This window comes from Camelus ferus, chromosome 18, assembly GCF_009834535.1.
Source record: "Camelus ferus isolate YT-003-E chromosome 18, BCGSAC_Cfer_1.0, whole genome shotgun sequence".
Taxonomy (NCBI): domain Eukaryota; kingdom Metazoa; phylum Chordata; class Mammalia; order Artiodactyla; family Camelidae; genus Camelus; species Camelus ferus.
In genome coordinates, this window is record NC_045713.1 from 29,777,354 (window position 1) to 30,819,087 (window position 1,041,734).

General features: G+C 43.7%; 11 protein-coding genes, 5 long non-coding RNA genes, 4 other non-coding genes and 1 pseudogene across 38 annotated transcripts; 10 read left to right on the top strand and 11 right to left on the bottom strand.

Annotated features, from left to right (window-relative positions):
* Nucleotides 1-6,841: 6,841 nt before the first annotated feature.
* On the bottom strand, nucleotides 6,842-21,836 carry LOC116657596. Of its 2 annotated transcripts, none has more exons than XR_004312761.1 (4): nucleotides 21,122-21,233; nucleotides 19,335-19,424; nucleotides 10,895-10,965; nucleotides 6,842-6,965 (listed from the first exon to the last, which is right to left on the bottom strand). XR_004312761.1 is itself a non-coding variant. In XM_032460829.1 (4 exons), exons 1-3 carry the CDS (start codon nucleotides 21,830-21,832, stop codon nucleotides 10,911-10,913), a joined length of 852 nt encoding a protein of 283 aa, XP_032316720.1. In that variant the 5' UTR covers nucleotides 21,833-21,836; the 3' UTR covers nucleotides 6,842-6,965; nucleotides 10,895-10,910. The 2 variants fall into 2 exon arrangements, 1 of the variants encoding a protein (XP_032316720.1); XM_032460829.1 differs by having other exon boundaries at nucleotides 19,339-19,424; nucleotides 21,122-21,836.
* ZKSCAN2 (zinc finger with KRAB and SCAN domains 2) lies at nucleotides 21,836-37,244 on the top strand. 2 transcript variants are annotated; one of them, XR_004312760.1, is made up of 8 exons: nucleotides 21,836-22,477; nucleotides 23,509-23,695; nucleotides 25,469-25,557; nucleotides 25,905-26,031; nucleotides 28,495-29,178; nucleotides 30,168-30,659; nucleotides 32,944-35,918; nucleotides 36,477-37,244. XR_004312760.1 is itself a non-coding variant. In XM_006186673.3 (7 exons), the coding sequence occupies exons 1-7, from the start codon at nucleotides 22,073-22,075 to the stop codon at nucleotides 33,864-33,866; spliced, it is 2,907 nt and encodes a 968-aa protein (XP_006186735.2). In that variant the 5' UTR covers nucleotides 21,836-22,072; the 3' UTR covers nucleotides 33,867-37,244. The 2 variants fall into 2 exon arrangements, 1 of the variants encoding a protein (XP_006186735.2); XM_006186673.3 differs by having other exon boundaries at nucleotides 32,944-37,244.
* On the bottom strand, nucleotides 26,495-68,230 carry AQP8 (aquaporin 8). Of its 2 annotated transcripts, none has more exons than XM_032460828.1 (7): nucleotides 67,591-68,230; nucleotides 49,569-49,727; nucleotides 49,177-49,430; nucleotides 46,242-46,368; nucleotides 44,437-44,651; nucleotides 42,824-42,958; nucleotides 26,495-27,275 (listed from the first exon to the last, which is right to left on the bottom strand). In XM_032460828.1, exons 1-7 carry the CDS (start codon nucleotides 67,645-67,647, stop codon nucleotides 27,188-27,190), a joined length of 1,035 nt encoding a protein of 344 aa, XP_032316719.1. In that variant the 5' UTR covers nucleotides 67,648-68,230; the 3' UTR covers nucleotides 26,495-27,187. The 2 variants fall into 2 exon arrangements, with proteins under 2 accessions (XP_032316719.1, XP_006186734.2); XM_006186672.3 differs by lacking the exon at nucleotides 26,495-27,275 and adding an exon at nucleotides 41,142-41,622 and having other exon boundaries at nucleotides 67,591-68,209.
* Nucleotides 64,583-64,657, top strand: TRNAG-ACC. The gene has a single exon. It is a non-coding gene; the product is annotated as a tRNA-Gly (tRNA).
* Nucleotides 68,231-72,520: 4,290 nt separating the features above from the next.
* On the bottom strand, nucleotides 72,521-119,420 carry LCMT1 (leucine carboxyl methyltransferase 1). The gene is made up of 11 exons (XM_006186670.3): nucleotides 119,107-119,420; nucleotides 100,150-100,241; nucleotides 98,495-98,616; nucleotides 97,401-97,477; nucleotides 95,058-95,119; nucleotides 88,639-88,741; nucleotides 83,997-84,117; nucleotides 80,633-80,734; nucleotides 79,500-79,591; nucleotides 74,707-74,804; nucleotides 72,521-72,742 (listed from the first exon to the last, which is right to left on the bottom strand). Exons 1-11 carry the CDS (start codon nucleotides 119,214-119,216, stop codon nucleotides 72,720-72,722), a joined length of 1,002 nt encoding a protein of 333 aa, XP_006186732.2. The 5' UTR covers nucleotides 119,217-119,420; the 3' UTR covers nucleotides 72,521-72,719.
* An 8,244-nt stretch (nucleotides 119,421-127,664) lies between these two features.
* On the bottom strand, nucleotides 127,665-133,403 carry LOC102514962 (thyroid receptor-interacting protein 11-like). Its single transcript, XM_032460830.1, has one exon. The coding sequence runs from the start codon at nucleotides 133,401-133,403 to the stop codon at nucleotides 127,665-127,667; it is 5,739 nt and encodes a 1,912-aa protein (XP_032316721.1).
* Nucleotides 133,404-134,246: 843 nt separating this feature from the next.
* Nucleotides 134,247-211,988, top strand: ARHGAP17 (Rho GTPase activating protein 17). Its single transcript, XM_032460832.1, is given in 22 exon segments — nucleotides 134,247-134,438; nucleotides 164,362-164,401; nucleotides 167,977-168,081; nucleotides 172,637-172,710; nucleotides 174,587-174,698; nucleotides 174,954-175,030; nucleotides 176,676-176,787; nucleotides 179,483-179,551; nucleotides 179,709-179,790; nucleotides 184,591-184,718; nucleotides 186,325-186,436; nucleotides 187,001-187,082; nucleotides 188,867-188,947; nucleotides 190,765-190,878; nucleotides 192,290-192,381; nucleotides 193,478-193,634; nucleotides 195,355-195,588; nucleotides 197,569-197,738; nucleotides 203,481-203,896; nucleotides 203,898-204,062; nucleotides 204,064-204,100; nucleotides 211,596-211,988. Coding segments are annotated over 22 exon segments (2,643 nt in total). The 5' UTR covers nucleotides 134,247-134,385; the 3' UTR covers nucleotides 211,727-211,988.
* A 7,773-nt stretch (nucleotides 211,989-219,761) lies between these two features.
* On the bottom strand, nucleotides 219,762-276,417 carry SLC5A11 (solute carrier family 5 member 11). Of its 8 annotated transcripts, none has more exons than XM_032460839.1 (23): nucleotides 276,279-276,417; nucleotides 274,360-274,718; nucleotides 272,245-272,304; nucleotides 271,918-272,060; nucleotides 271,543-271,731; nucleotides 271,381-271,449; nucleotides 270,488-271,003; nucleotides 269,884-269,918; nucleotides 261,052-261,210; nucleotides 258,228-258,299; nucleotides 253,718-253,822; nucleotides 252,476-252,535; nucleotides 245,737-245,841; nucleotides 244,440-244,545; nucleotides 241,535-241,615; nucleotides 236,315-236,520; nucleotides 230,525-230,660; nucleotides 225,165-225,272; nucleotides 224,667-224,817; nucleotides 222,832-223,000; nucleotides 222,221-222,436; nucleotides 221,232-221,400; nucleotides 219,762-220,066 (listed from the first exon to the last, which is right to left on the bottom strand). In XM_032460839.1, the coding sequence occupies exons 9-23, from the start codon at nucleotides 261,184-261,186 to the stop codon at nucleotides 219,861-219,863; spliced, it is 2,025 nt and encodes a 674-aa protein (XP_032316730.1). In that variant the 5' UTR covers nucleotides 261,187-261,210; nucleotides 269,884-269,918; nucleotides 270,488-271,003; nucleotides 271,381-271,449; nucleotides 271,543-271,731; nucleotides 271,918-272,060; nucleotides 272,245-272,304; nucleotides 274,360-274,718; nucleotides 276,279-276,417; the 3' UTR covers nucleotides 219,762-219,860. The 8 variants fall into 8 exon arrangements, with proteins under 8 accessions (XP_032316730.1, XP_032316728.1, XP_032316727.1 ...); XM_032460837.1 differs by having other exon boundaries at nucleotides 269,884-270,035; XM_032460836.1 differs by having other exon boundaries at nucleotides 269,884-270,252.
* LOC102515903 lies at nucleotides 230,665-232,158 on the top strand (annotated as a pseudogene).
* Nucleotides 276,418-284,930: 8,513 nt separating the features above from the next.
* On the bottom strand, nucleotides 284,931-460,923 carry TNRC6A (trinucleotide repeat containing adaptor 6A). 7 transcript variants are annotated; one of them, XM_032460841.1, is made up of 27 exons: nucleotides 460,740-460,923; nucleotides 435,518-435,643; nucleotides 376,611-376,658; nucleotides 356,192-356,279; nucleotides 348,455-348,476; nucleotides 330,099-330,476; nucleotides 318,132-320,714; nucleotides 316,628-316,804; nucleotides 315,536-315,711; nucleotides 314,358-314,390; nucleotides 312,696-312,776; nucleotides 312,311-312,362; nucleotides 308,691-308,833; nucleotides 308,171-308,317; nucleotides 307,866-308,003; nucleotides 307,244-307,372; nucleotides 306,754-306,831; nucleotides 306,281-306,491; nucleotides 303,708-303,839; nucleotides 294,870-295,028; nucleotides 294,105-294,245; nucleotides 292,336-292,443; nucleotides 290,902-291,123; nucleotides 290,129-290,305; nucleotides 289,022-289,092; nucleotides 288,099-288,238; nucleotides 284,931-287,752 (listed from the first exon to the last, which is right to left on the bottom strand). In XM_032460841.1, exons 2-27 carry the CDS (start codon nucleotides 435,595-435,597, stop codon nucleotides 287,377-287,379), a joined length of 6,090 nt encoding a protein of 2,029 aa, XP_032316732.1. In that variant the 5' UTR covers nucleotides 435,598-435,643; nucleotides 460,740-460,923; the 3' UTR covers nucleotides 284,931-287,376. The 7 variants fall into 7 exon arrangements, with proteins under 7 accessions (XP_032316732.1, XP_032316734.1, XP_032316733.1 ...); XM_032460843.1 differs by lacking the exon at nucleotides 308,171-308,317 and having other exon boundaries at nucleotides 460,740-460,922; XM_032460842.1 differs by lacking the exons at nucleotides 435,518-435,643; nucleotides 460,740-460,923 and adding an exon at nucleotides 377,071-377,617.
* Nucleotides 361,484-378,173, top strand: LOC116657597. Its single transcript, XR_004312762.1, has 3 exons — nucleotides 361,484-361,496; nucleotides 373,365-373,367; nucleotides 378,039-378,173. It is a non-coding gene; the product is annotated as an uncharacterized LOC116657597 (long non-coding RNA).
* Nucleotides 370,900-370,970, top strand: TRNAG-ACC. The gene has a single exon. It is a non-coding gene; the product is annotated as a tRNA-Gly (tRNA).
* An 11,941-nt stretch (nucleotides 460,924-472,864) lies between the features above and the next one.
* Nucleotides 472,865-504,187, bottom strand: RBBP6 (RB binding protein 6, ubiquitin ligase). 2 transcript variants are annotated; one of them, XM_006193109.3, is made up of 18 exons: nucleotides 502,916-504,187; nucleotides 498,279-498,378; nucleotides 496,042-496,078; nucleotides 491,570-491,614; nucleotides 489,414-489,502; nucleotides 489,196-489,292; nucleotides 488,673-488,812; nucleotides 485,779-485,951; nucleotides 484,446-484,549; nucleotides 483,984-484,321; nucleotides 482,261-482,357; nucleotides 482,071-482,149; nucleotides 481,902-481,956; nucleotides 480,530-480,598; nucleotides 478,342-478,704; nucleotides 477,951-478,052; nucleotides 475,338-477,095; nucleotides 472,865-474,854 (listed from the first exon to the last, which is right to left on the bottom strand). In XM_006193109.3, the coding sequence occupies exons 1-18, from the start codon at nucleotides 503,079-503,081 to the stop codon at nucleotides 473,282-473,284; spliced, it is 5,385 nt and encodes a 1,794-aa protein (XP_006193171.2). In that variant the 5' UTR covers nucleotides 503,082-504,187; the 3' UTR covers nucleotides 472,865-473,281. The 2 variants fall into 2 exon arrangements, with proteins under 2 accessions (XP_006193171.2, XP_032316740.1); XM_032460849.1 differs by lacking the exon at nucleotides 477,951-478,052 and having other exon boundaries at nucleotides 473,282-474,854; nucleotides 502,916-503,081.
* Nucleotides 504,188-556,167: 51,980 nt separating this feature from the next.
* On the top strand, nucleotides 556,168-556,274 carry LOC116657675. Its single transcript, XR_004312872.1, has one exon. It is a non-coding gene; the product is annotated as a U6 spliceosomal RNA (small nuclear RNA).
* A 37,950-nt stretch (nucleotides 556,275-594,224) lies between these two features.
* On the bottom strand, nucleotides 594,225-670,072 carry CACNG3 (calcium voltage-gated channel auxiliary subunit gamma 3). The gene is made up of 4 exons (XM_006193110.2): nucleotides 669,211-670,072; nucleotides 605,169-605,252; nucleotides 599,301-599,441; nucleotides 594,225-594,808 (listed from the first exon to the last, which is right to left on the bottom strand). The coding sequence occupies exons 1-4, from the start codon at nucleotides 669,419-669,421 to the stop codon at nucleotides 594,297-594,299; spliced, it is 948 nt and encodes a 315-aa protein (XP_006193172.1). The 5' UTR covers nucleotides 669,422-670,072; the 3' UTR covers nucleotides 594,225-594,296.
* Nucleotides 670,073-698,924: 28,852 nt separating this feature from the next.
* PRKCB (protein kinase C beta) lies at nucleotides 698,925-996,724 on the bottom strand. 2 transcript variants are annotated; one of them, XM_032460851.1, is made up of 17 exons: nucleotides 996,330-996,724; nucleotides 995,242-995,273; nucleotides 866,203-866,285; nucleotides 838,311-838,422; nucleotides 835,639-835,767; nucleotides 792,519-792,675; nucleotides 791,096-791,230; nucleotides 782,537-782,633; nucleotides 776,034-776,180; nucleotides 753,562-753,735; nucleotides 740,357-740,448; nucleotides 738,129-738,191; nucleotides 733,065-733,203; nucleotides 729,322-729,402; nucleotides 728,943-729,050; nucleotides 724,285-724,425; nucleotides 698,925-699,576 (listed from the first exon to the last, which is right to left on the bottom strand). In XM_032460851.1, exons 1-17 carry the CDS (start codon nucleotides 996,500-996,502, stop codon nucleotides 699,424-699,426), a joined length of 2,016 nt encoding a protein of 671 aa, XP_032316742.1. In that variant the 5' UTR covers nucleotides 996,503-996,724; the 3' UTR covers nucleotides 698,925-699,423. The 2 variants fall into 2 exon arrangements, with proteins under 2 accessions (XP_032316742.1, XP_032316741.1); XM_032460850.1 differs by lacking the exon at nucleotides 698,925-699,576 and adding an exon at nucleotides 702,545-705,576.
* Nucleotides 739,300-739,410, top strand: LOC116657697. Its single transcript, XR_004312893.1, has one exon. It is a non-coding gene; the product is annotated as a small nucleolar RNA SNORA44 (small nucleolar RNA).
* Nucleotides 825,832-843,844, top strand: LOC116657601. The gene is made up of 3 exons (XR_004312766.1): nucleotides 825,832-825,976; nucleotides 843,622-843,625; nucleotides 843,834-843,844. It is a non-coding gene; the product is annotated as an uncharacterized LOC116657601 (long non-coding RNA).
* LOC116657599 lies at nucleotides 887,533-900,808 on the top strand. The gene is made up of 3 exons (XR_004312764.1): nucleotides 887,533-887,608; nucleotides 894,749-894,752; nucleotides 900,795-900,808. It is a non-coding gene; the product is annotated as an uncharacterized LOC116657599 (long non-coding RNA).
* On the bottom strand, nucleotides 927,832-947,304 carry LOC116657600. The gene is made up of 3 exons (XR_004312765.1): nucleotides 943,876-947,304; nucleotides 943,241-943,243; nucleotides 927,832-927,841 (listed from the first exon to the last, which is right to left on the bottom strand). It is a non-coding gene; the product is annotated as an uncharacterized LOC116657600 (long non-coding RNA).
* On the bottom strand, nucleotides 955,743-980,557 carry LOC116657598. Its single transcript, XR_004312763.1, has 4 exons — nucleotides 980,545-980,557; nucleotides 974,888-974,893; nucleotides 969,499-969,506; nucleotides 955,743-956,585 (listed from the first exon to the last, which is right to left on the bottom strand). It is a non-coding gene; the product is annotated as an uncharacterized LOC116657598 (long non-coding RNA).
* Nucleotides 996,725-1,041,734: the final 45,010 nt, after the last annotated feature.

Sequence of the window (1,041,734 nt, forward strand, 5' to 3'; positions counted from 1 at the left end):
GCAGCTGGCAGAGACACAGATGCAGAACCACGGATATGTCCAACTGTAAAGTCATTCACAGATTCTTGACTCCAACTGTAAAGTCCAACTGTAAAGTGATACATAGATTCTTGACTGTGAAGAGGTCAGCACCCCTAACCCCCGAGTTGTTCAAGATTCAACTATATAAACGATATCCTTATATTAGAAGGATGGGAGACAGGGAGTATAAGAGAGCTAAATTCTCAACCATTATTTCAGGATGTAAATAGATAATATCTAAAGTTGCTACATCAAGAAATAGGTAAAGGAGCTTATCATTTGGAAAACAGCTCAAAGAGTTAAAAATGGTTGCCTCCAGAGAGCAGCAAAGGAGGTTGGACAGGAGATGGCTGGCTTCTCTGTATCCCTTTGTGCTATCCAATTATTTTTAGTTTGCATGGGACTTAGTGTCAGGAAAAGCTTTACTGAGCACCTGCCCTGTGCTAAGTATTATACACACACATTATTTCACATAAACCTCACAAAAACAACACTTCTCTAGCACTTACTGCCAGGTAATATGCAATTTACTACCTTTACCAACTCGTTCAATCTCTGCAACAACTTGATGAAGTGGTTAATCTTATTTTGCCCATTTAACAGAAGAGGAAATTGAGGCACAGAAGATGAAAACCTTGCCTGAGGTCACACAGATGACAGTGGTGGAGCCCAGGAAACCCATCTTGTAGTCTCTGCACTCTGCCTGTTCTCCAACAAAGCCAACGTGTAGATATTATCATCCCCACTTTGGAGATGAGGAGACGTGGGGAGGCACAAAGCCATATTTCTAAGATCACAGAGATAGTATGTTACAGGATCTGTTTGACTATGGGTTAGCTTATCTTTAACACCCACACTCCATCTCTCCACAGCATCATGCAAATTTGTGCTTAAAAAGCCCATATAGTTATAAACAACAAAGTCTGAATGTTTAGCACAGGGGACTACATTCAATATCTTGTATTAACCTAAAATGAAAAAGAATATGAAAAAGAAAATATATGTGTGTGTGTATAACTGAATCAGTATGCTGTACACCATAAACACAACATTGTAAATCAACCATACATCAATAAAAAAAAAATGAGATAGTCATGAACAAGACTAAGACATCCATTCTCACCACTGCTATTTAATGTAGTGCTGAAAGTTCTAGCCAGTGCAATAAGGTAAGAAAAGAAAAAGAAAAGAAAGGAAATGAAAGGCAAGGCAAGGCACACTGATCAAAAAAGGAAGAAATAAAGTGGTCCATATTTGCAGATGACATGATATTCTACATAGAAAATCCAAGGAATCTACAAAATACAACTAGAATAAATGAGTTCAACAAGGTCACAGGATATAAGATAAACATACAAAAATCTATTATATGTCTATATACTAACAATAAACACATGGAAACCAAAATTAAAAATGTAGCACTATTTACAACTGCTCAAAAAGATGAAATAGTTAGGTATAACAAAATATGTATAAGAATTATATGCTAAAAATTATGAGATCAAAGATCTAAATATAGAGACGTACCATGTTCATGAATTAGAAAACTCCACATAGTAAACGATGTCAATTCTCCCCTAATTGATACACACGTTTAAAATAATTCCTATTTGGTCTTTTGTGTTGTCCACTTTGCTAAACCCTCAAAGAGCTTATAATCTATCAGCTGAAGGAGAAATCAAACAGTCATCAAACAACAAAATAGAGTAAAATAAAGACACAATGGTTCTATGATAAAGCATATGGGAGACTGATTTTATATAAGAACAATGAGAGAATGCCTCTCTGACAAGGTGATACTTGCCATACGGAGACAGAAATGTAAGGAGTCCATAAAGACTGAAGCAAGAATGACCAAAGTAAAAGAAACAGCAAGAGCTCTGATGTGGAGGAATGAGTTTGAAAGTGTTCCAAGAACAGAAGAAGTCCAGTGTAGCTGGAGCAAAATGAGTAAGATGGAAAAATGGACTGAAGGGAGTTTGGAGAGAGAAGAAGGGGCCAAATCCTACAAGACCTTGAAAAGGCATTATAATGCGTTTTATCCTTGGGAAACAACTGATAGGGGATGAAATGATCTGATTCCAATTCAGACTGAATGATCCCTCTGGCCACTCTGTAGGGAATGCTTTGGAGAGGAGCAGGATGAAAGCAAGAGAAGTGGATGGGAGACCACTGCAGTAAATAATCCAGGAAGGAGATAATGGTGGTGACTTTAGCTAAGGCAGTGGCAAGAAAACAAGAAGGTATGGATGAATTTTGGAGGCAGAGTCAAGAGCACCTACTGATGGATTGAAAAAAAAAAAAATAGGACAAGGGAAAGGGAGGGATCAAAGACAACTCCCAGGTCTTTTAGCTTGAGCAGCTGGAAGAACCATGATGCTATTTGCTAAGATGATGAAGATCATGGGATAAATGAGCATACAGACAGGAGGAGTTGAGAAATCAAGCGTTGAACATATTAAGACTGAAGGGACAACCAACTGAAAAATGCCAGCGAGACTCTCTGGTGCCAAAAAGAGAGGTCCGGGGTAGAGGCTGAAAGGGGACATCTTCAGCATATAAATCGGTGGTTCTTCACCCTGGCTGCTCAGTAAATTACCTAAAGGTCTTTTTAAGTGTGGGACTGCCCAGACGCTACCACCAAATAAATCAATCAGACGCTGTGGAGGTGGAGCCCAGGCATCAGACCTTCTAAGGAAAACTTACGTTTAGAGACTGCGGAAAGGAGAGGGAACCAGCAAAAGAAGACCAAAAAGTGGCCAGTGATGTAGGAAGTCACGCAGGAGATGCGGCTCATGGAAGCTGAGCAGGGACTATCCCAAAAAGGAGATAAAATACTACTACACAGGGATGTTATGAGAATTCACTGAACGATACACACAAAAGCACTTCATAAATTACTAATTAATTAACAAATACCAGATGAGGTATTATCATCATCCAGGGGGAGATTATTCTCCTCCTGGTATGACAGTCCTACCTGTGCCACAGAGAAAGGGTATTTCCATCAAAGCTGACCCTTAGAGAAATGCTGGGGAGGGAGGACCACCCCTACTTCTTACAATTATGAGAAGCAAGCAAAACTCCTGTGATCATGAGGATTAAACAGATTAATGCTCACTACGTTTATCTCAAGGCCCAGCACATCATCATCACCACCATCATATAGTAATAATAATAATAATAATTGAAGTGAACACATAATGCTTTCTACTTGCCAGACAAAGTTCTAAGTGCTTTATATATATTTACTCAGCATTCAAAAAGGTTAGCTACTAATTTATTGTTGTCGGTTGTTGTTATGATTAATTTCAAATGATTTTGGTTTCCCGAATGGGCACTAGGGGAAGGTAAAGAGATGAGCTGGACATTCCTGAACCCTTGTTCTGATGTGGAGGTTAACAACGGCCTTGTAAGATTCCTCTGGAAGTGTAGAGAAGATGAGACCTGTCCTGAGAGCAGTGTACGGGCCTCCAGAGCCACAAGTCAGTTCTAGGACCACCTGGAAGACAGTGGGATTGTCCTATGGGAGGGCTGTGTCCCACAGTGGTACCCGAATTCCTGTACAGAGGCTGTGTCTTAGGCAGGTTCACAGCTACACGTGAATGCATCTGAACATAGAGACAACTTCACGCTGGGACCTTCAGCTCAACTACTGATCACCCACAGATATCACATACTTAAGACTCACCTTGGCTTTGTGAAGTAGAGATGGTTATCCCCGTTCTACAAGTGAGGCGGAGGTTTAGAGAGGTTAAAAACTTGCCCAGATTCACACAGCCAGGAACTATCAGAGTCAGGGCTCAAAATGAATACCCTAAAACCAAGTTCAGACTTTTCTTCTACCAGGCTAGTCTTTTTTTTTTTTTTTTTTTTTTTTACCAAATTTTGAGGTATGGCTAAATTAAAAGAACTCAAAAACAAAACCCAGAAAGATTTCACATTCAATACACTAAGGGATAAATAAAAGATGGCATATTTATTGTACAGAATATATACAGTAAAATGAATAAACTAGGTCAATGTATATCAGCATAATGGGTTTCAAATACACTGACTTGACTGAAAAAGGCAACTTGGCACAATGATCCATCGAGTATAGTATTGACTAAAAGAAGTGATTTCTAGGAGTACAGGTTCTGGGACTAATGCAGAGTGAAGAGGGGATATTTTTGGGACCAGAGCAATCTGTGGTTAAAACTCTTTGACATTATCTATTTCCGAACTCTCCCCATTTTTCCTTAATGCCATCCTTACTGCTGTCTTCCTCCTTTCTCTTCCAGTCTCCTCCTCTTCTCTCTCTCTCTATTTATCTCACTCCCCCTCAATCTCTCTCTCTTCTAGAATCCCCTAATCTAAGTTCCATGAGTGGGTTTCAGAGAAACTTTAAGTCCCCTGACATTAGAAGCAAAATTCTGTATTTCTGAGTATTATTCCTGGGGAATGGGTCCATAGTTTTCATCAGATTATCAGAGAGGTCAGTGTCCCATCAGATTATAATTCAAGGGGAAAAATTTTTCAAAGAAACCCGTAGTTCTGATGCAGTTTCCTTGGTCTATCATGCCCTGAGAGTAAGAGCTGTTTCTCATCAGAAGAAAAAAATAAAACAGAGAAAAATACAAAGTGATTTGTTCTGACCCTGTATCCACTAGCCCCTGGGAGAAAATGCCCGGCCTGTGGAAACATAACCACCTCCATCCTCCCTAGGCTGCCAGGCCTCCCATCCGTCATTCAAGGCAGGCTCTGGGCAGCAGCAGCTGGCCTCCGTCACTGCCACTCATGACCCTTTCCATCAGATGTCAGGGTCTAGCTCTGGCCAGCTTGTTGACAATTATGAGGATTTTTTCTAACCCAGCCAAACCGCCTCTGCACCATCAGAGCTCCAGAGCTGGGGAAACAAGAGACCAGGAAAGGATAACCCGCCCTGTAGAAGACACCCCAGCAGAGGGCCCAAGCCCACGGCTCCAGGCAAAGCTCCAGGCGCTCCCTGGGGCCTGGGCTCTCCGTGGGCTCCTCTGTAACCTGGGGTTGTCGGGCCCCATGGTTCTCTGCTCTAAGTTCATAGGTTGTCTGGGGAGACAAATGAGACGGGGACAGTGAAGACACACACCGGGGGTCAAGCTGAGGGTCAGCGAGGTGGCTCTGCTGATCTCGGCTGCCTTGCTCACAGGGTTGGGTACCAGCTGGCTGTCAGCTGATCTAGACTGGCCTCTGCTCCAAGCGTCTCCCATTCCCCAGCACACTAGCCTGGGCATGCCTCATGGTGAACTGAAAGTGCAAGAGACAGCAAGCTCTGAGCCTATTTTAAGCCTTTGCTTGCCTCCCATTTGGCTAACACCCCATGGGTCAAAGCAAGTCACAGGGCCACGTCCAGAGTCAGAGACTGGGCTTGTCACCCTGCCCACAGTGAGCAGGCTCCACAAGCCAGGTGAGAGCCTGCATTTGGGGGTCAGGCTCTGCCTCTTACCAGGGATGTCTCTTAAATTCTCCGAGCAAATAAGGCAGTATTTTTCACCTATCTGATTAATGAAAACAAATTTTTTTATGGTGGTAACACACTGTCCAGAACAGAGGTGGGGAAATAGGCACCTTAACATGCATACAGGTGGGATTTTATTATCTTTTTAAAGGGCAAGTGACTCATATTTATTGTGGTAGGCTGCAGAACAGCCCGAAATTCTTCTCAGCCCTGTGTGCATTTCCCCTTTTCAGTGTAACTTGGCAGCCCCTCCTCCCATGAATCTGGGTTAGTCATGTGACTTGTTTAGGCCAAAGGGGTGATAGCAAGTGTGACCCACGCAGAGGTTTTAACAGCACTTGTACATTGGGAACTGCTGCTCTCTGCTGTCCTTGGAAGCCTGAGACGGCTATGCAGATGAGCCCAAGCCAGCCTGCTCTAGGACGAGAGACCACGCGGAGGAGGAAAACTGAGGTTCCTCGGTGGACCTGAGTGGACAGTGGACAGATGCACCAGCGAGCCCAGCCAAGATTGGCCACGCCTGGCCTAGACCAGAAGAGCCCCTGAGCGGATCCCAGACCAGACTCCCAAATCCCACAATCCCAGGATGAGCTAATAAAAGATGCCAACTCATTTCATCATATCCTCATAAGGGGCAGTGTCTTTCACAAATAGAGCTACAATCTAATTTCACTCAATGGATACCTGGTAAACCCCTACTGTTACACGCTGGGATAGCTCTAGACACTGATGATATAAAAATGGGGAGAAAAAAAAGATGAAAAATATTCCTGCTTCATAAAGCTTGTGTTCCAGGGGTAAGAGGCAGAAATGTTTTAAATTACTATGTCCGATACATTGAACAAAAATGATAAGCGCTCTGGAGAAAAAAAATAATAGTGTATAACACAACGTCGCAGGCAGCACTTCAGTGGAGAGGGGATGCAATATTAAATGGGAAAGCCGGACAAGACCTCTGCGAGGAGGAGGTAAAGTGATTAGAGGTCTGATGAAGATGAGGGAGCCTCACTGAAATCTAGGGGACAAGTCTTCCTGGGAGAGGGAGCAGCAAATGCAAAGATGGGCTTCCAAGGGCGAGCTGCAGCCAAGGGGGGAGTGTAGGGTTTGAAAGCAGAGAGATGAAAGCGGGGCAAGGCTGTGTAGGGCCTTCTGGGCCACTATATGCAGGGTTTTTTTTTTTATAAACTCTTATACTGTTCTTATTTTTTAAACCAAATGGGTATGTCCCTTTCAAGACAATAATTTTAAAGAAATATATAGAGCAAAAACGAATAGCAGTCCTGAGCTGCTCACCCAGGTTCCATGTTAGTGGACTTTACGTGCATTTTATCATAATCCCTGGTCACTGCGTTCTTAGAGCTTTCTGGAGCCTGCAGGAGAGGACTGTGATTGTTGAGCACAGGATGCCCTCTGCTGGTCACCTTTGGATGAGCGCCCAGAAGAATCGCCAGAAGAAGCTAAGTCACTGTCCCAGGAGAAAGCAGATAACCAGTTATCAGAACATCCCGTATTCCTTGACAGTCAAGCTTAACCGTCTCAGGAAACCCTTGAAGGAGAGGGTTAGAGAAGGAGACATTTCCAAAGTGTCACACATTCATTTTCCATCCATATATTACACTTTGAAAGGACTTGTTCATTTGATCCTCCACAAACCCCTGCAGGGCAAGCCCATTGCACAGGTGAGAGGATTGAGGCTTGCACTCAGTCTCATTACCCACTTCATGGCAAAACCTGGGGAAGAGGCAAGATCTCCCAGCCCCTACTCCAGCACACCTGGAGGGCAATAAAGGGGAGATGCCTGGTTCAAAGTCACAAATGTTAAGCAGCAAATTCAACATAAAAAGCCAAGACTCGTCATCACTCCAAGACTCCTTCTCATGGTCCCTTCCTGCCCTGCCCTGAATCCCCATCACAGGCCCACAGTGATTCTGGTTTTGGATATGAAGGGTTTACAGCTTTTGGCAGGAGGGTGGAGGGTGTCTTGGTGGGTGGGGAAGGCCGGGACCCTTCACCGTGGGCCCACGTCACTCTATCCCTAATTTTGATCTGTACTTCTTTCCTTAGCATCTCCTGCTCCCCTGCATCTTCCCCATCTAGGAAGTAGCCAAAGCCTCCTATACCCATGTCCTCGGGGTAGAGCTGCAGAGATACAAAGAGAAAGAAAAGCCTGGATGCTCACTTTCTTAGTTTTAAAAATAGGCTTTTGAAACTGACAGCAGAGGAAATCACTTGGGAGGAAAAGTTCCTGTTTTTCCAAAACCTGGGCTTGCGGTATCAGTCACCGAGGCCCTGAAGAACTAGGCATCAGGTTTAGGTCACAGACCACAAAGTTGGAGGGTGAGGGGTCATGTTTTCCTGCCCTCTGAGGAGATAAAGCTCCCTGGGACTGAGGGAGAAGCGAGGAGAGTCTGAGAGGAAGCAAGAGGTCATTGCTAATCCTTGTCTGGAGGAAGGGGCTTGCTCATGCCCCACCTGCCTTGGCTGAGTCTTGAGGGGAAGGGAGATGGGAGACAGAACTCTCAGATCAAACTGAAAAACCAAAAGTAAGTAGAAGAGACCTGTGGCCACACACTCCCAACCCCATCATCACCAACCTCATGCAGCAACAGTAGAACAGAAATGGCATCTGGTCAACCCAGACCAAGGAGGCCAGAGACTTTCAACTGCCATGGGTTCAGGAGACCACCTGAAGTTTCCCACTCTCCCCTGACTCTACTCCACCCGGGAAGTCTCCACAGGTAGCTGAGGGACGGCTGCTGGACCCGAGGAGCCCTGGCAATTCAGCCAAGACCAATACAAAGTAAACCTGGGAACTGATAAGCAGGGCCATCCTGGTGGATGCCAGACGAGATGGACGAGAGTGAGTCTGGACCACCAACACTGTGGAACTGGGTGAGTGCCACTTCCCCCAGAACACAGACACAAGTAGGGATGGAGAAAACAAGTAACTGACAGAGACTAATCTGAAATGACCGAGTAAAGCTTGAATTGACTGAGATTATGTTCCCCCCTTCAGCCCAGTGGGAATAGACACCAAGATACAGGCAGTAAGTATGCTCATTGTTCCTGGGACGTCATTGCTTCTAGGCCATCTCAGACATAGACAGATACAGATAGACAGGCAGACACATACATACATGAACTTATTTCTGTATTTTTTACCTATACTTAAAGGCATGAATTCACACTGATACTTCCAGTTCCGATCCAACACCCCTGGATTTATTCTCGCTTTTCCTTGTCCTACATTTTCCCCTTTCTCTGGCAGTGAGAAACCTGTCTCTCATTGTCCACAATATATTTCCTTATTAGGATACACACAAGAGTTTCAGAATTGTTAATTTAAAAAAAAAACACCTTGAGGGGTTGTTTCTAAAATACAAAAAATTTTAAAAAGAGAGAAAGAAAGAAGGAGAGAAAAGCAGAGCCCAAAATAGGCACTGAAGGATACCACGGATATAAAAACAGATCTTTCCAACAAGTCAGCAAGAAGCCCAAGCTCACAGATGAGAATCTCTTGCTCCTGTTCCAGCAGGAAGAGAACCTCACATCTGAATGCTGGTTTCGCCGAATGTAAACGTCTAAGCTCAAAATGGCTTTCCCTCACAAATTTGAAAACACTGATGAAATTGCCTTGCAGGGGCTTCTAGATTCATCCTCCGTATTTCTTACCTTCTCTCTCATAATTTCTTTCCTTTCCTTTCTGTTGTCCTTTCACTCCACATGCTGGGACACCATCCGAGGTTTTATTTTCAATGGTGTCTTTTCAATGATTTTATCTATCTTGAGTTTTTGTATCAGCGTGCTCATTTCAAGATCTTTAATGGTTCTTTTTCATATCAGTCTGTAAAATGTTTTGTGAATGTTATTTCTCATCTAATAACTTAAAACTCGACTTGTATTTATTTTATTTTATTTTTAGAGGAGGTAGTGGGGATTGAACCCAGGACCTCATGCATGCTAAGCACACGTTCTACCACTGAGCTACTACCCTTGTCCTATATTTATTTTAAAGTCTTGCTTTCCCACGTTTCCTATTTCTCTGTTTCCTTGTGTGTTAGTTTTCCATTTAGTCAACTTGGTACCTACTTTTTGATGTTATTTTCCAAATATTTTTCTGATTCCTGAAGGTGTGCTTACCTTTCAATTGACAAAAAGAATAACCTAGGATCTGCAAGAAATTTTTTAAAAAATGTAAAACCAGACACCCACATAAGAAAAAAATAATCATAATATCATCCGACTTCTTAACAACACTGAATATCAGAAGATGAAGAAGCAATGTCTATAAAGTTTTGAGGGGAAGTTATGTAGAATCTAGACTTCTATCTCTAGTCCAACCTACAAAGAAAACCAGTACCATAAAAGAAAAGCCCCAAGCTCATGAAAGAGAAAACTAACCCTTCAAGAATTACAGGCAGTTGAGGAAGCAAAAGAAAATGTTAAAATTGTATAATTAATAGTTTCAGAAATATTCAATGAGAAATCACATACATTAAAAAATCCTGTTAGGAAAAATGATTACTTGGAAACTAACCAACCACGTTCACTATGATTTAAGGTCATATATGGACAGCATTGCATCATGGAGCTGATGTCTGAATTCATGATCTGAACCATCAAGCTGAGCGACTCCCAGAATGAATCATAAAAGGACAAAAAGATTAAAATCCTTAGGTAAACAAAGTTTCAGAGAAGTAGAGAATAGACACAGAATTTCCACAACTTGCCTATCAGTAGTTCTGGGAAAAAGGAATACAGAGAATGAAGGGGATAAAACAACAAAAGAAATAAAATGGGAAAAACTTTCCCCACAGCAAGGAAATATAAGTCTATGAACAACCAGACTATGCATAAAGTGCAATAAAATAAAGTCACTTTTCAGACATTCAAGGATTCAAAAAATTGACCTTTCATTCTTCGGGAAAAAAAAAAAAAAACAAAACACCTTCATTCCTAAAAAAGAAAATCAGAAAAAGAGGAAAACACAGAATCCAAAATACAATGGAGCCAACCTAGGAATAAACGAGAGGGAAACCCCTGGACATTCGTGTAGCAGGTCCAGGAAGCAACTAGTTTATATCTAAGCTGGACGCCGGAGGGCTCCGGGTGAGACGTTTTGGAAAGAAGACTCCACTCAGCAGTTAGAAATATGGTTACACTTAAGGAAATCATGAAGACATGCTTCTTAGGTTATGGAGAAAAGAAAAAAAAAAAAAAAGGAACAGCAATTAGAAGTTCCAGAACCAAAAAAAAAAAAAAAAAAAAGCTGCATAAGAAAGTGAGGGTCCAAATACCCAAACATAAGCCATCCTAAGTGTGAAGTGATTTTGAGCAACTGACAGAGTCTAAGAAAAGAGAATCCCCTTCATTCTGATACCCTGGCGCACTTACCTTCAAGCACACAGCTTTAGCGACCTAAGATCGCATTTTCCTTTCTAGGAGTCCAATCATACAACTTCGCTCTGCAATGAAAGGAGTTTATATTATCATGATATATACAGTATCATCATAATAAGTAGTGTTTATTCATTTTCAATTTCTGTACCAAACCTATTAGCAAAATGTAAATGTTATGAACCTTGCAATGCACGGAAGTTGGGAGGCAGAGGAAAGTGAAAAACGTAGGATATTTCTACATCTTTGATAGTATCAAAAGATATTGTCTAAATGCAACAAGAAATTAAAGTTTATAGATCTTACTTACCTTATAGGAATAATTGTTAGAACTACAAATAATAAAGTAGCTAGTTAAATTTGGAGGTGGGAGTTTTAAGTAAGACCATTCCTTAACTTTCAGGTCATTCTTTTTTGTGGGGAGGAGGGTGGTTAGGCTTATTTGTTTATTTACTTACTTATTTTTAATGGAGGTGCTGGGGATTGAACCCAGGGCCTCACGCATGCTAGGCATGCGCTCTACCACTGAGGTATAACCTTTCCCGGCCCTCATTCTTAACTTTCAAAATAGAGCTTCAGTAAATGCTGTCTGTATATGATAAATTTAAAAAGTAAAAGTATAAAAATATCATTTGTTATGAAAGTAACAAGCAGAATAATTAAAAAGAGAAATGCTTAAAAAGTAGGTTATCCTGAGGAGTGGAATGAGGGGTGGGAAGTCTGGAAAAATTCTTGCCTTTCATGTTATGCCTTTCTGTACTGCTTAGCTTCCCCTCCCCCATATTTGCACTCTAATTTAATAATGATTTTTTAATGTGTTAAAATATTAGGGCAACCACTCAAGAACAGAATAGGATCTATAACTTCCAAAACCCAATATGGAAAAAAATGAACCAAAGAAACTCAATCAATGCAATGATATGCAGGCAAGTAGGGGAGGGGGACAAAGAACAAGGAAGGACTGTAAACAGAAAACATACAATATGATGGGGGGAAAAAGACACAAAACTCTTAAAAGGCAAATGGATCAGAAGGTAAATCAACTGTATTAAAGGAGAGAAACATATTCATTTCAGAAATAAATTTACAAAAGGTTTGGATCCATTATATATGTCATGTTAACAGCAATAATTCAAATTGTAAATTCAGGGAGACCCTTAGGAGAAAAAGACTTGAGAAGAAGAGAGAACAGAGGGTTGTACATTCTTAGGGTCCCAGGAATGAGATGAGCCAATACCACAGCTGAACCCAGCCAGGTGCAGCCAGGGGTCCAGCTGTGACTGAACGAGGCCACGGCCATGTCTGACCACTCAGACAGTGTTATGGGCTGAACTGTGTGCCCTCCAAATCCGTATGTTCAAGTCCTAACCCCCAGTACCTCAGAATGTGACTGTATTTGGAGCCAGGGTCTTTTACGAGATGATTAAGATGATAATCATCAAGGTGGACCGTAATCCAACGTGACTTGTGTCCTTCCGGAAGAAAGAAGACCATGTGAGGACACAGGGAGAAGACGGCCACCCATGGGCAAGGAGAGAGGCCTCAGACGAAACCAACCCTGCTGACACCTTGATCTCAGACCTCTAGCCTCCAGAGCGTGAGAAAATAACTTTGTTGTTCAAGCCCCACACTGTGTGGCAGGCTGTTACAGCAGCCCTAGGAAACTAATAACAGAGGGTCCCTTTCCTCGACGATGACGTTATAATCAGAAAATGCACATGCCCATGAAATGGACAGAATAAGCAGCAATTACAGGCAGAACAGCCAGCCCCACCCTGGCAGGAGGCCTGGGCAGGGGTGGGGAGGTTCTGTGCAGTCAGCACAGGATAAGAGGGAGAGATGGGCTTGGGCTGTAAACTCAAGGAACTGGGCAGAAGCTGGGAGCTCAGGAAACTCTTGGCTACTGCAGTTCTACTCTGTCTTTCAGTGACATGGTCATAATTTAGGTAGAAAATGTTGGTAAATCTATGTCACCTAATTCGTTTATCTGACAACCACTGATTAGTGGAAGGAGAGACCCACACACGTAAAAGCAGGGCTCGTTCGCCTGACAGCTTCATGGACCAGCTTACTAGGGTCAGAGAGCCATCTGCCCTTGTTTGTTTTTCTCATCCTTTGCTGCTGCCAAGAAAGACTGGGCCTAATTAAAGAAATTAGGATACAGAAAAGGGAGTCAACAAAGTCCATCAACAATCGCCAATTAAAAGACAAAGACTCAAAGGAAGGATGGGCAAAAAGATCAATGGCAGAGAATAGCGTCCAGGAAGACGCACACCTACTCAATCCACTTACTTTCAACAAAGGTGCCAAGTCAGTGCAGTGAAGAAAGAGAAGAATTTTTAACAAATGATACTGGAACAATTAGAAATAATAAAAATAAAAGAACCTCCACCTTTGCCTCGCTCCATACACACACATGAATTTGAAATGGACCATCAACAGACATGCAAAAGGCTCAAAGCCCCATTTTTTTTTTTAAGGGAAAACCACTTAAACAGAAAGTTCACGTGCCAGCAAGCACAGGAAAAGGTGCTCAATGCCATTAGTCATCAGGGAAATGCAAAAGACAGAGACGCTTTGTTTCTCTGTCCTGTTACCCGACTATGAGCTGTACGTTCCTAAAGCAAAAATAACTCCCTTAAAAACATGTAGGAAATGAAAGGGATGGAAAGTCAGCACTGTCATTCATCATTAAGAATGTAATCGGCACAGCTTTTTGGAGAGCAATTCGGCAGAATTTAACATCATTTTATGCAATAATCTTTGACCCAGTGATATCAATTGTAGGGATAATCTAAAGAAAACTCACCCCTATGCACAAAGATGCATAAGCAGACCTATTCATTGCAGATTTGTTTGGAAGAGTGAAAATCTAGAAACTCTGTAAAATGCCCTTTAATATGGGAAAGGTTAAGTAAGTTATGGTGAAACCATTATTCATATGATAAATGCTACTGTTAAAATCACAGGGTAGATTTCTATATCCTGACATGGAGAGATCTCCAAGGTATACAGACTTATTGCTAAGTAAAAAGGAGGTCACCGAACAGTGTAAATGGTTCTATTTACATATTAAAGAATTACGTCCTTATAAAGATGCGCATTTTATAATAAAGGCAAAGGTAAACTTCTAGCACGATACACATGGAAATGTAACACTGTCCACCTCTGTGCACAAGGAGTGAGGAAACCTTTCATCACTTTTTACTCTTTCTATGTTATGTGAATTGTTTATAACCAAGATGATTTACTTATTACCTATGTAATTAAAACAAAGTACTAAAAACTGCTTTTTAAAGTACTGAATATTAATTATTAATGGAACTAACACTTACAAGGTTATGCCCCACACTCTGTACTAAGAAAACCTTACATACATTATCTCATTTAACCCCACACAATGGGCAATGGTAAGCATTTTTTATTACATGAGGAAGTTGAAGCTTAGAAAGTTTGTTAGTGGGGCAACAGCACCTTCAAATCATCTGAGGAGTGATTCTGAAAAAAATTTGATGATTGGACCTTGTCTTAAATCTACAGAATCATATCTCTGTGGGTAGGGTCCAAGATTTGTGTTTTATAGTCAGAGCTCCCAAAGGTGACTCTAGTGTGCAGTCAGGGCTGAGAACCAATGATTGACATTGATTCTCACTGCGAGGTCACAGCGCTTGTAAATGGTATGGCAGAGGCCGGGATTCAGAGCTAGACTGCCACTTCATACACACTGACAGAGACGGAGATAGAGACAGAGAAAGAGATGACATAGACATGGGCAAAAACATACATTCTGAATTTCTTCAACTACTGATGAAGATCATCTCAAGCATAAAAGGGACCATGCACTATTTCTTCTTCTTACTCCTTCCAGTAACCCTTCCTCTGTATCCGTCTCCTGCAGTGGTCCCTGAAACTCCCAGGGGGAGATGCTTCAAATGGTTAACAGCACAGGCCCTGACCAATCAGAACAGACCCTGGACTCGGCATGGGAGCAGGAGTCAGGCTTTCCCCTTTTGATCACTGGATCCTGAAGGTGTGGGGGCTCCCCAGGGAAAGCAGGTGGGATGCCACCAAGCAAGCTCAAGACAGCAGCTGTTCACTAACTGGTGTGGAAACAGTCCAGTATTTTGCTAACTAGTACAGTAGTGCCAGTGTCTGCCTGTACCTAGACTGAGGTCAGAGGGGTTTTTGTTTGCTTGTTCGTTTTTGAATGTTTTTTAAAAGTTGCTCTAAGACAATCTGCCGGTCAGGCAACTATTTTATGTCTCTACCTAGAGACTGCTTGTTGAATGTCAGGATGGAAAGGAAGGGGCTGGCATGCAATCTGTGATCCACACCGGGCTGCTCCACCAGCTGCTGTGTGCCTAGCAGCCCCCGTTCCCTGGCCGACTCATTCCCAGCTCCAAGGGGGTTTGTCACTTTGCTGGTTATTGCTACGTTTCCATCCTGAAGTGGCAGCTCCAGTTGTGTTTCCCAGATAATTTCCAAGATGCTAATTGCCACCTGCTGATTTCCTGTAAACATTGCACTTTACATATGTGATTAATCAGAGAGCTGTGGACTGTTCTGAAGAAGAGACTGTGTTTGTGTGTGTGTGTGTGTGCGCACGCACGCGTGCGTTTCATTACTGTGGCAGATATAAATCACAGGCAATGTTTGCTCACAAAGCTGCAGCAAAACGGCAAGGAAAACAAAATTACAAAATACTATAAACTGCAAGTTCATAGACTGTAGAAACAACAACCCGAGTCAGCCGACAATTCACTGACTGAATTCTACAACTGAGCACAAGGAAGGTAGCCTCTCCAAAGGAGACTTTGAATCATAGGTGCCTCTGTTTCTTGGAGACACCAAACCTGACAACACTTTCAAAGATTTGGAGGAAAGTCCATTCTCTTTAGATTCAGGATCAACCTGTGCCAAATCCCAGCTCTTTCAGTGATTATCTGGGAGATCCATGCAAATTACCTGGACCTTCAACCCTTTAATTCCTCATCTGTAAAATGGAGATGATAATTTCTTTTTTTTAACTGAAGTATAGTCAGTTTGCAGTGTGAGATGATAATTCCTAAGTCACCTGAGGTGACGTGTAAAATACTTATTTCATATACTAGTCAGAACTGTATGGGTTGTAAGTGACAGAAATTTAATTCAAAGTGACTTCAGCAAAACAAGAAATGTACTGGCTCAAAACAGAAAAAAGATCAGGTCCTCTGGCTTCAGGTCTAGGACTTTAGAACTTCATGAGTCTTTCTAAGTGAAGTCAACCAGAAAGAGAAAGAAAAATATCATATATCACTCATATGTGGAATCCAAAAAAAAAAGAAAAAAAGGACTCTATCAACTCATCTACAAAACAGAAACAGATTCGCAGACATAGTAAACAATCTATGGTTACCAGGGAAAGGGGTTGGAAAGGGATAAATTTGGGAGTTTGAGATTTACAAATATTAGCCACTATACATAAAAATAGATTTTAAAAAGTTTCTTCTGTGTAGCACAGGGAATTACGTTCAATATCTTATAATAACCTTTAATGAAAAAAATATGAAAACAAATAGATGTATGTATATGTATGACTGGGACATTGTGCTGCACACCAGAAACTGACATACTGTAACTGACAGTACTTCAATTTAAAAAAAAAAAAAAAAAAAAGAACTCCATGACATGCTCTCCACTTTTTGGCCCTGCTTTCTCTGTCTGGACCTCATTTTCAGGTAGACTGTACTTAGGGCAAACTAGTAGACTAGCCAACAGCTCCACAGATATGTCTTATCTTCTCAGCAACCACAGAGAACTGATGTAGATAGTACATCATTTGCGAGATGACCCACTAGCCCGTTATCAGATCACACAGTTTGGGCAGGGAAGTGTCTACTCTCTTAGACCTACTCAAACCTTAGAGAAGCCTTTCCCTGATCAGACCTTCTAAAGTAACCCCTGCCTACTTAGTCTGTCCCATCATCCTATTTATTTTCTTCTTAGTATTTATAACAACCTCATAATTATCCTGGTTGCTTATATGTTTCCTTGTATATTATTTTTCTCCTTCTCCAATCTCCATCTAGAACCTAACATCTAGAATGTAAGCTCCTTAAGGGCAGGAATCATCTATGTCCTTTACCATGGTGTCTTTAGCATTCAATACTTTACCTGAAACATAATTAGTTTCTATATATGTGTTTAATGGATGAGTGGATGAACAGAAAAATTGACAGACCCTAGAAATCATTTTACTCAAGTCCCTGTATGCTGAGTCCTCTCTCAGCATACTATTTCCATAGCGGCTCTAGCCCAGGGGTCTATATGGGAGAGACCTTCCTCCCAAAGGCACCGAGGTGCCCTCACCTTCCTAAAGAAATGGACACACTTCCCATTGCCTTCATTATAAAGTCCAAATTCCCTCCAGCTTGTGTGCACAGCTTCATCTTCCACCACGTCCTTGCCCAACACTAAGTTCACAGCACACTCAACTTCATACCATTACACGAAAATACCACTCGTGCTCATGATGTTACTTCTCCTTGGAATGGTCTTCTAGCCTTTCCTGCTAAACAGGAAGCTATGAAGCTTTTCCTGGTGGCAGAGAGGCTATGCTCTGTACTGTCACAGGCCTTCATGCACCCCCTCCCACAACACTTATTCCAATATGTGACAATTCGATGACTTTTTCCCCACTTTACTGTTCATATTTTGAGTAAAAGGATTAAGTCTAATTTCTCTGTCTATTCCACTAGTGCCTGGCATGATGCTTCATAGAGATGCAGCAAAAAAATTGTTGACTATTATATATGCATATCAAGAAATAATTGAGAATTTTTCATTATTGTGTTGCTCAATGGAGTGCAAGGAACTGAAACATTTTAACAGCTGGGTTATTCTGCCAACTATCTGACCATCATTGCGAACAAGTGGGAGAGGAAATTTTTAACTTGTGAAATGGACATTTATTTCAATTAGTTATAGTTTGGTTAAGAAATCACATTTGAAAACATTTATACTATGTCTGAAATAGACACACCAATACACATATACTCAATGTTTTTCACTTTTCACTTTCAGCTTGGATTTTTTTTAACTGAGCATAAGCACTGATAGCATCTCTTGGAACTATTTAATGTTCACTTTTATGGTACATTAAATCCCATTGGCCAAAAGCAAGTTGTAGCTCCTCTGGTTGCTGGCCAAAGGCTGGTGGATCAGCACCATGGACAGAGGGAAGGTCACTCCAAGGCTGCTTGTGAAATGGCACCTGTGATAGCAGATGCACCACCAAGGAGAGAAACAGTCCACTGGTGTGACTGCTCCTCTGGAGATCATGGGAAAAGCGTGCTATCAGGGTTTCGGTCAACTCAGAGGATGGGTTCTGAAGAAAATAACCACTCCTCCAAGGTGTCTCTGAGTAGCATGAGCTGCTTCATTTATTGACCTATATTGATTCACTACTTTTTCAACAATCTGCTCTTCTGTTCCCAAAGTGCCAACGTTTTCATGCTGAAGTAAATGTAAATACCTAACTAGAAAATATGAAGGATACTTGTTCTTTCTAACTGTCCAGCATCTATAACCTTTTTTCCTTTGCAAACCACCTTTCAAACAAATAGGCTGTTTAAAAAAGATGACACTAAGGAACTGTTGATGCTACTGGGAACGGATTATGATGATACTGAAGTTTCATTTAAGATGGGAATCCCTGTCTTCTCGCAGTATGTTCCGACAGCTACAAATGAAATATTTCATGTCTGAGATTTGCTTCAAAACAATCCAGGATCAGGGGAGTGAGGAGAGGTATAGAGAAGACAAGATAGGCCTTGAATTGCTAATTGTTAAAGCCATAACATGAGAACATGAGAGTCAGTTCTCTCTACTCTTTTGTATGTTTGAAATTTTCCATTAAACATATACATATACGTGTGTCTGCTTGTGTTACTGACAGGCCACAAAAAAATAAAAATAACAATGATTTCTGAATAGAGATAAGAAAGAGCAAGCTCTAGTACTCTCTGCTCCAAGAGGAGTTTTGAGGAGGCTGTGCTACAACCTGTCCCATGCAGACTTGAGATTTTTGTCTTGCTCAAGTGCATGTGATGGAATATTAAGTCCAGATGTGTAGGGATGTTCACTTTCTTTTGGAGCAAGATGTCTCAAGACAGTGGTTTCTAAGAAATGAAACCCTTCATGTATCCCTCCTGACCAGAAGGAGCTGGGCACAGCCTGGAGCTGCAGGGGCTGAGGCAGAGTGTAGGAAGGAGTACCTGGTTGTTGACAGTAGGCTCAAGGTCAACACCTGAAGTTCTAGGTCAGAACCAAAACAACAAAACATTGTTTAAAAATAAAATGGGTAAGATAAGCAGAGGAAATCAAGATATGATGCCAAGAACATAGGGAGAGGAGCTAAAATATGGAGAGGGTGGAGAGGTACAAAAGGAAGACGTACCTACATATTTGTTGGGGTAGTTAGGAAGGGCTTTTGGAGGTTTTTCATGCAGAGGCCATGACAGAAGCAAATAAGGAACCAACGTAGAGCCTGGTGGATAAAATAAGAAAGGGAATGTAAACGTGCTTCAAAATCTGTGGAACTGTGCACACGTAATTGTTCAGAGGTTCGGACAGCCAATGAGGCTGCCTGAGGGCCTACCATGAGTAAGTCACTGGTACAAAAGGGTTTAAAAAAAAAGTCCTGCTTCATCTAGCTAACATTGTAGCGGGGGAGAAAGATGTATTTGCCAATTATTTACAAGTGTGATCATTTCACCTGGCTTTTTTCTTTAGGACACAAGGCATGGCCTCCAGTTCACTGCAGCTTCCACCACTCCCCAGTCCCTATTGTCTTATACTCTGCCTACTTCACTCATTGGTCACCTGCCTGAGCCCAGCAGCCTTTTGAGTTTGTGACCACTGCTCCCTAATGTCCCTGAGCTGCTGGTGACATTTACCTCTCCTAAAATCGCCCAGTGGCTCAAGGAGCATATGAAAGACCCTATTCTTAGCTGAATCAGAATCATGGGTTGCCACTTAGTCTTAAGTAACCTTGAGCAGTTATGTCACCTCACTGAGGTGTCAATATCCTTAACTCTAAAACGGACGTAATCTTATCTGCTTTAAAGGATATCTGTGAGGACTAGACTTTGCCTGTTCAGCTCTTACTCCTCCTTTGGATCTCATTCCTAGTTTCACTTCTTCAAAGAAACTGTCCAAGGCCTCCTGACTAGGTCAACTCCCTCTAATATACACAGACTCTCAGCACCACGTTCCTCTTCTTGGCAGGTACCCGCCCCAGTTACAACTGTACATTAGTTTGTAGATTATTTGATTAACACCTCCCTCTCCTGCCAGACTAAAAAACTCAACAGTGGCAGAGAATGCTGTTTTTCTCACCACTTATCAAGTCTGGCAAAAACAAAACCCAGGTGCTCAGTAAATATTGTAAAGGACAAAATAAAATAAAGTGCTTCATAGACAGCTGTGTAAAGACAACCCGTGGCATATACTTCATGTCCAATAGAGTATCATCTAATGCCTCTTGGCTACTAGAAATTTCAAGTCAGGTTTTAACTAAGACTTTCTCTGAGAAAGAAAAGTCCCTAAACTTTATTTTCTAATAGGCTATCAACACCCCCCTCCTCCTAGAATAAGGATTTCCGTTTTGCCCACTGATACGCCAAATACGTAAAACTGCCTGGCACCTAATCAAAAACGGGATGTAAGGAGGGAGGGACGGGAGGGCGGGCACAGCTCTGGAGTTTCACAGAAGTTGGGGAACTTGGACAGCTTCTCCCGCACCGCCAGGAGGGAGGAAGCTGGGGTCTGGTCGGAGGTGAATCAGGGATGACATCCCCTCCGAACACTTTCAGCCACACCGATTTCCCGGTGCCCCGGATAGTAAACCCCAAGGAAAAGAGGAGGGCCCTCGCGCTGCCCCTCGGGGAACAGGGGCATTCACCAGTGCTCCCGCAAGGGACCTGCCAGTGCTGCGCGAAGCCTCTCCGCGGGGGCCGCCGTCCCGCCGAGGGTCACCGCCTGCGGAAGACCCGCCAGCACGCGACCCAAACTTCGCTGAGAAGCAGAACCTTCCGCCTGGTCCCTCCGCCAGGCAAACGAGTCCCCACCGCGCGGCAGAAAGGACTGTACGCCCCCTCCTCAGTCGTGCCCCACCACCTCAGAGACGTCTCCCCGCTTTCCAGACTGCCCCGCTGATTGAGGACGCCCACTCCCCTTTCTCACACTGTGCCTTCGTGTCCCGCAAAGTGCCTGCGCTGTGTCCCTCCGCCCCGGGGAAGCTCCTCCGCGCCCCTCCTCATTCCTAAAGTGTCTCGGCGGCAAGCGACTACGCTGCGAGGTCTCGCGAGAGTCCGCCGCGCAAGCCCCCTCCTCCCAGCCCCTCGCCGGCGAGGAAGCTTCCCCTGAATCCCGCAGCGCGCGGGCGCTAGCGGCGCATGCGTGGTCGCGGCTCCCAGCGCCCCCCGCGCAGTCCCGGAGCTGAGCGGACGAGGCCGCGAGCGAGGAGCCGGCGGTCGGTCTCTGCGAGGCCTTGCTAGGTACCACCGGCTTCTCTTCCTTCAGGGGCGGGACCGCTTCGCGGCCTTTCCTCAACGTGCGGAGGTTTCCTGAGGACGGCCGGATCACCTTGGGCCGGAAGAGCCTGGCGCTGGCTTCGGACGACGGCGACCCCTCTCCCAGCCAGCCACCCGCAGCGGCCTGGGCGCGCCGCGGTGCCCGGAGCCTCGAACCTGGGGCCGGGCGGTGCCTGCACAGCCGGCTCCACCCACTGGGGCCTCGCCTCCAGCCGCCCGACCCCGGGTGTCTGACACACCCCCTCCCGGCGGGGCTCTCCGCCCCCGCCCTTCTTTCCCTGGTCTCCTTGATTTTTTTTTCCAGTCCTCTACCTCGCTGTTTCCGACTTTGCACTAAAAGATGCACCCTGGAAAACCACATCAGGGGGCCACATCTTGTTCGGAGAAGAGGCCAAGTTTTGGGACCTTAGGGTACACATCCACCTTTTCAAGGGCCTAGATAGGTTTGATTAACCAGCCCAGAGCACCCTGTTCTTGCTGACACTGCCATTTTCACCTCCCTACCTTCCCACACTTACAAAACTATTAACAGGGACTCTCGGAGGTTGGTTTATTTGAGTCCCCTTTGAGCTAGGCGTGAGGTTGGCACCTGGGTTAGAGTATGGCTGCATCCCTGGACCCTCAGATCGACGCGCCCCTGGAGGTTGAGGGATGCCTAATAATGAAGGTGGAAAAAGAGCCCGAGTGGGCATTGGAGCCCATTCTGGAAGGATCGGACAGCTCTGAGTCCGAGACCTTTCGCAAATGCTTCAGACAATTCTGTTATGAGGATGTGACCGGACCCCATGAAGCTTTCAGTAAACTCTGGGAACTTTGCTGCCGGTGGCTGAAGCCAGAAATGCGTTCCAAGGAGCAGATCCTGGAGCTGCTGGTGATTGAGCAGTTTCTCACCATTTTACCCGAGAAGATTCAGGCGTGGGCACAGAAGCAGTATCCGGAAAGTGGAGAGGAGGCGGTGGCCCTGGTAATACATTTGGAAAAAGAGACTGGAAGACTAAGACAGCAGGTGAGAGAGGATTTTCCAAATTTTTATATTTAGCAAGAAGGGGAGGGAGAGGAGGATGGCTAGGGGATGCATTGCAGGAAATGCTCATTATGAAGCGGTAAATGGTACTAATAATAATCCTTTATAAAGGGAATCTACTTAAAAGGGATTTGAATTTTTCATATTAAATAGGAAAAAAAAAGCTTTGGCTGAAATATTATCTTGCAGTTGACACTAAACATGCATGTAAGTATTTGTCTTAAATCTTCGCATAATGTTTCTCCCAAAAATTACATGAGAGAACAATGTTACGCTTCAGTGTTTGACTTTTACAGCTTGATCCTAAAGAGGGCTATTTTTGCCCCCCCCCCCAAAAAAAAAGGAAAGAAGGACTTCATTAGTTATCCCAGAGCCCTCGGTAACTCTTTAATATTTCAATCCGAGTCTCCCGAAGTGTTCTCAATGTCATCATCCTTATCACTCTTCTTGGGTTTAATTGCTGATCCCCATTTGTCAGTGGCCTTGCATGCTCTGCTAGTTGTTTTTCAACAGCCCTTTCATTAACCTCTTGAAATCCTGCAAGATTTGCATTTTCACCTTGCACAGTCTTCGCATTTGTGTAAAGCTCTGACTCTCAGCAGGTTGCTGTGTTGGTCAGAGATAGACAGTAGATGTGGAGATTAATTTTCTAAGTTTTCAGTTCACTCGTGAATTAATTTGTATTGTGAGAACTTTCACTTCTCCGTGAACCTAATACATGTGAGGGCGCAAGTAATGTCTCTTCTGCTAACAGGGAGGCTCGGGATTTCACTCCTAACAGATTTTCCCTCCTCTGTATATTAATAAAAAGCATTCCCTTACGCCTTTATGTGCAGGCTTCTGGACAGTACAATTCACCCTATGCCCTCAGAGGTCCCACTGGGAACAGAGTGAAATTTTCCTTCCTTCTCCCATCTTCTATCCTTCTTTGGTATCTTTCTTGGGGGACTCAGGCCCTGATCTGGCCCTCTTTTCCTCCCTCTTTCCATTATGGCATTGACTTTATTTCCCAGGTTAGCAGTCCTGTGCACTTAGAGAAGCAAGCCCCACAAGGAGCAGCATGGGAGGTGGCCAGCTTTCAGCCACGGCAGGCGGAGCCCCAACCCAGAGTAGTGTCTCAGGAGGATGCTGAAAGCCTCCACTCGGGACACCGGGAACAGCTGAACCAAAAGAGAGAGCTTCAGCCCTTACCCAAGAATGGTAAGAAGAAGAACTCGGAGCATGCCCAGTGCAGAGACCGTGGCACGTTGGTTTTGTAGCCCTAACACTCTGACTTGTGTTGGTCCCCTCAATACATATTTGAAGATAAATTAAATGTTTGGGTAGGAAAGACTTCATTAGCTAGCTTCAGGAGTTGCGAATATGTGTGCCTTAAGTAAAAAGGATCTTAAAGAAGGAATCTGAGAAAATTTAGATTGCCCAGGCTGGCCTTAAGGTCTTGTGTTATTTAAGAATCTCCATCTCTACAATCAGCTTGTGGTTTTTAGTCCTGCCACATGTGTAAGTGTATGTGTTCTTGACTGACTATAAACAACCTGGAAAAAACTGTTTGGAAGAGGAAACAAGGCATTTATTTTTAAAAAGTGACTCAGTAAGGCATCACAGAAGGGGCATGTGAGAGAGAGAAACAATGAGACTTCACAGAGAAGGGACCACTGATGTCCGTAGCTGCTCTAGGCATTAATGAATCAAGCCAAATACAAGGTAAAGACCCTACCCTTCCCAGTCCGCAGGATGGCTCCATCCCCTGCAGTGTGGTGTAAGGCTTAAAAAGAGGAGCGGAAAGATCACTGAAGGTACAATAAAAAGGCATCAGTTTATATCCTTCCTCTGCCCCTCTGTGTGCTCTTGGGCAAGTAGTATTAATTAACTCACCTCTATGTATTAATGCATGGAGATTAAGTGATTAGGCTTTAGAGGCAAACAACCTGGGTTCAAAACCTAGCTCTGTCATTCTTTATCCGTGTGGCCTTGGTCAGGTTACTTAAGTCCTCAAACTTCCATTCTGTTATCTGTGAAAGTCAAATAATGAGGTTGTCAGTGTAGGTTAAAGGAAGCAACATGAAAGCGTCCATGCATCATAGTGCTCAATAGATACTAGTTTCCTTTCTCCTGAAATGGCATGATTATTTTTAAACTTCAAATCTGTCTGACTTACTACACTGAATTTCTTCCAAAAGAAGACCTAGGATTTCAGCCATGTATGCCTAAGGGAGTGGTATGTTTCCAAGGAGGTGATCCAGTTTGCTTCCGTAGAAAGTAATGGAAAGGTTTTTGAATTCTTGGTCACAGTAATACTCATTCTTGAAGTTTTCCTAGATAGCTCTAGAGCAGAAGTTAGCCCACGGATTGTCTTACACTGTACGTTTATATGTCTTCCTTCCCCCCTTCCAGGGGCATATTTGCCTGTAGTGTTCAGTGCTGTATATGCTAACTTTTTTAGGACAGTATTCACTCATAGGGGATTAATTTATGCTAGAGATTGCAAACTGGTAACTCACTCCAAGTCAGACTTGTTTTGTTTCATCTGTAAAGAGTTTGTTTAGGGGTTTTGTTTGTTTATTTGTTTTTAGCTCTCAAGGTTTAAGACTTTTGAAATTGTACATAAAAGTCCATATTTCTGGCTTCTCTTGAAGAAAGGAGAAGGCCTGATAATACTAAGGCCACAGTGTCACAGTGAAGCATCAGCTGGAGCTGAACTTTGGCTGTACCCTTTCAGTGGGACGTGCTCTCCGGTTCCCCCACAGTCCTTACCTCTCCCCTTCCGTCATGTCCTTTACCTGCTTACTCCCAAAAAGCATTTGCATTTGTGAGCCCTGCTTTAGTTTTTGGTTTTTGGCATTGTTCTGAACTCACTGAGAAAATGACCAATTTCCACTTGTTGGGTTTTTATACACGCTCATTTCATAAAGGGAGAAGCAGCATGAATAAAAGGGCCAGAGCCCACACCGCTGTTTCTTTCTCTTCTTACAGCCCGGCCTTCTCCCTGGGTTCCTGCTCCAGCTCATGAATGGAGCACCACGGATCAGGAAGTGACCACACGACTTCCTGTTGGGTCGCAGGTAAACTGTAGCTGTTCTTTCTGGCCTTCCTTCCTAGGTTATTCAGTCACAGTGATTGCCTGTGCCCCCACTATCCTCAAACTTCTGTACTCCCTCCAGGAGACTTCTTTCCCCTTACTCCTTTTCCAGAAAAGACTGGACCCAGCCTTCTGAGTAATGGGACTCCTGGCTGGGTCACCTCCCTTGTGATTCTTCATAGTACCTTCTGCTTCATTTGGCGCAAAATAAACACTTGGTTCTTTGATTTTAATTTTTATTTCGGGCCTTTCTGTGCTTCATCCACAGTCATTCATCCTTCAGAGACCCATGGGGTTATCTTGGTAGTCATGACTGTTTGTGTTTTACAGGGACCAGTGAAAGATGTCTGCATGGCAAGAGGTTTTTCCTACAAAAAGAGTGTGCATCAGATTCCTGCTCCCAGAGACCTCTACCAGGATATTAGAAAGGAGAGTGTTGGGAACATGGTCTCCCTGGGTAAGCATTCTATCCTTTTTCACATGAAAGTTTTGGGGATTTCTAATGTAGTCATTTCTCCTGATAGTTATGAAATAGCTATAAACGTTATCACTTAAAGGACCTCCATGGGTTGTCTGATCATTTCTGTAATCTAGAATACCATGTTCTCTTACCTCACTCATTCCCTTCTTCCAATTTATATTATACGTTTATATATATTCTTATAATTCAGTGATTAAGACATTGGAGAGGTACTATATATGACTGTCTTATTATTCAAATATAAACTTGCCCACATCCACTAGACTAGAAACTCCATAAAGCCACGAGGTCTTTTTAGGATTTGTTTTTGTTTAATCCATAGTAACCCCAAGACTTGGCACAGATCCTGACACATGGGTGGGTGCCCGGCAAATATTTGTTGGATGGATGGAAATCTTGTAAATGAAAGAAAAAAAGTAATTTCAATACAATAATCTTGATAGCGTGTTGTAAATTGTTTAAGTAGCACAAATTTTTGCAGACATACCACCACTGACATGTTATTTTACAAGCAGGCTTTTGAAGAATTACATCATCTGCTTTAGCAGTAGGGATAAATATGGTTCATTCCTATGTAAGTTACAAGTCAGAGATTACTTACGAGTAAACTGACAGGACTAAAATGTGCACCAGTACACACTATAGATACTACTGACCTGCATAATAAGAGTAGCCACTAGCTACACATGGCTATTTAGATTTAAATTTATGAAATTAATCAAAATTAAATGAAGTTAAAAGTTCCGTTCCTCAGTGGCCGTAGCCACATTTAAGGTACTCAGTAGCTGTACTGGATAGCTCAGTTAGAAAACATTTTCAGTCAGCACAGAAGTTCTACTGGACAACAATACATATAGACACTGAGGTATAAAGATTGTACAATGGGCTGTGTCAAACCGAATGAATAAAGATAAGCCAGCAGTTGTATATAATTCAAAAGCAATTAAAGCAATTAAAAAAAAAAAGACCACCTTAAAATGATGCTGATGTCACACCAGTAGCAAAGCATTCTCCCCAAACAGCAGGCTCCTTGATTTTCATTTTCATTTAGGGCCTCTGTGCTTCAGCGCTGACCACTCATCCTTCAGAGGCCCATGTGGTTATCTTGGTAGTCGTGGCTGTTAGTGCTGTTTCAGGGGCCAGTGAGGCATGTCCACCTGGCGAGTTGCATACACAGTAGGTGTTTCCTAGCATTGCCTTGGATCGTACAGCATCCAGACCTAGTAAAATGATGAATCAGAATCCTTAGTAAAATCTGTCAGGAGTGGGATAGAGACCATACTTTGGAAATCCAGGGCCCACATGTGTAATAATTACATATGGAAAGGCCGAAGGCTCAGAGACACCTGGCCCAGTCTTTTATCACAGATTGCAGACTAAAGGCTCATGGGCTGAATCTAGCCTGCAAACATATTTTGGCCTTGCATAGAGTTTTAATTTGAAATTAGCTTATATATCTGGATTTCTAGTTTCTCTAGAAAAATCAGATGGCAGACACCATGGGCCCACTTCCTCACAAGCCCCCGCTGAGCAGACTGGACGAGGGGCCCACGCTGCACGGCCTGGGCTCTCACCCCAGCCCCCAGCTCCCTGCATTGCCTGCCCGGTCCTTGGGGACGTTTGAACTTTCATTGTCCCTACACTTACTTCTCTCATGTGAAAGTAAAGAGCAAATCTCCATCCCCAGGGTTCTTTCAGCAAGGATTTGATTTGCTACTGCTTCAGCCAGAGAATTCCATGAAGCTCCTATGTGTGTTTTCTATAGAAGAAAATTAAATGTAACTAGATACCTATGGGGCATTGGACACTTCACAGATGATCATTTATTTAATATTCCTAGTACCTAGTAGATGATATTGTTCCCTGGGAAACGGAGGCACAGAGAGATTAAGAAACTTCCCCTGGTCAAAAAGTAAAGTAAGTAGTGGACCTCGGATTCAGATTTAAGACATGTTGCTCTCCATAGTATTGTAAGGTAAAAAGCTCAAGTTGCTTTCCTCTGCTTACATCTCTTTCCCATTAACTTCGCCAGAATGTCTCTAAAAGTTCGTGACTGCTCATCTCTCATGGGCCCAAGTGTGTGTATCTGCATGTTGAGATGGAGGGAGGATCTATGGGGAGCAGATACCAGCACATTTTATGAGTAATGAATACTAGTTAGGGACATGCTCTGTTCCTAACACAATGTTAGATACTAAGGGGGAATCAAAGGTGATGAAATGTAGTGGTGGTATGAGTTAGTAGATGATTGTGCCGGGTAACTCGTGTAAGAATCTCGTGTGCACCGTCATGGTTGAGGAAGGCTTTAGAAAAGAGATGAGTTGGACAGGACCTTTAAAGGATAGGTGTGCAACAACTGGTCCAGGAAAGCGTGCCCCGGCTGAAGACTGGGGCACGCAGTAATGATCTCTAGCATGAAATACTTTTCTCTTATTATAGGAAGTACAGTGTCGACATCTAACAAGATAGCCCGGTTGGAGCAAAGAAAGGAGCCCTGGACCATAGGTGTACATTCCTCTAATAAGAGGACTGTCTTACAAAGCAACTACATCAAGGAAAAGTCAGTTCATGCTGTTCAGATCCCTGCAAGGAGTGCAGGGAAGACATGGAGAGAGCAGCAGCAGTGGGGTCTAGAAGATGAAAAAATAGCCGGCGTGCACTGGAGTTACGAGGAAACTAAGACTTTCCTTGCAATTCTCAAAGAGTCCCGCTTCTATGAAACGCTTCAGGCTTGTCCCCGAAACAGCCAGGTGTATGGTGCTGTAGCTGAGTGGCTGCGAGAGTGTGGCTTCCTCCGAACACCAGAACAATGCCGGACCAAGTTCAAAAGTCTCCAGAAGAGCTATCGAAAAGTGAGGAATGGCCATGTGTTAGAACCCTGCGCCTTCTTTGAGGACATGGACGCTTTGCTGAACCCTGCAGCTCATGCTGCATCCACGAATCAGCCAAAGGAGATGATGTCTCTCCCCAGACTGAAGAGAACTGGTGTCAGTGCCAAAGACCAGATCAATTTGGTGGAGGAGGAAGAAGCCGCAGAAGAATCTGATGGTGATGAGATGGGCGTTGAGTTTATCCGGAAGTCTGAGATTCGTGGTGCCCCTGTCTTATTTCAAAACCTGAGTGGTAAGAATTCTGCTTTTTTTTTCTAATATGAAAATGGGTGATGTGGTCTTGTAGAAAAAGGAGTAGACCAGACATGGCCAAACCTCGGGAGTTCTGTCACGCACACCTTGCCACTTACGACTGTGATCAGCCGCGTAACTGAAAGTACTCCCAGATGTTTGCTGCCCCCAGTGCCATCTCAGAACAGCCACAAAGGGTCCTTTCTCAGGTTAGAGCACAGCGTGCGTAGACAGATATTCACCATTCTGCAAATCCCTAGACATGAGGGTCGGGCCGTTTCAGATACGGGAATCCATCCTTCAGTGATAGGGTGGAGTAAAGAGATCACTCAGTGAGGTAGAGGATAGAAAAGACTTCCCCACTGCAGAGTGCAAAACACTCAAAAAGCATGTTTAACATACTATTAAAACCTAACCAAAAGTTTTATTCTGCTATAAAAGCAGAACATCTACTTGTCTTGCAGATCATTTCATCTCTCAGAGTAGATCAGAAACTACTCTGGACCTAGTTCTGCTCTTCAAAGAAGGCAGGCTAAGGGAATGATAGGAACTTTGAGAGGAAAGTTCCTATTGGGGTTCTGATCCATTATTCTTAACAATTTTGAAAAGACAGACAGCCCAACCCTTAATAACCACAGCCAAGACAGATTTGGGAGACTGCATTTTTATTCTAACAAGTAAACTTTGAGATCAGTTTATCAGTTTTGATTTAAAAATCTTACTGGGATTTTGACTTTATAGATTCATTTGAGAATTGATATGTGTACAACTTGAGTCTGCCTATCCAGAAACATAGTGCCTCTCCATTCTTTCTAGTTCTTTTATGTCTTTCAATATAATACTATAGATTTTTTTCTATAGACCTTCTCATTTCTTCAGAGCCTATTCCCAGGCATATCATAGTCCCTGGAAATGGAATTTGTTTTCTTGTACTTATATTTTATAATGTATAGACACCTTGTATCTTTGAACGTTATCCTTGAATGGCAGGTGTGCACTGGGGCTACGAGGAAACCAAGACTTTTCTTGATATCCTCCGGGAGACTCGGTTCTACGAAGCACTCCAAGCCTGTCATCGGAAGAGCAAGTTGTACGGGGCTGTGGCTGAGCAGCTGCGCAAGTGCGGCTTCCTCCGGACGCCAGAACAGTGCCGGACCAAGTTCAAAAGCCTCCAGAAGAGCTACCGCAAAGTGAAAAATGGTCATGTGCTGGAGTCCTGCGCCTTCTACAGGGAGATGGATGCCCTGATTAACTCTCGGGCATCCGCCCCTCCCACCAACACCCCAGAACAAGTCCCATCACCCTCAGTTCAAGAAAGAGAGGATGTTGAGATTGAACCCCAGGGACCTCCAGGCTGGGAACCTGAGGAGACCTCACAGGAGACAGTAGTTGAAGATTCCGGCAGCGAGAGAATGAGTGAGGAGGAAACTGTTCAAGAGCCAGAATTCCGGGGACCGCCAGGTCTACTGCAAAGCCCAAGTGGTAAGGATCATCAGGGGCTGTGGTCTGAAAGAGGAGAAAGGGGTTTACTGACAAATCACACCTGGCACATCGCTCGTGAATGACTGTTCATTAAATAGATATTTGCGTGTCCTGTGCCATTTGAGGAAAAGGGGAGGTAGCGATGAATAAGACAGAGTCCCCGTTCTCGTGGTGCTTCTGTGCAAGGGAGGAGCTTACGTTACCGCAAGGTTTGGTCTTGGGGATCTCAGCCTCGGTTTTTGTGTGTATAGGACAGATAATGTTTTATATCTCCTAGAAATACTGTGGGAAAGAAAAACTTGGAATTATACTTGAGAAAAACTCTGATCAAGGAGGTGTGTCTGTAAGCTCAAAACAGAAATGTCTCAGTTATGTGTGGCGTGCATGAGGAAAGTGATGGGCAGAAGCAGAATGATGGAGACTTTCTTCTGGTTCCCAGCTGCACCTGCCTGTTTCCCACTGACTGCTGGACGCTCTTGTGGGCATCTCACCAGTAGCCCAGACTTAAATTTTCAAAACTAAGATCTCTTTCATGCCACACCGTGGCTCTTCCCTGTGTCCCCCCACTGGTCATCCAGGCTTACGAGACAGAGGTAGTTTTGATGCCTTCTCTCCCATTGCTTACATCCAGGCAGATGACATGTTTTTTCATCTGCTGTAGAACATCCATCTGCCCCCTCTTTAGTCACCATGAGCACTACCTTAGTTTAGTCTTTCTCTCTCTTGCCTGAACTGCAGTACAAGTCTCCACACCAGTTTTCTCTGTTAGACTTGCATTAAGGTTCCACAGCCATCCTTAATCTGAGCTGTGCCAGCCTTACCTGTTACTGTCTTCCTTCCTACACTCTATGCTTATTCAAAACAAGCATTAGAGAAGGAAGTTCACACATGCACTCTCCAGTAGTATTTATACGGGAATTTGCAGTATGAAAGCTGAAATTGTTAACTCTGGAACTGGAGCTGTTAAACTGATCACTTTGGAAACAAGGTCCTTTGGTACCATCTCTTGTGAATCTTGTTTTTTTATGGTGAGCTCCAGACCTGTCATCAAATTATCAGGCTCGTCTGAGCCAACTACTGGGCTGTAACTTCCTCCAGCTCCCAGGATAGTGCTAGACCCAATCAGAACACTTCAGAAGATGCCATTGTTAGGGCTTTTCACCGAAGTTAACGGATTAATTGGTGGCTGCCCTCCTCTTCCAGTGCGTGCCGCAGCCGCCCGCTGGGGACTGGGGGACAGCAGCAGTTTCAGTGCAGTGGGTGGAAGCAGAGTGCTGGTGCAATTAGCTGGTAGAAACAATGACAGTGCAGCAAAGTGCTTAGGGGGAAGACCCTGGACTGGGCCTATGTTACACAGGTTATGAAGTATTTATGGGTGAAATAATACAATGTCTGAATTCACTTCCAAATAAGCTGAGTGGAGAGAGCAGAGAGTGTCTGGGAATAGAGATGAACCAAGATTGGCCATGAGTAGCTCGTTGGGTAAGTGGTTCATGGAAGTTCAGTATACATGCTGTTCTCTACTCTTCTGTCTGTTTGGATTTTCCATAATAAAAAGTTAATACAAAAACCACACAGTTAAGACGTGACCAGGATGGATCTCGGCATTAGAACCGGAGCTGTCTGATTCACAGCCCGGGTCTCTTCAACACGTCATGCCCTCTGTCCAGAAAACTTACCAGAGAAGCTGGGATCCAAGATGTGCATTGGGTTGTAGATGAAAGAGTGAGGAGGAGGTAATTCTGGTTTGGGGAACAGTGAGAATTAGATGTGAGTTAGTGGGGTCTATGTGGGAGACAGCCAGAAAAACAAGGTGACAGGAGACATTTGAGGAGAAGAAAGTGAGGCTCTTGGATAGGATATGATTCAGTGTTGATGAACTGAGAAATCCACTGAGGAATTTGGACTTGTTTACTAGAATCTACTCTAAACACTGGTGAAGTTTAGTGTACGTTGGTATAGATGAGAAATGTTGAAAGCAGGATGAATTGGAGTGGAATTTCAGGGGAATGAGCTAAGTTGCTCCCATGTTAATCAGGATACAGATGGGGGATAATGGCTTGGATTATAACTCAGTTCTGAAAACATTTCCAAAGGCCTACTTTGTGCTGGGTGTTACTGGCTCTTCAGGGAACTGAAAGAAAACAGGGCTTAATGCATCCGAGGAGAGTCGCCACCCCCGAAGCCGGTGAGGCACACGGGTCCTGACGTGCGAGGCCTGGACGCCGTGGTGTTTGTCTTAATACAGGACTGGTCTGAAGTTCTTATTGTCTTTTCTTTTCAGATTTTGAAATTGGAAACAGCATCAAGGAGAGTGCCGCACAGGTAGTGTGTAAGGACATGGAGCCGCACAGGGCCCTAATGGAAAAGCCCAAAGGGGGCGTGTCCCAGAATATTGATCCAGGTAAATGTCGTAAAAGGGAATGCATCTCAGGAAGACAGTGGGACAGCCTTCAAGGAGTCAGACAGGGAAAGCTGATGTCTCAGCCTAGAGACTTAGGGAAAGCTGTAGTGCATCAGAGGCCTCTCGTGGGGAGGAGGCCCTACCGGCTTCTCAGATACGGAGAAAGCTTTGGGAGGAGCGCTCGCCTTCTGTGCCGGGTGAGCCACCAGAAGGAAAATCCTTGCAAGTGTAGTGTCTGTGGGAAGTGCTTTGGTAGAAGCAGGAGTCTTATCAGACACCAAAGAATCCACACAGGAGAAAAACCTTTTAAATGTCTTGACTGCGGGAAGAGCTTTAACGACTCCTCAAACTTTGGCGCCCACCAGAGAATCCACACTGGGGAGAAACCCTACAGCTGTGGAGAATGCGGGAAGTGCTTCAGTCAGAGCTCGAGTCTCATCATCCATCAGAGAACCCACACTGGAGAGAAGCCCTACCAGTGCGCCGAGTGCGGGAAAAGCTTCACCAACAGTTCTCATTTCAGTGCCCACCGGAGAGTCCACACTGGTGAGAGCCCCTACAAGTGCGGGGACTGTGAGAAGAGTTTCAGCAACTGTACAAGGTTTCGGGAGCATCGGAGAATCCACACCGGAGAGAAGCCCTATGGGTGCACCCAGTGTGGCAAGCATTTCAGTAAGAGTTCTGTTCTTACCAAACATCAGGAAGTCCACGTGAGAGAGAAGCTGCAGCCGCTCCCTCCGCCCATGTATCTCCCAGAGCACCCCCAGAAGGGGAAGACTGATGAGTTCAGGAAAACTTTTTGACACGATCTCTTCTCTTCCTAAATGACCCTTTAGCCATTTTACCCTAATCTCACTCTTGGAGGCAGTCTTAGCTATGAAGAGTCATTGCCAGGATAAGCTTGAGAAAATGAAGGCTTGGATCCTGTTCTCGCCTCTGCCTCTAACTTGATCAGTCTGCTCCTCTCCTCTGCGTCTCAACTTTTCCTTTACAAAGTCACGAAGATAACGAGTCAAGCCACTGTGATGGGCTTGCTAAATCCAGCAACATCCAAGACCCCTCTGTGTAGGAGAGAGTTGTTTTGAAGGAGAGAAAAAAATGCACAAAGTTGTTTTCATTATCTACCACGTGCGGTCGTGGATACAACTTGATCGGAGTTTAACGTGTGGGTAGAACGTCCAGGAGTCTGATAAGAACCGCATCAGATCCATCTTGGTTTAGAAGATATTCACAAAGGGAGATGGAAGATTTTACAGTTTTCCTCTCCTGTTGCGGTGTGTCTTTTTTGTGTCAAGAAGCTGATCTAAATAGCCAAGATGGAATCTGTGTCATCGCTGAAGTAATGCCTTGCCCTCCACAAGCAGCTCATCATCCATCGTCCTCTGTGGACTGACCTTTTCTGTACCTGAAGGCTGAACCCCCTTGGCGGCCGCTTCTCCAGCCTATAAGTAATCCCATTCCTTTTACTGTTTCTTGTATGTCCTGTACTTACCTCTTAATTGTTCTGGGTGCCCTCATCCGACTCTTCTGAATTACCGTGCCCTCCTCAGATGGAATAGCATGCATGCTCATGGCGTGTCTCACTCAAAGTAGAATTTCAGACCCAGTCTACTTCCACCCTATAACTCCTCTGGCTCTTATCAGGGCATGACTGGGATGTTGGCGTATTTTATGCCTCCCAGCCCACACTTCAGTATAATATAATCGTTTTCTAAAACTCGCAGTGGGTAGGGAAGAACTGAGGTAAAGATCTGAAACGTTTCTGTTTCCTGGTCTCCTTAGTCCTGCTTTAGCACAGATAGCCTCCTCCATCCAGACCAGCTCTCCAGGCTAGTCCCTGTTCATAGGATCATGAACCTCACTGTAGTGCTCTGAGTAATTTATACAACTCTGTAGCTCACTGAGGAGAGGTAGAAATAGTTACAGAAACTTCCAGTCCATTTACCTGCTAGTCTGAAAAATCTCTTTGATAACCCTCAGCACTAGCCTGATAAATACTGAAGGACGGATTCAGGTGGGGACATAGTTCATTTATGGATGTGGATGAAAACCAGGAACTTGGTCACGCAAGGCGTTACTTCAGGATGAGGCCAGTGGCATTTGTAGCCTTCATAGGATGGTAAACCTCAGGGGGGCTTTGCTTGGAGGAGAGGGAAGTCATAAGTTTAGGGGGAAGAGAACCAGAGTCAGGGCTGTGTGTAGATCATTCTTTCGGTCTCGTCTCTCCTTTCCTTTGTGAGATGCTCTTCTATCTGAAGACATCTGAGTATGTTTGAATCTTTTGAAACTTGTTTAACAAAGTACCAAGGAGGGCAGGCAGTGGAGAAAGAAATCCAACTTACGGTGCCAGAATAGAGTGTGGTCTGTTGGAAGGCAGGTGACTCAGGCAAACATTGATCAATGGTCCTTATTTACACTTGCTGGACCTGTTAGAATTGTTCGCATCTCAGTAGGTTGATTTCCTCTGTGTTGTCTGAATTACAGACTTCTAATGGTGAGTGCAGTTTCATGTTGGTAGTGTGCCTAGCACAGGAAGGTGTGTGTGGTGCCGGCGGGCGTGCGCTTGTGTTGTGTAGATGTTCTGAAATTCCCCCTCTAGAGAAGATGCGCATTAATAGAAATCACCACTTAGTAATAAGTACCCAGGAGCGATAATTATATCAAAGCATGGTTCAGGAAAGTAGATTTACTCATAAGTATTTATGAAGCACTGTTGTGTGTAAGGCTATGTTCTAGGCACAGCGAGGGGTATGAAAATGAAGAAAAGGCATGGTGCCTGCGCTCAAGGAACTTGCCGTAGATGGAGGACGTACTGCAGCAAAAGGTCGTGCCTGTTCTGCTCCTGTCAATTACAGGTCAGTGGCTTCTCAGTGAAGAAATCACCTTCACTTGTGGAAGGAGTTTCTCTGATTGCCTAAAATCATATTCAGTACCTCTGTCCCCCAGATTTCCCCAGTGGCCAGGGAGGTTCAGGACCCCTTCTGCCTCCAGTGGAAGAGACGGATTCTGTCTGTCTCATGTGTCTGGGATCAAGGCTGAGGTGGAATTTGGATTCCCTTACCTGTTTCCCAGTTGTAAATCGGCTCCTGGAACTTGTATTAAAAATTACCTTAGTGAACTGTGTCTCTGCTTCTGAATAGAAATTCCTGCTCACCATCTTAGACCAAGACTGTATTTTATCTTTTTTCAGGTGGCACATGAAAGTCAAAATAACAGTCATACTCTGATTAATGTGACTCATATCACATAACATTGCCTTTATGAAGATCCATTGGAAAAAGTTTTTTTCCTATCTCTCAGTACCAGGGAAAGCTCTGATCCTAAAGCTGGGGGAAAAAGGAAAGGTTACCTTACAAACACTGTGATTTTTGTTTATTTGTTTATAACTTACTGCTTTTCTTTCTTTGTTCTAGCTGCTGGAACAAAGAAACTTACAAAAGCAAAACTTACAACTCACCTCAACCAACTACCTGAAACCTATATTTATTTAATCCTGTCTTGTATCTTTAAAAATTGCCCCAAATCCTATTTTTTTAAAAGTGGTATAAACAAATAGACATTTTATTCTCTGACCTCTTACCCAAGGCACTTTGGAACCTGGCCTGTATCCCTGCCTAGGATTATTTTGTTACTCCCATGAAGACCTCGATTCTTACTGGTGATTTTATTACACATACAACTGACTCTATCTGGAAGGAAACCTTAGTTTTTTTTTTTTAGAGAGGAAAACTTCACAGCATACTTAAAACAGCTCAGGGCCGCCTGCCCTGTAGACTGAGCACTAGACCAGAAGCCAAAGGACACCTTCTGAGTCTTGTTTGACACATCAGACTCTCTGGGCCTGAGTTCCTCATCTGAAGAGAAGCCAAGTGTGATTGCCAAGGCTGCTGGAATGTTTTGGGCAATGACAGGTAGCTACAGTGAAGAAAGCCTATTTGGTGAGGTGTGGCGCCCAACAACAGGCAAGACTCAGCCCTGGGGAGCTGGGGAGGCCCCGAGCGGGGAGCGTCTGGGTGACTGGTGTAGCCATAAGCTTTGCCTCTTGAGTGCGTTCTGAGTAGAAGGTATGTCTGCTCATTGTACTCGTCGTTCCGTATAAATGTTCACTTAGATGTCTTCTTGAAAACTTGTATGTGAAATAAATGTCTAAAATAAATGACTCCCGTTGGGTTTTGCCATAATTTGATGGCTTTCTTCTATTAAGGGAAGAGAACTTATCCAAGAGATAACAGAAGCTGGTCCCAGCAGCTGAGGGGAACTTCAGCCTCTTTCCCGGGCACTGCTCCCCCACAGCCAGCGGGGGTCTCTTGTGGGTCCACAGCTATTCGCCAGCAGCGGCATCCTGGTAGTGACCACCGCCCTTGTCCCAAATAACGGGTGGCTCTAATCCTAGAACGGAATTCGCCTTGGAGGCACACGCCGCCTGTACTCCCAGCGAGGCCTCACCCGCAGCCTTTCACGGTGGAACAAGACTTGGCTGTTCCCCGCAGACACAGTGTTGCTTCTGATTTACTGTTTGGCTTCAAGAGTTCAGGGGCCTCCACTTGGCCCTTCTTCCCGTGGCAGCCACAGTCCGTGGGTCACAGAGCCGGCATCGAGATTTTGCCACTTGCTGAGGGTGTATTTCCAACTGTGCCCGTAGGAACTGGAAGAAGAACCACAGGACGGATTTAGAGAGACCGTTCACCTAAACATGAGGTGGATTCCAGACAGTGTCTGTCTCACCTGGACTTTATGAACCTCTATGCTGTGCAGCCGACCACAGTAGCACCAAGGTTCTCAAGAATTACAACGGCTCAAGGTCAGGATGGAAGAGTCCCTGTACGTTTTCTATGTTTTCCTGGAGTAAATGGCTGTAACCTTTTTTTGGAGGAAACAAAGACAAAAGCTCGGAATATTCATATGAGGTGTCATTCAGAGTTCTTCCACGAGATCATCTGATCTCCCGTTCCTTAACAGACATTAGGTCTGTGAACTGACTCAGGTCTGGGAACTAGATGAGAGACTTTACAGGGAAAATAAAAATCTCTAAGGCTACAAGTTTTCGATTCCTCTAAACCAGTCAAAACATTAGACTTTAAGGGCGGAGAGTAAATGCTTTGGGCTTCAGACACCACGAGGAACATAGCTAGTCACAACCTCCAAACCCCATGATAGCTCCAGGGACTTGGAGGGGAAACAGCGGCTTTGGCTCCCCAGAGAGGCGACCTCTGAATTTCCAGACTGTTTTCCTTAACGGCTGCACCAAACTGCATTCCCACCTACAGTGTAGGAGGGTCCCCTTTTCTCCACACCCTCTCCAGCATTTATTATTTGTGAACTTTTTCATCATGGCCCTTCTAACTGGTGTGAGGTGATACCTAATTGTGGTTTTGATTTGCATTTCTCTAATGATGAGCAATACTGAGCATTTTTTCATGTGTCTGTTGGCCATTTGTCTGTCTTCATTAGAGAATCGCTTGCTTAGATCTTCTGCCCATTTTTGGATTGGTTTGTTTTTTTGTTACTAAGTTGTATGAGCTGTTAAATATTCTGGAAATTAAACCTTTGTCAGTCACATCATTTGCAAATATTTTCTCCCATTCTGTAGGTTGTCTTTTTGTTTTGCTTATGATTTCCTTTGCTGTGCAAAAGCTTATAAGTTTAATTAGGTCCCATTTGTTAATTTTTGTTATTTCTATTGCTTGGGTAGACAGCCCTAGGAGGACATTGCTAAGATTTATGTCCTAAAATGTTTTGCCTATGTTTTCTTCTAGGAGGTTTATAGTGTCTTGTGTTATATTTAAGTCTTTAAGCCATTTTGAGTTGATCTTTGTGTGTGGTGTGAGAGAGTGTTCTAACTTCATCGATTTACACGTGGCTGTCCAGTTTTCCCAAAACCACTTGCTGGAGAGACTGTCTTTTCTCCATTGTATGTTCTTGCCTCTTTTGTCAATATTAATTGACCATAGATCTGTGAGTTTATTTCTGGGCTCTCTTTTCTGTTCCCTTGATCCATATGTCTGTTTTTGTAGCAATACCACACTTGATTACTGTAGTTCTGTAGTATTGTCTGCAGTCTGGAAGGGTTATTCCTTCTGCTTTGATCTTTTTCTTCAGTATTGCTTTGGCAATTCTGGGTCTTTTGTGATTCCGTATAAATTTTAGGATTATTTGTTCTAGTTCTGTGAAAAAAGTCCTGGGTAATTTGGTAGAGGTCACATTAAATCCATAGATTGCTTTGGGTACTATGGCCTTTTTAACAGTATTAATTCTTCCAATCCAAGAGCATGAGATATCTTTCCATTTATTTAAGTCACCTTTAATTTCTTTAATCAGTGTTCTGTAGTTCTCTGTGTATAAGTCTTTCGCCTCTTCGGTCAGATTTATTCCTAAGTATTTTATTCTTTGGATGTGATTTTAAAAGGGATTCTTTCTTTTTCTGGTATGTCATTGTCAGTGTAAAGAAATGCAACTGATTTCTGTATGTTAATCTTGTATCCTGCTACCTTGCCGAATTCTTTTATCAGCTCTAGTAGTTTATTTGTTTTTAAGGATGAGACTAGAAAAGGAGTTTATTGGATTACACTGCCACAGACAACAGCAGGCCTCACGGACGAGAGGTGGCTGTGCGAGCAGCCCGAGCAGTTTCCGTGCAGAGCCTTCAGGGTTTCCTGTGTATAGTGTCACGCCTTCGTCAGGTTACTTGCTTTTCCTCTCTTAGTGCGGGCTCTTCAAGCACATGATGCCGCCGTCCCTTCCTGCTCGCCCTCCTCATGTGATCTGCTGGATAGATTACAAGTTCTTACGCGATGTTCTTCCAGAAAAGACGCCTCCCTTCCTGACTAACCCTGATGGTTCCTTCTCATCATTCGATGTTCCTGGCTTATTACTGCATAGTTCCCCTGTTAACAGCTGTGTGTGTTCTCTGTTTTCCCCTAAGAGTTGCTGTTGGCTCTTTGTCTGTAAGCGCAGCTGTATGTCTGTAGGTGACGTGAAGACATGAACAGTGTAACATCCCAGACTCTGGAGCCAGACCAGCTGGGCTTGAATCTCAGCTCTGCCACTGCCTGAGTGCTCCTGAGCAAGTAATTTGACTTCTCTGTGCCTCACATGTAACATAAAAATAATAATAATAATAACAACACTATGTACCTACAGAGTTGTTGTGAAGATGAAATAAATTACCACGTGGGAGGAATGCAGAGCAGATCCTGGCGTATAGGAAGTGCCCAGTCAGTGTTAGTAGCTGTTTTTACAGTCACCTTCAGGTCACTGAGCACATGTTGGCTGAGTAGCCCTTTTCTCTTTTTTAGGTTTGTTGTTACTCAAATCTGTCACTCTCTTTTTCCTCCAGAAGGTTGGGGGTGTTTGGGTAGATAGTGTCCATTTTCTCAACAAGCAGTCTCTGTATCAGTGATTTTCTCCAAGGAGCATTTTCTCCATTTTTACTCAGTATTTTGCTTGTCTGGGAGAAGTGGGTGACAGCTTTGTTTGCTGTTGAGAATTACTTTTCCCTAGTAGCCCCTTTATGATGTTATAATGACCATCTTCCACAGATTACCTCATAGATTCTCACAGAGAAGAAGCACACTCTGCTGGTGAGGTGTGACGTTCAGAATGTCTTTTCATTTTTTCTGTCCTTAGTCATATACTCATGTCTTCCATCCAAATACGTCTGTCTGTCCAGACCTGTATTATGCCACATGATACATTCCCTTGGGAAATCCTGGCAGCCCTGCCCACCCCCAACCCCGCCCTTGCCCTCATCCCCAGCTGGAGCGCAGTGAGGGGGTCAAGCCCATGTCCTGGAAAGCGCTGGGAGCTGAACCAGACCCTGGAGTCTGCGGTGGGCTTTTCATTGGGGTCTTGAGGTCTGTGATCTGGAATAGATTCTGGAATGGTCCAGACAGAGCTCCAGTGGGGTCTGGCTGAGAGGAAGATGAGCTCCGGGTTGGTCTGCACTCCAGCTACCTCGGCGCTGGACTCTTAGCTGAGTTCCAGCTAACAGGACCCTGGACCTCTGAGGCCCAACCCGGACTTTTGCTTCCTCCGCAGCAGTGTCCATTTCCGAAAGGAAAGGCCAACCAGTGGGCACGCAGGAGGAAACACTGAACCATTTATTGCAAAGCTAGATTGACAGCTCAGGAAGCCGGGAAACAGCACAGAGGAATCAGGGAACAAAGAAGAAAAGGGCTGAGGGAAATGAGTTGAGGTACATAAACAACCACCTCTTCCAACCGTTCTTCTGCTCCTGGGACCTTCCCCATCAAGAAAAGCTCTTCTGTTGTGCTCTTTCTACCTCCCTCTGGGCCGTGCTGGCCACACATTCCCCAGGCTGAGGTCTCTTAAGAGCACAAAGGAATTTGAAGGCCTTAGCACATCTGAGAAGCCAGGCCCAAGTCAGGGGAAGCCAGGCGGTCACTCCTCAGGGGCTCTGGCCAGGCAGGGAATGCAGAGCTGTCTTGTCTGCAGTCCAGGACGGGTCCACCGAGGGCCCCGAGGGCAGCAGGAATCCCTCCATCTCAGCCTCACCGTCCCTTCAGGATTAGGCGAGTTTTCCCATCTCCAATGAGGAACCTACAAAAAAGATATCCCATGGAGAGACCCAGCCCTTCATCAAATGTTTCCAGGTCCAGAATTCTCCAGAGAGATGCCTTCCTGAGCCTTTCCAGCCTCGGTAGCCAGATCTCCTTGGGGAGAGGGAGAGACTCTTTCCTGCTGGGTTTCCCGCCCTTCTCCTGAAGATGCCCATCTCTGCCATCCTGAAAGCATCTGAGAATTACTCGTGATACTTTGCACTAAGCCACGGGCTAAGTCAGAAATGCAGACGCACAATTGTGCAAGCAGTCTGGATCAGCCCAGCCCAGTGCCTCTCCCAGACAGCGGCGGCTGTACCGACTTGTATCCCTGCATGACCTGGAGCAGAGGGGACAGGACCCTGTGGATCCTTGAGGCTCACAAGAAGAGAGCTGGAGGAGAAGCAGTCAGGCAGATGTTCTCCTTCTGATAACAGTATCAGTGTCGTCCCTGGCACAGCTCCAGGGAGCACTGCTCACCTTGTGTTTCATGTGAGTGGCGGCTCCTGACATGCATGCTCTGGGGGCACCACTTACCTGGTTTTCTGTGTGGCTAAGTTCCCCTGAGTTGTACACACCCCTGTGGGGAGCCACTCCTCCCTACTTTCAGTCCATACAGTTGTTCGGGTGAGGCTGATCCCACCCCAGCTCCAGGATTAGGCTCATGCTCCAGACACAGCCAGTAAGAGCGCCTGGTCCCAAGGCTACAGGGATTGATTCAGAGGTAGACATGACCCAAGCTGGGCCAGTCCAAACCGGTGAAGAGCAGACTCAGGACTTTCACTAGAACAACTGTTCTGTTTCCTCTGCAGTTGTTAAGCTGCAAGGGTACAAGCCTGGAGTGCCTGGTGGGCAGCTTTGCCTCTCTTGGAGAACCTGTCTACGCATGAAGCCTACACAGAGGACAGCAGAGCCCATGAGAAGGACCAAGCCCTAAAACACTGAGCGCCTACCTGCAGCCAGTGCCACCTGTGAACTTTTCAATTATGTGAGCCAGTGAGTTCGCCTTTATGATGAAAGCTGTGTTCAGATGGATTACTGCCACTTGTAACCAAAGGTCCCAAAGCCATAATCTTTGCCTCTGAAGGAGGCTCCCTCCTCTCTTCTCCAAACCCAAGTGAGACTCACCCTCTAGCCCCAGACACTCTGGGAACTCTCGCCATGTCCATCAGATGGGTCATGACCCCGTATCACCTTCCTACCTGATGAGCGCTCCTACGAGTAGGCCGGCCAGGAGCGGGCCCAGCCAGTAGATCCAGTGGAAGTCCCAGTGGCTGGCCACCACAGCAGGTCCAAAGGCACGGGCAGGATTCATGCAGGCTCCAGACACAGCACCCCTGCAAACACCCAGCCACACTGGTCACCAGAATCCCAGCCAGGGAGCCCCAACTCACCCACGTTCATTATGCCAACTAGGCCTGGGTGCACACTCCAGACCCCTTTCTAAGCTACCATGTCATGGCCCTGGGAGGTTCCAAAGAAGACTACTAGGTAAAGAGGCTTTTAACACGAGGAAGTGGAAGGCCTGACTCCTCCCTGGGCATACAGTCTGCCACTCCCCCCACACCCTTCTGGAAGGATGGCCAGCGAGGAGTGCCTGTTCCGTGATGATAGGACAAGAAGATGGATCTGGACCCTCTCCAGAGTTGATAAGGCAAAGTCAAGCAATTGTCCACTTTTTGGTCAAATGGACCTAGATTGAAAACCCAGCCCAGCTCTTTCTAGCTGTGCATTTTCTTTAAGCTCGCCGGGTTTCAGCTGAGGTGAAAGTGTGTATCTCATAGGTGATTAGGAGTGAATGCGAAAATGTCTACAGATCCCATGTTTCGCATATAACTCACGTGCAAGTGTTTGACCTGGTTGAAGACTTTGTTGCACCAGAAGCTTGGGGTCCAGCATCTCCCCTAGAGGGACTGTACCCCAGGCGAGCCTCTGTAGTCCTGTCTGTACCCTTGCCCTATTCACTCACCCCTCACTGGACCCTCATGGCCACTACCTTGATGCTGAAAGGACTAGTCAACAGGCTTGTAAGTGAAGCGAAAGCCACTAGGGGGCAGCAAAGCACCGCCACAGCTTTGCACACGCATTTCCCCAGCCCTCTCGAGGCTCTACCTCCCAAAGGATGACACAGAGGCCTGGAGGGCAGAGCCCAGAAAGGCTACACTTGGTTCTGTGGAAGGAATTGGACTTTAGGGAGAGTCTCCTTGATCCCCTTTTAACAGTGGCTCTTGCCCAAGATCTGCCACTTAATTTGCCACTGCCCAGTGACCTTAAATAAGTGACTCGTGTCCTCTCTGAGCCTCCGTTTCCTCGTATCTACACGGGGAGAAATAATCCCTGACCCAACCTGGTCTCCTTAATTCCTTCCCAAGTGTGCTGAGAGGCTCGAGGTAAACAAGACAATGGGTGTGGAAGCGCTTTGTAAGTCTGAGGCTCTACCTGGCTGCCTGTTGGCTGGGTAAACACAGCCTGCAGAAATGTTCTACTGATATTACAAAAATCAGAAAATCCACATAAAAGTCCAGTCTTCTGCCTTCCCTGGAATGAAACTAGAAGGGTCACCCCAAGCCCATGTTCCCACACAGCAGTAACTTATCAGAGGGGCATGGCGGTGGCCTCCTTGGATGCCACAGTCCCCGCCACTCCCTGTTGCCTGCCTAGTGCCAGCCCATGTCCCTCACTGGCATTACTTTCACAGCTTCTGTTGGCAGCTGAGTCCATGACCCTCACGTAAGCTCTACAGGCCGGCCCACCTCCAGAGCCAAGCCTTGGCCACAGGCTGAGCACTGTAGTCCCAAGGCCGAGCGGCACTCACCCTGCCAGGATGTCCACGGTGACAGAGAAGCCGATGCAGAATGGGGCCAGAGGACCCTGTGTCTTCTCATTGATGGCACCCATGCACACGGCCAGGGCCAGCAGTGTCGTCAGGATGATCTCCGCCACCACCGCCCCTGCCACCTGCCCCTGCTCCTGGACTGTCACAAAGGCCGCCCCAGACGCATTCCAGAACCTCTCCTCGGGACTCACAGCCTGTGGAGAGAAGTCAAGTCACTCAGCCTCATGGAGGAGGGTAGAGACAGCTGAGGGTCCTGCCAGTGTGCAGGCAGACACATCTGGATCCACCCCCCAGCTCCACCGTTCCTACTGTGGGGCTCTGCATGAGCTATTGGACTTCTCTGAGCCTCACTGTGCTCACCTGTACAATGGGGATAACCCAGCGGTGGTTCCAGGCGCAGTGGGCCTGAAGTATATGGAACTGAGATGACCCTCTTTGAGAAAGAATACAAAAATATCTTCCTTTTACCAACTTTGTAAACACGTATAACCAGGTGACTACATTGCCAGCCCTCTGAAAGACCCCTTCAAAGGAGGAGAGCCCTGAAGCTTAAACCCCACTGTCTTCCCAGGAAATGGGCCTCAGGCTCATCACAGCACCGGGGGAGGGAAGACAGCACAGCAGACAAGCTTCTGGACCCAGGACCCAAATCCGGGGCTCTGCTGCTCCCCAGCTCAGCTGAACTTGGGCAAGTCACTGCCTTCTCTGTGTGTCTGCTTCCTCCTCTGTAAAGTGGGCTGATAATAATAGTAGCTCCCAGCCCAGGCAGTGGGTGTTCTCCAGGGACTGACCCTGGCTTCTGGGGACGTGGTGGGTGATGAGCAGAGAGGACTTATGTCAAGTGCTTGGCAGAGAGGGCGCATCCGTGAACGGCAGCCGCTGCCCTGCCCTGGTCTCCACCATGTCTGACAAGTTTGCAAGGGGCCCAGCCTGGGGGGAGTCTGGACGCTGCTTTACATTGAGAATCAGAACAGGAAGGTCTGGGTCCCCTTCTAAACAGACAGGGGAACAGAGTCTCATGGGGGCACAGGGAGACCTGGGCAGGAAAGACAGCAAAACGGGATTTGGGGCCAAAGTCTGCAATGGGCAGTGCTTAGAGCCACAGACCAAACCCCAGCCAGGCTAACGGGGTGCCCCCTCCACCTCCTTCCACCTCCCCAACCCCCCAACCTCGACCTCGGCACACGCCAAGCAAGGTTGAGGCTTAAGAATAGCAGGAAAGGAAGAGAGAGAGAGAAGGGAAGAAAGAAAAAAGGAAGCCAGGCAGGCAGAGAGGAGGAAAGCAGTCCAGCCACGGAGTGGCGTGTAAAACTACAGAAGCTTGGGCTGAAACCAGTGATTGAATATTTACTCCCATCAAAGGTGGCGTAACTCAGTTTAAAGGCAGGCAAACTGGAGAACACGGAGAGAAATCCATTCAGGTTTCTCAAGAATAACCACATGCAACCTGTACCCTCAGTCCGTGCTTAGTGAGATGTTTGTAGAGTTAATGAATTTAAAAAAAATAAAATTATCGAAGCCAGAAATGGACTTAGGAACAGAAAACTCAAGTTCTGAATTCTGCTTCCTGGTTTGTCCAGGGAAGGGCTGTGTCCAGACATGGACAGAACAGAGTGGGTTTGGAGGAAACAAAGGGCCCTTTGACTGTCCCCTCCCCGGTATGAGGGCCCACCCAATCCCACTGGAGGCAACAGGAAAAGAATCGGACAGTCCCCACCCCCCACACACCCCAGCAGCCCCGTCAGAGCCAGCCCCCCAGCCCAGTCCCCTTGGGGGTCACCCACCTTGGCCAAGGCAGCCCCGATCAGTCCTCCGCACAGCTGGGAGATCCAGTAGGGAAGGAGCATCACCAGGTTGAGGCCTCCGACCAGCATGGCTGCCAGGGACACCGCAGGGTTGAAGTGTCCACCACTGTCACCCACAAAAGCAGAAGGAGTCGTGAGGCCAAAGCCCAGGCTGTCACCAAGGGAATGGGTTCCAATAGCTGCCCCACCCCTTGGTTGGCTTTGCAGGGCCAGAGTCAATCAAGCGCCAGCCCAAGTAGGAAACAGGCACCAAATCACATTCTTTTCCCCTGAGGTGCCGGGTGGTGGGGTAACGGATATGGGGGAGAGCCTGGGAGAGGAGGGCAGCCGGGTTCCTGTCCCACGCTCAGATCCCGGAATGGCCCAGAGGAAGAATGCGGTGAGAAATCATCTCTCCTTCCAGACTCCCTCAGAGCTCCCTCCAGCCCTTCAGAGCTGTGGCCACAGGTCAGAATGAGACCCCAGGCTCCAAATTCATAGCCCAAGAGCGGTATCCTGGCCTCCCCTTAGAAGTAACCAGGCCCCGAACAACAGCTCCTGACTGGTTAACTACTCAACCAATAAAATTTCTAGTTTTGGTCTGAAACTGTGATTAGCATTAAGTGTAAAATTGAGATTAGAGGTTCGTGGAAATGGCATTGGGAATCAGAAATGAGTCTGGAGGGTCATGATTGAGTTGGGGATTGGGATCTGAAGTTTGGGATGTGAAGTGGGGTTAGACAAAGTTGAACCTAGGGTCAAAAACAGGTTCAAGTTGACTAGCCCCTCCATTAGTTGTGGGCAAAGAGCCTTCCTTTTCACCAAGATGTCCAACCAGTCCAAGTCCCAGAACCAGGAGGCCCCCTCCAAGGCCCTGCTACTCTCTTGACATCCTAGTCCCACTCAGATGGAGGAGCTATCCTGAGAGGTTGGCCCACCAAATCCCTCTTGTGCATGGAATGGACACCCCCAATAAAAAGGAGAGTGACCCCAAGCCCAGGGAATCACCCTAGATGTGTAGAACCCACCAATGGGCCTGCCCTCCCCCAGTGGACACAGGGCATTGAGCTGAGACCAGACAGAGGACCTGGGCTCTGGACACAAGAACTTTGTTCCACGTGCTGGTATCTCGGGACCCGCTGCCCCGGCTTCTCTGGCCCAGCTATATGCACAGGCCCTCGGGTGAGCTTCCTGCAAGGCTGGGAAGTGTCAGCTGATCTCAGACTCAGTAGGTGGGAGGAGGGGCAGCCAGGCCCTCTTGGCCTCAATTCAGGCCCATGACCAAGCATAGCCTGGGCCCTGCTGAAACGTAGGAATGAAGGTGGAGGTGGGCGGCAGCCTCACACGGGAGACTGCAGAGTTAGAACCCTCTCTGGCCATCAGCCTCTCCACCATCTCACCGAGCCCAAACGGGGGGAGAGAAAGAGTTACTCAGAGCATGGCTCAACCAGGAGAGGGATGGAACACCACCCCATTCCAGAAACTGACTGCACATTCATCAACAATAAAACCACCAAGACAGTTTCTTAGTTTGCTCAACAAATATTTATTGAACACCTACTATGTGCTAGGTGCTGTGTTGGGTGCTTCCACAACCTCAAAGTCAGAGCCCAGCACGCAGGAGGTACTGAATAAATATTTGTTGACGAAACAAATGGTTGGAAAAACCGGCTGGTATTTCAGTAGGCAGTTTACTACAGTGCATAACAGGTGTTTTCGCTGGCCAGCTGGCCTGGGTAAACCCTAGATCTGCCGCAGAAAAGCTGTGTGGCTGTGGGCAAATTACATAACCTCTCTGAGCCTCAATGATCGCTACCCCATCAAGGCTGTTGCAAAGATAATTAATACATATTCATATAGAGTATGATATACATAGTTAATACCAGCATATCGTTAGTATTCAGTAAATATCAGCTATTATTAGTAGTAATACCCCATTTATACCACTGCACAGAAAGGTTCAGCTTTTTGCCCTGGTCAACCAGCTAAGACATGACAAAGGTCGCCTCCAAGCCCAGACCCTCCGGAACAGAAGACCGTGTGTTTTTCATTCTACCTGCAGCTTCCTTTGGATGTTTAAAGAGAAATATTAAGAGTCCCCTTTCCCTTTCTGTTCTCCTGGGAAACAATGTTTTAATTTCCTTACTCAGATCTGTTTCCTGTGCAAGGTTAAATACAGACCAACCACGTTCTAGGTCACCTTGCCAGGAGCCCCCTCCAAGACATTCATCATGGCGGCTGGTCCTCCTGGGAGCCCACGCCCTCCCCGTGGAGCTCCCGTCCAGGTGAAGGCTGAGCCAGAGGAGGCCCTCGGCCCTCCCTGCCCCTGGGCGGGTTCTCCGGCTGCCTCCAAAGCTGGAGCAAACCCCGTCCTAATGGCGACAATAATACACCAGCCAACAGTGATTGAGTGCTTACGTAGATTAAGCTCTTTAAATCATTTCTTCCTGTGCCTTCCCCATGAGGCACCGGGTTTGGGCCAGACAGCTTGGGTTTGCCTCCTGGCTCTGCCATGGAAACTTGGATGCGTGTCCTGACCTTTCTACTTTCAAAGCTGGAAAATGGGGCTAATCACGGTACCTACCCCATGGGGTTGTTGGGAGGATTAAATGAGTTGCCATCTTGTAAAGGGCTTAGAGTATTGCCTGACATGTGGTCAGCACCATACCTGTGTTGGCCTGAGAAATAAGATTTAGACAGTACCCTGCTGTTCCCATTTCACAGGTGGGGAAGGTTGGGTTTGGAGAGTGACCTGCCCAAAGCCACAGAGCTCAAAGACTGAGGAGCCAAGACTTGAACCCAAGCCTACTTTCTTATCGCTACTGCTCTTGGGATCCTGGACAGGGGCCCAGGCGTCCCTACTGACAGCTCTGCTCCCCACCCCCGGTGAGCACCCCAGGTGAGCACCAGGCTGAGTGCTCGGAGCTGCTCTCACCTGATACTCCCCAGGGTGGCGATGACCAGGCCCAGGGCCAGCCCGTGGGCCAGCGCCGGCTGCAGCAGCCCAGTGTCCGTCCCATTCTCGATAACTGACAAGCATCCGATGAAGATGAAGAGGGCAGAGCCCAGCAGTTCGACCAGACAGGGCTGCACGAACCGCTCGTACCAGGACCCGCGCAACCTGCCCCCCTTGTTGGGCTCCTTCACCTTGACACCATCAAACTCCACGTCACACATGGATGCAGCTGCCTGTAGTCGGGAAAAGGAAGAGGGACACGGGTGGGAGGAAAGCCCGGAAAGAAGCCCCCAGGGCCTCGACCTTGAATTAATTCTCAGCAACCCCTGGACGGGCCAGGCTGCAGAGGAAGAGGCCAGCAGAGCACTCACCTCTGCAGACATCAGGACGGAGGTGACTCTGGACAGGGTGCTCGCCTGCGCTGGCTGGGAAAGCCCCACCTGCTCTCCCGGATGGGACACTCTTATCTCCAGGACCGAGGCCGCCAGCCCACTCCGGGCTCTGCCCCTTTTAAAGGGCAACAGAGGCTCCTGAGGGTGTCAAGAAAGCAATAAAGCCCAGTGGGAGGTGGCCCAGGGCCAGAAAAGGAAGCATTTTTTTAAACCTCAACTGGGCAGGGCAAGGGGTGGTCAAGAATTACTAAGCTTTCTGCCAGCAAAGGGAAAAGGCATTGGCTTAGCTGCGTCACCCAGGGAGGGCACCAGGTCTCCCTGCAGGAGATGGGGGGCCGAGCTCCCCAGCTCCCATGGTCACCATCAGTGTCCAGAGGAGACCCACAGGTATAGGAGAACATGAGGAGGACCCCACCAGACTGGGACCACACACAGGAAGTGACAGTAACCCCACGATTCTTCCACGGATTTCCACAGACATCTGGAATCTGAGGCCCCGACACATCCACTCACTCACCCTGATCGGCTGATCCAGGACTGAGGGTGTAGACGGATGACCGTCTCCTGAGGCAGCAGAGGCAAGAGGAGAGTCTGTGGACTCTGGAAACAAGCTGCCTGGATTTCAGTCCCAGCTCCTCTGTGAGCTGGCTAAGTAACCTTGAGCATGTAACAACCTCTGAGCATCTCTGTTTTCTCCACTGTGAAGCATGGCTGAGAGTGTAGTACCCATGACATAGGGTTGTTGTGTAATTTAAATGAGTTAATATGACAAAGTGTTAAAAACCTTATGGCAACTGCAAACCAAAAATCTTTAATAGATGTACACACAAAAAAGAAAAAGAAATCCAAATATAATACTCAAGAGAGTCACCAAATCAAAGAGAACAAAAGAAGGAAAAAAATTAACAAAATGGCAATAAGAACATATATATTGATAATTACCTTAAACATAAACAGACTAAATGCTCCAACCAATATAACAAAGTGTTTGTGACAGTGCCAGACACATGACAACCGCAATACCAGTGCCTGCTGATTTAGAACACATATTTATGTGAACTAACATTTATTAAGCACTTTCTACATGCCAGGTACTGGGCTAAGGACCTTATACGTATTATCTCACTTAAACCTCACAACAACCCTATGAGGTAGGTACTATTATCCCAGCTGTTTTACAGATGAGGAAGTGGAGAGTTGGGAAAGTTAAGTTTCCCAGGATCACACAGCTTTTGTGGTTGCAAAACTTGTGGGCCAGTTCACAAAAGGACAAATACTGTATGATTCCACGTATAGGAAGTACCCAGAATAATCAAATTCACAGAGACAGAAAATAGCATGGCGGCTGCCAGGGCCCGGGAGGAGGAGAGAATGGGGAGTTATTGCTTAATGGGTAAAGAGTCTCAGTTGAGGAAGACGAGAAAGTTCTGGAGATGGATGGTGGTGATGGTCGCACAACAATATGAATGTACTTAATTCCACTGAACTATATACTTAAAAATGGTCAAAATGGTAAAGTTTGTGTTGTGCATGTTTTACCACAATTGAAAAAATTGTGGGTTAAGCCACTACATTCTGCTGCCTTTCTAAGATGATGGATGGATGGGTGGATGGATGGATGATGGAAGAAGAGAGTTGGAAAAATGGCCAGGTGGACGGAAGGAAGGAAGGGAGGAAGGGAGAGAGGTAGCTTTCCTTGTTCATTCACTCAACAAATATTTAAATACCTACTGTGAACCTGTGCTAGCAGGATATGTAGCAGTGAAAAAGACAGACAAGATGCGGTCAGTGATCATAGCTATTATCTGAGTGTTTATACGTATAGACAGAGAAATGTCAGGATAAGAGACTTTTAAGGAAAATTTCCACTATATATTGACAATGCACTACAGATCTAACGCTGTGCTGAGCAACTCTGCATATATTCACAACCACCATCTAAGCCCTGTGACTTCGTATCTACATCTTCAGATGATAAAAAACGAGGCACAGAGAAGTTGAAGAACCTGCCGAAGGTCGTCCAGATTAAGAGTATCTGTTTGAGGACAGAAGCTGATGCATCTGGACAAGGGTTTGACAGTTGGCCAATGGCTCTTTTCAGCGAGATGCCTGGAGAACTCAGCACTTTTATTGAGCATCTGCACATCTTGGAAGGTTTCAGGGCTATGTTCTTGCTGGTTATCTTGAGACCTATTCTCTCCCTCCTCTGCACCCACAGCACATTGTACGAGATGTTTCTTACACCCTTCCTCCTGTGTCCCTGCAAATGGCAACATAAGATAGTTGTCCAACCCTCAACTTCCCGTCTCCCTCATTCTTTGCCCAAATCCTGCCAAGTGCTGCTTCCAGAATATTTCTCTCCTATTTTCACCCAGGCCTTCATTGGTTCTTGCTTAGTCTCTTGAAAAAAAAAAAAATCAAACATTCATTATACACCTGCCAAGTGTAGACGCTGCACTGGACACCTCACACGCACTCCCTCAGTGATTCATATTTGCAATAATTTATTATTTCCCCCATTTCACAGGCAGGAACTCCCAGCTGGTATTTCTACTACAACTCCTTTTCTGATCTTCTTGCCTCACCCAATTTTCACCCATTTCTTTAAAACTGGCAACCGGCAAGGCACAGTTTGGACTTAGGTCCAGGTTGAGGGTCAGGTCCCTCCATCTTTGCATGCTAGCTTCTCTCTCAGCTTCAGTTCCCTTGTCTATAAAAGTTGACTAATGGTGGGACCCATCCCCACAGGGTTGTGGTGTGGATTAAATGCGATGATGCTCTTAGGACAGTGCCCAATTCAGAGCAGGTGCCCATAAATAGCAGCTCTTATGGTCTGCATTAGCCAATGAGGGCTAACCCATGTAACAAATTAACTCCAACAGTTCAATGGCTTAACATAGGAGAAACTGATCCATTTTTCACAGAATAGTCCATAGCAAGCTCTTCACCACATGGTGACTCCAGGCTACTTCCGTCTTGGAGCTCCACCATCTACGTCCTCAGATCCTCCCCACTAACCAGCAAATGGGGAAAGAGAATGTGGAGGATTGTGCAGGGGTGGGGTTGTGGGCTAGGCCTAGAAATGGCAAATACACTTCCATCCGTATTTGATTGGCTAGAATGCAGTTGCATGGCTTCCCCTGGCCTCTGGGAAATGGTGCTCCCAGTAGGAAAAAAAAAGGTATTTTAAAATATCTCTGCATCTGTAGGCACCCGCCTGCCCTCTACCACCAGGTCCTAACAGGTCCAGACAGAGTATAAAAGCAAGTTGCATTGTATCCTGGCTTTCCCCTCCTTTCTTATATTGATGGCTGCACTGCTGTGGGAAAAAAAATGTGATGCCGGCACCACAGCAGCTATCTTGAGACCATGAGGTACAACCTGCCAGAAGTGTGGATCCGTGATGACATCACTAAGTCACCAGACTAGCTGCAAGACCAACTACTCCAGATTTCTTGTTAAAAAACCTGCACGTCCCAGAGAGCACCCCCAGTGAGCCACAAGGAACTCATAAAGTGGCTGTGGGATATTTTACATTTTTAAGGGAACTAGAATGATCCTCAATATGTCAGACACTGTGTGAATTACTAGCTCCAGGTAGTTCACAGTTTTCTATTAAATGGCCCTACATTTCTTTCAGTTACATCATATCTTTGCAAAGCTGGTTTTATGGGGGTTGCCATAATAAAAAGAAAACAAAAAACGAGAACCGCGTGAAAATCAGTGTCGAAGAGGAAGTGAGGGTGGCAGTGTCTAATCTGATTCCAATATCTGAGAAACTGTGTGGTGCTCCAGAGGCATACATGTCCCATGGTAAGTAACTGTATTATTTAAGAGCAAAAGTTATTTAAGAACTCAATTAAATTGAGTTATTTAATTATAGTTATAGAAGAATTAAATAAAATAAAAATAAAATGTTTCCTTTCAATATATGTGTATTTTTTAAGTGGCTACTAAATAGTTAGGACATAAATACTTGCTAAGTTTTTTGGGCTGACTAATAAATAGAACTATTAGGTATTCCTTTTGGCCAAGAACACCGTGAACCAAGAAAGTTCGGGAGACTCTGAAAAAAACAATACACGTCCATCTCTTTCAGGCACTGGGAGTTGCATTTTCTAGCTGATAAGTTCCCTCCCAATATTCCAAAAATACTGGGCTTTCAGTTGAATAATTTCTTCTTGAAACAGGCCCCTCTTTGTAGTAATGGAGATGCTTGATAATTTAGGCTGATGCTGAGATCTGTGCTCTGTGGACAATCACAGAAACTTAAAGCAGAACCTCCCACTCGCTTCTGAAACCGTGGCTTTATTTCTATCTATAAAGCTCTGCAGTTGTTTTCAGCGTATGATTGCTCACTTGGAATTCAGGGCAAGTTGGTTGTGAGAAATGAGTCTAGTTTTCACCTTTCTCACTCCTCAGATCGTGAGCTTAGTTTCAACCTGAGCACCTTCCTCCCTTGTAGAAGCCACCGGGACCCAGGTTTCTCCCCTGCAGGGTCAAGTTCAAATGCTGATGTCTTTGGAGTCAGTGGTAAACAGACATCAGACACACTGGCTATCTCAGAACACGTTACAGCCAGAAAGTCATTGGCCTGGAGAAGCCGTCCACAGAGTCTCATCACTAAGGATTCATCTGCTCACCATCTGAGTGGTTTGAACCATTAAAATGGTAGTAATAATCTCTACCATTTACTGAAAAGCTTGGCACACAAGCATATTTCATATGAGTATTCAGAATGTTCTTGGTTTTTTTGCTTTTATCATTTTCTCTATTATTCGAATATTAATAACTATTAAAATTAAACAACTCTACAGAAGAGGAAATCCAAATGGTCAACAAACATGAAAAGATAAGAGCCAGAAAAAAATTCAAAGGAAAAGCAACAGAATAGAAAAATTTTTAAAGTGATTAACATCCAATTACTGACTAAGATGGTGAAATGGGCAAATCCATGCATTGCTGGGGGAAGTGTGAATTGCTACAAAATTTTGTAACAGTTTTGCAATATTTATTAAATCCTTAAATTTACCTAATTCTAGCCCCAGTGAGCCTTGTGCTTGAAAATCGATCCTATAGAAACAAAAACTCTGATTGGTAAGAGTATATGGACAGGGACATTGACTTCATCCCTGTTTATTGGTAGGAAAAATCTGGGGACAGCTGAATGGTCACAATTATGAACACAGTTGAACTAAACAGGAAATATCTACCCCAGAATGAACGCTACTTTCAGTATCCTGAACATCTTATAGTTTCTACTCACCGTCGAGCCTTTGGACCGTCTGTTTCTTTTACCCAAGCTGCTCCCTGATCCTGACAAAATCTTACTCATCCTTCAAATCTCAACAAAGACGTGCTAATGTTTTTAAATGGAGAAAGAAACAAAGCATCATGAAAATGTAAACCATGTGGTCTCGTTAGCAACTGGTGAATCTCACAAACAAAGGGAACGAAGCCAGACACAAGAGGGTACGTGTGGTAGAGTAGAAATTGCACAAGTAAGTGACGCTGCCTGTGCTGTGAGCTTTGGGAGGTGGCACATGGAAACTTCCGGGGCACCATCACTCTCTGTTTCTTGATCTGGATGCTGGCTACAGGGTGAGTTCACTTTGTGAAAATTCATCCAGCCATTAACCATGTGTGTAGTTTTCCATGTGTACACACTACTCCAATAAAAAGTTAAAAATAAACCCAGTCTATTTTAGGAAGTTACCTTGTGGACATAACCAGGAGGCAAGTTGTAGGTGAACCAATGGTACCTAGTAAAAGAACACTGAATTCAATCTCTGTGTTGTCACTTGTAACATTTTATCTCCATAAAATATAAAAACTTGCACATTGAGAGATTGCCTTTAAAAATTGGAAGCTTTCACCTTTGCCCACTTATCATTCCAGTAACTCGCGACTGAACCATAATAACAATACAGGTTAACGGTCAGCAAGCCTTCCCCGGGCGTTGTCCTGAGCACTTAACAGGTATCACCGTGCTGGCTCCTCATGACAGCCCTATGAGGTAGGTGTTGGTTCCACTTTGCAGATAAGGAGACCGCTGTTCAAAGCCTTAGTGACTCACTAAAGGGCATAGGTAATCAGGGTCAAAATTGGTTTGCTAAACCTAGAGTGCATGCTTTACAGGCAAAATATCTCTACCAGAGGTCAACCAGCTACAAAAAGAAACCAGAAATATCTTTTGAGAGACTTATTTGGGTTTTAGAAATAATTTTTCTGTATCCACCCATGAAACCAGCACCGCCATCAAGACAGCGAACACACAGACCATCTCCCAAAGTTTCCTTGTGACCCCGTTCTGTTCTCAGGCAATCACTAATCCATTTTCTGCCACTATAAACTAGTTAGAAATTTCTAGAATTGTCTAGAAATGGAATCAAGTATATAGAGAACAAACTAGTGGTTACCAGTGGGGTGAGAGGAAGAGACAATACAGGGGCGGGGGTGGGGTGGGAGGTAAAAACTATTGGTTGTAAGGTAAGTGACGGGGATGTTTTGTACAACACAGGCAATGTAGTCAAAATTTTGTAATATCTGTAAATGGAGTGTCACCTTTAAAAAATTAAAAAGAGAAAAAAAAGAAATGGAATCAAACAGAGCACATGTTCTTTTCTATCTGGCTTCTTTGACTCCGTGTACTTACTTTTGATTCATCTATCTTGTTGTATATATGAAATTCGTTTCTTCTGGTTGCTCTGTAGTGTTCCATTGTTATCCATTTACTTGTGGGTGGACAGTTTCCCAGCTTTCTGGGTGTTACCAATAAAGCTGCCGTGAACTTTTTCTCTACAAGTGTTGGTAGTGACATATACTTTCATTTCTTGAGTGAATACCTAAGAGTAGAATGCTAGGTGTGCGTTTAACATTCAAGAAACTGCCAAACTGTTTTCCAAGGTGGTTGTAGATTCCCATATGCAGGGTGGGTGTGAGACTTGTAGTTGCTGACAGGTACACAGTGCTACTTATTGTGGCTTTAATTTGCATTAACTATGACCAATTTTGTTGAACATCTTTTCACGAGCTTATGCGCCATCAGCCTATCTTTTTTGCTGAAATGTCTGGTCAAATCTTTAAGCCATTTTAAAAAAAAGTTGGGTCTTTGTCTTCTTATTATTGAGTTTGGAGAACACTGTATATACTCCGGAGACAAATCCTTTATCAATGACATGTTCAGCAGCATTTCCCCCCAAGTCTGAGGCTTGTCTTTTCATTCCCTTAGGAGTCAAATTCACTTGATTTGATTTCACTTGTGAAAATGAACTTCCAGCTGAGAGAAAACTGCCCGGGGCAGAGTGAGAGGAACAGAACTTGGTCTTAAGCATCTTTTCCAAGTTAATTTTACTGTCTTCTCCTCCTTCTCCAGAATTTCTAATTTATTCAGAAAATCTAGCCTAATTAGAAAAATAGACTTTTCTCAAAAGCTTATTTTACCTGAATAATAGGAGAAAATGTTGGATGGTGACCCAAGGGACAAGGTGAAGCTGATAAACAGCCAAAAATTAAATATTAAGCCTTAAGACTTTAAAAGTGGCGGGGGCGGGGGGTGGCTAGAATTCTACGATGAACTTAGAGAAAAATATTCAGACTTGTTTTTGAACTGAAAGAGAGAAAAGAGCTACTTGAATTATTTGGTGAGTTTAAAAATTGCTAAGCTTAACTCATCTACACAGAAGCTAATTGGGTGTAAAACATCTTCCAACAGGAGTAAAATAAATAAAACAATGACATTTCCTTGCTTTTGTTTTTGTTTTTCTGACTTTATTGTAGAAAAGAATTTCTGTCAGTCAAACAGAAAATTTAACTTCTGACCCTAATAAAAGTGTCAAGTTTGCAAACTTCTTTAAGGGGTACCACTTTCAAGAAACAGAAAAATGGTAATATTTCTTCATTTCTCAAAATAAAACTGGATAATCATATTAAACATAGTCTTTCCAACAACATACGTTCCCTTCCTTACCTCCAGCCCCCTCTCCCACCTCCAGAAAGTCTGTCTTGTGTGTCAGACCTGACTGGCTGATTTACAGCTCAGGACGCTTCACTGGAACCCAGAAGGGAGGAGAGTGAATTGGTCCTTGTTGGTGCTGTAGCTGCATCCTTCCTCCCTCTGTGTGCCTCTGCCCTGTTATGTAAAATCCCAGGCACAGAACTAAATTCAAGGCAAATGTATTGCTTTAAAGGATATTGAGCAAGAAGTTAATTTTAGAAGTGTATTTTTATGCTGCAGACTTCTTGGAAGTCGCTGAAAATTAACAAAGACCAGGAAGGTGCTTAGGAGGGCACAGGTGAAGGCAAGGATGGACGCGTGTGTGTACGTGTGTGCACACGCTTCTGTGTCGGGGGAGAGCCCTTGGAGGTGGAAGAGGGTTCCCCGACTGGCTCACCCCCAGCACTACTGACACTTAGGACTGATCATTCTTTTTTTATTTTTTTATTGAAATATAGCTGGTTTACAATGCTGTGTTAATTTCTGGTGTATAGCAGTGTTTCAGTTATACATATATATTCATTTTCATATTTTTTTTTATTATAGGTTATTACAAGCTATGGAATATAGTTCCCTGTGCTATACAGTAGGACCTTGTTGTTAATTTATTTTATATATAGTAGTTAGTACCTGCAAATCCCAGACTCCCAATTTATCCCTCTACCCCTTCATTTCCCCTCTCTGGTAACCATAACTTTGTTTTCTATATCTGTAAGTCTGGTCTGTTTTGTAAATAAGTTGAATTGTGGCATTTTTAAAGATTCCACATATAAGTGATATCATATGGTATTTTTTTTTCTCTGTCTGGCTTACTTCGCTTAGAATGATGATCTCCAGGTCCACCCATGTTGCTGAAGATGGCATTTATTCTTTTTAATGGCTGAGTAGTATTCCATTGTGTATATATGTGTATATACACATATATATATATATATCACAACTTATTTATCTGGTAAGACTGGATCATTCTTTGTTGTGGGCAGTGTCCTGTGCCTTGTAGGATGACCAGTGGTATCTCTGGCCTCACACCCACCTGGAGTAGTGTCTCCAGATATTGCCAGATGTGCTCTGGGGTGGGGGTGAGGTGGGGTGAAACTGGTTACAAACATGAGGGGATTTGGGTTCTCTGTCCAACACTCAGAGGGTGCTGATGAATCCCCTGTGAGACGAGGCTAAGGTGCCCGCATACACCCAAGTATTCAGGGGGACGATGACCTTAATGTTTGCTCAGAAATTATTGCCGGCAGTGGGGCCAGAACATCTCAAGTTGCTTTACAGATGCATTCAGCGAATTCTTCATGATCTCTTCTATTTGTGGAGCTTTGCACTAGGCAGAGTCTAGAATGAGTGCCTGGTCAAGAAGGCATGGAGTAAAAGGTTTTCTTCTTTTAGGAAAAAAGGGACATGCCTTCCCAACTACAATTGGTTCTTTTTAAATTTAAGTTTCAAATTAAGGTAAAATACACTTAACATAAAATTTAACATTTTAACCAATTTTAAGCATACAGTTCCACGATATGAAGCACACTCACATTGTTGTGCAATCATCACTATCAGCCATCTCCATAATTTTTTCGTTTTCTTAAACTGAAATTCTGTCCCCATTAAACACTAACTCCCTATTTCCCCCTCCCCGCCGCCAGCCCTGGCAACCACCATTCTACTTGCCGTCTCTATGGATTTGACTATTCCAGGCGCCTCGTGTAAGTGGAATCATACATTTGTCCTTTTGTGTCCGGCTTATTTCACTTAGCATAATGTCCTCAAGGTTCATGTTGTAGCAGGTGCCAGAATGTCCCTCCTTTTAAAGATTATGTGATATTCCGTTGCGTGGCTAGACCACATTTTATCCATTCATCTGCTGATGGACATTTGGATTGCTTCACCTTTTGGTTATCATGAATAATGGGTGTAATGACTCTTTCTTGGTTGCCTTTTGTTTTTAACGCACTTCTTTTCTTAAAATTATAACAGCCTTCATTTTTCTCTGTGTCAGTGTTTGGCTTCCCTAACAGTCTCTCTCCCTCTCTCTCCCTCTCTCCCTCTCTCTCTCTCGCTCTCTCGCTCTCTCTCGCTCTCCCCTGCTCTGTCTCCATAATGGATATCTGGCATCAGTGTCTGCTCAAGATCTAATTCCTCCCTCCTTGGGTAATAGCATCTTGCGTTTCCTTGGGGGAAGCACAGGTCTTCCTGCTCATACAATTTGACAACCCCCCACATCATTCAGCCCCCAGCCTTATCCTCCCCATCCCTTCAAAGGCTGGGCATCGACCTAGGGCCAGCCGGTGACACATTCCATCTCCCAGACCATCCTGACTGGTGCAGGGGTGAGCATATCATTCAAGTCAAGCCATTAACATACAATCCTGGGAATTTGTCTGGAGATTTTGGGAACAAGAAGTGCTCCTTCCCTGGGGTTGCTGAGGGGGAGATACAGACCGAGAGCCACCAGTGATCATCTTCGCCACCACGAGGGGTGAACCCAAAGAGAACGGAGCCGCACAGAGGAAAACAGAGCCAAGAGGGAGGATGAGATTGATGACACCTGTATTAGAACCCCCCCACCCATCCAGTTACTCTTGGACCATGCCTGATCTTTCTAGGTCCTCTTCTTTCTTAAGCCGGATGGAGCTGGGGTTCTGCCCCTTGCAAAAAAAAAAAAAAAAAAAAAAAAAAAGCACTCTTTTCTTCCACAGCTACTATTTGCTTTTCAGAATCCTGAAGTCTGAGCAAGCAAACATTCCCTTGGTGTTTCAGGACCACGGGCAATTGCTCACGGGAGGGGGCATGGCAACATTTTAGTCATCCCGTGGCACGCCTATCCATCCAGGATAGACGGCTAAGAGATCATCTCTCGTGAACTTTACAGTCAAATCAGGAAGATGTGTCAGGCACATAAATAACTATTATAAAGGCAGAATGTGAGGGCAAAATCCACCTTCAGATGAACTGATTGCCCTGGGGTTTATGGGGGCCGCCATCATGACCTGACCCTGGGCCAACAGACCTCTTGTGCTTCTTTGCCACCGGGCCAGAAATTCTGACAGTAAGAGCAGTTCTTTGCATCCCCAGTCACCCTCTTTGGGAATGCAAGTGCCTGGGTGAGAATTAAGCATCCTCGTTATCCTCCATTGGAAGGGAAAGGAGGCAAGACCGAGTGGGACTCGGCAGCAGCCCAATGTAGAGGGTTCAAAGGACATGGTGACCTCTGTTTGGAACTACAAGGTCTCGCCCACGGGTGAGCCAGGAATTTCTGGGCTGGGGCAAGAATGGAATTCAAGTGACACTGGCCTGTAATTGGGGCAGGACCCCAGGAGTCATAGGGTAGGAGTGGGAAGGAATAAAGTCAAAGGTCAAGGACTCAGCCAAGTGTGCTGTGCAGTCAGGAGCTGGCCTGTTACATAACAAAACAGGAGCTGCAGGTGTCAGTGTGAGATGAGGAGGTTAAATTAAGACCACAGATCTAAGGACACCTGGATATCCATGGCGAACCCCGGGCACAGTGAATTCTTGCTTTATTTCATTTAGTCCTCCTGACAATGTGAGGCAGATTTTATCATTATTAACCCATTTTACAGATGAGAGAGCTGAGGTCCAGAGAGGGGAAGAGCCTTGTCCAGGACCACACACTCATGAAACATGGAGCTGGAATCCAACCAAGTGCCTTTTTTATTCTGCAAACTTGGTGGAATGTCATCTTACAATCCTTTTTTTTTTTTTTTAAACTCTTTAGGTTTGGCAACTCCCTCTGCAACCTGTTTTATTTCCATGGTTACACATATACAAGATAGAGTACAGATGAATAGCACTCTTAGAGCCATATTTCTAAATTCTAAATAATTTTATCCTTATGCTCAGGAGAAATACAACCAATTTATTAACTTGAATAATAAAAATGTTATCTTTGATAGACAAATTGCTATCAGGTAAAAAACTTTCTAGTTAAAGATAAGGCATACCTTGTTTTTCAAAGAATTCTCCAGTGTAGGGCCAGAAGCAAATAATTTACTAGAGTCAAAATACTCAGTTCCTTGATAGCTGGTAGGTTTCTTAAATGAGTACTTTTAGACCCAAATATATGCGTGGAAATTTATATTGGGGTTCAAAATCATGGGTTAAAGATATCTAAATAATGTCAGGGAAACTGGCTAGCTTTATTTAAAAAAAAAAAAAAAAAGAAAAGGAAAAATCTTAATTCATTCTGTACCTCAAAATAAATTCTAAATGAGCCAAATGTTAAAATGTAAAAGAGAGGCTATAAAAATACTAAAATAAAACACGGGTGAATATTTTTGTAATCATGAGAGGCTTGTCATGCATACTAGAAACCTATTGTACAGAAAAAGTTCTATCAACCTGAAACAAATAAAATTTGGAACTTCTAAACCAGAAAATAAAAATGATTATCAGAAACAAGACAAATGAAAACCTGGAGAAAAAAAATATTGCACACAAATGATGAAATGTCGCTACTCCTACTATGTAAAGAGCTCTTAGAAATCAATGTGAAAAAGAAATCACAGAGAAAAACGGGCAAAAGACACAAATGCAGAATTGTAAGTAACAAATTTACAATAATGTAAATGTGAAAACATAGTCACAGTAACTGAAGAAAAAGTGTAAGAACATCAGTGAGATGTCTTTTTTTTTCACTTATTAACAAATTAGAAGACTGATAATATCCAATGTTGATAAGGGTGTGGTGAAACAGGCTCTTTTGCACATACTTGATGGAAATACAAACACAAATTTTGACAATATGTACCACAGAGTAAAATACCATATACTCTCACCCACCAAGTCCTATTTCTAGGAATTTACCCTTTGGAGGTAAACAGGTAAGTGTGAAAAGATTTATATATAAGGACTGTGTATAAATGCCACATTATTTACAATAGCAAATTAACACAGAAGACAACATAAATATAACTATCTGGCCCTTTAAGAAAAAAGTTGCCAGCTTCTGTTCTGTCCCTGAAGATTTTCTCCTGTGTTTTTTACCTGAAAGTTTTATAGTTTTATAATTTAAATTTAAGTCTGTGATCCATTTTGGGTTAATTTTTATATAAGATGTGAGACTTTGGTTATTCCTTTTTTTTGGTCTGTGGATGTTCAATTACTTCAACATAATTTGTTGAAAAGGCTCTCTTCCCTCCACTGGATTGCTTTTGCACCTCTGTCAAAATTGTCATCATTTTCTGTATATTCTATATACTTTGTGTCCTTCTCAGAAAGTTCTTTTCTGTTTCAACAGTAAAAATTAACTATTCCACATTCTCTTATATTTTTTACATCTAAATTTTTGCCCTATCTGCAAGCTATTTTCTTGTAAGAAAGCAATAAGGACCTAGTTTTCTTTTATTTCCCCAAAAGACTAGCCCATTGTTCACTGTCATTTTTTTTCTTTTTCAGTTTTATTAGGTAGAATTATTACAGTTTGACTGCACATACACATTATATTGCATGTAAATACGTATATACATACAGTACACTGCACATTTTTTTAGTTTACATCTATGTATTGATCATTGTTTCTAAGAACATCTTATACAAAAATTAACTCAAAATGGATATATATATATATATATATAACTGAATCACTATGCTGTACACCAGAAACTAATATAACATTGTAAATCAAAAAATTAAAATTAAAAAAAAATTCACCCAAGAGAATACACAGATGCCAAATAAGCCCATGAAAAGATGGCGAACATTAGGCAGGAGGGAAATGCAAGTTCCAACCATGACAAGATATCCCTACATCCCTAACAGAATGGCTGAAATTTAAGAAAAACAAAAAAGTGACAACAGCAAATGCTGGCAAGGATGTGGAGAAACTGGATCATTCACACATGGCTGGTCAGAATGTTTAGTCCATTATCAAAATGGAAAAGCTTGATAGTTTTTTTTTTTTTAAAACTACACATGACACACAAAAAAAGTAGTATTAGATTACAACCCAAAGTATGAAATAAATATCCATGAATCCATACTGATATAAATAAACAGCTGAATAAATAAATAACCGAAGAAGAAACAAAACTCTTGTGTAGAAGAATGCCAAGTAATTTCTGTAGAAACTCTCCCCTCCAGGAGCTGGAGCAAAGCTCCTCAGTTCTTAGGTGTGGGCTCGGGAGGGTGACTTCCTTCCAAAGAGGACAGTTTGGAAACGAGGTTAAAAAAGAGTCACTTACAGTGGGGAAAGCAGGTCAACTTCAAGGTTAACATCAACAAGATCCATCATGCTGACAGTATGTACCCTTGACTTGATGTGAGGAAAATAAGTGACATGCGACTTGAATGAACTGCCAAAGAATTACACTGGGTGAGAAAAAGTCAATCCCCAAATGTTACATATGGTATGATTCTATCTATAAAACATTCTTGAAATGACAAAATTACAGAAATAGAGAAGATACAGTGGTTGTCAGGGTTGAAGGAGGAGGTGGGGGTGGGGAGGGAGGAGGTGTGGCTATAAAAGGGCACCAGGAGGGATCTTCATTCCTGGTGGGGAGGGACCTGCTCTGTATCTTGGCTGTCAACACTCTGGGTGTGACATCCTATGGCGTTTGTAAGATGTTATCACTGGGCGGGGAGTCTGTAAAGGGTACCCCAGATCATTCGCTATCTTTTCTTACAACTGCATGTGAATCTGCAATTACCTCAAAATAAAAAGCGTAGTTTTTAAAAAGTAAATATGATTTCATACAAAATACAAAACATCTATAGAGAAACACGCACATACACACAAAGAAAAGACAAAGAGTGAACTAGGAAAATATTTGCCACACATACGACAGACACAGGGCTAATTAATTTCCTGGTTGACAAAGTACTCATACATTAATAAGAAAAGGACAACTCAGTTTTTAATAAAGCAGATATTGATAAAGGAATGGCTAATGAGCATATGAAAAGTTGCTCAATCTCACTCATTATGGATTAACCTTAATCATGGTTACAGGAGCGCAAATCATAAAGGGTGTTCTTGTGGGGAGGTGTAATAGCTCAGTGGTGGAGCGCATGCTTACCATGCATGAGGTTCTGGGTTCAATCCCCAGCACCTCCATTAAAAGAAAGAAAAAAAAATCTTTTTTTAACCAACTGAGCATTTTATATATATTTTCTGGGATGTCAGACATGTGAAAATTGATGCTTTCAAACCCCACTGGTGGAAAATACAGCTTTATTGGAAGAAAATGTGAGCAGCATTTTTCAAAATGTAAAAATGCAAGATCCTCTGATCCAGCAACCTCCTTGCTAAAAATTTACTCTTCAAATAAACGCACAAAAACTTCCCATTACAGGTATTCAAAGACATCTGTTGCAGGATTGTACATTAAAAACAAAAAACAAGAAATTACTGAAATGGCCATCTAAACCAAGAAATACTACCCAGCTGATAAAAATGAGGTAAATCCATATGTACTCATATGGAAAAGCCACTAATTTTTTTTATTAAATGGAAATATAAATTTTTTTTTAGGGGAGGGGGTTATTTGTTTATTTAACAGAGGTACTGGGGATTAAACCCACGACCTCGTGCATGCTAAGCATGAGCTCTACCACTGAGCAATACCCTCCCCACGTAAGTGTTTTATTAAGTGAAAAAAGCTAGGTGATGCCAACTAAACATTGGCACTTGCCATCTGCCTCTACAAGGATTGGATCACGCTGGCACTTGCCGTCTACCTTTGCTTGGGTTAAATCATGAGCCGCTGTGCCCACTGACCTCCAACGCATCCTGAAAGGCGTTCAGGGTGGGGATCAGGAATGAGGCTCTGGGCTCTGGGAAAACCGGCTGAACGGGCCTTCAGATAGGTATTCCCAGGAGATTTTAGGAGTCCAAATTCTTGCATCTCCTCATATCTAGAAAAGCACTAAAATCATTAACGGTGACATCTGCTCCTTGTGACTAGCAGCAGCCTCTGCCTAAATGCGTCCTTGACTGAACATAACCCCCCTTCACTGAAATCACATGTGAGACTGAGCTCCCCCTGCCTCTTCGGATCAGGTTCTCAGAGCTGTCTGAGATGCTGTCTCCTGGGCTATCACCCTCATTTTGCCCCAGATAAAGCTTAACCCACAACTCTCACGTTGTGGGATTTTATTTCATCGACAGTAGAGTGTCTAGGGCATAAGCACTTTTGTGTAAATTTTTTAAAGGGTGTATTTGTGTATGTGTGTGTTATAGTTGCAAAAAATGTGATTTCCAGTATATCATAAACATTGTAGTCTTCCGTTAAAACCATCATGTCATTCTTCTAAAGTTTACAGTGGAATGCACGTACCACAATGGCTTTCATATCTACCCAACATCTAACTTAAAAGTATACAAGCAAGCTCATCTTAAGCAGTTGGAAATTTCCCATGGCTTCTGTTACTCCTTGAACTTGTATTTTCATTCCACTTAACCCCCCACACCAGATTCTTTAAAGCTCAAGATTTTTTTTAGTTAGTTACTCTAACATACCTCTCCCAAATTATATATATTATTACACATAGCATATATATTTTATGTGTCTGTAAGTATATCTAGAGACAGAAAGAGAGACACAGCAAGAGTCACAGAGAGAAGAATAAAAAGAAATTAGTAATTGTATAACTTCTCTGTGCCCACTGGCTCTAAATGTTAATTTTATTCCCTTCTGAATTATCATTACAATTATTATTAGTAATTGATCCGTATAATCCAATGATACTACAAACGTGGCTAACTAATTAGTAAACATAAAAATTAAATTTTATTGGAAATGCTTCTTTTAATGAGATGGATAGGGCTGGTTTTACTTATTTAGTCAATGAGTTCATAATCCCAAGGATGACTATCGCTTATTTCTGCAAAATAAGGTTTTAGCATGAATTCAGTTTCCATCTTTCATTTTTATAGATGTAGGCATGGAGAAACCTTTCACAAAACAGAAGGAGATGGTAAGAGATTTTCTATAGTAATGCTACATACTTCTTTGAACACCTTTTGAGTTAGACATCATAAAAAAAATTTTTTTTAAGTCTACTGCTTTCAAAAAGGAATTCAGCACTCCGACAATGCTACCATAACCCCCTTCAATTTTGTTGAAAGCAAAGAATCCTTCAAATCTACAAAAGGATTTAATATTCGGTCGTTATCACTTATCCACTTTCTCAATGCCCGCACCAGTATTTCTAAGTGTCCCCCCACCCCAGGTTTTCACTCCCAGAAGAAAACAGCAGTAAAGACCTGAGATGAGGGAGAATGATGTTCTTCCAAGAAGCGGGAAGAGGGCCACGGAGAAAAGGAACAGATTGCAAGGGGTGAGGATCTGGAAATGGAGTCGCTTAAACAGTGTTTCTCAATCTTTTTTTCTTTATTTCCTCTCTCTGGAGACTTTCAAGTCATTTTTTTTTTCTTATCATTGCTCCATTAAGTTTTAATACACAGATATACTCCATATGAGCTCTTTGGAAGGGCTACAAATCATCCTCTAAGAACCAAATTTGGCCCCATCAGGAGCAATATCACCTGCATTGGGAATGGAAGCCTTAAAAGCATCCTTGTGACCCCCTGGGACTTCTTCATCACTCCCCATCGCTCCAGCCTCTCCTCAACCATCCCACACTCTCTTACAGCCAGGAACTCTCTTCCTTCTCCCTCCCACCACCCCCACCCCAGGTCCCACTCACCTGGCACATCCTCAGGTCTCAGCTTCCACATCTCTCTCCCCCCAGCCCCTCCCATTGCACCCTCCTGGACTTGTCACCAAATCCTGAAATGACCATGCTTTTTATTGGGGACCACTGATGGCTGGTGCTCTGTGAGTGCACGTGCTGTGTCCACTGTTAAATCTCCACCCCTAGCACACAGCTTCACACAAAGTAAGCATTAATGAAGGAACCAATCAACCAATAATTTGCCTTCTTCCCCCTAAGCCAGCACCCTCACCTGTATCTGTTAGCTACTAAGGGGTAGCAAACTGTCCCCAAACATAATGGCATAAAACAAGAACCATGCATTTAACTCACGGTTCTGCAGGGCAGCTGAGCAGTTCTTCTGGTCTGGGCTGGCTTGGCTGATCTCATCTGGGCTCCCTTGTATATCCGTGGTCAGCTGGTGAGTTGCCTGCAGCCCGGGTCTACGGAGGGCTTCATCTGGATGGCTCATCTCAGCTCCACATGATCTGCTCATCCAACAGACCAACCCTGGGCTTACTCACATCGTGGTCACCACATGGTTCCCAAGAACAGCAAGAGAAGGTGAACCTCAATGCACAAGCACCTGTCAAGCTGCTCCCCTCTTGTTTTGTTATCGGCCCATTGGCCAAAGCAAATCGTGTGGCCGCTCCTGTCTAAAATTCTTTGTGGCCATTCTTTGCCATCTGCCACACTTCATCACCAGCACCAGGTGAAGGAGACCCTTCGTGACTCCTTTTCCAGTGGGGTTGCCTGGTTTCCTGTGATGTTCCTTTGAGCATGATTTCCCATTCCCTGCTTCGCACTCCTCAAGGACCACCTCCTCATCAATCCACTTCCTTAATGGGTCTCACTCATCCCCTTCTCTCTCCTGTGCCCTTGGGAAGCCATGATCCACCCTGAGGTCTCAGACCTCCCAGCACTCAAACTCATCCGTAAACAATGGGTGAGTAAAACCAGAATAATAGGTCTTAGCTGAGTTCTCAGAGCTCTCCCAGGTCATTTCATTACTCACTTAATCACTGAGTTTAGCAGGTTCTGTTTGCAGACAGTGTAAGGTGATTTCTCTGACACTGAGTTTAGTGAGATCTTGGATCTTGTTCCCTATCTGCCTTCCCCTCCAGGGGTTCAACACGTCTGGCCTTGAGAAGCGCCTCACTTAAACAGTACCTGCATGACTGCAAGAACTGTTACTTGGAGACTTTTTTTTCCCTCTTCTGCTGATCTTCAACTTGACAAACATTAACCAAGAGCCCAACGTGTGTTATGAACCATGTTCATAACCTACTGGGGTGTCCATCATTGGTGACAGTAGCTGATTCCCCCACCTCTGAATCCCAAGGATGTTTTCCTAGAGTAGCTATAAGCCGAACATGTGGATAAAAGTAGGACTGCATCATCTTTCACATGATGACGATCTTGAGTCACTTGGAGTCACTTGAGGTACTTGAGTCGCTTGAGCAATGTAATTATTTTATTTGTTCATTTGCTTCACTGACCCTCAGCACCTGCTACACAGAAGGTGCTTGATAAGGACTTCTGGAATGAATTAAAAGGATGACAAGTTCAGGCAAGGACCATAAAGGCAAAAAACCAGATGCCGAGTTACAACCACAGGGGAAGTTTACACAGGGGAACGGGGAGGGGATGTTTAATCTAAGCTTTAAGGGCTAAGGCTGCGTTAGGAAAGGAAACAGCAGGTGCAAAGGTCAAAAGAAGCAGAGTGCTACAATGTGATTTCTTTTATGTTACAAATCCTATTTATCTTATGTAAAGATTATAGGATTTAAGCTATGTTAAGCTATGCAAAGTAGTTCAAAATGGAGTCGCAGTGGCCAATGTAAACTTACATATTAATTGTTTTGAAACATCTGCTGTAGGACTGCCAGTGTCTTAGGGGGATAAACTAAAATGTTACTTCAGAGAAGAAATTTGATGGGCAACATACAACTGCAGAGCCAAGACGCCCTTCCCCAGGGTAACTGTTACTCCTTGGAAAGACACCACTGAGCCAAGTGACTTGAAGGCTCTTTGGTGGAGGACCTGACTCCATGCTGCTGGGAGCCATTCCAGATGGATGCTGCCGGAGGCCCTGTGGGAGCAGGTCACTTCCCACTCACACCTGCCAAGCCGCGGTGCTGAATCTGCTGAATGGGAGACAGCTGCTCGTGCTGAGATGCCTCCTTCTGGGATTTCTCCTTGGAGTGGTTCGTTATTCCTCCTCTACTTTGACTAACCTGTGTTGTGTGCAATAAATCAAGTGACTCGTGAATTGCGTATTGGCTGTTTCGTACATCTCCAACTCCGTGGTCCTCACCTGACCTTGCGACGGTTTGGTAGGTTGAAGAAAAGAAGGCAGGCAGAGCTAAGAGCGTCACGGGAGGGAGGAGAGTGGCAAAATGAGGTGGGAGAGGCGAGGAGGGGCCGGAACACGCAGGGTCTTGGCTTCTTGTTGGCCACAGGAGGGAGCTGATTTCACACCAAGAGGAAGAGGGCTATTAAGGAAGGTTTTTAAGGAGGGGTGTGGGATGCCCTATTTTATATTGGCAGCAGCTACCTCGGAATGAGGCTCTGCTTCTGGTACAAGCTTTCCTTTTCCTGTGAAGACTCAGCCCCTCCACCTGGATGGCTCTTACAAGCGTTTTGATCTGGACCAGTCAGTCAGTTTGACCTCCAGGTCTTTGCCAAAGGTACTGACCTCAAACTCACTGCCATGGAATCTTGTATAAACTGTCCAGCTTTCAGGAACAATATTCAGGCACATCAGTTCTGCAGGCCTTTCATTTTCCCCAGATCTTCTAAATTCTACTCCTCTAGGAACTCAAGCATCCGAGGACTGTATCATTAGACTGTGCTGATTTGGCCGCATGCAATTGCACTCGGGCAGGTTGCAGCAAGGGGACTTGGAGCAGCAGCTACAAGCGCAGACCCCAAGTATTCTCAGAGATCCCACCGAGGACACCCAGGGGAAGCCTCCTGGGTCTCTGTGCATGGAGGATTGTGCTTCTCTTGAGAATGAGGCTGGCTGATTTTATGGAAACTGAATCCTATTTCAATCCTTGTGAGGACTTCGCAGGAGTCAAATTTGTAGCCCACTTCTAAGACTTGTATGAGACAATAAAATACACACATCTGTGGGCCTTTTTAAAAAAAAAAACTCACGTTCCAGCTCCCCAAAGCATTTATTTTTGCTTTTCGTGTTGACTTAGTTTTACTGTCTATCTCAATTCCTTTTGTGGAACAAGGAGGGGTATAAAAAAGTAAAGCAGAATAAAAATATAGATTCTGCCCATAGCAGACATTCTATTTATGACCATCCATGTCTTCTCCTCCTCCCCCTCAAAAACAGTAAAAAACTCTAAGATGAAAATATAGTTGGACTCTGCTTTGAGCTTCATACATTTTGATATTATGCAAATATATTCTCTGTGCAGTAGCGCAAACACAATCAAAACAACTCCACATTGGGTGACCAATGATCTAAACACTTTCCAGTTTCTTTCTCTCTTGCCCATCTTGCATTATAAAAGCCAGAAAGCCACTCCCTTGCATGGTCCTTCTCAACTTCTGGGTTTCCAAACGTACCACCTCCGTCATTTCTGTGGTGTTGGTGCTGCACCGCCATTATTTTCTTAGTCATTGCCTTTCAGTGGAGCCACTTTTAAGATGAAATTGATAGATACTTTATGGGATATTTGATAACATAACCATCAACAGTAATGGTGAATCATGAGCCTCGAACAGAACATAATCCATAAAAATAAATACAAGGAAAATCAGAAATAGCATTGAAGCCAGAGTGGTTTTTTAAATTTTAGCCAGATGCTGCTGCTGCTGCAACTGGTGAAGTGCTATCACCCTCTGACCTTCACCTCTGACCAAAGCCAAAATCGAAACATTAGAACAATGCTAACATGGTACATGCATACGCACATAAAAAACAAACAAGTTCCAGAAAACCTCACCCTTACTGCTGGTAATGGGCTATGCTATGACATTTTCTCTTTTATATATTTTTTAAAACAATGGATTTGATCCATTAAGTGCACTCACCATCCATGAATGGCTTCGTCTCATGGTTTTAAAAACATTGGACTAGTGAACATTAGGGTTAAAGACACACCAGTACCAGCCTGAGATCTTCTCCTTGAACTTAAGATGTGAAAGATAACTGAAAAGGAAGCAACGTTCTCACTGAGTGACTCAATGGTATTTCACGCTGCATCAATGCGTCAACGCCTGTCAGTGGGCACCCCGTTGCGTAGTGGGACGCAGCCCACACTCTAGGGAACGCTGATCTAGAGATTCTGGGAGGTGGAGTGAGGGGCTGGAATCTCTCTAGGAGAGGAGAGGGCGGGGGGCTTCCTCACTGTCGTTCTGTGTATGCAGGTTCCAGTTCACAGCCCCAGTCAGATAACCAAAAATTTCATCAGGCGTGGGTAGGCCTTATGTTTTCAAATTGTGCAGTAGGTCCCCTGGAGCCCTTTGCATCTGTAGCATAACTGTATTAGTTTCCTCTTGCTGCTGTAACAATGATCACAAACTTAAGTGGCTGAAAACAACACACATTCATTCTCTTACTGTTCTGGCGATCATAATCACAAATCAATTTTGCTGGGCTAAAGTCAAAGTGTTGGCAGGGCTGGTTCCTTCTGGAGGACCTGAGAATGTTTTCCTGCCCGTTGTAGCATCTGGTGGCCTCCTGTGGTCCTCAACTTCTGCCCTTTCCTCCATCTTCAAAGGGCAACATTCTGGTCTCTGCTTCCAGCATCACACCTCCCTCTGATGCTGGTCCTCCTGCCTCCCCTTTGAAGGAAGGACCCTTGTGATTACACTGGGCCCACCTGGACACTCCCGGATAACCTCCCATCTCAAGATCCTTTACTTAATCACATTGCAAAGCCCCTTTTGCCACATAAGGCAACATGTCCACAGTTTGGGGGATCGGGAGGGGACATTTTAGAGGGCCAAGATCCAGCCTGCCACAAGGAACAAGGTGAAGGAGGACGGAAGCAGGCTAGGGCAGAAACGGGCGCCGAGACGAGCTCCAGCACCTGGTCAAGGTGCTGAATGCAAGGCCAGGTGCTGAAGACAAGAGCACACGGGGGTAAATCCTACGACGGATGCAACGGAGTGCGCTGTCTGACTCACAGGCAGTGAGCCAAGGTCAAGGCCGGATTCTGGATCTTTGGTTTTAGCTGACACAGAGGTGAACCACAGCCCACCCAGGGGAGCAAACAGTAAACGGCAGAGGCCCAACACATAGGCAATTGGCAACTGAAATTTATTTAACTGATGAGCCAACATGAACAGGAGCTGGGACGACAACCCCAGTAACTGAGGTCCCTCGGAGTGCGGGTGACACTGGTAGCTGGGGCCTGACCACCGATCAGGAAACTCGGAGGGTCAACTCTGGAGAGGTCAGTGGGTTCAGCTCTGGCTCAGCACAAGTCTTGAACAGATCAGTAAGTTATTTCCTTCAAACCTGAGGGGAGGAAACACACAGTCGCTGTCAGGAGACTCTCCCAGGTTGGGGCAGAGAGGATGGAGGTGGGAGAATCCGAGGCTGCCGGCCCCAGGCCCACAGGGACTGGCTCTGGGGCACAGGCCACAGGTCCGATCACCGAGGCTCTGGTCTCTTATGTAAGATGAGATTTCACAAGGAAACAAGAGGTTGGATGAGACTGTGTTTATGGGTAGTTTTACAGGGATTGGGAAACACTGTAACAGTTTATGGACTCTCCGCAGTAAACACCGAGAAAGTCTATTCTTTACATGTTGAACTTCGAGCGAATGCAGACAGACCTTCCCCAAATAACATACAAGTAACTGATTGTCACCAAGCAGCCAGGCAGAAAGAGGGCCGAAGAAGTCCCTTACATCAAAATGTTCAATATATTATTACTTTATAAAAACTAAAATTAACTCAATAGTATTACAAGCCACCTATATTTCTAAAAGTGTGGAAAATTAAGTATATTCAAACATAGCCTCATGACAGAATATAAAGCCATTAACATAGAGAGTTTTTAACAGCAAGGGGAAATGTGTATGTTATAATGTTTCGTTAAAAGATGAGGAATCAAGGTTACATAAATATAAAAATTCCATTCTGCTAAAAACAAACAAGAGCTAGAAAAAGAATGGAAGGAAAAAGTTACCAGGGCTTATCTCTGAGTGACGGGCATGTGGGTGATTTTTTTTTCTTTGTCATGTATTTTTTTTAGACGTTTCCAAAGTCTCTAATTACACTGAAAATTACATTGTTTTTAAAAATGGGGGATAATAGTAAGATAAAAATACACTAATATTGGATACAGTTCCCTGTGCTATATAGTAGGTCCTTGTGGTTTATCTATTTTATATACAGTAGTGTGCATCTGTTAATCCCAAACTCCTAATTTGTGTATAGTTGTATATAACTATATTCAATATTCTGTAATAACCTATAATGGAAAAGAATCTGAAAAAGAATATATATGTGTATGTATAATTGAACCACTTTGCTGTAGACCTGAAACTAACACAACATTGTCAATCAACTATACTTCAACATAAAAAGAAAACACACACTAATAAACGATTTTTAAATAAAAAACAATTCAAAAGGATTCTGTGGGCTGAACTGCCCAGCTGGGCAAATTTATAAACTAGCAGGAAGATAAGCCCAAGGCGGGTGGTTAACAACCTGGAATTTTCACACAGCAGACGTCCTGGCCTCTGCCAAGTTCTTTGTTTTGTATCCAATACCTGCCTAAAGCCCTATGTCAGACACATCTGTAGGAAGCCTGAGGGCACCTTTGACAAGAAAGACCAGAACTGGGAACTAAACTGGTCTCAGAGATGCCCAAGGGAGGGGTATCTGCCCGGGGGAAGGGAGGTCAACGTGGGCAGCGTAAAGGAGGAACTGGGTCAAGACCAAGGCAACAGGACACACTGAGACAGGCTCCGCGCTCTGCCCCCGGGGCTGGACTCAGCCAGGCCGGGGAAATCCACCTTAAAGAGAAGATGAGAGGGAGATATTCAACCCGCAGCTGCAGGGGTCTATTAGAGACAGACTGTGTGTTTAACATCTAGTCAACCTGGTTACAAGCCAGTTATAAAGATAAACATTGGTTCCTTTTATTAAGATTATAATAAGACCAAAAAAACAAAAAAAGAGAAAGAAAAAAGAAGATTATAACAAGACTCAAGGTCTTTACCTTCCACCTGAGGAAACACCACAGTCGACCTCTAAAGCGATGTGGGTTTGTTTTGATACATGCGGTTTATCTGAATGGTTCTCCTGGTTTGTGTGCTGTAAAGACACAGAGGACGTAACAGCTAATTCTCCAGCCATGCTCGTGGATACATGGATACGATCCTTTAGTTCTGCCTGGGTCCAAAGCTCCCGTTGTCTTAACGTTCTTTCTATATCTAGGTCAGGTCAGCAACGGTGAAGTCACCTACCGAGTTCACCTCCTCCTTTGGTCGCCCAACAGAGGCAGTAATGCTGCATGAGCTGCTCAAGAAGCTCCATTTCATCCAGGAATTCAAGGGACTCTATCCTGTCAAGAGAATGAAAATAGAACAATACAACAATACAAAGGGACAGAATTAAAATGAAGGCGATGCAGCTTACTTTTGGGTTCAGAAAGATGTTCATGCTATACTAGGGGAAAAGAGGCAGGCTACAGAACAGTCTGCGTGGTGTGGGTCCACTTTAATTTATTTTTATTGACATGAAGAAAAACTACCGTAAGTAAGGTCAAAAATGACAAATGACAAGCTAGAAAAAATGTCTGTGATACGAATGACAAATGGTAATATCCTTGCTATATGAAGAGCTGTTACACTTCAACAAGAAAAGCTTTTAAAACTTATTTAAGAGGTGGGTAAAAGACCAGTTCACTGAGGAGGAAAAACAAGGGCTTTTCCTCTTCTTTATGCAAAGAGAAATGTAAATTACAACACAAGCTATGTTTTCAACTAACAGTTGACAAAGATCACAAAGGCTGATACAGGGAACCCTCCTACACTGTTGGTGGGAATGGAACTGGTACAGCCACTATGGATACCAATATGGAGGTTCCTTAAAAAACTAAAAGCAGAGTTACCACATAATCCAGCACTCTCGCTCCTGGGCATACCCAGAAAAGATGAAAATTCTTAGTTCGAAAAGACACATGCACCCCAATGTTCACAGCAGCACTATACACAGCAGCCAAACATGGAAACAACCCAAGTGCCCAGCAACAGATGACTGGCTTAAAAAGATGGGGGTGTGTGTATGTGTATGTGTATGTGTATATAAGAATATTATTTGGCCATAGAAAAGAAAGAAATATTGCCATTTGGAGCAACCTGGATGGACCTAGAGAGTATTATACTTAGTGAAATAAGTCAGACAGAGAAAGACAAATATTATATGATATATAATACAAAGGAATCTATGTACGAAACAGAAACAGACCCACAGACATAGAAAACAAACTTACGGTTACAAAGGGGAAAGGGTGGTCGGAGGAATAAATTAGGAATGTAACAGGTACAAACTACTATATACAAAATAGATAAGCAACAAAGATTTACTAGATAGCACAGGGAACCATATTCAATATTTTAAAATAACCTACAGTGGAAAATAATCTGAAAAAACATATATATATATATGTTTATATATATAAACATAACTGAATCACTTTGCTATCTACTGAAACTAACACAATATTAAAAATCAATTATACTTCAATAAAAAAAGCTGACACACATTTTATCAAGGCCCTAGAAAAGAGGCGCTCTCATGCGTTACCAGTAGGATTACAAAATAGCACAGCCTCACTGAAGAGCAATTTGCTCCCTTCTATCAATGTTTAAAATGTGTATCTTTTTGCTCAGCAATTCCGCTTTAAGAATTTACCCTGTACGAGTTCAAGAAATCTCACTGCAGCATCATAGCTGCAATGTAGTAACAGCAAAAAACCCTGTAAACTAGAAGAGATGGGTTGAGGAGATAAGAACACATGCATACAACAGGCTACCGCGCAGCCATGTGAAAGGGCCTACTGTTTGCACGTACTGACATGAAACAGCCAGAGCCGCTGAGACACAGCGTGGAATTTAAAAAGCAAGTTACGGGGGGCTGGGGGTACAGCTCAGTGGTAGAGTGCACGCTTGGCATGCACGAGGTCCTGGGTTCAATGCCCAGCGCCTCTGTTAAGGGGAAAAGTAAAAATAAATAAATTAAATAAATGTTTTTAAAAAGACCATTAAAAAAATTAAAAAATTAAAATAAAAAAATTAAGAAGCAAGTTGTTTAGTAAGCAATGAGCACCACATATTACTATCTATGTAAAGAAACAGGAATACATACGTTTGTATATTCATAGGCTACTTTTGGAAAATACAGAAACAACAACTAACTGGTAATGGTGGTTGTCTCTTAGAACAGAAGGTCGTGGACTGGCAGTGAGGGTGGTGGACCAAGGGTTTTGTTTGGTTTTCACTCTATACGACTTTATTCTTGGTTTTTTTTTTCTATCATGTGCTTGTATGATGTTTTTTAAAAAAAATCACTTTAAATGTAAATTTTAAATGTATACACACACACAGAGAAACATGCACAAACATATGAAAACAGCTTTTTAAAATGTTTTCTGTTGAGATATGTGCCCAAGGTGGGGAGGGGGTGGGGAAACGCAGGTATTTCCAGAAAGGATAAAGAAGAAAAATAAAAGATGATCTATGTGCACTATTCACAATAGCCACTGTTAAAATTCTGGTACTGCCACCTGTCCAGGCTGTGTGTGTGCGTGTGTGCTGTGTGTCTGTGCGCACCTGCGTGTACAGGGGTTGGGGGCTGTGCACAGTACGTGTTCCTGCATGTTCCTGTATTTGCGTTTCGCTCCTGTCTAGGTCAGCAGGCCTAAGAGTCACATATGAAGTGAGAGTGAGTATCCATGAAGTGCTCAGCACCATGATGAAGGCGCCAGCACGGTTATGACCAAGTTCAACTATCAAGAGACACCAGACTGTGAAGCTGCTCCCCCGAGGTGAGCTCCAGAAAGGCAGGCACAACTTTTGGCCTATTTTGATCGCTGCTGTAACTCTTGAGCTTCGAAAAGTGTGTGGTGCACAGCAGGCACTTGGCATTTGTCAAATCAACAGGCCAGCCTTCGACTTCTTTTTATACAGGGTATCCGGCAAGAGCCCTGGGCAAATGTACCCACCAATTATGAGGCATCCGCAGAGCTGGGAGGACTGGTCAGCCTGGGGTGGACAGACCAAAGCCCGTCTCGCCTCATCACCTGCCTGTTAGGACACGTGCCGCTGTCTGAAGGAGCCCACAGCAACGAGAGACTAATTGCTGCCTAGAAGAAACTTGCGCCCCTTGTGGTGGATGCCAGTTTGACTCCCCTCTGGGTCTCCGGAAGAGTAGCCAGAGCACTTCCATTACAGACGCCAGGCCTGGGCTATTCAAAATAGTTGCCTTGACATGTAGCAAATGAAAACCAGCCTGTGGGAAAGGAAAATTCTAGAAGAATCCAGAAACCACTGACCCGATCACGTGGAGACAACACTTTCACAACCGTCAAGGCTTTGATGGACATACTTGGAAAAAACAGTGATACTTCTAAAAGTTAACAGGAAGTTTGATGAAGAAGCAAAACCAAAAATTCTCATTATCTTGCAAGAGGCCAAAAACTAGGTCCCCAAAAGCAGGGGGAAGCGCAAATCAGGAAGGACAAAGAAATCATGGAAAAAGACTTAAGCTGGCATTAACACTGTCCAGAGATGGTATGGTGAGGCTCCCTCCAGAGTGATTTATAACGGAAACTACAACAAAACAAAATAAAAAACAAGACCCCACAAGCAAATATCCTGCTGCAGGCATTACTCTCTAATATCTTTAAAGTTATTATTATCAAGGAAACAACCTAAGTGTCCATCAAGGGATGAATGGATAAAGAAAATGTAAGTGTGTGTGTGTGTGTGTGTGTGTGTGTGTGTATATATACACACACACACACACATATATATTAACATGGAATATTATTCAGCCACTGAAAAAGAACAAAATCTTGCCACTTGTGACAACAGGATGAAACCTGAGGGCATTATGTTAAGGGAAATAAGTGAGACAGAGAAAGACACCATACCACGTGATCTCTCTTATATGCGGGAATCTAAACAAAATAAAACATGAACAGCACAGATTGGTGGTTGCCAGAGGTGGCAGGGAGGTGTGAAATGGGTGAGGGGGGTTCGGGAGCCAAAAGGTACAAACTTATAGTTGTAAAATAAGTAAGTCACAGGGATGTAATGTACTAACATGGTAACTATAGGGTAATAATACTATACTGCATATTTGAAAGCTGCTAAGAGTTTATCTGAAAAGTTCTCATCACGAGAAAAAAAAATTCTGTAGCTATGTGTGGTCATGGATGTTAACTAGACTTACTGTGATTCCACAATATGTACAAATATCAAATCATCCTGTTGTATACCTGAAACTAATATAATGTATGTCAATTATACTTCAATAAAGAAACTAACATTCATTTAACATATCTACATATCAATATAAATACTAAACATCATTAAACAGGAATATAGTAGCCCTGAATGTCTTGATATGTAAAGATAAACACAATCTACTGTTAAATTTTTTCAAAGGGATAGTGGTTTACAGACAAATATATGTAATATCCATCTACTGATTCAAAAAATAGAAATCTATATATCAACAAAAACTTATCTTTATATACACAGAGAAAAAGATACACCCCCATTTATAAACAGCTGTCTCTGGAAGCTGCAGCTACAGACTGCACAATGGCTTTATATTCCATGTACTTTGCTCCAAAATTGTTCCAGAAACACACGCATGTATTTCTTTTATAATAAGGGGAAAAGTTCGCTTAAAAATCTGCAAGCAGACTTTTTTTCCCCTTAGAAGCCCTTGGGTAATGTTATTTCTCCTTTTTCTCCAAAACACAGGGATTAGGCAAGATTTCCACTGTCTCCGCCTGAGACAGCCTGTTTTAGCATAAACCTTATCTTGGCTAAGTAGCTAATGAGTTACTCTCAAGGTGCTATCAGTGTTTAACTTATATTTAGCAGGTTAACTCTCTTCAAAATAAGACTAGTTAGGGGGTGGATTTCTTGTTGGTTTTTTGGTTTTCTTTACATTAAAGGATGCAGGCATTTAAGCCTTTAATTCACAGCATTTATCAGGGAGCTAAGTCTGGCCCGTCCCATACCTGCTCACTTCCGCGCGAGGTAATTTGCTGTACAAATTCATCATATCGATGGCTGATGCCGTCTCCCACCCGTTCGACAGGAGCCGTTCTTTCTGAAACGTGCGGTGGAGAGAAATGGGGAAGGAGCATGTGCTGTCATACAACTCGAGCCGTGCTCTGGGCAGGCGGGAGCTTCCCTCAGAGGACTCCTCCCTCAGAAGCCCATTCTGGCCCCTATCATCCTCCTTCTTATTTTCCGATTTTCTATACTGAACACACATAGTTACAACAGGGGGAAATGCACTAAAGTATATTTAAAAAGAAATACAGGAAGAAACTTTTCTACAAGCAACAGTTTTTACAAGAGCCCTAGTGGTGACATAATGTAAACCATGTAAAAACTAACCTATTTGAATTTCAGAAGGGGTGGGAAGTGTCTCTTCAGAAAAAAATTTAGAAGTCAGTATGGGAGGGGGACTACTATAGATTCCAAGAGATTTTAAGGAACCTATCAGTCAAACACAAAGTGTGAACCATGTTTGGATCCTGATTCAAATACACCATGAACATTTTTTTTCTAGATGATCAAGGAAAACTGAACATGAGTTGGGTGTTAGATGCTATGAAGGAGTTAGTGTCGATTTGTGAGGTTTTGATAATGGTATTACCATTCTCCTGGGAGTGGGGTGTGGCAGGGGGAAGGTCCTTAGTGGTAGGAGATTCACACTGAAGTATTTATGGGGGAAATGATATACTGTCTGGGATTTGCCTTAAAATATTCCAATGACAACACCAACAAAAGTTTCGGGGAAGAGGGTAAAGAAAATGACAATGACAAAATATTAATTACTGAAGCTGGTTGATGGAACAAAATGGGTGTTCATTTTAACTGTTTGCTCGACTTTTACGTTGTTTGAAAAATGGCATAGTAAAAAGTTAAAATAATAGAAATGTAAGTTTGTATTTTCCATACCAAGATGGCAGCCCAGGGCTTGGATTTCCCCAGTACGATGGCCCAGTGGCCCACGTGGGGCCCTAGCTGCCCTGCAGGCAGGCACTCATGAGGGAGTCTCACATTCTCTTATCTGCGAAGGGAGGATGCCCTCTTGGCTGGCTAAGGGTACAAGAGGATGTCCCGATCTCTGCTCTCTGACCTGTGACTCTAACGACTTGCAGGTCTCCACTCCTGCCAGGTCGCACTGTCGTCTCCGCAAGTTCTCAATCATGATCTGCCCAAAGCGATCGTCCATGTTCACCTGGGAAGGGAGAGAGGCTCCTGGGCATTGCCGGAAGGGTTTCTTTGTTTCTTACATATGCAAAATAAAACATCCCATTTCAAACCAGTCAAGGCTTGACATTTGATAATACCCAGCACAGGTTAACGGAAGCCTGAGTGCAGTCCTGATGGAGCATAAACCAGTACAGCCCCTCAAAAGGCAACTGGGCAGTGTCCGTTCATTGTTAACACTCAGCCTGGAATCTAGCAAGCTCACTGCCAGCAACCTGTCCTACAGACAGACTCGCTTGTGCACACAAAGATGCAAGAGCATTTACTGCAGCTTTATGTGTAAGAGGAAGGATCTGGAAAGCCAGCATTTGGGGTTAAATAAATTCTGGCACTGTTCATATAATGAAACACTGACAGCTGTGAAAACAAGAAAGGAAGATAGACAGACAGAAACGATCCCTAAAATAAACCCCTGAAAAGTAAGGTAGAGAAGAATGTGTATAGTATGCTCCCATCTGCCTTTAAGGAAAAAAATCCCTTTCTCCGCATTTATGTATGTGTAGGAGAATTCTAGAACACAGCAATGTTGCTTCTCAGGTTAGAGGCTGAGGTCTGGAGTAGATGAGAGAGTTATTTTTCTTTGTCTACCCTTTTGAACTGATTTTTTTAAAAAATTCAGCACGTGACATTATTTCTTGAATTAAAAAACTAGTTAAAAAAAATCTATATAAGTACACAATTGTCACAAAATATTATGTACACTACTGCAGCATATACATTGTGCCTTTGTCATATACAAGGTATCAAAAATTCACCACTTTAACAATATGTAAAATGATTTCTGTATTCATACAACCATGCTGCAAGACAAGAACCAATGTTAATTCTTCCTGGGGGATGCGTTTAGGCTTACGTGGCACTAATGACCGGATCGCACACTATTTATTCAGGACAGAAGCATGTCTGTGAGCACAAACGCCTGCATTTTGTAGCCCAGGTTTGGATCCTGGCTTGACGCTTCATAGCTGTGAGGCTGTGAGCAAGAAGCCTAAGCCCTTGGTGCGTCAGTCCCCTTACCTGTAAAACCAGGACAGCCCTAGGACCTACCTCATGGGTTGTGGTGATGATTAAATACGTTAATATATGTGAAACTCACAAAAGAGCGCCTGCTACATAAGTAATCAAATTCTAAGAATTTGTAATCATTATCATTACTGAAATTATCATCATCCATGTGGTTTTGTCATAAAAGTACTAATTAAAAAATAATGTAAGACGTGAGCAATTGACAAACAGGAGGCTGCCGCTGATTCTGCATGCATTAAAAGTTGATTACTAGCAAAATGAGGGTGGTGGGCAGGGATTTGAACCCATCAAGGGACGGCTGTGGTCAACACACTGAAAACTGGCACATTGCCTGGCCTGCTCCAAAGTGACACGATCTCTGGTCAAAATTCACTTAGCGCACCATCTCTCACGGGCTGCTGAATCGAGGTTTGCTGAATCAAAGAACACACAAATGGAGCAAAGTGAGTGAATACCCGGAACGTGTGGTAACAGGGGGAATGGGACGCCTTTTCCCCAGGTGTGGGATCCTGAAAGCAAAGACAGGTCACCAGGACTTATTCACATCAGAAGGTAAGACGGATGAGGCCACCTACCATTATATGGATATTCACCAGGACTGAAGATGGAGTCTGGGGAATGCCTCCAATTAAAGAGACGAAAGGAATTAAAATCAAGCAACCAAGGACCACCTATACAGGAACCTGGATTGGGAAGATGGGGAGGGATGGTGGGTAAGAGGCCAGGAGGCCAACATCTAGCCCTGGATCTGTCCATAGTTACGTGACGTTAGGCAAGGCCCTCTACTGCTCTTATCTGTGATAAAACTGAATAATAAAATGAGATTAAAAAAAAAGAAACAAAAATCGGGGGGAGGGTACAGCTCAGTGGTAGAGTGCGTGCCTAGCATGCACGAGGTCCTGGGTTCAATGCCCAGTACTGCTCTTAAAAAAATTTATAAATAAACCTGATTATCACCCTCCCAAAATATAAAGTCAATAAAGCTAAACTAAAATAAACAATAAAAGTAGCTAACATGTACTCAGAGCTTATGACCACCCCATTGTTGCTTCAACATCTCACGGGTCCCCACAATAATGCAGAGAGCTGGCTATGTTTTTTTAATACACTCAACAAATTTAATCTGAATTATTAAGACTTGAGAGGTACGTATGTTCATGTATAACTGAAAATTGTGCTGTACACTGGTATTTGACATAACATTGTAAAATGACTATAACTCAAAAAAAATGTTAAAAAAAAAAAAAAGACTTGAGAGGTAGGTATTCTTATCCTTTTAAGAACAGAGAACTGGGGCTCAGAGACAGTCAAATAGCTAACTTAGTAACAGCTTACTTAATAGCCGGCAATGCTGTAAGTGCTTACACATATATTAACTCATTCATTAATGATGATTTTGGGATATGATCATCCTCATTTTTCAGACGAGGAAACAGGCACAGAGAGGTTATGTAACTTGTCCAAGTCACACAGCGAGGCAGTCTGCCTCCAGAGAATGACCTCCCAACCACCTAGCCATTCTGCTCAGGTCACAGAGCTGATGATAACGTCGAGGGCCAGGATTCAGATGCGAGCGGAGCTACATAACCCTTGCAGTGCTATATCAGAAAGAAAAACAGGCCACCCATGGGCCAAACTCAGTGATTTTAGAAATTAGAAAATTTTACATTACAGCCCTTGCATTTCAAGTTAGAAACGCAACTTGTCTTCAAAAAACTGGGAGTTCAGGCAACTTTAGGCCCACATGGTAACAAGTGGCTGGAACCAAACCATGGGCATCCCATGAAGTGGGACACAGGGGTCCCAGTTCACCAGTCCACACTAATTACACCTGCCCAGCTTCCTCCATTTGCATTAATATCTGCCTCTGAAGGCATCTGAGTTTGCTACCCCTACGCTGATGATAGCCAAAATCCCCTCCATCAAGAGCTACGACTTTATAGTAAACACGATGATAAAATAAGAACTCAAAATACTCTTACAAGGCCAAAACAGACATTCCCAAAGCTCTGGGTAGAAGTTCGCAAGAAGTCAGGAACTCAGGAGTACCAGGTTTGCCAGAATTGGTTAATAAAGGAGATATGTGAGTGGCCGGAGGCAGGAGGAAAAGAACTCAGGGAAAGCATCCATTTGCAGATGCTCAGAGAGGGAAAGTCACCACTGGAGTCCCATGCGGGATGCAAGTTCCTTATGCTTCCTTTTACCTGCTCGTAGTTTATGAACATGGCAGTCTCAAAGCTGTTGGCCGCCCACTTGAGAAGGTTTGCAGACTGCTCCGGAGTCATATAAACCAGCACACATTCAGCTATCAGGAGGGTTGGCAATCTTAAGAGAAGAAAAAAAGGCAGATAACTAAGTCTTCATCGAACTTGGACTCTCCAGTTTCACATACGTTGCAGCACTGGCAGCGCAGCTCACACCCAGGAAAACCAGAAGCACTGGTTTTCGCATCACCTAATCAATGCAGTAATTCATGTGTAATCCCATCATGACCCAGAGTTTTATCCTGTAAAAGGTGAGCAATCAGCAATGATTTTTGTCTGGCTGATGAAAATGTGCTAACTGTGTGTGGTAGGCTGTAAAAATGGCTACAAATTCTTCCCTACTGTGCACCCACACTACGGTGATGTGGACCTGCAGATACTCCCACTCAGGAGGTGGAGTGTATCGTCCTTCCCCTGGAATCTGGGTTCATCATGTAACGTGATTTGGCCAACGGAGCAGGAACAGACATGATACAAGCAGAAGCCTGGACATGACTTGCTACACTGGTGCTCGCTCTCCTGCTGCACTTGGAAACCTGAGCCCACCACGTGAATGAGCCCAAGCTGGCTTGCTATAGGAGGGGAGGCCCTGTGGATGAGAATGAGGCAGCCCTGCTAACCTGCCCACTGTCCACACTTGAGTGAACCCCAGGAGGTATCAGCTAAACCTGGCCCCGAGCAGAAGAACCACCCAGCTAAGCCCAGCCCAAACTGTCAGCTCACAGAATGCTGAGCAACTCAGCTGTGGGCTGTTTTTAACCTACTGAAGTTGGAAGGATTTGTTACACATCCAAAACTGACAGATACAATCTAGAGAGACTGATACTCATTCAACAGACTATCATTCTTCTTACAGAAGCTTTTACTATCAAGAATTGAAAACAACATGAATAGTCTTCAAGAAACTACATTAGTTATTATGTACTCTGATTTACCAGGCCCAAAGTAATGAATAAATTATGAAATAGGAAAAGCAATAAACTCCTGCAGAAATTTCTAAAAGCCTTAACTTTGGACAGGAAACACTGGCATCCCCAAATTATGCAAGCTCCACTGGTTTACTCCTGGCTTATGTATTACTGCTCCTTCCCTGACTCCTTCCCTGGACCCTCCCCTCCCCCTCTGCCATCTGAATAATCATATTCCTCACTGCTGATTGCTATTTCTTCTACAAAGCAAGTGAGTTATTTTATTGGTGGCAATCTTAGAATCAATTGTGTAACAAGAAATTATGCAACAGTTGTGCAATAAGAAATTAGTTGTAAAGAACATGGCATATCCCCCCAGTGGACTGCCAGGAAGCTCATACGTATGATGCTTTAGCACTGAATTTACTGACACGGACGCTCTCCATGGTCCCAGACTCCAGCGGCCTCTTTGTTTGCTCCCCTATACTTCTTCAAAGCAGGTACCCCAAGAGTCATTAAAGAGTTCATACAATTAGCCATTTAATGTCTCTTTTTTCCCCACACGATAATGTAAGCTGTTTTGTTCACGGCTCTCTCGTATCTGTACACAGTAGATTCTTAACTATTTGATGAATGAGTGAATAAATAAATGAACAAATAAGTGAACATACGTACATATATATGCACATACATATACGTACATATCTAGATACATTTGATTTTTTTAAAAGTTCCCCAACTGTATGCAGAGCACAGTCACATTTTAAAGACAAATACATATTTACAAATTTTGGCATAAAATTTATTAAGGTGGTTATCTCTGAGTTCAGGATTTGGGATGATTTTTATCTGCTTCTAGGACCATCAGAACCATCAGCAATAGCTACTAAAACTATCAAAATGAATGAGATTTTTTAAAAATAGTTTTCTACATTATCATCTGTTAACATTTATTGCTGAGTTCTGTTATTTTCTCACTTTTCAAGGAGGAAACTGAGATACACAGAGGTGAAATAAGTTGTCCAAGGTCAAAGTCTAGTGTATCCTTCCCTCAGAATTCAAACCTGTCCAGCCGGACGCAGTGCCATTACTGTGCCATTAAAGAGAAAGGGCACCCGCAAGTAAATGCTGGCTCTGACCTGATGGTACCAACTATCCACCTGCTCTGCCCATCTGGACTTCCCCCTTTTATTAACAGTAAAATGTTATATAACTTATTTAAATATATATCTCTAAATGCTTCCTGGACCCATTTGGAACTTGGTACAAAAAAATGAGGACAGTGATCCAGAGGAAAAATAGTCAAGAACGAGTTGTAAATAAAACTGAAAATCAGAAAGAAAAACATTAAAAAGAAGATTTTTTAAAATTAACTATAGTGTAAGTCTAAAACCTGAGATTATACCAATAGAAATTATTAGAAAAACTGACTGAGGGAAAAATAGTTCCAAAACCTCACCTAATAGGTTGAATACTTAGAGAAATCCAGTTTCAAGCATCTTTTTTAATGCAAAAGGTAACCATTATTTACATAAGATATTGACACATGGGATAGCCAGGTAGAGGTTATATGAGAATTTTTTTTGCAACTTTTCTGCATATTTGAATTATTTGAAAGTGAAAAGTTAAATATTTTACAATGTATTTTGTAAGAGGTCACCATTAGCAATATTAAAAGTAGGATTAATACATTTCAAAATATAAGTGAAGTGGGGGAGGGTATAGCTCAAGAGGTAGAGCACATGCTTTGCACACCCAAGGTCCTGGGTTCAATCCCCAGTACCTCCTCCAAAAATAAATAAATAAGTAAACCTAACTACCTTCCCCCACAAAAATAAAAAAATAATAAATTAAATTTAAAAATATATATATAAGTGAAAGAAAAGCAAAGACAAGACAGCCCATAAAGTAACACACAGAACACAATAAAACCACAAGGAAGAATATATAATTCTAATACTGGTTACATCAATTGTTTTTAGATCTTCAAAACCTCCAGCAATGGTAGCCCTAGTTGCTTATTCCTTTCATCGTTTGCCACTGATTCTTCACGTTCAATTTATTCTTTAAAGTAACTTTCTCTTACCTTCCTTTCAAACCTCCCTTTGAGTCACCTCAAATATTCTTCAAAGTGTCGTCTTCACCTACATTAGACCATGTATTTGTAGACTTTTTGATGCTGGCCATTCTGACCGGTGTTAGGTGATACCTCACTGTAGTTCTGATTTGCATTTCTCTGATAATTAGTGATGCTGAGCATCTTTTCATGTGCCTCTTGGCCATCTGAATGTCTTCTTTAGAGAAGTGTCCATTTAGGTACAGGACACCATGGAGATGTGCCTTTATCTCCCATTAACTCTTTTTTTTTTTTTAATTGAAGTGTAGTCAATTACTATGTGTCAAGTTCTGGTGTACAGCACAATGTCCCAGTCTTGCATATGCACACATATATTCGTATCTCCCATTAACTCTTTAACTCCAATCTAATTGTGACCAGCATCACTGTGCTAAAATCACACATCTCACTCCACTCCTCTGCTCCCCAGTGGTACTCACTCTCAACAATTTGGTGTGAACCCTTCTGGTCCATTTTTAAAATACTTCTGGGATGTATATATGTAATCATGAAAATATGGTATTTGGGGAGTTTGATTTTGCACATTTGGTATCACTCTCTGCATATTACTCTGCAATTTCATTTTTTAAAACTCAACATTAAGTTGTGGGGGGAGGGTATAGCTCAGTGGTGAAGCATGTGCTTAGCATGCACGAGGTCCTGGGTTTAATCCCCAGCACCTCCATTAGAAAGATAATAATAAATTTTTAAAAATAAAGAAAACAACTATGGAAATTATTTTTAAAACCCTCAACATTAAGTTTCTGAATTCTCTCCAAAGTCATGCATTTTACCTATCATCCATCCATTCTCCTCCTGATGAACATTCAAATTGTTTCCAACTTTCTGCTACTAAAAATGGAGGCCGCAATGAACATCCTCCTTGTACACACACGTAGACCTTCCCAGGGGGATACGCCCGACAGTGGAGCTGCACCAGCACGTGGTACCTACATTTACAATTTCACGAGACACTTCCAGATTGTCCCTTGCAACGAATCATACCAAGCTCGCTTCCACCCGTGGTGTACGTCCATTCCTCTCCCCCAACACCCTTGGCAACACTTGATATTGTCAGACTTTCACATTTTTCCCAACTTGGTGGGAGTAAAATAGAATTTCACCTGGTTACTACTGAAGTGAAATACCATTTTCATATGATACCAGTTTCTTCTTTGAACCTCCAGGCCATCTATCCTTTGCCCATTTTTCTACAGGGCTCTTTTTGTTAACAGTAGCTATTCTTTATACATCAGTGTTAACCCTTTCTTTATGTGTTAACAATCGTATGTTTCTATGTATAGAATTATCTTCCCCGAAATTTTGTATTAGGCATCAGTATTTTATAAAGCAATACAGGTGATTCCAATAGGAAAACAGACTCAAGAAACACTGTTTCTAAAAAAAAATTCAGAAAGCCTTTCTAAACAGCTATGAAATTATAAAGATTACAGGGGGGAAAATGGTACATGGTATGATGCTGTATTTCTAACTGGCCTTATCTCAAAATAGCAGAAAATCACAAATGTAAGAGGTTAAAAAAAAAAAAAAACCTCACTGTGTATTCATGTTACATTTCTTTAGTTTCTCTTCCAGTTCAGGTATATCTCGGAGATCTGCTCCCATGATGCAGTATCTCTTTGAATCCAACATGTGCCCGTCTGCAAATGCAAGAAGAGGTTATAATTCAACAGAAGTTAATCAAGAAGAGACTATAATTTAACAGAAGTTAATCAAGAAGAGACTATAATTTCAATGGATATGGCTTTCTCAAAACTAAAGCAAATTTGTTTTTCTCCATTATAAAAATATATGTTCACTATGAGAAAAAGTTAGGTGAAGGAAGGTGAAAATTAAATAAAATCACACCTTCCAAAAATAACTATTAGGGTTTTGGCATATAACATTCTAGCCTTTTTCCTATGTACTTAAACTCATATACACAATACAGACACATCCTCTCCCTCTTCTCTCTCACAAGCACACACCCTGCACAGCAAAAAGAAAATGGGGCCACCCAATACTTGCTTTGAAGGCTTTTCCTATTTAACAGTAGTATCAGGGACATCATTCTCTGTAATGACTTCCCAGTGCTCCACGGAGTGCATAAAACTTACTTTGCCAATTGTCGCTATTAGACACACAGTATTTCCAAGTTTACTCCATCCTAGGCACTGCGGGGAGCATCCTTGTATATATACCATGAAGCACTTATCCAGTTAAGCAGGTTACAATGAGCAGAGTCAGGAGAACAAAGAGTAAGCCTATTTAAATATTGGTACCAACTGGCGGGCTGCTCTCCAAATGTTTTGCCAATCTGTGGGATATCATATTTAAAGGAAAATAGCTTATATACTAAAAGAGTTACAAATAAAATATTTGCTTTAAAAGATTCCAGCAGAGATTTGGATAGAATGGTATATATAATGGTTCTCAAGCTTTGACAGCTATCAGAATCATTCAGAGGGCTTGTTAAAACACAGACTGATGAGGTTCCGCGCCCTGAGGTTCTGATCCAGGAGATTTTCCAAAAGTAGAAATGTGCCATTTCTAACAAGCTCCTCAGACGGTGCTGGTGCTGTCAGTCTGGGACTACACTTTTAGAATCCTGGCGCACTTTTTAGTACAGGCGATAGTTAAAGTCAGGGATGGTACATGGAGATTCATCCATCTAGTCACAGTATTTTTGTGTATGCCTGAGAATGGTTTCAATTAAAAGTTTAAAAAATAGATTATAATAAAAAAGAAATAAAACTGCACGACTGTTTACCCAAAGCATTGTTCACTCAACTTCCCCGGGGTACAAACCATGGAAGGAGCTGGAATATCCGACAGCCGGCCTGCATCGCTGCTGAGAACTCAGGTTCCCATCTGAGAACCCACAGCAAAGGGATGTGGGAAAGACTAAAAGCAGCCGGAGAAGCCCATTTGGCTGATTCAAATACACTTGGCCACCCACCATAAGCTAAAAGAACCACCACCCAGGAACCTGCTAGAAGTCAGGGAACCACCACAGGGCAAGGCCGGGAAACCCGGCAGTCAGCCCCGAGCACCACAAGCCCGAGTCAGGGAAGGAATACAAAGCACGTGAAGGCACTTGCTTGCCCTGCTGTGGAAACGAGCAACGATTCCCAAACGCCCGTGTGCTTTCTTCCAAATAACATATATATTAATAATGAGTTTTTCCATTCTTAACCACAAAAAAAAAAAGAGAGAGAGACCATCAGAATGTTGAAGCACGTGGTTCTCTCAGACCACACAAGTCATGGGAGACACGTCTTACTCAGGATGTGGATCTAAAGGTAGCACGCGAGACCGAAATGGCACATGGTCACAATGACTCTTAGAAATTGAGCACAAGGTACGGCAAAACTGCAAGAATCAAGGACGTGGGTGTACCCAGCAGTGGACCAGCCACGGCAAGCCGGCACACGACCTGGGAAGCACTGACCCCAAGGTCTCATTAACGACAGAATCGGACAACTCTAGTTATCGCTCATCCCCCACCCACCATGCTCCCAGGGCTCCTCTGAAGTCAGGGGCTCCTCAAGCTGTATAGAAACAGAAGGCGCATTACCTGCCCTCGAAGGATGCCTTACCTTCACAAGAAGCAGAATGTATCTTGTAGAGGATACAGGGCCCAGGGCAAGTTTCAGGGAAGTTTTACTCCTCTAGAAAAACATGCCATTTTTATAAACTCTAACACTGGTGAGACACCCCAGGCACAACAGAAAAACCGTGGTGCATCTGGAATGCTCCTGAGTGTGGGTGAGAAAAGTAACTTGCTCACCAGAATGAGATTTCAAACTGGCCAACTGCAGAATCGTGAGCTACACGGATGGCTGGTGTTTGAAGCCACATGCTCTGCAGTGGTTTGTTACACAGAAAACTCATACAGGCTCTAATCATCTGCCTCATTAAGCTCGTGCCTATGAAAGGCATGAGAAAGGGGAAGATTTACGCGATGTTAACACAGTAGTTAGACACACACCCACACACAGAATCCACAGTGCACATAGTCATGATCGCTTCTGGGACCTCCAAGTCAGCATTTCAAGAGAGATGTGTTCCTAGGTGCTACTGACCTGCAGTGAATCCCACCAATCCCATTCACTGTCTGTCTTCAAGAACAGACTTACTATTAAGGATTGCAAGGTGTTCTTTCAGGCCCACAGATTTTCCTAGAACTCTTTAGTTTAAAAAAAGAGGTTGTAAAATGGAGACGGCCTCAGGTGGGTTTCCTGACCCTAGAGAAGTTTCACTTGTTCACCTGCTCATCTGTCCACCCAGTAATACTTACTGAGCTCTCACTATGTCCGGGGCACTGAGCCAAGTTCAGGGAATAAACTGATGAACAAAAAGATATGGTCCTGCCCCCAGGGGGCCTACCATCCGGCAGGGAAGATGAAGAGTGGGCAAGGCCAAGTGTGGGGAAGGTTACAGAGAAGCAGGCAGTCTTGCGGGAGCACGTGACAGGTTCTCACTTCCCTTAGAATGGAGTCCAAACTTGGCGTGGCCTACGAGAGCACCCTGCCGCCTTCCTTAGCTTCATTGTGAACCATGCACCCCTCCCCAGTGCCAGCTCCAGTCACGCCAGCCTCTTGCAGGCTCCTTCTTCCCCTAAGCTTGTCTTGTCAGAGACGATCTTCTCCCTAGAGAGCTTCTCCTTCTTAGGGCTCAGCTGAAATGCCGTGAAGCCACTCTGAAATGCTTTGATTTGTTGTTGTTTTTTCTTTAGACTCATTCAGTTCCACAGAGGAGTTGAAATGGGTCCCCAAATACCAACGTTCGCGCATTCAAGCATTCAGTATTTATTCAGTCAACAATCTCTGCGCACCAGGTGCTGTTCGAGGTGCTGGGGATATGGGATACAGTCATGGAAAAGACAGGAGAGGCCCCTGCTCACAGGAGACTTATCCCCTAGGGGAGGGAGAGCTGATACATCATTAAAGAATCAAGATAACATCAGAGAATTAAGTGCTATGAAGAAAATAGGAGGAGGAGGAGAGAGGAGGATGCCTAGGCGGGAGGCGGCAGCAAGAATGAGACGTGGGTGATGAGACCGAGCCCATCAAGAAAATTAGAGGGAAAGAGTTCCCGGCCGAGGGAAGAGGAAAGGTTTCAAGTGAGAGCAAGCTTGGCACGATCAGAGGACGGCAGGAGGGCAGTGTGGCGAGGCCATAGTCCCTGTGGTCGAAAATAAAACCGGGCTGGGGGGTACAGAGGCCCGATTAACCGTGTGGATCTAAGCAGGCAAGTGACAGAACCTCACTGACTTTGTAAGAACTCATTCTGGCTGACTTTTCACTGTGTGCCCACTTGCATACTTTTCATTTTTCAACCCCGTGCATATTTCAGCTTAAGAAAACACATATCATCAATTCCAAGCTGCATTTTTTTCTCACATCTTCACATTTCTAAAATCAAGATGCATCTAACAGTCGATAATGTACCAGTTTAACTTTGCTGGCATTTTTTCTTTCCTACTGGCAAATACATAGTGGTGATTCTTAACAGTCACAGCCCCACAGGTCTGATGAACTAGGGCAATTTTTAAATGAAATTTTGTCAGTTTTACTACCATCTGCCACTTCTCTCAGATTTTCATTCACATTTTTATTTTTATTCAAATTTTCCTTTCGTAGTATAATGGGGAAGTCAAAAACTATAAAGGATAAGGCTGGAAATTTTTCCTACATAAGACACAAACAGAGTTAAAAAACAAGCAAAAGACTGAGAAAAAAAATCTGCAATAAAAAAAGTTGACAAGGGGCTTGTATCAAAGAACGTATCTTCATGTTATAAAAGGTTCCTAAAAACTGGGAGTGGGAAAAAAAGGAAACAACGCAACCGAAAAAAAAGTTGCACAAAGGAAATGAAAAGGAAATTTATGAAGAAATTCCCAAAGGCCAGTGAAACTAAAGAAAAATACTCCATCTCGCATTCAGAGTTATATAAAATTTTAAAACAACGGGACACCATTACTGCCTATCAGATTGGTGGCAATTTAAAAAAATAATACCTAGTATTAATGAGGGTGCAGGGAAAGGGAATCCTCGTCTACTCTTAGTGAAAATATAAATTAATACAAAGGGTCTTGAAGATCAGTTTGGTAGCAGCCATTAAAAGTCATAACGTGCAGTCCTTTGAGCTAGCAAGTCCTGCAAACACACATATCCACAGGTTTTCTACAACACTGTTTAATAAAAGGCAGCAATCGAAATGACCATCAGTAGGGAACAGATTAAATAAAATGGAATTTCTGTGCAGGAGCACTATAAATGCACTAGAAATGATGAGGTAGGCTTGTATATACTGACATGAAAAGACAGCCATGACTTACTAGGATGAGAAAAGAGCAAGTCACAAAACAGTATGCATAAATTATTCACTTGATTAAAATTATATATAAACCTCTATTTGCATATAGAAGCATAGATTCATTCATTCAACAAATACATGTTGAAGGGATAGATTGGGAGTTTTAAATTTGTAGAGACTGACAGGCATATGCAGAATAGATACACAAGATTATATTGTGTAGCACAGGGAAATATACACAAGATCTTGTGGTAGCTCACAGTGAAAAGAAAATATGACAATGAGTATATGTATGGTCATGTATAACTGAAAAATTGTGCTCTACACTGCAATTTGGCACAACATTGTAAAATGACTATAACTTAATAAAAAAATGTTAAAAAACAAAACAAAACAAAACCCAAATACATGCTGAACTACAGCATGTATTTATTCAATGTGTACATACACTCGTTCAATAGAAATTTACTGAATCTCTTACATGCCAGGCACTGAGTATTTGCGTACATATTTTATTATATGTGGTATTCACCTTTCTCTAGGTATACTGCGCATCCGTAGTAGGAAATACTCTGAACATCAGTTATCTTGGATGGGGGGGAATACGGAAGGAAGGTCTTTACGTTCTACTTTATATATTTCTACATTGACGGATCAAAGTCCTAGCAAAGTGCTAGCACATTCATTACAGATAATCATTCTGACACAAATATTAACCAAATACATAGAGAATTACGGTAGCAAAACTGTGGAGAAAGCAAATAGGCCAGCAAATGGCAAAGCCTGAGTAGGTTCTACTTAGAATTTATGTAAGGGAAACAAAGGACGGGGGCAGATGCTATTTTCTGTGAAAACCTACTGGGAGTCTGATCACGAGGCGGATGACTGAAGCACGGTGGTGTGTGAATGACGCGGCTTGTGTAACTGTCTGATCGTCGCTGTGTTATCTGTGTCGACCCTCTGAGAAGGCCATCCTCTCTGAGCATGCTTTCTAACCCCAATTATTAAGAAGGCCCTTGAACATCTCTGTCAGACACAGACTGAAAATAATGGAAGATTCTGGAAGAGCTACATCATAATTGGAAAGGCTTAGAAATGAGGAAAGTATTGTTGGAAACATTCATAATGAAAACTTGAGGGGGAAAAACTGACTGCAGCGGCCAAGGAGGAAACATAAACAAGGATGTAGGTCAGGTATAAAACAAGAGGGTAGTGGGGACAGAACTGGAGAGGACAGGGACCCGCTCCCCCAAGTGAGGCAGCCCCCGCTCAATTCTTGTAGGAGCTGTGGTCTGATGTCGCCGGAACTGATTTTTCCAGGTGAAACTAGAAATCAATTCTTTGATGAAAAATCTACTTTTGAAATGTTGGCGACTAAAATTCTTTTTAAAAAGATTCCAGGTTGGGGAATCTATGAACCTCTAAGAAGAGTCATACCAAAAATTGTTTTAAATTCCTTCACGGTAACTGCAATGAAGGTGAAAATGTATCAGCAGACACATATGTAGATACGTGTATATGTACACACACACACACCCACACCCACACACACCACACCCCCACACACCCACACCCACACACCATCTTTAAAAAGGGGGAAAAGAACAAAAATTGTTATATAGCCCACAGGGTATTACTTAGGTTAAGGATACTTGCCTATTTGAAGTGTGTCCTCTGAATGTAAGTCTAAAATGGGTTTTGATAGGACAGGTTTCAATCTGTGGGAAGATGAGAGAGAGAAGAAAGATGAGTCAGGTAGCTTATTACTGCAAAAATGCAGACACTCAAGTGGATCTCGCTACTATTTAAAGGAAGGGCCACGCCAAAGGGTCTTCTGTTTAATTACACGTGATCCTAGGCACATCCAGTCAAAGTCCAGTGGGTGCAAGTCTCAGCTTAGATCAGCTAAGCTTTACACTGAGAATCTGATATCAAATCACAAACCGATCATGAGAGATTTACTTACAGGCTAGCAAGACTTTTCCAAATGTTTCAGTGTTTTCCAAGCCATCTGCTAATGTCTTGCCTCTTCTAAGACAAAACTTTTAAGAGAGCTATTACTTCTCACAGGTAAACTAAAAAGACTGACTCTTACTGAGACCTAAAGTTTAGTTAACATTTATGTGGTAACGTCCCCAGTGAAGAAAATGCAAAAAAACCAGACATCAGAGAGCCAGGTTCAATTCTACAACAACCACACACAAACATCAATGCATTTCTCAGCCCAGGAAACCACCCTGGCCTGAACTGAGAGCCTACTTGCTCTTTTCACTCAGGGTTCTAACAAGTTGAGCCATACTCTGTAGGTCCCGGAGCATCAGAATTGCCATATAGCATCTACAAGGCATAGATAGATAATATATATACTTTTATATTTGGGAAGAGTAAAAAGCTTCTTTTCATGAACTAGGAAAAAACAAGGCTTGAAAATTATCCCCAGTTTGTGAGAATTAGACGCGTCTGAAGGACAAGCTACAACTTCATGCTTATTACAAAAGTTACTGAAGTATAAGAATCAAGATTTTATTTACATGACTAATATAAAAAGGAGGGAGGAAATAATGCCATTTGCAGCAATATGGATGGACCTGGAGGTCATTATGCTAACTGAAGTAAGCCAGAAAGAGAAAGAAAAGTACCATATGATATCTCTTATATGTGGAATCTAAAAACTGACACAGATGAACTTATTTATAAAACTCATAGACATAGAAAACAAACTTATGGTTACCGGGGGGAAAGGGGAGGGTGAAGAGATAAACTGGGAGTTTGGGATTCACAGCTACTAACTTCTATATATTAAATAGATAGGGGGAGGGTATAGCTCACATGGTAGAGTACATGCTTAGTATGCATGAGGTCCTGGGTTCAATTCCCAGTACCTCCTCCAAGAATAAATAAATAAGTAACCCTCATTACCTTTCCCCACATAAACAAACAAACAAATAAATAAAATAAACACTAAGGTCCTCCTGCAGAGCACAGGGAACTATAGTCAATATCTTCTAATTGCTCATTATGAAAAAGAACGTGAAAAGGAATATATACATATATATGTATAACTGAATCACTATGCTATGCACTAGAAATTACCACAACATTGTAAACCGACTCTACTTCAATAAAAAACAAAATAAAAAGGAGGGGAATGAGTGCAGGTTAAAATTATTGGGAAACTTTAACCCTGGTCTTGCAGTCAGGGTTTAAACATCAGCTCCACCCTCTTCCTAGCTAGCTGACCTTACGCAACTTAACTAAACTACTCTGAGCCTCAGTTTCCTCATCTGTGAAGAGAGGCTAAGGATAGCCCTTAATGTATGAGTTGGCTCTGAGGACTGAGTGGGCCAATCCAAGTGAAACATTTAACACAGGGCTAGGCAAAGAAAAGCTCTCAGCAAAGATCAGCAAACTCATAACTTACAACTAAGCAAACTCCTTGAACAGTGGACTTAGAAAAGCCCCCTGAATATCTCGTATATAATAACCGATTAACTTCAGTTTCCCATTCATTCTTGCATTCAAAAAATATTTACTACACATCTATTCTGGGCCAGGCACCTTTCTGTATCCTGGGGTTAAAGAAGCAAAATACACATAAAAATTCAGATTAATAGAGGGGGAAGGGATAGCTCAGTGGCAGAGCAGCATGCCTAACATGCACAAGGTCCTGGGTTCAATCCCCAGTACCGCCATAAAAACAAAAAAATACATATAATTATCTCCCCCCACCAAAAATAGAAGTAAGTTTAAAAAAAATTCAGATTATTAAACTACTATAGGTCATTTTTAAAAACGTGCAGAGAAATTATACTAATGGATAGAAGAGTCACAAGGGAGAGGATAATTCATGGTGAAGACTGCACGATACATTGGAATGAGGGTCCTGGGGCAAGAAAGAGAGAGAGGAGGGGAGGAAAGGAAAGCAGTGCCTGAAAATGAGGCCTCAGAGCTGTTTCTAAATTCCAGCAGGCTCTTCCTTCCGGTCAAAGCCACACTTACTTGATGCTGTGCAGTTTTCTCGTGACTATCATTGGAAAGTCGACTTCAAAGTATTTACTTGGTAGAAGGTCTTCATCCTGAGAAAAAACACACAGTAATCCTTATATAATTATTTATCACTCATACAACCAGCGATCAGTCTTCAGGTACCAAGTACTAGGCCATGCAGTGCAGTGGGGGTACTTCAGGATTTTAAATCAGGGGAATGATAAGGTCAGAAATGTGCTTTCCAAATTATTCTGGTCTTGGCAGAGGACTGAAGGAGGTTACTGTAGTTGACCAGGTAAGATGTGATGGGGAGCCTGAATCGGGAGAGTAGCCACGGGGATGTTAAGAGGCAGCTTAGAAGCAGGACATAACAGTACTTCTCAAAAAAAAAAAATACAAACAAACAGCTTGAGACCCATTAGAGGAGGTCAAGCAATCAGTCTTGTGGGTTGCAACCAGCAGTTGGGGGATAAAAGAAAATAAAATAGCAAGTATCAGAAAGCATCATATGGAGTGGGGCAAGTATTATTTTGTGATACATCGACTGTCGTCTGTGACAGTGGATGGTACAGAGCAGGCACTCGGGAGCCCGGGGGGCAGGGTTCACCAACCAGCTCCATCGTGTGTTTGCTGAGGCCTTAGGAAAGTCACTAGACTCCCTGGGCCAAGGTTTCCTCATCTGAAAAGTAGAGAAAATGATAATACCTCACAGGGCTGTGAGGATAGTAACGAAATGCCTGCATGACACTCGGAATACCTGCCCTTAGCATGCATCGTGTGTGTGCCTCTATTAGAGCTCAAGCTCAGAACTTCTCCTGATACGTTTCCACACACGCAGAGGGAAACATATGTGAGGATTTTCATTACGACCCAGCGCGTAGCAGCTGAAGGTGAGAAACAGCCCTCCTGTCTTCACTAGTGCCCTGGGGAGATCAAGTACGGGGCTGATGTCACTGTCGGGGGTGGGAGGCCGCAGACAGGGGTGGGAGACAAGCTGTCACCGCACCCCCCTTGATTATATTGTTTTCAGTTTTTGAACCAGGTGAACATCTTCCAAAAATTAAATGTAAACAGCTGGAGACAGAAGAGGGGAAATTTTAATGTACCTTTAACCTCCAGAAGGTGGTATCCATCCCAGCCCCAAGGTTGAGAATTTGACAATTACATTCTGTCTTCCGCAGAAATGCCTTCATAAGCTGATCGACGCCATAGACTCGAGCAAAATATCCTGAGACACAGACAGAGCAGCACGCAGTCAGCCCATGACGACAGAAACAGCGCCTGCAAAGCCCAGTGTGCCTGAGGAGCAGAACGGCACCTGGCCCTTCGTCAGGGTCGGGGTTTATCTGAAGATTTTACAGGGGAAAAAATGGCTTTCCAATTCTCTTCCCTTTTTTTTTTTTTTAAAAAAAAAGGCTGTTTGAACCAAAGTATGTACAATCAATTTAATGGTGAATTCATTGTCTTAGGAAAAATAAAATGCCCTATTCTGTTCCTTATGAAAGACAAGCATTTTGTATCAAAATATCTGATCTAAATGTTCTTCTTGAAAATGGGCTTTTTCATGGCTCTCGCGAAAGCTACTCAGTTCTCTGGTAGAACTCAAAACTGTGAGATCGCATGGAAAATAACATTTTGCGCTCAGGAAATTGGGCAGATGGATGTTAAAGCAAAGAAAGCCATACTTCTTACCGTGCTCTTTTCACCTGCACCCTGTCTGGGTTAGAGCCTCTGTGTTTATAAAATGGCACCGCAGATGGGAGGAGGGGAGGCACCAGCAAATGGTCCTAATAAACAGACTTGTTAAGCTCTGGGGTGGGGACCTGGCGCGAAGGAGATGGGAAATGCAGAAGGGAGACAGGAAGATAGAGTCTGTCTGTTACAAAGGCCCACCGCTCAAGGTGTGATTATTTCAAGAACAAAATTTGAGAGGAGTATTTAGAAACTTTTATTGCAACTAGACACAGGGATTTTATGATTTACAGAATATCATCCACAATGGATTAGATTTGAGGGGGAAAATATGTCCCCACCATAGACGTTTGGGATGTGCGCTCCTTCAGGGCTGCAGGTTCCCAATCCAGAGATGCAAACCCAGGAGAGGAAGGAGGAGGCAGGCTGCCATGCTGCCCGGGGCCGAGCCAGTCGCCGTGGCGGGTCCCTGACTCTGGACCGCTCATTAGGAAATCTATCTCAAGAGCACAGGAAGGGGGCTTAAGGCCTCTTCCCTTCTTCTCAGGAAGCACCATTCAAACTTTCTTTGCATTTCTGATAAAACCTACCAACAGGATCCATCTTTAGGGTCAAGATTCCCTGCACACACAGGAATTATGGTCTTTGGTCAATTTCTTAGTCTGAAATGAAGTCACACTCCTGTCTCAAATCCTTTGACTTCCTTGATGGAAATTATGTGCAGAAACTAATAGTTACTAACCCTTTAGTAAGGCAACAACAACAAAAAATAATCCCTTACAGTAAAAGATATATAAATGGCTTTTAAAAACAGAAAAGTGATTTTTCAACCTCACTCCAAAATAAGAGGAATATAAAATTAAATTCCGATAAAACACCATTTTTCAGGTATCAGATTAACAAAAATTAAAAATTTCATAATACACCGTGCTGGTGAGGAAGCTGGGAAATACGGGACTCTCTCTGTCGGAGAGAGTACACGCTGAAACTCTCTTTTTAAGAATGTATTCTTAAAACCTCAGGCCCCTCAGCTGACGAGGAGATGTTGGGGAGGGAGTTGGTCACTTGCCTCTGTTAATTTCAGGGGCCTTCCTCTCTTTAGACAGTCTCACCAAATGCTGGATGTAAGGGTCATGCCAGTAGCCAATGCTCACTGCAAACCTGAAAGAGATGAAAAAGGCAAGTGAGAAGAGAGTAGGTTTAAGCCAGGTTCATGGCCAAGTTCCCAGGAACCAGGTCAAGGAGCCAGAGGAAATTAATCTACCTCAAAAGGCCAAGTCACATGTCATATTCCAGCACAAGATTAAACAGACTCATCGGTCCATCTTTATAGTCACATACACTGCTGATCACATTTCCCCACCATGGTCATTTCTTACCTCTCTCTTTTCTCCTATCACTAACTCCTCTCCCAGGACCCTAGACAGCAGATAACCTCACCTCGTACTTCATAAAGAAGACCTGGAACCATGTATTCATTCAGCAAACTCACTGGCCAGAGCTAGCTGGATAACTCTGCTCAATCAAAAGTTCTGCGTCCAGGGGAAGTGAGACCCAGAAATAGCTGGCCAGCATCACTAACAACCATCACTAAGCATCACTAAGTCTTTCTTCTGGCTCTATATTAAGTACCAGTCATTTCACATCCCTTAAGGAGGTCATAGTGGGGAAGCCAGGAACCAATGAACAAAACAGCTACAACCTGGAAAGTGCTACGGGGGCCTAAACTCTCTCTACCCCCGTCCACACTACACGGAGTTAGAGTGTTAGTGTCCTAAGCCTGGGAGCTGGCGTTCTGATGACCACTGGAAGTCCCCTGGCAACCTCAGTCTTAGGACCACTGAGCAGTCATGGAAAGAACCTGGATGCCTAGGGCCATGCCACGCCCCCGTGGGCCTGCAGCCCCTCTACCTCTCCATGGATATTCAGTGAGAGAACAAACATCTTTACCACTTAAGCCCAGTTGAGTCAGGCTTTCTGTTATTTGCAGCCTAAAGGATCCCAAGTGACAGCCTGAATAATACACTCATCGCCATATTGCGTGATAAGTAAGCTGAAACTTAAAGGGTGTGTGTGTGTGGGGGGGTCACCCTGCTAGGTTCTAAGCTCCCAGAAGCAGATATTACATCTTTCCTTTTCTTTTTCTCTTTCTATTATATTGGGGGGGGGGGATTAGGTTTGTTTGTTTGTTTGTTTTTAACGGAGGTAATGGGGATTGAACCCAGGACCTTGTGCATGCTAAGCACGCCCTCTACCACTGAGCTATAACCTCCCTCTACATCTTTCCTATTCTTTATATCTATCGACGAGGCTTACTGCTGCCTTGATTGCAAAAGGTGCTGAATTCTGTACAAATACGTCCCCCTAGTCTCTTGCATCCAGGTTTGCACATCTGTAAACACCTATAAGGAAGCATATACATTCAGCTACTCAACTCCACACAGAAACATACAAGTCCTCACTAAGGGACACAATTTGCTATAAGCCCAGACTGCCCAAGGAAAACAGCAGACCCACAGAGTTTTACAAGAGGAAACGAGCTCAAGGGAACTATATTCAATACCCTGTAATAGCCTATAATGCAAAAGAATATGAAAAGGAATAGATACACATGTATAACTGAATTACCATGTGGTACACAAGAAATTAACACAACATTGTAAACCGACTATACTTCAATGAAAAAGGGGAAACGTGCGCAGCTGTCTAAAATAGTGCTTTTCCAACAGTAAGTTGTGACCCATCAATATCATAAAATCAATGTAATAGTTTGCAAATCTCCACTTTAGAAAATGAAGTACCAGAGAGTAAAACAGAAAACAGCAGCAGCATTCCACACTGTAAGAGTCAGGACTGTTTTGTGACGCTTTCGTTTCAAGCGTCTGTGGAGGTAAAAGCAGCACGAAAACCAGTGTTCTCACTGTCCCTGGCAGCTGGATGAACGCTGATTTCAAAGGGATCATCTCGCGCCATCTAGTGGTAAAGGCCGTATCTGCAGCTGAAGTAGATGAAGCAAAAAAAACCCGTAGACTAGCGATGAGAACACTCATCAGTTTAAGGGTTGGAAGGGACCTTAGTCCATCCCAACACCCAGTGGAAGAAGCCTTTCAACAATATGGAGCCACTGTGACTACTCCCCACAAGAAGGCACTCGCCCCACTGCCAAGACACTCGAACTGCTGAAGAGCTGATCAATTTGCCTCCAAGTGTTCCTTGTCGGATTTATTACTGCCGTCGTGGATAACAAGGAGCAGTTTCTATTCCTTCTAACCCTGCATTATCGGTAGACTTAATACTATTGATTCAGTCAAGCAAAATTTATCGAGTGTCTGCTAAGTGCCAGGCATTGGGGGTACAAAACAGAGGAGGGACAGAGGCAAAGATAAAGAGAGATAATGACGTATGAGGGAGATAATCATATGGAGGATGGAAGGACCTACTTTAGGGAAGTAGGAAAGGGAAGACCTCTCTGAAACAAGAATGGCTGAGCTGAGTCCAAGCGAACTGGAAGAAGTCAGTTGTGCAAAAGGCATTCCAGACAGGAGGAGCAGCAGAGGGTGGGAATGGACATGGAGTGTTTCAGAAGCAGGAAGTAGGTAGGGGGCGGGGGGTGTGCTGGAGAGGAGTAAGAAAACAGGAGAAACTGGAGAGGAGGTTGGAGAGAGAAGCAAACTCAGGTTGGGAGGAATGGATTTCCACAGCACACTGAGTGTGGTTGATGACGTCTGGCAGTACAAAAAGGTGGGGAGATGCACAGACGTAACACAGGTACCCCCGGTCACCTGGGGAGATGCACGGATGTAACACAAGTACCCCGATCACCTGGGGAGATGCACGGACATAACACAAGTACCCTGATCACCTGGGGAGATGCACGGACATAACACAGGTACCCCCGATCACCTGGGGAGATGCACGGACGTAACACAAGTACCCCAGCCACCTGGGGAGATGCACGGACATAACACAAGTACCCCGATCACCTGGGGAGATGCATGGACATAACACAAGTACCCCAGCCACCTGGGGAGATGCACGGACATAACACAAGTACCCCGATCACCTGGGGAGATGCACGGACATAACACAAGCATCCTGATCACTTGGGGGAGATGCACGGACATAACACAAGTACCCCGATCACCTGGGGAGATGCATGACATAACACAAGTACCCCGATCACCTGGGGAGATGCATGACATAACACAAGTACCCCAGTCACCTGGGGAGATACACGGACATAAAACTAGTACCCTGATCACCTGGCAAGATGCATGGACATAACACAAGTACCACGATCACTTGGGGGAGATGCACAGACACAAGTACCCCCGGTCACTAGTTCCTATGAAACTTCCTAATGTTTCCAACATGTGTCTGTTTCCAGTCCTTCAGTCTAGATGACTGTCAGTGGTTTCTATGCCCCCAAGGAAAAAGGACCTTACTGATTTGCCTGTGAGAGTGGCCAAGACAAAAAGCTGGACAACACACCATTGGGAAGAGGAAGGAAGAGGGTGCGGCAGGGCACTGCTGCAAGGAGTTCTGAGGGGAGATGAATGCCATGATTCAGAATTTACAAGCCACCAACCTGAAGATGAGCTGGGCAAAAAAGAAACATTACCTATATTTCATTACATCTAAAATACCATCCATTATAAGATTAAAAAAAGAAATTAAAACCCACTGCCAATTAGTTAACTTAGTGTTTTTCTTATTGCTCAGAATTTTAATTTGGGGGTTATTGACAAAGCTCCTTTATTTGGACAGGGTGTCATCAGCTCTCTCCTACAGACATAAAAAGGAAAAGATGAGTGAAATAAGTTGGCTAAGTCTTCGCTTGCAGGATGTCTGTGACCTTCCACACAATAATGATCTTCGTGCCGCTGAGAGCGCTGGCGAACATGCACTTCAGTAAGAGGTCTCCACCATCCTCTCTGAGACTTTCTTCCAAGCAGCTGACCCTCGCTCTGGAAGTTTTGATTCTGGCTCTTTCCTGATCTCATCAGAAGGTATCATTGGGTGATTTCCAACCACAACAGGATTTGTGCTCCTTCTTCAAATGGCCCTTAAATGATGTATAGACTAAAGCACCAGGTGCTGTGGTCACAGTCAGTCCAGCCACACCACTAGGAATAACCGCCACGTCCACCGGTAATGACACCTCTAATACGACTGGACAGTGACTGCAGGACACGTCGAGAGTAAGTCACATCTGCTTTCAGAGAAGTTAAAGTGTAAGAATGTGCGTGCCACAGAATGGCTCAAACGGTACTGCCTTCATAACAAGAATGTTTGGATTTCACAAACAACATAAAAGGCAAATACTAACCTAGGAAAAAGATTAAGGAAAAAAACTAATATCCCAGAAGAAAAAGAATGACAAAGGACAAAACTGGAAAATTCACTACAGATGGACAACAGGCACATGAAAAGATGCTCAACATCACTAACTACCAGAGAAATGCAACCAAAACTACAATGAGGCATCACCTCACACCAGTCAGGATGGCCACCATTAAAATGTCTACAAATAATAAATGCTGGAGAGGGTGTAGAGAAAAAGGGACCCTCCTACATTGTTGTGGTGGGAATGTAAGTTGGTGCAGCCACTATGGAGAACAATAAACTTCCTTAAAAACGTAAAAGTAGAGTTATATGATCCAGCAATCCCACTCCTGGGCATATATCCAGAGAAAATTTTAACTGGAAAAGATAAATGTGCCCCAAAGTCCATAGCACTAAATACAATAGCCAAAACATGGAAGCAACCTAAATGTCCAGCAACAGATGAACAGATAAAGAAGATGTGTGTGTATGTATACATACATATACATACACACACAATAGATTATTACTCAGCCTTAAAAAAGAATGAAATAATGCCATCTGCAGCAAGGTGGACGGAATTAGAGATTATCATACTAAGTAAGTTAGAGAAAAACATTATATGGTATCACTTACATATGGAATCTTTAAAAAAATACAAATGAACTTATTTACAAACCAGAAATAGACTAAGAGAAATAGAAAACAAACTATGGTTAAAAAGCAGAAAGGGGTGGGGAAGAGGGATAAATTAGGAGTTTGGGAATAACATATACACATTAGTATACATAAAATAGATAAACAAGGATGTACTGTACAGCACAGGGAACTATATTCAATATCTTGTAATAACCCATAATGGAAAAGAATCTGAAAAGGAAGATACACATGTATATGTATAACTGAACCACTTTTTTGTACAACACTGTAAATCAACTATACGTCACTAAAAAAAGGAAAATTCACAAAAGAAACTGACCAACCCAATGAACATATAAAAAGCCCAGCCTTATCAACGATCAAAGAAATAATTTTTTTAAAAGGCAGAATGAAAACGAAAGCAAAAACAGAGCAATATTTCTCCCATCAAATCAGTGATAAAACTATCTTTTTAATAGAACCCGGCTCTGGAGAGGACTCAGGCCGAGGGTGCTGGAACTGGCCCGGTCGTGCCGCCAGGCACTGCGGCAACAGGTGTAAAAAGCCAGAATAACGTGCAGACACGATGACCATGCAGCCCCACTTCTGGGATGTTTATCCTTAGGGAAAAAACCCAAGAATGAACACAAAGATTTTTTTCCCAAGAACGCAGAACCTGGAGTTACAGTGTCAGGTCCACAAAGCAGGTGACAAGATTATATGGACAGGATGCTCTCAATTTTGTTAGAATGAACGTATACGTATAAATAAAGAGTGCCCAGAACAGACAGCAAAACATTAATAGCAATGATCTCTGCACCGCGATACTGTGCACCTTAGTCCTGCCGTCGTCCATTTCCCTGATCGTCTTCTGCTCCCGACACCCAGAGAACACCCCTTCCACTGGAATATCCTGATTTCATGTTTCGCTTCCAGAATCACAGAGCCAAAAATCTCAGCTTTGGAAAGACCTTAAAGATTCACTCCATTTACATTCAATCCACCACTGCTTTGAAAACGTTCACGACACTCACCTGTTCAATGTTAATACGTCCTTAAATCAAATCAATTTTCTTAGGACTCAGGTCGATGTGCTACCTAATATTTTCTCCTAACACACACTGCAATAAATACCTACTATTAAAATTTGAAACATCTATCTGTGCCCCGCCTCAAACCATCTCGCATTCCTCCCATGGGAAACATGGGTCTGGTCCAACCACCTATTCATTAAAGAAACACTGACCGATTCTGTCCTATTGGCAAATGCGTCCACTCCAACAATGGGAAATTCATGTAAGGTAGGGAACCGCCCTCCAACAGGCATTTCGTGATCTGAGGATTCAGGGAATGGGAAGGGGCCCTCCCTGCTCTCCCAGACTATGAGGATCAAGGCTGGGGCTGGTTTATATCACTTCTCAAGGACACTCACTGAGTGAGTGCTGACTGCATGCCAGGCATTATTCCAAATGCTTGACAAACAGGAACACATGGGGCCCTCATAACAACCCTAAGGTGGTTTCCCCAAGCTGTGGGACCTTGAGGGAAACTAACTTCACTGCTTTACAAGCCTACTTACCTACTTGGATTTACACCCCTCCCCCAACACTTCAGCGGCTTAAATGGTATCTGTGTGTTTCTGTGTGTCTGTGCATAGGTACTGCTTAGCTGCTTACGGATGCACACGTTATGTGTATATATGTATATTCATAAACATCAATTGCAAAAATCAACTGAATATTCTCAGCATTCATTTTCAAATTTGGAATTTTAACTGCATACTGCTTTGTAGTCTTTAAGATACTGCTTTACCTCAATTTTCAATTTGTATTGTTCTTTTATATCTTTTAGTTTTATTTTTTCGGTTTTTATTTTCTGTCGGTTTTATTCTTGGTTTATAAGTGGGAGACAGAAAGCAAGGTCTTACGGGCAATAAACTCTGTACCTAAACAGAGTTTGGATTTGTTCACTTCTTGGGAATTCTGGGAAGCCTCCTGTGGCTTTCCTTAAGTAGATCCGCAAGACTTTAAGTACTGAATCACCTACAAAGCTGGGCCTTAATAATGAAGAAGGCCCAGAGGCTGGTTTCCTCCCACAGGAGACTTACTAGTATTGCCTTTTGGTTTCATCTAATGTCTAATTACTTTACAAGGCATAATATGATCTACAATCTGCCTTCTCTCTCGTAAGCAGTCATTGAACAGTGGGCAAAGTGTAAACAGAGAAGGAACCAACATTCACAGAGTGAAGTAAGTAGGAGAATCCAATCAGCCCCCTTGGTACAACGTCTCACATCTAACTTTTTAATATATATATATATTTGATATAATTAACACAGAACACAGTAACAGGATGCCATCCATGGACCTGAATAATGTTAACACACTTCTGGAAAAAATACAACAGTTAAGAACACGTATTCCAAATATTTTCTCCCAGGATGTGGCTTGTCTGTTCATTTTCTAAGTGTATCTATTTTTCCTTTGTAGTTAGTGCTTTTTTTGTTCTGTACATAAAATATTTACCTTCCCCAAGGCTGCCAAGATAGTTGCCCATGTTTTCACATAGAAGCTTTATGGTTCCAGCTTTTATATTTAGGCTTACAATCCATCTCCAATTAGAATGTGTGTACAGAATGAAGTCAATGTTTCCACCTGAATATGTAGTTGATCCAGAACTATGGGTTAAAAAGGCTTTCCGTTCCCCTACTGAACTGACTTGGCACTCTGGGGAAAAAAAATCAGCTGACAGTTCCGGTTGTAAGGTCTATTTCTGAACTCTATTCCGTTTCATTGATCTATTTTTCTACCTTCAGTGCCAAAACCACATTTTTTTTGATTACGGTGAGCCTTAAAATTAAGTAGTATTAAGTAGTGTTAAGTTCCCCAACTTTGCTCTTCTTTTGAAGGTTTTTTTTTTGGCTAGTCTGAATCCTTTGTGTTTTCATATATAATTTAGAATCAATTTGTGAATTTCTTCAAAAAAGATGGTTAGGATTTCAACTGGGATTTAGACAGGTGGTGTTTTAATGCTATTGTAAATATTTTAAATTTTCATTTTCCTATACATGTATGTATATTTACAACACATCTATCTGACAAAGGATTCCTATCTAGAATATGTAACAAAACTCCAAGTAAGTCAAAAGCAGCAACATCATCATCAACAAAAATGGGCAAAAGACCTAAACAGATGGTTCACAGAAGATGTAGGAATGGCCGACGAGCGCACAAAGGGTGCGTAACGACATCCGTCAGCAGGGAAGCGCCGTTTAAGACCATAATGAGATGCCCTCTCACACCCACGGACAACACCGAAAGTTTAACGAAGAATATGGAGCAACTGGAGGTTGGAGGCACTGCTGGAGGGAAGTGCAAACTGATAAACCACTTTGGAAATTAGCCTAGCAGTTAATACATACCCACCCTACGACTAAGCCATTCCACTCCTGGGTATTTATCCAAGAGAAATTTCAGACTTACATAAGAATGTTCACTGCACCCTATTCACACAGGCCATAACTGGATGCAAGTCAAATGTTCATCCTCAGGTGAATGAATGAACAAATCATAGTATATTCACACAAAATAAAAAGCAGTAAACAAAGATTCTCTCCTTGACCAACGTCTAGCCAGGCTCCTCTGGGCCCTCTTCTCGACTAGACCTCAATCTTGGCCTGTAATATAAAGACCTTAACACACACTAACAGAGTTTTTAACAGCTCAAGGCCACTCCCCTAGGATGCCTCTAGGCCCCCTCAGTGTACCTGCCTGAGAAAACTCAAGGCTGCCAAAAGAATTCACTGTTTGTTCCAGCCAACACCTGAAGACAGGGCCCCTGTCACCCAGCTAGCAAGTCCAGATGGCAAATCCAGATCTAGACCAACACACTGTCTCCCATTTTCTGTAATTTTTCACTGACTTGACTGAGCTCTTGCTCACCACCTTTCTTCTTCTCTCATTCTCCTTATAAAGTGCCTTCTGCCCAAACTGGAGTTGAGTTTAGTTCACGCTGGATTCTTTTCCCTATTGCAGTAGTGATTGCTGCAGAAAATCTGACCTTACCACTATAGTGTTCGGCTTTGCCTATCTTTGACAATGTGTGTAACATGGATGAGTCTCAAAGAATGCGTCAAAGAAGACACAAAAAGAATTCAGACTCTATGATTCCATTTATATGTGCTAAGATGATACCTTATAACTGCTACCTTATAACATACAAAATAGTAAAGCCAGATGGATGATCTAAGCATCAAAGCAAATCTAACCTGTGTGAACTGAAATCAGAAAATGGTTGCTAGCTCAGGGTAAGGAGACTAACTAGAAAGAGACAGAAAGGAACTTTCTGGAGTTTCAGAAATATTTTCTATCTTGTTCCAGTGGTCGTACACAGATACATAGAACTGTCAACCCTCATCAAACTGAACACTGTATTCTGTGTAAATTCTCTTCTTCTCTCCCAAACCCTTCCTCTCCCTCCCTCTTGCTTAAGAATACCTAAGAAAATTCTAGACAGGAAAAAAAAGGAAGCATGTGGGATGTAGTAGACCTTCCAAGTTCTCTTTCCAATAATCTCTCCCTCTTCTTCCTAAGAGGATGTCAGTTTGGTTTGAGGCACCAATCTGCCCTATTTGAAATTCTCACCTCCCCTCTTTCCTGCAGCTAGCAAGGGGTCCATGTGTCCTAATTCTGGCTGATAAGAAGCACATAGAAGTCTAACAGTAGGGCTTCCCCAACAGCTACTGCTTTCCTGATGAAAAGGGACAGACTTAGGACATTCATGTCTTTTGCTAATATCCCTTTCCTCTTCTTTCCTCCTGGAGCTCAGCTGCTCAAATAGACTAAGAAAATTCTGATATCCCTACTACAAACCTTATTCTTCCTCTACAAAGCAAGCTATGGGAGCTTTCAATCCATTCACAACTGAGTAACTTTGAGTCAAAAGTTTTCAGACATCAAAATGAAAAAAAAAAGCAATTTCAACCGCAAGTCAAGAGTGACATATGCACTGCTGTGTTAAAGTACATACAAGAATTTGGTATATAACACAAGTGTCATTTCAAATCAATGGGGAAATACAGACCATTCAATAGATGGTGTGGGGACAACTGGCTAATAATTTGAGACGAAATTAATTAAAACTGCTACTTTATAATATAAAAAATAATAAAGCCAGATGGATGATCTAAGCATTAAAACCAAAACCATAAAATGCCAAAAGAAAATGTTATAATGGTTGAGAATGGTCTTTCAAAACATCACCCAAAACCCACTGAAGTTAGAATGTCAGATTCTGTACCATAACTCACTATTTCTGCATTATGAAATGTACAGAGAGAAACAACAAGGTCCTACTTATAGCACAGGGAACTTTCTTCAATGCCTTGTATAGCTTATAATGCAAAAGAATATGAAAAACAATACATACATAAGTATAGCGGAATCACCATGCTGTACACCAGAAACAAACCCAACATTGTAAATCAATGAAACTTCAACTTTTAAAAGTGGAGGAGAAAACTGAAATGTACAACACAAGCTAAACTGAAAGATGAGCGTCAGCTGGAGAGAAAACCCTGCAACAAACACAGAGGAGAAGGATCACCATCCCAGAGACAAAAGAGCCTCACAAATCGGTAATAAAAATACAGATAACCAAACGAGAAAAAGACAACAGCCTGGCAGGACAGTGACATGGGAGGGAGGGTTCACATCACAAACACCACAGAGTGTGAGTGGACAAAAAATTGCTTGGCCTCACTCTCGAATTTAGAAACACAAATCAAAAACAGGTTATTATTCCCCACCTTCCGGTTGATGAACAATCTAAGAGACTGAGAAGGTCTCAGGATTAGCATCTCCATTCACCACAGATGGAATGGAAACTGATATAACTTGAGCACCATTCTGCAGAAACTTCTCCCCTGAAATCCATCTCATAGGAAAACTCAAACACATGGGCAAAGCTGCTCATCACAGCACGATCTGAAGAGCAAAATCATAACCACCTAGATGTTGGCCAAAAGGACAGCCAAATAAAGTACAAGCACACTGCAGAACTCTGTGCAGCCAGTTTAAAAAAAAAAAAAAAGAGGCGGATCTGGGTGAAACTGCATGTACAATATGTTCATAGTAGGCTCCTGAGTGGAGAAAATGTACAGCTGCCCCTTGAGCAATGTGACAGTTAGGGGCGCCAAACCCCATGCAGTAGAAAATCCACGTATAGCTTTACAGTCGGCTGTCTGTATCCTTGGTTCCACATCCGCAGATTCAACCACCATAGGACTGTGTAGAACTACAGCACATATTTAGGGGGAAAAAAATCCCCGTATAAGTGCACCTATGCAGCTCAAACCCATGTTGTTCAAGGTCACCTCACCTCACTTTTGTCACTTAAACAAATTAGAGAAAAAAATGTGATATTTCTATTCGAGATCTAAGATCATTATCTTTCCCAGATATTTTCTAAAATCTAATGCATTCCTTTTATTTAAAAAAAGAGGGAGGGTGAAAAAAAAAAATCAGTGATTTACTTGACCTTCCTGATGGGCAAGTTTGGCAGCTAATGTATCCTCGACAGAATGTTCTGGTTTGAAGGTGACACGTCTTCCCCAGGGATGGAAAACAGCATGACACCTGCCTTCAAAATATTTCAGATCAAACTATTGGCCCTGCTCTCTGGGGCAGAGCTGTGAAGATGCAATCAGTGTGCTGAGAGGCCGGTGCCCTTAGAAAAACGCTGGCTTTCCCCAGAGGTGATCCTGTGAGCTGCTTGCATGGCAAGGCGGGGTAGGTGGGGATATCTTTCAGTTCAGCTCAGAAATCAGAGTAACGTCTATAACTGACACGATGGAGTTTCAGCCTTACAGCCCCTGGTCTGGTTTCTAAAACATTTGGACCACCAAAACCCAGTAAAACAGAAAGCCGGAATTTTAAGAGCTCCTCGGGAAACAATCTTGAACTTTTGCCTTCAGTTGACTTTAGCCATCTGACAAATACTTACTGTGTGTCTTTTGTGTGAATGGCACTAAGGTACACATGTCCCTGCTGGGTACTGGGCTAACTCTGGTGGGGGAGACAAACATTAAACATGTCTGAATTCCACTGGGCGTGCGCAGAGTGTTACGAGAACATGTAACAAGGGGCTGTATCTTGTCTGCAGGTGCCAGATGGCTTCCCTGAGATAAAGCCAAACACCTTGGGGTCACTTTCGACCCCTCAGTCTCAGCCCACCCCCCAATCTGTCAGTCCGTTCTATCAGCTCTGTCTTCACAGTGGATCCAGGATCAGGCGGGTTCTCAGCACCTCCACCGCGACCATCCTGCTCCAAGCCGCCAGCATCTCTGACTTGGGATATTGTGACAGCAGGTCTCCCTGCCTCTGGGCTTGCCCTCTGAACAGTCTGGCCTCCACAGAGAAACTCAAGGCATCCTGCTGAAACCTGTCAGGTCACAGCCATCTTCTGTCCAAGGCCCTCCAGCGGCTCGGCTCCCACCTCACTTAGAGTGTCAGCTGGGTCCTTCCAAGAGCCAGAAACACCTGCTTCTCTCTTCCCTTTCATTCGCTCAGGCCTTGCTGCTCCTGGGACACACCAACTCCAGCCTCGGGGCCTTGGTTCTCTCTTTCCCCTCTGCCCGGGACACTGTTTCCCCAGATATCCCTCCATGGGCTCATTCCTTTCCCCAGCATTGACCTTCAGCAGGGGGGGGGCTTCCCTGGCCACCCCAGCTCACATTACAACTCCCCCCAGCACTCCTGCTGCATCTCCCCCAGCTCACGTGCCAGGTGTTTGGCTTGTGTGTTTCCTGGCCGCTTCTCCCACTGGAATAAATGCCTCATAAGAGCTCCACTCTTGCCTGTTCCATTCCCTTCTGCACCTGCACTAGAACCAGACCTCCATAAGTTGAGTAGGGTCTCAATAAAGAATGTCAAATGAATGTATCACTCCGAGGGATGATGTGGAACTGATCAGACACAGGAGGGTGGGAGGAAGCACTGCGGGAGGGAACGGCCTGCTGAAAGGCCCCAAGGAAGGCAGGGCCAGGGCACACTTGGGTAACTGAGAGGATGGTGGGGAGAAGGGAAGAGGAGGGTGAAGTGAGGCTGGAGAAGCCATACAGAACGGGCAGGGCTGGGCAGACCACATGAGGAACTTTGCTCTTTTTCTAACAATAACAAGAAGCCGTTACACTAGGGAGTGACCCAGTCCGATGTGCCTTTTGCAAACCTCTGGGGGTAGGAGCAACTAGGGAGCAGAGGGAGCAGACGAGTGGCACAGCCCATGACCTCACTGTGGACTGAGATGGCAACAGTGAGGTGGAGAAAAGGAGGTAGATTCCAGAAACATTTCACAGACAAAAATCAAAGGCCTGGGTGATTGATGGCTTTGGAGGTAAGCGAAAGGGCGGTTCCACCATGATGCCTGCCGTGGTCTGAGTGGACAATGGCACCATTCCCTGGGAGGGTGGGGGTGGCAAGGAGGAAAAGACAGGAAGGTGATCTTGAGCTCGGCTTTAGAAATAATTTGAGATCATTCTGAGAGATCTGAATGGCGATTTCCAGGTGGCAGCGGTCAGGCCCAGGGCAGTATGATCATATCAGGAAAGGTGAGGTGTGTCATGCAACGGAGTGTGGATTTTGACCTTGTGGCTGATGGAGAATCTAAAGGTTCCAAGTAACAAAGTGACAGGAGAAGATTTGTGATTCTGAAACATCACCCTGGCCACAGCAGAAACACTTGGCCAGGGGAGGAGGCTAGACTAGAAGCAGACAGAACAATAAAGACGTGTTGCAAGATTTGGGAGCAAGGAGACTGAGCAGGGGCTGTGGCTGACGGGAAGGAAAAGGGAACAGACTTCCTCTTTGTCGCCAGCCCATCTCCCGCATGGCTGCTGGGGATTTTTGAAAACACAAATCCAGATCATGTCATTCTCCCCACTGAAAAGCCTTCACGACCTTCCCCATTTTATCCTTTGACAGTCTTTCTTGAATTCTCTCTTGCTTTCACCCCTCCCCCCACCACCCAATGTCAAGTTCACTAAGACATCATGCTACTTCAGTCTCTATGCTCTTCAGCTCCTGCTATTGTCATCTGCCTGGCAAACCCGTTTGTCTGTTTAAGACTCACCTCCTCCCCTGTGAAAAAATGGAAAGCAGCGCTATCCCCTAGGAGCTGGCCTGGTGCCGTGAGCCGGGATCCAGCGTTGTTAGATGCTGCCTGGTGTTCAGAGGCCATGAAGTCCTCCTGTTGGACATAAACAATCTCGCCAAACAGCTAGCACAAAGGTTGCACAGTGATGAAGTGAAGACAAAACAGGACTGCTTCATAATTTTGTCTAAACAGCCAAAAACAAGGCCACCCGGCCTGCAGAGCAGCAAACGTTCCTCTCTCCCACGTGACTGCCTATGGCTTCTTTGTGAATTACAGCATGTCAGTCTAGTCATACCTCCTTCTAGAAAAGACTGAGCTAGCCAATCCCAGAACTGTCCCCACCTCCATGTCAGCATCCAATCCAGAGCAAATCCCTGCTTCCTGGAACTCTCCCCAAAATTATCCAACCAAAGCCCAAACCCTGTAAGTTCTAACATCCCTTACTGAGGAGGCCTGGAAGCTCCCCATGATGGGAGTTCTCCCTCATTAAAATGAGTATTTAAACTCATTTAACTGTGTGTTTCTAATGGTCTTTGCTGGCGGACGTTGACAACTGAAGCAGTAGGAAAGGATGGTTGAGTTTCTTGGAGGGAAGTTAAAGGTATGCCAATCGGAAGGCATCTATTTTCTATGTTAAGCAATACCCATAATATCATCCTGTTATCTTGAAGATGAAAGAGGGTGGAGTAAATCAGAAGCTTTCGGAAAGTGGAAAATGTCTGATTTAAGTATTGCGGAGAGTGAGAAAGTGAGTTGTTGACCAGACACTCATACTAGAAAGGATGCAGGTGAAGCTGGTTGATGTGAACGCACAGCAGCATTCAGCTGTGCCAGGCTGTATGATTTCCCCCACCGGTATTCAAGGTGAAAGTGGATAATCTGGTCCCACCAGGGTTTGGGGTTTACTAGGATGAAGGGCAAGGGCGATAAAGGCATTCCCAAGAGAATTACAGAAGGATGGACTATGAACTCTAAGCTCAATTGAGAGGGAACAGCCTCAAGGAAGTCTCTCCAGGCTAGAGAAAACCATGGAGGTCCCGAGGAGAAAGATGCTGACGGCGGATGAGAAATAACTGATCAAGTTGGCTGGAAAGAAGAGACTGGGGTTGGAGGGTGGGGCTGTGAGGTGGTACAGCACCTGGATGGAAATGCAGGGTATCGTGGCGGGAATGGTGACAGAGGTGGATGAGAAGAGGTAATCACCGCAGACAAGGTGTTAAAGGAAAGAGCGCCCTGTGTGTAGCTGGGTCCTCCACACACACGCCAAGGATGATGGTAAAAACTGAGGCAGGGAGGAAGGCCTGTGGGCCAGGTGCCAAGGTATTCAACGAAGGTAGGTGAATAACCAGCAGCAGGCAGAAAACAATCACGTGGAGGAGGAGAGGGTGCAGGGTGCAGGGGGCATGGGTCTCAAAGAAGTGGGCTGAGGGAACAAAGAGCAGTGGGGACACAAATTTTGAACCTCCCGATCCTGAGACATCCAGGGTATGAGAAAACCGAGCTGTGACTTGAGAGGGCTTTAAGTGAAGGATCTCCCTGAGCTCAAGGCAAAGAGAGGGAGGGAATGGCTGAGGGGAAGCTGAGCAAACGGAGGCAGCTGGTGACTGTGGAGGGGTGGCTTCAGAGGACACACTGGGGGTGGGCTGGAGGGGCTGGGGGGGCAAGGATAAACAAGAGTGGGTAACTGATGTGGGGCACCAAATGGTGGGGAAAATAAGAAGGGGAATGGGGACGGGGGAGAGTTAGCTATCATAAGCACTGTATAGATAACCTGTTAAGTCAAATGGAACTACCAGGCATAAACCTAGTACATCCACCAGAAGAGTTCTAAGTCAAGAGTTATCGCTGTATTCACTTACAACTGGGATAAAAAGAAAGACACAAAGGAACTTATTCACAAAACAGACACAGACTCACAGACATAGGAAACAAACTTATGGTCACCAGGAGGGGAAAGGGGGTGGGAAGGGATAAACTGGGAGTTCAGGATTTGCAGATACTAACTACTATATATAAAAGAGATAAACAAGTTTCTACTGTACAGCACAGGGAACTCTATTCAATATCTTGCAGTAACCTATAATGAAAAAGAATATAAAAAGGAATACATTATGTATGTGTATGACTGAGACATTATGCTGTACCCCCAGAAATTGACACAACATTGTACACTCACTATACTTCAATAAAAAAAAAACAGAAAATTAAAAAAAAATTTTTTAAAGAGTTATCACTGTAGGAGTGACAGCCAGGATGATGACAATGATGATGGTTTGGTGACAATGGGAGTGGCAATGGTGTCAGCAACTATCAATTTTGAACACTTACTATGTGCCAAGCCCTGATACAAGCATTCCACATTTAATCCTCACAGCAACCCGTGGAGAAAGATTATGTTCTTACCTGTGGAAGGGCTCTATCCTAAAGGAGGGAGCAAATTAAAACAGAAATAACAGAACTGTAGGAGCCCTGGGAAGCAAAAATGGCTTTTTAAACACTATTTTAGGGATCTTACAGCTGTAATTCAGTGTGGCAGGAGCTAGCCTGACCCATGCCTACTACATATTCAGTAACTTCAAAATAAATAATACTCAGGCTGGAGGGAAATCAAAACCAGCAATAATTTATTGAAGGCTTCACCTGGTGCCAGATCCTGTGTTAACCTTTGTATCGACCATCTCCTTTAATCCTTACATCCAAAGGGTCAGTTACCATTATTACCCCCATTTGAAAGATGAGGAAACTGAGGCAGAAAGAGTAGTATGTCCACAACTCATGCAAAGAAGCCCTATCTCACAACATGACTTTTTTTTTTTTTTTGACAAGACTGAAGGGCTGAACATGTTACGGTGAAGACAGAGATCACAGTATCACAGAACCTGAAAGTCACTGAGTCCTGCAAAGTGTCTTCAGACATTAACTTATGGATTCTCACAATCTCTTTGCATGTTTTTTTCAGCTGAGAGAAAACCCGGTGCATGAAAAGCTTCGACGAAATGCATCCAGGTGGCAAACACGTGTGGTTTTCACCACCCGGGACTTATCCCAGAAGATTCTGATTCAGTGGGTCTACAGGAGGCCCTGAGTACCTTTTAAAAGCCCCCAGGCTATGCTGATGGGCCATTCGGTCTGGAAGCTACTGCCTTAGATTCTCTGCAGTTCCAAATCCAACCCAACGTTTAGATGTCTGTAGACACAGAGGGCATTGGAAACTGAGGCAAAGAAGAGCTGACATGACAAAAAATAGCCGAGAGAGTCAAGGAAAGGCACGCTCTAGTTATACTATTTCTCTGTATTTTTGTGTCTCAACTATTTCACAGCTAATTTTCTTTTTTAAAGTAAGCAAGTTGGCCAAAAATGTTCCCAACAAATATTAAGCCCATACTACCAAAAAATATTAAATAACCCTAACCCTAACATGCTACTGCAAAGTGTTTTATTTCCCCAGGTAATTCTGACCACACTTCCAATTCTCTTAGCAAATGAGAAAAACTGTTTCTGATTCAGCAGTGCTACAGATGTGGTTAATAGCAATGGAAAACAGAAGAAGTAACGTCAGGTCCAATTCATTTAAGTTCACAAATTTCACCAGGGATTGCCTCCAAGCCTTTAATACTTAAGTATGTATTTATCTGTTTATTTAATCAACCACCACTAACACCTACTATATGCCAGACACTGCTCCAAGTGCTCTCCTAATATTGGTTATATTTTCATCTTTACAAGCGCCCATGAAGTGGGCGTTATTATCATCCCCATTTTACAGATCAGGAAACAGAGATGCAGAGTGGTTTAGTAACTTGCCCAAGTTTACAGAGCTAGCAAACAGCAGAGCTGGGACCAGCTTGATAGTCTGGCTCCAGAGTTCATGTTCTGAAACACACTATGCTTTGTTTCCAAGAACCGATAAAAAGTACAAGGCTTAACCCAAAACTTTTGTCTTCCCTACCCTACAGTCCCTACGTGGCCCCAGCTTCCAGGGCATTCATTCAGTTCCTCTAACAGACCACACTCCTTCCCTGCTCTGCCTGAACACTCCAACATCCCTATTTACTTTTTTTTTTTAAGCCTTCTGTTCTCAGCTCAAACATTATTGCCTAAATTACAAACTCTAATGATGCCCCTATTTCTCAGCACTCAACACAAAATCGTAATTATGTTATTTCATGGGTAATTATTTCCTCCCTGTCTGCCTTTTCCCCCTAGGCAGTGAGTTTACCATGTTAATCTTGTTCATCACGTGTTCCCAGTTACTGAGTACCCACCAACCAGCCAAAAGGAAGGGACTTCCACAAAGTAAGATCTAGATCATTTTTGCTGAATGAATGAGTGGAGAACACTCAAGCCTCATACTTTCTTTTTTAGACTTTCAGGAACCTGTGCTCACACCCCCTAAAAGTGTAGACTCCTGGAGCACAGAGGCAAGAGCTCTGCAAAGTACTGATTCTGCACGCGAGTACTATGAGGTCCTGGACAGGTCACTTCCCCCTTAACTTGAGTTTCAGGCGCACAGTGGAGATCATGACTAGTCCCAGTGGAATGTAACCTATAAAAGGAGAACCTGCGCTTCTCCTCATAACCCATCAAGACTGCAGTTACTACTTGCTTCATGTCTGTTTCCAGCAAGACAGGCTCCAAGGAGGCCAAGTTCACGTCTGCCTGATTCCAGTCACGGTATCCCGTATCCCAGTCACGCTATTTCCAGGCTCGTACCGTGCCTGGCACACAAGAAGTTTAGATATATAATTGTGAGTTAAGTAAATGAACCCCTGCTCTATACACTTCACAGGTGTCGCACGAGTTGACGGGTGCCTTTTGGCGTAAAAGCGTATTCCTTAAACACAGGCCCGCCTCCCACCTAGGCCCCAGCCCCCCGGGGACGGCGGCCCCTAACCCCGCGCCGGGCAGGCACCTCTTGCATATAGAAGCATCTTCACAAGTACCGCGCACACCCTCGTCGTCCGTGTCGTTAGAGGGGGAAGAACAGGAGGTGAAAGACGGCCTCCTCAGGCTAGTGGCCATGGGCGTGGAGGCTTCGGGGTGCTGCGCCCACCGGGTACATGGAAGCGGGGTCGACAGACGCCGTGACAAGGAGCGAGCCCCGGAGAAGGTAGAAGAGAGGGGCTGGGCTCCACCCGGCTCAGCTGGCGCGGCTCAGTGACGCCGTCCACGGCGGCTGCCCCAGCAACCTCCGCGCGTATTGGCGCCCCTGTCGAGACGCTCGTTGGACAGTTTCCCCGCCCCCTCAGCCCGCGGAGGTGCCCATTGGATAATTCTTTCGGCCCCGCCCACACAACCCGGAAGGCCTCAGAGAGGGAAGGTCAATTGAAATTGACGCAAGAGAGCACTGCAATGCTTTCCGGGAATTGTAGTCTTAGGTGTTTTGGGAGGCCCGCCTGTTTCTAAACGGCTGGTCAACAAATTTTATAACTGTAATTAACTCAGGGCAGAAGAGCTGGCAGGAGTCTCAGAATTGGAGCGAAGGGCAGAGAAGCCGGAGGAAACAAGTATCAGTGTTTCAGTTAGAACTCAGTCTCATTCAACTATTTTTTAAAACAGCATTTTGTTTGTTGTTTTCTGTTTGTTTTGGGGGGAGGTAATTAGGTTTACGTATTTATTTTTAGAGGAGGTACTGGGGATTGAACCCAGGACTTCGTGCATGCTAAGCATGCTGCTCTACTACTTGAGCTATACCCTCCCTCCTCATTCAGCTATTGAACAAATATTTATTGAGTGCCAACTCTGTGGCAGGAACTGGGTGAACACCTTGGCACACAAGGATCGCCTTTGAAACGCTGTGAGGGAAGGTATGTGTGGAAAACTAATACAATGGAGAACTATGTAGCAGTGAAAATTAATGAACTAGAGTAACCAGTTACAAATATCAATGGCTGAATTTCAAACACATAGTATTCAGTGAAAGAAGAAATACAACATTTTTGCAAAGTTCAACCCAAGCAAAACTATTATTATTTAGGAAAGCACACATATATGGTAAACGAATATACAGGAAAGTAATGGAATGAGGGGAAAAATAGGAATCAGGACATTTGTGACCTTTAGGGAGTGGGGAGGGTAGAAGACTAGAGGGCAAGGGAATGGGGAAGGAGTGCATGAACTCCTCAATAGCTCTCAAGCTGGGGTAGGTTCACATGTGTTTGTTTCATTATTATGTCAATTCAAGATGTTCATTACATATATTTTGTACTAGACTTACTGTAAGACATTTTCTAAATAGATTATTTAAAGTGTGTTTGCATATTCCATTTCATTATCAGTCAGGATCAAGGAATGGATATACTCAAACTTTAATAACTTTGGATCATACACAAACACAAGCAAGATAAACAAACAGCAACAAAAATCCAGTGCACGTATCTTGGGGCAAGATCAGGTATCAAATGCTTGCTTAGTATCCAGTGAAGGAACAAGAGCTCATTGATACCCAAAGTAGAAATGAAAGTGGGGAAGGTTGAAGTTAGGGAGTTTTGCCAGGGGGAGAGGTGATGAGGTGAAATGCACCGCTTTCTCTGAATGGTCCTCTGCCAAGAGGGTAATGCAAACCAGCTTGGCAGTGTACACGTTCCATGAGTGTTAATGGGTAATGTGTCAACAGCGAGCAGTATAAAGTGTCAATCCCATAGGTCTGGATGGTGCAGCTGAGGGTGACTGGCAAAAGGTGGAGGCAGATGTGTTGATACACTTGTTATTTCATGAGCAAAGACTACCTCTAATTTTTACTGAGCCTTTGATTCAGAGAAGCTGATGATTCAGAGAACTTTGGTCAGTTTTTCACCCCAAAAGCTTCCATCAGGCAAGGCCAGCTCATTCCTTTTAAGCTCCATTAAGCAAGGGGCTCGAACTTTATGATACAGGAGTGGAATCTGGAAATGGAAAGCTTACCCATCTCAAGCCACATGATGTCTCGAAATATGAGACTACTTTGGGGTCCCAATCAGACAAAGGTCACTGCCAACTAAATCTGCATCCTCTGATAAAGTCAAGAGACGAGAAACTAGAGTTTAAAATCCCTGTGAACATTAACTAGTACTGGAAGCAAAAAGCTGAGCATTAACCATGAAATTTCTCTGTGAGTGGCCAGAGTGGACATTTGCTGCTTTGACTAGGCATTATTTCTTCTATAACAACAGCCAGAGTTTATTATGGAGAACTAAACTCTCCTTTTAGTCCATGTGGATCAGGTGAGGTTCCATGCCACACATTGCGGTGTGGAACCTTACCAAGGCCTGGCCAATCACACCCAAAACCACTCTAGTTACACTTCAGTAGTGTAGCAGGGGTGCGGGAGGGGAGGGGGGAGAGAGGGGCAGTGGGTTGGTGACCAGATGGGTCAAATCAGGAGTTGAATGGGAGTTGCTAAGTCTGGAAGAGCTCTCTTTTCTGGCAGACTTAAACCTGAGAGGATGTACCTTTGGAGTCCCTGAGATGCACCTTGCTACCTCAGATAGCCTGAGAATGATGCTAATGAGAAGGCTAAAGGAGTCTGGAGCACTGGAATGCTCAGTTAGGGGGGTGACCTGAGTCTGTAGTGTGGGGCTGATGGGAAAATCATCGGAGCCTGTGGAGCTGATCAATCAGAAGCAGCTGAATTCAGAAAGATGCAATAAACCGTTACCCAGCACTTGAAGCTTTCATCCTGCTCTGAGTGCACATTATCCCTCCCCTCCCATCACCACCTGGCAGTACCCCCAGTCAAATCATTATCTTCCTTCTTTGCTGGTCCTATTTTCCAAGTTTTTGGCGTGCAGTTTCCTCACAAGCTTTCCATTGCTATAACCTGTTGAAAAGGCTGTGTTTCCTCCTTTGAATTGCTTCTGCACCTTTGGCAAAAATCAACTGAGCATATTTGTGTGGGACTGTTTCTGGGTCTCTCTGTTCATTGATCTATGCGTCTAGCCCTCGGCCAAGACTATACAGTCTTTGTGGCTGCAGCTGTATGATAAGTTTTGAAGCTGGTAGATGGGTTGCTCCCACTTGGTACTTCCTTCAAAACTGTTTTAGCTATTCTCATTCCTTTAGCTTTTTTCCATACAAGTTTTAGAACAATCTTGTCTGTACCTACAAAAAAAAAAAAAAAAAACTCTTACTGGGTTTTGATAGGAACTGCATTAAATCAATCTATTTAATTGCATTAAATCTATTGATTTGGGGAAATTTGACGTCTTTACTATACTCAGTCTTCCAATTCATGACCATGGTCTTTTTCTCCACTTATTTAGATCATTGATTTCTTTTATCAGTGTTGTATAGTTGTCAGTATACTAGTCCTGGGCATGTTTTGTTAGATTTACACACGTGTTTTATTTTTATTTGCAATTATACACATAGTTTAAATTTTGGTGTCCACATGGTCACTGCTAATATCTAGAAATACACTTGATTTTTGTGTTTATTTTGTGTCCTGTGACTTTATTGAACTCAATGATTAGTTCTAGGAAGGATTACTTTTTAATAGTTTCTTGTGGTATGAGGCTTGAAGTTAAGATTCAATACTGAGAGCTGTCTTGGCATCTGGAAAAACTGAGAGGACCTCAAATGGCCTAAGTACAGTTCCCCACTCCCTCTTCTCCCATACACAAGGTCCCTGAGTAAAATGATCCTTCTCACAGGGACCAGACACAGTCCCTGCTTATTCACGAGCAGCAGGCTTCAGTTCCCTATCAGCCCATGGAATTATTCAGACAAGCCCATCACACCCTCTTGCCAGAACCAGGGCTCACCCCCACCCTCTTGTCGCTACAAAATCTGCCTCCTAAGCCCTTGCCTGTTCACTCTGTTCTGAAGTGCCACCCTCCGTGTGGCCCAGCATGCTGTGTGGTGTCCTCCCCCGGTCTGTGAGACTAGTAAACTGCTGTTCATCCCATCTGTGTGGTGTCGAGTGTTGTGTGTTCACTCAGCCCTGTTAGTCTAGGGTAGGAATCTCTACTCACCAGTGGATTAAAGAAGAAGTGAGTGAAAAACTGGCATCATGAACAGGATGATCTAACCTCACCTGAAGATACCGGGCCAGCTTTAACTACCCGCTCCTTTGCTAGTTAACTGGTTCGTAAGGCAGCAGTTACCGCCTGGGATGTAAGTGCCAGTTGCTGACCCTCCTGGGCTTTAGCTCATGTTCTGTTGTCTCCAACGGATGTTGCCATCTCTTCTCACCCTCACGTCTCATTCTCGCCAACTAGGCGAAAACTATTGTACATTGACTATATCCCAGAGTTAAGGTACCATCAGCTGTGGCTTGTGTCTGGCAGGTGGTCTCCGAGGCTCCTACCTGAGACCAGGGACAACACAATGCCCTAACTGGTGGGTGCTTGACTTCCACTTGCTGGGTGTGGGACTAGCACTTTGGTCACTGTGTCTGGCCTGATGGCCGCCACTGGGGCAGCCACAGAGACTGTGTTTGGGAAAGTGCGCCTGGCCCAGCACTGTCCTGGGGATGACCCCTTGTGCTGTGTGTCCTGTGCTGCTGCTTCCCTTGCTGCTGTCATGAGCTCTCCTGATCCCTAAGAGTACTGAGGTGCACATCCATGGGAGTCCATGGCCAAGGAACTGATGAAACAAAAAGCTGGGGGAAGGGGCCTTGATATTCAACTGCTCTCTCAGTGCAAAACCCCTAATCAATACATGTGGGCTTTGCTTCCTGTAGGTGCTTACCAGCACACCAGAGGACTGATCTGCTCATCAGGGGCTTGGGGGCCTGACCCAGGCCATGGACAAAGTCACCTTGCCAGCAACGTCTACTTCAACCTCCTCTCGGCCAGTTGGCCTTCTCTCCAAAGGGGCACAATACTCTTCTACCTAGTTACCCACAGGGCACCTAGCACCTCTGCTGTCATAGACGATCTTTGCAGACAGGATCGTCACTGCATCCACCCTTCTCCAGGACGCCAGGTATGACATCACCTTGATGACATCCTCCTTTGAGGTCATTTATTTGAAACATTTGTAAAGGACATACAATCGTATCCGACATCTTTGAGTCCTTTTGGGGCTCTGCAGGCAACATGCTCCTTGTTTACAGATTGTGTTTAAGCCCATTTATGCCGTCACTTTGAAATTAGCCCACCTTGAGTGGGAGCCCCACCAACAAAGGACTCTAGAGTCTGTTTAAATTAAAATCAACTGGCACTCCTCTCAGTGAAGAGGATTTAGCAACATCCTCCTGTGCTTCCTGGCGTCTCTGGACCACTTATGATGTCCGTAAGTTGTCCGGGGGCTTCTGATGCAAGAAACTGCCCTCCTTGGGCCTGAATCACATACTATTAGAGCAGGAATTGCTGGCCATGCACTGGGCTTCTCTGGAAATAGAGTCTCTCACAGCCCCTGATCGTCCATACTCAGCGCCCTGTTAGTCCTTGAGCCATGGAAGCGACATCCCACAAGGTCAGTGTGGTCCTAAAGGCCTCCCTGCTACAGGGTGAAACCAAACAGGAGCCCTCTGGCCCATCCCACCTGTTGGTGGGGTTGGCCTCCCACCCTCAGTTCATTGCCAGATGCTGTGGTGCTGGAGGACGTCACCCCCTCCCCCAGACCCCTTGGGGTCAACTGAGTGAACATCAATAGGAAAGAGTCCATAAGCTTTATGTTGTGGATGATCACCTCTCCCTCTTGGTCAAGTGGCAACATCACTTCCTAGGGAAGGACTCCTCCTGTTCCCTAAAAGTCTCAGTCATCACCAAGGTTTAAATTGATATGAAGGTATCAAAGAACCCATTGTGGTATTAACCCTGAAATCAAGATTCAAGCTTAAGTATTGCCTTGACATCTGTTAAAACAGGAGGGCTTCAAATGGTCTAACTTCAAATTCCCTTCCCCTTCTGCTCCTATAGGTCAGGTCCCCGAGCCAAACTACCCTTCTTATCCCCAGGACCAGGCACAGTTTATCCCCAGGTAGCTGCCTCCAGTTCCCTGTCAGCCTGTGAAATTATTCAAACAAGCCAGTCACACCCTCCAGTGGAAAACAGAGTCACTTCCACCCTCTTGTTACTCCTAAGTCTGCCCCCGAGAGCCCCTGCTGGTTCACTCTGTTCCCAAGTGCAACCTCCGTGTGGCCCTGCCTGGTGTCGCCGAGTCTTCCATCCCCTGGACTATGAGTCTATGTGACTAATAACCTGCTATGAGACTCACCTGTTCAGTGTTCAGCCCCTCCCCACAGCTTTAGGGTGGGAATTCCCTCCCCACCAACAAGTGAAGAGGAGATCAATCAAACTCTTCTGATCTGCACTTTGTGGAAGGCATTACCCTGCTATGATTAGCCTCCTGGGCTCAAAGCTATTTGGGTAAGAGTCCATTCGTGTTTGCAAGAAGTCTCACGTGGCTGGAAGGTGGTCCACATGTGGGGGACGAGCAGGAAGTAAGGCTACACAGGCAAGGCCTTGGTTATTCTGTTCAAGTGTGGACTCCGGGCAATGGGGAACCTGAAGTAATTTACAGCAGGAAAGTAACATCAGATCTTCACCTTAGAAAGTTCACCCTCACAGCAGCACCCAAAATGGACCCAAGGGAGCTCGAGAGTGGAACCACCAAGATTAGGGAGGAGTCCACTGTACTAGCCCATGGAAGAGGCAGGAAAGGCTGCATCAGAGCCATGGGAGCAGAAAGGAAGGGAAGGAAGTAAGGTCTATCTGGTAGTTGATTGGCTATGGAGTGGGCGAGTCAGAGAGATCAACCATGGCTCTGACACCTCCTGCCTGGGTGACAAGATGCACAGAGGTTTTATTAGAAGATAAAAGGGACAGAGGAGGAGGAGGAGGGTTCTAAGGGCAAATGCTGAGTTCCCTTTCAGACATGTTGCTTTTGAGAAGCCCACAGACATCCAGCAGACAAGCAGATAAATCAGGGTGGAGTTAGGAGAAGGGTGAGGTTAGACAGAGGCATTCAGAAGTCCCTGGCATCCAGGTGAACATCCAGTCATGGGAGTGGATGAGCTGCCCTGTGCCTGCAGTGAGAGGGAGAAGATCCATTTAGCTGAAGATGGCCCCTCAGAGAACATGCCCACTTACGAAGTGGTCCAAAGACGCTACAAAGGAAGCAGGGAGAAAAGCGCCTAATGTCAGGAAGGGAACCTGAGAGTGGCACCCCAAAAGAAAGAAGGTGGAGAGAATGTTAAAGAATAAAGATGGGGATAACATTTATCTGATGCTACAGAGAGCTTAAGTAACTAAAAAGATGAATTTCTAATGCATCAGGAAATTAGGGGGCATTGAGACAAGATTTTGTGGAGCTTTCAAAAAGAAATCAGTGAGAAATGAGGTGGTGACAAGGAGTGAAGAATTTTTTTCAGAAGCTCAGCTGTGAGAGGTAGAGAGAGAAGTTGGTACCTGAAGGAGCAGGAAGGAGGATGGTTTGCTGGCAGAGGCTTTGGCAGGCTCTTATGTTCAGGGAAAGAGACAACTAAAGATAAAGCAGAATGGAAAATTAGTGGAATGAGGTCTTTGACGAAGTCTGAATGGATAGTTTCCAGGGTACAAAGGAGCCATGAGACGTCAGCTGCAAAGCTGGACCCCTTGTCCTCTGAAACAAAAGGGAAAGAGCAGAGGTGAATGGAGAACAATGGATGGTTGAACGTAGGAAGCAGGTGTGGGAAATTGAGGGTTCTTGACTTCTGGCCTCCAGTATCGAGGGCACGATCGTAATTCAAGAAAGCAATGAAGCTCTGGAGTGCCTCTTGAGATGGGCAAGGGAGTTGGCCATGGCCATTTGATGGTTTTATGGGTTTTTGATGGTTTTATTAAATGCGGATCAATAGGAACTAGTTAAATAAGTTAGGGTACAGTAGGGTACCTCCCCACTACAAACTGCTGTTTTAAAAAAGAATAAGATGAAGTTCATTCACCTTTGGAAGGATTGCTAAAGTGTAGTGATTTTCTTTTTTTAAAAGCAAGTCAGAATAATATACTTCCATATATACAAATATACATATATTTCTAAAAGGCCTGAGAGGGTACAGGCTACCAATGGAATGGTTTTCCAGGCAATGGAAAGAGGACTGGGATTTAGCCAGGAGGATTGAACTTCCATTTTTGAAAATTTTAGGCATCTTGTACTTTTGTGCTGTTTGCCTTTTTTCTTATCCAAGGAGTGTACCCGTGTGTCTACCATAATTTTGAACATTAACACAAGTTAATGTTTTAATTACCCAAGGTATACATAGACACCTGGTCTTTGCAAAAAAAAATTAAAGCTTTACAAACAATATTTGAAGTATCCTTTGACTACAGCCACCCATCCCACCAAAGCCCATTCTCACAAGGAGTAACCACTGTTTTAAGTTTGGGGAATATCTTCTAAGTCCTTACAACACACTTTTTTTTTAAGTATTAATATTTTTATTAAACAAAGTAAAACTGAAAACAAATACATGGCCTTATTTTTTTTAAGGCCATGTTGTGGTGAGGTACACAAATGTAGTGCCCGGTTTCTTTAGGACTGTCTCATCTCTGGCTGAAGAAGCATCTACTGCTTTGAAAGGTCTTTCGGCACAACTCCAGCGCTCTTGCCAGGTGACAGCAGCAAAGGTGTGTATGTGGGCAGAACATCAGTGACAGCATTTAAAAGAAGATGCTCCGATCCATCGGTTGTAGGTCCAGGTGGGTTAATAAGTGAAACAGCAGTGGAGCAGTGATTCACACTGGGTGTTTTGGGTGCGGCTCCTAGGGTCGTTGTAAGACTTGGTGGGGCATTTTTAGCCAGTTGTTTCCTTCCCGGTGAACTGGGAGTCTTTGTGTCTTCAGTAGACGCTTTTGATGGTGGACCAGTAGAGTGAGATTCTGTTTCTAGAAATTGAGCAAAAAGTTCTGAAAAAGAATTCTTAGGCATAAATTGTTGATTTGGTCTTGGAGGTGTGTTGGGGACACTCTTCGACCCAAGCCACCTAGTCATCCATCTGGTACCACCGCCTTGCTCTTCCTTAAAAACCAGCTCCATTTCTTCCCTTTTTATGCCCAGAGTGTTTCCCAGTAGTTCTAACACTTCATGGCGTTGAGGTCTGGGTGTTTGAAAATACTCCATCAAGAGCTTCCTCACTAAGCTTTTGTCGACTTTTTCTTCTGCTTTACTTACTAAGTCCAGCAGTTTCCTTTGCACATCATCTAGCACTTCCCGTTGGACCTCATTTTGTTTTGTCAAAACTTTAATTTCTTCTTCCTTCAGATTCAAGACAGCTTTTGTCTTCTGCAGTTTCCCTTCTAGATCGTCTGCCTTTTCCATCCATTCAGCAAATTCCATCTTCAGATTAGCTAGTGCTTGTGCATACTGTTTTTCTTGTTCTTGGGACGCACAGAGCTGTTGTGAAATGTCATCTTTTTGCCTGGTGACAACATTCAGTTGTTCCTTCAATGACTCCATCCGCAAGCAGGCTCGTTGGCGTGCATCTTCCATTGCATTAGAAGACAGAAGGAGCTTTTCCTCCAGTGCCTTCGCTTTCATTCTGAGTTGAGCTGCTCTGTCTTCTGCAGCTAAGGCTTTGCGGTTATGAGACTCTTTGGATTCCAAAGCCAGGCGATGGGCTCGCTCTAGATCCTGCTTCAAATGTAGTTCTTTGTTGTGTAAATGTTGAACCTCACTCTGGAGGGCACAGTTTTCCATCTGTTTCTGTTTCAGTGCCAACATGACTTCATCTCTCTCCTGTTGAAAAATAAGTGTCTTTTCTTGCATTGATGTCACTGCATGCAAAAGTTGATTTAATTCCCCATTCTTGCCTTGTTCATTTTCTTTCAATAGTTGCTCCAAGGCAAGAGGTTTTTCCTTCATGGCCACAAATTTCAACCGTTCCTCTCTCCGCATCATAGAAAGCCGCATGTTTGTCTGTTGTAGTGCTTGATTTTCTGTTTCCTTTTCCCTCCATGTTTGTACTATTTTTTCATTGGCCTCTTTGAGTTTACAAATATCCACTTCCAAACTGGCGACTCTCTCCTTCAGGTTGATTACCGCCTGCCTCAAAATTTCATTTTCACTCACTTCATTAGTGAAGTCTTCACTTACAGAAAGTAATTCATCACTTTTGGCTTTGAGCAAGAGCTCTCTTTCCTGGAGTAAGTTTTGTAAGTCATCCTGTTTCTCCCGGAGCTGCTGAAGTTTGGAATCCCTTTCTTCATGCTGTTTTCTGTCGAGTTCTGAGGCGGCCGCAATGGACTCACACAGTCTCTGGTTATCCTCCTGGAGGGTTCTAATTGCTGCATCTTTTTCCTTTGTTGATTTTCTTAACTCTTCTATCTCTCCTTGGAGCAGCTTTGAAGACTCACTGGATCCATCAGACTTAACTGCCTGAAGAGAGGCAGCTGACTCGGAAGGAGGCGATTCGGTGGAGGGCTGCGGTAAGGTCAGTTCAGGTTTCCCTAGTAGAAGAGCCTTGGCATTGCAAAGCTGCTCTAGGCTGAGCTGCATTTGTGCAACTTGTATCTCCAAGTTTTTGAGTTGGGTTTTGTTCTCTTCATAATTTTTGATCAGGTCAGTATAGCTCATCTGTAGTTGAGATTTATTATCACTGTCCATGAAAACCCGTGCCTGAAGTTGTTGAAGCTCGTTCTGAAGATGGGTTGACCCACGCTGCATATTTTGTACCGTGGCCACCACGTGCTGTTTCCATTCTTCCATTATTGAAACGTGTTGCTTTAATTGTTCCCGTTCCCGTAGAAGCTCCTCAAACTGATTAATCTTAACACCATTAACCTCATTACCACTGCTGGAATTCTGCAGAACTGTCAATAATGTCTGACATTTCTGATTCAGTGCATCCATTTCAATGTCTCTTTCTCGAATGATGTGGGATAAATTCCGAATAGTTTCTCTACACATATCCTGATCACTGCTTTCAGCTCTAGGGGGTAGTTTCATATTTGCATCTCGGAGCTTCTCAAGATCTGCCTCTTTGCCCATAATGATATCCACCATTCTGAAGTTTTCCCTTTTAAGAAGGCTATTTTCCTTAATCTTCTCGTCTAAAACAGCTAGTATTTGTTCTCTTTCCAATGCATACATTTGCAGTTGCTGCTGAAGACACCCATTGTCTTGGGTATAGGAAGCTGAAGATATTTTGGTATGAAGACACTGTATCTCCAAATCTTTTTGCTGGATAAGCTGGGTTAGTTTACCAACCTCAGTTTTGGAGAGCTGATCAATCTGTTCAATTAAACAGATATTCTTTTCAGTTAGAAGTTGAATCTCTAATTTTTGTTCTTTTAGTCCTACTAATCTTTCGGCATCAGCTTTAGAAAAGTCATGCTTTTCAGTTCCGTTTTCTATATTAAGACTCTGAATTTTTGTTACTTGAAAAACACCCAAATGTTCTGTTGGCATGTGCTGGGATTTTTCGGGTAACTGGGTTTTGATTTGTTCAATTGTATTTTGTAAATTCTCAGTCTCCTCCCCTCTGGCTGTAAAGAGCTGAGTATGTTTAATATTCATTTGCTCCTGTTGGCTTTGAAGACCATCCATTTCCTGTTTCTGCTCTTGTAAAGACTGACGCTTTTGCATCTTAGTCTGGTTTTGATCTTCAGTTATCTTTTGATCATGTTTTATTTTCTTCTTAAGGTTGCCTTTCATGACACTTGATGGAGAGCTCTCAGAGTCTAGATCCGTAATAGCGTCTAGCATGTTAGGGTTAATCGTAGATTCGGTTTGACTGTCTTCTCTCAGTCGTTCCAGTTCCTCTTTCAGATGACTGTTTTCTTCTTTCATGGATGCAAGACTTGTGTCTTTTTCTTCGATGGTTTGCTGTAGCAGTTCCATTTTTCTTAAGCCTTGAGTATATTTCTCTAATTCCTCCCAAGGATCTGAACTTCCTTGCAGTTTTTCAATAAAAGTTTCTTTCTCTTCTATAAGTTGTTTCAATTGCTCCTGCTCTTCTAAACAAGATGACAGCATTGCCTGAGTTTCTTTATGGTCAGCAATTATCTGCTCAATATTCTTGAGTTCTGCTATTTCAGAATCTTTCTCTTGACTGAGTTGAATTAAACACTCCTGCTCCAGGTGTAAGGCAGAGCTATCTGGGTGATGTGTATTTGACAATTCTTCAATCATTTGCTTGTTCTTCCTCGTTTCTTCCAACAGCCTCTTTTCAGCCTGACACAATTCTGCTTCTGACTGTCCTTTTTCCATTTTTAAAGCCTCCACTAGAGTGTTTTTCCCCAGAGACTTCTGAGTGTTACCAACAATAGATTCTTCCCACTGACGTCTTACATCTTCAAGTGCCAAAACCAACTTTTCATTTTCCATTTTGAGATCAAAAGCCACTTTGCTTAAGTTGACATTGAGCTTTTGCATTTTGGAAAGATTTTGCCTTAAGTTTCTAACTTCGGCCTCCTGTTCTTTAAGTGAGTCAACCTTCACATTAGTGTCTTGATTAAGAGACTGGGCAAATTCATTCTTGATTCTTGAAAGTTCCTTCTCGTTTTCTTTAATAACTTCCTTAAGTTGACAGTTCTCTTTCTGGATGTCGACATTACAGTCTTGTGACTGGTTTAGCTGATGTAATAAATCTTCTACTTTGTCCTCAAGCTTCTGCTTGGTTAAAAGCAAATCATTAGCAGCTAATTCACTTTGAATTAACCTTTCTTTTTGCATATCCAACTCTTTAGTAATGTTCATCTGATCATCTTCAAGTTGACGGACTCTCCTTTTTTCTTCCTCAAGCTCTTGCTTTAGTTTTTGGATGACACCATCTCCTTCATTTTGTTGTTCTGATCGCTGATCTTTCATCAAAACCACGTGCTCTGCAGTTTCTTGTTTCTTCTCATCCAACTCTCCTAATTCAGGTGTCAGTAATTCCTTCTTAGTAGTACTCTGATTGAGTTGTCCTTCCTTGCCTTCCAAGTCACATCTTAAATCATGTACTTTTGAACCAGAATTCATATCTCTTGTAGCTGTACTTTTAATTACTTCATAATCGTTGCTCAATTTGACAAGTGATCGTTGAAGTTCTTCCTTTTCTTGACTTAGCTGTGAATTTTCTTTTTCTAGAACTTGGACTCGTTCCTGAAGTTTCAGGTTGTGTTCGATGACATCGTTATCCTGGCTTAAGCTGCTCAGTCTCATTGGTTCGTTTTCAGCATCCGACAGTGCTTGCTGCTCTCTGAACACTTCCTCCATTGATGTACTTGGTGGAAGCACTTGTTCCTTTGCTGTCATGGCGTCACTCTGCTTCATAACGTAAGGTTGCAATTCATCCTCTTCAGTTCTTTCCTTATTTTCTTCATTTATCCGGTCTTGTTCCCTCCTTAAAACATCTCTTTCACTCTCTACAGATGATTTTCCATTGATGTATTTCATTCTATCCTCAAGTTCTTTGATTTTCTTGGTGGACTCTTCCTTTTCAGCTTGTAGAATTTGAATAGCTTTCTGCATGTCATGAATTTGAAATTCATGAGTTGGTCCAATTCCGGAGCCCCCCTGCAGTAACAGATTTTCCAGTTCTCCAATCCTTTCTTCATAGTCTCTACATTTCTGTCGATGGCTACGACTTACTTCTGCCAGTTTCTGTTGATGAACATTCTGCATTGTCACTATTTCAAGTTGATGGTCATCAATTTCCTTGTATCGATTTTGTTCAAGTTCCTTTATGGTATTTTGCAGTTTGCAGATTTCATTTTGGTCAAGGCTCTCTGCTCCCTGCACTGTGAACTTTTCGGCAATGTGTCTCCAGTGGTTGACATCAGCCTCAAGTCTTAAGACTTTATTTGACAATCTATTTATTTCTTGTTGTGACCAAATTAGGTCAGCAAAGTCCATATCATTATTCCGGACAGCTAAAGCATGGTCATTGGTATCATAACCCAGTGGAGGTGGTAAAGTGACTGGGGGTACAGAGCCAGCTTCAGGGTCTACTGACCGCGAGACTGACTGCAGCTTCAGCAGTTGATCCTTTAGCGCTATCTGTCTTGCTGTAAGGAGTTTGATATCTACATCCTTCTGTTGTAATTGATGTCTGTAACTAGTAGTCTGCTGTCTTATTTGAAGCTCTGAGGCTTCATACTTCTCCTCTAGATCACTATAAAGAGTTTTAAGTCTCTCATTCTCTGATTTTAAAATTGACTGAGAGTCTTCAACCTCCTTCGTCTTAGATTCAGGTACTTCTACCTTTTCACTTCCTTTCCTCAACACATTAGTGATGTGTCCAGTGAAAGATGCTACACTACCACCCACTTGCCCCAGGGAGTGGCCTAGGCCGGAGCTAAGGCCACTAAACCAGGAGGACATTGCTGCGGGTCATAGAACTGACCTGGTCCGCTCCGCGAAAAGCGTCCAGCACAGTAGGACAATCCCGCGAACTGTCCCTGAATTGCAGCCAGCGCAAAGCTAAGAATCAAATCACAATGAGGGGTTTCTAGGCAACGGCGGAGCACAGGAGCCCCTCAACACTCCACCCTGCCTCGCAGCACCCAGGCCTGGTGTGGGACCTAACGAAGGTCCTGTCTCCAATGACCTGTCTCTCCTCGGGCCTTTCTGCCCGTCCACACGTCTTCCCAGCACCGGGGTTAGGCCCTTCTCCCCCAGCTTCCTTGACTGTCCCAGTGTCACACGCCATCCCGACCTCCTGGATGCCGCCGGCCACCATGACAGCGGCTGTGAAGGCGCCGTCTCCAAAGTACCTCCACCTGCACTTAAGCACGGCCCTAGTTAAAGACACTGAACACTTCCATTGCCCCAAAGCTCCCATGTGTCCTTTCTGGTTCCACCTCGGCCCTCCTTCCCCAGCAAGCCCGGCTTCGGTGTCTAGCCCTGAGGATGGATTTTGGCGGTTATCAGACGCCATAGACGGGGGTGTTGCACCATCTACTTTCTTTGTGTCTGCTTTTTTCACCGTGTGTTTGAGACCTAGTCTGGGAAGGGAGTTAAATATCACTCGAGCGGGTGATCGCTGAGCGAAAGCACGCCGAGGTCCTAGGGGACCGCGAGGCCCTGAGCGGCCGCTCCTCGTGAGGCACGGGGAGCGACCCGGGGGGAAGGGCCGGGCGGCGCGCAGCCAGGCCTCTGCCCTGGGCCTGGCCCTCCTCGTCGGACCCGACCCGGCCGGCCCGGCGGGCGGCGCCGCTGGAAGTGACGCGGCGAGGGCGGGGCCGCCGGCCTGGGGAGCTGCCGCCGCCGCTGCCGCCTCGGCTGGGAAGCGATGTAGGAGCCGCCAGGCCGTCCCCTGTCCTGCCCGGCCCGAGCCCCGCGGGCCGCCGCCGCCGCCGCCGCCATGAAGAAGCAGTTCAACCGCATGAAGCAGCTGGCCAACCAGACCGTGGGCAGGCGAGTGCACCGCGCCGGGCCCGCGGGGGGACGCGCGGGCCGGGGGCCGGGGGCCGGGCGCCGCGGGCGGGGGGCGGACCGGCTCCTTCTTGGGCCCGGTCGCCCCGGGGCCGGCCGCCGCCTCGCCCGAGGCCCGCGGGGCTGGGGGCCGGGGGCTGCGCCACGCCGCGGCCTGGCGCCCGGCTCCAGACCGCCGCTTGGCCCCCCGGAGACCGGCTGGGCGGGCCGCGCCTCCCCGCTCCCACCCCTCGGGGTCCCCACTGCCCCGCGTCCCCGCCCGGCGGAGCATCGCCCTCAGGGCGCTGGACCGGCCCTCTGTCCCTTCCTCCCCCCCCCCCCGCCCCGAGATCCAGCCGGCCCAGGCCCGCCGCCTGGGGCTGCACCTCCCAGGAGTGTTGTGTCCGAGGCTGCCGGGTTTGGGGGGCGGCATGCTCAGCCTTTCCGGGTTGCCCCGCTGCGGCAAAGCTTTCGCTTACAAGTGCATGATGGCAAAAAAGTAAAGGGTTAGTAAAGCCCAGCGGATCTGCCCAGAGAGTTTCTGAACGCTCTTTGAGGCGGCAGCTGAGAGGTGGTGCCGTCTCCTAACCAGGGGCGAATGTGAGCTGGAGTGCTTGACATTTAGAAATTTGAAAGTGGGAGAAAAGGATTCTGCAAATGCCTAGCGCCAGTTAAAAAAGAAATGATCTTTAAAAAAAACAAACAGGTCTTCTCACTTTGGGTTTGGAGGCCCATCCTTTCTAAGTTTATTTGGGAAACTTGGCATTGATCATGAAATGACAGGAGAGACCAGAGGTTGTGGATGTTCAGGCTTTTGAAAGAGAGGAATGGTTTGTGGTTTGGAGAGCTTCTGGAGGTGACTGTCCTGTGCTGTATTGTCTGGAGCAAATATTTCAAGGTCTTCCAGGGCTAGTTAGCTCTGTGGTACCGATTTTGCTGTTAATTCTCTGATGAGATCTGAAAGTGGGAATTTTTTTACAGCTTTCGCTTCTTTTCTCAGCACTTGAGTCAAAGGGGGACTTTGGTTTGGCCAGAGCACGTGGGACACTTCTTTTTTGTGTGTGTGTATGAAAATACTTTTACTTCCTCCTGCGTTTTCCAAATTTGCTTTTTACTGTTTCGTTTCCCTCAACTTTTTGCTTAGTTCTGTTGTTTAATTTTTTTGGTACCCTCACCCTATTAGCTTGGTGTGCATTTATCCTATTTTCAGAGTTAATCCCTATCTGCTAAACCCTAGAAGTGCCTGCTTTTCAGGTATTTGTGGGAAAAGGATAGAAATAGTTTTGAGAGGAAGGTATACAGAGTAGTAGTGACAGCTGATGTTTCAACCAAGAATCTGTAAATGAATGACAAGATAATTCCTTGGCAGTTTCCTACCCCCTTAGTGTTCTCAGTAACATGCATGGTGGAATCAATATTTAGTGAATGTCAAGATGCATTTGTCAGAGTCATTTTGGCCTGTTTGTACCTTGTATCAGGCAACTGGTTTTTTTTTTTTTTTTTTTGAACAGTTCAGAGGCTTTAAAAGCTCCAAAGCCGTCCAGTGTCTCTTGGCCCTGCTTCCTCTGTAGCAGCATCTCTCTTTACACTTTTAAATTCCAGCCATACTTGCCTCCTTTCAGTTTCCAGAGGAGGCTGTGCTTTCTTACATATTAATTAGCCTCTACCTGGAACTGTTGGAAGCCTCTTTCACTGCACCTGCCCTAGGCCACCTCCTGTTCATTCTCCAGTTCTCCCTGTAAAGGTCTCTGTCTCTCAAAGACCTCTCTGATGCTCCAACATAGATTGGATGTGCCCTGCTGGGTGCTTTCATAATTCCTGTTTTTCCATAATGGAATTGTGTCTTTACTTGCCAGTGTCCCCCTTTAGACTGAATGCTTTGAGAGTTTTTACACTTTCTCTCTTGATTCCCAGAGTCCGCTGTGGTTCTTATCACATGGTAGATGCTCAGTAAATACTGTTAAATTCGTGTAAATCCAGTTGTTCCTCGACTGCCCTGGTGGTGTGGGCCCAAGTATGGGAAAACGAGAATTGGATAGAGTAAATGCTGTGATTCATCCTAGGAGTATAATTCTGGCCCTGACCTTTGACTGTTTGAAAATCTTTATTGCTTGATGCAGTGGAAGCGACAGCTATTACAGAGCTATTAAGGGTGTGGCAATTATGCACCTAAAGTCAAAACTGTTTTTAGTGGGGAAGCTGTTGTTTTACGGCTGTTGATTTCTTAGACATATTTGTATTTCCTTCTACTTAATTAATTGTAAAGGATTAGGGAGGGAAAATGGAGGCAGGAGGGAGCCTGCAATTGTTATTGGGCAGAAGCAGATGGTTGCCAGGTATCAGAATCAGGATTCTGGATGTATTTGGGTCAAAATGAAGGCTAGAAAGCAAAGAAGGGGTCCTCCCCTCTCCCCCCGAAAAACTCAATTATAGTGAGTGAAGTTATATGTGTGAACGGCTTGTGCACAGTGTGTACTACCAATTCATAGAGTTGTAGGTGGCATCTTGCAAGGAAGTATTTTCTTCCCAGAATGAGCACCTTGTGGGTAACCCCGCGGCGAGGTTCCATGAGATGGACTCGTGGGAGAATTAGTAATGGCTGGAAGGAGTGAGTTCTCATGATGCAGTTTATTTACAGTGGGTCGGTGAGTCTGTTTCAGAAGACACTTTGCGTACCACAGGGGCAAGGCTTATGAGGTGGTCTCCGGGTACGGGTGTTGCAAAGAAGAGAATTAGGATGGGTCCTTTTGTCCCCCTGCCTTCCGTGGATTCATGCATTCAACAGACACTTGTTCGGCCCAAAGTGTGCGCCATCGTGCAAGAGCCAGACGTGAATAGGACACACTTTCTGCCCCGAGGGAGCTCAACAGATTTGTGGAAGAGACAGGCTAGCAAAGAAATAATTATATATCATGAGATAAATGCTTGTAGAGGGGTGGCTCATGCTAGTTCTTATTGAATAGAGGGAGGTAACAAAAAGACAGGTGAAAATTTGAGCAAAGCCTTTTGGCTTTGTTTCCATGTTCAAGCATATCTTTTAAATTTCTCTGGTATTGATGAGGTCTCTTTGGATTGTAAGAAAACCCAATTCTAACTGCCTTAAATGAAGATGGGAATTAAATGTGACCAAAAGAATCCAAAAGGAGCTTGGCCACAGACTGGGCTGTTTCCAGAGGCTCCACTCTTTAGACAGGCTTGACCCACACCCCACTCCCCCGCCCCCATTGTCCATCCTCCTCAGCTCCTGTCCCAGAGGGACAGAGAATGCTTTTCTCCCAGGCACTGTTGCCAAAGCCCCAAGACTGACTCTGAGTGCTTCTGCCTGGGTCGCATGCTTTTGCCTGCAAATGGGTACAGCATCAACCCCACCTAAATCACGGGACTAAGAGTTGGGGAGCGCAGGCACCCCAGGGGAAACCAGAGTACGGTCAGGAGACAGAAACATCATGTTGAGTATTTGGTAGTCTGGGTAAAAAGAAAGCTATTTTGTTTTCTGAAAATCCTTGATGCAGATAATCCACTGGACACAGGTGTTACTTTGGGGGAGGTGATGCCCTGAACGAAGGAAGGTGTATACAGAGTGAGGAGATGGTTTAGTTATGAGGTTGAAGTGTCCAGGAGAAAAGGAATCTGAGGGCCTAACCCAGAGAGCTATTACCCAGGTGAGGCCCAGGGAGGGAGTGTCCCAGTGGGTGTTGGTTTCTGCCTTATTTGAAGTACGCCCTGGAGGTTCAAATGCTTTCCCAGATAGTTATCTTTAGATAAGCCAAAGCTACAAACTCAAATGCCTAAAGGGTCTGGGCTGGTAAAATAAATGGGTGACTTAGGCCAGGTGAGGTCTGGGGGGCCTCTCCGCCACCCCTCACCCAGCGCATGATTATTGTCTCACCAAAGGGGCATGTGTCAGGATGGACCCAGCATGACTCAACCTTTGCAGCTTTGCAGAAAAGCCTGAAATCTGGATTTTAATGAAAGTCAGATGGCATTAAATGCAAATTAAATAATCACCATGACACTACAGGGGGCTAAACAGCACATCAGTGGCCAGATTTGGCCTGTGGGTGACCAGCTGGCAACTGCTTGTCTAGAAGGACCTAGAGGTTGAGGGTCCCTGTTGTTATTACTCTTGTCCCCTGTGCCTTGCCCCAGTGTCACTGCATTCTTGGGTCTCGGGGTTTATTGAAGAGCTCGTCCTTCCCCTTACAGAAAGCTGTGAAAGGTTTGATGGTACTAATCACTGACGCTGCTCCAGCTGGCTTCGTGCGCCAAGTGCTGAACCAAAGCAGCCGGCGTGGTTCTCACCTACTGGCGATTGTCGTTTCTGTTTTATAAAGGAGGGGAAATGATCTGCCAGGTTCGCACAGCTCCTAGGTGGCCCGGGCTCCCCTTGGGCCCATGGCTTCTGACTCTGGATCCTGTGGGCTCCCGACTGCAGAGTCTGGGCTGCCTTTTCTCCAGGGGAGGATTAATGGTCTTTGGTGCCTGTTAAGCTGCTGGGGCTCAGTGCTTTGCATAAATTATCTCACTGCATTCTTGCAGCAGCTCTAAGAGGTGATGTTATTTGTTCCTGACTTAAGGATGAGGAAGCCAGAACTCAGAGAGGTCATCAAGCTAGCAAATGACAGAGCTGTGCCTTCACACCCCGGTTTCTGATTTCAAAGCAGCTATAATTCCGTACTTCATGTGGGCAAGTCTTACATGAGAAACCCCTTGTTTGAGTCATGAGCAGTGCTTTCATAAAGTCCTGGAGGCCGAGAGCTGGATGTTGATCTAGTCCAGTGGCTCTTACCAGGTGTGGTTTTGCCCCCCAGGGGACATTTGACAACGTCTGGAGACATTTTTTGATTGTTGTGACATGGTTGGGGGAGGGCTGTTACAGGCATCGGGGAGATAGAGGCCAGGGAGGCTGCGGAACGTCCCACAGTGCCCCTGACAGCCTCACAACACGGAATCACCTGGTCCCAAATGCCAGGACTCCTGAGGCTGAGAAACTGTTCTAGTCCTTCCAGGGTGTGGATATGTGAATTATGACAACCAAAGATCCGCACTGCTTGCAGGCCACAGATGTGTTCTCTTTGGCCTACTCCGTATTTATTTACTTTTAACAGCCATTGGCTCATATTTAAAATGAGGCGTTTTCACACGAAAACCTGGATTTCCAGCTTCTTCTAAAATCTAAAATCTTGGAGGACCCGGCAGTGCCTCTGTCCTCCCGAGTCCAGGTAGGGGTGGCAGAGTAGCAGCTGTCCCATCCGGGTGCGGCATTAGCCATCCAGTTCCCCTCAGCCCCTTCCTGGCTTGTTTTATTCTGTTACATTCTTCCCTGACCCTCCCTGATGACCTTTTTCCATTCCGCCCGGGCAGTGCTAATTCTCAAGATGAGTCAAAATACCTCTGTCCCACGCACCCCCGAGATGTCCTCTGGTGCCACATGGAGTCAGTGTCTCTCTCTCCCATGACACATCCCAGACCATTTCCTTACTTCTGCCAGCATCATGTTCCACATGCCTCACCTCTGCTGCTTCATTTTACTCACACTGATTTCCTCCAAACAGTATTTCCGAGAAAGGGGAAGAAGCTGGGCTTTGCGTCTATCTGAGTGGATTCCATCTGGCCTCAGCATAGAGTAAGGGTGGAAAGGAATCTGCTTTCTTTGCAGCTTCTTCTGAATCTTATCTTCGGGGCCTGATTATGTACTTTACCTATTGTGAAATTCTAGAATATCAAACAGGGTATTTAAAGGTGAATGAAAACTCACTGTTCACTGGGGACAAAAAAGAACGCTAAAAGGATGTGGTCATATAGCTGTAGCATCATTTTCACACAGACAGCAAGTGTGGAGGCAGCATGTTACTCTAATATGGAATTACCTGTGTGCCAGTGATTCCCAGCGTGTACACAGCAGACCACCCCACCTACCCCCAAAGGGATTCAACACTCTGGTACAGGGGCCCAGAGTCAGCATGTGCACTGGGCATTTTTGTCAGACTGCAGATGGTTTTGCATAGATCATTTCTATTTATGTTTCTCAAATGTAGGCAGATACCTTTGTAATGAATGAAGTAAAAATCCATTTAAAAATATTATTACACGCTTATCTGCTTTGTAAGTGTGTGTGTGTGTTTTCTTAAACGTAGATAGTAAAAGTATAACATGACCATGGCCCTTTATCCAAAACTTCTGGGGTAAGATAAGTTTCAGAAATCAGATTTTTTCAGATTTTAAAGGAAAGTATTACTGCACACATGCTGTTATATAATCTCTCCAGTGGGGTCTAGGGCAATAGCCCATAATCAAACATGTTAATATTTCTGTAGCAAAATACACAATATTTCTATAGTGTTTTAAAGATTATACACAGCTTCATGTTAACTCAGGTCCAATTTTGTTGCCAAATGAGTTACCAAAAAAAAACCCTCTTTGTTTTGTAGGTTTCAAAGGATGGATAACGGATTATGGACCTGTAAATTCCTGTTTGAGAGAGTCCGAAATTTTACTTTGCATAATGTCTCCCATTTTCCAAAAAGTTGGAAATCACAATTACATTCTGTAAGCAGGGGTCACAAACTCAAGTGCCAGATCAAGTCAAATTAATAAGTGAAGTGGGAGATAGGTGTAAGACAACAGGGGATGATGAGGACTGCAGTGAACTAGTGAGTACATGTTCGTTTAAGGGGGATGATTGCTCTCGGCTCCAGCCGCTGGTTGCCATAGTGAATGTGGGTACCGTGGCGTTGCATCTTCCCATGTTTAATGATATTCCAGAATGCTGATTTCTTTTATTTAAATGTTGGCAACTAAAAGGAAAAGGAAAAAACACTGTGTAGACCAAAGAAATACATCTTCAAGCTTACCTGGTCTTGGGCTACCTGCTTTGACCTCTAGTTTAGAGACTAATTCTTTGGGTGTGAAAGTTGGACAGTGGTGTTTTGCTAATGAATTTCTTCTTAGGACCGGGATGAGACATTTGTTTTTACCACTATTCATCGTACTTAATTAGTCCTAAGATGTTTCTCTCTTCCTCTCCTTTCCCTCAGTTGTGTTTAGGTGTCTTCCTTATCAGAGATGCCTTTCGGTCTAGTAGTCAATTTGATCTCTCCTTGAATGTTTCATTAGCATTTCTTCTGTAGTTTCTCAGTGTTCTTCCACATGGGTTAGCCAAATTTATGCCTCCTGAAGAGTTTAAATCGAAAATCATAAACTATGTAAACACGTATGATATCAAGTATGATGTTGTGTATGTTTTGAGTGTAAAATATTTCAAATTAAGACATCAAGTTGATGGACACTTTATTTTAGAATTGCCTTATTTTCCAGCCAGTGGGAAGTTTTCTTTTTCATCTATGAGTTTGAAACTTGAAAGATATTAATCTTGAAAAAGGGAATAAAAGCCCCAAGTTAAAATCTTTAGGTTAAAGTAGTTAAGGGAAGTTAGGTTATAATGCTTCTGCCTTACCAGGGCCATAGTGACCTGAAGTGACATTGCCCAGCTGCCCTTGTATGCAGGCAGGGAAGTGTCCTTGTCTCCTGTCTTCTGAGACCACTCCCCTGGGTGATCTCAGCCCCATAGCTGCCACCTCGTGCTGACGACTCTCAATTTTATGCCTCTGGCGCTGGCATCTCCCCATCCCTAGACTGAACATCTCCACCTAAATGTCCTGCTGAGATTGAACTCATGAAGTTCATCCTCAAATTGGCCTCCTTTGCCTGGATTCCCTAGTCTACGGGTTGGCAAACTTTGACCTGCAGGCCAAGTCCTGCCCAGTGCCTGTTTTGTGAAAAAGGCTCCTTGGAACACGGCCATGTGCTGCAGCAGCAAACTGGAGTTGTTTTAGCGGTGAGCGCATGGGCTGCAGGGCCAGAGCTATCTACTGCCTGTTCCTTTTGCGGAAGAGTTTGCTGACTCTTGCTCTAGTGTGTTGAGTGCCACCACCCCTGCCCAGCCACCCTCTTCCGTGTTCTTTATATCCAGGCTCTCTCCAGGATCCGGCAGCTCTGCCTCCTGAGTATCTTTTAACTTGGTTTCTGCCTCTCAGTGGCCATTCTTGCAATGACCTTAGTTTAAGCTTTCATTTTTTTTTTTTTAATTTTTTATTTTTGGAGGGGGAGGTAATTAGGTTTATTTATTTATTTGTTAATGGAAGTACTGGGGATTGAGCCCAGGACCTCGTGCATGCTAAGCAGGCATTCTACCATTAAGCTATAGCCTCCCCCACTCCAGCTTTCCTGTTTTTCACCTGGGCTCACAAGGGTCTTCCAACTGGCTCTGCTGCCTTGAGCTGGTTTTCATCCCTTCTGAGGGACATCTAGGTCTCCCCTTAGTTTTGACATGGCCAGTCATTATTTTAATGATTATGGCCATTCCCCTCTAAATTATTTTTTTTGATGAATTACCTGAAGTTTAGAATCACAACACTTGTAGAAAATTAATATTTATATAGTCAGTGTATTGCCAAATTGCCTTCTAATGTGTTGACGCTATCTTTCGCTTACGGTACAGCAGGCAGTGTCGCACTGCAGTGCCCGTCATTATGCACGACAGGATGAAGGCTGTGTTTCGCCTTCACCCCAGTAGCACCCGACATTGTCTTCCTAAAAATTGACTTCTTATTTTAATTTTTTCCACTAAGGTTGAAGTGGCCGTTCTCCTTACGTTTGTATTTCCTTGTATGCTCAAGTTTTCTGTATGTGTCACTTGTTTATTTAATTGTCATAGAATTACTGTTCGGTTGTCAATTTCATTGTTCAGTTACCAGTTCAGTTCAACGAATATCTATTGAGAACCTGTCAAGTGCAAGCGGCTGGGACTAAAAATATAACCAATTCCTAGGAACTTGAGTGGGAAGATAGCCATACAAAAAGATAATTTGAATATAGCCAAATGTACCTGTTCTAGCTGATCTTAGGTATTAATAATGAAATATTTTAATGCTGTATCTTGATTTATTCATATGTTTTCATATAAACAAGTCTATATTCTTCTTCTAAGACACGTTACTTAAAGCAGTGATGGAATCTTGAGAGAGCATGTCTATGACTAAGTGCAGATTTGATATAAGTTTCAGAAGATAAAGCAGATTCTGTCAACAGTCAGACCCTGTGATGTATATAAGACACTGTTTTTGAATAGGTAGAGCCTATTTGTAGCAAATGATACGAAAACAGTGTTCAGTTCATCTTAGTCCCCCAGGTTGTGAGACTGGTTTCCTCTGTCTTGCTATTTCACATTAATTACAGCTTATTGATTATTTGCGAAGACCACTTCGTTTTAATTAGTCCTAAGATGTTTCTCCCTTCCTCTCCTTTCCCTCAGTTGTTTTTAGGTGTCTTCCTTATCAGAGATGCCTTTTGGTCTAGTAGTCAATTTGATCTCTCCTTGAATGTTTCATTAGCATTTCTTCCGTAGTTTCTCAGTGTTCTTCCACATGGGTTAGCCAAATTTATGCCTCCTGAAGAGTTTAAATCATAAATCGTAGACTACATAAACAGGTGCTCGAATGAATAACAAATATTTAAATTTATAAATGTTCAGAATTGCACAGAAATTCCTCTGTGCAACTACCAGCTACCTGTCACCTGTCAGTGTGAACATTTACACATCTACTAACTTGAATTTCATGTGGTCATTGGATACTTTCAGATGCATGGGCTGGAGTGGCCGCCTGAACCCACGCCCAGCTGTACCTTGGGGAAATACACCCAAGTGTTTCTCCTTCACTAGCTCTGGTGAGTGCTAGGGTAGAGGAGGAACAGACTCAGGTGTGGGGTCTCTGAAATGTGCATGGGGCTCCCTGAAGGCTTCTCCGACATGTGACACTTTAGCAATCTTGATAATAGGAAGGTAGGGCTGATTGGTGATGAAGAATTCCAAAAGGGAACAAAAATTTAGTAGGGGAAAACGAAAACCCTGAAAATGTATTCTTTAATTTGATTTTTTTTTGGTCTATAAATTGAAAAAAGACAACTAAATTTGATTCTTAATGGTGGAAAAACTCTATCCAGCTCTTATTTTCAAATTAGGTAGTGAAAGGTTGTGTGTAGATGCATGTGTTCTCAAGTCCAGGATGACTGTATTTAAATTCACAAGTCCCTGGATGCATTTCCATCCAGTAGAGGGAGGAAGTTGGTTCTTCCAAGCCTTAAAAAGCCTTAAAACCCAATATACTCAATTTTCTTTGCCTAGTGTAAACAGATGGCCGTCTTCCCCCCACATAGGCAATTTTGCTATGCACTGAAAGTCTAGTGAGGCATCATTTCTCACAGTGTAACTTTTAGTATCTTTACTTTTCATTATATTTGTTCATCCCCTCTCATAAACTTTTTAGTACTTTCACTGCTTTTGCATTTTTTTGGACATGCCAGTATTAATAACATTCTCCAAAGAACCCCAGCACGGCGGGACTCAAATACATGGCCACCCACGACTTGTGAACACCAGTTTTTGGAAAACGGCAGTATTGACTGGCTTTTGTTCTCAACGGTGGAAGCCAGCATTAGAAACGCTTCTGTTCCAATTTGGGGAGGTGGGGAGGGAATCATGGTTTGAAGCCCACTGCAGTGGAACTGGGGAGCCCCTTCATGCAGAAGGTTGAGATAAGTGGGTGCTTTAGGAGGACAACTCTGGCAGCAGGTGGAGTTAGGGTTGTGGAGGAAGGGGAAGAGGAGAAGGTGAAAGGAGGCTAGTTAGGAAGCATGGCAGCCAGAGCTAAGACGAGGGCATTGGAGACTGACCTGAAACCGTATTTAACTGAGGGGAGGGGATGGCTCAACTGGTAGAGTGTGTGCTTAGCATGCAGGAGGTCCTGGGTTCAATCCCCAGAACCTCCTCTAAAAATAAACAAATTAAGTAAATTACCTCCCTCCCCCCACCAAAAGAAAACATATTTAACACCATGATGTTTGGGATGAAAAAAACAGGTGCGTGGTTAGATGTTCTTTACTGAAACAGGAGACACAATGATTTTTCACTTTTCTGTTGTTTTATAATGCTTCTCTTTTTAAAAACATATAATTCTTTTTCTTTCCTCTTCCGTTAATTTCTGGCTCTGGGTATGTGTGTATGCCCTCGGCAATACCGCACTGTTTTCCTAACTGTATCTGTAATGTGTTTTAAACCTGGTAGACCTCGTTTGCTTCAGCTCCTCTTTTCCAGCTATTCTTTCCTGTTTCTGTCTAAAAATGAATTTTGGTATCACTTCTTTGCTAGTTCCTAGAAAAATTCACTTAGGATTTTGACTGATTTCAAGCTCACTTATCCAAGTAATATTTATTGGGTGCCTGCTGTGGATTAGGCCCTGAGGATACAAAACTAACTAAAACCCAGGAATTACGGTCCAGTAAACCTATGAACTAAACCTTGGGGAGAATTGACAGCTTCACAGCATGAGCATGGCACATGTTTTTGTATGCACAAAGCTTTTACGTGCTTCCTAAATATTTTGTTGTGTTGAGAATACTGTCTAATTAGTGTAATTGGTAAACCTGGGTGATATTAATGTTTGCATATAATCTGTGCACATACACACACTTGCATATAATTTCGTGGACTTCAAAGACATCCTCAAGCCCTTGGACAAGAACCTCAGGATGAAAGAAGAACATCTCCATGGTCAGTAGCTCAGGAAGCTGACCGGTTATCAGAGAGATGCTGGGCTGCAGCTCCCATGCTGTGAACTGGTGTCTTGAGAAGCGTTGTTTACAGATGGGCCCCCCACACGTCTTTTTGGTGCGCTATTCTGCTCGTCTCTAAAATATACCCTTGAGGTCTCTCTGAGAGATTTCCCCCCAAAAAGCAGAAATCTGGTTCTCTTGATGAGATTTGATGAGTACATCAAATTACTTTCCCTTAATAATCAGCTCTTTGGGCAGTTAGTTAATTTAGTTATGTTTTCAACTTTTTTAGATGGGGACTTTAAAAAACAAACACCACTTTAGGGCAGTTGGGGTGCAGTAAAAAGTGTGCTGGACTCACGTCTGAGGAGCTGAGAGCCTGTCTGCACCGTTCCCCAGCGCAGACCTCTGTGACCTTGGCCGAATTAGCCTCCCTGTTGTGTTCCCACACTTGTCCGCCCAGGGACAAGCCCTGGTATGTTTAAGAAGTTGGCATGTGATAAGGAGGCATCATAACACAGTCAGGAAACAGTACGAGACAACAGGTTAGTATCGGGAAAAAGAGTCAGGTGAGATTTCATCTCACTGCTATATGCCAACATAAACGGATCAAGAGTTTCTTTTGAAAAATAAAACTGTAAAATAAATAGAAGGAAATATGGAAAGAACTTCATGCTCCGGCATAAAAGTGCAGAGCATGAACAATAAAAGTTAAACGCTGTCTGTCCTATATCATAATCAAAACCATGACAGATGAATAACTGGCAGAAGTTGAGAGCAGCCACAACAGAGGGTTAATATCCTTAATATAGAGAGCTTTCTGGTCAGTTTCAAGACCACCACTCTAATGAGCAAATACCATGATCAGAAAGTCACACACGGCTATTAATATATGAGACTCTTTTCAAAATTACAAGTAATCGAAGAAGCACAAAGCAACTCCATTTTTCATGCAGCAAATCGGCAAAGTTGAAACCAACGCTGTACTGCTGTCTGGGGAGGGGTGAGAGGAAGACTGTGTTGTATGCTGTAGGTGGAGATGCAAACTGGCTTTCTTTTCCAGAAAGAAATTTGCTGGGGTGTGTGTGTGTGTGTGTTTTGATTGAATTATAGTCAGTTAACAATGTTGTGTCTGTTTCTGGTGTACAGGATAATGTTTCAGTCATCCATATACATGCATATATTCGTTTTTGTATTCTTTTTCATTATAAGTTACTACAAAATACTGGGTATAGTTCCCTGTGCTATACAGTAGAAACTTGTTGTTTATCTATTTTGTATATAGTAATTAGTATCTGCAAATCTCAAACTCCCAATTTATTCCTTCCCACCCCCTTCCCACCCCCACCTCACGCCCCCGGTAACCACAAATTTGCCTTCTATGTCTGTGAGTCTGTTTCTATTTTGTAAACTTCATTTGTGTCTTTTTTTTTTTTTTAGATTCCACATATAAGTTATATCATATGATATTTTTCTTTCTCTTTCTGACTTACTTCACTTAGTATGATAATCTCTAGGTCCATCCATGTTGCTGCCAAGTGGCATTATTTTATTTGTTGTGGCTGAGTAGTATGCCATCGTGTTTTACGAACCACTTCTAAAGTCTGAACCCGAATTCTCTGTCCGCCATCTGACCACAGCCTCTTCCCCTTTCAGACTCCTCTCCCAAACCCTTCTTCCTGTCCTTGCTGACACCCCCTGCCTCTCTGGCCTCGGTCCATCCCAGCAGTCTCTCTTTGACATCACGTTCAGAACCTTGTCCAGCTAGCCTTCTCTTTTCACCTGTTCTGCAGAATAATAGCCTGACTCCTCCTTCTTGGCATCTTCACTCCCATACCTGGGATACAGGATGTGGTCCAGAAAGATCATCTGATTGTGCAGGCTGGGGCTGCCAGAAGTTTACGGCCTCCAAGCTCAGCTGGACTTTTAATACTGCCTTCCAGTCCTTGACTAAGTTTCCCATCCCATTTTCCTAAGTGCCTTCGCCAGACTTACTTTTCTCAAACCTACTCCACCCGCTCCAGACACACCCACTCTCCTTGGATGACCTGCCTCCTAATTTCCAGAGAAAACTGGATTCTGCCACCATTTCTGTCCCTGCTGCTGTCGCCGCTTCCCCTCTTTCCCTTTCCCGGGGGCTCCGCTGCCCTGTCTCCCCTCTGCCTGCTCTGCGTTTTCAGTCCCTCTCTGGCCACTGGCTCTTTCTCCTCGGCGGCTGCGGGTTCCGGTTTTTCTCTGCCTTCTTTTTTCCGCACGTGGCTTTGCTTCTCCCTCTCCCCCTCTGCCCTGCACCCTGGCCTCCAGGCACCATTCTCCTCATCCCTCCCGTCCTCTCTGCCACCGTCTGCATTTTTAACCAGTCCCTCAGCTTCCCTTCGCTCCCGGCCTCCCCGGGGACTCCTCTTCTGTCCCCCACTCTGGCTCTTCTGTGTGTTCACAAGTCTTCTGTCCTTACCTGCCGTCTTCTCTGCAGGATCTGCATTCTGAGTGAACGCCCCCAATCCCTGCTTGCTGCTCCTCCTCACAGCAGGCTCTGAATTTCCCACCCAGGTGCCTCTTCTGTGGCATCGTACATACATCAGAGCCAACATCAAAAAACACACTGAAAAAAACTCCACCCGAACGTTCAGCAGATCCCTTCAGTTCAGCATTTCTGAAGCAGACCTCACTGACCTGACCCTTAGGTCCGCCCAAATTTCCTCTCCAGGGAAAGAACCTTATTATCCAGCCAGTCACTCAGCATAGAAACTTGGTGATCATTCTAGGCTCTTCCTTCTCACCCTACACCCACGCCACGTCACTCAGCCCTGTTCATCGTCCCTTTGTAAGAGCTCCCCGTCCCCTCTCCTTCCCCGCTGCCTCCTCACTTGGGGGCAGGCCCCTCGTCTTTACCTGGGTCTCATGTACGCGGGTCTCCTCGTGTTCTCCTCCAGGGTGTCCTGCTCTCACACACCTTCCGCACCGCTGCCAGAAAGGTCCGGCCAAAGAACAATAATGGGAATCAGGACAGCTTGCATTTATTTGGATGCTTACCGATGCCGGGCACCATTCCAAGTGCTAGTCACCGACTGATTCATTTAGTAGCCAGCACAATCAATACTGTGTTATTCCCTTTTACGGAGGGGAAAACAGAGGCCCAGAGACATTCAGGAACTTGTCTGAGGTCACAGAGCTCGTGAGTCTGTCTCCAGAGTCCACACACTTAACTACTTACGTTACTAACAACAAGAAAAACCATGTTTCGGGATTTCGAGGCAATTAGCACTTTGCATGTATTATCTCTTTCAATCCTTTCAAGTCTGTAAGTTAGAAACTCAATATCTCCATTTTTACAGATGAGGAAATGGAGGCCCAGAGATAAGTAACCTGCTCATAGCTACACAGCTTTTGGATGGTGGGCTGGGCTTTGAACCCCAGCAGGCTTGGTCCACACTTTCACTCGTAGCCTCATTCCCCCGACAAGGAGCCGGGGGGCGGGGGCGGGATTCCTTCTGAACTCACGCTTTTATCAGTTTCCTCCTGTTCTGTGTTCAGACTTGTAGGTGACAAAGGAGATATGCACATATAAGTCGTTTTCACGAATAAGAGCATTTGCAGTGATAAGAAAAGACCAGCGTCCTGTTTGAACGATCTCCAGATTTGTTGAAATGCTAGATTTTCCCAGAAATTCCTTTGCCTGTTTAAAATGCTCTATTCCGACTGCTCCCTCTCTGCCTTTTTATCAGGTGATTTTGCAACTTGGATTTTTAATACAGTCTTAAGAACACAACTATCATAATAACATGTTATGGCACAACAGATTGAACTGTCACCAGTAGGTTCCTGAAGGTATCCATGATGGGAAAATTCTCTGAGAAGGAGAACTTAAGACATTATGGGAGACAGTTTAATTTAAGATAATTGACCAAACATGTGTTTATTTCTTCTCTGCCATTAAAATCCATTGAAATGTTAGAAGAGATCTTCCTTTAAAATTTTTGGAGATTAAAAAATATGGTACTGAAAGCTATTCAGAAAAAAAAAAAAATCCCAGGTGACTTATTGAGAAGTAGCTCTGTGGATGACTAAAGCAAGTGGTGTTTTATCTGCTCATGTGTTGTCTAAGGCAGGACAATGGGATGGAAGAAAAATCCTCAGAAAAGATATTGCACCCACCGTGGGGGAAAAGGGCTACTAACAAAAAGATGCAGAGTTCTTGGAAGTTAAAAACTATTAATACTGTCCCTAACATAAAAAATCTCAAGGAGCTAAAGAACCAGTCTGTAGAAAAGAAGTAAAGCAGGTTTCTATGTCCTTTCATTTTCCAGGTTACAAGACACCCCCAAGTTTCCATCATCAGCAATAGCGCTAATTAAACAAAAAAGAGTTATTTACTAGGTCATTACTTGGAATAGCATCCTTCCACCTCCTCCAGCCTCCCGCCCCATTAATGTAAATGAATTATATTAATCTTCCTACAGAAAGACTGCCACCTCTTTGTCTCTCTGACAACCGTGAAGATTCTTTCTGTTAACCAAATGGTTCTTAACTGAGGGCAGTTTTGGCCCTCCCCCCGACATTTGGCAGTATATCTGGACATTTTTGGTGGTCACCACTGGGGAAGGAGGACGCCCTGCCACTGGCTTTGAAGCGGGTGGGAGCCAGGGCTGCTGTTAACGTTCTGTGATGCTCAGGACAGCACCCTGAGTAAGAAGGAATTATCTAGACCAAAATGTCGGTAGTGCCAAGGTGGAGGAATCTTTAGCTCTAAAATGCCGAGCACGCTTGTAGCCAAAACTTTTTCTTTCTCTCCCAAGACCTCAGAGACATAAGTTAAAGTCCAAAAGCTGGAAATTGGCAATCTTCTTGATGTTAAACTACCCCGATACTTTACTAGAAAATAGAGAAAATCTCCAACATTTCCTTGTGCCTAATCTGCCTGCACGGTGAAACTAGGGTGTGACATTAAGTTTGACATTTACCCAGGAGCAAAAACATCCACTGTTAGAATGATTGACACATCTTTCTGCCATTCTGTCCTTGTCAGTCTGTCTGGTTCCCAGGGAGTTTGGTTGCAGCCTCACAGTCCCTTTTTGACTGGGGCAGCAGACAGCTGTGACTAACCAGAGGTGGCATGGGAAGTAAGAGCTAAGACCTTCCCCACCCCAGACTGCATCAGTATAGATGTCTTAATGCCCAAGCTCTCTCCGTCTCCCTCCTCCTCCCCAGCACAATGTTGCAGTGATCTTTAGAAGATGAAATCTTTTTAACCTTTGTCTCTCTGAAAAAAAAAAAGGCTTTATTTTGCCTTCATCTTTGAGGAATATTTTCATTTGATGTAGAATTGTTGGTTGATTGCTTTTCTCTCTCACCACTTTAAAGATGTTCTTCCATTGTCATCTGGTCATAGTAGTTCTGATGATAAGTCAGCCATCATTCTTATTGTTGCCCTCCTGTATGTGAAGGGCTGAGCCTTTTTAGTTTCCAGTCGGCTTTCAAGATTTTCTCTTTATCTTTGGTTTCCAGCAGTTTGACCTTGATCTTTTTAGATGTATTTTTCTTTGTGTTTGTCTTGTTTAGAGTTCTCTGGGCTTGGATCAGTGGTTTGCTAGTGTTCATTAAATTTGGAAACTTCTTAGCCATTTTTTGGTTCAGTGTTTCTTCTGCCCTGTGTCTTTTTTTTTTCCCTCTAGCACTCTAATTACATTTATGAAAAACTGATATTGTCCCGTAGATCTTGGATATTTTGTCCCAGTTTTTTCCTCTTTGTATTTTAGCTTGGATAATTTGTTTCAGTTTCCAGACCTCTGCAGAAGTCCCTCATCTATTCATGCATTCTGTCCACCTTTCCCACTAGCTCCTGTAATGTACTTATCATAGTTGTTTTAAAGTCCCTGCAAGATAATTCCAGCATCGTGGCTGTCTTTGGATCTAGTTCCATTGACTATTCCATCTTGATAATGCATATTTTCTGTTTTTTCCCCCCATGGTAAGTTTTTTTTTTTTTTACTGTGATCAGTTTTGGTTGAATGCCAGATGTATGGAGAAACCAGGAGTGCATGCCTCTTCTGTCAGGCCATTTGTGTGAGGGCTCAAGTCAGTCTAGAGTGTTGTTGTGTGACTCTTGGCTTGGTTGTTGCTTTTGGTACATTCAGTTCATCACAGGCTTCAACTTTCATCCCAAAGGCGGGATGAAAATTTTCCCTCTGGCAGGTCTTGTTTAGCTCAGTTTTCTTGTTTACCCCCACATTTAGTAGGACTTGTGTGCCTGCATCAAAATAGCTTTTCTCAGCTCTCCTGTCCCTCCCTGTGGCACTGCCTGGTACTCATTTTTTTCTTTTTTCATGTCTATTTTGTTTTGTTTTGTGGGGGGGGGGTAATTAGATTTATTTATTTATTTACTAATGGAGGTACTGGCGATTGAACCCAGGAAAGCACGTACTCTACCACTGGGCTATACCCTTCCCTGCTCTGATACTCAGTTTAAGGCCCAAAGGCCTGCAGGGTTTCTCTCATTTTTCCCAGTTGTTCTTCAGCAGGCCCTGCATGCCTGTGCCTTGGGTGGCCTCCGAGGGGGATGTGTCAGCCCTCCCGCCCCTCCCTCGGTGGTAGACTGCCACCACCTCCCACTCTGTGTGAGGCCCCAAGTACCCGAAGCCTTCTCAGTTCCCCAGCTTTGCCCTCAGACTTCAGCGGGCCCCTCACACCTGAGCTTCAGGTAGGGCCTTCCCCGAGCCGGGTCACCTTGTCTCCGTGCTCTCTCTCTCACTTCTGTCCTCATTACCTTACTGTCCTCTATCCAACATTCGTGCTTCGAACTCCAATTCATCCACGAGGCCTCAAAAGGCATCACTAGTTTCAGAAAACCTTTCTGGTATCCTCGATCTGCATTAGATGCCCTCCCATTGCTCTGTAACATTTGGCAAGTAAATTAAATTCTCTGTGCCTAGGTTTCTCGTCTGTAAAATGTGTACAATAGTAGTACTGATTTCATAGCTATCCTGAGGATTAAATGAGTGAAAGCACGTAAAGCGCCTGGAACACAGACGTTAAGAGCAGGATCTCTGGAGCTCAGAACTGCCCAGGTTCAGAGCCTAGCTGTGAAACCTTGGGCAAGTCTCTGTGCCTCAGTTTCCTCATCTGTAACATGGAGGTAATGCTACTCCCCCCACAGAGTTATTTTTGACCTTTAAGGAATTCATTCTTTAAAGCACCTGGAGCAGCGCTAAACACATGGCCCCAGCTCAGTGAGTGTTCTCAGTGGTAAGGATGACTGATGACCGCCACTCTCCGGGGGGCGCTGTGCTCCACCCATCGGCGTGCTCAGCGCACTGGAGCGACATGGTTTATTTTCCTCGAGAGTCCCCAGCTTGTCAGGGCAGGGGCCGTATCTCTTACTCATGATGGCTCATGGAAGGGAACCCAACAAATATTTGTTCAGTGACTAACCACATGGAAGGGTTAGAGGCAGAGTACGCATGGCAGCAGTCTGTGGCTGAACTCAGTGGTGGGCTGCCAGCTCCCCTGAGTTAACATTTCATTTGAGTAAAAGCCTTTTGGGTAAAAGCCTCGTTTGAAAAAAATCAGTGTTCTATCTTGAGTCACCCACAACATCGTTTCAGCCCTTGTGGTGTCGGAACACTCTTCTTTGACCTTTAGAAAAGGGCGCGTGGAGATGATGGTGTTCTCCACCCAGAATCTATCTGTCATCCGTCCAAAGCAGCCTCACCCCAATCTTCCAGGTGACTGTATTTTCCCTTCATTTTGTGCACCACACTAAGCGTGGAAATTTCTGGGCTACATCTGTGATGTGTATTCCTTGTAGAATCTTAGAGGGTCTGCACTTACCCAAATTCTCAGCATTCTTTGCCTTTAAAAAAATATGTTTATTGTTATTTATAGAGATACAGCTCTACGTTTGCAAAGCGTGGTTTTGAAATATCCTCTCATGTGCTATTGTGTTGTGGTCTTTGAAAAGTTGTGTGAGGTTGTCGATGGAAATATAAATAGAGATACAGAAAGGTCAAGGATGGGTTTTTAGATCATATGGTTAGTTTGTGTTAAAGCCAGCCCCAGCATCTAGCATGAAAATTAATTAAGAGAGACTCCACTTTGGTTAATGAGCTTGAAATTGTTCTCTTTCTGGGGGTCCACAGACTTTGTTTCATTATGTGATTTGTTTAATGGGTGCCTGCCTCAGTTTCCACATCCCCGAAATAGGGATAATAAAAATTGCCCTCTGAGGGTACATGTAACATAGTAAAAATGGAATAATACATGTGAAAATGCTTTCACTAAAAAAGAGAAGGTAAAAATTCAAAGTATTACTTTTTTTTTTTTTTTTTAGTGTTGGAAATCTGGTGATTTATGCAGGGTATAATCCATGAATTTTTGTTTCTGTGTTTGATTTATTTCTCGACCAGGGAGCGCTCCAGATTTTTATCAATTCTTCTTGAACTTTTAAAAGTGTTTTTCAAGTTGTGAGTTTACAGTCAGTGATTCTGCCATCCTATTTCTGATAAAATAGCAACTTGTCATTGGCCGGGATGAGACTGTTAGGGCTGGGCGTCCGGGTCCTTTTTTGTCTCCTGGGTAACTGCAGAGGCCCTCCAGGTGTTCTTTCTACCCCCATACTGTACCCTGCTATCAGAATTGTCATTCTAAGATTCAGATCTGGGTTTCAGACGTGCCACTGCATGGCTGAGAAACCATCAGTGGCTCCCCATCGCCTCCTGCTTCCTTAGCACCAAAGCCTTCGCTTCAGCCAGGTCCCCTCCTCCCCTGCTCCTTGCCCTCGTGCAGGACCCTCTCCAGATCCCTTCCCCCGCGCTCTCTGGATGTTGTGTCTTATCTGAGATCTGTCTGGACAGCTTCCCTGCGAAGCCTCTCCTGGCTGCGCAATCCATTCCTCCCCTCTCTGTGCTCCCACAGCTCCCAGCGGACTTGTTTACATTTCTGTCTTTCCCATCAGCTCCGCAAGGGTGGGGACTGTGGTTCATTTCTCTCCTTTTTTCCCCCTCCCCAGTTCTTCACATGGAGAGGGAGCTCCATGAAGACTGGCTGAATGAATGAAGATCTAAACTATCTGGTGGCAAGTCCGCCCTCGGGCGGTTTCTATCTGGAGAGTTCTCTGGCCCCCCACTCTGCACGTACACCTGAGAGCCACCAGCGCTGGCACCTTCACAGCCTCGTCACCACCCGTGGGAGGCTCAACAGCTTAAGACGCTGATCCTTTGATGAAGGGTTTTGCTAACTCACCACATATTTGGTCTCTGGGTTTCTGTGTATTGTGTGCCTGTGCCTCTCTTTGGTGGCCTCCAGCCCACACAGCGTTATCACAACCAGCCCTTTGTCTTCACCCAGCAGCCTGCCCTGCTCCTGCTGTAAGCGTGACATCGCTTTTTGTCTTTGTGTGGTCTCGGCTGCACCGCGACTTCTTCCCGGAGAAGCTGCAACAGCTCAATGGCTGTGGAAGGGTCTTTCTTAGAGAAAGACTTACTGCTTGGGATTTATCTGAAGGTGGTTGTTATTTGCTCTCAGAACGGCCAACACTCCATGCACCCTCCCTGGGTGCCAGGGACCGTGTTTATGAGAGCAATAAGATAGATAAATGAGATAAGTGGCGTTTCCAAACAGCCACTACGGTGTTGTTGTTGTTGTTGTTGTTGTTGTTGTTGTTGTTGTTGTTGTTGTTGTTATTCCCATTTTACGGTGGAGGAGGTGGAGACTCCCATTTGCAGCTTACCAAGTGACGGCACTGGGATTCAAAGTCAGGTCTGTCTGACTTCCTGAGCCCTGGCTCTTGGCTCCTACCGTGTTCTGTTTCCTTATCCTTTGCCTGAAATGAAACTTAGAACCTGCTCTCCATTAGTTTCTTATCACTCCGCGTACACTGCCTGCGAAGGCAAGAGAGTAAACTCAGTCGTGACTCATGCACTTCAGACCACATGCGGGCGGTCCTGACCTAGGAGGAGTGCGCGTGGGGCCGGCTATAGGGCAGCACCGCGGCCGCCTGCCTGCCCTTCGCTGCCGGAACCCCCGCTCCACCGTGTCCTGGTACACACTCTGCCGCCCGCAGCTCCTGGTACTCTGCCCCTTCTGCTGCAGGGCTCCTCAGCCCTGGTTCTCAGCCCTGGCTGCGCTTTGGGATGGCCTGGGGAGCTTTAAAGCGCACACAAAAAAACCCCACCCCCCAGAGGTTCTGATTCAGTCATTCTGGGTTGGGGTCCAGCTGTTGTTTGTTTTTTTAATAACTTCATTGAGGTGCACTTTGTATATCATAAAATTCGTCCATCTTAAATGCACGATTCAATGACTTTTAGTAAATATACAGAGTTGGGTAACCATCACTGCGATCTGATTTTAGAACAGTGTCACCATCCTGATAAGATCCCTTGGACCCCTTTACAGCTAATCCTTGCTCCCACCCTAAATTGCCCTCGGCTAACCACTAGTCTTCTCCCTGCCTCTATAAATTTGCTTTTTCTGGCCATTTTTTTTTTATCGATGGACTCACCTGCATTATTTTTCAAAGCCCCCTGATTGTAATGTGTAACCATGGTTGTGAAACACTGTTATCTCCTAGTTTTTTGTTTTATTTTTTAACCACCATTTCCTGGGTTCGGCAGATGCTTTCAAGGGCTTTCATTTAGATAAGCTGTAAGCGAAGTGGGCCTCTGTAAGCTGCACTGAGAACATAAAGATCATTTATAACTTGCTTTCTATCGGAACATGCTTTTCAAAGTCCAACCGTGCTGGCTTAGGAAGACGCACCTGGAAGAGAGCCTGTGCGACCTTGTCTTAGGATGCGGAGTGCCCCTCCTCCAGTGGCCACGGCCCAGTCGCAGCCGAGCCCTGGAGTTGGTGTGGCTTTGCCCTTGGCACTTTTGATTTCAATTTTCTGCATGGCTTTTCAGCTCCTCCTGGCCTCTTGCCTTGCCTGGCAGTGAACAGCACCCACTCCTTCCCTGATCCTCCCCCCAAGAGGTCTCAGCTCCACATGCACTTCCACTGTGATGTGTTGCGAAATATTTCTCATGTATTTTTGCCTATTTGAGGAAGTTCTGAGATCTCAAACTCAGCTGCCCCCAGGCCCAAGCAGGTGCTGTGAATGGTTAGAGCAGGCGGGGAGGGAGGCACTTGGACTTCCCCCGGAAGACTGTTGAGGGGTGTCGCAGAGTGTGCCGGTGGCCCTGCCGCTTCTAACTTTGCCATAAGCAGGAGTCCTTGGTGGAACTTTCAGACTTAGCACATGGTTACAGCAGGGACAGCAAATAGATTCCATTCCATGTGCCAGAGGGGAGAAGCCAACTGACCAAACACAAAGCTGCAGGTGAAGCTGACGTGTGTAGGAAAATGATAAAACCCGATTCAACTCCTTTTAAAATGTAACAATTCATCTTAGTCATTGACTGGGAGTCAAATAATATTATGGAGATTCAGTGAAGTTTGATAGGGTTTGTTATTGTTATTTAAAGTAAAAAATAAAGGTTGCTTATCTTAGAGAAGCTGTAAGTATATGGGTAAAATTCCATCACTTGGGGAAATAAATCACAGCATAGAACTGAGATGTATTTCACCCATACTATTATCAAAATACTTTCTGCTTGTTCGTTTTCTCCCTGATAAATATCCTAGTTCTTTCCAGTATCATGCGTGGAGATCTTTTCTTTCTTTTTTTTTTTCCCTTTTCTTTTCCCAGATTACCTCTTTAGAGTTCTGTAAACTCCCTTTTAAGACTTTTTAAATTACTTTGTGGAATGTGTAACGAATTGATTCATTCCTAAAGTGTCAGAGGGTCCTTTATTTTTAAAATCCAATTAAGTAGATTTTAGATTCCTTCCCAGAAATTTAAGAAGACGGCTAATTTAATGAGATAAAACAGGAAAAATTCACTCAGTAGTTCCCTGTCTCACTGTGAAATCGGATGAGTGAGTCCAAACTCTGTGCAATTCTCAAGTGGATTTTATAAACACTTTAACAGGAGATGACAGTGTTGCACACAATCTGGTTCCCAGCAGAATTAAATGGACTACTTCGCCGTGGGTCTGGCCACTGTAACTTCCCTGAGAATACCAATGCCTGGGCATGCACTGACTGTGCGGTATTGTCGCCTGCTGTGCAATATTGAGAATCCTCAGGAGACTGGTCAGAGTTCTTCTTACTCATCAGAGGTGCATTTGGATATTGGCAGATGACCAGGATTTGAAATCAGCTTATTAAAAATTCTCTCCATGTCCCATTTCTTTCTTTTTTTAAAATTTTAATTGGTATATCAAAGTGAATGCATAAGTTAAAAACCGACAGAACCATGATCCCTTACGTGAATTTGTAAACCAAAAAACAGCAGCACTGTGATCTTGGGATGACAGTATTGGCTCCCAGGCCACCTGTTGCCATCCCTGAGTAGAGTGTGCTGGGGTGGGGGTGGGGTGGGGTTGCAGAAAGATGAGCCCCCAGAGCGAGTGAAGGGATGGTAGGGGAGTCATCTGGTGGAGTCTCGAGAAGCCAGTGTCTCTCAGCTCCTGAAATGCAAGTTGGGAAGGTGCAGAAATCCCCCTTCAGAGTCAGAGGAGTTTGGAAGTGATGGAAAAGGACTGGCGTTTCACAGGAAGGGAAATTTCATGGCATTTCACTTGAACAGGGATTAGGGGTCAGGAAACTGTGGCCTATGGGCCAAATCCGGCTGCTGTAGGCTCAGAATGCTTTTTGCATTTTTAAGTGGTTGTAAAAGCAAAATCAAAAGGAGAGTGATATTTCCTGACATATGACAATGATGTGAATTCACATGTCACTGTCCATAAATAAGTTAATTGGAGCACAGGCGGGTTCATTCATTTCCATGTCATCTGTGGCCGCTTTTGTGCTGCCACAGCAGAGCTGAGTCGTCGCACCGGGGACCATCTGGCCTGCAAACCTGAAATATTTATCATCTAGTCTTTCCAGGAAAAATGTGCGACGCTTGACGTAGGCAATGGTATTTATTTACATCTTGTCCTGGAATATGTTTATAAGTAGGAATCAGGAAGAAAAACTCATTATAATATGTGTTTTGGGGGGACGTGGGTGGGTGTAGGTGGGTAGGGAAAGCGGAAACGCGTATCACATACTAATTTTAGTCATCCTGGGTTTTACAGTGGAAGGCAATTCTCTGTTTTCCTATGGCCACTTTTCTGCCTTAGAGTTCCCGAATTTTTTTCTTGCTATATCTCTTCTGAAATCTGGAAAGTTCTTTTCTTCAAACCTCCCTCTGTCACTGTGACAGCCATTTCCTTTTCTCATTCACCCGTTCAGTGCATATTTACTAAGCGCCCCCTGTGTGACAGGCAGGGGCTAAGCTGGGTGCTGGGGAGGGCTGATGGCTAAGGTAGACCTGGCCTCTGCCCCCACGGAGCTCTCTGGCCGGCAGACACGAGGTCAGTAATGCTCCACGCTTGGATGATCACAGCGGGCATTGAAGGTGTGGACTTGAGCATTTATTGCCATGGTTCCCATAATACGTGCTTGCAGCAGATGTCTGTGCCCTGAATGCGGTCCTCAGTTTCCTGGGAAACAAAATGGTGCCTCAGGATAGTGGCCTCTGGCACTGAGTGTAGCAATGGGGGAAACTCTTCCAGAAATCAGTCCACGCTTAGAGATGGAGATTGTCAAGGCCAATTGGAAAATTTCCTTTGACCCCGTCTCCTCATTTGAGCATGTCTAGGACAGGTGAACCTCTCTAGGCCTGCACAGCCCTGCTGCTTTTAGGCTTTGGGAATGAGGAGGAAAGAAATCTTCTGCTTTACCAGAAAGTGACAAATAAATGAAAAATCCTACCTGATGTAAGCCTGGTTTGAGTGACTAGTGAAATCACACAGCAGCTAGCGTAGGAAAAAACAACTCCCAGAGTAAGATGGTGAGTGGGAAGTGCCTTCCTGCGGTGTATTGTTTTTCCAGTTACAGACAGGAAACATCAAGTGTGTTTTCAAGCACAGAACGCTGGACACAGAGACGGCTCTGACAAAGCAGAAAAACACCCATGTGCAAAAAGTTTAGGTCTGTGTAGCAACATGTTTGATTTAAAACAATCCGATTTAGCAAGTATTATTTTTATGATTGGATCACATTGTCTTGTTACATTCAATATGCTGCTCCATCCCCCTTTGCTTTATTTATGAGTTTTAAAAAACTGATCAAAGATAACAGATCTCAGCAAAACCAAGTTTCTTTGGTTTACATAAATGGCTTTTTAAAAAAAAATTATTTTAAAAAATTTTTTTGTTTTTAGGGGGGTAATTAGGTTTCAATATTTATTTACTTTTTAAGTGGAGGTACCCAGGACCTTGTGCATGCTAAGCACGTGCTCTACCACTGAGCTATACCCTCCCCTGCACCGTAAATGGCTTTTGAATGGGCACCTTGGCCAGTATTCTGAGTGCTAATTGCTGAAGTTCCCTTAGGTAAAATTTTCACATCTGTGGTAAAGATGAATGTTCCAAAACACTTCAGCGTAGAAAGGGCTGAGCCTTGGACAAGTCACAGTGATGAGGGAGGTCAGGTCATTTGGACCACATATTGGGGGAAGTGGGGACAGTTGTGGGTCCCTAAAATTGAGATGGGGATTGCACAGGCCAGTGGGGGGATTTTTGTGTGAAGGAGCCACCCCAGTTTATCACATTCCCCAGTTGTGATTTGTCACTTAAAAGTAATCCTCCCTAGGTACCTCATATTCATGGATTGCAAGAATTAGTATTGTTAAAATGTGCAAACTACTGAAAGCAATCTACAGATTCAGTATAGTCCCATCATAATGGCAACTGGACCCTTTGCTTTAAATTTAGAAGCACTTTACCTGAAAAGGTATCTGCAGGCTGAAAAATACACAGAACATACTACATGAAAATGTTAACATACAGTTTAAAAAATAAGTTTACCCTGTGTTTTCTGCCTTTGAGAACACTCTGTTTACTACATTGATAAAGTTAATTTTAGAAAGAGATTCAATGCATCTTCTTAACCAGATTTTAGGGTTCACTGAAATTATTTAAATTGCCTGTAATAAGGAAAAATTATTTTCCCCCAGCTTTACTGAAGTATAATTGACAAAACTGTACATATTTAAAGTATACAATGCGATGATTTTATTTACATATACATTATAAAATGATTACTACGATCAGATTAATGAACATATCCATGACCTCCCATAGTTACCTTTTCTTGTGACAGTTATGAGAATGCTTAAGACCTACTCTCTTAGCAAATTCCAAGTCTGTATTATTAACTGTAGTTGCCATCCTGAACATCAGATCCCCAGAACTTATCCATCTTATAACTGAAGGTTGGTACCCTTTGACTAGCATCTCCCTATTTCCCCCACTCCCCAGTCCTGGTGACCACCCTTCCACTCTGTTTCTATGAGACTGTCAGTTTGAAACAAAGACAGTAAATATCCTGATTTTTGCCTTGTCATTTGGGTACGCTGAGGTCTGTGCTCTGTTGTACTTGTGTACAGACTGACAGCTGGACCAATGACTTTACAGTTGATGTTACACTTCACTTAAAGTTATGCGTCACTTGAAACCATATCAAGTATGATACTTAAAAAGGTAACTAACATACTGTTTTTAAAAATCTGATGCAGTTTAAAAAGTCAGATAACAGGAAAAGGCTTATCACAACGTACAGTGGAATCTCTCCTTATTCATCCCACTTTCCCAGTTGAGATTCTCCAGCTGAAGAGACAAGTACTTTCAAATTTGAGCTGTTTATTTTGACATTTACTCGTATCCATATTTATAGATAATATGTGTAAACTGCTATCCTTCACGTTATCAAGTTTAGGCATTATTTATTGGCTTCCTGTTATGATAAATGAGGGTTTGGGGCTCTTGTATAACCTTCCTCTCTCCTTCTGCTCCCCCATCCTTCCAGTGCAGTCATATTATAATTTGGGGATATACTATTTGATATTTACATTACTATATCCAATCAATTTTTTGTAGCTGAGCATAGTAGTGGACCATGACTATCTTGCCAAAGGACTTTTTGTTTTTTTTCTGAAGTTAATTCTTGCTTTCTTTTTACATTGACTTTCTTTTTCCTTGTGATGCTCACAGTGCTGTGGCTCATATAACTGACTCTCAAAAAAAAAAAAAAAAAAAGCCCTGGTTTATGTTGTTTGCATTTGTTTGCATTCTATCTGATTTTTCATTTCAAGTTACCAGCGTGAGGTCGGTGAACAAGGAGCTGAGACAAGATGCACACAATTGGTTCTCCTGGACCATGGAGCTATTACTAACTCTCTCACACCTGCTAAGCACCCACATTTTAAAACTAAGTTTTCCTCTTATATTTTTAAAATAATTTTGTTTCATAAGAAGACACACTTGCTCTGAACCTCCTCTTTTGAACTTGTGAATATTTTAATAGGTCTTGGGACTTCCCTCCGTGTATACTTATTCTTTCAAAGGGACATTTCAGAGTTCTGCCAGAGGTGTCCAGGGCCTTGTCCAGATCGTTGGGTCCTGGCCAGAGGAGACAAGGTGAAAGTTACATAATCCAGTGGTGGTATTTTGCTAGAGGAGGGGCAAGGCTCTTGGTGAGAGGGAATCATGGAGAAGCTATGGTGGTCTCATGCCAGGTATGTCCCTGCTAGGCTGTCAGGGTTCTTTCTGAGGCTGGCTCCTTGAGCTCATAGTCAGCTGTGGTCCTACTCCATTTCCCCAACTGGCGTGACTACCTGTGTTTGGCGCTTCAGCAATGCCTGGCACCACATGTGCCAAGCAAGGGCCGAGATGGCACATTTTGGCTGGCTGCTTGCAGAACGTGCTCAGAGAGTTGAGAGTTCGCCTCTTCTGGAAGCTGGGGCCTTGGCCTCATCTCCAGGCTCTGCTCCTCTGGTCCTGGGGAGTATTTGAGTCAGGTCAGTGTTCCGGTCTCCTGCAGAAACCAAGCCACTCCTATAGGCATCTCCCAGTTAACTGGGGCACTGCTGTGACAACTGGTATTGGAATTCTCTGTGGCAACGCCTGGGTTTTACCGGACATGCCATCACCCACGTGTGGGCTGGAAGTGTGTGCCACCACACTTCTCGCGTCTAGCACTGCTCTGAGCTTAGCACTGTTTTGCGGTCATTCTAGGGGGTCCCACAACCTTCTGGCCAAAGGGCTTTCCCTTCTCTAGTGTTGGTTCATAGGCAAGATCATGTAGCCTTCCATTCTGCAGTTTATCTCATAAAAAGGCTTCAGATTTTCTGGTTCACTAATGGTCTTCACACAACCCTCCCGCAATGTTCAGAGCTGAAACAGATTTTTTTTCTTTTTCCTTTAAAAATTTCTTTGTTTATTTCAGTGGGAATATGGTAGGATTGTTAAATGACTTGGCCTAAATCACTTTTTGGACTGCGGAGAAAAGTCTTCTTAAAAAATTACTGTGATCTGGCAACTGAGAATGCTCTGCTGATTGTTGGCTGCCCTGTGAGTTTTCTGGAAAGGGCACTGAAGTCAACAGTGGTTCTAAAGCACAGATGAGGGAAAGTTGTAAAAACACTTCGTTTCTAAAGTAAAGATGAGATAGCTGAAGGAAGGAAGATGCAATTGTCATTATTGTGTGTGCTTGATTGCATGATGTTTCTAGACTTGTGACAAACTTGTTTGTTGTGAAACTCAGAAGTGATCATTTTAAGAATTGAAGTTCAATGTGCTCTAGAAAATTGGCTTATTTTCTTTATTTCTCTGGAGCAATCAAAGTGCGGTCTATAGGTCTCAGGCTAGGGAATTCTGGGCTGGGAGGGGAGGGGCTTGTTAACAAAACACAGGATCTCACTTCAGACCTACTGAATTAGAAACTCTTGAGGTGAGACCCGGAAAATGGCATTTTTTTTTTAATTTTACTTTTTAAAATCTGCAAGGTTTTTGTTTTGTTTTGCAGAGAGAGGTAATTAGCTTTACCTATTTGTTTATTATTTTGATGAAGGTACTGGGGATTGAACCCAGGACCTTGTGCACGCTGGGCACACACTCTACCACTGAGCTATACCCTCCCCCAGAAAGTGGCATTTTTAAATCAGTGAAGCTCCCCATCCCCCCTGTTGAATCTGTGCATGCTCAAGTTTGAGAACCACTGGTCTCAGTCATTTGTTCTTATCTGGGGTTGCTATTCTCTGCAAACTTTCATTTTGTGTTTCTTTGATTTTGCTTCAGTTGCCCTCAGGTATAAAAACTGGTAAAAATTTCTCCCCTTGTTATCATTCATTTCTGCCTGCTTTGTTTTAAGCTCCAGGATAATAATTACTCAGTTTCATGAGTTGCTTTCTATTTCTGGATTTCTCACTCTGAACTTTTAATTTTTCCCACAGAGCCGAGAAAACAGAAGTCCTCAGTGAAGATCTGTTACAGGTAACAAAATAAAGACTTTCTGAAATGTTCTGTTTAAACAAACCAAAAAAAAAAAAAAAAAAAAATCCCATAGGTGAGAACTGAAGCTTCTGGTGCTTTGTTTTTTGTTTGTTTGTCTGTTTTTTGCCTGAAACAGAATTAGCACAGTTAGCATGGTTTTGAGCCGGAAAGAAAAGCAGTTGAATCTCACATGATAAAAAGGGATCTGAGACCTTGGTGGCATGTTATGAAGTTCCGACAGGACTAGTCCCGCATTCGAGTGCCAGGTGTTGGGGTGGGGCCTGGGGCGGGGCTTGGCTGACCCCATCAGCCCACTGGCACTCCAGCCTGGTCACGGTCCCGGGTTGGCTGCTGTGATGGTGCCCTTGAGGGGACAGGCTCCGCCAGCTGCAGCAGAGCTGGCTCCAACCTAGAGTTGGGATTTTTCGCTCCCTCTCGTGAACTCCAGCCTGTGGGGTCCTGGAGGACTCAGAGTCTCAGTGACAGCGACCAGATCTCTCAGAACCACCCAGGGGCCCTCGGGTGGCCTCACCTCATCAGGCCGGACTTCCCTCTCTGTAGGGGGGCGCCTTTCCCACTAGGAACCTTGGCCAGGGCCCCCCCATGCCTCCTCTCCAGAGGTCTCTCTAACTTTGGGGGTGAGAGTTCCTCCCCAAAGGGCCCAGACTCTTTATACTCTTCACTTCACCCAACCCTGCTCCATCCCCACCCGCACAGGACGCTTCTCAAAGGACAGGACCCCTTCCTTCACCCACACGTAGCCTGGGGTTTCTGTTCAGCCTGCTCACCTGTCTCCTTGCCTCTCAGCTGTGTAACCTGCCTCAGGTGTACCCCAGTGAGTCCTTGGAGACCAAAGACCTGCTCCCAGGTGACTTTTTGTCTCTTCCCATGGAGAGAAAGAGCTAGATAATTTAGAGAAACACTGCGCCCACCACCCCAGGCCGAAATAAACCTCTGAATTAGAACCACTGTCTGCAAGTAGAATATTTTAAGGCTTTTTTTTTTTTTCTCCTATTTTTGAAGACTTCAAGTTTTTAATCAAGGACTAGAAGGGTTTTGGAGGGGAAGGTATAGCTCAGTGGTAGAGCGTGTACTTAGTATGCACGAGGTCCTGGGTTCAATCCCAGTACAAATCAATCAGTCCATCAAATTTCCTCCCCCTCCAAAAAAAAAACTACAAAGGATTAGAAGGGTTTTTTTTTAAAGATTTATTAAAGAATCATAATCTTAAAAATTTTTTATTGAGGTATGGTTTATGTAGAATATTATATAAGTTTAAGAAGCAGATTCTTTAAAATAAATAAATAAATAAAAGAAGAAACAGGTTCTTAACATTATTTCCCTACTGGTCTTTATCAGATAGTTCAAGTCCATGGTCAGACCTTTAAAAATATCGTCTGGTCCAGTTGCACTAGGTTTTCCCATCAGCATTCTCCCTGCCACATCCCAGGTTAGTAACACGCGTTATCCCACTTAATCCTGGAAGCCCTAAGAGGAGGCCAGAAGGCCTTGCAGACGGGTGGAGGGTGGCAGAGATGGCGTGGGACTCGGGCAGCAAGTTCTTGTCCTTCTGCCCGGACATCCGCTGGGGCCCGAGGGCTTTGCTAGCTTCTAGGAGCTCCTACTTTTATGGCACAGATACTCCCTGTCCGCGGTCATTGTGACAGATGTCTCGCCGCTCTGACTTCTGTTGTTTTCAACCACAAACAAGGCACGTGATGGTTCAGGGTGCTGAGTCTGTGACCAGCCACCTGGATGCCCCTCCCACGTCTGCCCCGGACCAGCTTGGTGGCCTCAGGAGCTGATTTATACCCTCTCTGTGCCTCAGTTTCCACTTCTCGAAAAGGAGGGTAATTGCTGTATCCGCCCCACGGGGTGGGTAAGGGGGGCTCACAAGTGAAACGTGGTGAGCGCTGGGAACAGAGCCTGGCACGTAGTAAGTGCTAACGATTAGATATTTGTTGTCCTGGTTACCACTATCGCAAGCCACAGAGATGATTTTGTTTCTGGTGTGAAACTTCCCTTAACTTGCTCTGTGTTCTCCGGCCTCGTTTCTTGGGTCTCTGTTAGAGCAGCTCAGGAGGCTGCCTTATTATTTTGTTTGTACGGAGTTTCCCCAGGAGGCTGCGAATCCCAGGAGGGTGAGAACCGCAGATGATTTCCTGTTGTTCTTCTAATACCGTGTACAGGGATTCAGCATATACCCCTTGTTTTGACAAATATTAAGTGAACACCTTCCGTTTGTGGGCCAGGCAGTGATCTAGGCACTTGGAATAAATCAGTGAACAAAACAGGCCAAGGCCCTGTCCCTATGGACTTCCTCTTCCAGTGGAAATTGGAATCAAAATGAAATGAACTTTTGTGGGTTTTCTTCCCCCCCCCCTGCTTTTGTGGCAAATGAAGAAGGAATATTAGTTTTCCAGTTTTTAGAACTGGGTTGTTATAAGATTTGGAGCAAGTGATGTGGCTTCTGGTCCTAAACACATGTGCCTGCAGATCAGGGTCCCGGGAAGGGGCCTTGGATCTGGAGAAGGGCTGCTTGAGAAAAAGGCACAAAACCCTCTCATTGGGTAAAAGGGTTTGGGGGTAAAAATGTGTTCTGCTTTGAATTTGTTGATTTTTCTTTAAAATAGAAAGCATCCCTAAGGGCCTGCTCTCATTCTTGATGAGTCATCAGAATACACATTTTTGGCATTCCTTCCTGTAAAAAGCGGCTCTCTTTGCCATAAACAGCCACATCCCAGCGCTAATATTTTGGGAAGTTGATCATGATGTGTGGGTCCCCTCAGTCGGGTTTCTCACTGCTGGCTGTCAGTTATTCTGCCTTAGAGGTTTATTATTAAAAAAGAAAAACAAAACAAAACAAAAGCAAAGACAAAAAAAACCACCCCAAGCCCAATAAGGAATAATTTTGAGCACACTGATCTTGAGTTTCAGTCGTGGGTCATTTCTTTTGACTTTCTGTCTGATGCACCGTGTATGGAAGGCCCTACAGCCAGATGCAGGAGAGCCTGACTGTCCCTGTGGCTTTTCCACTTGGCAGTCGCTCTGGGTCCGGGCGTAGGCTGTTCATTTGCGGTTCTGCTGGTTGGAGCTGGGGCTTTGCCGGTGCTGTAGTGTGTTAACTTTGCCACCACTCACCCCTCCCCTTTGCACACAGATTCAGCCATTAAGGGATCTAAAGCCTCTAAAACCTCAGTGTAAAGGAAGTCAGGGGTTCTCAGCCAGGGGCGAGTTTGCCTTCTGAGGGGATATTTGACAACATCTGGGGGCATTTTCGGTTGTTGCACTGGAGGAGCTGGATGCCACTGGCATCTAGTGGGTAGAGACCAGAGATGATGCTGAAGATGCCAGTAATGCACAGGACAGCTGCCCACCACCCAGAATTATCCAGCCCAGTTGTCAGTAGTGAGAAGCCCTGGGGTAGGTGCATGGAAACCATCACCATTTACACCCAAGACCTGGAAAACTCGACCACAGGTTGCCCTTCCTGCCTCCATGCAGACACCACACGAGGAAGAGGCTGAGTCTGTTCGTGAACCCTGCCAACGGCTCGTTTGTCTTTGTTCTGTCAGATTGAGCGGCGCCTGGACACGGTGCGCTCCGTGTGTCACCACTCCCACAAGCGCCTGATGGCTTGCTTCCAGGGCCAGCACGGCACCGACGCCGAGAGGAGACACGTGAGTACTGGGTGGGTCCGTGTCTCTGGGAGGCTTCTCGCCCTGTATCGGTCCACTTTCCCTGAGCAGCATCAGCAGATCTGCCTGCAGATTTGTTTCTTAGATCCCCACTCACGCTCCTGATACCTGCCTGACCATAACACGCTTTTGTGCTTACATCATGGAGCCGAAAGCCCTGCTCACACTGAATTGTCTCCAGGGGCTTTTAAAGATTTGTCTTCCATCAAAGAATGGATATGTCAGTTAGGACTCCTTTGATGGCAAAAAGCTGAAAGCCTGTCTTAAATTGACTTAGAAAGTAGAATTTATTGGCTTACTGAGAAGTCCAGAAGTTGGGATGGACTTGAGGTAAGGCTCGGTCAGTCGAGCCTTTCCGTGATGTAACCAAAACCCCAGTTTTTTCCTTCTCTCCTTTTGGCTGTCTTCAGTGTCTGCTTTATCTTTCATGGTTACGAGTTGGCTACCAGCAGCTTCCGTGGGCTGCTCCACACAGGTGCACGTCCAGCAGGAGTAGAGAGCGTCTCTTCCGGTAGCTTTCTTAGTGGGGTGAGAAAACTTCTTTTTCCACACCCGTGGCAGGTAGAAATTTCTTCCCGTTGCCTTGATCTGCATGGAGTCACGTTCTCCGTTTCTGAACGTTTCCACCTCCTCAACACCCCGACCCGCACTAGCTACCAGGGGTAGGGGGTGAGGTTGGGTGAGAAGGTGGGATGTGTTGATCGACTTACACTGATCACTGCTCACCCCAGAGCATGGGCTGTGGTCCTACCTCCAGCTCATAGGCTTCACTGAGGCCAGGCTAGATCCTTAGGAGAACTTAGGGTGCTGCAGTAGACAGGAGGAAGAATGGGCCCTGGGAGAACAATCGAACGCCCACCCCGGGATACGTCTGCTCAGAGCATCCAGCCCCCTGTGTCCCACCGGCAGAGCATAGCAGTTTTGTTCATTCAGCAGTTTCGTCCTTAGTTTTACAAGTTCCTGGCTTATGAGCACACACTGCCCCTTAGAAGCCCATAAAACATTAAGGTGGGAGTTGCAGCAGCGTACAGGGAAGCTGTGACTTCCCACATTGCTTTGTTTGTCACCAGATGTCTCACGAGGAAGACCTGGTATGCAGATGACCTGTGTCACCCTTCTTTTGTATTTCCTACACTGCGTTTCTGGCCATCTTGACAACAGGGTTACTCCTCCCTTGCACGATACGTAGTTTTCCCACCACGATGTCTGTCTAAGCAGCGGAAGTTTGTAAACACCTGCGATTCCAGGAGCGTCTGCTGCAGGTCCTGTCCGTCAGAACCAGACTCGGTCTGCTGGTTCCGCCCCTGCTGCTCCCTCCCTTTCTCTTGCCACGGCTTCTGCTCTGCCTGCCCTTGTCGTGCTGTTTCCTGAGGTTCTGTCCTTCACCTCTTTATTCTCACAGTCACATTCCTTGGGCCACCCCTTCGGTTCTCATGGCTTCTAACTGATGTGTTTATTCAGGGACTTGTAAACCATTTTCAACCAAACAGAATACTTCCTCCCCTCGTTGTCTGTTTAAGTGTGAGTAACTAGTTCTTCCCTCTGTGTTGACTCTTAAATTCCTTCCACCCTATTATGCAAGCCAGAAACTGTAGGGTTATCTTATACTCCCTTTTATTTTATCCCCACCCTCCCATAGCTGCTGGATGAGCGAGTCCTGTGATTCCCTCTGTGAATATTTCTTGGATTCCTCACTTCCGCTCCATCTTTACCACCTTCGCCTTAATGAAGACTCGATTCCCTCTCACCTGGCCTGTCGCAGGTCACCTCTTGAGCTCCATTTCCTGCCTCTAATTTCCTTCTTTTCCAGCCTTTCTTCAACCTGATCACCAGAGTTGGTTTCTTGAAATACAAATTGATCCTGTCTTCCTTCTGCCTGGAAAAAAAAAAAAAAAAGTCTTAAGCTTAGCTGTGCTCAACCAGGATCAGAATTACACTCCTGGGGATATTTGGAAAAGTGTAGAGACTTTTCTGGTTGCCATCAGGTCTGGGGGACACTACTAGGTTTTGGAGGGTGGGGACCAGGATGCTGAACACTCTTCACTGCCTGGAGGGATAGCTGCACCCAAGGAAGTGTCCCATGGTGCGGGCAGTGCTCTGGTGGGGACACCGGCTGGTTCCCATCGCCTGGTTTAATGTCCAAGCTCTTTTTTTTTTTTTTAATTCAAGTATAGTTGATTTACAATATTATATTCATTTCAGGTGTACAACATCATGATCCAGTATTTTTTTTATAGATTATACTCCATTTAAAGTTATTAGAAAATATTGGCTGTCTTCTCTTTGCCGTACAAAATACCCCGAAGTCGGAGCTCTTTAGATGACGTAAACCCTTCACAATCTGCTTGCATTTCCCTCGTCAGTCTCAGTGTTGCCCACTTCCTGTTACTCATGCTATATGCCATCATCGTCACACAGTTATGTCTTGTTGGTCCTTTTGTCTGCTTTGAGACACAGCCCAGGTATTGCATGTATTCATTAAAACACAAATGCAGTATTTATCAAACACTCACTGTGTACAAGTGCCGGAGCTGTAAAAGAGTAAGATGTGGTGTCTGCCTTAAAAGGTGCTCACAGCCTGGTGGAGGAGGCTCCCCGCCCTGAAATGGTAATTATTAAACAACATGCTAAACAGAATGTGCACAGGGTATTGTGGGAGGACCAAGAATGGGCACCAAAGGAGGAGGGGGGAGGCAGGGAGGCTTCCTGGAGGCGGTGGTGGCCGAGCTGTAAAGGAGGAAAATGAGTGGCTGGTGATGGGTATATTCCAGGCAGCAGGGGCAAAGGTGCCTCATTTCTAAGACCCAGTGCCTTAGCCTGCCTTTTCCAACCTCAAACCAAAGCCCTCAAGACAGGGCTCTGGGGATGTTTACACTCTGCACGTGGGAAGAGGAGTCACCGTGAAAACAACAGACAACAGGTGACCACGAGAGGTCGGTTGTATGCAGAAAACCACAGCAGATCTCTAGGGCTCTAAAAAACAGAGGAGGAGCTTCCCAGAGGCCCCGCCTGCAGCTCCCATGCGAGCGAAGAGGCAAGAACTGGAAGGGACCCATAGAGCTCCAGAGCTGCAAAAAGTGTATTTCTCTTAATTACTGCCCTTATCCTACATTAACTTCCCTTAGAAAGGCTGCGTAACTAAAAGGTATCACTTACCCTCTATTTTGATCCAAGCTCACTGCCCGTTTTCACGTGTCTTCCTGGGCTGGAAGTGTGAGAGCCCAGGAGACGTGAAGCCTGTTATTTATTTATTGGAAAATAACTCAAGGAGGAGGAGAGATGGGTAAATATGTTTGTTGCTACTTATTGTTAAACTTCAGTGTGCTATTTTGCATGGGCTGTCCCATTTACACGGTCAAAATCCATGATAAGAGAAGATGAAGTGAGGTCTCTCCCAGCCCTGTTCCCGGGCTCCCCATGCCCCTCTCCAGGACCGCCAGTATTAGCAGCTTCTTGTACAGCTTTCAGGAGATACTCTACATGATAGAAGCAGGGACGGGCACACCTGTATCAGGTGCAGCCCTTGAAAGCAGGAAAAGCAGGAGACATGCCTGAGGTCGGGGCGGAGCAGTTCCCCCCAAGGTGGACCCTGGGTCTCTGACGTGAGTACCCTTTCTACTGGGAAGGCAAAATTACATGGAGTCCTGTAGCAGTGAAAGCATTTTTTGTTAGCAGATTATGGTGTTACAACCAACGCACTTGCTGCTTTCCAGGCCTCTGCTGCCCACATTCTGACATAAGCCATCAGCCGGTGGTGGACAGACTCTGAACCTGGGCTCGGGCCGTCGGTGCTGAGGTCTGGCTCTGTGCCCCCTCACTGGGGTGCCTGGTCATGCATGTGAGCCCCCTGGGCTTCATGTTGCTTGACTGCACAGTTAGAACAGTAATCAGATGACCCTTACAGTCATTTCCAGCTGAAAAACAAACCTCTGATAGGAAGTGAGTGGCTTCGTGCCTAAAAAGCCTTTTTTGTTATTTAGCTAGGTTTTTCCAGATCTTTAACGAGAGCTACGACTTTATGATTACAGCCAAATGAATAGCCAGTTTCAGAAAGAGTATTCTAGCTAGAGTTTTTGAAATTGAGCACTCCATTGCATTCATTTTTCATAATAATCAGAGAGCAAGGTCTATGTCTTAGGTCCCCAGTGCCTGGGACATAGTATGCCCTTGACTTATTAGTAATTATAATAATAGCAACAACCACAGTAATAATAGCTGTGAATGTTTATTGAGTCCTTATCACGTGGGAGGTACTGGACCTTGAATATCTCCTGTAGTTGCCAGGCAGCCCTGGGACCCTCGCACTGTTATCCCTAAATTCCAGGCATGAGGAAACTGACACAGAGGTTAAGACACACGACTCGTAACCTTTAAGACCAGAACCTGAACCCAGACAGACTGTCTCTTATGTGCAGTTTGCCTGGAGGAGAAACCAGTGACTGATAATCTGAAGCAGGTAACTGAGAACAGGGTATCATTTGTAATGGGAAGAAAAACAAAAAACAAAAAACAAAACTCATTGTCTTCTTCCTTCCAGAAAAAACTCCCTCTGACAGCTCTCGCTCAGAATATGATAGAAGCATCGACTCAGCTAGAAGACTCTCTCCTGGGGTAAGAGTTGGCCGCTTTCAGAAGGAGAACCAAGCGCCCCGCGGGTCAGTGGAAGTGGACAGCTGGGTGGGGTGCGTGGCAGCCACCCGTGTGACCACAGGGACCTGAGCATGATGCCATGGCTCGTTTGCCGGGAGAACAGCTCAGGCTCTGTGGGAGGCCGCTGGGATGCAGGAGAAGCTTCCTTTTAGTGGAAGCAAGGATGGATGATGCAAAGGGCTGCTAATGAAAGTAATTGATAGGGCCAATATTTATTCCCTGGATATAAAGAACTCAGTCCCTTCCCTGTTCCAGGTGTTTACTCAGATTTATAAGCCCTGACCAGTCCCTTCCTGTCCTTAAGAGTCACTTATTTTATTTAAAAAAAAAAAAAATTGGGGGGGTATTTAGGTACTTTTATTTTTTTTAATGGAGGTGCTGGGGATTGAACCCAGGACCTCGTTGATGCTAAGCACGCGCTCTACTAAGAGCTCTCTGTGCTCCCTCCCTGCTAAGAGTCACTTATTTTAAAGGCAATCACCATAATGTCCATGGAGGTTGTCTCAAAGTAGTATCCTTTCTGAATTATCTGGATTGTTTTTTCACAATGGGCATGTATTATATTAATACTTTAAAAATCTAATAATAAAGCTGTTTGCATTGTTAAGAAGGAAGGTTTTCCCTTCCTTGTACCTGCTTCTCCACGAGGCCAGTGTCCTTTGATCCAGTCTGCCCTCTCCTGCTGTAAGACGGGCCCTCCCTTCCCAGCCAGGTATATGGCCTTTGGACTTTTCAGCCTATTTCCCGAGGTCTGCCATGCTGTGTATCCTACAATTCTCCGTGGTTCTTGGAGGAGACAGTGGTTTCCTCTCACTCTGCACCCTTCCTTTGTCTTCTCTGTGCTCCCGTACTTGGGGGCACTGGCCTTGAGAGGAGGGGATGCGCGCCTGCATGCTGGCACCCCTCCCTCCAGCCTGGATGTGTTTCCGTGTTCATACTTCCTCCTCCTGCTGCCGACACCATCGCCACCCTGGTTGGCAGAGTGCTTGCCGTGTACCAGCACTGTTCTCAGTGCTTTTCCAGTAACAGCTCATTTAACCCTCGAGCCAACCTAGGAAGATGGGGAAGTAGTATTAACATCCCCATCTTACAGATGAGGAAATTGACAAACAGGGAGGGTGAGTAAATTGCCCAAGACCGCACGGCTGGCAAACAGCCACGCCTGCATCCACACTGGGGCAGCCTGGCACTAGAGGTCACTGTTCCTGCCTGCGGCACTGTGGCCACCTCAGGCCAGCACCACACACGTTTATTTATAATTTCAAAAGGACCTCACAGAGAACTGGAGGGGGAAGGGCAGAGACAGAGCCATTAAATTCTTTGCAGGTATACTTCGTGTGCCATCAACGGTAGTACGCTCCCAGGAAGGAAGAGGAACCACGAGTTTCATGTGACGCAGCCCTTAAGTGTTAGCCCACCGGCTCACTTGCCCAGTGGCAAACCAGCACTTGCTTTAACTCTGGAGCAAACACCGCGTAGGCTGGACTCACTGGCAGACAGAAAACAATATAGTATAATGAACTTTACCTATGATTTAAAAGATTTTTCAGGGTGCTTTTGAGAATACTTGATTTCACTTGACCCAAGGACCTAATCTTTCAGTGAGTTGTCACCCCACTGTTAACCCACATCCCACACACACAAAGTATACCTCAGATAGCCTTGTTCATTTTAAAGCACAAATCTGTGGACTCGCACTCTAAATTTAGAGTAGTTTTTCATTGTGTAGCACCCTAACGTGTTCCCATCGCTTGGCGAGCCGGGCTGGCTCGTGGTGGTAATCAGGTGCCAGATTTAACGGGCGTATGTTTGTTGTCGGGCGTCTTGTTTTTTAAAGGAAGATGCTGGAGACGTGTGGGGATGCTGAGAATCAGCTGGCTCTGGAACTCTCTCAGCACGAAGTCTTTATTGAGAAGGAGATAGTGGACCCTCTGTACGGCATAGCAGAGGTGGGTGCTTGGCTGGGGAGCCAAGACTGGTGGGGGCTGGGTGGTGAGTGGTTGTTCACTTATGTCTAAAATTTTAACAATAACCAAGGGCTTTGACTTACACTTCTTTTTGGAAATAAGGAAAGTTAAGTTGAGGGTACAAAATCCTTTGCCTAAGAGAAAAAGAAAATAGTAAGTAAATATTGCACTTTCAAATGTTAAACTGAAAACCTCAAAGCTCTTCTCGTTTGGTATGTGATTTGTTCTTCTTTCTAGGTGGACATTCCCAACATCCAGAAACAGAGGAAGCAGCTCGCCAAGTTGGTGTTAGACTGGGATTCGGTCAGAGCCAGGTAAGGTGAAGCTGCCAAAAATGACCAGTAATACAGTACCGTGTCACGTCCCCCCAGCCACCCCCACCATGGACGAGAGAAGGACCACTGGGTGGACAGAATGGAAGTCCTCACACATTCACACACTGGACCACAGCCTGAGACACAGCCTACTTACAGCTGCTTTCTGTCCTCCTCCTCCCAAGCGTGGCCATGGGATGACGGTAGAACACCCTGTTCCTAGTCTAACAACAATGAAAGGAGGCAGGAAAAAAAAAAAAGAAACCTAAGGAAGTGTATTTGGGGGAGAAGGGATGGTGGCAGGCAGGTCTAAGAGTGTTGCTCTTGATTCCAACACTGGAGTGTAGGAATAAATAGATCTGTGATCTTAACAGCTTCTAAGGGTCCCACTGGGTCGAAAAAGCCCATGTGGTTGTGATTATTTTTCACAATCGAGTAATGCTGTGCTGAAAAGGTAGGAACTAAGTAAAACCAAGTAACCATCCTGGAGGGCTGATGTCAGACGGCCCGTCTGGCCAGGCTCCAGCCTCAGCTCCATCCTTGAGAACATCTGTGTCAATGACTCATGAGAGGAGGAGCCAAAAGGGAGGGAGGCGCCGTGGGCCCCACCCTTTCTCATACCTTATCACGAGGCCCGAGGTCACACAGCTAATGAAGGTAGAGCTGAGCTTCAGACTGGAGCCCATCAGACTCATGCTCTCTGCATGGCCAGTTTTGCTTCATTCGATTTACGGAAGCCCTGCTGTGGAGGAGTGCGTCGCATGAGGAACGTGACGGAGGGCAGAGCAGAGCATTTTAGGGGCAATTCAGGTGTCTGGAAAGCCTGATAAGTTGCTAACATGGGTTTTCATGCTACATCTATATAATATCCATGTTTAAGTTTAAAGTGTTAGAACTTTCTGCATGGGCAGTCATGTCCCTGTTTAAACAGAAGGTCGAAACACCTTGAAAACCAAATAGAAATTGTCTTAGATTCGTATTTCCCATGTACCACCCTACTATTGCTATGCTATTATTGGTGGGGGGGATCCTTTTGACTTCCTATAAAGGGAATGTAAACATTCCACATCATGTTTCAGATTTGCTATAAGTATTGTCTTTGGAATATTAATTCTTACAAGTGATTTTAATTCTTAAAGTACGTTCATGGCTACATACTAGCGACGTGACTGAAGTTCTGGCTTTCACTTGCTGAGAGTAATCAAAGGTCAGGACAGTAGGAGGTGTTATAAGGGGTCTTTAAGAGCAGCAGCTGCCTCCCAGTGGCACAGGGAACATTCTAGATCAAAGCAAGACAACAAGGAGGTCATTCATGGCAAGAATCCCAAGACTGGACACTAGAGGAAAGGCGTTTCACGGATTGATTGCCAGCAGTGGAGTCTGTGTGAGACAAGATGTGGTGTCAGTTCTGCTCAGAGCAGAAGCTACTCCCAGCACTATGGGAGTCCTGTCATGGTGGGAAGCCGATGTCGCCTTTGCCTGTTTCCATTCTCAGAGGATAAACTTGCAGGCATCCCAGGTACTGATACCTGTCCCAGGGAGAATTGGTTTTGGGGAAGGAGTCTGTCTCCATCAGGTCCTTGACTCCATAAGGTTGAGCATGTACCGCTGATTCTCAGATAATGGCCACGCCTGTGCTTTGCAGGTGGAACCAGGCTCACAAATCTTCAGGAACCAACTTCCAGGGGCTTCCATCAAAAATAGATACCCTAAAGGAAGAGATGGATGAAGCTGGAAATAAAGTAGAACAGTGCAAGGTAGGAGAATTCCTTAGTAAATATGTACTTACACCAATCTTTTGGCTTTTGCAAATGACAGATGAAAGGTCAAATACTGCCAATTTTTTAATGTTTTACATAATTCCTATTAGAATTCCCTGAATGGTATTAAAGGTGGTTTTTATTTCCTTCTTCCTTCTCTATTTTTCCAAGACTCTACATTACTTAATAATCAGAATAAAATATTATTTTAAAAAAATTCAAGTATTTAAAATAAAGAATAGGGGAATAAAAAGTAAAACTATAGAAAAACATCATACATTTACAGCAATCAAAACAGTGCACGATGGGCACAAAAATAGATTCATGGAATAGTATAGGTTTTCTAGAATGGATGCTGTTATATTTACAAGTTGAATATATAGTAAAGGGGTCATCATATATCTGTAGAGAAGGGAAGGGTTTTTTTTGAAATGTTGCTTGGACAATTGGTTTGTAATTTGAGAGAAATGCTACTTTGTATCTCATAAATTAAATTCCAGACTAGGTGGTTAAGTGAACTCACTCTCTATGCATCTATCTGTGAAGGTTGATGTTTATTCCTAACGTTATTTGAGGTGGTAAAGAAACAGGCCTGTGGTGATTCTTAGGATCATTGCCTGAGACTTTTCTTCCTCTTAAACTATTCATCATTTTCCAAAAACGGTCTCTTTGTTCTACTAGATAGCATTAAGATGACTATATTTTAGTGTATTCAGATCATGCTATAATCCACTTTCCAAGATAGCAAACCTTGGACAGTTAACTGCAGTAAAATGACTTGTTTAAAATAATATAATGGGTAAGAATTCATACCAAACTCACAAAGTCGTGCCATACCCTTTATAAAGGTAATATTCACACAAATGCTTCTGATGAAAGTCTCACACTGGCTTATTTTTGTTCGGAAGAGCTGTAGCTTGGCCATATCATTTACCCAGCAGTCTTCTTCATATCTGGTCTAACCTTGATCTTGGCCATTGGCTACTTATTGGATATAAATTTGGCTGGAGATTTGGGGAGTCTGAACTGGTGCTCTATGGACTAGTGTCTGTTCTCTCACCTTCCACACCATGGCTTGTCAGACATTCAAATGGTGAAAACTTATGAAAATATTTTCTGTGTCCTTTCTCTTTATGGTAACTTCTGGATACTTTCCTGAGATTTAATTTCTGTTTCACTGATTCTCTCTTCAGCTGTGTCTGATCTGCTGTTTAACTAATTAACATTGAGTTTTGAATTTCATCGGCCATATTTTTCATTTTAAAGTTCTAATTCTTCAAGTCTGCCTTTTTTAATAGTGCATGATTCTTTTTCAGTATTGATTTTTTTAAAATGTTTTTAATCATTTATATGCACTTATTTTAAGTCTCTGTTACTTCTGTTTTCTGAAGTTCTCGGTGACAGTGGTGGGAGTTTCCTTTATGGTGGACTGTTGTGCAATTTTGCACTGTGAGCTCATTTTAAGAGGGACTTTATCTGTGGGACTTCTGGGGATTGGAAGTGAGTCTCCCAGAGAGTATTCCCAGTCCAGTAACCTTTCTCGGTTTGAGGGTTCCTGGATCACACATATAATAAATTCAGACTTCAAACCCTCATGAAAGCATGTCTATATATATTTATGAACTCTCAGGGAAATGTTTTACTTTTCCAGACCCAGAGCCCAACCCCAAACAGATAAACTCCCCAGAATTTCCATGCTCTGCTGAGAGCATAGTTTCTTAGGAATGTTATCTTTATGTGTGACATGTCTCATCTTCTCTCAGTGATGGCATCTCACCTCACCAGGCCCAAGGCTTCATTTTCTGTCCTTTGACCCCTCATGACTGCTAGACTCAAAACCTTGGCCAGAAGATTAGCACAGACCCACCCCAGGTCACCCCCAGCTTCTGCTCATGCCCGGCCTTTTCTTAATTTTTCTTTTCCTTTCTCTTTTTCTCCTTCTGTCTTTTTTTGGGGGGCAATTGGAGTGGGACTTCCTGAATTTACTTTGTTGCCTTCCCAGTTATTCTAAAAGAATGTTTGTTACTCCTAACTAGCATTTCATAAATGAGAGGGCCTTCATGTTAGTTTGTACAGCTTGATGCTAATGACAGAAGGCAGTACATTTAAAATATATATATGTGTATATATGAAATTTTTATATATATGTATATGACAATGGGAAATATGCATATATCCAATTGCCCAATCTATCTCTTTCACACAGGTTATTTAATTTTTATGTAAGTAATTCATTTACATTTAATTCAGATATCAGAAGTATAAAACAATATATAATTAGACATTAGGAAGACAGGGGACTGTCCATTGCTCCCAACAGGTAAGCACTGTTAGTGATTCTTGCTTTTTCTTCTAGGGGTCTTTTTTTATACAGATAATGGCAATAAAAGTATTTCCTTTCCTTTTTTTACCCAGATAGGAACATACCATAGCATAAGTGGTGCTCTGCGCTTCTTAACAAGGCATATTAACAGTAGACCTTGGAGCGCTCTCTGCATCCATCCACAATAAGCTTGCTTACTTTTCCATCATCCCAGTATGTGATCGCACCAGTCACTGATGGCCATTTCATCTGCGGCCGTTTCATCCCGTTTTGCTCTAGGACTAGGCGCTCACGGAGGTTAATTCTCAGGTGTCCCTTTCTTTCGCCTCTTTTTCCTTCAGTGACATATCTTCTCTCCCACTCACCCAGGATCAGCTTGCAGCAGACATGTACAACTTCATGGCCAAAGAAGGGGAGTACGGCCAGTTCTTCGTGACGGTAAGCACTTTGCCCTGACGGGATGGTAAAGCATTGTAAAGTTGAGCCATTTTAGCTTTTTTGCAAAAGATGTCATTTTTGGTTTTGCTCAGCCATTGTGTGTGTGTCCATCCGATGCTAACGTTACTTTTGTTTTTGAATGTGGGTCTGTTCTCAGTTATTAGAAGCCCAAGCAGATTACCATAGAAAAGCATTAGCAGTCTTAGAAAAGGCCCTTCCCGAATTGCGAGCCCATCAAGGTAATGTAACCTGTGTGCTGGCCTGATGCCTCCTTCTCGCCTCTGCCACTTCTGCCTCTGTTCTTCTTCACCCCGACTCCTTTGCATGCGTTTCCTTTGGATAAAGCCGCTCTGCCCAGGCAGGCACTGTTTCCCAGCATACTTCCATCTTCCCTTGCTGCATTCTCTAATTTCTCCCAAACCCAAATTAACACACTAATGGACCATTTGCAGTTCTTCTGACATCTTCAGTTGAAGAGAAGGCTGCACCCTTTGGGGAGTGCCTGTCTTTTTTTTTTTTTTTTTCTCTCTCTCTCTCTTCTAAATAGGCTCGAAAAATTCTAGCCTCTGATTATCTTTTCCCAAATCAGTTATTTATTCCAGAGGGCTTTATTTCTAGCCCTGTGTCTCCAAGAGCATACATTCGTGGGAAAATATTTCAGACTGAGCACCTGCCACCCCATCATCAGGCATATAGTCAGGATGATTGGACCGTCAGACCACGGCCACCTCTCTCAAATCTCTCCTCTGTCCTTACACTTGCTTTTGTTTGTATCAGTACTCCGTCTGCCCACCATGTTCAAGCACATTGCAGATCCTACTCTCAAGTTATGAGTGGACTGAACTTTCCCCCAGTGTTTGCTTTTAAACTGAACCTTAACCCCTTTGATTCTAATTCTCTCTGATTTGTCATGAGAGCATCCATCAGCAGAGATCAGTAAATGTCGTGGAGGCAGGAAATTGCTCTGTCATCCTTGGACGTGTTGCAGTAGTTTGCTAACAGTGTAGCCCCCACATCTGGCGCTTAGGTGCACCCGGCAGAGCCACTGGTCTTGAGCCGAAAGAGGATCAGCCAAGTGCCGAGTTCAACAACTCTGTGATCAGGAAAGAGTGAGCACGTGTGAGGGCGGGAGTGGCCCCCTCCAGAATGCCACTTCTCCCCTAGATTGCAGGAGATTCCCAACAGGCTGTGGCTTTGTGCCTGAAAGTTTTTAGATTTTGGAATTGGAAAATTCTGTGTCTTGAGCGGCCCCTTAGCCAGCTCTTCAGCCATCTCGAGTGCAGGGGGTCTGAGTTACTGGGCCATTCTCCCTTACGTTCCCAAGTGACCCCATTTCCAGGTTCGTGGATAATGGGGTTGAGTCACGGTGCAAAGGAATGAAACTGCTGGAAAACGTTCAGCCTGCAGGGGCCCGACCCTTGCTGGACACGTTCAGGGCACCGGGAGCCTGTGTTTATGGGATACCTTCTGGGAGCAGGGCCCTGCAGAGGACAAAGTAGTAAACATCGCCATCCTAGCCTTTGCATGGCTTCAAGTCTGGTTTGGAAGAGTTGACTAACAAGCACAAAAAAGAGATTTTTTTAACAGCACCCCTACATTTTCTTTTTTTTAAACTCTTATTCTATTTTTTCCCCAAGACTGTTTTCCCTAGAGAAGTATGTCACTCATGGGGCACAGGCAGGGGCAGGGAAGAGGCTGAGGATGGGACAAGGAAAGCTGGCACGTGAGGGGACGGGCAGCGAAGGAAAGGAGATTCTTCTTTCCTCCTAAAGGTGCCGCCTGCACCCAAGCCTTGGCTTTCAACGCCGTCCCCCTCCGCCTGTCCTCGGTTCTGTCTCTTACCTTCGTCCTGTCTTCCCCTTCTCCTCTGTTTTCAGAAGACTCAGAGTGTCCTCATGATAGGAAAAAAAGCCTGACCCTCTGCCCCCCGGGCCCCACACACCCCGACCGCACACTTACGGCCTTTATCCGGTACCAGCCTGTCCTCCACGGGGGCCTCATTACAGCGCTTTCTCCTTCATTTTTCTTGTAGGCTCTGTGAGTGACCGATTTCTCCCGGCCGCCTCTGTTTTCTAACCACCTTCCCACCTTGCAGTCTGGTTTCTACTCCCAATCACTCTGCTCTTAAAAAAAAAAAAACAACAGAAAAAACCACTGCAAGTCCCCTATGGACAGATGATTCTGAGTTGTCGGATTCTTGGATGTGACGTGGCCGAAGCCGTCCCTTCCTTGCTAATTTTTTCCCCTCATTTCACTTGATTGTTTTCCGTCATTGCTGGGGCTCTGTTTTCTCCATTTCTGTCCCCGGGAGTCAAGCCTTTTCTGCGATCCAGACCTTGCTTCTGTGTTCTCTCCCTCGCTCCCTCCCTCCCCGACATTTTCTCTCAAAATCCCTCCGTTTTGATGGCTTCACCTCTCACCTGCATCCTAATCTTCACAGCCTCCGTGTCAGCTCCCTTTGAGAACTGTCACCTTAAACTCACTGTAGCAAGCTGACTCTCCCCCACCCCCGCTGTCCTCTCCTCCCGCCCTGTCTCCTGGGTCCCTCCTTTCTCCAGACAATCCAGGTTTCAAACTTGGAGCCATCTTTTCCTTCCTCTCTGATCCCCTCTCACTGGGTTCTGTCCATTTTTCCGTCTGCTGTACCTTCCTCTCACCCCCACTGTCCCACTCGATTCCATGACCTGTCGCCTCGTATATGAGCTGTGGGATAAAGTGTAAATTTTCAGACTCAGGGTCCCTGGTCTTTTCTCAGCCTACGTGTTCTTGGACTTTTTAATTCTTGTCCATCTTCTAAGACCTTCGCCAAGTTCCCCTCCTTTGAGAAGCCTTCTCTGACAACTGAAGCCAACAGTGAACACTTTCATCTCCTGAATTGCCGTAGTGTGGATGGTCTACACCAGAAGTCGCAAACAGCCATATCTCATTTAAAAAAAATTTTTTTTTTCCCAACGAATTGCCATGATTTAAAAACCAGACTCTTTCACATAACAGTCCTAATTCCCGGCTTCTCTTGAAAATTCAGAAGATCTGGTGACGCTGGATGTGCTTTCCTGCCCGGCGACATGGGTCTGGCCCCGGGAGCAGCTGCTGCCTTTTCAGCAGACCACGCGCTCCCTTCCCGGATCCGGCACTAGCGGGGCCGTGTGGCCCCTGCACACGACTGAGTTTGCGACCCTCGTCTATACCATTTTCCTGCCATGATTTCGCAGACATGTCATGTCCTGTTAATTACTGTTGTGTGTTTACATGTGTGTCTTGTATTTTCTCCACAATTAGATGGCTCTCATCCTGAGGTGGGAGAGGTTTCTGTGAACTTTGGGTGCCCACTGCAGGGCCTGGTCTGTTGTTTAAGAGGCCAGCCCCTACGGTGAGGTTTGCCTCCAGAGTGGTCTTGAGGTCAGCGGCTCTCACATCCACCCTCCGCCAACATCACACTAAGGTGGGGGGGTGGGACGCACCTTTCAGTGTTTACTAGAAAGTTCCAGGAGAGGTCTGGAGGGCGCCTACCTCTCAGCATTGCAGGGCCGGGCATGTGGAGGTGATGGCAGGTGTCATTTGCAGAGCTCCCTCAAGTGATTCTGAAGTATCCCCCCACCCGGGGAAGGGTCAGCTGGCCCTTTTCTACCTGTGTGGAGAATCATTGCTTTAGATAAAAGGGACAAAGTATTCATGGTAAGATCTGGCCTGTGAGAGGACCCAGAGTCCCAGAGCTCTGTCTTCCTGGAAGAGCCAGGCCCTGGATGCTTTTTCTGTTAGGAATTCCACTGACCAGGGCCAGGGCCGAGGCTGGAGATGAGGGGCCTCCCAAGTAGCTCTGAGGGCATGATCTGTCCACTGCCCCTTGCCCCCTCACCCCTTTCTTTACCCTTTACCCCACTTGCTCCTCCTGTCAATTTCTGACTTCTCACAAGCGCCCTGGTCTGCGGATCTGTAGGATTTCACGTCCCTTCCTTCCCCCTGTGCTGGTCCAGTGACGGCCCCGCCTGCTGTTATGTGCATGTCAGTGTCAGAGGACATGCTAGGACAGCATCACCTACTTCAAATCCGGGATTCAGATAGCGAAGTGGCTGAAGGACACGTGTCCACCAACAGTGGTGCTGAAGACACGAGCCCTTCCTGTCTCTGGAAAGGACCAGGTGTCCCCAGGGGAGCACTTCCACTGACCGGTTTCCCTCTTTGGCTCCTGTGTGCTTCTCAGCAGGTGCCAGGTCCCCACACCCACCCAGGCAGGCTGAGCCCAACCATACACTTCTTACTGCGACCCCGTACATCCATTTCCTAAATTCCTGTTTCTGTTTTACTGCTTTCCTGTATGTCTTTCTGCTGAGCTGCCTCAAATCCTTTGTGGGACGAAGCAGAGCGTATGATGGGAAAGTCATGCACAGTATTGCTTTACTGCGTCGGTCCAGCCTTCAGCCTAAGCTGCATTGGGGCTGCATCCTCTCCTACTCAGGCTCTTTTGGACCATTGGGGATACGGGGCTCGGAAGCACTGCATGTCCTGGAGATGTTGCTTTTAGTAAGAGCTCACTTGGCCATCTCCATGGTCCTGTGTGACAATGCTTGGCTGGTGTTTAAAATTTTTAAGAAATTATTTCTTTTTCTAATTGAAGGAGTCGATTTCTTGTCCTCTAGGTAGAAAGCCAGTGCTGCTTTGCATGGCTAGGGTGAATTTTTCAGTGGAAGCAGTGCGCTCAGGTGGACCGGGGTTTTAGCGCCAAGCAGCCCACCTGGCCAGGGATTAATGGAAGTGATGCGGGGGCAGGGGCACCATCGCAGCTCCTGCTGGGCTTCTGGCGGGGGGGGGGGGGGGGGGCACGTGGGCGTGTTCAGGGATCTGCTCCAAAGGTCACCTCCCTAGCCTGGCACATATTTTGTGCTCTCGTTAATGATAAATAACAGATAGAACAGATGTTTCCCATTTTCCCAAAGCCTCGGCTACAGGCTGCTTAAAAAAAATCCCTGTTGGTAGTCTGGAGAAGGAACTTGGTGATGCCTCAAGGCTGGAGTCTCTTACTGAATGGCTTGCTGCTCTAGATAAGTGGGCGGAAAAGCCCGCCTTCGGGACGCCTTTGGAAGAGCACCTGAAGCGGAGCGGGCGCGAGATCGCGCTGCCCATCGAGGCCTGCGTCATGCTGCTCCTGGAGACCGGGATGAAGGAGGAGGTGAGGGGCGGGGAGGAGGAGCGAGGGGGCGGGGCAAGGGGGACAGGGGGCGGGGCTGAGGAGGGGGAGGGACATGGGAGAGGGGCGGGGAGGCGCCGGCCAGCGGGGTGGCCCTGGTGCCCCGTCTGTGCCCCGTCTCCGCCCCGAGCACCGACTAGACCACATCGTCACGTCGGGGCTGTGTAGACCCGTGGCTCTCAAACTGCGTTCACCGTGATCATGTTTTACACTGAGACCCCGTCCGTTTTCCCTATTGTAGACGCTGTAAATGAAACCGAGAACAGTGGTTACCTCGCCTACCTGCAGTACATGCTGCCTTTTTTTCCTTTTGTCCCATTTGTTTCATGTTAAACACTGGTTATGATTTGTGAAAATGAATTCTATGATGCACTGGTGAACCAGGGCTGCCGGGAGCTTTAGTGTCTGATAGCAAGGATCTTACATTTGCGTAGTGCTGTACAGTGGGGCTGGGGACAGGTATTTATATACTTCTTAAAATGAAATCCTTACCCAGAAAACCCCGTGAACCAAGCAGGGTGGGTCTCATTACTCTCCCTGTGTAGATGAGGGATTCAGCTCGCAGGGAATTCGTGCTGGAGCAGAGCCAGGATCAAAACATGAGTCTTTTTTTTCTTCCTTTTAAAAACTTTTTATTGAAGTATAAGGTCTGTATAGAAAAGTGCGTGTATCATAAGTGACCAGCTTGATACATTTTCACCATCCGAACCCCACCCATGTACTCAGCACTCAGACCAAGAACCCCCCACCCCAGGAGCCTTCCTTGCATTTCCTTCCAGTCACTGCCCCAACCCCAACCCAAGTCAATGTGGCCCCAAACTCCTAATAGTCTACATTAGTGCGTCCCAGGGCCAGTTTCTCCACCCTCCCCATCCCCTCCCCACCCCTCACCCCTGGACATTTGGAAACATTTTTGATTGTCACAACTTAGGGGCAGGGGGAGGACTTTCTACTGTATATCTAAGGAGTAGACACCAGGGATGCTTCTAAACATCCTTCAGTGCACAGGACAGCTTCACAGCAAAGAATTACCTGGCCCAAAATGTCAGTGCTGTTGAGGGTGGGAAGCCCTGCCTAGATGAGTTTTGCTTAAAACCCAAATCTTACAGCTCCTGGTCCTCTGTCTTCCTAGGCCCACCTCTCTTGGTTGACCTTTCATCTGTTTTTCTCTAAGTAACATTTCGGGCAGTGAAAGTGACCAGTAGCCAAGTCTAACAATTTTTCTCGAGATGTCACTTTTTTAAAAAATTCCTAAATTGAGAAAAGCTATATAGCAGTGAATCCTGTGGAAATAGAAAATATTGCTTCTCAATAGATTTCTAATAGTCAGGGATATTTTAGCAATGCGACAGGGCACAAGCTAGCACTGATTAAAAATGGACTGCTCTCTGCCTGCCCCTCGGCCCAGGGAAGTAGCCAGGCCCTCCTCGATCCTGGCTCCCCTAGAAGAGCTGTGCTGGGGTTGGGGGTGGGCGGGCAGAGGGCTCTTCCAGCAGATCGTTACTGCATTCGTGCGTTTGTTCATTCATTCGTTGGTTCAGGGTGAGGCTCACAACTTGAACTTGATGCTCATGGCTTCTGTCCTCAGGGCCTTTTCCGAATTGGGGCTGGGGCCTCCAAATTAAAGAAACTGAAAGCTGCTTTAGACTGTTCTACTTCTCACCTGGATGAGTTCTACTCAGACCCCCACGCTGTAGCAGGTGAGCTGCGAGTTGTCGCCCTGGAGGTGGGGGGTGAACCCTGTCTCAAATCATCACTTAAAGATGCAACTTTAAGTGACAGATAAAACTGCAGTGGTCTCCTTATAGGTCTAAGTGACTAAAGCGAAATGACAAATACAACTGAAAAGCTTGTGTATGTACACTTACACTGCACATATCTTTTCCATTCCTGTTTTTTGGGTTTTGTTTTAATTTGATTTCCTGATTAAGTAAAGGTGAAAGGTAGCTTATCATCCAAATATTTGGAGGCATGCTTGTATTTTCTTCCCTTTTATGCCCCAAATCTCCATCTGCCTAGAGAAGTGATGTCTATTAAGAAGATGGCTTTGAAGCTAATTTCATTTTCTATTGATCTCTCGATACATTTTACAAGGGATGGAAATTGTTTTATGAGTATTTCATTCTCTAACCGCTCCACCAGTTCATGATTTGTTCTATACATTGTAAACCATTAGAGTTGACATCTTTTCAGTTTGCAAATAATGTCTTGAGATTCCTGGCCTCACCCCTTGTCATGCTCAAAGAGAGTCTTAATAATTTCAGGTGCTTTAAAGTCCTATTTACGGGAACTGCCTGAACCTTTGATGACTTTTAATCTGTATGAAGAATGGACACAGGTTGCCAGGTAAGTTTTAAGAACACTAAGATTTAAAAGTTGAAGGAAAAGATGTGATACTCTGTCCCATTTGTAAATTGTCTTGTTCTTAGGGATCATAAAATAACATTAAAATAGCATATTTTGAGCTGTGTGGGAACCTCAGCTGTGCAATAATTTAATACTGACATTATGAGTAACAGTAGTGCTTACTGAGCATTTCCTGTGTGCTAACTGCTGCCCTGATCTTTATGCCCATAACTAGTGATATAAAAGGCAGAAGTTGTTATCCTCATTTTACAGATGAGGAAACCAGGGCTTAGGCAGGAATGGAGTCAAGGTAACAGCAAATAATTGGCGGAGCTGCAGTTCAGACCCAGACCTGTCTGCCCCAGAGCCTGAGGCCCCGCAGTTTATCCCTTCTCTTCCGTTTCCAGCTTCGGTCTGTCTTGAAGCAGATGATTTTAAGCAAGACAACCTTGTTGCAAAAAGTTCTAAAGACATCTCTCCAGCCAACCAGCCCGCCTCCTTGTTAACTTGTCCCTCCCGATTCTGACTGGCTTCCTCTAAGAGGTGCCTAATTCCCCAGCCATAAGGAAAGAGGAGCAAATCTCACCTCCTGTCCTAACCATTCCCCATCTTCAGACACCGTCACCCCTTCCCATCAAACGGGCCTTGATGAGAAATCAGCTGTGTGCTGTGATGGGTTATACCTCGGTGAGGTGTGAGTCTGTCCCCCATCACTTTAACCAGGCATTTGAGTTTTTCTCTGTAGCTGTGGAAGGAGCATAGACGGTGGGGATTTTAAAATCAGTTGTGTCCTTGGGAGCCCAGCCTGCTATAAGTACCCGTCTGTAGGAGGGCTGGATAAATGGGACCCACTGATCAGCGTCAGATTGCGGGGTTCTGGGGTCTTATTAGGAAGGCTTCTCCACTCCTCCTAAGCCTTGACTCTTCTCTCTGTTCTGAGACTCCCAAGCTCGTCCCTGAGAGGAAATAAGCTGTTAAAAAAGGTTATCTGTTATTGGTGTATTGGTTCTATGCTGGAGAAATATAGTCCCCTCCCGGTGACAAATTGGCCTCTGAAGTATAATTATGTTGAACCCCTGCCTGTAACTTTCCAGACTGGTTCAGTTGGGGAGGATATTTTAAGTCCAAAGGTTTGTTGTGTGGGCAACTTCTCATGCTCTCTCCCACGGATGGGCAGAGTTGACTCTGCTCTGCAGGCTCTGATCTGGCCCTTTCTGCGTCTATGAGAGCTTGCACATTGAAATTCTCTAGCAGAACAGCTCCTGCAATAGCTTCACAACAGAAAAGGGCTGCTTGGCCCAGAGCCTTTGAGCAGAATTGAGCACCGGGAGAGAGCTGGGGGTCTGGGTACCTGGGAGCTTGGCCCATTCATCAGTGCCTGGGCTACACTGAAGACAGGAGATCTGGGCTCCATGAAGACATACACGAATATACATGTTTTCTCAACAGAATTTTCAGTGGTGAATGTCTCCCAAGTGCCAAGCAGTGGTCTAGCGGGTTTTGTATGGTTATACCTCTGAAATGTCATAGTCCCTTGGCAGAATTAACGTTCTTATCCCCACTTTGGCCCATCAGGAGACCGAGGTTGACTAACTGCTCAGCGGATGTTCATTTGTTCATTAGTATTTGACTCCAAATTTGCTTCTTTCCAAAATCTGTGTTTTCCAACCGTGCTTTCTCTGTCAGTGAAGCATTGCTGTTAATGATGAAGTATTAACACAGGGATTCCAAACATGAGTATTCATACATGGTTGTGAATACACTTTTTTTTTTTTTTGTCTCAGTGTGCAGGATCAAGATAAAAAACTTCAAGATTTGTGGAGAACCTGTCAGAAGTTGCCACCACAAAATTTTGTTAACTTTAGGTATGTAGGATTGGCATTCTGTAAATTAAGCCACCAAGGATGGTGAAGAACATTTTAGTCTGCAATAGAGGGACCATTTAATCCAAGCATGTTTGGCACAGCAAAAAATAATGCTCTGGAGAGTAACTGGGGGTTGCAGGGATGGGGTTTGATACAAATCACTGTGATGCATCTGAAGCCCCTGCATCACGCCTGGCATTAACAGGTAAGTCACTTGATCATCTTACCACTGCAGCTACTGGGGAAAAAATTCTGGTGAAAAGTTTGATTGATGGTATGTTGGATTTGGGGTCTAAATTATCCAGTATCTAAAAAGCAAAAATTAAACAACAGTTGTACTTTCTATAATATGTTTTATACGTGCTACAAGATTTATCCTAAGCAGAGCACAAATTATCCTGCTACATACACTTTCAAGAACTGGAGATTATATGTTATTTTATAGAGTGACTATGTTTCTAAGGAAATTTACCATGGAATAAATTCTAGAACTTAACCTCTGTTTTCACTTTGACTTAAAATGTAACCGCGGAGCAGTACAGAGAGAAGGGTAAAAGGTAGCCCCAGGTAATAAAGTCATTTAAGACCAAAGAAAATGCTGTAAGAGGATTTGGTTCCGAAATGACAAATACTTTACCAGTGAAATTTCTGGTATGCTACCTGTCCTTTCATTTCAGTCTTGGATTCTTTCGCTAAGCTACACGAAATATTTTCTTTTAATGTCTTAAGTATCAGCCTTGCCTTGACGTTTACAGCATCCCTCATTGACTTAGTTAACACAGCCAGCTCAGAACTGCAGATGCTCTTACTCTGTTTGATGTCTAATGAGGAAACTGAATTACAGTTCTTGGTCCTTTGGGATTTGGCCTTTTATTTTGTTTAATTTGCTCATCATGATCTTTAGTAATTGTTTTTTGAACAGGGAGTACATTCCTATGGTTCAAAATCCAAAAGGTACACAGTGGGAAAAGCCCTCTCCTCTTCTTCTCTCCCAGCCAACTGCTTGCTCTCCCGAGACACAGTTGATGTTTTCAGTTTCTTATATATCCTCTCAGCAAAAATTGATGCCTATATAATCAGATATATATACACATACATATGTACAAACAGTTCTTTCTCTTACACCTTTCACTTATTTTTTTTTAAACCAAGTGGCCGTGTATTTTATATACATCATTCTCCTCCTTGCCTTCTTTGCTCAAAATACATGCTGGAGATTTGTCCGTATCAGTATGTAACAACTTTTTATGGCTGCATAGTACTCCACTGTATGGATATACTGTAATTTACTTAATCAGCACCCTACTGGTAGATGGTTGGGTTGTTCTTAATTTTTTTGCTTTTATAGTGCCATTCTTGTACAAAAAGAGAGTATATCCATATGATAAATTGGAAATTTTCATAATTACAGCCTCAAGCATTTTCAAATACAGTTTTCTTTAAGCAATATACCTATACTTCTTTTCTTTTAATTATGTTTGTATTAAAAACATTGATCCTACTGTTAATCATATTGTAGTCTGTTTCGGGGCAGGTAGATAGGGCATCAAGGAGAGATGGATTAGAAATACACAGCCTACAGAGATGGAATCATTGAGCCTTCCATTTGAGCTGTTTTCCCCTTCCAAGCCCTAAACAGTTTTCGGAAACCAAGAACTCAAGGAACCTGTAAAACACTTGGCCTGAGCCAGATGCTGACATAGTCACAATCTGCAGTTGGCCCCTGAGCGATCCGGGACTGAGCCCCCGGGCGGGAAGGTACTGTTCCTCCAGGTATTTCAGAGTAGGTGCTTTTCCCCTTCTCTCTTGTTCTGTAGGTATTTAATCAAGTTCCTTGCGAAGCTCGCCCAGACCAGCGACATTAATAAAATGACCCCCAGCAACATTGCAATCGTGTTGGGCCCTAACTTGTTATGGGCCAAAAATGAAGGGTGAGTAATCTTTCCCCATATCCTGTCGTTTTAATTTCTTCCTTTCCCACTTGATAGGAAGAACAGACATAGAACTCAGCCTTGAAGTTGATCTTCCCGTTTCAGCCGACTTTCTCGGGACACTGCTGTGGGCTGGGTCCTGTCCCAGAGGCTGGTCACACAAAGTGTAGAGACATTGTCCCGGTCCTCAGAGGGCCCCACTCTTGGGCAGTCAAGAGGATAAACGGCTGCACTTCTTTGTATCACAGACATCATGAAGGATGAGGACAGTGATCCTTGTTGGAGGAACATGACGTAGGCTGAGAAGTTCGGGGAGAGCTCTGCGTAGGCAGTGGCACTTTAGCTGTTGATGGATGAATGGCTTCCTGTAGATGGGACCTGAATGAGTCGCGGCATGGTGGCTGAGAAAGGGCCTGGTCTCTGTGTTTAGGGCGTGTCACGTGGTCTCATATAACTTGAGCACAGGGCACGTGAGGCTGTGGCCAAGGCTTATGAGGCCACAGCCAGGCTATGAAAGATCTCATATATCTTGCTGAGATGTTTGGCACTTAGTTGATGGATCACGGTTGTGGGTAGGGGAGGCATCAAGATTTCTCAGCAGAAGAATGACTTGATCAAATTGCATTTAGAGAGAGAAACTTTTGAAACTGAGAATTATAGATTGACTAAAGCCAAGGGATCGGGGAGGTCAGCTCAAAAGCTCGTGGGAAATCACACATTGATGTCCACTCTGTTTGGTGGCCTTATGATGGTCTCACAAATAACCTTTTTCAATATACATAGATTTATTTACTTTATTTTTATTTTATTTTTTGAAGGGGGTAGGGAATTAGGTTTATTTATTTATTTTTGACAAAAGTACTGAGGATGGAACCCAGGACCTCGTGCATGCTAAGCACACACTCCACCACTGAGATAGACCCAACTACCCCCCAAAAATAACCTTTTGAAGTAGGTACTTTTGTCCTCATTGTTACAGATGAGGATGTGCAGGCTGAGAAAGGACAAATCATTTGCTGAAGGTCACACAGCAGGGCAGCGGTGGAGACCACAGCCTGTCCTTAACCTCCGCCTCCCTTCCCTGCCTCCCATCACTGCCAGTCAGCTTTATAAAATCATGAGTGATTCAAGTTTCCATGATAAAAGAGCAGGGACTTTCTGAATCAAAATCTTTCTGCCTTGGGCTGAGAGTATAGCTCAAGGGGTAGAGTGCAGCCAGGTCGGGGTAACTCTTCTTCCTGGGTGATCCCTGCCACACCCAGAGGCCAGTGCCTTGTGGATTTAACTTCTGCATCAGTACTTCACTATTTTATCCTTTAAAAATAAATCAAAATAAATTGCTGTGACTCAACCTGCAGAAATGAGGGGCTGCCTAGGGGAGGTGTGTTAACCCTGTGAACTTCCTTTGCAGAACACTGGCCGAAATGGCGGCAGCCACGTCCGTCCATGTGGTCGCGGTCATTGAACCCATCATTCAGCACGCCAACTGGTTCTTCCCCGAAGGTAACTTCCCCTCCAAGCTCACTGACTCCCAGAGCAAGAGAAAAATAGTTTTAAAAGTCTTTTTACAAAGCAGATACACCAGTAATCCCTTCATGGTGCCAGAATTGGTTTCACTTTTTCACGATTCTTTTTAGACTATGTGCATTCATATTTTGACATAATAGGAGCCACATTATTGTGTATTTCATTTTGTTTCACTCAACAGAGCTTCCATTGTTCAGCGAGTGTATAGGGAATATTCACTAGATGCCGTATGTTTGCGGGTTAGACATACTGTCTTCCCTGGAGGAACTTGGCCACTGGAGAAGGAGGCCTCCTAATCAGAGAAATTGTAATACATAGAAAATCAGAAGGACGGTGGATGGAGAATGACTTGAAAAACTCAGATGCTGGGCACAGAGAGCCAGGGATTGCTTTAGAGAAGGGACATCAGATATGCAGGGGTCCTCAGAGGTCCTGTGGCCCTCCTTTGGAGGTCCTGATTGGACAAGTGTTGGGAGTCTGGACCTCCCACCCCTGCTTTGCCCAGAGCAGCCCTGCTGTCACATCCTCTGCGTGTGAGCTCTGTGGGGCCTGGGCGTGCACATCTCTTCTTCACCATCGACTCCCTGATCAGGAGTCACCCCACTCACGTAAGCTTGCGTGGTCAGCGTTGGATAGATGAGTTAATTTTGGTGCTCTGCCCAAGATTTCCTTCGAGAAAACGAGTCTTCAAAAACTGCCCAGGCAGTATGGAGTTAATGTTACCCTTTATTTTTATTTAACATCCAGCTGTGAATTTCTTTTTACTTTTTTTTAATGATTCAGATAACCTGAGCTCACGGTCCTTTTCTGTAGTCCATGATTTTTTTTAACAAAGAAAAAAGCAGGGGAGTTATGTAACTTATATTCTGAATCATCCCGCCTCCCGTATCTCTAGTTTTCTTAGTTTCAGAAACCGTCCTTAAGAAGATGCGCGTGCCTGGGGCTTCCACTTGTGAAGCACTGAGGGCTGGTGGATGGCAGAATGAGGCTCCTATTCCACTGGGTGTTTCCAGACTCTCTCAGCCCCTGTGCTCCGTGTCTCATATACACTTGTTTCTTTTCCTTCTGGCAGAGGTGGAGTTTAACGTATCGGAAGCCTTCGTACCTCTCGCCACCCCCAATTCCAATCACTCGTCTCACACTGGAAATGACTGTGACTCCGGGACCCTGGAGAGGAAGCGGCCGGCCAGCATGGCGGTGATGGAAGGGGACCTGGTGAAGAAGGAGAGGTGTGTGTAGACCCGTTCACTTCCACACCAGCGGTAGATGTCGCATAGAGGAACTGCTGAACCCATGGTCTCGGGCGCTGCCTCTGTGGACTTGTAATCCGGGAGCGACCCACTCGACACCCAGGCCTGTTGCAGTCCAGATAGTTTCAGGAATTCCACTCTGGTTCATCCGAAACATGAATCTGACCCCAAGCAGGCAGTGCAGTTTTGTCAGTTAACTCTCGTCCCTCGTGCATTCAAGCTTTACGTGGTGGTCTGTGAGAGCCCCACATGGTGGCATCTCACACATCTAAGTGTACCTGATTGGGGGAAAAAGAAAAAGGGGGAAAAAAGTGAAATACTGTGGACGTATGTCCCAAAGTGAGTGTGAGAACAGCCCACCTCTCACAGCAGCTTGTGTGACTTGGTGTTTAAAGAGTCGTAGTTTTAGTATGACTTGGCTCTTCCCTGGAAGCCACCCACTGAATCTGCTTTTCAGCTGGAGAAACCTCAGTTTGTGCCAATCCTGGAAGAAAAAAACGTCTGTGTTGGACTTAGTGAGAGACAGTATGTCTCTATGCTAGGCTCCATCAGTGATTTTCGCAAATTATTAAGGCTATTTGTGGTTTTTGCCTTCGATGCCAATCTAGCCAACATGTGTAGTGAAATGCCACTGTGTTCCCCAGTAATGCTAAGAGTTAGAAGTAACATGCTTTTCTCGCATACATGTAATAATAATGTTACTGGAAATAGTTTTATACTAAGACTAAACGAGCTCTTCTTTTAATTACCCAATCTTACAGGGGGGTGGATTTTTTTTAAGTTTGTTTTTGTTTTTTGTTTGTTTTTTTTTAACCCACAGCAAAGAAAAAAGCTTTACTTTTCTCTTCTGTTCCTCTGGAATTCACACTTATTCTGTGCAAAAGTTTTACATCTCTGAACCCACCTTCACACATGCAGTAGTGCCCCCGATGACAAACGCCAGCCTCCACAAAGTCAGCCTTTGTATATTTTAAGTTACAACGTGCAATGTTACAGGTCTAGTTAGCACACAATAAACAATTCTCAGCTGTCTTCCTGGATAGGGTTCTCCCCGCCGACTGACCCAGTAAACACAAGCTCAGGGAGCCATGTACTTTTTACTTTTTGAACTGGGAAAAAATTTTACAGTTCATACACCAGTGGGCTTCAGTGATGAGTGAGTCTTCCTTCCACCTTATCCTCCAGCCACCACCCCAGCCACTTCTCAGAAGCAACCATTGTCCCAGTGCTATGCATCCTTCCGGATGCAGTCTTTGCATACACGTAGACCAGCGTGTCCACATCTCAGCCTGAGAGGCAGTGTGATGTGACGGCCTTACGTTGCCACACTTCTGCACTCGCCTTCCACCTTGATGCCCAGGCGCCCAGCGCCGAGCTGATGGGCTTGTACGTAGCACTGTAGAAAGACACACGCCAACTGACGTCACTCACTCAAGATGAGACCTGCCTGTTCGCTTTCAGCTGCTCACACCCACTTTGAGAGAGGACACTGATCAGTACCAGGTCCACGTTTAAAGCCAAGTTGAGTCGCTTGCCTGGGTGATAGGAATGACCGTTAATCTGGTCCTTGCCGCTTCACTGCATGCCGGGCAACTTGGGTGGCTGTCCCCGCGTGCGAGGTTGAACACGCGCGGACTGATGGGCTTCTGTGTCAGTCGTTGGCTCGCAGGTGTGTTGACTGTTTCTTCTCTCTGTGTAGCTTTGGTGTGAAGCTTATGGACTTCCAGGCCCCCCGGCGGGGTGGCACTCTAAATAGAAAGCACGTATCCCCTGCTTTCCAGCCGCCACTCCCGCCCACAGATGGCAGCACCTTGGCTCCAGCGGGCCCAGAGCCCCCTCCCCAGAGCTCTAGGGCTGAAAGCAGCACAGGGGGTGGGACTGGCCCCTCCTCTGCGGGCACCCTGGAGCAGGGCCCAAGCCCGGGCGATGGCAGGTAAGGGGCCGGCTTCTGCTGGCAGCGGGTGCTGGACGCCCCAGCCTTCTTACAGGTGCTGGCCTGCGGGCGTGGCCTCCGTGCCCAGAGGATCGCTCAGCACGGAGTGAACCCAGTTAGCCTTCACGCCTCCGGTTGGCAAAGGATGGAAATAAAGACTGCAGAATGCTTGCTTCCTTTCCTGTTTTCCAAAGAAAGCAACATTTGTTTGCATTCTTTACCATACCGCTTTGGTGCTGGAAGCCAGAAGCCCGCAGGTGTCTAGCAGTCCTGTCTGATGTGTGCTCATTGTTCATGTACCACTTGCTTGTTGTCACCCAGTACGCTAACGAGCCAGCATTTGACTGTAACAGGCTGTTAGGTTATTGTATTCCTGGCATTCATGCATTCGTTCACTTACTCATCCATCCATCCATCCACCCATCCCATCAGATTTACTGAATAACTAAGTAATATATCCTGGATGCTGTGCTGTGCACACTAGGTCACTAGGCTACCTCCACCCCCTAGCTTTCAGTCTTGTAGGGGCGCTGATCCACGAGAACAAGGTGGAAAATGTGATGATTGGCTTTCTTAAAAGGCTCTTTTGTTCCTTAGAGCCACCTGGAGTGGACTACAGATATACAGCAATTTTAAGAAAAAAAAAAAAAACAAAAACCTTTTGAACTTGAGACTTTAATTTCATCTGCATAAATCCAGTGCTCTACTCTGCCCAGGCAGATGACCCCCAGAGGCCACTTCAGGTGGTGTCCCGGGTCGCTCTGAACTGGCAGCTGCTGTAAAAGTTGAGCCCCTCTTGTAGGTGTGGACATCTTTATTGCCTAGGTCTAGCCTGGCTACCTGTAAAGCACTACACGATTGTATAGAAAGTGAAATAAATACTGAAAACCGGCGTGGCCGGTTCATCCACGTCCTTTTTTCTGCCCCGAGATGAACCTGCCTTGGGAGAACTCCCTTACCTCATCTTTAGGTGGGGAGAGAGTGCCGACGAGATAAGAATCTTGTTAAATCCTCATAGCTGAACTCTGCGGGGCGTATGCTTTCTTGAATTCCTTTCTTCCCTCATAATTTGAGGAAGTTCACTCTTTGGTTAAAAATAACTAAACCTTCAAACTTCCTAGTGCTTCGTGTGCACATCATAAGCTCCACATTGGCCTGTCCATTAGCTGTTACTGTATGTGTATTCGTTTTGGCTTAAGTTTTTTTCTTTTGAGAAGAAAACTCTTAGCAAACGCAGACATTTTCATTTACCTGGAGCGTTCAGTTTGTTTAATCAAGGCTAAATACATTATTTAAGACAATAATCAGTCTTCACTGCAGAAGGACAAATAGAATCACTTTGCTCTTTGTTTTTTATGCTCTGCAGATATTTTTGTGTACATTTCACTAATGGCATTCACTCTTTGGTGACCGTGACAAAATGGAGCTATAAAGTTTAGTATAAAAAGTTCTGAGCCAGGAATTAGTAAACCTGAGTTCTGATCTCTACCCTAATATTAACTGACTCTGGACCTTGAGCAATCATTTAGCCTCTCAGAGTTTCTATTTCTTCAAGTCCAAATTATTGATGATAATTGAGTGCTTTGTCATTAATTTTGTCCAGTGTATATGTCAAAGTTGCATTATTATGAAGTCCAAAAGCCCTTTCATTTTTTTTTTTAATATTGCCCAATTGAAGTACCAGCAGACCAGAACTTGAAATTTCTCGTTGGTTGCTGCAAAATGGGCCCTATTATGATATTTGACTGGCAGAGTAGTTGGAAGACAGTCTGATGCAATGAAGCTCATAAAATCTGTAGTCCTGTGTGACGCCAAATAAATACTAGCTTTATAGACCCAGTGGGAGCTATTTAAAATTGCAGATGACCTCCTTGCTGGCTTCAGGGAAAACTCTGGTCGGAACCTTATATTTTACAGCAGGCTTATTAGCTTTTCTGGCTGGGAGTGCCTGACATCTAATTGGTCTTCTGTTCCCCATAGTCCCCCAAAGCCCAAGGACTCTGCACCGGCACCTGCCCCTGCACCAGGGAGAAGCAGCGGTCAGGCGGCCTCCGGCCAAAACCCGGCCCCAGCAGCTGCCGGCTCCCATCAGCTCTCGGTCGGCCCGGCGCACAATTCCGCTGGCCCAAGCCCTCACACTCTGCGCCGAGGTAAGTGGCCACCTTTACTCCGTGCCCTCGGGGAGGGATGACAGACCTCCCCGGGTCCGTGCAGGGATCAGGTTGAGAAGCCTTCCAGCTCATCGGTTCCACGTCTGTTATAAAATGGCAAGCCGAAAAGCCAGTCGTTAAGGAAAAGAATCATCAAAGGGAGATGAAAAAATGGGGAGCAGGAAAGCACACATTTACGAAGATGTTCAAGCTACAAAGCTTAGCAAACAGTCATTTCTCCAGAAACGCTCTCAGGTTCCCAGGACTCGGCGTTCCAAGCCCTCACTCTGTTTTGGGACTGCCCCAGCTAGGCTTTGTGGGTCTGCAAGCCCCTGGACCCACCGGCCTGGGGTCGGGGCCTTCTGGGTCCCCCATTCACACGGAATCTGAATTGTTCCCACCTGGGCCCTCTAGTTCCCCGCCCAGCAGCTGGGGGAATGGCTTTTTTTTTTTTTTTCAATTGAATGAAAGATTCTTCAAATTCTGTAGTTCTTTGCTTTACGATTTTCAAAAGTTTCACATACATGATTTCATATAATTCCATAATAATGCCCTTTTTTTCCCAGTTCCTACCTGCCTCTCCCCACTGCTCTCTCCTCACTGATAGTCACTAGTTTGTTCTCTATATCTGTGAATCTGCGTCTTTTTTTGTTTTATTCACTAGTTTGTTGTGTTTTTTTAGATCCCACATATAGTATTTGTCTTTGTCTGTCTTATTTCACTGAGCATAATGCCCTCCAAGAGGGGAATGGCTTTAAAACACAAAGCAGGTCATGTCACCTCTGGGTGGAACTCTCCAGTGGCTTCAGTGCCGACCCCCAACCATCACCCTGCGGGGTCTGGCGGAGCCGCCTCTGAGCCCAGCTCTTACCCCTGCCCCTCTCGCTGCACCTTCAGCCTCGCTGGTCTGCTCTCTGTTCCTCGGATGCACTAAGCTTTTTCCCTCTTCAGAGCTTCTGCACGTGTTTTCTCTTCCAGAACAGTCTATCCCACTTCTTCACGTGGTCCCTTCCTTCTATTTTACTTTCTGTTTTATTGGGGTAAGAACACAACATGAGATCTGCCCTCTTAAATATTTGTGTACGGTGTACAGTCGCGTCCTCTGAAGTGTGCAGTACAGTGTTGTACCGCAGCTCTCTAGAAGTTATCTGACATAATCGAAACTTTATGCCTGTTGACTACCAGCTCTCCATTATGCCCCATCTTTACTCCCTCCCCCCAGCCCCTGGCAGCTTCCGTTTCACTCTCTGAGTCCGAGTTTGACTGTGTTCCATACCTCCTATAAGTGCAGTCATGCAGTGTTTGTCCTTCTGCGACTAGCTTATTTCACTCAGTACAATGGCTTTAAAGTTTGTCCGTGTTGTTATATATGACAGAATTTCCTTCTGTTTTAAGGCTAAATAATATTCCATTTTATGTATATACCACTTTTTTTTTTTAAATCCAGTCATCCATCATTGGGCATATAAGTTGTTTCCAGCATCTTGGCTGTTGTGAATAATGCTTCTGTGAACATGAGTGTGCAAAAAGAAATTTCTTCAAGACCCTGATTTCAGTTCTTTTGGATAAATATCCAGAAGTGAGATTCTTGAATCAATATGGTAGTTCTATTTTTAAATTTTTTTAAGAGCCTCCAAACTGTTTTCCTTAATGGCTGTGCCAATTTACATTCCCAATAGTGTACAAGAGTTTCAGTTTCTCTGTATTCTCACCAACACTTTGGTCTTTTTTTTTTTTTTTTTAAAGCCATTCTAACAAGTGTGAGGTAATGTGTCATTTTGGTTTTGATTTGCATTTCCCTGATTGTTAGTGCTGTTGAGCACTTTTTCATATGCAACTTTTGGCCATTTTTATCTCTTCTTTGGAGAAATGTCTTTTTAAGTCTTTGGTCCATTTTAAGACCAGGTTGTTAGTGTTTTTGCTAACAAAATTGAGTTACAGGAATTCCTTATATTATTTTGGAAATTAACACCTTATCAGATACACAACTTGAAAATATTTTCTCCCTTTCTGTAGGTTGTCTTTTTATTCTGTTGATTGTTCCCTTTGCTGTACTGAAGCTAATTAGTTTGATATAATTCCACACACCTATTTTTGTTTTTGTTATCATGGCCAACACCAGTGTTATGAAACTTTCCCCTTGTGTTTCCTTCAGAGATTTACAGTTTCAGGTCTTACGTTTTAAGTATTTAATCCACTTTGAGTTGACTTCTGTATATTGTGTAAGATAAGGGTCCAGTTTCATTCTTTTACATGCAGGTATCCAGTTTTCCCAGCATCATCCTTTCCCCATTGTGTATTCTTGGTGCCCTGTTGACGATCAGTTGACCAGATGGGCGTGGATTAATTCCTGCTCTCTCTGTTCCATTCTACACGGGGTTGCTTCTTATCATTCAGGTCTCAGCTCAAAACCTTCCTCCCCCGTGAGCCCTCCTGGACTGCCCAGTCTGAGCTGATGACCACTGCCAACCCTACCAATCACACAAGTCATTCTCTATCATGTCACTCTATTCCTTTCAGGGCATTTTTCTCCATCTGAAATTTTTTATTTTGTTTTTTAGTAGATTGCCAGTCTTCCTTTGTAGCTCTCACATAGCTGGGATTTTACCTACCCCATACGTTCCAATATTCCTATCCCTGGGACTCTGTCACAGAGAGGGCCCTCAGTAAATATGTGTGGTCTGGGAGCTCCAGGTGCCTCTTAGATCTTACGACTTGGGATATTTGGCAGATGCAGATGTTTTTGGTTGTCACAGTCAGGAAGGGGAGTGGTATCAGCATCTCGTGGGTGGCGGCTAAAGCCAATTAAATTCCTTGTGAACCAGGATGCCCCGTGTCTTAACTCCCAGTTGCATTTATCGGCGTATGGGTGGTCTTCAATATAAAATGACACATATTTTTGAATTTGATATAATTTTAGACCTTAAGGAGAATTGTAGAGATAGTATTGAAAATGCCCATATAGTCTTCACTGAGCTTCTCTTAATTTTAACATTTTACAGAACAACTATTGAAATCAGGAAACTAACATTGATACAGTGAAATTGGCTAAACTTCAGGTTTTGACCAGATTTCCCCAGTCTTTCCTGTAAAGTTTTTCTTTCTGCCCAGCATCAATCCAGAATCCCATGTTGCATTTATTTTTTTAAGGTGATGATTTAATGTATGTGAAATAATTACCACAATCAAGTGGTTAGTATCCAAAATATATCAGAAACTCATACAATTCAATAGCAAAAAGGCAGATAGCCCAATTAAAAAATGAGCAAAGAATACATTTCTGAGTCCATATTCTTTTATTATTCTCTCTGTAACAGGACTAGGGAAATAGAATAAATAACAGTTTTGCTAATGGAAAATCTCTTTTTTTTTAAATAGACTTTATTCTTTTAGAGCAGTTTCAGGTTCACAACAGAATTGAGCAGAATTTATTTGGTACAATTGAAGAACCAACATGGACACATTATTATCAACCAAAGTCGCTAATGGAAAATCTTAAGAAGGTTCTCCTCCAAGCCACCATCATCTTCATCTGTATCCCAGCTGATGCTTGCGGGAAATTAGGCCTTTTCTCCCTGGATGCCAGCTATACCCATGCTTTCCAGTTGAGATTCCCTCGTAGCCCCGTTAGGAGTCTTTCCTGCTTCCCTTTTCCTGCAATCATAGATCTCAGGCTTCCTCACGGAAGACTTTGATCCTTTGTGTGCCGTGCCCCACACCGCGGACCCCAGTTCAGTCTCCTGGCACCTTCATAGGTGGCCTTAGACAAGGCCTGCCTTTCTCCCAGCCTGGCCTCCACCTGGGACTCGGACCTTGTCACCCCACTCTCATGTGTCCTCTCCTAATTCCCTCTGCACCCTTAAAGGTCAGGAATGATCTTTTATTCAATGTGAATTTACCGTTAATATTGCTGAGAACAGAGAGTTGCAAATTTTTCTTTTTAAATTGCCTATAATAACTAGAGAACTGCTAATATTCCAGATTCTTTCCTTTGTCAGCTTGCTGTGGGAAAAGTTCTTCCAAGTTCCAGGGTCAAAAGTTCTAGGCCAGCAGAGCAGAGGAGACTTTATACCCTTTCCATTTCTGAATTCTGAGCCCTGCGAACAGGGAGCCAGGCGGTGTAGGAAAGAGGGAGAGGTAAAAAGAGTCCAGGGAGGCCACAGGCCGTGGTGGGAGCCTCTGTTCTGCCACCTAGCAGCTGTGTGACCGTTTACAAACACTTGACCTCTCTGAGCCTCCGTTTCCTGCACCGTGAAATGGATATAACAATGCCTGCCTGGCAGTGAGTTGATGAGACTCCGATGAGACAGTCTATGTAAAGAGCCCAGCCGGTGCCAGTGACGTGTTAAGTGAATGACACACGTTCATTCTTCCCTTCGTTTCCCTCTCCCTTTCTTAGGGGATTAGTAGGATCTCAGCAGAATTTGAGAAATGCTAACGTCTCTCCTTTCCACCCGCCCCTCCCAGCCCCAAATCAGTCTCCACACTTGTTTCTCCCTCCTACCCTGCCCTCCTCAGTACCAAATTCCCACCCGGCAGTGATGCTGATCTCAGCTGGTGTAGGGACGACAGCGATGTGACTCGGCTCTCCTTAGAGAAGTAATTCTAAGGCAGCCTTCAGATTTGTACTTTTATTTAGAATATATCTGTTAGCACAGATGATTCTGGAATTCATAGAATTTCTGTTACCAAAAAAAAAAAAAAAAAATCAAGCTCTCTAGAAGAATATGGCTTAGGGCAGGGGGCCAGGGTTATGTACTGGCAGACCAGTCATGCTTAGGGGGCCCTCCTTAGCTGCTCTTGCTTCTCTGCGTTTCTCCTCTCGAGAGAAGGGTGCTGACCGGCAGGATGCCAAGTGGGTTTGGAGCAGAGACTCCACATAGGTGAGGCAGCCTCTATTCACTGAGTGCTCTAATTATTGAACTTTTAAAATGAGAGGTCTTTAAAGACCTATATGTGTATAATGTACTTTTAAAAAATAACCTTTTTATTTGGAAATAATTTTAATTTTAAAATGTATTTTATTTATTTATTTTTGCCAGGGGTGGGGAGGAAACTAGGTTTGTTTGTTTGCTTGGTTTTAAGTGGAGTTAATGGGGACTGAAGCCAGGACCTCCTGCAGGCTAAGCAGGTGCTCTGCCACTGCACTAACCAACCCCCAAATAATTTTTAGATCTACAGAGAAGTTAGAAAGATAGTCTGAGAGTTCCCCTATACCCCCCTTCCACTTTCCTCTATTTTTAACATCGTGCATCACCTTGGTACATTTATCACAGCTAAGAAACCAACACTGCTACATTTTGGTACATTGCTACTAACTAAACTCCATGCTTGGTTCAAATCTCACCCGTTTTTTCCACTAACAGCCATTTTCTGTCTCTGGCTCACTCCCACTAGGAGAGCACATGGCATTTATTCCTCACAGCCCCTTACTCTTCTTTGGTTTGGGCCAGTTTCCAGGCTTCTTTTGTTTTTTCATGGCTCACCAGTTTTGGGGAGTACTGGTCGGGCATTTTGAAGACAGTCTCTCAATTTGCGTTTTTCAGATGTTTTTCTCATGGTGAGACTGAGACTGTGGATTTTGGGGAGGCGGACCACGGGGTGAAGGGTCACCAGACCGCATGGTGGTGGGTACTGATCTCGGCATGGCTCACACGGCGAGGTTAACCTCGGTGCCCTGGTCCAGAGGGCGTTGGCCATCACCGGGCTGCTCTTACTGAGAGGTGTTTTCCCTTTGTGCAGCCGTTAAAAAACCTGCTCCAGCACCCCCGAAACCAGGAAACCCACCTCCTGGCCATCTCGGGGGCCAGAGTTCTCCGGGAACGTCTCAGCATCCCCCCAGCCTGTCACCAAAGCCGTCCACCCGAAGCCCTTCCCCTCCCACCCAGCCCCCGGGCCAGGCCCCGGGCCAGCCGTGCGCCGCCTCGCAGCCCTCTGCACCCCGGAGGTACTCCAGCAGCCTGTCTCCGATACAAGCTCCCAATCACCCGCCGCCGCAGCCCCCCACGCAGGCCACGCCGGCTGCGCTCGCCAAGCCGGGCAGCCAGGGCGCGCCCGCCCCCGCCGCCCTGCCGGGGGAGCACGGACTCGAGCAGGCACCCCACACCCCTCCCCAGACGCCAACGCCCCCCAGCACCCCGCCCTTAGGGAAGCAGCACCCCTGGCCTGCCGGCTGCCCAGACCCAGGCGGTGAGCAACCCCGAGGCTTCGGCGCTGCACGGAACCTTACCGAGACCGAGACCAGTACCGAAGCCGAGGAACCGACCCAGCGTGCCGCCACCCCCGCACCCTCCCGGCGCCCACCCCGCCGGCGAGGGCAGCCTCAACATCGCAGCTGCCCACCGCTTCCAAAATAGTAACGGGTGAGTAGGCAATGGGTTCACACACTTCCCCCTCTCCACTCGACCTTGCTTTTGCAGGGCTCCCCGTCATTTAGCCTTTGATTTCTATCAGGGGTGGGCAAACTACAGCCAGTGCCCAAATCTGGCCCCCAGCTAATTTTTGTAAGTAAAGTTTTATTAGAACATAGCCACGCCCATTCATTTACATACTATCTCTGGCTGCTTTTGTGCTAAAACAGCAGAGTTGTGTAGCCTTCTCAGAGGTCGTACGCTCTCACAGCCTTAAAAATTACTACCTGGTTCTTGGAGTTTGCCACCCCCTGATTTATAGGTTCATTTTGTGTTTACAACCGTCTATGGTTACATTTTTCTAGGTCTAATGTCCTAATCCAGGGGGAAGGTATTGTGCAGCTTGAGCATGACATTGATTTCTTAGTGAATTCCCCATTAAAATGCTTGTTTTCCTTTTAAGAGTAAAAATATTCATAGTAAGTGAAGCATTTCAGTATAACCATGAAAAACGTGATTTGTGCCAAACTGGGTGCCCTGGGAAATGAGATTTGGGGGCATGACCCTATGAGAGTGCTAGCCTCTCCTGGCAAAGGAGAGAAGAATCAAGATTTCCCCATCATTCCATGGAAACCTGGTTTGGGTGTTGAAGATTGTACAGATTTTACCTACCTAATGGAATTTTTCAAAATAAGCAGTCTAGAGCATAACTATTTTATTTAATTACGATTTTAAAAAATATTTCCATCCCAAGTGTTCTACTTTACTATTTGATTTAAGGATGGGATGGATGGATTTTTTTTTAATGCGTTTTTAAAATGGTAATTAGGAGCTTTGAATCATTTCTTAGAACAGCCTAGTCTTAAATTTTTCGAAGTGGGGCTGTTTTTAGAGAAGAAGCTAAAATACATCTTTGGGCCCTCCAACCGTACAGAGTGACTTTTCTGCTGAAAATGAGCAAAAGGTACACCCTGAACTGGTACCCGAAATGGTGAGGGTTAACCGACTAGTCTCTCTTTTGATAACTTTTTTTTTTTTTCAGGAGAATAATGTGTGATTCGCGTGTGTTGTAAATTGTTAACTTTTTTTCTGATGACACCTCAGCTTTTATTTTTTTAAAACAAAGTCGCATTGGTTTGTTTGTTTGTTTGTTCCCCACTAGATGCCCTTCCTAGTGCCCTCACAGGTGGGGAAGGTTTCCAGGACTAAGGTCTGTAACCACCCCCCAAGCAGCTTGCCCGCAGCCCCAAATGCTCCTGCTTAGCATACGTGTTTTGCATACGTGCTTTTGACTTTGTGCTCAGGAGCAGCCATCTGACCCCCTGCCATCCGTTCTGTAGCGTGTAGACATCACTTTTTGTTTTTATCAGAAGCACTTTGAGCTGCAATGCTCCGAATTCAAGAGGTAGATGTCAGTAGCTTGCAAGCCGATTTCCAGCTGCTCAGATAAGATAGTAAGACTTGTCTCCTTTCTTTCTGGTAAGCTCTTCAAAGATGTTCTGCTCTCCTCGGGGTGATTTCCCTGTCATTGACTGGCCGGTCAGCATTCATCCAACCAAAGAGGATTCGGGTGCAGTTAGCACAGAAAATTGTGTCCCCTGTGTCTTAAGCTTTTAATTTTTAATTTTACATCTTAGTGCAAGTTAACTGCATGGTGCTTCTTAATTTGGTGTTTGAAATTTGCAGGACCAAAAAAAAAAAATCTTCCTCCAAAGATCCCACACTAAATTTCTTTGCATTATGGCTTACTTACATTTTTGCTTTCTTAAACCATAGGAGCTTTTTGAAAGATACCGTGAGGGTCATCTGAATTTTGCCTTTAGGTCCATATTTGGATGGCATAAGGCTCTCATTGTGTATATAACTGCTTTAATCAGCTGATCTGAGCCTTAAGCTGTCAGTGGGCTACTTAGCCAGAATTTTCACTGCTTTGGTTTGACCAAAACTTTCCGTAGAAACCAGAAGGGGAAAACAAGAATGCAGTCTTTATAACACAGAGTGGGGCATAGGTGTGATTACACCTTCCTGACTCCTAGATGATAAACCCAAAAGTCTGGGGTTGCCCAGTTGGGTGTGGAAGTCACTTATAGAGTGAAATGACTAAACCCTAGTTAAGGCTGAGCCTTTTAACACTTCAGTACTTATGAGACATCAGAAGTTTATTCCCCAAACATTCCTTTTGTTTAGACTCAACTAGAATTAATGGCTATTCTTTAATACCATTGTTATCTGGGGTGTATTTATTCCAGAAGGTTATTTTATTGATCTGCTATGACACTGTAATGGTCTGTACTTTACAATTGTCAGATAAGTGAAATTTTATATTATTGATGCTTCTCCTTAGGATATGAGCTAAATATTTGAAAACCAATCTATGCTTTGAATTCTCCTAACTCAGGAGATTCCACAGGTCACCACAGTTATCTTTGTATTACAGAATTAATTTTTAATTTCTTAAAATCCCCTAGATTGCCGTTAGAAGTGCACAAAAAGCTAGAATTTAATAGAATTCGTGAATCTGCGGTGGGGGAGGGTATAGCTCAGTGATAGATCACTGTGCTTAGCATGCACAAGGTCCTGGGTTCAATCCCCAGTACCTCCGTTAAAAATAAATAAATAAACCTAATTACACCCCCTCCAAAAAAAAGAAAGGATTCATGAATCTGCTAGTGTTGATCATGCTGCTATTAACCGATCTCGGGTAAAGCCATTGGGTATTTCAGGAAGAAAAAAATGTGACTTCCTTGGACAGGTAGTCGTTTATAATGATTTCACTTGGGAAACTCTGTACAGACAAATTCCTGAAAACAGGTTATTCGTTATCGTTTAGAGGATTTGACCTTAAAAACTGAATTATGGCGGGGGGGGGGGGTGGAGATTAAGATAAGCTCCTTGCGGGAGATTTTTGCTGCCAAACAGGTTTGGCCGCCAGTTCCTGGCAGCCCTGCACCAGAGAAAGGAGGGACTCTGCTGTCCGTCGTTTCGAATCTCTTCTTCATCGTCCCTCAAGAAAGCAGTAGGATTTGAGCTTCGCAAGGAAGAGCGTTTACATCTTGCTGTTTTTAAAGTAATAGATTTTAGCCAAGAGTGTTCTAATTTAAACATTTTATTAAATAATTTAGATGTATGACCTGCCATATTCAGTAAGAACTGAAATTGGAATATGTAATGGTAAGGAAAAGGCACCTGATTGGCCGAAGCGTTTTTGCTACGTTATGATCATGTTTGCGCACTAATGCCTGTCGTTAACCGGTCACTCTAACCCTGCCTGCTTGCATCCCCACTAACAGTGCATGCACTCCAGGCGGCTGGCCGCGTCGTGCTTGCTGTCAATGACTCCGAATACTAAGCGTGCTCACAGACGTGCCCCAGCTGGTCACCTTGTTACCTCTTTAACTTCCAGTCTTTTCTATACCAGGCAGGCTTGAGGGGTAGTGGAAAGAGCCCACACCAGAATCACACACGCCTGAGTTATATTTTCAGCTCTCCGTGTAACAGCAGTCACAGCACAACCTGGTTGATCTGTAAAATGGTGACATTTGTGAGAATAACTTTCAAAGGGGTTACATCAGATAACATACAAAAAACATCTTACAGTTCTTACTACACAGTGGGTCTAAATAAATGGTCACTATTTATGATCATTTTTATGAAAAAATAGATAACCAGAGTTCAATACGAGGTTCGCATGTCACCATTTTAAAAACTCATATGCCTGGACCCAGACGCAGGCGGTCTGGAGCCCAGGCATTTATGTTTTGATTCTGATACACCAGTTGGTGGTGGGTTAAAAAGACAGTGTTCTGGAGTAACAGGTATTTCTTAATTTGGTGAGCCCCAGAATTCCCTCAGAGTCGTTCTTCCACTGCGCAGTGGTGGAAGAAAGCACATTACTGTCATTAGATACCCGACACTGTGCTGGCCCTCACGGTCTTGGCTCTCTAAAATTAAACTCTTTTTATATCATGAAAGTAATGCCTTTTAAAAATAAGTTCAGATCCTAAAGCAAATTGGGGAACTAGAAATAATACGAAATCACCCTTCCAAGATTGAAAAAGTCCACTTTTCATATTTCATTTTTTCCTTTCTAGGTTTTCTTTTTTTTTTTCCCTGAAAGGCAAAGGAGGGGTGCATGATCGTAACTATTTGGCACATACAGATTTTGATCTTGCGTTTTTATTTCACTTTACCTCATACACTCTTTCCCATGTTATAATGTAGTTTTCATAACCATCTTTTTCAGTGACTGCATAATAATTTCATTAAGCAGATGCATTAACTTCTCGTAGTTAGACATTTAAGTGACTTCTGCTTCTGCTTCCACTTTATTTTTAATAAATAGACATCAGACTCGTATGAAGATAAATATCCAGTGAGACTTGAGCAGAATCTCTCCTTTGACTGAAATAATGACAAGTTGGCTCAAAGTCTCTTATAGACTAGTCGGCCTCTCACAGCCCTAGAAAACTAATAAAGAACCGAAGGAAGTCATTCCCCCAGACTCTAGTTTAGACAAGAAGGATGAAAGATCGGGAGGGGGTGGATTCACGCTGCAATTGTTCCTGTAACGTTCAGTTTCAAGGATGTGTTTGGATCTGTGACCCGTCCAAGTGACTATCAAAATAACCTTGGCTTTTTTGAAGGGTAGGTTTACAACCTAGAGCACATAATCGTAATTGTTGAAGTGACAAGTAAACTTTCTAGAACCATAAGAGAATGACCGTTCTGACCCTCAGAGAACCTAGTTCCTGGATCCAGATGCTCAAACAACAAAGGACCCAGGTGACATCTGTCAGCGCCCCAGATCTGTGGCAAGCCACGTCACATTCTGCCTGTGCATGGCGGCTGTGACCTGGGCCTCTGTTTTTTTTTTTTTTTTTGCTTATCTTTTGGTTTTAAACTTAATATCTGTCAGGTGAGCTTAGCTCCCAGCAGTGTGCTCAGAGACCAGCCCTTCTTGGAATGCATGTAATGAAAAACGGAACCTTGAAAATTCATAGCCAGAAAGTTTTTTAGAGGTATTTTAAAAAAATAAATAAATAACTGAGGGTTCCTGCAGGTACCTTTCTAAAATAACCTTTATCGCTCTTGTGCTAAAACGAACCCAAGTGTTTAAGACTCAACCCATGACCTCCTCAGATACCATCTTCTCTCCCAGGTCCCTCACCGTGGGACCCACAGCTTCCTCTGGGGAGGAGGAAAGGCATTCTGCATATTAAGAACCAGACGGCAGAGCCCGACCAGCCTGGCTTTGACCCTCCATTCGATGCCTGGACAGAGAGCTCAGCCTCTCCGAGTCTCCCTTTCTCACCTTACTGTGGCTCTGATGCTGCCTCAGGGTGGTTTCCCGGGGATTCAGCGAGATGCTGTGACGACGCGTGTGGAGCACTTCATACCGTGTCGAGTATACCAGCGGCTCAGCTGTTGCGGTTTTTCTTTCAGAAAGCTGGCTCTGCCCGCGTGCTGTGATTCTTACTGCTTTCTGTGTGTAAACAGATTTGCCGTTTTCTCTCAAGAAACGATTCATATGAAAGTGAGAGAGGGGCTGGGGAAAGAGACGCACCTGCCGGACAGGGCAGGCAGGAGGTGGAGTGAAGGCATGTTCCTTACGCTCCCACCACACTTTTTTTTTTTTTTCTGAGTATATAAGGAACATGCATTCATCGTAATAGAAAAATTCAGAGAAGTACAAAGCCAGAGATTATTTATTTGTGACGTTAAAAAGACAGCAAGTTTGTCCTCCAGAAAAGGTCTGTGGCTGATAGATGTTAGTCTGCATGTAAACGGATATTAACAAGTAGAAATCTAACTAGTATGTACACTCCCTTTGCACTGTGCATCCCCCACCAGGCATATCAGTCCGGTACTTCCCTGCAAGCTCTTCGGGCCAAGAAGAGACACTGGCTGATTGCACTGTCTGTCTTGTTGGGTTAGGATAATGGTAAAGGGATTGAATTTGCAATGAATTTTCTGTATCAGGGCTGTCTTCAAAACATGGCTTCTTCTTTACATGAGGCTATAGGAAAGGAGAATTGGAAAGATGGTCGGGCTGGATGACTTTTTATCTGTCCCTCTGCCCATCCATCCAGACAGGCAGTCACAACATTTATTAAATGTCTGCTTTTAACAGTCCCTTGGGTCACTGCTTCAGTCAGTGCTTTAAGTCACTATTCTAGGCACTGGGGATACACCGAGAACCAGACAGACATGGTCCTACCCTCGTTGACTTTTGTTCTGCCAAGGACAAATCTGAGACAGCCTTTATTCTGTACACATAGACCACCCTCGACTGTACCATTAGATAGTGAAATTCAGCACCATTTAATTGGTTTTACAATTATTGTAAGACTTGAATTGTCTGAAAGGGTATTCAGCACCTGAATTCTTACACGCTTTTGCACCTCTATAAACCTAGCAATTTCTCTGAGTTGAGGTGCATAGGAAACCTTGAGGGATGGGTCAGCCAACCCAGGAGTCACTGGTAGAAAAGAGACGCCCTAGGAAGTAAACAGATCTTGCAGAAACAGATCTACTTGGGAAACAAATCCTTCTGTCTTAATTAGGACCTCTCTCCCTGACTTGGCTGTGGGCTTCATTAAAGCTGTGTCTGGCTTGTTCACGGTTGTGTCCTCACAGGTACAATGTGGTAGATGCTCAGTAAGTGTTTGTTCATGAGGGAGAAAATATAAGACTCACCGCCTCACTAGGTGATGGTTACGGTGTCTTTGTGAGCACAGGAGTATTTCCCATTTGAGGAAGGAGTTCCAGCCAACATAATAAGACACAAAAAAGGAATTATAAGTATACAAGTGTTAGAAATAGATGAGAAAATTAATATTTGTGGAAGATTTGGTGATTTACCCCAATGATTGTCAGCCTGGAGGGACTGTGCCCCCAGGGGACATTAGGCATTGTCTGGAGACCTCTTTGCTTGTCACACTGAAGGAGAGAGGGCTGTGTGCTACCATCATGGAGTGGGTAGAGGGCAGGGAGGCTGCTAAGCATCCTTCAGTGCACAGGACAGCCCCACAACCCAGAATGATCCAGCCCCAAATGTCACTAGTGCCAAACTTGAGGGCATAACATTAATACCAGGAGGAAACTCACCAGCCTCAGTGGAAGGAACTCTCTCCAGTGAAGCTGAGCTGTTCCCACAGCCCAGATGTTGTCAGGGCGTTTCAGTCAGTGTGTTAGAGGCACGAGTAAGAGTAAGGCTTCTTTTCCTCAATCAGAGCGAGCACATCCTTTGGGGGTTGCAACTCTGAGGATTGCCCTGGGCTCACAAAGGACCACCAGCGCCAGGAGGTGGAGCTGTGCCACGCGGCTGCCCCTGGGGTCTCAAAGGCTTGACACAACTTCTAAGGGCTGATGGTGCCTCTAGTAAGGGAGTGTGTGTGCATGGGCTGACTCTCCATCTTTCCAACTTCTCCTCTTCTCAGAGCACCTCGGGCAGGCCTCTTGGGCATTACCACGCATTGATACCGTGTCTCCCCGTGTTTTTGTCCAGACTCCAATTCTAGGATTTCAGAACCGCTTCGCAGCATCTTTCCTGAAATGCATTCAGACTCAGCCAGCAAAGACTTGCCCGGCCGCATTCTGTTGGATATGGACAATGACACAGAAAGTACCGCCCTGTGAGGAAAGCTGCCCCCGCCCTTGACCCCTTCCACCCTGGCGAGTGGAACAGGGGCAGGCAGACATTGATCTTCGCAGACCAAACAGTGAGAAGCTTTCAGTGGAGGGAGGAAGAAGGCCTTACCACGCAGGACTTGGCCTTCTCACAGCCCGAGGAGAGAGCGGAGGCTGACACTTAAAGCTGAATGACCTGTGTCTTGAAGAAGTTGGCTTTCTTTACATGGGAAAGAATCATGCCAAAACAAACAAACAAAAAAAACAGAAAGAAGAAATACCTAGAGCAGAAAGAGTACCATTGCCGAGATGTGCAGGAAGCTTTTGTCACCGCTGTTAACACAGACGGTACCAGCGGCAACTTGGAATGAATGAAGAGCAACGCGTTAACTATCTATTTAATAAAATGCATCCATTACGCAAGTCGCCTCTTTCCTGCTCCTGGGACTTTCGTTCTTATGTATCCCAAGGGAGGTCCCCGTCCTTCCGACTTGCTGCAGAATCATTTTGTATGAAGTATGTTCTGTGTCTCCCCGACCCTGTCAGAACCACGAGCATCAGTGGTGACTGCTGGATCCGTCACCTCAGCAAACTGGAGTGCCTGTGCCTTGTTGGATTGTCAGAATGTAGCGAGAAATGTACTGTTCTTTGTTTTTTTTTTTAAACAATGTAATTGCTACTTGATAAGGACCGAACATTATTTTAGTTTCATGTTTAATTTGAATTAAATATATTCTGTGGTTTATATGAAAACGTTATCCTTCTTGGAGGCAAAGCTGTGGATTGTGTGTGTGTGTGAGTGTGTGTGCATGTGCGTGTTGTCACTTCACTAAACAGAATTGTGATGGGACCTGTGAGGGTCCAGTTGTGACTCTAGAAGTTTGAAAGACTGGAGAGCAAGGTCGCAGCGTGAAACCAGCCCCCGGGTGCCCCAGAGACCTCCCGGACTGGCTGTCTCTCAGCGAAAGTTCTGTGGGTAAGGCTTCTCCTCTGCTCTCACCAGTCCTGATCCTCTTTCTTGTCCAGAGACGCTTGTCTTGTCTAGAAACACTCAGATTCCCGGAGACCAACTCCCAGTAACTCAGCCCCACAACCTCATTGCAGGAGCCAGAGCATCTCTTATCGGGGGAGCTCCGTCTTCCAATCTTCTTTCCCAGGATTGAAATACTTGGGAAGATTGTGTGGGGCACTGGAGCGAGGTGAGGCTGATGGTCTGGACGGCTGTTCTGATGACAGCCCCTCTCCGTGGCCCAGGTTTGGCATCTTCTCTTGGGACACCTGCTGCCATGTTGGTGGCTGAGCAGTTGAAGTGATAGACTTGCTTGCTCGGTGCATCAGTGACCTGTCCCTTGCCTAGAAGACACTGGACTTCCTTCTACTGTGAGTTGACTTAAGTTTGAACTTGAAAAGGGCAACCACTTTTTCCTCTTGAAGTTTCCTGTACCCCAAAGACCTCCCTGCTCTTAGTGATTACATTGAAAATCTGTACCTGTAAGTCCATTTCCCCCTATATCTTAAATTTGTGTTTGCTGAAGACTCACTTGTTCCTGCCTCCTGCACCATCCCTGTGCTGTTCTCTTTCTCTACCCGCCCCCTTCATCTATGGAACAAGCCAAACCCTGTAGAGAAGGCAAAGGTGTCGGTGTCTGTCGCCCGTAAGCATTGACCCCTTCTTCAAGGAGCCCAGCTGCCCACAGTCAGGCGTCTCCAGCAGCACCGTGGAGAGGCCTCCCCCATGATGCCTGGGCTCGCACCGGGAGGAAGGGGGGACATGGCGCTTGCTGAGGAGACGGTGTTGGTGCCTGGAGACAGGGACAGTCCAAGATGAACGCCCTCCCCAGAATGCAGCATGTGTTTTATCGCTGATTCTGAACTAAAACAGCCAATGCCCTCATTATTTTAAGAATGGTGTTCAGTTTTCACTCCCCTGTTGTTTGTAGCAGTCTCCCTACCTCAACAGCTCCAATCTAAAGAAAAATGAAACTTAACTTGACTCCTACCGGTGTCACTGGGCTACCCTCCATCTTCCTGGACGGACGAGTCATGGTGTGGGACTTGGCGGCTCAGCTCGTGTTCAAAGCTGTAGTTGCATCACGGTGGAAGCACCTCCCCGCTGCTGCAGAGCCGTGGTGACCACTGCTGGGGAAGTCAGCCACGCTGCTGTCACCTTGCCCTGGCATTACACTCGGTGGATCCTCTTTTCACCAGACCCACCCTCCGCGAGGTCAAGGAGTCTGTCCTCTAAACTCATGGCGGCCATTCCTGACCATCAGGAGGGTGATGTGATGCTGGGATCTGCCCCCTTCACGTTGTCTCCTTCCCTTCTCCACAGAAAAGTTCTCATAGAAAGTCTAGTCCCATGTGCTCAGGCCTTCCGCTCCCACTGCCCTGCCCACAGCTGCCCCAGGGCCGTGGACCTGTTCCTCTCAGCACCCACACCTTGCATGTAGCACCCATCCCGCCTGTTCTTGATCCAGCGTTTTGGAGACTGCAGGGGGTCAGAGCATCCCTGGCTGCCTTGAGTGTCCTGTGTTCGACCCTGTGAATTCCCAAGAGTTCAGTTGCAGTTGGAGTGACTGAATTCTTGGGCTTTCTCGATGGCCCTGGTTCCCTTAGGAGTTCCATGCAGGACTCCTGTCCTCCTCTTGCGGCTCCAGCTCCTAGTGCTCCCCAGAGCCCAGTGAGTCCCACAAGTGCTCATATTTGAAGGTCTTAAGACAAATCCTCCTTGTAGCTTCTCTGCCTGTGATCTGTTCCTGCCACCTGCACGGCAGACCCAATGGTCTGTAACCATATTTCAGAGCCTACACCTTCTCACAGTTGCCGCTCTACCGTCTCTACTCCCGGGTCCCAAGTGGTCTCTGGCTCACAGTCTGGTCTTGCATCAGCTTGGGTAGCACCTCACTGATGGGTTTTTTCAGATCAGTGGCTTCCACTTTTCTAATATCAGAGTGATGGAGCCAAGGAGGAAAGATCTGCTGGTATGGCGAAGCCACTGGCTTTGAGGCAACCAAAAGGCCGAAAAAAAAAAAAAAAAAAAAAAGCTGCCAGCCAAGGGGAACAGGGCATGGGGTGGTGCAGAGTTGGGACACCTTCTCTGGAAGCCACTTTTAGATATGTCTGTAATCCACCCTCCCTCCCGTAACCCATCCACATCACTGAGGCCATTCTGCATTTCCTGCCCTGGTACCTTCACAACAAATACCCTTTTTTGCATAAACTCTCTTGGGTTTGTCTCTGTTGCTTGCAATCAAATCTCTCCTATTTGATACACTCTCCAAAAGAGGCTAAAAGAGGCTGTCCTCTTCCACCCACCCTCAGGCACAGAGCTGTCCAGACCCCTCCTTACAGCTCTGCAGGCAGACTTCCCTCTTCCCACATCTCCCCACCCAGCTTCACCCCTCACAGCCACCCAGGCATCCATAAACCACACACACCGTCTGTTATCTATTGCTATGTGACAAGTGACCACAGACTCAGCAGCTTTAAACAGCATACATGTATTGTCTCATAGGGTCAGGCAGGAGTCCAAGCACAGCTTAGCTGGGTCCTCTGCCTGGGTCCCACACGGCTGCCGTAAAGGTGTCAGCCAGGGCTGCGGTCTCATCTGGAAGTCTGACTGGGGAAGAACCCGTTCCTAAGCTCCCTCAGGTTGTCAGAATTCATGTCCCCGTTGTTGTAGGGCCACATGCTCTGAGGGCCCTGGCTTCTTGCTGGCCATCATCTGAAGGATGCCCTCAGCTCCTTGAGAGCTCCTGCAGTTCCTTGGTCATGTGGGCTTCCCCAGTGCGGCTGCGACTTCAGCCAGCCAGCAAGGACAGCCTCTCGAGTGAGTCTGCTAGCAGGACAGTTTCCATGCTATGATACAATCACAGGCTGACATCTCAGTCACCTTTACCATATTACATTGGCTAGAAGCCAGTCACAAGTTTCCGTCCACACTCAGGGGGAGGGGATTACACAAGGGCATGAACACTGGGAGGTGGGGATCATTGAGGGTTACCTTGGGGGTCTATCCTCCACACACATCAAACTATCATTACAAGGAAGTGGGTGTAGCTCAGTGGTAGAGCGCATGCTTAGCATGCATGAGGGCCTGGGTTCAAACTCCAGTACCTCCATTAAAAATATTTTTTTAATTTAAAAAGACAGCAAAAAATATTACAAATGACACATGTCAGGGTAGACTTGAGCCAAATATATATAATATATTTTTATTGAAGTATAGTCAGTTTACAATGTTGTGTCCATTTCTGGTGTACAGCACAATGCTTCAGTCATACATGAATATACATTTATTCATTTTTATGTTCTTTTTCACCATAAGTCACTACAAGATATTGAATATAGTTCCCTGTGCTATACAGTATAAACTTGTTGTTTATCTATTTTATATATATTAGTATCTTTTGAAAGAACCAAAACAAAAATTTATCAGGGTTCTGTTTTTACCCTCTATCCTTGTATTTGAATTCAGTTTTCCTACACATCAAGCAATTATTTGAATGACCAGAAATTTTTTTAATGTCATTTCATGGTAGAAATAACATTTTTGCTTTCACACAAGGATGCTCAGAATTGAAGCCATGTCTTAAAAATAATTTCTATGTTTCCTCCAGGTGAATATAGAGGGCTTACTCTTCCAAACACTGGCCTAGACCCTGGGGAACCAACCTGAATCCTACAAACGTTGCCTTGGCCCCCAGGAAGCTTGCAAACAGATACCGAGGAAACAGGGAGAGACTGCAGAGATGGCAGGAGCCAGAAGAGCCCATAGGAGGAAGGCCATCTTGATGGAGATGGAGAGGAAGGCAAGCACTCCAGATGCTAGGAACGGCTTGTGCTGCAGGTGTGGGGTGAGGGCATGGAAGTAGATGGGGGGGGGCAGGCAACGAGGCTGGGGAGGTGAGGAGGAGCTAGAGTATGAAGGACCTGACACCCCGTGTTGGGATGTCATGCAGGGGAGGAGGCTGCTGTTGACAGAGGAGGAGAGTGATGGTCGTATTTGTATTTAAGATCCTCGTGGCTGCAGTGCAGAAAATGGATGGAGTCGGGGCAAGACTAGAAGCAGGGACCCCTGAGAGAGGAGCTGGTGGGGCCCCTCCTGAGGTAGAGGCAGTGGACCAACGAAGATGTTGTCCAGGAGGCAGAGTCCACACGACTTGGTGATTGATCATGGGCCTTTCCCAAAGGTGAGAGCTGGTCCTGAGGGCAGCCTGGCAACTGTCGTTTATGGTCAAGGAAGGCTTGGAAGTTACATTGTTTCCAAAGGGCAGAGGACGGGTGATGGATCACCCATTCAGTCACCTCCATGAGCTCAGACCTCAAGGCCTGAGCTGGTGCAGGAAGAGTGGGTGTTCCTTGGTCATAGGTACCTGGGCAGGGGTGGGCAGCCAGGCCGGGTAGGGTGGCTGCTGGATCTGAGACAAGCAGCCAGACACCTGTGTTCTGATGGACTTCCATTCGCCAGGCTGTGCCAGGCATCCTTGCAAATGATGCCTGCCCTCATGGAACTTTTTGTCTAGTTGGGAAGATGGTTAAGCCATCAATGATAAAGTGTGATCATGCTTTGAAGGTTCCTGTCAAAGTGGGTGTGGGATGACCAGGAAGGCTTCCTGGAAGAAGGGATGTTCAATCAGCGACTAGAATAGGAGTCAGCCAGGAGAGGAAGCGGGGATGGTTTAGGCAGAGGGAAGAGCAGAAGCAAAGACCTATTTGTTGCATATTTATAACCATACGTATGGGGCCCACTGGATGTCAGCCACTGTACCAGGCCCAGCGGTGGGACAGCGTGAGCATGGGCTGACCCTAGAGTGCAAAGGGAGAGCCGTCAGAGTTGAAACTGGAAAGAGGCCTGACCATCAGGGGTCTTGAAATTCCCACCCAGGAGTGTGGATTTCATCCAGGGAGTAAGTGGAGAAGTGGCTTGCTCAGCTTTGCTCTCTCTGCCTAAGGCTGGAGAGTGGGCCAGGCTAGAGGCAGAAAGACCAGGAGGCTGGTGGCAGTGAGCCAGGGGCGAGGTGGCAGCGGCCTGAGCTACTGCGGTGACAGCGCCCATCAAAACGCACTTCTTACCCCAACCAGCTGCAGCAGAGGTCTTGGTGGGGGTGGGGGGCTGAGGGCCAATTGGGGAAACCTCCCAGGCCTCCCACTCCCCACCTTTGGCCCTTGAGAGGGTCACTCCGCCTCCTCTGGAGCCCACTTGCCCCAGACGCCAGCTCAATCTCTTGCCCAGAGCCAGTTTTAGGTCTGGATAGCAGCCGCGTTAGCCAACAGCTGCCCACACAGGTCCTTTCCTAGGAGGACTGAGGGGCCCGGTCCAGCCCACAGCTGTCATTCGGGCCCGTGGGGAAAAGCCAGGCCTCTGACAAGGATAGGTGTCGAGGCTTTACCTTTGGACCAGGTTGGGCCAGGTGTTGAGCTCATCAGGTAGGAGGAACTCAAAAGATACCCTGAGTGACTGGGTGAGCTGGTGGCTCCTCAGCCCCAGGGTTTCCCAGCCATGCTATTTTGAAGTCTGGGCTTCCAGTCGTCAGGCCAGCGAGTGGTTCTAACCCACCCCAGCAACCCCGCTAATCTCAGGACTAGAGTAACATCTCAGGGCGCCTGGCTACCCCAGAGATGGTTTCAGGGCTGACTCTGCTGGCCTGCGCTTGCTGCTCTCATCTGTGCATATGGTACCCACAACCCCTACAGTTCATTCCATCGGGCCCCACCCATCAGGGCCCGGAACAGAGACATTCGGATGGACAGCTCTACATGGAAACAGGATAGCTGCTCTCCAGGTCATAAGCCCCATTGCCCCTCGTCCAGCAGCGACTCATTGTGGAGCTGCCCGGCCTGGCTTCTCATTTTAGGGAAGCATCATTGTGTGGCATCAAGCAGAGAAGCCCAGGCTGAGGCAGAACTTGGGATGGGCACATCGTTCCCTGATTTCCTCATGGCACAGGATTCCAGGGCACCAGCTCAGGTCTACTTTCCAGAGATTGTAATGAGGAGCAAGCTTCACAATGAGAAAATCTTTGGGGGCCAACTCTTCCTTTACCCAAAGCCAGCAACAGCGAAAGGCGGGAGGCAGGATGCAGCTCCCACTCCCTGCACTTGGAAGGTGAGTTGGGGAGGGTTCAAGTCCTCACACTCAGCCCAGGAGATGTGGCTCCTGGGGGCCTGGGAGTCTCTTTGCTTGTCTATTCCTTTGAATTTGGTTGTTGATGTTACATGATGGACAGGAAGAGTGAAAAACTAGCCTTTTGAGACATGGAAGCTGTATGCTTCTCTTTCCAGCAGTCTAACCTTCATTCTCTTTTCAGAAGAAAAGGGCTAAACATCATATTGAAAATGGCCCAAACATACATCCAGTGGACGTGCTAATTCAAAAAGACACCTGCACCCCAGTGTTCACAGCAGCACTATTTACAGTAGCCAAGACATGGAAACAGCCTAAATGTCCATCAACAGATGACTGGATGAAGAAGATGTGATGTATATATACAATGGAAAAACTACTCAGCCATAAAAAAGAATAGAATAATGCCATTTGCAGCAACATGGATGGACCTGGAGATCATCATTCTAAGTGAAGTAAGTCAGAAAGAGAAATAAAAATACCATATGATATCACTTATACGTGGAGTCTAAAAAAAAAAAAGTCAAATGAACTTATTTACAAAACAGAAATAGACTCACAGACATAGAAAACAAACTTATGGTTACCAGGTGGGGATGGGGGGTAGGAAGGAATAAATTGGGAGTTCAAGATTTGCAGATACTAATATATATAAAATAAATAAACAGCAAGTTTCTACTGTACAGCACAGGGAACTCTATTCAATATCTTGTAGTAACCTATAATGAAAAAGAATATGAAAAGGAATATATGTATGTATATGTATGACTGAAATATTGTGCTGTACACCAGAAATTCACACAACATCGGAAATTGACTATCCTTATATTAAAAGGAAGAAAGAAAGGAAGGAAGGAAGGAAGGAAGAGAGAAAGAGAGAAAGAAAGAAAATAGCCCATAAACACTTTTGAAGCCTCGTGGTAAACAAACAAAGCTTTATTATTTTTTTTCCCATCATTAAAAAAATCAGGGCATTGAAAACAAACTGAGATCGTGGACCCCCGGGCCCACCCCACGTTAAGCAAAGTAGCCCCAGAGGAAGACGGCACAGCTGACGCAGACGATGAGGTTGACGTCCAGAAGGGTTTTCACCAACGGGGTTTCTTCCAAGGACACTATGACAGGGTCCGCCCTGCCCGGGGGCCCCTCCTTGCCCTTGCTGTCCACTCCACAGAGCCACAGGATGGCTTTCACCACTTTGGACCGCTTTTGGGTCATGTCGCCTAAAAAGAACCCAGCAAATAAAAAGGTCATGAGGATGGGCTGTGTCTCCCAGACAGGAGCGAAGAGAGACCAACCAGGTGTGTTCCAGACACTGTGATAAATGCTGTATGTTTTACAATTGTGTGTTTTCTGGAAGGTATTCATTAATACCTTAATTCCGGAAGACCGTTTTGTTCTGGAAGATCGGTATTTCCTGACTTTTCACTATTTTCAGGTGCAGAATTTCAGGTGAAGGGTAGAGGCTCAGACTCATTCGAGTGAAGCCACACCGCTGCTGAGCAGCGGCAGAGGTGGGTTTAGGACCAGTTCTATCTGACTCTCTCCTCTCGGGCGCACTGCCTGCCAGAAGGCTGAGCTGGGCAACCTTGTGGGAAACTCTCTTTCTCCATCGAGAGCTGGGGCTGCAAAGTCAACTGCTTATGGAACCAGATAGGTAGGGGATCGGAGTCCAGGCAGCTGATATGCCGACTAAACATTTCGAAATATTCTTCACCTCTACCAAGAAAGCTCCTCTCTCTCATTTTCCTTGGAACACACGGCCTTCTAGATCTATCCCTGGGTTTCCCACTTTGGGATGACATGGGTTCACATCCACAAGTATTTTTTTTAAAAGCCATGTGTGATGATTAATAATAACTACAACCTTGGGGTTGTGGAGACAGTAGGGACTGGTGGGGACCTTGGCTAAATGCACATCCCAGATCTAAGGAACAGCTGCTTTACAGCTCCAGACAATTTTGCCTGCATGGGCTCTATGTTGCCAGATCTTCCAATTTTTCAAGAGAAGATGGAAATCTGGAGTGTTATATGAAATCTCTTGATTTTTAAATAACTCACATTTTATTAAAATAGTAGGTGGGCCGAAACAAACTAGGTCTACAAGCTGCCAGTTTAAAAGCAGTCATTTAGAGAACACCAGAATTACACCCTCCTGCCACGGTTCTAGTAGGCACTCAACAAGCCTTGGCTATCACTGCCCACCTGAGGCATCTGTTACTGACCTTTCCAGTGGCCACAGAGTGAAGAAGGACCAGACCCTGGGAGTCAGGAGATGCAAAAACTCCAAGTCTGCCCCTTTTCCCTTTTCTGGCTTGTGATCTGATGGGAAAACGTCCCTTTAAACATATGATGCTCCTACTGCAACTGAGGAGCATGGCAACTCACTGCTGTGGGGTTTAGACGTGCTTTCTTGAACCATCTCGAACTGGATGTTGGTGCTGCCGGCCTCTGACGTCCCATTCTGGGAGAGGGTGGGAGGCAGCGGAGTTGCTGGTGGCACCTGTTCCTTCTGGACCAGGGGGTCATGGCGAGTAAACCAGGTCAGGCGACTGACCTAGGGGCAGAGGTGACTTGTGAGATGAGGAGTGGGCTGGAGACCGTCATCCCTTCCTCCCATCACCTTCCAACACAGAGCTCAGACTTCACGTCCAAGTCTGCCCCAAGCTCACCCTCCCACTCCACCCTCTAATGAGTTTCTAGTCCCCGCACTTTTCAGAATCAATGGACATTTCCATCTTTCTTCCACACAACTCTAATTCCCCTGTTGGGATCCCACCCACCCTCATTCTAGTCCCCACAGCTTAACCCTAGCCCTTGGGTGTCGTGGGATCCAGCAATCAGCCATTCAGCTGACTCATTTCTCTGGCCACAGGGATTAAGCTGGTTCAGTGTGTCCTGAGCTGACTCCATCAATGGGAATCAGGAACTTTACCGGAAATGCTGGGACAAAACTGCTTATGCTTTTGCTTAATGAGGTTAAGAAAGCATGAGGGGGAGGGGTGTAGCTCAGTGGTAGAGTGCGTGCTTAGCATGCACAAGGTCCTGGGTTCAATCCCCAGTACCTCCATTAAAAAATAAACAAATATAATCTAATTACCACCCCCCCCCAAAAAGACCAAACAAACAAACAAACAAAAAGAGAGTATGTATTCCTAGAAGCTGCTGGCCCCACGTGGGGCCTGAGACTAGAAGCAGAGTTGAGAGACAGATTCTGGTGGCCTTTTCACTGTCCTGAAATCAAGTTCTTCCTAAAACCCAGCCCTGGACTTTTCAGCTTTTTGAACAATCAGCCCTTTCCACTTAAGTCACGTGGGTTGTTTTCGGTCACTAGTAGTGAGGGGTCTCAATGGATATAGAGTCAAACCCAGATGTACCATCTCCTGGGAGGGCGGCTGTGTGAACCAGCTCACGGTGGACACGGTGATCAGGGTGACCCCGGACAGAATCATGGAGAAGTAGAGGTAGTGGACATTCTTCACCACAGCTGGGCGATTATCTGGCTGGTCACACCGAGGCTGCTCATAAATGAAGTCCAGGACCAGCCGAACCAAGCCTAGGAGAAGGCCCAAGATGAGACCTGAGAAGGCACCCTGCAAAGCAGAGGAAGGCCATCTTAGACCCGTGCAGGGCTCGCAGGCGGCCGGCACGGGTCTCCACAAACCTCAGCAAGCCCTTTCCAGACTTTGTCCTTCAAGTGACAGTCACCGCAGGGGTCAGTGATTCGAAAAGGGTTGGAGCTACTTTTTACATTTCACATATAATTAATCAATTACATATCATTCTCTGTTGATTCAGCTTCCCTATTTAATGAAAAAATGCATCAAAATAGAACCCCTCATTGCTATTTTTTTTTTAAACACCCTCTATGTATCTCCTATATAGAACTCATCCCCCTCCAATGACACCGAGTCAAGACATCCTCATGTCCTCTCTCCGGTCACCTTCTCTCCCATCTTCATGGGCTGAGGGGCTGATCCAGAGCTACCTTTTCATTGGTCCGCTTCCAGAAACATCCCATGATGAAGATCACGGCCACAGGCGGCTGCAGGTAGGAGCTGATGGCCTGGATGTAAATGAAGAGTTGGCCGCCCTGGCTGGCCTGGACCACAGGGATCCAGAGGATGGAGACCAACACCAGAAGCAACACAAACACCCTAGTACCGGATGGAGAGAAATCCCCCCATTAGCGCTGTCTTCTCTGAACAGTTCTCTTTTTTATACAGCTTTATTGAAGTAGAATATTATATACCATAAGATTCGCCAATTATAAGTGTACAATCCAGTAACTTCCGAGGAATTTATAGAGTTGCACAACCATCACTGCAAGCAAGTATTAGAACATCCATCGCTCCAAAAAGTCCCCTCATGCCCATTTATAGTCGATTCCTGTTCCCACCCTAAATAAGCTTCTGTCTCTACAGGTTTGCTTTTTTTGGACATTTCACATAAATGGTATCATACAATATACGGTCTTTTGCAGCTGGCTTCTTTCTCTTAGCAAGTCTTTGAGTTTCATCACGGAGGGAGGGTATAGCTCAGTGGTAGAGCTTATGCTTAGCATGCACGAGGTCCTGGGTTCAATTCCCAGTACCTCCATTAAAACAAACAAAACAAAACAAAGCAAAAAAACCTGAGTTTTCTCACAGATCACGTATCGGTATGTCATTCCTTTTTATTGTTGAAAAACATCCCATTGCGTGGATATGCCGTCACGTACTGCTGTTTCTCTTTCACCTGTCAGTGGCCACTTAGATTGTTTCTACTTTTCAGCTGTTGTAAAAATATGCCACTGTGAACATTTGTGTACAAGTCTTTGTGCAGACATATGGTTTCATTTCTAGGAATGCAATTCTAGGGTAAATTTATGTTGAACTTTTTAAGAAACTGCCAAACTATTTTTGAACAATTGAACTATTTTACCTTCCCACCTCTGATGCATAAGCTTTCCGACTTCTCTGCCTCCTTGCCTGTCGTTTTGATTATAGCCGTTCTAATGGGTGTGTAGTGCTATCTCGCAGTGATTTTTCTAGATTACTATCTTGTTTTGTAGATTATTCTAGATTACAAGTCCTTTGTCAGATATATGACTTGCAAATATTGCCCCCAGTCTGTGGCTTGTCTTCTTGTTTCCTTCATGGTGTCTTCTGAAGTGAGAAGGTTTCAGATTTTTATGAAGTCTAGTTCATCTCTTTTTTTATGGATTATGCTTTTGGGGTCATACTTCTCCCTAACCTATAGGTGAGATAGCCCTTTGGATGTACCTCCTTGAGGGGCAGAGTCCCAAGATGCCTACTAGCATGTGTTTTACATTAAATGTACGTGCCACTCATTCTGGTCATTTTCATTCTCCCCGTCAGACTTCAGGACTTTGCAGAAAGCTTGTTAGAGAAACCTTCTCCCCAAGCCCCAGAACATCCTTCTCCCTTTTACCTGGCTAACTCCTATTCACCCCTCAGAACCCAATCCAGGTTGGAGACTTTTCCTCTGAATCCCTAGGTCTCCTGACTCCCCAGTCATAAGACTCATCGGGGTTATACCTGCCTGTTTCCTTATCCTTCTCTTCTCTTATCTCCACAAAGGCAAAACTGACTCTTTTCTTTTCACTGACACATAGTAGGTGCTCCCTGCACATCTCTTGAATGAATGAGTGACTGACTCATACATGGGGTCCTAGTGTACTTCACCTTTGCCATCAGAGGAGGGGGAGAGCCAGCCTGCAGACGTCGCTGGTCGGACCTACCTCTGGGTGACTCAACTTTCTCCTCCCTGGATATCTAGACTTTTCACACCCCTGCCCGGCCCCGCCCAGTGAGACTTTACCTGCCCACAATCATGAGCTCCTTCTCAGATGCCCGAGGCCGGAGGTGGTTCCAGAGGTCCATGGTGAAGATGGTGCTGGCACTGTTAAAGATGGAGGTGAGGGAGGACATGAGCGCCGCCACCATCACAGCCATCATGAGCCCACGGAGCCCTGGGGGCAGAAGGGAGGTCTATGGGCCTCAGGCTTTTGCTGCCAACAGCTGCTGCTCTCACTCGTGACTCCATTTCCCCAGGCCCATGGCCAGCTGATCCCAACAGGTTCAACCCTGAGGAGGCAGCACTCAGGGGTGGGAGCCAAGAGGAGAGACTCAGAGGAGTGGGCTGGGCAGAGCCCCCTGGATAGCCTGAGCTTCATTTAGGGCTTAGTCCATCAGCTCAGAGCCCATTCCCTCCCGCATCCTCCCATCTTGTCCACACCCCCACCCAGATGAGAGCCCAGCCAACGTCCTCCTTTCTGGGTGCGCCGGAGGACTCCATTTAGAGGTGAGAGATCATTACCCACAGGCAGGAGTTCCAGCACAAGTTTGGGATATGCGATGTCAGAGCAGCCGGCGGGGTTGCTACAGACCTTCTGGCAGATTTCTGGGTCTGCACAAGCCACTTGGTCTACGGAGGAAACAAGCCCAGAGCTGAGCAGACAGACCCTCAGAGCTCCAGGAACAGCCAAAACCTGGCCTGGCACAGCCCAGCACCAGGAGACAGGATTACTGTGGATAAGCGTATAGTTCAGTGACATAAAAAGGAGCCTAGACTTTACAAACCATGGCCTTCTTACTTAACCATCCTGAACCTCAGATGCCGTATCTGTTAAATCGGGACAGTAACACAACTCCTCTTCATACGATTATAGTGAGGATGGGCTGAGATGACACACTTAGCACGCAGTCTGACACAGAGGAAGCACTGAATACATTTCAGTTATTATGACTGTAACCCAAATAAAGCTGAGACACCTAGCGGCCAGTCTCAGCACAGAGTCCTGTATCAGGATCCTCCACTCCCTAAAAAAGGACCCAAGAATTCACATCTTTACTAAGTTCATCAGAATTGCAAAGGACAATGCCGTCACTTGACACATGGCAAATCTTTTTCAAATTCCTCTTTCTTCCCAACCCCTTCTCAACAGCTGTTCCTCATTTTAGACTCCTAAAAATCCAACCAGGCTCTGAATTTCTCTCTCCTCCGCTTTCTGCATTTCCGCGTCAATTCTTGTCTCACCTAAACAGCATTCTGATTTTCTAATGTAAATCCACCCTGACTTCCTAGCATCTCCATCTGTACCTCTCGCTCGGAAGACAGAAGAGGAGATAAAAATTATAATAGTGTGTGTAGAGCACAGGGAAGTATATTCAATTTCTTGTAATAACATGATGGAAAATAATCTGAAAAGAAAAAATACACATGTATGTATATGTATAACTGAATCTGCTGTACACCCGAAACTAACATTGTAAGTCAACTACACTTCAATAAAAAAAAAGTTGTTTTTAATTATACTAGTGTGTAGCACAGAGTAGATACTCCATACATTTTTGTTGGGGAGAAGGTATCTGTCTCATTATTGTTACCTTCAGAGAGGGGAAGGGACACAGCAAGGCTGTGTTGGAGGCAGAGCTTAATTTAAACACGGGTCTCCCAACTCCCAGTCCAACCTTTCAGGGAAGGAAACCATCTCAGTGCCAGCCCAACACCACTCGCCTCCGCTGGACCACTTACTAAATTCTCAAGTCTCTTCTGCCAGCTGGATCTAGGAATAACTCCCATAAGTACTCCCAGGCCCTCTTTCTGCTCAGTCCAAAGGCATGTTTTTTCCTCATTCTCATGGGTGCCACTGCCTTCCAGCCTGCCTTCAAAGGCAAGTGGAAAGCACCCCGAGCCTCAGTTTAGGGGTGAGCTTGGGTCCCTTCACTGCTCATGCCCATCTTCTCCCGGGTCCTGATGCAGCATCAGTGTCATGATGATCATTCAGTTGAGGCCTCAAGTTCACAAGTGGCCTCGAACGCAGATGTTTGACAGTATTTCCAGATGAGGTTGTCTGTCTCGTCTTCATATTTTTATCTGCATTAAAACTGTTAGTTGAATCAATGTAAACATTTAAAGTACATCACGACTTTTAAAATCTAGTGTTGTTGATTCTTCATTTTCTTTTTTGAAATAGCCTAATGCCTAAGGAATGGAAGTCACCCCAGGGCCCTTCATCCATTAGGAAGCCCAAGAACTAGCTGGTCTTTGTTAAATTTCTCCACTCACTGTCTTGTCTTCTCAAGGCTGGGACCCTCCCTTCCCTCCACTAACACCCACCAATGGGGGAGGCAGTGGGTGCTGTGGCCACAACGAATAATACTATGGAGGAACTGTAGATGGCCCGCATAACTCTAGTTCAGTCTTAGACAAAATTAAGACTGCAGACCAAAATGATATTTGACAAGAAAGATTGAGAAGAAACAATCTTGTTGGGAAAAATCCTTTTGAGAGGTCAAAGTTCTTGGCTTGTTTATGACTCTTAGCGTAGGAGAAGATTATAAAAATGTCACATTCCTCTGGCCAGGACATGGTATGGAGCCTCCCCGGTGGGGCAAAGATCTTGTTTATGTTCAATCTTATGGGTCCTGACTCTTGTTGTCCAAAAGCTCCGCTCTTCAAGGTCCACCAAGAAGGAGCCAGACCCTCCCTGAGATAGTTCAATTAACTACCTGGTTTTTGTTTAACCTTCTAGGAATGTAACCTTCAACCATGAAACACGTGACAGACACAGAGTTTATAAAGCAAGTTTGTGGCAGAGAATGGTGTTTGTTCATTCAGGCTAAAGGATATGCTCATCATAGGGAAATTAGTCGGCTCAGCTAGGTTACAAATGAAACTAACAGCCTTACAATCATTAACACGCCATTCACTAATATCCACTCATCTGCCTTGGTTTAATTAATCAGCCATTTCATACATGGAGTGGTTTCTCTTGTCAGATCCTCCGATGCTTGAAATAAAGGATGGCTCTAGCAGAGTCCAGTCCAAACATAGCACCAAACCTCCTTCTCCCACAGATGCCAACATTCACGGAAGGTTCACTGTGATTCAGATGTCGCCAATAAACACAGTAATACACCTTCTCGTGTAATCTTCACAACTCCAGGGGAAAGATACTGTTATCATACTTATTTTCAAGACAAGTAAACTGAGGCCCAGAGAGGTTAAGTAGCGTCCCCAAATCATACAGCTAGTAAGTATCATGGGTAGGACTCAAAACCTTAGTTTATTCTAAAGCTCAGGTAGAGAGGACTGGCTGGTAAACAGATATATTCCTAGACTCCCGTGTTTTATTGTTTTGAGGGTTGTTTTGCTTCTTGCTTGGTTCCCACTGAGGTTCCTTTACACGTGTGTGCCATGTCTCAGATGGACAAAGTGGAAGAAGGTGTTGCCCAGGCTCATGAGAACTCAGGATCAGAGCATGCTTTTAGGCAGTGCTGGACCCATTTGAAGATTCAGAGAGGAGCTGGGGCAGCTGAGACAGAGAAAAGAGTGGAAATGGGTATAAACAGTGGCTGGCCTGGCACCTGGCCTTTTACACCAGGGCTTCTCAATCTTCTGGTGGGCTCGTTAAAAACAGATTGCTGGGCCCCACCCCCAGAGATTCAGATTCAATAGGTCTTGGATGGGGCCTGAAAGTTTGCATTTCTAACAAGTTCCAAGGTGACCCTGATGCTGCTGGACTGGGGACCACACTTTGAGAAGCTCTGGTCAAGACCTTCAAATACACCACGTCCACCTCACCATCTCCACCCTACTTCCCTCCCTTAGATTCCTTGCTCACTTATGGCTGGTGCCATACACTAGAGTGTTTTGATATCTATTTCCGCTTACTTTTATCATGAGTACCAGACTCATCTGTTACATTACAAACTCCCTAGGGGTGTGGAACATGGCACTTTGTTTCACCGAATAATCATCATTGGCTGGCTGACTGCTGAGAGTGATGGTCAGGCTCTTGTCACTGACCTGCCAGATAGTTAAGATGTGATTTGCCAAGGGAGACAGCAGCATGATTAAGAATCAAGTTTTAGAGGCAGATACACCTGGATTTAAATTCTGTATTACCCAGTACCAGCCAAGTAATTTCCAGCAAGTCACCCAACCTAGGAGAGATCTTTGACCTCTTTCTTAACCTCCTCATCCAGTCCATCATTAATCTGGTTGGCTTCAGTCTAAAACATATTTTTGAATCATCCACACGGACCAATTGTCGTCTCTTCCCAGAGGTCATCCCTGGAAACCCTGTCAGAAGTAGCCCCCACTCAGCATCCCCTGCGAAGTCTCCCTAAGCATCTTCCTCAGAGCACTTTGCAATGTCTCACTTAGATATTTGCTTATCTTTGTCTGTCTCCTCCACCACTAGAGTGTAATGCAAATACTCCACCACAACTGTATGTCTTGTTCATTTACAGAGCCCCAGAATCTTCTAGAATAAGACCTGGCAGATAATTTGCCCACAAAATATTTGTTGCACCCATGAATGAATCCATTAATTTCTCTGAGCTTCAATTTCTTCATCCGTAAATGAAAATAACAATGATAGTACCTACCTCATAAGGTCGTTTGAGGAATAAATGAGGTAGTAGATGTATAGAATAATAGGAGTGAACACTTCTATAGTGCTCACCATGTGCCAGGAACTGCCTTCAGCCTTAGGAAATAGCATCCTCATTTTACAAGTGAGGAAACAGAAGCAAAGAGAAATTCAGTGATTTATCTGGTCACATAGCTAGTAAGTGGCAGAGCCAAGACTCAGGGAAGGCAGTTCAGATGAGAATCCATTCATATTCATAACCACCACACTCTACTGCAAAACTCGTCACACAGGGACTGGCCCTTAGCACAATGAATGTTGGTTGCTTTAAGCCACATTCTTTGTTCACATGTCATCTTGTCCCATAGCTGTGTATTTTCCCATCAAGTCATCACAAACCCCAAGTCCCAGTGCTTATTCCTCCCATCTGGGCTTTTTCCAGCCTTGTGCCCCTTCCCTGGAAATAAGACCAACGACTCCCTGGGTTCTTCGTCTAGCCTGATGGAGCACAAGCCCAGTGTCTAGCACCACGGACAGCTCCCCCACCCCCTTCCCTTCCCCAAGTCTTTCCACCTAATTCTTATTGTTCCAAATTATTTTGACAAAACTTCTGGACCAACTAACTTGGCATTTCATCCTACCTTTTCTTTACCTCTGCATGACATCATGTAGGATGAGGAATAAGGGAAGGAGCTTTCTGCTCCTTTGAGTTAATAACAGTGTTGGCAAAAAAGGAGCTTTCTTCCATACAGATCACTGATTCCTGACATCACAGTGATTCCCAGTAACATCCTCCACCCTTAGTCCTGTTTAATCCTAATGGTGCAAACCTCATCCCTTTACCATATTTCAAAAAGCAAAAGCTAAGGCAAATACTCTAGAGGCTTTGATATCCCTGATTTTGTTAAGAAAAGTACCCCTAAATGAGCCCCACTGGGCCAAAGTTACCAAAGGGCTCAACACCAAAGCTTGAGGGGAAGTCTCATGTGAGATTTCACGGAGCTGACATCTGGGACCACAAGATTTTAGCCTAGTCTGTGGTTTCAAAAAACATGTAGTTGAGACTCCAGATAGGACTCCACTCGATTTGGTCTGGGGCATCTACAGGACATTCCCATTGAACCAATGTTGGGAAACAGCACAGAGTCCATAGATGCCAGGATGGAGCTGCCTCAGTCGAATCACCAGGAAAGAACTCCAGCTGCATTCTTGTGGGGCAGTCAGTAATACATTTAGAACACTCCACAGGGTCCGAGACTCACAGACAGGTGAGCTCTCCTTTCAACTGTCTTCTCACCTGGAAAGAGGATGCGGCTGACCATACCAGGGAACACCATAATGAAAAGAGGCAGCACCTTCAGGTATGCAGCCATCAGAGAGCCTCCTTTGGCATGAGAGAGGTTCTTGGCAGCCAGAGTCCGCTGAACAATCACCTGGAAAACAGTGGGGTGGTTGGAAGCTGAGATGCCTTTCTCTTAAAGCAACCTAAGTGTGCATATCTTCTTGGTAGGCATGGTGGACTCAGGAGCTTGGTTTCCTGTTCTCAATCCCTGTGGTCAAGTGGTCCAGCTGGGGTAGCTATGCCAAGGCAGAGAAAGCAAGAGCAGGAAGGAGCAGAAAGCAAGAGCAAATACTCAAGGTTTGACTAGAAGTGATGAGTTAAGAGGAAGAGACAGAGAGAGAATCTGAGATATTGCTACCATCAGGATGGGTGTGCCTGGGCTTGATGTTACTCTGCCTCGGTCTTATCCTGACCTCCTTCTCTCTGTTGAGTTGGGTGAGGTTAGTCTTGCCAGAATTTATCCACTCAGAACAGACTGTTTGTGGCCAGAGACAGAGGGCAGGAGAGGGCAAAATGGATGATGGGGGTCAAAAAGTAGATTTCCAGTTATAAAATTATAAAATAAATAAGTCTAAGGGATGTAATGGACAGCATGGTAACTATAGTTAATAAAATAATAATAATAATGGATTGCATATTTTTAAGTTGCTAAGAGAATGGATCTTAAAAGTTTTCATCACAAGAAAAAAATCTGGGGGGAAAGGTATAGCTCAGTGGTAGAGCACATGCTTGGCATGCACAAGGTCATGGATTCAATCCCCAGTACCTCCATTAAAAATAAATAAATAAACCTAATTACTCCCCAAATGATTAAAGAAAACGAAAAACAAACAAAAAAAGATTTTTTAAAAAAAGGTAGATACATTTGTGATTCTGATAGAAATGGCCAAACTGCCTTCATTGGAAACCAACTTGTATTCCCATCAGCAATGAATAAAAGTTACTATTTAAAAAAGGAAAAGGGTCTTTTCCAGTAGGCGGCCTGAGGTGACCTCTAAAAATGGTTCACTATTCACTTGACCCAGAAAACCCCACAAAATTATGTAAATCAAGAGGTTCAAATCTTCGTGTTCACTTTAAGAACACTCATGAAACTGCCCAGGCCACTAAGGGTATGCATATCTGAAAAGCCACCAAGTATCTGAAGGACATCACTTTACAGAAGCAATGTGTGCCGTTCCGTCATTACAATGGTGGAGTTGGTAGGTGTGCCCAGGCAAAACAGTGAGGCTGGACACAGGGTTGATGGCCCAAAAAGAGTGCTGAGTTTTTACTGCACATGCTCAAAAATGCAGAAAGTAATGCAGAACTTAAGGGCTTAGATGTAGATTCACTGGTCATTGAGCACATCCAGGTGAACAAAGCTCCCAAGATGCGGCGCAGGACTTACAGAGCTCATGGTCGGATCAACCCTTACATGAGCTCTCCCTGCCACGTTGAGATGATCCTTACTGAAAAAGAGCAGATTGTTCCTAAACCAGAAGAGGAGGTTGCACAGAAGAAAAAGATATCCCAGAAGAAACTGAAGAAACAAAAACTTATGGCCTGGGAATAAATTCAGCAAAAAATAAATGCAAATAAAAGTAAAATAAATAAATAAATAAATAAAAATAAATAAAAATAAAAAAGGAAGAGGGTGGATCAACATACACAAATCAATCAGTGTAATACATCACATCAATAAGAGAAAGGACAAAAACCACATGATCATCTCAATAGATGCAGAAAAGGCATTTGATAAAATTCAACACCCATTTATGATTAAAAACTCTCACCATAGTGGGTATAGAGGGAACATATCTCAACATGATAAAAGCTATATATGACCAACCTACAGCCAGCATGGTACTCAACAGTGAAAAACTCAAAAGCTTCCCACTAAAATCTGGGACAAGACAAGGATGCCCACTATCACCACTCCTATTCAACATAGTCTTGGAAGTCCTAGCCACAGCAGTCAGGCAAGAGAGAGAAATAAAAGGGATCCAAATTGGAAAAGAAGAGGTAAAAGTGTCACTATATGCAGATGACATGTTACTATACACAGAAAACCCTAAAAGGTCCACACAAAAGCTACTAGAGCTGACTGAAGAATTCAGCAAGGGAGCAGGTTACAAGATTAACGTTCAAAAATCAGTTGCATTTCTTTACACTAACAATGAATCAACAGAAAAAGAAAGTAAAGAAACAATCCCCTTTAAAATAGCACCCAAAGTAATAAAATAACTAGGAATAAATCTAACCAAGGAGGTGAAAGAATTGTACACAGAAAACTATAAACCATTGATGAAGGAAATTAAAGAAGACTTTAAAAAATGGAAAGATATCCCATGCTCCTGGATTGGAAGAATCAATATTGTTAAAATGGTCACACTGCCCAAGGCAAACTACAGATTTAATGCAATCCCTATCAAATTACCCAGGACATATTTCACAGAACTAGAACAAATCATAATAAAATTTATATGGAACCATCAAAGACCTAGAATTGCCAAAGCATTACTGAAGAGAAAGAAAGAGGCTGGAGGAATAACTCTCCCAGACTTCAGACAATACTATAGAGCTTCAGTCATCAGGACAGCATGGTATTGGTACAAAAACAGACATATAGACCAATGGAACAGAAGAGAGAGCCCAGAAATGAACCCACAAACTTTTGGTCAACTAATCTTCAACAAAGGAGGCAAGAATATACAATGGAATAAAGTCTCTTCAGCAAATGGTGTTGGGAAAACTGGACAGCAGCATGTAAAGCAATGAAGCTAGAACACCCCCTTACACCAAACACAAAAATAAACTCAAAATGGATCAAAGACTTAAACATAAGACAAGATACAATAAACCTCCTAGAAGAAAATACAGGCAAAACATTATCTGACATACATCTCAAAAATGTTCTCCTAGGGCAGTCTACACAAGCAACAGAAATAAAAGCAAGAATAAACAAATGGGACCTAATCAAACTTACAAGCTTCTGCACAGCAAAGGAAACCATAAGTAAAACAAAACAACAACCTACAGAATGGGAGAAAATTTTTGCAAATGAAACCAACAAAGGCTTGATCTCCAGCATATATAAGCAGCTCATATGACTTAATAAGAAAAAAACAAACAAACAAATCCAAAAATAGGCAAAAGACCTAAACAAGCAATTCTCCAAGGAAGAAACACAAATGATCGATAGGCACATGAAAAAATGCTCAATATCACTAATTATCAGAGAAATGCAAATCAAAACTACAATGAGGTATCACCTCACACCAGTCAGAACGGCCATCATTTAGAAGTCCACAAATGACAAATGCTGGAGAGGCTGTGGAGAAAAGTGGTGCAGCCACTGTGGAAAACAGTATGGACATTCCTCAAAAGACTAGGAATAGACTTACCATATGACCCAGGAATCCTGCTCCTGGGCATATATCCAGAAGGAACCCTACTTCAAAATGACACCTGCACCCCAATGTTCTAGCAGCACTATTTACAACAGCCAAGACATGGAAGCAACCTAAATGCCCATTGTCAGATGACTGGATAAAGAAGATGTGGTATATTTATACAATGGAATACTACTCAGCCATAAAAAAGAACAAAATAATGCCATTTGCAGCAATCTGTATGGACCTGGAGATTGTCACACTTAGTGAAGTCAGTCAGAAAGAGAAATAAAAATACCATATGATATCACTTATATGTGGAATCCAAAAAAAAAAAGACACAAATGAACTTATTTACAAAACAGAAATAGACTCATAGACATAGAAAACAAACTTGTGGTTACCAAAGAGGAAAGAGAGGGAGGGATAAGTTAAGAATTCGGTATTTGCAGATACTAACTACTATATATAAAATAGAAAAACAGCAATGTCCTACTGCATAGCATAGGGAACTATATTCAATACCTTGTAATAGCCTATAATAAGAAAGAATATGAAAAGGAATACATATATATATATAATTGAATCACTATGCTGTACACTAGAAATTAACACAACATTTTAAACTGACTATAGTTCAATTTAAAAAAAAAAATAAAACATACAAAGCACTCAAAAAAAAAAAAAAAAAAGTCACGGGGCCCAGGGAGGGGAGGGCTTGGGTTTCTGGGCCCTCTCGCCCTGCCTGGCATTTGGAAGAAAACTGAATAATCCTGGAATAGGTCCCCGGGCTCTTGAATGATGAGGGGTGGGTTGGAGGTGGGCTTTTCGGGGTGCATGCTGGAATCCCAGCTAGTGAGGGTTTGAGGTATCTCAAGTAAACATCTGCACAGATTAATAAATATAAGCTGGCGAGCTGTGTCAAGAACAGTAATGCAAACCATAGCAAAAAATGTTTTTAATGATTTATTAAATGTCCCTGCAACAAAAGGACTGTGACCAGATTCCTCCTGCTGCAGTCTTTTGTAATTCTTAGTAACACCCCGCCCCCCTTAACAGACAAGGAAACAGTGGTTCAGAGATGTTAGTGTCCCAAGGCTATGCCACCTGAACTTGATTCCAGGCTTGTTAAGGTTAAAACTCACACTGTTAGCCTCAGGTGAACTCAGGTGAATTGTCTCCCAGAGTCTCTATTGCCCAAGATTTGCTAAGGGTGGGAAGAGGTTCGCTCTCTTAAAGGGGCAGCCCCTACGTACTGCACCCATCTGGGAGGAGTTCTGACCTGTGGGGAGACCTGGAATTCATTCTGTGCAGTGTCTCCTACATCAATCCAGTGGTTCAGCTCCATGATCATTACTACAGTTAAACTCTCAATAGCCCTGACTATGCAATTAATAGCCTCCAAAATGGCACGCTGACTTCTGATCTTTGATGCAACAGAGAAAACCACGTCAACAGGTAATACATTCACGAGGCTTGAAACCTGGGAAAGTATAAACAGCTGTGAGGGTGAAACAGCTCCCATCCATCCTGGCACATCTGTCCGCCTCCCTGCCCAGGGCAACCGCTCTTACTGCTTTTATATACATCCATCCAGAGTTGCCTTCTGCACATACAAGCAAATGCAAATATAGATTCTATCCCACCGCCTCCCCCGCACCTTTTAACACATCGTTGTGCCTTATGCTTTTCTAATTTCTTTTTTCACACCAGTTACATATTTGCTTTAAGAGCTTTGCATTGACTGGTCCCTCTGCCCAAAACTCTCTTCCTCCTCCTTCGAAGCCTTTGTTCAAAAGTCACTTCTCAATCACATCTCCCCTGACCACCCTACTTTAAATTGCCCTCCCACAGTCTCAATCTCCCTTCCCTTCCCGCCCTGGTTTGCTTTTCTTTTTCAAGTAAGTTATCACCTTTTAATGTTCCACATAATTTACTTATTTATTGTCTGTCTACCCCCATCAGAAGGTGACCTCTGCAAAAGGGAGAGCCCTGCCTGATGTGTTTACTCGTGATTCCCACGTGGCCAGTGCTAGAGGACACCTAGTGCGTACTTGTGGCACAAATACCGATACCAGTTTTAACCTCCATTTAAAGTAAGCAATCTCTTTTGCTTACTGGATCTTTCCAGTCAGTCAGCAGGATGTATCAAGCTTTCCCTCTTTGCAAATACCAGCAGCTTTGGATTTGCCAGGACCCGAGAAGAGCAGGAAGTAAGATAATGTGTAGAGTTTTATAGAGAGAAAGGAGTTACTGAGGATGGTGGGGGAGAAATGCAAATTTGAAAATAGATTAAGGGAGAAAAAAAACCCAGACACCCCCAGGAAAGAAGCATCCTGGAGGGTGGCTTGCTTAGTCTGCTGCACTGTACCTGATCCGTGCACCAGTACCAGAGGGACGGGATGGACATTCCAAACAGGATTCCAGGCCATGGGAGATCAGATGTCAGTGGGTCTCGGAAAATATGGAAGGCATCTTCCCGGGGCAGTCCGCAGCTGTTGTTCCCTGTCCGGTTGCTAGCCAGGGCCAAAAAGTATTTCTCCTTCAGGCCTTCCATCCCGCCGACTGCAGCAAAGCCTAGAATTCAGAGGAAACTCAAATTTGCCAGGAACTCAGATGGGTCTACAGCAAGTAATGGCAGGGCGGGGCTGTTTGCAGATCAGTGAAATCCTATTTAAAGCAGCGCTACCAAGGAAAGTTGGTTGCCTTTAAGTTTCTTCACCTCTTTTTTTTTTTTTTTAAATACCTTTGAACTATGGATTGCGTCTCAGAATATCATTTCTAAATACATGATACAAAATACATACATTGTTAAGGAGATCAAATATGTTGAAGGCCCTCATCAAAACATAAAAACTGTGACATAGTAATTTATTTATTTGCTACATCAAATAAGACCCAGTAGTCAGTCTAAAAATAATTTAGTTTTAGAGTAACCACAAACAGTGTTTCAATACATCAATAGCACCTGTAAAAACATTCAGATAAAAACATCTGGGTGTCTTTTGGTAAAGTCACAGATATTGCTAATATTCCTGTGGGTTTTTTGGTTTTTTTTTTTTTTGGCCACATTAATAATTGAAAACTGCTACATTTCAATGATGGATTTAGGAAAAAACAGATCGATTTTTTTTCCCCATCCAAGATTCACAAAACCCCTGAATTCTGCTCATGGACCCCAGGTTAAGAAACTCTGTCTGAAGGAGACATTCTTTCCCCTCTGGATTTCTTCTCAGCTACTCTGAACACACGGTTATCACAAGAGTGGTCCAAGTAACTTCTGGCCTTGGGCAAGTCACCGCCCCCTCTGGGATTCCGTTTCCTCATCTGCAGGTGGGGATGGTGTAGCGCCAACCTCACGGGGCTGGGGCAAGGACTGAGTGAGATAATGCACCTGAAATACACCGCATTAGGCACAAACCCGAGCTGTTCTAAAAAATAATAAAGTCGTGTAGTTTGCAGAGAGTTTGCTTCTTCTCATTAATTAAGAGGATTCAAGGTCATCCCCCAAATAACATTGCTCTCACTGGATTACGTTCTGGAAGGCGTCTGTTTGTTTGTTTGTTTGGAAGAGAAGGGTTTCGTGTTACCACTTGGGTAGGAAGGATATGTAATGTGCAACCTGGATGATCTTTACTGAAGATTGTAGAAAACAATAGCTACTAGGGGGAAAATAAAGTGATGCTAGATTTTTGGCATGCTTTATTTCCATGAAAAATTATTTCGTGCCTGTGGGTGGCTGGTGGGGAGGGTATGCTTTTTATCAATCATTGGACCTGCCCATCTGAGTATGTAAAGCAAGTGCAATTCACCCAGGATACAGAGCATAGCAGGTAGAAAAACTGAGAACAGAATCACCCCATCATGCGTGGAAATGAAGTAGGCAGCGTGTCGTAAACTTGGAATCACCTGGGAACCATTAAAAAGCGTGTGCTGATTGATTCAGCAAGTCTGCAGTGGCACCTGAGTTTCTGCCCTTCTAATGGGCTCCCAGCTGGCCCTGATGCTGCTGGTCCATAGACCACACTCAGAGTAGCAGGAACGTAGGAGACATTTGGGTACCAAATGAAACTAGCAGTCCCCCTGGCATAAAGCCAAGTAGGGGATTATGAATATTAATCCTGATTTCAGCCACTTTAATAAATAAGCTCCATTTTAGGTTAGTTTTTCAATTTCTCTTTTCTTTTTTTTTTTTCTAGATAACCAGTCATATCATCTGCAAATAATAATAGTAATTTTATCTCTTTCTTTTCAATATGTATCTGTTATGGGATTTATTTTTTATTGCATAAATAATGAGGCTATTCTCTTTCTGGTTCTAATGAGATTACTTACAGTTTTCTTGGTGCCCCTTTTGGAAGGGGTTTTTAAACAGATGTACTAATTTCTTTTTTGATGATTGGACTATTAAAGTTTCCTAATTGAGTCAAATTTAGTAACTTAGATTTTCCTAGGAAAGCAGATTTCAAGCAAGTTTTCATATTTGTTCCCCTAAAACTTTGTTAGCCTATAATCTAAATTTTTTCTCTGTGCTTTTTGTTCTTTTTCTTATTCCTAAGTACTGCCTTGTTTTCTCCCTTTGATTTGCTGCTGTATTTTATGGTTCTTTTCAAGGAAAGAGATATTGGAGTAATTCATTCTGAAGTTTCCTATTTTCCAATTCATTCCATTGGACTTTCATATTCCTGGATATAAATGTTTTTCTAGGATTATGGCTCTGACTTCATCATTCAGTTTGAAATGTAATGTTCTTGTCATTTTTTTCTAAATAGTTTGTAGCTGCAGTTTTTATTTCCTCCTGGACCTGAGCGCTATTTAGGAAACTGCTTTACATTTTCCAAGTAATTAGATTTTCTAAGTAATTTTTTTTAATTCACACTTTTCCCAATGAATTTAACTTTTTGGTTTTGCATGGGTAAAATAACGCAATCTGGAAAATGTTTGTATGGGGATTTTCGCAAAATTTGGTTATTTTTTTCAGTGATCCATTTTTGTGGATGGTTGTATGATGCTAGAAAAAGCTATATTCACTATGATGAGAATGCTTATCATTTATATAATTTATAACCTCCAAATCCTTATTTATGTTTCAGCTCCTTGTTCTGTCATGGGTTAAAGCCTTCTGGTACTATTTTGGTTTCTGTCCATTTTTTCTATTTCTAACAACTTTTATGTGTCTTGCAGCAATGTTATTTAATACACAAACATTATATCTTCATTGTAAATTTGCTATTTTTCAATATAAAATTACTTTCCCTTCTGTTTAGTGCTTTTTGTCTTATACTTCGTTTTACATGTGCCACTTGCAAATGATATAAAGTTGAATTTTCTTTATCTAAACTATAATCCTCTAGTTTTATTGAGAAAATAAGCAATATATAACTAAATGAAAGAATAACAGCCAAACAGCCATATACTCACCACACAGATTGAAATTGATTTCAAACGCCTCTACAAAGCTATAGTAATCAAAACAGTGTGGTATTTGCCTAAAACCAGTCATACGGATCAATGGAACAGAATTCAGAGCACAGAAAGAAACCCGTGCATATCCAGTCAATTAATTTTCAACATTTAAAACCTGCAGATGCCTTGGGAGAAAGTCTACTAGATATAGCAGAACAATGAAGGTTGCTGAAGGTCCATCTGAAATCTCTCTCCTGACTGATTATAATGAGTTAAGTAACAGAACTTCCCCATTGAGACCCTATACTTTTTGAAAGAAAGAGCAGGAAGTTTGAATAAGAACAGACCATGGGAAGATGCATCTTTTGGCTCTCCTGCCTCTGAAATCTGAAGTGTTGTAAGTCACTTGTGTGGCACTGGGAGGTTCAAAGTTTTGCTGCCTATGACAACAACCACACCAAATGTTTATCCAGTGAAGATGGACATGTGTCCTTACCTATTTATTATTCATTTATATGTCCTCTCTATATACACCAGCAAAGTTTTTCTTCTTCATAAGGGTCCAAAACATTTCCTGCTAAAGTTAATAATAAGCAAGTGTTGTTGCTGTCTTTGTCGTGAAGCTCATTTATTACTCCAGGATTCTTTCTTTGAATTTTTGGCTTGAAAGATGAAAGTTAACATATACACAAAATTCAGACTGTGCAGAAAGGCACAGTGTTCAGGTAAAATTCTTGTCTATACTCTTTGACCCCTGCTCCTAGACTCTTCCTTCAAAAGTCATTACCAGGCAGTATGGTGGGGAAGGGTATGTAATCTGCTTGGGTTTGAATCCTGGCTTTGAATCCTAGCTTTGGGACCTTGGGTTTGAATCCTGGCTTTGAATCCTAGCTTTGGGACCTTGGGAAAGTTTTAACAGTTGGGACCCTAACTTTCTCACCCCAAAAAGGGGGTGACAATAATACTGATATCATTAGGTTATTATGAAAATTAAATGAAATGGAACATCTGGCTCACATATATTTTAATAGCTGTTAATTTTTAACTTTTTATTTGGGGATAACTTTAGACACGCAGAAGAGTTGTAGAAGCAGTACAGAGAGTTCCCATACACCCCTCATCTGAAGGTGCTATCTTACATAGGAAGAGTGCAGTTATGGAAATCAAGAAATTAACACTGGTGCATTATTATTAACTATATTACAGACTATTCAGATTGCACCACTAACGTTCTTTTTCTCTTCTGGGATCCAGTCCAGGATCCCACATTGTTTTTATTTGTTGGGTCTCTTTAGTTTCCTCTACTCTGTGTAGTTCCCCAGTCTTTCCTTATTTTTCACGTCCTTGACACTTTTGAAGAATACGGGTCACAGTTAGTAAAACGTCTCTCTGTTTCGGTTTGTCTGATGTTTATTCATGAAGAAGTTGAGGTTATGTATTTTTTGGCAAGAATGGCACAGAGGTAATGCTGAGTCCTTTCTCCATACATCAGGCAAAGAGCTGCATATCGATATGTCCTATTACTGATACTAACTTTGATCGATTAATTACAGCAGTGGGTGTCATGTTTCTCCACTGTAAAGTGACTGCATTTCCCTTTGTAATCAATAAATATTTTGGACATGATGATTTTTGTTAATATTTTTTGGTGGGGGAGGTAATTAAGTTTATTTATTTAATTAGTTTTTTAAGGGAGGTCCTGGGACTTGAACCCAGGACCTCATGCATGCTAAGCATATGCTCTACCACTTGAGCTGTACCCTCCCCCCAGACGTGATACTTTGAGACCAAGCAAATAGCCTATTTCTTCATAAACTCTCACCTGCTAACTTTAGCATCTATCACTGGATCGTGCCTGCAGAAATTATTACATTCCATTTCCCTCACTCCATCTGCATGTATTAATTGGAATTTTTCTGCAAGGCAGAGTTGTCCCTTTGCCCCCTTTTATTTGTTTGTTTAATTATTTATCCATATCAAGAGAGGAAGAGCCATACATGTTTCCTTCACAAGAGTAAGATTCCCTGATAAGCACAGTTCTCTTCCAACTGAAATAACTGTGCCTCAAGCAGGGATCCCCAGCTGGATTCGACAGCTAGGTTTGCTGATCACAGTGATGAAAGCAGATGTCCCTGCTTGAGAGAGATGCTGTCATCCACCCCAGCGACCCTGGAACCCCACTTACTGTAGCCCATCAGGATGAGTGCTCCTATAAGCATGATCAGCGTCTGCAGAGCATCCGTGTAGATCACAGCCGCCAGGCCACCTGGTGGGGAGATGAGCAGTGAGGTGAGGCTCAGGTGCTCTGATGGAGAGGAGTTACCCTCTGGGTGGCAGAGGGAACCTGCAAGTTCAAGACCTGACTGGGGAGCTATCTTAGCGTCGATAGTTTGCAGCGGTGGCCACAACATCTCCATCCTGTGTGCCTGCCCATTCTGCAGTGTGGCTTTGCAGCTCCTTTCGTATTCAGGTGAAGTTGATTTCTCTACCTCTTACATATGGCTTGGCCAAATGGTTTGCTTGAGCCAACAGACTAGGATGGAAGCACCATTGTACAGCTCCAAGCCTGGGCCTCAAGGAGCCTGGAAGCTCCTGCTCTGGTTCTTGTGTTGCCCCAAGACCACCAAGCTTCTTTAAGAAGCCCTGGTCCAGCCTCATGGAGGATGATGGCCCAAGCTAACCACCAGCCACCTGAGGGAGGCCATTCTCTTCCAGGTGCCATCTAACTATAATTCAACCAAGCCAAGTGAGAACAGCAGAAAAACCACCTAGGCAAGCTATGCAATGAATTGTGGGGGAAGAGAAACTATTGTTGTCTCAAGGCCCTAAATTTGTGGGGAGTTAAACAGTAATTGCTAACTGACATAGGAAGTGATGCTTGGACCACAGTCCCCAAGCTCTGAGCACATTTATTTTTATTGATTGATTGATTGATTATTTTTAACAGCTTTATTGTGGTATGGTTCCTGGACAGTAAACTACACATATGTCAGATGTACAACTTGAGGAATTTTGATAGATGCATATATACCCATGAAACCACCACCACAGTCAAGGCATTTCCATCACTCCCCAAGAGGTGCGATTTGCAAATTCCCAGTTTATCCCTCCCCACCCGCTTTGGCCCCTGGTAACCATAAGTTTGTTCTCTATGTCTGTGAGTCTATTTCTGTTTTGTAGATGAGTCCATTTGTCTCCTTTTTTTTTTTTTAGATTCCCCATATGAACACCTTTATTTTAACTTTGGAAAAAGGATTGAGTACTACGTCTTCAGAGTCTAATAGGTTTTCCAGACAGGGTCACAGTGGTTGGCCTCAGGGGACTCTGACTGGTTTCACTGCCTAGAAAAATCTTTGTAATGACAATCATGGCGGCAAACCCAGCAGCACCCAGACAGAGCAGTCTGTCCAGTCTCTTCCCGACCCTTCCCTCTTCCTCTTTCCCAGCAGAGAAGGGACACTCATCTGATACGAACATGTTTACTCACGGGAAAAGTCACTGCAAAACAAACACTCGCATGGGTGTGGAGTTCTCCTATGATTCCTCCTTCCTCGCCCCAGGAATGGTGCCCTCTCACAAATGGAGAGAGACCTGGCTGAGCATCTGGCCCCAGCTCTTCGCTGGCCTGAACTTTGGTACCACGGACACCCACCACCATTTCTGTACTAACGTTTGTTTATCGAGCATTTATCATATGGTGGATAATGGTTTTTATTCAGTCACTTTAGTGGTTTGTTCAATCATTCACCAAACGTCTGGTGAGCACTCAACCTAGTTCTACCTGGAAGGGATACAGAGTTAAACAAAACAGCATGTTCCCTGACTCCACAGAGCTTATAGTTTAGTGGTGGAGGCACACCCCCAAACAAGGAAACACACAGATAAATTGGCAACTGCAAATGGCCCTTCCCTTTCCCTGAGCTCCAGGCACGTGGCCGCTTTCAGTGCTGAAAACTCAGCCAAGATCCTTGTGCATCAGAGGGCTTTGCATTCGTTGGATCCGGTCACTGTTCTGTTTAGGAGACCCCGGTGGGGTTCCACTAGGACTAAATCCCAGGCTCATTTGGTTTCTTTCAAGGCTCCTGTCCTGCCCTTTCCTCCACTCCTTTCTCCTGCCATCAAGGCTGCAGCACAGCACGATGCCAAGGATGCCACTGTCACGCCGGCTTGTGGGAATGGCCTCTCCCAATCTGCTCGCTCAGCTTCAGCCACCTAGACCCCCTTGCCGTTCCTCAAGCAAGCAGTATGCGTTCTCATCTCAGAGTCTTTACACATGCCTCCCCTCCACCCGGCATTCTCGTCCCCTGCACTCCTCCTGCAGCATTTCCTTCACATCATTTAAGTCTGGTACATACATCACCTTAGACAGTCCTTACCCGAACATTCAATGTAAAAGAATTCTCCCCCCTTTTTCCCTATCTTGTTATAATAATACACTCCGACATTATTCATTGGCTTCCTTGTTCATTGTCTGTCTCCCCATCCCCCTGACAAGGGAAGTTTCTCTGGGGCAAAGATTTTGTCTGTCTTGTTTACTGCTTGCGCTCCAGTTCCCAGCATGATGCCTGGCTTTTAGTAGCTGAGATAAGGATGTGGATACTTGCCGACTGAATTCTATTGCACCAAGAGGAGGCAGAGAAGGATGAAAGGGGTGCAGAAGACAAGAAGGTGAATATTCAAAGGCAGATACATGTCTAGACCCTGTGATACACCAGCTCTTCTGGGGTGCAAGTCCGAGGGGGAAATAAGAGGCTGCAGAATGACGGTGGTTTGTGATCTAGCTTTGTGCAGCATGTGTGAATCCACTATGCTCAGCGCTTAGAAGGTTCTAATGAGCAGTTCTTGAATAAATAAATCGCAAATAGCTTTATGCAGTTGTGGTGTATTTTCAAATTCTCCCTCTTACCAGGCAACACTTTTCCTTTGAACGTTGGCCAAGAGAATTCATATTTTCTGGGGTAATGGACTGAGGCTTAATGAAGACATGGTCTTAACACACTGGGACATCAGAAGATGGACCAGGAAAAGACAGGATGGCCTACAGCCCCTGCCCACCACCTCTCCCAGCATCACCCCTCGTTCAGTCATACCTGCAACGGTGTATAGCGCCGTGATGGCCAGCAGCCCGACTATGGCCAGGTACAGATTCAGCTGCAAAGACTGCTGAATAAAGATGGCGCCTGCGTACATGTCCACCTGGAGAGACATGACGTTGATGGGTGAATGAATGAATGAATGGGCATTTTAGCACCAGGCTGTAGCCTAGATCCTGGCAAACGCAGAAGCATTGTATACTATCTTTGTTTCATCTATCTCTTCCCAGGTCAGGGGTCTCAAATGGGAGCCCTGTGGGCAATTATGTTTGAGACCCCCTTCACTGGGCTAATACAAGCTCCTCCATAGTCTTCCTGCTTCTGTTCTTGGTCTTCCTACACTGCCCCCTCCACACTGCAGCCTTTATCAGATACCACAGTGATCGTATCATCCTCTCCTCCTCATTAAAACTCTCAGTGGCTCCCTATGGCCCCCAAGATAATGGCCAAATAAGTAAGTTAGAGCTGCCTGCCAGGCCCTTCCTGGTTTGCCTACCACTCGACCTCATCATTCCCTTCCCTTGCTTTGTGCTCCCAGTCCTCCAGGCAAGCTGAAATACACCGTTTCCCTAACAAGTCATGTTTGTTCTTTTGCTTGTTCTGTCCATCCACCTGGAATGCCGGTCCCCCTTAATCTACTGGAAAACTCCTCCTCAGATGTGATGCTTCTGGGGAAGGCTTCCCCACGTCCATAGCTTCCCACCAGAATGAAAGGGAGAGCTGTCCTTCTATGTCTGTCTTTCGCGTCTGGAGCTGGCACAGAGTCTGTCATTGTCGTTTGGATTGAATGGAATTCCTCCCTCCCCCCTCCCCCACCTCACACAGACAAGCTCTCCCCCAGCTCCAGCTGGAAGGGAAGACGGCGCCAGTGAGTCAGGCTGAGCAGCACGTGCCTGGTGGCTGCAAAGCACCTGCTCTTGGCCAATCACCAGGAGATCTGCCCATCCAAAGGTCAGGGTGGGGCAGGCCCAGTGGGCTTCAGCACCTCTGATGAATAGCTCCTAACTTCCCAGTCCCAGGAGGAAGACAACAGATCCCACCCAAGCCCCATTCAGTGGAGTCCGATTCGGTGACAGGCACCATCCCGAGATGCTGCTGAGGAAGATTTGGCAGGAGAAGGGGAGAGGGAACTCTACGTTTTCTCCATCTTTCCTCCCCCCACGTTACCCTCCCCCACCCCATCTTCCTCAACCTCCCAGAAGCTTCCTCGAGTGGCGGAGAAGGTGGATGGGGAGGAGACACCACAGCAACGGGGCTGTCACTGACCTTCTCACCAGCTGCGCCCCGACCTTACCGAGATCTTGGTGAAGATGTAGATAAACAGGTAGAGCACAGCTAGGGTGACGGCGATCCTGCTGCCGCCAAAGCGCTTCCTCAGGTATTCTGGCATCGTGGTGACCTGGGGACCAGAGCTGAGCTTTCATCACCCAGCTGATGTCAGGCACCAGCCCTTCCTCCCCCTCCCCTCTTCCCCCCAAACCCAGGAGTACAGATGGTCTTGGGATTCTCAATGGGAGACTTAAGGGGGAGGAGAAAATGGGGACAAAGGGGGTGGAGTGAGGATAAACTGGGGGTCTGTGCGGAGGTATGTACCCAACTGTCTCAAGTGTATCCCCCATTCCAATGTTTGCCATCTCCTGTATTACTCATTACTTAGCATTTTCCTTTAAATCAACTCACATTTATATTTAAATAAACTTGCCTAAAAAGAAATCTTTAAATCACCCTGTAAATGGAAAACCAGCCTAAACTTAAGGGGACTAGCAAAAATATGGTAATAGAGTAACGACTTTATGTTCTATTTTTTTCTGGCAATTTCCTGTTGTACATCCCAAACCCAGGGCCCAGAGCCTACTCATTCTTTCTTAGAAAAAAAAAAAGTTGTTGGAAAAGGTGTTGGACAGATGTTAAAGGCATACTGGCACCAGCAGGAGACTTTCCCTTTGAGCTCATTAAACCACTGGAAGATGATGGAAGAGGAAATAACTTCACCAGCTGACTCAGCGTAGTTGGCGCCATGTCTAACACCTAAAATCATCTCAAGAACCTCCATTTGTCCATGTCCTAAACTTTAGGGAAATTGCTCTACTGAAAACCTCAAGCCAAGTTACCAGGAGCAGAGAATTTTAGTAGCACAATGTGCAGGCTCCAGAGATGACAGAGAGACCAGGGAGGCACTGAATTATAGCAGCTCTCTCGTGGTCTAGATGGGTGGTCCACAGCCAAGTGTCATTATCGTATGGGGCACCCCAGGGGCTGGGGCATGCTGGTAAGAACCATTACTTGGGTGGCACTTTTCTTGGTGGATGTCATGTCCTTTTCCAGTCTCCTCACTATACCCTCAGACCTGGGGTTGAGACAATACCATGTCTAGACTCTGGAACCTCAAACAAACAACTGTTCTCCCATGAGATCATAGGTCTTGGATGGGGAAGGACAGAGTAGCGACACTATTTGCAGAAATGATTGCAGCCCCTCCTCCAGGCGGTTGCTGCTTGAATGTCCTCTAATCTAAACCAGGGAGGAGATGAAAAGGTATCTAACCATGAGCTGATGAATGGCAAATCCATCCATCCTGGGGCCAGATTGTGAAGTCAGAAAAAGCTGGGAGGGGAAACTGGGAGAGACTAGATGGCCAGATTTGATTCAAGAAGGGCAAATTGTTAGTAGTAGAATCTGGGTACTCAAGACTATAAGGGTGTCTGGTGTAAAATTATTTCAACTCTGATAAAATAGTGGCCAAGAAATGAACTCTAGGAATGAATGGACACCTTAAATTTAAAAAGAAGGAAGGAAAGAAGGAAGGAAGGAAGGAAGGAAGGAAGGAAGGAAGGAAGGAAGGAAGGAAAAGCATCTCTCTCCTCCCTGTCTCCTCAAAAGGGTAATTTGGGATTCTGAGCCTGGTGAATGTCTTGCCTCTATCCTCTGATTTGCTGCAAGACAAACACAGTAGGGGTTTTCCAGATGCACATTGTACTGAACTCTGACACTCTTATCAGGGAATAATACATGGAGAGATTCAGCCAAACCGTACTGAATGGACACACTCTTGGTGATTGTGAGAGCTAATTAGAGAAAACTCCTCAGAGCTTCAGCCCATTCAGATATGTAGACCGAGCGGACGCTCCCCACATGGATTCCCTGTCTCATCTGTGAATGACAACCTCCTTGTCTTGCCTGAGAGCTAGATTCCTATCATTAGCTGACAGCCTTTTTTAAAAAATAAATTGACCTTCGTTTCTATCTATAGAGAGCAGCACAGCCTCCACTCGCAGTGTGGAATTTCTAACAAGCTGAGAAAGCAAAGAGGCATGAAAATCATCAGAAGGCGGGCAGCAGTGGTATCCAGAAATCAAACTCCAGGGAGAAATGTGAAGCTAGCTGACAGATGGGAGGCAGAGCCCAGGCCGTTTGTTCTAAAGTAGCTAAGAAGGCAATTTGCCAGCAAGCCAGGGTGAGAGAGACAGATTGACAGAGACAGAGAATGACTGGCTGTTAAAGGAACCACCATCTGGGCGTCGCTGGGTGAACGAACAGGAAACAAACGCAGCAGGTGGGAGCTACCCCCTCCCCCAGCACCGCCCTAGTTCCTTGCTCTGGAGACGGCTTGCTCTCTCTCCTGGGGGTGGAGAGGAGAGCGGCCAGGGGACTTCAGCATCTGGCTTACTCCCTCTAGACTTGCATCCAGACTGCCACACTCCATCCTTGCGTAAAACCCCTCCCTTCCTCCGATACGCCTGCCATCTGGCAATAGCAACTTCCGCCTGCCCCAGCAATGAGAATTTCAGCTCCTTTGCTGTCTTCCTCCCTTTCTTGACTTTACCCCAGTCTGGAAGCCGCCTCAAGGACAGTGTGGAGAACCCACACGGGACCCCAGTATCTGAGTTTGCTTGGCCCCAGCAATGGGAGGGCTTTTCCTCATCAGCAACCCATTTCTCTGACCCACATCCAAACCTTGTCATCTCCAGGACCCTATTCATTTACAATACCCAAAATTTTCATCAGTGCAACCCTCTCATTTGCTAACTCTGTTGACCCCTGGCTTTGGGACTTGACCAAGACTTCCAGTCCCTCTTTTTTTGGGTGTCATCTCATCCCTTACCTCACTTCCTTCTGAAGTCGTGGGCCCTGCTATCAAGGAATTTCAACAAATATTTTCAAGTATCTACTGTGTGCCAGGCACTATTCCAGACACTGGTAGAAAGCAGAGATGGTTCTTGTCCTTCTGGAGCTTAAAGTCTAAGGGGAGAGACACATAGTCTAGTGCAATGGCTCTCAGTGGAAGGAAAAAGATTCCATACCTCCCCAGGGAACACTTGGCAATGTCTGGAGACATTTCAGCTGCCACAGTCCGGGGGGTATTGGCATCTAGTGGATAGAGATTGAGGATGCCGCAAACATCCATCCTACAGTGCGTGGAACACCCCTCACACATACATATACACACACAACAAAGAATGATCCTGCCCCAAGTGTTACTGCTACTGATGCTGAGAAAGCCTAGAATAGTGGGAGAGGCACACAATCTGATGAGGTGAGGCGGGAAGCCCCATAAAAAGACAGGCAGGAACCCCAAGCAGGGCCACTACTCTCGAGCCGGCACCATCCAGTTCCCTGGCCCAGAGGCTCTATCTCACTTTTTGCCTCTGAAACAGCTTACTTACCCCTAAAATTCTATCGGTTCCCTGAGCTCACTTCTGATTGGTTATTTCCTTCACTCCTGATTGGTTATTACTCTCCCTTCTGATTGGTCCACTTCCCTAACTTCTGATTGGTCCATTTGTAGTACTTCATTTACATGGAGCTCACTCCTGATTGGTTATTTCTCTCACTCCTGATTGGTCTATTTCTACAAAGCTTGTTCCTGGTTGGCCAACTTCTGTTATACTCTATTTGCATATGATGTTGCAAAGTGTAAACTGGTAGCCTATAAAAGCCTGTGTAAACCTACAGACAAGATCCAGAGCTTGGAGTGTTAACTTCTCTGGGCCTGCTGACATAATAAACCTGAGTTCTCCAACTCTGTGAGTGCTCCCTCCCCTGGATCCAGGTTGCTGTCACAACTGAGCTGAAATACTGAGCTGTAACACTGAGCTATAACACCAAGCTGTAACACATTTTCCGCAACAAGGGAGGCATATTAATTTAACAATCACACAAGCAAATGCAAAAGCAAATGCAAATGCAATGAAGGAGGAGATTTCACCTACTCAGAGAGTTCCGAAAGGGCTTCCTGGAGGAATGGTTGCTTGAAGTAGGATTTGGAAGATGAACAGAGTTCACTGAACCACAAAGGAAAAGGAAAAGTTTCCAGCCGGAAGGGGAAGCATTGTGATGGGCTGGGGAAGCAGAGAACCCGGTGAGGATGAGGAGACGTTGGGACAGTACCTGGAATACAGCTGGCATCCAGCTCAATAAATGCTTCTTCAATGAATGAATAAATGATGAACTGACAGAAGTGTACTGTGGATGGAGACTTGGATGGACCCCTAGGAGGATAGTTCATTTTCCATATTCATAAATAAAATTGGCCTGTAACTTTCTTGATGGGAAATCTTCGCATTATGCTAGTCTCAAAATATGGCAGACAAAAACCAGTTCTAGGTGGATCGTTGACTTAAATGTGAAAAGTCCTAGAAGGTAATATAGGAAAATATCTTTACCTTGAAGTAGGAAAAGATTTTTTTAAGCAAGACGTAAAAGATAGTAATTAAGGGAAGATGATACATGGGACTACATTAAAACTAAAGTCTGTTTGTCAAAAAACACCATTAAGAGAGTTAAAAGCAAGCCACAGAGTAGGAGGGGAAGAAAGATACTTACAACACAGATAGTCAACCTAAGGGCTTCTTTCCAGAATGTGTAAGGAACTTCTATCAATAAGAAGAAACTATGTAACGTAATTGAAAAGTTGGTAAATGTTACTTCCCCAAAGAGGAAATCCAAATGGCCAGGAAGATACAGAAACAGAATTGCCAATGGAAAGCACACTGAGACATCAATACGCACCCACCACATTAGCAAGAGTTTTAAAGTTGGAAAATACCAGGTGTCTTCAAGGATGTGGAAAAAGCCAGCAAATAGAATCTGCACACACTGTTGGTGGGAGGATAAAGTGATAGAGCTACTCTGGGAAAAAGCCTGGCAGTATCTATTGAAGCCAGATAAACACAGCCAATGACCCAGAAATTCCACCTATAAGTGGATTTCCCCCATAAATGCACGTTTACATGCATCAGGACACTTGTATAAAAATGTTCATAGCAGCATTGTCCATCATAGCATAACACTGGGAACAACTCAAATGCCCATAAACAAAAGGATGGACAAACATATTGGGGGTACAATCGTACTACATGTATACTACATAGCAGTGAAAATTAACCTGCCGGCTACATGCAATGGAAGAGTATGTTGCTCCTGATCCCATGTATATATTGTTCCAAAACAGTAAAATTCTACCTTACTGCTTAGGTATGCATAGTTAAAACTATAAAGAAAAGTAAAGAAGTGAGTTTGATGAAAGTCAAGGATAAAGGAAGGCAATAGGGGAGAGTGTTTCAGTTTTGTGTCTTGGTCTGGGTGTTCACTCTTCAGTAACTTGTTAAGCTGCTCATTTGCGTTTTACCACTTTTCTGTGTGTTTATTTCCCAATAAAAATGGATTAGGTAGCTTTTTATCTTTTCTCAGCACTCTGGCATTTATTATCTGATCTGAGCTAAATCTCCCCTTTGAATGAGATGTTGTCCGAAGACTGTCTAAAGCCACAGGAAACTTTTATTGAACAATATAGCTTGGAGGTCCTTCCCCAGCAGCACAGCTTTGTCAATTTCAGCCCTTTTCCCGGCATGATATTCACAGTATGGATGCCCAGCCCTGCAGTGAGAGACACTGTGGGTGTCCCCAGGTTTTTCGATTACAAACAATGACAGCAGTCATTTCAACTCTTCATGCCTCTTAACCTTCAGCCACACGAGTTCCTTCCTCACTCTCAGTGGATGACACCACCTTCTACTTCCCAGAGAAAATGGAGACCATCAGCTGAGAACGACTGGCCACCCTACCTATGAACTAACCTCCATCTGCACCATCCTTTACTCCTTCCTATAGCAGGTGCTCAAGAAATACTTACTGAAGCTTTGCCCCAGAGATCCACACTCCCAGTCAGAGTTGTTACACCTAAGATATTTTGTCTAGATGGGATCGGAAAGACCCAGACCCTTCACTCACCAAAAGTTCATGCTTTTAGTCTCAGTATTATCTCCGAGCAAAATTATTTCTCCCTACATCACTGCCCTTTGCCCACGATTGCCTTACTTCTGGTACATAGAGATTTTTTAAATGATTTCTCTGGTCGTTAAGTAGTTCTTTCTACTTTGTGTATTTTTTAAAAACTTCCATAATAAAAAGTTAAAAATCAGTTATCTCTTGATGAATAACCCTGTGATATTGTATGATCTTGTTCTGTCCAGTAGAACATCTAAAATAGAATAAGTCTAGCCAGCATGCATTCCAGAAATCTGTTAATAAGATCAGAAATGATTTTTTTCAAAAAGTCTAAAGCAGCATGATTTTGTAACAAAAATGTTGCCATTTCACATCAGCCAGAAATAACTCAGTTATTATGGTTTTGGGTGCAAAGGAAGAAAAAAAATCACTGGATCATAAATATATATATAAGTATATATTTTTAGTTAAAAGCAGTAATATGTTACTGCTTAAACATTTAGAAGAGGCTGTGGCTTTTACATTTGTGTTTTAGCATTGAAAAAAAATTCTGAGCCCCCATTTCTTCCAGCCCCTGGAAGCCCCACATGTGTCTTCAGTGTCCATTACTAGGTGGGAACTGCTAAGGACAGGGTTCCTGATTGTCTCACCGCCCATCAGCCCTCACCAGTGCAGAATCTCTTAGGGACTATGTAAGGGATGTCCCAGGGCAGAGAGGGGGACGCTGGTGGGAGGGAGGGAAGGCAGGGCTAACCCTCCCGAAGGGTCCTCCTATTCTATCGCACCGCGACCCCCCTCAGACTCACCTGACCAGCGATGTAGATCGGGAGGAAGATCCAGGCCAGCATCAGCACGGAAAACAAGCCCTGCGGGAGGAAACAGAGTCCCGACTCTGGACATCGTGGTGCGGATTTGGATTTCCCTCGGCGCCTGGCCTGGCTACGCCTCTTACTGAGTCGCTCCCTCTCCTTGGGCCGTCATGTTTCCACGTGTAAATGGGAGACGTGGATGAAGCAGGGAAGGGCGGAACTAGTGCAGCGTCTCCTAAACCTGGCGTCCCCCTTTCACACACTTTTGTCCCCCCACCCCCCACCCGGTTCCCCTCCTTGGACGGTGGTTAAAACAAGGCTGTGAGGTCAGGGGAGCCACACTGATGAGTAGCTGGTGATGCTGGAAGAGTTTACACAGGTCTCTGAGACTCACTCTTCTCACCTGTGAAATCGGAATCACAGAGCCCCTCTGGGCTGTGGCAAGGAAATCAGTGAGATGGTGCTCCCTGGCACTTACACTACTCCAGTCATTCCTCTGCACACTTTGCAAGCATTCATTCGTTTAGTCCTCGTAACGACTCGATATAGCAGGTACCATTATTCTTGTTTTACACATGGCTCAGAGAGGTTAAATAACTTGCCCAAGGTCACACAGAGTGTAGGTTTTAGACCCCAGGTGTGAACCCAGGCAGTCTGGCTCTAGTCTGTAATTGAGTTCCATAATATGATGATGGATGTGGTCTGTGCCACAGAGCAAGAACTTTAAAAATGTTAGTCATCATGACGATGAAGATCACTGTTAATAAGCGTATCCCCTCCCACTCAGCGAAAACCACATCCTGAATGAGCTCCGTTGCACAGGAGACCGCATCCTATCTCTTGGGTATCTATGAGGTTGCAAAAAGATCAAGAACCACTGAACCCTGTTATTTTTGTGATGGTCAATTGATACGTAATACACAGAGATACCCTCCAGTCCCACAATACCGTCCATCTTCTGCATCCACATGGGGGAGAGTATGAACCTTCTTCACACATATGTGTGCTGGGGTCATGGTTTTATGGGCTCCCATCAAGCAAACACAGGGAGGGGGCCTGAGACTTGTAAATCAAACTGATTTTGCTAACCGAGAGCACCCTTGATGTTTGTGTTTGTGTTTTCATAAAGCACCACCCTGTTTTTCAAAGTGCAGGGCAGTCACACAACTGACCCCCAGGATCTACCTATTAGATAGAGGGTGAGCAGGGGAGCTGTCCGTGCCCTGGTAAAACACTTACATTAAATTCATAAGCAGCTACGGAAAGGCCCGCAGCGGCCCCTGATCCTGCCAAGCCAACGAAGTGTCCACTCCCAACGTTGCTGGCAAACAAGGATGCCCCCACCTGTGGGGAGACGGACAGGTCAGATCTTGGAGCCAAGGTCTGGAGTAGCTTCTTCCCACCCCCAGTTCTTCCCATAATCCAGAGGGACCAAGACAAAAGAAGTGGAGAAAGCGGGGCCATCCCTTACCTATCTAAGCACCTTTTTTTTTTTTTTTTCAAATTAAGAAAAGACTCAACTTCCCAAAGGCTCTTTTACTTCCAACTGTCAGAAACTGGCATAACAAACATGCAGATCTATGATGCCTAAATTGTGGATTGTGCCCCCCACCCAATAATGCTGCCCAGGGTTGTGCGGTGCACAACTTGAACAACTGTACGCAGCATCCCTCAGGGGGAAGTATGACAGAAAGTGCTCTATGATGAGAACCAGTGGGTCTGTGTTATTCCCCAGCTCTGCCTCTAACTTAGCAAAGTAGAGAACCCTCCTCCTAGTAGGGCCCTAAGCAGCCAAGACAATCACTCGAATCCCTGGTCTCAAGTTGACTGGAACAGCTAGACCTGGGCACCTGGCCTAAGCTGGGCCAATTACCTTCTCTTTCCTGGGAATCTGGAACTGGGAGTCCATCCAGAGACTGGGGGGGGGGGGTTGTGACTCAAGGAGGTGTGTGTGTAGAATGGGGATGGGGGTGTTGAGTAGCATGTTCAGCTGTGTGCCCATCACTGCCACTCTGCTGAGAAAAAGGAGAATGAGGGAGACGTGCAGAGAGGACAAAGTGCAATGGAGACAGAGCTAGAGAGAGATGAGAGTGGGAGGGAGGGAAGGAGGGAGGGGGAAAGAGAGAGAGAGAGAGAGAGAGAGAGAGAGAGAGAGAGAGAGAGAGAGAGAGAGAGAGGGCTGTTTGTAAGAGGGCTGCAGTGCCCCCTATTGACTTTCTAGTCTCTGGTTCTCATCTGAGTCTATTCCATTGATCCATCCTTATGCCAGGGTCACACTCTCTTGATTACTGCAGCTTTGGAGTACGTTTTGAAGTTAGGAAGTATAAGCCCTCTGACTTTTTTCTTCGTTTTCAGGATTACTTTTGCTATTCTGGGTCCCTTGCATTTCCATATGGATTAAGGATCAGCTTGTCAATTTCTGCCAGAAAGGTGGAGTGTGCGGCTGAAGTTTTGCTAGGGATTGTGTTGAATCTGTAATTCAGTTTGGGGACTATGACCATTTTAGTATTGAGACCTTGAATCCATGAATCCATGATGTCTTCCCAATTATTTAGTCCTTCTTTAAGGTCTTCCAGTGATGTTTTCAGTGTACGTGTGGCTCTTCTTTGGTTAAACTTACTGTTTTATTCTTTTGATGCTATTGTAAATGGAATTGTTTTCTTAATTTCATTTTTAAATTGTCCATTGCTAATATTTTAAAATGTTAATCTTTTTTTATATTGTTCATATTCTGCAAATTTACTAAATTCATTTATGAGCTGTAGTAGTTTTCTCTGGGTTACATACGAGTTTCTATATACAAGATCACATCATCTGCAAATAGAGATAGCTTTGTTCCTCTTCAACCTGGATGCCTTTTACTTATTTTTCTTGCAAGTTGGCCTTGTTAGAACCTCCAGTAAATTGCTGAATAGAAATGGAGAGGGGGGACATCCTTGTCTTGTTCCCAATATTGGGGGAAAAGCTTTCTGTCTTTCCCCACTAAGTATAATGTTAATTGTGGGTTGGTTTTTTTTTTTTTTTTTTTTTTTTTTTTGTAGATGTCATTTGTCAGGTTAAGAAGCTTTCTTTATATTCCTAGTTTGTTAAGTGTTTTTTTTTTATCATGAAGGCCTGTAGGATATTATCAAATTGATTTTTCTGCATGTATTGCGATGATCATGTAGTTTTTGTCCTTTATTCTATAATATGGTGTATTAGACTGATTGACTTTTTAGTATGTTTAGCCAACCTTGCATTCCTAGGTCTCACTCAGTCTCACTTGGTCTTGGTGTATAATCTTGTCTATATGTTGCTGAATAACAATCTCTTATTGTTTCCTTCTTTCTGTTTGCTTTGGATTTAGTTTGCTCTTCTTTTCCTGGTCCTTTTGGTAAAATGTCAGGTTATCAGTTTGATGTCTTTCTGTTTTAATATAAACCTTTACAGTGTAAATTTACCTCTAAGCACTGCCTTAGCTGCATTCCCTCAACAGCCTGGCAGCTTTCATTTTTGCCCTTTGGAATCAGATGTCTTGTAAAAAAACAAAACAAAACCAAACCTTGGGCCAGGCCACTAAATGATGAGAGGCAAATAGAGAGAGTGAAGTCCTAGCTTTCCAGCCATTTCTGCCAGAGCTCCAATCTATGGATAAAGCCATCTTGGACTTCCAGTCCTTCCCAGCCACCATCTAAATGCAGCTGCATGAATGGATCTAGAGTACAGGGGAGGAACCACCCCGTCAAGCCATGCTATCATTAGAAATAATACACTCTAGTTGTCGTAAGTCACTAAATTTATGGGTGGTTTGTGAGGCAGAAATAGCTAACTGATGCACTTGTTCCAAAGCCCATACTCTTAACCATACCTCCTTCATGTTGATGTCACTCTCCTTGGGTGAAGAAAGCAAAGAAAGCTCCAAAACTTCCCTTTCCTTCCTGACCTGGGGGAGGGTAATCCAAGGTGTACAAGTAGAGAAATGGTCCCAGAAGTGACATGCAAAAGCAGACATTTTTTTGTGGGCTGCTGTATTCCTACTGAATGCTGGGAACTCAGTATCACTCATCACAGAGACCATTAGACCAGCATTTCTTAAAACGCACTCATCGAGTACTTCCTTTGTAGCCTTCTCTGTGTCCCTGCACCTGCTATTTACTTAATATTTTACCTTAAATTGGCTTCTTCTTAATCTCATATATATGAATTATATATTATATGATTCAATTAGTATATTACATATTAATATATATAATATTAATACTATAATTTTAAGTGACTATATATATATTCACAACCTTAAATGGAAAACCAGTATCACATTCTCTACATAGAAAAGAACTATACAAATAAAATGAAAATAAAAAAAAAATTAAATTCTGGCTATGGTTGTCTGGACTACGAAGTTACTTAGCTTAAGACTTGCATTCTTTTTGTTGAACACAGAGATTAGTCATTGATGGTAAAGGCATATTAATACCAAACTGTGCCTTTTTCTTTTATGAAACCAGGAGGATTGACAGCGAATAGGAAAAGAAATGGTGTTCCCACTATGTAATCTGACGTTATTTAATGCAGTCTGTGTACATCTGAAAGGTCCTGGAGGAACTTGTTGCTCATACTTTGAGAAACACTACACTAGATTACAAGCTCCCTGAGGGTGAAGACAAGCTCTCTGATGTGTCCTGTGTTTGGCACAGTGCTGGACATATTTCTCAAGGAAATTTTTTTTAATGAATTAGTTGAATATATAACCCAGAGTTCATTTTTGGTATCTTTTGAAAACAGAATGGTCATTGTCTCGAGACATTTCATTATTCAGAGGCTCAGATACCTGTTATCTCTCTGCATCTTAAATCCTACATCTTTTGGACTCACTGCAAATGGGAGATGTCTTCCCTCTTCTTAGTTCAAAGATTTAGCGCTTATTTTAGGAGATCATAAATAAAAATTATTATTGCTGATCCCCTACCCAGGGCGCATGAAACAGAATCCTGTGTGCACGTGTGTGTTCATGTGTGTACATGTGTGTGCATGTGTGTATTTGGTAATGCCTTTAGATTCCCTTGAAAAGAAACTATTAATTGGGCTGTTGTATTTTTTAGTTGTTTTCTCCACATCCTTTCCACCTTGTCCCAGTAATGGTCTCCAGTTTTCCTCCAGGGTCCAGTCCCTCCCATTTCTCATCACATATGCTTCAGAGGAGGCTCCATGCTCCCCATCCCTTCCAGCTTAGGCATTGAGTGTGTGACCCAGGCCTGAGTCAGTTAGCACATCAGACTGCTCTGGTCACAGTGATTGGCACAGAGAGAGGCATGGGGCACCATCAAACATGAAGGGTTTCCTAGGCATACTGCCATGGAGGCAGGTGCTCTTCCCATGCTGGGCTGGAAGTTGAGAGGATGAAAGTGTCCGCCATCTTGTTGACACAATGTTGAACCTGTTGGGGATGGCACCCTCCAGAAGAAAGCTGACAGACAGAAAGAGGGAGAGGGAGAACAAACAGAGAGAGAACCAGGTCCTAGTGGCATCACTTGACCCTGTACCCTGCCATAGCTGAAACCAGACCAACCCTAGGTTTTTCCCTTGGGTGAGCTAATGAATTCTCTTTTTGTCCAAACAAATTTGAGTTGAAGCTAAGCCTTCTCTAGTTTAGACATTGACTTCCAGACAACATGGAGCCAAAGAGTCCTGAGAGAGCAAAGGCTAGACAGAACACCAGCACTTGAAGGGTCTTTGAGAAGTGACTTTAGTTGGACCAAAGACTACTCACTGGCCACCACAACATGTCCCCTCCGGCGAGAAAGTAGCCTTTCACTGTGTCTCTTTTGGTCTTCACTGTGGACTGAAACAAAGAAGAGGCATGAGTGAGGGAAAAGTGAGCAATCAGAGGCATCCCAAAGTGGTCTAGGGCACAGATTATCAACTGGGAGTCCAGCAGGCCAGACTTGGACGTCAAATATATATATATTTTTTCTTTTTGTTTTTGCTTTTTTTTTTTGTCTGTTTGTTTTGGCAAGAGTCCCTGAGTGATACTTCCCATGGGAAGTTGTTTACCTGAAATGTGTTACTTCACTCTTCTTTTTTAAATTGAAGTACAGTTGATGTACAATATTATATATTACAGGTGTACAATATAGTGAGTCACAGTTTTTAAAGGTTATACTTCATTTATAGTTATTATAAAACATTGGCCACCTTCCCTGTGTTGTACAGTATATCCCTGTAGCTTATTTTATACATAATAGTTTGCACCTCTTAATGCCTTAATCCCATATTGCCCCTCCCTTCTTCCCTCTCCCCACTGGTAACCACTAGTTTGTTTTCCATATCTGTGAGTCTGCTTCTTTTTTGTTATATTCACTAGTTTGTTGTATTTTTAAGTTCAGATAGATTTTATTTGACCATTGGTTTTTAAGAAGATTTTCATTTGAATGCCTTTAGAGGAGACATAAATTCTTCAGGTCAGCGCACCCCCTATTACTCCTTACTTCGCATATGTATAATAACCTACTTGGCCATCCTAGGCATTTGAGTTTTACGCCCATGGCTTGTCTATGACAGCTCACAATGAATATCATTTATTGAGTGTCAGTTCTATGTGCCAGACACTATGCTAAGAATTTTAAAGCATTATCTCATTTTCATCAACGCCTATGAGGTTGATGTTCTTAGGCCAATTTAACAGATGAAGAAACTGAGGCTCAGAAGTAAAGTCACTTAACTAGTGCCACGTTCCTAGAGAGCTGGGCATTCATGCCCACGTCAGCCTGATTTCAGAGCTCTTTAGGAGTGAGCTGGCACTACAGGTGCTTCAGCAGACACATTTTGACCACTAAGCAGCTATGCGATCTTGGATAAGTTGTTTAAGTTCCTCTGAGCCTCTAGATGTGGATGTTGGCGAAAGGAATATTTCTGGATGGGGGATGATGTAAAATGGTAACTTTTCATCCCTGCAAATGATCTTACTATAGAAAACAGACACCATGACTCATTCCTGCTGAACCCTGACACAGGAAGTATTCTCCAAGAGTAAAGAATTCTTTGCGCTAAAAGGGATCCTCTAAATCCAGGGCTTCCCAAACCAGTCAAATACATCAGCATCTCCTGATTCTCTTGTGAAAATATAAATTCCCAGTGACTCTAACCCTCACCCTAATTCTACCCGTACCACTAATCCTGATCCCAATCCTGTCTGACTCAAAAGCCCTGACTCTTAGTATCTCATCCAGCTCAATACGTCCTGCTAAGGTGGAGGAAACAGAAGAAGGTCACATCCGTGGTCCTTGGGATGTCCAGCACTTTAATCTCCTTCTTGATTTGGAGGAGGGGAAACTAAGAAGTAAGAGTAGAGAAATGATCTACAAATAGTCGAATTGAAGTGGGGAAGTAGGCTGCAGTTTTTAAGTCCTTTGACCTGAAAATCAGATAGTAGCACCTCCTCTCAACCATTCTTATCCCAAAGTTACTAAGCTCCTTGATATGTAAAGAGTTCCTAGAAATTGATAAAAGAAAAACTTAATGGGGAAAACAGTGAAACCATACATAAAGGAAACAAGTGGTTCTTAAACATATGTAAGGATGTCCACCCCCACTTATTATAAAACAATAATACATTGAGATATTGTGTTTCCCTGTCAGTTTGGCAAAATGAAACAGTTTGACAATGCAGTGTTGGTGTGGATGTGATCATGTGACTTTCTCTCATACATTTAATGATGTGCGTGCAGACTGGCACTACCCCTAAGAGGGCAATTTGACGAAAACTATCATAATTGCAAAGGCACATATCCTTTAACCTGACAATTCCACTACAGGGGATTTATCCTTCATTATAGTTGCACACATTCCAAAATAATGTGTCCAAGATTTGTTTATTGCAGCATAACTTTTAGTAGTAAAAGATGGGGGACAATCCAAATAACCCTCAACAAGAAACAGGTTTAAATAAATTACAGTATGATCATCTAATGGAATACTGTGCAACTTTTAAGAAGACGAGGAAGCTTCTGTGTACTGACATGAAAAGATATCCAAGAGACACTGATAAGTAAAACATATCAAGGTAAAAAACAGTATGTATAATAACCTACCTTCTATGTAAGAAAATGGGAAATATACACATTTATATTTGCTTGGATTTACTTACAGAAACTCTGAAAGAATACATTAATGTACTAAAAAGTAACAGCAGGACAGAAGGGTAGTAGTAAAACTTTTCACTGTATGTTATTTAGTTGTTTTTGTTTCTGAACCATGTGACTGAATTGTCTCTTTTAAAAACATTTTTTTAAAAGAACATGGATTTCAAAGTGAAAGAAGTAGAGATTCTAACCCCGGCTCTAACTTACTAGCAGAATAAGAAAATTAAATTATTTGAGCTTCATTTTCCTTATCTACAAAATAGGTAGAGTAATAGCACCTTACTCACAGAGACCTGTGCAAATTACACGAGATAACATAAGTCAAAGTGCCTAACACAGTCCTTGACACAGTCGACACTTACTGCACTTTAAAAAATTTTTAGGTTCTGATTATTTTCTGACGGTGAGCTAGTCTCCTGCCCCGCCCCTTTGCCTCCCCCTGGCCTGGCTTACCCATAGTCCAACGGCAAGGACAAAGAGGAAGTACAGAACCAGCACTGCGATGTCACCTGGTTCCAGTGTCCTCTGGGGAAAGGCTTCCAGGGGATCTGACTGCGTGGGCTGAGGGCTGCTGGAGCTGCTCTCCATGGTCCTGAACGAACTCTCTCAACCCTGTAGAAGCGCAAATACTTGTCAGATGCCAGAACCCGGTGCCACTCTTCTCACCCTCTCCGTGACTGCCTCCTTGGGGCATCCAAGCATGACACGTGCAAGGATGTGTGATGGTGCCAGAGCTCAGGAAGGGAGGTCCATCCATTCAGCAAATATTTACAAGGAAGCCCCATCAAATCTACAGTTAATTTTTACCAACCCAACCACTCACTTGGCAATACCTAAAGAATAAATGATTTAAGTAGTAAAGTTGGTTCACCGCCCTCTTCCACATAGCCAGGAGTGAGAGAAAAACAAGACAGCGAATCAGTCTCTGTTTCCCAGGTACCTCACAGCTGGGTGACAGACAGGCCAGCAACTTTGTCTGAGGCTCAGCCAGACAAAATGCATTTTTAAGATAAACACCTATATAATATCTACTACATGTCAGGCATCATCTTAAGTGTTTATAAACCTACAAAGTGAGCACTGTTGTTATTATACCATCTTAAGATGGACAAAGTTGAGGCACAGAGAAGATAAATAACTTGCCTAGGGTAACACAGCTCAAGTGGTAGACCTGGGATTGGAAGGCAAATAATCTTCCTCTAGAATCCATGTTGTGAACCAATATCCTAAGGTATTTCTCAGTATATTACACCTCCTTGGGCAATTTGAAGGATTCCTGGGGTGGGTAGAATCAGGTCCCTCTCAAAGATGTTTACTCCTAATCCTCAGAACCTGTGAATGTGTTACGTTATATAACAAAGGACAATTACATTTGCAGATGGAATTAAGGTTGTAAGTCAGCTCTTCTCAAAATAGGGAGATTATCTGAGTGGGACTAGCGCAATCACAAGGGGCCCTAAAGAGAGAGGGAATCAGATGAGACGATGAGAGAGATGACAATGTGAGAAGGTTTGACCCAATGTTGCTGGATTTGATGTTAGAGTAATAGGGCCATGAGCCAAGAAATGCAGGCGGCTCTAGAAGTTAGCGAAGGCACATTAATGGAGTCTCCCCTAGAGCACCCGAAGGAAGTCAGCCCTGCTGTCACCTTGACTTTAGCCCAGCAAGACCCATTGAGAACGTCTGACTTCCAGAATTGTGAGATAAGAAACTGGTGCTGTTTAAGATACTAAGTTTGTGGTAATTTGTCACAGCAGCATTTGAACACTAATAAAATTCCCAGGGATAATTTTTTACTTTACGTGATTTGGGCTTTGATTTATTCCTGTGTTAAGATGCGACTCCACTCTGAGGGTGTCAGTCTCGAGGGGTTCAGGAATGAAAAACTCAGGCCTGCCTTCCATAATGCACAGCCTCATCATCAGGGAAACCCACTTATAGGTAATAACACAGCATGACACTTCATTCAGCAGAGGTGCACAGAGATAGATGTATTAAGGGTTCAAGCTTAGGGGTCATCCAGCTGACGCTACCACTTACCAATCCTGAGAATTTGGACAAATCCCCTAACTTCCCTAACCCTTAGCTTTCCCATCTGCAAAATGAGGCAATAAGAGTTTACATTTCAGGGAGGTGGGCATGGCTCCATGGTAAAGTGTTCACTTGGCATGCTTGAGGTCCTGGGTTCAATCCCCAGTATCTCCATTTAAAAAAGAGAAAAAAAATTAGTCACATTAAACCATCAATTCTTGATAAAAAAAACTTTTTAAAAAAGAGTTTACATTTCATAGATCGCTGTGAGCTAGTACCTATGAAGTGCTGAGAACAGTGGCTCGCACAGCTGTGCTCTGTAAAAAGCTCTATTGCTATAATTACTATTACCATTATTTTCTACAACGTGTGGGAAGGCAAGGACCGCCTAGTTTTACACGGAGGAATCCAGACGGCAGCCTGGATGAGTAGGTGGCCTGATACGGCATGAGCGGGGGTGGGGGAGCATGCCAGGCCACGGCAGCAGTCTCAGCAGACGCTGCGATGGGAGAAAGCACACCATGCTTAAGAAACCATCAGATTCTTGCCTGAGGATTAAGCTAGATCGGGAAGAGGGTGATGGGCAGCGGGGCTAGTCAGCTATGAAGACATTGTACCAGCTCTCGAATGTTATTCAAAAATTTCAGAAGGTCAGTAGTTTTCAACCTATCAGACATCATCCCCTGTTTTCATAACAAATATGTTGTACTACTCCTTTCGCTGAATACTACAATGAAATGCATGGTTAATGTTACCTACCTATACACATCATTAAAAAAAATCATTACAATGCTCTAACTCTGCTATAAAAGAGAAATTTTTTAAAAAGCCATTTATGATAAGATGATGGATAATTCAACAGATAACTGCTCCATCTGACTCCACTGGAAGACCCAAAGGGGCAGTCAGATCCTTTCACCTATTATACTGAATAAGTTTTGAATTTAAGAGAAATATGGACAACAGGTCACCTCGCACCTGGGCAGGATGTTTCCTGTCCTTGAAGCGGGGTTTTTGATCTGTAACGGCATTTTGGACCAAGGAATTCTTTGTTATGGGGGCTGCCTTGTGTATTGTAGGATATTTAACAGCATCCCTGGTAGCTACTCACTAGATGCCGATAGCACCTTCCCCGAAGTTGTGACAGCCACAAATGTCCCCTGGGTTGAGAACCACTGCCTTAGAGCCCTGAAAAAAGAGGCTGGATGTTCAGTTAGAGCCTCAGGGGGGCGCTCAGCGACCTTTAACGTCCCTTCCCATGCCAAGCATGTGTTGAACTTCTCTCCCTGGGGTTGGTCCTTGCTCTTCTTCTGTTGAGAGGATGCTCATAGCTTCTCAGACCTGGGACGTGGTGGCCCTCTCCATGGAAGAGAAGACCCAAGCAACCATGGATCCATAGTATTGATCCAAAGACGGATGGAAGAGAGAAGGAGGGAAGGAGGAAAGAGATTTGCCAGGATCAGGCAAACCCAGCTTAGACACTTGCCTGGCTCTAATGCAGGAAGATGTGGCAGAAGGCCAGATTCCACCCCCGATCACCCCTCAGCCCTCTCTGCTTCAGTCCAGCCTAGGTTTCATGATCATTGTCATCTGTCAAATGGGATGATGATAACCTAACTGAACCAGACACCTTGCAGGGGAGGAAGTGGGAAGGGAAGACTGGTGCTGGAGACACACCCTAGGGGGGAAGTAGAGATTCTTAAAGGAGCGTCTAACCAAGAGGCAGATTCTGGAGACTTGGGGAAGAGGAGTTAGATGTCCTTAAGTGTTGTTTTCTCAAGGATAAAGCCCCTGTTAGGTAGGTAGTTCCGTCACCGAACTCCCCAGTCAAAGAAGTGAGGATGTGGTCTTACGCAGCTGGTAACTGTCAGAGGCAGAACTTGAATCTGGATTTACCTGATTTCAAAGCCTGCATTTTTTTTTTCTTTCTTTTGGCCAGTTTTTTTTTTTTATTGAAGTATAGCTGATATACAATGTTGTGTTAATTACAGCAAAATGATTCAGTTATATATATATATTTTTTTCAGATTCTTCTCCATTATAGGTTACTGTAAGATATTCAGTATAGTTCCCTGTATTATACAGTAGGACCTTGTTGTCTATTTTATATATAGTAGTTAGTCTTTGTTAATCCCAAACTCCAAATTTATCTTTCCCCTCCCTTTCCCCTTTGGTAACCATAAGTTTTCTATGTCTATGAGTCTGTTTCTGTTTTGTAAATAAGCTCATTTGTGTCATTTTTTTTCTAGATTCCACATATAAGTGATATCATATGATATTTGTCTTTCTCTATCTGAATTACTCCACTGAGTGTGACGATCTCCAGGTCCATCCATGTTGCTGCATTGGCATTATTGCATACTTTTTTATGGCTGAGTGGTATTCCACTGTATAAATATACCACAACTTCTTTATCCAGTCATCTGTCAATGGACATTTAGGCTGTTTCCCGTCTTGGCTATTGTAAATAGTGCTGCTACGAACATTGAGGTGCATGTGTCTTTTTGAATTAGAGTTTCCTCTGGATCTATGCCCAGGAGTGGGACTGCAGAATGATATGGTACCTCTGCTTTTAGTTTTTTAAGGAACCTCCATATAGTCCCCAAGAGTGTCTGCACCAATTTACTTCCCACCAACAGGGTAGGAAGTTTCAGAACCTGTATTTTTTCAAACACTTCAACTGCTTTGATGTACTTTGCTGCTTCCAAAACAGGGGGCTTGGGGAAGATGGGGACAAGTGGCATAGGAAGCAGCTTAAGGTGGAGATGGACCCTGAACTGGGGAGTGGGGCAGATTGTTCTAGAACCCAGCAGTCTGAAAGGGAGGAAACGGAGGAACGAGGGAGGCAGGGCAGCGGACAGACTGGTGAGCCAGCCCTCCCCCGTCCACAGCGCCGCTCCCAGCTGCCCCTTCCAGGCCTCTGCCTGCCAGGCACCGAGAGGGGTGGGAGCAGATAAACAAGTCATTCATCACCGGCTCCGGGCAGGCTGGCACCGGCTCCAGGCTCTTCCCGAGTCCCAGGGAGGTGGGGGCCCGGTCGGCGGCCAGGAGGGACCGTCTGTGTCTTCAGGGTGGGAATAGGACCTAGAAGAATGCGCCAGAGAAGCTGCGGACACCAAGTGTGGCTGCCTCAGCCACGTACTCCAGACGGATCCCTCCGCAGGCCCTGGTTCAGCAAAGCCATTATTACTGTCGCTGTAACAGTAATAATCTCTAAAACTTACTGAGCACTATTTATGGAAGTGCCAGGCCTGCAGCTCACCTTACACACTGACCTCTTATCTCATCCTTGCCAGCCCCCTGAGGCAAACATAGTACACCTCCATCTTACAGGTGGGAAATGGAGCCGCCAAGAGGTGAGAGGGAGCTGGGTTCGGGTCCTGGCTGCGCCACTTTCTGGGTCACAGGAAGTGCCAGAGGTGGGATTCGAACCCAGGTCTTGCACCGAAGCTCACTGTGTCATCCAGTACTGGCTGGTCTGCCTTCCTTTCCTCCCTTCCTCCTCCCCTTCTTCACTCCTCCCCTCCCTCTATCTCTGGGTCCTTTTTTTTTTTAACGGAGGTACTAGGGATTGAACCCAGGACCTCTGGCATGCTAAGCATGCGCTCTACCACTGAGCTATACCCTCCCCTCGACCTCCTCTACCTCTGTTTCTTTCCCATAAACATTCATTAGGCACCAGCTGTATGCCAGGCTCTGTGCTGGGCACCTGTGGACCTGGCCCCCATCCTTGCAGGTTCTCACCCAGCCCCTTGCAGCATTGTGCGTGCCCAGAGCCATCCGTGGCACTGCCCTGGGAGGGCTTCACCTCCTGAGGGCCCCTCCCCTGTGGGAGGCCAGGGTTAATTGGAGTCTATGCAAAGCGGGTGCGGTAACAAGGGCTTTGTTTGCAAGAACACCCTGCCCTTGTGGTTGCCAACTGGCCAAAGAACAGAGGAAACTCAGCAAGCAGGGTCGCCTGCTCACCCTTTTCCTTTTGGCCACTTACATCATTTGCCAGAGCAGATGTGGGAATTTTCCGCACCCCAGTGTGAAACAAAGATGGGGAAGGGGGCAGGGCTCTGACTGTATTCGCTGCCTTTGGTTTTCAGTCTGGCTCCTGTGTGTCCACTGAGTGGGCTACGTTATTCTTTATGACTTGTGTGCGCCTGAAATATTTTGCAATGAAGAAAAAGAAACAAACGGAACAAGGTGTACAGCATAAAACCACACGTGTCTACTAAATGCATTCTGAGACAGAAAATATAGTACCAAATATAGTACAGTTTTGCCAGGATGTGGGCACATTTGCTGAAGAATAGCAAACACATTAGCAGAGACAGAGAAAGGGAGAAGCAGACAGAGGGACAGAGAGATAAACTAAGGGAGGACCCTGCCCCGGCCAAAGATGACAATGGCCATCTAATTAATTACAAGTTTAATTGTTGACAAAAACTCCCTGGGAAACAGATGTGTCGTGATCAAATGTAAAGATGTTAGAACTGCATTTCCTGGTTCAAGTCTCCACTCTACCTCTTATTAGTTCCGTGATCTTGAGCAAATAATCTCTCCAATACTCAGTTTCCCCGTCTATAAGATGGGGATATGAATCAGACCTACATCAGTTTTGCTAAAAGTATTAATCAAGTTCATTATGGATTTGATCAGGCCCAGAATACTTGGTCTGTCTCCTTCCTTCTTGTAAAATCACTAAAAAAAAAAAATGATCATAGATTTTGTGGTCAGACAGACCCTGGCCGCTACATGTATGAGTCTCCTTTTAAGCACATAGCACCCCTAAGAAGTCGGGTGTCTGGTTAACCCCATTGAACAGGTGGAGAAAACAAAGCCCAGGCTGAGGCCCCAAGGGCACAGGTCACGCCATTGGTAAATGACTGACCTGAGGCTTCAACCTGGGCTTGACCTTCAAGTTCCTAACCATTGCTCAGCATGTGGGCCCTTGGCAGGGAAAATTCCCGAGGTGACACAAGGGCTTGCAGAGGCCACACCTCCCAGGCCGGTAGGCACTCACACCCTTTCCTTCCAGTCCAAGGCCACAAGCCCGGTCTTTGGCTCAAGTCCAGGATGCCCAGAGAGGGGGATGGTGGAGGCAGCCCAACCAGAGGCAGGGGGTCAGTTCTGTAACGCTGAGCCGGGAGGCCAGAGCCTAAAACTGCAGAAGGGAGACCTGAAGGAGGACCACCTCCGGCCTCCTCAGCCAGCGGATGCTCTGCGGTTCATTAGAAGCAGGTCTCTGGACGAAGGCCCAGAGGACAGATGCCACGGGTCTTTGAGATGAAGCAGAGGCTGGGACTGTCCCCAGCCTGTCGGAAAGAGCCACAGCTCTGGCCATTAGGGAGGAAGCCACAGGCACAGTAGGGCCTGGCAGCTTTCCCCAAAGAGTGTCCCTGCTAACAAGTTTGAGTGCAAGGGACCCAGGCGAGCTTTCTCCTCCACCTGCCTCACCTTTTCAGTGAGGACCTGGGCTCAGGACTCCTAGAGAGACTAGATGTCACAAGAGCATGTTGGGAGCCCCAGACCTATCCATCCAAATGACAGCATGGGCTCTCCTGAGAATGCCGGGTCAGCGTCTCAAATGCAACACATCCAACTCGGAGACCATGGTCTTCAATGGCTGCCAGTCCTCCCATCTCATGAAATGGCAGCTTCATCCACTCTGCTTCTCATGCCAGAAACCCGAGTCATCCTTAAGTCTTGCATTCATTCATTCACTCACTCATCCAGTGGTCTGTAAGCACCTCCTACCTGCTGGGCATGGTGCCTAAGCACCAAGGCTGCCAGGGCTCACAAACATCCCACCAAAGACCGTACAACGTCCCTTTCTCAACTTCTGGAATCTACTGAACTCTAGTTCCACCCTTTTCTACTTCCAAAGACGAGCTTGAATCCATCCATTTTCCCTCACCTTTACTTCTATCGCTTTCATTCAAGCCACTGTCACTTCCATGTAGACTGGAGCATGTACTTCCCACCTTGCCTCCCTGAGGCCATTCTGGCTTCCTCCTCCACCCTTCACATGGAAGCCCGAGGGATCTTTGAGCATAAATCAGGTCAGTTCCTCTTTCCTGCTCCAAGAATCTCAGCACCGTCTGACGCGCTCTGCCGTGGCCCCAGCCTCATCCCGCACGGTCTTCTATCTATCCCTAGAGCACTGTTTTGCTTCAGGGTCTTTGCTGTTCTGTTCCCTCTGCCTGGAATGCTCTTCCCTACACTCTTGGCTTGAGAAACTCCTACTCACCCTTCAGATGGCGCCCCACTGTCACCGCCCCCCCCCCCCGGGAAGCCTTCTCTTGGCTTCAGTCTAAGCTGGATCCCCAAATGATTTGCCATCATAGCAAACATGACCTCTCACCCCTGTTGAATCAAACATGCCATTTGGTTTGTATGATTCTCTCACTGCCGCCCATCCCCGCTGCATGGTAAGCCCCACGAAGGCAGGGGCCGTGTCCGCCTCACTCACATTGTGCCCTCAAAGCAGGCACTCGATGAACACTGGGATAACAAACAAATGTGGAATTATCTGAGCCTTTGCTGTATACACCCTGGCGACTGTGACCCCCTCAGAGTGGGAGGAGGGTATCTCTCCCAGTCGCTTCCCCAGAATCACTTGTCAAGATGTCACTGGAAAACCAGATGTTGTGGATAAGCTCATGGCCGTGGGAGCTGAGTCTCAGCTTCGCCAACTCACTGTCTGTGTGAGCTTGGGCACGTTTCTTAATGGCTCGCGGGCTCTGCCTGTGAATTCGGGCAGCTGCGCCAGCTCGACCTGGCCCGGGCTGTGATGCGCTCTGCACGTGTCAGCCGTGTACCAGTGGCTCCTGTCTGCCTTACAGTTAAGAGCGGCTGCCTCGCGGCAACACATCTCCCAGCGTTTTGCTGTTTATGTGGATGGCTTCCCCTCCTTATCTCTCAGGTCATGAGGACACCACACCTGTGGGCTGGGCTGTGCTGAGGTTCACGGTCTCAACTGACAGATAAGGAACCTGAGCCTCAGTGAGGTGAAATGATCCGCCCCTTGGCCCTGAACTTGGTTAAGTGGAAGAGCTGGGACCCATGCCAGGTGCGCTGGCTGTACCCACCCCTGCCAGACACATCCCGCTTGCCGGGCGCAGGATGAGTCCTCTCCCAGAAGAGGAGCTGGGTGCCCCCAGCCCTGCCATCCTTCCTGCCAGCACTGTCTCCAGTCCCCTGCGCAGATTCCCCAGTTGGCAGAATGGGTATCAGGTGGAGGGGTGAGGGTGGCAGGAATCTTACCTTCCTCTGGGGACAGAGTCCACCTGGCCTGGGTCCTGTCGGTGGTGTCCGAGAAAGAGGAGACAGAGGTGTCTGTGAGAAGGGAGGAACTGGGCTCCTCTGCCCTTGCAGGCTTGAGAGGACAGCGGTGGCCCTCCCTCCGGCACCGCCTGCTGTTGAGAGAGGCTCCTCACAGGTCAAACTCCAAATTCCAGCCTTGGCGGCAGCAGGGGTCAGAGGAGCCGTGAATGATCTCCCAGGGGTAGGGGAGAGGTCCTGGGGCCAGCCCCAGCCCCTTGAACTTGAACTTGAACTCCATGCAGGCCCCCATGGGGAAGATGGCCTGACGTGAGCTCCGCCCACAGAGCCTCACCTTCTCTGGGTCCTCACCTGGTGGGGGGCCCATGGTCAGGAAGGGGAGGGGAGCGGCTGCAGCCTGGGGCACCGTCCTGCTCCCCTCACCCGCTCTGCCACTGGCCCGCCTCCACGCTGGGGACAGGCAGGCTTGGGACGAGCCGGAGGAAGGGGGAGGGCAGATGCTGGCAGGGGAGGCAGGGGACAGAGGAGAAGTCCCAGGAGGGCACTTGAAGCAGCCCCACCGCTGCAGCCGCATAACAGTGACCACCTTTGTTCGGCTCCTTTCCTGTGCACTCTCCAGATCAAGGCAGGACAAAGACAGGCGCCTGCAGCCCAGAGGAGTTGTCAGGAGTGACCGAAGTCCAGCCCACAACACGAGGACAGGCAGTGGGGGACAGTGGAAGGCTTTTACTGGATACTCAGAGCATTCAAAATTAAAAAAAAAAAAAGAGTTACTAGCATTTGCAAAATGAGAGATTTTGAATAACACTCTGGATTTCCCACTTTACTAGAACCATCTGAGGGCCTGGCCAAACCAGGCCCACATGGTCACAGGGCAGCCGCTGCCTGGGGCAGGGTCGTGGCCACCCCGCCCCCCACCACAGTCCTGACCTCCGGCCCACCTCTCCCCTGCCCTTGGCCTGCCTGGGCCCTGGGCGGGGGCAGCCCCTGGCGCAGAGCAGGTCAGGAAGCATGGCGCTCTGGTCGAAAAGCTTCTGTGTCTCTGCTCGCTTGGTGTTTCCAACACGCCTCTAGGACAGATCCTGTTAGTATCTCCATTTTACTGAGAAAGGGGAAGAGAAGGGTGCGTAACTTGACCAAGTCACCAGCTGCGAGAGGCAGAACCAGGGCGGGAACCCCCATTTCTGGCATTTCATCCCACAATGCTACGGGGGCAGCGGGGCGGCTCAGAGACACATCCCGCTGGACGCAGGGCGGCCTGGATGTGCAGAGACTTAGCAATTGGCCTGACACCAGCATGAAGCAGGGCCTACAGCTGGTGGCCAGCCTGGGGGGACCAGTGTCCAGAAGGAACAGCTAGGATTGGAGGAGGTGGGCAGACAGACAGAGCAGGGAAAGGACAGACAACTTGACCCTGTGATCCTGCCGCCAGAGGATTCATCACCAGGAGGGCAGTGGGGGGCACGTTGTTCCACCCACCTGAGGTCCAGCCCTGACTTCTTGGGGTCATGTCTGGGGAACCACGGTTATGTTCCAGGGTCAAGGTGGCTACAGACAAAGCACGTGGATGAGACAGGCGGGTCAGGTGGGGCTGTGAACAGCTGAGCCATGTCCCAGGTGAAGGGGACAGCCACAACTCACCTCCAACTGGGGAAACACAGGCCCAGTGGGGTCAGACCTTCCAATTGTTCTAGAAAGATGGGAAGTCCATAATTTTAGCTTCAGGACTATAAATCAATAAGGGGGTGATTGTGGCCCACGGGCCACTGGTGTGTCACCTCCAACAGTCTCTCTGATTGCCAGGTGCTTTTTTTTAACCCTCTCTTGGTGCTGTAGAAAACAGGAGAGAAAGATGGTTCAGCCAGTTTGGAGAATATTTTGGAAGTTTCTTAGCAAGTCAACAAACCCCTACCTTATAAGCCCAGCAAATTCCACGCATAGGTATGTATCAAGAGAATTGAAAAACACATGTTCCACAAAGCCTTGTACCCAAATGTTCAGAGCAGCCCTGCTCACCATCGTCCCAAAGCGGAAATAGCCCGATGTCCGTCGGCAGATCAGCGGACAATCCGCACCACCGGCATACTTCATGGAAAACCACAGTTGTTTCCAGTAGGACTAACTCCTGACACGTAACGCCATGAGTGAATCCCAGAAACCTGCCAGACACAAGCAAGTCCACCCTCTGTGATTCCATTTATATGAAGTTCAAAAACAGGAAAGATGAATCTATGGTGAATGGAAGTCAGAGCGTGGGAGGTAAGAACTGACCAGAGCACTTTATGGGGAGTATTTAATAGATTCCCATACCCTAAGCGGGGAGGTGATTACACGGGCACATACCATTGTTCAGACCCGTTGGACTGGATGAGATTTGTGTGTTGCTTTTTATGCAAATGATGCCTGAAAAAAAATAGGGTGGGATGTGCAGTCAGTGAATTTAGCAGATGCAGGTCTTGCTTCTCTGGTGGTGAAGGCAGTGGCCCTTACTCAAATCTTATTCCCGGGAGTCAGTGCCAGCCCAGCACCTCCACATGGGAATGTAGGTCCCACGGTTTCAAAGCACCTGATTTCCCAAGAGAAATCCCAAAGTACGGACTTTTATATGAACGCTCCTGATTTATAGGGATTGGCAAGTAATTTGGAATTAACTAAAAACAGCTAAAATGCTGCACAGTCAGCCTTCTGTATCCACAGGCTCTGCATCCTGAGATTTGACTACCCATGGATCGGAAGTATTCAGGGGAAAAAAAAAAAGATCTGGAAAGTTTCAAAAAGCAAAACTAGAATTTGCCACGTGCCAGCAACTATTTAAGTAGCATTTACCTTGTAATAGGCAGAATAAGGAATCTAAAGATGATTTAAAGGATGTGGGAGGATGTGACATGTGTGGGTTACATACAGACACTATGCCCTTTTATATAAGGGACTAGAGCATCCTCAAATTTTGGTAACCACGGGGGGGTCCTGCAACAAACCACCGCCAGATACCGAGGGACGACTCGGTATATATCAAGCAATGCATATAGCATTCAGTTTGTGACCCTGTGTGATATTGTGACTTATAGTAAGAAATACATACTTGGTCTTTGTCCCCATTTCTGTCACAGCTCTCCTAAAACTTTTGGAACTTTCTAAGTGACCAGAGCGAGCAAGGTGTCTTTTGTTGGTGAGGTGACTTCCGGACCTCATCTGTGTTTGGGGGCTGGTTGCCAAGGGAACTAGCCAGGTGATTAGAGGGTTGGGATTTTTTTGGTACCCACCCCCACCATCCCGACCACCTGGAGCAGGAGAGGGGCTGGTGGTTGAATCAACTGCCAATGGCCTGTGATCTAATCAGTCATGACTATATAATCAAAACCCAAAAGGATGGGATTCTGAGAGCCTCTGGGTTGATGAACACGTGGAGGTTTGGGGAGAGGAGTGTGCTCAGAGAGCGTGGAAGCTCCATACCCTTTCCCCAGGCCCTGCCCTGTGAGTCTACCGGGCTGTTCCTGAGTTATATCCTTTTGTAACAGACTGGTTATCTAGTAAGTAAAATGTTTCTCTGAGTTCCATGAGCGTCTCTAGCAAACTGATCAAACCTGAAGAGGGAGAGCCTTTGGAAACTCCGATCTAGAGCGGGTGAATCAGAAGCCCACGGCAACCTGGATTGGTGACTGGTGTCTGAAATGGTGGGGGGTGTCTTGGAGGACTGAGCCCTTAACCTGCGGGACCTGACGCTGCCTCCAGGGAGACAGAGTCACAACTGAGCTGAATCGTCAGAGCATTACTTGGTGGCCAGGGGACAGGGGGCTGGATGGAGGGACGCACACGATGGTATTGGTCCCAGAATCTTACCCTATGTCCCCAAGTCACACGCCCTGCTCGTCTGGAATCCAGGCTGAGCTCTACATAAGGTCACGATTCTGTCCTGTATTTTCTACAGCTTTTTAGAAACACATCTTCACCCCCTCCCCCCCAACACACACTGTCCTCCAATGTTGCTATTTATAGTAACAACTGAGAAGAGCAAACCCTAAACACCCTGAAATCGGTAAGCTTTCCTGGCCAGCAGGCAAGGGTGATGCAAGGAGCCCAGCTCGAGGGTAAAATGAGATATATTTTTTTGACTTAGTAACTGTGAGGCCTGGGGTGAGTCACCCAGCCTGTCTGAACCTTCAGCTTCCACAGGTGCCACCACGTGTTTGCAATGCCTGCTCCACAGGGGCTAAAACGAGGATAAAATGAGATGCCACAGGGATGCACCTGTGTCTTGGTAGGAGGTTCTGGGTCCGCACTGGCTCCTTCCCTCTCCCCGGACCTAACCCCAGTTAACCTCGGGCTGCCGGCCTTCTGTTGAGTTGCCACTGAGAATGTCAAGGCTCACTCTTTCTCCTTCTGATGGCTTCACCCAGGAAACACTGTGTCCCCACCCCTCCCCCGTTCCCCGCTCCGAGAGGCACGTTTCTCACAAACCTGGGTGGCCTTTCATCCCCACGGGCAGCAGGACAGTGTTCTGGTGAAGAGGCCACCGATGGGGGCACATCCCTGCCCTCCTCCTGGCTCCTCTGCTCCTACCTGCGTGACCTCGTGGAAATCTGCCTGAATCCAGACTTTCTCCTCTGAAAAAGGAGATGTCATAATAACGGGACAGAGCCATTTGATCAGAAAGACTGGAGATTAATCCATATGACATTCTTCGTAATACTAAGGTGTTATTTTTCTTTCTTCTCTCATTATTTCATGAATGTCCAGTGGCATCTCTGGAAAGCTACAGGGCATGAGGCATCCCGACAGGCTGAATGCAGAAGCAGGTGTCAATAACCAGCTTTCTCCTGTGAAACCAGCCATCAAAGAGCTTTACAAACATGTAAAACAATGCCACTCTTCTCACTCGATCTTTTGGGGAAAATATGGCTGTTTTTCATAAAAAATGTTATTTACTTAACATGCAATGAGGTCGTTTTGTTCTTTTAAAATTAATTGATATTGTAAATGGTTTCTTCATTTAAACATCTAATTTGGTCAATATCTCTGTATTGATAATCCACATAAATGAAATGACGGGGTCCTTCCTTGTAAAGGGACCCCGAGACCCAAAAGCCTGAGAATCACTGCACTGTGACAAATTTGACAGGAGCCCGGGCATCTGGGAAAACTCTTGGAAATGTGCTGTCTGAACCCCAAGCCACACAATTCGCTAAAAGGTGCATTAAAGCAGGCCCTACCTGGGAAGCCTGCTCGTGGCAGTAGGGTCTGTGAGAGACAGTTGTTTGTAACTCGGGAGACCTTGCCGGTCAGTGTAGAGCGGATCGTTAATGAATCAACAAGGACTCTCTTTAATCACTAAACACTTTAACAGCAGGTCATCTGCGACACGGAGGTTGAAGTATGGAGTGTGACTTCCATACACTTGGGGATTACTGGAGTGGAACAGGGTCCCGTGAAAGTCAACTTGACCAGAACTGCCACGAGCACACATCTGGGTTCCAAGAGGTGGTTTAGTGACGGCCCTTTGTCCTTGGCAGCCTGCGAGTGCCAGTGTGGGGCCAGCTGTGTGGCGGTCCTCGGGTCCCTGGGCTCTGCCTTCCGTGTCTGGTTAAAACCTGGCTCTATCAACTTTGTGGCTTACGGCCACCTCTCTGCTTCACTGCCCTGTGCCTCAGTCCTCCCCATTTGTCAAATAGGGTTGTCGTAAGGATGAAATAAAAGGGTTATCTGAGGTGGGAATTGGCCAGCAAAATCTGCCCTTCTCCCTCCCCATGTGACACGTGTGGCCGAGTGTGGCCAGTGGAACAGGAGGGGACAGGATCTAGGTGACTCCTGCCTTCCCTGGATCCAGTGAGGGTCAGTGTGTGTCGGGGTGGGTGGGGGGCGAGGAAGTCAACACTCCTCCCTCGGTCCAGGCTTCTGAGGGTCATCCCTCCCTTACTTAAGAGGGAACTCAGGGCTGGGGGGTGTATAGCTCAGTGGTAGAGTACATGCCTAGCATGCACGAGGTCCTTGGGTTCAGTCCCCAGCACCTCCATTAAAATCAATCAATCAATTAATTTAAAAATCTAATTACTTTCCCCCCAAAAAAGTTCTCAAAAATAAGATTTTTTTTAAAGAGAAGGAGCTCGGGTCCCAAGCTGCCACTCTTTCCTGCCTTCCCTCAGGTCGGGGTGGTGACCTCTGAAACAGCCTTGGAGGCACGTGCAGGGGGCAGGACGGCTGCAGCCGCCTGGGCTCCTGATGGAGCAGAGAAGCCGCCCAAGCGGAGCCTCTGTGTGGACTGAGGAGTGAAACAGAAAGGACTTCCGTTCCCCAGCCATGTCACCGATGGGGCTCTGGTGACCAGGGCACTGCTTTCGACCCTCAAACATCCGAGCGTAGCGCTTGGAAGGGCGTCTTACCTGGGATGAGCACCGGGTAAGCTTTGCAATAAGGACCCTGCTGTCCTGCTCGGGAAGGACACACAGGCGTCCTGTCTCTCATCACAGGAAACACACACAGAACACGTTCTTAATCTCCGGCGGTGCCGCAAAGACACGTGACTCTGCTTTTAGGCGCCACGGTGCGTGACCCGAGCAAGCCACCGCCCCTCCCTGGGGCCGCTTCAGCATCTCGTAAATGAAGGAGAGAAGAGTGCCTCCCACACGGGGTAGCTGGTGGTGAGGCTTCGATGAGCTAATCCATGCCAGCTGTCGAGTTTCATTCTGCAAGTGCTAAGCAGATGTGTGCTCTTACTTTAGTGACTGTTTTCAGTGTCTGTGGTTGAGATGGTCTCAACCATTTCTACCTGGTGTGGCTGTTCTGCGTGTCACTGATGGCTCCCAGCTGAGCTGCTCCCCAGGCATTGTCCTGGACCGAAAGCAGCAGCCTTCCCTGCACCCAGTGAGGGTCAGTGTGTGTCGGGGTGGGTGGGGGCGGGAAGTCAACGCTCCTCCCTCGGTCCAGGCTTCTCTGAGGGTCATCCCAGCCGCACGTTCCCTGGAGGTGGGCTCAGGTCTCTGTTGCAGCTTCTCCCGCTTCCCAGTCCTGCCTCCCTCACTCTCTCACAAGTGTCCTCCGTGGGCACTTCCCAGCAAACCGCCTCCACTCAGATCTCCAACTCAGAGTGTGACTCAGAGAACCCAACCAACTTCCGCCATCCGGTACCCCTGACTCCCCGGGGACAACGCACTTGCCCCTACCCTGCTGATGGCCTCCTCTGTCACACATGCATGCTTGGCTTCTCCTCCCAGATTTTTATCTCTTGACAGGCAGCCTTTGAGGATGTGGCTTTCTCCTTCCCTGAAATGTGCCCTCTCCAGCTTCTGAGAGTGAACTTTCCCTTGCCGCCCCCACCTCCTTTCTCCTGCCTCTTTGAATTTTTAATCATCCTTCTCAGGCACCCAGGCTCCTTTCTGCTTCTCAGATGATGATGTTACTTGAAACTTTATTCTACATCCATTTCCATTTCCATGGTGTCAGCCATCACCTCTGATGGATAATCCCAAACTGATGTCTCTACCTAAGACCTCTTCCTTAAACATCCATCCATCCATCCATCTATCTGTTCATCCACCCACCCTTTCAATCACCCACCCACCCACCTACCATTCATCCATCCAGAAACCCGTTCATCCATCTACTTACCCATCCATCCATCCATCCCTCCCTCCCTCCAACAAATATTTTCTGAGTACCTACATTGTGCCAGGCTCTGGGCTAGGAGCTAAGGAACAAATATCATATCCACATGACTTAATCCCAGATGCAAACTAGGCAGCTCCTCTGGGCTGTTCCCAGGATCCTTGCCTCAGCAAGACCCAAAGCAAACTCTCTGCTATTCCCTCCACTATGAAACCTACTCTTAGCCTCTAGGATCCCTTCCCTTGGCTACCAGCAGTTCCCAAAATCAGAAATGTGGGGGTCCTCCTAGACTCCTCCCCTCCACTCTTCAGACCCCAGAGTCAGTCTCATTGATTCTCCCTCTTGCACTCATTGCCTCCCCGCCCAAGTTTTATACTACAGTCCTGGTTCAGGCTTTTACAATTTCTTGCCTCAATTTCCATATGTCTCCCAGCTAGCTTCAAGTCCTTACCCGCTTTCAGTTCTTCCTCTGCAACCTTCCAGGAGGAGATGGTTAATCTCTACTGTTCAACCACATCTCCCACCCCGGATCCCTTTTCCACACTTCCCACTGTGCTCTGTGCCCCAGGAGGCTGATTTCAATGAACTGTATCACCTGGCCTCCTTTGCTTTCTGGAATCCACCTAGACTTGGCCAGTGGGAGGCACCAGCAGGCGACTGGAGGGTAGAGGAGAGTGGTTGGGTGTTTGTCCCTTCCTCCTCCCCACACCTCCCCCACCCCCCGCTTGCTGCCTCCCTGTGGTCCCAAAAGTGGCTCCGCTGCTCCATGGCCACAGCTCTGCAGAGCTCTGTAACATTGTTTCCTCCTTTCCAGCCTCGAGATACCTGCTCCCCACAATGACTCTACTACGGTGCTTCACCAGCCCTCACTGGTGCCGCTAACTGCCTAAATCTCACAGCACAGTCCCTTTATGAAATAATATTTGGCTAAATTCTTTGCACTGAGCTATCTCGCCCATGCTGGAACCCTGACTCACAGGGCTTCCCCACTGTCTGTAGGAGAAATTCCACATGACACACTACTGGAATTATTCTTCCACAAGTTTACCTCCCTTCCTCTGTTCCTGGGATTTGGGTGTGAAATTTCCCCCATTTTTTTGTCATAAGCTTAGCAAATTTTCCAAGATAAAGGCTTTCCTAGGTCTAGCTTTTCCAAACAATGGTTAAAAAAATTTTTTTTTTCCTTCAAGCAATAGGAAGGGGCATCACTCAACACTCTTTTGGGTGTGAACTACAGAAACCCAACTCAAACTAATTTAATTTAATCTAGTTCAAGCTAACTTACACAAAACTAATTGACTTACACAAAACTAATTGGCTTACACAATTGGAACGTGCCAAGCTTCAGGTCTGGTGGGATCCAGGGTCTCAGATCATGTCAATGTGACTTGATTTCACTGGCTGCGCTCTCTTGTCTGGTCTTTGTGCTCAAGCAGCCCTTTTCTTCACCATGGTCTTGAGAGGCTCCAGGTACAGCCACGCAGGTTCAAGTCCAGTAGGAAACCAAGAGTCCCCAGCAGACTGGACAACAGTCCTAACCATCCTTTGTCCACGCTGGGACACGTGCCTCTTCCTGAACCAGTTGTCTGGGCCACAGAGTGCAAGCTCTTTGTCCCTGCAGGCTGTGAGTTGTTCCCCAAGAAAGTCAGATTGGTATTTCTAGAAGAAGGGGGAGGGTAAGCTGGACAGACAAAACCAACGGACATCCACTGCCTTTGCTCATTGGCTCGTTACGAGGATCAAGCGACAAGTGCTTGCCTGGGGCATGGTTTGGGATGGGTTCTCCCACAAATGTGTGGCTGCCTCCTTCCCCTCCCAGAAATCGAAAGCCCCAAATCCCTTCCATGAGAGGGTGGACGTGCCCAAGAATGGAGACACTCCTTTATTGTCTTTCCAGAACTCCTTTCTATCACTTAATGCCCCGAGGATACATACCCTCCCGTGAACCATTCCTGACTCTCTAAAACTAAGCAATGTAGGCATAGAATACTTGTGTGAACTACTGATTTTATCCCCCCCAAATAAAAATGAGATGATACTAATATCTCCTGCAACTGTATTTTTGCCACTTACCTCTGTCAGCGACGCCTTTCCGTAGTGGTTTATACACATCTGTCTCATTGTCTTACTGCCTGGATATTCCAGCTTCTGGATGAACGATAGTTTATTTAACTGGTCCCTTCTCAGGGCAAATGCCACTATTGTTGCCCAATATCCAGTTCCCCCTTTTTCACTAATAACGCAGCGCTCACATTGTCGCTGGGGACATGACATTGCAAATGAAGACTGCCAGTTGCCACCTTCCAGCTCTGCATGACTTAAGTTCTGACTAATGGGAGGTGGCCATAACTGAGGCATCAGAATGGGGGTCCTGCCCGTAAAGAGAAGGGGCACGCCCTCTCCATGACACTGTGCCTCTGCTCGCTGGCTAGGCTGTGACTGGGAGGGCGAGCTCTCCGCCCACGCAGAGCAGGGCAAGGCTGCAAGGATGGAAGGGGCCCTGACTCCTTCCAGCCAGACGGCTCGTTGACAGATCAGCCACAGCAACACAGTTCTGCTGTTGAAGCCACTGCCTTTTGGGGTCTCCAGTCCAGCTGGTGAGCCAGTACCCCCAACCACAATACCAGAACCACCTGGCCACGCCCCAGACCTAGGGAATCTGACCCCACATCTTAACAAAATCCCTGGGTGGTGCCACGCACATTAACGTCTGAGAGGGGCTGATCTGATAGACTTAATGAAGGGTGGTTCCCCTGTCTGCGGTTTTCTACTACAAGCGAGTGACTACTGTGGTCCGCTCTCCTAGACTAGAATCTCTCTGGGTGAGATTCTAGGCATAGGATTGCTGGTCCATGGCAGATGGACCTTTACCAAAGTTTTTGATGGTGGTGTTTTTTAGCTGTTTTGATTTTTTTTTTTTTTAAAGATTTAAGAAGGGTCTCATGGGAAAGCCTGCTAATCTCTCTCTTAGATAAATGTACTGCACAAAGCGTCTTCCAGAAAAAGGGAATCAGAGTGCTCCCCCTGCTGGCTATTTTCTCCACTTACAGGCAAGTGGGTCCAGGGTTGAAAGACCTTGCAACTCCAAGCCCTCCAGGGGTTGGTAAAACCGCAGCAAATGAGGAGGATTCCGCCCTCACCAGGGCTGGCTGGAAGGCTTCAAGGCTACCCCCCCGCCAGAACGGAACCACTGCAATGGGCATGCAAGTGAAGGGTTGTTGGCAAGAGTACTAACACGCTAATGCAGGACTGACCAAGAGGGAGTCTTAAAAAAAGGCTAGACGGAAGCATGATTGATGCACCACAAACCACGCATATTCAAAACATCTAATGAGGGGGAGGTGGGAATAGCTCAGTGGTGGAACGCACGCTTAGCATGCATGCACGAGGTCCTGGGTTCAATCCTCAGTACCTCCATTAAATAAATAAATAAAATTTAAAAATAAAAAATAAACCATTTCTTTAAAAAAAAAGTCCAATGGAGAAGTTTCTAAATTGAAGAATAGTTGATGTACAATATTATGTAAAAGCCTCAGGTGTACAACACAGTGATTCATAATTTGAAAGGTTACACTCCATTTATAGTTATTATAAAACATCAGCAGTCGGCATGGAGGGGAGGACGACAGTGCGTTCGTTCTGGAAGGAGACAGTGTGTGGACTCCTTGGAGATGGTGAGAGATGCTATGAAGAAAGTAAAACAGGGCGCATGCTAGACCCACGCTTCTCACCCTCGGCTCTGTGGGCACGTGGAGTGGGGTCACTCTTTGCCGTAGGGGCTGTCCTGTGCGTTCAAGGGCATCTGATAGCATCCCTGATCTCTGCCCACTGGACACCAGCAGCAGTCTCGCCTCTCCCTAGATGTAACAGCCAAAAATGTCTGCAGACATTGTCAAATGTCCCCCAGCTGAGAATCACTGTGGCTGCAGAGGGGAGAAGACTATTCGAGAAGGCTGGGGAAGGGTTCCTTGCAGAGGCTCCTCTGCTTGTGGTGGGATCAGGACCCAGCCAACTGAATACTGGGGGGGGGGATAGGAGTGATTCAGAGGAAGAGGTTATGCCCCGGGGCAGGAATGAGAAAGGAGGTCTGGGGAAGATGGGGAGAGGGGAGCAGGTCAACAGGGGTTGACCGCCCCAGGCCTGCCAGCCTGCAGGCTGTGATAAGGGGCTTGGGTTTCATTCTAAGTGCTACAGAGGCCACTGATGGGTCGTAAACAGGGTGGTGATTGAGCTGAGGCCCTAGAGTTTAGGGGCACAAGGGACTTTCTGTGATGGTCATGGGTCAGATCTTAACTGGGATAGGGGGGCTACATGAGTGAGGACATTTGCCCAAACCCACTGAGCTGGACACTTTAGAACTGAGATCCTGAATTGCATGAAAGCTATGTCTTTTTAAAAAGACAAAAAGCCAAAGAGCACCGTTACTGTTGCGGGAAGGATGGACTGTGGGGCAGGAGCAGAAGCTGGGAGACGAAGGGGAGGCTCTGGCAGGAGATGTCATGGCTGAGGTCATGGGGATGGGGATGGGGATGGACAGATGGTTGGATTAAGGCTCTGTCCTGGAGAAAGAGCAGATGGTTTGGATGTTGGGGGTCAGGGACCGAGCTAGTAGACTGTCTGATGGGAATTTCAACTCCTAACTCCAAAGGCCGCGCGCCCTTAACCGATAAATGGTACCTACTCTGAAGGGCACAGATGGGTCCGTCTGTGGAAAGAGCTGTCCCTCGGCCATGCTCTCTGGCCCTTAGGCACTCACGACGTCCCGTTTCTGCCCATCACCTGAACTGCTGCTTCCGGAACTAAGACCATCTTTAAATGTGGCTCATTTAAAAAGTAAAACTTGAATGTGTTTATTTACAAGGAAACCCCACAAACAGGCATGACTTGTTACATCTAGCAGGGGGCAATAACGACCAGCCCAATAAAAACAGGCAGTGTTAGTGAACGAAAAATTCGAAATAAATAATGAAATACCTGAGAAATCAATGCCCAGAGAAGAGTAGGACTTTGGATGCTTATGTAATAAGGGCTGATAGTCATTGCCAGTTCTCACGGTCTCTCACTGGAGTCCTTAAAAATCTCATCTTAGTCACTTATCTGTGTTTCCATGGGAACAAATATTGAAACAGAAACCAAAATAAAATAGTGACTCTAGGAAGTGCAAATGAGGGTTTGGGGCCCTTGTTGAGCCCTGGGGTCTGGGGGTCTGGCCCGGCACATCCACCACAGCCAGGGAGAAGTTATCACTATTGGGTTGACATTTTTGTTTGCTTGTTGTTTTTTTTTGGGGGGGGTGGGGTGGGTAATTAGGTTTATTTATTTACTTTTAGAGGGGGTGCTGGGGATTGAACCCAGGACCTTGTGCATGCTAAGCACATGCTCTACCACTTGAGCTATACCTTCCCCCCTGCCATATGTTTGTTTATTTTACTTTTTGTTGTCAATTTATTATTTACCCCTTTGCCAAAACCCAACTAAGCGGGCATTCATAAAGGGGTATAGGTTTTTATTTGGACACGGACATATGCACAGAGAGAATGCCTTGGGAAGATGAAGGAAGAAATTGGGGTGATGCTTGCAAGGGTCGCCAAAGATTGCCAGCCAACCAATTTTTTTAATGAATGTTCTGAGACCTCAGGACCTCATGCATGCCAAGCACGCGCTCTACCACTGAGCTATATACCCTCCCTCACCAAAAGCTGATTTTAACAACCTATGAAATCACGAGAACCCAGGTGGTTCAGTGATATGGTAGGATGGCAATGGGGGTCCATGCATTGGATTCAGGCCTGCAGGGTGTTTGGGCCATTTAAAGCTTGTCTTCTGGAAGTGGGGCTGGACTATGGATACAGCTTCCCTCACTACCCAGAGCTGAGCCCTGCTCTACCAGCAGGTTGGGGTTCTTCCCTACCTAGTGGGCCAACAGCCGGCCAGGACAGGGGCATCCTGGACCTTGAGGACTGAGACAGGCCCAAGGTCTCAGGGCCGGGAAGTCACTCTCTTGCCCCTGCACTGGAGCTGTCTCTGCCACTCAAGCCATGCGGAGCTGAAACTCTCCAGCTGTGCTTCTGCAAGTGGGGTGTGTGGGCCTTACTGTGGCTCATCCTTCCGAGGCATTAGGGGCTTCCTGAAGAAGAGCAATTTAACTGGCTGTTTGAAACACTGTTTTTAGATGAAAACCTTATAATGGAGCAGAATGAAATACTCACATGCAGCTTTAACCAAAATTGCAGAGTTTAAAACTCTGCCCCCAGATCCTAAGGGGATCCGCATCGTCCATCCTCTCCTTGGCTTTGGAAGGGTGCTGGTGGACAATTTGAGAAACTGTACTAGGACTTTGTGTTTCCTATTCTACGGCCAGTCTGGGGTGCTCAGAAATTAAGTAAGAAAACACACACAAAACACTAGCTATGTAGAGAACCCTTAACATTCTGTTACCCCCCCTTCCCCACCACCCTGCAAATGCCTCCTCAGAGGAAGTGCCACCAGGGCCACAGGCCTGGTTCTTTGTAAGGGGCTTTCGAGGTTCATCTGGGTTGTTTCTGGCTCTTGTTCAGCGACCCTGCCGCTCACATCTGAAATCAAAGGATCAAAAGGAAAAGGTCTCCTCAATTCTGGAGAGGGAAAATTCAGTCAAGTCCCGATGCACGGAAGCAATCTCTCAGCCGAACACTGAGCCAGCTTGCTCAGTGCAACTTCTGTCATTCCTTTTGACCCAAGTATCTCGCCCTTCCCCTCAATTCCCATCTACACACTATTTAACCCAACTTAGACCCTGTCAGGAACCTCACCTCCACTTCCCTGGTTCATCCACCCTCACAATTGAATGGCGTGGCACTACCACAACCCTGGGTCCTCAAATGTCAACAGGTAACAGCTGTCACTCCTTCAACACCTGTTCAGTGAATACCTAGTGTGTGACCACGTGGATTACAGAGACTAGCAAGAGGTTATTCATCGGCTGAAGCTCAATGATCACCAGCAGTGATGAGGGGATAACATTTTTGTGGCAGGCAGCAATGGGAGGCGGTGTCTACACTTGATGGGGAAAAAAACCCCGGGGAAGCTGACCACAGCGATCACCGTCTTTGAGGGTAAGGGAGCGCTGGGCAGGCTGGTGGCAGGTGTGGAGCGGGACCAGGGCAGCTCAGTGTGTCCAGGGGAGCGGGAGCAGGAGCTCAGTGGCCCTCGGGAGCTCTATTTGCAAACGCATGACTGGATGTATTAAGACGTTTAGACTGACTCTTACAGGCTGTCAGTGAGTCGAGGCCACTCAGCCAGGGGGATATCGTGGTCAGACTAATGGCCTGGACTAAGGCACAGGCAGCTGAGAGATGGAGGAGGGCGTGGGAGTAACACAGCCACTTAGGCGAATAGAGCTGTTTTCTTTAAGGACTAGGCAGACAAGGCAAAAATCAAACCACTTTTACTTTTTTAAATCAAACACTTTATTTCCACATAACAAGCGCAAAAAACTCCCAAACACTTTTAACAATACAATTAACGCAATTATGAAGTCAATTATATACTACTCAAAGCCCCAAAGGTCAATCAGCTTAACGTTCTGAACATTTCCAGACGTGGTTTTTCAAAGCTACCTTTGGTTTTTGGAAAAACCAGTATGGAAGTCGATATACATTGAATGCATTGAACAACATTAGCTTACACCTGGCAAGTTGGAGCATGATTTGAAGTCATACACTGAAATGCATACACAGGTTCTGGCCCAAGGCTCCTGCAGTGAGGAGGGCGGGCCGTGAAGGGGGAGAAAAAGGCCGGTCCAGGCTGTGGCATTTCTCATTTTGTAACAGAGGTATGAGAGTTTAACACTAGAACACTGTCAAGTCATTAAGCTTCATGTTCCAAATGGTCTCTTGCTGAGGCTTGAGATGGGCACAAATGGTGGGGAAGATGGAGTCACAGAAGAGTTTTGAGCAACAAGATCCCAAAGATGCTCAAAGAGGGTAGGAAGGAGCAAGCTACAGTTTCCCATTGTTCTCACATTATTTCAGGGTGAAATTGTGAATAAGTTCGGATAAAATGTTCAGATATTTGCTCAGATTGTTACTAGGTTGCTCTATGAGAACCCTCATACATAGCAACTCTGAAACTTTCGTTATAAAAAAGAGCGTACAAATAAATTCACAAAAAAGAGACAATTAATGTTGAGCAGCCAAAAAGTCATGGTTTATTATATCTGAAGAAATTTCATAATTCAAACACAACCAAACTGTACATTTTACAATCACATTCTATTTGTAAACAGTTAAAAGCCACTGACTTCTTTTGCATCTTAGGACACAAACAGTTAGAATCAAGGCAATGAAATGATGGCAAATTCTGTACTGTTAAAATTTTTACCCTTGTTTAGTCTCTCTTCTTTGACTAAGCAAGCATTATAATACCATTTGTGGGCAAAAAAAGGGGGGGAGGAGAGAAAGAAATTTTAAAAATGGTGTAACTCGTTAGTTTGCAACAACATTTAAAATTTTCTTTGTACAACGAACGATCCTGTAAGCCCAGTATCTCGGTTACAGTATGCATAGTTACTGATTTCGGCTTTAAGGTACAACAGTTAGACAGTAACACAGTCACGAGAGAGCAGAGACGCACAGAGCCACTTGATGGGGCTACAAAAATTATTACCTACTGATTATTAGCAAACCGTCATCACTCACTAATAAAAAGACAGCATCTGAAAGCAGAATCTCAAACTCCAGCTTTAAGCATTTTTTTGTTTTTTTTTTTTTTTTTTTTTTGGCAGAGAAAATTCTTTAACAGAGCAGTATGTAGTATCAGTGCTAAAAGTTGGGGTTTTTCTTTTTTTTCCTATAAGAAACTACAAGGAGTTTTTTTTTGTTTTTTTTTTTTTTTTTTAACTGGGGAACTGGTTTTCCTGAGAACCATGCTCTTTGATTTAGGACAGGAATAGAAAAACAAAAGAACATGGCCAAATGCTGCTCCTTTTTCCCAGAGATAGAAAGCATCTTTTAAATCATCCTCCATTTTTTTTTTGTCTTTTAATTTTTTTTAAATGATGGAAGAGTAAACATTTTTTTTTCTCAAAAAACAAACAAAAAAATCTGTAAACAAGAAGGTTCAACGTGGGAACCTTCAAAATAAAATGGAAAGCCTATTCAAAGTGCAGGGCCCGTCCTGGGTGGCAGGTGGGCTGCAAGTCACAGCTGTGGCCACAGTTTTTCAAACTGCAGAGCGAAATTCTTTAGTTTTCTAACATGAAAAAACTGGTGCAATACTTTCATTTATAGTCCTAAGTCAGCATCATAACTTGATCTTTTAAACTCCACGATACCACAATAAGGTAGGCAAACATCAAGGCATAGTAGAGAGCGCACACCTTTTAAGAACATCCTTGAGTAAACATTTACACTGGAACAGCTGCCCCCCCATATTGCCGATTAGACGGAGAGAACATCATTCAGTGCAAAGTTAAAAGCTCATACATTATCAGCCCAAAAAAGGGTTTTGCAAAAAAGAAAGGAAAAAAAAAAAAAAAAAAAAAAAAAAAAAGAAAAAGGGGGAAAAAAAAAGATGAATGAAGGGGGGAGGGGGACAGGAGAGGGGGAAAAGAACCCAAAGGCTAGACATGATGACTACACACAAGGGAGCTCTTCTACACGGTTTAGCATGTATGGCGCTATTTGGGAGTGTAAATAGATAGATACCTTTTCACATTATAATATTGGCCTGCATGATTCAAGTATTCAAACTGATATGTTTCAGGGAAAACAAAGTGGAAAATGTGCAGAGAAGAGCTGTTCCCACAGGTGGCCCCTGGCTGCAGGCGGCGAGCCCGACTTAGTGCTCCTTTCTTTCGCGTCTTGAGGTCGCAGTCCGTGCGTCTAGTCTACACTGTTACATGGACTCTCCACCCCCACCCAGGTGGTCAACAGAAAGAAAAGCGTTAATGGGGGATGGGCTGCTAATTCCCCGGGGGTCGCTGCTGCTTGGAGGCCCCCACAGGCTTGTGGAATAATGTGGGGTCCCCCAGAGGGAAGTGCCATGAAGGTCTCCACAGTTAGTTCCCGACAGCCCAGCACCATTCCAGTGATTGAGATCGGTCCGGCTGGAGAACGAGTGGGAACAGTCGAGGGAGCCCAGCCGGCTCTGGCTGGACCCGAGAGACTGCCAGCTGGGAGAAGGGGTCAGAGACTGACTTTGTGCAAAGAAACGACTGATCTCCTCTTCACTGGCAAACTCAGCAAGAATAGTAGTGTTCCCCAGTACACACCTGGAGAGAGACACAAGCAGGCCTGGTGAAGACTCGGGGTACCTGAGGCTCTGAGTCAAAAGTCAGGGTGACACTTTGAGTTTCTGCTTAAAAAAGGCCCTGGAACGGGGAGAGGGAGCGCACAGGGACCCAGCCTGCCCTCCGGCCGGCGAGCGCAAGCCCGAGGCGGGGCACGGGCCCAGGGCGCTCCAGGCCAGGACGCGCCACCCAGAGCCCGCGGAACCCAGGATACAGCGAGGCCTGCGCTGCGGGACCGCACGCTGGCCCAGGGGCGGCACGGGGCCATCAGCCGGGCTCTCACTGCGCACTGAGGGGACCCAGGTCACGCACAGAACGGCCAACTTACATGTGCAGAGACTTTTGTGCCTTCACTACCTCTTCTTTTGAACTGTAACGGACCAAAGCATTTCCATGTGGGAGGTTCAGGTGGAATGTTATCAGTGGGCCATGCTGCATGCACAGGGTACGCAGAGTTGAGCCATCGATCTAGGAAACAGGGTGTGGGAACTGCCAGTTAGACGCACCGTCACGAGGACCGTCCATGGAGGTGGTCCCAGGCTGGGACTCGGTCCTGTCTCTCTTGCCCGAGGTTCTTCACTCCTGGTGCCGCTCTTCACTGGGACTCACTGCTGTGATGGGGTTCAGCACCCCCCGCCCCACCTCCACTGGTCCCAGAGCCATACCTCTGTGGCCTCTAGACTCCTGGACATTCCCCAGATCCCCAATTCCTTAGTTAGCCATTGCCCCTGCTGTGGCTTCATGTCTTCTCTCTTCCCTGCCCTGAGGACAGGATTCATCAAGGCACTGCTCCCTGGGGGAGGAGGGGGGCGGGCTCTTAACACCCAGCCTCCAAAGGAGGAGGGGGGGTGGTCCAGGGACTGAGAAAACGTTCTAATCTACAAGGGCAGACAGGGCTCCTCAAAGGTAGTATGAGCACCACCTGCATCAAAGTCATCTGAATGCCCGTACAGAAACTGCAGATCCCTGATCCGAGCCCAGATCTACGGAACCAGGTCTTTGGGGATGAGGCCCAGGGCTCTCTTTTTGGTCAGCTCCTGTGCATTTTACAGTGTAGAAACCGCTGGGTCAGACCGCCAGTCTGTCTGAGGCAGCTAAAGGCCATCCTTCGCTGTTTCCTCCGCCCAGCCTCCACACCTGCTCAGTACCACTCAGAAGGCCTGGGCAGTCCTCATCTCAAACAAGAATGGAATCCTCTGCTCTCCATGCTACCTGGTGTGTCCACACAGACAGGACACCTGACATTCTTACCTGAGGTGTAAGGTTTTTTAGAACAAGCCAATTTGTTATTCTCCCTGAGCTGCTCTCACCCCAGCTGGAACCTAAACAAGGAAGAAAAAGGGCAGGTCAGTTTTCCAAGGCTGTGGCCTGAATGAGTGTTCAGGACAAACACATCCCAGTCAAACTGCAGGTATTCGGGAGGGTCATCTGGGCTCTCATGGGCGTCCTTCCCTTCCTTCCTCCTTCCCTGCACTTCCACACGGGGTACTTTCTCCCCAGGCCCAGCATGCCAGCTCCCCCCCAGCTCTGACCAGTCAACTGCCGGGGCACGTGGCTCTGCCTCTGGGAGAGCGGGCTCAGAGGGCTCCCAGCTTATCACATGGCAGGCTGGTGAACCAAAGGCCAGATGTCTTTACCATCTTTCCCTTCATAAAGCTAAACCTCTCTCAAAATGATCGCCTTTGGGGAATGGCCTCAGTTTGGGATGATCTCAAAGGGATTTAAGAGCTTGCAATCGTCCACACATTCCTTGTTTCGTCTGTGTTCCCACGGGGGCTCCCCGTCGGCTGTCCTGCTCGGCCCCACCACATCCCTTCTCCCAGCAGCAGAGCTTTAAAACGTGATCAAGTCACTCCCCATCTACAACCACTTAAAGGTGCCTCAGAAACACCGCGTGACTTAGGACATCTGCACGACAGAGCTCACGCCTACTCATCTCCCCCTGACGCTGCTCCACCTCTTGCCAAGCTCTGACAACTCCAACAGGAAGCCCTATGCTTTCCCAGGCCCCAGTGCCTTGATACTTGCTGCTCCATCTGTTTGCCCGGCTTACTCTCACAGGCCTTCTGATCCCACTCAATCCTACTGACCCTTCTGAGGGTGAGGGCTCCTAGGCCACTTTTATTATCGCCCCCACCATGTACCACCAGTCACTTAGCTGGCACCCAGAAGATGTCTGTGGCCTGAAAGAACCACATACATGTGACACTGATCACACTAGTTTGCATTTATTAGCTTGGAACAGACTCACGTGTTCTTTTCCCATAATTAGAACTTTTCTCCAAAAGAAACAATGCAAGTTTTATTTCAGCCAATCACCTGTCTAAAGACCAGAAATTATTAATGAAGTCTTACTACCATTTTCAGCCTGGAGATGAGCATGTTTGGTCCATTCTGGGGGCAGGGCAGGAAGACGGATAAGATCACATTTACTGGTTGAGCCAGCAGATAAGCTCTGAGTTGTATTTGTGGTTGCGTGTGTTGGGGGGAGGCAGGGGCGGGGCATGATGCCAGCACAACTCCAGTGCCAGTCGTCTGCAGAAGGAACAGAGGCGTAAGGCAACCGCTTGCCCCAGTTTCCTGGGACAGTCCGGTTTAGGCCTGTGCGATCCACCCACAGCACCCTTCTCTCAGACGTCCTGCTGCCTCAGTGAGCTCTGCGCCACCCTAAGCGCAGGCCAGGCTTTCACTGCAGCAGGCCCCACTCCTCAAGGCCCAGGTGGGCTGCTCCCACCTCGCCCAGGCTCGGCAAATGGCAGCTTCTGCTCTGTGTGACGTGGTGCCTGCTACGAGCAGGAAGTTAATACACTAAGATGAGCTCTTGAGGAGCTTCTGAAAGGAAGGAAATCCCCATTCCATTAACTTTATTGCTGACCGCTGTGTGTCTTTGGGTAAAAGTTCTTAAGTAAACCAGGCAAAATTTAAAGTAAAATTTGAGATTCTCAAAAGCATGGAAGTTGCAGAAGATGGCAATGCACCAGAAACCTTCTGTTTATAAATAAAGTTCTAGTCCTGCTTTATAGAGGGTGATGCTGCAGTCTGCTGTTTAGGTCTCTGTTAAACTAGACTGCTGGTACTGGCTAGTTTCAGAAAATTAACCACATGGAACCACCGTATGCACGCCACCTTACCTGGGGTATACCTGGCGTCAGAATTTCCCCATCCTCCACCTACACGAAGGGGAGAATTATCCCACGTAGACAAGGGTGGCTTCTGACCAGTCAGTCCCGGAGGTGGGCGGGACGGAGCAGTGATGTTTTTAGGTGGCAAAGGGACCTTCCACAGCTCATGAGCCAGAGAGGTGTTTGTAACTGAACCAGGAGACCATGTCAATTTGGAATCACTATTTCTGGCTACTCAAAGGGAAAAAACAAAGTGGGGGAGAGGGGAGATAAATGCTTTCAGAAAAAAGAAAATTTAAATAATGATTAACATTCATTCTCCCACTAAAAGCAAATCAAACAAACAAAAACTATAAGAAATCCCCATATCAAACTAAACTGCCAAAGAAGAAAAACAGAAAGGCACAAGGAAACTGCTCCCTTGCCTCAAAACAGCCCGTCTGTCTGTTATTAACAGTTTTAAGACCTGCGAGACTTAGTCCAGCGTACAAAGCTATACTTAACACTGCTCTGAACCGCTCTAACACAGCAATTGGGAACTCAACAACTGTAATGAGTCACTCAAGACTGACACTTAGGCCATCAAATAGATTTTAGCACTCTGTTGTTTACTCATGAAAAAAGGACTACAGAAGTAGCCCCAACTCAGGGAGCCCTCAGAGCAGACATTTGCTGGGGGGCACTCTGTGCCAAGAGCTGAGCTGCTGGGTGCTTGGCTACCTCTAATCCTGACACACATGCGACTGAGGATCAGAGAGGTTAAGCCACTTGCCTAATGGGTCCAGCGCACAGCCAGGCACACAGAAAACTTCTCAAAATCATGCTTAAAAAAGCCCCATGATGGGGTAGTAGGGGATGGAAAATTTTATAATTGCCATCACCATCAATTACTTTTCTACCTGATCCATAAGCTGCATGTTTTTAAGTTAGCACATCTCAAAGTGTAATGGGAAGACTGGTCACAACACAGTTTATCACTAGTCCGAGTACGGAACTGACTGAGTGTTTATAAGCTGACAACAACCTGACACTGCTGCCCTAGCCCCCAAGTGCATAGTCATTTTTCTAGCTATTCCAAGTCCAGGTTTACTACATTTTACAGAAGTTATCAGTCTGTAGAAGGCTGGATATTAAAAAATAAAAGGTCCTTCACTATAGATAGTTGATAACCACTGCTTTGAATTAAATTACATTTAATTACAGAGCTGAGATGGCTCTCAGATGTGAGTGACTGTTCAGTGAAGGCTGTTTTAGTAGATTTTAAACAAGGGCAAATGGTGTTAAAAATATTTTCCAGGTTTCAGAAATATACTTACACTCTAAGCTCCCTGAGAAGAAGACTGTAGATCAAAAGAAGCGGGATTAAGCGTCACAGCCCCGCCCCAGGTTCTGAGGACACCCCTCCCTCCGACAGGGCCCTGGCGAGCCCGGGGCAGGACCCACCTGAAGTGCTTTGTGCTGTACTGCTGAGGGGAACGTTGTAGTTGGAGGCACGAATGGATGACCAGGCACTAGTTGAAGGCAGCGTGGTGTTCAAGGATGAGGATGACCCTAAGTGGGGAAGAGCCAATTAATTAGTCTTCCCCAGAGTAAGGGATCTGGCATCTGAGAATAAGCAAAAGCACCAGCAAACCTGCGACCCTGTAACTGTGGCTCCCAGCAAGCAAGCAGGCAGGCACGCTCAGGGCCACGGGGACAGTGCCTAAGACTGCAGCCTCCTTCCTGCCTTTGAAACAGCATGCAGAGAGCTTGCTCACTGTTTTCACAGTGGCTCAGAAGAGGTACTTGCCCTCCCACATCCCTGTCTCCTACTTGTCTGTGAGAATACACGTCAACAATGAGATACAGCAAGAGATACCCCCGAGAAACACCAGCCCCGCCTCTCGGTACCGGCCCCCACGGGGAGGGCCCCTTCTCACTGTGCCCAGCTCCTGCCTCTCAAACCCGGTGACTTCTCCTTGGACAGTTCACCAAGGCACCCAGGGGCTGACACTACCACTTGGCCAGGCCTTCGTCCTCCCCCACGTGCCGCACATTCAGTCCCCGAAACCTCGCCTTTCTTCCTGTTGTTTTAAAACGCCCCTGATGACCCCTCTAGTTTAGCTGCAGACTCGATCCCTGCATGAATCATGGCAACAGCTAACAGGCCTCCCTCTCCAAGCCATTCTGCTCACCACTGTCGGATTACCCCACCTTAAATGTGGAATCTCCCACTCAAAATCTCAGACGTTTCTTTCTTTTAATATCAAATCTAAATTCCTCTCCTGACTTTCAGAATCTTCTACAAACAAGAAGAAACCCTTGTTTGTGCAAGCCACCAGATTCTTTTGTTAACTCCCAGGCTGTGAGGTGTTATGTCTGGCTCTGTCCCCATGTTCTCCTACAGAAGCAGTGGCTTTAACTACTTCCAGACGTGGTTGTCTGCGAAGTTCAGCCACTTCAGAGTGAGGAGGATGCTTATCTTACCACTGTGCTACGGCAAACACTTGTTAAGAAACAGGTATTTAATGAAGTGTTGGCCGGTTTACATTTTCTTTATTATAAACTGTTCAAAGGGACATACGAGAGGACATGTGTTACAGAAACAGAGAGGGTGTCTTTATTCATCTCATTCACCTTGTGTCTAGTGTGTGCATGGAACACCTGTAAATGCCTGGGGTGAATAACCACGTGGTAGATGGGAGGATGATTTTTATTTGATAACCCATTAAAAAGTGCATCTAGACTGCAGGGACCCTTAAATTGTTCTTATTTTCATTCTCTGAGAGACAAAAAAAAGCCAAATTGCTTCTCCAGATGAAAGTTCTTTAATATCCAGAGTGTATAAACAAATAATGTAACGTCTTTTACAAGAAATGCCCGTTTCTTAATAACCACAATAGTGAAACTTGTAATAAAATAGGCACCACACTTCAGTTGTTAATACAGCTACTGGAAGGCAAATGCCTGTTGGTCCTTTGTGTGTCAGCTTTCTGAGATAATATACGTGTTTACCACACCAAGAGATAGTAAGTCCACCCCATTTTTAGAGCAGCTGAAGAATCACCTATGGGAAACTGAGAATTCTGTTTTCACTGTCACGAGTCCCATGGTTCTGGTCAGGTGTTGGGACGTGCTAGTGACACTTGCTGCTGAAAGTTTCACATCTACTTTGAGCCATTCTTAAACTGTCCTGCATCACTGAGAAACTGAGTTGGTACCAGCCTACATACCACTGTTCCTGTCCCTGAGGTGGTCAACTTCCCGCACAGTATTAATTGAAAGATTGTTTATGACACTGCCAGGAGTGACGTAAGGGTCAGTTTCAGGGTCAATGTTTGGATAACCTTTCCATGGTTCACCAGGGCGAAATTCTGGAAAAAAAAATGTAAAATTAGTTCAGGCTTAATCATCATCCAAGAGTCCATTAACTATCCCAAATTTTTATCCCTAAAGTCTACACAATTCTCAAATATTTCCAATCAATACCAATGCCGTAACAGGCTGACTCAGTATTACGATTATTATGAGCTGTTATTTATGAACACTTACAAATTGATGCATGGAGTAATTTTAATGGGTATAATATAGCTCTAAACAGTAAGATTTCAAAGTGCTTTATTACAAAACTTAAAGCTGTAGCAATCTGGACAGGACAGAGAGGCCACAGGTGCATTTCTAGTGATTCCTCAGCAAATGAAAACATGGTCGAGCCAGTTCCTGGACACAGCTGGAGAAGAACAATGAACGAGGGTTTATGGATCCTTTGTGCCGCCAGCGGAACTAACCCCACCTTCGGAGCTGGGAGCACAAAGGCCAGGTACACTTATCAGCCCAGACTTGGTGCTCACGTCTCAGGGGTCATTTCTGCATTCTCCTCCATCCTTAGTGTAGTTCAGTCCAATCACACTGAATTGCGGCCAAATCATGACCACAACTAGAGGTAACAAAATCTTAATGGAAACAAACGCTCATGAAAGAAGCTGTTGGCATTTTACCTGGTGGCCAGTTAACACTGCTAGAGCCATTAGGCGATTTGGCACGTGGCCAGCCATCTCCTATTGAACCTGGAGGACTGGCTGGTGAAGTACTGCTGTTCATAAAGTCGTAGGGAACAAATGGAGACTCTTCCAGCCTGAAACCACTTGAAATAGCACCTAGAAACAGAAAATGGTAGTCAACTGTGAGCAAAATACACCACCGCATTCATTTCTTGTAGTTTGTCAAATATAGTAAGTAAACTTTCTATTAGATCTGTGTGCTCCAAACTGGACACCGTGGGTTATGTGAAGATGCGAGGAGGAAAGGAAGCCCTGTGCTTCCTTCCAGACTTCAGTCACTTCCACGCCCCGATACGAATGGGGTCCTTGCCCTCAGTGACAGTATATTCTAACAAACAGCCAAGTAGATGGACAGAGAGCAGAAGGAGTGTGTGGCAAGGAGGGGGGCAGGGCCAGCATGTAAAGGGCTGGGGAAGAAGATGCTAGGCAGTGGCTGTGGCCTGCACAACGACAAGGGGAAGGATTGCTTGGCACATGTGAGGAACTGGAAGGCCATTTTGTCTGAAAAACAGTAAGTGGGAGAGAGAACAAGGTGAAGGAGTGGGGCCCTGGTCTTGAAGAGCAGAGACGACCAAGCAGCTTTTGTTTTAAATGCTTGTAATTGAAAGGTCCTGAACTGGGGTATGTATACACGCTGGTGGGCACTAACCCAGCCCGGACTTGATTTAGTTATTCTACCAATTCCATTCCCTCTCTTCTCTGGCTTCCTTATCTAGTTATTACTTTTATTTGAGTGAACTATGTATCTTTTTTGTAAGCTGAATGAAAACCACCTGGAAATAAAATGGGATGTATCTATAAAGCAGTAGCTGTGAATAAAATAGTAAGTAAGCATAGTTGCCAAATTTCAAGTGATTAATTCTTATGAGAGAACCAGTGATGATAAAAGCATTCCCTTTATAAAGTAAGAAACAATTCTTACTTATTAAAACTTCATTTTATAAAAAAGGAAAATAGATTTGACATAACTGGCAGCTATGGCCCAATTATATTGTATTAATCACTGCATGGGAGGGCATCAGAAAAATAAAACTTAAAATTTATGTGGTAGGTTTAGCCTGAGCAAATAGATTCACACTGGAGAAATGGCACTGTCTCAGACGTGGGGTATCTCATGAGATAACAACGAAGGCAGCAACAATACATACCTAAGCCTGCTCTAGTGCTTAAGTGCTTCAGAGGTACTGCCTTATTCCGCCTCAAAACACAAGAGGTATCATCATTATTCCCACTTAATAGCCAGGGGACCGAGGTTCAGAAAGGCTGTTACTCGCCAGTAGCTAATAAGCAGCACAGCTAATTCGGAGCAGGGCCAGGTGTCAATTCTAGAGCCCATATTCATTTTGCCATTTTGCCACTGTCTCAGCTCCTACCCCGACTCTTAAGGAAAATTTCAAACGAGATACTCTACTAAGTGGCAGATTCTGCTTAGAATCCCAGTCTGCTTGATTTATGGTCTAACGTTCTTTCTACTACATGACAATTTCACCTTCAAGTTCTGATAATCATCAGTCCAATGTGTACAAATCAGCAAAGCAACATTTGAGCCAAGTCTACTCAAAGTTTCAAGATAAAATCCAAAAAGGAAAGGAATGTATGTCACAAAATACTCTTTTAATACTAATCAGAGGAACATACGTTTGATGTTGCTTGACTCAAGAAGCAAGTCCCTCCGGCTCCTCCCTCCCTATTACTTTAAAAGCACTCAGCCCCATCGACCTGGCTTCCTACACAGCTCCTTTCACTCCCCTTGTTACTGCAAAGGTTACTGAATCATTTTGTTCTGGGTCCACTGTATGCAGCACAGAGTTGGAGTTTATAAATTAGTTTGACCCACTTGCATTTATCAAACTGACATACATTTAGTCTTAGTTCTCTCATATTATTTTATATGATGCCTTCTATTTCTTTACAGATTCTTTAAAACTTCTGAAAACGTTGATTCGTTTTTTATTTTTCTCTGTAACGGTAGAAGGCTCATAGCTTTTGTTTAGTGGGTGCCTTTATAACTTACACGTTTAATCTTCATTTCTTTTTAAAAAATTTTATTGAGATATTACTGACATGTAACGTATTAGTTTCAGGTGTGTGACAATGATTCGCTATTTGTATATATTGGGAAAGGATCACACAGCTTTTGAATAATGACTACTCAAGGTCAGGCCACTGTCATCTTTTATTTGATCAAACTCTGGGATCAGGTAAGTAAAGTTTCCCAGCTGATCACTCTGTCCATGACCACTCCCCAGATCTTCAGTCTGCAGCCAGAGTAATCTTTCAAAAATGCAAATCTGATCATGTCACTTCTCAGTTCACCATTACAGAGGGGGTAACAATCAAATTCTTCTATATGCTACTCTTTCAGGTTCTTAAAACTCTGGCCTCTGCTCACCTCTCATGGTTCCCCCTCCTTCCACCTCTGCCTGCTGACTCCTGTTTATCTTTCATATCTCAACTTAAGAGATCAGAGGCCTCCCAGAAGCCTTTTCCAACTGCCCTCAACTCCAAGACTGAAATAAACGCACCCCCTCTCCTGAACATTGTACTTTTCTCTGGGCATTGAGGAGGGGACAGGGATTTTATAAACTGCTTTCAAGTCACAGAATTTTACATAAAGCATCACAGATACATACCCCAGCCTAGTCCTCACTTGACTCACAACTCCCTCAACGTGCATGCCTCCACTCCCTTCTACTTTCCTTAACAAACCTGGTTTTTCTGACTCTGGAAGGCGTGCAGTAAAGGGTTAGCACAGCAGGGCTAGACCGCACGCTGTAAAGAGCTGCAGGACTAGCCCTTGATGGCTCCCGGGCTCCTCTAGCTCCGAGAATATCCTGCCAGATAAGAGTTCTTTTGCATACCTTGGCCTTTGACCATGCCAGAGAATTTATAACAATGTGATTTATGGTGAGCATCTGTTTTTGTTCACCTGGGGCCTGGGTCATGCTGTTTTTATCTGAATTCCAAGGGGTCTACAGGGGGTTGCAGATTGAGCAGCTAAGATCAATCACACAAGTGTGCTCCACGTTACAGAGCTGACCTTTGATAAAGACTGAGGACACTGAGGCCTGGATGAGCTTCTCTGGATGGCCATCTTTCTACATGTTTTCACAGGTTATTGCTAGGAGAATTCAATCTGTGAGACTCCACTCAGAGGGGACACAAAAAGCCTCTCCTGGACTCTGTCCCATGTGCCTTTTCCTTTGCTGATTTGAATCTATACTCTTTTGCTGTAATAAACCATGAGAATTATTACAGCTTTTCTGAGTTCTGTGAGTTCTCCCAGCAAGTCAGCATATGTGGGGACCTCTGACACAGGTTTTCTTCAATGTGCCCTTTCTTCTCCCACAACTATGATACTAGCTCTCTAAGCTTCGATAAGTGGGGATAAAAATAGAACCTACCTCAGATTGTGATGCAAACTGTCAGAGGTATCCAAGACTTCCCCACAGGACTCTCCAATCCCAGGCTCAGCTCATCTCTGATGTGAGCCTGAATGCTGCTATCAGACCACCCCCCTTAAAAAACGACCTCTGCACCACTCTGCTGCTGTGGGACAACAGCCCCCATTTACCAACACGTGGAAATACAAATGCCACTGAGGCCAATCAGGTTTACAAACAAGTGAGGCAAGGTGCCTACAGGAAAAAAACCCATGGTCCTTATTCAGATAGAAACATGATGATAGGGCAGTATTTCTTTGGTTATGGAGTACAGGAAAAGCTCCCTCTACCAACGGGAGGGAAGGCAGAGGTGTGAGGGAAATGGGAAGAAAAACAAAACAAAACAAAACAAACAAAACACTCCCACCAAATAAATGCAAAGGTAAGTGGCTATAGACACTACCATCAGTCAAAAAGAAGGGAGTGGCCGTGAGCCAGCAAGCACAAGGGCAGCAGCCACTTACCTCTGGGCTGGGGGTGGGGGGAGACACTGCTTTGGAGCTTGCTGCTGGCAGACTCTTATTTCTACAGATGCCCCAAATCTGAATTTTCATATAAAATTTTCTGAATGTTTAAAGAGATATTGGTTCAAAAAATTTACTTTAAAAATAGTGAGGATCTAACAAAACGTAACACAAACTGGCAGTTTTGAGCTCTTTCCTGAAATACATAGTTAGATGCCAATTTTATTGTTATAAAGGAAAAAGACACTACACCAAAATATTAATAATGGAAATAGGATGATTAACATTTCTCTATTTTTTATAATATAAAGAAAAGAAAAATAAAAGCAAACAAACAAAATATGCCTGAGAAGAAGATTCTAAGCCTCTACCAGAAGAGAGAGAGAGAAATAGCAAGAGAAGGAAAAGAGCCACGGAGCAAAAAGGAATAGCTCTGGGAGAAAATACTGCATAAGTAACTACAGAGTTATTATGATAAGAAAAAGCACTTTCTTTAAACAAACTGAAAAGCCTTTAAAAAAAAAAGTCAACATTCTAAGACTTGAAATTTGGAGAGCGCTCGTATACAGATGTAAGACTAACCTGGTCTTTCTTCCAAGAGATGAAGACCAAAACCACAGCAGGTCAAGGTGCATTTTTAAGGTCATTTTTACCAGGGAGGAAAAATATACAGCAATGAAGAAAGAATAAAAGCAATCAAACAGAAGAAATTCTATCAAACATTCTTGATTTTAAGGGAAGAAGTAAAAGCCTGGAGAAATAAAAATCACACCCATGAAAGGAAACTACTAGCCTTGGGCTGTAAGGCACGTTACAAGCACCTGCTATAGCAAAGAAAATGGGAATGTTTGGGGGCTGGGGACACAGACAAAAATTAAGAAATTTGTATTATTAATAAGAAAATAATTTTAAAAACAAAAGGAAAAATAATGACAAAGTTTCAAGATGTCAAATTAAGTAGATTAAGGACAGCAGAATAAAACCACGCACTCATGGTCAATTAATCTATGACAAAGGAGGCAGGAATATACAATGGAGAAAAGTCAGTCCCTTCAATAAGGGGGACTAGGAAAACTGGACAGCTCCAGGTAAAAGAATGAACATTAGGCCATTAGAACACTCTCTAACACCATATATAGATACAAACTCAAAATGGATTAAAGACCTAAACGTAAGACTGAAAGCCGTAAGTGTTCTGCCTATGTTTCCTTATAGAAGGAAACATAGGCAGAACACTCTTTGACATAAATTGTAGCAATATTTTTTGGATCTGTTTCCTAAAACAAAAGAAATAAAAGCAAAAAACAAACAAATGGGACCTAATTAAACTTCAAAGCTTTTATACAGCAAAGGAAACAATTAACAAAACAAAAAGACAACTTAATGAATGGAAGAAAATATTTGCAAATGATATGACTGATAAGGGGTTAATATATTTTGGATATTAAACAACTCATACAACTCAACATTTAGAAAACAATCTGATTTTTAAAATGGGCAAAAGATCTGAATAGACTTTTTTCCAAAAAGGAAATGCAGATGGCCAACAGGCACATGAAAAGATGCTCAACACGGCTAATCATCAGGGAAATGCAAATCAAAACCACAATGAGGTATCACCTCACAACTGTCATAATGGCCATCATCCAAAAGAACACAAATAACAAACGCTGGCGGGGATGTGGAGAAAAGGGAACCCTCACACACTGTTGGTGGGAATGTAAACTGGTGCAGCCACTGTGGAAAACAGTATGGCAGTCTCTCAAAAAACTAAAAACAGAACTACCACATGACCCATCAATTCCACTCCTGGGTATATAACTCCCCCTAAAAAACCCCAAAAACACTAATTCAAAAAAATACACGTACCAAATGTTGGAAGTAGCACTATTTACATTGCCAAGATATGGAAACAACCTAAGTGTCCATCAAGAGATGAATGGATAAAGAAGATGTGTACACATACACACTGGAATACTACTCAGCCACGAACTCCTGCCATTTGCGACAACATGGATGGACATGGAGGATTATCATGCTAAGTGAGGTAAGTCAGACAGAAAGACAAATACTGTATGATATCAACAAACTAGTGAATCTAACAAAAAACAAACAGACTCACAGACACAGAACCAACCAGTGGTTACCAGTGAGGAGAGCAAAGTAGGGAGGGGCAACACAGGAGTAGGCGATCAACAGTACAAACTATCAGATATAAAATAAGCTTCAGTATATACTGCACAACACAGGGAATACAGCCAGTATTTTATAATAACTATAAATGGAGTATGACTTTTAAAGATTGCGAATCACTATATTGTACACCTGTAACATATAATATTGTACATTAACTATACATCAATAAAAAAAAACAGTAGGAACCTAGACTGAAGTAAAGGAAAATCATCAACCTTCTTATTCTGAAAAGAGAACATTATCAGAATGTGTTCCGTAGACTGCTATATATACAGGAATAAAAATATTTATTGTTTATGCTAATTACTAAAAACCTTAAAGATTCCCTCCTCACATTCCAGATTTATGCAGAAAAACAGTCTATGCAATAAAATGAACAGTGAAAAAAAGGATAAAAAAACGTTTTAAAAAAGAGAAGATAAAATGCAAACATAAAATTAAAAATTAAAAATTAAAAATCAAACATAAAATTATTAATTGAATTGAATGAAAAACAAATCTATGATAATAGGCTGCTTGTAAGAAGACACCACTGCCTACTACCTGCATGGCCAGTGCCAGGCAATGAGATAGGAGCTTTAGTTACTATTTCATTCAATCCTCAACAATTCTACAGTGTATCACTTCCATTTTACACATGCAAATTCCGTGGCCTTAAGAGTTTTAAGAACTGGGATCAAATCAAGTCTATCTGACTTCAAAACCTATGCTGCACGGTGACACCCCATTTACGTAATGCGTACTATTTACCCATACGCCCTCTGAAAGTACACTGAATATGATATGCATCACACTGACGAGAGCGCCGGAAGGAAGAAGACATTTCACTGTTACAAAGAAAATGGGGCTCAGACACGCAAAAGACATTGGAGAAATCATTTTAACCTGAGAAGACAGAAAACCATATGGCAGAAACATTTTTCTGTGTCTCACATCCTATCTCTCCCGCCATTCTCTTCCAGGTGCTTCACGACTACTGCCCTTGTTCCCGTCTCTCTGGGCCAACCTGACACACGTGTCCATGATGTCAACGTTCTGATGAACACCAAATCTTCCTCTGGCCCAGATTTTTCTTCTAAGTACTAGGCCTCTATTTCTAATTTCTTACTGGGCTTTTCCACGTTCGGCTATCCCCCAAACACCATACTCAACAAGTCTAGAATTAATTCATTATTTGGCCCAGCAGGCCTGCTTTGTCTCCTGCCTTTACTCTACCATTAACTGCATCACGGTCCACTCGGCCCTTCACTGAGCAAATGTTCCCCAAACACTGCAGTGTGCTCGGTGGGGCTACAGGTAAGCCAAGCACGGGCGCTGTCCTCCATGAGTTTACATCACGTGATGGAGACAGGCCTAAATGGATACCCACACAAGACGTATCTATATATATATCAAGAGGTGCTATTTGAGCACAAAGCCTGGAGGAGGCTTCTTGGAAATGACTCTTGAGCCCAGTCTTTAAGGTACAGGGGTTGGACTGAGGGAGGCAAGAGGCACTGGAGGCAAATTACAGACAATCATGTACACGCAGAGTAAGTCAGTTATCAAGCCTCTTTTGTCCTTAATTCTAACACTCTCTTCAGTGCATGCCCCCCTCATGTCCATTGCCCTCTTTCTCACTTGGATTTCTTTAAGTCTTATGTGCCTCCAGATCTCTACCATTTTCATGTTTAAAATAATTTTCGGAACAAAAGTTTTCCATGGTGGCTCCATACCTACCGTCTACCTGCACCTTTCTCTTTTCTCTCATTTGTACCTTCACTTCTAGACATGCCCACACAACAGAACCCACCAGCTTGTTCTGTCTTTGAACTTTTCACACTCTCCTTGCTCTTTCTCTACTTGTTTGGTAAACCTGAAGCCTCAGTTCAGATGAGTCCCTGTATAAAGCCTTTCCAGACCTGCCACACCCCTGGTTTGTTAGCCCGACTCACCTCTCCAGTGGATTTCACATTCTTGCTGGATTTGTGCTAATACATGTATTAACTTCTATAGTTCCTATCACAGTGTGCTCAAGCTATTTACATGTTTATTTTTGCTACCAAACAATGAGCTCCCTCAGGGCAAGTATTTTTACTTGCTTATGTACACTCAACTGTGTGCACGTCTGTACATATGTATCTATATATTCCAAGTGACCTAGCACAGTCCTTGGAAAGCAGAAGATATTGCATTAACATCCACTAGATGAATGGCTTAATATTATAGTAATATGAAGATGATATTTCTAAAAAAAATTTAAGAAGACAATAATACAGAATCTATATGATTAAACACACAACAAAATACATAAAGAAAGGATGTCAATATACAAGAAACTGACAGAAGTCAAATTATGGTGAAAGTTTTTAACACTTGACATCAGATTAAACTGAGTAAGTGTTAAGTAGAACATTAGGACAATAAAATAATAGCAAAATACTAAATGACTGACCATCTAAAGAAGGAATAATTAAAAATAATAAATGTATAATCTGATCTCTATTTTGCATTATAGCGTAATAAAGGTCAGTTTTTTAAACTAAGATTTAATAACTAATAAAAGCACTTTTTAATAACAAGGAAAGGTTCCAAAAGAATTTGGCTCTTAAAATATGCATTTAAAATAGAATAAAGGTCTAAATTTAGTATTCTAGCTTTTTTTAAAAGGCAAAACATAAGTATTTTTATACCATGTTTGCTGGAGTTTTGATCCAAAGATGTGTTCACAGAAATGCTGTCCACTGTAGTCCACTTCCTTAGTCTTGACTGTGGCTCTTTAATACTGTTCATATCCATATTTACATTCAAGTTTGAGTTCAAGCCTAAAAATAAAATAATAATTTAAAAAATACTTCATAAAATACAGTATGTTTTCCTTGGTACCACAACTTCCATTTTCTAGAAAAACATATGCAGCTAATCTAGTGTTTTCAGTCTTGCCTAATGTTCCTTAATAAACATCATCCTGCAGACGTGGAACAGCCAAATGATCACACACAGAAGCAGGGCAGGCAGACAGACACTCTGGGCTCCTAGCCAAGGTCACGCAGAACATGCCAGGAGAAAGAGCCACGGCTAGGTTGTGAGACAGAGCAACACACACAAATCCTAAATAGCTGGTCTAATACTCAATGATGGAATGGTTTCAAGCCATAAAACCATCAATACTGTAACTGCATGAACTATGAAAAACCACTCCATATAATTTTGAGTATTTAAAATTCTTTGGCAAAAAAGAGAAAAATTCTAAGGAAGCTAATATTAAAGTTTATCTCTCTAATAAAATATAACTCTTAGCTGCTTCCCAAGAGTACCATGCATGAAGAACTACGTAAACTCACTTTTAGTTGCTAACGTTTGCTTGTAAACCACTTTCAACTGGCTAACCAGCCAAAGGATATTGTCATTTAAAAGTACAAATTCCAGCTCTAATATCATACATAAGGGCAAGGCTCCCATATCCCAAGGTTCAAGTTACTTGAACTTTGCTGATGGCACACATCACACATCAGACTTAGATATTCTATTGGAACAAAGAGGAATTTCTATGTTAGATACTGTACAGAAAACTGACCATTAAGCCAGTGTTTCTTTAAGTGTGATTGCAGGGACCACTATCAGCAGAATCATCTGAGATGCTTGTTAAAAATGAAAACTTTTCAGTGGGAGTCAGAATCTTTGTTTAACACACATCCAGCTGGTTAGTCTAAAGTTTGAAAACAAATGTTTTAAATACTTGGGGCTGAAGAGAGTTCACGTGTTACTAGGTCAAACTTAAAAACTTCAACAATACGAATTCTTTAATATCATCCCTATTTTTGGAGAGAGTAATTTGATTTGCGGCTCTCTGGACTCATGTTAGACCCCACAGTTGGCAAGTTTTTTCTCTACAGGTCTGGACAGTAATTATCTCAGGCTCTATGGGTCGCATGGTCTCAGCGTCTCTATGCAACTCTGCTGTAGCACAAAAGCAGCCACAGAGAGCATGGCTGTGTTGTTTACAACATCAGGCAGCTGGCCAAACTTGACCAACAGGCTGTAGTTTGCCAGTGCCTGGTTCAGACAACCACACAGGTGCTTGCATGGGTTAAGCAGATTTACTTATCAGAAAAAAGTATTTCTTGCTGTAAAGCCAGCCAGTATAGGAAATCCCTTATTTAGAAACTTATCTCCTCACTGGCCCAATTTATCTAACCAGTGTGTAATCAAACAGTGAGAGCCACTTCCTCTCACTACTGAGACCTCTCAACGATGCTCGGGCACTCTCTTACTCCTACCACTATACCGTTGCCTCCGGGATGACCTGCTTCTACAGTATTCACCCACAGTGGTAACTGACAAGGGAACTGCTTCTGGGATTGTAAAGAGACTGCCAACAACCCCCAAAACTCAAAGTCCAAGCTCTGTCCTAGCTGAGGGTCCATGGCAATACCAGGGAGAGCCAAATCATGCATTAGGTTCAGCCAGAGTGAAGCAGCTGCAGGGACAACAGCAGGCCTCAAGGCCTGCCCAGAGCCCAGAACATGCTAGTTGACTGACCATCTTCCATAAAGTTGGGCTAGCAACCAGTAAAGGTGGTTTACAAGAAACCACTGTAAGGGAAAGAGAGAAAGAAAAAGTAAAGGGAGTAGAGAGTGAACAATCAAAGGTCAAAAAATCAAAGGCCTTCAATTCAAAGGCATAAGAAGAAAAGGAACCTAAGGAAGGAGAAGACATATATGCCTAAAGTTCCCAGAGGGAATAAAAGCCGGGAACCCTAAGAAAAAAGGAGAGGGGGAAGCTACTGTAAATGCAAGAAACGCAATCCCTTTTCTCACCCCTGTTTTCTACATTTATGCCAAGTAATCACTTACAAACTACTTAAACAATAATTAAAATTTCAGCTGTGACTGTTCCCAGTTGTTTCCTTAAAGCAACACTGTTCAAAACTTCTCTGGTGTGCTATTTCTAATAATTTCAGCCCTCCCCTCCCCTTTGTATCCTAAAATTAAGATATCTGGGGCTTAAAAAGAAATACTATCTTTTTTCTAACCCATTTTAAACAAGCATGGAGTTTTTGAAATAGTGTGATTTTCTTGAATGGACAGAGGCCCTCACTGAAGCATGAAGACAGGCTAAGCCTAGAAGAGGTTAAACTCTCCGAGAGGGAACAGCTGAAGAGCAGCTTGGTGTCCGGCCGAGAACAGAAGTGGAGGTAAGAAAGCAGGATGTAAACCTGTGATTGCCAAGCACCACGGAATGCTTTGGCCAAGGAGCAACTCACCTATAGGGAAGTTGCTGAAAGCGTTTATTGGTGACGGCCCTTTCTGCAGCTCAGGTGTAGTGTGGGGCATGACGTTTTCCAGGAAGGACTTCATGGCTGGCTGATGGAGTGACTGCTGCTGAGATGGCGGAGTCTGTTGCTTCACCAACAGGTTTGGATCAAGTTGACGAGACTGTTGCATCATCTGCTGCTGCACACTAAGAGGTCGACCCTTAAAACGACAAAATGATTGAGAAGGTTGTGGAGGAAAGTCTTGACAGACACCTTCATGCCTCTGCATTTTTGAATTCACTTCCTTTTCAGCAGGCAGGTGAACAATCACTGTAAACCAGATAGTGTAACTTCTGGGCAGATGGAAGACTTAAGAAATAGCAATTTCCATTCTGCTTTAATAAAGCCATTTTGAATCTCTTGTTACAACGGAATTGACACAAGTTGAGTTTCAGCGTAGCAAGGGGAAGGGTCAGATCTACCTGCTGGTCTTGCTGCTGCCGGTTCCCAGAAGGCACGCTTCTCTGACTCTGCGCCCTTTGCTGCTGCGCTAACAACCGCTGGAGGGAAGATTGCAAAAAGGCTGTCAGTATCACGTTGTGCTTCACAGTGACTGTGGCACAAGGGCCGACGCAGGCACGGCTTCAGCTAGGCAACACCAACACGGCCTGCCTCGTCTCATATAATCTCCTGTTTGGGCTCTCTGGCCCCCAGTCACTCTTGAATTCAGTCTTCTGCTTAATCCAAACTTAACACTTGATCAGAGAAATCTTCCCTGACCATCCGGCCCCCACCGCCACCCCAGACGCGGCTGTGCTTGCTCACACAGCATGCCGCCCGCAGACGGCGAGCTCCCCGAGGGCCATGGCTGCGCCCCCGGTGTTTACCGCAGTACCACCTGCACGGAGTCTAGCGTCAAGCACACAGCAGACAGGCAACGGACACATTAAATAAGGCTATTGTTCCTCTTACCTGTAACTGGGAGATCTGAGAAAGCTGGTTTAGTTGGGATAGCTGGTTCAGCATGGCTACCTGTTGAGGGCCAAAGAGCGGATTCAGGCCACCGTTGTTTGGTGCATACTTCAGCAATGAAACTGGAACCTTAGGATCACAATGGTGAGTTAATAATGTTGATAAAATAATTCAAACTAACAAAATGCACTGTGCATTTTAAATTATCAATAGAGTAATTAAATCTGTGGACTATTATGGGGTGGAGGGGTCGTGTTCCTTCTAATCATCTTTCTTGGCTTTACTAATTCACTGTTCACATATATTTTCATGGGTCAAGTAAAAGACAGCAGAGGTGAATCTTAAACTAGTCAACTTACTTTGCTATTGCTATTGTCTTCCTCCCTTCAAGGTGCTTCATGAAGCAAAACAGTCAATCTTAGATTTAAATTATCTTTGACTTTTTTTCTTCACCCTACCCATACCCCTGCTGTAATAGTAAACTCAGAATCAGTTGCATCTCAAAGCTGCCAATAAATACTATGATGATCAACTCGTCATCTCATCCAAATGTAAATTTATTCAAGGTTCTTTTCTAGCTAAATATAAGGCAAGGAGATTGGCATGGCAGAAGATCACTTACCTGAGGGGAGAGTAATGGAGGAGGCACTTGAGCACGGAGATTAGGCTGAGATGAACTGAGAGGTTGTGCTGGAGGCTGCTGCATGCCCCGGGGTTGTGCTGCTGTGTTTCCAACACCAAACATACTGGGATTGCCATTCTAAGAAAACAAACAACCACCACCGAATAACACTGGGATTCTTTAGGGACAAACATCGCATTACCACACTGTAATACTGATTTAAATACAGTAACTATATGTAAGAGAGTTCTTATTACTTATACAAATCATTCAACAGAGAGCCTAAAATACACATGTGGACTTACCTGTCTAACAGAATGCAAGCTTTGCATACCCAGCCCTGCTATGGAGCCAAGGGCCTGGTTAGGTAGTGCACTATTTGAAGGGGGAAGCTTCATGCTTTGACTGGACATAAACTGCATGTTTTGGGGTTCATCTGCTACAATGCCATCCTGATCGGACAGACAGACAGATGTGCAACACCAGCCAAGCAAACAAGTGGAAGGGAGAAATCATTGCAGGAACAGAAGAGAAGTCACATGACATTCCAGCATCAACAGGAAACAGGTAGAAAACAGAAGAGATCAGATTAGTGTTAATTCTAGAGTACATAAAAAGAACCAAATATATTTTATGGGATTAAGAGGAAAATATAAATGCAATCCCTATGCTAAATTGAGACATAACAAAGGACAATGAACTATAAACCCAGTAACAGGATTTGGCACTGGATAATAACACTCTCTACATATTAAATATTAATGAGAAAATTATGCTAATATGTGTATTGCTTTCTTAGCCACAGAGGTAAAACAAACAACTTACCTTATCAAAGTAAGGACTGCGCTCCATGGAAGACTCTTTGGAAATCTGAGGCCGAGAACCAGGGCCTTTCCCGACCGTTCGATTGTAATCACCAATATTTAGGCTATGTTTATCTATCTCCATTCGTTTGTCTTGTAACATTCCTAATAAATGCAGGAGACTAGGTTATTAAGTAGGAAGACAACCTGGTGAGTTTCAGATAAATTCATGGTAGAAAGCAAAATACTTCCAAGCTGAAATGACTTCTGCCTTGACAGGGACATGTGGAAGACGCACTAGCATTTAAGAGATCGTGCATTCCTTACAAGTAAAAAGCGGGGTTTAGCAGACACTGCTATTTTACTAAGCCAGTTAACTTAAAAATAGACTAGTAAAGAGGAGGTTAAGACATCTTTGGTCATCTCTCTAATCTGCTCAATTTTATGATAAAAACATAGTTTCCAGTAACAAATGACAAGAACAGTATCACGAGAAACCTCCATTGAGTAGATGCTTGCCATGTGCCAGGTACCGTTCTGAACGCGTGTTCTAATTTAATCGTGGGAACTACTATTATCACCCCCATTTAGCAGACCAGGAAATGTCTCCCTCTCTCTCAGGGCTTGCTCTGTTCTCCGCATTTTGACTTCTCTGCAATAAATACGACCTTCTCTCATGGAAACTCCCTGTCCTGCAAAACTTTGCTCAAAACAGCCAACTTCCAAGCTACCATCCTACTTAAATGGTTTAAAAGTGGACACTGCTCTCCGCCTTCACATCCTTACCATATGCCTCTTCTGGTTTCTCCTCTCTCCACAGCTGAGCCCACTTCTTTGTGTTTCTTCAATGTTGGGACATACTCAGTATGTTTAAGGTCTTTTCAACTATCTTTCTAGAACCTGTTTCCCTTAGATTTATTCACTACCAAGGTAGCGACAATGCCTCCTCCCAAAGTAGAGAAGGAGAGAGGGAAGGGGGAGGGGGAGAGGGAGAGTGTGTCTGTGTGTGTGAGTGTGTCCTGGGGATTGAACCCAGGACCTCATGCATGCTAAGCATGCTATACTATTGAGCTATACCCTCCATCCTTCATAGCAACTTTAAACTCAGTATCTTATCTATCAAATCTGTTACTCCTACTGTATTTCTTATTTCAACTAATAGTCAGTTATTGATTTACTGTCTCTCAGCTCCAAATTCACCCTTTCTGACTGCTCTGTGAAAATGTATCTAGACTCTTCGAACTTTTCCCTTTGCCAGTTGGCACTGAGGCTTTGTCAAGAGGGCACTGGTAAGACACTGAAGGCGGAAGTCCTGTTTCCTGGGCCGAAGAGCTGCTGGTGGCTTTGGCAACGCTCCCAGCATCTCCTGAGCCCCACTCCTGCAGCGCAGGGTGTAGGCCTCACTCAGGCAGCTTCTCCCAGCATTCTCACACACCCCCAAGCAGCTCTGTAGCAGTGTCGCTGGTGAGACATCTCTCCATGAACAGCTTTTCTAAGCACCCCAGAAGGATAGATTCTCTAGCCAGTTCCAACAGTACAGCATCACAGGGACTTCTCTGTCCTTCAGTGAGCCATGGAGGAGGTGGCAGAGCTTTGACCTCACAGGAATAGACACATATTTGGACATGGATGTTCCTTCCTGCCTGTAAAGCTTCTGCCAACCATGGTCTCAGAGAAGGCCTTATTCATGGACACTCCTCACAGCACTGTGTCTGATCAAGGAACTCACTTCACAGCAAAAGAAGTATAGTAATTGGTCCTACCACACACAGCCATTACCCCAAATTAGCTAGCTAAACTGACAGGTACCACTGCTTACTGAAGACACAGTTACAACATAGCTGGAAGACAACACCCTAAAACAATGGGCTTCTTACAGGATGCAGTAGGAATCAAAATGTGAAAGTAGGACTGGCTTCTCCCACTATTACACCCAATAAATGAGCTGCTTAGAGAATTCTTACTTCCTATTCCAGCAATTCTGTAGGCTTAGAGATCTTAGCCCTCAAGAGAGAAACATGCGCCCACCACAGGACACAATGGTTCCTCTGAACTGGAAGAAGAAAACTGCCCCAGGACATTCTGCACTCCTTACTCCCCTGAACAAGCAGGCAAAAGGGGGGCTGGCCTGCTGGCTGCAGGGACTGACTCTGATCACCAAGGGGAAACTGGTTTCTTGATATGAAATGAAGGCAGTGAAGACTCTGCAACCTGAGGGCTGGGTGGATGTGTCTTAATAACTCTGTGCCCCAGTAGCAAAGGTTAATGAAAAACTACCGCAGCCAAGAAGGGCAAGGTGACCGAGGGCTCAGAGCCTTCAGGAATGCAGGTTTCGGTCACTCCACCAGCAAAAGAACCCAGAGCAGCTGAGGTGCTGGCCGACAGTAGGGAAGTACGGAACGGGGAGGGAAGGAAGGAAGACAGAGGTGCCAGTGACAGCACATGACCAATGACAGCAATAAGGATGGCAGCAGTTCTGCACGTGATCTATTTTGTTATACGAATGTGATTATCTGCCTGGCCAACCGTTATCTTCCTTCTCTTTCCTATTTTCATTTTATTCACAAACTGTTGAAAGCTAACTATATAATTTAGTCTTTAGGTAGCTTCTTATATCTGCTTTCATATATTTATATATCCTTGAGAGTTCTTATTACCTCTTCCCTAGTCAATCCCTCATTACGCTAATAGTAACTCTTTATATTGAACATTCCCTGCTCAAGTTGCTGCAGAGATGCTCCCTTCTGCATGGACGCAGACTAACACAGCAGCACTGCCTGCCTACTGAACTGTCTAGGCAAGAAAGCTGGAATTATCTCTGATCACACTCTCACCCTCATCCTCCATAACAAATCAGTTCAAACTGGTTATTGACTTTTATTGATTCTAATGCCTGTATTTCCACTGAATTAAGATTCTCCCCATCTACTGTCTTAGTTTAGAGCTTTGAAAATTCTCACTGGCTACTGCAACAAATCTCTAACTGGTTTTGCTATGTTTGCTATCTTTTAGTCGTCCTCTGCTGCTAATGTTTTCTATCTCAAGACATTTTCAGTGATTATTCATGATTATTTTTTTAAATATAAATCCAAATCATTCCATTCTCTTGCCTAAAATTCTTTAATTTCATACTTTCAGAATAAAGTTCAAACCCCCAAGTTCCTCATGAACCCTAGCTAGTTTTCTAGCATCTTCACCTAGGTAAAGCTTTTACCATCACTGCACTCCTACCACCACATCCAGTTTTCATTTCCTCTTCCATTACACAGAACTACTTGCCACTTCCCCAACATGGCTTAAGATCTCTCTATCATGTATGGGCCTTTGTACACACTGCTTCCTAAATTAAGAAGACTCTATCACCTGACCTGGGTAATTCATTCCTGACAAGACAACACTTAAGTTACCACAGGTTAACTTCATCCCTGCCTTAGATGTGCCCAGTGCTTTACACTTCAAAAGGCACACTCGCTCACACGATCCCCACTTTCTAACGCCTGCTGGAGAGAACAGGAGCGCTGCAACAGAAGCCCAGCCTCCCTCCCCTGCTGTAGGTCAGTGCTCTCTTAGTAGGACCATGTCACAGATACGTTTCTCCATCAGTGATGAAGATAAACTCAAATTGATTTAATTTTTTCTTACCTCCAGAAAGGTCCATCTTATTGCTCTGTACATTTTCTTCTGGTGAATCTCTCTGAAGAAAGAAAAAGGAGCATGTTAGCAGTCCTTAGTTTATCAATGAAAATAAGTTAAAAGCAAAGAATTTTACTTTATTTCCTTATTTATGAAATTCAAGTGGATCATAAAACCTCATTTTTCACTGCCTAATATAGTAAATTAAAAAAACAAGATGTGATGTTTTTAGCTAAAACTATAAAAGTAAAGAAGACCTCATGGTTGGCTTTACTCTAACCTCAGCAATTCGTAAGGACTCGAAGAGTAATTTGTTAAGAAAACAAAAAAAAAGGAAATTAGGGTAAGTTTATGGACATTAAAACGCGAGGAGGTGTTAGGAAAACACACTTACCGAAAAACTGATATTTGAAAACTGTTTAACAAATGGATTTATCCATGCTTCTTCTTGTTTGTTTCCACCTTTCATCATTCCCTTTGTAAAATAAAAGAGTAGAAAGATGCCATGGCCATCTCTATTTATCTGAGTATAGTGATGGATTAATAAATTTCAAGACAATTCCCAACTCTCATTTTTAGCCAGTAATTTAAACTCCAACCAACTCTTCAGAGTTGTTAATAATTAACAATCAACTTATTTGATTTTCAACTTCCTTTGCTCCAGTCCTCTGGTATAGCTGTAACATACAGAAAAATCTCTAAAGGCAAGCAGTCAGAAGGAAAAGACAGAAGCATAGGGCCTTGATGACATCCACTGAATAATGGAGAACTGCTCATCAGACAGTTTCCAATTTACATATGAACTGTGTTCTAAAAGATTAATAATAATTTGGATTTGGAGAATTCTCGTACTAAACCAAAGTAAAAATAGTCATTAGGCTCTCAGATTAATCCCAAGAAACCAATTTGACCCATAATTTAATTATGCTATTTGCACTGTACTGAAAAAAAATTATATGTTTCCATATGAAAGAAGATTTAAAAATTCCAATTTATGTTGCCAAGAACACAATATCCCCAGCAGCAGCTAAAGCTGGGATTCCTCCTACTTGGTGTTGGCTTTCTGTGGCTGGTTGGGGTATAGGAGGTACAGAAACTACTTGGGAGACATGAGTTGAGACTAAATGGTCCATGATTAGGAGTCTGGAAGACAAGGAGACTGGAAGCCATAGAGACCAAGGCCTCCATTAACATGAGAATCGTAGGACTATTCTCAGTTCGTTGCCTTAATTTCCCTTTCCCATTGCTACTACCTGTTCCTTCTGACTGTCGAAAAGAACACAGCTTCATAATTTCCCCCTAAATGCAGGTCTCTGAAGCAAGCATCTAACCCTTTCCAAGGTTTCTCCAGTCATCTTTGATTCGTTTTCCTCTTCCACCCCCACCCCACGCCTGACTGGTGGCCAAGGCCTTCTGTCTCTTCTATTCCTAATGTCTCTCAAAATCAGTCCCTTCGACTACATAACCATTCTTGCTTCTCAGTTCAGGCTGTCCTTTCTAAGCCGAATGAATGCAAAAGTTTCCTAACTTAGATCCCTAACTCAGGTCTCTCCTCTGCTGCACTTTATCTTTCATATTATAATTGGTTAGCTTTCTTTAAAGAAAAAAAACAAAACAAAACAAAACAAAAAAAACAACCAAACTGACACTGCTTTCTATTCAGTCTGATTGGCTCCATATTTCATACAAAATTAAGTTCAAATTCTCTGGCATGGCACTGAAAACATAATCTGCTATTAATCTAACTACAGAGCCAGATCTCATCACCTCTTCCCATAAATCCTGCATTTCTAGTTATGTCAGGCTACCACTTTCCTTAACACATCCCACCCCCAGTCACCTTCCAAATTCCAGCTGTCCCTCCTTAGAGCACTCCAGCACCCCATGCTAGACTCTGAGCTCCTTGAAGGTATGCTCACATCCTAGTGTTTCTGAACCCCCAGCACCAAGCACAGTACCTGGCACACAGCAGAGGCTAAATAAATATTTGCAGTTGGCTTTCTAAAAGATTTTTTACTAGTAGAAACAAAGGAGAAAGAGTAAAAAGGCTACACACCCTTTCCCTTCTCCTTTTTTTGCCACTCAGACCCTGTAAGGAAAGACAAAGTCACAAAACAGCATGGTCCAGTGGGAAGAACACAGGGTTTGGAATTGGAAGACCTAAACTTAAGTCCTTGCTCTGTCACTTACTAGTTATGCAACTCTGGGCAAGTCACCACTTTCTGCAGGCTCAAATCCCTCATCAGCTCTCTATCTCAGAAGGTTATGAGGGTCAAATGATTTATGTAAAATATGGGAAGGCACTTCATAAGCTATATGGTGAGGCAATAGGCAAATTCAGCCAAGAGAAAAAAATTTAAAAATAAAAACAGCAGGTCCTAGACTTAGAATCCCAGGATTAAAAGGGAGGGAACTTGGCAGTGAGCTAGTTGAGCTGCTGGATATTTAACTTACAAGGTCCCTCAAACAGCAACTGTTCTCAAATGTGGTGAGGAGGATGTATTAACAATCCCCTGGGGGGACCAGGCACATACTTTGAAAATGGTCCCCAGGAAAATCTGACACCAGTGTTCTCAAACCTGGCTGTGCATCAGAAACATTTGGAGAGCTTGTTTAGGACAAAAGACTTGGTCTAGTTTCCAAAACCAAAGTATGCTTAGGGTACAGGAAGCTATACTTTTAACAAATGTCATACAATTCTGATGTACAGCCAGGTTTGGGATAAGATTTGTCCACATAGAAAAGCAAAACCAAAATCGACTCGTTCCTAGGGATTTTTGTCACAGGACCTTTTGGGGTCGAGAAGGGACAAAAATGGGGGACGAAAAAGGAGGATGGTGACTCTGGACTCTGGGCAATGGGGAGGTCGGGGACTCCAGGTGAGGAGGTGGAATGGGAGATGAACTGGCAGTGGGATGGAAAGAGTCAACATGGAGATTTGCCCTTCTCTTCGTCCTCATCACGCAGGCAGCACCCTGGGGGAAGGGGCTGTCCCAGGCAGCACTGGTGGAGGCAGAGGAGGAGAGAAATCCCAAGCCGTAGCAGTGGGGAGAAAGGAAGCTCCTGTGGCCTTCCACTTTTCCTAGGTGGCTGCCTGTACAGGAGGCTACACCTGAGTTGGGGACGGCCTGGACTGTACTGATTGCCATAAAGGGGCAGCAGGACATTCATTTTCTATGGGTAAACTACCTTTGGAATTTAAAGTTTCAAGGGCTTTGCCCTTGAAATGTTTACCTTCGATGACATTTTCTTTGTATATGGTGGCCAATTTAAAGATGAGTTAAGCTCTTGAGATGAATTACTATTCCACATTCCAATTTCTACATCCTCTTCTTCTTCCCAGCCAGTGGGGCGATTTCCAGGCAATGGCATATCATCACCACACCAACCATCTTGCATAGATTTTGGCCCTGATTGTGGATTTGCGATAAAGAGAAACAAGCTTTAATCAAACAATTCTTTCTAGAGAATGAACATTAATTAAGGGGGCAGAGTAAAGGGGTAGGAGGTGGGGGGCAGAACCTAAAAATCTCTCATTTATTTCTCTTCCCAGATTTCCAAGGCAAGAATGTTATGTTACATACTGAGTTACAGTTACATTCAGCAAGAATTTATTTTATTACAACTGTCAATAAAACACCTCCCATGCTTTTACAAGTCAGAGGGTTCCTAAACATGGGGCAATGATGGCATTCTTGTTCTATCACTTAACAAGCTGCATCGTGACACACAGGGTCAAGAGGATGAATGGAATTTTTAAAAATTAATTCTAATATATACCTTCAAGGAGAATGGCCAAAAAGTTTTTGCAAGTCATAAGTAGAAAGTATCTTATCTCTACACTCAGCCTTTGGAATTCCTATGGGAATAGTAACAATGTTCATCTGAATATTGGGGGTCCTTCCTGAACTTCGCTCATTTTCTGTATAATATTCAAGGAGTTGTCTGGAACCTGCGCTAGACAGTCTGGGTATGTGTCCCTATGGCTACTACATTCAGTCTCCTCATGCGGGAGAGTATGAAAACTGCTTGGCTATCTCTAGATAATCCAATTTGGTAAAATATAATTTAGATGGGGTGATTATTATTGTATTATATACAAATCATTAAGAGTTACACACTTCAAAGAAAAATAAGATAGGAAAATTCAGAAAGACAAAAGAGCAAACAATGTTAACAAATACACAGAACCAAACAAATAGTGAAATCACCCAGCATAATAGATGGATACATTATTAATGACATAAAGATTAACCAATTACTTAATTATAGTCAATGAGGTTATCACTGCTACACAAGTGGAACAAGGAATTATCAGTAACTTACCAGATTTGCTTAACACTTGCGGACCAACAGAGCCGGAGCCCCATGCGGATGTGCTGGACGCTGCAGCAATGGGTTCCCCCCAGCTGGGACCACTGTCTGTGGGCTTACCCCATGCCGAAGTGCCATTATCCACAGTTGTGGCTGGAGCAGAAGTCTCCCCCCAGGGCTCACCCCAGCCTTTAGAGAGTGTGGGGAAAGAAGTCATCAGCATATGGTGGGGGCAGTAAGGGAACAAAAGAGGAGGACCTTCACTTTTATGTATTAAATAAACATGCTGTGATGGGCACAAAGGGTGGCACCTGTCTTCCGTAAAGAAGACAAATAACTTCCCATTACTATAATTTAACTTAACGATATGAATTTTTTCACCCCTTTCATAATTGCACTCTGGGTGTACAGCAGATTCTTCTGAATAACCTTAACCATGGCAAGTCACCCTCCTTTGAAGATGAATTTAATTCCTGGTAGTCAAGTCACTCTAGCCAAACCTAGTGAATTAATAAGGCAGGTGATCAAGCTGAGAAATAGTATGTGTATAAAATTTTTACCATAAGTACAACCTTCCAACATCACTGTTCTGGAAAAACAATTTACTATAAGACTAATAATAGGTAGGTATCCTACTTTTATACATGCTGGACATCTGATGCTTCTTAAAAAGTTTTGTATTAGGTTGTCCAAAGCCAAGCCAAGGCAAGCCATCAACCTCTTGTTTAAAAGAACCAACCAAAACAGCCTTCCCCTTAAGATACATACCTGTTTCTTCTAAGAATTAAACCTAAATTCTTAAACAATACTCAGAAGAAATTAGGTGCTAAAAGGTTAGTTCATGGAAACACTTCTGTCTCTACATACAATGAGGCTAGTCAGTAAAACCTGCAGAGCCAAGACAACGCAACCCCATGGTACCTAATGGAAAACGTCACTGTCAAGCCCATCTGCAGAGGGCAGGAATCAGCTCCTCGCTGTAAGAGGAAACTGGAACATACTACAAACGTATTAACAAATGTTTTAAGCAAAAACACAGACATGCTCTATTCAAAAGACTTGGATTTCATCCCCTGTTTAAATAAATCCCTTCTAAGGCCAAACATGGTACCTGGTTTTTAGTGAGTATTGTGTTTAGATACTTGTTTCATTTGGGGGATATTTTAGTTAAATAATAAAACCAACATGCAACGGCTTGACTCAGAAGAACTGAGGTGCACAGCAGTCCCACCTGACATCACTTTAATTCTGTCTGCCATCTCTAGCATTCCCGATAGAGAACGGCATACGTGGAATTCACAACCAATACTGACAGCCAAAGGCAGAGCTCTGTTCCCTGACTGTAAACACCTTCCCAATAAACTTCTCCTGGATTAGAGTAAAAAAGCAGCTCCGTGTGCACATCCAAATACTTTGTTAAACCAATCTTAGAATAACAGTACACTGAAACAAGGCTCACAATACTGTGAAGTGTTCTGTAATGCAATCAACCAGACTCCACAAAATAAAAACTCACCGGAGCCACTGCTTGCCTCTTTGTTTGAGATGGCACTTGCCGATGGTAGCAACTGATGTACCTGTGCTTGCTGGTCTGAACGGCTGCTGCCATTTGTGACATTTTTGTTCCACATGTTCACATTTTTGTAGTTGTACTTGCTTGGATCTCCCCAAGCTGAAGTTCCATCATCAATCTCCATTTTGCGACGTATGGATTCTGGGGATGGTTCCTCCCAGCCTGTGGGCTCTTCTTCTTTTGCTGGGGCTGGTATAGGTCCTCCTAGCCAGCCTGTACCAGGAGGTTTGCCTGCAGCTGGTGGGATTCCCCAAGATCCGACCATGTCTTGTTGCTTGTTCCAGTCTGGAGAACTGACTGGCTTCGATGAATCTCCCCAACCTAGAGACTGATTAGACTTTGGAGGGTCTCCCCATCCCTGGGAAGGGTTCGGTTTAGAAGATTCATCCCATCCTGATGAATTATTTGGATTTATGTTATTTCCCCAAGTAAAGGAACTAGTTTTACCAAGTTCGTTCCAACCAGAAACGGACCTGTCACTGTCACTACCTCCTGAGCTAGACTTCTTATTAGCCTCACCCCAATGGTTACTCCTTGAAGCTTCTCCCCAGTTATCACTGGCGGAAACGGACCACCCTTGGTTTGATTTTTGTCCATCACCCCATCCCTGTTTGCTCTTTTGCGAATCATTCCATGCAGACTTCTCTTCTTTGCAATTCCCCCACTGATTGCTCTTGACCATTCCTGTAGCAGCAGAGTCATCCTCCCATCCCCCCTGGCAGTTTGAGCCTTTGGAATCTCCCCACCTCAGAGTAGGTTTGGGATCTCCCCACCCCGATACAGATGAGGTATCATTACTGTTAGGGCTAGTCTTGTCTATACACGCCCCTGAGTTAAAAGTCTGTGTTGCAGAGCTTCCCCAGGCCTCTGTCCCATTGTCAGTCTTTCTCTCCCCTCTAGGTGATGTTTCAGTATCCCAGGCAGTATTCTGCTTAATAGGAGTCTGTCCCCATCCAGAGTTGGACAGGACACGTGGATCCAAGTCAGTTCTGTTTACAATGCTTTGGAGTAATGTGTGCTGATCAATTTTTCTTCTATCTCTACTCTGATTTTCCCCAGTTACTTTTTCCTCAAGGCGTCCAGTGCTTTCTGTACTACCTTCACTCTCCACTGTACCTCCTGTTTTGGCCCACACGCTGCTTTGCTCATTTGTTTGAGATGCGGCAGAACCCTGATCCTCTTCCTCAGTAGATTTCCATCCATTTGTAAACTTCTTACCATTGCCATTTGCACTGTCATTGGAATGCTGATTGCTAGGCAGTTTGTTCCATTCCACGCTGGGTATGTTAGTGCCAGTGTTTTGTGCAGGAGCTCCCCATCCTCTTCGACTTCCTCCAGAATTTGCACCATTTCCATTTCCCCATGATGCACTCTGGGAATTTGCTGCCCCAGACTCCCACACACCTCCTCCTTTATTTGTGTTAACTTGAAAGTTAGTGCCCATAGGCCCATTTACGCCAGGCTGCATTAGAGTTGCATTCACAGTGTCACCATTAGCTTGGCCATTCGGGCTTGCACATTTGTCTCCAGAGTAATTAGAACCATAGGCACCCCACGTAGTACCATAAGAGCCCCCACTTTTTGACTCTCCGTTGCTAAGGTGAGAAAGGGAAGTGCCGTTCATAACCGACGGAGCCTGTATCTGAGGATGGTTCATTGTGCTCACACGCCAGGCCCCTGTACTACTAGGCAGCTCGTTATTCTGTACTGAACCGGAGTTTGGTAAACTAGAGGTCATAAAGTTAGTAGTGTTATTTGGTCCAGTCATTTCAGTGGTGATATTCTGAGGTTGACCACTGAATGAAACCTTCTGTGTACCACTTACTTCAGATTCACAAGTTTCCTGAAGGCTTCCCCAGGTGCCGTGGGAGGAAGAACCGCCCACTTTAGAGTTAATACTCTGATTGTTAGGCATCTGGCCTAAGGGACTGCACTGAACATTGACGCCAGAACTACCACTCCCTACGGGCCCTTTCAGGGCGAGTCCGTTGTTCTCTAATACTGGCCAGGCACCATGGTTGCTAGCTGAATTCAAAGTGCTTGGATTTAACCCTCCATTTGATGAAGAACTTACAGTGCCCCAAGCATTCACTCTACCGTTGCTACTTTCTGATTTGCTTTCAGGAGCATCCACAGAGACCTGACATGTGCTTATTATGGCTCCATGGGAAAAACCCCACGGCCCAGGACTACTTCCATGGCCCACGTTATTGCTGCTGCTACCAACCACAAACTTGTTTTGGGATCCAAGTCCAGTGCTGTTCCGAAGGCCATCTTTTTCACCACCTGTGCTCCCTGAAGCCATGATAGTGATGTTTCGCTCTGATTCAGAACTGGAGGCAGAATCAGCATCCATGCATTCTGAAGCCACCTCTGGATCACTGCCAGGGACTGAGGGCCATGCTTCTGCTCCAGGGGAGTCGTTTACAGCAGCATCCTTACAGTTTGTGCTACAGTCGCTCGTAGAAGACACAGGTCCCTGCTGCGAATTCTCATAATGGGATCCTGAAGTATTGTGGTTTATATCTAGAATAAAGGAGAAGCACAAGAATATATGAGGTATTTGGGGGGGAAATGATGAATATATTATAAATGTGTGCGGCTCCTCAACATTAACAACATACAACACTTGGCAGTGTAATTACAAGGGCACTGGTTATATCCTAGCCCCCAACCTTCCGTGTCCAATAATTAATTCCATACAGGCAGGGATTTTGCTGCTTTGTTCACTGATATTATCCTAAGAGCCTAGAGCAGTTCCTGGAACATAACAGCCCCTCAATAAATACTTGCCTGAATGAATGAGCTGTTAACTTATCAGCAAGTCAAAGAATTCTGGAGTCAGGAAGGTCTAAGTGGTAGTGATGTACCAGGTAACAGAGCAACCCAGCTCGGAGGCCTGATGCGGGAAAGGGGCTGGCGTGTAAATGGGTAAGGATAAGTGACATGAATAGGCCAAACTTCACGAAATGAATCAGAAATATATTAAGAATCCTTTTCTATCCACTCTTTTTTAGAATAGCTTTTTCACACAACTGTTTTGGGTATTATAACAAATGTATAAGAATTACAAAGCCCTTTCCATTGTATCTCTATTTTGCTAGTGTTCATATTCATCCTGAAAAACACTGCATACAAATAAAAATGCCTTCATAAAAATGTCTTAATTTACGTTCACAGCCATGTTTATCAGAAGAGAACAGAAAAATGGTTGATATGTTGAAGATCAGTTACTATGATTATAAAAATCAACTGATAACACTGAGCACATCAAATGACCAGCCATATAATCACATCATCTTAGACTTACTGCTACATGTTATCACCTCACACAGGGCAGGCAGTTCGAGTGCTTCTAACACTTTTTAAGGATCTGGTACTTTGAAATCCTCAGAGATATTAACCTGCATAAGGTGTTTGCATTTAGGCTGTCTTGAGAGGGTTGCTTATATTGTAGTTCTCCTCTACAGCAGCAATCAGAACCGTATGTAGCATTTATAAGTAATGCACACGCTCAAGTCATGTCCCAGATGCAATGAACCAACTACAAGGCGTTGTAGGTCCAGAAAGAAGATGTAACTCACTATGAGGGTATTGCTAATATGGGAAATCAGGTTCATCTTGCATCAGTTTCTCTCAAAGCACAATAGTTAAGTGGCAAAATGACCTAGGAAGAGCATCAGGAAAAGGACTGGAGAGAGACCAAAAATGTACATGTAATTCAACAAATACATATATTTTAAAGTTCCGTAAGTGACTGTGGCTTCCATTCTGGTTAAGAATCGTTCGGCCGCTTTAAGCTGCCGTGTGAAGTCTATCATCTCCCAGTGCCCACGAGGAGGATTTTTCTCATGAAATAGAGGGTTCTATAAAGTCCGTCTTGCTGGGTGAAAACCAGCCAGCAGACCAGCCCCTGCAGGACCAGCAACATCACTCAGCACCCTGGAGCACACGCTTTATGTGCGACATTCTCAGTGAGCCCTTGAAAGAGCCCTACAGCACAGGTGCTACCTTCACTGCACAGCTGAGGAAGTCAAAGCTCAAAGGTTAACTTGCAGAAAATCAGGTGAGAAAGGCAGAATTCATCTTTAGGTAAAAAAGTACGGTGGCTCAGAACATGGCTGGAACTTGAGCCACTTGGATTCCAGTCTGGACTCTGTGGAGCAGCTGTATGACCACACTTGCAAGATGGGGATGGAAACAGTCTGTACTTCCTCACCTGGCTGTTTGGTTAACCTGCTGTCATAGGTAAAGTATTTAGCTCAGTGCCGGCTTCAAATAAGTGCTCCAAATAAGGGCGGTTTGGTGGAGTGATTGATTAAGAGCAAAAACTGAAGCCAGACCGCTTGGGTTAAAGCTGCTCTGCCATTTACAGCTGTGTGACCACAGGTAAAATCTTCAATCTTTCAATGCCTTACTTTCCTCATCTGTCACATGGGAACAGAAACAGTACCTAGCTCACACAGTTGTTGAAAAGGATTAACTTATTAATGATTAAAAGTGAACCATATCTGATCCAGAGTAGGTACTTCATAAATGAGGGCCATTATTATCACTGATTAACGTGTTATCAATGATTGTTATTTTTCAGTCCTGTCTCCAACGCACATGTTTTTCATTCCACCATGCCTCTCTCATGAAGAACAAAATTGGAAATCATATAACAACTTGCTTACTTTAATCTTCACTTAGATATCTCAAACAGAATGTTAACACCTGTATTATACCCTGACAAGTGCCTCCTCCCTAAAGAAAAGAACAATCCTGCTTCTTTATTAGTTTTCCTCATCTCAGTAAGTTTCCTAAAACCTGATATTTATCCTTGATTCCTTCCTATACACAGCAAATCCAAAATATCACCAAGTCTCCAATCCATTCACTTTTCTCCAAATCTAAAACAACCAAGCCATCATCATCATCACCTCATGGACTATGGCAAAAGTATTTCTGTTGCCATTATTTGCTTTGTGTGTGTGTGTGTGTTACCACTTTCACAGAGCAGGAGTAAGAAAATAAGATAAATGTTACACAAAACTTCCCAAGTTGAGAATAAAGGAATGGATCTGGAATTGAACAGGGAAACATAAGAAGTATTCCCCTAACAACGGGGAAAAGATGGGAATATTAGTGATCAATACTATTATCCAACCTTGTGCTAGAAGCACTGATTGATGAAATAGGACCCCAAAATGAGGTAAAGAGAGTAGCAAAGAAACAAAAAAGGTTAACATGCAAAAAACAACAGTTTTCCTATACACTGGGAATACCAACAAGAAAATGGGATGAAAAAACATCCTAAATTTTAAGAGCCACAAAAACTGTAACAGAAGAGGGAAGAAAGCTAACAAAAATACTTAAGAAGTCATGTGTCATTAAATTTTACTGCAGGCCAGAGCAGACAACCTGATTAAGTACAGAAACTTGTTTCTCAATAGGCAGATGTAACAATGTTCCTTCTAAGTTTAATTCAATTATAAAAATTCTAACAAGAGTCTGTAAGTTGATTAAAGTGATTTAAAAATTCATGTAAAACAAACGAGAGGAGAACTATTATCATGCAACAGTTAAACACCTCTGCACTGCCAGAACAACCGAACAGAAAAAGTAACCCAGAAGCAGACCCCCCAAGTATAATTTGAAGGTGGTATGTCAAAGGTTAGCATTTTACATAAGGAAGAGAAAAGGAATATTCAGTACTTTAAAAAGATGTTTTTAAATGAGACAACCTATCAAAAATAATTCTAAATGATTCAAGTGTTAGATGATGAAATCTGAAGTTATCTGTGAATGAGAAGTTTTTATACATAAAAGCAAAGAAACCAAAGCAAACATAGATTTAACTACTTACAAGAAAAATAAAGTTTTTAAATGTCAGAACACATCAAAAGTAAAACCCCCCAGAAAACAGCACAATACATTCTGCATACTAATCTAACAATGTTAGTGAAAATTTCCCTGGTCAAGACCTGGTTTGGAGGGGTGCTGGGGACGGTCTACACTTGCCTTTTGCTATATATCCCTATGCACTTTAGGAACATAAGAGATGCCATCAGTAATTATTAGCTAAAATTCCATTTTTAGTCTGGAACCTACTTGATCCTTTCCCCAAAACCTAAATTAAAAGGCTATTTCAAAAACTATATTTACCAAGAATCGATCACAAAGACCTTTTTTTGTTATTAAAAGACACTGCAGCTTAGATAGAAAAAATCTGAATACGTTTGTGGGGGGTGGGCTGGGGAGGGGCGAGAAATACTAGTCTAAAGTTGTGAGAGAGCAGGATTTCTCAGCAATCATAACTAAAACGTTTCACAGAGTCAGAAACTATTTCAGAATTGGAAGAAGTCAAGTAATATATTTCCCTTACAGACAAGGAAGCCAAAACCCATCACTGCAAATGATCTGGAGAATAAACATACAGAACATCATTATGTAAAAGATGTTTATTACACTTTTCCAGGAAATGGTGAGAAGCAGTAGGACTGTGAGCCCGTGCTGACAGGAGGGAAGGGGACAGTTGAGTTTTACTGAGTGTAATGCAAAATACAGATCTTAAACTAAGATCTGGAAGACTGGACTGAGAAACATCTGAAACCCAAAATATCATCAGCGTCCTACTCTCACACAAAATTACCTTAGGAGAACTGACGGCAGCTGTAGTACCACACCTCAAAAGAGAATACAGCAATGCATTACATAGCACCTATTCAGAAAGATCAAGGAGAATGCGTGGCGGTAGCGCAAAGACTGGTGGTAATTCAAGGGGTTTATAAAGAAACAGCATAATTCATTCAGGAAGAATTTAGATCCAGAAAAATTCATATATGTTTCTAATTAAATATGTATCATGCAACAAACAAAATAGTTATATATGTGCTTTGTGCTTTAAAGACTTCCAAACACACCAGAAGGGAAAGGCCTTCAGAAATTAAGAGTATTTAGGTTTTATTGTATTTTCAGGAAGTATGAAATGTTATCATTGGGAATATGAGAGAATCTCAGATGCACAATTTCAAATAGCACTTGAGTGAGAAAGTTAAAATGTTTTCTTCAGTTATTCCAGCCTCTAGTCCAGAAGCTGGCAACCTTTTCCTGTAAAGGCCCAATTAGCAAATATTTTTAAGTTTTGCTAGCCAGATGGTTTCTGCAGCAACTACTCTACCGTAATGGCCTGGAAGGAGCCACAGATAACAAGTCAATGAAAGGGCATGGCAGCCTTCCAATAAAACTTGAGTCGAACAGGCTGCAAACCATCCTGTTCTAGGTCAAAGACAAAAGCAATACCACAGCCAAGTGCAAGGCCTGGGTCATGACTGGTTTCTGGTTTGAGATGGGGTGGGGGTGATGGGGAGACAACTACAAAAGACATTCTTAGGGCTGCTGCTCTAGACCAGACGGTGAGTGCCTGAACCAGGTCAATGGTGGTGGCAGTGCAGAGAGAGCAAAGTTAAGAGCTTCTCTGGAGTTAAAATCAGCAGGGCATGGTAAACCACTGGCCTGTGAGGCATGGAGAAAGAAGGAGAGTCATGCATGATTTTAAGATTTCTAGATGGGTGACTAGATGAACTGGGGGTGCCAACCTTTTGAGCAATGGGATCTGGAAGGAGAAACTGGTATGTAGCAAGGTAATGAGTTCAATTTGGACAGGCTGAGTCTGAGGGGCCCAACATCAGCTGAAGATATCCAGCAGACAAGTAACCTAAAACTGGGGAGAGAGATGAAACAAAGCCCTGGAGGAAATAAAATCTGAAAACTGGTCAAAGAAAAATGAACAAATGAAAGAGCTTTAAAAAGGAGGATGTGGTCAATAATAAGAAATGTAGCTATCTATTAAGATACAAATGGCAAAGTCTGAGACTGAGCGTTCAGAAGATCAGCGGCCTCAGTGAGAGCTATCGTAATCAAGGGAGTAGGGGCCAGATTACAGAGGACTGAAGAGATGTATTAGGGATTTCAAGCACAGATCCCTCTTCTAAGCATTCTGAAAGAAAGCAGAGGAGAGAGGTTCTACGTTAGCCTCAGAAGAATGAGAGTTTAAAGGTATTTCTTTCAAAGATTATGAAGACTTGAGCATGTTTACAGACCCTTGGACAAGCTGAGAGCAAGAAGCGGTAGTTACAGGACAGCAAGGATGTAAACTGCACTGAACAGACAGTCAAGAGGTGGACGGGCAGCATTTTAATCTTTAAACATCTCTGGAAACTTTAATGTTAACATTTTTTCATTAAAACAGCCCCAATTCTCAGTCATTCACCATTACAGTTCAAATGTCCTTAAGCTTCTTGAAAAAATTTTTTTCAAATGTATGAAAAGCTATAAGAAGTAGTACAAAAACACTCACATACTCCTTACCTTAAGAAATACACTACTGATCTAGTAGAAAACGCCTGTGTACCCCTTCTCTGATACATCTCCTTTCTTTCCCAGTGGGTGACTGAGTGGTGACCACGCAAAATGCTGTATGTGAATTCATCCCTAAGCAATGTAACTTTTGCAAACTTTCTATTTTATATAAATGACACCACACTATAAAGAAACAAAAAGACATTCTTGGTATGATCTGCAAAAATATGAACATGGACTACATATCACAGGACAGTGCTGAGTACACCCCTCTTCGCTTAAGGGTGATCATGGTCTAACAGCTGTATAGAAGGTTATCCTTATTCCTAAGAAATTACCCATGGAAGTGCAATGAACATCACGCACACGTGTGCACACATATGTATACTTAATGTATTAACAACCTTTGGATGTGGGTACAGGCTATAAGGGGACTTGCCATGCTGTTTAACTTTTCTGTATTAACCACATCAGCTGGATGATAAAATGTGGGCTGGAACATTCTGGCCCATAAGAACAATACTGCTGCCAGCCCCATGAAGCATACTAGTCCTCCAAAATCCATTACCACATAGCCTGCAGGCACCCAAAACCACTGGTTATCTGGGAAGTGGCAGGCCCCGATACCTTAACGCTCTAAGAAACCAGCTGCAAAGAAAGAGGCCCTGCAGCGACAATGCAAGCCATCACCAAGAGCGTGAGGCACAGCCATAAACTGCGCCGAAGCCTGCACAGCTGTGTGGCCCAACCAGCACAGGGTTCTACAAAACTTAAAATGAGAATGTAGAGGTAGTCAGGCAGGGTGCAAAATTAACACAGTTTCCACAGTTCCCATCACTCCTGTTCATCCTCTGCTCCACTTACCTGCTAGCCTGTGAAGGCATTTAGTTTGTGTGAGCTCCGATTTAGAAAATAACTAACGTCATCTAGGCACTAGCCTTCCCCTTTGATTGTGCTGAATAAATGGGAAATGCATTATGTGAGGACAAGGGAAGTGTACCCAGCATTCCTCATTTTTACCATGAAAACTTTAAGTAAATTTCTGTGTATGTATTAATTTAAATGTCCAATCTACTCCATTACCTATCTCTGTTCAGGAAACAAAAAAGCCAAATAAAAACACAAAAAGACAAAAATAAAAAGTTAAGATTATGTTCCCACAATTCTGAACTACATATAATTCACAACAGACAATTTTTGTGTTTCTGGGCTATTGTTCATGCTGTTTATACTGTCCAGTACGCTGCTCTTCATTGATCACTAGGTTAATCTCTAACCTGTAAAATGAGGGTGATACTATCTAGTATGCAAAATGAGAATTACACATGTTTTTACAGTTTCTGGGTCACAGTAAGCACCCCACACGGATTAGTCACTACATTACTACCACCACCACCACCCACCCCGCCTCAGGAGCCTGGATGCACCTGTCTAAGAAGTCTTCCCTGATTCACAGACACCCAATGGTCTATTATGTGTCTAATATTTCTATTATCATTCCTAGTAACACCTACAAAGATATTTTAATGTAAATACGTGACAAATGCTGGTCAAGGGGGCACAGGTGTTTTAAAAAAGACAAAAACACAAATCTGATTCTTCTGCAGAATGCTCTGCCTTCATCCTCTGCATCCTTTAGTTGTTTGGGGATTTAATTCCAAATCTCAGAGTGCTGCACCCTACTTATTTCCATTAAGGCAGTCCACCTTCGTAAAGTTGTTTCAGAAACAGGCGGGATATTTTTCCTTCTCAGCCCTTTTTGAAGATTTCTTCCTATGCCCACATCTTAGGCCTTCTTCTCACCTGAATGTATACCTGCAACGCTTTTGGGTTTTTTGACCCATACCCATTTTTGAGAAATAAGATTCTTACACTCCTGTTGTTTCCATTTCAAAAACAGCTTTGTTCTTTCATTTCCCAAACTGAAAAAGCATATTCAACATATATTTTCTAAATTTACTATCCCACTTTCCTGTTTGTTTTGTTTATTATCATACTACCAGTGCTTAGCTTGCAGGAGGTACTCAAGCATTTGTTGCATAAATAACCTCTCCTATGTTTTAACCACTTTTTTTTTATGCTGACGACTCAATACATCTGCTTCAAACCTGACTGCCTAGATGAACTTCAAACCAAATTATTAATTGCTTGACATTAGACGTAATGACTAAACCAGACTCTTCCTCCTGAAAATGCAGATCGTTCTGTAAAAGTTTCAGGAAAGATACTCATTCAGTGCTTATATATAAGGCACTAAACCAGCTGCTTTGGCGTATCACATAATATAATCTTCTAAGCAACCTAGATCAGGTACTACTGTCCACACTTTACAGATTACAAAGAGGGGCAGATAAGTAGGTGACTTGGCCAAGTTCACACAGATAGTAAGTGTGGGGATGGATGGCATGGGGGTTAGGGAATAAGTATTAACTCAGGTTGATAATTTAAGTTGGCATCCTTTCCAAGACCAAGGTGCTTCTCTAATTACACTAGAAAAATCACATCTGTGTCCTCTTCTTCCTTACCTATCATACCTATCAGCAGATTGCCAAAGCACAGCATGGTTGTTACGAGCATAGCTTTGGAGTTAGACAAATCTTGACGTGAGCCCAGGCTCTGATATTATTAGCTGTGAAGTATCACAGTGCATTACCATGTACACATGGTATGTGTGAGAGCACGGAGGTAGGAAGTGAGTAACTCTACGTGGTTAGGAAAGGCTGCACAGATGAGACTCAGACAGAGGAAACAATTAAGTAACCTGCCCAAGGTCACATACGCTGGTACATGGTGAAGCTAGGATTTAAAAACCAGGTCCATTTGGCTCTCAAGACTCTGTTTGTTACCAATATGCTACTGTTTTCATGTGTGGGAACCTTGATGCTCCTCAGCTCCCTAGATGGCTTGTGGTAAAGGTGTCCAAATAGTTTGATAACTGAATGGACAAACCAATCGTCAGAACCTATCAGAACACGTCAAAACAAGCTGGGCTTTGAGAAAATTGTAATCACGTACTAGACTTCTTTTCTGCCTCACAATCATTACCAAGCTGAGAGAAGCCATTCTGAGGCAATAACTGAATGCATGCACTCTGAGTATAATTTTCATGAGCGGCAGTCTTTGTATTACGGCACATGGTAACAGAGTGATCTCAAGCCCTAGTGTCTCGGGGCCTCAGCATCCTCTACTGAAAAGTGGAGACAAGAGTGACTCACACCTCACAGGACTGCTGAGGATCAGATGCAGTGATACGTACAAATGCTCAGCACAGAACTTGGTGGGGAGGGAGACACTCGGTCTTTGCCATAGTCTTATAATCCATTTTAGCTACATGCTGTTTATTAAAATGGGTAGGACATAAGGGAAAGTGATTCATCAGTTTAAAATTAAGATGGAAAGTCACCTTACAGGACACATTTTAAGATTCATAACTCCCTGTATAGAATTCTTATCTTACAACCCAGATACGGATGAATACAAATACATCACCAAAAAGCCATGGACTTACAAACTTGCTACACTGCTAATGATGGTAGTTGGAGTCTCGTAAGAAAGGCCTTCTCTCACCTGACTGGTTTTGGCTGTTCTGCACCTCTCCGTTATTTTGTGGCTGTTGGTTTGTTAAAGCACTGCTTTCTGACTGGCTGCTTAACACTTTAACAGCAGATCCCAGGTTTGCTGCTATGACAGGAAAATGCTGACCCCTCTTTAGAAGCTGTTTATGCTCCTGGTGGCGAAATCGTGGCGGAAGCTCCCGAGGATGCCGAGGCAAGGCCTGTGGCGGCGGCTGCGGCTGCGGCGGTGGCTGCTGCGGCGGTTGCGGCTGCTGCTGACTGCTGGCTGTGGCTCGCTTGGCATTATTATTAGTGCTGGTTGCTGTGGAAGTGCCGTTATTAGAGTTGGCAGGCTGAGGCTGGCTTACACTGGGCTTTATCTGTTCTGGCACTAATCCCAACAAAAGAAAAGGGGTGGAAAAGATTAGCCAGTAAAGTGTACCTCCGTAGCAAGCCATCTAAGTAAAAAGGCACTACGAAAAACAATCCTAAAAGAGCAGAAGCTTTAAGTGCGCAGGGGTATCTTCCTTCGCAGGCTCAAGTGTTCTTGGGAAAGATCACTGCCAAGAGTAAAGTTTTACTTCTGGTAACTACCTATCCAATAAGGGAACGGACACCATCGGCACTCCCTGGCCTGGATGACAGCTCATGCTCACCGTCTCTTTCCCATATTATCCCTGATCAGAGAACAAGCGTTGATTAGACAACTGCGGAACTCACAGTAACTAAAAGAACAAATGCAGCAAGTCAAGTTCTGGCAATCCTAAAAGAATCAATCCTCAGTTCCCCGGTAACTACTCTTAACCTGCCTCGTTCTTAATGTGATTGGTCACTTTTTCATTTCTGAAAGACAGTACAAAAACAAGGGTAGAAAATAATTTGCTAGTTTCCTTACAAAAAGGCAAAGCTAACAATGTTTTTTTGTTATTCACATGTAAAATCTGAATCAAGTGAGACAAACTCAGAATATGGAAGTAAATCCAAAGATAACAGAATGAAATCTATGAGACTAATAAAAACTGGAGAATACCTTGGATGCCCTATCTTCAGCAAACCTGAGAAATAGCCATCTGTCTACTGTATGAACAAACAGAAACTATACTGAATCTGTGAACTCTTACGAGAGATTAAATCAACATACTTATGAAAATGCTCTAAACCAGTGAAAATACATCCAATCTTTAAAACTACTGAGAGGCAGCGTGGTATGTGAACTTTTGCTGCCAGATGGACCCAGGTTTCAATCCCAACTCTGCCTTCAATAAGCTTTGTGTCTCTGGATAAGCCGTGTAAACCTGACTCAGCCTGTGGTCTCCTTTGTGAAACGAGGATAGCACCTATGCCTCGCAGAGCTATCCTAAGGTTGAGCATGTTAATGTTCACAGAGCACCAAACACAAGGCTACACAGGCGTGCTTCAGTTTATTGTGCTTCACTGTATTGCACTTCAAAGATACTGCATTTTTAACAAATTGAAGGTTTGCGGCAACCCTGCGTTGAGCAAGTCTGTCAGCGCCATTTTTTTCCAACAGCACTGGCTCACTTTGTGTCTCTGTCTCACATTTTGGTGATACAGTATTTCAAACTTTTTCGTTACTATATTTGTTATGGTGATCTGTGATCAGTCATCTTTCATATTAGTCGTATAAAAAGACTGTAACTTGCAGAAGGCTCGGGTGATGATTAGCATTTTTTAGCAATAAAGTATTTTGAAATTAAGGTGTGTACATTGTGTTTTTTAGACATAATGCTATAGAACACTTAACAGACTACAGAACAATGTAAACATAACTTTTATATACACCGGGAAACCAAAAACTTTGTGATACCTTTTATTGCCATATTCACTTTACTGTTTTGTGTGTGGCAGTTTTATTAGCTTTTAAAATTGTGTGTGTATATACACACACACACACACACACACACACACACACTCACTTTATTACAGTGGTCTGGAACCAAACTCACAATATCCTTGAAATATGCCTGTATAGTGTCTATTTTTTAATGACTGGCACAATACCACCTTATACTTTTGTAGCAGTTTAATGTTTCTGTGAGATTTTGATGCATCTTCATAGATGCCACCGTCAGATAAATAAAGTGATACATCTCCATGTGGTCACGTAAGGACACAGAAAACTCTGCTCAACGGTTAAGAGTTCCAGACCTGAAATTAAACAGCCCCAGCACTGTAGCTACTTTATCTGTGTTTTTTTCCTTGTCTATGTGGTACAGTCTTGGTCTAGTACCCAGTGTAATATAAATACTCAGTAAACAGAAGCTATTACTGTGGCCCAAATAAAGGAAATATTTATCAAATGCCTGCCATGTATATGATGCTGTGATAAATGCTGGTCACTTCACTTGTTTCCAGTAGCCACTAACTTCCTCTTACACGCCCTCAGCTCCAGGGCCTCCTTCCCTTTAACAGGTAACAGCCTCACTATTGTCTTCTTTCTCAGAGTAACTGGAATTCGTCTACATCACTAATAGTGATACTTTCTAATATATGATCTTGACCTCTTCTTTTTTAAAATCTGATTTTGATTTTTCTAAAGTAATACAAATTTTAGTTCACAAGGAATTACATGGAAAAATTACAAACATTCCATCCACAGCCTGGAATCCTTTCTGTTCTTGAAGGTTAACTGAAAACCTCTTATTAATAATTTGGGCCAAGTGCATTGTAGGTCTAATTACTTTATGAAAATTTTGTCTCCTAGACAATTTTATGTTCCCAGAATGTAGCAATAATGTATATTCCTTTGTCATGAAGAAAATAAGGAACTAGAATATTCTAAAATATCTCTGAAACCAAAAGAAGATCAAGTAAATGTATTTATGAAATTATAAGGAATTTAACACTCTAACTCATCTTTCACATGCCTGGTACTGGGCTCAGCATGATATATGGCAATTTAATGTAATCTTAAAATGGTACAGTTACCTACTGCAAAAATGCAAGCTTGTCTGCCACTTTATTACTAAAACGGTAAGATGTTGACAACAATTTAATACCCAAACAACATGTTATTTATGTGAGATAGCCACAGGAAAGTACTCTTTAATGCATTCAAGGAATTACCTACATGCAAACACTGTGAATGACCTACATGAAGACATGGGTAAGAACTCTGATACCATTTCAGAAGTGACCAGGAATTTAGAAGCAGTATTTACATCTGTCACCCAGCAACCCCACACCTACCTCAAAAATAGAAAGAACTCCTGTATTTCTTATCAATAAAGTGCCATGGGGTAAATAAAGCTGAGATAGATACTCATTTCCAGAGCTAGAACCAGTAAACCACTAACAACCAGTAAAAACATTAGACATGTAACTACAGATTATAAAACTTAACTAAATAATCTCAGATGTAAACATGGGATGTAGTAGTAAAGAGTAAACGAGAAGCTAACAGTGCATGTAGGTGTGGGGGGTAAGGGTGGCGTTGCTGGGTAGCAGATAAAAAATACTGAATAATTTTGGCTACTATATATGTGTAGTTAAAATCTCCATTAATTATGTCAGTAAATATCCAAACCATTGGAAGTGAGGAAAAAGGGGGGGGGAAATGACAAAACTTGATCTGTTCAACAGACACAGAGAATGCAGTAAAGAGAATTATTTCAAAATTGTGGTTACTATGAAATATAAAATCAGATGCCAAGCATAAGCCTCAAAGTATCCGTAATCACAATAAATGCAAATAGGTTAAATTCACTAGTTAATTAAAAGCTTTTTAAACAGGGTTAAGAAAAGAAAAACAAACTTAAAAAATATACTTTGCAAAAATCACTCCTGAAACAAAACAATACAGGAAAACTGGGGGGTAAAATACAGAGACAGATATACCACCAAGAAATGCTAACAAAATTTTGGAGAAAGCAATATTAATATCAGACTTTTAAAGTTCAAAGAGAAAAGCATTATAAAGAGATTTTGCATATCGATAAAAGAAACCAACTAAAAAGGTATCAACAGTTAAGAATCTTTATACACCAAATCTTGCTGTCAAAACATGTAAACCAAACAGAGACAGAAAAGAGAAAAACTGAAAAAGAGTAAAACCATATACTTTGAAATCAGGTAACAACTTTTTTGACAAACACCCATGGAGCAGTCATTAAAAATGTGCGTGCACACACACACACACACCCCATTCAGCACTAAAGAAAACACCAATTACAAAAAGTAGGAATACAGATAATATTTCTAGATTACAGTGCGATCATACCAAAACACTAGCAAATAAAACTGCCTTAAATAAATTTTGAGTTGAAGAGGAAGTAAATACCAAAGTTGTACGGTTAGCAAAAAAATAAAAGTGAAAACAATATACCTAATAAATTTTAAGATACGGCTAAATCAGTGCTCAAAGAAAAATTCAGTCTTAATTATTCTCAACAAATAAGAATGAATGTCAAACAACCAACTCAAGTTAGAAATCAAACTAAAAGAAGCAGAAAGAAGGAATCAGTAAAGAAAAAGTAGAAACCAATGACTTTAAAAGTGAACCAATAAATCCAAGGCAGGGTTCTATGAAAAAAGTAAAATACTAGTTAAAAATTTTAAAAATTAAATTTTTTAAAGAAAATGGAAAAAAATGAGGTGATTTTCTAAAATTAAGATATTTCTTTAGGCTCAACTCTGTAATTTTAAAAACTGGAGGGAATTACTTAACACTGATCCCAGAAGAAGCAGGAAAACTAGATTAATTTGCGTAGAAGAAATGGAGAAATTTAAGAAATCATCCATCAGGATCAGACAGTTTGATTAATACTACCATGCATTATTTTTCATATTTTTAAAACTACCATACTTTTAAGAAACATGTATGTTAGTCAAATGCTATCTAAACTGCTGCAGAGTACAGTATATGATGGAACACCAACATTAACTGTTACCAATAAATCAGACAAAATTTTAGTAATCCCAAACAATGGAGGAAGGAAAAGAAGAAATATAAATAGTACTGGGAATATAAAAAGACAACTTTAAATGCAGCACCAAAAAAACGGCCATAGACAGCACGGAAATTAATGGGTATGACTGAGTTCCAACAAAACTTCATACAGAAGAACAGGCAGTGGACCAGATGTGACCTGCAGGCCATAGTTCTCTGGCCTCTGCTTTGTAAAATATAATTTATCAAACTGAGCTCACAGAGGAGTAAAGGATCCTACAGTATAGTAACAGCAGAAAACATTGAAAAGATGCTCCAAGAGTTACCTCTCTAAAAAGTTCTCAGCCCAGAACACTTTACAGGGAACATGTAAATAAAAATCTTCAAGAAACATATATCAACCTTACATAAACTGTTCCAGAACAAAGCAGCACAGGCTGGATTCAAATCTTGGGCACTATCAAGAACACCAAAGATCTTTTGTGTATGTGGGTTACATCTATAGCTATTCAACATACTAGAAATTTAAACAGAAAATTTCTAAAATATTTATTAATTCATTAAAAATATCTTTACATATTAAAATAAATGTTTTTTGAAAAACAACTATTTTCCAAAAGTGGAAGAAAGAAGCATGCACTGTTTTACATTTTGTGCAAATCTCTTTAATATCTGGCTTAACAGAAGGCAGGTGGAGTCTCTTATTTACGTCTGCATCAAATGTGCTGTGTGATTTGCACATGATGTAGCCTCTAGGAGACTCTACTATATACTCATGAGAGAATAAATGTGAACAAGATGAATAAAGTCTTTCTATTATTTTTAAAACAGATCTGAGCTTGTAGATCTCATGAAAGGTTCAGGAAGTCTCTCAGGAATCCATATAAACTATGAAAACCACTGCTATAGGAATGCAGCTGAAAATATGGTTCTAGAATTCATTAAGTTTGAACTAAAACCCTGGATTTAGAATTCTTTTTCGGGTAGAAAAAGAAGCCATGGAAGTTGTAGAATAAGAAATGGCAAGGCTTAAAGAAGAGAAATAATGCCAAAAATAAGTTGTAACTGCCACAGAAGTATGAGAGGTCGTTTATGTTAGTAAACGGCCTCACCATCTGGTTACTAAACAGGGCTGTCTTCCTCAGAGTTCCCCTATCCCTCCAGATCTAGTCACTCAACAGGTCCGACAGATCTCCTCGATATAATTCATATGCATCCTTGTATTTCCAATGTCACGGTGTGATTTAGGCCCTCATCAATTTATTCTTGCAAAAACCTCCTAACTGGTCTCCTTGGCTTAAGTGTTGATCCCACCACCCTCTCTTTCACCCTTTCTCAAAATCTATCATCTCTCTACCCCAAGTTATCTAAATTATTATTAAAGTGCTCTCAGAATTAATCTAAAGTCCTTAGCATGGCCCCTATCTGCCACTTTTCCAGATTTATATCCTGTAACATCTGTACACATTTCCTTCTCTTCTACATCAAGTTATCTGCAATTCTCCAAAAGGAACCATGCTCTTTCATACTCCTTTTGCCTAAAATGCCTTGATACCTTTCGTGCAGATCTTTTTGCCCACTACCTTTCCTAGGAAACAATTAATCCAACGCCCTCCCAACCCCCAACCCAAGATTCAAGATCCCAGAAGCTATTTATGACAATCAACTTCCCCTCCTCCACTCCTGTAAAACTCTCATGCATTCCTTACAGGGCATGTGCTCTCTAAGTGCTGGTTTCTTTCTTTTTCTTTTTTTCCCCCTCCTTTTATCACTGGCATTCCCAGCATCAAGCACATCATCAAGAACTACAGGTTGAATGAACAACTTAAGAACTGTCAGCATATATGAGATGACTGAATCCGAAGAATAATTCAGAATGATACTGAGAATGAAATACTGTGGAACACTAACATTCAAGAGGCTGAACAATCAAGAACCAGTGAGGCAGGAGAAAGAATGATCAAGAGAGAGAGAAAGAATAAGGGCAATGATGGCAGTTGGGTAGTGTGCTGTAGAACAACTCACAGGTGACAAACCTCTGCTCTAAAAAGAAATCTCGAGCCAGTTTCCAGAGAGCAAGATAAGTTCAGTTAATACGATCATTAATGTGGGAAAACATCCTAATCAGCCGTAACATCCCATTATCCATATGAACAGAAAAGTATTTTTACAGGATTATTATTTCATTCAGCTGGTATAAAATATACATACCCACTACAATTTTTTCTTTTTACATTTTACATAGTCCATGTCATGGTCTTTCGCAGTTTAAAGGAGATAGGCCAAATTTAAATTGGCCCAGAAATAAACATTTTTTTAAATTTTTGAGAACAGGAAAATTAATCAAAGAATTTAAATCCACATCTTCCTGAACTGCACTCCAGATCAAGACTTTGTGAAACAATACCAAGTAAATTAATTTTTGCTACTTTTATGCATTTCCTAATATTTCTTCTGTAAAAATATCCTTTCACTCTGTAAACCTAAAACTGTTCTAAAAAATAGCCTATTAATTAAAAAAATACCATAGCAATTGTTTTAACATTCTAGTAAAAAATGAAGGATGAGATAATTCAATATCCAAAGTTCTAAATATATCAAGCTCTAAATTTGTAAAAATAAATGTTGTTATGGTACTCTTATTCATTAATAGTGAAAATTATTCTAAATTAATATTTGTTTCTTTAAAGTAACATTTAAGATGCTATTTTAATACATTCATATCAGAAAAATACAGGGAAAAAAATGAATGAACTTAAATACAAACCAGCCTTCTTGTATTACTATTAAACTCCCCAAAACATCAATTACCATGCCTTAATACCCCAAGACCTTCCTTTATTAGCCTTCTGAAGTCTACAATTTAGTTTGCATAATAGTTTTCATATCGGCTACACTGTAAATCTTCTAAAATTAATGGCATAAATAATCAGCATAGTACACAAAATGCCATTTTAAGACATGGTTTCACTTCAGTAGAATGAAATATCAAATTGCCCTCCAGAAAATAAAAAAACACATATAGATTTGCACTTGAATTCTTACTAAGTATACACAGAATACAGAGTGTTTGGGGAAAATTTTAAGTTCATCTAGAATTACTATTTATAATCTCAACACTATCATTACAACAAAAAAATAAAAGTCAAGATCTTTGAAGACAAGATGGCATGTACCAATGAAAGCACTTCAGAAAACAAAACTGTTCAATGATATTTTTAAAAAATTAGTGTCATGCATGGATAAACAGTCTTTAAAATCTTTATTGTAACTGTTTATCAGGCAACATCATAAATATTTATCTCTCTTCTTATTAATGTTTCCAATATGTAATTATAATCTCTTTAAGCTTAAATTCTCTAATCAATCATTCCAGCTGCTGTGCTGAAAAAACGAGGTAGCTTTGTAGTGAAAATAGTATTCACTTTAAAGAATCTGTGCCTCACGTTCAGAAGGAATGCACAACAAGTATGGGTAGAATCCATTCTTCCATCTTTCCTGATGAATAGCAACAGCATTATCACACTGAGGGGCAAGATTTTTAAAAGGCACAAACCTGATGAAAACTTCAAAGCAGATTAGAAAATTCTCTATACTAAGAAAGTCCAAAGAAAGGTTTCCAACTTTTGTTGCATTCCCATTCTGCAGCTTTCAGGAGAAAATGGAGGAAAGGAGCAGCACCATTCACCCGCCACAGAAGTACTACTTGCCAACTTCCCCTGTATTTGAGGCCCAAAAACTTGAATTCCACCTTCTTATATTTTAAGAGGGTGATAGGCAGGAGGGGAAAGAAACAGCTGGTTGAAAAAAGAGCAGTTCTATTCAATTAAGATGAGCTTCTAACTCAAATTTATTTAAAACGTGGCCAAATGTACCAGTATAAAAATCCTCTTCTTGCTATCATTACTACGCACACTAGACGACTTAGTAATATACTTCCCTTGTATAATATACATTCCCTGTTCTGGGATGCTGAAAGGCACAGAGGGGGAAGCCCAGCTTTTAAGTTGATACAGACACAGTGCTATAATTTTCATTTTGGATAAATCGCTGCAGTTTTAAGTGCCACTAGTCAATCTGCTAAATACCTAAATCCTTGACAATCCATCCTGCTAAACCTTAGCAAGTCAGATTGCATAGATGTTTGAGAACTTTAAAGATAAGACTTAAAAACCAATGTGAATTGTAACAAACTGTATTTATATTTTATACAGGTACAAGCAAATCTTAGTATTTGTTTAAAAGTGCCTAAGAAAGAAAAAATACCAAGCAGCAAGATACACACAATCAGTTCAAAATTAGATATCAAATTTAAAAGACATTAAATTGAATTCACTTAGTTTTAATTCACTTCAAAATCATAGAAAAATCAGAAATACACTTTTTCCTGGGTCTTAGGGAGGCACCTGACTCTGCTTCAAGGACCTCATCCTACCCCAAATCTCCCATCTCAAATTGCCAACACAAAGAGAAACATAGCTGATTTGTCTCTCTGCAATCCTTCAGGTTTAGATCACTGAATAAAGTATTTTGCCGAGCTTCATTAATGAAATTCTGGGTGAAACCACCCTATTAACAATTCTGCTCTTCAGCAAAATAACCTGAGGCAAGGTGTTCTAACGCGCAGCTCTTCTTTAAGAAACAGAGGATACCCACACAATGTTTACATTGTGGTATTTCCAAGATCTTTGGTTAATCTGTCCATCAAATCTTGTCCAAATACATGAGATGCAGAAAAGTGGGATGATGAAAGATCTATTTTTTTGCAGAGGCACATGCTTTAAAAGAAAAAAAAAGTAAGATCGCCCTCAAGTCTCTTTTTCATAACTTAACAATTCTACAAGTGATCCCCAAATTTATTTAATTACAAGGGCCATAGGGCCCTTGTTTAAAACAAAACAAAACAGAACAAATTCTTTAAGCCTCACAAATCTACTAAATAACTCAGTCTCTTTTTAAAAAACAAGTATCACATGTGGTTCTCCTGTCCAAGTAAACCTGGAAAACTATTCTACTATACACTGTACCAACATCCAGAAGACTTCTGACTTCCATTTGACTCTAAAAAAGATAATACCTAACAATTCAACCAGAAGTTAGTGACAGGGACAACAAAAACAGTCCCAAACATAAACACATTGAAATTAAAAAAAAAAATTAAGAAGGGTAACAAAAGTATATAATAAAGGAATTGTCATAAATCACTGAGATACAAATTATTTAAGAAATACAGAACGAATAGCTGATTTTTTTAATTAGATAAAAGTTCCAAATATATAAAAATGAAGTTCAGATAAACAGCTAACACTATACTATGCTGAATTTTTTAAAAGCTTTTAGAAAATACAGGCAAAACTTTTTCTAAAATCTGGAAATGGTAGGTTTTCTCACCATAAAAATAGGTCAAGAAATAAAAAAGTTCAAAATTGTTAAGTTTGAGCAAATAAAATTATGCAGCTTTAAAATAAATTTTTTTTATTTTTTCAAGGGGGTGTGTGTGTGTGTGTGTGTGTGTTTATTTCAAATTAAAAGGCAAACTGGAAAATATCTCTCCTTTGGAACAAGTTAAAGGGATCCATTCCCTCCCCTCCCATGTCCCACCCCAATTTTCCCTAACCAAAGGGAAAAAGGTACTGTTTTGGGTTAAGGCTAAGCCTAACATAGGAAAGCATTCAACAGAGTCACTGGAGTTTAGGACCAGAGTTTAAGCTAAGAATATAAACGTCACTTAATTCTGCTTTCCTGTTTCTGAACATATTTTTGCATCTTCTGCATACTTATCTCCTATAGGGTTTGACATTTAGATATTTCTGCCTGGCATTTTATCCTCAGACTCAAACATATGATACAGTCCATAATCTTAGAAATATTTGTGTCAAACACATCAGATGGAACGTCAATGAGCTTATTATATAAAAAGCTCATGTAAATAGATAACAAAAACTCTAGGCCCAGGAGGTAAATGGGCAGAGAAGAATGGGCAATTCATAAGAGCAAAAAAGTACAAGTAATTAAACATATGACATCCCATTTTACCAATAAAGAAATAAATATACCAAAACAATAAAATACGAATTTTGGCCTGACAAAAATTTTAAAGATAACATATCCCATTCTCATGCTGCAAGACATACTCCTTGCGCTATAGCAGAGACACTGCACTGTGATTCACACATGCTGGGTTGGGTTCTACTTTAATGAGAGGAAAAAGCAAGTCATCGTCTGGGTGAGGAGGAACTCTGAAATGACTGGGGAAATGGCTAGTATGTTGTTTCAAGGGACTGAAAGGTTGCTAGGATACTGCAAAACCACAGTCGTGGAAGTTAAAATTTACCACGTATCAGCTGGATTCTAGGCAATTTACCTAATATCTCTCTATCCCCACCATGATTCTATGCATTTGAGTTATTTCAATTTTACCAATAAGGCAACTAAGGCTCAGAAGAAGGCTGCCCATGATTAAACAGAGCTAAAATTTAAAACTAAATCTGACCCCCAAATCAATGTTCCTCCTAGCATAAATTTGCATCTGATTTGTAAGAGCAAAATCAAACTCTCCAAAAATACAGGAATGACTAATTCTGGCTTAACGACTTTGAAAGCTACAAAATTTATAATTTTTTCTAACCGGTATCTAAAATAATAAGTTATCTATTACATATTCTGCATCTACTACTCTCCAGCTCCAGTGATTTACGTTCTATATGTCACTTCATCCCCAAATTAAGTAGCCTGGATTATATCCTTTTAAGAGTCAAGCTGACAGAGGTTAGGGCACTTGCTCAGGGTCATAGACATAAGAACTACAATGGCAGTATTCAAATCCAAGTTTTTCTGACTCACAAGCCTGGACTTCTAGCCACTATGTTATGTTTATGCTAAAATTCCAACATTATCTTTAGTATATGATCCAGCACTTTTTGCTTCTGGAAAAATGCTGCCTTTTTAAGTACCACTTTATCAGGCGCACTTGCTCTGAGGCTACAGCACCGAGAGGCTCTCACTCAGCAGGCATTCTGAAGCACAGCTACTATTCTTAATAGAATTACAAGTATATGAAAGTGAAGTTATGATATATCATGTGTTTTTCCTACTCTGGAGCTTTCTCCTACCTGGTTATAACTGATAAAGCTATTCCTGCTAATCCATCCTGATTTCTACTTCAAAATTTAAACCAGAAGACTCCTGATTTGCTTGCTTTCTTTGAAACTGAAGACCTAATTGTTGCCAAGGTAGAATATATCTCAAGGCTCAAGACACAACCCCAGGACACTCCCACAAGCCTCCAACAACTATGGGCTCACCAGTCTCCAAGTCTGGTTTCTGACAACAGTTTACTCTATTAACTGCATTAACCTCTGCTTTTCTCCTTTCTATTTCCTGTCTCCTTTGTCTTGCTCCAGCTTCATCATAAACATCTGAAATCACAAAATCTTTCCTTTTTTTGGGGGGGGGGTTTTATTTATTTATTTTTAATGGAGGTACTGGGGACCGAACCCAGGATCTTGTGCATGCTAAGCATGCACTATACCACTGAGCTGTATACCCTTCCCTCTTCATTTCTACTTATTTTAGTAATTTATTACTTATAAGCAAACACATCTACATTTAGTAGAAATGAAATAGTTCTTACCTAAAACAAAAACGGCTCCTTAGCATTCTTCATAACCTCGTTGAGTACATAAATCTAGATTTACATGTATAAATCTATATAAATCATTTTCTTTTCTCAATAGGAGAACAGGAAAAATTTTAACTCTGATATACTTAAAAATAATTTTACTGACTACTTCCCATGGAAATAGGTCATTTTCCCCCCTCCTGTTAGTGCATAGCTACAAATCTTCCCTGTTACACAGCTCAAAAACATCTTCATAGAAAGAAACACATTAGCCATTAGTAAATTCTTAACAAGTAAGAACCTCTGCTTCTTCAAAGAGATCAAACATTTGCCTTCAAAATCTCTCATAAAGCCAAAGTACCATCACGGCACATTTGAAATCAGGACCTGGTCTTCCAAATATTACTTAATACCTATCTGTAGTACAAAAGTCATGTTTCTACTATGCATACCGTGGAGAAAAACACTGAACCGAGCCCCAGTTCTAATAGCAGAACCTGCCAACCTATGTGACAGAAATAGGTTACAAGTGCGCTGAGGGACATCTCACTTCAGGGTCTGGGTGACCAGACTCCACTGGGACTGTCATCTTCAGTGTGAGCCAGCCACTTCTGTTTACCCTAACAGCCCCACAAATGTCATTTCCTACATGTGCCATTATGTGAACAAGGTTAGGCAACGTGCTTCAAGTCACAATCCCTCAGCTTTCTCCTCTGAAAATCCTATGCAGTACAGTAATCCTTTGTGAATCCACTGAAGTTCCTTAATTTCATTATTGTAGGAGGTTTTGTGATTGAGAAACTTAAGATCTCATGGAGAAAACAGAGTGGTAAGCTGAGACCACATGTAAATACATCTACCTTTACCAAACTAAAACAAAGATGAGAACGGAAGCACCGAGGGGACAAGGACTTACGAGTCTGTTTTGTTCACGCGCCACAACGACCACAACAGTGCATGAAACAGGGTCAGCACACAATAAATATCTCATGAATGTTAAACAGTTCTTGAAAAGCTGACCATGTCAAACATCAAGAAGTTGTCAAATCTTTCCTGATTCAAAAAATGATGCTGATAAAACAGTTTTTTATTTATTTCTTTGTGCTCAGTCAAAAGGGAAATACCATAACATCTGTTAAAAGATCTTTCTGGAATATTTTTAAAATATGTATTGTTTTAGTTCATTCACTGAATATTATTAAAGCATGGGCAATGGCGTAGCCCCCCCTATTTTGTCTTCCGTGTAACTAACTAATTACATGGCTGTTTTCAAAGAAAAAGAAGCAGGTACAGCCCAGTGGAGTTAGCCGTCAAACCCTGACTCAGGAACTAATCAGCTGCACAACCAACAAGCAAGTTACTTAGCTTTTCTTAGCCCCAGTCTCACCTGTAAGTGGTGACAGAACTGCCCTCAGAGAGCTGCTGAAGGGACTATTACACTGTGCTGGTGCACACTGATGAAGCCCTATTCCTGTATTAGTCATTTTAAAAAATCCACCGCCATGAAGTCTCACAGTTCCCTGCCTGCTGCCCTGGCCCTTTTCCCGAGTCCCCACACATTTCCCAAAAAGCTGCTCGAGTACAGTGTTCTGAATCACCGGTACCTATGCATTATTTAGAGTACCTCCTTGATTAAGTGAAGTAAATATAACGCACAGTGCATGCAGCAAAGGAAGTGCTCAGAGTTTGCTATCATGATGTCTCCAGCATGATTTGACATGCAGCTGATTTAACAGCTCTTGAATTGAATTTTCTGATAATTCTCTAGATCAATGGATTTAAGTACTGAAATTGTGTCTGACAGAAGAACAAATAGTAAGGCCAGAAGTGAGTAAGAATAATGGTTTCTAATTGTGGCAGGAACAAAACTGTGCTGTAAATGTTGATTCAGTTTTCATGAGTTTTTAATTAATCCAGAAAGAGAACAGCAGTAATAAACTATGCTTCCCTGTGTAATCAGCAGAAAACAAAAACTCTGTATCACACTCTCTCTATTCCTGCTTCCATGCCAGGCTCCCCTCATCTCCTTAAGGAGCTCTAGGGTTTGTTATTCTCTGAAATACAGCTTGCTTATGAAATCACCTGAAAAAAGCACTGGCATGATCAATCAATTGATCGATTGATCAACCAATGGGTATATTGAAAAATAAATATTAGCTGTCAAAAGTTAACAGTGCTTCTTCTTTTGCAAGGAATGTACAATCAGTATGCTTCCAAAACAAGCCACTGTTAGAACTGAAAAGCTGTTTTTTAAAAAATGACTATTAATCTTGATGGAGTTCCCAACCACTCCTTCCTTGCCTTAACAATACACAAGGTCAAAGGGCATCTTAAAATTTATCCACCTATTCTTATATCTCACCATAAATTTTTCAACATTTCACTCCCCTACTGTTACAAAGACATACTCATAATATATATATTTTTAAAAGGTGTTTCAAATATTCTATTCTAACATTCAAGTAGTTATGCTCCTTATAGTTTTTCAAAGTTCAAATCACAAGAATAAAATTTTCAACAATTTCATTGTGTCACTCATCATACTGGTCCACATTTTTATCAGATGAAGCATGAGTCCACTGCACAAAGAAATAAACATCAAAGTGTCTTCATATAAACTGGTCAATAATTTACTTCAACTTATGATACTTTACAAAAATCCAACTTTTACAAGAACAGTTTCATCACTGAATGACAGAAACATCAGTAGGTATCATTTAATCAGGAATGGCAGTAGCCTCAGAAAAGAAACAGCCCATTAAGGTAGAACTCTACAGGGAGTGCTGAACCTAACCAGTTATGCTCAGTCTGAGCACTAAAATCTTGACTCTTAACAACAAGAAGGCTCTAGAGCTATGTGGTCCAATAAAATTACAAATGCATTCCTCAGTCACATTAGCCACATTTCAAGTCCTTAACAGTCACATGGGACTATACCTAGGCTTTATACTGACTATAATACAGAAAGACAAAAATGATGTTGACAGTATAAACTATGATTCTGAATCAAGTGAATTTCCCTGATTTTTAGATGCTGGCATCAATTATATTTAAAGAACAAGAATAAAAACACCGTGTGGAGACCATAGGAGATTGGGGAGACATGACAACAAAACAAATTATCTTGCACTGGATCCTAGAACAGAAAAAAGTTAATGGAAGAACTGGAGTTCAGTAATACCAACGCATGTTAGTTTCTTAGTTTCGACAAATGTACCACAGAAACGTAAGATGTTAATAATAGGGAACGGGGTGAGGTCTATATGGGAACTCTCTATTCTATCTTTTCAAATTGTTGTAATCATAAATTATTACAAAATAAAGTTTAGTAAAAAACAACTGTGTGGACTGAACCCGTCCCATAAGCCTCCAATTTGTAATCTAATCACTGAGGCCAAAACCCTAAACATCACACAGGTACTATACACACCATGAAAATAAATACATTTTCGTGAATCAGAATAAGCATGACCAAGTATGAAGGGAGCTGCCATCTAAAAAAAAAAAAAAAAAAAAAAAGGATGAAGTAAAATAGTTGATAAAACAACACGAGGCATTTTGAAGTGACTTTCATATACTCAGCCTAACATTCTCAGAACTGTGGAAAATCTGAAAACAAGAAGATTCAAATATGCTCATATTTTAATATATGGATGTAAAAGAATGATTTGGAAAGGATATAAACAGTAGGTACTCAAAGATTATGCTGAAGAAACAAATATCCATGGACCAGTCAAAAATCTAAGACAGACCAGAACTGAGTGCCCCAGTCCAACATGCATCACAACATCCTAAGAAATCAGAAAGACGGGGATCAACGGCAGTTGGAGGGATCCCTTAGAAGACGAGTTCTGAAAGGCATCCTTAGCCAAGAAGTTGGGATCAAAAAGAAACAGAAATAAACACGAAAAAGATAAGAATGATCTGAAAAGTATAAAGGAATGATGGATGGGAAACAAGCTGCTTAGATTATGGGAGGTCATACTAAAGAGGGCCTTAAAAGCTAACCAGAGGAGTTTGGTTTTGAAGCCAAGTCACAGGAACAACTTAACATTCCTATCCAGGAGAGTGACGTGAGTAAAGTGGAGTTTTAAGAAAATTAATTTGGTCATGTGCCTACTAAATCAATTTGACAGTGTTACTTCCTACATCATTCCATGCCCCTATAACTTTCATAGACACCCAGACTCAGCCAGAATATCACCTTCAATTCCTCTTCTGATCTCATCAGTTGCCAATCCTCACACATCTGTCATCCATCTCTTACCTCTACTGCCAAGACCTCCATTCAAGTCCTCATTACCCTCTCTGTTCCTTCTCTTCCCTCTCTGGTACTGCTTCTATTTGGTTCCTAAAGTGCAGCTTATGACCATGACCTCTAAATGCAAAAACCTTTGCCGGCTCTCCAATCTAACTAGCATGAAGCCCTCTGGTTCCCCCTACCTCCAGGCCTATTATCTTCTGCCACTTCCCTGCAATACCCCCATACTCATTCTCTGAATATTCCCTCTCCTTGTCCACTTGCCTCCTCTGCTCAGTATTTTTGTTCTGTTAGCTCCATCTTTCAACCAACACTATCCATGTAAGTGACTGACAGATTTTTTTAAAAAAAAGAATGAAAAACCAAATGATTCTACCCTCTACTCAAGCTCTTCAGTGACTCCTAGTTGCCTATAAAGGTCTGAGCTCCTTGGTACACATAGCATATAAGGCCCTGGCCCCTACCTATCTCCTTCAGAAAAACCCTTCAATGCTGCCCATTTATCACTGGGTACTTAATGCTCTAGGAATACCACCATTGCATATAACACCACATTATTTCTTGTCCCTGTGCCTTCAATCAGCTGATCCTGTTGCCATTTCATTCTTTCTTCGACTGGCTGTTTCATCTTTTAAGACTCACAATCTTAAGGAGGTCTTCCCTAATCCGCTGTGTTAGGCTAATTATTGTTCCTCTGTGCTCTGAAGACAACTCAGGCACCTTTAACCAAATCGCACTGTACCACATTGTGTTTGGGTACATCCCTCCACTGACACTCTTTCTCCAGTAAAATATGAACTATGACTGTTCTTTTTCACTCTTACACAACCGCACCTAATAAATGTTACCTTAACCAATGCTGACCTCTAGTAAAAGCAGGCAGTTTTGCCTACAGGTATCAACCAAATGCAGAGATTATACTTTTGGTATAGCTTAAGTAAAACTTCAGAATCCTCAGGCCTAACAAGTTCAGCGTCTGAGAGCCCTATACCTTTCATTACCAGGTAGTCAACTCCTGGGAGGGCGAAGAACTCCTGACGCAGGATCTGAGCGGAATTAGGTTCCTGTCTCCTTACTACCCTGAAGTCTTTTGCGTGGCACGCACTGGGGGCTGTTCAACCTGACCACAAGGTTAGCAGTCCACCATCCTCAGTGATGCTACGGAATGGATGTCCGCGTCTGCCTACAAGGAGGAGTGGGGGCAGTAGTGTACAGAGAACAAAGAACAAAGTCCTGGAGGCAGCTCTAGACAAGAAGACTTTTGGGTGGAAAACTGAAGGAAAAGGTACATGTGCTCAAAAATTCAAATCAAGGGAGTACGCTAGGAAGTGGTGTTTATCCTAGGAAGACAGCTGTTAAGGGAGGTCTTGGGACAGTGTATTTTTAAAGTGATAATATACACTATAATAAACCATAAACCCCAAAAGATGACTCCAAGGTGATGTCACTGAAGAAGTCTGCCCCCACCCCTCTGTTCCTTTCATGCTCTTCTCTCCCATCCTGGAGGTGAATAAAAATGCATATCAACAACCTTGCTTTAATGAAAAAACGAATAAAAAATAGCTTTAAACAACGTACCTTTGATTTTTTGTTCAGTGGCCTAAAATAAAAACAAACAAACAAAAAACAATGTAAATATGAAACTGAAAGAAATGGACTGTTATGATAAAATGCTCATATATTACTACTATATAAGACATACACATTCTTATTAAATAAGGAATTTGTCATTTAGATGAACTACATAGGAAAAGATATGCAAAGAGCATGCTTTTCCCATAGATGTGCCCCATTGTCCTGATACAATGTTTATTAATAAAATTTTAAAAACTGTTTTAGACACAAAGCAGAGAAGACACCATTGCATGACAGTATATAATAATAAATAAAAATGGAACTGTACTTTTCTCATCATTTAGTTTTAAAGTGATTTCTTTATAACTGTCACCTTTACCTTTAATGGATCAAATGAGTTTTGAATATGTTTAAATGCCTTTAAAAACTCTTGTTTCAAATGATAAAAGGTGAGTTAAGTTTTCTGGAAGAAAAGCTGCTTAATTGCTTTGGTCAAATTAGTAATAATTTAACTCCTGGAAGTTGGGTTGCTATGGTTAAATATAGTTAACTTTTAAGTGGTAAAAACTTTCAAACATGTTTGCCGCTTCTGACACATCTGACAATTCAATTAAAATTAGTGTGTTCCGAAGCTAAAGTGACACGGGCCCTGCTTTCCCCTGCCTACCCCTACGTCCACTGTCTCTGACACAACAGGGAGCGGGGCTTGAGAGAGCAGAGCTGCCTCAAGGTGACTAGCTCAAACTTCAAGGGCCTCAAAAAAGAACTGACTATAGATGGAGGCCACAATGGAAAAATCAACTTTTTGATTACGCCCAATTGTGTGGGAGTCCTAAAAAATTTGATACAAGGATAGGCAGGGAGGTGAGGAGAGACTGAATAATTAGTAACCCGTAACAAGTAATTATTTCTAAATGTAAAGCTTTTCTTAACTGTCACAGGGTGTGATAATTCATTTTGCTTAGGCATATTAAGTTACCAAAAACACCATTTTAAAAGTTATATCATAGAACTATATGGTAAAGAATTATATGGTAAAGAACTATATTACCCTAATGCTGAAGCCACACCAAACATCAATCTTCCCTTGGAGAGCCAGAGAATCAATGTAGGCACTGAAGTGCTTTACCAAGGTTTAGAGTACTAACGATATGTAAAATAATGGAGGCCCATCTTTTACTTTATATGGATCAAAAATTTAAAAAAAAATTGATGGAAGGACAATGGCAAAAGACCAGTCAACTAGCTTGAACACTTAATTTATTTCCGGGAGAAATCATTTTTAAAATCTGGTAGTAGAAAAATAGTCTTATTAGAGAGAACTCGGTATGAGAATACTTTCATGTATTATAAGCATCATGTCAAACAATAAGATACATAATTTTCTGAAGCCAAAAAAAAAATCAACACAAAAATTATTCTGCATGTTGAAAACAGATTTTGTGTGTTGTTTTGGGTTTTTGTTTTTCTTTTTTTTTACCTCTCCTGGTCTCTTTCACAGTTTACTTCCAAAGGAAACTAGAATACAGTACATAGAAGCCATGACCACATCACTAAATCACAAGATACACAGTGCTGCTCTTCTAGGCCTTACAACATAAAAGATATCTACCCTGCAACTCCTCTGGAAAACAAACTAACTCCATGTTGCTTCAGAACAATGGTCAACCTCATTCAGTACTGTGCCATCTACAGAGGGCAGCAGCAAGGAGACACTCAGAGTCTGCCCATCAGAACACTGACTAATACAGTGAAAGAATGTAAGTGATAGAACTCAAGAGCTCCCGATGATGAGGAAATGGAACTGACAGAGTTCTATTTTTTTTAAATAGGCTTTTGTGAGTTGGTCCAGGGACCTCATATATTATTCAAACTATTCAAAAGAGGATTTTCCAAGTGGGGTCAGTGATTTTAAGAGTATCTGTCTGCACTTCTAAGTGATAGCCACTATCTTCACGCAGCTACTGAGCACTGAAGTATAGCTAGTCTGAACTGATGTGTGTAAAACACACAACCAGATTTCTATTATTTAGTATTTTAAAAAGAAGGTAAATTACCTCACTGATAATATTTTATACTCATTACATGTTAAAACACAAATATGTTGCATATACTGCTACATAAAATGTATTAAAATTAACTTCAGCTTTTTTAAAAAACACTTTTAAATGACCTTGTCATTTAAACCCTCTAGGTCTGTTTCCTAATTCCTCAAATGGAAGAGAGGAGGAAAAAAAAAAAAATTGTACTGCTTACCTTTCCATGGCTATTATGAGCCTCAAATAAAATATAATATAAATAAAATAAATATAAAATTTCCTTTCTAGAAAAGTAGTACTGTTTAAATGTGAGGTGTCATTGTAGATCCTCTTGTACAACAGAAATAAAGGACTCTGGCAAATTGAAAAGTAAAATTATTTCCATTTTGAACATTTTTTTTCTAAAAGTAAACAAACAAAAATCCTGAGCTGTGATGCCACAAGCAATTATGAAATTGCTTCAATCTCTTAGCGAAGGCATCAGACAAGAGGCGGATACCCAGCATGCCAAGCGCTTTGTTTCTGTCAGGCTTTGTACCACTCGTCCCAATTCCCTGATCCCCAAGTATCCCTCAGTGGTTAAGAGCTCACAGTCTGAAGCCAGACTGCCTGGCTTTGAATCCTGGCTCCACCATTTACGGTGTGACCTTGGTCAAAATTAGTTAACTCCTCTAAAGCTTGGTTTCCTCATCTATAAGACAGGAACAAAAACACCTACATAAGAGTTGCTGTGGGGCTAAAAGGATTTAACTCAAAGAGCTTGGCGGGGGAGGAAACAAGAGCGCATGCCTAGGACAGCACAGCGCCTAGCATACAGGAAGCGTTCAACAGATATTACCTGGCGCAGCCAGTGCAGCAGTCAGCCCCACTTGCCCACGCTTTGACTCCTTTCTCTCGCACTTGGAAATGACCTGATTCACTCATTCCCAGTTCCCACGTCTTGCTTTTTTCTTTTTCTAATCATCTAAATGTCTTAACAGTGCCAGGTATTAGAAACTAACATTAGGAATAAAGAATTTACTAGTTAAATTCACCTATTTTAAATGAGATAATTAGTGGTCAGAGACCACTTCTATCATTTCTTAGCAAGCAGCACACAGTCTAGAACTCAGGTCTGCTTAATAAGTTAAAAAAAAAAAAAAAAAAAAAAAAAAAGGAAAAGAGAATAGTAAGCTGAAACAGGGGCCAGAACTGAAAAGACAACACCTAACTTCCCTAGATGAGTACAACGGTCTAGGCTGGTTATACTTCCACCTAGGTTACGAGAAAATTCACTACTTACACTGCTGAATATGACTCAAGGTCTCAGATCAAAACGGTCTTCGGGAGACGTGACTAGTACATACTAAAATTTCCAAAAGAGAGGAATGAAGTCGGAGGTTTTCTACAGCCTAAATCTCATGTAAACTTGAATTGAGTACATTTAAATCCACAAAGCCTTTCATAAAAATCCCTTCAAGAGCTTAATACAGTAACAAAAATACCCATGAACACTGACTAAACATTCTCAACACCGGAAGATCCCAATAATCTGTTGTCGCTTCCCTCCAACCCTCAGCCATTACATGCTTTCTAGGAACTACAACCACATGCTTAAAGTTTATGCTAAATTATCCCCCTGTAATTAACCTATTTCTCATCCTTTTTTCCTCCTCACTGCATTTCCCTCAAGATTCCTTCTAGAAATTTCTTCTAAGAACAGAACCTAGAGACAAATCCATGGTAACAGCCTACTGCTATTATTTATTGCCCTTTTTAAAGTACAGAAACTACATTCCTGTGTTATTATCAAATTACTTTCTATGCCTTAGAATCAGGAGAGAAGCAAATAGCTGTAATTCTTAGATGTGAAATAGAAGGCTTAAAAAAATTACAAAGCCATCCAGTCACTGATTTCCATTATTAACTAGAGATGTACTAGGACTGAGATATAATTTTAAAACTGTAATTCTGTGTAAAAAATTTTTAGAGGAATTTAAATTTATATTTAACTAATAGATAAAATGAGAAAAACTATCATAGTGTAAATAGTGCAGTGAGCTTTGTTTGGTGTCTAATTGTTTCTATAAGGGGTTGTTACCTGTTTTTTTTTTATTCAAAATAGAAATTAACTTCTGGTCTGAATTTAAATTTCTTTAGAAGATGACCGTGGTTATTAGGAACTGTTAAATCTACGTTTTCTGCATTCATGGCATAAAGAAACTTTAAATGCCTTATAAAAATGGCCATAATATATTATTTCTAGCTTTAAAGTTCATCTTTAGTTTGTGAAAATAAAGCAGAAGTATAAGATAATGTTCTGTAACAAAAGAATAAAGCGACAGCACCAAGTTTTGGAAAAACACCAGCTAGGGGAATTAAAAGACTTCAGTTCTATTCCTAGTTCTGTCATCCTGATAGTAATACTCAACTCATTTTAATGCTTGGGTTCCTTGTATATAAAATGAATGGATTAAAACAGGTAGTATCTGAAGTCTTTCTCAGAAACAAAAAATATACAGTTTTTTTTAAAGTATTCATGGATTACATAAAATGGGCAGATTGTTTTGACCGCAGTGAATTCACGTTTCAACATTTACATAAGTGGGCCTGCCTCCCTAGCTCACGTAGATGTGTCTCCTACCTGGATACACCTGTTGGCTCCTACTACAGACAAAGGACAAGCTAGAGGAAACTTGTCTTAAAACTCCTGTGACTCACAATCTTTCATATGGGCTATAAGTGTGCCAACTTGGGAGATTTTTCCTTTTGTTTTGTTTTTTAAGAGCTATCTGGTAACAGCCTACAGAAATACCAGCTGTCCTCACTTCGCCAATGGGTTGCATCCAAATTCAGTTGTAAGCTGGTTATTTAGAACTTGGAGAACAGTCTTATTTACAGTGGCAGTTTAGTCTACTAAACTTAACATTTTTTAGCGGTATTAAATATTCCTTTATATTATGTTCAGTGGCTAGATATTTTTGTCTATAGGATACATAAGAATATCTATCAATGATGAAGATCTAGCAAAAGAAAAAAAACTCCCCAAATCTCTAAGCCTCTGATGATGGTTCTAGCGGGAAATAGTTGGGGTGAGACTGGAACCATACGGTGAGGCAGGGATGAAGTGGTAAAGAGTATGAAGAACTGTCACTTCTGATTTGGTGAGAAGCCAAATAGCACAAAAATCATCATTTGTGTGTTAAAGACACTGGCTTGGTGACTTAGATTTGGTTATGGAAGAATATAAAGATTAACTTTGACAATTAGAGTCATTATATATGTTTCAACAAAACTGTACTCACATTACACATTTTAAAAACAAAGTATCTAAAACCTTAAAAGTTCTCATCATAAGAAAAAAATTCCCCAACTATGTACAGATATAATTGTTAACTAGACTTACTGCAGTGATCATTTCACAATACATACAAATATTGAATCATATTCTACACATGAAACTACCATAATGTTGTATGTCAATTATACTCAATTAAAAAAAAGCACAGTATTTAAAGAATCATTCAAGTGACTCCTTTCTTTTGTAGAATTTCCTCAGTAAACAGAGCAAATTCAAATAAATATGCTTCATTATATGACAACTTATGGCCTCTTCTCTAAGGCCTCTTTAACCATTTCATATGCATCCTGACTTACCAGCTAAATCCTGAACTCCTTAGAAGTAGGGATCAGCAGGGCCTAATACATCACCCAGATGCTTGCCAAACTAACGATTCTACGTAAAGTATACCCAAGCATCTTCCTCAATAAATCTCAAGCTTCTTAGCGGATCTTTTCATTAAGTACTGGACTTCACACCACAAAACAAGAATCTGATGTCTTATCCCAACCTTAGACTTACAGAGAATGAAACTTTTTCATAACAAAGCCTGAGCAAAGACTGATCAAACTGCAAAGACCATCCCATACCAAGAGGCCTCTGACAGAGGCCTAAGGCAACACCAATGCCAAAACTGTATACTAGAAACCTATTCCAAGTCCTATGACAATTACCAGTGCATCTCTTCCCAGTCACTCCTGAGTAACTACAAGGCCAATAACAAGGGCCACCTAGTGTATCAACGCATCTCATCACTCTTAATCCTCCAGTTCTCCACAGTGCTCTGTACTCTGCCCCTCCCCAGTTTGCTTGCGTGATCACACCCCAAACCCTGCAAGTACAGAACTGAATTGTATTTCTTTTCACCTTGCCAGGTATCCCTTGTTAACTGCTCCCAAAATGTACTTAGCCACTCAGCCTGGAACCTAAGAGTCAACGTAGGTTACCCTTCCTTCACACCCTTTCAACAAATTCTGTGGATTCTTTTAATAGTCCCTTTACCAGTATCTCAGTCTCTAGTTTCTACCCCTTCCAATCCAATTCCACAATTTGCCAAGGTAAACATTCCAAACTATAAATTTTTATGTCACTCTACTAAAATGTCTTCAGTGTTTTCCCCAACACCCACTGGCTAAAATGGGAAAAGCACCAAGAGCTAGGACCAACCTCACCGGTCTCAGCCCCTGACATTTCTGTATTTGGCTTCTTCCCACCACCTCCTCATCTCCAATCAAAATCCGTACTTTAACACACACAGTCTAGAGATGCTTAGCTCCAAGTTTACGCTGCTAGAATTATTTTCTATTCTGCTTCTTATTCACTTGGCTCATTTCTATTCCAAGAAAATTTCGCTGTCCCTCTGCCCCATTTCAGGCCAAGTTAAGCACTTCTCTCTGGCTGAACAGTTCTCTCCCTGCCACAGTTTTGTACCCTGTTTTTTTTCCTACTAAATAATGTGGAGGCAAGTATGTTGCTACAGTCTGTATCCAGTTCCTAGCACAAAATAGGTATATATTAAAAACTACAGTCATCATTTTTCATTAGAATACAGACATGGAACAGTAGTTTCACTGGGTCTTTTAGAACATTTTTAAGATCCTTGAAACCTTGATACAGGAGATGCATGTCCAGCTTAGTTAACTGTCATCAGCCTTTAATATTAATTTGCAAAAATCTTTATAATTATAGACATAACTTCCACTTTTCTGCCATTTGTGTTGCTTGATTACATTTTTTGATAATGTATTGGCTAGAGATCTTTTGCAGCAATTATGTCTTAGGCTTATTTTTAAATATTCTAATGTAATCTGCAAATATAAAAAGTGAGCTAAAGAGAAAAGGAAACTGACATTTTATTTCCTATTGTGTTTGCTATTTTTTATGATTTCATTTTCTATTATGTGTATTATTATGTGTACATATTACCTTGTTTAATTCAACTTTCACTTTACAAAACGTAAGAAAACTGAGGCCCAGAGAGGCTAAATAAAGTTAAAGGCCACATCGTTCTGTATGCTATAGTGGAGAGCCAGATTTCAAATCCTCTCTATGCAGCTACAAATTCCACGCTCTTCTCACTTATAAATAATGTAAAATGATGTAAGTATTATGAAAACCTAAGAATATCTAATTGAAAAATAAAGACCTATACAAAGCACTTACCTTTGAAAAAAAGGATTGGCAAGATTAAATATGCATTAAATTGTACACACTTAGCAAGTTACAATATATGCATATTCAAAGACATTAAATATTAAAATAAATCTCCACTAAAGTTAAAACATTAAGTCAAATGTTTTAAATAATCCAGTAAGAGTAATTTTCTTTTTTAATCTATGTTTAAACTGCTTAATGTAAATAATTAGTTTATACATATACTACCTTCTTTTGAGCAGCTTCCTTCTTTTTCTTGTCGTCTTTTTTCTTTTTCTTTTCTTCCATCAACTGTTCTTCTTCTTGCACTAAATCCCTGAACCACACAGTTGCAATTAACTTTCCCAAAATGTATTAAGAAATAAAAATAATGTTGCATACAGATTCATTTTTACTCTTATTAGAAAGTAAAGACATGGCAAATTATTCTTTTATCATTTTTTCATTGAAATAAAACATAACTTGCAACCTCAATCTAACTATATAGCCACTATACAGTATTTTTCTTTAGTAAGTCACAATCAGTGGAGCTTTTTATTTTAAAGTTATATCAAGGAAGGCAACCTAAAGTTAGCAAATTTTACACTGGGACATAAGCAACTCCCTCCAATTCTAGAATGTAAACATCATCTCATGAGCAGTCACCTTGCTTCTGGCCCCAATTATCAATTAGTGGCTAATGGCAATGCCTGGAACGTCTCCCACAGTCCTCTCCTGCCCAGGTACCTGGGGGTATCTTCAGCCCTCCTTCCTCTAAAAAGCTTTGTAACTATTTTTAGAACACAACTTATTCATAAATAGATGACTTGTATTTTAGCATCACAATAATTTCATATTCTGTAAACATTCCAAACTATTCTATCAATGCTTAGGAAACAATCCATAATGCACTCATTATATAAGTTTGTTTCAATTCTTAAAATCAGAAATGCTCCAAGTTGCCCAAAGAACCCCTGGCTCAGGATTTCAAAATGATTGTACAAATGTGTTTGCCTCCTCCTTTCTACTCTACCTCACTGAAATGACAGAGGAAAAGATACCAAATCCATTCAGAGCTGATGAATAAACAAGAGCAAAGGAAGATATAAACATAAGAGAAGTCTTAAATGTCGGTATGTGCCATCCTCTGGTGGAGCTCCAGAGAGGCTCCACGATCATGGCCGACTGAACAGAGATGAGCACGGAGCAAAGACTGTGTAAGGAATAGAAAGGCCACACGTACTCAAGTCCTCCTATCCCTATGCCAACCTGGCCACAGGTAGCCAATGCATTTAAATCCAGCCTAAAAACAAAGAAACATTCTAAAATGAAACTTGCCAAACAAAACCCTTCATACACACAGAGCTCCACAAGAGCATCCCCACCCTCACCTCTTCAAGGTAGGGGGCTACTCGGTAATGAAATCTATGCAAAGTTGGAGGAAACTTAACTCAAGTTACATACATTAATTACCCTAGAGTTTAGAACCTAAACCTTCATTCACTACAACAGACAACCAAAAACCATGAGATACTTAATATCAACACACAAAGAAAAAGTACCTAATTCTGCCCTGAGGAAGCATTCCAGAGGGGACATGATGAATATCAGGCAGAAAAGGAGAGGTTCAAGGGACATGACCTAGACATTTGGGAAATGGTAAATAATTTATATAGGCTGAGTGCATGCATACGGCAGAGGGGATGCAGTAGAAGATAAAATGACAAACACAGACAAATACCTTAGAAACTAGAGGTGGGTACTGTGGGTGCACTGTAATGAGATTACACAAAACTTAAGTTGGCTTTGCTGATGGAAGAAACTGAGAGGAGATGCAGGAAGACAGTGAAAAACAAAATGAGTGACATTATGTATAACTGATAACTTAGTAAAGTTAAGTATATGACTGGTAAAATCAGAAGATGGAAGTAGAGGATGATAACTTGCTGCATTCCACTGCCGTTTTGTTCTGTAGCTCTGTCATGTGGCTAAGAGAGTCGCAAAGCACATTCAGGCCAACTGTAACCATGACTCACTAGCATCCTGTGTGAGGGAGGTAATGAGAGTGAGCAAGCTCACTCACTATAATCCTTGGAAGCCAAGGATCAAGAAAGCTGCAGCATGAAAGTAAAATTAGTAAACAAAGGCAATTAAGTTACACCATTGCAATGTTACTCAACAAAAGCTAATTTCTAGTTCTAAATACTTAAATCTTCTTCAGCCTCAGTTTCTTCATTAAACTGAGGCTAAATTACTGTATGCATCTACTCTACAACATTTTTATAAGGTTTAAATAAGGAGTGCTTCCTTAACCTACTTAAGTACACAAACATCTAGTCAGGAACCCTCTCCCAATTCTCAGTGACACCCCAAAGACTGTACTCTGCTTTTGTCAAGACATTCAGGATCACTTATCATACAGAAACATCACAAATCTTCAGCATTTGTTCTTTGTGTCTGCCTGTGAATTACGGACAAGTCCTTTTTAAATCTTGTTCTCTGTCCCTCTAATTTTACTCTATAGGATGTTTCTTTACTATTTACCTGGAATTTCTCCTCCCTTCTCAAACTTCATTTTGAAGGCTTTTCGATGACATTAGCAAGTGTTTTCCTGTCCAAAAATAGTCTTGTAGTACTTAAAAGATGTACCACATTTCCTCAAGGAAATATTATAGTATCAGTCAATACCAGAAGCGTAAAAGAAAAAACACTGTTATCACAGAGGACTAACCACACTTTTCCCACATCTCCTTCAGAAAGCCAACTGGAAAAAATATATATAAATATACCACCTGTGCTAAAACACTTCACTTGCAGAATTTAAATGCTGGTGGAGATCTGTTTAAGATATTTAATTCTATAATTCACCATATCTATCAAAAGGAGTATGGGTTGATTAGATTTAATAGGTCTAAGTGGTCCATCATATTTGCTACATGCTCCACAAAGACAGCACTCCAGCAATTACATTCAGTAATCATTGATCCCCTGAAAGTTAGTAGGACACCTCAAATACGCAAGTTCTGGACCTAGGAATGAGAACAAATCTCTGTGTGATTAAAATGTTACAGTGACAGGGGGAAGCTTTAGCTCAGCGGTAGAATATGTGCTTAGCATGCACCAGGTCCTGGGTTCAATCTCCAGTATCTCCATTAAAATAAAAATTAAATAAACTTATATAACCTCTTCCCCTAAAAAAAAAATGTTTAAAGAAAATGTTACAGTGACTATGCTGGGCACTTGGTGTACATTTATGTATATTTTCCCATTTGTCACTTTTTAAAAAATGATAGGTACAAATAATTCCCTTCTATAGATGAAGAAACTGAAGCTAAAAAAGGTTAAATGACTTGTCCAAGGTCATATGGCTAATTCAGGGTGGAGACAGGATTCAAATCTAGGTTCTCAAAGTCATGGTCTTCCCCTTCCCCTACACCATGGTATCTCCCCTCCCAAAGTAAAGTAGGACTTTACTCTCTTTTCAGGAGCCACAGAAAATAAATCCTCTTCTTTTGGATAGGTTAAGTGACAGATCTTCTCACTTAATATTTTTCCTCCAGACTGTGTGCCTCCTTTTCTTATTTCTTTCTACCTTTTACAAGAACACTTAACAGAATGTATTGCAGGAAACACAAAGTATTAGAGTTCCAAGAATCATGAATGTGTTATCAGGAGGAAGAACAGCAAAAGAATCAAAGAAAAAAACTGAACAGCAACTGGTTTTAACAAGAGGGACCAGGCATTATTGATATTTAAGACAGCAGTTTCAGTGCTTTTATTTTGTGAATGTTTGTGGGATGGTGATGTGAAAGAAACAACTAGACTACAACTAGATAATAACTGTAAGGTCTCATATTTGAGGAGTTCAACAGTTTTGTTTTGTTGTTTAAGAGAGAAATAGGAAGGTAGCTAAAACACTATCAGAAGTAAGGGAAAAAAACTCATGAAAAATGCATGATGCATGACAGACTGCATAGTATGCTATCATTTGTGTAAATAGCAAGGGAGAGGATATGTATTTATATTTGCCTGTATGTGTATAAAATGATTCTAAAAGAACACTTAAGAAACTAATAGTAATTGTGAAGGAGGAGGCAGGAGGAACTATGCACGTGGGGGACAAGAGGAAGGAAGATCTCACTGTATAAACTTTTTCAGATAGCATTTTAATTTCTGAGCCATGGGAATAAGCATTCAAAAATTAAATATTAAAAAATTTCAAGTATTAATATCAAATGAGTAAGTTTTAATATTTAAAAAATAAAAGGCTATTCTCCATTTTTGGTCTGCTGGAAAATTTGGGGTCATGAATGCATGCTATATTTTGTCAGATTTCTTTACTGTAGCTATGGAAATAATTACAGAATTTTTGTCATTTGATTGCTGATACGATTAATTGTATCAATGGATTTCCTAGTATTGAGGCAAGCTTGCATTTGCTTGTATGAACCCAACCCAATTATATTATTTAAAAAAAATAAATTGCTGGGTTTTCTTTCTAATAAAGGCAAAAAACTATAATGCTATGCTATTTTCTTATACTAACTTCCTTGGCAAAAATGTTCAAGAATAATAATATCCAGTGCTGGTGACAATGAAAGTTACGAGGTTTTCTCTTATATTATACCTCGTGGAAAACTACTATAACCTTTTGGACAGTGTTATGGTAATAGTTTTAACAATTAAAGTTATACAAAGTCTAATCAGCCACCTAACTCTTCAGAATGTATCTTACAGTAATAAAGCACTAGTACACAAGGTCATAAGCATATGAAACTTTGCTGAAAGCTTCACAAGGCCTGAAAAGCAGAAAAACTAAATGTTCATCAGTAAAGAAATGGCTATATAGTAGCATAGCATATCGTATTGAAAAGAAGGTGATCTGTTTATTGATTTGACGAAACGTCCCTAACACGCTGTTAAATGAAAAAAAGCAATTTACAGATGGGTGAACGGTATTAACCCATATTTTTTAATTGTCTGTATATGTTTCTATAACTTTACACAAATTTCAGGAAATTCATGAGGAAATGCTCTCCTGAACTAGGAACATTAGAGTAACCTCACAACTGAACTAAGTATTTAGGGAAACTGATAAATTTTTAAAAAGTGTATCACTATTTTAAATGTTATGCATTAATTTTGTAAATTAGTACAAAATTTTTTTTTTTTAAAAAAAACCATGTCTAGGATTTGCTTTTACTACTCCAGGCCCCACCCTATCCTCTCAAAAAAGTAAAAGAGAAAAATGAAACAAGATTGATAAAATGTTGGCAAATGCTGAAACCAGGTAAAGGGTACACGAAGATTCTTCATTGCTTTATTTTTGTGTATGTTTAAAATTTTCCATAATAATAGAAAAATAAAAATCACAAGCCTCCACATCAACGATTAAAGGCAATAAAGAGGCAGATTAGAGACAGAGGAAGAAGCAGATGAGTGTAAGAACCAAGAGTCTTTGGAAAAGGAAGAGGATGGGTGAGGGAAATGTCCATAACAGCAGCAGGACAGACCTGGGATTTAGAAAGCCCTCCCTGGACCTGCTCTTCCTGATGTTTGACAGTCAGTCTTCCCTACATTCCCAACATGAATATCATTAAAAGCAATCACTTCCAAAGGATACTCCCGTAAACTGCTGTCGGAAATATGGACTAGTAAGGACCTCTGGTGAGCAATTCGAAAGTACCTATTAATATTAAAATTTTAAATGTCACTATGTTATGACCCATCAATTTTAATCTAAGCCTCTAGAAAAGGAAATGTACAAAAATAGATAATAGCCTTAAAAGCCAATCGGCAGGAAAAAACTGAACAAATCATAATGCAGTCATACCATGGAATACTACACATTAGTTTAAAAAAAAGTGGGGGGTGGGGAGGGATTGTAGAATTCCACGATGTGCAGGAAAGAGTTAACACAGCAGGTCTGAGACCGATTCTAGGAAAAAGCACTGCAAGGTTGGCCCTTGGCTGGAGTCAGGGAACTTAGACTTCAGGAAGGTTCTACAAATCCCTAACTGATAACACGGGTAAACTTAGTACAAACAATACAGTTCTGCTGAAAACCTACTTTCCTTCTTGCAGTCCGGAATTCTGGTACACTTAGGCAGCAGGTACCTACATTATCAGTCCTGAACAAAAAACCCTGAATTTCTAATGGGCTCTCCTGGTAGATATTTTATACATGTTGTCATAATTTGATGCTAGAGAAGTTAAGCACATCCGTGTGACACCACAAGGAGAGAAACCTTGGAACCTTGCCCCTAGTTTCCTCCAGATTTTGTCCCACGTGCCTTTTCCCTTTACTGATTTTGCTTTGTATACTTTCACTGTAATAAATCATAGCTATGAGTATGACTATGTGCTGAATCCTGCAAGTCCTTCTAGTGAATCAAACCTGAGGGTGGTCTTTGGGACCACCAACAAACATGGGTTTACAGACAAAGATCTCTAGGACACACTGCTAAGTCAAAAAAAGGTCAAGGTCCAGACAGTATATCACTTGCTAGGAAAACAAAAAGAAAATCCCATTAAAAAGTACACACTTTCCACAGTATAGTAGGGAAGCAGAGGGAAGCAGACCCTCAAGGTATTGGGATGAGCTGACTCTCTGCATCCAAAACTATTTAATAATAAACTACACAATGTTTAATCAATAAACCACTAAGAATGTCCTTAGGGATTCCTGTAAGTCAAGCAGTTTGCTGTGCACTAGGAGAACCCAAACAGAAAACAGTTTTAAACTACAATTTTGTAGGAACAAAACTGAACACACTTGAAATAAAGAAACAAGCAATCACTTGGTAGAGGCTGTAAGCAAGTTTAGGAAAATAAGACATGCATATGAGCTGTTACAGCTGAAGGCTTCACAGAGCAGTTAAGTTGTTGATCTTGGTCTTAAAGAAGAGGCAGGATTTCTACAGAGAGAGGTGGGCCTTTTCCCACAAGGGAACACAGAAGGGTATGGACACCAGCAAAGCAGAGACTTAGCGTGGCAATGTCAGGGGCCAGTATTGATTGGGATAGAAAAAAGGAGAAAAATCGTTGTGTAAAAGTAGGAAATAAATCTGCTACACACAGTGAGAAGACCGTTGCAGTAATCCAGGTAAAAGTTTAATGTCCTGAACCATGATGGTGGCAAAAGGAAATGAAAAGCAAAGAATAAATCCAAGACAGTCGTAAGAAATTGGGATAGTTGACAATATTAGTTAAGAATGACAAAAGAGACCCAGGTTAATGACAACTCCAGATTTCAGAAAGCAAAAAATTTAAAATGACAGCTCTATAGTCAAAATTGGTAATAATGGGACAGAGAAAATAGGGGGGCAAATTTCCAGAGGGCCCAACTAGCCTATCAGTCACAGCTTACCATAAGCCAGCTCATAGTCACACAGAAGCCAGCTGTATGTTACAAGCTAGTTATGAAAATAGTTTCACATCTTCTGCCAAAAAATGTTGTTCACCTACTTTTCCCCTTACACTTTATTCTATTCTCTCCCAGCCTTCCCACTTCTCCTTTTTCTATCTGCTTGCCAGCCTCTTCTTTTCCCCTCCTTGTCCTCCTACACCTAAATTAATCACCAAAGCCAGTCTAGCACTACACAACAGGAAGTAAGTCACTGGTAACCTTCAAAACCATAATTTCACCAGATAATAGAGATGGAAACCCAACTGCTGCAAAACTACGTTAAGAGTGATCAGATTTTCAAAAATTTTGGCCATGATATAAAGAAAAAAGAATAAAAATGAAGTGTTTTCGTTTGTTTTTTTGGTTTTTTTTTTTTTTTTTTTTTTTGACTAAGGAAGACTAGTACTTGTTTGGAAGTCCTTATCTAAAAGGGGTAAGGAATAAAGGTATCAGAGAAGGTGATGACAGATGAGGTATCACTTCAAGAAGGGCCAGTTTATAGTCACAGGTAGTTTATATCTGCAAATACTCAAGTACTTACATAAAATTGATACACCCATAAAACTGAATGCTATGCCGCTGTAAAACAGATAAAGAAGATTTCTGGTATGAAAGGATCTGGAAGGTGTATAGTTAATTGGGGGAAAAAAAAACTAAGGTTAAAAAGGGTTGAGATAAGAACACATATCCTCATGTGCTTGTATTTGCATAAATTCTGGAAGCACACACACAGGTTAACAAAAATACCTACTTGTGACAGGAATATGTAGAGAAAAAGAGGACAAAAGACAGGATGGCAGCAATATTATATATTTCCAGATAGCATTTGACTTTGAACCATAAAGCATAGGCAGAAAGCTTTGTTTTGAGGCACAGGTGGTAGTGAAGTCACCATATCTTCCTCTTAAGAGGAGAAAATAGGATATGATGAAGTAGCAGTGAAGATCCAGATGATACATAATCTGGATTTCTTCAAAAAGAGGCTGAGTTTGAAGAAGGCCTCTACTAGCCTCATAATCTGAGCAATAAAATAATGCTAGTAAAGGATTACAACCCACTGAATAAAAAAGGAATCCATGAGTCCCTACTGATATGAATAAATGAATGAATGGATGAATTAATAGGGTAAAGATGCAGATTGTACAGTAGAATGTCAACTAATGCAGCAAGAATAATGGACTTAGAAAATCACTATTTGGCAATCCATTGATTCAGGCAAGAATCTTAATGGGAAATAAGATGTTTACATAGTCTCAAAGTTCTTCCAACAATAGCATGATTAATTACAAAGGGGAAAATACTAACTTTACAGTGGTGAAACCCAACATATATCACATCTTAACCAAGTAGTTGAAGTTACCATCACCAATAATGGGACGAATGGACATCGTGCTCCTCTTGACATGATGCACTAAGCAGAACACATCAGTCCTGTGCTACTCCTGCCAAAAGTGCACAACATGAATCTAATCAAGACAAATACAGACAGAGGGACATCTGACCAAATAACCAGCCTGTACTCTTTTAAAAATATCAAGGTCTTCAACAACAAAGAAAGACTGAGAAACTGTTCCAGAACACAGGTGGTTAAGCAAACATGAAAACCAAATGTATTCCTACATTAAATCCTAGGCCAGAAAAAAAAAGGTTTTTTTTTTTTATTTGCTCTAAAAGGTATTATTGAGACAGTCAGCAAAATTTGAGTAAGGTTTGTAGATTTGCTATTAAGATTCTACTGATATTACTTTTCTAATTTTAATAATGGCACTGTACTAAGAAAATGTCTCTGACCTTAGGAAATAAATATTTAAGTTTTTAGGGGTAAAAGGATATCACGTCTCTAAGCTACTCTCCAATAGTCCAGGGCTGGGGGTGGGGGGACCAATATGCTTTTTTTTTTAAACATTTTTTATTGATTTATAATCATTTTACAATGTTGTGTCAAATTCCAGTGTTCAGCACAATTTTTCAGTCATACATGGACATATACACACTCATTGTCACATTTTTTTCTCTGTGAGCTACCATAACGTTTTGTGTATATTTCCCTACGCTATACAGTATAATCTTATTTAGCTATTCTACAATTTTGAAATCCCAGTCTATCCCTTCCCACCCTCCGCCCCCTTGGCAACCACAAGTCTGTATTCTCTGTCTATGAGTCTATTTCTGTCCTGTATTTACGCTTTGTTTTTGTTTGTTTGTTTGTTTGTCCAATATGCTTGTAGAAAGAAAATGAGAAAGTAAATGTGGTTAAATGTCAATATTCAAGGAATACAGATGAAGGATATTCAGGAATTTTTTGCTCTATTCTTAAAAAATTTCTCTAGGACTTAAATTATTTTAAAATAAAAAGCTCAGGTTGAGGACAGTTGGTGAGATTAGAATTTTAAGAGAACGGATACCCCTTCCCATAATAACAGAAGCAATGTATAGCTTACAAGGTACTCTGAGACGTCATCTATTTTGAGCCCACAACACCAAAACAGAGAACTGATGTTTTTCCCATATGACACTTAAAGAAACCAAGGATTGGAAAGTCTAAGTGACTTGTATAATACAAGGCAATGGTTAAGGCTGACCCAAAATCTGGTTGCTAAACTAACCGTCCTAAATCTACTCCTCTTTTTAGGCTTAACTTAATTGCTAGTTCCTTCATGATTCTTTTCAACTCATACAAACCTCACCCTTTACCTTCAATTAAACAATGCTTATTTTCTAATTATTTCTGATGTTAATCTCACTCTTCCAAATAGAACTAATTACTGTTCTGGGGACAAAAATCAGTTCTACTTGTACTCCCCCAGCATTAGGTACTGCAGTTAAATACCAATTCCTGCTTTCTTGCCTTTACTAACACTACCCCATCCACCATCAAACATGCACTCTTTTCACTCTTTCTTTTACCCACATTCTACTTCTTTAAGGACCAGTTTAAATCCAATCTATTCAAACAAGCATTTCCTGGGCAGCACAGCATGAGTTTAAGAGCTCTGGCTCCAATCCCAAAGAGAAGTGGGCTTAAATCTCAATTCCATTACCTTGTGTAAGCAACTTGTTTAATTTCCCTAAAGCCTCCATCTCCTCATTTACAAGAGGTCTTAAATTGTACCTCCCTTGTTGGGTTGTTGTGAAGATTAAATAAGGTAATGCAGAGGAAGTGCTTAAGAGATGAACATAAGTGTACACTAAACATGAGCTGCAAGAGGCTAGGTACAAAAGGCTGCACTAGCCTAAGGTTAGGAGACAAAGAAGGTTGTAACCAAAGAAAGGAGAGCATACAGTAGAAAACAGAATTAACACACCTCTTAGAATGGCTATCATCAAGAAGACAAGAGGTAAAAAGTGTTGGCAAGGACATAGAGAAAAGGGAACCCATGTGCACGGCTGTCAGGAATGGAGAAAACAGTATGGAAATTCCTCAAAAAATGAAAACTACAACAACTAATGACCTAGCAATCCCACTTCTGAGTATATAGCCAAGAGAAATGAGAAATGAAAACAGCATATCAAAAAGATATTTGAACTCCATGTTCATTGCAGCATTATTCACCATAACCAAGATATAGAAACAATCTAAGTGTCCATGGATGGATGATGGTGTGGTATATGCATACAATGGAATATTATTCAGCCATGAGAAAGAAGAAAATTCTGCAATTTGCAACAACATGGATTAACTTTGAGAGCATTAAGTGAAATAAGTCAAAGAAAGACAAATACTGTATGATATCACTTATACATGGAATCTAAAACAGCTGAACAACAGAATGGTGGTTATCAGGGGCAGGTTGGGGGGGGGGATTGAGATGCTGTTAAACAGCACAGACTTGCAACTAAAAGAGGAATGAATTTTGTAAACCTAATGTCCAGAATAGTGATTACAGTTAACAATATTGGTATATACGTCAAAGTTGCTAAGAGACTAGATTTTAAATGTTCTCACTGCAAAAAGGAAATGATAATTATGTGACATGACAGCAGCAGTCATACTAGAATACAGCAGACCCCTGAACAACTGCAGGGGTTAGGGGCACTGGCCCTACACAGTCAAAAATCTGCATATAACTTTACAGTCAGCCCTCCATAGTCACAGTTCTGCATTAGCGGATTCAACCAACCACAGATCGTGTAGTATCATGGTATGTATTTAATGGGAAAAAATCCACATATAAAGTGGAACCATACAGTTCAAACCTATGTTGTTCAAGGTCAACTGTATATAAATGTTTCAAATAAGCAAGTTGTACACCTAAAACTTACACAAAGTTAGATGTCAATTAAGTCTCAATAAAACACACACACAAGGGCAATGCACTAACTGCTGGGTGAGGGGGGGAGAAGAAAATGGAACTGATTTTATTTTTCAATCATACCTTAAAGCTGGAAAAAAATTTTAAAGTGAAAATGGAACCAGATATATAAACACAATTATTATTAGTACACTGCAGAATGAGGTAGATGCCAAACCAGCAACTCAAGACCTCAGACTCCAGATTCCAAACCAGACCATCCAAGGTACCAAACATAACACAAGCAGAGACAAAGATAACACCAGAAGACAAAACTGCAGATCAATAACCTTGTGACTATAGACACAAAAATCCTCAACAAGAGACTAATAAATCAAGTGTAGCAACATATAAAAAGGATTATATGCTATACTCAACTGGGACTTATCCCAGGAATGCAAGGTTGGTTTAATACATGAAAGTCACTGTAACATAACATTATTAGAGCAAAAAATAAAACTACATGATCTCAGTAAACACAGAAAAAGCATCTGACAAAGTTCAACATCATTTCATGACAAGACAAAACCATTCAAACTAGGAACAGAAGAAAATTTCCTTAACCTGATAAAGGCCATCTATAAAAGCCCATAGTTCACATTACACTTAATGCTTAAGACTGAATGCTTTTCATCTAAGATCAGAAACAAGACAAGGATGTCCACTCTTGCCACTCCTATTTAACACTGCATTATATGTTCTAGCCAGAAAAACACAGGCAAGAAAAACAAATAAAAGGTACCAAGATTGGAAAGGAAATTATAAAACTAACTGTTCACAGATGACATGATCTTACATATAAAAAGTCCTAAGGAATACACACAGAGACTATTAGAAATAATAAACAAGTTCAGCATAGCTGCAGGATACAAGATCAACATACAAAAATCAACTAGTTGATGTACCACAACATGGATGAAACTTGAAGATATTATGTAAGTGAAATAAGCCAGTCACAAAAGGACAAAGCCTATGATTCCACTGCATGAGGTACCTAGAACAGTCAAATTAATACAGAAAGAAAGTGGAATGGTGGTTTCCAGGGGTCCAGGGGAGGGGAGAATGGCGAGTTATTGTTTAATACGTACAGAGCTTCAGTTTTGCAAGATGAAAAGAGTTGTGGAGATGGATCATAGTGACAGTTGCGCAACATTGTGGATGTGCTTAATTTCACTGAAATGTACACTCAAAATGGTTAAGATGGTAAACTGAACATACCACAATTTTAAACTTTTGTGCTACAAAGGACAACATCAAGAAAGTGAAAAGGCAATCCACAGAATGGAAGAAAATATTTGTACATCATGCATCTAATAAAGGACTTGTATCTAGAATACATAAAGAACTCTTTCCGTTCAACAATTTAAAAAAAAAAACAAATTTTTTAATGGGCATATGACTTGAATAGACATTTCTCCCAATCAAATACACAAGTGACCAATAAGCACATAAAAAGATGCTTAACATTATTAATCATTAGGGAAATGCAAATCGAAACTACAATGAGGTATCGCTTCACATCGACTAAGATAACTTAATCAAAAAGAACAATAACAAGTGTTGGTGAGGATGTGGAGAAAATGGAACACTCATACATTGCTGGTGAAAATGTAAAATGGGTGCAGCTGCTCTGGAAACAGTTTGGTAGTTTCTCAAAAATTTAAACACAGAATTACCATATGCCCAAGCAATGCCACTCTAAGGTATATACCCAAGAGAACTGAAAACATTATGTCCACACAAACACTTGTGCATGAATATTCATAGAATCATTATTCATAACAGCCCCCAAATGAAAGCAACCCTAATGCCCATCAATAAATGGATACACAAAATATGGTATAGCTAAATAATGGAGCATTTCTTTTTTTGCCCATAAAAAGAATAAGGTGATACATGCTACAACATGTATGAACCTTGAAAACATGCTAAGTGAAACCAGCAATACAAAAGGCCACATGTTACGTGATTCCACTTATACGACATGTCCAGAATAGGCAAATCCATAGAGACAGAGTATAGATTTGTGATTGCCAGGGGCTGGAGGTGGGGTGAATGGAGAGCGACTGCCAAAGGTATAGAGTTTTTACTGAGGGAGGATATAAAAAAATGCTCTGGAATCAGGTATCTGTGATGATTGAACAACTCTGTAAATACACTAAACCACTGAATCATATACTTTAAAAGGGTGAACTTTATGGTATGTGAATTTTATCTTAATAAATGTTATCAAAAAAATTGAAAGAGAAATTGAAAGGAACATCCAGAGAAGGAGGAATTGAGGCTAGAACAAGAGGTAGTAGGGAGGAAGCTAAAAAGACAAGCTGAGCACACACAAGAGTTTGGGCTTAAATTCCAGAGTCACTATGGAGATAGCAGCAGTTTTTAAGAAATAGTGAATGACAGGCTCAGAACTGTGGCTTGAGCATGATTAACTTGCAACAGTGCAGAGAATATACACTGTATATTAGCTCTACCTGCTAGGAGTCTCACTTACGTGCCTCATATTGCCTGGGATTCACAAGTAGAATACTAAATAAAACATATTCCTCTGACAGCCTTTGTGTGGCCAGTTATCAAAAAAGTGAAGTAATACTTAAAAATACACCTAAAAACCAGTGCATATTTCACTCCACACAGCACTATTTCCTGTATTTTAGGGGGATTCTCCAAAATAATAAGAAGGGACCAAAGTCAACAAAACACAGACGTCAAAATTATAAAAATGTTCAATAACATTGCAGCAAGCTGCTCAACAAATGCTGGCTGACTCAAAACCACTAGTAAGAGCAAAGCAAGTGACTTGGTTTAATCTTGTTTGTTATTATACAAAATCCAATCAATCACTGTTTGCATAAAATATCTTGTAAGGTTCAAAGTATAAAATTCTTTAACCAAGTTTCAATCTGTTTTGAACATTCCATTTGAAATGGGAAGTCAGCTGAGTCATGGTCACATAACATACTACTGTCTAAAAATCAAAACACTTTTCCCTAGATATAAGAAAAGAAACACTAGGATTTCTGCTTCATAGCTAGCTCAGAGTATGCGATTCCCTTAAAAAATAATACCACATTAACAGGACATTGAAACTATACAGTTGGCCTCCAGTAAGTTCCAAAAAGCAAAACATGAATTTGCCATACATGAGCAACAATCTACATAGCATTTACATTGTATTTATAACTATTTACGTAGTATTTACATTATATCAGGTATAAGTAATCTAGAGATGATTTGAAGTATATGAGAGGAGGGAGGGTACAGCTCAGTGGTAGAGTGCGTGCCTACCATGCACGAGGTCCTGGGTTCAACCCCCAGTACCCCAACCAAAAGTGATAAATAGATAAACCTAATCACCTCCCCCCTCAAAAATTTTAAAAAATAAAAATTAAAAATAAATACTTTAAAAATAAATAAAGTATATGGGAGAATGTGCTTTGGTTATATGCAAATACTATGCCATTTTGTATAAGGGACTTGAGCATCCTTGGATTTTGGTATCCTGGGGAGCAGGGAGTTCTGGAATCAATCCCCTTCAGATACTGAGGGACATAATTTCTTCTTTTCTTTCTTTCTTTTTTTTTTTTTTGAGAGAACCTATGCCTTAGTCTAATGCTATTTTCTCTCTTTTAAATCTTAAAATCTCCCTTTTCTTGAGATTATTCAGCTTCTCTCACATCCTCCCTATAATACAAGGTTTCTTAGTCTTTGGGGAGCTATGAGCCTTTGAAATCTGATAAATGCTAAGGACTATCTTTTTTCCTTTCCTTTTTTTTTTTTTTTTTTTTTTTTTAAAGCACACATTCAATTTCTCAAACTACTTCACACCATCTGTGGTCCCTCTGTGGAATCCAGGATGAGAACCCCTGTTCTGGCAGCACAATGCCACTCTAATTTCAATGGGGCATTCTTTGGAAGAATGTACATCACAAGTCCAGCCCTATGTTTCATTTTCTTAGCAGGATTATCAGTTTATTACTGTGAGAGCCAAAAACAGGCAACTTTTATGTCTAACAATAAAAGAGCTACCTTCAGAATAACACTTCAAAAAAGCTGCAATCATTACAGCTGACCAATTTAAATATGAAGTCTTATAATTATTGTAACCTCAACTATTTAAAATTATACCTCAGTTTCACATTTTTTGGCATATCCTTAAATGAAAGAAACACTGAGTTAGTGTAAAGGTAAAAGTGCTGGGTAAACTTTCAGTTTATTTCCTTCAAAGTGGTGGGGGAGGGAGGCTGACATGACGCACTGGGAACACAACACCTATGTGTTATTCCTGCCAAAAAGTTTTAACCTGAACCATATACAGAAACAACCAGACAAATCCAAATTGAAGCCTGCAAGAACAAAAGGTTTGGACTATTCCAAAACGTCAATGTCATGAAAGGGGAAGAAATGGATAAGGAACTGCTCCTGATAAAAGGAAATTACAACTAAACTCAACCCTGGATTAAGGAATTGAGAGAAAAGAACAAATATGTTTTAACAGACATTATTAGGACAACTGGGAAAATTTGAACATGGACCAAACAGTACTGTAACAAAGTTACACTTCCCAGTGTGTGATAATCATGTTATCTGTTATAGAGAATGTGCTTGTTCCTGGGAGATAAATGATGTCTTACTTAGAGATGAAGGGGCGTCACAGAACAAATGTGGCAAAATATTAGCAACTGGTAAACCTAGACAGAGATACAGGTGTTGGTTGCACTATTCTTGCCACTTTGCTGAATGTTAGGATGAGTTTTTAAAACTTTTTAAATGGGATGACATTTTCTTGATTTTAAAAGATGTCGTAAGTCAGTCCAAGCAGAATAGATACAGCAAATATCTATTTCAGTCTTTCCAATTATGGACAACACTTTTCAGGCTGTTATGAAACACAACTGCAAAGGACTCTAATTTATCGTTGCAGACTTACTTCAGATGCCAAAATTTGCAAGGTTACAGAATAGTACTCTGATTTTTTAATGATGTGTATATTTAAATTTTCCATAGAGGGCTGTTACACATTTAAAAATTAAGCTTAGAGTTTGTGATTCATTTATCCTACCTACTGATATACCACATAGCTGTCAAATTAAGCTAGAAAGAAACCTACCAATATGAAACTGCTGGCCTACAAACTTCACAGGGGGAAAAAAAACCAGAAAAGCTTAACAAAATCAGATGATGATTTTTTTTTTTTAAATTCAGATAAAAGTTGATGAATCGCAAGAGCAGGGTCCACCTTACATAGGAAGACCTAACACCCTGATTTACTCCTTCTGTCCCTCAGTCTTTTCTTATTTAGCATGTCCCAGGCAAAAATGTCTCAGATAAAAATGTCCCAGTTCAGATGTTACATAATATGGTATACAGCATATACAACTCTTCTTATATCATGGCATTTCATGGCTGGTTTGCAAAAAAAAAAAAAAAAAATCAGCATGACATGAAGCATGTAACTTCTACTTTAGACAATACACTCAACAATATAGTAAATTAGTAAAATGGCCACAAACTATGTTGGCATAATTTTTACATTTTCAGAAAGGAGAAACCAAAGTCATCTTTTTTCTATTGTGCAATATAAAATACTGCCTAGCTGGAAGAACCCTATGGTTACAGTCACAAGGCCTGTTTGAACCCCAGCTCTGTCACTTGTTAAAGAATGTATAACCTTGGCCATGGCTTTCTCACTTGTAAAACGAAGGGATCAGAATACTAGCTGGTATCATGGCCCAGATTTAAGTACTCAGCAATTCTATCACCTTGGACTCCACAATATGGTTTGCTTGTTTGTTTTTTTTAAAACCAGATAAATTGAGTTAGAACAGATTTTTCTACAACTCTAAACTGTAACTTATCATCTTCTCTTCCCAAACTCTTATTCCTTTTCTCACCACTACCCTGTTCAGAGGCTGGGTCAATCTCTCACTCACCCAAAATGTGAAGACCCCTGTGTATTCAGAGTCCTCTCACAACTAATCCCAGACTAATTAGCTGCCAAACCCCAGATTCCACGTCTTTAGTATCTCACACTCTTCCTGTCTTTTCTACTACCATATAATTCAGGTCTTTACCACCTCTTGCCTAAATAATTAGTTATATTTTTCTATCCTATCACCATTCTACCTAAAAGCATGTAATAGCTCTCCACAATGTAAGAGTTATGCAAAAAGTCCTCAACCTGCTATTCAAGAAACTACACCTGTCCCCATTCTTCTATGCCAATCCAACTGAACTACTTACTGCTATTTCAAAAGTCCCTGTACTTTCTGGATTTTGTCCCTTTGTTTCTGCTGTTGTTCCTATATTGCCCTTTTCTCTGCCTTTCAAAATTGATTCTATTTTTTAAAGTTTAGTTCCAATGGTGATCACTCAGATCTAGACATGATAGTTCCCTCTCCTGAATGGCCGGGATACCAGCAAAAAGCGACAATTTTAATGGCTGTCCGTGAATTAAGCCTACCTCATGTGGGCAACTAAATTTACCTACTGTGCCACTTTTACCTGGCACTGGTTACCCAGCACGCTGTCCTAAGGGTTTGTTTGCACCTTAGCAGAGGAAAAGGAAAATGGCCATATAATGTCATCACTCATTCAGAGACTAGAGTTTCCAAACCTGGGGGTCTACACAATGGGAATCTGGAGTTCTACAGTATTAAAAGATATTTAGCACTTACAGACTGAACATTGAAAATCCAAATATTTGGCTATTTCAGGCAACATGAAAATCTAGAAAAGTGGAAGTGGCTCCCGCCCCTACTTCCCTGGGTAGGGGACATTTGGCAACATCTGAAGACATTTTTTGATTGTCACACATGGCAGGGGAGTACTTCTGGGAGATGCTGCTGAACATCCCACAACGCACAGGGCAGACTTCACAATAATAAATTATCTGGTCCAAATGTCAAGTCTCAACAGCCCAGGCTGAGAAATTCTGATCTAGAAGTGTTGCGTGTATTTGTGGGTTTTACCTCCTCAAAGGTATTTTCAAATTTTTTGAGGTGAAAAATCATGCCTCTAGTGAGGCAACACAATACATTCTGAAGCATAACAGCTCCTCCAATTACCAGTGGTGTGGCCTCCTGAAAGTTAATTAACCTCTCTGTGCCTCAAAGTCTTCATCTGTAAAACAGGAATAATAAAAGTACCTACCTCCCAGAGTGTTACAGGATCAGATGAGTTAATGTCTTCAGAAAAGTGTGCCAGGCAGATAGTAAGCATTCAATAAATTCAGCTACTTCCATTCTTCCCCTCCCCAGTGCCTAGTCTTGCATTTGGAACATAGAAGAAGCTCAAGAAATGTTTACTAACTGAACACAGGATAATGTCGTGACTTCCTGGGGAGTCTGTTCTGGTCTAATAGATCTTAGCAACTAGCTAGCTCAGACCTCTCATTTTATAGATTAGAACAGAGAGGCTAAGTGATTTGCCAAGAGTCAAGGTCATACTGTAAGTGGCAAAGCTGGGATTCAAGCCCTTATACCGAGATCCCAAGTTCTATCCAACTGAAATAGCATATGAAAATTAATACCTGTATTAGACACAATTTTTAATTAAGTCCCAGAAAACCTCCATAGGAATCATATTGATATAGTTACCTGACAAAGCAAAAATAGAAGGAGAAATAGACTGACCCTCCAAGTTCTTTTCTGAAATTACACCTTAAAAACACAACCTGTTTTATTTAATGGTTTCATATTTCAATATTCCTTTAATAGAGTATGACAACAAAACTTATTTCAATATCCAACAGTTATTTAGTCAGTGACGTCAGGCTTAATTTCCTTAAAATGATCCTGAAATTATCTTGAATAACAGAAAATCTCTTATCTGGTAAACCAATGACGCCCATCCTTCACCAACTGAACAGATTCTTTAACAAGCACTTTAACAAATTCATACCTATAAAACTCGAAAGACTAACAATCTGAAATGATTCTATATGGTGAAAAAATATTCAGATGATTTGAACTGCGAATGTTAATAATCCCAACATAAACCTAAAACAATCACCAAGCACAAACTACATTAAGACCTCTGACAGAGAAATTTTATTTTATTCTGTCCAAGAGAAAGAGATCCCACTGATCAGGTTAATCTAGAAGTTTCTCTGAGTATCCCAATATAATGCAAAAGAAAACGGTGAATAATGAGAAAGGAAAAGACCGTAAGGCAGAAAATGAATGTGAAAAAGAGTTAAATACAGTGCAGTGCCCTAATACTTAAGCAATTACAGCTCAATAAAGCCAAGAATTTCCATAAAGGCGTCGTTTAAAAAACAAAAACTCCCTCTGTGGTAGTGAATTAAGTTACCAGTGCAAAAGCACTCAGGTCCAAAAGGAAAGAGACCCATGCACTGGGAACAGGTTTTTAATTATTTCACCAGCTGATAAAAAAAGAGCACACGCCGAACGTAGATATAAATGTAGCTTCAAAAGAAAACAAAACGCAGTTTATGCTCGGTAAAGTTCAAGGGCAAAACTGTTTCCAGTGCAACAGAATCCGCCTGACTACAATGTGTTGAAAAAAAAATGCGAACACATAGTATCTTTTTATAAAGGCAACAATTTGAGTTACAAAGTAATAACGGGGAAGCCAAAACAGTTTGACAGCCCGCCATAAGGGCCGCCTCAGTCATGACTCACACAATGCCTGCAACCATTTACAATAGTAATTAATGCACAAGTCCCCTAATTAAATTCTAAAAGGGTGAGAATGCTTTAACTAAGTTTACAAGAATTGCATTTCGCTGGGGTTTTCTCCCCCTAAAGAAAGGAACACACGCGTAATTACGCATCTCCCCGCAATCCCTCCATCCAGTATTCCCTCCGGCCTCTTCTCCCGAATGTCGGTTCCCTACATGCGAAAGAAAATGACACAGGGGAACTTCTAAACCTAGCAAGGACGAGCCGGGGTGGAAATACACGATTAATGGGGCGAGAGACGGAAAGCTCGCCCATCTTACCTGCTAAGATTCCTTTCTACGTCTTTGGTAGCTTTAGCTTCCAATTCTCTGGAACGGAAAAGAAAGAGAGAAAGAAGAGAGAGAAAGAGAGATGCGCGTGAAAACGGAGCTGCTGCGGCAGAGGCTCGCGCCCGGGCCGGATGGGGGAGGGGAGGGGAGCCCGGGGGGGCTCACAAAGCTGCGGGGCTGCAGCCCGGACTGCGGGCAGGCGGCGCGGACGAGCCGCAGCCCCCGGCCCGGCCCCAGCGGCGCAGCGAGGCCCCTCCAGGCCTCTGGCCCGGCCTCCTCAGCAGCGCAGCCGGCGCCCCCGGCGCCGAGGCCCGAGGTCTCGGAGACGCCCGGCGCTGCTGCCGCTGCCGCTGCCGCTGCCGCCGCCGCCGCCGCCCGCGGTCTCGGGCCCTGCGGCAGCGCCCGAGGCTCCTCCCGCCCGGAGGGAAGCCCCCGCCCCCGCCCCACTCACCTCATGTGTGTAAAGTGCACGAGCAAGTGGGGCGCGGCGAGTGAGGCTCGCGAGCCTCAAGCCCTCCGCAGCGCCGCGGGGAGAGGCCCGAGCCGCTGCACCAGCGCCATTTTCTACACCGACCCGCTGCCGCCGCCGCCGCCGCCGCCGCCGCCGCCACCGCTGCTGCCGCCGCCGCCGCCGCCGCCGCAGGCCCCAGACCGGAAGTGAATGCCCCGCTGGGCAACCCCTTCCGGGGGCGCCGCGGCCACCGGCCTCAAGATGGAGGCCCTAGCAACTGGACCAGCAGTCGGGGCAGGCCCTTGGCAACCGCTTGGGTGCGGCGCGCGGCCCCCGGCCGGACCTCCCTAGAAGCGGGAGGTAGTCACAGCCTCCCGGGCGACCCTCACAACGGCTGGGGAGCCGCCGGGCCCTGAGCCTAGCCTTTCTCGCCGCGGCCGGTTCGGATCTGACTTGAGTCCCTCCCCTCCTCCTCCTCGTTCTTTGCTGCGACACAAGTTTCCTTCCCTGCTGCCCGGCCCCTCCCCCAACTGAAACACACCAAAAAAAAAAAAAAAAAAAAAAAAATCGCCTAAACCGCAAAATCTACCCCTGCCGCAGCACGAAGAGCTCGCGCGGCTTTTGAAGTCTACCACTTCTAGATTATTTTTGACCTTGGGCCAATTATTGAACCTCTCCGCTTCTCTGTTTCCTCTTCAGGTAAAGAATGTATACCTGAGAATGACTGTGAGGTTGAAAAGCGATTTTTATCCACCGAATTTTGCAGACCATTTGACTCAGCAATTCCACTTGTGCAAATTCCTGTTCAGGAAATAATCCTGGAGAACTACAAATATGTCACCGTCGTGATATTAAGTCCCTGCATTGATAGTAAAAATTTGTGAACGGCCAAAATGTCCAACGTTACCAGGTGGCTTTAAAACCTGAACTACTGGCATGCGTTAGGATACTGTAAAAATGATGGGGAGGAAAAGTAACGGCATGGGGAAATGGTTACAATAGAGTAAGTGAAAAAGCAAGTTCCAAAGTAGCTCATACGGTAGAAACATGTAGATACTGTAAGACAGGTACATATGTATACATACATATATCTTACTGTAGACAGTAAGATACATCCGTGTAGAACTAGATACAACAATGTACGTACATGTAGGTACAATAAGATACATATATTCGTGTGTCTATGTGTGTATTCTTTCCATACTCTCAACACTTTTTTTCTAATCTAAAAATAATTACAGCGCTGTGCTTAAAATCCACTCCTCAAAATCTCACTCTGTGATCATCTCATTTTCCTCTTTCTAAACTACGTCCTTCTGCTAGATTTAAAACATGTCCAAATTTCTCCCATTATTAAGAAATAAAACCCTTGACTGCCTAATTCCTATACTCTCTCAGGGAGATGTGTGATAAATAAGTGAATGAATGAATGAATGAATTCACAGAAAGTCCTAAAGCATATGCACCAAAATATTAACTGGTGATATTATGAGGTTTTAAATTTTCTTCCCTTAATGTGTCTGGCTTTTCTTTTTCATTTTTATACAATAAGCATGTAAAAAATTATTTTTATTTCAAAAATCAGGTTTGTAAAATGTGAAATGTAGGGGGCACCAATAAGTGCCAGTGACTTTCCTTTTCTTGCCATCATGAATTCATCACCATGATCGATTCATATACACATATATTTGGTTTGCTTTTCTTTCATTGCTCTTTCTACTTAAAACCTGAAAATTATAGTATTTCTTTAGAGGTTAAAAATATGAGCATGTAGGAATGGCACAAATAATACTTTCATAACGGGTTTATGAATAATTTTCTACAACAATAAGGCAATGAAAACTGTGATATTTATCAACATTTACACAGCTGTTAAGATTAGCTGATTCTTTTTTTTTTTTTAATTAGACTATCTTAGGTTTGAATAAATCATTGATTCTCAACTGGGGCAGTTTTCATTCCCAACCCCCAGGCTAGGACATTTAGCAATTTGTGGTTTCTGATCATCACAACTGGATGCTACTGGTGTCTAGTAGGCAGAGGCCAGAAGTTCTGCTAAACATCCTACAAAGCACAGGATGGTCCCTCTCTCCCCAAACATGAGAGGTTCCGAACCAAAATGCCAATAGCACCCAAGGTTGGGAAACCCTAGAACTCATTCCTAGCTCTAGGGAAGCTGAGAAGATATAATTTCTTGAAGATCTTTTCAGAATGGTTTGACACATCCCATATGACCCCTCCAGGGCTGCATTATGAAGTAATGCTAATCACTTTGATTATCTATCTCTTAAACTTGGTGCCTAGGGGTAGGTCAAAGAAGAATGACAGCAGAAGACCAGCACAGATTCCTTATCAGAAAACTATTGAGGGATCTTCTCTTGTTATTCTTTCTCTCTCTCTCTCTCTTTTTTTTTTTTTTTTAAATAATTAGTCTCCCTGTTGAGTATTTCCCATCATCATGCAAACATATTCTAGTAACTTTCACCAAGAAAAAAAAATGCAAACAAAACAAAAAACAACTCCTTGGATACCTCATTCCTCTCTAGCTTCATTTCTCTCTCTCTCTCTTTTTTAATTATAGTTGATGTACAATATTATATAAGTTATGGGTGTACCATATATTGATTCTCAATTTTTCAAGGTTATACTCCATTTATAGTTATTATAAAATATGAGCTTTATTCCTTGTCCTGTTTCATTTCTCTGCTCCCTTTCCCAGGAAAGCTTCTTGAAAAAGTTCTACACCAGCTGCTTCTCGTTGTTCACCTCTTTTCCCAACCCACTTTAACCTGATAGCCCCAGTCCTCCCCCAGAATTGCTCTTATCAAGGTCATAAATGACGTTGAAGCTCCCAAACTCAATGGTAACATTTCCATCCTGAATTGATTTACTTCTTTGCTGGATCTGCCACAACTGACCACTCCCACCTTTTTTAGAGAATCTCTTTTCTTGGCTGTCTTGGCAGCCTGTTCTGAGTTTCTTTTTCCCTCTTTTGCCATTCCTTTTTTGTATCCTTTGCCAGCATCTCTTGCTTTGTATGAAATAAATGTTCGCGATCCCCCAGGCTCTGTGCCAGACTCTTCCCTCTCTCACTCTCCACTGTCTCCTTGGGATGGGTAATCTCATCCGTTCTCTTGTGTTTAAATAATATTTAAGTGCAAATGACTCTCAAATCCATATTTTTAGCCTCTTTCTCACCCGTGTACCCTAGAACGCTAAAATGACAGTTCACCCATGTAACACATATTTATTGAGCTCCGTATGGGCTGGTGCTGTGCTAGACCCCAATTCTCTGGCACTGTGAGCAACTGCTCTGGTGCATTAAATCTAATGGGGCAGATTTTTTTTTTTTAAGCAAACCATAAAGTGTATAATTATAAACTATGACAGGTGCACAGAAGGAAAGAAATGTTCTAAGAAAGTGTGAAACAAAGGAATATTACATGGGTTGAGTGATCAAAGAAGGTTTCTTTGAAAATGTAAAGCTTCACCTTAGAGCTGAAAGATAAGGAGCAACTGATTGAGACCCAGGGAACAGTAAAGGAGGGATCTCTGGCTGGAGGCTGAAATTTGTGGGTCCCATTGTGAACTGAAACAAGTTTCATGTTGTATTTGGTTTTAAATCCCCTGGAGCCACCATTTTATTTACTTGGATAATCAGTTAGAAACAAAACCAGAAACAAGGTCCCGTGCAGAGTAATGGGTTTCATTAACACAGCTCATTTAAGTAAGCAAATGCTGTTTCCTGCAGTAAGTATGTTCTCTAGATTAAGTGAATATTATATTTTGCATGCCTCATTGTTGGAGTTTACAGTTTGAGGATTTGTATATAACATTAAATGTCTTTCCTACAATAACTTTTTATGGAAGAGCTCAGGAAGAATCTGTAACCATCTCAGGAAGCATCTTGCTTCTTCACAGTGAGCATAATAAGAAACAGAGGCTGTACACAGTTTAAATTTAAATAAGATTTTTTCTCTATTTGTCTTTCTTCCTCAGGTTCTTTACTCCTTTGGTTTCAGAGGTTATCAGAACATAAATGTTCTTCAACACTCTCTTCCTTATCTTACCAAGAAGGGTAAATGACTAGTCTAATACTTGGAAAATTATGTACTTGAAAGGACTTTTTTTCTGCCAAGACTCTAATGCTATCATGAAATATATACATACATATATATATAAATAATATATAAATATATATATATATTCTTAGGCAAAGCTCACTCAAAATAGTTTTAAATTTCAAAATGTTTCCACAATGTGTAAATGGATGTAGAAAACTTGAATAGAAATGAGATTTCCTGGAGAGAGTATATTTTCTTTAACTAAAACAGTTTTGGTATTTACTATGTGCCAATCCTGCATCCTTGTAAGTGATTTACAAATGTTAACTAATCATTAGTGTTGTCCACACACAGCCCAATGAGGGATATTATCCCATTTTACAGATGAGGATAATTAACTCGCCCAAAGTTCCCTAAAATAATAGGTGGTAAAGCCAAGCCATTTGGCTCCCGAGCCTAGATCAGTAACCACTACATTGTAGAATTGTTTTTCTCAAATGAACTAGACCCTACCGCTCCCTTTGATAAGAAATATTTTGTTAACACCATCCTTACTAAACCGAAATGATAATCCTAGATAACATAATCTAGGTAACACCTAATTTTCAAATCACATATATGACTTACATCCGATAGAATGGGGAAGTAAATGAATATTAAGTACCATAGAATAGAATGTCTTTTTCACTATGTAACTACTTGGCAGTGGTCTACACTGGAAGAGTCTGCAACGTAGGCAAATGCTGGCACCTATGTGTTGAATCACTCCCACAAATACAGCCACAACACAGCAGTGTTGACATGACTACTCGTCCCCCAAGAACTGTAGGGGGATGTGGGAGATGTCCTTTATCTGGGAGAGAGAGCAACTCTCAATCAGATTCTGAACAACTAGAAAACAATTCTCTTTCGATGCATGTGAAAGTTGCATTACTGAAAATTTAAGGGTATATTAAAACTGAACAAAAGTAAAGAGTTAAGTCCTCAGATAATTATAAACATGGTTTCACTCCTGTGAATGTCCAGGGAAGGGGGGAATACCTTCGTTTTGTGGGACTATCGCTGTCTGGTGTCCGTGGTTCCTTTCTACTGGATCTTAACAGTACACCCCTCCCACCTCTTTGTGACATCCCAAAACACTCCTGTGGTTTCCCCAACCCCTTTGAGGAGTGGAGGTGAAGTGTTACTTTATTGAGAACCACTGCTATGGAGTGAGGAAAGAGTGGACAAATGGGACTCCTCTGGCAAGGTAGGACTTACAAGATTAAGTGTCATCTAATGGGGACAAATGATGCTTCTCAGACTAATGTGTCAGAATTGAGCCTTATTCCCTTTTCTGTCTCTCTCCCCCCACCACACACAAACCTGTCCCAGAAGGGACAGTCTCCCCCACCCCCCGCCAAGTAGTAATAATACCAGGCACTAAGCTGCCCCAGTCAGAAACCTGAGTCAGTTTTGACTCTTCGCTCCCCCTCATCCAGTTCATCACTGCTATTTTGTTGCCAAACTTCTCTGTTATTCTTTCCTTCCTGTTTCTCCACTGCCACCTCCAGTGCATCCTAAAAACCCTCCAGATTCTCTTTTCTCCCTCTCTTTTTTCAAATGCACACATTTGAAGTGGAAAAATTGATGAGTTTTGACAAAGAAACACCCAGGTAACCCCTACCAAAATCATTGTATAGAACACTTGAAGCAGCCCAGGAAATTCCCTTGTGCCCATTTCCATTCACTCCCCTGACCCCCACCCTCCACCACACACCTGACACCCAGAAACCACTTCTCTGAGTTATATCACCATGAATTAGTACTGTCTGTTCTAGAACCTCATATAAATGGAGTCAGACAGTATGCATACATCCTTTTGTGCCCGACTTCCGCTGTGAGAGTCATTCATGTTGTTACAGGTGTCAGAAGTTCATCCCTTTTTGTTACTGAGAATTATTCCATTAAATGACTGCACTGCACTTTGTTTACCATCCTGCTGTTGATGGACATTTGGGTTGCTTCCAGTCTGGGCTTCTTAGGAATAAAGCTGCCGTGAAGATTCTTGGACAAGTCTTTTTTTTTGTGTGGACAGTGGACATATGTTTTTAATCTCTCTTGGATAAATAGTTAGGAATAGAATTCCTTAATCACGGGGTAAGTGCATTCTTAACTACATAAGAAGCTATAAAATGTTTCTGAAATGGTTACACCAGGTTACATTTCCCATCTCTGAAAGGGAAGACCCCTGGCTGCTCCACATCCTCACTTGAAATGGTTCTTCCTTTAGCAGCCTCCGTGATTTTTCTTAAATTGGAAGCTTGATCATCTTACTCTCCAGCTTAAAATAAATCAAAGCTTTTTCAGGGCTCTTGATGCAAAGCCTAATATCTGTAGCACAGAGAATTACATTCAATATCTTGTAATAACCTTTAATGAAAAAGAATATGAAAACAAATATATGTATGTATAGGCATGGCTGGGACATTATGCTGTATGCCAGAAATCGACACATTGTAACTGACTATACTTCAATTAAAAAAAAAAGCCCAATGTCTGCAAAGATCTCCCCAGTGTTACCTCCTATCACTCCCCCTTGCTCCAGACAATCCCATCCAAGGACACTTTTTCATTTCCTAAAAGGTGTCCGGTCCTTCCGGTGCCTGCTCCTTACCATTCTTCATCCTTACCTGCAGCTCTCAACCCCATATAACTTCCTCACAAAAGGCTTTTCTGACCACCATCCGCCTTAAGTCTATTAGGTCTCCCAATTACGTATTCTCACGGCATCCTCTATTTGTCTTTGTGGCATGATCCCATTTGTAATGCAGTATTCCTGTCATTATTTGTTTAGTCTTTGATTCTCCAGGTTCTCTATAGCTCCAGGAGAGCAAGGACCATGTCTGCCTTGTTCTCACTGTTGCTTTAGCATCTCACACCTGGTCCATATTAGGCCCTTAATAATACTTATTGGATGAAGGAATGATTCTATGCTTGCTTACCTCCCTCTGTCCAAATGTCCACATTGCCACCAAAGTGGTTTTCTGACAAGTAAATCTGATCAGATGCTGCCGTTGCTCAAAATTCCTCACCAGATCTCTGTACTGTATGGAATCCTATCTGAAACCCCTTGCTTAGCAAGACAGGCTCTTCAAGAACTCTTGCTAGCTAGCCTGCCCTATTTCTTAGAATTCCTGCTTTGTGTTCCAGTGACACTGGGTTATTGCCACTTTCTCATGTGTTTCCAAGCCCCTCTGACTTGAACATGTTACTTTCTCTAAGTGGAACATCTCTTCTATTATGTCTCCCTAACAAACGTCTACCTCAAAGCCCAGCTCAAACGTGACCTCCTTTGATAAGCCCTTCCTGAGATTCTCTGGACCTCATACCAATACAGATGGGATCCATGTACCAATACCAACTGAGACTTCACTGACTGTTGCCCCCTCCTATTCCGGTGGGAACTCAGCCTCCCTAGACAGAACCCCTTGAGCACTTAGGGCTGGAATCACAGCTGTTCTCATGAGATAACCCATTTTATCCAGGCACTGCTGGCGCGTAGGTTCCCTGAGAGTGGGGACTTGTCTATAGTGTTCAGTGCTGTGTTCCCAGTACCTATAGTGGTGTCCAGGAGGTATTAAACACTGAGTTAATATTAGTTGAATGATGAAGAATGAATATTGTCTTTCTTCCAAGCAATTCCACAATGTGTGTCAAAGAGCATCACTGTTCTCCCAGGTACCTGTGTGTTACCATCTTGACTCTGAGCAAGAACTAGATTCCCCTAGACCTCTGCTTAGTTTCTTAGATCTGCTGGGTTTTGCTTTATCTTACAGATGCAAGCAACCTTCTTTCATAATGTTTTTGTTTTCCACCAGATCCACCAGGCACCTTCACTCTTTTATGGAGGAAAAAATAGGTACTCCTACTTCTTAGTAAGTCCCTCAGCATTTACTATGAAAATAATCAGCTATTGTTTCCCTTTTTCTCTGAATTGAACAAGTGATGATGGCACCTGCTTTTCCTTGGGGACAAACCTCTTTTATTTCACCATTAATTTGGGTGAAAAAAATGCTACATTGAACACTTTTATATTTAAAATTTTTTATACTCACGGACCAAATTTAGGATAAATTTAATATTAAAATAAATAGAGATAGTTAGGGATTATAACCCACTCAATAAAATACGAAACTATATGTCTGCATAGACACAAATGTATAACACTCATTCACTTTTAAATGTTACATGAGGCATAGGGAATTCTTCACCCCATTCCAACCAGGCTGGAGCAACCAAAACTCTTCGTACCTTCCCTTCTGCAAAGAAACTAAAAATACAGATAAAATTTATGAAACAACAGTTTTTAAGACATTGAACATCAAGTAATGAAAGACAGTAATCCCTGAGAGATGGGCAAAAAGTGAGATGAGCCTTATTGTTGCCCTAGATTACTGCTTGAAGACGGTTTCCAGGCAATGGTGCAGTGGTACTGGGAGGGGGAACCCAAGCACAGTGGACTCCTTGAGTTGAGCACTGTGGCTGTGAGTCTGGAGAGGTCAAGGTGGCTAGACTGACAAGTCAGAGTGCCAAAAGGAGAGAACCACACTGGCAGAGCCCTCCAGAGATCTGCAGAGGGTCATGCTTGAGTCTTTAGCTGAGGACTGAATGGTGCCTTCATGTCATGAAACTACTTAAGATTAGGAAATATTGGAAGGATTGGAAAGAGCAATATCTGGGATTCACAGAGAGCTTGGAATAGTTCCTCTTCCTATTAATCAGAGTAGAAAATCTGGGGCATCAGTAGAATACTCAGGAGGGTTTTGCATTAATAATGGGACAAAGTTAGGTCTAAACAAACACTGCTCTAGTGCTACCCAATAAAGTTAAAAAAAAAAAAACTGCTCTGATGCTACACAGCAAAGTTTTTTAAAAATCCTTAAAAGTTTCAAACAGTGTTTAGATAACTTAACCATATCCCAGAAGAAAATATAGCACCATTTATATGAATACAAATATATTCAACACCAAACAAAGTAAAATTTACAATGTCTAGCATCAGACAGAAAATTACCAAACATTAAAAAAAATAGGAAAATATGATTGAAATGAGGAGAAAAATTAATCAGTTGAAATTGATCCAGAAATGGCATACATACTAAAACTAGGAGGAAAGGACATTAAGACAGTTATTATAACTCTATTCCATATGTTCTAAAAAGTTGAGTTGAGACCTGGAAGATATGTTTTAGAAGAAGACCTAAAGCAAATTTCTGGGCACAAAAATTGTAATGTCTAAGAAGAAAAGTATACAGGATGTGGTTAACAGCAGATTAGACATTGGAGAAGAAAAGATTAGTGAATTTGAACACATAGCAACAGAAACTATCTAAAATGAAACAGATAGGGAAAAAGACTAAAAATTAAATGAAGAGATAATCAGTGAGTCCCAAAACAGCTTAAAATGGGTAATATTTGTGATATCGGAGTCTTTGAAGGAAAGGACTGGGGACTAGAAAAAATATTTGAAGAAATAATAGTAAATTTTTTTCCAAATTTGATGAAAAGTATAAACCACAGATTCAAGAATATCACCAAACCCCAAACATACACACACACACACAAACACACCAAGAGGAAAAGGATGCCAGACATATCATAATCAAATTATGTAAAGATGATGATTAAGACGTCTTTAAAGCAGCTAGAGAAAAAGATACATCATACACCAAGGAATAGAGTCAGGTAACAGCGGACTTCTTGTTAGAAACAATGCGAGCAAGAAGACATGGAACAACATATTTCAAGCATTAAAAGAAAAAAACTGGTCAAGCTAGAATTCTATTACCTGCAGAAATACTTTCAAAATTAAAGAGGAAATAAAGACTCTTCAGGATTAGAAAATCTGAAAATATTGCTGCAAGCAGACCTGTACTACAACTGTCTTTATCCACAGAGGGTGTGATCATCTACGCAGAAAATTCAGCGGACTCTACAAAAAAGCTACTAGATTTAACAAGTGGGTTTAGTAAGGTTGTAGGATACAAATCAACATGCAAAAGTCATACAATAGGAATGACCAGTAGGAAATTGGAAGTAAAAGTCACAACCATTTTCAATCATATCAAAACATGCGAAATACTAGGGATAAATCTGACAAAACATGTGCAAAACCTATACCGTGATAGCTACAAATTATTGCTGAGGAGAAATCAAAGAGCACCTAGGTAAATGGAAAGATATATAATATTTATGAATTGGAAGACTCAGTATTATTATGATGTCCGTTCTTTCAAACTGATGCATAGATTTAATGTAATGATAATCAAAATCCCAACAGGCTTTTTTTGTTTGTAAAAATTGACAAGCTAATTCTAAATCTCACCTACAATTGCAGAGGATATAGAATAGCAAAAATAACCTTGAAAAAGAGCAGGCAATTGGTGAGTGTCGACAACCTGACTTTAAGACTTATTAGAAAACAGCAGTAATCATGACAGTGTGGTATTGACACCAAGAAAGACAAATAGATCAATGTAACAGAACAGAGTCCAGAAACAAACCAATACACATACGATCAATTTACTTTCAGCAAAAGGTGCAAAGACAATTCAGTGGAGCAAAGAGAATCTTTTCAACAAGTTTTGCTGAATATCCATATGCAAAAAAATGGTACCTCAACCCATACCTCATATCACAGACAAAAATTAACTCAAAGGGAGGAGGGCACAGCTCAGTGCTAGAACCCATGCTTAGCACACATGAAGTCCTGGGTTCAACTCCCAGTCCCTCCATTAAATAAAGAAGTAAGTAAATAATTGAACCTAACTACCTCCCTCCCCAAAATAAACAAAATTAACTCAAAGTGGATCATATACATAAATATGAAAGCAAAAACTATAAAACTTTTGTAAGTAAGTATAGGAGAGATCTTCATAAACTTGGGTTAGACCATGATTTCATAGTCACCAAAACCACCATCCATAAGACATCAAAGTGAAACATTTCAGCTCCTTAAAAGATGCTGTTCAGAAAATGAAAAGACAAGCCACAGACTGGGAGAAACTATTTGCAAATCACATAAAAAATTACATTCAGAATGTATGAAAGAGTCACAAAACTCAATAGTAAGAAAACAACCTATTTTTTAAATTTTTAAAATAGGTTGTTTAGTAAATAAGATATACACATGCTCAATATCTTTAGTAATTAGAGAAATGCAAATTAAAATCACAACAAGATGCCACTACACGCACATAAATGTCCAAAATTAAAAAGACTCATCATACTATTATTGCTGAGGATGTAAAGCAACTGGAGCTCTCATACACTGCAGGAGGGAATGTAAAATTATTCAACTATTTTGAAAAGCCATTTTGGTAGTTTCTTGGAAGGTAAGCACACCCCTACTATATAAGCTAGCCATTACATCCCCGGATACTTACCCAAGAGATGTGAACACATTTGTCCATACAAAGACTTGTGCATGAATGTTCATAGAAGTTTCATTTGTAATACTCTGAAACTGGAAACAACCCAATTGCCCATCAACAGAAGAATAGATAAACAAATTGGTGTCCATCTATATAGTGGAATATTCTTCAGCATTTAAAAGGAATTCACTATTTATATACATAGCATGGATGAATGCAGACCACAAATAATACAAATGGTATGATTCAATTTATATAACAGTTTAGAAAATGCATAATTTGTTTTATGGCAATAGAAGGTAGATCAATGCTTGCTGGGGGTAGGAAAGATTCAGGGAAAGATAAGAGAAAAGATTACAAAAAGGCATAAGGAAACTTTTGGGGGTGATGGATATGTGTATTATTTTGATTGTGGTGATGGTTTCACAGCTGTATACGTATGTCAAAACTTATCAAATTTTATACTTTAAATATGTGAGTCATTAAAGCTGTTTCCAAAAAAAAAAAAAGTTTGGCAAGGAACAGGATATTTACAAAATTTCAAAACACCTCCCACAAAATACTTATAAATGTAAAAGGAAAAAGAACAGCTTTACATTAGAGAAGCCTGACAGACACCTTTTTAGCTAAATGATCAAAGTGAACATCACCAAGAGACGGAAACTTCAAAATCTAGCACCACCTGGTAGGATGCAACAAGAATACAGCATCACTTTGTGCTATTCGTGTCAAAGATGCATAACTTGAACCTGATCATGAGGAAACCCCAGACCAACTAAATTGTGGGGCATTCTTCAAAATGACTGGCTTGTAATAAAGTGTCAAGGTTATGAAAATCAAAGAAAGACTAGTCAGAGGAGACTAGAGAGATACGGCAACTAAAAACAATGCTTGATTCTGCACTGGATCCTTTCTCTACAAAGACATCATTCAGATAATTAGGGATCTAAAAAAGGTCTGAGGATTAAATGATATCAGTGTTATTTCCTGATTTCAATCATTGTACTGAGGTTATGCAAGACAGTTTCTTAGCATGTAGGAAATATACACTATTCCGGGGTGATGCAGCATGAATTTGGGTCTACTTTCAGATTGTGTCAACAATTTAACTCTCAAATGGTTCGGGGGTGGGGGGAATTCTTCTTCTGCACTTCCAACTTTTCCGTTAGTTCATGATTGTTAAAAAAAAAATTCTTCTGTTTATACCTTCGTTAATGTATTTGAGATATCTGTGGAATAGATTCATAGAAGTGAACTATCTGGGTCAAAGGATGTGAACATCTTTAAATGTAATAGGTATCGCCAAATTACCTCTCAAAGAAATTGTGCCAATATATACCCTGGCCAAAAATTTATGAAAGCATCTATCTCCTCTTATTCCATTTGGACACTAGTAAACACTTTCATCTTTGCCAATCTATTATCTCATTTTAATTTATATTTCTTTAGACACTAGTGAAGTTGAGAAACTTTCTATGTGTTCATAAGCAATTTGGTTTTGTGTGTGTGTGTGTGTGTGTGTGTGTGTGTGTGAACTACATCTCCATAGCCTTTGTCCAGTTCTAAAGCTATTCATATTTTCCTTTTCATTTATAAGAACTCTTTGTACGTTACGGAAATTGATTTTTTTGTAGTCTGAATTGTAAAACACCTTTTTCCCTAGCGTGTTATGTATCTTTTAACTTAGCCTGTGCTGTTGTTATACTGTGCAGCTATTTTATTTTTGGTTTTTTGTTTGTTTTGTTTTGGGCAGGGAGGTAATTAGGTTTATTTATTTATTTAAATGAAGATACTGGAGATTGAACCCAGGACCTCATGCATGCCAAGCACACACCCTACCACTGAGCTATACCCTCCCCACTATGCAGGTATTTTAAATTTTACGTAGTCAATTTTTTCTGTTTAGCCTCTGAGTTTTGTGGCTTGCTTGGAAAGATTTTCTCCAATTCAAAATTATATGTGTGTGTACACCCTTCCTTGTTTTTTATTTCTCTTATTTACATTTAAATTGTTTATTTGTCTAGAATTTAGTTGGTATAAGGAATCAGATAGGCATCCACCTTTAACTTATGTCTTTCCAAATGGCTAGCCAATTACCCCAGCACCAATTACTGCATTGTATAATTTTATTTTTCCCTCTCTGGTCTGAAATACAGCTTTACCTTATACTAGGGCCTCAAATGTACTTAGATCTATTTCTTAGTTTTAATCTGTTTCGTTAATCTGCCTTTCTTTTCATGCACCAGTGCCAAACTTGTTTCATAAATGCAGCTTTATAATATGCTTCAATGCATACTAGGGTTAATCCTTCTTTATTACTTTCCTCTTTCAGAATTTTCCTGGCTAGCCTCACTTGTTTATTTTTCCATTTGAACTTTAGACTCAGTGAGTCTACTTCCAAAAAAATCTCATAATGTATTTTTATTGACATAATGTTAAAAATAAAGGTTAATTTAGGGAGAATATGCATCTTTACACCATTAAGTCTTCTTATTGATGAACGGGGTGTGTATTTTCATTTGTTTCTTCTTTCATTTTCCTGCATTTTTGTTGGGGCTGACATTGTAATAGTGGGTGTTGGTGCTCTTTTAAGTACAATATTTTTCTTCCTTTTTTTTTTTTTTAGCTTTTTTTCTGAAACATAAAAATGCTGTTGATTTTGGATACTTCTTTTGTGACCAATTACCTTTCTGACTTGACTTATTTTGTATAAGAGATTTTCTTTATTTTTTTCTAAAGGAGATTTTTCTAGTAGTACTCTCAGATTGTCTAGATATGTAATTATATTACCTGTAAATAATCATCATATTGTCTCCATTTTGGAATCTTTAAACTTCTTATTTTTTCATCTTGGTACATCTAGAACAATGTTTAAAAAATAGCTGTTGAAGAAAAGCTGGATGAACTACTACAAAAGTGAACACACACACACAACTCCACACATTCCACTCCCAGTTTCCACCCCTACACCCCTCCCCACAGGAAACCACCACCCTTGTTGCAAACAGGTTGTGGCGTCTTATGGTTTTAAGGTGCTACTGGATTCTGGTTTGTGTATCAACATTATGCTGGCTTTGTAGAAGAAGTTGACTTTCTTTTCTTTATATACTAGGTTAAAAATTCCTAAATTGCCAACATTCAACTTGGAACTACAAAAATAGCAATGGCATTGGAGAAGATTTAAAGAAATGGAAGAATGTCCAGAAGACTTAATATTGCTAAGGTGGCAATACTCCTCAAATTGATTGAGAAATTTAACACAATCTGTACTGGAATACCAGCTGGATGCTTTATAGAAATTGACAAGCTGATCCTAAAATTTATATGGAAATGTGAGGGACGCAGAAGAGCCAAAGCCATCTAGAAAAAGAACAAATTTGGAGGATTCTCTTCTTGATTTCAAAAGTTACTACAAACATTGTAATTAAACTGTTTGATACTGACATAAAAATAGACATATAGATCAATGGAATAGAATTGAAACTCCAGGAATAAACCCTCACATCTATGATCAATTAACTTTTAATGAAGATATTGAAAAATTCAATGAGGGAAAGAGTAGTCTTTTCAACAAACAGTGCTGGGACAACAGGGTAGTCAAATGCAAAAGAATGAAGCTTGATCCTTAACTCATGCCATGTACAAATACTAACTCAAGATGGATCAAGGACGTAAATGTAAGAATTAAAACTGTAAAACTCTTAGAAGAAAATGTAGCAGTAAATCTTTACTATCTTGGATTTGGCAATGGTTTCTTAGATATGACACTAAAATCTCAAGCAACAACAAAATAGATAAATTAAGCAGACAAAGTGGACTTTGTGAAAATTAGAAACTTTGGTGCATCAAAAGACATTGCCAGGAAAGTGAAAAGACAACTTGTATGGTGGAGGAAAATATTTGCAGAGCATGTATTTGATGAGGGACCTGTATCTCCAAAATAAATAAAAAGAACTCTTGGAACTCAATATTAAAAAGACACATAATCCATATAAAAAATGTGCAAAGGATTTATACGGACATTCCTGCAAGGAAAATGTACAAATGGCCAATAAGCTCATAAAAATATGCTCAAAATCATTAGCCATGAGGGAAATGTGAAAACAAACAAACAAACAAAACTCAGTGAGATATCACTTCATAGGCACTAGGATGGCAATAGTCAAAAAAGATAGATAACCACAAAGGCTGACAAGAATGTGGAGAAACTGGCATCCTCGTTCACTGCTGGTGAGAATGTAAAATGCTGCAGCCATTTTAAAAAACAGTCTGGAAGTTCCTCAAAAAATTTAAACACAGAATGGCCCTAAGACACATCAACTCCCCTTCTAAGTATACATCTAAGAGAAATGAAAGCATGTGTCCACACAAAAACTCATACATAAATGTTTTTAACAGTTCTATTTATAATAGTCAGGAAGTAGAAACAGCTCGAATGTCTATCAGCAGCTGAATGCTTAAAGGAATGTGGTATATCCATTCAATGGAACATGATTTGGCCATAAAAAGGAATGAAGTACTGATACCAGCTAAGACGTGGATGAATCTTGAAAACATTATGCTGAGTGAAAGAAGCCGTTCAGGAAAGACCACATATTACATGATTCCATTTATATGGCCACTCCATAGAGTCCCAAAGCAGATTAGTGATTGTCTAGGACTGAAGTGGAGAGTTGGGAGACTGGGGTAAGGGGTAGTTAAAAGATGTGGGGATTTCTTCTTGGGGATGATGAAAATGTTCTAAAATTGATTGCGGTGATGGTTGCACAACTCTGTGAATATACTCAAAACCACTGAATTGTACACTTTAAATGTGTGAGTTGTAGTTTATGTGAGTGAATTACATCTCAATAAAGCTGTTACCAAAAACATGTCAGTTTCACGTGGTTCAGTCTAGTATTGTACCATCTCTTAAATAGCATGCAGTTAGACAGTAGGGCTTGAAGATTTGATAGAGTTTACATGTGCACCTGGGAAGAAGAGAAGGAGTGTAAAGGTTACTTGCATGAGAATATGGGAAAGGAGGCGATCAGTGGGGAGAGTGGGGGGCTTGTTTGTTTGCTGAGGGTAGGAGAGACTTCCACTTCTTGTATAGGAGGAGGAGAAAGGACCAGCAGACTGGGGGATGTTGGGGAAACAGGAACAAGGATGATGGATGACCTCTGGAAGTCCGGGAGGAAGAGATCACCTTAGAAAGAGTCGAGACTCTCTTCCATAAGACCAGAAGGAAGGGGGAGAGGATGAGTTCAGACACTAATTAGTTAATGGTACAGAGAATTTCTTTTTCTTTCTGGCCTCCATTTTCTCCAGAAAGAAGGCAAAATCATTTGTAAAAATGAGAGACTCGTAAACATAAGAGAGCAAGGTCGTAGGTTTGAGGAGAGGGGAAAGTTTGAAGAGCTTAGTCAGGGGAATGAGAGAGGCACCCAGAGGGGCTCAGGAGCCGGGAAGACCTGGCTGCCAGCAGAGGAATGGATTCTGGAGCGACAATGAGATGCGGCCCAGCCCCTGCAGTTCCCTGCAGCCTCACTGGGGAACCATCTCCTCCTGAGTCATCTCTGCTTCAGGCCAGACAACCCCGATTCTTTCAATGTTACTCATACATTTTGGCTTTGAGCCTCTTACTCTCTGGACAGTCTCCTCTGAACAGACTGCCTTTGGCAACCTTCCTTCCAGAACTGAATGTTCTTTGCCGGTGAGCGCTGATCCAAGTCCACCTCCCCGGTTCTGAGCCCTATGCTTTCATTAATTCAACCTAGGATGACCAAGATTCCACTTGGCAACCCCATGGCATTGGGTCAGTGACAACCAAATCCAGAGAGCAGAGAGAAATCTATCAGTCCTCCTTTGTAGGCACTGGAGAACATGGAGGCAGGAGGAGACCAGTGGTTTGTCACAGAAGCTAGAAAAATGTTTAACGTGCTGTTGAGTGGCGAACGTCTAAAGGTGTAGGGTCAGGGATCGGGGTGGAGACATATACATGGAACATGCCCCAGGGCCGGCATGTCACTTGGTAAAGGCAGCCTGACAGGTACAGCATATCTGATCCGTCACCTTGAACCTAGTCACGGAGCATAGCCAATCAAGCCCCTTTGCCCTGGAGGTCCACAGCCCTTTAGGATCCAGGAGTGTCCCAAGAGAAAGGGGAGGGTGCGAGGAAACCCTGGGAAGCAGCTTTCGACCCCAGCTATTACCAGACACTGGAGTTACTGCTGGTCTAAGTCTCTGCTGCTTGTTTGCTGTGTAACACTATCATGTGTCACACTGTTTAGCCTCTCGAAGCCTCAGTTTCCACATCTGTAAAATGGAAACTGAATATCTACCCCTCAGGGCTGGCTGTTGAAGAGATGGCACCCATGGCCATCCAGGGCCACTCTCTTGCCCATCTCCGGCCTTTGTTTTTGTTATTCCCTTGGAAGCACGTTTTACACAACCCATATTTACCTGACTGTCTCCTGGTCATCCCTGGTGTCTCATCTGGTGCTTTTATGTCTCCTGCCAGCCCTCCTACATTAGGTGTCCCTCCCCTGAGCTCCCATAGTGCCGCTCCCACTCCGTTCCCCCCACCCCCAGGTCTGTGGAGGCAGGAGTAGTAACTTGCCACCAAGTTACATGCCAAGCACTCAACAGAGATGTGCTGTTAGAATGAAGTTTTGAAGACAAAGGGAGATAATGCATGTTTCGCTCACACCTCCCAAAACACACTAGGAACACAAAAGAATACTTATCTACCTTCTACGCTCTCTACAGGTGCTTTGGCACCCTTAAAATTCTCCCTAAAGACTTTTGCGAAACTCCAGGCAAGAGAGCACAGACCCTGGAAACAGAATGCATGGGTTTCCATCCTGGCTTTGCCACTCGCCAGCTCCATGATTTACCCAATCTGTGCCTCAGGTTACCCGTCCACGAAATGAGACATAAGGTTTCCATGGAGATTAAATAAGCTACTCTTGGCATAGCGCTTGTAACATGCCTGGAATGTAGCAAATTCCATGTAAGTATTTAATAAGCGTTCAGAAAATGCTCCACTTCAGTCCTCCTGGCTGCCCTGCCGTGTTCCCTCTCTCTCACTCCAGCTGCCTGTGATGATCTCCCACTATTTTTTTTTAACTAAAGTATAGTCAGTTTACAATGCTGTATTAATTTCTGGTGTACAGTATAGCAATTCACTTATACATATATATATATATATATATATATATATATATTCCTTTTCATATTCTTTTTCATTATAGGCTATTACAGGGTATTGAATATAGTTTCCTGTGCTCTATAGTAGGACCTTGCTGTTTATCTATTTTATATACAGTAGTTAGTATCTGCACATCCTGAACTCTCAGTTTATCCCTCCACCAATCCTCTTTCCCCCCTGGTAACTACAGGTTTGTTTTCTATGTCTGTGAGTCAATTTCTGTAAATAAGTATATTTGTCTCATTTTTTTAGATTCCACATATAAGTGATAGCATATGATACTTGTCTTTCTCTTTCTGGCTTACTTCACTAAGTGTGACAATCTCCAGATCCATCCAAGTTGCTTGCAAATGGCATTATTTTATTCTTTTTTATGGCTGAGTAGTATTCCATTGTGTGTTTACATGTGTATGTGTATGTGTGTGTGTGTGTATACATGTATACCACAGCTTCTTTATTCAGTCATCTGTTGATGGACATTTAGGTTGCTTCCATGTCTTGGCTATTGTAAATAGTGCTTCTATGAACATTGGGGTGCGTGTATCTTTTCCAATTATTATTCCCTCCAGATATATGCCCAGGAGTGGGATTGCTGGATCATATGGTAAGTCTATTTTCAGTTTTTAAAGGAATCTCCATACTGTTCTCCATAGTGGCTGCACCAATTTACTTCCCATCAACAGTGTAGGAGGGCTCCCTTTTCTCCACACCCTCTTCAGGATTTATTATCTGTAGAATTTTGATGACAGAAATCCCTTTTTAAAAAGAATAATAACTTTACTGAGATATAATTCACATACTATAACATTCATCCTGTTAAAGTGTATAATTCAACGGTCTTCACTCTAGTGACAGGGTTATGCAACCAACACCACTATCAATTTTCAAATATTTTTGTTGCCCACAAAAGGAACTCCACATCCATTAGCAGCCACTCCTCACTCCCCTTCCCCCAGGCTCTGGTGACCACTAATCTACTTTTTGTTTCCACAGATTTGCCTATTCTGGATATTTCACATAATTGGGATTATACAACATGTGGCCTTTTGTGACAGGCTCCTTTCACTTAGCATGTTTTCCAGATTCATCCATGTTGTAGCATGTGTCACTGCTCTAGTCTTTTTTGTGACTGAATAATATTCCATTGTGCGGATATATTCTTTTTTGCATTTACCAGTTGATGGACATTTGGATTGGGTCTAGCTTTTGGCTTTTATGAATGACACTGCTATGAACATTTAGGTACAGGTTTTTGTGTGGACATAGGTTTTCAGTAATCTCAGGTGGGATTGCTAAGAGGGGAATTGCTAAGATCACATGGTAATTCTTGCTATGTCTAATATTTTGAGGAATCATACAGCTACTTCCAAAGTGGCTGCAGCATCATGCGACCCCAGCAGCAATATCTGAGTGTTCCATTTTTTCTACTTCCTTGCCAATATTTATTATTGTCTATCCTTTAGAATTATCCAACCTAGCGGGTAAAAGGTGGGTTTTAAAAAAAATTAAATTATAATTGACTTACAGTATTATATTAGCTTCAGTTGCACAACCTAGTGATCCTATATTTTTACATGTTACACAATGATCACCATAAGTCTAGTTACCATTTTTGTCACCAAAGTCATTATATTTTTGATAAGATACCTTATGCTATTTCCCATGTTACATATTCCCATATTACATAACCTTGACTAATTTATTTTATAACTAAGTTTGTACCTTTCCGTCCATCCCTCCACCCCCCCCTCCTCAGGCGACCACTAGTTTGCTGAGATATGGGTGACTATATCCTTACCTACCCTTTATTTCTATTCAATGCTGGATTTTTAAAACATATTTATAAATCTTTAGCATTTTTGGTGCTATCATAGCAAATCGATCATCAGAGATAAAGTTAGCAGACTGAGAGTCCCTCTGAGATCTGCTGTACCTCCCATGTCTCCTTCATCCCTTGGCTGCCTTTACCACTTGACAGGCAGCCAATCCGATGAGCCAACCACCCTCCTTGGGGACATCTGGGCATGTTAACAGGGCAGTTCTCAGGGAATGTCTCCTTGATGGCCTCTCAGGGATTGTGGCACTTGGAGGTTTAGGAGAGAGTGTTTCAGGGGCATGGAGAGATTTTCATTTTAGCCCCCAAGCCTTACCAGTTAAACCCATCATCAGAGCTAAAACAACCATCAGTGCTCAAAAGACTCAGCCCAGTGCTTCTGCTTGAAAAACTGGAGAAGCAGACTTGCCTTTCCAGGCTGAATGTCCACAAGGATGGCCATATCTCCAGAAGCTTCCCTCTTGAAGTCACAAGGAGGTGAGCTTAACTGAAAACACAGCCAACTAGGAGGAGATGGAATGGAGAAATGGAGAAAGAAAAGTCACAACGTTTACAACCTACGTAAAGCACGCTTGCTGTTTCATTTGCCGACGCAGCAAGTTTCCTTCCTTCAGTAAAGCTACTTTGCACTGGTCTTCTGTGACTTGCAGCTTGGAAGCACCGTAGCTAACACAAGCAGGCACTGTCACTGAGGATGGCTACATGCATGGGCTCTAGCAGCAGACTCGAGCTGAATTCCCCTCCCATCACTTGCTAACTGCTTGACCTTACTTCCAAATGCTTGTTTCTTCAGCTGCAAAGGTGGGGAAACAGAAACACCCTCATGGGGGAATTAAATGAGAGGCGCCAGCACATTCAGGTGCAAGGAAAGTCAAGTGCTTTGTGGCTTTTTTTCTAAATCTAATTGAAGCCCTGGGAGCGTCAAGCTCACTGGAGCTGCTGGAAGTTTCAGCTCAGCTGTTTGTGTTAGAGGCGACAGTCCTGGGAGCGCTCTCAGACCTTGCTCTTGGATCACTGACTTAGCACCATTGTCTGAGTCCCTGTGCTGGGCTTTTAAAGATAAGTGGCCTGGCTGCTGTTGTGTGGAGCTCGGACAAAGGGGCCTTGGCTAAGCCGAGAGCCCCAGGCCACAGTCCAAATGGCCACCTTCCCAGGGTGTGGTAAGAGGTGGGACATGGATGGAGATATGCCAGTCTCAGCCTCATTTCTTTTTCTAAAAAAATTTTTGGGGGGGAGGTCATTAGGTTTTTATTATTTATTTATAATGGAGGTACACGGGACTGAACCCAGGACCTTGTGCATGCTAAGCACACGCTCTGCCACTGAGCTCCACCCTGTCCCCTCTGGCTCATTTCTAGTTCTGGGGATAATTCTGTTCCCCAGGGCATTCATTGCTCTGTCTCCCCTCCACCTAAGATTCTTGCCTTTTTCCCCTCGTTCTCAGAGATGACCCCACATCAATCCTGCAACAAATAGTATTTTGAAGAACAAAGCCAGAGATGGGGGCTCTTCTGAGGTTACGCTTGCTTTCTTCCATATCAACCAACCCCTTTCAAGTGAGAGAACACAAAGTCTGGTTTCCTTCTTGGAGCAAGGGAGGGAAAAAAATCCATTGGGAACAAATGATCAACTAAAATCTCTCTAAATTATCTGCCTATAGTGAATGTGTTTATTATGGTTATTTTTCAAATTATTATTATTATTATTATTATTATTATACTATTATTTAAAATATATTGCAGTTGGGAACATATTAGCCAGTTTACCCTAGGGTAAATACAGCTTTGGCTCAAATCTGAGACCTCAAGGATCTGTCACGAACTGTTTAGTGCAGTGTCTGGCCCCTGTGTGAACCACGATAAATGTTAGTTTTCCTCCCACAGTTTTCACTAACAGTTCCTGGTGAGATGTAAGATACCTAAGGTTGATTATCTTTTAAATAAAGAGTGAGAATTTCAGAATTACTTGTACAGTATGACATCATTTATCATTATTTTTCAAAAAGGCACCCAGACAGCAACAATATGTAGATTCTATAGAAAAAAGAAACATTTAGAAAAATGTCTGGGAGGATATACTCCAAACACACTGAACAGGGGGCAGGGAAGGGGATTCTGGGCTTGGCAGCAGCAACTACGGGGACATATTCTTACCTGTTACATTTTAATTGTTTTAAGGAGAAGATATTCACATCTTATGTGTACAATTTTCTAACAAGTTAACTTGATATTGAAAAAAAAAAGTGGGTGGGAGAGGGGCCAAGTAGCCCCAAGTAAGGGTATCCACAGAGCATCCTTTCCTTTGCTTTTTGCCCTTTGGGTCTTTTACAGGTGGTTTCCATAACTACATGGAGTTTTTGTTTGTTTGTTTGAGAAATGGACAGGGAGCACATGCTTTGAAATCTGGTTAACTCTCTGCTCCAAACACCAAAGATCTTCACCTTTCTGGGTCTATTCCAGATCTCCAACAAACTCCAGGAAGCCCCTAGAGATTAGAAACTTGGAAACCGAAAGGAGGAGATATGTGGGTATGAAGTGAGAGAAAACCCAGAATATTGGTGAAAAGGCTACCCAGGTCTGGACGGCAGGCTTAACTATCTTTACCCTCCAGAGACCTGGACATTTCCTCTTACGGAACACATTTGAAAATTTCCTTTATCTCACCAAACATAGCCTTCATAATGAATTCATTTTCTGTTTGGTTGTCTTATCTAACACGACTAATTGTAGCTGCCGAGAAACATGAATTTGGGAATAAGAGGAGGCACCCTGCGGAGTTAGCATCATACAGTCAAAATGCAAAACAACGGACTCTGTGCTGAATGGACCCAGGTTCGGAGCACTTGCCACTGTGCCATCTTGGGTGGCTTAATTTACATCACTCGCTTTTGGTTCTCTTATCTACAAAATGGAGATTAAATAAAATAATATTTGTGAACACACTGGAACAATGCTTTTGGTTTTCATATAGTAGGCACACAATAAAGGTTAGGGTTATTATTATTTTTTCTTTTCTTTTCTAAATGTTGGGATTATTTCATCTGGGAAAGATGTTTCTGTGCTTAGCCAGCCACAAAATAATACAGAAAGTTACCATTCCTTGAAGCTTTCTGTTGAGGAAAACCTCACATTTGAAGACCATGGACTGGGAAATTCTGGCTTAAGAAATTCCCTTTCTGACGTGCCCTATTTCTTTTCCCTTTACCACTTTTTTTCTTTGTAGCATGTATCACTATGTAACCAACTTCATGTGTTCTTATTCATTTCGTTTATCAGCTATCCGTCCCTAAGATGTCAGCTCTAAAGGGGAACGATTTGTGTCCACCTTGTTCATTGCTGTATCCCCAGCAGCTCCCACCACGCTGGCACATAGGAGCTCCCAAAAATATGTCGGACAGTCTAATGAATATTCCTAAATTTTCTCCAGATCGGCACATCGTCCCACAGTCTCAGAGCATTTGGAGTCTGAGAAATAATTCTTGTCAATGTACACATTTTCGTCTGCAGTCTTAGGTGTCTCCTTCAATGTGTCCTTGATCCATGTCCACACCAGACATCTTGAGAGCATGGTCCTGCCTTTAGTCTCACATCCTGCTTGCTTTTCTCACTGCCACCAGAGGGCTCCTTCTCAAGCGTTGGACCTGGTCTTGTCACTCTTCTCCGGAAGAATCTGCGTTGCCTCTTGATGGCTTGATCCCCATGTTCCATGTTTACACCAGTTAGGATGTTCCTGGATTTTTTTTTTAAAAAAACCAGGAAACATCCCTTCCACTGGCTTTAACATGTGGAAATGAACTGAATCCAATAAAGAGTCCAGATATGGAGTAGCCTCCGGGTCTGATTTGACCTAAGGGTCCTGCTCCACTGGCCTTCCTTGGCTCAGTCCTACATAGGTTTCATTCACAGGCTTGTGGAGAGAAAGCAGCTTCAGTGCTGGCCTTACTTCTTCACTCAATGACGTCCAGAAGGGGAGAGACCAATGTACATTGGGGCTCTCTTTCAAGTGTCGTAAGCCCTTGTCTGACTTCCCTCTGGGCCTCACTGGACTAGGTTGGGTCATTGCCCATTCTTAAATCAGTTCCCGCCTCTAGGAGAAAGCTATGCCCTGCTTGACCTTGGTCTGGATTTCTGAATCAATCACCGACATGGAGGATGGAACATCAAAACTGGTTTCTATCAGTCAGGCTCCTCCCTTTTCCTGCTTCCCAGTAGCTAAGGGTCAATGCCTCCAGTGGCTTCTGAATGGTGGAGAGGAGGTGGGGAGGATGTTGAGAGGATAACACAATTTACCTCCTAGCATTCTGTACCCTATATTCCTTTAATTATCACAGGTGTTTATTTTGAATAAATATGAGTAAATAAATAAGTGAATGCATAGAGTTTCATCTGCTAGAGAGGAAAAGAAAGATGTCCAAGAAAGTTGGAACAGCTTAGAAAGCCAAGACTCCTTAAGGTTTATTACAATTAGAGCCTAGGGTGGTAGGGCTGGGAAGAATTTCCAGAAATCAGACCAAGTGAGATTATTAGGGTTCTCCAGAGAAGCAGAACTAATAGGATGTGTATAGAAAGAGATTTTTTTTTTTCTAAGGAATTGGTTCACATTCTTATGAAGGCTGAGAAGTCCAGACCTAGGAGAGCCAATGATGTTGTTTTAGTCCAAGGCCAAAGTCTGAGAACCAAGAAATATGATGGTGTGAGTGCCAACGTGATTCTGAGTCTGAAGGCAGAAGGCTGATGTCCCAGCTCAAAAACAGTCAGGCAAAAAAAACAAAAACAAAAACAAAACGAACACAGGCAGAGAGAGAGAGAATTCTTTCTTACTCAGCCTTTTATTCTATTCAGGCTTCAGCAGATTAGATGAGGCCCACCCACACTGGGGAAGGCAATGTGTTTTACTCAAGTCTACCGATTCAAATTTTAATCTCATCCAAAAACACCCTCATAGGATGTCTGGTCAAGATGGCAGAGTAATAGGACCATGAACTTGCCTCCTGTCACAAACACAGCAAAGCCACAACTGACTAGTCAAGAACCATCAATAAAAAAGATGGGAACCTACCAAAAAACATCTTCTTCCACTGGAGACATAAAGAAGGAACCACAGTGGGATGATAGGAGGGGCACGCTTGGGATATAATCAGGTCCATAACCCCGAGGTGGGCAACCCATAAGCAGAAACACCCTCACAGACACACGCCACTCAGAAATAATGTTTAATCAAATATCTGGGCACCCTTTGGCCTAGCCAAGTTGAATTAACCATCACAGTGTGTCTTAGTCAAATTGTAAAAGGTCTTGAATGCCACGATAAAGAGCCTGGGTTTATCCGTTAGTCATTCAACCATCCACACAGTCTTTGATCTCCTACTCCATGATCTGTGCTAGGAGTGGGAATGAGATGATGCAATAATGCAGATATGACCCCCGACCTCAAGGAAGTATGGGGAGATAACAGGCGTCCCTTGGTATCTGCAGGGGATTGGTTCCAGTCTCCCCCTACACCCCCGCAGACACCAAAATTCATGACTGATCAAGTCCTCTATATAAAATGGCTAGTCTTTGCCTATAACCTACCTACACACATCCTCCCCTGTACTTTAAATCATCTCTAGATGAGTGGCACTCTTATGGATGTAGGTACCATTGGGTGGGCATCTTCTTCCAGAACAATCCTGTTTCATCCCAGTTGAAGACTTGCTCTGGAAGATAGCCTTTCTCATCTACAAGTTTCTTGAGCTCTTCTAGGAACACTGATAACGCCCCCTGATTATTTTTTTTTAATGGCGGTACTGGGGCCTGAATCCAGCACATGCGCCACCACTGAGCTTACCCGTCCCCTGACCTCCCTGCTTTTTAAGTTCTCGAGGTTGTAGCACTTTACAGAGCTAGCCAGCCGTCCCTTACTAGCCTTGAACTCCTTCCTCTCTGTCCCCTCCATCCTCTCCCAGTAGTGTGCGCAGAGGCCAGGTACTTTCTCACATGTAATTTTGCCATCAGCAGGGACATGCTTCAGTGACAGGTCCCCTAGCCACACACTTAATGCCTTCTGTCTTTGCAAGCGCTTTATCATGAACTGGAGAGACCATTTGGCCATTGCTGGGGCAGCGCTGACACCGCAGCTTCTTTCTGCTTTCTTGTGTCCACGTTGGCAAGCGACAGGCCACTTTTCCAAAGATTCAGAGTTTTATTTTCCTGTTGAGAGATGGCACTTTATGCTCCCTCTTAGCCTTTGAAGGGTTGCCTTGACCACTTAATGGCTCTTTAGGAGCCACTTTTTTACAAAAACAAAGGGTGCACACAACACAAGGACCCAAAGAGTGAGACGCGCGGTGAACAATGCTCAAACAGCCGGCGCTGGAGAGACACTGAGGATCCCTGAACGGCGGAAGGTTGGTTACAGCAGGGCCTGCCGACCCATCACGGCATTCACATGGATTCAACGTAGTGCTCGGTCGGTGGCAAATTCAAGTGCTGCTTTTTGGAACTTTCTGGAAAATTTTTTTCCCATATTTTTTCTTTTTAATTTTCTTTATTCTTATTTTTTAATCGAAGGGTAGTTGATTTATAATGTTAATCAGGTGTACAGCAAAGTGTTTTGGTTACATATATACATACACGTATACATTTTTTTCAGTTTCTTTTCTATTACAAGGAATTGAATATAGTTCCCTGTGCTATATGGTAGGTCCTTGTTCCTGAATATTTTCCATCTGCACTTGGTTGAATCCACATATGTTGAAGCTGGATACTGAGGGCTGACGGTGTAGACATTGAATAACTAATTAGCTAGATGCTACCTCCTCTGGGAAGGTCTCTCTAATTGCTATCCCCTTATTCTCCAGGGAACCCAGTATCTCCCTCCTCTGGGCTCCCAGGGTTCCCTGAGCTGGTGGCAGTAACACAACAAGGTCTAAGAGCATGTGTTCACTTAAGTCAACCTCACAGCTCTGTGCAGTAGGCACCAGGACCATCCCAATTTAACAGAGAGCATAAGTCACATGCCCCAGGACACAGAGCTAGTAAGGGGTAGAGCTGAGGCCTGAACCCATCAGTCCTTCAGAGTCCTAAACACCATGCTAGCTAGTGCCCTCAAGTGGGTCCCAGCATCACCCCCATTTCACAGATGAGAAGACTGAGGCACAGGCTAAGATTTGCCTAAGGCCACGGAGTTTAGGAGCTGAATCTGCAAGCAGGCAGGTAGCAGAGACAGTGCTTCTTCCCATCATAATCCACACCAGCCCCAAGGAGGCCCCTGTGGAGGCACCATATTGTGCAGTGTTTGGTTAACTCCACTCCTGTCTCCATTCTCCAGCAGAGACTCTCCTCAAGACCAAAGACCCGATCTGGTCCCCTCCATTTCTTCGGCTCCAGCACAATTTTGGCATTTAATCCCAGATGCAAATGTTTGATGAATGAATGAAACGATGCATGAATGAATGCATGACCATCAATAAAGTTCCCAGACCCAGGGGACGGCCTGTGAGCAGGAGGGTTTTGAAACAGTCTCGAGAAACCGGGGATGTGTGTGTGAGCCTCTGTCTCCTCGGGCTCAGGAAGAAACAAAACCCTCGAAAAGGAAGAAAGAAAATGGGGCGTAACAAGGATTCCGGGCTGGATTCCATGACGTCACCCTTAAGTTGGATGTCTGGACTGGTAAACAAAGGCTCTTGTGACAGGGGCCCTGGCCGGGCTGGCCACTCGGCTGCGCGGGGGAGGCAGTGAAAGCGGCCTGCCTCAACGCTGGCCTCCACCCCAAGCTCTAGCCCAGGCGCCTCTGCATTCAGCAGGTATCTCGTCCAAGGGAAAACCAGGACAGGAAATCACGTTGCCATGGAGACCAGAGAGGCCCTTCCAGACACAGGGGAAAATAAACACGTTCTGGTTGAACTTAACCCCCACGAAGCCAGGGTGGCCTCACTTTCTAGTCTGAGAAGTCTTGGTTTTCACTAGAAATGAAAGACTAGTGGCCTCTCCTCCAGGGGCCCTCAGCACCAAGGGCTGAGCGACGGCTCCAGCCCACTCGGGAACCCGGGGGCACTGTCACCCCAGGGCTGAAGGAGGAAGCCATTTTTCTGTCTGGACCCAAAGCCTCAGTCTCCTTCACAGCTGGGGGCTTCATACTGACAAGGACTAATATTTATACGCTCTTTGCTGGGTGTCAGATAAGATCTATTAACTCACTCACTCCTCATGGCAACCAATGAGGTAGAAATACCCATTTTACTGATGAGGAAACTGAGGCACAGAGACACCATGACTCCCCCAAGGTTACCAGACAGTTGATGGTGGCACCGGAATTTGAGGCACTTGGAAAGATCTTGCACAATGGAGTATAGCACTTAAGGACGCAGGTCTTTAGAGCCTCTGAAACTAATGTGGCTTTGAGCAAGTTAATTAGTGTCTCTGAGCCTCAGTTTCCCCAGTGGTACAGAAGCATCTGCCTTGAAGTGTTGTTGTGGGGTTAAATTCAGTGCACATTTATTGAGCATTTACTGTATGTCAGACACTACGTTGGGACTTGAAAGTACAGTGGGATGGAAGACGGAGATGGTCCCAGGATCACACAGCTTTATGGACAGACAAGTTCAGGACAGAGGGAAGCGTGCCCCTGGGAGCCCCCCAGGCAGGAAGGAGTTGGCTTCTTGGAAGGACTGGAAGAAAGCCAGAAGGGCTCCGAGCAGCGTGGAGGAGAGGGCCAGAAGCTAGATCACAGAGTACCCACCGTAGATTCACCTCTAATTGGAAGAGGTGGGGTTGGCCCCAGGCCTGACTCTGTGAGATTACAGAAGGAAGTCAGGTGTCGAGGGCACTGTCAGGGGTCTGTCCTGCCGGAAGGGGCCTAGGCCAGGGGTTAGCTTAGCCACTTCCCGCCTGAGGGACAGGTCTGGCCAGCTGCTTGTTTTTGTACCAGCCTGCCAACTAAGAATGCCTTTTGCATTTTTAAGTCATTGAAAAAGAATTTGAAAAGAGATTATTTTGTGACATGTGAACATTATATGAAATTCGAATTTCAGTGTCTGCAAATAAAGTTTTATTGGAATGCAGCCACACCCATGTTGACCGCAGGGCTCTGCACCAGCGGGTTCAGTAGTGACGACAAAGAAGGACCACCCCCCCGCCCCAGAGCGGAAAATACTGAATGTTTGACCCCGATAGAAAGAAGTTGCCCTGGACAGGACACCTCGGGCTTTGGGGAGCAGAGTGTAATGACAGAAAGGTCATGCACTGGGACCCTTGAAGGGCAGCCAAGCCAGGAAGCAACTCTCAAGTTCCCCACGAGTTCGCACTGAAGCTGGTGTCAAGGTGGGGGACATCTGTGTTTGTTCCCTCAGGACGTGCTCACCACGGTAGGTTCTCGGATGGACAACCCTCACTTTACACACAAAGAAACAGGACAGAGATCCTTGGGACTTGCCCAGACTTACACAGCTGGTAGGTGACGGCCAGGACTTGAACCTGGACAGTTTGAGCCCGGCCACCTCTCCCGGGTGCGCCTGAGTGTTGAGGCTGGTGTCGCCGGGGATGCCGGCCGCGCTGGACCTGCCGCTAGAGCTGGGACGCTTCACTGCATCTCACCTGAGCTATGACCGCCTCACGTGTCTCAGAAGCTGTAGGAGAGTCGTTTGTGGCCACCACAGTTCCTTGGATCCTACCCTGTGCTGGGGAACTTTATTATCTGACAAAATGTTGATGGTCACCACCGTCTGCTTGCCCTCGGATCCAAGCTGCATAGCACTTCAGAGCACACAGCCTGGGCGCCCTCTAAAACTAGCTGTGTGACCTTTAGTAAGTTAATTAGTCTCTCTGAGCCTCAGTTTCCCCACTGGAATATAAGTGCCCACCTTAAAGGATTCCCTTGAGGGTTAAATTCAGTGACACACTTATTAAGCACTTACTGTATGCCGTATACCCTGTGCCTTTGGGAGGTCAAACACATGGACCATTCAAAGAGATCCCTTACCCTCTGGCTTCCTATTGGTTTTGACCAGGTGGTCCTGCCTGGTGGCCCTCTCCACCTGGGCTTCTCAGTCTCCAGGTTACAGTAATCACCCTTCCCCTTGGTCCCTCCTTCAGGTCTAGGGGTGACAACAGAGCCCACTGGCATTAGTCCCTGAGGCTACTTATGACTTTCCAACACCCTGCCCTCCTTTGGAAAGAGTCTCTTTATTGCACGCTCCTTAAATTACCTACTTTGAGTGCGCCTGCTCTTTCCTGCTGGGACCCTGACTGCTGCACATTTCATCCAAATTAATTTCTCAAGCATGGTAGGCTCAGACATTCTGCCCTGTCTCAAAAAGGATCTGCTCTCCAATTTCCCAAAACAGTACTTACTAAAAAATTTTTTATTGAAGTGCAGTCAATTTACAATGTTGGGTTAGTGTCTGGTGTACAGCACAGTGATTTGGTTTTACATATATATATATATGATATCATTCATGTAAAAGAAAAGAAACCACTATATATATATATATATATAACCATATATACATTCCTTTTCACATTCTTTTCCATCATAGTTTAATATGAGATATTGAATATAGTTCCCAGGGAGGAGGGTATAGCTTAGTGGTAGAGTGCATGCTTAGCACGCACAAGGTCCTGGGTTCAATCCCCAGTACTTCCATCAAAGGTAAATAAGTAAACCTAATTACCTCCCCCAACAAAAAGATAAAAAATATATATATATAGTTCCCTGTGCTGTGCAGTAGGACCTTGTTTATCTACATTATTTATAGTAGTTAGTGTCTGCAAATCCCAAACTCTCAGTTTATCCCTCCCCTCATTACCCCTTCCTCCCCTGTAACCAAAAGTTTGTTTTCTATGTCTGTGAATCTGTTTCTGTTTTGTAAACAAATTTTTTGCCCAATATAATATTTATAGTTGAGAACCCCATTGCAACTTCACGTCAGAGATGAATATTATCCCATACTGGTGAGGATGCGGGGGACATAGGTAAGTTTATCTACTGATGGGTAGGAATGTAATACAGGAGAGGCTAAATGCAGGGGAATTTGGCAACGTGTTTCAAAATCTGAAGATATCCTTTTGACCTAGCAATTTCATCTTTAGGAATTTATCCCAAGGAAATAACCATACTAGTGTGAAAAGATGTTCTATTACAGAATCAAACCAATTGTTTGTCCATCCGTAGTTGACTAGATAATTCACTCAGCGGATATGTTTTGAGTACTTACTAAGCTTTAAGCCCCGTTCTGGCTCCTAAGGACACAGCAGTAAACAAGTCTGATGAAGTCTTGTTCTCGTGGAACTTACATTTTAGCAGTTGCATTAACTACAGCACATGTATATAATGAATGACATGCAAGGAAACGGAAAAAAATTAGTAGCCCCAAATATCAATATAGAAAGATGTCCACAGTATATCATTAATAGAAAAAAAAAATCTTACTCCAGAATTATAAGTAAAGTACGATTCCATGTTTTTATCTGTTAGATTTAAAAGAAAATATAGAAGAATATAAAACAAACTGTTAATAATGATTAACTGGGGCAATGAGGCAATTATGGATTTTCATTTTCTATTTTATGTAGTCTATATTATTTGAGTTTTATTTGGATAGGCTTTATTAATTAAAAAAATTTATCTCCATTTTGAACTATAAAACCTCTAAGCCTGCTTCTTTCCTTTTAAAATATTATTTACTTTTTTGATTACAAAAGTTATACATAAATACAGTCTTTATGTTAAAATTTCAAAAAATAGAGGCTAAGTTTTAATTTCTTCTTAACTACCCCAAGGTAACCGCTGCTATGTGTTGATGTATTTACCAACAGACTTCTTTCTATGCATTTCCATACAATTACATGTAGCTACAGAAAGTATATTATGTGTTGAGGTGGTTTCTCTTCTTTTACATAAATGATGTCATACAATAAGTATTGTTCATCTTGCTTTCTAAAATCCAATTTGTGAAAGCCTTACATTAGGACCAATAGCCTGACTTTGTTTCTCTTAACCGCTCCATAGTAGTCACAGTACAGGAATACCAAGTTAATTTAGGCCATTAGAAGATTTATAACAAGGACCTACTGTAGAGCACAGGGAACCATATTCAATATCTTGTAATAACCTATGATGGAGAAGAACTGAAAAAGAAAAAAAATGTATAATTCAATCACTTTGCTGTACACGTGAAACTAATATAACATTGTAAATCAAATATACTTCATTTTTTTGAAAAAAAGAAGTTTTAGAGTTTGCAGTTGGCAACTGAGCCTTGGGTCATGTATTAATTATCTATTTTTGCACCATAAAATACCCCCGAATTTAGCAGCTTAAAGCAACAAATATTTGTTATCTCGCAGTTTCTGTGAATCAGGGTCTTCTAAAAGCCTGCAATCAATGTGTTGACTAGGACTGCGGTCTCATCTGACGGCTGAAGTGAGAGAAAACCTACTTCTGAGCTCACTCACATGATTGGTGGCAGGTCTCCTTGCTGGCTGTTGGCTAGAAGTTCTTCCTCCATTCCTTGTCACGTGGGTCTTTCCATAGGCTAGCTCACCACATAGTAGCTGTCTTCCCTCAGAGACAGCAAGCAAGAGAAGGCACAAAAAATGGAAGCCAGAATCTTTTTGTCACTGACTCTTAGAAGTGATATCCCATTACTTTCATCACATTCTGTTCATTGGAAATGATTCGCTCAGTCCAGCCCTCATGAAAGAGGAGATTATACAAGGGCATGAATGTCAGAAGGCAAGAATCATTGGGGGCCATCGTAGCCATTACCTGCCCTGGGAAAGATAAGCAACCACATGAATGATGCATATGATGAAAGATAATAGAAGAAGAACAGGTGATTCAAGGAAGGAGCTGATCAAGGAGCTATTCATCCATACAACAAAGATGCACTGAGCCCAACAAATATATACTGTGCCCAGGCATAGTCTAGGTTCAGAGGATAAAACGGCGAGCAAGACAGACCAAGCTCAAGCCCTCATGGAGTTTACAGGATAGCAGAGGCAAGACAAGGCAACTAGAGAGATCACAAGCATGAGAAGCAAGACAGTGGTCATGAATTCATAAGTGATTTAACAGGTAGACTCACCACCATCTGGAAGTGACTGGATATGGTGAGTGAGGGAGAGGGAGGAGTTCAAGATGATTTCCATCTTTCAAGGTTGGGCAACTGGTGGACTCTGGCCCCTTGCCTAAGGGGACGAAAACTTGAGGGGGAACAGACTTAGGGAAGGATAATAAACTCAGTGTTGGATATGTTGAGTTGAAGGAATCTCTGGGACAGCGAGGTGATAGTCAGGAGGCAACTGGGCACCAGTCTGGGAGCTCAGCAGTGATGCCTGGACTCGAGACAGAAAATAAGACGTCAGTGGCATGGTGGTGATATTTAGAGGGAAGAAGGCTAGTGGATCCCTGAGGAATAGGAACATCTACGGGATGGGGTAAAGGAAAGAGAAGGCAAAAGGAGAGAGAAGATAAAGGAGCAAGTCAGAGAGGCAGGAGGGGGTGTCATGGATTTGCAGGAGAGGACTGGAAGAAAAAGGACTGGGAAGCTATGTCACACACAGTCAAGAAATCAAGATGTCTCCCTTGGTGCAAAAAGGAGGTCATTGGTGACCATGGTGAGAAAAGTTTCAGAAGTGGGGAGTGGGAAGGGGGGAAGGTTAAGGGGTGACTGAGAGGTGAGGAGGTAGAGATAATGTAAACCATTCTTGACTCTTCTTATTCTATTGGAACATATATGCTTTATGAGACATCATCTGAATTAAAGGTCCATCCTTGATGTTATTTTAGTGTCTGGGAGGCTGCCAGCTCTTCCTTTCCTGTTCAGTCCCTAATACTTGGGCTGTGAATAGTTCCATCAGGCCAGAAGAAGAGGACTGCTTTTGAAAAGTGGGGTAAGAGTAGGAAGAAAAGCCAAGCGGTGGGAGGGCGCATATCCCTCTGGACTGTGACTGTGAAGTTGCAGTCTCCAGCAGACAGAGGAGCAGATATGTCCCCGAGCGCAGAGGCTGAGGTGCTGGGAATTCCTGCGTGCCTCGTGGGTGCTCAGTGTCTCATTTTGAAACTGACTCCTTTTCCAAAGCTGAAATGTGTCCATATCTTTAGCAAGATGGAATCTTAGGATTCCAGGCATTTGCCACCTCAGCGGGAAGAATTCCAACTTTTCTTTTTTTCAGTTGAAGTATAGTCAATTTACAATGCTGTGTTAGTTTCTGGTGTACACCATAGTGACTCAGTTATACATATATACATTCTCCTTTTTATATTTTTTCAATATAGGTTATCACAGGATATTGAATAGAGTTCCCCGTGCTGTACAGTATGACCTTGTTGTTTATCTATTTTATATATAGTAGTTAGTATCTGCAAATCTCAAACTCCCAATTTATCCCTTCCTACCCTCTTCCCCCACTGGTAACCATAAGTTTGTTTTCTATGTCTGTGAGTCTGTTTCTGTTTTGTACCTAAGTTTATCTGTGACTTTTTTTTTTAAATTTCACATATAAGTGATATCATATGGTATTTTTTTAACATTTTTTATTGATTTATAATCATTTTAAAATGTTGTGTCAAATTCCAGTGTAGAGCACAATTTTTCAGTTATACATGAACATATGTATATTCATTGTCACATTTTTTTCTCTGTGAGCTACCATTAGATCTTGTATATATTTCCCTGTGCTATACAGTATAATCTTGTTTATCTATTCTACAATTTTGAAACCCCAGTCTATCTCTTCCCACCCCCCGCCCCCTTGGTGGTACTTTTCTTTCTCTGTCTGACTTACTTCACTTAGTATGATAATCTCTATGTCCATCCATGTTGCTGCAAATGGCATTATTTCATTCTTTTTATGGCTGAATGATATTCCATTATATATATATATATCTAGCTATATATATATAGTGTGTGTATGTATATATATTTATGTATATATGTGTGTGTGTGTGTGTATATATATACACCTCAACTTCTTTATCCAGTCATCTGTTGATGGATATTTGGGTTGTTTCCATGTCTTGGCTATTGTAAATAGTGCTGCTATGAACATTGGGGTGCATGTTTCTTTCAAACTAGAGTTCCCTCTGGATATATGCCCAGGAGTGGGATTGCTGGATCATACGGTAAGTCTATTTTTAGTTTTTTGAGGAAACTCCATACTGTCCTCCATAGTGGCTGCACCAATGTACATCCCCACCAGCAGTGTAGGAGGGTTCTCTTTTCTCCACACCCTCTCCAGCATTTCTCATCTGTGGACTTTTTAATGATGGCCATTCGGACCGGTGTGAGGTGACACCTCATTATAGTTTTGATTTGCATTTCTGCAAATATAATTAGTGATATTGAGCATTTTTTCGTGTGCCTCTTGGCCATCTGGATGGGGATGGAGAAATGTCTGTTCAGGTCTTCCACCCATTTTTTGGATCAGTTGTTGGTGTTTTCGTTATTGAGCTGTATACCAGTTTTTCTCAAGCAAAATATCTTTGTGCACTTCCCTTGCAGTTTCAAGTTGTCCTTTCTGTCCATCAGAGGCCTTGTTTCTGTAATTTTTTTCCTTCCTCTTGGGATCTGAGAACTGTATGAAATTGGTAGTGTGGGTTGGAGAATTCGAGCAGGTTGACTGAGATGTTTCCTCTGGCAGTCTTTTCATAATCTTCCGTGTGATGCTTTTGAAAAAAGTTTACTTCACATAATTGTTCAGATTTAGCGGAGCCTGTATGTGTGTGTGCATGTGTGCATGCTGTGTGGGGTGGGGTTGTGTTTTAAGAGAATAAATAATGCTTAAAAGGGTTCCTTTACAGGGTGTCATTCTGTCACAATACCCCGAACAGTTCATCTGCTTTTATGTGTTAGTCCGTTGCAATGGAGAGAAAAAGATGCTGCCACTTCTCCCTGAAATCCAGGCTCTGTTACTTGCAAAGTCCCTTTCTAACTAGTCCCAAGTTACTCATCCCACCAGGAGAATCGGCACCTGACTGTTTGTGGGCCCACCGAATCATTTAATACTATTTTACTTTTGAATCACTTACAAGTTGGAAATAAAAAGCAGACCATTTATAAACATCAGCATTAGACCCGAATGGGCCTTCTGTTGGGAGGGAGCATTTAGAAAGAGGTGCCCAGCACTGGGAAGTTCTAGAACTAATTTGCCATTGGCATTTTCCTGTTTACTTGCTTTCCAAATAATCATATCCAAACTGCTGTTTTGTTTTTACTTTGTAGCATCCCCCCCATTTCATTTTATTAATCCATGTTCAGACATTGACTTGCCTTTAGGATCTGAAAACAGGTATGTTTTGCAAAACGTTACTGTCAATAAAAGTGATTTGTAATCTGTAGACCTTACTCCTTGGGAGAGACTCAAGATGCTTCTAGGTCTGATGAAATGTCGCCTCAACCAGACTTTCATCATCTCTAACAGTGCACTTTCAAGGGAGATTTGCATAGCCCCTCCCATCTTCTCCTCTTCCCCTTGATAATGATGCTGGAGATCGAACTATTGCTGTGTTATATCATTACTTTTAACTTTAAGACTCCAGGCCAGTTCTTTCCCACCGCACTGAATTTAGAAGCTCCATGATCACTTCCTTCTGTTATTTTTTTTTCACATCTTGATCTACTCCCTCTGCATTTCTCAGGTTCTTTTGTTGCATTGATACAACCTTTTCCTGTGTCATTTCTGCTTTCCCTGTTTCCAATAAGATTTTTGTTAAGTTGATGCTTTGTTAACTTTTCCTCTGCATCTCCTTTTTTTCCCCACTCTTGGCCCATGATCTGTCCTTTTATCTCTTTGAGTATAGACCATTTCTCAAACATGCTGCCTTCTTTGCAGTAAATCTTTGCATCAGGAGAAACATTTTCTTCTGAGTGCTTTCATCTTTGTAATTCATCTCATGCATCAAATATTAAATATTTTTTGTAAGTCCCAAGTTTTTATTTTTTTTAACTCCTCAATAATCTATTATTAGTTTAATTTGTTGATCTACATGTGTTGCTGGAATGCCTTCAAGACTGAATAGATGCTTCAACCAATATTTGGAGCAGGAGGGCAGAAAGACAACAGGGAAAAGTTACCAACTCTATTTCTATAGCGTATTTAAGACAAGACTAGACCCTACCTTACTTCATTCAGAATCCTTGAAGCTTAGCGCTTGGCTATCAGTAGTTGCCAAAACTTGCCAGGTGATTCTATTGCACAACCTGGGGGAAAACCACTGCCTACCTCCTGGCTTTTTAAGGATCAGTGGAAGATAAAAACACCCAGCAAAGCCAGCAACATAGTCCTGAATTTTGAGCAAAGCACAGATCAAACTATGAAGATGCTTATTAAGTGCAAGTCTATTAGAACTTCATTTTCTCAAAATGAGAAAGTGACAAATCTCAGCAGGAGTCTTTAAGGCTCATCCTGAAGGTTAATGTTGAAGCTAAATTTTGGACATAGTGCTTTTAAAAAAATCTTCTTGAAAATGCAAATCAAAACTGTAATGAGGTATCACCTCGCACCAGTAGGAATGGCCATCATTAAAAACACCACAGATGATAAATGCTGGAGAGGGTGTGGAGAAAAGGGAGCCCTCCTACACTGTTAGTGGGAATATAAATTGGTACAGTCACTATGGAGGACAGTATGGAAGTTCCTCAAAAAACTAAAATAGACTTACCATATGATTCAGCAATCCCACTCCTGGGCATATATCTGGAGGGAACTCTAATTTGAAAAGATACATGCACCCCAGTGTTCATAGCAGCACTATTTACAATAGCCAAGACACGGAAGCAACCTAAACGTCCTTCAACAGATGACCGGATAAAGAAGTTGTGGTATATTTATACAATGGAATACTACTCAGCCATGAAAGAGAATAAAATAATGCCATTTGCAGCAACATGGATGGACCTGGAGATTGTCATTCTAAGTGAAGTAAGCCAGAAAGAGAAAGAAAAATACCATATGAGATCATTCATATGTGGAATCAAAAAAGAAAAAGGACATTATGAACTCAACTACAAAACAGTAACAGACTCACAGACGTAGTAAACAAACTTATGGTTACCAGGAGGAAAGGGGTAAATAGGAAGGGGTAAATTGAGAGTTTGAGATTTGCAGATACTAACTACTGTATATAAAATAGATAAACAACAAGGTCATACCGTAGAGCACAGGGAGCTATATTCAATACCTTGTAGCGACCTATAATGAAAGAGACTATGAAGAGGAATACATGCATGTACATGTATGACTGAAGCATGACTGTGCACCAGAAAGTGACACAACACTGTAAACTGACTACACTTCAATAAAAACAAGAACTACTCTCGAGATCGTTGCTGATGTTGATGTTGTTATTACAGACATTTAAAAAAGGCTACAAAAGTGACGGATTATATCCCGGACTCCCTTTCCTAGGATGTTTTATGGTTTGGTGGTATCTGACACCCGGCTCGGCTGCTAAGAACGTCATCTAAAGTAGATGCAATGTAAGTACCTCAAAGGAGGGGACTCTGGTCTGTTTTCATTCACAACCGCATTTTTGCAGCCGGTGAGGGTCACATAGTTGTCTCGCAAAAATACATCCTGAGTGAGTTGCTGAAGGGGGGTTTCACTGCTTGGGCCAGTGGGATTCTCACACACTGCTGGAACCTGCTTCTTTACCTTTACCTGAGACACGGCCCTTGCAAAGGGAACCCTCTGGCATTCCCAGGTGCGTGAGGCCCTCTCCTCTCTCTCTCTCTCTCTCTCTCTCTCTTTCTCTCTGGGACGGCAGCAAAGTCGAGCTCCAGGACACAAGCTTTGAAGCCAGGTGTCTCAGATCTGAGTTCACTTCTGATACCTAATAGCTCTGTGACCTTGGGTCTTGGGCAAGTTACTTAAGCTTTCTTTTCTACACGCTCTCATAATCTTATCATGAAAATTTTCATGATAAGAAAAGAAAGACTAAGTACTGTCATGACTCATATGATGTACTATTGATAACCCAATGATGAACTGCCTAGAGTCAATGTTCACATTTTGCTATATTTGCTATAGTATAAATTTGATATAATAATAATAATAATAATAATAATAATAATAATAATAATAAGCTGTCTTTGTCCCAGGTTCCTGGCAAATAGCTCCTGAAACTCTTGAAACTCTGGAGGGAGGAGAGAGTCTTGTGTATGCTAATGAGATGCTTGGTGGCTGGGGACCACTAGAGAGCTTCAGGATGGGTGCTGGTCCTCAGAGAGACCAAGGCTTGATGTGAGGGTTGGAACTTTCAGCCTCACCCCTCTCCTGGGAAAAGAGAGGGGCTGGACATAAGAGCTAATTACCAATGGCCACTGATTTAATCAATCCTGCCTCTGTAACGAAGCCTCCATAGAAACCTCTGAATGATGGCGTTCAGACAGCTTCTGAGTTGGTGAACACATGGAGATGCCGGGAGGGTGGTGCATCTGGAGGGGCTGTGGAAACCCCCCACCCCTTGTCTATGCTCTGCCCTATGCAACCCTTCCATTTGGCCCTTTCTGAGTTGTAGCCTTTATAATAAATGTGTAAATGTAAGTGAAGTGCTTTCCTGAGTTCTACGCATCATTCTAGTGCAATGTTGAACCAGGGCGGAGGGGCAGGGGGTTGAGGGAATCCCCTGAATTTCCAGCCGGTCAGTCAGAACTGGGGGCTCACGACTGGCATTTGAAGTGAGGCGGTCTAGTGGGACTGTGCCCTTAGCCTGAGGGGTCCGTGCTAACTCTGGGTAGCCAGTGTCAGACTTGAGCTGGATTGGACACCATTTTGGTGTCCAGAGAAGCTGGTGTTGGAAAACATCACAGAGTATGTATATGTATAAGTAAATTACAGCATCCTAACATTTCTCTCCTAAATATTTCAGCCTGTATCACCTAAAAATAAGAACATTCTCCAACATTAGCACACCACCATTATCACACGTAGCGAAAATTAGCAACAGTTTGATAGTCATCAAATACGCAGTCCATATTCAAATTTTACCAAACGCCCCTCAAATGTCTTTTATGGCTGTTTTTATTTTCCATATCAAAACTCACATTACATTTGGTTTTTATGTCTCTTTACTCTCCTTTTTTTTCTAGAAAAGACCCCTACCCTTTCATCAGTGACATTCATATTGGTGAAGAGTCCAGGCCAACTGTCGTATAGCATGGCCCACATTCTGGATTTCTGTGATTGCTTCCTCAGGGTGCGATGCTTAACTTTTCTCTGGGCCTTATATCCCCATCTGTGAAATGGGTGTAGTCGCAGTAGCTGCTGCTCGTCACTACATCCTGCTCCATAGTCGATGTGAGGATTCAATGCACCAAGGCTTGGAAAGGGCTCAGCACAGCACCCAGCACACAGCAAATGGTACTGCTGTCATCGTAATGATCAGCATCCTTCATCCTCATCATCACCACCGCCATCCTCAGCACCCCAGGCTCCAGGCTGCAGCGACACCCAGACTTCCCTGATTCCTTCCTCACCCTTCTGGGCCATCTCATGCTCCTGTTGCCCCTGGTCCTTCTATCCTGGAGAGCTTAATCGATTAATCCTAAACCAAATGAATCTCTTAGCCCCTCAAAGAACTGGTATTTAGCCTTTACCCATCCTCCTGAGGACACCCCCTTTGGTCAGAATCACAGTCTTACTAGCCCCCAGTGGCTCAGATGACAGTGAGGCACTGACTGGTGGGATGCCCACTGGGGAGGGGGGCGGTGCTTTGTCACTGCTGGCTCTGGTGGTGACCTTGGAGCTGAGGTTGTCCCTGCCGCAGCTGCTGCAGTGCTGATGGAGGGATGCTGGGGAAAGGAGATTGGCTGGCGAGGAAGGTGAGGAATGTGCTGCCAGGAGATCGGGCTCAGAGCCAGATGCTAATTACGCCGGCCCAGGGGGTGCTAGTCCCGGCTGTCAGCGTCATCTAAGGATGGGGAGGGGGGAGCTGGTGGGAGTCGGGGGGGGGGGGGGAGGTGAGAGAAACAGGAAAGGTGAGAGGGACTGACAGGTTGGAGAAATCCACTTGTTCCCCTAGGGTCCACCCTCCCTTCAGACCCGAGCTGTCTGGGAGAAATCGTGGCTGTTACCATAGCAACGGCAGCAGCTAATGTGTGATGCACAGCGTCTTTATTAGAGAACCTCGGTCAAGCTTGTGCCAGTATTTTTCCATCTGAATCTCATTTCTTCAGTAAAACGAGCGAACAGAGGCTGGGAATGGCATGGGTGGGACCGGGGCGGGGGGTGGTGTTTGGAGCTGGAGACAGGAGAGTTCTCAGATATTTTGGTGAATTTCTGGGGATTGTAGACCGAAGAGAAGCAGAGTTTTTACACCGCCTCTATAAGACATAATTTAAATATTCAAACTGCTTCAGAATTCCCTTAAATTATACATGAACTGCTGAAGCAGCATTCCTGTTGCCTTCAGAGAGGTGCAAAGCATGGCACGCTGGAAACCTTAGTGGAAGGGGATGTCCCTTGTGATGAGCCACGCCGCGCCACCCTGGGAGTCAGGCTGACCTCAGACTCCCAGCTCTGCTACTTCCCAGCGGAGCGGCTTGGGGCTAATTACTTTACCTCATTAAGATCAATGTCCTCATCTGTGAAACGGAGGTAATAAGAGTAGCTGCCTCGTAGGGTTGTGATGGGAAATTAAGGAGCAGGTGCACACAGAGTTAAGCCCACTTGACCTGCATTAGATGCTTAATAAGTGGTTGCTACTCTTACTCCTGTGAATATCCCTATTACTCCTCCTATTACTACAGCTACTACTGGTATTGGTACTGTTACTATTCTTGCTATTACTATAACAATGACTACTGTTACTCCCCTCCCTCCTCCTACACCATGGGGATAACAGCCATCAGCTGAGTACAGAATTATGACTCACTGCAACTCCCTCTTCTCCCTTGAATGGTACCCAACTGCCCAAATTTGCCAGCCTTTTTGTGAGGAGCTGGGATCAGAGGCTGAGAAGATGTGATTCCTGCCCTCACTGGCTGTGGACCTAGAGTTAGACAAAGACATGACTTCGTGGACAACGAGGGAGTCCTGGAAGAGCGATAGGATTTTTATTAGAAGAGATTGTCCAGTTGATGGATTTCAGGGTTTTTCCAAACTTGTCACTCAAGGACCTCCCCCCTCTCTATTTCTGTCCTGAGCACCACCCACGTTTGTTACTCATTTCAGGTTTTCCCCCTTGAACTTGACTCTCTTTTTATTAGTCAAATAAATGTGATTTCTGAAGGAAAGTTTACAGCGCTATGAAAAATGTAAAACTAGTATCACTTGCCATGAGAGAAAGTAACTAAAAATACAAGTGATAGAAACAGTTCAGTGCTATTGCAGCCTAGTTAATGCTTTTTTCTTACTGGAAGTTTTAAGACTCGGGTTCACTCTGTTCGGGGGGAAAAAAAAGGTTGGCAAGTATGAGAAACGTGTTAAAGACACACCAGCACCAAAATGAAACTTTCCTGAGTGAAGGGCTGAAAAACAACTGGAGGGGGATGACATTCTCACTACGTGGTTCGGTATCTTATGCTCCATGGGTGTCCCACCTGAAATCTGCTGACCTTCATGAAGAACAAATAATGAGCTCTTCTCAGAGGGGGCAGGGGTGGGCAAGAGTCAGCCCTAGAGGGGGCTGCATTTTGGCTGCTTCTAATTGTTCAGGTCATCAAGGACATAGGTGGACATCCCAGGCGGAAGGAACAGCATTGGTGAAGACATGGTGCACACATCATGAAGATAATGCCCTTTCTGGAAACTTCAAGTAGTTCAGAGTCACTGAAGTGGGGAAGGGGCAGACAGACAAGGTCCAGATCTTTCTTAGTGGCACTAAGGAATTCGGATTTCATTCACTGAGTAAAGTGCAACCATTGAAATCTATTCAAGAGTAGAATAACAAGATGGCCAAAGTAGCAATGGTTTAGAAGAAGCATCAACTATGCATGAGGCATCGAATCATCTTCACAACAACTCTGAGGGAAGCAATACCATCCCCATTTTACAGATGAGAAAACCAAGGCTTCATGAGGTTAATTGCCTGCTAAAACGTGGTAGATTGCAAAAATGACCACAAATTCTCCATCTCTCCCCAGGTTTGTCACATGGCAGTCACTTTGCAAAGGGAGTCCGTAGCTCCTCCCATCGAGAGCGGAATCGGCTTTCCCACCCGCTGACCTTGTGATCAATTCAAACCAGAAGAATGCAGGGGAGGGATGATGGGCCAGTTTCAACATCAGCCTCAAGAGGCCAGGCACATTTCTGCTCGTTCCTCTGGAACCGTGACCACCACGTGCACCAGGTCTGGCTGGCCTCCTGAAGAATGAGAGGTCAGGTGGAGCCAAATCCAGCTGTTCCAGCCACGGCCCCAACCAATATCAGCAGAGCCACCTCCCCGACCAGCAGCTGACCCCGGACACATGGCTGAGCCCGGACAAGATCAGAACAACCGCCAACTGACCACAGACTCACGAGCAAGAGAGAGGGATTAGTTAGTTTCAGAGTCTCTGGCTCGTCAAAGGTTGAAAAACCAGGCTAACCCAGTGGGTAAGTGTTGCAGTTGGGATTGTTACGAGGCTGTGCTTTTAAACGCATTTCTCAGGAACCCGGAGAAGATTTTCACCTTCCGTCGGTATGTGTCAGTTCTCTAGGACAACTGCTCACGACTTCCCACCGAATGTGGACCACAGCTGCCTGGCACCACCGTCGCATAAAGATTGATCGATACATTATTGGAACGTAGAGGAGGAACAGGAAAAGGCATGTGTCCACAATCCCCACCCCCCCACCCCCCAAATTTCTACAAGTGGCACTTTCCATAATTCTTTTAAGGCAGAGGCTCTCAGGCAGGAGTGATTTTGACCCTCTAGGGGACATTGCTGGTGTCTGGAGACATTTTTTTATTGTCGTAACTGGGGAGTGGGGTGCTGCTGGCACACGGGGCGGGGGGTGGGGAGCCAGAGGGACTACTAAACATACATCCTACAATGCAGCAGTGCCCCAAAACAAAAGTTTATCTGGCCAAAATGTCAGTAGTGGGGAGGCTGGGAGACCCTGTTTTCACATAGCATGCAAACAAGACCATCATTACGACTATGACAAAAACACATTGGAGCAGTGGCTCTCACCCCCGGCTTTGCATTCATCCAGGAAATTATCTTGAAATACTAATGCCCATCCCCCATACCCAAAGACTCTGAGTCAGTCAGGGTGGAGCCATTTAGAAAAATTCTTTCCAGGTGATTGGGATGTACAGCTAAAGCTGAAAACCACCACTTAAGGAAAGGCAGGATGCCAATGAGTCACACAAAGAAGATAGTGAAACGATGCTTTGAAAACTATGTTTGCCCTTTCTCCTCGTCAGAGTGGCCTCTCCACCCCAGGTCTGGCTCCCCTGTTAGAATCTGACTGCAACCCTCTGCGCGAGTCCTTCCAGTCCTGTGGCTTAACTTCCCCTGCCTTCTGTCTGTCTCCACCACCCTCGCCCCAAACAAACACTCTTTCTCTGACGCAAAACTCTTCTTGCTCACAGATTGTCATAAGCCCTTCATAGACAGGAAGGTTTCAGGATTTATTACAGGCTTTTCTTGGGTATTTGAGGATTATTGGCAGGATGCTCTGTCCACAAGAGTCTTCTGATGTCTTTCTGCTTTCATTCAGCGTTCTCTTCTATGCACTAAAAGGTTAACTCAGCAGGCTTGGGATGGTCAAACCCTGCATGTTTCAAAAAATAGAATAAAAAAAGGACTGGCCTTTGATCTGCTCCCAGGAGATAATCTCTAAGCCCTTGAACTATCCTGCCTAATAAGAGTGTCTTCAGGGGGAGGGGATAGCTGAGTGGTACAGCGCCTGCCTAGCATGCACAAGGTCCTGGGTTCAATCCCCAGTATCTCTACATAAATAAACCTAATCACCCCCCCCAAAAGTTTATGCTAACATGTGATTTATAGTGGGGTGATGCTGCATCAGTTTGACCTCTGGAGATGCTGGAGACTGGGTAATTAAGGTCAGCTACACAGTCACCCCATGTCTACATGACTGACCCCCAGTAAAAACCATGGGCATCAAAGCTTAGGTGAGCGTATCTGGCTGACAACGCTGTGTGTATGTGTCACACAGCGGTGCTGGGAGAATTAAGCATTTTCGCTATGATTCCACTGAGAGGGTACTGCCTGCCCTCTGCCCTATGTACCTCCCTCCTTTGCTGATTTTAATCTGTCTCCTTTCCCTCTAATACACTTTAACTGTGACTACAACACCTTGTCTGAGTTCTCGGAGTCCTCCTAGCAAATCTTCAAACCTGAGGGCAGTCTTGGGGGCCCCGGACACATCTTCCCACGTCCTCTTCTCCCTTCTCTCTTCTTCTGGAATAAACTAAAAGATTCCTCTCCCTGTCTCTTACAAGTCATTTCTGACCATATGTAGATCACTTGGGCATCTCATACTTCCTTCTGAGTAGTTTATCAAGGGAATTTCTTTCAAATAAATTCACGGCTCTCCATGGAAGTGATGCTGGTAAAAACAATTTTCTCTAGCTTATTGCACGCTTTTGCAAATATTCCTGCATAAGCATGGATGTGTGTATGTGCACACGCACATGTATATACGCATGCACATGTGCACCTGGACACACACATACACACACACACAATTATACTCAGAGCTGTCCAACCTTCACCAGAACCAGGGCTGGGAGTTACTGCACTGCTAGAATCTAGAAATTATTTCCACTCACTATAAGGCCAGTGAAAGGAGAATGAAAACACAGGCAGTGTACCTAGGATTGGCCCAGCTGCAAAAGGGAAAGGTCTCTTTAGCACTCCCTTCCAACAGCTAATGACAGTGTAGATGCCATCGCATGAATGTACCATGATTTTCTCAACCAGTTTTCTATTGTTAGATGCTTGGATGGTTTCCAGCATTTCGGGTCTTCCATATAAGGCACCAATAAAGATTCTTGCATAGCAATCATTAGGCTCTTCGATAATTGTTATCTTAAGATAAATTTCTATACATGGAATTTCTGAACTAAAGAGTACAGACGTTTTTAAGATCTTCAATAGATTGTGCCTTTTGAGGACCATATCAATGAAAAACTCACCAGATCTGTGTAAACATGATTTTCTCTGCTTTCTTATCATACTGTGCATTAATTGCTTGCTCCACTAATTAACTGCTCTAAGAGGATGGTTAGCTAAATTATGGTACACTTATACTACAGAGTATTATGCTGCAAAGATAAGGGAAGCTTCTGGAATATAAAGGAGGAGAGAAGCAAAGAGACAGACTTTTCCTATCCCAGTACAATGAAATGAACAAAAAGCTGACAAAAATCTAGGTTAAAAAAAAAAAAAAACCACCAGGAGTATTTAGAGGAAGAGAGGAAGGTTAATGATGTCACGTTATGGCTTTAAAATGTCAATGAAAAAATTATAGAAGCTTCAACAGGCAGCTTCTGCCCTGCACCCCAGGAAGAGAGGAATGGATAGAGATAAAGGTGAAAATTCTGAAAAATCTGAGTAACATCCCGCCATTTGGAGAAAAGGCAACTGACGGGATGAGCCAGCAGCCTGGGGGAAAGGCTCCCACGCTTGCTGGGGGAGAAGCTACTTGCTTCCATCTCAGTGTCCTAAAAGCTAACCCATGCCAGCCTGGTTTATCCCAGACATCAGGAAAAGGAAAGGAGACGTAGACTGCTCTCAACCACCTCGCTCTAACCATCTCCTGCCATAAAAGGACTGGACAGAAGAGGAGACAGTAAAGCTAAGGTAAATCAGAGAAGTCCCCTGAGGGTGTGCGGACGAACCTGGTGCCTGTTCCCTCCTCTCCCCACTCCTGGCTATGAGGGGAGTGGGAGGAATCCCTGGGAAAGCTGGGTGAGGGGATAACTGAGATGGAGTGAACCCTGGATGGGGCACTTAATGCAATTGCAGAAAACAGAAACCAGCCTCCAGTAGCCACCATGGCTCCGAGACTCAGCCTAGCTCTGTTTCCCTTTGCTCCTCACCTTGCCCTATCCCTGATTCAACACCTGACAAAACAGAAACACAGTGAGCTCACCCATTTTCCTTTATTTTTGGGAACTCAACAGACATGCACCAAAGTTGACAGATCGGGAGGTGGAGGTTTAAAGTATTATCTAAAAGTATAAAGGCAACCTCAAATTATAAAGCTAAAGATGACCATAAACCAAGAGGAAGTGAAGAAAACATAATGCTTGTATCAAACTATAGAAAACAAAGGAAATATTTTAAAAAGAGCATATAAGAGAATGAAAACAAATCATATCTGTTATTTCAATAAATGTAGGTGAAGTTTTTTTTTAAAAAGCAATTTACAGAGAAAGACTTCTTGGGTCAAAAAAGCAAAACACAACTTTTGGTTGAAAACAAAAGAAAATGTAAAACAAGGTATCTCAGAAAGGTTGAAGATTATGAACAAAGGTAAAGATAACAAAAAGGAAGCGGGTTCGTGATATTAACATCAGACAAAGTTGAAACTAGAATTAAATGAGGTAATCAAGACCAACAGGTGCATTTTATAATGACAAACGGTGTGCATACTCTATAGTTAGGTTAAAACTTCAATGGTGTGAGGACGCCACTGAAGACAGCATCAAAATCATCAGAGGATCAGCTTCCAACAGACACCAAGGACCAACAGACACGTGGCTCACTTCTCCCAGTGGAGAAGGAAATTGAAAACAAAGATTTAGGGGGCCTGAATGTTGCATGCAGTTAGGTTGACTTTGTAATTTTGTATCATGTACACTGATAATAAAGGATGCATCTTTTCATGGTCCCATGGAATTTTTACAGTAATGGACTACGTATCAGGCACAAAGAAAATCTTAACAAAATTCAAAAAGTAAAAATATGACAGACTATTTTCAAATCACAAAGCAATAAAACTGGAAATTAGCCACAAAACTAGGAGGGGGGGAAAAAACTACCACCCACTTGGGTGGGGGAGAATTGTGGGAATGAAGAGAGAAAGAGAGAGAGAGAGATCAAAGAAAAAAAGTAAACCCAAATTTCTCACTATCTCAAATAATGATATAAAGTCCATACCCATCAAAACCTACGTCACGTGGCAAATATGGGTTGTGAAGAGGAGAACACGGAGCTGGAGACAGATACATTAGCGCAGAAGGCAAAGAAAACAAATGAATTCAGTATTCAAAGAAGTTAGAAAAGGAACAACGAGCTACCCTAGGAAGTCAGAAGGAAGAAAATAAGAAAGAAATTAATCAGTTAGAAAACAAAACAAATTGAAAGGGTAGAATTGGTTAATCCAAGTACTGGCTCTTTGGGATGAGGTCGGTTACAGTGACACAGACAAACCACTGAGTGAACTGGTTAGGAAGAAACGGGGGAAGCACGAACACCACGTTAGAAGTAAGGAGGGGGAATTACACAGAGGAAATGAAAAGATTTAGTACCTAGCAAAACTTTGTACAATTACATTTGAAAATCTGAAGGGCATAGATGATTTTCCAGAGAAATAATCAATAACTGTATCAAACTAAAAATCCTAAAACGATAAACAGGAACAAAACTGAAAATGTTATCAACCAGCTCCCCAACAAAAATCCACCAGACCCAGAGGGTATCTTAGAGGAATTCTTCTGAATAGGCAAGAAATAAACAATTCTGCTTCTATATAAATTGTATCAGAGCACAGAGAAGTAAAAGATGTTCATATTTCTGTGAAAGGCACATCAAAACCTGAAAATTATGTCACAAAAACTATGCACCAAGCTCATTTATAAATATAATTTAGCAAGATGTTACTAAAGAAAACCTAACTTATTTCAGGAATATAGTTAATACTCAGTGTTCAGAAATCTATTAATAAACATAGTTTACCATACATCTTGGTTAAAAAAAAAAGCACCATAAAATGACATACAAATTTTAATGTTACTAGCATAGAGTAGACAAAATATTCTCTTAACATCTAAATCTCAACGATCTCTGGCTTAAACCTCCTTTCTTCTTTCCAAATTTTGAAAGCAGCACTCTATTTCCCTTGGTAAATCTTTCTAATGTTTTATTTTATTGCTCTTATCAAAGATCTAGGAAATGGATTTATTTAACATTTGTTCTTCTCTGTTGTTTCATATAATAATTGCTACTTTTATCATGACTGAGTCCATCTACCCTCTATCTTAGTTCGTTTAGTTCTTTCCCATAGCATCTTTTTATGGGAAACTTATTTCTTTTTATGCTTTCTCAGTAAAAGTGTTATAAAATTATGATTTTGCCTCTGATTCCTGGGTTGCTCCTATTTCCTCAGTTTTGAAAGGTAGTGTTCTTTTTGTGTTATTTTGTACATAAACAGAAACTTAAGTTTTAATTTCCTCTTTTCCCTAAAGTAATTTTTATAGATTTAAAAAAATTCTAAGTATTTTGATTTTTTTCCCATTAACCTGATGTTATTCATTTATAGTTTGTTTTTTATCAAATATGTAATCTGACTTGTACAATTTCTGCCTTTGGAATTTAAGTTTTCATTTAGTCTGATATATTATCATTTTTCAATTCGAATTCTGATTTTCTTGTATTTTGTTCTGTCCAAATGAGAATAGTTTGTTAATCTCTTGCTCAATTTTATTTTTGTCAATATTCCTTATAATTTATAGAAATAATTACGTTTAATCTGCACATTCTTTGCCTCAGCCTTGCTTTAAATTTGAGGTAATAAATTCAATGGCACTTAACATAAAGTTCCAAGTTAAAATAACTGTTGACTCCAGCTCTTTTGAGAATGCTAACACGGACTTCTACTTACATAGATTTCTTTTTAAAGACACGTTAAAAAGGTTATTTACATGCTAGTCACAAAATGAAGTTAAATCTGTCCTTTCGTGATTTGCTGTCATCATTTAATTAAGTTTTTGTCTAAGTTTGATAACTAAGAAAGGCCAGGAACTTCCTTAAATTCAGAAATTTGTTTTCATACCCCCAAAGACTCAAAATACTCCAAGGATGTTAACTTTTAAATCTTAAAAAAATAAATGTTTGATAGAGGAAATGGCATTTGTTAGTGTTTATCGTAGAGACTTGCACTTGTTTCCTCCACGTGGTAAGCTACATTTATTCACGGGAGGTTAATTTTTCTTACTGATGTAGTTACAAGGGACCCAGCCAGCATATAGGCTCAGCACAGTCTCTCGGAGTCAAGGAAAAGCCCTTGTAAGACTTTCCTCTGTACTGATGTCATATAACAGAGATAAATGGAGACGACAGTAGAAACTGTTTCAAAAATGCAAAGTAGAATCTCACATTCTTTGACAGTTTCTCTTTTTTTCTATCATTATTTTGCTTTTTATCTCACAGACGTGAAGGTACGATCCTTTTAGGGGGAATCATAAAATAATACTCTGTCCAAAACGCTTTTTTGTCCTCTTTTCTCTAAAATTAGTAGTATTGTTCTGTTTCCTTTATTTTTGTATTTCTTGTATTTTAGGTCACCACCCTCCCCCCCTCTTTTTTCACTGAATACTTTTGATTCACTTTCCATAAGTGGGTCTCTCGGAAGCATGGTATAGTTCGATTGTTAACATCTCGTCTAAAAGGGCTTTGTTTCTTAATGGGAGTCCTTAAGTCTCTTCATGACTGTTTCATTAGGTCTCATCACTGTTCTCCTGTTTTATACTTTCTGAAGTTAACGCTCTGTTGTTTATTTTCCCTCTTGTCACTTGAGGTATGAATCATGTCGTCTTCGTGGGTGTTATTGTTCGACTTTCTATAGGTTTGTTCATTTCACTTTTATTCCCAGACACACACCACATCCTCTGCTTAGATAGTTCAGAGTTCCCATAATCCTGTCTTAGTGAAAGGCTGTGATCTGAGGGAAGTGGAATGCAATTTCAAGTCAGGAAACAGTTTGAAGCAAATGCTCCCCAGAAGCTCCAATTTCAGGACACTTGTACACAAAGTTCAAGAAGCTTCCCGAACGTCTCGGTTGATTTAATTGTCTGTCTTAACTAATCTGTTTACTCCGTTAACATCAGGTAGGCGGAAGGTAACTTCGGATCAGGATTCAGTTATTCAGTCCATGTCCTGGGGCCTGTGGGGTAAACTTGATCTACGGGGAGGCAAAATGTGAGCACTGGGGTGTCTATTCATTTGAAACAGGGTTTCTCTAAGGTAAAGAAAGGATCCCCCAAGCTTAGATTACTTTCCTTCCCCTTCCCTGAGAAGGCTTATGTTGTCTGATCTCCTCACCACTTGTTCAGATCCTAATTACCCCTTAATTAACATCTGTATTTAAGAAACACAGAAAACGGAAGGAAAAGAACGGCAGGTTATGAAAATAGGAACTACAGAAACAATTGGTGTGCTGGAAAATGTCGAGGTCAGTGGGTTGAGTGCCAGTTGGGACCATGGTCTGGAGGCTTTTCATGCAACAGCAGCGGGACGGGTAACCTGGAGGTTCGCCAAAATGCGGGCGGAGGCCGGCCTCAGAAATTTGTTTTGATCACTCTTTGGCATTTCCCATTTCCAATTTACAGAAAGGCCACTATATAATTTGTATATCTTCTTTTTGAAGAATTCCTTTTGACAGCTGCATTAAATATTACAACCATGTGATAACACTTACTTAGACACCATATAATCTGTGTTGCACTTAATTCTATTTAACTGGTGTCTTTGTTCATCTTTCCACTTCCATCAAGACATCCCCTATCTTGAGTTCTTTTTTTCTGATTTAGTTTTAATTATATGCATAAGACATGAATGCATTCTTCTTAACAAATGCAAGTTAGTCTAAGTTTCCTCTCTCCCTCCACAGAGGCATAGAAATACCTCTGGTGTGTACCTGTCTGTCTGTCTGTCTACCTAATCAATTTTAACATGTGGTATTTTTAAAAAATGACATCCCATTATACAACTTGCTTTCTCCCCTTCCCCACCTAGTGATGTGTCTTAGAGATCTAATCACATATCTATTTTCAACCACGACAGAAAATTCTTTAGAATGGATACATCACCATTTTTTTGGCCATAACCCAACTGATGGAGATGAGGGTTGTTCTGGTTGGTGGCCACTGTAAACAGGGGTGCAAGGAACTTCCCCCTGTACACCTTCCTGTGCACATGTGCAGAGTTTCTCTGGGGACGGAACTAAGCAGCAGTATTGCTCAGACAACTTCCTTCTGTTACCTTGTATTTCTAGACCTGTGCTATCCAATACAGTAGCCACCAGCCACGTGTAGGCACCGAGCACTCGAAACAGAACTCAATTTTTAGCTTTACTTAATTTTCAAAATTTCAAAACTGAATCAGAAAAACAGATTTTTTTTTTGTTAAATTGAATTTCGGTAGGACAAACAAATAATTGCATTGCATAAAATACTATTGTGATAATGCAGAGCACATACATGTGGTCACAGCTGGGCCTCGTGTGCACGTTCCTAGGGCTACACGTGAACTCGTCGCCTGTTTAATTGGTGTATACGGACTTATTCAATTTGAATTGTTTTTTCTGCGCACTGATGTAGATCGCTGTAATGTGTCTACTTGACTATTTTATGCAGACAGTATGAGTTGCATGATCCCTTTTAAATTGTAACTGGTAATTAAATCAAAATACATTTTATTTTACTTATAACATAATTCAATTACTTTCCTTTGCAGGAATACAATTTTAAATTTAAAATGAAGGCATACACCTGATGCAGAATCAAATGGAGACTCAGTAGCTAGTGCTTTGACCAAAATCGTAAAGAAAAAAGGGGATTGGAAGAAGAAAACGCCACAAATTTCACGATGCATGTTAATTGCAATTTGCTGTGGCAGAGCAAAATAAAAATGCTGTGTTGTATGTTTTAACACACACACACACACACACACACACACACACATACACACATACCTGTTGAAGTTAGCTGCCTGAAATCAGAATAAAATGCTGAACAATTTTAAATAGGTTTTAACAGAATCAGAGATTGTAAAATTTGGCCAGCTGTAAAATGATTCTTGTGCACACATGCATACAATTTTTAATGGAAAGATGGTAAAAGAAATTGTGTTTTACAGAAACAGACTCACAGACAGAAAACAAACTTATGGTTACCAGGGGGAAAGGGGGTGAGAAGGGATAAAGTGGGACTTCGAGATTTGCAGACACTGACTACTATACATAAAATAGATAAACAACAAGGTCCTACTGTATAGCACAGGGAACTCTATTCAATATCTTGTAGTAACCTATAATGAAAAAGAATATGAAAATGAATATATGTATGTATATGTATGACTGAAACATTATGCTGTACACCAGAAATTGACAACAACATTGTAAACTGACTATACTTCAATATAGAACACAAAAAACAAACAACAAATTGTTTTTTCGGTTATGAAAATTTTCGTAGAAATTATGAGGAACAGACTAAAAAGATACTTCTTTTTCAAGTGAGCCATCTTCAATTAAGCGACCAAACAAATGCCCAGAAAATAAAAGAATTTATCAAAGACAAATCAATACAAATTTTGAAAAATAGCAAATTTTAGCTGAGTCATGCCATAAGACACTGCCCAGTTCATACTTTGGGTATATTTTGTCTTAAAGGTCTTCCAAAAGTATAAAGAAACATTGTAAATTCATGGCTTAAAAAAATATCGGTAGGTTAGAATTTTTGAATGTTTTATATCCGATCAAGGAGAAGTTCAGTGAGATATGAAAAAAATTAGTTGCTATCATGCCAGATGGTGCTATGTTCAGTCAAAAATCTGGATTTATTAGGATTTCAAAACAAGAGACTGATGTTCCCCTTACTGCTTCCTCCCACTGTCTGATGTATATTGAAAATATTTGTGTTCACTTTCAGAAGCAGACTTTATGGAAAGTGTTATGGATACACATTAAAAGTATTCTGTGTATGCATTCAAATGTGGTGACTCATCACCAGCGTGTGGAAAGGAATAGAAAGCAGCCCATGTGATGATCTTGGGTCTCCATCTAGGTTCATGGGTTGCGTCATGGAAGAGTTTTACAAAGATCTACTGTACTGTGAATTCCAATTCAAGGTTTTCTTGGAACAGAAGAAATTCTTACCAAATATTTAACAAGCAAAGACAACAAATGGCAGTGTGATTTATCAGTCACTGATATCATAGTATGTATGAATGAGATATATTTGAAGCTCCAAGGAGAAAGCAAAGGCTTACTTGTGACCTGGCTAGAAGAGTACAGGATTCTATTTACAATAGCCAAGACATGGAAACAACCCAAATGTCCATCGACAGATGACTGGATAAAGAAGATGTGGTATATATACACAATGGAATATTACCTAGCCATTAAAAAGAATGAAATAATGCCATCTGCAGCAACATGGATGGACCTGGAGATGGTCATTCTAAGTGAAGTAAGCCAGAAAGAGAAAGAAAAATGCCATATGGTATTGTTTATATGTGGATCAAAAAAAAAAAAAAAAAAAAAAGGACACAAATGAACTTATTCACAAAACAGAAAGAGACTCATAGACATAGAGAACAAATTTATGGTTACCAGGGAGTAAAGGAGGTGGGAAGGGATAAATTGGGAATTTGAAAATTGCACCTCTTGGGGTCTGATGGAAATGTTAGCTATCTGGATTGTGGTAGTGGTTTCATGGGTGTATACATCTATCAAAATTCATCAAATTGTACATTTGAAATATATGTAGTTTACTGTACAGGAATCGTACCACAATAAAGATGTTAAAAAATAAATCAAAAAACACATAAAAGCAATGTAAAATGTAATAGCTTAGAAAAATTTTAAAAAGACTACTGTAAAAAAAGGTACAAGGATTTACACTGAAATTAAACCTATTTATAATGCAAATCAATAATTTTCTACAGATTTTAATAATATGAATCAATGTAAAACTATTTCAAATTTTCATAACCAACATTATATAAATTATGTGCAAAACCTGCAAGAAAAATTGGAAGAAACTTGAAGAGAAATTTTTATTGGTACTGATAAAGCTAGAGTCTTTTTCCAGTTTGTACAACACTCCCTTACCTTCCATGTGGCTAAAACAGAGTTGACACAAGGAAACCATGTATTAACGCAACTTGAACAAACACCATTCTGAAACTAATACGCTTTGGCTTCAGACAGTTCTAATAAAGATGAATTGGTTTTGTCCATGTGGAAGTGAATATTAAAGGCAAATGATTTTTTTGGTACTTGATTCAGTAATTGGAAAACTTTTAAGCAGAAATGAAGCAACTTGGGAACGTGGTCCTATGTTTTCAGCTATATGTATAAATACAGATTAAATATTTCCCATCAAAATGTAGCATCTGGATGAGCTGTGCTATGAGAGTAAAATACACCCTGGATTTCCATGACCTAAAACAACAACAGAAAGGAAGACAATTCACTGATCATTTTTTAAATATTGATTACAGGTTGACACAATGATATTTTGGAAATATTGGTTAAATAAAATATTAATAGTAATTTCAACATGGTACTAGAAGATTTTGAGTTATGTATGTGGCTTGCATTATTCTTCTATTGGAAAATACTGATATAGAATCCCTCCCTTCTGATTAGTGCCAGATCTCCTTCCAGGAGAATTACCCACTGTGATTAGGTCTGACAAGAGAGTAATTTAAGGCGCTTGCCTCCTCTCTCAACTCCCACTGCGGCAGTCCAAGGAGCCAGATCCGAGGGGTTGGCCATGAACCTGGGAGTAATAAGCTTACTCTTGGGACTTTGATTCTGGGCTAAGTGGTGCAGAGATAGGATTGTTTGGAAACCAAACTCAGTGCAGTGTCAGTGGTAGAGTGTGGACTAGACCTTTTAATTCCCCAAACTGTACTCCTTCTACGAATGGGGGTTGGGGTGGGTGAACGCTGGAGCATCAAACAGAAAGTCCACTACAGAAGTGTAGCCAGAGGAAGATGTCAAATCAGGCAAAGATGGCGTCAAGCCGTGTGAGGGATGAGGAAGCCTTCAAACAGGGAATAAGCAAGAAGGGTGGGAGCCAGGGAGACGGAAACAGGGTGGATCGTGCAGTGGAGCATGAGCTGAGAGCAAGAATAATGGGTGGATCGGGGTGGTGGCTGAAAGAAACCACACACAGATTAAGTAAGATGCAGATAAGGACTCCATACCTGCACTAGTCAACAGTCCTGCTCAGAAAATCATCGTCTCTGAGTTTTGGAGTGAATACCTGGGTTAATTCAAGAAAAAGGACTCTCTGGAACCATCTAATGCCATGGCAGCCATGGAGGTGCTAGTGGGGATTCCTGCTGGCAAGAGGAATGACAGCATGATCTCCCCTCCTTCCTTCCACATGGGGGAGGGAGGTGGTGCCCATTTCCTGTCCCCTCATCCTACTTTCTCTATAGACCAAGTCCTGGGGTTCCGATCAATGTGATGGATTCTTAATCCGGAGAGATTTAAAGGTTTCTCAGTCCCTCTGGCTATTATTTCAGGTTTGATTCAGGGTCCAGCTTGTAACTGGGATCCTATGACCAAGCCCCTACCTTATGCCCTGGTTCTGACAGCGCCTCCCTCCTTCACTCCTGGGCCTGAGTCCCAGTCTCAGTGCCTTGCTTGGGACATCGTTAACTCCTCCCAGGGGCTGGGACTGTTCCTTGAGTCTCAGCTCAGCGACCACAGTCCTGCTTTCTATTCATGACTGGTGCTCATGCGTGCCTGACTTACCTGGACCTCAGATGCTCCTAGGTTCCCCACGGTTTGCTCCCCACACCACCATGTTGAAACAACTTGGGACAAAGTTGCTTGGTCTCTTAAAGTCTGACAACCCACGTAAACTGACAGTTCTGTCTACAGATCGGAGCCTCCTTGCCTGGTCTTGGTCTAGACCCCTTCCCCATGGCACCTCCTGTGTTGTAGTTTATCCCTGGGTGTCTGGTTCTAATCACAGCCACTGATTTGGGCAGAACCTTTGGGACAATCATTCTGTTATCTCAGTTTTTTTTTCTGTCTAGAAAAATCGTTCTCAGAGGGACCCAGTGAAACTCAGCTTATTAATATACTTCTTTCTGGCTTTAACTTTAATACCATTTCAGTTTAGCGATTTCCCTCCTAGCTTTCTTCTTCTGTCGTTTTCCCAAAAGACCAGCTTCTCTAACCACCTTTCCCTGATTGAACTCCATGAGGGGCCAAGACGTTCATTTGTTTAGTTCACCTGACGAATTCCAAGTACCCAAAATGGAGCCTGGCACGCAATAGATGCTCAACAAGAACCATCGAATAAGTGAAGAAGGAACTACGAGTCAGACTCCACAGAGGGGGCAGCACACGTTAGCAGTGACTAGTACCCCTGCTTACATAGAGCACACAGGATAAATCTTACTTATAGCAGTACACGTTGTTTTTGTTTTCATCAGTACTGGTCTTAAGAACATCCCTTAATCTATGAAAGCAGGACTTCTTTGCCTCCCGATTTTGATTTGTCTACCTTTCCACTCCCACCGCTGACCAGCTTTACCAGCCACTAACCCAGGTGACGCCACACTGACTCGGCAGACCCCACCAGCCAGCCTTTCCTCATTATGTTCCTCCTACATCTCTACGAGAGCCTCCTAACTGGTCTTCCTGACTCCCTCCCTCCCCGACTCCCCATTCATCCCCTGCAAGTGGCCACTGATGTTCTAAACCCTGTGAATTGCATTGGAGAAAGCACGCGTGTCAGAATGGCCAGAAGGTGACTCGCTACCACGCTGGTAAGCTGTTTGAAGATGGACATGATTTATGCCCAGCTAGGTCCACCTCGAGAAGCGACAGCTGCCGTAGGAACATGGTCCATTGGCCTCTGTCTTGGAGTCATGATGGTTACATTTCAAACCTCACCCTGTTTCTCTTAACCCAGTTTTGATTTCATCCCTGAGTCATTGCATGGTCAGAATTTTGAGCTGAGCCTTAGTCGGAACCCCAGGCAGCTCTGGGCTGGATGGACTGACCCACGGCCCCCAGTGCGAGGATACTACCTGTTCCATTCCTCGGGCAGCGGAATGTCTTGGGAGCCAGGACACCTGGCTTCTAGGCCTGGCTCTGCCACTAGTTGCATGACTTGGGGCAAATCACATCACCTCTCTGGGCCTCAGTGTTCACACCTGAGAAATGAAGGGGTTGCATGGTATTAGTGATTCTCTACTTTTAATTTTTCTCCCTCCCGAATACAGCTAGTGAGATATAATTACCAGTGAGATACACTCCCATATGCGACTTCTGGGTGTTAAATTCCCCCCTTCTTCACTCAGGGAAGCCTATTAGAGGGGAGAGGGTATGTAGCTCAAGTGGTAGAGCGCATGCTTAGCATGTATGAGGTCCTGGGTTCAATCCCCAGTACCTCTTCCAAAAATAAATAAATAAACCTAATTATCTCCCCCAACCAAAACCAAACAAACAAACAAAGAAACAACAAAAAAAGAAAGCCTATTAGAAACAGCAAGCACCCACTGTATAGCACAGGGAACTATATTCAACATCTTGTAATAACTTATGATGGAAAAAGAATCTGAAAAAGAATACATATCTATCTATATATATGTATAACAGAATCACTTTCCTATACACTTGAAACATTGTAAATCAGCAATACTTCAATAAAAAAATAAAAATAAACAAGAAGAAATTTTTAAAAGCCTATCAGAACGCAGGGAAATGGCAGAAAATTTCAATGTGTTTTTATTAATATTTTTTAAAAATGAATAATCTGTAAGCTTGGTATTTTGACTGTAATCAGGTTACACTTAGTGAGGGTTTAATTACCCACCTTCAGAATAAAAAGACAGAGAGAGGGAGGGAGACAGAGAACACAGGAAAGAAGAACTCATCACTTAGTGAAGAATGAGTGTGAGGTGGGAAATAGGGACCTGCTGGCTTCTCCGTTGGTCTCAGTCTTTGCAAACCTCCCATCTTGCCAAGGTCTCATTAAGCTGAGATTTACATATATCATTTTTTATATAAGGCCCCTACATGCAAACCAATGACATTAGCTCGTGTTCAATTAAAGAAATGAAAATCTGTACCTATGCTTTTGGGGGAAGAAAATGTGCCCAAAAAACAGCTTATCTCTAGTATGGCCTCTTCCTTCAAGTTTCTCACTGGAAAATTTGGTGCAGTTTTCACCGCCTCTGCTGGCTTGCTGATCCTCATGTCAGATGTGACTCTGCAGAATTCTACACAGTCTTGTTTACAGGTTTTGTGAGTCACCCTTGACAACTGCTTGGTTTGTGAACCAAGATTGATAGCTGCTGTTCTAGGTCTCTTTAAGGTCTCACCCAGCATCCAAGTGCTGGAAAAGGCCTGATTGAAACACCCCGATCCTTTACCTGGCTTCACCTTACCTCGTATACTTTTCCACTCTCCTGCCTAAGAGGAGTGCACCACTCTGCTGTGCCAGCCATTTTTCTTATCAGCATTTGTGTCTATCTTTCACTTTTATCCCTTTGTAAGAAAGGGACGTCACTGTTGTCTCACTGTGAGGAAAGGCCCCTCTTGATTAGCAGATACACACTACTATGTATAAAACAGACAACAGCAAGGTCCTAGTGTGTAACACAGGGAACTGTATCCAATAGCTTGTAATAACCTATAACGGAAAAGAATCTGAAAAAGAATAGATACATACGGGGGGGAGGGCACAGCTCAGCGGTAGAACAAGTGCTTAGCATGCACAAGGTCCTGGGTTCAATCCCCAGCACCTCCATTAAAAAATAAATAAATAAAACCTAATTACCTCCCCCCCAAAAAATAAAAATAAGCAAATAAATAAATAATATGTATGTATAACTGAATGACTTTGCTGTACACCTGCAACATTGTAAATCAACTATAATTCAGTAAAAAAAAAAAAAAAGAAGAGATCCCTCTTGCCCATGTTAATTCTCCCCCTTGTACTTTGATTTAACACCTGCCCACACCACTCCCCCGCCAGCATCGTTCTTTCTGTCACCTATGTCTTCAGCGTCTCTCTTCCCTAATAGACTGTAAGCTGCATGAGGGCAGAGATTGTGTGTAGTTGTGTAATTCTCTGCTCTTTGTCAGCTTTAAGAACCTGTACAAGAGGGGGAGGGTACAGCTCAAATGGTAGAGCGCATGCTTAGCATGCGTGAGGTCCTGGGTTCAATCCCCAGTACCTCCTCTAAGAATAAATAAGTAAATAAACCTACTTACCTCCCCCCAAAATTGAAAAAGAAAGGCAGACCTGAGGAGTAACTAGGATATACCTTTGAAGACCCTGTACAGGAGGTACTTAGGACACGAATGACTAATGGATTGACTGCAGAAGTAAATGAAAGTATTCCTGTCCACTGATGTCTCGATTTAGCAAGTCATCATGCTCTAGTTTTTCTCGTCCTTTGTGATAAACACTCCCACATAATACTCTCCTAACTTTCAAGGTGCTGGAAAACTTGTCAGCATGCACTCTAGTTGCTCGCGTCCCATTTCTCCTTGAAGCCCTGCGTTCTGGCATCTGTTGCACCCACATGAGTAAAACTGCTTCCACCAACGCCATCAAGAACCTACGTGTCACCAAGTCCAGTGGACAAATATTTGGCCTCATTTTCCTTGATCTCCTGACTCTCAATCCTAAAATTGTTTGAATGTTTGCTGAATGACATTATTATTCTCATATGAGCAGAGGGGAGACAGAAAAGATTTTTTTTGAATACAAGAGTGACAGTAAAAATAGCTATTGCTTCCGTTTTCCCACGGTGATTAGTTTAAGGGAGGCTGGACACAAAGCCAGTCAGAGATGACACAGGTGCATTTGCTTACTGACTCACGTATTCATTCAAACACACACACACGTAGTGACTCCCTTTAATGTGCACTTTAATGGGAGAAAGATAAGGCAGTGGATTTCAGGGAGGGTCCCTCTGGTGGTTGTGTCTACCAGTGAGACAGCTAATTTTGAATTAAAAAAAAAAAATAGGGGGGAACAGTTGGTGAAGGAATAAATTGAGAGTTAGGGATTTGCAGATACTAACTACTATATATAAAATAGATAAACAGCAAGGACTTACTGTGGAGCACAGGAAACTATATTCAATACCTTGTAATAGCCTATAATGAAAAATAATATGAAAAGGAATATATATATATAAATAACTGAGTCATTATGCTGTACACCAGAAATTAACACAACATTGTAAACTGACTATACTTCAATTAAAAAAAAGGAGGATGGGCAGTCATAACCAACAAGCCCTTCGAGAGAAAGAAGGAAAGGACGGAAGGAAGGAAGGAAGAAAGAAAGAAAAGAAGGGAGGGAGGAAGGAAGGAAGAAAGAAAGAAAGAAAGAAAGAAAGAGAAAGAAAGAAAGAAAGAAAGAAAGAAAGAAAGAAAGAAAGAAAGGAAGAAAGAAAGAAAACTACTGACATGTAATATTTATATAAAAATGCACACATCACAAAAGTTCAGTTTGATGGATTTTCACAGACGGAACACACAGCTGGATTAAGAACAGAACATTGCCAGAATTCACACCGTGTCTCCTTCTAGACGCTCCTTCTCCTCCACAGTAACTGCCCTCCTGACTTAATGTCCTAGATCAGTGTTCCTGCTTTTGTGCTCTGCATGAATGGAACCACACAGGACACACTCCGGCTGCCTCACTTCTCTTGCTCCGTGTGGTATTCGCAGGATTCACGGACCTCGCCCTAAGTGGGTGCGGCTCATTCACTCTCATTGCCATCTGAATTCTTTCAGCAACACTTTCAGCTTCTCCACCTGGGACCTTCCTTCCCACCGTAATGATGGTTCCCTCTCTCCCAGTAACATTTCCGGTCCCCCTTCCCTGCTCTTCCTCCATACCTCTAATCACCACCTAACACACCATACATTTTATTTATTTTGTGTATTATTTGCCGCTGGCCTAGAAGGTGAGTTCTGTGGAGTCAGATAAGTGCTCAATAGACACCTTTTGAACACATGAACCTCAGCTACTTCTGCATGGTGCCCAGCTCGCCCAGAGAGGGAGGGGGGTGGTTGGGGGTGGGAGGGGTGCCTTGTCGCCCAGACAGAACAGATGGGTGAGAAATGCAACAAAATGTCATTTAGCAGGAGACGCCAGCCTGATGTGGAACCAGGTGTGACTCTCCTGGGACATCTGTACCACAAGCATGAATACAGACGCAAAAATCCTATATAAAATGCTTGCCAATGATTTTCAAAGGTTTATTAAAACTGAAAAAGAAAAAGGTCCAGAAATTCCTATCCCTTGGGATATGGGGAAATTAGATGTGAACTTTCTGGCTTTATGTGCTTTTGCATCTTTTGAATTATTAATAATAAGATCTATTGATTTAGTAATTAAAATTTAAAGAATAACACACCACAGTTAAGTAGAATTTATCCTAGTATTGTAAAAAACCATCGAATATTGACAAATTGCTATTAAAGAAATCACAAGGGCCTACAATATTTTATGAAAAAAATCACGAATTTAATATCACAATAATAGAAAAATACATGGCTTTGAGTAAGCACTCAAATATTTCCTGAATGAATGAATGAAAATGTATTAATACGTTAAATCATCCCAATAGGTCAAATAAACAAAAAACTCACCATTTAACTAATAAATGCTGAAAGAATATTTAAAAAAGAATTCAGCATCCATTCCTGATGAAAACCCTTTGAATGTGTTAAAGAAGAAGGTTTCCATCACGTGCCTCCCTGCAAACCACTGCAATCTGGCTCACGCTGGCACCATGCCATGGAAACTGTGCTCCCCAAGGCGCTCGGTGCCCTACATATTGCCAAATCCAATGCACTTGGATGGGGACCAATAAATATGTAATGAATTAAGGGATGGATGATCAAAGAATCTCAGATCAACAGTCAACATCATACTTAATAAAACACCGGAGTTGTCTCTTTAAAGTCAGAAACTAAACCAGGATGTGAGCTACCACTGTCATTTGACGTTTTCCTGGAGGCTCAAGCAAAAACAAACAAAAAACCATGGAGACAAAACAAGGTATATAGCTCTTGGAAATGAAACCAAAACGATCTTGCCTGAAACCTTTGGAGAGTCATACAAAAACGATCAGATAGAAGAAGAGAGTCCTCAAAGTTTACAAAATAAATACCCGCAGAACAATAGTTTTCCCCTAAAACCCAGCAAATGGAACGTCTATGGAATGAGATGAATGATGAGACAATGGGGAAAGTATGACATGAGGGAGGCACCGGATCCCACGAAGTACAAGTAATTAAGAATCTAGGTGAAAGTTGCAGAATTCCAGCTTTACACATTAAAAAAGAAAACAGTCATATGGAGAGTAAGATTGTTTTAAATTGGCTAAATGTGCAGAATAAATGACGCTTAGGTGGTGAATGTACTACTAAATTCTGGGTGGAAGAGACAGGCTGGATTCCTACCATAAACAGACCAGGTCCAGCGTAACTACAAGAAAGAGTCAATGTGGTGGAAGTGGGGCTCGTCCTGCCCTACCCTGGAGAGCATATTCTGCTTCTCTTGTTGCTGTTCGTAATCTCCAGTCTGAGGTTCCTGAATTTATAACCTCAGTTTCCCTGGGATGATAATCTGCTCTTTTAGAGAAGTGACTTGACAAGACATGGGAAAGTATAAAAACAAGAACAGAGATGTTGGAAAAGAAGTTCCAACATGAACCTTTAGGTTCAGCAGAAAATGTTCACGGTCCTTGTGATAAGTTGTGGGGTTTTGCATATTATTTAAGGTATGTAAAACACTTAGAAGAATTTTACTAACTAATGCTCATTTATTTTGAAATTTTATTATTGAATTTTCACACTATTCTAAGCACTGGGCATACAGTGATGAGAAAGACGGATGAGTCCCTGCCTTAATGGAGCTTAAGTTCTACTCAGAGAACAAATACACAACTAACATTATTTTAAAAGTGATTGGCACACTTATGGTCAATTAATCTATGACAAAGAAGGCAAGAATATACAATGGAGAGAAGACCGTCTCTTCAGGAACTGGTGCTGGGAAAACTGGACAGTCACATGCAAAACAATGAGATTAGAACATTCCCTCTCACCATGTACAAAAATAAACTCAAAATGGTTTAAAGACCTAAATGTAAGACCTAAAACCATAAAGTTCCAAGAAGAGTCCAGGTGGAAGGCGATACTGGCTGGGAAGAGGACGGCAGCACTGTAACCGGAGAGACGTGGAGTAGCTTGAAGGTATGTTGCGGAGGTAGGACCAAAGACCGTACCTGTGGGTTGATCGGGCGTGGGAGGTGAGGCAATGAGAACTCAGGGAGAATGTCTAGTGCTTTGGACTAAACGTCTGGGCGGATGGTGGAAAGATATTGGAGGTGGGGTGGGGGGAGCAACAGGTTTGTTAAGGGGACATCAAGGATTCTGGTTTGGACCTATAAAATCTGGGGTGCTTATTAGGTACCCGGGTGGCAGCGATGTAAGCAGGCAGCTGGATGTGGGAAGTCAGAAGTGTGTTATCAGCCTGTAGATGGTATTTACAGACATGAGACCTCAGATAACAAAGGAGAGGATTTAAGTGGAGTGATGCTGAGGTCTGAGGCCTGAACCCTGGGGCATTCAGATATTTGGGGTGAGTGAGAAGAGGAGGAGGAACAAACAAAGGGACTGAGAGGGAGCAGGAGGCAGGCCAAGAGAGGGGTGTCACAGAACTCAGGAGACGAAGGTTTTCATTGTGTCAAGGGCTGCTGAGAGGTTGAAAATGACGGAGATGCAGCTACTGAACTGGCAAATTGAAGGTCATTAGCGACCTTCACTAGAGAGGTTTCGTGGGACTTGTCAAAATCTGATTGGAGGGGGCACTCGTGGGGCCAAAAGTACAAGGGGAGGGCTGCACATTATCCATCTAAATATTTAAGAGATATCAACTGAGCAAATTTCTAAGTAAAATATTATTATAGTCATCGTATATTGGGAGGCGAGATTCAAATTTAGAGTTCTCCGACTCCTTGAGTTCCTTACCAGATGAACGGGCACAGAGAGAACTGGTCCCCTGACCTGCCCCCGCCTTTTCTTCCCTCCACTCCGACTGAACATCCAAGTTCCACCTACACACGCTTCCCTAACCCTCCATCTTAGCAGACAGCTGTCTCTGAGGCATAGAGATGAACGCACTGCATGCCTTGGATCTGGGGAACCACCCCCTCAAAGGCCCTGGGCGCTGGTTTGAGACCATTTAGACAGGGAATTCCAGAGTCCAGAGCATCCTAAGTGAGGTCTGGGGAGGGGGCAGGTCTGAGGGCTTGTGTTCCCCTCGTGGGGATGGGCATAGCAGGACGGAGGCCAGCGTGGGGTCCTCTAAAGCATGGAGCGTAGGGGCCATATCGGAGCAGGTTAAAGAGAGAATGGGGACTATGAGGTAAAGCAGTGAGAAAGCAGTGTAGACAGCTCTTTGAAAGAACCTTTCCTATAATGGGGTAGTAGCCAGAAGGAAAGGAAAAGCCAAAGATAACTTTGTGTTTTTCAAGACAGCACTCTTGCTTGCTGATGGAAATGATGAGTAGGTGGGAAAGTCGCTGAGGAGGAGTGGGTGGGATGATGCTGGGCACAGAGTCCTTCAGCAGGTGGGAAGGCAGCACCTGGGGCTTGGGTGGGGAGACTGGCGTGGACAGCGCCTCCACTGTGAGACAAGGGGAAGCATATTAAAGAGGCATTGATCTAGGTGGGCTGGTAAACCCGGCAGTGGGAAGGAAAAAAGATCGTTCCTTTCAAATTATTTCTAATACTTATTTTTTTTTCTTTACATTTTCTAGGTGACTTCATTTATTTATATTTTTTTTTAGTTTTTTTGCGGGGGAGGATAATTAGGTTTATTTATGTACTTTTAGAGGCAGTGCTGGGGATTGAACCCAGGACCTTGTGCATGCTGAGCATGTGCTCTACTACTTGAGCCATATACCCTTCTCCCCACTCCTAGTGCTTATAATTCCATAGTGAATGAGGTCATCCATTGAGAGTAGGGAGAGATGAGTTGTGAAAAGTCCTCTGGGACACTTAAAAATGGTGAAGATGGTAAATTTTATGGTACGTGTATTTTATCATAATTAAAAATAGTAATTTTCAAAAGGTGAAAAAAGACTAATAAATAAATCCTCTCTTTCTTCCAAAAATAAAAAAGAAAAAGAAAAAAGCTACCTGGGAAAACAGGAGAGTAAATATATTAGGGAAATGTAATATTAGAGGGCAGTCCTAGGGGCTTACTGGATATTTGTGGACGTAAATCTAGGGCAAAACCAATAAGCTTAATTGTGAGAGTTTTTCCTCCTGCTGCCTTCAGTTGCCAGGGTACAAACAGGTGAAGTAGTAAGAAAGTTGGGTTAAGAGAGTTTGATTGCTGTAAGAAGATTTGTGACTTTAATTAAAAATATTTAAGGGAATTTGACGGACTTAGACTAAAACTGAAATGTTGAAAAACCTCTGGACTAGTAAATAATTTCAGGTTTGTAAAGAGTGTTTAGGTGCTTAGCAGTTTTGTTTGTTCCATTTATAAACGTCTGCTTGGTCAGACATTTGAAGCGCCGAAGAGAATCAGATCTGTAATTGTGGTTAAAAATGCCAAAGCGAAGGGAATGTGGTAAATCAAGTTTGTAAATCATGTTAAATATTCAGGAGAATTTACTGTCAAATTTATAAGCTAATTTAGCGTTGACATAAGAACAAATGAAAATTAGTCATTAACTTTAGATAAGACATAGGTAGACTTATAAATGCAGCAGTGGGATCTGTGTTAAAGGCTTAGGGAAAATTAAGATTTTAGATTTACAGCCTTAGCAAATTGAGCATTAGTTAAAATACAAGTTACTGTAAGTACACTCTTGCATGCACTAAGGCCCAAATTTAGATGCTAAAAATATGGCTGTTCCCTATGAGATGCCATCTTATGCCAGTCCCCCCCCCCCCATTTTTTTTCTCAGCACAAATATCTACCCCTATGTTCCAAAATTCCACAAAAATGACAGAAAAATACGTATATTATCTATACATACAAAATTATTTACATGTGCAAGAGTATTTATATTTTAATATTATTTGTATACAAAATGTTTAACAGTCTGGCAAATTTTGCATATGGGTCCGTGATTAACAAAAAACAAGACAGAGTCCGATTAGTAAATCAGAAATGGTAAAGAATGGTAAAGAAAACACAGAAGGTTTGCAATCAGTGGAAAAACCACGGGAGAGAAACTTGACACTAAACACTCCTGAGGGAAAGTAGCTTTTCCGAGGGAGCCAGGGGGAAATCCAAGATTAAACAAATATGAAGAGAGAGAGAGGTCCCCCTGGACAGTCGTTAAGGTAATTAAATACAGGGCTGCCTTTGGCCAGGCTGGGTCAGACATCGCCCTCTAGCTAGCAGCTCCAGTCAGATAAAGTTCCCAGGATAAAGACCCCAGGACTACTTTCTGAACAAAGGAATGAGTAAGTTTCCTGGAGGAGTTTCCTTGAAGGCTGGTCGGGCTGGGAAAGCAGAGCTCTTTTTTAACAGGGCTTCCAGAACAACAGGGACCGAGGTTGGGGAAGAAGAGGAAAGGTCCTCGGGGCCTCTTCCCATCACAGCCACGTGGGTGGCTCTCCAAGGTAGGATGCTTCAGAGTAAACACGGGCTGCGGAAGGCACAGTGCCCCAGAGAACGCTTAGTACCCCAGAAGGACAGAACACCTTTGCCTCTAGAACATAAATGACCTGGTCTGGCAGTGCATTTACCCCTGTCCCTTCTAAGCCCGGGAACTGGCTCCTAAAATAACAAGATTCTCATTTGGACTGACAGCACTCCAGCTTCCAACTCGGCAAATTCCAGAGAAAGGGGTGGTGGATGGATACAAGAAACAGAATGTCTGAAAACACCAGTAAACCTTATGATTATATCTAAATAAATGTGGATATGTAAATCATGAGAAAAAATTCAAAGCTAGAACTAGGTTTTCATAAGATTTCAACATTGGAGCAGGGGACAGGAAAGAATGTGAAGGTAGGTTACGGCTTGAATTGTTCGGGGGGTGCTGTAAATGCAGAGTAAATCCAGAAACTCACAGGAAGGTAATCTGTCAGGAGGTTTAAGAGGAATTGGAATGGGTCATTCAGGAGGCTTCCGGGGTGCTGGTGATATTTCATTTCTCAATGTAAAAATTTTAAGTTTTGTTTGCTTCATTTTTTTCCAGAGTGTCTTCTATTTCTGTGCATGTGGTATTTTGTAATGAAACATTTAAAAAACAAACAAAAATCAAGAATGACTGATAAGATTTGAGATTCTGCAACCTGGCTGCATGGATTACGTGGGGAGGGTTTGAAAAATGCTGATGTCCAGAGCACACCCCAGACCACATAAATTAGAATCTCTGGGATGGGGTCCTACACATGCATCTGAGAACCACTGTACTTGAAGAATAAAAATTAAAATAAGCAAATTCATCAGGAGGAGACGTTCATCACAATTGATGTTAATGGGTTAAATTCCCCGACTAAAAGACTGAACTCAACAAGATCACCAAGATCCAAGTTTTCTGCATTTCTCAGGTTTCCTAGCTTGGTATTGGCTCTGGTCTCAAATTCCTTGTGGCTACAGGTCTGCCGTAGAAATACTGTCCGCATATCCTTTTAGGTTTGTATTAAGAGGGAAAGAACCCTTGGGTATGTGCCAGAAGTCTCAGCGAAACTTTCATGGCAACTTTTTTTTTCTACTGTGATCATACACAGGGTTTCTGCTGTAATCCTGAGCTAATCACTATGACAGGAGACTTTGGGATTGGCCAGGCCTGCACAACCCCTGCCCCAAATTTGGGGCGGACTCGATATTGCCAGAACGACATAGGATGAGAGTTTTGGGGAGAAGAGGTGCCTCAAACAAAACCCAGCAGCTGTTAACAGAAGTAGAGTGAATGGAGGTGGGGCAATGAGTAAGAAAAAAACGAAAAATTCCATCACGGAAACAGAGATTCAAGGCTTCAGAAAACAATGAAAACGAAACCAAAGTGGGTAGGTTCAAAGTGGAGGTTAAGAGATGGGAACTGGTTGGAAACAAACATCTTGCTCTGCAGAAACGGTTGCCTATGGCCTTGACCGTGGCCAGAGAGGAAGCTATTAAGGGCAGTGGACAAGCTGAGTTAATATCCACTGGCTCCTGGTCCATCCTGTATCCGCAGCTCAGATTTCTCTCTCCACATTTATCTACACACCTGCCTTCTGGACAACTATCCTGCATGTCTGAGAGGCAGCTCAAATTCATCATGTCCAAAACTTATCAAAAGATGGCAAATCGGCTCTTCCTCTTAAATTCCTTTATTTTGTTAATGACCTCACGCTCTAAACGGGGAACCTGGAATCATCTTTTCATTCCTTCTTCTCTCACCTCTGTGTCTCATCTTTCTCTGGGAAGGGTTTCCATCTCCATACTGTGTCTGGGTCCACCCCTGACTCTTTATCAGCACAGCTATAATTTAATCATTGTGTGATCTGTTTAAATAGTGATCACTTCCACTGGGCTGGATCCAGGACAACAGGCCTATTGCAGTCTTCATTTTCTGCATTTTTGTTTGTTTGTTTGTTTGTTTTAAATTTTTGTCGAGGAAGGTAATTGGGTTTACTTATTTATTTATTATTTTGATGGAGGTATTGGGGATTGAACCCAGGACCTCGTGCATGCTAGGCATGCACTCTACCACTGAGCTATACCCTCCCCAACTTTACATTTTCGTATCCCCAAATCTGAGCTCTCTTGCTGGCATTCAGTAGATACTCAAATATTTTTAGACAGATGAAAATCAAGTCGGCCAGCATCAAGTTTTATGTGCTGCCTTCCAAACTCAGCACTATATTACTACCTGATAATCTTCTGAAAATGCAAACCTGACTATATTTTCCCCCTCTATTAAAAATCTTTGCATCTTTTAATGATCCTTCATTCCCTAAAGGAAAGCAATGTTTCTTAAATTTTCAGTAACTAATAACCACTTATTTATTGGCTGTCTGGAGCATATACCAACCTCTAATTGTAGGTAAACATTCACACATTTTTAAAATAATAAAATTAATACACATTAAGTTAAAAATTAGTAAAAAAAAAATTAGGTAATATTCAAATATCCCTTGTTCTCCAATCCTATTTATCTCTTGAGTTTGAGTTTGGAAATCAAGTTCATAAGGCAAAGGATACAGTGTAATCTGCATACGCTTGGTGCCTGAATTTTGGATTACAAGTAGCAAGAGCTAGGGATAGAGCAGTATATCAGATCTTTTTAGTAAAAAGGAGTATTTGAATATACTCAGATCCTGAATTTGGGTACAGAGAGTTGAAATAGCAAATGTAGGATGGTGAGAAATATCAAATCAGCAAAAAAAAAAAAAAAAAAGGGGACACTTATTTGCAGTCAATTATTAAAGTATATAATATGCACATATATGTGTGTATCTGTATGTGTATACATAGATATATATCTGGATTAATGACAGATTCCATTTATTTTTGTGCTACCAAATTAGAAAGCACTAACTAAGAACTGCAGGCTGTTAGATAAAGCAGCAAATGCTTGGTGGCCCTCCAGAGGTTTGGGTATATTTGGATGGGGCATATACCTAGAAACATGGTGAAGTTTCTTGCTAAAGGCCACTTTTCGAAGCAGCTAAGTCCAAGAATGTTATCTCATTATCCAAGGCTGGACAGTTGGACGTTTTAAGTTGGAGAGCAGTTGCAAATGAATTTCTAATGTTTTTTCGTCTGGGCTCAGCTCTGGAAAGGCCTTCTCTGTGATTTCTAGGACTGTGGCTGGTTTTTAAATTTGCCCAATAAAACGTCACTGATGTCCTTCTCCAGAGAATGGAGACAATCAAGTGTTAGGAAAGAGTCAGTGCCGACTGACAAAGCCTCCTGCATCACAGTTCAATTTCCTGATATCTTATCCTCAGCCCTGAATATCCTATTAGGTTGGGCCTGAAATGAGAGGTCTGAGCTTTGCAAGCTACTGACCATGGCGTGTTGACACACCACTTGAAACCAGTGAGATAACGTTCCTCACCACGCTGATAATGACGACAACGACCAGATTTATCACTTTTGGTTTCTCCTGGCATCATTAGTGTTATGAAGGAATCTTATCTCCTCCCTCCTTTCTGTTATTCACAGGAGTACCTCCCCCTTGGACAGCCAGCATGCTCTCGCATGGAAAAGCAGTTTTAGCGCACGCCGCCCATCTCTTCCCGAAACCCAGTGGGAAGACACATGCTCAGTGATGGGGACTGGCTTGTGCCAACCATTTTCGTTCCTCCTTCAATGCTTAATGGAGATCAGCACACATAGCTGTTCTTAGTGAATAAAGCAGCATGCAGTTTTAGCCCCCGGATACAACCATTGCGGAGCAGTCAAGTGCGGTGGATGGCTAAAATGGCCCCAGCCCTTCCTCCCTCCTGGTATCCATGTCCTTTGTCACAGTGTTGTAGCATCCTCCCACTCTGTCTCTGAGTTGGCCATGGGACTTGCTGCGGCCCGACGGGATGGCAGCAAATGTGACCAAGCAGAGACCTGAAAAGTGCCCGTGTATCTGGGCTCGCTGCTTCTTGATCCTCTGCTTTCCCCACGAGAACGTGCCTGGGCTAGTCTGCTGAAGGGTGAGATGTGCAGAGTAGTGTTGAGTTACCCCAGTTGTCCCAGGCAAGCCCGTCCCAGACGAGCCACGCTGTCACCCATACACATGAAACAACCCAGCCGAGAGCAGGAGAGCTGCCTACACGACCCACAGCCTGGACTGGCTTCATGGCCACATGGCTTTTGTAGTCACACAGGGTTCTGTGCTAAGAAAGGCCCCTGGCGTGGTTTAATGTTCGGCTTGACATTAATATCATCTTGAAATGAACTGATTTTTGAATAAAGGGCCCTGCATTTTAATTTTGCACTGAGCTCCCCAAATTATGGAGTAGGTCCCACCGACATCTAATCACTGACACCCGGGTGAACCTAGCTGAGATGGAAAGAACCATCCCCACTGGCCTATGGACTCAGGAGATGAATAAATTCGTATTTTTTTTAAGTGACTGGGTTTCACAAGTGTTTTGCATGATTGCAGCAATAGATACTGATATGCCAAAGCTTTCTTCACTAGACTCATGGCTGGTCCTCCATCAGCATTACCTTAAGGATACTCCCAGTCTGCGTCATGTCTTGCAAAAATAGTATTAGATTAATTGATAAAGAGAACCCAAAATTATCAAGCATGTCTTTCTCATTCACATGGGCACCACAGAGATGCAAAAACTGGTTTGTTCTTTTACCACTAGTGGTTTTGCTTAACTGGAAAACAAAGTATTGGCTGTCACCATTACAGTAATAATAGTTCCACCACCTTTGTGCCCCATCCGTGCTAGGCAGCATACTCTCCTGATACAAGGTTTGCTTACGGCCACTTTTGCTTTCTCTCCCAGCATTTGCTTTGTCCTGAATTTGAGGCTGGTTTTAGAAGCATGTTGACCACTGTACGACCTGCCTCTGTTGATGCTGTTGTTTTGGCCTCTTTGCCTTTAGAAATAAAATTAATCAGTTTCATACCAGGAAAGATGACTTTGGTGCATGGTCCAGGAGAAACTCCTGGTTGACCTATGAGGTTATTCTGTTTTGGAAATGATGTGAATTCTCTGAGAGCGCCACGAAGCTCTCTGACAGAGTTTTCGAGTAGAGGGCACGTGGGAGACAAGACGGGGATACGTCCCTTGTTCAGTAAAATCCAGTTTTTAGATATTCACAGCCACACGTCCCGTTCGCACTTTCCCATTCAGCTGCTCGGGTGAAATCATCACGTTCACAGATGCTCTCGTCCCAGCAGATCCCGAAGTCCTGTCCGCTAATTAGGCTTCTGAATCGTAGTGTTTGCATGACTATTTTTATCATGGTTCTTACACTTCAACGAACCGCTTCTCAGTCATTAATCTATTTTTGTTAATCAGAGCCATAACACAATAGTAACAACAAAGAACGCAAATTCTACACATGTAAACAATAATACTCCAGTGACATAACTAAAATAGACGATGTCCTAGTAACTGACTTCAACCACATCTTAAGGGCCTGGCCAGTCTGAGCCATCTAGATGCGTGCACCATTATTAAGAATGTAATGGTATTTGATAATTTTCTTCCGTTTCAGATTCATAAAATTCTTCAGCACATAGTTTGTCATAGATGCTGCTTGAGGACCATTTGTTTTATAGATTAATTGATCACATTTTAGAAATACTGACCTAATAGAAAAAGTCTGAACTCTATGACATGGCATATAGGCCATTTCATAATCTAGTCCCTTGATTCATGTAAAACAACAGTTGTACAAAAAAAACCCCACAACAGTTGTTATGTGTGTGTATCACACACACACACACAAATATATGTTATTAGTATAATAACAACAACACTTTCTGTTCACTGAGACCTTAAACGATGCCATGTGATCAAGTGCCATTCTAAGCATTTCGAATGGATTCTCTTATTTCAAACTCATAGTAACCCGAGAAGGCAGGTACAGCGTTTATGAATTTACTGATGGGGAATTGTAAGTATTAGAGAAGGACTTGCTCAAGATCACAGAGCTAGTAGGAGGCTGAGCAGGAATCTGACCCCAGGCTTGGCTAACTTTTTAAAATTTTTTTTTTCATTTTTAATCAGTCTTCTTTTAGGGGGGAGGTAATTAGGTTTTTATTTAATTTTTTTTTTTAATGAAGGTAGTGGGTCTTGAACCCGGGACCTCGAGCATGCTAAGCATGTACTCTACCACTGAGCTATACCTTCCCCGCATGGCTAACTCTTAAGGACTGTATTATATGATCCCCACTCTGCCTCGTCAACCTTCCCTTCCTGCGCGCTCTCTCACAAGCACACGCAGTCTCCGTACGCCCCAGCCTTTCTACATTACTTTCCATTCCCCAGCAAAGTGGTCTTTCATCTGTGTCTGTGCCCATCTTGTTCCTTCTGTCTGGAATGCCCCCCGTTTTCCCCGTGTCACCTTGTGAACTTTCACTCACTCCTCAGCACCCAATTTAAGAGTCTTCTCTGTGAAGTCTTTCCTTCCACCCACATCCCGGATTTTTGCCTTGTCTGTAATATTAGCCTGAATTTTATTTCTTTCCATCTTCCAGACAAAGACACAGAAATGTCTAGAGTGACAGCTGAGTTATTAAGAATTACAAGATGACAGAACATAATTTACTACATTGTACCTGACTGTTCCCTGGTCTGTCATTAGCCGACTCCAGATATTGACTTATGCCTCAATGAATAGGCAATTCCTTACCTTAAAATGTTATTCTCAGGTGATCAGAGAGCAGAATTCTTATTGTGTCTGAAAAAGCAAGTAGTTAACTTCCTGAGGCACAGGGAGTATTTTACCCCATCCGATTTAGTCTCTGGGACCCATGATAATAGGTAAAGTTCCTAAATTTGCTGTCTCCAAGAAATGGTAGTGATATTATTTTATGGGTAGTTAGAAAACACAGCTCTGTCAAGGTGGCAAGAATTTAGATCTGCTGGTAGTTAAGAAAGCTGTTAAGTTAATCAATTATGTTCTCTCTGAAGAGAAAGTAAAAGGTTTAGAGCAACCATCTCCAAACTCTCTTGAATACTCACTTCAGCAGTAGACATTGAACCTGCACCGACACAAATGCGTGTGTTTATTTCTAGTTTATGTATATGTATTATTGAATTAACATTCAGTATGTTACAAAACATGCATGAAATGGAAACTCAAAGGAATGAGGTAAGGAAGAAATAGAAATAGGAAGTCCAGTATTTTCCTTCCTGACCCAATTATGTTCACACTAGTGTTGATCTCCAAAAGTCTACTGATCATTCGCTGGACAAGTACCAGCTGGCCCCCACAGATCCAGATGCTGGGCTCGCCCCAGTGGTCCCCAGGACTTAGCTGGCTCCTGTGGACCCAGGATCCAGGTTCACCTGTGCAGATTCTGATCCCAGGCGCACCACCCCAGACCCAAGCACCAGTCATCAAAAACCTCTCAACACAGAAAACTCCAGGACCAGATGGTTTCCCTGATGAATTCTAGGAAACAGTGGAAGAAGAATTAACACCAATCCTTCTCAAACTCTTCACAGAAATTGAAGAGGACAGAACATCCCTAAACTCGTTTCACAAGGTTAGCATTATCCTGATACCAAAGCCAGTTCGGGACGCTATAAGGAAAGAAAAACACGGGCCACTTCACTGATGAATAGAGATACAAATATTCTCAACAAAATACTCACAAACTGAATTCAACAGCACATTAAAAGAATCATATAACATGATCAAGTGGGATTTATCTCTGGGATGCAAGGAGGTTCAACATATGCAAATCAATAAATGTGATACACTACATTAATAGAATGAAAGATAAAAATCCTCTGATCATCCCAACAGATGCAGGAAAAGTACTTGACAAAATTCAACATCCTTTCATGATAAAGTCTCAACAACAAATGGGGTATAGAAGGAACGTAACTCAACATAATAAAGGTCAGATATGGCAAATCCACAGCTAATATCATATTCAACAGTAAAAGGTTGAAAACTTTCCAAAGATTAAGAACAAAACAAGGGTCCCCCTCTCAACACTTCTACGTAACATAGTCCTAGAAGTCTCAGCCCGAACAATTAGGCAAGAAAAGAAACACAAAGCATCTCAATCAGACGGGCAGAAATAAAACTGTCTTTGTTTGCAGATAATATAATCTTATATCTAGAAAATCCTAACGACTCCACCAAAAAAAAAAAAAAGTTAGAACAATTCGATGAATTCAGTAAATTTGCAGATACAAAATCAACTCACAAAAATCAGTTGCATTTCTATACACCAGCAAGAAACCACCTGACAAAGAAGGAAAGAAAACAATTCCATTTACAATAGCATCAAAAATAAAAAAATACTTAGGAATAAATTTAACCAAGGAGGTGAAAAGTCTGCACACTGCAGAAGATACAGCATTGATGAAGAAATTGAAGAAGACACACACAAATGGAAAGATGCCGTAAGTTCATGTATCAAAAGAATTAATGTTGTTAAAACGTTCGTACTACCCAAAGCCATTTATAGATTCAGTGCAATCCCTATCAAAATCCCAATGCATTTTCCACAAAAACAGAAGCAGCAATCCTAAAATTTGCATGGAACCACAAAGACCCTGTGAATAGCCAAAGCAATTCTGGGAAGGAAGAACCAACCCAGAGGCATCACACTTCCAGATTTCAAACTTTGTTACAAAAAGCTATAGTAATAAAACAGCACAGCACTGGCGTAATAACAGACACATAGATCAATGAGATAGAATCGGAAGCCTAGAAATATACACATATACAGTCAACTAATATTTGACAAGGGAGCCACGGATGCTCAATGGAGAAAGGATAGTCTCTTCAAAACATGGTGTTGGGAAAACTGGATATTCATATGCAAAATAATAAAATAGAACCCCTATCTTACACTACCCACAAAAATTATCTGGAGATGAATTAAAGATTTAAATAGAAAACCCTAAACTGTAAAACTACTAGAAGAAAGCATAGGGGAAGAGCTCCTTGGCATTGGTCTTAGCAACAATTTTTAGGATTTGATAACAAAAGCAAAAATCAATTAAGTGGGACAATATCAAACTAAAAATTTCTGCACAGCAAAAGCAGCAATCAGCAAAAGGAAAAGGCAACATACGGAATGGGAGGACATACTTGCTAACCATTTATCTGATAAGAGGTTAATAGCCAATATACAAGGAACTTGTACAACTCAATACCAAAATAACGAATAACCTGATTTAAAAATGGGCTATGGACTTGAATAGACATTTTTCCGAAGAAGACATATTAATGACCAACAGGTACGTGAAAAGATGCTCAAAAACATCACTAATCATGAGGGGAATGCAAATCAAAACCGACCCAACAGACAAGAGAAACAAGTGTTGGTGAGACTATGGAGAAAAGAAAATCCTGGGGCACTGTTGGTGGGACCGTAAATTGGTGGAACCACTATGGGAAACAGTATGGAGATTCCTCAAAAAACCAAAAATAGAACTATCTTATCATCCAGCAATCCCACTTCTGTGTATTTATCCAATAGAAATGAAATCACAGTCTCAAAGAGATATGTGTACCCTCATGTTCATTGCAGCATTATTCACAGGAGCTAAGACACGGAAACAACCTAAGTGTACATCAAAGAGTGAATGAATGAATGAAGCAAATGTGCTGTGTATATGTATAATAGAAAATTATTCAGCCATAATAAAGAAGGAAACCCTGCCTTTTGTGACATGACACATGGATGGACCTCAAGGGTATTATGCGAAGTGAAATCAGTCAGACAGAGAAAGACAGATACTGTATGTTCTCACTTACATGTGGAATCTTAAAAAAATCAAACTCATAAAAATAGTAGAATGGTGGTTGCCAGAGGCTGGGGCATGGGGGAAATGGTGGAGATGCTGGTGCAAAGGGTGCAAAGTTCCAGCCATAAGATGAGTAGGTTCTGGTAACTAGACTTAACAATACGTTATATTCTTGAAAGCTGTTAAGAGAGTAGATCTTAAACGTTATCGCCACACATATAAAAAGGTAAACCTGTGAGAGAATGGAAGTGTTAACTAACCTTAATGCAGTAATCACTTCACACTATATATGTGTATCAAATCATCATATTGCATACCTTACATGTATGTATGTTATATGTCAAGAATGTATCAATAAAGCTGGGGAAAGGAGAATTAATCGTTATAATTCACAATACTAGAAAAATAATGTAGGAAAATCATTTTATCATCTCAAAAGATACAGAAAAAGTACTTGATAAAAGGCAAAAATAATTCATAGTTTTAAAAATATCTCTGCACAAAGGAGAAATAGGAATTTTTAAAATTATGGGGGGCTTTTTGTTTTTTTAATTTTTTTATTGAGTTATAGTCAGTTTACGATGTTGTGTCAATTTCCAACATAAAGCACAATTTTTCAGTCACACATGAATACACATATATTCATTTTCACATTTTTTTCCACCGTGAGCTACCACAAGGTCTTATATATATTTCCCTGTGCTATACAGTATAAACTTGTTTATCTATTCTAAATATACCTGTCAGTATCTACAAATTTCGAACTCCCAGTCTGTCCCTACCCACCCACCTCCCCCCCTGGCAACCACAAGTTTGTATTCTATGTCTATGAGTCTGTCCCTGTTTTATATTTAAGTTCCTTTGTCTTTTTTTTTTTTTTTTGGTTTCACATATGAGTGATATCATATGGTATTTTTCTTTCTCTTTCTGGCCTACTTCACTTAGAGAAATAGGAATTTTTATAATCTGATAAGAGATAAAACTCTAAAAGCCCCCTTCCACTAAAAAAAAAAAACCAAAACAGTTACTTAATTGTGTTCATGTTGAATACCTTCCCTTTGAGATCAGAATGAGACAAGGATCACTGTTTTCACCATTTCTGTCACACTGCGTTAGAAGTCTTAGCTGGCACAATGAGGCAGTGACAACAAAAATTAAAAGGTGTAAAGATTGGAGATGAACAAAATCAACTTGCAGACAACAGTTCGGCATTTTCTTGTAAAGTTGAACTTACACATACTCTACGATCCAGCACTTCCACTCCTAGGTAGGTAGCCTGGAAAAATTCTTGCTCAAGTACCCAAGACACATACAAGGCATGCACAGTACGTTCGCATGGTGGATTATTTTACATCAGCAAAAATGAATGAACTGCAGTTACATACATAAACATGGATGAATCTCAAAGACAAAATATTGCTCAAAATAAATGTCACAGAAGAAATGTCACTGATTACATTTATATACAACTCAAAAAGTTGGGAAAAAACTGATATAGCGGTTAGGGATGCATGCCTAGGTGACAAAATCAGCAGAAAATTTATTACAAAAGTCAAAATAGAGGTTATTTGAGGTTTTGCATCACGAAAATGAAACGAAAATAAAAACCAGGGCAAAATTTTTAAAAAGGAACGTTCGCTAAATCAAGATCTGTTTTGAAAGGGGAAAAAGAATAAAGTGAGTGAGACATTTTGGGGTCCATTCTTTTCTCACTCTGCCCAGAATAGAACCCTTTATTTTGCCCAAGACAACTTAGATCATTGCTTCTGAATCCTCAGTGTACGTACAGATCACCTGAGGACTGTTCACATGCAAGCTGGATTCAGAAGACAGAGGTTGGCGACTGATAGTCCCTATTTCTAACAAGCTCCCAAGGGATGCTGATGCCAGGCTACCTCCAAGAATGCAGTCTTCACCTCGTCGTAACCTCTGTTCCACTGAGCCTATCGCTTACTCATCCTCCATCACTTCTTCTTGGTTCCATTCCCTTTCTGGTCCAGCTGGATTCTGAGGCTCACCTGGGCCATCATACTCTTGTAAACCTCTTGAACATCTTGGCCTTTTTCTCTTCTGTGGAATTTGTTTAGCGAAACTTCAACCTGACTTGCACTCCACCATCTCCAGGTAATTGAACCCAAGCACTTAAATGTTACTGGAGAAAATGAGACAATCTTAAACACACTCTCTGATCTCAAGAGGCGCTCTGCTTTGCCAGGCAACCGTACCTCTTTATTCAGGAGGCGTCTCTCCCCCTCTCCAAGATGCCCATTTTATACAGCCTCCTCCTCCCTCTTCTCATCTCCTTTCTCTCTGCTAATGACCTTGCCTTACACTTCACGGAGAAAATAAAAGTTGCCAGATAGGAAATTCTTCATCCTCTCAACACCAGATCTACAAGCCTTCATGTATCTGCTTCATCTTTTTTTTCTCATTATTCCCTCCTATTAAGAAAAAAAAAAATCTAACATCTCCTATGCATTCACACACACTTTGGTTCCTCCTCCCCTCTCTCCCTTTCAACCGGACCACTCCAATAGTTTGCATAATCCACAGGCTCCTGTTTTTGTTTTGTTTTAAAACAAACATTAAATCAAGAGAGTTCCCCAAACTGACCCATCTCTAAATACCACCTGATTTCTGTGCGTCCTTTCAGTTTATTTACCTTTATTCGCCCTGTAACCAACTCCGACCTGGTTTCCATCATCACTGCACCACCAAAATTGCTCACCAAAGTCTCCAGCTACCTTCATGTTACCAGCTCAAAGACATTTTTCTGTCTTCAATTTACTCAACGTTTGACCCAGTTGATAGAATGCTTGATTTTTCCCCTGCCCTTTCCCCCACCAAAATATTCTCTTTTTTTTAAATTCCCCCATACTCAACCTTTTTTTTTTTAAAGCCTTATGTTTTATTCATTATTTAATTATTTTATTTTGGTGGTGGTGGGGGTAACTAGGTTTATTTATTTTTAGAGGAGGTACTGGGGATTGAACCCAAGACCTTATGCATGCTAGGCAAGCGCTCTACCACTTGAGCTATACCCTCCCTCTCCCACCAAAGTATTCTGATCCTCCTCTACTCTTTCCACCTTAGGAAATGGGATTACCAACCTGCAGGTCTTCATTAATATGTCCCTTAAACTATCAAATCGATCAGCAAAGACTTGTTCTTTCTACCTCTTAAATACTTTTCTAATCTGTCTACCCTCATTTCATCTCCACTACAATTACATTAAGCCAAATGCCTTCTATTTCCCAAAACAAGTCACCTACTTGCTTGCTTTGTACATGCGGCTGCCTTGCCCAGAACACTTAAACACGCTCCATATGGCCCAAATTTCATTCTAGGGTAAAAACCTCAAAGTCTTCTCCGACTCCAAGTCATTTCCAGATTACCTCGTGAGAAGAGGAGACATTTCCACACCACTTTCTAGACACTCTCCTGATCCACATCCAGAACAGATGCTCTGACTCCCTTGTTCGCAGCAGAAAATAAGGTCTGATACATGACCAGGTCGAAGTTCATCTCCAAACATAGCAAAATTGGCTCCAAATTTTCTCTTGGATTTCCAGTCTTCCCATAGTAGTGGAAGACAGTACCCAGCTTACCTTTTTGAATTCACGTTGTAGGCTGGAAACAAACTGACACAGTATGTCGTAATGCTTCCCGTCAAGAGGTATGTATCTCCTCAACTCTTGAATCTGCATTGACCATGTAACTTGTCTAGGCCAATGGAACACTAGCAAACACAACTAGCAAAAACAAAGCAGGTCTTTGAAAAGTACTTGTGCACTGGGGCTTCTTGTCTCTTGCTGATTTTGGAACCCCGTCATAATATGAAGATGACTGGACTAGCTTGTTAGATGTGGAGACACGTGGCTGGTCAGTTTCAACTGCCTCTGCCACTTAGCAGACACGTGAGTGAGACCACCTGAGATCAATCGCCCCCAGCCAGCCTGCCAGCTGACTAGCTATCTGAGTGAACCCAGCACCACCGTCCAGATAATCCCAGCCACAGCTGCCAATTTGCAGCATAATGAACTACCAATGATTGTTGTTTTAAGCTACTAAATTTGGGGGTGGTTTGTAACGAAGCAAAAACTGACTGATACATCTCTGGAAGGAGTCTTTTCATACTGCAGATCCAATCACGCTACTTCCTTACTCAAAATGCTTGAATGGTTGCTCATTGACCCTGGGATGAAACCCAAGTCATCTGAGCAAAGCCAATGATGACCCACATTATCTGGATGGCCTCACTTCCTGTTACGGTCCTGCTTTTGTTGCTCTTCAAGCCGTCCCAGTTCTTCCCCACACTGAGACCCCACACATGCCACTCCCTCTATCTGCTCTTCCTGGCTCTTCACCTGGTTGACTCCTGCTCTTCTTTCAAGTCATAATTTAAATATTAAATATTACATCCACAGAGGGGACACCTTCCCCTCGCCCCCAACTATGATTACACATTCTCATGCTACCCTATTGCTCTCCTTCTTAACAAGTACCCTAATTTGAATCAATGTATTGTCTTGTGTGGTGGTATGTTTCCTGGCTGCCTTTTCTACTGGATTGTAAACTCCATGAGAACAGGATGTCTCTGTTTGTTCACAAATGTAGCCCCAAACCTTGCACACCATCTGTCACAAAGGAATGTTTCTTGAGGCAGTTTATCATAGTGGTTCATGGTGCAGGCTCTGGAGAAAAGCTGCCTGGGCTCAAATCAAATCCTAGCTCCATCACTTACTAACTGAGTGACCTAACTCCTTTGTGCCTCAATTTACCCATCTCTAAAATGGGAATTCAAATAGTACTTCCTCATTGAATTGTTGAGTGGATTGTTCTCAATAATTGTTCATTGTTTCTTGCTGATGGATGTCAGCATACCTGGATAACAGTGACCCAGAAGCTTGTGACACAGCCAACATCTCTCTCCTATGTGGCTACAGACCCTGCCATGATTAAATCAACGTGTGTCTTCCCAGGGGCTAGTTTCTCAGCCAACACTCTGCCTCATTCTGCAAAGGTGGGGCCTCAACCTCTGTGAGATGCCTTGTGACATCTGAGCGAGCCCCTAAGCACTGAGCACTGGATTTTGACTCCTGCTTTAAGACGCAATTTCGCCCACAGAGTGAGTCAGACATTTGGGGTCAGAGAATACGGTCTACCAACGGCTGTAGCCGCCGCTCCTATCACCTGATGAACCCCTGGCTGAGCAGGGATCTGGAGCCAGCAGACATCCACCCAAGAAACAGTTCTGATGGCCCCAAGAAACATAGCAGTCACCCTTAACACACAGGCACAGGCACACACATACATGCCAGGAGGGGGCCGCCTGCATTGTCTTAGTGAGCAAATCATCTCAGGAGGGACTGTTAGTAAATTTCCAGTCACCAAGTCCTCAGAAGCTGGTCCTTCAGGTTCTAGACAGAACATAAAATCTAGGTACCAAAAAAAAAAATGTTTAAAGGCGAGGGGGAGAGGAACTCCTAAGAAAAGCAGTGGGAGAGGGAGACAGACGGTGGGGGTGCATCGAAAGAGGCAATAAGAGGGGAGTGGAGAGGGAGGAGGTGAGACGAGGGAGACGCAGAGGAGCGAGGCGGAGAGAGGAGAGAGAAGACGAGGGAGAGGCAGCCGGGAAGACGGGGAGAAGAGATGGAGAACTCCTGCCACCCCAGCACAGCGGCGCAGCGCTGCTCCCCAGGAGGGCTGCGTCTGCCTGGCGGGGCTGGGAGCCGCAGCTCCCCAGGGCCCGCAGGCACTTTCCTTCCAACGTGCGCAACGAGGGTGCCCGTGCATGCTAATGAGGCCGTCTAGGACAGCTTCGCACGTAATTGCTCAAAGTGTTCAGGAACTTACCAGGCTGCAGGATGATGGGGAACAGCTCCTGGGGGACCCCCAGCAGAGGGGCCTGGTCTCCAGGTACCTGGTGCTCACAGGTTAGTGGCTGCAAGACGACGGATTTTCCATTCAGTCGAGCACCAACCCAAAGGTAGGGAGAGCCAGACCAAAAGGCAAAGGAGAGGAGGGGAACCTGCTTGTGTTTTTGTATTTAAATTGTTTTTGAGCCCACGTAGCCCTGGGAGTCACATGCTGCCTCCAACATCACCGGAGTCATCACATGATACAGGTCCCCCATCATGTGATGAGGCAAATCTGCCTAACTTCAGCCCCCCACCCCCACCTCCAGCTCAGACTGGCAGCTAAAGTGCTTCTGGAGGAGCCCCCCTCCCCCCAGAAATCAGTGATAAGAAGGAGGGATGCAGATGGAGAACCTCAGAGCCCATGCAACGCTCAGATCTTGATGAATAGTTAATATGCCTTTCACCCTCCTCCTAAGCTATTGCGACTTGGAGCAGTGCCAGCCTCATTTGAATTCCAGCCTTTGTGAATAACTCAAGTGTCGCCACCGTTGCTCCAGCAATTGCAGGGCGTTTGAGCTCACACCATCCTGCCTCGTTCTGGAAAGCCCAGCTCGGCTGCCTCCCCTCCCCACAGCTTCCATGCCTCCTCGCAGAGCGGTGGGAGTGGGGCGGAGGTGGGAGGCCGTGGAGCTGCAGGAGAAGGCGAGACTGCTCCCGATGAACCTTCTAGTCTTTTTTTTTTTTTTTTCCCCAGCTGCAGTAGGAGTCAGGTGGGGCCCCGTCTGGCTCTGATTAGGCTGTCTCCTCCTAGAGATCGTAGCTCCGTTGTGTCTGCAGCTCGCTCTCTGCACAGACGCATTCCTTCATTTCTCTCCTTAATCAGGATGCAGTTAAATAGATCTGGTTTAAAAATCTCTTTGGCTCGTTTTTTTCCCATTGCAGTAACCTCTTCTCACTTGTTCCTTCACTCAAACAATCTTTTATGAAATAAACGTTTTTGTCGAGCACCTACTATGTTGTAGGTCTTGTGCTAGGCACTGAGAAAGGAGAAAGGAAGAGATGTTAAAGAAATGTGTAAAGCAAGATCTCTGTGCCGGCGGTGCACGCTGTCTGGGAGAGGCAACAGAGACATAAACAGATGTAGCAGGTGCAAATTTCAGAGTCACACAGACTCGGGCCTGCAAAAATGGGAGTCCTTTGCTTGTCTACACCCCCAATGTCACCTCTCCTTCCAGCCCCCCCCCCCCACCTCCGTTCCACCCAATATAGGAGATTTAATCTAATCACTTCCAAATAAAGTCACCTGGGTGGTTTTTCCCTGCTTCAGATTTAAAGTCAGTCAAATTACATAATAAACAATCTTATGGTTATGGGGGGGTGGAAGGGGGTGGGAAGGGATAAACTTGGAAGTTCGAGATTTGCAAATATTAACTACTATATATAAAAATAGAAGAAAAACAAATTTCTTCTGCATAGCACAGGGAACTCTATTCAATATCTTATAATAACCTTTAATGAAAAAGGAATGAAGATGAATATACGTATGTGTATGCATGACTGGGACATTATGCGGTGCACCAGAGGCTGACACGTTGTAACTGACTACACTTCAATTTAAATAAATAAATAAGTTAAAATAAAGTCGAATTAAATTTTTTTCTCTTGTCATTCTCCATCCTAGGGTTGATCCTAAGCTATAAACAGGTAAACAAACTATATGGACCACTTTCCTTAGAAGGAGACACTATGATTTACTGCCACTCTACAATATGGGGGCCTGTTTGAGAAAAGGAAGATTATATTTTTTTCCCGGTTTTTAAAAAATTGAAGTGCAGTCAGCTTACAATGTTGTATCAGTTTCTCATGTACAGCATAATGTTTCAGTTTTATATATACATATAACATATATAATATATATAAAAAACTGTGTGTATATATATATATACACACACACACACACACAACACATAAATTTCTTTTCATATTCTTTTTCATTATAGGTTACTACAAGATATTGAATATAGTTCCCTGTGCTACACAGTAGAAACTTGTTATTTATCTATTTTATATATAGTGGTTAGTATCTGCAAATCTCGAACTCCTAATTTATCTCTTCTTACCCCTTTTTCCTCCTGGTAACCATTAAGTTTGTTTTCTATGTCTGTGAGTCTGTTTCTGTTTTGTAAATAAGTTCATTTGTATCCTTTATTTTTGGTTCCACATAGGAATAGTATATTTTAAGACCAGATGGGCAGCAGTGAAAATGCATGTGAGAGGAAATATCTCATTCCAAATCAGAAGTTTTGTTCTGTTCCATCCTATACAATGACAGCAGAGAAGATGTCTGTGGTAGGCACAGGTGGCTGAGTTTATATGACGTGATAAATTAATGGCTGTGTGGGGCAGACTGAGGGCTTAGGGTAGAAACAAGCCTTGGGTTTAGACAAGTAGAGCACTTAGGATGTTTGTGCCACATGAGTTCATGTGACTGAAATTTGAAAGTGCACCTCAAGGACAGAGACCTTGCCTTACGCGTTTCTACAAGTCATATTCCTTGTCAGCAAATCCCCAATCCAAACGCAATGTATCTTTCCATCTGTTTGTGTCATCTTCAGTTTCTTTCAACAGAGTCTTACAGTTTTCAGAATACCAGTCTTTTGCCTGGTTTATTCCTAGGTAATTTATTCTTTTTGATGCGATGGTAAATGGGATTGTTTCCCTAATTTCTCTTTCTGCTATTTCATCATGGTTAGTGCATAGAAATGCAACAGATTTCTGTATATTAATTTTGTATCCTGCAACTTTACTGAATTCATTGATGAGCTCTAGGAATTTTCTGGTGGTGTCTTAAGATTTTCTATGTATGGTATCATGTCATCTGCAAAACACCTTTTTTTTAAAAACAATCTTAGCAGGCATGAAGTGACCCCTGACTGCTATTAATATTTTCTATCACTGGTTTTTAAAAAATTGATTATGATATTATTTGGTGTAGTTTTCTTTACGTTTCTTGTGATTGGTGTTTGTTTAGCTTTTTGGATCTGTGTATTTATAGTTTCCATCTTTTCAGAAGAATTTCAGCTGTGATTTGAAAAAATGTTTTTTCTATCCCCCTCTTTTCAGGGTCTTCAAGTACAAATATATTAGGGTCACTTGAAGCTGTTTCAAAGTTCACAATGGTCTGTTCAGAAATAAATCCACGCAGCTATAGTCAATTAATCTACAACAAAAGATGTGAGAATATACAATGGAGAAAAGACAGTCTCTTCAGTAAGTGGTGCTGGGAGAACTGGACAGCTATTTGTAAAAGAATGAAATCAGAACATTCTGTAAGCCTGGATACTATAAAATTTCCTAGAGGAAAACATAGAACACTCTTTGACATAAATTGCAGCAATATTTTTGTACATCCATCTTCTACGGTAACTGAAATAAAAACAAAAATAAACAAATGGGACCTAATTAAATTTTTTAAAAGATTCTGCACATCAAAGGAAACCATAAACAAAATGAAAAGAACCTATGCAATGGGAGAAAATATTTGCAAATGATGAGACTGCTAAGGGCTTAATTTCCAAAATATACAAACAACTCACATAGCTCAATATCAGAAAAAACAAACAACCAAATCAAAAAATGGGCAGAAGACCTAAATACACATTTTTCCAAAGCAGACAATACAGATGGCCAACAGGCAGATGAAAAGATGCTCAACGTCGCTAATTACTAGAGAAAAGCAAATCAAAACTACAATGAGGTATCACCTCACTCAGTCAGAATGTCCATCATCAAAAAGTCTACAAATAATAAATGCTGAAGAGGATGTGGCGAAAAGGTAACCCTCCTACACTGTTGGTGGGAATGTAAATTGGTGCAGCCACTATGGAGAATGGTATGGAGGTTCCTTAAAATACTAAAAGTGATCCAGCAGTCCCACTCCTGGGCATGTATCTAGAAAAGATAAAAACTCTAATTCAAAAAGATACATGCACCCCAATATTCAGAGCAGCTCTACTTACAACAGCCAAGACATGGAAGCAACTTAAATGTCCATCAACAGATGACTGGATAAAGCTGTATATATAAAAAAGGGAATATTACTCAGCCACAAAAAGGAATGAAATAATGCCATTTGCATCCATTTGGATGGATCTAGAGATGATCATACTGAGTGAAGTAAGTCAGACAGAGAAAGACAAATATCATATAATATCATTTATATGTGGAATCTAAAAAAAATGATACAAATTAACTTATTTACAAACCAGAAATAGGCTCACAGACATAGAAAACAAACTTACGGTTACTAAAAGGGGAAGGGAGGGAGGGATAAATTAGGGGTTTGTGGTTAACAGATACACACTACTATAAATAAAATAGATAAATAACAAGGACCTACAGTAGAGCACAGGGAACTATATTCAATATCTTGTAATAACCTATAATGGAAAAGAATCTGAAGAAGAATGTGTGTGTGTGTGTATAACTGAATCACTTTGCTATACACCTGAAACTAACACAGCATTGTAAATCAACTATACTTCAATTTAAAAAAGGATAATACCATGCTAGGCAAAGGTGTGGAGAAACTGGACTCTCATACACTGCTGTTGAGAATGTAAAATGGTGCAGCCACTTTGGAAAAGAGTCTGGTATTTCCTCAAAAATGTAGGCATACAGGTACCACTTGATCCAACAATTCTGGTCTTAAGTATATATCCAAGAGAAATTAAAACATATGTTCATGGGGGGAGGGTATAGCTCAGCGATAGAGTGTGTGCTTAGCATGCACGAGGTCGTGGGTTCCACCCCCAGTACCTCCATTTAAACAAATAAACCTAATCACCCTCCCCCCAAAATCACAAAACAAAGAAAAACATTAGAAAAATCACACACAAAAAACCCCCAAACACATAGGTTCATATAAAAACTGGTATATGTGTGTTCATAGCAGCATTAATCACAATAGCCTAAAGCTAGAAACAACCCAAATGTCTATCAGCTGATGAATGGAAAGGACAATGGAATATTATTTGGCCATAGAAATAAATACGGATACATGCTACAACATGGGTGAACCTTGAAAACATTATGTTAAGTGAAAGAAGCCAGTCACCAAAAGAACCACATATTATGATTCCCTTTATATGAAATATGCAACATAGACACATCTGTAGAGACAGAAAGGAGATTAGGGCTGAAGGAGATGAGGATGTTGAAGAGGAAGTAATATCTAAAAGGTGTGTTTCTTTTTGGGATGATATAAATATTCTACAGTTGATTGTGGTAGTTGCTGCACAACTCTGTGAATATACTGAAAACCACTGAATTGTATATTTTAAGTGTGTAAATTGTATGGGGTGTGAATTATAGCTTGATAAAATTGTTACAAAAAATAAAAAGCAATGAGGGGGGAAGGCATTTTCCATACAGAGGAAACCAAGATAAGAATAAGAGCAACATTTTTGTTGGAAAAATGCAAGTGAGAACATCTTTAAAGTATTAACATCTGTGTAACAACATCTTTAAAGTATTAAAAGGAAAAAAAAAGTCAACCTAGAAATCTGTACTTGGCAAAAGTCTGTCAAAAATGAGAGCATATCAAAAGTGTGTTTTAGTCTTATAAAGGCTTGTATCACCGGCAGACCCACACTATAGGAAACGTTCAAGGAAATCTTTCAGACAGGGGAAAATGATACCAGATGGAAATCTGGATCTACATAAAGGAATAAAGAACACAAGAAATGGTACCTATGTGGGAAAGTATAAAGACTTTGTTTCTTATTTAAATCTCTTTGAAAATAACGTTAAAAGCAAAAATAATAACAATGTGTTGTGGACATACGAAATAGATAGAAGTAAAATGTACAGTGGAAATAGCAGAAAGATCAGGAGGGGAGAAATGGAAATATCCTGTTGTAAGATTCTTATATCAACTATATGTAAAGCGAAATATCACTTAAAAGTAGACTGTGATAAGTTAAAGGTGCATACTATAAACCCAAGGCAACCATGAAAATAACCTAATTTAGAGTCATAGTTAATAAGCTAACAGAGGCGATGAACTGGAATCATAATAATATTCATTTCATCTAAAGGAAAGCAGAAAAATGGGGGCAGGGGCGGAAAAGAACAGATGAGTTAACCCATCCATGTCAATAATCACATTAAATGTAAATGGTCTAAATATTCCATTCAAAAACAAAGATTATCAAATTGAATAAAAAAGTAAACACCAATCACACGCTAAAAGAAACCCGTTTTAAATATAAAATCCAAATAGTTTCAAAATAAATAGATTGAAAAAGATACACCATGCTAACATTACTCAAAAGAAAGCTGGAGGGACTCTGTTAATATCAGACATAGACAGATGTCTGCTACAATGGACAAAGAAGGTAATTTCATAATGCAAAGAAGTCAGTTACCAAGAGGATATAAAAATCCTAAATATTTATTCATCAAATAAGAGAGCTTCAAAATACATGAAGCACAACTGGATATAGATATAGATAGACCACTAAAGGGAAACAGATAAATCCACAATTATGGGCAGATATTTCCACGTCTCTCAATAACTAATAAAACAACTAGACAGAAAATAAGTAAGGGAAAGAAGACCCAGCATTTTAACAAAACTGACCTAGTGGACATTTTTTGAACATTCCATGTAACAGCAGAATATACATTCTTTTCCAGTATAGATAGAACATAAACCATAGTCTCAGTCATAAAACAGAGCTTAAGAAAATGGATTAAAATAATACAAAGTACCTTCTCTGACCAAAATGGAATTAAATTGTAAATCAATAACAGAAGCAAATCCGAAAAATCCCCCAATACTTGAAAACTAAATAACACACCTTAATAACCATGTTATTAAGGAGAAATCAAAAGGAAATGAGAAAGAATTTTGAACTGAATGAAAACACAACATATAATAATGTTAATGCAGCTAATGGAGTATTTAAATGGAAACTTGTAATACGAAATGTGTATTTTAGAAAAGAAAAATCTCGACTTAATAACTTGAGCTATTATGTTAAGAAACTAGAGAAAGCAAATGAAACACAAAGAAAGCAGAAGAAAGAAGGGGGGACAAGGAAGAGCTAGTCAGTAATAGTTAATACTTGAAACTGGAAAATCAAGAAATAAGAAGAGTATGCTGTTGTTTTTTTTTATTACTGTAAACAAGGTTTTTTGTTTTTAAAGAAAGAACAAGCAGAGTTGAAATTGATTGCCTCTGAAGAACTGGAGTCAGGGTGCAATGGGTCCGGGTAGGAGACTGGTAAGTCTTGAAGAAATGTATGACTTTTAAAACTATGTATGACTTTGTTTAAAAACAAAATAGAAAATTTTAAAGCCTGCAAACTGAGATTGGGTATCATGATCTGGGTGAACGTCATGAAAAAGCGAATTAACCATCATAGACAAATCCTGGTGCAAATATCAAGGTGGGGGGAGGATGGGGAATCAGGTTGGCCTTGGACTTGTAGATAACTCTAAACACCCGAGGTCAATGGAACTTTGCTTTATTGGCATTTTTGTTACCAGTGACAGACGTCTTTTTCAAATGTTAACCGGCCATTTGTATTCCTGAGTAATAGTTGGGTTTGTAATTTTAAAATTGTTGTAGAGGGAAAAAAAAAAAAAAGAGTTGGTATTTTAAAGAACTAACTGCAGCTTCTTCTGCCCTCTAATGGCATAAATTCATCACAGGGGAACTCTTTCTTGGTTCAGAAAAGTACCTTACTAATTTCAGTTTAAAAGATGAAGAGCCTATGGTGTAGGACAGAAAAGGCTGATGTGGTACATAGGGAGATGAGAGGATGGGATGTGTTCTCGGGGAAATGTCATAAAACTTATGAAGATTGAGATTCTACTATAGTGAGATGAGAAGAGAAAAATCAGCATCAGGAAATCGAAAAGGGGTAAACTGATATAAACCCGATCTCAAAAAAATCATCAGAAATATTGAGGAAGGACTGGGTTTCCAGCTGACTGGCCGATTTGAAAAACAAAGACCTAAACTATTAAAAGAGAAGGTGATCCTAGAAGACTGGAAGAAAATTAATCAACGCTTGGGTTATGTAATAAAATTTTGGATAAAAATATTTAAGCCATCTAAAACTTTCAAGATGTGAAAAAGAAATTTACTCTAAAGTGTTACTCAGTTCTCTCAAACCACTTACTGAAAATCTATCCTTTTCTCATTTACTTATGCTGAAGCCGTGACTTTTACATTGGGGTCAATTTCTGGAATTTTATTCCATCCCACTTATTTGCCTGCCCTTGCTGGTACCAATACCATAATGATTTGAAAATTATGTATCTTTTAAGCTTTTTTTTCTCCTTACCTGTAACAGCCAGGGCAATGAGGCCTGTGTGGCCTGGCAGTGAGACCAGGTGTAGCAATCTATTTCTGGGTAGAATATTCCCCTCTTCCCATCAACGTTGTAGCCTATGCCTCAGGTTAAGGACACTGCAAGTGCAAATTTCCATCATATTAAAAGTGGCCTCAAAGGGAATATTCCTCACGTGCTCCACAACCTCGCCTTGGCCCTCCAGCCCACGAGGCGTTCATAATGCCCATGGTGACCTATTTGTACTTCCCAAGAGGCCATCTGCTTTCTCAAAGAAGAGAATTATGGGTGCATATTTTTCTTAAAAAAAAAAAAAGTTTAAAAATGTAGTGTTGTAGCAGAGATTACACATTTTGACTGTCTGCCCCTCCCATACTTTCTCTGGTTTCTAGCACTGATAATAATTTGCCCCATGTTCATTTTTCATTACATCTGTTATTAATTTTTAGGGCATGAGTCAGTCTTCCAGCTTTAGTCATATATTATTAAGCCTAGGTAAAAACATATGCAGTAAACAATTATCAAGATTTTAAGGTGCCAATGTCTCTACAAAAGAGTATTTCAATGTCCGCTCTTGCATTAGTATCTTTTACCACTAAAGACTTTAAAAATGGAAAACTAAATTGAGAAAGATTCATTCTGGCCAAGGCCAATTTGATAGCAAATTACTAAATAGCCACACTGCAAAGTGGCGAAGCAAGATTCATGCTTGTGTTGACTTGAATAAAAGATCACTGTTCACCCTCCAGTTTTCAGTATATAATGAAATATCAATAGCTATTTTAAAAAGTCCTTTTAACATGATCTTAAAAAAAATCTCAAAGGCAACAAAGAAAGCCTTGATAAACAGTTTATACTTGAGATTATATTACTGAAAGAATTCATGAGAAATCTTTGAATATTCTTGTTTAACCCCGTTTTTTTCATATTGTTTCCTATTGTTCACTTAACAGCAGCTACATTACTCTATCAAGGATTTAAGTGGTTTATTTTTTTCAGTTTTCTTTCATGATCATTCTCAATTCTTAAAAGTGTAAAAAATGTTAATGTCAAAAGGATGTGATTATGATATATAAAAAGAAAAAGCAGGGTGCATTATATGCGTGTATATGTATTAGTGAGGCTTTTTTGTTGTTAAGAGACCCACTGAAGCTAGCTTAAGCAAATGGCAGTAGTGTAAAAGGACTCAAAAGCATGTTCCAAATTAGACGTTTTGTTCTATATAGTTTTGTACAATAAGAACAGTGTTTATTAAAGGAATTAAAGACAGGAAAAAGTGGACAAGACCTAAAGGGGGACACTTGCACAGACCAGGATGGCTAAGCCATTAACTGGTTTTCTACCTCTTAACCATTAAACTAGTTTTCTAAACCATTAGTTTTCTACCTCTTTGAAATTCTTGTCTTAAAGCATTTTGGATGGGATTTCATTTCTTTCATTTGGCATGCTGAGACTAGCGAAGGAATTATTTTCAGGTCCTTCATTGTAAGGCTTCGGAGTATCCTTGGCATATTAAAGCAGCTAGTCATTGAAGGACACTGTCTCCCAAATCTCTAGTAGCTCAAAAGTTACATTCTCGTCTTTAAAAAGTTGACTTATTGCTGGTTTCCATGAAGTTTGCAAAATGTAACTTTAAATCTAAAAAAAAAATTATTTTATCTTATCAATTCAAACATTACGTGCAAGACATGGTTTGGCTTCTGAAATATACACTTTGCGGGGCTCACACTTGGTCCAGGGAGACAACAAAACAGAGCCCAGAGTAAGCAATTTGGTGTTACTATACCATAGCCAGTGATGCTGTTGTATCTTGAGTGTGTACGGGGGTGGGCAGGCAGCACTGTGAGAGAATAATTCAAAACAGTTAAGCTAACTCTCAAAACAATGAGTAGGGACTTGTGAGACAGGCAAGGGTGGAAGAAATTCCAGCCAGATGAGAAACAGCCAACTGCAAAATGTAAGGAGATATAACATGGCCCTTTTGGAGACCAGCGAAAACAGGTGGGTTTTAGATGTCCAACTGCAAGTGGCAGGGGTGGGGTGGACTAGTTAGGCACGAGCTGGAGTATCCAAGATTGGATTGAACCTTGATAAGAAGTGGAGTTTCCTGCTCACAGTAGCATTAGACATCATGAGCCATTAGAATTTTTAAGTATCAGGTTAAGTACTGCACCTGGCACACTGCCTGGCCAAGTTCTTTCTTAATTTTCTTTCAAGCCTTTTTTGCTAAGCAGTGTTCAGCACCTGTGTCTAGACTTGGGGATTGAGCTGGTTAGGTACAGCAAGATGGATAAGGGGGAGCAGGTTTTGGGAGTGTTAGCGTGGGGTTGACATGATGGGATATAGGCAACTGTAGAAAGGAAATACAACAGAGTGACTGGGGGATAAGTTGAAACCTCAGGTCTAAATAAAGCCAATAGAGAACAGAACTGGAAGACGAGGTTGTAGATGACATACTGGAGTTTAAGTTGAAGATAGGAATGGTCCCAGTGATAATTAACTCTGGGAAATTGTCAGAGTGGACTGGAGTTAAAGTGAAGGTCAGTTCAGCTTAAACTAACAATGTGCCTAGGTAATGAAACTGACCTCATAGGATGGAATTCATGAGAAAAAGTGAGTTCTGGATGCCAAAATCCTCAGAGAATGTGGGACCCAGAGTCTGTACTTTGAGTGGAGATTAAGAACTAAAGAGTATAGTGTGGCTGGAGTATCTGAACGGACAAGTGGTATGTGATGTGGGTAGGGCCGGGTGAGGCTGGCAGTGGGGAGAACAGGCACCCCATCCCCAGTGATGGAGATGCCTGGGAATTAATGTGATTGAAGGATCACAACAAAAACAGAGCCCTTTAAAAGTAAGTCACTTCCCAAACTTAACTCAGTCCTGAATGGTTTTCATGATGTTAATACCATCTGTTTATCACTCATACTTTTCTTTAAATCACTTGATGTTTTTCCTTAAATATTAAATGTCGCATTAAAAAAACACCCATTCAAGTATGTTTGTACCTAAAACTGACTATCAACAATGCTATACAGCACTGTAAACATGGCACACACTGGGAATAACCAAGGCAAGGAGACAGGGAGTTAATAAAAGCAAGCTGCTGCTGCTGTAAACCCTTTCCTCTTCCACTCCAGTCCAAAGCCCCCTGCCACAGTGCTTTAGGATCACCACCACTGACCAGAACGGGTCTCTTTTCCTCCTTCTACACCTTCGTCTTCTTAATGCCTATTTCTACAGCTGTTTCTAAAGTTCCATTCTTACCCTAACTCCCCAAATTCCTTCAACAGCTTTTTATCGCCTACAATAAACTTGCTGAACCACAGCCATTAAAGAAACCCATTAACCTAGTGCTTCTAGACCTACTGCTGCTTGCTTCTGTCACTGGGTAGACTGGGAAGGCCACAGAGGCTCACTGCTATGTGCTATTTAGCACTTTTATCAAGGAATTTAATACTCACTTATCAGGGTTTCAAGAAAAATACATGACCATAAACAAAATTCCTCATTTCTAAAATTCAACTACTATATTCAAGACCCTTCCCAATTTACTCAATTTGATCTCCAATTAACCATGATTTCTTATTTCTGGCCACTTACTATCAGCCCACTAATGACGTGTATCTTCCTTGTTTACTTCAGAATTTTATACATTCAGCTGGGCTTATACTAAAGGCTCAAAGCAAATGTTAAAAAGGGAGCTACAAGGGAAAAGAGACATGGCACACTTCCCTTCAAATAAACAAGTACTCAGCATTTGAAAAGTTTACTGAAAACTTTTATTATAATCAAAAAGTGACATAACGGGGTTGTAATGAATTCAGCAAATCATTCTGCTGATATTTTAGAACTGATATCAGCTCTTGCCAGGCAATTAAAAAAATTCAAATGTGAAAATTTCACAGTACAGTAAACTCCACCCCAACTAATTAATGGTGGTTAAAAATAATAGGCCCTAGCAAAACCTCTCATGTTACATGGTCACAACTCACAATTCTGTACAAAAGTTCGTGTTATAAAGCTCTGATGTAAAAATCAAATAATCAAGCAGCAATATTTTAAGTGCAGCACAGGGTCTTCAGTATCATTATTTACAAGGCTTGAATCTTTACATTATAACAAAATTTAATACAGATGACTTAGTAATTAAGTCAATGTTTAAAATCTGCCCTCTTACACGGTGACAGATTTCACTTTTTGGTCATCCTTCTCCTTCTCCTTTTCTTTATCTTTGCTCTTCTTTGACTTCTTTTTCTTATGTTTGTGTTTTTGGCTTTTTTCCAATTCTACTTCAGTGCCTGCGTGCTTCTTATGCTTCTTATGTTTTTTATGTTTCTTGTGCTTCTTCTTTTCCTTCTTTTTCTTCTTCTTCTTGCTGTCCTGACTTTCTGCAGAGCTGGCACTGCTACTGCGGCTTCGGGTTTGGCTTCCGGAAGGGCTGTGGCTCCTGCTCGGACTGGCGCTGGGGCTGCTCTGGCTCTGGCTCCTGGCGGCGCCCGCCTGGCCGACTGCCGCCGCGTCCAGGCTCTCTTTTGCCTTCTCTGCCACTTTATCTTTCGGTTCCTTAGAATTTTTCCCCGAAGTCTCCTCCTCTTTTACAGATACGTTGCTTTCGCTGTCACTTTCATTATAGTCTGGTTCAAAAGCAGCTTCGTCAGTTTCTCTAGTTAAGTCAGAGGACAGTCGAGAGGAGTGACTCACCTGGGGTTTAGGTTTGATGGTGTTCTTATCAGCCTGCCCAGTAACCTGCTCCTTCTCCACCTGGGGGTCCGGTGGGTTGAGTACGTAGAGCAGTTTATTGCCACCTGACTCCTTATTGTTCTTCGCCTCCAACAGATGCTTCTCACGATCCTTACAGGGATTTTTATCTACAGATTTTGTCTCTTCGTTTGAACGTTTGGTATCATAAGTAGCTTTATGATCATGAGGTTTCTTGTCTCTTGAGGGACTAGAGCTACTTTTTTTGGAATCTCCTGTTCCTTTTTTAGGCAAATCTCTCTCTTCTCGCGGCTTAGTTTTTTGTCCAGACGCAGAGTCTTTACTCCGAGAAGGAGAGTCTTTTCTCCTTAATTCATTCCTTTCATCTCTACGTTTGGAGCTTGAATACTCTCTGTTGTCATAGTCAGGTTTTTTGTCTCTGTTGGGAGTGAAGTCTTTATTTGAGGAACCTCGAGTGGAATCATGCTTATCTGAAGTTCTCGTCTCTTTGGAAGACTGAGACAGACTTTTAAAATTCCCTTGCTCACTCAGACGGTCTGGATTACTATCTTTCTCTGGCTGAGCGCTGTTCTTCCTCTTTTCCAGGCTTTCCTTTTCTAACACTGAATGATCTCGATCTTTGGTTTTCCCTTTTTCGTTAGATGCAGAGTTTTTTGAACTTTTCACCTCATGCTGTACAATTTCATGGCTCACTTCCTTGGTGAGCTTCTGAATTTTCTCTGATGACTCACTTTCCTTTTCAGTATACTTGACTGTATTTGATGGCTTAGTGCTAACATTCTTTATAACACTGGCAGGTTTTCCTACACTTGATATCGGCTGTGTGGTGGTGGATTTAACATCTTCTTCTTCTGATTCAAAGTCATCTTTATCCCATTTGGATTGGGGAACCTGAATCATAATAATAACATCTTCAGCAGGAGCTGTGTTATCATTATTATATTCTTCCATTGTCTTAATGACAGTTCGTTTTGTATCTGTTTTTTCTTCAGATTTTCGCACAGGACTGCCTCCAGTTGAACTCGTACTAAAAAAAATAATTGAAATATTTTTTAATTAATAAAGAATTCACTATTATTAAACACTGATAAATATAAAAAGCTAACTTAAACATGACAAATGTTCTTTTAACTTTCAAAAGCCACTTACTCTGCTCTGAGAGAGAGATAAATGATTTAAGTGTATGATTATATAAAAACAAATGCAGTCTCCTCGAGGTTTGCCTGCCCAGAGCTCTGCTGCTCCCAGGGGACAGAACGCAGGGCTAGAGCAGCCCTCAGTGGCCTGGGCGGCTGTGCCTGTCCCCAGGCTGCACAAGGCACATTCATCGTGGGGGGTGGGTGGGCAGGGACACGTGGCTCACCCCCCCCAAAATCTACTTATAATCTTATCTTTAACATTTCCTTTCTTCAAAGACAAGAGTAAAGCAGCCTAAGCCCCAACATCAGTACATTTTTAATCAACATATTCTGCTTTATATGCCCCGACCCACCCAGGCATAATCAGATACCTGGTATAATCCACAAGCGTTGAGCTGGATCCTTCAGTTCCAGTTACTTTTCGCCTGACCTTTCCTTTGACTTTTTCTTGTTTAACTTTGCTAGATGTTGATTCCAATTTTTCAGAGGGCTCTTTTGTGTTAGATACATTTTCGGTACTTCCAATTTTTTTACCAGTTTCTCTGTTGAGCTTGATTTTTTTGGCTGGGGCAGTTGATGATGAGATTTTGTCTTTTTCAGGTGTCCTATCCAATTTTTCAATATCAGGTTCCATTTTGCGCTTTGGTGATGGTTTCACTATTTCAGTTACTTCTAATTTAGAGATTTTCATTGACGATGACTCAAAATCTTTCTCTGTACCTTTCTCTTCGGTTTTTCTTTTCCTTTTTTCTCCCTTGCTATCGAGCGGTTTACTCTTCTCGTTAGGCTTCCTGGCCTTTTCTTCCTTACTAGCTGGCTTCTCTGACTTGACGTCTTTGGAGTAGTCCTTCTTCACTTTTTCTTCTTTGACGGGTTTTGTCTCTTGGTGTTCTTTCACTGACTTAGAGTGAGCTTTTCTGGGGGTACCAATGATCTTTTCATCTTTTTGAGAGGAAGATGATGGTTTCACACTGTCAGTCTTTGGAGTCTCCTCTTTGGCTTTTTTAAGCGGAGGTTCAGATCGAGGAGATTTTTCACGCTCTCCATCTAGTTTTTCTTGGGGCCCTTTAGCAGGTTTTACAACAGTTTCTTTTTTGGACACAGTAGACCCATCATTTTTTCGTTTGGTCTTGTCACCTTTTGCTTTAGGTTTGTCTTTTTCTCTCTTGTCTTTTTCAGATATTGATTTAAAAGTGATGGATTCGGCATCCATTGGCTCATCTCTAACAGGTGTAGCATCATCTCTACTTGGGAGAACAAATAATGAGTCCGTTTTATTTTCTTCACCACTTGTAGGCTCTCTTGATTTCCTCGATGTTTCTAATAACTCTGGGTTTAGAAAACCTTCACTTTCTTCCCCCTTTCTTCTTTTTCTGTGTTTCTTATGTTTATTTCCTTTACCATCTCCTGGAGCATTTTCACTCTCCTTCTCTTTTGACTTTGTATTATCCTTCTGATTGTGACTGTCTCTCGATGAAAGCTTTTCTGGATAGTTGCCACCTATGTTTCGACTTCTGTGACTTTGTCCACCAGAGTAATCCTCTCTGCGGCCTCTTGTGAAGGGAGAATTCCTGATGTTAAGTGGTACAAATCTCTCTGGAGAAAAGTTCTCTCTATTTGCTGACGGCCGAGGCTGAGCCCCAGCAGCATAGCCTTTATAATATTTTTCATACCACTCTCTGTATTTTCTCTCCCATTCTCGGTAACGCTCTTTTTCAAATGGGTCTCTAAAGTCAACACTCCTCCCGTAATAAGCTTTCATGTCATAAGGTGGTGGCACTTCTCTGTATCTGTTAAAATATTCACGTTCTGTTTCCCCTTGAGGTACGTTACGTTTATTAGGAGACTGTCCCCTGAACGCTTGAGGAGATCTTGATCGTGAATGATATCGTCTATATGGGGGTGACCTTGACCTAGATCGATGATACCCATGGGATCGAGACCGTGAACGGTAATTTCGACTCTTCCCTCTGCCTCTTCTGGGGTATGGAGGCGACCGTGAATAGGAACGAGAGTGCGAACGGCTAAATGATCGAGAATAAGAACGTGAACGTGTTGAACCAGATCTTGATTTAGAATAAGTATATGAACTTCTTGAATAGGATGAACCACTATAGGGAGATTTGGACCTAAAAACAAACATAAAACAACAGTTGATAGTTGAGAAATATACACAAAATAAAAGACTCTCAGATTCAAGTACACTCTCCTCACGGTTCCATCTTTCTTTACAAGTTTCACCTTAGATGACTATTAAAGAGGCATGGTGACCTCTACTGGAATGGAATAAAGTACACAAAGATCAGAGCAATCACTTGTTCAAAACAAAAGTGAAATCTTAACAATCAGAGTGAAGTGCATTAATGTACCGTGAGTTATATGAACTAATCAACATTAAACAGAATGCAATTAAATTTAAATTTTACTTCCTATCTGATTATTTAAGTAGGAGTAGTTTTTCTGTCCTATATTGACCAATAATCTAGCTTTAAAAGGAACCACATTTCAAGCATAAGCTTTTTAAAAAAAAATAAGTCTCTTAAACAAACTTCCAGGGAATTTTTGTAATTCAATTTTTCTATCAATAAAGCAATTTGTCTTCTACTGTTACTTCACGATGACACAGGTTAATGTTCCAGCAAGAAGCTGTAGCCTTAAGTAAAAGGGTCCTCAGAAATGTAATCTTTGGCTAGTCCCCTATTTCTTTCCTTTCACAAACATTTCCCAATTATTTCACACTATAAATAACTTCAAGGGACAAGGGCAATTTAATCCCCGTAACTGCTACTTCTACACAATAGAATTTACAGTGAGACATTATTTCAAAAAACAGATATTGGGAAATAAGCTACATTTCCATTTCTATAAACCTAGACCGAATCAGAAAAATTCCATAAGTGTGATGTTATTTATATCCATAGCTAATCCCTGGATATTCAAAGTCCCATTTGTAATTCTGTTGTGAAGGCTTGCAAAACACTAACCTGGAAAATGAGCGCCTACGCTCCTTTTGAATCTTTTTGTATTCCATCAATTCCTTAGCAAAATCATTTGTAAACTCATCTAGCTTGGACTTTTTCTTTTCCCTAGTAAAATAAAGTTAAAGAGTGAAAGTTAACAAAAACCATTTAAGAAAACTAACAAGACAAATGTAATTAGATCATGAATGAAATGAATGAAGTTGCCATCAGTTTTCCACTTTACAACTACAAATAACTAGGAATCCCTGAGGGAGTTGCTTGCATGGCTTTGGTTTAATTTTCAGGTGATTTTTCTTCTACTAACTGGAAACACTGAAAAATGTTTCCAAAGATACCTAGTTAATGTTACATCAGAAAATGAAAGTGTATAATCATTTCAAATTAAAACACTTACTCTTCTTTCAGCCGCCGCTGCTCTCTATAGAATTCTTCCCTGGACAAAGGTGGTGCTTGTGTGGTTGGGATGGTATTTGAATGAGCTGTCTGCACTCCCGATGATACCCAAGGTGCTGATAAATTGGCTGGAGCTGGAGGAAACCCTGGAGGGGGAACACTATACCCAGCAGGTGGTGGCTGGCCAGGAGGAAACTGAGGAGAAAACTGTGGTGGAGGAACACCTGGAGGGAGAGGAAGTGTATGGGGAGGAGGAGGATACAAGGGAGGGGGCGGGACAGGTACAAAAACTGGAGTTGCTGGTAGTGATGGGCCTTGAGTTCTCTGGGATCTTTCGCTGTGGTGTCGTCCACGGTTTATACTTCTAGAAAAATAAATTCCAAAATATTATTCCCTCAAACTAAAAGCATCAGAGACAAGTAAGCTTATCTTTTCTATCCATAATTATTTTAAAGCTTCCAAACAATGGAAAAGAATTAACTATTCAAATAAGCATAGGGACACCAATATCATTTATGCATAAAAAAGTTAACATCATTTATACATGAAAGTAACTTTTAAGGCCAGTTAGGGGCTGAGATGATACAAGTTCACAGGGCCTTGTATATATGGAGATACTATATTTAAAAGTTCTCTCTCTTTTTTTAATTCCTTTGGTCGGGGGGCAGGGATAGGTTTATTTAACTTATTTATTTAATGGAGGTACTGAACCCAGGACCTCCTGCATGCTAGGCATGCACTCTACCACTAGAGCTAGACCCTCCCTCCAAAGTTCTTTTGTGACATTCAGATTATCACTCCACAATGATCTCTTGTTACTTCCGAATCTGTCATTTGAAGGACAGACAGGTTAATTCTCTGTGACCGAGTTCTCCCTCAAATGCCTTCCAAGACCAAGAGTTTAAATGAAGAAAAACCACTTCCTATAATCTTTCTGAGGAAATAAGATCCTTCAAAGTAGAATAAGTATAAGTTTAATGTTTGTAATTAACAACTGAAAATCTGTTTTCTCTCAAAGGGTTAGGTAAAAATAATAGTGCTGGCCAAAGTTTCTGAATTTTGCCTCATCAGAGAAACGGTGGTTTCTTTAAAAGAGCGGTCTTATTTCTAATTTATAGTATATTTATACTATAAGTAACTTTAAATTATAAGTAACTGGTATGTAGCAGCAGCAGCAGGGGTTTGGATTTTAAGCCTCTTTTCAGAAAGTCTGAATTAGTAAATATTATCTTCTTAATAAATATGTGGTCTAACAATGAAATAGTAGCTATCTTTCATAAGCTTAGCAATTCTCCTTGAAGCACCAGAAGATACTTTAAGTATGACCTAGACCTGTATGGCTTACTTCTTAGATTAACACTGCTTGTGCCTGTCCAGGGCAAGGGCCTCTATCAACCCCCTTATCTCTTCTCTTGGAAGAGAAAGTGGGAGAAGATTGGGACAACTGAGTCTAGGAGAGAGAGAAACCCAATTGTTTTTAATTGGGAGCTGAGCTGGTTGATATTCATCTTAAATAGACACCTTAAATATTGTCTGGGCTTTTCTGACTTCCTTCTACGCTCAACAGAGTAAATGTAAGCCAATGTTCTGCTGTGTGCTGACAGGGAGAAAATAATCCTTGGGAAGGAGTATTAAAAATGTAGCCTTAAAAAAAAAATCATCATTAATTTATTTATTTGAAATTCTCTATACATATCATTCACTAGTTTTTAAAAAAATTTTTAATTTTTAAAAAATTTATTTTCATTTATTTATTGTATTTTGGGTTTTCTGGGTGGCGAGGGAGGAAATTAATTTATTTATTCTTGGAGGAGGTGCTGGGGATTGAACTCAGGACCTCGTGCATGCTAAGCATGCTGCTCTACCACTTGAGCTACACCCTCCCCCTAATCTTTTTTTTTTAATTAAAGTATAGTCAGTTACAATGTATCAATTTCTGGTGTACAGCATAAAGTCCTAGTCATACATATACACACATATATTAGTTTTCATATAAAAAAATCATCATTTAAAATACTAAATGTAATCTCTTCTTTCCTAAGTCTCTTAAGGGCAACTACTTAAGACTTCAGTGAGGTAAGTGTAAAACAAATGAATCCATTCCGTCTGCCACTGCTGTGCTTGAATTTGTGTTGTATTTTTCAGTGTATCATCAAATTACTGTTTTTCAAGATTTTTAGCGAGCCTACCTGTAGCAGCTCCTCTCCCCTCTTCTAATTTGCTGTGGTGGAGAAACCAGATATCCAAGCTTGTTGGAACTGTGTGAAAAAGGATAAAGAAGGCTTGAGTATAATCCAAGAACTTTCTGTGCGTAGACTTTAGGATACCTATTCTAAAACTATTCTGAAAACTTTCCCTTACCCCCTGATCCTGATTCTTAAACTCGTTCCAGACAGAGGAGATACGAGCAAGCATTACATTTACTTAAAATTAAATATTTTTCTTATTAATGTATTATAAACAATAATTAAACCTCAATATATATTTTATGTAATGTTATATTTTAATTAGCATTCTGTAAGTTACTCTGTGAACTTATTGCTATAGAAAAGGAAGAGAGCCCTTTTATCTGATGGGTATTACGTGGGGCGTTGACATGTGAGGTGAGTAGCACCATTTCAACTCTACAGGTGAGGCAATGGAGGCTGAGAAGTAAAGTCACACAGACACTGTCATTTGGCCAGTAAATGCAGGATCTGGGATTCAAACCCAGGTCTGTTTCCAAATCCTGTCTTCCTTCTACAGATATATTCTGCTAGTCTCTCAATTAACATACTTTTCTGCAAGAAGTTTGGTTTATCTTACAAAAAGATTCAAGTTTTAGAATATAAGCCAGTTTATATAATATTAATATGGGTTATGTAAACAGAAATAATTGTATAAAAACAATAAATATATCTGATTTTTAATGCCCAGAATATCCTATAGAAAATCAAAGTTCTCAGTACTTCAGGGCAGAAAAATCATACCCTATAGATTTTTTTTTTTTTCAGGAGAAGGAAGGATTTATTACTTGCAGCAAGTAAGGCTAACACTGAGGATTTTTCAGAAAGCAGGGTCTCCCATACCCTGTAGATTTTAATACGCAATCAAATTTCATTAACAAAGCTATTCAAAATGAGAAATTTTGTGTTTGGTAGCCTTTAACCTTAGTACATGTTTATTTACTCAAATCAAATTCTGAAAATCCAAATTAAAGACAGGAAAAACTTTAATCTACTAGGATAATAACTGATTCAGTATTTAGAATATTCTTTCAAGTAATTCTTATCTGTTTCTTAACTGAGATCCTGACAAGATCACCATTTGTTAAGTCATAAAAGTAAAAAGAATTTATAAGAGTTTATATTTTATTATTTTAGAAAAGAATTACTCATCATTCTTTTAGAAAATAATTCCTCATATAGTCTTGAATTTGTGACATTTTACATAAAAACCATGTTAACACGGCATATAGAAGAGTTCACAATAAAAAGACACTCAGCAACACACTGCTTGATTGTATTTCCATTATCTAGCTAGAAAGCAAGCATCTTAAGATTATTTCAAACATATACTCACTGTTCCCAACCTGGTCGACCACCACCAGGACGAGCAGTGTTTATTCTTACTGGACCTTGGAAACAAAAATAAACAAAAACAGTAAGTAAATATAAAAGTACATGTTAAATAAAGTTAATATTATTTTTTTTAAGGAAAACAAAGTTCAAACCAAAATGATTTTACTCACCAGTTGTGGGGATCAATTGTCCATGCAATAATGACTGTCCAAGCAAAGATGGGGTTCCAAGTACAGGCACCTGATAACCCTTTAGGAAAAAGCACAAAAAGGGAATAGTTAAAAACAAACATACAAACAAACAAACAACTCTACTGCAATAAAAAAAAAATCCCTTAGTTTAAAAGCCAGTAAAACCTACCTTCTCTTCCATAAGAGCAGTGATTGCGATTGAAGAGGCCCCCTTTGAATGTTCTGATGCAAGCGCTGCCGCTGGCAGTATTTTATTATCAGAATCCCTGGAAAGTAATGTAATTTACAGTACATGAACATGTTGTCAGAAACGGAGGACCAAAGGCACAAGCTTCCAACTACGTAAGATATGTAAGGCCTCGGGAAGTAATGTACCACAGGACGACGGCAGCCAACGCTGCGCTATGGTATTCGAGAAAGCGGGTAGAAGAGCACAGACATTAAGATTTCTCATCACAAGAGAAAAAAAATTTTTTTCCTTTTTATTGTATTTATGTAAGAAGATGGATGTTCGCTGAACCTACTGTGGTAATTATTTCAGAATATATGTAATTCAAACCATCATGCTGTGTGCCTTAAATGTATACAGTGATATATGTCAATTATTTCTCCATAAAGCTGGAAAAAAATATACAGGCAGTCAATGACAACATTTTCCCTATTTTTTGGAAAAAACAAAATTCCATGCTACAAAGATTGAGTCATATTTAAGAGGCCTCTATAATACCTGCAAAGTTAGAAAAAACAACAGATCTGAAGAAAATGTCTACATTGCACAAATATTCTTGTTTCAGGAATGTATAACCTCTGATAAAAGGACTATAAGGTTTCCTTTCGCATGTACTGAGTAAGAATTATCAAAGAAAAAAAGTAAAAATCACATCCTGCTGTTACTAACTCTGTTTATCCAGCAAACCTGCATTAAAATGAGTTAAAGCAAGGACAACTGGAAACATCTGAGAAAAGTGAGAGAGGACTGGACTTCTGAAGAATTCCTCACGTGTAAGTGAAGGAACCTCCTTAAAAAGTACTGTCTGTGATACATATGATAGAAACTGGTTCAGCTTTAAAACTAGGAAAGCTTAAAAAAAAAAGAAAAAGAAAAGAAGTTGTGAAACAAAAAAACCCCAGAAAACAGACAAAAAAAGAGATTAAGAGTAAACTCTACTTCCAGCTCGACCACTAAATCAGTCTTAGGTAACTCAGCAACCTTTGTGGGACCTGTTCCGACTACGAATCAAACAGAAGGCTGAAGCACGTCAGTGGGGTTTCTTGTAAAGGTCTACTCCTGAAGATTCTGCCTCTGGAACCGACTCCTGGCACTATTTTTCAAAAGCCAGTTGATTTTTTAAGAATTTATGAGCCACTGGACTATACAGTCAAAGGTCCCTTTCATTTCAGGAGTGGGGATTTTACTGAGTTTTCACAACTCTTCTACGTAATCATGCTCCAAAACAATGATTATTTCTGACCTGTCTGCCTCTACCAGTGTTCATCCCCTCCTCTCTGCCTATCTAAATTGTTCTTAGTCCTGCCCAAACCCACTGCTTTGTTTCCTAATTCCATCATTGTAACCAGAACTGAATTCTCCCTCCTGTGAACTGCAGAGCTGTTATGTGATGTGATTCAACATGTAACAGGGGTTGATGGCGATTTGTATAGTTTTTGACCTTGGGATGCTTAATCATTTGCACATGAATCTCCTTCATTTGCCTGCTCCTCCAGGAAGACTACGTCACTTCTCCTAAGTCACCCACCTTGCGGAGCAGAGTGGTTCTGCAAGCACGCTATGTAGTACAGGCCACTACGACAACAGCTGAAGCGACAGACACTAAGAACTACAGCCCTGATCTCGCCTGTTTCCTAACGGGGAGAACTGTACACAGACTTACCGGAAAGGCCCATCTGACTTTTCTGAGTGGACTGATATGGAGACTGTTGCAGTTATGTCGGGTACAGGGGCTGGGGCAGAAGATGGATTTCCAGGCACAGGAGGGGCCAAAGAAGACTGATTAGAAGTCAATGAGGATATAGAGGGAGCCGGGTGAGTTGAAGAAGACGTCACTGGAATCATCAGAGGATCTTGTTGTCTTGATATTGGAGATCTCATCAAAGGTTGTAGGTTCCGCTGAATGAGTGGTCTTGGAGGTGGTATTGGGGGTGGGGGTGGGGGTAACTGTTTTCTTAGTCTTTTCGTATAACCGGTTTCATTTTTGAAGTTATTAACAGCCTACAAACACCAAACATAAAAATGCAGAAAAATGTAACGTAGTATTTATTCAAGTACAGTTAAATCAATTAAAAGATTAAAAAAAAATTTTTTTCATAAAAAGGGATACAAATACATTAGCTACCTGTCTTAAGAACTTATTGGCGATTAAAGCATCTGGAGAGACATCATTTTGATGACACGTTGGACATGTATGTTCATCTGATTCCAATAGTGCTGTTCTTATACCTATGTATAAGATTTTAAATATTAAGAAAAGCATAGTAGGGACTCAGTTTTTAGGGAAAGAGTTAAAAAGCTTACATGTGTTCAGTTACAGCACTGTTTTCCAAGCACACATCACTAATTTCTACACTTAGATTCAGAAACTGATAATTTCTTGCTGATTTGCACTCCTCCACTCTAACTTCTCTCTACCTTAAACACAGAAGGCATGGATATAATTTAAGCATTTAAATTGAGAAAAGATGCTCTTTCCCAAATACTATTCTCCTTGTTTAGCTAGTAACTGGATTATAGGGAAAAAAAATAGAAATAGAGATTGTCTAGAAAGAGACAAAAACTTTATATGGCCAACACAGGGTTTTTAAGAGAGGCATTACTAGAAAAGAGCATTATAAATAACAGAAGCATTATTCAGGCAAGGAAATTAGAAACATCTACAGCACAGCAGGTAAGAAAACACACTAAATTACAGATGCACTGATTATGCTCCAGTGTAGTTAAAAAAAAAAAAATCCAGTAATTAGTTGTTTGTTAAATCCAAGACACACTCTGAAACAAGTCATAAGTGACCTCTTCTTGACTTTGGTCTTCACTGAAGAGGTCCCAAAACAAAGATTTCTATTTGAAAACTATCTTTTAGAAATGAAAAAGACCAGAGCAGGACTGAGCAATGGAATTTTCAGAGGACACCATTTTCATCTGGGTAAGAAGGGACAGACTTAAGATAAGTGGCAGAAAAAAACCTCAAGTACTAATACAAGTAACTAGAGAAAAAAGTCACAAGTAACTCCATGGCAAATTCTGGGTAATATGTTTACAGAGAGCAGTTCTCAATCACACTTAGGAATTTCAGAATAACCTATTTTTCACAGTCTTGGAAAGGGATTTGGGTATCACTTAAAAATGTATCTGGAATATCTAAGGACCAAATGGCTTTTAAATTTTGTATACCATTTAAAACATATAGGAAACAAAAATCCCACATTTTACAAAACCTCAGTCATATTACCCTGCTGAAGGTAAAGGAGGCAGTCAATTCTAATATGTAAAAGGACAAAGAGGCTGTTGTTTAAAAAAGAAAGTAGTAACAACAACGGAGTTCTTGCTATAAATGCTCATTGATGAACTTATCACTTACCAGTAATTCATATTTCATTATTAAAATACACAATACTGCTAAGAGCCTTTCCAAGGAAACACACATACTCTAATAAAATACGTATGTTTCTTACATTCATCACAGTAACTGTTTCCACAGCAGGGAATGACAACAGCATCAGTCATAATATCTTTGCAGATGAGACACAACAGTTCATCTGGGATAGGATCATCTTCTTCTGAAGAAGATGATGGTTCCTCTGGTAAAAAAGGTGGTTTTTCTTTCTTCCCAATTGCATATGCTTCTCTGTAAAAGAAGGTTTTAGTGTTTTAACACTGTTAAGGCAAAGTATTTCTAAGATGTTTATATGTTCTACTATACCATAATGGGAACTTATAATTCAGTACGATGCCAAATTAGTTTACACAAGTGTAGTGCCTTCCAAAATAGGGAGCAGTTATGAACATCCTCCCTTGAACAAAATCCTAAACAAGTATAACAAAAAAGAAAAAGAAAAAAAAAAGGTTAAAAAAAATGGCTAAAAGAATCTTAGAATTTGTAACTCCAAGAACTAAGAGCCAGAGAGATAAAGCGACACCTTCAGTGCCACAAAGTTACTTAAATGACAGAGACAGGGTTTGAAACTTAAGCTATGACAACACCCTAATCACAATCTTCTCTAGCCTACCATGTTCTTGGGGGAAAAAAATTTCTCCTCCATAGTCTAAGTCCCCAAAATCTGTGAAGGTACTAGTGTGAATGACACAACATGGGAAATTAAAACTGACACAAACATTACATAATTAAAGGGGATAATTCAAGGGCAATACGTCACTATCACACCAATAGCTGGGAGCCAGAATTAGACTTCAAAGCCAATGGTCTACTCATATTTAACATTTTAAAAGAGAGATTAATCTATTTACAGTCAATTAAGAAATATTAAAGACAAATAATTAGAATATGCATTAAAAATATAAATTAACACCTTACACATTTGGGGTCCTTTTTTTTTTTTGAAGAAATGTATTCTGCAGAAATGTTGGGTGTTAAATATAAAAATAAAAAACAAAATGTGCTATTCTCAGACTTATCACCACTGCTTCCAACACCCCCATCTTCTCTGTAGTCAGGCACATCCGCAAAACACAGGAATTCCTACAGAAATCCTTTCTACTTCATTTAGGAACAGAGTGTGTTCATCTCAATGCTGCAAATGAAAGAATCTCATCTGGACAGAGCAGGGTACCTTAGGTGTGTTATTTGTGTTGCAGTTGCTCCATAGACATCACCACGATTCCAGAAATAAGTATCAATTTGCTTATGCCCCACTGTTCCCAATTTGTGAAAGAGGAGTCTCCCACTGCCCAAAAGAGAGAAAAAAAAAAGAAAAAAAAAAAAAAAAAAAAAAAAGAGGAGAACAGAGGATAGAAAAAGAAACAGAAGAAGAGTCTGAGTTGCTTATCAGTGGTGTTAGTGGAGAGGGTGAAAGTTTCATTTAAAATATTTGGGTTCCCATTTTCCCCAATACTTGCTGTGTGTCTGGCACAAAAGGGCTTTTGTATTTTAGTATTCAAAAGCAATGATGTTAATTATTAGTAAGGGTTCACAGGTGATGTTAATTTTTCCAACACAAATTTTTATTTAAACACTTTTACATCTATACATTATTATATTAAGATGAAGCAGTCTGCTCTTAAACTGTGGCTGTCAAAGTCATCAATTTCAACCTAAAGTTGTTTGCAAGCATGTATGAAATGTCTGAACTAGAAACAACATAACAACAGACTGCTCTATGATGAACCACAAAACACATGATGGTGGACTGATAAAAAATAGATGGGGGTGAAGCTGGGAAAGTGAGCAGGGTTGGGAGTTTAGGAAAACATTAATTCTTATCTGTGAACTAAAACAACGTATTTATTGAAGGACCTACTCAAAAACACAATCTTTTTTCAGTATCATTCTATAGCACAGCCATTTTCATCGTCCTTACCTGCTCCCTACATTTTGACAACAGAGCATGAAGCTGTTCTTAACATACATTTTGTCACTGAGAACACGGGTATCTATTCTCTAAATTGATGTCTCTCAGTTTATGTCCCGAGGACCCCCTAACCCTATAATCTCCTGGAGGACTTGTTAAAAATGCAGAATCAGAGTCCTGTCATATTATAATCCCTGAGATGGTGGGGGGGGGAGGGGTGGGCAGGGCACCCAGAACACTTAACACACTTTTGCAAGAGATTCTTTTATGCACCACAAAGTTAGAGAACTGTAGTCCAAAGGAACATTTAATATTATGTTGCATACTGTGTGAGTTTGCAACTGTTATCAAAATGGTAATTAAATGTATTAAGAAAAGCAGATAAAATGGAAAGTTATCTAGTTGAACTATGCCACTAGGTTTTCATGTCTATCCACTTCATTAAAAATTGGCTCACAAAATAAAATCTGAAAACACATTAAGAGTAAGCACTAAGGTATAGCTTATAGAGCTGGAGTTGATCTGAACTAATGGTTTATAAAATAAATCATATTTCAGAATCTTAAGACACACAGTATATGCAAACTTATTCAAGATACTTCAGTAGTTTTTTTAATCCTGGCACTTAAATTTGCCTTGACATTGTGAAGAATTTTTATTCTTAAGCCTCTTGTTTCTCAAAAAGCTTAAGATATTTGTCTTGTTCACTTAATGCAAAAAGCATGTAAGATTATGTTGGAGTATGTATGTGAATGAGAAAGAAAGCAGGGGATGACAGAAAAAGAAAAATAAGAAGACCACAAGGGAAGTGGCACTCACTGGCAACAAAAACCCCCAAATCCATTTTAAATTTGCTTTAAATGGAGCAGACTGCAGCCTTTCATTCTTAACACAGAAATGTAACATGTGAAGACTAACAGTCTTGGTATACAGGTTCATGAGGAATCCAAGTAGCCAACTGACAAGCCTAAGGTTAAATAAAACACTATACCCTGGACTGACTGCAGTCTCCATAGACCACACCGAATTTGAACACTTACGCGTCTATAGTTGGTATCGCGTATTTTCCAGTGTTTGTAAGCATTGCACCTTTCATGTTAGGATCTTTCACTTCCATCATAAAACTTCTGGGAATTCCAGTGCTCTTTTTAATCCTAGGACCAGATTCAAAGTTCTTATCCTATAAGGATGGGAAGGAGAGAGGAAGAGAAAAAGCAGTTATCTTTATTTAATATTAGCTAACACGCAGTGCTTACTAACTACTTACGTAATTTGTAGAGCTTTACATCTATCATCTCATTTAATCCTCTCAACAGCCATGTGAGGTAAGTACTATTATCTCCATTTCACAGAGAAGAAATAACAGGCTTGGAGAAACCAAGTAACTTGCTCACTCAGCTATTAAGTGGCAGTGTCAACATTCAAAGCCTGGCAATTTGGCTCTAAAGGCTGTGCTCACTTGCCATTGTAATAGAGAAAGCAGTATTTACCAAGAAAAATAATATGGCTAAGAAAAACTTGTAAGAAAAATAGGTATATCGTAACTTTCTACTTGGAACTTACCCCATTCGTTGGGCAATTCTTAATATAATGGCCAGGTTTACCACAACGGAAACACGTGTAAGATGGAGGTGGTGGACCTAGAGGTTTCTTCATGTAACTGCAATGGAAAAAAACATTACATGTACACAAAGATTTGAAAACATGCTTTTGGTTTGGGGGGGGCAAATGACCCACCCCAAAGTACCTATCATATATACGTAAAGTATTTATGAACTTACTTGACTGGGTCGTATTCATGGCCAGATTGCGACATCATTGCTTTAATTTTATCTTCTTCAGAAGCATTGGCTTCAGCCAGATTGGCAGTCTGTTTAACAGGTAATTATTTGACACACACATTAGAAACACATTTAAGACCACACAGCCAAAGACAACACCACTCATCCTGTAAAGAGCAGTATCTACTCTTGCATAAAAACAGTTATTTACAGGTATAACTTAGAGGAGGCACTGGAAGTTCCTTAGGTCATTACATGACGTTTGGGTGTCTACAGGGCTGAAGAAAAGTCTTTCTGGGGGGGCACTCAAACCTTAGACCCTGTTTGTACCTTACATTTAGATTTGCATACTACTTTTCTAAGAGTTAAAAATTGAAATTAAGTTAGGAGAGAAACACTTGATGTTTTTAAACCTTAAAATAATCCAAGTGTCACAGCATTAAGCATCAAATGTCAAGCATATAACCTGGAGGCAGGGTTGGAGGTAGAACAACTGAACATATTACACAGCAGATACAAAAGTCAGAAGGCTCTTTAGATAGTGGTGTCGAATTTCAAATTAAGTGCAAAGCACACGCAGTGAACAAATTTTAAATCCAGCTCTCAAAGATTTATGAATTTCACTTTTAAAGTAGTACAACAGTCTAGATATAAGCAGGGTCTAAGGGAGTGAGTCCTAATAACGTGAATCTTCAAGCATCTAGCACTCATATCAGCCATTCACTGGGTTTTGTCTTTACATTCATCCACAAAACAAGCAACCAGTTTTAACATTTTATTGTAATTGTATATACAAAGAATGCTTAACATTAACAGAGCTTAGAACAGAAACATTTACAGAAAACTGGATTACAGATGTTGAACAACTAATTTGTTTGAACCCAAACATTAACTTACAAATACTTAAAAAAAAAAAAAATCCCCCAAACCTCCAAAGCTCCCCAGTTGCTTCCCACAAAAAAACAATCGTAGGAATAGACCAAAAACTCAAATATGTTCCTTACAGTACATAAGAATTAAAACAATGAACTACAAACTGCTAAAGATGTTAACTCTATGCTAAACCACTTTGCATTAAAAAATTATAGATTGGCTTTAGCCCACTTTATGTTTTAGAATCATCAACTTTAATGTTTAGTTTTCCCACAACAGGAGCTTAAAAAGCTCTATTTGTTACTAGGACATTTGTGGGGTTACATTCTAGGGATAAGAACAAAACCTGTAACAAAGCCAAGGACAAGACAGGGACAGCACTAATGGAAAAACCATCTACTCATTAACCTTGGTTGCTAAATTTAGTTTTACATTTCTGACAGCAGGGGAAAAAGCATTTTTGGAAAACTAGAAAACTTCCTTCTTGGCCCTCAAAAATATGCCTATTCTGTAATATCTGCCTCTCTTCTTTTAAGGCTCGATTTGCAAACGAAGTCTATTGTTCTAAAAAGTAATCCATCACTAGTGCTTTCCCAGACAAAAGGTACACATTGTTGAGCAGAAAATTGCAAGCAATCTTATCGCAAAAACATGGCATATACAATGATTTCAGGAGGTAACAACTTGCCCCTCTGCCAAACATACACATTGGTATATTCCTGCAAACAACTTTATACATTTACACAATTCACGTAGTCTGTGTTCAAACAAATTAGGTTGTTTAAAACTTTTTCTAATGCAGACAGACTACAAGTCTATAGCATAAAGAAACAATTGCATCACATTTAAAATGTTGACCTTCATGGGATCAATTCAAATATTCAAGAAATAACCACGCAATCGTCCATGTAAAGGAAAGTTTCTATTTTGGCTGCTTAAAGAAAGTCCACATAATTTACAGCCAAAACCAGGGAATTCCTCCAGAAATTTGTTAGTTTCCAATGTATAATTAAACAAAATGTATGAGGGAAAAAAGCAAGTGTAGCTTCATGTGTTTCTTCTGTCTTGAAGATGAACAACACTCCAACATTATGGTGAGGCTGACAAAATACTCCCCCTATCTTTTCAAAACAGCAACTACTCTTTACAGGATAGTAATAATATGTACAATGTTTTTGCCAAATATCTCCTCCCCCAACCCCTTTTAAAACAATTGTTCCACATTAAAAAAGATATGTTAGAAAAAGATTTATATTTTCAAGAATATATATATGTATATATACCTTTGTAAGCTGGGCCAGAGAAATAGACGCAGAAGAGTCATCAATCTGTTCACAAAAAATTAAACACACATTCAAGTTCCACACTGAAAACATCTGAAAGTGATCATTTAGTCCCCACTGCCACTTATGTTCAAATACTGGGCATTTTATTAGAAATTTTCTAAAGAATGTTATCTTGTTTTAAAGCTGAAATGTAGTTCACCCCACTTATCCTTTCCACACATCTCACATACGGTAAGCAAAGGCTGATCGTTGAGGGGGACTCAATTACAATGAAAAAACAGGGTTTAAAAAAAGGTATGTATGTCACATAGGAAAGCTGTTCAGAGCGGTGAAAAATTCTAAGTAAGAGACTCATGTCTATCAATGGTCTCTAAATTTGATAGTGCTCAAGACAATGTACACGAGAAGAGTATAAAATTTAACTTCCTGTAATGCCATTATACAACATTGTAAAAAACAAGCAGCTCTTTAAAGGCTCAGGTAATTGCTTTAATAAAACAACTCCCAAGTAATTGCTACTTTTTTCCTCTTTTTAAATATGTACTGCTCAGTCTGAATAAGTTTGTTTATTCTCCCATACAAGTAACAATAACTTCTGGCCAAAGAAATCGCAGCTTTTATCAGGGCAAAGGTGTTAGGCCAGATAAAGGGAAACAAAAGGTACCCTGGGACAAGGTCTAACAGAGCAGTTACAGGATGGACTTTAATATGCAGAGTAAAGAAAATTACTTTAATCAAACAGAGCAAGCATTAAACCTGGATATAAGAGGGCTTCAAAACAAGGTATTTTCAAATGTAACTTTTAAAAATTCTTCATTATTTGTCCTCGAGATGTTAATATCAGTTTTTAAAAAACTGTTTATGTGTGTGTGCATATGTATACACACACACCTTTAGCATGTACCTCTAATGATTTCCCTACAAGTGTACCCAAATGAAAACATTAGCTTCCAATGTAGTAAGAGGGTTGCTTATTCAACATGTTGTAAATTTCTCATGCATTATTGGTCAGAATTCTTCTTTAAAATGGAGAGAATGTAACAAGATGTCTGGATCAAAGGAAAAAAGTGAGTCTTCATCATGTATTTTTCCAAGTAGTCCAGGGAACTAAGAGTATAAGAGTATTAAAAATAAGAGCAGCATGACTTAAGAGCCCCAAATAGAAATGAAACCAGTTTCAACATGAAGTTCTTAGCACAATGCCCACCACAGGATTTCAATAAATGGAAATTAAAATGCTGGCTAAATTTAAAATATATCTCATAAATATCTTAAGAGTTTTAACAGTTAGTTTGCTAGATATTATTATTGGGATTTTAAACAAAAGGTTCTTAGCTCCACATTAAGAGACTATAGGGTCCATAAGCACTAATCCTACAATCCTAACCATATAATCCACCAGTGGGTTCTCACTCTAGTTCAGCTTTGAAGTGTTCTTTCCTTAAAGAACTAGGGAGAAGTTGGAAAAAAAAAAACAACAAAAAACATAAATAGCCTATTTTTAGCCAGAATAAATTCTGATCTATTCAATCTATTTTGAAGAGGGTAACATTTTACATCAAAACTAGGAATTATCTGAATTTTAAGTAACAAGAAATGAACAAATTGCTGTCAATCATCATCTACACTATGTTTCTAACCAATGAAACAAACTAAGAGCCTTTAAAAATAGCCCACTACTATCTAGAATATGCATACTGATTAATTCCTTAGAAAGAAAGCAATCAGTTACATTATCCTGTTTTACTGCTGGAACTAAAAAACTAATATTCTTCTTTCTTCCCACTCCTAAGATATAGCTGTCTTGTCATCATGCTGGGGTTTTTCTACCCTATCTTTTAGCTTTCTGCCAACTTGTTATTAGTTATTGTGTATTTATTTAGTTAAAAGTGGTTTCAGATATTCAACAGCATCTAAATCACTTTTTCCACCAAATAATCACCATAGCACTTCAATACTTTGTAATGCACAAGGAAGTCAAATTTACCACAAATTTAGAAAGCCATCCAACTGTTTTCTACATACAGCAAGGTATTAAGAGAGAGGTGTAAAATGCCGACAAGGAGCAGTTTAAAAATGACTATGAATTTATATGTACTATACACTGATATAGTAACTTTCAGATTAAAAAAAACCTATTTAAAAAAAGTAGTTTCCAAAAAACTGATCAATGCACACTATAGACATCATTAAGATCAACCCACCTCCTTACATCTAATTTGTGGTCTTGCTTCTGGGAGCAAGAATCTAAAAATTTATGCCAACTATACATGTGCTTGAAATTAAAGGGTCTTACAAAATGTAATTCAGATGTTTAGTTAGCAAGAAGAACCTACAGCTTTGGAGTACCAACATGAAAGGATGACTATAAACGACAAAGCCGTAGAATATAGACAGAAACAGCCATCCTTGATTAGAGCTGACTTAAAAGTTACCAAAAATGTAAATAATTTATTTTAGTAATCAGAATTTAAAAATCTGGTTTAGCGATTCTGTCATAATTGGCTTTGTGTGTATAACACACACAAGTCTCCTAAGATGGGTACTAATTATGCTTTATGAATTTATTCTTTCAAATCCTAAATGTCAGCAAAAGTACCCCAAGCAAATAAATGACGGGGCTATTAAGTTATCTAATGTCTCCACTTTAAATAATTCTACCTAAAAATTAAAGCCATTTTTAAAGTTATATTTTAAAAAAAGAAGAAAGAAAAGAGAAACCTAAAATAAGCATAAAATATACTGCTTCTTATAAGTGTAATACAGACATGCCAGGGAACACACAAGGCTAATAGAATGTTAACTTTATTTATGAACATGTGATCTGTGTTTATACACATGCTAATAAACAAAAAGGAAATAATTCTTTTCAAGAAATAAAACTTCATCTGAATTAATTTAAATACTATATAAAATGTACTTTATACAAAATGTGTTACATTAACTACGACAGTCACCAGGATAGTCAATCTAATTTGTGCTAGCATTTGGATACATAAAAATCAGTTTAAACCAATTACCAGCAAAACAAACTTTTGGACACTTTTTACAGCATCATGCTTAAAAAAAAGAAAAAGGAAAAGAAAAAAACCCATATACCCCAAGGAGGGAAAAAAAAAAATCCCCCAACACTAAGTTTTGATTTTTGAAGTACTATATTTAGTTCCATGAGAACTAAAGGCCATATACTTTAGAGAACAAGTCCAAAGTTCAGATATTCTATGTTATCATGTTTAAGATCCAATGATCCCAGGTTAGTGAAATGCCTGATATACAATTAAAGATCAGTAGTATTTAAAAAGGATAAAGTGAAACAGCAAGCAATACCCTTAAATTCTAAGTGAAGATTTCAAACATCTTGTATTGTGTACAAATCAAGCCTGAGTAGTCAAATGTTTAGAGAACCATCAAGTTTACAGAACCCAATTACTCCAGACCTCTGTTCTGAAACAATGTTTCACCCCAAAACTTAGGAATGCTGCTGCCTTTTACTTAAAAGCTCAAAGTCAAAATGGTGTCATACTTAAGGGTAATCCACGATAATAAAAATTAAGATATTACCCTGGTTAAGGGGAGTTACCTTTGATAAGCTACAGCTTTTAGACAGCTTACAATTAATGCAGCATTTTAATAGCTTATGAGAAAGGGGGAAATATTTTAATTGGGACAACTGAGCAGACTAGAAGTGGAAGACTGCTATTAAAATTTGAGAATGATGCATTCAACTGTATAAAATCATCAAAATCATCGACGAGACACTGATATACTTGTAGGGGGCCCAATTTCAGGTTTCCTTTGTAATACAGATATAAACAAAGAATAGGAGCTCAAAATTGCCAAATAAAGCAAAACCAAATAAAAGCTGCATCAATGGTCTCTGGAAATCTCTTTTCTATGATGTGTCTCAACCTGGAGAAAGCATCAAACTTTAAATATAAGCTTTGGATGTTGCTAATGCATTTTTCAAAGCCATCAGTCAGGCAGAAAAAAAAAAAAAAAACAAAAACCAAAAAAACTAAGTGATACAACGTGAAAATGGCAAAATATACACTCCAAACATTTTTTTATTGCAAGAAACAAAAAGCACACAACAGCCTGTACATACATACAAAATACTAACTATAGACAGACAGATGTAGAACATGTCACCATGTTCATTAGTGTAAAACCTACATGATCTAGAGAGGATCATACATTAACTGTACAACACAGCGTCATACAGGGAGAATGCTATCATATTTAATATGAAACAGTGCTTTTCAGGCACAAATTACCCATTTCTACAAAATAAAGTGTGCAAATTATGCCACATATATCCATATTCAACTGAGCTGTCATCAAAATACATTTTATTTACAATATGAACTATGATCAGTTGGATATTAAGATCTAAAATGATTTACTTCACTGCTACATTATAAAGGTAAAAACAATGTGTAGAAAAAGTGTGAGATTGTGTTTTTACATACTGCTTTTGAAGTTCCCATCACTGGTTCAGTTCGACTTCTAAAAAACAAAAAGAAACATAGCATTAGTTATCTGTAACTTTTAATGAATTTTTGGGCTAAAAACACTTCTCTGATCACACATTTTTAGGAACGTAATTTTTCCTTGGCACAATGATTTAAAAACAGCCGATTTCCAAAGTAACAAATACACCACCTTGACCAATCTTTACTATCTGAACAGTTTAAAATGCATTACTGGTTTAAAAAAAAATCCATACTGGGGAATTCTAGAATAGGTAGGTATCTTGCCACTTATAATACATGTTTTCTGAAAGGCAGTATGAGGATTTTGTTATTTAAGAAATTTTGTGGTCATTTCTTAATAGACTGAACAATTATATTATTCCCCAGTTTTTAAATAGGTACAGATGTGAATTTTCATACAACAAAATTTCCTTAAAGCAAGACCAATGTTAACATTTTGTAATTTCGATCTGAGAAACTGCTGTGGTCCAAAAACTAAATTTCAAATCCATGAAGACAGGTTGGCAGTTTAATTTTAAAGTCTCAAGACAATGACCAAAGAGTAAATAAGAATTCTAACTTACAGAAAAATCCAGCACAGTCTCACAGAGTATTTAAGTTAAAAGAATAAGTTAGAGTCAAATGGTTATGGAGAATTGAACAAACTGATTTTCAGAAGCACATACACAAATAAGCTCAAGAAGTAATTCCTTTAAAAGTTCACACAGGAAAGGGGACAATGGTTGAGTTGCTAAAATATAGCCTTTAAAGGCTTAGTTTTAGTTTTAAGTTTATGCTATCCTGGCTACAGAGAAATGTTAGATAGCATATGAAAGTAGTTTCTAAGTTAGTGCATGATTTGCAAGTCCTGAGATAAAAATGAAATTTTCATTTACCAGTATTTGCTCAACAAACTCAAAAGCATTTTATGGGGCAAATACATTAAAAAAAATCATATATGTAGTGAATAAACATGCAATTCTGTAAGAAGCAACTATTTTCCCATGTACTTTAAACAATTCTCTCCCCAAAAGTCTCTGAATATCAAAAAATCTACTAAAACTGAATGTTTGTTATTTTTTAAAAAGCACTTTTAAGGCACATAGTTCACTTGGTATTTACAGGGAAAAAAAAAGGATTCAGCTTTTTAAGTTATTACTATACAAAAGATATTAAACAAAAGAATCTCCAAATGTTAAGATATGGAACATAACTGCACTAAATTAAAGTGAATATTCTTAGAATGAAAACTTGCCCACATGAGATAAAGCTCTAGGAAATGACTTTATTTTACCTCAATTCCAAGAACACATTCCATTTCTCAGGACTGGCAAATTCCAGTATTTTTTACTGACCAAAAGCAGAATTTGCCAGAATTTAAAGTAAGTCTCCTTAACCTCTAAGTAAAAATCACTACCCTTTAAATAGCCTGAGCTGCTACCCTTTTCACGTATTATAATTCTGTTATCATCATTTATATTGCAAGAAAGCAGAGAAAGTTAGATAAAAGTTTAAATCCTGCCCCTTTAGTGACTATCTTAAGCTCTAGACTACTCCTAAGTTAGTGCTATGTTCTTACTCCAATAAAGGGCATTTACCATGTGCCAGGCACTATTTAATTCCTACAACTCCCTTGAGTTAAATATCTGTATCATCTTTTATTTTAAAGAATATGAGGTACAGACTTTAGGTAACTTACCCAAAGTAATACAACTGGTGTGAAGCAGTAAATGGAGTCAAACCTAAACCTGATTCCAGTGTCTGTGCTCATAAATCCTGTGAACACTACAGCTTCCCAACAAAAGCTCCATTTACTGATGAGGAGCAAATGTTAGCATTATTGAACACTCTTGATGCTGACAACATTTAGGACAGCTCTCTTAAGACACTTAACATACATTTTAGTGGAAAAATGGTAGTGAAAAAAAGTGTGCAGGCAAATCAAAACCAAAGAAGGGGACAGAAATATTTACTCACTAATTTGAACAGTCATTTTCTCATCTTTGTAAACATTACCTACATAGAGAAAAACGTCTTTCTAATAGCTTTTACTCCTAACTACAGGTTAACTGCGGGAAGAAATCAGGAAAAAACAAACCCATCCTCATAATTTTAAAGGTTAAGAAAATATACTTATTAGGATAAAGCAATGGGTTCAGTTCTAAAATATACTGTTCCTTCTCACAAAACAAAAAGTTTATCTTGAGAACTTAGACATGGGATTTGATACTTACATAACATATGTCTTGCTTGTAGATTTAACACCTCCAATAGGAATTCTTCTAACAATTACAGATGAATTCTTAGGAATTAGAGCATTATCATCAGTATATTCTGTAAATAAAAAGATATAGAGTTGAATTTCTTCTTGGGGATTTGGGTAAATCATAGGTTTCAAGAATTAGAAAACTTCAAACATAAATTTTATGGGAAATGATCTTAAATATAAAGGAGCATTAATAACTACATGTTCCTTGCATCTAGATTACTGATATTGTCAGAACAAATATCCAAAGCCATAAATGACTTCTTTCTCTTCAAAGGACACCAAATAGTGCCAGCAGGTTTTTGGTTCTGGCACCTCTACTTTTGTGGAACCCCAAATCTCAGTAAGACTAAGTCATTCTCTAGTTTATTTAGCCAGTAAAGCTGAACATCTGAACTATGTATGAGAGAAAGTTGTTATTTGGAATGAAAAAACTTTCCTTCCCTGAGGCCCTAAACATAGCGGGACAGATAAAAAAAATTCAATTATGACACATTTCAAATACAGAAAGGTTTTGTAATAAAGAACTAAAAGTGAGATGCAACTTTGGATAGAATGTTGATTCAAGGAAGGCCCCCTGAGGAAGTGACATTTGACACTAGAAGACTTAAGAAGCTAGCCAGATGTGCCAAAAAGCTGGACAAAGAGTGTTTCAGATAGAAAAGCATGTGAAAAAATTACCCAAAAAGGCCAGAACAGCTGATGAAAATAAAAGAATGACTTGAAAATACAAGTAGAAAGGTAAAAATTTATATATATATACACATATATATATATTTATATTTTGTTTCTGACTACAATAGGAAGTCATTGAAGGATTTTAAACAAAAATGATGACAATCTAATCTACATTCAAAACAAAAAGGATGACTCTGGTATCTAAGTGGAGAATGAACCTGCAAGGGAACAAGAATAGAAACAGGGTGACTAATAAGGTTAACTGCACTGTAGTTCAGGTAAGAACAGAATAAACGATGTTCTGGAATGTGACAGAGAAACAGATAAGGCTTTCAGATGGTTTGGGGTGGGAGTGGGGAATGAAGGAAAAAGGGAATCTGGCATGAATTTCGGGGTTCCTGGCTTAGGCAACAGGATGAAGAGATGTCACTTTCTGAGAAGACAGAGGAAAGAAGGATCTTTCTATTCTTCAGTCTATTATTTGCAATACTTCTTCTGAAAGAATGAAATTAAAAAAGAAACTGGATCAATGACTTCTACTATGGTGTTAAAAAAAAATTGCCAAGAAAGGAACTCATAAAACTACAAAAAACAAAAATAATCCACTACAGGAAGATAGATATAAAAATGTACCCATCCCCCTTAATCACACAATCAGGTATTAGGGATCACTCTTAACTGAGTTTACTTAAGTTACTTAAGCTTTTATATACATATATACATATATATATATATCAGCTCTATTATTTTTAATCATACTATTAGTATTTCCTATTATAAACTAAACTGTTCAGGAAAGGACTCTTCAGTATATTTTAAGTAGTAGGCTATATCTTTACAAGTATCCAATTAGAGTGATGCAATTTCCTGGATTCAGACATACCAACGTAATACAATCATCATAAGACAATCATCATTATCTATTGGATAGTTCATGATAATCCCAAATGCCAAGCAAGCTCTGAGTAAGAAAAATTAGGAGCAGGGGAGACGAGAGATCTTTAAAAAATTCTAGAAACAAAACTTGGTGTCAAACACCTGACAGTTAAGTCTCTAAGTCAAAAGAGTTCACTGTGGGAACAAGTAGCGAATGTGTTCACGGATCACTTTCTAAGACAACTTACTCATCTGATCAGCACAGTAGTGTGTCAAGCTTAAAGTCTGGTCCCCTGACGCCAGATGTTCTCTAATTGACCTTTTAAGTAACTGAATTACATTGATGATTTCCTAGTCTTAAAATACCTCCTTAGTAAGTAGCCTACTAACTTCAAAAGACCCTTTTGAAGGGTCCAACAGTGTCATTTTTGATCCAAAAACATGAAGACCATGGATGAAATATAAAACAAGATTAATTTAAGAAATGGAGAAACAGTATTTTGAAAATACTTCATCCTCAGCTTCCCAATCTTTCACACTAAGTTCAGAATAAAAGTTGTTTTGCTGGTTTGTTTTTCCTTTTGGGGGGGGGGGCTGGGGAGGAGAAGGGATTGCAAATAAGCAGAAAAGTAGGAAAACTAGTTTATACAGGACAATCATATAAAAAGATAATTTGCGATTCATTCTGAAATAGAGCCTAGAAATAAAGCAAGATTCTCAAATCTAAAACATGAAATTCTGATCCAAGCATTTTTGTCTAATCAAGATAAGAGAGTCCTAAACATGGACAAATTTCTAAAATTGCAAGGAATGTTTTATAGAAACGTGATAGATTAGGTAATTTAAATATAAATTCAAACAAACTTAAGTGATCCAGTATGGCTTTCTTTCCTAGGCAATCTCCTAACTATGAAGCTATAAATATTTATTCTGTCCTCTTTAATTCACTGGATGGTGCTGAAACCAAGTGACATTCTTAATCAGCTGCCTTCTGACACTGGATACTATTTCCCATAAAACTCTTTAAGTGACTAGGTATCTTTTTCTCTCCTAATTTGAGGATCATATGAGGTAAGAACTTTTTCTTAACCAAGAATAATAGCAAAGTTTCCTCGAATAATAACAGTTCAAAAATAAAAAATATGCTGCTGGGCAAAGCACTTCTCTGCTTTCAGCGTCTGCATAGTAATGTATCACATAATTTCCTGGCTTAGGAGAAAAATAACATATCACAAAATTCAGAGTGGACAAGAATTCCATCAACCATAATTTACTCCAGTCTAACAAAGTTGTAATCAATTATTAGGTGGAAAAGACAAAGTCTAGCCCTAAATGAGTAAATCATGTTATACTCTAGTAAAATATGAAACTTACATGGTATATGACAGTTTAAATTGCTTTAATTATCTCCAATTTCACTTGTATTTTCCTTCCTCTCATTCATTAATTAACAATAACATATCAAGATGGCCTACCTTCTCTTCTGTTAAGTGTGACTATAATGTTCCTCAAGGAAAGAATATTTCCTTTAAGGTATTTTCTTGAATAATATTTTAAAAAGCTGTTTCTCTCAAATGTTCACGATCACCAACAATATTTCCTCTCAAGCAGAGGGATGCTACACAAAATTACAATTACCAAAGCCTTACATGAAGTGTCCCTTTGTTATGATACATTGAAAAAAGGGGGTAAGTAAAGAATATTCTTTCACGTGTTATGTGAGCAAATAAAGTTCTTCCTTATTATTTCTGAATCGTGATAGGCACGGGTAGCGCTGTTTCTTAACATAATAGAACTACACTTATGTCTGGATGTAAACAGAAAACAGCTCTTGTACATAACAAGATTTATTCTACCTACAAAACTATACACCAGAAGTGGGGGACCCCCCTTCAATTTCAACTAAAAGAACCCAAGTCACACCTTAAGCCAAATTTAGTGATCAATAAAATACACTAATTAGAACTTCACTTTTCTTCTCATCCCATCAATAAAACTCAAAAGACTGACCTACTAAAAATTACACATCAGCATTACAGTACCGAGAAAAAGAAACCAAAACAAGTTCAAAGTCAGAACTGTAAAGGCCATTTTGTCAAGTTCTCATATCTTTGTTAAATTCTTATTATATAAAATGCTTCAAAAAAGAGGGGAAACTAACTAACTAACTAACTAAATAAATAAAGTAAGAAAAAAAGCAAACTTAAAAAGTGGCTTATTTATACTCATATGGTAGCAGCCTACTATTTTCCAGTATCCTGGTATCAACATAATCATGTAAAGTCTAGCAATTACTATGTTAAAAAAGAAAAATCTGTACTTCTGATATTTATGAAATTGCTAAACTTTAAAAGTAATGTGATGAAAAGTTCAACTACTTACTTACTGTATTACTAATTCTGGAATTTACACACAAAAGTGATCACATCAGAACATACCAAAATTCAAAACATACCAATTCCAACATTTAAAGACTGGCTGGATTAAATCCTCAAAAACAAGAAAGTGAGGATCTCATCTCTCTCCACAAACCAGGCAACTCCAAAATTAAAACTAGGGGCTAACTAATGAAAGGAAGGAGAAAAGCACATAAAATTTGTCATTAAACCACCAAACGCTGTTAGGATAGAAAGTTAGAGAAGTCTCTCTAGCGCTGCTTTAAGAAATAAGAAGTCTTGCTTATGCTCTCCTCTTCTCCTGATGAAAAATAGGTTAGAAGATGCTCCAGTGCAAGCACCCAAAGAACCTAGATGACACCGCGACCCTATGCCACCAAAATGTTCATTTTAAAAAACAGTGGGGAGGAATAATCAAAGTTCCACGATTTGGGATTAGCCTGTTCCGGATGATCCAAGTACGCAGAAATCAAGTAAGTCAGTTAAAACTCGAAGGTCGACAGCTGCAACACTTGGCTATCAATGAAAGTCGTACGAAAAGTGTTAGAACGGGCAGTCCCACAAGAGACGTGATGGCGGTTAGTCTCCTGCCAGGCACCTCACCACCAGCATCTATCTTCAACCAGCAAGGATGTGGAGCCCAGACGTCTCTTACCTTCTTTCGTCTGCGCGTTGGTGATCTGCAGGTCGCAGTCGGCAGCTTTCAGCTTCTCTCTCCCCATAATCTGCTTCTTTAAGTCGCAGAGGGAGATGTGGAGCCCATCAAAGGTGACGGTATCATAGTTGAGTTTAGAGGAAAACTTATAATGCACACAGGACATGGTGCCAAAGGATTCCTAAGGTTCAGCGAGGAGACGTGGACACTCTCAATATATGTATATTTATAAACTTAAGAGCAAAATATGTACACACACAGAACACTCAGAGACAGGACCCTAAGGCCTCAGATTAAATAACCCCCCAACCACAAGCAGGGGTTCGTAAAAACAATAATCCAGAACCCCCCCGGAAATTCAGAATCGCTTCATGTGGGAGGAGGCGGACGAGGACCGGGAAGGGGGCAAGCGAGAATCCGCCAACGGGCACAATGTCACCCGGCTGGGTCCCCCTCGCTCATAATAAGGGCCGGCAGGCGACGGGGGCAGGCGGTGCAGTCAGTAGCGGTCAGTCCACACGTTAGAGTCCGAATGACCCCGCGGGGTCAGGGGTCCATAGCGCGGCCGCACCTCCCGGATGGTCTCTCTCTCCGTGGATGGGGGTGACCCAGGCCCCGGGAGAAGGTTGAGGGGAGAGGGCCTAGGCCCGGAGTCCACGAGCGGCCTCTCGCCTCCTCCCGGCTTCCGGACGACCGGCGTCGGCTTCCCCAGGCCCAGGCCCAGGCCCCCACCACACACAGACCCCTGGCGCCTGCTCCCCGGAGGCCCCGAGCGGCCCCGCGGCCTAGGCCGAAACGCGCGGTCGGCGGAGGAGAGGCCTTCCCGCAGGCCGCCCCCGGCTCCGGCTCCGCCTCCCCCCCGCCGCCGCCGCCGCCGCCAACGCCGCCTCAGACACAAAGCCGGTACTAGGCCTCGGCTAGGCCTCGCAGCGCTTCCTCACCACCCCGGGCCCCAGCCCACGGCCGGGGGGGCTTCGGCGGACCCTGGCGACGCCGCCGAGGCTCCCTGACGCTTCCTCTCGCCGAGTGCTCCGCGCTTCTCTCGCCTTTCGCTCCCGTCGCCTTCCGGCCCGGTACCGCGAGATTAGGCCCGGAAACCGCCGGGCAACGGCGAGGGCTCCGCCGGCTCCCTTTTTGTCTCGCCCCCCTGCCGCTCTCGGGCCCTCACCAGGCGCCGGCGACACCTCCAAGCCAGGCACTATGGCGGACGCGGCCTGGCTTCGGGCAAGCGCCCCACTCCGGGGTCTCTTAAGCAGGGATTGCACGGGCGGCGCGCGCGGGGCGGGGCTGGCGTGAGTCGATAGGCGGGCCGAGGGGCGGGGCCCGTGGCGTCACAAAGCGCACCGGCCCGCCCACGTGACCCCGCGCTTTGTGACTCCTGAGCGCGGAACCTGAACCAGCCGGGAGAACGGAAGAAACCATCCGGCTCAAAGGGCGGGAGGGGGGAGGCTGCGAAGAGGACCGGCTCACAGGGTTCCGGAGGGGAGTTCAGATTTCAGCTGCTGCTAAGCTGGTTTCCACCGCGGAGGGGCGGCCGGCTACTCCCCCTTCCCCACCACCCCCATCAAGCCTCATCAACTCCCCCAAGCTACCCAGTTTAAGTTAACATTATGGTTGCTATGCAAACACTCCCTAGCTTCCCCTCGCAGCAGACTGACTACCTAAAACTCATACTAGGGAGAAATTCAGGAGCAGCCCCAGGATAGAACTGACAACAACCACCACTATAAAAACATATTGAGTTCTTTCTAAGTACTAGGCACAGGGCTAAGCGCTTTATAACATTTCCAGTTTCTGGAGCCCAGTTGTCTGGGTTGGAACCCTAGCTGTGGGACACTAGATTTTACTCCTCTGTGCTTCAGTTTCCTTGGTTATAAAACGCTGTTAAACATAGCACTTGGTTTACTGGGTTATTATGGATTAAATGAATGAATACATTTCCATTGTTTAGGACCATGCCTGGCACAGGGTTCAATGTGACTCAGTAAATGTCAGTTTAACAACATCAACAAAAAACCCGAGGTGGTCAGCACTACCATTATCTCCAATTTATAGATGAGGAAACTGAAGCTAGCAATCATGCACTTTCTGAATTCCCAGAATCAGGAGAATGTCTGCTTATTGGAGGGGTCCAAAATTCTGTCGCTAATTATAAATGCCGGGAAGTGTGCCAAGAATCCCCTCGGTGCAGCGGACCATTTTTTCCTTGGTGCATGGGGAAGTTATTATTACATCTCTAAAATTCATAATATAATAAAATTGCATTCATAAACTGCAATAATCGCTATTATTTACAAATGCATTTTCCACATCCTCTCTGAACTTACAGGATGGGCTGAGAGAAGTTGGTTGCTGAGAAGATCACATAGCTAAGACATAGAAAAGTTTGCCAGGGACTTCCTAAACACAGTCCAGATTTTTACTGAACTCAGTTTTAATCAGTCATCTTATCAGAAAAGTCTCCTGAGGCCACCTTATCTAAAGAGGACCACCATCATTCTCCATCTTTTACTCTTTTTAATTTTTTTCCCAACACTCATCATTACTTGACAGGGTTTATATTTACTTCTAAATTCTCTGTCTCTCCCCTAGCTGGGAAAAGGAATTTTTTAAATCTCTTTTGTTTATGCTGTATCTCTGGACATAGTAGGTTCTCAATAAATATGTGTTGTATAACTAAATACATGTTTATGTGATCTATAGAAATACCGCAGTGCTAAGATTTTGGCAAATAAAGGGCAGTCCCAGAGACACACAAATACAATTTAATTCAACCACATCATGGTCAGTGATTTTCACATGTAACAATTTCTCTCACCTTTATCTTCTTTGGGAACTCACTAAAATGTTCTTGCTCTCGGGTCCACTTTAGAACAGCTGCTTTTCTTGAAAAACCTCTGCGTGGAGGAAGGGAGGAAAATCACATCTAATGAAAGAAAAACTGGACCAGAAAATGAAGAATCACCTAGGTGTCCCGGACTTTGGGTAATTCCTTCATCCCCAATTTAATTTAATCAGGTGGGATTCAAAGGAGGCCACATCCTTAGAGCGGAGTGGATCAAAACACTGCCAGGAGAGGAGTAAGTGTCCTTCGAAAGAGTATCTGTAGTCAGTGCTATGATTTGGTCCAGCGGTCTTCTCAGCCGTGAGCCCTTTACAAAGCTTCGTTCACCCTGAGCTCTCATTTATGGAGATTTCACTTCATATCACACCAAACAGGTCAAAATGTACCCACAACCCACATTAAATATACTTATGATCAGATTTAACTGAGTTGCTTAACTAATTGACAAAATGTGACGTTTGGCCTGTTTCATTAAATTCCTTTACTGATATCAATTTTGTAAATTTCTTTTGGTTCTATGGGACTTCGTTCCCTGCCACTGGCATACCGCCGCCTACCCCTTTCAATATTTTTGTAAGCCCTAGGAAACTTTTTGTACTCTACCTGCAACGAATGAGGCATCCTTTTCCAAGCTCCTCCGATGTGGCAATTCTAGGGCTCCCACATCTTGGGATTTTATACCTTTGTTATTCTCAAACCCACTGTACCCTCATGCCTCCATCAAACACATGCATCTAGTAGATCCCCTACCTTATTTCCTTTCGCTAAGATTTCAGAATTGGGAGACTCAGGAATCCCGGCTTGTCCACTGCACGGAACTTGTGCTACTACCCAGGCTCTGAAAGTTAGAATGAAGCCTGTGCCCCACGGAGGCTGTTATAGACACTTATAATCCAATCCCAAGTGACCCAGTAGCAGTGATGTCACCAGATTGAGTGTGGCCTCCACACTGTCAGGCCAAATTCATCAAAAGTAGAAAAATATGTCCCCATGCCATCAAGGTACCTTCTCCAGATGGTTGATTGCCTTTATATTACCTTTATATTTAGTTAATATTGCAGCCTACAAAATTTTCTCCATTTTTATGTAATAAAAATCCATCAGGCTTTTTTCCTTTATGTCTTTTGACTTTACTTGTAGACTTAAAAATGTAGTTCCTGGCCGTTAAACAACCTACTTAGATATTTATTTATTTGTTTAGGTTTCCTTCAGGTTTATGTATGAGCTTCCTCATGAGGTCCTGGGTTCAATCCCCAGTACCTCCTCTAAAGATAAACAAACCTAATTACCTGCCCCCTCCATGCCAAAATAAAATAGTTAAATAATACAGTAATAAATAAATAAAAATTTTCTAAATGGTTAAGATGATATATTTTGTGTTACATGTAAAAAAAAAAAAAGACAGACCAAAAATATAGTATGTTTCTCGTATTATATTGGTTATATATCCCACTACCGGCAAAGAATCTTACAGACAGAAAAATGAAATGAAACGAAAATTAGGTTGGCTGCCTAAACTCTTGCCTCATTTAACGCCATAACTGGAAATAAAACTCATGTTTTGCTTCTATTTTATATTTCATTCAGTTCTCATTTTCTTCTGTTCAGGTCAGAGAGGGGACTTGGCCATCAGACTCTCAGTGACCTGGGGACCTGGAGCCAGAACATGCCACCAGTGACGTCACATTATCCCGCGTCTTCTCACTTCACCCTATAAAAGTGGGACTCAAAAGCAGGAATGTTCTGAAGAGGCGGGGCCTCATAAAAGTGCCAGGGGACTTTATGTAGAGACAGACACACGCCACGCTTGCTTCTAAGAATGCCAGGGCTCTAGTAAACACCAAAGAGGAGTAGGGATGGAATGTTATTGCCAGAGCCGAGGCAGAGCCTCTCTCTCTCTTTCTCTCTCGCTCTCTCTCTCTCTCTTTTTTGGGTGAGAGTGGCCTATTCATTCATTCCTGCAGATATGAACTTTGTAATCAGTGCCCGTATGTGCCAGGCACGGTGCTGGGTGCTGGGTGGTCTGCAGTGAACAGATCAAAGCCCCTGCCTACAGGGGGTTTACAGTAAGTAAGAGAAATTGTGTGATTTTAGAGGCTCCAAAACTTGCTGTGTGGCTATAGGAAAGTATCTTAACCTCTCTGGCCCCTGGAGTCCCCCGGGCCCTGTTTCATGGGCCCTGTGTGACTGCACTCAGAAGCGCCCCATGCTTGGTTTAATACTCCGCTGTTGCCGTCTTGACATTCCTTGTAAGTTTCATTTTCCTTTTGCACTGAGTCCCACAAAGTATGTAGCTGGTCTTGGTTTCTTGATTTGTGACAGAGTTGAAATAGTACTTTCCTCGAAACAGAAAGTCAGGCTTGGCAGAGGGGGAAATGGGAAGTTTCAGTGTCGCTAGACAAAAAATTCCAGAGATCTGTTGCACAACAAATATACTTAACACTATTCAACTATACACTTAGAAATGGTTAGGAGGGTAAATTTGTCATGTGTTTAAAAAAAGAAAAAAAAAGACAACAAAGACAGAGAGAAAAAAAGTTTGTTAAGACAATTTCCTGGCAGTGCCTGGCGCAGAAGCACATTATAAGTGATGTTTGGGAAATAAACGCAAGTGACAAATGCTAGAGATGTTTCTCTGAAGTGCTTGCAGTTTGGATACACACGATAACAACACAACAACTATTGCTGGCGTTTCCCACCCACCCGTTTCCTACGCACCATGCCAGGTACGTTTAATGCAAATCTCCTTAAATCCTCCCAAGAACCCTGTGACTAGGTCCCAATAAACGAGGCAGTGGTGTTCAGAGAGGTGAAGTCATGTGCCTGAGGTCACACAGGATCCATAATTTAAAATGGGGTGTGCCTGGCTGGGGAGCTTGGTCTCTTTAACTATTGACTTTATTTGACCACAGAGGCGTCCAACTGAGGGGCCCGCAGGGAGGGGCACCCTCCCTTTCGGGTACTGGGAGCAAAGTTGATCCACTGCCAACAGACTGCCTCCTACCTTCCTCCCTCCATCTCCCACTTCTCCTCTGTTTTCTTTGGGCCTATGTTTTATCTGATCTCTGCTTCTAGATTAAGTTCTCGGAGGGCACGGACCTCATCTGCCTCAGGCACCTGGTAGGCGCTGGATAATTATTTGTGGAGCCCCCAAATGACTCCTGATAAGTGGTTCTGTCTGGCTTCTCCAGCAGTTACCAGCTTGGTAAGTTAAAGCAGGGCAGTGGCCTTGAAGCTACCCTTGGAGGAAGTGCCAGCGGGGGTGCCTTGAGGTCCACAGGCCATCCATCTCTCAGGCCTTGTGCCGGCCTCTCCCCAACTCCCCCACTCGGCATCCAGGATTGCTGGTCGGATGGGCCTGTCAGTGCAGTATCTCATTTATCCTGACTGTGACCTGTGTGGTAGGCCTGACTCTTTTCCCTGCTTGACACAGGAGGAAAACAGAGGCTCAGAGAGAGAAGCCCAAGGTCACACATCCAGAGGTGAGTCCAAGGTCACAGCTAGTAGTGATGGAGCCCAGATTCAAACCCTGTGGGTGAGCTTCCTCTCCCTGTCGGGGGTTCCTGGTGGTGTCTGTCTGTCACCTGTGTGTCGGGTGTCTCCCTTGTCTTCTTTGCTGCCCATGGCAAAGGCATCATTTATCTCATGGATGCTTATTGAGTGACAGCTTGCTCCTGGCACTGTCCCAGGGACACGGGATACCGCAGTGAACACGGTGGGTGAGGATTCTGCTATCCTGGAGTTTCCGTCCTAGTGCTAGGAGGAGAGCTACAATGAGTGACCAGACAAGCAAAGAGAAGGTAGATAATCGTAGAATGTGACAGGTGCTCTGAAGAAAACTAAACCGAGTTAGCAAGATGGAGAGTGACGGGGGGTCGAGGGGTGAGGGTGACTTAACACTGGATGTTCAGGAAAAGCCTCTGTGAGCAGGTGACATTCGAGTGAGCCGTGTGAGGTTCTAGGGGAAGAAGTTTCTGGGTGGGATGAGCGGCACGTGCAAGAACCCTGAGGTATGATCAAGGGACAGTCCAAAGTCTGGGAGAGCTGAAGGATGGATAACAATGGGGAGTGACAGGGCTTAGACCAGAGGCAGAAGCCGGGGTCCAATCCTGTAGGGCCATAAAAGCCATTTAAACAAATTCTGATTTAGAGAGGAACATCCTAGAGGGCTGTAAGAAGTCAGAATCCTCCAATGTTAATGCTCAGGGCAATCTGAGTATGACTGGTACCAGGAACTTGAAGGGGCCCAGGATCGCGTGGGGTTGTCAGGTGTGGTTTATTTAAAGGCAGAGGTCGGGTGGCACATACACCATGGCTCATAGCAACCTTCCCGGTGGTCACATGACCAGGGCCAGGCTTCAGACAGGTGGGGAAGGATGAGCCAAAGGACAGCTATTCCTTCCTGCAGCTCCTGGAGCCTGTTCCACCTGTTGTGCAGGCTGGTGACGTAGATCTGGCAGGAATGAGTCAAAGGTAACCCTAATTATCTAGGTCCGAGACTTGGTAGAGGAAGGGGCTGGTAGAAGAAATCCTCCCCGGTGAGGCAGGAAAAGGGAAACAGGGAGGGCAAGGGGTGCCCATATTTGAGCACCAACTCTGTGCCAAGGCAGAGCCCGGAGAGCAGATTCAGCAGGGCTTCGTGGGATTGCAGGTGGTTCTGCTGCACAGCTAGGATGAAGGACCATGTTCCAGGTCGCACGTGGTTAACTGCACAGATGCAGGCACCACAGAGCGTCGGTTCAAATCCCAGCTCTGCCACGTACAACACGAGGGGCACCAGGCAAGTCAGGAAGGCTCACTATGTCGTGGTTTCCTTGCCGCCAAATGAAGCTGTCAACAGTGTACCACACTTACAGGCTATTGCAAGAAATAGAGCACCGGGGAGTGGTACCCACACAGCGTAAGCGTCATGTGAATATCGGCCATCGCTGTGCAATTTCATTGACCTCCAGGTCCACCCTGTAAGGAAAGCATCAGCATTATTCAGATTTACAAATCAGAACTGAAGTTAAGTGACCTTTCCAAGGTCAGACTGAAAGTATTTAATTTATCAAAATGAAAAGACAATCCCCCCCACAAACCCACATTCGATCCCAAAATGCTCCAATGATCTGGGGTCCAGTGGATACACAGGACCCGTTGTTCTGCAGAGAGGAGGCAATAACAATAATACCTTTCTTGCAGGGTTGCCCTGGAGGCGAAGCGTGGCAGTTCAAAAGAGTGAGGCCACGTCCTCCCAGTCACGGCCCGAGTAACAACCCGGATCAATCCTGCGCCGTTAACAGCTATACACTCCAGACAAAATGTAGAAAAAAATTAACTACCTGAGGGCACTGGGGAATGACCAAAACCAAGCAGGTGCTCAAGGAGTGTTGTCACGTGGAAGAAAGAGACAGGGCTGAGTGAATGTCCTGTTTTCAAGGCAGGCAAATCTGTGCTGAGGGCAGGTGGCTATAACTTGGCCAAAATACCTGATTTTGCTGGCCTGAAGAATCAGAGGACAGTGTGCACAAACACGGCTTCTGAAAGTTGAGGGGACGATACCTACATATCGACATTCATACCAACACATAGAATTACAACACTTTTGGTTTTTTGCCAATTTAATGATATGGCATGAAAGTAACGGTATGATAGAGACTTACTTTCTGTTGTGTATTCTTTTGTACCCTCTGAATTTTGTTCCACATGTACATTCAATTATAAAAGTTACACTACTATCTATCTATCTATCTATCTATCTATCTATCTATCTATCTATCTATAAAAGCAAATTTGTCTTTATAAAGCCACTTTAAAACTTTCCATAGAAATATGTTGAGAGTACTTACATATATTTTTCCCTGAAAAATTTCTTTGCAAAAATAGAATGTGCTAGTCATCTGCATGTCTTATTTGGGGGGCAAATATGGGTAAATGGAAGAGCTGGAATTTTAACCCATGTGTCTCTCTTACTCCCGGCTCGTTCACCTCTGTTTAGGAGAGCCTGGGGATAGAAGGCAGGCCTTTTCTTGTCTGATTTTGATTTAATTTTAAGCAGCCTTCACGAGGTGATGCTGCTGATAGCTGTCCCCTAGTGGACTTCTGCAAAACTGCTCCCACTGAATGGCAAGGACCCCCGCTCCGGGTCCCTCACCTCTCTCCTGCCAGCATCCTGAGAGAGTTATAATCCTCAGTGTGGCCGGGGCATAAAGAAATAACAGTCTGATCCCTGCAGCATGAGTACTCTCTTGTGGACCAAGATCAAGGTCAGCTTGTGGTATCAGAGCTTTGGTTACAAGTTTGGGCTGGGTCAGACTCAAAAGGCACCGCAGACATTTTTTCAAGTGAAAGCGAGTTCATGGAGAGAGACCCACACGTCCCACAGACAGAATGCAGTCTGTCTCAGAAACTGAGAGCAGTCACCACGGACTTCAATAATTTCTCAACCTCAGCACTCTTGACATTTTGGGCTGAATAATCTTCTGTGGTGGGGGGGCTTCAATTATAAAAGTTACTCTATCTAACTATCTATCTATCTATCTATCTATCTATCTATCTATCTATCTATAAAAGCAAATTTGTCTTTATAAAATCACTTTAAAACTTTCTGTAGAAATATGTTGAAAGTACTTCACATGTATTTTTCCCTGAAAAATTTCTTTGGAAAAATAGAATGTGCTAGTCATCTGCATGTCTTACTTGGGGGGGGGGGGCTGAACTGGGCATTGACAGATGTTTAACAGCCTCCCCAGATGCCAGTAGCATCCTTCCCCCTCATTGTGACAGCCACCAACTGTGTACAATTGTCCTGACAAGAGCCAACATGTGCATAAATCCCCTTTAGACATAGAAGCCTCAGCCTCGATTTGTCACCAGTTTTTTTATGCCATATTAATCACGTGGGCTTGAGGCTCGCATGCTGATTCACGGAGCCTCCAATACAGGCGCCTTCCCACTCAGCAGAAGAAGCTCACAATACTCCACATTCACCAGAACTCTTTGTTTTTCAAGGAAACTGCGCTGTGAGAACTTAACCTGAGCTCATTCCCAGGTATGCCTGCCCCAGCCCAGGCTTGAAGCTAATTAACCCTTTACTCACATTGCCACAATACTACCCAGGAAATTAAAGTGGTTAAAAAAAAATTTTTTTTTACCTTTTTTGTTGGGGGGAGGGGTAATTAGGTATTTATTTATTTATGTATTCATTCGTTCATTCATTCATTCTAAAATGGAGGTACCAGGGATTGAACCCAGGACCTCATGCATGCTAAACACACACTCTACCTCTGAGCTAGACCCTCCCCACTAAAGTTGGTTTAGTAAGTGCTTTCCTTCCTTACAGAGATGCTGTTCAGGAACCTCCTTCTTACTCACTCCACTAAAAAAAAAGTGGGCCTCTCTGTCTCCCAGGACCCACATAGCCTCAAACAGCCTCCTTCTATGTCTGCTTTCAGGTCCACTGAGCCCTACGTCCCAGATGAACTGCATGGGGCCATCACAAATCGAGGCTTCTGGGGTGGCATGCAATGGCTTAATTTGCTCCTCCACTTAAAATACTGCCTTTATATCATGTATATTGTCCTGGTGAAGGTACAGTGCTTCTATCTAGAAACACTCGCCTGCAAGCCAGAGACATCTTGCAATGTTCCCCTGAAAGGAAAGCTTGGGGGAAATTCCACTCCAGTGGGACACCAAGATTCTTTCAAGACACTGCTGGCTTCTTATACGACAAAATAGTCTAGGGAATATTGGCAACTGTTGGAAATGTGCTGGCGGCGGGGGGGGGAGGGTGGCCAAGGGAATTCTGAAAATCTCAAAGAATTGTCCCTTTTGCTTGAAAACAGCAGTTTAGTTTGCTCAAAGAAAAAAAATGTAAACTTGAATTTACTGATGGCTACTGGGGAGACCCTGCCTGGAAGGGAGTGCGGCCAGTGGACTTCCCCGAGAAGCAGACCCTCCCACAAGCATGCAAGTGCAGTAGTTATGTGACAGTGAATCCCAAGGAGCCTCAGTAGGGGATTAGAGTCATGAGACAGGGAAGGGGAAGAAGCCAGTCAACCTGTTTTATGGAGCAGTTTACTGCTGTGGGCATCTGGGGACGAAACCTCACTGGGGAACTCTGGGAGACAGCACAGATCACATATTAGAGTGATCCCAGATCAACCGAGAGAGAGACGGGGTACTGATAACATCAATTCCTTTTTTTCCCTGCATATTTATTACATCCTTAATGTGGACATTTGGTTGTTTTCCTTTTTTTGTTGTTGTCAACACTGCTGCTGTTAGCATCCTACACACTGTACCTTTGTACACACCCTATCAGAATGTCTCTTTAGCATAATGTATAACCAGTGCAAAGGCTGGGTAATCCATCAGCTCTCCTCAGCATTTGGTAAGGGCATTCCCAGCCTTCCTCGCCCGGGGACCAAGTGGGCTTCCTTGCAGGTGGCCAGAGAGAGCCCTCGGGCAGAGTTGCAGCTGCTGCAGACAGAAGCTGTAGTGAAAGCTGTGTGCTTGGAGTCCCTCTTGCTTCTCCTTATGTTCTTCCCCCTGTACTGTCACCAACCCTTTCAGGTGGCGGCCCATTGTGACACTTTCCTTAAAAAAAGATTGCCAGAAAGAGTGTCCGTGGGATACGCGACATCTCTGCTCAGTCGATCCTGAGGCCATCATGCATCCTCAGTCACCATTCTAAGTCTCCTCAACTTTTGGCCAGCAATTTTTTTTCTCTCATACCTTTCAAAAGGAAAGGTAGGGATAGAAGTCACAAACCATAACATTCACTCTTGTCAAATGGACAGTGTGGTGGCTTTTAGTATGCACTCAAAGTTGTGCAATTACCACCACTCTCTAATTTCAGATCATTTTCATCACTGCATACCCATCAGCAGCCACTGCCCAATCCCCTACCCACCCCACCATCCAGCCCTTGCCAGGCACCCACCTACTTTCTGTCCCTGTGGACTTGCCCATTCGTACAAATGTGGAGTCTTTTACATCTAATCTCTTACACTTAGCACAATATTTTCAAGGTTCATCCACCTCATAGCATATATCAGTACTTCATTCCTTTTATGGCAGAATAATAGTCTACTGTATGAGTATTCTATCTTCTTTACCCATTCAGGAGGGACATTTGGGCTGTTTCTGCTTTTGGTTGTGATGAACAATGCTGCTATGAATACGTGTGTACAAGTTTTTTTTTTTTTTTTAAGGTTTAAGTCTTTATTTTTTTAACATCTTTATTGTAGTATAATTCCTGTACAGAGTGTACAAGTTTTTGTGTGGACATATGTTTTTATTTCTTTTGGGTCTATACCTAGGAGTGGAATTGCTTGGTCATATGGTAACTCCAAGCTTAACTTTTTGAGAAACTGCCAAACCGTTCCCGGAGCAGCTGCACTGTTTTTCATTCCCACCAGCGATGCATGAGGGTTCCAATTTTTTCACATCCTCACCAACACTTGTTCTTCTTTTTGATCGTGGACATCCTGGTGGGTGGGAAGTGCTATTTCATTGCGGATTTGAGTTGCATTTCCCCAATGACTGATGATGTTGAGCATCTTTCCATGTGCTTATTTGGGCAACCGATTTTGCTTGTGTGGTTTGGACTCAGTTTTCATCCCTGAGGACTCTGAGCCCCAGGTTTCCATGCCTGAAGGAGGCTGGGGTTTCTGTAACTGGGTCTTCACAGTTAAAATTGGGCATGGGAGCACCAAGGGGCACCCCAGGAAATCCTCTGAGTTCCGGAATCCTCTTCTCTGTTCTCTTACAGTAGCAATCCTATGTCCTGTGTGGTAATGAGAGCGATGTTCTGTGGGACGTCCCACAGGTCAAGAAGAGCAACATCCCTTGAGACTACACTGTGACAAAGAGCAAGAGAGTTGGGACAGCTCTGGACAAGACCATGGATGTGGACAAGCGAATGGAACTGCGCTGGGTCCTCCTTTCTGATGGGAACAGAAAAGAACTCACCTGATGCACCGAGTACAGAGGCTGCATTCATCTCTGCCGGTGAAGGTTTCCAAAGAGCAAAAGGCAGCCACTGAAGGTTTTTGATCAGGGGAGGGATAGAGTTCTGTTTCCATTATAAAGGGTCACTTGGGGTGGATTCTGTGTGGGAAAGAGATTGGAGGCGAGGGCAGGAACAGAAGCAGCCAGAGCTCATATTTTGTGCCCTTCACCTATTTGGAGCCACTACCTGGTGGGCCTGGCGGTAGTCGCTGCATCGCTAAGTGAGAATTGGAGCTAGGATTAGACTGATGTATTGGTTAAAGTAAATGACATGAGTTGCTGTAACAAATGACCCCTAAATACAATAAAATTGTATTTCTTACATCATGGTCCAACACAGGTCCATATTTTATGCCGTTCACTTCTTTGGAGCCATTGCCTGGTGGACTTGGCTGTATTCATACTGAATAGCTAAATAAAACACTGGAAGTCCAGCCTACCTCTGGACCCTTATTATTTTTTTAATTTGTATTTTTTTGGAGGAGGTAATTATCTTTGCTTATTTATTTTTAGAGGAGGTGCTAGGAATTGAACCCAGGACCTTGTGTATGCTTAGCATACACTCTACCAGTTGCGCCATACCCGGCCCCCTTGCTCTCCTTATTGTTAAGCCAGATTTTCTGCTTCTAGTAGCCAAAGGCATCCTAACGGATAAAGCTCCTGGTGGGATGCGGATGGACCTGGAGCTGCTCACGGTCACCTGTGCCACCACACAGAGGAATCCTACTTTAAGAGAAACCAACGCAAGCAAACTGAGCCAAGAGGTTCAGAAAGACACATTCCCAGGGCTTTTTTCTGACCGCCTGATGCAGCAGGGCTGGCACATTCAGTTACACGAGCCTTTCAACCAACCTCCCCGTCCTTTATTTTTAAGCCAATTTGAACTGAGCTTCTGCCATTTGCAGTGAAAGAGTCCTGACTCTTACAAGGTTGAACCAGAAGGTGTGAAGAATGAAACTGTTCCTGCCATGGGGATGGGAAGAGTAGCAAAAAGGGAAACCAGGCAAGCTCTGATGGACGTGCTCTGACTTAACTCTGCTGCGTGTTAACATACGCAGTTGGTAGAAAGATCGTTGTGAGATCAGCTGTTGAAATCAACCGGAGTTGGGTTGGAGCCAGGGACTGTAACAGAAGAATCCGGTGGATTTAGGAGTGGATGGGGGGTTGGTACAGCAGACATCTAGTGCCCACCCACGTGCCTTTGGCACTCTCCATTCCATTCCATGCTGACTGCATCCTCCTGCAAGCAGCTGCAGCTCAGCCTGAGCACTTCCTGCTGGACTAGGGGTCCTGGGGGGCCGGTGCCCAGGAGCAGCCACGAGCAACAACGGATGGAATAACTCAGAGTGTTCTGCACTGTCTCCCGTCGTCTCCAGTGACCCACAGCAGCAATCTGCTCAGGAAAGCTCCCCTCATTGGCTTCTTTCCTTCTCCTGTCTTACTTCCTGTACCTACTTATGGATTGAACTGTGACCCCGCCCCATTCCTAACCCCAGGACATCAGAATGTGACTGCATTTATTTGGAGACAAGGCCTTTAAAGATGTGATTAAGTTAAAATGAGGCCCTTAGGATGGGCCCTAATCCAATCTGACTGATGAGCTTCTAAGAAGAGGAGTTAGGGCACACAGAGAGACATCTGGGCTGCACGCAGAGGACAACCATGTAAAGAGGAAGCAAGACAGTGGTCGTCTGCAAGCAAAGGAGAGAAGCCTCAGAGGAATCCAATCTTGCTGGCACCTTGATCTTGGACTTCCAGCCTCCCCAGCTGTGAGAAAATGAATTTCTGTCCTTTAAGCCCCCCAGTGTGTGGCACTTCGTTCTGGAAGCCCCAGCAGACTAGGGCCCTTCCCCAGTCCTCTCTCAGTGCCTCCTGGGATCACTTCCCAAACAAATAATTTGCACTGAAATCCTTGTCTTGGGAACCCAACTCTGAGCCCAATGAGGAGAAGGTCCTGGGGTGCCCGAGCTTTATGGGTCAAGCTGCAGTGCTCAGAAGTCAGGGAGGAGGCGACAGAGGGGAGTGGTCAAAAGTGTGGTGTTTGGAATCCGACAGAACTGGGCTTATGTCCCGGCTCTGCTGTCTCTTGGATGAGTTACTTAACCTCTTTAAGCCTCAGTTTCCTCTTCTGTAAAGTGGTGATATTGTAGAACCTGCCTCCCTGGGGTGCTGGGCTAACGAACCCAGAGAGGCAAGTAAAATGCTTAGCCCTCTGCTGGGGGTGGGGGGCTGGGATGGGATCCACACTTAACAAGCAGTAGCTCATCCCAGTAGTGGTGGTGCTCATGACACCGAAGTCCCTCCAACCCAGGTAACTGGAGGGCAGCCTGAGCCCCAGGCTGACGGCAGGCAAGATCCCACCCGAGGCTCCGTGGATGGAGTAATAGGAAATAAAACTGTGGCATCTGCCTTTTGCTGAGTTTCTTGTCCAGGTGGGAAGCCTGGTGCCCTGAGATGAGCTGGCTTTCCAAGGCGGCGATTCTAAAGTTCTAGAGAAAACAGCATTTGGATGGAGAGCGAGGGACCTCCGTTGTGGCACCTAGGTGGTAGCCTCCAGTTTCCAAGGGCAGGCATCCTGTTTCTTTTGCCTTCCACGTATCTGTGAGAGCCTAGCGTAGTGCCCAGCACGGACGGGTACACGTGCGTATAACTTTGGAGCAAACCCTTTAGAACTGCAGCTTCTGGGTGTGAAAAACTGGTGTAAAAACCTTCGTCACGGGATGTTCGTGTTGTCCCAGTGATGTCAGAGAAGGTGTTTATAAGCGGGATTATGTCTCTGAATGCAAGACGATGGCTCTCTCCAGCCGCGCACTGTTCCTCCTGGATAAACAAGAGGGTCTCAGATGCGATTGGGTTAAACTCCCCTCCATTTCCACTTATAAACTGTGTGGACGTCACCAGAGGGAGTAACTTCTCTGGGGATTCAACACAATTCAGCATTTAGTAGACTCTCAGTGAAATCTAGCCTTTCCTGGGGCCCAGTCCGCATTTGGACATTTGAGCCCCTCCTATCAGCTTTCCGCTCAGTTCTTGGTTTGACCACTAGAGGCCAGGCTAACCCCAAAAGTCAAAGCTCCTTAATCCGGAGACCAAAAGCAGTTTGTCCCGTGAAAAGTGAACACGTGCCGCTTCCCTTCCAAGGTGTGCTTCTGTCCCTCCCAAAAAGTCCTCGGATTTTATCACTAGGCCAAGAAGATGGAGACTCCCAATGAGGGCAAATACGGTGAGTTACTTTTGAGAAATCATTAGGGTGATAAAGAGACGAGAGAGAAAGCTGGAAGTAGTAATTTCTATGTTAACTACGTGCGGGGAAAATTTAAAAGAATTTTACATTCATGCTTACTGTACCAGGTGGGTATTGTTAGGTTCATTTTACACATGGCATAGGGGCATGAAAGACTGAGATTAGCTTGGGCCCAGGCCTGACTGCCGTTCAGAACCAGCTGACTTATTTCAGGCCTGGAGCTATGAACCATGAAAGGCTCTGAGAACTTTCCAAATCTTTCAGGCATGTTGGACCAGACAGGGCCCTTGATCTCGCCCTCCTTCTTTCTGTCTGTGGCTTTTTGGGAGGTCATACCCATACAGGTTCTGAATATGGACAGACCTTTTAAGATGGGACAAACTTCCAATCAATTCTCATTTCTTCCAGGTGAGCTGCCGGTGTCTCTGCAAACTCAGATCTTTCTCCAAATGATTCGCAGAAACAAATGCTCCCTCAAGGCAGAGGTGGGTCTATCCTTGTGTGCTGGCATCTGATGACAGAGTGGCAGTCAATAAATTAAAAGCAACAACAAAGTGATGATGGTACTACGAATAATAAACTCTTATAAGCACTAAAAAAAAAAAGGAAAAGAAATATTTGCTGGTGGCTGCTTGACTTTTCCCACCGAACGTCCTTTAAAGTAGACATATCCCCCTTTTCTTCCTTCCCACTGAGAGCACATGAGTTGGAATCTCTCCTAAAGACTAAGCCACTCACTAATTCATTCGCATTCATTCATTCACTCATTCATTCCCAAACACTCATTTTGCTTGTATCCTGATAAGTTCTGGGGTTACAAGGGGCATATAGTGCCGACTTTTGAGAGCTTCAAGTTCAGGAGGAGACAAGCTGGGGGCTATGAGTTCATATCTCCTCGGTCCCGTCCCCTCCTGGCTCCACCGTCCCTGGACGTTTGCTGCATACTTGACCCTGTCCCACTTAGAAGCAGAACTCACTGTGGCCTCTTCGGTTAAGGGCAGAGAAGCACCAGGACTGGACGGTCTCATCAGGTGCCAAGATCCGGGAGCATCTCAGAAGCTGCCCTGGAGAGAGGGCAGTGGGCAGCCTGGGTCCAGTCTCAGCTCTTCTCTGAATAGACAGGCTTCCCGGTCTAAGCTGCCTGCTAAGCCTCCTAAAATCGATGGCTGCGCAACCAACCACCCTCAGACACGTCATGCACAACCTTGGATCCTGAATGTGAATGGAGGCATAATAACCCAGCCACACTTGCTTGTTTTAAGGCCTGTGGGCTTCCGCTAATTTGAGGGAGTCTGGAGTATTGACAAGTGGTCAGGTTGACATCATGGGGTTGATCAGATGGACCTGGAGCGATGACCGGGGCTCACATGGACATCGTTTCGGCAGTGTGGCAGCTCCTGCTATCTTTACTGGACCTGTTCCGTGGCCTTTCAGCCCTGATGCTGTGCAGGACTCACTCACAGGTAACAGCAAGCATTTCAGCCGTATTTTCTAGGCATCCGTCCTTATCACAACTTCTGGTATAAATTAACCCCCACAGCAGCCTTGTGAGCTGGGTACTCTTATGGGCCCCCTTTTGCAGAAGAAGGAGCTGACACAGATGGGAGTCATCGGTTGGAGGTCACAGAGCTGGTAAGTGGCAGAGCTGGGATTTGGATGCAGGTGGTCCAACTCTCCCTCCTGGATGCTGTAAGTAGACAAAAGCCGGTGGTGGCTTTATCTAGTCTGGAGGGTGGCTTTTTCTTCGGCTTTGGATCTTAAACACTGAGAATTTGCTTCCGTTGTTCTCTGATGTTACAATGACAACTCTCTCCCTAAGGCAATGGGTGAGTGAGTCATGTTACGTTGCCTGGGGGTTTGGGATGCGGAAGGAAGTCAGAGGAACAAGAGATGGAATATATCACATCTGCCTCTGCGCATCCCCATCTCTTCTGCTTTCACTTTATTCTGCTTCAAGTCATGGGGATGGGTTTTAAGATTCTGTGGCCAGCCCAGGCCTGCCCTTCAGGATGCCCTCTCCCTCCAGAGTAGTGCTAGCTGATAGAAATATAATGTGAGCCACCACACACGATTTTACACGTTCTGGTGGTGTAATAGGGTAGAGCAAACCTGACTTCATATTGGATCTGGTTCTTTTACTTTAACATTTATATTCTACTGCTTTTGCTACAAGTTAATCACTAAAGGGATGTTGCCTATAAGCTTAAATGGTACATGATGGCTTAAATGGTACATGATGGCCCATCTCTGGGCACCCTGCCTCCCAGGTAGTGAGTGTTAATCTAAATACCTTTCTTCAGCTCTGGGGAAACATCCTGACCAGGCCCACCTGTGAATGACAGCAGGAAGGAAGAAATTAACACATCCCTTCCGGAGGCTGACCGGAACCAGGAAATGTTTGGCTTAACTCCCTCCCCTTTAGTATAGAAGAAGCCTGAATTCTAACTCAGGCAAGATGGTTCTTTGGAGCACTAGTTCCCTCATCTTCTTGGTCTGCTGGCTTTCTGAATAAAATCACTAGTCCTTGCCCCAGCAACTCGTCCCTTGATTTATTGGCCTGTTGTGCAGTGAGCAGTACCAGCTAGGACTCTTGGTCACAGCAGCCACCTTAAAAAGGACACGAATGAAATTAACTTTAATTTTTCTTTATTTTAACCAAGTTATGATTGCTTCAGTGTGTTATCAGTGTGAAAAGTCACTGCATTCTTTTATCATGCTAAATCTTTGCAAAAACCAGGGTGTATTTTATGCTTAAAATCACATCTCAGTTCAGACTAGTACTTCCGGTACTCAGTAGCCACACATACCCACTGGCTCCCGTGAAGGAGAATTAATTAAATGGCCACATTTAGGTGAACAGATTGCTTATTCTTATGCTTGCCCTTAAAACGTTCAACTAACCTGACTGACCAGTTGCTGCTCACAGCTCCAGGCCCATTGTTAAAATAAAGCTATTAATTTCACCGTTTCTGCTTTATTCCAGTAATCAAAAGTAATAACCACACTTGCTTCCTGAGTTGTTCTCCAGGGAGAAAGTCATAGAATTGTAACCTTACAAAATAGCTTGAATTACCAAGAAGACCATGTCATGGGCTTTTATGAAATAAAGAGACTGAAAAAGTGACAACTGCTAGCCTCTATAGAACTGGTCTCCTGGAGGCACCATGATGCCACTCTAAGTTTTACGATGAGAAAATAACTGTTGATGGTTATCGATGTTGTATTGTTTGAGCTCTGGCTCTGTAATCACCCTGCCCCACCTCCAAGGTGGGTTCACAGTACTGAAGGCACCAGCCTGCTCTGAGTCCCCTTTGCCTGACAAAGTAATAAAGCTGTCTCTTTTCTCCTATGCTCTAAGACCCGGTCTCTGACTCTCAATTTGGCTCATCAGGGACAGTGGCCAATCTTCAGCAACTCTCTCAACTCTCTAAGGTTAGAAAAATAATCATGTTTGCCAGGTAGGCTTACATTTCTTAAAAATTATTTTTATTTCATCTTTATTGAACTTTAATGACAAATAAAATGGTAACATATTGAAGTATACATCATTGTGACTTGACATACACACACACACACACACACACATTGGGCAAGGATTCCTTTATCTAGCTAATTAATTCCTTCATCTAGCTAATTAATTCCTCCATCACTTGATGTATTAATCTTTCTTTTTTTTTTTTTTTTTTTTTGGTGAGAACATTTAAGTTCTAAGTTTTCTAAGTTCTACTCTCTTTGCAAATTTCAAATTATACAATACAGTGTTATCAACTATGGTCACCAGGTTTCACATTCGCTCCTCAGACCTCATTCGTCTTATAGCTGGAAGTTCGTAGGCTTTCTGTGATGGGTAAACCAGACAGTCCGTGTGAATGTGTTCACTTAGCACAGAGTGTTTGTTCAAAACGAAAAATGATTGACAACTTCTAGAGGGTTCAGAATGGCTGGTGTAGGGAGCGGTAACATCTGTAAGGTCTCTAATGAGATTAACATCCACTGGTTACTGACCACGGGGCAGAAAGTTCAGGAGACCACAGCCTGCTCTGGGCTTTGCTTCCTTGGGGTCCTTTGGAGACCATCCCATGTCCCCACCTGCCCGTTCCCTGGAAAGGAGGAAATGAATGGAGAGTTGCAATTTTCTTCTCCTTTCTGCTTTGCATGGAACATGCCAGCTCTGGTCAGGGAAACAGCTCAGAGAAGGGGACTGAAGGCTCTTTGGTGTTCCTTTGTTCTTTTTTGAGTCACCAACACAGCATACTTTTTTCATTTAAAGATACGGCCGAATCTCAAAAAGAAGCCCACACAGGCCTATGCAGCTAGTGATCCAGCATAATCTGGCTTCTAAAGTGTTCTTTGCTGCATTCTGAAATGCGATTTGATTTAAATGGTTCTGGATTAGGCCAATGGAACCTCAGTTTGAGCTCTGGTCAGCTCTGCTCTTTTCTGTCCAGACCTGTCTCTGGGACCAAATATATGTTAGAGGAATATAAGCCTCCAGTTCCCCAAAGCTGTAGACATCACTTAACAGCTTGAAACTATCTTCTTTTATGAAGCTATTTGTCCGCATAGATATTTCTGTAACAATTTTCAAAATTAGGTTAGTATCAATGATACATTTAGTCCTTAAAATTTCCATTTATTTTTTCTTATTACAAACATAATTCATGCTCCCTGTAGAACACTTAGAAAATGTAGGTAAATAAGAAGAAGGGTCCCAAAATTACCAGTAATCCTGCCAGCACACTTTACATTTTGAAGTATATTTCCCCAGCATTGAAAAACGTCTAACTGACGAAAATGGGGTCACACTTCTAAAAATTGATGTCTCATGAATGTCTTCCTCAGCCACTGCTTATTCTTCTGTAACATAAATTTTTGTGTGGCTTCATAATAAATATACAGTAGGTTACAGTTAATGCAAATTGGAATTACACAGTTTGAAATAGTAGGATATAAAATACTAATTAAATTTTGCTTTATGGGCAAAATTTGAAATAATGTGAATCCTGCCTTGCATTTACTTTTGGTAGGAAATGTAATCTTGCATAATGTGAGTTTTTGCATTCTGTGAGATCTTTAGCCATACAATCCCTTGCATAAAATATGACTGTCCTGAACTACTGTTTATTTAGCCAGCACCCTATTGATGGTCACTTATGACCACAATGAGCTTTTTTTGAAGAAAAATCTTTGCACACACCCATGATGATCTCCTTAGGAAAAATTTGTAGGTGTGGGATTGCTGAGTCAAGGCTTCTGATGGACATTATCAAAGTCCTTCCTTAAAGGTGGGATCAACATTTATTCAACGAACATTTACGGAGTGCTTACTATGTGCTGGGCACTCTTATGAGAACATCCTCGTGATAATGATACGCGGTGGGTACTATTATGATCATCCCCATTTTACAGATGTTGAAGCTGAGTCAGCAGTGGTTGCCCAGGTCACAGAGCTGGGAAGTGTTACAGCTAGTGTTGGAGTCCTAGCTCCTAGCCACGGCGCCTTGCTCGCTGCTTCTCCAACATTTTGAGCAGTTAAGTACGAGGTAGTCAATTCCCTGTACGCTTACCCACAATGGGTAACACCTATCTGCTCAAAGGGGTTGTGAACATACTATTTTTTTTAATTGAAATATAGTCAGTTTACAATTTTGTGTCTATTTCTGGTGCTCAGCATAATAGCTCAGTCATACATATACATATATATATTTGTTTTCATATTCTTTTTCATTATAGGTTACTATAAGATATTGAATATAGTTCCCTGTGCTATATGCAGTATAAATTTGTTGTTTATCTGTTGAACGTACTGTTTATACTGGGAAATCAATTTACCCAAAGGTATTTCTGAACTGAGAAGTAGGAGAGAGAGAAAAGAAGTTCTAGACCTTGGCCATCAGTGAATTGCTGGCCTGTTTGATTTCTTTTTTAAGAAACCCCATCAAAGTAATATTTTCAGAAGCTCCCCCCCCACCCCGGGCAGAAGAGACATCTCATCTTTGGTCTTCATGTAACAGATGTTTCTGAGGTCCACCTGTTCTCCCCAAGGCTCTGCTCGCAGCATCAGGATTTTAAGAAACACTTCTAAGCCTTGTGGTCCTCTTCCTCTGCTGTCTGTTCCATGCTTGAAGGACCCTGCAGCCCACCCTCGTCCCTGACCCAGTGCTCGCTTTATTTCCACACCGCAGTGATCATTAATGCTGAAAGTCTAACAAAGATGCATGCAACTCTGTAGTTTTCAACCAGAGGTAAAAAGCTGAGTTTACTTACTCTCCCTGAGCTCCCCTGCCAGATGACTAGACCCTTGTCTTAGTCAGGATACAGATGCTAAGCTGCTGTAACAAAAATACCCAACAACACACGGCTTAAAGACCAAAGCAGCTTATTCTCTCTCATGTAACTGTTCTGAGGTGAGCACTCACCATTGCTAGAGTGGTTCTGATCTGCTCAGTCTTTCAGGGACCCAGGTTCCTTCCATCATGTTGCTTTACCTTATATGCTAAGGCATTAGCTTCGTCTGCATGGTCAAGGGTTCCAGCGGGTGGGAAAGGGAAAGAATACAGAGGAGCCACGCCCACTGCTTAGGGCCTAGGCACACATTACTTCCACTTGAATTCCACTGGCAGGAACTGCATCACTTGGTCACATCTAACTGCAAGGGAGGCTGGGAAATGCAGTTCAGCGGCATACACAGAAAGAGGGAGAGAAGGGATTTGCGGACAAGCTGGTGGCACCCAATGGATCCTCTAAGCAGGATACAAACCCAGCTGGGCATCTGTCTGTGCATAGTGAGGTTATCATGACATTTCTCTTTCCTGCCCCTCTCTCTGTATCGTATCAGAGCGGAATTTAAGAATAAGTTATATAAGCATGTGAAATTTATTTGGAGTGCACAAGCCTCATGGGCACCGGAAACTTACTCCTAAAACCATGTGTTCATCTTCTTGTCTGCTCTGACTCAAAAACCAGCTCATAGGGTAAAATCAGAGCAGAGGACACGAGTTTTGGAGACAAATAATTCTAAGTGGGAAGTCCAGCTCTTACCTACTCCTGTGTGACTGTGGGCATGTTACTTAACCTCTCTGAGTCTCAGTTTGCTGTGAGGATTATAGAAGCATGCAGAGAGAACCAGGTGCAAATCCTGGCTCCTGTGACACCAGGCAATTCTCCTACTTTATCTGAGCCCCAGGTTTCCTGGAGAAAGAGGTGACACTGTAGTTCTCACTGGGCTGTGTAAATGATGTCCGTCCTGTGTGGGGAGGTCAGGACAGATTCACAGTACTGAGAAGTTCAGGAAGTAATCTACATTCAGCCTCGAACAGTGTGACCATCCCGACTGCTTTCCTCATTAGGTCAGCTTCACCCTCAGGTGGTGGCGAGACGGCTGTGACGTACTCAGAGGAAGAGCGAAAGCTGCTTGTCCCCCAGACACACACCTTCAAGTCTCACTGGCTCTGATGGGTTCGGCGCCTCTGTCTGAACTGTGGCTTGGGGGATGAGATTAGCTGATTGGTTAAAGTCAATGGGGACCCACTCCTGGAGCTAACAATGGGGTCACCCCCAAACAATTCTATGGCAATCATATTGTTCCTCCGAAGGGAAACTGGGTTGTAATTACCAGAAAGACAGCCAAAACAACAGATGTCCACTACAGAGAATGTGTTTGAAGGATGAGTTAATTGGGCCTAATTATGGCCCAATTTTTATTTGTTTTTGAAATTATGAGCTGATTTCTTCTGCTGATAGACGAACTGCTCATGGTCTCTGGCAGTTTTCCTTCATAATCCTCTTAGTTGACTTCTAGAATTTTCGTTTATTGCTTTGCACACACCCCTGAATTCTTCCCCCCGCCATGGCATCTTCGATATCTTTCTGACCCCACAGGTTCATCAGACACCCCCAAACCAATGGATTGAAGAAGAACCCAGTAGGAATCCATTTACTTTTGAACTTGCTGTATTTGTCTTTGAAAGAACAATGAATTTTTTTGTCTCAAAAGCCTGTGATATAGATACATATATATCATAGATTTATATATAGATACATTTATTACAGGCTTTGGTGACTATATTTTTACATATATATATAAAATTATGTATCTATATATGTTAATATAGATAAGTCAACTTTCGGGGTCTCACTTTCTCATTTGTAAAATTTTGCAGTAGAAACAGACGCTCTCCAAGTTCTTTTCAGCAGGAAGACCCTTGGGAGAGGTGGCATTATAGTATAAAAATAATAATAATGGCCAAAATTAATCAGTAAGTTCTCACTGCATGCAGCCCTAAACTCTAGTGCGTATGGTATTTTATCTCATTCAGTCTTCACAACATCCATAGGAAGTATGAACTATTATTACCTCCTTTGAAAGATGAGAAAATTGGGGGTTAAGGAGGTCACATGACTTGTTCAGGGTCATGCTGGCCACTTGGAACTGGAATCCAGGTTGGTCAGAGTCCAGAGTCTGTGCTCTTAACTGTGCTATTCTGTCCTGGCAGCTTCTCCTGGGGAGGAAAAGACTCAGATTTGGGAGTCAGAAGACTTGGACTTAAATTCTGGATTCGTTACTGTGTGACTTTGGGAAAGTTACTTAGCTTCTCTGAGCTTTAGTAAGATGTCAGACAGAAATGATAATTACTACCTTATGAGTAAGGCATTAAAATTAAGATAATTGAATTAATGGATGTAAAATTTTTGGTGCATAGTAGGTTCTAAACAAGGGACATCTATCATAATGACCCAGTGAACTAAGCTAATTAATAGAACTGCATTGCTCCCAGGGACGCAAGAACTCTGTGAATGAATCCCTGGCTTCTGAGTCACTGCTCTGAATGCCTGTCATAATTAAGTATGTTTGTGCAAGGGATGGTCTTTAACAGAACTTTGCCTGTTTCAAACTGAAAAAAGATGCACTTGACACAGACAATTGACAAGTGATGGAGCAGGGATAACATTTTAAAACCACCCATACCAATGAGTGCTGTTTTGCAAACAGAAGTGTTTTTCCTCTTTCAGCGATCTGAGTCACTTTCCCTCTTAAGGGGAACCATTTTCTCTATTAAGGCTCACTCATGAGATTTGTGTTCCCAGGAAAGAGGAGGGATGCAAACCCCAGCTGGCATAGGAAGGGGAGAAGGAGGCGGCGAGGCAGTGGGCTGCGGAGCGGCTGGAGGGTGGATGAGAAGCAGCTAGAGGCATTTGGAGGAGATGCTAGAGCAGCGGGGCTTGGGCCACACTCCCCATCTGGGACTCTGGGTTGCAAGTTAGTCCTAGGGAGCCCTACAGCACTCTTGGGAGGTTGCATTTATACCCCTGGGGGTTCAGTGTGCTTATGTGAGAGGGCCTGTGCTGGTGTCTTAAGACTGTCAGTTCTCTAGTGCCTGGGAGCACTCAGCACCTCCCCCTCCACCATCACCAATAAGGACAAAGAAGGCAACCGAATGTCCTGGCTGCCTGTTTATTATAAGGTCAAAATGACCCTGTAGCCAAGAGCTGTAGGATGGATTACCTGGGCCAGGGAGATTGAGTTGGGGTCCCAACCAAGTCTCAGAGGGATGCAGAGAACCAGTGAAAGCTAAGGTGGGGCACACGCAGCACAGGGTGCTGGCCCAGCCACACAAGGGTACAACCTGGGAGGTGGGTAATAGCTGAGTGGTACAGCGCATGCTTAGTACTGGTTCTATCCCAGTATTTCCATTTAAAAAAAAAAAAAATATATATATATAACCCAAGCAGAGTAGAAGTGTAAGATACAGTAGGGAGGGCCCCGGAGAAAGAGAACCAGGCATGGCTTTCTAAACATAAGAGAAGCCATCTTTGGCCCCGCCCATTTTGTAACTTGAATAGGTTTCAGTAATTAATGATCTTAACGGAACAAAAGAACGCAGAAGCAAATGACTGATATCAGGCAAAAGAAGTAACAGTAGCAAATAACAAATCAGTTGTCAAGACTCTGTTTCAGTGGCAAGGACTAACTTGAAGCACTTTCCTGAGTTGTTTTGCAGAATTTAACCCCCGCAGGGACTCACCCCGACCCTCCAGCTACTGGAACCTGAGGGATGATGATGTTGAGTTTTTCTGATCCTTGTAATTTCTTTCTTTCTTTTTTTTTTTTTAACTTTTTTTGGAGGGAGAGGTAATTAGGTTTATTTATTTATTTTTGGAGGAGGTACTTGGGATTGAACCCAGGACCTTGTACATGCTAAGCATGCGCTCTACCACTTGAGCTATACCCCCCCCAACAACTTTCTGGCCCTTGAGACTTTAATGAACTAAACCTTGGACTCTGTCAACAGTCCAAGTTCCTTCGTGAATATGCAAGTATCCTTAGCTTAAAACTTCCCCAATTTTGCTATTCAGGGAGATACTGCTTCAGGAAAGATCCCCAGTGTTCTCCTTACTTGCTGCAAGTAATGAATCCTTCTTTCTCCCACTCTTTGGCTCAGTTGTGTCTTTTGGCTCAGTTTTTTGGGTAACAGGAGCACTGACCATGAACTCTACCAGCTGTGGTAATCAGCAGCAGAGGTATGAAGGAGCCTCAGTGATCATGCAGACAATGGTTGTCTCGGTGGAAGGCAGTGGAGATCCAGGAGACAGCATGATGAGGAGCATGGGGACCTCCTGCCTCCACACCCCCATCACCAGGAGGAAGTGTAGGAGTTTCCATGTACCTAGATGCCATCTTGAGAAGGAGAATGGGGACCCAACCTTTGGGTGGAGAGAGATAGCCCTGGTAGTGAATTTGAACCTTTAATTGGATTAGATGTTTATTCAAAAGAAATTGAGTCAACTTGAGAGAGCCTGTTCTGAGCTAGAAGTGACCAAATTACTTTAATAGGAAGTTAAGATTTTTCCACCTCTGCCATCAGTGGGATTGGATCTTAAGAGCAAGATATTTACAGACAAATGAGAAAACTTATGTTTCTCACACTGAGCTGTGGTGTTTAGCACATACTGTTGGTTGCCCTGATTTTAAGTGTCCTTTCTGGACAGCCATTTATTCAGGGAAAGTGGCCCTCTCCCCCACAACTCAAAAGCAAATACTGATTAGTCCAAACTGGTCACTGTGTCCCAGTCCCTTGTTAGAGATGAGTTTAGGCATGGGCTTCTGCAGCACTTCTGTCCATGAAATATTGGGACATCTACTGGGGGCATCTGGGAAGACTTCCCTCATTGAAAATGAGAGACAGACAGGGGAGAAAGTCTCTGTTTTAATGCAGGCAATGACTAGAACTGTGGTAGACAACTTGGGCCCAGGGGCACGGTTAGCTGAGGACCAGCAGACACACTGTGAGGGTACGGTAAGAAGCTCGAAGGAAACTGTGTTCTTGGTGATGCTTTGGACTCTTGAAATGACCACCATAGCTCCATCTTGCCTGGTATGTGAGAGAACAAATTCCCTAAGTTACAGCTATTTGAGATGAATATCTCTTCCTTGCAGCCAAAAGCATCCTAAATGAGGCTAAATGTGGGTAAATTTTCAACCTTACAACTCTTGTTTCATAAATGTATCCATATGATTGTAGAAAGGAAGATGGTGTTAATTCATTAACATTGAAAACCACTAGGGTTTCTTCCTACAGGCAAGCTTTATTCCCAGACTGTTGAAATCTTCTGGGTTTGACAGCAGCATCTATTTAACATGATAACACTTTTTACTTGCCTTCAAAATCTTTCCTAAGGGAAGAGATGAAGCCATACTTGTTAATTCTTCTTGAGCATGAACAAAGGGTTTTTTTTCACCCTTTTAAAATGTAATATTAAAATGTGAAAAAAAAAAAAAGAAAAGAAATATGTTCTTCTAGAGTTGCCTGGAAAGTGAACTGGGAGCAGTTAAACATCAAACTCACTGCCAATTTTTGGCTTTAACTGGAATCACCTTTGCCTTTTCCTATGGAAGAAAGGAAGTCTTAGAACATAAAAGTATTTCAAGGAGAACGGGATTTTAACTTCTGAGCTGACCAGAGATAGAAGGCTCACACCAACTGGAGCTGTGTAATTTGGCTCTCTTTTTAACATTCAGAGTTCTCTCTGACTCTCCAAAATTGTATCTACTTTGGTTGAGCTTATTTTTTTCCCCTAATCAAATGACATTTCTTGGAATTCATCATCACACATGCCTACTTACTTTGTGCAAATTATTTCAGGATAATTTAGTAGCTGGGGAGAAAGAGGGAGGGCAGGAAGGATGGAAGGAAAGATAGAGAGAAGAAGGGGGAGAGAAAGAGAGAGAAGTTAGGGGGAAGAATTAATCCTTTCAAGGACCGTTTCCACTGCAAAATGTCCCAGAATTTCATATTCAGTGGGCCTGCAATCCTCAAAACATGTCTTTCCTTTTGGAAACGCTCCCTATATGTTCTAAAGTAACTTCAAAGGGTGAGTTGTGGGCTGGGATAGACAGACAATGTAAACTTGTCACCAGTTCAACCCTGTTCCAATTTGAACCATCTCAGATATTATTTGTTTATACTAGGGGCTTTCAAAAGGTGTTATTGGGAAAAAAATTTCCATTATAAAATAAAATTTTAAAACAACAGTGCTATATAAGAACAAAGAAATGCATACAATTCAAGTATTACTATGCCCTGACCTTTAATGCCATGTGGGTCTCTCATACAAAGTGAGAGATGAGAGTCAAATTCAAATTAATAATGTAATAGTTAGAGTAGTTGCTATCCAATGTAGTATAAACCCCAAATGTTTAATAGCTTAACACTATAGACACTTATGTATCACTCACTCATTTCTGGTCAGTAGTAGATCTCTTTGTAGTCATTCTGGGGCCCAGCTGTATTAGTTATCTATTGCTGTGTAACAAAATTACCCAATGAAAATATTTGTTAACTCACATAGTTTCCAAGGGTCAGGAATTTGGGACTGCCTTAGATGAGTGGTCATGGCTAGAGTCTCTCATGAGATTGTATTCAAGATATTGGCTGGGACTGTAGTCATCTGAAAACTTGACTGGGACTGTAAGATCTGCTTCCAAGGTGTGACTCATGGGGCTGGCAAGTTGATGCTGGTTATTGGTGAGAAGCCTCAGTTCCTTATCACATGGACCTCTCCACAGGGCTGCTTGAGTGTCCTTACAACATGGCATTGGCTTCCTCCAGAGGAGTGATCTAAGATAAAGCAAGGCAGAAACTACAGTGTCTTTTATGACTTAGCCTCAGAAGTCATACATCATCATTTCCATTAAATCCTATTGATCACACAACTCATTCCTACTCAGTTTAAGAGGTGACTGTATGGGTTTGAATATCTGGAGGTGAGAATCATTGGGAACCATACTGGAGATTGGCTACCACATTAGGATCCTTGTCTTGGGGCCACCATCCCTTTGGGTTTTAGCATCTGCTTCAAGAGGAAGAGGAATAGAACACAGAGGAGCTCATGGACTTTTATTGACCAGGATAAGAAAAGGTGAACACTGCTTCCACTCACACTCCATGGCTAGAACTTGGTTATATGGTGCCCCTAACTATAAAGCTGGGAAATGTCATACCTTGTTGGGAACAACAACCCCACACCATGGAATGGGGAGCAGTGAACATTTTGTGGAGAGTAATGGTCTTTGCTATAGAAAGGCTAAGAAGATAATATATGCAGAATGGTTAACATAAAGGTAAAGGACAAATGCCCAGTAAATCATAATCATTGTATAGAGCTCTTCTGATGATCTAGCGCTGACCCAGAACCTGGATGTGTTTGGGTAAAATAAATGTTTACTGTTTGCATGGGTGAGTTAAGGTAATGGATGTCCCATGGATGTACAACATGGTACAAATGGGAGGAGTTATACTTGATATTTTTGAGTTAGTGAGTTGTATTGGCTATCCTTACTGAGGTACAGATGTCCTCTAGAGATGAGTATTATGGCCCCCTTTTCAGTTGGTCAAACAGAGATAGCAAATATTTAAGGCTTTGTGGGGACATATGGTCACCACTGTAAGTACTCAGCTCTGCCACTGTGGTGTGTTGGCAGCCATGGACAATACGAAAATAGTAGGCGTGGTGGTATTCCAATAAAACTTTATTTACAAAACAGGTGGTGGGCCAGATTTCGCCCAGGGCTGTAGTTTTCTGAACCTTGCTCTATAGCACTGAGAATGAAAAGGGCAAAACCACAAGCAACAACATGGGTAAATCTCTTAAAAATATTGAATGAAAGAAGACCGACATGAGGGGGAGGGTATAGCTCAGTGGTAGACTATGTTCTTAGCATGCATGAGGTCCTGGGATCAATCCCCAGTACCTCCACTTTAAAAAAAAAAAAAAAAAGGCCAAGATTGCTGTTACCTCTGGAGAGTAGGGAAGGGGTGGGATTGGAAGGGTGCACAGGAAGGACTTCTGGGGTGCTGGCAACAATCTTACTTCTTGATCTGATAGTGGTTTCGTAGGTGTTCACTTTATACAATTCGTTAAGTTGTATATTTGTGTAAAACAATGTGTTTTACACAAATATACAAAGAGTGCATTCCATTTCTTGATATATGTTGAAGATAAATAAATATTAAGAATCATGCCCCATGTTCTTATGCTCCATTAACTAACTGAAATCCCTTTTCTTTGGTTAACAAATGTTAACCTTTATTTCTACATCGTTCTTATTAATCAACTCATTAGTATTCAGCCCTGGCTGTGCATCAGAATCTCCAGGGGAGTGTTTCTTCCCTCAGAACACAGTTGCCCATCCTCTTAAGATTTTGATTCAGTGGATCCAGGTGGCAGCCTCGGAGTCGGTAGTTTGCAGACACTCCCCAAGTGATGATAGGCAGCTGGGGTTGAGAGCCTCTGGTCTAAACTATGCTATCTCAATGCAGTTTCTGCATAGTATTCCCCTTAGTCACGCCCTTCACCCCCAATATTCATCCAAGCTGACAAGCTGAGCATTTTATTTTTAATTGTATTTGCCTTGAAGTTAGTTTTCCTTTGGGTGAAAAAGACTGGTCCTATTCAAGGTGTTATCTCACCTGGCATTTATCCTAACCTCCTGTTCACCTACTCCTAAACTCCAACACCTTGAAACTGCCTTTTTAATACATTCACTTCCTTATTTTAAGCCAAGTGCACATTCTTGGCTCCTAACAGCCAATCCCATCACTCCTTTCTCCTCAGTACGCAGCAGGCTTGCCACCCACCCCAGCTTAGATAAGTGCCTGTTTATCCCTCGCCTTTGTTTCTGGGCTCTAAGTCAGTTTCCTATCACGAGGAAACATTCCTTCCATCCTCTGCTGACTCATCTTTATCAGCATTTACTGGAGAACCTTATCAATAGCCTTTTGAACAACTACATAAATTAAGTTTATTCCTCTTATCCTTCCTCTTTATTTACCCTTCCAAACATCTCTAGCAGTTGCAAAATATTCCAGAGTGACTTCCTCTTGGAGAAAGCACTGCACTTCTTCCCAGTAGGTTTAAAATAAATGCTTAATACTTTGTTTGTTGGCAGGTACTCTCCACTTCTGTTAAAGCTAGGGTAACCATAAGTCCCTACTTGCCTTGGCTGGTTCTGCTTTATGCCTGGTAATTGTTCATGGTGCTTCCTTTTACTTAAATAAAAAAAAAAAAAGTCTCAGTTTGAATGATGCATTTTATGATTACCTTATTAAAGTCCATGCAATAGAGTTGAAAGAAGACTAGAAGAGTCAGGAGACCTGAGTCCTCATCCCGAGAGGCACAAACTAGCTGTGTGGGTTATAAACCCTCCTCTCAGAGTGTGAGCCCCGGAGTGGTGGTATCAGCCTGTCTCCTGGGCTCTTGTTAGAAATGCAGAATCTCAGGCCCCAGCCCAGACCTACTGACCCAGAATTTGCATTTGAACAAGACTCCCAGCTGATTTGAATGCACAGAACAGATTTTGAAGCACGGTCCTAAACCTCACGGGGCATCAGTTTATGAGTCAAATAAAAGTTGTCCAGCTTCCGCAGAGTATTAAAAATTATATCAACGCATTCAACTCATTGCATTTTAATAACAAACCCGCAGGAACAACAGAGAAGTACATTAAAAAATGTACTTCCATGTTGGATGACTTGCTTTTTTTTTTTTTAACAAAGTGAACGAATGGAATCTACTATCCATACTATCCAACAAAAGGGCTACAAACGTCATTTAATTGTCGTCAGATAGGAAATGTACCTGCTTAAGATGGCTCTCATTGGAGGAGAGCAATCTTTGTCATAGGGGACAATGTGGGCAGCGAATACCCACAGGAACTTGGCGTGGTGTTCACTGTCCAAGCAGAGAGTATCTGAGTGGGGCACCAACAGCATCTAATGTATATATTTTGCTAAATTTGGTGCATTCTTCTCTGGTCTTTCTAATTAGTACTAGAAGTATTTACTAATTACTCTTTGATAATGGTAACTTTTAAAATTCTGTATTAATGCTTTTCAGATATTTTCATGGATGTATCTCTAATGTCATAAGAGTGGGAGTGCATACTGTGAAGTAGGCAAACTTCTCTCTGAAAGTCTGGCATTTCCTTGAAATTATGTATTTTATCTCTAAAATTCAAATAAATTCCATTTTCTCCTAAAAAAGAGGAGAGCAAGAAAGAAAAGAAGGAAGGAAGGAAGGAAGGAGAGAAGAAGGAAGGAAGTCTTAAAAAATCCAAATACTGGTCTCTGCATCATGTACAGTGGCATGGACTCTTCCGTTGTCTTAAACTCTGATTTAAAATTAAATCAGAAAATAAAATAAAATAAGACAAAATTGAATCACTTAGCTTCCCCATGGGGGAAAAAATCCAGATGCTGGCATGGTCTAGAAAATACTTAACTGGTTTATTTATGATTATTATAGAATTGTTCACTAAATATTTTGACTTGCATGAATGCTTTATGTCCCTGTTTTGCATTAAAAATTCTTACGCAAACGAAAATGGAAAGAAAAAAAAAGCTTGTTCAATACCTGTTTTTGTCTCCTGTTTTTCCATTCTTAGTCATACACTAAAATCACTTTTACCCACTCAAAAGGAGCATTATATTCAGATTTCTAATGACAGCCAAAAAGGAAAAGATGTTTTTATTAACTTGAGAAGGAAATGTTTCTTCTTGTACTGGAACAGCTTCAAGCTGCTCTCTGGATATTCAGCTTGCTCTCTGGATGTTTTGGGCATGATAGTTACTGCTAGAGACTGAATATTTGTGCCCCGCAAATTTATGTGTTTAAATTCTAACCCCCAATGTGATGGTATTGGCAGGAGAGAATTTTGGAAGGTGATTAGGTCATGAGGGTGGAGCCCTCATGAATAGGATTAGTGCCCTTTTAAAAAAGCCCCAGAGAGCTCCCTTACCTCTCTGCCATGTGGGGCCAGAGCAATGAGGCAGCTGTCTGTGAATGAGGAAGGGAGTCTTCATCAGACACAGAATGTGCAGTTGCCTTGAGCTTGGACACCCCAACTTCCAGAACTAGGACAAATAAACTTGTTTATTTGCCACCCGGTTGCTTGTCAGCCACCTGGCTTATGGTATCTTGTTATAGCAGCTCAAATGGACTAAGACAGTTACTCATTGAACACCGGAGGCACCAGGTTGACGTCTTCAAGCAGGGAAGCCTGGAGGCCTCACTTACCTCCCACAAAGCACCAATGTCAACTTTCTGGAAGCCCAGATCTGGTGCGAGGTCCAGAGCTATTGTTGGCAGCACGCGTAGATAGACAGGAATGTTTGTGGAATTTTGATAACATCTGACTTCATGGAATGCCCCTGCACCAAGCTTGTAGCAACAAGGTTTCATTGCCCTGTTTAAAAAGGTTGAGGTCTTGCAAGTAACTTCTGTAGGGAGATATTCCCCGGGTGTTCTACTTGATTGGCAGGCAGTCTCTTTATGGTCACTCAAGTGTGGAGGGAAAGCCCACTGCCCCCTGCTTTGTTGCTGGAGCTGGGTGAGCACGGCTATTCGTGGTGACCAAACACAAATTATGATCCCCGCAGCATGACTTTATTGAGAAGATAATATGGAAAGAGATGTGAAGTTTCAATTTGGGGGCCCTGAGGCTGGCTAACATACCCATCTTGTGGGGTCCAGAAACTTGCAATATTTCACTCCCTGTATCTCACTTCCCACATACAGACAGATGGCATTTCATAGCGGGCTGTATGAAGGCTAGGACATTTGCGGGTACCCTACAAACACTCATTAGGCACCATGCTTGGGGGATGTAGACACTTGGGGAGCTCAGAGTCCAGGGTGGGTAGACAATGTTCGAGATCACAAAACAGCTTAATGAGAGAAAGAAAGAGGTTGCACCTCCTTTGTGGGAATGTGATGTACTTTGCTTACAGGGGAAGGTCAAAGAACATGTTTAGGCAGAGGTAAGGTTTGGCCCTGATCTCAGAGGATAAGTAGGCATGAAATAGGCAGGTGAGGTCCTTTGAGGGAAGGTCACTGTAGGACAGTGGTTCTCAGCAGGGGGCTAACTCCTCCATCCCCACAGCCCCCTCCCCCCATTAGGCGATGTCTGGAGACATTTTTGGTCATTGCAACTTAGAGTTGGTTGGGGGGGAGGGCTGGCTGATGCTGCCAGGCATCTAGCAGGTAGATGCCAGGGGTGCTGCTGAACAATCTACCATGCACAGGACAGCCCCTGCACTTATCTGGTCCCAAATGTCCGTTGTGCCAAGGTAGACAAATCCCGCACTAGGGGAAAAGAAAAGCATCTTTAGAGGACTTAAAGTGTCAGAGAGCAAAAATAAGTTAGGGAATCGATACAGACATATCTAGTAGTGAGAGAAGTAAGAAGGACCGTCTGATGTATGTTTTTCCCAACACAACCAAGCAATTCTCCAATCCTCAGAGGACGCTGGCTGCGTGTCCTACAAATTGAATTCAATTCTGACACTATCTCCCTGGAGATAGCATCAAATCGCACAAGTAAAGGGCTCTGTCCTGTAAGACTCCCCCCCACTTTGCACAGGAATCCCAAGTCCAGGTTGTCACCCGTGCTTCTGATCCACTGGCTATAAATCAGAGGTTCCCAGACCCCTCGCTCAGGTTCGATTAATTTGCTAGAGAAGCTCACAGAACTTAGGAAGCAACTTAGAACTTACCAGTTTATTATTTACTTATTTATTTAGAGCTTTAGTTGATTTACGATATGTAAGTTTCAGGTGTACAACGTAGTGATTCACAATTTTTTAAATTTATGCTTTATTTATAGTTCTTCTAAAATGTTGGTTATATTCCCTGTGCTGACAATATATCCTTGTAGCTTACTTATGTTATTGTTTACAGTTTATGATAAAGGAGATTGTAAATGATGCAGGTGAACCACCAGATGAAGAAGCAGATGAAGGACAAGGTCTGGAAGAGTCCTGGTCTTCTAGCGTGTGGATGCACTCCCGAACGAGGAAGCTCTTCAAATCTCAGACGCCAGGGGTTTTTGTAGAGCTTAATTTGCAACCCCCGCCCCCGTCCCTTCCCAGAGGTCGGTGGGTGGGGCTGAAATCTCCAGCCATCTAATCACCTGGTCTGTCTGGTGACCAGCCCCACCCTCAGTCACCACTGTAAACTCAGGTGTGCTTAAACAGGCTCCTTATGAATGACAAAAGCCACTCCTATCACTCAGGAAATTCCAAGGTTTTAGGACCTTTGTGCCAGGACTGGAGATAAAGACAAAATAAATGTATTTCTTAAAATTTTTAAAAAATTTTTTCTTTCTACTTATGGGTAAGATTGGGCATTTTTAAAACATAATTTTTATTTATTTGTTAATTTTTTAATGATGTCTTAAAAAATTTTTTTAATGGAGGTACTGGGGATTGAACCCAGGACCTCAGGAATGCTAAGCATGCACTCTACCACTGAGCTACACTCATTCCCCAAATACATTTCTTATTATACCAAATTTAAGAAGGGTTCTGTCTATCAAGATAAAAGTACTGAACATGAACCTAGGGTCATTAAGAGACCTCAAAAGAATTATTAAAAAATTAATGTATGCCCTTGAACAGACAATGCAAAAGGAATGTTTAAATAATCTCATGATGGGGTTTCTATATGCCATTTTTGGTCTTATTTGCTAAAACATCTTTCCTAACTATCACATAATAGACATATATTTTGTCACAAATGTTATTTTTATAATAAAATGTTATTAATTTTAATTTATTCAAGAGAAGTTAATCATAAAAAGGAGAACACAAAAGAATGTATGTGATTATTTTATCAGATCCTGGGGAGGAAGAAAGGCTCTTTGAGTGTAACAGCAAGAATAAAACCTGTGTAAAAGGATGCCCTTGGGTTTTACTACATACAAATTCAAACAGTGTTTCGAAAAATTACAAGGCAACCAGGAGAACCCTGTTAAACACAAAAATAATGGAAGAAATCATGAGGGAAATGATTGATTTTACTACATTATTCTTCCAGTATCTGTGAATCAAATAAGTGGTAAACAAAATAAAAAGGCAAAAGGCACTGTGGGGAAAAAAACACTTTAATGTCAAAGATGTATTTCAATAAGAAAACCTCAATAATACTCAAATATGAAAAATCAGTGAAGGACATAGATTCATGCCCATAGACAGGTAAGAAACGTAATAAAATAGTTTAACCTTGTGATGAAATAAAATTCATATTTTATGGCAAGATGAAAAATTTAAACATAAATGCTTTCATTGCCTGTTTGGGCAACATCCCTCCCCTTCAGTGTGTGCTGTGCGTCTGCATTAACCAGACCTCCTTTGGAGATAACCTTTCTTCTTAATCTCATCATGGTTACAGCTCTTTAGGAGATAATCTTCTTCTTAATCTTGTAAGGGACCCTGACCCATGACCCACTGCTCCCTTTGTAAGTGTAGATCTACATTGTGTCAACTGTCAACAATATGTCATTTACTGTACAGCTCTCTGTCTCAAAAACTTACAGAACTGTGCTTTGACCTCTAATGGGTGGAACAGTCCTCAGAGCTTTCTGAAAGACTATCTCTCAGGTTATAATCCTCAGGTTGGCTTGAATAAAATTTTTCATTTCTTTCTTAGACGGACTGATTAATTTTTTGGTCGTTGACAAGCTTAAGCAGTCAGGGGCAGCAAAGAGAGTGGCACTGGTAGGAAGGGTAGGCAGACTGTTTGGTCTATGAACAGCCCGATACACCAGGACTGGCAGTGTCAGAGGTACAGACTAGACAGGACCAGAACTGGTGTGAGCGTCTCCAGGCTGCACAGGGAGGCCTGTCTTGCGTGTGACACATCTACTTGCCTCCTCTGAGACTCTTAGAGACACTCAGGATGGAAGTGTCTTTCCATTTAATAAGTGGTACTGTTACTGAACAAAAGTTTGTGTGCCCAATGCACAGTGAGGGCAAACAAACTGAAACGTTGGAGTTTGGAGCAAAGAAAGGTTCATTGCAGGGCCAAGCAAGGAGAATGGGTGGCTTGTGCTTGAGAACCCTGATCTCACCCACAGTTTGGGGGTAAAAGTTTTGATAGGCAAAATTTGGGGGTGAGGGTTGGAGGCTGTGTGACTTTCTTCTGATCGGTTGCTGGAGAGGTAACAAGGTGGTGTTCCAAGAATCTCGTTCTCAGCCTGCAGTTAGCATCCTCCACCTGGATGGCGGCCTTAGTTCCTGGAGAGGAACTCAAAGATCTTGTTATGTATATTGTCTGAGGACGAACCAGGCCCCTGCCCCAAGGCTGTGCTATTGTTTCTTGACTGTTCCTCCCTTGTCCTTCATCCCCTTCCTTCCCTGATTAACAACTGCTTGAATCTGCCCTTTGGAACTCAAGGAAGGTCAAGGAGGCTGAATGAAGCCTATTTCCCACAAACAAGGAACAGGGGACACAAAGGATTTGTACCAGGGAGGACCCCCCCCCACAAGTCCTGCTCTGTTTCAGTACTAGCTATCCATTGGGTGGAGGACGAACAGAAGGTAGACCCCCCACATGGCCAATCATATTTTAGAGACATCACCTAGTGTTACTGGAATTCTGATGTGATGGCTACCCCCTTACCCCTAGAATAGAGCCCCTGCTGTCCCCTTGAGACAGGAGGGAAGGGGGCAGGGCACAGTCACTCAAGGAATGACAGCAACCAAAATGGTGGAAGATTCACCTCCCAGTTGGCCTTGAGGATTAAGAGGTTTGACTTCTAATGGACCTTGAGCTTCATTGTATGCTCATTGTAACAGCTGATCAAATAACATGCCCGCAGGCGCCATGACAGCCCCAAGGCTAACTGTAAAAGGCCAAAGAATGGGTGGTGGCCCAGTCCCTGGGAACCCCAGCCCCTTCCCCAGGGCAGTTGGATTGATCCCACCTGTAGGCGTTTAAAGCTACTGAGACCATAAAAACTGACAACACCATGCCCAGAGGCCCTTTTTCGCTCCCTCCTCTTTGGAGGCAGCACGTACTCTGTGTATGGAGTGTGTACCTACTTTTACTTCAACCTGAGCACTCAATTCCCACACCTCTTTCCTTGTCTTTCTCTTGCCTTACACTCTATACAGTATGTATCTTTCTAAATAAATCTACCTTTACTCAACGGTGGTTCACACTTGAATTCTTTCCTGCACTGAAGCCAAGGACCCACACTTGGTGGGGCACATCCCAGGGGTTCAACTGAGCCCTGAGACTTGGCCCTCCTCACGCTCCCCATCCGATTTCCTGCATCACCCTCTGCATTATGGTTGGTAAATCGCTAGCTGAATTGTACTATGGTGACTCGGTGACCCTGTTGGACTTTGGGCTACACCAAAGAAAGAGAAAACATTTGAAATTACTGGGATTTTATCCCTGTTAGTCCCCGAGTTGAGACAATGGCTATGGGGAGAGTGTACTGAAGAGGCAGGGAAGTTTAGCTTGAAAATTTTTACAAGAAGAGATGAGGGAAGGCAGGTATATTTATAAGGACATTTTCTGTTTAGATAGATGGAAACCAAGAAGACTGGCTTAGAAACAAAACAAGACATTGGTTGATGTAAGGAGAGAGTTCAAGGGCATCTGGCTCAGGTAGGACATCAGGTTTCCCTCTCATGTTCTCCATCTCTTGGCTCTGCTTTCTTCAGTGTTAATTCCATTCTTGGCTTTGAGGCCAGGCATTAGCGGGGTTTAAAGCAGCCTTGGGTGCAGGTTGGGGGATGGCTGTCCCCTGACCACTTAATGGCTATTTGGTTCATTTTTAGCATTCCATATCATTTAAATTCATTTTACAAAAAGACAGCTCTATTACATTGCCCTTCTAGCCTTTTAGTCTGTGATGACAGAAAAATGAAAGGCTAGGGTGCCCTCTGGACCCTAGGAAAGGACATGTAAGTCTTCCTCTTATTCTGTGTGAGAAGCTCTTTTGAGTGAAAGATGAATTTCTACCCCAGCTTCAGGGGACTCAACAGATCCTAAGATAGTTTTGAGGGGCAGGGGATTGCCTCTCTGAAAATCTCTGCTTATTGGAAACTTTGAAGGCATGTGACCAAAATGGCCCTTAAAGTCATGGAACAAACAAAAAAATAGTGCAATCCCCAAACCAAACCTGACATAATGAAAAGTGGCCCCAGGAGAGAGAGGACATTGAGTTCAACTGTAAATTTCTCTACATATTTGCTGTGTATTGTTGAAGAAATCTTCAAACCATGTTCCACTCCTTCACAAAAGGAGAGAATTGAACTTATTTGTTTTCTACTGCTCTTTATGTGTGTTCAGTCCTCATAGCAATCCTATGAGGTAAGTTCTTATTTCCCCTTGTTGATGAAAAATTAATCAGTCGATCTAAGAAAGAAGTGGAAAAGTCTATTTGAGCCAAGTTGAGGATTATAACCCAGGAACAACCTCTCAGAAAGCTCTGGGAACTGTTCTGCCTGTTAGAGGTCAAAGCTTCATTACATAGGCTTTTGAGACAGAGGGCTACACTTTGAATGATGTGTTATTAAGAGTTTGCATGGTCCAGATCTGCAGGTACAAAGTGGTGGGTCATAATGACCCCTTTACAAGATCAAGAAGGAATGTTATCTTTTAAGGGCTTGTCTTGCTGGTGCTGGAGAATGTTACTCTTTATGGGTGAGCAGGCATTTCTGCTGCTGGGGAGGTTTGGTCAATGCAGAAGGCAGATCCACCATGCACAGAAGAGGGAAGAGAGGAGGCCAGAGGGTGGAGAAAATTATTTTTACATTTAAATTTTTCTTGTCTTGCTATAAAATGTGAGATTTATTTCACACTTTATAAAAGAGGAAACGGAGGTGTAGAGAGGTAACTTGCCTGGGATTTGATCTCAGCTCTGTCCTGCTCCTTGGAGGGCGAGTGCGCAGTCCCTCTGAGAGCTAAGATTTCAAAAATGTTCTACAAAGCTGATTCAACCACCCAAGATCTGCCAGCGCAATTGTTTTTTGTTGATTTGTGTTTCTTTGATTTAAGGAGCTACATCCAGTGCTCACAAGTAGGTGCTCAAAAAATCAAGTGTGGACAGAACTTGGAGCCCCGGGGGTGTGCGGGTGAAGGTGGTAGAGGCCAAGGGTGTTCGCAGACACAGTAATTCTGATGGGAGATTTTTCACTAGGGAAGCCAGACAAAGATCGCGTTAACAAAGCTTCTGCTTTTCAACTTCACCTTTCCACCTCTAACTTTTCATCAGGTGTCCTTTTCTTCTTTTTAAGCTTTGCGTGTAGGATTGTTATAACTTCTTCGTGTTGATTTTCATTCTTTTATTTCACCATGTCTATTTTTATCTTTTTATAAGTCTCAGCCTTGTTTTACTGGAATCGTAATGAAAGAATCATTGTATCTTAAGAATCCAGTCTTCGTTTTCTCTCCCATCACATTTTAGCATTAATTATTTAGAAACATGATTATTCACCTGAAACTTTTAATAGATTTATTTAAATGCTCTTGTGTATAAAACAAAGCAAAAATTCTCCCTTCCCAATTGCATTCCAGAGAGGTAACTGCTGTGAGTGTTTGGGTGTCTGCCTCATTCAGGCTTTTGCTCTTTGCTTTTTTTCCTGTAAATTGATATATCATATGAAAATATGACAACTCATTTTTTTTTAAAATAAAAATGAGATCACATTATCCTCAACGTTCTGCAGATTGCCCTTTTGCTTTTTCTGTTGTTGTTTTTTACATGTCATGATTTTCCACCGTATGTGTTGTATTTTTTCCCCCTGTACCTTGGATGAAATAAAAATCAGCACCCTCATGATTTATTCCACATATTATATTTTGATTATTTATATAGGGAGGTAATAATCTGCTATGTCAACTGATGTGTTTTCCCCTTGTGGTTAGTCTCTCTTTACCCAGTGAACCTCTTCCATTTGGACAATCAGAAATGAAACATCTGTTGCCTTAAGGCAGAGTGTCACAGCAGAAGGGCTTTTGAGCTTCTAAAGCTGAGGTCATGGTCTGTACCCTAGATTTAGAAGACTATTTAAAAATTGGATTAGCCGATTTTTCCTACTATAGAGGAGATAAAAATTCCCTGGGCTGGGACCGAGGTGAATGGTATAGGAGAGTGTGAGAATGGGACAGGGGTGTGACCCTTTGAGATGCAAAGGGGACCTTAACAGGACTTTATTAGAGACTTAATGTTTGTGTCCTCCCCCCAAACTCCTGTGTTGAATCCCCAACCTCCAGTGTGGCTTTTATGGGAATAAGGACGCAATTAAGGTTAAATGAGGTCATAAGGGTGGGGTCCTGATCCAATAGGATTAGTGTCCTTATAAGAAGACACAAGAGAGCTTTCTCTCCTTCTCTCTCTCTTCATGGGCATGAGCCAAGGAAAGGCCATGCAAGGACACAGGGAGAAGGTGGTTGTCTAAAAGCCAGGAAGAGAGCCCTCACCAGAAACTGGACCTTGATCTCAGACTTCCCAGCCTCCAGAACTGTAAGGAAACAAATTGCTATTGTTTAAGACAAAAAGTCTCTAGTATTTTGCTAGGGCAAGCCACACAGACTGATACAGACTCTAAGACAGCTTTGGGAATTTCTCTGTCACATCCAAGGAGGCCTTGGAGAGGAGGCAGGCTTCCTTAATCCATTCAGCAAATATTTAATGAGGGCCAAGCATTTGCAAGGAGTTGTTCTAGGAGCCAAGGGTCCAGCCATGAACCATCAGACGCAGCTCTTGCTTGAGTTCTCAGATATATCAGGTGCCCGCACAGTGTGACAGCCACAACCTAGGAATGGTGGCTTGGTGGTGGCTAAGCAGAAAGGGCATGAAACTCTCCACACACTTCCTGCTACCCTAGAGTGGCCTGGGAGAGCCCCTGAGATGAAAGTAGGAGGTGGTGGTAAATAAAAATGGAAAAGAAAGAGTGAAAAAATAGTTGTCCATGCTGAATCCTCCCTTGTCTGTTTTTCCTGATTTTCTTGATACAGTGGTTATTAGACTTGTAGACTCAGAGGCCAGCTCATCCAGTGCTTCCGTGCGCATCAGAATTTTCTGGAGCATTTGTCGAAGCATAACATTTCTGGGGCCCTCTTCCAGAATTTCTGATAGAGCAGGTCAGGGTAGGCCCCAAGAATTTGCTCTCTCTATTGTAGGCAAATGCCAAAGCTGCCCTTGTCCACAGTGTGGTGATCTAAAGTAATCCACAGTAGCACTGATCTAATGTAAATTTTTAAAAACAGACTCTCACAGAGATAAATGACTCGCCCAAGGTTATAGAGTAAGTCAGTAGAGAAGATGGCCTCCTGGATCTGCATTGGCTCTTATAGGACCACACGCCCATTCTTGGATCAACCCCATCGATCCCTCTGGGGCCAGGGGAGATGGTAGGTTCAGAATATGGCCGGGCCTGGATCACAGGCCACCTCTGCAGCCGAGGGTAGAGTCATCTCTATCAGATGAACAGCATGAGGCTTTGCATGAGGCCTACTGTGGAGCCCGCCTGGAGAATGGAATGTGAACCTCGTGCTTAAAATCTTCTGGCACTGAAGAGGAAAGATGTTGTTTGGAAAACTCTTGGTTGGGTCCATGGCTCTAGGGCTCAGTCAGGGATTATTGGTTCTTTTTTTTTTTTTTTTTTTTTTTTGATGTTGACAATCTTGGGGAGAAGGTTGTGGAAGGGGATCTTTAGGGGGGAAGGCAGTTACATTTGTCTTTCATCCAAGCCTTATCTTGGGGAAGAAATGTGCAAGTTGGCCACAGGGACTGAAAATCATGTGTTGGGTAATTGACCCCGGGGTGGGACTCGAGTGCCCGTCCATCAAGGATTGAGATGTGTCCCGGGCACATCCTCACTCTGCTTCGCTTAGTGGCTGCCACCATAGTACCCATGACGCTGATTTCCGGGCAGCAAGATCTGGGGTGGGGCCCCGGGAGTCACAAGGACCTTCTGCAGGGATGTTCCCTCCTGGGTCGGAAGGGTGGGTAAGACTAAAAATACCACCTACGTGACATATTTACTCTGCTCTTGTTAATACCCCAGAGAGATTGCCAAGAGTCACTACCGCCAAGCATGTGATTAAACCATAATAAGCACTTTCATGTTTATAAATTTTGTCCTTGATATCAGAGTGGAGTATTTTTAGGCTAGAACTTGGAGCTAACACAACCCAGTGCGAGAGTGCGGATTTAAGCGAGTATCTCTTCTTGAGATTTACCTCCCAGGACACAGCAACAAGGCCAGCAGAGATGTGTCCCCAGGAGTCAAACTGGGATTGTCCAGGCACATCAGGTAACATACCCCTTTATCCCAGGGCACCTCACTAAATGTGGGCGCTTCGTGGACATCTATGCTCTTCCATCCTCCCAATTGCTTAGGGCTGCTTATTCCCTCATTCATCTGTTCATTAACTAACTCATTCTACGTATATTTATTGAGTGCTTACTTCATGCCAGGCACTGGGGACAGGACAGTGAATAAATAGACCAGATCCCTGCTTTCATGGAGTTTCCATTCTAGTGGACGTGGTGGCTGCTAATTGGGGAACAATTCAGTAAATTGTTTATTATTTATTCAATACTAAGTAATATGAAGGAAATATACAGGGAGAAATGCTATTCGTACCTGGAGAGGCAGGGGCTACTTTTGACAGTGACGTCAAAGAGGTCATTTGTGAGCTGAGAAGGAGCCAGTCACATGAAAAGCCAACTCTCTGCTTCTGCTTGTGACCCAAATCCCCAAATCCCCTAGGACCTCCCTCCCTCCTGACCCTTCTCCCTGTGCCCCGCTCTACCACTTTCTGTTTTAACAGAAAATTGACTCTTCTTCCGGGATACGGATCCCCTCTGCCGCTCTTGCAAATAGTTAGAAGGAGGTGGGTCAGAAGGAAGGTGCTGGAATCTTTATTCTTAGTGGTCTTTCCACAGGCACGTCAGTGTCCCTGGTCCTTTGAGACTCCTGCCATCTGATTACACCACATCCTCCCTCTCACTGCTGTCATTCACCCATACTCCATTCCATTCACTGGATGTCTTGGGACCTGGTCCGCAGTCTTCATTTTCAAGCCAAATACTGACCGTCAGCTGCCTTGTTCATCTGATACTTCAGCCTAAAAATTCCTTGAACTTGATTGTTTTGACTTTCACCTTCAGCCCTTTTCCACAGCGACAACCTGAGCCAGCGTGGGAGCCATCTTAAAAAAAAACTTCAAGCTCTATATCTCACTCCAAACGTGGCAAAACCAGGTTTCTTCTAGCCTATTTCTCAGCATGGTAAAACAAAAGAAAAAAAATCAAAGAAAAACATGGTAAAAACAGGTAAAAGAAACACGACTCCTTCTCCAGAGAGCCATGGAAAATACCATGAGTGCTTCCTGAAGGGGTCTTGAGACAGTGGCAGAGGGATGAAATACATCACGAAATATACAGGAAAACTGTCTGAAAAATGACCTCTACCCATCTCTCTCCCCAAGTCCCACATCTCATGGGAGTTCCTTATCTCTGTCCTTTTATCCTGCTCAAAACTCCCTATCTGCTTAGTTCTCCCTTTCCCAACATCCTCTCAAGTCAGATCTACGTCTTTTTAAAATGCCCTTGTGTAGGATTCTTCACGTGTTCTGCATCTTCATCCATTGCCTCGTCAGCAGATCGAACAATCAAAGAATCCTCCTCTCCCTGGAAAATGGGGGTGGGTGTGGCTGGGAGGTTGTAAATATTCATCATACGATTTGTCCTCATCACACTTCTTGGTATCCATCATCTCTAATCCTTCCCAAGCTTCGGTTCCCATTCCTCCCATGACACCTGTCCTTCCCCCTTGGAGGGACTTCCAGTGCCCCATCCCCTCCAATCCACTGGCCCCTGTCTGATGTCTCTTCATCCCTTCCCAGCTTAGGCTCATCTAGGGGTGGTCATCTGAAAGATCGTCTCCCTTGCCTACCTTTTTATCATACCTGTCAAGCTAAACTCAATCCAGATCCCTCAGTTGGCCATTTCTGTATCTATACCTGGAGAAAATCATACAACTTGAAAGCTGGTACCTTGCAAATCCATGGCAACAGATGCTGGGCCCCCAGAACTGCTCATCAACCCTTCCACTTGTCTGCTACCAGTTTCTTCTCTGGTTCTCCTCAACCTGCATCTCATGTGCCTGAAGCTGAGTCATGTTCGGAATTTTCAGTGACTAGAACAAATAATTCCTCTCCTGCTTAATTTGAGTGTTTATTCCATTTGAGTTGAGTTTCTTCCACTTGAAATTGAAAGACTCCTGACAAATAGAATCAATGACCCCAAGCTCGGAGAAGGTGCTGGGAGAAAAGATTAAAAAAAACCCAAAACCCTTATGAATGAATGTTAAGTTGAGAGTAGCTACTGATTCACCTTGATGTCCAGTCTCCAGAAATTCTGAGGACAAGCCTGGTGGTCTGGGAAGCACAGGCAGACCTCATAGAGAATATTTTAGAAGACATTTGACAAAAGCACTCTGCCCTCTTCCTGTCTTTCCTCTAAATCCTCCTTAGAAAAGCAGAATTGTCTGCAGTTTGAAATGGACAATCAGACACTGCTAACAGCTGCAGCCCAAGAACTTCAGTTCTTGGCAAAAGGATCCTGACACAAAAGTATTTCTTTGTGGAAAATTATGCATTCATCGGGCTTATTTGAAACAAAATATGATTTGCATCTTAACTTCCTGTAACAAGCTCCAGTTCTTCTGTGGATTTCATAATGTCTGATTTCGTTGGACCAGATTGGTGGGACACATGCTTTACCAAACAGTTTAAATTCAAGCCCAGGTTTTTCTTATTTTAAATAGCAACAGCTGCTAAGCATGATAATTATTGTATTTCATCAAAATAAACTCACTAAGTTGCTTCTGAATGCTCCTTGGAGATGCTCTGCTGGGGGCTGGGGGTCTTCAGGGCTGTCAAAGAAGGTGCACAATTTGGATCTGAAAAACTACGCAGGGATGAGGCCCCAGGCCTGGAGGGGGATGGATGGACAATTCCAGGAACAGAGAAAGGAAGAGGCAGTTTCTAGCTGGAGGCAGATCCAATGAGACTTCTTTCCAGTATCTGGTTGGGTTTTCTCTCTGCAATGTTCAGCAATCCCAAATTCCTAAAAGATTGAAAGGATGCACGGAGGGAAGAAAACATCAGGGAACTGTCACTGCAGCATTGTGTATTTATACAGAACAGCCACTGTGATCTCTTAAAGAGAATTCAGATCATGTCACTCTCTTGCTTAAAACTCCCCCCACCACCAAGAGGGGCTTCCTAGTCCAGTGGTCCCCACCTTGGCTGCACATTAGAATTATTGGAGAACTTAAAAAAAACAAAACCCAAATACCCAGGCTGCAAATTATATCAGAATTATCAGAGAAATTATATCAGAATTGGTGGGGTGGGGCTCAGACATCAGTATTGGTTTAAAGCTTCCAGGGTGATTGCAATGTGTAATCAATGTTCAGAACATTAGATCCTGAATTAATTCCAAACCTCTGACTGTAACCAGAGAGACCTTGACTTAATCTGGCCCCTGTTGTCTTAACAGGTTAAGTAACTGGTCTTTTAGTTCTTTGTTCGATGTGGATCAAAGAATTTTCCATTCTTTGCATCATGGAAAGATCATACTTTTCATGTCTTGGGAGACCCTGTGTGATCTGGCCCACCTCTCCAGTCTCTCCTGGTCCTCCCCCTCCCCTCCCCACCGCCCTTCCTTCTGTTCTGTTCTATTCTTTAAATACATCTCTCCTGCCAGAATCCCTGTACCTGAGGTCCCCTTTGCCTTATTCTGGTAACACATTCTATCCCCAGGTCCTCCCACATCCAAATTATCCTCTGAGAAGCCTTCTATGACATTCCACCTTGAACCTACCCTCCTTTTTAGCTTTTTTTTAGTTTCCATCTCGTTACTGTGTGCATTTCCTGTGTAGCGAATCCCCACCTGAGGCTGTCTTGTTTGTCTACTTGTTTTTTGTCTTCCTCCGAGAAGGTGGACGAGACCTCCTAGATGTAATTTATGCGTTGATATGTAGCAGATGTTCAGTAAATATTTGAGGAATGGAAGGGTGAGTGTATAGTAGGTCACTCAATAAATATTGGCTGAATAAATGATCTCTTCTAACAACAGGTGTTGTTAGCGCTGTTTTGTAGATAATTCATCAGGGTCGGAGGTTAAGTAATGTTTCCAAGGTTACAAATAATGATGGTTTCATGAGCTCTCTGCCATCGGAGGAAGAGTGGGTTGTTGGGGCAGAAGGGGAGAGCAGATTATGGATTTGGGGGGACTCTGCCATCACTGGAAATGGCGCCTCCTTCACTAATTGGCAAAGATATGTAATTAGGTTTTAATTGTGGGCTTCTGAATGGACTATTTAAAAACCGCATCTGTGGCAGCCTTTGGTGGAATCTGACTTTCTGACCTCCTAGAGGGTGATGGGAGGATAATTGTGATGACTTGGACATCAGGGGAGAACCTCATTATTTGGGGGTGACATGCTCTCAGCATGCGCAAAGCAGCTGGGGGCTGGGGGATGGAGGAGGTCTCCAAATCTCAGGGACTTCCCAGCAACCATCTGCGGGTCTGTAAAGAGATCTGCACCCTGCCCGGAAACCACAGATGGCCTGAGTCCTACGGTGGTGGTCTTTGTGGCTGGTCAGCCCACGTGGCGGGGCTGGAAGGGATGTGGATTTTGGCTTGCTCTGTACAACTGGCCTGGGAGCCCTTCATCAGTATGGAAATCCAAGGGCACCTTGGTTCTCAGTGTTGCATCTGGGTGTAAAATTAGTAACAGCAATAGGGGATGTATTCATGTGCTCATTAGACTGGCGTTCAACAGTAGAAACTTAATTTCTCATAGTTCTAAGGGTGGGTGGTTCAAGGTCAACGTGTGAGCAGGTTTGGTTTCTCCGGAGACTTGTAGACAGCTGCCTACTCACTCTGTCCTCACATGGGCTATAATCTGTGCCCATGTGTCCTCTGTTCCTGGTGTGTGTCCAAATTTCCTCTTCTTATAAGGATGCTAGTTAGATGGGGCTAGGGCCTGTTTAACACCTCATTTTAGCCTAATTATTTCATTAAAGGCCCTATCTCCAAATTCAGTCACATTCTGAGGTACTGGGCTTAGGGGTTCAACATATGAATTTGTGTTGAGGGGGGGACATGATTCAGCCTATAATGCGTGACATTTATTGAGTGTTTACTGTGTGTTAGCCTCATGCTAATTATTTTATATATAAAACATCACCTCACATAAGTGTCTCAACTACCCTAAAAACCATACCACGTAACTCATTTTATAAAACACAACAACAACAACAAAAAACTGAACTAGAGAGGTTAAAGAAATTGTCCAAGTTTATACAATCAAAAGTGCCGACTCAGCTTCCAGCCTGGGTATCTCCGATTTTGAAGTCTGTTCTCATAAAATCTGTGCTAAATTGCTGAATGCTACAATTCTGGCTTTTCTGTTCTCTCCATCTGAAATAGCTGTTACATCCGTTTTTTGAATATGAAATATCTATCCTTCATGTCTCTTATCTGTCCTCTAACAGTTTTTATCTCTTTGTCCTAAAAAAAAAATAGAGATCCTGGGAGACTTCCTTGCACTTGGTCTTGAAGTCATTTATTTATTTTCCTGCCATAACCAAGCTGCTCTTTCCTGCTTCTACTTGCATAAAAAATTCACCAGTGAGGTTTTCTCGCTTGTGGTTATCTCTTTGCCGTGGTTGCCCCTTCTTGCTTTTGCAAGAACAGTGAAGAAGTGAGTCTCAGCTGGGCACTATGTGAGTAATGGTTGTGCAGCCATACTGTTTTAGGAGAGGGAGGCAGAGAGAACAGTCACTCCTACGGCGAGCTCCTGGGACCGTTCTTGGCTTCCTGCAGGGAAGAATTCAAGAGTGAGCCAGAGTAAAGTGAAAGCACGTTTATTTGGAGAGATACACCTTCCACAGGCAGAATGCAGACTCAGTAAGTGAGACCAGCCCCCGGGGTGTGGACGTGGCTAGTTTTTATGGGCTAGGTAATTTCATGCTAACAAGTGGGAGGATTATTCAAACTATTTTGGGGCAGCGATGGGGATTTCCAGGAATTGAGCCACCACCCACTTTTTGGCCCTTAATGGTCGGCCTCGGAACTGTCGTGGTCCTGGCGAGTGTGTCATTTACCATGCTAATGTATTGCAATGAGCATGTAATGAGGCTCAAGGTCTACTGGAAGGTAAAGCTTCCGCCATCTTGGACCTCGTTGGTTCCAACAAGTTTTTGTGTATCCTCAATGACTCTCATTCTGTTAAAGGTTGTGCCCTGTCCCCTTTGTTCCTGTCTCAATCCTTTCCGAGAGGAAGGTAAGGCCCTCTCCTGTAGAAACCATCTCACGTAAATGAACCAAGACCTGTCTGAGGGGGCTGCCCGCCTGCCCACAGAAACCCTCCCCAGTGTGCTAGACAGAGAAATGTTGGCCAATGAGGCCATGCTTGCTTCACTGAGCTCTGTGTATTATTTATTCACTGACACTCTTACTTTTTATCAATCTCCGATTCCCAATCTCCTGATATGTGATCAGAAGACCCACCCACAGTGTGAATCTTCTCTAAGCTCCAAGAAACTTGAAGGACAGTGGGTCAGGCATACTATAGGGTTTGGCAGCACAGGGGTGGAAGAGAAGTTGAGCATCACTCTTAAGGTTTAAGCCTAAAGGTTGAGAACTTAGAGCTCTGAATTGCCTTGAACTTGAAGCACTAGTACAACAGCAAGGACCACTAAAGTTTCGCTTCCTCTAAATGATCTCACGTACAGTCTGGTCTACTGCAGAAGGAGGGGCTGCAGGCTCTCCCAGCTGAATAGTGCTGCCCTGTGTGGAGCTTTCTTTGGCTTTCTCTGGGGTCCCAGCCAGGAAAAAAGGAGCAGTTTGGCTCATTTCCCTACTGGAGAAGCAGGGAGAGTGGCTTGGTGAAGGTCTCTGAGCTAAGAGCTCCAACTCTTGCCAGGGTCCCTTTCCTCCTCTGGTCCAGGTTTCTTTCCTGTCACTCAAGCTCTCCCAGGAGGCATTTCCATTGCCTCTGGCTCCCCCCTTCCCCAACTCATGTTTGTTTAGATTCTAAAAAGGGATTTATTGCAGCAGCCTCTGGGCACACGTTCAGAAACACCCAAACTGGGAGGAGAAATTTGCCCAAATTCACATTGTACCCACATCATACATCCACACAGAGCTGCCCCCAGGGGGACTTTTCACAACAGCCTGAAGGTCAGCAGAGTCATCCTTTGCCAAATCTGAGCAGCTCAGGCCTCAGATCACTTTCTGAATACTCAGTGAGATGAGTTCAGAGAAACAACGCCAATGACCTGCAAGGGTGTGCACACGGCTGATGATTACACAAGGATGAAGCGGAGGGGCGAGCCTCCATCACCGCCAAGGGGAGTCAGCCCACCCTTCAATACACCTTAATATTGTTCAGGATGGTCCTTTGGTTTTCCTTTCAGTTCCCTTCTCTGCTGCCAAATTGTGACAACTCTATCTCAGTATAAATTTGAGAAATCATCTGTTTTTCTAAAGCTTTCCCCTGTTCTCAGAATTAACTTCTTTCTCATCTATGCTCTGTTAGTGTTGTGTATACACCTTTACTCCTACACTTGATAAATATTTACTCACCAGTTTCTGGGTGCTGGTCTTCTGTCCGGCAATGAAGATACAGCAGTGAGTGACATACATAAGATTTTAGCTTTCCTGGAGCTCAGTTTCCAGGTTGCAGAGACAGATCAAAAAACCCTCATTAAAGTATTTATTTCCCTGACTAGGTTATGAAGTGCATTACTATCATAATGGTCATCCTCCTCCTCATCTTACCAAACCCTGTATACGTCTGCTGTGTGCCTGGCTCTTCAGATACCACATATTAACTCACACAAGGCAGGTACCAAGCCTTACCCACTCTGTGTACTGCCCTGCCCTCCACGGCCCACAGTGTTTAGCATCATGCCTGGCACATGGTAGACACTCAGTTCATTTCTTTTGAGTTCATGATTCATCTATATTGATTAATTATAATCATATTCATCCTATTGATTAATTTTTATAAAGGATCTTGGGCGGGTGACATTATCACAGAAACATTTGAATCCAAGGGGAGCCTATTAAGAACTGATTTTTTCCTGTTTTCCTTATCCCCTCTCTTTCAGGCATATTCAAACATATACACAAGGTCCAACTGAGGAAACAGTAATGATTTCCAGGAATTATCAAAGAGGATATTTATGCAGGGACTTGGTTATACAGGTGATGGAAGAGATAATGGTAAGGTGTTGTAGATTTCAAAAACGGCCAGAAATTTTTTCTCTCCCATTTAGAAACGGAGTCTATTTCTTTACCTATTGAGTTGAGGCAGGTCTTGTGATTTGCTTAGGGAAGAAGCGATGTTATATGAAATCCAAGTTTGGGCCTCGAGAGGTCTTTCCTATTTCCCTTCTTTCTTGGAACCAGCTGCCAACTGAATATATCTGGACTAGACTGTTGGATGATGAGAGACATAAGGACCCACCATTGCCCCGGATGACAGCCAGCCAGCTTCCGAATTAGAGCCCCCTGCTGATCTGGCTCCTGACTATAGACTCATGAGGGTGCCCAGCCAAGACTAGCAGAAGAATTGCCCAGCTGATCCCAGTCTAAACTGCTATCTCATGCATTGTGGGCGACAAATAATGGTTGTAGTCTTAACCATTAAGGTTTTTTTTTTAACTAAAAATTGTGTTTTATTATTTTACCCCCAAGAAAAAACTTGGGTAATCTAAAATTGAAATCAAATATATGTTCCTAATTTTTTAAAATTGAAGTATAGTCAGTTTGCAATGTTGTGTCAATTTCTGATGTATTAGCTATTGAGTTTTTTGTTTTGTTTTTATTGATTTTATTTTTTATTAAAGTACAGTCAGTTACAATGTGTCAATTTCTGGTGTACAGCACAATGTCCGAGTCGTGCATATACATATATATATTCATTTTCATATTCTTTTCCATTAAAAGTTATTACAAAATATTGAATATAGTTCCCTGTGCTATACAGAAGAAACTTATTTTTTAAAATTTATTTTTATATACAGTCGCTAAGATTTGCAGATCTCAAACTCCCAAATTTATCCCTTTCCACCCCCTGCCATTAAGTTTTGAAGTTGTTTGTTCTAGAACCAAAGCGAACTGGTACATGAAGTAACCCAGAGATTAGCAACATCAGGGAATCACTATGATGGGCAGCTATAAAGACAAAGGGAGGAGGCCATATAATTGGCTCCCAGGGTAACCAGAGCCAGAAAGTAACCAAAAAGAAGAGGAATAAGGGCAGAGGTGTCCCATGGAGGTTTAGAGACACAGAGAAGCTGGAACTGATTGAAACAGAGAGGAGGTGCAATACCCTGGCTTCTCTCCTATTTGCCCTGCAATCTCCCACCAGAGCTGGCCATCAGCTGAGCTCAGCTGGCAGCCAGGTGCCACCAGAGCCTGGAGATGCAGGCTTCAGGAATCAGCCTTTCTGCAACACAGAGCAGAGCAGGGGAAGGGCTGGGAATGGATACGAGTGCAAACAGGCCCAAGACTGATCCTACACCTCCTTTGGGAGAAAGAAAAAGAAGTGGGGATTACTGATTGAACTTTCAAAACAGCACAGTTGCATGCTCTTATTTATATTTTATTCCCAATGCAGGAATTTAACCCAAACTAAAAATGAGTTCTAGCTATGGGAAAATTTTCATTGCAAGGGTCTCATCTTTTGACAAAATATAATCAAACTCTATTACTCTATTTATAAAATATTGTACCCATAGTGGCCCATTGAAAACACGAATCATCAAAACGTAGCCTGAGTGTTTGCTTCAGCAGCACATATACTAAAATTGGAATGATACAGAGAAGATAAGCGTGGCCCCTGAGCAAGGATGGCATGCAAACTTATGAAACATTCCATATTAAAAACAAAAAACAAAATGTAGCCTGAGTGATGCTCTTGTTAGGTCAAAAAGTGAAGTTATAAAAGACGAATTTGATGAATTTCAATCCATTCGGCAAGCATTAACAACTTTTTGTATGCCAATCAAGCATAATGAATGGTGACACAACAGATATGCATATACGTACCGACAATTGCAATAGAGTACAAATATTGTTGTTGACCTACAGAGTCGGATGGGGTCATTTAAGCTGGGTCTTGAAGAATGGGTAGGAGTTCACCAGGTAGAAAAGATACAGAATAGTTTTTCAGGAGGAGTATGCAAAGGTTCAGAGATAAGACACAAGATGTCATATTGAAGAAATTGGTTAGTGTATTGTAGTTTAATGTGGCTGAAACACAGATTGCGGGAGGAATATGGAGACAGATGAGACCAAAGACATGGCAGGGGTTAGACCACGGAGGCCTTAAATGTCATGTGGAAGAGTTTATAGGCAATTGGGAGACAGCAACATTTTAAATTTTATTAGATTTTTAAGAATTAAAATGATACATTCTTATTTTAAAGAGTTAAAAAATGGTGTAAAAGGGAAAAAAAAGGTTCATGATTTCTCTCCTCTCCTATCTTGGAGGCAGCCAGGGCTAGTAATCAGGAGGCTATCTCCTGGCCTACCTTTCTCTTATTGAGGGTTGGTTGGTTGGCTTACTTGAGCTCATCTGGATTGCAAAAATAATAAACAGCTGTCCCTCATTATCCATGGGGTTCTGGTTCCGGGACACCTGTGGATACCAAACATCCAAGGATGCTCAAGTCCCTTACATCAAATAGTGTAGTATTTGCATATGACCTATGCTTATTCTCCTGTGTACTTTAAATCACCTCTAGATTACTTATAACACCCAATACAATGAAAATGCTGCGTAAATAGTCGCCTGTGTAAGGCAAATTCAAATTCTGCTTTTCTGGAACTTTTTGAAACTTTTTCCCCCCAAATATCCTCAGTTGGAGGTTGGTTGACTCTGCCAACACAGAGCGCAGGACTGCAGAAGGCCAGCTGGACTCACTGCTCTGCAACTTGCTTTTCCCTTAACAGTCTGTGGGCATCCCACCAGATGAGTCAGATTTAACCCATTTATTTATTCAACCATCTTAGCGGGGGACCAGTTGTTTTCCATTTTCAGCAACTACAAAGATATTGCAGTGGGCCTCTTCGAAGATGAGTCTGGGTATATTGAGGCTTTCATTTCAGTAAAATAGATTCTCAGAGGCAGCATATCTGGGTCAATGGATGTCCACATTTTTAATTTTAATGGGTGTGTCCAGGTAACTTTTCTAACAGGTTGTGGCAATTCCTGTTTCTCGATGCTGTCAGCCAGCACTGGACATTATCACTCTTCCACTTGTAAATTTTGGCAAATATAATGGGTGGAAAAAAGGCTGCATTGGTTAATTGGTATTTCCCTGACTTCTACAGACACTGAGCAACTTATCATGTTTATTGACAATTTGTAAGTTCCCTTATGTGAATGGCCTGCTCATTTTTCTATTCAGTGGTCTTATCATTTGAATAATGAATAATTATTAATCTTTATCCATACATTTTGCAAAGGTTCCTTTGTCCTCCCCAGATTATCATTTGTATTTTAAAAAACCTTTTTATTTGGAAATAATTAGAGAATAATTAATGAAGTTGTGAAATGGTACGAAGTGTCCCATCTACCCTTTACCCAGCTTCTCCCACGGGCAGAGTCTTACATAACCATAGAACAATATCAAAACTCCACTTGTCTTGTGATGTGCTGTTTTGATTTCAATAACTTTCTCATAAATTTTAATATCTGGTAAGTTAAGTCCCACCACTCCAAACGTTTTCCCTATTTTCTTGGCTGGTCTCAGGTTCTTCTTTTCCCATTCAAAATTTAAAACAATTTTAGCCACTTACTCCTCTTGTCTTCCCCCCTAAAATTCTGATTACAAGTCAAAGTTATCTATTAGTTTGTGAAAGATGGACAATTCTGATTGCAACTCACTTAGAGTTATATATCAGTTTGTGAAGGGTGAACATTTTAAGATGTCAAATTTTCCTACTCACGAATGTAGTATTTCTCTCCAGCTCTTCTGGTCTTTTTTAATGCCCTTCAATAAGAATTAGGTTTTCTTTACTTAGATCATGCGCTTTCTATGGATAATTTATTCATAGGTATTTTACAGCTTTTGTCATGCGTACAAATGAGGTACTAATTTTCTATTTCTGCTGTTAACAGATTACCACAAATTTAGTGGCTTCAAACAACACGAATTTATTATCTTTTATTATCTTACAGTCCTGGAGGTCAGAAATCATCAAACCAAGGGCCACAATCTGCAGAGCTGTGCTCCTTCTGGAGGCTCCAGTAGAGTCTGTTTCCTTGTCTTTACCTCCTTTTAGAGGCCACCTGTGTTCCTTGGCTAGTGGCCCCTTCACTCTCGGATCATTCCTACCTCTGCTTTCATCTTCACGTCTACTCTCTCTCTCTCTTTTTAATGGAGGTACTGGGGATTGAACCCAGGACCTCGTGCATGCTAAGCACGCACTCCACCACTGAGCTAAACCCACTCCCCTACCAAGAAAGCTTCATGATTACACTGGGCTCACCTGGATAATCAGATAATCGCCGCATCTCAGGGTCCTTAATCACATCCGCAGCTGGTCCTTTTGTATGTAACACAACATATTCACAGGTTTTGGAGATTAATATGTGGACGTTTTTGAGGGAGGGTGTCATTCTCTCCATCACAAATGGGATTATTGTTTCCTGTCTTACTGTTTACTGCTGGCATGAAGAAAATTTTATTTATTTTTGTATTTTTAACTCCTATCATTTACCTTACCAAAATTTAATTATTTCAAATAGTTTTGGTAGAGTCTTCTGGATTTCCTAAATATACAATTATAACACAAGACAATAATGCAGTTTTTGTCTCTTTTCTCCCAATAGTTATGTGGATTAATTAATTAGTAATAATAATTAATAATGTATTGCATTAGTTAAAGTCTCTAAAGCAATGCCAAGAATGATGATTTCAACAGAAATGACTTCTGCTTTATATTAGAGTTGCTACCAGTTTTCAGTCAATAATTTTCATCATTTTAAAATAGCTTTCTTTTTTGTGTGTTGGTGGGAAATGAGCTCAGAATGACAACTCCACTGGGGGTTGTGGAAATGAGGGCTATACTGTCCTACCTCTGGGTCCAAGAAGGGGACAGATGGCTTTGGTTTTATTTTCAATCACTCGAACTGAGATCAAATCACCCCAATTATTTATATACTTTCATTTCAGGTCTCCTAGGGTTAGCTGAGGTGGGGCAATCCCCACTGAGGACATCCGAGGAAACCCCAGTGTCTGCCTCCATCTCTTCTCAGGGGGTCATAACCTTTTCCCCTCAGCCCCACACTGTCCCCGCTCTGAAACTCTCAGAACAACTCCTGGCCTCATACAACTTCCAGTTTCCATCAGAACTCTTTCTTTGGTATTTATGTTGCTCCAAAAAACAGATGGCAAAAGGGAGGGCTTGGGGATGTTCACCCAGTTTGTCATCTTCCTCGAAATCTCCGTAATCATGTCGCCTTGAAGTTTTGAAGCAGGAGAGTAACATGCTTAGATTTCTGTTTTACAAAGTATTTCTGAAAGAAGCTTAAATGATTGATTTGAACAGGATCCCAGTTTGGAAAAAAAAAAAAAATGACGAGGAGATGTTAAATAAAATCTGGTATAGCCAGAGAGGAGATTCCAGCAGGCTGTGAAGACGAGGAAGCAGGGGTCATCTCAGAGGGGAGCCTGCCACACCATGGAACCCTAAGTAGCCGCGCAAACAAAGTGGTTCTGAATATACTGACGTGGCAAATCTCCAAGTCACGCTAAGTGCAAAATCGTTAATGGTACCATTTACATTTTAAAAAATCATACAAAAATAGTTATAAAAAATTTTTTTTTCTGTGTAGGTATACACAGGAAATACAGAAAACACTCCCAACTGATTACCATGGTTAAAACTTGAATTTTTGATTGTCTGTATTGTTTGAATTTTTAAAGAAATGATAATATATTCAAGTTTTGTGCAATTAAAAATACTCTTCCAAGAATAAAACAGGCTATTGTGAGTACAGAAGAGAGATGACGGTGGCCAGAAGTAATAGGGCAGTAAGGGAGATGGAAAAAATTGGAGAAGTGAGAAGGACTTAGGAGGTAAAAACCAAGACATTCTAAAGCATCTGATGGAAAGGGAGGAGTCTAGGATAACCTCAGGTGATGAGGTGGATGAGGATCTCCTGCATTTAGTTAGGAAACACAGAAGGAACAACAGATTTTGGGTGTGTGTGTGGGGGGGGGGCGAGGGGTGCTGTCATGATGGGTAAATGTCCAAACTCTTAATTTCTTTAACATAAGCTTAAGGCATATAAGGCCACTGATACCTGTTGGTTCTGTATCTGGGGAGATGATTAATAGAAAGCTGAGAATAAAAGTTCACCTAAATTCTTTTACCTTATTACATTTTGGGGGTTGATTAATTAGGTTTGATTTATTTTAATGGAGGTACTGGGAATTGAACCCAGGACCTTGTGCATGCTGTTTACCACTGAGCGATACCCTCCCCCTCCCAAAGTCCCAGTCTTAAACTCGTATCACTTTACTTCTCCGTCCTCCCCCGGATCCCCAGTTTGCCTGATGCAGCTGTTTCTCACTCTAGAATCCCTGGGACCTATGCATTCTGCTCTCACGGCCCTTCCTGTTCCCATGGTTGTCCAAATTGGAGACTCCCCCTCAGCAATTCTCCAGCCTAAGGCTGCTGTGCCCTCAGGAGTCCAGGACGAACAGTATGGCTTCCAACCCTACTTTTCCTTAGCTTTGAACACTTATTACCTCAGAAGTGCCTGTGGGTCAGGAGTTCAAGATCAGATTAGCTGTGAGGCTCTGGCCTGCAGTTTCTTGTTAGGTTGCAGTTGAAGTGTCAATGGGAGTGTAGTCAACTGATGGCTCAGTGGGGCCAGAGGGTCCACTTGCTCCGTGGCTCACCTCACTCACGTGGCCAGCAAGTTGGTGCTGGCTGTTGACAACAGCCCTCGGGTTCCTTGACACAGAGACCTCTACCTAGGGCTGCTGGAGTGTCCTTCAACTTTTTAACTCTTCAGTAACCTTTTTTCTATCCTGAAAGTACTAGAAGTATTCTCTTTTGTCCCCCATTTTTCCTGCAGCAGAACCCCAGGCGACTTCCTGTGGATTTCCAGCTCCCTTCCCCTCGGGTGCTTCCCTATATTTGCAAGTGGATTGATGAGGTATGTTGATTCCTTTCTCTTTCACCAGGGTAGGGCTGATGCTCTCTGCAGACTCACATGCCTTCTTTGTCCTAAATCTTCCATGCCCACCATTCCTGTCTTGACTGCAAGGTTAAAACCTGTTTGTCAAGCTGATTCCATTCATCCTCGAAATTCTCAAGTTCTCCTTTCAAATCTGAGCAATCGTTTGTTCTCCAGATAACAAAGTCTGAAGCCATCTCACCTCTTGATAGATGATCCTGAGAAAACCTGAATTTTTTAACAAAATGGCCTTTTAAGTCCCCCCCAAAAACCTCTTGGGTGTGCAATAATTTTACTTGAGTTTTCTTTGCACTCCACTTGAAGAAAACATCTCTTGAAGAGTAAGATCTCCCTTCTTCTCCCTTCTTCCTTATCTGCTGTTGATGTTTGGACCTGGTCCTGGGGTCCCTAACTCCATGCTCATTATCTAGCCTTTCGAGAAAAGTCAGCTCTGGGAGAGAAATAGAATGAAAAGGATACGGGTATTGCATACCATACCATACCACAACATTTACCAACCCCCAGTCTGCACTCTGGCTCGCAGCTGGCTTTAAGGGGAGCCTGCATTGGTCCTACAAGTGAATAAGATCTGGAGCCTCTCAATACGTGACTGGGTTTCTTCCCAGCGCTGAATCTGTCTAGTGTATGCTGGAGCATGTTTGCACCAGCTCACAAGAGACGATGGTTAAATTTTCAGGACTTTTGCAAGCTGACTGTTCAGCACAGCCTTTATGAAAAATGAGGTTCTACAGAGCAGTGGTTACCAGAGGAGAAGGGGCAGGGGGCGGCGGGGAGGGAAGGCAAACGTGGGTAAGGGGGATCAATTGTATGCTGACAGACAGAAACTAAACTTTTATCCTGAGGAACGCATGATAATGTATGCAGAAGTGGAAATATAACGTTGCACGCATGCAACTTGCATAATGTTATAGAATGTTACCTCAATTAAAAAATATAAAAAGTTAAGTCACTTAAACTTATGATGAACTAAATTTCATTTTAAAAGGTAATAAATATTCAAAACTCATTGCTTCCAGATCATTTTACATTTCACTAGTTTTTATACTCAAAGTATAGAAGTGCATACCTACATATGTGAATATCTATCAGTCTATAATATATATGCTGTATAGTACTTTGCATCCAGTCACACATCTCTTTCTAACTCCAATGTGTGCGTTCAGTGACATCATGCTGATAGCTTGAAATCAGCTGCAGTTGAGTATTTATACCATGGAAATCAGCCAATGCTTTAAATCAAGGATTGATTTATTGTTTTGTTGATTACATGTCTAGACTTTAGAAAGTGATAAAAAAATTTTAATAATGCAGATGAAATATAAAAGTGTTTTACATCTATAGTGGTTACGTTGTGAACAGTACAAAATAATGTGAAATCATGATTGTACTGTGGCCATAGGTTGACTATATATTGTGCAATGCACTCTCTTTATGTCTGCAAAATTTATAATAAACTTATGTTTGTATATACATGCGTGCATGTTTTTCCCCCGCAGAGCTGGTCGTTAAACATTTCCCAGCACTGCCAGACCTGGCTGTCCAAGCAGGACTTCGGTAGAAGGAGTGCTGCCGTGTGGTGTCAGCTCAGTCCCTGCCAAGCTCAGATTCCTGCTTCCTGACGGCTCTGTCCCATGGCAGGAACTGTATTTCCGCCACCTGGGACTTTGCCCAGAAGTGCAGTTTGGCTCTGACAGTTGAGGCATCCTCCAAGGAGCTGGCCACCCACATCCCTGTCTTCTGCACACACTCGCTTCCTTCTGCCAAATCGCCAGATGTGAGCTGTGTCTCGGCACAGGAAAGAAACCAGTAAAGATGGCCTGGATCCTGCGCCTCTCATTCCTCAGCCTCCTGCTCTCTACCCAGATGTCAAGGGAATTGTATAAAGACAAAAATCAAGGCTTTCTTTCTCTAAGAAATATTTCTTCCCATGTGGCCTCCAACTCTCTCCTTTAAAACCGCCTGGGACACATGTACATCCCTGGTCCCTATCCCTGCCTGCTGGGTTATAATCTCTGGGGTACATTTTAACTGCTCTACTTATCCATTCATCTATTGAGTGCCTGCTGTATGCCAGGTGCTGTTGTAGGCTCTGGATGTGGCAGGGAACAAAACAGACAAAATCCCTTTTCGCATGGGGTTATAGCTAATGGAGAAACACCAAACAGACAAGACATGTATGGAAAACGTATAGTATGCTAGTTAGTAATAAGTGCTAGGGAGAGACACAGAGCCAGGAAAGGGGGTGGTCTGAAGGGGAAATCTGAGTAAACACCTGAAAGAAGATAGTGACTCTCTGGTGGAACAGTGCTCCAGGCAGAGGGAACAGCAAACATGACAGCCATGAGGAAGGATTTTGCTTGGATCAACTAAGGAATAGGAGGAGGGCAGTGTGGCTGAAGAATTCCCAGAAGATTCTTCTGCACACGAAAATAGAGAACTTCCTAGAGGGATAAATGCCACTTTTTCACGTCAGGTCTGGCATCCTCCGCACTCTGGTGTTTCCAGATTCTTTCTCCAGTTCATTTGTTTCTTTCACCAAACATTCATTGAGCACTTATGAAGTACCTATGATGTTATGAGGCTGAAAGTCCTTCACTTATAACCATTTTCTGGCTTCTTTGCCTGTCTACCCAACACCCTCTGACCCCAACTGGACTTCATTCTTCAGTTCCTTGAAGCTTGAGTTACAAGCCTACTGCCATCCCCCAAACTCTCTGCAGTGATCCTTCATTCTCTGCTTGTGGCCACAGTTCCCCAAACCCAGGTCAAGCTCCCAGGACCTCTCTGTCCCAACGAAAGACTCAGATCCCTCACCAGCCTAGAAGGGGTATTGGGAGATGGAGTTTAGTTTTGGACATATTGAGTTTGAGGCACCTAGGACACACATAGGAGGTCACACAGCAGGGTCATTGGTTTGATACCTCTATGGTTCAGAAGAGAGGTCAGTGAAGAACCTACTGATTGGAGTCTCCATAAGCATTTGTTGAACTATTTTCCACGTGCTAAGCTGGTGATCCTCAGCTCTGACTGCACATTAAAAGTGTCTGGAGAGCTCTTAAAAAATATAGATAGGAGGGCTTCTACTCCAGACCAATGAGCACCAAACCTCTAGGGGTGGAGGCATCTGTATGTTTTTAAAGCTTTTCGGGTAATTCTAATATGCAGCCAGAGTTGAGCACCACTGGGATACCTGAGCTGGATCGGTAATCAGCCACCTTGACTGCACATTGGAATAAACCAGGGAGCTTGAAAAACTTCTTGCTGCCTGGGTCCTCTCCACAGAGGTACTGTGTTAAGTGGTCTGGGTGCAGCTGGGCCTGGGGGATTTAAAAAGCTCCCCAGGTAATGTAGCCAAGAGTCAAGCTTGGATACTCTCCTCATCCAACCACTGAGCTAGGTGACGAACACCTAGGAGGAGAGGATTACAAAGATGAACCAGAAACTTTTCCTAGCCTCAAGAAGCTCGCTGTGTCATAGAAGGCACTGTAAATCAAAAGTTAACCACGGTACCTTGGAAAACTCCCATCATGTCTCTTTCTTTCTCTCTTTTTAATTGAAGTATAGTCAGTTACAGTGCATCAATTATTTCTGGTGTGCAGTGTAATGTTTCAGTCATACATATACATACATATACTCATTTTCATTATAGGTTACTATAGGATATTGAATATAGTTCCCTGTGCTGTACAGAAGAAACATGTTGCTTATCTATTTTATATATACAAGTTAATATTCACAAATCTCAGACTCCACATTTATACCTTCCCACCCCCTTTCTCTCTGGTAACCATAAGACTGTTTACTATGTCTATGGGTCTGTTTTTGTTCTGTTGATAAGTTAATTAGTGTCTTCTTTTTTCTTTTTTTAGATTCCATATATGAATTATGTCATATGGTATTTTTCTTTCCCTTTCTGGTTTACTTCACTTAGGATGACGATCTCCAGATCCATCCATGTTGCTGCAAATAGCATTATTTTATTCTTTTTTATGGCTGAGTAGTATTCCATTGTATAAATATTCCACAGCTTCTTTATCCAGTCATCTGTTGATGGACATTTAGGTTGCTTCCATATCTTGGCTATTGTAAATAGTGCTGCTATGAACATTGGGGTGTGTGTATCTTTTCGAATTAGAGTTCCCTCTGGATCTATGCCTAGGAGTGGGATTGCTGGATCACATCCCATCACTGCTTTTCTATTGCACCTTGTTCCAGCTCTGAAAGCTCAAGCTCCAGTGGTCTATTCTGATGACATCCTCTGTCTTGCCAACCATTCTACCCAATCAATCCCAAGATACCTGCCATTTGACCTGTTTGACCTTCTCATTCTTCAGTCCTTCCTAAACAACTTTCCTTCCTACCTGGATCTCACAATCAGTCACTTAATGATTCTCTCACCAGTCCTCAAATCTTCCATCTCCTTGGCTTTCTGTCACTCTAACCCAGGCTCTCTGCATCCATTCACCAAATCCTACTGCATCTCTCTCCTAAATATTGCTCAGATGGGTCCACTTCTCGCCATTACCACTGCCACTGTCCCATTTCAGTCCACCATCATTAGCTTGGATGCCCGCTGCAGTCTCCCAGATGGCTTCTCTGAGCCTAGCCATGTCCCACTCTAGATCACTCTCTGCAGCTAGAATGACCTGTCCAATATGCAATCATTAAAATTTCACTTAAAAAATCTACATTCAGCAATATTTACTCTTTGGTTGTACACGTCTGTGGGTTTTGTCATGAAACCATCAACCACAATTAGGACATAGAACAGTTCCATCATCCCACAAATTCCATCATGCTGCCATCTATATTTTTACATTTTTTTTATTATTGTATTAGTTAACCATTTTATTTTGGCAGTGGGGGGAGTTAATTCAGTTTATTTCATTTTAGAGGAGGTGCTGGGGATTGAACCCAGGCCCTCATGCATGCTAAGCATGTACTCTACCACTTGAGCTATTCCCTTCCCTGTGCTGCCATCTCTAAAACCTGCTAACCACTGATATGTTTTCTGTCCCTATAGGTTTGCCTCAGACTGTCATATACAAGGAATCATACAGTATGTAGACTTTTGAGTCTGGCTTCTTGCATTTAGATGTTGCATTTGATATTTATTCAAATTATTGTATGTATCTCTAGCTCATTACTTTCATTACTCAGTAGTATTCCATGGTATGGGTGAATTATAGTTTGTTTAGCCATTCAAAAGCTGAAGGACATTCAGCTGTAGTTATTTCAAACAGATCTGCAATAAACATTTGTGTACAGGCTCTGTGTGAATATAAGTTTTCATTTCTCTTGGGTAAATATATAGGAGTGGGATTTCTGGGTTCTATGGTAAGTAGGCATTTAACTTTATAAGAACTGCCAAATTGTCTTCCAAAGTGGCTCCGCCATTTTGCATTTCTACCAGCAATGTATGACAATTCCAGTTGCTCCACATCCTTGCCAGCACTCGCGATCATCTGTGTTTTTAATTTTAGGTGTTCCGATAGGTGTATCTCATTAGTACCTCATTTGCATAAACTGTATATTTGATCATGTTCTTTCCCTGCTTAACACTGTCTGCAATTCCCCATTGCTCTTGGATGAAGCCCTAATTTGTTCACATGACTTGGAAGAGTTAGTCACAGGGTCCCTGCTGAGTTCAACTTTTGCCAACCTGTTGCCCTCTCTGCGTTTCATGCTCTAGCCATATTGAACTACTTTTAGCAAGCTCAATGCACTGTGTTTTCCTCACCTTTGCATTTCTCTGTATGCAGTTATCTCTGCCTAGAACACTCTCCTTTCATGTGGTCAATTTCTACTTATTCTCCTGTCCTTAACCTAGAGGTCAATTACTCCAGATGTCACTGACCACTTCTTTCCACTTCTAGTCTCAGTCCCAACTTCATTTCCCTCTCCCGCCCCGTTTACCCACCTCCAACCCGATGCACCCCCTTCTAGCTGTTTCCAACTGTGACAGATTTCAAAATTAGCCACTACACTTTGCAGCTCTTCCTATCAAAATGGAATTCTTCTCTGCCCCCTTGAACATACATATAAGGTAAGTATTATCATGCCCATTTTACAGACAAAGGAACTGAGCCAAAGATTACGTATCTTGTAAGTAATAGAGCTGTGTTCAAACCCAGGAGTTCTGGCTCCAGATCGCGAGTTGTTCCCACTAGGCTGTGGGAATCTGGCTGCCATGGACATGCCACCTGTAGCTTTGCTTGCTCTGGACACCTTTCTCACTGGGAACATCACCTTTCTTTTTCAGGGGAACTCTTCCTACCTCGACTCCAACCATGTGGCTTCTAATGGGGATTGCCAGTCACGACATGCCCTGCTCCTTTGGCTATAGGACATCAGACCTGAGCCAGGAAAACCTGACCCCCATTGCAGTTTTCTAAATTAAAACGATGGGAAAGGAGGTAAGCTGAGGAGACATGAGCTTGGTCACCACCGATTGCCATGTTTTCAGCTTCATGGAGAAAACAGGTCTGAAAAATAGAAAGTACCCTCAACAGGGAGTGGGGGGGTGTGTGGTGGGGAAGTGGGGGCCGGTGGGCAGATTGCATGCTAAGCAGGAGCAGGGAGCCCCTGAGTTCCCCGAGTTCCTTGTTTTATTCTCAATGAAGGCAACTGCTTCCTAGTCCTCCCGAGGCTTAGTTACCTTGGTCAATTAATTTCCCACTTTGCTTCAATTAGTTGAAACTAGGTCCCTTGAAACAATTTAAGGAACCCTCATAACGCAAGGCTTGGAGGAATTAATCGAGGAGGAGGATTAAGGTATGAGGTAAAACCAGCCCCTTTGGGCTCAGAGGTTGATATAGGGGAGGATGTGTTGATGATACAGGTGAGGTGGCCCCTGGTTTCCCATCTAAATGAAAGCCTTCAGCCAAAAATTCAACTTGATTGCAAAGGAGTTTCGGACTTAGGGGAGAAATGAAAACATATTCTTCTACATCAGCGGGAAAAAAAGTGTCTAACAGGTTGTGAATAATTCAGATTTAATTACAAGGAAAATGCCTTCCTTTTCTTCTTTCTTTTTCTTCTTTCTCCTGCCTGATGCTTCAGCAGCAGGTTTAGGAGATATTTTTGTTCCAGAAATTCTCCTTGAGAACTAGTGAGCCAAGTCCTCAGCTTTCCTCCTGTTGGTGTTTGGATGTGGGCAGGAAAGAGCCTCAGGTATCCCCAAGCTCTTCCTACTGACTGCTGCGTGGCGTGGTACCCACGGTGGGGGTCCCAATCTACCGCCTGGGGCCTCTGAGCTTGTGGCTTATAAATGAGACGGTCCAGGTGTGGCATTCTCCCAGCCATGCAGATGGGTGCCATTACAATTTTGTGGTATTGCATCTCAGACGCCGCCTCGTCACTGCTCAGCAATCCTATTACACGCCTTCTGCCATCGATTTCAAACCTCATTACTCACTTGGAGCCCTCAATACTCACTAGCCCAGCCCCACTCTCCCCTTCTCTCCAGAAAATGAATTTTTTAAATAACAGCGTTCTTGCGGTACAATTCATATACCATAAAATTCACCCCTTTAAAGTATACAATTCAATGATTTTTTGTATATTCACAAAGCTGCACAACCATCACCACTCTAATTTTAGAATATTTGCATAGCTCCAAAAAGAAGCTCCATATCCATTAGCAATTACTCCCCTTTGCTCTCCTCCCCACAGCCCCTGGCAACCACTCATCTACTTTGTTTACCTACTGTCTCAATAGGATTTGCCTGTTCTGGGCACTTCCTATAGATGGAATCATACAATAATATGTGGTCTTTGTGTGTGGCTTCTTTCATTAGCCTGATGTTTCAAGGTTCATTCATGCTGCAGCATCTATCAGTCCTTCATTCATTTTTATGACCGAATAATATTCCTTTGAAGGGATACATTTGGTTTTTCCATCCATCAGTTGACGGACATTTGGGTTGTTTCCAATGTGGGGCTGTTATGAATGATGCTGTTATGCACATCTGTGCACAAGTTTTTGTGTGGACATATTTCCAATTCTTTTGTGTGTATCTCGAAGAATATAAATGCTGAGTCATACGGTAACTCGTTGAATTGCTAGGTCATACGGTAACTTTGCAGAAACTGCCAGACTGTTTTCCAAAGTGGCTGCACCCTTTTACAATCCTATCTGCAATGTGTAAGCGTTCCAGTTTCTCCACATTCTTGCTAACTGCGACTGTCTGTCTTTTATATTTTACTCATCCTAGTGGGTGTGAACTGGTATCTCACTGGGTTTTGATTTGCAAAACCTAATGACTAAGTTTTTCCTATCCTTATAGCCTTTGCCTCTTTTAAAATCAGGTTTTTAAAAAAAATTACTAAGTTGTAATTGTTCTTTATATAATCTGGATACAAGTCCCTTATTAGATCTATGATTTCCAAATATTTTCTCCCATTCTGAGGGGCTGTCTTTTTGCTTTCTTAATGGTGTCCTTTGAAGCATAAAATTTTTAATTTTGGTGATGTCCAATTTGTCTATTTTTTTTCTTCTTACGTTTGCCTTTAGTTTCATATCTAAGAAAACACTGCCCAACCCAAGATCTCGAAGGTTTGCCCCAGTGTTTTCTTTTGAAAGTTTTATAGCTTTGGCTCTTACATTTCGGTATGATCATTTTGAGTTTATTTTTGTACATGGGGTGAGGTAGGGACCAACTTCATTCTTTTTGCATGTGGATATCCCCTTGTCCCAGCATCATTTGTTGAAAGACTACTTTTTCTTCGTAGAATTGTCTCAGCAACCTTGTTGAAAATCAGTTGACTATAAATGTAACAACCTGCATCCCACCTCTCAATAAACAAAGGATGCTGGGGCCATCAGGCCATCACATTGCAGCCCCTTCTCTGGTGAGCCCTAAGGGGACTTGGGATGGTAGACGCAGGACACTGGCCCTAGATAGCTAGATGCATATCAGAGGAGTGAGTTCAGTGAGCCCAGACTTTTGCATCTTCCCACACATAGAAAAGCACTAAATTCCTTAATTTGAGATATCTGGTTTCCTTTAATTAACAGTAGTCTTTTGATGCTCTGACCAACCGTGGACTTCGTTGCAAAACTTCTATATATATCCTGGCTCCTCCCTTACCTCTGAGGAGCAGTCCCTTAGAGCCATCTGAAAGGCTGTCTCCTGGGCTTGAAGTCCTCAGAATGTCCACTGAATAAAACATAATTTTCAACCCTTAGGTTGTGCATTTTTTTCACTCAACCTCCTCCTAACAATATTAAGTCTTCTGAGCCATGAATATAAATGTCTTTCCATTTCTTTAGGTCTTGTTCAATTTTTTCAATGTTCTACAGTGTAGAAGTCTTACACTTCTCTTGTTGAAGCTAAGTACTTTATTCCTTTCGAGGCTATTATAAGTGAAATGATTTTCTTAATTTCATTTTTGGATTGTTCTCCGTGACTGTATGGAAATACAATCGATGTTTGCATGTTACTCATATTATGCAATGTTGCTGTATCTGCTTGCTCTAATAGTTCTTTTTTTGTTCCCTCCCCCCTTTTAAAATATATTTTTATTGAAGTACAGTCAGTTTACAATATTGTGTCAGTTTCTGGTGTACAGCACAGTGCTTCAGTCCTATAGGAACATCCATATATTTGTTTTCATATTCTTTTTCACCATAAGTTACCGCAAGATATTGAATATGGTTCCCTTTGCTATACATCTAATAGTTTTTTGTGTATCCCTAAGAATTTTCTATGTACTAGATTATGTCACTTGCCAATAGAAATAGTTACACTTCTGCCTTTCCAGTCTGGATTCCTTTCATTTTTCTCTTGTCTAACTGCCTTAGCCGAAGAGTTTTGGAATGGTTTAATGTAACGCTTCTCAGGGTGGCTCATGGGCTTTGGAATCAGTCAGCTGTGACTATGAATGTTAGCTCCACCTCTCCTCTCACTTGCTGTGTGATTGGCTGATATTTTGACTGGTATCTTGACTTGTTTGAATTTTGGTATTTTGCCTGTAAAACCCAACTTGCACTGTTTTAAAAAATATTCTTTTGAATTACAGCATAATATAAGTAGAATAAAATATACAAGTCTTAAGTGTTCAGTGTGATGAGTTTTGACTGTTGTATACATTTGTGTAACAACCGTCTGTAAACAAGAAATGAAGCATTTCCATCATCCCAGTACGTTCACCTGTACTCCTTTGTAGTCAACCCATTTCTTCCATCATCATAGATTCGCTTAGCCTGTCCTTAGCTTTCACATAAGTACAATCACACAGGAAGTTCTCTTTTGTGACCACCTCCTTTCACTCAACATAACGTGTTTGAGATTCATCCATGCCGTTGTGGGTATCAGTGGTTTATTCCTTTGTATTGTTGAGCAGTATTCCATTGTGTGGACATTACTACAATTTTGTTATACACCCTCCGCGTGATGGACGTTTTGAATTGTTCCCAGTTTGGGACTATGGTCAATCGGCTTGCCATGAACATTTGTGTGCAAACCTTTTTCATATAAATATATGTCTTCATTTGCCGTGGGTAAATAAATACCTAGGCATGGAATTGTTAGGTCCTATAACAGACGGATATTTAACTTTGTACGGAGCTTCCAAATAGCTCAAAATGGTCGCACCATTCTGCATCCTCACAGCGATGTCTGAGAACTCCGGTTGCTCCGTATTCCTGTCGACATCTGATTTTAACCATTCTAATAGGTTTGAAAGGCTCTCTCCCTGTGGTTTGCATTGGCATTGCCCTGAGGGCTAACCATGATAAGTCCATTTCATGTGCTTATTGGTCATTGTAAAGTTTCCTTTGTGAATTTTGTTCATGGCTTGCGCTCATTTGAAAAATAGAGCTGCTTGATTTTTATTGTTAATTCATAGGAGTTTTCAAATATATTGTGGACACTATTCCTTTGGTATATGCACTATGGTTTTTCCTAGTCTGTGTGCATAGGGTTGTTTTGAGATTCAGATGAGGAGTTATATGTTCAGGACAGTGACTGGTACATAGTAATTATTCAAAATAAAGAGAACAGAGGCTGACAGGGCATGAGCTCCCTCAATTCTCTGCCCACCTACCCTGAAACTGAGCTGTATCTTCACCCATCGTCAGAGTTTTCTCCCCGGTTTTAGAGGACGAGAAGAATTTCCCAATCTAATCCACCGCAGCAGAGATCCTGCTTGTGAATTATGCCCTCCCGTATCTTTTACATCTTTATCCTGCACTCGGACATACTCAAAATCTAAAGTTTCTTCCTTTAAAAATAAAAACAGGTGGGAGGAAGATAAGGGACAATGATCTTAAGTGACCTTTCTCTTCTCTTTGGAAGATTGTAGGATTTTTCTCTTTATTCTTGACATTTTGCACCCGAGTATGAGTCTTTTAAAATGCGTCTTACTAATCGGTGCTCTTACCTGGTTAGCTTCGCCCAGGCCCAGCCTGGTTGTTCTATCTTCTTAGTTAATCACCTTGACCGGTACTCCTGTGCCCACCCTGCCTTCCTGTACCCGGTGCCTCTGAGCTTGGGGTCCTTCTCCACCCCTTCCTACCTTCTCTGGAGATTCTTCTGCAGGTTTTGAGCGGATGGTTCCCTCCAGCTGTGTTGATCTGTTGCGTGCATGTTATCTGTTTCCCTGCTTTCTGCTTTGACTTAAAATTTCCGACCATCCGATGACACTTTCTTGCTTTCCCATGCTGTGACAAATTTGTGTCGTGGGTTTTGGGGGCAACAGAGATATGGGTGCTTCTGTTCAGTTTGTTGTAGGAGCCAGTCTCCAAAGGAACACTCTACTTATATATTGAGTACAGAGCATGGTATTGGGTTATTGTAGGCACCCAGCAGGTTACTTGCAGAATGAATCAAGGGACAGGTGGGTGGTAGACAAGCTTCCAGACACCAGAAAGCCCACTGGCCTCCCACTCCTGACCTCCATCTGTAGTGCGCAGGGGTGTGTGCTGCAGAAACGGATGGACTGGTTCGGGGCCACTGAGCAAATTACTTTGCCCTCTCTCGATCTCACTTTTCTCAATCATAAAATGAGGGTGGTAATAATTCCTACCTTGGGGAGTTGCCATGAGGATAAACGCAGCAATGCACATAAAACCCTTAGAATGGCACCTGGTGCATTTAATCAATAAAGATTGAATTTTTTATTTTTTTAAATTTTATTGAAGTATAGTTGATTTGCAATGTTGTGTTAGTTTCTGGTGTACAGCAATGTGATTCAAATATATATGTATGTATAGATATTCTTTTTCAGATTCTTTTCTATTATAGTTTATTACAAGATATTGAATATCGTTCCCCGTGCTATACCATAGGCCCTTTCTGTTTATCTATTTTATGTATAGTAGTGTGTTTCTGCAAATCTCAACCTCCTGATTTATCCCTTCCCACCCCCTTCTCCCGCTGGTAACCATAAGTCTGTTTTCTACGTCTGTGAGTCTGTTTCTGTCTTGTAAATAAGTTCCTGTGTATCATGTTTTAGATTCCACATTAAGCGGTATCATGTATTTGTCTTTCTCTGTCTGACTTCACTTAGCATGATCATTTCTAGGTCCACCCATGTTGCTGCAAATGGCATTGTTTCACTCTTTTCTATGGCTGAGTAATAAGGACTGAATTTCTTTTAAATTAACAATGAAATATTTCAGATTCAAAAACATTTCGGAGTCACGCGACTTACGTGACTTGCACTCTTACCAGCAGCTTCCTGCCCCCGAATCTGTGTCCTCATTCGCCTGTGCTTTCCCCCGCTTTACACCCCACCCCACCCCCTCAGCATCTCTCCCTTCCAAGCAACCCAGAAGCTTGCCTGCCACGCAGTCTTCCCTTTAATGGGCCTTAATAAAAACCCTTAACCAAGCCTGTCATCACTGTCAGTAGGAGGTAAGCAATTAACATTCCCTACTTAATGGACCAGTATTTCTTTGGGGGCGCTAGTACCAATTAGGAGATGGAAATAAAGTTGTAATCTCGTTTCCTGATGGACGTAGCACAGTGTGCGGTGAAACGCTTTCTCTTCAAGGCACCACACAGGTGAATTTGAGAACACCTTTATCTGGGGGGACTCTGGACCAGAGACATAGAGGTAACCATCTTATAAGTTAGGCTTTAGAAATACAAATACTTTCTGGGCTCTAAGAGTGGCCATGTGCCTTTATCTGGGCTAGGCTGGAAGGCAGGGAGGTACGATTCTAGAGAAAATGGTTGATAAGAAGGAACACAAGGGTGCATTTCTGGCAATTAAGAGAGCATCACGTATCAAGAGACACTTAGAAATGTACAGGATGTGTCTCTGGTTGGATAAAAGAAAGCGCTCATTCATTCAGCAAATATTTATCAAGCTCTTACCATGTGCCCACTCTTCTGAGTGCCAGGGTTACAGCAGAAAAGAAAACACACCCAAATCTCTTCCTTCGTGTTCCTTACATTCCCATCTAAGCATAGCGGGGGACCGTGGGGCCAGAGGAAGAGGGAAGTTTGGCTGTTGGAGACTTTTGGACGTGATTGATGAACGTGAATAGAATTCTTCAAGATAGGACTGCAGGGACGGATGAAAGATCGTGGACCCTGATTTTCCTAGGAAGAGGAGTTTAGAAATTCCAAGAGCTCATTCTCAGGGAGCATGTGGGCAGGGCTGCTAGGGGAAGAGAGAGACGAGAGGACTTCTCACCTGGTTTGGTGGCTGGAAGTAGATTCTTGAGGGAGACGTGATAAAGGGGGTGGGAGGGACAAGTGAGCTTGTCTTGCTGGGGTGCTGTTGGAAGAGGAATCCAGGGCTCTGGGGCTTAGGAAGACACGGAATGATGTATTGGTTAAGGGCATGCCACCTGCTGTGTGTGTAACCTTGGAAAGCTTTCTACTTTCTCCTTCAGCAAAGACCTCAGTCTCTTCATCTTTCAAATGGGAACAATGCTGAGCTTGTATGGATTTAGCAGGCTAGCAGGTATATATGTGTATCAATATGCGCCTGGCATTATTACCTTATTTGCAAAATTGTCTCTCCGTGGGCTGATTCACAGCTATGTCTGGAGGAGGACTGAGAGGACACACGCCTTTTACTGCTCAGACAGTCACGACCATCATCGCCGGCAGGGGCGGGGTGGGATGGGACGGTGGCTGAGGGACTCAGCTGTCCAGGGTTGCTCGAGGTCTGCTCCAGCTGGGCAGGGGCTCCTGGCGGCCTCTCCGCGTCCTTGCACTTGGAGGCCTCTTTTTCACTTTGTTTTTAAATATTTCCCGAAGCTCTAATTGCTACACTTCCTCAAATGTTTTTAATACTGGCAATCAGTGACTACTGCAATTAGGAGAGCCTAATTACCATCGGCATTCTTTCTCGTCTCTCAGAAGCCACCATTGGAACAGTCACAAATAAACCTTAATGAAGACCGAAGATCTTTCTTCAGTCTGAAGCCATTTGTAATCACGATCTGTTATTGTCAAAGCCAGCAGGCAGAGGAGTCCTCAGAAGGACTGTTACATATTCAGCAGCGGCGGGGAGTGATGCGCTGGGGTCTGGGAGGAGGTGGGCAGGCAGGCTTGGGGCTGAGGGTCTGTGGTCCACGCAGGTGCCCAAGAGGGTTCGCACGCAGTGGTTGTGCTTTAATTTATCTATTTGGTTGATGAAGTCTCTTAAGGCAGTCTTGAAAAAAAGTTACTGAGATGCAGCACTTGAATGGTAAAGTGTGAATGTCTTAAGAATAAAGTTTGATTAATTAAAAAAAAATCTATATATAGTCCCCATGTAATCACTGCCCAGATCGAGAAAGAGAACACTTCCAACATCCTGGAAGGCTCCCTGCTGCCCTTCTCTGGTGTATCCGTCTGGGTGGAATCAGAAAAGCAGAACCAAGATGAATATTTGGCTATCAGGGATAATAAGAATTCGACCTTATCCAACTGTGGGAGGAACTGGAAAAATAGATGTTCAAAAAACAAAGGGCATGGGTGGAGGTGGTCAGAAAAGGCGCTCCCTTAAAGCGTGGACATGGGTGAATGACTCAGGGATTGTCAGGAAGCCCGGAAGCTGGCCACGTCCAGCGGTAAAAGCGAGACCACGGAGGAGCTGGTGCAGAAACCCATGGAAAGCTGCTGGTTCTTTGGCTGCTGCCTCTGTGAGTTCACAGTGAAGCATCGGGTGGTGGATTGGGTCACTGTGGGACGGCGGGGCTCGTGTTCAGGAGAACGGCTGGACGCAGCGTGCAGAGGGCAGGGCGGGGGCACACTGGAAGCCGGCGGCTTCTCCGCATCTGTCTCTCACTGCCTCGAACATTCAACGGTGCCTAACCTGGAACCACACAGGGAAGGCGATTCTGGGAGACAGGGACCCCAGGATAACCAGGATGACAGTAGACCATCTGGCACAATGGAAGAAAGTTCATGTCCGCTAAGTGTGGCTGGTGGGGTTGTGTCCTCCAGCTGCCAGGCTGCAGGGCCCTTGAGAAGGAGTCTCTATAATCCAGCTGCCCGACACCTGGAACGGTACCCTTCCCAGGCTGGTGAGGGGGGAGGTCTCTGCCCACCCCTCCTTCCCGACCCCACCTCTCTCTGCTACAGGAGGGAATGCTAATGCAATTGGGTCCGATTCTTGGACAGTGGCCAAGGCCACTGCTCTTTAACACGTGGGTGTGGTCTCTGGCTGTCGGGCTAAGAACAGTGACTCTCAACCTTGGCTGCCCAATGGAATCATCTTGGGAGCTTTAGAAAATGCCGATGCCTGGGCCCACCCTGCAGAGAGTCTGGCAGTGCCACCTGGGCACTGGGGTTTTAAAAATCTCCCCAGATGATTTGAATGGGAAGCCAAGGTTGGGAATCACTGGAGAGGCAAGACCTGCAGGTTGGTAGGCTGGTTCTTCGCTTTACAAGGGCCTTCTTTCCTGCCAAGCAGCAGAACGGTTACATGGAACCGAGGCTGGCTTCCTTGGGGTAGGTCTCCTCTGCACTCAGTGCTTTGCCTCAGTGACAGCTGTGATTAGATTTGGTGCATGGCCTTAAGGCCAAGTTGCCTGCTTCAGTCCAGTAGACCGGATTTCTGCACGAGCCAAAACACTCTCCCCTTCTCCCCACTATTGTGAGGGTTCTCCACAGGGTCAGAGAGAAGCTATGTAAGCATAGGTCCACTCATCTGGGTCAGAATTCTCAAAGCAGGCTGTGTATAAAATCCTCTGGTGTCATGTACAGTATGGTCACTATGGTTAATAATATTGTACTGTGTATTTGCAAATTGCTAAGAGAAAAGGTCTTAGAAGTTCTCACTAAACACACACACACACACAATTGTAACTATACAAGGTTGTTGATGAAAAATTAATCAGTCGATCTAAGAAAGAAATGGAAGATTTTATTCAGGCCAAATTTAAAGATTATAACCTGGGAACAGCATCACAGAAAGCTCCAAGAACTGTTCCACCTGTTAGAAGTCAGAGCACAATTATGTAAGTTTTTTGAAACAGAGGGCTGTACATTACAGGATGTGTTATGGACAGTTTGTACAATCTAGCAAGTAGTAGGTCATGGGTCATGTGACCCCTTACAACATCAAGAAGGAATGTTATCTTTTAAGGAGCTGTCTTGTTGGTGCTGGAGAATGCTGCTCTTCACGGTTGAGCAGGCATTTCTGCTGATGCGGGAGGTTTGGTCAACGCAGAATGCAGATACACCGTGCACAGAAGAGGGGAGAGAGGAGGCCAGAGAGCAAAGAATGTTTTACATTTTTCTTGTCTTGCCATAAAATAGAATTTTATTTCACAAGGTGATGGATGTGTTAATTAACCTTGTTGTGGTATCATTTTGCGACATACACATGCATCAAATCATTGCGTTGTAAGCCTTAAATTTATACAATGTTAAACGTCAGTTATATCCCAATAAAGCTGGAAAAAAGATCCCCATGGGACTCAAAATATCCTCTTGTCTGGGCCCCATTCAAAGCCAATTGAATTAGACTCTCAGGGAAGTGGGGGTCCTGGCTTAGGTATTTTGTATTTGATATAATTTTGCTGATTTTATAAAAAGTTGTATTGAGTTATAGTATATTACAGTAGAGGATGCAAATCTTATGTTTTTCAGCCCAGTGAATTTTTACATAAATACATACCCATGTACCAACATCCTGAAGCTGTAGAACTTTCCAGCGCCCCTCATCGCTACAAGAAAGCTCCTCCGTGCCTCTCCCAGGCAGTAACTCCTCCCACCCCGCCTCCTCCACCTTCTGACTTCTGTCACCCGAGATTCATTTTGCCTGTTTTTGAACTTCATATAAATGGGGCCAGGCAGCATGCGGTCTTTTGGATCTTAGCTTTTTTCCCTTAACATTATGTCTGAGTGATTCATCCACGTTGTGGGGGTCAGCAGTTACTCATTCCATGGAATGAACATGCCACAGTGTATGCATCCGTCCTGTTTCTGATAGAAATTGGGTTGTTTTCCATTTTGGGTTGTCATAACAAAACCTCCTCTGAGCAGTTTTTATGGTTTTTTTTTTTTTTTTTTTTTTTTTTTTGGTGTATACAAATTTCTCAGTGTGCTCTTGTTTCTTTGGCATATAATTAGGAGTGGAATTGTTGGAACATAGGGCAAGTGTACATTTAGAGTCTATAGATAGGAAATAAGTTTTTGGTTTTTGGTTTTATTTTCAATCTCCTAAGGTGGTTCTAATGTTTAGCCAGGGTTGAGAATAACTGAATGCCTGGCACCTCTTGAGTGGAAGAGCTCCCTTGGAACTGCCACCCCTCCAAGGGCTGCCTCGACTTTGCATGGTGCCAGCTGTTGAAGGATGTTCTACACTGAATGGACAGCAATGTGGGCCATCAAGGAGGGGTGTCAACCATGGGGGTGTGGGACACCAGGACACGGAAGCTGTCTGTCCCCTATTTCTCTCCTTATTTTCCTCCCCACTCAGAAGACTGTCAATGTCCCCACATGTCCTTTCCTTACAACCTGCTCTCTCTCTCCAACAAATAATAAAGCGCCAGCCACCCAAGCTGCCGAAACCCTGTGAGCTCAGTTGTCTGCTGGTGGGGGAGAGATGAGCTCTCGTCTCCATTTCTCCTGGTCTCTCCACGTGGAAGGAAGGAGGAAGAGCCCTGGTCCCTTGGAGGAGGGGTGCAAGGGTAGAGGGTGTCGCGGGGTTCAGCAGGCTGGTGCGCAGGCAGTAAAAGAATTTACCAAAGACAAAGGGTGAAAACAGACAAGGAGTGTATTAGGTACGCTGCCATAGACACCAGCGGGCCGCCCAGATGAGAGGTGCTGTGTGATCCCAGAGTGCGGGTTGCTGAGGTCTTTATTAGGGAGGGTTCCACCAGGTACTGAGGGGTCACAAGGTGTGTGATCAGCTTGTGCACAAGTCTCTGATTGGTTGATGTTGAGATAATAGGGAAGGGAGGGGTTGTAAAAGGGTAGGGCTATTGGACTCCGGTAGAGGGCTGTGATGGGTTCTGGTGGCTTTGTATAGATGATCATCATCTCAGCAAAGGCAGGAATGTATTAGGAAAAGAATGTTCTTTGTTATCTTTAAAGCAGCCTGAGGCGCTTTGGAGCCGGAATCTGCCAGATGCCTGTGGACCCCATGGAGGGGACATTTTCCAATTCCACTGTGCCTTGCTTTCTCCTAGAGTAACTGAAAGCAGACACTACTTGCTTCCCTGAGAATGGACCGCCAGTAGAAGACCATCCCCATTTGGTAGCCCTCAAAAGACTATATACAGTGGAAACCTACAAAAAAAGAAGAGGGATGTGGGCTTATGCCAGTTTGGGGTTATTTTGTAGAAATATAAGTTTTAGGACTGCGTTGACTCCTGCCCAACGTCGTGAAATATTTAAAACCGAAAACAGTTAATACTAACATCCTCATTGAGGAATCCAAAAGCGTTAACGTTCCCAAGCCCTGCCACTACTGGGCCTAATATTAATCACGAGGAAGCTCAATATTCAAACAGAATTGAAATGAACAGGGCTGCTTTTTAAAACCTTCCTTTGTGTTCAGAGAGGACATTATCTTCTGAAGGGTGGAATGGCTCCATTTGCATAATGTCCTTCCTTTTGTTCCTTCTGTTGTCCCAACTAATCGCTTTTGAATACCCGACCTCTGCTATTTCCCCTATCTTTCTTGCCAATAGTGGTCCTCTTCCCTCTTGATAAGTAAAATGTAGGTAAGCTGGGACACTTCAAAGCACAAGACTTCCTGTGAGTCCCCCACTGCTGGGATGGCAATACTGACACAGGGACCGCAGGGCGCCAGAGAGTGGATCAGCATAGAGAGAGAGGAGGCAGCTACCTCGGGCTCCCTGCTAAATGGAAGCGTCTCCTGGAAGTGATGGGAGAGGGCAAGTTTGAAGAAAAGATGGTAAGATTTGGGTTTTAGAAGTTTCCCTTCCTAAAAGAGGCTTGGATTGGGGGATTACCAGTGTGAAATAAAATTCATATTTTATGGCAAGACAAGAAGAATTTCAACAACAACAACAAAATGTTCTCTGCCCTCTGCCTTCTCTCTCCCCTCTTCGGTGCATGGTGTATCTGCCTTCTGCATCGACCAAACCTCCCCGAACAGCAGAAATTCTTGCTCAACCATAGGAAGCAACATTCTCCAAGTATCAACAAGACAAGTCCTTTTAAAAGACAGCATTCCTTCCCGATGCTGTAAGGGGTCACGATGACCCGTGACCCACTACTTGCTAGATTGTATAAACTGTCAATAATGTCGTGTGATGTACAGCCCTCTGTTTCAAAAAGCTTGCGTAACTGTGCTTTGACTTCTAACAGGTGGAACAGTTCCCGGAGCGTTCTGAGATGCTCTTCCCAGGTTATAATCCTCAAACTTGGCTCGAATAAGATTTTCCATTTCTTTCTTAGATCGACTGATAAATTTCTCGTCAACACCAGCTTCCTTGTGGTTAATAAAATTGGTTACGTTTCTGTGACTCAGCCGTTCTCCCTTCTCGGAATTGTCCTGGGAGCTTAAGGGGCAAAGACACCAGGGCTGGGGACAGAGGTGGAGAGGACTAGTGATGAAATAAAATTCATATGTTATGGCAAGATGAAAAAAAAAAAGCCAACATAAAATGTTTCTTTGGGCTTCCTCTTTCCCCTTTAGTGTGTGCTGTGCGTTAGCATTAACCAGACCTCCTCTGAAGATAACATTCCTTTTGAATCTCATCAAGGGTCACAGCTCTCTAGGAGACAACCTTTCTTCTGTGAACAAAAAATACTGCAAACCAGATCAGTAAACAAAGAATGCTGAAGCCATCAAGTCATCAGCCGCTGCCGAAACCCACAGTGAAGACTAGCCTGCAGTCCGGCCTCTGCAGCCACTCACAGTGGTGCCCTCTGAGGGGACTCAGAATAAGAAAGGACAAGATACTTGCCCTAGATAGCTAGGTGCTTGTCAAAGGAATGAATTCAATGAGCCTAAATGTTTGCTTCCTCCCACACATAGAAAAGCACTACATTCTTTAACTTGAGATGCCTGGTTTTCTTTAGATAATGGGTTATCTTATTGTTCCAACTACCTGGTCTTTGTCGTAAAGCTCCTATATATCCTAGCTTCTCCCCTGCCTCTTCGGAGCAGTCCCTCAGAGCGATCTGAGAGGCTGTCATCCCGGCTCGAGTCCTCCCGCCAAATAAAACATAACTCTCAACTTTTTGGCTGCACATTTATTTCAGTCGACACTTCTTAATCTCATAAGGGGCCACGATGACCCGCGTGACCCTCTGGTCCCTTTGTATGTGTAGATCTGGATGGTGTAAAGCATCAGTAATACGTCATGTAATGTACAATCCTCTGTCTCAAAAAACGTATATTACTATGCTTTGACCTCTAATGGGCGGAACAGCTTCTCAGAGCTTTCTGAGAAGCTGTTCCAGTTTGGCTGGAATAAAATGTTCCATTTCTTTTTCAGATTGACTGATTTTTTTAAATTGACACTTGTTTTGGTAATTATTTAACAAGTTCTCACTTATTAAACATTGACTGTGAGCTGGTCATGTGTTAAGTGCTACACAAGCATTTGTCTGGTTTAGTCCTCACTGCATTCAGTAAGATGGATTCCATTGTGATTCCCACTTTGTAGTCTAGAGGAGGAAAAATCTTTTCCTCTACACTCTTCTGTTCAGTGAATGGGGCTATGCAAATTAAACTGACAACTGACAGGTAACAGTGGAAGTTATCATGGAAGAAGATATTTTCCTCTTCCCTTCTAGGTTCTTGTGGTTGGTCTAAGAATTAAACTAACATGAGACAGATTAATAGGAGAAAATCCAACAAAAGTTTGATAACATGTATACATGGGAGAGACCAAGGGAAACTGAGTAACTGGTCAAAGTGGTTGAAGCCCTCACCTTAAATACCATCTTCAGCTAAAGACAAAAGAGGATGTTGGGGGTAGTGGTTTGGGACTTCAAAGGTAAGGAAGGCAATTGGCGTGGAGAAAAGCAAATGTTTGTTGTGGACACAGGCAGCGGTCGGTGTCATAGGCAGTTCAAGAATTCACCAAAAGCAAAGGAGGAGAATAGAAAAGGAGTTTATTAGGGTATGCTGTCATAGACAGCAGTGGGCCACACAGACGAGAGGTGTCTGTGTGAGTGCCGGGGGCCAGTTGTTGGGGTCTTTTATAAGGTCAGGTCACAAGCTGCCTGATCGCCTTGCGCACAAGTCTCTGATTGGTTGCAAATGAGGCAAAAGGTTTAGTAACAGTGAAGGGGCCGCGGGGTTTATGACTCTGATAAAGTGGGCTGAAACAAACCAGCTTGAACTATTGTCAGATTAGGCATTACCTGGGGATGTTAGTTTGTTAGGGCAAATACGCCCAGTAAAGAATGCTCTTTATCTGTTGAGGGATTCTCCTAGGCATTTGAGAGCCCAGGAATGGCGGTTATTGGACTTTAAAAGATGCCAGTTGGCCCCATATTTGGTAAATAAATGTCTGCTGGGCCACCAAATACAGTGCGACACAGAGAGGGATTTTAACAAATGGACTTTGATCAGTTCCTCCATGATAAGGAATTTTAACAAATGGACTTTGATACGATTTTACTATGTTTCTCTATGGTAATAACTCCGTTCCTGGCATAGGTCCTCTATTACAGAGGTAAAGCAGAGGTCAACGTCTCCTTTTTTTTAAAAAAAAAGAGTCAACCTCAATTATTCCTCATGCCAACAAGACACATATTTCGGGTGGCAAATTTCGCTTCCCTGCAAAGCACACAAATTGTATTTGTTGTTATTATTTTATTATTACTATTGTTATTTTTACATGTCCAAGGGGATCTCACAGAAAAGGAAGTAAAAACTCAAAGAAGTGGTTAGGTCTGTGATCTATATGCCATTTTAACAAAGTGCAGTGCATTTGTGGAGAGGTGACAAGATAGAGGGAAAGGACCTGGGCTGCTAGAGGCAGTGAACTGTGGGAAGGTAAGTATGTGAGGGAAATGATGGACGATAAGGGTTATTTCAGTCCAATTTCTTTATGCAAATTCAAGCTGGTGTCATCACCAGTGATAAGAGTTGTTTCCTCTTCCTGGAACAGGTTCGAGGAGTGGGGACACCTTCACAAAGGAAAATTTATGCCTTGCCGTTAGGCAGAAAGCGGGAGGAACACAGAGAGCTTTTCCTGCATCTGCTGTTTCTTGATTGCCTTCAGCTCAAAATAATCCTTACGCCAACATGGCATATTTCGAGATGGTATATCCTGACCCCCCTCCAGCAGCTGAGTAAACTGAAGCATAGAAAGCAACTTGCTTAACATCACAGATCACGGACTTGAACTGAGTCTGCTTTAAAGATAGGGAAGGTGGGGCTGGGGCAGCAGACGAGTTCCAAGTGGCGATGTGGTCACGGTCACTGTCAGGGAGAGGGAAGTCTTCCTCTCTACCACTCTTGCGTTCTTGTGGCTGGACTAGTAATAAAATGGACAAAAGACAGATTAACAGGAGAAAAAGAAACCAATGTTAATTTGTGTGTGCAGAGGAGTCATAGAAATGGGATGAGAAAGCAGGCAGCTTTTCTACTTTTTAGACAAAGAAATAATAAATTTATGGGGAATTGACTGGACAAAGAAAATTAGGCTTTGGGTGCTTAATTCGTGAAGAATCTAAACAGTTTGGGCTTGGGGCAGCAAATTAAAGAAGTAACAAGTTTTGTTTATATGGTTCTCTTGCCCCGTATTCCCTCTCTCTGGTGGTAAGGGTGTCCTCTTCCCTCCAGATGCAGGAGGTACCTCTCACATGGAAGATGTATTTCCTGCTTCCAGAAAGATGGAGGAGGGTCAAATTGTCCCTCTTACAGTAGCTGTTTCTGAGCTTTACTACAAAATAATCAATATACCACTGAGGCATATTTTGGGGGCAGCCTGCCCTGGGCCCCAGCATCATGTGGCTCAAAATCCCTGCTCTCCTGAGCTCTTCAGCCTTCAGGACACCCAATGCAGGGGAAGAAACTGCTAGACCTCTTAAGGAGGTAAGTTGGCAGCAGGACATGGAAAGAACCAGGGGGATGAGGACTAAGCTGGGAAATTTCCACCCAGGAGGCTATGGAGTCAGGACAAAAGGGTCAGAAACCAGAAATGAGTCAGCACAGAAGTGGGGAATAAAACCCAGAATTTATGCCTTTGAACGAAGTGGTAGGAAGAGGGGAAGAGGTAGGGAGGGAGAGGATATTGAGGGTTAAGACTGTAAAGAGATTTATTGCAAGGAATTGGCTTATGTGATTGTGGGGCGGACTGGGCAAATCTGAAATCCATGGTGCGGGCTGTTAAGAAGGGCAGCCTGGAAACTTTGGGGCAAGAGCTGATGCCACTGTTCACAGGCAGAATTTCCTCTTTAGGGAAGACTTTGTTTTGCTCTTAAGGCCCTAAAACTGATTGCATCAGGCCACCCAGATTTTTGAGAATAATTCCTTTTTACTTAACATCGACTGATTATGGATGTTAATCACATCTGTAAAATTCCTTCACAGCAACACCTAGTTTAGTGTTTGATGGAACAGCTGGGTTATTCACATAAAACTGACCATCACAGAGCTCAGTAAACACTTGCTGATTTGATCAGTAATAATAAACCAATACTTACTGAGTAGTTGATAGATGCCAGGGACTGTCCTAAAACCTTTGTATGTATTAATTGGTTTACTCTTCCCCACAAACTTACAAGGGCAGTATTATTATCACTTGTGTCTGACGCTAGTGCTGTTTTATCAATCAACATTTCCTTTTTTCCTTTCTCCAGGCATATGGTAGGTTTTTACTTTGCTATCCCCTCTAAATTCAGTCTAGCCACGTGACTTGTTTTGATCAACAAATTAGGAAAGGAATGATGTGGATCACTTCCAGGTAGAAGCGGTTAGGAGACAGTTTATTCTTTTCTCCATCAGTTTATTCTTTTTGACCAGTGATGTCCAGCTGGTGGAGCCTCTCCCAGAGTGGGTCTCCTGGAGCGGGCAATGTGAGTGAAACCCTAGCTGGCCACATTGGGTCCATAGCGTGTTTTAAGCTACCGATATTTGGGGGTTGTTTTCACTGAATAACCCCACTGATCCTATTATCCCACTCTACAGATGAGCAAACTGAGGCACAGAGAGATTAAGTCACTGGTCCAAAGTCACACAACTGAAAGATGTTGGAGCCAGGATTCAAACTCAACCACCTATTAGTTCCTGCCATCTAGAACCCTACGGTGTCTCCGAGTGCCAGCTTTTCTAAGGCTTAGTTCTTCAACTTTCTACTGGGAGTGACTTTTAATCCCCCTTCTCCCAGCCCAAACATTCAGCAATGTCTGGAGACATTTTGGGTCATCACAACTTGGCGAGCAGAAAGGGGCAGTTGTGCTACAGGTTTCTGCTGAGTAGAAGTCCGGGATGCTACTAAATGTCCTTCTATGCACGGGACAGCCCCCACAACAAAGAGCCATCCAGCCCTGAATGTCAGTCATACCGCTGTTGGGAAGCCCTGACGTACACGAAATCCCTCTGCTGCTTAATGTTAACCTCAGTTGGCTTCTTTTGCTCGCAACCAGACACTTGGTTGGGCTGCTACGAGTTAGTTAATTAATTAATTGACAGCAGCAGGGTGTCAGCGCTGGGACGGGTCTTAGCTGACATTTGCCTAACTGATCTGGAGGAGGAAGTGGTGAGAGCACCACATGCGCTGATGCCACTGAGCTCTGCCAGGTAGTGAAATGCCAAGCCGCTGGCGGTAAGGCGCAGGAAGATCTTACCAGGCTGCGTGAGTGGGCAGAGGAGCTGCCAAGGACGAGCTTCACTGTGGGCAAGTGCAAGGTGTCGCGTTTGGCAGAAAATAATCCAAGCTATACTTAGAGGACGGAAGAGGATAGAAGAAAATGAATAAAAATGGAAAGGATTCCAGAGAGTGACTCCCAAGCCTGATTCTAAGACTCACCTGAGCTCCTGCTAATGACACCGATGCTCAGATCTTTGCCCTGGAGGTACTTGATCAGGGCCTGGGAACTACCGTTGGATCTACTTTTTATTTTTCTGCAGGAATACAGACCCCGTTTCCCCAGATTTTCAAGAGAAGCCAAACATCCTGGCTTTAATGTGTGGGTTCCCATTTTCCTTTTTCCTGCTAACTTTTAATTTTGCTATAATGTCAAGCCTATGGAAAAAATTGCAAGAATGAAAAAAGCTCCTTCCTGTAGCCTTTATCCAGATTCATCAGTTGCTCTCATTTTCCCCCATTTGCTTTATCACTTAAAGGTCTCGATTTTTATAAACATCCTATAGAGCAAACGAAACAAGAATGTGAATGGACTTTGTTCCTTCAACGATCATTGGTGACTTCTGAAGCTCAGGCTCCCTTCTGACCAATTAAAAATCTCTGCGAGGTGAGTGTGTGGGTGAGGTGGAAGGGAGGCACGTGCCTGGACGTTTGTATTTTAAAAAATCTCCTCCAGATGGTGCTAATGTGCATCCAGGGCTGAGAGCCACTGGTCTGGGTCCCTCGTGGTAACTTTATATCCCTTATTAGTGACCGGCTTAAGGGTGGATGTGTGACCCAATTCTGGCCAGAGAGAATAAGGGGAAAGTCTAATGGAGTAACTTCTGAGAAAGGTTTCTTCCCTCTTAAAGATGCACAGGAAACAGGGAGCCCTCCTGCTGGGTGTTGCATCTTGCTATGATAGGACATTGTATCTGGGTATGATGGATACTGGCCTAAGGATGGGAGTGTGGAACAGTGGAGACTTTGGGTCCTTGGATTTATCTTTGAGCTGCTGAATTAACTAACCTTGGGGCCCCTTTATCTTGAGATTTCTTTTTATGGAGGAAACATTTTTCTTACTTAAGCTGAATGGCAGAGATGACTAGTCACTTGCCAGAGATCAGTTCATGCCTTATATTATGTAGAGTTTTTACTGGGAAGGAATCCTCCAGCCATGGATGGCATTCTCAGCACCACCTACCCTGGAATCTCGATGGAACCATGTGACTGTTCTTACCAATGAAACGTGACACGAAGGGGGTTACTTCTGGGTCAAGGTGATTCACTTTAGGTGCATGATCCCTCACCTTCTCACCACTCCTCTCCTCCCCCCACCCCATACCCAGGTGATGACATCAGGACAACCCTGAAGCCACAAGATGGCAGAGCTACAGGACAGAAGCAGCTCGGTTCCCTGAGTTACAGCTTGGAGCAGAGCCATCCAGGAGGGTTACTCAGCCAGAAACACCTACGTTGGACTTGTGTGAGCAAGAAATAAAAGGGGTTTTTTTGGTTAAGCCCTGGAGATTTGGGAATTTGTTACAACAGATAGCCTAGTCTACCTGATGGGTAACAATCTAGTCACGTTAGAATTGGGTGTTACTTGCAGCCAAAAGGGTTCTTACTTAAAACATCAGAGAAGGACCTATGCACTCCTGACCACCATCTTAAAATGGGTGGTTTTGGTTGGTTTCGTTTTTATTTACAAAGAGGGAATCAGCATTCTACCAATTTAATCTAACATCCAGGGGTTGCTTGCTTTCAGATTGGTGACTTGGCCTTGCCCTCCCCTCTAGGCTGGCTTTGATTTTAGGCTGTTGATTTACTAGCCCTCAGACACAGCCACTTGGTTTCTGGTCCCTCGTTCTTTCTCAGTCTTGGCTGTTTGTGAACTGAACTGGCTTTGAGGTTCTGATCTCTCTTCTGTTAACATCCTAAGTACCATTTCAGTCTTGCTGTCCCTAAGATGGACTCTCAGCCACCCCCACAAGGAACTCAACAGGGAGGGCATGTGACTGGAGTGTAGGCAACATGATGAAAGGTGGCATGGAATACAGATGGATAAGTTAGTGTGGTCTTGTTAATGCAAGACCTTGGAGAGCACGGAAAAATTTGGATTTTATTTAAGTACAATGGGAAGAGTTTGTGGGGTTGTTTTCACATTACCAAACAGTTAAAAAAATTTTTTTTCCTTCCAGTTTTATTGAGATATAATTGACATACTGCACTGTATACATTTGGGGGGGGGGGTAGAATTAGGTTTTATTTATTTATTTATTTATTTATTTGATGGAAGCACTGGGGATTGAACCCAAGACCTCATACATGCTAAGTATATGCTCTCCCACTGAGGTATACCCTCTGTCCCCAGCAGTTTTTTGTTTTTTTAAAATAACCTCAGCTTGCATCTGGCACATTGTGGCTGCCCTAGTCCCAAAGCTTCCTTTATATAGTTTCTGTTTTGCTCTCCTTAGCCAACTAGCAACTAATTTCTGTGTCTCTTAGTTAAAGTTCCCAGCAGAGATCATCTGATTGGCTCAGTTTACCTTTTTAAGTTGAGTCACAAGTCCCAGTCCACTGGTTGCCCTATGAAGGGGCTGGCTAGCCTTAGCTCAGGTACAGTCTGTGATCCAATCAGCAGTGCTGGGGACAAGGTCATGTCCAATTCATGGTTACACGTCCATCTACCAGAGACTGTGGACAAAGCAGGCGATGATACAAGTGCCTAAAGAAGTATTTCTAAAGATAAGATTTAGGTAACTAGTATTTCCCTGGGTGCCTAATATGCTAACTTTCTGAACATACGTATTAGAATGTCTCTAATGGATCCTTGATTAAAACTCTTAAGTAACTTCTGAATGTACTTAGGGTCAAAATTCAAAATCCTTAACATGCCTGTCACGAGACATCCTTTGGATCCAGCTTTTCTTTGGGTCTCATCTGATGTTACTCTCTCGCTCCGTGCTCCACCTTTACTGGCTTTTTGTGGGGTTGATGGAGTCCCTCCAATCTCAGGACCTTTGCACGTGCTGTTTTTAGTTCCTCTACATGACCCCTTTTTACTTGCATAACATTAATTCTACCTTTAAGTATGATTATAAATGTCAAGTCTTCTTCCTTGATCCTCCATCACAATTAGAGCTCTCTATTTACTTTGGACTTTTTGTTCTGTATTTTCCCTTTATGACACAGATCACAACCATAAATGTTCATTTGTGTGTTTACTTGTTTAGTGCTTGTCTCCCGCACTAGACTGAGAGTTCCACGAGGGCAGTGGTCATATCTGTTGGGATTATGGCTGTTTCTGACACATAATAGGTACTCGGTAATAAGTGCTAGATGAACGAATGAATGAATCAGTGACTGAATGAATGCCATGAAATGAGAGATTATGTGGCCCGAGGAGTCACTAAAGACTTCATGGAAGGGGTGAGGCTTGAGCTTGGCCTTGAAGAATGGACAGACTTTGGAGAGGAGAAGGGAAAACATGGCAGGCAGGGATCAGCAAAGCCAGAGAACTGGGATTAAGTATGGCATAGCCAGGGTGCAGTGTGGACACTGGCTTGATTAGAGTAGAGGGGTTTGTTGATACAATCTGGAAAATAAGACTGTGTAGGTGGGAAAGGGCCCAGTAGGACAAATGTAAATCTGAGAACAGTATTAATTAATAATAGCTACCACGTGGTGCTCGTTGTGTTTCAGGTATATTTCCAAGGGCTTTATGAAAATAAGCTCACTTAATCCTCACCACAAACCTATGGAGTAGGGACTATTTTTGTGTCCATTTTACAGCTGGGGAAGCTGAGACACAGAGAGATCATCTTGTTAATGTTCTTGTGGCTGATAAATGCAGAGCTGAGATTCAAACCTGAGCAGACACAGCTGCAGGGTTTGCTTGCTTGAATGTTATGCGAAAGGTAGAGACAGAACTTGGAGAAAGATCAGCTCTGGGGGCTGCAGGATAGAGAAGCATGAAAGAGAAACCCAAGGATTCTGGTCTTGAGATTGGCGGCACAATGCTGGTGGTCTGGAAATGAGTGGGCTGGGAAAGGGAGCTGCATTGTGAGGAGAAGGCGAGGGGGAAGTCAGTGATGGAGGAATGGATGGATTTGAGAAGTGTGATGCAAAGCTTAGTGAGTGGCTATTGCAGAGGCTTTGGAGACAGACAGATGCTGGTTGGAGTATCTGTTTTGCTGTCTCTTTGCACGTTTCAACATCAATCCAATGGGTTTAACAACAGTACCTACCTCAAATGTTAGGATTAAGTGAGACAAATAAGAGAAGTTCCCGGCACATTGTTTGGCACATGGCGGAGGGTCTAGTGAATGTGAATCCTCCTCACAAGGATTTGGATGATCAGGGTTGCCCAGGATCCTGGCTGTAAACTGGGAGTGTTGATATGAATATTTATTGGATGCCAGCCTGCTGGGTCCAGCTGCGCAGCCTTCAAGCAAAGGCACTCTGAGGTCCCACGCACCAGTACCTTGCAGGGAGCAGACCTAGATGGTGTGGGGTGGGGGTCCTTCCAGGGGTCAGGCGCCCACTTCTCTCCTCCAGCTCTCTGGCCTTTGCAGAAAGCTTTTCACTTGGTGTCCAGAGCAGACGTCCAGCTAGTTAAGCCCCTGGGACCTTTCTCCCCATCCCTGATCAACTCCGCGGATGCCCTGTCTTTGGCAAACTCCTAGTTCCCAGGGCTGCAGGCTGTTGCTTCTTCCATTTCAGAGTATTCATCACCTATTTGCTCCATCTCTCAGATCCTTCCCTCTCCAAGGATGCCTGCAGCCTCTTTCCCCAAAGTGTGGGTTGAGATCATTTGACCTGACACGTGGCCGCTGTATTAGAGAGAAATATTAGTGAGAAGGTTTTTTCCCCTTTCCAGTTCTCCTGATTAAGCCAAGCGAAGCGTCTTCTTTGGTGCTAGAATATCTTAACATCTTTCTAACGTTCCAGTTATATCCTTTTTACAAATAGCAGGCAGCCGGCCTTTGGCTTAGAACAGGCAGCAGCTAGAATACGGCATAATTGTGTTGTTCTTACTGTATTTATTTTCCCAGTTACCATTTGCTTATGGCAAGCCATTCCCATTTTCTTTTTGTAGCAGTGATATAAAGTTCACTTTCGAGATATATTTATTGAAGTAAAAAGCAAGTCAATTGAAAGAGGAACATTAAATAAATAATGGCCGATGTGGTATGCAGATATGAAACACTTCACAAGGGCTGAAGGGCTGTTTCGGGTTTGGCAAATGCAGGCAGAAAGAGGAAATCAGTCAAATTAGGAAGCAGAGGCTTGGCTATAAATGCAGGCTTTGTTCTTCAGCACCTAAGACACTCTCCTCGAGCCTCTGTTTCCTCACCTGCCAGAATATGGATCATAATTCCTACCCTACGTGGGGTGCTTTTAAAGATCCGATGAGATAATTCGATGTATGTGTGTAATTTGCATGCAACGACTCTCAAACGTCAAACAAAATAAAGTGTTACTAGTCTGCGCTCTCCTGTAAAATTCGCTGTGTGTGAGGGTGCGGGCAAGGGCCTGGCTTCCCAGCACTTTGAGCCTGTAGCGGGGATGAAGTCTGGGCAGTCACATACCCTCTCTTGCCTCAGTTTCCTCCTCAGTAAAATGGGACTACTACTGGGAGGATTAAATAATGCAATATGTATGGTGCTAGACTACGACCTGGCACCTAGCAATGTCAGGTAAGCATGGGCTCCTATGATGGTAACTCTACCCCCTTGAGTGACTAGAGCCTGAAGGGGGAAGCTCTTTGGAAGGGTGATTGCTGGTGTGCACCACAAGCAATCCAGGAGTCACTGCTGGCAGAGGTGACATTGATCGCTCATGCTTTTTTTTTTTTTTTTTAATTTATTTTTGTTTGTTTGTTGGGGGGGAGGGGAAGTAATTAGGTATTTATTTATTTATTTTTAATGGAGGTACTGGGGATTGAACCCAGGACCTCAGGCATGCTGAGCATGTGCTCTACCACTGAGTTTTACCCTCCCTGCCCCTGCTCACACTATCTGATATTCAAAACATTCAATAATCAATATTCAAAATATTCAAATGTCCTTCCATTTTCTCCTCCCAGTGCTCTCGGAGACTGTGCAAAGTGCACTGCCCCTCTACCCCCCACCAATAAAGAATAGCTCTTATTTGGCTCCTCTCTTCCTGCAAGCATGCCGGCTATGGACTGAATGGTGTTCCTCCCCACCATCCAGATTCACGAGTTGAAGCCCTAACCCTCGATGTGACGATATTTGGAGATGGAGCCTTTGGGAGGAAATTAGGGTTAGATGAGGTCATGGAGGTGGGGCTCTTGTAGTGGAGTTAGTGGTTCCGCCATGTGAGGACACAGTGAGAAGGCGGCCGTCTGCAAGCCAGGAAGAGAGCCCTCACTGTGAACCAGATCTTCTGGCATCTGGATCTTAGACTTTCTGGCCTCCAGAACACTGAGAAATAAATGTCTGTTGTTTAAGTCACCCTGATCTATAGTATTTGTTACAGCAGCCCCAACTAAGACAATGCTCACTCTACCTAGAGTTCATCTGAAAAGTAATATCTATCTGTAATTTACAGTGTGCTAGTCATTTTACACATGACATTTCATTTAAGCCCCACAGCTCTATGGAGGAGAATACTGCACCATGTTTCACTGTACAGATGGGAAGACTGAGGCTTGAAGCTTAAGTGGGCTTGCCCAAGGTCACAGAGCTCCTGGGTGCTGAAGCTGAGTTTTTGGACACATACTGGCCCCCAGTAGATTCCAGGGATTCAGATGGGGGACAGACCGACTCTGACATTGGAGGGCGTACCTCACTGGCCTCAAGAGGTAAAGGAGGATCCTTCCCAGTGGCTCGAGTGTGGATGAGCAAAGCAAGCTCAGCTTCCAGTGCAGACATGAGGTAGTTTGAGGGCTGGGCAGTGAGTCTGTGCAGGAAATACCCAGAAGAAATCAAACAGCCCAGCTTGTTTGGTTACGACAAGGCAAAACCTTTAATACATGAGTGCTTATTACATTAGCTGCTTCGGGGCTCTGACATCTTTGATTTCTGGTCATGTTGTTCTAACACGGAAAGGTGAATGCCTCCCTCAGGGCTGCCTGGGCGGTGGGTGTCCCGAGGCTTTGTATGAATGGACAATGGGAACAGCTGTGCACACACCTGGGGATTCAGGGATCCCCCACCAGCCACCTTTTAAGTCCTCTTCCAAGGAGGGAAGAATGTGGAGGTCCTTCCAGTAAAGAAGGAAGAAAGGAAAACATCTGGCACAGATACACAGAGAAATAAATGACGTCATGGGATTGGCTTGAAAAGTTGGGGAAGGATGGAGGGGTTCGGACGGAGGGCGAGGGGCCAAGTTTGGGAGAGGACTGAGTCCATTTGGTTTCATTCTTTGTAAAAAGTAATACCATCACGAGGACCATGCCATGCAACCTCAGAGACGCCTCTGTCCACATCCCCCGAGGCTGTGCTGGGGCCGAGGGCAGAGGGCAGAGGGCAGAGGTCAGTTCAGACGGGCGTGGTGCGCCTGTTGGCCGGATTATTATGCAACGACTCTTTGAACTCTTTGGGCGTGGAATTGTGGAACTGTAGAAAAGCGTGGTCCCGGTCGGAGTTGAGGAGGGTCCCCATGGTGATCTTTGAGGGGTCCCGGGAGAGGGTGAACATGGAGATGTCAGTGGACGGGATGGTGTGGAAGCCTTTGCTGATGGGGGACAGGTCTCGGGATCTGGGCTCTGTGGAGCGGGAACTTGACCGCCTCCGGAATCTATACCTGTAGGGTGGAAGGCGAGCAAAGGTAGATTTCTTCAGGAGCTCCGAGTGGGATTTGGCACGCAACTGCTGATGTTTTTCTATGTAGATGTGCACGGCGACTACTCCTACAATTTCCGCGATGATAAAAGAGAAGGCTCCAAAATAAAAGGACCAGCCGTAGGAGTAGCTCTTTTTGGAGTCGCGCTGCCCAGGGTCTCCAGCATTGGCTGATATATAAACTATGATGCCAATGATGTTGCTTAACCCTAAGAGAAGGGGAAAGAAAAACGCATCTTTTAGAAGCCTCAGAGGTAACTGTCACTTTTAGGCTTGAAATAGTTATTGAAAAAAATGTGGAGGTAGCAGGGAGAGAATGGATTTATGGCCAGGAAATCCAACCGCTGAGCTCTTCTTGGAGGGTCTGTCTCTTGGGAAATGAAGAATTCTGTTGCTGCTCCCCAGCGGGGGGAAGCCTCCAGCGAAAGAATACACCTTACTCCTAAGGCAAGTGCAGCAGAACTCAGAATGAGTGCATTTTCCCTGAGAAGCAGTTTGTTCCATCACAGCTTGATCTTCAGCACTAAGTCACGAGGATGGTCAAATGAGCGAGATACAGATCCCTGCCTTTGAGTTCCTCACCATCAGGAGGAGAAACTGACATGTAAATGTAATTATAGCAAAATACAGTAAGGGCTGTACCAGAGACACGTATAAAATGGCTGAGGACCAGAGAGAGAGCGAGCGGCTGAGCCACCTTGCTCCGAAGACAAGGTGGCATGTGAGCTGGGTGCTGAACGTTGACGAGGGCTGAGCCGGGCAATGGAAGGGAATTGACTGGGGAGTTGAGAATGACTTGCTAGCAAGAGTTCTAGCTTGGATGATGGGGAGGTTGGTGGCATCTGGAGCTCAAATAAGAAGCAGCAGAGGGAACAGGTTTAGAGAAGAGGAGAGAGTGGATACATTGAGTGGGACGTGCTTACGGAGAGTCTGAATGCAGCTGTTCAGTGGACGTTTTTGAGTCTTGGGCTACAGTTTGGGGAACTAATGAGCCCATGGGGGAGGTGCATTAATTAGCATTCTACGTCTTTTGAGGTTTATTTATTTATTTGCTATTTTTTTAATTTTTAAAATTTTTTTAATGGAGGTATTTGGAATTGAACCTAGGACCTTATGCATACTAAGTACCACTCCACCACTGAACTATATGCTCCCCTTTCTAATTCTTTTTATCTGCACAGGATATGGCAATGCTTTAGATTAGCTGTTGTTTGAGCCGCAGGAACTGGGGAACCTGAAGCCGTTGTCCCCAGTGGCCAAGGTCTGCGGACTTAGTGTCCCCACATACTAACTGGAAAGAGCTGCCCAGTCGGTTGCAGAGAGATTGATTCTCTAGGGAGTAGTAAGAAGAAACAGTAGAACCTGAGGGCCTGGAGGTTGCCCACTCACTTAATTGCTCCAAAGGTGGAATGTCTCTTTGGGTCCCTTTGCTTGAAGGGCCTCCTCTGGGCCTTGAGACCAATAATGACTTGGGGAGGCTGGGACCGTAGCTAGCATCTCCTTGCCTCTGAGTTCAGGCCACCTGTAGGGTAGTTCTAAAGGGAAGCTATCCCAGCACCAGTTAGTAAATAACCATCTCCAGTGGCCTCCTGAGTACCCTCTCCATTCCCTGAATGCCCCATACTCTTCCTGGGGAATCCCCAAGATCTCCCCATGGTCCAGCAACCAAAGGGTTAAATCTTGGTGTAGCAAGGGCCACCAGACTATGTTCCAGTGCTACCATTCTGATCGGCTGGTGCACATGCATTAAGGGGAATTCATATTTTGAATATGATCTCCGGTCATACTCCATCTAGGAGTCTAGAGCCCCTGGAGGGCAGGGCCAGGGTCTGCTTCTTCCCTGTCTCCTCTCCCCATCACCCAATGTAGGCATCTAGCAGGCAGGCAGTGAGTTCTAATCACTGAGCTATTTCTTACTATGGGGGTTGACCCAGACTGCCGTGTGTCAGGCTGCAGGAAACCAAAGGCTAAAAAAATGGCTCGTCTTTCTGGAGTGTCAGTTTGGCTTGAAGATGAGCAGGGAAGACACAGTCTTTTATATTAAAATGAACATGGATATAATAAGGAGGAGAGAGCAGAATTCACATGAATTTTTAAGTATAGATGGGAGGCAGACTTCAAAGACATTTCAGCTCGCTGAAGGCGGCTTCTAGTGATGCCCCCTGATTCCTCAGGGCCAGGTTTTCGCTCTCCTTTGCCCTCAGGGAAACTTTGGTGGCAAAGTTTGAGAAGCCCCGGAAGGAAGTCTTGCTGGAAAAAAGACAAAAGAAGTGCAAAGAAAGGCTCAGATGCCAGACCAGGTTGAAGAAGGCAGCAAGCCAAGTTGCCACTTGCTTCTAGGACATGGATTATGTGCCGGGCACTGTGTAAAGTCTTAACATACACTCTTTCAATTAATCAGTGCAATAGGCTCACTTTAAAAAAAAAAAAAAAAAAAAGCCTCTCTTTTAAAGATGAGGAAACTGGGGCGCAGAGAACATAGCTAACTTCCCAAGTCAACACAGCTGGAAAATGGCGGAGGTGGGATTTGAACCCAAGACTGTCTCTTAGCCATGGGTGGATTAGATTTCAGTCACAAAGCTGAGGAAAGAACAAGACGTAAGTTGGCCATCACTTTCTCCCGGCCACCAGACTGTAAGCTCCCTGAGGGCAGACCTAAGCTAGTTTTATTCATTGCTATGGACCCACCTCTTTGCCCAAAGCCTGACCCATGGCGAGAGCACGGTGTCTATTTGCTGAATTGAGTCCGCATGAGAATTAAATGGTACAGAGTATATAACAGCAATGACTATGCATGGAGCGTTACTGCATGCTAGACCAGTTCTAAGCACTTTCCGTATACCAGCTCACTGAATCCTCTAAACAGCCGTAAAGGGGTAGAGTCATTATTATCCCCCTTTTGCAGATGAGGAAACTGAGGCACAGAGTAACCAAGCGACTTGCCCCAGGTTGTCCAGATGGGATGTGGTAGAGTCAAGATTTGTACCAGGCAGCCTGCTTCCAGCACCCATGATCTTACGCATAATGCCTGGTGCCTGGCACATAGTAGGTGCTCAGTGAAGGGCTGTTGATTGCTTGCCTGAAGTCACGGAACCTTAGAATAAATAGCTGAGCAAAAAAGAGCTTTAGAGAATGCTGAGTCCTCCCAAACTTTCATTTTATGGGTAGAAACACTGAGGCTCCCAGTGTCCTCAGGGAGACCAGGGGTGGGAGATATCTAAGATTAGACCCCCAGCTTCTGGCTTCTCCTCGGGCTTTGCTGCCGCCCTCGTGTTTCCCAGTTCCCGTGCGTCTAATCGACCTGTCATCTCTCACAACAGCCCCTTGTGAGAAGAAGGTTGCTGGTGACACACTCTTCCCTAACAATCCCCTTGGGGGACAAAATAATGATCTTCTCTTGTTTAGGAAACCCTCATGTCAGCACAACACAGCATCCTCTGGGTCAGTCAGAGCCCAGGAGGTCTGGACGGGCCACCAGCTAGTCCTTAAAGCAACGCAAGTCCCTGGGTTTACCAGTTGTTACCATCTGTCCCCTTGGAGCCAACTAAAATCCACCACCAAAGATGGTGGCTTTCTCCCTGGTCTGTTGCTCGAGTTGGTTCCCAGAGACTCAGAGCTGAATGCAGCCCACCTTCCCCCTTTCCCAGAAGGGGACAGCAGTCAGGAAGAAAGCTAAGCAAGACGTTGGAGGGGGCCGGGATGCCGGGCTTCCAATTTCGGAACTATGTCATGTTTCTTTGCCACTGCTAGAAAATAGTATTGTGCTTTTCATGTTCAATCTCCTTCCAACAACCCTATGAAATAGGTACCATTATTAATTCCCATTTTACAGTTGAGGAAACCAAATTTTGGGGAGTTGGTAACATTCCCAAGGCCCAGCAGGTGGACCCAGAATTCAAATCCAGGAGGGTAAGCCCCTCTTACTCGCCATTTCAGACTCCTCCCCACTGTTTCTACCCCAGTAAATATTCTGTCATCATAGGTCAAAGTTTGGAGGTCATCACCAGTCAAGCTTCCTCCTCTCCCACCCCCAGCTTGTTCTTTGCGTCTCTAAATCATTTCATCCAGATGGCATTAACTGAGGGCTGGGGTAGGAAGAGATTGTAAGGAGATGGAGGAGTGGAAACTCGGAGGAAACAAAGCAAGATGAGGAGGGCGGAGGAGGGACGGAGATGAAGGGAGGAGAGAGGAGGCGGAAATAGGACTGGTTCCCGGAGACTGTCTCTCATCCTCCTTGCCACCCTGTGCCACCTTCTGGTCAGGGATGCTCTTCATAATAAGGTCTTCCCTGAGAGCTTCTGGGGCTGCTGGAAAAATTGGACTCCTTTAAAACACACTGATCCCATATCTCAGGTCACACATTACACAGACCATACTTGCCCCCATCCACTGTGTGTAAATATAATATAAAAAAAATAATATAATATAATGTGTACACACACACATACACTCTCTTATTAATCATTCTCTCTTTCCCTCTCTGAGCTGACCTAGGTACCCTATCTCCTCCTCATCTTCCCTTCATGCAACCTCAGCTGTCAGGGTCTTTAGTTCTAATGGAAGTCTTTGGTTTTCATTTTTAACACACAAGTTGACCATTTTCTTGCTCTATTCCCTGGAGGAAAAGCATTGATTTGTCCTTGGGGCCCTGGCTTGGGTTTGGTGTCTGTAAAGTGCTGGGGGCTCGGGCCAGATGCTCACCTGCAGAGACAAAAAAGATGCCGGCGCTGAGGATAACATTGTGTCTGCTGCGGTGGAACTCGCTGGCCGCCACGCAGAGCCCGCCGAAAAAGAGCAGTGTGACGCTGAGGATGGGGAAGACGCTGGAGGCCCTCACAGCCCCTGCGGAGAGAAGGAGAGAGGGTTCCACCTGCACCCCAGCTGGCCCCAGGAGCCACCCTCCACTGGCGTTGGGTTGCCTGGACTGGAGGACAGCACGTGAGCAGGAGGACGGAGCTGGCATCTGACAGAGGTGGAGGCCAGTTGGCTGGCTCAGGGCTCTGTGCTTGGGGTTAATGCTCTGTAGTCACCATCTTGAAATTCTTAATAATTTAACTTTGACTTTGCGTTTTGTGTCAGTCTGATGGGCCAGTGGAGCACGTGCCGGGGTGGGGCTCGGAGCCTTGACTCACGTGGCATCCCACCACCTACCCCCCTCCCCTCTCCTTGGGATGGGTCCTCAGCTGCCCACCCGTCTCCCCAACCAGTGAACCACTGCCACCCCTGGCTCCTGGCAGGGGTCTGGGCTTGGATACAGCGAGAATCAGAGTTGAGTGCAAGCCCCAGGCAACTGCAAGTGTTCCTAGGCCTATGACATAACATAGTAAATAAAAGGCACCATGACTGGAGGGAGAGAGAGACGGCAGAAGAAGGGAAAAGCTGTTTTGCCAGCATTTTGAACCGGGAGCCTGGGATTTTCATTTCGCACCGAGCTCTGTAAGTGATGTAGCCGGCTGGGCATCGGGGACCTCCCTTTAGATCACGAGCTGCTCACTGAAGTGCAGTCTTTCCCCCCACAGCACCTACATTTGCATAGCTCTGAGTCTGGCAGTACCCCTTTGATACCCATTTAAGTCACTGAATAAGCAAATGAATTTGGTTATCCATTCAACATTTATTGGGCATCTACCAAGTGCCAGGCACTGTGCAGGGTCCTGGGGTACTCTCGGAAATGTTTAACCACCACAAGGGTGCAGGCACTGCCTTTTCAAGCAGAGGGATGCTGGCTGAGGGCTCTGTGTTAACTCTTCTGCTGCTGGATCACAGAGAAGCCCCAAAGTTCTGGAGGGAGGGCCCTTCAGATGGGATCTCAGTATTGACCCAACCAGTGTAAGAGTCTTTCCTGGGATGCCCAGGCCAGAATATCAGTAGGATCAATTCTGTGCTCACTCAGGACAAAAGAGCTAAGGTCCTGTCCTTCGGGGGCTTACATTCTCATAGAGATGATGGGCAGAAACTCCTCCCTAATTTGCAGGACCCTGTGCAGAATGAAAATGCAAGTCCTTTTGTCCCCAAATTATTAAGAATTTCAAGATGGCACGGTAACTAGACTTATCATGGTGATCATTTTGAAATGTTTAGAAATATCAAATCACTGTGTTGTGTAACAGGAACTGACATAGTGTTGCAGGTCAATTACACTTCAAAAACAAACAAATGCGTAGAAAAAGAGATCGGATTTGTGGTTATCAATTGGCAGGGCCTGGGGGAGGGAGGGGATTTCGACAAAAGTGGTCAAAAGATACAAACTTCCAGTTATAAGAGAACTAAGTCCTAGGGATGTAACGTACGACGTGAGAAAGCTAATTAACACTGCTGTATATTAGGTATCAAAGTGAAGAGAGTAAATCCTAAGCATTCTCATCACAAGGAGAAACATTTTTTTCTATGTCTTTAATTTTGTGTCTGTATGAGATGAAGGAAGGTCACTAAACTTACTGGGGTCATCACTTCATGATGTGTGTAAGTCAGGTCATTATGCTGCGCACCTCAAACTTACACAGTGTTGTGTGTCAGTTATGTCTCAGTAAAACTGGAAATAAAAATAAAATAAAGGATGATCATCAAAGGCAAATTTTAGAAAAAGAGTTTCAAGATGGTGAATGCAGAGCATGGAGCCAGGGGTGGGGCCCTTGGAGGGCAGGGCTGGTGTGGTCGAAAGGTCTGTAAGAACCCAGGCGTGAGCTGACCGTGGCTTTGGACTGGGGTGGCGGGTGGGTGGTGAGAGGTGTCGGGTTCAGGGTATATTTTGAAGGTAAAGCCAACAGAATTGGCGGTGGAATGTGAGCGAAAGAGGTGTTGAGAATGACTCTCAGGCTTCGTGCTTAGGCACCGAGCCAAGGGTGGCATCTTTAAAGACAGAGGAGCGGTGGGGGTGGTGTCGCAGGAGGGGTCACTCGTTGACTTGTGGCCGAGGGATGTTTGAAGCTCAGTGTTCAGAACTTTACGCCCCTGTGTTTGTTGTGCGTTTTCCTGCTGGTCCAGCTCCAGCCCTTTCTATTGCTACTGCGTGGTGATGCTCACACACCGAATTCAGAGTTCTTTACACACGTCAGGACTAGGTTTGGGGTTGGGGGTGGGGTTTTGTTTTGTTTTTGTTTTAGTGGGAAAAGTTTTCTGCAAGTTCTGCTGGTAGCTGGATGTGACAATGGGGATTGCCTGGGAGGGCGGATGGAGGAGAACTGGGGTGAGGGGCTGCGGGCACCCAGCGGTAAGGTTCTCTTCATGAAGAGAGGAAGATGAGAGTTCTAGCTTTTACTTAAGGAGGGCCACCTCAGGTCACCCGACATTGAGGTTAGGTCTGGGCAGACCAGGGTCCCAGTCACTGTCCCTGCTGTGATCGTGAAGTTTTGGGAAGGTCTTCAAACTGCCTAGAAACCTTGATGGGAGAAGTGAGGTGTTGGGGAGGGGTCCTGGCCACCCTGACCCACAGAGGACTGTGATTAGGTCGGCCCCCATCCTGGTTTCAGGCAGGTCAGTCACTGCCCAGGAGCCCTGGCCCAGCCCTGCTTGCCCTGCGCTGCCCTGCAGACCTCAGCTTCCACCAGCCTTGCAGGAGACGGGGCTGGCCCCTGGTTTCTTTAACCCCCAAGTCAAGGGGGGATCCCCGGGAAATAGGCTTGGAGTCTTGGGTGGGCACATCTGCGTGGCTATGGGCGTAGTTTTATTTATAACATCTAAATATTTACACAAATGACCTAAGGGTTTCCCTTTGAACCTTGGCCCCGGGCCCCACAAATATTAGGAGTGGTTTCAGGCACTAGTTAGGAACTTTGAACAAATCGTTAAAGCCATCGTCTGCATTGTGTACTTGATAAGAATTGCTCAAATAGTCAATGGGATGAGTGCGGGTGATTAAAGGAGAGCATCTCAAACATATTTTTTAATTTCCAAGTATGATTAAAGTATGACTATGCCTGAAGGAGGTGATCCGAACGTTGGAAGCCCCTGAATTGTGTAGGTTGTGTGTATTTGAAATGTGTGGCGATGAGATGGGAGAATGTGGCTCCGTCCCATGTGGTGCAGGAACCATCGGGCAGCCAACTGGTGGCCAGACCCCAACTCTACCCTACAAACGAGAAAAGAGTAAGTTCTGTAAACTTGGGCTACAGGTGTTGGCCTCAGACAAAACTGTGTTCTGCCATTTTTCTCTAAGTCAGCTGGAGTCTACAGTGAATTCATTATTTCCCAATGATCAAAAAGGTTTTTGTTTGGCTTCAGGACAAATTGGTTTGACTGTCTTCCTTCTGCTTCTCCCTCCCAATCTACCTGAGGCTAAGTCTTAGGGGTGGGGAGGGAAACTTATTCCAGTTAATTCCACCATCAGTGTCTTAGCAGGGCTTGGCCAAGTCCAGTGCTATACTGGGGCAGTCTCTGTTCAACAGGACCTGTGGATGATTAAACCTTCTGCTATAGGTTTAAGCTCTAGCCTCCCCAACAGCACACGAGAAAAAGGAAATAGCAGAAAAAATCAATGTGCAGAATCCCATCCCATTAGGTTGTGGTCCGGAGACCCTGCTGGAATGTGACCCTGGCCCCATGTGACTGGGTCAGGGATTCCAAAATTCCCAGCAGGACATTCCTGTGCTCAGTAAATTCCTTAATTAACCTTGGCCTGATTCTGTGGCTGAGGGTTAGGACCTCCCACCTTCCCAGGGAGGAGAAATAGATTTTGTCAGAAAAGCAATGGACCTCTTGGAAGAATTTAAAATCAGTTCCGCAAGCTGTGAAATAGAAGTCACAGTTCTGTACGAACATCCGAAGAGGAAAGACAAACAGAAACTATGGGCACTCTGGTAAAACCCCACTGGGGATGAGTTTAAAATCATTCTCTTTTGAGGAGGTCCATGTAAGCTGTGTCATCCACCAAACTTCGGTTCAAGCTACACCTCTAAACGTGGCCTCTGCTCCCCGCATCAGATCTTTTTGAGCTGCTCGGCATTTGGATAAATCCTAGTGAATGGGTAAGGACTGAAAAAAGAGAAATAATATGTTTATGTTTTAAAAATTAGCTTAAAAGTGACTGTTCCTTTCAAATTGACCGCCTGCACCACTTACGCTGTTGTGTGATTAAAGGCTCACATTCAGACCCGCAGCCCATTTGCAGACCAGCAGACATGAGTAGAGCTAAAAATGATTTTAATTGTAAAAACACTCTTCTTGAGCTGTGAGTGATAAGCATCATCCAAATAGCACAATCTCTTGAAGTTTTTATTTACAATAGAAGTTTAAAAAAAAAAAAAACCTTACATTTAAGATTTCCTAACAGCAGATCAGTCAATGCCTTAGAATTCTCTCCTGTCTTTTTTTTTTTTTTTAACACTTTTGTTTGTTTGTTTTGGGAGAGAGGTAATTAGGTTTATTTATTTATTTAATTTAATGGAAGTGCTGGGGATGGAACCCATGACCTCATGTATGCTAAGCACAGACTCTACCACTGAGCTATACCCTCCCCACTAGAATTTTCCTTTTGAGTAAAGTTGACACCTCCCTGTTGAAGAAATTCCATTTCGTTAAGGGGGTGGGTATTGCTCAGTGGTAGAGAGCATGCTTAGCATGCACAAGGTCCTGAGTTCCATCCCCAATACCCCCACTTAAAAAAAATCACACACAAAAAATTACATTAAATCTAATCAACTATACTTCAATAAAAAATTTTTTTAAAAAGTGCAAAGCGGGACCAGAAAAAAAAAAGAAACTGCATTAAATCCCAAATTCTCTCTGTGCCTGCATCAGTGTCCGGCGCATGGCTGCAACTGGCTGTGGCTGTTGCTCATAGCATGTCACAGAACAGAACCCACACGTGTGGCTTCACGACTACAGGCTGGCCCCGGGCTAAGTGTACTGTGCATCAGCTTATTTAATCATCATGACCCTGCCAGATGGATCATCCTCTTCATTTTCGACAATCAGGAAGGCAAGAGATGAGAGGTTAAGCAACTTGGCCCAGGTCCAACCCCGCTCGTAGGGCATCAGGTTGACCAGAATCCAGAGCCCTTGCTCTAAGCCAGCACCCTCTGCTGCCTCCCACGTGCTGCGTTTGTGACAGTTCCATGTCATATCCGGGTTACTGACCTTGGGACAAGCTAGTGAGGAGACACTGGCCCTGCCCCAATGGGACTGAAACTGAAGAGGGGTGAACGTGGGTTTGCTTTTATTTTCCCAGGCCTTGCCCCTTAGGACCTCGCCCATTAGCACCTTGCCCATTAGTACCTCACCCATTAGCACCTCAAATCAACCCTCTGGGGAAGGTGAAAAGCTTGTATTCAAGTTGAAGAAAATTCCTTAGGTTTTCTCCTAAACAGACTAAAAAGAACTTTTGAGTTTTGACTCACCTCCTTTTTTTTTTTTCTTTCCCTATTTCTAGTTCATTGACATTAAAGAGACTCAGATATCAGAAACACCTGAATGTCTCTGCCTAGTAGCAAAGATTTTCCCGAAGCTCTTTTGTATGTATCCATTTCTGGGGCTGGGCTCTGGGGAGCCTCAAACTCAGAGGCATTTGGGAGACAGCAGGGCACCTGCCCGCCTCCTTTCCCCCCAGAAGAGACCTGGGAAGGGGGAACTTACGCAGGAGATACTCAGCCGTATCTTGTTCATAGTCAGCATCTTCAGGGAAGTGATCGATTTTCTTGCACACACCTCGGAAAGCCCCTGTGGAAACAAACATGGCCCTGAGCCAGGGGGTGGGGGTGGGGATGAAAAGAGCCCCTGCGGCCCAGCCTGGGTCCTCAACCCCATGGGGGAGATACTTCCTGGTGGTTGTGGGCTCCACCTCGGTTGGCCCATCAGCAGCTTTCTTGGGGAACCAAAAAGGAGACCAGTAAAGGAAAAAAAAAAAGAAAAATAGACTTACCATATGACCCAGCAATCCCATTCCTGGGCAATTGTCTGGGAAAAACTATAATTCGAAAAGACACAGCCAACCCAATGTTCACAGCAGCACTATTTACAATGGCCAAGACATGGAAACAACCTAATGCCCATCAACAGATGACTGGATAAAGAAGATGTGGTATATATATATATATGTACACACACACACACACACACACACACACACACACACACAATGGAATACTATGCAGCCATAGAAAAGAATAAAATAATGCCATTTGCAGCCACATGGATGTACCTAGAGATGATCATATTGAGTGAAGTACATCAGGCAGAGAAAGATAAATATCATATGATATCACTTCTATGTGGAATCTAAAAAAAAAAGACACAAATTCTATTAAAAAACCAAAAACAGACTCACTCACATAGAAAACAAACTATGGTTACCAAAGGGGAAAGGGTGCAGAGGGATAAATTAGGGGTTAGGGATTAACAGACACACATCACTATATATATCAAATAGGTAAACAACAGGGACCTTCTGGATAGTATGGGGAACTATATTCAATTTCTTGTAATAGCATATAATGAAAAGGAATCTGAAAAGAAAAAATACATATGTATGTATGTATATATATAACTGAAGCACTTTGCTGTACACCTGAAACTAATATTGTACAACAATTATGCTTCAATTAAAAAAAAAAGACCAGTAAAGGAAAAAAGATAAAAAATAAAGCTGGACACTAATATTTTCTGCTTCCCAGATGTTGAGATCTACTCAGGAGGGCAAAGAGCTCTGAAGCATGAAGCTTCACTATGAGAAATGTCTTGTTTTATCTTGTTTATTTTCTTTCCTAATGAGTAAGGGGAAGGTGGGGTGGATAGGAAATGGAATTTACATATATTAATTCATCTTCCCATTTTACAGATGAGGAAACTGGCTGTAAGAATTTTGCTTGAGCTCACACGGGTAAGTGGCAGCGTCAGAATTCCAATCGAGATCTGCTGACTCCTAGGGGCAGATCCCAGGTGCGGGTTCCTGAGTAACCCACTCTCCCCGCTAATGCTCATGTCTGACACAGAGCGGTCCCCTTCCCCGCTGCCCTTGCCCAGATCACAGCTTGCTGCGCTCTGCTGTGTGGCTCACCCCTTCAGGAGGCACGGAATCACGCCGGTGCATCGTGGGAAAACAAACTGTCAGCATTTTCTTTCCTTTCCTTTCTTCGACATCAGCTTGACTTAACTCGTTGTGGGTGTTTGATCATTGCTGTTGGTGTTTGTTAACTAGCCAATTAACCAATCTCTGGGGCAGCCAAAGGCTCTGCCTGTTCTTGTAAATGACAAACAATTTCAGAACCTCGCATCACAACACAGCAAGAAATTGTGCATTATTGTTCTTGTCCCTGCCTGCAGAGCTGGTGTGGAGGTGAGGGGAGGGCTGGTGTTGTGGACAGCAGACAAGGTTGAGCTTCACAACCAACTGGGCTTATATGTCGGAGCAATTACTGTAAGAATTAAATAAGGCCATATATGAAGATGAGATAATTTTTGCAAAGCTCTAGGCACAGCATAACCATGGCCAGTACTTTGAAAGTGTTTCCAGTTGGCTAGGCACAGAGCTGACACTGACATTCCTTCTGCCATTTACTCTTGTCCACTGCTGCAGGAGGTAGGGACCAGTAATGCTCACATTTGATGAGAAGACAATGCAGAGTCACAGAGGAGACAGAGGTGTCACAGCTGCTCAGAAAGAAATTATTATTTGAATCCGGGCTTTACCATCACAGTATGAATGGCTGCCACTATTATCAGGTCTACTATTATCTCATAATAATGAGTGCCATGTATTTAACCCATACCGTAAGTAGGCTCCAAGCCAGAGGCATTTCGCAGTAAATGCAGTGCAATATGAGACCATCGTCTTGGTTCTGATTCTCTGCTTACCAGGCAGAGAATGGACTCAGAATCAAGAAGGGGGAGGGTGCTGTTGGACAGAAGGCTTGAAGACTCAAGGAAATTCTTGGGAAAAAAGCAAACTCAGAACTCCTTCCTCGATATTGAAAAAAGGCATTGATTTTTTCTTATTTCGTTTTTAGAGTTTCATTCACATATTCCTGTTTGTTTTTAAGCCCCATTCCCTTCCAGCTGGCTGGATAATACATCAAGATAAGTCGCACACATTAAGCACTTACCATAGACCACGTGCCATTCTAAACACTTTGCATGTTTTATCCTCTTCAGCTTGCAAGACAGCCCGGTGAGGTATCCGGTGTGATGAGCCCTATTTTACCGACGAGGAAATCTGAAGCAAATGATTTCCCCAAGGACACAGCCCGAAGTGGCACACTCAAGTGTAAGTCTGCCCTGACTCCAAAGCCAGGTTCGTAACCACTGGTGTGAAACTGCACTCTCTTCAACACGTTTTAGAGTTGTAGGCAAAGTCCTTTGCCAGGTGGCTTTATGGTAATTTCGTGGTCCATTCGCTGCTGTCGTTGGTGGCAATGAACTGGACCAGTTGGCTTTTCCATCCACTATGCTTTTTCCATGATATACATCAGAGGCCCCCGGGCAGGGCAAGGACAGCGGTTGTGGGACCACCTACTATTGGCTGTTTTACATTCTCCACGAAAGACTTCATAGGGAAGAACGGTTCAGCTGAAGATTAAATGCGAACACTGCTGAAACAGACCAGTCAGACCCACGTGGGAGCAGGGAACTACGCGCATGCCTGCATCTGCTTGTGAAATGGGCCTTACCTAAGGTGGCTTAAGGCAGCTTGAAACTAGGACGTGGAGCCAGCAAACATTAGTAGCTCCTGGAGAAGCAGTCGCTAGTTTTAAACGGTCTAAAGCAGCCCACCACCTGTTTTTGTACAATCCATGAGCTAAAGCTGGTTTTTGCATATGTAGATGGTTGGCAAAAAATCAAAAGAAGAATATTGTTGCATGACATATAAAAAAAATGAAATTCAAATTTCTGTGTCCGTAAATAAAATTATATTGAAACATAACCATGCCCATTTGTTTATGACTTTCATGCCAAACTGGCAGAGCTGGGTACTTGCAGCAGAGACGGCAAAGCCCAAAATATTGATTATCTAGCTAAACAAAATTTTGCCGATTGCTGGTCTAAAGATTGCTGTCTTGAGAGGCAGCACAAACTCTGGGAGGGCAAAAGTGGAAAGCGAAGAGGAGATTGGGCCTTCCTGAGACTGGAGGATGTAATCCAGGCTGGCGCTTCTAACGCAGATAACGCTTGTCTAGGGCAAGTCTGGGTTGCAGAATGTTTTGTTTGGTGTTTCTGTTTGCTTGTGTATTTTGTTCTGGTTTTTACCTGCAGTGCTTTAGTGCATGTTTTATGGCATTGTTAAAAAATTAAGTATGTTGCTGCAATTTAAAATTCAGGATCTGTGACACGAAAGCCTGATTTGCAGCTTCTCGTTAAAAACGGGGATCGCTGACTCACATTTTCATGTGAAAATTATCCTTAACCGCTAGGCATCAGCAGCTCCCTTCGGACAGGGGGTGAGCGCTCCAGTTGGCCAAAGTCCCCGCCATTCGTTCCATCCTTGGAGGTACTGACAGTGAATTACTTCTCCAAAACTCAGTTTCTTCTCCAGGATGAAGAGAACAACTTCGTGGGGTTGTCATGAGAATGAACTGAGGCTGTGACAGTAGTTAACAGCGGCTGGCGAGCGACTCAGGACTTTCCACAGAACTCTTTTCATCAGACAATGACGTAAGGCACTTATAGCTCCTGGCGTAGTAAGAACTCAATAAATTATAGCCATTACTACTGTTGGTTTGGGTAGGTATTTTAGGACCAGAAGAGATCCATTGGTGCCATGGGAAGATTTTAAAAAGCAATATAAAAGGAAAGGGAATCAAGAATTTCCCAGAGGAAGACTCCACACTGAAAGTGAAGTCGTTGGCACCATAAGTCATATACTCATCAAAAAGTGAACTTGGCCATTCATCTAAGCAGCATATTGCTAGCTTCCAGAAATAACCGCCATTTAGCATTTCTGTATATTTCCTTCCAGATTTCTCCCCCCTCCCCCCACCAGGCTTTCACACACAACTGGTTTTATATAATTGAAAATCATGCTGTTTTTCTTCTCACATTTTCCCTTGAGTATTTCCCCATAGCAGTACATCTAAGCAAAAGAGGGTGGTGGGGGTTGGACTTGCCCATGAGCCACAGAGGATGGAACCAAGACAGATATTGAAAACACATACTCTGCAGGGATGAAGGCAGGATTCGGAGAAAAGCACTGTCCTAGCGCAGTTGAAGCTAAGGCCCGGAGGCAGAGAGGAGCAGAACGCAGGACTGTGGTAAACCAGGAGGAGGATCAGTGGTGGCTGGTCTGGGAGACAGAGCCAGTGGTTACAGGTGAGAGGTGATGGGAACCCAGGGGAGGGCAGGTAGGAGAGACGGGCTGTGAGAACCCACGGACCCCAGGACCCCAGAAGTGGTTTGGAATGGCAGGTAGAGCCAGGAGAGACTTCCTGAAGTGCTGAATTACCATTACAGACACTGGCTTTGGTGACAAGAAGCCTCATCCTGGGCAGGAAAGATGGTGCTAATGGTTCATCTCTGGCTCAGACAATGGAAGAACACTTCCTTCCCACGAGAAAGGCCAACAATCCTTCTCAAAGGTCAACTCCTAAAAATATTCCCTTTAAAATCAAGAATGAGATATGAATGCCCACAGTTGCCTCTATTATTTACCATGGTTCTACAAGTTCCAGTGCAAGAAGAAATACAACAGAATCATGAGTTATAAGCAACAGAAAAAAATAGGGTAAAAAGCTCATTTTTTTCCAGGTGACAGAATAGTCTATTTGGGAAGCTGAAGGCAATTTGCTAGAAAAAAATAAAATTACCATGAATGAAAAAACTCAGAAAGGTGGCTTCTTTTAAGACATTAAACCATAAAATAAAGCGGCAATAATTAAGTCATTGTGATCCTGACATTTTTAAAAGGATAGGTATTAGGATATTTTTTCAAAGCAGACAAATATGACTTAAGAAATAAAAAGCAGCCCATTATACCGTATTCAGCTAATCCCTGTTAAATTTTAAAAGAATATATGTACGTGGTTAGAAAATTCAAACAGTATATATAGAAAGGCGTAAGATTAAAAGCAAAAGCGTGTCCCTCATCACTGAAAATTCTCTCACTTGATAACTTCGTAGAGTAATTTTTGTTCACGGAATGTTGAGTGGAATCATGTCTAAGCTGAGATCTGAAGGTTAATTAAAAGTTAATCAGAGTAAGAGAGGTGTGTTGCTTCAGGCAGACAGGAATAGCATGTGAACTGATGAGACGGACTGAATGAGAGAAACACTCATGTGGGGACTCTGAGTAGGTCAGGGCGTTTCAAGGATCAGTGGTGACCAGTCTCGGGGGACAGAGTCAGTGGTCACCTGTGACGGGTGATAAAGTGATGCAATCCTGGGGTAGGGCAGCTATGAGAACTGGGCTGTGAAGATTGATTGATCCAATCATTTCCTTCCTGCTTGCCTGCCTGCCTTCCTTCCTCCCTCCCTTCCTCCAGATTTATCAAACACCTACAGTGTATCAGAGCTGTTTTAAGTCCTAGGCATTTACTAGTGACCAAGACAGGAAAGATTCTGGTCCTCAGAACTTCTGCTCCCCCCCGGGAAAGAGAGTCTACAGACTAGTCAATAAATGAACACGTTAACTGTGCTTTGAAGGACGCCCACTGGGTGATCGGATGGTGCCTATGCATTGGGTGGAGGAGATGGTGGGTGATTTGGGGTAGGGCGATCCTGAGGCGGGGACATCTGAGCTCAGACCTGAATGAAGGGAGGAGCCAGTTGTTTGAAGAGCCAGGGAAAGGGCTTTCCAGCAGCGGGGAACTGCAGGGGCACAGGCTCTGAGCTGGAAATGAGCTTGGTTAGTTTGGGGAACAGAAGGGAGGCCCGTGGGTGGCAGAGGACCTGTTGTGGCAGTTTGTCTGCTGTCCCTTCAGCACTGGGGTCTCTGGAATAACTAGAGAGTTGGGTTGCACAAGGTTCAAGTTCAGCTCCATCTCTTCCTTCAGGTTGGGGTAAGCTGAAGGACCCGCAAGATCCTGAGTGGCTTACAGGCATGCAAGGGAGGCAGCCATGAGGGGAGGGAGCCCGGAAAATGGGGCGTTCGTGTTTTTAACTCTTACAGCCCTCGTCACATATCTCCAGGGAAAGAGGAGCTTCCAAGACTCAGTCTCCATCCTGAGTATTTCCTTTTAGATCCGAGTAATGTGGGTACCCAGCCCAATCCTGGGAAATGGCCATCAGCTGCCAAGATGGGGGATTAGGCTGCTTGGCTGGGAATTTTTACAGGCAAGTCAGATTCTTGCCACCTGGGGAAACACAGGCTGCCGCTTCCCCAGCAGAGCGGTCGTGTGGTACAGCGGTGGGAACAAAGCTTGGAGCCCTCAGGCCTGAGTTTGAATCTCTGTCTCGCCACTTACTAACTCACTCATTGGGCCACCTGGGGTGACTTATTTTTTTTCCCTTGAGCCTTGATCTCATCTACAAAATATCCATACTCTGCAGATTGTTGGCATTTCTCAAAGAAATAATTACGTTCTCTGTCGCTTGTTCAGACATCCTCTGTGCCAGGCAGCAGGTTCAGGAATCTCTGAGTATTGCTTACAACCCCAAGAGGCGGGCACTACTGCTGGTCGTAGGGTGGGGTGAGGGGCATGGATTGTGGAGCCAGACTGCCTGGGATGGCGTGGGCTGGTTGTGCCACGTATGAGCTGCAAGTTATTTAATTTATGTGTGCCTCCGTTTCCTCGTCTGTAAACTGGGAACACTCAGAGAATCTCATGTGGTTTGATGAGAATTAGAAGGGGTTCATCTTTGTCAAGTGCTTTAGAACGATGCCTAGCACAGGGTAATTATTGTGTGTGTGAGTGTGTGTGTTAGTTCAATCCACCCATCTTGGGGGTACAGCTCAGGGGTGGAGTGCATGCCTAGCATGCGTGAGGTCCTAGGTTCAATCCCCGGTACCTCTATTTTAAAAATAAATAAATAAATAAACAAACAAACAAGCCTAATTACTTCTCCCCTCCAAAACACCCTCCCCACAACAATTAAAAAAAAGAGTTAAAAAATAGTGGGAAAGCTGAGGCATAAAGTCAAAGTCTGTCTAACCCTAGAGGTTGAGCTCTTAGCAAAAATCCTCCCCACAGTACCAACACAGCACTGGGCACTGAGAAGCAGGTTAATAAGAGATAGCTATTAATGCCACTACTAACTCTATTTTGGGCACTGGGGTGGGGAGCGGAAATCAGGGGGAAGTGTCTTCTCTCTCGCACCCTCACATCGACATCTCTACATGTGTGCAGACCCGCGTGTGTGGGTGTGCGCGTGTGTGCGCCCGGGCAGGGCTAAGCTGGGCAGGGAGCTTCAGAAAGCCGCCACACCCCAGCAGGAACAGGCCTGGACCACCTGCTGGGCCAAGTTCGAATAAAGGGCCAGACGGAGCTTTTCTGGGTCATCTACAGACAACTCTGCTTTGAGTAGTTTTGGCCTGAAGTCAGGGAACAGTGGTCCCAGACCCGAAAGACCTGGGGAAGCGGGGGTGTCCTTCAAGGCCCAGCCCCCTCAAGGCTGCAGTCCTGAGAGGAGGCCCTGAAGAAGCGGCAGCTGTGCCCAGGTTGTCCCTCCTCTGATGGGAGGAGGTCCCGCTGGCAGAGCATCTCAGTGGTCTTCAGGAGGGAAGTAGAGTGTGAGTGGCCCACACTGGTGGTTTGGGGGCAGAATTTGGAGGCTGTGACCCCACCCAGCCTGACAAAGGATTCTTTCTGAGTGGCCTCTGGACAGTTGCAGTGTGCTCCGAGTCGGAGTGGACTCTCCTAACCTGCCCATCCAGCCCAGCATCAGTGCCCAGAATCTGGTCCAGCCCAGAAACATAGCCAAACCAGTGTCCAGAGCTTGGCCCCCATGTCAGCCTTGAGTCCAGACGGTGTAACCAAATGCCAGGTCCCCGAAGTCCAGCTCAGAGCTCAAAACCAAGGCTCACTGGAGACCGAGGCTCTGAGTCCAGTGATACATGTCTTCCATGAAGCCCCATGACAATGAATTTCCCTTGAGAAATCAAGAAAGAAGAACAAACATCAAGTATGTGCCCCAGGTGTACTTAAAAAAGCAAAAGTAACCCCCTGATTGTAAGAATGTTTGGGTTGCCAGTTTTAAAGCAGGGCTTCATTACAGAGGATAAGAGTATCTTAAAATGGTGGTTCTCAACATGGGCTGCACATGGGAATTATGGGGGCAACTGGAAAATACTGAGATTCAGTTCTACCCCCAGAGATTCTTACTTAATTAGTCTGGGCATCTGGGGTTTTCAAATCTCCGCAGATGAGTCCAACTTTTCAGCTAAGTTTGAGAACCACAGCCCTCAGATGAGTCCATTTAAAGATAGGGACCGTTGTTTCACAGCACATAATAAAGTTCAAAGATGCACTTCTAACGTTATCTTGAAAACGAGAGAATATGTTTATTTTGTCTTATCTTTTCTAACTATGCGCTAGAATGAACAAAATAGTAAGCCATGTGGATTTTTGTTGGGAGCAGGGCATCCTCTGTCTGATCAAATCGCACGGTGGTCCGATAGGAAATCGTTCACTTTCCCAGCCAGATTGTAAAGTCTGACTTTCGTAGCAGGATTGCAAAGTGGGTCATTTTTGCAAAAGCTATTTGTGCATGTCATCATTTTCTCAAGGGCTTCTCTTAATCCTTTGATATTCAAATCATCGCAAGCCTATCAGAGCATCACTTGTCGGTTTTCTCTTCTCCTATTGTTAATTGGTGCCCCTCTGTCGGGCTCTTGGCCACCCGGCACAGGTGGCATGTCACATCACGCCAGCAGATCCCCAGCACCCCTCACATCCATGTCATGCATTCCTGTGCCTTTTGCTAGACATGCAATTTCACTTTGCAATCTTTTTTTTTTTTTTTTTTTGCTTCCTCTTTGCATGTACGGTCACATGTTGGCAGGAGCTGGCAATCACAGAGAGGGTGCCCGGCAAAGACGGTGAATTGCAGAGTATGAAACGGGGTGGGGGTGTGGGGTGGGGCTGGGAGGGGGTGTTGGAGCAGAGACTGGTTTTACAAATTGCCGGGCCATGACTGCACGGATTCACGGGAAGATGGAGTTTGCTGGCTTGTCCGTGCACCCTCGCTGGTGCAGGGATTTGGATAATGAATTCACCGATAATGAGGACCCTGAACTAAACTTGGTCTCTCTGAGCAAGACGAAGCACTTGGGGGCCCAGCAATTACGGCTCACGGCTCCTAATAAAGGAACCATAGGAATGAGTGAGTTAAGGAGAAATAAACATCCTCTTCTGATGTTCCTGAACTGCTGTCGGTGCACATTCTGACTCATTCTTTTGTTCAACAGATGTCTTCTGAGATGCCTGCTTTGCATTAAGCAGTGTCCTGGGCACGTAGGATTTATCAGTGAACGGAACAGACTAGGTTCCGGATCTCAAAGCTGTTATATAGTCCAGTGGGGAGAGACCTACAGTGAACGAATAAATAAACCAAACCAACGTTTCTGTAAAAAGGAAAAGGTAATTTTAAATAGTGATAAATGTCCTGAAAATAATAAACCCCGAAGAGAGAGTGACTCGGGGTAGGGGGTGGAATCATGAGATTAGCTGGGCAGGGAAGGCCTCTCTGAGAAGGTGACCTGAGCGACAAGGTGAAGCCACCCAAGGGGAGATTTGAGAGGAGCGCTTCCTAGGAAGAGGTCAGCACAAGGGCAGAGGCCCCGGGGAAGGGTGCCGCTCAGTACGCTTCTGGAACCAAGAGCAGTGCAGGTGATGGTGCAGAGTGAGCGAGAGAAAAGCAGAAGAAGACCTGGTGCCTGAAGGAGCCAGATGATGGAGCGTCTTCCCCGCCAAGCCCGGAAGCTGGAGGGCACGCGGTCTGCGCTTTTGGAGGGCTTTACCCATGTGAGAAACGTAATCTGATTTATAGCCTTAGATCCCTTAGAAGATGTCAGGGGCTTGCAGGAAGGGGAGTACATCTCCAGAGGGATTATTGAAAGCCGTTGTAACCCTCTGAAGAAGTAACAGGTGATGGGGGAAGGATGGTGGTCCAGCCAGAGTCCAGCCACATCCAGCCAGAGAGAGGTGCCCAATCGAGAGGGTGTCCCACCTTAGAACCAAGTGTGGGAAGTTTAGCTCAGAACAAGGCACTGTGGGTGCTACTCAGCCTTCTCCGCACCCAGTTATAGGTCTGATTTATTTCTGAAGAACCTGGTGTTGGGCATTTTGCTTGGTCAGCCCACTGCGTGAGTTTGGGGTAAAATGCTTCCCCTGGTCTGTAATTATTTGGTTCCTTGCAGGTTCAGCTAAAACACCAGTTCATCTCTACTGCCTGTGAAAGGCAACATTTGTCCTCCCAAGGTGCCTGGAAATGTTGGATCCACCTGCACTCTCGTGAGAAAAAAAAAAAGAAAAAGAGCATTTCTGTGCCCCCTATATAATTCGCTGAGTTAGCATCTGAAAAACTGTGCTTACCAGCGGACTCCTCCAAGATTCCAATGGACACCCGTCTGAGAGCTGCATTCTGTAGCCCGATGGACACGCAGTCATTGTCACACACACAAAGGACTTGGTCTCTGAGGGTGTGTGAGATCTTGGCTGGGGGACAGGTCCAGACCAGGGTTTCAAAGGGTCCATAGGGAGTGATTCCCTGCTATAAGACTGAGGTTGAGGCCACACAAGACTTTTTCTCAATGAGTGAGCATCACACAGTCCTGAGTCCCTGCCCCTCGCTGCGAGCTCAGAGCAGCCCGTCACATGGACTTGGCCTTCACATTCCCAGGTGTGGCAGACTCTGACATTCCCAAATGCAACTCCACACATGGTCACAGAGACACACTGATGGACTCGAGGGACTTGCACTGTGCACCTTGCAATCTGCTCCTCGCTACCGGTCCCCTTCGTTTGTTTTTTAACTCCTGCAAGCGGCGTGAAACGGCTCACTCACTATATAACATGGGGGAGGTATGGGGTCCAAGAGGTTGCAATTATTGTTTACTAGACTTTTAGAATGTTTTAGGTTCACAGCAAAACTGAGAGGAAGGTCCAGAGAGTTCCCACACCCTCCTGCCCCAACACGTGTCTAGCCTTCCCATTAGCTGCATCCCCTCCACCAGAGTGGTACCTTTGTTCTAACTGGTGAACTTCCATCGACACATCATTATCACTCAAATCCATGGTTTACAGTTCACTCTTGGTGCTGTACATTCTATGGGTTTGGGCAAACGAGTAATGACACATATCCATCCTTATAGTATCATGCAGAATAGTTCCACTGCCTTAAAAATCCTCTGAGCTTCACCTATTCATTTGTTCCTCTCCCCTAAACCTTGACAACGACTGTTCCTTTTACTTACTTAGTTTTGCCTTTTTCAGAATGTTATATAGTTGGAATCATACAATCTTTTCAGATTGGCTTCTTTTGCTCAGTAAGATGCATTTAAGATTCCTCCGTGTCTTTTCATGGCTTGATAGCTCGTTTCTTTTTAGCACCGAATACTATCCCATTGTCTGCATGTCCCACGGTTTATCCACTCACCTACTGAAGGACACCCTTGGTTGCTTCCAGGTTCTGGCAATTGTGAATATAGCCCTTATAAATATCCACGTGTAGGCTGTTGTGCGGACAGAAACACCAAGGAGTATTTGGGTAAAGACCGCGGGCTGTGATTGCTAGATCGCATGGTAAGAGTATGTTTACTTTTGTAAGACAGCACCGAACTGTCCTCCAGAGCGGCTGTACCATTTTGCATCCCCGCCAGCAGTGTGTGAGCTTTCCTGCTGCTCCACGCCCTTCCCAGCGTTTGCTGCTGTCAGTGCTCTGGAGTTTGGCCGTTCTAGTAGTTGCTTGGTGGTATCTCATTGTTTTAATTTGCATTTCCCTGATGACATATGACATGGAGCATCTTTTCATGGGCTAATCAGCCATCTGTCCATCTTCTTTGGTGAGGTATCTGTTATGGTTTTTGGCCTATTTTTTAAACCATGTTCTTTGCTTTCTTATTGTTGGTTCTTAAGGGTTCTTTGTATATTTTGGGTAACAGTCCTTTATCAGATGTGTCTTCTGCAGATAATTTCTCCCAGTCTGTGGCTTATCGTCTCATTTTCTTGACATTATCTTCACACAAAGTTGTTCTTGCAACCCTAATTTGGCACTTTCTTCAGTTAGAAAATAATCCAGAAAAGTTTTTTTTTTTTAAGTGGCATCTTTTAACTCTTGAGAGACCTAGGCTCAGATTTCCACCCCCTGCAATTTCTGTGAACATGTTGCAGGATCAAACTCACAAACCTGGAGTCTATGTTTAAACTGTCCACATAGAAAGCCACCCTTTTTGACATTTTGTGCCATTCTGACTCTGTGAACCTGAGAAGGGAGAGAGAAAGTCTCCTGGATCTGTTCCCAGCTACCCTGGACTGCTCATTTCAACCTTCACTGGGCAGCGCTGCCCAGGCTTACAGATTTGCTCCCAAGTAAATCCATCCTGGGCCCTGACATTTATCCAGCATCTTTAACTCTCCTCTATTCATTAAGCATGGGTGGTTGCCATGGCAACCATTAACTGCACCTGACATCCAGGAATAGTTCTGGCGTTTCGAGCAAACACCACCCTGGGATGTAGTTCTACAAGGTGAAGAGCCTGGCTGCCTCCCTGTAACCCGTGTGGACGTCGTGGCTTCTCCCCTGAACCTGGGCTGCCCTGCAGGCCTCTTGGACTCAGGAACTGGGCAGGAGTAGAGAGGTGGGGTCTCCTCCAGATTCCCCACTCTCCCTGCCCACTCACCCATCAGAGTCTTTCTGAGTTGAAACATGATGGGGGCAAGGCAGGGGATGTCTCTGGGTGAGATGACTCTAAGGGCAGGTGTGTTTTTGTGACCTGGTAGCAATGCCCCTACCTACCCTGAGGTGGGTGTCTGAGGTTGTCAGAGGTGGATGCAAATATATTTTAGAAAAGCAGAGAATGTAAGTGGGTCTGGAGCCCATGTGTGGATGTGACTATAACCTGTGTGCTGGTGAGGATGCACATTTTGGCGTGTGGTATATGCATACCTATGCTGTGCTTGGAATGAAACCATGCCCTTAGAGTAAAGCCCACTTGCCCTCCTCTCGTCTCTCCAGTCCCACCTTGTCCTACACACGCCCCTCCCTCTCACTACACTCTGGATCAGCCATTCTCAAACTTTACTATGTTTGGGCACCTTGTGAAAATGCAGATTCGAAACCTATAGATCTGGGGACAGGCCTGAGATTCTGCCCCTTCTGGGATTTCTATACCAGCTCCTAAGTGTGCAGATGCTGCAGGTCCGTGGACCACACTTTGAGCAGCCAGGCCTGGCCCAGGGGTTCTCAGTCCTGCTGACCCCAGAATCACCGCAAAAGCTCTTAAATAGCACTGGTGCCTGGACGCCACTGCAGACCAGTGGAATCAGAATTTTTGGATGCGGGTCCAGTCTCTTTTAGAATCTCCCCCAGGTGATTCTAATGTGCGGGAGGGTTGAGAACCACGACTCTCTGCCTGGACCACGCTCTCCTGGCCCTTCACAGAGCTGCCCTTTCCTGGCATGGAGATCTCCACCTGTCTGGAACATGTTCAGTCCCTTCCTTCACAGAGCGTATGATTATATGTGAGTGTGTTAATTATCTTGCTTATATTTATTGCGTTGTTTAATTTCTGACTTCTTTACTAGACTACAAGCACCTCTATATCTCAAACATCTTGCACAAGGCCCAGGACATAGTAGGTGATTCTATGGTGTGTTCCCTCTGAGGGAATTTTAGACAAGGTGGCTTCCTGTTGAACAATGACTAAAGTCTTATTCAGTCCTGGGTGATCTGGCTCCTGCCCATCTCCAGATTCTTCGCCCCACACTCCTCTTGTTTGGCTTTGCTTTTCTCACCTGCCTCAGGGCCTTTGCATCTTCGGTCTTTCTGCTTCATCCATCCTTCTCTAGCCGTTCCCCATTTGATTAATTCCTACTTGTCCTTAAGTTCTTTACCATCTGATGCCATCTGACTATTTGCTCTCAGAGAACCCCCATGCTTCTCTTTTAGGGACATGTTATAATTAATTATGGATTTAATATAATGGATATAGATCTGGACATAGACATATCTCAATAGCATAGGGAAAGATTGAGACAATTATTTTCAATGTGGTTACATCTGTGGGGAGGAGAGGGGATAGAATTTGAGTGGATGGATGGTAGGGGGGACAACTTTTACCCCTTACTCTATTTTTAAAAGTAGATTAAGAGTGAGCTTTACATTTTTGGTTCCATTTCCCTATATTTCTCAAATTAAAAAATCTTCTAAAAGCAGAGATACTGTGTAAGAAAATGTTTAGTTACCCACTGTCTGGCATGGGGATGGTGTGATCAATAAAAACGGCAACCAAAGAGGGGAAAAGGAAATCAATTGTGTTGGGGAGGAGTGGGTCAGAAGGCTAAAAGAAACCGTGGCCATAAAGCTCACAGCTTGTCTTGATAGTTTCTGGCAGGTTCCCAAGGGTGACCAGGGCTCCTTCAAGGTGCTGTGAGATTGTAGAGCTGTTCTCAGGTGCTGGATGGGCTTGTTTTCTCTGGGGCATCTGGAGACAGTGGCTCTTTATTCTCACCTAGCTAAGGAGTGATGCTGATGTGAGGGTTTCAGTACTAATAGGAGAGTAGAGGTCACCAGCAGGGCATGGGGTGGCCATGAGGGTGGATACCTCTGAGTTCCAGGCCATTCTGCCCTCTTCCTTCAGCCTGACTGGCTTCCAATCCAGATCCCATCATTGGACTAGCTGTGTCACTTTGACAAGTGAATTAACCGCTCGAGGCCTCAGTTTCTTCATCTGGAAAATGGGTATAATCATCACATTTAACTCTTCAGGTTGCCACAAAGATTAAATGAGACAAAACAAGTGAGACTCATTAACTCCCAGTTAGGATTCATATGAATATTATCTCCAAGGCCTACAATCCCTTATCCAAAATTCTGAAATTCCAAAAAAGCTCAGGAAAAAACCCGAAAAGTTCCTTGTTATTTGTTTGGGAACAAAACTGTGAGGTCATCACGTGGATTCTGTGGATGGCAACACCTGACCTGAGCTGACCTGAGCAAGTACGCATGGTCTCTATGGATTTTACTGGCTACAGTATCACCTTTGGAGTTTTCCTGCAGAGCGATTAATGCATCTAATTGCAGGGTGCTGCCCCAGAGGCATTAAGGCATCCTTGGTAAATGTACCCTAGTCCCTTTCTAAAATCCTAAACATTCTGATTCCTGAAAAGCATCTGAGTCCCAGACTGTAGGTCCAGCTACAGCAAACCACGTGTACCCCAGCCTTTATGCCTTTCTCCATATATTTCTATCACTTTTTAGTATTTTGTCTGATAGCTCTCTTTAAATCAACTCACTTTTTTAAAACTTAAATTTATTTTCAAAGAGCCTTCCCAACCTGACTGTAAATGGAAAACTGGTATCGCTGGCCATCAATAGAAGGCCACTGCGAAAATAAAACACGATGAAAACAAAATGATGTTATTAAATTCCAGCTAGACACTGTGAATTGAAAAGCGAATAGCTTTCTCGCCATGTGGTGAGATGTGATTTGATGCCATGTCTGGAGTCCAGGCATCAGCCATGGTAGATGCCCCCTAAAGCATGGGCGCATGGGAGCCTCTCCTGGTGGGCTGTACAGTGGCTCCCTGGTAGACGGAAGGGGCTATGTAACCCCCCTTCCATCTGGGTTGGGAGACTCTGATTTTTGATGCCTCAAAGGACAGCATTGATAGCGGCCCTTCATGTGATTGCAGCAGCTAAAATTTGCCCAAAGTCACTCTGCCCCACCTGTAACAGGCAATTTCCTCCTGATTTATAAGACCCTCAAGTCTGTGTTGCTGAGACATTGCGTTGAAGGAGCCATCCTGCAATAACCTGGGGGCGGCAAGCCTAGAAGCTGGTCCCAGGCAGGAAGCTGGTGTTTGTTCATTTATTCGCCCAGAAAAGGATGTACAGAGGGCCTACGATGTGCTAAGCACCCCGACCGGCTCCAGGCAGGCAGAGGGACTTTAGATGAACAAAATTTCTCCCCTTGTGAATGGGGTGGCAGCGGGGGAGGGGGAAGAGAGAAGAAACGAGCTCTTCACTGCGCAGGGGCTGTGCCTTGAAGGAAATCAGCACGGTGCCCTGACAGCCAGTCACAGAGGGAGGAGAGGGAAGCCTCTGGAAGGGGCATCGCTGCTGAGGCTGGATGCTGAGCCGGCTATGCGAGGAGCAAGCGGAAGAGCATCCCGCCGGCGGGGTGACCAGCAAGTACAAAGGCCCAGAGGCTGGAACGCTCCAGGGCAGCACTTCTCCAGCTTCCGGGGTGCAGAATCCTCCGGAGGGCTTGTTAAAATGCAGGTTCCCTAGAAATTCTGATTCAGCAGGTTGGGGTGGGTCCGAGGCTCGGCTCTTCTAATAAGCTCCCAGGCGATGCTGACGCTGCCCATCCATCCCACTTACAATGCTCCTCAAGGGAAAACCTCTCCCCTTCTTACAGCCACTGCTTCCAGCTACAAACACAGACTCCCCTGCCCGGGATGGTGGGGGTGTGCAGTCGCTCCAGGCTTCCAAAGCTGGTGTGCAAGCCCTCCATATGTCAAACCAGGCTGTGTTCTCTCCAGACCTCATCTTGCCAGAGCCTACCCTCCCGCCATGGGCTGAGCAGAAACGAGGGGATTCACTCTCTCTGGAGCTGTGGCTCTGGGCCCCCAGTGAGCTCCGCCCAGGTCCCAGGTCTCACCCATCCCTGTGAACAGTGGCTCCTTCAAGTTCAGCCCGTGGCCCCTGGTGCAGGCTGAGGAACGCACCTGTCCCTTCCACTCTATCCCCGTTGCCTCCTACCATCAGACTCCTCTCACAGCCAGAGAGAACCAGCCGGGCAGCATAACTCAGTGGTTAAGAACTGAGGTTCAGGAATAGCTAAGCCCAAGTGGTAGCCTGTCTCTGCCCCTTCTTGCCCGTGCAACCTTGTTCAAGTTTCTCAGCATCTCCCAGCTGCAGCTTCCACCACTGGAAAGTTGGAATGGCCAATTAAATGAGATAATATAGAGGGAGGAGGGTATAGCTCAGTGGTGGAGCACATGCTTAGCATGCATGAAGTCCTGGGTTCAATCCCCAATACCTCCGTTTAAAAAATTAAATAAACCTCCCCCAGCAAAGAAAGGGGAAAAAAAAATTTTTAACGAGATAAATAAAGCACTCAACATGTCCCTGGAACGTGGACTGTGTGGGCAGTAATGATGATGATGGTTAAAATGCAACCTGGTGGGTATTTGTGGGACCTTATCATTCACATTCACTCATTCATTCGTTCCCTAGTTTCAGAAGCTGGCCCTACTTGTTTCGATGTCTGCGTCCTGGTTATTATACAAGGCGCTTCCCCTGTTATGCTATTACTATGTTATTATTTGTGCGTTTTTAACCCATATTTCACTGGTGGGGACAGTACAGGTCAGGGCAGTGAAGAAAGGCTTGGTGACCCAGCCGAGCAGCCGAGCTGAAATTTGAACCCAGGTCTGTTTCCACTCCCCGTGGAGCCACCAACTCAGGACCTTGCAGGATGCCAGGTTGCCTCTCGTTCCCGGGAGCCAAGGGCAGACCAGGCACAGCCTGGATCAGACTGCGGGGGGCCCCAGGGCCTCTGGGGATGGGCTGGAGTCTCGGGTGTCTCAGCGGGCTGGGAAGGTGGCCAGAGCAGAATGAAGCCACAGATGGGTCAATCAGTTGTCGCCCCAGCGAGCAACACAGCTGCCCAGGCCACACTGGCTCTGTGGGGATGTGGGGAAGCAGGCCAGGACCTTCCCGTGGGAGCTTTGTCTCATTGGGGAGAGAGATGTAGAATGGATAAAGCCTAAAGGGTTCCTGAGATCCTCCAAGTCAGGGAGACAAAATTTTGCTCCAGCCTGGCTCCTGGGCTGTGTAGCCTTGGGCCACTCTGAACCTCAGTTTCCTCCTCTGCAAAACAGGAATCATACTAGTACAATGTCCTTAGTGAAAGACATCGTACACTGTCTGGTACATAGTACATGCTCAATAAATGTTCTCAATCAGATGATACCGGTGATGCCAAGGGTATGACCAGAGGAGGAAGTGAAGTGACAGGTGTATTCTGACAGCTGAAGAATTACACTTGAGAAGTCCAAACGTCCCTTCCTTGGATTTGAAGACCTTTCTCTTGGAATGGCTGGGAGAGATACAGAGATGAGTGAATCCTGGCCAAAGATACAAAGCAAGTTGGCAGTTACCATGTGGCCTGGCCCAGGTAAGCACTCAGTGAAGACCTGTTGAGTTAATAAAGAGTTCCCAAAATAATTCTGCAAGGCATTGAGGAGAGACAGGAGATGCCGAGTGAGGGAGGTATCAGTGTGAACAGGGCGGGGAGAGGAGGCTGTTTTAGAAGCTCCCAGCTGGAGTCCTCTCCTTTGGATCTTCAGGTGGGCAAGGCCACTCCCATGTTCCAGGAGCTTCCCTAAGAATCCTGGCAGAGAATAAAAACAGCCCACACGAACCCATGGCTTCCTTACAGCTGACACCCACAGATCGTTTCTAATAAGTCCTGGGGAAAGAACTGGGCTGCGGCTCAGACTAAGGAAGTGTCTGTTCTCTAGCGTCATTCATGAGGGCAGGGCTTCCTACCTTTTGCACATCATGGTGCACTGGGGCAAAAGTTCAAGGCCACTCACGGCCCTTAGGTAACAAGGTTCAGCCGTGGCCACTGGGCTGCCCTGGAGGCCCAGGGGCTCCAGGCCGCTGCATCAGGGGGGTCCCAGGGGTGTGGGAGCCAAACAGTCTCACAGGGCCACGTGCTTAGAAGAGTCCTGCGCTTCGTGAAATGCTCTGCTCTTACTGTCTTGAAATTCTTACTATGTTTTGAACAATGAAAAACATGTTCATTTTGCACTGGATCCCAAAAGATCCACTTCTGCCCTGCACACCAGTAACCCAAGGCCCATCCGGAGAGGAACTCTGGTTTAGGGCATTGAAGACATGCTAGATGTATCTTTTCATCCAGTTTCATCTTTTTTTTTTTTTTAATTAATCCTAAAAGGTGTCGAAAAATAAGGTTTAAAAACTATAAAGCGCTAAAACAAAACAAAACCAAAAAACCCTCTTCATGAGGGATTATGAACCTTGAATCCAGAGTAAAAGCTCCTGGTTTCAAATCCCGATCCTGACACATCAAGCTGTGCAACCTTGGAAAAGTTACCTAACCTCTCTGAGTCTCATTTTCCCCATCTGTAACTTGGAGATAATAATAGGTTTTAGTTCAGAGGGTTGCTATGAGAAATAAATGAGTTCATATAAAGTTCTTAGAATAGTGACTGTTTTAGCTACTATTATTTTTTAAAAGACAAATTGTTATACACACTGTGATTTTTAATTACTCAGTGCTGAGTAATTAAACATACTTTCATTCAGGCCTCACTACAGCACCATAAAATACATATTATTATCACCCAAGTTTTTACAGATGAGAAAACTGAGGCACAGAGAGGGTAAGTGAATTGTGCAGGGAAACACAGCTAACAAGCGGCAGATCTGGGCTTTGAACTCAAGTGTCCTAGCTCTGGATTTGTGCACTGTACTCCTCTTTGTTATGCAACTCACCAAAGCCGAGGAGGGATACAGATTGTTTGGATGGGGAGGGAGGAGATGCGAGCTGGGTTCACACTCCCATCCACCTTAGAACTGCAGCCTCCCAGCCAGCAGGTCATGGTTCATTGTGTAAACCATATTTTTTCACTGCCTAATACAGTCCAGCCCAGCCACCAATGTTTAGTTCCCTATTCCATCTTCTTGACTCTGATTTCATATTTAGAGCAGACTGGTTGAAGTTTGACTTTAACATTTTTCCAAATCAGCTCCCAAATAGGTCAGGTCCAGGGACAGACATGACGAGTGGTCATGCTGAAAACATCCTGGTCTGTGGATGATGCTCTTGCCTCCTGTGCTCTAAGAATGTGCCAAGCAATTATAAGTAGCACTTGATATATATATTAACTCATTATAATCCTGTGGGATACTAACATTGTCCCCATTTTACAGATGGGAAAATTGAGACACAGAGAGGTCAAGAAATGTGCCTTGAGTCTATGTGTAGTTTTTGCTGTTAACTTTTGCCCCATATTGTGGCTGAAAGAGGTAACCCAGGTGTCCTCTGGCTGGCTTCCTGCTTCTGTACATAGAAAAGGGACACAGTTTGAAAATGCCCTAAGGATTGGGCCCCTTATGTCCATGCTGGAGAGCTGGCTAGGAAGCAGGACCCTTTGGAGTCCCTGGTCTTGTGCCTCGCAGAAACATCATCAAGAGTGTATCCGGGAGGAGTATCTGCCTCCACTTGGGCTCAAACATCCTCACTGAGCTGATCTGTGCACAATGACAGCTCACAGCAGGATGTGGGGAGTGCAGGAAGCCCCCTGCTTTGTGAACCTTCTTCTTTGAGGAGAAGAATCCACTGTGAAATTCCAGGGCATGGATTCTGGAGCCAGACAGCCCAGGTTCAAATCCCAGCACCCACATCTACTAGCTGTGTGACCTTGGGCAAGTCACTTAAACTCTCTGTACCTCAGTTTTCCCCATCTGTAAATGGGGAGAACAACATTACCTACCTCATCAGTTGCTGTGAGTATTGAATGAGGTAATATACGGCAAGTGATTAGAACAGCACAAACACGGCGTAAATGAGAGCTGTTTTCATGGTTGGGTCTTCCCTGTCTCAGGATGGTTGACTTCTTGATAATTTTCCCTCACTCTCAAACAGCCAGTTTGTCAACAGTTTTTGTCAACTCAATCTCCAAATCATGTTATTGTTTGGAACCTTCTTCCTCCCTCTTCCAAGCCACCGTCCCCTTTCGCCTGGATGTCCCCTCGCCTAATGGTCTACCTGCTTCTGGTCTTGATTTCTTTTCCACAGGGATATTTTACAAAGAAAACCACTTCACGTGACCTCTTTGCTTTAAAGCCCTTTAATAGCTTCTCACCATGTTTAGAACTACATCTGAGATCCCCACCAGGTACCATGATGCCCTCCACAGTCTGGTCCCTGTCTACCTCCCAGCCCTCACCTCCTACAACACTATTCCCTTGGTCACTGTGCTGTAGTCACACCAGCACACTGAGCTCTTCCCTGCCCCAGGGCCTTAGCACATGCCATTCCCTCTACCTGGAATACATCTCCCATGTCTTCTCATATGACTGGCTTTCTCTTGCTCCTCAGGTCTCAGCACAAATGCTACCTCTTCAGAGAGGCCCTCCCTTCCATCCCACGGTGGGAATGGTCTGGTTTACTCTTTAAGACAATCACACTCACTGCTTTGTGGAGAAATCATTACTCACACAGCATGTTCTTCCACTGTTTCTACCAAGTCCCATTCAGGCACCAGGCACCAGGCACCCCTGTGTGACAGTACGTGAACTGTCAATCATCTGCTCACTCAACAGGCACTGTGCTAGGAAGCGTGTGCAAAACCCAGACAAACGAGTAATAGGAGGGCCCACCAGGAGGTCACAGCCTGAGCTAGAAGCTTATCTGGAGGTTTTCAAATATTTCAAATATTTCAAATATGCTGCAAATATTTCATGGCCCCCATAGCATTCTTGAAAGAGGCAAGTTGCTCTAACAGCAGCTGGATTTGAATCCAGTCTGGGTTTGACTCCAGACTCTGATGTTTGCTGTGATGGCCCTGGGCAAGCTACTTAACCTCTCTGAGCCTCTCCTATCTCATAGTGCTGCTGTTGGGAGAGAAGGACAAAGTATGAGAAGGTACCTAGCACATATTAGGCACTAAATAGCATTTGTGTGCTGTCTTCTTTTTTTTTTTGATGCTACCTACTCATTAGTCCTCTTCTTCTTTGTCCAAATGTCCTAACTTTGTGCACATTGGAGACATGGAAGACGGGGGCCAAGCACTGGCACTCAGAGCCTGGCTCTGCTGCCTGATTAGCTGTGTGGCCTCAGGCAGGTTGCTTGACATCTCTGTGCCTCATCTGCAAAACCAGAATAACAACTCACAGAGCTGTTGTAAAGGTTAAATGAGATAATTCAGAAGAGATAGTTTGTCCAGTGGTACATAGTAAATGCTTAAAAACTGTTGGCTTTTACCATTGATAATATTCATCAATGAAGTGCTTACAATGAACTCTGGCCTGGACAAGAAGATGTGGGAACAGGCACCACAGATGCGGGTGAGACACAAGCCAGCTACAAGGACAGCTGGTAGGGACAATGGAGGGAACGGAAGATGCAAGGGCACAGCCAATGAAGTCATTCAGGCCGTGCAGATTTTCAAGTGCAGAGGAGGGAAGCGGGCAGGCTGCCTCTGCCCTGGCTGCTGCAGAACAGATGGCTTCAGGAATAGCCACACGCAGGCATGAGCAACTGTGTGGCTCCCGAGGGGAGGGGACTGCCATCGCCAATGGAATGAGGTGTGCGCTGAGGGTGACCCACCCTCCACCCCCGACCACATGTGGTCATTCCACGTTTATCGGCCTTCCTGGGTCCTTGGCTCATCTGTTCATCCAAGCAATGTTTTGGAGTGTCCACCAAGTCCACAAAGTCCACAGCCCTGTCCTATGCCCAGGAGTTTCAGATGCAAATAAGTGTGGGCCACTTATTGCCCACAGGAGAGTTCAGCATGGATTTAGGGGGCTAGGGGCTGATACAGGTCAGAGAACACGGGTCTCACAGCACCGGACAGACGAAGGGAGATCCTTTGATGGCAGGCCTGGGGCTGCTGGAGGGACCATGGCCCCTCCACCCCACCCCCTGTTTTGCAAGATGCTAACAACAGCCAGGAGTAGAGCCACGAGTCAGAAAAGCAATGATGCAGTGAAGTCCTCGGGGATGAAGCCCCTGCCTGTTGCACGCCACACAGGATTTCTTTCCCGGTCGCACGGTTCGCTACAATCCTTGTGCTACATATGGAGACCTCCAGGTTTCCTAGAGGTGCACGGAGAAGTGGAGGGCTTGGGTTGCCCTGCCCCTTCTCTGGCTGCTGGGTCCTGGGATGGGGAGACCACGGGTGTGGTTTACAGAAGAGCTCGGCTTTTAGTGTGCCACTTGGTGTTGTCTTTGTTTGTATTCCCAGGATGCAGACTCCTAGAGATCTGCACGCCAGAGGTTTTTTGGGATGGGCTTTTGAGAACTATGCCCTCGTGGTAGGGGAGTGAGGGAAGCAGGGCTGGACAGAGGGTGGATGGGACTGCCCTGCGGTTGTTATGTGGACTCAGCCAATTCTGTGGGGACTCTTTACCTGAGCTGGCATGAGATGTCCTGAATGAAATCCAGGCGGCAGGGCCTTGGTACCCCCACCTTGAGCAGCCACTGGAGGGGGTATGCCCCTGGGAAGGGCATATGACCTTGGTCAAGGCAGCGCCTTATGCCAACTCCCAGAGAGGGGCTCAGCTCTGAACGGGCTGTGTCAGCAGCCGGAGGACGAGGGCGCACCAGCATTGGTCATTCAGGTCAAACAGACGGGATTGCCAGGCTTGGCTCTGCCACTTAGTAGCTGAGAGACATTGGCTAAGTTAGCCTCCAAGAGCCTCATTTTCCCCATCTTTAAAATGGGGATGAGGCCAGAGGATGCTTCATAGGGCGGGGGTGAGGGCTGAACGAGGGGCTGCAGATGAAGTTCCAGCACAGGGCTTGGCAGTGTTGTAAGAGGTTGTTTTAATGTCTGAAAAAGTACAGAATGTCACACCTAATGCAAATTATAGAATTTGTGTGTGTGTGTGTGTGTGTGTGTGTGTGTGTGTGTGTGTGTGTGTGTGTGTTTGAGGGGGGAGTTGGGAGTGGGGAGGACTGTGTCCAGGAAAGCATCTCACAGTTGGGAGAGCTGAATTTTGAAGAGACCGCGGTACCTGGTTATATAGGCAAAGGCGTGGGGTCGGGGAGGTGCCGATGGCTGGAAGGAAGTGTTAATAGCGCAGTGGTGAGAAAGGCCACGGACCGCCAGGTGGGCCCCATCTCTGAGGGTCAGTGCCAGTGCCCTCCTCCCTTTGTCCCTCACTCCTGCTGCACAGGAAACCGTGGCTTAGTACCTTTCTGCTTCTGAAACTGCCATTCAACCTTTTCACCTTGCTCAGCATGGCTGCTTCATCAGCCAGAAGGGAAAAAATGAAAAGCCCAGAAAGAATAGGAACCTTGAGCTTCCGTGGGGTGAAATATAAGCCCCAGTCAAATGCAAAAAAAAAAAAAAAGGAAAAACCCCCAAAGAGCAGTGGCCACAGTGACTCAAAGAAAAGCCCACTGGTGTGGTAGTTCCCACTACTGCTGAGGCGCGGTGGTGCGGCTGGATGATTGACACCTGCGCAGGTACCAAAACAAACCCACCTCGCTGGTTCCTTCAAGAGGCTCATCCCAGCCGGACCTGGTAAATGTGCTATCAATTGTCTGGTGTCCACAAGAAGACTGAGGTCAGCTCTGAGCCGATCACTTTTTTTTTTCTTTTGGTTGTTCAAATCAGACAGTTCAACCTCTGAGAGTCACGTTCTCTGGATTTCCAGCAAAGGTTTGCTTGGAGATGATTGGGGGAAAGTAATTAATCAATGAACCAATTCATTTATTCCACAAACACTGATTGATCATCTCATCTTTTCCAGGCACTGCTTTAGACACAGGGCCACAGAGGTGACCGTGTTGGTTTAAAACTTTCCAAAAACTCAGTTTACGCTGTTAGAAGGCAGAGCTAGAGTGACCAGAAGGACCATGAGAGTGGCTTTTAGATGCTGATCAGGTGCATTCAGTTTACGAAATTTGCACTTAGGATGCGTTTCTCTGTGTGCAGTGTTACACTTGGATGTTTTTTTAAGTTTAAAAATGCAAAAGCTGTAAGTACTGAAAAAGATGATTGATACTTTTTCCCGTGTGCAATTAAAAACAACTGTCTTAAGATACATATAAAGAAGTACAAGCAAATTCTAATTTTTTTTTCCCCCATGATGACTGACCAGTCAGTTTTAGAAATATCAAACCTCACTTTTAAAAACGCTTTTCTCTCTCTCTCACTCCTCCCTCCACCGTGTTCTTGCCCAGAGGATGTGTTCAGTTTGCCCTGAATCCAGCCCTGATGGTAAATAAAACCTGCAAGGTCTTCGGCTTTCTGAAACTGAAATTCTAATGAAGTTCAAAGCAGCCATTTCACAGGCAAATAAATCCAGAAACACATTCCCTGCAGACAGCAATACATGCTATAAAGGCAATCAAACAAGGCAATGGGACACGGATCTGGTGGGCAGTGGGACTAGCCAGGAAAGGGGACCTGAGAAGTTGATATTTAAATAGAATCTTAAATAATAAGGAGAAGACAACCATGAGAAGAGCTTTCTAGGCAGCAGAAACATATGGGCTAGGGACTGAATAATTGGTTAGAGTATGAAAAAAAAAAGATGGATGTGGCTGGAGTCCAGGTGGGGCGGGGTGAGTGTCAGGAATGAAACTGGAAAGGCAAGCAAGGGTCGGAACGCGCAAAGCAGTTTTTCATCCCCAGTTGTACCTTACAACCACCTGGGGAGCTTTTCAAAAATACCAGTGCCTGGAACACACCATAGTGGGATGGGGCCAGGTAGGGGTGTGTTTAAAAATTCCCCAGGTGACTCAAGGTCCAGCCAGGGATGAGAACCTCTAGCGTGGTGCCAGGAAGCCCAGCGTGTCTTCCACTCTGATGTGCAGCCCAGTCCCCGGAGCATCTTGTGAAAATGCAGATTCTGGTTCCATAGGTTGGTTCAACAGCTGCATTTCTAACAAACTCCCAGATGATTCTGATGCCCCTGGTCCAAGGACCAGACTTTGAGTAGCAAGGTTTGGGGCTGTGATAAGGAAGCTTCCTTCTATTTTTTAATTTTTAAAAATTTTAATTAAAAAATAAATGGAGATTCTGGGATTGAACCCAGGACCTCACTCATGCTAAGCACGCACTGTACCACTGAGCTAGACACCCCCACCCCACCAATAGGCTTGTTTTTAAAGCACCACGAAAAGCCACTGGAGAATATTAAGCAGAAGGATAGCTCGACCTTTTGGGTGCTTTCAAAAGATGACTCAGGTGACAATGAGGAAAATGGATTGGAGGAGAAAAGCGTATCCGGAAGATAAGAGATGAGGACAAACAGGAGAAAGCTGAGTGACTTCTCTCGCTCTCCATGTTGCCGGAAGCCCTAGGGAAGCCGGGGATTAGGAGAGCAGGGGCGAGATTAGAAATTTACAGTGTCCTGGGCTTTAATCTAGAAGCCCTATCTATGTCATCTCACTAAACACTGGGCACTAGCCCAGGAGGAATAACTCACCCAAGTGATGACTTTCAAGCCCGAATCTATGCCCCAACCACAGGGATCTCAGGAAGCAGAAAGGTGGTGCAGATCTAGCGAAGTACAGAGGATCAGCAGAATAAACAGCTATTTTAAACTATAAGAAAACAATCGCCAATAGCGCGGCTTTTTTTGTTGCCAACTAATAGTATTCTTTTGGGTGAAAGAACATATCTGCACACCAAGATGAACGGAAGAGGTGTGGTTTTCATTCAGAGGCTTAATCTTACTAGGTGGGTAATCGTTCCCCCAGCCCCAATCCCTGCCTTGTGCGATGCCTTCAAACCGATCCTCACCGCCCCAGAGGAGTCAGGAATCAGAAAAGAAGCAAGGAAGACTGCAGGGGATGGGGGATACAACGTCGCGGAGCGTGGGCAGATGTCCCTGGCTGCCCGCACACTGGCCGTGACTGTGTTGGGCGGTGGGTGAGACACCGCAGTGCTCCGAACGCCGCACGGAGCGAGAAGTTGACTCGACTTGTCCTCCAGCTGATGGTTTGCCACATTCCAGTCTTAATCCCTCACCCTCCAGGGAATCTGGATTCTGACTTGTCTGGAAACTCATTGACCCAGGAAAGAACTAAAGGTGAATTTTTTGCAAGACAAAGTCATCCAGTGTTACTCAAACTTTGTAGTACGTGGGACCCTTTTATAATATAAAAAGAGGTTGTGGATCCCCGCATAATTGAGTCGTTGTGTTTTTTTCTGTCAACAAGACGGTACAAATACCAAGGTCCCAAACAGGGGTTCTGAGTCCTGCCAGAGGACGTATTTTCGTTGGCTCTCACAGAGTTTTGGAAAGATTGCCAATCATAGCCAATATTTAAAACCTGCAGGGGTTCCCACAAAAATCTAGATTTCTGGCTCCTTCCAAAAAAAAAATTCAGAAGACCAGGCAACAGTGGATCCACAGTTCTGTAACAGGCCGTGAGATTTCCAGTTTGCCACGGCCACACCCCCTTCCCTGTTTGTAGCCCACCTGGCTCTGTAGGCACCTGAGTTTAATACCCTTGTCTACTGACTCAGGTCTCCATCGTTTGCCCCATGACGTCCCAGGTCCACGAGTTGGGAACAAAAGATTAAGTCTTTATCTGGACTTAAAAGCAGTTTGGAAGCCACTCAGGTCAAAAGATCTTAGTCATAGCTCAGAAAAGCACTCTGCAAAGGGAGAAACCGGAGTAGAAATAACCGCAGCTTTCCACCTGCAGTGCATCTCTGATGTTAGTGGCCTCTGGTTCTCAAAGTGGGTGAGTTGTGCACACAGGTACTTTCAGATTTTGATCTCTTCAAGCAAAAAGGACTGTAAATCCTTTTACAGGGCGTGGGAAATGTTACCTCGGGATGCATCACTCTATGCTGTGCATGTGTGCGATCACCTTTGTTAAAATCTGACTGGCAGCAAGTAGGTTCAGGGCATAGTTCTCCAACTCGTACCTTCCCCCTACCCCTCCGAAAAAGAAGATCATGGAAGGCAGTCTGGTGATATAAGTCAAAAATCTTTAAAATATAGCTATATTCAAAACAAAAATACTAATTTGAAAAAAAATATACGCACCCCAATGTCCACTGCAACATTGTTTATTATAGCTCAGCTATGGAAGCAACTTCTGTGTGCATCAAGAGATAAATGGATAAAGAAGATCGAGGTATATACACCATGGAATATCATTCAGACAGAAAGAAAAAGATGAAATCTTGCCACTTGTACAACATAGATGGATCTAGACGTGAAATAAGTCAGACAGAGAGAGAAAAATACCATATGATCTCACTTATATGTAGAGTCTAAGAACAAACCAAGACGAGGAAATAAGTAAAACAAAACAAAAACAGACTCAGAGATACAGAGAACAAACAGGTATTTGCCAGACAGGAGGCGGTGTGGATGTGAGCAAAATGGATGAAAAGGAGACAAGCCTACAGTTTTAAAATAAGCCACAGGGATGTAATGTACAGCATAAGGGATATGGTGAATAATATTACAGTAACTTTGTATGGAGACAGATGGTTACTAGACTTATTCTGGTGATTATTTCATAATGTACGCAAACGTCAAATCACTGTGTAGCACACCTGAAACCAACATAATATTGTATGTCAACTATATTGCAGTTATATATATATATATATATATATACAGCTAACTTCAAGGAGGGAAAAGTTTAGAGTAAACCATGTCATACTGGATTCGAATTGGAGACGTGAGTGTGAACTCATGTTTAGCTTAATACAGAGATAAACAGATAAACACGGAAACAATTACAGCTATGTCTCTACATATGGCTTAATACACACACATACGCTTCCAAGCTCTGTCAGCCAGGAGGGCCTAGAATAAACAGCAATGAGCATCACTGTCCCCCAGCCTTGGTTTCTAATCTCACTCTCCAGTAAAAGGAACCAGAAATTCTTGGGAAAAAAAAGGAACCTCTTCTAGGGCAGGAAATCTGCACGATGCACCTGGAGCATCCTGCAGGCCAGAAAATAAGGACCCTCTCAGACACACCGATGGGGACGTGCCAAAGGGAAAGAGCTCTCAAAGGCCAAAGCTGGAACGACTGAAGCAACAAAATAAATAATGGAGTAATGGATTATAATCCAAAGTCTAAAATAAATATCTGTGAGTCCATACCGATATAAATGAATGAGCAGGGGTGGAGAATGGACACTTCTCCTACACAGAAGGATTCTAAATAATGTTTGTGGATGCTGCCCCCTCAAGGAAGGGGAGTATCGCTCCCCACTCATTAGGTGTGGGCTGTGTAGGGGAATTTCTTTCCAAATAGCACAGTACGGAAAGCAGGGGGTGGGGGCGGAGGGAAGAAATCAGATAGACATGACCTCAGCCGGTGGGCAAGTCAACATCGAGAGTGATAAGGCACAGGGGGAGGGTATAGCTCAGTGGTAGAGCTCCTGCTCAGCATGCACGAGGTCCTGAGTTCAATCCCCAGGACCTCCGTTTCATATGTAAGTGATAAGTGATAAGTCTTGCTCATAGCACGTACCCTCGGTGGCATGGGATGAGAGTGGCCCTTTTCGTGGTCTTCCTCTCAAAACCCCATGACCTCATGAGAAAAACAGCAGACAAAGCCAAGTGGAGGGACATTCTACAGAATACCTGGTCCGTACTTTGCAGAATGATCAAGGTCATCAAAAAACAAGGAAAAACTGTCACAAGCTAGAGGAGCCTAAAGCGATGTGATGACTAAACATAATACCACATCCTGGATGGGATCCAGAAACAGAAAAAGGACATTAGATTAAAACCAAGGAAATCAGAATAAAGTATAGGGTTGAGTTAATAATGTGTTCGTATTGGGTCATTAGTTGGGACAGATGTATCATATTCATGTAAGATCTTAACCACAGAGGAAGCTGAATGTGAGGAATTCAGGAACCCTCTGTCCTGTCAAACTATTCTAAGTAAAAAGTTTACTTAAAAATATGCTCATCTTTTGATTCAGTCATTTCAGTTCTAGAAATTCTGTCATAAGGAAATTACAAATGTCTGCAAGAATTTATTCACAATGACATGCGTGTGTCTTTTCTTTTTAATTGGAAGCAAACTAAATAACCCAAGAAGAGGAGATCAACTGAAGATGTTATGGTCCATCATACAGTGAAATACTATCCAGTCATTAGGTGATGTGGTCAAACGTTAGCTGCCGTAGAAAAGGCAATCAGGATGCTTTAGTAAATGAAACAGCATGTTACAAAAAATGTACAGCATCATCCCATTTGGGTTCAAAATAAGGGCTAACTATATAGAGTAGAAAATGTAAAAATATATACTCAAGTTATAACTTGGGCTAAGAGAATAATTATTGCTACATTCAAACTAATTTTTATTTTCTAAGTTTTCTATAGTGAATAATGCGTTGCTTCTATAGTAAAAAAGAAAAGCCACTATGCACATAATACAATTCTATATGTATAAATTATATGTATAGTCATAAATGTAAAAAAAAAACCCCACAGGATTCCAGGCCCCAGGCTGTGGACTCCTATTCATCCCACGGCGTCAGGCAGGTATGGGGTCGGAGCTGGTATTTCCCTTTCTCAGGGCCACTAGAGAAACACAAGGAGATCTTTTCAGTGCAGGAGTTTTGTGGCTGAACATGTCTGGGAAACAGAACAAAGTGGCCCACATGGGGCGGAGAGGCTCTAGACCCTTGCAGAGATCTTCCCTCGACACCCCCCCCCAGCCCCACCCCATCACTCCGGGCTGCTTTCTTGGACGGCTCTCAGAAGCCTCAGCCTCAAAGAGGTTTCTGTTTGCTCAGGTAGCCGAGCCTGGGGGACTCTTCAGACCACCTGGCGCATAGTAGGTTCTCAATAAACACGTACTGAGTAAACGGATGGCCCGGGCATCCTCTACTGTGCTTGCCCCACGTCCCCTCTCCATTCCGTTTCTCACTGAGAGGATTTTCCTTTTGGCTTTTGGAGGACTTGCTCCCACAGCACAGCAGTCCTGCCTCCGGGCTGCCTACCTCCATCCCCTGAGCAGCTTCAAAGCAAGCAGGTGCCTCGAATTCTGGCTTAATCAGGTCTGGAGGAGGGAGGCCAGGCACCAGTACTTTTAAACACTTCCTGGGGAGTTGTCCGTGCATCCAGGACTGAGGATACTGCTGCTGGCTGTGCGCTCAGCTCCTGTCCCTGTTTGAAGGCCATTTGCAGACCCCAAATGACCAGGGAAACTCTGAATAAATGACAAATCCCTTTCTGGCCCAGGCATCACCTCCTTGGGACTTTTGCAACTCACATAGGCACCAAGAATCCCCTCTGTCTTCCTCTTCATGGTATTCTGAGAATCTTGGTTCCATAACACAGTAGTGTTATATACATCAAGGAATGAGAAGGGTTAATGCTTTAATATCTTTACTTAAGGAGGGGACAGAGAGAGAGAGAAAGAGAGAAATGTTATAGGGGAGCCTGTAGATCTTGAAACATCCACCAGGATGAGCCTGCATCCCCAGCAAACCCAGCCTCCCTTTCCAGAGAACAGTTGAGGAATGTCTTCAGAGATAAGAGCAGTCTCGCCATGGCCCCTGAGCTTCTCCTTTGCAGCTTTTATCTCAAAAGTAATTGATTAATTTTTTATGCACAGCTGGGTGTCTGGTGAGGAAGAGGTTTAATTTGGTTTTCTGCAGGAGAAATAGTTGATCTGTAGTTTTGGAAGAGCTGCACATTCAGAGGACAAAGTTATAGAAGAAGACCAAGACATGAAGTTGTGAAACCCTATTCACTGCAAACTGGTCCAGCTGATGGTGCCGGAGGGGCAATATGGACCCCTAGATGGAAGTCACTCTGGGGGCGGAAGGACACAGGATCAGGACCCAACTCAACAAAAGGGAAAGACCGTCAGGGATCAGTGGACTCTGGGAGCACTCCTGACGGCAGACTTGAACTTGAATCTGAAGATCTGTACATCTTATTTCGATGTGATGCACCTTGTGCAAACTTCTCCTCATCTCCTCCAGTGGAGCTTGTTATTTAGAGTGATGGCTCTGGTGCAAATCCTGGCTCTCTCATAGACAGCTGTGACCTCAGAGGGCCACTTAACCTCTCCAAGCCTCAGTTTCCTCACCTGTAAAATGGGGATCATCCTAATAATTCCCTCTTAGAATTGTATTAAGGATTAAATGAGTTATTGCGTGAAATATGCTCAGAATAACACCCAGTCCATAAACTGCTAAATCACTCAGTAAAAATCAGCTGTTTTTATTATTCACACCTTCAAGGATCACAGCAGCCTGGGTGGAAAATTGCGCCCTCTCTGGAGACTCAGATATTGCTGCCATCAGGGCTGGAAGTAACACTTTGAGAATCCACTGGGGCTTTCCCCGTCCCAAGAGCATGCTGGGTGGCTTGGCTGCTTGGAGGTCCTTTTCAAAGCTGGCATCCCAGGTGGCAGCTGTGACACACCGTAGCCTCCAGGGAGCACATCTGGCTTCAGTTCAAGCTGCACGTCTAGAGAAATTTGACAGACCACTTGGAAGCAACCTGGAGACTTAGAGAGAGACCTGAGGAAAGAAATTGGACTTCCAGCTCACCTGGCCGGTAGAGGGCAAAGTGAGAGTAGGTACCACCTAGTGCCACCCTATCCCCAGTGCCTGGCGTCCAGTGAACACTCAGTATCCATCATCTGAATGAATGGAGAAGTGCACTATATATCTCAAAATCCTTTAACACCTAGCATCTCATTTAGTTCTCATAACAGCCCCATGAAATACGCAGGGCAAGAATCATTTTTCTAATTTTGCCAGATAAACCGACACAGGGCACATAACTGGCAAGATCCTGGGTCTCAGACCCCACCTTGTTCTTTCTACTATAGCATGAGGCTTCTAAAGTATCTTTCATTTGTTTGTTTTGCCAGGAGTTAAGGACAATACGGTTTCATCACCATCATCTGCTTAGACTTTTTGGGAGTGTATAAAGTCACTTGACCTCCTTGCCAAGCATCCCCGGGCTATGAAGACAATTATCTCCTCCAGTGCCCTGGAACCTGGACCTTCTGCCCATCAGAGCAGGCGGACTTCTCCCACGGCCTCCGGGCAGCATTAATGAACAGTGGCTGGGAACCCTGTGGCTTGGGCACAGGCGGCTCTGCTGCCAGCAGGGATGGTGTTGTGTCCCTTCATGCTGGCTAATTCAGGGGATTTCTCATTCCCAAGCCAAGGGGATGCTGGCCCAGCTGCCTGGAGGGGAGACATTCTGGTGTCTTCTTCTGATGCCCTCTGTAAGTTAAGAATTTGCAGATAAGCACAGGGAAGCAATTTTACTACCTAGATTCATCTTCTTGCTCCTGCACCTACGATCAGGTGCACAACACAAAGCTTGTGGAAAGAATACATCTTTTCAGAAGCAGCAAATTTTCTCAGAAGGGAGACGAGGCAGGCAAGAGCAGTTATCTGTGAGAACACATTCCTGCAGTGGAAGAAGGGGCTGTAGATCCGATGGACGGGAATAGAGGCAGGAGAATTGGAAAGCTCTTGATTCAAGGGTTTCGTTTTGTTTTTCCCCCGCCCATAATGCTTCCAGTGTGACTCCTAGAAGCAGATGCAGGGCCTAGGAGTGAGAGAGAAATTTCCCTTTCTAGATCTCCCTTGACACTTCCAGCAGGCACTCAAAAACATCTGTTGGCTGACGCTGGGCAGAGACATTTGCCCCTCTGGTCCTCAGCTTTCTCAAGCGGAAAATGAAATGGAATCAAATCAGAGAAGAAACCAAATCTCAGCTGCAGAGTCTCTCCCTGTCAATTGCAGAGGGTATCACAAGACGCTCATTACCGGGAACGGTGTACGTTCTGAAATGTGCGAGTGATGTACCCTTTACTTTTGTAAATCAGGGCAGGTTCTCTTCTCACTCAGCGGCTCTCTGATATGCTCTCTTGAGTGCAGTGGGGAACACAAAGTGAACAACCCCATCGTTATCCATTTCACGGATGAAGAAACTGAGGACTCAGAGTTCAAAGTTACTTGTGCAAAGACTCACAGCTGCCAGGGATGGAGGCAAGATTGGGACGCTGGCAGCGCGACTCCAAAGTCTACACGTAAGTGGCTGTCAAATGGAGTGACAAGGTTAAAGAGAACCAGAGACTGAAGGTTAGAGTCGGAGGACCCTTGAAGTCATCTAGTCTGAATCTCTCATTGTATAAAGAAGGAAACAGGGCTGCCAAGGGCATGGTTTATTCCAATACACAGAGCAAAATTAGGGGCGGAGCTGAGACTAGAGCTAAGATTCTGGTTTGCCAATAGAGAAGAAGTCAATATTTTCTTGACAGCACCAGGATCTTTAAATCCAGGGGACAAAGACTTCTTGACTTGGATGGGGGCCCACGTCTAGAGTGGCCAAGATCTGAAAAGCCAGGTCTACCCAAGCAATCATCCAAATGTTTCCAAGAGCTGGATGTTTGACACAGGGTGGACTTGACATCCAAATGACTGAGTAGATGTTTTATTGTCTCCCTGACTTTCAGGTCTTCTAATCACACACCTGGGTCTGGTTTCCTTTCCAACACACCGGAGTGACATCCTCCCTGTCCATGCCTGTTCCCCATCCTGTCTGGGGAGTTTAGGCTCTTTCCCCTAATCCAGTTCATTTTTCAGGATTATTGTTTGGTTCATTCTGGCTTAAATTGTACCCAGATTTCTTAGGACTGACTCAAAGGAAAAAGCATTTTGTTAAAATAGATGCATTGCTTTTAAACAATTTGTCCTCCTACTCACTTTTTCTTTTTGGAAGACAGAAACTGAATATAGATTTGTGGGAGAGAGATAAAGAGGGAACGGGAGAAGAGGGGTAGGGAGGAAGAAGGGGAGAGGAGAGAGGCTGGGGAGGGGATGGGAGATAAGGAGGAGAGGGCGGGACTTGGGGGGGGGGTGTGAGCTCCAGGGACGATGCCAGGAAATGAGCCAGGACCCTTCCCCATTTCTGGCTGTGTGCAAGCTATGACTCAAGACCAGCTCTCATTATGTCAGAAAGGAATCAATGCCCAGCTCCCTGCCAATCCACTGTCCCTAAACGGCTAGCTTCACTGGACAAAGGGAAGGCGAGCCCCTCTTCGGTCCATCCTCTAAGAGGGGCAGGAAAGCCAGGGCCCTCAACCCAGGAGAAACCAGCACAGACAGCCCACCCCAAGGAGATTCCTGCTGACTCTGTTTCCCCATTCATGACTCCCCGTGAGGCACGATTGAGAAACCAAGCCGTTTGGCACAGCGGTAGGACAGTTCATGCATATTCAAAGCCCTCCCTTCCAGCGCTAAACTTAGCTGCCACCTTGCTCCTCCTGAATGCCTTCCACCTCCGCGCACCCGATTATCCGCTCCACCTGTGCCCAGGAGCAGGTCTTGTCTGTCGCCCCCATGTCCTTACCTCATCTGTAACCACCCCTCCTTTGCCAGAGTCTGTCTCTCTCCACTGGTTCATGCTGAGACTCCATCCTCTCTCCCTTCAGCAGTACAACCTCCTTAACCCTTTCTTCCACCCCCATTCCGTCTTCAGGGTCTCACCTTCCGTTCACTCTGTAATAATAACCACTGACACTTAGGCTGATTTGACTGTGTGCCCCTGTACAACTCATCTTATGAGTACTAATTTGCTATCACAGTCCTATGAGGTTGGTGCTATTATTGTCTCTCCCTTTTTGCTTAACAGATGAGGCAACTGAGGCACAGAGGGGTTAAGTAATCTGTCCCAGGTCACACAGCCTCTTAGTCGCAGAAGCAGGCCTTGAACCTAGAACAGTCTGACTCCTATGCTGAACTCTTAATCATTAAGCCATAATATCTCAGACCGGTGCACCCAGCTTTCACCAACACAATAGTTCTAAGGCAGATACTGAAATGGCCTTTTATCCAGGCCCAGGGCCTCAAAGGGCCTCTTGTCTTCTTCTAAATGATACCTCTGTCTCTCACTTGATTATTTAACCCAGTATGGTTTGTCCTTAGTTGATAAGATAAAATCATTGAACGTTTGACTGGAAGTGCAGTCTGTAAACGTGGCATCACACGTAGGAGATTATCCAGCAAGGGCGGCCGGACACGCAGACCACCCACCTCCAGGGCTTTCTGAGCGTCCTGCTGGATCAAGCCAGACCAGCGGAGATGAATCACAGTGCTGTCAACATCAGCAACAAACAACACAGCCACGCAGCGCCAACTACATGCCAAAACGAGGCCAAATACCTTGTCAATTATCATCTCGCGTAATTTCCGTAATAATCCTATATAAGGGAGGCCCTGGTGTTCTGCTCGTTTACAGACGTAGGAGCTGAGTCCCAGGAAAGTGATGTGCCCGAGGTCACACCGCCAGTAAGTGACCTGAACCACTCCCATCATGCTCCTCAGCGCTGCGCACTGTGGCTTTGGGGACTTTCCCATTCGCCCATGTTGAGGACATCTATTATGTCGTTTTACCTTCAAAATAACCTCATGACTACAATTATCCCTTTACAGATAACGGAACTCAAACTCCGAGGGATTAATTTGCCCAGAGACCAGCCATGGTGCCTGTCTGGGACCTGGGTGGGTCTGGCAGCAGGTCTGTTCAGCCGCCAGGTTTGCCTGCATCCTGAGCGCTGTGGCGGGCAATTGACCAGGCATCCCCTAGTCCAGGGTCTTCAGGGAAGCCTGGTTTATAGGCAGCCTTTATGAACTACCCTTGGCAAGAATGTATTTCATTATCAGATGCATTTTACCCTTATTCTTGACTTAGTTGTCTCCATTTTTATTTAGTCCAATTTAAAAAATTGGACCTATCTTTTCTTATTTTATGTGCCTAGAAAACACCTTAAATTTTTTCTGGAAGAAGATGGGTATAAATCAACAAATATATTAAGTATTAATTTTGAACCCCTGTGAAGTTCCAACACACAGTAGGTCCTGATTATGTTTATGATGATTTTTGTCCTAACCTCACCCCTGACTTCCTACATTCTAAGCCTCTGTAATCCACCAGCACTGGGCCTCCCACCATTCCTAGCCATGATCCCAAATCTTTCTTTGTGGTTGAGTTTTCTCTGCTAATAAATAATAGTTAGCATTATTAAATGTTTTGCATGTACTTCATCCTGTTCTAAGGAGCTTTTAAGACATGACTCACTGAGCCCCCGCAGCAATCCCATGGGGTGGTTTTTGTCCCCATTTTACAGATGAGGAAACTGAGGCACAGAAGAATTAAGTCACTTGAATAAGGCCCCAGAGTTTATGGGTAGTGGAATCAGGGCGGCAGGCCCAGGTGATCTGGCTTCACAGCCCGAATCCTCATCCACTATTTTGTGCTCCTAGCTGCTCCGAGGGAACTGAGCCCAGAGAGCCCCTGAAAATGAGCTCTGTGGGAAGCCGGAAGGGAGACAAGCACCCAGGCATGAAGGGCTCCCTGCGAGTGGGTGGCCACCCGTGGTGTTGACGGCTCAGGCCCACAGGCTTCATCAAATCCCTCTGAAATGCAAGGCTCCCACTCTTGTCAAATTGAACCGGCTTTGCAGATTTCAGTTTCAATCCTGCCAACTTGAAAGTTTTAGCATTTCAGCTGTTTCAGAATTATAAAAGCCTACAAATGCTAAGGTGCTTTTTTTAGAGTTTAAAAAAAAAAAAATGTGTCTTTTCCCCACCATCACATAACAATCTGAGGGGATTTTTTTTTTTTTTTTTTTGCAGATTCTTGCCAAATGTATATTTTTAAAGATTGCATTTGGCCAAAGACCAGAAGTGGAGAATCTGGGAGGAACGTTGAGGAAGTTCTAAGATGCGTACAGAGGGGAACCTCTTTCCTCTCTGCACAGCCCCGGGTCTGCTGGGGTGGCCGCTGTTTATTTCCGCTTCCTCACTACCTTTGGTGAGGCAGTGTTTCCCTAAGGCACTGACACTTCAGCCAGTTGGGTGGCCCAGAGGACATTTGGACTGCAGCCCTGACCAGGGAAGACCACCATCGCTGCATGAAAAGCTCCCAGCTCAGCAACCGTCACCAGGAGCCAGATGGCCCTCCGCAGACAAAGTTACTGCACCCTCTGGATCAGGGGCCAGCTCAGTCCTCGCTGATTAAGTGTCTCGTGCATGTACGTGTGCGTGTGTGCGTGTTTATGTGTCACAGGCTCTCCCCCAGTGTGAATCAACTCAATCATCATTTTGCAGTGTTTCAGCTTCAGATTGCAAACATCCACCAACAAATAGGAGCCTTGCTTTCTAACGAGCTGGAGATGTGTGGAAAATAGAATCACTCACAGTAGTAGTGAGCCACAGATGTTCCAGGGAGAGAGCAGGCTGTGCCAAGCACAGACGGTACGTGTGGCCACGAGACAGGATGCGAAATCTTGCCATGAAAGCGATGCCCACGGAGCCCAGAAGATGAAGGGATGGAGGTGGGCAGACGGGAGCTGATTTCTTCTTCCAAAGTCCTGGCCTCCTCTACAGCTGCATGAGACTCCATTTGGAAATGGTCCGAGAAGCTGAAGGTTTAAATTGGAACAACTGCCACCAAAGCCTTCACCACCAGAGCAAGGGCAAATCACGCTTCTAAGGAATCTGAAAGACCTGGATGCGAATCCCAGTTCCCACACGTACTAATCGAGTGCCCTCGAAAAGTCACTCACTCTTTTGGGGCCTCAGTTTTCTCATCTGTAAAAGGGGATAATGAGAGGATTTACCTGTCGGGTTGTTGTAGGATTAAATGAGAGTGAAAAGCCCTTCACGTATTTCCTACTCAGAGTAGATGCTCAATACATAGTAGTTACCATCACCACCACCACCACTTTTTTAGCTCTGCAATCCCAGTGGGATTATCCTGACCCTATCAAGTTTCATTTTTCTCCTCTATCCAATGGGAGTAATTATGCCTACTTCACAGAGTTGAGTTAGTATTCATTAAATTTCAGGACAACACAGAAGCCCTTAAAGGTAGATTCATTTTCCTTCTCCCCTTACTAGTCCACAGCCTCACTTTAAAACATCATGGAATTTAATTATTGAGAATCAATATTTGCCCAGTGTTATGCAGTTTCCCTCAGGACCCATAAGCCGAGAGGCATGGACATTGACTGGTCCCCAAGGAGATGACGCTCTAATAGGTAAGACAAGACACTGAGTGGGATGGTTATGCTGCCAGGGAGACAGGAGGCTTAGAGAATCTCATGAAATTTGCTTGAGGATAGCAAGTTGGTTTCCAACCCAGATCATTCTGACTCCAGAGTTGACACCTTTAACCACGATGACCTGTTGGCTACTGTGAGACAATGGAGAGAGGTTAAAGGCGTCCCAGTTTCTCTAAGTTCTCCGTTTTGGAAAAGAAAACGGAAGAGAGTGGGAGGGGAGGAGGAAAGAGGAGAGACGAGGGAGAGGAGGAGAGAGCTGGCTTTGGATTGTATGCACAGGCAAACAAACATGTCCACCTCCCATCCTGGGAGCCCACCTGCTCACTCAGCTCCCTCTGAATAGGAAAGCCCTACCTCGAGGTCAGCCTCACTTCTGCCTTCCTCCTTCCCAGCAGGCTTGTTCAAGGTGAACGTCAGATTCACGTCACTTTGGGGCTTGGCAAAGGCATCCTTGGAAGAAATTCCACATGCTGGTGGAGAGCACAGGTCTCAGAGCCACATTGAACTGGAGTCAGATCTCAGCTCAACCACCTACTAGATGCGTGACCTTGAGTGAGAGTCTTAAACTTTCTAAGCCTCAGTTTTCATTTCTGTGAAGTGAGGATGGTAATGAGCAGTAGCTATCTCTTCCATGGCAGCGAGAGTAAAATGAAAGACGTGCATGTAAGGCCCTGGCTGATTACCTGGGCAGCGCTCAGTAAACGGCTTTGCTGTTGTTTTTTTCTGTTCTTGGAGCAGTACCCCCTGGGGGCCAGCATGGAGGTGGCGTCAGCTGGTGCTAAGAACACCTGAAACTCAGGGCTCCTATTTGTGCTTCCAACCCAGTCTAGAGAGTCTCCTCTGAAAGCAAAAGTCTTTGAATTTGTGTGTCTTGGGGGGGGGAGGGGATCTTTTATTTTAATAATTAAGACATTTGTCTGATAACCCTTCCCTTGCTAAAATCTTTCATGATAATAATCTGTCAATATCTATGAAAATTATGAGCCATTATCTCTTTTGATTCAGCAATCTCACTTTTGGAAATCTAGCTTCTAAAAGTAAAAGCACCAGTCCATAAAGATACACGTGTAAGAATGACCAAAAACACAACACAACAAAACAAAATTGGAAACAAGTTTGCCCATTAATGGGGAAATGGTTGAATACACTGAAGTGACTCCATTCTGTGTAGCTATTAAAAAGATTGAGTTAGATCTGTGCCTATTGACCTAAAATGATACGTATTTTTTATTTTTTAAATTTTTTATACAATTTTAAATTTACTGTCCATTCACAGTTATTACAAAATATTGGCTCTGTTCCCCTTGTTGTACAATATATCCTTGAGCAAATCTTACACCCAATGGCTTGTACCTCCCAGCCCCCTACCCACAAGTGCCCCTCCCCCACCTCCCGGTAACCACTGGTTTGTTCTCTATATCTATGAGTCTGGACATCCATGATGTATTGAGAGAGAAAAGCAAGGGGTAGGCTAATATCTGCAGTGTGGTTCAACTTAAAAAGTCACACAGTGCCTCCTCCCTTGTGCATATGTGTTTTGAGGGTGGAGCAGATGTGGAGGAAACACATCTGGCTGTTAACATCGGTTACTTTGGAGTGGGGAGGGGTGGGGACAGGGTGGGAACTGAGCAGAGTATATTATTACTTCTTTTTCTATCTTTGGATGGTTTCATTGGTTACAGTAAACATGTTACTTTTGTAATTTTTGAAGAGGGAACTTAATCTGTATTTGCAGATGTAAGAAAAAAAAAACTAATGGTATGAGGTAGCCTTGTGAGTCCACATAACTAAGAAAGGATTTTCTTCATAGCCCAAGTGCCTAAGGAAAGGAAGTCACATCTTTTCAGCTTTGTGTGTCTGAGACAAGCAAGGTGACTTCCTTACCCAGAGAAAATACTTAATGAGTGTGAAATATATGAGTGAATAACGTTTACTCAGCCAGCATTAGGGACACTAGCTTTTCAGTGACCCTGAAGTGAGTTTACACTCAGATGAGTCTTCTGATGGTGATCCTACTTGGCTAATTCTTTTTAATTTTAAATTTTGGGGGGGGTAATTAAGTATTTATTTATGTATTTATTTATTTATTTAAGTGGAGGTACTGGGGATTGAACCCAGGACCTCTTGCATGCTAAGCATGCACTCTGCTGCTGAGCTATACCCTCCCTGCATGGCTAATTCTTTACCACGGAGCTATGTTCTTGAGCTTGTCCTTTTCAATGATTTTATCAATGACTCTGTGAGAATCGGAGTGGCAAGCTGGTCAATCACACTGGCAGATGACACTTGGCTGGGAACTCTAGTGCCTTTGCTGGATGAGCGTTGGGATCCCCAAAAGGGCTTCTTCACGTTAAGACCTGCCAATCTGAACAAGATGAAACTTTAAATTTGGGTTAAAAAGTCCCAAGAGCAAAAACATGTTGCTCAAAATGCATTTGGCTAGCTGCCTTCAAACAGTTTTTCCCAGCTTCTTAAAAGATACATTAAAAAAAAAAAAAAAAAAAACAGAAAGAGACGAAAACTCAAAGGCTAAAAATTGAAGACGGAAAGTCAACGCAGTGGCACAATCTTGGAAGAAACAACACCAACTATAAATGCAATTGTAGACAAAATGAGAAAATAGCAAAGGAAAAAAAGATAGACTTGCAAGAATATAATCTACAAGCAATCACAGTGTTCAACTCTATACCAAAACATTTATACATTTCTATGAAGTGAATGATTTTCTAGGAAACAAAAATGACTCCAGAAAAAGGCCCAATATAGACAAGTAAGACATGAAAGAAGTTGTCAATGAGCTACTTTCAAAAAGGCCCCAGGCCCAGAGGGTTTTACATAAAAATTTCCATGCTGTTGAATCTATTCCAGAGCACAGAAAATCATTTTACCAGGGTACCGCAACTCTGACATCAAAACTTAACACAAGTAACATATAAAAGGCAAACTACAGACACATTTTATTGACAAATATAGAGAAAACGCCTAAATTATATATTAGCAGATCCATTTCAGCATTGTATTATCAACAATAAAATATACTCCAAAAAGATGTATTACAAAAAATGAAGATAATTTGCTACTGTGAAAGGCATTTAAACATCTTATCTTATTAACAAACCAATGGAGAAAAGTCTTATGATTTCAGGAGACATCCAAAAATGTAAGCCTCCATACGCAATTAAAATTCTTAGTGAGTTAGACATTGTTAGAAATCTAAACCAATAGCAAATATCATACTTCTTGGTGAAACCCTGAAACAGCTCTTCACCTTAGAGGATCAGGAATCACTCTAGGAGTTCGCTAAATTGCAGGCTACTAGGTCTGCATAAACCCTGGGATTTATACCTCGATCTGTAAGCACATTTTGAGAAACACTGTCCACAGTCATCACCATTATAGTGAAAAGCAAGGCCAAGTGGTCTCTAAACACCATCATTGTTGACCACTAATCTCTAAGCCTCAAAGAAAAGAGAGCAGGAAAAAAAAATTCTATTATTTGCAGATGATATGATGGCTGGAAATCAGTCTGGAAAACCAAATGAAATTAATTCCAATGCAATTGGCAGCAAGAAGTAAGTCCAAGCTGCTTACAAATAGATGAATACAGATCAATCGCTTTCTCACATACCAGTAACACTAACCGTTTAGAAAATGTCCTGGAAAACATTACCCATTAACGTTAGAAACCAAGAATATAAAAGCTACCTAAAAACAATGTACCCAATCAATGCACAGGCTTGAATGAGGAAAATAGCACAACTTTTCTAAAAGACATAAAAGGAAATGTTAATACATGGAAGACTTATGATGTTTTTAAATGAGGAGGATTCCATGTTCGGAATATGTTGATTGTGCCCAAATAATTCCATTCATTACATTTTTATTAATATCCCGTTTCTCTGGCAACTTGATAGAACGATCAGAAAAGTCATTGGGAAAATCAAAAGAACTAAGAACAGGTAGGTACAGAAGCATTATAAAGAAGCATTTGCCCTTCTGATATTGAGAATCTTAAAAACCTATGGTGTTAATTCAAACAACAGTATAATAAAGCCTCAGAGATGGAAGTATAGATTGAAAGGAAAGAGTAGAAAATCCAGAAACAGATACAAATCTATTATGCGTGTGTGTGAATTTAATCAAAGGGAAAAAGTCGTAATTCAATTCAGTGTGGGTGACCTATTTCATAAACAGCTCAATTTGCAGTTTTAGTATCTAGAGCAGTTTTGCGTCCAAAGTTTTGGGATTCTCAAAGACAGAAGGAGGTTAACATGGTAGCTAAGGGGTAAAGTGTCCAGGACTAGCCTGCAGTGAGCCCAGTACGAGTCTCTAGGCCCATGTGGCTTCATATACATTTACTAAACTCTTAAGCTACATGATTGCAAAGTCAGAAAGGAGGGGCGGGGGATTCTAGTCCCCGTTCCACCTTTCACTTGATGTTTGACCTGGAGCAAATCACTCAATTAACCTAGAACCTCAACTTCTTCATCAGAAAGTGAGGATAATGCACCCAGGTCCTGACTCATTCATGAAGCTGTGAGGGATGAAGTCTTATATGAAAGCCCTTTGTAACTGTGAAGTGTCCAGCGACAGTGGACACCCGGTAACCCTATTGTCATTTAGGGTGGTATCGCAGCACAGGCGATAAGAGCCCAGGCTGTGGTGAGAGGCTGCCTGAGTTCATTGCATTGTGGCTCCATCATCTGCCACCTTGTGGGATTTGGAGACGATTCCTCCACCTTTCTCTAACTTGGTTTTGTCATTTACCAGCTGTGGGTCCCTGGGCAAGTGGCTTTCCACGTCATTAAAAGGGGAGATGAAAACAGTACCTACCTCAAAGGTTGATCCAAGTAGCAAAGGAAAAGCATGCATACCGCTTAGACCGGAGCCTGACAGGTAATTGATTAATGATGCTTGTGGTTCAGCATCATAGTTATCTCTGGGGCAGCTATGCCCCTCTTACTGCAAGGCTGGAGCACGTGACTCGGGGCTTAGCGGATCAGCCCCTGCAGACCCTTGTCTACAGTGGCTGGTTCAATAATAGACATGGACCTAATCAGAGCCAACGAAATGCCATGAGACTTAGACTTGCTGGGATGGAAACTCATATACTTCTGTTGAATTCAAGCATAGAAGAATATAGCCCTGAGAGCTGCTGTTATACATCTGTGTCTCTGAGTCCTTCATCTATTGCTCTGAGATGGAGTCAACAGAGAGGAAGTAGGGGAAAGAACAGTCAGAGAAATAACACATTTGTGAATTTGATACATCAAGCCATACCTTTACTGTTCAGGTATGTGAGCCCCTAAAGTCAATTTCTCTCTCTCTCTCTCTCTTTCTCCCTCCTGAAGTCAATTAGAATTGGAAATGAATGAATTCACTTGCAAATGAATGAATTCTAGGGGATACAACAGTATTACTGTCCTATTATGTCCTATTATGACCTCAAACAAAATATTCCCCGACTCTCCTGAGCAGAACAGATTGAGTCTTGTTAGTAACATAAACTCGGCACTTTGTACAGTTTTCATCCTCAGTGTGTGGTCACACAATTATGAATGACAATCCTTTATCCAAATGATGGGCATTTTGAGGATGAAAACAGCACTGCCCTTTTCCAATTCTGGTTAAGAGCACGGGGCTAAGAGACAAGTCCAGAGCTTCAAGCTCATGACCTTCAAGCAGCAGCCCTAGGGCTGGAATGGAAATTAACCAGAAACCATCATTTCAAATTTCAAAAGGTCACCATTTATGAAAAGATTCCTTCGTGTTCACCCCAAACCAGAAGATAAGTTAGAAATGGAAGGAGAGGGGGCTGAAACGATGGTTAGACACAGCTTCCTTTTCATGACCCAGGAAACACTGTCTGTGCCCAATTAGACTGGCAGTGCCCTCCTGTTGCATTCAGACCTTTAACATCAGTTAATCTGTCACACAGAACCTCATCTAATGACCTGTCACCGTTTGCCTCTATTAGAATTTGCAGAGGTTGGAAAGTACACGTTTATTTTCCGATCAAAAAGGAAGTAATTAATTAGACAAGGCATCTCTCATAAGTCCTGGATCAGTGTACCCAGGGACCCTCTTAACATCCCCTCTTCCCTTTGAATGTTAGATGGGGAGCTGTAAATTCAACATGTTTAAAAACCAAACTCACCATTTCCTGTTACAAACTTCCCATTGGTAGCGGGCATCACTGCCCATCCGAAGGTGAAAGCCAGAATTACGAGAGTCCTCTGACATCGTTTTCCCTCACCTTTGACAAACAACAAGTAGGAACTTCTGTTGATTCCAGGTTTTGCACACCTCCCAAGGTGATGGCCAATGTCTCCATCACCTCGGCCACCTCCCTAAGAGTGGACTCCACCATTGCTCTTGGATTACTGCACTAAAGCCAAGAGGAATATAAAATATCTCTCTTCCATTCTCCCCTCCGCGGTCCACACTCCATCCACAATGAGCCTCAAAAATGAAAACCTTATCATGTCAGATTTTTCAACTCCCATTGTAACTTTTCCAAAGGATTCCTGTTGCCCCCAGGATGAAGTTCAGCCTAACATACCTTACATGGATCTGCATGACGTGGGCCCTGCCATTCCCCATACTCACCCCACCTAGGAATGTGTACCTGTCTCCAGTCATGACTGACTGTTTTTGTCCCTCTGTGATACCATGCTCTTTCCAGCCTCGAGACATCCATATGTGCTGCTCCCCCTTCCCGGCACACTACCTCATCCCTTCATCTCTCTAACTCCCATTCATCCCTCTCTTGTGAGTGTTGTCACTTTTATTTTGGAAAATTCTTGATCCGGGGAGGCAGCTTGGTAGTTAAGGGGAAAGGTTACATAGCCATATCATTTGATTTCAAATTCTGGCTTGGATAATAGCTAGCTGTGTGACCTTGGGCCAGTTACTTAACCTCTCGGAGCCCAAGTTTTATCTGTAAAACGGTGATGATAAGCATTGTCAAACGGGTCAAATGTGATCATGTAAATGACTTAGCGTAGTAGCTGGCACATCAACTGTCAAATAGTATTAGATATTATCATTATTTTACATGCCATACATGGATGCTTTCAAAGGCTCTGTCTTCGGTTCTATTCTCTTATTTTTCACAACCTTATTGGAGGCTCTTATTCTCAACCCAAGGCTTTACCCTTTGCCATTGATGATTTGTGAATATGTATTTCCAGGTCAAACTTCTTTCCAAACTTCTACAGTCTGTCACTGGGGTTATTGCCATAGCCACCCCCACCCCACCCCCACCAAGCTTATCCCCCTGTTCCATTCTTACATCTCTAAAATCTGTTTCTACATGGAACCTGACTATAATTTTTAAAATGTTGGTTTGGATCACATCACTCCTCTGCTTAAAGCCTTTCAATAGCTTCCCATCACCTTTCGATCAGGGCTCTCAGCCCCAGCACTGTTGACATGTGCAACTGGAAAATTCTGTTGTAGGAGCTGTCCTATGCATTGCAGAATTTAGAAACAACCCTGATGCCACTAGATGCCAGTAGTACTGCCGCACATCCCTACCAAGCTGTGATGACCAAAAATGTTGGCAGACATATTCAAATGTACCATGGAGGGCAGACCATAAACTCTTGATGCCTTATAATAATCATCAAGGTCATTCCTGGGTCACATGCCTATCCTGTGAGTCAGGCTAGAGTCAGTTCTGCTCAAACCACATGGACAGAGGATAGAGTGGTAGGGTGACAAGGTGACCCAAAAAGAAAATCCGAGTACTGTTACCAGAAGAAGGGAGATGGAGGTGGGGTTGAAAAAGCAACAAACAGGAACATGTGGTCCCGGCAGCATCCCCAAAACTCTCTTCAATTTTCCCTTTCTTTCTGTTTCCCAGTGCCCAGCATGAGAAATGTCTGTTGAGTGACCGCCCAATAGTCCCTTCCATTCCCTAAACTTCCCATCTCTACACACAGTCTCTTTTAATTTGGTGTAGAAGGTGGATGATTCATAAATTTAAACCCCCATCCACCAAAAATCTGAGGAATCACAGCTCAGTCTTCCCACCCTCCGCTTTGTCTCACATGTAAGGAATCTCACCACAGATCCCAAGCTTTCACCTCCTTGTGGAGACGTGGCTAAGCTTTGTCGGTGTTTGTGAACAAAGACACAAGACTCAATGAATCCTGTCAAACTTGATCCCAGCAGGGTTGCATTTTAATCAAAGATACCTCTTTCGGCACCTGCTGAAATCTCACGTTACCTCTTACATCCCAGCGATGGCAGAACAATGGCTGAGCTTAGCTGCAACTAAAGAGAACTCAAAAACAGAGTCTGGAGTGCACGTAGGGACCGTGTTTCAGCTCCCAGTGGAGAAGAAAAGGCAGAACAAGAAGGAAATCTTCCGACAGAAGTACGAAAATGGCTCCTTTCGTTTCTCTCCTCAACCACTTGAAGTTTGTCAGCAGAGTGAAAATACAGCGGTGGAGAAATTCTCCAACTTTTTGATCTCAGAACTCCTTTACCCTTGTGCAAATTAGGGAGCTTTTGTTTCTGTGGGTCATATCTGTCAATATTCCTGTACTGGAAAATAAAACTCAAAAAATTTTAAAATATTTATTTTAAAATTCATTTGAAAAGAATGATAAGCCAGATTGCCTGTTAACATAAATATCATATTTATATGAAAAATAGCTATATTTTCTAAAACAAAAAAAAAAGTGAGAAGAGTGGCATTTGGTTTTACATTTTTGCAAATTTCTTCAGTGTCTGGCTTAATAAGAAGACAGTTAAATTCTCGTATGGGCTTCTGCATTTGATCTGCTGCCAAATGCTGTTTTTTTGAAGTATGTGTATAAAACCTAGCCTCATACAAATATGTGGTTGGCAAAGATAGGAGACTTTGAACAGCCTTTGAAGATAATTGTGGCTCTTCTTTGATACTACACCAAAACTCAACAAGTGGTAGTTTCTTAATGGCCAGTTGCAATGTGGAATCTGAAATCATATTCATTAACTTTTTATGCTCTAGTGTATTAAAACCCATTGCTCTTTCTAATCCTGCATTTTGAGTGAATCTTTTACCCTGGGATAATCTGTAACATCATGCATTGGTCATTCAGAAAACGGCACCTCACTGGATTATACGGACCTTCCAAATTTGGCACAGTTCCTTACACAATCCAAAAAAATTGCATTCATTCACAGGGGCACATAGAAGCAGAATTATAATTTTTACTTGAAATCTGGAGTTTTTCCCTTGGCAATAAATACTGCCAATTGCTTTCCTTGAAGTGACAGGCTCACTTAGCTTATTTTCAAGAAAATGTCTGCCAAATACCCAAGCCTGAATAACCATAATTTGCCTGTCAGTCATTCTTTCAAGTAAATACGGCGTTTCATGGGGGGGAAAAAAAGCAGCTAGTTCAGCTCGCAACTCAGTTGCACAAATGCCTTTGTTGGAGACCAGAATTGTCCTTTTGTTTATAGCAGAAGTGCTTTACGTATCCTTCCCATTTTGTTACATACAAGGTTCAAGATTCAGTAACATTTAATAAAATTAATACCTTTACACTGCTTCACCAGGGACATTTCAGAGTGAAATTAGCACTTCCTTTCACTGTGAGTGCATGGTGGTGCTGCGTACGATGACAACTAGTACCACACTGGGTGCCACTGCCGTTATTCATGCTGAGGTTCCAGCAGTGTTGCCCCCTCATTGTTTTTGCATCATCTGTGCAAGTGTCAACCCAGTGAAAAAGGCAAATCACATCTTATTATCTCTATGCAATAGTGTTGACTTTGCAGAACCCTACGAAATGGCCTTGGGGTTAGCAGAACACACTTGGAGAACCCTGGGCTATAACACCAGCATTCAGGACATCAGTTTTCAGGTTTCAAAGACCTGGGGTTGAATCCTCCCCGGACCATTATTCATTAGCTGTGAGAATTTGGGACAATTACTTCTCTGAGTTCCATTTACTCATCAAGCAAAATGGGTATAATCCCCCAGAGGGCTCTTGAGGGGACTGAGTGGGAGAATACATACGGACACTCAGGGCCCCCTTGCTACTGTTATTTTTTAAGTGCTGATGTTTCCTTAATGTGGCTCAGTGGAGGGATATTCAAGAACACAGATTCTCTGAAGTTTTGAGCACCTTCATCAACCAGTTTGAAAAGATTCAGGCCCAAATCACATCACCAAAGACTATGAATTTTGTTTCCTGGTAGGGTTTCCATCAGCTATATCATTGGCTTTGCCACAGGGAAGCAAAGACCTGTGAAGATTCTTGGAGACTACCAGGACGGTGGTAACCATGGCTGGGATGAGTCCTTGCTGTTGGCAGAACAATGCAGATGGACAGGTTCTGTCCGATTCTGTCCTGCGTATCACAGGAAGACGGTAACCACCACCACCGTTCATACAGACGTGTGCCAGGCACTGTTCTAAGTGCTGTTACAAATACACACTCGTTCAATCCCTACAGCAACCTTATGAGTAGGGACAATAATAATCCCCATTTTATAGATGAAGAAACTGAGACACAGTGAGGTTAAGTAACACACCCAGTGTCACACAAATTATATGCGGTAGACCTGGGATTTGAGTGCAAGCAATCTGATTGTGGAGACTGAGTTCTTAACTACTACTGTACTGAGGAAGCAGGAAAAAAAAAATGGGGGGGAGGAGTGATTTTTCCAAAAGGTTCCTTTCCCACCACAGGGCTTATGTTTAAAAAGCCTAATTTTGCTCTGAAACAACCTGTTAAAAAATCCTTCAAATCAATCAGAAACTCCAGGAAAAATGCAAACTGTACCAAACAAATACATGGCATGATTTTGAACAAGTAGTGAAGTGTTAGAAAGGAAGCTTCATTTGGACATTTTTCTTTGAATGACTCAGAGATTTCAATGACATTGAAACCACAAAGAAAAACATGTAATCCTGGAAAACAACGTAGCTTTGCATCAAACGTTATCTACATAATCAGAATAATGTTCATTGGTTTTCAAACTCCGGCATCAATCTGTTGCCCCAGCATGAAAGACAATAGCATATTTATAGAATCAAATGCAAATACAATGAATTTTGACCATGAAGAAGTAAAAATACAACCAACAGATATGGGTAGGTGGGGGGGTGTATGTGGACTTCCTCATTTTATAAAGTAGGAAGCTAAAACATTCTACCCAAGCTGGTTGGAAAAAGAAACGAAGATTAATGTTATTTTTAGAAATTAAAAGGTAATCAATACAGAGGGTGGAGAGAGTTAGCTTAATCCTCACCTATTACAGCAGGAAGTCAATAGGTGATAAATCAAAAAATAGAAGATAAATGTATTATTTAGAGAGGTGGATGTAGCCACCAGAGGAACTGAATCAGAAATGGTTTAAAAAAAAAAAAAAAAAAGCTTGCTCTGAAGACTAGGACTTGGAGTGGGGAGGGGTGAACAGATGCTTGTCATTAAAAGCCCTTCTATATGATTTGATTTTTAAATAGTGTGCATAATTAAATGACTTAATAAATTGTAAGGTTCTTTTTTAAAGCTTTTGAGCCAATTATGAATAATTTGAACTGGGAGAGAAAAATCTACCCTTTCTAATCTCCTTGACATGGTAGAGCAGAAAGGATGTTTGTAGGGAAATAGGGAAATGATATTTATTAGAAATTCACCCAACTACAAGTAGCAGTAGTTTGGGGAGGAGGGGCGGTCAGGGGATGAGATTATTGTAAGAGTCCAGGGGAAACCTTGCCCTGTCTATTTTATCTTAGAAGTTGATATCGAGAATACATTTTTATATTACTTTTATATTAAAAGTGGTTTAATTAAGAAAATACAATAGGAAAAATACACAACTGAGAAGAACATGATAAAAATCAAATATCCTGGATTATTTGTTAAAAAAAAAAAAGAAGGTTCAAAAATTAAAAGAAGAGAGAGAAATGTGTCACCACTCAATTTATCTCCATGGATCTCTAGAGGTAGACAGTTTTCCTGTTCTCTTTTCCCACCGCTTAAGGACAAGAAGCCGGGGCTCTGAATTCATTTCCACTCCAGCCCCCAGCACCTGGGAAAGGTCAGTCCTCCTCTGTGTGCCCTCCACAAGCCTTGTGGTGCATTTGGCAAGTGTGTTTTGATCACCTATTGTAGACCAGGCACCTTGGGGACACACAAGCCCGAATGAATGTGTGTGACAAGTGGCCCCTCCCCCTGACTGATCCAGGACCCCCTACTCGATGCCCCAGGAGCATTCTGCTCTGCTCAACCACGTTGGCTGAACATCTTCTCTACACAACCGTGAATTTACCAAAGATGAGAGAACTTGTCTACTTTATTCTCTGCTGAATTCTCAGCGCCTAGCACAGTGTCTGGCACACAGTAGGCATTAAAGAGGCACTCGCAGAGCAGGAGGCCCAGGCTGAGGTCTCCTCAAATGCAAACCACTTACTTCACAGCTTCTATTGCCTCTCTGGGCTGAGAAGAGGGACCAGCACAGGAGAAGATGCCAGCTTGAAGGGCAGAAAGGTGAGAATCTGGGAGTCAGAAAGGGGATGCCCAACAAGAATGAAGACTCCAGGAGCTTTGTTAGATCTGGTAAGCATCAGAAACTTCCACATCATTGTCATTTCATTTAAACCCCATTTCTCCACAGTGAGAAATACAGTACTGAAAACAGTGAGGGGACCGTGCCTGGTTTTCAGGGGAAGAAGGAAGACGATGCTGAGGAGATGCTCCTCCCCCATGCCCAGTCTTAGGGAAGCACGAGGGCGAGGTGAGGAGAAAGCTTTAAAAGCTGGAGCTGAAGTTCTTGCCTGTGAGACACAAGGGAGATCACAGGACAAAGTGCTTACAACTTCCTCCTGGCCTCCAGCCCCCTCACCTGCTGCTTTTTCCTCACTCATCCTGTTCAGCCACAGTGGCTTCCTTGCTCCTTAAACACCCAGACACATACCCACCCTCAGGGCCTTTGCACTTGCTGTTCCCTCTGCCTGGAAGGAATGCTCTTCGCATCTGGCTTGGTTCCTTACCTCTTTCATATTTTGGGTTAAATGTCACCTACTCAGGGAAGCTGACCTTGGCCACACTGTTCACAATTTCATCCCCCTTCCCTCCCCAGGACTTCTGCCTGCTTTAGGAGAGTGTGGAGAAAGTCCATGGTCCTGGGCTAGGACTCTGCTTTTCCTATGCCAATGGGATGTCACTGCAGCTCAGCCCCAGGGACTCCAACTGGAAAATCATCTTTGGGGGTGACCCATATTGAATTTTCCTTGGTTCAGACCTTATTACCTCTTGGAGCCCAACCTCTGCCATCTCCCCACTGCTCAGAGCTAAGCCATCACTCACCAGAGAGTGAAAGATCAGAAAAGAGCAATTATTATGCCAGGCAGCAGAACTCTGACTCAGATTAACATCGTTGCCTCTTGATTTGATCTTTTTATTTTTCTCTAAACACTTAGGGCATTTTGACTGCAAGCCAGATTCGTCTTTGGTGAAAAGTAATATTTTGAAAAAACCAGGATTTACTTGGTAGTATAGACTTCAAGGCACTTTAAGCTGATAAACAGCTAAATGGTTCTGCTGTCCTGTAATTTGCAAAGGGTCACAATGATTTGTTGTAAATATGCATCTGTATTAACTGCTCAATGTCAAAACCAATTTCCACAGGTGACAGTAGGATTCTGTAATAGATGAGGTGATGGAAGACACCTCAGCAGTTACCTGTGGGTTTTTGAATGCCTTTAATTTAACAGGTAGGTATTATTGTATTCCAAGGCAGCTATAAGTGATTCTAAGGAGCATATGCTGCGGAATACAGAGTTGGGGAAATTCCATTTCCTAAACATACAGGTAACCAAATATATACAGAATCTGAAGCACAAGGAATAGAAACAGTGCCTGCCAGATCTGTGCACAATATGTCCCGTATTTTCTTTATTCTTTTCCCAAGTTTGCACCCAGGATATTGAGGGAATTTTTAAACGAGACTGTTGAACTACTCTGAATTATCTTGGAGGAAAAATAAAATGGAAAGTGAGTGATGGACAAACAATGTTGAGATTTTCAAGATGTGAAGTTCAGACTTGCTCAAAATACAGGATGCTGAGCTACCAGCCATTGTGGTAAGGATTCTAGGATATATTAATTTTAAAGTGGCTTGTAAGCACTTAAGAGCAGAACAAAGATTGCTAGGGATTCGCGTGGATTCGCTAAGAGAAGCTCAAAGTAATTAAACGACCAACCCTTAAGCAACAAATCTAGTATATATTTATTAAGCACCTGCTATGTGTCAGGCTCTGGTTCTAGGCTAGTGATTCAGGGAAATGCAGATAAAGAGCATTTGGGGGGCACAAGATATCTGAGAACATTTCTTACAACATGCAAGTTAAAAGGTGCCTGCTCCAGGCTCAGCCCAGCTGCCCATTTCCAGCCGACTCAGGCCCAAGGGCACGGAGAGTCAGACCTGGTGGTACACTTGTCCACTGCATGTCTGGTGGGGGTGAGGTGCTCTTCAAAGATGTTTTTGGCCTTGAGTGCCGCAGGAGAATCAGTCTGCAGGTCCCTAATTACCAGAGCTACACAAGCCCTGAAACCTTGACTCCTGCCCGACCCAGAGTCTGAAGCTCAAAGACGTCAAATAAATGATGTGGTCAAGTCTGGTCCTCAGAAAATGGGACAGCCATGAACCTAATGGCATCCTCAGGTGTGGAAACACCCCAAATCCAATGTAGAATATGCAAGACTCTCCAATAGTCTGCTCACCTGCGTCTAGTCGAACTCTTTGGAAAAGAAACTCTGTTCTTCCAAACGATTGGTATTGCCTTTTTTTTTTTTTCCCCAATTTACATTTGATCCCTAAAGGTGGTGTTTCTTCATAGCCAACTGCTACAATGTCTAAATCTTCATTTTTTCTTCCGCCAATATCTAAACCTTACTAGCTTTTCCATATCTTTCCCTTGGCTTTGCTTTCTGGATTTGGAATAAAAATTGGCAAAGGCTGGGTTAATTACTTTTCATAATAGTTCCGGTCACTGAATGGTTCAGAGCCAGTGAGTGACATCAAACTCTCCCTGATGGAGTGCAGAGGGGGCAAGTCTGGGGAAGACCCATCCCAGCAGGCCTGGGCTCTTCAGTTAAGGCAGTGCAGTGTGGGGATTAGGGTGAAGATTCGGGTTCGAGTCCCAACCCTGCCACTACCTAACAGGTGATCGCGTGGTAGCTAATTCAGTTCTCCAAGCCTCAGTGTCCTCCTTGGTGGGACAGACCAGCTAGCTGTACGCAGGGCTATTATGAGAACCACTTAACATCTGTTTATGGTAAGTGCGTATCCAAGCAGGAGGCATAAGGAATGAAAGACACAGGGTAGGGCTGGAATCCCAGCTCAGCCTCTTACTAACCGTGGGCCTTCCGGGGCCCCCATTCCTTCATTTGTAAAATGGGGATAATAGTAGCTCTAACTTCTGAAGAAGGCACGAGGACTAAACAACATTTGTCAAGCGCTCACTTAGAACTGTGCTTGGCATCGCATATGTGTCTCTATTAAATAAATAAATAAATAAATATATGAAGGCTCAGGATGAATGCTCAGTCTGCGTCAGTAATTGCAGCTTGGCACACAGAAGGTGTCCATTAAGTGTTAGCTAATTAGTATTTTTACTATTTCCTTGGCACCTCTCTATGGGGTTCTCATGACCCATTCTCTCCTTTCGCGGCTTCCTTGGAAGCAACCCCCAGAATCCATGCTGGCATCTCACCAGGAGGAAGGGCAGACCTAACCTCAAAGGGGCACGCCCTCATGCAAACCCAGGAAGTAGTCCCCAGGTGAGTCTCTGCCTTGCAGGGAATTCTCTTAAGCCAGAAGCTTCTAGCTCCAGGCATTTCTGTTCATCTGCATCATTTTGGAGCAAGTCTCAGTAGACCCTCCAAATGGTATTGAAATCCTGAATTCTTTCTCCTTATTCAACTCTGTTTTTGTCTTTTTTTTTTTTTCCAATTTTCACAGGTTCCTCTGTCCCTTGCCACATAGTATGAATGTTACTTAGGGTTTTGTCGATTTCTGTCTTTGTAGTCATTGGGTTTTCTCTGGCACTTCTTGTATACTTTTCTTGTCTTCAATTACCATCTATGTTTGGAGGATCCTAAGTGTCAACTCAGATTTCACCCCTGTCCTAAGCTCTATATTAGTGATTCTTAACACTAATGGAGGATAAGACTGTTTCCATAAAAGTTCCAATTCACATAATATTTTTCATGAAATTACATAGTCATATGAACCTCAGGTCCATGGAACTATATCTCTAGACTCCCAATACCAACTGCCTGTTGTGGACCTCAATTTCTTCACTCTCACTTAAGCATGTCTCACTGGGTGTAGCTTCAGTCTGTCTCTAGGGTCTTTCCTGTTGTTGCCATCATAAAACTGGCTATTAAAATTTCTTCTCTTGCCAGCCTCAACAGACACTGCTCCCTGTGTCCCCTGAAAGCAGTTAGGAGCTGCTTTCCCTAGAGAGATCATCAGAGAGGGGAGGATCCACTGATTTTGTTTTAAACCCCCCAAGGCTCAGGAAGAGGACAAGGACTGCCTGGGCAAAGAACTAGGTGGGCATTCTTCAGGAATGAAAAGAGGACCCAACAGAATACCTGATTAGATGAAAAGTCTATGATAAAGGAAAATGGGGCAAGGAAAAAGAAAGTAACTCTACACTCTTGGGAAAACAGAGGGTACGTCCAGAAATAAAATGTTATTATTGACTCCTACATGTCTCTGCAGTGAGATATAGCAGGGACTGGCAAATTTTACTTTTTCTGCAAGGGGTCAGACAGTAAATATTTTAGGCTTTGCAGTCCGAACTGCAAAATTGAGGATACTGTGCAGATATTAATACAACAGTAAAGAAAAAATTTTCCATAATTTTCACATTGACAACATTCAGAATTATAGAATTAAAATTTCTTATCATTTTTATATATCATGAAATATTTTTGGATATTATTTGATTTTTTTCCTACCATTTGAAATGTACAAGATATTCTTAGCTTGTGGGTTGCACAGAAACAGGCCATGGGCCAAATCTGGCCCGTGGGCTGTAGCTTGCCAGTCCTGGAGATATAATTATATATCACAGTATATATACCTCAGTGAGTTTTCAACTTTTAGAATTTTGGAGACAAAGCATGATGACATGAATCCTATTCATTTGTAAGTCTCAACTAAGTGACAAATAAACAGGCAACTGTTTTGTTTTGTTACATAACTTTGTTATATCCAACCTTTTCTTTCGCTAATGATATTTTTGGGCAGATCTCATACATCTCCAGTCACTTTTGGTTGTTAAAACGTCCAGTTGCATATCTGATTGCAAAGCTGTAACCCTACTCCTCCCTCTTCCAGATGAGAGCAGCTTCAGTATGCTGTGGCAGGGACCAGGAAGAAAAAGAGGGACGAAATGCCACTTCAGTTAGCTGGGAGACATTGCAAACCTTTTTTGTTCATTGCTACTGTTTCTCCAGCTAACACTGATTGCTAGGGTTCTCTGCATGCAAGAATCTACACGTTGACTTTCCTGTGGAGGCACATTCATTGGTTATTGGAGGGCCCTATGGGGCCTTCCCACTTCAAAGTCCTTCTCTGATGTGAATATCTGAATCTGGTCAGCTTTTTCCATCCCACCTTGGCTCCCATCACTGGCAACTCACTGCTGGGTCTCCAGTTGGTCCATACAGTATCCTGTGAACATTTTTAAAAGACCCTCTTCCCTCTGGACTCAGTTCTGGATCAACATGCAGGGTTTGGGTAGCGGAGCATGGGCTGACTCTCAGCTCCTGCTTGACCCCTAGACCAGGCAGCCCTGCACAGGGCATCTTTATGAACATCATGCAGCCCTGGCTAAGGGTCTTCTTGCTTAATGAACTGCTCTCTTGGGTGAGATGCTGACAAAATGGCTCAAGCTCAGGTATCTACCACCAGATCCACTCAACTCATCCACCTCACCATTCCAAACAGGCTGCCCTGCTGCCACTCCCTCTCTCTGCCCTGGTCTTGTGTCCCAACTTCCTTGCCAAAATAGGCACGTGACCAGATGAGCAGTGGTGCTGCCTAAGTGAGTATCCAGTCCTGGAATGAGATGCCAGGCTCTCTTTTTCCCAACTGCCCTCAATATTTACAAATGATTCTTCTTGGAGACACAGGTAACTCACTGAGGAATTAAAAGCATTGGAAGGGAGGGTCGTGGTATATAAGAAAGCAAACTTATCATTTGTCTTAGCAAATGGATCTTGTCGCAAATGGATCTTGTCTCAAGTGGATGAATCAAGGACTACTAGTCAACATGTTATTTAGAAGGATGAAGGAATGAAGGTACCACGAGACGCAAACTAAGAACCAGGACAGAAACAGATAAAAGCACCTGCTACTTTCCTTCCTTGTCATGCAGGTAAGGAAACTCATACTCAGAGGCTTAGCAATTTCCAAAGTCTCAGAGCCAGTAAATGGCAGAATTCAGATAAGAACCCAGGTCTACCTGACCTCAAAGCCCCTGCTATTATCTGATGTTCTCTGTGGTCTCCCATAAATTATTAAAGGCTGGTTTGTTCCTACATTGAAAAAGTGGGCTGCAGGCTTGTGGGAAGAGGGGAAAAGAAAAACAACCTTGGAGTTTTGTAGGCTTCTTTTTAACCTGAGAAACATTGGTTTCATTGAGGCTACTTCCACATGTCACAGTATAATATTCAAATTGTTAAAAAACATAATTCTCCTAGAATACATAGTGAGCTCATGACGAGTTTTATTCAATTCATCAGTGAGGGAACCAGCAGAATGACAAAGCTGGTTCAAAGAAAGATGTTATATATTTTTTCAGGAAAAAAAAAAACAGAAATGAGATTGTTAAGTTATACATAAACTGATTAATGTCCTAGAGGGAGGTCAGTAGTCCACAACATTTGGGATTATCTTTTCTAATGAACAGAAATCATTTTTACCTCTGCTGAACAAAAAATATATGTGCATCTTTCCAAGTTTTCTACAAGTAAACATCTAATAACTACACAACTGGGCCTGAATCTAAAATAAAAGCTAAGTCAAACAAAGTTACATGCCTCCAGAGAATTAGATGACCGCTTAAGTAAGCTTGTTAGACACTGCCCTATGACATTAAGCATTAAAAGGACACACGCATCTTTTTGCCTGATTTCTTGTTTTATTTTTTTCTTGATGTGTGTTGGTAACCCACACTAGTCATGCATGCTAAAATAACCCATATAGGTCATTCATTCTTGGATTGCAGATCCCTTGCCCTTATTCCAACCAAGAGATAAAATTTCAAACAGTGAAGCAAAGATAAAAGTATTTTCAAGCTATCTACTTTCTAAGATGGGTAGAATCTTAGAGTCAGAAGGTGGAAAAGCTGGGTTTGAGGCAGAAAAAAAGAAGGGTAGTTCCTTTCCATCAGTGATGATGCAACTAAGAGTGAGATTCAAAATATTTAACTTCTGGTAGGATCCAAGACTAGCCAATCAGAATGGATGCTTGCATAGGATTGTGATGGCCCTACTGGGCCAGGTCTTAACCTTTTATTTGATAGATCTTATTGATGTTTGGGAGATTACATGAAAAGCTAGGGCCTTGATGAAGGACTTGGACTAGATTTTGTTTCTCAACAGATAGGGAAGTATTTCAACATTTTAACAACCAATACGGTTATACCAACATGTCCTGCCTGAATGTCAGTCATACTCACACCTCAGTCTCTGCCACCTCCTCTATCCTGACCCGCCCCCAGACACAGTCATGGTCACTCTCCCGCATTGTGCCTTAAGATTCCAGCCCACTTCTCTCTTCTAACTGCCTCTTGGGCTTTAGGGTCAAGGAGGAAGGGTGGATGGAAAGGAACAAGAAGGTCAGGAGTGGGGAAGAGAGTAAGCGAGTTCTGATATATTCTGCACCCACGTCTAAGGGAAGATGCAGCATTAAATCTAGGACAAGGGGAGGCAGAAGGGACTACTTGGTTCTGTTTCTAAGCTCTAGGGATATAGGAGTGTTCCCAACAGACAAGAACCCCTGTCCTTACGGAGTTTATGTTCTACCGGGGGGCAGATAGGAGATATGAAAAGTATGAGTTAATACATGCACAAGCAGCTAGCACAGGCTTGGCACACAGGAAATGCTTACGCCCTTCTCCCACCCCTGTCCTCAACCATGTCTCTGAAGCTTCCCCGAAGGCTTCTGAACACATAAATAAAGCTGGAACCCCATCTGGCTGAAAAAGTCAACCATCTGGAGATTTGAAATTATGGGGGAACTTCTAATGACTGGCTAAATTTTTTTCGATTTTTCAGCCAGATGTTTGGTGTCATCCAGACCCATCTGTAGCAGAAAGTGCAGTTTATCAAAACCCTTCGCCATACTTTTTTGTCCTCTGTCCTAAAATCCCCAGTGAGTTTTCTTTTCTTAGCAGGCAATTTTTTTAAATGAATTGAACAAGTGATTACTGACTTATAAAGAGCAGTTTCAGAATCAAAAATGAAGATATCAGAAATTTGGATCAAAGGGGCCATTTAGATAATTTCCAGGGCTCAAAAGGCAACCCATGGGTCAGGTTCAGTCATAAGGTGAATTTGTTTTGGCTGACACTGCATTTTTTAAAAGTTAAATTAGTTGCCCACATTTTTAAAAATCAGGAAATTTAACATATGGCTTTTTAAAAATTTGGACATTGGGCCAAATTTGATATACACTTCCCCAGAGTAAAAATCAACTCAAGCCACATAGTAATTGTTCCCAATTTGCCAGAGTCCCTGCCACTCTCTGTTGCCCCCATAGTGAGACCAAGTTTGTTACCATATATCTTCTCAAACACACTGTTACTCCTCTCCCTCTTCCTCCCGATGGAGTTGAGTTAAGAGTGTGAAATGCTTGCTTTACACTTTACAGTACCTGCTTAGTCTGCATGGACATTCAGATCTGTTACTTCTTAATCTTACCTAAAGCTCTCATTTTAGAATTGGGTAAACTGAGGTCCAAAGGGACAGAAATGTGATTGGCACCCAGGGTTCCTTACTACTAGACCAGTGGTCTTTCCACTATCAAAATAAATCCATCGCTTCAATTATATCTAGGACTTCAAGAGGTTTCTTAGCGAGAGACTCACATATTGAACATGTTCTCATTCAAATTCACAGTGCCGCCATTGAAAGCACACATCAGGTTGGGGCCCTGCTTTGTGAATGCCTTGCGTGCTTTCCAGATGATGAGTCAGGCATTCGTCCTGGTTTCTCAGTGTGGGTGTCTCTACATAGGTCGATTGTTTTTTTCATTCAAAGAGTGTCCTTTGCTGCCTCTGAGTTTTTGCCTGTCTGGTGGCTCCTGCGCCCCCCCTGCAAATGCTACACAGGCATGCTGAATGTTCTGGGATCTGGGGCTTCTGAATGGAAATACCCATGTGTCTGAGCATTCTCACAAGTTAACATCTGTACCAGTAGCAACCTATCTACCAGAGCATGAATTAATGTTCTCTAGCAAGTGCTGGGTGAAGCAACATGGCTTAGGTGAAGTGGCACCTGCTGAGTTTAGGTATGTGACCTCGGGCAAGTTATATAATGTCTCCCAGTCTCAGTTTCCTTGTCTATAAAATGAAGATAATATTTATACCCGCATCACTGAGCTCCTCTGAAAATGAAAGAGGTAATTTTTTCAAAATTCTTACCGCAAACCTAGCACATAATAAGTGTTAAATATAAATGACATTCTGGTGAGTTATAGAAATGAAAACTAGAAACATTCTCTTGCTTGGGCAATGTGAACCTCCTTAAACACACGAAGTCATTCCCAGACATATTGTAAATACTCAATACATGTTGGTTTTAATATCATAATTGCTTGGAGGACTTTTAGAAAATTCAGATTCCAAGTGATCCACTACAGGCCTATGGAGGCAAAGAACCTAGTTGTAGGAGCCTGATAACCTGTTTTTAAAGCTCCCCATGTGATTCTGATGACTGGTTAAGTTTGGAAAAAATCGATGTAGTTTTCTTATACTTGAATACCTTTGGTGGTAGACAACGCATCACCTCTGAAAGCTTCCCATGCCATGTTGGATAGCTACTTATATTGAGGTAAAACTTGTTTTCCTCTAGCTCCTATTTCTAACCTCTTGAGGCCACACAGAACACTTGAATCTCTTTTCCATATGACAGCCCTTCAGATATTTGCAGACAGCTGTCATGTCCCTCTGGAGCATTCCCTTCTTTTGGATTAAATAGCCATATTCTCTCATCACTCTTTTTTTTTTTTAAAGTATGGATGAACTGACTCTTCTAATTAATATCTAAGAAAACTGAGCTACACCCCCCACCCAAGTTATCCTTGGACACTTAAAGGACTAGAAAAATTAGGATGTTGAGGCTTTGGGAGACAGGAGATATTGAGATACTGAACAGGAGATGGCCGTACACCTTTATTCCAACAGAGGATGGTTGCTGCCTACTGCATGTGTCTTCCCATGCAGAAATGAGAGGCTCCTGCAAATTCCTTGAACACTTTCAGTATATGAAAGAAAATCTTGGCTTCACATTTCAGCCAAGCATGCCTAGGTGTTGGTTAAATGGGCGTACACATAGCTAAAAATTTATTATGGTTCATTAAAGTTTATGCATCATATTGTGTTAATACTTCAAAAATGTAAAAAAAAAAACAATAACAAAAATGAAATAGTTGGGCCAAACTGCATACAGACTACAAGAAATTTTCTCAAAAGAATTCATCTGACCAAGAACATATCTTAGATTAATCCAATTCCTCCTTGATTCAAATTCTCACTTCTCCCACTTAGCCCACAGAATGCCTGGGTGGGGTTCCAATTTCTTGTACAAACTGTGGGTGTAGGACATGATGTTGGAGAAAAGAAAAATCCTCAGTTGAGAAATTCTGAGCAAAGATTCAGGAATATTAGGCCCTAATGCAGGAAGCCAAAATTGGTCTTTAATTATGTATTCCCAGGTTTAGATCCAAGAGGCAGAAGAATTGGAAATAACTGAAACATGGTCTACATATGTGCCATTTATGGCTTGGGAAGAGCCTCAGATTTTTTAATATCATCCCTAGAACCTTGTAGGCATCAAAACATTCACCAAATTGCAGGTTTATAAAAGATGAATCCAATTCCTTATTATTAACATAGGAAAGGAAATTATAGAATTTCCCTAAGGTAAATGACTTTACCATACCTGATCACAAATAATCAGAGATATTAGGTTTTTGTCAACTTTTAGGAAAGAATTTCCATCGGTACATTGGATATGATAAGAGCTTCGGATAGTACTAATTCATGACCACCTATTCCAAATTAATCATCTACCAGATTAATATACTGAGGACTGGATGGGTAAATGTCTTAGCCAAGGTCACACAGATCGTTTGCAGCATCATCCAGGTCTTTAGACTTCAAGCACAGTAATTCTTGCTGCATTTAAAGTAGTTCTTTCTTACCTGGGCTTCCCACCAGTTGCAAATTTGCATTGGAAACAGAATCAACTCTAGCAGTGTTATAGCCAGGAAAGCAGTTATTCAGAGTGTCAGGACATGGGAGGAAGGCCAGGGAATGATGCAATATTACACTAGCAAGTGATGTCATAGAATGATTTCCTAAGCAATTTACATAAATGCAAGTTCTCAAGAAGCCCTGAAAATGCCAGCCAGTGGGAATGCAGGCATGGAGAACCAATGGCAAGCAAGGGAGGAGAGCACATAGGAAACCCAGATTTCCTTGCCCATCACTGTGGCAGGCTTCACAGATTTCTCAGAAGCCTGAGAAAACTCCCTTCTGTCCCTCTAATCCAGTGCCTTCCCTCAGGCACATAGGCTCCAAAGAGCTTTGATTTCCTTCTCTATTTTTCTGTTTACTCCTACTGACATCCAGGCATTGCCCAGTGATGCTGCTTAGAGTGACTCCTGGTGTAATGAAAGCAAGTTTAATAGTGAGACAGGCTACCCAAGAGCTTGACATTCTAAAATTGGTCTGTTCTCTCCATTATAATTTAGAACAAATCCTCAATTTTTTGAGTTAGAAGTGATATGCTGCAATTCTTGGAGAATCAGTCTTATGCAAATATCATTGAAATATATCTGTTGGGTTTGCTGGTGCTTTAGGAAGGAAGTCACCAAATACCAAGACTTCAGTTTCATTTTGATCCCAAATAATGAAACATGTATTAATAAGTTTTCTTAGAATGTGTGTATGTGCAGAGGTTCACATATGTTAGTCTGGAACTGGTTGGCAATGGAAGTTCATGAAAATATCTAGTTAGACCAAACTCAGAAAAAACTGGTAAGACTACGTTGAAAAATTAGGAAATAGATCAGAGTATGCCAGGCTATGTCAGAATCAATCTCTCCCTCTCTCTCTCCCCCTCCCTTATGCCCTCCCTCTCTTCCTCTTCCTAAACCCCTCCCCCACTGAAATGTAATTTAAGCAGAGCCAAAGACCCCATCTCAAGCCAGAGATCAAAGCAGTTCAAATATGCTTAGGGATTTTAGATTTGAACACTTTTCTCAACTGCAGAAGCTGCCTGGAGTGCCACAAAATCTCATCTCATGAAGCTTATACCAAAAACAATCAGCAAAACCCAACCCCTTCATCCTACACAGCATTAGTCTTGCTTGAAACAGTCTGAACATCTGCACATTCTAGGCAATAATTTGAAATATCCCCCTTTCCCCACCACTGCCTTCATCTCCCCAACCACCCACTGGAACAGCAAAATATTAGACACTGGATTATTTGGAGCCATTGAGAAGAATTTGTAAATACCTTCTAGGCAGCAGGTCCTCCACAGCCCCGAATGGGTCATTACTTCTTCATTCTTCCTGCTGGTTTCATTATCACTTGTAGATTTAGTCCTGCACACACCTCTGGAATATAACCAGTAGTCCGTGCCCACTGCAATGGTCATTAAACTAAAAGCTGCGAAGGCTCCCACAGTGGTGATCAACATCTGGATTCCTCTGTCACACATCCTCATAATTCTTCATGGTACTCTGGACAGCTGGGGATTGGAGAGGGAGGTTCAATGCCAGAGGGGAAAAATCACTTTGCAGCTGGGTAACCTAGAACAAGCTCTTCCAAAAATTCAAGTCTTCTTTTGTCAGCATCCACAGGGACTTTGGGAAAGCTGGGGTTTCCTGTCTGGAGCTCTCTCCAGTTTCCTGGGTCGCCTATGGCCCTCCGAAGGGTACAGGCTCCAGGGGGTTGGTCCACATAACTGCCGCCTTCTGAGGGTCCCTGGGTTCCTTTCATTCCTCGGGAGCTTGGTAAGGATGAGGGTCCGTGCAGGGCATGGCTCTGAAGCCTGGAGCTGCTAGCTCGGTTTGAGATGCGCCTGGTTCCTCACAGCCCCGGGAGACTCAAGGCAAAGAAATCCAGAGAGGTCTATGTGTGTGTGTGTGTGCGTACGTGCGTGTGTGTGCGAGCGCGTGTGCTGGGGGTGAGGGCGGATGGCAAAAAATAGCACTGCTGGGAGGCGAGTCGCTGAGAAGAGTGTTCATTGCTTCCCCAGCCTCCCAGGAAAGCTCTCCGCCTGCTCCCGACACCCCCGCTCAAACTGGAGAAAAGACGGTCCTGGGGCGGGGGCCGGGAGGTTTCATCGGAGGGCAAAGGTCCGCGGTGCTGAAGGGACAGCTCCCCGCCTGTTGCCCCGCCTCCGCCTTCCTAATGCCCAGGCTTTACGTCCGTGGTGCCGAAGGGACAGCTCCTCTGCTTCTGCTGCACCCCCGCCTTGCCTTTCTGGGGCCCGGGCTAGAGACCTGGGGTGCTGAAGGGTCGGTCTTCCCCCTCGCCCTTCCCCCTTCCCTTCCCAGGCCAGCCAGCCCGCTAGGCTCTGCCTAGTCAAGCCCACGCTCCGCAAAGTTTCGGGAGCCCAGGGCAGTCAGTGTCCCGGCTCCTTAGCGCTGCAGCACGACCCTGTTCCTCCGCTCCCGCTCCCGGAAGGGTTAAGGAAAGGGGAAGGGGAAAGGAGTCCGCAGCGCACTCTGGCGCTCTCTCAGCTCCCACCCAACGCGGCATTTCCCCCCCACCAATGAGCCAGGCAAGTTTGCCTTTTGCTGCGGGCGCCGCTGGAGCCCATTGGGGAAGACCGAGTCTTCTTAAAGAGCCCGGCGACTCTGGGTCTCGGTTCTATGGCTCACTTGGGCAGGCAAAAAGTGTTGCCACAGGCACATCTGTGTATAGTCTGTCTCAATTTGGTTCCCCAGAAAACAAACCAATATGTCTACCCTCCTTTCTCTGGAGCTCTGGTTTATACCGGAGACAACGTGCTCAGTTCAGACCCGGAACTGTTCATATACATATGATCATGTATTCCTAAAAGACAGAAGGAGCTAGAAGTATGTAGGCTCTATTGTATGTATATGTGTATGTGTCTGTGTGTGTATATATATATATGTATATGTATATATATATATATATGTAGGATTTGGGGCCAGGAGGTGTGAGATATTGGTCTCTGAATACACACATATTTTAACAATCCTACATTTGGAGGAGGGTGGTGGTGATGGATTCAAAGTGGGAGAGTCACTGAAAATGTCAGATTCTCTCCAAAGGTCCCTGGGATGTTCATTTGTTAACATCTTTGTCTAAGTTAGACCAGGAGGCAGGTGAAGTTAGGTCTGCTTTCGTTGTTAGTCTGAAGTGCAAATGTTATTGCATTCCTGAAAGCTAGTGAGACTCTACCTTAGAAATAGTCAATGTTGCAAAGAATCAGTATTTAACTAGCATTTTATTACTATGTATTCTGGCATATATTTGAGCACACACCAGGTAGACTAAGGACAGTCCACAGGATGCCCTCATTATTTTTTTTTTCCTATGGCATGATGGGACAGATATCCAGAGATCTGGTGTTTGGAATTGAGGCTGCTTGAACTGTTTCTGCAGTCCCTGAAATGTGTCCATACCAACTGTCATGTTTGAATGTTATTTAACTGGACAAAAATATAATGGGAGGTAATTACAGATTCACAGAGTCCCCTGGTGCCATCTCTGGCTATCTGTTTGAGAGCTTCTATCCAGATGACAGAGTAGCAGTCGTGCACTGAAGAGGTCTCAAATGCAACTCACAACTTCTCAGTGACTTTGCCACTTTTTGTTTGTTTTTTTGGTCTTAAGTTCACTTGAAGTCTTGGCTCTTGGTCTTAGATATACCTGCCCATCCATGTGTAGGTTTGAATATATAGTCATGGTGTGATTGTGCGTGAATGTTTATCTGCACTGTGTTCAACTTAGTTATGAGTTCTGAAAGCCTGGGAATTTGTTGTAGAAGTAAAATAGGTATGTAAGTATATGACTGTACATGCTTGTGGTGTCATAGGCTGCATCTGCTGCAAATGCATAGCTGTGTGCATTTGTGGGTGTACATGCCTAAGTATAGGTATAGTGTAGGTTTGTGCCCCTACATGCACTTACTTGCATATGCATGTGTCTTGGATCACAAACACTGATTTGTGGGCAGGAAGTAGAAATACTGAAAATTGGCCACATAACCAAAATAGAACAGATAAACTTGGGGCCAGGACCACAGTTAGCCATGCCCCAGAAGAATAATAAGAGATAATGGGGGAAGGTGTGCAAGGCCTTCTATAAGTTACTTACTGTTTTTTCTTTCCTGAAAAGAAAACTTGCTTCTCAATAAAGTGTCCTACCCTGATTTTTTTTTTTTAAAGGAAAAAGCCATATATAACATAGAGGTAAAGCTGGTCTTTCCTGAGAAGGGTTATTAAATTAGTGAAATTTTCTTTCTCCTCTCTTAGAAACTTGAATAATATGAAACAATGAATACTGATCAAAGCAACTATTCCAGGACTCATTTGTTTCTTCCCTTCCTCTGATAGGAATGAGAAAGGGCTTTTCCCAAAGCAGCATCGTGTGATGGGAAGGTCAGTGGGCTTTGGGAGAGTGTGCTCCAATTACTCCAACCAGACCCACAGCAAAACAAGAGTAGTCCCATCTCTACCTCCTTGGCTCTGTAATGTAGGCCCAGATAGACAAGATTTGGCTCACAGAAGGTCCAGCAGAAAGGATCTGGTATCTAGGTAGACGGTGCAGAGTTGGGGGGATGGGTCACAAGCTCAGGCAGATGAAGGTGACAGTCATGGGTCAGGATGTGGACAATTTTTCTGAAGGAGAGAAAGGACCAACATACAAGAATGGAGCTTTATACTGAGCCTCTGGCTTGGTGAGGCAGGATTATCCTTTGCAACTCCTGCCCAGGGGCAAAGCTGAGTATGGGAAGTCCTGAACCTGCATTTAAAGCGAGTCAGAACACCTGACTAGAGTGGGCGTGCAGAAGCAGGGAGGCCATCAGTTATCCCGATGATGCCTCCCCACTTACTAGGGGGTGACCTCATCCTTTCATTCAATCGAATGTGTAGGTGTGTGTACATGGGTGTGTAAAATCAGCGTCTAAGCCTAGATGTAACTTCCGATTTTCACCACTAGAGGGCTCTTTCACTAGCTCAATCAGGGACCCAAGAGATTCAAAGCACTCTTTCCTTATAATGACGGAGCCAGGCTCTTTCTCTGTGTTTGCTAATGACCTTCTCTGATCGTTCTAATGTCGCAGGAGACTGGGAGGCAGTCAGACAGCTTCAAACTGATGTTTGATTCCCTTACTAAAGCTTCTTTTTTTCTCATCCATTGGACTCTTCCTGGTAGAGCAGCTGACGATGTATCCGTGATTTTTTTCTGTTCATCAGCTCATAAATCAACTCTTATCTCAGGAAGGGTCAATACCCGCAAAAGTGGTTGTGCCATTTAGGAAGGAGTACCATTAGCTGTTTCAATTCAATACATGCTTCGTGAGTGCCTACGATGGACAAGGCATTCTGCTTAGCAGTTTGGAGAATACCAAGATATAGTTCCTACCCCTACAGGAGCCCATTACATAGTTGGGGATATTTGTCGGTACATTCTGGCTGTACATAGCAGACACTCTCTGGAGCTAGCTTAAGAAACTGGGGGATTTGGTATAAGGATATGGTGCTATTTCAAGGAACTTTCAAGCAAAGACACTATCAGGCCTCAGCAAAGAGCTAAAACCAAGAAATAAAAGCCAGCAGGAGTCTTGGCATTCATTCCACTTTTCATCTCTGCATCTTTCCATGTTTGAGTTGGAAAAGATTGTTTTGCCTTCTTTATTCTTTGATCCTCAAGATGGAAGCTAGATTTTGAGTTTTTATGTCTCCTCTATCCAAAGGATCCACTCAGACTCAACTGGGCAGTTTTAGTCTCAATTCAAAGTTTCCAGGAGAGACAAACTAATTGTGCCATGTGCCACTTCCTGGCCCAGCCAGCTGTGGTCATGGAGACAGGGTGGTGTAGTGTAGACATGGCTATTGGGACCAGCCCTTGTGAGCTGGGGAAAGGAGGAGAGTTCTCAGAATAGGAGTAATTCTCAGGACATCTCAAAAGACTGCTATGAAAAGCCCACGTGATTCACTTTTGGAACCACCCTGATGATGCTGACGGGCTCAGTGGTAAAACACAGTCATGAATGAGAAGGCAACATGGCAGGATGTAAGGGTTCTGAAGATACGGGAGCCTCTGCTAGAGGTAGAAGTGGGCTGGGTGCCAGTGGTACCAAAACAGCTTCCCTTTTTCTGTGCCCTTCCTCCAAGGAACATCAGAGAAAAGTCACCGATACGAGTGTAAGTTAAGGAGATGGTGAAAACCAAGCAGACGTAGACCAAGGGTATACTGTCTGCCATCCTGTAATTTCCCCTTGATGTTTTCACACAGTCTAGTTATTAGGTTTCCACTTTTAGATTCAACCTATAGAAAAAGCATTGAAAGTGAAGTATGGTTATAAAACATATCCTCACGTTATTACTAAAACTAACCTTACTGACTTTCTTTCAGTCACTGAAACCCCCCATGCTCTATATTGTACCCAGGTACTTGCAAGTTTATTTCCTATTGTCTATAGCAGTGAAAGGAGCTGGGTGTTTGAAGCAGGGAAGGGCAATCCTGAAATTACAAAGAGAACAGCCAAGATGCACTGTCTATAGCTGATGGAAGAACTGGAGGTTGGAGTATGTTATTGAAAGTTACAAAGATAACCAGTAGAGGAACCATTACTGTTCAACAACTCTATCTGGGGTGGGGGGGGGTAGGGCATAGCTCAAGCGGTAGAGTGCATGCTTACCATGCGTGAGGTCCTGGGTTCAATCCCCAGTACTTCCTCTAAAAATAAATAAACCTAATTACCACTCCATACACACACCAAAAATAAACAGAAAAAAAAAATTAAATGCTGGCTTAGAAAAAAATAAAATAAATAAATTTTTTTAAAAAAACCCTCTATTTGGAGTGAATTAAGGTAAACTAAGAGAGGAACGGCTAATTGTGGTAACCTTTGTGGGCAGGGGCTGGAGTGGGACCAGGAGCTGATTTGTATCACAGCCCCTTTGATCTTACTTGATATTTAAAAAAAAACTTGTGCATGTATACTTTGATAAATGTTTAAAGTCAATTAATAAATAAATGAAAACAGTAAACAGCATGCCACCTGTCCATCTCTCCCAGCCACCTCCTGCTTTATCAGTATAGAAATACCAGGTGTTTCCTGTGATTCATCCGTCTATTCCCTGTGCCTGGAATGCTCTCTCCTGAGATGTCATTCGTATAAGAAAACATTCATTTTGAAATAATCTTGAATTTACATACAAGTTGCTGCCACCAGATGTTCTTTCTCATGGTTCAATCCCTCACTTCATTCATATCTCAGCTCAAATGTCGCCTTCTCAGAGAATTCATTTTTAACTGCTCTGTCTAAAATAGCACCTCGTATTTCTCTCTGTCCTCTCCTTCTGCTCTGTGTTTCTCCATAGCATTGATCAATATCCAACATCATCCTGTGTACATCCACACGTATGTAAATGTGTACATGTATGTATTTGTGTGTTTATTGTCACCTCCCCAACTGGAGCAAAAGAATTCACATCTAAGTCACATCAATCAGAGAAAGACAAATGTCATATGATATCACTTATATGTGGAATCTAAAAAAATGACACAAACGAACATGTTTACGGAACAGAAAGAGACTCACAAACATAGAAAATAAACTTATGGTTGCCCGCTGGAGAAGGGGAAAGGAAGGGTTAAGTGGGGAGTTTGGGATTAGCAGATACAAACTACAATGCACAGAACAGATAAACAACAAGGTCCTACTGTGTAGCACAGGGAACTATACTCAGTTGCTTATAGTAAACTGTAATGAAAACAAATATGAAAAAAGAATGTATATATATATACATATATATATATAACTGAATCACTACGCTGTACACCAAAAACTAATAAAACATTGTAAATCAACTATACTTTCAATAGAAAAAAATAGGGAAAAAATAAATTACAAGACCCTGGATCAGTGCCCAGGATACAGTAGGCACTCAATTAGCATTTAACTAATCAATTAACTTAATAAATAATTATTAGATTTCACACACTGTGATAGGCACTGTTCAGTCAATAATAAGCAAGAAAGATTTTGTTCTTGATCACCTGGAACTTTTGAAGGAGAATTAATAACATTGAGACAGGAGGGAAGGGGGGAGCAGGGCACAGCCACTCAAGGAATGAGAGCAATTTAACACCAAAATGATGGAAGATTCACCTCCTAGTGGGCCTTGAGGATTAAGAGGTTTGAATTCTAGGAGAACTTGAGCTTCATTATGTGCTCATTGTAACAGCGTGATGAATAACATACCCACAGCCGCCATGGCAGTCCCAAGGCTGACCGCAAAAGCCCAAAGACTGGGCGGTGGACCAATTCCTGGGGACCCCAGCCCCTTCCCCAGGGCAGTTGGATTGATCCCACCTGCAGGCATGTGAAGCTACTGAGACCATAAAAACTGACACCACCACGCCCAGTGGCCCTTTGCGCTCTCTCCCCTTTGCAGACGGCCCGCACTCTGTGTATGGAGTGTGTACCTACTTTTACTTTAACCTGAGCACCCACTTCCCACACCTCCTTCCTTGCCTCTCTCTTGCCTGACATTGTATGCAGTATGTATCTCTCTAAATACATCTACCTTTCTCAACGGTGGCTCGCACTTGAATTCTTTCCTGTGCAAAGCCAAGGACCCACACTTGGCGGGGCACATCCCGGGGGCTCAACCGAGACCTGGGACTCGGCCCTCCTCACACCCCACATCTATTTTCCTGTATCAAAATGGCCACACTTAGGCTAACAGATCGCTTCTTCTTTTTTTTTTTTTTTTAATTGAAGTACAGTCAGTTTACAATGTTGTGTCAATTTCTGGTGTCCAGCACAACGCTTCAGTCATACATGAACAGACATATATTCATTTTCATTGATTGCTTATTCTTATGCTTGCTCTTGACATGGTCAGCTAACCTGAATGACCAGTTGCTACTTCACAGGTCCAGACCCATTGTTAAAATAAAGCTATGAATTTTACCATTTCTGCTTTATTCCAGTAATTGAAAACAATAATCGCACTTGGTTCCTGAGTTGTTCTCCAGGGAGAAGGTCATAGGACTCTAACCTTACAAAATAGCCTGAATTACCAAGAAGACCATGCCTTGAGTGCTTACGAGACAAAGAGATCGAAAAAGCAACAACCGCTAGCCTCTACAGAATTGGTCTCCTGGAGGCACCATGACGCCACTCTAAGTTTTACAATGAGAAAATGACTGTTGATGGTTATCAATGTTATATTGTTTGAGCTCTGGCTCTGTAATCACCCTGCCCCACCCCCAAGGTGGGTTCACAGTCCTGAAGGCACCAGCCTGCTGTGAGTCCCCTTTGCCTGACAAAGTAATAAAGCTGTCTCTTTCCTTCTATGCTCTAAGACCCAGTCTCTGAATTTCAATTTGGCTCGTCAGGGACGGGGGCCGATCTTCGGCAACACTCAGTCTAACAGAGAGGACAGAGATCATTGAACAAATAAGAACAGCGGCAGTAGATGCTGCTAGCACCCATAGATGCCCAGACCCCCTTTGCTGGTTGGTGCATTTGCAGCCCCAGCCTGGACCTCTCCACCCCCTCTGCCAGCTCTTGATTGCCCCTTTTTGGGGGAATTGCTCTCAGTGATAGGAACTGCCTCACCCGAGGAACCCGCCCACCCCCCGGGGACAGCCTACAGTCAATGAGTGGCTGATATAGGCGTGCAAAGGGCTGCCTTCTTGCCAGAGGCGGAGCTTTCTGCTCTGGAGTCCTCCATGGGTCAGACCAAGACTAGATTTTACCTGGGACCACATCCATATTTGACTTTGTCTCCTTCTCCTGTGGTTCTCAAATTAGAGTGTGCATCAACACCACTTAAAAGCTGGTTAAACAACAGCTTACAGGTTCCATTCCCAGAGTTTCTAGGGTGGTTCATGGAATTTTTCACTTCTGGCAAGTTCCCTGGTGAAGCTAATGCCGCTCTTCTGGGAAGTCACCGGTGGAGACTCACTGCTCTTCCTGGTGCTGGTTCCCATACGTCCCATACTCCCTTACAGGTTTCTCCTAAAGATCATTCCTTCTGGAAGTCACATGCATTTGAATCCCTGCCTCAGGCTCTGCTTCCAAGGACCGCTACCTAAAACATCAAGGAGGGCTGTAGGCACTCTGCTAGGGGAAATGCAGGTCGGAGACAATTTATATCACTGGGGGTCCTCGAAAAAGCCTTATAGAGGAAGTTCCATTTAAACTGAGCAGGACAAATATCATATCACTCCAACGATAAGAAGTACCTAGAATAGGCAAATTCGTAGAGACAGAAAGTAGATTAAAGGTTACCAGAGGCTGAGAGAAGAATGGAGAGTTACTGCTTAATGGTTAAGGTGCCGTTTCATGGAACGAGAAGTTGTAGAAAGAGATAGTGGTGATGGTTACCTAACCTTGTGGAGGGAATTAATGCCACTAAATTGTACACCTAAAATGGCAAATTTTATGTTACATATATCTTACAGCAATAAAAAAAAAAATGGGGAAAAAACGAGTTGTTCTGTGGTCTGTAAAATCTCCTTCAAGGCAGCTGGTGGTCAGACTTTGCTAACAGTGTGTAGCCCTTACCCTTCTCTTCCTGCCTGCCTGGAACCGGAACTCAGCGCCAGAGGTCCATCAGCTGACTTGTGACCATAAGGTGACAAGCACGTGTTAAAGATGGCTGAGAAATAAAACAGAATTGGAGAAGCCTGGGACCCTAAGAGTATCATGGAGCCACCATCCAAAGCCAGGACTCCTTATCTCCAAAATTATTATTTTATGACAAAAATAGACTCCTTAATTTATTTCACCCTTTTTCAATTTTAGCAGATGGACATACAGTCAACCTTTGAACAGATAGGGCGCCACCATTTGGCTCAGTCAAAAATTTAAGAATAACTTGTAGTCTGCCCTTCTACATGTAGATGCAGTTCCTCTGCATCTGAGGTTCTGGTTCTATACCCGTACTGTTGCGGAAAAATGTGTTACAGCTTGGTGTTACAGCTCAGTTGTGACAGCAACCTGGACCCAGGCGAGAGACCAAGCAGCACTCAAAGCCTTGGAGAACTCAGGTTTATTACCCCAGCAGGCCCAGATGAGTTAACACTCCAAGCTCTGGACCCCATCTGTAGGTTTACACAGGCCTTTATAGGCTGCCAGTTTTACACTTTGCAACATCATATGCAAATAAAGTATAACAGAAGTTGACCAACCAGGAACAAGCTTTGTAGAAATAGACCAGTCAGGAGTGAGAGAAATAACCAATCAGGAGTGAGCTCCATGCAAATGAAGTACTACAAACGGACCAATTAGAAGTTAGGGAAGTGGACCAATCAGAAATGAGAATAATAACCAGTCAGTAGTGAAGGAAATAACCAATCAGAAGTGAGCTCAGGGAACCAATATAATTTTAGGGGTAAGTTAGCCGTTTCAGAGGCAGAAAGTGAGATAGAGCTTCTGGGCCAGGGAACCAGACGGTGCTGGAAGGAGAGTAGTGTCCCTGCCTGGGGGTCCTACCGGTATTTTTATGGGGCTTCCTGCCTCAGTAGAATCAATCAACTGTGTATCGTATAGCACTGTAGTATTTACTATTGACAAAATCCCCATGCAAGTGGACCGGGGCAGTTCAAACTGGTGATATTGGAAAAGCCAAACACTGTACTTGGTGCATGGCAGAAAGTATGGCAGAGAGTATGGGGTTTGGAGTCAGCGAAAACTGGATTCAAGTCCTAATTGCATCACTTGCTGTGTGACCCTGAGAAAATTACTTAACCTTTCTGCGCCACTCTTTCCTCATTAATAAAATAATAGGACCTATTTCTATGGTCAGTAGGGCCTCCTTATTGTATAATGAGGATTACATATGATAATACACTTAACACACTGCCTGGCACATACAAAGTCCTCAATAAATGTCAGCTGCAGCTATAAATAAAACAATGATGCCAAAGAAGCCAGCTCTCTTAATCAGATTTGTTTTAATCTGCCACCTTCAGAATAACAAACAGCTGACTATTACGTGGTTAATCACTTTCCATGGGATTTATGCACTAGGAAAACAAAACGGCCCAAGAGTCAGAGATTTAAAAGGTGTCTTTATTGAGACATGAGATAAACACCTCAACAGATAACTAAGATGGTTAAACCCACTTTGGAAACCTTCCTAAAGTCAGTAGAACAGGATGTGGTTTAGGGCTATTCCTGTTAGCTTGGAATGTTGGCCAAAGCCCCAAAGCTGAAAACAATAAGCATGAAACAGTCCCCTATCCAGAGCCAAAGAGCTGCCGAATGACTCCCCAGGACTCACGAAGAGCTGGCCAGACAAGGACAGGTCCTGCCGTCCTCCCTCCAAGGACTTCCATCCAGATTCTATGGATGGAAGACTGGAGTTTATGAGGTGGGGAAAGAATGAGCCGTGGGGAAAGAATGAGCCGTGAGCCTAGGGGAGGAAGGTGCTTTAGCTCTTTTCATCCCATCCCCCTGCTGGAGGAGGAGGGGGCTCGTCTACATCAAGCCACGTGGTAAGAGGTCCAACCCACTCATTGATGTAATGAGGGACCTGCAAGAAGGGAACCGGATACCTTACTCCCTGGCCAGTGGTTGCCGATGTGGAGGCTCTAGGCTGGCTCCTGGGACACAGTGGTGGGGAGGAGCCCTGGAGAGAAACTGACAAGTGTCGTCAGGAACATGCATGAACACATGAACATAGAGGTTGATGCCTGGTTCCCGCCTGGAGAACCAGGAAGGCAAGAGGCTGGCTGGAACAGCCCTCAATTACAGGGAAAGGAGAGAGGACACCAGGAAGGCAGCCTTGACTCTCAGGGTTTAATGTTGCAAAGATACACCAAGTACCACGTGGATGCTGAGGAAGTTAACTGAGCTCAAACTCTCCGTGGGACTGTACTCATGAGAAAATAGCATTTGGATGCCAGCAACACAGAGGGCATAGGAAGCCAAAAGGAACCACCGAAGGCACCATCAGAGTCAGAAGAGTTTCACCTCTTATGCCTCTACCCACCCCTCTTCCCCCTCCTCAGCCCCAGAGGAGCCAGCAACAGGGGAAGAGGGGTTGAGAGAAGGACATCCCAGACACCTCCCCATCCCACGCTGGAGACCCTCCACTCATGGCTAGGCTGGGGCTGGAGAGAAGGAAAGACTTTGAATTGAATGTGAGGTTCATGTTTTGATTTCAACTGAATTGGGCTTAAAAACCTTTTCATTATGAAGCATTTTCAAACATGTATAAAAGTGGGGAGGAAAGTATAATGGAGGAATGAATGTCCTTGTACCCCACCACCCACTACAAGAGTCATTGACCCATGGCCAATCCTGTTTCATCTCTATGTCCCATTAACTGCCCCTCCCCACTGAATTATTCTGTAGCAAGTCCCAGATACCATATCATTTCTGGATTGGACTTTTGAATGCTTACAAGTGAGTCCTCATTACAAAGCAAAGGTTCTTAACATAGAAACTGACCAGAAGACCTTGAGTTCTGCCCATTGTTTTACAGTCTCTAGAACATAAAGTTCACTGAGGGCAGAGAATTGTTCTATTTTGGTCACGGCTCTATTCCCATACTTATAATAGCACACAACACATAGTAGGTGCTTGACATTTACTCAGTGAATAAATGTGTTGAATGAATTATTTTTTCAGAATAGTCTAGCCTTCCTTTGTCATAACCTGAGAGGTGCTCAGACTCAGGCAAAAGAGGAAATCTCTATTTTATCTTGTTCAATTGGCTGCCCTCAGTGCTGACCCAAAGTTACTCAGCAAATGTCCCACCTTGAAGGACTGACAGAGGTAAGCACCTCTTCTAAAAAATCCTTTCAAAATGATCCCAGACAATGGTAGGGAGGCTGTCTCTTCCTAAATCCTGTGTATTGATAGCATTTCCTGGGGAACTTGCAAACTGGGAGCTCATCGATTCTGTCCAGTCTCCTGATGTTTTGCTTCACCCACCTGGTTTCACAATCTGCATCGCACTGAATTAAATTGTGGGCCCACATTCCTGCCAGCCATTGGTTGGAGAAGAGTAACATCTGCTCCTTCAGTGAGGCTCGCCTGCTTCATTTTACCGCAATTTCCATTCCTGCCTGTGATCCTCCACCTGCGTCACTCCTAAGTCATCTGCCTGGCTCCGGAGGGACTCCTGGTTTAAAACAAAACAGAGACATGAAAGTGTAGACTCTGCCAACTCCTTCAGTTTGTTTAAACATATGACCTCACCCATGAAACCAACGGTCCCACTGTCATCATTCTTTGACTAATTTTTCAAATTTCCCCTTGGTTTTGCATCTTACTCAGATCTTTTCATTCTTCTGGAATCAATTTTTTTGGCCATATACGTTCTTCTGTAATATCTATTTCATCAACATTTTCTAATTTATCAGTATGAAGTTATGCATATTTTCCGCATTTTAAATTTATTTTCCTTACCTATAATTCTGATTTCTCCTACTCTTAACGGTGCCTTGTCACTCGCCTTCTCCTTGATTAGATCAACTAAAGGTTTATTCCATTTTTATTGACCCCCAACATCACCAAAAATCCACTTTTAAATTTTGTCTCATCCATATCATACTGAGTATAAGCATTCAAAATTTTCAAATATATGAACAGCAGCCCTCTATCACTGTCAGCACAGATAAGGCTCTAACCCTCATCTTCTAAAAATAAAAAAATAGATAAATATAGATAGCATATGTACATATATATATACTTATATACATGTACGTTTGTATTTTTTTAAACAGGTGAATCTGGGAGAAAGGAGGGGCAGATAGATATTAGATGCCTGTAATCAAGTGATCAAGTTGCCTTGTTGCCCAGAACTTTGTCTAGATTGTTTATTAGTTTTAATTAACTTTTAAATTACTTTGTACTCTTCAATCAATCTGGAATTTACACTGGATGTATAATGTGAGATGAAGATTTAATTTTGCTTTTTGTAACCCCCCCATATTAATCAATTATCTCAGCATCATTCCTGTATGTTTCTTACTTCTTCATAACCTTGGATGACCACTTCTATTATCTAACAAAGCCAGGTAGTACATGAAAGACTGTCTCAGAGCTCTCTGCTTTCTGCCATCGATCTATGCTTCAATATTTATGCACTATGCTATTTTAATCTTTGAAATTTTATAGTCCATTTTAATATCTGTATTCAGTGTGCTAATTATTCTTCACTTTCAAGTTGTTTTTGGCTATTTTGCCCATTCATCCTTCTGGTTGAATTTTAGAGTCGCTTTGTCCAATTCTCTCCTTTCCCACCAAAGGAAAACAAATATAAAAGAAGTTGGATGGGGATGTTTGTTAGAATTGCATCAAGCCCATATATTTACCTAAGAAGAACTAGTGTTATTAGATAACAATTCTTTAGTTCCATTTATCTGACCTCGTTTCGAATTCCCTTGATGAGCTTTTGTTATTTCCTCATGTACTTTCTGCACACTCCTAGTTATATTTATTCCCAGGCAGGAGTTGATTTTATTTATCCCTGTTTTAGAAACGAAGACACTGAGTGTTGCCCAAGATCGCGCAGCTAGTGAGTGGCGGAGACTGTATTTGAATCCACATCCATCTGACAGCAGAGCCTGCAGCCTTAACCACCGCATCACTTTATTTAAGATGATAAGATTTTAAGTATACTATAAAGATTGTTCTATACTTAAAATATACATTAGAATACTTCATATTATATAAAGAGTTTCAGTAGCTGTTTTCCAGAAAAGCATCAATTTCATCAAAATGTTCCAGTTTGCTAGCATAGAACTGTATGTTTTACTTTCACTTTTTCCCCATAATTTCTTTGTTTTTTGTAAAGTTTTAATTGAAGTATAGCTGGTGCTTTTCCAAACTTCTTGAGTCTGATGTTTACTTTATTTAACTTCCTTCTTTCTTTTTTTAACTAATAGAAACCATTACGGTGGCCCTCTCCTTCCCATGCCCCGTCCCCACTCTCTCTTCCTGAATTCACAGCCTTGTCCTTTGGGCTCTTCTGTGTACTGTCTTATCCTCCAGTTGCTGGACTACAGAGATGGTCACTCTGGATAGACAGTGCTGTGGCCAGGCCGGGCAGTTCAAACCCTGGATCCAGGGGGTTGGACGTCTGGTTTAGTTCAGGGTTACATGGTTCAGCTGTGTGTCCTCAGCCAACACTGAGTAGAGTGCACCCATCTCCACCTTGGTTTGGTCCATGGAACAGCCAGAAATGACAATGTTTTCTCTTTTTCTCTTACAGTACTTTACTATTTTTTAAATTGAAGTATAGTTGATGTACGATGTTGTGTTAATTTCTGGTGTACAGCATATGTATTCATTTATATGTATACGTATTCTTTTTCATATTCTTTTTGGTTAAAGGCTATTACAAGATATTGAATAGAGTTCCCTGTTCTATACAGTAGGGCCTTGTTGTTTATCTATTTTATATATAGTAGTTATTATCTACAAATCCCAAACTTCCAGTTTATCCCTCCCCACCTTTTTCCCCTCTCTGGAAACCATAAGTTTGTTTTCTATGTCTGTGAGTCTGTCTCTGTTTTGTAAATAAGTTTATTTGTGCAGAAATGACACTTGAAAAGTCGACCAGATCATGTCACTATGCTATTAAAAAAAATCTTCCAAATTTCCTTTTTTCTTTGAATAGACCCACATTCTTTACTTTGGCCAATAAGGCCATGTATGGTCTGGCATCACCTCCTTCTCTGCCCTCATCTATTACCTTATTTTTTCTTGTTCACTTCAAGGCTGGCCTCTTTTTTTTTTTTTTCTTTGTTTCTTGAATGTGCCCTAACCCTGGCTTTCTTCTGGGTGTTTCTGCCACCTGGGTTGCTCCTTTTCCAGGATCACATGGCATAGATCTTACGTCATGTCCCTCAAAGGCCATTTCCTCAGAGGGAACTGAAGGCAGCTCCTTAATTACTACCAGTCTCATCACTATTCTCCTTTGATCACAATCAGCAAGGTTATTATTTATTTACTTGTTTGTTTCCTCATCACCTGTCTGCCATGCTGGAGTCGTGGGCAAGACCCTCATCTGTCTTCTTGCAGCATCTCCAGGGCCCAGCACAGTGGGTGGCACATCGTGGGAGCTCAGTCAACACAGGTTGAATCAGTGACTCAACAAACACCCAGTTTTGCTGCTTCCTAGCTGGGCGCCCATGGACAATTTAACTCCTTAAGCTCAGTTCCAAACCTGAAAAAAAAAAAAAAAAAAAAAAGATAATACCATGAGGGTGTTTTGAGAAGAAAGAAAGAAAGAAAGAAAGAAAGAAAGAAACAGGAAGGAAGGAAAGAAGGAAGGAAGGAAGCGAAGGAAGAACGAGAAAGAAAGAAAGAAAGAAAGAAAGGAAGAAAGGAAGAGAAAGAAAGAAGAAAGAAAGAAAGAAAGAAAGGAAGGAAGGAAGGAAGGAGGAAGGAAGGAAGGAAGGAAAGAAGGAAGAAAGAAAGAAAGAAAGAAAGAAAGAAAGAAAGAAAGAAAGAAAGAAAGAAAGAAAGAAAGGAAGGAAAGAAGGAAGGAAGGAAGGAAGGAAGGAGGGAAGGAAGGAGGGAAGGAAGGAAAGGAAAGAAAGGAAGAAAGAGAGGAAGGACAGAAGAAGGTAGGAAGGAAGGAAGGAAGAAAGGAAGGAGGGAAGGAAAGATATCATATAGGTAAAACCTTTCACTCTCTGCATGTCACATACAAAGGTTCAAGAAGAAATTGCACAAATTATCATCATCATCATCATCATCATCCTGATTGTTTAAATTTAAAAGCACCATCAGAAAGGCCAGTGGAGAGTTGCCCAGACAAGATTTTGTAGAATTAGTCTATTCATTCACTTTGGAATCAAATCATACAAGTCAAGTAGCTCATTTAAAATTTTTATTTTATTTTTTGCCAGAGCCCAAGAATTGATCAGTTTTTTTTTAACCAGGAACAAATGCACACTAACTATTCCTAATGACAATCACTTATTACTGTCTCTCAGTGTTGTGGGAACTGACTGGATCCACCGTGTGGTTCTTGTTCAGGATTCTTCTCTGGCTGCAGTCAGATGGAGGCTGGGGCTGTTATCATCACAAAGGCTTCTCCACCTGCATGTCTGGAGGTCGATGCTGACCGTGGGCTTGGCTCTCCGAAGGAGCTTCCTGCATGTGGCTTCTGCATGACCTGGGCTTCCTCACAACGTGGCAGCTGGGTCCCAAGAGTGAGTGCCCCTGGACCTGGAGCCCAGTGAAAGTTCTGCAGCTTTCTCTAACCCAGCCTTGGAAACCAACAGGCATTAATTCCATCACATTCTATTGGTCAGCAGCCAGCCCATATTCCAGGGGAAGGAAATTAGCTTCTATCCCTTGATGGGAGGGGTGTCAAAGAATCTGTGGACATGTTTAAGATCACCACACTAGACAAACTGAAAGGAAATTGATGTATGGATCAGATAATTCCTTAATAATTAGCAAAAATAAATAGTTTTTCACGTCCACTCCTCAATGCATTCTGTCCCCGGTTGGCATTACAATATGGTGATTAAATCAGAGTGCTAGATTTATAGCCATCGAGGTTCACCTTCTGGCTCTGCCACTGATTAGCTTTGTGACTCCGGGCAAGTTTGTTAACCTCTCTGGGCCTCCTTCTCTGTAAAGCGAATGTGGTAAAAGTATAACAGGTGACAAGTACCAGCCCCTGGGGAGCATCACTGTGTGGCGATGGCTGCCCTAAGCCCCAGCTCCTCCTCCAAGTCTTTTACTGTCACAGACACTCTGGCCAGACGTAAGCAGCCTCCTTTCAAAAGAGTGAACAGGGGGTGGAGGGCCCCCTGCCCTCACCTGGGTCCCTCCTTGCACTTGAGTTCGACTCTCCTCCTAGTTCATACAGCTCTCGAGTCAGCCCCTTTGAAGGCTGGATTCCAGGCTGCTGGGGTGGGTGGGCATGGCAACAGCCCCATCGCAGCCGGCGCGCGGCCAGGGACTCAGATCTGCCAGTGTGGGCGCAAACACTCCCTCCCCAGAAAAAGCTGCTTGAAGGCATAGACTAGGGGAAGGGAAGGTTAAAAATAAAGAGTGGCCATGTTCAGTTCTGAAAGTAAGGAGAGCCTGGACTCCAAAGCCCTTTGACTCTCTTGCTTTGGGAGGGGCAGAGGGTCAAGGTGGAGGGCACCAAGGAGTTTCCTCTCCCTAGAGCCCCTGATTCTCAGGGCCAGTTCACAGGGACACCCAGGATCGGGCAGCAGCACCACTGGACTCACAGCTGCGGTCTCATCTGGAACGTTCATGTTTCAGTTGCTCTTTGGGGTTGGGGAACTAATAAACTTTGTCCTTATTTGCTTGTTCTCAGCAGAGATTTTCAAATTTAAAGGTCTAATGTTTTTGAATCAGGCATTTGCCTTCCAAGTATCCCCAACACTACCTATTATCTGGGTGCAGTCAGCTCTGCTCCATCAAATATTTCCTTGGTACCGAGAGACACTGAGGTTTGGCTTCCATTCCCACTTACTTTGGCTTTTCCTACTCTCCCAATACCAATAAAACTTACATGTATGAGGCACACATGGTCTCCCAGACCTGTGCTCAGGATCAATCAGTTATAATCTCGGTTGCTATCCTGGAAACCCTGGGACGGAGATACTTCCCCTCCATCGAGAGAGCAACAAAGGATCAGAGGTGTTATGCGATTTACCCAAAATGACATGGTTTGTAAAAATGGCGGAACTGGTATTTGAATCCAGGTAGATGTAAGCTAGATGGTTTTTTTTAGTTTGCCAGTGACAGAGAATCCACTTCAAATTGGTTTAATTCAAGAGGAAAAATGATGGTGATTGATTGGCTCAAAAATAGTACTTCTGGGTCCAGGGACTCAGATTCCAACTCTTGGCTCTGGTTTCCCCTGTGATTTTTCAGGCCAGCACCATCCTTGCAGTGGCAAGATGGCTTCAGGCATCTCCCAGCCAACAGCTACCCTCTCACCAATGCCAGCCAAAAAGAAAGAGCTTTCCTTTCCCAGTAGTCTTTTTTTTTTTTTTTTTTTTTTAATGCCAATAACAAGATGACTGTGGTAAGAATCAAATCACACGATCATCTCAGAACCAGTCATATGGCCAAAGGTATAAGACAGGCTCAGGCTATGGCTTCATGCTTGAAGCCTTGGGTGTGTTAGTGCCACCTCAACCACAGTGACTGAGAATGAGGGATGGATGGTACCACAAGGAACATTGGTGCGCTCTTCCCAGAAGAGGAGATGTCCACTACATGTGCTAGCAAGGAAGTTACTGCCTTCCTCATAGGCTTCAGAAATATTGAGACCCTTTCATTAAGAGTGAATCGTTACCACATTACCTATAATTTTAGCATCCAGAAGTAGGTGACTCCATAGTCTGCCCTTTTAGGAGACACCTATTATTATTACCCCCCACACCCCATTCCCCTGCCTTCTTTTTAAAATTATATCACTATTTTCCCCTGGGAAACCACTGATTCCCATGTAATTTAAGAGCCCTGTCTCGGGGGAAGGGTATGGCTCAAGCTCTAGAGCACATGCTTAGCATGCACGAAGTTCTGGATTCAATCCCCAGTACCTCCTCTAAAAATAAATGAATAGTTAAACCTAATTACCCATTCCCCCACCGGAGGAGGAGGAGGAGGAGGAGGAGGAGGAGGAGAAGAAGCCTGTCTCTTACCTCCACCCTACTCCAGGGGCAAGCATGTGACCCAGGCTTGGCAAGTCTAGTATCTATCCCCTTAGCTAAGACAATTAAGTCAGAGATGGATATTCAAGCCAAGCCAGTAAAACTCAAGTCTCATAACCACTATTGGGACTATTGGAAAAATTAAGTTCTCTTTCCACTAGTACTGCTAAGCTAGGGGGGAGTGACTGGAGCTTCTGGGGGCCTCAAAGAAAATGAAAATGAAGCCATGGAGAAAATTAGAGGAAGGTAAAGAGGGACAGTTTTCTGATACCGTCTGAATCCCTGGACCCATCTGTGCCTGAAGCCAGACAGCCCAAGGCTCTTTTAGCTACTGAAGCAAATAAATGATCTTTTTTGCTGAATTACTCCAGTGTGTGGTGGGTTTTGCCACTTGCACACCTAAGAAGGTCCAACAAAGAAGTTCAACACCTGAGCAGGTTTTGAGTTCCAAGAGGAAACAAGGCGGAAGGGCACTCTTCACATTTAGCCAGAGGGAAGGGGAGGGAGCATGGTCCTCTGGTTGCAGGGTGCAGGGTATCTGAGGGCTGGGCCTTGTAGGGCATCAGAGAGACATTCCCAGTGAAGCTTTATCCTAAACTTTCACCCCTCAGGCACCGCCCGGTCATGTGGACTTCTCTTTGGAAACTCCCTGGAGGTTACTCCATGGCTGATTAACAATTAGTCTTTATTCTCTGTTTTTTTCCACTTCTGCTAAGGGATTCTGGAAGAAACAAGCTCCTGAATATTTTAATGTGGGGCTTAAACTCATGCGGGCTTAGGATCTGATAGACCTGCACTCAAGATCCCTTACCAGTTGTGTGACCTTATTCAAGGTACTTGGCATCTCCGAGTCTCAAGTTTCTCATCTGTAAAATGGGTTGAATAATAACATCCAGCTCCTACAGTTTATGAGGCTAACATGAACTTAACAGTGGTGGGAACCTAGGAATAATGCCCCCCAACAAAGCTAACTATTGTCATCATTATAAAGCAAACTGAATCCCCCTCTAAATGTTCAGTTTTGCCTGCAACTTCATTCAAAATCCCTCTCTTTGCTGTGCTCTTTCTTGCTCAGAGGCATTTTTGCAGTGGAAGGAACCACAGGGAATTGATATTTTTAATCGATTTATGAACAAAATGTAGTAGCTAAGAGAATAGACTCAGAAATTGGACTGCCTGCATTCAAACTCTGCCCCTGTATGTGGCTGTGTGGACTTGGACAGAGGGCACCATCCCTCTGTGGCTCATTTTCCACATCAGATGGGGATGAGAGAAACAGCATTCATCTCATCGGGGTTAGGTCAGTTGATATCTGCAGGACATTTAAAGTAGAGACAGGCACGTGGTAAGTGCTCTGCAAGGGTTTGCCATTATCTATGTGATTTAGTGCCATGTCAACTACAAACGTGGTTCAGTGGCCACGTACGGGTTTCTGGTGGACACAAGGCACTCTGTGTACATGACAAGGTGACAAGGCTTTGCTGAGTTCTGTTTGCTTGAGTTCTCTCTCACGGTCCTGCTAATCTCAACATCACTCAGCGATGCACACCTTTATAAATACACATCTTGGTGACAGCTCTGGCCATGCCAACATTCTGTGTGGGTTTTAAACAATTTTTATGTGATTCATAGCAAATTTTTTAAAGCCAGCCTGTATTCAAAATCTGGCTCTACCACCTGCTCCATGGTCTTGAGCAAGTTACTTAACCTCCAAGCTTCAGTCTCTTCCACTGTAAAATGACAAAAGTAATAATAAGTAACTTACAGGGTTGTTACGAGGATTGAGCTATTATTGTAAAGCCTGAGGATAGGGCTTGGCACATTCATTATAAGTGCTAAATTATCATGTTTTGAACAATAATGTCCAGCTAAGAAGTTCTGCAAATGAAATCCTTCCCTCCAGATACCCTTAGAATTCTCTTAAGAGCTGAAAATGTGTGTCCGCTGATCTTGTTCGCTACAGGTTGCAAGCTTGCAGCCTGCCTGACGTATGTATTTAACGGACATAATTTATTTGCACAGTCCAGAGTTTCGCAGCCCGTATTTTAAAATCAGGATATTTCATATAAAAGTCTAGATTTCCAGCTTCTTTTGAGAAGTGGGAAAATATGGCATTGGTGGACCGCCTCCTTGCACATTGTCTTTGGAGAGGACGCTGCTGGGGCTGCTCCCCTTAGACAGGACAAGGTACTCTCCAGGTCAGGAACTCCTGGCTCACAACACTCCCGGTTTCTTCACTCCTAGAATGCTTCATGCATTCTCCTTACCTGCCCAGCTCCTACAATGATGAAAATAATAGATAGCGTATATACGAAACGTACTATAGTCCAGACTCTGTCTCACTCGATCTCCAGAACAATTCTAAGGCAGAAGTGTTATGATTGCCCCTTCTCATATTAAGAATGGGAAGGCTTGGCTAAGTAAATTTCCACAGTTACGCAGAACTGGGAGGTGAATACTCTGGATGCGGTCTGGGTTTTCACCACCTCACTATACTCGAGGAACCCCTTTATTCTAACCTAGGCAATGTTTTCTGTAGTTGCATCAATGAACTGAGAACGTGTTCTAGGGGGTCGATATTCAGTTCTCATGGTCATGTTGGTCAAGAGGGCTCAGTTATGAATGCCTAGGGTCATGATTTGGGAATTAGCTGCCTAATTTTCATGATACCCAAGGACAGTCCTACTTAGACTAGAAGCTTCTGCTGGGAGGCACTGAAGTTGGAGGAAGAGTCTCTTTTCACCCTAAAACCTTCAACTCAGCCTCTGAACTGTAGGACTTGGAGGATATAACTCATACCCACAAGTGGCTACATCCTGTTCATCCTTTACAACTCACAGACGCACCCCTTTCTAGATGGCTGCACTAACTTCCAAACTTTCTGAGAATCAAATCAAAGTGACACATCCTTATACTGAAGGTGCGACACAGCTTTTTTTCCTTTTCAAACATGTGCCCCTTTTTGATAAACTAAAAACCTCACCGTGGCCAGGAAATTCCAATAAGCTCCCATTCCCGAACCTGTGATTCTTGATTGAGAAATTCTTCCATTTTCTACGCAGCCTTTCTAACAAGATTTGGTCAAACTTTCCTTCCTGAAGTCTGTATTATACTGTATTATAGAAATAAGACATCTTACTTCCTTTTTCCGGTTATAAAATTATGTGATAGTATTTGAAGATGTTGTTTCAAAATACAACTCATCTCTTATTCCAAACGCTGAAGAATCACTGGTCTGGAGTGATTCTCATGGATTTTAAATCGAATGTCTTTACCCAAATGGTAGCTTTTGAGATAATGCCTGGCAACTGCTATCAAATGCTTAACATTTGAAAATAAATTCACAAAACACAGAAGACGAACAGATGGTTGGTGAGTTTTGTCCATTCTCTGTAGTTTTCCACCACTCTCTGCAGCATCAGACACAGAGGCGTTTGGCCAATCCCAGGTGGGTGTATTGAGAGGGGGGAGGTGAACTGTCCCCAGGCCTGATCCATACACAGCAGTGGCTGGCTGTCTTCAGGGGCCCCATAGGAGGGCTGCATGCACAGAGGGTGTCCTTCCCCCTTGGTTTTAGCTGGTCTGGACAGTGCCAGTGGGAAACGGGGTTAAAGGCACCAGGGTCCTCTGGCTGTCAGAGTGACCTTCTTGGTTTCTTCTCATCTTGTTTCCTGGGACACTTGGGAGTGAGATTCCGTCTCCAACTTCTGTTGCCTGGTGGCAAGCCCACGTTGGAAGGCTTGGTTTCAGAACTCCAGTTTGATCAGTTTATCAGCGGTTGGGTCAAACGCTAGGCTATGATCTGGTCTATGGTAGGTATATTCGTTTCTTGGAGATGCTATAACAAATGGCCACAAACTAGACAGCTTAAAACAACAGAAATTAATCCTCTCAGAGTTCTGGAGGCCAGACATCCAAAATTAAGGTGTTGGCAGGGCTGCACCCCTTCTGGAGGCTCCAGGGGAGAATCCTTTCCTTGCCTCTCCCAGCTTCCAGCAGCTGTCCACGTGCCTTGGCTTCCTTCCCTGCTCCATCTTTAAGATACCTTCTCCTTTTGTCTGTGTTATCTCCCTTGGTCTCTTTCTCCTAAAGATACTTGTGATGGCATTTAGGGCCCACCCTGGGCACCCATGGTAATCTCTTCATCTCAAGATCCTCAATTTAACGACATTTGCAAAGACTCTTTTTCCAAATAAGGTGATTTTTGCCAGTTCCAAGGTTAGGACTTGATATCTTGGTGGTGTGTTTGGGGGGATTCTTCAGTTCCCTACACAAGGCTTTCCCCACCTACTGCTGAAGCCCTAATCTTAACCTGCTTCTACTCTCTTCCACTCCCTTCCAATCCCTTCGGAAAAGCCGTGTGGACTCAAGTGGCCTCTGAACCACTGATGCTGGGTTGGTTGAAACAGCACTTGGCTGAGAGCAGAACCAGCCAGACTGGAGAGTCTGGCTTCAGTCACCTTCCTTCTCTGCCTTTTCTCTCTCACCTTTCTTAGGACCGCAGGGGTCGAGGTAAATGGCACCTCTGCTTTCCCCTGCGCTGATCTGCCTTTCTCCCTCTCACCCCTATAACCATGTTCTCCGAGGTAAATCAGATCATGCCAGCCCTTTGCTTAATGTCTCTGTGGAGAGATAGAATAAAGGCTCTCCAAAGGTGTCCCCACCTAATCCCTGAAACCTATAAATACATCATCTTACGTGGCAAAAGAGACTCTGCAGATGTGTTAAGGATCATGAGATGGGGACATTACCCTGAATTACCTGCGTGGACTCAATATGATCATGAAGACGGCGGGAGAGTCACAGGTAGAAAAGATATGACAACATAGGCAGAGATTGGAGAGATGTGCTTTGAAGATAATGGTGGCCATGAGCCAAGGATGCAGGTGGCCTCTAGAAGGTGAGAAAGGCATGGAAACAGATTCTCCCCTATAGCCTCCAAGGAACCAGCTCTGCTGGCAAATTGACTTTAGTCCGGGAGACTGATTTTGGACTTCTGACCTCCAGAACTATAAAGATAATAAATCTATGTTGTTTTAAGCCACGTGGTTTGTGGCAACTTGTTACAGCAGCAACAGGAAACTAATACAGTGTCCAAGGACTCCTCTCTGCATCTAGAACAAAGTCAGACTTCTAATAAGGTCTACATGTGTCTCCAAGATCTGGCCCCTGCCTTGTTCTCTGACCTCATCTCTGCTGCTTTACCAAGTCTTACTTTTCTCAGGTGACACGGGCTACTTTCTGGTCTTTGGAAGGCTGAGCCTCAGGCTCTGGCATTTGCTGTCCCTTCTGTCTGGAATTCCTTGCTCTGGTTCCTTGTCTCTGATCTCAAACTATCACCTTCTCCAGGAGGCCTTCCTTGAGCATTTCGGTTAAGTAGCTGACCACCCAAATGTCCCCATCAGCTGCCAGTCTCTACCCACTATGCTGTTTTGCTTTCTTCACAGCATGGACTGCTATTTGCAATGCTACACATGATATTTACTATGTATCTCTCTCAGAACAACCTCTGCATGAGAACAGAGCCCATGTTTTGTTCCCCATCTGGAACAGACATTAGCCCTAAAGAGAGATTTGATGAATGAGTGAATGAATGAAATATATTCATTCATATTCAGGTCTAATGACTTCTTTCTGCATTCATGGGCTGCCTGGCATAATTTCAGCCTTTGTAGCATAATAATGAGAAAATCACCCTGAAGCCCAGGTTTGAGCCAGGAGATGGTAGAGGATGGAATCTGGAGTTTTTTTCTGCTTTCTTCTCTCTTCAATCAGTGTTCCCCACCCCCCACCCTTTACATAATTTTAAAATATTTTCCCCTTTTCGCCTCCTTCCCATGTAAGCTCTCCTCTGGGCTCTGCTCACTTATAGCTAGTAGAATTTCCTGAAGATGGTCTTAGGGTCAAATATCCTCAGGGGCTCCTCAACTAAAGTTCTGCAGCTCCTTTTGGTTTTCTGTTGCTTAACTAGGGCACAGATATGAGTCTAAGGCTGCTCATGTTTCGGGAGTTCAAGGAAACTCTTCTGTTTTGTTTTGTTTTTTTATTATTGAATTATAGTCTGGGAACTCCTCTGTTTCGAGACCAAGGGTGCTTCAATCTTGTGGGATTACAGAGATGCTGGCTTCTGTTCTGTCCATGAGGGGCTGGCATCTTTTGATGCAAGAAAAAAGTAATTTCCATTCAGATAAATGTTGTCAGCCTGGCCAACCACACCAGCTCAGAAACTCTCCGTCAGAGAAGCGATGATCACTTGCCTCCTGTCTGCCTCCACTTCACCTCTAAGGAGGAGGGTTGATCTGGTTGATCAAGACTGAACACATCCACTGAACACAGGGCTAAGAGCCTTCTTTCTCTCCCACAACCCACCCCATCTCTTAGAGGAGACCCTTTATACCTACGTGGTAGGCAACTTCTGATACGGCTCCCAGTGGTCTCTGCCTTACCTGCTTACGCCCTGGTGTAATCCCTTTTCTTCAAGGGTGAGCTGGATCTAGTGACTTGCTTGTAATGAATAGAACACAGCAAAAATGATATTATGTCACTCTTGTGATTCATGTACAGAAGAAAGGAACTTCCATCTTACTGGTATTCTCACTAAATTGTCTTCTTTGCTTGTACACTTTGATGAAGCAAGCTGACATTTTGGAAAGACCCACATGACAAGGGATGGAGGGCAGCCTCCAGCCAAGAGCCAGTGAAGAACTGAGATTCTCTGTCCAGTAGCTCACAAGGAACTGAATCCTGCCAACAGCCTTGTGAGCAAGCTTAGAAGTGGATGCTTCCCTGGTTGAATCTTCAGGTAAGACCGCAGCCCCTGTCAACACCTGGACTGAAACTTCTAGGGCACTCTGAAGCAGAGGACCCAGGTAAACTGTGCCTGGATTCCCAACCTACACGAACTTCAAGCTAATTAATATGTCTTGTTTTAAGCTGCTAAGTTTTGGGTTAATTTGGGTAATTTGCTAACAACGATCCACATGCCATCTAGGAATTCTCCATGCACTCCAACCTGCTTTAGGGTTAGAATCCCACACTGGGATATGAAAACAAATCTTCACGTAAGGATCAACTTTTCATTTGCTAAGCATTGTCCTCTATGCATTTATTTCCTTCTTAGACCTTGTGAGGAAGAGTGACTGGTTGAAAACAGAATTGACTGTTCTTGCATTTTTTTTGTCTGAACACCATTGTAATCTCAGCCCAACATCTGGCTTAATTTGGGCAGGCCATATGCCAGGCAGACTAGCACTTGATAGGACAAAATCCACAGTGGAGGGAGTGGGTTCAGTCACTGGGCAAGATAGTAGAGTGCAAACCTATTATTTTGGGAGGAAAAATTGGGATTCACTTTTGGAGGCATCATTGCTTGTCTAGGAAGTGATGAGCAGCAGAACTCCACATGGGTCAAAGCAGTTCCACATCAAAGCCAGGACAGGAGCTATCTGGCTTTCAGGCTTTTAGAACCAGAGAGTGATAGGTGGTACTGAATTCGGTGTCCCAGCTCTGGTCATCATTTATCTTGTTTTGCATTCCTCCCTGATTTCTCCAGCGTCTCAGCTTGTATGTGAGGTGAGAAAAAGAGCCATGGCAGGAATAACAGGCGAGGACTTCAGAATTTTGTCCTTATCGGTTCAAAAAGCCCATACCATCAGCTCTCAAGTGAACTCTTGTTACCCAGTTGACAAGCCTGAACTCTGGCATTGTGTCTTTGTATGCTGAGATTAAAGAGACAAATAACTGACTTCTGGTGATCTATGTGGCCCGGCCGTGGGGCAGCCCAGGAAGTTCCTGGAAATTTCTTTCCCATCTCTTATTTCTTTGATGTTCATAAATGGTGTTCATGAATGGTGCCATTGATGGACTGTGTAGTAGATATAAAATCAGCCACACATTATTTTTTCCATCCTCTGTCCATTTGCCTTGGCAACGTGTTTTTACAGCACCTCCCATCCAAAAGAAGAGACTACTTTTCAACCCCTTGACTTCCTTTTTTTGGGAAGCAGCAACCATGACGTAGGCAGAGGCTTGAAAAGTGCTTGTGCACTGGGGTTTGCTTCCCACTGCTGCTCTTTGGTGTCCTTAAAACCACCATCTGAGGAAGCCCATGTTCCAGACTGCTGGAATGTAATAGAGCATGTGGAGCAAAACCAAGCCAGTCCAACTTCACTTTCCCTAGACCAGGCAGTCTGTCAAGCATCGTACGTGTGAATGAGGCTATCCCAGACCATCTAGTCACCAGCTGACCTCCCAGCTGACTGAAAATTCATTAGAAAGTCCATCAGAGATCAGCTGGGATGGCCAGAAAAGCCACGGTCGTGAGTTAAATAAATGGTTGGTTTTGAAGTGGTTACTTGGTATTACATATTGATACAGACTTGTATCTCATGTATGTTTCCACCAAGTCAACTTCTTGGTGGATTTTGGCCCCTGAAGGCAAAGGACTATACTCACTCAAAGGTCAAATTTATGTCCTTGCCTTTGATGGTGAGTGTGGCATCGAAACAACAGGGACCTCTGTGGACCAAATGCAATGACAAGTGAGTCATTCTTTTAATTGCATCTCAGTATTGACTTGTCTCTCATACATCACCAGCCTTAAGGAATCTTTGGGATGGCCCCAAATTTCCATACCTCTCCCTTGTTCCAAGAACAGCTTTCAATTTTTATTCAGAGAGTGGTCCTCACCCAGTCCCAGCTAATGTGGTTTGGGTGCTACTCTACCCGTAGCGCCAGAGGTGCAGCTTGTGATGCATGTGGTGGGAAGTCTCTAAAATGACACCTAGAAGCCCCCACTTCCTGGAACTCTCACCTTGTATAATCTCTGCCCCATGAGTATGGGCTGGATTTACTGACTTGCTTCAAAAGAACAGAAAACAGCAATATGAAGGGATGTCACTTCTGAGATTAGGTTACTACTGAGCTTAGGTGGCTTCCAGATTAGACACTCTCACCGGATTCAATTTCCCCCAGGGAAACCAGCTGCCACACATAAAGACAGTTCTATGGAGATGCTCATTGGCTAGGAACTGAGGCTGCTAACACCGTGTGATTAAATTTGAAGTGAATCCCATCTTCCCCAGCTGAGCTTCCATACATGACTGCAACCCTGGCCGACAGCTTGACTGCAGCCTCATGAGAGGCATTAAACCAATAAAGCCACGCCCGGAACCCTGGCCACAGACATTTCAAGGTAATAAATGTTTGCTGTTTCAAAGTTTTGGAGTAATTTGTTACACAGCAATAGATAACTAATACAACATAGGTCTGGCCAGTCAAAGTACCTTACCCACCACCCCTCTCCACTCCAGATGCAGTGTTTGGTTCTGGGATATAGATGGGACCCAGCTGAGCCAGTCAGAGGAAACCACAGGGCTTTTATAGGAGCTCTCTCTCTTTCTTACCAGACATGATCCCAGGAAGATGAGTGGGTGGGACTTATGCAGTCTTCTTGTGCCTTTGTGTGGAAAGTCCTGGATTGTCTTATTGGTTTCTATATACCTGGTACCCAGAACTATGACTGGCTTTGACTCGGTGTTCAATATTTATGAAGGGAAAGACTGGTTTATATCTAGCAGAGGGAGAAAATATGTGGGGCTGGCATGAAACAGGAAGGAATCAGAAGTAGCAATAGCAACCTCCTCTAAAATATCATCTTAAATGGAACATGCCATCAAACATCTATAGAAATCCATGTATTTTTGTTTTCTAAATGTGATGCACAGACAACAGTGTCTTCTTTAAGTTGGCTTTACCAACTTTTAACTGGCAGAGTTTCAAAAATTCTGCAAAAAGTGCACTAGGATCCGTGGCCTCACTGTATCTACCCAATGCTCATTCTACTAGGCATCTTCCAAGAAGGGAGGGGGTGAATAAATTCTGTGGTGTCATAATGGATCTGATGTGACAGATTTGTTCTGTTCCACTACCCTATGGCACAGGAAAACATTAAGGTTATTAAGCTTGTGACTTGCAAACAGCAGAGGGCTCAACCTCAAATGGCTACAGCATCCAGGGAAGTGAATAGATAATGAAGGACAATAGGGGGTGGTGGAGACTGTGGTAAAATGAAGCACACACTGCTTTTAAAGGTGACCACAACTTCTCAGTTCTGTTGAATTATGTCCACAAGGGAATAAGGACCCAGTGCTGCCAGTCTTCTAATTCTTTTCAGGAGAATCTGAAAGTCCAGAAACTTATATAAAAATTCTATTTTTTACTGTTGATAATGATTTCAATTAAATAAAATTCTGGGCAAGTGAAATGCAGCTCATCTATGCATCAGCCTATGGCTCTCCAGTTTCTAACCTCTGCACCAGACTCTACTTAAAAGCAGACATGTAAAACGAGAGTTTGCATATATTAACTCGGTTTAATCATATCAATTCTTAAACAAAAAGTTTCCTCCAAGAGACAATAGTTCACAGTAACTGCAAAGCTTAGTCACAATTTTTAAAAATACTGGTCATGCTTAGCATTCAAGGGAGATATTATAGAATAACTGTAAAAACTTTTACCAGGAACATCAGCTTCTGACTTGGAAAAGTTACAAATACTGAAGCATTTTGGTAACAGACACAGTAGTTTTGACGTCGTCTGTTCATTTGATGAGTTTCTGGAAGTTTGGAAAATTGTACCTCTATAATTGGATAAAGCGCTTATTCTAAACTAAACATTTTCAAATGTAGAAAACAAACTAGCAAGCTACACATACAAAGAAAAGCCCTCTAGGACAAGCTTTCCGCGTGTTGAATGCCAGCATATGCACCGTGAATCCTGGAAGACTAGAGTTGTTACATACATTTGGCCCGAAGTCTTACACTCCAGGCTTACAATGGAGCTTGCATTCACCTACACGTTAATGACAAACTCTGGGTTAGTATAGGAGAAGCCAGCAAATTCATTTTGGTCCAAGTTCATGATGAAGAGCTTATCAGTAGGCGTGAGTTCCACAGGCTGTCTGGTGAACTCTTTGTCGAAATTGGAGGTGTCTCGCTTGTCTCTCTGCCAAATGGAAAGCAAACACATTAACACAGCATAAGGAGAAGGAAACGTGACCGAGACATGCCAGTTATTGGGAAGTGGCTGACGTCTCATGGGCAGAGTCAGGAAGAGCCCTGTGCTGACCATTTTTAGCAGCTGCAATGAGATACTATCCCCTAGCTTTCATTTCACATTGTCTGTTGGCTTCAGGAGAGAAAATTTGGTGGAAATTTTCTAAGAAAGGAAATGAGACATTGAATTTCTTTTAGAATTGCCAGAAAGTGGTGTGTGTGTGTGTGTGTGTGTGTGTGTGTGTATTTTGTTTTCTTTGTCTTTAAGATGAACCGAGTTAGAAATGACTTCTTGTCATGTACAATGTCTTAGAATTAGTCATGCAGTAGAGAGTCCGGGAGAAAACCATCCAAGAGCGCCCCCTGTGGCTAGGAGGCTTCTTTCTTTAAAAAGATAAAGAGCTCCAGAAGAAAGAGTGGCAAAATGGGGAAATCAGACCACTGCTCCATGAAAGGCATGGACCACTCATCCACCCCACATTCCCCGGTGCCATGGAAGCTTTGAAGGGATGCTCAGAAATCCACCCACAAACTAGAATTTGGGTCTTCATCAGCCAGAGGTTCTTCTAAGGATGTTTACAGCTTATATCTAGGAGCAAACTATTAGTCTAGGACAGCCTTAAAACAAACAAACATTTTACTCTCCTAGTTAGTCTGCCATTTCTTTTGGGGGGATGGGCACTAATTCCAGTTCCTTAACTACTGTTTGGGGCAACTTTTACCAGGGACTGGCAGAGGAAAGGCTGATAAAAAGATCTCACCCCTGTACGATGCTCTTACCTCTTCAGGGTCCTCATCAGCCTAGGTCGTCCCATCCTCACCACCCGCCTTGCCCTCTGTGGTCTGACATACGAGAAAACTGAGGCACAGGAAGGTAAAATGACTTGCACGAGAGTGGGTTGGTGATTTTTCATTTGACCACATCATTCCAAATTATGCTTCATCTCAGCCCCTCTGACTGGGGGGACAGCTTGATGGCTGGTTTATTGCAGGACAACCGGGGATAATGCCTGGATTTCACTGGTACCCAGCAGGTTACCGGGCAGGAAGCCAGATTCGTGTCAGCTTGTAAAGAGGGGGAGGTCAGTGAGGACTGACTGATTTGCTAGGGTTTGGCCAGTCGCCATGCATGCTTTAGGTTTAAGTCCTAAAGCGCACTGATCTGCAAGGATTTCTCACTGCTCGGCTCACTCCCCTTTACAAAATACTACTCACAAGAAAGTCTTCTTTTTGGCTGCTCCCCTGAGACAGGTGAAGTGTCCCTATGGAGGTCCCCACTTACTCTTGTGGGGTCCGTCTGGGAGTGTAGGAGTGAGGGGGACTTAAGGAATACACTTCAGTAAGTGTGGCTGGTGGGGACTTGGCTGAGACACCGGTGGAGCTGCTTTCTGGACAGTGGGCCATCTCCTGCCATGCTCCACCCATTCTGCTTCGTCTTGTCCTGTCAGCCTGTCCTGCGCTGTCCTAGGTACTGAATGCGTTATTTTCTGTGTTGGCCAAAAGCTCAAATGCTACCTTTCCCTTTAATGTTCCCTGTGCATCCCTCTCTGGATCTGACAGGTCATACTATAACATCTTTTTGATTGTATTCCTTGCACTTGCTGCTGTCAGATACTGTCATGATTATTTACCGTCTTTCTTCAGGAGGGCGGAGTCCTTGTCTGTGCCCTAGAGTGCCAAGACTTGGCACGGGGCAAGCCTCCTGCAATTATTTGTAGAATGAATGAATCAATGAATGAAGAGTTGACTAAAGATGAACCTCTTTGCTTTTTCTGACTTACAGCTGCCTCTGAGCTAGAGACCTTACTCTACAACAAAACAATGGAATTCGTTTCCATTGATCCTGTGAGTCTCTCATGTGGACCACCGTCTATTGTGAGCCCCAGTATGGAAAGAACTGTGTTAGGCCCCTTTGAGATCTGAGAGCTCCAGGGCTATGTGTGAGCCCTGGGTCTATCTGGGGCCAAAAGGCAGGCAGTCATCTCCTTTCAGGTCTCCCCATGTAGCCTCCCCTGCCTGTGGGCACCCAGCAGAGGTCCCCCTCCCACTAGCCCCAATTCTGGAAGCCCTTCCTCACTGGTTGTGCTGGTGATGACTGATGCTTCAAACAGCCAAGTGGTCCAAACAATACTTGCTGTCCTGGGCAGATCCTCATAAAAAAGATCCCTGATTTTACCCTAGAAGCTGGGAAAGAATGGGCCTCTCTGTTGGGACAATTCCTTTCTGGGTTGACAGTATCTGAAGCCACATGAAAACAGGCTCACTCATCCAAGGAGGGTCACTGAATTCACTGGTCTCCTATTCATTCCCCAAGAAGGTCATCGTGACCGTGCCTTGTGCTTTCTTAGAAGAGAAGCAGGTTAGTGAGACGTCTAAGAAATCAAAAGAGGGATGCTAAGATCCTGGGAGACCACTAGCCATGGCTGACATGGTAGACTGTGTTCAGGTTTCTTTGGATTTTCTTATTTAGTTTTTTTTTAATTCTCCTCTAATTAAAGTTATTTTGGAAAAATCTCAACCTGTCTCATCTAGAAGAACCAGGTGATGTGGGGCCAAGGGTCAGTGTCTCCCTGAGGGCCAGAAAGTGTCATGCCTGCAGGACTCGGAGTGATAAACCCAAGGTGAAACTCAGGACTCAGAATTGAGCTCTCCAAACAGTTCCCTCCCTCCATACAGGCATCTGTCTCTGCTCAAATCTTGGTAACTCTGTGGTCTGGTCAAGCATGGAGACATGCCTTTGGCCTTCTAGAAGGAAACTCGCCCCAGCTACCAACCTGCCTCTCTCTTTCCCCACCATCACCCTGTAGGATTGTTCCAGAAATCTGGGTCAAGAGGGAGCTGCTGCCTGTCTTCCTTCGGCCTCAAATGTGGTCCACAGAGCGAAAGAGGGGCCCCAAAGACTTCTGATGACTTCTTTCTTAAAAGAAGCCTTCCCTGATTATCCCAGAGACCAGGTATTTCTAGATCATACCATGCTGTTAATTACTTGTTTCATGACTGCCCTCCTGGATTGCATCTTCACGGTTCCCCACTATGCTCCTGGCTCCCAGGATAGAGCCCGGCACATAGTTGGTACTCAATAAATGCTGGTTGGGTGAATGAATGGAAGATGGAATGCATGGATGATTGCAAAAATAAATTTAAAATCTTTCTTCTTGGATACATTTGCCAAGTACTGCCCTGGGGTTATCCATGTTGCAAGCGCTGTTTCTCAGTCTCCTCGGTCCTTGAAGCTTAGACAGAAAAGGCAGCTTCAGGAATTCTGACTCCTGATCCCTCCCTACCACAGAAGGCTTCCCTGACCATCCCTCAGCATGATGGTTAGGGCAGCAGAGACTTTGGCTTGAGTACCTATTTCTGCAAACTACTAAACTTTTGAAAAATAATGGCAGCAATTTGGAAAATGTAGAGTATGGCAGATGTATAAATATATACACAGTATATTCCTTCTATCTATGTATCTATGTATCTATCTATCCATCTATCATCTATCCATCCATTCATCCATCCTACATTGTTCTCTAAAGTTATCTCTAATCATTTGTCAATGGTCCAATGGTTCTCCATGGTTTTTAACCCTCCTGAGAGCATATCCAAGGAAAGGCCTGGTGACCCAAAGGCCAGATGAGGGACCTCAAATAACTTGTCTTTCGGTGGGCACAGCTCAGAGATGGCAGCCACGGAGCAGAAAGATGTCTGCACCAGGAATGGGGAAGCTGGGTTTGCATTCCAGCTGGCTGACTGTGGGCAAGTCATTTACTCCCTCCACATGCCAGTTTCCCAACAATAAAATGAGATTTCCCTCCTTCTCTAGCCTCCGGAGCTGGTCAGCTAGGACTTCATGTTCGCTTCCCCTGACGTCTAGGTTGCCACCAGCACGGCAGCAGCAGGGATGGTCCCAGAGTCCTCAGTAAGGAGACAAGCGTGGGCAGAAAGGAGTGAACAGCAGGGGGCTTCGCTGAAGTGGAAATGAAATTATGGTTTTTTTCAAGATGAGAAATCTCACTTCAAGGACAGCTGTCAAGTTTTTTTAAGTTCTCTTGATGATCTCTTAGAAGCCTTGGCACTTCCAGAATCCCTTGACTGGTGATAAGAGTTCACTTAGGGCTGCCTGAGGATAGCAGGGGACAGAAGGCAAGGATGGAGAAACACCACTGTCCTTATCTGTTCAGACGGAAGTGGGATTTCTCCCACCCAAGGGGTTTCCTTGGGCTTCTGGGGGCTTAGAAAGCTGCTTGCTAGAAAGAAGGTTTAGTCTAAGCTGGAAGGACTGGCAATTCTGATAAGAAAGTCAAGAGCCCCTGGCCCTGCTCCGAGCTGGCCTCTAAACTTGACTCTAATGGGAATGTGGGCTTTGAGCTCTGATACCGTGGGAAGCCCCCCACTCAGCTCACCCCACCCCGTTACAGGCCACCAGGAGTCCCTGAATGGCCCACAGCCCCAGCCTCTCTGACTGGCTGAACACTGGGGCCACAATTAAGATCTGGGTTTAGTTGCTTTTTTTTTTTTTTTTCTGTCCTGAAGCCTCAGGAGGCCCCACTTTAGTTTGGGTCCATGTTTTTCAAAGAGAGCTGTTTTCCTTGAAATAGTATTTCTTCTTCTTTCTTTCTTTCTTTCTTTTTTTTTTTATTGTATGTTGATGCTAGAAGAAAAACGGCACATAACAGATATCCAGATACAAATGAACATTTCCACAAATATCTCAAAACAACATCACCGTGAAGAAGACAACTATCTATGCTTCAAGAAATGGGGTCCCTCTCCGAGCACTTAATTAGCTCCCCAAAGCCAGCAACAAACCTAAACAATCCCGTCCGCACAGGTTCCAGAGCTCTCTTCTTGGTAAATCAAAGCAGGTCATTGTGGTTAATAACATTTGGACACATATTTCAAAGCATGTGTAACAAAAATGACTAATTTTTTTTTTGCATCTGAACAATAACAGAAATAAAACCCCAAAGCAAATAAAGTTTGAAATGTAATGTAAAACCATGGCCCTTTGGGACCTTGCTAGAGTGACCATGTCTTTTCAGGGAGTGGGTCCAAATGCCCTTTTCAAGTAGTTTGAGGATGAAGGTGACTGGGGACACAAGAGTACCAGGAATTGCAGCCCTGAGGTAGCACCCAAGCTGGTTGCCTTATGACTCCTTGAGGTGCCTTTAGATTGAAATCTGTCCAAAGGCACACTCTTGGAATTTTAAAAGGGCATAGATAATCTTCTTAACTTTGAGCTAAAAAAAAAAAATACAAATAAGATTTTATTTTTAGCGCGTTCTTTTCAAAGCTCCTGGTGCCTCCAAACCAGGCAGACTGGAGGAAATTCCTTCTAAGTCAAAGCAACCATATACTTGGATACAAGCCAAGCTCCAGGTCTGGAAGTGGAAGAAAACTCATAGCATCCGATTATCCATTTGTTTGGTGGGAAAAAATCGGGACTGGATGGTTGGTGTTGGAAAATGTGTGAAAATGGCAGTGCAGGAAAAAAGGACAAAAAGCAGGCACGTTCTGTCCCCGCTGGATTGACTTCGCTGACATGCTGGGGAAAAGAAATGCAAGGGGACTTGGATCACGTGCTAATTATGCAGCTGCATTTCCCACATGCTATCTGCATAATCCCATCTCACAGAGATGCTCCAAACTACCTGAGGACATTTGGGTCCTGAAACATGGCCACTCTAGCCTCATCAGCAAATAAAACACGGATGCAACTTGGCAATGAAAAAAAAAATGTCACCACAATAGCTGTTGAGCTTGAATGACAGAAATGAAGGACGGAGATCTACACATCTACTTAGCTCTTGACTTCAGGTTTTAAAAATTCAGAGTTAACAAAGGAAAATCCTTCGAATTCTGATTGGTCAATATTCCTGATGACTTCCTGGTCAGGAGGTGTTAGGACGGGTGGATGGCGGGTGAAAAATCGGTCGAAGTTTTCAGCATTTCGCCCACACTATGAGAGGGGAAGAGAAGAATTTGTGGTGGGTGGGAAAAAAAAAAAAACAAAACAAAACCCAAAACCAAAATCAAACAGAACCAAACAAAACTGGGTGAGGTTTTCTCCAATCCCTTCCCTTTCACTTTGGAGAGGTTTCCATGATCAGAAATGAGAGCAACATAAGATGCAAAATTCCCATGACCATTGATTGGCACATGACCTTGGGCTCCCGACCTTCAGTTCCTGTAGCTCATGAGCTGCCCCTGGTCCTTCTGGGCAGTCAGGAGCTGGATGGCAAAGGCATGGGATGGTGGGGCTGGTGGCATGTGGCGTGTCCCCAGGACCCCACCCCAAGGAGTCGGCCAACCGCATCAGTTGAAGGAGATGGGGATTAAGGTCCTCAAGATGTTTCTTGTGGCACAAAATGCAAAGTAAGGATCCGTTCATACATCACCTGGGAGATCCCAGTATTAAGCAGCAGGTCCCTCAAAGTGCTATCCTCTGGCTCTCAGTCAGGAACAATGGATGTTTTCCAGTCCCACAGATACAGGGGTTTACAAACTCTGGTCAATGGAAAAAGATCTCAAGACCTGGGTTTGGTGCCTGCAATGGTTAGGCAACCACGAGGCCCTGGTTAGTGTGATAAGTCATCAGTCCTTAATTACAAGGTGCCAGGAAGTAAACTCAGCCATTCTCCCTCCAGATGGGAATGACGGGCGTGGGACGCAGCCAGACCAGTGCTTGGTGAGGCAATCTGGCTCTGGAGAGAAAACCATCGCCATTTCTCACCCACCCTGCTAGCCTTCTGTATGAAAATGTCCTGGTCTGAGGCAGAGTGGTAAAGTGTGTGTGCACATGTGTGTCCATGTGTATACCCACATGTGAGTACACACACATACACACTCCAGTTCCCATCTAATGAGAAAAGTCACTAAATCTGGAGTTCTTTGTTCTTCACCAGGAACACCCATTTGCATGACATTTCTAAGTGTTTCAGTGTCTACAGGAAGCCATCACCACCTAAGAACACAGTAGTAGCAGTAGTAGTAATAACAGTAATCATGAAGTTAATATTTATTGTGCATTTGCTATGTTCCAGGCACCCTGGAATGCTCTTGCCTTGAAGTATCTTATTTAATCCTCCCAATAACCCTATGCAGTGAGTAATATTGCCATCCCCATCATACAGATGAGGAGACTGAGGCCAAGGAGGTTATGTAATTGTTCAGGGTCACACTGCTAATGAACAGCAGAGCTGCCGTGTGAGCCAGGTCTGCCTGACGTCAGAGTCCAAGCCCCTGGCGCCATGTTGCAAGAACTGGTTGGTGGACATAGAGTGGGGCAGGGGTGTGGGCAGAGGGAGGAGATGCCAAGGATGGGGATGATGAGGTCTCTGGTGTGAATGGCAGAGAACGTGGTTATAACTCCATCACCAAGACAAAGAATGTAGGAGAATTCAGAAAGATGACTATTTCCATTTTGGACATGATGACTTTGAGGGACCACCATTTTAGGAGATGATCTGAGGGAGTTAGAAGTATGGGTTGTGGAGCTCAGGAGAGAGGTCTTGAAAAAAAATTTTAAAGGACAGACTATAGAGGGTGGAAAAAAGATAATAACAATAGTAACAGTAATAGTAATAAAAACCATTGAGAACTTTCTAGGCAACAACATTTGCTAAGTGCGTTGCAACCTTTAGCTTTTTAATTCGCGTAGCTACCCCTAGGAGGTGGGTATTTGATTTCCATTTGCCAAAGAGAAAACTGCCCTTAAAACTTAGAGCAGTAAAAGGAGAACCAGGGATGGCCCAGACTGATGGACCAGATGTGGGCTGCGAGTGGGAGAGAGGATGTCAGGGTGACTTTGGGTCGGGGGTACTTGGTGAGTGGGCTCCACCAGGGAGTAGAGTGTATTTTGGGGGAGAAATTGAGCACTTGGTTTCATTTATGACAAGTCTGAGAGTCCAGTGGGGATGTCAAAGGTTGGGCGGGAGTCCCCGTGCTGTGGTGGCAGGACTGAAATGGGAACTATCCCAGTGGCAGAGGCAACCGGGGACACTCGGAGATGGTTGCAGTCATCCAGAAGACAGAGATGTGGGGAAGAGGGTGGAGCAGAAGGATGGAGCTGGGAAAAACAGAGAGGTGTCGGTGGCAGGGACGGGAGGGGTGAGATGGCGTGTTACACGGGCAGCCCTGCGGGTGTCTCTCTCTGGCCTGGGTGTTAAGTCCCCAACCAGTCAGAATAAGAATTGTGTTCACTGAGACACAGAGAGTCTTCAGTGGCCATTTTTCTTTAAGTGCCAACAATTTCTCATCCACACCAGAAGGCTGTTGCTTTGCCGGGGCCTCCCCAGGGCCTGTGATGGGAGACAGAGAAACAGCTTCCGGCAGCCTTCCCCTCCCATCACTCCCCCCCACAGCCTGGGGAACAATGAAACCTTTAAGTGAGATAGCAGAGAGGAGACGCAGGGACAGGGGTTAACCAAGGGGGCACGATGCAGCGGGAGCGTGACTTCCCTGCTAATAAGCAGCTTACGAGGCTGGCAGATCGCAGCCTCCCTAAGTGTTTCCATGTTTTTCAAACGGAGCTGTCACTGTCCATTAGCTTCAGGAGCGCTCCCTAAATGGAGACGTCAGCCCCTGGGAGGCACAGCCCGGATCAGCGCTGCGCCTGCCATGTCCTTGGAGAATGGGCAGCGCGGCGGCTGTAGGATCTAACTACCAACACAGCGTGGACCACACCTGCTTCTCTGGCTGTCTTGGGTGGATGCTTCAGCCTCACTCAGTGGCTAAAAGAAAAACCATGCCCCTTGTCATCAGGGTGCACCGCTGCGGCTTCTGGAACAGGAATGGGGGCCAAAGCCAACGAGGTCACTTCAGTCACCTCTTCCAGGGTTGGAGGGGGAGTAAGGATTGTGACTTCACCTGTCCTCCAGAATTTAAGAGCCGAGATCATCTGAAGAGCTTATCTGTGAGCTATTTACATATGAACTTTTTTTTCTTTTTCTTTTTTCCTTTTTAATTTCTGTTTCTTTGTGTTAATAACAGCTCCGAGCCTAGCTGTCAATCGTGGAGTGGGCTCGGTCACAGCAACCACAGGGATCTTTCAAAGACACCAGCCTGGATACGTCACTTCCCTGCTCTTATCTGCGACGCCTGCCCACTGCCCAAAGCCGCACTCCTCAGCATGACTTACTGCCTGGCTGGAACCCGGCCCTGGTCACCCGGTCAAATAGCCCCATCACTGCCCAAGTTCCCCAGGTCCAACTCCTCCCGCCTGCAACATGCCCTCCAGCTATGCTGAAATACTCCAGGTTCCTAGACTGCTCATGCGCTCTCTCACCTCCAAGCCTGTGCACAGGCTGTCTCCTCCGCCAGGAACACTTGCCTCCCCCGTCTCCGAACACTTGCATCCTCTCTGTCTCCGAACACTGCCTCCAGAAGCCTCTCCTGGACCCCTCCTCTATACCCCTGAGTTTATCCCATCAAGATAAGAGATGTTCATCACAGAATTGTTAGAGGTAAAAAAAATTATTTGAAATCAACTCTCGACCTTAGGGAAAACAGTTAAATAAATAATGACACAACTATTTTATATGTTACCATGCAAAACGCTTTTAACATAAGATATAGAAGAATATTAAATAACAGTTACATATAATTAATAGCAGTGTGTACAATATGTTCCCATTCTATAAATTATAGACATACATGTGTCTGTACTGTCTGCAGGCGTATTACACAGGTGCTTACAGAGATCGGGGGAGCTACAGATTGTTCTGATTTTCTCCTTTATCTGTTATGCTTATTGTATTTTTGAAAATTTAAATGACCTTCAAATGTTATTATTTTTGTGTGTAATAAGAAAAAAAAACTACAAAAGCTATTTTAAATGAGGGAGCAATCACAGCAGAGAAAGGAGAGAAATAGAAATAAAGGGAATATTGACACTACATTATGAACTAACTATATTTCAATAAAAATATAATATAAAAAAAGAGAAATAAAGGGTATGGAAACATTTAGCCAAATTGTTAAAATCTGCCTGGTGCTGTTTAATGCGCTTCATCTTGTTAAAACCTCTAAGATCTTCCAAGTGGCTGCTCTCGTGAGCACTTTGGTGCTAAGAGGATGATGACAAAGGCTAATGTTTAAGGTTCTCTAAGTGGGCATCTTCTGCCCAGCAGCGTGCCTGCCGAGCATCAGATATAAGATGATAGGGAAGGAGGACCCTGTCCTTGTTGTTGTGGAGCTTAGAGTCTAGCAGAGGAGACAGAGCACACCCAGGCCATGGCATGGTGCCACGTGACCAGTGCTGCCACTTGGGAGGAACCCAAGAAGGGCCGGGAAGGCTTTCTGGAGGAGGTGACATCTACGCTGAGTGGGACCGGAAAGAAAGACATCGCTTCTTTGGAGGAGGGAAGGAAAGAGCCCAGGGAAGAAGTGGAGGTGAAGAGAGGGCAGGGACAGGGCAAGATGCTGGAGAAGGAGATAAGGGCCCACCCCACGCTGCTCACTGCTTAACCGGCGTTGGTAACAGGAGGCCGGTGGCACAGGGGTGCTTCCTGCCAGCCCCCACCCAGGCACCAGAGCATCTTCAGGAGCCCAGAGGAGGACACAGTGAAAAGACATCCAAACCACGAGTCCAAGTGGAAGACAAAGGAGTCTCCCGCTCTCTCTCTTTCTTAATGTGCAAATTCAATGAAACTCAGGATCCTTCTTACGCCTTGTGGTTCTCCGCAGCAGGAGGACGCAGGAGGGACCCAGCCAGCGAGAAGCAGCTGGCCAAGCACAGAGCTGCACACACATTTGGTCATCTAAAAAAGTCGTTTGTGGACCAAGTGTTTCTCCCAAGCAGTGTCAGACAATCTTCTGCACGGTCTGGCCTTTGGCAAAGAAGGAAAGATGAAAGTCTCCTTTCCTAATCACGAAGGTCCCTTAACAATCGGGGATATTTGATCTCTGTGTCTATCTAGGAGGAAGTCAGCAAGGGAGGGGGTCTTCTGTGCTTGATAGCAAGTTTCATTTAAAAAAAAATTTATTTGAAAATAACATGCCTGTTGGTGGGACTGTAACTGGTGCAGCCATTATGAAAAATAGTACGGAGGTTCCTTAAAAAACTAGAAATAGAGTTGCCATATGATCCAGTAATCTCACTCCTGGGCATATATGTGGAGGGAACTCTAAGTCAAAAAGATACATGCACCCCAGTGTTCACAGCAGCAGGACTGACAATCGCCAAGACACGGAAACAACCTAAATGTCCATCGACAGATGACTGGATAAAGAAGACGTATACACACACACACACACACACACACACACACACACACACACACACACACACTGGAATAATACTCAGCCATAAAAAAATAAAATAATGCCATTTGCAGCAACATGGATGGACGTACAGCTTATCATATTGAGTGAAGTAAATCAGACAGAGAAAGACAAATACCACACATCACTCATACGTGGAATCTTAAAAAAAATGAGACAAATGAACTTATTTACAAAACCAAAACAGACTCACAGACATAGAAAAGAAACTTATGGTTATCAAAGGGGAAAGGGGAGGGGAGAAGGGGTAAATTAGGAGTTTGGGATTGGCAAATACAAACTACTATAGATAAAATAGATAAACAACAAGGTCCTACTGGATAGCACAGGGAACCATATTCAATACCCTGTATTAAATCATTATGAAAAAGAATATATATATATATATATATATATATATATATATATATATAGAACTGAATCACTTTGCTGTATACCAGAAACTAACACAACATTATAAATCAACTAAACTTCAATTAAAGAAAATAAAAATAACATGCAATGTTTTGTTTTCCTCCAGATCCCAGTTTACATGCTACCTCCTCAGAGAAGTTGTTCTGGATCACCTGCAAGTAAGGGAGATCCCCTCATTCTCCTCTCTTGTCCTCTGTCAGAGCAATCTGTTCATTTCTTCCATGGGAAATAAAATATGTGAACATCCCAGTCTATAATTACATGCTAATTTCTCTGCTTATCTGTTATTGTCTACATCCCCATCTAGACTGTAAGGTCTGTGAGAGCTGAAGCCACATCTGATCTCCCATCACTGAACTTCCAGGTCCCAGTACAGGGTCCGGCACACAGCAGGCACTCGATGTTGTCAGATGGGTGACTAGCAGTGTGTACGAGGTGCTTATTATCAGGCAGACTGAGTGAGCACTTTACAAGCCTGATCTCATTTCATCCAACAGGTCTGTGGAGTCTGCTACACAACGAGCAACAGGACTTAGCACTTAAGTAACTGACTATGATTTCATCCCAGATTTGACAACTGATCCATTTACTGCAGAAACAACTTGCTCAAAAGCACCAAGAAAAATAAACAGCAAAATCCTCTGAGATCCCACCACCCCAATATCTTTACCAGGTTAACAGCTTGGTCTGTGTCCTGGATGGCTGGATGAATCAATGGATGGATTTTTTTTTTAATGCTTTAAAAACTGTACAACTGTTGATCTATTCTTTAGCCTGCTTTTAAAAAATGAGATGAAATACACTCTAACCATTTTCCCATGTCAACAAAGTATCATATTGTTCTTATCTGTTCTTCACCATTCATCCTAAACCTATGTTGCTGGCTTCAAGTCAACTAGCCCTCAGATAGCCATTTTCCCTTTTATTTGCCTATGTTTTTTATAGCTTTCTCAGAAGTCTCTAAAACTGGCAGGCAAAGGATTATCTCCACCTAACAGATAATCGGAAAAGTTAACAATCTGGTCAGGGTCAGACAGGGTAAGGAGGGGAACTGAGATTCAGAGTGGTTTGCTTGATTCCAAAGACCACAGGCTGTCTGAGACATCTCACTGCCTTGTAAATTGTATCCAATCTTGTGGCATGGACTTAAAAGTTAAGCTGACCTGGGTACCAATCCTGGCACCATCAAGTCCCAGATACACAATCTGTAAGAAGTTAGCTAAATCCCCTAAGCCAGGTTTTCTGTTTTGTCACGTGGACCCATCTTGCCGTGTGTGGTGAGGATGACTTGACAAAACACACGTAAAATCCCTGACATGGGAGCTGGGAGCTGCGGTTTGCTGAGTGCTGGCTCACCCAGTCCTGTCCAGTGAGCTAGTCTGATGGCTGCGGATATGCTCTGGCAACAGAGGGGGCCTACAGACCCTGCCACACACCCCAGTCTATCCTAGGACACCAAGGACTTTACCGTGAACAGGTACAGACAGGCACTTAAAACACAGAGTCTCAAAATCCTTCCCACCAAGGCTGGCGGGGTATGTGGGGAAGCCAGCAGGTGAAGCCAGGCCCTGGGGCTCCCAGTTAGGGAAGGTGAGGGAAAGATGTGGACCCAGGCACCAAAGGGTCTCATGCCCTCTCCCTCTCCCAAGCCTCGCTCCCTTGGAAGGACATTTCCAGCAGATTCACACACCACATCTGAGTTGTGGCTTTTCATACCCTAATCGGAGGGCATTTTGTGATTATTTTGAAGAAACTGCACTTTGTAAATAAACAAGAAAAACACTTTCTTTTCCCCCTTTCCCTCCCTGGGTCATGGGCCTGTCTTAATCCTCCAATTTTACTGTCATTAGAAGTCTTCATGGAGTCAGCGGTTCTACTGGGAAAAATCAGTCAGCTCAGTGCCATAAAAACGAGGGAGAAGAGGGACTTGAAAAGGAGGGAGAGATTCTGAGTTGATCCTACAAATAGACTTACATGTAGGAAACAAGGAAGCTACTGAAAGAAGGAAGTAGATTGAGATGTGCTGATAAAAAAACAAAACAAAACAAAACAAAAAAAACCCTCCAAGATGGAAGGGAGTAAAGGGAGGCCTGGGAATTGAGCACGAGCACTCACATCCTCGTGTGTGACCTGGACGACCTCCATGCCTGAACACAGCCTCTCCAGGAGGTCGCCCAGGAAGCCGATCGCGGTGGGCGGCTCTGGGAAGGAAAACCAAGGAGCCTGGTTAGGCGTCTATGGGGAGGTACTTAATTTCACTGCATCGCTTTTGATGCTGTTGGAATTTTTTATTTTTCAGAATTTTTTTTTTTTTCCTACAGGAAGGAAGATCAAAGTACCCAATTTGATGAGGTCAAGAACGATAAGACAAGTCGCCAAGAGGAGGCAATTTGGAGGTCACTGCTGACTCAGTGCAAGAAATTTCAATAGAATGGTGGGGGCAGAAGCCAGATTGCACCGAACTGCGGAAAGAATGGATGGTGATGAAGGGGAGAGAGCAAGAACTCTTTCCAGAATTTGTTCGTATGAGAAGATAGGGCAGGAGCCCCCGTGATAGGGCGGAGGGATCCCAGGTCTGAGGGAAGGGATTTTAAAGACGAGAAAGACTTAGCATGTTTCTGTGTCGAGAATGAACCAGAAGAGAGTTAGGAAGGACGTCTGCAGGTCTGCCTACTCAGCAGGGACATGGCTTTGTTTTTCTTGGAGGATCCACTCCTTCCTCTCTCCAAGATGTCTTTAGATAGGGTGGACCCAGCCCCTTGGCAGGTGACCTGCGCCTGGCCAATCAGAACACTCCATCACCCGGGCGCAGTGATTGCTTTAGAGATGAGCATATGTCCCAGTATCTTCCAATAAGATTGAGTTCCAGGATGCTGGGAATTTTAGGAAAAGGAAGCTCTTTTTCAGCAGAAATGACTAAAATAATGGGACATAAGTCTGGAGTAGCCATGCACCCAAGAAAGCCTTTGGAGAATGAAGAATAAAGTCAACAAAGAGGAAAACAATTCCAAGGGGTACTGAGAAGTGGGTTCCTTTTGACATTGTTCAGACCCTGGATCCAGCCACAACTAAATACTTGAAAAAAAATTTTGTTGTTGTTTAAGTCAGTTTGACTCAGGTTCCTATTTGCAACCACAGGGGCTCTGATTTATCGAGAAGGTGTAGGCAGTCTGGCCAGAGCAGATGTGCAAAGGAGACTGGAGAACAGGGGTTCAGAGCAGAAAGGGAAAGTCTTCATAGGGGGGCACCTGTTTGCTGACACACAGAGGGAAGGAGATCAAAGAGGTCAAGATGACCATGCAGGTGCAGGGAGGGCCCGGGAAGTTGAGGCCACCCAGCCACCCATGGGCATCTATGGGCCTCGACTCCCCTGTGACTTAGGAGATGGAGCCATGGGCTGAGACCAAGGAGCCTGGAACTTTAGGAGGGGGACCTTCAGAAAAGAGAAGTTTTGGGGATTTGCCCAGGGGGCTCAGAGAAGACTTAAGAGGCTGTCTGAGATTGGAGAGTCTGTGTCTGTGGAGGCTCAGAGAGGTTGAGTTACTTGCCCATCTTTACTCAGAGGCTGGATAGCAAGGCTGGTGTTTGAATCCTGGCTCCGTTTGACTCTCCGCCCATGTTCCTTTCTCTTGACCCAGTCTCCCTGGATCTACCTGCTCATTTTCTCACGTTCTCCTAATCGCTTTCTGGGGCATTGCGGTAAGAATTACAACCGGGGCAAAGCTGACAGCAGAAGCCAGAAACCAGACTCCATAGACATTCACCCAACAGAGTCCGTCCCACAGGAAAGTATTTAAATTGGGACTGGTCCAAGAGTGGTTTGAATCCCACATCTGTGCAGCTGAGTTTGGGAGATGAGAGAAGAAAGATCATAGAAGCCCAGAGGATGTGGGCTTTGAAGGTAAAGAAATAAGACTTCAAATTAAATTGGCTGTGTGACCACGGGCAAGTTGCTTAACTTCTCTGAGCCTGTAATAATAGCATCTATTTCGTGGGGCCGTTGTGAAGGTGAAATGAGATCAATAAATTAGATCAAGTGCTCTGCTATCTAGTGAAATTGAGTAACTTCACAGAACATGCCTGACCCTTTTGATTGTTACTGTTGTAAACAGTGTTATTAATAAAGCTTTGCATGCATTAAATGGGGGGCTAGTTGTCTTGTCTCGGTTCTATCATATTCCCTGTGTGAGTCACTTGGGCAAATCTCTGGGCCTCTGCTTGCTCATCTGTAGAATGGAAGGGTTGAAGTCCACTTCTAAGGCATCCTTCAGTTCTTGACTTGTTATTTTTCAGTGGCTACTGCCAGACACAGCCTAACAGTTTCATGCTCTGAAGGTCCAGCATGTGACCTTCCCGCCTACCATTTCAAACGACTGGCTCCTCTGCCAGGGGACAGCTCAAAGTCAGGCACCCAGCAAATGATTTAGGAACTTCCCTTGGCCCAGGAACAACCTGCCGATTTGAATCATCTTTCAAAGGGAGCCTGGTTGAGTCTGCAGTTTAAGGAGATTTTCCGTGGGTAGGTGGATGGATGGAACGGGAGGTGAACAGATACACTGACTCCAGGCTACATGTCCCCAGCAACTGCTGGCTGTTTGTTAGTAAGTGTATGGATGTAGCCTAATATTTTGATTAAGATCTCTGCAAACTCCACGTGCCGGAGAACCGAAAGAACAAACAGAACCGGGTAGGGGGAACGTCTACTCCTTAATGAGCTCGTCCGAGGCCTCATTTCAGATGCTGCCATGTTCGCCCTTCCAGGGGTTATTCAACGTCTGCTGTCTCTGTCAGCCTCGAAATCAAAGCCTTAAGCAACAAGGAAAGAGCACTGCATCTTTTAAAAATCCTGCCAGTGAATTGTGAAAGGTGTGGATATGCTACTTGTTTGTTGCAATATTTTAAAATAAATTGTAATTCATTTGAACTGTAAGAATACTGCAGTGCTTTTCTATTACATAACAGACACCACCAGACAGTATTCTCAAGGCGCTCTCCCGTCAGTGCCACCACAGACCTTAGAAGGGGCTCCAGGTGCTTCTAACCATCTTTCCAGGACACTGGGCAGGTAGATGCCATGGTTCAAGTCCTGGCTCGGCCACCTGCTAGCTGCGGGACTTTGAGCAGATGTCCTAACGTTTCCAAGTTTCGTGCCCTCATCTGCAATACGGCGACAATGACACCTACCTCATAGGGTTGTGAGAATTAAATAAGGTAATGCCCAGAAGGCACTTAAAACAGTGCCGGGCACAGACCAGAGTTCAGTATTTTTTTTCCCAATGCATCTGAACAGTACAGGTCTTACGAGAATTATTTTTAATCCCAATTTTCAAAAAGGGATTGCTCTCTTGAGCATTTGGTACTTCGGGGGAGCTGGGTTCTACTCTTTAATAAATCATGTTAAGTAAAAGTGAGATCCCTTACTTAAGCCTTGAATTTGGAGTTTTAATAGCAAACATACAAAGGTCATGCTTTGAGGCTTCCATGAGAAATGTCAGCACATCAAACACACACTCACACACACACACACACACACACACACTTACTTATACAGTGTAAAAGGCAATTGGGTTTGGAGGAGAATGTCACATGAATAGAACTGCAGCTCATTAGAGCCGTGCTTGAAGCTTTTGACCTCAGCTACATAAACAATGTTTTCAGATGACAGAATTACCGAGAAACCAAGCCCTGTGAGCGCGATCTGGCTTCTGCAGCAGTTCGGCATTTAGACACCCAGAGGATATGAGTTAACAGTATGTGATCCAGTAACCTACATAGCAATTTGGAAACGATTATTAAATGGAAGGCTGAGTAAAGGACAATGGGGACAAGGGGCTTTGTTTCTTTCTTGTTTTTGTTTTTGTTTTTCAGTTTGCAAGATTCCCAGACTTTGAAGATGTGCAGATGCCTTAAAATTCTACAGGGCAAAATGCACAGTGATAAGAACAGGAGAACAGGAGCAGACGTGATTGGCATCAGTCTAGCGGACAGGCAGGGCTGGAGTCTGTGAGCCTGACACCGAGGCTGGAATAAAAGGAAGGAGGGGGTGAGCGTGCTGATCACGTCCAGATAGCGCCAGATGGCCACCCAGGATGAAAGGATGTAGGAAACCCGGCACTTCTTAATGTCAGTGGCCCATCCAGCTGGACCCAACCCCTGCCCACGGAGAACTGATGATCAGATTGATCACGTTTTAGAGCAAGAGTAGAGCCATGTTTACTAGCAGACAGGTTGCTGTACACACACCCTAGCGTTGGTTGAAGACTCCACGGACTGTCATGAAACAAGGTGTCCTTGTCGCCTTGTTACTTTTCTCTCACGCTTCAGTTTGGTTCATCTTTGCTGCCAGATGGGTACGTTGATCCCAAGGGCTGTCTCCTTGGGGCAGCTGGAGCCTTGAGCCCAAGGTCTGTGTCTCTCCCTCGTTTTCACGGCGAGCCCGGCATTAGGTGTTATGGACACCACTGGACCTCAGAGAGGCGAGTCACGATAATATACGAACTGCCATCAAGATCTCAATCGGGCACTCCGATTGACACATCCTATGCGAGCCTGTGACACTGCGATATTACAGCACCGCACACTACAAATTCTCCGATAAGACATGCTCCCCACGGTGTGGCCTCAAAGCACCGCACCCTCCGCTATGGCACAGCCGAATCCCGCGCTGATCACCCAGACAGAGGGAGCCTCGGGTCACAGCCCTCACACATGGACCCTCCCATACCGCCATGTCATTTACGCCGATGGGAGGAGGCGTAACCCACTGGATGACCACGCCCTGCTCTAGGCCCTACAAGCCAGCACCCTGAACTCCAGAAGCTTTCATGACAACTCATTTCATTAGTTCCCTACCTTTCACCAGGACCGGCACTTGGCCGTCACCTGTTACACGCAAGGGCAATTATGCAGGGGGTCGTCTTAGTCCATTCCTTCATGCCCCCTCGGGTAACTACTGAGCGCCTGCAAGGTGCTGGGAACCGGGGCGGGACCAGGGATGCTAAGATGAACTCAGCCTGGAGGCTCGCAAGCAGCTCAGTCCTGTCCAGGTGCCCCTCACCTCCCGCCTGGCTTAGTGCAAGAGCCTCATAGTTGGTCTCCTGATTTCACCCCTGCCCCTTGAACAGTCAGATCATGTTATTTCTCTGCTTAGCTTAGCTGGAGTAAAAGCCAAAGATCCTACAGTGGCCTCTACCATCTGCCCCTCCTGTGGCCTCACTGATCTCATCTTCTTTTACTCTCTCCTTTGCCTGTTCAGCTCAGCTCAGCACCTGGACTCTGCTCTTCCTTGAGTTTGCCAGGCAAGATCCTGCCCCAGGGCCTTTGCACCTGTTACCACCACCCAAGCTGCTCTCTCCCCCAGATATACACATGGCTCACTCACACCCTCGCCTTCCTCCCATCTCTGCTGAAATATCACTTTCTCAGCAAGCGTTTCCAATAACCCTATTTAAAACTGACCTCTCCTTGACCCAGCCCTCCCAATCTCCATCCCTTCCTAATGCTTCTCAACTTCTAACATATTCACTGATCTGTTTCTTCTTTGCCTGCTCCCTCTGGAATATAAGTTCCATGAGGGCAGAGATTTTTATTATTTTTATTGCTGTCTCTCCAGCACCAAGAACAGCACCTAACCTCAATGACCCGTAACGTCCCCACTAGAGGACAGAACCAGAACACACTGCTTCTCAGCTCACTGTCTCCCCACACACCCAGCCACATACTCCATCCTTCACACAAACTAGCACCTGCCACCCACATGTGGACCCACAACACCCTGCCATGGGCCCCAAACCACATTCCAAGCACATTCTGTGCTAAAGCTTATACACCCCTTCTTACAACCCTCACCATGCGACACGGCACGTTGATCTACACAGGATCTGCCATTCAAATCGCTGGCTGGCAGCACCCCCACAGAACCATGTTCCAGCCCCTGCTGCACCGTGGTCCAGCAGCTTCCTATCCCCTGAGAGTATGTTAGAAATCCAACATCTCAGGCCCTACTCCAGACCCGCTAAATTAGAATCCACATTTTAATCAGGTATCCCTAGTGCCTCGTGTGCACACACTGAAGTTTAAGAAGTTCTGCTGGGCTACGTCATGGCACCAGAGCACTGGACTGGGCAAGGACAGACCATGGGATTCACAGCCCTCTCCATCCAAAGTCCAGCAATTCATGCACCGCACCACCAGATCTTTTACCACACAACCACATGATGTCATGACAGATACAACCAGCACCTAATCATAGCCCTTTATAAACAGGGTAGGGATTTACCCAACGACCAATTTATTTGAGACACCCTGCTGTACATGAGAAAGACACCCTATGCTCTAATACATATCCCTAAATAATCCCGCACGTTCCCTAACACGGTGCCTTGCGGCATCCTGTTTTACAGCCATTTATTTATTCAATCATTTATTCAGTAAACATTATTAAGCACACTTATGGGCTCAACCTTATGCTAAGTACTGGGATCCAACACTGAAAAAGACAGTCGCAATCTTTGAGTCTAGCCAAAAAGACAGACCTTGCACCGAACAAGTCATTACGACAAAGTGTGACGAGTTTGTTGATAAGACATGAGCAGATGATCCCTACTCAGGAATCAACAAGAGCCTCCCTGAGTGGGTGACGGTCTACTGATTTGATGAGGGGGAAGGAGCCAGGTACCAGAAGGGTCGGGGACAGAGGGGACGCAGGGAGGCTCTGGGGCTCCCAGGTGGATGCTCTGCATGGGCAAAGCCAAGAAGGGAAGAGAAGGCACTGCGCGTCTGAGGAACTGAAAGACATTCAGAAATTCTGGTTCTTGAAGTCAGGAGCCTGGGGAGGTGGCAGGGGCTGGGCCGTGTAAGACCCTGAAAGCTGTAAAGACTAAGGAACAATAGACATTATTCTGGAGGCAGCGGAGAGCCATCAGGGGGGCTTTAAGCAAGAGAGCGACACAATCAGATGCACATTAAGGAAAAATTACTCTTGTATCCCGAAGCAATACACGATGCTAGTGTATTTCAGCGGTTTCTCTGCGAACAGCTCCTGCCACCATAAAAGATGGCACTGAGAACAACTTTAAAAATCCATTTCAAATTATTTTAATGAACCTCCAATAATAGCACCCTTCACTGATGTTTGAATATCACCCTCGGTTACTGCCCCGTGTTTTTTTCTTTCTCTTGCTGCACTCTGTTTAATAGCATGCATGAATCAGGGACGCTGACAGACACACGCATTCTTGTTAACACGCCGCAAGGCACACGGAACTCTGTACACTCACCACGGCGCTTTCTGCAAAGTGTGGGGAAGGGGAAATGTGCAATCCTTGGGAGAGGTGGGGGCTGTAAGGCTGACATCTGCTCCGTGAAAGGCACACACCCAGGTCACATCCAGTGAGTGGGTGGTGTATCCATCATTGTATTTATTTCCAATTCACTCTAAAAAGATCAGGGGCAATGCCTCTTCCCCTTAGAGCTGGAGGCAGAACATCTTTTTTTGGGGTGGGGGGGTGGTAATTAGGTTTATTTATTTCTTATTAATTTCTTACTTATTTCTTGTAATGGTGGTACTGGGGATTGAACCCAGGACCTCATGCATGCTAAGCATGCACTCTACCACTGAGCTATCCCCTCCCCATCGCCCCAAACTTCCTGAAGTATACAGCCCAGTCCAAACACTGTACTTTGAAAGTCACTGTAAAACCCACACCAGGCAATTCAAGATATTGGCCAGTTGGAACCCACGTCAAGTACAGAACAGCTGAAGGGCCCTGCTGATTGTCACTAACTATTGTCATCTTCTTATATGATCAATGATAACTGCTAATTTTTCCTGAGCACCTTCTATGAACTAGGTTAAATATTCAAAACCAGTCAGAATGCACTCTGGTTTTAAGGAACCAGTTCTAACAGGCTAAACATAAACCTGACTTTGAGTGATTGCTATCCTCGGGGTTACAAACCAACAACCCACGGGCCACATATGGCTCATGGATTTTTTTTTTTTACTTTTTTTGGTGGGGGTGGTAATTAGATTTATTTATTTATTTATTTTTGGAGGAGGTGCTGGGGATTGAACCCAGGACCTTGTGCATGCTAAGCATGCGCTCTACCACTTGAGGTATAACTGCCCCTGGATGTTTTTTATTTGACCTGCATTGTGTTTAAGTTTTGAAACTTTGTGGCTGATATATATATATATATATATATATATATATATATATATATATTATATATTTTTTTAAAGTGGGATTTCATATGGAAATACTGATGAGGATGGAATAGTGCAGACAGAGCCTGCATCCTTACAACACAAAGCTGACTAGCCCAGAGCCTGGCTCTTAGGACGTCCTCAGGAAAACATAGCTGTTATTCTCATGGATAACATAAAAAGAGCACAGCAATTAGTAATGACCTAGAGGAGCCTCCAACCGGTCAGCTGGAGATGAACGCCCAGGGAGCCTTGGAGACAGCCCCCAGCTCTCCTGTCTGCCCCTCCCCCCACCACTCCCACTTCCCTCATGAACACTACCTGCCCAGCCTCTGCAGCCATCTGAGTCTGTGACCTGTTTCTGGAAGCCAATACCCCTCACTCAGACTGGGTGAGAACCAGCGTCTTCCCCTTAAAGAGATTTCTCACCTTGCCACATTCCCTTGACCTCTGCTAAGCTTTTGACAATGAACTCCACAGCAGCGATTCTGTCTGGAGCACGGACCAGAAGCACTTGGAGAGCCCCGGCCTCAGGGTTTCTGATTCAGGAGGTCTGGGCCGGGCCCTGAGAATTTCATTCCTTAAGTTCCCAGGTGATACTGCTGGTCTGGGGACCACACTTTCAAAACCACTGCTCTACAGGTAAGGAATGAAACCCAAAAATCACTGGTTCAAGGCTGGTGGGGACAGGGGCATTGGCATCTTCTCTCTGGCCAAGTAAAGAGAGATCGGTCCACATTTCGAGACCTCAGGAATAGCCCCACAAAACCCAAATGAGTTGTGTGTGCCACCTCCAAGCTCCCAGTTTCCTGAACGGAAAAAACCCACTCTTCTATTTCAAATGGCTTTTTGATCTTTTTCCACAGAATAAAAGTGATACTGCCTATGACCTGCAGGTGCACACATGGACAACATCTTAAGGACTAGCACAAGCAGGACTTGATAATGCTCTGCCCTTCAAAGACCCTGCCACCTGAGACATCGGTCAGTCTGCAGCGTGCCACTAACAGAAATCATCATCAGTTCTCCCAGAGCGCACGTACTGAGTGCTTTACGCATCACGACCATCTTCTGATGAAGGAACCTCTATCACTGCTGTATTACACATGATGAAACAGAGGAGCAGAGAAGGGAACTGACTCACCCAAGTTCTCCAGATCTAGGATAATCAAGAGATGTTTTGTTGGACCCCCTGTATTCACTGAGAGTCAGACACTATTAAGAATATTGTGCTCAATCCTGTGACTGGATTTTAAAATGGAAGTTGATTACCTGGAGAACAACAGGCACCCGGAGGTGATACCATAGGGGACATGATTGTAGGTGGAGGAGGGGGTGTGTTTAGCCTGGAAATCGCAGGATGCAGGAGCACAAGGATGCTCTACTGAGAAAGAGGCCCTGGTTGATAGAACAGGACCCAGTGACGGCAGTTCTGGGGACGCTGACTTGATATCAATAAATAAGTCTGCAACAATCAGAAGGACCACAGTGTGGAACGGGCTGCCTCTAAAGGGCCCCACTTCTGAACACCAGGAAGTGCCCAGAGAGAAACAGGGAGGCTGTGATTCTAATTTTTTGAGATGTGCAGGACTGGGGAGATGTGAGAAGCACCTGGGAGGCTTTCTTAAACTACATGTCCTTTGCCCCAGGCACGCTGGTATGTCTCTACTGCAGTCATTCGCTGAATCCTTGCTTCCTCACACACTGGCTGTGTGACCCTGGACGGAGCACTTAACCTCTCTGAGCTTCCACTTCCTCTTCCAAGATGTGGAATAATAGCATCTGCATAAACAGGCTGCTGTGAGGATTTAATTAGAGGCTACCTGTGAAGCGCTTAACATGGCCACATAAGTGGCCAGGAAATTAGTAATAACATCAAAGTAAGTACCATTATCATGGTCATTTTCTTCATCTTAACACCTGAGACCCTCACAACTTCAGATTTCGATGACAATGTTTATGTGCACTTTTTCAACCTCAGTCATCAATTTTGCGACCTGTAATAAAGTCACCGCTGTCCTTGATCAAACAAGTATGTTTCCTCCCACTAGAATCAGGGTTCTGATTAACTCAGGCGCAGACTCCTCCTCCCTGGGGCTGACAAGTACTCCGTGCTGAGTCTTTGGGATGGAAGCCCCAAAGCGCGCCCACGACTGCGAGAAATGTGAGACTTCCCTTCTTCTATTTCAAACGTTCTCTGAAAGCCATCTCCACACCCAGAGCCTCCAGGAGGGCTCCGCATGTCAGCCCCCTGCTTCATTCTGGTTCGCCTTGGGTGGGAGCTGGCTGGTGACGCTGTCTTCTTTACTGACTCAGATGGAGTGTGTATTTCAGAATGAAATTTAAATACTGTTGAGATAAACAACATGACCTTTTCAATGTCAGTATGGAGGAGAAAACGACACAGTCGAACCAAGGAAAGAACGAGGGCAAAATCAGAGTCTTTATCACAGTCCAAAAATGGATCTGAACTCTGCTCCCCAAAGAACCACTGCCCCAAAGAGTTGCCAGCTCAGACAGCTACAATAATTGAATTGTTAAAACAAAAACGCGACTGTCCATCGTTTTTCTCGCATCGATAGAGGCTGTAGTGCACGGAAATCTCCAGCTTTGTACCTGGTGCCTTTACGTGTCACTCGTGAACATATTCAAGTGGATGCATCGGTGTCCACCCCTCAGAGGGCGCCAAGGACACACGCATCAAAAGGTGAAAGAGTGTGTCATGATGTGGACCCAAACAGCCAGAGAGAACAGTTTACTTACAGCTTTTGGCTTATACGGGGGCTGGATCTCTTTGCGTTCAAGTTTCTCCCAGTCAATGTATCGGAAAAACGCATGCTCTTTGACGTCGCGTTCACCTTCAGGTCCACAGCCCAGACGTTTGCCTGGGTGTTTGGTCATCAGCTTCAAGAGAAAGAGAGACGTGGAATTAAATGGATTTCGGAAGAGGAAACATGGGACTCTCCAAAATGATTGCTCCTAGGAATTAGAGAAGATGGCATAAGGAAGGGTCCTAACTGAATTTTATTTTTCGCTTTTCATCCCTAGCCAGGTCTTTATAATAGGAGGACCCGACAGTAACATCTGCTGCTCCTCGTCCCACGGCAAGATCCCTTCTGGTTACTCTCAGCCTGAACGTGGCCCTGAGCTTCCAGTTAGAAATGTCACACGATGCATTCTGATTTAAGCATTAGTTTTACGCAATTACTGGGGCATTTAACGAGAACAGTTTCAATATCTTCAAATTCCCCTCCTGCCACCACGAGGAAACTGGAGGTTGACCAAGGCAAAGGCCACATTCATCCGGATAATATTTGCATTTCTCCATAAAGCACTTGTGAAAATGACAAGACAGAAGAAAAAATATTAACCAAATGGACCCAAGTTTCAAGTAATTACTTCCCGAAAGCTCATTAAATAGTCAAAACCTAGCTCAGCTCATTTCTCTTGTACCACATATTACACTAAACTCCACTGAGGTTTTTTTGGTGTCCCATTTAAATTACTTAATTATCAAAACCCTCCATCTTCGAGTCTCTGAGCCAATGCTAAATAACAAGATGCTCCAAGATGAAGCCAGACCAGCTTCCTCTTGTAAATGAATCCAAAGCAGCAAGAAAATATCTCTGATCTCAAGACTGCGGCAAATGCACGGAGAGTAAAGACGGGTGAGTTGATGATTAATTTTAAAAAAAAGGTCAGCAAGAGGCCACCAAAAGAGGAAACAAAAGGATGGGAACATGTAAGACCAAGAAACATCCCAGAGTTAACTCGACCCCAAGAAGCCCACGACGGCAGAATCCTCACATTTCTGCCCAGGGCTTGAGGATTACAGGGGGGAAGAGATGAATCCAGCAACTCACACCTACTCTGTTGGACACTCAGCTCAGCCTGATTCCTGCTACAGATAATCTGTCATCAGAAACTGCCCTCCTACACATGCACCCTAGCACATACTTCCCATGCACACTTTATCTTCCCGGGGAAAAATAATCAGGCACTTATGTTCTAAGCTCCTTCTTTACCGATACGCCTGCTCTGATTCTCAGTTCTCCCTGGGTTGCCCTGTTTTATTTTTCCCATTTGAATGACAAAGAAACTGACACTCAGAAGGTTAAGCAACCAGCAAGGACTCACGGAGGTAGTTAAGTGGCAGAGCTGGGATTAGATCTCCCCTCTGCTGAACTCCGAAACTTGGGCTTTTAAGAGAAATAGAAAAGCTCTTTGCATGTAGTCCCCAGGGATATTTGGGGGACTGGCTTGGTCAGGAAAAGCTGATGGAGGGCCAGGAAACTGGGCCAAGCCTCGACCTTTGTGTGGGGTTAGGATGGGAGGGAACAAAGGGCTATGAGGCCCTGGATAGCGTTACCGGCAATGACGCTGACAATGGCTTCTGCGTCCTGAGCACTTCCTACGTGCCCAGACTCCGTGCCAAAGGCTCCCCGGCCATTTCCTATTCCTCTTTCATCTTCACAGCCAACACTCGGAGGCCTCAGAAACTCTTATCCTCATTTTCCAGATAAAGAAGCTGGGTCCAGAGAAGTTGTCCTCCACCCAAGATCACACAGCTGAGTAGCAGAGCCAGGCTTTGAACGGATCAGCCTGACCCAGAGTCCTACAGCTCCGTCTTACACAGTTTCTCCTTGTTTTCACCCTAACGGGTGGCCAATTTGGGCGTCTGTCTGCTTTAAGTTTGTTCTAAGTGGGAGTAGCAATTTGCGCTAAGTTACACTAATTTTTTTTTAATGGTGGAAAATAGCATCTTTAATGGAATGGATAATATAGGACATTTTTGATCGGAATGGGACTGTTTAAAAAAAAAAAAATCCTAGCTCACTTTCCGCATAAGCAGGAGGATGCTGACCGAAGAAAAGCCACCACAGAAACCCCCAGCACTAATGCGAGGCTCTGCCTGGCTCCTGCGCGCTGGGCTCCTGTGCCTGAAGCCATGCAGACAGCTGGATTTAATCACTGTTCCGATCTCTGAGTGCCTCCCACACGCGCCCCCCTGGGGCCCACAGTTCAGGAGGAAGCATTTGGCTGTTCACTTGAGCATCACCCCTTCGCTGGAGCATCAACCTTGAAGCTAAAGACCACACAGGCCCCAGCCGGCTCAATTCAGAAAGGTCCCTAAACCCAACACGAAGAAAGTCACCCTCGTTAATCCTGAAGGTTATGGGTCCGAAATTAATAGAAATCTGCTCTACCAGGGAAACTGCTAATTGGAGCTGAAGCTGAATGCAGCTGACCTGGAAAACCCTCTCCTCCATGACCCACTTAGAACCCCAGCTGTCTAGGCAGGCAGAGCTGTGAAGGGGAGGGTCTTGAGCATGTATTGAGCACCTACTATGCGCCAACACCACGCAAGGAGCCTTCTCTTCTGTTACCCCATTGAACGCTCTACAAAACTCTGTTCAATGAGGACTATTATTCCATTTTTATAGATAAAAAGAAGCCTGGAGATGCAAGTAACTTGCTCAAGGCCATGCACCTAAGAAGAAGAAGGTTGAAATTGCAAATGATATGGATCTCCAAAATCCCCCACTTAAAAAATTCCCCATCTCAGGGGATGCAGGCTTAAATACCAAGAGGAGGCTAGCCTGTAACATAGTGGTGCCAGCATTACTAACAGTAGTAGTAATAACTCAAGGGTTTTGGAGCAGAGCACCAGGCTCTGTTCTAAGTGATATCCTTGTATTAGCTTATCTAAGCATCAGAGAACCCTATATGCAGTCCTCCACGTGTGCCCCCCCACCCCCAGTCTGCAGATGAGGGTGAACAACTTCCCGGTCACCAGAGGGCTAATAATGCCAAGATTTGAACACAGATGGGGATTTTTGCAAACTGGTGACCCGGGCTTCCAATCTAGCTGACTGATGCTTTGCAGGAAGGACAGACCAGCATGGTGAGATCAGATTTTTCAAGAGAAACTGGAAAGCTGAATGTTTATGGGAAATCCCTTGATGCTTAAATGTTGGCAATTCTTACCCACACTAAAAGCTCAGTGTACGACCTCTCTCTCCCTCCACCCCCATGTAATGTCTACAGGGGTTTTCTCTGGCCTTGTTCGATGTCCTCTTTTCTCCCCAAGAGCCTTGCTTAAGGTCCTAACGAACCTCTGGGTCTCCACACTGTTTCTTTTTCCCTCTCTCTGCCCCTTACCCTCAAAAAATATTTTCAACCAATACATCTCAAGATGTTAGGAACTGAGATGAATTTCCCCATGTTTTCCCCAGGGATATTTGCATCCTAACCTATGCAGCTAAAAAACACGAAGCTTAGGTGATTCACTGAGTGTGGGAATTTAGGTGGCGTGACAAGGCACTTCCAGACTGAGAGGTTGGCCCAGCTGTTATAAACCGCCTGAGTTTTCAGCTCTCCTTCACCCAGGCCAGCTCACACAGCATCTGATGGGTCAGGGAGGGCAGGGCTGGGTTGGGCAATGGGAAATCTGCCAAAACCCCAAGGATCTAGGACTGGCAGCCTTGGTTCATTCAGACACACATGCTCGGACCTTGAGAATGCACCTGCACAACTGACTGGTGGGAGAGAAAACTTTATAAAAGGAGCATTCCTGGGCCATGCTCGCTGGTGGTGGGGGTCTCACAGCATGGCTCTCACAAGTGACCACATTTGGATAATATATTTAAAGATAGTGGTTTTCAAGTCACATGGGACTTTTTCACAACAAAGATACCCAGACTTAATCTCTCGGGTGAGGCTGAGGTGTGTGCCCTCTGAAAAAGCCCTAAGGGCACCAAAGAGGAGGACCACTGATCTCCAGGGACTCCCCAGGTCACTGTGACACATCCTCACCTAACATAAGATGCACAACAATTGATCCTCACCCAAAAACATGTGTCCTGCTTCCTGCACAGGTGCAATTTGCATGTCTTGCAATGTACAAATGTGCAAGCTTTTCAGCCATTTTGCAGGGAGGATGGGGGTTTGGGAATCCCTTAAACTCAATGCTGCTTGATATTTTCTTAGAACAAAAGTTACACACTCTTAGTATTAACTAAATACACAAGTCCCAGCACAGGGTGAGGCTCACAGATTCGAGCCACAGACCTCCAGTGTTCCTTTCCACAGGTTCCAGCTCTTTGGCAACGTCTCTGTGCTGCCTACCTCATTCATTCCATAAGCATTCCCCTGTGCTGGCCTCGAGCCTGGAGCCCAGCCAAAGTAAGATGCTGCTGCAGGCAGGCCTCTGCGGTGCTTCTGTGCAAATTGGAAAAAAAGCTCTCTTTCCTCTGGGAGGTAACAGGTCTGTACCAGGCTCGCGGGCTGGCAAGTGGGGTGAGGGTTGGAGTTCAGGTTCTGTCACCCCAGCCTCCCTGAGTGAAGCATCCTTGTGCAGTGCCCAACCTGCACCCCTGTATGTGGTGGTACCGGCTGCAAGCTTTATGGGACTGACTCACCCCTTTGCAGATGGCCACAGCTTCCTTGGACATGGACTTTGGATAAGCCACATTGTGTTCCATGATGGACTGGAAGAGTTCATCCTCATCCTCCCCTTCAAAGGGTGCCTGTGGGACAGAAGACAGGGTGGGAGAGGAAGGATCCCTGCCCCCAACCTCCCCCAAATGCCCCGAAGCTATGTGCCCCACTCCCTGGGATCCACAGTGAGGCCACACTCAGGGCTTCCAGGGACAAGATGAGGAAAATGATCAGCAGACTAGGGTAACCCCTAGGTCATGGAAGTCACGGAGGTTCAGACGGATCAGCTTTCTCCTAAAGAAACCATGAGGATGGGGTGGAGGGGGGCTTTCCTTTACAGATCACTTAAAATTCAATTACCTGCCCAGCTAACATTTCATACAGCAGGACTCCAAATGCCCACCAATCCACGGACTTCCCATAGGGCTGATAAGCAATTATCTGGAAAACAGAAGGCATCCGTTAGGGAGACCTGCAGGTTCCTGCAGCGGCTGGAGACTGAACACGCTTCTTTTACAGTAAGAGCAGAGCATCGCTGGGGGCAGGGGGAAGGGCGGCGGGGGGTCGGGGGCAGGGGATTTCTTCCTTTGCCTGTTGCCTGTCTATTGTGAAAGATTAAATTGGCTGTCACAGTTCCAGATGTGGGTTGCTGTCTAAAAGAGCGAATGGGGAGCCCAGTGTCCACCTAAGACAGGTTTCTTTACTTTAGGACGATGGATCCTTTGCAGAGATACCTGCAGGCGGAGGGGAAGCATCTGTGGATGTCACATTGCCTTTTCAGAGCAATTAGCACTGTTTGTTATTTTTAATTTTAAGACAGTGAGTGTTGCATTTGAAAGAAGAAAAACCATCTTTGTTTCTCATTACAAAAGTAGCAACATTTACACAACAATGTGAATATACTTAACACAACTGAACTGTATGCTTAGAAATGGCTAAGATGGTAATGTGGTTTTTTTGGCCACAATTAAAAATTTTTAAGTTAAAAAGGGTAATACCACTTTTTACTGTTTTACTATTCACTAAAAAATATAGAGAAGCTGGGAGAATGCAATTAAAACCACCCATAATCCTTTATCAAGAGAAAAATTATGATTGATATTTGGTCTATTTCCTTCTAGATTCTTTTCCATTAATATATATGAAACTGTGCACATATGTGTTTTACATAAATACTTTAATACATCGAATTTTTTTTAACATGTGGAACTTTAATAAAGTATTTTATTCATTTAAAATTTCCAGGCTGATACTGGTACCTCAACACGATCAGCTTTTACCTCCAAGGCATAACTGTACATTGGATGGATATACCAAAACCTATCTCATCAGTTCCCAACTGATCAGATTTCTTCTTTTAATTAATTAATTTATTTTTATTTAAAAAAAATTTTTAATTGCAGTATAGTCAGTTACAATGTGTCAACTTCTGGTGCACAGCATAACGCCCCAGTCATGCATATATATACATATATGCATCTTCATATTCTTTTTCATTAAAGGCTATTACAAGATATTGAACATAGGTCCCTGTGCTTTACATGATTAGGTTTCTTCTGATGCTCCAATATATCTATTCTTGTAATTAGATACCTGGACGTTTGTTCGATTTTTTGTTCCTTAAGGAAAATTCCGAGAAGTAGAATTGGTGAATCAAACAGTGTATTATAGTTTTAAGGGTTTTGATACTTCTTACCAAATTGCCAGAGCGTGGCAGAGTCTAGACAGCTGAATGACCATCCATCAGGTTGGACGGGTGAGAACTAACTGTACCAAAGGGACTAAAAGGTGGTAAGGCAAAGGTTAAGTGCTGAGGACTGGGTGTCAGACAGTCCAGACTTGGAATGCTGACTGCTCCTCCCCAGTGTGTGACCTTGAGGGAAGTCATTTAACTTCTCTAAGTCTCAGTTTCCTCACCCTACAAAACGGAGTTTATAATAATAACCATGTCACAGGATCTTGTATCCATGTCACATACATGCCTCTCACATATCGTATCCTCAGAAAAATGTCAGCCATTACCAGGAAGTTCTCTAACTGAGTGATGGCTTGCTTCACTCAGCAAATGTGTCTGGGCAAGCCTGGCTATGAAGTAACTCTCCGTTCATCCAGCCCTGTCTCCCACCTCCCACCTTGGCTCCCATCCTGAAATCAGAAAAGCCCCTCTGAAAACTGGCTGCAAGAGACGGAGGGAAAGCTTTCTGGGAGGACACTCATGGAGGGTGTTTTCACACTTTTAAAGTACTTCGTGCCTTATTCGACCCTCATGACAACCTAACAAGTTAATCCTTTTACAAAGGGAACCAGAGCCTGGGAGGTGAAAGGAGTTGCCAGGGGACATAGAATTAGTTAACGGCAAAGCAGGGGGATAACCTGACCTGCAGTTTACTCCTCCCATCAGCGGGCTGTGGGCTGTGGGTGCAACTCCCCCAGTTACACAACTTCTGAAAACCCCAGATGTGGGGGTCCACCCTGCAGAGGCTCTGATTCCATTGATCTAGGGTGACGCCTGGGCACCCCCATTTGAAAAGCCCCCCCCCCCCCAGGTGACTGTAAAGGATGTGAACCAGAGATTACTGAACTCAGGGCAGATCAAAAAATTGTGTCTGAGGTCCTAGCTAATTAACAAAATGATAATGAACCAGTGCGGGCCACGTAGGGAAAACGCCACTGGGCCCTAATAAAGGATTACTTGTTTAACGGATTACTTGTCAATTCCTCAAGTAAAACACAAATACATTTACCTTGTGAAAAAGGTAAATAGGATTGAGCTTAAATTTCCCTTTACGATGGCCTCATCCTCAGAGGTCACCAGTGTTGCAAAAGCAGTCTGTCATCTTCAGATTTTCTACGCTTTTGCGTGTATGTCTACCTACTCATAAGAAACATATAGCAGTGTTCTGCATATTGTTTTTATTTTTTGTAAACTGTATCATACTGTATTTATCATTCTGTACCTTGACTTTTTTTCTCTCAACAATGTCTCATAGATCTCTCCATATCTGCATAGATATCTAACTCGCTTTTTGAAATGATGCCTTGCAGCATTCACACTATGGATCATTCAGTCCACTCAGTCCATCCCTTGACGGGCAGACACTGTTCAAGTTAGCATATACAGGTGTGTTCTGATCTTTGCAAGGTCTGCATAGTATTTCTTAACATGAAACGTAGTGTATTTTAGCCAGCCGTTCCTTTATTGATAGTCACTGAGGCTGTCTTTTATTTTTCATGATTAAAAAAAGTGCAGCGATGAAGAAAGGACTTTGATCATATGTCTTTGCTTGTGTATGTGTAGCAAAGTAGGTTCCTAGAAGAACAGCTTTGGTAACAGAGTCTGCGGGTTTTAAATGTAGCGCCAAATTAGTTAGTGACGTGGGGCCTCCCTTTACCACTGTTACATATCAAGTTAAGAAAAGAAGACTTCTAGAAGGTCCATTTCTAAGACTCTATGCTAAGCTCTCTGTTCCTTTCCATAAAAATCCAGTAACAGATTGCAGAACGCCACCTTCCTGAGCACCGATTCATAGCAGAAGGAAGGCTATCATCTGGTACAAATTTTGGTACCATGACATATTGGGGAAATCCATTCTGCAACTGACCGCTTCCTTTGGGAAGGGAGGGGGAGGCACTAAAATAAATCTTTCCACTTTATATCTTAATCATCGGAAGAAAAACTCTTGAGTCTTTTAGGATTCAGCACAACTATTGCATACCTACACAGATCTTGTGTCATATGCTGGTCTGGGGAACCTCTCTCTTTCTCTCTCTCCTCTCAACAAACATTTCAGTGTCATAATTAGGAGGTATCATATGGCCACACATTTACTGATGTGTGGTGGATGGTTCTTTTGAGTCTTATTTAAATTTTCTCCCAAACCTTGATGTATTTTGGGCCTGAGCTTCTGGATGTGTTCTAAGCTAATTTGCATGTGTGATCTCAGAGGAATGATTTAGAGTATAGGAGAAGGACCAGCCTGAGGTTTGCTTCTCAGGTACCCCTCCCTGGACCTTTCCCGGCTCTGACACAGCCACCGAGGGCCCAGGGGAGACGTCAGGACATCAACACAACATGGACACGCCTTCGGGTCGGGGCAGCCCACCTCGGGGGCGATGTAGTCTGGAGTGCCGCAGAAGGTCTTGGTCGTCACCCCGTCCCAGATGTTCTCCTTACACATGCCGAAGTCAGCGATCTTGATGTGTCCCTCGGAGTCCAGCATCACGTTGTCAAGTTTCAGGTCACTGCAGCGGCAGAAGGATTTACGCGTTTCATTAAGCGCTATTTATTTCAAGTCAACCGGCAGCCACTCGTTATGTGCAAAACACTGTACCAGGAGTTTTGGGGGCACAGAAGTGAGTACAGTCCAGACCTTGCCTTCCAGTAGGTTGCAGTCTGGCAGGACATGCAAGGGTCCACAAGTTTCTGTGCTTTTTTTTTTTTTTTCCTACAGGGCCAACTGTGCCAAGTGTCTCAGGAGGACACAGTGGGACAGCAGCTCTGAGAAGAGATACCCACAGACAGCTAAATAAAGGGCAGAGCACCCTGTATCCAGGAGGATCTCCAGAGTTGACTTTGGCACTTCAGGACCCCTGACATTTCACAGGAAGATCTTTTTTTACACAAAATTATTATTTTGAAGAACACGGAGGAAAAAACTGATTGAGAGCATCTTACCCAACACCCAGTGCTCCAAGCTCTCCTAAGTCAGTTCCTACAACATGACCCATGAATTTCCCCTGATTCTTTCAATCAAAAAATATTTGTTGTGTGCCTACTATGGGACAGGCGCTATGCTTAGAGCGAGGTTTATACTATGAGCAAGATAGACAAGCATCTGGCTCCCGTTCAGATTAAATTCTAGTAGACGGAAAAAGACAATTAACAAGGATTCAAATCTAGAAGCATGTTATTATAGCTTCTGATGGGTGGGACGAAGAAAATAAAAAGAATGATGAGACAGTCACTGGGGGAGGTTACTATAAAGAGTGTCAGGCAGGTGTCACCTCCACGGAGTGATGTCCTAAACGACACGTACTACACTCCCATTCTTTAACTTCATCTGTGTTGATGAGGAGAGCTTGATGTTTTGGGGGAACCCCTGCACATTCCCAGCATACTGGATGACTCCAATATCATCACACTCGCCTCCTTCCTAAACACTGACTCCAATGTTATCACTTGGTGTTTCAGCATCAGTGAGTAGGCACGATCTATGGGCCAGACCTCCTCAGTCCCATTAGAAGTCCAGCTTCCTCAGAGGTAAGGGAGTCTACTGTTCAATTCAGATCTCCCCCTTAAATCATCTCCACCGGGTGATGGACGTCTGTGGTTTCTGCCTATTCCAGAATCAAGAGCATCCTAATATTCCTTTGAAAAACCACCTTCCCCGATCTTCAAGCCTTATAAGGTTGGGGGTGCTGATTCGAACTCCTGGTTCCAGGAGTGATCACATGGGCCGGTCCTGGCCAGTGGAAATATCCCATCCTGCTGGTCAGTGATTGGTTCAGGAACGGCCACATGACCCAAGATGAGCTAATTGAAGCCACTGAACATCAGCATCAGACCTGGCATTTTCATTGGTACCATCAGGAAAGAGAGGAGCTCTTTTTACATTGGGACTGCTCAAGTGTTAGAAAGTAAGTCTGGAAGTGCCGGGGTCAGCAGATGGAGAGAAGAAAGCTAGAGGGGGAGATAATAAAGTAAATGCTCATAACATCATTTGAGCCCCTGGATACATCCAGGTCTGAGGCCTGCCTCCTGGACTTCTCTGTTATGCCAGCCAGAAAATGCCTCTTTTAACGTGAATTAGTTTGAACTGAGTTGCCGTCATCATTTTCAACTAAAAGAATACAACCTGAAAATATATCCTGGCATCTCCTATCTGTGTCTCTGAGGTCGCTAGCATCCTACTGTTTACCAACATTGCAGGATCTCTGGTGCTGTCCGTGGTGCTACCCACAGCCAGCCTCCATGCTTATCTATAAGCCACAGTGGTCTCTGAAGGCCAGCTTGGAACTTAGAAAAACTGGACTTTGCAGCAACTTGCTTCACCTAAACATAACAGACCTATGTGTGATTTGATGAATGGAGACCCATGACATTCCCCTCAGCCTGACCACATGTCCTGAAATAGGCAGCCAGGGTAACCACAGCAGTAATGACATCTTCATCCATTATAGAAAAGGAGCTTCAGGTGCTAAGAGCCACCAGGTCACGGGACTGGAGGACGCCCCAATCATATTCACTGTCACAGAACAGTGTTTTCATAGTCCACTCCATTATTTTGTTGGACGTAATAAATCCTCTTTTCTGCTTCAAAAGGGGGCCTGGGCAGATGTTTTCATGTCCACAGCTCCATCAAGGGCAAAATCAACACACAATCCAGAGATGGCGAACTACAAGTCAGACACTAAGCTGGGAAGGATCTTTTGTCCTCCACCCAACCCAGCATCTCCAGCCATGGTCCTCAGAGAAGGCAAGTCTAACATGGTTCCTCCTCTTCTTGACTTAAGAACTGTCCAAATAACTAGAGATCTAAATGAAGGAGGGAGAGGGCATTTATCACATTTAAAAAGACTTTACCACCATGAAGGCAATCTCTATGAAATTATAAACCATACATCTTCTGTCATGTACATTTTTGTTTACAGTTTTCATTTGATTATCAATTGCAAATACCGTCTCAACCAAAGTTCCTGACTGTGAGCAACAAAAACCCATTCTGACTATTCCAACCGAAAAGGGAATTCATTAAAGGGAATTGGGGAGCTCATGGAATTTCCAAAAAGGCTGGAGAACCAGATTTGGGGGCTACAGAGCCAGGAATAATGCCTAACTGCAACTCAGAGATGCCCCAGCAAAGATGCCACGGACGTCACTACTGGGCACAGACTCTGTCCCTTGTTACATGAAACCCTAATGCAGGGCTCTGGATGTTGCTCCTAAGAACCATGTCCCCTCACGCCTCTGGAAAGTAGATATCGCTGATGACTAGGGCCCCTCTAGAAGCTACAGTCTCTGCTTTCTGGGTCACTAACTTCTGATTCAAGGTCTTCGGTGAGTGCGACGAGCATCAGAGCCTGAGTTGTGCGTCTGCTCTTCCTCCGGGGAGGCTGTGAATGTATCTGGCGTGTTTAATCTTTTAGGAAGATGTGCACTCTGTTCCTACACACAGATGAAAGGGGCTCAGATGCTGAGTAGCTTAAAAGAGAGAAAAACATCCTCCTAAAAATATAAATAATGGAGGAAGAAAGGGAGAGTATGTAGTTAGGATAAAAAGCTTTGCCTTTAGACATGATCTTAGTACCTAGAATGCTAATTTTTGGATTTTACGACCTGGACCAATGGCTCCCAGATCCCAATCCAGGTACCTGCTCGACTGGAAACCCTGCCTCAAATCCCAACCCTGCTGGCAAGAACTCTAATCATTTCCTCTCCTGGGTCCTCCCCTGTGACTGGATTTTCTTCCAATAAACTTGCAGTCCCCTGTTTCACCTTCTCAGCAATGCCTGCGTGCCTGATTCTGTTCTGGTGGAGGCCATCCTGTATAGGAATTAGGTCCTAATGTGAGCAGAGAAGGTGCAAACCATGTACAGTGAACAATGACCCGTGATCCCTGGTTCTTCAGTGAAGCACCAGCTGAAGTCACTGGCTTGAGTCTAGGGGTCATGTCATACGGAAGACGTGTACCTTTCAACACCAGAATTACATTCAGGTCCATCCTCAGGTTCACTGAGGGCGAGCATGGGCAGAATGACCACACTACTCGCCGTTTAAATTCTTCTTCTTCTTCTCTCTGTTTCTGTTTCTTCACCGAGATCACCGTTGTGCCAGGTAAAAGCCACCTCTCTCCCTGACCTTCATTCCTCCATTATGAAAAGCACACAGGGAGAGTGGGGACTCAATTGCCACTTCAAAGAGTGAAAAAAAAGCCGCAGGATTCTGCAGGCTGCTGGCAAGGCCCCCATCTCCATCCCTCCATCCCACCAGCGCCCACAGCCTCACTTCCACTTTCTGCCTGAGATCACCAGGGATAATCTCTTTACTCCTTTCAGTCCCATATCCTTCAGTTGCTTTAAGAAGACCAGGGCTCTGAGGGTCTTTGCTAATCCATCAGACCCCAATCTTATGCTCTCTACAGAATGACAGGCAACCCACCACCACTCACACCCTTCAATTTGACTCTCCTCATAGTCCTCCTCATCGCTCCCCAGACGATACTGTTATGATTTACAGCTCTGTCTCTCACCACTAGGATATGAGTTCTACAAAGGCAGCATTTTGTCTGTTTCCTTCTTGCTGTGTCCCCATCACCTGGACTGGAGCCCAGCACGTGCTAAGCTTTTGCTAAGTGTTTGTCAAATGAATGAATGAAATGGACTTTCATGGCTTTGAGGACCTGTTCAATAGGCCCTCGCCCATGCCAGGTGCCCTTTGGAAGCCCCCTGCCCCAGTCCAGCCCCTCTGGCCTAACAAGCCAGCCCAAGCCTGCTCTGTAGTGCCATCTGCATCCATGTGGTGTGAGGAGAATCGCACACCCGGGACTCACTGACAAATAGCAGCCTCAGGCTCAAGAGTCTGCCTTGCATGAGATAGCAAATGGGATGACTCATCCGGCTATGATCGTACACTTGCTCCTCCAAAAACGGGCAAATGCCAAGTCCTGAACTTAATCCTGTCTTTCAGGGCAAGCTACTCAGAGATCCATTTCTCGACTGTAGTTACATAGCAAAAAAAAAAAAAAAATAAAGAAAGAAAGAAAAAAAGAGGAAAGAGAAAGAAATTTGTTTCATAATTTGATCCAGCACATTCTGCCAGCCAAGATTCTTTGCTTGCTCCCCAGATGTGGGGTCTACCGGCCAGAAGTGTTGGGTCCCCAGGGGCGAGCCTCCTCCTTTTAGAACAAAACGGTCTCGCGTTTGAGGCTCTCCGAACCATCACTGGAGGAAGAGTCCACATCAAGATCTTCTTCTATCGTCAATACAGAGCTGCCCAAACTTTGCCAGGGCAGTGGGCGATGCTGCCTGGCAGAACACATGCCCAAGTTAGTACTGGAGGATTCCTCCCCCACCATGGATTCTAATTTTAAAAGCAGTTAAAGAAAGAGGCAGGGAAGGGAGGAGCTGAGGGAGCGGAGGAGATGGGAAGTACAGCAGGGCTCACTTACCGGTAAATGATGCCCTTGCTCTGTAAGAAGAACAGACCGATGGCAATTTCCGCAGCGTAAAATCTGAAATTAAAAAAAAAAAAAAAGCAATGGAGAAATTCAAGGACACCATATGCTTTACAACTCTCAGAATTCAATACAATATTGAACTGGGTGTAGGGCATTAATGTCCCACCATGGATGGTCAGCCACACATCTCATAAAAGGAAGCAGGAGAGTTTGGGTGGATGAACAGAGTTTAGAGAGCTGTGAGGCTGCTTTAAGGACAAAATGGGGGTGGGCAAACACTGCTTGGTGGGGTGGACACCATGGGATATGATGGGCTGGCTGGAGAATGATCGTTTCAGACTATAGCAAGTTAAAATATCTTAACAATAATAGCTCGCTAACATCTGTTGAAGGCTTACCATCGACCTTGCATCACTTTTGGTTATTATCTGACTAAATCGTAATACGAATCCTATGAGGCAGGTGCTACTATGACCTCCCTGTTCCGCCAATGAGGAAACTGAAGCTTAAGGACATGGAATAACTTGGCCAAGCTATATAGCAAATGACTGGCACAGCCAGGCTTGGAAACAGCATCTGGCTAAAGTGTAAGCTCTTCACGAAGGCCTGGAAGGAAAAAGACTGGCAGAGAATCAGAAAGCCCGGTTATACCGCAAAGGCTGGGCAGAGCTTTGGGGGAACCTTGTCAAGTGTTCTGACAATGTGTCAGGGCTCAATTAGATGTTAGAAGAAAAAGAAGAGCCAACCCATGAGAGGTGTGTCAAGACACAACCATGGCAGGATCTGGAAGCATGAGAAAGCAAACCCTACCAGAATTAGCGCTCACGACCTCGCCAGCGGGGCTGGGAGAGGGCGAGGCTGGGAGAGATCGAGGCTGGGAGAGGGCGGGGCTGGTGAGGGCGAGGCTGGTGAGGGCGGGGCTGGGAGAGGGCGAGGCTGGTGAGGGCCGGGCTGGGAGAGGGCGGGGCTGGGGGAGGGCGGGGCTGAACTGGACAGGAGCCAGCAAGCCTCTGGAGTGACAGGATGGGGCCCTGGATGAGCCCCGGGGGCTTTCTAGAGGGACCAGAAGAGCTTGGCAAACTCCCTAGGAGACGTTAGCGTGGCTGATCCTGTGACTTGCCACGTTCCTGTTCACCAACAGCAGGAAGAAACGGGGTGAGATTTGCGTTTTCTAAAAAGACTGTCTCCAACCACATGCAAGAGCAACTTGGAGAGACTCTGACAGCACAGGTCAGCGTCACACCTGCAGCTGCCACTCGCCTTCCCTATAAAATCTCAGGACCTGGGTCCAGCTGTTGCTATCAACTTCCACGTAGATGGGTGAGTTGGATCAACTTTTTGGTTCAGAACTGCCACGCTTTTTTTCTGCAGGTTGCCTGCTGGGGTTTTAATGACGGTGCCTGACACTAAAAGATATCAGCTTGTTGCTGGAGCCGAGCTCTAGAGTAAGTAAAGCTGTCTTCACTTGTGATTGTGGGTCTGCAGAGCTAGGGGAGAAACACCGCCATGGGAAGAGAAAACAGGCTCCTCTAAGTGGAAACAGTGATTTGTTTTGGCTAATGTTCATACCTGGCACATAAGTGACCGATAAAAGACTCTTGTATGTAAAAAAGAAAATTAAAAAAATAACAGTCATAAAAAGAAGAGACCGGCTGCCTTGTGGATGGACAGGGACAGAAAGGACTCAGCAGGGAAGACAGTTTCCAAAAACCCAGGGTCAGCCTCCCCATCCACAGAGCCACAGAGCAGAGCCGAAATGCAACTGGATCCTTCATCTCCCTGGAAAGAGGGCAGCTAGGAGGGAGAGTGGTGTCTGACAGAAAACATGAGCAGAGAAGATGTGGGTCAGAATTCGGGATCCGCCTCACACTATCTCTCTGACCTTGAGCAAGTTTCTAAAAACTCTCTGGGCCTGCCACATAGTACGCTCTCAATAAAACCCTGGCAAATGAATAAACAAAACCTGCAATGACATGCCTCGAGGAAGCTCTAGGGCCTTTCCTTATAAGCCAGGGGCAAAAATTAAAGCTTCAATTTCTTAGCTGATGTCAAGAGAGAAAGAAGTGTCCCATCGCAGCAGAACACCCCTTGCCCCTGGCCACGCATTTCTCCCGAAGAAGTGCAAGGTGTTCAAAATCCCTCTTCTGTTAAAATCCCAAAGGAACTAACAACCCACCCATTTATCCCAGGGGAAAAGCAGAGCGCAAGGTCTCACTCACACGGCGTGAGGTTCCTTGAACCGGCCTACTTGCTGGATGTGGTACATGAGGTCGCCACCGTTCACGTACTCCATCACAAAGTACAGGCGGTCCTGGGAGGAGAGAGCACAGAGCAAAGTCAGCCTCGATGGTTTCTTGGGTTCTAAATGGAGAGTGCGGACCAGCTGGGATTTAGGATCAAAACCACCAGGACTCCGTGACAGGCCCCTGTCTGCTGGCCCCAGTGTTTCCCCAAGTGGGGTATCTGTGCCCCGGGAAGTGAGCACATGCAATCTTTTTAAAAAGTTAATAATGCTAAAATAAATAAATAAATAATTTTTTTAAAAAAAGTTAATAATGCTAAATTTATATTCGTTTGTACTGGAAAATATAATTAGTACATTCATCGTGTGACTTAATGGCTATTATTGTTTAAGATACAGCTAATTTTAATAAAGAGCAGAGACTATTAAGTGAATCCCATTACAGGTAACAGCCGGCCTCCACGATGCCCTGCACCTCCCTGTGATTGTCACTGCCCAGCGTTCACATCCTCGTGCAGTCCCTTCCCACTCCGAACTGGACTCATGTGTAACCAACAGGATATTGTAAACACGACAGTGGGCGGCTTCCAGGACTGGTCCTGTTGTGAAATATATTTTGGTTGTATTTATACGTTGGGGTGGCGGGTCGCCATATAAAAGGAGGTTTGCTGTCAAAAATCATGAAGCTGCTGTGCGGGGTTTTAAGCCCAGGAGTGGGGACAGCGGAGAAGTCAAGTCTGGGGCAAAGGTTCCCTATGAAATCAATATAGGATTTGAAGTCTTCTTCCACTGCTTAGTAACTGGGTAACAGTGGTTACTTAACTTCTCAAAGCTCCAACTTTCTCTTCACCTGTAAACTGGACATGATTCACCCACCCCACAGAGTAAGTACTAAGATGACATATGTAAGGTGTTCTAACACGGTGATGCCCATACGACAAATGTTTCATCCATCATTTAAAAAAAAAAATCTTCCTGGGGAGGCTATACTCAGTGGTAGAGTGCCTGCTTAGCATGTATGAGATCCTAGGTTCAATTCCCAGTGTCTCCATTACAATAAATATATAAACTTAATCATTTCCCCCCCTAACCGAAAAAAAACAAGTAAAATTTAAAAAATCTTCCTTACAGTGCATACAACTTTTTCTTATATGGTACAGTCATATGTGCGTTTGTCAAATGTGGACTGAGTGTGTCATCACTACAATAACCACCATGAAGCAAAGCTACCATCATGTGAGCACTTACTATGTGACTAAGCTGAGTGCTTTATATATATTTATCTCATCTGTCTCTCTAAACAACCCAACATGACGAGCATTACCACTTCCCCTGGCAGGATTTGAACCCGGGCAGGTCGGTTTCAGAGTCTACACTCACCACCTCTTCAGGATTCAGCTTCCCGTGTGCAGTTCTGACCCTAGCTGTGATATGGATGTGCGGGTGTGTCCTCCCCTCCTGGGAGCTTCCAGTCCAGGGGGAAAGAGCAGGGAAGTGGAAAACCATCCACACATCAAGAAGAGTTGGCAGGTCATAGGGGAGGAGCACGGGTTAATCAACCATTTTTGAAATGTCAGAGGACTTTCTCAGACAGACACTACTTCACCCTGTCAGCATCTCTAATGAGAGGCAGAGAGGGAGGCAGAATGATCACTTCTGTTCTCAGCGTCCAAAGCATATGAGATTTGCAAAAAGGTCACTTAGAAGTTAGTGGCAGAGCAGAGACAGTCAGCCAGAACTGCCGACACCCAGCCCTGGTTCTTTGGGTTTTTTTTGTTTTTTTTTTGATATAAAACAAGCCTAAAAATAGCATCTGTCTTTGCTGCACGTTGAAGAGAACCAAAACACTTGCTTTAAAAATTATTTTTAAAACTAGCAGATGGCATCGGCCACAGAGAGAGAGAAGAAAGTAAGGGAGAGATTTCAGTTGCTTGCTTTCTGCTTGGAAGAACTCAACTTGCCCCCCCAAACTCATTAGTCAGAATCTCAACATCGGGGAGAGAACTCCACGGTGGGTAATGCCACGTTCTGTGGTCTGTTTCTACCACTAACTGTGTGCGGAGAAACCCTGAGCTCTGTGGTCTCTGAACTGTGCTTACTGTGGCTTCGGCACACCAGCACTTCAGCTCTTAAACATTAAAGCTGGCATTCTGCTGTCCATTTCATTCTTCCGGACAAACACTTAATGATGCCCACTCTAAGCCAGGCTGTTCTACTGCTAGAGATGCCGCTGTGAATAAGCCATGGTGCCCGATGTTAAGGATTCCCCAGACGAGTGAGACCAGATAAACCTCCAAATGGCAGTGTTTCCCAAAATGGGGTGGGAGGTAATTTTAGGTGGGCTATGGTTGCATATGTTTTTACCCTTACAGTTCTGTGTTTGTTTTAATGCATATTGTAAAAAATATAACTAGCACTTGAAGCCCCTGATTTTATGGCTATTACTGCTGGCGAGGAAGCATAGACGGCAGGGAGTTACAAAAGAGGAGATGGGAGGAAGGCACAGGTGGCCCAGATGATGGTCAGCAGATTTGGTCTAGATCTGGCCATCAACCCAAAGTTCGGTCTTCTCACTTCCTGGCTTCAAGATCTTTACCACACTTGTCTAACTCATCTACTAAACTTTACTGATTTAAAAATATCGTATTAACTCTCCTTTTTTTTTTTTTAACTTAAATACAGTTATTTCAACATTTTCAAACTTCATACCAAAGTCATACATGGAGATTCGTTGTCTCTGCAAAAAATATAAGGCTTATCTGAAGTCTATTAACTCTGCTTTGACCAGTCCAGGTTTGGGTGCATCAATCCCTTAAGTGACTTATTCTGAAAACAAATGCAATTAATTTGTCCCTGTACTACCAAGTTCATCTCCCACTCCAAAGCAGGGAACATGAGAAGTTGGGAAACACTGCCAATGGCAACCCAGAGCCAGTCTTGAGCAGAGAAGTCAATTTTAGAACTTTTACTGAGCATTTATTTTTGCAAGTCATGGTATTAGGTGTTAAAGGGACACAAAGGATAAGAAGCTACAGACCTTGACCTCAGAGAATTCAGAATCTTGGTTAAAACAAACAGACAATGAACTCAAATCATAATCTAAGGTACAGAGCATTCAGAGAAATTGCACGGGAGGCACAGAGAGAGAGCCTGGGGGACTGCAGCTCACGAAATGGCCCTCCCCGCTGCCTCCAATTCTGACATAATTATTCCCCTCCCCTACGGTGCCCTGAAACTGGACTTTGCTCCCCACTTTTCCTATTAAATTATTCTAAGGCTTCAAAAGATCCTTCTGACAGTCAGACGCATTGGGTTTTAAGTAGGACCTATTTGCTGGCCTCTCTTACTTGGACATCAAAGCAGAGATGGAGTACCGACTGCAAGTCCAGCTTGGTTCTCTTTTCCAAAGAGGACTTGTCACGGCTCAAAACATCAGCTCTCATCTCTCAGGGCTGATGAATCTTGACTTCAATTTCTCTCCTCTCCCTTTCTCCTGAGCTCCAGTCAGCTCCAGCTGGCTACAGGACGTTTCTACGTGGGTGTTCCACTGTCAACTCCAATTAAACACTCCGAGAGGCAAGCTCACCATCTTTCTCTTCAAACTTGCCAGTCTGCTCAACTTTCAAAGTGTGTCTTCCAAACTGTTAGCGTGTGTGCTGCTATTCTTCATCACACACCGCCCCTGTCCCCTCGGCATGAAACGACTTCCGTTTGTTTTAAATTTCCTTTCTCCGTTACCTCGCATATTCAATCAGTAAATAAATACAATTAAATATCTGTCTGTCCAAAGTGTCTCCCATCATGAAGTCTGGGGAATAGGTGATATGAAAACAAATGCATAAAGGAATAAATAATATAATATCAGGCAATGATAAATGCTATAGAAGCATTGCAGGGTAATGGGTTAGAAGATCATAGAGCAAGAGGAGTCTATATTAAATAGATAGAAAGATCTTCAAGAAGATCACATATCAGCAGAGAGCTGAATTAGGTGAGCTAAGAAAAAATTAAAAGCTCTGAGAGAAGGAGTGTGGTAGCCAGCATCCAATGTGACCTTTGCCTCTTGGTATTCATGCCCTTGCATAATCCTCCCTCACACTGTACCAGGATTGGTCTTTGTGATCGGTAAAATACAGAGGAAGTGATGGTGTGCAAATTCTGAGACTGGGATATAAAAGACAGTGCCACTTCCAACTTGATTTCCTGAAATATTTTCTAGGGAAACCAGATGCTATATCACAAGGACGCTCAAGTCACACTATGGAGGGGGCTACATAGTGACGAACTAAGTAAGGTCTCCTGCCAACAGCCGGTACCACCTTGCCAGCCACATGAAGAAGCTGTCTTGGGCATGGACCCGCCTGCCCCTAGTCAAGCTTCAGATGATGACAGCCCCAGCTGACATCTTATGGCAACCTCATGAGAAACTGTGATCCAGAACACCCGGCTAGACCCCTCTTGAAATTCTGATCCACCGAAACTGTGGGCCAATAAATGCTTAATATTTAAAAAAAAAAAAAATCTGTCACTGCAGCATGCCAAATGGTTGAACAGAATTTCTCAAATTTGAGTGTGAGTACAAGGAGAGTCTGGTTTAAAACAATGACAAGATGGGGTGTGCAGAATTCACCTGGGGGGCCCTGGACAGCGCAGGGAGTTCAGAGACAGCATTATTGTTCCTCCAAGACAGCTGAAAGAAAGATGTGACACGATGCCCACTGTGACTGCCAAGGGGACACCTGCCACTTTTAATAAGATACCATGGACAGAGAAAATCAACAAAGTGGGCAACTCTAAGAGCATGGATCCTGCTCTAGAGTGAGCTGCAGTAAGCGTTTATCTATTTAATGATCTTTAGTGATTTTCCAAGCTGGTCGGTGAATTAATCCTGCCTGTGAACAGATCCATCTGTTTCTCTCGAGAAGCTGTGCTGTTAAGAGCCCTTGCCGTGGCATGAGCTAGCCCTGGGTTCAAGTCCCACTCAGACTGCTTACTCAGTCTGAGACTTTGCATCAGTACTGAAACATCCCCTGCCTTCCGAGAGGGGTAATAATAGCTCCTGCTCCAGTAAGGGTTTGCAAAGATGTCACAGTGATGCACACGGAGCTCATGCAAACTCTCAGAGCCACTCACGTGAGTGTGCGCGACCAAGTTCCAGGACAGGCATCACACACAACTCCTCTTCCTGTATTCTTCAGCCTAAGAATCACCACCAGATTCAGGCAACTCCATGATCCTCTCACTTTTTTAAAGCTTCCTACGCCTTGCCCTTCCACACAGACAGCAAAGTTCTCAAGGGCTAGCACCATTTCTCTTCTTCCTTGGAATTATGATTACTGAATGAGTATGCAAAGGCCATCATCAAGAAGGCAGAGGGAAGCAGGCTATGTTTATTGCCACCCGCCCCAGCTCTATACGCCTGGGTGGCATTCCCGGGTCCTTTCCCACAACTCAAGATTCTTGGATGCCTTTAGTTGCCTAAGACCCAGACACCTATCAAGCTCTCTCCAGCTTCCTCTCCTTGGAGGCACTGAATACCATGTTTATACAGGCTATGTCCTGCTCCAGCTGCTCCAGCTGGTCTTCTTGGACTCAAGATGACATCTCCCACCTGAAAAGAGCACCAATTATTCCTTCCCTGTAGATACAACACCTTCTTAAAGGTTCCTAGAATTAGTAGCCAGTTACCAGCTCACTGGGCTGGGAATAAAACATCTGACCTCTGCTGAACCAATCAGATTCTGTTTCCTGAGTATGAATTGGAAATCGGGGAATTTGATGGACAGGCACATGTTAGTAAGGGGCTCAGGAAGCCACGTTACCACAGCAGGGAAGAACAAAGTAAGGAGAAAGAAACAGAGATCTAGTCTAGAAAGTTTTGAAGTTACAGATTCTAATTCCTCACGAGGCTTAGGTACATCTTTGCCTTTGGGTTGTTTCCTTCATATATATATATATATATATATATATATTTTAACATCAGCTAGTTTGGAGGAGGGGGTATTCTGTCTCTTGCAACTCAACCATGGCTGACTGAGACCACCAGCAAGAGCTTCTTACAGCGACACCCTTACCATAAACCGTATCCTTGGATACTGCTGTCAACCCAGGGTTGACCCTGTTACCAGGACCCTCCGGGCACTCTCAGTGCTCAACAGGCACGCCATCAGGGGCCAGCTCTACAAGTGGAAGCATCCTCATCTCCCTCCCTGTTCCCTCCTGCATTCTGGGAGTCGATGCCCCTCCCAGCATGCCTTGCAGCAGAGTTCTCGCTGGGCCACGGCAACAAAATTTGGGGAGGAAGTAACTTGTATCCTTCAATGACTCATAAAATCTAATTCTATTTAAAAAAAAAAAAGAAGAAGTGCATATGTTCAATTGAAAAGAAAACATTTAAAATAGATGTTTTGCTAAGGAGACTTAACTGCCTGTGCCCACTGGCAGTGGGGAAACTGCATGCATGTGCAGGGCTGACAATTGTCCCCGGGAAAAATGGCAAAAGGACTGGAGGAAACATAGTCCTTTTGTGCCTATGCGGCCAGGTGCCCCTGCAGCCCAGCTTGAATAATGCAGGTAGCCTCCATTTATTGTTTATTCTGCACTTTTAATCCTCACTTATTATGCCACTTGAAAGACGAAGTAACCAATATTCAGATATTAAGTGACTTCCTGGAGGTCACACAGCCAGTAATCACAGACCCGGATTTATTTGACTGAGAAGCTCATGTTTATCCCTTTGTGCTTCTAGAACAATTTGCCTAAACCCCATTCTCCTAAGACCAGTTCATCTAAAGAGCAATTCTGTAAAAATTCAACCCCCTTCTGATGGCTCTTGCATCCATGTATTTGAGTAGCAACTTTTGCCATCTTGCGGCATTCAGCGCTTTCAAAGTGTTTTATTATAGACACTTCGGAATTAATAGAAATTCAAAACAAAGACAATTACCCACAGGCCCCTCCCTAAATCAAATCAGTCTGTGTCTCTGATTCTTTTCCATGTGCAAATTCAATTTTAACATATTCAGAATCCTCTCTTAAATGGAATTTAATATCTTACATTTTCTGTTAACATTGTGCCAGGCATATTTTCCAAGGATTTAAAAAATCCAGTTGTCTAAGAATATTTCTGATGTAACTTCGCTTTTCCCAGCAAGGTTTTAGAAATTGAATTTGCATCATTTTAAGAATGACAAAAACTGTTCTGTAGATTGGTGGGGTGTCCTTTCCCCTTTTTATCTATTCTGACCACCTTCAAGATTTTTTTTTTTATTTTACAAAGGATCTTTTATCTTCCAAATTTCAAGTCTCCAGCAAGAAAAACATATCAAATTTGCAGCATGTTATAGAGATTTGTCATTTTTTTTTTAAAGGGAGCTGAATTCACAAAGGAATTCTGGGTCATGAAACGCAAAATGACACTCCACTCAGGCGACACTGGCCTCCTTGCTGCTCCTCAAACACGCGGAGCATGTCCCTGCCTGGGGCATTTACACTCACTCTTCCTGCTGCCTAGAACACTTTGCCCCTGGGTATCCACATGCCTCGCTCCCTCCTTTGCTCTGGTCTTTGCTCAAATGTCATCCTCATCAGAAGGACCATCCTCGATCATCCAATCAAAAATAGCACCTCTCTGTCTTCATCCGTCCATCTCTCTCCCCTTTACTTTTGGTCATTACTGCTTATTATCTGTCTCTCTTCTCTGCGAATGTAAATTTCCCAAGGACCAGGGCACTTTCTCTCTTTTGTTCATGTACCCTCACAGTGATGCAGCTGGGTCCTGACACATTTATGTCAACAAATAAACATCTGTTGACAGAATCAATAAGCAGTAATACCGTCTGCAGACTGGCAGGAACGATCTGACTTTTAGGGATGCTGGCTTGAGGGGTACTGCCTACTCTTGCCCAGCTGCCCCCACCTCTGGAGCATCCATCAGGGGGTCAGAGCATATGCAGCTCTACAAGGTAAGCGTCAAAACAGGGACGACCACTTGCATGGGCCTTCCTCCCAAAGGGGTGTGGCCCTCTTGCTCATGTGAACCAGGCTCACAGTGGATTGTTTCATCTATATGCAGGGCTCCCTAAGTTTGAAAATCACTCCCACCATAAAATCTTTCCAATCATCACAATATCCTTGTGGGGAAAGTCAGTGATTCTTTCATAGTAGAAAGAACACCGGGGAGGGGGCGTGAGGAAACCTGTCACCTACCGACTGCGTGACCTGAGCCATTTCCAGTTCCTGAGGGTCGGTTTCCTTTGTGTGGAGCTGTGGACAGTAATACGCGCTTATGGTGTTCTTGTGGAAATTAGATGTGATCACGAAAGTGAGGATAATGTAGAAACCAGAAAAAAGAACCTGGAGGTAAGGCAGAGGGCAGAACAGCAAGGCTTTGGGGTTCAGGGTTCTAGAATCTTGCAGGAAAAATCCCAGCGCCGCCCCTACCTACCATGTGGCATCACTCAAGTAATTTAACTTCTCTGAGTATCAGCGTGCTTGTCTATAAATTGGGGGTAGTAACAGGACCCACCCAGTCGAAATGACAGGAGGCTGAAATGAGAGGTTACCTGTGGGGCACGGAGCACGGGGCCTGACACACACTCAGGTGCCCACGGACACCAGCTGGCGTCTTTTGTTGTTTTCATCATCCCTGTTAAGGCCATTTTGTTCACAGCTGAACAGAATGCACTAACAGAAGCGTGGGCTCTGGTTCAGTGGGCCTGTGATCCTATGCTGTGTCTCGGGAAAATTACCCAATGCCCCAGCTCCTCAATCTTTTCACCTGCACAGTGGGATGACGGATCATCCCTTCCACTGCAAGATTTTTTTTGTGAGACTGGAATGAAAACAGAGTTTTCGAAGACCCCCACGACGGGAGATGCTCAGATGGAAAGTCGGATCCACTACAGGGCTGGGAGAGCCGAGGGATGAAGCCCCACGTGCTTTCTGGAGCAGGGAAAGGATGCGGTCAGGTCCGCTGGAGCCTGGAGGCAGGCTGGCCGCTGGCGGTTCCACCCCACAGGGGTCAGGTAACCCACACTCAGAAGACCTCAGAGTGTAGGTGTTAAGGGTAAAGCCCCTTAGAGCCAGGCTGCCTGCCTTCCAATCCGGGCCCTGAAATATGCTAGCTGTATGGCCTCAGTGCCCTTGTCTGCAAAGTGGGGATGATGTTAGGACCCATCCAAGGGCTGTCATGTATGTGGCTTAAGATTGTCGGTTTTGTGCCTCACATATAGGCGGCATTAGGAGATCTTTGAAATAAATTTAATTTATATAAAACTAATATATATATAAAATATATTAAAAAAGCCAAGCAGAAAAAAAATTTTAATTGGCACCTTTCACTCAATGAGCATCTGCTGCTGAGTACACATGAGATGGGTGGGGTCCCTGGTGGGGCCCCTCCCCTCCCCTGCTCAGCTCCCCAGGGCCTCGTGCTTGGCATCTCCCCACCCCGAGCGAAACCCTGAATATTTAAAGTTACACATCCCCCACCCCAAACAATATAGCCCCTCGAGACAGTGTAACTATTTCATCTGATCCTCACCAACTAGAAAGCAATCTGTTCCACCCCTGGCCTGGCTGAGTTGGAGACTGCGAGTCAATTTTCATCCCCACCCAAGATGCAAACCCACGGAATGACATTCTACGCTCCCTCGGCCCTTAATCTCTCTTCCCCTGGCAGGTGACAACTCCTGGAGGGGACCGAGGATGCTGCACCACTTCCATGGACACCCAGGCCCTCCTCTCCAATTCCAGAGAGCATGCTGAGATGCAAGAGAGTGAGGTGGCTCAGAATTCAAAGAACAGCCTCAAATCCACTCCACTCAGCTATGTTTAAAACGGTAAATCGCAAATGAAGATATTGTACTTGCATGAATATCAGCCACAATTGACCAGTTTCCCTCCGTCTCAACACATCCAACTGAAATTGAAAACTGCTGTTCCGAGTTAGCGCAGGTCTCTTCCTTGAGAACATGCTCTCCTTCTCAGTCTACTCACCATGGAGACTGTCCTTCATCTGATGATTGATGTCCGTGAGTCAATTTGGGAACCACCAATGGAGAAAAGGGCAGATGTGGGAATGAGAGCGTCCAGAGGCCTGAAAGTCTAGTCTAATCCTGTCTCTGTCACTACTGGCTTCATGTTTAGGCCTGATCTCCCCAAGGGAAAGCTAGAGATTGTGCTAGTAAGATATACCCCTTTCCCGATCTTTGCCGAGCCCCGTCTGATGTGAATTATTGCTCACTTAGTATTTTTCTTTACATTGATTCTATTCTTTTACTCAAAAATTTTATTTTAAAAGCAAACTTTGGAGCATAATAATGAATCAATTCATGGAGACTGTTAAATAACTGAAAAGAATCAAGCATCTATCCTGCCTTTCTTGAATAAATTGTACAACCAAGGGGACCAGGCAATAGATGAAGGAAGCCTCTCTTTGTAACAGCATCCCAAGCAATGAATGAAAAGAAATGACCGAATTAGGGTATCACCATCTCACAATCCTTAATAAATTCATGGACCTAGGCCCGGAGCATCACTAGGTTGCCAACATCACAAAAAGAGACAATCGGACAATATGTGCCTTTGGATGAAAAAACACACAGCCACCCATGGTCCTGCTAAAGGGCTCAAACCTGAGTCTGACCAAGCCTCTAGATCTAGCTACCTGATTTGCAGAAAACACAGAAGACAGAGGAAATGCTGGAGAGGCTCCCAAACCGCGCAATCAGCAAAATCCAGACTGTGAAAACGTTGTTGTGCCTAACGGTCCAGGATCTTTAGCAGATTAAAAAAAAAAAAAAAAAAAAAAAGGCTGGAAGGAATGGAGAGGGAAATTAAAAGACACATCAAATTTCTAAAACCAGGAAGCAGTAAACTATCTTATCAAGAGATGATAAACCTTAAGTGATAAAGCTATAGAGACACGCAAGGAAGTCAAGCTACCATTTGGGGGGAGCTTGAGATTAGGACGTAGAGAAGCTTCTAGAGCGGCTGCCAAAATTCCTTCTTGACCTGAGAGATGTTATAAGGAACTTATCCTTGTAATAACTCATAATTAAAACACCTATTATGTATGCTTTTCTGCATTTGTTTTATAATATTTCAAAATTAAAAAATAGAACCTATATAGTGCTGTCACAAAGGAGAAGAAATCTGTAAAAAAAAATTACTAAAACAAAAGCAAAACAATGACCTAGAAACTGCTGCTTGCCAAAGCTCAGTAATCTGAAGCTTAATCCTCCCTCTTCCTTAAAAAAGACAAGTGTTAGAAAGATGCCAAGGGGCAACCTAGCACCAAATGAAAAGACTCTCCTGGAGGTACTCAAAAGAACATAAAGTGAACTGAAAAGAATGTCATGTAAAATACACGCAGCACCCAGAATCGCCCTTCAAACTACCTGGGACCATCCTGCACGGTGGTGCAGGCTGTACACGCTGGCGAATATGATTCCAGCTCTTACTCTGCCTGCAATGGAGCTCACGGTCCCTTGTCACCACCAGATCCCAACAAGGGACTGGTGGGCCAAGGCCCCTGCAGGGAATTCTGTACCCATTTTCCTAGAATGTTCCCTGCCTCCATGGTCTGTGGTAGGGAGACCGTCAGGGGTTTGGGGAACTAGCCCCAGCAAAAAGTCACCCCTCCACCAAAAACACGATGTCCCGATGGCGATCAGGCGACAATCTGCAAACCTGCTCACCGCTGTTGGCTCTGTGGTCACAGCTTCTACTGCGTTGGTTTGTAATTATCCCTGTGTCTGTTTCCTTTGCTCTAAGACCATAACCTTTTCAGAAATAGGACTTAGCGCACCCCGCTCTATTCCTCAGCACTTGGTCAAGGCCAAGGCCGATGCTGAAAGTTTGTGAAGTGGATGACCAACACTGATGAACGTTTATCAGGTACCAAGCACCGTGTTAAATGCTTCTCATGTGTTATCTCATTTCCTCCTCACGGCAACCCTGGACGTCGCTACTATTATCGCATCCATTTTACAGATGAGGAGACTGAGGCCCTGGAGAGGTGTTCCCAAGGCCACTCAGCCAGAAAATGACAAAGCCAGGATCTGAACCCAGGTCTCTCTGACCCCAATGTACATCAGGAGACTACCTAGAACAGGGAAGGAGCCGGGTTCCAGCTCTGCACCCTTCCAGTTCTATGCCTGGTGTGTGGTCTGCACTGAGAAAACCCACCCCCAACCCAGTTCTTGGTCTTTCAAGGCTGGGGGGTACTCAATCTAACTTAGCAGAGCACAGGATGTGACGTCCAGGAAGAGAGGAAGTCCGAAGCTTTAAAGCACATGCAATGTGCAATAGCGTCCCATTTCACGTGGGGGAGTTGGGCTGTAAAATCAAGATGTAAGGTGAGAACTGGAAAGAGTCAAAAAAAAATCTCAAAGCTCCCTTAAAGCATCTTCAAGACACTAAGCCTTTGGCCCTTGGAAGCTCCCAAAGCAAGAATTAAGTTTGTATCTCTTTGCATTTGGAATCTGCCCTGCCACCCTTCACGCCTTAGGTACAGAGACCAAGGTCTAGTCTGAACAGGGAAAAGGTTACTTGAAGGGACATCGCTTACTCTCACAGATAAAGTTAGAATCACAGTCAACAGCAGATGGTACACAAATGCCCTCCTCTCTTCTTAGGAGCCTGGCTCTGAGCTCACTAGCCCCTGCCCAGGCTGTGCCCCCTGCCCCGGGGTTCTCTGAGGGCTGTGTTCCCAGGCAACCCCTCCTCCAAGGTCCACGTAACCTGCAGCATGAACTCATGCATTTATCCAAAGGGTCTGGAGGGCCGACCACAACCCTCCTGGGGGCCCCATGAAGACCTTTGTACTCATTCCCAGCTCTAAGTCCTGCTGGTCCATCTCATACTGTGAGACTGAAAGTCCTGAGCTCCTGTCCTCAAGTCACCTCTTGCTGCCAGAGGGAGGTCCCCGCTCTGTTGGTTATAAAACCAATTGCCTGAGTTCCTTTATCTTTGTTGAAACAGCATCTGCCTCCGGGGAGCGCACTTCTCAGCGTCAACCTCGGAAATTCTCCGCAGCGGTCCCCGGGCCCAGCAGCTTCCTGGCTCTAGGATGGCAAGGGCCCAGGGGTCTCTTTGGGGTGGCCGCTGCTGGGACAGCTGTGGCCAAAGCCTGGCGAGCCCCAGAGGTGGAGTGGCCCGGGCCCCTGGACAGGTTACCATGGTCTGGAAGCAGGAGTGGAGCTGCGTCAGGAACGGCGGCTTCCCGGCCAGGGCCAGCACCCGCTTCTCCACCATCGTGCACTCCACGTCGTCGTCCTGGATGACCACGTCCTTCTTCAGGATCTTCACGGCGTACAGCTCATCGGTGCCCTTCCGCTCTGAGAGCATGACCTGGGGAAAGAAAAGGCAGGTCAGCGCCGTCGAAGGGGCCAGGGGAAGGCAGCTGATGTGCATTCAAATCTGCCCCAAGCTGTGTCCACACGCCCTGTGTGGATGCCGATCCGATACATGACATTTCCCACAGACTTCACACCCAATAAAGAGAGGATGGCTCCCAAACAGAAACAGACACACAGACAGAAAACAAACTTATGGTTACCTGGGGTGGTAGAAGAGGGTGGGAAGGGATAAATTAGGAGTTTGGGATTAGCAGATACACACTACTATATGGAAAATAGATAAATAGCAAGGGCCTGCTGTAGAGCACAGGGAACTACCTTCAGTATCCTGTAATAACCTATAATGGAAAAGAACCTGAAAAGAATCTTGTAAAAACCAGTAACGGGAAAGAACGAATCGAATCACTTAGCTGTACACCTGAAACTAACACAGCATCATAAATCAACTACACTTTCAGTTTAAAAAATATCACTAAAAAAACTCAAATTAAATAAAAATTCATCAGAGGAGGGTTCCAAGAGCCATGAGCAGGTACTGGGGTACCTCTTTGGGATACGTATCAATGCCCAACCAAACGTGACTAGAATATAAACCCCACGAGGGCAAGTGTCTTTAAGGATCTTGGCCTGTTTTGCTCACTGGTGTAGCCCAAGAACCTGGAATAGGGCCTGGCACACAGGAGATGGTCAGTAAGTATTTGGGGACGGAAAGCACGAGTGAATTCCTGATAAGACTGCATTTGGGGCAATTGTTCCTTTATTTTTCAGTTATTTAATCTTCATGAAGAGCCTGTTAAGCCCTGGGGAAACGTCAAGAGATGAGCAGGCACGTTCTCTGACCCTGCCTTCCAGGGAGGAAGGAAGATTTTGGACATTAATTACCGGGATGATTAATGTAATATTTTAACATCCTCTCCTGTTGTGCTGGGGCTCCCTTCCATGCAGCTGTGGTCGCAATCAGAGCATGTTAATCAGTGTGGCTCGTGACACATCATTATTTTTACTGGCTGTCACTATGCCAGAGGGAACAGTGACCAGCAGGTACTGTTCTCCAGAAGCCTCTTAGGGAGCACGGGGCAGGACCACATGGTACGAGACCTAACCTGGTCTGGGGGCTTCCTAGAAGGCTTCCTGGAGGAAGAAGCAATCAGACCGAAGTAAGTATGGACTGTATGCACTGTGTCAGCTATTTTGCAGGCAATAATATCAATCACCATGACAATTTGAGCACTTATCCATGCACCAGACAATGAGTGGTTTTCACTTATTATTTCTCATTTACTTAGGGTCTTCCCTAGGGAGTAGGTACCATTGAGAACCCCATTTCAAGGGAGAAGGGGCAATACAGAGGTGGGGGATTAAGAAGTACAATTATGTATAAAATGAGCTACACAGATATATTGTACAATATTGTACAATATATTGTACCCTTATAATTTATAGAATATTGTATCAATTGTGTATCAATTTCAAGTAAATAAATAAATAAAAGTTTTTAAATAAATTAATTAGTTTTTTTTTTCTTTTTAAAGCCCAATTCCATAGGAGACGAGGGCTCGGGGAAGGTAAGCTGCCTGTCACACCACAAATTCAGTTAGGAACAGAGCCAGGATTTGAACTCAGGTTTACCTGACTTCAAGGTCTCTCTGCCTTTAAACACTCCACTTGCCGAGAGCTCCAGAAGAATCCTCAAGCAGTTGAGGTGGTTGGGGAAATGAACTGCTCACACCTGACTCAGCTAGAGGACCAAGGAAGGTGACAGAAGCCTGGGGCCAGAGGGAGCAACTGCACAGAGGAAGCCTTGGGCAGGCGGGCAGCTGGACACATCCTACCCTAACGGAACAGCCCTGACTGGACACCTGCTTGGACGCTCTGGCTGAGCTCACCGGCCCACACAGAGGCATGTCTCCTCCCTCCTCATCTTTCCTCTCATCAGGGGTGGCCATGGGCAACGCAGACCCATGAATTTGGAGCCCTTAGGAAGAAAGCTCCTGACGCACAGCAAGAGGACCTTCCCAACCTCTTCCTCCCCAAGCCTCACCACAGAAATAAGAGCTACCAAGCTGAGCAGGTCCTGCCGGCCGGGCATTTACTTGATCCTCATGGCAGAGCCCACGCTCGCGTGGCAGGGTGATGTGCAGTCTTGGGTTTATTTCCCATCTCCCTCTGCTCTATCACTGGTACCCAGAGCTGTTTCTCCTTCGTTAGCCTTCCCCCAAGGCAGAAGCAATGGCTCCACTAAGACAGAGTAGAATGGAGATAGGGATTTTCTGCTCTCAGATTCCCAAGAAGGCCGTGGCTGGGGCAAGTGCAGGGAGAAGGCAGGGAGGTGACTTGGCCAGAGGCGAAAGGGTGGCGGGACTGGAGGTGGGTGAAAGCAGACCTTCAACTGAGAGGACCCCAGGGGACACAGGAGGGGCTCAGTGCTGAGCTGGCTTCCAGTATGGACAGCCCCACTGCCCCATCAGCACTGGTTCAAGGTACCAACTAACAATCCTGAATACCTGTGAACACCCCACCCCACCACCACCCTGAGAATCCAGAGGAGGGGCCCTGCATATCCCTGAATGTCAATGCATCGTGATAAGACATCTCAGTCCCTGTCCTGAAGGAGAAACAGGACAGATGGCTGGGAATTTCCCCATGCACCAAAGGCAGGACTGGACATTCCACATCTGTTCCGGTTACCCCCATTCTACAGATAAACAAACTGAGGCTGAGAGATTCACCTGCTCGAGCTAACGATTGTTCTGAAAATGCAGATCTGCCCATGCTACTCAAATACTTCAGGTCCCCTAGTGGCTCCAGGAACCAAACAATTCCATGACCACAACCTGTTCTTTCTTTTCCTTTGGCTGTTCTATTCCTACTGCCTGCAGTGTCCTTCCACATTCTCTCACCGATCAGAGAATCAGAGATTCAGCTCAGAAGTTACCTTCTTCTATATCTCTCAATTATCCACTTAAACCAAACGGCTCACTCCTCCTTCTGGCCCCTGGGACTGCTTTGTATCTATGTCAGATACTCTAGGGCAGACATTCCCAAACTTCGATCAATCACACACAGGGCTTTTTCACATTTTTTTCCTACCACCTAAAGTGGTATTTACTTCGTATTTTTGAAGTCTAGTCACATCTTTACTTAACTAAATTTATCTGAAAAGGAAACTATATCACCACCATTACTGGCAAGCCAGTATCACGAGCCATAAATGGGAGATGAGCATAAAAATAAATAAAAGCAATGCAGTGCGAGGAAATCCTAGCCAGAGACTGCTGACTGCTGAAGGTTCCAAGCCAGGCCCTGTGTTTTTTCCTTGTTTAAGGAAAAAAATGATATTTGCAAATGTTAGCTATTAATGGCATACTGTCATCAAATGAGACTTTCTGGTTCAAGTAATTAGAAAGACTAAGAGGAAACAGAGAATAACCCTATCATGCTGTGATTTAATTTTATTTCATATTGCATCTTTGTGCCCCCTAAAAAAAACCTCAACTACTAAATTAAAATCATCTTGTAAATCATCAATACTACGCACTTCGCACATTATAGAAAACACTGTTGCCTTTGTAGCAATAGTTATTTTTCAGTCAATCAACAGGGATGTGTGAAGGTTCTCAGTGCCTAGCGCTATCCTAAGCCCCAGGGGGAGAGGGGAGATAAGCCAGCACCAGAGGGCACCCCTTACCTTCTGCGAGTGGTATACAAAGGAGCAAACTTTGGAAAATTCCCCTGTATCGGCTGGAGGAAAACAGAACTGACACACACGAAGCGTTAGTAACAATTTAGAGATAGAAGTGAATCAAGCTCCAGAGCAGGGACCAGCAAACTTTTTCTGTAAAGGGCCAAATGGTAAATATCATAGACTTTGTGGGACAGTTTCTGTATCCACTACTCAACCCCACCACTGTAGCGGGAAAGCAGCCCACACGCAAGTGTTCCAATAAATCTTTATTTATAAAAATAGGCGGTGGGACCAGTACAAGTAGTTTGCTGACCCCTGTTCTAGAACACGGTCAGGGAAAAAAATGACAGTGACTACATTATCAAAAGTGGCCGCAGTTTAACGGGAAACCGACCCTGGCATACTTTTCATTTCTTCCAGCTCCATTATTACAAAGAACCTTCTGATTGGGCAGGGGACCCACCTGGCCACAGCTGATTGGACCAGAGGTACATAACTGGCCTAGGTTGAGCCAATCAGATTCTCTTGTTTAAGAATGTGTGATTAGCATACTCCAAGCAGGCAGTCTAGGGCCTGAGTAGAGAAACACACAGACCTGCCTAGGGTGGTCCTTTCACTATGCAGGCAAAAAAAATGAACCAGATGTGTGGGAAAAGCAAGAAGATCAGGGAATGAGCAAAGGCCTTGCTTTCTAGTTCCTGGTTCCAATCCTTCACGGGGCTTGGCTGTTTCCATAGAAACCTCCACATGCCCCCAATAAAGTTATTATTTTTATTTATATTAGCTTGAATGGATTTCTGTTTCTTAAAGATCCTGTAAGGCCAAATTATTGCTTGAGGAACTCAAATTCTTAATAAAAATAAGAATTTCAGGAAGCCAAGTAGCATCAGGTCAGTACATGACTTAAAACAAGGCAAATTCCATTCTTTATAAAGGACGGTGCTTCTGGTCCATATCAGAATTACATCAAGGTATGTGTTTAGAAGACAGATTCCAAGTGCTGCCTCTCATTCAGAAGCTCTGACTGTGCCCTGGGAATATGGATTTTAACAAGCGCCTCCCTTCCCCTCAATTCTCATCACTAAATTTGTTGTCCTGAGGGACTCTGAGGAACTATCAAAACTGATTCATTTAATACGGGAGTTAGGAGGTGTCCACAGGTAAAACAGAGAGAATCCTTTTATTCTGAGATTCCCAATGCTTTCTCAGCAGTCACTACCAAGGGGTGAAAAGGGAGCTCTGCTCCTTTATATTCTAATCAAGCTTTCCTTTTCAGCGGGAATCTCTCTGCCCTTGGAGAGCTTTTGAGAGCTTCTAGAGAGCTTTCCCCATATCATGAAGGAAGTGATACTCTGTGGTGGTTTCAAAACATGTCTATAAATATTAGATACTCCTCAATCAAGGGGCAGAGTCTGTGCCCTCTCCCCTTGAACACGGGCAGCCCTTTGTGGCTGCTTCAATGAACGGAATATAGTGAAAGTAATTCTTTGTGACTTTGGAGGCAGTAACTTCTGTCAGTTTCTCTTGGAACACCTGCCTCTGGAGCCCTGAGGCCATAGAATGAGACCATGTGGAGAGGGCTGGAGGTTACACAAAGAGCTGGGTGCCCAGACAGCACAGGGTGCTCCAGTCCCAGCTAATGCAGGACAGACCCCACCCACCAACCAGCAAGCATTCCCAATTTCCCTCCCCAAAGAAAACATGAGAGATAATAACATACGAGTGGTGTTGTTTTAAATCTCTGAGTTTGGGGACGATTTGTTATGCAGCATCAGGCAACTAGATAGACAGATTAAAAAACAAATTTCTTCTGTATAGCACAGGGAACTATATTCAACATCTTACAGTAACCTATAATGAAAAAGAGTATGAAAAAGAAAACAAATATATGTACATATATATGTATGACTGAAACATTATGCCATACACCAGAAATTGACACATTGTAACTGACTATACTTCAATTTAAAAAAAAAAAAACATGCAACTAGAACAGATTCCTCTGAGTTCAAATGTGCACTGATGCAACCTCACTCTATTCATTTCTTGCGTTTAGCTATGCACCCTCTTTTCAATCAATTTTCTCTTTAAAAGGCTTCAACTGAGACCAGCAACATAGACGGAATTCATTTTGCCTTCCAAATCTTATCCCCTGTCTTATCCAGGACCTGGAAGGCTGGCCAATTCATTTATTCATTCAGTAAACATGAATAAATAAACTGTCTGGATGCGCCAGGCACTGGGGATGTGGGATGACAATGCCTTCAGGAAGCTCCCACACTAGCACAAATAATTCCAATTCAATTATGATTAAACTCCTGAAAGAGAAGTGCACAGTGCCCCGTGAGTGTTCACATGGAGGACTTAACCTGATTTGGTGGGCCAGCAAAAGATGCCCTGGGGAGGGGATGGTTAAGCTGAGACCTGAAGCATTACTGGGACTAGCAAGGAGGAGATGGGGGAGGCATATTCCAGGCAAAGGGGAGTGAATTGTGTTCCCTTAGGATTAGACCAACTGGATCCATAAACCCAGGCCTAGAATTATGGTCAGAAGTGAGCTCTCAAGTTCTGGAACTCAAATCCCAGATGCCAACTCCCAGATCTCTGAGATGCAGCAAATGATTATCTCCAGTAGACAGAGGAGCACTGGCACCAGGTGGGGTGACTGGACAAAGAATAGGTGATGTTCAAAGGAAAGAGCCCACTGTTACTGTCAGGGAGAGAACAGGCAATGTTGGGCGGACTGGCCAATGTTGGGAAGGTGATGAGTTTGGAGGTGATAATGATAACCACCCTGACTCCTTACTAACACTGTGTATTGTCTTATTTAATTCCACACAGATGTGAGTGTAGGTACTGCCACTGTCTCCAGGGCTTACAGAGGTTAGGTGAGTGGTCCAAAGTCACTCCACTAGGAAGTGATCCTTCTAGATCATTTGTCTCCAAAGTCCACACTCCTGACCACACGCCATCTGATTCTCCGAGCCCTGAGTACCAAGTGTTGCGTTGTGAGGCTGCGCCATCTGCAAATTACCGCTGGGCGTTTCAAATTCAACTCCAGGTCTGGCCCAGTTCTCCTTTTCCTGCCCATCCCACTTGCTGAGGTTTTGGCCCTTGTGGCCTAACTCACGGTCAAGGGTGGAACAGTTATGTCCTGTCTCCATTTCCTATACAACCACTAACAAACCATTCATTTACTCGTCGAGATGAGCTTGGTCTGAGTTAGCGCTGCAGCCACGACTCTGGTGCATCCATCTAGTCCACCAGCTCTGTCGGGAATTCTGTGCCAGGCATGATGCCAGGTGAGATGCAAGGTGGTGAGACGCTCACACACAGGACCGAGGTGGCCCTGCTTCCCAGCAGTAAGCGGCTTGAGAAGACCTTACTCCCTCCACCTGCGCCCTCAAGTGTCAGTACAATAGCAGAAAACAGTAGAAAAATAGCCACAGTATCAGCCAGGGCGATGGTCATGTTCTAAAATGTTCCTTTAAGTCGACGTGATTTTTTTTTTTTACTAGTTGTCTCACGAAGTTTCCGGAGCTCCTGCTTCAGTTAATACCCACACTGAGGACGTGGGCTGTTTGTTCAGCTGTCCCTCCAGCTCCAGGGTGAGGATTCCAAACAGACTGAAAGGCTGTGTTGAAGTGATGTTCTTATCAAATTCCAAGCCACATCTGCTACCCAAGAATCTTCCGGGAGAGATGTGATGAACAGCAGTAGCTTCCAGTGACAGCAGATTACAATGGAGGAAAGCAGCCCTGGGACTCCGAGGTGGAAAGTTTGTTAAGATGAACCTTCCTGGTGAATCCAAATGGCGAAATGTGCCTGGAACCTTGGCCCTTGACCATGGCACAGGATGGCATCATGATTAGGACAGAGACTTGACAACGAGGAGACCTGGTATGAGTCCAAATTCCACCACGTACCAGCTGCGTGACCTTGAGAAACTCACTTCACTTTTCTGAGCCTTAATGAACGTCCTTCATCTATAAAACAGGGACACTGACCATGCTCATCTTTTGCTGGTGCCGAGGGCACTCTGGGGGATCGACTATGCAGAGTGCACACCTTAACTCAGCACCACGCTGGACAAATAGATGATGAGCACTTAGGGCCTGGTGGTTGCACGAGCTTCCTGGCACTGTCGTAACAAAGAACCAGAAACTATGAGGTATAAAACAACAGCAATTTATTCTCTCACAGTTCAGGAGCCCAGAAGTCTGAAATCAAGGTGTTGGCAGGAACGGTTCCTTCTAGTGGCTCTGAGGGAGAATCTGTTCCAGGCCTCCCTCCCGGCTTCTGCGGTTGCCAGCCATCCTTGGCGTTCCTCGGTTTATGGACACATCACTCCAGTCCCTGCCTCTGTCTTCACATGGCCTTCTTCCCTGGGTCTCTGTCCCTCTTCTTGTAAGGAGACCAACCATTGGGTTAGGGCCCACCCTCATCCAGTCACACCTCATCTGAACTTGATGCCACCTGCAAAGACCCTATGCCCAAATAAGGTCAAGTTCAATCTCAGTAGTTAGAACTTGAAAATGTATATGGAGGGGAGACAATTCCATCCACTACAGTGGTTATCATCCCCTCGATCCTGTCTGAGAACGACCAAGGGGACTGCCTGCGATCCTTTGCACAGAGCACCGATTTCCAGCTCTCGACTGGCTAAGGAGACGTGTCCTGAGGGGACTGGGTGTCACGTCCCTATTAATGCGAGAGGGCAGAGAAGGTTAGGAGCCAAAGGTCGCACCCCCCACTTCCCCAGCTTCAACAGACACTTCCCAAAAGCCCAAAGCCAAATGGAGCCTCCCGCAGTTTCTCTGTCTGACCTCTCTCACCTAATGCACCTACAAGTTTCGTCAGCTCTACATTCAAAACACACGCTATATCCAACCTCCTTCCCGATCTAAGCCACCACCATCCCTAACCAGGTCTCCTGCAAATGACTCCTGGCTAATTCTCTAGGAGCTTGATGGAATCTATTATAGGGTTGCATCTCTTTGAAGGCCCCCCTGCCCTCTGGGACTGTCTCCTGCTTGGGTTCTACCCAGTTCCTCCGAAGACCTGCAGAGAGAATTTTAGTCAGCTCGACTCTCAGTCTTAAGGCAGATCTGGTCTCCTCCCCTCTCCCATCCTTTCCGTGGGTTTCCCTTGCTCACTTGTACTGAGCTCCTGTTTCTCCAGGCTGCACATTAGAATTCCCTGTGGAGCTTTTAGAAGCTGATGCCTGGGCCACACTCCAGACCAATTAAATCCAAATCTTCTAAATATTTGAGGCCTTCCTATGCCAGGCCTGGCCTGCCCTGGGGGAGGACGAGGTGGTGAGCTGGCAAGAGGCCGTCAGGATGGTGTTGTAATCAGAGGCTGGAGCACTGGGCAAACACTGTCCACTGTTCCTCCAAGGGCGGTCACCCACTCAGGAGTAGGATTCTGAGAGACTCGGGTGTGGTCAGGTTACAAAATGAAGGTTAGCACCCACACCCTCATCTCTTTTACAACGTGGCAGGTATCCGGACAAGCTCTTGGATGTAAGAATGAGATTATGACATTGACAGAGTCTGATGAGCTGGGAGTTTACATCTAATTCGAACTGTAAAATCACAGCAGGTACAAGTTCAGCTCTGGAACCAGGAGCTTAACTCTCTCATGTGCTTGCTGTGTGTTTTGGGGCAAGTTACTCAACCTCTCTGAGTCCCATTTCCCCACATATAAAAGGGGCATCATGACAGTTCCTCCCTCACAGGGTTGCTCTGAGAGCAAGTGACATAATGGCGGTAAAGCTCAGAGCCCAGGGCACAGAAGCCACATTGTTGAAGTGAAAGCATAAATACAGAGAATGAGTGTGATGTTCCAGCTCCTTCTGTGGATATACTGGTTCCTTCCCACATTCTCCAGATGAGAGAAAGAGAAAGGCAGAAACGTGAACAGAGCAATAGACCGAAATTTCTGCAAAATCCATTTCCCAGGAGATCCTTATGCAAAGCCCAGAAGGAAAGGCAAGGTCACATTGCCTGTGTTTAGAGGTGGGGCTGGCAGGAGCCCTCTGGGAGAGGCTAAGAGGACTCTCCCACAGGGAGCTGCATGCTCAGTGCAACAGGACTTCCCTGTGCAATCAGCGGACTATCTGTGAACTTCTAAAGTTCCGAATGGGGAAGCGACGACGCGCCCTGGCTTCCAGACCCTCACAGCCTCATCTTCTCCGGCAAAGCCCTCCTTCATACTGGGCCAGGGGTGAAGAGGTGGCTTAAGCCACTCACTCTTGATAACCAGAGGCCTTGAATGAGGGGCAGAGCCATTCCAGCCAAGGGATCTTGTAGGTGGATGTGGGAGTAACTGTAGACAAGAGTCCACCAATTCACAGGGCCATGATGGCGGCTCAGTGATACAAGAACATCCAGAAAGAACTCAATACACTACGTTCCTCACAGTTGATGAATTCTTTACCTTTTGAGGTTCTCCCGACTTTCACCAGACATGAAGATGTCCTAACATGTTCTAGCTTATCTTGGAGTCACTAATTTTATTTCTTCAAAGTGTATTGTTACCGTTTGAACTTTGGATCACATTTTCTAAGCATATATATCCACACATATGTGTGTTTAAATTTTATATGTGATGGTGGACACACTAATTGAATAGAAAATCATGTGGCTTGAGTGGACTCAAATGCATTTGCCTCTAGCAGCAAACTGGAAGTTAGCCATCTACAAATGGTTTCTGGCTTCTAATAGCTCGCTTTGGAGAAGCTACTGGGTAGACCTGCAAACTGAAGAAGAACTTCGGGAAAAACTGAAAAGTGATATAGTGGGGGGAAAGATGCTAATTGGGAGTTAGTAGTGTGGATCTGGGGAGGACTGAATCACTTTGTGAATACAATCTCCAAGTCAGCAAGACAAAAAAGAGCAGCCGTACTGAGCATGCAGATCAACTCAGACGATACAACTTGGTTGTTTCATGATTTCTTATGTAAGGTTTTTCCATATTTAAAATAAAACCTCTTTATATGGTTACATACTGTATGATTCCAACTATATGACATTCTGGAAAAGGCAAAACCATGGAGACAGTGAAAAGATCAGTGGTTGCTAGGGGGTAGAGGGTGGGAGGGAGGAATACGGGGAGTGTAGAGGATTTTTAGGGCAGTGAGACTACTCTGTATGATGCTATAATGGTCGACACATGTCATTATACATTTGTCCAAACCTGCAGAACGGACACCACCAAGAATGAACTCTAACGTAAATTGCGGACTTAAGGTGATAATGGCGTGTCAGTGTAGGTTTATCGAATGTAACAAATGTACCAATTGAGTGGGGGGATGTTGATCACGGGGGAGATGTGGAACTGCGTGACAGATGAAATGAATTTTCAGATCAGAGGTCGGGTTGACAGGTGTTACTAAGATTTAAGTCCTTTAAAATGATGCCATGGCACACACTAGATTTAATCAACTCAAATTTTTGCCCACTAGCAGAGAAAGCCAATGCAAGTGTGAAATGAAGTTTAGAATGAAAGTACTTTTAGCCTAGTCATCTCTAGCTCCTGTGGACTTGCTATTGTTAAGCAAATGTCACTACACCCATGGAAGGAATGACTCACAGTCGCTGCTGGGAAGAAGGAGGGGGGGAATAAGATTTAAACCTGAAATGCTTAGCTCCTGTGTTTTAAATGAAGACATTTAGTTGGATTTAATAAGAAATGTTGAATTGTTTGATTGGGTTGCAATAAGAAATGCCAGAGAACTACTATTTCAAAACTCTGGGCTGTATCACTTCTAATTATTAATATCACAGAATTGATGTGGTAGAATTTGATGGGTATCAATTCAAGTTACTAATTCTGTTGAGCTCAAATCAATGTTGACGACCTGTATGCTCAGTTAGTCAATTTTCTTTGAATCATACATTATATTTGACAAAGCTAGATGGTTAAAATAAAAGTAGATTTGACTTTTTTTTTTTTAGACAATTCCCAGGAAAACAAACCAATAATTGATGCCTTTTACCAAAAGAAAATGCAATGAAACCCTTAAGGGCCCATCATTCATTCCAACAATTAGATGCACAAAGGAAGCCTGTTTCTCTATAATCTGATCTGCTCTGTGCACACACAAAGCCTCCCTTTGGGGCTGGTGTCCCAGACTAATAGAGAGCGGGCTTTCTCCAAGGCGGGCGTGAAGCACAGTGAGTGCCCCAGAGGCTGTGTGGTGTAGTGGTTGTGCACTTGGGAATGAGACTCCTTGTGTTTGCACCTGCATCCACTGCTGCGTTAATTTGGGAGTCTCTCACCTCTCTGAGCCTCTATTTCCTCATCTGTGAAAGGGGGATAATTACAGCACCCACCTTATAAGATCATTGTGAATATTAAATGATGCATATAAAGCACATGGACACATTCCCAATGCTCATGATATATTATCAATCTCTGCAGCGATTTTCAATGAAGTCAGTAGATAATATGAAACGGGGCTGGGGTGGGGGAACTGAAACAAACTATGGCATGTTTAATTACATTAACCATTCATACTTGGACTTCCAAAATATTTACCATGGGTGTTGGATGATTATAATCTATAGGTCTCTGCTCTCGTGTTTGCAGTAGAAAGATTACGGGTTATGCTGTTAGTAAACAGGGATTCATCTTAACAGAACTAGAATTTCTGAAACGGCACATAAAGATGCGGTTGAGATGGATACGCAGAGGGTGAACAATGGGGGCACGATAATTGGACCTGTGGCCATGAATTATTGCCTGAGACAGAGTTTCCATGTTAATAGGCTCTACCTGGTCCTTTAATAAGAGGACTAGAATTAACTCTGTATTATGTTTTCCACAGAGACTTCCCAAAGGCAACATTTTGAAGAACATACAGACTTAAAGGAAACACTTTGTCTTGTATTTCCGGACCAGCATTTTCTTCCTTCTCTTTGAGGAACTGCCCATCTCACACCTGCTTTTCAGAGTCCGTTCCTGTTGTGTTTCCTGATGGCTGGCTGGAAAAGTGACCTGTCCCCTTGGCCACAGCTAATTGGATCACATGATCCCTGAGTCCTACTGCCCCATCAGCTTCTCTTTCTCAGGGTGTTAAAATTCTAGATTTGGGAATCAGCCATTGAGAATTGAGACGTGACGTAAGGCTGAGGGGGGTAGTGCTGGGGCACATCCACAGGGTGAGGCATCAGCAAGAAGCCAGGAGGGCAGATTGGGGGTCTCCAAGGTGGAGATGATGATTGCTGGTTCCTGGCAGCCTCCTTGTCCCGGCTGCACTCTAGCTTTTGGATGTTGAGCGATACACAGAGACATGCCATTTTTTTCCAATAAATCCTCCCTTTACTCACTCTGGCTGGATAATCAAACTTGAATTCCAGATATTTCACTTTCCCTGAAATGATTAATTTTATTGGGAAAACAGACTCTTACTGAGGCTTTCTTGTTCTGTAATTTATGATCTTCTGAGGGGTGAGGGCAGGGGCTACAGAAGAGCAGTAAGTCGCTTCACTAATGAGATGCCGGACAAATTCGGGAAGTGGAAGGGCCTCACTGGGACTGGGGAAGATGAGTTGGCAAAAATACATGGCAGTCAGAATTGCCTACAAAAGACTGGGGGCTGGGAGGAAGCTGCCGTAATTGGGATAGAACCGAAGAGAAGGCAGGAATCCAAGATCAGACAGCAAATGTCAAAAGGTTCTCTGGAAGAGGATTAAGGGAACAGGTAGCAAAGACTGAGCTATCTGTGAACCATATGATAAAAGGATGCACCATATGGTGCAGGAAGATAGCGAAGCAGGTTGAAGTAAAGGGAAGAGCTTTTGTCTGCAGGATTATATAACCACCTCTAATGTATGGATGTATATATGTGCGTGTGAATGCATACCACTAATGAGATTAAAATTAGGATAGACTCCCACAACGGGAGCTCCAAGACTTGAGAAAAGGCCTTTGTTACTGGTATGAACTCAACTGCCTTTTAATCCTCTCAGGCAATTTTTTTCCTATGGTAATTCAGTGCTGCACTTGGATCCAGCAGAAGACACTGGAGTCTGGGGCTTGAAGCTCTGGATTATTCTCCTGTGCCTAAACCCACAACACACACAAGTTAAGCACATCGGCAGGCTTTTGGGGAGACAGCTTGGAGGTTGCTGAGGGATGCTGTGGGGCACTGGTGTTAGCAAACAGAGCCAACTTCAAGCATTCTGAGGGACCATGATCTTTTCAGGGGCTCGTGAAAGTGTTTTCATTTCTGTTAGAATCCCAAGGGGAAAAAATGAAATTTTATGCTGAAGAAAATGTTTTAACATACAATATTAATCTATTTGCCCTTATACGAGTGCAGTCATAAGATACAATTTTTAACTTTTTATTCATGCTGTTAAGGAGGAACCCACAAAAGTCTTATGGCAGTTTTAAAACTGTTTCAAAAAAGAAAAAACTAGCAGTTTGGTGGTGATGAGTGCCCCCCAGAGTAGAAAAGAGTGTTGTTAGAGATGGAAAGAGGCAACTGTGATTCAACTGGAATCACAGAACCTGATTTCAAGTCCTGGTCCTGCCTCCTTTCAGCTGTGTGTTCTTGGGGAGACATCTCAACCTCTCTGACTTATAATTCCCATGTAAGTCGAATAGTGTTAATATCAGTAGCTACCTTGCAAGATGTGGTGAGAATTAATATGATGTAATGCATGTAAATCCAAAGCATGGTCCCTGGCAATTAGTATGAGTTCAATAAAAGCTGAAGAAAATGGAGATGGGTGAGTGGAATTGCAGAGGGTGGGGATGAGGGTTAGAAGAAATAGAAATTGATGATTGAGAAGGAACCAGCTGGGGAGTTATCACACACACTAGAGATGCCCCCAAGACTTGGAGGATCCCACGAGCTGAAGCCTGCAGAGGAGTAAGAAGGGCAGAAGCTAGGAAAGAGAAGTTGGAGCCTCCCAGGAACCCCTGCTGACGGCTCACAGTTCCACTGAGCACTGGCACATAGATAGGTGACCTCTAGGCACAGAGTGAGGAGGGAGAACTGAAAATCTGGAATCTCCCATCACAATGGGCATGCAGTCTGTCTAATGGCAGAGGCTCAGAGTGAAAACAAGGCACACAAACTCTGCTTACACTCAGAGGGACAGAGAAGAGAGGGGAAAATGAGAAAATAAGGGGGGAAATCAGTTAACCTCCTAGAATATGTCTGGTGACATGGCAAGGGGACCACTGTTGAGACTAGAAATGCATGCGTTAAGTATCAAACAATCAAGAGCCCAAGAACACATGTATCTAAACCAAAACTGGTCTGTTAGATTCCACTGACTGGCTGTGCGATTTTATTAAGTTATTTCAACTTCCTGCATCACACTTCTGCATCTGTAAAATGGGGGTGATAGTAGCTACATTACAGCATAAGGGTGAGCCAATACATACAAAGCACTTACAACAAAGCCTGGCATTATAGTAAGGACTCAGAATGCTTGGTAGTATCACCGTCACCACCACCACAAGAATGTATGTTCCATGAGGGAAGGTATTTTTGTCTGTTTTGTTCACAGCCATTTCCCCTGCACCAGGAAGAGTGCCCGGCACATAGTTAATGCTCAATAAATATTTGTTGAATGGACAAATCCTTAATTAGGTCTGTCAGTGAGTAGTTACTATAAAAGTGATGACTTCTCCCCAGTATGAGGTATGGGTTCCAATCTTAGTCCCAATTCCTTTCCCTTATGTTTGCCCTCCATAAGCAGCCACCATGCCCTGTGCTCAGATCTGGAGAGTGAGGAGCTAGGGGTTCACTGGTAACCTGAGAGACAGGTGTTTCACAAGTTGCTGAGGGGAGAAGTCACAACGCAAAAGGATAAGGCATGGGCGGGTGAGGAGGCAGTGGAGGCAGCAAATCTCAAAAGAGCAGTCTGATTCTCTGGATACAGTCAGTGAGTAAAGGATAGAGAAGGGAGGGTCAAGATCACAGAAGATATTTTTAGGGATACAGGAAATGTTGAGCACATTCCTCATTTAAAGGAAAGGATAGAAGGGAGAGGGAAGATCAGAGACTTTCTGTACCTTCCAGATATACACAAAAAAATGACTTTATGTTCTCAGAAATACAATGGTAACTGAAGTACTAAATTGTCATGTGAGTGTAAGATCTTCAAGGCAGCTTTTCACAAAATATGGTACTTGTACTATTGACAATCCAAGAACAAAATTATTTTTCTTTTAATACATTCTCCTAGGATATATTAAAATAGGTATATAACTGGTAGATCAAGCCTGTGACATCACATACATGATTGCTTAGGGCAATGCTAAGGAGAAGAAAAAGAAGTCAACGAAGCAATTTAAAGAAAATATTTAAGATAGCATAAAGTAAATATGTACATGGTAAAAAAAAAAAAAAAAAAAACAACAGGTCCATGAATAGCTAATATTTGAGAAGCTTGGCCAAGGCTATACTCAGCCCTATTGCACAGTCTGAATCTTGAGCTAAGGGAGTTGGCGTCAGCACCTTGGAGAGCAGCACACAAGTGCATAGTGGGAGGGTTCCCTGGCGAACCCTCAATGGCCTCCTTTCTGACATTCAGGCACTTAATATCACCAACCTCTTGGACATTACTGCAGGACAATCAAACACCAGAAGAGGAGGCTTAATGGTTTTGTCCCTCACCTCTTGGCCTTTTATTTTGAACGTCTTAGATGCACATAGAGCAACAGACGGGGATGTGACTTTTTGAAAAGACAAATGCAATACCTGCGCTCAGTTTCTAAGGACTTTCTACTTTTTCTTTCAATTTCATAAGCTGCTGACTTCTTCCTACTTGATTTATTCCTGGCTTATGTTATGCTTCAGGAAAAGCAGCACTAACACCTGGCATGTTCCATGATTTGAACACAAGGAAATGTCACCAAGAAGAGAAGCTTGAAGTCTTTTGTCCATGGGGCATGAGAAGTTGGGAGCTTTAAAGGGAAAAGTCAGAAAGTCTTTCATGTCACCGAGAAAAATTCCAACCAGAGCTAAGAAAAGTAGGGAGTGCAGCTTTCCACCAAAACTGCTCTCCCAGCATCCCTTGCACTGAGGCATGGCCACATGACAACACTCTCAAATAGAGTGCAGGCAGAAGTGATGGGTGCCACTCCCAAGCCAAGACTTTTCAGAAGAAGCTTGTGCCTCCTCTGTACTCTCCTTCTCCCTCGGCACTCTGAATATAGACAAAAACAAGGCTGTAGGGATTGATGGAGCCATGCAAGACAGAGGAACCAGGGTCCCTTAATCACCATATGGAGAGAGTGGGAGAGGCCAGGAACACCCATCTTGGACTGTTACATGAATGAAAATTAAACTCCTATTGTGTCTGAGCTGGTATAGATTTAGAGGTCTATTTATTCCGGCAGTTGAATCCACCCCAATGAATAAAGGAGCTTAAATGTTTGGCTGCCACACAGATCAACCAGCCCTGACTGGGGGTGGGGTCAGGAAGAGGAGACATTCTGAGATTTCCATTTACTCCCTCCCATCTTTGCACAGTTAATTTAACTCACCCTTTAGATAAAGCCCAAGAGCCGCTTTCTCATGGAAGCCTTCCCTGACTTCAGCTAGGACCCACCCCACTTCCGCAGGCTCTCACAGCATGAAGCAAACATCACAGTTTTACTTTGCATCTGTTAGTGTGATTTCTTTTTTTTTGATCAATGTTTATACTCTCACTGGGTTTTTAAGTATGCATTTTTTAAAATTCATAGAATGATACACTGATTTGTGTGTTTTGTTGTATGTAAATTTTACCTTAAAATGATCAAAAACACATATTGAATTTTGGTTAAATGATATGCATGCTGAAGAGTTGAGGGGTAAAGTGTACCGATGTCTGTATCTTGATTTGGGGGAGAGGGTATATATAGCTCAATGGTAGAGTGTGTACTTAGCATGCATAGGTCCTGGGCTCAACTCCCAGTACCTTCATTAAAAAAATAATAAATATGTAAACCTAATTACTCCCTCCTCCCCAAAAAACAGGTTGACATAGAGACAAGCAGACAGAGAGATGTGATCAAGCATACACAGCCAAATGTTACTGTAGAATCTAAGTACTGGGTACAATGGGTGGTCATTGCATAATTCTTTCAACTTTTCTGTATTATTAAATGTTTTTCATAACAAAATGTTGGAGGGAAATTCAATGAGAGTAGGGACTATGAGTCCACTACATAAATAGAATTATTCTATGTACAGTTTATTTTATATGACTAATCATAGTGTTCTGTAATTTACTTCTACTTTTACTTGATACTATGCCATGGACATCTTTCCACAATGATAGACAGACATTCAGACAGATAGAGCTATGAGATAGAAAGACCTCATTCTTTTGAAGGTATCATGGACACACCATTATATATTTAACTATCACACTATTGATGAACATTTTGGCAATTTCCTTTTTTTTTTTTCCTATTACCAATCATTTTCCAAGATACAGCTTTTGAGCTGCTGGATTTGAGCTTCCTTATGTTAGCTCTGTGTCCACCACAGCATGCACCTGCCCTCCACACACCTGAATCCTCCTGTTAACCTCAGTATCCTCCATAGGCAAGAGTCCAGGAGTGTAAGAAAATAATAATAATAAAAAAAGTCCCCCTTCAGACTTCCCAGTATAACTTTCTAAAAAGACTTGGCTCATACAAATTGTTACCACAAGCTCATCTGAAGTCTCAGAAGGCAAGCAATATTAGCATTAATTAAATACTTAATGAATATTTATTACAGCAGCACTTTGGAATCAGGGGAATCAAGTTTATAATGGAAAACGTTGCATTTGTGTTGTATATATACTTTTTTTTGGTAACTACCTAGCTTTTATTTAATTTATTTTTTTATTGAACTATCGTCAGTTTACAACATTGTGTCAATTTCTGGCATACAGCATAATGCTTCAGCCATACATATACATACATACTGTGTATAGATTTTAGCAGGGACTTGCTGAGTGTATTTTATGAGCTCCACTTGTACAATCAGTCTGGACAGCACACACCTGCCCAATTTATATATTTGGAGCACAATGTTAATGCAAAAATCATTTGACAACCACAGGGGTTAAATTCTTGAAAAGTGTAAACCATAAAGGTTGGCAAAGCTGAAGTCAAAGGTTCAAGAAATCATAAAAAATAGAGAGTGAAGGATAAAGCTATAAAAATAAAATGAAATAACCAATGGATAATACATGCTCTGGAACAAGTGCTCTGGAACAAAAGTGCAAGGGGACATCTATCTCCAAGTAAGCCAGACATGTCACAAGGCCCTGCCCTGCTGAGAGAATCCTTCCGGTAAACACCCTCACATGTTCAGGACAGCAAACGCTCCACACTTCTTTTTAAAGTTTCTGAAACATGGTTTACTTGTTTGGAACCCAACAGCCTTAACACTTGCTTTGTCCCTTGTTTCATATTCACAGGTCTTATTCAAACACTTGTGTCACTCCCTGGTCACTCCACAAATTATTGCAGTGCTTAAGAGCACGTTTTCCTGGGCCAGATCTGATAGATGGGGCCTGGGGGAGGGGCGGTGTGAACAGATCACCCCACAGGTCCACCTGTTTCATCTGCGGAAGGAGGAGCAATTACTGCCGCCACATTCTTCCGTTTAGGGCAGTGGATAATATATACCTCACAAAATTGCAAAAATGGTAAAAAGTAGGCATTCAGATGTAAAACCACATTAATTTGAAACCGTGGCTGGCAGAATGAGAGTTGCGAAGGATTACTCTTAAGTTTTAAAGGCTTGTAGAGGTTTTCGTTATTCTAGTTTGCTTACACGACAGACTCTTGTTTTCATCTGTGATTTATTTGATGCCACATCCACAGTCTGGCACAGAACTCTCAATTATTATAACGGTTTCCATGGAAACACATCATCTATTCTCTCTCATTCCCTCGCTGTTCCCCAAAGACCCACTCTCCCACTTCTCTACCCACCCCCAGCCCCAATCCTTTCCAGAAACCCTCTGGAATGTCCATTCCTTAATCCCAAACTCTCCAATTTGTACGGTTGAGCGATCAGGAAAGGGACAAGCTACGTGTGGAGTCTGCTCACTTTTGAGGCAACAAGAATAAAAATGTATATTTATATGTTAAACCAGCAGAGAGAAACCGGAAAGATGCAAATTCAATTAACAAAACCGTTTAGATACAGAGAACCGTAGCAGCGAGGGGGGCGCAGAAAGATGTGAACCTGGGAGGGAGCAAGCAAGACTTCTCAGTGTTTATCCTTTTAATACAATTTTAATTATGAACTATGTGAACACACTGCTTATTAAAAACATAACTTAATTTTTTTAAAACTCCCTGACAGCCTCAGCTTATTAGAATCTCTTCTTCATTTAAGCCTCTTTCTTCCTTGTCATCATGGAAACCACCTCCTGTTAGAAATCCAAACGTCGCTAGTCTTACCAGCATTTTAAATCTCTTAACTCTACCCCCTTGTTTTTCATCCCTAGGCCTCTAGACTCCTCCTTTCCCACCCAGGTTATAACCCTCTTCCTGCTCTGACTTCCTTCCGACCCAGTCTGGGTTCAGTTTTCATGCATCTGTTCAGTGCACTTTCACTGAGCACCTGTTAGACAGAACAAGCGCCACTGGATGTGCAATGGGCATCCGTCTTCCCAGAATCCTTAGCCCCCTTCTCACTGTGATCTTCTGAGCACTGATCCTGCTACTCCCCGCCCCTTACTTCAAATTCACCATCTTCTTCTCCATCTCTACCCCCCAGGCCGCTCAGAGCTGCTGACAAAAAACGCACCGTGCTGTGGACCTCTTCTATCCCCAACTGCTTGTTCTCTAACCTTACGGACCCCGGGGCTTCTCAGCAACCTTATTTCGTGTTCCTGCTCTCTGTACACACCCCATGCCAAGGCCACCACCTCAGGTTCCTTATTCCGTCGCAGCAGATGGACGGACCTTATGGTCCAGAGAGAAAAATCCATGCATTCAATTCTAAGCCCTGAGTGCATTCAGTCCACAGGCACTGCAGGTACACTGGCGAGCGTGGCAGAGAAGGCCACCTGCTCTCGTGGAGCTCAGGTCTTAGAAGGAGAAGAGAGACAAACCAATAGACAAGCAAGAAAAGTACCATCTGGTGACTGGGTGCTGATGAAGAGAGTGAAATATAACAGAATGAATGAATGGCTCTTTGAGTGGTGGTCAGGGAAGACTTCTCAAAAGAGGTGACATCTAAGGAGAGATGGGAATTACAAGAAGGAGCCAGTCCTGCAAAGAATAAAGGGAACAGCACCACAAAAGCTCTAAGAGAGGAAGGATCTTTGTATATTTCAAAAAAAAAAACAACAAAAAACAAAAAACAAGAACCTCCATGTGGCCGGAGCACAGTGGGTGATGGGGAGAAAGAAAAGGAAGGAAGAGAACAAGGACCAGAATATAAAGAGTGATGTAAGCCGAGGACACAGCACAGAACTTATTCAACCTGTGAAGTCACTGGAGGGTTTTAAGCAGCAGAGTGACTTGACCTAATGGAAGTTTTTAAAAATAACGATGGCTGCTAGAGGGAAGTATACGAATTATAGGTCAGAAGAGCGGAAGCAGGGAAACCAGTTAGGAACCTCTGCAGTGGTCCTAGCCACTATTGTATTGGTTTAGATGTGGGCTGCATTAGTGAAGATGGAGAGAACGCAGTAAATTCATGATACGCTTTGATGGAGGACCTGTCTGGACTCACCGATGGATGGTAATACATGGCCTGGGGTCAGGGGAGGCTGCGAAGTCACGGATAACGCCCAGATTTTTGACTTAAGCCACAGAGATGTGGAAGAAATGGATATTTTACGCACACCTGAGCTCGTGATAGGCGATTTATACGAGACCTATCTGTGGCACACACAGGGATTAAAAGACTCAAAACAACACTAAACAAGTCAGGAATACTTAGAACCCGAGCTCAACATCAGTAAAACAGCATCTCCCGCTATCTATAAAAGCATCCAGAATCACTCTACGAGTCCCAGGGTCGTCCTTCAGCTGTGCTGCTGTTCGAAAAGAACCATTTCCATCCTCTGCTGCAAGAGTGATCTTCTCCAAAATCAAATCTGATCATGTCACTTCTCTGCTTAAGACTTTCAGTGGCTCCCCACTGCACTGTGAATAAAATCCAAACTCCTCAGCCCAGCTCAGAAGACTTTGCCTGATCGGGCCCTGCCTACCTCTGCAACCTCACATCCAACAAACTCCCCTCCACACGTGACACTTGAGTCCAACACCTCCTGATGGTGCCTAGAATGGCCAAGCCCTTCCTCCACCCCAGGACCTTTGCACTTGCTGTTCTCTCTGCTGGGAACAGTCTCTCCTTAGCTCTTTGACTGTATGGCTGGTTCATTCTCATCCTTCAGATCTCGGTTGATATGCCACTTCCTCAGACAGTCTGAGTGGGTCCCTCCTTGATCTCTCTGTGTCACAGCATGCCATTCATTTCCTTCACAGTATTCATTACCAACTGTCAGGTGGTTCTAGTTTACTTTGCGCTCTCTCCCTCACTGGAATGGAAGCCCCATCTGAACAGCAAATGTGCCTGCCTGGCGAGCTATTCCTTCTGGAGCAGGCGCCACCCCCCAGCCACACTGTACCTTGCCAAAGCTGCCTTTCCCCAGCACCATCAGGAAGTTAAAATCGGTCAGTTTCATCCGGTCCCTGTTCCCGTTGTTGTCAAATTTGGATACGGTGTTGGTCGTCTTTTCTTCGGGAGCCTTGGTCCCCTGCCCGATCTTGGCCCTCTGGAGGGGGAAGCACACAGAAAACATCATTAGAATTTGCTCAAATTCACAGACAGGTTGCAAGCCATGGTTCCTGCAGCTCACGCCACCGGCTCAGTGAAAAGCATGGCCCAACATCCAGGGTGTAGACGCAAAATGTGGAGGCCACCCTTGGCACCCCCATTTCTCTTTTATCCCTCAGGTCTCACCCACCTCCAGGACCAGTCACTATTTCCTCCAACCCGTCTCTAGAATTCCTTCTTCTTCTTTCCACCTTCACCAGCACCACCTGTCATCACCTCTCACTTGGACAACCCACCCTGGTTCTCTCCACAATGGGCTTTACATGCAGCCAGAGTGACCTTCCACTTCTTAATACTCAACCAAGTCACTCCCTGCTTAAAATGCTTCCATTTTAAGGATAAAGACCTGGGTGCTTTCACTGGCCTCGACAGCCCAGTATGATCAAGATCTACCTGACCGCATCACTTCTTGGGTCCTTCTTCCCTGGAACCCAGGTTCATGCTCCTTTCACATCCTTGAGCCCCCTCCCACCTCAGGGCCTTTGCACCTACTGTCACTGCTGTGGAGATGGCTATTCTCTCCCTTTCACCAATCTAGTTACCCTCTGCTCCACATTTTCACTTCTTCAGGGAAGCCTTCCTTGATTGTCTCTGGATTAGGTGTCCCTATTTGCTCCCTTCCTCCATCTTACTTCCCATTTATACTGGATGATAATTGTCTGTTCACTCATTTTCCCCAACAGACTGGAAACCTGCCGAGGCAGGGAATATGTCTCATTCTCCGCAATTTCCCTGACAACTAGCATAGCTGCCAGCTAAATGTTTTGTTGGATAAATGGATGGATGAGGCCCAGGTTTGTCCTCAGTGCAATGGGGGAGGGGCCTGCTGTTGTGAGCTCCAGAAGGATGACTCAGAATGGCAACAAATGCTGTGAAATCAGGAGAGACAGGAGGCCGGAATATTTGTGATTGGAGTCTGGAGTAGGGGGATGGCTGTCTTACAGGACTCAGCCCTTAACCTATGGGGTCTGCACTAACTCCGGGTAGCTAATGTCATAACTGAAGGACACCAAGATGGTGGCACAGAGAACTGGAGAATTTCTTGCTGTGGAAAATCTACACGTTTGGTGTCAGAAGCATTGTGAGGGTGTCAAGTTTTCCTTTACAGAGTATGTAGTCTTTTACATCTGGCTTCTTTCGCACATCATAATGGTCTTGAAATTCACCCATGGTGTTGCATGGATCAGTGGTTCATTCCTTTGTCCTGCTCAGTAGCATTCACTGTTCACATTTATCCATTCTCCTGTTTACGGACATTTGTGTTGTCTCCACTTTTTGGCCACTAACAAGGCTGCTGTGAGCGTTCTAGGTCCAGTTACCTTGTAGTAAGATGCATTGAGACTTAAGCGGCTCTGGGACAACCAAGGGGAAGTTAATACCCAGTAAGCAGTTGTATATGTGGGTTTGGGGTTACAAATTGACGTAAGAACTGGAGACAGATTTGGGGTTAAGACCTAGAGAGAGTAGCTAAAACCAGGTCATCAGGGAGACTGCAAACAAGGAAAGAGCCTAGAAGAGATATTGTATTGATTTTGGGGGGGCCGTGTCCCCCCACCACCCCAAATCCTCACCCTCCAGCCATCAGTTATTCCCAGGCTGTGCTGATCCAAACACATTCCCACCCTCCCTCACCCCCTACCATCCCCTTGCTTAATTATTGTCTTCCACCTTCTTTGAATCCTGACTCAGGACCCACTGGATTCACACAACCCAGTCTCCAACCTGTGAAGCTCCCCATCCTGATTGTCCCTGGTTTCCAGTCCCCATTCCAGCCCTGAGGTTCGCATCCATCCACCTGTCAGTTCCAGCACCCGCTGCTGGCAGAGCCTGAGTGAGGCACTCACAATTCCCAAATTTCTCATTTGACAGCTTAGAGGAAAATTTTCTTCCTGTTCTTCAAGGAGCAGCAAGTGGCCAACAGCCTCATTCCACAGTCCTGCAAGCCACCTTCTCCCCTCTGAATCCAGGTCCAAAGGCCCTCTTTCCACATTCCATCTCAATTTGCTTGGGTGAGTTTTCTTACAGGTGCGTGCTGTAGACCTAAAATGTCTGTGTCTCCGCAAAGTCCACGAACTGACGTCCTAATCTTCAAGGGTGATGGTATTAGGAGGTAGGGTCTTGGGGATTAGGTCATGAGGGCGGAGCCCTCACGGACGGGAATAGTGCCTTACAAAAGAGACCCCAGAGGGCCCCCAGCGCCTTCCGCCATGTGAGGACACAGTGAGAAGGCGGCTGTCTATGAATCAGGAAGCAGAATGATTGTGCTGGCATCTTGCTCTTAGACGTTCCAACCTCCAGAACTGCGAGAAGTAAATGGTAAACTACCTCGTCTACGGTATTTTTATTATAAGAGCCTGAACAGACCAAGACAGAATGTTATCTCAGCTTTTAGACGTTAGATTAGAAGCCTAATAACCTTATCAGCCTGGTCTGCACTAATATTTAAATTAGTTGACATCTGTTAAAAATTAAGAGATGTCCTATAAAAACCCAAATCCCAGCTTCTTTTAAAGAAGATCTGGTAACACTGGGCCCCACCCATAAGGCACGGTGCCTTCACAGGGACATCTCCAGTCTGCCCTCATCACCACCACACCTTGCTCTCTCACACCAGGCTTTTCCCCCTTCTTGTTATCTATCCAGCTCCTAAAGACATTTGGGTTTGTCACTCATTCACATAGAGCCCTTGGAAGACAAAAGCCCTGTCCTGTGTCTCTCTGAATGTCCCATGACTGCCCCACAGTCTCATGCTGATTAGGTCTTCCATCAAAGACATGTTTAAACTGAATCCCACGTTAAAAGGATCCTCTATCTCACTGGGTGGGATATGCCTTCAGAAACAGAAGTACACTAGTGGTGGCCTTTTCATGTCTGCAATTTAGAGCCTGAGGACTCGGCGCTCAAAGAGAAAAGCAAAGAGAGCCGCGCATCTGAGCAAAGAGTCTTGCCTCTTTCCAGATGGTGCTCGGGGAGAGTGAAGGCACCTCGGCAGCCAGGCTCCAGGGCTCCATTTCAGATGATTAATGCCTGTGCTGGCTTAGACTGGACTTCTCTGTCACCCCCATCCCTACCAGGAGCTTCCAATACCCAGCAGCAGTGGCAGAGACCCCCCCCATTGGTGAGGAGTCCCCACAGATGCTCCTGAACCCCCAAGCAGCCCTTCCAAAATCCCAGAAGGAGCAGGTCCTGAGCTTTATTTATTCCGAGAGTCAGGGAGGATGCTGATAATGATAACAACAACCTGACAGCTGAATGATAGGACGTGCCACACACTGTTTTAAATGCATTATCTCATTTGTGCCTCACACAACCGTAGGAGGTCAGAAGCGCCACCATACCTTCACTTTACAGATGGGGAATCAAAACTCAGAGAAAGTAAGTTGCCTTCAGCACCCAGCAAGGTAGGGACAGCGCTGGGATTCCAATCCAGGCAGGCTGGCTCTCGAACTACCCAAAGGAAACAGGCTGTGCTGCACAGATGTGGCCCCAGGTATCCTGCCAAGACCCCTGGCCCCCTCCTCTCTACACCTGGGGCTGCTTACCGCTTCCACATGTGACTCTGCCTGCAGTCTCCTTTCCTGGTTGCATGAGCAAGCACTGCCCACCAGCAGGGCAAGCTGAAGGTGCTGGCAGCTCGATTCCCCTGGAAGCAGCCCTCAGCCAGTGATGGAAGGAAGGCTGGTGGACAAGATGTCAGCTTCCCGCCCCTCTGACTGCAAACCCTGTGGCATGCATTAAACACCACCTAAAGCAGAATTAAACCCCAGCTGCCCCCAGTGGTAACCTGCCTGATAATACACATTTTCCCAGCTTCCTTCCTTTCCCAGCATCACTTCCCCACTACTCTAAGATGCTTCCTGCGATCCCTGCACTTGAATCCTTATAGTCTGTTTATGGGGAAACTCAAAGCAAGACAATGACTAGCTGTGGGATGTTAGAAAGTTGCTTAACCTCTCTGAGCCTCAGTTTCCTCCTCTGTAAAAGAGAAAGGCGGATGATAAGGGTACCTACCAGTCAGGGTGGTTGTGAGGACTGAATTCAATGAGTTAATATTTCTAAAGCACTTAAAACAAAAAATGGCACATAGTTGGCATTTTATTAAATTTAAAAATTCTAATATTGCCAGAAAACCCATTCTGAACCATCCAAAATGGAGTCTTCCCTTCCCTGGCCCATCGGCAAGGCCACGGTCAGACAAAAGCCCCCAAACAGAGCCACTGCCAACATTCTGAAATGTACCACGTGTGGTAGCTTCACCAAGCTCACCCTACCATGAAATTCTATTACCCCAATTCCAGCAGCTCGACTTCACCGTCACTCAGAATTTCTCCGGATAAGAGGCTTGAAAGTAATTTCTGAGTCATTCTGGGTGCTAATTGGTTATTGCACAGGGATTACATTTCTCACGTTCAAGGTCAACTGAAATTCCTCTATGTGTCTGAGAACAATTTTCGGTCTCTTGGAAACATTTTTTTAATCAACAAACTACGGTAGGGAGCGATTACCATTCAGGCATAAACAAGCGTTTGCAGGCTCTTGCGGGAAATAAAGGGACACATTTTGTTGCCTGCCGATAAAACAGTCCTTTCCTTCAAGCCAATAACTGGCCCAGACAAATGCTCTGTTCGTGTAGGAAATGTTTTCCTGGGTGTTCTGAAATGTCACCCTGGCTGCCCTAAGACAGAAGAAATCATTCTGCAAAACTGAGACTTCATTTTATACAAGAAAACACTGGCCAGGTTTTTTTCACCCACAATCGTGCATTTTTAACTCAGCAGCAAACGGACACCACTCCATCAGAAAGTTGAGGAAAGGAGATGGAGTGTTATTGGCAAGGCCTGCCCTCCTATCCTACTTTTTACCAAACAGTGTCCAGTTCTAGACTCTACTGGGAGAGAAGGTCCTCTCATCAACTCACGGGGGCTAGAATGGCTTTGTGAGGATAAGCCTCAGGAGTCAGGTTCACTGGAGAATGACTGATAAGCCCAAGGCCAATCTGTTTATTCCACTTGTTTCAGGAAGGGAAGTCCCACCGAGTCAGAAACATCATCAGAGTCCAGGTTTTGTGGAGGGCCCAGGCTCAAGACAAGGGTCAGCACTCAAGTATGATTTCTGTCAAGTTGAGGGGCACACTGACGTGGCTCTTCGAAAGAACGCCAAAACCCCTGCCAAGGCCAGCACGGTCCTTTTACTCTGACCCCCACCAACTTCCCAGCCTTACTGTGAACTCACCCTGTGCTCTCTGAGCTCTACCTACACTTCTGGCCTTCTTTCAGCTTCACATAGCTGCTTTATGACACCCCTACCACAGGGCCTTTGAACATGCTGTCTTCTCTGAATGGAATGCTCTTTTACCCTCTTTACTTGGTTAACTTCCATTGTTGTTTCCTCAATGACTCAGACAAGGTTATATTTCCCTCTTAGACCTCTCTCAAAGTACCATGGACCTCTCTTTCACCGAACTTTACCTAGTTGTATTTTGTCTTCATTTGCTTGTGTGATTACCTGATGAATAATGATGACAATAACCTTATTTGTTTTAGCTATTTTATACATTTTTTCAGAGTTAGAAGGCCATCATTGCTTATCTAGAATTCATGATTTCCCATCAGACTCAGTATATTGTTTGCGTGAACAAAATAATGTGTTTTCCTTTATGAAACCACTTTAAAATCACTCAATACACATATAATGAAAGAACTCAAAACCATTTTCCCCAAAACATTTTCTTTATAAAACTGGGATGTGTCTTACAAACCTGCTACTCTCATATGCTGGAAAATGGGGTTTATTTAGTCCCACAGGAGGGCTTATCTGGAGTAGAAGCAGAGACAGCACGATGGCCCAAGGTCAGAGTCAAGGGCTCTTCATCTTTGGAAGAAATACCCATGAGTATTTCATGGAGTCACCAGCACAGTCATAGATTCAAATCCAGACTCCACCCTCAGCAGGCCTAGGTGACTCAGCTTCCAAAATATATCACCACTCTGTCCACTGCTTTCATTCAGCATTTACTAACTTTCTAGTCCAAGCCAGGTAGGCTGTGAATAAAGACTTTCAAGGAAATATCTAAATCTGAATGAGGACAGGGAGGCAAGAATGACTTCACAAGGCAGGGGACATTTACTTGGGGTCTTGAAGGATAAATAGGAGTTTTCTGGGAGATAGAACAACACTGCAGAGGCACAGGGTCATGAAAGGCCTTGGGTGGAAACCACAGCATAAACAAGAAAAATAGTATAAAGGCAGTCTCAACCGGTTCTCACTCTGGTGCACAAAGACAGACAATCTCACCTCAAATTTCTGCCGCAGTTCTTCATTGCCCTCCCCTCCTTCTGGGGGCACAGGTACGTTGAAGTACTCGCCTTCCTCCTGGCTCAGCAACTTAAACCTAAAGAGAGGCAAGGGAAAGGCAAATTCCATGACTACACTTAATACTATTTTGTCAATTAAGATAAGGGAGGGAGGTCTATAGCAAACTCTACTCTAAAAATGTGTTAGTGGGGAGGTTATAGCTCAAGTGGTAGAGGGCATGCTTAGCATGCACAAGGTCCTGGGTTCAATCCCCAGTACCTCCCCTGAAAATAAATAAACCTAATTAGCTCCTCCCGCCAAAAAAGAAATTAAAAAGGAAGAGGGATATTCCAAAGGCATTCAAGTCAGTAGGGGGAAAAAAAGAACCCGAAATCCCTCACTCTCAGAGGCTTCCTAACCAAAATACACAATTTTCATCAAGATTTTTTTTTCTCCATTCACAAATCTTCCTAAGCAGCTTCTAAAAATAGGGAGATAGGTGACTCAAAGCTGGGATGACTATTTGAGCCTGTACGCCTCCACATTTAATATTCAATGCTTGTCTTCCAAACTTCCACTGAGATCACCAAAAGAAATACAAAAATCAGAGAACATCTGTATCTTTGCTGGAAATCAAGAAGGGTGCTATCCACACAGCAGTGACTTCCAGGAAGTTCCTCAAATTGAACTAATAGTAAGAGAACATGGAGCCATGTTCGGGAAAAAGATACCCACCGAAATCAGGATGCTATTAACATAAACTCTTCTGTTTTTAAATAAGGAAAGAGGGATGTTGAAGGTAGGAGAGTATATATGTGTGGATGGGGAGGGCTATGTGTGAACTCTCTGTGTTTTCTGCTTAATTCTGTTGTGAACCTGAAACTGCTCTATAAGAGTAAAGTCTATTAAAAAAAAAGAAATTCACTTTAAAAGGACACTTTCTATCTCCTCCTTGTAATGAAAGCCAGCATCACTTGTTACAGCAGAAAGTGTGTAACTGTAAAAAATTAAGCATATGCAAATCAGTTACCCAAATCCAAGTAGGTAGCGTTGCTTACCAAAGGCTCTGAGACTAGCGCCTGCCCTCCTGGTTAAAATCAGAGATCAGCAAGCAGCAGGGTTAAAGAGGATTAAGGATCCACCCTCTTAGACTTCCTCTTTGCCATAATCTGAAGAACTGACGGCGCACTGACCAAAGAAGAGCTTTGGGTGCAATTCAATACGGCTGATGCCCCAACCATGTACTATCTAAGCCATTTGGTGTCCTGCACTTTGGAAAATACACATCAATGGGAATTGACCAGCTGTAATCATTCAATAGGAACCCCACTAACAACCTGGATCACACCCCCAGGGACTGGATGAGTGTATTCAATTCTTGATCCGTATTCAGGATGTATGGGACAGGTCAGCACCTGGGGCATGGGTCAGAGCACAGTGTCCCACCTCATGTTCACCGTGGCCAGGATGCCATCACGATGGCCTCCAAATACGGACATTTGTGCCCATTTGAAAAGAGGAGCAGGAACCTCTTCTAACTTTAAGATGCACAAAACAAACTGGGGGGTCCCCACCACAGGGCAGTAGGGCTGCCTGTTATGCAGCTGTCTCCAGCAGTAGCCCTCTCCTAAACTTCTACAGGACCAGGACCTCGATCCGACAAAGAAGAATTCCAAAAAATGCAAAAGGCTTCTTTCTCCCTTCATCTGGATATGAAAGATTAGAACAGGGACACTCAACATTTCTGTGTTCTCCCTTCTATAAGGGTGTACCCATGAAAAACTCACTCAGATAAAGAGAAACACTGAGGAATCAAGTAAGTACCACCCATGAAACAGAACTGTTGCCAAAAGAGAGAAAATTCTAGAAAATACCTAACACATTTTCAGTGATATTCAAGAGACTGATGCATCTATGAAAGGGGAACAATCTGAGCTTAGGAAAGACTTTCAGAAGAAAAATAAATGACGGAATTTTAAAATTCACTGGAGACAATGAATACTAGGATGGATAATTGAGGAAACAATTAGTGAATTAGAGGATTTTTTTCTGGCAGTTGGTTTGATATTTATTGCATTAATTAGAGACAAACAGAAAGCTTTATATGCCATGAAGAAAAATGCGTATTACCAAAATTAACCTACAACATAGAAGAGAGGAATATTGCAACATAGATTTCAGCAAAGACATAGCATTATCCTTCTTATATAAAAAGTTTTTCTAAACTAATAAGAACATTATAGGCAAGACACGGGACATAGTCAATTATAATTACAAAAAATGGTAATATACAAATAAAAACGTTCAACATAATTAGTAACAGGTGTATGCAAATAATATGTACAGTATAAAATAATAAAAGGGTGTTAATGCATATTATAGATGTATATTGTGTAAATAGGTATAATTAGTAACAAAATATGTACAACCTTTGCATCATCTTTGAAATTTCTAATACCAGATGTTGACAAGCATGGGTGAAATGAAAAGTCTCACACAGTATTGGTGAGAATGTAAATTGACTGAAAAAAGTTCCAGAACATTATGGCAAACACTTTAATAATGCATATGTTCTCAAAGTCATTGATTCCAGGCTTAGGAATTTATTAAGAAATAAATTAAAGCCAGGCACAAATGTTTCACTCTAAGTATGCTTATTATAGAATTATTTATATAGGTAAGCACTGTACATCTTATAAAAAGAATGTGTAAGTTGATGCAGATCTGTAAGAAGGGACTATACGAAGCTATTAAACATGAGGTTGGTCAAGATTACTAAGTGACAGGAAAGAGGGTTCAAAATGCATTGTTAGGTGGAAAATGCAGGCTGCCAAGCAATACGGACAGTAAGACTTCATTTTGGGCAAGGGGAGGGTATAGCTCAGTGGTAGACTGTATGCTTAGCAAGCATGAGATTCTGGGTTCAATCCCCAGTACTTCCATCAAAATAAGTAAGTAAGTAAATAAATAAACCTAACTACCTCTTCCCAAACAAAAAATAAACTAAATATTTAAAAATTTTTTCATTTTTTTTTCCTGACACGTACATACACACACAAACCGAGAAGAAAAAAAATTCTAAATTCTAAAATTGTCAATAGCTATCACCTCTGGGCAAAAAGATTCCAATAATCTTCTCTGTTTGCTTATTTATATTTTTCCAATAATTATTCAATTAATAATAATAGCTGACACTGAGTGCTTAGTATTTACCAGACACTGAGTACTTCACTTATACTAATTAATATATGACTTAATTACCACTATTATAGCCAAATGAGGAAAGAAGGCACAGAGAGACAAAGTAACTTGCCCAAGGGCACACAGCTAGGAAGTGGTGGAACAGAAATTCTAACTCAGGATGTCTGATTCCAAAGCCTTATTTTTGTGTTTGTGTGATAAGAATAAAATGTCATTATTAGTAATATCAAAAGAAAGCTTAAAGACATGATTTTAAGGTAACAAGGATTTAAGATAATTATTTGTCTGTTCAGAAGGAGAGGGAAAGATTAAATAGCAAAGAAAAGAAACTTTAGGAATAGAAACACCATGATACAAATGTGGCAATTAAGACCATATATGTTAAAACATGTCCCTATGGGAAAAAGGAAAAGACTTTCAGAATGAGTTTGTTTTTGTTTTTAAATCCAACAACATGTCACTTGCTACACAAGCCCAGAGGACTTAGAAAGATTAAATAAACATGGAAGAATGGGCAAAGATTGACTAGGCAAGAGGTGCCTACCACTCTGCAACCAAAGTGGACAGATCTCCTCATTCCTTGGGTTCGCAGCTTCCTCAAGGCAGAAGACAAAGTCCTTACAAGGCCCACACTGGATCTGCCAACTAATCCTCATCCTGCCAGTCTTCATCCCTTGTGACTTCCCACCTTACTGATCCAGCTCCAGCCACACGGGCCACTTTACTGCTCCTCAGACTTGCCAGGAACACTCCTGCCTCAGGGCCTTTGCACTTGTTATTCTCTGTCTGGAATAATTTCTCCCTAGAGCTCCACACAGTTCACTCCTTCACCCTCATCAGGTCCTCACCTTTTCAGTGAGTCCTTTCCTGAGCACTCTATTAAATCAGAACACCACCACCTCCAGCATTCCCTGTCCCTGTTTCTCACTCACTTTTCTCTATAGCATTTATCAGCAAAGATTCTTGTCTGTTTTCAGCTCTCTAGGGTCTCCTCATCACACAGGTATTCACTACATATATTCCCTGAAGGAATGAGTGCATGCCAGCAACATAGAAAAGGCATGGGCAAAAAGCATGAACTGTGACAAATGTGAGTTTATACCAATTTAATAAGTCATTTTTGAAAACAGTCTTGAAGAGTTATATGGCCAATAACGGCACCATACACACACACACACACACACACACACACACACACACACACACACACGGCAAAAACATTAGAAACAAAAAACTTTTTTTTAATTTACTGGGAGAACCGTAACAAGCACTATACATTTAGGACAGATCAGGCCAACAAAAAGAAAATATGAAAGCATAAGAGATCTGGACCTTATAGTAAGGTGGAATAAATAAAATATTGAAATATATACCTTACAAATAGGATATATAATCTTTTTATTGAAATGTCCATGGAACATTTAGCAACATTGAGTGTACATTAAGCTAAACTAAAAAAAAAAAATTGAAGGAAAAAGAAGAAAGGAAGAAAAAAGAGAGAGAGAGAAAAGAAAGAAAAAGAAAGAAAGGGAAAGAAAGAAAAAGAAAGAAAGAAAGGAAGGAAGGAAGGAAGGAAGGACAGTGCACAGGCTATATTCTCTGGCTATAAAGCACTAACACTGTCGTTTAACATCAATAATAAAAATGTAATCAAAAAGCTGAGACTAGAGGCTATAAAACATGCCTAAATAAAAACATGTTAGAAAGAAAACTAAAAATACAATGGCAGACTTTGAGTAAGCTACAAAAGCTCAAACGTGACATCAAAACAGAGGAAATATTTGTTCCTTCCAATCCATGTCCATTATTTTTAAATAGTGGAGTAAGTTAAGAGAGAAAAAATAAATTAGCAAAATATTCAACTGAAATTCAAAGACAACCATGAAACACACCTACAGCAGAGGAGAAAACAGAAACCCAGAATTGATACACAAATCCCAAAGCTCATTCTTTGAAGAAAAAAAAAAAAAGTAAAGGAGACGAATCTCTGAAAACAAGGGGAGAGAAAGAACATAAATAAACAAAATTAGAAACAAAGAAGGAGATCTGACAGCAGACACAGGACTGGTGGTAAAGCAGCAGATGAGAGGCCTGGGGCTGGGGCACCACATCTGGAAGCTTCTGGAAGCTTTCCAAGCTGCTTCTGCTGTTTCTGCCACATGGTCTTAAATTATAGCAACAGAATAGCTGGGAGAGCTCAGCCCCTTCCAGACAGGGCAACTGGGTCTCACAGAGGGAATGGGACTCATCCAAGATCATACAGGGACAGGAACCCAGATTTCTAGCATTTGGTACATTTCAAGGTAAGACAGCATCAGAGATGTCTTGGTCCTAAATGAAGAGGACTTTTATCTGCAAAACCTGAAGAGGGTATTTATTTTGCAAAAGTTCCCTCCCTACTATTATTTCACAGATTTTACAACTATCCTAAGAGGAAGATGGGGGTGAGGGGAGGGCTGTAATTCCCAATGAATGGAATCATACCTGCTGAGAAGGCTGTGGTACAGGAGGTGAAGTGACTCATCTGAGGTCACAAAGCATCCCACCAGTTAGTAGAGCCAACTACCAGAGTCCAGACCTCCACCAAGTTCCACATCAGGAAGGAGAATGGGACGTGTGGGTGCTTAGGTGCTGGCATCACAGAGATCTGGACCCGAACCCCAGGACTGGCCCTTAGGAGCTGTGTGCTCCTCACACATCGCTCAGCTAGTCTGATCCCGGGAACGATGCTGCACACAGAACTGCTGGGAGAGCTCAAGGATGATGGAGGTGTAAAGGCTTTTGCACTTACTCCTGCTGGACCATCTGTTATCATCGAGACACGCGGTCCACCCTGCACCCTGCTGTTTGCTTCAGGGGAGTAGACAAGGCAGACGCTCGCCCAGGAAGAAGGATGTGGCCCTCTGGGGCCTGGAGAACCACGGGAAGGAAGAAGGTGAGGGGAGGGTGAAAGCAGAGGGGTTTGGCCCCCTCCTCAGTGGAGTCCCGGTCAGAGACCTGCATGGAGGACCACAGCATCAAAGCAATGGGGGGTTGGAAGACGGAGGGATCTGAGACCCGCTCCCGGATGTCCACGCTGGAGACTCAGAAATAAGGAGTCACAGACGTGCTGAGCAGGGCTGGGCCTGGCAGTGGCCTGCAGGGTGAGACAGAAGAGGGCCGTGTGTGGTGGGATCTCACCACCAGAGGCAACAGCCAGGACCTGGAAGGCCAGCACAAAGCCAGAAGGATGCCCCACAGCTCGGAGAGTGGTGGGGGTGGGACTCATCCTGCCTCCTTGGGCACTGGTTCAGGGACCAGGCAGGGTCGGCCACTCTGCAGCAGTGAAGGCCACAAGCCACCGCTTGCAGTGAAGGTCCCCTTCTCCTTGGCCACTGCGTAAGAAAGTCTAGGTCCATTATAGAAAATAAAGCACTATATTTTTTCTGCACATATGACTAATGCTGAATCAATGTGTGACTCCAGGACACCTGGAAAGTGATCAGCGCAGCCCGGTGCCTGGCATCGAGTCAGTAAGTGGTAGCTATTGTTATTACAAATTATTATTATTATGTCCTCTCCTGTCTCACTGATGCCCCCCCCGGGATCCTGTATTCTTTCTGTTTAACCTCTTTACGCTTGATTTAAAGAGGAAGAAGCAAGCAATCTGCGAGTAGCCACAGTGGGAGTACGCAAAGTCGAAGCGACCATATGCCAAGAAAAATTATCCAAAACTTAGAGGGGAAAGGCACAAAGATGACGGTGTGACCTTTTAACGTCATGCTGGAGCATTTTCTAATTAGCTCTCTCCCTCCTCGTGGTAGTATTTATTATTCACAATCCAGTGGGATACAGATGGTCTCCCAGCTCTGCAAAGATAGACGTTAACTTAGAAAACTGAGGTGGGACTCCTGTTCATCAGTCTGGTAGGTAAGATAACCTCCGAGGTTGTGATTTTATTGCCCTAATTCAGCCAAGTTATTTCAGCATTCCTTTGTCTACTGACAGACTGAGCAATAGACATTTGCTGCTTTCTCAAACCTCCAGAATCACCCATTCATCTTCCAGTTTCCCTACTCATAATCTAAGGAAAACTCTGACAAATGCTCATTATCATTTGTATAAGGATGGTGTCTTTAACCATTTGCAAACTGTGCTTTAACACACCTCTCTTTTTTCTGTATACTCTCAGCTTCTGCCTTCTTCACATCCATCATATCACGTTGTCTTTGATTAGTTACTTGAATAATTTCTTCAAGGTTTATTGTCCCTCTGTAGAACCTAAGTTCCGTGAGGGCATGTTTGTCTTTATTTTAAGATTTTTTTTTTTTGATGTTTTCTTTTTTTTTTTGAGGTAGGGGGGAGGCAATTAAGTTTTGGGTTTTTTTTTTTTTAATTTAATGGAGGTACTGGGGATTGAACCCAGGAACTTGTGCATGCCAAGCACGCGATCTACCACTGAGCTACACCCTCCCCCTATGTCTGTCTTACACCTGATGTATCTCTAGTGACTAGAATGGAGTGGACACTCAGTATGTATTTCAATAAAAGCCTATGGTAAACGTGGAGGAGAGACAAGAAAGTTGTAAGGAGCACGATGGCAAAGATGTGTGATCTCCTTGATGGAGTCTCTTTCTTGCTCAACTACAGTTTTGATTTTGATTGTCTTTCACTTGTAACTGAAAAAGCCCAGAGTGGGACCATTCAGAAATGAGACAGTTTCTCTTAAAGAGACAGGAGCAGCCCCTAATGACTACTTCTCCCAAAGTTCTAGTGCCAAGTTGGACCATCTCTTCTGACTCCTTTACTCAGCTAATGGTGAAAGAAACGGTTGCCAAGCGGACTTACCTATCCTCTTTGCTGGGAATACTGGGCAAAGATTTTTTTTTTTTTTTTCCTTTAGCAGGGGACAAAGCAAAAACTCCAGAACAAAGAAGATACAGCAGCTGACCATGACAGCAACCCTCTCCCCAGCACTTCTGTGGCCAGGCTTGATAAACAATCCCAATAAAGAAGCATCTTCTTAAGAAGTCGTATTTTGACAGTAGATTACACATATCTTTTGGGTAAAGTGTGAGAGCTATCTTAGTGCCCGTGGGGCCTGTCAAGTCGTATAACTGTGTAAAGCGGGGCAGATGTAAAGCGATAGGGACTCGTGAGGACTGTGGCAAACAGAAAAATCCATGTCCTGTCTAAAGGGGGGATTAACTATTCAATTGTTCTCCTTTGCTGCCTCCTAAGCCCAGATTTTTATGGGAAATATCTTGATTTTGAAAATATTGGCAACTAATTTTTTTTTTTTTTTTTTTTTAGCATGAGGACTAAATACAACATACCCGTGAGGCCGTGTGGTAGCTTTCAAAGCAAAACCTTCCTTACCAACCATCAACGCCAGCTTTCTGCAGTTCAGAAATCCCAAATGACAAAGATCCCATGAAGTCATTCCTGCTGGTCAGATCCCAGTCCCAAATCTCTACGGACAGTCTTCTGTCCTTGTCCGACTCCTTCAGCTGGCTGCAAGGGGGCAAAAAAGAGAAGTCAGGGGACATTATGGAGATTTCTCAAGCAGATGAAACGTCTAAGAGGACAAAGCCCGAAGGCAGGAATGGTGACAGATTACAAGCTGCTGCAAGAAACATATTCAGTTTCCATCCCAGGCAAGCTCCCCAGGGAGACAGAGCTTTTCCTGTTTTACAGCCTGTGGCTTAAACAAGCAGAGGACCCAGGCCAGCTCTGACAGGTCAGTTCTAACTAATTCTGCTGCCTTATGTCTTAATAGGATCCGTGATGTTCACAGACGGACACAGGCACTCTAAGAACCATGATGTCAATCATTCAATTGTGCGAGTGTTCGCACACATGAGGGTTGAGGCTGAGGCTGAGGCTGAGGCTGAGGAAATGTCTAGAGGAAAGTCTTGCTGGTGCCGATCTGTTGGATGGGGAAAGTGTGGGATCAGGGAGGTTGTCTGTTCTAAGGCGTGTCCTTGTCTGAGGCTGAGATGGGTGCCCAGTTTTGCTCTGAGAGGGGAAAGCAGGAAGGGGACTACTATAAGGAACCATGCTTTTGGCTCATGTCCTCTGGAGTCAGACTGTCTGTTGCTAAATCTTGTTCTACCCTGTATCTGTTGTGGGCACTGGTTCTTTAACCTTTTTCAGCCCCATTGATAAAATGGGGATGAAATAACCAGCGAAGCTGGATCACTCCATACAGTGCTTGCTATATGTAGTATATTAGTTCAATAAATATTGGCAGACATCTCTCACATTTGTTGGCCCAGATGCATCAAAGAGTGAGCCAACGTTCTTAGAGTACTAGCCAGGGAAGACCTCCATGGCAGTCAGCAGAGCCCCCGGCAGACCATAGGCCCAGCATCATTCACACACCCAGCCCTAGAGAGGTTGTCACCACACCCTGTAAGTCATGGCCCACGTCTGCCAAGACCAAGAGCTCCTCCCACAATCCTTCACCTAGCAACACATCACACTGTTTTCCATCCCACCCACTTCCCCATGCCAGAGACATTCTCAACACTATTAAAAAAGGTTCTGATTTTTACTTGGCCTGCAAGGAAAAAATGCAGATGGAAGGAGAGGAAGGGAGAGAAGGAAGGAAGGAAGGAAGGAAGGAAGGAAGGAAGGAAGGAAGGAAGGAAGGAAGGAAGGAAAGAAGGAAGGAAGGAAGGAAGGAAGAAGGCAAAGAAGGAGGGAAGGAAAAGGAAGCTGGGAGAGGGCCTCTCCCATCTCAGGGGGCCCATGACCCCACCTGCAGCCCCCAGGCCAGGCTGCCGTCATTTTAACTTACAATCTAAATGTCTCGTTCCACTCGGGGTTGAGGGAGCACTTAATGGTTTTGGTCTTTTGCTTGCTCTCACTCTTGGGATCAGGAATCAGTTTCAGTTTCACATAAGGATCTGACAAGCCGTTGGGGTCCATAGGTACAAGGTTTTTAGCATCTCTTACTAAAAACAGAAAGAAAAAACAGTTTCAGTATTAACAGCCCCCAAATGTTTAAGCACCAACCAGTGATGGCTGTGGAACCTGTGAAAAGGTCCTTGGCCTCGCATTTAATGGGAATTTCCATTCATTAACACCAATAGCTAAGAAGTTAACAAAGTGAGATCAATTCATAATTTGTAGACTCTGCTCTCTATTGGTTTAAAATTGATTTCTGAGTTTCACATCACTCTCTCTACTCTTCCCTTGAGAATAACTGTTATGTTCTCAAAGCTTGCTTTCCAAATAGTCTACAAGAAAGTTTGGCTTCTTTTGTTTAGTATAATGTTTTCAAGATTCATACACACTGTACTTCATTTATGGCTGAATAAGATTCCCTTGTAGGAATACATCAAATTTTGTGGCTCCATTCATCAGCTGATTAATATCTGGGCTATTCCCACTTTTTGGCTATTGTGAGTTATGCTGCTATGAACACATGAATACTCTGACACAAAAGGTCACATATTCTATGATTCCATTTATATGAAACAACCAGAACAGGTAAATCCAAAGAGACAGAAAACAGAGTAGTGGTGGCCAGGAGCTGGTGGCATGGCAAATGGGGAGTGACCATCTAATGGATTTGGGGGTTCTTTTACAGGTGATGAAATTTCTTGGAACTAGACAGAAATGATGGTTGCACAATACTGTGAATGTACTAAATGTCACTGAACTGTGTACTTTAAAATGGTTAGTGGTGAATCTTGTGTTATTTGAATCTTATCTGAATTCAAAAAGAAAGAGCTAAAAGAGTTGCCCTCTAAACCAAAGTGCACCCACAACCAGTACCCAGACAGCCCGTAGAGAGAAGGCTCGAAAAACAGCAGCGCTACAGCGAGGCTCCACCTGCAACCAAGACCACCCTGCGTAAAGGAGGCTGTAAGACCAGCTCAGAAAGGGAAAGGACGCAGAGGGTCAGCAGTGCAGATGCACCTGGGCATAGAAGGATGAGGTGGAATAAGACATCAGCCTGGAGAAATGGGAAGAAGTTAATTAGCAGTCAGCTCAAAAATGAGCAACATTGCTAGCCCAGGGAAGGAGATTAGGAAATGAGAGTTGTTTAGATCTTAAGGAGACAGTGCCGACTATCCCACTTCTGACAGGAAAATCCAAAGCAATATATTAGCAGATTGAATCAAACTATCTGCTAGAAGGCTAATATATAATGACTCCTATCAGGAATGCAAAGATGGTTCAACCCTGGAAATCTATTATTAGAATACGCATCACTTTTATAGGTCAAAGGAGAAAACCATGCCAGAAATACAGGAAATTTTCTTCACAGGATAAAGGATATCTGAAATAATAGCTCCAAAGTTAATGATAAATCCCATAAAGTCAGGAATAAGACAAAGATACCCATCACCTCAGCCATCATTTAATATTTTTTCAAAATGTTTCATAAGTGCAGTAAGATAATAGAAACAGAAAAGTAGGGGATAAAGCATCCCCCTCACTCCTTGCAACCTTTGCTTCCACTTCATCACAGCCACCTCCTCCCTGATGCTTAAAATACAGAAATTACACTATTTTCTCAAACTCAGTTTCATGTACCTCATGATCTTATGCCACTTGCCAACTTTCCAGTACATTAAGTCTAGTACCCCACTGCTACAAGTCTCTCATCACCACTCTGTTGAACCCAATATATCTTCTCTTTCTCCCTATTCCTTCTTTCCTTTGCTCCATTCACCCCCAGTTTAGAGCTTTGGATGCATTATAATCATTCCCTGAAACACTCTCAACTCCTTTGCTCCTCTTTCTTTCCATTTTATCTGACAAAACCCAGCCCAAGTTAAATTCAAAGATGTTCCCTTTGTTTTCCTACATTCAAGTCGCAAACCACTGCTTGGGATGGAGTCAGGGTGAGGAGGGCATGGGGCTGGGGAGGGAGTGGTAGTGTCTGATTTGCCTAAGATCATATAGTTAGTAAGGGCTTGGGACTGAATAAATGAGATGAGACAAGGGCTGGGTGGACTGAGAGAAGAGTGAAAAGGGACCCCAGGATGCAAGCTGCAACTTATTCTGTCAACATTCCTCTGCACTTGAGCATATGGCCCTTTCTTCCATTTATCCACAGGTTAAATTCCATTTCAGCCTGCAAGTTGTATCTCATTCTTGCACTAAAAGCAGGACTTTTTTTCCTCTTTGGTTTGGTTGAGTTCAATAAGCAGATCCTTACTCTATGTTAGCCATTCTGCTAGGTGCTGGGGACGGGGGTCAGACCAACATAAGATGTTGATCCCATCCCCAAGGAATATATAAACCCAAATTTATTCAAAGTATAGTAGATTTCTAATGAGACAGTAGCCAGGTTATATAGGGTAATGGATACAGGGCTATAAGATGCCAGGGTCTGCACCCTGCACCCTGCACCCTTCAGTATGTCTGGAGTGACACCTTTCATTTGTTTCTCTAAAAAGTTCCCAGGTGATGCTGCTGTTCCTAGACCATAAAGCACACATGACATAAAGCTTTCCTAGATGATATAATTTCTTAAATCCCCATACATTTTCCCCCATGGAATACAATCTCCAACTGTTACTTTCTCGTGGACGGAGCCTTCCAAGGAAAACAGGATGTGCCAGTTTCTAGGCTGGGATCTTGGAACGACACATCTGTCACCTAGAGAGCTGCATAAAAACACAATGTGAGATGCTATGAAGTGCCAGAAACTTGTCTGTCTGGTTGATTGGCAACAGACATGCAAGTAGAAACAGCTCATCTTTCTTCTGAGACCACACTTCCTTCCCTGTCTTATAAACTGACACCACAGGACAATCACCAGAGCATCCTTCTACTGTGAGTTTACAACATCACAGCTCCTTCAGAGAGCTCTCTGCAACACAAGAGTGTGCTGCATTCTTTTTTTTTTTTTAAATTGAAGTATAGTCAGTTACAATGTGTCGATTTCTGGTGTATAGCATAATGTTTTAGTCAGTCATAGACATACATATTATCTGTTTTCATCATCCAATCTCATAACTCATGGTTTAAGAATGACCCCTCCTTGGGCATCAACGTCCCTGGAACCAAACATTCCTAATAGAGGCATGACTTCATCTCACCCTCAACCCTTACAGATCCTTCCTTCTATTTATGTCCTTTTGGGTCTATCCTCTACCAAAGGGGCCAAAATTTTCCATGGAAAGGAACAGAGTGGAACTGATTCTGGGACCGTGAGTGTTCACATTTCCAAGAGCTCTGGCTACTAAAGCCGCTGTATCATGCACAGGTGACAGTAGCTTCAGGCTAAGATCCAAAGCCTGTCCCTCCTGTAGCTTTCAAAGTAGAGCCCTGTTTCCCAGCAGCAAGAGAGCTGCATATGTATCGAGAAAGCAAATCTCTCTAGACCACACTTGGCGAGACTGACTTTGATTTTTCTTGATAAATGTTTCTTTACTATCTCTGTTGAAACCCAGCCAGCCCAGATGGTACCAAATGCTTCACACAAAGCAGAAATAGCAACCTTCCCCCCTGGTGGAAGTTTGCTAAGTGTACAGGAGAAAAGCGTCCCAATCAAGAGAACATTGCTTGCCTTGGAAGTGAAGCTGTTGGGGGGTAAGATCTGGCTGTTTCCATCAAAGGGTCTTCAGAGCAAATGAGGCCTCTGCATTCTGGTGGAAGTTACCTAATACAGTATTGAACCTAGAAAAATCAGCACTGCTGTTAACTATCTTCCTAAGAATTGTTCTTCACCAAGAACTTTCCTAGTCTCCCCCACCCCTCAAAATACAACTGTCTATTGGAAAAGTGAGTAACTCCATTGTTTTAAAGCCATTATCTCAAACCGTGGGAACCAGGAGCTTCTCTTTAACTCCCTTTTGAAGGTACTTTCTTCAACATCACGAGTCCTCATCTGTCCTCCCTACGTGTCCTCAGTTATTCAAAGCAATACCCACTAACAGTCAGTTATGTTTGAGGATGTTTGCAAGGACAAAAAGGAGGAAATAACCCGAGTGCCCAGCAACAGAGGAAGGGCTCAGTAACCTAGATGACATTCATACTGTGAAATACTGCATACATGGTAATAACATGGGGCTACCTTTATGCACCAACACATTGAAGAAAACAGCAAGATGAAGATCAACAATTACAATATACTGGTTCTTCGTTTAAGGGAAAGGTCTGAGGACATCAGTGGTTCAACTGATGACATCTGGATCTGGACTGTGAATTGGATAACAGCGCTGGGTTAATGTCACATTTCCTGAGTGGGCTAGTTGTACATATGCAAGAGAAGGTCCCTGTTCTTGGAAAATACATACTGAAGTATTTAGGGGCAAATGGGAACCGTGATTCCAACTTACTCTCAGGTGGCTCAGAAAAAAAAATGCATGCATAAAAATATTTAATAAAGAGAATAATAAACCAAATGGGACAAAATATGAACAATTGGTAAATCAGGTAAAGAGTATACAGATATTCCTTGCACTGTTCTTGCAAATTTCTGTCATTTTGAAATTATGTCAAAAATAAAAAGTTTTAACAAACAAGGCCCTTGAAACCTTTGAGAAAAGTTATAATAAAATAAATTTTCTACAAGGTCAAATATGAATGTAAATATATAGAAAAGAGTCTGGAAGAATATAACCAAAATTGGCTTAAAGTAATGGTTACAACTATGGAAGAAGTAAAGAAACCTGGTTTTGGGGTTGTGGGCAAAAGAGACCTTAGCCTTACCTGGCATATTCTGCATTTATTACAAAGAATGCATTCTTATATTAACTGTGTTATTAAAACTTAATTTTAAAAAGCAGTTCAGTTGTGGTGCATCTACAGTCTCCAGGAATCCATTGCTCTGGACTTCAGGGACCCATCTTGTTCCCCAAAGACGTCACAGAGCAACTGAGTCTGCAAAAGTCATGGCTTGAATCACTGAGCCCTTGGTGATCTATGCACAGACCCAGAACGACCTCACTGAGATCAGCTGGACACCCCCAGCACGTACCCCAGGATCAAAGCAGGGTTGGGGGGAAGAGATTAAACAGGTGGCAAATTTCAGAACCATCAACCTATTTTCTCTACCGTGCTCTGCACCCCCCCCCCTTCTATTCCAGTGACCTCCTGACGGATGGCAGTTTACCTGGGTCTTTGGTTATCCCCAGATCCCTCCCACTGGCCAGCCACACCTTCTTAAGTTAGAAGCTTCTTTAGCCTCCTACTTTACAACCTACTCCTAGATCTGTGTCCTTTTGATTCCTGTTCACTTACTGCTTCTTCTAACCCCAAGGTTCTCTGATGTTGTAGCTTTTGTGAGCCCTGAATCCATCAGAATCCCCATCTTAACCAGCCATCCCTGGCCTCATCTGCCCAACTCTGGTTACAAAGCAAGCAAACCCGGGGTCCTTGGGCAGCCCACATGCAGGATCTAAGTCATCCCAAGCACATCATGGCCAATGGCTCCTAGAACAGCTGGCTTCCTGTCACTGCTGGCAACGGTACAGTTGTCACACATCTAATTATCTGTGTTGAGACAGACTTCCAGCTGGGACCATCACAGTTCCTAGCTAGAAGAGAGCCTGTCAGGCCATGGCAAGCAAAACGATGAGAGGGAGCTAGTGCAGAAGAACTGGGAGCTAAATTAGCAATAGCTGGACTCTGGAGTCAGACAGACCTGGGTTTGAATTCTGCTTCTGTCATTACTCTCACTTACCTGATGCCCTCGGTCAAGACTTCTCTGAGCTTCAGTGCCCCGGTCTCTGAAATGCTGATAAAGCCACATACAACTCAAAGGGCTGCTGGATAATAGTAGGATGGCCATCCATGACAGTTTAGCCAGGACAGCTTCACTCTGTATCTGTTGTCCTTTCACTCTCAAGAGAGTCCAGTTCAGACAACAAATTATACGGTCACCCTAATCATCAAGGATAACGGTGTCGAAGAAGAGTTTAAAGCATATGGCAGAGGTTCAACAAATGTGGATTCCCTTTTTTCCTTTGAGAGAATTTAGAACAGATTATAAAACTATTAAGATCAATTTCAGGGCTAAGAGAGTATGCCTCCAATGTGACTTTCATACAAATGAACCTGGAGGAGGTAGTAACAGGATGAAAGATGATCTGAAGCCAAATGTGATCGACCCATTCCTTCTTCTATCATGGCCTCCTCTCCATTCTGATCCAGCCACCTGGAGTCTCCCCTGGATTGCTACTTCCACCCTGTTAACCTTTCATCCTTTTACTTCCCTGCTCCCTTTACATCAGTTTTTTTTGAGCCCATCAAACCCTCGGATCCATCAGGTCGTTCCTGTCCTCTGGTCCATCAGTGCACTGCTGTGGAATTACTCCTTTTCTAGCCCTGCCGATGTGAAAAACCCTCCAGTCACTTCTGGACACAGGCTTAAATATTCTGTCTTTTCAACAATATCCTGTCTGCATCCCTTTGACCATCAGTGGTACGTGACTTAGAGAGTGCTCCTGGAGAAAAGAATCACACGAGGCAGCTCAGTGCTCCTACACACTCATGCCCTCCGACCACATCCTGGTCCTCCACACTGCCCGTCAACCCGACTGACTGTGCCTAGCCAACTCTCCCTCCCACTCGCTACAGAAGTGATTGCAAAAGCTCATCGTGTTAAGGCTTCCTGATTCCTACTCCATCTCATTCATCCAGTGATCCTCTGTCTTACATACTTGTGTCATGAATTGCTAGTTCTATTATGTTTTCATCAGAAAATGTGGGCTGAGCCATTTCGGGGGCATTTTGTGGAGAGCTGAATGAGGGTTGCCTCGCACCAATTTTGTGCATACTACGGGGAAAAAAGAGGTGATTCTCTGACTGAAGGGTTCTAGCTTCAAGATGGAGGTATTTGACACTTACTTTAATTAGATTATTTAAGTTATCTATATCCATATTTTTTTCACCTGTTCTGTCTGTCAAAGTATGTTTTAAAACCCTCCTGTGATGGTATTTCTATAAATTTCTCATTTCATTGCTAGCAGTTTTTGCTTTTACATATTTTGATCCTGTTATTTGAGCTTCATGACTATTTTTCAGTCTTGCATTTTACCTTTCCTACTTAAACAACTCTTTTTTATACAGCTTATTATTTGTTTGTCGTGAGCTCTTCTCTCAATATAGCTGCTTTTCCGTTTGCCCTGGTCTTGTCTCCAGGAACATCTGACTCCATTTACCTATGGATAAACGATGTTTGTCCTCTACATCTCATTTTCTTCATGATTGTAGTCATTTCTTCATCCCTCTTCCCCACCATCTGGGGTCACTCCTCAAGCTGAGTTCCATCCTACTGATTATGTTCTCTGCAGTAGGCAGTCCTCTGTTTTTTTCCACACATTTTCATTTATTTTATTGTTTTAAATTATTTTTTTATATCATACCCTGATATCCTTCTCGTTTATGCCTTTATCTCCATCTCTTGCCTTATCCTCTGCCCTCCTTCCCTTTCAGTTTCCCTCTTTCTCTCTCCCTCCCACCCTCCTTTCCTCTCCCTGTCTTTTACCTGTTTATTTTCTGCCTGGATGGTATTCATTCTGCCTCTTTATCATTTCATATACTTTGAGCCCTTCTTACTATCCCCAGTGCTGCCACCTCAACAGTAATAATTGTGTCATCGGGTTATTGGGACTATGAAGTTACATTTGAAGCCTGCGAAGTGCCTGGTACTGTCCTTGGCAGGTGACGAGTGATTGGTAAACAGCAGTCACACATACGGTTGTTGTCTGGACATTCATTTTTTTCTCTCCTGGTGAAATTAAATCCTCAGAGTCAATTTCTTGCCTACAGTCTTGCTGCATTCAGCCCTTCCTCCACACCCCTGCACTGAAGTGATCTTTTGAAAACTCATTACATACTCTCTACACAAAACCCTTCATAGTTTTAGAAAAATTTTTTAATATTACTTACTATAAAACTACGTCAAAGGAGAAAAAAACATATAATTATCTCCAAAAAAAGACAAAAAGACAAGTGATGAAATTCAGTAATCGTTCTTTTAACCCTTAGAAAAAGAGGCGTACATACACGCTTTTCTTGGTATAATAAATATATCAAAGGCTTTCACTGTACTTATGGGTGAAGCTCTAAAGGCATTCCCAGTTCCATTAAGGCTACAATAAATTAAAAATGCCCACGATCACCACTATAATTTAACATCATTCTAGACATACCAACCAACACAATTACATAAAAGAAAGGTATTAAGACCCTTAGATGTTGGAAAAGAGGAGGCAAAAGTAGCTAGTATTGTCTGAACTCTGTCTTAGAGGAATTCTTCAGTGGTTCTGACAGGAGACTGACACTCTGGTTTGCAGCCCTGATAAATTTTTCCCATTTTTAATCTCTTAGTCATTCTTTGGGAATTTAGAAGATGTTAAATATATGGTCTCAGTTGAGCATGAATTACTTTTTTAATTAAAAAAAAAAGTTACTCTAAATCTGGGAGAAAGAATTCTTTGCTTTATGAGAGGCCAGTCTTGGGCACATTATTCTCAACAAACTGGAGTTGGATACAACCCGGATGCCCCAAGGTCCAGCCAGCTGATCCCCCTCAAGTTCTGAGTCTGTGCATCACCGCCCAAACCAGGTAACTTCCATGCTCTGTAACTGGCTTCTTCTTGGAGCCAGAACCTCGGGAAGTGAGCACTGTATAATCCACTAAACCCAGTTTAGGGTCATCTAGTCTCTACAGAGGTTTCCCTGGTCTCTCAGGGTCCTGAAATTCCCAGGGCTGCTCTGTATCTGTGACTCTACACAACCTCAACCCCTAGAGGTCCAGAGACCACTCCCCTCCCTGGGGAGGATCTGGGTTAGTCCCTCTTTGAGGTTTCACAAGTACCGTCTCTTAATACCTGGCACTTCCCAATGGTGTGAGCAATGTCACCAGGTCTCCCTGGGGATACAGGGAGAGCGTGCAAGACAGAGGAGGCGATCTTCAGACCAGAGTGGAAAAACAAGACTAAACCCTGCCCCAGTGAACATCTGTTGCCCTCGGGCTGGTCCTGGGGGTCTTCCCTTGTGCCTAAGACAGATGGCCTGGGAGTTAGGGATCCGATAAGCTAGCTTTATTTCTTGTTTGGAGACCACCTCATGCCTCAAGTTGAGACAAAACAAGAACAGACAAGGCTTACAGCTTCTTTGCCCACATCCTTGGGACAGGACCCTGCCGGTGTGCCTCCCCCCAACCCCCATGCTGAGGAATTGCAGCAGAAACATCAGGCAGGAGGCATTCAGACCCTGAGCTGCAGTGGCTGCTGACATGGCTTTGGGCGCTGCTTCACAATGTGATTATTTCTAAAGATGTGACATAAATACTAACATGGGGTCCCTGGAGCTGCAGAGTAGCTGCTTGGCAGCTTAATTTCGACATTCAGTCAAAACTGTCCGTCGGCGGCTTTGCGCAGCCCAAAGCAACCACGGCCAGAAGCCCCACAATCTGCTCTCTAAGTGATGGGTTTAATTTCCAGAGGCTCAGGACAAAAGCCTCCCAGCTCTGAGGAAGGCAAGCTTACCTCCCTTCTCCAGAGAACCAGTGCATATTTTCTCATTTCTTCAGTGGGATCCCTGCTTTGATAGAAGAGCCCTATCTACATTAACCACATCACTGAATCATGGGATCCAACAGGTTTTTTTTTTTTTCCCAAAACTGACAGCCACATTCTCACACCATGTTCCCCAGGCAGTCAGAGGAAAGGGCTGTCATTTGAAGATAAGTTTTCTGTTTCTTCTACTGTCATTTGGGGGCGATGAGGGAAGAAAACATCTGTTCAGAAGAGTCCCAACAGAGGCCTGTTCCCCCTTATGTACTGTCAAACATCCTCAATGGTGTGGAAGCACTAAAAGAGGGAAGGTTTTCCTGCTGGACCCATTTATCCTAAATGGATGGATGGATGGATGGATGGATGGATGATTAAAGTCATGGGTCTTAATCAGCCTGCAGGAAACAGGCATCCTTCCCACTTTCTTTTCATTATAATCTTACGAAATTATTCCTGTCTCAAGGTCATTGTGGCACCTACTGAATCCTCCCCACCTTTTCCCATGCTTCACTGCTGCAGGCGCGCGCACACACACACAGACGCACGCACACATTATATTCAAAACACATGGCATAATCCAAGTACCAGCTAACCAGGACTGATGCCATCCTCAGCATTAGAACAGGGTCGTGGAGGCCCCTCGATATGCCCAGGTGTTAGCTTTAGTTGCTGCGCTGGGGGGCGGTCCAGGGAGCATCTCAGGAGAGCAGCTGGGACAGCGGGGAGAGCCGTCTTAGGAGGGTCACAGCTGTGTGCCGGCCGGTACTGAGTATATTCTGGAAGAACATCCTAACTGCACTCAGACACTCATGCACAGCCGATGACTATATATAAAAGGGTGCACAGAGGCGGTGGGGAGAGTTTTATCGCTTCCGGTCTCGCACAGCCTCACCCTAGGTCTCTGCCTGATATTCCCAGCTCGGCTCAGACCCAGGCGAACATTGCGGGGACCCTGCCCGTCAGCGGATGTGTCCTCCAGCTTCCTGAGAACAAGCTCTGTGCCTTTCTTCCTGCAGCTCAGACCACTAGCTGGAGGCACACTTGGGGCGGAGTGATACGTTGCGGTTTGAAGTGATGTGTTTCTCGCACTTGGCAATTCATTGAATTCTGTCACTTACATCCCGAGGCCCTTCCCCCCAGCCCCCACCCCAACCGTGCAGCTAGACGTGTGAGTCATTCATGCTTCAGGGAGAAAGTTGTCAAGGCACGGCCGAGGGACAGAGGCAGCACATTCTTGGCTGCGCAGCTGTGAAAGCGGCTGTCTGTGCCTTTCTCTCCATCAGTCCTCAAGAGCTGCGCTCCAGGCTGGCAAGGGGACACGGGAGGCAGCAGAGACCACTCCTCGCTCCCGGATTAGTCCCTCTGTTCTCCAGACTCCGAATGTACCGCGCTTTCTCCATTTCAGCTCCCATACAAATCCCTTCAGGGAACAGACCCCAGGGAGAACCTCCGCCTGCTGACCTCAGAAAGAGATGGAACCCAAATCCCAAAGGGGCTTAGCTGGGACATATAAATAAGACCCACACAATTGCCAACAAGCTCAAAACAACTCCCCTCCCCTCACACCATGAACCAAGAAGCACTGTTCCAGGGGGAACAGCTTCTTCCTCCAAGAGGGAAAGCCAGGTGTCCCAGACCAGCAGCACCAGCCTCTCTTGGCAACTTGGAAAGGACCCACCCCAGATCTCCTGAGTCGGAAGCTCTGATGGGACAGGAGGGGAGCCCAGTGATCTGGACTCGAGCACGCCTTCTGGGTTATTCTGATGCACACTCAGCTGTGAGAACCACTGCCCTTGACCAGCACCGTCCAGCAGAACTTGCTGGGATGATGGGAGCATTTGCTGTCCCCCAGAGCCGCCACCAGCCACATGCGGCTACTCAGTACATTTCAGTTCCTTTGCATTACGTTAAGTAGCCACGCATGACTAGCGGCTGCCCTCTTGGAAGCACAGCTCAGCCCACTGTGTCAGCCTCCTGACGACCCCCCCATCCCTTCACCCTCTCTTCCTCCCAGGTCGGCCTGTGAGCTGCAGATGAATTAATCTTCCTAAAGCAGAGATCTTATCGTGTCATTCGCACTCTCAAAAAATCCTCAGTGACTCACGGTGGCCTACTGATTTTAAGTCCATGTTCTTTTTGTTCTTTTTTGGGAAGCCAAAAATGATTTATTCCAAAATCTGATAGAAAGCAAGATTACATCCTAATAGCGCATGGCAAATGAGCTCTTACTATGAGCCACGCACTCTTCTAAGGGCTATACCTGTATTATCTCAGGTAATCCACACGGAAATCTTATGATGTATGTATTACTGTTGTCTCCATTTTACCGACATGCAAGCTGAGAGTTGAAGAGGTTAAATGTCTTGTGCAAGGTCACACACCTGGTTAACAGTAGAGGGACTTGAACTCAGGCTGTCTGGCTCCAAGACTGCACTCTGAACCCCTGACATCACATTACCACTGAAACCCTGTGCGGGTCAGATCTTTCCCCCCGAGTGTGTCTCTTATTTAATCCACAACTGTGGTCATATGTTCTGGGGCAGCAACTTCTAGGTCTGCCTTCAACATAGCTGCCTGCCTTCCTCTGATGAACAAGGAAAAGCCACCTTCAGATGTCTTGGGCTCCTTCAAGGGGAGATGAACATATTTCTCCCCAAAATAGCATCCTTCCATCTCAGACGGTGTATTTGGCACACTGTTAGGTCAAGTCAGAACATCACTCAGAAAAGCATTTTAAAAAATGATAGAGGGAAAATATTGAACTTTAGATGAAGACATTTTAAAAAGCGTAAAACTGTTGAAGGCAGGTGGGATCCAAACAGGGGAGCACTGGAAGGCAGTCTTTGGATTTGGAGAGGCTCTTACGTCTAGAAGAATTCTAATCCTAGCTCCCACCACAGGGCTGAAAGGCAAATATTTGTCAAGCAGTGCTACCCAGAGGAATGGGCACAGCCGAGGCCCTGGGGAGGATCTGAATTCTCCCCCTGGACCAGACATTAACCTTGTCATTGCTGGATCAGGTCCGAGGGGCCAAGGAGGCAGAGGGCACTTAGGTCGATGATTTGCAAACTGATACAGAATTATTCAGATGCTTTGACAACCAGCCCTCATCTAGATGACCAAGCATCATGTCATCATCTTCTTCTTTAGAGTTAAAGATATTTGAGGTACCCAATAGTTTTGTTTTCAAACAGTCTTTAAAAAAAGAGAGTTCAGGAAAGCAGATGGATGGATGCCAGGAGCTGAGGGCAAAGGGCCCTGGGGAGGAACTGCTTAATAGGGATGGGCTTTTATTTTGGAGTGATGGGAACGTTTTGCAACTAGATAGAGGTGGTGGTTGCACAACACTGAATGTACTAAATGCCACTGAGTTGTTCAACTCTAAAATGATCAGGTTCACATCATGTGAATTTCATCTCAATAAATTGAAAAAACAAAAAAGAGAGAGAGAGAGAGAGAGCGGATTAACCTCACACCAAACTACCATCAGCCGAAAAGAGAGCAACAAGCTGAATTGGGCACCTTCGTGATGATCATGACACCCTGGGGCCAAGACCCCAGAGCAAGGTCCAAAGATCCTTCCACAGTGTGTCCTTTGCGATCGCTGGCTCTCTTCCCCACTGTAACTTTCTAGCCTTCCCTGCCAAACCTCCTCACATGGGTCCTAAACTCTAGTCGTACGTGAGTGTCTGCTGCCTCTGGAGTCCCTGCCTCTGGAGAAGGACATGGACAGGACTGAGTGTCAGGATCATGTCCCAGAGCAACTCCCCAGAGGATGTATCCCCAGAGGATACATGCACAGTGGATGAGCTGAGCAGATAGTCGCTCTCTTAATACACTAGGACCTGCACCTCAAATCACAAGTAGGACCACCAGCCATGGTGAGCTGGGCTGGACCAGAGTTCTCAACACATCACAGAGTCCGTGGAAACTGGATGGGCTCCTTTTGCTTCTTTTCTCCTAGTCCTGTTGGTTTTCCTGGCGACTCAGAGAGGGACTCGTGTGTCCCAAGCAGGAGATGAGCCCAGGCTCCTCTCCATACCAGCCATATTGAGCTCTGAGATGTCTGAAAGCAAAGTCTGCCTCAAGTAAAAGCCCAGGAGAGCATCTCAAGGGTGTCTGATGATCATGAAATCAGTAAGCTCCTCCCATCTATCAGAGAGCCCCATCCGCCCTCTAGCCAAGGTTCATGAACCAACAACATCACCCTGGTCTTGGCTCTGACCCACATCCCCCCACCAGCCCTGGAGTAGCAAGGAGCTTCCAACCCCCTGCAAACCAAGTGTGCACTCCCCTCTACCCAGTGTGTTCCCTCCCTTGGCCCTTCGCTCATTCTTGCTGTTGGATGTCTAATGCTGCCTCTTCCCTGAAGCCTTTCCTGACTTCATCTGACCCACCAACAGGACTGTTCCTTTCTTATGTTCAGCAGCACCATATACTGTAAGAGTATGTTTACTTGCCTTTCATGCTCTATTATACTTAACAGAACTCTTGAAGGGAAGGGACTGTGACTTAAAATATTTCTGGAATGAGCATCAAACAATGGCTAAGAGCTTGGCATCAGATAGACCCTGATTTGAGTCAAAGTGAAGCCATTTCCTGGTCACGTGACCACGGCAAGTTACTTAACCTCCGTGAGCCTCGGTTTCCTCCTCTGTACTAGGAGAAGAGTGACAGTGCCACCTTACCAGGTCGGGAGGGTTTAGGACCCATAACACATGCTAAGGGACCAAACCCAGGGCTTGGTCCCAGCCATTTATCCTCATTCCGTCCCATTAAGTGCCTAGGACTGGGCCTTCGTATTTTGTAGGTCCTCAATATCTGGTTATGAAATGTCATTAGATTCCATGATTTCCTGCCAGGTTAGAAGCTTCAGGAGAGGAGGGTCTGTTTCTACGTTGTCACTTTCGGATTCCCAGCCCTAGGACAGCGTCCAGCACAGAGCAGATGGTCAGTCAGTGCTCGTGGAATGAACTGATGACGGGATGAGTGAATGACCTCTTCTCTCCACGCCCTAAAACCACTGCAAAGCTCCAGCCCCGCATGGGTGGGTGCCCTCCTGTGCTTCCCAGAACCGGTGTTTTACTGATGTCTGCACAGCACGTGCAAGGCTTCACTGTGATTTTCCATGTACTTGTCTTAGTGATGGAGGTGACTCCACAGCCCTGCACAGTGTGAGGTGCTCACTGAAGGAGAGAATGACTGTGAATCTTATCGCCTTGGGAGAATCCCATGGCCTCAAGCCCAGAGAGAATTCAAAGGTTTTGTGATTTGGGTTGTTCTGGCCGATGATGCAGACAGTGATGACAACAACATTTCACTGAGCACAGGTTCTTGGCCAGACACTGTTTTAAGGACTTTATACATTTCACGGTATCGCCCCATCCCTGGTGTCCAAACCCATCACTGCCACACTTTCCCATCTCTCTCTGGGAGGCAGGGATCCAACCTGCTCAGAAAAACGCAAGGTCTTGACTGATTTAAGAACAGACTGTTCCCAGAACTTCTGCTTCATCTGCCCCAAGATATGGGGACTGAACTAAACTCTCCCTCCAGCCAGCACCTCCTGCATTTCAAGTACCTTTATCTGATCTAAAACCACTGTCCTTACCAAATTAGTATATTGGGGTGGCGAGGAACTCAGGATAAAGCCGGAGATCCTGGGTTTTAATATCAGCTTTGCCACTCAGTGCTGTGTGCTCTAAATGTTACCTAACTTCTCCGTGACTCAGTCTCCTAGTCTAAGAAACGAGGCTAGCAATAGTCTCATAAGGATGTCATAATAATTAAGTGTATTAATAGAATGTCTGGCACATAGTAAACATTCTGTATGTGCTAGGTTGTTATTATTGGCTATTACTCTATACCAAGACTCTCACAATATACTTAGTGACTTTAACCTCAGTGTCTTCAACCCCCAGAGTCTTCAGAGTCCCCCTACCAGGACCTAGAAGAAATGGGCATTTTCATTATATTACTGATGCTCTTACCACCCCCTCTTTTAAAAAAATTATTTTTAACTTCAGTGCACATGTAACAGAATCCAAAGCAAATATTGTCTTTGATCTTACCCTAAAATTAAATAAATGCTTTAATTTGTACATTCACCTTCTAGTCTTCATCCACATTAACATTCAATTTCTACATAATTATAAAACCACACATCTATTTTACATTTTACATTTTCACTTAACTTCATACCACTTGGGGCTATGATGGAGTAGCTCACAGAAGCTCAACGCTCCCGCTGAGAACAACTATCCAAGCCAGATAAACAAACAAAATATTTTTTCAAGGAATTAGAATTGAGATGAGCCCATTATTCTGTGTGCTGCTTTTTCCTTTGGGGCAGAAGCCATCCTCAGCACGGAGCAAGGGGCTGAGAAGCCAGGCAGAAGGCAGCTGCTAAGAATCAGAGCAGCCCTGGGGCGAGGAAAGAGAGTTGCCCATGAAAGCATGACTTGGGGGACAAGGATCCATTGAGAAGGGAAGACCAAAGAAGCAAACTCCACACTAGGCGTCGGTCCTCCCTTAGGGCTTTGCCAATTCAAATACAGAGGTTGAGACACAAAACAAATCTGCTGAGGGTTTTTGGCAGTCTCGTAGTGCTAGAGAAGCAAAAGCTGGAGTTCAGGACATAACAAGGAAGAACATAATAGGAAGTCTTCAGCCTTACAGCTGGGAACCTCTAGAAGCTCCATCCTGACGGTGGGAGGGAACCAGAAGCGGATGATAACTTCATCCAAAGCTCTCTAATTGGGTACATGAAACGACTGAATGCAAACCAAAATTCCAAACAGGCCAAGAAGCAGGACCAGAGGGAGAAACAGGCAATAGGACAGATCTACAGACGACCCAGACATTGGACCTGAAGATAACTGTGATCGAGAGGGTTTAAGATAAAACAAAACAAAAGGATGACAATGTGGAGAATGTTACCAGAGAGTTATAACCACAAAAAATGTGAACTTTAAAATTAAAAATACAAGGCAGGGAGGGTACAGCTCAAGTGGTAGAGTGCATGCTTAGCATGCATAAGGTCCTGGGTTCAATCCCCAGGACCTCCTCTAAAAATAAGTAAATAAATAAACCTAATTACCTAACCACCACCACCACCCCCCCAAATTTTTTAAAATTCTCCTTTAAAAAAAAAAAATTCCCAAATTGACGAAGTCTACAAAACACATGACCAGTACTCAAAACTGTCATGATCATGAAAAACAAAAGATGGACTGAGAAACTGTAACGAACCAGAGGAAACTATGGAGATGTGACAACTAAATAAAATTTGGTATCTTAGATGAAATCCTGAAACAGATACGGGATATTAATGAAAAAACTAGTAACACCCAAATGAAGTCTAGAGTTTCGTTAACAGTAATGTAAAATGACAAATTAAAGTCAATTTCTGAGTTTTGATGAATGCACCATGTTAAGGAAAGATGTTAATAATAGGGAAAACTGAGTGAGGGGTTTATAGGAACTCTGTACTATCTACATAACTTTCCTATAAATCTAAAAGTATTCTAAAATAAAAAGGTTACTAAAATATGATCATTAAAATTAAGAACCCAATATCAGGGTGTAGCAGCAGATTAGAAGCAGTCGGAGGGCATATGAGTGACTAAAAAAATAGTTCACTTAGAACAATCAGACTAAAACACAGAGAGCAAACAGGATGGAAAGTTTTGAAGACAGTGTCAGAGACAGCAGGACACAGTGAAAAGGTCTAATCTATGTGTAATCGAAACACGGGATGAAAAGAAGAGAAGGAATGGGACAGAGAATGGCCAAGAATTTTCCAATACTGATGAGAGAGAGCAAGCTAAAACTTCAAGAACAAGATAAATATGTATGTGTGTGCAAACAGACACACACACACACACACACACACACACACCCCCCTAGGAATATCATAATCAAATTGTGGAAAATCAAAGATAAAAAGAAAATCGAAAAAGCAGCCAGGTGAAAAAAGGCACATTACCTTCAAAGGAGCAAGAATAAGAATAATGGAACAGGAAAACAAATATATGTGTGTTTATGCATGGCTGGGACACTGTGCTGCACACCAGAAACTAACACATTGTAACTGACTGTACTTCAATAAAAAAAATTTTATTTGAAGAGTAAGAACAATGGGGTAACATCTTTAACCGTTGAAAGAAAACAAATCCTACTTGTAAATTCTATACCCAAGAAAAACAATCTTCAAAAGGCCCAAACTAAAATACTTAAAGAGGTTCTTTAAGTATCTTTAAGAAAGATAATGACTCCAGATGGAAACATGAGTATGTAAGAAGAAACAAACAAACAAAACAACAGAAAGGATAAAGATATTAGTAACTCTAAATGAATATTGGTTGTGCAAAGTAATAATAATAATAATAATAATAATAATAATAATAATAATAATAATAATAATAAATAGTTTAAATGACATGAAAACTTAAAATAGGGTGGGACAGGGTAAACGGAACTAACATGCTTGAGGACCTAGGGTTATCTGGTAATACAATGGACTCTAAAAAGTCAAGGATGCCTGTTGAAATCTCTACAGCCAATATAAAAATAATAACAAGGCATGACTAACAAGCTAATGGAAATGAAATGATAAAATATACTCTAGTGATCCAAAATGAGGCAAAAACCAAGAGGAAAAGGAACATAAAGCACATGGGACAAACAGAAAATGAATAGGAGGATCCCAGCCATAAACTCAAATATATCAGCAATGACGTTTAATGTAAATGGTCTAAAAGCGCAAATTAAAAATCAAACAGACTGGATTTCACAACTATGTTTGTAAGAAGTACATCCTGAATATAAGGATACAGAAAGCTGTTCTTCTTTCCACTTTCCATCATTCTCGCTTCATACATTTTCTTTTTCCTTTCACTTTCCATCTTTCTGTATCCTTATATTTAGGTTTTTTTCCCCTTTTCACTTTGAGTTACTCACTGTCAACCACTTTCATATGAGAGAGAGAGAGAGAGAGAGAGAGAGAGAGAGAGAGAGAGAGAGAGGGCGAGACCACGAAACAATAACCAAAAGAAAAGTTGTATCTCTGTATGTGACAAAGAGGCTTTAAAGCAAGAAGCATCCTTTGTGATAAAGAGATACATGTTAACATGTTAAAAGGCTCAATCCACCAAGGAGATAAAACAATTACAATTTATGATAATAACACTTTCAAAACCTAGAAAGCAAAAATTGAGAAAACTAAAAGGGGAAAATGCACAGTCATAATAGGAGACCTGAACACAGCTCTTTCGGTAAGAGAACAAAGCAAGCAAAATAAAATCAACAAAGACACAGAAGGTGTGAGTAACACGAGGAACGAGAACTTAATTTATCCACACAGATATTGCCTGCAACAACCACAGGATATATATTTTTCTTTTCAAGTGCACAGAGAATATTTATCACAATTTCAAAAGGCATGAAATGATGTGTGTTCTCTGTCTGCGGAAACAAACTAGAAACCCATCACAGAAGACAGGAACGTCCATAAATGTTTGAAAAGTAAACACACACTTTGAAATAGCCCACAGGAAAAAGAAGAAATCCTAATAGAGATTCAAAAAATTCAAACCTTGTGGAAGTCAACAAAAGCTGAGCTTAGAGGATTTTCATCTGAAAATCCATGATCTAAGTATTTCAAAAAGAGCAGCAAATTAAATCCGTGAGTACCTTCCCAAGGTGCTAGTTTTTCCTTTTTTTTCCTCTGCTATCCTTTCGCACCCTACCTTCTCCTCCTTCCAACTTCCCTACTCCCCTCTCCAGCAAACCCAGGCTGGCAACCCCGGTGTTCACACGTCCACACCTTTCCCCTTGCTGTGACAATCACTTGGAAACAAGTGGATCGGGAGAGTTAAGCCTATAAAGATGGAACCACATTATACACCTTACCCGGCAAAGTGCTTTTCCCACCTCCCAATGCATCTCATCTACTTCTCCATGTCAGTCAACTGGGAACTAACTTGGTCTTTTCAAACTGCCTATTATACTTCTGCATGCAGGGACCACAAATTTTTCAGCCATTCATTCTGCCATTCACAGGCATTCAGGATGCAAGTAGCTTTTGCTACCACACAGATGCCATAAATATCCTTGTCGGTCCTTCCCAGAGTCCTCAAAATTCCCTGAACAGAGCCGAGACAATGGGAACCCTCACACTCCAGCACTGAAGTTCTCAAACGTTCTTCCTGCCACGAGAGCATCTTTGGAGGCTACACATTCTTTTTTCATGGGTCTGCCCAGAGTGATACTCACATCGCATGCTGCAAGCTCTATTTCCTTCTCCCCTTACAAGAATATATAACTGAATTGAAAGTACACAGAATCCAATTCAGATGGTTCAAGAGATTTTAATTTGGGGGCTACTCAGAAGTGTGAGGCCAGGGCTAAAGGATCAAGAATGAATGGTGAGGCACCCAGAGACTAGCAATGGTGACTATCATTGCCACTCTCAGGCTGAAAGGCAGAGGGAGGAAAGTGTTACCAGGGCCCGGTGAACCCGGGAGCTGGGGAGGAAAACTATTCCCAGGACACAATGCCCAGAGCATGGGGGTTGGAAAGGAATAGCTCACTTTCTCTCTCCTACAATCCTATGAGCTCTCATCGGTGCTTCTGACTGCATGACCTCAAACAGAAGCTAGAGGGCCCTGGTGATGCCCTCCACAGGGTCCAATCTCCCCGGGGCACAGAGAAGACCAGAGAGTGGATGAGGGCTGAGGGATGCAAGCAGAGGACAACCAGCACAGCAGGCAGGTGTGAGTACAAGCTGATAGAAGGAGAGCATCATTCCAAGGCTGAGTGAGAAGCCATCCACTTAACAGACCGCACAGAGGGTGGGAGAGGGAATGGACGAAGGGGAGACAGGATGTGGCAGCACAGGGCAAGCTCTCCCACAATGGGTTGGTTACACAGTGGGTTCTTGGCTTGCTGTGTGACCTCAGGCCAGTTGCTCACCCTCTCTGAGTCTCCGCTTATTCGCTATAAAATGAGATTATTCAGTATCTTCCCCGCCAACATATTCCTCTTTATGCCAGTGAAAGGATGAAATTCTATTTTTCCATTCTCTGAATGTGGACTTGGCCACGTGAACTGATTTAGCCACTGGGACACTAGCCAATGTGACACAAAGTCTTAACAAGTGCTTGTGAACTGAGGCTTGAATTGCTCTCACTTGCTGCTTTTGAGACTCCTATGACTACAACCACATTTACAAGCTAGAGGTAGCCTGTGGAATGGTGAGACACACAAGGCTAGGCAAACCCTGTCACTCCAGCTGACGCTGAACAAACCACCAGACAGTGAGGCCATCTGAGACCCTTCAGCCCCACACAAGTCAGCCCAGATCAGAAGAACCTCCCAGCAGACTTACAACATTGAGAGAATGATTGTTGTTTTAAGCCCACTACATTGAGAGTGACTTGTTACACAGCAAAAGCTTACTGATGCAACTACTAATGAGATATTGCAATACATCTCCTGGCTAATAGAAACACAGTAGAAGATTCAGGTATCAGAGGAGCAAAACATGGGGCAATGCTCTGAAGGATGCTCCAGCCACCTTTCCCAGGAAGCTGTCCCTAGTGAACTTTCTCAATTGCATGGGTGTTTTCAAAGTCCAGTAAGCATCAAATCAAAAAAAAAAAAAAAAAAAAAAAGAGAGAGATGCAATCTAAATGTTTAGTTTGCCTTGCCCCTCCAGGCTTCCTTTTCTTTTCTTCTCTTCTTCAACAAATTGCCCAGTATAAAGACTTCTTTTCTTTCTTCCCTCCCGGGAAGTTATTTATTTTTATGAGCTTCTTTCAGGAAATAAAAATCAATTTTGGGTTGCAAGTGATACATTTTACTCTCCCAATAATGAAAGCTAGAAAATTAAAGGCCCTAAGGAATAACCTCTCTGTACAAAAACGATGTCAAATGCTGCCCAAATGTTCTTGTGTGAACATTTTATAAATCATGACCACTGTTTGCTGATAGAAACCTGGAAATCGCTCACAGAAGACATGGAGCTATTGTGAGGGATGGCTTCCTACTGGGTGGGCCCAGGCAGGCTTCCATGCCCCTAGAAAGGCATTCTTTAGTAACTCGATCTGTAATTCACAACTCTGGAAAATTGTATATATCAGGGCACTTCTGTGTGTGTGTCTAGGAAATCTTTCCAGTCTCTTATTCCACAAACAATTAATGAGCATCTATTGTGTGCCTGGACCTCGTAGTACAATCAACAAGACAGACATGGTCAGTGCCTTCAAAAAGTTTACAGTTTAGGGAAAAGATACAGACATTAAAGAGGGTGTCTTAAGCCAGGTTCCCTAAAAACAGACTCTGATGGGGAGATTTGTGTGCAAGGGTCTTGTTGGGTCTTGGGTCTTACAGCCCCTGCAGGGAATGAGGGAAACAGGATAAAACAGAGGACTGAAATGGCGACACAGCCCCATCTGTTAGGGGGCTCTGTGGTCAGGATGTTTCTTCAGACATGGCCCCAGGAGGCAGAGGATGGACCACCAGCGACCAGTCTTTGGGTGTGGGCTGCCCCTGGAAGGGGCCAGAACCTTGGATAACACAGATGTCTTTGGGGCAGTTCCGGGAGGACTACACTGTGAGTGGTCAGCAGCCAACATGCCCCACGCCTGAGGCAGAAGTGCCCCAGTTCTGAAAGGCGGGTCTGGGTGGCATCCTACAGTATCTACTGCGCAACCATTATAAGTGCACCACGTGTTGTGAGTTCAGAGTTTAGAGCAGGAGAGACCTAGTGTGGACCAAGGGTTAGCGAGTGTCACTGGGGCCTTTTCTAAACGGCATCTATGAAGGAGCCTGGTCAGAGTTCACTAGCTCAGAACCCACCAGGCCCTAGGCCCTGTGACGGCCCTGATACACAGTCTCCTGCCGTCCTTGCCGTGGCCCTGGGAGCTGCGTGCGCTCTCTGTTAGGCAGACGAGGAAGCTGAGTCTAAGAGGCCCGCTGACTCACTTGCCCAGAGTCCCACAGCTAGGATGAGGCAGAGCTTGGATTCGAACACCTAACTCTGTGATGACAGAGGCCTCTGAGCTCTTCTGCAGACTTCCTGCCCCTTTCCCCAGGCATCCTGAGCCCTTCCTTCACCTTGCTTTCTTCCACTATAAACCTAATTTTTCTCATAAATGATGTTCTCCCAAGCTCCTCTTCAGACCCTTCCTTTTACAACCCACATTCTCTTAAGCATTGTCCACACCTCTCTTTCCACCTCCCCATCTGAACTCCCAGGCTCCTTGCTTTTCCTCCCACCACATCATTAAATGAGCACTGTCCAAATTCCTAAATTAAGTGACCAAATCCAGCGACTGTCTCAATTCTTAGCCTCTTCTCTCTGCCATCACCAGTTGGCAGCATCTAACAGGCTAGTCATGTTCACTCTCTCTTTCCTGGGAGCCTCAGCCCTCCTGGTTCCCCTTCTTTCCCTCAGTGCACCATTCTTCTCTTCTCTTTCACTGATTCCTCCTCCTCCACTAACCCCCGAAGTAGGTCCATTTCCCAGGGTCCCGACCACGCTGTTCTTCCAACCCCTCTGGCACCTGACACACCCAACGGCTTCGGCTCCACTGTGATGTTACTGACTCCTCCACCCATGTTCTCAGTTCTATTTCCCCACTTGGGTCTCAGGTCTATAGATCCATCTATCTCCTGGACACAGTCACCCATGTAAGCCCAAAACATTGCAGACCCAGCCGATGCAAAACCATGATCATGACCTCTCCTTCCAAGTGAGCGACTCTGACTTCTAACCCTGATTGCTTATCACCATCCACACATCTTCCTGAGCCACCAATCTCAGTTCATCCTTGACTCCTCCATCCTCTCCGAGTCTCCACATCCGTGTACTCTCACCTGTCCACATCTGTCGTCGCTTCCTTAACTCAAGGGCACCTCACTCATCTCATCCATCTTCCTGAGATCCTTCTCCTTCAATGTCACCAGTGGTATCTAGAGTAGGTAATTACTATGCCCAATGGCTCATTAACTACCGGATAGCATCCAAAATCCTCCAAATGCGTGAGCCAGGTCTTCTGTGACCTGGCCCTGATCAGTCTTCCCAGCTACACTCTGTAGTCTCAACACACCAGAAATCCAGTGGCCTTTCATGCCCAGGGTCTTCACTCAGGTGGTCACTTCATCCTGACAACCCACTATTTAACCCACTTTTCCACCTGTTTAATCGCTTATTCAGCAAACATTTATTGTGCACCTGCACGCGTCAGTTGCATGCTAACACTAGCACACAGTGGTATGAAAGATAAGGTCGGTTCCTCCTCCCACCCCCAACCCCACCCAGTGGAGGGAAGCAGCTATGAAGCGAAGAAATCAATAAACAATGTGGTGACAGGTACATGTGACGAATACCAAGACAGTATTAGACAGGGCAATGGGATGGGGGGTCCGGGAGGGGATCTTTGGGTAAGGCTCGCGGGTGGCCTTTCTGAGAAGGCAACATTGAGTGGACATTGGAGGGTGAACAGAAGCCAGCCACATGCAGAGCTCGGGGAAGAACAATTTGGGCTGAGGGAGGAGCAAGTAAAGAAGGAAGGACAACCACTTGATGGACCAGAGAGGAGCCGACTGTGGCCAGAGGACAAAGAAACAAGGTGAGTTTGATGGGAGGCAGAGGGAGATTCAGGTCCTGCAGGCTCTCAGAACAGGGGTGACGGGCCTGGATTTCAACAGAAAGCTCTGAGAAGCCCCAGACTAGTCTAAGCAGGGGAAGGGCACGCTCCAATTTACATTTTAGAACGATGCCCCTGGCCGGGTTTGAAGAGTGGATTTCAGAGGGCCAAAGCCCAGGAAAGCTTCAAAGTGTTCATCTTTCAAAGTACGAACCAGACAAAGCATCTCCCTGAGTCCCCGCAGGGGGCCAGTCCTCCCCCTTCCAGAACTAACTCGGTTGCCTTTGACTCTGTGAAGCTCTTCCCAGCCCCATTGGTTGGAGTACTTCTCTCATCTGCAGGCACCTCCCACAGCACTTGCCTTCAAGCTGGCTTATCACTTCACCCACTGCCCCTTCTAGAGTGAGTTCTCTTTTCCTCTCTCTCTCTTAGTAAGTTGTGAAATACTCTGTGTGGAAACGGTCATATTCATTCAGAGCCCTCGCAGCATCTGGCAAATGGCTTCCCATAGGGGAGGGACTCAACAAACAATGGAAAGAAGGAAGGAAGGAGGAAGGGAGGGAGGGAAGGAGGAAGGTAGGAAGGAAAGAAGGAAGGAAGGAAGGAAGGAAGGAAGGAAGGAAGGAAGGAAGGAAGGAAGGAAGGAAGGAAAAAAAGGAAGGAAGGAAGCTTAAAAGAAATTCTTGTGTTCCCCCGGAAAGCTGTGTATTAAGAGCCTAAGTTTAGAATCAGTCATATCTATTTTTTAAATTTTTAATTGAATTTCATATTCTTTCTCATTATAGGCTATTACAAGGTATAGCCACATCTATATTTTAATTCAGGTCCTGCCACTCACTAGCTGTGGGACTCTGGGCAAGTAAATTCACTCTCTGAGCTGCACGTTCCTTCCCTGTAAAATCAGAACAACCGTGAGTACGGGAGAGGTGTTACCTCACAGGGTTGTCGGGAGGACCTAACGAGACCAGAGAAGCACCTGCACCCCTTCCCCTTCCCCAAAGCACCCCTGCTGGGGAAGGGGCAGGGGCAGGGCGGCACAATCCAAAACATGGTCCCGTGATGACATAATAATGTTGACAAGGTTCTGTCTTTTTGTTTAGATTTTGGTTTTCAACAAACATCTATTGAGTGCTGACCATGGACACAGACACCACTGCAACCATCATCCCCGTTTTTTTCTGCTATAAACAGTTGAGGAAAGACATCTCGAATGTGCTCATGGGTGAGGGTTGAGTCTGGCCCCTGCCAATGTGCCATGGGTCTAAGACATACCCAGAGCAAGGCCATAGGAACGGGAAACTTGCAGACCCCAAGCCCCCGTGAACAATCCCCTCCCTGGAGACCCGGCAGTCAGCGTCCCTGCTGAAGAAATCTGGAGACAAGGCATTTCAAACCCAGGATCTACTGACCCATCTGTCATGCCCATCTAGGGGGACCTGGAGACCACAAGCCCCAGGAGCTGTCTCTTGAGCTAATGATGGAGAGAAGCAGCAATTAATCCAAGTCAGTCTGATGCCAGGAAGCCCAGATCAGGAGGTTGGGGAAATAATGAAAGCTCACTCATCCCTCAGTTGAAATCACCATTTCAATTTCTATATCCTAGATTTGTCGCCATGGCTAAGGACCCAGGCTTCAGGGATCAGACTTCAGTTCTGCCACTTCCTAGCCAGATGACCTTGGGCAAGTCAGTTAGGCTCCCTGGGTCTCAGTTTCCCCACCTGTAAACGGAGATGAAATGTACTCATACAGGTAGAGTTCAGCACTGTGCTTGGCACTTAGAAGGTCCTTGTTTTGTGCATTTTATATTTAAATTTAGAGAGCTGTTGATGATTTTGTCGAGGGAACTGCACTGTACACACCCCAACAAAAAAAAGGAGAAATAAGCAGAAAAATGCCTCAATGCATCCTTTGGGTCTGCTCACTCCTTGTGAATATACCCACGTGTCTTTCTCCACTAGCTATACCATAATTTCCTGCAGTCTTGTTCACTTTTCTTTCCTCACTTCCAAAGGCTGCTTGGATTGGGATTTATCAAACTACAGGCAAAGACAGTGGGTTAGACTGGAAAAAGAAATAAAATCAAAGGATCATTGATCCTCAACTCGGAGGGGTAGGCTCTTAGCTCTTATTCCAAGTCCCTGGGGAGACCCATCCTCTGAGCCAAGGCAGGCACCCAACGAGGACCGCAGAAGCTGGTGTGAGCGCTCAAATCCAGCCATCCGTGGCTGCTTCACGCAGCTCCGCAGGGGGAGGAGGAACAGACAATAGCGGTCTGTTACGGCCATTTCCCTTCCTGCCCCAGCTCTTCTTGGAGCCCAGCAGGCACCTGATAACTCAGTGGCATCTGACAGCCTGTGGAAAGCACACAGTCTCTCCAGCATCCAATCACCAGGTTTCTGAAGGGGTTGCAGGAGCAGTCAGCTTCTGCCCTCATTAAGAGCCCTTTGATGGGAAGAAGAGATGATTGTTAAAGGAATGGCCAGGCTCGTCAGCCTACGCTGACGAGGAGGTGGGCAGAAGCCGCCCCCCCCGCCCCCCCAGCTCTGACCTCCCGATCCAGCCAAGGTGGCCCCTCATTTGCATCTCATTTGCATCGCACACTTAACAGGACTCCAGCTCACACTTAGGGGAAATCATTCTGTCACGCGCTGAAGAGAGGCTCTGCCGTTGTGTTTGCGCAAATGATCCTGCGGGAGGGGGTCCGCAAAGCAACAGTCTCTGCCCTCCAGGAAAACAAGACCTCAATCAGACCACCGTGATGCGGGCAGATGAGGACCTCGCTATTCTGGGATGGACAACCAACTAAATAAAGCCACGGTTACATCATGCACGAGGCCAGACAGAGGGAAAATTCCAAATGTTTCCGAGAGGCTGTGTTAGAACGATTCAGGCTAATTGCATGCAAGTCTTGTACTATGGATGTCAAACTACCCCAGCATCACATAAATGAGCTGTCAGAGGCTTGGTCAGAGTTCCCACAGAAAAGGACCTTTCCCTTCTCTCAGAATATTTCCTGTTTTGTTTGATTGATGCGCACACACACTCTCTTCTTGGCAAAGATTTTCCACATTATGGTCCAAAAGCCACAGGACCCACCCCCCCCCACAGGACCCCTGGAGGATTATAGCATTGCCTCTCAGGATAATGGGGGTGCTAAGATCTCTCTATAAAGTCAGGCCTGGCTTCAAGTCTTGGCTCTGGCACTTACTAGCTTTGTGGCCTTAGCCAAGTCACTTAACCTTAATGCGCTTCAGTCTCCTCCGTAGATTGAGGGAAGCATTAGTCTCTACCTCATAGGGATTAAATGATACGAGGCATGTAAAAGTGCTTGGGACAATGCCTGGTACCTCCCCCATAAGAGATACTTCTCATAGTTGAGGAAACAAGAAATGGAGCTGTAAATACGCAATCAGCCCTCCATCTCTGCAGATTTGGGAGCTGACTACGTGGAACTTGAGCATCTGAGGACTCTGGCATCCACCAGGGGTCCTGGAAGCAATTCCCACAGATATCAAGGAAGGACTGAAACTACTAGGGCCACAATACACTCCGGGAACCCATTACTGTGGCTCTAGAAACCCTTAATGCAACAGGAATCCATTATTGTGGCTCAGATTCCTCACAAGGGACTACAAAGACAGCAGCTTCCTGCATATGACCTCTGTCCTCCTCTCCTGCTCTCCTCCTCTTGGCTCACTCCACTCAGAGGTGGTAGCCTCCTGGCTGTTCCCTCAAGCATGCTGAGCACACATGCCACAGGGCCTTTGCACTGGCTGTTCCTCTGCCTGGAATGCTCTTCCTCCAGGGAGCTGCATGGCTCCCTCCTTCATCTCCAGAAGTCTTTATTCAAACGTCCCCATCGCAGTGGCACCTTCTCTGCCATCATTATGTAAGTTTGCAAGTCCTGTCCCCTCCCCCATATGCCTTACCCTCCTTTTCTGCTTTATTTTTCTCCTTAGTATTTGTCATCTGATGTATTGTGTATTTTACGCCTTTACCTACCTTCATCGTCTTGTCACACACACACTACAACAGAGATCTAACTGCAACCCGTGGGTCAAATTTCAAACCGCCACCTGTTTTTGTAAATAAAGATTCGTCGGAACACAGCCACATCCATTCATCTGCATACTGTCTGTGGCCACTATCACGCTATAGTGGCAGTGTGGCAGCAACCAGATGGCTCCAAAGTCCATCTGGTCCTTAACAGGAAAAGCTTGTGGAGCCCTGAACTAGGATGCAAGCTGCATGAGGGCAGGACTGTCTTGTTCTCAGACAAATCCCAGTGAGCAGGCGTGCCTGACGCCTACAGGATGTCTGATACTGATACTCTTTTGTTGGTGGGGAGGGTATAGCTCAGTGGTAGAGCGTGTGCTTAGCATGCACAAGGTCCTGGGTTCAATCCCCAGCACCTCCATTAAATAAGTAAATAAACAACCTAATTACCTCCCCCAAATAATAATAATATCCTTTTGCTGAATGAGTGAACTCGAACTGGCGGTATACCTGTGCTGCGGGTATGTGGGGGCAGGCACCAGAGGGATGGTGTCGGAGCTGAATCCTGCTCAGGAAGCTGGAGTCACGAAGTCGTGAAGTGACAGTGACAGAGCATGCCATCAAAACACAGCACTCAGGTACCAGAAGAGTTTAAAGCGGCATCTTCCACGGTAGTCATGCTCTGAGTGTGGTCCCCGGGAAGGACGATGCGTCAGCCTCCCCTGGGAACTCGAGTCAAATTCAAACTCTCAGGTGTACCTCAGACCTGTTGAAGCAGACTCCCTGGGGTGGGACAGACACTGTGCGGGTGACTCTGCTTTGGGAAGCACCGCTGTGAACAGCAGAACTGAAGGGCGGGGAAGGGTGTCACTTTCCATCAAAAGCTCTTCAATGCACACTGGGTTCTTTTTTAACTCTATTACCTATACTAGCTTGATAGTATCGTTAAATAAAAATAGTTCTAAATGTATTCATCATCGCTTTTTCCTTTCTGTATTTCTGACGATGTGACATCTGGGGCCGTGCTAACTCTGGAGAGACGGCCCTTCCCAAGGCTAGCCAATTCCTAGAGCTAATAAAATCAGCTGCAGGTGGACCTTTCAGAAGCAAAGCAACCAATCCAGAGCCCACGCCTCCAACCATCTCCTTTATGGAGCTCTTCCCACTCCAGGCCACGACTCCCCTGCGCTGATCACGCCAGGGCCAGACAACTAGAGACAGCCCACAGCCTGCTGAAAGTATCCAGACCAGCCAGTCCTAAGCCCGCTTAGCCTGCCTCACCCATTCCTTCCACGGAAACCACAAGAAAAGGTCCTGTTGCCCATGCTCTCCTCCCGCTCCCTCTGCCTCCTGATGGACCCTGGTGCTGCCCTAGGTGGCCCCAGACAGCATGGCACCCTCCTTGGGAACTGTAAGTAATCAACTATCCTTTCAACGGCAATCTTCTCCTGATCCACTGGCCGCACCATGCCTGAATAAGATCTACATTTTAACCCAAAAAAACAAACAAGTATGGAGGAAGAATGGGGAGAGTGCCACAGGCCTAGTATAAAGAATAGTGTCAGGCGAGTGGCATCCAGAAGACACTGGAACTATATCCAAGTGCACAGCTAGTGTAAGTAGAGGTGAGTATTATTGCACGACAGTTTGGTTTCAGTTGCGAGTATGCACTTATCTGTGCATGCGTGGTAGGTAAAACGTACCCCTTGGAGCGAGCTGCCGTCAGAAAAGTATGAAATTGCTGATCTGGAACAAGGAAGGTGACAATCGCTGTCTCCTCTCCTTCTCGCAGGTCATTGTGCTTGATCAGGATGCTACTCTAACGGGAGTGCGGTCCGGCAGGAGTTCTTGGTCTGTGTTGGCGAGGGGACACGTGGCTCCGGTGTGCGGTGTTTGAAGATGTGGGTTGTGGGTTAGGGATTGAACTGCAAATGGCTGAAGGAGTTGGGGCAGCGTCACCTGAGATGTGAAGGATGCTGGGGCATCCAAGAGCTGCCTCCAGGTGAGCCAGAAGCTGTCCGCATACCTGTACTGGATGACCCAAGGTATGATACTAGTAGAAGCTTCACAAAGTTAATTAATACGCACTTTGGCAGCCCGGCGTGCCTGGCTTATTGGATTCCCTACCAACTGTCCGCCTGGACCACTCACCGCCCTTCCTCTCATCTCCTGACACATGCTTCCTGCCCCCAGCTTTTCCAAGCTCGTGTAAGCTCAGATTCCTCCAGTTAACCCCTCGCTCCACGGCCTGTGTGGTGGCTCTGATTCCCTGAATGAGACAGGAGCCTTGCAGGGCCCAGCATCCATGACGCTAAGTGAGAAGGTGGTTTTCCCACGGAGATGCGCTCCTCCCAGATGCTCAGACCACTTTGTATCCTCCTGTTTCCCGCTGTAACCTGAATACCTTTTTATTTTTAAGTGAAAACGCCTTCTCAAGATACTACTGTGAACTTTATTCTATCCCTCTCCCTCTCACCTTCTGGATGCCCTCAGTTCCCCCAGCTCGAGCACCCAGAGAGGCAGGGTGGGGTAGAAGTTAGAAGCACAGGCCCTGGAATTGGACAGCTGGGTTTGAACCGTAGATCGGCCACATCATGACTGTGCAACTTGAAATGAGTTACTTAACGTCTCCAAGCTGCAGCTCCTTCACCTGAACAATGGGGGTACAACGTCAAACGTTCCAGGTGAGCATTACCAGCGATGCTCCCCGTAAAGCCCCTCCACACAGGAAGTGCTTAGTACATGCTGGCTGCCTAGATCGTTGGGACAGTGTGTTAAAATCACAGACATAGCACCAGGTCCCCTGTATTCCTCAGCTGGGCAGATACCCCCTCTCAGGCCATTCTGGGTAGAGTCACTATCTCATCAAAGATTTGGCTTAGATGTTATAAGTTTTCCAGGATACATCGTGCCCAGGAGGATAATACAAGCGCGATAACAACAGTTAACATTTATTAGGGGTGCCTCTGACTCGTCTCTCTGCCTGCCCATGACAGGCAGGGTCTCCGAGAAGCTGGACTCCTCACCCCAGAAACCACATCTTGAAAACGCACCACTTCGGGAGGAAACAGAAAGGCCACTAACCAGGAAACTCCAAATTCAGGAAATCCAAAAACGATCAGCCAGGGAACTCAGAAAGGGTTGGGTAAACCACGCCAACCAGAATAGCAGCCAATACACATGGCGCCCCTGTCCGTACTAGGTGGTGTTCTAAGCGTTTGCATAGACTGCCTGTGGGGTTCCCACAACCAGGTAGCTCTGAGGTGGGGACTGTCGCCGCCCTCATCTCAACCTCCTGAGCCATCCAGCTATTCCTTCCCTACCAGGCAGGGACCACATAACCCAACCCCGGCCCTACCACTGTGAGGTTTAAAGAGAAGGCTTTCCCCATCTGTCCACCTCTCACCACCTAGGAATTCAGCCAGCCTCCGGGGCAGGTCTTGGCCAGTGAAGTCATCCTGTCTGCAACATGAGCGGGTCAACTTGAAGAAGTGGCATCACCATCAGCCTCACAGCCCAGCAAACACTGACGTGCATGCTCCCAAAGGAGGAAAATGGGTGAGCGGGGAGCATTGGGAAAACCGAGCCCTGGGAAGCGAGTCTCCATCAGCGCCAGGCAGCCGGGCCCTGCAGCATTTCGGCCCCTGCGGCCTGGGGAGAACCGCGCCGACAGCTGAGGCTGTGCTGGCTGAGTTCCGAGCACGAGCCCGCAGCCAGGAAGTGTTCAAGAAAAGGGAGCTGCTGTGCTGCTACGACCCACCGTCACCCCCCACCGAGGCAGGACAGAGGCAGGGTGGACCGTGTTCCAGAGCAGATCGCTCTGGAAGCAGCATCCGGTTCACAGCCCAGCTCCACCCCTCCCGAGCCGTGGGATTTGGGCTCATCGTGAGCCACCTTCTCTGTGCCTCAGTTCCCTCGCCTGTAAAATGGGGATGATATTAGTAACCGTGCTGCAGGGCTGTTGATAGGATGACTTGAGAAGACCCGCAAAGTGCCAGCCCTCTGCCTTATTTTATTTCCTTCGTAGTCTTTATTACTACTTTACTACTAGTATTGGTTTGCTGGGGTTCATCTCCCATCATTAGAAAGAACATCAGGGACACAAGAGCAGGTGCCGGCTGTCTTGTTCATGACGGTAAGCAGTGCCCCGCACGTAGGAGGCACCCAACCAGTGTTTGCTGAAGACGTGGGGGAAGCAGGATTCGAACTCAGGCCTGACTCCAAAGCTCAAGCTCTGTGACCACAGACGATACTGGCCTGTAATTAGTGCAGACTCGCAGCCCATCAGTGAGAAGAGCAGGCTGGGGGTGAGCGACTGGAAAAGCAAGGTATGCCTTCTCCCTCTGTGGCAGGAGACAGGGCAAAGCAGAGAAGAGTCGGGGGGGGGGGGAAGTATAGCTCAGTGGTAGAGCGCACGCTTAGCATGCATGAGGTCCTGGGTTCAATCCCCAGCACTTTCTCTAAAAATAAATAAATAAACCTAATTACCTCCTCCCACCAGGGAAAAAGAAAACTAAACTGAAAAAAAAAGAAATAAGAGTCGGGGTCATTTTACATGAGTGGCTCAAGCCAGGGGCTCTGTGCCACATATCTCTTCCAGGGCATGCAGGCCACTGACAAGAGGGGATTCTGAGCCCTGACGGACTGACATCAAAGCTTCATGATGGCTGAAACTGCCATGGCCAAGGTGGGTGGGGTGGCACACCGCAGCCCAGACTCTTTCCACCAGCGGCCGCCCCGCAGGAGCAGAGCACGGTCAACCCCGCCATCTAGTGGACGAGATGCAGCCCCTGTGCCATTCAGATTGTGGCAAGGGTTATGGGATCTCAGCGTGCACGCAAACACCAGGGGGTTTTGTAGAAATGCAGATTCTGATTCAGCAGGCCTTCACAGAACCTGAGGTTCTGTATTTCTGACCAGCCCCCAGGTGAGACTGAGGTCCAGGGACCACACTCGGAGCAGCCGGGTCCTACAATTTCTAAAGTGTGAACACCCCCAAGTTGGAGGCTTGGGGAGGCCACATCATGGAAAACAGAATTAGAAGGCACCAGAGTATTTGAAGTTTTTTAAGTCCAAGGAATTAGACCGAGAGGCAGGGTGGAGGGGGTCTGGAACAGGTTAGTGTGGGCTGCCTGCCAGGCAAGAAGCAGGGAGCAGAGGACATGCTTCCTGGGACAGTAGTGACAGAGATGCTAGTGACATGGGCTGCCAGACGATGACAAATAGAAACACCACGAGGGTCAGAGAGCAGGCCAGCTCCTCAGGTGGACGCTATAAAGACACATGGCTGGTGATGATGAAAGCTCAAAACCCCACAGGTGGGACCTGGGCCCAGCTCTGCCCCGCTGGGAACCACGCGAGTCCTCCTAAAGCCACAAACACTCTGTCACTGACATCATTCAATTTTCACCGCCGTTGTCAGTGGAGACCTTATTTAAATTAATTTTTCCTATTTAGAGATTTTTCTGTTCTGTTTCCTCTCCCCCAAAATTATAAAAGTGATACGTATCTACCACAATCCGAGAAATGACTCCTGAGACATATACAGAGATGATACCGCCCGCCCCCCATCCCCCCCGGTCTCTCTCCTTTCCCATCTCCCCAGTCCTCCTGCCAGCCCAGTGTTCCCAGCAGTTTGGAGCCTTCCACACCTTTCTTCCCACCCTTACAAAAATATACAAACATAACTTCACACATAGCAGGTGTCTGTTTGGACTGTTATTTCTTCAAAATGAGATCATACTAAATACATTTTTATGCAATCCTCTCACTTAAGGGATGTTCCTCCAGGTCAGGGACTGGCACGTGTAAGGGCCAGAGAGAAAATACTTTAAGCTTTGCGGACAATACGGCCACTTAATGAACCCACGATTGTACCACCAAAGCAGCCATCGTCAATATGGAAATGAATGGGCGTGGCTGTGTTCCAATAAAACTTTATTTACAAAAACAGGCAGTGGGCCAGATCTGGCCCAGGCCAATAGCTATAGCTCTAACCCATTGGTGTTTCATTTTGGTTTTAATGACTTCGGGGTTTTATTATTTAAACTTTTTAATTAATACAAGTATAGTATGAAGTATAATATACATATAGAAAAGCATACAGATCACCTTCGTACAGTTTGATGAATTTTCACAAAGTGAATATGTCTGTGTAACCAGTTCCTATCAAAACACACGCCCAGCTCCATACAAGCCCCGAATACCCATTCTGAGTCACTGCTTTCAACAACTGCGTAATATTCCCTAAAATGGGTATTAGTCTAATCAGGCTGATTCCAATTCTTTGCCACTACAAACAAAACATCAATGAACATGCTCGTTCTGGACGTCATCTCCTTGCAGGCTAGTGTCTTATTTCAATAGGATGGATTCCCAAAAGGGGAATTTGAGAGTCCAAGTGTGCGTGTGCATACACATTTTAATAGATTTTGCCGGACCATTTCCCCCCCGAAAGTGGTAGCAAGTCACAGCCCTGCAGGTCCTGGCAGTGTCCCCTCGGATACCACTCAGCAAGCATTTAGGAACAATGACTGAACACCCAGCACATCCTGAAGTGTGGGCTTGACATTTCTCACGAGACTCAGACATTCAGGGAGCAAGAGAAAGAACATTGGGTAGAAAGACTTCAGCTTCCTCTCTCTCCTCAAGTCAACTCCATCTCTTTCAGTGTCCAGACACCAACCAGCATGTCTTCACAAGCCGAAAGGCTTCCCATGAAGGGAGGATGGAGGATCCTTGCCCTGGCCTCACGGGTATGCAGACAACTGTCTATAATGCACGTTCCATAGACAGAGATAGGATTTAAGTCAACTTCATTACAAAAACGCTGAAGGGGGGACAAATAATGTGGGTGTCTTGCTAAGTTTGTTCTAAGAGAATTTGCTCTCCAATGAGTACACATAAGGTGTTTTGAATAAGCCTATTTTACTGCATTACAATTTATACCCCCCAACATCTAACAACTACTAAGTATGATGTAATCCAAGAGATTTTAGGTACTGTGGCCCCCCCAGTTCCTGGAGCTCGTGGGTGTGGGTGGGTGTGGGGCACCATGCCTGTCTGCACACGCAGGGATTTCTCTGAGAATAGTGTTCACAGTTTCACCAGATCCTCAATGGCAGCTGTGACATCACCAAAAAAAAAAAAAAAAAGAGGATTAACGTCACTAGGGGTCAGGATTACACACTTGTCAAAACTCAGCCATTGGACACTTAAGATATGTGTATTTCACCGTACGTAAATTTTACCTCAAAACTTTAACGTTTAAATACGTTTTGAATTCTTGTTGATGACGAGCAGGCTGAGTGTTTGGGGGAAACTGATGCCTCCAATTTCCTTTGAAATGTGTCAAAAATAAAGACGAACTGATGGATGGAGAGTGAGGTGAATGGGTATGTGACTTGGCAGATGTAGTAAATGTTACTGGCAGGATTTAGGTGGTGCCCAAATGACTGTTCACTGTAAAAGTCTTTCGACTTCGCTGTATGTTGGACATTTTTCATGATAAAACGTTGGGGGGAAGTACTAACCAGTAGTGTATACGGGAGAGGGAAATCCACAAGAACTGGGTCCTGTCCCCACTCCATGACGTGTGGTCTTGAGAAGTGACTTCCTTGCATTATGGGCAATGGTACTGTTGTGGTTTTACTCTGTTCTGCAAGATCTGGGCATCTTTCCTTTGGGGAAGAATGGCTTTGAAGGCAAAGGCTGCCCCCTAGTGGTCCCTAGTGGCCTAGTCTGTGATCATTTGATATCCCTGTAATTGATGGGTAATATTTTGAAATATTATTCCAGCTGGATTTTTCTTCATTACATTTCCTTCTCTCTCTTTTCTTCCCTTTCCCTTTAAATCATAGAACTAGTTCAGGGAAGCATCTGGCAGAGCATAAAGCAGACACAGCCTTCAGGTCATTCTGGCTCTATGTTCCAAACTTCCAAACCTCAGGTTTTAAAGAGGAAATGGACAGTGTCTGAAAAAAAACTCAAAGGGCAATGAATTCAACCTTCAGAAGGAAATTCTCCACAGTTAACAAAAGGAGGAAAGCTGAGAAAAAATTCGAAGAGTTCCAGGGAACTGGCCAGACCCCAGCTTGTCTCATCCCCTATTGTACCCCAAGGGTCTAGAACATGCCTGACTCACGGTGGAAACTCAGTGCATACAGTCGAATGAACAAGTGAATGACTGGGAGAGGGAGGGAATAGATCCCACAGGGGCTTACAACCAGAACGTAGGGAAGGGAAGACACATTCACCAGCTAACAGCCTCCCACATCCCCTGCCATTTCCAGCCTCCAGGCTTTTGTGCGCCGTCTTCCCGCTGCCTGGAATACAGCATCGTGGTGAGACTGAGGGCTGTGGAGCCAGACTGCCTGGGCTCAAATCTGAGACTCACCACTTACTCTCTGGTTCCTGCAAAGTCACCTAACTGGCTCTGAGCCTCAGTTCCCTCACAGATAAAATGGAGACAATAATAATTCCCATGACAGAGGATGCTTGTGAAGATTAATGAGTGGATCTGTGTGAAGTGCCTGGCATGTAATAAGAACTCAATAAACATCGCTAATATTATTTCTCTTATCCACCCTGCACTCAGCTAATTCCTACATATCCTACAGACTCAGCTCAGCCATGGCTTCCTTTGGTACCAAGCTTCATGGTACCATCTGCTCTGGGTGCTCACATGGTACCATCACAGTACTTGCTACATTGTAATATAATTATCCATATCTATCTTTCCCACTAAGCTGAGTGATCCTTGATGGTAGAAATGAGATCTCATTTGTCAGTGGATACAATCTGGTAGTCACGAGTGAATGAATGAATGAATGGGTGAATGAATGAATATCTATGCTTGCTGAGCCCATCTGCCCCACCTTCCTACCTGCAGCATGCCACCTTTCTCACACTGTAAACACCTAATCACTCCACAGACTACCCCGCCTCACACCTCACCCTCTGGCACAGCAGACCCAGGCCTTCCCTCTGCTCTTCTGGTCTTGTCCTGCCATCTTGGTTTTAGAAGGAAGCTACCCAAGTGGAATAAATCCAGATGAAGGGTCCTCATTGGTTTCCTTGCACTCGTCCCCCCTCGTTAGAGTCCCCACGATGGGCAAAGCCTTCTGTATCTTGAAACAGTTTTTTTACGTAACAAGAAGGGCTTCTGTGAGCTTTCAGCACCAGTTTCCCTTCTCTTAAGAATGCTTCTGAAACCTATTTTGGAATCTAGTGTATAGGTGGACGTGGTTCCCTCCTTTGCCAATAGCCTGTCAAGAATTTACGTCTCTTTGATGTTCTTCTCTTGATGTGCGGGTGTCAGACCTTGGGAGGGATGTAGATACCACAATACTGGGAGTTCCTAAGTCTTTCTGGGAGCTGCTTCAGTCTAACTAAGAAGGTTCCATACAGGGCAATACAATGACAAGAACCCTGACTGAGTATCCCAAAGAGAAACATCAAAAAAAATTGCTCCTTCTGCTTTTTTTTTTTAAGAACAGCCCCAATTTTCATGAGATGTAATTATGGGTATGGTTAAGGATTTGCAGATGGCTGTAATGAAGACAGAAACGTCAATAAAGGGGTATTAGTTGCTCTGTTAATAGTGAGATGTTGAATCGAGCGGGGGTATTTTATATATAAGGGCATGGGCTTCCTAAAGCATTTTACACCTTTGATGGAGGCTTCTGATCATCCTGCCTGCTCCATCTGTCCATATGTTTCCCTGTGGTTCCCCAAGTCCCGCTGCTCTGTGCTGTTTCTACACTGTCCAGGGAACAAAGGTAGTCATGGCTCCGACAGGTGGCTTCCAGTCCCAGTAACACTTGCTGTTGACCTCGGACCTGGTCCTTAGGATTTTCTGTGTGATCTCCTTCCTTTAAGAATGATGGTGGGAACCGAATTACCTGCTGAACTTCGGTTCCTCACTCCAGAAAGTATTGGTCTGGCGATCATCTGTGAAGTCCTGGAATCTATCAGAATCCTCTAGTGGTACCTCCTTCATACATACAGACATCCACTGATTCCACGGATATTTAGTGATGCCCATCACACCAGGAATAGAGTAATGAGTCAAAGCAGACACAGCCCTGCTCTCATGGAGCTTAAAACCCAGTGGGAGGCAGACATTAACCAACCCAACATAAAACCACAACTGACTCAAGTTCAAGTTCAGGGTACCATGAATGTCTGCAATGAGGGGAGGTCCAGGGAAGCTTCCTTGGTTGTGAAAATGAGCTGAGATCTACAGGAAGGGGAAGGGTAAACTGCTGGAAAAAGACAAGAAGGCAAACATTCCAGACTGAGGGAACAGAGTATGCAGGTGTCCTATGGTGGGTGGCAGCCTGGAAAGGATGGAGGATTAAACGAAAAGCAGGGAGACAGAGAATGGATAATGAGATCCTCACATTACACTGAGTCTGCCCTGAGGGCAACGAGACACCACTGATGAGTTTTTTAAAGAAAGAGAACGGATCGGATTTCCATTCTGAGCTTGACTTGCAAGACCGTGGACAGCAGATCTAAAGCCTGGATTTCAGGGGCCAAAGGAGATGAGGCCACCTTCAGATCTTTCAGAAGCACCTGTGGCCTGGTGCCTCTGGGGATGGTGGGATTTCAAAGAGCAGGTGACATTCAGAGCAGAGAGCAAAGAATCCTAGGCTGCAGAGTGGCAAGTCCCAACACTGGATGTGCCTCTACAGTCTGGATGAAGTGGGGCAGCTCAACACCACAGGCCATATCTGATCTGTCTGGCCAACATCAAGAAGGAGGGCCTGGAGTCCCAACAATGAAACCGGAAGGATGCTCAGGAGATCGGAGGGATTCCCAGGTGACCAGACCCTGCCCAGCTCCCCCTCCAGGCTGCACCCATGCCCCAGTGGCTATGAGTGTTGGCTGTTAATGGTTCACAGTTGCCCCAGTGTCCAAAGAGCTGCCCTCAGCCACACCGAAGCCATGGCGCCCAGGAGGTACCACCACCCTCCTACTTCTGATCCCAGTAACCTGTAGCAAAGACTGACTGCCTTAGCCAGCCCAGGCGCTGTCATAAAATACCATGGGCAGGCTTGGCTTCAACAGCAGATGTTTATTTCCCACAGCTCAGGAGGCTGGGAGTCCAAGATCAAGGTGCAGGTCAGTTCAGTTCCTGGTGGGAGCCCTCATCCTGGCCTGCAGACGGCCGCCTTCTTGCTGTGCCCTTATATGGCCGTAAAGCCACCAACCCCACTGTAAGAACCCCGCCTGTATGATTTCACGCAACCCTAATTCTCTCCCAAAGGTCCCACCTCCAACCACCTTTTCATTGGGTTGGGGCTTCAACATATGAGTTTTATGAATTTTAGGGGGACACAGTTCAGTCCCTAGCAGTGTCTGACCCTGACAGGACAGCCCTCTTGGCTCTGGGCTGTAATGCGTGGTCCAGAACCCCGCAGCATCGGGCTGAGGCTAGTCTTCAGTGGAGACCACACTCTCACTTCGCTTTTCCCTGCTCCGTCCTCACTCCTCATCTCTCATGAGCAGCCCCAATAAATCACTTGAACAAAAATCTCCATCTCGGCTCTATATTTAGAGAACTGCAGTCAAAGCATCCGTCCTTCTACCATCAGTCAATCAATGACCCCGGGCCAGCTGCTGACTGTGCCTGGAGTGGCAAAGAGGCAATAGCGGGGCACACCGACCTGCAGTCGGGGGGCCCAGATGCTCAACCCTGCTCTGCATGTGGCATCAGACAAGCCTGTCCAGCCTCACTGGGTCTGCTTCCCCGTCTGTATGTTGGTGATACAACCACCTCCACTGGATGCATGGATCACCATCAAAGCACTTGGAAAACCATAAAGTGCTATTAATAACACTGGAAGCTATTCAAGGAGTGCTGTCGGAACCCTGAGTGCACTGATATTCTGTCCCTAACTTTAAGGGAGCCCTAACTTTTCTTCCTTCCCCTTGCTATGGTTGAATTGCATCCCCCCAAAAGACACATTCAAGTCCTAACCCCAGGACTTGTAAATATGACCTTGTTTGGAGGTAAGATCTTCGCAGATGTAATCAAGTTATGATGGGGTCATAGGAGATCAGGGTGGCCCTAATCCAGTGACTGCTGTCCTTATAAGAAGAGGAGATTTCGACACAGAGACACACAGGGAAGAAGGCCATGCGATCATGGAGGCAGAGGTCCGATCTCTATGCATCTACAAGCCAAGGAGCACCACAGACTGATGGCAACCACCAGAGACTACGACAGAAGCATGGCACTGACTTTCCGTCACAGCCCCCCTGATGGAACCGACCTTGCCAGCACTTTGATTTCAGACTTTCAGCCTCCAGAACTGTGACAGAATAAATATCTGTTGCTCTAAGCCACCTACTTTGTGGTACTTTGTTACAGCAGCTCCAGGGAACACATATGTCCCCTATTCATGGGCGTGACTGGGACTGCCTGAAAATCATCCGCTTGTGATCGAGATATAACAGAGCCTCTCTGTATGATTAAGGGGGAAGACTGTGACCTTGAATTTGAAGAGACGCTGTATCGCACACAATGCAACTAAGTCCCCAAGAAACGCACGTAAGAGGTAACCTAGCTAAATCACAAAGGGAATAAATAAGGCGAGGGGAGATGGTGCGTGCAGGGAACTAAACTGAAAAGTAACCTAGTACGTCATACGTACTAGCAGACCAGACCTCGGTGATGACGTGTGTGACTCTCTAGGCCTGTTTACTGATAGGCAGAACCAAAATACTACTTGGCTCATCAGAGTTGCTGAAAAAATTTAAACAAGATATTGCCTGTAAGTGCTTTGTAGAGTGACTGACATTAAAAAACTCCAATGTTAGCTATTATTGTACAATGATGCTGATTACAAACGGTGTGAGCTCTTGGAAACAAAACTCTGAACCTCAGCATCTTCATTCATCGAACAAGAATAATAGATATTTCACAAGGCTGTTGCCATGACTGAAAGAAGCAACATGGAAGTCTTCTATTTAATTGAAATAGAATTGACACAGAACATGGTGTAAGTTTAAGGTGTAGTGCATTGATTTGATACATTTATATATTGCAATATGATCACCTCCCTGGCATTAGCTAACGCCCCTATCATGTCACATAATTTACCACTTCTGTTTTGTGGTGGGAGCAATGGATGGGCTACAGGGCATTATGCTACAGTTTGGTTTTGAGCACTGTGCCTTGGATGGGTTCCCTAGTGACATACAAACCAATGCAGTTCCCATGAAGTAACAGTAGAGGGCAGCAGGGCCTCATCTTTGCTCCTCCAGCTCAGAGGTCAGTGGGGAAACCCAGCTTCCCCTGGGCTTTAAATCTGGGGACCCTCAAAAGCATTCCTCTGAGAAGTCAGCCGTTTGCCTGGCTTTTAGAGGAAAAAGCAATTCGGTGGAATACACGTTCCTTAAGAGCTCACTGGGTGTTACAAACCTCGGTTTAAAACGGGGATTATATTTTACAGGGATATTTTCCAACCTTTATGTGGTGTAGGCTCAGCACTTAAGGGCTTCTGAATATTCCGGGGCCTCAGAAACAGACCACTTTTTGCAAAATCAATCCCTTCTATGATCAATTTCCTAAAATGTCAAGTCATAAAGCCTTGTTTAAATTATTAGTTATAATGTCTAAGAGGTTTGTCACAAGCCTTTGGGAGAGAATTCTTTCAAAGTGTTAGTCCCCTTCTGGTCCAGTTCAGTGTTGGATTTATCGCAGCTTTATGGATGAGCAGCTGCCAGTCCACTGCAGGCGGATTTCCATTTTGTTTGAGCTGCACGTGTCAGAGCCAAGCATTTCCTGAATGTTCCACTAGGAGGGACAGACACCAGGCTTCTCTCTGTCCCCTGGTCCCACTGCACCTCTCCAGCTAGCTGCATTATCCCTTAGTATTATGAAATATTTCAAAAGTGCAAGAGAACAGGAACTAGTGTAGCCACATCAGGTTTAAGATTGAAATACATCAAATACGTGGGAAGTCCCCAGGGATCCACATGGCACCTCTCTTCCCCTTCCCAAGATGTAACACTCCCCCAAACTGGTGTTTATCATCAAGACTCTATTTTCCCACTGGAAAATTTTGAGGAAGAACCAAGCATCCTTTCTCCAATAATCTTAATAAAGGAAACAGAACTGCACACTCCAAAGATACTGAGCCAAAGAGTGGGAAGGGATGGGGAGTGGGGAGGGGTGGGGAACCCAGAGGAAGCCGGAAGTCTTTGGGGGGGAGGGGGGAGTAAACCAATTTTCTTGTCCATTGTTACGTTATACAAAAACCTAGAAATAATAGATCTGTAGAGAATAAATAAATGACTAGTAAATAAGTGGGCAACAGAAATAATTTAAATTTGAATATTTTCCAGGATATTGGGATGAAACCCATTTCAAAGCATACGTGTCTGGCTTCAGAGTAGTTTTTGTTCACTGGCCAAAGCCTGCTGTAAAATTAAGGTGTTCAGAATCTTGTCTGCTCTACTGGCTCTCGACAGAACCTTCGAGGTCTTTGAGAAAAGCAGCGTACTCTCCTGGTGCCCCATCTCTGAGCTCCAGGGCACCGGAGGTGCTGAGAGCGGAGCTCTGCGGGGGGGTGCGGTTTCTAAGGATGCCTGCTACGGGGAAGGGCTGTAACGGGGTCGGGGGGAGGAAGGCAGGAAGGCAGCGTCACCGCACCTCCCGCCCCGCCCGCTGCGCGGTGCATCCCTCCACCAGCCTCCCCTCCCCCAGCATTCCGGTCCGGCCAGGTTGGGACCAGCGGGTCGGCGCAGGAGCCCCAGCGCCACCTACCGACGACGATGAGGACCTCCCTCTCGATGTGGGCCTGGATGTAGATGCGGCCGCGGCGCTCCGTGTGGTCCGTGCCGCAGAGGCTGGGGACGTTCATCACGCAGCGCTTGTGCACGTTCATCATGCAGGCTGCGGGGGCACAGGGAGGGGTCACGGCTCAGGCTGGCCCACACTGGTCCCTTCCTGTCCCCCTCCTTCCCTCCGAGGCTGGCGGGGACCAGCCCACCCTGGCCGGACCTCATCAGAAGGGCTTCTCCAACTCTCCTCCCAGCCCCCCACCCCCCCACCCCACCCCAGTCCCTGATGGAGGTGAAACGTGTCCGTTCTCCCCGATGGCTAAGGTACCCCGCACACCCCCAACATGTCTAAAGCCAGAGTCACCAACTTCAATGCCACGGGCGGCAGGTAACAGGGAAGCTTTGAGTGCAGCGGGACTCCACCAATGGGAGAACACAGCAGCCCCCACTCAGGCGCAGGACGCCGAGATTTTCCCACTTTTTAAGATAAGCAGGAATCCTGATTTGTATGTGACATCGCCCGATTCTTAAATACCGACAGGCTAACAGGTTGGGTTCCCTGGAAAGAGTCTGAGAAGGGGAGTTGGGAGCTGGCTATGAGGAGAGCTCCCGTCCTCAGATGACCTTTCAGAGTTGTCCCAAATTGACACAGGAGGACCAGGCCTTTGCTCCCCTGCATCTGCCCGTCTTTGGCCATGAACTACCCCCTTGGGAGGGACATCATCTTGGGATTCGGGCAGAGCAACAGAGTATCGACCATAACTAATTGCGAGAGAATTTAGACCCAGGGTGGGAGGAATGAAATGTATCTGCAGACTGAATCTGTCTCCTGTGTGATACGATGAATACATGCCCCCTTCCCACACTCCATAGGGTATTGGTGCTTCTTTCAATGTGGGGTTGGTTTTCCCTAAGTCTTCTGGAACCAAAGCTGCTTCAGAAAGGTGAACCAGGAATCCAATGTTCTCTAGGGGGACCCTCATTCCAGTCTGAGAAGCCAGGAGGAGAGGCTGGGTCACCCCAGGGGGCCTGCATTTCAGGGGATGCCACAGGAGCTGAGGGCATGGCATCCCCAGGGGGCAGGGGGTAGGTACTGAGGGTGCCCCTTCTCAGCCCGCCCAAGCTCCAGGGGGCAGCAGACAAATTACAAAACTGGAAATGAGTTGTGGGGAGAGGATGGTGGGGAGGAAGGGAGAGCCCACTGGAAACCGAACGCCTGTGTCAGGGCCCTGTGTCAGGGCAAGCTCCCTCCCACCATGTGCCTGAGGCACATTCCCGGGCCCCGCGTGCTTATAGGAATCAGTGGCCTACAGGCAGGAGGCATCGGAATCAGCATCGGCATCGGCATCACTGGCTCTCCCTGCCTCTGCCATGTGTCTATTTGGGAGCCCTCGCTCGCCACGTGTGTCTCTGTGGCTCTTGCCCTGTGGCTATTTGTCTCCTGGTACCTGCATGGATGTATGTCTCTTTGCTGGTCTCTGGTCCTCTGCTTCAGGGTGTGCCTCCCAGCATCAATGAGTTTCACACTCGGCACCTGTATCATGTCTCTGTCCCTGTCGCTCCGTGTCTGTTTCTGTCTGTCTCTCTGCTCTCCCTCCATCTCTGTATCTCTGCCTGTGTGAGTGCATCTCTCTCTGTGTCACTTCCAATCATTCTGCCTGGCCATCTGTCTGTCTGTCCTTCCTTCTGCTCGAGTCTCTCTCTAGCTGAGTCCCTCGGTAGCTTCGCCCACGGCCTCCTACACCTGGGCACATGTGTCGTCTGCCCCTACATCCGTCTCTGTCTGTACTAGTGTGTTTCTCCCTCGTGCTCCTTTCCACCTCATCCACACCCACACTCCTCTGTCACTCTCTGCCCCTGGGAGTTTCTCCCTCTGTCCTCGGCCCTGTGACAGGGACAGTCTGGCCTCATGACTGCTCAGCCTGTGGCAGGTCAACAGGCCTCTGGGAGCCACCAGCACATGGAGCCCCCATCCCTTTGCAGCTGCAGCTCTCACCACCTGCTCATGGGCCATTCAGCCTTTCACTGCATAGAGAGAAGTCCTGCCCCCTGCCTGTCCTGTCCCATCCCAGCCTGGCCAGAGAATCACTCTCTTCCCCCTTCTAGCATAAACCTGCGGGTGCTGAAGGCAGGCTCTGCAAAGAATTGCATCAGCCCCACATGTCAGTGTTAGAAACGGCTGTGCGCTCAGCTGCAGGGATGGCCCTGATTTGTCCGTGCCTTCCTTTGTCCACACCCGTGGACTGTCCCCTCCCACACTGACTGTGAACCTTGCCATGAGTCTTGCTTTGATCAATGGACTTGCCCTCTTAAAGCAGTTGGGACCTCCTGTGTGAGCAGGCCATGGCTAGCCTGCTCAGGATGAAAGACACATGGCCTTGTCATCCCCACTGCCCAGGTGACAGTCAGCCATCCTTCCAGACATGCATGTGAGGCCCTGTAGGACCAGACAGCTCTCCCACCACACAGGCATGAGTCAGCCCAGCCCAGACCCAAAGGATAGCCTTGCAGAATCATGAGCTAAATAAATTATTATTCAGCAACAGACAAGGGGTACCCTGGCCCACCCAGGATTTGGGAGAATGTGCTACAGGCTTGGGTTCCACAAGGAAGCAACCCAGGCCACAGAGGCTGCCAGAGAGCAACGGTACTCACTGTCACACTTCATCCCCTGGTGGATGAGTCCATACAGCAGTGACCCACAGTGGTCACAAAACGTGGGGCTGGAGTATGTGTGGATCTTGAACTTGTGTTTGCTCCGGGGGTCCTACAGTCAAAAGAAACAAACAAGAGGCAGCGTCAGTGGGGCATGCCAAGGTTTCATGCTGCACTAAGCATCACTGGAGAACTCCACGAGAACTGAACTTGACCCCCAGCATTCATCATACCTGTCGGGGTCACCGTCAGAGCTCTGTGCCCAGACATGGTGCTTGATAAATAATCATTGAGTGAATGAGTGAACGAACGAATGAATGAATAAGACAGCTGATGGCTCCCCTTCCAGCCCCAGCACATTCACTGTGCCTGCAAGTCCTCCATCTGGGAACCGAACCTACTGACTCCTGCCCACAGCAAGGACTCCAGAGGGCCAAGCAAAATACCAGACACATCAGTTACACAGGTCCCCTTGGTCCTGTTCCTCCCTCCTTTGTCCTCCAGGCAACTTCTGGAGGGATCCAAAACCCAAGTATCAGCATGAAACCTCCCACCTAAAGGTCATTTGTTAGTAGTTCATCATCTACAGGATAGAGTTCAAGGTCCAACAAACAGTCTGCAGGTTGTGGCACAGACTACTGGTTTTCCACCATCACCTATTCTTCTTTTTAATAACAGAACCCTGGAGTTGTAGCAGAGAGCCTGGCTGCCCAACTAGAAACTACATTTCCCAGCCTCCCTTGCAGTTTGGTGTGTCCATGTGATTGAGTTCTGGCCAATGAGGTGTGTGTGCTTCAGTCATTCCTTTAAAAGGAAGGTGCACAGCCTCCCTGGCCCCTTCAGCCCTGCCTACCGACTGGAAGATGGTGAGAAGTAGAAACAACCACCTTGGACCCCAACTTGGAGCCATGTGTTGAAGGATTAAACCACCCTCCCGGCCCTAGACTTTGCCCTTTTGGACAGACAGCTGAGAGAAAATCTACCTTCTGTCTTATTCAAGTCATTACATTTGGGGGCTAATTGTTACAGCAGCTTACACGGTTCCCTAACTAACTAAAATGCCCTTCGTAACTGTAGAGCAGTGGTTAAAGGTACAGATTTTGCAGCATAAACTGCCTGCGTGCTTCTTTGCTGTATGACTTTGGGCAAGTTATTTAATTTCTTTGTGCTTCACTTTCCTTGTCTGTAAGATAGAGATAATGATACTGTTGTAAGTTTATAGGACCACTGGGAAGAACAAATGAATTAACCTATGTAGAGGTATTAGGACCACTTGGCACATGGTAAACAGTATAAACTCTTGCATTATTATTACAAAATCCCCCATGTGATCCCAAATATGCCCCCAAACACATACTAGGCTTTTAGGACATAGGATTTGTTCATACTCCCAAACATGCCACACCCCTCATGACTCCGGCTCTGCGCATATCTTTCTCCTTCAAGAGATGCTCTCACTAAAAAAATTCCTTCTTCTCTCCCCCAACCCAGCCTGAAATTTGCTTTCTCTGTGAAAGAGTATATTGCAGAAGTTAAAAACAAGGGCCTTGAGTGTCAACCCAGGGCTGATCTGACATCCTCACCTTTGTGATACCCACCTCTTCCTTAATCCATTCATTCATTCATTCATTCATTCATCCATTCACATTTATTTATTGAGGCAGGTGCCTTTTCAAAATATATTCTAGTAACAGAGACAGAAAATGGACAAGTAAGAAAATAAACAGAAATTATTTTATGTGCAATTAAAGTGATAAGTGTTTCTCCCTTAGGAAACTGTTATTTTCAAAAATTTTAAAATAATCCTTACGCCTACTAGAATGGCTAACATTTTAGAAAATTGATACTGGCAATACCAAGGGCTGGTGAGGAGAGAACACAGCTGGAACTCATACAATGCTAGGGAGTGGGCAAAATGATAGAGCCAATTTGGAAATCCATGTGGCTGTTTCCTACATAGGTAAACATACCCATATCAGCTATGACCCAGTAGTCTCACTCTTGGGCGTGAAATGAACGTATGTATCTATTAAAAAAAAAAAAAAAAAAACCCTGAACGTTTACAGCCATGTTACTTGATAATAGCCAAAGTCTGGGAACAACCAAAGCATTCAACATTCAACCTGTGAATGGATAAACAAAGTGTGGCAATTCCACACAATGGAATACTTCTCAGCAGTAGGAAGGAATGAACTTCTGCCAGTAGTTCGTGAATCTCAAAAGCACTAGGCTTAGAGAAAGATGTCAGACAGGTGCCTTATGACTCCATTTCAATAAAAGGCTATATGCTGTATGATTCCATTTAAATGACATTCTAGAAAAGGCAAGACTATGGGGACAGAAAACAGGTGGTTAAGAAGGGTTGGAGTTGGAAGGGGATTAATGACAAAGGAACAACACATGGGAACTTTTGAGGGGTGACTGGCATGTTCTGTATATCAACCATGGTGAATTTTACTTTATGTTAAAAAAAAGTGAATTTTGTTGCATGAAAACTCTATCTCAATAAGCCTCCCTAAAAATCCTCCTTCAATGAATACTTGTTGGCCTGCATCTTTTTATTGGGCTATACAAAGCTTATTTTGTGACATTCCAAGCCTCTGTGCTCAGGCAGATAGAGTTGGCCCTTGCACAGCTCTGGGCTAACTTTGAGAGGCTAGGTCTGCCCTGTCCTGGCTGTGGGACCCTGCAGGGCTCCCAGGATGCAGAAGGACCCCATAACCACCTCCCCTGCTCGAGAATTGAGGTGTTACCCCAGTAACAACAGCAGGTCCTGGAAATCACAAAACAAAAACTTAAGACTCCCAGTTGATGGCTTAACCAACCATGTTTCCATTCTTGGGCAACAAGACTAAGGAATACATCCGGTTCCTAGAAAGAGTCCTGGCACTCGGTGCCATAAAACGCTTCCCCTGTGCCCGCCCTTTGAGAATTCACCTTAAAGTTGAGAAATTAGTGCCTCAAATCCACCTAAAAAAACCCCCACCTGTTCATGACTAGTATTGGCCTGTAGGGGGAGCTCAAGGCTTCTCTCATTCCCCTACCTAGTCTCTAAGAAGGAGGAGAGCCAATTGGGTGGGTCAGTTTCCAAGACACTGATTGGCCCAGCCTCGGTGGGCGGAGCCTGCACAGGCTTTAAAAGCCGTACCTGCCATCTTTCTCTCTCGTTCATCTCTCCTAGGAGGCTGCTGAGTCCAGATACCATGATCTTGTCCTAAGAAGGTTGGGCATGAGTGGCCTGGGTCAACTCCACTCCAAGCCCTGGGGTTAAGTTCTCTCTCTCCTCTTGGTTCTTGTATTCCCTCTGAGTTCCCTGATAGGCTGACCTTAAAGGAGCCACAAATTCGTTTTCAGCAGGTTTTTAACTTCCTTAGGTCTACCTAGCGTAGAGGAGTCTCTGAGGGCCTCATGGGCTCTACTTCGAGACTTGAGGCAAAACCCCAACTAACAATGAAGTAACCCTTTGCTGGCTGTGCACTTTCTTCCATGCATCTCAGCAGGGAATCCCAGCGAGAAGGAGTCAACAGTTTCTGACCAGATATTATCATCAAGAACCTTCTCCATCTCAGCATCAGCAGATGCCAAGTGGCACAAAGAAGGGAAGGAAAAAGAAAACATCCTCGACTGGCAGCAGCCCACATGCCAAGTGACAGCCACGTGGAAGGTGTTACTCACTCCCATTGCAGTGATGACGAACCAGACCCAGATGAGGGAGCAGGACCTTCTCCAAGGTCAACCAGCTGGCCCCCTGCAGAGTTGGGCCTCACCAGGGTCTGCCTATCTCCAGAGATGGGATGCACCAGCTTACACTCTCTTTTCTCCTCAAGCCCCGACTTCATTGATGCCTCATCATTCAGGTCCAGCTAAAATAGCACTTCCTTCCTGCTTTCCTTTGTTCATTCACCCAGGAAATGTTTCCTGAGAGCCAGGTTCTTCCTAAGCACTGGGGATTCAACTGTGAGGAAGGGAGACAGAAGGCCTGCTCTCATGGAACTTACGCTTTAATGGTAGAGAGGAACTAAAAAGAAATGATTTCCATGCACTACCCCCCAGCATCTTCCCCAGCTTAGCATTTAAAGCACTGTGTTGTAATCGCATGTTTAATTGCATCTCTCTCACACTTAGCTGCAAGCAACACAGGGGAATTTTGCCCACCATGACATCCCAGGGCATATACTGTACCTGGCATACGGAAGATGCTCGATAAATATTCCATGAGTCAGAGTTAACATTTATTGGGCATTTACTCAGGCCAGGAGCTCGTGGAGTTACCAGGCATTAGCTCATTGAATCCTCATAACACTATATGAAGAATGTACTATGTACTGGCCCCCACTTTACAGATGAGGAAATCGAGGGACGTAGAGATGCAGTGACTTGCCCAGGGCTCCCCAGCCTTGGCGCCACAGCATGTGGCACAGTGGTCAGCACGGAGTCAGTGGTCAGTTAGTTGTGATGGAGGTCGTGGGGTTGCAATCACCACACAACGCACAGGCACCCCCGTCAGGCTCCAGAGATGCAAGGGCAAGAGAGTGGGGACACCTGAGTGTCACCTGGCAGCCTCCCAGCTCCTCAGCCTTCCCAGAGGGTCTCCCACCTGACAGGGGGTTACAGATGGGGACACTTTTCATCCCACACAAATATGGCACCAGCCAGTGTCCAGTCCCTTGGAGCTCCCCATCCCCACCTCCAAACCAGAGTCTTCCCTGTGAACGCCCACCCACCCAGGACCAAAGGACAAGCAGATCCCAGCTCAGCATCTTCAGTCCATCACCTGACTCCAGGCACAAGCAGCTAAGGAGGAAGGAAGCACAGATCAGAAATCAAAAAAAAAAAAAAAAACTTTAAACCTCTAAACCAAAACCTAAAATAGCCTCTTTCAGTCTGAATGGGCCGTGCGGCTTTGTGCACAGGTGGGCTGAAATCTGCCTGGGCCGAGGCAAAGCTACAGGGATAAGGAAGCTGAGTTGAAACACAAAGGCCAAGAAAGCACAGGCCAACGGTGTCAGTCAGAGGAGGCCATCACAGAAGCCTGTAAATTCAGACTGTATCGTCCCCGGACCTTTGCAGGCCACAAAATATACCCCGAACGTACATTTCCCAGGAGGTAGACAGGCAAGGCCAACCTGAAGATCCCAGTTGGAAATACCGTCAGAACACAAGGAAGTTTACAAACATGGGCTCTGGTGTTAACTGTGTGGCCTCAGGCAAGTGCCTTAACCACTCTGAGTCTCTGGTTCCTTGCCCCATAAAAATGGAGATAAAAACAGTATCCACCTTATGGACTGGCTATGATGATTAAAGCTCCCAGCACAGTGCCCTGCACACAGGAAGTACAAGCTCTTGATTTCAGCAATCCAAACAGAAAAAAGAATCATGGTAACACTTTCGCAAACTTCAGTCTTGAGTCGTTCTAATTTTGCATGTGTCCATACGAATCTGTAATATTACTTACTTGGAGCTTTTCTTTAACTCAGCATGCCATTTCTACCTAAACCTATTTAAAAAGACAACTCAGTTAAGCGTGTGAACTCGTGGGATCGATGCGCAAATTATGTTTTTTTCTAATACACTTTAAAAATGAAATTTTAAGATGCTCATCCCAGTGGTCTCCACTGGCAAGCTGTGGAAACACATACACATTTACCTGGAGAGTGAGCCAATTGGTTTTACCCCATGGGGACAATTGGACACTGTCTATCAAAATTCCAAACGCTTCTCCACTTTTGACCCAGCTGTCCCACTCCAGGAATTGATTCTGGAGTTAAACCCACATACACGGGAAATAATATATGTACATGGTTGTTCACTGCAGCATTATTTATAATAACAAAAGATTTTAAATGAGCCACGTGTCATAGGGCAGGAGATGCTTAAATAAATCATAGTGCAGCTACACAACGGACTACTACTCAGGTATAGAGACCAAGAGTTCTCTGCACCACTATGGAAAAATCTTAAGAGTATATTTTTAAGTGAAAACAAAAAAGAAAAAGCAAAACCCAAGGTACAGAAGAGCATATGGTGCCTACTACCTTTTGGGCAAGAAAGTGAGGCGGGGTAAGAAAGACTGTTCTAAATTACTCGTACCTACATAAACAAATGCCAGAAGGAGACAAAGTAAAGGAAGCTAATAAAAGTGTTTCTCTATAAAGGCAGGAGGAGAAAAAGTGGATGGGGAGTACGACTTCTCCATATACACCTTTGTAGACTTTGGATGAAAGTAGAATATTTTAGTGTCGATCTGGGTACCTGAAAATCTCATAGCACCTGCCACCATGCCAGGTAACACAACAGAACCACTATGCTCCAAACTGCAAAGAGAACGCCAAAAATTCCCAAGACAAAGAGGCAGGGAAGCCTTCACTAGGACTGTGTGGACTGAGATTTTTGTGAACCTGAAATGAGCAGAATGTTAGAAGCTGTAATTACACACACGCTGCAGTTATAAGGCGGACACTGTAATTTGGTGAAGATCTTTCATTTTGTTCCTGGAGAATAGAGTGCATAGAACTGTAACGCTGTGTAAATGTTCGTGGGCCTGGGGACGGTCTGATACACTATGTCCACTGCTACCACACTCCCGCCCCCCTGAGCAAATAAGTAATTGTTCCATTTAAGGACAAGCTTCTTTTGTGTCAACTCTGGTAGGATTTTAAATATGATTTGCTGGGTTATGATTTGCAGCAGAGTCAGTGTCAACATTAAGGGTTAATTAATAGCCACGTTCAAACTTAATGACCAGCTCTCACAGATATTAGCTTTCGGACTCTGGGGCAAAGTATTTAACCCTTTAAGTTTTTCATTTCTTCATCTAAAAATGGGCTAATAATAATGTCTAATTGCTAAGCTGATGGGAGAGTTCAATGAGTTATTGTAGGAAAACTGCCTCAAAGTCACTGGTGGAAATAAATAAAATGTTCACTTTTACCATTCATTTTCTGTCCATATCTTTTATCCATGTTTAAATTGAAGTCCATTTCTTTCTAAATAATTTGTAACAAGTTTTCTTTATAATTATTAAGAATATTAACCACTCCACTATGATGTTTACATTTTCCCAGTTTTTCATTTGCATTTTAATTTTTTTGTTTTTGTTTTTATTTTGGGGGGGGGTAATTAGGTTTATTTATTTATTTATTATTGTTATTTGTTTTTATTTAACAGATGTTATGAGGATTATACCCATGACCTTGTGCATGCTAGGCATCCACTCCACCACTGAGCTATACCCTCCCCACGCCTGCATTTTAATTTTGATGATGTTTTTTTCTTTCAACATATAACACTGCAAGTGTGTGTGTGTGTGTGTGTGTGTGTGTGTGTGTGTGTGTGTGTGTGTGTGTGTTTAAATAAAGTGCAATTTCTCCCTTTTCCTTTATGGTCTTTGTTGATATATTTAGAAAGTCCTTCCCAGTATTTTCTTCATCCTCTTACAGTCTCACATTCTACGTTGAAATCATTATTTCCCTTGGAATTCACTTTAACAGGAGCTTCCTGAAGAAAGCCCTTTATTTTTCTTCATGTTTAGCAAGTTGTCATCACAAATGTATGGAATGTATCTTCTCATGCTGATGTGAAATGCCTCTTTTATCATGCCCTCATTTCTCTTGTATCCTTTGTCCATTTTTCAGTTTCCTCTTCTGCTCCAGTGGTCTCTCTATTCCTGCCTCAGCACATACTGTTTTAATGTATCATAGGTTTAGAACGTCTTAGTACCTAAAAACACGCACTGTATACCCCCCCACCCTGACCACCGCGTTAGCATCTGCTTTCAAAATTTTCTTGGTTGTTCTCACCCACGTATTCTTCCAGCTTGTACTGGAAATGCCCATCTCTGTCAACCCTACTTATCGTCCCTTCTAGAAAAACTCCCATCTACAGCAACAGCTCAGTAAGCCACAGAGCATCTGACCTCATGCTTCCAGCCAGTGCGAATGGACCAAGGTCTGGCCAGTGACATGCAACTGAAGAAGGAAGACCTGGGCCAATCAGAATTCAAAACAAGGAACTGTGCCATGCTGGGGGCTGACGCTGACTGATGGGATGGGGGTGGAGGTGATGTAGGTAGGGGAGCAAGAAGGAGAATGAGAGAGAGAGAAGGAGTGGGAGAGAGAGGGAGAAGGAATTTACATGTAATTTGAACCTTCCTTTATGTGCTTCCAGAAAAGTTTTTTTTCCCCTCTAAACTCTTCTTAGTTGCCAGTCTCAAGTTAAGCTAGTCTTCTCCTTTCCAGGATTTGTATGTTATTTCAACCAGTGATCTCAATTCATTAGCTCAGCCAGCGGTTTGTAGCCTGGTTATGCCATCCTCCAGGGCATACATGCAAATCTCCTGCAGAGAAGTATTTATTTCCAGGCCTCCGGGTGAGACTCACAAGCAGTGGGGAGCCCCGACTTTCAGGGGGCGGTGTATCCCTCAGATTGATATAGAACACTGACGAGTTTGGAACTGTGACACTGAGCCAGCTCTCCTGACGTCAGCCCTGGGCTAGAGCTGACCCTGGCCACCCACTTCGGGTGGTGGGTACACTCTGCAAGTCCTAACTGTCCCCATCCAGCCCACTTGCGACTGGCTGGTCCCTGCAGGCACCTGAGGTTGTAACTCCTGCCAGATCGCAACTCCAGTGAGAATAACCAACCGCCTGAGGGAGGATGACCGAGGGAGACCACATGGAACAGCAGTGCGTCCCTTCTCTGAGCCTCGGGAAGACGTGCAGACCCACCCCCAGGCAGGCAGCACCTGTCTTCCTTCTCCTGGAAGGCTGCCAGCGTGGACAAGGCAGCCCCAACTCTAAGTGACTTCAAGGCATCAGGCATTGGACCTGCAGGTTCAGCTCTGATTTGGTGCCTGAGTTGGCAGGGGATGAGAAGCCACATCTCTTCCTGCAGGTGCCGCCTGGACCTGGTCAGGCGACCCTCAACCCCGGGACAGGGTGCAGCTCACCACGAAGAAGAGGGTTAGTCAGGTGTCTAACAGGTGAGGCTCCAAGTCGGGCTGCCTGGATCAAAGTGGCTCCACCACTCACTAGCTGTGTCTCTTGGCCATGCTGCTTAAACTCTCCGCACTTGTTTCCTTGTCTGTAAATTAGGGACAATAATGATATTTATTTCCTAGGATTGTTATACGGAGTGAATTCCTTAAAGCCTTTAACAGTTGCCAACACAAAGGAGCCACTCAATAAATACCAGCTAACATCACTAGTAATAGGGCATCCCCATGTCTTCCCAGTTGTAACTTTTCCTAATAAACCCCATTTCTGTCCCCACCTCTTGAACTTTAGCTTTGATTTCTGGCACCAGTTCCCTCCATAAAGGCAATCAGCAATTCATTGATTTATCTGCTTATTCAGCAAATATTGTTGAGTGCCTTGCAGGTGTCTGGTGCTGGAAGAGCGACATCAGACATGAGGTCTGCCCTCTTGGGCTCCCAGCCTAGCTGGGAGGAGACAGTAAAAAAAAGCAAAAAAAAAAACGTACACTTGTGACTGCTGTGGGGGAACAGCTCGCAGTGCCTGGAGTTTGCAGTGAGGGATTCCACTGTCAGAGAGGTCTGGGAGGCTTCCCTGAGGAAGTGAAGCTTGAGCTAAGATCCGAAGGATGAAGGGCGTACCCTGGACCTCGCGGGCACCTGGCTGGGGCTCTGTGCCCCCGGGGGAAAACTATATTCAGCTGCATAGCATCCTGCTTCAACCGAGGTAGACCCAGCCGACGCCACCCCACTGCCTGGCTCCAAGCTCTGCCTCGGCCCCCATTCTCTGTCCTCGGCTCGAACCCCTCAGCTGTGGAACCCCAGCCCTGCTGAGGGAAACTGAGCAGAGAGCTCCCGAGTCAGACTCTAAAGGCAGATGGTCCAAATTCAGTGCCAGCTCTGTTACTTCGCAGCCATGCAGCCTTGAGCAAGTTCCCGAAGCTATATGAGCCTTGATTTTCTCACCTGTAAAATGGGGAGAAGCTACAGCAGGTTAGTCAGCACTGTAAGACCAGGTTGCCGAGGCTGAATCCCAAACTCAACAACTTCCTGTGCAACGTTGGGCAGGTCTCCTAACCTCTTTGTGTTTCCATCTCCTTATTGTTAAAGTGGGAACAGTAATAACAGCACTAAACCCTCACAGGATTATGTGAATTTAACGAGTTAATCTTTGTAAAGATCTGAGCACGGTGCCTGGCACTCAGCAAACACTCTGTAAGTGTGTGTGGAATAGAACGCTTAAATAAATGCTTCTGCTTTCTAGGTTTGTGAGGGTTCGTGAAATTGTGATTATATCGCGCTGAGCACAGTGACTGGCAGGGAGTATGCACTTAACTAATATTAGCTTAAAATAAAAACTCCATCAATGTCCTTGGGCAGGTCATCTCCATGCTCTGATCTCAGTTCCCCCTTCAGAAAACAAAAGGGTTAAGCTGGGTATTCCCCAGGGGCCCTTTGAGTTCTGACACCTTCTGTCATCCCCCTAGGCTGCTTACAGGGCACTGCCCCGCCTCTTCCTGTGGACGCCACCCTGAGAACTCACTGCTCAGAGTGTACCGTAGCTTTTCAGGGAGCAGACACACTGCAACAGATGACACCCTTGCATTATAAATAAATCCTCCATCAGCCACAAAACATGCACACCCATCCTCTCCCCTCGCCACCCCTCCTCCCCCAACAGGGCCATCAGCCAACAGAGGGAGGAGCACCCCTCTCTTCCTGCTGTGTGTGAGTCGCCCAGACGCAGGACCAGGTCACGGGGGTGACTCAACTTGCAGAGACGCTGTCAGCTTGATTTCTGGACACAGAGCACCGTGTCCAGCTTCCTGACAGCTCCCTCTGCCACAGAAGCCCTCTGCACACCCAAGCCTGCCTCTCAGAAGAGCAGAGAGCGCCCTGATGTACAAGGACATGCAGGGCACTGCTGAAGGGAGTGCCGGCCAGGCCGCCAGCAGCACCTGGGACCCTGGATGCCACAAGCCCACGCAGGTTCCAATCCTAATGACCCTAACTCTGAGCACTAGAAACAAGGATCCTAAACCATTAGGTCCACAGAGACAAGGACCCCGACTGAGGAAGACGAGTCCTGTGCATGCTGACCTGTCACCCCGTCACCAAGAACATCCCTGGGACACCACTCTGCTCAGCAAACAAACGGAAGAGCACTTATGTGCCATGCTCCATCCAAGGTGGGGACACTGACCCCATCACCTTCAGGGACTTTTAGATTCCAATGCAGGCTAATAATAATAGGTATTATTATTATAGTAACAACTAATATACACAGGCACTGTTCTAAGAGCTTTACACAGAGTTCACTCATTTGACCTTCACTGATTACATGCAATAGGTTTATTATCCCCATTCTACAGGGGAGAAAACCGAGGCACAGAGAAGTTAAGCAACTTGGTCAAGGTCACTTAGCTAGTAACTTGGACCCAGAATCTAGGCTCTTTGGCACCATGTAAATAAATGTCAAGTGACCTCTGTGATGTGTGACAGCAAGAAGAGGTATGTGAGGCTTTGACCTGGTCAGGGACATCAGGGAGGGCTTCCCTGAGGAGGTGAGCTGTGGCCTAGAGGATGAGTAAGTCAACCAGGGTTCTTAAATCTCAATGCACAGTAAACTCAGCTGGGAGCCTTTAAATCAATAGAGATCTGACTTCATTTGTCTGCCATGGGCCCAGGCACCAGGATTCTAGTATAAAGCTCCACAAATGATTCAGATAAGCAACCCAGACTGAGACTCACTGAACTCAAGGGGCAAAAGAGACAGGAGTAGCTGGCAGAAGGAAGAGCAAGTGCAAATGCCCAGTGGTGGCAGAGCTTCTGGGGAGGACAAGAGACTGAAAGAAGGAAGCTCAGGGGGTGAGCAGGGAGGGGTCAGGAAGAGGCTGGAGGGACGAATGGGGCCATAGCATGCGGGGCCTCACGAGTAGGGCGACCAGATCACTTATCTTCCAAAGGGGACTCTCGCGAGAATAGCGGGAATGGCACGGGGCACGAGTCCTTCGGGGCTACAGAGCAGCAGAATAACCGGGTCTGTTTGTGGGTTGACAGAGGAGGGTGCAGGGTGGCCCTGCTTATCAGCTACATCAGAGAATCAACATTGTCTCAAAAACAGCGGGAAGCCACTGCCGTGTTTTCCTCAAGGACAATGACAAGATCACATCTGGTTTTGGAAAGATGACTCCACAGCAAGAGGGAAACGACAGGCTGATGAGACAGAGAGGAACCAGGGAACCAGGACAAGAGGCTACTGGTCCAGGGTCTGTGGGCTCGGGGAGAAGTGGGTGGCAGAATATTGTGGTAGGGAAAGGCCAAGTTCAAATCCTAGTTCAGTTCATTCCCCAGCACCTCCTCTAAAAATAAATAATAAAACATAATTACCTCCCCCCACCAAAAATAATAATAATGATACAAACCCTAGTTCAAATCTGCTTACTCATCATGTGACCTGACAAGTCAGATGACTTCTCTGCCTGTTTCCTCCTCTATAAAATGGGTGTAAAGTGGGTGTAAAAGAAGCATCTTTTCATGGGGTGAGGACTCAATGAATCAGTGTCCGCAGAGCGCTTAGAACAGAACCTGGCATCTGAGAGGCGCTAACACAGGCACACGTCGTTTGCACTTTGAAGAGACTGAGCTTCTTAGAAATTCAAGGTTTGTGGCAACCCTGCATCCAGTAAGTCTACGAGTGCCATTTTTTCAACATCTTCTCACTTCCTGTCTCTGTGTCACATTTGGTAATTCCCGCAATCTTTCAAATCCTCCACCAGCAAAAAGATTGTGACTCATTGAAGGTTCACATGATAGGTAGCATTTTTCCGCAGTAAAGTATTTTTAAACGAAGGGATGTACATGGCCTTTTTAGACATAATGCTATTGCCTACTTAGCAAACTACAGTCAAGTGCAAACATAACTTTTATATTCAGTGGGAAATCAAAAAATGTGTCTAATATTCGATGATTGCTGTGGTCTGGAACCCAACCGGCCGTGTCTCCACGATATGCTTGTAAATGTTATCATTATTAACAAAAGCAGTTGGCAATGGAGAGAATATGAGGGTGGGGAAAGTCCGGGAACACAGAAGAAGGCCCGAAGAATTGATCAGTGCTCAGGTGAATTTTGGAGATTCACAGTTAAGGGTTTACGTAAAGAGGCTCAAAGAGACAAAGTTGCCCAAGGAAGGGCTGAGATGCAGAATTAAGGAGCAGAGCCAGTGGGAATGTAGTTTGGTGCAGCCATTATGGAAAACAATATGGAGATTCCTCAAAGACTGAAAATAGACTTACCATATGATCCAGCAATCCTACTTCTGGGCATATATCCAGAGGGGACCTTAATCCAAAAAGATCCATGCACCCCAATGTTTATAGCAGCACTATTTACAATAGCCAAGACATGGAAACAACCTAAATGCCCATCAACAGATGACTGGATAAAGAAGCTGTGGTATATTTATACAATGGAATACTACTCAGCCATAAAAAATAATAAAATAGTGTCATTTGCAGCAACATGGATGGACCTGGAGAATGTCATTCTAAGTGAAGTAAGCGAGAAAGAGGAAGAAAAATACCATATGCTATCACTCATATGTGAAATATTAAAAAAAAAAAAAGACAAATGAACTTATTTACAAAACAGAAACAGACTCATAGACATAGAAAACAAACGTGGTTACCGGAGGGGAGGGGATGGGAAGGGATAAACTGGGAGTTCAAGCTTTGCAGATACTAACATATATAAAATAGGTAAACAACAAGTTTATACTGTAGAGCACAGGGAACTATATTCAACATCTTGTAGTAACTTATGGTGAAAAAGAAAATGAAAATGAATATACGTATGCTCATATATGACTGATGACTGAAGCACTGTGCTGTACATCAGAAATTGACACAATATTGTAAGCTGACTATACTTCAATTAAAATATATTTTTTAAAAAAGGAGCAGAGCCAAGACCTAAGGGATGAGTTTGAAGGCAAAAACAGGTGAAAGATTCTGAGTCAAGCAAACACTTATATGACATGCAAGGCACCGTTTCAAGCCCTTTGCATATAAACTAACTTATTTAATACAACATCCCTACAAAGTAGGCATATTCTCATCCTCATCTTGAAAATGAAGAAACTGGGGCACAGAGAGGTTAAATGACTTTTACAAAGTCACACAGCTTGTAAAGAGCAGAGCCAAGATCTGAACCCAGGCAGGCAGACTCCAGAGTCCATAGCCTTGATCAACAAATAGGACCCAAGCCTGAACATTTCATTCTGCCTGCACCTCCAGACTACCACTGAAAGTACCAGAAGGAACTGTTTAAAAATAGGAGAATCTATTTCAGCCCAGAAAATCAGGGAAAGGTGCCAAGTAAAGGCCAAAAGCTCTTTAAATGTTTTTCAATATACAGAAAAGGTGAGACTTGAATTGATGGGAGGGCAGCATGGCCTGGTTCTCCAAATTTAAAAGAATTAAGAATGGCAAGGTCTGATGGGGGTGGAGGGGTAACCGAGCAGACACAGGAAGCCAAGTTGAGTCCTTGCAGGTCTTGTGCATTCACTGGCAGCAGCGGGCACTTGAGAAACACGTGGAATGATGAATGATCCCCTCTTCTGAGGACTTGAAGAGAAGCGACTGGCTGCCAGACCCCTCTGCAGGTCCCACAGGACACAGAACGCTAAGCACAGCAGGGGGCGTTGCAGCAGCTGCCTACCTAACCAAGGTTGTGCCAGGGTCAGAGAGCGTGTGTGTCCCAGCCAAACGGCCAAGGAGAAGGGTCCCCTGCACACTTTGGAAGCTCTCTGCCTTGGACTGTTGTCCCCTCCATATGCCCCAAAGAAGAATGATTTGACAGAATCTACATTGTCCCTTCTCCCTTCACTGAGAGGTTGAGGGGAGAGGACCTTCCATTGACAGGTCCTACCTACCTATAGAGGTTGTTAACTGGTGGTCCACAGAATAAACTCAGTCCAAAAATGTTTTAAATATACCACACATGTAATTCTCGAATGATCTGTCAGCATTTAATTTGGGAGATTCAGACTTCACTTGAAGAATTGGGAAATCTCGACCTGGGTCCTTTAAAGATCAGGAATTTTTTTTTTTTTAATGGAGCTGAATAATGACTGCCCCCGTCAGATAAGGCACATAGCGCCAAGAAGGACACTCCCTGCGATCACACACTTGACTCATTTACTTCCCAGCCTGGCCGCAGCTGCCTTTGAAGTTGGACATCCTGATCAGTGGACATCACGCATTCTTTCAAAGTCACGTGGCCACAAACAGAACATCCAGGAAAGCAGTCAAACACGAGAGGATCTCCTGAATAATTTCATTTGCGTAGAGTTCAACAGCAGGCACTCTTCTAAAGTGGCTGCACCAGTCTGCATTCCCACAAAGAGTGAGCAAGGGTTCCCACTGATCCACGTCCTCACCAACATTTGTTGTCTTAGGAGTCTGTTTTGGTAATAGCCAGCCTGACAGGTGTGAGGTCTCACTGTGGGTTTGATTTGCATTTTCTGATGAGCACTGAGCGTCTCTTCATATACCTGTTGGCCCCTTGTATGGCTTCTTTAGCGAAATGCCTATTCAAGTCCTTCAGCCCATTTGGAGGTTCCTCAAAAAATGAAAAATAGAACTAACTTTATGATCCAACTACCCTGCTTCCATATTGATCCAAAATAATTGGGTATTTATCCAGCATAATCAAATTTCAGTATTTATCCAGAATCTTGGGTATTTATCCAAAATAACTGAAAATCAGGATCTTACAGAGATTTTAGCACTTGTATGTTCACTTCGGCATTATTCACAACAGTAAGGAAACGATCTAAATGCCCACCGACAGATGAATGGATAAAGACAATGTGGCCTCTACATACAATGGAATACTGTTCAGGCTTTAAAAAGAAGGACATTTTGCAGCGGACAGTGTGGATGAACTCTGAGGACATTATGTCAAGTGAAATAAACCAGACACAGAAAGACAAATGCTGCATAATTCCATTCATACAAGGGATCTAAAATAGTCAAATTCACAGAAGCAAAGAGTGGAATGGTGGGTGCTGGAAGCTGGAGAGAGGGATAAGTGGGGAGTTACAAATCAATGGGCATACAGTTTCAATTAAGCAGATGAATGAGCTCTAGAGATCTGTACAACATTGTGTCTACACAACAGTACTGCATTATACACTTTAAAGTGTATGAAGAAGGTAGATCTCATGTTAAGTACTCTTTCCACCAAAAAAAAAAAAAAAAGAATAAAATAAAATAAAAATAAACAGTTCAATGAAAAAACAGCAAGCAAGGAGCTGTTGATCTGGGTAGTGGTTACCTTGATGGAAGGAGCTGGAGGTGTAGGGATTACAAGGGAGCACAGGAGGGCTTCTGGGCTTCTGGTTACAGAGACATATTCGCCATGTGAGAATTCGTCAAGATGGACACTTTTCATATACGATAAACAGTTTTCAAAAACCATGTGACCAGCCCAGACTGAAAGCAGCAGCTCTGAATCCAAATTCTAAATTCCTAGAAAGGGAAGTCTGACTGGTCCAACTGGGGGCAGACGTCCACATGTATCTAGGACCCTGTGGAGCCAAGGCCATGGGGTCAGGCAGCCTCTGGGGATGCAGATCTGGGCAGGCGGTTCTGGGAGAAAAGGGTTGTCTGCTTCAGTTAGATTTTCCAGGTGAACAGGGTTGAAATCAGGAAGGGGGTAGGGGGCCGGGTAAGAACACAGCCCCGGACCAGACTGCCTGGGTGTGAATCCTGGCTCTACCACTCACTAGTCACTGGACCCTGGGCAGGTCCCTCACCCTCTGAGAGCTTCAGTTTCCTTATCTGTAAAATGAGACTGATAACGACAGTACCGACCTCATGGAGTGTAGTGAGGAATAAAGAGAGACACTCACAGACGTAGAGAATAAACTTACGGTTACCAGGAGGTAAAGGGGGTGGGAAGGGATAAATTAGGAGTTCGAGATTTGCAGATATAACTATCATGTATAAAATGGACAAACAAGTTCCTACTGTATAGCATGGCGAACTATATTCAATATCTTATAGTAACCTATAATGAAAACGGATATGAAAACAAATATATGTATATATGACAGAAACATGCTATACACCAGAAATTGACACATTGTAACTGACTATACTCCAGTAAAAAGAAAGCAAATTTTTTAAAGTGACAGTTAAAAAAAAAAAAAGAATAAAGAGATACTATATGCAAAGTGCTTAAAACAGAATTATATCTATGAGTCCTGGCTTTCAGATATTATTATTTAAGTAAAATACTTGGAAGTCATGGACTCCCAGACCCCTGGAGGTGTGGGGGGCCCTTCTGACTTCAGGACTAAGCCTTTCACATCCCTCCAGGCTGCCTCTCTCCAGAGTCGTTGGTCTTTGGTTTCTCTATTTCCCCCAAGTCTGCAGCCTCCACAGGCTGAGACCTTCTGGGAAATTGCCTTTATTAGGCTCTGAGGCTGGTCCCACCTGCTATACAGGAGAAGCCAAAATAATTCATAAGATAGGACATCCCGCCTCATTTCGTCCCAGCTCCTCTCCTCTTTGTGTGCAGGAGAAACGGTTGGTTTCCATTCTCCAGACACTGCACACTACGGATTTGCTTCTTCCTCCACAGTGTGAAGCTCTGTGTCTTTGTGACAGGGAGGGACAAAGGGCTGCTGAGAAGCAATTCATTCTGACCTTTACATGCGGGTTCTGCATTGCAGATGCCATCACTGACACGTGGTAAACGGGAGCAGGAGAAAGAGGTGGAATTCACTTCAAGGTCAGAAGAACCACGTTTTATCACATGGCCATCATTTTTTATTAGACTTTTCCCCCAACCAGCCCATGGGAAGTGCCTCTATATTTCCATTTTGTGGCAAACAAGAGGGATGCCGGCTATGCCAAAAAATGAGGCTGGACTTCTGAAACTCACACTCTAAGACGTGAAAGGACCATTGGTGGTAACAATATTAATTAGCACCTCCATGGCAAGCAGCCTTTAACATGGATTAATTCACTGAATCCCCATCTGAACCCCAGGAGGAGGGTACCATTTTATCCTCTTCTTTCAGATGAAGAAACTGAGGCAGAGAGGTTAGGTAACTAGTCCAAGATTACTCAGCTAGTTAGTGGCAAACCTGGGGTTCAAACCCCTTCATTCTGGTTTCAGAATCACTAAATGATACAGTCTTATGTTTCCGAACTTGGCTAACCAGCAGAATTACCTGAAGGACTTTAAAATACAGATCCCCAGACCCCTGTCTGTATTCTTTCAGGTAAGGTCTTCTTAGCAAGCTACCAGAATAACCCTTCAGCATTTGACCTGACCGTATTCTGCAAAGCAGCATTTAGAAATGGTAGCGGAGGTGCGTTGTTTTGATCTACAAACATCTCTGCCCCAATTCTCCCTTGAAGAGCCACCCCTTCTCACTGTCTTGGACGGAACACCTAAAAGCCCCAACCAAGGGACTGGTTAGGTAACTTAAGCTTCACCAAATAATGTGTCTCTTTCTGGAATTTGAATTTAGGGCCAAAGCAACACAAGAACCAAAATCAGATAGAAGTGGTCTGGTTGTTCAGGAAGACTTCTTCCAATTCTCTAAAGCATGTTATACCCGCTCCAATAAATTCCTTTAAAACAAGCAAACTCAATTGCACGCAACCAAACAACACTAACTAGTAAGAAGCACCAATGGGGAAGAAGCCCACGTCTACCCCAGATAGCCCTCTACAGCACCCATGACAATTGGTCTTTGCTCTACTGGGATGGTGAGTTAAACCCTTATCCAGCAGCCAGTTGGGCTGTTCTTCCTTAGTCCACACAGACGGTCCTCAGTCCTGATTCTGTCCTTTGAAGACATGCCAAAAAATCTATACAACAGCTTTTGGACATTTCATGACAGCCTAGATTTTGAGCTAGACAGGCCAACCCTTGGAGAGCATCCAGCTCCCCTGTGAGGCGTCCTTTTGCCATTTGGTAACACACACCCCTGATTACTGAGCATTTTTGTTGTGAATGCGGAAGTCATAGATCGCAGTGTTAGGCAATAAATAATAGTCCTGGTGCATTTCCAGATTTAGACAGTTAATAAATACATGAGAGAGAAAGAGGGAGATTGTACTGTTTAGACCGAATCGGCCCTTATATTATTTATCCTTGAGAGATACAGATGAGTTTTTGGTCCAGGTGATGATGAGGTCTTACCATGATGCCAAGAGGGATGTTCAACCCTAACTGTGGCTTCACCTCCTGGAAGGAACCAGACGGTCTTGGAGCATCATCAGAACTAAACTGTGGGGTGTCTCCACGTGGAGTTACATAAGACTGAACCCCCCCAGGCTTTGAGAAGAGTGCAGTCGACTGCTGTGTTGCTTTATCTGAGCCAAGGAGACCAGACAATGTGATGTAAGAGGAGGTGGGCCCTTTCTCTGAAGACAGTTATGTCCTACTGCCCCCAGTGCTGAGGCAGGAAATGGGTGGGGCCTGGGACAAACAGAGTGAGGACTTCCCTCCTCTGGCGCCAAACCTGAATTGGCTCATCAAGGGCCAGAATCTTACCAGGAGCACCTGAAAAGTCTCATTTGGGGCACTAAGCTGATGGAAGATCTTAAGAGTAACCACGTCTGGAAGCAACTATAATTGCTTACAGTTATACCCAAGACTTCACTCAGGTTTGATTTTAACCAAATTCAGTGGGAAGGCTGAGTCCATCTGGAGGTGAAGGGACATCAAAAACAAGACTGTAGAAACCAGTTACAGAAATTCCCAAACTCAGCAGGGGAGGATACAGCTCAGTGGTAGAGCGCATGCTTAGCATGTACAAGGTCCTGGGTTCAATCCTCAGTACCTCCACTAAATAAATAAATGAATAAACTTAATTACCCACCCCCCAAAAGAAATTCCTGAAGTCTTTCTCAGAGTTCTGCAGGCGACAGGCTGGAATCAGACACTGAGCAGAACTGACACATGGCCACCAAAACATGTGTAGCTAATGTGGCCTTTTGTGTTTACCTGCCTGTATATTTGTGTATTTTTTGATATATACCATACATATGCTGTGTCGTCTGCGTTTTTCATTTGGCAGTATATAATGACTATATACGCCCATGTCAGTAACACTTTAATCACTGGGACTTTTTACTGAAGCATCATTGACATACAATAATGTACCAATTTCAAGCATACACTTTCATGGGTTTTGAAAAATGTGTGCACCTGTCTCTCGCACCAACCCAGTCAAGACATAGAGCATTTCCATCACCCCAGACACTATGACATTTTAATCACTGCACAGCATCCCATCATACTGGAATGTTTTACTTACAGAAACTCCAATCAGCAGCTATTTAGGTTGTTTCCAAATTTTTGCTAGTATAAATACAGATGCAATGAATATCACTTTAGCTAAATATATACATGTACCCTTGAATAATTACCTAGCAAAAGTTCCTAGAATTGAAATTTTTAGGTCAAAAAAGATTAAGTTTAGTCATTGTTAGGTCAAAAAGGTCATTAAGCCTTTTGACACATATTGGTAATTTTCTGGTAGGCTCCAATTTTTCCATTGATGGCTGTTCTGCGGGTAGATGTGATTTTGGTGTGCTCGTGAGAGGAAGTGAGCTCAGGGACATCTTGGCCAATCTCCCATATTGGTAATTTTCTCTTGAGAAAAACTGTGCTAATTTACACACTCACCAGTCATATATGAGAATGCACTTTCCACCTCTTCCTCCTGTTTCTGCCTTTTGCTTTGAGTTCTACTTCTTTTGATATTATTACTAAGACCATGTTTATATTCATGCTTGTTTTAGGGGTATATCTTTGCCTCTTTTACTTTTAATCCATGTTTAAATTTCTCTTATACGTTGCCTAGAATTGTACATTTATCCAGTCTGATAGTCTTTGCCAGGAAACAAATGGCATATTGAAATTAAGAGAGTTTAAGGCAGGTTTCATAAAAGGACTGTTTACAAAGGTGTGGGCATGGTGTTGGGAAACCATGAAGGATAATGCAGTAACTGGGAGCCAGAAAGAGCAAAGGGACAAGGAAGGAGAGTAGCTCTTGGAACCCAAAAGGAGAGAACTGTGTACAAGGGACTGTTTTTGGAGGAGCAGTGACCTTCAAAGTGTAGAGCCAAGATGACTCGACGATAAAGACCCCAGGCTCACTCTCCTTTCACCCTCCTGTCTTCTATTAGTCCCTCCCCTTGAGCCCAACCAGAAGTCAGAGGGTAAGGGAACCCCCACTGATGCAGTCCTTATAGGTCAGTCTCTGAGGGAGGAAGCAGACAAGATCTGGAAGGGTAAACAAGAAAGCTGGAACAGCAGATGAGGGTGAGCAGGGTAGACTGCAGAGTGGCCATGTAGTCCCCGCCATTCCTGTATGCACCCCTGCAGTGTAACTTTGCAGCCCCTCCCATCCAGAGCTGAAGTATATTCCTCCACCCCTGAATCTAGCCTTGGCCATAACCACTGCAACACAAATAAAAGCTTGAAAAACACCCGGGTTTGGGGGATTTCCCTCTCTTGCTGTGCTTGGAACCCTGAGACTGGTGTGTAGATGAGCCTAAACTAGCCTAATGGAGGAAAAGAGACCACATGGAGGAGGAATGAAGCACCCCAGCCAATAGGCTGCCAGGTATCAGTTGCCGTCCTAGGTGATCCAGTACCAGCCAAGCCACTCACTGATCAACCACATGAGAGAGCCCAGCAGAGACCAGCTGAATAGACCCGGATCAAAAGAATGACCCAAACAGCCCACAGAATCATGAGAAATAATGACTGTTGTTTTAAGTCACAAAACTTTGGGATGGTTTGTTACCCAGCAAAGTTAACTGATAACAGTGGATAATGAGAAAGTATTGGCTTTTACAAGGACTAATTCCTCAGTTCCATTGTCTGAAGCCCTTGTCCCTGAAGCTTTTAATCCATTCTCAATGTCCTTCTCTTGAGCCAATCTCTTTTCCTATTGCTAATTTGAGTTGGATTTATCTCACTTTCAACTTCAAAAAAATTGTCAAGGTTTTTTTTCCTCTATAACTTGAGGATTTAAAATAAACAGACTGGGTATAAAATAAGCTACAAGGATACATTATACAATACAGGGAATATAACCAATATTTTATAATAACTATAAATGGAGTATAACCTTTAAAAATTGTGAACCACTATATTGTACCCCTATAACTTACATAATATTGTACATCAACTGTACTTCAATGAAAAAGTAAAGCATCTCAAAAAAGACAAAGATATTTTAAAACAACAGGTTCCTTATTACGAAAATAGAAAAAAAATAAAGTAAAATAAAATGAACAGAAATCCTTCACTCTTCTAAAGTTTAAGATAATTTACCCATGAAGCCTATTATTCTGGAGCTTTGGGAAAAGGCAAGCTCCTTGGGCAATGTTCTCATTTCTCTCTTGGTTATTTGCCTGTTCTGATTTTCAGTTTCTTCCTGAGACAAAATTGCCCATTTTAAATTCCCTAGAAAATCACCCACTTCAACCAGATTTTAAACCCATTGGCATTTCTATGCATATTCTTTCTACTATAGAAATGTAACATATTCTTTTTCAAATTTCCTTTTACTTCCCTTTTATTAAATCTTCAACATTTAACACATGATTTATCACTTTTAATATATTTCTTCATAAAACAAGACTTGGTTAAGAAACACAAAAGGATACACTCAACATGAGTGCCTGTGATCTTTCGCTGACCTGATTTAGCGATGGAATCAAGAAAGACACAGTGCATAACAATGAGTTTTATTCTGTACCTTCGCCATAAATGATAAGAAATTATTTCTAAAGCCATAAAATGTTGAAGAAAGTATCTTTAGACAAACCAGCTAAGAGTCCTTTTGTACTTTTGTTCTGCCTGGCACAGCGCCTCTGCTCAATAAAGTTCGCTGTTACAATAACGTTATTCCTTGGCAGGTCAGAGTGTAACCTCCATCTTTTCTTGAGTAGGAAAGACTCCTCCAGGGATTAATAATAATTTAGAAGCCATTTACTGAGTGCCTTCTTTGTGCCAGACACTCTTCTGGAGGTGATTCAGGCAGTCTCTCAGGGAATACTCACCGAAAAAACTATGATTTACGTATTATTTTCCCCATGTTAAAGATATAAACTAAGGGTCACAGAACTAAAATTATTTTCCCAAGATCAATGGAGCAGTCAACGTCAGCGCAGGAATCTGACACCAAGGTTTTCTGGCTCCAAAGTCTAGGTTCTTTTCTCAGCACTGCACCCCGGAATTTGAGGTTTTGTGTAAAGTACTGGGAATGCAAACAGTAATTACTTCAGAAGGATATGGTCTGGGTGGAGAAATGGAGAGAATTATCAGCACATCCACAGTTAGGGAGATAGGTGGAGCAGTCGAAACGCCCTCAGCCACCTGCACAAGGGCTTACGATATGATGGTGCCACGCTGAGCAACTTTGTGCAATGGCTCCTTCGTCCATTTACCATTAATCCTTTTGTTCTTGTTCTAGTTTTTCATTTTAAGGATCTTTTTTAAAATCATTACAAGGGAGAGGGTATAGCTCAAGTGGTAGAGCACATGCTTAGCATACACAAGGTCCTGGGTTCAATCCCCATTACCTCCTCCAAAAATAAACAAGCAAATAAATCTAATTACCTCCCCCTAAAAAAATAAATAAATAAGAAATGCAGTACATTAAAAAAAAATCATTACAACAAACCTATGCGGTTGGTACCAACATCCCAGTTTATGGATACAGAAACCAAGTCACAAAGCAGGGAAATGCCACACCTAAGGTCACTTCGTAAGTAAGAGGCAGAGTCAGGTCCTGAACTCAGGTATGACTGACTTCAGAGTCCACACGTCTGTGGACCACTGACTTTGGGCGTGATCCATAAATTGCTCAACTTCCCATTTTTAGCTGGAAGGGGCCTGGGGCCTGGGGCAGGGAACACATGGACGACGTGGGACGTGCTCCCGTAACGAGGCCATCTATGACTCTCTGACCCACACTGAGACCTGCGGGCCTTTCACGAAGTCAGGTGTGATGGTCTCCGGGGGCTTTGTTCCACAGTAGCCCCTTGGGTCAACAGGATCTGTAGTAGCTTGACCAGCGATTCTTCTCCTCGCATGAAGAGTGAAATCTGTTTCTTTACCACTTGAATTTGGGCTTGGCCGTGAGACTCCTTGGCCCAGTGGGACATTATCAAATGCGATGCACAGACTGAAAAATCACTGATGCATTGGGGTTTGCTCTCCTGCTCTTCTTCGAACCCTGAAACCACCATGTGAACGAGCCAGGGCTGGCCAGCTGGATAATGAGTGGCCACGTTGGGGAGAATCAAGTCACCCAGGCCAAAAACCAGCTCACTGCCAGTCATGTGAATGGGCCATCCTAGATCATCCAGCCACCAGATATCCACAGACACAGGCGAGAACCCCTTAATGTTTGTGCCCAGAGCACGTACTTGACTCATCCTAATCTCAGCCCTCGGAGTCAAGTCCTCCTCTTTCTGTTCTGAGAAGATCTCTTGGGACACCGTGCATGTGGTCAGTAGTCTAAGTGCTCTGTGACTATAATGTCCATATGCAATGCCTATGGTAGTACCAGAGATTTGGGTCCCAACCAGATGAGACCAAGAACCAACAGGCTGCCTGGAGATGAAAAGAGGTACCACCCAGGAACTCTGACATGTCTTGAGGTCTCCCAGTGGTGGGTACCCATATATATTGTTTATTCCTGTTGGCAATGAATGGTTGGGTCAGTAGTGGGTTCACTGGGGCAGAGCCTGATTCATAAAATTCCCTCGGATGCCATGATGTAGGCCTAGAGAAATGCCAACTCCACAAAGTTCTACTGATATCCAGAATATTCCCTGGCTCAGACTGGTCTTGCAAAGCAGAGGGTAGAGGACAAAAGCTAGCACGTTCCTTTTTCATGGATGGATATTGCACTTTTCTGCTCCATGACCTTGTGGCTCCCCAGCGCCTCCAAGGTCACCCAGGAGGCGGGTGCCCCTCCCTCCCTGCGTGAGCCTCAGAAAGCCTGGCCAGGTTGGCGAGCAGGTGTAGCTGGATCTTTAATCATGTCCCCCACCATGGACTGAAAAAGGTCAATGTACCGAGTCAAGCCAGTTCAGAAGTCTGGACTAATTCATCATCCTCAGTGCCAACTGGTCTTCTTGGAACTGGGACCAGAGATAGAATCATTTCAGGTAGGCTGCCAAATTCTACGCCTGCTGGCTGCAGGGAGTACCGCCTGCTCTCCCCACACCCAAGGCAATGAATGGCAGCACGGCTCCATTCATATGGAGCAGGGTCTCATACGACTTATGGCGCCTCCACCCTCCTGGGAAGGACTGCCAAGTGGCAGGCAGAGGGCCTATTCATTCTTCGGACTTACCTGGTAGACAGCCGTCCTTGCTGTCTGCCCAGCATGCATTCACTGTTACTCATTATCACCGTCATCATCATCTCCGCCTATATACAGCTCTTGCTATGGCCCACTGTCCTAAGTGGGCTTTTACGGATGTGTATACATTGGATAATAGTAGCAAGGTTATAAGGTAGGTATACGGTATTATTTTATCCATTTTCAATGGAGGAATCCAAAGCACAAAGAGGTTTAAATACTTTGCCCATGGTCACAAGTATTTGAGCCTAGCAATGCTGGCTCCATCCACTGTCTACAATTTTAACCAGTACGCCATACTGCTTCTCTGGCTTTCCTCTTAGGGACCTCCATTCTCAAATCATGGGGTGGGCACACGGACACATCATCAGGCCTGCCAAGGACCATACCCATCCTTCTGCTTATGTGTGACCCAGGGTCCAATGAGACTTTAGCTCACTGGAATTGCAGCACTGATAAGACATGAGACTAGCTGCAGACTTCATGCTTCCATAGGAGAAAAACCTCCTTGAAACAGAAGCCAAGACAAAGGAAGGCTGTGCTAAGACATGGAGAAAAAGATTCCTGAGGACCTCATTTCAGCACCGTGATTCACTGTCTGAAGCCAGCCTACCCTTGGGCTTTTCCGTTTCAGGGACCAAAATTTCCCTTTTCACATAAAACAGTTTGAGACGAGTGTCTATCTTAGGCAACAGTAAAAGTCAACGAATACAGGCGGGATATAAGAAACACCGTCTTCTCGGCTGCTCTGTGTCAAGCCTTGGTCTGCAGGAACACTCAGAGCTGCATCATGGACCAGACTGTCCTCCCAAACTTCCCTGCCTGCTTTCCTGGGGATGAGAGAAGGAACTGCGCTAAAGGGTCAGGGAGTGTGACTTGAGAGAACATGGGGAAGGGTCCCATCTTCATCCCTGCAAACACGCCTGTGAGGGCTTTGGTTGTTCCATGTTGCTTGGAGTTCTTAAACCCAACTACCACAGCTTCCAAGCAAAGCAAGCGCAGTGTAAACTCTAGAGCATCCATGGTGTCGAGGCAGTAGATAATGCCCCTGATCTGCAGCAAAATGGCAGGTGACCACTTGCAGAAGGCTAGTAAGAGTCAAAGACATGCAGTGACAAAATGAAGTCACCAGCCACTTCCAGCAGGCTGAGGTCAGCCAGACAGGACCAGTGGGAAACCAAACCAATGGGGAAAATTTCCAGGAAGGTGAACTAAACCAGGAACAAAAGAAGAGAACTAGGAGTGGGTGGAGGGCTGCACGGTGGGTACGTGGAATGCAGTTTCGTGAATGGGTCAATGGAAGAGTGTGCATGGTAGAAGGTCCATCCAGGACAGTTTCAGCTGCGTGGAAAAGAAGACTCCAAACAGTGAGACCACACCACTGAGAGAAGCTTCAGGTCTCACATATGCAGCCTGGGCCTAAGAGAACTCAGAATTGATTCAGCAGCTCACCGGTGTCATCAATGACCCAGGTCCTTTCAACACTTCCAGGCTCAGGATGTCATTCATATCTCTCTCATTGACCCAAAAGGGTTGCCACAACTCCGTGTATTATATCCTTACACAAAAATGTCCAACAGAACAAAGAAAGGAATGTCTTCTCTTATTAGAACGGAAAGTCTTTCTTGGGAGCCCTGCCCAGACTTCCCCGCAGGTCCCACTGAGCAGAATTGGGTCCCATGCTCACTCACAAGCTACAAGAGAGCCTGGGAAAGCAAGTATGAGGCATCTTCAGTGCTTGGCATGAGAGGTGTTCTCTGCCAGAAAGAAAAGAAGGAGGGCTAGGAATGGCTGTTGGGGTGGGCAACTACCCCAAATTTGGGGTAAACTTGTACCAAGACTTCTGCCGTAAGTTAACAGCACTCACACTGACGTTCACTTACTATTTTCCTTGAGTCATTTTATCTTTGATTTAACCTAAATACCTTCACTTAGGTAGGAAATTTTATATCCCTACCATAAATGCAAAACCACTGCTAGATACATTTTTCCAATCCATATTAAAATAACTTCATAATGATCAAACAAAGACATTTGCCCGTTTTACCCAGAAGCACCCCTTGTCGCCTCAGCAGTAATCGCACCGCGGGCTCCACAGTAGCAGGGTAAACGCATTTCCTCCTAATTCTTGAGCCCTAGTAACACGAATCCCCTCCCAAAGGGCTATAAAGCACATTGTAAGGCACCATCTTAACTACGTTTTTACAGCATCCGTAGCAATCCAGCCCCTGCCCGCGACTCTCACGCCTCCGTCGTAAAGATGAAGACATTCTGCAAAATCATAGGAGGAAAACTAGCTGGTTTCTTGCAGTCATCCATCCCACTCAAAATGTTTTGCTTTATTTTTTCCATTAAAATGAAAATCATCTCGGAGGCTGTAGGGACCACAACATGTCTTGGGATGAGAACCTCCTGACTGTTTCGTCTCAGTGTGCTCACAGTTACCCAAAAGGATGCATTGGCTATGGACAGAGCGAGGCGGCCAGTGCCCGTTACTTACGTCGGAGGCTGGGCCCTTGTCAGCGCCTGGGCAGGAGAAAGTGACAAATTCATGGCACCGCTTGTGCACGACAAAACAGCAGACTGCAAAAGAGGAAACAAGGGGAGGAGGAAGGGGAGAGGGAAAGGGGAAAGGAGGGAGGGAGGGGAAGAGAGGGAGAGATCATTAAACCTGGACTTCACAGCCAGGAGAGGCTTTACACCAAAATAAACAATGCCTGCAGCTTCTGCACCGTGTCCTCTCTTGAAGTCAAACTCTTAGGGACACTGATGTTACAACCGGCAAATTACTAAATTTCTAAAGTTAACTAAGGTTCAAGGGCACGTATACTCAAAATCACATGCTCTCTGAAGATCACTTAAGCTGCACGATCTTCCGCTGGTTTGGGAACATAATGCTGTTTCTTAGATCGGCACCACAGGAAGTCATCAGCTTGTGTTTAGGTCCATACTGCTTAAGAAGTACGTACATGGAAACACTAGAATCACACTCAGAGAGAAGTGCATAATGTGCAGGGTGTGCAGAAGCAGAGTGAGCAGGAACATGGACCCACACCTCCATCTCACCCAGGAGCGATGGCAATTAAGGAGAAAGAGCGGAAGAAACTGGCTGCATGTTTACATTGTTACTTTAGCAGTTTGCAACCAAATATGTTGAATTTGCATGCATTAAATACACCACTATTCAGGGATTGTATCACTTGGGAGGAGGGGCAGTCAGAGACTATATACAAAATAAAACTGATTTTTTTTGCTGTTGTTGTTGAAATCTACTTTATAAACTCTGGACCGTGGGGTCCTGGAGGACAGGCACCATGCTCAGAGTCTTTCTAAAGGCCATTCTCAGTAAATGAAAACAGAATAGGAAGCCTCACGGCTACCTCCGGTGACATAATAGATCTGGGCAGCCATCACCAACGTTGCTGTCATCACAAAAGGGCACTACCTGCGTGCTGATGGAAGCACTGTGAAGACCACCACCAGCTACAAAGTACTCGCACCAAAATAATCAAGCCTGCATTAGTTCAGGCGTCTTGAGCCAATTACCAATTCACCAAAACTACAAGAGGAAAAGGGGTTGAGGTGGTATGTGGAAGCTGTACTTTGCAATCAATTTTTGCGTATGCCGAAAACTGCTCAAAAAAAGAAAAAACCAGAAAACTGCAAGAGGAAAAGAGCAGGGCAGAGGAGAAACTTACATATTCAAAGATATCTAAGAAACATACCAACTAAATGCAATATGTGGATCTTATTTGGATCCTAATTTAAATAAACTAATAGTTTTTAAAAGTTGTAAGACAATCAGAAAAATGGATATACTGAATTTTTGATGATATGAAGAAATTATTGCTATAGGTATAAGGGAGTAAGAATTTTGATGTAATAATGGTATTATGATTATTTTCATTAAAGAATCCTTATCTCTAAGGACGCATCCTGTAATTGTTATGGATAGAATGATTTAATTCAAAATAATTCAGTATGACAGGAAGGAGATAGAAAGGGGAAGGGTATAGATGGGAAAAAAAAATTAGTTTTGACTGATCATCACTGAAACTAGGTGATGAACACAGGAGGATTCATTATATTAATTTGTCAACTTTTATGTATATTTGATATTTTCCACAATAAAAAAATTTTAAACCCTCATGGCTAGGAACCAGGAAGCGTTCCAAACAGGCCAATTTCTTTCTCCTTTGCTTTCTCCTTTTCAGTTTCAATATTTACTGCATTTATAAGTAATATTATCTTTGTATAAAGACATTTGTGTCAAACAATATGTGTATTGGGTGTGTGGGATCCCTCTGTGGCTGTATGTCTGTGAATGCTGAGCAAACTGGCCAAAAAATGCCAAGGATGGTTCTCTCTGGGCAGTTAAGACTGTGGATTATTTTTACTTACAACCTTACATCTGTATGGTTAGAAATGTTCACAGAGAGGATATATTAATTATATAATCAGGAAAAAATAAGCTTACTTTCATTTTGAAACAAAACAAAGAGTTAAAGAAAAACAAAGTTCAGGAAATAAAAAATACAATTGCCAAAACTGGAAACTCAGTGGTTGAGCTGATGAAAGAATGCACACAGCTGAAGAACTCAGCAACTGGAAGTCTAAATTGAGTGATTTTCCCAGAATTCTACCAAAAAAGCTAGAAAGGATAAGAGAAATGATACAAAACACATAGTACTGATCCAAAAATTCTAATATCCATCTAAAAGGATGCTCAGGAGAGAACAGAGGGAATGGTAAAGAAGGTGTAATTAGAGAGAACAGAATAAAATTCTCTAAAGATTAAGAAGAATTTGAGTCATTAAATTGAAAGAAACTATCAAATGTCAATAGATATGAATGGAAAAAAAGACAGATGGTGCGAACATCAAGATTCTGAGATCACTGTAATGTGTCCGGCAGGGGCGGGACGAAGGGGCGGGGAAGATTGCTGACAAAGGGACAAAAATAATTTTAACATCAGATTTTTCATCTGCAACTCTGAATTCTAGAACACAATGGAGCAGCGTCCTCGAAGGTTTAGGAAAAGTCACTTGAATCAAAAACCCTATGTACAGCCAAACTAGCATTCAAGCGAACGTACAAGATAAAGACATTTCCAGAATACTGGGACTTAGAAAATGTACTTCCCGCAAAAGAATAGAGCATGTGCGCCCTAAAAAATAACAACAAAATGAATCAAAGAGGCATAATAAACAGTGGTGAAAGAAAGAACAAAAAGAAAAGTGGGGCAAGGTGGGTGGGGAACTTAAGTCATAAGAGATGGGGGTGGGAGAAAGAGTATAAAATTGCAATATGCTAAGAGTCTTGTCTTCTTCCTCAAAAGTTTATAGATATTAAGGAACAACATTTAGGACATTCTAAGTATGTGTGTTAATAATTAAGAACAAAAATGAGAATAGAAATATGTATAACTTGCAGACCACTCAGAGAAAAAAGTGAACAAAGAAACTTAATCCAATTACCCTTCAAAAGGCCTTCTCATATGACCCAATTCCCTATAAATATTATTCTTTTTTTTACTTTTACATGGCATTATTTGAACCTTAAACTCCTTCATCTGTCTGTAATTTCTTGGTATCTGAAATGACATGGGAATCTAATTTGCCATTTCTTCCCAAATAGGTAATCAAATCTGTCAGCATCTTTTATTGAATAATTCATCTCCTCCCCACTGATCTCAAATGCCAACCTTATTATATGCTAAATAATTATATAGACTGGGGTCTGTCTTTGGCCCTATTCCACTGATCCGTCTTATAATACAGCAATATGGGATTTAATTATAGTAGCTTTACAATATGCTATATCTTGGCAGGGCAAGTCCTCCCTCATTATCCTTATTTTCAACATTTTCTTGGCAATCACTGTGATCCAAGTGAACTTCAGAATCAGTTTGTCAAGTGTTTAAAAATACCAATGGAATTTTTATTAGAACTGTATTTCGTGAATTCCCCACCCCTACTCCCAGAAAAAATTAATTGGGACTTTGACCAAAATTGTCTGAAATTCAGAAATTAAATTCAGGATCATTGATGCTTTTATAACAATGTGTCTTTCTATCAGGCATAGGCTGTCCTCTTGTTAAAAGCTGATTTTATGTCTCTAATTTTCTCTGTAGTTCTACACATTCTCGCTTAGTATTATCTGAAAGATTCTTTTTCTATGCGATTGTGATTTTGACAACTTTTCCACTTCGTTTTGCAACTGGTTATCATTTACAAAAAAGAAAGCGATAAACTTTCAGTGTATTTACCTTGTAAGCATTTTTTTAAAATCATGATAGTTTTTGTGGGTTTTCATTTACTTCCTTTGAGTTTTCTGAGCAGAGAATCATATTATCCCCAATATTAACAGTATTTTCTTTTCTCCTCCCTGATGGGTAAGCATCTATTTTTCCCCTTACTGTATTTCCACGTCTAGAGTTTTCAGAACAGTGTAGAATAAAAGAGATGACAGGAGACAGTCCTGTCCCATTTTGAGCTTGCACCAGCTTCACCTCCCCCTCACACTCTTCTCAAACTAACTTTGGAAATTTATATTTTCCCTTGGAATTATCCACAGTGTTCTTCTCCATGTGTTTCAACTGTAACATCTTATCCGGAATGGTGCTCTGCCCTTTCTCCTGCTTTCTTTACATTGTATTGCTAGTCTCTCTTCTTATTTTTTTCAGAAGTTTATCTTCCTTGTTATCCATTTTATTGTTCTTTCTTTCTGTTTTGTTTTGTTTTTTTTTTTTTTTGAATCCTTTTTTAATTGAAGTGTAGTCGGTTTACAATGTGTCAATTTCTGGTGCACAGCATAATGTTTCAGTCACACATATACATACACATATTCCTTTTCATCTTAAGGAAAACAAGTCATGGACACATTTCTCAATTCTACTGGGCTTCTTCCTATTTATTAATTGTTCATTTTACTTTTATTTGTCCCACTTATTTTACTTCTATTTGTACTTGTATTACTTTGTGGGGAGTATGAATTCTGGAGTTAGATGGCCAGGTTTGGATGCTACATTCATCACCTGCAAACTATAATACTTGGGCACATTATCTTATCTCACTCGGCTTCAGTTTCCTCTCTGAAAAATGATGGTGATAATAATAATACCCATATCACAGAGGTGTTGTCAGAATTAAATGAGCTAATCCATCCACGCTCAGAACTGTGCCTAGCCTATCACGAGTATTCAACAGATGTCTGTACTGTTATTTATTATTCTTTTTAAAGCTTCTTAACTTCTTCACATTTTTCTTCACTAAAACTTTAAAGACTTTAAAGCTAAAAAGTTTCCTTTCAAGTACAGCTTTGGCTGCATCCTGTGTCTTTATTTAGTGCTATCATTGCCTTAAGTGGTCTAAGTGGTCTAGTATTATGGTTTTAATTTCTTTGTTAACCCAGAAATGATTAGGAAAGTTCCCCCTCTCCTCCAACTCACCATTTACAAGGAGTTACTTTAGTCTAGAACCTTTCTTCACAACATCAGTTATGATCTTATTCATCTTTACTCTCTTTGAAGGAAGGAAGGGGGCTCACCTCTAGTTTCCTAGTAGATAAGTGGGTATTTAGGAAATAAATGTTTGGCGAATAGATGAACAAAAGAATGAATATCATCAGCCCCGGAAAAAGAGGAAAGCCACACCAACTTCATGGTTGCTGTAGCTCCCGGCTGGCCTTCCACATCCCACCCCCATGGACAGGGGGTGCATCAGCCATGGGCAAGGTCTCTGTAGGCAGGCTTCCAATTAGCCACAGAAATAAATAATCCATCCCCACCGAGGAAGCATCAATACGCTGAGTTACTTGACTACACTCCAGCACACTCTCCAGGGAAGCTGGGAACAGGCTGGAAAGTTGATGAGCCTCTGAAGCAGGCACTTCCTTTACACAATGTGTTTCTGAAAAGTTCTGCAAATCAAATTTCCCATTAACTAAAACACTTCAATGAAAAGTAGTAGGGCTGGCTATTTAAAGAAACAAACTAAATTCTTTTGTGATACAAATAAACACCCCCTCATTCCCGTTTGGCAAATTCAGGGTAAGACTAGCTTTTCTTACATAAGAGCCAACATTTACCGAGCTGCCGAAACATGTACCAGGTCCTACGTTCAAACAGGTACCTGGGAAGAGCCAAGAATTCCTAGATGCTTCATGATTTATTCAGTAACTCCTTGCTCTGCAGAAGTTAAAAGCCTGCAGCCTGCAAGCCCTCTGAATCCGACCTGCAGCCATGCCTTATTAGGAATAAACAACGGAGTCTCAAGCTCAAATGCCCTAGGGGCCAGGTGAGCAATGAAAATGTCTGGGGGTGAGGTGGAAGAATGCATGGATGCCCTGTTTAGAAGGGGAAACTGCTGCTACTTGGCTCCAGCAGAGAATGAGATTAAACTCCCAAGCTCAACCCACCTCCATCTCTCCCTTATGACGCATAGAATCATGAAGTTCACAGGCCAGCTTTGCAGGTGGAACAATGTCTTCCCCCAGCCTCACTGAAGACGTCCACGTCCTAATCCCTGGAACTTGTGAGCATGTTACTTTCCAGGGCAAAACGGACTCTGCAGAGGTGATTAAATCAAGGGTCCTGAGGATGGGAATTACACTGGATGATCCTGATGGGCCCAATGTCATTATAAAGGTCCTTATTAGAAGGAGGCAGGAGGGGGTCAGAGTCAGAGAAGGAGGTGTGACTATAAAAGCAGAGGTTGGAATGATGCCGTTGCCGGAAAGGAACACAAGCTAGGCAACAATGTAGATGGCCTCTAAAAGATTAGAAAAGCCAGGGAACAGACAGCTCCCTAGAGCCTCCAGAAGGAATGAAGCCCTGCTGACATCTTGATTTTAGCCTCATACGACCCATTTTCAGAGGGTTATGAGGGAATAAATCTGTGCCATTTTCAACCATTAAGTTTGTGGTAATCTGTTATCCCAGCAGCAGGAAACTAATACATGAGCCAAGGATGGGAGAAACCTGGTTGATACCAGAAGGAGCAAACTACAGCCAAAAGCCCAGGAGACCTCTCTGGAGAATCTGCCCCAAAGTAAGCAAGGGGACCCCCAACTCTGCCTTCTACTGCGCCCAGCCCCACATTCCCACCTCTAGTCATTATAATTTATTTGCTGCATCTGAAGAGGCATAGAGTGAGTCACTAAATCTTTATTTTTCTCTCTTTGGAGTTGACCCACCTCTTGTACCTATTCTCGCTAGGGGTCTAACGCGGAAAGTTGACATCTCTGGGAAGCAGTCTTCATCCCTGAATGCGTAACAAGCTGAGAGAGGCATCCTAGCGCTAGTGGCAGACGACTGCGGTGGGAGAAGAAAGAGAAGGGCCCTCCGCACCCTGCTCAGCTCCCGCCTCACTCAGGAGGCCCCAGAACAGCCATTTCTCAAGAGCGGAAGCCACCACCTGCAAGAGCAGCAGGCCCGGCCTCTGGATCAGAGGGACCTCGGTTTGAAGCCCCATTTTACGACCTATGCACTGAAGGACACGAGCCCAATTGCTATACCTCTCTGAGCCTTCCGTCTCCTTCTCCAAAATGGGACGGATAACAGTGTCGGCTCTTAGAAAGCTGTCGTGAAGCTCAAATGAGACAAGGCATGCAAAGTGTGTGGTGCTAAGGGGGCCCTGGAGTGGGCGCCACCAGCATGCAAATCTTGCTTTGCAATTACTGGAAAGGATCCCTCTTTCCTTCCAAGTCAAAGCCGACGCACAGGCATGCCCCTCTATCTGGTGTCTAACATGAGGTGGGGCTCCCCCACGTGCTTTCCGGAACCATTTCCATGACCAGAGGCAGAAGGGCCTGGTCACCACTTCCACCCAACACCTGGCCTCACTGGCATTCAGAAGAGTGAGTCCCATGGCCATGGCCTTGAGTCTGCAAAGGCCTTCCATGGTTTCACCTGAGCCGCATCATGGCCCCCGGAGCAAGGTGTTCTGGCCTGCATTAACCACCGGGATGCTGGTGCTCAGACAGAAAAGACTTGCCCAAGGGCATCCAGCCAGTCGAGGGCAATGCTTGTACTTGAAATCAGGTTTATCTTCCTCCAGACCCCACTCTGGACTCACATTGTGTGGCTGAATTTGTGTCTGTCATTCAACTCCCTGTTCCAGAAGAAATCCTCCCCTGCTTTCCTCACCCCAGCCATCCAGTCAGTTGCTAAATCCTACTGATTCTTCCCTCCTAAGATCTTTTATACCATATCCGCCTGTACTTTCCCCACAGGTTCCACCCTAACTGCCCTCAGCAACTCGGACGTGGAATTTTGCAATGAAGCCTTAACTGGTAACCTCTGAAACTGATGATCCTGCCTTGATATCGCATCTCCCTGGGTCAGAGTTTCATAACCACAGAGGAGGTAAGACCACTAATGTCATCTGATTCGCAGTGAAATCTAAATAAGAGGTCAGGTACGAACGAACAGCATCAGGGCACAAAGTGAGCTCTCAGTGCAGGTTTACTTCCTTCCTTCCCGGTTAGAGGGTTTATAGTCCAAGCTGTACAGAAAGGGCTACTATTTATTTACCAAGTGCTCTGTGACCTTGACTAAGCCCACTGACCTTGCTGTGTCTCGATTTCCCAGTCTATAAAGCAGAAGTAATAACAGTGCTTTTCTCATAGAGTCGTTACGAGGATTAAATGAGTTCATGTTAGCACGGTGTGTGGACACAGTAAGAGCCTAACACACACTAAATACTGTCATTATTATTCCTACCTTCTTCCCTCCACCCCCTGCAGCCTACGCACTCTTGGAAAATTCACCCTCTGGAAAATCAGCTTAATATTATTTCCTTGCTCCAAAACATTCACTGGCGGCCTTAGGATCTTCTAAAGCTGCGCTGTCCAATATGGTAGCCACCAGTGACAGGGGGGCTATGCCAATAAAATTTAAAATTCAGTTCCTCAGTCACACTAACCACATTTCAAGGGCTTAATAGTCACATGTGGCTAGAGGCCACCATATTGGACACTCATAATGGAAAGTCTTATTAGACAGCCCTGGCCTAAAAAATGAAGTTCAAATACCATATCCTGGAATCCATCCACAGCATAGCCACCGTCTAACTTTACCCTTATCTCCTTTCACTCCACTGCCCCTGCACTCCTGCCAGGCGGGGTGACTGTCCCTGTCTGTAATGCATGTTACCCATTCCCGGCTGTGCAAATTTGTTCCACAAACATATCACTACCAATAGCCCATCACATGATGTCCATAAAGGAAACTGAAGGCAGATAGCTTAATTCACCCACCAGCAGACTGAAGGCCCGACTGGAGTAGAGATGACACATTCCACAGGGTGATTCAGCTCAGGAGCCCCATAGGACAGATAATGGTTGACTCACCCAACCTGCTTTGTTGCAGGGGTTACAAACTCAAATGCCTACAGAGGCCAGGCCTTTGACTACGTGAGCCTGTGATACAGCAGGGAAGGGTGGCTGGGCTGAACTGGACAGCACATGCCCATCCCAGCAACACTCGGCTCCATCTTACAGTGGCCCTGGGACCACCAGTCCAGTGTTGCCAGATGGAATTTTTTTCAAAGCTCTGTACAGACCATCCAAAGACATCTGAGTCCCAGCAGTTTACAAGCTCTGTTGTAGCCAGTCATCCTGACTCAAATACATCCACCTTGATTACATATTATCTCAGAGCTAAAATATCCCCAACCACAGACTGGGGGTAAGATCACCTACTTGACATCTAATTGTGAGGATGAGACGAGATTCACGTGCCTGGCGTGTGCCTGCCCCACATCTAATTCTTAATAAAAATATGAATGAATGCATTAACAACGAATGAATGAATAAATGAATGACTGGGCTGTTTGGTCACCCGCTCACTCAGAAATCACTCACCACTGCTGAGTTAAGAGGAAGGCAGCTGTGGCTGGAGCGGTGGGCGGTCTGCGTGCAACTGTGGGCAGCTGGTCCCAACACAGCCAAGCTGTGTGAGCTCATCTCAGTCCTGCCTGGCCAGCCTCGGGTGAGCAGTGAGGATTCCTTTTTAAAACTGTGCGCCATGCTTACGGCTTAAAATTCCAACATTACAGATGAGCGTACCATTGAGAATCACTCCATCGTCAGAGGGCACTGCTCTTCCCAGTTTCTTCTCCATCCTTCTACAGATACTCTGCATGTGGGGGAGCACATGGGAGGCTCCACATACGTATGGACTCAAATTCTTTATTTCCCTTTTGTTTTTTTATCTATGTCCCTTGTGGTTCACCCATCTGTGATACAATTCTACACCCCTGGTTCTCAGCCCTGGCTGCACACTGAGCCATCAGGAGTTTTTAAAACAAATTAGCACTCAAGTCTCACATCCAGAGATTCTGATTAATGCAGGGGAGGAGGGGGAGGCTGGACACAGGTGACCCAGATGTTGATATGCACCGTTGACCTGCACACTCCACCTGTGCTTTTTCCCAAACTAGCACATCTGGAGGCCTGTTCCATCTCAATATGTAGACGATGACCCCATTCTGTTTCTAAGACTGCATCTTATTCCATCGTACGGGGCTACCATTATTTACCCAGGTACAAAGGGAATTTGTGAAGTTCTAATGATGAGGATTTCCTCCCAGAAGAGAGGAAAAAGCAAGAGCAAACTGCATTTTGTTTATCAACAGCCCAGCACTACAAAGGGAGCACAAAAGCAAAAGCAAAATCGACAGCCTCGCCATGGTCAGCAACTACAGGAAAGGAATGTTTTTGTTCATAATTCATTTAACTAAGCCAGATAAAGCAGAGGCGCCAACAAGAGGTAAAGGACAGGCCTCAGAAGTAAATAAGCCCATGAGAAGAAAGTCACCACCTGCCACCACCCTCTGCTATGCCAACCCTAGGGAGAAGGCCCCTGCGCAGGACAGCTGCTGGGGACATCCTGCTTGCTTGGATAACACGTGGGGACTGTTCTTGACCTCTTGGCCTCTCCCTTTTGATCAGGACCCGAAGCTGGGGGCAGCAGGACGTTAACGCTATGGCCTTGGAGGAAACAACATGCCTGCGTTCACCAGCCACATCCTGCCCTAGAGCTCTTGGACCAGAAGACCTGGTCCCGAAACCAAGTGTGGTGAACGTGCCCAGCCAGCACCCCTCCTCTCTGCTTCTATCTGGGGCATCGGCCCCCGAGCTCCTGTGAGCTGGCTAGGGATGCCTGCACGCACAGGCTCTGGGGCAGACATAGGACCCAGGCCACAGTGTGGATTCAAGGATGGGCATGTGGCTCAAGCCACCCAGTGAGAATCAGCTTTAGGACTCTTGCTGGAATTATTGGGGAAGAGGATTTATTTTCCGGCAGTATCGCTACACTGGCAGGGGATGAGTCTGCGTCTGCCATCTTTATGATCACAAAGGAAAAGCTTCTCTGAGAATGAAGCCAAGAAAGAGAAAAGCCGAGCCAAGAGATGTCTGGTAATCACACAGGAGAACCTGGATCCAACCAAGCCTGAAGGGAGAACCCCTCGACTTTTCTATATAAGTCAACAAATCCTTCCTTGTCTAAACCAACTTGATTTGGCTTTTTTAAATATATTTTTAATGAAGTACAGTCAGTCTACAATGTTGTATCAGTTTCTGGTGTACAGCACAATACTTCAATCATACAGGAACATACATATATGTGTTTCCATATTCTTTTTCACCGTAAGTTACTACAAGATATTGAATATAGTTCCCTGTGCTAGACAGCATAAACTTCTTGTCTACCTATTTTATATATATATATATATAATATCCTATATATATATATATATATATATATCATATATATATATATATATCAATCTAGATATATATTATATATACATATATATAATAATACATATATATATATATATATAGTATATATCTAACCTATGATAATATATATATATGAGTTATCCTGCAAATCTCTAACTCCCAATTTATCCCTTCCCACCCACTTCCTATCCTGGTAACCCTAAGTTTGTTTTCTGTGTCTGTGAGTCTGTTTCTGTGTTGTAAATAAGTTCGTTTGTCTTTTTTTTTTTAAGATTCCACATGTAAGTCGTATTATATGGTATTTTTCTTTCTCTTTCTGGTTTACTTGAGTTGGGTTTTTATTTCCTGAGACCAAAGGACTTATGTGACTAATAAGCCAAAGGTGAGAAGCTGGAGGATGGGCAGCGAGGGTCCCTGTTTCCTCTTGTCTCATGTGTTCCTATAAACAAATCTCTTTTCTTTTTTATTTAAGGGCTTGATATTAAAAACATTCAATTCTATCAGTCCAGGTTGGTGAATCGAAAGAAAGCTGGGAGAGTGTTTCACCCTCCCCTTAGTCCTCTAAATATCGCAGTCCTATGAAGATGGTTGCACTTCAGTGTTTGTTCAGGTAAGAGGAAGTGCCGGGAGACATAAGATCTGCCAGGTCTCCTTTATCCACAGGCACCTGTTACTTGGACTTCTTTTCAGTAGGTGCCTTATAGGATGGGCACATCCACTTTGATGATGCAACAGAGATTTACACCATCTGCTACTACCATCTCCTACCCTTGCTCTTGGAGGAGGGGCCATGTAGCCACAAGGCCAAGTTCCTTCTTGACTGTCAAGAAATGACATGAGTTTTAAAAAAAAGAAGAAGAAGAAATAAAAGAAAGGAAGAAATGACATGAGTCCTATCTACCAAATTGTGCCTCCAGAGCTAGTGGCTTGAAGCCCAGAGATAAATTCATGTCATTCCCAGTCCCCTAACTTACTCTAAAAAGCAAACAGAGAAAGCTTAATCCTCCAGCAGGCAAAACCCCAGCCACAGCTCTCTCTGCAAGAAGGGGTGGGCTGTTACGTGAACACTGCAAACGGCCCGTGGAGATCATAGTGGGCATCTGCTGGTTTTGTCCACGCAGCAGCCACTGTCCCTTCTTCTGCTAAGTGGCAAGCTGATTTTCCTTGGGGAAACCAGCCTTGCTCCACGATGTGCAGTCTTGGCAGTGCTGTCAATCAAATTACCTGACTCCCCTCTGGCCAAGGGGTTGGCAATGTGACCCAAGATTGGCCAATCACACTCTTTCTCCTGGGAATATGATTCTTAAATCAGTAGTGTTGCCAGGAGAAGGTGGCCCATTAGGTCCTGCCACCCAGATCCAAGAGCCACTCTGGACCCCATTCTTTCTATGGCCTAGCACTGCGCAAATATAGAACCACACACCCTTCCACTTGATTTTTGTTGCTTACAAAGAACCAAACAACTCTAGCCCACTCATAGCCATCTGATCTCACTCCATATTGATTCAAGTATTCTTTCCAAAACATTCCCGAGAGATGGTCACCATGGATGGTTCACACCTCTCCCCAGCCCAGGAGCTCTCCACCCTCTAAGGACAGCTCTAATACCAGAAAGTTCTTTAGAATGCACAGAGCTCAGCCTCCCTATCACTTCCCAATCCTGCCCTCCGAGGTCCCTTCCCCCTTTCCCTGGCTCCTGCTCCTGTTCCCCCACAATCCTTAACCCGTTGGAATTCCTTGAGACTCTGTCCCAGGTGCTGGTCTCTTCCCTGTGGACACTCTCTCCCCAGGTCATCTTGTCAATCCACAAGATTCATCACTGCTCATACTGGCGACTCCCAAATGGGCACCTCTCAGCCCAGAGCTCTCTCCTGCTTGCTCAGAACACCATCTGAATGTCAAACTGAAGATGCCCCAAACCAAGTCCTTGTGTTTCTGCCTCATTTTTCTTGTTGTTTACAAAACAACTTAGTAAGTACTATGGGGTATGTACTTTAGACGAAATGATAGTTACTTTCAAAAGGTCTTAGAAAAAAAATCACACAGTATCCGATTTTTTAAATTAATAGTAGTTATATTTCTTCTCCTGTTATTAGACAAGTTTGAATTCATGTAAAGTAAGATGGTATCTGTAAAGCTGAAATTTTTCCAAGCATCTTGATATATTTTTTCTTTACAATAACTTTAGTATAGGTAACAGTGAAAAGACACACACGTGAAAACTAAGTCCCTTGACTCCATTCCCACTTTTTATTTATGCTTCCTGGACTCTACAAAAGGGATCTGAATATTCAAATAACAGCGTCATAAATCATCAAAGATCTGGGAGGGAGTAAAAAAGGAATTTTAGGAAAATGTTTGGTTTTTTCAACTAATTTAGTCTCCATCTGTATCCACCTTCATATTCTGTTTAACCCTGGACACAAGTGTGATAAAGAAACAGGGTTGTTTCAGGGACGCACTAGTAGTTCCTTACATTAAATGTTTGGAACTCTGCACCTCTGAACCCAAACTTTAAAGAATTAGCCAAAAGTAATAAAACGAAGGTTCTTTAGACTTTCAGAAGTCCATTGGTGTTCACAGAAAAAAAATTAAGGATTATGTTGATACTGACCATCTGAATATAGTGTTTGTATTTTTGACTGAGGGGGGAAAAATAACCAAGTGCTCTAGTTAGAATGTAAATGCTATTTAGTTTAAATTTCTGCCTCACTTCTTTTTTTTTTTATTTTTTAATTGAAGTATAGTTGGTTTACAGGGTTGTGTTAATTTCTGGTGTGCAGCATAATGTTTCAGTTATACATATATATCTGATATTTTTCATATTCTTTTTCATCATAGGTTATTACAAGATATTGAATAAAGTTCTCTGTGCTATACAGTAAGGCCTTGTTTTTTATTAATTTCATATATAGTAGTTCCTATCTGCCAATCTTCTTATCCAGTCATCTGCTGATGGGCATTTAGGTTGCTTCCATGTATTGGCTGTTCTAAATAGTGCTGCTATGAACATCGGGGTGCATGTATCTTTTCAAATTAGAGTCTCCTCCAGATGTATGCCCAGGAGTGGAACTGCTGGATCATATGGTAAGTCTATTTTTAGTTTTTTGAGGAATCTCCACACTATTTCCCATAATGGCTGCACCAAACCACATTCCCACCAACAGTGTAGGAGGGTTCCCTTTTCTCCACGCCTTCTCCATCTCACTTCGGATGCTTCCTCTCACTCACCCTGGGAGCCCCCCCCCCGACCCCTCCCTCAACACCACTGCTCACCTCCAATCACCAAATCTAACCCCGCATTATCACTCCAAGCCAGAACAGCCCCTGACTACATTCTCTGAAGCCGGCATCCTGTTCCCTAACGCTTACCCTCCTCAGATCTCAGATGAAATGTCACTTCCCCAGAGAGTCTTCCCTGACCCACTAGCCCGGGTTTAACCTGCTTATTGTACAATCCCATTGGATCTAAACTCTCTAACCCACTTTATTATTTTCAATAATAAAATGGGGATAAAAAGAGTATCTACTCACAGAGTTTCTGGAAGATTAAATGCAACAACATATTAAAAACTTGAACAGAAAAAATAAGCCTTAACACAAGAGCTGGCACATAGTAGGCTCACCATAAATATTAACTACTGCTATTAATACTGTTCCCTCCCAGGCTAACTCCATTCAAGCAGAAGAACCACATGCTTACGCTTTGTTTGCCACCATACCCCTAGGGCTGGCATATGAATAGGAGCTCAATAATATTTAATTGGCTGACTGATTGGTTGAGATCTGAAGCCAACAACCGTGTCCCCGTCCCACCCATCTCCTCAGTATGTCCCCTTCACCAGACTAAACATTTTTATTTCCTCCCAATATTTGGCGATACAGGACACAAGCTTCTCACCATCATCCTAGGTACCCTGAGGCAAGTAATTCTTAGCAAAAATGTCCTCATGATGGAGACTTTCCCCTTGCTTCCTTTTTTTATTTGAATAAGACCACTGAGGGTGGAAAAATCTAAGAACAGGGGAAAAACTGGAAGAAAACAAGTAACATATGAAATGTTGATGGTGGTAGTGATATTCTGGTTATAAGCACTTTTGCATCTCATTCTTCTTTTTATAATATTGTATTTCCCTAATACTTAAAAATAATAATAATAAGGGATAGACTGGGAATTCGAAATTTATAGATACTAACCAGCATATGCAGAATAGATAAACAAGACTGTACTGTATAGCACAGGGAAATACGTACAAGATCTTTTGGTCACTCATAGTGAGAAAAATGCGACAATGAATATATGTATGTTCATGTATAACTGAAAAATTGTGCTCTACACTGGAAATTGACACAACATTGTAAAATGACTATAACTCAATAAAAAAAGTTAATAATAATAATAATAAAGCAAATGTAAAATTCAATAAACTTCACGAGGTTGACTTAATACTTTGATATTACACTCTTTTACAGACTTGCTCTTTTATAAATGATGTGTAAATAGTTCTCCGCTATCCTCCCTTCTGGAATGCCTATTGGTGTCTTTTTTTTTTTTTTTTTTTGGTCCAATACATGTTGTTTGTGTAAAAAAGAAAAACTTGTGGTACAGCTTAAAGTGTGGTACAAAAATACACTTCAGCTGATTTACCTCCAAAATTTTCCCTCCTTTATCATATACGTTATGATTAATCAGATGACTATTCAATCCATAGTCTTCATTTTTCTGGGCTTTGTTCCATACAAATTTGTGCAGTTTTTCAACATTAAATAGAAACCTTACACCCATTAGAAAAATAGGCATGTCATAAAAAATGCCATTGGAGATGTACAGTTTGATGAGTTCTGGCAGGTGTATTACAGTCATGTAATTATCCACAATCTACACATGCATCACCCCAAAAGTTCCCTGTGCCCTTTTACAATTAAATCCCCTGACCCCAGCCCCAGCCTTCGGCAGCCACTGATCTGCTTTCTGTTACTGTGGATTCATGGAATCATACAGTCTGTACTACTGTGTGTCTGCCTTCTTTCACTCAGAATAATGTTTCAATTATGAATGATTAATAATGCAGTTGTCAATATCAGTAGTTCATTTTGATTGCTGAGTAGTATTCCGTTATACAGATAGTCCAAAGTTTGTTTATCCATTCAACTGTTGATCGACATTTGGGTATTTTTTCCCCAGTTTCTGGCTATTATGAATAAAACTGCTATGAACATTCATTTGTATGTCTTTGGTGGGCATACAATCTTCACTTATCTTGGTAAATATCTACGGATGGAATTGCTGTATAAAACTCTATGTTTAATTGTACGAGAAGTTTCTTCTGTATAGCACAAGGAACTATGTTCAATATCTTGTAATAACCTTTAATGGAAAAAATATGAAAACGAATATATGTATGTATATGCATGACTGGGACATTGTGCTGTACACCAGAAACTGACACATTGTAATTGACTATACTTCAATAAAAATAAAATGAAATAAAAAACTGTGCGAGAAACTACCACTTTTTTCCAACATGGTTGTACCACTTAATTTTTTCAGCATGAAAACAATCCAATACATTATTTTTAATAGGTTTATAGGTCTCCGGGGATCTCAGCAGGAAATGGCATTCACTCTGGATGTTCAATTAAAGACTGCAGCAACTGTGGAACACTGTTACCACACCTAGGGCTGCAGGTATAATCTAATGAAACAAAATAACAAGAGCCCAGTGAGAGCTGGAACCCAGGAAGAGGGTCCACTGGCCAGGAGCTATCACTGCAGAAGGAGGCCAGCGATGGAGGGAGGGAGCTGAGGGTGGGACTACCCCAACCTCCCTCCCCTCCCGCCCTCTAGTCTCTTGGCTGCCACTTCCCACTGGCCTAACTCAGACAGAAGTCAGCCAGCAGGGGAGCCCAGGAGATGCAGCCCGCAGGGATCTCTACCTCCCCAGACACAGGACAGGGCAGAGAAAGGTGGGAAATGGTGGCCCTGGAGAAAGGATCACATGGAGAGTAACTAGACACTGTCCATCCTCAGGGGAGAAAAAAGACAAAGACTGGCCATGTTGCCAGAGGTCAACAGTCACAAGCCCCTGGAACCACTCTATTGCTACTGCTTCTACTGCTACCACTACTGTTGCTCCCACCAACACTCACCAACACCACTACAAATAATAACAGCAACTTACTCAAGGGCTTGCCCTACCCCAGACCCAGGCCAAGTGTTTACAGGGTTATCTCCTGTAACCCTCATTGCACCTTTAGGAAGCTAGCCTATTATTAACCCCCATTTGACAGAGAGAAAAAGTGAGACTTAACGGAGGTTTTGAAAACCTGCCCTTGGGACTCCAGAGGGTGGTTAAGCCCTAACCACTATCCCACACTGCCTCCCTCAGAGAAAAGCCCAGACTCCAGCTCCCGTGCTCATCATGTGTGGTGCAGACAAGCCACTCCGTGCCTCAGTTTCCTCATTTGTATAAGCAAGGTCTATCCATCCCCGCCCAGGACTATTTGAGCATTGAATACATTTTTTGAGTCCCTGAGGTCCTGTAACACCATGATCTCTAACTCCATGAGGGCTGCAACAGTTCCTTTCAAATAAAGAAACAGAGGCTCAGAAACAGTCCTCGGATCTTTAAAGGCACTCGCTGAAGATGAAAGAGCTAGTAAGAAGCAGAATGCAGACCGGAACTCAGGTCTACCTGGTCCCCAAGGTATTCTCTGCCCTTCAGGGAAGAACGGGAGGGGTAAGTAAGTGTACAAATAGTGAGGGTTTGGAGTCTTCATTCTTAGACCCACAGATTCACCCACATGCAGTGAGACTTCAGAATGTGGCTTTGTATCAGCAGCCAAGCTTTGGGGCAGCCAGTGTGGATGTCCTTCCCTCCATCACCAGCTGCTTCACCTGCAGAACCCTGGGACCCAGAACCCGGGAGTTGCCCGGGGCAACCACCTGCTCCACTCTGGCATCCTTTACTGATCTTCCAGAGTGTATTTATGCAGGGGGCACAGGGTGATTCTACCCTCTGATGCCTTCTTAGAGATGACATTAGCCTTTGGCACCTCCACTGATTTCCCCAGAAATCCAATGAGGCTTAAATACAAACATGAGGCTGCTGCAGTTCTGAAACGCAGCATTCTTGTCACGTCTTCATACCCTGTCATTTGAGCAACACTCATCCTCCATGCACTTTGAAATCTCTTCTGCTTTATACTCTGCCAAAAGGTTCCGCTGTTTCTGTGCTGGCATTGACATGATGGAGAAAGGAACATGTGAGCCATGAGGGCTTCAAAAATAGCCTGGAACTTTGCAAGGAAGGGGCTCATAGTGGGATGACAGGCAAGCTATTCTACATAACAAAGCACCGTGTCCCCGGAGTCAGGCACAAGCCCACCCTTCCCCACATACACACACACACACACCCATCAATCACTCCCTGAAATATCTTATCTGTGGGAGGACGAGAGGATAATGGTACAATCAATGAGGCTCCCGAGAGGACTAGATGGGGTAGACATCATCCAGGGGGGATTTCTCTATTGACGACAGGTCAGTTGTGCTTGGAGGTAACCCACAGAAACAGTGATGATGAGGATGATTATGAAGATGACGATGATAACAACAAAGAAGAGGGAGGGGAAGACGGCAGCAGCAACAAAGAACAAACAATCTACTGATTGCATACTATATGGCTGATACCTCATTCAATCCTCACAACCCTATGAGGTAGGAATTACTAACAGCTCCATTTTATAGATGAGAAAACTGAGGCATGAAAAGTTAAGTGACTCGACAGCAAGTGACAGTTGGGCCGGAACCCATACTACCTGGCTCCAGAATCTTTATTCTTAACTGCTACCCTCTACCTCGTACTCCCCCCAAAGCAACCATCATCACAGGTCCCCACTGCAAGGGATGGAGGGAAAGGTTCCTTTATCCTGAAACTGTATGGAGAGAGAACACACAGAATTCTTTCCTCTGGACTCTTAGCTGCTAGGAACATCTTGAGATCCACAGAGTCTCAGCATTTCCTGAGCAGGCACATTCCTGAGTATTTTCACCCCAGTAACCTTTTGAGGTAGGCTGTCATATTATCCTCCACTTTCAAGATCAGGAAACTGAGGATCAGTGTGTGGGTTTTCCCTGCTTCCCTCCCAGATCCATTCTTCACCTGACTTTGCTGTGATCTGAGCCTTGGGTGGGGGATGTTCTGACCCTTGCAGAATTAATCACCCCATCCCCCTGCCTCCTGGTTTCCACCTGAGCTCAGCCAATGGATGGGACTAACAGGAAACTAGAGAGGAGGAGAGAGGCTAGGGTACCTCTTCGCCTTCCTCCCTGCATGATACTGCCATTCCAGAAGCAGTTACGTCCCTCCAGGACCACCGTTCGTGCTGGCAATCCCTCCTTCCTTGGCTACACCATCCCCACGCTATTTCCTCCACTTGCTTCTTCCTCCCTAGAGGTCTTAAATAATCTCTTCACTAAGCCTTCTTCACTGAAGCCACCTGAGTGATGTCTGTTTCCTGTTGGGATCCTGACAGGTACCTTCACAGATGCAGAAGAGCTTGTCCCAAGCCACCCAGCTGATAAAAGGGAGATCAGGCTGGTTTTGAGCCTCGAGTCCACCATCTCAAGCACTCGGCCGTATGGCTTCCCTCAGAACAGGGGGCTCTAAAGTCTATGAAGGCAAAGCCAGTAGCATAAATGAGTCAAGCAAGTGGGTGAAGAACAACAGTGAGTGACGGGGATTGAGGCAAACCAGAGAGCACACGCCCCACCTACAGGTGACCCCCTGTAAAAGCAAGCGTTTCACCACCATGCACACCAAACAAAAAGTGTGCATGGTGGTGAAACCTCCGTGACCACTCCCCACATTTTCCCAGGAATCTCACCACCCTCTCTCCAAAAACCTCCCACTGTTAGGAATTGTTCCTGATGGCGTCCTAGAGTTTTCAATCCTATGCCTCAACTCTGTTCCCAATCCTTCCCACACAGGCTTTTAGATCAGTTCTCCACTTTTAAAAGATTCAGGCAACAAAGAGAATTAATTCTCAGGCTTCAAAGGCTGCTTTCCCGACCCACTGCATTGGCTCCATACTGCTGCCACCACCACTCTGTCTCCCATGGGTGACTCTGGAAGCTGCTTCCGTCCTCTTGATATATGCTGTCTGGGGGCTGAGAACCCAGCTGTAGCTCCTGCCCAAAGGGAAGATGAAAGAAGGAATATTCGAACAGCATAGCTGCATCGTCCACACTGTGGGCAGAAAAGCCACGGCACTTCCACACAGGAAGGGGAGGAGGTGCCCTTTGCACCAATGACCTTGACATCATACCAGCTGCTGGTGTGCACAGCAGAGACTCCCCTCCTCCCAGAGCTATTCAAGGAGCATCTCACAGCAGGGGCTGCAAACTGGCGGCCCTCGGGATCCCTGGGTCTGGCCCGCACTGTGCTTCATAAAACAATAAAAAACCACTGCCAATATTTATATAGGAGAGTTTACGGTTTCTAAAAAATCCAAATTTCTAGCTCTTCTTTCCAATAATCAAGTTATGGCAAAGGGTCCATATTCTATTTTTTCTTTTTTTTAATTTTTAAAATTTTTTTTATTGAAATTCAGTTGATTGACAATGTTTCAGGTGTACAGCAAAGTGATGTAGTTTTACATACACACACACACACACACACACACACACACACATACACATACATATACGTATATATATTCTTTTTCAGATTCTTTTCCATTGTAAGTTATTATAAGATATTGAACATAGTTCCCTGTGCTATAGAGTAAGTCCTGTTTATCTTTTTTATATATAGTACTGTGTATCTGTTAGTCCCAAATTCCTAATTTATCCCTACCCTCCTTTCCCCTTTGGTAACCATAAGTTTGTTTTCTATGTCTGTGAGTCTCTTGTCTATTCTGTAAATGAGTCCATTTGTAGCATTTTTTTAGATTCCACATATCAGTGACATCATATGGTATTTGTCTTTCTCTGACTTCACTTAGTATGATCATCTCTAGGTCCATTCATGTTGCTGCAAATGGAATTATTTCACTCTTTTTTATGAATGGGCCCATATTCTTACGTGGTAACAGAGCAGTTAAGTTGGAGTCCACTAAAATGTAGACTCCAAGAGGGCAAGGAGTTTTGTCTGGTTCATTCACTGCTTTATCTCCATGATTAGAACAGTGCTTGGGGCACATGGAAGATACTCAATAAACCTGTGTTGAATGCAGGAAAGTATGTTCCCCCTTTCAGACCACCTTGGATTCTCTATTTCACAGCAACCCCCACCTGGCTCAACTTAGCCATTTAAGTTCTTTTCCAGGCCCCCGCAGATGGTTGAGTTTGAGACCTCCAACGTACAGTGTGGGATTTAAAGGCAGGCAAGACATAGCCCCGGCTCATCAGAAATGAAAGATTAGCGGAGACACTCATCACCATCCCTTACAGGGCAGATCCTCTGTGCCAGGCATATATTGGCTCCTTTAATCTCCACAACAGCCGTGTGGTAGGTCCTGTTATTACCCTTACTGTGCAGAAGAGGAAAGGAAGACACAAGGAGAGAACGTAACTGTGCAAGGAGATCACGCAGCAGCAGGTGGGGAAGGCAGCATTCAAATCCAGGCAAGCTAGCCCCAGAACACATGAAAAATAACCACGTGTGGGGGGTGGGAAGGGATAAACTGGGAGTTTGAGATTTGCAAATATTAACTACTATATTAAAAAATAGATTAAAAAGACAAATTTCTTCTGTATAACACAGGGAACTGCATTCAATATCTTGTAGTAACCTATAATGAAAAAGAATATGAAAACAAATATATGTATATATGTGCATTACTGGGACATTGTGCTGTATACCAGAAATTGACACATTGTAACTGACTGTACTTCAATTAAAAAAAATAACTATGTGATGATGAGAGGGAACAGCCAGGCATTGGAGGCCCCTAGGCTTTAGTCCTCAGAGCCCTCACGAAGCGACTCACTCCCCAGCAGAGATGGAATTCTGTGACTTTGTGGCCGGAAGGAGTCACACGGCCTAGATTCATTTAATGCATCTTTGACTCAATTCAATGGGATGCCACTGTGAACAGAAACCATCTGAGAAGGCACTGCAAGTGTATAGTTTCCCTTGGCCTCTGATTTCACGGCAAAAGATACCCCCATGGTCCTCTTAGTTCTGCTGTAACAAACATGTCAAATCACAGATGGTCTCTCCTCAAACCGCATGAGCTGCAGTGGCCAAGAGAGCGATCACTCAAACTTGGCCGACCTACTTGGACCCAAGTGCCTCAGCAGCAGAAAGGAAGCTTCGAGGCCAAGAGTACCACAGAGCAGCTGGAGTTGGCAGCTGGAGATGGGGACCAGCCTGGCTAAACAAACGTCTGGCCGCAGCAGGGAGAGGGGAGGCACCCACTGCAGCGTAGCAGCTTCCAGAATGGGCGGGGTGGAAGGTATACGAAATCCACAGGCTATTTCAGCTGGAATCCCAGCTCTATATTTCCATCAGCTACATCGCCCACTGACAAGGCAACATCCCTATGAAGGGCCTCTGTTTCCTCATCTGTACAATGGAGCTGATCAGATATTTGTATTTGTTCATAAAGTCATTTATTCATCCATTCATTGTTCACCAATCAAAAACTGAATGTCTACTGTGTGCCAGGCACTACCCCAGATATAAAAGTAAATAATGAATGAAAAAGATGAGGTCTCTGCCCTCCCTGGGAGTTACTGTAGAGAACCCCAGCCCCAGTTTTCCCATCTCTGAGATGGAGATATTACTTACTTTGAAAGGTTATTGAAAGAACAAAAATTATATTATCTTTATATAAATAAAAAATAGCAAGCATTTAATTATCAAGTGGCAGGCAATGATCTAGACCGGAGTCGGCGAAATTTTTCTTCAAGGTGAAGAGAGGATCTGTCCTTATAACACAAAAGCAGCCACAGACAAGATGCAAACAAGGAGATACAGCTGCCTTCTGCTAAAATTCTGTTTACAAATTCAATCAGTGGATCCATGAAGCCTGGCTTACCACCTCCTGTCCCAGACTAGCCTTGCCCAGAAGAACCCCATGTGATGACAGATGTGTTCTGTAACTGCACTGTCCACTTGAAATGCAGCTGGTGTGACTGAGAAACTGGATTTTTTTTTTCCATTTTATTTAACTTTCATTAATTAAGATTGAAACTTAAGTAAGCAGGTGTGGCTTGCGGCTACCACATCTCACAGCATGGACAGAGATGCCCTCTAAAGCACATTTAAATAACCTCACAGCAGCCCTAAAGTACACCAAGTGCCAGCACACTGTCACACGCGGACACTCAGTAAGCCCAGGTGGCGGCTGCCGCTGGTGTTTATGGTGATGATGGTGATCACTACGGCAGTCCTCACGCCAAGAGCCACACCTGAGGGTGACCCATTCCGGCAGCTAGCCAGAGGGAGAAACACCACGTGGAGATTAACGACAACTAAACTGAGACAAAATGAGGAAAGGGGACCGCCTCCTGCGGCCACCCCAGGCAGCCCTTGGAAGTCCTAGGAAACATACCCCTCGCCAACCTTAATGAGGCTCTTCCCCGGGGAGGGGCAAGGCCACCCTCCTTAGATCAAGCGGGCCAACACGAGCAGGCGGCACTCCACCCACCTGGGCACCCCAGCGACATCAGAGAAGACCACCTCCCACCAGAAAAGGGATGGCCTCCAACCCCCAACTGAAACTGCCCTCCCACCGCCCTCGGGGAGAGCAGTGAGCTCACTGCTCCTACCAGATGTGCTGCAAAGGGGGCATCAACGGGCTCTTTTCCCTCCCCACCCCCAAAAATTTTCAAAATGTAAGTTTCAACTATCCAACAAGCCTACAATGTTTCAGGCTAATAATTGGAGCTATCATTTGTTGAGAGTGTGTTATGTGCTGGACACAGGATAAGATAATAGTAAGTGGAAATAATCAAGAGTTTGCACCAATTGCACGTTTACATGTGACCAGTCCAGTGCTGAGCACTTCCTATGCGTGATTACTGTTCACTCCTCACAGCAGCTCTGTGAGGAAGGGACCAGCATCATCCCCATTTGAGAAATGAGAAAAGTGAGGCTTGAAGAGGTGAAGGAACTTGGCTCTGTTCTCACAGCTCAGGAGGGATGCAGCCTGGATTGAAACCCTGGTTCGTGAGACACTAGCCCAGACTCGGAATCCTAAGTCTGGGCTGCTGAAGACAGAATAATGAATGACACAGACGAGGCCCTGCCCTGCCCAGGAAGACACAATGTAAGGGTCATCAGAGTCTGAGTCAGAAGCTCGGTGGCAGAGGAGGAAAAAGCCCACTGGGTGCAGGGAAAGGAACCTAACTGAGACTTGGCAGAGAAGGGTAATCGGGGGAGAGTGTGTGGCTGGAACCAAAGAAACACAATGTGGCTGGAACCCAAGCTGGGGGCGGGGAGGAGGGAGAGACAGAAACCTGAGTGACCGCACAGATGAAACAGTGACACCAGGATGAGGAGCCAGGTGGGCAGTGGTCAGGGTTGGGGCATGCTGAGTTTCAAGTCTAGGTGGCACAACCAAATGGAAATCCCAAAATCTACAGGATGAGAGAATTGAGGTTAGGTCTCAGAAGTGAAGTGAAGCCTGGGGACAGGGGTTCAGCATCCTGCCCGGGCAGGCAAGAACGAAAATAAGGAGATGATTCACAGAGACAGAGGAGAGCAAAGTGCTGAGCCCTAAGAAACGGTGTACGGACACCTGTTGTTTCTTTCTGTCCAGAATCCATTCCATTCTGCAACAGCACCTGGGTTTTCCTTCAAGAAACCACCTCTCCCCTCTCTCTGTCCTTGTGGTCTGGGTGAAGCTAACTCTAATCTTGGCTCCAAGGCTGATTACGTGGCTCAGCCTGGCCAGTGAGATTGCTGCATCCTCCTGACCAGTGGGGTTGGTTTAGGGATGGATACATGATCAGGCCAATAAGAATGACACTGAAAACTTCTGCAAAGACTCTTAGCACAGAGGCACTCCCATTCCATGGATGGACCTGAGTTGATGGAGACAAATCTGGACCTACCAGTTGCCACTGACTCATCAGTGAAGACCATGCCTGAGAATAAAGCAACACAGAGGGAAGCAGAGTCATGATGTGGACAGACTCAGATGGCCGATCATCATCTGAACACCTGGATCACACCCTCCCTGAAGCCAGTGTATCCCAAGATTCCCAATTATGTGATCTAGTAATTTATTTTTCTACTTAAACCAGTTTGAGTTGGATTCTCCTGTTATTTCCAACTGAAATACTGAGACCCTGGCGGTGCCTGAAATTGGGTAACCGAAGAAAGAACCAGTGAATGAGAAAGAAAGGGAGGGATAAGAAGTAGAAAGAGAATCGTACCAGGTGTCACAGAAACCAAAAAGGGGAAGAGTTTTAAGAAAGGACAGCCAGCAATCGTGTCTAATGCCACAAGGAGGATGAAGACACAAAAAGCTGTTGCATTTAGATGGGCTCCTGGGTGACTCTTTGGGACACCCCAGAAGCAGATCCTAAGACATCGCTTGAAGTGCAAGCAGTTCATCTGAGAGGTGGTTCCCGGGAGCACCAGTAAGGAGGGGGAGTGGGACAGGAAAGGGGAGGGAACCTATAAAGGATGTTTTCAAGCTCGTTACCACTTTGGGCAACTGAACCTTAATCCTGCGGGGGAGCTCTAGGACGCACACGCCTCAGGGGCATTTACCTCCCACTCCCATCAATTCCTGGATGGGGGGTGCTCCTGGGGGTGGGACCACCAAATCCCCCACTCCTCATGTGTCCAGCCTAACAGGCATGTGGACAGAATGAGCCAGTGGCCAGAGAAGCCCTCAGGCAAACAGACACTGGAGCTGCCAGGACCCCCGCAGTGTCTGCTAAAGCAGGTTGCTGGTTTCTCTGCACCTCAGTGTCCTCAGCCATAAAGTGAAACCGCCTAGAACTGCTGTGATATTTAAATGAGGATAAATCCCTGTCGACACTTAGCCTGGTACCTGGGAGACAGTGCTAATAAACACATATTAATATTTTTGCTTTGGGTGACCTAGCGGGGAGTGATTTCCATACAGGGTTATGCAAAGAGGGACCGGTGAAGACGTGGCAGCAGAAAATGCAGACTGCTAATTTGAGGCAGCACCAAACCCAGGAGACTCTGGCTGGATAAATAATGATCGCTAATATTCTATTTAAACAGCAAGTGAGCTTGTGTCTATTTGTGTGCAGAAGCCCTCGATTTACCAAGAAGGGTTTCCTGCTAGGCGACGCCTTTCCACCCATCCCTTTGTAAAACATCAGTCACTCCCACTGTGGGAAGCAGAACAGCAACAGTACATTCCTCCAGTTCCTTTGGTCTATCCCAAAGTTGCATTAGTGAAAGGTTTAGGGAGATCAAATAGAGAGAGAGACGAAGAAAGATTCAGAAATTGCCCTCAAGGTGTCAGTTTCTCAACAGTCAGAGCTCCTTTTTTGGCCAGGGTTGATTCTAAAAGCAAAATGGACAGTGGCCAGGCACACAACGATGAATCACCAAAACACTTCTCACATGTACACAGCTTACCAGGGTTTTCAGCATTCTGTTTCCTTTATCCTTGACATGATCCACAGGGCGTGAGTGATGTATCTAAGTGTTTATTTTGTAATTATTTTAACAAACGTTTGTATAACACCTACAATGAGCCAGATACTCTATCTGTTTTAAAAACATTCATTAATTTAATACCGGTAAGAATCACCTTAGATTCCATTACTATCCTCATTTTACAAATGAAGAAAATAAGGCACAGAGATGTCAAGTACCTTGACCAAGGCACACACAGAAATAAGTGGCAAAGCCAGGATTTGAATGAAGGTAGTTAGTCTGGGTCCAGTGTCTGGCTCTGAACCACCCCTCTGCTACCTCTAAGGCAGAGAGTGAACTTGAGGTCTCCTCAACCCTGGCGCGAGACCAATGTATTTCTGCAGGCGTTGGTAAGGAGGCACTTAAACTCACAAAGAAAAGGCACTTAAACTCACAAAGAAAGAAAAGAAGGAATAACAGTTGCCAACAATAGTTAACACTTACTGAGCAATTTCCTAAATGCCAGGTGCTGTGCTGAGCAATAATAATACCAACACAACAACCTTCAGAGCAATGCTAGGAGGTGGTCCCATTTTATAGAGGAGGGGAAGGAGGCTTAGAACTTACATAAGGTTATTTAACTCAAAAGTGGGAGAGCTAATCATTAAAAAATCCGCAAACGATAATTGCTGGAGAGGGTGTGGAGAAAAGGGAACCCCCCTACACTGTTTGTGGGAATGCAGTTTGGTGCAGCCATTATGGAAAATAATACAGAAATTCCTCAAAAAACTAAAAATAGACTTACCATATGCTCCAGCAATCCCACTCCTGGGCATATATCCAAAGGGATATATTACCGTATCTAATTCAAAAAGATACATGCACCTCAGTGTTTGCAGCAGCACTATATACAATAGCTAAGACCTGGAAGCCACCTAAATGTCCATCAACAGATGACTGGATAAAGAAGCTGTGGTATATTTATACAATGGAATACTACTTGGCCATAAAAAAGAATAAAATTATGCCATCTGCAGCAACATGGTTGGACCTGGAGATTGTCATTCTAAGTGAAGTAAGCCAGAATGAGAAAGAAAAATACCATACGATATAACTCATACGTGAAATCTAAAAAAAGAAAAAAGAAGACACTAATGAACTTATCTATAATACAGAAACAGACTCACAGACATAGTAAACAATCTTATGGTTACCAGGGAGAAAGAGGGTGGGAAGGGATAAATGGGAAGTTTGAGATTTGCAAATATGAACTAGTATATATAAAACAGATAAATGACAAGTTTTTTCTTTATAGCACAGGGAACTATATGCAATACCTTGTAGTAACCTATAATGAAAAAGAATATGAAAATGAATATATGTATGTATATGTATGACTGAAACATTAAGATGTACACCAGAAATAACTGATGCATTGTAAACTGTACTTCAATTTTTTAAAAAGTGGGGAGATTAAAAAAATTTTTCTTCTGTATAGCACAGGGAACTATATTTAATATCTTGTAATAACCTTTAATGAAAAAGAATATGAAAACAAATATATGTGTGTATATGCATGACTGGGACAGTGTGCGGTACACCAGAAACTGACACATTTGTAACTGACTGTACTTCAATTAAAAAAAAAAAGGTGGGAGAGCCCATATTTGGAGCCAGGTCTGCCTGACTCCTACTAAATATATTACTAACTCTAAGATCGGTGATCCCTGCAGGTACAGAGAATGCAGCTTTAAGTTTAAGGAGAGTGGGGCTATGCACTCAATTTTTTTGACCATGGTTCCCTGGTGATGGGGTGACAAAGGGAAAAGTACAAAGAGGTGTCTTCGGGGATAATCCAGAGGGTGGTACAAGTACTGAGGTGAAGGGTGGAGACTGGCTGCAATAAACTCCCCAGGAACAGCCTGAGAAACTCAGACTTGAGGAGGGCCAGGAGGGCAATGCATCACAAAGGACAAGGCACGGAGTCGGAGAGCACTGTGACTTGCTGAATGCTAGAACTCATGGCTGAAGCTTTGTTTTGATGGTGTGTTTTGATCTCCTCTCTCCTGGGACACCTGAGGCTTTGGGTGGGTACTCAACTTTCTTAAAACAATAAAAAATAAAAGAAACAGAAAACATTTCCTTCCCTTTTCTTTACTCTTTCAGAGCTTAGCAGGTTTACGGGCCATACAATTACCAGTTTATCATGCCAACTCGACTTACAAGTCTCAGAATCCCAATCCCTGAGCATAGTCTCCTGGACATGCGTATGTCCTAAAACTTTTTAAACAGCCAAATGTTTATAGCAGATTTTTTTGAGGTGTAGTTGATTTACAATATTATACTAGTTTCAGGCACACAACATGAAGATTAACATTTTTATAGATTATTCTCCATTTAAAGTTGTAAAATATTGGTTACCTTCCCTGTGCTGTACAATATATCTGTGTTGCTTATTTCATACATAGCAACTTGTACCTCTTAATCCCTTACCCCTACCTCATTTCCTCTCCCTACTGGTACCAACTAGTTTGTTCTCTGTATCTGTGAGTCTGCTTTGTTTCTGTTATATGCACTACTATGCTGTACTTTTTAGATTCCCTGCTTAGTGATGTCACACAGTATTTGTCTTTCTCTGTCGGACTTATTTCACTAAGTATAATACCCTCCAGGTCCACCCACATTGTTGCAAATGGCAAATTTTCATTCTTTTTTATGGCTGAGTAGTATTCCAGTGTGTGTGTGTGTGCACGTGTGCGCCACATCTTCGTTATTCATTCATTCATCTGTTGATGGATCCTTAGGCTGCTTCCAGATCTTGGCAACCATAAATAATGCTGCTTATGGACATTGGGGTGCATGTATCTTTTTGAATTAGTGTCTAAAAATTTTTTCTTTTTTAACTTCAACTTTTTTCATTTTGGACACCATTGTACATTATCTACTGGGTCTATTTTTTTAAAGTATTTCTTAAATAAGCAATTCATGAATACATTCTCCTTTAAAAAGGTTAAATTATTTTTATACAATTGGAAAATGTCTAATCTTTTCCTTTATGGCTTCTGGATTTCCCTCACTCAAGGTTATAGGTAAATGCTCCTAAAATTTCCTCTAATATTCTTTATTATTTCTACTTTAAAATCTTTACTCCACCTGCAATTTACTTCATCTGTAATTTTTTATTAATAAGAGGTGAGTTAGAAACCAAATTTCCCATCCTTCCATGTGGCCACCCAATTATGCCAGCACCACTTATTAAATAAACCATTCTTTTCCCACTGATCCAAAATGTCATCTTTTAATACATTAAGTTCCCCCGTTTCCCAGGACCTTTCCGTCTTCTCTGGGACTCGAGTTGCTTATGCCACAGCTGGAAGAATTTTCAGCAATTACTTGAAGCGTGTTTCATGACTTAACAATAGGTACTTTATCTTTAAAAAGATATTTCTAAGAGGTACTTCCACGCACTGTTGGTGGGCGCATAAATTGGCACAACCTTTTGGAAAGCAATTTAACAATATCTACCACAAATGAAAACGTTCGCATCCTTTGCCCTAAAAAATCTTACTTCTAAGAATATTCTACAGAAATAGTCACTGAGGTGCCCAAGAATGTTCATAGATGCATTGCTCAAATAGAGAAAAAACTGGAAACAATCCAAGTGCCTATCAATAGGGTATTGGCCAAATAATAAATGTAAATATAATATAAATAAATAATATAGTGGTCGCCATATTATAGAATACAGTGCAGCCATTTAGAAAATAAGGTAAAAAATAGTAAAAAAATAAAAAATAAGGTAGATCTAAACAAGGCATTGACATAGGAAAAAGTCCAAGATGTAACAGGTCAGAAAAAAGGGAGGCTGTAAGAAATGTATATAGGATATGCTTTCATTTTTGTTAATTAGTAATATGTGTTTCTATTTGCAAGAGAAATATTTCATAAGACAATCCAGCTAAATCATTAAGTCTGTACTCTGTAAGGTAGAAACTTTCTATCTAGATTACACAATTACACATTGTTATATTCTTTTATAATGAGTGTTTCTTTGGTGACAAAAAATACAAAGATATTCGGTAATTAAAAAACATATAAATAGAAATTCAGGCAACAGAGGATGAATGAGTGAGTATGAAGTATTCCTGTTTGATGACTGAGGACCTCATGTCACAGAAAGTCAGGATGGGAGCCAAGTTCAAATTCAAAGGTAAATTCTTCTCAGCCCTAAGATGCAGAGGCCACCCGACCCCTGGCATGCCAACCTTTCGGCAGAAATCAAACCTATCTCTGGCCAGGCCCCACCTGTTTGGCCTTAGTCGTCGCACATCTACCATGTTTCTCTCCATCCGAAACCCCTGGTCACTCATGGGCAGCTCTGGGCAGAGGTGAGAGACGCTCCCAGGCCCTGTCCGTGGTGGGAGGAGTACCGTCAGCAGCACCCAGTGCAGACGAGAGACAGGTCGGGGGCAATACTGTTCGTTACCCAGCACTGGAGAGGGGGGGCCTGCCCCTTACCTCTCCGCATGCTTCTGTGATGTTAGCGCCAATCCTAACCACTTAGGGCTGCTCCTCCCCAGAGAATACCTCCACCTGGCCTGCTGCACTTATATCCCCAGATACAGAACCCTGGGCCAGGCTGAGACACTGCTCTGTGTTGGGGGTGGGGGCAAGAATGGGACCCCAGAGTCAGTGAAGAACCTGCCTGGGAGCAGTCATGAATGGATTTAGTCCGGAAGGCTGGATATATCAGAAATCTGGTGTGAAAGGGCACAATTACAGTCCATCCAAGAAAGAGCTGTCAAAATTAGGCCAGACTGGCTCATACCATAATCATGATACTCAAACTCATGGCTAGCATTTATTAAGTGCCTACCTTTATCCTGTGCCTGGCACTGTTCTATGTGCCTTACCAACTCATTGAGCCTTCACGGTGACCCTATGATAGGGGCACGTTATTCACAATTTACAGCTGAGGAAACAAACGTAGGCATGAAACCACGGTATCACATAGCAGGCAGTGCAGCTGAGTGGAACCAAGGTGTTTCGGCTGGAGTGCCCAGGCTGAACCGTCCATTCAGAACGTGTGTGCTTACCGCTCCCAAACTCCTGCCTTTACTCCATCACCTCCACTGACTCTCATAAAAGGAGCTGGTAAGCTTACCCCCGTTGGAGAAAATGTCCAGCCAGGGTTCTTGATATAAAACACCTCCCAACTAGGCCAGGAAGTACAGAGCCTGCAAAGCCGACGGCCCCTTCTGAGAAACTCCCCCTGGAAGGTCCTTCTGCAAGAGCCCCTGAGGCTCTTCTCATAGGAAACTAACAGAGCGCTCGTGGAGGCCTTCCCTAACCCCTACTTCTGCCCAGCTACCTACATTCCACTTGCAAGTCTTAGACTCACGTAATACCTTAGTCCTTTTGGAGCATTCATCACAGTCAATGTCTGACTGCTCTCTAGCTGTACACTCTTTGAGAACAGTGACTGTATCGGTCTTAGGTATTACTGTGATTCTGGAATCCAGCATCGCGTGACACATGAGTAGGTGCTAAATTAACATCTGTTATGGAATTGGATGGATGGATAAAGAATGGATGGATGGACTGGTGGATGAATGGACAGATGGATGGATGGATAAATGGCATGTATTTTCCATACCAGATAGTGTCAAATTAATCCAACCAGGGCCTCCCCTGAGTAGAGAGATAAACACCAGCAGATAGCTTTGGTGAGCTAGAAAGATAGATGCCCACAGTGCCAGCTCTCTAACAGGCGTGATAAAGCACCGTGCCTTGGAGTAATGTGGCTGTTGAGACCATTTTCCCCTCCATCCTGTTCCCTCATACACACCTGCAATTAACCCCCACTCCATCTAAGGTATTCTGGGCAAGCATTTCCTTTGCAACCTGAAGAATCCAGCTAGCATGCAGAGATATGGCCATGCCTTATAACTTCAGACCAAGCTTAGGGCCAAAGGAATAATTCTAAGGAGCAGAATCTCAAACAAATGGGAGCCAGGTCAGGAAGCTTTGCTTAAAGTCCTCAGATGACACCAGGAGAGATGTGACCTACCAAGCCAAACCTACATCAAGCGGCTCTTGGCTGTAAAAGGATCTCTGCAGCCCCTAATGCTGCCCCCAGGTTTGGTTCTGCTGCACTCTGTGCTGCTGTTTCCCCACCAACCTGGGCCCAAAAGAACTTAATCCAGGAGATGCGAGTAACTGTTTGGTTTTACTTATAAATTGAGCACCACCACCCCCCCGCTACACACACACAGCACTGCTCCTGCCATGCTGAACCTGCAGGCATTCTCCATATGCACCATGCTCTCCTTTTCCAGCCTTTGTACATGCTATCCCCTCAGCCTGGAATGCTCTTCCTCTAATTATTCTTTGCTTGGTTAACTGTACCCACCCATTCTGCAGTATCAATAGACATCACCTCCTCTTGGAAGGCCTCCCTGACCTAACCCCAAGATTTGAACAGATGTCCCCTTATTCACTCTCAGAATTGCTTGGATGCACCCCAATCATGCCAATTTGCATCTCTCCCGGTTAGATGGTGAGCTCCTTGAAGGAAAGACTCTCATTCATGCTAACTCCAGCACCTAACACTCACTGAACATGCTGAATGAATGCACAAATGAATGAATGAATGAATGAATACACTAACACATTACATCTCCTGTGGAAGCCCTTTCTTTCCTGCCATGAAGCTCTTCACTCAACCACCCACAAATTCTCCAGACCACAGGAAGAAAATCAAATAATCCCAAAAGCTCTCTAACTGGCAAATGAAAACAACAGCTATATTAAACATAATTTCTAACAGGATGAAAAGTCCTCAGTAGACAATTCTCAATTAATTCAAACAGCCCCGGAGTATGATGCCAGGCGCTCTCTCCCAGCTGCAACACAAGGCTGCCCAGTGCCGGCTGGAGAGCGGATGCCCCAGCTAAACAGGGCAACTGCTGAGGACAGACGCCAGGGAAGGGCAGCCCCACCCCCTACCGCCCCCAACCCCATCCTTCCCTAGCCAGATCATCCACATTTTCAAGAGAAGACAGAAACTGTCTATGGTTTCCGAATGCTGGCAACAAGTCCAATGTTGAAAAGTAAAACCCCTGTAGACAGCTAGTTAGCTTTCTCTGGAGTAAATCACGGTGAGCAGGACAGCTAAGGGATGAAGGCGCAGGCTCCGGAGAACCACAGTCACGGGGCTTTGCCATTCATTGACTGAGCACCTCTGAGTAAGTTGTTCAAGCTCTGTGCCTCAGTAAACCAGGAGGATAATGGCATCTCAGAGGGTTGCCATGGAGATTAAATGCAGTAACACACACAGGAGGCTCGGAGCAATCCCCTGCACGTGGTAAGCAGTAAACAAATACCCTCCCTGTAGGGCTGCCTGGGGACCACGGGTTTACAGCCTCACCCAATCACACTGCGCATTCCAAACCCCCAGCGCTCACTCCTCAACCTGCCAATTTGGCGGCATTGCATCCAAATACTCCCATAGCTCCTGGGCCAGCTTCCCTCCACTACCCACCCAGATCCCCGTGTGCAGAGCATTTCCATGGCAATAACCTGCTCCACTAAAGGGACAGTAAATATTTACGATGTTTTCACACATTTCCGCTTATTTGGGTCTAACAATCTAACTGGCATTCTCCACCGCTTTGGAAAATGACAATGGAGAAGTCAAGCGGCTGGGAACTAAACAGAAGCGCCTTCAGCAACGGGGACAGCAGCCAGCCACATGGACCAGGAAGAGCATCACGTGGCCACAGATCCAGAGACTTCAGGAAGCTCGGCTCAAGGATGCCTCCCAGAACTGCTTAATCCCCTCTCCAGCCGCCCCATCCTCCCAGCAGCAAACACAATACAGCGCAAAGATTTTTCACACACCTTCATCCCTCTCTCCTCAGCCCCTCAACACGTACACACAAACACACATCCTCTCATAGAATCTGTGAGCCTTGTTCACATATACACAGAACATGATACCACTCAGAATTTTTAATAAATGCCCTACACGTGCATGTGTGTGCGCACGCACGCGCGCGCACACACACACACACACACACACACATAAGTTTGATAGCCAGCAGAATCCCATTGTGCCGGCTTGGGAAAGGGGACGCTCCCTGGAATTAGGGGGGGCTTCTCTGCTCAGGGCAACTGAAATGTCAGCTGAGCTGAGGAAGAGGGTGTGATTCACTCCCTGACTCACTCCCTTCGCCGCTGCAGACCCCATCTCTGCAGGACGGGCAGCACGCATTTTCTCATTCACTCCCTCCTTCAGGCATAAAGCCTGTTTTCAGCAAAATAAAATTAAATTAAATAAATGAATGAATGAATGAATGAATAAACAAACAAACATATAAATAAATAAAAGCAAACTCATTCAGGCACAAAACTCTGTGCCCAGCCTTGCACTGGTCCCTAAGGAGACAGAGATAAATAAAATGTAGTCCCTGCCCTCAAGTTTCACACAGCACAAATCATTAGTGCTGTCAGTGGAGAGATGAACCCAGAAGCCACTGCAAAGACTGGTCCACGTGACAGAACAACTCATAAACAAAGAAAGGAAAGACACAGGACAGGCCACGGGGATTTGTCTGCAACACACAGCACAGAGAAGGGATGAGTGGCCACAGTATGTAAAGACGGCTACTATCCATCATCAAGAATAAGCCCACTAGAAAAATGGACAACGTAACATGGAGGGAGAATCCCTAGAGAAAGAGATGCAGAAGGGGAACAACACAGGAAGACGCGCCCAACTGCATGGACATCCAGGAAATGCAAACACAAGGCACTTTCTCATCCATCCGTTTGGCAGAAATGGAAACGGTGGGTAATTCCCAGTGCTGGCACCCAGGCGGGTTGCATAAAAGAGGAACAGCACAGTCAAGCACCTCATACGTGGGGGAACCAGCATCCTATGACTTCTGCTACTCGTCTCCCTCCTCCCTTGTGCTTTGCATGTGACAGACACTCGGCAATTCCCTGTAGAATTGAGTTAAGCAGGGGACATATTGCAGAGGATTTTTTTTTTATTCAAACACCCTTCCCCAGGATTCTTCCGGGATACCGGGAGTGGGGGATGATTCAAGCAGGCTAACGGATCTGGGAGCAGGAGCAGGGGACAAGGCAAGAACAAGGCTTGCTACCCAGGGACTAAAGTGCTCCTTCAATAATGGCCACTCCTCCTGTCCTCCTCAGGGGCAAACCAGGGCACTCATGTGTGCTTCTCACTCACAAGAGAGAAACAGGGACCAGAGACAAGGAGGGTTTTGTGTGTGACTGTTCACTCTGTAGAGCAGGGAGGAAACAGACCAAGAGACAAAGGCAAAATAGACAGCAAGGAGAGACCTTTGCTATAGTGAAACTGCAGGGAGGCACCGCCCTGGAAGGCAGAGTCAAGCCTCAGAGGTGGGGCACCAGGCCCGAGGGGCCCGTAGACACCAGGAAGCCCTTTCTGTTCCCCCGAGTAATAGAAACAGGCAACACAGAACTGTTTACTCTGTTCCAGGCACCGAGCCAAGATCTTTAGGTGCCTTACCTCTACAGCCCTCTGACGTAGGTACACTCACTTATTTTACAACGAAACACAGAGAGGTTAATCGATTTGTTTGAGGCCACACAGCTTGACAATTGCACCACTGGGATTTGAACCTAGGTCTGGCTCTAGAAACCCCTACTCCTAACCAACCTGTTTGGCTTTTTGCTCATCTAGTACTAAGAGGCCAAGTCTCAAGGAGGGAGTCCTGCCCAACCGGGGGATGGGACTGGAAGGAGGTTCATCCAGCAGAGGAAAAGCAGGGAGACAATGGAGTGCAGAGGAGGACAGTTGGGGGGTATCCAGTGGGCCACACAACTCAGAAGGAAGTCACTATCACCACTGAGGCACAAAGAGTCTGGAACTTGGGTTACTTCCGGGCTTAGGTGAGTGTGGGTGTCTCACCATCCTCCCCACCCACATCTGTTTCCCCTAAGGGATCAACAGGAAAAAAAAAAAAACCCTCATATCAGAAGGGCTGAAGCTGCCGTTGGCAGAAGCAGCAAGGAAGTGGGCAGCTAGGGGGACCACATCCGCCTCACAGCCAGGCTCCTTGGGACATTATGGGTGGTGGCAGCATTGGGGGGAACTGAAGGAGGCTGGTCCTTCCACCCAAGTGAAGAACGAAAAAGAGGTTCTGAGTCCCATCCCAGACTGAGACGCAATCTGGAGTCAGGTTTAGCTGGACTCCTGTGGCTCCGACAGATCTCACAGAGATCGGGGGCTAACTGTGGGACCTCAGGCAGTTGACTTCAAGCTCCCCAGCCTCAGTTTTCTCATCTTTGAAACAGAGATGAGAATGGTATAGTCCCAGGGAGCAGGGTTAGGACTGGGGGTGGAGATACTGAGACAGGCAGGAAGGGGGCAGGGCACAGCCATTCAAGGAATGACACAGCAATTAGCACCAAGATGGCAGGAGATTCAACCCCTACTAGACCTTGGGGCCCAAGATGGTGGGAGATTTGACTTCCAGTAGACCTCGAGCTTCCTTATAGGCTCATTGTAATATATTAGCATGCTAAATGACACTCCTACAGGCGCCGTGACAGTTCCAAGGCTGACCGTAAAAGGTCAGAAAGTGGGAGGTGGTCCAGTTCCTGGGAATCCCAGCCTATTCCCTAAAGTAGTTGGAATAACCCTCCTACTTGTTAGTATACGAAGTTATCCAGCCCATGAAAACTAACAGCCCCACACCTCGTGGCTGCCCCCCCTTCTGAGTGAGATGGACCTCGCTGTGTCTACAGAGTGTGTATCTGCTCTTACTTTAAACTAAGCACCCAACCCCCACACTTCGTGGCCTTTCTCTTCCTTTAGACAGCCTGCACTCTGTCTATGGAGTATGTATCTCTCTGAATAAATCTACTTTTACTCAACTATGGCTCCCTCTTGAATTCTCTCCTGCATGAAGCCAAGAACCCACACTTGGTGGGCGCATCCCAGGGACTCAACCGAGACCTGGGACATGGCCATCCTCTCACCCCACATTTCCCTGTATTAATACCAGCACTTAAACTGGCCTGTACCTGCTGGCTTTGTGCCCTCCAGACCTTCTCCTCTGCCCCTGAATCAGAAACTATGAGAGCTTGTCTGCCCACTTCACTGCTGGATCTCTAACACCTACAACCATGTGTGCCATACAGTAGGCACTCAATAAATATTGGTTGAATCAGTAAATACCAAGTGCTCAAAAATATCTGTTGAAGAAAAATACAGAAGAGGTAAGAAGGATCTCTTGGACGATAAAGAAAGAGAGTAGGAAGGAGGAAGCTGCACCCTCAGGAAGGTTCCCAGTCCATGAGAAACAGCTGAGGTAGACCAGATAGCCAGTCTGCCTCCCTTGGAGTCCTGCCTAAAACAATGTCACCTGCTTTGTCATAGTTAACAGGACTCAGTACTGCGGATCAGTAGGTGGTGGCAAGGCTCACTTTCTAACCAGTCTTTGTGCTTGAACCAAGGCTTCCTTTCCCTTTCTTTTCTAAGAAAGCCCCAGAAGATAGTTTTTCCTTCCTCCTCTGAGTATCAATCTCATTCTTTAACCCCCAGCATCTGCCTGTAGGCTGTAGAAGAGTGTAAACATTCTGCCGTTCATCTGTGGTCTCACAAAATATAAGCTACAGGCAGAAGTCAAGGGATTATGCCTGAATCATTGTCATCAGAACTGTTACAGGCCCTAGTACAGCTCCTTGGGAAAAATGTATATTGTCAGCGAAAACTCAACAGGCATGGACCTAATGAACCCCTGTACCACTGACAAGTGGATCTGCAAAGATCTTTCCACACCCACGAATCTCTTAGAGAAGATCGGTGGTGATTAAAAATACGTGCTTTTGGGTCAGCTGATCTGGATCAAATCCTGGCCCCTCCGCTTACCAGATGTGTGACCTTTGCCTCAGTTTCCTCAGCTGTAAGAACAGGGTAATGATGCCACCTCTCCCGGGTTACCATGAGAATTAAATCAGATAATGCACATTAAATGGTTGTCAGCAGTCAAGACTGCTATTTACAAACAACGGAAACCCACGCTACCCAGCCTCGGCAGGAAAAGTGTTTCATCTCTGGGCAGTCTAGAGAATGTGACTGGAGGCCACACAGCTGGCAGGAACGTCTGAACCACACCCCAGAACCCGTCCACAGAGGAATCACGGACGCCACTCTAGAGTCCACACCACAGATGCTGTGAATATTCAACATTCACATGCGGCAGAACCGGCTAGAAGCCTTCCCACAGCTGCCTCTGTAGTCTGGATGTATCTACCACCTCTCTCTCCAGAATGCACTGCCCAGTGTCTGCTCCTTCTGTCACTGGCAGCCAATTCAAAGTCCAGCCAGGAGGCATCCAATCAGCAGATCCCAGGTCACATGTCTGTGCTCTAGCTGCAAGAGAGACTGGGAAAGTGGGTTCTTTAACTCTACGTTAAGGAGGGAGAGGTTTTATAAAGTGGGGAATTTCCCAACATAAAAACGGTGTTTAAGAAGTCAGAAAGCATGACAAATGTCCCCTATTAGTTCCTGGCACAGCACCTGGTATGTATATATTCAGTAATTGGTAACCATTCCCTGGAACTGTGGTTTAAGCCCCAAAGCAAGGAAGTTCCTGTGCCCAGTCCTTCCTCTTCACCTCTCTGGACCCACCAGAAGATTTGGATTAAATCCTGACCCTTCCTCCTCCTAAGCCCTAACTCTACTCTTCTAAATGCCTTTGGAGACTCCACGGAAAACCTAGAGCTCAGAAATGAAGTCAAGTTCTCCTTAACGACTAGAAGAAGAATGTGCCGACCAGCTGGAATCACAGATTCACAGAACTTTGGAAGCCCCAGCTGGAAGGTCACTCTATCCTACTGTCTTATTTTGCAAATTTAGAAATTAAATCCTAAAGAGAAGAGATTTGGCAAAGATTCACAACAAAGTCCTGGCAGAACCAAAACTAAGCTCAAGGGAAATGAAAAGGAGAGGCACCCAGTTTCCAGATTCCCCACAGCAAGCTGGTGCTGCCCCAGAGAAGATGCTCATGGCAGGGCAGAGTGGAGGGGCTGCCCCAGAGAAACTGCCCCAGAGGAACCAGACTGTAACAATTTCTTGGAGGTCACGGGGAGAGACAGAGGAGAGTTTTAGCAGCAGGATACCAAAATGCTGCAGCAGGGTGTTCCAGCCCCTGGCTACCCGAAGTGCAATCTGTGAACCAGCATCATTGTCATCATCTGGGAGCCTGATAGAAATGCAGAATCTCAGCTCCCTCCCCAGACCTGCTGAATCACAATCTGCATCTTAACTGCTAGATCCCCAGGTGACTCATGCACATTGAAGTCTGAGGACCGCTGCCCTCCTTAGTCACAGCATAAAGAGGAATTCAAGAAGAAAAGGTTAGGCTGCAGAGGATCAGCATTTCCGTGAATTAATTACACGTCAGGCCTGATGCTAAGCACTTTATATATTTATTGCATTTAATCGTCTTAACAATCCTTTGAAGTAGAGTGTCAGGGCCCCATTTTACAGATGGGGAAACTGAGGATTAGCCAGGTGATGTAACTCACCCTTTAACACTATGTCCGCCAGGTAACCCACCTCTTCGCATTCATTAGTGCCACTTTAGGTCACCTCTTTAGCAAAGCTGTCCCTGAGTGAAGCTTCTCTCTAATACTGTCCTGTCAGAATCAGCCAGCCCTGTTATTCTCTGGTATTCATATGCACCATATGAAACGCACCCCCTGACCTTGAACTTGACCTTGGACGGCCCAGCGAAGTGAGTAGAGAGGACACGGGCGGGCCTTAGAATCCACGCTGCTGCTGCTGACAATACGAGATACATTATTTAACCCCTCTGAGCCTCAGCTGCTCTGTCTGTAATAGGGAGAGATAAATCCTAGATTCTAGAGTTGCTACAGGGATAAAATGAGAGGACGTATGTCATGCACACAAAGTTGTGCTGGGAGACAGCAGTGTGAGCTTTTTACTGCTGTTCGTGTGCCCCATTCACACACCCTCCTCCAGCTGTGCGCTTGGGCCAGCTCCTGCATCTCTTCTCAACTCTGTGTTCAGAAGCATCACATGAAATTGACCACGGCGGGATATTTACACTATGGGAATCGCCGATCAGCAAGCCTTACATACTAGGGTTGTGTTTTTGTTTCTGTTGTTTTAATCAGAGAGCCCATTACTGAACACTTATCACCACACTACTGCTTCCTCCATCCCTCCTGGATGTAGGACGTCCCAGCACTGAGATTCTGTGGCTTTTGGTCTGTGACTTCCAGGAAGCCAAGAGGTCACTCAGTAGACTCTTCATTTACTTATTCATCTGATACTTATTAGACACCTATTATGTGCACACACACCCTACCTTCCCTCCATGAGGTGCCCTGCCAGCTGTCATCCATCATACAGGAAGATGGGGTTTCACAGCCTGATAAGTTGGAGGAGGAAATTAATAATAATAAGTCCAGAGGTGGCGGGGGACGGATCACATACATCATTTCCGGATCATCCCCCGTCAGTGGTAAATTACCTCCTGACAACAGGACAACCTTCCCCCTCACTCACCCACACTCACCACACACAGCAGGAATGAAGACCTAGCCTTTCATGTTCCCACTGCTAGAACTGTCAGGATGATCCTGGTGTGATCGGAAAGTCAAAAAACAAATGGATCTTCGGTCACTGAAATGATGAAGCTGTTGCCCCTTGCCCCTCAGACTCCTGTTCTCTGCCCCTCAGTGCCACCATGTCCCCTCTGTCCCCTCATCCCTCTCAATAGCCTCCTCCCTGCCCTTCAGTCCCTTCTCTCTTTGCTCGTCAGCACCCCTCCTTGCCCCTCAGTCCCCCTCCTCTCTCTGTCCTTCAGTCTCCCCTTTCATTCCTTCCCGGCCAGCAACAACACGGAGGAGGGATGGGAACAAATCAGACGTTCCCTAAAATGCTGATATGGAACTGGTCAATTCAAATTAATTTCAGCAAACCAGTTTTTGGAAGGTTGACCTAGAGCTGCACCATGAACTGGATCCCATGAGAGTTCATGAACAGGTGATGAAGAAAAATTACTCTGCTCCCAAAATCTGGTCCATCGAGACCTGCCCCTGACCCCTGAACACTGTCACCCTTTGTAGCCCTCCCTCCAGCCACCCAACAATAGAAAGGGGACCTGGCTTGAGTACAGCATGCATACTGGAGCCCACCTGCACCCCTAAGCCCTGCCAAGAAGAAATCCTGGCCAAACAGAACCATCTGAGGGCACGGAGATCTTGACATCCCCAGGATGGCCAGCGTGCCCTAACATTTGACTTAGATGACTCAAGCATTTGTCATTCCAGCTCCCCCACAGGAGGGTGAATAAAAAATCTAAAGATTTAACTTAAAAAAAGTTTAAGAAGTTAATTTTCTAAATTTAAAATGTTTCAGAAAGAAACACAACCTACAGAAAGATAATTTTAAGCTATATTAAAGCTCAAAGATGACATCATGGAATTCTAATTTTATAGACTTTGAGGCAATAGACTCAGGCAACCTTTCCGGATACAGTTAGAAATGTTTCACAACTTGCCGATACTATGTTGGTACCCCATCTTCTGGATATACTAGAAGTCCCTCTGGTAGATTATGTATTAAAGTGAAAGTAATTACACCCTTCTAAGACCACAGGCAAGACTGGAGCACTCCAGCTCCAGTGTTTTCTCCAAATTTTTCTTCTAGGATAAGATGATTTCTAAGAGCATATAGGAAGATGAGAGTTGAGTCCAGACCAAACCAATCTTGAGTTTATGGATTCATATGGAACCAAGCTGTCACCTCTCCAGAAAAGTGCCAGCAGTGACCTGGGGCAAAACCTGGATACCCACTGCCTTCCCCTGTGGTCTCTTTCCCTCCACATTGTGAGGGAAGAATGAATTCATTCATTACCAAGGTCCTAAAGCAGCACCTGACATGTAATAAATCCACAATAAATGTTAGGTTTGACACTTAAGATGAGGATGAGGATGCAAAAGACAATATAATTACAGCAAGGCGGAGGCAGATTTCACTCCTAGCTGCCTGTGGGGTTCATGCCCAGTGCTATTTCATGCAAGGGTTGCATGGCAGGGTGGAAAAAATTTAAATCACTCCATTCAAGAACGTTTCCTATAAAAACACAATCCCACTAACTACTATTACATAAAATTAATAAACAACAAGGTTCTGGGGAACTATATTCAATACCTTATAATGGCCTATAATGAAAAAGAAAATGAAAAGGAATATATACATATGTATAAATGAATCACTATGCTGTACACCACAAAGTAACACAACATTATAAATCAATTGTGTGTCTTAGGCATCTCAGAAAGCGGTACATTTTTAAGGTACATAGACTGTCTATTATATGAGCTATTAATCTACAGAATTTATATGTGTGTAACTTGGTTAAATAAAATACATTCACCCATGAGTAATCTTTCCAACAGTGTCCCGAGGTAAATGAGAGCATTTTCTTATTTTATAGCTCAGAACATTCTGAAGCTTCAGAGTGCTTTAATACAAGTTTCCCACGCGACAAAGCTGGTAGATCATAGAGCAAGGACTTGAAACGCAACACTTGTGACATCTGAGTGTATTATCTCTCCTCGTCACCATAACCTCTCCAGTTTCTGCTGCCCCTCTTTGCCTGACTTTCTGTCCACCTTCCTAGTCCCAGAATTGCCCTGGATGCTCCAGGGGAAACAAGAAGAAGGTGGAAAAGATTGTCACAGTACCCAAGAAATGAGAATTGTGAATAATTTCTTTGCCTCCTTTCCTGAAATGAGAGCAAAGTTCAGAAGCAGGCAGCAACTGAACCAGATAAGGAGCAGAGGTTAAGAAGCCTCAAACTCAGGCTTAAGTTTCCAAAAAGGAGTCTAAGGCCAGGCTTCCTGGCGTTTTTAAAGGGCCGAGGGAATTAGCCAATCCAAGGAAGGCAGCCGAAAGGAATTAACTTTTCATGAGCAGTTGTCGTGGTGTTATCTCTTAAGAGAAAAAAAAAATCACTTTTAATGCTAGGAGAGAGGTCAGATTATCCCCATCACGCAGGCAACGCAGCGGACACAAGGCAGAGGTGGCTTTGCCAATCCCTAGTTAGTATTCAGGTTTCCCACGTGCCCTTCTGTCAGAGGGGTACAGCGCTCTTCTCTGGCCTCCTGCCAAGCATGGAGCCGGTGGACAGGGAGGTGACACTAGAGACCAAAAGGGACTATTTTTCCATTATGTCATCCAACTAGTTAGGGCTGCTCTCTAAGAAAGTTATTGATTTTGGTTGATATATTTTGTAACTTGCCCGTTACCTATAACTCTCTTATTAGTACTAATAGTTTTTCAATTGATTCCTTTAGAGTTTCTAAAATAAATGCTAATGTAACCTACGAGTAATGTTAATTTGGCATTCTTTTTTTTCCAACATGGAATTACTACTTACATCTGTTTCTTTCCCTGTTTCACGGACCAGAGCACCCAAAACAATGACAAATAACAGTGTTGATCCTTCACCCTTCTTCATTTCTTCTTCTCTTTAATGCGAACGCCTCGAGTATTGAAAAATTAAGCATATTTTTGGCTACTGGTTGGCCGCAGATAGTCTGCATCACGCTGAAAAAGTATATTTTTATTCTTAGTTCTTTCTCCAAGGGTTTTACGAAAAATTAATGTTGAAATATTAACAAATGCTTTTTTGGCATCTATGAAGATGATCACACTTTTTCCTTTGAGATATTGATGGGAGTTATTAATAGACTTCCTAATAATAAACCATAATGTATTTCTAGAATGAACCTTCCTTGATCATGATGCATTGTTCTTTTAATATCCAAAAGATTCCATTTGCCCAGATTTAATTCAGGATTATTTTCTCTGTCTTTATAAGTGAGATCACACTATGGCTTTATTTTATGTGTTATCTTTATCAGGTTTTTGTAGATATTAGGTCAGGGGAAAGAACTGAGATGGTTTTCCTCTTTTTCTATGGTTGAGAGAAATTTTTTTTAAACCAAAAGGATCATTTGTCCTGGAGGTTTTGCTGATGGATTTGAAAACTTTCACCATTTCCTTCCTTGTTCTTGGTCCTAGACCACGGGCCAATAAACTACAGCCTGCAAGCCTGTCACTTGTTTTTATGAATAAAGTTTTATTCAAACAGTCATGTCCACTTCTTTGCAAATTGTCTATGGCCACTTTCATGCTACAATGGCAGAGTTCAGTCATGGCTACAGAATGCCCTGCAAACCTAAAATATTTACTATCTGTCCCTTTTAAGAAAAATGTTTCCAACCCCTAATCTAGACAGACTCTCTCTTATGGCAACAATTTGGGCATTTCTGTTTTCTTAGATTTTTCAAATTTAATACCAAAAAGTAACACCAGGTACCACCTGAGTTCTTCGAAGTGCCCAGCAATGGGTTGAGCTATTTATATGTATTATTTCACTGAATCCACACAAACACCGCATCATTATCCCCAGTTTACAGTGGAAGAGACTGAAATTTACAGGGCAAATAATTTATCCAAGATCAGAAGGATACAGTAACAAAGCTATGCTATAAATCCACGTAACCTGTTCTGAACACTATTACACTATGATGTCTTATCTTATAATTTTTTCTATCTCTATATTCATGTTCTTTTTCATTCTCAATTAGTATATTGTAGATATATATATTCATTATTATTCATTATATGTTTTATATATATGATTAGTTAAAAGTAGATCTACTTTATTGGCTTCTGTTTGTTTTGTTTTGTTTTGTCTTGTCCTGTTTTCCAGGGCTAATTCTTCAAGTTATCAACACAATGCTTTGTATACATTCTAATGCTTTTTCACATCAGTGTAACGTACTACACATTCTAATGCTACATTCTAATTCTGCATTCTTACTCCTGCTGTCCTTATACTTCTCTTGTGGGGTTGTTTTTTGTTTGTTTTTTTTTTTTTTTTTCCCTGCACCTTTTAAGTGGAATGCTTAATTTATAGTCTTTTTTGGTTTGTTAAAGTTTCTTAAAGCGTTTAAGACTATGAATGTGGGATACTGATGTGACATCATGTCATAAGGTGTGATCTACAGTTTATAAGTTATACTAAATGGTCTAAAATTTTACATTTTTAATTAATTTTTTGACACAGTTGTAGATCTCCAGGCAGTTATAAAAAACAAGAGAGAGATCCTATCTATCTTTCACCCAGTTCTCCCCAAAAGTAACATATTGCAAAACTACAGTATGCTATCACAACCACGATATTCACACTGACATAGTTAAGATAAAGAACATTTCACAAAGATACTTTATGATGCCCTTTTACAGTCACACCCACATCTCTCTGCTCCCACCCTCTCCTCACTCCTGGAAATCACTAATCTGTTCTCCATTTCTATATTTCTATAATTTTGACATTTCAAAAATGTTATGTAATTATAATCATACAGTATAGTATAACCTTTGGGGATGAGCTTTTTCAACTTGGCATAACTCTCTGGTGATTCATCCAGGCTGCTGAGCGTATCGGCAGTCTGTTCCTTTTAATTGCTGAGTAATGTTCCATAGTATGGACGTACCACCATTTGCTTAGCCATTTACTTATTGAAGGACATTTGGGTTGTCTCCAGCTTTTTGGCTATTATGAATAAAGCTGCTATCCACATTGGCACAGTGGTTTTTGTGTGGGCATCAGTTTTCATTTCTCAGTGACAAACACCCAAGAGTACAACTCCTGGGTCATATCACAAGTGGCAGGTTTCAGTTTTTTAAGAAACTGCTGAACTATTTTCTGGAGTAGCTGTCCCATTTTACATTCCCACCAAAAATGTGTAACAGTGGTCCAGTGCTCCACATCTTCACTAGGATTTGGTGGTGTCATTATTTTTTTTTTTTTTGTATTTTAGCCAATCTGAGAAGTGTGCAGTGGTATCTCATTGTGGAGTGTGTGTGTGTATGTGTGTGTGGCACTGAATATATTTTTATGTGCTCATTTGCCATCTGCATCTCTCCTTCAGTGAAATGTCTGTTGATATCTTTTGCCCACTTTCTAATTGGATTGTTTGTTTAGTTGAATTCTGAAGGTTCTTTATACATTCCAGATAATAGTCCTTTGAGGGAGAGAGTAGAGCTCAGTGGTAGAGTGCGTGCCTAGCATGCATGAGATCCTGGGTTCAATCCCCGGTACCTCCAACAAAAAATAAAATAAAATAAATAAACCTAGTTACCTCTCCCCCAAAACAAATAAACAGGTAATAGTCCTTTGCAGATACATGGTTTGCAAATAATTGATCCCAGTTTTAGTTTATCTTTTCATCCTCTTACCAGTGTCTTTCACAAAGCAATAGTTTTAAATCTGGGGGAGGAGGGGAGGTAATTACATATATTTATTTATCTATTTCAATGGAGATACTGGGGATTGAATTCAGGACCTAAGCACACACTCTACCACTGAGCTACACCCTCTCCTTCAATAGTTTTAAATTTTGATGAGGTCCAAGTTAAACGATTTTTCCTTTTATGGTTCATGCATTTGGTGTCAAGTCTAAGAAGACTTTGCCTGGCTCAGTTCTAATCCCTAGATTCCAAAGATTTTCCTCCTGTTTTCTTCTAAGAGTTTTATAGTTTTATGTTTTACATGGTAAGGTGCTGGTCTATTTTGAGTTCATATTTTATAGGCTGTGAGACTTAAGCCCAGGTTCACTTTTTCGCCCATAGGTGTACAACTGCTCCAGCTCCACCTGTTGAAAATTTCTTTCCTACATTGAACTATTTCTGTGTCTTTGTCACGTATCAATTGAGCATACTCGTGTGGGTCTTATTTCTGGCTTCTCTCTTCTGTTCCATTTATCTACATGTCCATCCTTCCACCAGCACCACACAGCCTTGATTACTGTAGCTGAATAAGGAGACTGACTCCTCCCACTTAATTCTACTTTTTCAAAACTGATTTAGCTATTCCAGCTCCTTTGCCTTTTCATACAAATTACAGAATCATCTTGTTTTTATCTGAAAAACAATTTTGTTGGGATTTTGATAAGAATTGTATCAAAGACCTGTGTATACATTCGGGGAGAACTGACATCTCTACTACGTTGAGTCTTTCATGTTCATTGCTAGTATATAAGATAATTGATTTTTGTATGTTTAGCTTGTATCCTACAACCCTGCCAAACTCATTTATTAATTGTAGTAGGGTTTTTTTGGTTTTGTTTGTTGTTATTGTTTTGTAGATTCCTTGGGATTTTCTGCATAGACAATCACGTCATCTACAAATAAGGACAGGTTTATTTCTTCCTTTCTTATCTCTATGCCTTTTATTTCCATTTATTGCCTGATTACAATGTTCAGCTAGAACATCCAGCACCATGTTGAATATGTCCCAGGATTATTAAGGAAAATGTTTTATTTTTAAGTCCTTGAGTTTTATAAACTTTTTTTGAATTAACTTCTAGTTTTACTTCATTTTGATCAGAGAAAGTTGATAGCATATTTTCTCGTTAAGTCTTCCATAAAAAAGACAGTAAATTAAGTAAATTTTCCGTTTCCTCACCCTTCTTATTATCTGCTTTGCAGTCTTCATTAACATAATTTAGGATTTTAGACTCAAATCTTCATAAAAGATTATGAAGTTATTTTTACACTATATTGCTTTTCATTCACAAATAAGTTTGACATCTGCCATCTATTTTATTTTTATTATTAAGATTTTATTTTTTAGAGCAGTTTAAGGTTCACAGCAAAATTGAGGGGAAGGTACAGAAACTTCTCATATACCCCCATCCAGGCATAGGCTCCCTTAGTATCAACACCCTCCACCAGAGTGGTATAGTTGTTAATAATTAATACCTTCTGCCAAAACGTTTATTTGCCAAAAGATAGTTGTGTAGATTATCTTTGGTCCTGCTCTCTGCCCACTTTGGTGGGATCGAATCCCCTTCTCAAGCCAAGCTGGAGGGCAGAATAGTGTGTACAGCACCAGGTTCCTAGCGAGCACCCATGCAGTGCAGCTCTGTTCTCTCTCCTCCTCTACCTGATTGTCTGACTCAAGGATGCACTCACACCACAGTTCCTTTGGTCTCCCTTATGCACCTTACCTATGCATGCCTCACCACTCAGGGTTCAGTGTGCCACCAGCAGATCCCTGCACTAACCAGTGCACAAGTAAACTGCCTCCTTCACCTTCCTGACTTCTCTGAATGAACGTAGGAAGACTGGAGGTTGTAAGAAGCTTCTTGTCATTTTCAAAAGTGATTCTTTAGCAGAAGAGGGATGACTTTTCACCTGGTACAAACCTGGATCTCTTAGTCTAGGAATAGGACAGTGAAAGAGAGACAAGGGTTTTTCTATTATTTCCAGTTACCGTTTGTTTCTGGAGGTGATGCTGAAGTGAATGGCTCCAACTCAGCCCCATCTGCCTTACAATTAATGGAGATTTCCCTGCGATTCCAACAACTGGTCATTTATTTTTAAGTTGTCAACAGTGTTTCTCCTGTTTTGTTATTTTAGTCACATGAGAGCAAAGTTGGAAATGCTGTATTAGGGACTGATCACCAAACGTTATATTCAGCCTATGCCAAGACCACGTCTTTACTTGGGATTATAAAGCTTTTGACATTCATGGCAGTTGCAGATTCAGATTCTGTTCTGGATGAGCCAGCGTGGTCCTACTGTGCACTCACATGAGAGTGTTTCCTCCCAGGGCACTGCTCTACAACAAATCCTTGAGAACAGTGTTTCTCAAAGTCCAGTGTACCAAAGCATCACCTGGGGAGCCTGTTAAAAACTGATCAGGCTCCACCCAAAAGTTCTAGTGGAGTCTCAGGTCTGCACTATTAACAAAGACCAGGGGATGCATGCAGATGGTCCAAGAACAGGCCTTGAAAAACTGAAGCACCAGAAGCATCTCCTCTAAAACCATCAGATGCAAAATGTTCAGCTGCCCCTTCCGATGTTTCCTCAGAGACCAAGGGAAACAAGCAAATCTAATTCTGCACCTACCACAGCTGCTGAAGCAAAGCAGCCTGGTGCAGCAACACTGGGTCATGCAAATCTTCTCATTGCTAGTTACACTCTAGTTAGGATCTCAATGCTAGTTAGACCCTAGTAAATGCCCTTTCACCAATAAACAGCACTACAGGAATTCTACCAATGAATTTCTACACATCTGAAAAGATACATTGACCACATTATTATTTTTTTTTAATTGAAGTACAGTCAAGGGGGAGGATATAGCTCACTGGTAGAGTGCATGCTTAGCATGCACAATGTCCTGGGTTCAATCCCCAGTACCTCCATTAAATAAATAAACAAACAAGCAAACAAATAAAACTAATTCCTCCCCCCAAAAAAACCCACAAGAATTTAAAAAAAAAGAAGTACAGTCGATTTAAAATGTTGTGTTAATTTCTGGTGTGTACAGCATAGTGATTCAGTTACATGTATATATATTCTTTTTCATTACAGGCTATTACAAGGCATTGAATATAGTTCCCTGTGTTATACAGTAGCATCTTGTTGTGTATCTATTTTATACATAGTAGTTAGTATCTACAAATCTCAAATTATCCTTAATGGCATTGTTTGCCAAATTGGAAATAATCTAAAGCCCACCACCAGAGGACTGGTTTAATAAATTACAAATCATCCATACAATGGAAAATTTTGCCTCTAATTTTTTTAAGTGGAATTTTGCACTGATAGAGAAAGTTCTCTAAGATGCCAGTCGTGCCTCCATACTGGAGTCTGCTAACCAAATACGAGCAGAAGAGGCAAAGGGAAGAATAGGACCTGTAGTATCCCCCGTTCCCTGTGAAAACAAGGGAACAGAAAGGAAAACCGCTGGAAGGGCACCCAAAGAGGCGGTGGACAGGCGGCGGGTGGAGGAGAGACGTGAACGAGAGCCTTTAAAACTGCATACGTTCTTGTATTCTTTGAACCATGAGAATATATTACCCCAAAATTACATTTTAAAACACTCTAAAATTAAAAAAAAACAAAACATAGGAAACAAACTTATGGTTACCAGGGGGAAAGAGGGGGGCGCTGGAGGGATAAATTGGGAGTTGGGGATTTGCAGACAAAAACTACTATATATAAAATAGATAAACAACAAGGTCTTACTGTGTGGCACAGGGAACTATAGTCAATACTTTGTAATGGCCTCTAATGAAAAAGAATATGAAAAGGTATATATATATATAACTGAATCACTATTCTTTACACCGGAAATTAACACAAACATTGTAAATTCAATAAAATAAATAAATAAAACATGCTTTTTTTTAATTTAAGAGATTTTTGATGTGGAGGAGTGATACGTGTGCCTAAGGCTGCTGTGATTTAATTTTCATTTTCTATTCCTTGGGGTCCCTGTGGTTTGGTATTCTCAGATGCATCCATTAGTGAGCAGTTTGCTGCAGTAATGAAGGCAGGATGGGCCTGCCTTGCCTGTAATGATAAGTGTCTACGGTCCAGTCAGTGGTGTTCGAAAGACTGACTGCATCAGGCTTCACAGAAAGTACAGATTATCTCCCCCAGTGGCTCTCAAACCTGGCTGTCCTTTTAATCACCTGGGGGGATCTTTAGTAAAGGTTACTGCTCTGGCTCCATCCCCAGATATTCTGATTTAATAGGTCTGAGGTAGGGCCAGGGCACTGGGACTTTTAAAAGCTCCCCAGGTCAGTATCACTCACAGCCACTAGTGACAATCCCCTGATGTGGCAGATCTAAGGCAAGGTTCCACAACTGTATGTATCAACACGCCCTCCAGGTGACTCTCTCTGTGTTCAGCCACATTTGTGACCAGCGGTTCCAGATGTGCCTACCACCCAAAACAACATCTCCTCCTACACAGTCATCACCGCGCTCCAGCAAAGACTCGTGCATTAGTAAAGGCCGGGTGCAGGACAGAAAAGCCAACTCTGTTCAAGACATAAGAGCTCGGTTTTCTAAATGAAATCAAATCTGGTTATTCCTGAGAGCGTGGTTCAGATTCCTACCACCCTGGGTTTCTTCCTCCTTCTCTTTCCTCCCCACGTACAACCCCGCAGGCCTCAATGAACTTATTTACAAAACAGAAACAGACTCACAGACATTGAAAACACACTTAAGGTTACCAAAGGGGAAGAGGGAGGAGGGATACATTAGGGGTTTCGGACTAACAGATACAAACTACTATGTATAAAACAGATAAACAACAAGGTCCTACTGTACAGCACAGGGAACTATATTCAACACCTTGTAATAAACCATAATAGAAAAGGATATTAAAAAAGAATATAGATGTACAACTGAATCACTTTGCTGTACACTAGAAATTAACACAGCATTGTAAATCAGCTATACATCAATAAAAAATAAAAAATAAATTTAAATTAAAAAAAAAAAACAGAAATCACCTGGACATGAGACCAGGACTCACATTCCACCTTCTAGCACCTGGATCACCACCACCCCCAGCAACAGCCAGACCCACGGGGAGAAGGCTCACAGACAAACACATTCCATTTCAAACCTGAAGTGGACAATGGTCCAAGATTGGGCCGAATCTTAAACACTGAAAATATTTTATGGGATTGATTTTTGTAACAAAGGCATCCATCCATCCTTGATGCCTTTCTCTATCCCCGATGCCCTGAATCTATTTGAGCAAACACAATTTCAAAGAATCAAAAAATAAAGAGTATCTTCCCCCTTAAAATTGCTATTAAAATAGTTACTGTTCCCTGGAGGGAGCATCCCTGATGCAATTCCACAAGACTTGTCTGCAGACATACCCTGGCCCCTTCCAGCCAACAAAGCCAGGCCTATAGCCAAGAGTGCTTAAATATGGCCGAGGAAGCTCCAGGGAGCGAAATAAGGGGAAGTGAGAGTTGTTAATGTCCTAAAAACTGAAGAAACACTTTTCTCCCCAAAGTCTAAAAATCAACACTTCTCTTAAAAATGCCAGACACTTTGGAAGACAAGATGTCCCCAGAGAGAGACTGCAACATTCTCCTTCACACCCTGCCGTGACCACCGAATCCCATTTCTCTAAACGGGGCCTAACTGGAGAAAGAAAAGCATTTACACCAAAATAATAATAGACAGAATCAAGCAAGGCCAGAAGGAAATCCTCCATTGCTCAGAGAGAAAGTTTCAAAGAAAAGAAAGTCAAATAGAGGGATGGATAGATGAAAGGATGGACAGATGATGGACGGACGGACGAATGGATGGATGGATGATGGATGGATTGGTGGGTGGGTGATGGATGGATGGATGCATGCATGCATGCATGATGAATGGATGGCTGGTGGATGGTTACATGATGGGCGGACAGGTTGATGGATGGCTATCAGTTCACATAACTCTCAAAGTCAGGGCTCTATAAACCAGCCTTTAATACCAGAGCTAAAAGCCTTTGTGTGGAAGAGCATTAATTTTCTGCTGAAAAAAGATTGCTGTACATGATCTTTCATCGTGCTGTCCTCCCAAATCTCCAAATTATGAAGCCCAGACTGCATCAGTTAAGATGCTTTTGGCTTCTATTAACAGAACAGCCAACTACACGTTGCTTAAACAAAAGGGGCTTATCAAGAAATCTCACACAGAAAATACTTGAAGCAGGAGATTTCCGGGGCTGTGTGAGTGACTCAAGGGTGTCAGCACTCGGGGTCAGTGTCACTGCAACTCCTGGGATCTGTTTATAGTCACAAGGTTGTCGCCACAGCTCCAACAATTATTTTCATATTTGACAAACTCCAGGGCAGGAAAAAGGGGTTGGGACTGAAAAAAGAGTTCTCTTTCACACTGGCCAACACTGAGTCCCATGCCCACTTCTAGACTGATCACTGAAAAGGGAAATAGAATTATTCTGGATCACTCATACTTTGTCCCTTGGGCACACTGTCACTAAACAAAACCAGGGAATGGCTGTTGGATGGACCAACATCATCCGCTACAGCATCTTTTTCCACTTGTAAATCCGCAGACACCTACAAGGACCCCTCCGATCAGAAGTGCACTCTAATCATTGCCACAATGTGCCCTCCAGAGGGAGTCCAATAACCTCTTTCCCTTCATGGCCAAGTTTTCCACCTTCATCTCCTGAGCCTCTTCCTTGGGGCATTTAGGACTGTAAATGATAGAATCCCACTCAAACTAGCTCAAGCAAAGAGAGAAATTTCTTAGGAAGAAACAAAGTATCTCACGGAAACCAGGGGCAGTAACTATAGTTTGGCTTCAGTGCAGGCTCCTCAAAAACCAAGGCAGCCACTTCTGTCTCCCTGGTCCACACAAGCTCTGAGCCTGCTCCCGAAGCAGTGAGGGCATCTCTGCTTCCTGGTGCACATCGCACAGTCCCTGAGACCACACACCCTTCCAGTCTGGCACTGATGGAGGCTAGCTGGCATCTCTCAATGTAAAGTCAAGCCCGGGGTAAAACTCAGGTGGAGTCACGCCTGGTCCATCAGCAACGGGCAGGAAAGCCTGGTCGCGTGGTACAAAGGGGGATGCTAGGGACCACCCCTTGGGGCCGGTTTGCCAAAAAGTAGGGAAAGTACAGACCTTGAAGACAGCCTGAAAGTGTCTGTTCAAGCTCTTTTCGCAGGAAAATCACCCTTCTCCTGGTACGTCAGCCTCCAAGACTGAGCAGGTCAGAACAATCAGAGAAAAAAAAAAAAAAAAACAGCACTCATCCCAGTGTGTCTCCCATCTCTCTCGGTAGCACAGCTGGTAGGCACAGCTGGAGAGGAGGGAGGAAGCACCTTGCTCACTGGTAGCTACCGTCTCTCTTCCCTCCTCCCTGCTCCGCCTCATGCTGGCTCCTGCCCAGGTCCCTTCTCACACCCTCACACCCACCTGACTACACTCATCATGTTCAGCGCTCCACTCTGGGCTCCTGTTTGCCAAAATGCTTTCCCACACAGGGGTCCCTGTCTTCCAGCTCACTCTCCACGCACATGTCTACCTCAGAAGTGAGCTCGGTTTATTTTAAACTCCTGTAGCTGTCTGCCATCTGTCTCGTCTGGGGGCCTTGTGGTCTACTGACAGAACAGTACTGAAATTGGAGAAACGGAAATTGAGGTCTGGTCCTGGTCCCATCATGAGCTCCAGGACCTCAGGACAATCATGGACAATTCCCGTAGCTGATAGAGAAAACTCCCCTTGGTTAGTCCCCGGGGCTGTGGGGAGCATCCAAGAAAATGAAAGAGAAAAGGCTTGGACAGTGAGATGGCAGTGGACAGGGTCATCTTCGCTGCTCCCTAGCCACGGCGAGGCACACCACTCAGGAATTAATGGCTTCCTTACTTCTCTGGTCAGACACTCTCAGTGTTCTGACGGACCAGCCAACGCCAGACCGGGAATCCTCAAGTCCATCCTGGCGAACTGATGCTTGGAAATGGTTACCATGGCAACCAGCTCTGCCACTTGCTTTGTGAGTGATCCTGAGCAAGTCATCAACCTCCATGAGCTTCTGATTCCTTCAGATGTGACCAGGTAACTGTTCACAGTCACAGGTATGACCACAATATTGTCAAGGTGTGTCTGTAACGCTGACACAATAATTGGACCTACCTTGTGATGCTGATGCGTAAGTTAAATGGACTCAGGGCTAACCCATAATAACAACAACAGTATTAAATGCTGTCTATGTTTCAAGCACATATTAACTCAGAACAACTCTACGAGGCCCATCGTTAGCACTAAGTGTTTTTGTTTTGGAGACATTAACAAGTTAGAAGGAAGAAATCTAGAAAGAGAGACAATGAAGCCAAATTTAACTTCTTTCCTAGAATCTGCAGACAAGTCACTGAAATGCTCTTCAAAAGAGCCATGCCATAAACTCAGGTGGGAAAAAGACAACCTTCCTTGAGCACCTGTCCATCCACACAAAGCAATGTTGCCCTGTGGGCGCATCACTATCCCCCTCCCCCAACACTTCTGGCCCCCTTTCCTCGAGCTGTTCTCCTCCCCAGAGGCAAACGTCCCCCTCCGGAAGATACCAGCTGCCCGGGAGACAGCTGCCTGCCCGCGTAAGGAGAGTTACCAGGAGTCCTGGGAGCCACACCAATCTCTACAAATCCCATTCTGACCACAGCAGACGATAGATGGAAACATTCCAGATGCAAATGTGACTGAAGGCTTTTAGGGGACTCCGTTGGGGGAGCCACATGCCACAGGACACTGTCTCCTACCCCCTCATTGGTTCCCTCCTCCTCACTGCCTCCCTGCCGGGTGGTCTCAGGAACCCCCAGACCTTCCCCTGCTCTTCTGCAGAACAGTCAGCCTCTCCTCTCTGAAACCCAGGCACCAGAAGAAAAGGAATTTCACCTTCTCTGGAAGGCTTTATCAAAATATCAAAATATTTTTCTACATAAAAAAGAGATTCCTTCCAAAACAAAACTGGTATCATTTATCTTTTAGCTAAGAAGTACTTACTGAGCATCCACTATACGCCAGACACAACCCGAGCCCCTGAGGCTTAACTTAAACACGTTAAGAGGAGTCTCCATGTTTTTGCAGGTACAGCCATGTATAAAGTATTATTATGGGAACATCTATTGAGGGATTGTTGTATTCCAGACACTGCTGAGTGCCTTCTATACACTGTCTCACTTCATTCCTCACAGTCTCCTACAAGGGATTTCACTCCTATTTGACAGATGAGAAAACTAAGGCTCAGAGAGGTCAGTACTCTGCCCAAGACCACACAGCTAGGAAGCAGCAGAGTTTAAATTCAACCCCAGGTCTGTCTGATTCAAAAGTTCACACTTTTAGCCACTTTGTTCTGGAGGCCACATCAGCCTCCAGTTTCTAATCACTCAATAACCCCCCTCTGCCTTCATAACGGACCCCAAACCCTGAAGCACAGCATTCAAAACTTTCCTGCGATTTTCTGTTATGATTTCCCAAAATGTCTTTCAGCCACCTCGATTCCTGGCATGAGGAAGGACTCATGTTTCCTGAAAACATCCCTCACACTTTCTCTCCCTCATGCAGCACCCTCTCATCCATCTGTCCCCCTAAGTTCTCCTCCGAAACTGCAGCTCCGTCTGACAAAAGACCTCCTTAGACAGTAGATACAAAAGTCACCTTCTTAGTTTTACTTATAAGAAAAGAGCAACCAATGCCAGGCCAGCATACGAAATTAAAATCATGTATTGAAGTTATTTTTCCAGGTTAGAAAGAAAGTCACCTTCTCCAGGAAGCCCTCCAGCCCCCCTAACAGAGTGTATTTTCCAGCCTATACTGCCCACTGCCCTCTTTGTCCACCTTGAGCCCAGCCTACCACTGTCACTTTTACATTGTGGGCATTTAAAAACAGCTCCCCTGCCCCTGACAGCAATGACTTCCTTATACAACGCAACTTCCTTACACTTCCCATCCATCCAAGGGCCACCACAACACATGTACCACACTTCCTTGCACAAGCTCTTACTCAATAAATGTTTGCTGAAATAACTCTGAAAGTGCTTTCGTTTCTACACGTTCCAACGATATTTCCAAAGCCAGTGTTCCCAGCCTGGGGCCCGCCTCTCCTCTCACCAGAGTCTCCATGAGCTCTTGGGGAAGCTCATCCCACTGGGTGACTGCAGTTACCACTGATTGGCAGCCAGGTCCCAAATCTCTGTCCTGAGTCCATATCCAGGCCCAAAGCCCCAGGTCTGAAGATCCACATGCTAACTGGTCTGTGCCACCTGGACATCAAGTAGGCACCTAAAAGGGGAACTGTAAGCTCCCTCAAAACATGTCCCTCTTCCCATGGTCTCCCTCTCCGTGAGCGGCACCACCAACCCACCTGGTACCCACACCAGTAGCCTGAGAGCCATCCCTGACTCCTCCCCATCCCACGCTCCTCCTACACCCAGTCAATCACCAAGACCTCTCGACCACATCCCCTGAATATCTCTCCAGCCCTCCATCCACCTCTCCTTCCCTCACTGCACTCCCAGCATCCTCAGGTCCAGCCTAGATTACTACAACCACTTCCCCCGCCTCAAGTCCCCTCCTCCAGCCTGGCCACCAGGAAATGCATCCTTCAACTGTAGCCAGGGTGGTTTCTAAAAAGCAAATCTAATCATGTAAGGCTTTATTTAAAAAAAAAAAAAAGACATCTGTACCCTCAGAATAAAATCTACAGTCTTTAATTGGACATATGAGCCATCTATGATCAGGTTCCTACTTCCTGTTCCCTAACCACATCCCCTACCTTATAAATACACAAGAACAGACGCTCTGTGCCAGCCAAACCAAACTGACTTCAGTTCCTGAATCCTCCTGTGACTCTGCAAACGCTATTCCCTCTGCCTCCTAGAACCCCCTTCTCCCTCTTTCCACGCCTCCTTTTCTTAATTAAATCCATCATCTTGAAGGCTAGACTTTGATATCATCCAGCCCTGGGAGCCTTCCTGATGCCTTCAGCTCGGTGCCCCGACTCTGCGCACCTCAGGATCCCACACGTACAGCGAACAGAGCACGGGGGCACTGTATGGGCGCCTGCCTGTTTGTGCGTCTGTATCCTTTACTAGACTGCTAATCATGACCACTGTTGGACACCCCCCACCACCACCTGACACAGCAGGTATTCAACTTATACGTCAATGGATAAATAAGTCAAGTTAATGGGTACATCAAGGCTTTTGAGAAAAGTCTTGATTAAAATAATCTTGCAGGACAATATTTTGCAGCCTGGGAGCTACCTGGCAGACTGAGATCCTTTATTCAAGTTTTTAAGAAGTCTTCCCATTTGGGACATAGTAACAAACTTACAATTACAGGGCAGGGGGAAGGAATAAATTGGAAGTTTGAGATTTGCAAATATTAACTGTTATATATAAAATAGATAAAAAAACAAATTTCTTCTGTATAGCACAATGAACTCTATGTAATATCTTGGAGCACCTAGAATGAAAAAGAACGTGAAAAGGAATATATGCATGAATATGGATGATTGAAACATTACGCTGTACATCAGAAACTGGCACATTGTAACTGATTACACTTCAAATAAATAAATTAATAAATGAATAAAAGAAGTCTTCACGTTTGGAAGAGAGACGGGACGATCTGAGGCAGCGATGCTGGGGTTAGCATCGCAGGGTGCCCAAGACAGTGTTAAGGGCAGAGTCCCTGGCACGCCACTAGAAAATGTGGGAATACGAGCTCTCTTTCGAACCTGAAGGACACACGTATGGTGGCCAATGAGGGAGAGTCAAGGAGTGACCAGGATGGGAGTGAGTGTCTAGGGCCACAGAAGCCCCAGTGACCAGACAGACCTGAGAGCACCCCCAGTGGGTGTGTCCTACAGAGGAAAAGGAGAAGGGACACCTCTTCCTGGGCAGAGATCCACTGACACATTCCCAGGACAAAGGACGGGGATCCCAATGGAGGTATTTTATAAGGAGACATAGCCCCCAAAAGGGACAATTGCAACGCTTTCCTATTGTCGGCACTTTCTGTCCCATTCCCCTTTCCCTCATCTCTCAGCATCCTTCTAGAAGCAGTGTTCCACCCTTCCTCCAGTGAGTGCTCAGGATCTGTGATAAATCAGAAAGTGGTTAAATAAGTATGCCCAAATGTATTCATGGTCAAGTGATGACCCAGAGGGCTTCATCTAATGGACAGCAAAAAAGGTCCAAGGAAATAGCCAGCCTCAATTGCCTGTGAAATCATTTTACCCAGGTCCAGAATGAAGCTATATGGGGTCTACTCACTAAATGAGTGGAGGGTGGGCAACGAGGTGGGCCTAAGCGGGCTTTGAATTTTAGAATCAGGATCTAGAGATACCGCGGTCTACTAGGAAGTAATGAAACAAAGATGACAATTAGAGTCTTGTGTTTGTTCTTGAAAAATTAGGCATACATGTTACTAGAGGAATCAGAAATGGGTTAGCAAGAGGAACACAGAAATACAGACGTTCAGTCGTACAGTGGTCACTAGGTCAAAGATTCTGATTCTCCCTCCTGCCAAGCATATAGCAGTATGGTACCTGCCCACCTGCTCTGAAGGTAGGTGTGGTCCTGCATCTTGTTTTGGACAACGATATGTGTTTGGCAGTGATGGGTACTGCCAGAACGAGGTTCAAGAACCACTACAAGACTTGTCCAGATCCCCCTTCCTTCCTCAATGATGATGGAAGTATACTTCAAAACAAGAGTGTCTGTTGGCCAGGTCCTTTCACGATGAGCATCCTTTCCCCTCCCACACTAGCCAAGCCATGCCGATCACAGCTGGGACTAGAAATAATGCCAGGAACTACAGTGATGTCAACATCAACTCACTATTAGGAGAAACTCTGATGTTTAGAGCCACCCAAACATATCACTTTGAGAGCAGTATGTTAGTCATGCAAGAAAGGACGGTCACCACGATATGCTGTGAAGCTTTAGATGGTACACTGAGTACTTACTTAACCTTCTGTTAATAACAACACCACATATCCCTCTGAAGAACTACCCCTTTCCCACTCTTGGTCCACATCATTCAGGTGGTGTTAATTCTACTCTGAATTGCAAGAGTGCACAAGGCTGGCCAGAGCATTACTTTCTCACTGGCCCTGGTAGCCGATTCAGAGGTAGTGAAATACAAGAGAGATGAAGGTACTCTTCCGTGTATGAACTTGAACCTAGAGGAAATGTGGGTAGAGTTTCCACTGTCATCTTGCCATAGTGAGGGGAGGTTCTTCTAAGAAGGGAGCTTACAGAGAAGAAGTAGAGATGGAATGAGAAAAACCATGTCCTGGTAACATAATGAGCTCCTGGATCAAACTATACCTGAAGGCAGATATCCTTAGATTTTTCAGTTAGATGAAGCAATGAATTTCCTTCTGAATTAAGCTAGTCATCTGGTATCCCTTTTAACAAGGCACCCATTTGCCAGCTCAACATGAGCCCGACCACCATCATTGTTTTGCACCCAACTCACTTCACTCATTTATGTCTCCTGCCTGGATCCCGTAGGATTTGAGTTTACAACCCTTTTACATTTACATATGTGTCCACAGATAAATATGAACATGTCATTTTAATCAGTCAATGTTTTTTTTGACATTCAATTTCAATGTTTTCATGGCCTTACATCACTGTTCCACGTACCATAACACCAAACATCTCAGTCAGTAATTAACCACGCACTGCCATGCCCCCAAGCCTTTGCCCATACTGTTCCCCCTGCTTGTCCTGTCCTTTACCTAAGCCTTTGTTGACAGGAATTCAAAAGAGCCTGTAAGATTCAATTCAAACACCTTCTCGTGATGCCTGCCTTGATGCCAGCCCAAGAATCATGACTCAACTAATGGTTCATTCCCCAGCATTCTCCTACTGTGAGGGCCCATCACATTAGCCCTTAGTTCTCCCCACTTTGCAGCATGCTTTTGTAGGAAACAGGCTGTCTCTTCATAAGACCAGTAGCTTTCCAAGGACAAAGATTGTCTCTAGCACCTAAATAAAAACTTACAACCACTCAGGAGGTGCCAGTGTTTTACCTGCTTTTTCTCATTTAAACCCCACCACAACCCCTAGGAGGTGGGTCCTAGTAATGTCCCCACTTGAAAGATGAGGGAACTGAGGCTTAGAAAGACTCAAAGCTCAAGAGCAGTTTTCTTAACCACTCTGCTGACAGGGCTTGCTGCCTCCATTACCCCGTGCTTAGAAGGCAGTGGAATCTATAGGGTGAAACAGAACTTTTCCACGAAATTCTGCAGGACTCTGGAAGGACTGCCTCTCCCTCTTCCATCCCCCTTCCCCAGACTCTGCCCTAAGCCCTGAGGGGCCCGCAATGGCTTGTCTTGCCCACTCTCTTCCCTGGGAGCCTGCAGAGGACGCCCCTCTCTGCTCCCACATGCCGCCTGACAGCGGAGCTGGGTAACCTTCTCTCATCACACGAGCATTTCCAGCAGCCCTGCTTCCCTCTGAAATTACATTAAATTGTTCCATTAGTGTCAAAAAAGGAAGATGCATGATACTTTTATGAATTTCCTTTTATAAAAAAGTTATCTGCAGAACTGTGCTCGCGCTGATGGCTTCCAGAAAGTTGGAGGTTATTTGGGGGCAGAATGTATTTGCAGAAAACCCACAAAATCAGTCTAAATGCCGGAGTTTATTCCAGCCGATTTGCCTGAATCAATACAGATGTGATAATGCAAAATCATGGAAGCTGACTTGAACAGACATTTCTCCAAAGATGATACACAAATAGCCAAAAAGCACATGAAGAGATGTTTAACATCACTCATCAGGAGGGAAATACAAACCAAAACCACAATGAGATACCACCTCACATCCATTAAGATGGCTAATATCAGAAAAAAAAAAAAAAAAAAAAAACCAAAAAACCCAGAAAATAAGAAGTGTTGGTGAGGATATGGAGAAACTGAAACCCTTATAGACTGCTGGTGGGAATGCAACATGGTGCAATCACTATGGAAAACAGTATGGAGATTCCTCAAAAAATAAAAAATAGAATTATCATCTGATTCAGCAATTCTACTTCTGTGTATACAGCCAAAAGAATAAAAGCACGGCTTGAAGACATATCTGTACACCCGTGTTCATAGCAACATTATTCACAATAGTCAGAAGGTCTCAGAAGCAACCCCAGTGCCCAACAATGAATGAATGGATAAACAAATTGTGGCAGACGCATACAGTAGAATATTATGCAGTCTTAAAAAGGAAATAGATTCTGACACAAGCTACAACATGGGTGAACCCTCAAGACATTATAAGTGAAATAAGTCAGCCCCCAAAATACAAATCCTTTCACGAGGAACCTAGAGTCGTCAAAATCATAGAGACAGAAAGCAGACTAGTGGTAGCCAGAGACTGGAGGGAGGGGGGAGTGGGGAGTTGTTTAGTGGACATGCTTTTAGTTTTGCAAGATGAAAAGAGTTCTGTACACCTAGAAATGGTTAAGATGGTAAATTTTATGTTGTGGGTATTTTACCACAATTTCTTAAAAACCATGAAAGTCAGTACATATTCTCTCGTTATGATAAAATGATACAACCCAGAAAGGAGCTCGGGGAACACTTCATCCACGCCCTGTGGAGCAGAGGGGTTTGGGTTGGAGTTGGTGGGGCAGGGGCTGGAGACAAGTTGTTGGGAGCAAGCTGCTATTCCCAGTGAGACTCTGTCCCTAATACCAAAGACCATGAGGCTCAGAAACCTCATAGGAGGCCCTGCAGCTCCCCCTACACAGCACGTGGGGGAGGAGAGATGCTGAGTGGAGCAGAGGAACAGCCAAGAACATCACACGGTAGGAGAAGGGCTGGGTGCTCCAGCGGCTTTGAGCTGCTGAGGCAGAGGGGGAGGGATGGCTTTCAGGAGAATGATGGCTTACGGGAGACTGATGAAGGAAAGCAGGAAGATAAGGATGTTCCCCTCCATCCCCGCTCCCTCTACCCTCTGCCACTTCTGGGTATCTAAGCTGACAAAGCAAATTTCCAGAGATCTGAACTTTTCCTTCTCCTTTAGTCAGACTGAAAGTGGCAAAAAAAAAAGAAACGCCCAAACTCTTGCAAAACCCATCTCAACAGTCAATATTGGACAAAAAACAGGAAAGCCCCTTTGTGCATTCACTAGCCAAAAGTATTTATTACCTCCAATTACAAATCACACATGATCTCTGTCCGATGGAGAATAATTTTGTCTCTAAAATTATAAATTCACAATGCATAGAAAATGCTATGAAGGACACGTGTTTGTCACATTGATGAAGACTAAGGGTGAGCAGTGGGTGGGGGTCCTTCTGGGGCAAATCTGTTAGATACATACTTAATGTCCATCACCCCTCCCTTCTTACTAACAGAATCCTGACATTGTTCAATGTTCTAAGATAAAAATATTCTAACTGCCAGCCTCACTTTCAGTCCTGGCCAATACAAGTATAGATGGATTCCCTGGGAAGAGTATCACTATCCCTTCTCAAGTGAAAAAGACAACGCTTCACAAGGAAAAGAGATTTAGTCATTCCATATTCTGCATACCTGGAATGCAGATTAAATGCTTGGAGTTTCTGCAGCCGTTCTGTGACTATGAGAAAGAAAACTACCTTCTAAGGCTGGTGGAGCAGAAAGAACAAAGGAACCGGAGTCCTTAATGACATCATTTATCTGCTCTACAAGCTCTGGTTTAACCTCCATTCTTACCTGCCTTTTTTTCTTTTTGCTTGATCCTACTTTCTTATTTCTGCAATCCTGGTATGTTGCTTTAGCATAATAAGAAAAGCTAATAAAATATACTTCATTTTGAAATATAAAGATATCTGGTTATATAGCAAATCATGAAAATATATTTAGGCACTCTATCCAGAATTTTTATCAGACTCCAGGAAACTTTGGAGATTTTTTTTCCAGATTCTTCCATTACTCTGTTCTAACATGAACATTTATAAGTAATGTTATTAGATTTGGTTTTGGATGTATCCTAGGAAACATTCCAAAAGTTAACAGAGCTACAGTTGCTTTCTTCCAGAAACAACGTTACCTATGTATCCTCAGGGAGTTATATCCCTTACATCACACTGTGATTGAGGCTTAGAAATATACTTGATGGGTAATCTAGTTACCTGACTCTTTAAAAACAAAATAGTGATTTTAAACAACAAAACTAATGGATCATCTTCAAAATATTCATCTTAGAAGATGTAATAAAGAAAACTGGGTCTGAATGAAATTCCTAAAGAGGTATACCAGAAACATTTTCAAGCCATGACAGGTGCATTAGAGTAAGTGAGTCATCAAATTATGTTCAATACACAGCATCACACAGATCTTTAAAGCTAAAAGTGTAAAGGCTATGAACTTCTCTCTAAGCACAGCATCAGCTGATCTCCTACTTTTTGTATATACAACTCTATTTTTCTTCATTCAGAAACCTCCCTGCAATGATAGTTTTGAGTCTTATTTGATCAAATAGTTATTTAAGACTGCAACTATTAACCACTTGCTGGTTAAGTTTGGTTGGATATTTGTTGCATTCCAGCCCTCACAAAATAGGTAACATAGTAGAGAATGAGTATTCATTCTTCACTTGATTCCACTCAAGAATGAAAACTTGGTCATGTGGAATTGACTCAAATTCAGGGGGAAAGTAACAGGGCAAGTCTCTTCGAGTGGACCTAGTCTAATCTATCCACGACAGGACATTACGACCTGGATTTTCCCACAGAAACCCTCTCAGCTTCTCCATCACCTCCATCCCAGTTTCCTTTATATGCTTGTGCTTCCCTCCAAGTGTGGGGAATGCCCCCATTCCTGCATCAAGTCACCTCTCCTCTTTGGAGTCACGAGACTCATTCACACACACAAAACAAGTCCCACCAATCACTCTAGGAGGTTTTCACTGTCCTTGCTGACAACCCCCACTCATTAAGACCGCATACTTTCCTCTCATCACACTAACTTGAAGGGTTTCCTCGACCTATTCAAACCTTCTGGGCTAGCAACATAAGACCACCAGGGAAGACAAAGAGGTCAAATATGAAATGCTTTGATGAGTCCATCACATGCCTTCAATTTGGAGGCAAGTGGATGTCTCTAAGGCAGACACAGAATTCTTTCCCACTTTAAATCAGCTTTTTCAGATCACTTACCCTCTGACACCCCTCAACCTCTTGCCAGAAAGTGTAAGAAACATCTGATCCTCTCTCTGGGCCTCTGTTGAAAGCATTTTCTCAACCAAGTAGAAATGAAGGTCAGTGCCTCTGTTTTGAATGTGGTCCATCTGGAGAACGGCTGATAAGTCACAAATGGCCTTTTGCCAGTGACCACCACCTGGCATGTGGCTCACCAGCTCTGCTCTTTGTCACTCAGATCTGTCAGGGCCAATCCCATTCATAATCTGGACCTGTGGTCCCTCCTAATCTCTGAATGGGCATCCTTCCTTTGGCTGCCCCTGGCCAGGACAGATGGACAAGGAGCTTGGACAAAACCACAGGAAAGGTTTTGCTGAGCCTTACATTCCAATTTAAAAAATACACCAAGGATATCCATACCACAGACCACCATGCAGTCATAAAATACAACAAGGACATTCTTTACGTACCGATATGGGACAAACTCCAAGGTATATTAAGTTTAAAAAGCAAGGTAAGTTAATTTTGAATGTGTGTGTTTTGGGGACAGAAAATAAATGTTTATGATTTGCATGTATAATATGGACTACTTCCAGGAGTACACACAAGAGACTGGTAGTATTGGTTGCTATAGATAAACTGAGTGATCAAGGACCAAGGGTGGGAGAGAGACTTTTCAAGGTAAACCTTGTTGTACCTTTTTAATTTTGAACTAGTGAATGTATGTAACTATTTGAAATTTAATCTAATTTAAACCTTCTCAAAAAGAGATCACAGATACAGCCATATAATAGGAGATAATGATTCCTGAGGAAACATGCCACTGATCTGTATTCCCTGCCTTGGAAAGATGTTCATATTACATTAATTGCGGGGGATGAAAAGCAGATTTCAGAATAATGTGTTTTAATTTTTGGTTTCTCATTTTAACTTACAATGCATATAAATGTTGATTAAAATCGGTGAGAAGATACACCAAAATGTTAATAATTGCTTTTTCCCCACGTAGTGGAATACGGGTGATTTTTATCTTCTTCTCTTGGTATGTCTTCATTTTCTAATTGTTCCATAATAGGCAAGCAGTTGAGAATTTTTTAACATTTGTGAATTAAAAAAAAAAAAAGAAAAATCCATCTTTACACTTTGGTTCTACACACACACACACACACACACGCAGCTCCTTCTTAGGCAGGGCAGGGGTTCTGACACCAACACTGCAGGACCTCATGGCATACACCTTATTTGGAGGGAAGGCAGAAGGGCCTCCAGGAAACATCTCCTCCTTCGGCCAGAAGCAGAGTCAGGGAGGCAAGATTTTTAAAGGCAGAGCTGTAAACTTCAACATCAAATAAGCAGCCGGGCTCTCATTTCAGCCATGTAAACAGTAATGTGTATTCATTAAAACTGCATTAGTCTAAGGAGTCCCCAGAGATCGGGGCTAACATGCTGGGGGTGGGGAAAGAAGCTGCCAGTTGCACCTGCTGTTTCCTAAGGCAATGCAAACAGTCACCACCAGAGAAGGGCCACCCAGGGGGGGCTTCAGGGCTCCCTTCAGTTTTCTTAAAGGTAAACAAAGATTGAGAAAAATAAAGCAATCAGGGCCCCCAAACATCCGGCCTGCCTGGCCCCAACTTTTCCTGTTAAATGGTTCTCGAGGAAAATGTATGCTCAAAAGTCCAGGCTTAGCGGGCACCCCCAGCACAGTCCATGGCAGAGCTGGACTGGGCCATGAGGAGGGCGTCACAGGCGGCCCTCTTCCCCTTCCCCTTCCCCTAGAGGCCAGGCATCACCTGAACGAGTGAAACCAACCAGGCACCGGGGCTGTGGCCAACATGCATTGTGGCTTACTGTTCTAATGGCTGTACACGTCTTAACTCACTGAAACCTCCCGAAGTACCCATCCTGTGAGGTAGGTACTATTACCATCCTCATTCACGCGTAAAGAAAAAGAGCCACAGAGAAGTTAAATAATCTGCCCGGGGATGCCCAGCTACGTGGCAGCGCTCAGACCTGCAAGCGAGTCTCCCTTTATAGCCCACAATCTTGGTCACAGCATCATTCTGCTTCTTCCAAATCTTGCCAAGCATCCAATTCAAACCAAAGCTTTAAGATGAGGACCTGTGACCCTGTGCCAAGGATCTTCTGCGTAGCTAATGAGAGTGGGAACTACAATTACCAAATCCACAAATGCGAACAGTAAGCTGTATTTGCCCCATTGCATGGATTAAGCAACTGAGACTTGAAGGCTTGGGTATATTTCCACAGGCCAGGAAGCACGCTCAGCCCCATGACAGGAATGGAGGGTGGGCCAACCTCTGCCCCCAGGAAGGTGGCACAAAGAGGGCACAACTTAAACTTAGGAAACCCAGAAGAGTGACAACAGCCCCCAGAGGCAGGAAACAATGTGTCCTTTGCAGTCCCGGTTGCACAAAGCCAAAAATCACCTGAGCAGGAATTCTGAGATCAATGACAAGAGAAGGAGCCGGGAGGTTCCAATAGATGCCCCAATCCTTCCCCCACGGAGCCCGTGCTTCCTCCTCCCTCTCCTAAGATATCTCAATCCAGAGTTTTCAAGGTTAGTAAGTCTGATGTGAACTGTTTTTGTCACATCACACACTTCTCCCACACTCACAAATGACTTCCCCAAAGCCTCAGGAAGACGGAGCCTCGGGAAGGCTCACAGCTCCAGATCTGCCTCTGCACCCAATGACAGACACCACTGAGGGCTCGGATCCCAGGGACCCCACCTGGACTGCCTCCCTCCCCCACAGTACTGCTGTTATATGACCCTCCCCCGGCGCTCCTGTCCACTGGCCACCAGGACTAAGCTAGGCCAATCAGATTCTTTTGCAGACTTTAGAACGGAGGCTGAGTTTCCAGGGGAAGGACTGAAACAGCTATGGGACATCACCCTCCATCAATTGTGCAGAGTGCAAGACAAGAGAAGCGAGGAGGCGAGAATGATGAATAGATGAGGGGTAGAAATGAGAGATGGAGGTCTCAACGGTCTTCCAGTTCCCAGTTCTCTTCCTTCCCTTCAGACAGGCAGACCAGCCTCTCGGACCCCAGTCATGTCCCTGCATTCTTGTGCTAGATTCCCCTTCGAGTGTTAGCTGACTCGAGTTGGTTTCTGTTTCTTGCAACCAAAAAAGGTTAACTAACACAACACCTCTCCCTCTCTCTCCTGGGACGTGAAGCCCTCTGGCTAAAACACCCAAACAGCTGGAAAGAAGCTAACTGAAGGGTAAGCTACAGGCCAAAAGTAACACAAATAGGGTGAGAGCAAACACTGGGGCTGGGTCCAGGCTGAGGAGGGTGCTCCAAGGGAGGTCAGTTTCAGCAAGTGTCTTTTAAGCACCTATTTGGCAAGGCTGTGCTGTTATGGGGAACAACAGACCACTCAAGTATAGACCCTGTCGTCAAGAGCTTATAGTGAAGAGCAAATATTCACCACAGAATGTGAAAAGGAATATATGCAGGTATATGGATGTCTGAAACATTATGCCGTACACCAGAAATTGACACACATTGTAAACTGACTATACTTCAATTAAAAAAAAAAATCATCATCTAGAGAAACAGACTCGCCCTCAGTGAGAAATAAGAGGGAAAACGTGATAAAGGGTTAAACTGTAGATTCCAAGCAAAAGGTGATTTCTGAGAAGCGGGTGGATCATATCCCAGGACAGGGCGAAAGGCAGCATCTATGAGGAAGGAGAGCTTCCTGGGGACAATGAGAAAACTAGTTTGGCTGCAGTGAGGCTCCAGGGACTGGAAGGACAGCAGGCTGGAGAGACAGGTGGAAAACAGTGCATGGAGGGGGTCGTGTCCAGGTGAGTCCCCACTGTCACATCACTGCACCCCAGTGTCATGATATCCACCACACCCACACAGCACTTGCAAAACTATTCATATTTTTCTTTAAATTGACCTACTTTTTAACTTAAAGTGTTTTTTAAATGGAAAGGGGGTGGGAGTCTTTGGAAGATAATTAGATCGTGAGGGTAGAGCCCCCACGAATGGGATTAGTACCCTTAAGAGAAGAGACCCCGGAGAGCTTGCCTCATCTCTCTCTCTGCTCTTGCCACGTGAGAAGACAGCCATCTGTGAGCCAGGAAGAGAGCCCTCACCACGCTGGCACCCTGATCTCGGACTTCCAGCCTCCGGAACTGTGAGAAACAAATTTTGGTTGGTTGTCACCCTGTCTGTGGTATACCACCCTGAACAGACGAAGACGCTTGTAACAGAGAAACGTGGGGAAAAAACCTCAAACGGCAGGAGGACTTGGTCGAGTGAAATAAGGCCCATCGGCACAAAACAGTAGTTCACACCATGGAAAACCCCAGTCACAGAAAGGGAGCTATTAACACGGAAAGCAGATCATGAGCCATGAGGAGAGAAGAACAACTGACGTGGGGTCTGCAGTCTGGATTTGTTCATCCCCCAAATACCCCAAGGAGGCATTAAGAGTTAATTGTGTGTATGCATGTATATGCGTGCCTGGGACATTATGCTGCACACCAGAAACTGACACGTTGTAACTGACTATACTTCAATTAAAAAAAAAAAAAAGTCAATTGTGTGCCAGGCACTGTTTTAGGCACTCTGCATGAAACAAAGCAAACTCCTGCCCTGGGAGGAATGTATATTCTAGTGGGCGTGGGGTGAGCATCCTAACGCCATGCAGGGGGAATGGGGGTGGTCCGGGGTGGGGGGGTGACACTGTGCTGTTCTTCATCTTCTTCTTTTTAAACAACTTCATCCCATGGCTTTTCTATATTGAGTAGGTGAGGGGTGTTTTGAAATAAAAGGAAACCCAAACCCCTTAACAAGGCATTCTGAGTCTGGCTCTCTGTCTCCCATCAGAAGCTACCTCCTGTGCTGGAGCCACACCTGGGGAGGGTGTGCGTTGGTCCAACACACTGACTCTGCAAAAGCTGTTCATCTGCCAAAAACACCCTCCCCACACTCTCTGCCTGGCCTATCAAACCCCAGTGGGGCCCCTTCTTCAGATCACTGTCACCCACCTCCATCCCACACAACAGTAATCGTCCCTCCTCTGCAGTTGTCTTGAGTAATCTGGGCCCCACCTCTAGCTGGCTGATCTCTGGAGCCACTGTTCACACCCCAGCCAGTTCCCTCTGAGTTTCTTCTTTCTCCCAGACCCCAGGGATTTCACCCACTTCTCCCTCCTCTTTGCTCTCACTCCCACACCTACCTATTCAATATGGAATTTCTCTCCCCACCTGCCACCCCAACCTCCTCAACTTCCCAAACACACGTGCTTCCAGGCTGCCCCCAAAGGCAAGCCCACGGGACCCGGTTACTCCTAAGACAATAAACTGACACACCTTCAAATCACAAAACTTCTGCCGCCTCAGGTTTCAGAGTCACTGCTCCTGGGGGCATGGCCAGGTGAGGCCCTGTGCCTGGGGGTGCACCTGGCAGGGGAAAAGCCTCAGGCTGGGACTCAGGAAGTCTGGAGAGATTCTCTGCAGGGCCTGGGGAGAACTTTGTTCCTCCCAGAGAGGGCTGGTCGGCTCCTGCCCACCCCCACAGACCCTACTCTCACACCAAATCTGGGGTCTCTGGTCTCTGAGACAGAAAGGCACCTCCCTTCCTGGCTCCTAGAAGTCTGGTGCCCTTGATACCGTGAATGGCAGAATCTCAGGATAAAAAAGAGCTAGACATGCATCTAATCAAGTCTGCACAACCCAGGTCAGATAAAGCAGTGGTTCTCAACCAGAGACAATCTGGGACATTTTGGCAGTGTCTGGAGACATTTTTGATTATCATAAATTGGGGAAGGGTTACTACTGATCTCCAGTGGGTAGAGGCCAAGAATGCTAGTACACATTCTACAACACACAGGACAGCCCCCAATAAAAACTTGTTCAGCCCATTATTTCCAGAATGTATACACAGTTCATACAACTTAATAATTTTTAAAAAAGCAAACAACCCAATCCAAGAATGAGAAAAACATCTAAACAAGCAATTCTCAAATGAAGCCATACAAATGGCCAATAGGCACATGAGAAAATGCTCAATATCGCTATCGGAGAAATGCTCAAAACTACAGTGAGGTATCACCTCACACCAGTCAGAATGGCCATCCTTAAAAAGTCCACAAATGAAAAAAAAAAAAAGTCAACAAATGATAAATTCTGGAGAAGGTGTGGAGAAAAGGGAATCCTCTTACACTGCTGGTAAGAATGTAGTTTGGTGCAGCCACTACAGAAAACAGTATGGTGATTCCTCAAAAGACTAAAAATAGACTTAGCCTATGATCCAGCAATCCCGCTCCTGGGCATATATCCAGAAGGAACCCTACTTCAAAATGACACCTGCACCCCAATGTTCATAGCAGCACTATTTACAATAGACAAGACATGGAAACAACCTAGATGTCCGTCGACAGATGACTGGATAAAGAAGCCATGGTATATTTATACAATGGAAAACTACTCAGCCATAAAAAAGAAGAAACTAATGCCATTTGCAGCAACATGGATGGACCTGGAGATTGTCATTCTAAGTGAAGTAAGCCAGAAAGAGAAAGAAAAATACCATAAGATATCACTTATATGTGGAATCTGAAAAAAAAAGACAAATTAACTTATTTACAAAACAGAAACGAACTCACAGACATGGAAAACAAACTATGGTTATTGGTGGGAAAGAGGGTGGGAAGGGATAAATTGGGAGTTTGACATTTGCAGATACTAATATATATAAAATAAACAACAAGTTCATACTGTATAGCACAGGGAACTATATTCAATATCTTGTAGTAATTTATGGTGAAAAAGAATAGGAAAATCAATATATGTATGTTCATGTATGACTGAAGCATTGTGCTGTACACCAGAAACTGACACAACATTGTAAACTGACTATATTTCAAAAAATATATATATATATACATACATAAAATAGATAAACAACAAGTTTATACTGCATAGCACAGGGAACTATGTTTAATATCTTGTAATAACCCATAATGAAAAAGAATATTAAAACAAATATATATGTATATGTATGACTGAACTATTATGCTGTATACTAGAAATTGACACAACATTGTAAACTGACTATACTTCTATTTAAAAAAAAAAGACTTATTCAACCCAAAATGTCAACAGTGCCAAGGTGGAGAAATCTTACTCTAGCTGAACCCCACCCACCACTGGGAACTCACCCCCCCTTCCGCTGCCCAGGCTGCCCTCGGCTCCTGCACACAGAGTTTCTGGCTGACTCGCGGCTGGCCTTGGCTCCACGTCCTCCTTGACGTCACGGCCTCTGCCTCTCCTCAGCTGAAACCTTCTAAAAATCCTTGCTGTTGAGCTGACTCCGGAGACTTTCAGAAAATGAGTACAAAATCTATCCTCCACAATTTAATATATGATTAAGGCGGCATTTCAATTCTGTGGCAAGCGATGGATTATCCAATAAATGGTATTGGGACAACTGGCTGGCCATCTGGTAGAAAATAAAGCTAGATCCTCACCTCCCTCCTAAAACCAAAATAAATTCCAGATGGATTAAAGATTTAAATGCAAAAAAAAAAAAAGTTAAAGTAGTAAAAGAAAATATGGGGGAATTGCTCAGAAATCTCATTGAGGGGGAGTCTTTTCTAAGCAAGACACAAAATGTAGGGTACATGAAAGAAAAGATTCATAAATCTGACTAGCTAAGAATGTTTAAATATCCACAGAATAAAAAATTCCATAATAAACCGATGTTTTCAAAGTTAGAAAATCAACTTTATATACTATATTATTATATATAAAACATACATCAGGCTAAGAGACCGGTTCTTTAATAAATAAAAACCTGTTAAAATCAATGAGGAAGTAGAAAAACAGACAAAAGACAAGAGACAGTTCACAGAAAGAAATACAAAGCACTTTCAAACATAAAAAGGTTCTCAGACGAAAACAAAGGCAAATTAAGGAGACAGTGAGAAAACAGTTTTCCACTGGTCAGGTTGGCAAAATGAAAAGGTCTGAGAGTATTCTGTGCTGGTAAGGATCCAGGGACAATCTGTCTGATGGAAGTGCAAACACACCCACCATGGAAAGAAATGCAGAAGCATCAGCCCACATTTTAAAGCACGTGCCCTTCGCCCAAGTGATCCCAACGCTACATCTATCTTTGTGCACGTATCCAACCCGCACAGGTACTACAGAGAGGACCGTTCATTACCGTATTGATTATAATAGCAGAAGACTTTCAACAATGCCCATATGACCACTGTCAAGGGACCACAGTATTCATCAACGGGAACACTAGGAAACTCTTAAAAATAAATGAAGTGGTTCCATCTATCAATCCCACAAGATCGCAAACCCATGAGGAAAAGCAGTATGTGAAACGGTACTGTATTTCCAGTTGCATAAAGGAAAACGGGTGGGTGCATTCAGTCCTTCATTCGACCAGTTTTTATTAAACTCCTACAATGTGCCAGGCACTGTTCTAGATGCCGGAGATTCCCCCAAGAGTGAGGCCGTCAATATACGCATGAGTTGCGCAAGCTTGGAAAATTTCTAGAAGGAAACACAGGAAACTGATAACCCAGGGGAGGCTCTGGGTTGTCAAATTTGGCAAGTAAAAATACAGGACACCCAGTTAAATTTGAATTTCATAGAAACAATGGATAATTTTGTAGTATAAGTTTGTCCTCTGCCATATCTGGGACATACTTAGACTAAAAAAAAAAAAATTATTCATTGTTTATGCAAACTTCAGGCTTCACTGGGCATCCTGCTAACTGGGCGACCCTACTTTGGAGGTGCAGGGAGGTGGGGGGGATGAAGCATTTGGGAGAGGAAGGAGACTTCCTTCACGTTCTTGTACGTGGAAATATATTGCACTGTTTGGAATTATAATCAGGTGTATGTTTTGCTTTTATTTTTTAAACTGACACAAATGAATAAGAAAGGAGAAGTTCCACGGACGCGAGGCTGCAAAGTGCATTCCTGGCCAGCTCTTGCCCTCAGAGTCAGCCTGGCAGCCCCGCAGCTGCATTCCAGAGCCGGCTGCTTCTGTAAATGGAAGCGCTCTGCTCAGTCCCACACCCAGGCAGCAAGTTAGCAAGCAGGATTCCGAGTTGTGCTTTTGGGGAAAAAAAAAAAAAAACAGGCCCAATACAAAGCAACAAATGTAGAAAACAGTGGAGAAAAGAAACACCAGGCATGATAGAAACTAGCCTTTTCCAAGGGACCACGGAAAAATAAAATGTCGCATTTCTTAAGCAGCCTGGTTTTAAGGATCTCATCTCCATCTGTCCTTGCCTCTTTCTTAGGGTGAGGTTTTATCACTTAAAGTCAGAAAGTGCATTTTATGTCAAGATCCCCCAAACTTTATGTCCCAAACATTTTTTGGAGCACAAACAACAATAATCGATATTTATGAAACACTTACCACATGCCAGGCACTCCTCTAAGCACTTTAACCACTATTAACTCACTTAATTATCTCAACAACCCCATGATATAGATGCTATTAATATCTCTTTTGTACACATGTGTAAACTGAGGCACAGAGAGGCTCAGTAACTAATGAAGATCGCACAGCTGATAAGCAGAAAACCTGGGATTCGAACCCAGATAATCTGACCCCGGAGTCCACACCCTTCATCGCCGGCCAGGCCTGTCATGTCACGTAGGTGGTGAACAAGACCGACACACTCTTGCCCTCATGGGGCTTCTGATTTGCGAGGGGATCTGACCCTCCACAGAACACAGACAAGCGAATGGCAGAAGTGCTGAGTTCTAAGGACAAATGAGAACAGGAAATGAACCACTTGTTCAGTCAGTCAATACATATGTGCCTACTATGCACCCAGCACGGCTCCAGGCCCTAGGGGATGCAGCCAAGAACACGACAAGCAGATTTCGGCATCGTGACGCTACAGCGCAGTGAATATGCAGGAGGAATTCTCTCCTCGTCCCAGTCCAAGCCCCGCTGTCTGTACCTTGCTTGTGAACTGGTTTCCCCTGCCAGCCACCTGCAAAATCTAACCCAGAAACAACCCAGCCTCTTACAGTCCCGAGGCATGAGCTTGATGATTAATTCAGGTGCTGTGTTTCTGAACTCTCAAAATTGAGGCCTCTGCCTGTTTGTGCTCTGACCAAGCTTTGAGAATCTTCGCGCTCATGGGAGAGAAATGAAATGGCAATACTAACGCCTGGATGGACAGAGCAGACCTGTTCAAACATACAGGGGAAAATCAGGACTGAAAGCAGCAGAATCTCCATCTCTCTCTCACACTCAGTCTCTCTATCTCTCTGACACATACATGCGTGCGCGCGCGCACACACACACACACAGAGCTAAGGTTCTCTTCCTGCCCCTACTCACAAAATCGCAGGGCAACATATCTTTCTCCTAAAGAGGAAAACAAAATCAGTGCTCTCCACCACAACCCTCTGAGTGAGAGGAAGGGTTTAGAAATAAAACATGTAAAACTTAAAGTCTAGTTCCTGGGCACATCCGCATCACTAGATGACAGCCATTATCACTACTCTGCAGAAAATGCTGCTGAAGAGTGATCGTCTGGAGCCAGACAACTTCAGTTTTAAGTACTCGCCAGAGGTCAGCTGCGTGAGCTCCCTGCCCCAACTGCTCTGCCTCAGCCTCCCCATCTGTGCAATGGGAACCTTTCATAATAGTGCCTGAACCTCACAGGACAATGAGTTACTGCAGGGGAAAAGGCTTAGGACAGTGCTTGGCACTGAGTAAGTGCTATCTTAATCGCTAGCGTCCACTGCTGCCACTACTATTGTTACCATTTCAAGGTTGTTATGACGAAGCTACTGGTGAACTTCCCAAACAATTTCTGATTAACAACAAAATAGCAGCAGTAAATGGACCACAGTGACGTTAAGACTAGCATCACGGGTTTCCTTCTGAATATATGTCCAGGAGCCCTACTCCAAAATGACACTTGCACCCCAATGTTCATAGCAGCACTATTTACAATAGCCAAGACATGGAAACAGACTAAATGTCCATCAACAGATGACTGGATAAAGAAGATGTGGTATATTTATACAATGGAATACTATTCAGCCATAAAAACCGACAACATAACGCCATTTGCAGCAACATGGATGCTCCTGGAGAATGTCATTCTAAGTGAAGTTAAGCCAGAAAGAGAAAGAAAAATACCATATGAGATCGCTCATATGTGGAATCTAAAACAAACAAACAAAACATAAATACAAAACAGAAACAGACTCATAGACATAGAATACAAACTTGTGGTTGCCAAGAGGGCAGGGGGTGGGAAGGGATAGACTGGGATTTTAAAATGCAGAATAGATAAACAAGATTACACTGCATAGCACAAGGAAATATATACAAGATCCTGTGGTAGCTCACAGCGAAAAAAATGTGACAATGAATATATATATGTTCATGTGTAACTGAAAAATTGTGCTCTATGCTGGAATTTGACACAACATTGTAAAATGATTATAAATCAATAAAAATGTTTAAAAAAAAAAAAAGACAAGCATCAGGGCAAACTGGGGAAAGGGTATACAGGCATTCTTCTATATTAGCTTGGCAACTTTTCCAAAAATCTGAAAGTATTCCCAAATAAAAAAGGCAGAGGCAACGATCTTCTCACTGCCTCCTCAGGTCTTCTCCCTGAGAAGAGAAATCCACGTTTGGGAAGGGACGTAGCATCAACCCCACAGATAAAAGACACACACACCCTCGCCCACCCCACCCCCACAGCCCACCCTCCACTCTGCGAAGCTGCTAATCTACAGGTTGGGACTTCAAATCAAGCCTCTCCCTAAGGGATCGAAATCCCAAAGGGCTCACACCTGGATCTGCCATCAAGTTTCCTCTTTTCTCAATGAATATTTATTGAGCGCCTACTGTATGCCAGGTACCATCCAGGGGCTGGGAAACACAATGAGCAAGACACACTCACTCACAGCCACGGCATCTTTTTGCCCCAGCGATGGGATCTAGAGAATGTATTGGCCAGGTCAGAGTCCTTTGGTGGCCTCCAACACCAGGAAATGGTCACTGCAGGGTTTCTTTTTGGCCACTCGAACCTTTGGACCTCAGAGCAGGTGCTGCTACCAGCCAATTCCTGCAAGAGAGACTTTAGGGGGCAGGTAGAGGGTGGGGGGACCCTCATAAGCTCGGACAACAGTCCGCAGCTTTGGGAAGCTAACCAGGGTTAGGGGCTCCTGGGCGGGTCTGGCAGAAGCCACCCCACTTCCCATTTCATCCCTACTTCGCATTCCAAAGAGATGGGCGGGAGAACGTTGCCATGCCTGTCTTTAAAAGAAGACGCTTCTCCCACGGCTTCCTCCTCTTCGAATTCCCTCATCTATCCTTCTACTCTCTCTCCCCTTCCGCTCCGAGCTGTTTCCTGCAGATAAAAACACCCCACAACTTCCAGTCTGCAGTGAGATTGCAGCCAGCAGGCTCTTAAATGCCGACGCTCCCAATCCAGCAGCAGACGCCCCCGTGGAGTTAACGATATTTTTTTTTCTTCAAGCAAGAGAATCAACGTCTTCTACTTACCCTTAGGAGAAAGCCCACTGGGAAAGAGGGATGGGTGCGATCAATCAGGAAGGACTGGCTGCAGAGAGAGGGTCTCTGGCTGTACAATATGAACCATGAGCAATTTGGAAAAATTATACCTAAAACCTTCATAAGCTCAGAATGACAGACACAGTTAATACTTCCAAACCAACCCTGAGAATTGCATTTTGATTAGGGAACAAAATTCATCTTCTGTATGAGAGAAATCAGTTCCAACGGGGCAGGGGGCCAGGGGCGCAGGCAGAGAAGGAGAGGTGTCCCCTGCAGCTCAGAAACCCCACAGGAGAGGGGCAGGGTCAAGGGCTGGAAATGGGGTGCATGAAGAATGCACGGCACACGTGGGATCAGATAGCATTGTTATCAGAACTCTCCAGCCACACTTAAAACGCACTTGCCCTTTTACCCAGCCATTCCATTTGCAAGATTTTGGATTACAGATGCGCTCACACACGTGTGTCCACAGTCAGGTACCAGGAGATTCACTGCAGCCTTGTTTGTTAGAGCAAAAACTCTGGAAATAGCCTAATGCTCATCACCAGGAGACCAGGAGTCATGGGGCATCCGGAGAAGGGAACACTGTGCAGCTGTTAGAACGATGAAGCAGCTCTATGTGTGCTCATAAGATCTCTAAGATATGTCATCAAGTACAAAAAAGCAACAAGCAAAAAAAGAAAAAAAAATGTGCCTAAGGCTCTATTAAGGGTATAAAAATGACTCACTTGTGGACTATCTCTTTACTAACACATGCAAAACTAGCAACAGTGCTGTCCCTCCAGAGAAGGGAATTGAGAGCCAGGGGACAGGAGTGGAGGGGAAATTTGTTGCTACTGTATACCTTTGTTGCACCTGTAGGAATTCCAACTTTGCACTGTATATTCAAAACAAATGGTTTTAATGGGTAGAAGGCAAATAAAAATACATAGGAAAAGAAGATAAAGGAAGTTATATCAATTAAGATCAACACAGGCATCAACACACACGACACATAATTCTCTAGAAACAGTGATAAATGATACCATCTCCCTCCACTGGTTTTGCAAAATTGGTACTTTGCAGAGTGAGATCAGGGTTTCTCAACCAAAGGCACACTGACATTTTGGACTGGACAGTTCTTTGTTATGAAGCTGACCTGTGAACTGTAAGATGTTTTGCAGTATCCCTGGCCTCTACTTACTAGATTCCAGCAGGAAGCCCCCAGTTGCGACAAACCAAATGTCTCCAGATGAGCGAACTATCCCCTGGGGGCAAACCGCCTGAGGTAGATTATGGGGTCCCAAGGAACAATAACGGTGCCTTCTTTAAAGAGTTCTTATGGATAAATAACCAGAAATGAACAAAAGTAATTTACAAGGTTTTTTTCAAATTTTTACTTACACACACACACAGAGTTTGGCACTGGGGCTGTCTGGATGCCAAGAAGAGCACATCCATCATTCTGTTTACACCAGTGAGTTGATATTTGGTATTTGTAACCAGGGAAATGGCCCTGGTTCTCAGCAAAGAGATTTAGGGGAAATGTCTTCTCAACAGTTCAAGCACAGAGAATGTATTGGTCTCACCAAGAGATAAGGAATGGAATGTTCTGTTTCCCCTAAGCCGTCTGTTCTTTGATAATTACTACCCCTGACCTTCCCTGCCCTCTTCAATGCCAACCAATGTTACAAATGCCAACGGCCAGTCCCTGGTGTCTCAGCTGCCTGAAGGCCAACTCGTGGCTGACATCCCCACCCCCTCCTTCCTTGGGAGCAGATGGAGAAGCAGTTGTTTCACATGCTTGACTGTGCTGAGTGGCAGGCTTTCCACTTCTGCAGAAACTCCAAGAATGACTCCAACAAAGAGGTCATCAACAGGACAGACCCCTAGTCCTGAGCCCCAGGGAGAACGCTCTCTCGCCCAACACTATTCATAAAAGAACAGTAACAGCCACTGTCTCTGGGGGACTCGCTGTGGGCCAGGCCTAGCGTTAAGGACTTCACAGACATGACTTCACTGGATCCTCAAAACAACCCAGTGAGCTAAGTACAGTCATAATCACCCCACTTTACAGACACACAAATTAAGGCACAAGGAGGTTAAGGGGCTTGATCAAAATCACACAGTTAAGGAATTACCTAGTTCCTGGCAGAGAGCAGGTTCTCATTACATGGAAGCTCCTCTTATTACCTGTATTATTATTTTATTATGCATTTTTACCTTCCTCGGTGTTGCCATATTGCTTGTTGTCTCAGGGCCTTTGCACAGGCTGTGCTCTCTGCCTGCAATGCTTTTTCTGCTGACCTTCACCTAGTTTTCATTTAAACTTCCCTCTGTCGAGAAAGACTTCCTTGACCCCCAAAATAAGACAGGTCATCTTGGTACACATTCTCACCCACCCTATTCTTATTTATAGCACTTACTGTAACAGTCACTATATTGGCTTGTCTGTCTCCCCTATTAAATGGTAAGCTCCACGACTGTGGACTTAGACTGTGTCTAATTTGCTCACCACGGGTGAGCACCTAACAGTGTCTGGCATGCAGTAGGTACTCAGTTAAATGCTGGACGGAACATGAATGGAAGGAAGTGATGGAGGGAGGGAGGAAGGGGAAGTGAATAAACAAATAACTGAACTTTGGGCAGGGTCTTAAGAGATCAAGCAATCCAGCCCCTCCTCATCTCATAGTTAAAGACAGGTTCGTGGAGGTTAGGGTCAGATTGGACAGGACCTAGTACTCAGATCTGGTCAGTTGCAGAAAAACTGGTCAGTTCCAGAACCGGGAGGACAAGAGCTTCCAGGTGACAGCTGGCTGAACCAACAGCTGGTGCTTAGGAGAACCCTCAACAGGTAATATCTGCATTTGATTAAGGCTCCACCCAAGACAGCGGGTGCATTTAAATTCACCCCAAGTCCTTTTTTCCAGGCTTATCAAATCGGTCTGATTATCCCTTCAGAAAATCTAAAAAAGCAAAAAAAAAAAAAATTCTTTCACACATCAACGAGCTGTAGTCTTGAGATTCAAAATGCCCTTGCAAACCCACAGGAAACGCTGTTCTTGTGTATCATATCACAGCACGAAGTCCCCACTTCCTTCAGGGGGAAGAATGAAGCCATCTGGCAGGAGTTGCTGTCAGCTCTTTCCCGCCACCCCCTCCTGCTCAGGGCTCTGCAGAGCTCACACATGCGTCCCCCGCCCCCTGGTCCATCCCACTCCAACAGAAGCACCAAGCTGTATCCTCATGGGCCCTCCAGCCTGTTTATACAACTAGATTCTACACTCCAAGGAGTGCCTGTATTATATGGTCAACACCTTGCACAGAGCCTGGCACACAGTAGGCACTCAGTAAATGCTTACTGAATGAATGGATGGATGGACAGAGGGCGTTCCATCTGGCTTTCAGATGCCCTTTCCAACTCCTCATTTGGTAGCCTACATTACGTGTCTTCCTCTCATTCAAAAGCTAATTGTTGAATATAAAAAAGAATTCGGGGGTAGGGGAATGGCTCAGTGGTAGAGCACATGCTTAGCATGCATGAGGTCCTGGGTTCAATCCTCAGTACCTCTATTTTTAAAAAAAATTTTAAGAAAAAAAAAGAATTTAATGGCAGCAACTTTAGAATAAGGCTTTTTCATCTCTCAGGGCCTTTGCACATGCTGATCCGTCTGCCTGGAATGTCCTTCCTCCTGTCTTCACATAGCTAATTCCACCTCTTTCTTAAGGGGTCAGCAGAAACATCACCTACACAAGAAATCCCTCCACAATTAAACTTCCTAAATAGATATCCTCACACATGCTCACTGTTCTCTCCTTGAGCCCCTTATCTGTTTCCTTTATATTTGTTTTTAACTTTCTATTTTTCTATTTTTCTGTTTGTTTTTTTTTTGTTTCTCTCATCCTCTAAGTGGGTTTAATAAGGATACAGACTAGTTCTATATCACACACGTTTCCCACAGCACCTTAGCAGAGTGCCTGCATACAGAATGTGTTCAATGTCTCTTGACTGAATTAATAAGTCAATCAATTTATTAAGAGGGAACACCCCCAAAATAAATATAAGTAAATATAAGGAGTCATGGCACAAAAAGTCTCCTTGAATCATATGAAATAATGTAAATATCAATAACAATTCACGTGAAATCAAGTATATTCCAATTTTTTCATAAAATCCTGGCTATTACATCTTCAAAGGCAGGAGAGTGGATTGCGAGAAGGAAGAAGCGAAAGCTTGAAAACTCTATTATCTTGCAAAAATGTGAATGGGTTGAATTATCCTATTAAAAGACAAAGATTCATTATTTGGAAGGAAAAAAAATCAAAATTCAAATACATACAGCTTACAAGAGGCTTGCAGAAAATCAAATGACACAAAATGACAAAATGAAGATAAAGAAATGAGAAAGCTGCCATGAGTAGAAATAATATCAGACAAATAAAATGTAAAGCACAAAAATGTTACGCAGGACAAAGATAGGTGTTTTGTGTTCATAAAAAGTATATCAATCATATCAGAAGCAATGGTGATGTACATTCCACGTGCCTGGCATTATGTTAGGCACTTTATATTGATTATATCATTTAATTTACACAACCAAAAAAATTATCTTGGCATTATTATTGTCACCAAGCTTTCAGGAGAATATAAAACTGGTCCATCATTTGCTAAGAACAGCCAAGAAGGATTTGAGCCCAAATCTGCCTGACGTCACAATTAAAGGCTGGAAAATCATGAAACTCTTATTCCCACATCATAAAAATACATTCAAAATACAAAGCAAAATTTGTTTTTAAAAATATAAAGATTTTTTCTAAAATCACCATCCAATCTCTGACAAATCAGTAGACATCATTAAAATGATATAAGGGCATTTAGCTTAAGAAACCAGGAAGAAGTCATAAAACTTAGAAAAGAGTGAGGAAGAAAAAAGGAATTAAAATATCAGGAAACAGAACTGAAGGATAAATTTAACGGGCAGTTATTTGAGGGGAAAAATAAGACAGTTACACTCTGGCAAAATTCATCAAGAAAAAATTTCAAAAATCAAAAATAGGAACTTCTCGGGGGTAGGTTATAGCTCAGTGGTAGAGGCGTGCTTTGCATGCACCAGGTCCTGGGTTCAATCCCCGGTACCTCCATTTTTTAAAAAAAATGAATGGATAAACCTAATTACCTACCCCCACAAAAACACACAAACACACACACCCACACACACACACACACACACACACAAAGGAAATTCTCAGTAAAAATGAGAAAAGAGATGGAATTGCAGGTGGCAAGGAGATTTTTCAAATCACTACAGAATAAAGTATACAGTCAAGTACTAATAAATTAGAAATTCAATTAAATAATTATTCTTGGGAAAACATAACATATTTAAAAGTGTACCAATAATGATCATGGAATAAACTGGAAAAATTGTCAAATAAGTAATCCCAGAAAGAGCACTAGGTCCCAAAAGCTGTTTTATTTGGGGGATATAGAAAATTAGCTCAAACTTTTAAAGAACGATATAAATCCTTTGCAATTTAGACTCTTTTTAAGAGAGAGAGAGAGAGAAGATAGATGGTTTCAAAATGCTTTGATGAAAACAGCAAAAACTTGTCAAAGATAACAAACTGGAAAAAAGTAAACTACAGACCAATTTCACTGATGAATTTAAGCTCAAAGTTACTAAATATAATGTAAATAAACTTAACCTAATAACATAGTAAAAGAATAATGCCAGAATGAATGAAGTACTGGGAAGATAGGAACAATAAAGGTTATAGGTGGTTTGTTGTTTTACAACAAGCATGTATTTTACAAAAGCAACAATGTCATTTTCTGGGAGAAAATTTTAAAAGTAATGATTATATCCAGTGATCAAGAGAATTTGGAAATGCATGAACTCTAGGTGAGGGTATAAATTAGTTACTACCTCTCTGGAGTGCAATCTGGCAGCAAAAATCTTTAAAATGGCCATATTCTTTGACTTAGAAAAATTCCAATTTGGGGAACTGTGATGAGTTCACTACAGTAACAGTCCCGATTCTATTATGCCTCCTGTAGCCATGCCATTTGGTCATGTCCTCTGAAACTAGCTCTGGGTTTGGCCATATCACATGCTTTGGCCCATGGGACAGAAGCAAACTTGACACAAGCACAAATCTGAAAAAAGTTTGTGCATCAGGGACTTCTTGCTGCTCTTGCAACTTTGTGACTGCTATGTAAACAAGGCTAGCCAGCTGGAAGATGTGATACCACAACCATCTAGAACAATCCACCAGCTGATTACAAACGCATGCATGAGCCTAACCTATATCCACTGATTGCAGTCCAGACCAAAAGAACTGCCTTGCCCCAACTGCAGGTCTGCAGAGCTAAATAAATACTTGTTGTTTTATACCACTAGATTGTGGGATTATTTGTTACACAGCAAAAGCAATCTAATACATGAACTTATCCTTAGGAAATATTCAGAAATAGCCATCCATAAAGATAAATATACAAAGATGTTATTTATAACAGTGGTTAAATAATGTTAAAATAACAGGAACTACTTAGGTAACTGAATATCCATTGGGTGAAAATCTGCACTGCTATTAAAAATCTTTTATTAAAAAAAAAATCTGAGGTGGCAAAATATTTACAAGATATCACTTAGTGCAAAAGAAGGCTATGAAACCTATAAAATAATTACAATATGTCACTATTTTGGTAAAAAGTGAAAATAAGTGCACATATTTATATGCATGGGAACATACTGGAATGACAAAAATGTTAACAGTATCAGTCTTCACACATGATGATTTTTTCCCTTTGTTTTTTTCCTACACTTTTCACATTTTCTGCATTGATCCTAAGTCAGGGTTTGTAAACAGTCACTGGACCGCTCTGGACGCTGAACCTGGAACACTCCGAGCCCACTGAAGGCCACAGCTGAGAAATCAGATAAGGGGTAATCCAGGCATGGATGTTACAAAATCCTCCTACTGTAATCCTTATTAAACCAACCTAAGCCTGGCGCTTGTCAGCACAGCTCGGAAAAGCAGAAGGATGAAGAGCTGGAACAGGCTGCCATGTTGCTAGCAAGGGCCACCACCATGGCCAACTGACTGACTCCCAAGTCCAGCAACGCTACCTGGCTTCTTCTTTCTACTCCTCAAGTCTCATCCTCTCCTGTAACTTCTCCCTGTCATGTTCCCTTCTTACACTTTCTCTTTATTTGCTCTTCGTTTGGATTTTCTCGGAGTCTCTTTGAGAGGAAGAGGAGGAATTTAGGCAAGGGGCTGGAGGGGGAAGTACCCAAAGATGAAGCACCTCCAAGGTGTTAGCTTGGCTTCCATAACCCTCCGTCAGACCCCCCCTGGAATTCAAGAATAAGCCATCCCAAGTTCATCCTGTAGCCTGAGTCACCCAGGGAAGTAGATTTCCACTCCTACTAAAAGGATGGTGATTGATCCATCCCCATACTAAGCTGGTTCCACTCACGTGGCATTGTGGAGATAGGACCTGGGTCAGATGATAGGCTGAGATTGTAAGACTTGAATAATAGTCTAGTTCTGATGCTAATTTGATATCGAACCTAAGAATTCACATCACCTCTCTGGGCCATCTTTTCCTCCTTTGCAAAATGGGTCTGATACATCCCCTTACACTGTGTTAAGCTCCCCTAAGAACTGATGTTGGTCTCTTTTGTTCAGCAATATATACCAACAAGCCCTCAATACCATATACGCTGAACAAAATAAATAAAACTTCCTATCTGTTCACTCACACACGGCTTTATATAAAGAACAGATAAGTGGGAATGTGAGCGCTTTGCATGTAGAAATCACATCACAAAGACAAGGTATGTTTTAATATTTTTTACTAACATGAAATGGAAATAACATTGTCTTGGAAATAACATGCTCAATCCCTTGAGATAAACGCTCTCGGGCTTTGCAAAACAAGGTCTGAGATTCACTGAAGTAAGAATTAAAGCTCATGACCTTAAAACGATTTAATCCACCAAATCAGCCGACACTGCATCCTCAAGCAACAGAATTTTTTTAACCAACCAACACTGTCAGTCTTTAAAGTCCAGGACATAAAGCACAGAAGGGCAAAGGAGGTGCTATTTCACAACCTTCTTATTAAAACAGCTGGGGGAAAAGTAAGCTTTCCCAACACATCCCAACACGCAGAAATTTTGCACACTCTAACCAGAAGGGAATTTGTCAGTGTTCAGCTTGGCTGGCATCCCGTATCTACCTTCTTGTGCAGTTAGAATCCTTGCAGCGTAATGTGTGAAAAACCACAGACCCCCTGCCTACCACCAATTATAAACGTTGAGTGTTGAGGACCTTGCCAAAGATCTCCCCTCAAGGGCTCCCAGTAACAGGTACATCTTTATCATTAAGACCAAGTGAGTCGTCACTTATTAACAGGCATTTGTTTCCGCGAATGTCACAGGGAGATGTAGGATCCAGCCCCCTCCCAATTTGCACACACTTGAAAGCTGATGGTGTCACAGCTCTGGGAGGGCGTGGGCAGGGGGTCTGTGGTTTTTCACACATTACGCTGCAAGGATTCTAACTGCACAAGAAGGTAGATACGGGATGCCAGCCAAGCTGAACACTGACAAATTCCCTTCCGGTTAGAGTGTGCAAAATTTCTGCGCTGTCTTGGGTGAAAGCTCCTTTCCTGGATCAGGGTGATGGGCAGACACGTGCTATCCTCTTTCACAAACGGCTTCCTTAAGATGCTCACCAACCTGCCCAGGTCATCACACAGCCATTCACACCTGGCCGTTGGATCCAGTGCTGACACCACCACAACTGACTAGGTCCTCTAATTAAAACCTCATGCTGGGAAAACACTCAGGTTCCATTTTTCTTGTTTGAACTGGGGATTCTACCAAAAAAAAAAACAATAATGAATATTGATACTATTAAACCCTGACAAACTCCTATACTTCTTGGAGATGTGCTCAAGATAGGAAACGGGGCAGCGTACCTTAGGAAATACCCAAGAGAAACCCTGCCCCCTTATGATTTTTATTATTTTCAAAAATAATATTTATTAGCACAGGCTCAAAAGGAAAAAAAAAGCTGGAGAACACAGATGCATGCACCTGTAAGCATATACAAATATAGACATACAGATACATAAAAATATACACACATACATATGCACACGCACACATACATAAACATAGATACACACATATACAAACAGAACTCACAACTTTACTCAACAATAAGCACATATAAAAGCATGGCCCTTCAGTTTTTTCCTAGACATGCACATACACCTAAAGATAAACATCTTATTTTATAGCCTGATTTTTTTCCTACCTCGCCATGTATCATGACCACTTTTTCAAGGAAGGCAACAAGTATTTCTTGTAACAGTCTAATAGTCTGTCACATATGCTTGAACATTATTTGCCTATTGGATACTTTGGATATTTACCATTTTTTCTGTTACAAATAGCAGTATACTGCACACCTTCGGTACATCTCTGTCTCCTAAAGGGGTTCTGGGCATGACAATAATTTAAGTAAGGGAGTACAAAAATTACAAGGCTGAGTTGTTGAAAGGTATGTCTTCGTGGATATTGAAATAGCCTAAGATTATGGTAGGCGTTGGTGTGGAAAGGAAGACTATGAGTCAGGTCCCAGTGTCTTCAATAAATGGGAGGAGTGACAGGTTGTCTGCAAATGAAAGAGGGGGAAAGGCAAGAGGGCAGAATGGTCACCGAACGTGAGGCTGAGAGGCGAGCTCTCAAATGGGAGTGGGACCTCCAGGAAGCAAAGATAAGGAACAAGGGGGAAGCAAACTCCTGACTCCAGAAGGGGAGTGGTTGTTCCTGAGTGGACTGACATCCCCAGGAGAGAGTCAGGGTCCTCTTCAGGCAGGAGGAAGAGAAAGCATTCAACAGAGGCAAGCCCAGAGGGTAGAGCAGAAAGGGTCGACAATCGGGATCAAGAGAACAAGGAGCAGGTACGAAGCAGGTGATGTCACTGGGACCGGAACTTGCCTGAGAATGACAAAAATGAGAAGTGTGGTTGGAGGTGGCCAGCCTTCTAAGTCCTCAGTGGGGCACAGGTTATTTTGCTTCCAGAAATAATTAAGGGTCCTGGGGAGTGTCTCTCTGAGTTTCAAAGAAGTGGCCAAAAGATATGCTGGGCTTACAAAGACATTCTGCTCTGGGTGATAGCTGTTACAGAAAGGGCAAAGGCGCCTACAAGGTTCAGAGCAAGAGAACAAAGCCTTGATCTTGGCAAGGACTGTCTCATAGGATGCGGGCAGCTTCTTGCAGTAGACTAAGGGTATTAGGAGGCTGGCAGAGAGACAAAGAGTTCTAGCTCAGGGATTTATTTTTTTTCTTGATTCAGGCAATAAAATTGGAGAATGAAAGGTCAGTGTGTTCCTTCTCAAATATTAGCTGCTTCAACAAGGGTTTTCAAGGGAGCTACAGAATGCAGGAAAACCTCCTAGACATTAAATAGATCTATTCATTCATTGACTTATTCATTTAAAGAATACATATTGGGTGTGCACCACGTGCAAGGCTCCATTCTAAATACAAGAACCAGAGGAGTGAACAAGTGGGAAGACGTTCTATATAATTAACTACAAAGGAATAAATATGTGGTAAAATGCCAGCTGGTAACAGGTGCTATAAAGAAAGGGGAAAGGAAACAAAAGAAGACTGTGGTGTTATTGTACCCGGAGAGATGACAGATGAGAGAGAATCTTTCAGGATAGCTGAGTTATCCTGCAGTAATAAACAACCCCCAAATAACAAAGGTTTATTTTCCTCCCATATCATATGGTCACAGCAGATCAGCTAGGGGACCTGTTCTGTGTCTCCAGGATCAGGCTGATAGAGAAGTTAACTCAAAGATTGCTCTGGAGAGTCTAGAACCAGCAATGAAATGCTCCAGCATAAAGTGACACACATCACTTCGGATTACAACTCATTGGCCAGAACCACTCATATATATGGCCCTGCTCACCCACTAGGGAACCAGAAAGTGCAGTCCTACCATTTGGCTTTGGTCCACAAAGCCAAAACCCAGAAATATTTAGTGAAGAGCATGAGTAATTATGAAAGATGGTAGCTAAATAAATGGACGGACAGATGAACTAACAGTAAGAGTTAACATGCACACAGCTTTGCTTTGAGACAGGCAATACGGGAAGCACCTTACACATACTGACTTACACAGCCCTTGAAATAATACTATGAGGTGGGCTCTATTATTATTTTCAGCATCAATCTCATTTTATAGCTGAGGAGGCTGAGGCAAAGAAAGGTTAATAAACCTTAACCAAGATCACACTGTCAGGGAGTGGCAGGGTTGGGATCCCAACCTAGGCAGCATTACTCCAAAGTCTACTATGCTCTTAATCATTTCACTAGGTTGAATGTGGACAGAGGATGGAAGGATGTGTGGATGAGTGGATTGGAGATCGATGGATGGACAGGGGATGGATGGATGGATGAAAGGATGGATGGGTGGGTGGATGGATAATGGGTGGATGGATAGATGAGTGGGTGGGTAGGAGGATGGATAGGTGGATGGATGAAAAGATGGATGGATGCATGATGGATGGATGGATGACTGGGTGGGTAGGTAGGAGGATGAATGGATGGATGACCAGCCATGTTGACTGGCAATAATAACATTAACCAGGAAAATAAAAGAGATTGAGTCATGCCACCAGCAGAAGAGGACTCACACACCTGCAGGGCTCACATTCATCTCACCAGTCTTGGTCATTCAGCTATGTCAACACTTACATTCTCAACAGCTCCAGCAGTGGAAAAGCAGTCACAAGGTTCCAAGCAGAAAGCCAGAGGCCCATGTAGACACACTGTATGCTTGCCAGTGAAACCCTTCCAGCCATCCTGTAACCGCAAGCCTGCCACCCCATCCCCACACAGAAGTGCCTTCTAGACAAAGACAGTCGAGTCCAGGTCAACCCAAGACGGCTCAGACAGGCTGTGGTGGAGAAAAAGGAGACGTGACTAGGGTGGTGGGGGGGGGGGGGGGGGACAAACTGGTGGTTCTGGCAAAAACCAGTGGTGCCTGAGTCAGAAACAGTGGGTTTTGAGGATTTCCCCTTCTCTGGCACCAGCACAGGCTCAAAATGGAAAAAAGCTACCAAGCAGCACTGTGCTTGCTAACAAGCTTCAGCTTCCTGGGTAAAGAGAATACAGAAAGGCAGCAAGGAAGAGAGCCTTGAACATTCCACACCAAAAGAGCGGGCACTTCTCCAGTCCATGAGGACCCATCATCTCCCAGAGGAGGGCTGGTCTGCCAGCTCACGCAGCCACCAGGCCCACCCAAAGAGACCTTCCTTCTCTTTCCACTGCTTTCCACTGCCCAGCCCAAGTGTCTCACCACCCCAACAGCTTCAAGGCCACTCAGATTCGGCACCTGTCCCAGGAGGCAGGCCGAGTCAAGAGAGAGGATCAATTTATCACTGAGGTCGCAACAGCTCACCGAGGAGAAAGGACTTGCCTGAAGTTCCCCTCTCATTAGGCCTTGCCATAACCAGCCTGGGAAAATGGGTAAGGGGACCTGATGCCCCAAAGGAAAAGGGGGAAAGCAGAGAAAAGCAAGCTGGATTCTCGCAGCTAGCTGTAGGGCCCAGGTGCGCGCAGGTGCACGCAGGAGAAAAACCAGAGCTGGGAAGACGCCTGGAACCCCACTGGGGAGAAGACGGCCAAAGCCACATGACTGCTAACCACGGGCTCCAGCACCCCCAGCCAGAGCATCACTCCAAGCGGCTGCCTGCCAGTCACTCAGAAAGCCAACGTGATGCTTTGGGATTTGGAGGTTAGTTCCAGAATCATCTTTAGGAAAGGAATGGAAGAATGTTCATGGGGTTGATCTGCTTTGAAAAGGAAAATGTAAACATACGACAAACGTAAGTTCCTGGGTCTGCATGTATGATGGGAGGGTGGGGAAGTCCACCAAACTGCTGATAAGATTTACTTCCTTTGAGAAGGCCTTAGCCACTGGGGACAGAAACAGGGCCACAACCACGGTACGGGGGCCAGAGTCAAGTTAAGGTTCAAATCCTAATTCTGTTAACTTGTAGTAAGTAACCTACACTCTCTGAGCCTCTGTTTGTTTCCTCATCTACAACTATTGCCAGTACAATAGCCACTAACCATATGTGGCTCCTGAGTACTTGAAATGTGGTTAGTTTGTAAGTGTATAAAATATATACCAAAAATTGAAGGCATAGTATGAAAAAAGGTTAAATACTTCATGAACCATTTTATACTGATTTCATGTTGATATAATAAGATTTAGGATATAATGAGTTCAAGAAAGCATGAATCAAAATTCACTTCACTAGACAAAGGCTTGATCTCCAGAATATATAAGCAGCTCATACGACTTAATGAGAAACAACCAAACAACCCAAACCAAAAATGCGCAAAAGACCTAAACAAGCAATTCTCCAAGGAAGACATACAAATGATCAAAAGGCATATGAAAATATGCTCCATATCACTAATTATCAGAGAAATGCAAATCAAAACTACAATGAGGTATCACCTCACACCAGTCAGAATGGCCATCATTCAAAAATCCACAAATGACAAATGCTGGAGAGGCTGTGGAGAAAGGGGAACCCTCCCTGCATGCCAATGTTCATAGCAGCACTATTTACAATAGCCAAGACATGGAGACACCCTAATTGTCCATCAACAGATGACTGGATAAAGAAGATGTGGTATATTTATACAATGGAACACTATTCAGCCATAAAAAACAACAACGTAACACCATTTGCAGCAACATGGGTGCTCCTGGAGAGTGTCATTCTAAGTGAAGTAAGCCAGAAAGAAAAAGAAAAATACCATGTGAGATCGTTCATATGTGGAATCTAAAAAAAACACAAAAACAAACAAATAAAGCATAAATACAAAACAGAAATAGACTCATAGACAGAATACAAACTTGTGGTTGCCAAGGGGGTGGAGGGTGGGAAGGGATAGATGGGATTTCAAAATTGTAGAATAGATAAACAAGATTATACTGTATATATAGCACAGGGAAATATACACAAGATCTTACGGTAGCTCACAGAGAAAAAAATGTGACAATGAATATATATTATGTTCATGTATAACTGAGAAATTTTGCTTAGAATTGTGTGTGGAATTCGACACAACACTGTAAAATGATTATAAATCAATAAAAAATGTTATATTGTTGTTCAAAACAAAAATTCACTTCACTGGTTTCTTTGGATTTTTTAACGTGGTTACTAAGAAAATTTTAAATTCCACATGGGGCTCATGCTTTGTTTATGTTTATGGTTCATGTTCTATTTCTATTGGACAGCACGATCTACAAAACATTAGGAGGTTGATATGAAGTTCAAAGAAGATGTCGTAAGTAAAGAGTACGAGGTGTCCAGTTTTGTGTTCACTTCCCTCCCCCACCTGTATCAGATCCCACAAGGCCTTTCAACTCCCAAATCTTCCAAAGTCTCCCCAAGTATATCAGGTCTCTCTCATCACCTCTCACCTGGATGTCTGCTGTTGTCTCCCAACTCATCTTTTGCTTCCACCCCAGCCGCCCAACAGTCGATTCTCCACTCAACAGTCGATGGGAGATGTCTCAAATCCAAATCTGATCCTTTCCCCTCCTACTTAATACCCTCCACTGGCCTCTCACAGCACTCAGCACAGAAGCTTATGCTGGCCCAGAGGCCCTACGGAATGTGGCCCCTGCCCACCTCCACACCTGCTTCTCCGTCCCACACCCACTGTAACCCGGCCTCATGATCATGCCAAGCTGGTTTCCCTCCCCCATCCCCATGGCCCTGATATCACTCATCCCAAGGGCCCAGAATGGTATTTTCCCCCATTCTGCATGGCTGGCTCTTCATCTTGTGGTTCTCAAGTCACATGTCACTTGCTTAGGAAAGCCTCCCCTACTGAAAGAAGCCACTCATTCTGTTGCCTTCTCCTGACTCAACCTCTTCATGCCATTTATTGTTACTGAAGGCAAGTTTGTGTGCCCGATGCACAGTGAGGCCAAACAAATTGAAATGTTGGAGTTTGGAGCAGAGAAAGGTTTACTGCAGGGCTGAGCACAGAGGACAGGGTGGCTCACGCCCAAGAAAACCCTGAGCCCCTCCAAAGGGTCTCAGCAAAGCATATTTAAAGCCAGGTAAGGGAGGAGGGTGGTCACAGGGTACATGATCAGCTTGGCACAGTTCTCTGATTGGGCAATGTCGAGGTAGCAGGCGGTCAACACTATCAACCCTGAGGCGCCAGAAGGTCTGCAAGCTACCTGCTCTGCATCTTCAAGTAGTTAATTTCTTCCCTTTGGTGGTGGTTTTTAGTATCTGAAAAACTCAGGAAATATACATGAGATACTATGATCTGGGTACTTCAGAGAGGAGCTACAGCAGAGGATATGGGGTAGGGGTCTGTCCCAGGAAGGCCCGACAGGGTCCTGCTGGGTTACACATTATCACAAACTGAACAACTGAACTCATCCAATTTTTTCAATTTGCTTACTTGGATATCATCTGTCTTCCTGCTGGAATATCAGCTTCACGAGGGCAGGGGTCTGTCTTAGCCACTCTATTTCCACCACCTCGACTGGTGACTGGAACATGGCTGGTGCCCAATAAATGCCCAGTGAGCAAATGAATGTGTCAGCTTGGAGCTGTGGAGGAACGAGAAGCCAGATCCCCAGCCCGGTCGGCCCAGAGACTCTTCCACTCCAATAATCCCATGTCCCAACAAATGGAAAGCAGGGTCTCCAAGAGACATTCACACAACACACATCCAGGTTCACAGCAGCGTAATTCACAACAGCCAAAAGGTGGAAGCAACTGAAGCTCGTGGATAGATGAACTGCTGAGCAAGATGTAGCGGATATGTAAATGGAGCATCATTCAGCCTCAAACAGGAGGGAAATGCTGACACACGGTACTGCATGGATGAATCTCGAGGGCATCGTGCGAAGTGAAATGAACCAGCCGCCAAAAGACAGCTACCAGAAGTTTCCATCATGTGAGGTATGTAGAGTAGTGAAAATCAGAGAAACAGAAAGCAAAATGTTGGGTTACCAGGGGCTAGGGGAGGGGTTAATGAAGAGTTGTTTACAATGGGTACAGAGTTTCAGATTTGCAAGATGAAAAAGCCCCAGAGACCTGCGGCACAGTAGCACGAATAGGCTGAATACAAGTGTGCTAGGCACGTTTTAAATTGCTAAGGTGGTAAATTTTATATGTTTTTTAACCATGATTTTAATTTTTTAAAAAAACAGTAAAACTTCCACCTGTCTCAGGAAACCAAAGGGAAAGCTGTAACTAAGTCAGCTAAAAGGAGAGAGAAAAAATGAGAATTGGGGAAGGAGCCAGAAGAGAAGTTAACATAGGGCCCCGTTAATTGTTCTGTTCACTTCTTTCTTATTTTTTTAATTTTTTTGAGGGGGGGTAATTCGGTTTATTTTTGTTTATTTTTAACGGAGGTATTGGGGATTGAACCCAGGACCTTGTGCATGCTAAGCATGCGCTCTACCACTGAGCTATGCCCTCCCCTTCTCTGTTCACTTCTGACTTTCACCTTGGGAAGATGGGCACAGAGACCTGTGGGTCCGGGACCCCATGAACATCAGGGGGAGTTGAGAGGAGAGGCAAACACTCTCAGTGGCATCAGTATTAAAGACTTCTTGAAGTCAAAATTTGACACAACATTGTAAAATGATTACAAATCAATAAAAAAATGTTAAAAAAAATTAAAAAAGACTTCTTGAAGTCTGCTCTGAGGACCTAACTAGGGATGCAGGCACGGGATGTGCTTATAATAGGAAACACCCTCAGTGACCATCCTCGGGGCACCCATTAAGGAAAGGATGGTCGAGCCGCCACGCAAGGGAGACGCGGAGTCATACGAAAAAAACAATGAAATCTGACTTGACAAATGGGCCGCCTCATATGTCATCATGACCTCATTTGTGTGTGAGAGAGACAGAGACGGAGACAGAGAAGGATAGACACTAAGGTATTAACGTTTGGAGGAGGGGTGAGAGTATTTGCTTTCTGTGTATTTTGTCATGTTCTGTAATGAATATGTATATTTCAGCAGTGAGAAAGCATTACTTCAAAGAAGAAAATACGGCAGGAAAAATGTTTACAAGAAAACACTAGGGATCTCAAAGAAAACCCTAGTACCCTAAGAGGCAAATTATAGCAGAGAAAGAACCCCCAGCAAGGAGCAGAAAACACAAAACTTCAGTTATGTAATTCAGAAAGGCCCACAGAGGCTGCCAGACACCCACAGAGACCCAAACAGACCTTTTGGAACTCAAACCAGGACAGAGAAAACACACAAAAAAAGTAACAAGACCCATCCAGAGATGAAAGATTAATGATGCAGAATCACAGGGACAAAAGCGAATGTAAGAAAGAGGAGGCAGGAAACAGCGTTCAGGCTTCTTCACGCCAGTGGGGGCTGTGGGGGGGATGGGAGGGTTGGTTCTCAGTGCGCACGTCCCACACCCCCTTCTAGGGAGCCCCTATAATTAAGCTAATACCAAGAGGAAGGAGCCCTTCTATTTAGCTGTCATCTGCTTTAAGCACAAGAGGAAAGGGAGGCAGCCCCTCTCGCTGAGCGGAAAAGACCCAGAAGCCTGCCAGCTGACCTAGCTCCACAGTGATCGCTGAACTGGGTGAGGATACACACAACAAGGTCTAGTAGTGTGGCTCTCAGAGCTTAGGACTAATAGTAATAATAATAATAACAACAACAACAACAACAATAATAATAAACACTTTTAGAGCATGTCTTACATGCCAGGCATTGTTCTAAATTATATATTATATATATTTTATATATTAATATTTATATTAATATTATCATATTAAATATTATATATCTTCAACGACTCTATGAGATAGTTACTACTACTATCCCCACTTTACAGATGAGAAAATTGAGGCACAGAGAAGTTAAGTAACTTGCCCAAGGTCATAGAGTTAACTAATGGCAGAGCCAAGATTCAAACCCAAGAGGCTGTGGTTCCAGGGTCTATACTCTGAGCCACACACTGTCCTCCCCTAGAAATCCAAAAGACCACAAACAAGTGTTTTTCTCAGACTACTCTGACATCTGTTTGTAGGAAATTCATCTCAAGCAGAAATATACAGAAAACCTCAGGGTCGAGGATCATCACACCTCATCACAGGCTATGAAAACAGCCCCCGCTGATTCGAGAACACCACTTTCCCACCTCCACCTCCCCTCCTCCTTCATACCATGGCCCTCGGTAGTCTCTGCTTCCTAAGTGCCCACAAAACATGAAAACCAGTTCTCAGCAGGGGCCACCCTGCACTCCATCACTGTATGACACTGTCTTTTTTTTTTTTTTTAATTGAAGTATAGTCAGTTACAACGTGTCAACTTCTGGTGTCCAGCTTAAGAACACACCCTCTGCAAGCACAATGACAAGTCAGACCCTGCTCTCCATTCCCCGGCCGCACTACCTGCGGAAAGCTAGCCAACCTCTCTACGCCTCCATTCCCCGTTTGCAAAATAGGGATAAGGGTATGAAAGTCAATACTCATTACTCAGAGATTCCGTATCTGCAAATTTGCCCACCTGCTAAAATTTACTTATAACCCCCAAATCAATACTCAGGGTACTTTCATGATCATTCTCGAACACATGCAGAGCGATGAAAGATTTGAGTCACCCGAGCACACGTTCCTGGCTGAGGCTGAACAAGGCTGTGCTCTGCCTTCTTGTTTCAGTTTTCATGTCATAAACAAGTATTCGTTTTGCGGGAAATTACTACCACGTTTTTTGCATTTTTGTACTTTTTGTTGGAAACTTTTCTGTTTAAAATGGCCCCCAAGGATGCGTTCCTATGGGCAAGAAGGCTGTTATGTGTCTCTCGAAGCAAATTCGTGTGTTAAGTGAGTTTCATTCAGTTGTAGTGCTGTTGGCCATGAGTTCCATGTTTATGAATCAACAATGGATTAAATCAAGTGACTTCAAACAGAAACGCATCAAAACAAGGTTATATATTGATCAGCTGACAAAAATGTCACGGCCAGAGGCTCCCAGGAACCCGATCCTGTATTTCTCTTAGGAGCCATGGTTCAGTATTCATTAATTCAGTGTTGGCAGCCACTTTATAGACCATACCTACCGCACATAAAGAAAGCGGACTGCACTTCATAGTATTGTCAGTCTTAAAAAGCTGGTGTCACTAAGGTACTTGGAATAGCACTTAGACAATCCTAAGGGCTATGTAGGCTTTTTTCTTTATCATTTATGTACAGAGTCTTAGCTTGAAGACTAGGGTGAAATAAAAGAGAACTTGACTTGATTTGAATGGGACAGTGGACTGGGCCAGACAAGTACTTAGAAAGGGCTTTGACGGCATGGCGCACCACTGGTGATGAACTCAAGAGTCAACAGCGGTTTTAGGTTGAGGAAAGAAGCCTCCATGGAACATGTACGGGCTTCACTCCCCTAAGATCCACTCCCCTTGGCTTTCCTCCATGGCTTCCCTTGGGTGTTACACGGGGTCTCAAAGGGCGCAGCAATTCCAGGATGGTCCTGAGACGCAAGGTCGGCCAATCAGAAGCTCACTCCCTGGATTTTGCATCTTGAACAAAGTGATTCATCCTGCCTATGGCGTCTTGGAGGAATGAACCATCAGGTCCTGCTGCCTAGATCCCCAGAACACCTCTGGTTCCAGGACTTCGCAAAGCCCAAGTCTTCATCTTTTCCTTCACATCTCTGACATCTCTCAGGTCGCACTAATAAATTCATTTCTGGGTAAGTTAATCGGTCACGTTAGGTTATTCACAACCAAGGATGCTACCCAAGACAGGAATCTCCAAGGGGTAGCCTTTCTTCCATCCACCCTTCCTTTTGACTTAGACCTCAAAATAAAGGAAATTCCAGCACAAACCACTTTCCCCAACTGAAAACTTGTTCTGAGTGGTGGAATTTTGAAAGCAGAAAGCAGAGCAAACACACCTCTGACACACCCAGATGCTCTTCAATGAGTTCAGTTTTCTGGGCCCAGATGAATTTCATACCAGGGTCCCAAGAGATGTCACAAAGGAGATCACCAAACCACTGCCTAGGACCCCAAAAGAATCCTGGAGAACAACAACAACAACAAAAAACCACTAAGAGGTACACCAGTGTCATTCCATTTGTCACAAAGGAAAAGACACAGTGGATTCTGCAGACAAACGAGCCAGCGTAAGGAGAGTGAGACGTATCAAACTAACCTCATTTCCTTTGCGTGTGTGTTGTTTTATTTTGTTTTTGTATTTTGGACAGTTGCTAATCTGGTAGGAGGGAAGTGTGATATGGAATACATCTCTGGACTTCAGCAAAGCTTTCCTCAGTGTCGCTCATGACAGTCTTTTGGGAAAGTGAGAAAAAGGTGCTCTTGGTCTTCTCAGACATTCTGGTGGCTTCGTGACTAAGCTTCTAAGTCAAATGAGACTCTAATACAATTTGCCCTTTGTCATAAGTAAAATGACACACAATTTTTTCATCTCTAGCTTCCCCAGTCAATGTGGGAGGGAGCAGCGTGGAGAGGCGCCACCTGTCTTGGTCACCACTGTATCCCCTCCAGCTGGCACTGTGCCTGCCACACAGATCTCCAAAAACTACTGCACGCGTGCACGCAGGAATGAATGAATCAGTCAATAAATGTATGCCAAGCTGGTGAGAGACCTCTACAAGAGCAGCAAGCGTAAATGCCTACAGGGTCAGGTCAGGCAGGAAAAATGCAGCGAACAGAGAGACAGGAGGGGTCATATCCATCCAAAGGAGTCAGTCGCTGCCAGATGGAGCCCTGGTACCTGACGGGATGCAGGACCTGGGCTGCCAGTTACCACCGTCTTTCAATAGGTGCCTAAGTATGGATATTTTCTTAGGAAATCCTATTTTTAAATATAGGTCACTAAGCTTTTTTCATGTGTTGTCTGTTTTTAGTTGAAGCTATCAGAGAGAGGGAACTTTCCTCCTCTACCTCTCCTGAGTTCTTGTGGCTGGACGAAGAATGAAACTGACATAAGACAGACTAACAGGAGAAAAAGAAACACATTTTGATTCGTGCACAGGGAGCTCTCAGGGAAATGGGACCTAAGAAGTGGCCAAAGCAGGCAGCTTTTCTACTTTTTAGACAGAGAAACAATAAATCTGTGAGGAATGAACAGAACAAAGAAACTGAGGTTCTGGGTGCTCGATTAGTGAAGAATATAAACAGAGTTTGGGTTGGGGTGGCAAATTAAAGAAATAACAAGGTTTGTTGACAGAAGTTCTCAGCCCTGAATTCCCTACCTCTGGGAATGGTAGGGAGGGTACCTTTCACACAAGAGATTGATTTCCTGCCTTCAGGGAGACAGAAGGAGGGTCAGAGCATCCTTCTTGGGTTGGTCGTTTCTTAAGTAACTTTAATTCAAAACAATCAATATGTCATTGAGGCACATTTGGGAGCAGCCTGCCCGGGGCCCCAACAAAGCAAAACAGATGCAGGGCTGCTGATGGGCTTTGCCAAAGCGGGGCCCTGGCTGCTGGTCCTCAGTCCTGTCTCTCTATTTTTATGATAAGACTTGAAGAAAGGATCAAGTGAGTCAGGAGACAGAAGTAGGATGTTAAACATATGTAAACGGAATGGATTTGACACGAGCAAATAGGAAGTCCAGAAACCCAATTTCCAAGTCCACGAATGCAACTTGGATTTAGAGGGTTTTAGATTAAGCACTTATGAATCACTTAAGGATTTCATTAGACAAAAAGCTAGTGAGTCAGCAGTATGAGATGGCTGCCAAAAATTAATGATTTTAGACTCGCTGAAGTATATTACCTACATCCGTGATTGCAAATTGGTGGCCCGCCTTATTGTTTGGCCTGCGAGTTGTTTTTTGGTTTTAAAAAAAAGTAAATAAATTACCAATCCTCCAAAATTAGAAGATTGCTTAGAAATATTCTGATTTCCTGTCTCTCTTGCAAAAAAGGAAGCATCTGGCAACGTTAGGCCTTTGTTCCCACACTGGCAACCACTGGCGTGAGCTAAGCAACCACTCCTTTGAGATGGGGCATGCACTGCCTCTGTTTGCCATAGTCCCCACCCCTCCCTATGGTCTCCCCATCAGCAGGACTATCAGTTGCCAATGCTCAACACACTTGGACTATTATTTTCCCTCTGGTACACTTGAAAGAAAATAAACATTCTTCTGTACCCATATCTCTATAAAAAGTGAAAAAAATAAGGACTGTATTCCAAAAAAAAAAAAAAAGAAAGGTGTATGTTTCCAAAAGTTGCATACTTCTCTGTATAAGTGAAGAAAATTCTTATGGTTTAATATAGTGGTATTTCTTATACCTAGGATGCTTCATTCAATTAAGGTATCTGCCTGGCTCCTGTAGGAACGTGAATTTGTGAACCCCAGTCTGTAACATGAGGTATCATGGTTCACCTCTATCCAGTGATAGGCAGACTCCAGCCAAAGTGTTACACGGGACTTCCACATCCATTACTTATAAAGTACACAGACAAGCTGGACGGCTGAGGCCAGGTTCAAGAACTCTTCGTTCCCGCGTACAATGAAACCCCCCCATATGCTGCCCATTCCTTTTAATGTCTGTATACTCACATGGAAAGACACATTGCTGGTGAAATCAGAAAGCTGCGGAACTGATGTCTTAGCCTAATACTATTTTAGTCAGTCATGAATGTGTGGGTGTAGGTATGTGCTCGTTATAAGCACAGAATCCAAGTTCTCCCATCCAACCTTGAAATTCAGGGATTTTGTGACGTTTCCACCTTCCTGACAGCCAAATATAAGATCAGGAAATGACCAAGTGATTTACAGAGGCAGAAGGCAGGAATCCAGCATAATTAGAGGTAAGTGTGCTGGGAAGAATTTTAAAAATAAGAACTTTGGTGAGGCTAAATGGGACTGTATGTTTGAGAGCCTTGAGAAGCAGGCAGAAAAGTAGCCTTTAAGGAGATATACCGATAACAGCAGCCTTTGGCTGACATCTTTTGGGTCTCTGCTCATCCTCAGAAGACTTCTCTGAAAACTAGAGGGGCGAGATCCCAGCTACAGTGTCTTCCCTATCCACCACACACACACACACACACACACACACACACACACACACACACACATACACACACACACCCCTGAATGGCCCGGGGGTGGGCACCTGTCGCAAGGAGAGGCCATCAGATTATCCCAGAAACTTAGAATTAGACTTAAGAGATGCTATCAGATCCAGCTGGGAAACAGTGTGGATACAGCGAAAGAGCATGGCTGTTCCGGAGTAAACAGAGGCCCAGAAAGACAGAGAAAAAGGAGAATAAGACAGACGTGAAGGAACAAAAGAACCCAGGGCCCAGACAAAGAGAGGCAGAGAGAGCACAGCTGTCGGTGCTCCCGATGGTTTTCCAGTTCTTCCGTCCAGTCGCGCACAAAGCCCGGATCACACAGAAGAACCTCCAGTAACAACAGTAACGGTGGCGGCTGCTCACAGAGATGCTCACCATCTGCTCAGCAGTAAACGCTTTCACGTTCCTGAAAACCCTATGAGTCAGCTAATAGTATGACCCCCCTTTTAACCCCCAACCCCGACTTTTTTGAAGGTGAGGAAACTGAGGCACAGAGAGTTATAAACTAAAGTCCCAAAGGACACCCAGCTAGGAAACGGCAGAACCAGAATCGGAATCCCAACACAGCAGCTCCAGAGGCCTCGCATTTAACCATCGACTCTTCTGCCTTTTGGCCTGAGTTTGCATGAGTGAATTTCCATCACTTGTGACCCAAAAAGCCCTGCCTGAGACCCACAGAGGCCACATGGACTTAGGGAATAAAGCAGCCACCTGGAAGGCGCTGTCACGGGAAGCCCGCCAGCTCTCCCTGCTAAGTTGGCCAGCCGAGGACTACTTCCTGCAATCAGCTGGACCAGGGCCTTGGGCCACAAGCAGAGCTGTGGGATGCCATTCCCCATTCGGGCACTGATGTAGCATCGCCTGGACCAGTCTGTGTCGAGCATCCAGTATGTGCCAGCTATTGTCCTACGAGATGGAAAATTAGCAGAGAACGAGACAGGCCACGGCCCTGCTCCCCTAAAGCTTACTGTCCAGAAGAGGAAGACGGACAAATGATTCTGAACAGTTATAGATGCCATGAAAGGGGAAAAGCGGTGACGTGAGGAGACAGTGTTGAAAGGGATACTCAGGTAGAGTAGAGGGAGGACAGGGGACTGCTGAGCCGTGCTGGAACTGATGAGAAGCAGCTACGACACTAAGGAGGAGTCAGAGAGGCAGGGGGGTGGAAACAAGCTTGGCCAACTCAAGCACCAGAGGAAGTCACGGTAGACAGAGCGCACGTTCATTCCACCCCTTGGTGGGCCAGGCACGTGGAGAGAGAGGCAACCCTGCTTCAGCGCCTTGCCTCCTGAAACTCGGAGGCCAGTGAAGGAGCCAGGGTGTAGGCTGCAGAGAGGGCCAGCTCTTCATTCCTCCCGGTGTCCACATCCTTTGCAGCATGGCTTTGCAACACCTCTCTTCCATTCCCCCACTTCTGGACTACAGGATGTGCTGTGACTGGTTTTTGGCCAGTAGAATGCAGCCTAAGTCTGTGTGCCAATTGGAATCTATTCCCAAGAGTCCCCGCACGCTTGCACTCTTAGAACCGTGGAAGCTTGCTCAACCCGTGAATGAGCCTGGGTCTCCTGCTGGACAAGGAGACCCACAGGGTCCAATCTCCCTACTGCTCCAGTGAACACACATCCCAGTGCTGGACACAGGAGTGAAGCCATCCCAGACCTTCCAGGCCCCAGGAAACCTGCCAGCTGACCACAGACACACGAGCGAGCCCAGCCACGGTCAGCACAACTGCCCAGCTGACCTGTAGACATTTGTGCAGTTTAGGAGCAGTTTCTAACAAAGAAGTAGCTAATTCATACACATAGGGTGATGCTCAGACAGAATAAAGCACAAGGGACCACGAGGACAGTCAGAAACAGCCCATGAGAACCTGCTTTGTGGCTGTGCTTGGCAGCCCTGCCAGGGTCCTGATCAGCCTGCTTCCATGGCTGCACGTGGATGCCCTATAAAGCCACTGCTCTGACCGGCCCCAGGGAACCGAACACCAGGGGCTTCATTCACTGAAACTCCCCAGTAAGCAGTGAACATCAGACACTCCTGGCTTTAAATCCCAGCCCTGCCTCTTCCAAGCTGGGGCAAGTGGCTTAACCTCTCCGGCCTCTGTTTCCTCCCCTGACAACGGAGTAAATACATAAAGCGCATTAGGGAATACCGGTCACACAGCACACGCTGTGTCAGTTTGTAGTTATTACATATAAACAAAAGGGAGGGAAACTTCCCATGTGAGGAACGTATCACTCCCTGCAGTATCTGAAAGAATTTTGGATGGAGTAGAGTCGTGATGTTCAATCATACCAAACTATAGTAAGTGGAAGTTGTCCTCTTCAATCCTTTTTCAATCCCCGTGATTATATCAAAGGAGAAAGTCTCAGTTTGGTGCTTACATGTTCTGAACACCACCCTAATATTTACCAGATTCCCTTTAGAACAAAGAGAGAGAATGTTCCAAACGCTGATCCTTGTCAGCCAACAGTACCTCTCTAGAATTTCATACTATTTTTTTTAATTATATTCATTTTTATAGTTAAGAATTCTTTACGGTGATATTGTTTTTCCATTCATATCGTGATAAAGTTTCCATTAAAATAAATCTGTTGAAATGAAAAAACCATTAAAAAATATTTTTTAAACAGTAAGTTCATGCTGTCTAGCACAGGGAACCATATTCAATAGCTTGTAGTAACCTATGGTGAAAAAGAATATGGAAACAAATATATGTATATTCATGTATGACTGAAGCATTATGCTGTACGCTAGAAATTGACACACTGTAAACTGACTATACTCCAATAAAAATATATATATAAATTAAGCAGCATAACTATAAAAACATTTTAAAGGACAGAGTACACACAGAGCAGACTATTAGGGGATATTGGCATAAGGTAGAGAACATGGATAAAATTTGGAATTCAACCTGATTCAAATTCCAGCTTAGCCAAGTTACTAGCTCTATGACTGTCTTAGTCAGCTTTTGCTACATAAGGCTGCAGGAACAAATAACCCCAAAATGCCAGTGGCTTAAGACATGCAAAATTTAGTTCCTGTTCATGCTACACATCATTGCAATTGTCCGTGCCTCTGTGGCTTTGCTCTTTTATATGCCAGGACACAAGCTGAAGAAACAGCCCTTGCTTGGTCTTGTGGCAGAGGGAAAGAGAGCGATGGCCAAACCAATGGGGCTCATAGCTTCAGCTTAGATGTAGAGTATCTCATGTCTGCTCCATTCCACTGGTCAGTGTGCATCACGTGACTACGTTCCGCGTTCCGCATTCCACATCAACAGGAAAAGGAAAGTTCATCCCTCATACTCCACATCACACAGCAATGGGTGGGAATATATAATCCCCTTACATAGAGAAAGCAGTAATTGATTCAATAATATAACCCACCATAATGACCCTGAGCAAGTCATCTCACTTTTATTTCTCCATTTTTGAGATGAGAATGCCTATTTCAGAGTCAAGCTCAATCAGTATGAGTTCCCTTTCCCCTTCCCATCTTTTGAAATTCACTCAGGGCAGCTCAAACCAAATTTAGAAAGACCTTGGTAGACCAGTTGTATTCAAGCATTTAGTCCAAGATTGATAACCAGCTACCAGTGATCATCCATGTGAGATGAACGTACTCCCCTCCCGAACTGGTCACAGTCCCCTCTACACCACTCCTGTCCACCTTATGAAAATCTTACTGGAAAAACACTTATCATTGCTGGAACTAAAGAGAAAACAGAGAGGAAATGGTTGTTAATGGACATCATAGCATTAGTGCAGTGATTAAGAGCATACATTTTGGAGTTGGAATCGTAGCCCTGCCACTTACTTGCTCCATGTCCTTGAGGAAGTTGAATAACTGAGTCTCAGATTATCCATAAAGTGGGGACAATAAACTACGTTTTATGTTATTATGAAATTTGAGTGAGATAATTCACATGTATGGCTCATTACTGTGCCTGGCCCAAACAAACAGAAACTCGTATTAATGCTGCTAACATGTCACAAAGTACAGACGTTCAAGTATTTCAAATCAACATTTGGCATCCCGTACAGGGAAGTCCTTGCTTAGACCAATTGTGTCTAAGTCTGAGTCCAATTTTTGTTTCCCATTCCGTGATACAGGACAGTGCACTGCTCCCTGGAAATCCTGTAGAAATGCCCTGACCTTGCCTCTATCTGTAAAGGATTTTTAATTCTTTAAGGCCTGAAAAAATAAAAGGTACAAAGTCATTTCTGAGTGTGATAAATGGATGTGGACTATGGACAGTTTCCCCAGCCTTCTGTTCACAGGGCATTTCATCAAAATGCTGCTGTCAGGATACAAGGAGACCCTCAGAAAACAGGACCTCCACCCTCACCCCAAGGAGAGGATCTCCATTTACTATTCTTAGGAGCTGGATCTTCTGTCTTCTGTGAGGTGGACATTTTTAGCAACAAAGCTTGTTCCATCTCCCAGCTGGAGGACTTGTCACCAATTACTTGGAAAAGAGATGAATAATTAAACAGACTTTTCTCTCAAGATACTAAGTGGAAGTGTCTGGGTAATAGTGAAAGGTTAAAGATAATAATCTCCCTGTGGCTCACAGCACAGGTCTATTTCTATTTCTATTTCGACGTCTGCTCAAGCTTTCAAAGTTTTACCAATGACTGCACAAGTAACGACCTTGGGTTAATCACTGATGCTCTCTGAGCCTCAGTTTTCTCACCTTTAAAATGGGAATCATAGACGGCTTGGGAACACTTTGTTAGGTTTCAAGAGCTGCATCGATATAAGGAAGTCTATCATTCCAGATCTCAAAGTGACACAGGACTCAGGATTTGATGAAAATAGACCAGAACAAAGCACAAACACAAACAACTAGTGTGAAACAAGGAATGTCGCTCACCAACCAGTCCTGCAAGGATGGAGTCATTAGTCACTGAAGTCGATGACCAACAGTGACCCTAAGAGGAATTCAGGACGAGAAACTCTGTGCCTGGGAAAAACAGGTTCCTGAGATAGTTAGATGAATTTGAAAGGACCAAGAACCTTGCATCTGCTCATACATACAAAAGCACTAAGATCACTAACTAGAGATCCCTGTTCGTTGTGACTAGCAGTAAACTTTTACTGAGATGTATGCTTGACTGCGTGTATTTTCTAGCCGAAAATCATGTCTATATGCTGGCTTCTCCCCTTCCTCTGCAGAGCAGTTCCCTTGGAGCCGCTGAGGGTCTGTCTCCCAGGCTACAGTTCTCAGTGAGGTCCCTGAATAAAACTTAAACACACGACACTTAAACTGCGCGTTATCTTTCCATCGACACTAGTGAAGGACCGTTATCTAGTAGATTGAGGTAAACTTCCTACAAATCAATAAGAAAATGTAAAAAAAAGGGGGGGGGGTAGGCATTCACAGAAGAAGAAATGCAACTGTCCAATAAATAGATATCAGGATGCTCAACCTCACTAGTATAGCTAGCTCAGTGGTAGAGCGCATGCTTACCATGCACAAGGTCCTGGGTTCAATCCTCAGGACCTCCATTAAATAAATAAATGAATAAACAGACACACACACTGCCAGTGGAAGTGTACACAGATCCAGCCACTGTGGAGAACATCTGGCACTATCTTAGCAAAATCTGAATCATGTAGACCCCCATAGCCATGCCATTCTCCTTCCCAGTAACTGGAGAAACATCTGCATGTGCATGAGATCTGCATATGGAGGCTCACTGTTGCACTGTTTGTAATAGACACCACCCCTAAAAATACACAATCTAAATGTTGCTCAACAGGGGTGTGGCTATAAAAATGGGAGAAAGGACGTGCTGTGGAACTCTAGGGAGTACACTGTTAAAACCCTAACAGCAAAGATTGCTCATCAAGATGCTGTGAAGTAAAGAGGCTAGTTGTGGGATGATGGGTGCTGTATGACACCACTTAGCAACACACACACACGCACACGGACACACACCCGCAACTCTACCATCCAACCTGTACGGATACAAATATGAACAGAGAAAAGATTCTAAACAGAGACACCAATGGTGACCTCTGGGGAAGGGAGGGAGGACCTAGATTGGGATGTCAAAGAAGCCAAAAAGGTCTTTAATACTTTACCTATGATATTTAATTCATCCTAATGAGGTAATACCTATGCATTTCTTACGAATTTAATTTCTCCCTTTGACACAGCAGAACATCCACGGTGGGTCACAAAATCTAGCTGACCCCAGAATCCACAGAAGAGATGCGTTTATGGAGATAAGTCTGGCCAGAATTATTGCCACGTGACTGTGGCTGCCAGCTCCCCAGATGCAGTCTCTACTCTGAGAAACAGGAAGCCACGGCACACCTGGCTTTTTGCTATTCTATTAGCCTAAGATCTACAGGCTTAATCCCTTCCCAGGGGCGATAATTAACATTTGCAGTGCAGGCACTCTACAATCAATAGAGTTTTAACAATTGCTGCTCTTATCTGCTTACACTTAGGTGGGGGAAGAGAAGAGATGCTTTGGTGGAATATGAGCAGAAAGGATAGCATTCAAAAGGACACTAGAGTCTGAGGGCAATTTGGCCAGGTAGGGGTTCTGAACCCAGGAAGAGGGGGATGGAGAGCGAAGACAAAGTTGAAAAGGCAGATTTTTTTTTAGCGTGACGCGCAGAGCCTTTCAAATTCTGGGCTTTATGTCTGCCTTTCCAGAAGCTTCGCTGAGCTCCATGGAGCCTGGCAGGGAACAAAGTGTAGGGTACGACCTATGACAATAGAAAGGAGTGACCGACCAACGCAGAAGCATCAGCTGAAACACAGTGATCAGCCCAGCTTCGTCCACTGTTTCTGGCATTAAGAGACCTCAGAGGCCCTGGCCGTAAGTACCCTCTCTCCACTAAAGGAAGTAAAGGATGGGAAATGGTGAAGGTTCTATCTTAGGTCTCCCAGTTGATCCCAGCAGCCACCCTCAAATAGGTTTCTGCGATAAGAAGTCTCTGTTTTTCTCTGTCCCAGGATTTATCACAATCTATAACGATATTTTCCCCCCTAGTTTATTTGTTCGTTGTCTGCCTTCAACTAGGATGTAAGTTGCATAAGGAGCAAGGACCTCCTCCATCTTGTTCATCACTGCAGCCCCAGTATTTGGCATGCAGTAGGTGCTCAATAAGTACTTTTTTTTTATCATGCAGGTGTAGATACTTCCAGAAATACAAGAGTCTTGAAACATAGTACCTGGGGTTGAGATAGATCTCTGAACAGAGAGAATGATTAAGAAAGAGAACTGGAAATGACTAGTTTGGAAGGCACCACTTCTGTTCCTAAAGTTAAGGGCATAAAATCATAAGATCTGATGAGGATTCTTATCTGTGGCTCTGTGCATTGTTTGAAAGTTAGAAACGTCATGCCAGTGGTTCCACAAAGGAGAAAAAGGAGACCCTTATTACAAACTTCCAAAGCTTGACCTCTGCTTAGCTAAGATTTTATTCCATATCCATAAGTGACAAGGTTGGTACAAAAATAAGAGTAGTTACTTCCTCTTTTATGTTTAAAAAAAAAAAGCAGAGAGAAAAACTTACTGAACTCTGAACTTCCTCTCTCCTAACCACAACTTACTACTGACTTAACTTCGGCAAAATAATTGCCAAATAAATAATAATTAGGTAACTTACTGGGCGCTGACAAAGTTTCTGTCTGAAACTCTGCCTGGAACACTGTCTATTGATTTCAACCTTTTCAAAGAGATCGTCCATGGATCCTGATTGGAAGGGGACAAAACTGACCCAAGGCTGCCAAGAAACTGCTCAGCTCAGCTCAGCTTTGCGGCTGCCTCAGCTCCCGTCACAGGGCAGACATCTTCTATGCCAAAGTGAAACTGAGCCCAAATTGGCAGACGATTCTGAGGCACAAATCCGCAGCCAGATACCCAGGACGGAGCCTGGACATTGGGTGCAGCAGCCTCTATCTAAGCCCAGACCCTGCTGCTTACCAGCTCTGTGACGTTAGAGAAGTGGCTTAACCTCTCTGGGCATCTGTTTTCTCATATGTTAAAGGTTTTTGTTTCTGGTATCGTCAAGCAGACGCCAACTGAACCCAAGCTTCCTGCAGATAACAAGTTTGACTCTGGACAGAAAATTTTTTTAATTTTCTATTTCACCTGAAAACACTGGAGAGTGAGAAAAAGAAGGCAGATTCTGGAAGGTGGAGCTGAAATTTGAAACAAGGGAATAGCCATTTTGCAGCTTGTACCCTGAGAACAGGCCATGGTCAGCACCAAGTGGGAGCTAAAACTCCAAAACAGAACCCTAAGTCTTTCTGCCTTTAGAATCAGAGGACAGAGTTCAGGTCAACCATAGATACTGGAAAGTGAGGATGGAATACAAGAATACAGACAGCCCAGAGAGGAGTAGCCCCAACGTCTGTGTACAGGCAGACCTCGGAGATATTGTGGGTTCAGCTCCAGACCACCGCCATAAAGCAAATATTGCAATAAAGTGAGTCACAAATTTTTTGGTTTCCCCATGCATATCAAAGTTCTGTCTACACTCTACTGTAGTCTGTCAATTGTGCAACAGCATTATGGCTTAAAGAACAATGTATATATCTTAATTAAAAAATACTTTCTTACTAAAAATACCAACACAATTACAATAGTAACATCAGATTACTGACCACAGATCACCATAACAAATATAATAATAATGAAAACATTTGAAATGTGCAAATTACCTAAAGGTGACACAGAGACACAAAGCGAGCAAATGCTGTTGGAAAAATGGTGCCAACAGACTTGCTAAACGCAGGGTTGCTACAAATCTTCAATTTGTTTAAAAAAAAAAAAAAGCAGTATCTGCAAAGTGCAATAAAGTGAAGCACAGTAAAGCAAGGTCTGCCTGTATAAACTCTTTGCAAGTGTCTGGCTGGCTTTTAAACCTTGTATGCATGGGGCAGCCTCAAGGAAGCCTCAAAAATAAAATAAAAAACAGAACGGCCATCAGAGTTGATGTCTAAGAGACAGCTGACTGTCCAACCAAGTTAATAGCGTACTAAGATGAAAACATCCACTTTCTCCAGAGAAACACAACAGAACCCAGTCTCCACAACATGATACTCACAATATCCAGGATACAACCTGAAATTGCTCAACATACAGTAAACCAGGAAAATATGGCCCATCTCAAGAGAAAATATAATCAATCAAGGGGAAAAAAGGAGAAACAATTCCTAGTAGGTTGGGGCGATAATGTGAAACTGTATGAGATAGAACGCATTTGGCTGCAAGTAATTAAAAAAAAACCCCATCTTGAAATGGTTTAAATAGTAAGAGAATTTACTGTGTAACGAGACCAAATCACCACGGATAGGGCTATACTGAGGTTAGTTAATTCAGTGGCTCAGGGACATCGTGAGGGACGCAGTTCCTTTCCATCCTTCCACACTGCCATTCACAGCATGTCAGCCTTGACCCTCACGATCAAAACAGCTGCCACAGTTCCAACATATGACATGAGGTACTTGAAGACAAATCCTTTGTCCTGTGAGATATGCTGTCCCATGAGGATATGCCTTTTGGTACTTACCACACCCTTCTTGGGATCAAGAAGGGAGAGACTGATGACACCTGGACGGTGGCAGAGCAAATAATTAGGAGAATCCTGACTCTTTCCCAACCCTGTTAAGCTTCTGATTAACTCTCCAGCCACCTACCTCCCGACAGCTTGTAAGGGTTCCGCTATTAACAACCAAAGCATCCTATTGGAAACAATCCCCAGAACTGGAAAACTAGGAACATTTGCCCTAAGTAGAAGACAAGCATGAAAAACACACTGAAAATTAAAATTATTAAATTCTGGCAGCCGCATAGTTCTGAGCCTGAGGTTGCCTCAATCGTTTTATTTAAAAGGGAAATTAGCATGCATTAAAAAGATGTCTAAGACATGACAGCATCACACTGAGACATTCTCCTTAACAATCAGAAGAATAAAAGAATTGAAGGGAAAAATATATATCTTACACGTGTTATTTCCATGCGTGTATTTAATGTCACATACAATTAAAATCTCTTGAGTATCACCAGTAATATGCTTTAAGTATTTTGAAAAATACAGCCCTGTATTGATAACTCCCAAAACTTTACCACCATCCCTGACTTCTCATTATTCCCAATTGCCTTTTGGACACCTACACCTGGATATACCATGGGCATCTCAAACTCCACACAGCCAATGCAGATTTCACTATCTTTGCCTCCAAGCTTTCTCCTCTTCTTGAATTTTCTACCGCTCTCAGTGATAAGAACTGACAATATTTATACTACTTTTATTGTTGGATGTGCCAGGAAAACTGCTGCTCTGCCCTACACAAACATTATCATGTTTGATCCTTACAAATCTTTGTAGAAGGCACCACCCTCATCATTTCCCCCTTTGTAAAAGTAAGGAAGCTAAGGATAAGAAACATGCCGGGGGTCACAGGATCTGAATTCAGATCTAATTCTCTTTTTATCTACTTCACAAAGCAAATAGAGACCATCAAGCAAGAATTCCTCAACTGGCCTTAAAGGTATTTGATTTCCCATCCCTCTTCCTTTCTTCTCTCATTTTCATCTGTGCTCTCCCCTCTCATCTCCTGGAAGGATGTCCTCCATGGTCCTTCCTTACTCCAACACTCTCTCGTCGACCTCACCTCGATGAAAAGAACCCTGCTCACTTTGAATCGGGAGATCTTTGTCTCTACGTTCTGAGTTCTCCTGACTTCTTTTCGCCTCTCCAAATCTTCTCTTCCCCAAGCCTAATATTCCCAGTCTTTCAACTACTACCTCTTAGCAATTATCTTTTCTCTCTTGCTTCCCGTCCCCCATCAATGATGCTCTTCTTCACTCTTTCTCTGCTTCTGCTTCTGCTTCCTCGAAACTCAGTTGAGAACTTGAGCTCCTCCATGCAGCCTACCCAATACCCTGGGACTAGAGCTGCTCCCAGAGCACCCCCTCCATCACCATTAGAGCGCGTATCACGTTGTATTATAAATGTTTGATTTATGATTTTTCCTATGAGACTGGAGGCTGCTGAGGGGAGAAACATGCCTTATTTCCCTGTATTCCCCCCACTCCCGCACATGAGGAGGTGGCCGAATATGCCAGCTGGACCACACTGTGCTGTTACTCCTTTTATATCACTCTCCTCTCAGTGGATTTTGGAAAATATACAGGAATGTAAACCACACCTTGACAGGTCACTGTGCTCTGGCCAAAGGCTGCTCAGGGGTCCTGGCAAAACAGCTGAACACACGAGCTTCAGAATCAGATGGTCTGGGCTTATCACTCTCTTCAAATACATCTTGGCTTCAAGAACTGGGGCAACTTATTCAATGTCCCTACGCCTCCATTTCTTCATGGAGGTAAAATGAGGTTTATCTCCTAGGGTGCTGCAGACTTTAAATGAGATTACACGTGAAGCATTCAGCAACATGCTTCAATAAATTAGAACAGCTCTTCGGGGAAGCACTACCATTCCTTGCATGTGTCTGTTGTATGTGAATTCTTCCTTCCAAATGATGCAAGGACTTCGTGGTTGTCAGCCTGTCCTCCCAGCCCAGCAACTCACACACAAAGAAAGCAGCTGATGGTGGTCACGTGACCACCCAAAGACCTCAGACCACTTTCTGAATTCCTTATTCAGGGCTATGGCTAAAAATCTACAGAGGTGCAGACACCTTCCCTGGACAAAAACAATTTTTTGAAAATATTTTCTCCCACTAGAGAATTTCCTGATCCTGTCAAGTTTTACCAGTTTCCCCCATGCCATCCACCGCGAGCAGGCTTCCCTGGCCCTGAGGGATGAGCCAGCTGCATCCCGCCCCCAGAGGCTGCCTGCCTGCTGATCCACTCACTCTGCTCGGGCTCCCCCCGCCCCCTGGCCCTCTCCCACCCCAAGCCCTCCACCTTAGTGGCTGGAACTCAGAATCTGACCCAGGCAGACCTGAATTCAACCCAGGCTCTGCAGTTCTTAGGAAAACTCTTTATCCTCGCAGAGCCTGTTCCCTCACCTAGGAATGGGGGTAATAAGAACAGCAAATCTTGCCGGAGGATGAAGAGTCGAAGGGATGAAGTTTGTGAAATCCCCAGCTCACTGCAAGCCCTCAAATATGAGCTGTCATTGTCGTCACTGTCACCACCACCACCTCTACCTTCCTTTTATACAGTCCTGAACTCAAATCTGTGTTTGAATCCCAACTCTATGTAACTTTGGAAAAATGTCTTACCTCTCTGTGCCTCAGTTTTTCCTACACAAAATGGGAATAAAAGTGGCCACCTGATGGGGATGCTGTGAGAATTAAATGAGTTAAAACACATAAAGCACTCAGTACTTACCCTCAGCCAGGCACAGAGTAAGTACTCAGTAAACGTCAGCTCGAGTCAGCAGCATTTGAAAGCTTTATATGAAGATGTCCAGGAGATGGAAACTTCCCTGGCCTGTCCCCCCAGCTAACAGAGACCCTCCTGGGGACATATATACTCAAGCAGCAACAGGTACAGCCCAGTTTTCATTTTTTGCGTGAACTTGACTTTCTTTCCCATTTGGAGTACCTTGGCCCCCCTGAGGCCCTTAGGCCCCAAATCAGAGAAAAGCAAAAGGGAAACACAATGAGGCCAGCTGTCATTTGAGCCCCCACCTATCAGGGACATCAGAGAATAGACACATACGCTGAATCCCAGCCCTCGGAAGTCCCAGCTGGAGGCTGCCCTCAGCGGAGTGCCTCGGTGGCGATCCAGCCCACCTCCACGCCGGGCAGGCTGCTCCCACATCTTCCAGCAGCTCTGTGCGGCCCCTGAACACCTCCTCCTCCATCCCTCCCTCTGTGCTGATACTGTTCATAAAACACTTCTTTCTCAGCCCACATTATCCCCCAGGATAACCACTTCCTTCTCTCTACAGAGGAGGGACGGCTTCTGACAGTGCTGGGACACTTTGCCCAAGGGACGGGTCAGTCCAGGCAGTCCCATCAAAACCAGTAATTCCATTTTAAAAATCTCTTATCCCATACTTAGCATTCTATTTGGGAAAATAACTTTCATCAGTGACACGTTAAAAGCTCAAAGAGGATCATCAAAATAATCTTTGGATATCATGGTGGCGTTGAGAATAAAACGTCTAATTATAAAGAATTCAAAACAATGTATTTATATCTAAAAATAAATAAAACCTCAATGGTCCATGGGCCTCAAAAGTCAAGTTCATGAACCTCCAGCACCTTGTCTCTACTTTTCACCATGACTTTCAAACTGTGTTGACCATGTCCCACAGTGAGAAACCATTCTACATCTGAGTGAGCTCACACATGCCTGTATATATATATATACGTGAAATAAGTTTTACACAGCAACAGTTATGCTTCCTGAGTGTTAAGCATTCTGATATTTACCATTTTATTTTTTCATGGTGTTCGTGACCTACTAAATTGATTTCACGACCCTCTAATGAGTGATGATCCACAATTTAAAACAACACATTTAAAGGAATTCCAAAAAACTTCCCAGACTGGAGCTGCAATGAGGTGTAAGGGTGAAGGACAAGGCACTGAGGTCACGGAGTCCAGGCTGAGCGTACAGGTGGGACCTCCTGTGACTCAGGACAGCGTGGTAGAAGGGAAGTAGGGGGAGGTACGTAAATCCAGGTCTTCTCCCTGGCAGCCAGATGACCTTGGGCAAGACATTGCCGTGTCCCTAGGCCGACGGGGGTCAAGCTCTCTGTGAGTGGCATTTCAGTGCTGGAAGATGCGGTCTACGAATCCAGACAGCACCTAAATCAGTCCTGGGAAAGGACCAACGACAGAGGTCCGCAGGGTTACTAACAGTCAAGGTGATACAGTTTGGAATGAACCGTATCTCAGAAAGAGAGACTGGAAGCCTGCTGTGGACCCCTAGACCCTCCTCACACCTGCAGGGCCAAGGCGCTCATCCCCCCAGCCGCTGGGGGTGTTGAAGGCCGAGGGCTCACAGCAGCATCCCCCGGGGACTCCTTCCTTGAAGAAGGAAGCTGCCTCCCCAAGGTGATGCCAGCTTCCCAGGAGCAACCTGCAGCCAGTGCCCACTCGGTGTGGGTCCCCACCGTCCCAATTCTGAAGGGCCATCCCAGCTCCAGCCCATGGGACTGGCCTTGGCCTCTGGTACAACGACTGCACTCAGTTCAGTATCTCCCTTCCCTGCTTCCCTCCATCCCTTCTAGGTGTTTTTCCCCAGAGCTCCTCCTCCCGTAAGTCGCCTGTGTGCAGACCTTCATCTTTGAAGGCAAAGCAGTAATGATGTTGGCCCGAGTCACAAGAGAACAAAGCAAGAATGGTGACTTTGGGACATTTTTCAAGGGCATTTGTGAGAATTATTTTTTCACAACTAACATTTAATGAGTAATCAATCCCATGTTCTCTACCGGCCACGTCTCATCCAGTCCACATGGCATCCTGGGAGGTGGGCTCCGTGTCATTACCTTCATTTCACAGGTGAGGAAACTTAAGATTAAAGAGGTCTGAAAGGCGCCCACGACCTCACATGTGATCGGTGGAGGAGCTGAGGTCTGAACCCATGCCCAGGACCTCATCCCTCCACCGCAGCTCTGTGATCACACGGGCCACGCTGGGCGACACAGATTCACGCACATGTCTGTCTCTTTCTGAGATCTCTCCCTCTTCAAGGGCAGAGGACATGTGTTATGAATATTAAGTGCTTAGTGAAGTGCCAAGTACACAGCAGAACATGGTGGTAATAATGACAATACTCGGTGGTAGCATTCAGTAGTGATGATGGTGACACGTGGTAGAGATGTGGTAATCGGCAGAGATGGTAGTGTACTCAGTAGTCATGGTGGTGGCATTTGGTAGTGATGATGGTGGTGTGTTCAGTAGTGACATGGTGGTGTTCAGTAGTGATGGTGACAATCCGTGGTGACGTGATATTCAGCAGTAATGGTGGTAGTACTCAGTGTTTCATGTGCACTGAGCCCTGGGCTGGGTCCTTTACATAAAGCATTTGGTCTTTTCATTTCCCTACGAGGTAGGTCCTCTCCTTAGGTGGAAGGGGTGAGTGCTCACTTGGGACCCACCACAGAGTCAAGTTTAGTCCAGCAGAGCTTTCAGAGAGCTGGGCTGTCGGGAGAGCTGCACTGAAGTTGGTCCAGTAGGTCCCCCAAAATGCCACACTTTATCTGTGGTATCTCCCATCAAAAGGCAGAGTCTCTTCCCCCTCTACTTCCCCCTTTCTTTCTGGGACTGGAATGTGACTGGCTTTCACTGAGACAAGATGACAGAAGTGACACCGTGTAGTTCCAGAGGCACTCTGCAACCAAGGCCGGGCCCGCCCACTGAAGAGGACACCACCCGGAGAAAGGCCTCAGCTGTCCCAGGTGTCCCAGCCGAGGCCCCAGACACGTGTGACATGGCCAGGACCAGCGGGAGGACCACCCAGCTGCACTCAGCCCGAATTACTGACCCACAGGAACAAGAGCTACATCACAGGGTGGTTATTTGAAGCCACTCAGCTTTGAGGGGGTTCGTTATACAACGAGTAATTGCGTCCAGTCAAATTAGGTGTCCAGTCAAACATCCAAAAGCAGACCCACCAAAGGACTCATCCATAGGAGACATGACCACAAGCAAAAGGCTTTTCCAGAAGACGTTATCTCGGCGAAGCCATTTCTGACTCAGATCAAAGTGCTTATGATGTCCACTGGCAACCAGAAGAGGCAAGAATTCTAACTGGTGGGAAAGCTGGAAATTCTGACAAAAACCAGATTGTTCTACCAGCTAAAAGAGTGCGCCTTTATTTCACTCTCAGCAACACATGGACCGCACTCTCCCCCAAACACCCCCTCACACGTTTGATAAGATAAAGACGTCTAGAGTTCCACCTCTCAGTTTTACCGAAGTCATCGGATACTCCAGCCCAAAGGAAACCATGGCTTTGGGGACTGGAGCAAGGTTTGCTATTTTCACCCACACCTCCGCGTTTTCTTTTGCTCCTGGACAGAGAGCTGGTCCACATGTCCCAATACCCCTGCAGCTGACGTGGCCCTATCCCCAAGTTCTGGCCAAAAGAAGGTGAGCAGAACTGATATCCACCCCCTCCAGGCTGAAATGCTGTGAAATAAGTGAGCTGTCTCCTGTTCCCTCTCTCCCATCCACCAGCCCAGCGGAGAGGAGCCAGGAGCCCTGGGTGACTGAGTGGAAAGCTCCTGACCGGGACCGTCTGCAGTGATCTGTGCCATGAATGAGAAATAAATCCCCTTCTGTCAAGCCACAGAGACGTCAAGGCTTATCTGTTACAGCAGCTTTCACAGTCTTACTAATACCTTAGCAAATAGAGAATATTTTAAATGCACGCACTAAAAATAGTTTAGGAGCTCAAGTTTTCCTGGTATTAACAGAGCTACATTATTGGGTGGGAAAATTGTCAGAAGGCCCTGGCTTCCTTGTTTTACAGCTTGCAACCGATGGGCAACATTGAAATGGCAAGCAGATGTCCCCCAACCTCCCCAAGAAGGCAAACAGCCCATCCCTCCATGGCTGACTCCAGAAGGTGCTTGTCTCCCATGCGGATTTCACTTCTGTGTGCAAAACTCTGAAAGTCCCAACCAACACTTCTCAGATCCAGCTTCAGTGACTTGAAACCTGGTGCCTGTTCAATGTTTTTGTTTAAGTGTAATATACATAACAGAAGAGTGGGCACAAATGTACAACCCCATGAACGTTCACGATCTGAACACACCACACAACCAGCACCCAGAGAAGGAAACATCACCAGCACCCCGGTAACCCCTCTTAGTCCCCCCCAGGCCCCCTGTGGATAATCACCATCCTGTTCCTGAACTTCAAGTGCACGGAATCATGCAGAACATACTCTTTCGTGTCTGGTGTTTTTCTAGCTCACAGGGTGTTTGCGAGAGTCATCCGCATTGTGGACAGCTGGAGTCTGCTCATTCTCATTGCTGTATAGTATTCCATTGTGTACCCACTATTCTACTGCTGATGGTCATTCTAGAAGCTTCCAGTTTATATTATGCTAAAAGAAATTCTTTCCACGCCAGTCTACAAGGGTCTATGATAAAAAAGGCAGGCACTTCAGTGGAGAAACTCTTTACCTTCACAGAGAAACACGGACATGGCCTGAGGCTCCACCCAAAGTTAAGACTGCAGCATTGGCATATTTCAGAAAATCACTTCCCAACAGGCTTTAATGGGGGCAGGGTTTTTTTGGTTCAAACAAAAATGATCAGAGCTTATAAACTAGGAAGTGATACACTCTTTATAAAATTCACAGATCAAGCTATAGCAAAACTGGCACCAAAATCCAAATCTAAGGACTCCCTCAATTAAATTATTTTCCCCTATACCATTCATTTGTTTAAAAAGTATTTACAAGCTCATACCATGTGCCAGGTATGGAGCTGGTATTCCAGATACAACAGGAAATGATACAGATGTGGTCCCTACTCTCACAACACCTAGGGAAGACAAACGCCAAACACTCAAATAAAAATACAGTTTGAAAATGTGAACGTTGACAAGGGATTATGAGAGTGTACAGAGGGGACCCCGATTTGGAAGATCAGGGAAGGCTTCTCTGAAGAGGCGACCTCTGAGCGCAGTTCTGAAGGATGAGGAGGAGGTGAATGGGGGAAGAGGAGAGGGAAGAGCAATTCACGCTGAAGACAAAGCATGTACAAAAGCCCTGGGCTGGGCAGGGCTGTGTCATACAGAGGAAGACCAGTCGGGTCTTCAGCCAGAGAGTGAAACGTGAATGGAAGGGTGGTGCAAGGGGAGGTGTGGGAGGACCCACATCAGGCAGACTTGGATCTCATGTTAAGGATTCTCAACATAATCCTGGGAAGAACAGAAAGCCAGCCACCAAAAGATGGATCGCTAAACAAAATAGAATTTTTTATTTACACACCAGAAATAGATACATGGAAACAGAAAACAAACAAAGGGGCAGTAGCGGGGGGGATAAATTAGGAGCTTGGGATTAACAGATACACGCTACTATATATAAAATAGATAAACAACAAGGACCTACTGTATAGCACAGGGCACTATATTCAATTTCTTACAATAAGCTATAATGGAAAAAAATCTGAAAAATATATATATTATGTATATGTATAACTGAATCACTTTGCTATACACCTGAAATTAACATTGTAAATCAACTACACTTCTATAAAGAATTAAATTCAATTAAAACAAGAAAACAGTCCTTCACCTTCTTATACGCCATTCCCGCTTCCCTAAGTGTACTGTTGGCCCAGATAGAATTATTAATACTCCCAACCATCTATTTTGCCACCCACAGAAGAATCCGTGTAACTATCAAAATTCTCAGTTGCAGCACTGCCTAAACTCTAAAGAATGATCCCCACCTTTTAAGGAGGGAAGGAAGGTCTTTAAACTAGAGTTATCCCATAAAAGTCAAACTCCATCATCACAAGAGACAGTCCTGTAGACCATCCCCTTACCTTCCCCCATGTTACCTGCCAGCTTCCTCTTCAATCCAAAAGAGGACATAAACACTCCACCCAGGGGCTGAAGGGACCCCCAAACTTCAGAGGTGAAATGGTCAGAAATCTCTTTAAAGTCGATATACCATCAACATATTTTCAAAATGAGGCAGCTGATGGGGCAATCACAGATTTCATTTCAGCTTTCTGAGGTTTCCCACAAATTAAAGCATCGAAAGCCAGGAAATCGTAGCACAGAAAGCACTGCGCTCACCCACGTTCAAATCACCTCTGACCACAGCTGAGCACGCCTCTCAGATCCATTGTCAGTTTCACCGAACCCTCTTGACCATGACGTGGAAGCACATTCATTCCTGCCCCACGTCCTTGACTCAGGAGCATTCGTCTTGCCTCCCCAACAAGATTATAAACTCAATAAGGACAAGACAGTGCCCAGCCATGGGAACCATGGAAATAGCTGTTGATCAAGCGCTTACTGTATGTCAGGCAAGGGGCTCAGGAAACACCTGCCACATGCCCTACAAACTAAGTTCTCCTGCTGTCTCTGACCTCAAAAAAACCAAAGCTCACAGACTTTATGTAACATGTTCAAGGTCTCGTAGCCAGAAGCCAAGATTGATACCAATGCCTTTCTATCTCCAAAGCACAAGTTCTTCACCACCAGGGCAGCATGTGCTCAATAAACAGGAGCTGAGTGAGTGATAGCAGGAGGAAGAGAGAAAAGGAGTGGGCGGATTCCTTTTAGAGAAAAAATAATTTCTGGGGCCCTCTACGATTAAGGATGCAGTGAGGAGCAATATTCCTATTGTTAGAGCCATAAAAATAACCCAGTAACCACCTCCCAAAATAGAATAATCAACAATATGACTGACATAAAAATCCAGACGTCTCTTTTGGTTGAGAAGAACAGCAACAGCCCTGAGATGCTCTGATAATACTCCTCGACTGCTTCTAAAGGGGCACCACAGCTTCTCTTACCTGACCTCCACCCTCATCAGCCTGGAATTTCAGGATCTGAGTCATGGCAATTATGGTTTCAAAATGCCTCTCATGCTCTTTTGCAAACATTTCACTCGCCCCCACCCACCCTGCTTTCAAGCAATGACAACAGCCACTTCCTAGTCACTACCCTGCCTTCACGAGGTCCAGACCCTCCAATGTGACGTTCACCACCCACCCGCTCCTCCCTCACACACCCTCCTTCCTGTTCCTCCTTCCTGCATGACCCTCCGCGTCTCTGCTTGAAACACCCACCCCGGCCCCCTTGTCAATCTGGGAACTCCTACTCCTGCTGTGAGATGATTCCCAAATGTCAGCTCCTCCGAAGAACCTTCCCCACCCCTCCCAGGAGTAAGGACGTCATTCGAAGCTTTTTTCACACCCTGGGTGTAACACTTCTCATGTATATATTTGTATCAGAAGTCATTGGCCATGTGCTGTTCTCCCCTTAAAAGGCCAGGAAGGTCTTCAAGGGCAAGCACAGTGTCTTCTTATTTCTCTTCAAAGCCAAAATTGCAACCTGACATTATATGCTGTATTTCTTCTAAGTTACTTACTCATTGCTCTTCTAGTAAAATGTAAATTCCCTGAGGGCAGGGACTCTGTCTTGTTCACTGCTCTAGCTCCAGTGCTTAGAACAGTACTTGATTCATGGTAGGCACTCAGTAAACATTTACTGAGTGAATGGATAGATGGATAGATGAATGGGGAAATGGATGAATGGATGGAGAGGTGGATGGATGGAGGGATAATGGATGGATGGAGAGGTGGATGGATGGATAATGGATGGATGGATGGATAGATGGATGGGTGGATAACGGATGGAAAAACTGGGTGGACAGAGGAATGGATTGGCAGGTGAGTGGTGAGATGGATGGACAGATGGAGGGTGAATAAAGGAAGGATCATGATTTACCAGCCCAGGGTCATAGAGCCGTGGAGAGACAAACTCAGGATTGGAAATCAGGTCTGTTTGGTCTCTGAGCATGCACTCTCCAGACCAATTTATACTGCCTATCCAGAAGCCCAAAGTCTGGTCCACTGAGCAGTGCCAAGGTAAAAGAAGAAAGAGTCTAGAATTCCTCCAGGAACACGGGTATTTGTTGAGCAAAGTGAATTTCCATCTACTGAGCAAATGCCAAGACTAAACAGGAGAGGATGAGCCCCTTCTGACTCAGCAGGGCAACTTTCTGCGCGTGGGCTGAGGAAAAGAGAGACATCGAGGAGACACAAACCAACAGGCAAAGGACAACAAAAAGGTAATAGCAACGACAATGACAACGGTAATATCAAAAGACTGACACTTCTGAATAAAGGCTACCACCTCTTCCACACCAGAGCCTGCAAGCCGCTGTGCGTTTCCACCCTCTGCAGCATCGCGCATCCTTCCAACACCAAACAGCTCCCGGAAAGACGCTGAACTCCCCTTCCCTGTTCACAAGGAGGAACGGCCAGTAAGAAACGAGGCCCAGAGGCAGAACAGGATGAGGCTTCACGTTAGGTAAAAGTGGGTGACAGGGAGAAACCAACATATCTTTATGTCTTCCTAATTCCCTGTTGTCCCTTTACAATAAAAAATAAAGAACATTTACTAAGTGCCCAGGTTTGTGTTAGAGAGGTGTTAACAACACGTTAGCACCAAACTGAGACTTTCTCCCCGATGGAATCAGAAAGATGGAAAGGGAACTGACAAAGGATCTGTCTCTATACTTGAGTCAATGCTGCTCACTGTGAAACTTCTTATAAGTTAGCTTCCAAATAAGAGAAAGCACTGCCGAAGCCAATGGAATGAAGAGCTATAGAAACTCAGATATGGACTCAGGGTGAGGAAGGTATACAGGAGGTGATGCAAGTAACCCTGTGCCCCTGAAAACTGGCTTTCGGCTCACAAATGCCTTTCACTGGCAGATTTTGCTGTTTCTCTCTCTCTCTCTTTTTTTTAATTGAAGTAGAGTTGATTTACAATGTTGTGTTAGTTTCTGGTGTACAGCAAAGTCATTCAGTTCTACATTTCAGTATCTTGTAATAAACTATAATAGCAAAGAATCTGAAAAAGAACGTGTGTGTCTGTGTGTGCGCGCGTTCTTTTCATTTATCCTCAATCTATTGGCTCAGACTTGCCCTCCACCTCTAATGGTTTGATGTTTCTGCATTAGAACAGCCACCTCAAACTGCAACCCCTGAACAAAAAGGAAGTCAGCGTTTTGTCTGCGTTATTAGTTCAGAGGAGATCAAGTTCTCTTTCTGTCAAACTGAGAGAGAAACCATCTTAAAGTTATCGCCTAATTCTACCAAATATTCATCTCACTTCCAACTATGGCACAAATAAAAGACTCAGGGCTTCTCCATAGAATGTCACAGAGATAAGACCTCCTATGTATCTTTATCCAGGATATGAGCAGCTTCACAATTCAGATTTTTCGGCTCCGGCTCCTTGACAGCTCAGACTTTCATCAATTACCTCAGAGAATGAGAAACTGTGTGTCTTTTTTTTTTTTTTTTTTTTTTTTTGTCTTTAATGCTCAGACCAAAGAATTCCTTGACTCTATCCTCAATCATTACACAGGTTAGCATCCCCTATACATTCTCATAGCACCCTGGACATTTCCTTCAAGGTACTTAACAAGAGTGAAATTAAATATTGGTGCAATGATTTGTAGAATGTCTTATTCCCCCATTACACTGCAAACTCCACGACATTAAGGATCTTCTCAATCTCATTCACCACTGGATTCTTACCATCTAATCTAATTCCTGACACAGAGAACACTTTTAATGAGTGAACACTTTTTGGAAGGATGGATGGATGGATGGATGAACAAATGGATTGCATAGTAAATATATAAATTTCCTACCAGATTCTTAAGCAGCCATCACACCTCCAAATGCCACATGTAAACACTTCGGATTTTGTCTACTCTGTAAAAAGGCCAACAGTCTATCTATAGAATGTCGCACAATTTCAGTGGAGAGATAGGATGAGTGAAGTCAAAGAATCCTTAGATTAGCTCAAATGCCAAGAACGACAAGGGCCCACGCTTTTGAACACATCAGCCAGAGACATGAACTCTTCAGCTGATCCCCCACCCCCGCCCAAGAATTAATTGGACTTTTTTGCAAAGACAAAAAAAACCATAGGGTTAAACACTGTACTTAATAACTTCACCACCTATAGCTGAAAAGCATCAAAAGATGCATATTCTCAAAGCTGTGATATACTGATCTACTTACGTGCGTGTGGATGTATGTGCACGTGTGGAGAGAGAGAGAGACAGGAACAGAAACAAAAATCAAAAAACAGGCAGAAACAGAGAGAGAGAGAGAGAGAGAGAGAGAGAGGAAATAGACGCCCCACCAGCAAGAATGTATACAAATTTTTTTCAAGTCTTTGGTTTAACCTTTTGACCAATGAACTTCTCTATATCTTCTTGGTTTTTTTTTTTTCTCTTGTTTTAAATGTTTTCTTAAATTTTATTTTTAGGGAGGGTAATTAGGTTTATTTATTTATTTTCAGTGCAGGTACTGCGGATCGAACTCGGGACCTTGCACATGCTAAGCAGGCACTCTACCACTGAGCTATCCCCTCCCCTTACATCTTTTTCTTTATTGACCGAAATATACCATAAACATGCTGTGTTTGGTTCTGGGCAGTACCTGGAGTATCACTAATACTTGGAAAGCACATATTTTTAAATTAGTTTCTAAGAACCTGTGTTCTCAGATTATCAATTAGATTTTCAAAGGTCATATTTTCCATATTTACTTAGAAAAGACTTCTGTTGCCCAGTGACAAAGCTTCAAGCTTTTCCCAAGTGCTCTACAACTTCAAATGAACCGGCCATCACCTTTTCAACAGATCAACCCTTTTCAAGACCCAGAGTTAACCTACCTAAAAATGTTTCTTTCATTTGGGACTTTAAGCCCCAAATCCCACTTCAGGTGGAAAAATAAATTAAAAGCCCAACCAACAGACACAACTTCGAAAAGCCTCTGCCTTTAATCCACAGGGAACCCTCAGGACACATTCAGAAGAAGCCAGGAGGTAAGTGGAGCCTCCCTTGCAGGCCTCTAGGTTCTGCTTCTGGGAAGAGGGGGGAAGTGAAATAACAGAGTCTCCCAGCAGCCTGACCTGGTGACTGCACACACACACACAAAAGACCCTATTTATGACTTCACTGAGAAAGTTCAACCTGACGTTCAGGATATCATCTCTTAAGTTCCTAGGGGAAAACATGCCAAAAATACAATTAACCTTAGATTCATCTTTGACTGTTGGTTTTTAAAAAAAAAAAAAAAAAAAAGTACAGATTCTAATCTCTATGTGCTAACTACAGACTAAAATAAACCTGTATCTTATAAAGCTGATGCTGAGGAAAAGAGCAATGGTTGGATTTAGGCAATGCTTGGGGGATTTTTAAGAATAATGTCTATTAGAAGTTTGAGAAACATGTTTTCTAATCTCTACAGGAAAGGGAAGAACTGGTTTACTCATTATAATCATACTGCTAGGTCTTCATCATCAGAAAATTAGTGCACCGGGGTTTTTCTAGAGAGTCCGTGGCAGGTTTAGATTTTTCTCACGAGAAAAAGGGCGAGAAAAGACAATCTAAACAAGCTGGCTGTCTGGGGCCAGACCCACTGGTGTCACCCAAAGTCTGTGAAGAAACCTACCTGAAAAGAAAACCCATCTAAAAACACAAAAGACACTTAGTGATTTAATAAGTTCCCGAATTAACTCTGTCCAGCTTTGACCGTTTCCTACAGCTAATCAAGTAATAATGATCATCTCACTTAAGAGTTATCGATATTTTTCTGGATATTTTTATGGATATTTTTCTTGTACCACCTCACTACTCCTCATCATAACCCTAAGAGGTAGACACTATTAGCCCATTTTACAGATGAGACCGAGGCCACTATAGATGGATGACTTGCTCAAGTTCACACAGCAAGCAGGTGGCAGAGCAGAGATTCAAACCTTGTTCTATCTGACTCCAATCCCATGCTGGGAATTCTGAACCTCAATTTCATTTCCTCCCTATTTCTACTAAAATGACTTTTTTTTTTCTCTCTGCTCAAAATGCAAAAGCTTCTTGGGGTAAGAGTCTAATTCCACCCAAAGCCTTGTCTTAATGACAATTAAGGCACATCCTCTAAAGAATGCCATGGGGAGAAGTCTGCCCTGTTTATCTGAAGGGGGTCCCATTTCTAAGCCAGAATGTAGACACTTTTATAACAGATTCTCAGTCCCTGTCCCCTGTCACCAGAGACATTCTTAAACTATCTCACAGAGAATGGTTTTATAGAAAATAGAGTGGAAACAAAAAGAGAGAAACTATATGTCAGTCAATCCAGAATTTTGTCCCCCAGCAGTACAAAAGCAAGAAAACATATTCTTAGGTGGCCCTGAGCACACAGAAATCCATCATTTCCCAGGGTTTATGGACTTTCCATCCTCCCTCTTCCAACCCATCCCAGCATCCTCAATTTCCTGACAGCACAGTGCAGCCTTGGGGCCCAGTAGTGTCCTGGCCTTATGATCATCCCACACGCCTCCTACCCAAGAATGGCAGAAATTAGATCCTGTCTCCCCTTCTACTTCTGAAATGGAAACCACCCCCCACCGACCCTAGCTTTTATCTGGGAGCATGGCTACCTGAAATCAACATCACATTTCCCACACACTCCTTTGCAGCAAGGTGTGGGCATGTGATTAAGTTCCAGCTCACAGCCTACAGGCAGAAGTGTCTGTGGCAACTCCCAGGACAGTAAGCCTTTCTTTACCTTCTCTCCTCCTGCTGGCTGAAGGACAGATATGAGGACTGGATAGTCCAGCATCCTTCTTGGATTATGAGATAATTCTCACTCCTGGGATGGTGGACCAGAAAACTGAAAAGAACATAGGAGCCTGGGCTCCGGACTTCTGAATTTGGTGAGAGAATAAAACCTTAAGCATTTTCTATAAAATGTGGATCCCAGTTTAATTAGACTCACTTTAAGAGGAGCCAAAAATACTCAGATAAGGAACTTCTCTACAGTTCCAAAATCAGTCCTAGGTTATTGAGAACACCCGAGGATAACCTTCCCCCTTCCTTCCTGCCTGTCCCTAAGCAGGAGACCCTAAGCAGCTCAGTTTCAGAGGTTGTCAGTTTGCCCCATGCCCCTCTTGCTCCTTTCCACTCCAGCCCAAATGGACTACACTACCAAAGCAGTGACACAGGTGACCAGATATTCACAGCGGGATTTTTGACTCTCACCTGGTAGCTGGTTCCATAGCAAAGCAACCCTGCAGAGCCAGTCTCCTCCCGCACCAGCTGCCCCACCCCTGGGGTAGTTTGGAAACATCATAAGGGCTGATATTTTCCGAGTGCTTACTCTGTACTAAGCTCTGGTCCAGACGTCTTACACACTACAACAACTTGGAGCCGCTTAGCAATTTTTTAAGGTAAGTACTGTTATTGGACCCATTTTACAGACAAGGAGCCTGAGGGACAGGGAGACTAAACAACATGGCTGGGAAGTCTCAAGCCAAGATCTAAACCCCAGTGATGGCCTGACAGCCTGTGCACGTGCCCACCACCCTACACTGCCTCTCAGGGAGAAGGGAAAATGAAAGGTGATTAAAAACAGCTAAGCACCCCTACCTCTAAAGCTGCCATATTTCAACAGAAACTTTAATTCTCCTTTACGCAATGCACTAGAAAAGTCCTACCATTTTCCCGGCTTTGGAAAAGAGGATCTCTTGCTTCAGCTGCGTCATCACCTGCTTGTTTCAGAGTGACTTTCCCAACCATTAATAACGGCAGAGCAGGTGGGATAGGAAAACAGCAGTAAAAATGTTCAAAAATCACCCCCAACCTCAGCAAGAAACAAAGACAGAAACTGACTCACGGGAGTGAGAGGTAACCTCAAAGGTCTTCTACGTGTTTCCGTGCTAAGGCACCACTGGTGTTCTGTTTGAGGAGTCAAAGTTCTAGAAAACAATGCAGCCATTTGCACCAAGGCCATTTAAAGGGATGTGTAAGTCCTCTGGGCAGTGTGTAAAACTGGGGCTCCAAACCTTGGTTAAAAAAAGACGGGATGGGGGCTGGTCTACAAGGCTCACCGGCTGAGCTGCTCAGGTGAGAGGACTCTGAGTCTCAGAAGAAGGCAGTGCCATGCTGCGGGATTCTGTACAACTCACACCTCCACCCACACTCACCAGGATCGCTTTACTTCTCTCTGGAGGGTGGAGATGCCACAACAAAACTGTCAGTCAGAGCTAAGTCACATCTCAGGCTCTTTAATATTCAAATGCTTTCTTCCCCTGATCTAAACCCAGCTCACCAGGGCAGTCAATCTTGCCCCTACGACGTATCCCAAAATGTGATATTTTCTCACCAAACTCAACTATCCCTGACCTAAAATTGGGGGACAGGGGGAACTTTCCAGACCAGAGGTTGCAAACTCAAATGCCTTATAAGGGCCAAAAATGGATGAAGCAGGCCTAGTTGGGATTGATTGCGACAAAATGGTGAATGTGCACCCTGTCCGTGAAAACAGCTGCTCTCAGCTCCAAATGATGGTTCTAACAAGAAAGTGGGACCAATGCTCAGCAAACGTGAAGCTGCAAAGTCTGATACGTTTGCGAAATCTCCCAGTTCTAAAATGCTGACATCAAATTCAAAACAATATCTGACACCCTGAGGGATAAACCAGGCTACAGGTGATCTGGCATGCAGAGAGTAAATCTGCCACCAGACACAGCCAGGGCCACTTTCCACATGATTAAAAGTCACCACTAGGCATCCCTGGCTGGGGTCAAGAATCTCAAACCAGATGCAGGGACCCTTAGAGTCCTTCCTGTATCTAGCCAGAAGACAGAAAGGGTGATTTAAACCAGGATCTGAGAAGCACCCCATCTGGTACCACCTCTCTCAGAGAGGGAGGAGGCCCAGGGGACAACCACAGTCACCTTTCTAAGGGGATGCACCATCTGTGGAGGCAGCAGCCACCTGTGGAGACCTCTGTGAGGCTGGGGAAGAGGCAGAACCTCATTCTGTGAGATGAGGAAGGCCACGTGAGCAGGAGTTAGGGAGGAGGGGTCCTCCCAGAAATGGCCCCTGGAGACACTTCTTCCAGAAGCAGGACTAGCCAGGCAGGATAGCTTCTAGAGAACCTGTTTTGACTCTTCTGGTGCTGGGAAGGGAGAAGGGTGAATGCACTTCCTTGGCCAGTAGGGTCTCCCAGCTCCATCGGCCCTTTCAGGACAGAGCGTCACTGCCCCACAGACACACAGCCCTTTTAAAGATCCTTTCGAGGTGATGAATTCCTAGATCTGGAGGTCGCTCTGACAGACTTGATTCCTTCACTCTCTGCCTAACTCAGTTACTCCTAGAAAGTCTTTTTCACCATCTCTTCCCACAAACTGCATCCCCAGAGCCCCACAGCCTACCTTGGCACTGGAATCCTTGCTTTCCGAAGCCCCTGGAAAGGCAGAAGGAGGCATGTCAGACAGCCCGAGGGGCCCAGCCACCAGTTCCCCCACAGTCACCCCCCTTCCCCCTTTCCCCCTGCCCCTCTACCCCAGGTGCAACCTTCCAGCCACAGGCGGGTGCCCAAGAGTCTTCCGCCTTTGGGGAGGAGGGGGTAGGTGGGAGCTCAGCAGTAACCCCCAACTTCCCTCAGAAGGCAGAAGCGAGGAGGCTGCGACCACCAGGTGGCGGGATGGGGGAAAGCGTTTCCGTCGTGGTGGGGGCGAAGGGCAGGAAGGAGATCTGCCCAGAAAGATGCCCGCGTACCCTCAGGGAAAGAGAAGAGAAAAAGACGCATCCAGAGGGAGGATGGGAGAGCCCCCGCGGCGGTGGTGTTCCCTGGGGGACTGGGAAGAGAGAAAGGATTCCCCATGCCTAGAGGGACCACGGAGCGCGGGGTGGGGGGGGGGGGGTCCCCGCAGTGATGTGAAGGGGAAAAACTGAGGAGTGGAAAGGGGAACCCAGGCCCTCAGGGAGGAGCAAGCAGTAAGAGATAACACAGGGCGCTGCCCCCAGAGACAGAGGAGAAGGAAAGGATGCCCCATGCCCGCAGGGAGATAGAGAGGACACCCAGGGCGCTGCCCCCGGAAAGGAGGGAAGTGGGTGAGGATGCCTCGAGCCCGGAAGGAGGCGGAGAGATAGCGAACCCCGCGCGAGAGGGCACTCGAGGTGCTGCCCTCCCGGGGAGGGCCAGCCCCCCGCGCTCGGAGCCCGGTAGGGAAAGGGCGCCCGCGCCTCAGCCCCTGGGCGCTCCGAGGCAGCCGGGAGGAAAAGAGAGGGCAGAAGGTATCCGGCGGCCGGCCGTCTGGGGCCCCGGGGAGCGGGAAGCCACAGGACCGTCCACCGGGGAGTCCAGCGCGGAAGGGTCCGGAGCTGGGAGCCCGGGGGCGCGGGGCGCGGGGCGGCGCGGGGCGGCGCAGGGCGGACGCGGAAGGCGCGGAGAGGGGGTCCCCGCGCGCCGCGCTGCCCTCGGGGCCCCGGGAAGGTGCCCTGCGCGGCGCGCTCTCACCAGATGAAGTCGGTGCAGTGGCTGCAGAAGGTGGGCTGCTTGAAGAAGCGGGCGGTGAATTTGTGGTTCTTCACCTCGTGCACGTTCTTCTGCCGGAGGGCGCCTTTGCGGGCGAAGCGCACGGTGCTCTCCTCGCCCTCACTCGGCGGCGGCCCCGCAGCCGGGTCAGCCATCTTGCGCGCGGGGAGCGGGAGCCCGAGAGGTGCCGGCCTGGGGCCGCGGGACCGCGGGCTGCGGGCCCGGGAGGCGCTGGAGGAGGCGGCCCGCTCTGCGCCCGGGGCCGCGGGCGCTTCCCCTGCGCCGTCTCTGGCGGCCGCGGCGCGCGGAGCTGGGGCTGTCACTTGCCCAGCTGCCGCCGCTCGTCCAGCTGCGCTTGGCACCGCTGGCCCCAGCTGCGGGGGAGGGGGGCGGAGCTCCGTGCAGAGCCCGCCTTCCTCATTTGCATTGAGTCCAGGCCCCGCCCCGTGCCGCCAGCTGCTTTACATATTGGCACCCGGAGGCGGCCGGCCTCCTTGCGAAGTGTTCTCAGCCGCAGCGCTGCGGCGCGGGGACCGCAGCCTGGGTTCTTTAGATCTGAACCTCGCCCCCTACCCCGTCCTCGGCCCGGGTTGCATGAAGGAGATGAGCACCTTGAGTGCTCCCCGCCCGGGGGAACTGAGAGCTGGGAGCGGTGGAGGTGTAAAGGGTGGGCCCGACGGATTCCACCCCCGCCTCTGCAGAGACTGGTACCCATCCACCAGTATCTTTGCCATTGGTCATTCTGCACGCGTCTCTTGGAGGGATGGGCTCCCGCTGTCACTCATTCGAAAAGGCCTTTGGCTCCGCACACTTAACACACACACACACACACACACACACACACACACACGCACGCACACACACACACACGTACACACGTACTGCAGAGGGAGAGGAAGAGCAATCACTATTTTATATACATATCTAACTCCACCACAAAGACACTTCTTGGCTTTGCTTGCCTGGCCATTTAGAAAAGAGCTCTCTGCCTTCTGTCCATCGCCTCTACAAAGAGACGCAGCTTCAACTGTAAAATGGGGCTGATAAAGAGGGTGGGGAGAAATTTAATAGGTCGGTATTTCCTCAACTTTCATTCATTCCTGACCCATCTTCACAAAAGCTGCTAATTTCTGTGCATCATCTGAAAAGAACCTCTATCTGGCTTCTGAGTTTGAAAAGCCAGAGGTATCCATGCTATTAAAATCTCTCCAGATGCTGCCTAGAACATCTGCTTTTGAGGTCTTCTTTTATTTGTTGAGAAGGAAGATTAACAAACGTTAGAGATGTTAAAGACACATTTATATGCAACAGAGACTCTCTCCTGGATGGAATCTGAGGGATGGAAAGGTAACCAAAAGAGTAATAATTGTCTACAGGAGCAATGCAGTGTGATTAGTGCCCTGTCCAGGCACTGTGTCTAAACATCCCCCCCACCATGCCCCACATGCTGGGAACCCAGCGCTGCATTAGACTATAAACTCCTGCACTAGACCTGGGCTGTGAGGCCAGGTGCTGCTCACCATTGTGTTACCTGGCGTCAAGCTCTGTGCCTGACGCCTCCTCAGTGCTCAGTAAATGTTGGTTGAATGAGGGAGTAATTGTGTGAACAAGTGAGTGAACGGAAATGTAAAAGACATTACCGCTTACAAGCACCCACATCCAGTATGTGTTCAATTACAATACACATCAGCTGCTAGGTGGGTGTCACAGGTACAACCCTGTGTAGGTCCAGTAACTTTCATTATGGATAAAGACAGCAAGGCTCAGAGTGGTTAAGACAGATACCCAAAGTCACGCTGTTGTTGAATGGTGGTTCAACCTGCCTAACTACAAAGCATCCTGGTGACAACAGGGTGAAGGAGGATGGAGTTGAACCAGCTGCACTGAACTTCTGCCTGATGAAGCTCAGATTCTATGATGATGATTTGGCCTGGAAGCTGCTGAGTCTAAGTCATCACCAAGTTGCATGTGGAGAGCGATGGCTGTCACAACAGAATGTCCTTTCCCTACGCAGTCATTCAAAGGTAACGAGGAAAAAAATAGCGTTTACTTTTAAGGTTGACATGTTTGGGGAACTGGACATGCCTGTCTATTATTAGTCCTTTAAGAGGCCTCATCACCTCCCAGGGAGGCTTGTGAAAACATCCCAGGAGACGTTGCTGCCAAAGTAGATTTCCTTTGAACTGATGAGCTGGAAGCTTGCAGCCCACATCCTGCCTTTTGAACAAGGTGCTCTGGATGACTTTGGTCTGTAACAACAAACAGTACCTCATGGGGCTTGGCCCTGGGGGTGGAAAGGCTGGCAGATCCTAGAGAACCACTCAGTTCCTGGAGGGGCTGCACCATCTGAAGATGGAGGAGCACAGTTCCCACTGGTCCCAGATCCTATAGGGCGGGGGTCTCAAGCTAATGGCCCCTGGGTACATCTTTTTAGCCAGCCCAGTGAAATTTTTGTTGGTTCACATTTGGTAGAATTTTACCTAAATATCCAGATTCTGACTTCTCTAGGAAAGAAGTTATAGTTACATGGAGCCTGCATTCCTCTACTTACTCATTCATTTGTTCAAGCATTTAGGATTTAACTTATTGAGCATCTGCTATGTGCTGTTCTACATACTGCTAAATAAAACAAACAAAAGTTCCTGCCTTCCTAGAGTTAGTGGGGAAGATGGACAATAACCTAATAAATGAAAAAAATCTATACTAGGTGGCATGGAGATTCATACTGTAAAGAAGACTAAAGCATGGTAAAGGAATGAAGAGTGGCAGTGGCCAGGGAAATCCCTTATGACCAGGGAACCTCTGAGCGAAGATCAGAATGGACATGAGAGGGTGAGCCATGGGGCTATCGGGGTAGAGGGTTCCAGAGGGAGAAAACAGCCAATGCAAAGGACCTGGAGAGGGAGTGTGCTCAGCATGCTGGAGATGCAGCAAGAAGGTCTCTGTGGCTGGAGTGGGAAGAACACATACAAGACAAGGTCCATACAATAGCAGGCCTTGTAGATGTACTGAGAAGTTTGGATTTCACTGCAGTGAACGGGAAGCCATTGAGGGTTGAGAGCAAAGAAATAGCCTGATATGACTTATGGGTTTTCTTTTAAAGATTACCCTGAATACTATATGGAAAATAGATTGAAGGTGGAAAGAGTAGAAGCAGGGAGAGCAGCAGAGGTCCTTTGAGTAAATAAGGCAGGAGATGGTACAGTGTCACATGTCATGGTGTCACATGGAGCAAGAAGGCAGCAGCTCCCTATACAACAGGCATGGGCCCTTTAGGCCACCAGATCCCCCGTGTGGTCTACTCTGCTTCTAAAAGAATGAATGCTGGCCACTGGAAAGATTTTAGAGGTAATGAGAGGGCAGATTTGCTCTGGCAGGGAATAGAATCCCAGATCTCTTTAAGTCCAAGCCTCAAACTTGTATGTTAGTTTCCTGTGGCTTCCATAACAAATTATCCCCAAAATAGGTGGCTAAAAATAGAAGAAATGTATTCTGCCACAATTCTGAAATCGATGCCTACAGGCCCTTTAGAGAAGAATCTTTCCTTACATCTTCCAAGTTCTGGTGGCTGTTGGCATTGCTTGGCTTCCTTGGCTTGTGGCTGCATCACTCCCATCTCTGCCTCCATCTTCACATCAGCTTCTCTCTGTGTATCAGTCATCTTCTTTTCTGTCTGTCAAATCTCCTCTGTGTATCTCTTACAAGGACATTGGTCATTGGATTTAGGGCACAACCAGATAATCTGTGATCATCTCTTCATCTCAAGATCATTAACTTAATTACTTTGCAAAGATCCTTTTTCCAAATAAGGTAACATTCATAGGTTCCAGGACTTAGAACATGGACATATCTTTGGCAGGGGGTCGAGGGGTGCCACTGCTTAACTCACTTGGGTGTGGACAAGTCACTTCCTGTGTCTCACTTTCCTCCTCGGTGAGATAGGGGCAGAGATGCAGTAGTTTGCCTTCCAGATCTTTCATTCTAAGGCTACGCTTTCCAACAGAGTAGTCACTAGCCATACATGGCTATTGAACATTTTGAAAGAGATGTGATTGTAAGTGCAAAATACACCCCAAAATATCAAGTACTTAGTATGAAAAAAAATTTTTAAATATCCCATAAATAATTTTTATCTTTATTGCACGTTGAAATTATATTTTGGGTATATTGGGCTAAATCAAATTTCTCTCTGAAATTAATTTTACTTGCTTCTTTTTGCTTTTTTAATGTGACTACTAAAATATATATATATATAATTATATACATGGCTTACATTATATTTCTTGGACAGCTCTGTCCTAAAGAATAGATTTCAAATAATATTAGCAAATTAATGTTTTAAAGAGGATACTATAAATAAAAGCTCATCTCTATTCTGTGTGGTGTCAGCAATGGTGCCCTGACTGGAAGCTGAAGGACCTGCTTTTAGGATGCTCACTCACGTGGCTGATAAGTTGGTGCTGACTTTGAGGTAGGCGCTCACCCAGGGCTCTGAGCCAGGGACCTTGGTTCTTTATGTGGGCCTCTCCACTGGTAGCTTGAGCTGTCTCAGAGCATGGTGGTTGAATTCCAAGAATGAGTGTCCCAAGAGATAGAAAGTGTACAGTGATAGTGCCTTAAAGCCTGATCTGGAAACAGACACAAGGTCATTGCTGACATATGCTATTAATCAAACAGTCAGAGAGCCTATAGTCAAGGGGAGACCCTATGGGTCAATGAAAGGAGTGTCAAAGAATTTGGGGGCCACATAGGAAGAGCCCAATAAATATTTATTGAATTAATAAAATATCACAATCCTCCTCTGACATATAAGGAAACAAAAACTTGAAAAAGTTAAGAAACTCTTAAGGTCATTCTAGGACTGCTACTATTAGTAATTAAAAGCTAATATTAAGAAACAAGAAAGTGTGGCCCATTCAAAGGAAAACAATGTCCCAGTGAGAGACCGCATGGAGAACCTACTAGGCAGAGACTTTAAAACAACCATCTTTAAGATGTTTGAAGAACTAGAGGAAGACGTGGAGAACGTCAAGAAAATAGTGAATGAACACAATGTAAATATCAAGGAAAACCTCAAGAGAAACCAGGAAGAGATTCTAGAGCTGAAAAATACAATAACTGAAATGAAAAATACACCAGAGGGATTCAAAAGCAGATTTCAGTAGACAGACAGTACAATCAGTGAACATGAAGGTAAGACAATTGAAATCCTGAAAGAACAGAAAGAAAAAAAGATTGAAGAAAAGTCAACAGAGCCTAAGGGATCTATGGAAAAGCATCAAGAAAATCAAGATACATATTGTGGGAGTCCCAGAAGGAGAAGAGAGACAGAAAGGTCACAAAGATTATTTGAAAAAATCACAGCCAAAAATGTCCCAAGTTTGATGAAAGGCATGAAGATAAACATCCAAGAAGCTCAAATAACACTAAGAAGTATAAACTCTGAGAGACTCTAATGGAGACAAAATATAATCAAACCGTCAGAAAACAAAGATGAAGAGAGAATCTTGAAAGCAGCAAGAGAGAAGCGCCTCATCATGTACAAGGGGTCCTCAGTAAGATTAGGATCAGATTTCTCGTCAGAAACTTTTGGAAGCTGGAAGACAGTGGACTGATATGTTCGAAGTGTTAAAAGCAAAAAAAAAGAAAAAAGAAAAAGAAAGAAAGAAAGAAAAGAAAGAAAGAAAAGAAAGAAAGAAAGAAAGAAAGAAAGAAAGAAAGAAAGAAAGAAAGAAGAAAGAAAGAAAGAAAGGAAGAAGGAAGGAAGGAAGGAAGGAAGGAAGGAAGGAAGGAGGAAGGAAGGAAGGAAGAAAAGAAAGAAAGAAAGAAAGAAAGAAAGAAAGAAAGAAAGAAAGAAAGAAAGAAAGAAAGAAAGAAAGAAAGAAAGAAAGAAAGAAAGAAACTGTCAACCAAGAATCCTAACTGGCAAAATATTTCCTCAACCTTTGAAGGGAAAATTAACACATTCCTGGGCAAACAAATGTTTAGGGACTTTTTTTTCTAACACTAGATGTGGCCTGTAAGAAACGCTAAAGAGAGTCATGAACACAGGTTGAAACAAAAGGACACTAGATAGTAACTCAATGCTGCATGAAGAAATAAAGATCTCACTAAAGATAGGCAAATGACGATTATAAAATTCAACAGCTAATGTTATTGTAGAAATGCCTTGTAACTCCACTATTTGTTTTCTACACAATTTAAGAGACTTTTCTTACACCTTTTTTTACAAAAGAATTATTAGCCTAAAAGCTGGTATTATTGTAACTTTGGTTTTTAACTCCACATTTTATTTTCTACATAATTTAAGAGACTATTACATTATAAAAAGTATTATTAGTTTATGTTTTTGGACACACAATGTATAAAGATGTCATGTTGTGACATTAATAAGTAGAAGTAGTGGAGACAGAACTGTATAAAAGCAGAGTTTTGTATGTTATTGAAGTTAAGCTGGTACAAATGAAAATTAGAGTGTTTCAACTTTAGGATGTTAAATGTAATCCCCATAGTAACCACAAAGAAAACAGTTACAGAATATACACAAAAGGAAATAAGAAAATTTAAATGTTTCACTACAAAAAGTCAGCTAAACACAAAAGAAGACAGTAATTCAGGAAATGAGGAATGAAAAGGCTGTAAAGTATATAGAAAAAAAACAGCAAAATGACAAAAGTCCCTCTTTATCAGTAATTAATTTAATTGTAAAAATCTCCAATCCAAAGACAGGTATTGGCAGAATGGATAAAAGCCAGCATGATCCAAATATATGCTGTCTACAAGAGAAGCAGTTTAGATTCAAAGACACAAATGGGTTGAAAATGAAAAAAAGGCAAAAGTAGGATCTTGAAGAGATATTTGTATACTGATGTCATAGCAGCATTATTCACAGTAGCCAAAGTGTGTAAGCAACCCAAGTGTCCATCAACAGATAAATGGGTAAGAAAATCTAGCATATACATACAATGGAATATTATTCATCCTTAAAAAGAAAGGAAATTTTGACATATGCTGCAACATAGATAAACTTTGAGAACATTATGCTGAGTGCAATAAGCTAGTTACAAAAAGACAACTGTATGATTCAACTTACATGAGGTATCTAGAGTAGTCAAAATCATAGAGACAAAAAGGAGAACAGTAGTTGGGAAGAATGCAGAGTTACTATTTAATGGGATATCGAGTTTCAGTTTTGCAAGATGAAGAGTCCTGGAGATGGATGATGGTGATGGTTACAGAATGATGGGTGAACTGAACTGTACACTTAAAATGGTTAAGATGTTAAATTTTATGTTACGTGTTATTTACCCCAATTAAGAAGTGGGAGGGAAAGTCAATGGGTTAATGGATGCAGAATTTCAGTTTGAGAAGATGAAAAAGTTCTGGAGCTGGATGTCATGATGGTTGCAGAACAATGTGAATGAGCTTAATGCCACTGAACTGTGCACTTTAAAATTGGGGTTAAAATTGTAAATTTTATGTTTGTATACTTTATCACAATTAAAAAAAGCAAATGGGGAAAAGCTAATATTGATTTAACACTAAAGGGTGCTAAATCCTTTCCATGCATTGGTATCGCCACTGTATGATTCCTGTATTACATACAGATGAGGAAACTAAGTTGCAAAGTGGTTAAGTAGCTTTTCCAAGGCTCCCTGTTATAAACTGGCAGCACTAAGACTTAAACCCAGGTCTTCTGACTCCAGAGCCCACGCATTCCCTGGGAAACATATTCATGTCTGGTAAGGATAGAACACTTTTGAATAGGAAATCTCTACTAGAAAAGAGAACCAGCAACCTTTAAACAAGATCCTTTTTTTGTTGTTGTTGCAGTATAACAAATATACAATAAGGGACGCCAGTTTTAAGCCTACAACAGAATATGTTTTTACATACTACATGCATACTACATACATACTACATTTTACATACATACTACACCTATGTAATCTCCACCAGATCAAAATACAGATACGTTCTAGCTCCCCAGAAAACCTTCTTGTCCCTTTCCCAGGAAATATCCACTCCAGAAGGAGCCACTGTCTGACTTCTACCTCATAGATAAGATTTATTTATTTTTAAGAACTTTTAAAAATCATAGTATCATATAAAAAATAAAATTTACCATCATAACCATTTCTTTTTCCCAGTTTTATTGAGATATAATTGACACAAAATTGTATTATCTTAATATGTACAAAATAATTATTTGATATAAATATATATTATAAAATGATTACCACAATAAATTTAGTTAACATCATTCACCTCACATATTTGCAATTTTTTTACCTTGTGATGAGAACTTTTAAGATCTACTCTCTTAGCAACTTTCAAATATACAATATAGTATTGTTAAATATAGTCACCATGGTGTACATTACATCTCCAGGTCTTATTCTCTGTCTGACTTATGTCATTTACCATAGTACCCTCGAGGTTCATCCATGTTGTCACAAATGGCAGGGTCTCCTTTTTATGGCTGAATAATATTCCATTGTTTATATACACCACATTTTCTTTAGCCATTCATCCACTGATGGACACTTAAGTTGTTTCCATGTCTTGTCTATCATAAATATTGCTGCAGTGAACATGAGGGTGCAGATACCTCTTTGAAGCAATGATGTCATTTCCTTCAGATATACTATACCCAGAAGTGGAATTGTTGGATGGTAGTTCTATTTTTTAATTTTTTGAGGAACCTCCATACTGTTGTCCATAGTATGGAGTACCAATTTACATTTCCACCAATAGTGCCCAAGTGTTCCCTTTTCTCCACATCCTCACCAACCTCTTTTTATCTCTTGTCTTTTTGATGACAGCCATTCTAACAGGTGTGAGGTGATATCTCATTGTGGTTTTGATAAACCATTTCTAAATGCAAAGTTCAGGGGCGTTAAGTACATTGCACACTGTTGTGCAACCCATCACCAGAACTCTTTTCATCTTGCAAAACTGAAACTCTATACCCATTAAACAACACCCCATTCTCCCCTGCCCCTAACGGTGGCAACCACCCTTCTACTTTCTGTCTCTATGAACTTGCTACTCTAGGTAATTCATGTGAGTTGAATGATGTAGCGTTTATCTTTTTGTGTCTGGTGGTCTTAGTCCTGCCAGGCTGCTTAAACAATAAACATCGACTGGGCGGCTTAAATAAACATGTATTTCTCATGATTCTGGAGGCTAGAAATTGAAGATTACGATGCCAGCATGATCAGGTTGTTATGAGCGCTCTCCTGGTTATGTCCCCATGTGCCCTTTCCATGATGCATGCTTGCAGAAAGAGAGATGGAGAGAGACAGAGGGACAAAGAGAATCTCTTATCACTTCTTCTTTTTATAAGGGCATTAGTCCCACCATGGTGTCTCCACCCTCATGACCTCATCTAAACCTAATTAGCTCCCAAAGGCCCCATCTCCACCTGCCATCCCATTGGGAACTGGGACTTCAACAGATGAATTTGGTTCGGGGGGACACACATATTCAGTTCATAGTACTGGCTGATTTCACTCAGCGTAACATTCTCAAGTTTCATCCACGTTGTAGTACGTGTCAGAATGTCTTTCCTTTTTAAGGCTGATACGGAAGATTAGTCTTGCCTATACTTGAACTTCATATAAATGAGAATGAACAGTTTCTGGATTTTTTTTCACTCTACATAGTATCTATGAGATTCATCCATGTGTTTTTGTGCATGTCAGTGTTCATTTTTTCTTTTAATGCCCTGCATGAATATACCACAATTTGCTTATCCATTCAATGTCAATGCCATTTGGGTTATTTCCAGTTGGGGACTACTCTGGAAAAAGCCACTATGAACATTCTCGTATGTGTCTTTTCGAATGAATATGCATTCATTTCTCTTTGATCAATATCCAGAAGTGGGATTTCTACAACTGGCTACTTTTAAGCCCTTTGGTCTGACTCCAAACAGCAGGGACTGGTTGTAGCTATGATGTCATATGGTGCCCACTTTGCTAGCTGACGACTTCTTCGGGGAGAAGGCTGTGTCTCAGGCTTGCCCTTCACTCCTTTCAGGACCTCCAGTACCTAGGTGGGTTCTCAGAGCACAGTAGCAAACAGGAACTTGAACAGGAAGTAATTGTGGGTAAACGCTGTGTAATCATGAACACAGCACAATTAAACTCAATATTCAGTTCAGGGAAAGTTCTGGTTTGGCTTACTAAATTCTAGAAGAGGAAACTGAAAAAAAAATGAAACCATGAGGACACAAACGAAGTGGTCAAACCATCCAGGCTGGGGCATTGCTCCCGTGACGGCCCCCCAGTCCTCCCAGAAGTAATAACAGAGTAATGGCGGCTCAGATCCAAGGGCAGACCTGCTGTGGTAGGGTTCCAGTTCTCCACCCTCATCATTCAAGGGGCTGCAGGAAGTAAGTCAGAAGCCTGCTTGTTCTTTGCCAAAAGAAGGTTAGCAAGGGGAGAGGTTATAGCTCGGTGGTAAGAGTGCCTGCTTAGCATTTACAAGTCATGGGTTCAATGCCCAGTACCTCCACTAAAATAAATAAACAAATGAATAAACCTAATTACCTCCCCCTCAAAAAGAAAAAAAAAAAGAGGGTTAGCAACTGTTGGAGACATATTAAAAACCCCCTGGCACCAATCTGAGACTTTTTCCTTAGTGTTCCCAGAATTATTGAGAACAAGTTACGTCAGGAATGGCTCACATTTTGAGATTCAGTGGGGATTTGGTGCCATGTGAAGGCAACACAAAACGTCATGGCAGTGTCCCCATTGTGGGATTCAGGGATGCAAAGGGATGACTAGGTCTGAATACGGAGAACTTTCTCTTTCTCTTTCCTCCCAGGACGCCTGGGAAAAAAGGAACTGGGAACGCCTTCTGCACAGGGAAGCTGAATTGCGGGGGACGCTGAGTTCCGCTTTATTTTCTTACTTGGCATTTCTCAGCAGGGCCCAGACTAGGGTGAGGAGAGTGAGGCACTTGACTTGAGTCCCAAATTTAAGGGGCACCAAGAAATCAGTAAGCAAAATAAATAATAGTTCAATGCAATATATTTAAAAATCATGAAACTTTATGCGGTACACCAGAAATTGACACGTTATAAACTTGACTCTACTACTATAAAAAAAAAATCAAAACTCATGCTAAAGAAAAAACCCATGATGAAGAAAATATCAACTTTTTAAACGAAGATAGAGTCTCATGACCGGACTTAGGTTGAGGTGAGGCCAAGTCATGCAGGTTCAGGGTAGGTGGTTGAAGTTGTTAGGATTCAATGAGCTAACACCTGCAGTGTGCTTGGAACAAGCTATAGATGTTTTGATTCGTATCACTATTATTATTTCATATTAATCATAATTCATTTCCTATCATCATAATTATTATTATCATTAGATCATTATTTAAATATCATCATTATTCTTCCTAGGAGAGGGAGGGTTGTGTCATCACTTGGAGTAGCGGGGATCTGCTGTTCCCATCCCAGCCTCTGAGAAGTCTTTCCTGATTCCTTGAGTTTAAATTAATTGCCCCTCTCCTGTGACCTTCTGGCATCCTGAATTGACCTATCATTGCACTTACTCTGTATTGCATCATCTGTTTACCCATCCATCTCCCCAGGTCACCTAGGACCTCTGTGCGGGTAGAGGCAGCCCCACCTCACTTACCAATTTATTCTCCTCGGAGCTGAGCACGGTGCCTGCTGCATCATAGCCACTGGAACTACATTTATGACCTTAGATGACTGAGAATTGGTGTCCAGAGACCTCCCGTCAATCCTTCCTTAATAAGATTGCACCAAATGGGTTGTGAGTGGGGAATGAGGGGATGGCAACTTTTCCATACCTGCCAACCCTCCTCTTTAACCTGAAGTCATATAATAATAAAAATTACCACTACTGTTTCTCTTAGAGCTCACATTAATAGGGAACTTCATATAGGCTAAGCATTGTTCTAAACTTTTTTATGGATTAATTCATTTAATCCTCATGATAATCCCAGAGGTAATTAATTTTATTATCCCCCTTTTACTGAAGCTGAGGCACAAAGAAGTGGCCAAGATCACCCAGTCACCAAGTGCGAAAGCTGTGTCCCAACCTGTCAGTCTGACCCCAGAATCTGTGCTATGAGCATTAAATGAGACTCGACTCCACAGGCTCACCGAATCCACCACCCACATTGGTAAGAAGGTGCCAATTCAATACCCCACCCCCCAAGCAATCTTTCCTTACTCCCTCTTAGGACGAAGAGACTGCCAACAGAAAAAACATACGAAGAAGAGAAAATAGATTTTGTCATTTCTCTAAGAGGCCACCTGATCCCTGCAGGTTACAAAGAAATCTAATAGAACATCTCTCTTTGTCCTGCAGTTCTTTTATATGCCTGGCTGGTCAGTTTAATCTTCAGCTGGCCAAGCAGAGTACCCATCCAGAAAGCAGCTTCTAGATGCAGTACAGCCTGGGGAGGGAAGCTTTTAGTAAGCTACCCCAGCGCCAAATGCAGAAAACACAAGAAAGACTGTTCAGTTAAAAGGATATTTCTTCTCTGTTAGGGGCAGGTTTTCTTCCTACCACCCTGAATTCTTCAGCCAACAGGACAGATTAGAATGATACGATATTTTAATTGGAAAATGACTTTTTACATATGCTCTTTTTTAGAACAGATAATGTGTTCCCATTTGCAAAAGTCAAAATGATATAAAAAGATTCTCATTGGCAAGTGAATTCCCACCCCAACCGTTCTTTCCGCCCCCTGGAAATCACCACGTTTATTTATTTCTTAGTTTCTTGTTCATCTTTTCATACTTTATTAAATTCACCCACCTAAACATTAAAAATTGAGAATTCATATTCTTTTTTTTAATTGCAGTATGGTTGATTTACAATGTTGTGTTAGTTTCAGGTGTATAGCAAAGTGATTCAGTTATACATATATGTATTATTTTTGAGGTTCTTTTCTGCTATAGGTTATTACAAGATATTGAATATCGTTCCCTGTGCTATACAGTAGGTCCTTGTTGTTTATCTATTTTATGTATGGTGGTATGTATCTACTAATCCCAAACTCCTAATTTATTCCTCCGCTCTCTTTCCCCTTTGGTAACCGTAAGTTTTTTTCCTGTGTCTGTGAGTCTGTTTCTGTTTTGTAAGTAAGTTTGTATCATTTTTCAGATTCCACATGTAAGTGATACCATATGATATTTGTCTTTCTCTGACTGACTTACTTCATTCAGTATGGTAATATCTAGGTCCATCCATGTTGCTGCAAATGGCATTATTTCATTATTTTTTGTGGCTGAGTAATACTTCATTTCATATATATAATATATATACATATATATATACATCTTCTTTATCCATTTATCTATCAATGGACTCAGGTTTTTGTGTCTTGGGTTTTGTAAATAATGATACTATGAACATCGGGGTGCATGTATCTCTTCAAATTAGAGTTATCTCTGGATATATGCCAAGGAGTGGGATTGCTGGATCATAGGGTAACTCTATTTTTAGTTTTTTAAGGAAATTTCATACTGTTCTCCATGGTGGCTGCACCAATGTACAGAGAATACATATTCTTAGATATTCTTCTTTCTCCTCTTTCTTACACAAAAGGTATCATATTATGTATATTGTTCTGCATTTTGGCTTTTTACTTAACAATCTATCTGGAGGCCTTTTCATATTAGGGCATAGAGAATTTCATAATTTTTACAGCCGCACTGTATTCCATGTGAAGATGTATGTGGATAGTTTAACCAGTCCCATGTGGGTGAAAATTTGGGTTGTTTCCAAACATTGTCTATTACAGATGAGGCTGTAATAAATGACCTTGTACTTACGTCATGTTGTCCCCACAGTAGTACATCTATGAATTAATCCCAGAGCTAGGATCTCCAGGTCAAAGGGTAAGTGCATGTTCAAGGTTGATGGATGTTGCCAGCTTGCCCTCCACGGAGGCTAAAATCTTCTGCACTCACACCAGTCATCATGACAGTGCCTGTTTCCCCACAGCTTTACCAATAAGGCAGTTAGACCTTTCTCTTGTTGCCAGTCTGATGTGATAAATGGTATCTGAATGTAATTTCAATATGCATTTATCTTATTATGAGTAAGGTTGGGCATCTTTTCATAAGAATAGTAAGTTAAAAACACTTTTATTATGAGTGACAGAAGCTCATTAAGGCTAGCTCAAGCAAATGAAGGGGAAATTGTTGTAAGAATTACTGAGTGTTTCATGAAGCCAAGACAGAGAGCTAGCCAGGCCCCAGGAGAGACTGGATCGAGAAAATGGAAAAACGTTAACTAGATTCCCTATTTCTCTCTCTCTCTCTCCCCCTCTCCCTTTCTCTCTGTCTCTGTCTCTCCATCTCTAATTGTGAAATACAACCTTCCCACATCCTCCTAATGTAACTGATCCATTTCTTATCCCCCCTCCCACAGTTGCTGTCACACAGTCTCAATTCCAAATACACAGAGAGAGTCTCATTGATACATCTTTCTGCCCCAGTGCATCCCTGGTCTGATCAGCCATAGCTGGAGGTGGGGAGGATGAAGAGACTCAGAAAATGCAGTTTCTGGGAGCCCACCTATAGTAGATGCTCCTTGTATGCCTGCAGAAAACCCATTGCCCCTTCACTCATTGTCCCTCCTCTTTGGGCATTCTGCCAAAAGGACAAAATAGAAGAAGGCTTCTATTTTTTTTTGGCAGAACCTCACTTGGGGGACAGTCTATTTCTCTCTGCATGGCCCCTGTGTTTTTCCAAGCCAATCATGGTAATTCCACTCCCTTTGCAAGTGATGGGTTTAGGAAGAGACTGATACAATTCTAGCCAATGATACATACAGAAACATTCCTTACAGCTGAAAATAGACACAGTGTCAAGATGGCCACTCTCCTGTTAATGTATGTTGCTGTGTCTGTATGTGTGTAGCTTGTGCTACGTAACAAACCATCCTCTAAGTCTAGTGACTTAATACAGAATTCTTTCTTATTTCTCATCATTTCGTGGACTGGCCAGGTGGTTCTTGTGGTCTCAGCTGGGGCTGGATGGTCTAGAATGGCCTCACTCACATGTCTGACAACTGACAAGCTGGCTGATCTAGAGGGAGTCAGCTGGGGGTGGGGGTGGGAGAGGTGGCTCATTTCTATTCTACAAGCAAGCTAGTTGTGAAATAGTGTCTCAGGTTCTAAAGTGCAGTAAGAGAAAAAAAAATTCCAATGGGCAAGCATTTTTTAAAAATTCTTAATAAAACATCTCATTTAATCCAATGTCTAAATTGTCATAATTTCAGCATGTAATTTACTGCAAAAATTATTAATAAGGTATTTTACATTTTGTCTAGTATGTGTTTTATAGTTGCAGCACACCTCAGTTTGGACTAGCCACATTTCAGGTGCTCAGTACCAACGTGCAAGCACTTTTCATGTGTCTTCGTGTATCTCATAACTGTTGGCCCATAAATCGCATGACTGAGTCCTAATAGGTGGAGAAATAGACTCTATCTCTTGATGGAAGTAGCTACAAAATAGAGTAGTCATTTTTGCAATCCATCACAGTGATGCCTAGAACTCCAGTCATCTTGGGACCATGAGAGGTGCTAGCCTGAGGATGGCAAGTGAGAAGACAGTAAGGATTCTCAATGCTGACATTGAATCAATGGCTTTGTTAACCCTGCAGAGATGTTATCTTGAAAGTTCTGGTTATATAAGATAATTAATTTTCCTTTCTGTTTAAGATAGTTAAATCAGTATTACATTATCTTTGCATATCATTTGAGGTGATGGGGGTGATAGTTCCTGGACCAAAAAAAGATGGTTTGCCCATGACCAGACATCCAAAATTGGCTGGATGTAAAAAAGTTTCTCTGAAGAAGTCCTTGCTGATTGCATGTTTGATATGAGCCAACTGTCAGGGGTGGTTACTCCGACATCACACTTAAGCATCCTTAATATTATGTAGAGTCCAGAAAATTACAAGCAAAGTTCAGTTCTGGGGTCCAAAAATCCAAATACACACATACATAGTTAAATCGAAGGTATAAAAATGCAGAGGATGCGAAAAGGATGTGAGGGTTTAAGCTCCATGTAAAGACATAACTTGTGTGATGATGCTGGTCAGTGTCTGATGAGTAGTAGGTATTGGCCAATGTTACAGTCCTAGGAACATCAAAAGGAGAAAAAGAGAAAGATGTTATAGGAATGTTAAGAAGAAAGTAAATCTGACATTTACTTAATGTCAAATATGGCAAAGAGTTTAAGAACAGAGACCATATATTTTTTGTCACTGGTCACCTTAGCAAGAGCAGTTTTAGTGGTGTGATATGGTGAAAAGCACATTATGAATCAAAGAGTGAAATAAAAGAGAAAATAGGAATAATAAATATAAAATGCTATGTTACCTAAGACCCTTCTGATTATGTGCGTCACAACCCCAATTTAAACCAGCTTGGCAGGGAAAGGGGAGATTAGATGCCTCATTGATTTGGCGGCTCTGGTACCTGAAACATCAAAAGGTAGCTTTGGGCACATCTAGATTCAGGGGGTTTAACTATGTGACTGAAACTCTGTCTTCTTTTCTCTCCCTGTCTTGTTTCTGCTTATCTTTTACTCAGAAAATCTTTGTCCGTATGGAGAAATAGGGAGCATCCTTTCCAATGGCTCTCGTGAAAGTCTCTGGAAGGACTTTCAATGGTCCAGCTCAGGAGTCCTGACCATCTCTGAGGCAATCACTGTAGCCCAGGAGATGGAGTGCTGTTATTGGCCATGCCCTGGTGAGCCTCCATTTCACCAGACAACCCAGATTAAACCTTTTTATGGAAGAAGGAGAATGATGATTCTCTAAAAGAAGAAAAAAAAATGGGGGGAGGGGACAGTGTATAACAGAGTTCTTAGACATGACACCAAATGCAAGGAACAATTGATCATCTGGAGATTTAATCATGAAGATTTAAAAAGTTTTCTCCGTGGAAGACCTTGTTAAGCAGGTGAAAAGACAAGCTACAGAAAAATATTTGTAAAAGACAAGCTGGAGAAAATATTTGTAACTCATAAAGGACAAGTAACTAGAATATATTAAAAACTCTCAAAACTCAACAATAAAAAAAAATTAGAAAGTGGGCAAAAGACATAAACAGCCATTTCACATCACAAATAAGCACATGAAAATAAGTTCAACATCATTAACCATTAGGAAAATGCAAATTAAAACCACAAAAATATATCACCACACACCCATCAGAATGACTAAAATTGAAAAATAGTACTAGTACCAAATGCTGGTAAGAATTCAGAGAAACAAGATCACTCATACATTGTTGGTGGGAATGTGAAATGGTACAGTCACTCTGGGAAAAAAAGTATGGTTTCTTACAAAACAAAATACACTTGGGACTACATCAAATTTGAAAACTTTAGTGCATCAAAAGGGCACCACCAGTAGAATAAAAATACAATCTACAGAGTAAGAGATGATATTCGCAAATCATATATTTGACAAGGGGTTAATATCCAGAACGTATTTTTTAAAAACCGCTACAACTCAGCAACAAGTAATAAAATAACCCAGTTTTAAAATGGACAAAGAACTTGAATGGACATTCCTCCGAAGATGATATACAAATGGCCAATAGGCACGCGAAAAGATGCTCAACATCACTAATCATCAGACAAATGCAAAGCAAAACCACAATGAGTTATTACCTCACACCTATTAGGATGGCTGCTATTTAAAAAAAAAAAAAAAAACACCAACAAACAGAAAATAACAAGTGTTGGTGAGGATGTGAAGAAATTGAAACCCTTGAGCGCTGTTGGTGGGATTGTAAAATGGTGCAGCTGCTATGGAAAAACAGCATGGAGATTCCCCCACCAAAATAGAAGTACCTTATGATCCAGTAATCCCTCTTCCAAGTGTATGCCCAATAGAAGTAAAAGCGAAAGATACTTGCACACTCGTATTCATAGCACCAATATTCACAATAGCCAAGACGTGGAAGCAGCCCAAGTGTCCATCAGTGGATGAGTGGATAAACAAAATGCGGTATATACAAACAACGGAGTATTATTCAGCCTTAAAAAAGGAAAAATATTCTGCCACATGCTACAACATAGATGAATCTGGAGGATATCGCACTAAGTAAAACAAGTCAGGTAAAGGCAAATACTAATACTTTATGATTCCACTTATACGAGGTGCCCAGTGTAGTCAAATTCATAGAAATAGAAAATAGATAATAGTTACCAGGAGCTGGAGGGAGGGAGAAAGTGGAGTTGTTGTTTAAGGGGTACAGTTGCAGACTTGCCGGATGAAAAAGTTCTGGGGATCTGCTGCACAACGTACGTGAATATATTTAATACTATTGAACTACACACTTCAAACTGGTTAAGATGGTAAATGCTGTGTTCTTTGTTTTTTCACCACAATAAAATATGTATAGATGATAGATAGATACATAGATACATAGACAGACAGATAGATGGGTGGATAGATAGATAGATAGTTAGAAACACAATATAGATACCTCTGTTCCAGCTACCTAGATCTTTAGAACCTCCCTGATTCCTGACCTCAAAGACTGATCTTTACTTTTACCTGCAACTGTTTAAAAATCTTTTCTTTTTTTTTTTTTTTTTTTTTTTTGCTAAGGTTAGCTTGAGTCCATTTCTGTTGTTTCAATGAAAGTATCCTGAATGATGCTCTAATGCAATTGACTCTCACTGTTATGGTGTGGAAAAAGTTATCACAGATATTCTCAGTTTCCTGAGCCATACTTCAAGGACTCCGACAGAAGAATGCAGCACTGGAGATTTCTCTTTCCTTCCAAGAGAAGAGCCTAGGAACAAAAGATGTTGAGTTACCCAGAGGTTTGCAATTCTCTGAAATGAAGCCCGTCCTGTGCAATTTGATGGAATGAATGGAGGGAAGGAGTGAATGAGGTGAAGTAAGATCCTTTGATGTCACTGCCTTTGCTTTTCTTAGCTTGGAAACCAGGCCATGCATGGGAACCCCAGACATCTGGAATCCTCTGGAAGACAGAAGGCAGGCTCCAGGTTTGCGAGTTTCTACTTGGGTTGAGCTAAATCTGGCTCCCTCCAACTTCCATATATTATTCCTCACTCCTAGAATAAATCTATTCCCCCTGCCATATGACAACCCTTCACACATTGGAAAACAGCTCTCATATCCCTCCCTCTCTCCAGCAGTCCTGCAAGTAAAACCTTCCTACTTCCTTCTGCAATGTAGTAACAAGTCCCTAAACACCGAGTTGACCTTTTGTCTAAACATGCTTCAGTTCCATTGCCTTTAGCAAAGTGGAGTGCCCAGAAGTGACAGTGTTCCAAGCATGATCTGTTCCACAAAGGATGGGGAGCTTTTCTCTCCTTTGTTCTTAATGTTATTCTCCTTGTAATGTGTCCTAAATTTGCCACACTCATGGTTGAGCCTGTCTGCTCATTTCCTTTCCACCCTGTCTGTCACTAAAGTGAGATGCTCTCTGTTTACTCCTGTGCACGGCGAGGTGCCACAGTATTGGCTGGAGTAGAAAAGTGAACCCAAGAGGACTGTTGGGAACTGTTCCTGGGCCTTTTCTCCTGCCTTCTTGAACCAGCTCGGTGAATAGCAGCAGCAGCAACTTGGAGATATTGTAATCGTCGTGGAAAAATGAAAACTTTGTTGAAATCCCTTACATCCAGTTATTAGCTGGTAAATTGATGCCCATACACGGAGGGCAAGGAGAGAGTGAAGAAAGAAGCAGCCACTCCAGATTGAAAGGTGGTCAGCATAATAAACAAGGGAACTTACATACAAGGCAAGTCTTAGATGGCTGCAAGTTGAGTGGATCTTTGCACCCACCCGCCAGAATCTTAAAAGTTTATATAGAGGATTTAATGGGATTCAATCTCATATCCAGTCCAGATATCTCAACAACACACTGCTCTCTCAAGTCTGCATCCTTGGAATGGCTCACACTTTGGGAACAGTGGACAGAATGCACATTCCAAGGACGGGGTTGGGGTGAGGAGTCTCTGCTCGCCCAAGTCCAGCTCACAAGTCAATCGCCAGTCACATCTTATCAATGACCTCCTCCAACACTGTTGCCTTAGTTTAGGTTCTTCAAAAGGGCAGAGCCTGAAAAGGAGATTTGTATGCAGCCAGTTTAACTTGGATAGTGATTCCAAAGAGAGGAAGGAAGAAGAAAAGTGAAACAGAAGAAATGAGAGTCCTCTGAGGATACATTACTGAGCCGGTTACCAGCTAGCTGGGGCTCAGTCCCTTGGAGGAGCCAAGGGGGATGCTCTTCAGAACACAGGACTCAAGAGTAGAGTGATTCATCCATGACTCCCATCCTTCATTTGTCAAGGGTTGCTCCGTGGCTGGTTAGCCCTTTGCACATCCAGGTGTGTGACTGAGCCAGAATGGCTGAGCAGGTTCTTGGAGGTGCGCCATCTGGAGGTGGCAGAAAGCCCTGGGACAGAGAGTGAGACATGCAATGTAACTAAAGTGACATGCTCTCCATTACACCTGTGCCCAGCTAGGTACCCCAGTATTGGCTGGAGTAAAAAAAAAAAAAAATGTGAACCCAAGAGGATGGGAGGAAGGACAAAAATCTGTGCCAGACATTTTTTCTGGTTTAGTGTTGGGAGTTTTATTATATATGGGGACAGTGCTTCATGACTAAATATCTCAATGCAGTCCTGAGAGCAACACATAAGAATCCAAAGAAGCATCTCTCTGCATCCATCCTGTTCCATGCTAATTCCTCCCCAGGATCTGGAAACCTTGGGGACTTAGCTCATCACATACTCCCTAACTCCATGAATCTTCAACTAGTCTTCCATGATGCCCCAGAGCAGTTTGGTGCTTTCCCTTTCCTCATCCACACAACACAGCACCAGGGGACTGACCTCTCCCGTGTCATTCTTCCTGCTCTAACATAACCCTGGAGTTCTTCTGGTCCTTGGCTGTCTGTGACTTCAGTTCTGAGACTGCATCAGAATCTCCTACTGGTGATTCACGCCTTGGCTCACCTGCATCGTTGGTTGCTTGTCCTTCTTTCTACCGTTCAAGAACGTCTTCTAAAAGCCAGCCTCACCAAGGGGCTGCTTTTGTGGTCACACTTCTTCATCAGGTGCACTGACCTCCTCTTTATTCTTACCTACCACTGGGAGCATTTCCCAATCCTCTTGAGCTAGCTTCCTCTCCAAGCCTCATTTCATGAAATCCTCGAAAACTTTTTTTTTGAATTGTCTGAAATTTTGAATTCTCTGAGTAGTAGTTAGGACTCTAATTGAATTTAAACTGGATTGAAGATTTGTTTTATTTTTCAGGATTTGTAGACCTCTCATAACTGAAAAATCCAAGGTAAGAGCTCAGCTTCAGGCACCGTTTGATCCAGATTTCCCAACAATGTCCTCAGGAATCACTCTCTTTCCACCTCTTGGCTCTGCTTTCCCAGGCAGTGGTAGGCTCTACCCAGGTAGTGGCCCTGGCTGCTCAGAGGTGAGTAGTTGGCTTAATAACTCCAAAGGAAAGAGAGTTTTTCCTTTCTCCATGGTTTCAAGCAAATGTCCTGCTTCAAATGTGTATTAGCGTCCCCTGGCAGCCATAACAAATTATCACAAATTATGTAGCCTTAAACAACAGAAATGTACTCTCACTTAGTTCTGGAGGCCAGAAGTCTGGAATTAAGGTATTGGCAGGACCATACTCCCTCTGGAGGCTGTAGGTGAGAATTCTTCCCTGCTTCTTCCAGCTTCTGGGGGCTGTCAGCATTCCTTGGCTTCCTTGGTCTATGACCACATCACTCCCATCTCTGCCTCCATCTTCACAATGCCTTCTCCCCTGTGTGTCTTCCTTCTATTCTGTCTGTCTGATCTTACCTGTGTATCTCTTTTAAGGACATGCGTCATTGGAGTTGGGGTTTATCCAGATAATCCAGGTGACCTCTTCATCTCAAGATTCTTAATTTGGTTACATCTACCAAGACCTTTTTTCCAAATAAGGTCGCATTTTCAAAGGGGCTGCAGATTAGGAAGTGGGTCTATCTTTCAGAGGGCCAGCATTCAACACACTCCAGGGGGCTTGCAATCCATGCAGTCTCGGAGGACTCCACTCCCAGAAGGGGCCTGACTTGGTTTAATGCTCTGTGGTCACCATCTTGAAATTCATAATTGTTGAACAAGGGACCCCACAGTTGGGTTTTGCACTGAGCCCCACAAATTACGTAGCTGGTCCTGGTCCTGGTCCTGGTCCTGGTCCTGGTCCTGGGGCAGATAGACTATAAGAAATCTTTACTTGCGATCTACCCCAGGCCACTTTCCAGACCATGAGATCCCTGGAGTGTGTGTGGCTTTCCTATCCCCATCCATCGGTCTTGTGCAAAGACTATGAAGGGAATAGAAGGTACTGTTGGGCATCAAGCTTAGTATATCAGGGCAGGTTCCACAATGGAGGCAACCTTTAAACAGAGACTTAAAGAATGGAGAGTTAGCTAGACAAAGACATGACAGACAGTGTTGCAGACAATGCATGTGCAAAGAATTAGAGGGAAGGGAAGGAGGTATGTTTGGGGAACTTGCTTGTCAGACTTCCTGTTGCTAGAGACAGAGCCAGGCTGTCAGGGATGCTGACCACAAAGGATGTTTCCAAATGGGCTGGATGAAGCTGGAGGGTTAACCAAAGTGGCAGGAGGCAGACAGAGTGTCCAGAATGACACTGTCTCTCTTTTCACCAAGGCTCTTGTCACTTCCCCTTATCAGCTTGTTCCGCCTGGTTGGCCAGAATTTGGCCCAAGGCAACGGTTCCTCCAGATACTTCCTCTGCCTTCTGAAAGACAACAACATCAGCGAGAAAAATGAAGAACTGGCCAGAATCTCAAGAGTTTACTTAGCCAAGACTCTCTGCTGGTATCCATGTCATTGAGCTTCTATATAAGATAAGACAAGCATTTTAAATAAATGAGTAGAAGATGGACTTAGCAACAAATGGTTTTAGGAGATCTGGGTAGTCATCCAGATTTAAAAAAATTAAAAGGGCTAGGTTCTTACCTCACTCCTTATATCAAATTAATTCCAGATAGGGCAAAAATGTTAAAGTAAAAAAAAGAAATAAAATCAAAACATACCAAAAACAAATAAAGCCATTAGAATACTAGAAAAAAATGGAAAAAGTTTTTATAATGTTGGAAAAGGGAAGACCTTGCTAAGAAAGACACGAATCTGGGAAGTGATCAGAGAAAAGATTGATACACTTTAATAGGTAAAAAAAATTTCATTTCCATGGGCAAAAAATATGCATACTAAACAAAATCAGAAGACAAACTGCAAATTGGGCAAAGTATTCACAACCTATATAATAAAGAATGAGCTGAATTTTCTTATGTAAAAAGACCTTTAAAAAATTAATATGAGGAAGACCAACAATCTAAGGGCAAGCAAAGTTGATCAAGAACAAGTACAGGTAGTTCTCAAGAAAAGAAATTCAAGGGATTTATAAGCACACAAAGAGATACTCAGCCTCACTGCTGATTAAAGAAACAGTGAGAGACCAGAGTTCACCCTTTAGACAGACTAAGATTAAAAAGCTTGACAAGAGACTAAGGTTTAAATGGAAGTAAAAACACAGACACTTTCACACATTGTTGGTGTGAGTACATGTTGGTACAACTTCTTTGGAAGGAAATTATGAAACAGCTATCAAAAAATTTAAATGGTGGGGGATGGTATAGCTCGAGTGGTAGAGCGCATGCTTAGCATGTAAGAGGTCCTGGGTTCAGTCCCCAGTCCCTCCTCTAAAAATAAACAAACAAACAAACCCAATTACCTCCTGCTGCCCCCCAAAAAAGCCAACAACAAAAAATGAAACATCACTTAAAAAAAATTTAAATGTGGGGGGAGGGGAATCTTTGGCCCAGGAACTCTAGTTTCAAGAATTTATCCTAGACATCCTCTCAAACCTAAGTAAAGATGTTTGCTCTAGGTTATCTTTTTGGTCTTTATTGGTAGGAACAAAAAGATGGGAAATAATGTTTCCCAGTTTATGGGAAAAGGGTTCATTATATTACAGAGCTTCCATATAAGAATACTACAAAGCCATTTTGTAATGAGGTGGAATGTTATGGGCTCAGATATTGAACAATTTCCAAGATATACTGTTGGGAGCATGAAAGTCTGTATGTGATACACCCACTACTGTAAAAAGAGTCAAGAATGGAAGGAGGGAGGAGAAGAGGAAAGAGACAGAGACAGAGATAGAGATGAGGGAGACAGAGAGAGTCAGAGAGAGACAGACTACACACACAACATGCCTGAAATCTTACACAGGAAAGTGATAATAAGAATTGGCCCCAAGGAATCAGATAAAAGAGAAACTTCATTACACTCAATTTGTTACTCTTTGAATTTTATCATTTTATTATTATTTTCTATAAAATATTTCAATGAAAACTATTAAGAGATGGGCAATGCCAGAGAAGGGGAGAAGAAAATAAAACTCACCTCTAATCTTAATTTAAAAAAAAAAAAATTTGCAAAGAGATAAAATCTCTTCCCCCAAGTTAACTACCACCAAGTACTGGGTTCAGGTTCTTGCTGAACTGTTTCTGCGCTGATACAAACGTGGTTGAATGCTACTTTGGCTTTCCTTTACGGATTTTTATATACCTTCCTTCTCCCCACTGTCTTTCCTCCACCCAAGCAGGCAGAGAGCCAGCTTTGGGAGTCCCTTCCCCAGAGGAGATTCGTGGCAGGTCCACAAAGCAGAACACTGCCAAGACTTCTTGGCTTTTGCTCCAAAACTCCAAGCCCATAGGAGGGTGTAGAGGGTTTGCAGAAGATCTAGAAGGGAGAGAAGAGTTTTCAGGAATAAAGGGCACTGGAGAAGACAAAGATGGTGCTTTTACATCTTACACCGGTGGAAGGTGGTTGCTTTCACGGGTGTGGAAGACTCGCCCCGGAGGCGCAGAGAACAAAGAACCAGCGCTGGGAGCCATTTACACATTCAAACAGGAGGAAGAGGGGAGTGAGGAAAGGAGAACTTAGAGCAGCTCTAGAGTGCCAAAAATAAACCAGAGGAGGCAGCTGAGTAATAATGCGATCAGATAAGAAAGAGAAAGTACTGCACAGAGGAGAGAGAATTTCCATTAGTGTGAAGGACAGGAAGAAGCACTTCACAGAAAAGGAAATTCAAACGGCTGGTACGCAGAGGAGAACGCATTCAGCCTCACACACAATTAAGGGAATGCGATTTAAAACAATAATGAGATACCATTTTCCCCTGTCGGACTGGCAAAGACACGGCAGATGCCGGCCGGTCAGCGCCTCTGTGCCACTTAGAAAACGGCGCCCCCTTCTGGGCAGACGCGCCTGGTGACGGGAGACTGGGCACAGCCCGGATTTCAGTGCCACTTGTTCCCCGCCTGGACCTTTTGCAAACAGACTTGGACCCTCTCTGCAAAACATAAAGAAAGTGGAGAATACACAGCGTTTCGAAAGATGTTGAAAAATCAACACTCCTGAGATAATCTTTTCTTGTTTTAACTACGATGTTAATATTTTAATTCGAAATAACATTATACCTTTCTGCCTTGACATATCAACTTAAAGCTATCTTGTCTCCCTTGCTAAGAAAGAGGGGAAATTTAGCTCAGCTTCACTCTCCTTTCCCATTTCCCCAGTTTTGTGCGATAGTATTTTTAGTGAATTCCTGCAGCCAGTCAATAAATATGTATTAAGGATCTACACACAGTATGTTCTTTTCTAGGTTCTTGGTTGTTTATAAGAACACAAGCACTTTATTATTTTTATCTTTTTTCTTGCCTTTGTAATTTTAAATAATATTTAATTTTTTATTTTTCTATCCATAGAAGCCATCCTAATTCATTTGAATTCAGATTTTTTTGCTTTTGTGCTTTTGCAAACAATAGCATAGCTCTGAGTAGAGCTTCAAAAGGAGTGGGGAGTTGCAAAGAGAGAAAATGCACTGGCTGGATACCGAGGTGTTTTACAGAATCCGAAGGGGCTCAGCTGCGTCTGCAGCCAGGACAGCTTGGAGACACAGCAGCGGCAGGAATGGGCAGAACTTCTCCCCACGTGTAGCCCTGACAGCCTTTCTGGCAAATCCTGCAGCTTCACTCAGGTCCAGAGAGTTTAGGGTCATGTGAGATAGACATGCCTGCCGAGACAATTCCAGAGAAAGAGGATCTGTTGGACCGCCATTCCCAGAACTGGTGCCCCACACACAAACATTAACCTTTCTGTGCATCAGAAGGTTGTTGATCCCAAACAAGATGAACCCAAACAAATTTACACCAAGACATATTATAATCAAGATGACCAAAGTTAAAGATAAAGAAATGATTCTAAAGGCAGCAAGAGAAAAACAAAGAGTTAGTTATAAGGGAACCCCCCCATTAGGCTTTCCGTTGATTTCTCCACACAAACACTGCTGGCCAGCAGGGGGGGCAAGGTATATTCAAAGTCCTGAATGAGAAAAATCTGCAACCTAGGATACTCTATCCCGCAAGACTATCCTTTAGAGTAGAAGGAGAGAAAGAATTTCACAGATGAGCAAAAACCAAAGGAATTCAACAATACTAAACTATCCTAAAAGAAATATTGAAAGTCTACTCTCAATAGAAAAGAAGCAGGAAGCTATAGAAATGAGAAAACCGTAATCGGAAATGTGATAATTACAATGAGCTGCAAAAGAATAAACATGAAGGTGTTTAAAAGAAGAAGAAGAAGATTGTTGAATGAGAATGGACTCAGGATCTTTTTGGAGGAAAACTAGGTAACATGTCCCCTGTATCCCACATGACAGAGCTCCCTGGAGACCAGGCAGCCCATGCTCCCCACCAGGGACCTGGTTCTCTCTCCCTCAGAGCATCCCCAATTTACTTTGCACCCACTCTTCTAGGCCAGTCACTTCCCTTCTTCTGATGTGGTCCTTGCTTTGTTGGACTGAAGCTGTAGGCAATTTGTGCCAAAGGACCTGAATTCTAGGTGCTTTTTCTCTCTGTACACAAAGGTACAGGCCTGCCCCCTGGTGGAAGCCATCAGATAACCTCAAGGAGGGATGACAACTGAACCACTCTGGGGAGAGTTGCGGAGAAACACATGCACAATGCTTAGAATAGACCCTGGCACCGGCTAAGTACTACATAGGCGTTTGCTTTAAAAAACCAAAAATCCTGTTTGCTTAAGAGCATTAGTCTTGGGGTGACACCTCCCTGAGTTGAGATTCCAGCCCTGCCTCATGTTAGTTTTGAAGATTTGGGCTGTGGATTCGTTTCCCAGGATTGCTGTAACAGAATCCCACAGACTGGAAGGCTTTATAAAAACACACACATACATACATATATACATACATACATACCTACATGTGTTGTCTCACAGTTCTCGAGGCTGGAAGTCTGCGATCAAGGTGCTGGCAGGCCCGTGCTCCCCCTGAAACCTCTCCGCATCCTCACTTGCCTCTTGCTAGTTTGTAGTGGTTTTCCAGCAATCTTTGCTGCCCCTTGGTTTGTAGATGCATCAGCGCAATTCTCTGTCTCCACACAGTGTCCTCCCCGTGTCTCTTTGTGTTATTTTCCCTCTGCAAATGTCCATGTCTGTGTCCACATGTCCCCTTTTTATAAGGACACTAGTCATATTGGGTTAGGGCCCACCCTACTCCTATATGATCTCATCTTAGCCAATTACAACTGCAATGACCCTAATTCCAAATAAGACCTTATTCAGGGGTAGGACTTCAGCATCCCTTTTGGGAGGGTTACACCAATCAACCCATAAAAGCATGTTTCTTCACCTCCTAGGCCTCAATTTCCTCAAGTGGAAAATGAAAATAACCATCTCTGGCTTGTAGATCAATGTACCCTGATACAGTAAGATGCTGGGTATGTGTTGCTCAGACAGATAGGAAGTTTCTAAGTAAAAGATATGCTACGGTATGTGTGTTTGGATGTGAACAGAAAATTTCTGGAAGCATGCATGGGAAATGGACCAGGAAATGTACCAGTATTATCTCTGGGGAGGGGCACTGGTGAGCTTGGAGGCCAGGGGGAGGAAATGTTGGGCCTTCTCATTAGATCCCTTTAGCTCTGCTTGAAATGCTTTATTTTATTTTTATAATTTAATAATAAAAAGGTGGAATAAATCACAGTCAATTCCTCTTGGAAGTTGTTGTGAGTGTCAAATAAACATAGATTGCAAGGCACTTGGCCAGGTAAGTGCTCACTGAATGGTGACTGTATTCTCATTGCAGTTTTCACCAAAACATTCATTTAACAGACAAAACCTGGAAACAAGCTAAACTGTCCAACTAACGGGAAATATTTATTCAGGAAATTATTATTACGCAGCATTAAAAATTACATTGACCAGAAGTCCATAATATGAAGGAAAATCATTCACAACATAATGGAAAGGGAAAAATCAAAAACAGGATACAAAGTTCAAACCTGGTAGCATTTTTAAAAAAAAATGTAAAACTATGCAATGAATATAAAAGAGTAGCTTTGCCAGTGTAGCCGGATTATGAGTGATTTTTTTCCATCCTTCCTTTTTTTATATAGTTTCATATTTTTTAAAGGAACATGCCCTATTTTTACAACAAGAAGGAAATCATTGGAAGTAAAAATGAGAGAGAGGGAGATTAAATGTGACATCATTTCCCCTTTAGAAGGATTTCATATCCAGGGGGAATGATCGCTCTCTCACTTTATGGAAACCCTCATTTTCCAGAGAAAGAGAGAGAGAGAGAGCCCCGATATCACCACTGAGACACTACTTTTTCTAGTTTGCAACAATAATCCTTCAGGTTGCTAGATCTTTCCCAACATTCCCCTCTTCCCTCTAGTTCCACCAAAAATTTTCCTTTCCAAATGTTCCAGAGTCTCTTCTGCCTTTCTTTGGCCCAGGAACTCTTGTACTGAGTGAAGATGAGGGACAGACAAAGTCCATTTTCCCAAGCTCATTCTTCACCTTGCTAGCAGGCAACTGGCCGAGCAGCCTTGGTGGTCCCAATGGTAAGTCTTCTCTGAACAGACCCAGAGCTGTCTACTTCTGGAATTCTTTTTATTTGAGGTCTTAAATGTCCTATTGCTGAGTGACACAGGAAACATCTTGCTCTCCTTTTGGTGGTTTTCCTATTCCTGCAGACTTTATGTCCTGCCTCAGCCCCTGGCTACTTTTTTCCATCTTCTCGGCTACTGCCAGGAGATGGTTCTCCTAAGGGTTGTTCCTCTTATTCCTCTCAAATGGGAGCTTTCACTATGGATAATTCCCCATTCTGTGTCATGAAGGCCAGGGGGAACTCAAATGCCTTCTTTCACTCTATTCTCCCTTTCCACCCTGCATTCCAGGCTCTTGTTTATAATTATGAAAATATTATTTATTAAGTGCTTATTAGCCAAAACCTAAGTTCCATATTCCCCTCCTCTCCTTCAAGAATCATATTCCTCTGAAATATTTGAGGAAGATCTTAAGACCTTATTAAAAAGATGAAAAGACAGACTATAGACAGAGAAAATATTTGCAAGCCACATATCCAACAAAGGTTAGTATCTAAAATACATAAAAAAATCACAAGCTCAACAACAGCAAAACCCGCAAACAATTCATTAGAAAATGGGGAAAAGACATTTGCAGCAACATGGATGGACCTGGAGATCATCATTCTAAGTGAAGTAAGAAAAATACCATATCGTATCACTTATATGTAGAATCTGGAGGGAAAAAAAGACACAAATGAACTTATTTATAAAACAGAAACAAACTCACAGACTTTATACACAGTTTATAGAAAATAAACTTATGGTTATCAGGGAGAAAGGGGGTGGGATGGGATAAATTGGGAGTTCGAGATTCGTAGATACTAACTACTATATATAAAATAGATAAACAACAAGGTCCTACTGTACAGCACAGGAAACTATATTCATTATCTTGTAGTAACCTATAATGAAAAAGAATATGAAAAGGAATATGTGTATGTACATATATGACTGAAACACTATGCTGTACACCAGAAATTGATACAACATTGTAAACTGACTATACTTCAACTAAGAAGGAAAGAAAGAAAGACGGAAGGAAGGAAGGAAGGAAGGAAGGAAGGAAGGAAGGAAGGAAGGAAGGAAGGAAGGAAGAAAGAAAGAAAGAAAGAAAGAAAGAAAGGAAGGAAGGAAGGAAGGAAGGAAGAGGGAAAGAAAGAGGGAAAAGATATGAAGAGACATTTTACTGAGGAGGAGATACAGATGGCAAATAAACACATGAAAAGATGTTTAATGTCATTAGCTATGAGGGAAATGCAAATAAAAACCATAGTAAGCTATCATCTCACACCTATCTAAATGACTAAAATAAAAAATAATGACAACACCGAATGTTGGCAAGGATGCAAAGAAATACCCATCACTAGTGAGAATATAAAATGTTATGGGCATTCTGGAAAACAATTTGGCAGTTTCTTTAAAAAAGCTAAATATGTGACTGCTATACGACCTCAGATTGTGGTCTTGGGCACTCATCCCAGAGAAATGAAAATTTATGTTCACACAAACTTCTCTACATGAGCATTTGCAGCAGGTTTTTTCGTAATAGCTCCAAACTGGAAACAACCCAAATGTCCTTCACTGGATAAATGGCTAAACAAACTGTAGACTATCCACACCATGAAACATCATTCAGCCAAAAAAAGGAACAAATTATCGATACACCCAACAACCTGTATAAATCTCCAGAGAACTAGGCTGAGTGAAAAAAGCGAATCCCGAAAGGTTACATGCTATGTGATTCCATTTATACAACATTCTTGAAAAGACAAAATTATAGAAGTGGAGAACAGATTAGTGGTTGCTAGGGATTAAGGAAGGGATGGAAGTGGGGGTGGGGAGGTGGTTGTGGCTATAAAAAGGCAACAGGAGACATCCTTGTGGTGATGGAATGCTCTGTATCTTTGCTGTAGCTGTGTCAATATTCTGCTTGTGATGGTGTGCATGAGTGTTGCAAAATGTTACCATTGGGAGAAACAGGGTAAATGGTACGTGGGATCTCTCTCTATTTTTTTCTTACAATTGCATATAAATCTACAATGATCTCAAAATGAAAAGTGTAATTTTTTTAAGAAAGGGAATTACAACATATAAAGGAAAAAACAAAACTGGTTGTTAAATACTACTCATCTCATAATACTGATGTAGTACTTACTGTGGGCTAGGTAATACCTGGTACTTCTGGTTACTAACTAATTTAACCTTCTTAAATTCCACCCTCTTGGGGCTACAGTATCCTCATAAGTATTGTCCTGACCGAGAAATTCCTACAGTCCTTCCACACTTTGATGTCCAATGGCCCCAGGAGAACGGAAGCTCCTTGAGGCATGTGTGAGAGAAAAAGGAGGGGTAAGGAGAAAACCATTATTCCTGCAGATCATTGCCTTTCTCCAGGGAGAATCGTGGTACACAATTGATCCACTGGGTCTCCTCAAACACAGGAGCATCCCTTAGAATACTTATTTGAATCTACAACACTAATGAGCGATTGCCAAAGCTACCTTCCCGCTAATGGTATCTCATTGTATTCCTACTAATGAACGTTGATTGGCACCACATTCAAATGCAAATCTGGGTCTTTGTTTCTTACAAAAAAATTTTTCTTTTTCTTTCAAAAGCAAGCCTGGGGAGACTGAGAGTTTCAGCTTGATTGCAAATCTAAAATGGGGTTTGGAGATTTTATTCCTTCAATTCCTACCCTGAATCTGCCTGCTCACCCCATTTTCCCAGAGTCATCCAAAAATGTTCTTTTGGAGTAGAACTTAAATTTAGAGATATCCAAATCTGGATAGAAGTTGGTACAGGTTCTAACAACCTAATAAGAGGGAGTACTGTCTGCACTGGCAGTATTATGAAAAGACACCCTGCTTTTCCCACCTCTCTTGAAACTCAAGGTCTTACTAACTTGTAGTTTCCAAGTCCAAGAGCCTTTCATCTTAGTCTTAATATCCATTGTTAAAAAACAAAATTCAACTCAATAAATCAAGAATCAAGCAGCATCCAATCTAGCAGACAGAAAGGAGCTCCAAAGAGCTGCACAAAACAAGAGACTCTACAGGCAGAAGGGAGCAGGAACAGGAAGTTGTACTAGGCAAGAAGTGGACTGATTATTGCAAGGTCATTTCCTTATGGGGGTCTATCAGACAAGTTACCTCACTCATGCTGACCAGGCAATTTCTGATTGACTCGTTTAAGATTCCATTTCTGGGAGAGCAGAAACTCTAATTAAGTCTTGGTTTGGTGATACAGGACTTAGCATAAAGCAACTTCATTTGAAGACTCTTGTATTTATTTAATACCATCATGTCAACATGTTAACACACATTGTTGAAAATAGTGCTTCAGAGAATAACCGTTCCCCTGCCTGCACTTCTCCTGAACGATCCGGATCACGTTCAGACACAGTGGGTGCTTAACAATTCCCCGTTGAGCTAATACAGTTATGTGCAGCGTAATGGTCCATTTCTGCTGCCATCTTGTACGTGGCCTCCCAAGACTAATAACCCCAGGGCACAGAATCCAGTGTGAGAGCTGAACTGTTAGATTTATGAAGATTTTTTTCTTCAGAGCTGCAGAGGCTATTCTGCCCAGCTGGCTACACAGGCAATGGCCAGGCCCTGTGATGGAGGGGCCCCTTGGGAGAGGCTGGTTAAGTGAGCTCATCTCTCCTCTCTGGAGAAGGTGCACTGCGACATGAGGGCTTAGGTCGGAGGAAGGATTTTCCCCATTGGTTTAAGGACAATCAAACTGTGAAGGGTGGCTCACAATAATGCAGATTCGAGTATAATATAATTGGTAATTGACTCCCATCATTGCAAAAGATTCACTCAGTTTGTTTCATTAAACATTGCAATACACAACCTTGCTTTTTTATACAATTGAATTGTTGGACTCAGAGCGCTGTGAAGAGGTAGTCAGACTTTCTAGTCTGAGATGCTTCCACCAGGGGGCGTGGGTAGATCTCTGAAAGGGGGTCTAATGGAATGAGTACAAAAGGGAGAGGATAGTGCCTTCTCCATCCTGGTCAGCAACCTGTGGTCCATGGGCCAAAGCTGTCTGCCACTGTGTAAATAAAGTTTTATTGGAACACAGGCATGCTCATTCACTTAGGTTTGTCTATGGTGACTTCCACAGCATAATGGCAGAGTTGAATAGTTGATAGAGACCTGATAGCCCACTATGCCAAAAATATTTGCTGTCTGTTCCTTTACAGATAAAGCCTGCTGACCCTGTTGTAGATCCTCCCCCAGGAAAGGTCTATGACACTTACCATCTGAGAAAGAACTACATCAATGGGTGCAGGGCAGCACCACAACAACTCTGTGAAGTAGGTACTATTATTATCCCCACTTTGCAGATGGAAAAACTGAGGCACAGAGAGGATAACCAAATTTCCCAGAGTCTCACAGCCAACAACTGTTGGAACTAAGATTTGAACCCAGATAGTCTGATCCTAGAATCTGCCTGCTTGACTGTCACCCACAATTCTTCCTAAAAGTTTTCAGAGAGGGAAAACAAAACCAAAAACCAGCCACATACAAAAATTCATATTCTTCTGGGGGAGGGTATAGCTCAGTGGTAGAGTACATGCTTAGCATGTACAAGGTCCTGGGTTCAATCCCCGGTACATCCATTAAAAATAAATAAACTTAATTACCTCACCACTGAAAAAACAAACAAAACAAACAAACAAAGATTCATACTCTGCAAAAGCAACTTAGAAAGCTAGGAAGAAAATGAAACAATGCTTTCAAATTTTTGAGTAAAAAAATAATTTCAGCCTAAGATTCTGGACCCTGATATCTTACAATCAAATATAAGGGCAGAATAAAGATGTTGTCAATCATGTAAGGTCTCCAAATATTTTTTACCCAATGCACTCTTTCTGAAGATGCTACCAGACGGTGTGCTCTACCAAAAATGATAAATTAAAACTACAAAGAGGAAACCAGAGGTCCAGGGAAAAGGAAAGGGAATTCCCAGGATGAGAGGGAAAGGAAATCCACAGTGTACAACAGGCATAGGGAAAGTCTGTTCAGACTGAAGCAGGAAGACAGGGAGAGTCCCAGGTGGGAGTTTATATTAGTTAACTATTGCTGTGTAACAAGTAACCCCAAAAGTTAGCAGCTGAAAACAACAAACAGTTATTATCTCATACAGTTTCTAAGGGCCAAAACTCTGTCTCTGGTTCAGGGTCTTTCATGAGGTTGTAATCCAGCCAAGGCTGCAGTCATCTGAAGGCTTCGCAGGGGCTGAAGGATCTGCCCACTCCAACGGCAGCTGGCAAGAACCCTGAGTTACTTGTCCTGTGGGCCTCTCTGTAGGGCTATAGGGAGCCAGCTTCCCCCACAGTGGACGATCCCACAGAGAAGGGGACAGAGACCAACAGAAGCCAAATTAGCTCTTATACCCTCGTCTTGGAACTAACACACCATAACTTCTGCAGTATTCTATCAGTCCCCAGAGCCCGACCCTGAAGGTAATGTGGGGGAGGACCACACCAGGTGTGACTACCAGGAGACGGGGATCACTGGGGCCATCTTGGAGGCAGGTGACCACAGAGGTACTCCAGTCACTGTGGCAGTGTCACAAAACTCAGTGGGGGAAAACATCCACTTATTATGCACGTGGATTTTTTGGGTCTAGAATTGAGACAGGGCACAGAGGGGATGGCTGGTCACCGCTACGCAATGTCTGGGGCTTCAGCTGGAAGACTCAAAGGCTGGATTCATGTGAGGGATAGTTTACTTCTGTGTCTGGTGGTTGATGCTGGCTGTCAGCTGAGGGCCTCAGCCCTCACTATGTGCTCACTATTTGGCTAGTTTGGGCTTTCTATCAGCAGTGACTGGGTTCTAAGGGGAAGAGCCTTTAGAGAGACAGCCAGGCAGAAAACAAGCTATCTTTTACATCCTGGCCTCAAAAACCACACACTGTCACTTCCACCACAATCTATTTGTCAAAGCAATCAAGGAGTCCCACCCAGGTTCACGGGAAGGCAAATAGATTCTGCCTTTGATGTAGCGTGACAAGACTCTGGAAGAGCATGCAGGAGTGGGAATATTGCCATGGGCAGTTGACTGCAGAGGTCTTGGGAAGTGGGGTGATGGGTGATAAATTACCTGCTGTGCTTGAATGAGAAGAGCTTACTGAGTAGCTGTGGGTTGCTGCAGGCTGTCCTGCTGATGAGCGTATTGAACACTAATAAAGTAAAATAAAGGAATTATTCATTCCAGAGAAAACAAAAACTTACACAAAGGTAATCATAGTACATGACATGGCTCAGCTAATATAGTGTTTCAACTGTCATAATAGCGTAAGCACTAAATATTGATTTAATGAAACTGCCTGCTGTAATGAGGTTAAAGATGGGAAAGGAACTGGTGGGGGTGGGGTACAGACAGTGTGTGAAAGAGTTAAATCCTTCCTATTAGGAAATCAGTAAACAATGTTGTCATTTGGTGATACAATAAGAAATATATGTTTGGTCTTTGTCCCCAGTTCATGGCACAATTTTCCTAAAACCCTTGGAATTTCCTGAGTGGTGGGATAAAGGGAGATTTCTTTTGTTGTTCATAATAAGCCGCTTTAACCAGACCTGAGTTTGTGCAAATAAGGTGACTCTTGGTGGCCCCTAAATGGCTTCCAGATGAGGGCTGGTTGCTGAAGAAATAAACCACGGGATTAAAAGATTGGAAATTTCAGCTCCACCCTCTGATCTCTGGGGAAGGGGGAGGAGCTGGGGACTGAATTCATCGCCAATGGCCAATGATATAATCGATTTTGCCTGCGTAATGGAGCCTCCACAGAAACCCTAGACAATGGGGTTTGGAGAGCCCCTAGGCTGGTGAACACACCGAGGTGCCGGGAGTGGGGCGTGCCCAGAGCTGCCTGGCCCTACTGTGCACCTCTTCCATTTGTCTGAGTTCTATCCTTTACAATACACTGAAACCAGCACGTCAACTTTTCCGTAGTTCTGTGAGCCATTCTAGCAAATGACTGAACCCGAAGTTGTGGGTTGTGGGAACCCTGATTTACAGCTGGCGGGTCAGAAGTATAGGAGGCCTGAGACTGGGACTGGCATCTGAGATGGAGGCCGTCTTGTGGGGCTGAGCCCTTAATTTGTGGGTTCTGCCGCTTGCTCCGGGAAGGTGGTGTCAGAGTTGACTGAATTGTAGAACAAGGAGCTGCTGTCAAAGAACTGGTTGGTGTTGGGGGGAAAAGCGCACATGTGGTGTCAGGAGTGTTCTGTGGGTAGAAACAGATCATAGTAGTAACGTCTATAGTTGAAAAGATAATAAACAGTATTTATATTTATATTTATATTTATATTTATATTTATATTTATATTTATATTTATATTTATATTTATATTTATATTTATATTTATATTTATATTTATAGTATATATGGAGGTAAATCAGAGAAGAAATGGCCAAAGAATTGAAGAACCATTCCTCTCTGAACTGGGACTGGGTGGGTGGCGGAGGACACCACCAGTCTCTGCCTTGAACTTGGTGCATAACTGGGCTTTCATATCCCATTCCTGACCTAGTCACCTCGCTGAGGCCTGTGACCTTCAGGACCCCGGGTCACCCTCCGCTGGGCCCTCCAACACGGCCTCTGCAGAACCCTCAAATCATGAGACGCACCACCCAGCTCAGGTTCTCTGAGGGACACACGCCCAAACTCAGACTCAAAGGCCACCTGCCAGGGGCTGGCTTACCTCTCCCACCAGACCCGTAATGCCTTCCTTCCCCGGTTTCGGAAAGAGAAAAGGAGAGTGCCCTACAAACCCTGGATTCGCCCTTGCCCTGTACCCGCCGAAAGTCAAAGCGCTCACCTTGATGGTCCTTCCCAGAGGAAAGGAACTGTCTACACCCAAGCCCACGCTCGAGTCTCCCCCTCAAATGGCAGAAACTGCTTGTACTCAGCTTTGTAACTGTACCCAGGTCATAATGATGATGTCCGTCACTTATTCGGTGTTTCCCACGTCTCAGGCACCGCTCTAACCCCTACGTTAATTCGTTCATTTACTCTTGGTAACGAGTGTAATGAGGGTACGAGGCAGGCATTACTATTGTTGATAATGTTGCTATTATTATTATTATTATTCTCATTTTTAAGAGAAATGAGACACAGATTCAACACTTCAAGGTGGCAACACAGCATCATCCTTAGAAATAAAGGCTCTGGTGCTCATGGTTGCGAGGAATCTTGTCCCAGACACTTTCACCAGCTACGTATCTTCAGGTATGTGCCTGTCCCTCAGCTTCCCCATCTGTGAAATGGGGATAATAATAGTTCCTATTCCATAGGGTTTTTCTGAGACTTAAATGAGTTAGTCTTTTTGAAAATGCTCAAGACAGTGCCTGGCACGTATAAATTGCTATACATGTGTTTGATACATAAATCAACTTTCCCAGGGACGCTGAGCCAGTTAGTGATGAAATGGGATTTGAAACCTCACAGTCTGGGCTCTGGAACTGTCTCTCTTGACCACTCACTCTGAAACCCGTGATGATAAAACAAACTTTCTAAAGATGGAATTTACAAAGTAAAAGTCTTCCCTCCCTTCCCCAGATTTCCATTCCCACTGCTCAGAAGGAACCAGTGTTAACAGTTTCTTGGGTGTTCTCCATGAAAGTATCAACATGTATTGCTTGCAATGTTTTAAATGGCCATTTTTAGAGCTTCAAAAAATATACATATAACTCGATGTCCAATCCCTACCAGACTCTCTGTTACGGGTGTGAGAAATATCTCTAGAGAACTCAACAATGTTTCCACCTGCACTGAAGGATTTATGTTCTCGACTGTGGGACAGAAACCAGCATAATTCTTGGCACCCAGAGAACTGCAATCAACCTCTTCAATTTATCGCCCTTAGCTGATGTCAAAGGCATGATGCTTACAACATCAAAATTTAGGAGACTGCACAAAAACGACACATTGAAAATACAAATGCTTGTTTTATATTTCTGACACATGTTAGTTAGGGATAATTGGGCCAATTACGTTGTTGTATTTTTTAATGCACTGAATTGACATGCCAAGAATAAACTATTTTGGCAACTTGTTTAGTATGCTGCTCGGAGGAGAATGGGAATTAAGATGGAACCGCTGGAAATGATAGGGAAATGCATTTTTCCAGAATCGGCACAGTATCAGATAGGAATTGTATTCAGCTACTAGTAACAGAGATCCAGTTACTGTGGATTAAACAATTGTAGGGTTTATTCTCTGATGTAAAAAGCTAGAGCCAGCATGGCAGCTCCGCAGAGTTATTTGGGATTCAGGCTTCTCTGATTCTTGGTGTGTAAGTTCAAGTCTCAAGGTCAAGATTGCTCACGTTCAGGCGATGGCTGTGGGACCCACGCTCTATGTAGGCAGAAGAAGAGGAAGAGACAAGAGGCAAACTGAGTCTGAAAATATCGCTCAGAGTTAGGAAAGAGATTGATAGGGGTTTCAAGGAGACGTTGATGATCTGAGCATTAAATTAAATAATTTTGTGAACTACATTTGTGCTGGGCAGTGACAAGCAGACCTCTTGAATGTCAAATTAGTATCCACTGAAGTATAATTATGAGAATTCATATCTAAAACTGAGGGCAAATCAGGGAGAACATTTAATGGAAAGAAACACTTATGTGATTGGAAGCCAGCAATTTCTCATCAGACAGGATAGCTTAATGATTAAGAGCCAGCACCACGGACGTCACCACTGAGTAGCTCCATGACTTTGAGAATATTGCTTCACATCCATAATGTGGGCTTAATAAAAATACCGGACTCGCAGGTTTATTGTGAGAATTAAATGAGGTAATCCTTGTAAGGAAGTAAGGAAGGTAAGGAAGGCTTAACTCAATAAGAAGTAGCCATTTCTATTATTATTATGCTTTTATGGTTACAATTTAGTAAAAAGGTAACATTTCAAAAAGTATAGTTTAGAGTGAGGTAGCCACCAGAAAACTTTGGTAATCACTAAAAAATAAATCTTAAAATCTATATTACGCTCATGGTGTAGTGAAGGACAAGTTCCTTCTTAAAGGGAGACCCCAGCGGCGCACTCCAGAGATGCCCTGCTCCCGTCACATAGCTGACTCCGGTTTTACACCGTGTTATAAACAACACTTAGGTGAATAATCTGGTAGGGCAATGTTCCTGCACATCCATAATTGTTTACTTAGGGTAAATTCCTAGGAATGAGAGGTCTGGGTCAAAGAGTGTGGCCATTTTTGAGGTTTTTGATTTATAAAACCAGACTGATCCTCGGAAGAACCATGGTTTTAATGAGAATTTCATCAGCATTGAGACTGAACATTTTTATGTGCTTTTGGACATTTGTAGTTCTTTTAAAAAATTTCGTGTTCATATCCTTGCCTATGTCATGTTCATCTTTTTTTTAGAGGATTGAAAGCTATTTACATGTAAAAGATTTTAACCCCTTGTCTGATATACATAATGCAAATAATCCTCCAGTTTGTCTTTTAAGTTTAAAAAGAATTTTAGATATACAGAATTTTTTAATATATTTAACATAATATTTATATATTTTCCTTGGTGATTATTCTTAGATAAGGCTTGGCCACCCCAATATTACATTAATATTCAAGTATATTGCTTTCTAAAGTACTTGTCGTTTTATTTTGTGATGTAATTTCGGGGTCTAATATATAAACATAGAATGTTTTATCATACTGTATAAACTATGTGTGTATGTGTGTGTTAATGTTCTTCCTTTTTTTGTCCCTTTAATGTTTCTAAGCAGTATCCCAATTATTTTAATTACTTTGGTTTCATGATAAATATTAACTATTCAACATATATGTTAAGCATACATATATATAAAGCATAACATGTATTAACTATTTAACATAACTATGTTTTAATTATTTGGGTTTCATGATAAATATTAACTGTTTATCATGTAACATGTAACTGTTTAATATAACAATGTTATAATAATTTTCCTTTCATGATTAATGTTAACTGGTAAGTTAAAGCCCATTTTAGGTCTATTTATTTGCTTATTTTTATTATATGTTTTTAAATGGAGGGACTGGGGATTGAAGCCAGGACCTCATGCATGCTAGGCACGTGCTCTACCATTTGAGCTACACCCTCCCCCGCTTAAAGCCTGTTTTAAAATTCATTTTTTTAAATGTCTACTTCCCTTCCCTGTAAGATTAGGCATCTGCCCCTGTAGCCATGAGTGGCAGGTTAAAGATGGTGGTAAAGTCTTTAAAATTCCTCCCTTCCGGAGAGGGAGTCTCTATCTCCTCCTCTTGTGGGCTCTGTGACTGGTTTGTCCCACAATACATCATGGCAGAAGGGATGAGGGGCCAGTTTCCAGTCTCTTTTCCATTTTCTGTCTCTCAGACAGTGTCTCTGGGAGCCCTGAGCTGCCGTGGAGGAAGTCCACAACCTTCACACTGCCATGCTGAGGAGCCCAGCCTTCAAGGCATCCCTGCCAAGTGTCAGACCTGTGAGTAAAGCCAAGTTGTACCCTCCAAATCAGCCTGTGTGCCGGCTGAATACCACAGAGCGCGGCCTCAGTCAACACCACATGCAGCAGAAGAATGGCCGGGAGGAGCCCAGGCTAAATCCCTGATCCATAGAATCATCAGGTGTAACAAAACGGTGGTTGTTTTAGAGTGCTAAGTGTTAGGGTGACTTGTTACCCAGCAATAGAACATCATGTGATAGATCATGACTCCCTGAGGGAGGAGCAGACTTTCCTGCCCTGCTGACCTCGGGTTAGAGTGTGACTTGCTTTGACGAGTGGTATCCAAGTAGACAAGGTGTGTGCCAGGTCCACACAGAAACTTAGCCAGGTTTCTGGAGCTCTTTTGCTTTCCCTCTACCATGAAAATGGCATGTCTCTGGGTCCTGCAGCATGAAGTCATGTGGAGCAGAGCTGCAGCTGACCCACAGCGAACAGCATGCTGGGTAACAAAGAAATAAACGCTTGTTGTCTCAAGCCATTGAGATTAGGGGTTGTGCACTATCACAGTCACACTTGGAATAATACACTACACGACTGTTTTTTCTCTCCCTTTTCATCATTGTTGATAAAGCCCATTTTCCATAATAAAGTCTGAAAAAGTCAGCTATTCATTTTTCCAGTCTCCCCTGCAGCTAGAGGTATCTTGTTCTGACCAATGACAAGTAAATGGTAATCTATAAGGGGATAAACCTTTGGGAAATATTTTCCTCAGTGATCAAAATAGACAGATATGAAAGGAGTTATCTAGCTGCCCTGGCTATCCACCAGTTCTAGATACTGTTCCTGTGAGGATGCGAAGGCTAGCGCCACAGTAGCCATCTTGTAACCATGAGAATTAAAAGCAAATGTACTGAAGAATGGAAGGTTAAGTAGATCTTGGATCTTTAATAAAATTGTTGAGCCACTCAACACCTCTAGGACTGCCTACCACCAAAAACATCTTATAATGTGAGATAATTGTCTTGATTGTTTAAGCCACTGTTAGTTGATAATTCTGCTATTCATAGCCAAAAACACTAATGTATGGTTACCTGTCAATTATGCCTGCCCAACATGCAGCCATCTTTTTCTGGCAACAGCATTCTGATTTTCCTTTAAGGAATCGACACACTACACAGACACACACACACACACAGACACATACAGACACACACACACAGACACACACACACACACACACACACACACACACACACACACGAAGAAAGACTGCAATCTCCTGGGGTGAGCATGTGACCAGCCTGGCCAATCAGCATGGAATATCCTTACCAGCTACAGTGAGTAGGCTGAGGTTCATTTCTGGGAATTTTGGCAGAACTGTTGAGAAAGAGAGGCTCTCTTTTCATTGGGATTGTTGCTTAGGGATGAAACCAACACAGAGGAGAGCAGAGTTGAGAGTGAAAAGGCTAATTTCTGATGACTTTGGGACTTTTCTTTGCCAGGTCTACCTTTGGACTTTCCTTTCAGTTATATGAACCAATAAACCTCTGTTCCTTCATAAGCTGGTTAACAGCAGAAAGATTCCTGACAGATAGCAACCAGAATCCTGGCTTACGGGTGGGGCCAAGGGGCCTCAGCTGAAGTAGACCAGGCGTGGTGGTGGCGGTGAGGTAGGGGAAGGACAAGACACAATGATTCTACGAGGTCCTGGTATTAACTCTCTCTTTCACAGGTATTAGAGGCCGAGTCACTGAAGGATGAACTCACCCAAGGTTGTTCAGTGAGTAATTTAAAGGGTCCAGATTCAATCTCTGGCTTAATAAAACTCCAAAACTCAAGTTGTTTTTACTGAACCACAATGATTCTCAGGGAAGGTCTATAACCAAGAATCAAATCTATATATTGCCCCTTAAACACCAAGAGCATTTTATTGGTGTTGGCTAGGTGGGGCCAAGGACAACCCGGAGTTTCATTCTACTTGAGAGCCAAGTCCAGAATTCTTATCTTTGTCCTGATGAATTCAGAAGAGGTGTTGCAGCCCAAATGAGGTTTACACAGCATGATGACTTAAGTCCTACTTGCTTCTCCCCTCAGGGCTCCCGACACACTGTTTCAGGTTCCGTCACCTTGGCAAGGAAAGGGGCTTCCTCGGGAATTCTCCTCGTATTTTCAGGATATGTAGATGGGTTCTTCCAGGAAATTCCAGGTCAGCAAAAGCCCTTTCCAGCATCCCCAGTGGAAACAGTGGGGACAGCTCCAGTGTCTGTCCGACACCTCGCTGGGAAGCCCCTGTCAAGTGAGGATCCCAAACACGAGGCCCCCTGCCCCTCCGTCGGGGACTCTGCCATCTGTGCCCAGCAGGTGGGCAAGTTCACAGGCTCCATTTCCAAGCTCACAGTCTTACCAGGCCTGGAGACAAATGTCAGCGCAGGGCTGTTGCTTTTGACATTTCCAGCTCTGTAAGAAGTCATCTGTCATAGCGCCCTACTACTTGTCCCTGGACCAGACCTGGTAAGTGGACTCCGTTTCCATGGCCAACTTCTGTTAAACCCAATCTGAGCAGCGGCCGGCCCGAGAAACCAGATGCCCGGCTCACTGACGGCTGCTTCCAAAGTGGTCCCTGGACCCGGGACTACTGCCTCCTGGTTCTCCCAGCCAGTGGATCCCGACGTGTAGGAAGCACACCGCTTATGTACCCAAGATCATTTTCAGGGGTAACCCCACTGCTTTAAATAACCCCAATCCTACAGTAAAAACAGTGTTCCCTTTCTCCATCCTTCAGATCACCACAGAGGAGCAGTGTTTCGGGCAGGTTTGTCTTTTACAACTCTGTAATGCTTGCTAATCTCCTTTTTTTTTTTTTTTTTTTTTTGGTTTCTTTGTATGTACTGTATTTGTATAGTTATTTTGTTTACGGCAGTTTTAATTTGCAGGAGTGATACTCAGTTTCCATCATAAGCCGAAATACAAGGATTTTAAACGAGCTGATTCACAGACAAATAGTAAGTCGATAATTGCAGTTTGCAGGGACGGCAGGGGAACAATGATGAGGGTGGTAAACAAATCGCTGACATTTGGCAACTGCTGCTCACAGCACAGGGCTCCCCACTGGTGTCTTCAATACCCCCCCGACCCCCGCCCCTGGGGCAAATCCACAGGCATCTCTGTCAGGGTCCATATCAAGAGGGTGAGGTTCCGAGAGCTGACACTGCAGCAGCCAGACTGATGCCCCGCCCTCCTGCCTGACCAAGGTCTCCCCTTCTGAGCGTAGGTGGGACCCTGGGGCTTTCACACTGAGAAAAAGTGTGGGGCCTCCACCAAAACAGCGGGTGGAATCTTGGGGATCCCCAGGCTCTCTAGGGACCCTTCCTAGGTCAGGAGCTCTAGTCACTAGCACTGAGCAGGTGTGGGCACACAGCCTATGGGCCTGGGTTATGCCTGGTGCTTTGTGGTTGTTGGAGAACCTCTCATTGAGCCTGGTTGGAAGTTTCAGGTCAGGCCTTAGACCTCCAACATCAGAATCACATATTAAAAATTCAGATCTCCCAGGAGACTCAGGGGCTCTCAAATGGGGCCAAAGATATTTACTGCCAGGAAAATGTGAGAAACACCGTAATGAAAACAAGACTAGCTATAAAGAAACATAGCTCTCTCTGTCTCTGTCTCGCTCCTCTATTTCTCTCTATACACAGATCTTCCCCCACAGTGCCTGGAAAAAATAGCCACTCAGTGAGTTTTCTACCCTCCCCCAACCTTTAATTAGAGCCAAACACTAAACAAACATCCCTCAATCAAAAAGTCTTTGTTCATGTAGCAATCCTCTGACAAAAACCACAAAATTCCATAAGAAATCAAATATCCTCTTTGCCCCCTCCTCTCAACCATGAGACAATTCTGTCAGAATCAAATGCAATCAAAATGCAAAAGGTGAAATGGGGTTAATCTCCCCAGACAATTCCATGTCCCTAGAGACCCAAAGATGCATAGTCTTTATGTGACCTCAAACTCCCTGGACTCAGAAGACCCCAGGAGTGGTCCAACCATCTAACACAGTGCTTCTTCTAAGGGTTCCACTGAGCACCCTCAACCACAGAGGAATGTGAGCTTGTGTTCTGGAAGGTCTAGCACATCTTAGGTTGAGTTTCTCCAGAGCGCCTTGAGACAAGGATTTGGGAGCAAGTTGTTTAATTGTGAAGTGACCCAGCGGAGTGGGAGACTGAAACAGAACAAAAGGAACCAGACAGGGTACCTTAACAAGCAGGTTAACACTGTGGGCAACTGGGGCTCAAACCTGCTGGAGATTTCCAAGAATGAAGAGAACCTGCCTCTGTCATCCCCCCTGAGGGATGAGGAAACACGGGAGTTATCCTCCAGTTTCCATCTGTCATTGCTTAAGAGATGCTCCGACAGGCACCGACTCCCTGGACATTTCCACTTGCCCTTCACACAAGCTGAACACATGCCTACAGCAGGAAAAGCCCTTGGGCAGAGTATCACCCATGCTTGTAGGAAGAAGCCATGGGGGTTCCTTGAGAAATTAAAAGTAGAATTACCATATGATCCAGCAATTCCACTTCTGGGCATACATCCAAAGGAAATGAAATCACCGTCTTGATGAGCTACCGGCACTCCTCGTTCTTTGCAGCTTTACTCACAAACAAGTTACGGAAACAACCCAAATGTCCATCAACAGATGAACAGAAGAAGGAAAACGTGGCCTATGCATACAATGGAATATTACTCAGTCTTTAAAAAGAAGGAAATCCTGCCATTTGTGACAACATGGATGGACATCATTCTACATGAAATTAGTCACAGGAAGACAAGTACCGCATGATTCCTCTCAGATGAGGCATCTAAAATAGCCAAATGTATAGAAGTAGACGATGGAATGGTGGTTAC

Bases quoted from the DNA above. Each gene is read 5' to 3' on its own strand.
- LCMT1 (XM_006186670.3), bottom strand. From the start codon at position 119,216: ATGGCCACTAGCCTGAGGAGGCCGTCTTTCACCTCCTGTTCTTCCCCC. The intron at 88,742-95,057 runs GCAAGTATCCTT...TTGCATTTGCAG, and splicing joins AGAGGACACACTTCAAATAG to ACGGGCACATGTTGGATTCA. The intron at 74,805-79,499 runs GTATGGGACGGG...TTCTCTTGACAG, and splicing joins CCTCGCGCGGAAGTGAGCAG to GATAGAGTCCCTTGAATTCC.
- AQP8 (XM_032460828.1), bottom strand. From the start codon at position 67,647: ATGAGATCAGCCAAGCCAGCCCAGACCAGAAGAACTGCTCAGCTGCCC. The intron at 49,431-49,568 runs GTGAGTGCTCTG...TCCCGACTACAG, and splicing joins CCGTCCTGATGTCTGCAGAG to GCAGCTGCATCCATGTGTGA. The intron at 27,276-42,823 runs GTAGGAAGGTGA...TCATTTTACTAG, and splicing joins CTCGTAGGAGCGCTCATCAG to GTCTGGATGCTGTACGATCC.
- LOC102514962 (XM_032460830.1), bottom strand. From the start codon at position 133,403: ATGTCCTCCTGGTTTAGTGGCCTTAGCTCCGGCCTAGGCCACTCCCTG.
- RBBP6 (XM_006193109.3), bottom strand. From the start codon at position 503,081: ATGTCCTGTGTGCATTATAAGTTTTCCTCTAAACTCAACTATGATACC. The intron at 484,550-485,778 runs GTAAGAAACATA...TCTTATACATAG, and splicing joins AAACAGTTACTGTGATGAAT to GTATAAGAACAGCACTATTG. The intron at 481,957-482,070 runs GTGAGTAAAATC...TTTGTTTCCAAG, and splicing joins ACAATTGATCCCCACAACTG to GTCCAGTAAGAATAAACACT.
- LOC116657596 (XM_032460829.1), bottom strand. From the start codon at position 21,832: ATGTGGTTTTCCAGGGTGCATCTTTTAGTGCAAAGTCGGAAACAGCGA. The intron at 19,425-21,121 runs GTGAGAAAGGGG...TTTATCCACCAG, and splicing joins GCGGGACACGAAGGCACAGT to GCTCTACGTTGGTTCCTTAT. The intron at 10,966-19,338 runs GTAGGTACGTCT...CTTTCATTGCAG, and splicing joins CTAACTACCCCAACAAATAT to AGCGAAGTTGTATGATTGGA.
- TNRC6A (XM_032460841.1), bottom strand. From the start codon at position 435,597: ATGCAACTAGTGGCAGAGCCAGGCCTAGAAGCCAGGTGTCCTGGCTCC. The intron at 330,477-348,454 runs GTACGTTGTTTA...TGTTGGGATTAG, and splicing joins CACTGAACAAAAAATCAAAG to TGCCAGAACAGATAAAGCCC. The intron at 291,124-292,335 runs GTGGGTCCTGCC...CCCTTTGAGTAG, and splicing joins TACAGCACAAAGCACTTCAG to CCAGAAATAGTGATTCCAAA.
- CACNG3 (XM_006193110.2), bottom strand. From the start codon at position 669,421: ATGAGGATGTGTGACAGAGGAATCCAGATGTTGATCACCACTGTGGGA. The intron at 605,253-669,210 runs GTATTTACAAAT...TTGTTTCCACAG, and splicing joins GAGGACCTGCTGCCTAGAAG to GGGCTTTCCGAGGTGTGTGC. The intron at 599,442-605,168 runs GTAAGTTCCCCC...TTCTCTCCGCAG, and splicing joins TACGGCTGAGTATCTCCTGC to GGGCTGTGAGGGCCTCCAGC.
- SLC5A11 (XM_006193105.3), bottom strand. From the start codon at position 261,186: ATGGAGAGCAGCTCCAGCAGCCCTCAGCCCACGCAGTCAGATCCCCTG. The intron at 252,536-253,717 runs GTAAGTGTTTTA...TTCCTCCCGCAG, and splicing joins TAGCTGCTTATGAATTTAAT to GGCTTGTTTTCCGTGCTGAT. The intron at 222,437-222,831 runs GTAGCTCTGGAT...TCTGCTTTGCAG, and splicing joins GGAAGCGGACCAATGAAAAG to GGTGCCTTCTCAGGTCTCAT.
- PRKCB (XM_032460850.1), bottom strand. From the start codon at position 996,502: ATGGCTGACCCGGCTGCGGGGCCGCCGCCGAGTGAGGGCGAGGAGAGC. The intron at 995,274-996,329 runs GTGAGAGCGCGC...CTGCCTTTCCAG, and splicing joins CACTGCACCGACTTCATCTG to GGGCTTCGGAAAGCAAGGAT. The intron at 724,426-728,942 runs GTGAGTCAGTCC...TTTCTCTTGAAG, and splicing joins CTGTGGCCATCTGCAAAGGG to CTGATGACCAAACACCCAGG.
- ZKSCAN2 (XM_006186673.3), top strand. From the start codon at position 22,073: ATGGCTGCATCCCTGGACCCTCAGATCGACGCGCCCCTGGAGGTTGAG. The intron at 22,478-23,508 runs GTGAGAGAGGAT...TTTATTTCCCAG, and splicing joins CTGGAAGACTAAGACAGCAG to GTTAGCAGTCCTGTGCACTT. The intron at 23,696-25,468 runs GTAAGAAGAAGA...CTCTTCTTACAG, and splicing joins TCAGCCCTTACCCAAGAATG to CCCGGCCTTCTCCCTGGGTT.